General features: G+C 43.1%; 2 protein-coding genes and 3 long non-coding RNA genes across 8 annotated transcripts; all 5 read left to right on the forward strand.

The window, feature by feature from the left end:
- The first annotated feature begins 35,209 nt into the window (after positions 1-35,209).
- Positions 35,210-60,095, forward strand: ARL8B (ADP ribosylation factor like GTPase 8B). Its single transcript, XM_059715835.1, has 7 exons — positions 35,210-35,422; positions 51,235-51,315; positions 52,149-52,222; positions 52,645-52,738; positions 54,135-54,202; positions 54,511-54,581; positions 57,998-60,095. Exons 1-7 carry the CDS (start codon positions 35,300-35,302, stop codon positions 58,045-58,047), a joined length of 561 nt encoding a protein of 186 aa, XP_059571818.1. The 5' UTR covers positions 35,210-35,299; the 3' UTR covers positions 58,048-60,095.
- On the forward strand, positions 35,993-38,771 carry LOC132244509 (uncharacterized). Its single transcript, XR_009456029.1, has 2 exons — positions 35,993-36,717; positions 37,805-38,771. It is a non-coding gene; the product is annotated as an uncharacterized LOC132244509 (long non-coding RNA).
- A 6,444-nt stretch (positions 60,096-66,539) lies between the features above and the next one.
- EDEM1 (ER degradation enhancing alpha-mannosidase like protein 1) lies at positions 66,540-94,048 on the forward strand. Its single transcript, XM_059715834.1, has 12 exons — positions 66,540-67,063; positions 69,779-69,851; positions 72,914-73,017; positions 74,517-74,688; positions 83,297-83,480; positions 84,290-84,464; positions 84,995-85,115; positions 85,602-85,772; positions 86,894-86,967; positions 88,418-88,514; positions 88,938-89,126; positions 90,587-94,048. The coding sequence occupies exons 1-12, from the start codon at positions 66,642-66,644 to the stop codon at positions 90,674-90,676; spliced, it is 1,872 nt and encodes a 623-aa protein (XP_059571817.1). The 5' UTR covers positions 66,540-66,641; the 3' UTR covers positions 90,677-94,048.
- A 3,906-nt stretch (positions 94,049-97,954) lies between these two features.
- LOC109286228 (uncharacterized) lies at positions 97,955-109,697 on the forward strand. The gene is made up of 2 exons (XR_002094201.2): positions 97,955-102,071; positions 108,050-109,697. It is a non-coding gene; the product is annotated as an uncharacterized LOC109286228 (long non-coding RNA).
- Positions 109,698-200,326: 90,629 nt separating this feature from the next.
- On the forward strand, positions 200,327-872,702 carry LOC109286220 (uncharacterized). Of its 4 annotated transcripts, XR_009456013.1 has the most exons (6): positions 200,327-200,556; positions 209,757-209,862; positions 360,107-360,233; positions 427,283-427,365; positions 653,590-653,647; positions 653,770-656,390. It is a non-coding gene; the product is annotated as an uncharacterized LOC109286220 (long non-coding RNA). The 4 variants fall into 4 exon arrangements; XR_009456014.1 differs by lacking the exons at positions 360,107-360,233; positions 653,770-656,390 and adding an exon at positions 872,528-872,702; XR_002094189.2 differs by lacking the exon at positions 360,107-360,233.
- Positions 872,703-948,280: the final 75,578 nt, after the last annotated feature.

A 948,280-nucleotide genomic window follows, 5' to 3' on the forward strand; every position in this document is an offset into this window, starting at 1 on the left:
ATTATTTTCTGCTGTAAGCCCACACCGTGCCTAGTCCCCTATGCCTTAGGAGCTGCCATGCCAATAAGAAGGGCTGACGTTCTGCCCAGGACTTAGGTTGTGGAGAGTCTCGTAGTGTGGGCTGGTTAAAGTTAGTTCTGTCTTTTTCTCTTTCTCAAGAACCTCTGGAACATCTGGCGGCATTTGAAGCATCTCTGCTGCTCTGCAGTGCGTGAAATCATGCCTGCTTCTGCAGAATGGGAGTGGCAGGTCTCCGTATCAGAGCACGGTCACTTTGTGCAAATGGAAATAACTGCACAGCAGTAAAAAATCAGGCCTTGCATCTTGCAGTTATTTGGTTTGCTGCTAAAGCTTTCATCCCACCAATTTTATCTGCCCCACCTGACACCTACTTTAAATTTTATTACTCATTAAAGATGCCTTATTTGCTGCTTTACCACTTTCCAAATACCAACTCGGAGCATAAAAGGTGATATGAAAAGTGAACACTGTGTCTGTGGATTTTGCCCTCTGGAATTGTTTCAGAGTAATGAAGAATTAGCGTGGCCTTTAGGAATGGATCCCAGTGTATTTGAAGATCTTGCAACTGTCAACTTTATTAAGTTCAAAGGCTTTAATTGTTGGATTTGATACAATGCCAGTTATAAGAAAGGAAAGTTCTGACTGATATGTAAATAGTGGGAGCTGATATATTGCTTATCCTTGTTATGAAGACTGCTATGCTTACCCCTGTTATGGAGTATCAGCGGGCGCATCTACACTAGCCTCTGACTGCACAGTTGTTACTGTGCAGACATTTAGTACTTGTGCATACAAGTGCACCAGAGTTACTGCGCAATGATGCCACCAAACAGCTTTTAGGTGACGCTGACTGCACAGTAGCTAGTTACTATTGCGCAGTAGCATTTCATCACACTTTGTGCCATGCAATGCTACTGTGCAGTAGTAACAAGCTACTGTGCAGTCAACATCTCATGTAGACATGGCCAGTTACTGCTAACATATATCTGAAAGGCTTATAGAAGATTTAGATCTTATTTCTATTCTAGACATCTAATTGTTAAAAAGGTTGTGCTTATATCGAGGGTCTTTCCAGTGTTATCAGATCATTAAAACTGGTGTTTAGAAACCCAATAGTCTCTTTTTACATAGGATATTGATTTATAGCACTATATCTGGTCCACACTGGGAGTAGGATTTCATACTAAAGGAAATCAATCATAGATGATTATTGTATAGAATCTACATGTGCTCCTGTGAAATAAATGTCATTTGATATGCAATGTGATCCATGGGATTGTACAACTACACTCCACATAGCATGGATGTATTGCTCTACATAAGCAATGCTGAGACATTATAAGCTACGTATTAAAGTTGTCGCTATTGTCGTAATTAAATATCAGGTCTTGCTCTTGCTCTCAGTGAAGTCAGTGGGAGGTCTGTCACTGAGTCCTGGACTGGATCCTGTTTTTAGCACCTCAGCATCAGTTATTGCATGTTATATTAAAACCCCTCAAGTGAAGTGGGCAAAAAACAGAAGAGCACAATTAATGAAGCAGATATACCCTATGGTTATAGGCCCCCAAATGTTCAATACACTTTGTATTATCTTTCCGTTGGATCCCACTGATGAAAGTCCATTTGATTTAAATGAAGGCAGGAACATGACTTCTGTTTGCATCAGGTCCTAAGCTGAGATCAGGGCTGCATTGTGCTGGGTGTACAAGTGGCAGGTAACCAACAGCCTCTGATCCACCCTGCATCCTGTCTTCCCCTTGAAAACAAGTATTTCAGCTGTTCTAGGTCAAGGATTTTTTATAAATGGGACCATAATGTTCAGATCTTCAGTTTGCATTAAGGTGGCCAGGTTTCCAAAAGAGCTGAGCCCTCATGAGAAGTACCCACTGACTTTATCAAACTTGAAACCCAATTGACAGCGCCTTTTAGAAACAGACCTTGAGGTCCTGAATTTTGAACTGCTTGGTCAGGGTTCCCGGTCACGGAGAGGTCTTCTGTGGGTTTGATTTCCCTAAGACTGGAGTGGAATTTCACCTGTAATGAAGCGAGCATTTAAATAAAAGCCATGCCGGCTCATTTCTGTGCAGGCTCCTCTTGCAGAATCAACGTGTGGCATATTTAGTACGTAGGTGGCTGCTGAAAGAGCCGCTCCTGCCTGAACTGGCTGGATCCTTTCTTGTGTGTTAGCAGGATTTCTAATGGACCTCAGCAGGCTGGCTCTTACTGTCTGTTTCCAGGGCTTCTCTAACCCTTCATCCGGCTGAGGCTGGGATGACTCAAGGTCTCCTTGCAGGAAGTATGGCACAGAGAAAAGGCGGTGACCCCTCTGAGTTCTGCTCGGGAACTGAAGCAATCTATTTATCATGGAAAATCTGTTCTTTGTGGCAATTCAAATGGAAACTTACCAGGATGACTATGTCAGAGATTTCCCCTTGAATCATGGGGACGCCTGAGCATGGCTTTCTATGGCGATGTCTTCAGGAAAGCTTCCTTTGGCTTTCACCATATTGTTGTGTACCTTCCCTGCTTCTCCACTCCCATCCAATCTCAGCATGCTCTTATTCAAGTCTTCTGATTGGCATATTTAAGTCTCCTGAGGAGCACAGGCAGGCCCAGGAAGAAGCTGTTACCTTGCAGCTTGTGCTGAATTCCCTAGCCTGCTGGGAGATGGTAACGGATATGGCAAGGGGACTTGGAGAAGGCAGAAACCTGGTGGAGGTAGCTCTATTAAGCCACCCTGCTGCCTGCTCCAGAACTGGTATCAGGTTCCTACTGATGCAATGGTCCTGAGGGCCCTTACCCCTGAACTGGGCACCTGTGAAAATCAAGGAGACTGAAACAAGTTTCTTGTCATCACTGCCCCTGCCTCACCCGGAACTGCATGGACTAACCTCAGGCCAGGCAAAATGAAAAGTTAGACCCTATACCTTACAGAATCATTTATACCACTGCCACCGTTTATGGAAATGGGAGTCTTCTCCCTGGCTTGCTCTGAGGACCATATGGCTACGGACAAGCAAAACTTGGAGGCATCCGAACCCTAAGCCTCCGGGCTAGGGCCTGCAAGGAGGATGCCTGCCAAAGGTTTTGGAAACATCTGAAGCCCTGGGTGCAGATGGAGGACGTTTGCTGCTAGTAGGGCCACTTATGGTCCTGGACACTTAGATTTGATTTTAGTTTTGGCCACGAATAAAAAAACTCAAACAAAAAACCCCCCAAAACATGCTACTAAAATGTAAGCAAAGGATAGGCTCTGTCCCCATGCCATGCCACGCCTGAAGATGACTGCTGGCAGCGTGTTGGAGAATCTGAGCCCTGTAAGAGAGGGCTGCCCGCCTTAATGTGAACACAGCGTAACCTTTAAGATCACACGAGAAGCTATTTATAACAATGGGTGCATTGCAAGCTGCAGACTGCAGTTTCATTAAGCCAAGCACACCAAGAAATGACTATGAGGTTACAGTACGGCCGCACTGAAGACAGCTTAACTGTCTGAAGAGGTTTGCTGAGAATTTGAGCAAGGAGCCATGTCGTATGCAGTGCAGCATCACGAAGTTCCTGGCTCTAGGGGCAGAGTGGAGAGTGCTGCTGAAACGCATCTCTTAGAAAGAGTGTAGCAGCATACATAAGAGAGGGGTAAGGAAATGCCACTGTGTGTGTCAGTCGGTGAGGTGCGTCCCATGGACCCTTTACAAACCAAAGGAACAGTTCGGCCTCAGCTGTGCGAGGCGTTTCAGAACTAAAGTAAACCCTAATGCTTTTGAGGCCTCGATGATGAGTCTTTGCTGCCTTGCATTTCATTCGCATACCGATGCAAATTGTGACCAAATCAGAAAGGAGGCAGTTCACATCTGCTTTGCACGCAAAGTACAAGAAAGCATAGAAATCAGGTCTTCTGGTCTACCTCGGCTTGTGTCAGAGCAAAGCTATCAGTGACTCTATCGCAGTTATTTATTTCACTTATTTATAGGCATTTCTGTGGTGGTCATCACCATAGTAACTGAGCGCCGCACAGATGAACGAAACCTCACCATAATGATTTGCCTTTTGCAGATGGGAACACTGAGGCCCTCAGAGGCTAGGGCTAGTGGTCTCAAAAGTGTTTGCTAACTTTGTTTGCCTCCATATTTGGGGTGACAAATTGGAGATGCATCGGGGATAGTTTTCAGATGAGCTCTTTGCCTTGGAGGGGTGTGCAGCCGCTCTGAAAACCAGGCCAGGAGTAGATTCATTTTCAGCCCCCAGTGTAGGCTGGAGCTAGCCCAGAGCAAGTCTAGGACAGAGCCAAAACTGAGGGTTAACTCTCCTGGCTCCCAGCCCTATACCTTAGCTACAGGCCCAACCCTAGATCTGTGGAGCAGCTGGGCTACAACCTGCTTTACAGGTCTGCATATTTTCTAGGCAGACAATGGAGAATTGACATTTTCAGGTACATTCTGCACCTCCCCCTACGAGAAAGAGCGTTGTTACAACACGCATTGAACCCACCGAGTCAGTCCCCTCTTTTCCAAATCCAGCCCTTTGGTGAAAGGCATTGCAGGGGTCTGGCAAGAGCAGGTTGTCTGGCGAGGTTCCCTGGCATAAAGAATGAGGGTCCCTCGGAAATGCAAATCTTTGGGACTTCCAGGTAAAGACCTTGCCCGCCCCTTCTGGTCTCGCACCTGGCTCACTGCCATCAGCTTCCCCATCAAGTCGGGGATTTTCTTCCCTTTCTGAGCATGGGGAAAGCCACAGGGGGAAAAAAAAAGGAGCGAGAGAAAAGAGAGAGAAAGCTGCTGCAATAGGCAGCATTCATCTAGGTAGAAATGTGCCTCAGGGATGGCTGCTGTGCTGAGTGACTGCTCCCCGCTAACACCCTGCTTCTGCAAGGCCACCTCCCCTCACCAGACATTGATGGTTCAGCGGGACAGATGGCAGCTGTGCTGCTGAGCATGTCATCATTCACCTCGGTGCATGCTGTGCTGGGCCCTACCACAAGCAAAGTAAGCAGGAGTCTGGCTTGATCGTCCCCTTGCGCTGGTGTAAATCCAAAGGTACCCCAGTGAAATGAGCAGAGCGGTCCTGGCAGGACCGGAGCGAGGATCTGGCAGGCTGGTGCCAGCGAAAGTAGCATCAGGCCCAGAATTTCTCATTCCCAGGCAGGGAGGGCTGTGGAGGCGAGGCAGTGGGTCCCCAGGGGAAGGAGGGAGTCTCATCTTGCTCAACAGCAAGGCTCCAAACAGTGTCTCACCCATTCCTCCCTGGCCGGGAGAATGATGTCTACAGCACGGGCCCGTGTGAGTGGGCAGAGTTAATCACAGGGAGGTGGAGGCCTGAGTGCCTGGGGAAAAAAACAGTTGGCTTGGAATTGCAAAAGGTCTTTCAGTGGTCAGCCATGCATCTGCTCAGCACGAACCCAGAGACCGCCGCGCATGTGACAATTACAAGCCAGAATTGTTATGCGTTGGTGAGGTATTAACCACAGAGGGGTTTTCCAGCTACAGCAATGCTCGAGCAAAATGACCCACCACACAAGGTGAGAAAGTATGTGCAGTTTACCAAGTGGCGGGGCCCGGGACTGCATTGAGTCAAAGGTATTTTCAAAGACACAAGAAAGGGGAGCTGGATCTTTGGCACGGTCAGAGGCAGCTTAAAAGAAAGATGACTCCAGACCTTCCTGAGACCACCTGGCCCACATTCAGCAAAGTCACTGGGCCGCCTCAGGTACCTGATCCCACTTTCCCGACGCAGGAGACACATGAGGATATTCTCATTGAAAAATATTTCACTGATTGAAACTATGTCCTCCTCCCTGAGCCACCAGAACACAGTGGGGCGGGCACCGGATGACTCAAAATGCTATAAAAAGGCCTAAAGAAATAAAAAGACCAAACTTATCAAATGATGAAAAGGTGGGTCATGGCAGTGCAGAAGATCCCGGTGCACTCTGTTGGGATAAAGGTGCATTCATAGGATTGTTAGTTAACTCCCCCACCTGCAAAATGTGTTGCTGGCATTTAACTATACTTAGTTTCTTCCCCACACCCAGAGAAGGGAGCACATGGGGTGCTGCTGAGGCCATGCTTCGGCAGGGTGTTCAACTAGTTTCTGTCTGGGCTCTGTTAGCAGACCAGTAAGACATTCTGAATCAGCCTCCCTTCTGGACATCCCCTTTCCAGGATGGCGCTGCTTGTTTGCTGGGCAGTGCTGACCCCCAGTGCCTCACTACAAAGGACTAGTGACATCTTCTTGAGCTTCTGCAAATTCCTCCAGATTGGGCTTTTCCATCTTGGAAACCTTTTTCCTGGGTTGAGGTCTGTAGAATTTAGCCTGAGCTCAGTCCACCTAATCCTGGCATCGACTTTCCATTTCTGATCTAACTGGCCATTTCTCTTGTGTTTGCTGTGGTCCCCCAGATGACACTGCACCATGTCAAGCCAAAATGAGGAGGGAGAAGCCTTTTTAAAGTTATGTGCGGTCAGGACTGAGTGAGAATCATGCATGAAGTCCGTAATGGCCATTGAAAGGGTGCTCAGCTCTGAGCACGCTGCACCTCCCCTAAGAAGGGTGTAGGGTCGGATATATTTAGCAATCAGCAAGCTGCAGAGCAGGGAGCAGTACCATCATCGAGACCACGTCTACCCGTCTCTTCTCTCTTTTGCAGCAAAAGGCAGGGCAGGATTTTCCCCTGTGTGATTTCCCAATAGCCACAGGAAGAATGCGTGTACGCTCGGGATTGAACCGAAGGATTTTTTTTCACTCGTTCTCCTGTGCTCTGACCACGAAACCACATCCTTTTCTCCTAAGAGTTTGAGACCAGAGCAATGAAACTAAAACTAGGTCAGGGTTTCTCAGCCTTTTCCAGTGCCCCCAAAATTATTTTTGATCAATGCTGCTACTTCATAGAAGTTGTGGGGTCCCCCTGGCCATCCAGTGAGACTTCATGGGAAGATGTGGCGAAGTTGATGAAGACCACAGCTATGGCATCTTTCTGTCCTTAGACAATGAGCTACTGATGGACAACATCTGGGGACCACCAGCTGGAAACGAAACGCTCTTCCTCAAAAGCTACTGAGGAGGATCAGAACAACAAATCTGTGCAGCTGCGTGACCCACTAGGAAGGGCTTCCCAAGGCTTGCCTTATAGGATAACTCCCTGTCAGTCCTGGGTAAATGAGTAACAGTGTGAAATCTGGTAACTAGCTGAATTACATGCACCAAGGTCAATGTCAGTGCTTAGCAAATTAAACATAATATTGTAATAAACAATGACTACATGGCAACTCACGCTGCCAGCACGTAGTAAGAAAAAAAACCCAGGGATGGTAGTTGATTAGTTCTCTCTCTACCATAATATGTCACCAGGCACTGAACAGTGTGACTGTGTGACCAGAAAACCGGAAAGAAAATGTTCAGCAAACAGGCCCCAGCTGTTCACAGGAGCTGTGGCTTGGAGCGTGACATCTGTCCACTCATAATGGCTAGAGAGCACAGCTTGCACCAGTTGTGCTTGCTGGACAAGGAAACTCTCAGGTTTAAAGAACGGACGGCAGCTGTATTGTTTTATTTTGGCAAACCAAAACCAGCTGGGAGTTTCTGAAGTGTCTGCCATCCCCACACAGAGTTGGTTAGTCATGCCCTGTGTGTGAACATGTGAGAGAGGGGCAGGGTGATGGGGAGGGAAGGAGCCTTTAGGACTCTGCAAAGATTAAAGACTTATGCTGACCCTTGAATCTGATCCAAGGCTACTAATCTGCCCCGATCCTATCTCACGCTGGGGTGGATCTATTTCACTTTCCTTTACAGTACTCCTGACTCACCCTCCGCCCCCGCTCCAGACAAGCCTGGTGGGGAGGGCTAACACGTTTCTTGTATGGGTTGGCATTTAAACTCTAGACCTGTACTGGGTGCAGCTCATAAAGGAAGCTAGTGTGGATAAGATATGGGTGAGCTGAATGCATGGAAACCACTCCCTGGACAAGCTGAAGTGGTTTTAAATCAAGGTGGAGTGAGATACAGAAAGCAGAATGTGGCAGCTACACCCAGCATGTGAGAAAGGGATTTAAATTCAAGGTGGTGCTGTAGACAAAGTGTCAAACATAATACTTCAGCAGAGTACATGTCAGTTGTTTGCCGGTTCTTTTATGTTGGGTGTCACGTTTGAGGAAAGGAGCTGATACAGATTTCCTAGTGTTCAAATTCGCCACTTTCCACATAACATTTTCTGTCTGAGCTGTAGCTCACAAGGAAGACCAGTGGTGGTCCTTGTATCATCATTTGAGAAGCAATGACATGTGTTGTGCCCACATCACTAATTCTACTCTGCCTTCTCATTCTGAAAATATCCCTTGCTCTGCTCACATACCATCACAAAACACACTGAATTTATCTTGAGAGCGGACCATTTTTTAACTATCAAGTGCGTCAGGAAACATACAGCTAACAACTCTGAAGACCACAAAAAGGCAAGGGAAGAACAGATAGGAAATTTCCTATCCCATTCCTTAAGACATGGGCCTTACGCTTTTTTGGAGGGACCTTTTGGGATGAGAGTGATTTAAGTCCACGTGCTAGTTCAGTCATTGGCTTGTCTAGCAGACAGATAACATAGGTGCCAATTGTGAAAGTAGCCTTGAGAATGTAGACACCTGTTCATTAGGAACTGAACCAGGGCCACCTGCTGAGTATGTACAGTCTACTAACCAGGCAAACATTTTCAGTCAGATGGACCCGGGCCACATCTGAACTAGTGACCAGAAGATGAAAGGCTTGGTGTCTCCTATTTCAAGTCTCTTGGGACATCCAGTTCCTCTGATAACAGACTGATATGTAAATATAGCAATTGCCGAGCAGTGCACTTTCCTGCCATGCCTTGCCTGCGCTGCATATAGAAAGGGGGCTGAAATGTTGCAGCAGTGAGAAATGTCCATGTGCAAAGAGGCATCTTGTCTTATTTTTAGTTTTACATTGAAGTTCCTGTTTGTAAGGCCGGAGGGGTTACAGGAAAAAAGTGATTAAGCTGGATCATTTACTGCTGTTCTTCTCTTCACGTGTCCTTCCTTCCTTCCTCCCTTCTGAGAATACAACCAAGACCATGGCTCCCCTGGCCTGAAATATTTGTTAACAATAAAACAGGGCTTGTATTTGATCCCATACCATGGGCCCTTTTGTAACGAAAGATGCCAGTCTCCCTAACTTGTGCCAATTCCTTTTGATTTCTAGTTGCTATGTACTTATCTCATGCAAATTAAATTCTGTTTTAACACTGACTCTTACTTCCTCTCTCTTTCATCAGACTTCATGGCTGCCCCATGCTAGACAAGGGTGAAGGGTAGGTCAAGCTAGAGACTCCAGCTGAAAAACTGTGAGAATTCTGGTTTTGATCAGCCTAATCCCTCTGCCCCTGAAGCTAATCAAATATAGTGGTGACGGGGCACACTGAGCTGACACGCAGTATTTGATCGGGTCAGGTCAGCCAAATGAACCTTTCAGACTAGCCTGCCTAAGTACTAATTGGTCTGTTATTTAAGTCATTGACCCCGGGATTCAGACCATGTATTTCTTCTGTCTTGTGAAATAGGAGTTATGGGAATAGGCACCTAGAATCTCCCTTCCTCACTGTGCCCCTAGAGAGAGGGGTAATTGCAAGTTGGCAAGAGGGGAACTATGGGGAGCTATTGGTGAATGGTGCTGAGACATTAAAAGTTGTATGGGAATAGGAAATGTCTTGGCTCAGCTATTAGGCTCTTGTTTATAAGGGGGATATAGGTGAGCAGCTTTTCTAGTAGCATGATACTAAAGATGAATGAGATAAGCTAGGTCTAGTAGGAAAGTGTGGTTTGACAGTGTGGATTTAAAGCTGTATGGGTCATATGACTGCTGATCAAATTATGTGTGGTTGTGTGGGAGGAAGAACTGCTGCTATTAGAGTTCATCTTTACTTTGTATCTCCTGGCTGCTTTTGCTCTAAAAGCATGGTGAGAACATCCCAAACTTTGGATGGAGCCCATACGGGCTGGAGTTTATATAGGACCAACATTTAGAGAACCAACTGTCCGCACAAAACTGTGTGATGAGAACTCTGTGATCCTGACTGCAATGAGCCCACTTTGCAAAAGGGACCAAGAAAGCTTAGTGGAAAGGTATTAAAAGGTTCGTCCACACTCTGGAGTAGCGTGAAAGAAAAGAAACACTTGGTAATGAGTAAAGAGAGTGAACAGGTGAGACCACTGGGTCTGGGTAGCTTAATTTATGTTCTGTTTCCTATGGGGAAATGAGATTCATAGATTCATAGATGTTAGAGTCGGAAGGGACCTCAATAGATCATCGAGTCTGACCCCCTGCATAGGCAGGAAAGAGTGCTGGGTCTAGATGACCCCAGCTAGATGCCTATCTAACCTCCTCTTGAAGACCCCCAGGGTAGGGGAGAGCACCACTTCCCTTGGGAGCCCGTTCCAGACCTTGGCTACTCTAACTGTGAAGAAGTTCTTCCTAACGTCCAGTCTAAATCTGCTCTCTGCTAGCAAGGGGGCGCCTTAGTGAGTAAAGCCTCACCAATTCCCTTCTGTGCCCCCGTGATGAACTTACAGGCAGCCACAAGGTAGCCTCTCAACCTTCTCTTGCGGAGGCTGAAGAGGTCCAGGTGCCCCAGTCTCTCCTCATAGGGCTTGGTCTGCAGGCCCTTAACCATACGAGTGGCCCTTCTCTGTACCCTCTCCAGGTTATCCACATCTCTCTTAAAGTGCGGCGCCCAAAACTGCATGCAGTATTCCAACTGCGGTCTGACCAGCGATGCTCCAGCCTTTGTTGGATAAAGAATTTAATGAAAAGGGCTTAGGTGGGAAAATCTGAACATGGATCTGGATATCAAAATCTCACTGTGCTGAGTGAGCCCCACAGAGGTTTTAGCACAGTCTAGCATGAAAACTGAGCTACTTGCAAAAGTCTGATCCTGGTCTTAGTTCACATAATACATATTTCCATTGGTTGGAGGTGCTTGGAGTTGTACATCTCTGAAGCCAAGAGGCATTTTCAGCCCCTAACTACCCAGATCCAATAGTTTGCTCCTGTAAAACTGTTATGGATTTATGTTTTCTATCTGCAATAGCAGCAGTCATTTTAGGGGTAGGAGGGATGAGCTGGGGCCTGGGACTATAATGAGGGAAGTGCTTTCCCACCTCACAGAAGTGTAGGGAAGCTGGATTCAGGTAGTGATTACAGAGTGCTCAGATACTAAAATGACTCATTAATACTGTACTTGGATAAGTAGAGAGTTGATTTGGCCTAGAGAAAAAGTCAGTTGGACTGGAATAATATATAGTTGCTCTCTCTTACCAAAATACCATGCCACTGTGCAGTTGCAGAAAGGAAAAATGAGGATGGCTGCAATGACTTCAGGTGATTTAGCTAGAGAGAAAATACTTGTGTAGTTGGAGGAATAATCATTAGGATAGGAAAGTTATCTTTTAGCTTTAAGGGGCAATTGGCTGATAAAACAATGGTGAGTTGGGGTCCCTGGTCCCTTGAGAAGATGGTACTCTTTTAAAAGAGAACTTGGAACCCAAAGCTACTGAAATTTGCTGCTCAAGTACATGCCATGACGCATCAAATATAAAAGAGACTCCCACAAGTGAATGGTTCCAGCAGCAGCTATAAGGACCGTTCCTAGAAGGCAGCCGTACACTGGCTCTGTGTATGGCACCGATTAGGTTTAATACAGTGCTAAACATCTTTGGTTTATGTAAATCAGCCTAACTGCCAAGACTTCGTTAGAAACAGAGTGCTATAAGTCAGCTGAGCATGTGGATCAAAATGTTCATATCTGTACAAGTGTTCAGCTATAGAAAGAGGAGAGTGTCAGGGAGCTGGTTACAGACCTAGGGTACATCAGCCTAGGGAATTTCAGCTGAACAAAGGATTATTGTAGTATAGCACCACATCCAAGGTTGGTTCAGATCACCAGCCCCAGAAGCTTTATGTCAATACTTTATTCCCATCTTTAAGGAGAACGATCTGCTGGTTGAGAACTGGGCTCTTTGTGCCCCTCACCCTAGCGAAGCCTGTCTTCGGTTCAGCTTCACTAGTCCATCGCCTACTATTCCACAAAAGCAAAGGGCCTCAGGAGCAGGAAATCTTCCCTGATGATCAGCCTAAATTTCCCCTTCCTTCCCCAACTATGGATAAGAGAGGTTGCCTGAGACTTGATTTTGACATCCAAAGTAAGATTCATATCTCGAATAAGCTGTTTATTTTCACTAGAAAGGGCTATGAACAAAGACTTCACCACAAGCTTTTCATAACGGCACACTGCAGATATCTCAGTAGCCAGACAGCTGGCCAGGTAGACCTCCTCCAAATCGTACCATTGCAACCAGTGACATTTCCTTGACAATTTCTTCCAGCATTTTATCCTGAGGCCAAGTGGCTGGAGCACTGGAAAGTCCTAGTAAAACTTGGTGTCTGTTCCTGGCTCTGGTCTCTTGGGGACGTCATTTCTGCTCCCTGTACCTCAGTTTCCTGTCTGTAAAAGTCAGATACGTGCCTCTTTTATACAGTGTTTTGAGATCTCCTTATGAAAGGCACTATATAATGCTTACCGTGAGGTACCACTGTGAATCTGGGGCTGTGTAAAACAAAATTCTCTGTTTTTCCCTGGTTTCAAAGCAAGGCATCTGGAGCTATCTTGCTTCTTCCCTGGGTGCCATTTAAAACAAATCATGCCAAGGAGGCTAGAAATGAGACAGAGACAAAGTGTCACTGTTGTGTTCATTCGCCTTTTGCGACCAGCTTACTGTAGATCATATCACTTGCTTTGGATTTATTATACGCATTGAACAGCAAGATTTGCTCAAGCACATGCTAGACCTGTGTCAGGGTGGCAACAGTGCATTGCACTGGCAGCCCAGGAGATCCACGATCACGAGTGAGCCACGTTTCCGGATGGAGAGGAGGTGATTTGTTTATAGGCTTGGAAAGGAGGTGGACGGTTACGGTGAGACGGCAGCCCCCTCTGCTGGAAAATCTGCATAGACACCGAACGCGGTGGAAATGAGTGAACTAGCTGCAGAAGAGTAACTGAAGAAAAGAAGGGAAAGGAAACAAGGAGGGAGACAAAGATGGAAAGAGAAAAGTAAATCCATTTTCCTGGAGTCTACAGAGAAAAAATAATGCTGGAAAAAACCTTCCAACCGGCAGCCACGTTGACAAGAAGCTTTATTCAACCTGTAGTTTACATACAGTTTCTACCACTGGTCTTCGATGAGTTGAATGCATTTTTAAGGAGTCGCAGGGAGAGCTGAGCTGTTGACAGAGCGAGGACTGGGCCTCACCTGTGCCAGATTGACCTGGACTAAATCTCACCGGGTATAGGAAAAAAATGTAATGGCTGTGTGACTAAGAAGCAGGTCTGCTGGGAAATAAAAGAGCAAGCTGTGGCCTGTTAGGAAGGAGAGCAGGATTTGGAGGGGAATTTTTATTAGGGAGTGAGGTTTGAACCGTAGAAGTACTTTTGTTTGTAAGTTCAAAGGTGCTGCTCAGCTACTACCTAATCCCTTGAGATACCTTTAACAATTTGGGGTGTAGCTACCTGAGCTGCTGTTGAGTGGCATTTGCAAAGCTGCCTGAGCACTGGTGCCAGCGCACAGATAATAAGCTGCTCGGAGCCCAAGTCCAAGCCAGCCCCGAAACAGGGTTTGTGAGCGAGGTGGAGAAATGCCTGTTTTGCCAGTATGGCTGCTCCTGCAGTTGTGCCGAATACACCTTGCTTCTGTTACCTGCCAGCTCCTGTGTGAGGAGGGGACCTGCTATATGGGACCTGCACAGAAGGCAGCTGGGAAACACAGGGCAGGTATGATAGCAGCAGTGTGGGGAGACAAGGTCCTGGGCTTACAGATTTATGACAGGATCAGAATCTATGCCAGTTCACCTCTTTCGTCACGATGCCAGAAGCATGCTTGTCAGTCAAGGGGAAGGAGTGACCAGGCCAGACACGCTGGGAACTGAACCCAAGATGAAGTTTAATCTCTATTGAGGAAGAAGGCAGACCCTGAGAGGAAGGGCCAAGAATGTGCTGGGAAGAAAGTCTTTGTTTCCCTCTGTACTCTGATTAAACCTGGGAAGCGGTGGAATGGCGCGACTTAGTTGGCAAAGGTCCTGGTACTGCAGTCAATCTGCAAGCACGGTCCCTTGCCTCTGCCCCGGGCTGTGTACAAGCACAGAGCTGTGAAACTGCCTGCAGGTTTGGGGTCCCCCCCCTGCTCCGCCGCCACATGCTCCTGTCACCTTGCCATGGGAAGGATGCAGCAGGTTGACACTTAGATACAACTGCTCTCGACAAATGTTCACCTAAGGTCCACTAAACAAATGCAACAAGATAGTTGCTAATTTGTATTCTCACTGCCAAGTGGGAGCTAATCTTGTTTCTTGCCTGTTCTGAACAGCCAAATAAATATCAAATCTCCTCCAGTACTAGGAGATGAAGGACATGCCCTACATTGTAGGAAAGTCACTTTTCCCTAGACAAAGTCATCACAATGTTGTTAGGACGTAAAGATTCTCACTTGGACTGCTCTGGAGGAGACCTACCCTCTGTTTGTAGGCAGGGGAAACCCACACTCCAGAGCGCACACACTTACTTTTCCAGTGCTTCATCTCGGTGGGAGTGGGATAGCGTTTTCCCACATCCTAGCAGCCCCTCTGTGTTTCCCATCTCTGTCCAGGTGCAAGCATCTCTGAGAAGAAAGCATGTGGGCTTTTATATTTGTAGCCTGTGTTCCAAAGGCAAAGAAATATTTTTGTTTTAGCACATGTAATAGCACAGTAGCTAATTGCCTCTGGGTTAGGGAGGCCGAAGAAAGGCAGGCAGAGTAAAAGTCTTCCCCTAGTGTCTTTTTTATAATATACTAATATTGTGGCAGTTCCCAGAAGTCCTTGGAAGGATAGTACTGTAGTCCCTTTGTTCCCTGCCTAAACTAAAAGGAAGATGTAGTCTCTTCCCCAAGTCACACCCGGAAGTAGCAGGGTTGTTCTTGGCTAGGTGAAGTGCCAAGTACCGTCCTGCCACAGCTGCAGCTCTTCCTGACCCTCCACCTCCCGGATATTTTCTTTAGTAATGGAAGGTAGCATGGAAAGGAAAATAAAATCTTGGCTCTTCCAGCTAAAGGCAGGAAAATGGTGTCTGACCCTGGCATGGGCCTGAAGACTGAGTAGGAAAAAACTTATGATTTCTTTTGCTTTCCCTTTACCCTAACAGTGCTTATCTGAGCAAGGTCTCCATGAAGTACTACAGGGGAAAAAGATCTAAATCCTATCGTGCTTGTGGGAAGGAGATTAACGCAGAATGTGTTTGCAGCAGCTTGTAGAGGCCAGATTTGCCTGACCAGGGATCAACCACCTATGGCATAGGTAATGGGGAACCGCAGCTGTTTCTATCACCATTTCAGTCTCCCCATAGACAGTATAACAGCAGCTATAGACTAGAAAATGTAGGAAAGGAATTATCTAACAGATGCCACAGTTAGTAAAAGGTAAAAGGAATATCAGCTTTGACTTGACTGTTCAAACTTGGGTATAGACACCACCTACTGGTCCTAAAATGTAACCTCCCTAAGCAAGATACAGATGTTCATTAACTGGGTCAGATTATTCATTCCTCTTTTGATGGAAAGGGATGACGATTAATGCACATAGTGAATTTACAGTACTTATTGTAATAAAGTTACTGATCAAAATCAATACTAGATTGGAGATATAGATAAAATAAAAATCATTATCTGCCTGCTAAAAGCATGGAGTTCAGTTACGATAAGAAGAGGCTCTTAGGGGTAATACTGATATCCTTATTTTATTAAGGCTCATTGGTCAATGTTAGAAGAAAGTGTCATGTGATCGATTTTAATGATTAGTAAAATCAAGTCATTTCTTTGTCTGCATCACATTATGGCAGGAGTCTTTAGCCAATGGCAAATCGAAGAAGAGACTGAGAAGATATTCTACTTTGAGTGTACCTATCCAATTTTCTCCCAGTAATCGTGAATTCAGACATCTGAGCAGTTTACTCTATTACTACGCCTAACTTGTGCGAGGCATTTCCATTTCTGTGATAGGACTAACCATGGATATGAAAATTTCTGAGTTAATGAAGCATTAAAGAGATTAAGACTTTTTAAAATGCAAGATCTGAGTTCTTATTATAGCTGAGTTGAATGGAAGTTATTAGTTAGCCTTTTACTGGAACACAGAAAAACCATAGTCCAGGAGGAGAAAATATGTGTATGACGATACTCAGCAACACTGGAGACTTGTGAGACTTCCAATTTCATTACTGTATAGTAATATCATTTCATAACAGGTGCTTGCCATGATGTGTCTCATAAGCTTACCTGATGTGTTTTGAGGAAATGGGTATTTTCCTTCCACTACCACCTATAATTCTGCCTGTGCAAAATATATGGAAAAGAACCAGTTCATACACAGCTCTCATAACATCAGGGGGATTGATAGACAGCCTAGAAGTTGTGTAAAAAACACAGGAGGGTATTTAGGGGTGTAGACATTGGAGCTCCTATTAGTATGTCTGGGAGAGTTGATCACAGAGCTGTCACGCTTGATTGTGCTCTTTCACTGGTTTCATGTGAGTGTAATTCCATTTGTTATTGTTGCTTCCTGATTTGTGAGAGTGGATTTGGTGCAGTGTTTGTATCTGCAGGCTCAGGAAGGTAGGACTGCCTGTGGTCAAATTTAGGAGGCTTTCTTTAATATTCTATGGCTTAGCAATGTAAGGCCTTGATTTTGTGTTGCGTCTCAAGAAGCAGAACTGAGGCTTCACTGTCTAGATGTCATTCCTAGCAATCCCTTATAGTTGAGGATGATTGTCTTCCATGATTGCTTCATATATGCATCCAAAGATGGCTGATGAGGTCTATCCAGGATTTGCATTTCAGGCATGTGTCTCCATGTGGGGTGAGTGGCTCTAGATTCTTGATTCAGTCAACAACACAGTTTCTGCTGCTCCTGCTTTTCCATCTTCTGTTATCATGGTACGGTTTCAAGTACTGAGATCCTTGCAGCAGACTCTCTCTCCATTTGGGGCAGACCTGGGTGATGCTCTTCCATGAATTGATGTTGACTTTGCATTTTTTTAAGTTGGCCTTGAAGATGTCCTTGAAGCACTTTTTGTGCCCTCCTCTTGAGTGTACACCTTCACTGAGCTAGAAGTATAAAACTTGCTTTGTGAGTTAGACATCCAGATAATGTGGCTGGCTCAGCAAAGTTGATGTTGGATGATCATCGCCTCAATGCTTGTGGCATTTGCTTGTGGGAGGATGCTAATGTTGGTGTGTCTGTTTTCCTACTGGATTTGAAGGACCTTTTGCAGACAGCATTGATGGTACTTATCCAGCAATTTGAGATGTCTCCTGTACATTGTCTATGTCTCAGCTCCATACAGGAAAGTGGGGATCACGACTGCTTGATAAACCATGAGCTTTGTTTCAGATCTAATGAAACACTCTTTGAACACCCATTTTCTCAGGCATCTAAAGGCTGCACTTGCACCTTTAGGGTGATGTTGGATTTTTTCACTGATGTCATCCTTCTGCAAGAGATGGCCTACAAGGTATGGGAAATACTCAGTATTCTCCAGAGTCTCACTGTAAATATGAATCACAGGAGCTGGAGACTTCTCATTAAGAGTTTGTTGATGGAAGACTTTAGTCTTCTAAATGTTAAGCGTTGGTACAATTTTCTTGTATGCCTTGGTAAAGATGTTGACCGTTGCCTGAAGGTCTGCTTCTGAGTGAGCACACACTGTAGCATCATCAGAGTATTGGAGCACAGTCACTGAGGTTGGAGTGGTCCTGTTTTTGTCTCAGAGTTGGCTGAGATTAAACAGTTTACCATTCATTTGGTAGTTTAGCTCCACTGCAATTAGAAGCTTGTTGGTGGTCAGAGGTAGCATCACAGTAAGGAATATTGAGAAGAGTGTTGCAGCAATGACACAGCCTTGCTTAACTCCTGTCTTAACCTCAAAAGGATCTGTGATAGATCCATTACTGAGAACCACTGCTTCCATACCATCATAGAGCAGGCAAAAAATGGTGATGAATTTTGGTGGGTATCTGTACTTCAGAAGGATCCTCCACAGCGGTTCTTGGTTGACAGTCAAAGGCGTTCGTGAGGTCAAAGACGGCCATATAGAGAGGTTTATGTTATTCCCAGCATTTTTCCTGCAGCTGGCAAGCAGTAAAGATCCTGTCCGTTGTGCTTATTGATGCCCTAAACTGGGGATAGGCAAAATGGCAGATCCAACCAGTAGACAGACTCCATTTCCCAGCAGCCCCTGCCTGCATCACTCCAGCAGGTCTCCATGGAGACCCCAGGAGTGGTGGGACCATAACTTGGCAGGGCCAGAGTCTCCATGGAGACTGGCCAAGCTGCGAGCTGGCAGGGCATGCAGATGGGCAGGGAGCTGCTCTGGGGCCAGGATCTTGCAGTGGAGACAGTACGGGCCGGACTGGGGGCAGAGTTGTGATCCGCTGCCTGCACGCCCGGCTGCAGCCCATGCTGTCACCGCAAGATCTCAGCCCAGCCCTGGAGCAGCTCCCTGCCCAGCCATGCGCCCTGCTAGTGCTGCTCGGGTCTGTCTCCATGGAGACACTGGCTCCGTGCTGTCAACCCCACCACTCCTGGGGTCTCCATGGAGACCTGGTGGAGAGATGCAGGCAGGGGCTGCTGGGAAATGGAGTCTGCTGCAAGCCTGATCCAGCCTGCAGGCTGGACTCTGCCCACCCCTGCCCTAAACTCACACTGAGATTGTAGGAGGAGTTCTTCAGCAAATGGAAGGAGACAGTTCAGGAGGGTTCTTGCAATGAACTTTCCTATGGTGGACACCAAGGTGATCCTGCTGTAATTTCCACAGTTGGATCTGTCTCCCTTCTTGAAGACTGTCATGATCATGGCATCCCTAAGGTCATCTGGGATTTTCTCATCATTCCAGATCCTTAAGATGAGGGCAAGGAGCTCTGATGAGAGCTCCTCTCCCCCCTGCTTGAAGATTTCAGTAGGGATTCCATTAGCTCTAGATGTCTTGTCGTTCTTCATCTGTTTGGCAGCGTTCCTCACTTCGATGAGGGTTGGAGGGCTGCCGAGATCATCTCTGACTGAATGTTGTGGGATGGAGTTGAGAACACTCTCATCAAAAACAGCATCTTGATTGAGAAGGTCTTCCAATGAGTGTTTATGGCTCCTCTTTCGTTGATCAGGTCTCCTCCATCCTTAGGTCTTGAGGCATTTGGGGCCTGAGTGCTTGGAATATAGATGGCTTTGGTGGCATTGAAAAACCCCTCATGTCGTGGATATTAGCAAGATGTTGAATCTCCTTTGTCTTGTTTTCCCATTTTCTGTTTTTCATGTTTTGGGCTCTCCTTTGGACCTCTGCCTTGGCTTGTTGGTGGTTCAATTTCTTTTGCTTGGAGTTTATTGTGCTTGTGGTTGATCAGCTCTTGGACCTCCCAGTCATTCTTATCAACCACTCTTGAAGCGTTTTGGTAGAGAATCCAAGTGTCTTCACAGGCACTGATGATGGTGGACTTGAAGGCACCCCAAGTGCTGCCAACATTCTCCCGTTGTTGTTGATTGTAATTTTCTGTTTAGGCATTGGTGAAAGAGGTCTTGCTTAATTGGGTCCATGAGTCCTTTGACGTTGATCTTTCCTTGTTGTTGCTTCTGTTGAAGCTGTCACGTGGGAGTCAGTTTGAATGACATAACTGAGCAGATGAGTTAGTGATTGGTCCAGCAATTGTTAACTCCTAGCATAGTTTGGGTGATGAAGACATATTTGTGATCCCAGGCATGAACAATGACGTAATCAATCAAGTGCCAATGCTTAGATTGTGCGTATTGCCATGATATCTTGTGCCTGATTTTCTAGTGGAACATGTAAGGATGTAAGGATTCTGCGAAGATGTAAGGATGAACAGAAGCCGTCTTTGCATGTCTTAGATTCTGGGTCTGATGGTGTTCCACTGATATTAAGAGGCCTTCCTTAATAAGGGACTTCCTTCTCAGAGAAACTCACTCCATTCTAACATGTCCTATACTTAGGCCTGTTTAGAAAAGAGGACCTAGAAGGCTATCCTTCTCAGCTTTACTCTGACCAGGGAACTGCATGAAGTGGCATATTCTATGGAAAAGTTAAGCAGGTTTGTGGTCCTTTTATGTCATGTAAGTAATCACAGAGGGGCTGCAGAGGAGCTCATAATAGGAACGTATGTGTCTTTAGATGAAAGCACCCATTGATATGGCTATGAAAGAAAAGAAAATGAGACCTTTATTTTCCTGATCAGTGCAACCATCAGCTCACCAGATGAAATAGCATATGCTACACAAGCATTTACCCTGTTCATTTAGTGAAGATTATTATATTAATTTAGCACTGTATAATCATAACTTTGCTACCTATTGGGTGTGTCTGCACGAAGCGCTTTCCTGTTCAGTAGACTAATCTACTGTGCAGTAAAACATTATTCTCTAGCTCCAACATCAAGGGACTGCAGTGTAGACATGCTACCAGGGAAGGCTTACTGCTCAATACTTTATAGAGCAATAAGCCTTTATACCTTTAATGACATGTGCAGACACACCCAGTATGATGTCAGTGGGTCTTCTCCTGAGTAAGCATGGAATAAAACCTTTGAATGGGTTCTTAATAAGCTTGACTATATTTCTTTTGTTGCATCCAAAACCTTACGTTCTTGGATGCTTTGTCTTAGATTAGTAAGTAATATGCTGCGTGAAGAATCTCCATAGCAGCCTCTTCCATGTCTCTTTTCCCAGTTTATTTTTTCTTTGTCAGTGTCTTCATACCTATCTATCACTCTGGTTGCTAAGCAATCAGCTCCGCCTATGTGGGCCAGGTGGGGGGGGGGGGGTGGCCCTACCTCTCTTTTGTTTTAAGCACTGACCTCATGGCAGGGTGGTAGCGGCCCCAGAGATGTCAATCTCTGAGTTAATGGATGATGCTTTTTAAATCGGTTGGCTGGTGTCCAACTACATCTGGCCAGGACTGGATCAGGTAGATGATGTCAAAAGGGCTGCATAAGCCAAGACTGCCCTGGAGGAGGGGTGGCAGCCATGATGAAGACACACACAGCAGCTGAAACATCTGTAGCTCATTCTCTCTCTCTCTCTCTCAAGATGCTGAAGTGAGTAAACTGCTGAAACCTATGTAGATATATAGCTTGCTGTAAAGTAGATGCACGATCAAAGACTAGCCACTGTTTGCCCTAAGGTTATTCTTTGATACTGCTCTATCCTGTACCCTCCCCCAAGCTTACTCCCTATAACCAATAAAGTTCTTCACTGTACCAAGCATGGTGAACTTGTTGGGAAAGGCATACCTTTGTGCCTCCTTGATCTGGCTGACTAAGGAAAGGTACTTTTTGTGCTTCAGGTTAAAGGAAGCACCCCAAGCCTTTGCAGTGGGTTAAGCACCCTCGAGGTCTACAAGGCCTGTGTACCCCAGGGGGCACAGGGCTGAAGCAGACCAGATCTCCTGGGTGGTGGCAGCAGTACCCCCAGGCTCGTGTATATGCTCCAGGAAGGGGGTTGGCCCGACATGAAACACCCCCGGGGAGGCACTTTGAGCTGGTAGGTGGTCAGGCACAGTGAGGTGGGTGGCTTAGCACAGGGGCGCCTTCTACTGGCCCACCACACATGGTGGTAGTTGTGGGATCCCACAGCCTGCTGTCTAGAAGGCATAATTTGGGGAAAGGAAGTAAAGTCACTGAAAACACTTGAGCAGACAACTCTTTAATTCAGCATCAGGTCAGCTGGATAGAGTAGGTAGCTAAGATGGCTGACAAGTATGACCACCTGACCGTGGACCAACTAGTGGGGAAATTGAAGTAGATAGGCATCCGAAGGAAAAAAGGGTAAAAGAAACAGGACCTGATTGAAGTCCTACTGGACTACGAGCAAGCCAAGGACTTGCCTACTCTAGTTCTGAGTGGGAGTGGAGAAGATTGAACCTCTCTTCCTGACGAGCTATCTGAAGTGACCCCCCCGCCCAGCTAGAAATGCCTAAGAAATGACCCCGCTTCACCACCCCATGGGCTGGACCTCCAGAGATACAGGCTAGAGCTGGAAGCTGAGGAGGCCAAGCATAGGCACAAGGAGCACAAGCTTGAGCTAGAGTTGCATAAGATGGAGCTAGCGGAGAAGGTGGCACAGTGCCAGCATGAGGCTAGAGAGGCCCAGCACCAGCATGAAGAGAGGGAGGCCCAACGCAAGGCGGAGGTCAAAGAGGCCAGGCTCAAGTGTGAACTCCAGATGCAGTCAAACGCTGGAGCCACAGGTGTTCAGCAGGTGCCAGCTGCACCCCCCAAAATGAACACCCTGACCTTTCCCTAGTTCAAAGGTGGGGATGATCCAGAGGTGTTTCTGGGTAATTTTGAAAACCAAGGGCATCGATGAAACTTGGACGAAGGAGAGTATGTGAGATGTATTGCCGGGTCGATCACTGGCAACATATCTGCTATCCTGAGTAGCCTGCCTCCTGAGTCAGTGAATGACTATAAAGCCTTTAAAGTTGCTATGTTTAAAAGGTATTAGGGGTGTGTGAAGTGGGCCCTATTTGATTCAGATTTGGATTTGGATTCGGCCCGAATCAGGAACAGTAATTCAATTCGTTGATTTGGATCACTGTCCCTGATTCGATTCGGCTGAATCCGAATCTGACAATTCAATGCTGATTCAGAGAATCAGCGATTCGGACATAGATACAGCTTTAAAAGTTTTTTCTACATACCTTGAGGTACCAGCGCGGCTAGTGATCGTTGAGATGCTGGGGTGCACGCAGTGTCCCACAGGAGTGTGGGGGGCCCTCCATGCACTTGGCAGCGAACCCAGAAGTGAACCAGAAGTATTTCTGGTTCACTTCTGGGTCTGCCAGGGAGTGTGCTGGGAGCCCCCCTGCACCCTCCTGGCTCAGCGATTGGCCACAGGGGGACCCCAGGTCCCCCCCCCAAGACCCAGGAGGCACCAGTCACTGAGCTGGGGGGGGGTGTGGGGGGCCCCCCCACATGCTCCCTGGCAGACCTGGAATTGGACCGGAAGTGCTTCTGGTACACTTCCGGGTGTATTGCCGAGTGCGCTGGGGAGCCCCCCGTGCTTCTGTGGGACACTCCATTCACCCCACCATTGCAGCATTCACTAGCCCCTGCTACCTAGAGGTATGTAGAAAAAACATTTAAAGCTGTCTCTATGTCTAAATCTCCAAATGTTTCTGAATCGATTTGGAGGGTTCCAATTCGATTCAGAGAGATTAAAGGGTCCTCTGATTCAATTCAGATTCAGAGATTCGGCCACCGAATCGGGCCGAATCTCTGCTGAATCGAATCAGGGACCGAAGCTTTGCACAGCCCTAAAAGGTATAGGTTGGGGCTGGATTATTTCCGGAAAAAGTTCCGTACTAATAACCCAGTACAGGGACAATCCTTAAATGAGTTTGCAGCTCAGTTGCAGGATTTATTTCTGAAATGGATAGTGTGGACCAAAGCTAACAACATGGAGGAGGTGAATGCTCTCATGGTGCTGAATCAATTGTATTTTAGGTGTCCCAGAGAGATTAAACACCTAGGCAAGAACAGGAATCCCAAAACTGCTGGGGAGGCTGCTAACATTGCTGAGCAGATGTTGCTAAACTGAGAGGAGCTGAACAGGCGACCTCTCCATTTTGGGAAGGAACAGAAAGGGTTCCACAAAGAGGGGAAGGGAGGGCCAGTCCCAAAGCAGGGAAATGGGCCTCTTCCTGCAGTGCGCAGGGCAGCCCTAGATTTGGCCAAGACACCTGATTCAGAAAAGAAGGGTTGTTTTAGCTGCAGGGAGTTTGGCCACTTCAAGACCAAATGGCCAAAGTAAAGCCACACCACTAACTCTATCTGCTGGGCAACAGCTGTTAGCAGTGAGGAGGGAGACCAGAGCCACTCCAAGGAGCGTACCTGTTGCTACAGGATTACAAACCCAGAGGAGGTGATGGCTACCCACTGTACTGACATAAAACTAAGAGGGAAAACCCTCATCGGGGAACCAAGACAGGAGCCAGCGTGTCACTAATACATGCCAACCTTGTTTTGCCCAGGGATACAGTCCCGGGGTAAAACTTTACCATAGAAGGGGTGGGGCGCCAGCCATTCAAGGTGCCAGTTGCCTGTCTCCCCCTTGAGTGCAAAGGCTGCTGCATGTGCATGGATATAGGAGTGTTGGAAGAGGCTCCTGCCCCAGTACTGGTGGGGAGGGATATTATGGAGCTCACGTATCTGAAAGGGGCATGGGACAGCTTTGAAGAACCCTACTGCGTTAATGTGGTGACTCGCCAACAGAGCAGGAAGGCGAAGGCTGGAGGTGGGGAAACCTCCCAGAGCTGGGCAACCCGGTTGGCTCTGGAGGCAGAGGGAGAGACCCTCTCTGGCTGTGACTGCCTGCCAGCCAGCAAGGAAACTGGTGACCTCAAGGCTGGGTTAAGTGACAGCCCTGAGGAAGAGCCCAGTCAGTTAGTGGCAGAGGAACTAAAACTCTGGAAGAGCAGTTAGATGACATCCCAGAGGAGGAGGGTACCCCAGATGCTGATGCATCCGAACTCCCCGTTGATTGCCTATCTGGGTAGGAGGAGTTCAGGGAGAAGGTTGTAGCGGACCCCAGCTTAGAGGGACTCGGATGGATGGCCCAAGAGTTGGAGACCGAGTTCACCCTGGTTAAGAGGGAACAGGTGACCTGGGATAAGGGACTCTTGCATTGGTTGTGGGTGCCTAGGAACCATGCCAAGTCCTGGGAGCCCTATCACCAGCTTGTAGTACCTCTTATGTTCAGGCAGCAATTACTTTCTATGTCTCATGACCTACCTTAGGCAGGTCACATGGGCAAGAACCGAACTCACCAGCCCTGGATAGCCCAAAATGTGATGGACTATTGCAAATCTTGTGAGACATGCCAGTGGATGGGCAAGAGTGGGGACATGAAAAAGACTGCACTGAATGAAGCACCTTCTATCATGCAACGAGCTTTCCAAAGAGTGGGAATAGAAATTGTGGGCCCTCTAAGGCATAAAACTCGCCAAGGGAAGCAATACATCCTGACTCGTGTAGATTTTGTGACACAGTACCTGGAGGCAGCTGCCTTGGCCTCCACCGAGGCACCTGTAGTCGCCGAAGCCCTGATCAAGATCTTCTTCCAACTGGGTTTCCCCCCTGAGATCCTGACTGACAGGGGTGGGAACTTCCTAGCTGAAGTGATGGAGTGTCTGTGGAAGTGCTATGGGGTGAAACACCTCAAAACCACAGCCTCTCACCCACAAACAAATGGGCTGGTAGAATGGTTTAATGGCACCTTGAAAGGTATGTTGAGGGCCCATGTGGAGTCTAACCCCAATGACTGGGACTTAAAACTTCCACATGTGCTGTTTGCCTACCGAGAGGTACCCCAGGAGTCCACCAGGTGCTCACCGTTCAAATTGATGTTCAGGAGGCGAGTCAGGGGTAGTCTTGATCTGGTGAAAGAGGAATAGGGAGGGATAATCTCTTCCATTAAAACATCTGTGGTAGAGTATGTGTTGGGCTTCTGCCAGAAGCTAACTGATATGATGAAGTTGGTGCAAGACTGTCTGGCCCAGGCTCAGGGAAAACAGAGTGTCTGGTATGACACAGAGGCTCACTTGTGTACTTTTGAACAAGGGGATAAGGTCTTGGTTTTCCTGCCACTAAAGACCGACAAGCTGCAAGCAGCTTGGGAAGGCCCCCACATCATCATGGACAAGCTGTTCAAAGTGACTTACTTGGTAGCCAGGAGAAAGACAGACAAAAAACCTAAAGTGGCACATGTGAATGTACTTAAACCCTACTTTAGCAGGAGCGATGTAGTATTTTGGGTTTCCTCAGCTGAAGGATCACCCGAGGACCTAGAGGATCTAGTCATGTATGCTGACTAGGGAGGAGGGGCAGGAATAGAGGAACTTCACCTGCCAGATCATCGAGCCCCCCAGGACAAGGACAAGCTGTGTGCAGCTCTCAAAGACTTTAAGAAAGTGTTCTCCAATAAACCAGGTAGAACAAACCTGGTGGTACACACCACAGACACGGGCAGCTATTGCCCTATCTATTCCAGACCCTACGCCATCAGTGCGAAGGTGCAGGAAGAGATAAAGTGGGAGCTTGCTGAGATGCTAGAGCTGGGGGTAATATGGCCTTTGATAAGTCCCTCGGCCAGCCCGGTGGTACTTGTCTGGAAGCAGGATGGGACCATCCAGTTCTGTGTGGACTACTGGAAGCTAAATGCTATTACCACCCTGGATGCTCATCCTATGCCTAGGATGAACTCTCTGCTCAATATCCTGGGCAAAGCCAAGTTCATCTCTACCCTTGATCTGTCCAAAGGGTTCTGGCAGATGGTACTGGATCCAGATGCCATAGCCAAGGTTTCTTTTACTATACCTTTGGGACTATATGATTTTGCAGTTTTACCCTTCAGTATATGCTATTCTCCCACATCTTGTCAGACTAATTAATAACTTACTACAAGGATGTGAGCAGTTTGCGGTGGCCTACATCAACGACATCACCATCTTTAGTCAGGGTTTTGCATTGCATTTGATTCATCTAACCACGGTGTCAGGTAAAATCAAGCAAGCTGCTCTTATAGTGAAAGCCAAAAAGTACCAGTTGGCATTATCTGAAATGGTATATTTGGGACACCATGTGGGTAGAGGCCAGATTGTTCCCCTGTGGGACAAGATTGAGGCCATTACAGACTGGCTGCCCCCACAAAATAAGAAGCAGGTCAGAGCTTTCCTTGGTCTGGCCAGATACTAGAGAAGGTTTATTCCTGAATTTGGAGTGATGGGAGCTCCCCTACATGAGCTAACCAAGAAAGGCAGTCCTGATCTGGTGGTCTGGAAGCAGGGGTGTCAGGAGGCATTTGACACCTTAAAGCAGGGGTGGGCAAAATGTGGCCTGGGGGCCGGATGCAGCCCGCCAGGCCATTCTATCCAGCCTGCGGGGCTCCTAAACAATTTAGAAAATTAATATTTATCTGCCCTAGGCTGCCTGTCATGCGGCCCTCGATGGCTTGCCAAAATTCAGTAAGTGGCCCTCCGCCCAAAATAATTGCCCGCCCCTGTCTTAAAGGCTGCCCTGATTAAACAGCTGATTCTGAAGGCATTGGACTATGATAAGCCTTTCTGCATAGCCACTAATGCCTCAGACACAGAACACCAATGCTAAGCTTCAACGATGGGCCTGGCAGCTTCGTGAGTTCTACTTCACCATCGACCACATCAAGGGAAGCCAGAATGTGGTAGCAGATTCCCTATCCCAAAAAGACTATGGGTAATGGGCCCAATGGACTCAGGCCTACCCCAAAGTGCTCTGGCGTGGGGATACCCCAACTTGCCTTAATGTCCTATGTGTATGTTGTTATGAACAGTATTATGTGTTGGGTGATTTCTCTTTGGGTATGAAAGGTAACCCTTCTCGACAAAACATGCCCGCGCACCCACAGCTCTGTGAATCTATGTGCCCAGGCTTTTGAAAGAGGGGTAAGTATGAAGGATCTCCATCCCAGCCTCCTCCATGTCTCTTTTACCAGTTTTTTTTCTTTGTCATTGTCTTCTTACCTGTCTATCACTGGTTGCTAAGCAACCAGCTCTGCCTACGTGACCTGGACCAGGTTGGGGGTGGCAAGGGGCTTACCTCTCTTTCATTTTAAGCACTGACCTCAAGGCAGGGTGGTAGTGGCCCCAGAGATGTCAATCTCTGAGTTGACTGATGATGCTTTTTAAATTGGTTGGCTTGTGTCCAACTACACCTGGCCAGGATTGGATCAGGTAGATGATGTCAAAAGGGCTATATAAGCCAAGACTGCCCCGGAGGAGGGGTGGCAGCCATGATGAAGACTCACAGCAGCTGAAACGTCTGTAGCTCGTTCTGTCTCTCTCCCTCTCAAGATGCTGAAGCAAGTAGACTGCTGAAACCTATGTAGATATATAGCTTGCTGTAAAGTAGAAGAGTGATCAAAGGCTAGCCACTGTTTGCCCTAAGGTTATTCTTTGATACCGCTCTATCCTGTACCCTCCCCCAAGCTTACTCCCTATAACCAATAAAGTTCTTCACTGTACCAAGCATGGTGAACTTGTTGGGAAAGGCATACCTTTGTGCCTCCTTGGTCTGGCTGACTAAGGAAAGGTACTTTTTGTGCTTCAGGTTAAAGGAAGCACCCCAAGCTTTTGCAGTGGGTCAAGCACCCTTGAGGTCTACAAGGCCTGTGTACCCCAGGGGGCATAGGGCCGAAGCAGACCAGATCCCCTGAGTGGTGGCGGCGGTACCCCCAGGCTCGCGGGTGTGCTCCAGGAGGGGGGTTGGCCGGACGTGAGGTGCCCTCAGGGAGGCACTTTGAGCTTGGTAGGTGGTCAGGTGCAGTGAGGTGGGTGGCTCAGCACAGGAGCCTACTGGCCTGCCACGTGCTGTGCCATGTTTTTTCTCCAGGATAAAAATGTACTGGGTTCGGCAGACTTAACCCAAATTTTCTAAGTGTTTTCGACATACTGGGCACGTTTACACATGCCTCTGACTGTACAGTTTGTACTGTGCAGTCATTTAATACTTGCTTTAGCGGCGGTGCACAGGTTGTTTTCAACCCTACTGCGTAGTAGTGGCAGTGTTGCAGCTATTGCCCGCTGATGCTACATCGCTGTAGTGATGAGCTACATCCCTGTAGCTTGTTGCTATGGTAACGTAGTATCTCGTGTTGACACACCCACTTTGTATTAGTGTGTTAGTCTAGTGCAGTGATTCCCACCTTTTTTTCCCATGACCTGCTGCTGGGAGAGGAGTGCGGTGGTGGCCCAGGGCAAAGGGTCGGGGGAGCTCCTGACACACAGCATGGCTCATCTTTTGTGTGTGGTGCAGCTGGCATTGCCCCCATGACCCTCATTTTGGTCATGAGCCGGGGTTGGGAACTGCTGATCTAGTGTTTCTCACCTTGAATTTGTAATCTAGAAAGGATTTTCCAGCAAATATCTGGGTATATTGGTGGACCTTCCTCTCCCCCTTTATGGTACTGTCTCCTTTTAATGCAGCTGTGGCCAACCACTTGCAACAGATAATTGAAGTCTCCTGCAAACCACTGCTCCGATTCTTGTACCATCACATCTGCTATGCCATAATAACTGATACAAAGAACTTCAAACTATTTTAACAGGTGCCTGATCAGCAAAGTGTGAGGCTAGGTCAAAATCTAAGAAGCTGTGGACTCTTGTGTTAGTATATTTAAAAGTCAGTGAAACTATACATCAAGGTTATTGACCAGGGCTCCCTTTCTTAGAGAAGTTAACAGGATTTTTGACACACCTATAAGATGAGAAGAATACCCAGCCTAAACTATTAATTTAAAATAGTGAATCTTAATATTTACTAATTTACCCACTCTGTTATGTTAATGTTTAGACAAAACTTGAAAGGAATATTCACAACGGTCAAACACTGTGAGAAATGTTCAGTTTATAATGTTCAGAGCCTGAGGTATTCCATTCCTGAACTGAGCCGGAGAGGGAAATCATGGCATCTTGGTTTGCTGGCTCTGAAAGCAGATTTTAGCAAATCCTCAAGCCTGTTGCCTGCAAGTCATGGAGAGGAGGAGTAAAGACTTTCCCAGCACAGAATTTCTTTTCCACAAGGAAGGCCCCTGTGATGCTATTAATTCCAAGACAGTTGAGAAGAATGATGTTGTTGTTTTCAAGTATAAGTGCTCAGTACCTTTGGCACTATTACTGTTCTAGTGGCCGCGTTAGCAAATTGGACTTGCTCCCAGAAGTAAAATGTTCATTTATCATTTAATGGGAAACATGATTGCTACATGAGAAGCATGACTGTCTGTTTTGCATTGTTTCAGGATGTATAATAATACATAGCCCTGAAAATTATTTGCCAATTCACCGATGATTTTTATCAGCAAAAGCAAATGACCACTGAGATCAACTCCCAGGTATGTCATGAGATCTGTGTGCACTAGATTACTTTTTGTTCTTGTGAAATCTTGGTCAATACATTCTTATGTAAATCACAAAGAAGAGGGGATATTTATGCATATAGGGTTAATCTGAGATCCAGGACAGGGTGCTAAACAAGCAGTTAACATACTATATTACATGATGTTAGGTCCTGGGCAGAAGAAAGCAGAAAGTACAACACGGAGTATTATTTTGTCTGATTAAATACGTTTGAAGATTAGACCTAATAGTTCCATCATTGTTGAGTTTACTGTGAATAATAAGAAATATGATTTATTACACAAATGTGTATTTATTCAGGTATGCATGTCCATTATCAGAGTGTAATATGTGAGTGTAATAGGCATGTAATTTTGTTATGGTATATTTTAAGTCAAATTGAGGTCTTTAGCCACTGGGGGGTAGTGTGGAGTCACACTGCCACATGAGAAGCTCAGGAAGGGAATGTGTGTGGTTGGTTTGCCCCCTGTGATGCAGCAGTCCCCTAAAATGGGCTTTTGTCTTTCTTGCTTCATCTCTGCAAACAGCATACAGTCTGCCAGACAGCAGGGTCAAGCATATGTGGGCCTGCATCGGATTAAAAGCACTCAGAAGCCTTCCTCTCTTTAAACAGAACCCCTATGTAGGTACCTCCTGTAGTCTGGGCAGGAATTCAGGCAGCGCTGCTGTGTTTTTCCTCTGCCTAGTGAAGTTCCCATTGACTAAGCTTCCCCATAAATGGAGATAACCAGAGCAGCCCATTCCCATCCACACAGATCCAACCCGCTGCAGCAGTGACTGCTTGCCACCACGGTTCAGTTCCAGAGGAATAACAGCTGAGTCACTGACACGGGGCTTCCCGTTTCTATCATATTGTGCCCCATTTCTGACTAGATCCTTTCAGGACCCTGACCCTCTTTCCCCATTTTCACTCTTAATATGGTGGCTGGTTGGATATTTTAAGACCCTTGCAGACAAGAATAAAGCACGAATGATTTTCAAATAAATTGACAACTGATTGCATATAACTAATGCCCTGCATTAAATACTACTCTATAATAGGGGTGACTGATTTGAACTCTGTTAGAGTCATTATTTCTTTTCCTGGGGGAAAAAATTATAATTTGCATGGAGAATGAAAAATGGACATGTCCCTTGGGCATCTGTTAGACTATGCAGGCTGTTCAGGTTTTTTTTTTCCTTTCCAGCTACATCCTCATTTGCTTAGCTAATGGCTCTCCTGTCTGGGTCTAGCACAGCAAATGTCACATTTAACCATCAGGACAGCTAATTCTAGAGGATTTAAAAAAATGATAAATACACTGAAATCTACAGGGTTGTCTTGGTGGAGAAAAGATGGATTGTTTAAAGAAAGTGTGTAATTTGTTTAAGTTTCTATTATTCCATTTTTATGTAAATGCCACTTGAGCAGTGCTTGTGAATCTCAGGCAATCACTCATATAATTTCTGGTAGTTTTTCATAGTTTGGTTTTCCCCTTTTTTGTTTTTTAAGGTTCCAGACTTCCCAGATACTGTCTCTTCAGTCACTGGCTTTGCTTATAAATTTTTTTAAATCTATGGGCTACCTAATACCCCTCATGTCAGTGAGTTCAGTGGAATGATAGCAAGTATTAATTTAGGTTCATTTCCCTGTGTCATAGGGAAAAAGTAGAGTTCGGTAAGCAACGGTTTCCTATTCATTGCAGTGTTCCATTTGCAAACAGCTCTGCATTGTAAGGGTAAATCAATAATATGCTGTACAACTTTCAGAATTTAAAAACAGGGATTTTGATTCAGAATAACTAGAACTAACTCTAGCGAAATCAATGGTGTCTGACTTGTGTACACTTGATTTATATGACAAGAAGATTAGACCCAATCAACATAATGAACATAAGTAAAGTCCATTTTAAACTGTGTTGGATGCACATTGTTGATTCTTAGACCAGTCCTATAGGCTAGAGACAGAAGTTACACGTAAACCGGTTTAAGTGGTCGGGTTTAAACCTGTAACAGAATATAAGTTCAGTGTGCATAAATCAGTTTAAATTCGTTTAAAATAAACCTGATTGAATGTAGTATCAGACTTAACTGATTTGGGTCAGACCGGTTTATGGAACTTCTGTCCCCGATGCTTTCCTGGTTTAAGTTAAATTCCCCCCAGCATACTGGCATGATTTTCAGCCCTGGGCTGTGCTCTCTGCTCCAATGGAGCAGGGCTGGCCTTGCTCCCAGGTGCCAGCAGGGACTTTTCCATCCCCAGCAGCCAGGAGCTAGGCGGATCCCCTGCCTCACCCCCTCCTCTGCTGGGGAATCAACCCAGCTCCCAGCTGGGGCTGGGGAGTAAAGCCTCCACTGCTGGCTTCCTCCCTCTGCCAGGAACAGGGTGGGCGTTTTTCTCCCCCCACTCCCTCCTCCGCTGCCCCACAAGATCTGTTGGGCTGCGGGCTGCAGTCACTGGGGAGCCCCGTCCTGCAGGACAGACTGAGGTGGGGCAGCTGCAGCCTGGGATGTGAGCCCCGTCCCTCCTCCAGTGTCAGCTGCACTGCAGCCTTCCAACAGCCTGGCGGGTGGGGGGGATCGGGAGCCACAGAGGCTGTGCCGGGCAGGGCTGATGGGCAGTGGGGGCTGGCTCTGGGCATACTGGGGGGGGAGGACTCGCCCGACACCTGCAAGGAGCTTGGGGCAGGCCCAGCTCCCCAGCATGGGCAGGCGCCAGGCTGCAGCTCTGCCCAGGAGGCATCAATCAGGCAGCCCCAGTGCTCTGACCCCCCAGACCACTTTGGGCTTCCCACTCCCTGTGTCAGGCACAGCCTGGCTGGGGTGGAAAGCTGGGACCTGGGCAGGGGTGAGACATTTATCACCTGCTGCCTGCCCGCGATGGTGCCGGGTGCATAGGTGTGGGCAGTGGCGGGGGGAGGCAATGGACCGCTGCAGCTCGGTGCAGCCTGCCCCTGCGGCCCAGGGGTGCAGGCAGTGACTGGCCCGCAGGAGCCCGCCCTGAGCACCTGGTGCCTCCCTGAGCAGGCAACAGGTGCCAGGTGTCTCACCTCTGCCCACCACGATAGTTCACTCCACTGTTGCTGCCAGGAGAGGCAGGTGGCAGGGAGCTACGCTCCAGCCCGCCTGCAAACTGCGGTGTGTGGGGCTGCAGGCAGGAGGTGGTAGGCACTGACCTCCACTCCCTAGGGCTGCCCCTAAAGTGGGAGGCAGCCGTGAGTCAGGCTTCCCTACTCCCCACAGCCAGGTCACATCCGCCCTCCCTGCCCTCTCTCTGTGGCCAGTTGGCTGCTCCTTGGAGGGATTTGGCCCAGGGTGTGTGTTGGTGCCTCCTGCTGCTGCTGTGTGCAATGCAGGGATTAACCCCCCACCTTCGACTCAGTCTACTGGCATCTGGCTCCTTCAGCCCTGAGTGTACAGGTGCATGAGCGGAGCACGTCAGTGCCCATGGTGCCCCTCTCTGCCATAGAGGAATTAAACCCCTGCTTCTCTTCAGGCTTCCAGGGTCTGGCCCTGCTTCCCCTCCTGCCACCAGCCAGTGAGTGGGGGTGGGGGGGCTGTGGACCCCTGACAGGGGCTGCTTTCTATGCCCCCCTCCAGGCACACCTGGGCTGGGGTCCTGCTGGCCAAGGTGGGGGTTTAAACCCCTCCCCAATCACACTCAGGCCTCCCCCTTCCCTCAGCTTAGTTTCTCTCCAGCTCAGGGCTTGCTTTGGCTCCCCAGCTTCTGGTCTGAGTCACTGTAGGCACGTGCCTGCATTTTCTGAGACAAAAGTGGATGTCTACCCACTTGCAAATCGGTTCAATTTATGCAGGTTAGAGTAAAGGCCGCTGAGTAAAAACTCAGTTGGTCTAATAAAACATATCACATCTACCCAAAGAACCTCGGCTGCAGGATGAGGACTTTAAGTCAGGAAAAATCAGATACTGTATCTATAAAACAGAAGACCTGGCCAACACGGCTGGATACACAAGGAACCACCATGACCTGCCTCATGTGGGATTTTGACAGGGGCCGGCCTTAACTTAAAAAAAAGTGTTTTTAAAGAAATTTTTCGTGTTCCCAGCCAAATCGAGTCCAAATTCATGAGTCAGTCCAGAACCATAACTGGCCCTACAACCGGCAAACATCCTCCACCCCCACTAGGGGCTTCAGATATTTCCAACGTCTTTTGGCAGGCATCCTACGTGCAGGCCCAAGCCTGGAGACTTGGGGTTCAGATGCCGCCAAGTTTTGCCTGCCCTCAGCCATATGGCTGCAGAAGCAAGCTAGGGAGGAGTCTCCCACTTCCATAAAATGGGCTTTAAGACCCAACACCTCAGTGGGTACTAAACCATGCCAGAAGAACAGTTATCCCCGGGAATGCTTAAGGAAAACTGCCTTCACAGACCCAGATTTTGTTTTATTTATTTAATTTGTATCGGAGGCCAAACGAGCCAAAACTAATTCCAAATCCAAGAGTCCAGAACCATCAGTCGCCCGACTACCAGCAAACATCCTGCGCCCTCGTCTGGACTTCAAAAGCCCTTCGTCAGGCTAAGGAAGTCTCAGCAGTTGGTGTGTCCTCCAAGTGCTGAAACTTCCTTAGCCAGACAAAGGGTTTTTGAACCCAAAAGCTTGCTTAATAACTTTTCTCCAACTATTTGGGTTGGTCTAATAAAAGATATCAAATTCACCCAAGGAACCTTGCCTTCCAGTTGTGCGGCTGGCGTTTCCAGGGGGTGCACGGCCAATCTCAGTGCAAGACCAGATTGGAGTGCTTGCCACTGTGCCCCCGTTTTGCTCGCCCGTACCCATGCGGCCCTCGGGGCAAGCTGGGCAGAGGACTCCCATTTCCAAAAACTGGGCTTAAAGCCGCCACCCAACCGCGCGGAGGGTTCAGGAATACTGCCTTCTCGGACACAGATAGGTGGGATTTCCCCTTCCAGGTTAAGAAGCCTTTTCAGAGACATTGAAAAAAAATAATTTATTTTTAGTGGTGTAATTCTTGTTTGTGTAACAGCCCGCGCCAAGCGGCCGTGCCCGCCTGGGTGCCAGCAGCACTGGGGCGCAGGGGTTCCCGGGCGGGGCCGGCGGAGCGCGCGGGTCCTCCCCGGCAGGGGGCGCTGCGGGCGGGCGGCGGGGACGGGCCGGGGCCGCTCTTGCCGGCGGGCGGCGCCGTCATATGACCGCGCGGCCGGCGCAGCGCAGCGCAGCGCAGCACACAGCGGTGCAGCGCAGAGTCGGGGCTCGGCCGGGCCGCAGCGCGGGGCCCGTCTGCCGCCATCATGCTGGCGCTGCTGTCGCGGCTGCTGGACTGGTTCCGCTCGCTCTTCTGGAAGGAGGAGATGGAGCTGACGCTGGTGGGGCTGCAGTACTCGGGCAAGACCACCTTCGTCAACGTCATCGCGGTGAGCGCGGCCCCCTCCCCCCCCGCGCCCCAAGCCGCGCCGGGAGCCGGGAGCTTTGTTCCGCCGGGTCTGCGACCTCCCGGGGTGCAGGATGCTTTCTTGGGGCGGGGGCTGCCCTCTCCCCCCGGGGTGGTGTCCTTCTGCGGGGGCTTGCCCCCGAGAAACACGTGCGTGTGCACACTTGAACGGCCCACGGAGACTGCCGTGTGTGTGTGTGTGTGTGTGTGTGTGTGTGTGTGTGTGTGTGTGTGTGTGTGTGTGTGTGTGTGTGTGATGAACACTAAAGCACTGAAAGCCACACAGTTTAGGAACCAAAGGACGCACAATCCCAGTGAAGAAGTGTCTGCGGGCAGCTATCCCTTGACCTGGGGAAGCTGAAGTGCGTCTGTGTGACCTGCGGGGCCGAGACAACTGTTGAGCCGTTGTAGCCTCGATGCATGTGGGAGCTTGTGTGTTTGCAGGGTAGTGGTTTATGAAGGAGTTCAGCTGTGCTCAGATGGGAGTTCATCTTTCTATTTAAGTGTTTTGTCTCTAAACAAAGTCACCGTTTGAGTCATTGGTAAGCAGAGTTTTTACTAGTTTTCATTTTAGAGTTTTGGTTTGTTTATATAAAATATATATATATATTTTTTTTTGGTAAGTGAAGAACTTGGCTTTGTAATGAAATATTGCTCATAACTGACTCCTGTTCTGACAGTTGCATTGCCTAATCAAGAAGGACTGCTCTGGCCGGGCATCATGTGATGTGTAATGAAGCTAGTCTTGTTGAGTAACACTTCCTCTGTGTTTGTTAAGCTAAGCAGATGTGTGAGAAGAACCTGTTAAGGAAAGCTTATAGTGAAGCACCTCTTCAGGTTTGCTTCCCACAAGTGGAATTGCTTAAATGAGTGAAGGTAACGTACGCCAAATCTGTGCTCTCCTGAGACCGAGCATGCTATATCTGCAGGTGGTTAGGAACTGGCACTGAAAAGGGTTGTCCTCTGTATATTCTTGATAGGAAGAAGAGTTCAGCCTACCAGGGTTTGTCCTCCCTGCCATGGTTATTAGTCTGGGTCTGCCCCTTTCTCTCTCCCCTCTTCAATAGTACACCATAACAGCAAAGGTTCTGTAGTTGCAGTGAACATGAGAAGCCAGGGTTGGTTGTAATAAGGAGAATGAGACCAAAATATTCAATTTTATCTTCAGGGAAGGTGAAGGAGTATGCAACTACATCAAGTGGCAGAAATAATACTTTTTTGAAAAATAACTTCTCCACAGGACAGAATCTAGCCTGCTTCCTAGCTGATGATTTCTTGGTAAGATAATTAAACCTTTCCCCCTTCATGTAGGAGTAGGAGGGGATAACTACTATTAAATGTGCTAATAAAACTGTTCCTAGGTGGCTTTTGTTAAACTGGTATGCAACATGTCTGTGGCAGAGCTACTCATGCCTAATGTTGCACAGTAGTGGCTTAAAAGCCATCTAAAATAATATTTTGGATGCTTTGCCTTTATTTGACCTGATGTTCAGTTTGTCCACGAGCACCAAACACGAGTCAACTGTAGGTTGAATGGAGGTAGTGGTTGCCTTGTTTGAATAGACCTGAGCAATTCTGATGCTAGGAATAAGTATCTGGGTAAAATATACAAAAAACCTTATGCGATTCCTTTTTGTAAGTATGCAACCCATGCCCTGCATTTATGTTAAAAGGTTTGTTTGGTTTTCAGGGACATGCTTTGTGCTCTCTAAGACCAGATAGGAGCCAGAGCCTTGACAGTTCTTTGCAGTGTGTGCAGGGCATAAAGTCCTTATTTAACTCGAGCTTCTTGCATTAATCTGATTCCTGTAACTACATGTATTGAACTTTAATCAGGTAAAATGATCAGTGCAAGTTGTTCATGGGCTTCTGATCTGACTGCTAATCGCACTCAAAATGGAAAGCGCACCAAGCATGAGACGTGTCCTAAACTGATCAGAGCTGTTTTTGCCCGATATTGATTTTTCTTTTTTCTCCTTTCCCCCAGTGTAAACTGGCACTTGACCTCTTTGTAACTGGACATAACTACAGACTTTTAAGTGCTCAGGTTTTTTTAGATACTATTTAACTCTTAATCAGCTGGCATGTGAGGCAGAAAAAAACCCAAATAGAGCTTCTGCTTTGCTGTGAATGTTCCAGGCTAGTCACTGTCTCTTTGATTAGGTACTGAATGTAATGAAAATTTTCCGTGAGTAAATTAGTCCGCACAGGAACACTGTTGTGGGCCATAGTTTCCACATCATGGAGTAGTTTGGCTTCCAGCCTCCAGATGCAGCTTCACTAAATCTGGCTTCTTAAGACTTCCAGTATTTCCTGTTGGCTAGTAATTGAAACATCGCTTACAATGTCTTTATCTCTTCTACAGTGCCTTTAATATCTCTAGCTGACTACATCTCTGCTGCTTCTGAACAGGCTGTCCTAAAGCTGCAAGTCGTATTCCCCTCTTGAATTGGATACAACAGCCATACTCCTTTTAGTCATGGACTCTTTCAAGTGAAAGAACAGATTCGTGTTGCACAAAGCCTGAAATCTAGAACCATCCTGTGTAAATATAGGTTTTCATTGAACCTCTACTCTGAAAACATTCTTCATGGATCATACTGTACTGATAATTTTGGAAAATGGGTGTAGGGGAGGAAGAATCCTGTTTGTCCCTTACTTGATGCTAACAGTTTGGATCAGATATCAAGCACATGCTAAGTGTTATGCTCCTCACTTGACAGTAACTAACTCTTAATGAAAGCATGTATTAGCTGTTAGGATTCTGTTGTCCTTTCAACATACCTTTTTTCCTAAGCTGAGCTCTTAGGGTGCCTGTAGAAGTGCCCAGAAGCTGCTCTAACAGACTGTAATTAATAGAGTCTGCTGGAGGATGCTAATTAACACACTTCAGCCAGCCTCTGCATCTCATGCATCAGCATCCCCTGCTTCAAAATCAGCATCCCTGTGGTGGGGGTGCTTTAACTAAAGCTTGTTCAAAGCTTTTACACATGCCCCCCAGAGCATGTTTAAAAATGCCCTTGGATACTGAGGTGGTTACAAATTGGGGTCTCTTATCTAGGCTGTTTTTTTTTTTTTTGGTTTTTTTTTTTTTGGCTGTCAGCATTTAAAACAAACCAACCGATACCAGCTTTATGCCTGATGCTACTGTGTTTTGGCTGTAAACTTTAAGGAGAAGTTTTTAAACTAAAAGAAAATACAAAAAATGGAGTCAACAGTTCTTATAAAATGTAAAGTGTTAGTTGATTTCTGAAATTAAAGAATAGGGCATTGGTGTCTGGGCATGTCTGAAGTAGCTGAATAAAATCTGGATTTATTTGAGGTTCTCCTCAGCCTTTGGTTATCGTGGGTGTCCTTGGTATCCAAGACTAGATTTTGTCTAGTTCATGGAAAGATTAGCTGGCCAAGTGCATCAAAGAAGGGCATTTTAGAAGGGAGGTGCCCAAGTTGTCTGTCAACTAATGTTTGTATACTTACTCCTCAAAGAACATTGAGAAAAATACCCATTAAGCTAGTGCAACTCTCATGTTGTTGGTAGATCAAGATGCGTCTGGGGGGAAAACGGCGCATGCACCTCTAGTTCCTTTTCAAGGGTACTGTATATGCTTCCCAGAATCATGGCTTTGCAGCAGCCCTGCTCAGAGCATGTGAAAATATTCTGTTAGATTTCTGATACGTGTAAAATAATTTTCATACAGGCCCTTTATATACATGAGTATAATTGGTGTTGGTTTTGTATACTAGTACACATCTTTAAAGGGGCTTTTCTGCCTGGTCTAGATGAAATGTTTTGGGTTAGGCCACTATTACGTTGCTTGAGGCAAATCATTGACTACTCTGCCAATAGTTGGTGAGGGAGGAGGTGGAAGTAGACATAACATCCACTGGTAATTTTACCTCCCCCTCCTTTCACCCCCCCCCCCCTTTTTTTTGGCTGGCTGGCTTTAAAGAATAACTTTGCCCTGGATTGGGCAAAATTACTATGGGCTAGAGATTTGTTTACTGTTTTGACTTTGGTATAAATCCTCCAGGTCCTGTACCAGATGGGACTTCTAACTTCTGAATTGCTTTAAGCCAGCACAGTAGGCAATGAAACAGGGAAGCCACTGGGCTAAGCTAGTGTTTACCAGTAATGGGGCATGTCTACATGAGATGCTTAATGCCCATTGGACTAATTCTACGCATTAGTATGCGTGGCAAACTGCTAATGCATGGTAGATTAGTCCAGTGGGCATTAAACATCAAAAAAGCATTAAATTGTGCTAGTACTCAGTAGTACCAATTTATGGAGCACTAAGTTAATACCTGTTAATACATGTACTAAACTTCATGCACCATAGTTATGGCAGATTAATGAATGCACCCCCTGACTAGTCTGAAAAATGGTAAAACTATTGCCCCAGCTGAGGTAGATAGGAGCAATGAGTACATCAAAAGGAAGCTCGAATGGTACTCGTCTCAAAATGGCATTGAAAGGGCTTTATGTAAATCTAATAGTTCCGACTTCTTCTAAAATTATTTATTGCAGAATAGTTCAGTTTTAGGCTCTGTCACTGGAGGCAGCAGGCTTCTCTTTGTAAAGTGTGAGGAAACTATAAGAAATCGTAGGTGTCTGGGGAAAACAGTAATAGCTTTGATTTTTTTAGGAGAATGCCATTCAAGCACTAGACAGGGTGGACCCACAAGCATGTTGCATAAAATCTGTTTAAATTTTATTAAATCATCCCACTTTTTTGAGTCATACCACCTTTATATCCATCTAGAAGATAACATGAGCCAGTTTGGCTGAATAGTATTGAGAATCTTGCTTGGGCAGTAACAAACAGTTGATGGAGCAATTTTTCCTATAAACACTAATGAATGATTCATAAGTAGCTCTGTGAAACAAGTGTTTGTCTGCCTTGTGCTTTAAGGAGCTGATCTACAGCTGTGTAGACGTTATTGAACCCAAGATCTTATCTGTGTGCCCTGTTCCTCCTTTAAACAGTATAAATCACTGGATTAAAAGCTACTCCATCTTTACTACCATGTGTACTGGAACTCCTAGGGTAGAAGAACATACTTTCTTGTTTTCAACGGCCAGTGAAACTGCTTTCATAGGCAATTGATAGATTGGCAAAGGATTGTCAAATGGCTTATCTTGGCATTGATCTCCCCCTAATTGCTGCCTTTCTGGATCTGAACAGTGCAGTAATTTGTCAATTCAAACCAAGCTGTGCGCCTAGCCTAAAAGCAAGCACATGCCTAACCAAAAACTTGAAACAGTGGTCGTGTGCAACAATGAACAGCTGATACCTGTTAGGCATCCAGGACTATGTTTACATGTATTTCAGCTGCTACTGCAAATGTAATGACCTGTGGAAGCTCACGGTGAAAATGTCACCACTGCCACTGGAGTTCTGATTGGATAAAAGTCAAGTATTTTTGCTCTTATAATTGCAGACAAATGCTGCTGTACTTGTCCAAGTTGGAAACAGCTGCATCTTGTACACTTCCCTAACTGCTGACTCCCACAAAGACAATGGAAACACATTGTTGAGACACGGAGGGAGCAGGAATTCTAGTGCTTACTAACTCCAAGATGACATACTTCAGTCTTGCATTAAACTCTACAGCCATTTGTACCCCAACACAACTGTGAACATTTTGCAACCCATAGCATGCTTGCATTTTTGGCTGCAAGTCTAGCCGGCAGAAAGGTAGGCAGATGCATGTGACCCAAAACTGGAGAAGATGGAAAAAAGTGTGGAAACCAAGTTGCTTTCCACAGCTTCCATAGTACAACTGGACAAGAGCGTAGGTTGAGGTGTAACTTGTGTTGTAAATACAGGTTAAAAAAGTGTTTGTCAGAGGATCTCATAACTTATGAACATTAAGCTGGCATACATATGCCTTAACAGTTCTTTCTTGAATAGCATGAGGGATCTATGAGATGAGAAGATTACAAATTCCTATAAATATTGTTGGTAATGTCATCACTACAGTATTCAACTACCAATACTTAGATTGGGTTGTTTTTTAGTTTTGTCTGCTGTTTAAGGCATAATAGCTCCCTCTCACTGCAAAGCATGACTGTGTATGCTAATGCTTGCCATGAAGAGACAATATGCAGAAAGGCTTGTATTCATGCTCTTTGTAAATACTACCAATACATTTGTATCCCTCCTTTGGGGATCCAAAGGCTTCTTCCCAGAGTTCATTTTACTGTTAGCAAAGTATGCATTTTTCAAGTAGCTTGCTTAAACAAGATACCTAGCTTGGAAGTCCAGGCTTACAAACCTTGCTTTATGTATGCTTGCTTGCTTTTTTTTTTTTTTCTCCTCCCCTTTCCTTGTGTAGGTTTTCTTGGTTGTTTTTTCCTTATGTTTTCTTGGATAGAAAGGCACATATCATTTTGGCCAATAGGGAAGTCTAGCCAGAATTTGAAAGAGTTTCTTTCAGTGACTTGTTAAGTACAAGCTTAGCTTAGCAGTAGGGGTTTTTAACCCTTGTGTTTATTTGGAGAAAGCCGGTGGCCTTCTCAGTCTGACCAAATGAGGCTGATCATTCAGGAAGCCTGAACAAAGTAAAAGATGAATGCTACACTGGATAAATACGAGTACTGAAAAGCAATTCTGCTTCTAGTTCTGGCAGCAGACTGCTTTCTGTCATGGGTGACATAGCACTTACCAAGCTGAGCTCTATTTTGCAAGAGTCAAACTCCTGCCTTGAGTTGTGAATCATAAGCTGGGTGTGGGACACACCTGTAGTACCTTGCTCATTTAGGAAGCAGATGTCACAACTAAAACTGGTTCATCATACTGGAACAGTGATGTCTTCAGAATTAAATCATTGCATCTCAGACCACAGAAGCAGCATCAGAGTGGGAGGCTTGATTCACCCCATCCAAGAAGGGGTGGATAAAGGGTTCTTATGCAGCATAGATGCCTTAAGTTGGACTTGGATGGAATTTAGGACTACAGTTCTGGGTTTTACCCACTAGTAATTCCTGTTGGAAAATTAATTTGGCATTCTAGGGCTCTGGTAGGTATGGTCCCAGAAACTACTAGTTGGCCTCTGTGCAAGGTGCACTGGTGGCTGTCACTTAAGCCTCACTTTCAGCAGCTGCATTAAAAAGGTTTCAAGGCCTTGGTGGTTATTCTGAAAAATCCTCGCCTGTGGGCACCCCTCCATCTCCTGAGGAGCCACCCAAAACCAGCAAGCAAGTAGCTGTGCTCTATTTTGTTCAGGGGCATCTTGCACTGTGTGTCACATGGAGAATCTAGAATCCGGTTTATAGGGTTTCTTACCTGGTCTGTGGGCCAGGTGGCCCATAGCTAGTTGCTGAGGATGACCAGTCTCTCTTTGGAATGGGACCTTGGAGGCTATTGTCTTAATTCACAAGAAACAAAACATAAATACTCCCACTCTCTTCCCCCCCCCCCCATGCTAAAAAGTGGTGTTGAAGGTGGAGAAATGAGTGGGGAAAATGAGTGGTGCTGAACACTTCTAGTTTGCATAAAGCCTTGGGCAGGCTATGAAATGCTTCCTGGATTCCTGCACTGCTTTGTGTAGCAGTTCTTGTTGGACAAGACCTGAGCATAAGGCTGCTGAGCTGAATCAGTACAGGATCTATCCATCTTGTTGAGTTAAATGTGGGTGCTTAGTACCTCTGAGAACTAGGACTTGCATGACTTTTTTTTATCCAGGACCATATGTTGGAGACCTGGATTTGAGCCTAAATTTTGAATTGTGGCCTCTTGGCAGGGTTTTGTTTACTCCTAACAGAGTCTTAGGTTTTAAGTCATGCTGTAATGACCCAAGAGCCTGATCTTCAGCAAGGGTTTAAGTCTTGATCGCCTGCTGTGTGTGCAGACACGTGAATGAACAGGGTACAGAGTTGGCTCACCGTATTAAACACAGAAGTCTTCTAAGGTGCAGCCCTGTATTCTGCTTTACTTGAAATATTTAAGGTCTAAATACAGACTTTCCAAGGCTACTAGTGTATATTGTAGAAAACCTAGTGTTACAGCTTGTAACAGTGCAACCTGGATTCCATCTGCAGTGTAAACATGAGTTACTTTTCTCCAGTGTGTGGCTTGAGATTTTTTTTTAATTATTTTTTTTGCTCCATTTGCTCTTTATATTGCTGTCTAGGATGCACATCATCCATGCAAGTAAACTGGATAGACCGCAGCATATGTAATGCTGGGTGCTTCGCATAAGTGTAGATGAAGCATTAGGAAAACTTTTGGGCCTGCTTGGCAATCCAGCATTCATTTAGCTGGTTTCTATAGTAACACTCCTAAGTATGTCTAGACTGAATTGTTCCTTGGGGCTTCACAGTACCTCTGGAATAATTGTCAATATGGAGAGCTGCTCGGGATTAGCCTTTGCACTCAATCTGCATCGTACCTTACTCAGGCCATCAGTTGGGTGTGGGAAGTAGGTGGCCTGTTTGGAGGTTAGTTAGTTAGGTAGCTCTGTAGTGCTGCTTAAATGATCTGACTCTACATAAATGCTTATCAGGGAACTTAAATATTTCTCCCTTATTTATTATGAGTTTTGGGGGCCAATTCTAAATTTCCTAAAATGTGCACAGGTGACTTCATAATGGGAGGGTGCAGGAACTGGACTCTGCCAGTTGGGCTTGAGGGGCTTGAGTGTCCTTTTTTTTTTTTCTCTAAACTTGAAATTTTGAAGGTCTGTGCATGCAGTATATTGTTCTAAGCCTCATCCTAACTGCCTGTCAGGTGAGGCTGAATCCATCTCTTACACATGCTCTATCTCTTTCCCTCCCATTAAAAAAGGTATGGGGGAGGTGAGACACTTCTGCTGTAGCCTTCATAAAAGCATTTGCATGCTTTGAAGAATATAACTGAACAAATCAGAATAACCAGGTTTTGACTGCTAATTGAGTCTTGGGGCATGAGAGCTATTAAAATGGTGCAGGAATGAACCTAAGCTTATGAGAGACCTTGTCTGCTACAGAGAACATGGCTAAATGGGTTCCTTTGCCTCTGACCTGCAACTAGTTTCTGAAAACATCCTGTCAAGTGGCTCACTGGAACTCCTTCCACGGCAAGGTTATCTTCACATTTCCTAATTCTTCTGAAGTGTGGTAAGATATGGAGACTTAGTGCTTAAAGATCTGACGGGATGAAACTGTATGCACGGATATAAATCCTCATTTTCTCAGACTTGGCTCTACCAAACAAGGTAGAAAGCACTCTGGGTTTAGTGTGTGGTTTTTTTTTGTTTTGTTTTGGTTTGTATTTTTTTTTTGTGGGCATAGAGTGAAAACTCCAGAAGTGGCTTAAATGTTATTGCTCTAAAAAAACTCAGTAGCTGAATGTTTTGTTTTTTTTTTTTTAATCCTAATTTTCCCTATGCTCTCCAAAGTATGGGAAGGTGGAGGAGAGTATCCAAGCATTAAATTGGAAGGAAAACTTTCTTTTATGCAAAGGTTTCAGCAACTTGCCTTCCAGAACCATAGTGTGTGGATCTCCAGAAGTGTTGGTAACTACTGTCTGCATAAATGAGGTCATATAATGATGTGCACAATTGCTAGAATGTAAAGCTGATGTACTGGGGGAAATCGGGTGCTGCCTAAAGAAGCCATGATCACACTGCATGCATGTCCATACTTCCAGCTTGAATACTACTGTAAGTACACCATGGGAGGCAGATATGAGCTTATAAATGCGCTGCACCTGTACTCTATAGAAACAAACTAACTTGTAATTTAAGGTCACTGCTTTCTTTATCTAGCACTGTAGTAAAGATGCAGGAGGACTTGTTCAGTAGCTGAGTCAGTACAGTGTCAGACACCTTGGCTTGGTAAAGAGTTGGCTTCTGCTTTGTAGAAGTTTGAAATTTGAAGCAGTGCTATCCTTTAAAATTTTCTTTCTTTAGTTTCCCTAGTATCTGAGCCTGTTGTCTGGCTGACCAGCCAGGTAGTCAGCAACACTGAGTTCTGGTCCTTGTGTTATGTATGGTAGGGGTGGCTTGAGTTAGTGGAAGAAAGGCATGAAAATACTTGGTATTTTCGCTTTTCAAGTTATGACAGCTAAGGAACAAAGCAGGATATTGGCTCTGGCCAAGCTGGAATCTTTTTTTTTTTTGTTTTGTTTTTTTAAGCAGTGTCCTGGATTTGCTTTGTGACCTTGGCTGCGATAACTGATCCTTTACTGTAAAATGGGAATAATGGGGGCTATGGATGAAACTGACAAGTGATTTATGAGTCATAAGAAAACATTCTTCATAAGAAGGAAAGGAAGTCCCTTAACTCTTCAGGGTGGTATGTCATTTTCCTGAACTAGACATGTGAAGCTTCCCTTAGGGTGGATTTGATTTAAATCAAATCAATTTTAAATCGCTGGTCAGGAAGCCTTGATTTAATCATTGTTTTCTACAAAAAGTGCGTTCTTGTTGTTTGATAGCCTTTATTCATTTAACTTCTTGAAACTTTGCATTTGTAGAGGGAGGTAGGGGCTTGACTGCGTACACAGACTTGCAGAGAGATGAGGGCTGATGGGTAGGTAATCAAGTCTGTTCATCTCTCATCTCCATACACTGCTGTTAACAAGGATGTTATCTCTGGAGATGCAAATTCTCAGAGAGCTGAAACTAAGCATCACAGAGCTGCTTAATGGGATCTTCCAGACTGAGCACTGGGTCCCATTGGGTAGAGTGGTTTTTTTTAAACTTTACTAATCTACAGAAGAGCCTCTGGGAACCCCATAAGTTTGGGCCCCTAATATAGTCCATGGCCTGTTGTGACCTATTTATTAAGCTTTTTTTTTTTTTTCTAAGAAGGTTAAATGAATATATTCATGTCATAGTATATATAGGTTTTTTTTTACATTTAAAATATATGTTTTGATTTTTTTAAATAAAAAAAAAAAGGATTTTAAATTGGGGAAAAAAATCCAATTTTTTTTTTAAACTACATTTTTAAAATCATTTTTATCCAGTCTAGCTTTCCTTGTTTTTTCCTATCCTTTTTGGAATGCAACACACTTATGGGTCTTGTTTGCAGGATTCAGGGAGGCATTTCTAGAGCCAGGGAAGCAGACTTTTATTAGATGATAGCTTAAAGGTTACCAATAGAGCAGCTTTCAAAGCTTGTAGTCCTACAAACCAAGCTGAGTTTTTTTTTGTTTGTTTGTTTGTTTTTTCTTCCAGTAAAAAGGCTTGTTTAAAGGGGGAAGCATTTTGGTAAAAAGCAGAAACTTTTCTGAAGGTCCTGTTGAAGTTGGAATCCTACGATGGCCTGGAGCAACCTTCTGGAATGCCTCGGCGCATTCGGTAACAGAAAGGTGTATTCATGGGAACTTGTAATGGCTGCAGCAGGTATTGTACTGCACCTAGCAGAATGGTGAATAAGCTTGATAATAGTTCTGCTGCTACGTAAGTGAGTTTACACAAACCAGACAAAAAAAAGGGTTCAAGAAAATATTCAAGTCATATCTTTGTTGCTAGAAGTATATGGAAACTGCCTTGTGGCTAGCAGAATAGCTGTCTTTGAAATGGTACTGTTGCCTTATACTGGATAATCTAATTAATCAATTGTAGCTCGAGTATCTGAGCACGAGCTTCTAGGTAGCCTTTTGGAGTAGGTGGTAGTTTTAATGTGAACTGTCTTTGAGGAGTATTATCAGGCTATGGATGTTGCACCTTGCAGCTGCAAGGAATGAAATAGTCACTTTAACAGCAAAGTCAGTTTTACTTGGTTATTAAAACCTAAATCTCTTCTATGGAATTAACTAACTTTCCTCTATTCTGCGTTGTAGAAAGATTGGGCAGTTTGAAGATGAAGTCTATCTATATAACCCTAATGGTCAAACAGTGCACTACAGATTACCCTAAAACTTGGGTTGGGGCAGAAGAGTGGCTGGCTTGTTTTTTTTTTTTTAAATTGGACATGGTTCATAGTTGCTTCAGAAATAGAGGTAGCCTACGAGGCAAAATCATGAAATGCTGAAACTTGGGTCAGTGGAGAGTCATCTTCATACTGTAGCTTGTAATGAGTCTTAAGTTCTGCTGTCAACATGCCTCTGATATTTACTCTAGATTTTGGTTAGATCAGAGATGAAATGGTGAGTGCCATACAGTGTTCCCAAAATAGTTTATTTGGAGATAAGTTCTCCACTGGCTGGGAATTGCTTGTCACTGGTTTATGCCAACAGATTTTTAGGAGTGCAGCAGTTACTATCCCAAACTGCCTAAAGTCTGAAGGCACGTACAGATGATACTTATCAACATAGGGTCCAGCTTGCTGGTTGAAACCAGCTGGTTCAGTGAACGTCTGAAAGCATCTTGGAAAGTCACGATTATTCTGTCCTAATAGTGCCTCAAATGCTTAAGTAACACATAGCAAGCCAAAGGCTTGGAGCAGTTGTGAGAAACTCTGTTGGAGTCTAGGGAGGGTAGAGGATGAAGTAAGCTGCATGGGTGTCGGGTGGAGTTGTACCTTCAGATTTAGTTGGAAGGATATGCGTAGGAAATGGCTAAGGCTCTTGACCTTGGAGGAAATATATTGGGATTCTCTTCTCCAGCAAGGATGGGATGGGTGGGCTGCAAATCGGATTTTAGAGTTCGAATATCGGCTTCACCAAATTTGGACCAAACTGTGATTGCCCATTTAGCATAGCTGTCACTACTGCTGGAGTATACAAGCTTTGGCATTTATACACGTACGTTTTCATCCCACGACACTGGAGATCCAGCGGGTCAGTGCAGACTTGATTAATTGAGTCTGTTCCACATGTTAGCTGATGCACACTGTGCTGTTTTGCATGCAGTTGTATAAGTGGCAAAATGCGCGTCTGTGCAGAAAATGGTGGCGGTGTTTTTTGAACTGAAACACCTCCACTGTTTTAGTTCAGGAGCGCACCGCTGCCACTTCCTTAGCACTGATGCACGTTTTGCCACTTACACAGTTGTATGTGCTGCAGCGCCGGGCACTTTTTTAAAAGAGCAGCCAAGAGCAAATGTGTACAAATGCCCTTTGATTCCACTGAGGTCAATTTAAACTAGAAGCATCAATAGTTAGTTAGATGTAGGGATATGAGAGGCTGCATCTGAGCTATAGATACAAACTGCCTGTAGACTTGAGTAGACCTCATATTTTTGGTGTAGTTTTAAAGATTTATTATGGAATTTTACTGGAGCCTTTCAACCATATTCAACAAACATGCAGCAACCTATATGGCCACAAAATGCTCCTAAATATATTTGCGTTCTGGAGTCACTTGATGCTGAATAAGCAGGTGGGACTGGCTTGCTTCCTTTGGAGTTTGAAAGGAGGAGTGGTCACTTATACATCAGTTAGTTGGGACAAAAGGGGTAATATGCGTTATGGCAGACTTCCAAAAGAGTCGAATGGAAACAAAGGCTTGATAAGGATTTGGCTCTGAAATTTACCCAAGGTAAATGGGAGCATAGTTGTACCTTTCAGATGTGAATGAGAAGCTTTATTTACAGGTAGAAGGTAAGGCACTCTGTTTAAGCTGAAGAATAACATGCTATATTGGTGGCAGTCACTAGCAAGCAGTATAGTTTTTTGTGCTTCTCTGAAAGGCAGACCTAGTAGTTTCAAATAGCTATCTTGCTAAATAGGATACTGATGCACAATTATCTTGTACAGCAAGTTTCTGTTGTCAGAACAGGCTCTTATGATGCATTTGGCTGGTGGAATATTAGCGCAATAAGACTAACCAGAGTGTGGTTTAGGACATTCTTTAGGCTTATTTCCTGAGGATAAATCATGAGGAGCATATGAAGGGGTTTGAATGAACAGGGCATGTCTTTCACTTCAAAGGCTTTAGAGTTAAATGAATCTTTGCTAGAGATGCTTGATCTTTGGAAGCAGGGAAGAATACTTCTTGGGAGAAGTCTTATCTGGACAAAGGGACACCAGTTATTTCTCCTTTAGCCCTTAACATGGAAGACTTGGGGGGGAGAGGGCTAGAAGTGGTGGGGTGGGGTTCATCCATTATCTTGTTTAGAAAAGGGTGGGGAGAAGATGGTGCTAACAAGTAGAAAACTTTCATTCTTGTAGGGATGATAAGCACTGGAGGTTTCTCTGGTGTTAATAATGTGGCCTTGAATGACTTGAAACTAGTAAAGTTAGTGCTTTGTTTGGCAGTCACTGGAGAAGCCTTTCTAATGTGTTTGACTTTATGAAGGGCTGAACAACCACTTGATGAAAACAAGGTTTCTGAGCCATTTGGAATGGCTCATGGGCTTTTGATGTTTGCTTCAGCCATAATGAGGACTTGAAAATCCTGTCCTTTTTTGGGAGCAGCTTAGATTGGATAATGAAAGGAGGACGCCTCACTCAGATCTGAGACGTGAAGAAAGTTAAGATGTCTAAAGTTGCCCTGGAAAAAGGCCGCTACTGATGAACAATTGGTGAAAGAGAAGGAAATCTCTGCCTAGAAAAGTAGAAACGCATTGACTTTTCAGGTAGATAACTTCCCTAAAATAGAACTACTTAAAAAAAAAAAAAATGGGGCCAGGCTCCACAGCAGACCTTTACATCTCTAACTTGGTGGCTACATACAAGTATAAGCAGACATCTAGCTACTTTAATGGGTCCAGGAACGGCATCTTGCTTCTTGGCAGAGGCAACCAGGGAAAATTGGGTAGTTTGAAATAACGGGATGCCTTCTTATCTGGAGGCAAGTTCTAAGAATCCCTTGTCCTGGCCTGGTTCTACGGGACAAGTGACTTGTATTCCGACACTACAAACGACACTTGCTGGTAGAGGCCTGAGTTTAGGAAGCTGTCCTCTGTAGGTAACTTCTAGCTAAGTTGAGGGCAGTGGGGGAAATCTGTACATGTTACTCACAGGTTATCTTGAAGTAATATTGGAACCTATAGGTATTGATCAATTTGGCATTTTTATAATAGTTACTTGCCTCTCACTACTCACCAGGCTTTAAAGGAACAGTAGGAAATTTCTATACACCTTGCTAAAAGAGGCAATGGTGTGTTAAGACGCACAATTTGCAAGTCCCTGTCTGATCCCTGATATAACACTTGGCAAACCGTGAAGCTTTTAGATGTGTATGCACACACATACACCCTCGCCTAATCTCTGCATCTCAAAACGCACCCTAATCCTGCTTTTCTGAACACGCTTGGAATTGTGCAATTTCCCCTCCCTGCCATGAGGCTAAAGGCTGTGCAGGTTCTTCCAGTTACTGTTCTGTAACCTAAAGGAGCTGAAAGATACCTGCTTCCTCCCCCCACATCACCTTTCTTTTTCAAACTGGAGTTGAGAGCCTTTTTACTTATTGCCCAACGGCATCTCTTGCACAGCTGAAGAAATGTCTTGAAGTGATGAACCTAGCTCCCAGGTTGGTGCAGTGAGTTCCCATACAGCACAACTAGAAGCCCCAGGTCCATTACAAGAAATACTGGCATGTCTTTCATATAGCTAAGCCACTCAGTTATTCTGTCTAGCCAGGCACTACTTCCATATGCTTTAACAATGCATGGATACTTGCCAACGAGACACTACTTGTATTCAGTGGATGAGGCACTTTTGAACAGATCTGAAGAAGCAGCATAAAATCATGGCTAGAAGTGGAAGATGAGACTTGTATTTATGCATGTACCCCAGTACTTGGTGCACTTAAAATCGTGTCTTCTGAGGACAAATAGTAAGCTTTTTCCTACTTGTACATTGTAAAAATCAATGTTGAAGATTATCTACTTTAAACATTTTGTCTATCTTTGTGGCTAGATCTAATGTCTGCTTCTCTCCTTTTCTTTTTTTTTTTTTTTTTTTTTTTTAATCTCTAGTCAGGCCAGTTCAGTGAAGATATGATCCCTACGGTGGGCTTCAACATGAGGAAGGTTACCAAGGGTAATGTCACAATAAAGGTATGCTAAAAGTCTTTCTACACTCTTCAAAACAGCTTGTAAAAGAGTAATCCAGTTTAGTCAGTCAGAGCCCTGTAAATTGAGTCTTCAGAAAACCAGGTTGATCTTTTACTTGAGCTTTTTCTTTGATCTTGCATTTGGTTGCATCACTTCACTCTCCCTCCCTTGCTGCCTACCACCTACTGATTCCTCTGTGGCTCTGCTGTCTGAGCTGCAAATGCTGTAGAGAAATTACAAATGCATTTCTTTTCTAACTCATTCAGGTGCCTGGGGATGGCAATGAAATGCATGCTCTTCTCCCCTTCAATTTTTTTGGGCCCCTCTGTATGAAAATGTGTACAGCTAGTTAAAAAAGAAAAAGCAGGCTTGTCCTAATTTAGCATGTAAAACATTAATTTAGTTAGCATAATTGCCATTCCAGCCTGCAGTGGAACAGTGTTGTAAAATGTCATACATACCAGCCTTAATGTCAGCCTGCATTGTTCAGGAGACTCTTAACTAATATTGTTACCTTGGAAGCAGATATTCTTGCACATAATTTAATACTTGAACTGGCCTGCCTATTTCCTGTTCTACCATGGGTTTGCAAGCCTGTCCTGTTAACTTTAAGTTAAGAGGAGGTTTATGAAGAGGTGACCGTCACTAGAAATAGCTTCTTCCACGCAGTAGAAATAGCTTTAGTTTTAAAAAATTGGTAACATAGGATGAGTAGAAAATGACAAGATACTATCTACTGCCTCAGTGTGCCTGTTTTAATACCCATGAGATGTAATGTGTTAAACTTATTTCTCTGACTAAATAGCTTGTTTAAACTTTTTTTTTTTTCTCTTAAGATCTGGGATATAGGAGGGCAGCCACGGTTCCGAAGCATGTGGGAGAGATATTGCAGAGGAGTCAATGCTATTGTGTGAGTGGAGACTTCCCTAGGCTGCTTGATCTTTGTTTGTAAACTGCCAAGCAAGCTGAGAAACTTAGCTGGGTAAACTCTATCTTAAAACATGGTAGCAGCTAACTCAACTTCAGTCTCTACTTCTCATCAGGGGAGTAGAGAAAATTGAGACCTTGTTGCTGCATGTTCCTTTCTGGCAGATAGAGATCTTCTGCCTGACCCTAGGTGTATAGTTGAGACAAAAATGTAGCTGAGTCTACAACTCTTAAATACTGGGACTGCTTACTGAGAAGAATGTGTACGCTTTCTACTACACCTTTTTTTAACAAAATAGTCTGAGACTATAAAATGATCATGTTTAATGGTACCTTGCAGAGTATAGCCTGTAGGCCTGTCTGAGTCACTGAAAGATTACTTTTTAAAAAAAATTGTTTTTAAAGGTACATGGTAGATGCTGCAGATCGTGAAAAGATAGAAGCCTCTCGAAATGAGCTGCATAATCTTCTAGACAAACCACAATTACAAGGAATCCCTGTAAGTAATGCATAGTTCTGCTTTGAGGGTGAATGTTCCACATCACATGCACTTGGGTGAAGGCCTAGTAGATTCCAGTCAGATTTGGTTAACTGGACAGCTTAATATGAGGTTTGAAATGATATGATGCAGATAGTAATGACTTCCCCAATGCATTTTTCTGACGCATCTCTTCTGCTTCAGGCTAGACTTCTCTCCTATTTTTTCATTCTTATTTAGTGGCTAATGCAAGCAAGCCCCTCAGGACTAGTGGGGGAGTTGGGATCGTGTGCACATGAAGTGCCTTGCGCAATAGGTCTCTGCTTTGACTCGGGCTTCTAGATGGTCCTGCCACACGAAACGAAGTTGGTATGCTAATTGTAATGCAAAACCTCATGGGAAAGATAGGTAGCTGTCAGATCTTTGGTTACTGGGTTTACTCTGGGACCAAATAGGCAACCAATTAAAAGGCTCCCTTCTCTGATCAAACTGAAAGGTAAGGCAAACAGACATCCCAGAGTGTGGGTTTGAAAAGCAAAGTGAAGTAAGACTGGATGATTGTCCTAATAGCAGCTTCTGGAGGCTTGGGCAAATGTCTTGGAGGAGCTTCTGGGGGAAATGCTTCTGACTTCTTCTCAGTCTTGGCTTGGCTTTGGGGATTAAGTGTTTTGGAGGCTTTACTGCCATAATTCCAGTGAGTGGGAGACGGTGTGAATGTTTTAGCCCAGGCATGTCAAAGATGCAGGCAGGATCTGGCCCCCAGAGCCTTACGATCTGGCCTATGGATCTTAGTCCGTGAATCTCTGGCTGACCCTGTGCTGCGGGCAGCACTTATGCTGGCCTGGCCCTGTGCACTGGTTCTAGGGCTTGTCTCGGTCAGGCCCACAAACTGTTTATGCATACTGGAGCCACCATGCAGGTTCAGTCTAGTGTACATGCCCCATGCTGGCCCTGCATGTAGTGTGAGCCCTGCATTGGGACCAGCACATGCATGGCACGTGAGGTTGGACTGAGGATGCATACTGTGTGCAGTGCCCTGCCCACTGGCTACAATGCTGATCTGGATTGGGCCCACAGCCTGGCCCCACACACCAGAGCCAGCCCATGGGGCTGTATGCAGCCTATGCCTCATGCTGGTTCCACAAACAAGCCCTAGACTGTCATTAGCTGCACATGGGGCTGATGCAGGTGCTTGCACCAGACTGGCCCTCTTTTGTGTCTCTGCATGGGTCCAGTCCAGCCTGCAGACTGGTTGTGTGCCCTTTATCTGGTCTGTGGGGACTGAGTTTGACATGCATGCCTTAGCCCTGCCTCAGTAACATCTATGCAGTGCCTTGCAAGTGACAGGTGGGTCTGTTTTGTAGTACAGTATGCATCTTGCTTGTTGACTCCATCACCTATTTATTACTGTTTCCAGGTTTTAGTACTTGGAAACAAGAGGGACCTTCCAAATGCCTTGGATGAAAAACAGCTAATTGAAAAGATGTAAGTATTAGAAAATGTGATTAAGAGCGACTTACCCAGAAGCTTGTTCACAAAATTAAATTTCTTTTTCTTAAGCCATAAAAATAACCTGTAAATTTCAGCTTGTTGCTATGGTGTCTTCCTAGTTGCAGCTTGTAATATGAAAAGCAATAGAGAAACAAATAAGCTTGCACAGAGATCAAGCAGTAATGTCTTGGAAATTGTTAGCCTCCATTAGCATAAGTGCCTAATGTAGAATAGAATAGGAAAGTACATTTTATACTAATAATGAAATGTTCCTACACATTCTTTCTCTCAATTTTTTTCAGGAATCTGGCTGCAATTCAAGATAGAGAAATTTGCTGCTATTCAATTTCTTGCAAAGAAAAGGATAATATAGGTAACTATTAACCCAGAAATGCCAATCATTATGGGGATCTGTCAAAGACTGGATCAGGAAAAGACTTCTTAAATTAGTAGCAGACACTCTAACCTCTTAGTGGTGTTTGGAAAATAGGTAATGGGTTTCAGAATCATGGTTAAGTATGCACATTATAAAAGCAGTAATATAACTCTTATGCTAGGTGATGGTTTTTACTGGTGAGCAGTTCTGAAAAATACTGACTTCCAGTTAAATAAACTAGCTGAGCTAATGGAATCAGCATTATGACCTGCCAAGTAAGGGGTTGCTACACAGAATAGCTTCTGCAAATCAAGGCAGTTCTATTTTCTTCCAAGCCACCCAACAAGCTCCTGCTGTCCTATTCTCAAACTGCTGTTTTGGGCACCTCTGTAGATCCCACAGTCTGCTGCTTGCAGTATAGAAATGTTTTGTTGTTTTTGTTTTTTTTTTTCCCCCCCCGCCCCCGTACAGCAAGTTTTAGGTGCTGCTTCTGCATAGTGGGCAACAGAGAAATCCCTCTGCTTACAGTAAGGGTGGGCAAAATAAAGGCCATGGGCAGGAAACGGGCACCCACCAATTAATTATCTGGCCCCTGCTGCACTCTACCTGGGGCAGAGTATGCTGTGCTCCCAACCTCCCCTACCAGCAGGCACAGCTTCTGAGCAGGGCTTCTGCTACTACCACTGCCTAGGAAGCTGCTGGGCCTCCCCAGCCTCCAGCAACTCCTGTCCCTGCTGTAGCACTCCAGACAGCAGTTAGGGAGGGGGGAAGTTGCAGCATTGAAGGGAGCAGGGTAGGCTCTGCCTGCAGCTCACTCTGGTCCTGCTTGTGGTGGGCAGGGGAGTGTGTGGATGGAGGGAGGAGGGGGGAATGTGAAGGAGCTCAGCTGCTTACAAAGCCCTGGTGGGCAGGCAGGGACAGACTAGAGGGGAGAGCAGCAGCAGGAGCCAGCATATGCTTGGTGCAGCCCCATTGGGCAGGTGTGTGAGAGGAAAGCAGCAGGAGCCAGCACAGGTTTGGCTGCACTCCTGCTGGACAGGTGTGGAGCAGACTAAGAGCTAGTGATATGAGGCTAGGCCCTGTCCTGTCCTGTGTCCCTCCCTACCCCTGTATAGACTTCTGTTGCTGTTGGCTGCAGCAGCTGTTTTCCTGCCCTTTTGTAGCATGCTGGGAGCCAGGTAGGCAGTGCTGATTCCCTTTCCCTTTTCCCCTGCCCACCATACCCACAGACATGCCCCACACCTCAACCGCACACATCCAGCAGTTCTGCATCCCCCCCCCCAAGAGTAATTCTTGGGCAAGCGGAGAGACTCCCAGTGGCCAAGGTTAGGGTGCAGGATGTCTGGTCACAAGATGATGACCAGGGGGCAGGGCACCTGTCAATGGGGGGGAAGCCCTTCATGTCTCGTTAGGCAGCCATCTAGCTGAAATAATTGCCAGCCCTGGTTTGCAACATTAGGCCATCTGGGGCACTAAGACTTGTGAATCAGGTTCTTACAGATTCTGGCTTACCCCACAGTGCATTAGTACCCACAAAATATCAATTGATTGCATATTGCAATGCAGTATTTCTACATCACATATCAGTAAGTGACCCCTGTCCTGCAGAAGCTGACCCTGGTAACAGTATTTTTGTCTAAGAATATTCTAGCCAGCACCTGCATATGAAAGATCAGTTTAGAAAGCAAACTATCCAGGTCTTCAGGCTTCCTCCAACTTTACAAAGATGAAAATACTAGAATACATGGGAACTTGTTCTGCTTGCATTTTGAAATGGTATTTGTTTGCACTGATGAGTTAGATCTGTGTTTTTATTCTATGCTAGACATTGGAGGCTGTTTGCAGTCTGCTCTCCAAGGAACAGAAGGCTTCATGTTCCACCCACTTGGAGTTTATTAGGCAGCCAGTTAGTTGAGGAATAAGGCCGTTTATGACTTCACGTGACAAGTGCTGTGACTAGGGACAGACTGTTGCATTGTCAGCATGTGGGAAGCTATGTTGCCTGGTGGCAATTACTATGACATCTCGCTTCACCATCTGGGTAGGACCTGACCAGAACATAGTGACCAAATGAGCAACTTGGTTTCATATTATAAAGGTACCAAAACAACCAATTTAATCCATGTGAATAACTCTTTTTGATCTTCAGGTTTCTAAGATCAGCCCTTCCAAACTTGGATTCATATAACCTACCTAAAGGGTGTTGTAGCGGGGAAAATGTGGGCTGCTTTGCTTCTCTGGCTGTTAATGCATGTATATTGTAGTAAAGTTGTACTCCTCATTGAGCTGTACAGTTAACTCAGGATGGTGACAACAGACCCTCTTAAGGGTTTCACTAGGCTCACTGCTTTCTAGGGCTCTGAATGGCAGTCCATGTGAGCATAAAGCGGTGCTTGAATCATGAGATTTGAAGGGTGCCCACCAAAGGTGTTTGTGGCTGAACTTGGAGTGGAAAGGAGACTCCTCTGACTCCCAGGCTCATGTTCTTGCTTCTGGCAGACACAGGCCTCAGAATAGGTTAGAGACCTCCTAGTTTTGCAATACTTTAGTGAGAGAGCTTCAGAAGAGGAAAGAAACTTGTTAGCCAGTTTTTGTACTGGTAAACTTGGCTTATTTTGGAAATCCTAGGATCTTGAGGTCCTCAAAGCTCTGGTCTGTACTCTGCTAATCCTTCTACAGGGTTTCCACAGTTTGTTGTGGCTTGATGAGAACACAGCTGACCAGGCTATAGAAAAAACCCTACTCTGACTAGTTTCTTTTCCTAAAGATTTGGCACAGAAGAATAATGATCAAGAATACCTGCCTGAAATGGACACTTGCCATGTCTTGTTTCTTTTACCCACTTGTGCTAGCCCTCTCCAGGCCAAATGGTATTCTCTGTAGCAGCTCCTAGTTAATATTTCTTCCGAGTCTTTTTCTTTTCAAAGAAGCAACTGTGAAAATAAGTAGATTGTGGAACTTGGTCAGGTTTTTTTAACCAGATGCATCCAGCTTGCTTTGGCTGGAATGCTTTGGGCAACTGACTTGTATAAAATATCGTGGGGATCCAGTTTCCTTTCCCAAATAGCATTTTTTCCCCTTCTGCTTATGTGCAGTCTCCCCTCAGACTGGACTGTTGTAATATGAAGGGACTAGTGTGTACTGCTTGTATCTAGTTCTCAGACTATGGGCAAACCAGAACTGTTAAACTGTACTTCCTTTCCTTTAAGAAGCTGCTGCCTTCCCTCAATATCCTTTCCTTCTGGATGGAGCAGCATCCAGCCCTTAACTGTTCTTAGTCTCAGAAAATGAACTCTTTTACCGTGTTCTAGAAAATAATGGCAAGGAAAGTGAATTTTTAGTACAGATTCTGTTTTTATAATGTGGAAATAAAAGACGTTCACCAGTCTCGCTCTCTCTCTCGCTCTCTCTAGATATCACGCTTCAGTGGCTTATTCAGCATTCAAAATCTCGAAGAAGTTGAAGTCTTCCTGGAGTCTCCTGTACCAGTTGGCCATAATCTCAATTGTCCACTCCCTCCATGATGAAATACTACCCAATAGTCCTGTATCAAGAAATTGCCTTTTTCACAGTTCATTTCCCATGTGCACTGCTGAAGACTTGTATTTTTATTCTGTCACAGAATGAACTAGAGTTGTCATGATAAAGTCAGCACAAAGGTTTGTTTTACAGCCATCTAAACAGTGGGGGCAGGGGTGGGGAGCCTTTTTAAAATTATCTCTACCATATTTGAATCGAAGAAATAGTACATTTCTGTTCTGGTTTTTCATGGCCAGGCTTTTATATTTGATTTTTCAGCAAATGTTAATAGAATGTTTTATTTCTAGTGTTTAGTGGCTTGAGGATGCTGACACTGCACAGCATTGAGATTCTAATGCCACACGTGGTAGTTGGAGAACCTTAAGGCGTGACTTTATGTGGGATATTAACTTATTGTTATCTCACAAATGCATGTGGTGTGTGTGTATATATAGTAAGCCTGAGAAATGGAAACTGTCTGCAAAGGGGTGGGGGGGAAGCACAAGGCACTAGATCAGCATCACTAGTCTTCTACAGCTGTGAGATGATCCAGTCATTTTAAACACCACTTTTTTTCTAATAAGTTAGAAAACCCAAATAGTTAAACAGTTTGTATCAAGATCATTATTTGTATCTATTTTTCATTTTGTTTTAAAACTTGCATAGGGAATGGGAAATGCATTTGCTTTGTCAAAAGATGTCAATGTTTATGTATTCCAGCAGACTAAACAAATTTGCTAGGAATGTAAGACTGCTCAAATGCACGTTGTTTTTTTCTTTCTTTTTTTTTTTTTTTCTTGTCTCCGGATGCTTTAAGTTTTTTATCTCTGTCTGAAACACCAGAATGTGAAGTCTGAGCTGCTGCATGACACTCAAATTACAGGGGGTTTGGGTCTTTCTTTTAATCAAGTCTATACTGTCGACTTTCAGCACAATATCTGTGTAACTGTCTAGTGTGCGTCTTTCTCATGGAATAGCTGGGCACAGTTTCATCTGGTGCTGGGAAACAACTCTAGGCCTGCCTGATTTTTCTCAATGTAATCATGTGCAAAGTCTGCAGGCGGCAAGATGAAATGTTTTACTGTGTCTTGAAGCACAAGAGAGCCAATGAATTGATCCTTTTTCTTGATTTAGCTTCTGTCGTATAAAGAAATAAGTATAAACTAAAGATTGTAATGTTTTTGTAGCTTTACTTTCTCGGTGACTTCAATATATTTAAAGGGACAGATTTGTTAAGACTGGTTTGTTCATACAACAATGTCAATGTAGTCCAGTGTAGTATATACAAATATATGGTACACCTGCTTGTTTCTTCACTGTAACTTTAAAGCAGCACCTAAATGTAGATTTAGGCAATGTATTTTTTCAGAGACTTTAGTTGAAAACACTTGAGTCTGCTCTGCGTGTGTGTACAAGACAGACCAGTTTTTAATTTAGACTGTCATGGCCTTACTGTTCTGTACAAACTACTGCACTGTTGCACAGACATTACATGTTGCCTCCACTTACAAACTAGGCTTGCATTTTAACCTTTTTTGTCCACTTTTAGTCCTGAGGCATGATTTCAATTAATCCCATACTCTTGTTGGTGCTGTAGAGAAGGGTATATTAACTTGCTGCTGTAGTGACTAGTTTGCCATGAACTACTACAGTTACTTTTATTTAGCAACTTTGCTTGTGCCTAAAATAAGGAAACTGAATTAGAATGTGTGAGTCTACATGGGGACCAGGTCACTGAGTTAACTGGCTAATAGCTGAACTTGATGTGTTTGGTGTGTATCTACTTCACTGCTTTTAGCATTTATGGCATCCAAACACTACCAACTGTTAACCTTCACATTAACCTCTGCATGTGAACAACTTATACAATTATTGAACTTTGTAAATAAGTGAATTTTTTTTTATTTAGGTGGATGCATATTGTTGGTTTATTGCTCTTCAGCTTTATTCAATAAACTTAACATTTTGAGGGTTGTATTGACATTTAACTGACTCCTCAAGTTGCAGTGTGACTTGGTGTGTTCCTGTGGGTTATAGGCACATGCTGTCTTGTTTTGATTTTTCACAACCAAGCAGGAAGTTAAAATACACTAGTGTGGAGTGAGCAGGAGGAGTAGCTAGTCTGAAGTCTGACAGCTTTTTATCATCTACTGAACACGACTAATACTTGTTACTTCAGAAGTTGGCCTGAACACGATCCATCTTCTAAACCTGGATCTTACCTGAAGAGTTGCTGCTGCTCTTGCTCATATTCCTCAGTTGTGTGGTTTTTTGGCATACGTGAACAAACTTGTGGTTACTGTGGCTATAAACTATATAGCAGAAGAGCAGAGTTAAAATATGGTACCTTCGGGTACCTAACTTTCTTCAAGTTCCTCTTGGAGGGCAGACCCTTCTCTTCTGTGCATCTCTCCCCTGGAAGAATCTAAGCGTTTTGATGCACAAGAACCATCTAATTTCTACCAGCTTCTTAGACAAATGCAGAAACAGTGAGGATGCTGTGACATGGGTAGAGCTTTGCTCTGATGGTGACAGGCTTCTAGTCTGGGTTACTCAGCCATGTGTCAGTCACCTGGGTTAACAGTGCAATGTGCACCTACCCTAAGACAAGTTCCTGTAGGTGGCACAAAGGAAACTTCCAAATCCAGTGCTTGTGAACATGAATAGTTGGGGAGGGTAGCTGACAGTGAGATGCAACTTCTTTAACCAATCTATTTTGAAAACACCCTGTCATTGTTGGCAGGGAATGAGCAAACTTTTTTTTTTTTTTAATGGCTTTTTTTTTTATGGTTGGTCTTGATCTTGCCTTTGATCCAGTTTGCTAACTAAAATGCCTGAATAAAAATAGGTCTGATCTCTGCGGAACAAAAGCTACATACACGTACACACATGCTTTCACTTCGTTCAGGCTGTCAGGCAAGACAGCTTGATTGTTGGCATCAGAGCACCTTGGAGATCATGGTTGTTGTAAAGCTCACGACAACTCCCCCTGGAGCAGGAAGAAAAACTGTCTCAACTCTTTAGAAATCGGGGTTGGATTTAATGGAACTCTTATACTGGACACTCACTGAGCCAGATACTCTTCCACCAACTCTTAATGTTTATTAAGGTAAGATGAATAGCTGTTAGTTTATGCTGTTACTTGGATGCCATATGCATACACAGACTGTAGGTTATCTTGGTCTAATTTTAACAATTATAGATGGTCAAAACAAGCAGATTTTAGACTAGTCTTTGCTTAAAGTCTCTCTCTCTGCACTACAATGTTTTCAGTACTGTATCTTGCCTATACCTTTTTCATGAATGATGTATATATGTGAATTAATCTGACACTGGGATGCTGCATTTGTTTCTGTGAGGTAACGTAATGTCCTTACTTTTACAGTACACTGCCAAGTATGGTACAAGCCAATTAAATGATCTGTTTCTCAGTCTTGGTTGCCCAATTCTTGCTCTTCCTTGTTTTCTGTTCTGACTTGTATTTCTGCTAAATGGCATTTTGGGGAAGCTCTTTAAAATGAATGTACTCAAATGTCCTAGTTACGTTGTTGATGGTGAAGTGCTAGCTTGGTCAGTGGCTATCTTGGACAATGAAAAATGGTCTACTTCTAGCTCCTGCTTCAGTTCTTGGTGTGTGATGAACATGAGAACTTTTCATGGGGGAGGGGAATGTAGCCCTTTTCTTCTAGAGTAAGCTTTAAAGAAAACGGAGCCTTTTCAATGAGGTGAAGGGTGCCAGAGAAGCCCCTTCCTTTAGGTAGAAACTTGCAACTAATTAGTGAGGCATCAGTCACGCCTCTTTCTTGGTGGCATTTCATTATTGCATAGTGTCCTAATGGTGTGTGGGTTTTTGATTTTTAATATTTCTGTCTGATCTTGGTTTGAGACCAGGTGACTGATCACTGAATATTACCAGTTGTAAACTGTGCATCTTGTGACTGGCCTAAGGAGTCGTGCTGGTATGAGGCCACGCCCTGAGAACTTGGCTCTGTGGTACTTTGTTTCTGAAGTCGAGAGGTATTAATATCCTACCAGCCAGCTTGCACAACTCAAGCGTGGGTGGTAGAAATTTACAGTGCAGTATAGTTCTCAGCGTCAGCCCTCATATGACGGCAGTCTCGCCTGGAAACTGTGATTTGTATACATAACTATACTTGTAATGCAATTAAATAAAAATGTTTTAATAACTTTTGTCTAGCTCAGGTAAAGCATGTCGTTGTGCTTGGAGCTTCAGCCTTTGAATTGTCTTGTCCATGGAAGTTGGTGTCTGCAGGGGATTAAGATGTCTTCAGCTCACTTCCTTCCCAGCTGGTGTGTTTTTCATTGCTGCTCCCTACTGGGCTTGCTTTTTACTTTTCCACTCAACCTAAACTGCTGCTACTACAAAAGAGACACAAAAGGGGGAGGGCAGGAGGCCTGATTCTTCAGCAGTTTTTAAACTTCCTTCCTTTTAAACTTCACTATCGCCTGGATAGACCAAAGAGAAGCAATGTATTTAACGTATACATAATAAAAAACCAAAGTCCCTGTAGCTTTGAGTCCTTCCTCAGTCGTCGTGTCCTCTTCTCCCTGCCCTTCCCCCCCAGTCAGTTTAGGACTGCCTGGCCTCTTTAAAGCATAGTAACTCTTTTACTATGTGTTGCCTGAGCATTACATGAATTAAGTAGTCAGATGGTAAAACAGATAATAGTAATATGTGTGTCATTAAAGGGCAAAGGCTGAGAAGGCACATGCATACTTGTGGTTTTTGGTACGAGTGTCTGTTGCTTGGGTTTTGTGTCATGTTCTTAGGTTTTATTCACCCTTTAACGAACCAATTTTCCCTGTACCTTTTTTGCAGTTTCCATCATGCAGTAATGTGGCTGATGTTTGGAATACGTTTTCATGCATTGTTAGGAAATACTTACAGATTTCCATCTTCAAATTACTTGGCACTATTGCACATAGTGGCATAAAAGACTCCAAATGTTTAGGTCACAACACCAAGCATCCAGGCAGTAAGAATGTATCAGGCTAATGGTTACCATTTAACCTTACTTTTGCTGTCTTATGCACCTCACTTTATATCCTGAATTGGGAAGGATTCTTGTGGGGAAAATGAAGTGTGAGATCTTGTATTTGTAGTTTTATGTCATTTGCACAATTTTCTCCCATTAAAACTCTCTCTAAGATACAAAGAAAAAACCCCCAAGAGAATGACATTTTGCAGCCTACCATAAGATATGCCAATTTGCAAATGACATTGCCACCTAAATTCTACCTCCGGATCCTGTCCCATGTAGTGTACAGGGCAAGGAGAAATGGCTATGTCTCTTCCTTTGGGTAGAGAAGGAAGAAGAGCCTGGTCTAACTTGGTCTTGCCAAACAGGTGACCAAGTGAAATACCTTTTTTTTTATTTTTAAGTTGTGCTTATCTATATGTATTCTGCTTCCAGTATGTGACACCCCCCCCCCCCGCCTCCCCCTGCTGCATTTCAGATGAGAACCTTTAGCCAGCAGAATCTTCCCTTGCTTGTCTCTGCCTGCTCTCACCCCCCCCCCCCTCCCCCCAGACTCTATATAGAGTAGAGTGAAGCCACCTGACCTCCAGTTCCTTGTACAGCCAGTGGCTGCAAGGCAGAACTGAAAGAACAGTGTATTGCACTTGATAGGAATTTTTAATATACTTAGAGCTTAGGTGTAGTTCAGTAGTAGGAATAGTCTTATGTGTATTAAAAATGCCTGGGTCTTTCCCCTACTTCCTCTGAGCAGTGCTCTGAAGCAGCTACTACCTCTGACTCAGCTGCTTGGACTCTGGATTCATTATCAAAGCACTGTCTATCATTCCATCTCCCCATTCAGACAGAAATCTCTATCTCCCCATTTTATGGAACAGAGGTAAAGTCTTTATCTAAATTGCCTACTGAAAGAGAAATCTGTTTGGGAAAGGATGATTCGGGGCCTCACCAGAGTCCTTGTGATGCCATGGGGGTTTGATGTTAGAATTCTACTGTTGACAAAAGTAGCTTCGTGAGATTCTGGGTATCTGCAGCAGTGCTCCTAGGGCTTCCTGTACTGCTGATAAGGCTTTCTATCTCTGGTACTGATGGTGCCAATGTAACTGGTACTAGAACAATTTGCCCAGATGCCAGTTGTCACATCAGCTTTTGGTAATGATGCTGTGCGTGCACCCTTGTAGCTTTCTTCAGACAAGATCAGAACTGATGAGAAATCTCTGCTTCTCCAAGTTGGATTTGCTGAACTTGGTGTACATTGTGGCACATCATGGTGAGAACTCCTTTTTTTTTTTTTTTTTTTTATCTCTCACATTTTAAAATATAATGAAGCTACCCATGTTGTTAAAAGCTGGCTGCTTGTAAACCGTGTGTCATGTTTAATCAGTAAAATGTATTTGTATCCCTTCAAATCACCTGTCACTTTACAGCCAAGTCCAAGTCACACTAGCTCCACATGTGGTAAGTGCATACATGAAATGCTGGGATCCCTAAATCTAAGGGATTTGTACTAGGCTTTGTGGAGCATGGGAGAATTTTGACTAAATATGAGCATTCATCATGCACAAAATGAAATGTAGATACTTTGTGTTCTTGTCTAAAGTGTTGTGTGCAAGCAGGTGGTTTCAGTTCCTAACAGTCTGTCTTGAATTTGTTCTTTATCTTCGGATCTCTGTGGCTGACTCCAACTTCTGAGAAGTCAAAGTGAAACTTCTGTCAGAGGTATTGGCTTTCAGATGGGTCAGGCAGGAGCCATTCAACACTGAACTTGGCAGAGGATTGTCAGGAGAAAGTAACTTTTAACTCGCATTAAACTAGTTCATGTTTGAGAATTTGCTGGATGCTTAATGACTGTTGCCTGAGTTTAGCTGGCATGGGGTAAAATGTTACTCTAAATGTAAATAGTTTGCACAGTGCAGACCTGGTGCACTTGTATGTGTACCGGCATGAGTTTTCATTGTTTTGAGTGATTCCAGTCTATAGGCAAACTGAACATTTTAATACACATGGTAGTAAAAGAAGTGTCCCTAAGTCATTTCCCCCCCCCCCCCAACCCACAAACCAATGTAGAATAAAAGAGAAAAGGCATTACTTTATTATTCTTTTTTTACTCCTATTCTATTTGAGGTGCCTATCAGAAGCCATAATCAACATTTGCAACATAAATAACAAAACCAGACACTTGTAGCAGACTCCCAACAAAACAGGACTCCTGAACTGAAGAGGAAGACACTTCTTCCCAGCACAACATGACCTTCTTCAAGTTTTGAGAGGGCCTAACTTTAAACACCAGGTAAAACAGTAACTTTAGGTTAATGGAGGTAAGTAACCACTATGGAATCAAAAAGGGAGAAAAGGCTGTAAAATTGCAGAGCAAAGGATGTGACCTGGAGTAATTACAGAAGGGGCAATTGGATCCACAGCTACCCCTACCACCCACCCTAGCAGGACACTTTCAAAATGGCTCTTTTTACAGCTGGGGACAACTGGATGTCACTGCATGAGTGACTGATCTGAGGGGCACCTGCAGAAGCCAATGACAGCAGCAGCCCTGTCAGCGGGGCACCAGCCCTACTACTAGTATCAGTGTTGGCTGTGAGGAGGGCTGGTGTACTCCCTACCAATTGCCAATTTGTTGCTGTCCATGAAGTAAGTCAGTTGCAGTGTCTATGTGGGCTCTATCTGAGCTGCACTGTTGGGGTAAGGCTGTGCTGATACAGGTTTTAGTGAAATTCTGACTTCCTGTGGCATTTACTGTTTTCAAATCTTACTACTTCTCCTTCCTTCAGAAACTAGTGGGAAATGGGAAGAAGCTGCACCAGGCCAGTCCAGTGCCCTGCAGTGATGCTGGGGGCAGCAGCCAGGGGTTGCTCTACTTTCCTGCTGCCCTCATCCCCTGCTGCTGTAAAGCAATCTTGGAACAAAAGAGTTGGTTGCATTTCCTTGAACACAAGCTGTCCTGTTAGACACCCCCATCGGTACCTCTGCAAGGTGATGGGGGCAGGGGCAACTAGGAACCTGGGTGCGTGAGCGACTGGCTCCGTGCCCACAGGGCCGGGGCAGGCGGGGACCGCTCTCCCTGCACTGAGCAGTGGCTGGGACGACCCGCTGGTGGAGGCTGCAATGCGCAGGCGCTGGGGGAGAGACGCCCCCTCCTGTACCAATGGTCGCGCCTGCACCCCTTGCTGCGCACCTATTGGCTAGCACCTGCCCTTGTCACCGCGCAACGCGCCACGACAGCCCCGGCTGGGCCTCGCAGCACCCCCCCCCCCCCCCCGTTCCGGCTGCCCTACGAGGAAAGGGGGCGGTCCCCACTTCGATAGACTTGCGGAAACAACCTATGAGCGCAGCGCTCGCGGCCCCGCCGGCCGCCGCGGGCCAATGGGAAGAAGGCGCCGGTAGGGGACGGGGAGGGTAAGGGGCGGCGCGCACGTCACAAATGTTCGCCCTTCCGCTCTTAAAGGGCCCGGGGCTCGGCCGCGGCCCTGTCCTGCCGGGCGGGCGGGCGGCGTGAGCGCAGGATGCGCGCGGGGCGCGGGGCACCATGCAATGGCGCTCGGTGGTGCTGGGACTCGTGCTGCTGAGGCTGGGGCTGCACGCGCTGCTGTGGGTGCTCTCGGGCCTGGCGCCCGGCCTGGGCCTGCGCTTCCCCTGGGCGCTGCCGCCGCCGCCGCGCTGGCTGGGCCGGGCCGAGGCCGAGGCCGAGAGCGGCCCCGCGCCGCCGGCCGGGCGCTGCTGGGGCCCGCACTGGGCCGCGCTGCGGGGCCGCCATGGCGGCGGTGGCGGCGGCGGCGAGTATGAACAGCGCTACAGCGGAGCCTTCCCCGGCCCGCTGCGGGCCCAGCTCCGCGACGCCGCGCGCGGCATGTTCAACTTCGGCTACGACGGCTACATGCGCCACGCCTTCCCGCACGACGAGCTCGACCCCATCCACTGCTGCGGCCGCGGGCCCGACCGCCGAAACCCGTGAGTGCCGGGGGGGGGACGGGGGTATGGACACAACTGTGAGGGAAGCGGGGCATGAGGGGTGGGGGAGGGGCAGAGGGGTGAGAGCCCTGCCCCCTCCCCCCATGGGCTGCAGCGGGGTGGGGGTGGGGGTGTGTGGGGCAGCGTGGTGGGTGCTCCTCGGGCATCTGCCTGCTTTCCTGCTTCTGCGGGGCGGGCGGTGCTACTTGGTCTAAAATGCCCGTGTTAGAAACGGGAGCGTGGGTTGCTGCGTCAGTCGCACGAAGATAAAAATAACTTTTCAAATTTTGAACTCGTAGCCTTCGTGACGCGACTGGTAAATTTGGTCTTCGTCCCATCACCCCCCGCTGAGTTCGGAGAGGTTTCAGTGGGCCAGAGTTGAGTTAGCTGCGTTACCCGGAAGGATTTCGAAACTCCTCATCTTTCGCGTAGACGGGGGCTGTGGTCTGTGTCGGCAGAAGGCCGGGCAGGCAGGGAGGCCCGTAGTAGACCCTCACGTCCAAGCTGCGTGCGCTTCTGTAGGCTTCGAGTGCTCCCACGACGCGAGAGCAGAGACAGAGGAAGCGGCTTGAGTACGTGTTTGATGGTTGAAAGTGCCTCTCATCCCGGCACCCGCTCGAGTCGCTCTAGTTCAGCAGTAGCCGAAGAACCAGTTACATAAAACTCGCAGTGAGGAGCTTCGGAAGGGAAAAGAATTGAGAAATCAAAGAACTTGAGACATGAGATTTCTCTTGCTCGTTCTAGCGGCATAACTACTACCGATGGATAGCCCAGATAAGAGGAAGCCCCCGTATACTGGTTTCCAGATATGAATAAGTTTCTTTTCTGGTTTTTCAAGTAGATAGTTAGACTTTTTTTGTTTGCTTGGTTTGTTTTGTTGTGTCTGCATCATCTCCTGGGTGCGAGACAAACCACAAATCTTTGCAATTTGCTCTCTTAACGTCTCAGTTTCCGGTGCTCATTTGAAACCCCAGCAACGATGCCGCTCTCTTTAGAAGAATTAAGGAACCCTAAGAATTGTGATAAAATATAAATACAATGTAATTGTATTTAATTTAAAAACGGCAGCAGGCTTAAGAAACCTGTTTTAGAAATGTTTTAAGAATAGGAGATATCTGTAACTGAGACAAAAATGTATACGTCTATCCAAACAACCCTTTCAGCTCTCTAGGTAAGCGTTAACTTTTTGAGTGGTAGAAGCTTATATTGCCCTACATAAAAAATATAGTTCTTAACATCAGTGTCTCTGCCTAAAACCTTTTTTTGGAAAATTTAAAAACTCAAATCTATTAATAGATTTAATGTACACATGGAAAGACGTGGTGCTTTATATCCAAGAAAAAATATAGTAAAAATGCAGCTATTTTTGACTTGTGTTTTGTACCAGGCGTGGCTCGTGAACGCTGCAATGGTGGGGTGGATGGAGCATTCCACAGGAGTGTCGGGGGTGAACCCCCTGCGCCCTCCCTGGCCCCATGATCTGTTGTAGGGGATCCCTGGTCCCCCCCCTGGACCCAGGAATCACCAGTCACTGAACTGGGGAGAGGCGGGGGGCACATGCCACGTGACCCGGAAGCGCTTCTTGTCCACTTCCGGGTCTGTTGCTGAGCACTCTGGGTACCCCCTTGTGCTCCCATGGGATGCTCCATCTGCCCCACTATCTCAGCGTTCACGAGCTACCTCGTACCTTGAGGTATGGAGAAAAAACATTTAAAGCTGTGTCTATGTTCAAATCATTGAATCTTTCCGAATATCTCCAAATTGATTCGGAGGGTGCCGATTCGATTCGGAGACGGTAAAGGGTCTCCTGATTCAATTTGGTTTCGGAGATTCGGCCACCAAATCGAGCTGAATATCCACCGAATTAAATCGGCGACTGACGCGTCGTACAGCTCTAATGGAAAAGCTGTGCAGTGAATTTACATTTCATGGTAAATGTTACACTTGCACTTTATAATCAGTAGAGTAGAGTGAAATGACATTTGAGACTTTTAAGAAGTGTTTTGAACTCTGTTGTATTTTTTTCTTTGTCTCGGGCCTTGTCTTTGAAGGTAAAGAGAAGAAAAAAGGGAGAGTAGTCAGCTAACACTATCAAATCTGTTAGCCTGTGACTCCAAAAGGATTAAGAAAGATTTTGCATTAGGAAGGCTTTTCCGTTGTGTTAAATTGATACAAGAGAACATGATGGTCTACCAATGCTAGGATTGGGTCAAGCAGCCCTGTCCTGATAGGAGCAGGTTCACTTACTTTCCAAACGGCATGGTATAAGTCCGCAGTATCAAAATACCATACAAGGCAGCAGCAGTACTTTCAAAGTACCTCATTACTCTGGACTTCCTCCTGAACCAGACCTGATGTAGTTTTGTTCTCATGGTGCTACAGGCGGGCGAACCAGCATGATACAGATTGCCCCAGCTCGCAGCTATCCTGCTTCCAATTGGGAATCTAGACACCCTGGAATATCATGCCATGCATGAAGGTTCCTATATCTGCCATGTCTTGCGATGGAGCCACAGCAAGAGCTTTTTGTATGACTTGAAATACTTGGAAGCACTACTATCGATGCATAGTACAGGTTGGCAGCTTATTCTGAGACTTTGTTGTTGTTCTTGCTGCCTAGTTACATTACGTATATATAAAAAATACTTGGTTGGTTGGTTGTGGTTTGTATGGCGATTTGTAAATAGATCTAACATTTTAACTGTTTTGTTTCAGTTCAAATTTGAATATCAATGATGTCCTGGGAAACTATTCACTAACTCTGATTGACGCACTGGATACCTTAGCGGTGAGTTGCCAAAAAACTGTACTTTTAAATGTCTTAGTACAAGATAAATGTGCAGATTGCAGTGGTTCTGCTAGCAACAGTGATCCTGAGGGGAAATGAATCATGACCTAAATAGCTTTTGGGAGGGCAGGGGAGGAGAAAGGAACTGGAGGCAGGAAGATTGAAGGCAAGGTAAAGGTATGCAGCAAGCCAAGTTAATTTAACAGGTCTGAATTTCTTGAAGAGGAGCATCTGCAGTTGCTCTGGTTTTTGTCCTGTGCTCAAGTTTCCTTTGACTTGCATGCAGTCTTTAGTAGGAATAGTCCAGTAAAGCTTTCTTTAAGCTGTGTAGCTGCGGTATGTATATTATATGGACAAAGTGCTAGAATTTTTTTAATGGCAGCTCTTTGACTCCACCTTGAGTAAATTAAGAGCTCCTGAAGGGAAGTTGAAAAAGGCATAGCAGGAAATAGGAAAGAACAAACTGAATTTTACAAATTCAGTTAAAGTCACTTTGGTTCATGTGTACTGTCTTGCCAGGCGTAGTCTCTTTGGTAATTAAAACCTAAAAGCAGTGTTGAACTGGGCCTGGTAAGAACTGACTGAAAGAGAGGTCTTTTGGAAAGGAAACTTGAGGGGTGTGAAATGCAACCCTCTTTGAATGCATAATTCTTTCTCTGTCCTCATGGACGTTGTGGCTGTAAGTTTGGGTCATACTTCGTAAGTGTCTTCTCTCACTGAATCCCACCCGTATCGGTCTACCTCTTGTAAATTAAACTAATGCCAATCCATGTCAGTAAAGTGACTTAATTTCAGTGTCAGTGCTCACCATTCTACCTACCTGTCTTGGATAGAAGTGTAGCCTTACTGTTAGGCTATCTACTAACCAAAATCTTATGTTTACCGCTAGGAAGATGTTAAAAACAATACAGAGTTAATCTGCTCTGCCACATGTAAGGGTGTATCAAGCAGGTAGAAAGGGGTTGGGTGTTTTTTTGCTACTATGCATGCGTGCTACAATTCTTCCATGTTTCGTAGTCTCTCTTTAAGTTAAAAAGTCAGCTTCTTGAATTACCAGCTGCTCACCACTACCTGCAAATGTTTTCTTCCCTGCGTGAATGCTGCAGTTGGATATTTGTTTCGTGAAAGATTGCATACAAAAGAACCAAGTCTGCATTCTAAACTAAGTTGTTTCCTTGTTGCTGAAATGGATTACATCTGTGTGGTGAAAAGCCACAGGCATCCAGCAGCACACAGCCGTGTTTTACGGAACTCTTACTCTTAGAGCAGGAAGTGAATAACATTAACTGACATAACAGATAAAGATCTGTGGGTAAAACAGCTGGTTTGTTTTTCTGCCCTGGGAAACTTCCTATTGCACTCCAGTCTGTCTTGGGGCTGTTTTATTCTCAAATATTAAACTTTGACAAAAATCTCATAGAGGGCTGTCCCTCGGCCCACCTTGAGCTACTGATCTTGGAGACTCCTTTCCTCCAGATCTCTACTACCGCAGTTTCACAGCTGGGTCTGATAACTGTACATGGCAGACTGGCTGGTCCAGGTTCAACAAGCTTGAAAAGGAGCTGACCACTCTCCTATAGAATTATAGTGTGTACTTACTCAAGCTTGAACCTGGCCTTCCCCCTTACTTTTGGAGAGAACCATGTAGAGCACTAGAGGATACTACCCTTCAAGGCTACACTGGGACATTGGCTCTGTACTGCAGGTGTTACTGACCAATTGCTGAGTTAGGACATATGACAGAGTATAGGATGTGGACACATGGTGTACAGCCCTGTGTTGCTGTTAATTACCAGAAGCAAAAACCCTGAGAGGGTAAAATTGTATATTTGAAGCTGCAGTTACACAACCTGCCAGTGCTGTAGAAAGTATTTTTCTTGAGGTCTTCCTTTAAGGTGTACTGATCTTGTTTGATTTGTGTATTCACAGCATTAAAGTAGTCTAACTGCCTTTGCAACAGTACTGCAGTTGGTAGTGAAAGGAAGATGTATGCTGCTGTCCTCGTCTCATTTTATTTATGTTTTGGAGTAGCTTCTGCATTAAAATGCAGTCCTTTGGTAGAACTGCATAAACTGTTTGGCAGAAATGGAGCCGTATTTGGGAAAAAAAAAAAATTGTCATTAATTCTTCAGGTATTTGTAAGGTAGATATTTTGTCCTTAATAAAATAATGCTCATTATATCTCTACCTTTTCATTTGATCAAGAGCTGCCCAGAAAGGGAAATGAATAATTTTCTAGTGGATTCTGTCACACTTCTTTATTTCCACTATATATGCCACTGGAAGACGAGCTGTTTATTATCTTTTAGGAAATAAACTGTGGCTTAGGGGTGAGTCTACTAAAGTTGTAGAAATATGAGTTGGAGTTAAGGCTTGGTGTTAGGGCTGGATTCTTCCGTTCCTTATTGTCGTACGTCAGGAGTTAATTCAGTAGAGTTCTCTGGGGGGGGGGGGGGGTGTGGCCGTGAAATGCTTTGTCTCAACATATGTAGTCTGTAGGTTTCAATGTACTTGACTCTTCCTGTCACAAACCAAAAAACAATCTGGCTGTTTTACATTTCCCTCCAAATAGAAAACTTTGCTTTAACTTTCTTTCGCAGACTCCGCTAGTATTTGAGTAATTAATTTAGCAAGGGATGACTGTGTCTTTACTCAAATAGGCAAACTATAAGAAAAGGCAGATAGATTTCTATACAATTAACATGAAGGCACATGTGAACACTAGCTTAAAATAAAAAAAAAGCACACTTAATGAATTACAGGGTTGTGTTCTGTTTTTTTGGTCTTGAAATGACCCATGACTTTGCTTTGCTGGGGTAGGGTGAAATGTTATAAGAAACGGGGCATGTAACACTGGAAGAATGCCTATTTTCACTTGCAGCACTACAGCTAATTTTTTTTGCAAAGTACCCTTGTCTTAAAGCAGCAAGTGTCAGGTGTGATCATTGAAGGGAAAACAGGAGCTAATCTCTAGCCAGAGAGGATGCTAATATTTATTTCCTTTTGTATAATTATCTGCCAGAACTCTTCATGTTCTTCAATATTTTTCTTTCATCTTAAAGGTAATGGGGAATTCCTCAGAGTTCCAGAAAGCAGTGAAGTTAGTGATTGACACGGTTTCTTTTGACAAAGATTCAACAGTCCAGGTCTTTGAGGCAACGATCAGGTATGTCATCATGAACGTCTAATTAAAGAGCTTTACATGAGCATCTGGAAACATTACAAGAGGTGGCTTTGGCTCAGAAAGACAGCTAGACATGAATTAATATTGCTGCTTAAGTGCTAATAGAATGGGGCTTCCTTAACCTTTGTGCAATTAAAAGGTTCACCCATGATCTTTCAAATGAATTGGTCTTTGTCTTTTGTTTGAGCTATAAAGTTGAAGCGAAAGCCAGGGCTGTTATGGAGGTCAGTTTCAAAGAGAATTATTTGAAATGTTCTTATTGAACAATATGTGTTTTAAGAGTTACCCCTTATTTCCAGAATTGCTTCAGCTGATCCTATTCTGGGAGGTTTTTAGTGATTTATACAAAAATTTCCATTTCAAATTTCTAAAGATGTGTACTCTGTATACTGTAGATACACTTGACATATTTGATATTTATTTGATATTTAAGTATAGGTGATACTTAAAATCCATTCATCAAATGGAACTAGGACTTTTAGTATCTTTACATCTTTTCCTCACCCCACATGGTCTCTGAAGACTACACGTTGGATAACATTTTCCCAAGTGACTTGAAGCTGTTGACCATAATTGCCCTGAGAAAATACAATAGCTCATAGGAGCAAAGGCTAAATATTTGTTTCTCACTTCTATTTTAGCTTCAGTTGAAGTAGCTTGGAAATTAAATGACCGTCAACCCTTTAACATTTATTTATTGACCTTCAACATTTATTTATTTTTTTTTCTTAAATGAGGTCAAGATGCCCCAGCTCATGTATGCTTGGAAATGCTGGTTGTCACCCTGGGTGACTTGTACTAATAGCAGATCCCTATGCCTTCAGGCTTTTAGGTGAGGATTTCTGTAGGGTCGGTTTAGGGGCTTCAGCACTCGGTCTTTTTTGCCTGTCATCCAAAAAGGCACCATGCAGCCTGGGACTAGAATTCATCTTTTGCCTTTTTCTTTTGTACTCAGTACTTGATCCTCTGCAGGTTGAAGCTTCTATTGGTGCAGGGTCAGGTCTTACCCTTTTTCCCGACTTCCAGATATCTTCTGTCCTCAGCTTGACACATCAATTTCCTCTCTAAATCACTTGTCCCCTTCAGTCGAGATACGGTTCGTCCTTTCTCTGGCAGTTGGCTTCCTTTTGGAAGCTTACTTTGAGAAACCACCGTGGGTTAAGATACCTAAATGTTTTCCTTATCTGCCTATATCATTGTAGTAGTCCTCAAGGGATATAAATGAATTATCGAAAAAAAAGCTTTCCAAACAAGTCTGGGCAGTTTCACCGAGTTCTAGTTAGCTCTGATGTAACTTGACCTCTGGACACTTGGAAAAGGCTTGTTCACTGTTTTGTGGTCCTTTGGCTAAGATCAAGTATAAGTCTTGGCTATCTGATAAGGATCTGTATATTGGCATATAGGGACCAGTCATGTAATTCTCTATTGCTAAGTCACTTGGTATATGAGATTTGTCATTCCTCTCTCTCTATCTTCACTAGGATTTTGGGAAGTTTGCTGTCTGCCCACATCATAATTACAGATACTAAGCAGCCCTTTGGTGACATGACCATTAAGGATTATGATGATGAACTCTTGCATATGGCTCATGACCTGGCAGTGAGATTACTACCTGCCTTTGAGAACACCAAAACTGGAATTCCATATCCACGGGTAGGTGTAATATCATGTATATTGACCTCTGGGCATAACTTGCTTTCTCGTATTTATAAGGAAATACAGCTCCTTCTGATTCTGTGGTATCTGACTTCAAAAGTAAGTGGCTTATGCTATTTGATACTCTGCAGATTCTTTTGAGGACTTCCAGTCTTTGTGCTCAGTTTAAGATAAATAATTTAACACCCAGCCTATTCCTGTTCAGATAACATAGAATACTTCTTCTTCTTTAGTCAAACTGTACAGGCTTCTCCTTTTTCTAATGCTTTCTAATTACTTTTAGCATTGTGGGTTAACTTTTTAAAGTAGCATGTTCAGTGAGACATTTAAAAAAAAAAATACAGCAAGCAGGCTTCTAAGCTTGGTCCGGTGGTAGGCTGGGAGCACTGTATCATCTGGATGTCATCTGCGAGGCTTGGGCTGTGGTGTAGGGGAGGAAAAAAAGTAAAAGAAATTTTTTTTTTTTTTTTTTTTTTTTGATATCAGGAAGCACTACTTCATTGTCAGGGCAGCTAGGATCTGGGACCAACTTTCAAGGGAAGTGGTGCTCGCTCCTACCCTGGGGGTCTTCAAAACGAGGCTAGATAATCACCTAGTCGGGGTCATTTGACCCCAGTACTCTTTCCTGCCATGGCAGGGTTTGGACTTGATGGCCGACCCCTTCCGACCCGACCAACTGAAAAATGGTAACCACTACCTTGATAGGAGAGTAACTTCAGTGCTGTCAGTCAATTAATATTAAGATAATGCCCTGAAAGAGTAGAATTTAAATGCGACTATAGGTTAAAGTCTTCTGTGTTCTTACATTGGTAGTCTGTGGCAATTTAGATGTCACTGGATATATTTATCCAGCTGAGTTAGGAAACCCTGCTTAGCTGTGGCATAGAAGTAGTGATTGCATTTGCTTGGGCAAACATAGGATTTTCAAGGAAGAGGTCCAAACATAAACAGTGTAAACCAGTGCTACAGTACGCTTTTCCTAATTTTAAACGAGTGAATTGCTCCCAGGCCTTTGTTACTGTTTAGAGCTTTGCTTGGTTCACCTGCTTGGAAGTGGGGGGAACAGGAGGAACCCTTTTTAGACTATGTTAATGCTGAGCGGTTAATGCTTGAGCCTGATGGAAATACTCATGACATCTATTTTCCTCCAATCAGATTTATTCTCATACTGTAGGACAGTAATTCGCATAGCACTGATCTTTTTCGGGGGTGATGTGGAGTGCCCAAAGCAGTGTTAGGTGTGTAAACATGATTCATATTATAAAACCAGAGATTTCGAATAGGAATCCTCAGGGTGAAAAACATTCTGCCCTGTTGTGCTCTTGCTCAGTTCTTTGCAGCAGAAGAATTGTGAGCTTATTCTTCTGTAGTAAAAAAAACAAGCAAAAACTAAGAGCTGGCATTTTCTCAAGGAGTGCCTTGAGTCTAAAAAGGTTGAGAACTGCTGCTGAAGAAAAATCAAAACCGCCAAGTATTCTGTTTGTTTCTTCCTGTTGTTCTGAATCATGTGGGCAGCAGTGGAACCGACAGGACCCACCTTGCTATCCATTCCTTGCTTCTTGAAGTTTGAGTAACGCAAGGAAGTCTTGCAAAGTTTGCATTTTGAGCAGTCAGAGACCAGGTGATGACTGCAGTAGAGAAGTTGCCTTTTGCATCCCTGTTACCATCGCAATGGCTGGGGAAGAAACTAACATTAACATGAGATCTGTGCCGGACTGAAGATTGGATGGGTGATTTGGCAGAACACGAGCAATAGTGAGTGATTGTAAACCCTCAACAGAAAAATAAACACTGGCTAAGAAGTTGACTGGAAATGAAATGATGACACACCCGACTTATTGCTTTGTGTGTCTGAATGTATGGCTTGTGGGGAGGAGGGGTGAGAGTGAACTGGTCTTTCACCCTGACTAGTGAGCTTGAATCCAGGCCTGGCAGATAGCAAATACACTTCTGAAAGCCTGGAGTTTAGTGCTTTTGAATAGAACTTTTCTGACAGCTTAGCACAGGGATTGTCAGCCGGGGGTAAGCATACCCCCAGCAGGACTTGGGAAGGCCCTAGGGGGTATGCGCAGGTGGTGGCGACGGAGTGCTGCCACTCACCAGGCCACGCAGGCACTGGCCGGACGCAAGGGGTAGGGGAAGCCTGCACGTGGCAGTTGCCACCGCTCCGCATCTGGCGGAGTGCCACCCCCACCCCACAGCCCTCCTCTGCTCCGTGTCCGGCTGCTGAGGGTATGCTGCTCTGCATCCAGCTGCTGGGGGTACACTGATCCAAAGAGATTGAAAACCCCTGGCTTAGCAGACAATGTATTGTGGCGGGCAGCAGGTCAGGCTTACTTACTAGTGTGTCCTAACTAATGTGTTTTCTGTCTGGAGAAAATTGAACTCTTATTGGGTTGATGGCAGCCTTGTAGCAGAGAGAATTCATGAAAGTGATTAAGCTCTTTCACAACTATGATAGGTCTCGATTTGATTTCTGCCACTAATGTACATATGAACACAGAATTTTTTTTAAAAGTACAGATTTGAGAATCCGCTAAACTTTGGGTAGAGGATAAGAGGGGTTTCTTTACTATAGTGATGGATTCTAAATATGGATAGTGCAGCAAGACTTCCCCTGTGAAAGCTGGAGGTTGGGAAATCGAGGAGCAAAGTGAGGCTTACAGAGGAAAGAAGAAAAAGCTTGCAAACCTGGATACACGTGTTGAATGTCACAGGTGCCCAACACTTGTATAAACTGAATTGTACACATAGCCCCTCTGAAAATTTGGGTTTAAGTACCTGCTTGTTTTTAGGCCTGTTTTTTGAGACCAAACGTGGAACTGTGATTGCATTTAGTTCTGGCTTCATAATGGAAAGTTAATCCATTTTCTCACCCTAACTAATTAATTCACACTTCATCTGAAGCCTGACATTTATATAATACGGTTAAGAATGCAACTGAACAATAACTGCTGTTACAGTCTTAGAGTGCTTGTACTTGAGCCAGGGCCTGCTCTGACCCACTGTAATTGCACGTGGAGCATGTAATTACTCTATGGTGGAGCAGACTTGATTAATCAAAGCCTGCTGGAGCATGTTAATTAGCCTGCTGCAGCCATGTCTTGTATATTGGTGTCCTCGTGCTTCAAGGGCACTTGTCCACGTGACGCCTCTCTTGTTTCTATGTTACACTTTTCCTGTGTCCACGTGACAGAAATTGCCATTAAGTTAGCTAAAATAGCATCTGTGTATCCGTGTTATCAGCTGATTTTATCGTTTTAGAATTTTTTTTTTTTTTTTTTTTTTGGTGGTACTTTAAAGCACCTCTGGCATGTTTTAGTTTTACCTAATGAATTTCTTCCATGAGGGTTATTTTCATCATTTTAGATTTGTAACATGGGTCTGACTTACACCCAAAAATGTGGGTTTTCCCCCCCTACTTTGCACCTGTTGCACCACCAGGTGGCACTTGGGTTCACTTGTAAATCCACTGAATCTCTATGGTAGTACTTCAGCACGACTCCAGGGGCTAATCTTGCAAGTTTTACTGGCGAGTCGGTTCAAGGTTCAGATTAATGAAAAATACAATTTTTTTGGATTGTTTCCTGTGTTTGCATGTACTTTGTGGCAAAGATCAAATAGTTATGGGTCAGGCAGTTCAAGACTCAGGCTACTTAAAATTAATTTTTGTTGGACTTGGTTTTTGTTTTTCTGGTTTGGCATGGGTGGGGGCACAGGTCAGGAGTGAGGGGGACCAGCAGGGCTGGGAGGGTAGGGGTAACCCCGGTGGTACTCAGATGAGGTACCCCCTCTCCAATGGAAGGGATTTAGCAGGTGTTAGTATACTATGGCAAGGGTAGCTGCTTATGCGGGAGCAGGGTTTCCCAAAATATGAGGAGCAGATCCCACAAAATTTGAGGCATAGGCACCCCAGTGGGGTGGGGTAAAAGAGGTGAGGGTAACCCACTCTGCAGTGGGGATTCCCTTCTGCAAATAACTCAGCCCTCTGGTGCACTGGCTGGGAATGCAGATCTCCCCATGTGGCAGGAAAAAGCTGTACCACTGAGCTTTCAATGCCTGACCTCTTGCCTGCAACTCCAGGCTATAGTGTCTCCGGGATCCTCCATGCACCATCTGCATGCTGAGCTGCCCGGCTTCATGCCAAAGCGGGGTCAGAAAGAACCTGAGCTGCCACCTGCAGCTTGGGGCTTTGATCCCTCCGGGACCCACTGCACACCGCTCTTGGGAGGGTAGGAGGCTGTGGATCAGGAGTGAAGGGCATTGGCAGTGTATGGTGTGGGCTGTGCTAAACTGTTATATGTGGCTGTTTGACTCATCTCTGGGGTGTATCTCAGCCCTCCCCATACACCAGGGGCGGGCAATTATTTTGGGCAGAGGGCCGCTTACTGAGTTGTGGCAAGCCATCGAGGGCTGCATGACAAGCAGCCCAGGGCAGATAAATATGAATTTTCTAAAGTTTTTAGGGGCCCCGCAGGCCGGATAGAAAGGCCTGGCGTCACACATCTGGCCCCCGGGCCACATTTTGCCCACCCGTGCCATACACTGTTATATGCAGCTGCTACACCCCAGAGCTGGGCACATATCTACCATTCCCATGCACTGCTATATGTGGCTATTACACCCCAGAGCTAGTCTACCCCATGCCATGCCACACTGGGGGACTTGCTTCGACACCCCTGACCATATGGGCTGGACCAGGGAGAATTTCCAGCTGTAATCCCAGCCAAAAAACAGCCCAGTTCCAGAAAGACAAGAAAACTAGAAAAACCACAGAGGCATGGCACTGACATGATAGGGGACCTCCAAATCGGTAGCTATCTGGGAGACAGTGATCACCTTATGATAGAATTCAACATAAGACGGCGAGTGGGTAAGGTAACTAGTAGGGTGAAAGTGCTAGACTTTAGGAAAGCTGATCTCATTGCACTCAGGCGATTAGTCAAGGAAGCACTGCAGAGTAGGAGTTTTGATGGGATGGGAGCCCAAGAAGGGTGGCTGTGCCTAAAGGAAACGATCCTTTGGGCACAAAGCAAGACGATCCCCGAGCGAGGCAAAAGAGGGAAAGGGGCCAGGAGGCTTCCATGGCTGACCAGAGAAATCCAGGGCAGCCTAAGGGCCAAAAGGGGAGCACATAAAAAGTGGAAACAGGGTGAGATCACTAAAGATGAATATACCTCCTCTGCTCGTGCTTGTAGGGAGGCAGTTAGGCGGGCCAAAGCTACCATGGAGCTGAGGATGGCAACCCAAGTAAAGGACAACAAGAAATTGTTTTTTAGATATATTGGGAGTAAAAGGAAGGCCCAGGGAGGAATAGGACCCCTGCTAAATGGGCAGCAGCAATTGGTGACAGATAGAGGGGACAAGGCTGAACTCCTCAACGAGTTCTTTGCCTCAGTGTTCCTAAGCGAGGGGCACGACAAGTCTCTCACTGGGGTTGTAGAGAGGCAGCAGCAAGGCGCCAGACTTCCATGCGTAGATCCTGAGGTGGTGCAGAGTCATTTGGAAGAACTGGATGCCTTTAAGTCGGCAGGCCCGGATGGGCTCCATCCGAGGGTGCTGAAGGCACTGGCCGACGTCATTGCAGAGCCACTGGCAGGAATATTTGAAAGCTCGTGGAGCATGGGCCAAGTCCCGGGGGACTGGAAAAGGGCTAACGTGGTCCCCATTTTCAAAAAGGGGAGGAAGGAGGACCCGGGCAACTATAGGCCGGTCAGTCTCACCTCCATCCTTGGTAAAGTATTTGAAAAAATTATCAAGGCTCACATTTGTGAGAGCCCGGCAGGGCAAATTATGCTGAGGGGAAACCAGCATGGGTTTGTGGCGGGCAGATCGTGCCTGACCAACCTAGTCTCTTTCTATGACCAGGTTATGAAACGCCTGGACACAGGAGGAGGGGTGGATGTCGTATACCTGGACTTCAGGAAGGCCTTCGATACGGTATCCCACCCCATACTGGTGAACAAATTAAGAGGCTGTGATGTGGATGACTGCACAGTTCGGTGGGTGGCAAATTGGCTAGAGGGTCGCACCCAAAGAGTCGTGGTAGATGGGTCGGTCTCGACCTGGAAGGGTGTGGGTAGTGGGGTCCCGCAGGGTTCGGTCCTTGGACCGATACTCTTTAATGTCTTCATCAGCGACTTGGACGTGGGAGTGAAATGTACTCTGTCCAAGTTTGCAGATGACACAAAGCTATGGGGAGAAGTGGACACGCCGGAGGGCAGGGAACAGCTGCAGGCAGACCTGGATAGGCTGGACAAGTGGGCAGAAAACAACAGGATGCAATTCAACAAGGAGAAATGCAAAGTGCTGCACCTAGGGAGGAAAAATGTCCAGCACACCTACAGCCTAGGGAATGACCTGCTGGGTGGCACGGAGGTGGAAAGGGATCTTGGAGTCCTAGTGGACTCCAAGTTGAACATGAGCCGGCAGTGTGACGAAGCCATCAGAAAAGCCAATGGCACTTTATCGTGCATCAGCAGATGCATGACGAATAGGTCCAGGGAGGTGATACTTCCCCTCTATAGGGCGTTGGTCAGACCGCAGTTGGAGTACTGCGTGCAATTCTGGGCGCCGCACTCAAGAAGGATGCGGATAACCTGGAGAGGGTACAGCGAAGGGCAACTCGTATGGTCAAGGGCCTGCAGACCAAGCCCTACGAGGAGAGACTAGTGAAACTGGACCTTTTCAGCCTCCGCAAGAGAAGGTTGAGAGGCGACCTTGTGGCTGCCTATAAGTTCATCACGGGGGCACAGAAGGGAATTGGTGAGGATTTATTCACCAAGGCGCCCCCGGGGGTTACAAGAAACAATGGCCACAAGCTAGCAGAGAGCAGATTTAGACTGGACATTAGGAAGAACTTCTTCACAGTTCGAGTGGCCAAGGTCTGGAACGGGCTCCCAAGGGAGGTGGTGCTCTCCCCTACCCTGGGGGTCTTCAAGAGGAGGTTAGACGAGTATCTAGCTGGGGTCATTTAGACCCAGCACTCTTTCCTGCTTATGCAGGGGGTCGGACTTGATGATCTATTGAGGTCCCTTCCGACCCTAACATCTATGAATCTATGAATGGCGTGGGGCTTTTGGTTGTAGCCGTGTTAGTCTAAGGACATAGGCAGGCAAAGTTCTGTTGAGGAATCTTAAGGTAATGGTTTGAAGGGGTATATGGTCCTTTCCAGTCCTACAGAGGCACCCAGCTCTGGGGTGTAACCACTCCATAGAAGTGTATGGGGAGGGCTGAGATGCACCCCAGGGCTGGGTGCAACGGCCACATAAAACAGTTTAGCATAGCCCACACCGTTCACTGTTATACATGACTGTTACAACCCAGAGCTGGGTGCACCACCAGACCCAAGCCTCTCTAAGAGTGCATGACTCTCCTCTCCCTGCAGTGGCCTGGGAGTTGTGGCACAAGCAAGTGGGGGGCTGGTGGTTGGTGCCGGCAGCACCTGCCTGTGTTCCTCACTCTGAATCTGAAGCCCCCCGCCCCAACAGCCCTGCCAGTACCTCTCATTTCTAGCTAATCTGCAGCCCCCTGCCCTTCCAGTCCCCTTCCCCACAAGCCCTGCCAGTGCACTTCACTCCCTACCTGCAGCCCCCTACACCTTCAGCCCAGCTGGTGCTCCTCACTTCTGACCCGCAGCACCCTTCAGTCCCAGAAAGAGGCAGCAGTATGACGGTCAGGTGGAGCAATGGCAAACAGGGTGGTCGAAGGGGGACAGGGACATGCTGCTGGGGACAAAAGTAGGCTTAGAAGGAACAGGAGTACCAGAGAAGAGAGGCAAGCTTGGGAGGGGGTGGTTAGAGGACAGGATGGAGAACAAGTATTGAAGGGATCTTGTCATAGGCTGGGGGGATATGACTGTGGGCAATGATGATCTGCAAATGCAGCAGTTAAAAGATTGACATGCAAATTGACTAAATGATAAGAAAATTCCTGTAATTGAACCTGGGCTGTTTCTTTCTTTGCCTCAACCCACACCATGCCCCTGCTGTGCGGGGAGTGGGAGTGCCCAGAAAAAAGCAGGAGGCTTTGCAGAGGAGGTGGGCAGCACTGCTTATTGAACCACCTCCTTCCCCCCCCCCGGCCAAAGTGCATGTGTCTCAAGCAAAACCACCGCCAATTCCCCCAAAAAAACAACCGGCACAACCCAAGAAAATAAAACCACCAGAATATCAAATCTCGTCCTAAAATGCCACCTGGCAGTAAAGTAGTACTGAAAGGGCAGGAGGGTAAAATAGTTCTGACATGCCCTCTAGCGCTTTTGTACTAGTCATAATAAGCCCTTGCGTTGTAAAGCACGTCCACGTTCCTCATCTAGCTGTTTTAAACTATGACAGAAAATTTAAACCAGGTGACTGGTTTTAGTGACTAAATGCCGAGTATGTGGACAAGCACCCTACAATGGCAGTGGGGGTGGTTTATGTAAAGCTCATTGAACAAGCTTAAGTTAAAGTGCGCCCCCCCCCATGCCATTTTGAAGTTACGAGATGCACAAGATGCTCTGGGCACTTTAGTTGGAACGGTGCTCTCTCTCAACCCCTGGCGCATGTGAAAATGCCTCTAAATGTTGGATGCAACTGAAACTCCGTGTTTTTTGTTCCCACAGGTGAATCTGAAGAACGGCGTCCCTCCAGACAGCAATAATGAAACCTGTACTGCTGGAGCTGGCTCTTTGTTGGTGGAGTTCGGGATGCTTAGCAGGCTGCTTGGGGATTCCACGTTCGAGTGGGTGGCTCGGCGAGCTGTTAAAGCGCTCTGGAATCTCCGAAGCAATGACACTGGACTGTTAGGTAGTCAAGTACCACTCAGTGCTTCATGGATGTCTTGGTCACCTTGGTCAGAAAAGAATGTATTGGCTGTCTTCTGTTTTTAATGTCACGTTTGTGGGAATAGACCTATAAATATCTTACTGAGTGGTGAAAGTAGCTGGGATTTACTGTTTTCCAGCCACTCTGTGGTGCTTCCCTCATGCTTTCACTGAGGGCTAGGTTAACTTTCACTCACCATGAGGGAAGAGCAGGCACACATCAGTTACCACCAGAACAGCTGTGAACTTCCCCGTTACCCTATGAGTTATCCATATATCCATACTCTGAATCCCTTGAATGGTAGTGCCAGATGCAAAAAATTGCCTTCACATGAAAGAGGGACACTCGCTGTCTGACCTTTTGTATTGTCCTCTCCTTGTGTACATACACTTATCACAGGACAATGGCACTGGCTATGCTGAGAAAGCAGCCTATTTTAATGGAAATCCAGGGCACAGGTACTCAATGGAGAATTGTGCATAATAGTTCTGAAGCACACCTGATGGATCTGCTAGATATGAAACTTGGTGTTTCTATATGTGTGGTCCTTCTACCATAGCTTAGAATGGCCTGTGAAATAAAGGCAGAAGGATTTGATGTTTAGACATGGAATAACTACATGTGAATTAACTTTACTTTTTAATCTGAGTGTGGTCTGATCACTTAAGTGATTCCATTTGTGATCCATTTCCTTTTGCTTCAGCTAAAATATACTCCAGGAAATATCTTCAGCCGTATTTATTTCTCCCCCTCCTCTCTCTCTCTCTTTCTCTCTCTCCTTACTCATGAAGGAAATGTTGTGAATATTCAAACTGGCCATTGGGTTGGAAAACAAAGTGGCTTAGGAGCAGGATCAGACTCGTTCTATGAATATCTTTTGAAGTCCTACATTCTTTTTGGAGAAAAGGAAGACTTGGAGATGTTCAATGATGCTTATCGGAGCATTCAGAATCACTTAAGAAGAGGGTAAGTTTCATATACTTATTGTTCCCTTAAATTAAGAGTGTCTGTAGTATATGCCAAGTTATGTATGGTATCTGCTGTACTTAATAGGGAAAGCTGTAATCTTTCATGGAAATTTTTCTTCACTTTTGTTTCCTCCATATTCTGACTCCCTTTTTGAAGTTTGCACCCAGTAGTAATCCTGTCTAGATCAGTTGATTGGGGAAGGAGATGAATACTAAACTAGTATTTATTTGCTGCTTAGGCTAAGTATCTGGTTACCAAGTTCATAGACTTGGGGGTGAGATCAGAAATAGATATGGTACTGGGACTCTGTTCTCAAACTACTGGTAAGTCTCCTATTAATGCAAATTAAAATTAGGGCCTGATTTTTTTTTTGTAAAATGAAGGTTAGTACATGTGCATCAATAAAAATCTAATACCCTGAAACTTATGATTTGTTTGTGCTTCTGTTAGTGTTGTGATGTATCCTGTTTAATGTGCATTATATTCTTAGAAAAGTTGAATGTTTCTATGTTCTCATTGTTATGCAGACGAGAAGCTTGCAATGAAGGTGAAGGTGACCCTCCTTTGTATGTTAATGTAAACATGTTCAACGGTCAGCTGATGAACACCTGGATTGACTCTCTGCAAGCCTTTTTTCCTGGACTGCAGGTAATCTCAATCCTCAGCCTTTTGTGGTTAGACAGTACAGTGGGTTGGTGTCAGAGGTGTTCATTCCAGTGCAGGTTCTGGGTTGCAAGCGAGTCCAGACTTGGGGTCCCCACTAGCAGTCATTGGGTATGGTTTTTGGCACCAAGGAGGACCAGGATATCAGCTGGGAAAAACCTGCTTGAGACTGCATTGTTAATGCTGCAGCTTTTATTTTCAAGAATTAATTCTGAATTCAGTTATGCCTTTAACCATGCTATTCTAGAACTGAGTTAGGAACATTCTTGTTCCAATGCTTAGGTGTGAAGATATTAACCATATAATTGTGGCTCTTGCTGGAAAAAATCTTCCTCGTTTAGGTGCATATTGCAAATAGCATTTGTGCACATACAGGAAATGGGAGGCAAAGCCTCTCAAAAGCAGCTGTCTGCATTGTATTGTTGGTATAGGGTTTATTGGATGTGTGTTCATAGGTGTTTCTGTCTCTAGGTTTTAAAAGGAGATGTGGAAGATGCTATTTGTCTCCACGCCTTCTATTATGCCATATGGAAGCGTTATGGAGCTCTCCCAGAGAGGTACAACTGGCAGTTACAGGCACCTGATGTCCCCTTCTATCCGCTAAGGCCAGAGCTGGTGGAATCTACTTACCTTCTTTATCAGGTACGTGACATGTTGTGCTACTCTAATCTGGAGAAGCTTTTTGGCCTGTACTGCTTCTGCTTTTCCTAATGTATATTTAGCCACTGCCATGCTGCCCAACCTCTGTCAGGAGCAGTCTTTCCCGAGTGGTCTTGGGACGTGTGTAGACAAAACAGGGGCCCTAAGTTGAAGTGGTGGGTTTTAAAAAAACACCGCTTCAATTTAAGGGTGATTTAAACCCCTGTGTCATGCCCACAGCCCACTGACTTACCTGCCTCCCTGGCAGGGAGGGGAGGGCAAGCTGCTGGCAGGTGGAGCGATCCCTGGGCTGCAGGAGGGGCTGGTGCTTCCCTCTGCAGCAGCAGAGGTGTCGTGTGTCTCCCCCAACAGTACCTGGCCACTGGCACCCAGCTGGGGTGGTCCCTGCAGCTCAGGCAGGCAGGCTCCATGGGGAAAGGTGGGGGGGGGAAAAAGATTGGGCTTGCCACTTTTCTTGGGCAGAGCCTGCTTTCCTGGGCTGCTGCCTGCAGGGTTTCCTGCAGAGGTGTGGAGTTGCATGGAGCCCAGTGCTTCGCTCCATGGCTGTAGGGGCAGCAACAAACTATAAAACTCCTCAGAGGAGTTTTAGTTTGCTGCACCCCAAGTCATTTAAGGTGCATTATGCTGCCGAATTTCCTACAGCGGCTGGAATTAATGCGCGATACGCTGCTGAGGTGTGCAAACACTGACACCATTAAAGTGGTGCAAAAGCATTGAGCCCGGTTTAAAGTGTAGTGCATATGTGCCTCTTGTTTCTTTTGTACACAGCCTTAGGTGCTTGGGTGTTGCAAAGAACCCCTGATGATTTACTGGCTTTGAAGGAGAAAAAAGTTGAAGGGCAGCTTTATCGCTAGCCTTCGCAACATATTTTCCTTCTGATACCACACCTAGCAAATTCTTGTGTAAATACTTTTGGGAAGGAAGTTATTACAGTACAGGTAGACTGTCAGAAGAGCACCACCTATTCTTAAGCATAAAGGAATATCTGTGCCTTGTGGTTGCGCTGCATTAACTCCTTCAAACTGATGCCAATAAACTCCCATTGTAATGAATGACAGCTTTAATGTTATAAATCCATGACACATTTTTCCTTCTCTGCCTAGGCCACCAAGAATCCTTTTTACCTTCATGTTGGAATGGATATTTTACAGAGTCTGGAGAAATACACAAAAGCCAAGTCAGTTTCCAAAGTTTTTTAGCTTTCTCACCATTGTAAATGTATTTAGGTATTGTTTGTGAAATGTCACTATCTACCACTGGGGGCAAAAAAGTATTTAATAAAAATGAAGTTCTGAAGGTATTTACCATATCCAACTGGCTGAAAGCACCAGTCTTTGAGCAGAAAATTGCATCCTGAGGCAGAAAGAACTACACAATTCTTTGGAAAAATGAAGTGCTCTTCTCTCTCTCAATTTTAAGGACATGTACATCTTTCCAGTAATGCATCCCTTGGGACCATTATTGGCAAAGTCAGGGAACTGGTTTGGTTGCCTGTGTTCAAAGAGCTTTCTTTAGCTCAAATTCGGCTTCCTTGTCAAGACATTGCAACTGATTTGTTTTTTTTAATATATGGGCTCTTCATTAGAAGTGAAATGTTGTAACTTTTTATAGCGGGACTTGCACTGAAACTAAGTAATCTGTCTTTAGACCTGTTTAGGTAAAACAAATTTATTGGTACACTTTATCTGAAGTGTATTTTCTGTGTTGCACAGTGGCCCTGGATTATTATTATTATTTTTTGAATTTGCCAATTAGTTGAACAGAATAGTTCTTTGTTACTTGCAAAAAAAAAAAAAAAAAAAGCTTTGGCAATTACAGGAGAGAGAAGATCAGGACATTAGCAGTATGCATGAGAGAGTTAACTAGATATTGTTATCCTGTGATTTATGAGGTGCTGGCCCAAGAAGTCACAGGTTCAGACTCTTTACAGTCTGGGACCACCCATGTGGCAATGTAGATCATGGCCCTTCTTTTGTCAAGATGGGAGTCTTGCTTTTCAATAAGTGCTACCTAGAAAACAAGTCTGTTCAATAAAAAAAATATTGGGGGTTTGATACTAGTTTTTCCTCTGTGGAATAAAAAACTGGCGTTTTTGAAATAATATCCAGAATAGCCAGCAGTTCAGTAGGTTCACCTTGGATACAAGTGACCCAGGTGTTCCTCCATACTTTGAATTGGGTAAATTAGAACCTTGGATCTGGGTCTTCCATATTCCACGGGAGACTGCTGACTCCATGGGCTGTTTACTGTAGTATGGTGGAGAGGGAGCTGTGAAACTATTTTTGCACTATGGAAAGTTTATTTTAATTAACTGGCACTTTTTCCAATTAATACAAATTTTATTTAAAGAATTCCTGACCAAATCTATTGAGTATATTGTGGTGACTCTCTCGCTGCTTTTTCAAGGTTTCGATGTGTCAGAAGTGACATCTGCCAAAAAAAATAAAAAAATTACTAGTGAGATACTTTTTGATGGCTTAAAACAAAGGAATGCCCCTCCCCGCCCTTTTTAATGTCAGCCCCTGTTGTTCATTTAGAAGGAATGAAATTGAACAACTTGTTCATTTTCAAGTACTTAATGGAGTGGCAATAAAACCAGTTTGGTTTTGTGTTTTTTAATTTTTCAGGTGTGGCTATGCTACATTACACCATGTTGTAGAGAAGTCTAAAGAAGACCGAATGGAGAGCTTCTTTCTCAGTGAAACATGTAAATATTTGTATCTGGTAGGTATTTATTTCTCAGATCACAACCCAAAAACTCAAGTCTTACTTTTTAGTAGTATGTAGCACTAATGGCTTTTTCATTTGTAGGCAATGTGGGCAGGCAAGTGATAGCATGGGAAGGTATAGAAGGTCGTTATAATTCAAGTCACTAACTTTTGAATTAATAACATGAACTATTTGTCCTCAAATTTCAGGGTGGAAGCATTTTATTAAAAGGAGTGCTCAAGAGTGTTTACTGTGCAATATTATTTATTTTATATTCTTTTAAGAAACTAATGTCTTTGTGCTTTCAAGGTATTAATGCCACTAAAAGAAACAATGTTGGGTGGTGGATTTTCTATATCCATTTGAAGTGTCTGATAATGAACCGATGAATCCATGCTTCATGTTCTCGTTCTTTCTCTTTCTCTTCCTCATGCTTAGTTATTTGATGAAGAGAACCCAGTGCACAAATCTGGAAATAAATATTTGTTTACTACTGAAGGGCATATTGTGTCCGTGGACAAACGTTTTCGTGACTCAGCATGGCAAGATATCTTCCCAGAAGAGGAGGAAAAGAATGTACAAAAACTCAAACCTAATGAAGTTAAAGCAGTCAACTTCAGCTCCAATGTAAGCCCTTTTATAAAGTGTCTGGCTGTGTTATGGTAGAAACGGTGAGCCCAACTAGGCAGGACAGCCCTGGGGAATAGAAAGTCACTTAGCATCGGTAAGTAAGGCTCTAGAGCAGGAGCGTCAAACATAATGCCAGCGGGCTGAATGCAGCCACCTGGGCAATCCACGAGCCAGGGTTCTGCCATCCCGTGCCCTCGAGCCCTAGTGGATGTGGCAGGAGGGTGAATAAAAGCCGACTCAGCCCTGGTTGTTCTTTGGCTGTTTCTGTTGTTACTGCTTCTGTGGACCCAGGTCCTTGGCCCTTCCCATGCTGGACCCAGAGTTTCTCTGTGCCAGACCCAGAGCTGCTAGCTATTGCCCTGGCATGAAGCATATGTTAGCAGAAACTCCAGCTCCAGCTTTGGGCATGCGGCAGGAGCTGGAGTCACTGCCACATGCATTAGACAGAAATGGGAGCCACCCCATACCCTGGATTGAATCTGGCCTGCAAGAAGCTCCACTGCCTGGACCCAGCCTGGGGCAGGAGGAGAGTTTGATGCCCCTGAAGCTTGTACTTCATTATTTTTAAATTTTGAATGTTTTGGGACGTAAAAGAGAATAAGTGCTTCTTTGGGTCTGAATGGCATAGGTACAGTCTTATCAGCTCCAATTCTCCTTCCTCTGGTGACTAAAAGTTAATTTACTATCTGGTGGGTGTGATCTAGGGGATAGGGACGAGCTCAGTTGGCACCCTCTAGTTCTTACAGTAGCTCGTACATCTCTTGTCACAGGCTCTTTCCTTTTTTGATGTTTGAGGCCAAGATTAAATGAACGGATAGCTTGTCCTTTCACCTTTCAAAGACCTCCAGGTATTTTAGTGAGTTGGGCCAGGTGAAAAAAACAGGTTCTTCAGGAAGAGGGTGGCAGGGAGCACATGTCAAAGCCAGTGAGCTAAAGAAGGGATACCTTAGTATTTTGCTTACAATGGCACACAGTGTGCCCTAAAAAAAATACTAAGAAGGGGGGCAGAGGTTGGGGGGACGGGAACAAAATGATCAGATATAGCAGATTGGGCTACCACACGTGGTGCTCAGCTCTGTAGTTAGTACCCAGTAAACCAGTGATTCTCAGCCAGGTGGCGAGGTACCCTGGGGTGCCTTGAGAACCTTTCAAGGCTGCCACACAATATTAGCACTGTTAGATTTGCAAGCACTATTCACAGAAGAACCCCAGAGATTTCAAATAGAAATCCCTAGTTGCGGTCTTTCTGAAGTTCTTTGCAATAGGGAAACTGCTCCATTATTTCTAGGCAAAAAAAGTAAAAACTAAGAGCTGACATTTTTCTTAGGGATGCTGTGAGCCTAAAAAGGTTGAGAACCACTCCTGTAGTAGTTCTGCAAATGCGCCCACATTGTAATATTGAGAATAACTGAAATTCCTTCATTGCCAGTAATTGTCTTTTGTCTTTTTGCTCCCAGTGTAATAGAGTCCCTGATGAGAGGAGATATTTGCTGCCACTGAAGAGCATCTACATGAGGCAAATAGATCAAATGGTGGGCTTGATTTGAGCTGTTCTCCCCAGCAGTGCTTTGTCCTAGGATGGAAGTAGAGTTTGTGGTGTAGACATTTCTCTCCAGCTACACACACACACACATCTACAGTGAATCCTTGCATACAATGAATTGCTTATCTGTAGCCATCATGTTTCTGAAGGATGTAACCGTGAACTTGGAGGGAGATCTTGTACTAATACGAGTTACAGCCCTTAGAGTGAAATGTTGTAAGTATTGGAAACTCTGAATACAAGGTGAACAGGGTTTTCTCATGAGAATGCCATACAAAAATGCTAGTCTTGCAGTGAAGGCTGGTTAACTTTTTTTTTTTAATCAATTGGCATATGTCATAAATGCTGTTTAGCTACCTCTTTGTAGCTGCATTGCAGATGCTATTTTTTGTTTTTTAGAGAGGGTCTGATGCTGAAGGTGAAAATGTTTTGGCATTTGGTTGGGAAAGTAAAGGGAATGTGCAATTTTGTCTTTAGTGAGTCTAATCATTGGGCTATTCTGACTAGCAATAAACAATGCTAATTATTGCTCAGGTAGAAGACACTTGTAGTAGATTTTGGCTGAAACAAATATTTTTAGAGTAACAGCTTGGAGACACGACAGGTCTTGGTCTTATAAGATATCTCTGTAGTCAAGAGATCCAGCATGTAGGCAGATGTTATACAACAATATTCTTAACACTAGTTGCATAGCCACAAAAGTCTACTAGCTACAGAAACTAGTAATTGAAAAAAATAAGGTGCCTTTTTTGTGGGGAGGGGGAAGGAGGAGATGCACAAAGCCACATGCATCACTCTTAAGCAGCTCACCTTGTATACCTATCTGCAGGTGTTCAAAATGTTCTTCAGCTGTTTGTCATGCATCTAGTGCCCCTTCAGGAGAGTTGCTGATTAAAGCATACAATTACTGACAGGGTAAGAAAACATTCCTAGTAGCATATTAATGGGTTAGTGCCTTAAGCTCATCTTCACTCACAGAAAAGCTGAATTTCTTTGTGAGGCACAGGGAGGTGGCTGGTTTTTTTTTGGTAAAGTAGGACCAGTTAATACTGGAAGAAACTAATGCTATGATTTTGTGGGTCTCAAACATGAAAATGATGATTTTAAAAACTAGAAAGATATAGTGTATTATGCTAATCCTAAATAATATTTTAGGGTTGGAATTGGCTTCTTGAAGTTGGCATGTTGACTGATAGAGTGGTCCTTCTGGAGAGGCAGTCAGTAGAGGGTTAATGGGGGTTTGCAGTAAATCAAGAGCCACTGAAATCAACAGGAGTAGAGTGCTCCTCACCTGTAGGCACTATGCAGCGTCTCACCACATTGTTCCCACTGGGGCTACTTATATTTAGTCAGTTTGATGCCATGTGATAGTTTCTCGTGTCCAAAAGGTCATTGCTAGAAACCTGTTGTAATGCTGCATCCCTTGCCTTCCCAGCCAGCCTCTTCAGATACACCAAGGTCAGTTCAGACATGCCTGAATATTGAGCTTATTTTGTGAACTCTTAGGAAGAGAGCAGTCATTCTGGACCAACTATTATGAAGGAAGAAAATCACTTCAACACAGACTGAAAACCCCCCCACAAATTAATGGCTACTATTTTCAGTGGCTTATCAGTTAGTCTGTTTTAGGCTTCAGTTGCAATCAATTCAGCTACCTAAACATTGTTCTCCACTTCAAGTAGAGCCAAAAATTAAAGAGATATTTCAGTAATGAGGACAGATTTGATCTGCAATTCCATATTGTCCTATTACAAAAAAAAAATCCAATTCTTCATAAGCCATATGTTGCTTTTATTAATTTTTTTCCTAATAAAAACATGATAAAAGTAGTGTGTAAGAGGTTATTGCCTGATGTTTTTAATATGCAAATTCATCTCAGGGATCTCAAATTAGAATCTCCTGTTCATCCAACCCATATATATTATATTCAGGCAAACAAATCTTGTCTTCCAATTTTACCTAATACCTGTTCTTGCAAGGGGGAGCGAGTAATTTGGGAGAGTTGAGTGTACATGTCCAAAAACAAATCTAGTAGAATTAGATATGCTCAAAGATAAGGATGCAGGTAACATCTAGATATTTCAAGTTTTTTTGGCAAAATTATTGCTAGAATGTTATTTCCTAGTGACTTAACTGTGTGTTTGTTTATAACGGAATACTTTCAGGGTGTTAAAAACCAAAGATGTATTCGGAGAGTGCAGGTGACGATGTATGGACTGTTAGTTTACTTGGCGATGCTGGTAGACCTTAGTATGGTAATCTAGGTGCAAAAAACGTATTGAAGAAATATATTCTGCCTACCAAGGAAGGCACAGAGCAAAAAGTAGTTGGTCATTTTGAAATGCTGCTGCCTGAGCCAGACTCCTTACAAGTTGGTAACTTTTACCTACAGCACTCGGATAGTCACGATTGGCCAGTGCTGGGAGCCATTAGTTGATGCTAACAGCGGTAAAGGTTGCCCTAGGCGTTCTGCCAACAGAAGTCACCATTGGAATTTCCCCAACCCCTAGTTCAGCTCTTTCAACATGCGTTGTATGTCCTGCCACTCCTTAGCAGTGTTTGTGCCTTCTGAAAAACCGGGCTCAGCCATGAGTTCTGGTTGGGTGTCATGCATAGAAATATGCTTAGATTGGGATAATTCACAAGTTCACTTGCAAATTCACTTGCTGTTCAGGAATGCTTTTTATTTGTTCATGTGGATTGTCAGAATTGGAAAAGGTGCAACAGGGGCAGTTGTCTACTCTTTCCAGTCAATGTGCCTCAAACTTATACCAGGTGGATATATTTAATCTAGCAGTGAAGTGATGTCTCCATGATATTTTGATACCTGGTGTGTCAAACCACTAGTCGCAATGCCAAATGAGGTGTGGCCAGCTGCCCACTAGAAAAGGGTTGAAATCTCCAGTTTATTTTGCAGAGGTGATTTAACATCCTGTGGTAAGAAATCTGGGCCATAGACTTAAAATAGTGACCTAAAGGTAAAAGGCATGCCATATCTTTGAAAAACTTCTCCTCCTTTGAAATGTTTGTTTTTGAAATAAAATCTTTTTACATTGCAGAGCACAGGACATATGTTTTTATGCACTAGAGTGGAAAAATCTGTGTTGTTGTTCTTAAGTTTTATATTAAAGCCAAGTTAAAAACACTTCTGGGATAACTTGCTGATGCATATAACTTTGTACTTTTCAGTGTAATGTGCAATATAATTTTTTCTGATTTTAAAATTGTATTGTATGTTTTAATTGTAAAATCTATTTATCGAGGGGGAGATTTGTAAAAGGACCAAATCTTCTTTTTATAATTGTCCTAAGGACTTATTCAGATTGAGAGTTTAGCTTTTACAGATTTGTATTAAAAGGATATATTTGATCTTTTACTTGTGTTGTCTCTTCCTTTTTTGTAAGGGGGACTGGAGAAGTCGCTCCCTTTCATGGGGTGATAGCATCCCTGTGACTGTTGATGGGTTCCTTTCAAGACCGGCACGCTTGACTCCTCTCTCTCTTGGTCTCCACAGTTCAGCCACAAGCTGATGCATGCACAATCGTGATAAATAATAGCTAAAGAGAAATATATTTGTCAGAAGAGCTGTGTCGGGTTTCTTTTTTTTTTTTTTTCTTCCTTCACGGACTGATACCTCACTGGTGGTCTTGGCTTTCTTTTCTATAATGCTTCCCGCTTTCCCTGTTCTGAAAAAAATTCTGCGCAAGTTTTTTTTATTCTTTTTCCATCCCTCAAATTTCCTTAATTTGGAAACAGTTTCTTTTGTCATCTCCCAGCACAAAACTATAAGTGTATTGGCACAGGAACCTTCTCTTATGCACAGTAGTGGGGGCTTTGGGGGTTGCTTACGACCCCCCTGGAAGAGAAGGGATGCTCTCTCTCTCTTTTGGCACCCAACCTTCAGCAGGCTGCTAGTGAACAGATGGGGGTGTTTTTGTGACGCACGGGAAGGAGGATGGTGCAGATTAGAGTAATTGCATGTGTTGGGGTGGGGGGACACGTTTGTGCTTTTTTTCCTACTAGTTCATTTTCTTCCCCCCTAATCACTAAGTGGATATAGAAGAGGCTTAGTTTTTTGGTTACAGTGTTGCAACTTATCTTAGGGGGCATGGTCACAGATGTAGTGGTTGTAGTAACCTAACCAGTCTGTGACCTCTGGGCAATTATTAGAGTACGTTTAGGAGTGAAACTGTCAGCTAGTATTTCCTTCTTTTATTTTTCCTTTTCCCTTAAGAAAGAAAGGGTGGGGAGAGATCCCCAATCCTTTCTGATCTCCCTCAAGATATACACAGATGCCTACTGACCTCTTTCTTGCCTCCTCCCTCCCCACTACTTTGTCTGCACTTGGCTGTCTATTGAATAGAGTTTGAAACCCTTTGTGGAATTCATTAACCTTTCCTAAGGATGTCAAACCTTGCCATGACTTGCAGTCTCTTCCTGGAACAATTGACATTTGTTATGGGAAGCTTGTGAGTGCAGGAGATGAAAATTTTTCTATAGTGCTAGAGCTGCGCTCTGGGCCTTGTAAATGCAAAAGCTCAGAAAGATCGGGCTGGTTTTTTGTTTTACAGCATTCACAAGACCAAGCTTCTCTTTGGCATAGCTGCCCTCAATGATTTCGATATCTGCTCCCAGCCTAACTCTTGCAAAACATAACTAAAGACCCATACATCAGTTAAGCTTCTTCTTGTAGTGAAGGAAGGACTGAATACTAGAGTTAAGTGCATACTTCTGCCTGTCTCAGGGTAAAGCCTAAAATCATTTCACCAAAGTAATGCTAAGGAGCCATAGGTATGCTGGGAATTTTGCCAGTGTGAAGCAGTCTCTTAAAATCCTATCAAGAGGGCCTAAGACTACTGCAAGCCATGAATAGGGTTGTTTCATTCAAGGGTGGTTCCCCTTGGAATTAGAAAATATACAATCCAGAGCAGTCCTGTCTTGGTGTTTTGATTTTATTTTCTCTTGTCATCACCTTTTGCTTCATAGTCCTCATCCAAAACCCCGTGAAGTCAATGTGAGCTTTTCCATTGTCTTTTGAGCTTTGCACTGGGCCTAAGTTACAGGCCAGTGAATGTGAAGATTATTCAACCTTAGGCCCTAGTGTTACTTGAAGTTTTGAAATGAGCCTTCAGTGGTCCTGGATTTTATCTGAGAGTACTTGGGGCTTTGAGAACCGAGATAAAATCCAGTTGTCCTAACTTTCAAACTCATCTCAGGTGAGCCAAGGAATCTGCCTTCTTGTAAAAGAACTGGAACTTTTGCCTGACACACTTCAAGATGGTACATATTTACAACAACCCATAAAATTGTCTGCACTAGCCTATGCTGCTTTCCTTTGTGTCCTCTCTTTTTTCCTTGTGTTCTATGAAAATTGACTTGTCTAAACTTATAGCTTTGGAAGAAACCTGGGCCAGGTCTGAATGTAGGCCCTGTTTAATATTCTCACATGCCTTCCCGCCCCTAACATGCATGAGTCTGTGAGAGCAAAGATGCTGATTTTTCCAGTTTGTAAAGTTCCTGTGAACTTGAGTAAACTAATGTCATTTGTGTTTTAAAAAATGCAACCTGAGGAGCAGTAGTTCCAAAAACTTATTGCATACTATCATATAAACTTATCTGACTTCTAACTGGAAGTAGAAGGAGGTGGGGTAGCAGGCTGGGGTGATCCAGAGACATGCTGACTTCTCTTACCCTGACCTCTCTGACTACGGTTTGGAAACCATCCCATTCTACTGCTCAAATTTTGGAAGTGCTGCAGGTAAAACTTAAAGCAAGAAAGTTTATGCAGATGGCATAGAGAGGCCACCTAACAAATGCTGTGTTTGAATGCCTTTCATTTAGTATTAAAGCTGTAGATGTGGTGTACTTCCACAAGAGACCACTCTTGCTTCATTGTTTAGAACCTTGCTGTGCCTGTTAGAGAGGGAACAATTGAAAGGATTTCTTTTAAGCCAAGTGTTTGGAAATGTAATTTCATGGTTTTCATAAGCCTTACTTTCTCTCCAGTCAGGTCTGCAAAGAGCTGCAAAGTGTTAATGAAAAGATGAGTGAGGAAAGCTTTAAATGTATTCAGCTGTCAGCAGCTTGTGCCAGCAGTGCCGTCTCGCTGGAGAACCTGCCCCTGTAAGCGTATGAAAGATTGATTCTTGTAATTTGTACAGGTGTTTATCTTCACTCTTGCTTGAAAGTAAAATTCTGTTTTGCTGTTCAGCACTTGTATTGCTCAGTCACCTCAAAGGGATCAGAAACTATTCTCCAAGAGCCATTTCCGATTTCCACTGTGGCGTTTGTCCAGTACTTAATACTGGTCAGAGGGGTACTTGTTTATTGAGACCAAATTGGAATAATGCACTTGTCTTCAAAGGTAAGAGTTGTTGCTGGGATCATCACTGTTATAGCATGTGGAAGTGTCCATTGGAGTCTATTAACCCTTGATGTTGAAAGGCCCAGTTCTTCTTTAACATTTGTCTTAAAGCAGTATAAATCCACTGATGAGTACAGCTGTTTTGCATCAGTGTCTAGGAGAGCAAAATCAATCCCGTGGATTGGTTGGGTCTGGTTTGGTTGGTGTGGGAGGGGTTCACTGTTTAATGGGTTAGGATGTAGTGAATATAACCATCAAAATAGGGATTGCTGTAAATGATCCTTCTATTCGGAGAAAGCTTAATCTTGCTTAATTGTAAGAGGCCTTACTTTTGTGAGTTGCTGTCATCTCAGAGGCAAATTCAGAAGGGTGGAGGGTGTAATCGGGTTTAGATTGTCTATATGTGTGAAATTGCAGCCACTGCAGAAATGATTCAAATGAATTTGGCCCACATTGAAATACTAAATACTCGGTGAACTGAAAGATATGAGATATTAGTGCTGATGAATGCCTCAAATAAAATGTCTTCTTTGGCATTAATAAATCTCTTAAGGTGGATCTCTGCAGCAGCCTGTGAGAAATGCTTGTGGGAGCTGGGCTTCTAAGTCTCAGCAAGAGAAAAACACCTGCCTGTGCCTGTCGGCACCAGCATGCAACAGACAATCTATTAGCAGCAGCTTAGACCAGGCTCTGAAAAAAGTCCATGAAGATCACACAGTTTCTTGCTTCAGGCACTGTCAGTCATTACCAGTCAAAGTATTGGGCACAGACTATGCTTGTAGGTACCAACCGTAATTGAGTGAGAGGCTGGATTCATGGGAGATTGAGATGCAAATGAAATGCATTTATCCTGTAGGGGATGATAGCAAATCAAGGGGGGGGGGTGTGGGGTGTGTGTGTGAAAGTAAGTATGAAGAAAAGAAGTGGCAGAAGTGCACCAAGGTGAACTGATGGAGCTTGGGGCTGGTCACACTTGACTGGAGGCTTCCCTCATTCTTCACTAAGCAGTGACTTGTAAAAAACCGCCTGTAGCCTGCCTGCTACTGCGAGACTGTGGGAAGTAAAGCTATTGTATCTAAAGGATGAAAGTGTGTTGCTCACTTCAATCAGAAGTTACCCCTATGATATCAGGCACTATAGGTGATTTGAAAGCAGGAAAAGATGCCATCAAGACCTTGCTGAGGCTAGGATAAAAGGCATACTGTTAGCATGTGATAACTGACATCTGCAAACTAACGTGTCTGATAAGCAGAGAGAGGCTCACAGCTTTACATAGGAGCTAAGCTGTTTGAGTTCAAACTGAGCTGTCCCCACACAGTCTAACATGAGCAGCTTAACCCAGGCCAAAGTCCATCTCGTCTTTCCTTACCACCCTCCTCTGACACCAGTTAAGTAAGGGTGTGAGCTAGCTCACAGAATCCAGTCTTGCGCCTTTAAGCCTCCGAGCTGGAAGAAGAGATGCTGTTACTCATTTGGACAAAGTGCATTTTTGCAAGAGATGAGCTCCTTGTGAAGTCCTAGCAGAAGACAGATAGCATCACCTTAAGCCTAGTTCAAACAAGATTCAAGTTCGTTCTTCCCTGCTTATTCAGATCTCCTTTTTTTGTTAAGCTGAACCAAATTCTAACTACTGGGCCATGTGGTCTTTGAGCATTAGATGCTATAGAGTACCATGTTTTACCTGTCACGGAATTTCCCGAGCTGCAATTGCTAATAACAGATGTCTGTTTTATTGGAGCTCCTAAATTGTGGAGACTTGTATCCTGTTCTTAGAAACAGATCCTGCTAATGCTTTTTCAGAACCTTCTGATTTGGCTTAACTGAATCAAGAAACCTCCAAAGATGAGGTCAGGACATCCTGAGTTGTGTTGTTGGTGGGAACTCAGTCTCTCATGCTGGCTGAAACGTGGGTGGTTATTTGATGGTAGAGGAAATAAGCTCCTTGTTCATAGCTTCATCCATCCCAGATGCTGCCTTAAAATTCGGGATGATGAAGGAAAGATGCAGTGGTGTGACATTAATGGATCTTGACTGCAGAAGAAAACTGACTTAATGGCACTGCTGTTTGCAGTTAGCATCTGCATAAAAGAAAGAGCTGGTGTCTGACAGCTGTTAGAGGGTGGGAAAATTAGACATGTGTGGTGGTGTCTTTATCATTCAAGAGATAACACGTGTAATGTTTCCGTTGCTCTGATTCACTGTTATTTCAATTCCAGGAATCGCATCCTTGCCTGAAATCGGATGGATCTCTGCCTAGACAGCTTTACGGCTGCCCCAAAGAGGTATTGGTGTCTACTGTTTAACAAATGCCTCGGCTAACCCATGTGAGGCCACCTGATGGCAGCTTTTAGCATACAAGGAAGAGTTTGCCTCTTTGTTACACTTCTAGATCCCTGTAGTGCCTGTAAGACTGTGCTAAGCTGTGAAAAATGTACTGTACTTTGTCACTAAGTTTATTTCCTCCTGTAGTTAACCAGCCATTCGTAGTTTATTTTCTGTCACCTGTTCCAAAATCAACCTATTGATACCACTGGGGTCAAGCTGAAAACCAAAGCTGCCTTAACATTTACCTGTGGACATCACCCAGGGTGAGAACATACTTCCCAGAGGGCAGCCAGACCCCATATCTCTTGATTAGGTGCAAGTCCATCCCCACCACGGTCTGGGTTGGGATAGGGCATGGCCAAAGGGAGATCTGCTTCCCACTTCCTCCCACATCCAATGAGGAATTTCTGGGAGATGTGGAGGCAGTGCCTGCATGGAGGAGAGCCTGAGGATTTGGACACTCATGTCTGTAAATGCAGGTAAGCAGGACTTTGTTTGTTCTGGGGAAAAAAAGTAAGGAGTGCTGACAACTGGGGAACTGAGACTTTCTCAGTGACTGCATCAATAATATGTATTTCCTATTTCCCTGACAGAACTGGCCTCTAGCAAATTAGAGATAAAATGCCAGAAGAACAATAAGTTACCTTTGGACAAGTACACGTCTTGGGTAACTAAATAAAATAAGGTTTTCAGTAATGTACAACTCAGCCTTCCATTTCAGCAACTTATTGCTAGTAATCCCTCTTGCATCGGCAGCAGTATTACTGCATACAGCGAAGAGAACTCATCTATCACCATATTTTCTTGGGAGCTCCTGGCATATAAAGTGCCACATTGAAAGAATCTAGTGTAAGTGCACAAAGTTGTCCCTTTTTCCCCAGGAGGTGAATCACTGGCTATTTCAATCTGTCTTTTGCAAGTCATGGCATGTGTGTCATCCCTCCTTTATTTCATTTGGCTGAAGTCACAGGCTAAGTGACTTTTCACAAGGTAAAAGGAATGCAAGGCCCAGCCCAAGGGCCATTGAGATCGGCTGCAGCTCTCCCATTGGCTTCAGTGAGCTTTGCAACTGGAGCACGCTTCTATTCACTAGACAGGCTAATTGTTCCCCTGATTCTGGCTAACTTAGTAGCAGCGTCCCATGGTATATCTACATTGGAATCACTGTTGTGACTGCTGCAGCTTTTGGCATACTTGAGTGAGTTTTAAATTGGTGTAGCTGCCGAAGGCTGGAAGTTGATGTGGGCTGGAAAACCTGTGCAAGAACCCGAGTGATTTTTGGAAAAATTTTTGTTCCAGGTTAAATTAGCAAAATTAGTTCTGAATCTTCTCGACTGAACCAACTCAGTCGTTCAAAAAGCCATCTGTGGTGCTATGACTGGCTTCAAACTCCCAAATCCACTGGCGGGCATCCTATGTGCAGGCCCAAGCCCAGAGGCTTGGGGTTTGGATGCCTCCGAGTCTCATTTGCTCTTAGCCAGTGGTCACAGGAGTGAGGAGTCCCCCACTTGCATGAAGTAGGCGTGTAGCCGAGATCCTCTCACTGGAAGCTGGCCACTGGGAAACTAATTACAAGACTCATAATGTGTCCAGTCTGCAGTGCATTGGACAGGGGTGCATCCTTCACTACACAGTGCCGTAGGAGTAGGTTAGCCAAACACTTGGATAAGAAGTAAATGCTTGGGTTGGCCCATGCTCAGCTCCATGCTACTGCAGCTGCACTTAGGGTGGCCCCTGACACATCCCCAGAATACAGGACACCACTTGGTAAGGGGCAGGACCACTGGCTCCCTTGGCCAATCAGTGGTTAGGGTCAGGACTGCTGCTACCTTGGCCATTCAGTAGTGAGATGTGGGGCCACCAGGCCCCTTGGACAATCAGCAGTGAGGGGCAGGGCCACTATACAGCAGCCACCTCCCTCCTTCCCTGGCTGGCTGGGACCTTTGCTGTGCACAGCCAGGAGGAGCACTACCTCTAGGCATAGCCAATAGAATCGTGAGGGCAAATGCTTGACATGTATTTCCACCAATGATCTGAAAAACGGGACTTTTTGCAGTCTTTTCCTCATTCAGAAATGGACAAGGGAATGAAGGGGTTAAAAAAAAAAAAAAGGGTGGTCCAGTATAAAACTCGACCAATGACCACTATTGCACTGCTATTGCACTTGAGGTGGTGTTCAAAGACCATGTAAAGCCAGTTCCCTCAGTTCCATGGTGGGTGGGATGTTTCATAATGATCCCAATTGACTTTCATCCCACCCACTTCAATCTTATTCCTTTGGATCTGGAGTTCATATTTTATTTGTCTTCTGTTTGAACCATTCCTCTAGCATCTTGGGAGCTTTCTTGTTACTGTTTTGGTTCGGCAAGTCCCAGACTTCCTGTGCATCAGGGCAATGCCTTGCGACCCACAACTGGACAAAACAAGTTCACATACTCCAGGGCTCCTGTACATGAGCATGGAGGCTGCTGCGATTCACTGGAATTCCAGCACATCGGAGCAGACTCGGTAGTGGAGCATAGTAGTGGAGTGAACCTAAGTCTCAGTCTGAGTTCCAGGCTGGTGCCTAAATCAACAGAGCATGATTTCATCTATGGGTACAACCAAGCTGAAAGCTGCAGAACATCCCACTCAGAATCACGTGCAAAAGAAAATAAAGGAGCAGCAAGATTCCTTTGAAAAGCATAATGGGTTCTTCCGCTCTAAACAGGTCAGTCGGTTGTAGTTCGTTTGAGCCTAGAAAACTCATGAAAGTAGCTGGTAACATGCAAAAGAGTGGTGCAACAAACCACTTTTGATCATGCCCCACTTGTCGCTCCCCCTGCCACTCCCCCCCCAAGTTTGAGCAGCCAGGTGGATCCACCGGGGAGGTGATTTTTGTTCAAGTCTGGGGCAAGATTCAAACATCTTTCCAGCTATAGCCAGGTACCTTAAGTGCCATGTACCTCTATTTTGAACAAGCTGAGACAGCCTTACCATCTCTATGTATATTGCAAAGCATCGAGCAAAAGGGTATGGAAGGCCCAGGGGCTTAACCCAAAGTTCTTAACTAAAATTAAGAGAGAATAAAAAATTCTATTGTTGCTTAGCATCACGTTGCAGTCTGGGGGGAAAAAAACCAACAATAAGTTTGTATGGAAAGAATGAGGGACCTCAGCATGCTTGGATACATGTATTGACATACCCATTTGCATATCTCTCTTTTGAAAGTAAAATAATTTTAGTCAGACAACAATGGTTCCAGTTTGCACATTGTGGCAGAGACAGTAATTTTTTTCAGGCTAGGATGACTGTACAGAAAAAAGAGCTGGATGCCATTAATTTTTCATAATGCTCATTTATTTGTAATATATAATTCTTATCCCTAACAGTTCTTGAAAAGTACCATGCTCAACTTGCTTCATCATATAGTATCCCCAGTGGAAATGTGGCATCGTATGTTTGTGTCGGAGTTGCACTGGTTTAACTTCACATGAAATACAAAATATGGCTTGAAAAGACTTTCTAGGGTTTTGGTGCTTTTACATGAAGATTGATTTTTAAAGAAGCCTTTGGGGAAGAATTTTAACTCTAAAAGAGGATTTTAAATAAGCATTTTTAATAGACCAATAATCCCCTTGCTCTTAGATGTATGGATGAAAAACAAATGATGTAGTGGCTATTGATCCCCCCGCAAATGATCATTCTTATTCTTTTTACTCTTCATCTCTAAGGCACAGTGTAGTATAAATGCCACAGCTGGGCTTATGTCTGCTCTTTATTCCTCCCATCCCTTTCACACATTGATAGACCTGTTGTTTCCTTAACTTGCCATTATTAAATAGTATGACACCTTTAGAGGCAAAGGGCAATAGTATAATTAACCCATAAATTAGCAGAGGAAAAACCAGGCTGATAAAACATCAGTGAACAGATTGAACTTTAATAGAGAATTTCTGCTTTGTAAACCAAAATCTGTACATTCCACACCTGATTACCGAGGAGGCAAGAGGCATGGGGGGAAGGGGGGTTGAAGATTGACGCACTTGATTTCTTTGCTGTCTTTCAGGGAAAGAGCGTGCTGCGTGGTGTTATTATGAGGTGTTATAGCAAGAGACACTTGAGTTGGGATTTTGTGTATGCCAGGTCACCAAGGTACAGTAGCCGGGATCTGAGAGTGCTGGAGCAGAAACCCTGAGAAAGAGGTTAGGGTGCTCTGGAGAGAAGAAGCTTTTATAATAATCATCTGCATCCAGCTGGATGGGATGTGTGCCAACAGATTTTCTCCCCAATTTCTGAGGGAGCCCAGCGTTTTCCTGGAAGAGGCAGTAAGCCTTGAGTAAGAGTCTGACTCCTGTTTTGGCTGCTTGGCTTTACTCTGACACTGAAACCAGGGGTAAGGCCAGCTCCCAAGAGATCTTTAGCCAACTCAGGTGGCTCACAGCAGGCTTAGGGCCCCCTAAACCATTTTCCTAACCAGTCTCCGTGGCCGCATCCAGATGAGCAGGCACATGCGTTTTACAGTGTCTTAAAGCCTGTAAGAGGCATGAGTGGGAATGAGAAAATGCAAAATTAGATCTTTGAATATCCAGGGGTAAAAAAAAAAAACCCCACAGAGGAAAAAAAGCGAGGCAGGGCACAGTCCCAGACTGTGCCCTGAGGCAACTGGAGGCTGGGTCCTCCACAGAGATGCTGTGGTAGTAGCCGGAGGGTCCCTATGGTTGGCCCTCACCCTGGTGCTGAAGCATGCTGCCTGCCTGTGCAGGGCAGGCAGCATGCCAGCCGCAGGGAACTGGACCCAGGCTCCAGTGCCAGTAAGTAGAGGAAGGGGGGAGGGAACCATGGGGGGGACCTCCCTGGGACCCACCTGCCCCTCTGGGCCCCAGCATCCCTGCAATTAAAAAAGCCCCCTGAACTCACCTGCAGTAGCAGCTGCCATTGGGGTCACTGGGGCCCCCCCTGCACAGCATGGGGCCAGGCCCTGCTGTCCCCTGCTGTCCTGTGCTGCTTGGGAGGGGCTCTGCTAGGAGACCCCAGAGTCCCACAGCCCCTGCCTCTACGGTGAGTAGAGGCTTTATTTTATTTTATTTTTTAAGTGCTGTAGGCTGGGCTGGGTGGAGGGGGGGGCAGCCATGGGGGGGGATCTGGGGGAGCGGACGGGGGTGGGGCTGGCTGGGGCAGCCATTGGGGGGGCGTGCAGGAGCTGGAGGGGGATGGGGCCAGGCGGGACAGCAATCTGGGGGGCTGGGGGAGCAAGCGGGGGTGGGGCATGTGAGCCCTGCAGCGGGGGGTGGTGACCCCTGGTAGGGGCAGCAAAACAGACTTTAGACTTCACTTTATTATGATGATAGAGACACCGGTAGGCTTCCCAATTGCTTTAACACTGTAGATATATCAATAAAACATTGCCCAACTGATTGTGCGCATGCTTTCTCTCTCTCTCTCTCTTTCTCTCTATATATAGATATAGTGGTCTTTTGTTTTAATTGTGGAGGAACATGGATTTGGGGGTATTTTACAGAGTGACTTTTGGATTTTTTTATCAGGTATTTTTCAGGTTTCCAATAAGGAACACCAGAATTCCTGCTTGGGAGGCCAGTGGCAGGACCCTGCCTGCTCAGAGCTGGCACCTTGGACTCAGCTGGAGGTGGCTGACCTCCTGGCCAATTGCGGCCAGGAGGACACGCTTTAACACTTCAAAGCAGGCCACCACACGCGGAACATCTTCCGGGCGATAGCTACCCAGATGGCCGGGCAGGGGGCATACATGGCAGTAGTGCTGCACAAAGGCCAACCCTGCAGCCACAGCCCCCTGGCAGCTGGCCCAGAGGGGCAGATGCCTCTACTGGCTGTGCAGTCCCCATCCGGGTCTGGCAGGTGCGCAGAAGATCGCAGCCAGGCAGCAGCCCCCACTTCTGCAGTGGGTAGAGGGTGCAGGGATCTCTCAGGGCTGCTTTAGCAGTTCAGCTGGCACAAGGGGTCATGTCCCCAGGTACCAATTGGCTGGGCCCCAGAAGCTCCTGAGAGCGAGTAGCCCTGAGCTACTTGCCAGGCTGGCTTTTTATACTGCTGGGGACAGCACAAGTGCTGGCCTTGGGCTCTAGCACCTGGCTGCAGATCCAGGAGGAGCCAGGCAGGGTTATTTTGCCCCAAGTGGCACAATTTGCCCCACACCAAAGTGCATGTCTGGGCATGTATGCTGAGGCAAAAAGCCCCGGCCCAAATTTTCACTGCTTCTGTTTGAGCTGCTGCAAGCGCGCGTGCCTGCATGTGTGGACGCGCCCCATGAGGGTAGAAGGGCATGCTTTGGACATTCCTACAGGAGGCAGGGTAGGCTTGCCTAAGCCCCTTTTTCTGGCAAGCCCAAGGTCCCAGGTTCAAGTTGGTTGTCCTGATACCTACAGACTTGTTTGATTCCTTTAGATGACAACTCTTCCCATGGGTCTGCGGCTTCCCAAGCCCAAGGTGCTGCTGTGTTCAAGACCCCTATTTACCTTGGCAGCGTGCCCAATTTAGGGGGCTGGATTGGATGAATTCAGGAGGTTTCTTCCAGCCCGACTTTCCTATGATCTTCTGCTGAAATGGCTCATGCATATAAATTGAAGCTGCTCTTCCACTGTTACACCCTTGTCATGCGTTTAGCACTGCTGTGCCACGGGCTATGGACCTCTCTATGCAGCAAAGAACCTGGATGAAGCCAATCTCATAATGTTTGTCAGGATATGTAAGAATTACTCTGATGCCACAATTTGGTGGAAAAGAAGCAGCCAGTGAATAATTACACCTCAAACGACTGAGGAGTGCGACTAAGCAGCCATCTGGGTGGAAAAGGTCAGCTCTTCCTTCCAGAGTGCCTGTGGGTAACTGAAGCTCAATTTCCTGGTTTTTGTCAGTTCTGGGCTAGATACTGTTTGAAATGGCTTGCTTTCCTAGGCACTTAGAGGTCTCTGTTTAAATATATTAAAAAGAAAGTATGCTTCTCCCCCTGATGCCCCTGGAGGATTATACAAATCACCTTTAACTCGAAATAGATTTCTGTTGCTTAATGTAGGGGAGTCCTAGGCAATATAAGGTAAATCAAGCATCGATGAGCCTTCACCTGCTTTCCCGGTGATGTAGGGAATTGGTGTGTACCTCTCTTAGGGAAAGAATAAGAACTAAGGTCTTCTCAGATCTGTCAGAGGTTGCTTGAAGGGAATAACTTATGTAACGGAGAATTTTTGTTGTTGTTTTGATGAAAACTTGAAAAAAAAAAATGGAGAATTTATAGGCCAAGCTTCAGCCTCAAGCTAATTTCTTCTGTGACTTGCATAGAAGAGATGCTTTTTTTTTTGCTTTTTTTTTTTTTTAAACTATGATTTATTATGGAAACACTAACAGTCCTAGCTATATGGCTAGAGTAAAGCAGCGCTTCTTCATTAATGCCTCAGGGATATAACACAAACTGTTCATTAGGTAGAGTTCAACCCACAGAGAGGAGGCAATCTGTAATATGAATGAGATCATAATATTCTGGGTTATGGCTTTGGAGTTCATAGGCAGAACTGTGTGCAATAATTACGAAAAGCCCAGCAAGAAAAACTAACTGGAGCATGACATACTTGAGAAGTTTAATGCAAAACAGGCACAGTCAGCTTTAAAATGATATTTCTGCTTGTTTTCTCCCTGTGCGTTTCTGATTAGCCCCTTCCTATTGTGTCTAGTCTCCCTTTTGGAGGTTAAGAGAGTCGGTTCAAGTCTGGTAGCATGCTTATTTCTGCCCATCTTCCTCGGGTTGTTTCATGGGGCTGGGCCTGTCCCCTATGAAAGAAGAAAGACAAGAGCTGCTTCGACACGGGATAATTTAACAGTTTGGAAGTCTCTAAACATCTGAACTTACTAGACTGAAGAACTTGGTGGTGGGATATGGACGTGGTTCAGTGTAGGTCTTTTATGCGTTTGTTTGGATTGGTTATCACATAGAAAGGAGGTTTTTAGTATGCAAGTACCTGAACTTCTTCCCGGTGGAAGCCAATGAGAGTTTTCCTGTTAAGACTAGGATTTTTTTTTTTTTTGAGTATACCACAATCTGCACTGCTTTGTGCAGTCCACTTGAGGTTGATTTTTGGAAGTCTATCTGCTCTGGTTAGCTGCAGGCTGAACTCTTGGCAGCGCGCATCGGATCAACCCTGCCCTTCCACTGCTCTCTCCGAGTTGCTCTGGTCAATTGAATGGGACTTCTTCGATGCCTCCAATCCGTAGCCCAAAATAGTTGTATAAAAAGAAATAAATAAAGGCCATCATGGTGGCAGCCTGATTTACTTTGAAGCAGATGATAGGGTATTGAAAAATGGATTTCTAACAACTGCAATTAGTGTTTTATGTGAAACAGAGGATTAAATAGAACAGGGGCACTGTGGATCATGCAGGTAGCTTTTCAATTAGTTATTCACATGTGCCTAAGGAGCAGAGTCTTTTAAAGTCTGAAGGAAATAAACTCTTTTTAGCAGGTGAGAGGCTTTGGAAGGGAAGGTAGAATGGCGGAAGTCTATGGCAAGAGTGCAAGACTGATGCTTATCTTTTAAAAGGTGCTATGTTTCTGAATGCAGTTTAATTATCCCATAGGTGTTTCTGACTTCATGCGTAGGTGGCAAGTTCTGCCCTTTTTCTCTGTTGTTGCTTTATCATGTGGCTTTCAATACTCTTTTTTTTTTTTTTTTTCCACTGCAGGACGAAAAAGGCAACTTTCCAAATATCTTCTTTTCTTGGCTCTGCTGTAGGCAATTACTAAAACCCTTTGAAGCACTAACAATAGAAATGTTCCAGTCTCCAACCAGAAGAAATCCTAAATGATATGTATTATGGATCACCGTACTTAATCACGATCATTTGCAAGACTAGCTGGATGCATGGCAGATGTTAGTTTGATACAACCATGACTGGCTGGCGCGGAAAAATGCGATAGCAGCAGCATTACTTTCTGCACTATGTTCAGTCCTTTCACTCCTGAATTTTGTTGTTGTTTTCCTCCCAAATTTTTCTTTACAATATTTTGGATATTTTGCATTTAGCATCGATACAAGCTCTACACAGGAGTTCAGCATGGACCTGGCTTGCTTTAAGTCATGGTTAACATGGACAGCAATGATCATAGGCATTCTCCTCCATGTCTGCTTCATTGTGCAGAGTTTTTCATTGTGCTGCATTGATGTTTTGCATTGTGACTTTCCAGTCATCTTATTCTGTCCTTCTCCCATTCCACTGAAATGCTTATGGAACCATCATAAAAAGCTTTATTAGCCTGGAACAAATGCCTGAAACGGATTATATAATCCACAAAGCCAGTGGGGTTGCCTGGAGTTTGAAGTAGGCTGAAATTTGGTCCTGAGAATGATTTAATGGTGAAAGACCTGAGATTTAAGTTATGTTCCCAGCTGCAACACCAGCATTTGCTTTGGACTCTAAGGAAGTTTCTGAACCTTTCAAGGCCTCACCTGTAGAAAGGACGGAAAGAATATGTAGTTTGGTGGGGGGTCCAATGCTTAAATCAGTGTTTTTTCAGAGAACTTTGATATCTGTGGATAAATGGAACTGAATACAAAATATTATTATTTTATTTTGGCTGGACAAAGTGCATCAGGACTGTTGATTGCAAAGGAGCCCCTTCCCATTCCCCAATTGTATACAGTCTGAAGGAGGCAGAGCTTGGCAGACACTGGTTCTTACAGTTTATTTTCAAACTTTCTTCATGTTTTTCTTCTTGCAGTTACAGACATTCAGAAACAAAGGGGATCATGTTGTTATAGATCACTCCAACAGTTATGAACCCACTGGAGTTTTTAGGACCCTCCGTTCTGATGCTTTCACTGACTGTGAGCCTGCCAATTAAGGATTGAGATATAGGCCATTTTTACTTAGTTTTATGTTCCTCATTTAATGATGTTGACACCAGTGGCCTCTAGTTTTATGAAGAAATAAAATCACACATTACAGCTCTTCAAACAGGACAGAAAAAACCTTCCGAAAACATTAAAAACTAAAAAAAGTTCCCCAAGCAACTTGCTCAGTCCTATTCCAAAGGCAGTGCAGGTTTTATAACTTTTTGAGTAATAACCCAAGTCTGTCTTTTCACAAGCACTGTTACTCGTAAGAAGGAGGAATAAGGCATTATAGATGATTCAGGTGCTGCATGCTCTAAAGGGAGAACGTTATATGAAAACAGGAAAACTTAATCCAACAGCATGAAAAATGACCTCCTATCCTAAACTTCGGTAATTTCTTTATTTGGCAGTGCATCCCTTGATTTTAATCTGGAATAATTACCCATGAGCATGAAAAACCTCTCTTTTCATAGAAGTAAAGTAGTAACATCAATAAACTGGGTATTTTGTTTTTAAGTTATGGGAATGTTGAATGTAAGAAATAAGAGTTTTAATACAGAAAAGGATGGGATGGCTATATGGAAATAGGCAACATGTGAAACTATAGCAGGTTGGTTTGTATGTGTGTACATACCAGATGGCTGCCTCTAAATGGACAAAGGATCAGTGGTAGCCAGGGCAAGTACGTACGGTCGTTTCATCACCTTCTGGTGGCACCTTGGGGTTTGGCCTACAGAACCCTAAGGTGGAGAAGGATGAATAAAATCAGGAAGGGAATGGGAGGAATAAAGTGAGGGAAGGAACTAAAGGAAACAAGACAAGGAAGAAGACGAAGGGAAGTGATTTGAAGAAATAGCAAGTGACTAATAAAGTTCTTGCATTCGCCATGTTCAGAGTAATGATTTTCCTCCTGGAGTTATTCTGTCATTTAGAGCATGGTTTAAAACTTACCTGAAGCTGGCCATTTTTGGCAAGGCGGTGAATCAAACCATTGATTGAGGGCATGAGGAATCAGCTGAGCAGTGATGAGTCTGCTGGGAGTGCACTCTGAATCCGCTAATGGTGATTCCACTGTTGCTTCCTTTTTTCTGTTTAGGTGACTGAAGCAGGGGATGGGTTTTTGGGCACTTATTTGGGAGGCCTGGGTCTCAGAAGCAGAGTGGCCGGGGCTCTGGGAGGGAAGACTGTGGTGGTAGAAGCTGGTAATATTATTTGTACTGTGGTAACACCTTGGAGCCCAAGTTGTGGATCAGAATCCTGTTGTGCGACAAATGTGTGACAAAAAGATGATTCCTGACCCCAAAAGTTTACAGCCTCCACTGCAAGGGTCAGCCATAGAGCCTGAGCACCTGCAGCACCAATACGCACAGAGTGGGCACCAGAGACTATCAGACAAGCACTGGTAGCATCACACCTTGGAGATCCCAGGACTGAACTCTGACCCCAAAACTGAAAGCAGAGGCCTTTATACTGAAAGAAAAAATAACTGAGTTAAGCACACCTAAATATTCCTGTTCCAAACTTCTCTCTCACTATTGAAAACAATGGAGACTCTAAAGCCTACAGTAAGCAAAGCACACTAAGAAATTATGTCTCCTGGAATTATTTTATCAAAACCTGTGAACAAATAGGAACTTTTCTCCCATGTCTGGCCTTTGGGAATCCTTTTGATATGCAGTCCGTGGAACTGAGTGACCCACCAAAAAAATGTCTGTTCAAGTAGTGTAAAAGCAGAGACCTACTTTTTGGCCTTGTTGCTGCATGAGAACCTGGTTACACTTCCTGCTGACTGCAATGGTGCTGTAGCCTCAGCCAAGCAGCAGCCTTCTTCAAGGTAAAGCATATTGCCCTCAAAGTGGAAGAAAATGGAGGAAGGAAAAGGAAAGGAAAGGAAAGGAAATCCTCTCCCTTGCAGAAAGACTTGCAACTTCTGCGGATGGATGTGTGGCTCAAGATCCATGAATGAGCCATGAAAGAGATTATTCTTGAATTGTGGGATTGCCACTACTGACATTTCCTGTATATTAGGTTTATTAAAAAAAAAATATATCTATCTCAAAGGAGAGAATTTATGCACAGAAGTGAGTGCACACATCCAAACCCATGCATATGTGTGCACAAATGATCAACCCAAACTGCAGAGGCCTTTGAGATTAGGTGTAGAATAACATTTTTCCTAAATTATTTAGGAGCCTAAATTCTAGTGTCAAAAGTGATGTAAGCATGTAACCTAAATTCTTTGCACTTTCAGGAGATTTAGTTTCTCTAGTGTTCTGATGCCAGATTTTTAAAAGCATTTAGAGGCTTAAAGAGACGGAAGGAACCTAGTGCTTCATTTTCATTTAAATTAAGTGCTAAGGTGCTTTTGAAAGATGAACCTAACTCCATCTCTAGGTATCTACATTGGTTTATTTTAGAGTCTTGTCCTAACTTACCTTTGAAAATGGGACTCAAGGTCCTACGGTGGTTGGGCACTGTTGAAGTTATATGCTGGTCCAGTGGTCTAAACATAGGACTGAGAGCTAAAATCTCCTGAGCTCTCTTCTTGGAGCAGGCTCTCTCACATACTTAGATGGGGCCCTGACAAACTTTAGTTGCACTTGTATGTATGGATTAAATTGTGTTTGGAAAATGCAATTCAGTCTACCCTTGTTGCTTGGCTGTTCGTTCTTTGGATCCCTGCGCGCAATATATTCCAGGCTACTAGTGCAGCTGCTTCTGCACTCATCCCTAATGGAACTGAAGAATCAATCTGTCAAGCTGGCACCTGTAAATAGAGCATCCAGTTGGGCTGAAAGTAAATTTAATTTCGGCCAGATTGTATTTTTTCACTGTGGTGTCATTGGCTCTACTTGCCACGTTGACCCACTGGCCCCAAGTGACCAGGAGTGAATTTAAGCCTTCAGCTTCAGTTTTCTCTTCTCCTTTCCCTTCACAGGCACATCCTGAGAGTTCATTAATCAGCATTTTCATAAAAGCAATAATAAAACTTGTGAAAAATGTGCTATAAGATAAATAATTATTATTAATAAAGAGAAAACTATGTTGCTTTGCAGCACTTAAGTATCTCCAGTATAGAGGCTTTCCCTTTGAGGGTACCTATTAGGGCAGAAGAAATAGCAAATTCGATCAGCTGTCTGAGGAATGTTTTATGTTAGTCAGGTTTGCATCCTACAGCCCCTTCGCGTGATGATGAGTGATGACTGCTTTTGCTGTCATTCTTTTCAGGGTGTCATTTATATTGTGGCTGGTAGAATTTATCATTAACAGCACTAGTGGATCAATCAGAAGGATAATGCTGTACTGTTCTGGATTTCTCAGGAAGAAAATTGGTAAAAATTGAGATTGTTTGGAAACATAAATGCCAGGACTATCTACATCGCCAGTGAAAACTAACCGCCGACCGCCAACCTTCCTGGCTGCAGGTTGCTACCACTTTTTAGCCATTCATTTGTTTAATGGGTTGTGAGGATATTCACCAATAGATAGCATTAATGATCAGGTTATTATGGAGGCATCTGTCTCAGGTCCATACTAAAGATGTAATCCTGCTTGCTTTTAAACTAGCAATACTAAGTGGTTGCATTTTGCGTGGAATAATTGCATATTCCTGGGTCCGAATGAGACAATGACTTCATAGCGCAGGGTTAGGGCACTGACATAGGAGGTGCTCCATTTCTTTGCCTTCTCTTAGGGTCATGCTCTAAGTTTTTCCTGACTTGAGCTTTCTTACAAACATAGACTGCTGCCAATAACCCAATCCTGGTTTTGCAACCAGGGAAAGAACCCCGGTCTACATGGCTTAGAACCCGGTCTTCCTGGTCATGTCTCAAGCAAAAGTCCCCCAGTTATTTTCACTATGTAAAAGGGCTTGAATATACCTTCTCCTGGGCTTGAAAGAGTCCTTGGCATAACCATAGCTTTACTAGGAGCTATATGTTTGGGTCTAAAGCTAGCTCAGTGGCATCAATTTGTTTATTTTGGCTTTCAAGAATTATTTCCCCTTGCTCTGAGATTCTGAGAGTACAGCCACTAAAATGCTTTCATCACACCATTATTGCTAGGGTGGCGCAGAACAGAGTGGATGCTTTAACAGTGCATTTCCTTACCCTAATGTGTTTGGATTTTGTTTAAGTGTAACCATAACTCTGAATTTCCTGGATTTGCAATGATAGGTTTGGGAATAATTCTAGCAATTTTGTAATGCATTTTGCCCTTAAGCTGCTAATACATACACTTATTCTGAACTCCATTGTAACTTTTTTGTTCTGAAACTTACCTAGGGCCTTTCTTTCAGAGTTATCCCTAAAGACTTTAAATGATACAAAAACAAAATGCATCAAATACTTCATCTGTCACTGAAATGCAGCCACAAGCAGGCTGAAATCTGTCAGCTAAGGACACTACAAAGCAGCTTTCTTTTTGATTGAAATAGCAGAATGTGGCTACTTAATGGAAGCTGGTCAGGATACCAGTGTTAATGACCTTTAAAAGGAGGTCTTCCATTGCAGAGATCTTTAACTGCAGGAGCTCCAAACAGCAGCTTTGCTTTTCATTTGAATGATGTTAGTTCCAACTGTAGTGTCCACTGCATGTGTTCAACATTGACCCTCTGGGAAGGCTCCCACCTTTCAAAAAGGCTGTGCCATCTAAATGCCGACAAGCCAATCCTACTCAGTTTGTATGAGCTGAATGAAGCGCAGCATACGGAAGTTACCTTCAGAGTTCACTTCAGCTATCAAACATCTGAAATTGTGTCTCGTTGTACTTTAACTGCATCTATAAAGCATCTCATGTTGGGGGGAATTTTTGATGAGGTTAATGATGGAAGGTTTTTCTTGTCCACAAAAGACCTCTTTCCCCCTCTCCCCCACAAAAAGAAGAAAAAGAACCCCAGACTCCCCCCCCAAACCAGAACTCAACATCTGGAACAGATTGAAAATATGTCTGTTGCAGGCAGAAAGAAAAGTGTTCTCTGCTGTGAACTTGAGACTTATCAAGACTAAAGAAGTTAATGCTAGTCTGAATTTCAGAACCGGGAGGATTTCTGTATGTTTTACAAGACCCTTTCAGTCCTCTTGAACCAAACTCAAACAAGTAAATAAAGCCCAAGGAAGGATGATACTATTGAAAGGGGGTTGAGATGATAGGTTTTAAGCTTGAGAAATGAAAATGATATTAAAAATGTATTATTCATAATGTGAAAAATGCAACTTTCCCCTTCTGTTGACATAAGATTATTAGATTTTGGAGGATTACTGTACCTGAATTTGTTTTGCTACTGACACAACATAAATGGCATCAGAACTTTTTGAACCAAGGAAGCAATTTAGGAATTCAATATTGTAGTAAAGAAAAACAAATAGTCCTTGTCTGTTAGCATACAATGGCCCTAAAAATATACAACTGCAATTTCATGGGTGACCTGTGCTGTAATTTGATACCGGTGATTCAGTAACTGAATGCACATTATACTCTGGATGCCTAGCTGTTAGCAAAACAAGTACATGGGCAAATGGTTTTGTAGGACTCATCCGTCAGAAAGGAAGTGAGGGCTGATGGCCAAAAGCTGAAGAGACTTCCTGATACGTCCACACATTTCCTATTTTTAAGAGCAGAATACCGAGAATCTTAAAACTGGTATTAAAAAAAAAAACAACCAAAAAGCTGTGAGCATCAGGTTTTGGTGCATATCAAAAAATGTGAGCGCGGAGGTAATTATTTTTTTTTAACATCTGTTATCTCAACAATTAAGCGTGAACAGTTTGAGTAAATGTAATTGTTCTAATGCGGCAAAGCAAAACAGTCTGAAAATGCCATTTGGAGGGGATTGTGCCAAGGGGCTTCTCTGGCCAGTTTATATGGACAATTCTCCTGGCATAGCTGTAACTGAAAAATAACTCCCTTATAGCTGTGTTAATATAACACCTGCATGCGGAAACCCTTTATTCTGGACTGAAGGTGATTTTGTTCCGCTATAGCAGTGTTGGTCAGCTCCCCCATGTAGACCAGCTCTACAATAAAACTGGTCCTTTGACCCTCATTAGATTGTCTCACTATCAGCTTTCTGCACCTCACCTTGAAAATGTACCTATCCTGATATTTGTATCCAACTAGCTTTCCTTTGGGATTGTCTGTTAACTTGAGACTCCTGTGTTAGATCTGAAACAACCAAATGGTGGAAATGGGGACAAATACCAGTGACTCAGTGTGTTTTCTCTCATTTCCTGCATTTAATGTTCTTGGATAGGTCTCATTAGAGTCTCCTTATGCTCTGGGAAAGCAAAGAAACTGAAGCTTTCGAATATCGGGGTGGGGTTGATGGACTATAAACCCAGAGAGTGTTGCATGAGGAGCCACCATGGCACAAGAGCAAAGACTAGATCCTGCCCTGTTCCAGTCACTGAGAAGTTTGATGTTGACTTCAGTGGGAGCTGGATCTGTGCCCTGTTCCTCAACGCCATCAGCTTCAAGCTGCACGGTGAGACACGTGGCTGGTATATAAGAAAAACACAAAAGATAATGCTGATGGTGGAGCATGCCCATGATCGTGGTCTATACTTCTACCATGGACTTCCTTTACAGAACCCAGCTGGATCCACCCACTTTCCAGGTTTGCTTTTTATTAGGACTCCTACCCTTTGTGTTGTGCATATTTTATGCAGTATATTATGCTCACATGGTATATTTCTCAGTTTGATTATCCTTAGACTTGGAGAATGTGCTCCATGTGTCATTTTTACCCCTACACTTATGCTTCCTTACTTTTTTACCATGATGCCTTGTCTAGTGGGAGGAAGTCATTTATTTCATAGTTTTACAGTAGCTAGGGTCAGGAGGGACCTGATCAGATCATCTAGCCTGACCCCCTGCCACAGGCAGGAATGAATGCTGGGTTCACAAGACCCCAGACAGGTGATCGTCCAACCTCCTCTTGAATTTGCCCAAGGTAGGGGCGAGGACCACTTCCCTGGGAAGTTGGTTCCAGATTTTGGCCACCCTAACTGTAAAATATTGCCTTCTGATCTCTAACCTAAACCTATTCTCCATCAGCTTATTGCCATTGTTCCTTGTCACCCCAGGTGGTGCTGGGGAGAAAAGGGCTCTTCGTATTTGCTGATGATCTCCCCTGATGAGCTTGTAGGCAGCCACCAGGTCCCCCCTCAGCCTCCTCTTCCTGAGGCTGAACAGGTTCAGGTTTGTTTGGTGGGTGAGAGGTGTATCGATCAGGGGACTAGTTAGTATTGCTGCTTTTAGCAAGAACTGAGTCATATTAAACTAATGTATCTTGCTGGTCAGATTTTAATTGAGTAATAAAATATGCCTTAAAATAAAAACAAAATCTGGAACACAAGTTAATGAAATCCATGGATCTACTTATTAAGCATCCAAGTGTTTCTTCCTCTTTTTGTGTTAAATTCTGTTTAATTTCTTTGTATGGTTCCCTCCCACCAGTGATGAGAACTTTGTTTTCGCATCGCATTGTATGAGCCAACAACTCTAGTATTATCTAATTAGGGTGAACTCTTTTCTGCATAATAAATACACGAGTGGTAAAATCAATTGGATCCAGGCAGTTTAGTTCAGTATTAAAGAAAGTTAAAGTAAAAAATAATCAGACACCATATATGCCAGTTTGCAGACAGTTTGTCAGTTCCTTCAGTAAAGAAAAATCTTGTGGTGCAATGATCTGAGAGTGATAACACTCAAAGTTACTTGTATGCTGTGCCTTGTTTTTAGTGCAGCTTACAGTGGTGTATAAATCCTTTTTACTGAGGTAAGAGTGCCTGTGGGCCCTGAAGTCTATGTATGCCGTGTTGATACTCATACTTAAAAACTGGACCCTAAGGTTTACCCTTGTTCCCTGAAACTAGGATCACTGCAGAGGCAGCATGGCCCGAGGGAGAGGATATGCATTTAGTGACACTGGGTAAAATATTGTGGAACCAAGAAATCATAGGGAAAAAAAGGTTGACAAAATCCCCAAACATTTTGGTGGGTTTTTTTGTGCCAAGCTCTAGTTTCCAGGTACTTTTAAGCAGCGTTTGTTAGTTCCATAAAGAGCTGCCTTCAGGCTCAGTTGGCAGGAAGGTTACTGAAAGATAGGTCCTTTGTGAAAACAGTGGGAAAATGAATAAGGCAAAGAGTGAAATGAGGAAGGGAAGAAAAAAATTAAGGAGTGTAGTCATTAGACCACAAATTGCCTGTAGTTAGTGTTGCACTGGCTTGCTGGGGGCTTAGTATATTGAATCCTAATTCAACTCCAAGGGAAGTCAGTGGGAGTTTTCTTGATTTGAATGGGAGCTGGACTGGGCCCTAGAAGAGGAGAGGGTCATCTGAATCTCGGGTCTAAAATCCCATCTACAATTAAGACTCTTTACCATCCTAATTCAACTCCTAGGGAATTCCTAACAGGTTTTGGAAATGTATCAGAAAGAAGTAAGGCCCCGTCTTCACCTTACAGGTATTACAGGTAATTAAGTTGTTAAGTGCGTAGTTACCGTAAGACCAACTACACATGCAAAGCGGCTGTCACACAATAGCAAGCTCCAAGCAGCTGTAAAGTTAGATCATGAAAATGTGTACTAACTTTATAGTTGATTGCTATGGAGCTTTAATTTGCATGTGTAGCAGGATTTCCCCTGTGACTGGGAGCCTTATCAGCTGCCAGCCACAGGGGTGCATCTCACCCAGAGTGTAACCCCTGAGCCTTGGGGATCACAGCAGCCATGATCCCCAAGGAGTGGGGTGCATGAAAGCCCTGGTCCCACACATGCAGTGAGGACCGAGAGTCCGGCACCCAACTGCTCTAGGTCCTGTCTGTACCGCATGAGCTGCCAGGACCAAGAGTTCCCAAGCCTGTGCCATCAGGTGCAGGGACTCTCACATTGCATCCAATTGTGCCTTCACCTGCATGTGCAGAGCGGGCCTAATAGATGCACTTTTTAAACAGCTTTACAACATTGCCTGTTTTTTAAGTTATGCCTTAAGCTCCTGGGTGGCTGTGGCCTCAAGCAGGGTGCACTGGTCTGGGAGTGCTGCCTCGGAAACCCAAAGCAGATTAGTTGTATCAGTGCAGTTACGAGACAGGCTAATCAGAATTGCTGAGTGCCAGTGATAATTAGCATTGCCCCATGTTAATTAGCCACCCATCTGGCAGCATGGAGGTAGATACACTGATTTTGGTTTAAGGGAAGAAAGGCTAGGAGGCATCCTGTGCAGAGGGCTGCAGCATGCATTCAATTGCTGCCATTGGGAATGGTAATAAAGCCTTGTAGATGGGTTTTTAAACCCAGGTTTCAAATGATCCCTCCTCTTCCAGGGCCTGGCTCCCATTCAGATCAATAGAGTTCCTACTGACTTTCCTGGGAGTTAAATCCTGCCTTTGCTGTATTTGCTCTATCCCTTTTTATGGTCAGAAAAACCTGTTGACTTTTTAAGTCATAGTGGGTAAATGTCATTAAAGAGCCACATAAAATATGTTCCCAGCCCACCCTCGTTTGGATAATCTGAAGATTTAGACTCCCTTTTCATAAAGGCTGTGTATCTCGTCTCCAAAATGTTTGCAGTGTTGAGCTGCCAACATACTGCAGGGTGGGCCTCGGATTGCCTTTGTTGTCTCTGTTAGGGCTGTGCGAAATTTCGCCAGCTGTTTCATTTTGACACTGTTTTGACCATTTTGAGGTGAAAACAGCAAAATTGAAACAAAAAAGCCCTTGAAATAGCCTCGAAATAAAATGAGGCTTGTCGAAACGTTGCGTAAGTCGAAACGTTTCAACCATAGGCTGGGAATAGGAAGTCAGTCCAGCTGGGCTGACTTCCCATCCCCAGCACAAGATCCGGTATGGGGTGGCGATCTAGCGTGGGGTTGGGGAAGCAGCCCGACTGGGCTGCCTTCCGACCTCGGGGTGATGTAGTGCTGGGGATGGGAAGTCAGCCCAGCTGGTCTGACTCCCCATCCTCAGCGAAACTCAAAACAGCCTTTCTGGTTCTGCGGAACGGAACAGCTGTTTTGACTCAAAATGAAATTCCAGACAAAACGCTGTTCTGTTGAACTGTTGAAACTCGAGGCGAAACGGAATGGTGCCGTTTCGCGCAGCCCTAGTCTCTGTATATTTCAAGGAAAGCATTTAGATAACAGAGACTATGTTGGGCTGGAAGTTTTACTTCTTCAAATTTGCTGAAGTCAGTAGGCGTGACTGAATGGATATTGTTCAAGGCCTTGGGAGTGTTATAACCAAGCTAGGATATGGTGTAGTCCAACTGTGGAATTAGCCAAACTTTCCCACAAACTTTGTCACAATTTTCAAATAGTGACAAAGTTGTGCTTTTAGCCCAGTTCACAACCTTTTGGTTCTGGAGAAGAGGTTCATGTTGTGGATCTGCAAGTAATTTTTACTGATCTTCATTCTTTTCAGTAGTTATGTGTTAGCTCAGAGATATGATAAAACGGTGTTGTATTTGGTTTTCCGATTAATGTTCATAATTATTTTCTTTTTTCTTTTCAAAGGCTATGGTTTTCACTGGGCTTATTTGCAATATCCATGCTATCAGTCCAGTGATAGTTTCGAGGTTTACTACTAGAAGAATCCAGATCACTCTGTACACTGCTGTCTTTGGAATAGGTCCTTCCTCTGGTTTTTCAAAGTTTTTTAGGAAAATGTGGAAGAATATTTAGAAATTTCATAACTCAGGCCCTTATCCAGCAAAAAATTATGTTTGTATATAAACATATGAATAGCCCAGTGACCCTAAAGTTAAATATATACTTAAGGGCTAGATTTACTCACATGTAGGCATCTAAAAGATGTAGATAGAGATTTATGAGATGTAATGAGATTCATAAAAGGCAGGTTAGAAGCCAAAATGAAAGTCACGGGGAATTCAGCTACTTACATATTTTGGAGCTCCTGGAAATCCAGTGAAGCACATACCTGCATTTTTAGGCATTTAAATACCCTTAAAAATGGGATTTCAAGTACTTTGTTGGCTCAGGTATAGTAGCTCAAATCGGAGAAATTGGAGAGTTAGTATTACGAGGATGAGTGGTACAATCCAACCCAGTACTTAAAACAAACCTGTTTATTGTAAATAAATGCAAATTTATCTAACATCCATGTTGGAAAAATTGCATTACATCTGAAAAAAAAGAAACCAATTTAACAATAGGCACGGACTAAACTAGGGAATAAGCTGGGACTATATGATTGTGTGAGAGGCAAAATGAGTTAAAATGCTAATCATGGATAATATTAAAAAAGATGAAGCAAATAATACAGACTTGGTTTCTTATTGCTGTCTGCTAACTCTCAAGCTGCCTTGAGCAGCCATTTTGGAATTCATCGCCCACTGACATTAATAGATACAAGTAAGTCTGTAATCTGATTTTCCTGGAAGCAGCCCAGAGAAAATTGATTCTAAAGATTTCCTCCTCAAGCTAGGAGTGATCTAACGTTTGACTTACAGAGCCCATATACTTTCACATCTCCTTCACCTTGTGGGAAAACATTAGTGTCCAAAGATAATAGCTATTAAGCACTGACCTTTGGGGAACATCGAGCCACTGAGGATCACACTTCCTTCCTCTCTCTTACTGTAGAAAACCATTAACAAAACAGACACTTCAAGTAGCCATGGCATAAATCAATCTCCATTTATATGTTAGTCACAGCAGAGCACAGCAGCAACGTTAAACCATGCAATAACTTTCTATTTGTATTGCTTTCTCCAGCTGTGCCAGCAGCATGTTCTGTTTTTGACAGGAGCCAGCAGGGAGTTTGGAGTGACACCACAGATAAAAGAGCCAGAGTCTGACTGCTGGACACTGAGCATTACTATACCTTCAGCAGTTGCTTTGAAGGTCATGGGGCATGAAATAAAATGCTACTCATTGTGATTAAGGGCACTAGAACCTAACCCATAGTCCAGAAAGGACTTGAAGAAGGACAGTATATCGTCTGGACATTATTTGCTATAGCTAGTTCCATTTTTTAAATCTAGACAGCATTTACCCATCATCACAGCTTGGGCCTCTTTGGACGTTGGGTTAAGAATGTGGTGAATTTTGTAGCATCAGGATGGGTAGCGTTTCTGTTTATTACTTTCACTGGTTACTGATTTAAAAACAGAAACCAAAAGGTCTTGTTGGAAAAGGGGCAAGGAAATGTTTGAAACCTCAGAGCCCAGCTTAGGGACATCTGAAATTGCATGCTACTGCATAATTTAATACTACTACTTTCAAGAGTGAGATCATTTTTCTGAGCAGTAAGAACAAAAGATTTATTTTATGGTAGTACTATAGCTTGTCACGCAATTGCTATAGGAAAATTGCACTGATGAAACTGTGTGTGAAGTTTTAGAGCCTCATGAAACCTCCCTGAATTCAATAAGAATTTTTTTTCCCCTGCTGGTTGCACTGGACTTTGGATCAGGCCCTTTGTGCTGTGTGGCGAGAAAAATAATAGGAGAGCAGTAGCTGAGTCATTAAGTAGCTTGACATCTCCCCCCTCAGGCGATTCTTCTTTGCAGATTGTCTTTTGCCATTAAAATAAAGGCAAATGACTATAATTTAAAGATTATACAACTCCAGAATATTCATAATTATAGTCATTTGACCACCACTTCCAACAGAAATGGGAGACTAAAATATGTTCACTTTGATTGAAGTACAGATCACCATTTCCCCAAATGCTGCTGCAAAGTCTGAGAACACTGGACCCTGCACAAGGATAGGTTAAAAGCTGCTTGATGCAGATGAGAGGGTGGGGGTTTACTGATACTGCTGTTTCTTGAAATAAGTCTTTTGTCTGGCTTTTGATCTGCAGGTCTCAAACTTGCCAATATTTTGTCTCTGCAGAGAGAGGCTCAGGTCCAGGATGTCTGAGTTGTAGATGGTATGGCACTGTCCCCTTGCCTGAAAACACTGCTCTAAGTGGGTCATAAATGCTAGAGCACATACTTCTTTAATCTTCCAAGGCAAACACTCTTACTCGTGTTTCACCAAATTTTTCATCAAACCTTTTGTCAATGTACTGCTAGACTCTACCACTTGTTAAAGTCATGTTTATCTGAAGGTATTAATAGGAAATGTTAAGTAATTGTGTTTTAAATTTCACATTAATTGCCTGAGTAAGAACTGTGCTTGGGTTTTATATAGGACTTTTTGTCCATCAATCTCAGAGCACTTCACTAAGGGGGGCAGCACTGTATGTGAATGGTATGAACGTAGGGCCAAATTTTAGACCTCTTAAACTGTTATTTACAGAAGGGGGAGACTGAGGCACAAAGATGCCATGCTAATAGAGAGGTAATTGTTCCAGGGTCCAGGATGACAAAAGTCTAGGAAAATCACAGCTAAGGTTATATTTTAAAGAAATGTGTTCAACTATGCTCAGGTGGCACCAGGGATTGAACCTGCTCGGCAAGCTCAGCACCAGGGTCATAAGGTCTCCATCTCGGCTCTTGCCTTGTCCTCAGTACCTGCAGAGGAATGAATTGCCTCCTGCCTGTCATGACAGCGGCCATTGTACTGTATTACAGCCTGATGCATCTCCTAGGGAAGTTAGTGGAAAGATCCTGGTTATTTTCCGTATGAGTTGGATCAAGCTCTTAGATCCAAGAATTTTAATGTGATTTGAACTAGAGTAATAATACATGCCACAGATTTCTAGCACTTCTGAACTATCAGGATCCTAGCATATGGCAATGTTTGTTCATTTGTCAAGCGTTGCTCCAAAGGTAACTTTCCTTCTACCAAAAGTGGAAAAATTCTGCCGGTCCTACATCAAAAATAACAAGGAAAGGAGCTGCTCTTACCTTTGCCATAGGATTTATGCCTCCTATTCATTCCTCTGTTCATTGCCTTGTAACCCCTAATGCGAGTTCAGTTTGTGGGCACTGTGTTCCCTTTAACCTTTCATTATGATCAACTTTTTTGGTTCCTGTTAGAGGAGGAAAGAGTACAAAGCAGTACAAACCCAAGGGTGCACCACAGAAACAAGGAAATATAGGGTTTGTTAGGTCAAAATTAGGGAATAAACTGAAATGAAGCCAAGAAGAAAAATGTCATGCCTGCAGAGATATTGCATTAGCTTTTATAATATAACAGTAACAGGCACGATAAATTACAGAGGTACCTTGAAATTAAAATTTCTTATTCAGAAACCTTTACGCTTGTGCTGTTGAAAAACAGATCATGAAGCAATTACATGGTGATAAAGCTCCAATACTGGAGGTTGTACTAGGTTTGCCTTTTTAATTTGGAGGTTTTGATTTTTAAAAGCTATTCTAAAACTTATTATTAGATTAAGGACTCCTTCAAAGTCTGTTTCCGTGGGCCCTTTTTATTGATATTTATCTTGGCTCACAAGATAACTTAGCACTATTTTAGATTTCCTTCTCTTGTCTTTTCACCAGAGACCTGTGTCCCTCTGAGACACCAGATTAAATGCTATGCCTTCTTTGGCAAACTGTTGCTCCCAGCAAGAAAGTGATCCAGTCGTGCATTAATCTTATTTTCTTGCATTTAAGTTATTAATTGCTCATGTTGAAGTCCTGGGATGACACCTTTTTTTTGCATCCCATTTGCAACATATAGTCTAAAAGCAAGAGCTTTCATTTTTCTGGGAAGTCATCTGCCAAGGCTTTAGGGCAGAACCCGTGGTGAGTTATATGAACTCCAGCTCATTTTCTGCGAATGGTGATCTTGGGACCTGGCTAGCTCTTGAGCAGCCCTGCCTTTTTTGACATTAGCAACATTCACAACCAATAGATTTTAAAATCATGTGTCAAGTTGGGCCAATGAATCGCATTCAAAATGTACAAACTTACTCTAAAAATCACTAAGCCGTAGTTTTGTTGACTTATGTTACCAGGAAATGGTTGTCCAAATGAAGGCGGCCTTTTGGAAATGAGCCTTCTGGAGTCGATACCTGATGGTAGTTTCATTTTAAAGCTGTGTGGGTCAGTAATAATGGAAACCCTTGACATTTACAATGTGCACACTGCTGCCGCAATGAGGCAACTTGGTTTTAAGCAACTGGCCTCTGGGGTGGAGTCGGCTAGGTACCTAGGTTTACTACACTGTAATGAAAGGCAGAATTGGGCGGTCCAAAAAATCCTCCTGCTCAGCTGGGAGCTCCTCAGAGCTCACCAGGAGGAAATGTTAAGTCTGAACACCTGCTCCGCTCAGGGGCTTTGGAGCCTAATGCAGAGCTTCAAGGGTGCTTTGGTCGGTCCGTCCGGAGCCTGGCATCCGTTCCTGACGAGAGGTTCCTACAGCTCTGAAAAAACCGAGCAAAGTTCACCCATTTTAAAATATGGTTTCTATAGGAAAAGGCAGTGGTGGTGCTCTCTGTGCCTTTTCTGTAATAGCCTCCGAGTCAGAGCAGTTCCTGAGGGAAGAGGGAGGCCCGAGTTATATAGGCCCTTCTCAATGGGAGGGAATCTGAACCTGTATCTTCTACGGACGAAGCCTCCCCAGCAGTTACAGGCTCTTGTGAATGAGGGAATCCCACGTTCCTGCTGTTGAAGCTGGGGTGCTAGGCATCAAGAAGAGGGCACCAGGCAATGTAGGGCCCCTGCAAGATGCAAACGGTAATCTTGTGGCCACGCCAGAAAAGAAAGCTGATATTTTAAACAGTTTCTTTGCCTCTGTTTTCTTGAACAGGTACCGGGACATCCCACCTACCAGAGGTATGGACAATCTCGGGGATAGCTCTGTCAGGCCTTCAGTCAGCGCAGATGTAGTTAGGGATCTTCTGGAAGGGCTAGACATTTCTAAATCTGCAGGTCCAGATGCCCTCCACCCAAGGGTGTTGAGGGAGCTGGCAGGGGTCATCGCGGAGCCCTTGGCCCGGCTGTATGAGCATTCGTGGTCATGTGGCCAGGTGCCGGGGGGTTGGAAACTGGCTAATGTGGTCCCAATTTTCAAGAAGGGGAGGAAGGAGGACCCAAGTAACTATAGACCTGTAAGCCTCACCTCGGTGCTCAGGAAGATCTTGGAGAGAATCATCAAGGAGCACATCTGCGGGGGGCCTGCAGGGGAGATCATGCTCAGGGGCAATCAGCATGGGGTCATCAAAGGCAGGTCCTGCCAGACCAACCTGATTGCCTTTTATGACCAAGTAACTAAATCCTTGGATGATGGTGTTGCCGTGGACGTAGTCTTTCTAGACTTTAAGAAGGCCTTTGACACCGTCTCTCACCCCACCCTCATCAATAAATTAAGTGACTGCGGCATTGATGCCTGCTCAGTTGGATGGGTAAAAAATTGGCTGATGGGGCGCACCCAGGGAGTAGTGGTGGACGGGTTGTACTCAACCTGGTGAGATGTGAATAGTGGGGTCCCCCAGGGCTCAGTCCTTGGGCCTGCGCTGTTTAACATCTTCATCAGCGACTTGGACGAGGGGGTGGAAAGCACACTGTCCAAGATTGCTGATGACACTAAGATGTGGGGTGAGGTGGACACACTTGAAGGGAGAGAGAAGCTGCAAATAGATTTAGACAGACTACAGAAGTGGGCAGACGAGAATAGGATGGGGTTCAACGTAGACAAATGCAGGGTGCTGCACCTTGGGAGAAGGACGGCACAGCACACATACAGGCTGGGGCGTTCCCTTCTTGAAAGCACAGAAGCGGAAAGGGATCTCGGAGTCTGTGGGGGGACTACCTGTGGCAGGGTAACTCCTGAGAAATCCCATACGGTGCGCCCTGGGTAAAAGGCGAGGAGGAGGCGCCTGAAAACCTCCGCCTCCGGAATTTGAGTTGCCGGGTGCCAGAAGAAAGGCTGAGAAAAGCCACAGAGGGACGCAACACCTATGAAGATCTGCCTCGGTGAGTCTGAAATCTTAAGCGGGGAGGTGTGTGGCAGGACACGAAGGTGCCTGCTACTGAGCGAGCCTGGAGGGCTCCTCAGGTGCTGGTTGCCAGGGCAACGGGAGGCAGCAAACAACCCACACCTGCCAGTGGTCAGGGCTATAAGGGGCAAGGCCTGGCTTTATGAGGGCAGGGAGCTGAGGTCAGAGGTAGTTCCCAGGCTGGCTGGCTGGAGCACTGATGCAAGGAGAAGCCTGCCTGCAGGTACCGCTCGCAGAGTAAAAGGTATCAGCTCCAAGATGTCAGAGCAATGTTGTTACTACCACGTGGCTTAGGTTTAAGTTGCAGCCAGGAGGCTTGAGTTTCTGTGTTGTTTTGTTGTTTAACACCGGTGGTTTGGGTGAGGCGATAAGGGGATGGAGGAGGCCTCATAGGGGACTCATAGTAGAGTGAGGACTTCAGCCCCAGTGAGGGCACGGAGTTTGGGGGTGCAGAGCCCGGTGAGAGGGCAGCCCTGCAGAGGGAAGGGCCCGGTGAGGGTGTGGAGAGCCCCAGTGAGCGGGGCAGCAGTACGGAGAAGGCCCTAGTGAGAAAGGTGGTGTACAGAGAAGGCCTGCAAGGCTTAGATACGCAGGACACCCAGAGCAGGATAACTGGCCAAGTGGAGGAGAGGTAGCCTCCCTATAAAAATACATATCATTAAAGTTGTGGCGGCCGAAAATAGGAGGGTGCAAGTCCAAAGCTTGGCACAGTAGGGGAGGCGGCAAGGGCTAGCACAGCGACCCTGCCGTCTCTCCTGTTACAGAGTCATTATTGACTCCAAGATGAACATGAGCTGCCAATGCCAGACCGCAGCCAGCAAGGCCAGCCATACCTCGCCATGCATCCAAAGGTGCATCTCAAGCTGGTCCAGAGAGGTGATACTCCCCCTCTATGTGACTTTGGTCAGGCCGCAGTTGGAGTACTGCATCCAGTACTGGGCACCGCACTTCAAAAGGGATGTGGCCAGCCTGGAGAGGGTTCAGAGGAGGGCCACCCACTTGGTGAAACGGGGGCAGGACAGGCCCTACGAGGAGAGACTGAGGGACCTGAACCTGTTCAGCCTCAGCGAGAGGAGGCTGAGGGGGGACCTGGTGGCTGCCTATGAACTCATCAGGGGAGATCAACAGCAAATAGGCAGAGCCCTTTTCTCCCCAGCACCACCTGGGGTGACAAGGAACAATGGTCATAAGCTGATGGAGAATAGGTTTAGGTTAGAGATCAGAAGGCAATATTTTACAGTTAGGGTGGCCAAAATCTGGAACCAACTTCCCAGGGAAGTGGTCCTTGCCCCTACCTTGGGCAAATTCAAGAGGAGGTTGGATGATCACCTGTCTGGGGTCTTGTGAACCCAGCGTTCATTCCTGCCTGTGGCAGGGGGTCAGGCTAGATGATCTGTTCAGGTCCCTCCTGACCCTAGCTACTATGAAAGAAAGGAAATGACTCTGCAGCCCAGTGGTTTGGTGTCACAGCTGGAAGTGTTGTCCTGGGGTCCATTCCCTACTGCCGGGATGATTAGGGTTACTATACGTCTGGGTTTTCCTGGACATGTCCTCTTTTTGGATTCTCCTATCTCTGCCCGGGCAGTCTTAAATATCAACAAATCTTTGGGATTTCTGATTTCATTCTGCTCAGCACTGAGGGTGGGGAGTACTGTGGGTCAGGAGTGAGGAGCTGCTGGGACTGTGACTTGGGAGTGAGGGGCAGGCCATGGGCGTGTGCATATCACTCCCCCCCCCCCCCCCCCCAATCATATTACCCCTGCCCCTGACAGGGGTCCTCCTTTTTGAAACTGGAAATATGATCACCCTAGGATTATGCCTGGTGTTTATCCAAGATGAAATAAAACCATGCAAGGAGCAGGGCCCAGACTTCCCTGGCCTGCTCGACTGTGCCAACTGCTGATTAGGCGAGCTCTGGGCGTCGTGACCCACTTTGGACACTCTCTTTGTGGTTGCAGCCTAGGGTTAGATCTGCACTTCATAGGAAGGAGACAGAAGTCTGCAGCTATGTTTGAAATCATGGCTCTGCTTCATCTCATGTATTTATTTCTGTTTTGTTTTATTAGTTGAAAGAAGCAGCTGAAAGGACAACACCTGGCATGTGACTCAAACTCTCTGGATTGGTGTTGTATTGAGGAGGGCTTGAGCTGGGTGTATTTGTTGCTGATGTCTTCCTCATGGGCATTGCTCTCATTGCTGTTGCTGTTCTGTCTCTGATCAGTAATTCCCAGCCATTTACAGAAAGGAATCTGACACTTTTTCAGGCAATTATTTGGAGCTTTAAACATGAAACCTAAAATGAGGAGATGCTTACCTTGTTTTAGGTTTCAGACCCTGCCTGGAAGTCAGAACAGTTTTGCTGAGAGGCTCCTAACAGCGATGCAAGTCTCAAGTCCATTTTACATAAATCAAGGGTGGGTGTCTGCTGCCAGGTAGAAACTGTCCAGAACAACCTGCTACCTTTCTTTGACTCTTGGTAAAAACCAGGTGAACCTTGGTGGTTTGGGGCATTTCCAGTTCCAGATGCTTTGAACAGAAACTGAGAAAAAAGAGCACCAAAAACCTAGCGACCTGGAGCAATAGGGATTTGCATGTCTTGTCACTCAGCAGTAAAAGGAAATCAGCTTGGCTTAAAAGATGCCAGCTGCATTTGAATAAATGCAGCACTGCCTTACTAAACATGGCCTAATTGGCCTACCTCCCCTCGCTGCATTTTCCAGAAAAGGGGGATTGACTCTTCAGCATGATGTAGTGCTTGGGGACTGCACACCTGGGTGAGCTGAGCAGGCATCAGCTCCACTGCAGCACAGCTGTGTCAGAGCTGAGCAGGGATTTAACACTTGTCTGCTGGAGCTTAAGGAAAGCCCCCTCATCTGGAAAGGGACTATTAGTAAAAGTTTATTCAGGGCTGGAGCCACAATTTCTGGGGGTGTACGTTGGCATTGTGTCATTTGCATGATGATGGCAGTTCGAGGTGCCAGTCGTGCACTGTGGGGGCTCTCCGCCTACGTGTAATATAAAAACAATCCCTGCCCTGAAGAGTTAATAATCTAATTGGACAAGACAGGTGAGGGAAGATGGGGGGATGAAGTGTGAGGTGCCCTGTTCCCAGGTGCAGTTAATGGCTGAACCTGCAACACAAGCAGGCTCTTCTCTTGTGACTTCCTGGACAATGCTCTGTCCCCTAGACAGGCTCCCGCTCAGCACGGGGGCTCTGAAAGAGTTTCTCCTCAAAAGACCTGATCCTTGGATTTCTAGCTGCTTCACAGGTGACTTGGTTTCTGGATGACAGATTTGAATTGGGACAAACTTGGTCATTTGGTATCTGGGTTAATATCCACAAGCTCTACTTTGTTTTACTTCTGTTCATTCTGTGGGCACAGTGTCTTAGTTAACAGTGTGTATTTGTGCACCTGCTAAAATGTGTCTGTATTTAGGGTTGTGATCAGAAGTGAAGGGGTTTTTTTTTCCACTTACTGGCCAGGAGCACTAGTCTGTGAGCTTAGTCACAGGTCATGCCTGTCTCCCCACCTGTCTCTCCTGAAGGATGAAAGATGACTGTGTCTGCAGATGCACATGTCTTCTGAGAAGAGGCTGAGTGAACTGGGCGTATTTGGTCAGCAGAACAGAAGAGTGAGTGAGGATTTTATAGCAGCCTTCAGCTCTCTGCAGGGTGGTTGGAAAGAGGATGGAGCTGGACTGTTCTCAGTGGTGGCAGAGGAGACAACAAGGAGCAATGGGCTCCAGTTGCAGCAAGAGAAATTTGAGGTTAGATATTAGGAATAATTTTCTCACTAGAAGGGTAATAAAGCACTGGGGCAGGTTACCCAGAAGGTATCTCCATCCTTGGAGGTTTTTAAGACCCATCTGGACAAAGCTTTGCCTGGGATGGTGTAGTTGGGGCTGGCCCTGTTTTGAGCAGGTGGTTGGACTAGAGGTGACCTCCTGACATCTCTTCCAACCCTCGTTTTCTGTGATAACTGGATTGCATATGAGTTCACTGGTGGAGGGCTGTAACTTTTACATGAGAGATTCTCTTCTATCTCCCATCTCAAATGTGATTTATGGAAAACTGTGCCTAGCAAACATCTTCAGCTTGTAAGGCTTGGTTGATTATAATTGTCTGCCTAACTATGAAGGCTGTGATTTTGTTTATGAGGAAGGAGCTTTGTGATTAAGGAGATGGTCTGGGATTCAGGACATCCAAGCAGTTTCCAGCCATACTACTTACTTTTTAGGCTCTCATCATAGCTGGGTTTTAATCTGATCAGGAAGCTGCTGTGGAAATACTAGGAATGGTTGAATTGAGTTGAGTGCTGGGGAAAGGCACCAGGTTAACAGCAGTGTGATGCTGATATTCTTACTGTAACTGATGTGCCTTTAACTAGAAAGCAATGTCACAGTGCAACACAATAGGTAGAGATATACCAGACTTTTAATGGACATAGGCTTAAAAAATGCCCACGATTTTTTCTAGGTCATTATAGTAAATTTAGATTTCTGGCTGTAGAAAGTAAAATAAGAAACACCTATTGCTTAAAATGCCTTGATAATAAAAAGACACAAAATGTAATGTCTGATTGCAAATGGAATTAATTGCCTGAACATCTTTAGAAATGATGGTTAGTAACTGTTGTTGTGTTGTCACTAATAATTTCAAGCTACTTGGGATAATGTAGTGGCAAAATGCAGAGCTCTGCCTCCTACACTGTAATTTTCAAAAATAGATGAGATCAGGGTGATAGACACCTGGAAAGCAGAAGTGCTTGCAAGGTAATTGAAGAAACAAAGGAATTTAAATATTATCCTTCCTAGGAAAAATATCAATGACTGAAACAATTAACATAGCTTTTGTTTGTTTGAGAGGGAGAGTTGGTAGGAGTGGAGTCAGGCGAAGGCGCCGCTGTGACACATTGATCATAAATGTCTGTAAGCAGTGTGTACTACCTATGGCCAAAAGCTACCCCTGGAGGGCAGTGTCGTCGCATTAAAAACTGTTTCCCATCCAGTTGTTTGTACTCTAAAGCATACAACAATCCAAACCATGATGGATCATTTAGGAACCTATCCTTTCTTTAAAAAGGATTAAAGAGAGGGTTTTTCTTAAGTAAATGCTTGGAATGGTGTATGTTGTTATACTCCTATTTCCATGTCTTTAGTAGTAAATAATAACAACAACAAAGGCAAACATTTAGAAAGTTGCAAGTCATTTAAATCTGCAAACCGCCAGCCTCTTTGCTGCATTCTGTCAGGAGAGGTAGGATCGTTGCTGGTTCTGCTGCAAACAGTTGTTCTACCAGGCATTTATTTTTGATTTCCTGCAGCTGCTGTGGTTGTAGTGGCATACTTCTACTCCCAGGCTCATCAGCTGATGCATGCACCACTTAGGTTTAATGGTCTGGGCTAAGTACAGACATTCAAAAAGCCCGGGCCTGAATCAATTTAATCTTTGTGGGTTAGTGTAACCTGCATGGATTGAACCAAGAAGCAAGTAAACAGACGTTCACTTTTGATCCTGGAAATGCGGCCACATGCTTCTAGTGGCTCAGGCTAGAAGCCTGGGGTGCTAGAGTGAGCCTGCCCTTCTCTTTGGCAGTGGTGGGAAGGCTGAGCTAGGGGAGGGGGTATGGCCAGGCCTTGGCAGGCTGCTGAGTATGATTGGGGAGGCATTTAAACCCCAACCTTGGCCTGCAGGGACCCCAGCTGGGGTGTGCCTGGAGGGAGAGGGTGGAAGCAGCCCTTGCTAGGTGGGTTTTTTGGGGGGGTGGAGCATGTCCATCCCCTAGCTGGCAGTGAGAGTAGGGGCATGGCCAGACCCTGGTCCTGGACCTCAGGTGGAGCGGGAGAGGGAAGGGAGTTGCAAAGAAGCAGAGCTGGCAGGGACCTCCAGAGGTCTTCTGGTGTCTAGTCCAGCCCCTGCCTGTACATGCAGATGGCTGTCAGGCAGCCTGGAGAGCAGGAATTGAGGCCCCCATAGGGAGGGAGGCAATTGGGCATGGCTGGGGCTGGGACTGCTGCTCAGCCAGTGTGTGTGGGGCTTGGGGCCCGGGGTGGGAATGCATGGCCCCAGGGCCCCAGTGGGGAGTGGGATGGGGTCGTGGGTGGCTTGTCCGGGGGGGGGGGCAGCTGCCTGTTGCTGCATGCACTGCCAGGCAGGCAAGTGGGACCCGTGCCCCACAGATCTGTGCATGGGGTAGGGGTGGGTGTGGGCATGGGCTTCCTACTGTACTCCCCTGGGGCCTCTGCAGCCCAGTGGGTGTGACCTGGCATGGCAGGGCAGAGTGGGGCTCAATGGGGAAGCTCCACACTACTGCGTGCTAACCTGGCAAGGCATTCCCTGCTTGCGTGGCAGCAGCCAGGGGTACACTCCCATGCTGCTGTCCCTGCTGCTGCCGTGTGGGCAGGGGATGCCTCCCCAGGGCAGTGCACAGCTTGCAGCGGGAAGGAGCCTCTCTGCACAGCCCCACTTTGGCCTGCTGCACTGGGGGGAGGGCAGCAGGGTGGGGAGCCCTTGCCCCCAGGGGCAGCCTGTGCCATCCCAGCCTGCACACAGATCTGGGGGGGCATGGGTCCCTCTCCCTCCTTAGGAGTGTGTGCAGTGGTGGGGAGCTGGCCTCCTGCCCTGGCCAAGCCTGCAGCAGGGAGGGGCACGGTGCTCTGCTCTGCTGCAGCAGCCATGGCCTCTTGCAGGCAGCAAACTGGGGCTCAGGTGCTGCTGCGGGGGGGGCAGGGGGCTGCTGACCCAGGTCCTTGGCTCTGTAGCCCTAGTAGCTGGGGGCCTCTCCGGCAGGGCTGGGGGGCAGCGAAGGGCACGAGCAGGGTTGTGGCTTGTAGGGCCTGGACCTACCTGCATTCTGTGAGCTAAGGGGAGCTCTAATTTTCCATGATAAACCCAAAATCGAAAGCAAACTTTTTAGGTATTTAGAATTTATTTCATTGTGGTGATTGAGGCACCAGTAAGCTTCCAAATTACTTTAAAATTGTAAATATATCAAGAAAACTTTGTGTTCAACTGATACTTATATGTGCTCTTTCATTTTAATCATGGATTTGATCAGAGAATTTGCATTTTTTGTGGGGTGTTTTTTTTTTTTTTTTAAAGGGGGGCCGGGGAGGAAACCAGGATCCCTGCTGCTGATGTAAGTGGTAACCTAAGCAGCTCATGCTTCTCTGAATGAGTTATTCTGTAAGGTGCCACCCTGCCCTGACTTCTGTTTAAAGGGACATTTCCCTTTGCATAGACTCAGTGTTTGGGAAATTTAGTTTTGAAATGATTTAACTAAACCTACTGCAAGTAACCATGCAAGGGTGGTGTGTGCTCTGATTGCACTTAAATGCACATCATCCCAATATGTCTGCCTTCAAGTGAGGCATTGTGCATGCATAGTAAAGAGTTCAGGGTTGCTGTTTCTTATTTTAATGGTGGCATAAAGCATTTTTAGTCTCCTCCTGTCTAACACAATTCTGGGCCTTGGTTGAGTATCTCAGAAAGCACAAGCTGCACAGTTGCCAGTTGCATATCCTGCTGGATTTCTTTCCTGTATGTTTTTCATTCCAAGTGAAGTTCCACTTATCCCATGAGAACTATGGAAATTCCTAGGCCCTGGGTGAGCGCACAATTCAGCGTGTAGGTAGTAACCCCATGTTAACTGCACTAGAAACAGTGCCATTCACTTCAGTGCTACAGAATTAGAGATATCGGTGTGTAATTAACTTGTGCCACCTCTGTAGTTTTATATCTCAAAGATAAGATCTATAATACTGTAAATCAGACAGGGAAATTTCATACCCTGCTTCATAAATAGACCGTGTGCAGTATATAAATGTCAATTTCTCGTTTAACTACCGTTTAAAATTAAGCACTGGTTTGGCAGTGCTGTATGCAAACGGAGATGTAGTTAAGGTTGAGCTGGAACTTGGATGCATTATGTAAATTAATTGAGCTGAGGTGTCTCACAGGAAACAAAGATATAATTAACTTCTCACATGAGTTCTGATGACTTAAAATAAAAATAAAATCCTTTATGAAGTGTTACCCTGAAGTAATTGTTCCTTGTTTTGCTCTCTTCCCTAAAAATGGCAAGCTATTCTCTGGTTGCAACACTATCCCTGGCCCAAAGCCTGATGAAGTAACTGGGAAGACTCCCACAGACTTTGCAAGTGTGGGAGTCCTGCAGACTACCCCCGTTGCTCGAGACTGTATGGGGGCTGTTAGGAAGGCTAAGGTGGAGACAGAACTTGGTCTAGCAACCAGGATCAAGGATAACAAGAAGTCCATTTTTAAATGCATAGGGAGTAAAAAGAAGCCACTGGCTAACATGGGGCCCCTGCAGGATATGCTTGGCAATCTGGTAGTTGCACCAGATGATAAAGCTGACCTCTTTAACAAATTATTTGCCTCCACTTTTCTGAGCAGGGACTGGTACCGCCCCCTCCCCCAGGATCTTGGATGGACTCAGGAGAGGCACCACCAGGCCTAGGGTCAGGGAGGACCTAGTTAGGGAACTTCTGGTGGGGCTGGATGTGTTTAAATCAGCAGGTCCAGATGATCTCCACCCCAGGGTGCTGAGAGAATTAGCAGGGGTCATTGCAGGGCCCCTGGCATAGCTTTATGAGCACTCATGGTACTCTGGCCAGGTGTCACAAGACTGGAAAAAGGACAGTGTGGTCTCCATTTTCAAAAGGAGGAAGGAGGACCCAGGTAACTACAGGCCTGTTACTCTTACCTTGGTCCTGGGGAAGCTCTTTAAGAAAATTATCAGGGAGCATATCTGCGAGGGACCAGCAGAGGAGATTGTTTAGGGGCAATCAACATGGGTTCATTAGGGGCAGATCCTGTAAGACCAACCTGGTGGTCTTCTATGACCAGGTTACAAAATCCTTGGATGCACGTGCCACAGTGGACCTAGTCTTTCTGGACTTCAAGAAGGCCTTCGACACTGTCTCTCACCCCATTCTCATTAATAAACTAGGCAACTGTGGCATTGCCTACACAGTCAGATGGGTCACAAATTGGCTGGAGGGCCACACCCAGAGAGTGGTGGTGGACGGGTCATTTTCGACCTGGAGGGATGTGGGCTGTGGAGTCCCCCAGGGCTCGGTCCTCGGGCTGTACTATTCAACATCTTCATCAGTAACTTGGACGAGGAGGTGAAAAGCACCTTGTTCAAGTTCGTGGATGACGCTAAGATGTGAGGAGAGGTGGGCATGCTAGAAGGGAGGAACAGGATACAACTAGATCTGGACAGATTACAGGGGTGGGCAGATGAGAACAGGATGGGTTTCAATACTGACAAGTGCAAGGTGTTGCACCTGGGGAGGAAGAACCAGCAGCAGACCTACAAGCTAGGGAACTCCTTTCTCATCAGTGCAGAGGCAAAAAAGGATCTTGGAGTCATTATTGATGTCGGCCCATGTTCATTTTGGCAGTGTGGGGATGCAGTCAGGAAGGCCAACTGTACCTTGTTATGCATCCACAGATGTATCTCGAGCAGGTCCAAGGAGGTGATCCTCCCCCTCAATGCAACACCGGTCAGGCTGCAGTTGGAGTACTGCATCCAGTTCTGATTGCTGCACTTCAGGAGGGATGTGGACAGCATGGAGAGGGTCCAGAGGAGGGCCACTCGCATGATCAGGGGGCAGCAGGGCAGGCCCTATGAGGAGAGGCTACAAGACCTGAACCTGTTCAGCCTCCAAAAGAGAAGGCTGAGAGGGGATCTGGTGGCCTTCTATAAATTTACCAGGGAGGACCAGTGGGGAATGGGAGAGGCCCTGTTCCCCTGAGCACTACCTGGAGTAACTAGGAATAACAGCCACAAGTTGATTGAGAGTAGGTTCAGGCTAGACATCAGGAGGTGCTACTTCAGTCAGGGCAGCCAGGATCTGGAACCAACTTCCAAGGGAAGTGGTGCTGGCTCCTACCCTGGGGGTCTTCAAAAGGAGGCTAGATAATCACCTAGCCGGGGTCATTTGACCCCAGCACTGTTTCCTGCCATGGCAGGGGTTCGGACTTGATGATCTGCTCGGGTCCCTTCTGACCCTACCAACTATGAACTATGATTGAGCCCTATATTTGCAATAGCCTCTGGGATTCCATATGCTGCCTCTCTACTCCATAGGACCCACCTTAAGGTCAAATTTAGCCTTAGTGCTGTTCCACTGACTTCTGGGCTAAGTATAGACAGTCAAGCAGCCTGTGGCAAAATCAGTTCAATCTTCAGAAGTTTGTCTAAGCTGCACAGATTGAACTGATACTGAACTGATATTCAATTTTCAGTTGGGAAAGGCAGGCAGAAGCCTGCACTGATCCAGGCCAAAAGGCGGGAGGTGCTAGAGCACTCCTTCCAGCCTTTCCCCACGGGAGGAAAGAGCCTCTATTCCTGTGCTGGCCCCCTGACACATGGGGACCACCATGCTTCCCCCCAGGCCAGCCTAGCATGCCCCTAGCCCTGGTATACCCTGCTGCAGGGGCAGGTAGTTCTTCCCCTGGAGGGCTGGGCCAGCATGAGTCACTGATGCACAGAGTAGAGGGGGAAAGGAGCCCCTTTTCCTAAGGCTGAGCCCCAAGCCTGGCATCTGCCCACATGGGGGGAGAGCCATGCTGCAGATCTCCAGGACCCTGGTATGGCCAGGTGCAGGGGCAGGGGGTAATTCCTCTGATGTGGCTGGGCTGGAGGAGGAAGTCATTGATGCATGGGCAGGGAGGAGGGGGGAAAGAGGCCAGCCCCCTCCCTGGTCTTGACCCCCTGAGTTGGGGTCTTCCCAGCTGTGGGGGGGAGGGATAGGCCTAAGAGGGAGTGGAGGAGGTGGGGTCCCCCCCTACCTGATGCAATCCTCCAGGGCTGCCAGGTGCATCTTGCTGGCTGCTGCTGGTGCTGGGCTCCAGTGGGATGCACCAGGCAGCCTGGGGAGCTTCTGTTGGTTGACAGGGCCCAGTCTTTCCCTGTTCCTTTCCCTGATGCTTGGTGCAAATTCTCTGGACCACCTGGCATGTCTTGCCAGCTGCTGGTGGTGCCAGGCTCTGGTGGGATGTACTGGGTGGCCTGGGGGGCTTGAGCTGGGTGGTGGGAATGGGAGCACTCCACAGAGGGCAGAACAGGGCCCAGTCCACTGGTGCAAGGCTCCCAGGATGCCCTGTGTGTCCCACCACTGCACAGCAGCTGGCAAGATGTCTAGGTGGTCCCAGTGCCTTGTGCTGGGCAGTGGGGCTTGATTCTTCTTCCTATGGAGCCAGCCGGCCTGGGAAGGCCCAGCCATGCACAGGTGAAGGTGGGGGGACCTGAATATATGCAGCACTGCCTTACTAAACATCACCTAATCGGCCTACCTCCCCTCGCTGCATTTTCCAGAAAAGGGGGATTGACTCTTCAGCATGATGTAGAGCTTGGAGACTACACACCTGGGTGAGCTGAGCAGGCATCAGCTCCACTGCAGCACAGCTGTGTCAGAGCTGAGCAGGGATTTAACCCTTGTCTGCTGGAGCTCAAGGAAAGCCCCCTCATCTGGAAAGGGACTATTAGTAAAAGTTTATTCAGGGTTGGAGCCATAATTTCTGGGGGTGTACACTGGCATTGTGTCATTTGCATGATGATGGCAGTTCAAGGTCCCAGTCGTGCACTGTGAGGGCTCTCTGCCTACGCATAATATAAAAACAATCCCTGCCCTGAAGAGTTAATAATCTAATTGGACAAGATAGGTGAGGGAAGATGTGGGGATGAAGTGTGAGGTGCCCTGTTCCCAGGTGCAGTTAATAGCTGAACCTGCAACACAAGCAGGCTCTTCTCTTGTGACTTCCTGGACAATGCTCTGTCCCCTAGACAGGCTCCCGCTCAGCACGGGGGCTTTGAAAGTTTTTCCTCAAAAGACCTGTTCCTTGGATTTCTAACTGCTTCACAGGTAACTTGGTTTCTGGATAACAGATTTGTCCCAATTCAAGTCTGTTAATTTAGTATTTGGGTTAGTATCCACGAGCTCTACTTTGTTTTGCTTCTGCTCATTCTGTGGGCACAGTGTCTTGGTTAACAGTGTGTATTTGTGCACCTGCTAAAATGTGTCTGTATTTAGGGTTGTGATCAGAAGTGAAGGGTTTTTTTTTTCCACTTACTGGCCAGGAGCACTAGTCTGCAAGCTTAGTCACAGGTCATGCCTGTCCCCCCACCTCTCTCTTCTGAGGGATGAAAGATGACTATGTCTGCAGATGCACATGACTTCTGAGAAGAGGCTGAGTGAACTGGGTGTATTTGGTCAGCAGAACAGAAGAGTGAGGGAGGATTTTATAGCAGCCTTCAGCTCCCTGCAGGGTGGTTGGAAAGAGGATGGAGCTGGACTGTTCTCAGTGGTGGCAGAGGAGACAACAAGGAGCAATGGGCTCCAGTTGCAGCAAGGGAAGTTGAGGTTGGATATTAGGAAGAATTCTCTCACTAGAAGGGTGGTAAAACACTGGGACAGGTTACCCAGCATGGTGGTGGCATCTCCATCCTTGGAGGTTTTTAAGACCCAGCTGGACAAAGCTTTGCCTGGGATGATGTAGTTGGGCCTGGCCCTGCTTTGAGCAGGGGGTTGGACTAGAGGTGACCTCCTGACATCTCTTCCAACCCTCATTTTCTATGATAACTGGATTGCATATGTGCTCACTGGTGGAGGGCTGTAACTTTTACATGAGAGATTCTCTTCCATGTCCCATCCCAAATGTGATTTATGGAAAACTGTGCCTAGCAAACATCTTCAGCTTGTAAGGCTTGATTTGATTTATAATTGTCTGCCTAAATATGAAGCCCAGCTTGGAGGCCTGAGACCAGGATAGGGGGGGCTTTGTTTCCTCTCCCCTCTGGGAATCAGTGACTTGCGCTAGCCCAGCCATGGAAGGGGGGATGGTACGGGGATGGGGGACCCCAGCAGTTGCACAGACTGGGGGGTGGGGGACAGAAACATTTCTTCCTCAACTTTGTGACAGCTGTTGGGGGGGGGGGGGGGGAATGGGGAATACAAGGCTGGCCAGGGGAAATCCTCCAGTATCTGGGGTTCCCCCCACATGGGCAGATGCCAGGCTTGCAGCCGGGCTGGGAGGGGGGACTCCTTTTCCCCTCCCCTCAGCAGGTCAGTGATGCAGGCAGGACCAGGCTGGGCAGCAGAGACATCACTGCTTCAGGTTTGTGACAGCTGTTGGGTGGGCCTGGCCTCAGCTCAGCTGGAACAGATGGCATAGCCAAGACTAGCCCCCTCTGCCCTGTGGTTAGTGGGGGCCCCAATGCTTCCTGGGACATGCATTGAGTTAGGAGGGGATCTGGGACAGAAGTGCCATAGACTGGTTTAATCTAAATCAGTTAAATCTGATCTACATCCAACCTGGTTTATTTTAAATCGGGTCTGGCCATATTGAAACTGGTTTATGTGCACCGAACTTCTGTTCTGTTAAACCAACCTGTTTTTGTGTAACTTCTGCTCCTGGCCTTGCACTTTGAATGAAGCCTTACTTTGGAGCCATTCCTCACTCTCCCTGTTTCCTAGTGCTTTGAACCGCAGTCCCATGTGTGTTCTCTGTAACAGGACAAAGGTCTTGGTCAAGTGCTATACACAGTTCATGAGCTCTGTATATTAAGGTGATGCCCAACTTCTGCCGTGTAGTGGCCAGCCTTTAGAAGACATGTTGAGAACATGGGGACATCTGTGGCATCTGATTGCACAAGTTCACTTCTGAAGCATAGCTGTGTACATAGCGGGGCACCAGAACTGAAATTATCCACAGGGTTTTAACACCTCTGCACTCCCGCCCCTGAAGTATGGTAGTCACCGCTTCTCCAGCACTTCCATTATTCCAGTGGTACCTCCTCGGTAGGACCATGAGAGATAAACATCAGTAGTTCAAATGAAATCATAGTGTTGCCAACTCCCAGGATACTGGATGTTTTTCTTAAAGCCCCCAACTACTTGAATTCAGTGATTATATGAATCTTGGGGTTTTTTAACATAAGTAGATGGCTCTCCTGCTCCTGGAGAGAAGTTTGGACAAGCTGAATGGATCCCGAAACCTGAGAGAGATTGAACCTAAGATTTACAATTTTTTTTTTAAATATTTTTTTTTTTTCCCCAGATTTTTAAGTTAACCTGAGACTTTGAGGCCTGACTCATGGTTTCTGAATGCTTATGGTTGGCAATTGCTATATCACTTTAATCAAGCTCATGAGCATTCTCTTGCTGCATCTCGGCTTCATCTGCTGATCTACCTTATAGGACTCTCTTGTAATTAAAGCACACAGATGCCGTAGGATTTTCAAAAAAGCGAGCTATTAAAAAAAGAAAGCACTAATTTTGTCTAGCTTCCATCAAGCATTGTACCTCCCTATATTTAAATCTGAATGCCATGCTTTGGATAATAATAGCTTTGTTATTGGATACGGTGAGCTGGGCAATGTCGAAGTCTTCAAGCAACATATCTTGTCTTACTGAGGGGATGCTAATTGATCTGAAGAAGGGGCTGGTTAGTGAGGAATTGAAGACACTTTTTGAAGTGATATTTTCCTATTTGAAGATGGCAGGAGTCCAATCAGACCTTCGGTAGAAACTTCCAGCCATGACGGGGCCTCCTGTTCTGGCTGCTTTTAAAAATTCTGTCATGAAGCAAAACTGAGTGGCTGCATGAAAAGACCTGAATTCCAGAAAATGTAAATAAAGGTCTGTGAATAAAATACTTGAGCTGTCAACTTAGGACTTGGTCCAAATAGCACTTAAATCAAGAGAGATGCCCTGTGGTATTGGTAGGCTTTGGACCCATAGGGCATGTCCAGACAACCCCTAGATATCCAGAGGTCAAAAAACACGCGGAACACCCCCCCCTCGCAAATGGAGTAGCACACGCTCAGGCACCATGTGCTGCTGAAAAGTGGAGCCGGGCTGCCCAAAGCCGTGCTGGGGCTGCCGGCCAGGCTCCATCCAACAGAATAGCTGCACTGCAGCCCCTGGAGGCCCCCAGGTAAGGCTGCTGGAGCCAGCACAGTGCTGGCCCCAACCTCCCCTACCACCCCTGGAGTAACTTGCTGTGCACCAAAGTGAGCATGGCACGGGCATTCCCCAGAGATGGGTAGCTGCAGTACAAGGTGCGCTGCTGCTAGTTGTCCCTGGGGAACCAAACATCCCCGTGCGTCTGGATGCACCACAAACTCCCATCCAAATTAGATCCACGCGGTTGATCCTTAAGATTGAAAGTGCCTATTAATTTCAGGAGGCCTGCATGTGACCACAGAGGTCTACCTCCATGAAGTCTGCTGCACGTTGAGGGGCTTCTCTAATCTTAATAAGAGTTTGCACTTGGCATTCATCTCTTCTGAAGGCCTCAACAGGCTTAATGCATTTTGCATCTCCTTGTGGTTTTTAGGTTGTTCGGGAGCTGTATGGGTTTTATCAGTATGCCCTGAAGCGGGTATTCTCCAATATGTCCTTCTAGCCATATTTTGCGTCTGCTCCCATTTTTATCCTTTTAAGCAGAGTACCTTTAAAGTCCATCTTGTGCCACAAAGGGCCCTAGGCTTGTTTGCTACTTGGGCTGAGGAAAAGGGGCTCTCTATTTTGGGCCCTGGGCTGTAGTTGGAGCATTGGCAAGGACATTATGAAGATATATGTTAGTTAGTCTATAAGGTGCATATCTATCTTGCTTTCTACACTGCTAACCACCGCTCTTGGGGCATAATGGCCCAAACTCTGGAGATAATAGGTACATTTCTGTTGAAAAGCCCTTTTTAGTGGGGCTTGTCATTGGCAGCTGCTGCTCCTGCAGCTGGGACTGAATGACAAATTCATGTTATTGTTGATGATCAGAGGAAGGAGTCTGTTGTGAGTGTCCTCACCAAGGTGTTATATGAACAGAGATAGCATCTGAGCCGAGACAGGTCTTGCTGGCAGTCCCCAACTGCAGAAGTGCCAAAACACCTGTGCTGCTTTGTCTGGCTGCCCCAGATCTAATTTTCTCTCTTGTTCACTACTGTCAGTTAACACTTTATCCCTGCTGGGTTTTGTAGGAATTGGTCTATAACAAATGCAACTTGTGTCAGTGTTGACAAGTAATCCACACCTTTTTCCTCAAACAACTCCCTCTTCTGTTTTAAAGTTTATACCCAGAGTACCACAGCTATTCCAGGCTTGATCCTGCTAACTCTTGGTGCAATACATTCCCACTGAAATCAATGGGAAGCTGGAGTGGCTACAGCACCGGGCCCATTGAGAGAGTTTCTATGCATTTGTGGGTTAGGAAAAATAGGGATAAATGTTTTGGAATCCCATACCCCAGCTCCTGGACACCTGCCATCTAGTTCCAGCATTGCCACTATCTTGCTAGCGATTTTGGGCAAGTTGCTTCATCGCTCTGGGCAGTTGTTTCCTCCACAACCCTTTGTCCATCCAGTCTACTTAGACCAGAGGTGGGCAATTATTTTGGGTGGAGGGTCGCTTACTGAGTTCTGGTAAGCATGACAGGCAGACGGGGGCAGATGAATATTAATTTTCTAAATTTTTTAGGGGCCCTGCAGGCCAGATAGAATGGCCTGGCGGGCTGCATTTTCCCACCTCTGACTTAGACTGTAAGCTCCTTCATTGTATTTTGGTCTCCCTTGTTAGGAACTGTAAAATCTCAATGTGGTGTCTTAAGGCATTGGTCTAATACAGATAATTAACAGAATGTGCAACAAGTCACGGATTGCATCCTTTGTTAAAAATGGAATGGAGACCTGAATATTAAGAACGGAGAGGAGATGTAACAAATAACCTTAAAATGAATGAATATAGTAGGGAATAAAAACATAGGTGCATAAGCCTCATGAACTTGCCCTTCTTGTTAATTTGAAGCATTAATCACTTGGGAGGAGAGATTAGTTCACCTGAACTGATCTTTTAAGCTAAGCTGAAAAGCTGGGCAAAATAATTGTTTCAGAAACTTTTTTACAGTGATCTGTTTCCTGAACAATTCTTCTGAAAGACATCAACTAGTAACCTCAAGAGAACCTTAGAAGCTGACTTATACTTCTTTGCTTTTTAAATCCTTTATCTCAAAAGAAGAATTGAAGTTTTTTGGTATTTTTTTTTTATTTTGTTTTTTTGAAGGTGTGGAGGACTGTCACTTTGCATGTGTTTTATGTTAATAACATCACTTGTTTTCTGGTTTTGCTGGAGATCTTGTAGGTAAAAGGTGGTCTCTGAAATTCACATTTGAAGCTAAACTCTTGCTCCGAGGTATGGTTTGCAAATCCTTACTGCATATGCCTGTTCTTCCAAATATTTAACTTCAAAATTTAAAACATGGATAGTAATTGAAACCTAATTTTAGAATAGGTCATCCTCAGTTTGTTTGTTTTTTTATTTTTGAGAAGAGGCAGCTATAAAGTGTATTTGTGTTGGGGTGGGGGAGGATTTTCAATGGAAAATAGACACACTTTTTGTGTAAACATGATGATTATTTTTTTTTTTTTTTTTGTAAAAGTTTTGCAACTAGCTCTACTCTTGTTTGCTAATTATTCAGTCATCAGGGGCTTTCCTGGGTAGTCAAAACCTCAGTTAATGAGCAAAGCAAAAAAAAAAAAAAGTAGTGAGGGTGGGGAGAGAAGTCTTTTCAAGACGCAGTTGTACACCATTAAAAAACAAATAAAACCCCAAAAAACAAAACGGGTCCAATTTAGTGTATTTTCTTTACAACTCGCCATTTAAAAACCTTGTTCGTGTACTTCCTTATGTGACTGCAGCCCGGTGGTCATCAAGATTGCTTTAAATTACACAGAGGCAGCTTCAGTATTGGGAAACTTCAGTTGTACCTGGGCTAAATGCATCTCTCTGGAAGAAAACGTTTAGATTAAAGATTGTGTTCCATTAAAACTTATCATTGGAGGTAAGGATGGGAAATACTGTAGTTAAACTCCAAAATAATAGAGGTGGAGATCCCAGGTAATGTTTGAAAATGCTTTTTAGCTAACTGAAAAAAAACATTGGGTGGAGAAAAGGGGAAGAAGAAAAAGGAGAGGATTTCCAGTGTCTCAAATATTTCCAACATCTACAACTCTATTGCATAATATACACCAGGTTTTGTTAATAGCAATTTAAAAGCATATTGAAAGAACTGTTTTCAAATGCTTGTATTGCCAAGATTAACATGAAAACACTGCGTACGTTAGAAGCGGAATAGTTAAACAGGCTCTGGGGTCTGAGGGAAATATTCCCAGCATGTGATTCCAGGAGGTATTTTTCCAAATGGGTTTTTTTTTTTGTTTTTTTTGTTTTTTTTTTTTTATAAATGAAAAGTTGCTTTGCTTGGCTCCTACCAGATGAATCAGAATAATGACAGTGTTAGCAGTAAACAGTTTTAATTTATACAGGTGACATTTAAAATGCAAATTAGACCTTAAGATAATTGCTGGAAGTAAGGAAGCCTCTGTTGGTTTAGGGAATGCTTCCAGTTTCTATGGAAATTTATTTAAAATGCAATGAGGAGATCAATGAAGGAGTTTGTATCTTGGCAGACAAGACTAGGGTTATGTTTCGATGAAATCAAAGAACTTGCTCAGTGTGTATGGTGACCCTAGGCTATTTGACTTGGCTGAAGTGTACCATGCTCAAGCTCATGTTTCTCAAATAATTGCTTTCAAATTGGGTAAGAATGACTTGTTAATCAAGTAACATAGTAAAGGACAATATTTGGACCCCACTTCTTTATAGATATCTCTGCTTACCTTTTTACTTTCTTGAATATATCCTTTGTAGTAATACAGACATGTGCCTGAAAGTTTTTGATTGGTCTTTTAAATCTGTGGGTGTCCAGTAGTTATTCCACACTTCACCATGCTTGCCATACTAGGTGTCCAGGTAACTAAGTTCTTCATGGAACTGTTAGTTTCTCATTCTGTTTATTTTGAGTATTCAATACATGGGGCCTGATTTTTGGTTTGGATCCTTAAGCACTAGTGTGAGGTTGGTCAAACTGCTTTTATCGCCTCCCCCCCCCCCCCATATAAATACAAATAATGAGTAATGCTAGTAACTCTTAAGATAGATATTTCTATCCAAATTCCACTTGCTATCATGGTTTTCCCCTTCCTTACATCAACCCAGTGACCATAAAACATCAAAGTAGAGGAATTATCTGATTATTATTATTTTTTTTTTTTTTTCCAAAGTAGACTTAATTCATCTGTAGCTTATTCCTGCAGGGTTACTACAGATGGAAGCACTGACTTTCTCTGGTATACAGTCCTGAACAATGTACTTTTTAATTGGACCAGGAGAAGAGATGAAAAATGGAATAAATACATAATTAATAACATTCTATAGCGAATGCAAATGGTACTCTATTGGCTTGGCTCCTTCTGCATATGGAAGAAAAAAATATTTCTGTAATTCATATCTGTTTCTGTATAACTTAGGCATTTAAGTTACTAATTTTCTATTAGACCTTGATCAATTCTTGCAAGAAGATGATCTTGTTTTGTGTCTGTATATATTGAATCATAGGTGCCAACTTGTTATTTTTGGCCAGAAGCTTGGGAAAGGGGATGGGGGTGCAGCTAAAATGATGGGCATGTTACACAGTTCAGGTGATGATGCTCTTCCAGAGGGGGGGGGAAAGGCCCTTGGACCCTCACATACTCAGTTCCCCTGTATTGAATATATTTGTCAATTGGAAGTGATGGCCAAAAGAGGCACTGGACAAATCTGTCTTAATAATGGTACTTGTCTATAGGCTTTTGAAGGGACACTGGCCATAGATTAGGAAGAAGTGTCATCGTGCTAATCCTTTCACTGTCTTAAGCTGTAAACAAGAGAATGAAATCAATAGGCTTGTGAATTTACAAACCCTATGGGTTATCTGCCACCTCTGCTGTTTATATCCATTGCCATACTGAATGATTTGGGTGACCTTCTCAGGCTGGAGTGCTTATGGATAGATGGCTAAAACCTAACTTGTCTAGATGTCTAAACACAAGTATGTCTCGTTCTCCAAGTTAGGAAGGTTGGATTCATGGGTAGAGCACTGGGCTGGCAGTCTGGCCTGCCTTTAAATGTGCTCGTTCATCTTAATTAGAAAGTGTTGGTCTGCTCCATGTTCTAACTGGAGTGCTCCAGTTTTGCCTTGCCATCATGTGCATTAAGCCCTTGCGTGTTTTAAAATGGCTGTAGGGCTGCTTTATTTGCATCTCCTTGAATGAGCTTTAGATAAAGCATCCCACAACCATTTCAAAATGTGTGGGGGCTTAATACATATGACAGTGAGGCATTTTAATCGGAGCAGTTGTCCAGGAACTGCTCTAATTAAACACCCCCTCACCTCCAAGCATATGTATAGGCAGTCTATGGTTGTGGCTCAACCCCAGGGTTCCTGTGTGAGGTTGGCCAAGATCATGGGTGACTGGTGCCTCCTGAGTCTAGGGGGGCACCAGATTGCTGACGGGGGGGGTCCCCCAGTGGCTGATTGCTGACCCGGGGGGGGGGCCCCCAGCAGCCAATCACTGAGCCAGCAGGGAAACCGGTTTCCCAGGTGGTGCTTCCAGGGGGTGCACGTGCACTCGCGTGCACCCCCTACGTGTTGCCAATGGCCAAGATACTTTTATCTTCCCTCCATCTCCCCTGTTAGTATAAAGAAAATGGTTCTTTTCTGTCTTGCAAGGATGCTGTGAAGGTAAAATGTGCACATAATTGTGAGGCACTGTTGCAGTGCGATAAGTAGGTGGCTAGATATGAAAACTTTGGCCATAATTTTCTAGTAAATGGCCAGTTGAAGAAAAGCAGTGAATGGGTCAAGCTCTGTTTCAGCCAAGTGAGGAAAGGTAGGTTGGCAATTTTTAAAACTTTCCCCCTCTCTGCAAATAACTTGTACATGGTTATGTTGCCTCTACCTTCCTCCCCCTCTCACACAAGAAGGTGGGCAAAAGGGTCAGTTTGGGCTGTCTGAAGTGGGAATTTTCATTCAAGTGGTAAATAAGGTCCTGCTCCTCTTACACTGGAGTTAATGATACTATGTTGGAGCCAGTCCTAAAATAGTGGCTTTTCTGACCCTAAGGGGGTCATGGTCCAATGGAAGAGACTGTGCATTGAAGGGGGAGAGTTTCTTTTGCCTGGTGCTGAATGGTGTCTGGGCTCTACTAGTTTAGGAAATTAAAAGACTTGGAGTTGCTCCCACATCTGAGCCCCTGCACTTCAGTAAATAAGCTCTGCTGCCCGGAAGCCAGCTGACTCACTTAGCTTATTTCCTTCGTGTATTTTGAGTTTCCTTAACGTTATCTTCCCATTTTTCAAACTGATTGTGTTAGTAAAGTCCTAAAAAAAAGTCACCAACGATAGTGATTTTTTTTTTTTTCATATTTAACGTAGTTTACATTGCTTAATACGCTTGTGATTGCTCTACATTGAACTCTTCCCAAAGCAATTATTTCCTCCTTAAGGTAGGTGAACACTGCTGGATAAAGTACTCTAGGGGAAGTTTAACATCTTCATTTGATTTATAATGTATTGCTCCAATATTTACACCCTGGAATCTTGTTTGCTCCTTTGACTTTATCTTCCTTTGCTCAAGCTGCTTATTTAGCTAAAGGCTTTGGGCATTTTTTGAAGATAATTGTCTGAACATTTCCCCCCTGTTCAGGTTGCTGCAAACCCTTTAATTTACCTGATTTTCATTCCTCTTTTGTTTTTTGCTTCCAGGTTTATTTTTTGACATTTTTTCCTCACTGAGCCATTTGCCCAGTTAGATATAAGATATAATCTCTTTGTTTCTGTCTGAATGCTTCCTCATTAGTCAGTGTGGGTGTGAATGTTGTGTGTATCTGTAAATCTGTCATTCTGTTTATAAATCTAGCTGGAAAAACTTGACAGGAGTATGACTGTGGGCACAGGAACTGAACGTTTGTGCGACTGTTTTGTTTCCGATTTGTGTGTTGTTGTGAACTATGCACATTGTGCATGTGTAGAAGCATGCGTATCTATGACCTGAGAGGGCTGTATACCACGTATCTCTGGATGGGGGCGGGGAGATTTTTGGCAGATGTAAATCGGTGGAGCTCCACCAACTTCCATGAAGCCGTATTGAATCATACTGGCAGAAGAACTGAAACTTGATAAATTTCTGTTCCCAAATGATTGCTGATGTATTACTGGATGCATTTCTAAACATGGCTACAGAGCTAGCTACTCCATAGGGGAGCAGTACCATGGAAACAAAGAAGAAACATTATCTGCCTTCCAGATGCAGCACTGTATCTATTGAATTGAAATAGCTTCTTTCATGGGATAGCAATTCTACATGTTGCCTAGTGTGTACGTGATCTTTGTGTCATATGTGCGTGTTTTAAAGAGGATAGGTCAGTGGTGGGCAAAATACAGCCCAGGGACTGGATCCAGCATGTGGTGGACTCCATTTCCCAGCAGACCCGGCATCTGGCTGCTGCCTAGGCACCCCAGCTCGTCTGTCGCACGCCCACTGCCAGAGGCAGGACCTGTGCAGGCAGCCTGCATCCATGTCCAAGAGCATCCACATTTAGTTTCCTTTCCTTGTTTTTATGTCTCCTGTCCTTTATGGCACTATTACAGTCTATAAGAGCTGCCAATATACGACTCCTACAGCATTCATACCTGCATCATGGCACTTCTTCTGAGAAGCAACTTGATGTTCCTCTTAAGGTCTGTCTTGTGACCCTGTCGTTTTTACTATGGCATTTACGTGGTTTTTAAATTTAGATGTGTTGGGTACAACCCTGATTGCATTGGTACTAGTGTAAATCTATTGACCTGCCAGCTGCTGCTGGTGCCAGGCTCTGGTGGGAAGTACCGGGTGGCCTGGGGGCCTTGTGCTGGGTAGTAGGGATGGGAGCACTCCACAGAGGCCAGAATCAGGCCCAGCCCCTGGGTGCAAGACTCCCAGGATGCTGGGCAGGTCCCACCAGTGCCCAGCAGCAGCTGGCAAGATGTCTGGGTGGCCCCAGTGGCTTGTGCTGGGCAGTGGGGCTTGATCCTTCTTTCTGAGGAGCCAGCCTGCCTGGGAAGGAACAGGAAAAAACCTTTTGGGGCCGAGACCGGGATAGGGGGCTTTGTTCCTCTCCCCCCCCGTGAGTTGGTGACTTGCACTGACCCACCCATGCATGGGGGGGGTGGGGGGGGGGACACGACACACACACCTGAATAAATGCAGCACTGCCTTGCTAAACATCACCTAATAGGCCTACCTCCCCTCGCTGCATTTTCCAGAAAAGGGGGATTGACTCTTCAGCATGATGTAGTGCTTGGGGACTGCACACCTGGGTGAGCTGAGCAGGCGTCAGCTCCACTGCAGCACAGCTGTGTCAGAGCTGAGCAGGGATTTAACCCTTGTCTGCTGGAGCTCAAGGAAAGCCCCCTCATCTGGAAAGGGACTATTAGTAAAAGTTTATTCAGGGTTGGAGCCATAATTTCTGGGGGTGTATGTTGGCATTGTGTCATTTGCATGATGATGGCAGTTCGAGGTGCCAGTCGTGCACTGTGGGGGCTCTCCACCTACGCATAATATAAAAACAATCCCTGCCCTGAAGAGTTAATAATCTAATTGGACAAGACAGGTGAGGGAAGATGAGGGGGATGAAGTGTGAGGTGTCCTGTTCCCGGCACAATTAGTGGCTGAACCTGCAACACAAGCAGACTCTTCTCTTGTGACTTCCTGGACAATGCTCTGTCCCCTAGACAGGCTCCCGCTCAGCACGGGGGCTTTGAAAGAGTTTCTCCTCAAAAGACCTGATCCTTGGATTTCTAACTGCCTCACAGGTAACTTGGTTTCTGGATGACAGATTTGAATTGGGACAAATTTGATCATTTAGTATTTGGGTTAATATCCACGAACTCGACTTTGTTTCACTTCTGCTCATTCTGTGGGCATGGTGTCTTAGTTAACAGTGTGTATTTGTGCACCTGCTAAAAACGTGTCTGTACAGGAAACCCTTGCTATTCGTGGGTTCGGCGTTTGCGGTTTCAAATGTTTGTGAATGCTGAACCTGCTTTTTAAATGCTTACAGGAGCTCCCGCCATCACTGTTGGCGCCGTGTGGTCCCCTCAGCCTCCGAGGGCATTGAGTTCATGAATTCAGGTGGCGTTTATGAATGCAGTGCCTTAGTTACGGATTTTGCCATTCTCGGGGGATATGGGAACGTATCCCCCACGAATGGCGAGGGTCGCCTGTATTTAGAGTTGTGATCAGAAGTGAAGGCATTTTCACTTACTGGCCAGAAGCACTAGTCTGTGAGCTTAGTCACAGGTCATGCCTGTCCCCCCAGCTCTCTCTCCTGAGGGATGAAAAATGACTTGTATCTGCAGATGCGTATGGCTTCTGAGACGAGGCTGAGTGAACTGGGTGTATTTGGTCAGCAGAACAGAAGACTGAGGGGGGATTTGATAGCAGCCTTTTATGAGCAGTTGGTTTCACTTCCTAACTGTGTCAGATCAGTATGCTCTTGGCTGTGCCAGGTTCCAATACACCATTCATTATGATGCTGGCTCCTAACACTTCATTCATTTGAAGCATTTATATTAGAATATAGAGAAGGTGTTGCCCCAGCTTTAATGAGGCCTGAGAGGCGGGACTTATTGGTATGCACATGTTACAGAAGAGACCAGTGGATATTGGCGAGGTTAAAGATGATGAACTCTTCATTGCATTCGCCTGAGTTTATTCCAATAAAAATATTAGTCCCATTTGTGTGAGCCCTGAGATCTAGACCCACAACCTTATTTCTCTGTTGTGCTTCTAGGTTCAGTGTGAGAATGCTACTGGATGAAACATAAATGCACCTGCCCAGGGGAATGGCTCTTCCATACGAATCCAACCCAACCTATTGGCTGCGTTGCAGCTGCATTTATAAATCAGGTGCCTGATGCTTCACCAAGACGCGAGAGAACAAATTTTGCTTACATAGCATCCAATTAAGGATGTGCATAAGGACTAAAGGGAAGCAAGGGTGATTAAACAAGGGGAGTCCAGAAAGGAGGAGGATTTTGAGGCACCTGTGGTGGACATTTCCATTTTATAATTGTGTACTTGAATGGTGACATTCAAATGAGTCCAGTGACTGTTGCTGGGTGAATGCTTTCCTCATCACACGTTGACACAGTTATAAAAATACTTTGTGGCTTTTTTTGCTTTGTTCTAAATTACGTTTTTGCACTCTTTTAGCTCGTAAATAATGCCTTGGAATTTTGGAAGTGCAATATAGATTATGTGTCTAATTTAGTCAGCTTGCCCAGAGATGCCTGAGATAATTACAGTGGGAAATTCAATTTTTTTAGCCTAGATTCAGAAAGGATTATACTGCCAGGTTCACAATGGGACTCTGGCTGTCATTGTGGAAATAAAAGAACATTTGATCTACCTGCTGGGGCCATTTCATGTGGACCTGAAGCTGGAGGTACACTTTGTTTTGCTTTTCTGGATCAGCCAGGACATGCACTGCAATATCGGTGTTTTTGTTTTTCAGAATAGGTGTTAGGGTAAATTTTGAAATTTTCTGTTAACCAGAAGAGTTGAACACCACCACATGCTTGTAAATGCAGGATTTGGGGCAGCAATCTGTTTGGGTAAGCCATGTATTTTTGCCAGTTAGCACTTGGGTTGGATTTCATTTTAACTGTTGTTTGTTCCACCTTTCCATTTTGGGCTGGATTCTGGTGTATTGAATGGCTATTTACATCGCACAAGATTCTGTTTGTCACCTGAAGTAAGGTACTATGACACGCAGCCAAGGGTGACGGGTCTTGATGTGCTTGCATTCGAGTAGCATCTCATGCTACGTAGTCTTACTGGTTTCCATGACTAGGCTGAATACAGGAATTGAGCCCCTTGTAAACTGGGAAAATGAAAAACAAGGAGACCTCCATTTGTGACAATGCTGTTTAAATGGATGATTTCTTCAGCTCTCATGCATCGGAGATTTCAAAATGCCTTGATCTGTCAGCAGTTCCTCTAATCCTTAGCCTCTTTCTGCTTTCCACTGGGACCTCCTTTTCTCAAAGACCTTTCTTCTTATCTAAGCTGCGTCCTTTTGAGAATCAAAATGTCATTTAAAAAAAAAATATAGTCATCAACTGTGGCTTCCTTATACTGTGTATGGGAAGTAGCTTGCAATAATACTCATGCAATGCATTGAAAATTCACTTTTGACTATTTTTCAAGTAAGTAAAGATTTTGGCCAAATAACTTGGGGTACCTGTGGATCTTTGCACTGGCCCTCTAAAAATTAGGAGGTCTCAAAATGGCATCCCAAGATCAAGGGACCAGAAAACACAAGTAACATGAAAATGTAAGCCCCTACCTTTTAAAACTGTCCCACATCCAGAGCTTGGTGGGTTGTATTTCTCAGAATATAAATGTGCAGACTTCCTTCTTAGTCTTTCACTCTAGTTCCAGAAAGAGAATATTGGCAAAAAATAGAGAGGTAGTTATCGGTATGTCTCCGAGAGGGCTGGGCAATTAGTTCAGATGGAGGGCTGCTTAATGAATTTTGGAGGCCTGCCAATGGCCACAAGGGTAGTCCTGCCCTTTAATGGGTGCCCTGCCCCCTGGTCACCAATCTTGGGACCAGAAGTCCCACCTCTAACCCTTGTTCTTTGCCACTTGAAGTCCCTCCTTTTACCCCAGAAGTCCTCCTTTTGGGATGGAGGGTGCAGCTATCTTGAAACTGAGCACCCCCCCCCCCATTATATGCTAAAAAATAAAACATCTGCTATCACTTGTTTTAATTTTATTTAAAATATTTTTGTCCTGATTTATGTATACTTGCAATTGCTTCTAGATACACTATGCATAATAGTTCAAAATACAGTCTTCCTTTTGTGTGTGGGCAGTAAGGAGGTATGTATGTGTTGGGGGTATGTGGGGTATGTAGTTGGGGTGAGGGCTGTGGGAGGGTGTGGCATTATGGTGGGTGGGATGGGAGAGAGACAGTGGGCTGAGCTGCTGATTCCATCGTCTGTGGCTCTCACAGACTGCATGTGAACCTCATATGATGCAGCCAGATGGACCCCGCACCCAGGCTCCACAGTCCTGCCACCCTACCCTGGGTCCCTGCCAGCCCCAGGGCACTGGCACGGGCTCTGCACTCCTGCCTGCTGCTGCTTCCCTGCTTTCGCACCCACCAACTTGCCACTGCTCCTCCCACCCGCTGTCTGCATGCTGCCACCTGCCGCTGCTCCCCTGCTTCCCACCACACCCCCTGCCACTTCCTGCCGGCCACTATGGCTCCAGCCCACCCTGACCAGCACCGAGCAGTTCCCAGCTGCATGGGCTGATAGTGGCGGTCCCCCCTGCCTCCATCCCATCTTATCTTACTTTCCACTGGGACAGAGGGAGGGCAGGGAACAGCCAAAGGGTTGCCAGGCCAGAAGCTGCAGAGGCTTCTGGCTGGGGGCTGGGAGGAAGGTGGGTGGAGCCAGGCAGGGTGCTGGCTACTGCTGCTGGCTCCTCCTAGGTCCTTCTGCCACTGGCACCTTGTCATCTTTGACAGGCAGCCAAGCACAGATAACAATTAATTTTCTAAATTTTTTGGGGCCCCCATGGGCTGGATAGAATGGCCTGGCAGGCTGGATCTGACCTGCAGGTCATGCTTTGCCTGCTCCTGCTTTAAGATGATACTTTTTGCTGGACAGCACCAGAGTAAATATGAAGAATGGGACTTTTATATTATTTTATTGAGTAAGGTGGTATTTTAAAAACCAAAAAAGATTACATCTCTGTATTCTATGGGAAATCTCAGCCTAAAATAAAAAACTCTCTGTGATTAATTGGAAAATAATTGGACCTTCCTTCATATGTTCCAATGCTTGCTTTTTTCAGTTTCACTTAATTGATTGCAAGGGCTTAATAAATGATAGGTAGGTGTTACAAGTACTAAGGCTGTGTAAAGCTTTGGGTGCTGATTCAATTTGGAGGAGATTCAGCCGGATTCAGTGGCTGAATCTCCAAATCTGAATTGAATCAGGTGACCAAGAAAAAGGTCTGAATCAATTCAAAGCTCTCTGAATCAATTTGGAAAAGATTTGGAAAGCTTCAATGATTTGGGCAGCCCCTGCCTGCTGCAGCAGGGAGCTGGACCCAGACTCAGAGCTGGTAAGCAGGGGAAGGGGGGAAGGGACCATGGGGAGACCCCTGCCAGGCCCCACCCCTGCTCCCAGTGCATGGGGTGCTGCTTGGTGGGCGGGTGATCCCTGCAGCCTCCCCACTACACCATGCTGCATTGGGGGGGGGGCTCTGCTATTAGCCCCCCACCTGCCCCAGCTCTTTCCCTTTAAGAAACCCCCTCCCAAACCCCGAACTCACCAGCTCCTGCAGCGGCCTCGGGGCTTGGGCTCATGCAGAGCCCCTTGGGCAGGACAGCCATTGCTGGGGCTGGGAAAGGAGGCAGGGGATGGGCCTGCATGATTTGGAAATTGAGCAGAATCGATTCGGGACAGATATTCGAATCGCTGTCCCCTGAATCGGCCAAATCCAAAATCTGAAGTGAATACTAGACACTTCACACAGGCTCAGTGAGTTCTGTGTGTTTGATAGGGTTGTCGGTTGTAGCCGTGTTGGTCTAAGGACATCGGCAGGCAAAGTTCTTTGGGTAGATGTGATAACTTTTTATTAGACCAACTAAGTAGTTGGAAAAAAGTTCTTTGCAAGCTTTAGGCACAAACACCCTTTTTCAGGCACAGGGAAACTGCACTAATTGAAATGACAGATGGATATTAATATTTGTTTACACAGTCCCCACACCCCCAGTTGCTTAAAACCATCTATAGCCATAAAGATTTAAATGCTTGTTAAATGGAATCTAATCAGTGAGACTGATCCATGCTCCCCATCCCCCCCCACCTCCGACTGGTGCCTTCTGAACCTGGGAGGGCACCCGCAGAAGTCGGCGGTGGGGCTGGGGTCGGCGAGCACCCATAGAAGCTGGTGGTAGGGATGGCTCTGTCAGGGGGGCATGTGCCTCACCCTGTGCCCACCCTACCAGTAACCTATGCCCCCCTCCCCCCCCCCCCCCCCAAAAAAAACCAACAAAACAAAAACCAACACCTTATCTTTGAGGTCCACAGGTAATCATTTCTTTGTAGCTTCCTCTGGAAACCTCATTGTATTCCAGAAGTTAATGCCCCCTCACTCCTGCAACACACTTATTTTCCCTGGGGGAAGAAACATTTCCTGAAGCAGAGGAAGGTAACAAATCTACATTTTACCCAAATGCTCCCTAGATTAGGCTAAAAAGTGAGCCTGAGATATCTATAAATAAAACCTAGGATTGTGCATGTGTATTTTGTTAATTTATTCAAACATGGAATTTATATTTTTCTTCAGTATTCATTATTAGAAATGGGCTGTTTTAAAAGCAGCTAGCTCTAGGCTGGAATGCAGCTTTTGGGTAACACAGTATAGCATTAATACACAAATGCAAAGAGCTGAAATGGAAGTGTATAATATCCAGTAGCAACTGCAGTAAGATTTAGATAACCTCTATGTTCTGGGCATAAGTAATTACATTCTGCTTAACTCCCTTACTCCTACAGTAACTGCCAGGGGAACTTTAATGATCACAGGTTGTCAGGACCTCAGTTTTATACATCATCTAAATACATAGAGTGCAAAAGGAATTTAATTTGGGCATCACAATTAAGGAAACAATTATCTTGCATGTCTTGGGCTGATCTCCAGGTCATCTTACCATATTTTTTTTTTGTTTTTTGTTTTTTTTATTGCATTGTAAATTTAAAATTATGAAAGAAATTGACTGTTCTTTCTATAGAAAAGGTCAGGCTGCCAACCTCCTCCCTCCAGAAGCAGGGATATATCTAATGGAATGATCTCAAGGACAAGTACAACTTTTGTAAGTCAATCGTTGCCAGCCCATTTCTTCAGAAGCAAGGTCCTGTGATGATGAGTGCACTTGGAAAAGATTTGCATAGGGTGAATTCTGCCACAAGACATTCTACTGAGAGATCACTCTGGCCCAAACATCAATTTCCCTTCAGCATTTCAGGGCAGAATGATTCCTGAGAGATTCACTGAGGAATGGGGTAACTTAATTAAGGTTTTTGAAGTACCTTCAGGATGTTAGGTTCCTAAATCTCATTGAAATATACCTGGATATGGGTCTCTAATTCCCTCAGGCTTCTTTGAAAGTCAAGTAGGGCCAGCTCCTCATCAAGTGCAAATTTGCTTAACTCCATTTGCATATGTGAAGCTATGACGGTTTACCCCAGCTGAGAATCCAGCCCATATGTTTTGTCCTGTTAGTGTAAAAGAATATTATTAAGGCTTCTTACTCCCCTCTGGGAGGGGAAAGAGGCTTTAAAATAAGTGCATACCAACAGTGCAAAGCATAAAAGAGAATTAGACTTCATTATTTTGTTTTCTTAAATTTGTATAATACATAGCAAAAACCAGATTGTATAGGACTCCAAGCTTATATGTGGTGGTCTCTGTTAGGAGAATGCACAAAGGACCTGCAGTTCTTTCTTGATATTTGTTCTATTCTTAAATTGCAAAAGTATGAAATAGGGCCTCCCATTTGACCCCAATTTTTTAAACTAATCTCGCTCAAGGACTCTCCTGTTTGCTTCCCGGTATTGCATTGTAAATGTGTACAGCTAATGCAGGAACCAGTCAGGTATGGCTGGCTAACTCAGACTGGTAGGGTGGGGTTGCAGCTGGCCAGGAGTGGGGAGGCTGCCACCACCCTGCCAGTCTGAGTTCACCAGTTGCCCCAGGAACCAGTTATAGCTGTAACAATGATACTGTAGAAATCCTGCCTCTGGAACAGGTTTGTGTTTCTTGCGTGAGAGACATGGGCTCTTCAATGCCAGTTTATACAGTTACCTATGTCTTTCAGAAAAGCTGAACACTTAACATATCTCTGTCATTGAGTGGTGCTTAGGACTTTGAAAACCAAGTCCCTATTTAGGAGCCTGCAGATTGTGTTTGTTGTCCTGGCTCTGGACCAAGCTGCTACTGCTGCAAGATCCCAGTGGTTCCAGAGCAGCCCCTGCCCTGCTGTGCACCCTGCCAGCATGGCTGGGGCCAGTCTCCATGGCAATCCCATCTTTGCACTATCACAGTGCAGCTGGGGTCTCCATGGGGACCGGCCCCAGTCACAAAGGCAGGGGCTGCTCACAAATAGTCTGATTGCCAGCTGGATCTGCCATTTTGCCCACCCCTGACCTAGAAGCTGGGTGGTACTACAGCAAGCCCTTGGCTGCAGGGAAGCTGTGCTGGGGGGCAGTGTGGCCAGGCCCCAGCAGGCAGAGTATAATCTGGGAGGGGTTTAAACCTCCACCCCGGCCTGCAGGGACCCCAGCTGGGGTGTGCTAGGGGGGAGGGAGACAGAGCCTATACCAGGCATTTCCCATCCCCTGCTTGAGAGGCAGGAGGAGTGGCCAGGTCCAGCAGCAGTATGAAGTGAACAGAAATGGAGGGTGGAGTTTAATTCCCCACTTCATCCCCTGTCCCACTGGCATGGACCCCAGTTGGGGTCTGCCTGGCTAGGGTGAAGCAGCCCATGTTGGGGTCCCCAACCCCTTCAGTGGCAGCAGCAGGGATGGGGGCATGGCCAGGTGCTAGCTGGCATGGCCCCTGAGGAGAAGGGGGTAGGGAAGGGGTTTATTCTCCCCTCTGTCCCTTCTCCCCCTTACCCCCCCAATGTATACTATTGTGCCTCACTACCACCCTTATGGGCAGAAGGGCCTGGCCCAGCCAGCAGTCACTTCTGCATGACGCTGCTACTGATGCTGCTCCAGCCTGGCATCCCGCTCTCTCTGGGCAGCAGGTAGGGAAATGGTGGGGGTGAGGGCGGGGGGAGCTGCAGCTTGGTGGGGCAAGGGCCGTGGGGCTGGGGTTGGGGCTGGTAGCAGCATGGAGCCTTTGCCCAAGGGTGTGGGAGTGTGGAGGTTGGCTGGGCAGGGTGTGGGGGAGGGTGTGGGGACCCTCCACATGCTCCTCTACATGGTGTGCTGCCCCCGCTGCTGGCAGCAGCAACAGACAGGGGTGCTCATGCCCCTCACAGGCACTAGCATCCAGTGGTGCGCATGCAGTAGGGTGGAGTGCAGCCTGCTTGGCCCGCCTTTATCCAACCTCATGCTGGAGCCAGCTGCCTTCCCCGTCCCCTGCTGCACAGATCCCAGGACCCTGCTGGAAGTTGAGGGGAGCCCCAGTTCTTGCTTCCTTGAGGAGTCCCAGGACCTGCGTGGCAGGGGGTGCAGAAGGCAGCTAGCTCCTGTACAGGAGCTGGAGGTGTGCAGCTCCCACAATAGAGGTGGACTGGGCAGGGTACACTCCTTGCCCCACCCGCAGCACTGGCCAGAGCTGTGCATTGTTGGGCACCAGTGCCTGTGTGGGGCACAAGTGCCCTGAATGCTCCCTGCCCACTGCTGGAGGTGGGGGCTTCACACCATGTGGGGAGTCCCCACACCTTCCCACCCTCCCTCACACCCACACCCCATGGAAACTAAGAAAGCTGTGCTGATTTATCCAAACCAAGGATTTGGCCCCTTCTTTTCTTGGCTAGGGGTGATATTCTTGAGTAATTCCTCTAGGTTATCTCTTTATGACTGCAACCTGCATTTTAAGAGGCAGATGCTTCCATTTCCTGTCACTTGCAAATCTTCACCCTTCTTCAAAGTTTAGATGGGAATAAATTATTTTCAAAGGGACTTAAGTGAACTTTTAGTGCACCTTTAGGCTTTTAAGTGACTAACCAGTCGTCCCAGGGATTCAATCTACTGTGAGCTGAGGGGATCTGCTATCATAAGGGAGATTCCAATGCGAGAGATGAGCTGAAGGCAAGAGCACTTTCAGAGACTGGCACCTTTCATCATTCCTCCAGAGGGAAATCTTGCTGGAGTCGACAGTTCATTATACAAATGGAGACTTCTTGAAAGGCTACTTTCACCGGAGAAAATGGAGTGCTTTTGATTGCATTCAGGTTGTTTGAAAGGAATTGTTTTTCTTCAGACAGCTAAAATTCCTGTTTTGTTTTAAAATGGAGCACTTGGTAAATGATGATTATTTGCAGAAAGCAGAGCATGTTTGTCAGTCTGTAGCTTCCATGAGAATGGAAAGGACTAACTTTTTGACTATTGGCTTTTTTAGAGCAAAGGACCTGCAACAGTGATGGTGAACTTCAGTAAATTATGCACCAGTTGTGGGTATTCTGCATATCGCTCCATATTTGTGCTTGTTGGCACAGCGCAATCAGGGCATTGAAGTTCTCTGGCTCTGCTCAGTTCATTGGAACTGGAGCATGGAGTTCAGTCTAGTTAGACCGCTATTCCCTACGGTTGCAGCAGACATCATGGTGTTGAAACACACTTGTGCTAGGAGCATGGAAGGGAGCGGGGCAGATACTTTATGAGTTCCACTATGGTCTTCCCTCTTGCAACTGATTTCTTTTTTTTTTTTATATGAGGAAGGAGGCGAGATGCTATGGTGATAGGCTAGGTAAGTGTATCCTTTTTGTACCTAGTATCACTTTGTTCCCATTATGAAACAAGAAATACCAGGATAGGAGGCGCTAGTTACTATCCTGTATATTGCTACTAATTTGTTCAGTGTGTGTTAAATTGACCATCTAAAAATGGGCATAAAAATCCCTATCTTCCTGTAAGAGGTCACATCATCTAATTAACTGTAAAACACTTTGATATTTTGATCTTATACTGAATTTCTCCAATTCACATACTGGAATGTACACATCTACTTCCTATGAAGGGGGTGCTCAACCCCTGGCTTGCAGGCCATATCCAGCCTGCAGAGCTATGTCGTCCAACCCTCTCCGGTCCTTGTGGGTCTGAAAACTTGACATTACAGGAGCAGTGGGAGCGTTTATTGCTGCTTCCCTGCTGCCCAGCTTCTGGACCTATGGGGAGCCCCACAGGCTGGATAGCATGGCCCTTCATAGTAGATGGGGTGTGTGAGGGCTGGGGCAACAACCCGGTGAGGGATCTGGCCTGTGGACCAGCCATGCACCACTCGCATGGCCTGAGGGGCTGCATGGTGGAGTACCGCTGTTCTCTGACAATACTCAGGTGGGAAGCACTAGGGGTGTGTGAAGCAGGCCGTATTCAGTTTTGGATTCGGCCCGAATAGAGGACAGTGATTTGATTTGTTGATTCGGGTAGCTGTCCCTGATTTGATTCAGCCAAATCTGAAGAATTGATGCCGATTCAGAGAATCGGTGATTCGGACATGGACACAGCTTTAAATATTTTTTTTTCTACGTACCTCAAGGTGACAGGCATGGCTTATGAATGCTGTGATGCTGGGGTGCATGGAGTGTCCCACAGGAGCGTGGGGGGGAGCCTTCCACATGCTTGGCAGCAAACCTGGAAGTGGACTGGAAGTACTTCCAGGTCCACTGGAGAGTGCTCTGTGTCCCGTTTCCCCCCCCCCCCCCCCAGCTTGGTGATCGGCCATGGGGGTACCCTGGATGCCCCCCAGATGGAGGAGGCACCAGTCCCTGAGCTGGAGGAGGGGGCTCGCTCCCAGGCATGCTCCCTGGCAGACCTGGAAGTGCTTCAGGTCCACTTCAGGGTCTGCTGCTGAGCATGCTGGGGAGCCCCCTGTGCTTCTGTGGGATGCTCCATGCACCCCAGCACTGCAGCATTCATGAGCCACCTGCTACCTAAAGTTATGTAGAAAAAACCTTTTAAAGTTGTTTCTATGTCCAAATCTCTCCAAATCAATTCGGAGAGATTAAAGGGTCCTCCGACTTTTTGTTTAGGCCACCGGATCAGGCCGAATCAAATTGGGGACCAAAGCTTCGCACAGCCCTAGGAAGCACATTCAAGGGCTGACCTGTCTTAATAGTACTGTGCATGCACTAGAGGACAGAAAAATGTATACCTTGGCAGTGAGTTGGAGAAAAGCAACTATTAAGGCCCAGTTTTTCAAGAAACTGCACTGACTTTGGGTTCTCTTAGCTTGATTACTTGGGTCTGAACTGTGTAGCGCACCCAGACCACTTCTAGTTGAAGTTCAAGTGCTCAGCACCTCTGAGAAGCAGGTTGACTTAGGCTCATGATAACCACCCAGAGTGTGGCTTTAGTAACATAACTTGCTTGTCAGCAGAGCTTATTAATGATTTTCCTTAATCTCAATGGTGCTCAGTCACAGCTTTGATTTGTGAGATTACTGCTGTGAGTCGCTACTCGCCAATATGAGTAACAATTTTTGACTCCTCATATCTACAGGTTTGGGGTGGAGAAACGATCAGAGACTGCTTTTGCAAGAACTTGTCCTTTAAGTACACAATATTTGTGCATCAGTTTAAAAAAAATCTACTCAAGGATATCAATTAAGGCTGTATCTAAGAAAATCTTTGACAAAATAGAGGTGGAGAGTGAATTAATTAGCCAAGAATTCTCATGCTGGTGCAAGAAAGCACTATAAATAGCAATAGTTAATAAAATGCTAGTTTTAATAACTGTACTTAGCAATCTGCTATATAGTCAACGATTTTAATTACAGCACAGTTGCAGTTGGAGGTATTGTCATTAGGTGGGTAGTTTGCAATTATAAGGCTACATGAGTATCTGGCTTTGGCTGATGTATTCTTTTGCATAGAGATAATGTTAATGATGAACAAAGTCCATTCTCCCTTTGATCATCTGATCTGCACAACCAGCAAAACAAGAAGGGAAAAATCATCATGGACTAAGAACAGGGAGATTTTGCCCAGCTGACACATCTGTTGGTTTTGGCCTGTCTTAATCCTAAAATTTCCTTCAGTTTCGCTTTCCAGAAAAAAAAACCTTGTGTAGCTGATTTTTACTTCTTTCACTTTAATGCCTTCACATGTTTATGGGGCATGGGAGGGAGGACGTGTACAACTCCTCCCCACCGTGATTTGGTTCTGCCTGATTTAGCTTGCATAAGAAAGGTCCAGATTTTCAAAATTTTGGAATTCTAAGTCCTGTTAAAGGTGCTTGGGCCACACATTTTTAATGAATCGGTTGGAGCTAGGTGGCTAAATACTCATAAGATTCTTAACCCGTAAACTCCTAAGTTACTCATTTCAAGAATTTTCTCCCAGTTCCTGATGCTTTAATGCCCATCCCTTGGAACTCTCATTAGCACAAACAACTTGTCTTTCTTCTCTTTTATCTGTCCCTTGTAGAATTTGAAAATATCTTTATGGTAGCCTTTAAGTGCGTGATCCAAAACTTGCTGAAAAAAAGGGGGAAAACGCCAAATATCTATAGTGGACTTTAGATCAAGTCCAAAGTTTCTTCTTAAATTACGTTCTGAAGTTGCAAAATCACTTTTTTTTTTTTTTCTTCTTTCTTTCTGTAAACACTCAAGGCAATAGTACCTTTTCTTGTTCAATAGGGGCTGTATGGTTGTACGAAAGGGAGTCCTGCAGGAGTCTTATTACAGTAATAGTATCATCTATTTGGTGTTCTGTGCCTTTCTTTGTAGGTGCTTGTTGTTTTGACCTGATTTTATCTGCATTAGTTGATGATTTGATGCACATACGCAATTGTGTGGCTACCTGCATGCTAAGCAGTAGGGGTGTGCGAAATGGGCTGTATTCAATTTGGATTCAGCCCGAATCTGGGACAGTGATTCGATTTTGTTGATTTGGATCACTGATTGGCCAATTCTGAATCTGAAGATTCAATGCTGATTCAGAGAATTGGCGATTTGGCCATAGACACAGCTTTAAATGTTTTTTCTATGTACCTTGGTACCATGTGTGGCTCATGAATGCTGCAATGCTGGGGTACGTGGAGCATCCCACAGGAGTGTGGGGGTGCCCCCTGCATGCTCAGTAGTGAACCCAGAAGTGGACCGGCAGTACTTCTGGTCTGCTTCTGGGCCTGCCGGGGAGTGTGCTGGGGCCCCCCCTGCGCCCCCTCAGCTTGGCAATTGGTCATGGGGGGACCCCATGTGCCCCCTTCCCCCAGACCCAGGAGGCATGAGTCGCCAAGCTGGGGAGGCCCCCCCACATGCTTCCCAGTTGACCTGGAAGTGGACCGGAAGTACAGCCAGCCCACTTCTGGTTTCACTGCTGAGCACACAGGGTCCACCCCCACCTTCGTTCCTGTGGGGTGCTCCATGTGCCCCAGGCATCACAGCATTCACCAGCTGCCTGGTACCTTGAGGTACGTAGAAAAAACATTTTAAAGCTGTCTGTCTGAATCACTAAATCTTTCCAAAATCTCTCTGAATCGATTTGGAGGGTTCTGATTCAATTCAGAGAGATTAAAGGGTCTCCTGATTCAATTCTGTTTTGGAGATTGGGCCACCAAATTGGGCCAAATCTCTGCTGAATCGAATCGGTGACTGAAGCTTTGTGCAGCCCTACTAAGCAGTGCCCTGGTTTGTCCCTGAAAAATTATGTCCAGGTGAATGTGATCTCAATTTCCTTTCTCTGTCAGAAGCAAATTAATTTACATATCTTATCTTTTCATCCCCTAATTGCTCCCACATCTGTTCAAAATGTTTCTGTAGATGTCTATGTGCACATAGACATATTACCTCATTGTGATGTTTAATGGCAAAGGGCATTAATGTAACTAAGGTGGGGCTAGCAGTACACCTGCCCCAGGTGCTGACTTTACAGAGGACACCAAAATTGCTCCCACCCTGGAAACATTTGCTGTGGGAGGGATTTGCCCTGGGAGCCATGGCCCTGTGCTATCCAGGTATAGAAGCTCGGTGACCTGGCACTGGGGCTGCTGGAGCCAAGAGGAGGCTCGCCATGTACCAACTGCACCAGCCCAGTGGTGTGGGTTTCCCAGGGGTTGTCCCTGGGGCCCTGTTCACTCTCTCTCCCTACACCTCCAGACTCTCCACTGGGTGTAGAGTTGCACTTCCTGTGGCAAAGTCTTGGAGAGGGGTGTCATTCAGCTCAAACTCTCCACTCCCCTTCCTCCCCTCCCCATGAATGATGGGACATGAGGCTGCCTGGCTTCTATAGCTGGGCAAAGTATGGAGAGAGACAGGTAGGGAAGGCAAGAATCTTTGCTTCCCCAGGGTGCTGCAGAAGCTTACTATGCCTCTGACAAAGGGCCCAACTCACCATTGTAGCCAATGCTGGCCATGAATACACATTGATATCCAGGGCTGGAAATTTTCCACTGCTAGAAATGTTTCTTTAGGTTCAGCCAGCAACTCCCCCTCCCCTGTGCCTTGTGCCTTCCCAAGGCCAAATGATCCGCGTCTGGGGAAAGTGTGGGGAGCAATGACTGCTCCAGTCCTCCCATTCCTAAACACCCCTAGTCTCTACTGGGAAAGCTGTAGTTTTCTTGGTAAAAATGAAATGCCTATATATGGCCACTGTCAGACATTCTGTGCACATGATCTTACAGCATAGGATTTATGCAAGGTTCTGCCATCTAGATTCACGTATCCATACAAACCTAGCCAGACACCTCATCTAAGCGATGAGTGAATAGCTTGCTAAATACTGTAGAGCTGCAAGTGGGTGCTAAATTATTTCCAGATCTGCCCTCCAGTTACTGCAGTTCACAGGATTCAAATAATACCTTGTTGTTTTGTTAAATCCATGCACTTCTGATATGACTTGGATGGGCCATTGCATCCGGATGTCCGAGAACCACCTCCCTTGCTGGATCCTCTTTTTCCAGCTCTCTGTTTCCCAGTGCTCCAAAAGGTGGCCAAAGGAAACTGTACAAAGACACGCTCGAGGTCAACCTCGGGCACGGAGGCATCGACACCAATGGCTGGGAGGAGCAAGCTGCTGACCATTCGGTGTGGCGTCACCTGGTCCACCAAGGCACACAGCATTTTGAGGCCCAACAACTTGATACTGAGGCAGACCGGCGGCAGTGGAGAGAGGAGGAGGAGACCAACCCGGGGCTGCAAATCCCACTCCCCCCACACAACAACATGCTCCCATCACTGAAGAATGCGTGTATCCAGAATTGGGCTCCTCAGTCACCTGAGGACCCATCAAGCCTGACTGACGTCATCCTTGCCTCCGAGGGACTGCCAACCATGATGACTTCTGATGTGACTTGGTTGGAAATGTTTGTTCTTGAGAGTGATAGTTGGGTATTTAGAAATAAATTGGGGATAACAAGGTTTTATTTTTATTGCTATGCTAGGGATAAAAAAATAACTTGTTTACAAGGCTGCGAATCAAGATGTTCTAGCAGCTTAACTTGAACTGACCTATTGAGTTCCATTGATTCTTAAACCAGTTTAACGTGGGATTCAGGCAATTATCTCATGTGCATGTCACAGTTTAAGGAAGGTTAACACAATTTACAAGCCAAAGGCGGGGGGGAAACAAGCAGAGGTTCTATACCATGAAATTTCTCTTATCTGCAATATGTGCTTGTTGTCTTAGGACATTGTCCCCAATAATAAACCAGATATGAAGAGAGTTAATATTGTGAACTCCCTGCTTAAACAAGCCATTTGAGTTGCAAATTGCTTTTAAGTAGCTTTTTAAAAAAAAAACCCTTTACACAAAGAGTTCGTTTTTCCCTGTGTAACAATAAATACTTGATGCATTTGCTAAAAGATTCAGGTTGAGTGATCAGCACTTGCTCCTTTGATAGGTAAAAGCAGGTTGGATTACTAATGTAGCTTTCTACCTGTCAGATCTGAAAGGCAAATGGCTTTGTGATTAAAGACCTCAGTGGTTCAAACCGTTACTGAACTTTAATAAATAAAAAAGGAGATGCATTATTTCTATTAGCATAAAAGCAGCTAATATTCCTTTTTTGCCTGATCAGAAATGTCGTTGCTTTTACAGTTCTTTCTGTAAAGGATGCTTGTTATAGACTGCACAACCTGTTGGAGAGACTATCTCTATTAGCTCCTGACATTCTGAAACTCCAAATTTATGCACAGAGAAGAACAGTTCCTCCCTCATAATTACAAGTCCACTTTGGTTCAAACTAGCTGATTTTCATCAGTCAATTGAATCGTCTCCTGCTCAATCCATGGTTCATGTTACCAAGATTTCTCAAGAGTTCTACTGGTAACAATTGACTTGCGTTATAGCCAGGTGGGAAAGGTAGATCTGGCTGTGTACTTAACTAAGGGATGGCTGTTATGGGTTAGCAGTCGCCCCACAGCTGGGTGCCGTAACTTTCCCTGGGCCAGTTTCCAGCTTTATAGAATGTGGTGCTTCTTTTGGGACCGAAATAAAAGCTCTACCCAACTCGATGGGATTCTCCCACAAATCCTGGACCCTGTTAAATCTGCTACCTGTTGCCTGGAAGGCATGAAGTTCCATTTGACACAGGAATTTGACGCATCATTTGGTAGAATAGAGCTGTCCCTTTGTCATAGGTACTAGTATTAGTGAAGGGTTTGGCAGATATTCCCAAGAAGAGACAATCGCTACACATGCTTGCTATAATAGCTAACTGGGACCAGCAGGCGCTTATACACATGATGCCATCAACATGTACGTCTGATAAAAATGTCACTTTGTATGGCTTAATGGTGTCACAGTGTATACATGCAGGAGTTTGAGGGGTTTAAAATGACTTTGCAATGTTGCAAACTAAACTATACCCAGATGTAGGTTAGTTTGCAATGTTGCAAATTGCAATGATGCAGCTGTCAGCTTACCCCCTGGATGTGGGAGAGTGGGTCCTTTGCCGCTTCTGCCTTCAGCAGGTGCCTATTGAAGACAGAAGCGGTGAGGGACCAGATTCATTCTTTTTTCTTTTTTTCAGTAGAGCCTGCCTGTGTCCAGGGGGAAAGCTGCCAGTGAGCAGAGTGGCCCCTAAGTTGTGGGGAGACCCAGTCCTTCCCTCCACAGCAGTGGTACCCCCCCCCCCCCCATGACTCTGTGGGCTAGCGAGCTAGGTGCTGCCCCACCTCTGAGTTTGGGAGGAGTTGAATTGGGCCAGGCGCTGCCTCCGAGCTGGGGCAGCACCTGGCCTGCTAGCAGCCTGCCTCAGTGGCCCTGGGGGTCACTGCCACTGCAGAGGGAAGGACCAGGGCCTCCCACAGCTCAGGGGTCTCTTGGACCACTGGCAGCTCACCCCCAGCCATGGGAGAGGCTGGCAGGCTCCACAGAAAAAAAGGATTGGGCCCCTCACTGCTTCTGCCCTCAGCAGGTGCCTGCTGAAGGCAGAAGCGGTGAGGGGCCCAATCCTTTTTTCAGCAGAGCCTGCCTGCACCCAAGGAACAAATTGCTAGTCGGCTGAGTGGCCCCTAAGCTGTGGGGAGCCCCAGTCCTTCCCTCTGCAGCAGCGGCACCCCTTGGGGCTGCCTAGGCCGGCTGATAGTGGGGTGGGTGCTGCCTCAGCACAGAGGCAGCACCCAGCTCAATCCAGCTGTTCCCCAAGCCCACCCTCTGGAAGCCTGCCAGACACTGCTCCCTGGGCAGGCTTGAGGAACAGCTGGATTGGGCTGGGCGCTGCCTCTGAGCTGGGGCAGCACCTGGCCCACTAGCAGCCCGCCTGGGTGGCCCAAGGGGGTGCTGCCACTGTGGAGGGAAGGACCAGGGCTTCTCATAGCTCAGGAGTCACTCAGCCTGCCAGCAGCTCATCCCCCTACCTGCAGATGGGCTCTGGCTCTGAGAAAAGAAGAAAAAAGATTAAGCCCCTCACTATAATGTGATGGAAAAATTGAAATAGTGGATTTCAATTAAAAACCCACCATTTTAATTTAAGGGGCATAGAATAAAACCTTTGGGATTAAACCCCTGACACATGTACAAGTGCCCAGTGAACCTAAATTTGATGTAGGATGGGCGCAGTGGCATACAAATGAAAGGATCATGGATCCTTCTCCAAGTCCAGGTTGACCAGGCTTGTTGGGAATAGGCAGTCCATGTGCTCTCCCCATGCTGCTCTTGTCTTCCTCAATGCCTTGCTCTCAGCTTCTTCACCAATGCGACTGTAGCGAGAGCCATGAAGATCATATTTAAATCCCAGTCAATTTCAGAAATCAAGCCTTGGGTATAAATACTAGGATTCTAGGCCCCCATTTTCAAAATCTTGCCAGCACCTTATATAATATTAAGCCTATGCAAAGCGGCTAGTATTCGCTTTGGATTCAGATTCAGGAGACAGTGATTCGATTTGGTGATTTGAATGACTGTCCTGATTTGATTCGGCTGAGTCTAGTTTGTTTGGTTTTTCCTTAAAGGGCCGGAGATGGCTCTGGGCTCATGACAGAGCTCCCTGTGCAGTGTGGGGCAGTGGGGATTGCCCCCACCCGGCAGCACCCGGTGAGCACTGGGGCTTTTTATAGAGTACCAAGCTGGGGTGGGGGAGGGCAGCTGTGGGGGTGCTGGGGGAGTGAGGGGGGTCAGGGGGGCTGGCAGGGGTCCCCACCCCTTATTTAGCAGCTGGAGTTGGCTGCAGCTCCCTGCTTCAGCCACTGGGGACTGCCCCAATCGTTGCTCTCCGAATCTTTGCCGAAGATTCAGAGAGCTTTGAATCTATTCGGACCTTTTAAATTGGTCCCCTGACTGGATTCTGATTCAGAGATTTGGCCGCTGAATTGGGCTGAATCTCCTCTGAATCAAATTGCCACCTGAAGCTTTACACAGCCCTAGTGTGTATGTGCATGCACAGGTGCTGGCCCTGAAGGAGCTAGATATATAGCTATAATCTGGGGGTAAAGAGTAGAGACAGCTCCTTAGATGACATATTATATATACTTTATGTATATATTATGCCAGCTAAGGATCTGTTTCTACTCTATACCCCTCAGATACTTCCCTACCCAAGTAGGGAAGCATTCGTTGCTTTAAACTGGTGCATGTGTGACACAGCTGGGGCTGTATTATACTGAACCTCATATTTATTAGAATCTTTGCTTTGCTAACATTTCTATACATGGTACTGAGCCTTGGTCATGGCTTCCCCCACCCTTCCCAGCACCACTCCATCTCTGGCCTTGATCCCTACAATGTTAGTTGTGTGTAAGCAGAATGTGGCACCATTCTTTCTCTCTCTCCCCTCTGCCTTTTGGCAAGCACTAAAAACATTATTGTATAAACACAGCCCTTATGTGTTTGGTGCTTACGCTGCAGGTGGAACAAAATGGGTGCCTGTTATAGTGAGAGAAATAATAAAATGTTGGTTTTCTCACTCACAGCTTACTGTGCAGAGTGGACCATAAAATTAAATATAATGAGTCAAGACATTTACATACAGGCATCCCTGTAGTGTACATTAAGTCTGTTCCAAGATTTAATTTGGACAAGGATTTATGCAAGTTATGCAGGGTGACCTTGAGTATGTAGGTGGAGAAGGTGGGGCTGAGAGGCATTTTAGGACCAGTCTTGAAGGCTGTTAATGTGATATCACATGTGAACTACTCTTGAATACATGGGGTAGGCCTGAGCTTTCATAAGAATATGGGTGGTTTTTGCTTGTTAAGTGTTAGAACATCTTTAGCTTTGGTTCAAGTGCTTTTGAATGCTAAATACTGAACAGCAAACACATTTCTCAAAGAGTTTAATTTAGAATCCTTAAAGCAAGGGAAATGAAGGCTGTGTATGCATTTTCATATTCGACTAAAAGCAGAATTTTCTCTCTTACATTTAAAGATAATTTTCTCTAAATTTATTCCTATTCAATATGGGGTCCTTTTGTGTTTTACAGGGAGAGATTCTTTTAAGATGTTGGTTTTTTTTCTTTCTTTCTTAAAACACACCAACAAAAAACAAACCCAAAAGCAAACGAAGAAACCCCAAACTCTGCACTCCCAGGGATTATTTATTTATTGATTTAAATTCCTACAATGCTGTAAAGATGAAAGACTTCACTTATTTATGTTTTATCACAGGGTGAAGTCTGTATAAGGAACAAAATAGACTAACTTAGCTGTTTCTGTGCTGACTAACGTATGGGCTGTGCCTATGAGGTATTTGTAATGTGTTCCTCCCTTGATCAGTTTATTAGACTTCTTCGTTAACTCCTAGCAGGCTAGAAATTATCATGCATCTAGCCTTGAGCAGGGAGTTGGATTAGGTGACCTTGTGAGGTCTCTTTCAGACTTGCTTTCCTATGATCCTACTTTTTATTCCAGCTTTTAACCTATGGCTATTGAAAATATATATATATATTTTACATTTGCTGTAATGAAAAATTGCAGAACTGCCTGAGTGCTCTAATATGGGCTGACCAGTGCACTAGGCAGCAGTGTTTTTCAGTACTGCAATCTGATTCCGTAGGATAAAACTGAATGAATATAAAAATATGGCCAAACGCTTATAAACTGCCTGCTCTGGAGGTCCATAACTCCCACTGGGGTGGGGTGTAGAAAGCCTTGCTGGATGGGGCCGCTATAAGGATGTTATTATTTCTTCCAGTAGAAAATGTAAATATTTAACTTCTGGGGAAGAGGGAAGTAAGGACAGAAATAGGGCAACTCCTCTTTTAATATTGGACAAACCCATGGATGCTATAACACTTTCTTGTCTAATACAGGGACTTAGTGCTAGTGGTAGAAAAATGTTGCTTGTTAAGTGCATTCAGGGAAGATGTGTAATATTTTATCATGTTTTAGATGGAGGTTTGAATGGGTGGCATTACAGATATTTCTTCAAATTTAGTAAAGTTAGAATCCAGCCCTCTTGCTAGTGTCAGTACCAGAGTGCTTACAGTTATACTGACACCTTTTTTGCCTCTGTTGACATAAGTAAAATCATAACATCGCACACTGGAATCTAGTTAATTAGCACTCTGTTAATCTGAACACATGGTAATTCACAGACAAATCCTAGAGTCTCTCCCCACTTCTCAGCAAGTATTTAATAGCCAAGGGCATTAGCGAGTGAATTAATAAGATTTTGTTATAGTACAAAGCATATTGCAGAACACTTATAAATATACTTGGTTCATTTGACAAGTATAGTTGAATATTATTTATGATACCACTCCAGAGTATGGTTTAAGATATATTATCTCTGTCTCTCTTCTTGCTTGATTACATATTTACCAATTCCAAAGATTCTAACTTTTATTCTACTTTCCAATCATTATAATAATTAAGCAAAACTGCAGTATCCCCTAGGTAGGTCATATACAAACTTGACTTTCCTTATAGCATCATAGACAACTAGGGTTGGAAGGGACCACAGGAGGCCATCTAGAGTCCAGCCTCCTGCTCAAAGCAGGACCATCCCGAACTAGATTATCCCAGCTGTGGCTTTGTCTAGCTGGGTCTTAAAAACCTCCAAGGATGGAGCTTCCACAACGTCTCTGGGTACATTCAACAACTTCTCTGGCTTACTTTGGCTAAATTATTATATTGTTTAATGGTTGTGCAACAAAACGTGTTGTGGAAAAACTCGTAACAAAGATTAAATGCTTGTCCTTTATGCTCATCTTTTGACAATAGTTGCTAGGCAAAGTAGTAGTAATGGTACATTTAATATCCTGGAAAGGCTTGTAAGGAAACAGAATCATGAAGCAAGGCTTTCATTCTAGGAAGAAAAACTGCACATTTCTGATGGTGCAGGTAACCAGCCACTGAATGTGATGGCATTTTTCCTTCTTTGAAGCCTCTAAATCAAGATTTATCTGTTGGGTTTTTTTTAAAAACCCATCCTAGAGCGAAGGCACAGTGCAAACTTGATGTGGAAATTATTGGCCCATGTAACTCAGGAGGTTGTTCAAAGTGGTCCTTTCCATCCTGCCGAAAAAGTCCATATGTACCAGCATACAATACATTGGGCCAGATCCTTAGTTGTGGCAGACCTGAATAATTCCACAGTGGTAAATGAACTATGGCCATTTGAACCAGTTTGAAGACGTGGGCTTATTTAATTTCGGAGAACCGCTCTTGTCCTGGTTTGTTTCAAGTTCTGAGTGAAAGTCCAGTTTAATTTTTTGTTGCACCTGATCCATTTCCCTACCTTTACCTAAAACCATTTAAATACCCAGCTCAAATCAACAAGGTTTTGTAGTTCGCAGGTTGATTTAATGATTAGCTTTTAGGTTGTAAATGTAACCATCCCCTCACCTCTAGGGGAGAGGGGGGGAGAGTTGTGAAATTTGATCATGAAATCTTTGTTGTTCATAGCTCTCCCTGTGTTGAAACGTAACATGAAAATGAGAATAGTAGCGGATAAAAGACATTAGATCACTGACAAAAAGAAAAAAAAAAATTCACGGTGGGGAACTTTGTCATAAAGAGGGATACAGAAATCTATCTGCTTGAGCACCTAAAGTAACTTCTTTCTTGAGAAATTACTCTTTATAAATGTACTTTCCCTTTTCATTGCACTCTGGTATGATTTAATACTTTTTCTTGCCATTGTTGGTTTACAAAAAAACCCACAACAAGTTCGCTTTTCTAATGTCATGCCTCTTGCTGTTTGGTCATAATTCTGCTCTGTTGAGGTACACTGAAAACAGATCATTTCAAGGAGGTTTATGGTTCTGCTTAGTTATTCACCCATTAAATGTGATATAAGCTGCACCTTTATCCTTAAAAATAAACTAGTAGGGATGGTTTGTCGCTTTGAATTAAATGAATCCGTTGGGTCTTATAAGCATTTTTTTTGTAATCCCTAGTTTCTGCTTGAGCTCAACATATAAGAAGTAGTAGTTTAGTCTTTCAGTACGGATCCTGCTATCAGACAAGAATGCATAAACTAAGAAACTGAGCTATGAAGCATTGGTTCATGTTGCTTTTTATATTGTCTGTTTTTGTTGTAGTGTTGGCAAGCATTTTGTTATCGCCCTTGCATAGAACACAGCATGCAATACCAGGAGCCAGCTTTGTGATTAAAGCAGTGCCTGGTATCATTTTGAATGTTTCAAACTGTTTTTTGGTGGGTTTTTTTTTAAGACTGCCCACAGGTACAACATATGTCAATAATCTACAGATGGGTAATCTACAGATCAGTGACTTCCAACTGGAGTTCCTGGCAGTGCTTGCCGTCCATGTGTAAGGCTTCAGTCATTAATCATTATGCAGAATCCATGATATGTGACCAAGCACGTGTCAGAAATAATGAATTGCAAATAGTTGCACCAGATACTGAAAATAAGTGGCCATGAACACCTTGTGGGCAGAAAAATGTTTCTTGCACAATGTCTGGATAATGTCAAATATATTTGTAAGAATCAGATAGGATAACTTTTTTTTTTTTTATTATAAGACTAATTTTGTTGGATAAGTAGCCAAGCTCCCGATGAAATTTGGAGATTTCTTGGTCTCATAAATCTGTTTGTGCCTCTTAACTCAATCAAATTGCTACTTCTTATATGCTCTGTCATTATCTCTTCCTTTTGCATTTTATGTTCTACCAGTGCTTGTGGTGGGTAACAGCCAGGTCCCTTTTTAATCATTGCTTTGCTAAACTATACATATTTAGTCCTTTTCAGTTTGGTCTTTGCTATCAATCCCTTTTGCCACTTATTAAGCTGCTTCTCTCTGACCTCCCAACAACTTGTCTTCATCTGTCTGGTAATGAAATGCCTACAGCAGAATGAAGAACTTCAGATATGATATCTCCAGCTTCTTGAACAGCAGGACGGTGCCTAATTGCTCTGTAACTTAATGCCCTTTCATTACAGCTTCAAATATCATTGCAAACTCGCACCTTATTTCTAGCCTGTTCTTGCCTTCGGGTGGTGATTGTGATTGGCATATCGATGATCTTCTGACGGTGTTACAATAGCAGTTACTGTTTCTGATGGGATGTTTACTGTGCTCGTGACCCCCTCTTCAAAATCTTTGTAACCCCTCTTTGTGCAGTTTATTTCTTAATATCCCAGGAAATGCTTTTGTGAGAAATGAAACAAGTTCTGCCAAGAGCATTACTTTGCATTCTGTGTATAACATGTAGGGATTCATAGGTTGTAGAGTCGGAAGGGACCACAATGGATCATGTCCGACCCCCTTCCCCTGGCAGGAAAGAGGACCGAGGTCAGATGACCCCAGCCAGGTGACTATCTATCCTCCTCTTGAAGACCTCCATGCTAGGTGATAGCACCACTTCTCTTGGAAGCCCATTCCAGCTCCTGGCCACCCATACTGTGAAAAATTTCTTCCTAATATCTAACCGAAATCCACTCTCGACTAGTTTACACCCATTATTCCTAGTCACTCCCTGGGGCGCCTTAGTAAAGAGTACTTCTCCTATTCTCCGTTGACCTCCCCTAATAATAAATTTATAGGTGGCCACAAGATTTCCCGCCCCCCCCCCCCCCGCCAGCTCTTGTGAAGGCTGAAGAGATTCAGCTCTCTCAACTTCCCCCCGTAGGGTCTATCATGAAGGCCACTAATCATGCGAGTGGCCCTCCTCTGGACCCTCTCCAGATTCTCCACATCCCTCTTGAAGTGCGGCACCCAAAACTGGACACAGTACTCCAACTGCGGCCTGACCAGTGCTGCATAGAGCATCATGTCCTTTGATCTATTAGTCATACACCTGCTAATGCATGACAAGGTGCAATTGGCCTTGTTGATGGCCTCGTTACACTGCCAACTCATGTTCATCTTGGAGTCGATTATGACTCCAAGATCCCTCTCAGCAGCTCGGTGGCAGAGAAGGACACTCCCCAACCTATAGGTGTGCTGCGGACTCCTCCTTCCCAGGTAAAGTACCTTATATTTATCTTTATTAAATTGCATCCTTTTTAATTGGGGCCTGAGGACAGAGCAGGCACACATATGTCTCAGTGCACGTGTGCCCCCTGGACTCACCTTAGCGGAGGAGGAGGCAGAGACAGTGGAAGACCCTTCAGGGAAGGGCCTGAAGGGTCCTCAGGCCCCGATTACCTGGGGCTTGTGCAAGCTGCAGCTTTTAAGGGTCGCGGTTTGAATTTCCTGGGGCTGGTCTTCCACTGCCTCTGCCTCCTCCACTAAGTGAGTCCAGGGGGCACACGCAGCTCAGGCCCCGATCATTTAGCTATGATTGTTCACATGAATGCTTTCTGCCCTTAAATAAAGGGTCCAATCTCTCCTTGTAGAAATTTAAGGCTAGTGAAGTTGTGATCTCTGAGGCTCCTGGAGATTAAGGCTCTATGGTATTTGCTGGCTAGTATTAGGGATGAAAGGTTGACTTGTTACTGAAAGGTTTTGGAGGAGAAATGATTTCCCCTCTCCCAACCCCCCCCCCCCCCCCTTTTGTATGTTACATATGAATTGTGGAGCAGAACATTGTTTTGACACATTTGGATCATAATTTGAGAAATGACAGACACCAAACTAAATATCTTTGTCAGAGCAGGTCCTTTCCATCAGTTCTACTGAACAGGTCCTTGCCTTCTCCATGGTTCTGACCCTTCCATAGGTAAGGGTGTGTCGTACTGGTCTGGGACAGACACTGCATAAACCGGTTTGACCCAAATCGGGTAAGTCTGATACTATGTTCAACCAGGTTGATCTCAAACCAGTTTCAGACATTTTCAAACTGGCTTATGTGCACTGAATGTCTGTTCAGTTACAGGTTTCAATCGGTCTATGTGTAATATCTGTCCCTAACCAATAAGAACTAAATAGAAGTGGATTTTGGACTTAACCTGCAAAGTAATTTGAAAAGAGTCAGAAAGGTAGATCCATTAATCTTCCTGTTCCTCAGATTCTCCTATTGTAATGTACTGGATAGAGTTTATTTGCAGTGGGGTGGGGGAAGAGGAAGGAAACTCTTGACCATTGAGCACTACTGCTGGTTACATTGCAGCTGTTTTCTTTTCAACAAATCTGGGATTTGCTAGAGACGGGTTAAGCATGAGGGAGCTAAGTGTTTGATGTCTTCTAGGCATAAACAACTGTTTTGTTCAGACATTGAAGTAAAGATTTTTTTTTTTAACTTTTATCCAGTTAAATGGACGTGGCCTGCAGGACAGTTTTTTGTATCGGAACATCCAAATCAGCAGCGTGTAGTTTGATGGAACTGTATTTGGTTAAAATAAATTAAATAAATAAATAAGTAAATAAAAGGCAGCTCTCAACTAGTCTATTAGCAGTGACAAATACCTGCCTATGTTGTGAGAGAGTTTACGGCTCCAACCATCATCCTCTGACTAGCATTTACGCAGGTTAATTTGGCATTCCTCTGTCTCGCAGATGTTTAATAGACCACCTCTTGCACTCTATACTGAGCCTGCTTTTATATAAGCTATAGTAACTGTGGCATGCCCAAGACAAGGATGGTGACCACTGATAAATAGTAACATGTCCTTACTTTTAAATGCCTTCACCAGCTGTTGAAAGCCATGAATAGGGGGTGGAGGGTGCCCTGTATGACTTGGGGGGGGGGGGGGGGGAATACAGCAAGTGGCAGTGCATCTGGTACAATGAGATCCTGGTCCAGGTGTGTTCCAAGGCGATGCTGAAGTATTAATAAAAACAGAGGATTACCCCTGCATAGGATATTTTCTTTACCTGTCCCAGAGCATCACATCAGACGCAGTTCCTTTTAACCTTCTATGCAACTGCAGAAATGTTCCTGCTAATCCATGTTTGAGGGCTGAACCTTTTGCATATTGCTTTTGCCTGACAGCCAGTCTAAATTTTGAGGTCTCAAGCGAGTGTGTCTGAGCATATCACATTATAAAAATTAAAGAACTTTATTCTATGGTCACTAAAGGAAGAGTTAAAACTGACTCTTTCCCCTGCTTTCTCCCAAAGTGGTGAGGAGAATGGCGGGGAGAGAGGGGCTGTGACCCTGCTGACATTTGGCTTCGGCAGCAGTTGTGAAAGCACTTGAAGTTCGTTTCTCCCTGAGCGCACTCGTGTCTGAGTGGAGTCCACGGGTTATACAGAGAGCTGAAGATATTTGCCGCCCGTTCCTGCTTGAGTTTGAGACTTGTGACTGCTTGATTTCACATGCTTGGCATGCCTTCCAGGCCACCATCCAAAAGCAGGCATTACATTCCTGAAAGGTTCTCTTCCAAATGATCTTAAACTGTGGTACAGCGTGCTAATAAATTTAGTAACTAAAGGTGAGTGATAGTTTCATAAAAGCAATTTCCACCCCCGGGCAATAGTGCATGAGAGGGAGTGAGGTTATCAGGGAATCGTCGCTCCACAGGGGATTTTGCTGAACATTTCTAATCCCCCAGGAGAACGATTCTTGCAGAATAACCACCTCTTTGGCAGTATTTTCAAGGATTTTTATTATTATTGTTGTGGGAGGAAGATGTGCTTTTTTGAGCTGGGAAGAAGATGAAACTGGCAATTTAAAATGTTGAACAGCAATTTCACATGATCTGTGTGGCTGACATGATTAATCTCGCCCTGTAGCATCCAGAAAGTGCCCAGCCTCCTGTCCCATTTCTTTGAAATGAGATCACAATTTCTCAAGCCAGAAGGTGGAGCTACCATCTCAAAATAAAAGCAATCCTAACCTATACAAAGTAGCGTGAATGAAGTACTGGGGCAAAATGAATTTGAAATCCCATCTGACATTTTCCTGATTGATGGGTGACTGTAGGAAAAGCCATCTTCAAGCAGAGGCAGACTTGTGCTAATTTAATATTAAAGGCAATTTTATCCAAATGATTTCTACAGTTTACGGAAACTTTTATATGGAGTGCTTGGAAGTCTAAAGGTTTTACAGTGACTGCATTGGTTTAAAAAAAAAAAAAAAAGGCATATGGGTCACTTAGCACACAGCCTTGTCACTTTGGACTGGTGTTTCTGAAGCGGGAAGTGATTATTGAGGGCAATTGACTGGCTTAGAGGAAGGTTCCTGAACAAGGATGATTAATGTGTTTGGCAAGCTGTGCCCTGCTTCTTGAAGTGTTCTCAGCAGACAGAAAATAAAGTAGTAGTCTGTTAAGATGGCATGTGTAGAGGTACAGTTTTGCAGGAGGTTATTGCCCTTATTAAGTGTAATGAAATTATCACCCACTGCATACAACCAGGCTTGTACAGGCACCCTGTGGGTGCGGGAAGTCATTCTAATATTTTGGAATAATTTTAGAGGACTGATGGAAAGAACATAAATTAAAGCAGGATTCTTTTTTTCTCAAGCAACACAACTGCCTTGGTTTTGCATGGTTTTTCCTTGCTGCTAAGTCATGTAGTCCCTGTCCTAAATACAAGTTCTAGTGGGTTCGGTGGGAGTCTTGTCCGAGTGAGAGCTGCAATCTTGACTCCGAATAATTTTTCTCTTCAAGGGGAAGAATCTCTCGGCTTCTTGAATAAATGATCCTGATTCTTCTCAGGAGAAATGTGGTGTATAGAAGCTATTGGGTGCTGTCTCCAGATAAAGTTGCATCTGTTGATCCAAACTACTTCCTATATAATGTTCCCACAGACTAAGGACTCTTCATAATCTTTAATTAGTTAACTTCAAACATGATTAGAAGGTATGGGGTGCTGTTATCCCACGTGATCTCTCTGCCTCAATTTTCCTGCCTCTCAAGTTGCTTGCCCAAGGCAGCTGAAGTACCTTGTGACGCAGGTCTCGCGTCCCAAACTGGCATCGGAATAAGGGGCTTATCTTTTCACTGTAGGTGGGTGGGTGAGGACGTATATTTATTTCCATGTGGACTTGAGGTAAGCCTTGATATCCCCCTTCCCGTCCCCTTTATTCCATTTACGTGAAGTATTTGCAGCACCACTGCCATAGTGCTGTATTCCACTGGTGCTAATTTCCCTCTTGTGGAGAAATGAAGGGCTCACCTAGAAACAAGTTACACCAAAGATGTGAAGATGAACTTCAGTTAAACTGGTCTGACTTTGTGTGGCAACTTTCCATCAACTTAAACCAAGTAAGAGCCATGGTTAACTTGTACCTCCTCATTTCATGGTACAAGTTATAGAATCTAGAAAATAAGGTTGGAAGTCATCCTCAAGAAGTCATCTAGTCCAACCTTTGCTTAAAGCAGGACCATCCCCAACTAAATCATCCCAGCCAGGGCTTGTCAAGCGGGGCCTTTTAAAAACCTCCCAGGATGGAGAGTCTATCATATCTCTAGGTAACCTGTTGCAGTGCTTCACCATCCTCCTGGTGAGAGAGGTTTTTTTTTCCTAATATCCAACCTAAATCTCCTTTGCTGCAACCTGAGACCATTGCTCCTTGTTCTGTCATCTATAACCACTGAGAACAGTCTAGTTCCAGTCTATATCCACAGTGCTGCTATAGCTTGGATTTCCATGGTGGAAACAGGGCTTCGGAGACCAAAAGTTAGCACTCCTAAGGCAGGTCCCCATGTGCAGGGGTGTGCGCTTCGTAGAGGCACAAATAGCAGCAACACAAATTTGTGCTGCTGCTTTGTGCCCTGTTCCATGGCCCTGCACATGTGCTTTGGTGCACAGCAAATTGTCCCAGGTAGGGGTTGGGGAGGCTGGGGCCAGCACCTGTATTTGCCCCAGAAGTATTATCTGGTGCCCTAGTGCAGCAGGGGTGCAGGTCTCGCAGCATGGGGCCTGGCAGCCAGCCAGAGCATTGTTCTGGATATCTAGCCCTCCGCTTGTTCCAGCACACACTACTGATGTATACTCTGTGCCACATTTTTTTCCTGGGGTGTTTTTGCTACCGGGATTTCCCGGTAAGAAATTTTGCCACCGTGCACAGTTTCACATTCTCTACGTGTGGCTTGTGGTGCTACAAACTACACGCCCCTGCATGTGTGGACCCAGCCCTTGAGTCTACTATGGGAATAGAAGAATTTCCAGACTGGAACAGTCCCAAATTGTCTGGTCTAGTGACTTGTCTTTGAAGATGACTGGTACTAGATGTTTCAAAGGAAGGTTTAAGAACTGTACAGTGAGCAGATGTAGGGGTTTTCTGTCCCATGTCTTCCCCCAATTTTTTTTTTTTTCCAGGCTGACTCAGGCTATCTTATAGTATGGGTCTGATTGATTTTTTTTTTTTTTTTTTTTTTTCCTTTTATCTTGTAACAAGGTATGGGCTTTGGAATTATTCTTCTGTTTGCTGATCAGTAACCATCACATTGTTCAATGCAGTGGTTTTTTTTCCTCTGCAAAGCAAGAACTTTTTGATTCTGTTTATTTTTCTTCCTTCAATTAAGCTAGAATGACATGTGTGCTATTTATACCAAGAGGAATAAAGTTTGGCTTAAAGATCTATAAAGCCAAACCACTTCTGTTTTAGCTGATGATGGTTCTAAGTTGCAATGCTATGAGCTTAGATTCGGATATTCCTGCCAGGTGATAGAGACAGTGTTTAAAGTTAAAGTAGTTTGACTTTGCTCATTATAGTGTTAAGTTTTCTCAGACTTGAAGACTACTCAGTGTAGTAACCTGCTTATTTTGATTAACTAAATTTGCTTTTTAAATGACTTTTTCACATAAGTTGACAGTTCTGGGAAAGTGTTGTCTGCCTTTTTAAATTAAATAATATTGGAAACATTCTCAAAATATGTATTTTATTAATCTATGAAATGTATTTAAAGTCATGGTTTTTTTTGTGAAATGGAAAACGTTATGACCTTTTTGATAATGACTTGGAAAAATCATTATAAATATTTTTCTAAAAAATCTGGTAAAAGTTGTGCTCTTCTTTGATGCATAGAAGTACTACTTCTGGATTGCTTGGTTAGCTGTGTTTTTAAAAGATGGCTGGCTAGTAAGTAATCCAGGCAGTTTTTTTTCTGGATAACTGCTGTTTTTTGCAATTTAGCACTATTTACCCCTTAGAGAAATGCTTATTGACTTCTATAATCCTGAGGACTGTATTGGAGATGAACAGTATGTGGCAGACTAGGCTACTAGATTGATAACAGACTATCTCATCAGGAGATTGGGTTAATCATGAGATTAGCACATATTTTTATTTGCTTCCTGGGCTTGGGGTATTGGGTGTTTAGAGTCCAAGCAACCAGGGCATTTGGATAATCACCAACTACTCTGCTATCTCTTGACCTGGCAGTGTCTTCACTTTCTTGCAGACCATCCAGGGTTTAAAAAAAAAAAAAATCAAGGTGTTAAAACTAATGAGGCCATCCAATCTGCACCCGTTTTGTTTGGGATAGGTTCTTATGACCCCTTTCATCACCATAGCATGCAAGTGTCCTCCACGGATGATATGCATATTGTCTGTCACATGTGGGTTGCTCTTTCTCTTTGTTTTTGCTTGGTTTCAGCTGTTGCACAAAGCTGTAATATTGTTGCTGTCTATGTCAATGTGCCTTCCTGCAGCGATGTGAGGTTTACTTAAACAGGCTGGAAAAAGTGCTCAGGGGCCTAGGTAAATACTGAAGCGGTGAGTCCTCCCTCAGGTCTGTGCTGCTGCTGCTGCTGTTGTATTGTTGATCTGAATCTGAGTGGGTTTGGGGGCCTCTAAAGAGCTGCAGTCATGTTGTTGATCTTGAAGGTAGAGGCACCCGCAATTTCCATGTCTGTAAAGCATCCGTAATATTTAGTACCTCCAAGAGGTGCTATGATGCTTTAATTAATGTTAGCAAATTACTTTAAAATCCTTGCATGAAGGTGCTGCCTAAGTACAAAGTGGTGTAATTATTATATTTTTATTCTGGAGGCCAGATGGAAGAGACAACTAAGGATGAGAAGGGCAGTGAAATTGATTAGCTGTTCTGTTACACAGTCAGGGAAATTTTGCCTGTTGAATACATTAGAGGAGCAAAGGAACTGACTGAACCTGCTTTTTCATCTCCAGAACCATTATAGGTTTCGCAGTGTAAAACGGCAAGTAAGACAAAAGATCAAGCAAGATGCCACTGGCAAAGACTGCCCAGGTTGATAAGACGTTACGAAACAGATTTCCTGAACCAATTATATTGCATTTACTTTTGAGTCTTCTCCTTCAGCGAACTTATGAAACTGGTTGTAATTTTAATGACCACCCTCTGATTCACTATGGCTTCTTGTGGTGGTTTGAGCTGGGGGCGAAAGGGGTAACCGGCTGCCATTGTACTCGCTTAGAAACTACCAAGTTTTTGAACTTGATGTGCGTCTCTGTAGTTGGCACTGTGATAAAAACAGGTGTGCAGTGCAGTGATGCCCTAGTTTCCTTTTTAAGAAGCAGAAAAAGGGGTTGGTATGTGTGCGGATTGGGCTTACTGTGTCCTAGTTACATTACTGTTGTGCCAAGCAGTGGGCAAAGGTGGACGCAAATATTCTAGTTGAGGGCCTGTATTACTGGCATAAAATGTGTCTGTGCCAATCCACTTCAGTCTTCAGTGAAGCAGGTGCACTGTCAGAGCTTAGTAGGAGGCAATCTTAAGTAACTGGACTCCCCAAAATGTTTCACTTCTTTAAAATGAGCTGTATTTATTCATTTGAATGATGCATGGAGAAATGGTAGCCTTGATATCAATGTTAGTAATGTTTGTATCAAAAGCCAAATGCAAAAAATAAACTATTTGCTACTGAAATGCTTTTGAGGTTGCCAGGTAGCCTGGAGAGTAGCTCCCACAAGTAAGTCTGGTGGGAGAGGGGAGGAATTGAGGCTGCCATAGGGAGGGAGAGAGTTAAGCATGGCTGGGGCTGGTGTTGCTGCCCAGTCCAGGTGGTGCTTGGGGCCTGGGGCAAGAAAGCACAGCTTCAGGGGCTGGGCAGGGAGTGTGATGGAGCTGCAGTTTTCTCTCCTGGGGTGTGGTGGGGAGCTGGCTCCCTGCTGCTGCATGCACTTCTGGGGGAGCAGGGCAGCACAAGCCCCCCCCAGATATGTGCGTGGGGTAGGGGCAGGTGCAGGCTGCCCACTGGAGCTTGGGCTCCCCACCCTGCTACTCTCTCCTGGGGCCTCCATGGCCCAACGGGTGGGACGCAGCATGGCAGGACAGAGCGGGGCAGAGAAGCTTGGTGCTGCTGCTGGGAGTCCTGCGCTGCCCACCCAGCAGCAACAGGGGTGGCATCACAGAGCTGTGTCCCTTGTTGTTGGTGGGTGGGCAGGGGGCACTTTGCCATGGCTGTGTGGGGCTTCCACTGGTGGCATGATGGGAGTGGGGGTTGGGGGGGGTGGGTGGAGGGTGAGGGGCACCAGCAGAGCCCAAGAGGCTGTGACTTGGCACTGAGGATCCTGGACCTGCATCCTGGGGAACTAAGGGGGCAGGCAGAGTTCAGATTTTCCATGATAAACCCAAAACCAAATACCAAAATTTATAGATACTTAGAATGTATTTTACTATAGTGATTGAGGCACAGGTAGGCTTCCAAATTGCTTTAAAATAGTAAATATATCAATAAAATATTGTGTTCAATTTATATTAATATATAGGGGCAGGTGTGCATGTATAACCCCAAAATCCGCAGTTTAAAATGAAATGCCACTAATATATATAGTGGCATTTCATTTTAATTGCGGATTTGGGGGTTTTTAATTGGAGAATTTGCGACTTATTTATTTTACTTTTATTTTTTTTAAACAGAGAAAGCCAGGATTCTCTGTGAATCAAGAGGAATGAAAATATTTCATAATGTATCTATTTGAAAATCACTGATTTAAAAAAAAAAAAAATCAAATTCTCAGATCTAAAAAACCCTGGTGAGTCCAAGGAATATCTGTGTGACTTGTAGAGTTGCTGAGAGGCACTGAATCCCACTGAGAGAAGGGAGCTAAAGCTGAGGCAGCAGATAGTGGGGAATTCTAGAAAATAATTTGCATTTAAAATGATATAGAGATGAGTGTGCTAAAAGGTAATGGTCTCTTTTAGAACCATTATGCTGCCTCCATCTTCCCCTGGGCACAACTCAAAATGCCCAATACACGTGTAAGAAGATGATCTGGATTCGGCTACAATAGTTCTGGGCTGCCTGAAGAATTCCCCTAAGCAAGACAGGTGGCTCTTCTGCAGTGGTCCAGGGGGACTCCTGGCTTGGATAATACTAGTGAAGCTCAAGCTGTGTTAGCTATGCTGCAGAATTTTAAAATGCTCCCTAGACACACAGCCCTTTTTTTCTTTTCTCTTGGACTATGCCTGTAATATCCAACTGAGACCAAATGGAAGCTGAAATAAGTGGGAACTCTGTCCACTCGCATGAGAGCAAAATTGTAAGGATCCTTTAAATCTGTCAGAAGTGCCTGTGCCGAGTACATGTCTCTGTGCTATTGACTTTTCTATAATAAGGGATAATACAGTGTTGCAAATGAATTATTTAAATCAAAACATGTTCACTTAGTAATAAGGAATTTAATTTTCTGCAGTTGATGGTGTTTATGATGCAGTGGTTCTCTGGTCATTAAAAAAATAGAATCCAAGAAATAGATTTAAGTTCTAACTGGATGCCATGTGTTCATCCATTTTTGAAGGGTTTTCAGAGGTGCTTTGTTGTTCTTTAACCATTCTTTAATAGTAAAATTGGGTTTAAAGTTTTTCCATAAGCAGATTTAAAAAAAACAAACAAAGCAAAACCCCGGAAAACATGAAGCACCATTATTTTGTGAACGAAGAATACTTGTGGCTATAGGGTTTATTTCAATCCATTAGGTGCAGAAAAAGAGGGCGTTTTATAATCTGCTCTAACAACAGGAAAGAGGAAGTATCTGAAAGTTAGTTTTCAGAATAAAAGTGGCAGTAGGTTCATTTTGCTGACATCACTTAGAATGAATGTCTGTACTAAAAGCAGCGGACTGGAAAATCTCTCTTAAAAAATAAGGAAAATGGATTTCGCATTGGGAAGTCACAAATATATATCTGAGAGGATATAAGGATTTCCCTGCTAACCTCTTTCTGATATTATAAAGGGCTTTAGTGAGCTGTCTGGGTGATGTCCCCAGATACTTGGTGGTCCAATATTCTATTTATTTCCCAGACAATGAGTGGAAAGCACTTTGCTATCCCAGTAAGAAGTGGATGATTAAAACTGAAGCTCTGCTGTGTTGTACTGGTATAAATCCTTGAGGAGGTTTAAGCCAGGTAAATTCAAACTGAAAGTAGGCATATATTTCTAATGGCATGGGGGATTAACTACTGGAACAAACTACCAAGGGAAATGGTGAATTTCTTATCTTGAAGTGCTTCAAAGAGGTGTCCAGTCTTTACTGGAAGTTATTCAGTTCACATTTCGGGGTTTGGTGTAGGAGTAAATCGATGGGATCCTCAGTTAACCTTGAGGCCAGAACAGATGATATACTGCTCCTCTCTGTCTCTCTAAGACCCTTCAGGGTTTAAATGAAGTGAGTAAGCCAAATCCTTCTGTTTGTACTGATTAGCACTTTAATTGTAAGTAGCCCCATTGCAAAGGTCTCTGCAACTTCAGACATGACTGACTTCTGTCAACTTTTGCCTGGAAATTCCAGATACACTAGTGAAGAAACTTAGATGACAAAATCCTCACGTATGTTCGCATTTGGTGAGCTCTCTTCTAGACTTGACTTGACTCTAGACTTAATCATGAATACCACAGATCATTTCTGTTACTCTGGGTAAAAAAAATATCAAAGCGAGTGAACTCCTCCTGCTATTTAAGGATTTGCCAGGAGAGATCCTGGTTCATACAACAGGAGCATGCCAGTCTTCTTTGGGACAGAGAAGAGGGAGTTTGCAGAAACCTCCTGAGCTTGTTGTCCCTGCTTATGGCATCAGGAGAGCTTTCATCAAGACTTTCATCTGCCTTTAAAGTCTTATCCTGCTTCCCTTGCCCATGGAAAACTCCTCATTCTGCCCTGCAGCTTCAGTGAAGTTAAAGGAAGCATGCCTCAAGAAACATTAAGCCCTCTTTAAGCAGCATGGACAACGTAACCCTCTTCAAATAGCATAAATCTATGCAATACCTTTGTGCTATACCACCTTAAATACTTATAGCTAATTAAGCCCTAAGGATCTACATGGATGAAACGCTTATGCACTGTGATGTGGGAACCTTTGGTGCTCTAAGTAAAGATGTCAAAAGCTCTTCTCATTTTCTAAAGTGACTTCAGGCATCTTATCCGTGGGAGACTAAAGTTATTTAGACATTATGATCCCAAGGGGTACCTATGGGATTCTCCAAAGTGCCGAGGCACCTAATTCCTATAAGCCTGAGTCTAGGTTATCACAGATCCTTGGGTGTTTAACTCCCACTTTTAACTTTCGAGGCTATGAGTCCATGTCACTCTGGCGATTCAGAACATTTTACCTTTAAGTGTGTTGTACGTGCTCTTGGTGACGGTTCTAAATGCAATCCTGCTTAACTTGGAAAATGCCTATTGGTCTGATCTCTCTTTCGTGTTTAGCAGACTTATTCCTAATCGGTGTAATTCTTAAAGTAATATACAGGCTCTAAATATATCAGATTAAAAAGATGGGATTGATTAGGTTAATATTGCCAGATGTCTTTCCCTGCTCTTAAAGTTTAAAAATAAAAATAAAAAAAAAATTTGGTAACAAGACTTCACTAAAGGAGATTTGTATTTATTGTGCAATATTCTGATATTTCCTAATTGTCTGTTTCTTTTCATTTGATCAGTTGGATTACACAATCTTTATTTCCATCTCTTTTCTTGCCTTTTCTCATTTTCCTTTTTTCTATTGAAAGAAAGAATAAGTGAAATAAAATCAAGGGATACTCTTCAAAATAATTTAGAATTGGTGTTTTGTGCTACATGCAATCCTTTCTACACAGCTTCAAGCTGTGGTCTAAAGCTTGTAATTTTCCTATGCAACAAGCCATTCTTTGTGTTCGGCTAATATCGTTCTGATTGTACTTTTGCAGCAGATTTGTCTGAAGTTCAAACACCAACTAGAAGATTGATAAGGAACTAGATGTGCTATAAAAGGGGAGAAATTAAGGGAAACTTTTTTCATTGCTCAAGCGACTGTCACTTTTGGGCCCTTGACTGTGCTCTTATCAACTGCCTAAAATGTGATAAATTGGGATTTGAGGACACTGAGCTTCAGGTCTGTAGGATGATGTGTACCTAGGTAGGTTCCTAGCCATCATGTCCAGTGGAGCAGTTACACATGAGCTTGACTCCTCAATGCCATGCCTGGCCCTAGCTGTTCCTCAGAGCCCGATTTTTGATAGATTAGTTTATTATCCCTAGTATAGTAATAGTTTCTTACAGTAAGAATGAAAATAAAATGAAATCCAATCCATCTCCCGTCAAAGTCAATGGAAAGATGCTTCTTTGATACCACTGGGAACTGAATAATCAGGGAGCTATATTCAGCCCTTGGGTGACCATTGGTTTGGATAAGGCTGTGAACACTTGCATGAGAACTGAGCTTAATAAAAGTTGTTGGTTTAACCCTTCTTATACCGATCTGTCCCGTGAGGGCTGTGGATTGACTCTACAGCGTGTTAAAAAGCCGCTTGCAATTGATTCTTCCCATTGATTCTGATTGTTCAGTGTGTTTTTAAATTAGCTTTGGGGATGATCCTGAATGTAGTCTGTACTAATCTGTGTGTCTCAGAACTAGTGCTTTCATAATTAGGCTTGTAGCTTTTTGTTATCATTTTCTTAAGGCAGGCGGTATGCCTAGAGAGAAGACAAAAGAAGCTTAGCATTACCCAGGGTGAAAAAAAAACCAAACAAAAACATTCTCTTCCTAAGCTAGCTGTTTAGTAGTTGCTTTAATTATAATGAGAATTTAGGATGCTTATTTCACTATAATTGTTGTTTATCAAATGAAGTTCGTAGTTATTGAAGCAGTAATAAAAAGTAACTTATAATAATCATTAAATGATTTGCTTGTATTTTTATAGGCATTCAACTCTCTGAACAATTAAGGCGTGCACATTAAGTTCTTGGAGTTGAATAAAAGCAGTGCGAATCAACATTTTGAAGTTGGTCTCAGTGTTGCATAAAAAAATATTTTTATTTTTCTGTGTTCACTAGGTACTGAATGTATCGGGAAGCCATTTTGATCCACAACTACTATAAACATTGGGAAATGTCTTAATTTTCACTCTGCTAGGGAAGTGGTGGGGGCAAGGGGAGGGGAAGCTGGGCTCTGCACTCTACTCTGCTGCAACAGCCACCACCTCCCACGGGTGGCAGCCAGGGCTCCAGTGCTGCTGTGGGAGTGCAGGGGGCTGCAGACCCGGGCCCACGGCCCTGTAGCCCTGGCAGCTGAGGCCTTCCTCTGGCAATGATGGAGGTGGCAGGGGGCTGTGGGTGGGGAGTGAAGGGCACCAGCAGGACCGGAGGGCTGTGGCTTGGGTGTGAGGGGTAGAGGCATGGGCAGGAGGCACTGGCATATCAAGGCTGCTCAGTGCCATAAAGCAGTGGTGTGGGACAGCTGTAACTGGACCTGCATCCTGGTGACTGAAGAGGGCTGAGAGCTCCGATTTTTCCCTGATTTAAAAAATCCAAAACCAAAATGTATAGGTATTTAGTCCTTCTCCCCACCTGGGCCCTGCAGCTGCACATGGCCCAGGCCCCATGCCCCAAACTGGCTGGGCAAGAGCCCCATCCCTGCCCAACTCCCTTAGTATGGGGGCCTCAATTCCCCTGTTCCCTGGTTTTATTTTGTTTTTTTGTTTTGTTTTTTTTACCGCGAGGAGCTGCCATCCAGGCTGCCTGGAGGCCATTTGCACGTGTATGCACATGGAGACCCCACCCCTGCATGATGGCCTTCCTCCCACTTCTGGGTTTTTCTCCTTTAAAATGAGAAAATCCAGGTTTTACTGTGTTTTTCCATGGTGAACAGAAAACCTGGATCCTGGCTTATTGTGCAGTCACCTCTTTATACAGCACAAAAACACAAATCATGATTACAAATATTTTTTTGTAATCAAATTAAAATATGTTATAGTAGTAAGTCTTCCAATTGCCCCAAATGCATAAGTCAAGGGCATTGCTGGGACAAAAGACCATGCATGCATTCATTGTGTCACTTAAAAATTTCATGATGTTGAAGTCAGTCTCATAATTTTGTTTGAAGTTGGCACTTGGGACTCGTGTGAAAAGATCAGGAAGAAGGCAGGGTGAGGTGGCACATTAGAGACATCCTCAGTCACCGTGGGCTTGCTTAAGAATTGAGAGTACTCTGGATTGAGGTGCTTGTTATGTATCGGTGAAAATGGATAGACCCTTTCTTCTGGAATCAAACCTAGCAGCCTCAGAATGTCATGATGAAGTCATTCCCTCTTTGGAAGCATATGACATTTCACTAATGTAGCTGTAAATTAAATATCTCTAAGGTAATATCTAACGATGCCATTTTCTATGCAGCTGAGTTATTTAAATTGGGTATAAGTTCTGCAAAAGAATGACAAGATTCCTTGGGTGAATTTGATATAAACCCCTGCAAAAGAATGATGCATCCATGATCTTTTCAACAGCCGTTCCAGAGATCTACAAATTTGAGGCATTGTTATGATACATCAAACACCTCTGTCTTTATATTTCATATCATGTCCTCGGTGAATACTGTGTAGTATAAATGCTGAAGCTTTTAAAAAGACTTTGACAGACATTAAGAAAAGAAAATAATATGTAGTGTAACTGGCCTTTGCAGCCTTCTGTCAAAAAAAGTTCCATTTTTTTATGACAAAGTGACAGCCTGGAGTTTTAGATGCATTGTTCCTGAAAATATGAAAAGGACCTTTTTGCCAGAAAAATAATCTTTTTCTAAAAAAAAAATAATTTCACTTGAAAACCTCTTAACACACAACGGGGTCCGTATGTTTTCCATTGACATAATCATGAAGCGTTGAAACTGAAAGCAATTAAACCACTGCCAGATAAAGGCTTTTCCTGTTAAACAGATAAGTTAGCATACCTCAGTAAAAATAGATTTGTTTTAATCTTCAGTTAAAATTTTACATTTGTTCTTCTTTCAATTAAATTCTGAATGAGCTTTTACAAGTAAAAAATGGATGGTGTGACGGAAGGAGGGGAGGATGTGTGATGCTAAAAAATTGTCTTTATAGTGTCTCTCCTAGTGAACAAGGCACCTACAAAACATACCTTTCAGAAGCTCTTTAAATTGGAATTGTGACCTCAGGCCTTGATGAGCCAGTAAGCTATTTCTGAGAAGGTAATGCTGTTGTAATTGGCTGTACCTTGCCGTAAGCCCTATTCAGAACAAGATGCTCCATGTATATCGTGATGTGTTCCTCTGGGTCATGGTCTGTCACACATTCCCATGAGAGAGGCTACAAATTACTCATCTCTTCCCCTGCGTGACCCAATGGTGCAAGAGAAGAGCCATAAAAGATATGCCTACGTCAGAGTTCTTGCACTTGGGCACACAGAATAAAACATGCAACAAAAGTCTCCTTGACTCCTACATTTCACTGTTTTAAGCATGCACTGTGCCAGCACAGAACTGCAACTGCATATGCATTATTATCAGGGATCCAGGTTTTCCGTTTTCCATGGGAAAATGGAGAAAAGTGCAGACTTCCCCTTTTACCCCTGAGAAAAATGTCAATTTCTCATTTTAATGGAGAAACGCATAGATCCTGCGCTCTTGCAAAGAGTGCTCTGCAGGTGGCAGAGATCCAGCTTGCATGGAGCTGAGAGGGAGTGGGAGGAGGGCGGGCAAGCAAGGGGCACCACGTTCACATACATGCACATGGCTGTCAGGGAGCCTAGAGAGCAGCTCCTGCAGGTAAGTCTGGAGGGGGAGATGGGGGATTCAGGCCCCCATAGGGAAGGAGTTGGGTTGGGGCTGCTGCCCAGCCAGGGGGTGCATGGAGCTTGGGGCCAGGGCTGGAATGTGTGGCCGCAGGGAGCGGGATGGGGCCACAGGCAGCTCATCTCGGGGGTTAGAGGTGGGACCAGCTCTGCCACTGCATGCATTCCCAGAGGGGACTTGTGCCCCCAAGATCTGTGCATGGGGCAGAGGTGGGGGTGGATGCAGGTTGCCTGCTGCAGGCTGGGACTCCCCACCCTGCTGCCCTCCTCCAGGGCCTCTGGAGCCCAGCAGGCAGGACTTGGTGCAGCAGGGAAGAGTGGGGCCAGGTAGGGAAGCCCTATGTTGCCCTGGCAGCATCCTCTTCCCACTGCAGCAGCGGGGTAAATGCCATGTAGGGTTGTGCCCCTGCCCCATTAACAGATCTGGGGTGCATGGGTCCCCCTGCCTGCCTGGAAATGTGCACAGCAGCGGGGAGCCAGCCCTTCCGCCCAAGCCCGCAGCAGGCAGGGGTAGGGGGAGCTGGGCTCTATGCTCTGCATCGCTGCAGCAGCTGCTGCCTCCTACCCATTGTGGCAGGGGGCTGTGGACCTGGGTCCTTGGTCCCATGCCCCTGGCAGCTAGGGGCACCCTCTAGCAGGGCTGGGAGGAGGGGGCAGGGGGCTGTGGGTGGGGGGTGAAGGGCACCAGCAGGACTAGGAAGCTCGGGGCGGGGAGGGGAGGGAGGAGCCTGAACCTGCATTCTGTGAGTTAAGGGGGTAGGGGCAGCTCTGATTTTATTTATTTATTTATTTATTTATTTATTTTTTCCATGGCAAAAAACCTCAAAATCAAATACCAAAATGTAAGTGTATCAAAAAAATATGTTCAAATGATACATATGTATAAAGTGGCATTTCATTTTAATCATGGATTTTGGGGTTTTTAATCAGAGAATTTGCCTTTTTTTAATCGGAGAAAACCAGGATCCTTGATTCATATGTAGGCCACAATTTATCCTAAGGCTGACTTCCATATATTTCCCTCAATGATATGGTTTCTCTTAGGGATGTGTTTTCTCCATGTGGGTAGAAATAAGTCTAGAGATCTGTCTTAGGTACGTGCAGTTCAGTACAGGTGGTGCCCCCACTAAGGGCTTGCTCCAACTTCCATAAAAATGACTGTTAACAACATGTGCTTTTTTCACTGGGATTTGAATTAGGCTCTCATATGACTGTGTATTAAGTATGTAGTTGTATACTGTATGTTATTGACTTCAGCGGGCTGGACTTCAGTGGCCTCCATACCTTGGGCTTGAATGAAAGCTTCTAACACTTTCAAAGCACCTGATGAAGGTAATCCCTCTGCTTATGAAAGCTTATGTTATGCATCTCTGATTTAGTTGATTTATAAGTTGCAAATCTACCCTGCCCTCTGCCTTACAAGTTAACTCAGTTTCTATAATAATTCTCCATTTGAACAGCATGTAATGATCAGCTCCTTCAAATGATCACTGTGTTGATTCTTCCCTTAACCATAGGTTAGCACTCATATTCTAGGTTATTTATACATTCCTGGTTCCTTGAGTTGTACCAGAAGAAATATACCTTGGGGAATTATGTTCTCACTAAAGATTTTGATAAAGATTCAAATGGCCTCTTGTCTTGCAAATCATTGCATCCATCTATTAAAAGTGATTTTTATACCTGACTGCATGTATTAATCACAAAGGTCAGTACCATAAATAGTTTTTATATTCCCTGCCAGGAGGCTTTATATCCCCAGAGTCCTTTGGGATGATTGTAGGCAAAGCAGAGAGTGGAGTAGGAACTCAGGATGTTTTGATCATTGTGACACAAAGGCATGAATTATGCTTTGAGAAGTTGAGAAGAGAATAGGAGTACTTTGATGCCTTAGAAAAGTAAGATGTCTTAGTTTCTGAGCATCAAAAATCAGATTCATTGTTGGTGTAAATCCATTCATGTGAGGAGTTGTCAGGAATCTGGCCCTGAACAAGTTTCTCTTTTTCTCTCTCTCTCTCTCCATTTCTATTCACTTGCTATTGATTCCTATACTTTCTATATTTCATGATTCTGGGCATGAAACTGTTAGTCTCTTTATTTTGCTGATTTGTTTGCTTGCTTGTTTTCCATGGGCAAACTCCATCCTGACCCTATCATTATTTGTTGGCTTTCATTTCAGATGCGGACCCATGAATGCCTTGAAATCTTAAAGGCAGACAAGGATCTTTGGGTAAATGTGGTATCTTATTAGTAGGGTTGCCAACTCTGTTTGAATCTATTCCCGGAGGCTTCATCACATGATATAATGACATTAATGACTGATCTACTGTACTGTATTCAGGAAGGCAAATGTACATTGCTATTGCATTTAAAAAAAACCCTGGACTACTGTATAAATTGGATTCAACATTTAACATTTATTTTAATGAATGCCCTATCACTTATCTCCTGGGTAATTCTCAGCAGTCTCCTGGAGACTCCAGGGCAACCCTACTTATTAGACCAACTAAATAGTTGGAAAAATTATTCTTTGTAAGCTTTTTGGCACAAATACCCTTCTTCAGGCATAGGGAGAGTTGGTTGGTGGATTGTGTGCTCTGCTGGGTAGAATAGAAGCCAACATGTAAAATGCAGATCTCTGAAAATGCAAATAGGGGGCAGTGAGGATCAGAGGGGTGGAAAACAATAGGTGCGAGACAGGATGGGGGGAAAGGGAAACATTGAACTGGTGATAGAGGAATGTAGCTGGTAAAATGCAGACAGGTTACCTGGGATTATTAGATGGCAGGAAGGTTGTAATGTGCCATATATCTAATGTCTATATTTGGTCAATGATTTTTGGTATCTGTTGGATTTATAACGTGTAGTTCATAGGCTCATCTCTGAAAGGTTTTTTGTAAGTTCCCTTTGAGGATTAGAATTGAGAGATTGGAAAGAGAGTGGTTGTCTTGTGAGAAGTGTGCCCCCACAGGTAATTGGGTATTTTTTCTTTGATTAGATTTTTGGTGTGCGTTCATTCTGGTGTGCAGTTGGTGTTTGGTTTCTCTTATGTATTTTCCATCCAGGCATTTAGTGCACTGGATGAGATGTACTACATTTCTGGAGGTGCAGCTGTAAGATCCAGGAATGGTGATGGTTCTGTCATGGGCTGTAGTTATTGTGGGGGTGGTGGAGATGTGTTGGCAGGTTTTACATTTCTTGCCCTGGCATGGGCTGCATCCATTCAGTGTGCTTTGGGCCATAGGAAGTTTGCTTCTGGTGATGAGGTTGGGTGCTTATTTAAAGGCTAGTATGGGTGGTTCTGGAAAAATCTCTAAGAATTGGGTCTTCTAGTATGGGTTGCAATTGTTTGAAGGTTTTCTGTATAGGTTTCAGGGAAGGATGGTACATCATAACTAATGGTGTGCAATTTGTGGGGATTTTCTTTTTGTACTGCAGCAATTTTTCACGTGGTATCCAGGTGGCTCTTTCAAAAGTGCAGTCCCTCTCCCTGGAGGAGTGTCCTTGTTGGGTGAAAGTCCTTTTGAGATTTGTGAGGTGATGATTGCAGGTATTCTCCTCAGTGCAAATTTGGTAGTAAATCTTAAATGCAGACAAAGGGTCAGAGGGCCCCTGGGTTTGGAGGGGTACAGTAGTGTTATCTCTCCACTTCAAGACCCAAAGACCTGCCCTGTTTGAGACCCATGTTATTGAAGCTGGATTTCCCCAAGAATCCTCATGTTCTACAGAGTTAAACTTTACACCTTGCTTATTTATCAGGCTACAAATGCCTTGAAAACCTGTCTTTCTAACTCTGAAAATCAGGAGCTTTAACATACAGGATTTTCAGACTACCTTTTCTGCTTCTGTGTGATAGGAAAAGTTTTATAGACCACACCAACTGCTGGGAGTGAAAAGAGATGCCTAGTATTTCCCCTGTGATGATTCTTACTTTCACAGGGCCTGCTGTTGCAAGATTGTCTCCACTAAAGAGTAGCTTAGATGTGTGACACTTACATTAGGATATGGTTGTATTGCAGGTAGTTCGAACCCTCACCCCCACACTTTTTCTCCCATGTTTGAAAATCACAAAATAGCAGATGCATCTCCTCTCTTCCTTCAAATACCTCTTAAGGAGCAGTTTTCCCCCACAGTGTCCCCCAGTATTAAGGTTTGTCAATAAAAATGAGATCACCTATTTATTTTGTGATGCAGTCTGGTTCTAGGTTAACAAATTCAAGGAAATTCTAAAATGTATAACCATTTTCCCCCCTCAAATTCCTTTTCCATTTCTTTATACATTAGGGCTTCTTCAATGCTGGACAACAGTGTCCAAACAAACAAAAATCAGCAAAATGAAGAGAGTAACACAGTCTCATGCTGAGAATCAATATGCTCATAGTATTCAATGTATAAATCAGTAGGTAGCAACCTTTTTGGCAGACGTGCCACAAATCAAGCCCCATGTCCTCCGTGAAGGTCACTCCAATCCCCTTCCCTTGACTAATCTGTTCTGAGAACTGTTTTCTATTTCCCACCCTATGCTCCTTCCCTGATCTGTTGCTCTGTTTTCTGCTCCCTGCCCCTCTGCTGCTGTATTGCTTGTCCCCTCCCTGATCTGCTGTGCCACTTGTGGTACCCAGGCCAAAAGTTGGCCACCCCTGCTACAAATAATCACAAAATATTTCAGAATATCATTGGATAGGATGAGTCTCATGGCCTTTATGGTAAGCAAGAAAGCTCAGGCCTGGAGATGATGCACATCTCTTTTGGGCACCATGCCCTTTCTTATATACCTTTCATGGCAGTCAGAGAAGAAGTTCTCTTGATTTTTCAGCTTATGCTCTGTAGAAAGACATGAGCAATGAAATTCTGATATTTACTGTGTCACTTAAGTGGAAAGGTCTTGAGCAGACTCTTAGGCTAGGGAAAGAAATTACACATTGACTGGTATAAGTGATCAGAAACTGGTTCAAGTTGGTAACACAACAGAAGTGCCGTGCACATAACCCATTTTCAAATGGCCAAAACTGGTTTGAGATAAAGATCCCTTACAGATTCAAGTTAACTCACAGTCCCCTAGCATCCCAGGATGCTTTGTACCTCTTCCACAAGCCCCACCTTGCAGGGTGGGTGGGCTAGCTTTGGCCCAAGCTATCTGCTTTAGCTAAGCAGGGGGTGTGCTCTAGTGCATCCCTCCCCTCAGCTTTTGCCTGAGCCACTGCAGCATGTGGCAGCATGTGGCATGTGGCTGCATTTCTGAAATCAAAAGTGAATGATTGTTCACTTGCTTATTGGTTCAATCTACACAGTTTAGACGGACCTGCAAGGATTGAATGGCTCAGGCTTTTTGACTCTCTGTACTTAGCCTTATGGTGCACTTTCATGACAAGTTGTTTGGCTTCACCTGGGTATTCCTTGGTAAAATACTCCAGCCTGCATCATAGAAGTCTTCGGGCCAAAAAATCATGATGCTCTCTCCTGGCCTCAAAGTAGCTTGGAACATAGGACTTTCCTCCAATTTGTCTTCATAAAAGCAAAACGATAGCAATTACTTGTTTTCTTATAGGCTTATTGAACTGCAGGCCACTCAGATTTCATATCCCAAGGTTTGCATGCAGAGAACTTTCAGTGAGAGTAGTTATCAGATTCACACTGATAATGATGTGTAGCTGCAGAGAGACAGAGTTGATTTATATGGGGTTGGAAGTCAGGGATGGAAAGCAAAGATTTGACATTGAAAAAGAAATGTAAGTGGAACACTTTGAAAGAAATGGCTTATTCCTGCTACGTACAACAGCATGAAAGAACAAGTAGGACAGAGAGAGAGGCCCCAAAGTGTGATTTTTATTTATTTATCTATTTATTTATTAAATTTTTTTTCCCATGGTAAGAAATATTTGATTCCACAAGATCAGAACTCAATTGCACAATTCTTGTGTTTTGATTAGAAGATTGAAGAGTTTATTTTGGGTCTCTGGTCCACTAGTTCACAATTCCTTGCCCACTTGTTCGATCTTTGCACTTTCATTAAAGAAATGGACCTACCAACTGCACAGCTGGAAAATGGGGTGAGCAATTATGTGTAGTCCTTCATAGTCTTATGTCATCTTTTGCTTAATCTGCCAAGTAGCTTTCTTTTCCTCTTATATTTCAGCCTTATACTGTTTCCTGCACCCGCATAGGGGTCACTTCAGCAGTTAGCTCAAATATACCAAACACGTCTTGATTGCTGTGGATGGTTTGATGGAAAAATCATAGCACACCTGCAGGACTTGTTTTTTTGTGTGTGTGGGGGAGAGGCACTAATTTCCAAAATTCTTGTTGAAAGATTTTATCTTGCTGACCAGATGGTGCAATTTGTCTGGCACTGACATTTGGGAATATCTGCTGAATTTTGCATTAGGACAACTGTTCTGACTATCCACTGTCTTGCTGTGCTAATGTTATTTGCCCATAATGACCGACTCTTCTCTTATTCTTAGCAATAATGTAATTGTGCTGCACAGTTTTTTATATGACTTTCTTTTCACTCATGATCTTCTGTCCCCACCCGCCCCCTTCTTTCCCACTGCCTGATCATTTTCTTAGTTTGCAATCTTTCCTGTGGAGAGGAAATGACATGCTATGGAAAATAATTTAGCTAACTATGAACTCCGGCTAGTTAAAATCTGTGGGTTTCTCCCTAAATATTAATCCTTTCTCTTAAAACAAATAACAGCTATTCTGAAGGAACCATGTGTCTGGGATTTAAAGGTCAAGAATGAGCTGTAAAGCTCCTACCTAGTTACTTCTCTGAGTAGGCTTGAATGTGGTAGCAGCAGTCCCTGACATGACACTGTCCTCGAAGGAGATGGTAAACACTGAATCCAGCTGTTAGTAAAAGTAAAGCCTGCTACTTTGAGGAAGAAAAAAGCAGGTGTAGGGGTTGTTTTGTTCTTTAACAAAATGCCGTTTGAGTGTTGCCTTAGTTAGCTGAGAGAACATGGAAAAGGATAATTGGGAACCTAGCTTTGTTTTGTAAATGCTCTCTCTTAGGTCTACCCAAATGGAGCCAGGTGGCTGATTTTTATTTATTTATTTATTTATTTATTTTTGTGGGCAGATCACAGGGCTGGCCATCATGTTCATGGACTTATTGTGGTACCCACCCATGCCTCTGGCTGGTTGAGGGTCCTGGTGGCCCTGCCCCTCCCCACTGATTGATTGGCTGAGAGGGACAGAGCTGCACTCTCATCCAATCAGTGGCGAGGAGTGGGGATGGCAGCCATCTTGCCTGCCCCCTTTTGGGCACTCCCTCCCTCCCGGCGGGCTGCATGGCCAGGTCGCAGTGGCCATGAGGACTGCTGGCTCCCACTAGGGAGCCAGTGCATTATTTTGGGTACATTTTTTTGTTTTCCCTCTCAGATCTTGTGGACATCACCCAATTTTGTGATTTTTCTACAACGTTCATGAAATCACAATTTGAGTAGGTCTGTACTCACAGGGCCTTGTAGCAATGGATTATCGCAGGCCTACTAAAGCAGTCTTAGGTGACCTGCTGCTTTGCCATGATTGCAGCAAGTGAGGTTCTTCATCTGCTATTGATTTATGGGTTCCAGTGCTTGGCGGGCACCAGTATACATTCTCCAATGATTACCAACACCTTATGCCCCCCCCTTTCTGAGATACCCAATAATCTCCCCCCCTGCCGCCAGTCCCATCATCTCCATGTACAGGAAGGTAAGAGCAGCCACAAATTCACCCTTAACAGATTCTCCACCCTGCTTCTTGCTGATGCATCACTGTTCAGCTATTCATCACAGTTTTTAATTTAGGAAGTTTAGGTTTCTATTTGTGCATGTGAAGGAGTTGCCTCATTGCAGTTTAATTCTCCGGTATTGCCTGGAGCCATACATCTGCACAGATGCAGAGCAGGATAGAAACATGCCATCCACTAAAGCAAACACATTAGCCCTCTGTTGTAATGGTGAGGATTATTATTTAATAACTAGATTGTAGTAATGATTAGAGCCTCGCTATACTAGGTGCTTGCAAATGCCTACAAAGACAGGCAGCTTGCTAGAAGTCCTACTTCTTGTGTGCTATGTGCAGCACACAGTAAGAAGTGTGAGACTTCATGCTGTACAATGCAGTGGGGGGCTCATTTACCCTTTGTGGGGTGCAGGTTCCCCCTGCCTCCATGCTCTGTCTAGTGGGTTCCTACAGCAGGAAACAGCCAGACAATACCAGTGCTCTAGGCAGGTCTCTTTCTCACATCAAGAAATGCAACTACATGAACTTGTGAACACTTGCTAGGATGAGGCTGTGTCGCTTAACAAGTTTTTGATTTTTCTAAGCAACTAATACCTGTTGATTATCTAGTCACAGTCTGAGTTATCTCAATGTTGTCTTCATTCTCCAGTCGATATCAATATATGGAATACAGACATCTGTGCAAAATGGACATTCTGATACTGAAATTATAATAAAAATATGGGCGCAGTGAAACCTTGAGGAAAAGAGAAGTTATGAATAGGAAAAGTCAATATTCCAGCCAAATTGCAGGGAACATTTCCAGCTTCCAAGAATATCAGCAGCCAATTTTATGCTTATTTTCTGTTTAAATTCACAGCCTTATTTAAATCAGCCAGAAAAGCCTCAGAGGCAACAAGTTGGCCATTGATTTTAATTTCTTATGTGAGGTAGAATAGTCATTCTTAAGCTTTTGAGAAACATTTGTTGTAGAATATATTAGTGATAGATTACAGAATTGGAAAGGAGTTTCTTGCATGCTACTTTGGAAATGATTTTGTTAACACAAGGTTTAAATGTAATATACTAAATTAAAAAAGTCAGCTATTGGCAGAAATACATGCATACATGAAAACCATTCTTCCTGCTCAACTTACTGCTTCATCTTGTTGTGTACACTGTGTAATATTTGAACAAATTTCACCATGAATTACTGTAGCTCAGAATAAGCATCAGTGATGAAACCTCTTGTAGAATGTTTTGCCTGTTGGTATAAACAAATGTTTTCACACGGCTTAATAATGATGACATTTCTTCCTGAGCATGCATGCATATTATTGATGATTAGCACGGCAGGTACAGTGGAACATGTTTATGTACCACTGAGGTGGTGGCGGCTGACATTTATTCAGTCTTAGCAATCTCAAATTTCAAAATTTTTTATATATATATATATATATATATATATATATATATATATATATATATATATATATATATATATATAATCTTTGAAGGAACAATAGGTTCAGGAAGGAGATCATATAACATATTATTGAACAATTCATGAATATGCAGGAACACTATAACATAAGGAAAGAAGCCCCATTTGCATACTTCCAGTGTACAAGGGACATGCTCTGATGTCCAACATCTGGGGTATTTTCATTTAGATGCCTTGTGTATTGAAGAGCAGTAACCATCTGAATGTTTGTTTTGCATGGCACGGTTACTGTGTGTAGATGAGTTAGTGTTCTATTTTATATTACCAAGATAAATTTGCATATTTGAATATATTTGGAATAAGCACAAGTACATGCCTGATATAATTATACCATTTGGGTGTACTGGAAAAGTACCACTTTTTTTTTTCAGTCTTTTCTAAGAAACTAATTCCACTGGACAGTTCTGTAGTAACATAATGAAGCAATAGAAAATACCAAATGGGAATATTGCTTAGTATGAGATCTTTAGCCTCTTGTTGAGTGATAAATTGGTTATTGCTAAATGGCTGGAACATGCTTTTACATTGGGATGATGGCTGTAGATTATAAATTTAGTGGATTTTAGGCAGTGTTTCTGGCTTTTTTCCCCATATACAATGAGGTGCAGGGCTCAGGGGCTGAAACCCAGCTGTAGGGGGTTAAGGGGATAATAGCCTCCCTGATTAAGAAGACTGGCTCAGCTGAGAGAGAGGAGAGGTTGGGCTCAGAAGTTAAAATCTCCCAGGAAGGGAAGCTGGGGGAGGACAGAGGACCCCAGTGCTGAAGCAGAAGCACAGGGGCTGTGTCACTTCTCCAGGTCTGAAGGAAGACCTGAGGTTTGGCTTCTGTTTCCTTTGGACCTGTACTTGGTGGTTGCTATGGGGAGAAGACTTGCTTATTTCCTGGAATGAGAAGACTTTTCTGCGGTGAGAAGCTTTCCAGGTATATAATAAAGGGACTGCCTTTTATAAGGAAACTGGCTCCCAAGTCTGTCTAAGGGAGTGTCAACCTGCCATGCACCCCTGTAGCTAATATCAGTATGTGAGCTGCTGTGTGCATGGTCTAAACTCGTAAGCCATTGTGCATGTATGAAATGTAATTGCCAGTAGCATAGTGCCTTTAATAGCAAGGCAGTGTTAAAACAGAAAAAAAGGACTTCTTGTTGAATGCTGATTTGAAGCTTAAGGATGCCAGAATTCCAGAGATCTGATAGGCAGTGTCTTAATTTGAACCATGGACTTCCTGCCCCAAGAAGTCATTGAGGGTCTGCATTTTACAGTCACTTTTAGACTGCTGCTGATTCATATGGATATCGAGGGTTACAGTGAGCAGACCTTCCACGACATCTGTTGTTGAACAGTGTGCTTTGGGGTTTAAAATAACTTCTGTCTGGGAATGGATCTTTAACCTGGGGGAGACCAATCGCCAGCTCTGGAGTTTCTGCTCCTTCCTCTGAAGAATCTAGTGCTGGTTAGGGCCTGAGACTTGAAATTGGCCTCCATGGTGGTCCTCAACCTTTTTAGACTCGTGGCCTGTCTTGGAAAATGCCAGCTCTCAGCTTTCACTTGTCTTTTGACAATGGAAAAATAATAGAGCAATTCTTCTGTTGCAAAGAATTTAGAGGGATACAGCTGGTCAGAATGCTTTTGACACTATGGATTCATATTTGAAATCTGTGAGTTTACTTTGTGACTCGTGTTTGCACATTTAACAGTGCTAATATTGCGTGGCATCCTAGGGAATCCTTAAAAGGATCTCATAGCAACCTGGTTGAGAATTACTAGCCTGCAAAACTGCAGCTTCATCTATTATGGCTGTTCCTATGTTCCTAATTTGCAGGCACTTCTAAAAGGTGTAGTGAAATACCAGCTTATACCTACCCAGCCTCCCATTTTCATGGTAATTTTATTATTTTTGCAAGCTGTGTCTAAAAATATCAAAATCAAATGATTTTGCTCCAAAATGCCTGCAATATGCATAAAATATACAACAATGGAAAATTCTATCGCCCCCAAAACTGAGGAACATTTGAAGTCGCTGTCATTTTTGTTCTTGAATGCCACTCAAGGTCTTCCGTTCTCATTTCTGAGGCTGTGCACTGATAGCTCCAAGCAGATTATTTTCCCAGTGGTTATTAGTTATGTTTTATTCATTAAAAGGCTGCCAAATGGAAATTATTTTCCCCTGTTAACAACTAGCATTAATGTGAGCTATCAGAAAAATCCCAGACAGTGGAAAAGCCAGAAAATACCGGGGAAACAAATACAAAATCTGAACAAAATATTTCCCCAAAAGAAGAGTTTCAGTGCAGTAGCCAGTAATTTTATTTTACTAGATGAAATTGCCCTTCCTTCTCAGAGCTTGTGGTTTCACTTGGGCCAATATGATGTCACTCAGTTGTTGCATAGTTTTTCATGACCTGTATTGGGTATGTTTACAGTCTTCCTTGGTGGTTTGACCCAAGCAGTAGCTAGCCTCTTTGGGTAAGATGTTGGTTTTATCTCAGGTCTTCCTGTCTCAGGCTTTGATTCTCATCAAAACACACAGGACAAATGTTTAGGCATGCATTTGCCTGGCAGTTAATTCAAATTAGCCCTGATTGTCCAGAGAAAAAGTATGACCTTGGATTCTTGACAGGTATTTAAAAGTGGGACAATGGACCAACTAGATCTGCAGGATATCAGGATAAAAAGCTTTGTCCCTAGAGAAATCCAACGTTTTGTTTTTGGCCTGTGAGGCTGTGAGATCTGTTTGACCTCCCTTTCAAGCTTGGGTAGGACAAGTTTCTTTTGTCGGCTGGGTTGAGGCTGTGATGGAGGCAGGACTTTGAAATGACCTGTTGTTTTTTTTTAATTGCAATACATGGTGTTTGAAGCGCTGAAAACACGGTCAGAGTTTGATTCTTGAACCTTATTTTATAAACTTCAAACTAGTGAGGATGCTGGTCATCTCCAGTTAGTCTACCCTTAAAGATGCTGCTGAATTTTGTCCTGTTGTTCAGTACTGGGATCTCGGTTCTGCAAAGCAATGAGCAAACACGGGTCCCTCTGCCCAGCTGGGCTCTTGTGAGGCTCTGTTCGAGTGTCAGGGTTTGCGGTTGCAGAGTTGGGCCAAAAGTACCCTGATTGTATGCAGGCGCCATTGAGGGAGCATATGTGCTCTGTTATCAGGGCATTCTCATTCTTCCCAATTCTGCACTGCTCTGAAATAGAGTAGGAGTCAAAGAAGTCGCGTTCCAGGAGCGATGCCATACAGATTTCTCTTTCTCCAATGTAATGCACAAAGTACTTCAACAAAAGCTCTGCCTGCATGCTGTAAGACAGGATGTGGCAGCTGAATGTCATACCCATGCTAATAGATTCTGGCTTGGGGACTCTGTACTTGCACAGCCAATGGCTGATGCCCCAGCCATGGCACGTGTATTTGTTTTTTCCTTTTTGGGACTCATTAGTGTGGAAGGAGCTGCTGTGGAAGTGTCAGTCTGTTGGAGAGGCAGGTAATTATGGTGGGCTGCCTGCCAGAAAATTTTGACTTGAGAAGTCAGTTGGGGGTGAGAGAACCTGGCAGACTAATTGTGAAGACTATAAGCTAGCACCCATAATGTGAAGGTCAGTGGAGCTGCTTTGCTTTAATAGTAATATACATGCTGAGAGACAAATTAGTTGTTTCCCTGTAAGATGTTTACTTCTGGCAGTTGGCCTAGCTTTAGTACTGGATATGGTGACAAAATGCAAGATGTCTTAATGAGATTTAGCAGCTATCTATTCTTTGGGAAAATGTGCAAGCTACAAAACTTCTTGCAACTTAAAGGAAAACTTTGACGTTGGGGTTTTAGCCCAGGATATGGTTAACCTTTTGAATATCATCTGGTGTTTGTATGTGATCCTTCAAGTGATGATTCTTTTTTAAGTTTAACTTCATATTATGATGATATATTTATCAGGCAATTTGCTTAAAACAGCCATGCTTCTTGTCTTGTCCTTGCAATGCATAAGCTCCTTGCTGGCAGTGGCACTAGGTGTGAATGTACAGCCTCAATAAAGAATTCATGCGAGTTCTCTTGTCACTCAGGTTTAAGACTAGTGCTGTGGGATGCACCTATATTGTGATTGTTTTACCATATGGCACTTGCTTGCTGTTATTTATGTATGTTCATTTATACTTGCAGTACTTCAGAGCATTGGGAACCGTTTTAGAATGTATTTTGGAGTTACATTGCAGATGCCTGATGGGGGTGTGTGTGTGTGGCATCAGGCATCATATATATGTTCCAAGTTTCTGTTCTTATGCGCAGCATGTGATATCTGGGTGGTGGAGGGGCAAGTCTTCCCGACTAGTAACTGAAGTCATAGGATGTCTGTTTATGCAGTTCTCTAGCACCCCTTGCTGGCTGGCTGAAAGAATGACATTGAAACATTAGGCATCTCTATAGTTAGCATACCATGGGTAACTTCTTCTGTAGCAACATACAGAAGAAAAATGCCAGGCTAACATAACTATACTGGCGAAAGCATAAGCTTTCCCTGGGTCTGAGCAGCATTACAACGGGTGTTTTTTCTACAAATGTCTTATCACTCCCTTCTCTCTTCCCCTTCAACTTGAACGTTTGGTTGGGTAACAGGCCAGAAGGAGAGGTTGCTGGAGAAATCCTGGGGGATGTGGGAATTGTGCAGGAGGGGAGGAGCCATTTGGCTAGCTACTTATTCACAATGTAGAACTTATTTAGCAAACAGGGTGCATTTATTATTACCAGTGCTAAATGAAACACTTCTACTTTGGGTGGAAGAGCATTGCTTGTGGGTGCTTGGAAGAGTAGTTAACTCTCTCATGATAAATGACTACTTTTTCTTTTTTGAAAATAGTGGTGGTTTTTTTTCCTCTGAAATATTGTATCTTTTTTGTATTGTGGACCAAAACAGTTAAACCTGAAATGCCATAGCTAAGAATTTAATCTGTACAGGGGAATGATTCAACTCATGCATGAATCCACTCATACTCAAAGGCCAGGCTTTTTCAGAAATAGTCTAAAGTTTAGGCTCCAAAGTGCCTTGATTTTTCAGAGGTGCTCAGCACTCAATAGTTCCCTTTTGGCTTTAACAATTGATTATTTTGAAGATGCCAAAAGGAAACATGTTCTACCTCTTTATTTGTCATCATAATAGGCTTTAATTTTGAAAGACTTCTATTTATTTAGGCTTCTATTTTCAAAATGTTTAACTTATTGTTGATTTGAGATGGTCACTCCAGAAATGTGTGCAGAGTGAACCTGGTGAAAATGGTCAAATCTGATTTCAGTTTTAGGCCCTAGAATTGCAGCTTGATCCATACAGGGATCCTTCTTACCTGCAGACTGTGGCACTGAAAACAACGGGATTCAGCACATGTGGACGACAACTCTGAGGCTAAGTACGGATGTTTGGGGAAGTTAGATCACATTAAAGATGGCTATCTTATCTAACTTAGCTTGCTCTGGTGTGGCTTTTACACTTAGATCCCTATTTAGCTTGATTATAAGTGTGAACCGTACAGAAGTTCAGGAAGGTTTAAATCGGTCTAAAAATGGCCAACCCAATCTAAGTGAAGTGAACCTCTGAGGTAGTTTTAACTTAGACTGGTATCACCAGACCCAATCTAACTGAACTTATATACAGTTCCCAGCATAGACCTAGAGCTGGAAAAGCCCGGCTCCCGGCCCCAGCCCTGAGCTGCACTCTTCTTACCTCTCCCCTGGCACCGGGCTATTTTTAGTCTCCTGGCCCCTCCTCAGCCAGCCCCCCCCCCAAGCCCCCCTTTCCCATCTCCCCTCCCCACCCAAGCCTGCCAAACCTCCTGATTTCACAAGTCACTCCTGGGGCTGGTCTTACTGGCACTCACTGGTGCTGGGAGCTGCTGGAAATAAATGATGGTGGAGGAAACATAGGCAGGATCAGATTGGCTTGTCGGGGTTGGGGATGTTGCTCATCTGGGAAGCGGGGGGTCTGAGGGAGGAGAGCCCCTCCATGGAATTGCCAGCCCCCACAATCCACCTGCTCCTCCTGCACCCCAACTTCTTCCATCAAGTTCCTGGGACCAGTAGACACCAGTAAAACCAGCCCCAGGAGTGGTTTGTAGGATTGGAGGAAGTTTGATGGCATTGGGGGGAGGCTCTGGGGGAGGGGGGTTGGCAGGATCAGAGACCTGCTCTATTCCCCCCCACCAATTTTGCCATGGACCCCACTCTTTCTACCCTGATCCCTCTCAAGTGCCCTTGCGGTCCCTGCCAGCCCCCTCTCACCCCTCCAAAGCCCTAATTTAGCTGAGATCAGGTGGCCATTTTTAAACTATCTAATCTCATCTGAAATCTCCCCTTAACATCCCTGAATGAACACTTAGATCCAATCTCTGCTCCCCAGACTTTCAGTTGTCAGATGAAATGAAAACAATTTAATAATTGAATAGATGGCTATTCTGTCTCCACAGCACGGATTGGGTACCTTGAGACCTCTGATTGAATCCAGCTCTGTTCATACTATCAACAGAACAGAGGTCTATTGGTAGGGCTCTGTGGGGTTGCATGTCTTGTTGCTATTTTTTTTCTGGTCAAACAGAGCTTTAGTTATTCAGGCTATTAAAGCAATGATTTTGAAACATGCTAAATTCAATAAAATAGAATAAGTAACATTTTATTATATATTTAAAGCTTTGTATTTATTTTATGGGGGTGGGGGGGCAGACAGAGGAAATGTTATGGAAATATACTTTATTACTTCACTCAAATGCTTTTTTCCCCCCCCCCCCCCCCTTCTACTCTGTTCAATAAGGGGGCAAGGGAATAATTTTCAAATCTTCATATCTAAAATTTTGCTTAATATAGTTGCACCCAGTTGCATAATGTCTTGCATGAATTGTCCTTACTCAAATGAATATCCAGACTGATGTGAGTGAAATTTTTGTATAAGTATGGGCTTCTTATTAGAAGAAAGGTTAGCAAGATTGGGCCAGTTATTTGTATGAACACAGCTTGAACCATTCTACTGGTGGCAAACAATCACTGTGTTTTATAGAGTAGACAAATGGCAATATTTAGTGTGTTGTTTTTACTGGCCAATTGTAGAGCATTTCTCTTTATCCACAGACCTGAGGTTTTTGCTTTTTTTTTCTTTCGGCGATTATGACATATTGGAAATAATAAAACACGGTGCAAAAATCCTATAACATCCTTTCATAATCTTCAGTGCACAAGGACTGTAGCCTGCTTTTGAGGTTTGGGGTGTTTTGTTTTGTTTTTTTTTTTTTTGATAGACTTTCCCTCCTTTTCTCTTCTTCTCCCTCTACCTCCCCAGCATATCTGCTCAAGAAAACAAATTTGAGCTACATAATAATGTAGTGGGTTGGGTTTTTTTGTACGTTTATTTCCAGGCTTCACTAGACACAGGCTTTAGAGAGTATTTCAGGCTTCCTCCTTTTAAATTATTCATAACTTAAAGGATGACTGTAAATTTCAGGGGTTTAGGATATGATCTGGCACCTGGAGAAGTTTATAGGAATCTGTGTTAACTTCAGTGGGCTCCTTGTTGCACCCTCCATAAGAAATGTCTGTCTTTATTTTTTTCTGAAATATCCCCTCCCCCCCCATTCTCCCCAAAAAGAAAAGTATAAAATATCCCCTCTTCCATAATGTGCTTTTTCTCCATTATAAGATGAGCAGTGTTAGCTGTAAGCTTATGAATCAACTGATTGCAAAAGACTGTTGACTAAATTGCTTGAGAGAGACTAATATGTAAGACAACATCATTTCATGCTGGAAGCCCTGTGGGTTTACAAATACTATTATTAATAAAAAGGGCATAGTATTATTCTGAATTCTCAAAGAGCTGACCTTTTGGAATGAGCCTGAAGTAATTTTCTTTGATTTCTGCTTGTTCATGAAAAGAGGTAATTCATGTGGCCTTTTAATATGTTTTTATTCTTTGTGTTAAAAACATTTTCCATTTTCTGCTTTATCGCAAAGTCTGTAAACCAGTTTTAGGAGAATTTTGCCAGACAGTTTTAGAGCTGTTTAAATATTTTGCTCATCTTGATGATTTTTTTTTGGTGGGGGGGCAGGTAACAGCACTTAAATCTGACCCAATGCTCACTGAAGTCATTGAACAGGGTTCACTTGATGGGCGTACAATCAGATCTGAAGGAATTTTATACCATTTTGTGTAGGAAAATATAAGGCTGAAACTCAATGAGGAGTTTGTCCTTCCAGAGGAAGGAGCACTGCTCTGCTGCATTCTCTGGGTGGTATTTGCTCCCTGATTGCACTAGCCGCTATGTTCTGAGGCTGTTGGGATATTGAAATCAAGGCCTACATCTTGCCACTTGCAAAGCTGGTAGGATGTATGGAATCTACAGAGTCTGCTTTTCATCATTCACCATTGGCTACGCTATTAGACATCAACACAGGAGAAGGAAGGGGCTGCCATGTGCCCCCTTGCTCTCTTGCAGTGCCATAGAACCATAGAAGGTTAGGGTGGGAAGGGACCTCAAGAGGTCACCTAGTCACACCCCCTGCTCAAAGCAGAACCAGCCCCAACTAGATCATCCCAGCCAAGGCTTTGTCAAGATGGGCATTAAATCAAAAAGGATGGAAATTCCACCACCTCTCTAGATAACTTGTTTCCATTCTAGTGAAAGAGTTTTTCCTAATATCCAACCTAAACTCCCCTTGCTGCTACTTGAGCCCATTGTTCCTTGGTCTCTCATATGCCACCACTGAGAACAGTCCAGCTCCATCCTCTTTGGAACCGCCCTGCAGGTAATTTTAAAGGCTGCTATTAAATCCCCCCTCAGTCTTCTTGTCTCCAAACTAAATAAACCCAGTTCCCTCAGCCTCCCCTTAGAAGTTGTGTCCCAGCCCCCCCGAGCCATTTTTGTTGCTCTCCAACTTGTCCACATCCTTTCTATAGGGGTAGGTGCAAAACTGGACACAGTTCTCCAGATGTAGCCTCACCAGCGCAGAATAGAGGGGAATAATTACTTCCCTCTATCTGCTGGCAATGCTCCTACCAATGCAGCCCAGTATGCCGTTAGCCTTCTTGGCAGCAAGGGCCTGCTGTTGACTCGTATCCAACTTAGTGTCCTCTGTAACCCCAGGTCCTTTTCTGCAGAACTGCTGCTTAACCAGTCAGTCCTGAGGCTGTATCGGTGCATGGGATTAGGACTTTGCACGTATCCTTGTTGAACCTCATGAAATTTCTTTTGGCCCAATCCTCCAATTTGTCTAGGTCGCAATGATGCAAACTAGACCATGGTTTGGCCCAGAATGCTTGTATGAGGCATTGCAGTTATTTCATTACCTTGAATAGAGGCAGAAAAGTCATTTTACTCCTGCAACATGGTTAACAAATGAGTCAGGCCTATTGTCCATATTGGCCCACAGTATGCCTGGTAGCACTGAGGAACTTGCACTGCAGCAATTCTGGACAGTACTAGCGCCTATGAGGACAGGCTGCCGTAATCTAGACAGACCTCTAGCAGGTCAAAATGGGAAGGCACAAAGCATCCAGGAAGAGCACACACCAACTGCTGAAGCTTCCTTAGCCTGACGAAGGGTTTTTGGACCCGAAAGCTTGCTTAATAACTATTCTCCAACCATTTGGGTTGGTCTAATAAAAGATATCAAATTCACCCCATGGAACCTTGTCTGCCAAAGCAAACGGACACTTTTAACAATTGCATCAATATCGGATGATATGAAAGTAAACTGTTACAATATACCGGTTACATCCTGCAACAATACCAGTGTTGCAAAATTGTTGCACCTTTAAACTTCCTCTGCCCAATCTGTTGCTCTGCTTTGTGCTCCCTGCCCTACCTGTCTCTGTGTTCCCTGATCCTGCCCTGATTTTCTGCATGCCACACACACAGGCTGACCGTACCATTTGCGGCATGTGTGCCAGAGGCTGGCCACCCCTGAACTAATGCATGCTGTTAAGTGGCAGTTCCTTCTCCTCTTTTTTTTAAGTGGTTAAAAGGCACGCTTTGTTCATACCTCTAGGTTGCAGGCAGAGGAAATTATTATACTGCTTTTAAAGGAGATTGAGGGATTTGCCACTTGTGAAAATGCATCAGCTGATCCACTGTAACTGTTTTGCGTGTCCCCTCCTATCCCACAGGAAGTGAAGCGAAAAAGTGGCAGCTTACGTCGGGCTGAAACGGCGATGACATGACTGCAGGTAACTCGGTGCTTGCTGCAGGATAAAGAAGACGCATGGAAGAGTAGTAAGTCCCTCACCCATCGCTCGAATAGTTTTCTGTCCAAATTCTCAAAGCCAGTTTTGCCTTCTCTTTCTCTTGGGCTGCGAGTTCTGTGTTCCACCTCTTGCAGTTTCACATATGCTCTGAGAGGAGCTTGTATAAAAGTACAATAGGATTGTATACTTCTGGAGTGAAATATATTGAGCTATATTCAAATCTAAATGTGCTTTCCCTCTTTGTCCAGAGCAGATAGAACTGTTTTTGGTCACGAGGTACAGGAAAGTGTTTTGTGTTGTAATCTAATGAGAGAACCTACTTGAGGGACTAATCAAAAAGAGAGCGGTTCCCTGCATGCTAAGTTGCTTTTCCACAAGCATTCTGCTGCTTTCTTCTTGTTTTCCCCATTTTCTTTGTGAATACAGATTGACATCCATAAACCCTGTGCCTATTAAAATTGTGCATGGCTTGGCATCTTTTCACAAAGAGACTTTTTAAAGGTTATTTTCGATTAAACTTTTATATAGGCCTTCCAAAATTCAGATCTTAAAAACAAAACATAACCAAACCAGGTAAAATGCGTTTTCAGTCTGGGGAGAGGGGAGGGGATATGAATAAATAGCGTGTATTTATTGAATTAGGCAGTATAAAATCAGTGTGTGTGTTAAATCAGTGCCCCAGTCATGATCATTTAGATGATACAAGATTTTTATTGTTCATAAATTTAAAGGCCCTGATGCACTTATTTGAACTGACTGCTCCTTTGCTTAGAATAATTGCTTAAATTCCCCTCTGGGGCTTTTTTGCTTAGCTAAAAGACTTTTCACCTTTGAAGCTTTGATTTGATTTTGAATTCTTTCTTATTCAAATGAAAATGCTAATCACCTAGTGAAAAAGACAACTTTGTAAGGAGATTTGTCTTCTAAGTTCTGGAAAGCGGACTGGAAAGTTTTTGACTTTCATTTCCTTTATGCAAGAAGGTTGTCCTATTTGCAGATGCTTTTTCTCTCGACTTTCCAAGCAAGACAAAACCTGTGAATCTGAATTGTCCTTCAGGGTATTTGGAAGCTCTTGTCATAGGTAGGGCTGTCCTGTTCGCAGCCAGATCATCTTGCTCTTAATTATTTTGATTGTTAATAATCCATCAGCTGTATCCCCTGGTAATTTGTTGGAGATTTGCATAGTGTAATTTCATAGCATTGTTGGCATGATGTGTTTAAACAGAGGATGTTTTGTTTGCTGAGCTGAGATGCGGCTCTGTGGCATCATTGAAAAGAATCACAAAAGTTGGAACAGTGATTACAGGAGAGGAGCGATTTGCATTCGAAATGCACATTAGTAATAAACAACAGAAGGATGCTGGGAAAAAAATGGATCTGCGAATTTAATGGGGAGCTGGGCCACTGAATTATTTAGTTTGACACTGCTGCACATCAACAACTATTTATTAAGCCATTATAAGTGTGCACTCTACTCCAGCATCAATGGAGACATTCAAGTAATTAAAACTAGACAAAGGAGCCAAAGCCCAGTTGGCTTTAACTGGGTCAAGGAGAGCTCTTGTACGCAAATATGGGTGAACCTGAAAATCAAATGTGAACATTCAGCTGTGATATGTATGTGCACATGCAGCAGGCTCCCTTAATCAGCCGTTTCTTGAATATTTGTCATTCTGTTTCGGGTCACTTCCCTGCACAGAACGATAGAACGTGACCATTCCTGCCCATCGGCGCCCTGGTGCAGGGCTGTCCACTTTCAGAGCAGGCCAGGACTGGGTGTTGTGCTGGTTGTGTGCCATGGGGACTCTGCATGTGGACTGTGAGCTCATCAGGCCCCCTTCTGCTATACTGTCCTGCCCCAACCCTTGGTCACAGCTGCAGCAGCAGGAGCAATATGGGGAGTGGAAGTCAAGCAGGAGCTTGTGGGCTACTTGCTTGCTAACCCTTGTGGCCAGGGTTTGGCCTTCAGGACACCAGTTGCACAGCCCTGGCCTAGAGAATATCTTGATTTGAAGAGCCCAGAATTCCCCCTGGAATAGTGTTGGTTTTTTTTTTTAAGCATATAAACATCATTATTTACTTGAGTTGATTGAATCTGCCCTCAAAATACAAAGGCATGAAAGTTCAAGCTGGTGTGGCAATGTGGAAATCCAAGCATTAACCTTAAAGCCCTTTCCACAATCCCCTAACATTTGTACTTAAAGATGAGGACTAAATTGAAGACCATGTTGTCGCTGAAAGCAAACATCTAACATTAGGCAGATGTAGAACTAAAAGGGCTATGCTTACACAGAGCAAGTCGGAGCAAATGTAGCCCAGCTACCACTAGAAGGAGATGGAAAGCCGCAGTAGATGGGTGTAGGTTATACATATCTCTGCCGAAGCAGCCATTAAGGTGACTGGATACAAAAGAGCAAAGAATGGCCGTGTTCATTGTCTCTGAAAGACTGCTTTTTTTGCTATGCACTCCACAGTCTGTAGGGCAGCACTGAGAGGGAGCAGGAGACTCTTAGCTATGGTAGGTTTTGCTTCTCGCTGCACTTTTTGTCCCAGTAAATGTTTAGAATGTAAACTCTATTGGAGTTTTTTATCTTACACATTTCTGGGGTCAAGGCTATAGGGACCAGATAGGTCTACTGTAGATGTGACTGCATTAATAATGACAGTAATTATTGCCGTGTAACTTGTTCAGACATAATGCACTCCTCCATCACGAATGGAGCACAAGAGGTACTCAGCCCATTTCACTGGTTACCCTAGTTTAACCTCCAAACTTTGTTTTACAGCATTTTCTGCTTCATGACAAACAAGGAAACATTTCATAAAGGTTCATCTTAAGCAAATATTCTGTGCCAACATTTTGAATAAAACCTTCTCTCTGTCTGTGTCACTTATTTTATATACCAACGTAGATGGATTAAGGTTTGGAGTCGATGTTGCTAACGTATATCATTCAAGCCTCTCTGCAAGAAAGTGAATCTTTTCCTGTTTAATTCAGTTGAGTCAGATTCTGCCAAGACTTTTATACCTTGTGACTCTGGTTCCCTTCATGTGCGTGACATGGGACATGAGTCAGTGCTAAATTGGGCCCTCGGAGCATCGCCTAGAAATATTTCTTTTGTTTACCAGAAGTAAGACGCTTTTGTCCCTGTCAGCAACCAAAAAGCATATTTTGTGAGTTGCCAACTTTTAAAGATCCCTTCCAAAGAACGGTTATTACAGTGTGCCACGATGGTCACTGACTGTTATAACATCTCTGACTAGCTCTTATTTTCTTCTAGATGAAAAGGTTGAAATATTGACAGCATACAAAGGAAATGTCACTGGTCAAAAATGTCCCAAATGAGTCAAATGTAATGGTTGAAAAGTAGAAGGTTTTTTCTTTTTGAGACACAGGTTAAGCGAGGCACTGGCAAGGCAGGCTTATTCACTGCCTGTGGTTATGTGATTCACAGTGCTCAAAGATCAAATTTGAAATGTGCAGTGAGGAACTTTTTATCTTGGCTTATGAAGAATGATTTTTCATTTGAATCCTAGATTAGGACTCGGAAGGAAACTGGATGTTGTACCAGGAAGCAATTTAGTGCTTATGCAGTGCATTTTTTTTCATTAATTTTCTTAGTATCTGTACCTCCTACAAACTCTTTTTTATTGGTGTTAATGAAAATACACCTACCCGATAATGTGAGGCCAGGTAAATTATATGGTAATTGCTGCCAAAGAATGCAACATTTCCACCTATGATAGGACAGGCTGACTTTTCCATCATGCAGGTACTTTTTCATTTACTACCTTGAGAGTGACTTCCATTAATAGTAGTGTACAATACAGGCCCCAGCATGCTGCAGTGCGTTGCTATTTGCAAATGATAAGTCTGGGTTGTACAGTAAAACTCACCCCTGTGCAGATGCTCCTGTGAGGCTCCTTGTACCACTTGAACTCTTGATGCGAGGCTGAAACGGTGAAAACGCGTTTAGTAATAGGAGGGATCTTATACTATAATTTGCACAGGAGAAGTAAGGCTGCCTCTAATTATGGAAGCAAACTCAACACACCTGCTTTGGAAGGCAGGTTTCCTGTGCAGACCTACCTCAAGATGAGGTACTAGACCTCAGCCTCATTACTCTCCAGTCAGTTGATCCTCAAGCTCACCTTGTGCTAGTGGAGATGCGAGGAGTTTGATCATGCAAGATGCTGCTCCCAAACCAGCAGAGCACTTCAGCAGGTGTTTGGCATGAATTGTACTTGCGGTATTGACTTCTGTGGGACTCTGCACACGACTGAAGCTAAATAGCTGCCAGAGCCCCAGGAAAGGTTGGATTCTCTCTCTGAGGCAGAGGGAACTGCAGGCTGGCACAGAAGAGATGCAAGAGGGGAAATCCTAGCAACAGCCAAGCTTGGGGAGGGAGCTTAGGCTGATATTTATGTTTAGTTACGAGAGTTACTAATCCATCCCCGAGGAAAAGGATAACTGTGGACTGCCTGTGATGGCTGAGGTTGAACTGCAGCTCTCAGGGTACGAAGCAGTGTAAGTGTGATAATAGCTTGGGAAAGTTTATGCTAAACCAGCTAGCTTGAGGACCTATAGCGGTAAAGAGACAGCAGCCTGTTCAGCCCCAGTACAAGCCCTCTGTGTTGTATTCCTGTTCTCTGAGGATGTATTCCTGTTGCTGATCTGTACTGAATACATTTCAGTGCTTTGCCTGCTATTGATACCCTTGCTGGCTAGAGTAAACCTAGTACAGGGGTATCTCCCCTTGGTGCAGTTGCACTGTTTTTTGCTATGTGAGCATGCTGCGTATGCAGACTCACCTTTAGCCATTTTATTGTCACCCGGGTGAGGCCTCTTCTGGGATATGGTATGGTTTTTGGCTTGGATTAAACAACCTCATGGAGCTGCCTAAATAACAGCACCCTGCTGCTGGCTGCCTAATGGTGGCAGCACTCCCCAGAATCTGTTCAGTGCTGTCCCAACTACCCTTTCCCCTCCTGGATCCTCTGCATGATTCCCTAGCCCAGGGTTTGCTAGGAGCCCTGCATTCATGTGTTTCTGGCAGCTTGCACAGTGCCTATGCTGGAAGAATTCTTCCTGGGCAGTTAAAGGGGCTTTTCTGATCCTTTTATACCAATGCAGCAGCATACAGAGGCCATGGGAGGGAATCCTTGAGAATGTTTTGGAACTTTTGTCTGCTTACGTTTTTTGTGCCAGCTTTTCCATTTATTTTTGTTTGTTGGAAGGTTTCAAATGGATTTCCACCAAACTCTTAAATGTTTGTGCATCGTTTAAACTTCCCTGAAAGACGTTTATGCATAACTAGATATGTCAAGACATTTTCTTCTTTAAGATTAGAATTGAGCGTACATGTGTGTGCGTGCACACACACACGCACACAAAATTCATACATACATACATACATATACGTGGCGTGTTTTCTTTCACACTGATGTAACTTCACTTCCATAGAAACATACAAATACTTGAACACTGGTGTGATATTTGGTGTTACGAAAGGTACCTTTCCTACTGAAGGATAATAGTACGTGGAAAAATATATTCAAGATGGTAAAGTTTCAAACCAGGAATTTGAGGCTACATTAATTAAACCTGTTACTTTTAAAGGCCCTTATTTTGATTCACCTCTAAACAACATTCGGCTCTTGCTGTGGGAAAAATTACATATCCTTCATGGTCACAAGCTAATGATTCCTAGTTTTGACAGAGGGGTGCTGGTATTGATGGACTGAGGATTTCTATGCCATCAGCTGACATTCTACTCAACACTTCAGTGCACGTCACCTAACTGATGGTGTTCTGTACACCTCTGCTATACAGTGCGTGTCCTCAGTTGGATAATGTAGGAAGTTTTGGTGGGGAGATCTGGATAGTCCTTCATTCTGCTGACTTTGTTTTTTGGATCCTGCTTCCTTGAAGCTAAGTGAGTAAGCCTTAGAGATGCTTGTTTCATACCATATGTTAGTTGAAAATCACATGTGGGGCTATAGAGGCATAGCAGGGCAATTCTGCACCTGGGGCAGCTGATGCACGTGTGGATGTGCCAACTGTTGTGATGGCCATCGGGGCTGTGTGTTTAGCTGCCACTGTGATGGTGGCTACATTTGTACCTCTTTCTCCCTTCCCCTCTCCCCCCACTACTTTGCAAGGCTGCTGCCCCAGGCATCCTCACCACCCTTTATTTAAGCTCCTGCATGGCTACCAGTTATTTTGGCTCCAGAATAAATGAGTTCTTGGAGTCCTGGTGATTTGGAGTTGGCCAGCAAAGCACAGTGGGAGAAGGAGGAGCGCTGTGAAAGATCTTTCCCCGGTCTCTGGGGAAAGAACAAGATAGGAAGAAGGGCTGAGAACAAGTGAAACGAAGAGTAAAGCACCCTAAAGGGGCAGACAATCTGTGAAAATGGTCACCAACATTTAGATACAGTGTGGTGAGGTGGATGAAAAATGTCCTGGTGCTGAAGGGTTTTGAAGTACTCTGGAAGGGGTAGAATTAGTCCTAATTTAGACACCAGGGCAGATCAAATTAACCAGTTGGGGACAGGGGGAATGCTAATAGGAGCCTGAGGTAGGAGCTGGAAAAGGAAGTCACTGTGACTGTGGATGTCTGGCATCACACCCATATGCTGTTTTCACTGATGTGTTCTCTGTTTAATAGCAACACTTGGAACCAGCTTGTTTGCAAGTACTTTGTGGGATAAAGTCAGCATTTAGCCCAAGTAGCCAAGGGTTTTGACTTGTGAGGGGTTAACATGTGGTCCTCAGGCTCCCAACTGGAGACTGCTGTTTCTATAGCTCTGGTGACTGTGGCAGCAGCTGGGGTCTTGGATCTCAATTCCCCAGCTTCTGCTGCATTTCCCTGCCCCAGGTAGAGGGAGACTGGCATGGTGTAGGAGAAGTGGGCACCCTGAAATGTCCATGCAGCACCACAGGGGAGCTTGCAAGGAGCTGAAGGCGAGGTGAGTTGCCCCACCCATGTATGGTACAGCAGGGAGCACCCTCCTGCAGACCTGGTGTGCATCCTGGGGGTCTTGTGGCCCCTGCTGGTACAGCATGATGGGCATGTGACCTCTGGTTTCTTTGAAGTTGGACAGCCCTAATCTGCTCTGTCCTACACACTCTGTTTCCATGAAGTTCAAATTGGCCAGGGCCTGTTGAAGAGAAGCAACCATGAAATTCCTAGAGGGCTGTGCACTTGTAGCAATATTTAATTAATAATAATAATAATAATAATTAATCCTTGGAACCCATCTGTCTCTTGTGATTTAGGTAAGCATTATTACAGACACAAAACTGGGGCACTTGGGTTAATTGACTTGCTCAGGGCCAACATTAAAGCCAGACTAGATCTTTACTCAAAAAAGCCCTAAAGTCAATTGTAAGGGAAATTAATGTCCTTTACTCAGCATGGAGGCTATTTAAGCAACTGTAACAAGGTCACAGAAGGCATGGAAATGGGGAAGTGAGAAATGCCCTTACAAAGTGCAAATGAATGGAGATGGGGAAATGGGAAGAAAAGTAATAAAATATAGTTAAATGAAAGCAAACTCTTGGTCCCTCTTCCCTCCCTCTCTTCTGTAGGAGGAAGGGTCATTCCATGGCATAGCTGGAACATGCGGTCTAGGGTCCCCCAGGGAGATATTACTGTCAGCATAAGGTAGAATTACTGGTACTTGTGCTTGAGATGCTGGCCTTTGGCAGCCCTCTAGGATGGAAGGAAAAGTACGACGGCAGGCAGCCACTTGTGCCGGTCCTTTTCAGACTTGCAGTATGTCATGGGGAAGAGGCGGTGAAGGGAGGTCACTAGATCTGTTTCTCTGACTAGATGTTTGACTTTAAAATGGTCCTTTTCTCTTGACTTAATCTAAATAGCTGATAGCCACATAATTCCTCCCACCATCCGAGCAGTGTTGTGGTGGTGTTACAGTGATGGTCTGGCTTAATACGGATGCTTGAAGCCTGACGGCTTGGATCTTCCCATTCCTAACTACTTAAGTTGCTCTGATGAAAGATGGTACCTCATCTCAGCAACCGGCTCCTTTACTATTAGTATACAAGTGATTTTGGTAGGATAATTATAGCAAAACTTCTGGCCCAAATAATATGGGGGAGACTCTTGAGCATCAGAGGCTTTGGTGATGGGACCCACGATGAGCTTAACAGCTAGGAAAGGTGCAAAGCAACAAATAAGGTGAAAATGGGGGGGCACATAGAGAATATGAGGAGACCTTATTGTCCAAGGAAATAGAATGGTTTATATCTCACGTGGTAAAAAACACTTGCTTAGGTAACTTGGCCCTTGTATGACAGTCCCTGCCCACGTCCACATGAGTGTGAACATCTGTTTCCCCAGGGACAAGAAGCAGTGGCACACCTTGTACTACTTGTCCCCAGGGAATGCCTGCGCCATGCACCCTCTGGAGTGTGGCAGGTTACCCTGGGTAGCATAGGGGAGACCGGGGCCAGCACTGGCCCCAGCAGCCTTACCTGGGGTCCTGGGGTCCTCCTTGGGCTGCAGCAGAGGCGATCCTGCCACATGGAACCTGGCCAGCAGCTGGAGTGCGAGTCCAGCCAGGCAGGCTCCGGTTTTGGGCAGTGTGCACTGTCCCCACGTGTGCTGCCTCGCTGCTTTTTTGCACGGGTTTTTGGCGGCATGGAGAACACCTGAATATGCAGTATCCGGCACCTCAAACGTGTCTGCGGCACCACATACTGCATGGGCGCACTCATCTGGATGCGGCCCCTGTCTATAATGCACCTGTTCACTTCAGACGCTGTACAGTATGGTTTTCTTCCAATTGGAAACAGATTTTGACATTTTAGATGAGCAGCATTTTCTGCTCTGTGAAGCTTCCTCAAGGTGTCATGTTTTCATCTTCATTTGGATATTTTCATCCTTTAGAGTTGGTTGATAAATTGTTCCTTACAAACTTCATTAAATAGAAATTCTGATGGGAACAAGGCTGTGTTTTTTTTCTCCTTTGTAACAATGTCATTTACTGCAATATACTTTACAGCTTTTCTGATAAATTTTTGTTTGAATTCTAATTTTTTTTGTGTGAATGAAGCTTGAATGTTGCAATAAGTACCAAAAGCAGAATTAAGAGAACCTGTTATTTTCTGTTTCTTTCTTGAACTGCAAGTAGGAAAGGTGGTTAGATTAGGACCTAAAAAGTTTATACTAATGTCAAAAAGTGGCTTAAGAGTGCAGCCTGTTCTGTATGACATCTTTGACCAAGCCAGGAGTTAATTAGTTTGTTGTTTCTGATTTGGGTCAGATCATCAGGGACACTGAATTCATTCAGTTCACATCTATTGTTACTTATGTCCAGTGAAGCTCCACCCTCTAGTCTAATGTTGTAGTTTTCTTTTTTAAACAAAGCCATTATCTAAGTATTAAATATGCTGAGTTTAACATCAGAAGTAGTCTTCTATTTTTTTCAGGGGCTTTAAAAGCTTAGGTGATATATCAATGACCAAATGTAATTGCTTTCTCTAAAATATGACTTTCTAATAGGATATTTGACTCGGATGTATGTAGTGAATGATTTAATTTATGTAGAAGCTATGGATCTGAAAGAGGAGGAGCAGGTGCAGTTGTGATATATAGACTGCATTCATCTTAAATTATGGATAATAGATGACTCATTTGGGGATATATTTTCACTAGTTTTTAAATTAAATCTCATCAAATACATGATAATTGGGTATATTTATAAACCAGCAAAGCCTACCCACGGGATGCTATGATATGTTGTCAATAATACAGCTTAACAGTAAAACAAGTCAGAATTTAATTATTGCTAGCATTTGGACTGCAGCTTCAAGAGTCATTCATTATGGCCATCTTTGGAAACGCATCTTTTGACAGCCTCTCGCCATTCTGATTCTAGAGCACGTTAAGTCAGGTGTTTAAAGTCCACTTTAGTTTGTAAACTGATGAACCTGGTTTTTAGCTTGGATGTGGAGTTTTTTTGTAACACTTTTTTTTTTTAACAAACAGCAGAAGTGACTCAGTCTACCCACTCGTTTTGTGTTACTACCTGCTGACTGCAAAAGAGCTAATTTTCCCTGGGACTGGGAGATAATTCATGGCTGCTAGTGCATAGCTTGACTTACTGAGACATAACTGTTTTATTCCTGATGTTTAATACAGGTTGGCTTGGTTTGGAAAGTCTGCTTTGTGTTAGCAGTTGCAGTGTTCCCCGGAGACTTAAAAAGTCTCTACAAGGAGTCTCTGCTCGTTTGAACTTGAGGTGCAGCCACGATAAGAAACTTGGATGTTGTAGGCTGCAGTGTCAGTCTCGGAGTTCTAGGACTGCGGGACTCATTCTGCTTTGAGCCTGGCTCGCACAGGTGGACTTGCAAAGAGTAAGTTTAGGGTAAAGGATACAGTTGCTATCTTCATGGAAAAAGGTCATCTCCAACTTGGAAGAAGGTTCCCGGGCTACGAAGATCTACAGGCTTTTTTGGCTGTTCTTTTTAAAGGCATTTTAAAACTTTCCTTGCTTAATAAGCAAAACAGCTGTATGAAATTCTACCTTCGATGCTATGGTTTAGATGCTGGTTATAACCAGCTTCTTATAGCCATCTTGACTGTTTTAAATGCTCCAAAGCTAAAATTTGCCCAACTTTTTTGGCTTAGTGGCCAGTGCCATATTCAGGCAGGCTGCCATTGTTTGCCATGATGCAAACCTGACCCCCATGCTTGGGTGATCCCTGTTGCTGCCACCACTTCATCTTCTCCTAGGGACACAGGTCATTGGCAGCAGGGAAATGACTTGTTTGCCTGCAGGGATGAGGATGACACTTGCTGTCATCCTCAGCAACTGAGTCACAGTTACGGGTACACTTTAGTCATCCTCAACTGCACACAGCTTTTTCAGCGGGGCTAATGTTGGCAGGGCTCCCACAGCTATTGGATAATTGGAGTCGATGTCCTGTAGAGCAGTGCAGGCTGTATGCAAACTCAGGCACTGCTTGCTGTTTCATTTACATTTTGGTCATACTTTCAAGATTGTATTCCCAGCTATAAGTGATAAAAACTGACTTCTCTCTCTCTCGATTTTTTTTTTTTCTTTAATAAAAGCTGGAAATCTCATGTAGTTTCTCCATTCCAAAATCTTGGGTTGTAGGCACAGACCTATCAAGTCTATTTCTTAATCCATCCCTGTGTTAATCCAGATTCTCCCACAAGTGTGAGTTAAGAATTGGTTTAGGACCATTACACTTTTTACTGATGAAAATGTAGATGCTTAAATCTTTTTTTTCCCTACAAATTATCAGGTCATTTAAAAAGAAATTGGGCTCATTTTAATCTAATTCCTAATGTGCAACTATCTGGGGAGTTATTTTCAGCTCCGTTAGTTGCACTTTGCAATTATCATGCTCCTTTTAAAGAAAAGAAAAGTAGCAGGACTATATTTTATGTGAATTACTGGTGATCTTTCAGAACAACTTGTATTCAGGATAAGTAATGGAAGAAATATGAGGCCAAACCAATGATAATGCAGACCTGAAAAAGCACATCAGAAATAGAAACACGTAAAAATTATACGAAAATGCTAATATTTGGTCACCATATGTGTGAGTTTCAAATTAAGAAACTTTGGAAAATAATTATGATTCAAGTGAAACCCACAGCTGCTAACTTCTGTTTTTTAATTTCTGGTTTGACAAAGGCAATGGTTGTCATCTTGAGCTATTTAATTGGCTTAGCGTATGTCTGCACCACAAACTTCTGCTGCCATACCTGTGTGAGTTCAGACTGTGAAGAGTTGTGATCCCTGGCTGACAGCTGTACCAACAAAAGCTCCAAGTGTAAATTCTGTTATACCACCACAGGTTTTGCCAGTATATTTTATATTCCTTGGAATTGGGGGCCAGGACTGGGGAGGCTTGAAATAAGCAGATATAAGCTGCATCCACACTTGGGAAAGCTTTGTCAAGAAAGTATATTGGTGTACCTCTTCACAGCAAAGCATTCTTACCTTAAATGTAGCTTCCATTCAATCTGTGAGAACTGTCTTGCCTCCTATTTCCCAAACATAAATGTCTTTTTCCCCCAAAATCTTGTTTAATTAATTATTGGGGGGGGGGGGGGGGAGGGAGGGGGCAGTGGGGACTGGGGATTTGGATGTGTCTCTATGGTTAGCTATTATGTGTTTATCATTTTATTGCTCGAGTGGTATTTTTAGTCCTTTATTCAGAAGATTCAAGCAATGCTCTTGCTTCCAAATTGATGGAAAAATCCAAATATCAAGTTGCTCTACTGTATTTGTTTTAATGCTCATTACAGTCCCAAATTAAGGTCTTTTTAGGAATGTTTCTATATGAACTTCCCATTACTTACAAGATTTGTCTCCTAGGCATTCAACTAGTTTGTAGAGTAAAGTGAAATGTGTATAGGAGTTTGCAGGATCGGGTTATCTGAATGTCACGTGGAACCTGAATAACAGAGAGCATTGAGGGCCTGCCCCTTGATTTTAGTTCTGTGTAGCACATCTTTGCCATCTACAACATGGAGCTGTGCCAAAGGAGAACAATTGAGTCCTTAATTGATACAAGAACTGCCACAGAACTTAGCTGAGGATCAGTGGTTTCTATCTCCTTACTTCCCCCAGCACCTTGCACAGCAACAATACAGTTGCCAGTTGATATGCAGTTTTTAAGGGGAGCTGCTAAAGATGCATCCCATAAAACAGGCAGATTATATTTTCTGAGAGCAGCAGCCACCTTCTAGATGGTGAGTGATAAAAGCCTAGTGAAGCACTGCATGAATTTTGCTGAGACACCTGTGGCGGATCTGGTCTAAAACTGTAACGTTCTTTTAATCAGAATAGACTGATTGTTTTGCTTTCTGCTGGGCAGCACCAGGAGGAGGGAAGGAGGAGAGAGCAAGTGGAAGGTACTGGTATGGAAATGCTTGCAATGAAACAGAGTGTTAGACAGCATTGCTGAAAATACTGAAGCACAGGATAGTAAACGCTTTCCCCAGCCCCTTTGAGATTCGCTGATTGTCTGGAAGAGATTTTTATTTTTAAATGTCTTCTGTGCTAGTGAGCACGAATGTATACGTATACCACAGAGCTTTCTACAGCTGCATGCAGATTGCCAACAGCTTCCTCAATGTTTAGCAAAGGGAGCAGGCTGAAGTAGAAACCGCAGCACAGAAATGCATGACGCGGTGTCAGTATCCAAGGGAACTGTGCAACAGGCAGTCGGGGAAGTGATGTGCTCTTTTAATCTGCTCCTGGATATACTGAGCCATGTCCTCCCTGTGTAACTCCATTGTCTGGGGTGAATCTTTTTTTTTTTTTTTTCCCTAGTGGGCCTGCTGCTGAACTCTCAAGTGTTGGTGCAAATGAGCAGTAACACTACAAGTGGCAGGAGTATAGCGTTCTCTGAAGCAATCAGACATGTGCTATGAACACTGGGCTTAAGTAACCGGTTAAATTAGCAATAATAGTGCCCAAACTTTGGATTCTAGCACTCATTTGAATGGCTGCATCAGGTGGGTGATCAGTGGTAGTAACACCGGGATTCCTTGAAAAGTTATCGGAGTGCGGTTTGCTAGGAGGATCATTAGTTTCCCCGGTGTGGACTAGCTGCATCAGGTAGAACAGACTAAGAACTGCAAATCAATGTACAGAACAACCCTTTTTGCTGCTGCACTGCAGATCTTGCATTCCCCTCCCTCTTTGGTACAGAGGTCCCGGATACAGGGTCTGTTGGGTTTTAGGCCCATGGATATCATTTGCAGTAGGCAAACTGGAGGTGATGAGATGGATCAGATTGCCAATTAGGCAGAGTGCATGTAGGGTTGATAGATAGGCTGCTGTCAATTCCAGAGGTCAAGGGCCTGACAGTTGTGGTAACTACTCTACTCCTCAACTCTAACTCATATACCGAGCCCTGCAGGCTTCTGCACTGAGAACCAACCAGTACTTAGTTCAAGAACTACAAGAAGGTTCAGAGCCTGACCAATTTAACTGCATGAAATTCCTTCCTTGGTAATCCACATCGCACTATAAAAGCATTTCATTTGCAGCAACAGGCCCTATGAACATGCTGAATGACAGCCTTTGAAAAATCTTAGGTTCATTATCCTGTGCCTGCATGCTATGAACCTGTTTCTGTCTGACATCCCTGATGCAAGAGCTCTTCCTCAGAGTGGTGTAGAAGTACCTTACTGTCAATGAGATTTAAGCTTTATACCCTCTGAATTGTAGTAGCATTTAGTTAGTTAACACTCCTCACTCTGTGCTCAGCATCTAAGAGATGCACCCACAGAGCCTTGGCCAAAAGGATGAAGTGATTGTGAGGATTATCCTTTACCTCCGGACCAAATTTCACTCTTCTACTGAAATCAGAAAAAAACCCATAACAGAATGTTAGTTCTGTGAATAGAAATCACTATTATGATTATTGCTAGGTATCTTCATCACTAAATTCAATTTAATTGCTAGAATTGACTAGGTGCCTTCTAACTGAAATGACACAGCTTTATTATCTGCTGTGCTGGTTAAAAACAATATTCAACAATGGATTTTGGTTTAATTTTCAAGGCATTACCTGAAAACAGACCTTTATTTAGAACCACTGGAGGGCAGTACGGTGATACGCATGTCTCCTTGTGAAAGACTGTTTTAAGGGCAAAGCATGAGTGCGTTTGTTTGTGTATCATGTAGGCTTCATTATGTTATTTTCTAGATTGTTCTTAACAAAGTTTAATCAAAGCATCAGATGCTACAATATCATATTCTTGCAGACAGGAAATAGCACCATTCTGTGTTTTTTTGGGTTTGAGCTAACAAAGGATTTGGTTTCAGAATGTATCATGACATAGGATCCCTACAGATGTTTGGTTCTCCCTGCCTCCTATCTCCCACAGCATGGACCCCAGCCCCACGGACCCTAGGCATGTGGTGTGCTAGATAATGCTGAGAGGTGTTTTTGTGTGCGTCTCCAATTTCACTGGGACAGGCAGACAGAACAGTGACCGCTTAGGGCTGTTTGGAGCTAATCAACAGGTCATCCGGTAAGCTGTTCAAGAACTAATGGAGAGAGGCTGTTCTTTTGTTGATTAGGTGATAAACACTGGTATCAGCCCTCTGCTGGCTTGCTCACCTGTCAGTTTGCTGTAGACAATATAGAGAAGCAGGGAGGGAGATTGAAAAGCTCGGTGTCATCAACAGATGCATGCACTGCATTACCCCCACCTTGCTGCAGAGTGCTAGCAGGGGACTGGGGGCTGGCAATGCTTCTGCTTCTTGAGCAACCAGTGGGGAAAAGCCGGGGATGGTGCAGGCAGACCTCTCTAATCAGAGAATCCTGCTGGGGCCTGGCCACACCCCTCCTCAACTCAGCCTCCCTTCCCTTCCACAGAGCTGCTCTAGCATCTATCGACTTCTAGCCTGAGCCACTGCAGGCATACGCCTGTACTTCCTCGCTCCAGAAAGAATGTCTGTCCAGTTACAAAGCAGTTCAGCCTAGCCAGGTTACACTAACCTACAAAGATTGAATCAATTCTGGCTCAGGCTTTGTGAATGTCTGTCCCTAGCTCGTGTGTGAGTAAGGGGTGGAAGTGCTGCCAGGAGGGAGAGAGTGATTTGGGCTGGACATGAAGGATTCTTACCGTCTGGTTCAGTATGGGCATTTCCTTCAGGGATTCTTCTCTGCAATGCACTTCCATCTGCCATGGCCCACAAATACCTATGATACAATATTGCTTCCAATTTACCTGTAAAGTGGGTTTAGGCCTCATGGCCTGAAGAGGTAGAGTCGATTAGACTATTTTGTTTAAATTCATTTCTAATTGAAAACTTACCAGCTTCACTACCAATGAGCAACTGGGCTTTCTCTATTAGCTTAAGTGGTACTAGAATCTGGAATTAATTGTGAAACAGAAGACCCTGCATTCTTTCTCTAGTGCTACAAGTTTGTAGCTCTGGTGCCTAGGAACATATTCAGTGAACTTGATTATATACTTCAGAAATACTGATGGCAAGATGGCTGTACTAGATGCATGCCAAAAGACTGCATACATGTTGAAGTAGCTGAGGTCATCGGGAGAGCTTCTGCAGAAAAGACCTGAAGTGGTGATGATTATCAACATTGATTGAATATAAATAGTAGTTCTGTCAGTGAGACAGTAAATTAATGGAAGCATAATATTTTTTTTACCACAATCGGCTAAATGTTTAATTTAAAAGTTTGAACAAAATTAAGGTATAATGTACTATGAGTTTAGTGCTAGCACTAGGTTAGCTCATGTTTGTGTGCTCTAATTTTCCCTTTGAATCCATTTCTGTACAAGAAATAAAATAGCGATAACTTTCATGAAGCATCCTGAAAGCTTTTGATAGGAAATATCTTGATAGTATCCAACAATTCTATGGTTATTTTTAGGTTAGCCATTTCATAGCATCTTAGAAAATTAGGGTTGGGAGGGACTTCTGGAGGTCATTTCCTAAGCTGTGGTCTGTATTTTCAAAGACAAAAAGGGGCTTATTTTGTTTGGGTTTTTTTTTTTTTAAGTCCTGATACTGTCCTTATCCTGATTGGTCAGTTAAATAATTTATTAATTAAAGTCCTAGTCTAGCTAGATGTTGCAAAGCATCAGAGTGGGTCACAAAGATATTCAGATCTTTTCCTGAAAAACTTTCAGGATCAGGGTCTTCAAAAACTATTCTGACTCAGAGTAAGAGGTTTTGTTTTTTGTTGTTTGTTTTTTTTTAAATTTAACTTTATTTATTTTTTTTAATTTTTCACTCCTAGTATTTCCCATCTGGCCTGTATCAGTTCACGCAAGAAACCTCAAAAGAAAAAAGACTGATCTTTCATTATATATTATTCTCTCTCTCTCTCTTTTTAATTCCTTTTCAAGGACAGAAGTTGTTAGTTATTCTTTTATACAGATTTAATTGTTGCATGCCTGTCCCTGTCTTTTTCTCCCTGGAATTTTTGGAGACTAACAGGGCTGCCTTGAAGGCAAAAATGTAAAATAGGTGATGTAAAGCTTGGAAACTTGGCACTAATTTTGTATCCTTAAGCATCAGTAGGTAAATGTCCAGAGCACTTTTGATTTCAGACCATTTTCAGTGCCAAGTTTAAGGTTTGTTTTATCCACAAATCATATGTATATGATTCAGCTTAACACGCAGGCCAAAAGAACTCATATATATGAGTTTTTTTGGTTTGCGTGTTAAGCTGAACTAAGCCAATAACCTTCTCCTGTGTATTTGTCAGAGTGATGACTAGAGTATGAGCCAATATGGCAAACCTGGAGGTCAGCAGCTGAGAATTCCTCCGTAGTCAGAACGGTGAATGTTCCTGAACTAGAGCTGTGCAGTGCACCTTCTTTAGGAGGATTTTATTTGTTTAATTTATGAAATCGGTAATTGAAACAACAGAGATTCTATTGTACACTGAGCTAGAATTAAGGGTTGGTATTTTTGGAGACTTGAACTGGAATTTTGCTAACTTGAAACCAAGGGAACTTAATGGCTTGTGAGGAAAATACTTGAAGTGTGTGTTTGAAGTCAAATATGTTACTCAGAAGCTTTGTAATTTTCATTAATTTGCTTCCCACTCTTTGCCAGTTACTAACATGCAGTAATTATATATCTATATCTATCCATCTGGGTGAGGGAGATCCCCTGCCCTCCATCAATGCTGACCTTGTGAAGGAACACCTTGAGAGGCTGGATACCTTCAAGTCAGCTGGCCCTGACAATCTACACTCCAGGGTACACAAGGAGCTGGCAAGCATCATAGCCCAGCCCTTGGCATGGATCTTTGAGAAGTCCTGGTGCTCTGGTGAAGTGCCCGAAGACTGGAAGAAGGCCAATGTGGTGCCTATCTTCAAGGAAGGGAGGAAAGTGGATCTGGCAAACTACAGGCGCATCAGCCTGACCTCTATCCTGGGGAAGGTCTTAGAAAAGTTTATTAAAGAGGCCATCCTTAATGGACTGGCCAATGCCAACATCCTGAGGAATAGCCAGCATGGGTTTGTTGTGGGTAGGTCTTGCTTGACCAATCTCATTTCAGGTCACCTGGTTGTGAAAGATCACCTGGACAAGGGAGAAGAGATTGATGTCATATATCATGACTTCAAAAAAGCCTTTGATCTGGTATCACATGATTATCTCTTGGCAAAACTGGCCAATTGTGGCCTTGGGTCCACCACGATCCACTGGCTGGGAAACTGGCTCCGTGGTCGGACCCAGAGGGTGGTGGTTGATGGAAGTCAATTGTCATGGTGCCCTGTGACCAGTGGGGTCCCCCAAGGCTCTGTCCTTGGACCCATATTGTTCAACATCTTCATTTTAATGATGTGGACATTGGGGTCAGAAGCAGACTGGCCAGGTTTTCCAATGATACCAAACTTGGGTAAAGCATCCACACCTGAAGACAGGAGAGCGATCCAGGCTGACCTGGACAGGCTCAGCAAATGGGTGGATGAGAACCTGATGGTGGTTAACACTGGAAAATGCAAGGTTCTCCACCTTGGGAGGAAAAACCTGCAGCATCCTTATAGGCTCAGCAGTGCTACACTGGCTAGCACTAGGGAAGTTTTGGGCCCCACAATTAAAAAAGCATGTGGAGAAGCTTGAGAGAGTCCAGAGAAGAGTCACGCGCGTGATCAGTGGTCAGGAAAACAGACCTTCCGATGATAGGCTGAGAGCCCTGGGGCTCTTTAGCCTGAAAAAGCGCAGGCTCAGGAGACATCTGGTGGCCACCTATAAGTTTATCAGGGGTGACCACCAGGATCTGGGGGAACGTTTGTTCACCAGAGCGCCCCAAGGGTTGACAAGGTCGAACGGTTATAAACTACTGCAAGCCTGTTTCAGGCTGGACATAAGGAAGAATTTCTTTACTGTCTGAGCCCCCAAGGCCTGGAACAGCCTGCCATTGGAGTTGGTTCAAGCACTTGCATTGAATGCCTTCAAGAGAAAATTGGATGCTTATCTTGCTGGGATCCTATGACCCCAGCTGACTTCCTGCCCTACAGTCGGAGGCCTGGACTTGATGATCTTCCAAGGTCCCTTCCAGCCCTAATGTCTATGAAATCTATGAAAATCAATCAATTGATAGCGCATGCTATCTCTCTCGTGTGTGTGTAAATAAAAGATAGCACTTCTATATATCTAGATCTATTGATAGATATAGGTATATATAGCTAAGTTTTTCATATTTCTGAAGTGTAGACTTTAAGATCAATGCCACAAATGATGAGTGCTGGCAACACTGCATTCCCTATGGACACTTTAAGAGCCTCTAGAGTCGCTGTCCAAAAGACCTGTACCTAAGGAAGAGAGCATTATTTGGGCTGTCAATCAGTTCTTTCTTCTGTTCTTTGAAGTAATCTCCAATTTGGCATCCATGACACTTGCTCGCTTGTATTCCATCTCTCTGTCAGTAGAAAACCTGACTTGTCAAGTCTAAAATCACTGTTTTTATAATTTCTGAAGCCCAGTCTTCCTTTCAGTAGAGTAAATTGATGCACCTAGTTATAAAACAACATTTTTTTTTCTCCACAGTTTGGCATAAATATAACTCCTCTTTGGGCATAGCTTTTAAATTTGAATCTACTTCTCTTCAGGTGTAGCTTATCCATTGCTGTGCAGTACTTCCAAGGGGTCAGAATTTCACCTGTATGTGCACCTTTTGCACTGTGACAAATAGTGGGTTTTCAAAGGATATAGGAAGCAAATGGAACCAGAAGACCGTATTCCTTTGAATTTTCTATTTTTTGAACAGACTAACTGTGCTAGGATGAAAACCATCATAGGTCATAAAAACCATCTGGGTTTCAAGGAATGCTACTGTACTCGCATCAGAAAGCAAAAATAAAGTGACATTTGATAAAGAAGCTAAATTATAAAATGTAAGCAACTATGTTCATGTCATTTGACTGAGAAGATGTTAGGGCCCTGAGAAAGCTTAGCCAAGATTGTGGTTTGAGGATAAAATGGGGATAAATGCTGACAGCAATAAAACCTCATGGCTTCATCCTGTGAGGCTTCAGTTGTTGTATCTGAACAAAAAAAAATCCCTCTCCTTCTGCCATTGGGGTTGTCCTGGAGCCACAATGGTAAAAGCAGAACCCAGACCTTGGGGCTTAACTCCAGTCATTTGAAGTTCTTTATTTGGGCATTATTTACATCTATATGAATTGCTGTTATAAAAAAAACCCAAACCCTTCTTTTTGTGGTCCTTGCTGCTGAAAAAGGAGTCATGTAGCCAGTGCTGGTCCAAAATGATAATGAACATGGAATTAAAGAGTAGTCTGTGTTTGGATTCCTAGGTGAGGCACTTCTGACTGGAGGGGAAGAGGAGAGAGATAATGTGCCTTGGAAGTAAACGTCTTTTGAGGCAAAACTGATAATTGAGTTGCAAAGGACAAGTGACTTTTTCCACGCCCTGTCCCCATTTGTCTAGGCAACTCTTTACTTAAGATGCAGTTACTGTTATAAATAACTGAATGAAGCTTATAACCCTAACACAACCCTGGAAAGCAGTCATCCTATCATCCAACTAATAAAATCTATTTGTTGAAGTAACAAGTGCTGACTGATCAATGTGTCATTACCCACTAGTGATCTGATTGCAGCTTAGGTAGTGCATAATTTAGCATGCTTTGTTAGAAAACCTACAGTTCTGTATCTGCATACAGTAAAAGGCTTAATGAGTTGAGAACATATGGTGCCTTACAAGTAAGCTATGTCATAAAGCTTGTAAATTTTTGAATGTCAAATCAAGATTTGCAGTGCAATGTAAGAGATGCCATGCAAGTCACCTATGCACTGGCATGTGCAGGGCAAGTAACCTCCCTACTTGGAGGATACTGGGCCAAGGCTTCACTTGTTTACAATAGGAAGAAGGGCATAGACAGGTCTGTAAACTCCACTCATCCAGATGCTTCCAGAGTCGGGGTCAGTGTAGGGCACCGTGTCCAACATACAGCCTGCAGGGTGGATCTGGCCTATGGAGCCCCATAATCTGGCTCTGGTGCTGTCTTACTTGCTGTACTGGACTGGTCCTATGAGCAGTGTCCTAGGACACATGTCTCATGCGGTGCCTACTAGGGCTCGGTTGTGCGATAGGTCAGCAGGGGGTCCACAAAGAGATTGGGGGTAATGGCAGATCAGGCTGGGAGGTGGTGTCACCTGGTTCTGCATCGGGTCACAGGGTAGGAGCTGGGTTTCTATGGCAGAAGTAGTGATATGAAAAGGTTCTGTGACTTGAAGTTTGAAAAGCAGTGAGGTTACTTGTGTTCTTTGCCACAGCCATCCTTTCTGCTTGAAAAATAATGCCCAGGATTTTTTGTGTGTGCATGTGAAAAATGAGCTACTCATTGAAAGGAGAGGGTATTTCATGCCGCAACAAGCGCTTCCTTCATATTCACAAAAAAGCATCTTTGAAAAATTGTACTGCTATGGTATAGTTGCTGGAGATACAGTAGGATATTAACCATCCCATTACCCTTACTGCTACATTTTATTCTTGTAAGCACAAGCATTAGTTGTTTTTTGGGATCAGCTGATGGTTGCTCAAGATAACGGATAAGAAATTTGCCACTTTTTGAACCAATTTTCCTTTTTGGAACCAATTTTCCCTATGAGTGGGAATAAGAATAGATGTAACTGTTGGCGCTAATGGAAAACGCGAAGTATCAAGTGTTATATTCTAGCTATTACCTTAGATTGTATCCTGTATGTCAGCACATAGAAGGTGCCTTCCATACTGACTTCCTCCCTTACATGTGGTAGGTGGGATTTCTTCTCCATAAAGCCCAATGGAGTCCTCACTCACAGGGCTGAAAGTGGTGGATAATGGGCCAGCTAAGGAGGACACTATTTTTCATCTGGACCAATAGAAGTTGTAGAGCTCCACACTGTATTATTTTTCTGTCTAACTATTGCAGACCTATGCTGGGATCTGAGCCTGGCTTCAGCTTCTACTGTCATTGGTGTCATGTTACCAAGGAGAAGAGGTTGGAAATGGTTTTGGGGAACCAGAGCCCGCAACCATCCCCTGGTCCTTAGGATATATTGCAGCCCCCTTATCAAATAGAACATAGGGGTGGTAGGATTGCTGTGGGGCACCTCTGCGTCTGCTGCATCCCATTGTTGAACATGATTTGCATTCTCCTTCCCCATTAAAAGAGCATGGTTAAATAGCATGTGGACTTGGTGTGGAAACTTGGCCAACATCTGCCATCTTCTCTTTTACTTTTGTAACCTACAGGAGGTGATGTGTCCTTTTGTTGGAGCCATGTCACTGTTTTACTTGCCAGTGGAAATTTTGAAAAGAAATGAGATCACAGCTTCCTGTGAATTCCTCTGAAACGTAGGGTCCAAATGTCTTCAAAAGTATACTATAGTGATCTTCTGGACCGAATTCTCTGCTGGTGTAACTCCATTTTAAAAGGAGTTTCACCAGTAGAGAATTTAGTATTTAGTAGTCTGAGCTCTTCAGGGATCCATTTTTGACATTGGAACATGTCTCGCTGGCACCTTGAAAGGGGTTGACTACACTTTATTTTAAATAAAGCCTTCATTACAAGGAAGAGGAATATCTACGAGTAAGAGTAATATCTAAGAGTATCTTGAGTAATTCTAAGAGTAATATCTTGATCAAGATCTGCTGAAATAAGAGTTGGTATAGAGAGGTGACATATTTAAATGGCATGGGTTATGAAATGAGAATAACCCACCTCTAACAACTTACAGGAAATTAGTGGTTAGAGGAAAGGAAAGGAAATGAAACAAATAATAAGAAAAGGGATTTTTGACATGTCCCTCTATTTATAATGAAAGCAGGTTTGGCTTCGAGCTGAGAGTTATCTTTTTCACAGGCACGCACCCAACTGTTCCCTACTTTGCAAGGAGCTGTGTCTGTGTTTTCAGGCAAACACTTTGACCAAAATGTAAAAAAGTTAAATAAACTAAGAATTTCTTCTTTGTTCCCAGGGGCGAGAAACAATGAATAAAGCATACGGTGGGAGTTTAGAGCTTGGCATATTATATATTGCCTTTTGTGGAGCTATATTAGTTCAGAGAACAAGAATTTGTCTTCATCTAACATTCAGCTTGCTTGCTTTTATTAAAGCATTTGTAAAGCATCTCCATAGCATATATACTATTACAAACCAAAAAAAAAAAAATACTGAAGGGACATTAAGGTTGCAAAGTCAAACAAGTTAGGAAATACCTGAGGTAAGTTTGCCTGTATAAGCAATTCAGCTATCCTGTATGCAGGTAGTATGGTAGTACTTCATTAAGTGAATACATCCTATTTTTTCCTTGGGACCAATGCCTCATTCTATGTACTTTCAGAACCAGCTTAAAGGGGGTGTCCCTCTGCCCTGTCCAGTTTTGCCCCTATATTTCCGTGAGATACTGGACAAGTTGGTGAAACCAAGCTTTTCACAGGTATTCACTAATGTGTTTCTCACATCACTGGTGCCTGTCTTGAGAACCTTTGAGCTGAAAGGGTGTTTATACACGTATTCTGGGAGTGGGGGGGAGAGGCACTTTAATTAGAGCGGCTCCGAGGGCACCTACACATGTGCAGTGAGGCTGCTCTGATGCACCATAATTACAGTGTGTTGGAGCAGATGCCAGCATCTCATGTATTAGTGTCCCTGCACTGAAAAATGGAAGTGGGTGTACCGTAACTAAAACTTGTTTGATGAGCTTTAGTTCAAGTGCCCCCACTGCTGTTTTTCAGTGCGGGGATGCAGATACTCGAGATGCTCCAGGTGCGAACACTGATACTTGAGATGCTCTGGAGCTACTCTAACTCCCCCTGCTCCCTTAGCACATCTATAAATGTCCCAAGAGCTGCTCTAATTAAAGGTCCCAGAGTGTCCATGTGCTGAAAAATGGTGGCGGGGGTGCTTTAACTAAAGTTCATGAAACAAGCTTTAGTTAAAGCATCCTGACCATCATTTTTCTGTGCGGGGACGCTAATACATGAGATGCCAGAGTCTGCTGGAGTGTGGTAATTACAGTGCATCAGAGCAGCCTTGCTGCATGGGTATAGCTGCCCAAAGGTTATAATAGCTTCAGCACTACAGAAAAAGTGCTATAACATACCAAATGCTCTGAAAACTCAAATTTTAGGATCTTAGATTGGACATCCAAAATTAGTGGATACTTTTGACCTTTTTGCCTCCCTGCCTTGTGTATGGAGGACGATGCCACCTCATCTCACAGGTTTGCTGGACAAATAAATGCAGTAATGTATGTAAAGGACTCGGATAATATAACGATGAGCTTCATAGAAAATCCCGTAAGGAAATTAATAATTCAGAGCATGGCTTGAATAATGTGTGCAATAAATAAAGCCTACGGCCACACACTGAACAACGATGATAAAACAAAACATTAAATAGCTGCTCATTCAGCTCCGCCTATAATATATTTTGCTTTTCTGGCTCTAGGCATGCTGTTTATGGCAAGCATAAATGGTGAGAGGATCATCTAGACTGAAGCCAGTGAGCAAATAGCACATTTTAAACTTTAATACCCTAGGGATTAATGTGCAATTTGGCTCCATGTTAGGCAGAAATATCTAGAAGGGGGGTGGGGAAACTTTCCTAGCTTAATCACAGTTCTCTTACTGATGTGCAGGCAGCTTCACCTGATATGTATGGGAATCTCTTTGAATTATCAAGGGGAGAATGGACCTCGAAGACAAACAAATACCCCTTCTTTTTGCTACAGGATTAGATATGGGCAGATTGAAGAAGAAAGGGAATCTCCAAACTGCCTGGATAACTACTTTGTTCCAAAATGTAAATGAGGAAGACACAAAAATGATTTCATCGATTTTTTTTTTTTTTTTTTTTTTTTTTTTTTTTTTTCCCAGTAGTAAAAGTGTCTCAAGATGAGTGTTGTACTATAGGTACACGGGGACCATAAGATTTCATCTAAAGGACCTCTTGCTGTTCAGAATAATGACAAATCAGGCAGGAAAAGAGTAAGCTTCCATGAGAAGGAGTTGTGAATATCTTGTCTTGTACAAGCGGTCTCAATTCTGCCTCTCAACATGGGTGCTCCCCCTGTACACAAGATCTCAAATTAATAGATGTAAGTACATAGAAAGCAAGGAATCAGTTATGTGACTCTGATTAGCACAATGAAGACAGAGGAGAAATGCAGAAGCCCACAGAATAATGTTTGTGGGCCTTTTTTTCCCGTTCAAAACTATTTTTATTGCTATAGAAAAACCTTTTGAAGGTTGACAGTTTAGTTTGTCTCTGGGGATTTGATGTATGCTCTGACTGGAAGTAGTCAGCTAGAGAGAGAAGCTTTTGATTTTGGGTGTGCTGGTCTATAACCTAATGACACAAGAGGGCCTTAAGCATAATGACAGTGGGAAGTCACAGAGGACAGATGTGGCTAACATCGCTGTGGATCCTGTTTTGCTCTGCTTTTGGACATGAAGCATATCTGAGTTAGCATGTTATTTCTTCTGTCATTGTAAAAAAAAACAAAAACAAAAAAAAAACCACAAAAAACAAAAACATCAAACAAAACCAACTTGCTTTATAGGGTTACTAACCAGCAAAATCACTGAAGCAGCCTTTGCACATATATGACCCCTTTCATTTAAGAGACTTTTAGCAGCCCAAGTGCTTGACCAAGATTTCATAGTGAATGGATAGCAGGAGCTGCACAATAAAACTTAGGAGTTTTGATCTCCAGTTCTTTGCCCTAATCTTCTGATTAAAGCATGGCTAGATATGTGTCCATTCTCACTTACTGCTTTGACATTATAAGAATTAATCCAGGACAAAGTTTTAAGGACTATATACAATAACTCTTTGTTGATTAACATGTTGTAGGTTGCTACAATAACAACAATGTTGGTATTACTCAGTGGCGTCCCTTTTATTTTACTTGGAAGACTCGAAAAGAACTTCTGCAAATGACTTCTGCTTTCCTGTTTGATCACCCCACTAACTGAACTCAAGGGAGCTCCGTTCAATATTGTAGCTGTGGGAAAGGTATTGTAATGCATTCACTCCATATGAATAGGGAGTGAGGGGTGAGAGTCAGTTGCTTCGTAGATCTCCTCGCAGATGGATGCATGTCTCGCCAAGGCTTAGCCTGTTAGGCCTTTCCTGGTTTGACCAGAATACCAAAGCAGAGAGGCAGCAACAAAAATTGTACTGGTTGTGCTACAGCCCTGCCTCATTTGTCTGGCAATGAGGAGTTCTGCTGTGGAAAGAAGCCACCCGAGAAAGGAAAAAAAAGTATGTTTAGGGAAGAGCAAAAGTTGTGGGAATTAATTCTCTTTTTTCCACTTGTTTTTAAAGAGGATTTAAAGAATGCTAGAAAGTTTAAAAAAAACAACAACTTGTGGTTGATTAAGATAAGCTATTCATCTCATTAGTGCTGTTCTACTAAAATGTATTCCTAATAATGGAGTACTCTGCTGCTTTTGAAGACCATTTTTTTTTTTTTTCAGTGAAACATTTTTCGAGACCAAGAAGTTTAAACAGCCAAAGTACTTCTAACAACTGGACAAAAATATAAAACCAGAAAGTTTTAGTATAAAATAATCTGAACCAAATTCTAGTCGTGGAATCTAGACTCCTGCTTCCACTATTTGAAGGAGGTAAAACTTGAAGGTCATACCCCATGTCATGGTGAACGTCAGAGAGGAGGCTGTTGCTGATGGATCTAAGTGCTCTCACTGTTTACTCCATGCAAATACTTTTGGTTGTTATAGCAGTATGATGGGAATTGTTAAGACGAAGATGCGTTGCTATCCAGGAAGGCAAAGGGTTCACACTTAAGTGTACTGTATTGATATGGAAATAAAAATAGGAAAAAGTAACCTGCCTGTTCACCTACTCTACTCAACATATAGTGTCAAGGAGCAAACCAGAATGTGGGGGGAGTTATTTCAGGAGTCAACACGTTGAATCATTGTGCTTTGGTCTGTTTCGGGGCCTGCAGTCTGGCAGAAATCCCTGTGTAATTTCTTTGACATAGGTGTGAAAAAAGATGACCCGCAAGAGCATTTATACCTGTGGGTTAAAAGAAGTTGACAGTGTGCTTTGATTTTTGCCTGACATGGTCATAACAGTACTAAAAGGATGCTTGTGAGATGGCTTGTCTAGTGGCAAATGGAGAGAGATGACTTGAGCTTTATGACAGGTGTCAAGTATAATGATGAGCAGAATTGGAGGTAGAATTTTATTGCAACAGAAATGAAAGGTAACTTGAAGTATCTTCTTATCTGTACATCACTGCTGTGGGATCAGGGCAGATGCTGGAAGTGTCGAGATGGGACTGGAGTGCTCAGACCCTTGGGAATAGGGCACGTAGACATGCCTTGCATGTGGAATTTCCCCTCTGATTTTTTTTTTTTTTTTTCCCTCATCAAAACATACCCAACATGAACAATCCAAGCCTACTATGTTTATTATCAGGTAGTCTTTGTGAAAGGGCATAAGTGACCTCTTAGACACATCTGCTATGGGAATTTGCTTATCTCAACTTTTTGTGGCCTTGTTCTTCTTTCATTGAAGTTAAAGGCAGAAGTTTCATTGCCATTATTGAAGCCAGGTTCAGGCTCTATTTTCCCTGCAGTAATGCAATACATTACATTTAGCCGCATGTTTCTCATAGCAAGATGCATCATGCGAGTCAGAAAACCTTGCTTGTCTGACACTTTGGGAAAACTCATTTGGCTGAGTATTAAAGCACAACCTCTAGCTTCCTGAAAAATGAATCAAATACTCCATAGGTGACACATAGGGAGGCACTGGGGGGCACCAATGCTGCTGGCGGTGCCTGTGGGAGCTTGCCAGCTCTGCCGACGCCGCTGGTGGTGCCCCTCCAGACTCTGGAGGCACCAGTTGCCTATGAAATACCCTCCCCCCAGCATCCAGAAATAATGGCTACTCTCAACTAATTGAGGCCAGATTATGTTTGATTTGTGTGCTCCATCAGCTTTTAAGATGAATTAATATTGTTGTTTGCCCTCATTACATTGCAGGTTCAGATGAGACGTTGCAGAATGTTTTCAAAATATTGTTCTATTTTAGCTTCAAATGTGAAAGAATTGGTCATTTTTCAGTTTTGTCTGTTTTAAATTGTAAAGTCTTGCATGCAAGAACACTCCCTTACTGCCCAAATGTGAGGTGGCCTCCAAGTGCTACTATAAGGTAAATAGCTTGAAGGAAAATATTTTCCTATGTTTTTTTTTTTTTTTTTTTTTAAGAGCAAGAAATTAAGGATTTGAGGTTTCTTTAGGCTTTGCCCATCTGTTTCACTTCAGAGTGAGAAATGGTGCAGACTCATGGGCAGTACATTCTACAAGGGGCTGTGAACAAGGTTCGGTTGCATTTTAAAGCACCATAAACGGATCAACCTACATCCATACATGTTTATCAGATAGTTCAGGGCAGAAGTTTACTTCCATGAAGAGATCAGATTGCAGGTCACTACTCTCTCCAAGGGGTAGATAATGGCTAGTCATTTATCAGATATATTTGCATGAACTGCAGAACTGAGTTTAGTATCTTTGTGTCCGCAGACTTCTCAGCCCTGTGGCATGTCTTAATGCATGGATTATTTCTATTAAAAAAGTTAATGTATAAAGGAAGTGTCTGTATTAGTAACAGCAAAGAGGTGGTCTTGGAGATGGGGAAGATGGAAGAAAAAAAGAACATCTTGAAGTGTCTGCCAGACACTTTGGCATGAACTCTTTGTTTAAGAAAACACATGGAAGTAGGATCATAGTTGAGGGAGGGGGGGCATATTATGAACCAGGTACAGTCTTACTCAGCAGTCCGTCTCTCCCAACATGCATTCTGGGTATGCTATGATGAGCTGGGCTTGTCTGATGCTGCAGTAGCCTTCAGTTGGTAAAGAATGGTCCTGCCATCCGCTTTTAATAGCTTGCCATTTAAGGGATAGGAAATTCAGTGAAGTCAAATTCTGAGTGTTCCTATGGGACAATCCTGGTTTGGGCTCATTTTTCTTTGTGGGACTTGCCCCTCCGAACCATACATTGTCTATGCAGAGACTGTGAGGCTGCTGTGATAGTTGTGGAAGACTGTGGCTTTTGTATCAGCTCAGCTTCTTTGTCCAGCTCTTAAGGACCTCTCCTTTTCTATCACAGACAGGTTTTCTTAGGAACTTCCTCTGAAGGGGATAGATAAGCTGAACTTCTGCTTTCTGAAACCCACTGCCAAATGCCCCAGGAAGTCTGGGAGCGGTGCTAATGAATGTGTGGATGGGGTAAAACCCAGGGCATGTATGTTATCATAATAATCACCTACTCGTTCTGCCAGAACCTTCTAAGCACAATGCTGTCAATACTGGTACAGAAACTGCAATTTTTCATTGCTAATTTCTAAATAGCATGGGTTTGTATCATGCATTGCTCTGTGCAACCCTGCTTTTTCATGTCTAACACTGCTTTTCTTACTCAGTCAACTCTGTAACCTCAAAGGGAATTTTTACTGGAATAAAGACTAATATCACAATGCAGTTGAATGCTCTTTTTGGCAGCAACAATATGTTAAGTGCTCTAGCCTTGTTTCAGTTCAACTGCCCTTTTAATTGCATTATTTCTACAGTAGGTAAAGTTGGAAGACTTAAATAAGCATGATGTAACTTCCATACTGTAACGCTCTTTATTGTTTCTGTCACTCGCCATAAGAAAAATGAACTATGGGTATGTTTATATTGCTCTTTCCAACTGTGATTTAGACTATTTCTGGTATCTCTTCATTACACAACACTTTGCAGTATAGACCCTATAGCATGAACAAAGGTCATTCACCTTTGACTGTAAACTTACTGTGGTCCTTGGGGAGAGGTCAAGCCCTTGCAAGCTTTCACTGCCCTGAGACTTGCTAAAAAAGTCAGCATGTAGAAGCAGCCGTTATGGAGGTGCCACTATTCTTGTCCTGGTTTCAAGGATCTCATGCCCCAGTTTCAAGCTAGCTGCATTATATTTGACTGCATTTCTGATGTTACCCTTCAGAAGACTTACATTGCACTGCGCTCATGGTCCTAGCCATGACTTCCTTGAGACAGCATTGTTAAATCTCTTCAGAGCAGGGCTGACAGCAAAGGGAGCCAGTTGACTAGTATCTATTACTTTATGCTTAGCATAAGCTCCGGTCCGTACAACACCTCCTTCCCTTCCCCTATCCCCACATACGTGCACATACAACTTGTTCTCCCCTTGCAGCAGCTGGATAATCCCCACTGAAATCACTTTTACGGCCACCTGAACAGAGGAGCACCTTTTCCTGACTTACTTAAGCTCCCTTGCACACGTGTGTTTTGCACCATCCAAGCCTTCAGGGTTTTGGAGTTCGTACATCAGTGTGACAGAATTTAGAGTTCCAGGACTCTGCTTGAAGAAAAACGGGTGTTTTGCTAACTCGTTCTGGCCCTCGGTTCAGGCAGCATCATGTCCGACACAGATGATAAAAGGTGAAAAAGCATTGTTCTCACCAAAAAAACAAGCAAACTAGGAACAGCCAAATTTAGGCTTCAGCTAAAATGTGTATTCTTAAATTAAGACACTTCTGAGGAGTAGGGTAAAAATAGTGGGAAATACTCTTTCAAGTTCTACTGAACACATTGTCTTTCCCTCTGTTAAATATTACAAGCTGTTTTGGTAGAGCTATAGCAACTTTTTTTTTTTTTTTGAGTGCCCATGTTCAGAAAAAATTAAAATACTGCTTTGATCCTTCCATACTCAGATGGACTATGTACAGACAGTCAAAAAGCCTGAGGCTGAATTGATTCAATCTTCACAGATTAATTTAAACTGCATAGTCTGAACTGATTAGCAAGTGAGCAGACATTTGCTTTTGATTGCAGAAATGCAGCCACTTGCCTGCATTGGCCCAGGCCACAACCTGGGGGTCACTGGAGCATACCTCCCTGCTTGGCTGGAGCAGACAGCTTCCAAAGCTAGGCCACCTACCCTGTGGGGGTGGGGTTTGTGGGGGAGGTGCAAAGCATCCTAGGATGCTGGGGGAGTGTGAGTTAACTTGAATTTGGAGGGGATCTGGGACAAGTTCATTAAGCTGATTTAATCTAAATCAGTTCAGTCTGATACTACATCCATCCAGGCTTATTTTAATCCCATTTTAGTCGCTTTGAAAGCAGTTTATGTGCACTAAACTTCTGTCATGTTACAGATTTAAGCTGGTTTCTGATCATTTATGCCATGCGGTAGAGGCCTCTAGAAACGTAGCTCCCATTTTGAAAGAACAACAAATCTCTTTACTAGTGTAGTGTCAAGGTACTCTCTTTGATCCAAGGACACCAGGATAGCTGAGGCTTCTTTGATATGAGTTTTCATATAGGAATGGTGCTCCCAGGCTTTTGGAAAATTATTTCCTTTATTTTAAGAAGCAAGAAACCGCCCCCCCTCCCCTTTTTTATTTTATTTTTTTTCAGGAGGTCTTTGCTTCAGGACAACAACAGTCATTATACATACATAAAGCTAATGCTTGGCTTAGCTTGGCGTATCTTACTTATCTCCCATCCCCTTACGGCAGGGGACTATAAAACCCTACAAAGACTCTTTATTTGATCACAAATGGAAAATTGGAGCGTGGCAGTAATTAAATTTTTACTCTCCCTTAATTTAATTTGTTAGAGAAAGAGGGAGAGGGAGGCTTTATCATGAATGGAAAAAGGCAGCTTCTCACACCTGACTTCTCTCATACTTGACTAACTACTTCATTAGTACATAGGCAAGTCTAGTGACAGATCATTAATTTTCATGGATATAATCTGGGAAGCCAAATGTTTGTGGAAGGCTGGTCTGCCAAAAACAGCATAAATGTATTAATGCTTATTAAAGCTAAGCTGCAAGTCTGTTTTCATGCTGTCTTTGTTATGTTATGGATTAATTCCTTAAATGCATTAAGATAGCAAATGTGCAGAGAAAAATGACTTTACTATAACACAAAGAATATAAAAGAAAATCGTTTTCTATTGAAAAGGGGATACCTCTACAACACCTAATGCTTTTTTTAGAATATAGTCATTGATATAGTTAAATTAGTTAGTTACTTTGAGCAACCCAATTTACCCAAAAGGTGTTCAGCTAATGTCCTTGCAGTGGAAGGACTGAAATAAGATACAGACCGTAGTAAGCCAAGTAACAAGAGGCTTTTCTTATGTGACATTTCTGGGCATAATTTTATAATCCAGATGAAGATAAAAATCCTATTGTTTCCAGTCACCCATTGAATGGTCCTGTTGCTTTAAGCATTTGAATGCTGTCCATGTCTTACTGATTTTTTTTTTTTTTTTTCCCCCTTATTGTACCTCTGTGGGGTAGGGAAGTAGTAGTATTCCCATTTTACAGATGAAGTATTTGATGCACCAGTATGTCAAGTGACTGAAGAAAGGTTATACAAAAACTGGTAGAGCTGGAGTAGAATCGAGATCTCTCAAGTCCCAGCTGGGTGCTTTACCCGAAAGGTTATTTAAATCCATGTCCAAAATGAGCATGATAAAATATTGATATAGTTGAGTGCTCATCCCATATTTTAAGTGCTAAATTTCTTTATTCTTTAAGATTAATGAAAAAGTACAGCTGCCCCATGTAGTTCCTATGGTAACTGCATGCCAAATTTGTAATTTCATAACTGAGCAGTATTTTTACAAGATTAATTTAATCACTTTTTTTTAAAGAATAAAGTTCTTTTTTTTAAAAAAAAAAAAAATGCTTGCTGATAGATAGGTTGCCAAGTTTCATCCTCCAGTGCTTTTGATAAGATGAGCTGTACAATTCTACAATAACCTATAACCCTTCTTTATGTGGCAGTGTTTTCACAAGATGCCAATAATTTTGAAGCACCAGTGCAGCTGAGGAAGAGCTGTATTTGAGCAGGTGCTGGTGCTTTAGAACTGGCTTCTGGTTCACGTCTGAAACTTGTGATTGAAGCAGAAATGAGAACAGGTTGCTTCATATCTTGGGCAGGACAGAATTCTTTAACATGGCTGTCTTACAGCCACTGCAAAACCAAAGCAAAACAGAAGAAAGTAGAAAATGAAGAACAACAGATACTTTTACCTTCCATAAAGGACAACGCAGCTTTCATACGAGACTTGAGTTATGGTGTTGGTTTCTCTTGAAGCTCAGAGATTTGTACTGAGTAGGATAGAAATGTTAGACACCTTTCTTCTTATGAAGATCACCAACTGTCTAGAGTGAGTTACAATTCATGTCATTGTTATAGCCTGGAAACTGCAGTACTTGTTCCTTGATATCAAGGAACACCTTTTTATTGTAGTGAATTTGCAGAAGTCTCTGGAAATGAAGTGATTTTTCAGTCGTCTTTGGTTTAACTCTTGATTTCTTTGGTCATAACCATACGATATGTGACACCACAGGCATACTGCACATTCAGATGTTTTCTGCATTGCAAGGGAGCAGTGTGGGGGGTTTTTTGTTATGTTTTGTTTTGGGTCTTTTTTGATCCCTGGATATCCAGGGGTCAAAAAAACTTGGATAAAAAAAGTGGAGTGACGCATTTGGGGGGTGCCATTCTCCAGCTGCTGGCCAGGCTCTGCATATGCCACTGCTGCAGCCCTGAGAGGCCCCCAAAATCCCAGGTAAGGCTGCTGGGCCAGCCCAGTGCTGGTGTCTTTCCTTCCCCACCCGGGACAACTTGCCATGCACCAGAGGCCACATGGCATAGGCCTTCCCGAGGGACAAAATGCACCACTGCTAGGTGCTCCTGGGGAACCAAACTTCCATGCACGTGTGGCTGTGGCTTTTGAGTCTGTCAACAAGAGAACGAGTTAGAGGCAGCTGCCCTGTTTATCATGTGCCCTTTAGAAACTTGAAGCTGCCAGTTTATATCATTTAGCATGGATACCATTAAGAGGTCACCCTTTTCCCACAGTGATAATCAAGGCATTGCAATTGTTTCTCATTCAAATGAGATGACTCTGCAGATCACTAAAAAAAAGCTGCAGATGCTTAAAGAAGTTAATCAATCTATGCTGCATTTGGTCTGGTGGCCAACTGATAAACATTCCCGCGTCTCGTCTACAATTCCCAACAGCCACTTTATTCTCAGAGATTTGTATGAAATTGAATATAGGAACTGAAGTAGATATTCAGTTCTTTGATAGCGAATGAAATTTAATCTGGGTCTAAAATGTCAATGGCTATGACAAATGTATTGACTTTGGATAATTAAAGCAGTGAAAAATGCCAGGTAAAAAACTGCAACACATGTTAATGGCACAGTTAAATACACACACAGTCCATTGAAATGTGCCCCTTAAATGACATACATAAATCCAGTTTGTTTTTGCTAACAGGAAGTCTCCAGCTATTTTTTTTTTTTTCATGGCAGTATTCTGGATCTCTGCTAAAATAAATCTGTGTATTTTCTCTCCCAGGTTAAAGAATAAAACAATCAAGCTGAGAAAAAGAGATGCCAAGATGTCTGAATAAGCAACTTAAGCATTTCTTTTGTAAGAGCCACAACTAAAATTTAGTAGTCTGGTCCATAGTATGAACCAACTGTTCTATCATAGTATCTCTAAACCTGCTTATACGTTGACTCTAATCCAACTTAACTCCAATTTTCAGTTTACTCATAAAGTGGTTTGTGCTCTCTGTAGACCAAGTTTCATCTATTAATGGTGTTCAGATTTTTCTTCTGACAGCTTTACAGTTTCAGGTAAAATTGAATTGACTTGAATCATTTGCTGTAAATCAGGATTTGTTTTTCCAGTGGGTTTTCCCTCAATCCGAGAATGTGTCCAACCTTGAACTGCTTTTCTGACTCTAGCTGCTGGGCCCAGCTGAGTGTAGGGGCATCTGGCTAGTCAAGTTTTATGGGAGTGACTGATTGCTGGGCTTATGTATTGCTTAACCCTTGGGTGACCACATTTACTGATGTTTGCCCATGGGTTTGGTGCATTTGGATTTTGTTTTACAGATGATTGACAGAGCAGAGATGTAAAAGTAGAAAGGCCCCAGGTACAAATTTCAGGAGCATCCAGGTCTCAGGGTTTGGCTGAAGCCTGCATGTGAATCCAGTACAGGGTGGCCAGATATATATTTAGCCAGCTTATACAAGGCATTGCAGACTCAGCAGAAGTGAGGAAAAGAGTTTCTGTTAAGAAGCAGAGATGTTTCTGTATGGTCCTGGGTTGCTGAAAGATGCCTGGATGTTGCCATAAGAGAGCAGCTCTGAGATCATCACCTCTTGAGCAAGAAACTGGTAGCACCTTTGCCACAGCCTGGTTCAGTAGGTCTGGTGAATTTGAACCAGAGCATGAAGTAGTTAGCTTTTTAAAACCTTTATAAATTCACCTTGCCCTAATAAAGGTCCTTAATTATTAAAGGCGTCTATACATGAGCCAGATGGCTGCTCTGACACATTATGATTTCAGCGCATCGAAGCAGACTTGATTGATTGAGTTGTCTGGAGCATTATAATTACCACGCTCCAGTCAGCCTCCGCATCTCGTGTATCGGCGTTCCTGCACTTCAAAATGGCAGTGGGGGTGCTTTAAGGAAAGCTCATTCGACAAGCTCTTGATAAAGCAACCCCACCAGCATTTTTCAGCACGGGGATGCTCTGGGTGCTTTAATTAGAGCAGCTCTAGGAGCCATTTTAAAACACCCAGCCCCACTCTTTTACCATGGGGGAAAAAAACCTCTTAGAGTTCATCCAATAAAAGCTACACCCTTGAAATGCACTAAGTAACATGAAATAAGTCATTGCTACAACAGAAAATCCCATAAGTATTTGAACGTTTTTTAAGCAGGAACCTGGCCATCCAGCCACCAACAGTTTTTTTTTTTTTTTTTTTTTTTTTTTCTGCTCTTCCATCGTTCTAAACAGCAAACTCTTTTGGTCTCCAAAACCAGTGCTGAATGGCTTGACTCATAAGAGGCAATGCAGAGTTATGTCGGCCCAGGAACAGGAGAGACTAAACTATAGTGTAAATCACAATGTGGTACCAGGTTCTTCCTGGCAGCAGAAAACAGTTAATCTGTCTGACTTCTGTACCTGCACAGATGGCCTTCCTTTGCACTAGTGCAGCTGTATTGGCTGACCTATTAGGGATGGTGTGAAGGCACCCCACCCATGTCCTGTGCATGCACACTCCTCCAGACTCCCACATTTCCTTTGTTGGTTGGGATGTAAAGTCTGTTCTTCCCATGCTGCTGCTCACAGTGGCTAAGTATAGATGGTCAAAAAACTGAAGACTAAATTGATTCAGTCTTTGCAGTCTAGATTTAACCAGTCTAGATTTAACTAGTCGCAATCTAGATTTAACCAGTAAACAAGTGAAGAGACTTGATTCTGGAAATGCAGCCACATGCCTGCAGTGGCTCAGGACAGAAGTCGGGGGGGGGGGGGGGGTGCTAGAGCATGGCTCCCTGCTCACCTGGAGCAGGCAGCTTGGGCCAAGGCTAGCCTGCTTGCTCTGGTGGGGGGGCGGGGAGGATGTGGAGGAGGTGCAAACCATCCTGGGATGCTGGGGGGACTATGAGTTAACTTGAATCTAGAGTGGATCTAGGACAGAATTTCAATAAACCAATTTAACTGATACTACATCTATCCAGATCTATCTTAAACTGGTTTGGAGCATTTTGTAAGCCGTTTATGCACACTGAAATTCTGGGCTAGGGATAGACATCCAAAAAGCTTGAGCCTGAATGAATCAATCTTTGCAGGTTAGTCTAACCTGCGAAGACTGAACTGATTTGCAAGTGAACAGACGTTCACGTTTAATTCTGGAAATGCAGGCACATGCCTATGGTGGCTCAGGCTAAAAGCCAGGGCATGCTAGAATGAGCCCTCCTTTTCCTTTGCACCAGCTGCAAGACTGGAGGGAAGCTGACCTGGAGGGTGTGGCCAGGCCCCTGCAGGGGCTAAGTATGATTGTGAAGGGGTTTAGACCCCCACCATGGCCTGTAGGGACCCTAGCTGGGCTGTGCCTAGAGAGTGAGGGGGAAAGCAGCCCTTGCCAGGCTTGTCCCTGAGGCCAGACACCAGCCGGGGCAGTGCCTCAGGCAAAGTGGGGAATGGGTGGGGATTAAACTCTCCTGTCTCTGGGCAAGCACAAGACCCTAGTTGAGGTCTGCCCAGCTTTTCCCCTACTCTTGCTTGAGCGGTGGGGGCCCTGGCCAGATCCGGCTGGCATGGTTCTGCTATCCACCCAGGGCTGGGGCCATGGCTGCAGCTGGGGCTGTGGGGCTGAGCCTAGCCATCCTGTGGGTGGCTCTGAGGGCAGAGGGGCAGCCCTGCCTGGGGCCACGGCGGCTGCATGGTCAGATTGCTCCTGGAACCTCAGGCCCAAGCCAGGCGGGGCTGTTGTGGAGCTCCTGCTGGTTGGGAAGGGCCCTGCAGGTCCAGCCCATGGGGGCAGGGTCCTTCCCAGCCTGCTGCAGCTATGTGATAGCCTGGATCAGCAGCAAGGGTGGGGGATGGTTGGGGAGCAGGGTTCCTAGGCCAGCTTGGCGGTGCCAGTGGGCCCAGAGCCCAGCAGCTGCAGTCATGCTCCCTACCCTGTGTAGCACCTGATGCTGCAGCTGCACAACCATCTGTGGGCTAGCAGGGGCTGGGGGTTGGGGGGAGCTGAAGCTTTCCAAACCCCCCCCCACCCCGCTGAGCAGTGTGGTTGTGGCTGTGGCAGCTGCAGCAACTGGAGGCGAGGCGGGGAAGAACAGCCTTCCCCCCCCCCCCCCCCCCAGCCCCAGCCAGCCTGCAGGTGCACCTGCAGTCCCGGGTACTGCATAGGACAGGGGGTGTGGCAGTGGTTGCCAGGCTCTGGGTCCCCCTGGCACTTCTGAGTTAGCTCAGGAAAGCCACTCCCCAGTCAGCCCCACCCTTGTTGCCAGGCTAGGCTGTCTCACAGCTTAAGTGGCTGGGAAGGGTCCTGCTTCCATGGGCCAGCCCCATGGGGCCCTTCCCAGTTGGCTGAGGCTCCATGACAGCCCTGCCTGGTTTGGGCATGGGGAGCCAGGAGCAATTTGGCTGTGCAGCCCCTGTGGCCCTGGCCTGAGCTGTAGCCTAGTGGGAAGCGCCTGGCCTGGCCCTGGTGGCTTAGCCTGGGCTGGTCCCTCTGCCTCTGCCCTCAGCAGCACTTGCAGGATGACACTGGCTCTGGCTATGCTCCCTTCCCTGTTGCTGGGGTGGTGGGTGGGGTGAATGGCTGATGGGCTGCAGTCCCCCGCTGCCTGGGGGGGTGGGGAATAAACCCCCTCCCTGTTTCCTTTGCCTTAAGGAGCCATGCATCTGGCCATGCCCCTGCCCCTGCTTGGGCTAGAAAGCAGAGGGGAGGGGCAAGCTCCGTTCTCTGGAGCAGAGAGAACAGCCCAGCCCAAAGTTGGGATACTGGAGGACTCTGGTTTAACTTAAACCAGAAAGGGGTATGGGACAGAAGTTGCATAAATTGGTTTGACCCAAATCAGTTAAGTCTGATACTACATTCAGTCTGGTTTATGTATAACTTCTGTCCGTAGCCCTGTTGTGGTACAGATTTGAACTGGTTTCTGATCATTTATGGGCAACTTCTATCCCTTGCCAGTGTGGTTGAGGAAAAAGCAATCGTTTTCATGACCTTCCTACCTGAGCAGGCATGCAGATGAGCCACATACCACTGTGAGATGGATACTAGACATACAAGGATTTATTTAGTTATCACTGGGGAATTGTCATGTTTGATCAATGTGCATCTATTTTGCTGTTTTTTAGCTAGCTTAATGTTTATACTAAGATCTAAAACCTCTGTCTTTCCTGACCTTTATTTTCTAGACTTGTCTGCTAACTCAGCTTTATTGAATCACTTCAACCATCTTCCAAGTTCCTTCCTTTCACTATTAATAATAATCTTCTTTCATTTGGTGCAAGCCATTCAGTACGTAGCATTTCTTGCTGCAAAAGTTATAATTCTCAAAAAGCTAAAGCTATTAGGATTCAAACTACAACTCCTGGTAGCAATGGGCTTTACATAGTAAACCCTCTGAAGTCAGAAGTTCCAATGCTAAACGTTATAGCTTACATTTAAAAAATGAATTCTTGCAACAGGCATATCTCATGCAAGGTGGAGGGGGAATTAATGTCGGTTGAACCTAATTTTTGAGCTGCACAATATTTGAAACATCTGGGACAGAAAAGCAATATTTTTTGAATGTCATTTGATTTGCCCTTAGCAACATTTTCAGCTAAATTCATTCACATCTAGCCTGGAACTGAAAAGCACAGCTGCTTAGCCACCTGTCCTCACTCGTTCCATTAAACCTGTCCCTGAAGTCTCCTTTTGGGACTGACATTTACCTAAACTCCTGCTGGACATGAGGTCAACTTTGATGTATTTTAGTTCTGGAGACTAATTTGAGAATTTACATAATGTTTATTTCCCCCACATATTATAGGAGAAAGACAGAGGTCTAGTGTACACTTGGTTGTTCTATTCCTGGTCAGTCTAGTACTCTATCCTAGTGGATGTTACCTCTGTTGTTTTCACCCATTGAGGCTAACATTTCTGACGCAGGTGTCCAAGAGTGGGGTCTTTTTTAATCTCATCAGTTTTATGCCTTGGATTCAGAACAGCTCACTTTACTTGTCAGGAAAAGCATTGAGTTTAAAAATCTTGTTTTTATGAGATTTGGTACATTTGGAATATGATTGGTACAAACGCACTGTAAAATTAGGGCGTATGCATCGTTTTGAAATTCACACGTGGCAGACTTACCAGTAATTGCCCAGCATGCCGAGCTTGGAGAATCTTGATTTTGATTGGTGGAACACCTCCACCAATCGGGCAATGGCAGGGCGGGGCTTGCCCCACCCCTGCCTGGGTGAGGCAGAGAGCCCTAGACCTGGTTGAACCCTGTGCTCTGCAGTTCCGACAGAATTTCAGGGGTGGAGCCTCCGAAAAGAATAAAAGGAGCTGTGTGCCCAGCACGCAGTAGATGTGTCAAGGAACTGAGGCGAGAGGAGGGCTAAGAAGAGCTGGGGAAGAGCTGCCCAGCAGGCAGATGCTGCTGCCCTGCAGATGCCTCTTGCTGGACAGGAGTGGCAGATGGCTTCAGCCCCAGTTGGTACACAGTGCAGCACATGGCATGAGACCCTGGGAGCTGAGACAGCTCTGGTCTCCAGCCACCTGGTGCTCATAGTGGTGCATGGAGCCCAGGCCCTGGGAGCTTCACGAGGCAGTTCAGGTCTGCAACCCCTGGCATTTGGCTGGGATCTTGGTGCATGCAGCGGTGCATGAAGCTTGAGACCCTGGGAGCAGCCTGACATGGCTCAGGTCTGTGATCCCTGGCTAGTGGCCAGGGAACTTAGTGCAGGCGGTGTTGCATGGAGCTAGACCCTGGGACCCTCTTGCGGTGGCTCGGGTCTGCAGCCACCGGCATAAGGCCAGTGGCTTGGTGCAGGTGACACTGCATAGAAGGTCCAGAAGCTGATTGAGTCCTGGCGCTGCATGAGGTTGACGGGCCTCTAACCCTAGCATAAGGTGAAGCAGCTGTACACATGGCAGTGCATGGGACCCAAAAAGCAGGGCCAGTGGTAGGGAGCCCAGCAGCAGAGACCCCCTCACCTGAGGAGAGGCGCGCAAACCAGAGGACTGGAGGCAGCCTTCCAGACATGGATTCATGAGTCACCCTGGGAGAGAGGGTCCCCACAGGGGAGGGCCCCCTGGGGTCTTGATGGGGTGTCTGGTAGGCTACTCTCTGGGGGCTAGGGGAAGCCCTGGCAGCTCTGGGCCTCTTTCCTCCTTGCCCCTGCCCCCCTTTTCCACAGTTACCTATCGGGAGTGGGGCCCTGGTCCCAGAGGGCACCCAGGCAGTTGTGAAGTTGATCACTATCTTGTAGTGGCTTACATTTTGGAATATTGTGCCTTATATGTTGTTATTAATAATGTGGGTTCTTATTGAACTGTTGTATATTATGTATTAGGGCTGTGCGAGCCTTTGGTTGGTGATTCAATTCAGAGGAGATTTGGCCTGATTCGGTGGCTAAATCTCCAAATCTGAATTGAATCAGGGGATCAATTAAAAAATCTGAATCAATTCAAAAAAGATTTGGAGAGCTTTGTTGATTCAGGCAGTCCCCACCTGCTGCAGCAGGGAACTGGATCTGGACTCTGAGTTGGTAAGTAGGAGGTGGGGGGGGGCTGGAGGAGGAGGAAGGGGACCATAGGGGGACTCCAACCCCCCCCCATGGATGCCCCGCCCACCCCAGCTCTGGGCCTTTTAAGGAAAAAAAAAACCCTAGACTCACCGGCTCCTGCAGTGGCCTTGGGGCTTTGGGGGGCTTGTGCATAGCCCCCCATGCAGCACAGGGCAGTGGGGATTGACCCCCACCAGGCAGGAGCTGGTGATTCGGGGGGGGGGTTGTTGCTTTTTTTTTTTTTTTCTTAAAGTGCTGGAGCTGAGGTGGGTGGGGCAGCCATGGGGGGGTGGGCTGCGAAAGTGGGTGGGGGTCAGGGGGCTTTTGGCAGAGCCCCTCATGTGGTGTGGGGCAGTGGGGATCACCCCCTGCTGGGCAGCACCTGGTAAGTCTGGGCTTTGGGGGGGGGGGGGAGAGCTGGGGCAGGCAGGACAGCCACTGCCAGGGCTGGGAGAGCAGGCGGGGGATGGACCTGTGTGATTCGAAGATTTGGCAACAGCTGAATCTCCGAATTGGATTCAGCTGAATTGATTCAGGACAGTGATTTGAATCACCGAATCAAATCACTGTCCCTGGATTCGGCCGAATCCGAAGCGAATACTAGCTGCTTTGCACAGGCCTATTATGTATCTACCTATCTGTTGAATCCCTTGTTGATACCGTCTTTTTGGTTTGCCAGAATTGATCTGTTGTTTACCCATGTTTGCTTGTTGGTTATTTGGACTCATCTGTGCTTACCTGTTTCAGATCTGTTACTTACCTGTGCTGGGTTTGAAGCCATTGGTGGTGGTAATTTCTTAGTCACCATTTAGAGAGTATAGTTTTACATGTCAAATATATATTGTGTATATATTTATTTAATATAATTTTTGGCGTTTTGTGTATGTATACGTGTGTATATCAATAAACCTGTAAATAGTGAAGATATATACCTTTTCCTGGCCTGACTCAATAGGACAGAGAGGGAACTGGCTGATAATTACAGTTCCTTCTCATGGCACTTTGGCACTATTTGGAGAGGTAGTACATACCCATGTACACCCGGGCTACACACATGTGAAACATAGTGATAATATTCCAAGTTTCATTAATTTCATAGAGTCATAGAAAAGTAGAGCTGAAAGGAGCCTCAGGAGGTAATCTAGTCCAACACCCTGCTCAAGGCAGTATCATCCCTAAACCAGAATTTTTTAACCTGCTTTTAAGAACCTCCAAGAATGGAGATTTCACAACCTCTCTAGAGACTTGCTTCCAATATTTACCTACTCTGAGTAAGAAATATCTTACTAAATTTCCCTTGTTGCAATTTAAGACGAGTGCCTCTTCTCCTATCTTCTGCAGTCATAGGAGATGCTCTATCACTATCCTCTGTATAACAACCCTTCAGGTATTTAACGAGGGGTGTTTAGATCTATGCACTGGAGAAATCTGTGGATAGATCTTTTACAAGATCTTCTCATTTACAAGATCTTCTCTTCATTCTTGGCTCAGGTAAAAGTGACATTAAAACAAAATATTTTTGGAGCTGAAGCTTTGCTAGTTGGAGAAAGCTTAGAATATTACTGTAGTCTGAGGCACAGAAATTGAAAATGCCCGTGATACAAATGAGTCTTCACACGCTAGTGTAAGCCCCCAGATGTATACTGTAGTAACTAATTGCTGATTATCTTTTAGACCTATTCAAACTTGTTTAACGTATAATAGACAGATCTTGGAAAGATTAACCTTTGGTTAAGGTAAGCATCTGAGGTCAGATGATATTCCGTGTTCGTGTTTTGTTGTTCATTGACCTAGAAATTGGGAAGAACTCTTGACAGAAGAGTTTTTCTGCAAAATAACGTGGATTGTCTTCAGCATGGGCTACAACTGCTATGAGAGCAGCCTTTTGAGACTATGTTGCTTTTGCTCCCAGAAGAAACCAAGAATAGGTACCAAAAATGAAACGGTGAGTTTATCAGATATAGTTTGGGACCTCAACAGAAGTTGTGAAGCTCAGTTCAGTTTTAATTTTTGCCCCACAATTCTCCTACCCCTCTTTCAGACACTGAACCCATAATGCTATAATTGAATGAAAAGCACCAATGCATTTAATCCCGAAGTGGGGGAAGAATAGGGTGCCTACTGGGAGGTACAAATGCAGGTGTTGTGTGTCCACAGTCCCTTATTCTAGTTAAGAGGTGAATAGTTTGTATTCTTTCTTGTTTTGCAGCTTGAGGCACAACTTCAAAGGTTTCTCTTTCTAGAGTGCATTACACTAACTTGCAATACAAATTTTCAATATCAGGAAAGTAAAAAATATAAATCACTGAGTCCAGTCAGGTTTGTGGCTTAGCATTTGTTGATAAGTCTTGAAAGTCGCATACTTTGCTGAAGCCAACAGGTTTTGAGCACACTCGGGTAGAGCTTAGTAATTGGGCCCAATATTACCTTCAAATGACAAATGAGGTAAGCAAATCCAAAAAAAGTCCCAAACTGTAGGCTAGAGATAGTAAACAATAATAGCATTTACCATTCTGTAGCCTCACAGAAGAATTTGTTGAATTACAAAAGCAGTTAAATTGATTTTACACTTTTGTGCACATGCAAAATAGCAATTAGGCAACAGTGTACATCAGATTTTGACAGGTATAAAATTATACTGCCAATTATTTTATGCAAGTCAATGAACAACATTCATTTCAAACAAAGCAGATTTTTGAACAATCTTCTCTAAGATAAAGCTGACAGTAGTAATGTGTCAGTTCACTAAACCTCTTACAGACATGACTGTATCTTCGAGAAAATGCAAAATTAAGGACTAGATGAAACAGTGAGTTAAAGGCACCTTTTAAAATTTAATTTCAATTTATTGTGTATATGTATAATATGCAAATCTAAATTATGCAAGTATCATACCGGGATGTAGGTGACTGGATCTAGGGCCACTTGAGGATTGAGTTACTGACTGGGGTCAGGATGGGTATGCAGAACCAGGGCACAGACGGAGGGAACCAAAAGAGCAAGTCCAGGAGCAAGCCAGAGTCAACAGAGAACAGAAGCAGCAGTCATGGGTTAGGCAAAACCCTGTTGCCTGAACACTTCCTGTCCTGGTTCCTGAGTTTTTATATGCGGGAGGTTAAGGATCAGCTGACCCCAGCCGGCCACTCCTGGGTGAAGTGTTAGGCCTCGCTGGGTAGGAGGCTGAGATGAGTAGCTGTATTGGCCAGGCCCCAGGTTTGAGGTGGTGGCCTGACAGGAAGCTGTTTTACTGAATTATATAATTTATTTAAATCATGGGCATTTTCTAGTTTTATATTAGAAAAATCCAGGACAATATAGTCATGTTATTGCATAGTACCTGGTGCACCAGGGGAAAAAATGCAGCGCTCCCTGCTTCAGAAGACCAGGTTTCTATGACCCAAATCAGGAGAGCTACCAAGCTTGTCCAAGTAAATGTCAATGAAAATTCAAGCCATTGATGATATCTCTGAATCGTACTACTGTAGCTATCAAGTGGAAAGCAAAACTCTACTGATCTCAAGGCATGTGTGCGTGAGGGCTGGGTTGGTGCAGGCACAGCCCAGAGATCACAAGGTCGAGGCCGTAGCAGGAGCGCTCATGGTGCAGCCTGTCGGATTCCAATGAAACCTGCTATTTCTGCTAAATACCTTGTCACAAGGATACAAAAAAGGAAAGGATGATATGCATGTTTTGGGCATACGTGAAACCGGTAAGGCAGTTGGAGGGGGAAGGGAGGGAGAACTTTTAGCAAAAGTTCCAGTAAGTTTTAAACAACTTATAACGTTTATGAACATTACCTTTTTAAGTACCATCCCACCCAGCTCATTGTGACAACCACTTAACTGGATGTCTCTGGCACTTGGGGAATGACCCCTCATAGCGGTTGTCATTACTGTTTCTTCCAGAAGTTTTCCTTGATGTTGAAGGTATGGCTCAGTAAAGCAGAGGCTAAATCTTCATGCTTTGAGACTCTTCCAACCTGTCTGGGCTGGCATCAAATTATGGTTACAAACTACCTTTTCTGCCTCAAGGAATGGCATACACTTGAAAAGTGCTTTATTTGTAAAACTTTGAAGTATGATCAAAATGTTAGAAATGCTCAATTTAATATATTTTTTTGCCAGAGTGCTCCATGAAGGGAGGACCTGTTTCTGAGATTCCTTTATCAGAAAGTTGCTCCTGCCACGTCTTCAAAACAGCGTTCAGCCAGTTCCTAAACTACTTTTGAGGTTCTTTTTAGTTCTCAAATCTCACTGGGTTCAAAGAGACCCTGCATGTCATCAAAAGCTGCTGAGACTCTGGCATCGATTCCCTTGGGCTCTGAGTGACTCCTGCTGCCTGTGGCAGGAAAGAGCGCCTTTCTGAAATTATCTGAGAGCTCATCACACTGTCTGCCACAGGCTGAAAAGAGAGAAAAAAGGCATCCCTCATATGCTAAGAGCAGAATTTTCTTCTAAATGTGACTACCTGGCTAGGATTGGTTCAGTTCTGTTCCAGCACTCTTCATTTCACTGTACAATCATCTCTTCTTCTGCCGACTTTAGCACCGTAATATTGTTGCTAGTGCCAGCCTCATATCTACTTGCATGTTGGCTCTTCTGATGCTGATGCAACCAATACCACAAGTTTTGGTTACAGCATTACCATTAAGCTCAGTATAATTAGCTGTCAGACCATCCACAGACACTTTTTAGGGATGTCAGTCTCCTCTGTGTGGTGTTTCTCCATAGTCAATAACTTTTAGTTTCTCAGTACCCAACATCTTGATAGTGCATATAGAGAAAATTGCCATTTTCCTTCTGTCCATTCAGACATACGTACCTACACACATGTATACGCTGATGGTCCTTTAGAACAGTGCTGTTTTCCTTGGCTTTGCTGTTACCGTCAGCCTGTAGCAGAAGGCCATCCTCCAGAGCTGTCTGTTTTTTTTTCTCATGGATAAGCTCACAAAGAGGATCCTGAAAAGGAGGTTCGAAAACCTCTCACTTCTTATAGGTCACGATACCATTCAGGATGGTCTTGGAAACTTTGGATTCCACCCCGCAGCTCCACTTCCACCAGCAGTTGGGAAATAATCCAGATCAGACTAGCCTCTTTGGAACCTAAAGCCTCTGTATATGCCCTGTAGCTAGAAAGAAATCTCCTAATGTGAGTTTCATAATGAGCCTAATTAAAGCACCCAGAGTGTCTCGTGTATCGGTGTCCCCTTGCTGAAAAATGGTGGCAGGGGCGCTTTAACTAAAGCTCGTTTGGCAACCTTTAGTTAAAATGCCCCTGCTGCTGTTTTTCAGTGCACGGATGCTGATGCATGAGATGCTGGAGCGTGGCAATAAATTAATAAATTGAGTCTGCTCTGCAATAAAGTAATTTACAGCATGTCGGAGCAGCCTTGCTGCTTGTGTACAGGTGCCCTATGATTCTACAACCGGACCCTGTATTTCTACAGCTCACGGCTTGGATGTTGGCTACCTGAAGCTGGAAGGTAGATGATGTGCTGAGGTACAGTCTCATGAATAACTGGATAAAGATTCACTTAGCAGTGGTATCTACCTACCATTCTCATTATTTTTTCCCTGCTATGGTCCTAGATTTTAAAGGGGTTAGTGCAAGCTTTTCTGTAGGTGAAGAATTTTTCCAGTCCCTGGTCCTTAGATGTCACCCTCCTCTCTCCAATGGCACCTCTGTTGAACAGATAACCTCATGTTTTCAGTATCATGGACCCAGTAAGATGGCATTACCTTGTATTGTGAGCAAAACCAGACATCTCCCTTTGCCCTTACCCACTTTCCACCACTTCATCGTCACCTTACATTTCTAACTTGACCTCGTAGATTCACTTTAAACCAGTTATTCATTTACGTGGGTTATTTTTTTCTTCTCATCCCCTACAGAGGCAAAACTCTGCACTTCAGACATTTTCAATGCCATCTTTTATTACCTCACTTGGACAAAATCATCGGGAAGATTGTTGAGACTCCACCTTCTGGTAACAATCTCGAGGACAGGCTGTTTCATTATAGAGATTGTATAAGCATTATGGAGCATTAGAATTTTTCCATGAACCATTTTATATCCTGGTACTTGCACAGGCAGCCTGCTTACTCCATTTAAAAGACATAGCTTTACTTGAAATCTGTAGAACCACCACCTGGAGCTATGTGCATACTTTCACAGACCACCATTCTATTACCAGACCCCAGATTTCAGGCTTGGTATGACAGGGTGGTCCCTTTTGGTTCTTATTTTATAGCAGGGGTATCAAACTCTTCCTCCCCCCCCCCCCCCCAATGGGCCAGATGAGTGGTGTGAGGCTGTTTCACAGGCCAGATCGGGCCCATGGGCACCCTTGTCCTCTGCCCCCCATGCCTGGTCTAGTGTATGTGGCACCTGGCTCTAAGACCTGTTTTCTGGGATCTGCGCTGCACATGGCACGCAGGTTTGAGTGCATGCTTTCATGGCCTCATATTCACTGCTAGCTGGTCACCAATGACAGTGTCCACGTGGACAAGAAAGGTGACTTTCCTTGTAGTATCTGGTTTTTGGAGCTACTTTGTCCTCTTTCCTCTTTAATGTAGGGGTTATGGTGTTCTCCACTGGGGAAAAGCACTTTCCTTGAGAGAGGAGTTGTATGTGGAATAAGTAATGCTGGCCAAAAAGAATCTGATCTTGTGTATGTAGGATATATGCCTTCTAGCATATTCATAGAAAAAAACATTGAGAGCCACAGTTAGTATAAGGTAAGGACCTGCTTTATCTACAGGGCAGCAGATCTTACTATATGAAAGGTTATTCTCTCATATTTAGCCAAAAGATTAATATGATGCTCCGTTCAGATGGGAAGTGTCAGTTTGTCCATTCACGTGTGCTGGGGCTTTATGGTCCACCAGTTGTAAGAAACCTGCACAATGAGATATTTTTAATTTGAAGGCAAGTCAAAACTTCTTAACAAAGCTTTAATTAAAGATTAAGTAATTATTTTTTAGTCTCATGATGTGGTGCTTAAGAGGGACAGAAATTATTTGGCAAATATGTCTGCGAAAAATGCAAAGAATCTCCCTTTTCCATAAAGTGTATCCATTGTATTTAGCTAATATCCTTATCTCACATGACTAAATTCAATTTTAGCCACATAATTAATTAAAAAAACACCATGTGGAGAAGGGTTTAGGAGTTAAATGGATGGAAATGCTTCATATTTGTTTGCCTTTAAAAGTTTCATAATTTATTAGTGGAGCTTAGGGCATGCCACTTCTCTTAAATACTCTATTCTAGCCAAAGAGCAGCACAGCCTACTTTTTTTTACAAATAAATGTTACACTGAGACCATTAAAAGCACAGTTGATCATTACAACAATGTGTTTGGCTGGGCAGGATTTTTAACCACACACTTTGGTCTTTATCAACTACCATTTCATTAGGTTCTGGTAACTGTGAGAAAATAGCTGAAGTGGACCAGAAGAGGAAGGTATAATTTTTTTTCCTTTAGCTGCTATACTAAGCATTTATTACAACGTAAATTAATGCTACTGATGTAGTACTATGAGGCAGAAATATTGAAAACTGGCAGGCATCCCACAGGGCAAAGCTCAGTTATCAGGATTGCATTTAATGCTGACAAAACTACGGGTTTTGTGATGGAGGCAGAAGCTGCCAGAGGCCAGGGTGCAGGCTTGTGGTTGGAGAATGAGGTGCAATAGGGCTGGCTGTAGGGCGCTTGTTTCCCTGTGGGTCTTGGGGCTGGTCAGTGCAGCCCTCAGTTATCATGCAGGGTGTGGAGCCCCAGATATGGGCTCCTACAAGAATGGTGGTGCAGCTAGGCAGCTGTTACACCACTTACAAAAATCATAGGTGAAGTCAACAGTGACTGGCATCCCCAGTGCATGGCTGCTTCTGCCTCCTCGGGGGCATCTCCCTGTCCCGAAGGGTGTGTTGAGTTCTAGGACTCACTGAAGTAGATCTCTGCAATGGCAGCTTTTGGTCACTTCTGGCCTGGGCCAAATTTGAATTTGTGATACAGATTTGAAAGGGTTCACATTCCATTACTGGTATGCTCCAAAGCTATCTAATCGGCTGGATCAGCCTTTCTCCACCTTTTCCCCACTGAGACCCCCATCTTGGATGTACTTTTTTCCAGCTAGTGCCCTACCTGCTATTATGCTTCCATCTCCCTTCCTCTTACAACACCTGTTTGGTTGTGATCCTAAGTCTGAGTGCTCCTGTTCTCAGTACCGTGGCAAGGAAGTTTGGGGCCTGGGGTAAAGCCTGCAGTGCCAGCCTGCCCTTGCCCCATGCACAGAAATGAGGGGCACATATGCCCCCCCCCCAACCATGCTTACCTGGGAGTGCACACAGTGGCAGGAGCCACCTTGTATTCCACAAATGAGCTGCTCACAACTCCATCCCATGTTCCACCCCAGCTGGGAAGTGCCTGTTGGTGCCCCGTTGCTTCAGCACCTGGAGCAGTCACCCTACTTGCACCCCTGTCCCCCCTTGCTACGGCATTGCCCATCCTCAATTCTGCTGTGTCTGCCTCAGACTCCGAGTACCTACCTTTGTACATTAATTCCTTATGCCTGTTTATGCAATTGAAGCATTTACGTGCATGAATGGCTTTTAACTTTTGATTGTCGGCACAAATGCTCATTTTCCTGCGCAGCTGTAATAGCTACTTATACAAGCACTCAAAGACGGTAGTCTCATCTTCTAAAAATATTAAGGTAGCAGATTATAAATGAAACATGCTGCATTGCTGGGAGCTGTCATTAAAGGCCATGTTAGGTAGCACGTAGGGGAAACTGGGAAATGGACCTTGCGCTGTATATCAAAATACAATGCATGTAATAACATGCTGGTGACATTGGAAGCTGATATAATGAAGGACAATGTTTCCATAAGTTGGGTATAGTTAGGCCTTCTTGTAGATGAGGCATGAATAAGAGAAACTATGGGTTAGAGTTGGTAATGCACCTAAGATGTTTTGAGGGCACCTGTGGCCAGGTTTACACTGGTGTGGATCAGAGGAAGTGTATGTTGCAAAATAAATGAAGGAGGTGAGGCAAAGGACATGGAGGGCAGCTGTGTACATGCTTGAAACTGCGTCCTGTTGACTGAGAAGGGGCTTTTTTTTATTTGTTTGTTTGAGGATAAGCAGCTGAACAACACATGCACAGAGGAAGCCAGCTTGGTAGATATGAAGCGGGAAACCTTTGATAGCCTATTGTGAAGGGCTTTATCAAAAGTCATTTTGAAAGCTTAAATAAACTCTACCCACTGCTTCCCCTTTAGCCACTGTTTTGTTAACTCTTTGAAAGGATTTTAACAGGTCAGCAAAACATGATTTACAAAAGACACTGTATAATATACTTAGGGTATCTTGGGGCTTTAGAAATATAAACCCTTAGTCAGATTTCTCAGAGATTCTTCCTGGTGCCAAAGTAAGGCTCTCTGGCTTAAACTTTCCAGGATGACACATAGCTGCTCTGAAAGACAGATATATTGTCAGCCACTTCTCTCATTTACCAGGTGGTTACTATCTGGCCCTGCCAGTTGCAGAAAGAAGAGGCAATTCCTCTGTAGCAGTCTATCACAGAAAGTAAGAACTAGTTGCTGGAATTTCCCAGTAGTCCTTTGCCTTAAGGAGACTTGGCACTAATTGTCTACTTGGGGAGCAAAGTAGAGCCTGTTCGTTGGTGAAATGAGGGAGAGAAACTGAGTATGAGGCCTCCCCTGACTCCCTTGAAAGAATAACACTCGTCTTACACAGAAGTTGATCAGTGAAGAAAATGCGTATTATAAGGTGAACTACTTCTGTGCAGTTGTTTACATGACTTCTTAAAGGCTTATGCTGGAGGACTACCAAGCGTACCCTGTAGCCTTCTAGCTATGAGGTTTGACTTTGTGTAATTAAAGGTGCAGACAGAAGTTACATTTGTCATGCGATTGGCCCCTTGAAAGCACTTTACAGCCATGCCCTGACAGAATCACACGGCTGCAGACTGCTTTACAAGTTCCTGATAGCATGACAAATTAACCTTCATTATTTGAGGGCTCAGATGAAGGCGCTGCAAAGCAGAGCACCTTCATTAATCTCTGTCTGCTCGGGCAGCTGGGCTGATGCAGCTCAGAGCTGCCCTTGGTAGTGTCTGCATGAGGGGAGAGAGCTCTGGCTGGGGTTCACCCAGCCTGCACTGGAGGGGGTGGGGCAGGTGGATTGGAGCCTTGGGTGGGGGGGAGGTGCTCCAATCCACCCACCCCCAGAACAGGCTGGGCGAACCCCAGCCTGAGCTCCCTCCCCTCCCTTCTCCCCCATCTCTCATCATGCTGACAGCGCTGGAGCAGGGAGGGGAGGTGTGTAGTTAGGGGAGAGCAGCTGTAACTCATGGCGCTTTCTGTGAAGCACCATGAGTTCAACTGGGGAGCTGCATGTCTGTCAGCACCCTAAATGTTTAATGTATAAGTCCTACCAATAGTGTCTCAGGAAAATCTGCTAGAAGTTTGAAGTGCAGAGCTGTATGTAGGATCCATTACAGAAGAATTGTTCTTTAGTTGTCCATAGCTCTGTCATTGTATTAACCTCCTTTGTGGGGCTTTGTGGATGAAAAGTAAAGAGGAGGGGGGAAAAAAGAAAAAAAAACGCTTATAAAAATATCTGAGAAATAAATCGGCATAAAGAGATGATCATTTAGCACGAAATGACATTTTGACTTACACTGATATTTGACTGCTTCATTTGGAAGGCAAATGCTTGATCTAATATTACAGCCATAACAGCTATTGTTTTTCAGATCAACTTTTAACTGGAACTGTTGACTTAATGAAGTGGAATAAATGACTTTTGAATTAGTTATTGTGCTAAAAAGCAAAGGAACATTAAAGTATTTTGTTAATTTGATAGGTCAGACAAAATATTTCACAAATTAACAACACATTTAGCTCTAACAAGACATGATGATCAAATTTATTCCTGGTGCAGCATCATTAATTAAAGTGGAATTACATCAAGAGGAACTTGTCTCTGTGTTTGAACTTAGGCAGCTAGAATTTGTATCAAGAAAATGTTAGGTTGTAAAAACAGCATGCAAAGAGATCTTCAGGATTTGAAAATACACCAAAACATCAGCTCTGAAGACCCCTAACCTTCAAAGCAGCTTGATTCTATATCTGAATTTGGGACTGTAAACTATGTCATATCTTGGAGATTGTGATGCTCCTTGTTGTCTGCCTTTCAGTATTCAAGGTCAGCTTATAATGTTGAGAGCTTTGATAAACTCACTACTTTCGTAGCAACTTGAAACACTAACAAGTTGAAAAATAATTAATGTAATAGGGAAGACCCCTCATTGCTTTTTCTAGAGCAAAGGTGGGCAAAATACAGCCTGTAAGTCAGATTTGGCCTGCCAAGTGATTTTTCATCCAGCCCACAGGTGAGTGCTGACCGAATTTAATTGTATCCTGCTTGGCCTGCAGTTGCCCCTGCACATCACCTGCATGAGGCTTGAGCCCTGCCCTCTCCCTCCGGGGCAGTGCGCTGAGCTCCCTTGTGTTGGGGAGAGCCCTGGCCCCAGCCAGCACGTAGCTTCTGGGTGGGGCGGCTGCTGCTGCTGCTGGGGGAACTGCTCTGTTCCCCTGACTCCTCCTCCTGGCCTTGCTGCAGCGCTCTGAGCAGCAGGTAGGGAAGCGCTAGGGGGCAAGGAGAAACTGCAGCTGGGCAGGAGTGTGGAGTCTGGGGCCCGCACCCAGCGAGTTGACCAGAGCGTGGAGCCCGAGTCAGCCCAGTTCCATTGTGCTGGGCTCCCCGCAGCTCATGTGTAGCTCCCAGGACTCATGCACCCCTGGGGGAAAGCCCCATGTGATTTGAGCTGGCAGCTTTCTCCACTCCCTTTTGGCATATGTAGCTCCCGGGTCTCCACTGGAAGTGGTGGGGAGCTCTGCATGATGGAGACGGGCAGGTTTGGTTCCACTCCCTGCTTTTTGGCAGAGTCCTGGGAGCTGCATGGGGAGATAGGGAGTAGGGCCAGGCTGTTGGCTTCATCATGTGGGAGTCCCCCGTTATGGTGTGCAGCTCTGTCCAGGTCCCAGGAGCTGCATGTGAGATGTGGGGAGCCTCGTGCAATGGATGGGCCAGACTGGCCCACTTCTTGCTGCCATGTGCAGCTCCTGGAAGTGGCTGGACTCGCATGCCACTGGTGCAGTCCACGTGCATGGGCCACGAGCCCCCCAAGGGCCTGCTTTTGCTGCTACCGCTGGCAGCAGGGGCTGCGTGCCATGGAGGATGCGTGTATGGGGATGGCACACCACTCCCAACATCCTGCCCACCCTCCATACCCATACACCCGCCACACCTCCAGCCTCACTCCATACACAGTCTACAAGAGTAAGACTTTATTTTGAGCTATTATGCAATCACTTCTATACATTCTACACAAACGCATGTAAAATCAGGACAAAAATATTTTTTGAAATAATTAAAATACGTTATAGTAGATGTTTGATTTTTAGGAAATGATCCCCCCCCCCTCCCCCAAATTCCATGATGGCAACCCCCCCAATGCCCCAGAGGACATCTGATGGCAAAGGTCAGGGCTTAGGGGCAGGACTTTTGGTCCCAAGATGGTGACCAGGGGGCAGGGCACGGATATCCTTGTGGTCCATGACAGCTCACTAACTCATTAAGCGGCTCTCTGTCTGAAATAAGTGCCCAGCCCTGTTCTAGAGTGTATTGGAGGAAGGAAAAAAGTACAGAGATATTTTCTTCCACCCCCTTGCAAGTAGTGGCTCACAGTATCCTCATTAAGCTGAGAGAAAATGGCTTTGTCCATGTGCCAATGGCTGTGACCCCTCTGGGTTCATGACATCACCATCAGATCTCTTTTGAGTAGCATTTCCGCTTTTCCTTCCTGAACTGACTGAGGTTGTCTGTATCCCTATGCACCATACGTTACTTTGCTTTGAGCTTCCATAGTTTTATTTTAGGAATATTGAAATTTCTCCTAATTGCTCAGTGATGTGACTTATTTGGAAAGCACTCTTCTTTTCTTTGGAAGCATTTCTTGCCCAGGTGCTCAGAAATCTTTGAGGATGAAAATGTGAACTTGGGGGTTTTGGGTTTTTTCCAACAATGATGATGTCATGGTCCAAAGAACGTTGAGGATTTAAGCTCTGTAACACAGAAAGGTTACTCTGCTTTACTATTGCCCCATGTGTGATAAGACAACCATGTGGAGTAGCTGCCATAGTTATTCGGGTGGTACTCGAGGGGTAAAAAGGCTACCCTCTACCTGTGCACGGAGCCGAATGCAGAAGCTGAGTGCAGGCTCTAGCTTCTGTGTAAAGCAGATTCATAGAAAGAATACCCTACCCCCCGCAACCCGCTGGATCTCTGTGTGCATGAGCTTTCCTTGCTTTCATCAGAACCACATACTAACTCCTATGTAGAAAGCTATTTTTTCCATCCCTTTTTAATCTTTGTCTTGGCAGCTGAATAAAAACAGCTTGCCCCTATTTCCTAAACAATGGTAATCTGAACTATTTCCCAATAGTTAGATTCCATGAATAATTAAAAGAGGATTGTAATTTTCAGAGAGCACTAAGAATATGAAAATGGTTAGATCAAGGGACCTGAATTTAATTAAAAAAAAAAAAAAAAGTTAATGTAGAGAAAAACAAGGCAAATACTTTCAGGTATGTGATTCCCAACAATACAAATTCACATGTAAATCCTGTTCTGGACAGAGATGCTTCCATCCAAGACTTAAAAATACATATTTTGCACACAGCATTTTGCAAATAGGATACCTAGCACCTGGAATTAGAGTAACTCCTGATGAGGAAAAGGCAAGATCTCTCAGTTAGCATGTGGCTTAACAGGAGTGTGGATTTAATTTCCTCTTGGTATACAAACTCTGGAATTATTGCAGGAAAAAGCACTTGGTACAGCTTTTTAAAGTGGGATGACAAGCAGGTTTTGGTTCAGTTACATTTAGGCCTGGATTTGGTATTAGGATTTGAGGCTGATTTTCAGGGTTGGGGTTTAAGCTTAGATTGGACGGAGCTGAAATCTCATGAGATCTTCCTATGAAACTTCACATCAAAAAAAAATAAAATCTCAAGCCTTGCATGGGATTGAATAAAGGAAAACTCAGGAAATGAACTGCACTCTTGTAAGATTTTTACCATTTGGGGCCAAAAGGGGGGAAATTAGCTGCATCTAAGCTACAAACTGAAAACAGACAGGTCTTATTTTCGAAGCTGAAGCGATAAGACAACCCTGCTCTTCCCCATTAAAATATTACGAGAACTTGGAGTTGTGGCTCTCCTGTCTCTGTCTGGGAAATGCAGCAACTGAAAATCCTTTGCAGTGAATATTAAAGACTTAACTTCCCCAAAAATAAATACTACAAAATTTGTTTTGTTTGCTTTGGTTGTTAGTGGTTTAGTGATTTTTTTTCTTTTCTTTTTTTTTTGGGTGTAGGTGTAGCATAAGTGCCTTCACATGTATTTGCACTCTGGTAATTTGCAGCACTTCATCTTTTCAAAATATCAATAGTAATTGGTATAACAACGTGTTTGTCTAAAATATTACTCCACAGTGTTTGCATTGCGGGAACTGAGTAAGCAGTACAAGGTATTTCAGAGGCACTTGCTTCTGTAGCTGTACATCTCTGTTGGAGCTTTAATGATAAAATAACAGTCTTAATGCTGATTTAGCCTCTCATCTGAATTTAGAATACTAAACAATTAATTTACCTATTAAACCTGTAATTCTTTCTGTAATAGAGGTCAATATTGCTGATAGGAAACGCTTCATGTGCAAGCTGACAGCTAACAAGTGATGGGAAAACTGGCTCAAATGACCTAGGAAACGGACAGTTGTTTGGGTCATTCTTCAAATCAAACCTTAACTTGGTTTTCTGGCTTGAAAATTTTGATGAGAGACCAGATGTCTGGTGAGATCAACTTAAGTAAAGAAAAAAAAAAAAGTCTCTCTCACTGGACAAGAAGATCCTCTTGCGAGATGCAGGAACGAGAAGATAGATCCAAATCCAGAAGAGACCTAACACAGAACTAAGGTCATAAAATCCAGTTTGGATCCATTGAATTTAATTTTAAACCAAATTAAAAGACTGCGGCTATGAAATTTTGGCCCTGTAACCTCTAATTCAAAATTACCGTGACCATGAGCTGCCCTTAAATTATTTAAGGAGTGGAAGTTGATTGCTGTTCAGAACTATGTCTATGCAGGGTGTTTTTAAAGTCCTTGCACAACTTTAAACTTTTTAACAACTTTGGATATACACATGATAGAAGCAAACTGTAAATGGTGATTGAAAGCATAATTCATTAAGATTTTTAGCATAGTATATGCTATGCATAGGATAAGAAGCACAAATGTAATTAGTGACATCACTCAGCAGCACCTGGAAAATATTTTCCCACTTGTAGAAAACTGGATTGAATGATGCATCATGAAAGATGGCAGTTATGTTGAAGTCTAGAAATTTGAGCTATATTGTGTTAAAATTTATATTTAAAAATTATGCTTTCAGTTGCCATTTACAGTTTGCTTCTATCATGTGTACATCCCAAGTTATTAAAGTTAAAGCTGCACAAGGATTTTATAAACACCGTGTATTTTGATGGTCTTGGAAGCCAGATTGTTTTAGGATTTGGGAAACTGGTTTGTTCTCTTTAGTGTAAAGGGCCAACCAGGAAAGTTTGGGCTGGATCTGAATTCAGATGGTAAAAAGGAGGAATCCTTTCCCCCTCTCAAATAGAGGCATTTGGATTAACTTCATTTTGTTTTGAGAATGGTGCTAATATGCTTTGTGTTTGCCCTCTATTAACATTATAATAACTCTGCACCTTGGATCGACACGCTACCTCTGAAGGAACAGATATGGATGTATACAATAAACTATAATGGATTCTTTACAATCATAATGGTCTGGTGGGAAAATATTGTAATATCAATCTTAAAAATTGTCTGAATGCATATTTATGTGATAAGATGCAATAGGTTTGGGTCTTTTGGGTGAACAGTATGCATTTTTAAAGGTCCCTAAATGCATGTGCCTCAAATAGGCCATAAGAAGCTGTTATGATCTATTGAACACAGTAGTAGCAGTCAATTCTTAAGAAGTACTCTGGAGAGCTTTTTTTAAAATGCGTTTTATGGGAATTTTATTCCTTTCTCTTCTTTAACTAACAAAGAAATGAAACACATGGACCTCCTCTTCTCCCTCCTCCTGCTGTGCATTTTAACACTGAGTCTCTGCAGCTTGTGAAATGCATGGAAATTACCTGTATTAAAAGACTTACTTAGGAGGGCTTTGGTATATGATAAGATGACTCATTTTCTGGTGCTTTTAGGAAAGAGTGAGGGTCCATCCTGCAGCCACCCCTGCAGGCAAAACTTCCATGGAGAACTTGACCGTATGCCAATGACAATAATTCAAAAGACAAATGGGCAATATTGTTTTAGCCTTGATTTGGTTTTCCTGAGTTGGGCTAGGTTAACTATATCTATTAAGACTATAGGATGAATACATCTGTACTATCATTGCAAGTGCCTGGTGTGCAAGCTGCTTCATTTATGTATTGAATCAATGCGCTTTTTTTTTAAAGAGAGAATGTAGCCTTCTAGCTTTGCAGTTTTATGTAGTCATTTATGGGAACTAGACACTTCCTGATCAACAAAATGTCTAGGGAATCTTCAGATAATTATAGGAGGCAATTTTAGTTTTGCAGGCCATGTTCTCTGTGGTGTGTTAACCTTGCCTCACCTGTGCTATGAAAAGGAACATGTACGGGGTGGCTTCAGGAGGGAGCAGTAGTGCATTTGCATGGCTTTTGGATTCTTGGTCCACCCCAAGCTGACAACTGATTGCCTGGTACTAGCAATAGCATTTCTATTTAGACAGCAGCAAGGGAGTCGCTTGACTTCATGACTGATAATAATTAGGGACCTAGCCAAATTGCGGAGGCAGGTAGATTATTTTGCAGGCAGATCATGATGGGGCTGCCCACCCTATTTGTAGGCTTATTATGGTGGCCCCACCCCTTGCAGACTAGTGGAGAGGGGTGGGGCCATGTGATGGGCAGCCCTCTTGGCCAATCAGTGGTGAGGGGTGGGGGTAGCAGTCATCTTGGCTGCTCTCCTTTGTGCCAGCAGCCCCTTTCCCCCTTCCCCCATGGTGGGCTGTGTAGCTGGGCCACAGCAGCCATGAGGACTGCTGGCTCCCACTGGGGAGTCAGCATTTTATTTTTAGTAAGTTTCTTCCCCCCCCCCCGATTTTTTTTTTTTTTTTTTTTTTTTTTTTTTTTTTACAGACGGTCTGATGTTGTGATTTCCGCAAAATCATGAAATGACTAGGTCCCTAATTATAATCTACCTGATTCCTTCTAAACTCTCCATTCCACAGGTATTTAATGACCTTCTCTCCTTTTTAATGGCTTGATGTTCCCCAACCAAGTTATCCTTTCTTGTGCAATTCTGCTGCCTGTTAGTGGCTCCTGGTAATGTAGCTCTTATTTCAATTACTTCCTGCCCACTTCTGGGTCTGCCGCCGAGTGCACAGGGGACCCCCTCACGCCTTCCCCCCCATGCTCCTGTGGGATGCTCCCTCCATCTGTCCCACCATCTCAGCATTCACGAAACATGCCTAGTACCTGGAGGTATGTAGAAAAGCCATATAAAGCCTTGTCTATGGCTGAATCTCTGATTCTCCAAATCAGAATCGACTCTTCAGATTCAGATTTGGCCGAATCGAATTGGAACAGTGATCCGAATCTGCGAATTAAATCACTGTCCCCTGAATCAGGCCAAATCAGAATCAAATATGGCTCACTTCGCACACCCCTGTAACCTATTTCTAGACCTTCAGCATATTAGTAAAGCTTCTAGTTTTTTTTCTGTCTAGAGAAAAGTGTGTTTTTGTTATGTGAGGATACACCACACCATCTACACCCCCTTTTTCAAAATCTTAAATGCATTTGTGAAGGTGTGGCAGCTGCCATCTTGGAAATCAAACTGTTGATTACCGGAGGTAGGATAAAAGAGTGAAACTTCTTTAAAAGAGTTATAACAGATTCATATTCTCTGTGGACTAAACACTGACAGGGACCTTTTAATTTTCACCCGGTGGGCATGTCCACATGTGTGATTACTGCTCTGGCAGGCAGCCCCCATGCTGGGGCATCCTGTACCCAGGCAGCCACTCAGCAGCACATGGAGATAGGGGGAGCAGCTCTTCCCCTGTCTCCAAGTGCTGCAGGGGGGCGGGGGAGGTGGGGTTTTTCAGTGCGTGGCTAGCTGGCAGGCAGCCCCCATACTAGAAACCCTGCAGCACATGGAGCAGCACATGGAGATGGGGGAGCAGCTGTTTTTCCCCATATTCATGTGCTGTAGGGGGAGCAGCCTGGGACACAGGGTTTTTCAGTACAGGGGCTGCCTGCTGGCTAGCCTTACACTGAAAAACTCTGTGCCCCAGCCAGCCGAAGCAACGTCTGCACATGCACTGCTGTGCACAAAAAAGTCTGCAGTGGGTAATACTTGCCTTTTACAAGACTAGCCTGCTGCGGAGTTTATTAGTTTTGTGCACCCTAAGAGGGGGGCGCATGTGTAGACACCGAGAGGTTTACTGCACAGTTAATTAGTCAATTGCACAGTAAATGTCTCCTGTAAATGTGCCCAGTGTTAAGGTAACACCTGCACATACCCTATAATGTTTGCACCAGAAGTGTAAGCAAGTATATAACCCATTTGAACAACAGATAGCAGCTCATTGTTTTTTTTCCGAGCCAGCTTTTAAATCTCGAGTGTTGACTCATCAGCTTGTCAAAGGAATACATTTTGTAGGAGTAGGCTAGGCTAGGGAAGATGGATGGAGGTGCTGAAGTGGATTCAATTTTGAGCACACTTGTTACAGAGTGCAAAGTAAAAGAAAACTACAAACTATGCTGTGCAATGTAGAAGGGGCATGGGAGCGGGAGCCTAAAGACACTTGTTTAGTCGGGCTGTGTGTGCTACATGAATGTTAGGAGAGCTTAGAATATGGCCCCTCTGTTTACTGGTGCAGTGGGGCATTGGCGACGCGTAGGGGGTGAAAGCACATGCATGTGCACCCCCTGAGCATGGCGGTGCACCCCCTGCATAAAGGTGCCATCGACACGGTTGGCAACTGCCCACAGGCACCGCCACTCACCACCCCTCCTTGCTGCCAACACTGCCAGCAGCATCTGCGGGTGGTCTGTGATCACCATTGGCCACTGCCAATACTGCTGATGGTGTCTACAGGTGGTTGCCGACTGCTAGTCAGCACTCGCCACCCCCCTCACCCCTGCCAACAATGCTGCAGGAGCTCGCTGTGCCCCCCAACCCCTTGCCCGGCCTCTGGGGACACACGGCATTCATGCGGTGGGGACAGTAGCCCTTCCCACCCCAAATGTTCTTCTGTACTATGTGGAAGCAGCCAGATCACAGTCTAACATGCTCACTCATCCTCAGAACCAGCTCTCGGGTATGCCAATCCATTTTGCGTGCTCTTAAAAGGACAGGCACACCCCCCCCCCCCCCCCCCGGATAGATTGACTACTGCGATCTACTGCCATGCTGATGCGGCTACATCAAACTGGCTACTGCTAGCACATGTGTATGTGTGGTTGTGATAAAGATGGGGATTGGCTGGGTAGATGGCACTTCTGAAAATTTCTTCTGTGGTAGCACTTTGGTAGTCTGCATAGCCTCTGCCTGGTGCTGGCCCTGTTAAATTTATCCAAGGTTTAAGCACCAGGTTAAGGTAATGTTGAGGACTTGTCCTTTGCACTGACTAGTGGCAATTTTCAAGTCCTCTGTACACCTGTCCCTCCCTTGCAGACAATAAAGAGCAAGGGTATGTGTGAAGGTGCTTGTTAGAAGAGATGGGGGCAGGGTAAGTGGAGATGATACAGTTTTCCATATCAACGGTTTTGCAGCTTTAGGTTGGAATTATGAGTCCATATGGAAGTAATAGAGCCCTCTGGAAGAGCAAATGAACTAAAATAGGTAGTGTCCTTATTTGGAAGATGGCAGACCTCTGGCTCAAGTCTGTTCCATGTGACTGAAACTCTTTTCTCTGGCTATATGGATATTGAGTTAGTCAGTCAGTTCCTCCCTCTCTCTCTCTCTCTCTCTCAGTGAATATTAGTGTAGCCAAAATGTAAAACTGAATGAACTACTTCGTGTTTTGAAAATATCAGGGGTCTTTTACATTCTCTTGAAAATACCTGGGCGCACAGCTGTTATTTTAAACATACATTTGTCTTGCCTTAATCATGTTGATCTGCAAGATTTGTCTCTTTCCTTTCAAAAGCGTCATGTCTTGGTCTCCAGACAGTTCTCTCATGAGCCTGGTTATTATATCCTAGTAATATTCTGAAAGTGTGTGCTGTATATCCAGACAATAAATCCTATGGATGAATTCACTCATGTGAAACAGCCCTACATCTTAGGTGTCAAAGATGAGTAAAATATATATCAGCTACTGACAAGCATCAGACTTTTGGCACCATGTTAATGGTGGTTACATATCATTTCGGTAGGAGAAACATTTGCTGCTTGATTTATGTTTGCTGACAATGAAATGTCCATGATGATTAATTACAACCTTATATGATATTGCCCTTATTCATACCTTCCTGGCATGAATACTTGAAGTAAATAAATATATTTGTATTGCCTTTAGCTATTAAAATATTTGAACATTTATTCTCCCTTGCTCCCCTTGACATGCATCAAAGGATTTAATTTAGACTGATTATTTACAATCCATATTACCTTTTTACTTGCAGTTCACAAATGAAAAGAGCGAGAACTCCAGGATTATTTTTAGGGCTGTGTGAAACGGGTGAACTTTTTCACAGAAATTGGCATCACATTTTTTTAACCAATTTGTTTCTGGTGGTTTGCATCTGCAAGCCACTATGTTCTGCATGTTTTCCAAGGGTGAGTCCATTTTGAAATTTTTGCTGATGAAATACAGTGGTAGCCTGAGAATCTGTTTCTAAAATTACACACCCAGGTAGGTACCCAGGCAACTGTCTTCAGCAGTGTTTCCTTGTTGAGGTTCATCATCAAGGTTACAGCACCAAGTAGAATTTTTTTCTCTTGTACTCTCTCTCGTTGAACGTATTAGGAATGCACACACATCTATACCATTGACCAGAACAGTAGCATACCTGGCTTAACTTCTCACAATAAGAATGTATATAAACAAGTGTATTTTTGCACTGAAGACTACTTTTAACTGAAAAAGCACAAGGGGTACATCCTGAAGAGCATACACATGTGGCTTGTGGTGCCTCAAAGCTGTTTGAGGCACCACAAATTGCATGTGGCGCACATGCAACCATTTGCCGCTTTGCTAATTTGACACCGGGGATCTGGTGTCCGGAAAAAAAGCACAGGAAAAAAAAAAAAAAAAAAAGCAGTGTGGTGCATATAGCAGCAGTGTGTGCCACCAGAAATGGAGCCTGGCAGTTCAGAGTCATACTCTGGCTGCTGGCCGGGCTTAATGCAGCCAGATGGATGCTGCTGTTGTCCTGGCAGGTCACAAAGAACCCAGGTAAGGCTACTGGGTCCAGCACAGGTACTGGCCTCAGCCTCCTCGGCTCCACCCTGGATATTTTGGCACGTGCTGGAGTGTGCATGCAGGGGCATGCCCTATGGCACAAATATATGCCGGTGCTATTTGTGCCACTGCAAATGAATGCCCTTACACATGGGGATGCACCTAGGGTGTCTGTTAGGATTTAGGCCCTGGGCTCTATAAAATGTATAACTATGTTCTCTGCTTTCCATAGCTGTGGTTGAAACATAAGAAAATAATGCAAAGATTGGAAGGAAAAAAACGCTCTGTAGCAGAGGTCCTGATGGTGTCGTTCTGTGTGCTTGGAGTGGTCCCTGCACTTGCAGTAATTTCATTGGGGCTCCAAATTAGGGCATGGGTTTCAGAGTACTTGATCCTTATTCAGGGTGGCCATTGGTCCTATTCTGAAACCCTTTGTTCCCTGTCCGTTTCTGAATGAGGAGTGGACTGCAAAAAGTCCTGTTTTTCAGTTCATTGGTGGAAATACATGTCAATCATTTGTCCTTGTGATTCTATTGGCTGTGCCTAGAGGTAGGGTGGTGCACAGCCAGGAGGAGAGGGGTTCTAAGCCAGTCAGGGAGGGAGGGAAGTGATGACCCTTCCCCTTGCTGCTGATTGGCTGAGGAGGTGGTGGCCCTACTACTCACTGCTGATAGGCCAAGGGGGGGCTGCCCCTGACCAAGAGGTTGTCCTGTATTTTGGGAATACATCAGTGGCCACCCTATTCTTATTACAGCTTGGGCCAAAGCAGTCAGCATGATGTCAGGCATATGTAGTTTGCTTTTCCATTATTAGTCTTGGTTATGGATAGGGAGGCAGGGGCAGAGTGATGGGAATGGAAAAAGGATCTTCTACACCTATCAAACATCTCATGTTTTTCCTATAACTATCCTATTCACCGTCCCATCTCAGTACAGGAAAGGGGCGAGGAAGAAGAGTGGCAAAAGTGTATAGCTTTGCTCAGCTGATGGACAAATCCTTAGAGACAATTTCAAACTGGTACAATTCCATCTAATCCATGTTGGAGCCAGGGCATGGGCAAAGACATGGGTTATGGCCTGCCCTAGCAAGCTTTCTGATGGTCTCTTTTCTTTACTCTTCTCGGAGAACTGAGCACAGAAGGGCATCAAATGCAACATTTCTCCCTCCTCCAATAAGCATTTCTTAAAACGTAATTCGTCCCTATATTTTCTTTAGGAACTGAATAATGATTTATTATTTCTTTTTAAAAATAGACAAACACAAAATGTGGAGTTTTTCAGCAAGCTGACAAGACTTTGGTAGACTACTTGCTTGGGGATATATTCCGTCTTTCATCTATATGTTGTCCAGATAAATTATAATCTCTTTAAACACAGACTGCAGTGTTACTTCCCAGTGTCACTTGCTGGAACAGATGACTGGGATTTATGGATGTATTACTAATACAGAACATGAAGCAGTGATTTTGAAAGCCTTCTGAGAGGTGGGGTGGCAGCACTGCCTTCCATTAGAGGACCCTGTTGTTAGTTGCTTATAATTTTCCCATACTTTAGCAGCTCCAGCTGAAATTTTCTATGGGTGGTTGTTGTATCAGGATGAACTTGGATGTGGTGTGTGGACTTCAGTTAAAGTATTTCAGTTTCTACCCACTTAAAAATTGTTGAAGAGCTTTCATGGGAAAGCATCGGTGTCTCTCTGCTTTGGAAATTAGAGCTAAATTTGCTAGCGGGTGAACTTTCTGCTAGGGATGTGCGTTGTGCTGTCCCCTTTAAAATCTACCAGATTTCATTGAGTTATCCTTTGAAAAAATGCTGTTTCAGAAGCTTCAGTGTTTGTTTCTTGTACTTGGATGGTGTTGGTCCCCATAGAGGATGAAAACATAACAAGTCAGAACAACTTTGGTCACTCAAGTGGCAGAGATTGGTGAACTTTATTCAAGAGGGTCAACCCTTCTGAAGACCCACCTATGGTTAACTATGATGCTATATTCTGGGATTTTGGGTTAGCCTCCCTCCCACCCCCCTGCCCTCCCAAGAGCATTGCAAAGAAAGAAAATCATATGGAAGGACATGATTAAGATTGCAAAAGCACATTAAGAAAGCCCAGAATTAAGCCTTTTAGCACTTCTGCAAATCCGGGGAGGATTAAGCTAAAGTGAACTAAGGCAACTTTACTTTGGTAAAAGAGCATTCACAGCAGGGTTTACCACCCGTTACTTCCTAATTTTTGAGTTCTCGACTTTGCCACCTTTTAATATTCTTTTCCCATAGGATCTACATCGTTGTGTCCGTTTGCGTGCATACAAACACGTGCATCCATTTATGTATACTATACTATTACACTCACATTAACTATAATAATTGTAAATATTGTGTGAGATTATTATAGGATCCTTGCCGTTATAAATATTTATATATAATATATAGGGAGGTGCCAGACTTCCAAACGCATTTCATTTTGTGAGATAATTTACCTTCTCTATCTTCATTAGGAAAGGATGTCACTGACAAAATTCATGTGTTTTCTCATTAGGTTGAGAGAAACCTTGAACAATACAGTCACATTTCTTATGAAAAAATATAGGTTCTATCAGATTTAACCTTTAGAGGAAGAAAGAAATGTTAGAAGTATAGTAAAGGATTTTTTTTTCCAGAGAATACAATGTTGTCTGTAACATGCCTGAAAAGGTACATATTTCAAGATGAATTAGTTTTGCCATGCATACAGTGTGGTGACAGTGACAAGAAGGGAAATGATTTTCAGTCCTCTGGGTCTTCTAGGATTTTGGCAGTCAGAAGGAGCTAGGATGACTGGCTGCTACATATATTCATTTATTACTTTTATTGGCTATTGGAGTATCTCTGAGCAGATAACAGCATAGGTTATATTTGAATGCAAGGGAAGCATATGCCTTCCAGTACTGGTGTTGCACTAGTCCATGCTGAAAGGGAAGTTGAAATGAAGTTTCTTTAAGGGTATGCAGTCCAGGCATGGCTGATTCTCTTTGTCAACAAAAAGATCTTGAATATTTATCAACAAAGAAAATTGGGACTCGCTGTTGTGTCTGTTTGTGTTAATGTTTCCTACACAGAGGGTTTGTGGAACCACACGCTCACTCATTTAAATGCGTTAATCTGAACCAGCGGCACCTCTTACAAGAGCAGGGATCTTGTTAATGGGTAGTTTCTTAAAAAATCAACCAGTGAATTGGATCAGAACTTCCCCATTTGTAGTTATAGTCCAAAGCTAAATATTAGTATGTTGAATCCAGTCTTAAGCAACCACTCAAGGGGCCAACAAAATATAGTTGCATAAGAGAGATGGCTACTAGTGTAACAGAATTGTGTTTACTGGGTATAACTCCAATTCGTGTTCATGGCAGAGCTGGGGCTGTGCTTTGTAGCTTTTTGTGGATGTAGCTGCAAAATAATGCTTGATTTATGTGCACTGTAGGAAGTGTTTTCAGACCACTCTTCTATAGCCATTGTGGTGGGTCATGCTGCTCATCCTACCAGCAGTTTTTTGAGGTGGGCAGATCCTGCCAACCTGCTACTCCTATGTGAGCTTCCCTTCACTTACAAGGCTCCTTCCTCAGACATACATTTGTGTTTCTCATAAGATTATATCCTCAGTCCAGGATACTGTTTAAAAATCTTGTCACAGTCTAAGATATATATGCTGAGCCTCAATGTTGCACTTCCAGGAGCAGTAAACTGTTCCAACTTCCTGCTGTTCACCCCATCATTACCCTTTTGACCCCCTCTGAGTAATGCTAGCCTTAAGGGGAGAGAGCACAGGGAAACAAGGCTAGTCATCTTAGACAAAGTGGTTATATTAACATTAATATACACTAATATCTCTATTTTAACTTCTAGGTTCAACAGCTACACTCCTATTGCTGCTATGGAATTGAGTGGGTTTTTTTTGGTACACAGTCAAATCTTCCATGACATTTATGGTCCACTTCTTTCCCAGATGCTTTTAGGCATGTTCTTTGTTAAGAGTATCTTGGTCTAACTGTTGGGGTAAGATTTGAGATGGTGCACTATTCTGTCATAACCACCAGAAAGCAGGGATACTGTGTCTTACTTTCTAGTAAGTAAGGGTGTGCAAAACGGGCCGTATTTGATTCAGATTCGGCCTGAATCGGGGACAGTGATTCGATTAATTGATTTGGATCGCTGTCCCCAATTCGATTTGGCTGAATCTGAAGATTCGATGCTGATTCAGGGAATCAGCAATTCGGACACAGGCACAGCTTTAAAAGTTTTTTTTCTACATACTTCGAGGTACCAGGCATGGCTTGTGAACGCTGCGATGCTGGGGTGCATGGAGCATCCCACAGGAGCACGGGCAGGGGGGAGCATGTGCTTGGCGGCGAACCCAGAAGTGGATCAGAAGTACTTCTGCTATACTTCCAGGTCTGCTGGGGAGTGTGCTGGACCCCCCACTGCCCCCGCACCCTGCCTGGCTGAACAATTGGCTGCGGGTGGACCCCAGATGGCCCCCCCAGACCCAGGAGGCACCAGTCACTGAGCCAAGGAGGCAGCATGGGGGTCCCCAGCGCTCTCCCCAGTGGACCCAGAAGTGGACCGGAAGTGCTTCTGGTCCACTTCCGAGTCTGCTGCTGAGCGTGCTGGGGAGCCCCCCACACTGCTATCCACCCCACCACTGTAGCATTCACAAGCAGCTTGCGACCTTGAGGTATGTAGGAAAAACATTAAAAGCCGTGTCTGTCTGAATTTCCGAATTGATTCGGAGGGTTCCGATTTGATTCGGAGAAATTAAAGTGTCTCCTAGTTCAATTCAGATTCAGAGATTCGGCCACCGAATTGGGCCAAATGGACTTTTCTGGAGAGGTTCAGAATAGCCACAATAGAGTACTACATTTTACTCTTCCTGCACCCATATCCTTCCCATCCTAGCCTTGCACCTGTGCTTCAGATACCTGCAGAATTGGCACAGATCTGTCAGAGACCAGTCATTTTACATGAGAGCATCATACAACAAGATTACTATAAGCTGTGGTTTCTAACATGGGAGATTGCCTCGTAACACTATTAGTGATGGTTTGTACAGTTTTTGCTGGCACTTATTTATAGTCTTCCCTGTCTAGGGAAATTTCCTATGGGGTTGAAAAAAACCAATGTAGCAAATCCACAAACTTAACAGGTGGGCTCTTAATAGGCTGCATATCATGGTAAGCCCAAACATCCATGACTGAGCTCAGTTCCTCCTGTTCCAAAAGTGTAGGTAATTTCATTAGCGCAAAAGAAAAATGTCTTGATGTTTGCAGTATAATGTTAATGACATACAGTAGAGCAGTGCATCCAGTGGAGGACTGTGGCATTCAGACACACACTGGCCCTTCGTTAGAGTATCAAAATAATTGAGATTAATTACAGTTCATTTCATATCTTCACAAAAATGATTTGTAATTCTCTTAGAATGAAAACCAATTATGTTTCTTCAGAGTCTGCACCGGGAGATAAAATGGCTTTGAAATTCCTTCAGGTACACAGTCGAACCAGATTTATAAATGAGGTATAAAGTAATAAGTAATAAGTGTAATCATGAATAAAGGATGAAACAAAAGATTGTTTCTAACATCTCAAGCTATTGTTGAATAATACATGTCTAAATAGTGCACAGTCCTTTTTCCTGAAAATTATAGCATGGAAAGAAATAAAATGGGATAATCTGTAAACCATGCAAGGTTGGATTGAAAATTTCTGTGAAAGATTTATAGGCTCTGTTGCCGTCTTATGAATGGCAGCAGAGAGGAACTGCCTTTGCTTGTGTATGCATATGACATCTGAAATGATGATGCATTCAATACTTTTTCACTGCATGACAAAAATAACCACAATGAATAGTTCTTGCACAGACACAAAAGCAGAGGTGAATCAATATGCATCAACATCAAAGTTGTATGAATATGGTTTTTATTTAAGGTGCGTCTATAGAATTTTTCCCCCTCTTATCCCTGCAGTAGAGTTAATTTATATAGAAGGAACGTAACTGTTTTTCTTTACCTCTTTATCTTTTCATTAATTGACTGTAACGCTAGACAAAGATTGAATTCAGTTCTGGTGAAAGCAGACATGCTTCTCTTGGCTGTCAGTAGAGCTGTGCCCATTTATAGCAGCATAAAGTTTGGCTATGGGTTGACACCTACACAATGAAATCATCTGTGTGTGACATCATCGCTAGCGTGACTCATTTATTTAACCATTCATTTCCTTATTATTGCTGGAGATGAGAGAGAAACTAGATTAGATTATTCTCCTGTTTCTTTTTCTAGTGGCTAAAGAGGGCAGTGATGTTTGGACTGATTTCAGAAGTAGAGAAACAAGCTAATCGTTTTTTAAAGGGAAAGCAAATATCTTTACTGTGTATAGGCATTCCCTGGCGCTCTGAATAGCTGTATTCCCTGACCCTCATATCAACGTGCTACCAAATTGGAATTGTTGGTTTACCTTTTCTAAACAAATGTAATGTGTTTTGGGAAAAGATTTGAAACAAAAAAAGGTGTTTTAGTTATTTGGAAGCAAACACAGGGGAAGTTTTCACCCACTTCAGCCTTGGTGGCATTTTGTTCCTTCAAGGCATCCACACCTTTGCAAATGCATCATTGAAGGGGTTGGCCAGGATAGCAGCCCTGGGCACCACCTTTGGGAGGAGGATGGGAGCGCAAAAATAGCTACTACTACGGCAGTGGCTGCATGCACCACCGCTACCGGTACTGCTGCAGCTGGCACGGCTCCATACCCCATGGCTGCCCAGGATGCAGTGTTGCCCTGCTGCCCCTCTGTGCAAACAGACGTGAGACATTTCATCCCTGGATGATTCCCCTTTAAGTGAATTCCTTTTATCTGTTTTCTGGCCTGATCTTTCCTTTTGATGTCTGCATCCTGATTTTATCTTTCTGCCACATATATTTTCATGTCCCGTATGGCATCTTTGGGTTTTTAGGTACCTGAAGCAGTATTTCTTTTTTTTTTTTTTTTTTTTTTTTGACAGCAGAGGCTCCTGTGAGCTCTGTGCTATCCTTCCATATTTTGCATCAATGAACCTGAAAAGTGAGACATCCTAAATAAATAAATAACCCCTCTTGTGTGGTACCCACAGGACACTGCTGTCAGAGGAAAGGGACATTTCTGTTTTTGGAGATGGTACTTGGTGTTTAAACAGGAGGTCTGTCTGAATCTATCCAGTGCTTGAAACCTATACCTGTTCAAAAGCACCTGAGCTGAGCCAGTATGAAGCTGTGTGGGTGCATGGCTTGTGGCTATGTGCGTGATGATGCCTATTTATAATGCTTTTAATGAAATAATAAGCTATTATGGGTTTCCTGGTTTTACTACCTCTTTTTATTTTCTTTCATGTGAAGATAAAACAGAATAAACCTTATTTTTAGCAAACTCGTGACAAAATTTACCATTTTTTTTCTCTCATTTAAGCCACCAGCCATGGGAAAATCGCTACAGAGTAATTCAACAGATCAATTAATTGGGGTCTATCCTGTGAGGTGCCAAATGTTTCCCCTGATGCTTTCAATGTCGAGCTACAATATTGTTTTTTCTCTATAGGCTTTACACATGGCTTGTCAAATTTTCTGCTCCTCAAATTTGTATTATGCTTGTGAATAGAAAACATCAGCTTGGCTAGTAGACACATTTCTATTCATTATGAATGTGGTCACTAGGAAACACTGAACTTTCACCTCATTAGGCACTCTTTCATGTGTGTAATTTTAATAAAGTGATTAGTGTTTCCCGTGGTCACTGTAAGAGGAGCAATTTTTTTTCAATATGTTTGCGCAGCTGGAAGTCTAAGAGTCTTTGACATCTATACTGTTGTGAATTTCTATCTAAAAAAGTGAGTCTGACAAACTAGTTCGCAAATCACTTTAAAAAGGAGGGGAGCCATGCACTTAACTTTTCAGACCATCATGGAGCCCTGCTCAATAATGCAATCAGGTTATGGAAATAAATCATCTTTCAGAGTCTACTGGTCTGTGACCAGTTCCAGCAGACAGAAATGAAATAAGGCATATTTTGTCTGGCTTAAGCACTTTTTCATCATAAGCTGCATCCCCCGTTTCTGCACTTCTTCCCACTGGCACAGAAACATTTTCCTTTTCTGCTTCTCTGCTTCTAGGCCGTGCCTTCACTTCAAATAAAGATGCTCTTGTATCAAGTTGATTAACACGAGGCAGTATCTTTGAAGACAGGGCTCTCTCCAATTTTCAGAGCAATTAGCGGGTTGCGTTTAAAGATCTGGGGAGTTCTGGATGGGATGGCTGCGTTCTGTTCCTGACGGTGCCATGGATTCATTGTATGATCATGAGCATATTTGCTTAGCTGTAAAATGGGGATGGTAATGCTGATCCGTCTTATGGGAATATTGAGGGAGTTGACAGTTAACTGACATGTAAAAAAGACGTTGAGATCCTTGGATGGAAAACTGGCTGAATGCAAATTATTATTAAGTTAGACCTAGCATTGTGTTTGAAGGCAGAAGAGTGTTTTTCCTGTGCCTGATTCTGACTGAATGGCTTGGGATGCGATAGCCACATTCTTCTTCTTCCAGCAACTTTGTCCTCTATTACAGAGGCCTTTCCTAGGGAACATCATGTCTAATTGTGTTGAAGTAAGGGCTTATGTGGGGGTCTGGGACAGGTTAACCCCCATTTCTTTGCACTGCTTGGTTTTACTTATTGTCTTGCTAGAGGTTTTGAGAGATCCTGTCAGGAATAATAAAAATGCAGAGGGAAATAAAGTGGTTGTGTGCTCTGGAGAAGTGCAGGGCCAGTGGAGAGGGCACATTTTGTCTGGCTCCCTGGAGAGCTGAATAAATTGCTTTTCATAGCTGGAGTGGAAAATTACTTTGAAAGAGGGATGGGTGAACATGTTTTGCTTAATTCCAAACCCCAGCTTAATGCTGTAGATTCAAAGTTGGGAATAGACTTCAAACCTTCTGCAGATGCTGTTGTTTCAGGACCTCCCTTGCTTTCCATTCTGAAGGGAGCTCAGTCTCGTCTTTAAAGCACCGGCCTCAGGAAAGCTGCGTTCTGTTAGCGGCTGCACCTCGGATTTCCCAGGTGACTTGGGCAGATCGACCCAGCAACTTGGATGCTTAAGTATTTTGGTGAATCAATTCCCTGTGCCTAATTCTTTGAAGGAAAGGCTCTGTTGTCTATGCTGTCTAGCTAGATTTTAAACTTTTTGGAGATGGGCCTTATTTTGCTATATGCATGCATATTGCTTAGCACAAGAGATCCCATGTTTTCAAATGAGGCCCCTAAGTGTTACAGTTGCCACAAGTGATATTAATAATACACAACTGTGAGCAGACTCAGAACCATGAGGTTAGGTAGAAAGCCAGTTGGAAAACGTTGACTATTTCAGACTTTGGGAGGCTCACTCATACCGACAAAGACCCTTTCACTGTTGGTATATTAACAGCACTTGGAAGTTTGGGTTGTAGATTAGGGTCCTTGTAGGGGAGCGGGGCGAGAGATGAGGACAGGTGATTGCCTTACTAGAGATGGAGATCTTGTCAGGAACAATAAAAATGTAGAAGAAAATAAAGTGGCTGTGTGCTTATTTGTGGTTAGCTTTGAGAGAGAGAATCAATATGCACGTTATACAAAAGCCTATGCTGTAAACCTGAATCAAGAGTTTAGGGAGGGAGAAACATCAAGGTGGGTATATGCCCCAGAGCTGCAACTTGTTCCACATTGCTCCATGCTACTTTGATTATAACGTGGCTTCACATGGATCGGGATCTCAATCACAGATTTATTGTGATATTTTTACCCCTTTGCCCAGGTGCTTTGTGTGAATTGACTAATGATTTCTCAGTGCTTGGATGGTGTGTGTGTGTGTTGTGGAAAATGTCTAGTTTGGAAGGAAAAGTTCCAGAGTTGTATCGGGTAAAAGTCCAAATTCAGCAAAACTCCAAAATCAGTTTATTTTTCATGTAAAGTTTTATATGGAAAGCCATTTGAGTGAAAAGGAGGCAAAGGAAAACACTGTTGACATTGTACTGTAACATACCCTGGCATTTTTAGCAATCTTTAGCAGCTGATACGATAAGTCAGTGAAGCTGTATTTGCCATTTGCATTGACATCGTGTATTGACTCCCATGGGAGAAACACAGAAACAGTAAAAAAAAAAAAAAAAAAAAAAAAAAAAAAAAAAAAAAAAAAATTTGGTGTGCTTTTGACAATAGTGTAAGAGAGAACTCAAAGTGAGGTCTTGAAATCTTCATCATCTCCACTCCCCCCCTTCCCTGCCCTTTTTAGTTATTCTGCTATGAAATGCTGTCAGCTATGTTCTGTGACTTTTTTGTGAAGATGGGTTTCAGTCGAGAATATCAGATTGTCAAAATGTATATCGCACCCAAAGAAGGCCAAGCCATTCACAGACAAATAAGGAAAGTATCTGCCCTGGATAAGCTTATCATACAAAGACATGTAATGAACTGCATTTTGAATTGACGGTGTCTAGCTATTTACATGTATAAAAGAAGGCTACTCTGATTTGGTGTTCTTTCACACCTGCTTTGCGCAGAAGATGATGACTGCACAATGTGCCAGGCACTAGAGAAGCATACCCTATACACAAAGATGTCTCCCAGCTACTAATATTCAGCTACCTTTAAGGTGGATGGTAGCAGGTAGCCTCCTCCCCTGCTAACATCTGCTGTTTTGGCTAAGGATGTCGGAGTACACACATCCTTTTATATAAAATCTCCATGCTTAAGGGTTTCTTTAATGTCTCTTTTGAAATCCACCTCTCCACATTCCAGCTCAGGGTTGCATGGCAGCTGATTTACTTGTCTTGCAAGGATAAAGTGCTGAGTTGATGCCTAAGCAATGAGGTGACTGGCTCTTTAGGAACACTTCAGACAGATAGGTGAGATTTAGATTACCCAGAGTGACAGACCCCACAGGAATTGAAATCTATAGGCCTGCTCTTGCACCTAGTGGGGTCAAACTCCCATTAACTTTGATGGATACAAGATTGAACTCTCTGATCCCCAGCTATTGATTTATGTGTTTCAATCCAGATTCTCTCATTGCTGCATACCCTTCTAAATTCCAGGCATGGGGTTGGCTGTATAATGGATACAAAATACGAGTTCCAGGTATGTTTGTGTTGCAGACATAGAAGTGATTGCAGTGCTATTTAGAGAGATCTGGGATAGTTTTAAATTAGCTAGTTCAGTTATTGGAAGCAGGCTAGCTTTAGTAGCATAGCTCAGAGTTGGATAATTATTTTGTGTAATAACTTTGTGGCTTATTCCCTGTTCTATAATGCCATTAATTGCAACTGGTTAATTATGCCTTAAGTGTAATGTGTGCCAGGGGCCTAATAATACCACCTACTGCTTCCTACCAGTGTCCAAAATGGCACAGCTAGCGGGGTGATGGTAGCGTGGGCACAAGGAGAGAAACAATTTAGGGACAGTTGTCCTGGACTACTTTTTCTCTCAGGGGCTGTTCAATGTCCCCTGTGGGACATTTTAGACGTTGTAGTGGTAGGGACCGTCAGAGCTATGTTGCTAGAGCCAGAGTCTCAAACTCCTGGCAGGGCCACCCATGCTGAACAAGCCTGAGGGGAGTTTCCAGACAAACCATGGTCTAACCCCAAGTCCTCAATGGCAGATCAGTCAGAAGAATATGTTGAGATCTCAGCGGCTATAAAGACAGAAGAAGGCTGCAGCAAGTTAGAGGTCTTCTCTAGTCTAGGGCTCTCCCTTGCAACTGAGCTCAGATCTCTACCTTGCAAGATCATGTGGCTGCTGTTTCTGTGCACCAGCTTCCTCGCATTAAATAAAGTCATGCACAGGCTTCTACCACAGGAAACAAAACGCTCTTTCTGTAGACAAGTCGCTGGCTCAAGGATTGGACTTTTAATTCACCTCCAGACCCATCAGTGAGCTGTGGTACGGATTATCCTCGAATTGAGGGGTTGCTGCTGCCACCAAAAGCAGGCGTCTGCAGCAGTATGTCCCTAGGGTAGGGATATGACCTTCACAGTGAACACCACATGCAGAGAGGGGCACAGCGAGGAGGTCAACTCAAGACTTTATCCTACCTCTTGGAAAAAATGAATCTGTGCCTTTGAATGCCTTCTGAAGTACCAGATAATGGCCAATACTTGAAGCAGAATATCAGTCTTGGGCCCCCTCTATATGTTGCACTTAAGGTGTGATTAACCAGTTGATCATGCCTTAAGTGGTCACCTGGCCACATGTTCATTCAGGTAATGGCATGATAAGAGAAGGAATAAGCTACAAAGTTATTTCACAGAATGTGTGTAATAACACCTGTAGCTGCTCCCTATCATGCCATTAATTGAATGTGTGACCAAGGGCCTCTGCTGGGGGGAGGCCCCACCAGCTGATCGGAGCTCCCAGCTTGGGGAGGCAATGTGTACCCCTGAGTCTGGGAGTCTCAGCTGAGGAGTCTCCCAGCTGCAGTTGCTTTCTCCTTGCCAGTGCGGGGGAAGTTTGGGATTGGGCTCTCCCTACACCAGCAATAAGGCATAATAGGATCTGATTCATGATCCCACAATCGTATCTCCTGCCATGCATGTGTTCTTCATGCATTAGATGCCATTGTGCCTTTACCCGCACATGTAGAGGGGCCCCCAATGTGCTTCTGGGCTGATCAGATACAGAAAATCCTACTCCCACTATATAATTCCTATGCAACTCCATCTCCTTATTCTCATGACAATTGTTATGGTAGTAGTGAGACAATAGCATGATTTAAACGTCATTTTCAGCAGAATTATACAAGAGGTATTGGTGTCCTGCATGTGTGGTGAAACTGCGGTATTTCAAATGGGATTTAGAAGAAATCAGCCATAAAAAATGCTCCTGAATTTTGAAAAATCTCAGATGAATCTTTGCCTGAGCGCAAACTAGTTACTTGTGAAACCATTGTCTAGCAGAACTAGCATTTGCCAGGGCTCATGGGCATGATGAGTATAGTACGAGTCTGGTATAAACATATTTATGTACCTTTGAAAAGTAGTTTCTGATCTTTTGAAGAAAAGTGTCATGCAAGAGAAATTATTAATTTCATATTTCATCTCCCCTCTCCTCTCCTCAAGCAATGCTTTATTTATTTATCAATTGTTCCTTTTGAGACTTTAGTTTAAGTTCAAACCTTTTGTTACGCCAGCATGCTTATCTCCCTAAAAAGAAATATCTAATGCATAGAGTATAATACTCTAATTATGTCTCTTGTGACTTGCTGAGTGCTACTGTGAGAAATTGCACATAATGATTTACAGAGGAATATAGGCATATTGAAAATAAACAAAAACCGAAAAACCAACAAAACTTGACTAAAACATGACAGTTCTTAAATCCTGATCCAGCTGCGTATAGTTTAGGAAGTGGCAGCAGTCACTGATGTAAAAACTAGTCAGCAAAGGTTCATGCATATGAGCATGTGTGCACTGAATTCAATACAAAATGTAAAAACTAAATAAAGAAGAAAGACCAATGCATACAAATTGTTTTTGGAGTTGCTTCTTATTGTTCCTCAGAAATATTTTTCTCAGGATCTCGGTTACATAAAACACTGTGACGTGGAGGTTGCACAAAACTGCTCTTTTGCTTGCTGAGAAGTACACAGCTAGTGTCAACAGTTCATGCTTTAATAGTTCTGTAGATATTGTGCTGCACTGAAAAATTCTCTCGTGATCCAAATATTTAAGAACTAGGTGACCTATTGAGATGCCTAGAGCAACTGTTAAACAATGTAATGAAAACTAACAAAAGGTCCATTGCTGAATGCTACATGCTTGCTTACTAGTCTACTGGAGGCACCTGGGAACATTCATTTGGTACAGGCAAGGTTGCTGGAGAATTTCCACATTTGCTTCCATGGCATATTGGGTCAGTTGATAATACAGCAAGGAAATACTTGGTTTCTGTGTATTTGAGCATTCCACAAAATGTTCTTTATTAGTTGCCTTGGAAATTACATTTTGTTAGCACTCAGTTCATGTTGGGCTGAACTAGAATTGATTACTGCTTCTTTGCAGTGTAGGTGCCGGAGGCCCTAACAGCCATTCCAGCCTGGACTAATTATCTAGCTGGCCAGACTTGCCAGAGGGTCTAACTGGCAGTGCCATGTCAGGTGATGAACCAGCTGACCACTCTTAGAGCTTCCTGAGTTGGCTGATGGGGAGAGCAGCCCTCCCCACTTAAGTCCACCTGTGGCAGTAGCTGCCCTGAAGGTCTGCTGTGGTAAGCCTCTCTTGATCCTTGTGCGCTCTGGTTTTCTGGATTCTGACTCCACTTAGCTCTGCTTCTGTACTCTTGTTTTTGGGGAACTCTGCTTAGCTTTATCAACTTGGCTTCAAGGCTAGGAACGGAAAGTACATGCAAACCAGTTTAAGTGACTGGAAACTGGTTCAAATTTGTAACATAACAGAAGTTCAGTGCACATAACTCTCTTTCAAAATGGCCAAACCAGTTTAAGATAAACCTTGATGCATGCATTATCAGACTTAACTGATTTAGGTTAAACTGGTTTATTAAACTTCTGTCCCAGGTCCCTTGCAGATTCAAGTTAACTCACAGTTCCCCAGCATCCCAGGATGCTTTGCACCTCCCCTGCAAGCCCCCCATCACAGAGTGGGCAGGCTAGCCTTGGCCCAAGCTGTCTGCTCCAGCCCAGCAGGAAGGCATGCTCTAGTGCTACCCCTGGCTTCTGGCTTGAGCCACAACAGGCATGTGGCTGCATTTCCAGAATCAAAAGTGAACGTCTGTTCACTTGCTTATTGGTTCAATTTACGCAGCTTAAACTAACCTGCAAAGATTCAATCAGTTCAGTTTCAGGCTTTTTAGCAGTTTGTACTTAGCCCTAATGTCAGAAATCTGACTTGGTCTGTGACGTGGACTCTGCCTCTAGAATTCCCTCTTGGTTTTGGTAACTTGGATTCTAGCTCCTCTCCACCTCACCCTGGTATGTGTCTCTGGGTCCTCCAGTTCTTATCACCTCCATCCCGGTGGCCTAGGCCAGACTGCCTACCACCTGGTCCTTAGGGTAGGTTTGCCACAAAGGAAAGCTGTTGTCTGTAACAGTTTCTCATTTTTATTAGGCCTTAAAATAAAATGCACAAGCTTGGACTACTGTTTTCTCTGACTCTTGTAGTCCTGAGGACTGCTGTCAGCTTCTTCCCTCTTTTCTGTTTGACCATGCTTCCCCCTTAGACAATGGTTTTCAACTTTTTTTTTTTTCATTTGAGGACTGCTAAAATATATCAAAAGGAGGTGCAGACCCCTTTTAATTGTAATTGTGGGAATTCACATACTTTTTGTTGATCATAGTCATATTTTGCAGACCCCTTAGACATAGCCTGCAGACCCTCACAGGTCTGTGGACCACAGGTTGAAAACCGCTGCCCTAAATGTCTCGTCACTTGACATCAATGCTAATGTAGTTAGTTTGCCTACCAAGCAATGCGAAATCCTTTCTCTTCCGCTATCGTGAGCTGAACATGCTGGCTCTGCATAAAGCCAGGTGCTGCTTGAGTCCTAAACCTGTGTACCTTACAAGGCATTGTGTACAGGACTGCTGTCTGAGCCTTGGAGAGTTATTTTGGATACTGGACTTTTGTTTGAACCTCTTGTTGATCAAGGGAGCAGTTTGTCTTCCCACTAGATAGGGAGATACCAGCTAGCATAACCATTTCTGTAAAGTTCCCATGCTTCCATGCTGTTATGGACATGTGCAGGACATCTGGATCTTTACCTGCCATTACTGGAAAATTCTGCAGCTGAAAAATGGTGCTTGGTGATGGGATCTTTTCCAATAGATTGACTCTGAATTGAAGGAACTCTACTAATTTGCAGTGTGGGGTTTCTTTGTTTTGGTTTTTTTTAAGAACTTGAAAGGTATGACAAAGCTTTGCATGGCCCACAGTAACTCCTATCTATCTGGTATTTTAGTTTTTCATTCAGTCACTTGTTCTCCAAGGAGTTTTGTGTGCCTCAATAGACTTTCTTTCTTTTAAATCAGGAGCTTTTGCATGTTATGCTTCCCACAAAGGACACACAAGGTTTTCAAGCTCACTGTTAAAGCTTAACTCTCAATTCAAGCATAATTGTTTCAACTGATTCCTTTCAACCTTTTTTTTTCTTCACTTTGCATTGCATCCTGAAATGTTCATGATTGGACTAATATGATAATCTAATGACTGACGGCTGCTTCACTTACTGTTAAGTCTGAGAAATCCCAGTGTGTCTCTTATTGGAAGTGCTCCCTGCTGATATTGATCCATCTCGCTTTGAAGAAAACTCTGCTGTCTACCCGTCTAGCTGGCGAAGCTGCTGCTCGGCTCAGTGTCTTCCATTCAGCTGCTTTTCTTCTCTTTGCAACTCTTCCTGAATACCAGAGTACTTCTGCATTATTGCTGGTGCCTGAATTGCCAGTTTATATCACACTCAAGTCTTCTGTACTGCCTAATTGTATAATTCTTTTTTAAATGGCAGTTCTAGAGATTTATTTTGTCATCTGTCCCTCTGCCCGGGTTTTATTCCCATTTTTTAATAATCAGCATGAGATGTTTCAAGAAGAGAGAATATAATGAGCCTTGGATTTACTTTAAAATATTTAACAGTGCTATGTATAGTGCTCATACATTCCTTTGAATGTGCAAAGTGCTATGGATGCATATGCTAACTTCTTAAAATCCCTTATAATCTATGGTAATGATGAATAGATGCATGCAGTTTAAGGCCTTTGGGACTGTTAGATCATGTAGCCTGACTGCTTGCATAGCCCAGACCACAATATTTCATCCTATTACAAGTTACTGGGATCATTATAGGAGTATTTGCCTCAAGTCTATATTTGCGAAACATCCCGTTCTTACTTGAATTTATGGGGATCAAAAATGAATAACTTCATTTAGCAGCATGTTCTAACATATCACTTGTCCCATTTTAAATACTTGCCTTATTTTTTATTTAAATTTGGCTACCATTAACTTCTAGCCATTGGTGATTTGTATGCCTTGCCAGATTAAACAATTTTTAGTATCCAGTGTTCTTTCTCCTGATCGGTGTATTAATATGCTTTACTCAGTGTCATATTCACTGTTCAGATGAGATTAACTGTTTTACCCAAGACTGCATGTGAAAAACTGACTCTCAATTTGCTGAAACTCCCTGACTTACATTTTGAGCTCAGTCTTACTGGATCACTATAAGCTTTTCACTTTACCTGGCAAATAATGTGGAGTTTACAAATTAAATGTGATAGGAGTCATTTTCTGTATTGCTTTGGTGGCTAATGCAGCTGAGTTGTGTGTAGGGTAAAGGTTTGGATGAATTAAGAACCTACTAAATTTTGGCTCATCCATCAAACTGAAACTAAGGAAGATTGAAAAAGTGAACTTCTTAAGTTAAGAATTTCTCCTTTCCAAGCACTTCTGTGCTGCTGGGTTGTAGCCTTTGCCAGAAGAAATGCAAAGGAATAAGTATCCACAGGATTCATTCAGTTTAGAAAAGCATGCACATTTGAATGTGTGGCTCTTAATTTCATACCACACTCTGAAGAAGAACAAGAAGAACAAGAAAAAAAAAAGCTTGGTGTCTTGTTTTGGTAGCTATCCAGGCATAACAGTACCTGCCTAAAGAATCAGAGCAAGTTGCTCAAAGCTGCACAGTTTCCCTGTCACTGAATCCCACAACTGCTGTCCCCTCAGTATGGCTTCTGCATATGGTGCATCTTCTTGGGGACAGGCCACAGCCTACTGTAATTTCCAGCAGCACTCCCATAAAGATGGTCGGGTAGCCATTGCCAAATTATGGCTCAGGGTTAAAGTAGAGGTATAGCATCATACACTTACTAGCAAGCCAGTCCAGAACTGAAAGCGCTTCTGATTTTTGTGGCAGTCCTGAGCTGTGTGTCCTGGACTGTTCAGTTAAGTACAGGAGCCATCTTATAGTCCTTGTGCTACCTCACAACCTCTTACTGGATGTGACCCTATGAATTTTGGTATATACTAGGTTACTACTTTAGCAGAATGGTTAAAGCATTGCTTAAGTTCATCCTATCTGGTAGAGCCGCTAAACCTGTTCTCAACTCCCATTTCAAGTCAACGGCATATATGTAAAACTGCTATATCTACCCTAATTAGAGTCAATCGGGGGGCGTCAACCCTGTACCCACCAACCATCTTCACTGGAAAAAAACTTGACTTGATCATTAGCTGCAGTCCAGCCTGGCCCCAGAAGTGTTGCTGAAGTTCAGGTTCTGAGGCTAGCAACCACCGCTTGCCTCCTAACCTGCCCGTGTCTGGTGTGTTGGGATCTTACCCTGAGGTTCATCAGCAGCACTCCCACGACATCCTAGTCCTGGTTTCTGGCACGTTAGCATCCCACTTCCTGTTTCCACTGCTTTTATTTAAGCACAGAAGGAGAAACTAGTAGTCAGCAGATGACTTCCTAGAAAGACTGTGCTCAAGGAACAAGAAAGTCAGTGTGGGTGGGCTAGTTGTAGGCTGTAGGATAAGGTATAAGAGGGGAAGGCAGCTTGCGTGACTTGGTCCGGTTTGAGAGCAATTCTGAAGAATACAAAGAACAATTAGTGCAGATTGTTCTAAGGGATTTCTTCAGTAGGGGTGAACTGGTGAATTAAACTTAGGAAAGCTGATTGGTCAAGATTATATGGTTGTTTTATATCTGCAAACTCTGAACTCGCCACCTCCCATTCTAGGCCACGTTACCTTAGTTCAAATCGTGTCCACAGTGATCCATTAAACTACTTCTGTATGTTTAACCAGCCTCTTCCTAGAGGAATTTTCTGAAGGGGTTTGACTCCTTGCTGGGGTTAATCTGTCTCTCTCATTCTTATCTGTGATCTTAAAACAGAAGTTTACGCTCTGCCTGTAGCAGGCTCTTATCAGGCTGCTCAAGGGACAGATCATCTGATATCCTGCTTGAGTGAAGGTTGTTCTGAATCCTTTTTTTTTCCCCCTTCTTTTTTCCTACTAGCACCATTAGTGATACCTATATTTCTCTGATTTGGCTTCAGCTGATATTTGTTTCCTCGTTGATAAATACTTTGCATTTTTATACAAGCTGCTAATCATTTCTCATCAGTATTGGAAACTAAGCTGAAGAGAGGATATGGGAATCCATCGTGGTTGGGAATTAAGACAAATTAAAAAAAAAAATAAAACCCCCAAACAAAATGTCTATGTAGATAGATGGGGAAACTCCTAGCCCTGTAGGTATAGTGGCTCCTCAAGTGGAGGAACCGATAAATCTCCAGAGTGCTACAGAGGAGTTGTCCCACATTCATGGCTCCATCAGCTCTGTATACAGCAGCGCAGAAGGGCTGGTGGGACATTGGCTTTCCCCTGAAGTAGCATGTTGGAGGCTGGGCTGTCCACTTCCATGTGGTCTCTTCCATCCTCTGTTCTGAAAGGGAGCTGTATACAACTCCAGTGAGGCCACCCCTGCTACTGGGCTTCCATAAAGCCATCTGCCTCATCTCTTGCCACTCCCAAGCCTGCAAAACAAATTCCAACCTCAGGAAAACCTCATTTCCCACCATCTTGTGAAATTAAGGCTTTGAGTCTCTTACCAGGTCAGATCACTGCATGAAGGCAACAACCTCCTGCCAGATCAGTTAATGGATTCAAAGAATGTATGCATGATCATAAAAGGCTCAATGTTGGTTTGCGGAACAAATAGTTATAACAAGTTAGTGATTTTGTTATTTTGTGCTTAGGAAATGATTTAGGACTGAAATTTTATAGTTGACTTAGGAAATGATGTAGTGCGTGTAGCTTTGTCCCTGACGACTCCCCAGACCATCTGTCTGGAAACGCTGTGTCCGAGCCCTATACGTTCTCTGCTCGACACCAGTAGTACTGCACCAGAAGACAAAGTTGTGGCTGAGCTGTAAATATTTCTCCCACTACTTTAGCATGAAACTAATCATGCAAACAACGGTGCTTATAAATACAGGCAGCCACGGCTTATCTGTGCCTTAGCTTTATGTGGATATACATAATACTAGGAATGTTCTGGCTGTGCTTTTTAGAGGGCTACTACCAGATAACGTTCATGGAGCATTCTCATTTCCCTTGTATCCTATTAGAAACGCATTTTAATTGTTTAAATTTCTGTACGATGTTTACACAAGACGTGTATTGTTTATTTAAGATATTTTGCTGCTGCAGTCCTTGGTAGCTTTTACTTGTTGTGTACTAGCATGATTGAATTATTAATGATGTGTGGAAAGCTATGCAAATCTCTAATCATGGGAGCGAGCTACTGTGGCTATAAGCCCCTGTTTTCATTGTATGTTTAGAGGGGCTATCCTGTAACAGGATACTTGACAAGATACTTTCCTCAGCCATGTAAGAGTTCATTCTGGTGTTTCATGGGGTTTTCTTGCTAAAAAAAAAAGCTGATCTATTACTCTTTGAAGAGGTTCTGCATGCATTTTATGCATGCCAGGTCAGCTCTTGGGGGGCAAAGGGCATGGTCTGCTCCTCACTTCACACTTTTTTCTGTGTTTGGCCTTGAAGAGACTATGCCCGGGCAAAAGTATTAGATTGAACAGTGCCTCCATCCCCTCCCGTTTGCACTGGGATATATAGAGGGGTTGGCTTTGTATATCTTCCACCCCTCTCTAATCTGCCCTACAGGTTCTCCCTTATTTAAAATTATGATATAGGGTCAATTCTTTTTTTTTGAGTAATAGGAATGCAAAACCAGGTGCTACACTTTCAAAACACAGGGCATCAAAAAAAGTAATATCCTCGAACCACAATATGCATATTCCTGTCCATAAAGCATCTCTTTCTTGCATTGAATTACTAAAATAGCAGTAGACAAGATACAATACTGACCATATATCTAGAAGCGTGCACAATCGGCCACAAATGAAAAGCATTTTCAAATACGTAAAAACAGATTATTTTTCAGTTTTCTTTTTTCCACATAACATTGTATAAAATTATTTTTAATTTACAACTATCTTTGCTCACTGTTCAGAGGTAATACTTGTATTTCAGGAGTGTCATTAGTGTTTTTGAATATTTTGAGATTATTTTAATTACTTACATTTTGACACCATATAGCTAAGAGATGGTCAGTGTTGGGAAGAAGCTGACAGAAACTGTAAAAGCATAAAGAAGAGGCAGTTTCTTAAAGAAGTTTCCCAAATGAATTACTCTCTGGCTCCACCAGTATAATAGGAATGGCATGAAATGGATAAGCAAAAATGCAATTACTGCTATTATATATCCCAAGGGCAAGTCTTTTATTATTATTATCTGCTCAAATATTTATACCTTTGTTTTCCACATCACAACATCTCATTGGCTCTGGCAGATTTTCTTTTATTTGGTGTCCTCAGGTTTTGTATCTTGATGGCTGCTCTATCAGACGGTCTTTTAACTTATCCTTTTTCCTTCCTTCCTTCCTTGCCATTTGGAGATCAAACTGATAAGACTCCATTGTATCCTCTTTGGGAGAAATGTTCATAGTGAAGAGACCACCAAACAGACCTCATGAAGAGGATTCACTATCCTATTGGTGGCAAAGCAAATGTGATTGACTTTTTCTGAGGGGCAGATTTGAGTGAAAAGAGTTTGGTTTGCAGGGGGAAAGCATACAAGGGATGAGGACTGGAGGTTGGAAGGAGTTTGTTGTTAACTTGAGGTCAGCTGAAGGCCAGATTGCTCCAAACCCATTTTTGCTTCTAGTTGTTCAAAGGAGACTTGTTGCTGTGCAGGCTCTTAAAAGAACCAGCTACATTTTCAAAATGCTCAGCAGTTGTTTCAAATGTGGCCACTTCTAGATGACTAAGTAGAGCTGGTTGAGATTAAGAATTTTTTTGTTCCCTATAGAGAATGATTATGCAAATGGAAAAAATGATTTGTTTAAAAAAAAAAAAATCAACCCAAATGATCCAAGAATACCTGCATTTTTACAGTTTGAGCTTTACAAGTAGATGTTCTCTCTGACAATGTTCTTTTTAATCAAATCTCCAAATTTCTGTCAACAAAACACTGATAAAACATTCATCATTAATCTGATCACTGAGCCTTTAAAATCTGATCCTGAAGGTTTTTTAATTGTGTCAATGTTGCAGTTATGCTCCTTGAACTTTGCAGACAACCTCCAAAACAGTTTAATTAAAACTGTTCCACAGATTTTTTTTTTCAATGTTTCTGTGGTGTGTGTGGGTAGAGGAACTTATTGAATATTTTTAAATAGCTTGAGTTATTAATGCTCAACCCATGTCTGTACTAAAGGTTTAACAAAATAAATTGATTTGTCAATTGATTGGCATAAGTGCTGCCTTTTGGAAGTGGAAATATCCATTCACAACAGGCTGTAATCCTATATTTCCCCCTCTGGATATGAGGAGACTCTCAGACGTTTGAAATGGAGAGATTACAGGTCTTTGCTTGGTGTTCATGTCTGAATTTAATTTTCAAAATGTATCGTCTAGCAAAGAGTGATTCAGATCTTTAAAATAAATGTTCCTGAAGGTTATTATATTAACATTCATGCTATAATGTGCAAAATGCACATGGTGTGGTACATATGTATATATGTAACTCATAAACCAAGTCAAATACCTCCAGGTAAAAGGGAGGGAAGGTGGCACGTCTCGAGTGCATTTTAAACAGCTGCAGTGTGCCTTTACTCCTATTAGTAGCCTTAACATCCAAGAACCAAACGCAGGAGAACAAGCAACATGGAAAGAGCTTCTGAATATGGACAAAAGAAAAATAATTCTCCAGAGACACGGATAGAAAGGGATGTTACTATTTCCCTCTGCTTCAGTCACTTCTATAGCCTGCATAAAAGTTTAAGTAAGATACGGGAAGACTATTTGGACAGGGGCTGTAACATGAACCACCAAGATGTTCCCCCAAACATATCATTAATATGTGCAGTTGTGTAAGCTGTGTTTTGCACACTTGCTAACCAGTTGTGAAGGTGTGCGGAACAGGCTTGATGTGGGGTTTATAATATAGCACAGTCATGAGGCACATAAGAAGAAAGAGAAAATGAAACAAAAGAACCTGTAAACATTGAGTTTTCTATATTTCCCTCCCCCCATCCTTTTCTTCTTCCTTCCCCTCCCCCCAAGTTTCTTAGGTATGTTGCACTAGCAATTCTGTCCAGACAAGAGTGATGGTATTTAGCATATGAATCGAGGACTGGGCAAAACCAGAGCTCCTGCATCCCCACGTTAAAGGATGCAACTTCTGCCACGCTTTTAGAATAGTTGCTGTAAAGGTCATAAACCAGCAAGAGCAGTGAGAACCCATGAATAACAAATGCATTTGTAGAATTGAAGATTGATTTGTGAACAGCTAGTTCATTTAAAAAGGGTCTAAATTCTTAATTAATATTATTTGTCGTGAGTAACTGACCAGATCTGATGGTTTCCACTATTCTTCCATTATGGTCTTGTGAGGAAATCATGCATTTATTTCTTGTGTAGTCTGACGAGCCCTTGGTTTTAAGTCAAATGTTCCTAGCTATTTTTGCATGCCAAATACAACACGTGGTAGAGCACAGGGTGTCATTCCCATTGTGTGGCTCAGAGAAAGGAATTGATATTACACACTCTCATCAGAGATGTGTCAAAGTGAAAAGTATTTGATCTGGGTTTCGATTTGCCTGTGTCAGTGTTTAGGCTAAGCGTCCGAGTCCCCAAAACAACCTGGGTTTTCATTTGAGTCTTCAATCTTGGGGTCCTATCCATTGGATTCAGTATTTCTGATGGTAGATGTCATTTGATAGTGTAAAATGCTGCTTGTACCTTAAACCAAAAATCAGTCCATTTTGGTTTTATATAAGCCTGCTACTACAGCTAGAGAGGAAGGTTTAGAAATTCCATAATTATTCTCGGATTTCATAGACCCCTGAGCCCTTGTCTTCTCTGACAATTTACCATCACCTCGGTTTAGAATTGGGGTTTTGATTGCTTCCCGTCTCCCTTTATCTCCTTGAATCTTAAAGGGAGCGTGAATGTAAAAGTCTGATTCCCTATCTTTAATGCTGTTGGTTGTGTAAGAATGAATGAGGATCAGGTTTATGAATGTGCTGAAATCTAATTAACTAGATTTCATAAGTATTATAGAGAGTACTGTGATGTAATTTAATAAAGATAACATCTGGGTTGTTTTTGCTCTTGGGAGTGTTAGCCTGCTAGTTTGACTGCTAGGTTCTTTTCAGGTCAAGTTTATCCTTGGATTGTATTTCTCAAAACTTGGTATTATTAACAAATCAAATGTTTATTAATTTTACCAGGAACCACACTTAAAATCAAGAGCTTGCTAATTAAGTTTCGGCACAATAAGTATTCTAGAGTGGCAGCGAACATAAAAATATACTCATAGAAATGACTGTTATAAACAATATTCAGCTAAGGCTGTTGGAACAATACAAACTACTAAGTATTCTTGTTTTTCGTTTCTTTTACTATTTTCAAGCAGTTACCCATTCTTTAGTACTTCTAACATATCTATCATCCTTCCAGTAACTTTTAAACAACCCAGGAGGCATTTGTTTTAAGGCATATTTTAGGAATATGGCCTCTGTACTACACCGTTCAAATACAGAAAAGGACTAGTTTTAAAATATCAAACACAAATGCTTAAGGTCTTATTTTGGTTGTCCTAGGCCAATATGTCTAGCTTTACAAAGGAGAAACATGCACATAGCACTCTGGGGGATGTGTGGGGGGGGGGGGGAGATGAACAATACGCTTATTTGCACTTGCACTGAAAAGTGTAGACCCAAGAAGATAATTTTCATTTAAAGAAGAAATCCAGAAATGTGGCCTCTGCAATGAAACCCACTGCTTCTCAGTCTTACACCCCGAGGGAAGGGAATAACTGTCCATGTTGTTGGGCCAAGTGTCAAGTCGCACTTCTTGTTCCACAATTTCTTTAGTGGGTTCAACTACTAGAGGGGTCCCACAAAATGACTTCAGTTTTATATATCCAGAGTGTCAAAGGGCCACCATAGATTTCTTTTGGCCATATGCCAACAGCTGTTTCATTAAGTTTCTCTATATCCATGAATATCCAGGAGGTGATGGTGGTGTATAACAAAACGCTTGCCCCGCTTTCGTTAGTCCAAGGGGTTTTGTTTCATGTCCGAGCTGTGGCTGGAGCAGAGCATGAAGCCCGGGTCCCCCTCCCCAACAGGTGGAGCAGAGCCCATAGTAGGGTGCATGCAGGCTGGATGCTGTGGGAATGGGGCTCCCCAACCTCCTCCCAGGGCCTCCACAGCCCAGTGGGTAGGACCTGGCATGGCAGGGTGGGGTGGAGAAGCTTGGTGCCACAGCTAGGAGCCCCGTACTGCCACAGTGAGTGCTCCTTGCTTGCCAGATAGTGGCGGGGGGGCACAACTCCACACCATCTCCTCTGCTGCTGCTGGGTGGGCAGGGGGCACCTTGTTATGGTAGGATGAGGCTCTCTGCATCGACACTGAGCCACCCCGATCTGCTCTGCCATGGTGGGTCCCACCCACTGGGCTGTGGAAGCCATGGGGGGGAAGGCAGCAGGGGGGGAAGCCCTGAGCCTGCAGTGGCCAGCCTGCATCTACCTCCACCCTGTGCACAAATTTGGGGGGCATGTACCCCTCCTGCTCCCCCCCCCATGGGAGTCAGCCCCTTGCTACCCCTCAAACAAGCTGCCCATGGCTGTTCCACTGCTCACCCAGGCCCTGTGGCCACACATTCCCACTCTGGGCCCCAAGCTGCACATACCACCCCATCTGGGCAGCAGCCCCAGCCTGGCCCAAATCCCTCCCTCACTATGGGGGCCTCATTTCCCTGCCTTCTCCCCCACACTGCCCCCAACTTACCTGCATGGAGCTGTGGGAGCTGCTTTCCATGGTGCCTGGCTGCCATGTGCATGTGTGTGCAAGCACATGCACTTGGTGTGCCCTGCCTGATAAATTTATAAGCTGCACTTCTCACAAGAAAATCAACTAAGGTGTCTCGTTAAAACTGCTGTTAAACACTTAAGGAAGAATCTTTCACACTACAGATGGATAAAGCATCCCTTGCAGCTAACTTAAAGAAACCTCAAAGTTTCATATGCACAGTGGCTGACTGGGTCCTTTCAATTTATATGAATTATTAGCAGGGATCCGGGATTGCCTTCCTCCCACTGCTTGCAGCCCTTGTTGTTTCCTGTGCTTTTCTCTTTTAAAGGAGAGAATACTTGTTTTTCTCCTTAAAATGAGAAAATATGCTTTTTACTGTTTGTTTTTTTTCCCTAGTGAACAGAAAACCCAGATCCTTACAAATAATTCATATACATTGAAAAGACCCAGTCTGCCCATTCTTTGGTCACATCTAATACCTTTTACTTCACATCTTCCAGGGCCTGTAATAGGATGTGAGATGTTAAATCAGAGAAACTATTTTTCTATAAATATTTGTGTAGTTTCTCCAATTTAACAACTCTCATCCTATTACATATTATATATTTTTGTATCTATATGTCAGATTTCTGACATGTACAGGGAGACAAATGTACAACTCCTAATTGGAGATGAAAGGTAGACTGAAAGAACAGAATAGATTATCTGCATTTGATTCATGTGTGGATATGTTTGATTCATACAACTGACAAATGTAAAGTTTACAATTTAAAATGAATAAATGTGAATGTGCCTTCATCTGGCCATCTCAGTTATCAGATGTAAACTTGCAGCTTCCAATCCATATGATGCTCGTAATTTGTTCCCAGTATAGAGTGAGCCACTCTGCATATGAAACTTTTTGAGGTTCTTTTAAGTTAGCTGCAAGGGATGCTTTATAGGGCTGTGTGAAGCTTTGGTCACCAATTCGCTTCAGAAAAGATTCAGCCCAATTCAGCAGCCAAATCCTTGAATCTGAATCAAATTGGGAGACCCATCAAAAGGTCCAAATCGAATCTGAAGCCTCCGAATTGATTTGGAAAAGATTTGGAGAGATCTGTAGATTCCGATCAGCTGGGGAGAAGCAGGCACAGCCAGGTGGCTGCAGGCTCTCCCACGGCTCCTCCAGCTGTGCTTGCCTCTCCCTGGGTGGCAGCAGCCACAGGAAAAGCCCCCATTTTTGCCCCGCCCAGCTCCATGTGCCATCTGGCTCCAGCCTCCTGGTACTTAAAAACCAAAAATTAAAAAAAGAATAAAGCCCCACACTCACTGGCTGCAGCAGTGGGGACCAGGGCCTCTGGGGACTCATGGCACAGTCCCCCTGCACATCACAGGGCAGTGGGGAGCAGTGGGGATTCCCCCCCGCCTCACCTGGCACCTGTGCAGCAACTGTCCCATGGCACAGGTACAGCATGGCTTGGCAGAGCATCGCGTGCTCTCTGGGAGCTGGAGCTACTCAGACTGAGCGCTGCTGGGCTTCAGCTAACTGCTGGAGCGACCCCAGCTTTCAGACAGTGCACAGCAGCCTGCTGAGCCATGCTGCATCTGCGCCATGGGGCAGCTGCTGTGTGGGTGCCGGGCAGGGGGCGCTATCTCCACTGCCTTGTGCTGTGTGTGTGTGTGTGGGGGCTCTGCCAGGAGCTCTCAAAGGCCCTGATCCCCACTGCTGCCGCTGGTGAGTGCAGGGCTTTTTTAACATGCTGGGGCTGGGCAGGGCAGCCATGGGGACTTCTCCCATGGTTCCCCCATCTGGGGAGAGGCAAGCACAGCTGGAGGAGCCATGGGAGAACCTGCAGCTGCCTGACTGTGCCTACCTCTCCCCGGCCGATCCAAATCAGTGCTGTATTTCCAATTCTGATTTGGCCGAATTGAATGGAGACAGCGATTCAAATCACCGAATGGAATCGCTGTCCTCTGAATCAGCTGAATGGGATTCCAAATTGAATACTTTCCTATTCACACAGGCCTAATGTTTTATCCATCTGTAGTTTGAAAGATACTTGCTTAGGATTTTAACCATAGTTTTCTTTTCTTGTGGAAAGTGCAACTTATAACTTTATCTGTGACTCCTTGCATAACATGAATTATGTTCATGTAGATTTTAGCTTTTGAGTGGAGTTCAGAATTAGGTGAGGCCTGTTCTTAGGTGAGTAAAGGTAGATAACCTTCTGATTTTTTTTTTTTAATTTTTTTTTGAAGGTCAGGTGTATTAGCCTAAACCTCTCTAATGGTAAGTGGATATTTTTGTATTGATGTTTCTGAATTTCTAGATGTGCAGTGTTCATTTCCATTCTGTTCTAAGTGACTGAGAAAGGATCTTGCATCTCAAGGAAATATGCTCTTTGTTCATCCTGTTAAACATTCCAGAGAGATGAACAGTGACATCGCAGACAAGTGAAATCAACACCAACGTTGCGTTATTTAGGTCTGTACTAACACGTCAAGATTTGGACATATTGCCTGCAACTAAAAGTCATTATGAATTCTGTTTGTCCATAATTGCCAAGCATAGTTCAGTGCTAATCACACTGCACCAAAATTAGCCTTACTACCTGAATGCATGAAGCTCGTGCCCATTGAGACAGCATCTAGCACTCCTACTGGTGCTTCTTAAAATCTAATTTTCTCATTGTTATTCACCAGTTCTCACAGTTACACTATGCAAATTTATGAATGGATATGAATTCTCAAGTCTCAGTGTGATATTCATTGTTAGATTAACACCTGCTCTTCCTCTTTGGGGAAATCACAGAAATTTTATCTCTTGTGACTTGAAGTTGAATACATTTTCCTCCGAAATCTGCACATCAAAAGAAAGAGAGAGGTCCTTTTTATACCTTGTCAACAGATGCATTTTGAAACAATTTCTGGAACCTGTTTATTCTTTCAGGTGTTTATTCTCTAACTATTTGCATGGCAAAGGGGCAAAAACCTATGCAAAAGGATCTGATTGATCTTAGGGGTAGTGCAGCCGTGCAGTACTCCATAGAAGTGTTTACACACTCTCATTCGTTACCACAGCCCAGATAAACCCCTTCCAGTTAGAGATGAGCCACTGTCTATTAACACTGAAGATGAGGCACAGTGGTATTGAATGTATAAGTAGGAATGAGTTCCTGGCAGTGGCTACTCTGCAGCAGCCCTTTTAGGAATGTCACTCCGCACCTTCTAGGGTGTCATTACGCCAGTGTGAATCCTACTCTTCTTGAAGACTGCCTGAATGTTTTTTCTAGTCAAGATGAAATAAAGTGCTGCTAATGTATTGCATTGGATCTGCTGGCCCTGGCCGTGGTTAGGTGACTAAAGGCTGGTGCAAGTCAGTGGACCCCCAATGAAATACCAGTAATATGGTGATCGCTGTGATGGTGTGTTAGGATAACAACAGTGGCTTCCTGCAAACATTCTCTACCGCAGTGTAGCAGGTTGTCCTGCTGTTGCTCCCCTGAGCTGGTTTCCACATAAGTCCATCCAGCTTTCAGTCTTATTCCATTTATTCCACTGGGGAACGTTTGTGCCCACAACAAACAAGGCAAGCAATCACATAAGTAACAGGCAAATATTAAACAAAAGCAAACCCTCCAGTCTTTCTTCAGGCTGTGGGAGAGAGGCAACCCCAGCTTGGCACTGGTTCCTCAGCACACCAGCCTTCCCTATCCCTTTCCTACACCCCACAAGGCGATTTTAACTCCTCCCCCCCCCCCCCTTCGGCCAGTCAGTCAGCCTTATCAGCTGCCCCCAGGCTCATAAACAGGCAGACTCCTTTCTCTAGCCCCCTGAAGCTGGACTTTAGCCCCAGAGCCATGTACCTTATTAGACAGGCTATTATCTTTTTAACCCCTTGCAGCTGGACTTCTGCCCCTGAGCCAAGCAGCTAATTACATGCAAAGTATATCCTGATTCAGGTAGGCCAATGGTCTGGTCTGGTCTGAAAATTCCTGCTTCTGTGGTAATCTCATTACATTTGTATTTCTATGTCCAACTCAAGTCAGAGCTATATTAACAGGACCTTTTCCTATTTGACAGAGAAGGGTCTCGCCCTAATATAAGCTTTCTTTTTCCATCCTGCAGGAAGTGACTTATGCAGGACATTGCTTATCACAACTTTCAGCACTCTTACCAGGAGTGATCCCACAGGCTAAGTACACACAGTCACAAAGCCCTAGGCTGAATCAATTCAGTCTTTGCAGGTTAGTCTAAGCTGCAGAGATGAAACGGAGAAACAGCTGGACAGACATTCACTTTTTGATTCGGGAAATGCAGCCACATGCCTGTAGTGGCTAAGGCCAGAACCCAGCGGGTGCTAGAGTATGGCTCTCTGGAATGTAGCCAGCATGGGCGGTGTGTTTGCTTCCTCTTTCTGCTGCCCCAGAGGACTATGGGACTTACAGCCCACAATCACAGCAGAAGGACTCTACAGGGTTGCTCATCACTTCTTCCTGCTTCCAAGTGCCTCTGGGATTTGTAGTCCACAGTCACAGCCAGCAGTAAGTTTTTAGCAGGGTAGGACAGCTCTGTATTTGGCAGGAAGGGAAGTTTTAACCCCCCTCCCCAGCCCCAGACACCAGCTAGGGTTTGCCTGAGGGTTCAGTTCCTACCTCTCCCCACCCTCCCCTCAAATCCTTCTCTGCTGGAGCAGACAGCCCAGCCCAGGGCCAGAAAGCATGCTGGGATGCTGGGGGACTCTGATTTAACTTGAACCAGGCAGGAGCTTGGGCCAGAAGTTTCATAAACTGGTTTGGCCCAAATCAGTCAAGTCTGATACTACATATAAACAGGTTTATCTTAAACCAGTTTAAGCCATTTTGAAACTGGTTTGTGTGCACTGAACTTCTGTTCTGTTACAGGTTTAAACTACTTTCTGATCACTTCAACCGGTTTATGTGCAACTTCTGTCCCAATTGTGCAACCCTTTCTCCTATCCAGGAGAGAGTGTTCACTCATGTAGTCTTAATGATATCAAGAAGACTGTATCCATAAGTACAAGCCCCTTTTGGGAACTATTAAGAAATAGAGGCACCTGGCTCCAAGCAACTTATTATCTAATTAGACAAGACAGAAATAAGATGGGAGAATAAACAAGCGCAGAGAAGTGGCATAATTTGCTTGAGGTTGACTTGGTGAGTGGAAGGGCCAGAAAGAGAACTTGCGTCTCCTGACTCAGTCCAGTGTTCAGCTTGTTGTTCAGACCATGCTGCCTCCCCACAGTTGGAGCCGAGGTGTCCTGTACAGTATACCTTATCTTCAACATACAAATAATTCCATTTCATGGATCCAATTCAGGAAAATGTTCCCACAGCTGCTAGGTTGCTAAATACGTTTAGATTTTAGCCTCTGTTTAACTTCCCTAGAAATTGGAAGGACCTACTCCAACGTTTAAAGTTAAGCATGTCCCTGAATAGAGGTGGCCTCATATGCGTGTGTAGCATACCCCAAAATGACATGGGAGCCAAAGATAAATTCTTATAATTTATATAAGTGGGGTACTGAGGGGCTAGGATCACAGGCCACCTGGTTTAGGAGATTATAAACATAACTAAATACATGCACTGGAAGTAACTTAATGGGCAGACAGGCATTAAGGTTCATACACTTGGAATAGATGTAGCAGGTGAATAAGCATTAAGGTTCATATGCTGGGAATAACAGCCACCCAGTGGCAAAAACCCTTCGGCAGTAAATAACCAAATGACAAGAAGAAATGCTAGCAATGGAATATTCGCACCAAGGGATCCTGGAGCTCTCTCCGTACTCTGAGAGCTCTCAAACAAGCCTCCCAAAACTCGGTTACTATTTGTCCCAGACTGTATACAGTTGGGTCCCCTGTGCCATGACCAGCCAGATTGGCTCTTTTGCACGCTTGGGCTTTCCCATTGCCAGCTGCATCCTGTCAAGATCAGTCCTGCCACAGCCCCAGAGTCTCTGTGGATGCTCAGCTTGCCGATCAGAGCCTTCCTCACTCATGCGCTCTTTTTCCCTGACTGTTGGTTTGCGCCCCAAACCCCAACCTGCCCCTGGGCTTCCTTCGCCTTTCCCGGGAGCCTGCTGGGAAATGGAGTTGAAGCTGCCAACTGTTATGTTGAACATGCACCTGTTATGCATGTTTGTGTCTTCATGAATTGAGATTTTTACATGCATGCATCAAAATGAGAACATAATCCATGACATCGATAGCAACATGTACCTCTGGTATAAAAATAATTAATCTAGATCAGTGGTTCTCAACCTTTTTTGTACCAAGACCCATTTGTAAACATTGATGGTCAGCCTCAACCTGGTGCTGCTCACTTCTGACCTGCTGCCCCCAGACCACAGTCCCCCAGTGTGTGGGGCAGGGGGTGGGTGTGTGGGGAATGGGGGACCCCAAGCAGCCCCTTGTAGGCTGAAACTCAGACAGTCTGCAAGGGAAAAGCCACGGGGTCCCACATTTTTCTCCCTTAAGGGAGAATCCATTTCAAAAGTTTGTTGACCCATTTTTTTTAAAGTTTGTGACCCTTTCATATATTCTTGTGACCCACTTTTGGGTCATGACCCATGGGCAGAGAAACTCCAATCTAGATTACATTAATCGTGTTGAACAAAGGACATCTTTTTTTCCGTTGTGCTCACTGTCATTAAGTTTATTTACAGAGAGATATCGTTGTTAGGAAGCTGTTAAAATTTATGCTCCGAAGGCCTAACAGCTGGTCTGACATTTGTCACCATGAGATTTGTAGCTCTCCATGGCATACTTTGAAGGGCTGCAATTGGAATGACTGACTCACTGATAGCTATTTTGTCAATAACATGCTTTTGTGGTTACCTCAAATGTACATTTCTTAAAAAATAATGTTATAATCAGGAGTGACTTTTCTCAGGAAGGAAGGATCTTTTCATTTATTTATTTATTTGTCCTTGAATAGGGGCTTTTAAATAGGTATATATTTACCGAAGGCTGGGCAAATCATTCATAACAGATAGCTGATGAAATATTTCACTGAGTTTTCTGCTTGTGAATTGTCTACAAACACATACCCATTTTACTAGAGGTATTCATCATTCCACATTACCCACCAAACAGCTGACTCATAATTATTGGTCTGCTGCTAGTTTGGGAACAATTTGAATATTTAAAACTTGGGCTGTTTTGATGAGTTATGTGGGGTTGCAGAACATGTTTCTTTTGCCTAATTGTGTAGGCTCTGTTCTCAGCTTTGCCTTGAGATATCCGGAATGACTTTGTGGATGACGTAGTATCTGACCTTAGAAACTGTTCTTGGCTTCCCATAACTTAGAGCCCTGTATCACGCTGTCTTCAGTGTCCCCATGAGGAAAATAGAAATAATTAGACTTACCTTTCTAGGTGGTTGTGGAGTTACATTCATTCATGTCTTAAAATGCTTGAGCTCTTTGATGATAATTTTATTGTAATTGATAAAACAACAATTATCTGAATACCTTGGAAGGCTGTAGAAAGCTTTATGAACACACAAGGAATTCATTAAGAATTTTCAGTCGCTAAGTAATTTATTTTAAAAATTGGTACTAAATGGCTTAGAGACCAGTTCTTTTTAATTCCCCCATACCTTAAACTTACCCATTAGAATTTGACATCCTGTCCTCATGTTGTAATTTGCAATCCAATGCATTGGACGGTGTAGATTTGTCAAAACAGGATTCTCTGGGCTTTAATGCTGCTGTATCAGGACTCTTGAGGTGTTAACAGTTAATATGAGAGGACTGGGGTGGATTCTCCAAAGCCTCTGTAGAGCTCTCAGCATGAATGCCACGTGCCCATGTAGGCTGGGGGGGCATGACGACTGCCCACAGGCAGCAGCGGCGGTGGCGGCAAGTGGGGAGCACCCACAAGTGGTGGTGGTGGCAGCGGGGGGGAGGGGGTGGCAAGTGGCGACTGCCTGCAGGTGCCGCTGGCAGCGCTGCTGGTGTTTCTCTCAGGGGGTGCACTGCCAGTCTCGGAGGGTGCACATGCACCCGTGTGCACCCTCTACATGTCGCCAGTTGCTCTCGGTAGATAAAGCCCGACTTGTACCAGAGGCTCACTCTTTCTGTCTCTCTCTTTCTCTCTTTAATATTGCACAGTAATTCTCCCAAAAGCCAAAAAAGTGACATGCTCTGAATTCTCAATGTGAGAAAGGTCATCACTTTCTGAATCTAAATCCTGAGTTTGCAATGAAAACCCAGAAGCAGTTTCTGAGCTGGAGGTCCACAAGGCTGCAGTCTGAGCTAATCAGGGGAAAGGGTACCTTGTACATTTCCCTCCATCTCTTGTAAGTTCAACTCCCTCCCAGTGAAAACCATGCATAATTAAAATGACCTCTTGTTTTCATTAATTATCTATGTGTTGAATTGCTGCTGAAGAAGAAATCAAAGGGCCCAGGCTGCTAATTTTCCTTTAGCAAATTTTGCTATGAAAAGAATGAGACATCGGAGAATTGATGGAACAAATGGTTTTCGGTTTAATTGTGCAAAGAGCTTAACTGGGAGTGGGATCCTTCTACTGATATTTCATTCTTTCTAGCGACGCGAATCCTGCCTTTTGGAATCTAAAAGGAAATGTATGGATGTGACGGAGCAAGGCTCCAATCCTGTAACCGTTTGAAGCACAGACTTGGCTTTCCCTGTGTCACTTGATGTCACTGCTCTGCTCATCATGCATAAAGTGAAAGATATGTATAAATCTGCACAGGAATGGGACCTAGATAGAGTGAAGGACTTGTATGCCTGAAGTGGGATTTAGATATCAAGTCTAAAATTGTGATCCTGAGAACTCCTGCTCTGCTGTCGTCTAACCTTGGAAGCAACTAAACTCCAAAATTTCCCTACCACCAAAGTTGTGCCTCTGCACATGCCCAGAACTATCCCTGCCTTGACAAGACAAAGTGGTTTGATACTTTGGATATACCTGGTGAGTTTTGAACCAATGGATATATTTAAAATGACCTAATTTATCTTAGGTTTTATGTGGTGTGTATCACTCATCCGGGGCCTTAAGAAGGTTTACCTATATGATTACGTTTTTAAAAAGTTTTGCAGCATTATAGATTAGTCGAAGAAATTTGCTCTCATGTAGGTGTGCCAGGGTGCAAAACCTCTCCATTGTCCATGTTGTCCTGCCCATTAAGGATCCATACCCAGCTCCTGCTTATACCCACGCAGCTCTGCCTCTGGAATGGAGGTGAACCTGTAGATACCTCAAAAAAGTGCAAAAGTTTTTAGAAAGGCTGTCCCTACTTCTCCTTCCTTCTGTCATTTCTCTTGGGAAGGTGCTATTTACTTGTTCCCATAGTACATCTGCTCGGGGCCAGTAAAAATGGCTGTCAGTACCTAGGACAAATCAACAGCTCTTGATGTTCCTCAAGATCTAGGAGTTAATCTTGCTTTTTGGAATACAGGCTCTCTCTCTCTCATGTTTATACAAAGCCTCTTGAGGCCTAGCTAGAGGACTAAAGGTGTTACTATGTGAATAAAAAGTGATGAAACTGAGAACGTTGAGTTAGAGCTGAAAGTACCTTTTTACTTTCAGTTTCTGCCTACTAAACCTCTCCTGTATAGTTGAGAACCTGGAGTCACAAGTTGCCCGATGCATTGTTACATGCACGTACAATGTCACTTTCCTGTGACAGTGGTCTGAACTCTGGGAGGCGTGGAGGGGTGGGGGTTAATTTGCCTCTTATTGACATCTTGCAATGGCGAGTTCCTCCTCTCCAGCTGGTCTCTGTTCTCCTTGAAGTCTTCTTGACTGATGTTCAAAGTACCGTAGCTTCAATATTTTAATCTTTCTGTCCCAAACAGCCAACTATACATCAAGTTCTAACATCTGCCTAATGGCCTTCCCGTGTTAGTTCTGAAGTGTCCTTCTTACCTTGTCTGCCACCTCCAGGAAGCTGGGGTGATACTTACAGGTAATAATTGGTGCAAGCCAAGTTCCTACTAATCTGATATCCCTTCCCACTGACACAAAATAGGGATCATATATGGTAAATGCTTGAGCATGTTGTGGATGATATATGAATAAAATAACGTTTTTAATAGCAGGACTAAATATAAATTCTGAACTCTGTAACGAGTCCAGGGGGAGAGTTTTTTTCTCCTAATTGGACAACCTTGTGGTGTAATTTAATTTGTACTCCTGGTGTCATTTATTTTCCCAGTAAGCAACTTGGCATTGACTTCTTGCAAAATGAGCACAATAGTTATCCATTAGCAAGGAAATTCAAGACCAGGCATGTTATCACAGATTTTAAAAAGCCTAAGATGACTCATACTGTCAGGGCTCTTGCTTTTTAAATACAGAGAAATTCTATAGTAATAGAGCAATTAAGAAAAGCAATTAAGAAACGCCATTCCTTTTTGGGTTTATTTTGAAGTCAGACATGGTTTTTTAAAAACCAAGGTCTTAGCTATTTTGCAAGGACATTAAAGATCCTCTGGGGCCCTTATAAGTACAGCTTTGTCCTTTGCTTAAAACATCCCTCTACACTCATTGGGTACATCTACCCTTGCATTTAATTTAAAGCAAAGAACTACTCCAGTGCAGTTTAAGCTGGAGTAAGCTACTGCTGGGCACAGTTTGAGCTGAAGTAAGATAGGTCTACATCTGCACCTGGGACAGCAGCAATTTCATCATGAGGGTGCTGAAAGTGTGGAGCCGTGTAGCTGGGTGGCAGGCAGGAGTCTGGCCCCCTGCTGGGTGGGCTGACTGGGCACAATTTATTCCTGCAGTCAGTCTCTACATGTGCATTTAATTGCAGTTAACTTTCCCACTGTAAGAGAATGCTGTCTCTGACTTCTCTCTTATGGTGGCATTAGTTTACTGCGGCCTAATAGTGTTGCACTAGTAGATGGTGACGCTATACTCTGCAGCTCATTAGTCAACTCCACAGTTAAGCTCACGTGTAGATGCAGCCATTGTATTGTAATTTGTGCCTGCTAGTTGCCTCCTTAGCTGCAGCTTCGTTACAGTGGCACTTAGAGATGCAGCTAGTACAAAACAGAAATGGCTGGCCTGTGGTTAGACAGAGACTTTGGACTCTGATTTCTGTTTGCTTCTGTCCCAGACGTACTATGTGACCCTGAGCAAGTATTCTGCCTTTGTGCATGTTACAGTGGGAGTCCTTAAATAAATAGTCTTAGGACATGGGGCCAAAACTCAGGTTTCTTTCCTTCTGAATGATAAGTATCAGGCTATGAATCATGGTTCCTTTGGCCCCATAACTTTTGCTGTCTTGGCTATTCGTTGGCCTGGCTAGCTTCCACAGGAGGGCTGAAGAGTGCCCTGCCCGGGCTAATCTATAGTGATTTAAGAGACTCTTCTGGGCAGTACCGTGGGTGCGTGAGCACAAGCTCCTTAGGTGTTGTCTAAGGAAGGAGGGGTGCAAGAATGGAGCTGGGGGAGGGGAGGCTCACCCTTCCATCCCCTGTCCCCATCACTTCCCCCTGCTCCTGCACCTTCTTTGCAGTAGCTGTGGCAGTAGGGGAGACTGAGCAGCAGAGGTGGCGCAGGAACAGGAGATGGAGGCTTATTGCTTTTGGGGGCAGATGCCACCTCATTGTATTGCCACCAAAAAACAGTGTCTTTTTGACCTCACAACATGTGTTGGTGAGGGGGGAGAGAAGGGGGGAGGGGGTGATAACAACAACTTTTTGCCCCCAGCAGTGTCCTCTCTGCTGCCGTAACTGGAACCAGAAACTGGGGGGCAGAGGGACGGAGGACTGCCCAGGACACGGTATTATATCTTTGCTCCTGGGAGGTAGGGTCATGTTGGCATTTGAATCTCTTCTGGCTGAGGACCTAGAACCCAGGTTTCAGTTCCAGGATGGAGAGGACTCCAGGCTCTGGATCCCAAGTGGATAGAGGAACTTAATGTCAAGCCCTGGATTAGCCAAAGAAGGGCAGGAGCTCCTGTGCTCTTTCTGCTAGCTGGCTTTAGGCAGCTCCCTGTCCAGCGTGCATGTTTTTGTGGACTGCTGTTTGGAAGCACCTGACACTCCTCAGTGCCTGTTTAGGAAGGCTTCCTTGGTACCTAACCCTGTGTCTTTGAATCACTGTCCTGTGGCCAGGTAATGTTTAAGCATGTTGAAACCTAATTTTGGAAGCAGCCAATGTGAAGTTTGTTCTTATTATCTCTGTGCCTCAGTTTCCCATCTGGAAAACTGTGGTGGTAGGAATTTCCTTCTCAGAAGGGTGTTGTGCAAATAGATTTGTGAAGTGTCCAGGTATTAAAGTGATGCAACTGTGGAGCTCGTTAGGTAGGGAAATGAGCAGGCTTGATCTGCACTTGAACACTTATTATACCCGTAATTACCTTGTTATGCTGGGAAGCACCCTAATACAGATGCTGTTACAGTAGCAAAAATATTCATTTGCCACCCCTGTGCCAGTATAACTAGACCAGCAAGCCCTCATTAGCGTAGGCAAGGAAGATTGGAGATCACCAGATCTTGGGTGCAGGGACCACTTTTAGTTCTCTGTACAGCATTCTCCACAGCAGGATCTGGTCCATTGCTGGGTTTTGATTTGCTATTGCAGAAGAAATAACAGCTTTCAGATACCTTGGAATGAATGGCACAGCTATTTGCAAAAGTAAAATAGCATGATTATATTTTATCAGCTAGAGACTGTACAGAGCTAATCTATTTCTGGCAGATCTTTAGTTATTAAGGTACGGCAGCATTGCATTTTTCTATATATTCCCTTTTTAATTTCAAGTAGCAGTAAGTACGGTAATTAACTTCCATGAAAATTAGGTATTCAAAGGAAGTGTAATCGTGTAAAGTCAAGTATATATAAGCTGATAATTTGCTTACACAAGGCCTAAAGCAGGGCAAATATTTGAATAATTGCATTTGGCCGGGAGCCTGTTATTTTGTACAGGAGGCACAGTTAGCATTTCATCCATGTATACTTCTCTTCCACCTGAATGACAGTGTTTGTGTAAAGAATTCATATAGCGGCTTAGCGCTGGGGATAAACAATAAACTAGAGCTGTTCTCTATGGGGGATTTGGAGTCATAGCTCATTAAATTCTTTGGCATAGTACAAGTTATTCTTTTATTGTATAAAGCACAGGTACTATTTTGTTCTGGGCTCTGATTCATGCACCATATGCAGTTTATCCCAAGGTGCCCAATTGAAAATACTTAGTCAAAACTATAAGACAAACTGGTATTACTTTGAAGTTATTATATAACATCTGAGCTTACTGAATTATTCTGCTTCATTTCACTTGAAATTGCGAATGACTATAATTAAATAGCTTGGTGTTCATCTTATGAAACTATTGGAAATGTATGGATGTGGTTTACATCTTTAGCTTTTTCGCCTACAAGTGGTTATTACTGTGCACTAACTTTTGTTTCAAACCACCAACAGGTTTTTGACTTGCTGCTTTTGTCTGGACCATACTTTTCTCCCCTGGAAAGGTCTATTATACTGGTATTATTTATTCATATTTATTATTCATATTCTAGATACTTAAGAGGTCAAAAAGGTGAAGGTTTGCACAAGCTTAATGGCCAAGTGGATTAGTGTAGTTAAGGCAGCCCAGTTCCTGTAGACAATGGCACACAAGGGATGAACGTGGCTGGAATCACTTCCAGCTGACTCACCGACCCAAATGACTAGGTACCCATTTATACCTGAGGGTACTTTCCATGCAGTCTGCAGCAAGTCTCAGTCTCACATCCCTGAAGCTATAATAAAATGCGTTTAAATACTCTGCTGGCACACCCCCTATTTATGTGATAGCACACTGTGGAATTGCAGTAACAATATATACTGCAAGTAGCATGTGTACACTTGTTATTAAGTATTATTACATATAATAGCACATAAGTATTATCACATTAGAAATATTTATTACATATAAAGTAGAATTATTATTATTAACATCAACAACAACTTGATCGAGTCTTTGAGTACCGCTTGCATCTAAGACTCCATTGTGGTAGGAGCTGTACAAACATATGTAGGCAGTCTGACCACAAACTCTTATTCTGAGAGAGTAGGGCACTTAAAACATAACTATACAAAATAAAATTGATTTGCATAACTTCCACAGAAAAATCTTTCTTACCTGAGATGGATCGGACCAATTCTTTATTGCATATGTGACTCAGGTCTCGGCTATCTTTCTGTGGTATTCCTCAGGCACCTCTCTCCTCATTGCATAGTCGAAGCATGGTGTAGCATTTTAAATATCAGAACTGGCAGGATATTGTAAAATGTTATGATCATTTTGCACTTCTAGCTCATTCCTGGGCTTGTTGCCTATCATCACTGAACAGCACTGTCTCATTTCAGAAGAGAAGAGTCCTAATTACTGGCATCCACTTGGCGGTCCCTCCCCTGTCATATGGGTGTAATTCATTCTTGTAACAGGAGATGAATTTGATAGCCACGTGAAGACAGCCACTCAAAAAACATAAAGGCTCAAGGGAGGCATTAAGCCAATGCTCTGTGACCCTTTAGACCTCTACGTCTTCTCCAAGACCCGATTCAAAGTTAAGGACCCACTCCACAAAGTTCTTAGTCATAGGCCGTAGCTTAAAAGGTATCCGTGACCTTCCAATGCAGTTGCCTTCCGTGGAAATGGATGATGCACTTGGAGAGCTGCAGGGCAAAACCATCCACTACAGGAACAGAATTGCTGTTGAAAACCTTGCTATGTAGTTTCCTCCCGAAGAAGAGTAGAATGACTCCAAATCTGCTTAAGTTCAGATCTAGAAACAAGACTTCCCGTAAGGTTTTCTTGGCAATGACTTCCTCTGTACAGAGGCTGCACATCTTCATGTCTTTTCTCCCTTCTTTCCTTTCATAACTGCTGTCCAATACTTTAATCCGGAAAGTACAAAGTAACCATGTGCTTTGATACTGAGTTATGCTTATTTAGAGGGTGAGCTCCTTGGGTCATGGACCATCTGCTTGCTTTATTTGCTGTTTGTGGAGAGCCTATTGTACTGGCCTACTGATCCATGGCTGGGGCTTCTTGGTACAACTGCAATACTAAAAGAAAAATGGAATAATAATTGATTCACATGCTTGAAGTTAGACATGTGCTCAAGTATCTTGCTGAACTGAGGCCTTAATTGTTAGGGCACTACCTTAAACTTGCATAATTCACTTTGGACGCTTTCAACCTTTTCAATTTCTCCTGTGTTCATCTTCAGGAAAATAAATCAAAATAAATGACACCTACAAACAATAACTCCAAATTAGTAGCATAGTTCTAAGGAAATGAACTGTAGTGAGGAGATAATTGAAAAATGTTACTTGTTTCAGGGGGAAAAAAAGCACTAATTAAGGTGCTAGGAAATATCTCTGCTGAGATTATAACTTTGGAGAGAAGCCCAGCCCACAGACCTGATCTTTTGAAGTCAATAGGATTTGTTCCATCTTTCTACAGAACCAGTTATGGACTTGTAAGCCCTGCAAGCAATTCAGCTGTCCAGACTATTGTCTTACTTTTTAGTATTGTATATAGGTTTTATTTAAAAAAAGACCAGAAAAGAAAGCGTTGACGCGTTACATAAAACAACATTAAAACTCCTTTTTTGGTGTTCTTCTGGCAAAGACAACGTAAACTGCAATTCTGAGAGGTCATGCCTAGAATATATTTAAAGAATCCTAGGCTTTGGTTTTCTTGAGGCAATTGTTGCTTGAGTGGACTGATCATGAGTTTATCATTTCTATAAGAAAGGAAAAAAATACATCTTGTAACATGAATGGTACTATGCAAGAATAAGTGTGAAAGGCTGTCACATACATCCTATTTAACCTTAGCAGAAAGAGGAGGGTACTTATCGTCCTGTATAATTTCTTCAAATGGGAATAGAAATGGATTTATGCAGTAATTATTGGAGCAAGTTATTACCTTGAATAAGTGGGCTAGTTAAAGCAAAAGGATCAAAGGAAATAAATTCAGAAGGAAGAAAATTATCATTGCTTGAGATTAGACTACAATTTATTTCAGACCCTGACAGTACATTAAATCATTCCGTGTAGATCATTATCTAGGTTAGATACTTCATTACTGGCAACTTTCAGGAGTTTGCCATCCACATATGATCTAGTCTTCTTAAATTTTGGGGGGTTCTCCCCCCCCCCCCGCAGGATGTGCTCCACTAAGTTCCTGCCACACAGCATGTTTATTTAGGTCAGATGAGCTGTCAAGTAGTTTGCTACGTGCAGCATATTGATGGCCCAAATCCACAAGTTTTGTCCTGGAACCATCCCTTGAGTTTATCGCTTCCTCCCTGCTGGTGGTCCAAACAGACTTATATGGGGGAAGAAAACGAGCACAGAAGTGTGATGGTTAAATCCCAGGGGCCCAGTATGTGGTGAAGATGGTATCAGAGTTTAGGGGGAATCTGTGTAAAACACCTTGCCTTGAGGAAGCTACCAGCTGCTTTATGGAAAGGAAATCTTGAAAAGAGTCAGCACTAAGCAGTCATATTCCATCAAAATTGCCCAGAGTACATTTCCCATTGTCCAAACCATACACGGATGCTTCCATTCTTTAAAAAGTGTTGTCATCTTTTGCTGTCGCAGTTTCATAATTTACCAGAAGTCCTGAAGTTTCTTGCTGACACATTCTGAAATAGTCTGTTCACATCATACTCAGTTGGCTCCATTTTTTTCCCCCTTTGAATAACATCAAATGTGTGAGAGAGTGATCCAGTGCCCTCATTCATTTATTTGGGGTAATTAAAGGTTCAGAAGAAGGTAGAGTTCAACAGGGCAGGCTGAAGGAAATTAGCTATCCGGGACAACATCCTTTGCCTATGCTGTAGCCGTTCACAAATGCTCTTGCCAAGCTTTATCTTCATATAATACTAATTAATGAAAAAAGTGTTCTCCTGTGTATATTGAACCGCACCAGGAAGGGGAGGCCCCAATTTGTGTGCAATCAATTGAGGTGCAACTGTAGTACAGGTAAATAATGATTTAAGTTTCCCACAGCCTGGGTCCCTCTCCAGTTTTCAGATGCTTGATAACCAGTTGATGTCAGCATAGGGAGACTTCTAGATCAACACCAACAAATTAATCAGAAGCCTGTTTGGTGCAGGCAGCGTTTGAGCAGGACAGAGATTGATCGAACCTTTGAGAACTTGATTAATATATTTGTTCTATAAGAGTCTGTTTTCCAGTCTCAGCTCTTATGGTATGAATGCCTTTCATGTCTTATTTACAGCAGATAAAATTAGCTATTAATTCTTTTGTTTTTCCTGTCCCATATTGCAAGTCACTGCTGCAAAACATATCTGTCCAGAGAGACTTCTCCTTCCCAGACTGTCAAACGACTTAGTCTAACACTGCAGTGTCTCTCCCCCATCTTTGTTAGCCTGTCATAAAATTACCTTTCTCCTTTCTGGCATTGAAATAATACACATCTATTCTTAGTGACACTTAGCCAGTTCTCAAAAAAAGTTCAGGTTCTTTATGGATTTCAATAACAGGTTGGAGCAATTCTCATTGATCTTCCAATTGAAGTGAAAGGGGGGAAAAAAAACAACAACTCCCTTCCAGTAGTTTTGGCTTCTGTAGTATGCCCAAAAGGAAATCACAATTGACATGTAGCCCATTGTTAATCTATCTAAATCAAACCCATTGATAGATCATTACCCCCAAATTAAAGGGACATTCTTATTTTGAAAAAAATCAAAGGTTTGTTCTGGCAAATTATCTAAAAGAAGAATAAAAACAGTAGGAGCCAACCCACAAATAGGATTTGAGTTGCAGAACAAAAGGAATAATCCAGCCCTCTTGAGGGAATAAAACTCTGAACATCAGAGAGAATTAAACAGTTTGGAGCCTCTGGAAAGAGTCAAATATACCTGTATACCAATGCCAGTATGAAACAGCCAACAGCAGGGGAGCAATAATAATTAAAACAGTTCCCAAAGACTGTAGGGCCAAGACTGCTGCTACAAACCTTGTTGTCATTCTAGAATGATAAATCTGTTAAAAGGAAATGAATAAAGGCAATTAAGAAAAGCAGAAATGAATAATGAAGTAGATCTTTTTACTGTAAACAGAATACATAGTGGAAATGCACTACAACCGCTTGCAAATACTTATTTTCTTAAAAGGCCACTGGCTTCCTAAGAGATTGGAGCCAGTGATTCAGAATAAATAATGTATCCTTCTTAGGGAAATAATACAATGATGAATGTGCCAAAGAGCATCCAAAAACTGTCCAACTTTGCTGTACAGGAGGAACGTGTTTCTAGGTACATTAAGCTTTTCTGAACGAGTCTGTAGCTGTCTAAAGTATCCTCACATTGTTTCTGGTGTATGCCTAAGGTAAGCACAGATGTGAAACATTAGAGACCATTTTGATAGCATTTTGCACATTTTGCACAGTGGGAATGGCTGCAAACATGTAAGATAGTGAAAAGGACATTGTGTGCATGTGTCCAGTGGCATTTAGGCTAAGTACAGACAGTCAAAAAAGCCTGAGACTGAATTGATTCAATCTTCACAGTTTAGTCTAAGCTACGTAGACTGAACCAATAAGCAAGTGAAGAGACATTCACTTTTGATTCTGGAAATACAGCCACGTGCCTGCAGTGACCCAGGCCAAAGGCTGGGGGGTGCTAGAGCACACCTCCCCGCTGGGCTGGAGTAGACAGCTTGGGCCAAGGCTAGCCCACCCATCTTACAAGGGGAGATTTGCAGGGAAGGTGCAAAGCATCCTGGGATGCTGGGGGACTGAGAGTTAAGTTGAATTTGGAGGGGATCTGGAGCAGAAATTCAATAAACTGACTTTTAACCTAAATCATTAAGTTTGATACTACATCCATCCCTTGATGAAGCTCCCATAGCCCTTTTGACAGTACGTTTTTGTTAGTCATTGATGAAATCCTTAAAGGTATGCACTTTATAACCTAGCAGCTCTGTTCTTCATTCTAAGTTGTGGCTATGGTTCTAAGATGTAGGAAGTGATGGCTACAAGCAACAACTGCCCATTGAAGGGGCATTGATAGTTTTGTTTTATTTTTCTTTCTTTAATTTACAGTAGGCATCTCTTCACAATTAATTATAGTTAGTAACTACTGTGCATTTAGTTGAGTACTCGCTTAATGAATTACTAACTAAATGAGCAGTTACTACAGTAGTAGAAGTACTAACTAAATGCACGGTAACTACAGGTACATGATTTTTAGTGATGCTACTGTGCAGTAGTGTATTAGCATAGTTTTTGCCCCACACACTACTGTGCAGTGTTATTAGGCTACTGAGCATTTAAAGAATCGCTCTGAAGATTCAACAACATGGTCTTCAATAATATGCTGGAGTCACAGATCTTGGATAAGTGTACCTAGGCCAGTCGTCATGATTGACTTACTGTAGGGAAAGGAGAATACAAATAACACAAGTGTCAATTATCCTTATAAAGCCAATTTATGATTCCAGTAAGATTATACAATAGTCAGACAAATATACTTCCTTCTTTGTACTGGGTTATATAAATTCTAATAATAATGGACAGAAGCAAATTTGGTTTTGATTGCTGTGATGCATGTTTTGAAATAAATGTTAGAGCCCATTCTCTGTGTTTTGTGAAATCATTCAAAGCCTGTTCTCTGAGGCTTTTATGTGAAAAGATACATTAATCAATCATTTCTGAGGTATTTGTCTATGCAGCATTCAAGTAATGTGTGTGGGACTGGAACCATAATCTCTCACAGGCGTAAATAAATCACTGACGGCATCCATCAAAAGGACTGAAAGTACTTGGAAGACCCTCACAGCACTGAGCCTGCCCTGTTCCATTGATGTTTATGGGAGTATCAGAGCACTTACAAGTAGAGTTGTTTGCAAAAGCATCAATGAATGGGCTTGTTTTTTTCTTTGTGGACTTCGCTGATTCATTGAAATCATAACACGTTTCTGAAGGGAAGGACATGGCCCAGCTGGCCTGAGAGAATACACTATGCTACAGACATTGTGAAATGCAAGCTGGTGGTGAAAGGCTGGAGAGAGGCCACATTTTCAAGACCCTGTGGAGCCTTGTCTCATTCCCCTCATCCTGAGGCGAAGGTCCCTACCAGTGACCTGACCAGTGAAGAAGTATCACAGGTGGTGCAGTCGCCATCCCTGGGGGTGCTCAAGAGGAGGCTGGAGAAGCACCTTGTTGAGCTCGTTTGAGCCCAACTACCTCCTGCCCATGGCCAAAGGGTGGCCAAAATTTGGAATGGGCTTCCAAGGGAGGTGGTGCTCTCCCTTACCTTGGGGGTCTTTTTAAGAGAAGGCTGGATAGGCATCTGGCTGGGGTCATCTGACTCCAGCACTCTTTCCTGCCCAAGCAGGGGGTTGGACTCGATGATCTGTTGAGGTCCCTTCTAACCCTGGCATCCATGAATCTATGGCAGGCGACTGGACTTGATGATCTTACAGGTCTTGTCTGGTCCTACAGTTCTATCAAGCCTTGGCAGGAAAGTTAGGCAGGGAAGCAAGGCGAATCTTGGACTGAGTGACTATGTGAACTTCCTTTGATATAAGGAGGCATGAGCACTCACTCAACCGCTGTTATATTATGCTTACATATCTATGGATATTCTCCTGAATTTGCCAGTCCCTTCCTCTATTTCATCTTTATCCAGGCATGTTCTCTCTATCATCTCTCTTGCCTTCTTTCCAAGCAGTCAATGTTTTTAGTCCCAACCACACCATATTTCTTTTGGCCGCGAGTGTCTGTCTAAAAATACATTCTTATCCCAATACTGCTTCAGCTAAGGAAGAAGTAACTCTCACTTACTATTTTATTTTATAATCTTCCAGCATATAAAATGGCCTTCCTGGGAGCTGAAGGTGCATATTTGGCATACTACTACAATAGATGTAGCTCTTAGTATTGTCAAGATGGTTGAGGTATGCCGTATTTTGTCCCCCTCATTAGTACTGTTTATTGTAAATTCTTCCTAGAGAAGTACTAGTGCAAATCTCATGGAAGTAGGTAGATACTCTGAGAGTCAGGGGCAGGAGACTGAACTGGGATCTGAGGGTGACCATTTTGCTTCAATGGGAAATGGCTGATGTTTAGTGAGAGGCTGGAAACCCCAAATTATGAACATTATATTATAGGAAAATCTCTTAAGCTGCTGTTGTGTTTCAAAAGCTGACAGACTTCAGCAGGTAAAAGTCATATAGACTGTCTTAAGCCTTCATTCTTGAATAACTTTGAGAGCCTTTTTTTTCCTTAGCTCCAGAACATGGCGGATGCAGCCTGTGTTCGTATAGTATGAGATGGCATTAACATATACCAAATTGAATCTCATATTTTTTTTTCTTGTTATCTATCATGATAAGAGGCTATCATGAAAGGAATAAAGCTTATAAAAAAAAAAAGTATTATAATACTGCTTTGGAAATTGTTGCCTTTTTTTGGTATTTATTAGAAAGGGGTAAGGTTCATGTTTTAGTTTTTACAAGAATTGATTACAAATTGTGGCAGCATTTTCATAGGAAAAACTTTATTTATTTTTTTTTTTCAGACTTTCTGAGATCATCATAGACTTGAGGTCCTTTTATTTGTTTCTGGATACCTGTTTTTTTAAACTTTTGATTCTTTAGCAGTGATGACACCATCATAGTTAGGGCTGTGTGAAGCTTTGGGTGCTGACTTGATTTGGAGGAGATTCGGCCTGATTTGGCAGCTGAATCTCTGAATCTGAATCGAATCAGGAGACCAATAGAAAGGTCCAAATCAATTTGAAGCTCTCCAAATCTTTACCAAATTGATTAGAAGAGCTTTGGAGATTCGGGCACTGACCGCTTGCTGCCGCAGGGAGCTGGACCTAGACTCTGTGTTGGTAAGTAGGGGGCAGGGAAGGGGGGGGCTGGAGGATGGGGATGGGGATAATGGTGGGACCCTACTAGGCTCCATCCCCTGCCTGCTCCCTCAGCCCCCCTGAATGCCCCCCACCCCTGTTGGCTCTCCCAGCCTCCGCCAATGGCTGCCCTGCCTCGTCCCATCTCCCGGCTTTTTTAAAAAAAGGCCCCTACTCACCGGGTGCTGCCAGGCAGGGGGGCAATCCCTGCTGTCCCCCACTGCCCCACACTGCATGGCATGCTCTGCCATAAGCCCCTATCCCCTGCCCGCTCTCCCAACCCCCCCCATTGCTGCCTGCCTGCCTCAGCTCCCAGTTAACCCCCCCCCCACTTACCGGCTGCTGCAGTAGCCTTGGGGCTTCTGGGGGCTTGTGATAGAGCCCCCCATGCAGTGCGGGGAAGTGGGGGGCAGCAGGGATTGCCCCCCCAACCTGGCAGGAACCAGTGATTTGGGGGCTTTTTTTTAAAGAGCGGGGAGCTGGTGTTGGTGGGGCAGCCACCCTGTCCGATTCGGAGATTCAGCTGATTCGGCAGTGGCTGAATCTCCGAATCATATTTGGCCTAATTGATTCGGGACAGTGATTCGAATCGCCAAATCAAATCACTGTTCCCTGGATTGGCTGAATCCAAATCTGAAGCGAATACTAGTCACTTCACGCAGACTTAATTATAGTTCACTTAATCCAATATTAATATTTCTTGGGCATCTTTAATAAATGGGAAAAAATGTACAAATTCTAGAGACTCTGGATAGAATCAGGGCACACTGAATTTGATTCCAAATCTCTTCTTGATTTTTAGCAGGAACAGGGTTTCATCTTCTGTGTTGTCTGTGGCAATACTTTGTTTGACTACACTATGGATAGTTGCCATACCCAGAATGCTGATCAGTCTGATTACTCAGCAGTGGGTTAGATGGTTTTTGAGACAAATAAGATCCTTCTTTGATGAAGCTGTGGAGTTGTGGAGAAACCCTCTGGTAGCTTTCAGAAGACACTGGCCCTACAGGAAGAAGGAAGAAGATACGAGTGGATAGCAATGGATTCTGCAGTCCTGTCATGCCCCTTGTTTCCTACTCATCGTTATTTAGCTTATATTATGTTTGGGAGGCGTATCATGTCCTAAATTAAATGGCAAGCAAGAGAACTTGGAAGAAAATGCCTCTGCTACTCTTGCTGTGTCTGAAAGGTGTAATCTTTTGCCAGCTAATAAGCATGGAAAACAAATGTGATGGAAAACTTACCTGTATGAAACTAAGACAGGTGTAGATGTTGCACATCTGAACTCGTCCCATGGAATATGTAGCATCCCAAGTAGATATCAGACTATCCTTACCAACCTTTCTTACATGACATAGCTCTAACCAGCATATATCCGACCATGTGTCTGTTCTTCTGCAACTGTCACTCACTTTTACATTTGGTCATGTCATTTTTTTCCTATGTTGACGTTTTTATTTTTTAATTTATAACTGTTTAGCTCACAAAATAGAAATGATTTTTGACACACGCACAATCTTGAGCCAAGAATCCTCATTGATGCAGTTTGACATAACTTCACTGAATCAAAACAGCTTTCTTCATCAATATCAGTTGAGAGCCTGACCCTTAATGAAACCTTTAATTAAAGAGTCTGACTAATCTCTAGTTTTTAGACATAAAGCTAATTCAAAGTTAATGAAATGTATTCTATTATGGTTTGAGGTTTCAATTAACTTTTAGAAACATACAGCTTCCATCAAAGCCTCTAAGGAATTTCCACCATATTGCATTGTGTCCTCAACAGTAGTCACTATGGATATAAAGTATATTAAAAGAAGTTTGGAAATAGTATGCTGAATATAACAATCTGATTTATGAATGTAAGAGGAAATTAAAGTGATATGCCATAGCAAGTTATTTTTGTTTTTGACTTAGAAATATCAAAACTGTCATACTACAAAATTGTCTTTTGATTGTTGTAATATGCATTGAAATAACTTGTAAGAAAGTTAATCTTCTGAAGCTTATGAAATAACTTTTTTTTTTTTCTTACTAAGAATACATTTATTTTAGAAGTATTTTCCATCTAAATATTTCATCTTGGGAATGAAATGAAACTGCAAAACACAGATCTGGCCTGGTCATGTATTTATCCATATGAGAAAGAAGAAGGCAGACAGTTTGTCTGATACAGCTCCTAATCTTGAAAGAGCGCCTCTCTCAGTTCTTTCCTGAATACCAAATTTGCTCACATACCACCCGCCCCTAAGAAATTAAAATGAAAAGGAGTTGCTACCCCTGGCTTTTTAGTACCTAGAAAAAGTAACTAAGCATGATCTTAAGGTTAAGACACTTGACCTGGCACTTGAAGGGTTAGTTTCCAACTCTGACTTAGATTCTTGTATAACTTTGGCAAATGATAGAATCATAGAAAATGAAGGTTGGAAGGGAGCCTCGGGTCATCTCAAAGCAGGATCAACCCCAACTAGATCGTACCAGCCAGGGCTTTGCCAAGCAGGTCTTAAAACCTCCAAGGATGGAGATTGCACCACCTCTCTAGGTAACCAGTTCCAGTGTTTTACTACTCTCCTAGTGAGAGAGTTTTTCCTAATATCGAACCTAAACTTCCAGTGTTGCAACTTGAGGCCATTGCTCCTTGTTCTGTCATCTGCTACTACTGAAAACAGTCTAGCTCCATCCTCTTTTGAACTACACTTCAGGTAGTTGAACATGGCTACCAAATCCACCCCCTCAATCTTCTCTTCCGCAGACTAAATAAGCCCAGTTTCCTCAGTCTCTCCTTATAAAGCATGTGCCGCAGCCCCCTCACCACTTTCATTGCCCTCCGCTGGATTCTCTCCACCTTGTCCATGTCCTTCTTTCCATTGGGGGGCCCAAAACTGGACACAGTACTCCAGATGTAGCCTTATCAGTGCAGAGTAGAGGGCAATAGTCTCTTTCCTTGATCTGCTGGCAGCGCCCCTACCAATGCAGCCCAGTATGCCATTAGTCTTCTTCACAACAAGGGCACACTGCTCACTTGTATCCAGCTTATTGTCCACTGGAACCCCCAGGTCCCTTTCTGCAGAGCTGCTGCTTAGCGAGTTGGTCCCCAGCCTCTAGTGGTACATGGGATTCTTCCATCCTAATCATTTAACTGCTCTATTCTTCACCTGCAAAATGTGAAGAATACCTCCTTTCTCCCGCTCTCTCTGCCTTCTCTGCATAGACCAAGTGTTTCAAAGACGACAGCTGCCTAGTCTTTATTTATGTTGTGTTTTCACAGCCTCTAAGTCTCATTTAACATGAATGAATGATAAGATCCTGCAAATGTAGGGTTTAAAGTGACTCAAGTTATGAGGCTTCTACAACTAGTATTAAAACAGAAGGGGCGGTAACAAGATCTCTACCGGTGGCTGGGGACAAGAATAAGGGTTTTATTAATACTCATAGAGCCAACATGGAAAGGTATTAATTTTTATAGTGGACTAAAGTGTGTTGCCTCATTGCATACTTGGGGAGGCGAGGTGCTGTTTCACGCTGGGCTTTTTGGAACACCATTACTGCCTGCACAGCTGGCATCCTCTTGCCTATCAGCCCTTCTCCCAAGGAGGGCAGAGAGATGAAGAGCCACAGCCAGTCCCACTTTCACAATAACAGTGGAGGGTAGTGCAGACCGCATGTTCCTAATGGGCACGGTAGTGTGTGCGTTCACAACAAATATCTCTTGGCAGGAGGAAGAGGGAGCACCTGCATGCCACCCTAAAACAGGCCCCTATGATTTAGGTGGTTATATGGCATATATCGCTGTCTTCCATGTATTTATGCTCTTATCTTGTTTGTATGAATTGGAAGCTGAGGCACAGAGAGAGAGAGAGAGAATAGCTGAAGTTTCCTGGGTCCTATAGGAAGCTCATGGCATAGCAGGGCACTGAACAGAAATCTCCTAGGACCCAGGACATCATCTGATTACCAGACCATCCATTCTCCTTCAAAAGCCTGTGTCATAAGGACACTGTTTTAGTGTAAACTTTTGATAAAATAATATCACGGAGGGCTTTCCTTAATTAATACCTATGTGTGATGGGTTACATGCATCAAATTTGTATCTAACTCAAATTTGGGTACAAATCCAATTAAAGCTACAATATAACCCATAGTAAATGCATCTAAACATATTAATTTTTCTGTATGAATAGCCACTAAACTTCACGTTGGGTACTATCCAAATTACCCGAATAAAGGAACACCTTTTGGTTTGAAAATGCATATGCTATGAATTCTGTCAGTCCTATATTGAGTTATGTTATCTAGAACAGACCAGCAACACAAGTTCTCTACATTCTCCATAGGTTTTTTTGGAGGCTTTTAACCCAAGTATGTATAAAAAGAAACCAGGTCAAAATATTAGATCAGAAGAACACGTGGCATACAAAGAGAATAATCTGGTCTCTGGCAGCTTTGGCTTTCAGGCTATTGTTGCGTAGCTAGGTTTAGAGACTGTGCTGCAGGAGTGTGGTTGTTTGGTGAACAAAAACATCTCAGGGATAAAAATGAAGTTGCACAATAGAGAGTTATTTTTAAAGTAATTTATATCTCTAAATAAGTGCTGCAAAACCTCACAGAAGAAAGATATAATTGATGTGAGGCTCCAAATCATAAATGGTCTCAACAACTCAGATTCACGTGACCCTTTCTTTTGAGAAATGAAGAGCAAACAGCTTAATTTTTTATAAGAATATAATGATACAAAAGGGAATCAGGATGAAATAGTAATCCTAATGTCAAACCAGTTGTAGATGTTAGAACAAGTGGGCTACCAAACATGAGAATTAACAAATTTGAAGCAGCAAAGCAAGTCTGAACAATTGCTGTAGGGCATGATTTTACATCTGTTGTAGAGCTGACCAGAAGTCCCCCACACCAGTAAAAAATACTGACTTTTTGCAACAGAGATGTTTTCCAATAATTTTTTTTTTAAAACATGATGTTCAGCGGAAACCACGCAAGAGAGCTAGACATGTCAAGGTGTTTGGGCAGGTTGGGGAGAGAACTAAAAATGTTCTTTTGTCTTTCTTAGAAGGGATTTGTTTTCATTGTTCTTTCCCATCTACAGCATACTTAGGCTCTTACTTCTTTTGCTCAAATTTGGTACATTTATTTTAGATTTGATATTTTTTCGTGGAAGTGAAAAACTTTTCTGGACAGCTGTAGTTGGGAGCAACGAGAGGCTTCCAGTAAAGGTCCATTACTATGAGCTGGGGTCGGCAAACTTTCGGGAACAGGGGGCTGAATTAATGCAGCTTGGCCCTAAGATGGACCACCATTGATGACCCAGTTGCCACCACTACTTCTGCTACTGCTGATACTCCTCACTGCTGAATTGCCACTAATGTGCTTGTGACCTGGCTGCTGCTCCCATGCCACCAAATTACTTACAGGGTCCTGGCTTCATGGGCCAGATCCAGTCAGTGGGTAGTTTGTGAATATTTTCAAAGCTGGGTCACTGCAAGCCACCATTACTCTTTGACATTCTGTTCTTGTGACATAAATTGATTCAGGCCTAATTTTTAATGTTGAGCTTTTTGCAATGCTGGCCAAGTAAGACTTAACTGATCTGTATTTAGCAAGAAAACTGGATTTTGGCATATTTTTAGAAGAGTTGTGAGAAGGCATCTGACATAAAGAGAAGCCTATTCTATGATACCAAGTGTGTAATATGGCTGATGAATGAAATCTAACCACCTAAGGTTAAAGCTGTTTGAGATGTATAAAAATGCATGTGAAGTGCATTATGCATATTAAGAAGTCATTGATCAAGTTTTTTGCTTCATATACTAAATAGTTGGGTACATTTATGAGGCAAATGCCATTGCATTGCATACTCTGTAATCTAAATGCCACATCAATTCTCCAGTTATTTTCACACTTTCACCAGCACCAAAGTGGCCTTTCATACTGCATCATTGTCATGGATACTTTGAATGATGATAGCCACTATTCATTAATGGAGATTTTTATAGTTAGATTATACAGAAAGAAAAAGAGCAGCGTTTTGAATGCTGCCAACAGATGCCATTATCTGTTACTGTATTGAAATCCTGAGATATACATTTGTTGTTAAGTGTGTATGTGCATGGATGGGGGAGCACTCTGGGTACAAGAAGCCACTAGAGCCAGGATTAGAGCTCCCCTGTCCTCCTTGGGCAGCCTGTGCAGGGGTAGGCTGGCCTGGAAGGGAAGGGCTTACCCAGTCCAGTCCCTGATCCCCAGTCAAGGACTTCCTAGGAATGGCATGGGGATCAGGGCCTGGGCACAGGCTCAAGGAGCAGAACAGTTAGGGCTGGCACTGCTCAGAACCACAAAACAGTGGGTGGGACAGCTGCAGCTGGACTTGCGTCCTGGTGCTGGAATGGAGCTGCAGCTGGGAGGGAGCTAGTAGGGGGTGGAGGGTCAGGAGTGAGGGACGTTGGTGGGGTTGGGAGTGGGGGCAAGGGTAGGGGTGTTGAAAACATTGCTAACTGACCTATCTCTGTATGGGGGCATTTCATTTTAATCATGGAAGAACATGAATATGGGGTATTTTAATGAGAGAATTTGGGTTTTTTTAATCGGAGAATTTGAAATTTTTGCAGGATCTCTGCTAGTGAGGCCAGCAGGGACCCAGCTAGAGCGCAGATGAGCTGGCTGACCTCCTGGCCATTTGAGGCCAGGAGGACATGCTTTGACAGTTCAAAGCAGGCCACTGTAATGAGCACATCATCTGGGTGATAGCTGCCCAAATGGCAGAGTGGGGACACCAGAAGTTGTGACAGCAGTGCCAACTGAAGGCCAACTGTGCAGCCATGGCCCACTGGCAGCTGGCCCAGAGGTGCAGGAGGGTCTGCTGCAGTGCCCAGACCACAGCCCAGGAGGCCATGTGGTCCCCTCTTTGGTCTGGCAGATATGCAGACATAGGGTCACAGGTCCAAGGGGGCAGATGCAGTTGCAAGTGGTGTCAGGTCACAGCTAGGCAGCAGCCCCCACTGCCACACTGCTGTAGAGGGTGCTGGGGCTGCTCCAGGTTAGGGCTGCTTCAGCAGTCCAGCTGGCACAAGAGGCTAGCATCCCCAGATACCAACTGGCTGGGCCTCAGAAGCTTCTAAGGGCAAGTAGCTCTGACCTGCTTGCCAGGGCAGGTATTTATTTTGCTAGCCTCTAGCTCCCCCTGGCTGCAGATCCAGTTTGCCCCAAGTGGCACAATTTGCCCCACACCAAAGTGCCTGTTCAGACACGTGTGCTGAGGCACAAATCTCCTACACAAATTTGTGCCACTGCTATTTGAGCAGCTGCAAGCACGTGTGCCTGCATGTGTGGACATGCCCTAGGAGGTCGCACTCGCTGGTCTACGGGCCTGTTCGTGCCATGCAGGGGTGACCATGGCTGGTGCCAAATCCCACCATGTGGGGGCTGGTGTGGTAAGGACCCAATCTGCCCATTTTTCACAGTACACTTTTGGGACTCTCTGGCCTAGGAGATTAGAGGTGGCGGGGCAACAGAGCTTCTAGTGCCATGGCTGTCCTGCTGCCAGGGGGTCAAGCACAGCGCTATACAGCATAGATCAGGGGTGGGCAATTATTTTGGGCAGAGGGCCGCTTACTGAGTTTTGGCAAGTCATTGAGGGCCACATGACAGGCAGTCCAGGGCAGATATATATTCATTTTCTAAATTTTTAGGGGCCCCACAGGCCGGATAGAATGGCCTGGCAGGCTGTATCCAGCCCCTGGGCCACATTTTGCCCACCCCTGGCATAGATAATTTTGCAGCCATGGACTTCAAGGTGACTAAGATGAATCCAAACTATTGTTATAGTCATAAACCATTTATATGCACTGAATATCTGGCTCGGTATGTATGTAAACACTAACAGATGTGTGCAATAAGGACTAGAACAAATAAAGCAAAGTGTGTAGGAGCTCATTACATTTATTCTTTGTATCCCGCTTCTTCCTAGTAAATTGTCTTGGCTGTTTTGTTGGGATAAGTTAGTGCTCAGAGAGCTGATTTTTCACATAAAGACAAACAAAAGAGCACACTAAAAAGCAATTCTGAGAATAGTATTTTCTCTGCCTTATAGTTTTGTTTTGCTTATCTCTTAAACTGCTTTGCAATCTGATGAAGCCTGTGCCAATTCTTCTTGCACCCAGCTAAAACATACGGACCTGAGTGAATGTTGTAGAAGCTGAATGATGCTTAGACAGTGCCACACACAGAATACACTTAGGTGCTGTCTGTGTGATTAGTGTGATTCATAATCTCTTGATTCCATACTTCTGTGATATACTTGAAGGAGCTGTCTTGAAAACATCTTTCAAATGCATTCATTTTTTAAGGTTTATTTATTCATTTTTTAAATATTCTGCATAGCAAGGTGGATAGGGAATTATAGCAGCTCATTCTGAGTCACTATAGTTAGTTACATTGACACTTGGATTGAAGACACTATTTCCTGACGTTTACTACTTGGAAGCAAATGATATTTCCCCCCATCAGGCCAATACGTTGAAGCACGAGAGATTTCATCTTGGGGAGCTAATTTTCTCTGCTTTACTTTTACTTCTATTTTAAAATACATTAATATGCTGCTTTGTTTTTTGGATTGATTTTGAGTGGAGCTTAAAGTAAAGATGCTTTTTATACATATGTATGTATGTATGCATAAAACATCTTTACTTTTATGTATATATGATTAACTTAGTGCAACACTTCAGCCCATGGTTGCTTGTACAGAGCCTATAGTAACTGGAAGTGGATTGAGCTGTTAACATATCGTGACTGTGCCCCAATTGTTTTCAACAAAAGTTTTTCATGGGAATTTGTTTTAAGCCTGTGAGTTTAAGCTACAAGTGAGGAAGTTGTATTGAATCGATAGATAAGACTGGGTCAGAACGACCCACTCTGGAGTATCAAATAAAAGATCTTTGCATTAAAAGGGATTTATTCATTGAACCATAACGGCTTCTTCCAAAAGCTGTTACCGTTTCTTAAGCTAACAATAATGCACCTTTTTAAAGTGCAAAAATAATCATGTTGGTGATGTAAATCAAGGGACCAAAAAGTCTCCATAGCTTTTTCTGCATGCATGTTAGTGTAACAGACCACTGTCACCTTCTTAGACTTTTGGGGCCAGAATCTACCTATTAGGTACCTGAGTGCTATTTCTATTTCAGCCTGTATTAGTAAGTGTACTTCTGTAAGACAACAGCATCTTAGCTTTCAGACTAAGTCAGAGAAGGCAGCTAGGGGAACCCTCTCACTTTAATGGTTTTAGATGGTCTCAAGCAGGGTGGAGTATGCTAACTCTTAACTAGCTAAAGTTAGGTACCTAATAGTGGGTGGACTAGGATCTGGCCCTCACCCTTAGGATTTTTCTGAACTCCTTCTTACTATGTCTGGTATTGTACTAAGTCCACTGATGTTGTATCTAAATAACTCCTGGATAGATAGCACCTCTATACAGTTGGCCCCAAATGTCTAAAGAATTTTCTTGTGTCCATGTGGCAGTTCTGGGACTACTGAGCTTACTGTTCACATTAGAAGTGATTCAGGGACTTGTAGAAGCTCAGATATGGAGCTGGCCTTTATAGCTAGCTGAAATATTTGTGTGTCTATCAGTACCAATGGATCGTGCCATCCACCCAATACTGGGCTAACCTGCATTACTGGAAATGACCAGCATACCATACCTGCTTTGGTGGTGATTACATCTGCATCTGATCTTTATGATGTAGAATTATTCATTATTTAATATTTCTAGGTTTCATAGATTCATAGATGTTAGGGTCAGAAGGGACCTCAATAGATCATCAAGTCCAACCCCCTGCGTAGGCAGGAAAGAGTGATGGGTTTGGATGACCCCAGCTAGATGCCTACCTAACCTCTTCTTGAAGACCCCCAGGGTAGGGGAGAGCACCACATCCCTTGGGAGCCCATTCCAGACTTTGGCCACTCAAACTGTGAAGAAGTTCTTCCTAATGTTTAGTCTAAATCTGCTCTCTGCTACCTTGTGGACATTATTTCTTGTAACCCCTGGGGGCGCCTTGGTGAATAAAACCTCACCAATTCCCTTCTGTGCCCCCGTGATGAACTTACTCTTGCGGAGGCTGAAGAGGTCCAGGTGCCCTAGTCTCTCCTCATAGGGCTTGGCCTGCAAGCCCTTAACCATACGAGTGGCCCTTCTCTGGACCCTCTCCAGGTTATCCACATCCCTCTTGAATTGCGGCCCCCAGAATTGCACACAGTACTCCAACTGTGGTCTGACCAGCGCCCGAAGTATCACCTCCTTGGATCTGTTCGTCATGCATCTGTTGATGCACGATAAAGTGCCATTGGCTTTTCTGATGACTTCGTCACACTGCTGGCTCATGTTCATCTTGGAGTCCGCTAGGACTCCAAGATCCCTTTCCGCATTTCTCCTTGTTGAATTGCATTCTGTTGTTTTCTGCCCATACGTCCAACCTGTTCAGGTCTGCTTGTAGTTGTTCCCTGCCCTCCGGCGTGTCCACTTCTCCCCACAGTTTTGTGTCATCCGCAAACTTGGACAGAGTACGCTTCACTCCCTCCTCCAAGTCACTGATGAAGACATTGAAGAGTATCGGTCCAAGAACCAAGCCCTGCGGGACCCCACTGCCCACACCCTTCCAGGTCGATACCGACCCATCCACTACGACTCTCTGGGCACGACCCTCTAGCCAATTCGCCACCCACCGGACTGTGTAGTCATCCAAATCACAGCCTCTTAACTTGTTCACCAGTATGGGGTGGGATACCGTATCGAAGGCCTTCCTGAAGTCTAAGTATATGAAGTCAACCCCTACTCCTGTGTCCAGGTGTTTTGTAACCTGGTCATAAAAAGAGACTAGATTAGTCAGGCACAATCTACCTGCTACGAACCCATGCTGGTTTCTCCTCAGCATAATTTGTCCTGCCGGGCTCTCGCAAATGTGAGCCTTGATAATTTTTTCAAAAACTTTGCCTAGGATGGAGGTGAGACTGACTGGCCTATAGTTGCCTGGGTCCTCCTTCCTCCCCTTCTTGAAAATGGGGACCACACTGGCCCTTTTCCAGTCCTCTGGGACCTAGCCCATGTGCCACGAGTGTTCAAATATTATCACCAGTGGTTGCGCAATGACATCAGCCAGTGCCTTCAGTTCCCTCGGATGGAGCTCATTCGGGCCTGCCAACTTAAACGCATCCAGTTCCTCCAAGTGCCTCTGCACCATCTCAGGGTCTACGCTTGGTAGTCTGGCGCCTTGCTGCTGCCTCTCTACAACCCCAGTGAGAGCCTTGTCGTGTCCCTCGCTTAGGAACACTGAGGCAAAGAACTCATTGAGGAGTTCAGCCTTGTCCCCCCTGTCCGTCACCAATTGCTTATGCCCATTTCGTAGAGGTCCTATTCCACCCTGGGCCTTCATTTTACTCCCTATATATCTGAAAAACAATTTTTTTGTTATCCTTAACGTGGGATGCCATCCTCAGCTCCATGGTAGCTTTGGCCTGTCTAACTGCCTCCCAACAAGCGTGAGCAGAGGAGGTATACTCCTCTTTAGTAATCTCTCCCCATTTCCACTTTTTATATGCCCCCCTTTTAGCCCATAGCCTGCTCTGGATTTCTCTGGTCAGCCAAGGAAGCCTCTTGGCCCCTTTCCCCCTTTTTCCCCTCATCGGGATCATCTCCCTCTATGCCAGAAGGATCATTTCCTTAAGGCACAGCTACCCTTCCTGGGCTCCCATCTCTTCAAAACTCCTACTCTGCAGTGCATCCTTGACTAATCGCCTGAGTTCATTGAAATCAGCTTTCCTAAAGTCTAGCACTTTCACCCTACTAGTTACCTTACCCACTCGACGTCTTATGATGAATTCTATTATTTGGTGATCACTGTCCCCCAGGTGACCACCGATCTGTAGGTCTCCTACCATGTCATCCCCAGTTGCCAATACCAGGTCCAGTAAGGCATTCCCCCTACTGGGACCATGTACCTCCTGCATCAGATGGAGGTCCTGTACACAGGATAGGAACCTGCGTGAACGGTGGGACTTTGCTGTCTGCGTCTCCCAGCAGATGTCTGGGTAGTTTAGGTCCCCCATGACTACCGCCTCCCTAGTTTTTATGGTCTCCGAGAGCTGCCTCAGGAGCCCCAAATCTAGTTCTTCCCCTTGGTGTGGGGGTCTGTAGCAGACCCGTACCACCAAATCCCTTTCTCCTTGACCTCCATGTAACCTAACCCACAATCCTTCTACTTTCTCCTCCTCTGATTCCGTTTTGATAAGGGTCGATGCATATCGCTCATTGACATAGAGCACCACCCCTCCCCCTCTCAGGCTGGACTGTCCTTGCGGGTGCCACATGATTTGGTGGTCCACGGCTTCCCCCGCCCTCATCTTCCCCTCCCCACAGTTTATACTGTGCTGGCCACTACAGTATCTTATTGAGCAGCACATTAAGAAACATGACTGACATCTGTCATTTGCTTGTTCTTTCATCCTCTTGCAAGGGTGAGAGGTGTATGTGAAGTGCCTTGTTTTGGAAAAATGTTCTTGCTATTTTTTTTTTTAATGTTAGAAATGGTAAGTCAGAGACATACCTTGCACTTTGAGTGAAAGATGTTGTGGTTTTGTTATGTTCCTTTTAGTTCTTAGGGTATTCACTTTACTCTGACTGGCCTGTAAGAAAGTTTATCTCCTGCAGTGATGAGCTTTACTCTTGCTGTGGACAGTTTCATTGTGCTGGAAGAGCGACGTGATAATTGAAGTTTATGGGAGGTGTACATGTGGATGGGGAAATGACTCTTCAATGACTAAAATATGAAAAATTCTTATTGGTGTTTGTGTAGTAATTTGTTCAAAACTGCTGTAATTAAGGTATTAAAGAAGACATTTCATAGTCTGATGAATTCTACTTGAAGATGGTAGATTGTAAGTGAATAGACAACCCTTCTGCCACAGACATTATTATCAGAGATAATAAGCTGTCAGAGCTTTGCTTTTCTACCCTGTTCTTCACTCCTTTTGTCACAGCTTTGGCCAGAGGTGATCTCTGGGCCTAGTCATGCATCCACTTGCAACAGTTGCCAATCATTGGAATGGTGCTGAAGTTAGTACATTAGATAATTCTTGCATGAAAGGGTGCAACTTTGCAATGCAGCCATGACACTTAAACTGTACTGAATGGCTTGAATATGCATCTGCTTGCATTTTAACTGCACTTAGTAAGTCTTTAAGTTGGATGTGTCACCATCCTCATGCAGCAAGAATTCAGAACAAGAGAAAATATTGCAGAGGTGATTGCAGATATATTTTTCCTCTGTGCTTATGCCTGGTTCTTTCTTCAAACAGAAATCTGATTTTTTTAAAAGAGCTTTAATTCTAAAGCCTACATGATTAAAAAAACCAGGAATCCTAGAGCTAAACTCTCAGGTGGGGTAAACAGATACAATACCACTAACTTCAGTGCTGATTTGTCCCAGCTAAGCAGATGGCTCATTTCTACTAACTTGAAATGACTCATTTGTGTTCTTCTATTTCCGTGGGATGAAGAGATGGAACATTTGGACATATTTATAATTGGGTCTATAATGAAAGTGGGAATGAATGAGCTGCAAGGTGTGTTGGATAGTGGAGGTGTTAGGAATAGATTAAGCTGAATGCTTTGTCTGTGAGGAAATAATAGGGCTGCATGAAGCTTCAGTCCCTGATTCGATTTGGCAGAGATTTGGCCTGATTCGGTGGCCAAATTTCCAAATCAAAATCAAATCAGAGGACCCTTTAATCTCTCCAAATCGAATTGGAGCCCTTTCGAGTTGATTCAGAGAGATTTGAAAAGATTCGTAGATTTGGACATAGAGAAAGCTTTAAACTTTTTTTTTCTACATACCTCAAGGTAGCAGGGGCTCGTGAACACTGTGATACTGGGGCACATAGTGTGTCCCACAGGAGCACAGGGGGCTCCCCAGCGCACTCAGCAGCAGACCTGGAATTGGACCAGAAGCACTTCTGGTCTACTTCTGGGTCTGCCAGGGAGCACGCAGACTCCCTCCCCATGGGCCCCCCCATTGCTCCCCTGACTGGTGCTCAACGACTTGTGCCTCCTGGGTCTGGAGGGGGCACCTGGGGTCCCCCTTAGGCCGATCACCGAGCCAAGGGGATGTGGGGGGGGGGGGCCCTGGCGCACTCCCCGGCAGACACGGAAGTCGACCAGAAGTACTTCTGGTCCACTTCTGGTTTCACCACTGAGCACATGAAGGCTCCCTGCACTCCTATGACTACAAAATGTACATAAAATTCACTGTTGGAAGGTAAGTGCTATTTCTACTTCTATTTATTATTTTTTTGCATTGTACCAGTGTCTATTGGCCTAAGATAATGATGGAATGGAGCTCCACTGTTGTGGACACTGAACCTGCATACCACAAAAAGTGGTCCCTGCTTAAAAGAGGCCAACTTACTGGTCAAATACACAGAGTTGCATTAACTTACAGCAGCTCAGTCATGTTATTAGGAAGACTTGATGGTGGCATACACCAGGATGTACAACCAGTGAATTGGATACAGATATCAGGGCTGTGTGAAGCTTCGAGTGGTGATTCGATTCAGAGGAGTTTTGGCCTGATTCGGTGGCCAAATCTCTGAATCTGAATCATAGCTATCATAGATATCATCATAGATATCATAGACATTAGGGCTGGAAGGGACCTCGGAAGATCATTGAGTCCAGCCCCCCGCCCAAAGGGCAGGAAGGCAGCTGGGGTCATAGGATCCCAGCAAGATAAGCATCCAGTTTCATCTTGAAGGTGTTCAATGAAGGCGCTTGAACAACCTCCGGCGGCAGGCTGTTCCAGACCTTGGGGGCTTGGACAGTAAAGAAATTCTTCCTTATGTCCAGCCTGAAACGATCTTGAAGTAGTTTGTGACCATTCGACCTCGTCATCCCTTGGGGCACTCTGGTGAACAAACATTCCCCCAGATACTGGTGGTCACCCCTGATAAACTTATAGGTGGCCATCAGATCACCCCTGAGCCTGCGCTTCTTCAGGCTAAAGAGCCCCAGGGCTCTCAGCCTGTCATCGTAGGGTCTGCTTCCCTGACCTCTGATCATGCACGTGGCTCTTCTCTGGACTCTCTCAAGCTTCTCCACATCCTTTTTGAATTGTGGAGCCCAAAACTGGACACAGTACTCCAGCTGCGGCCTCACTAAGGCCGAGTACAGGGGGAGAATGACGTCCCGGGATTTGCTTGAGAAGCATCTATGGATGCAAGCCAGCGTTTTGGTCGCTTTACTAGCCACCGCATCGCATTGCAGACTCATGTTCATCTTGTGGTCAATGATGACCCCCAAGTCTCTTTCTTCCATAGTGCTAGCCAACATAGCACTGCCGAGCCTATAAGGATGCTGTGGGTTTTTTTTCCCAAGGTGGAGAACCTTGCATTTATCGGCGTTGAACACCATCAGATTCTTGTCCGCCCAATTGCTGAGCCTGTCCAGGTCAGCCTGGATCACCCGCCTGTCTTCTGGTGTGGATGCTTTGCCCCAAAGTTTGGTGTCATCGGCGAACTTGGCCAGTCCGCTTCTGACTCCAGTGTCCACATCATTAATGAAGATGTTGAACAGTATGGGTCCAAGGACAGAGCCTTGGGGGACCCCACTGGTCACAGGACACCACAATGAGTGACTTCCATCAATTACTACCCTCTGGGTCTGACCCCGGAGCCAATTTTCCAGCCAGTGGATCGTGGAGGACCCAAGGTGACAATTGGCCAGTTTCTCCAAGAGGCGATCATGGGACACCAGATCGAAGGCTTTTTTGAAGTCAAGATATATGACATCAATCTCTTCTCCCTTGTCCAGGTGATAGGTCACCTGGTTGTAGAAGGAAATGAGATTGGTCAAGCAAGACCTACCCGCAACAAACCCATGCTGGCTATCCCTTAAGATGTTGGCGTTGGCCAGTCCATTAAGGATGGCCTCCTTAATAAACTTTTCTAAGATCTTCCACGGGATAGAAGTCAGGCTAATGGGCCTATAGTTAGCCGGATCCACTTTCCTCCCTTTCTTGAAGATAGGCACCACAATGGCCTTCTTCCAGTCTTTGGGCACTACAGCAGAGCGCCAAGAGTTTTCAAAGATCCGCGCTAGAGGCTGGGCTATGATGCTCACCAGCTCCTTGAGTACCCTGGGGTGAAGATTGTCAGGGCTGGCTGACTTGAAGGTATCCAGCTTCTCAAGATGTTCCTTCAGAAAGTCAGCATTTATGGAGGGCAGGGGATCACCCTCACCCGGACTTACCGGCCCTGTAGCGGGGATGGGCGTCCCACGGGGCTGATGAAAGACTGACGCAAAGTACCTATTTAATAGGTTGGCTTTTTCCTGGGCGTCAGTTGTCAGTTGCCCCATCTGGTTCAGCAGGGGTCCAATGTTGCCCCTGCTTTTCCTCCGGCTCCCCACATATCTGAAAAAGGACTTTTTATTGTCCTTGATGCTCAAAGCTAGCTGGAGTTCAGCTGCAGCCTTGGCTTTCCTGGTCTGCTCCCTACAGGACCGGACCAGTGCAGAATAATCCTCCTTGGAGGTGACTCCCATCCTCCATCCTTTGTAGGCCTTTCTTTTTAGCCTCAGGAGGTCTGCTAGGTCCCTGGAGAGCCAGGGGGGCTGCTGTGCCCTCTTGCTGCCTTTCCTCTGAGATGGAATAGACTTAGTTTGTGCATTGAGGATCGCTCCCTTGAGGAGCAACCACTCTTCTTGAACTCCCCTCTCCCTGTGGTCACAGTCCCTTAGGGCCTCACTGACAAGCCTCCTGAGCTTGTCAAAGTCGGCTTTCCTGAAGTCAAGGACTTGCGTGTTGCTGACCGACTTGCCAGCTTTTTGGCGGATGGTGAAGGTGATCAGCTCGTGGTCGCTGTCACCCAGTTTCCCATCGATCACTAGGTCACCGACTAGGTCATCCCCAGTAGCCAGTACCAGGTCGAGCAGCGCTTTGCCTCTCATTGGCCCATAGACTTCTTGAGTCAGGTAGAGGTCAGCCACGCATGAGAGGAAGCTCTGCGACCGCTCAGATTTTGCTGAGCGATCCTCCCATGAGATGTCCGGGTAATTGAAGTCACCCATGACAACCATGGTCCTGGAGCAAGCTGCCTCAGCCAATTCCTGGGCAAACTCCTGGTCAAGCTCAGGACTTTGGGTGGGAGGTCTGTAATAGACTCCCACCATTGTGTCCCCTGTGCCGTGTTCCCCACAGATTTTAACCCAGAGGGTCTCCAGCCATCCACCCTGGTCGCCAATATCGGCTTGCAGGGACGTGTAGCTTTCCTTAACATAGAGAGCTACACCCCCGCCCCTTTTCTCTACACGATCCCTCCTGTACAGGGTATAGCCATCTATACCCGTGGTCCAGTCATGGGTGGAGTCCCACCAGGTCTCCGTTATCCCTATGACATCGTAACTGTTTCCACTAAGCAGGAGGATGAGCTCCTCCTGCTTATTCCCCAGGCTCCTGGCATTAGTGTACAGGCAGGCAAGTGCCCCCTGGGGGGCTCCTTCCTTGCCCACAGATTTTACCAGGGCTGGGGCTGGGGTGGGCTCCCTGAAGCGCCGTGATCCACTGGCTTTGCAAGGATTGCTCAGCGGGCCAGCAGTGGCGGTAGTCCCCCCGTCCCCCAACAGGCTTAGTTTAAAGCCCGGTGGAGTAGGTCAGCCAGTCTGGCTGAGAAGAGCCTCCTCCCTAGGGGAGAGAGGTGGAGGCCATCTCTTCCCAGCAGCTCACTGCCTCTCTCACCAAAGAGCGGGCTGTGGTCATGAAAGCCAAAGCCTTCCTGACGACACCAGCGCTGCAGTCTTTGGTTGACCATATAGATCCTCCTGTCCCTTCTCAGCCCATAGCCTGAGACTGGGAGGATTGACGAGAACACCACCTGTGCCCCCAGACCCTTAAGCCCTGCTCCCAAATCCCTGTAGCGCCTCATGACCTGGCTGGGAGCGCTCCGAGCCGTGTCATAGGTGCCCACATGAATAAGGAGCATGGGATAGTGGTCTGTGGGTTTAAGGAGCTTTGGGATCCTCTCCACAATGTCCCGGATACGGGCCCCTGGGAAGCAGCAGACTTGCTGGGCTAAGGGGTCGGGGTGGCAGATTGGCCCCTCAGTCCCCCTCAGGAGGGAGTCTCCCACAACAAACACCTTACGTTTTGTCTTGGGGAGAGCAGGGGCGGGAGCTGCAGTTGGGCCCATGTTGCCTGTGGGGGCCGGCAACTCAGCAGGCTCTGCTGGGGCAGCAAGAGGTGCGTACCTGTTTCTCAGTTCTGGTGGGGGAGGGGCCTTGGTGCGGCGGGCCTTAGGGCCCTTGACCACCTTGGTCCATGCCCCTGGCTGGACACAGCAGGAGGTCCCAGAGTCCTCCTTTGGCGTGGAGGGAGACTGTGATCTACCCTCTGCCTCCCGGGGGAGAAGGGCCTGGCAGTAGGAGTCTATCTCCTGCTCGCAGTCCCTGATGGCACGCAGTCTCTGGACTGTGGCCTGGAGCTCCTCCAGCTGGTGCGCCAGAGACCCCAAAAGGGAGCAGACCCCGCAAGGGGAAGTCGCCATGCTCCCAGGCCCCAGAGCCTGAAAAAGGGACAGGCAGCCCCCGCAGCCGAGAGCCAGGGGCTCCGTCTGCGTGGAGCCCGGAACCAGGGGCTCCGTCTGGACGGCCGTCTCTGAGGTGCCAGGGGCGGCCGCAGAGCCCTAGGGGACCCTTTGGGTGCGGCGCATGCCCATCCGTGTCATGCCTCTGGAGGCTGGCTACGGCTGGGACTGTCTACCCTGGGGGGCACGCTGGCAGGGTCCTGGGCCCTCCCGTGCGCCCTCCCGTGCAAACTCCGCGCCAACTCACGCGCCGGCAGAGAAGCACGCCTGTTTGCGCAACCTGTTCGCGTGGCTCCGGTCGCGTGGCTCCCTGGGGGGCTGGGTGAAGTAGGGGCCTGGGCGGGGCTTGACCCGGCCCAGCTCCACTCAGCCGCCTCCTCCCACACACACACTAAGGGGGTTAGCCCTCTCTCTCCACGGGCCCTGCTTACCCTGGCTGTGCTGGGGGTCGGCGGGGGGCTTCGCGGCTGTTGGAGGGTTTCTGGGGGCTTCGGGGGAGCGGGGGCACAGCGAGCTTTCACGTGCGCGTCTCTCGCCACTTCCGAGCCTAACTGGGCTTTTTCCCAGTCGGCGGGCCCTTTTAAACTGTGCGCATGGGCAGTGGGCCTGCTGTCGAGGAAGCTGCTCCTAGGGCAATAAGGGGGCCCTGCCCGGGACTTGGGGGACTCTGCCCTACTGGAGGGGGACAGGTGAGTAACCCCCCTCCTCTCTCTCCGCCTGGGGGGCTGGGCCAAGTAGGGGCCTGGGTGGGGCTTGACCCGGCCTGGCTCCACTCAGCTGCCTCCTCCCACATACACACTAAGGGGGTTAGCCCCCTCTCTCCACAGGCCCCGCTGTGCTGGGGGTCGGCGGGGGGCTCCGCGGCTGTTGGAGGGTTTCTGGGGGCTTTGGGGGAGCGGGGGCGCAGTGAGCTTTCATGCGAATCAAATCAGGGGACCTACTAAAAGGTCTGAATTGATTCAAAGCTCTCCGAATCTGCAGAAAGATGTGTGAAGTGCCCGCCACACAGCTTGGGGCAGTGGGGGGGCAACAGAGATCACCCCATGCCTGGCAGTGAATCGGGGCTCCCCCCGCCCCTCCCGAGTGGCAGGAGTTGGGGCGGGTGGAGCAGCCATTGCTGGGCTGGGAGAGCAGGCAGGGGATGGACCTGGCTGATTTTGGAGACTCGGAGATTCAGCCGAATCGATTTGGGACAGCAGTTTGAATCATCGAATCGAATCATTGTTCCCCGAATCGGCCGTATCCGAATCTGAAGCGAATGCTAGCTACTTTGCAGAGGCCTAGCAGATATGGTAAGTATGGAGCAAACCCGAAGTGAGCTTCAGTAAACGGCTGTTTGCCGGAAATTCCTAGATTGCAACTCTCTATACTGCCTCCGTCTTTTACTGAATTATACTGGGTAACCCACTGCTCAGTCCAATAATAATATGGCTTGGATTTTAGGTTTTCTTAGAAGCCAAAATAAATGAGATTTTATTATTTAGCAGGGTTTTTTTATTAGCTTAGTAAAAAGAAACAGCAGAAAAGGCTTTGTAATGATGATCTCACTAGCTTTCTTTTTTCATAGCTTACCATTTTCTTTTCCTCTAAGTGGCAGTGACACACTCTTTGTTTGCATTAGTGACACAGCAGTTACTTTCTCTGCAGAAAAGACAATTCGGCTTGTCCATTACTTTTGATAAGTATGCGAATTGCATGATGCAGTCATTAAATTCCCACCCAATTCCTGTCTTCTCTGTCCCCTGGAAGTAACTAACCATAAACATCAATCCCTCATTTGCTACAATGAGGTCTAGAGAGTCAGTGACATTGCTGTGCTATTCTGGGCCATGTGGAAAGAGAAATTACTTTCCCTTATGTGCAGCAGGCTCTAGAAGGCATCTTTTTTTTCTTTTTTTTAGGCCAATACTGTAAAGTGCAGCTATGAAATAAAGTAAGACAAATGATAAATGAGCTGGGATATTTAAGTCTTCTTTAAAGTGTGTTCTCCCTTATAATTAGCACCCCAAGAGAGAATTGGTTAGGGCGTATGAAAAAATTTGCATTGTGACATATGCTGTGTGTCCAGTGATTTCAGAGATTCAGTATCAGTAATTCAGTGCTACCTGATGTGCAATGGCAGTGAGTGATATTACCCCATGTTTCTGGGGCCTTCCGCTGCTCACACATTCACCTGTAAATGTGTATCCAGCCAACCCAAGCATCAGGCCAGATTCATTATCTTTTGGTCTGCCCAAGTTCAGTGCCTTAGTGCCATGGCAGGTATGATCAGCTGGCTCAGACCAGTGGTATATCCAGCCCAGGTCCTGTACAGCGGCAAATTCCAGTGCTTCATACAAGTTTTCAGCTCACCCTCTTCTTTTTCTTCTCTCTTCAGATTTCCTGCTTATCCTACTCTATTTCTCTATTTTCTGACCTAGTAAATTTTTCTGAGGCCTACCATTTTGATGGGCTGCATGGCTTATACAATTATTGTATAACATCAGATTGATGGATGCAACAGAAAAGGCTACTGGGGTATGTAAACTGAAGTGCCAAGAATTACCACATCAGGCAGAAGAAGGTCAGTTTTAACTGAATGCAGAGTTGTGCTATTGTGGTGATGGAGGAGTACTGGCTGCAGGGCTGTCCCTGGAGGCGGGGCGGTGAATCAGCGCGACTGCCCCAGGCCTCGTGCTTTGGGGAGCCCCGCAGAGCCAGGTGGAGCGGCCGTGGCGACTCCGTGCAGTTGCTGGCTCCATGTCCAGCTGCTTGGCACCTCCCCTGCCACCCCCCGTCCTGCTGCCGAATGTGCTGCTGACTTCCTTGCAGCCAGGGGCAGGGCCCCGCACAGGCTGATTTGCCCTGGGCCCTACACCCCGCTCAGGTCATCTCTGACTGGCTGCTAGCATAAGTTAGATCAATTTAGTTCAGAGAAGAAATCACAGTGGGGTTTAATATTTTAACTTTGCTACCTTTCCCCTATCTTGTCTATTGGAAGATTTGCACTAAATTTTATTTATCTAACTATATTTTATTGTGTTGCCAGGTAAGTTGCGGGCTACCTTCATCCTCTGTGGCTTTTAAATGATTCATCCTTTCTTTCTTGTAGTGACAGGCACCTACAGCCAAGTTCAGGGTATGCTTCTTTTCCTAGACTGGCCATTGAATCTTCATACAGATTGCAGGTCGTGGTGTCAAAGGCAGTGTAGCCTGATGAAGGGAGAGAGAAAGGGTGGTGAAGAGGGGGGGAAAAAAGTTTCAATAGTATCCAATAAGTCAGACTGTGAATATTGCCTTGAGCACATGTACCAGCCTTGTTAGAATAAAGGGAAGTCCTGGGGCAGAATTCTGTTTTACCTAGCGGACAAGCAACGTGCACCTGAACCACCTGAGTAAAGTGTACGAGTGATTCTCTTACCCCATCAGGCTGTGCCCTATTATAGGAACATAGAGATGTGTACGTGTTTCCAGAAGGTGACTGTTCCCACAATAGGAAAGTGTATCTAGCTTGATACGTGTGTTATTAGGAGCCTAGGTGACCTGACAAATCTTTTCCCCATTTACATGGATGAATCTTGCTTAAAAGAGGAAGGGAGGGTAGGGTCTTTGCACCAATGGAGGATTTGACCTTTAGGGAAGTGGCTTGTGGCTCTGGGCCTAGGTTCTGGATGCCAGCTCTGCTTGGACTGACTCAGATCTCTCTCTCTCTCTCTCGATGCAATCTGTGACCTCCTCATTCCTCCAAATTCTTTCTTTTTACCTTCCCTCCTTAACTGGCATGTCAGGAACACAATGAAATAAGTACGGTGTGGCATAAACTTCTTGCTTTCTGGCTCTGCTTCAAAAATGGTAAATTAAATGCATTAACAACAAGGCAGAGAGTTTTGTCTCCCTGATGTGCAAAGATAACTGTCAGAGAGCTAGGCATTAGACTTATGCCTGAAAACAGAGGAACAGAGAAATGTATTTCAGTGAGAGGTAAAATGGGGGTATAGGCTGAAGCTAAAGACTACTAACAGGATTGACTGTAATGAGATTATATGTTTTATAAGCACCAACAATTATATTCCCATTACTTAAATGCACAGTGGGATTGAAGACAATTATACTGCAGCCACTGTGGGGCTATGAGTGTATTACAAAGCATACACTGGAATCAGATGCATATTTTACAGGTTGGCAGACGCTGGCCATCCTGCTGGTGATAATTTGGAGAAGATCTAGTACAATCAGCGGAATTTGAGCAACCTAAAATGGGTAGGGGAACAGGATCAAGCCTGTCCATCTCATAATTTGGGAGTGGGGGAGGAAGGGGGCTGGATTTGGGACAAAACTGTTCTCTCATTAACCAAGCAATGCACTGTGAGATTTAATTTTCTTGTAATTAATAAGAACTTCAATGGAGTGAAATCTTCTGATTTTAATTCAAACCGATACTGCGTTTCTGCTCAGACTTGCACCCCTTGGATTGACAACAATGAGGCAACTGGTATAGAGCAATACTTGCTTGTTTGGGGGAATCGGTGGTGTTTCATGTTTGCCTCTTGATGCTCCTGTGCCATTCATTCATGTGTTGTTTCTTATTTTATACTTACAGAGTGTGTTTTCTGAGACGGACACTCTGTTCTGTGTTTGTACAGTACAGTGCACAGCAAAGTTGCAACCCATGCCTGTGGCTGTTAGTGCTACCACCATGCAAATGATAGTTATTAGTTGTATTACTACTATATTATCTAACCCATGGGTCTAAACAGATAGACATCGGCACTGTCTTGGAGGCCTTTTACAATTACTGACAGCACAGCTGCACTGACAGCATCCTGGGCTACAAGGTTGTAGTGTGCGGCGAGAGACCAACAAGATATATGCTCTTTGTAACCTCCTTTTTGGGGCATTTTTCTGTCTCGTTTTTCTGATTCTGCTAAAGGCCCATTATAGCCTCTCATCATTACTCTGCCCATTTAGATACGTAAGGCTGTGCTTCTCCCTAATGTGCAGTCATTTTCCAAGAAGGGTTCTTGGCTCTAAACTCTTTCATACGTCACCCCATCAGGGCTCTAATGCAGTGACCTACAGAGCATGCTGCAAGACAAACCTTGAAGAGTTTTGCAGAGCCAAAAAGAAAGGGCTGGGGCAGGCAGCTAGGCAGATCCAGCATCCCTGATGAAGTTTTACAGTGGGGATTTTCAAAATTAAATAGAAAATAATATGTGAAAAAGTAGGTATTTCTGCAAAAGACAACATGTTTTGAGCCTGTACTATACATATTGATGACCACATGGTCACTTGCCATCTTATGTGGTTATTAGGGGTATGCGAAACAGGCCCTATTTGATTTGGATTCGGCCTGAACTGGGGACAGTGATTTGATTTGTTGATTCAGATCACTGTCCCTGATTCGATTTAGCCAAATCTGAAGATTCGATGCTGATTCAGAGAATCAGCGATTCGGACATAGACACAGTTTGAAATGTTTTTTCTACATACTCGAGGTACCAGGCACAGCTGGTAAATGGTGCAATGCTGGGGCGGATGGAGAGTCCCATGGGGGAGTGGGGGGTGTGCTTGGAGGCGAGCCCGTAAGTGGACTGGAAGTACTTCTGGTCCGCTGCCAAGCATGCTGGGGAGCCCCCTGCACTTCTGTGGGACATTCCATGCACCCCAGCATCGCAGCACTCATGAGCCCGTGCTACCTAGAGGTATGTAGAAACTCTGGAACAGCTAGAGAGGCTGGATATCTATAAGTTAGCAGGACTGGATTTACTCCATCCGAGAGTGCTGAACAAACTAGCTGAAGTCATTGCAGGACCAGTAGTGAAGCTATTTGAGAATGTGGTGCTCAGGAGAGGTACCAGAAGACTGGAAGAGGGCCAGTGTTGTGCCCATCTTCAAGAAGGGGAGGAGAGAGGACCCAGGAAACTATAGGCCGATCAGCCTGACCTCAATCCCAGGAAAAACCTTTAAAAAACATTCTCAAGGAGTCCAAATGCGATAAGTTAGTAGAAGGCAGAACTTTGAATGACAGCTGGCACGGCTTTGTCACGTGTACGTTATGTCTGACTAACCTCATCTCCTATGACCAGGTTACTAACCACCTGGGTAAGATAGATGAGGTCAACATCATTTACTTGGACTTTAGGAAGGCCTTTGACTTGGTGTCCCGTTAGGCTCTCAAGGTAAAACTAGGGGACTGTGGGCTCAGCAATTCAACAGTCAGATGGGTGGGAAACTGGCTGCGGAGTCAGACCCAGAGGGTACTAATAGACAGATCTGTGTCAGCCTGGCAGAAGGTAGCCAGTGGGGTCCCCCAGTGTTCGGTTCTTGGACCAGTGCTTTTCAACATCTTCATCAGTAATCTGGATGTGGGGGTGAAAAGCACGCTGGCAAAGTTTGCCAATGACACTAAGTTCTGGGGAAGTGCAGCCATGCCTCAGGGTAGGCTGAAGATCGAGGTGGACCTAGACAGATTAGTTAGATGGAAGACCACGACCAGATGCTCTTCAACACTGAGAAGCATAAACTGCTCCATCTGGGGAGGAAAAATCCGCAACAAACCTACAGGCTTGGTGGTGCTATGCTAGCTATCACCATGTCTGAAAGGGACCTGCGGGTCATAATTGACCATAAAATGAATCTGAGCCACCAGTGTGATGCTACAGTTGGCAGAGCAAACAGTATGCTGGCATGCATCAACTGATGCGTGTCAAGCAAAACTAAGGAAGTTATTCTCCTGCTCTACTCGGCATTGGTGAGGCCACAGCTGGAGTACTGCATCCAGTTCTGGGCAGTGCACTTCAAGAAGGATGTGGAGAAGCTCAAGAGACTCCAGAGAAGAGCCACTTGTGTGATTAGAGGCCTGAAGAGCAAACCATACGAGGAAAGGCTGAGAGATACGGGACTGTTCAACCTAGAAAACAGAAGACTTTGGGGGGATGTGGTGGCAGCTTCCAAATATATCAGAGGAGAGCATCAGGGGCTAGGCGAACAACTATTCACCAAAGTGCCCCAGGGGAAAACCTGGTAGAAGGTTTTCATAAACTCGATACTGATTCAGAGAAGGTTTTCATGAACTCCTAGAAGATTTCAGACTGGATATAAGGAAAAACTTCTTTATGGTTTGTGTGATCAGACTCTGGAATAGACTCCCAGCAGGGATGGTGCAGGCACCTACCCTGGAGATCTTCAAAAGGAGACTGGCCGTACACCTTGCTGGGGTTATTTGACCCCAGCAGTCTCTCCTGCCCAGAGCAGGGAGGCTGGTCCCGATGATCTCACGAGATCCCTTCCAGCCCTAACCTTTTGTGAATCTGTGAATTGTGCATGCTTTGACCTCACTCCTGCAACTAGGATAAGGTAACCTGGTAATATACATCAGTGCTTTGCTTGTTAGAGGAGCAGGACCTGCTGAACTACACGTTCTGCTGCCCCAAGACAAAGGTAGCATAGTAATATATTCTTGCTATTTCAGTGGTCATCTTCACTCAGTAGCATAAGTGGGGCACCAGTTCCAAGTGCTGATTTGAGGGGGTGCTGGGATGGTGGCAGCAGCAGAAGCAACAGCCCATGTGCTGTAAGACTTTGCCGCATGCCCCACTCCCCACTGCTTGACCCCTCTTCCTCCTCTTTTTCCCTCTGATCTCAGGCATCTCTGCCCAGGGTGCCAAAAGTCCTAGTGATGCTTCTGCCTTCACTCACTGTTTGACAGTATTTCCTGCCCTGCAGGAAGATGGACATGCAGGACAGGTGGATATTGCAGCCGTGTTACCTAGTTATGATCAAAACTTGGATGTTTAAAGGTTGACCAGTGTATCTGTCTTAATTATTTTTTTTACTGGGTTACTTCTAGTATGGATTTGCAAGACAGTCACTTTGCCTATGATGTGACTCAGAGTTCACATACATGAATACTGAATCAGTTTATTTCTGGACTTAAGAAACACTTGGCTTATCCTTTTGAATTCAGTAAGTGCTTCCAGCCTTCTTTGCATGTTCCTTCAAAGTTAAAGCACGCTGAAACTTTTTGCAGCACAGCGTTTTTTCTAGTAGTGCAGAATAAAAGCTTTTTGCAGGAACATGCCCATTTTGATGAAATGCTTCACTTCAGGAAGTCTAAAAGGTGCTGCTGAACTTTTGCAGAATGTATTGTTTGCTTGTTTGTTTAAACAACATTTTACTTAGCCTTTGATTCTTATGAGAAATGTGTTTGGTTTTTTTAAATTGCACAAAATAACTTTTCCCACAATTTCATTTTGCGGCAAGTTGCAAAATGTGACATTTTTGTTTCAATTTGGACCCAACACAGATTCCAAAACTGCAGTCTTTCCCACAAAACAGAAATTCTAGTTTCTGCTTTTGATCTTTCCCTTATACCAGTCTGGGAAATAGCTACATTATAAGGCTACAGGGAATTCATGGATTTCGTTGCCTGTAAGAGCTGGCGATTTCCCCGTTGGAAAGCGGAAGACTATTCAGATATCATAGAGGGCATCTTTCATGATATGTTTCTGGCTGGTTGTTGTTCTCATCACTGTAACATTTCTTCTCCCTCCGTTTCTCTGCTGTGCATTCAGTGAGGCGGCTAGAGGGAGCTGCTGACTAAATTGCTTCCTACACTTGGAATATTTGTGTGTGTCAGATGAAATCACATTCAAGCGAAGTTCTATTCTCAGTAGTGCTGATTTAAATCAAATCAATATATCTGTTAGTTGGGACATGATTGAAAGTATATTTACTTTACTGCATCCCCTAATAGCCCTGTCATTTAACTGCAGCTCTAGAGGCAGGGCTAGAGGAGAAGCAACTGAATGAAAATTGCCTTCCTGACTGAATATCTTCCTATGGCTCAGTTACACAAGTGTGTTCACACACAGACTCGTGCCAGGGAAAGTTGCCCTTGATCTGCATGTGTGCAGCCCTGCTTGCTGGGCTGCTTACCTAGTGACACGAGGATTTATAAATAAACAAAAGTAGATTAAAAAAAAAAGCAATTTCTGATGCTATATGTAAGATAAGTAGATAATAAATAGCCACTGGCTGTTCCTAGTCTGTTTTGTTGTGTGTGTGTGTGTGTGTGTTTTTTCCTCTAGGCTGTTTGATGATGTTCTTGCAGATCATTGAGAAGTTTGGGTATTCAGCTTGTAATGTCCTGGGGAGTTTTTTTCTTCTAAAAATGTGTGCATAAGCAATTTGTAGCGCTCTTTACTTTGCTAGCCTTTAGATAGTGAACAAAAGATGTCTTAGAAGGCCTTTGTCCTCAAGTTGTCTCCTGCCAGGCAAACTTTGAGAGAGTTTTTGTCCATCTTGGATTCCCAGTTCACTAACCTAGTTTGATATCAGGTGACAAGGCATTGTGCGTGCAATAATTATTCTATCTCTTTTCGGCTGTCGTCTTCAGAAATTCCTCCCAGCATTTTGCTCGGGTTGTCTTCTCCATGCTGTTGTATGAAGGTGACAATATTTAGTTTTAGTTGGAGATTAGCCCCAAGTGAGGGAATTGAGAAACCCTGATTTCATTTTACCAGTGCTGTCCTTGAGTTGCTGTGTGGTCTTCATCCAAACCCCTCTCTCTCAATTTTCCTACCTGTAAAATTATTTACTGTCCTTCAGGGGATATATGAAGAATTAAGTAATGCTAGTACAGTCTTCGTGAGCAGAAGCGACCTGTGTAGGGAGCTATTGCACTTGAATTAAGCATTAAGGGAAAATTTCCTCCTACATGCAAGCTGAATACTACCACCAAACTGATTAATTAAGTCTCATTGCTAATGAACCTGAACAACAACAACAGCATTCTGTTTAATTTCTCAAGGAAGATGCAAAGCCAGGCAGTCTATTTATTTTTGAAAGAAAAATATTTGCAAACATATATGCAAATTAGAAAGAGGACTGAGACTTTTGGCAAGTTTCCAGCACAGCCATCAGTCATGTGAAGTTTGATTAAATAAATTCCTGCCTCAAGCTTGATCCAAGAGTCCTCTTTCTTCTTCACTCTGAGCATCACTTTTAATGTCCGTATTTCAATCGGTTACAGGGAACCGTTCTCACTACCTTTTATCCATATAGTGGCTTCCTTAGGCAAGAATGCAGTTCCTATGTTCTCAGTACAGGCTGATAAAGATTTAATTCTGGATTAGATCATAGTCCATCTGTCCCAGTATCCACCCTCTGGCATCTGTTTATTTCTGATTTTTCTAAGGGAGGAAAAAGAAACTCGATGCACCTGATTGAATAGTTAAAGCAAACAAACCATTAGCAGTAGGCGAAATCAATCTTCCTAAAGGGGGTTACAGCATGTTCAGCTGCAAATGGTTGCTTTTATGTTTAGCTGTATCCCAGCTACCCAGTTGGCCCAATAAAAGATATTGCCCCAAAGAGTGCTGCTTATTTTTAATATATTCTCACCCGTTACGGACTCCACTCATCAGTGGACCATTTCAAGTGCACTAATACAGTCGATTGATTCATAATTCAAAGGAATGCATTTGCATTACACAGTATCACTGGAATAAAGTAATAAATGAAGAAACTGGAGGCTTAATGCCATATTTTGCCTCTTTCCCAACTCCCAGTTCAAATACAAATAAAAAAAAAATTATTCTGATTTCCTGCAAGTAAAGATAAATTTCTCATCCTACCCATATTGGCCCACAAATCACCTTAATTTCAAGTTTCTTCATTTTGTCTAGAATCTGTTGGTTTATTTTACCACGGATATGTATCATTGTGTTTGAACTGTAGGATGAGCTTTTTAAAAAATGAGTCATTAGATTTTGCATAATTGTTGAATTTCTGAATAGGTAAAATACTATGTAATTTAACTCACCAACTTTCACAACTAGCATAATTACCATCTTCTTGTGAAGTTCACCGCATGTATATTTTAGAAATCTCACTTGGACAACCTAATTAGTTGCTCACTTAGAAGAAGCAAATTAAGAAAAACCCTGGCACCTGGTAAGATCAACCAATGGGGAGAACAAAGTTTCAAATCCAAAACCTCAGTGCTGCCTGAGTTTGGACAAGTATCATTTATTTCCAAACTACAAAGTGTTTTTCTTCATATTAATATCTAAGTAGTGGGCATCCAACTAACAAGCATATCACAGTGTTTTGGTCTCCATCCCCTGGTTTCATCAGCATCAAAGTTGTTTTTCTAGGACCCGATTTTTCCAAGATGGTTAGGCATGTAAAGATGCAGCTAGGCACATAGCTGAATTTTCCAAATGTCCTAAAATACTTCCCATTTAACTCAGTCAGGGTTAGGCACCTATCTAGCTGAAGTGCTTTAGAAAAATCCCACTAGGTGCCTGTCTGCCTAAGGGCCTTTGAAAATATGGCCTTCAGGATTAAATTTTTCAAATGAGCTCTGCAAATACTGCTTGAGAAGGAATGGATTTAGAAATCTGTCAGGTACTAGTTGTCAGAGCCTTAGGTCAGTCCACTAAAAAATTGTGTAGGATGGAGTTCCTTTTACATGCCTCTGCTGATGAAGATTGCTCTAAGGTATGTACTTGGTGGTAATAATAATTTGTTCTAAATAGCCAGCATTGATTTTTATTATAATCCTCATTGCCACACATCCACTTCCCATTGAATTATCTGCTTTCACCTCCTGGGGAACACATTAAATAAAAGCTGTGCGTTATTCACCTAAAACCTCTTGTTTGATCTTCATTTACTGCCATCTGGTACCTCTGCATTTGGTTGACTTTCCCGTATTCATACCCGATACAGGTGTGACAGATGGTTACGGCCTTGGAGAGGGCACGGCTTGTTTGAATGCAAAGCTAATTGTGGATGGAGGTGTGTGGGTGAACTGTGGTCAGTGTAGTGGTAATACTGGGCCCCGGGGGAAAGACTCGTGTTGACGTCAGGATATCTGTTCTAATGCTCCTGATTTGTTTAAAAATACGTTAGCGACAGCTCTTTTAGAGCAAATATGATATCAAGCTACCACTGGCTTGAGCTGCTAGGATGTGAGTGATCTAGCTGGTAGGTATATTTCAAAATAATATAAAAAACCATGCGGTTAAAATGTACAGCTTGTCTCTGATATTTGAAGGGGCTTAGGGGAAGTAGGTACTTAAGTCCCAGTGAAACTGAATGGGAGCTGAGAGCACCTTTTAAAAATCCAACCCTGAGAGCCGAAAGTTAGGCCCCTCTGCACATTTTGGAATGAGATTTTTTTTCACAAGTCTCAGGAGTTAAATCATTCAGGCTTTGCATACCTATGTCACTGAGGCACTTTGGTAAATCCTGCTGTTAGGCTCCCAAATTGGACCTGAGTTTTGAAAGGCACCGAGTAGCTGGCATTGAGCAGGACCGGGGCACAAAATTGTCATTTGCGCTTGTCAGAATCTACACCATTATTATCAGGGAGACTTGCTGAGGGCTCAGCATCCTTGAAAATATATATATATATATATATATATATATATAATATGAACCTGAAGGAAGATTTAGGAGCCCAACCGCCAGTCTCTCCTCTGCTTTGAAGAATTTGCCCTAAACTTTTGCACACATCTGAGCCCCTGCTAAATTATTCCTGACATTTCTCCCTCTCGAGTATTCAATTTCCTGCTTGGTCTGCAGAATCTAAATAAATCAGAATGTTTGCCTGACTCACCTAGTGCCTAATTAAATATGAAGATTACAGATGTACCAGCACTGGAAAATGAATACTGATACATTTTGCACTGAAATTTAGATTTACAATGGAATGATTTACTACTTCCAAATTAGAAGCATTAGCCGAAGGAACAACACTTTGTACTTGTGCATGCCATAAACTGCTTAACTTTGCATTTAATCTGTTTTTGCAAACACCCTAATCCCTTCTTCTAGGAGAGCCATGCTGAGATGACACTATTGACCTATTGAGCCATCACTTCTTTCACTGGGTCTTTAAGCTGGAAGCAAGAAGCACTGTGTTATTTTTAACCAACGGCATTTCAAGTTTTGTGTAATGGCCTAATCTGGGCTTTGAAATACCAAGCTAAAAATAACAGTAGGTATTTATGAAACCAACTGATATATTTGATGCGTATAGATGTAGACTATTTTTTCAAAAGACTCTCTGCACTTGATTTAATCTTAATATCCATTTTGATTCTTCTTCTTTACAATAATTTTTTTAATCACCGCCAAGGTGCAGAAATCACGTTGAAGTTGTACATTTAATGCCGAGCTCCCCAAAGCTGCTCAGACCAATAATGGACTTTGAAATGAGTAGCCTGTATGTGTGTTGTAGCTTCATGGGAGTAAGCTCGCTTTGTTTTGTATCATGCAATCACCAGTTTAGTGTGTTTTATCTTAGCGATACGCCTGGCTGATGAAGGGGGACAAAATGAGGGCTATTATGTTAGTTCAGGAGTATACTGCTGCTCTTCTGAGAGGCAAAATGGATGATGCATGCTATTACTGATAAACAAACACATATAGTCGAACTTAATGGTACTCAGCCAATGCATTGGAATTGTGATGAGATCTACAATCACATTCTACTTTAAGGCAGAAGGTCATTAAGCATTACAAAGAGAAACAGGAAAGTATGCTAATAGATGCTGGCAAAGTGGTTAGAAAATAATCGCAAGAGCAGTTTTTCCCCAGTGGTGGTGGGAAGTGGAGAGACTGGGAATGGAAAACATTTATCAGAGGATCAAACTGATCTTATTGCCAACAGAAATGCAGTCTTGGTTCCCTACTTTGAGAAGTGCTGAGTTACTTCAACTCCCATTGACTTTGACAGGATTTGTGAACGTGCAGCCCCAGGCAGGGGTCAGCTGTTTTTGTGGGCCATTGCACTGAAAAAGATTCTCCAAAAACATCTATTGTGAATACCATTCCAGTTGTAATTTCACAGCAGAGATGCATTGCATCTTTAACCTATATGAAATTCTAGCTCATCTAACACATGTTATATTGGTGTAAACTTAAAAGGATTTAATTGAGATTACTTGAAGAGGCTATAGGTTGGTTACCATAGGGTTTGCATGCCCTCTTACTGTAAACTTCTTGGATGCCACAGAAGGACAGAGTTGCTCTTATATTTACTCCAATCCAGATGACCCTGAACTTAAGATAACCCCACAGGAATTAGATTCTATATATGGGAAATTTATAAACTTGTTATAATTTTCCAAGTATAGAATTTAATTATTAGAGGTTTGTCTTGAATTCATCCCCTTTCCACTGCTACAACAGCAAAAATAGAGGCTGGGGGGGTGGAGGTGGGGGCGGGTCAGGTGTCCCCTTGACCTCTGCCGCTCCCCCCAACTTTTTCCCCCTGCAGCCCCTCTTCCCTCCTTTACCATTAGACCCTGCTTGGGCTCTGTGTCCTCCCCGAGCACATGTCCGATGCACATTACAGTAAAGAGAGGAAGGGGCAGAAGCTGCAGAGGGCAAGCAGAAACTAATTTGAAATGCAAGGGACCAAAAAACACTGGCTTTGAAATAAACATGTGTAGTAATTTGCATATATGCAAATCACCATGCCTACCTACAGACTTAGTTCATACAGAATTGATGCATTTTACCTTTTTTTTGCAAATTGGTACAAGTCTCAGCATGGGTACTCCACAAGCACACTTTTGAACAGCACTTTTGTACCTACTTATACATAGTACAAGCTATGCAAAATATTAGCCCAAAGCCTAAAGGCTCAAACATTGTTCTTGCCTAGATCATTGGGCTGGGTCCTAGCAGTTTAAAAAGTGTTTGCAAGCCATGATGACCGAACGGACCAGTACAAAGGAACCACGTGTTAATGCCCCCCCCACCCCCGCTACACATGACTGGAACCAGGTGTTCTTGTCACAAGTCCTGGTACCCTCCAGAAATTTATATGAAGATGAGGCATTGGACCACTTGGTCTGGCTCCATCCCATGGAGGGCAGGGCCACACCAGTTGCATTTGATGTGCTGAGAGAGGGGGTGACAGAGCCTCTTATCTACATAGATTTTTGGTGATGTTTGCCAGATAACTAAGGCCAGTGAAGAAACAGGAATAATTGGAAATAGAAAAGGGGGTGGGGGGTGGGGAAGGTGCTGTTTAGCTGTGGGAGTGAAGAGGAAGCTGAAATATATTTAATATAATTCTTTACCATGAGTTTGAAAAAGCGTTGATGCTGGGGGGAACTGAGCAAAAGTATTCTACCTTATTCTGATGGACTGCACAAACCTAGTCTTATGGTAGGTTCCCATCGGTATGTTTGCCCACTGAACCATGTGTTTTATAGGCATACTTACTGTAGGCTGCATTCAATTAGCTTAATAGTTGGTTTCTGTTACTGAGCACATGCTGCTTCTGGCAGCAGTTTAATGATAGATGATGTATTTAATGAGGAGGTTTTCCTGTATGTGAATATAAGGCTAGGTGCCTTCTTTCACAGGCTGATTGGGGGTGAAAAAACCTCATCTTATATTTGAGTAAATATGGTAACTTGCTGCTTATTGAGCAGAATTTAGAAACCCACCAAGCAGCCTCTGAAAGGATATAATACTACGAAGAGCAGAGACATAGAAGGAATGAAATAATTCTTCAATTCAGGAGCCTGAAAAAGATAACTGTTGGACACTAGCAGCATTCATTGTTTAGCAGATTTCTATCCATAATACTAAGTAACAACAAATTTCTAACCATCCAGGGTAGATTTTCAAATGGAGCAGAGATGACTCATTTTAGGCACCTAAATATATAGTGACTGTATTGTCCAAAGTGGTCAGCAGCTCCCAGTGATCCCAACCTTTGGTGCAGAGCGTCCCAGCTGCCAGCGGAGGGTTTGAGATTGATTGGGAGTGTGGTCGGGGGGGGGGGGGTGGGTAGAAAGGTAAGAAAGGTTTATTGACTTAACCAAAACACAACTACACATAGTAACAAGACAAACAATGACAGACAACGATAATTTGTGTTGGCAACTTATCGGCAGTCCCCTCTGATGCCTGATGTATGACAAGTTTCTCTTTCCACAAAGCTCAGTGAAGTCGGGCGCTCCCTGATCAGTGCTGTTCGAGAGGTACCAGGAAGGAACCTGGTATTCAGTCCTTGGGCTCCTCGAGGTCCACGGGGCCACTGATCCAGGTCAACAGCTAATTAATCCCTTTCACAGAGGTATATTTTCCTTCTGAATGATTTCCAGATGTTTCAGCCAATTTATAACTTCTGAACTGTGCTGATAACTTACAGCCATTCAGATGTTTTTTACTTCAGCTGTCCTTAGACTGACCAATAGCAGTACAAGCCTTGCATTCCTTTGATAAGGTTAATGTTAACTACACCACAAGGCCTTACTACTTCAAGGCTTTGCTAAATTTATTAGGCCTTACTTTATAGAAGGCCTTACTACATCTTAAACTTTAATTAGGTTCTTAGCAACAACATATAGCTTAATATCTAAACAAATGTCAGAAAAACACTTGGTCTAATCTTCATAGAGCCTTCAGCAAGCATCTTTATCACACAGACATAATTTTCAGCTCTCACGCAGAGTCCTTTGGAAAATCTGTGGCTTATATTTCAGCAACAGCTTTTGATGCGAGTCTCGAGCAAGCTTCGACTTTATGCCTCTGAAGCAGATTCCATATACCTTAATGGCTCTGCCATCACCAGTCTAGTTTATGTTAGGGCAATTAAATGTGTATGCAGAGTATAGGGGCAGATATAGGGTTTTCTGAAGTGGTTCCCAAAGTGGGATGTGGGAGCAGCAACCCACACTGCCTGCTCCCAGCCTCCTGCCCTACCAATATGGGTAGACCATGCTGCGGGAGCCTCTGAGAAGTTTCTGAAGTCCTAAAGCAAGTGAAAATACACCTTCACTCCTCCTTCTTGCTTAGAAGTGGCCCCTTCCCCTCCTTTTTCGCTCCTGCCCCAACTCCCCTGCCTGTCTCTGCTCATTCTTCATGGTTGGGGGCAGGGAAGTTCCAGAGCCAGCTGGGCTAAGTGGGGCTGGGCTCAGCTGGGAAGGGGACATTGGCAACAGGACAACTGGAGATTTTCCCCAACCCTGCCATCACAGCATGGGGAAGGGGAGTCCTCATCCATCCTTGCTGCCCTTGTCCCCATCCCCAGGTGAGCCCAGCCCCTGCGCAGCAGGCAGGAATGGCGTTGGTGCTTCTCTGCTGTCAGGAGAGCAGGGGCAGGGAAGGGGGGTTTCTATGAAAAGGAAGAGGACAGGAGAGAGTGTTTTCACCTGCCTTAGGAACTTTAACAAGTCCCCAGAGGCTCCTATGGTATGGTCCAATTCAAACAGGGTGCAGCCGCACCACTGCACCCCACCTGGATCCAGACTGGTGGAGTAGATTTTACATTTTAATTCATTCTGTTTATTCGTTCCACACACAGATTATAGATCCAAGAATAGCTGGGCAGGCTGTGAGGGAGGGCTGCTAAAAGACTGAACTTTATTGCCAGAATACTTCTACGTAAAATCAGGCGTGTGCAAGAGTTGGAATGCTCCCATTCCAGTATTTACTATTGCAGTGAGTTCCTTCCTGAGGGATGGTGAAAATATAAGCCAAAGTTACTGGTTCTGGATCAGACTTTACCTTGAATTTTGTCTTCTGATGTTTACAAATGTTGTTGTAGTTTGGTTTTCAGTTCCTAATAGTATATGGTATGCTTCACAAACAAGGAGTGGGGAGGGAAGGAATGCCCATGCCTCAAATAGCTTGTAAATGATGTAAAAGATGGAAAAGACAACAAGCAGGACAGCAGGAAGAAGATTGGATTGGGAGTTAAACAGTAAGAAAAAGCAGATGCTACATATTAAAATTCATAAGTTTATTTTGGGTGACATGACCCAGCTGCTAGCATCAGTAATGACGTCCAGTATTAAGTCCTTTGTCTTAAATACTTGTTCATATGCTTACTCTCTGTGGCATGAAGTTGTTTGTAACTACACCAGCATGCTTCAAGGACAGATTAAATTAAAGACCTATATGACTTGCCTTTTTAAGTGAGAAATATCTTTAAACGTTAGAAAAAAAACATACTATATTAAGTATACATTTACAAATGGCATAAGAAATAAATGTACAATATAAACTTGTGCTTTATACCTTAATACATCGTGGTAAGCCATTTAAAGTTAACTAACATTTGGTTGTTTTGAAACTTTAATTAGCATTTAACAAGAAAGCAACAGTGTAGCCAATTAGAGATCTAAGCAATAACAGAAACACACTGCCATTTTCTAGCAATTAATTGATAACTAGCTTACCGTGGGCAAATAATTAAATGAGAAAACATTTTGAGCAAATTGAAAGCACTGATGCAAATGAGTTCTGCATTTATTCTTTTCAAATTCACTGACCACATCATTTAATCTGTCAGAAACAGAGAAATCCTGAATTATACAAAATATGTACTCCTGCTGACTAACCAAAACCTAAAGTAACATGTCAGTTTCTGGAAACTTTAATTGCTTTGGTGAAAGAACATCTTGAAAGAAAGGAAAGAAAAGAAAGGAAAGGAAAGAAAGACAGACGGACAGACCCAGTAATGAAGACATTTTGCAAATGATTTTTGGTGAGCCACAGGGTAGTCAAGACAGTCGATAGGCAGCTGTCCATTGATCTGTGTCTGTTTGGCAGGCTGGTTTCTCTGTTCTATGTGCCTGAGACCAATAACACCAAACACCAGCACAGGTGATGCACGTTGAAGCTATGCAACCAACTGTTACCAGCACATCTTTCCCAGGAAGAAAAAATCTCAATCAGTTTTGAAAACAAAAGGGGTTGCTGCTACAACACTGCTAATGTTGACAGGAGACATGGCTTTCCACCTTTCTGCAGACTGAATAATAAATGAACTGCTTGACAAAGAAGAATATGAGTTAGCAAAATTGTTCGGTCCTTTCTTCCACTGGATGTAGAAGCAATTGCTAGGAATAACTCCTTAGAAACAGGAAATATCCCCACCCTTGACACCTGAAGCACAGCAATCTCAAGTATACTGAAGGAGAAGGAGGTTCATTTTGACTCAAACTTCGTCTGTCTATGATATCTTCCTTTTCTGGATGAAAATAGGGAGGTGAAATTGCTTAAGTTCTTTTAAGCTTTAAACACTATGGCCGTGCGAAGCTTCAGTCCCTGATTCGATTCAGTGGAGATTCAGCCCGATTCGGTGGCTGAATCTCTGAATCCAAATCAAATCAGAGGACCCTTTAATCTCTCCGAATCAAATCGTAACCCTCCGAATCAATATGGAGAGATTTGGAAAGATTCAGCGATTCGGACATAGAGACAGCTTTAAATGTTTTTTCTACATATCTCAAGGTAGCAGGCGGCTCGTGAATGCTGTGATGGTGGGACACATGGAGTATCCCACAGAAGCGCAGGGGGCTCCACAGAGTGCTCAGCAGCAGGCCCAGAAGTGAACCAGAAGCACTTCAGTCCACTGGGGAGCATGCCAGGGGGGCCTCCCATGCCCTCTCGGCTCAGCGGCTGGTGTCTTCTGGGTCTGGGGGCGGGGCACCCAGGGTCCCCGTATGGCCAGTTGCTGAGCTAGGGGAGCACAGGGAGGCCCCCCAGCGTGCTCTCTGGTGGACCCAGAAGTGGACTGGAAGTACTTCAGGTTCACTTCCAGGTTTGCCACTGAGCACATGGGGGGGCCCCCCCAATGCTTCTGTAGGACGCTCCATGCACCCCAGCATTGCAGCTTTCACACTCAAGGTATATAGAAAAAACATTTAAAGCTGTGTCTATGGCCAAATTTCTTATTATCTGAATCAGCATCAACTCTTCAGATTTGGATTCAGTTGACTCAATTCAGGGACACTGATCCGAATCAACGAATTGAATCACTGTCCCCGATTCAGGCCGAATCTGAATCAAATGGGGCCTGCTTCGCACATCCCTATTAAACACCATCCATCCATTCAAATGGAATAGACCCCAAGAGTTCTCCAGCCACCATTTCCTTTAGACTTTGTAAAAGCTATTACCTCAATCCCTAAGAAAGCAATGGAGCATTTTAACTTTTTATTTTACTCAATGTCACACTAAAAATATCCAAGGGAGATAATCAAATACTGTCAGGTTTTTAACATCCTTCTAACATATTGGCAGCCTAAACTACTAGATGGTTTCTAACTTTTTCCTTAAGGTCTCTTCCCAAAAAACCCCCGGCCATGGTTCTCTCTTCATTTATGCTAGTGTAAATTGGAAATAATTCCACTTAAGTTTTGTTAGTGTAAAACTGGCTTGTGAGAGAGGAGAATCCGATGATGTGGGGTAGGTATTCCCAAAAGAAACAAATTGGTTCCAAGTTGTAATATATTCTGTAGTTACCCAATGGTGAAGTTGTGAATGTTATGGGACATTTCTAAATGTAAATTGAAATTAGTTCCTTTTAATCCTCACAATTTGTCATAGCTCCTCTGGATCCATAGGGCTAGGGAAGCATTTGAAGCACTGCAGTTGGACAGTTCAGGCCACAAAGAGCTTATACCTGTTCTCTAGCTTGACATGGTGTTATGATGAGGACAGACTACATTTGTTATAGCGTCCAGGCTGGTGTTCTGAGAAGCAAGGTTTGTAAAATCCTCTGCATAGGAGAATTATTGGAGGAGGTGACTAGTCAAAGGCTCCTATTTATTTGGGCTTTGTATTTTTGAGGCAGACTTCGAGGTAAATAATATCGTAATAAAATGGAGCAGTATGATAGCAGGTAAGCACCCAACTGCTTCACGTGGGCTTAACTCTGCCAATACCAAAGATACAACTCCGGTTGTGAGTTTGGGCATCACTGAGCTGTCTTGAAAAATCCTACTCTAATGCTCGATATAGTCAGTGACCAATGCAGGAACTGTAATAGTACAAAAATCTAAATCCATGCATAGAATATCAATCCATCGTTCAGTATTGTCCTTTAATAGATGTGTTTTCATCCATTATTTTTCTTTCTACAATTCCAAAAAAGCTCCCAGCATAGTTCAACTAAAATGTCCCGCAGCATTTGTCTCTAAAGCAGTTGTTAATCTATTAACTATTGCAAGCAGTTTGTGGAATAAGACATAAATATTGCATTCTCCCAGCACGTTCTATAGATTCACTGGAGTGTTGTGGTTGTAATTACAGGGGATTGTGAAGAGTGGAATAAGAGGTGTACTAAGAGGCCATCTTGGGTCTGAAGGTGAAACACAACTGTGAGAAAATGCCTCCTGAAGGGTCCTCAACATATACGTACATCAAGCAAGTTCAGCAGGTGCTTTTTTATAGCATGCACAGCATATACTGCAGTACACATCCTCCTGATTTATTTTCTTCAAGAATCATTTTATTCTTTCAATGCATTTTTCAGGGGACAATTTTTTTTCATTTTGATTTGGAGCTGGGTGCCTCCCCCCCCCCCCCCAACCCAAACAACCCCCCCCCACATTTTCCAGGGTTATTCTGCTAAAGAATGAAAGCAAGTGTGTATCCACATAGAATGACTGCCTGCTGACAGTGGTACCCTCCGTTGGGACTGAGAGGGGGCAATGAAGTATTAGCTCATTTCTTGGTGTTTAGTCTTCCTGTTTCCCTCAATGAGGGATCTGATCTTTCCTGGTTTGGTAAGAGGGCACACATCATTGTTCATTTGTCCAGGCTGTTTTGAGCACTGTGAATATGATTTCATCAGAGTTTATAAAAACACCAGCACACAAGGCGAGTGATAACATTTATTTTATTTATGTCTGAAGAAGGTAGCACCTTTAGTAGTAGAGTGTTTGTATTCTAAAGGTGGGTCACACATTCTTTATTTAATAAGAACCTAAATAATGATATAAAATTGAGCATTTTAAGCACCAGACATACGATGTTTGCCGACAAGCATCCATTTTCTTCTGCCTATAGCAGCAAAAGCACTGTTAAAGAAATACACAGATATTTTCTTCTTAAAGGCACTTAATGAAATCCTGTTAAGACTTTAGGGTTTGAGTTAAATACGGAGAAATGAGAATCACATTCTTTGGGATCTCTTCAATCTAACCCTTGCTTAGCGAGAGTGTTCTGACTCATTAGTTTATCTTTAGGTATAATCAATAGGTCTCCTCGAGCTTTTAATTTCTGTATCTCATTATATACAAATTTTTAGTAATAGAAATAAAGAAAATGTCAAAGAGCTATTAGCTTTTCCCATTGTTAATGCAGGGCTGTTCCTTAGAGAATATTCTTAAGATTTTGTGCTGGTTTAAATAACTGTAGTGTTGGTGCATGCATAATTTCAACCTAGTCATTGAGAATATTTCAGTCTACTAGATGCTATATAGTCACCTGTGATCATTTGCTAATATTCAGCTTAGTTTCTGTGTAAAATTTTACCATCATGCCTCTTCTTCTCTGTTTTCCCTTTCTCCTTTAATTGTTCTTAGCCAGGTTCTCTTCTGAATAATATGGAGTTAAATCCTATCCCATATTCCCCAAGGGAATACTAGTTTTGTCTCTGGATTTTCCAAGGGTTTTTTTCCCCAGGCCTTTTCCCACTGATACTCCCAAATAGCTAAGGAGAAAACAGGTGGTGGGGACCCAAAGGTATCTCTGTAGAATAGATAGCTGTATTAATTTATTTGCTTTTAATCATCTCATTACTAGATTTCATTATCACAAAGTCAGAGCTGCATTCATTTGCCAGGAACCTTTAGATGATATGCTTTAGGCTGCCACACTTCTTCATGTATCATGTTCAAGGTTGAAAAATATATAATTCATATGTCTTTTCTGATGCAGTGCCAGAGTTGTGAAATAATCCCCGTAGGCCCATTCCTTCTACAGCTGTATGAAGCTGAAACCTGGCTGTGAACCATACACAATGCTGCTCACCAAAGGGCTTGCTTCTGCTTCCACTGAAGTCAGCTGCATAACTTCCATTGACTTGAGTTCAAGCAGAATTGGGCACAATGTGTAGGGGAAACAGGTGCCTAGGATCATGGTGGATTGCTTTTGTGTTAGCATTTACAGATGTTATGAGATACTAGAGCTGAAGCACAGTCCAACCTTTTCCCAACAGGTTTTCAGTTATGCTCACCAGCTGCTGCTAGCAGGAATATTAACGGAAAGTATCTGTTCAATGGTTATTAACTGGGTGTTTAATTTCACTGGCATTTACTACGCACACATGTAAATTGATCTGCAACTAAATGGAAAATAAGATATGAAAACATATATTTTTCATTTCAGTGCCATCTTGAATCTCTCTCACTGGATGAGTTCTAGGTACAAATATTAGTATACAGCGCATGATTTAGAACAAAAATATTAATTATGTAGCATTATTCATCCAGTGGCAGTGGACTGTCTCTAATCTTAAGTGACTTGTTCTTCTTAGTATGCTTATCACAGTACAAATGTGAAGAAACTCTTTCTGAGACTTTCTCACAAAAAAAAAAAATCAGATTTTTATTCTACAATTCAACAACCTTAAAATGTCATTTTGAGGTGAAATCTGGCAAAATTAGTTATGCATTTATTTATGATCCATATTTATTCACATTACTCTGAAAAATGTTTACTCTATGGATTGAGCTGCTATGATAGGGATGACAACCTTGGATTCCTCAGGAAATGTCCTATATTCCTTCCATATAAAAATAAAACCCTTTTGAGGGGGGTTATACTCTGGTGGCCACTTCCACCCACTTAGAGCTTCTTTATGGCACCAGACTGTCATAAAGTGGCTTTTGTACAATAACATTTTATCTCATTTTTCCCTGCAGGGCTTAGAGTTGGTCCCAGGCATATCGTAATTAAAATATTTCTAACTAATTCATGCTTCATGGTGTTGAAATGTTAACCAGAAACTTCCTAGAGTCTAGGGCTACAATGGACATCCCTTCTTCCCATTCAAGGAAGCATGTTCTGAGAGGGTTTGTGGTCTTGCACGGCAACATAGCAAAAAAGAGTTGAATGAATTCACCTCTGAGCCAGTACAGGTTGCTTCCACAATACATGTACTAGAGCTCTAACATTAAATGTCCCTCTTCCTTTGGGATGCTATTCCAAAGCCTATCTGACCCCAACATTTCTTCCTGACTGGTAGCCTACTTGTTTTCTTCTACTGGCTTAGTCTTGTTTCTCTAGGTTTCTAATTGATGATATATGCCCCTTTACGGCAACCTTAACATGGGCATTGTTATTAGTGGAGTTTGAATTCCAGAGCTGTTAGAATAGAGGTGAAGTTTTAAATGTGGAAATACAAGTGTTCCTGCATTTCTCTGGCCTTCTTCATAAAATCTCTGGCTTTATTGACCAGAGCCTTCACTTTCTCCCTTTCCAGCCTCAGTTGCTCCCTCACGTCTCTAATCAAGGTCTTAGCTCTTTATGTGCTATCAGTGAGTCCTTTGGTAGGCCCTTTCTTTGAGATCCGAGTCCAAATACCCATTCTGATCTCTATTTTTCTCTTCTACGGCTTTCTGCCCTCGCTACCAACCTCTCAACTTGACTTTAGTCTGCTCCCGCTATTTACGGTGCTAGTTTTGAGACTGCTGCTCACTTGACAGTACTGCATTCAGGATGGCTGTTGTCAGTTGTATGTTTGGCCATAAGTGAAACAAAAGTATCACGGTCAACTTTTGCCTTAGATGCAAGCTTTTATGAGATTCAGAAAATGTACTTAGTTTTGTTTGTTTTAATTATAGCATAATTAAAAGAGTTCCACATGGGTGCATGCGTCCTGAGTCCTGGCACGATGAGGAGCAGAAACACAGATGCATCAAAAGGTGAAAATATCAGGACTGAATGCCAAATGTGCAGTGTAGAAGGTACATTGTGCAGCTGAGCCTCTGATTGATGGGCCTCTCACCCCCCCCCCCCCCAAATTATTGCCACCTAAATTTAAAATTCTCCAGTTTGTTATATTCAGCATGCATCTAAGCGATTAGATTCTGTATTTCAGGGCTGGTGATTCATGAGAGGTGTGCATATTTGCTTTACCAATTGCTTAGTCCAACTTGCAGGAACGAAGTGAACAAACATTTCTCCTGCAACAGCAAATTTCATTAGATGTTTGTGATGTCATTCAAATTACAGCAGTTCAGCTACTTTTATGATCCTTTGGTCTCTTAAGTAGATTTTACAGTTTGCCAGTATTTTTTATTTCCAGCAGGGTGCATTGTGGTTGTGCTGTTCAGTGTTTTCCTTAGCATCAACTTCGCTGAAAACTAGTGGGTTTTTTTTTTTTCTGCAGTAGTTTGCTCTAAGGGAAATCATTACCAAACATTAAAGCGAAGGCAGTCTGTCATTTCTTAAAGATATGCAAAGAATTGCTTCCAGCTGAGATGAGTTTGGCCAGGTTCCTACTGACTCATACAGAAAGAGACCCTTTCTTGGCTCACCTGCATGAGATGATGTTGCCTAGAGGCCATGCCGATCTTGTAACCAGTGTAGTCCAGGCCCAAAAACCAGTAAGGTGAGGGAACACTCCTTTAAATTGGCTAAGTCTGATGTAGTGATGGGTTGCCACTTTTAAAATACAAAGATACCATGAGTACCTTGCTTATAAGTAGGGCTGATGATTTTTTTTTAATCAAAGCTGTTTTTTCAACAGGAAAATGGATTTTTGATTAAAGTATGTCTCCTTCTAGGGGGGATTATTTTCCTTTTAATCCAGATGCTGCAAAACTGACGTATTTTGGTCAAAAATCAAAATATTTTGATTTGGGTGTGCTGTCAAAGTGTTTTATCGGAGTAGTAGTTTGATACTCATGTTCCCATTCTGCTTTATTGGACTGGTCCCGTTGGACGGACTACACCTCTCAGGAGGTCCCACCTTTGTTCTCCTAAAGAGAGGGAAAGACTAGGGGCAGTCGGTATCGTGGCCAGCTGTCTGAGTGGGGAGAGCCCAGGCTGTAGAATAAAATGGGAGCACTATGCAACAAGCTACAGCTTCTCTGAGGGATCAAAACAGCCTTTCCAACTTGTCATTTCTTTGCTTCAGCTGCTGAAGTATTTTGGCATTTTAACTTAATTGTTGAGAAGTTTAACACTTCGCAAAACTCCCACCCCCAATTTCCTGCCCAGCTGTATTCATAATAAAGTGTCTGTCTCAGCATCCCTGGAGCATTGGATAAATAATATATAAAATATAAATCCAGGATATTTTCATCCAGAAGGAGTTTGGGTTTGCAACACTTTACAAAGGAGCATCCTCATACTCTCAGTAGCACTTCCACAGCTGAAGTCCTTCTGTTGAGAAACCCTTCCCTCCAATTCCCCAGTGTTTAGCCCTGGACTTCCTTAGCTTGTTTGCTGCTGTCAAGGAGGCCTGCTAAAAGGACTCTGTTTATTGGGCCAAACTGGTACAAAGATTTAAAGATGAAGAGCTCAGTATGTTACCGTGAATCCAGGGATTAACATGGGAGCCCCTGAGAGCTGCTTCATGGTAGTCTTGTATGCTATCCTACGTAGGTGGATGCATGCAGCCAGCTAGACTTTTGGAGTAATGGTTCCTTTCAGTCCAGTAAAAGCAATGAAGATTCAAAACAGTAAGCACAGTAAATATTACGCTGATGAATCTGGGATGTTACAATTCAAAGTGGACTTGTATCCAGCTAAGGGCCTCACCCCCAAAATGTATTTGCTTAACTTTGAAGAAGTGAGGGCTGGAGATTTTTTTTTTAAAGAGTCCTTCACCAAACACTTGCTTGAAGCACTTGTTTGCCTCTCACAATGTCTGTGGGAGGCAAGCGTTGTTATCCCACCTGTGATCATGGGGAAACTGAGGCTGAAGTGTTGGTCACTCAGTGCCTGTGGATGAGAGCTACAATACTAGTCTTGCGGGACCTAACTGCTAATGCAGAGAGGGAGGGCATCTTTTTGTCACCAGCTAGTAGAGGTGCAAACCTTGCTATCACCGCTTTTCTTTTGGATATATTTAATTCTTGTAGCTTAATTTCCAGCAATATAGAAAATGAGTTTTGTGACTAAGAAACCAGCATGGAAACATCTGTGAATTAAGTGCATTTCCTGCCTGTTGTTTCTTTTTTTTTTTTTTTTGGTCTTTTTTTCAATGGTTATGCAAAGAATCTAAAAGTGCATGTGAATAAGTACACAAATGAGAAGACGTAATTAAGATTCAGGAGTTCTTGACTTTTTTCAACAATTTAATCTTATGTGCTTTAGGCTAAAGGAAGCTTGGTATAGCAAGTCCCTGTTAAAATACTACATTTTATGGCCTCTTAATCAAAGATTCTTGACAATCTAATAATGGGCTACTCTGCTGTTAGTGACAACCATATTGCACTAGGGCAGCTATTAGATACTGCTTCTATCATTGTCGATGTCTGTGACGGAATTTAGGTTTATACACAAATTCTGTACACATGCCTTGCAACAGAAAGAGCCGGCCCTTCGGTGAAATAAATTTAAATGGAAGGCTCAGGTTAATGCTTGGAGGATCTGGAGCCCTGCACTGGGAGGCCACAAGCAATGACTGATTGGAAAAACACTGCGCAACATCCAGATTTACAAGAGGACTCTTGTTTTCTGATATGGCAGCACTTCAGCATCTGTTGCTGTGATTAATCTAGGACGTGTTTCTACAAATGTGCTTGCTCTTCAGATCCGAGCAGGTTAAGGTCAACCATTTAGAAAAATAATAACAGCAATTTGTGAAGGTCTCCTTGTGCTTTTAGGCCTCGCTATTGGAATATGTAGGCACATTAGCCTGGACCAGGCAAATCACTTTAATATTGACTTCAGTGGGGTTATTGGTGTGCCTAAAGGTATACACGTTCTGGAGTGCTTTGTTGGGTCAGGACCAGGATGTTCAGCCCTGTCCTAAGACTGAAACCCTATTCTGTAGAAGGCCTTTTTCTCACCTTCACCCTATCACTTTTATGCCCCAGGAATTTTTCTGCAGCTTTTGAGTTCCAGTGGCACAAAAGCCTCCAAAGTGAGTTTTATCCAATTTTAACACAACGCCATGAATTGATCCAGCTTTTCTAAGAGATGGGATGTTCACTCAGAAGGGCTATGAGTTTGATAGAAGCTTTTGATTGTACCTGCTCTGAACATTACAGTTGCAGCAAGCTCTCAAACACTGGGATTTTAACATGATTTTGTGACTTGCTGAGACCATCCAGCAGATCCTTAGCTTTATAGAAATTGTTCATTTGTGTGTGTTCAAAATTCTTGCAGACTTTCAAGTCTAATCTGCATGTTCTGTTCCTAGAAGTTTTACACATTCATCTCTAGATTAATTTTTAACTGCCTATTTTGCATTTTACAATCACTGTGCATGCAGTCTCACTCTTCAGGCTGTTTGGGCATGCAAATTCCTGTGTAGTTTTGAAAATCTGGTCCATACTCTCAAATACAAAGTGCATCTTGGAAAGCGGTGAAGATTTCCATTGCAAATTTGCAGATTTAGCCACCCAAGAAGCATTGAATTGGAGTTTTATGGCTAAAGCCCTCTTTGAAAACCTGAGTCCTCATTTATATCTGGCCTTTACATGGTATCTCCTTGCATACTTGCATGCATTCCTATGCTGCATATGCCCCAGCATTACTGTATTTACTCATCTTATATATTGAGCCCCCAATAGTTAAATTTTATACATAAAATTTTTAAAATTTGTTATAATTTTCCAGGTATAGAATCTAAGTACTGGAGGGCTGTTTTGAATTCACCACCCCCCACTAATAGCAGGGAAATCAGTGGCTTGTTGGGGGGAGGGGGTGTCAGGTGACCCTCTTGCCCTCTGTCCCCTCCACTCCCTCTCCCTGCAGCCTTCCTCCCCCACCCTGCATCCCTAGCTCCATACAGCCTCTGCCTCTCCCTCCACTGTCCCCAGTCTTTGCCTTTTCCTTCCATGTTCCCCCCAGTCTTTGCCTTTTTTTCTCCCCACCCCTTTACTGTTAGACACTGCTGGGGCTCTTCCCTTCTGGAGCACAGCAGGTAGATGTCATGCAGAAGTGTTGGTGCTGCTGACTGGCCAGGCAGGGGAAGGAGTTCCCATGTGCTTCATGCTTCGGAGGGAACCCAGCCTGAGCCAGAGCCAAGCTTTGCCTCATGGGAAGGGGAAGGGGACAGGTAGGCAGCAAGGACAGAATCTGTAGAGGGGAAGTGAGAGGGGACACTTGACTCAGGACCAGAGTCAGAGCTACAGCAGTCACCTGACTATCCTCCCCCTCTCCGCCTTGTATAGGGCTTTTTTCACCATGCTGAATGGGGGGGAAATTTCATCTTATATTTGAGTAAATATGGTAATTCTTTCTCTCCACTCCATGGTTGCAAAAGAGTACAAACGCAAATTGTACCTCTGTTTATGCATGTTTGACTTAATGCTGTACGGAAGTCTGCACCTGTAAAGTTAATGCATGTCATTTATGAGCATGAGGTTTTGCATTCGCATAGGTAAAGGCTCAGTATATATTAAAATGGCTCCTATATGTTTAAAAAATGGTTAGTAGAGAAATGCTGGTTCTAAAATATTCAATGCAGATATTTTACTTGGCTGGCAAAATGAGTAAATATGGGCTTGGGGGCAGCAGGCTTTTGCACTGGAAGGTCTCGGCAGTCTTCCTTTGAGTGAAGATAGAGTAAACTATTACAGTTCAGAACAGAATGAATCTGCATGGTATTTCTGTTGCAGTGTGTTTATTTAAAATGACATCAAATATATATCAGGTAAATGGTCTGGTTGAACAAAACTACAGACAACCATACTCTGTATAACAGACAGTAATGTTAGGTTTCTGCAATTCTCAAAACCTTTACCTGGCTTTTTGCTGGTAATCAAGTCTGGTGGAAGAGCAACCCTTAGTGGGGTTTTATTTTGAGTGTTTTTGTTAGTCTATAAGGTGCAAATCTCCCCTGCCTTCTATTTGAAGAAGTCCATATGTTGATGTTTTCTTGCTCTGACACCAGCTTTTGTTCTGAAAACATTGTGTATAGCTTGGGCATCTTTGTGTTTCACTGTGAATTCCCTGGCTCTTTCCCTCAATGCACTTTTGTCTATGTTAGTTCACTGTGCGTAACAGTGAGAGACAAAAGCAGGACAGCGCAGTCATTCTTCTACTAGTGTCCAATTATGACCGACTTCCAAGGGGGAATTCCTCTGATGGTAACGGAGGGAATATTGAGACAGAATTTCTTGTGTTCCTTGACAGGGGACAATCTGCTACACTAATCATTTTATGAAACAAAGCAGCTTTTGCTTAAGATCCATTTTGCAAACTGTTTGACACGTTTCAGGAGAAGGATAATTACTGGGCACTGTTGGAACTTTCTGTGCCGTGTATCCTGCACATCTCGAGGCAAAGTATGCAATATTACGTGCTTTACTAGCCACTTTTATGATAAAAAATTAGAAGGCAGGGCTAATTTTAGCCTTAATCTGTGTAGCTAGAGCTAAAAGCCTCTAGCTGACTAGAGGGAGATGGAATGAGGCCTGTTTATCTTCCACAGCTGGTTGGTGCAGCCTCAAAGCGTGACTTAAGTGCACAACTTAAACCTCTCCACCCCTCCCTGTAACCATCCTAGAAGAGGGATGGTACAGATACCCGTCTGGTAACCCTCTGGCCCTGGAGGAGGAGGCGGCAACACATCTTCAGAAGAATAGGTGACATTTGAAGCCTGTTGGGGAATGGAATAGGTTAACAGAAGTGAGCTGGTTTCAGGTACATGTAATACAGATTTTAAAACAAAGGTTGGGATGGAAACTGAGAACAAAGCTGGCCCATGAGTAATTGAAGTGACTTTTCACAACTGGCATTTGAAATATTCTAGGGTACAAACTGCCCAAGTCAGCAGAATATGAAAGTAAACCATAAACTGGACAGGGCTGCAGAATGGGTGTCTGGAAACTGGGGGGGTGGGGGGAGGAGGGGAAGAGGAGGAACTATTTTCTGCTTTTTGGAAGGCAGGCAGGGACAGCAAGTGTCTAGATGATGAACTATTGGTCTGCTGGTATTTCCTGTTTTTGCCAAGGCTAGGACTTGATGAGAATGAATCAGTCTTTTAACTGTGGCCTTTCCAATGATGAACTGAGGTGGGGAGAATAAGAATTGTAAAAGTAAAAAGGGATTTCACATTGCCTGTTAGAGAAAACTGTTGTAGAGTGCAGAGCCCAGCGAAGCTACAGGCTTCCTCGTATGGTTCTCTAACCTTTTTCGATCTCAAAGCTGTGTGCCTGTGGGAGTTGATATGTGCATGGGACAGTAATTCAGAAAAGATTAATAACATTTGAAACACTCTGGGTGCTTGGGCTGTGGGGTGTTACGCTCCCACAGGTTTTCCTGAAGGGGTATTTGGTATCTGCCAGGAGATGCTTGGACCCCAGGAAAGCAGTGTGGGGTCCAGATATTAGGACTGGTAAGCAGGAAGCTTAGATTCTGATCTTGCCGCTATCATTATCCTGCTGTTTGATTCACGTTTCTGATTTCTTCAGCAGCCCTTTGTATTTTCTGTATATTTAGACAGAGAGATTCAGAGTGGTGATGTCTCTTCATTTATGTTTGACCAGCACATAGGGTCTGATGCAGTCCATGTATCAACTGGGGCCCCCTGGTGCTAATGTAGTATGAAGAACTGGGGTATGTATTTACATAGTCCAGTTGCTTCTGCATAGGTAGTACTATTAATTTCCTCCATTTTTTTTTTTTTTTTTTAATCTTGCCTCTTCAAGTAAAAGAGAGAGATGGTTTGTGGCTTGAATTGCAGGCTCTGTGGAGGTCACTAAAACAATGATTAATAAATGATAAATAAAAGATGCTGCAGTGAAAAATCAATAAAAAACTCAATTGAAAATATAGCCTACCAGGTAATGCAGCCCTTTGGTGTTTTACAGGTTGACGTTAGTTGTCATGAGGTAGGCTTCTATTAAAATATCAGTTTTTCCTCAACACTCACCATAGGTGCCTGTAATGGGGATTATCAGTTAACTTTTTCTTAGATGTTTAAAATAGTTCTGGGTGAATTTGAAGAAACGTGGAAGTACAACTTGATTCTCAGATGTGTTGAATGTTATTGGCTCATAAGAAACTCTAAACTCCAGGGAGAGTGCAGTTCCTTTCAGCATTTGGCACTCAGTTTGGATGAGTACTCTAGTGCTTGGATGCACACTCATACTGCAGTGGAATCATTATGACCAAATATTAGGCTGGAAAATCGTCTAAAAACAAGCTTCCTCATAAAACATCTAGTTAGTCTCAAACTCGGCTGCACAGCTGGCCAGGAATTTTCCAAATATTTTTTTTATGTAGGTAAATGCCGTTCATTGAAACTGTTCATAGGAATGCTTTCATTTTCTTGACTTAAATGTTCTGAAGAAAAAAAGGCAGACAAGGTCCTTTGGGTAGATGCAATATCTTTTATTAGACTAACTAAATAACTGGAATAATTGCTCTTTGCAAGCTTTCGGACACAAGCACCCTTCTTCAGGCATATAGAGAGCCTGCTGGTGAATTGTGTGCTCTCCTGGGTTGAGTGGAAGCCAAAAAAAAAAAAAAATTACTGTTTTTGAAGGAGGTTTTATTTCTTCTGCAACAGTCTCTCATTTGAAGTATTGATTTATTTTTTTTATACTAAAAGATGACAAAACAACAGTAGAAATAAGAACAACTTGCTTAAAAACTGTCCAGATGAAATATTTGATATTGTGTTATTCAAATTGGTGGTTGGTGGCTAAATTGGAAGTTTGGAATTCTTATCCCAGGTTGCAATGAGGAAATGTACTGGAATCACAGTCTCTTGAGGAATTTGAAACCCTATCTCTTCCATCACAACTTTTAGAGAAGCCACAAAGAATGTGTGTGTGTGTAGGTGCACTGTACATCTGTTCTGTTACAGGTTTAAACCAGTTTCTGATCACGTAAACTGGTTTATGTGTAATGTCTGTCCCTAGCCCTGAAAAGTAGACCAGCACTCAGCTCCCCAAGAAGTCCTAGTGAGTTTCTGGAGCAAATTATTATGGGTTTTTAACTTGGCTCCTGTCATGGTTATATGGGGGGTTTTTATAGGACAATGTTCTATCTAGGATGATTCCTAAATATTTAGGAGGACCATTATAACGTAGGAGTTGGTTTCTGAAAACAATAATGGGTTGATAATTAGCTTGTTTATTATTCAACTGAAATGTAGACACTTCCATTTTTCCCAGGGTTTGGGTGCAGACATCATTGTTAAAAGTAGGTATCTAAAGGATTTGGATCAGATACGAGCATTATTTCTGCTTTGGAGTGCATAACCAGGCTATGTCATCAGCAAATATACATTTTCTTGAGGAGGTACTTGGGAGGTTATGAATGTAAAGATTAAATAGAAAAGCACAAGGACTGATGCCTATGGGAGTCTGTTGTTCAATTTCTGTGGTCTACTCTTAATGTTAGCAGAAAAAATCTGGAACCAGAGAAAATGAGGGTTGGAAGGGACCTCAGGACTGGAGGTCATCCAGTCCAGTCCCCTGCTCAAAGCAGGGCAATCCCAAGCCAGATCATCCCAGTTAAGGGTTTGTCTAGCTGGGTCTTAAAAACCTCCAAGGATGGAGAGTCCACCACCTCTCTGGGTAACCCGTTTTAGGGTTTTACTGTCCTCCTAGCAAGCAAGTTTTTTCCTAATATCTAACTACCTATTCCTAAGCATGTTGTCTAACAAATTAGCAATTTGAAGACAACATATGATGTCCAAAAACTTTAAAATGAGTCCTTGTCTCCAGACTCTATCATATGCAGCTGAGAGATTAAGGAAGATGGCTACAGTTTTTAGTGACTTTTCCAAAGCCATTGTCTGTATTGGTAATCAGGGTCATACTATTTATATATAATGTAGTGAATAAACTAATGCACAGTGAATTTCAATTTGGTGAACGATTCAGAATGTCAAAGGGCTCTTGTTTATTTCTCTAATAAAAGATAACATGAAAACTATAAACTGTTTTTTTTTTTTTTATGCGATTAATTTTTCCAGTCCTGTTATCTCTCTACCCCTAAATCATTTCTACTATTGTACATACAGGATGTTGTTGTTATGTCTAAATACCATTTATCTGAAAATTACTTGTGTGTATGGCAGTTTATTAGTACAGAGGAGAAGCTTTATTTTTAGTGGAAAGGGAGTGGTAAGGTGGATTTAACTTGTCATGGCAAATCTAATAGCCGCCATTTACAGAACTGTTAACATTGGCTATTAATCGTATCTACCCTATTTTCTGTGATGGACTCGTTTCCAGCTACACTGTGAATTGTAGATTGCACGGTATCTTTTCCTTTAATTTGTTGTTTTTCTTGTTGTTGGCTATGCTTTGTTGATCATCAACCATCTTATGGCCCATGCAAAATTAATTTAAGTTGATGGAAATATTTTTACCATTTGTAAACATGGCCAATTAATCTCCCAAGGGAGTAGGATTCTCATCCAAATTCATTGTCATGGTTTATCAAGCAGTCATAATGCTTACCTTACTATATGGAGCTGAGATGTGGATAACATACAGGAGACACCTCAAGTTGCTGGATTAATACCATTAACGCTGCCTTCAGAAGATCCTTTGAATCTAGTGGGAAGACAAATGCATCAACATTAATGTCCTCTCACAAGCAAACACCACGAGGATCAAAGCAATGATCATTCAACATCTGCTTCACGGAACCGGCCAAGTCATCCCGATGTCTGACTTCAGACTTCTGCAGCAAGTTTTATTCTCCAGGCTCAGTCAAGGCGTATGCTGAAGAGGAGGACAGAAAAAGTGCTTCAAGGATGTTCTCAAGGCCAACTTGAAAAAATACAACGTGAACATAAACTTGTGAGAGACTATCACCCAGGACTGTGCCAAATGGAGAAAGAGGCTGCTGTAAGGATGTCAGTACTTTGAAACCTCATGATGACAAGAGGAGATGGAAAAGTAGGAGTGGCAGAAACAATGTGTCGCAGACCAAATCAGGAATCCAGAGCCATCCACCCTGCAAGGAAACATGTGCCTGAGTTGCAATAGTTCCTGTCGATCCCAGATAGGCCTTAGCCAGTCTTTGGACCCACAGATAAATGATCATAGAAGACAATCATTCTCGACTGCAAGGGATTGCCCATGATGACCTTCCTGTGGACTTGTCTAAAGTGATCATTATTCATGGGGCATAATCCAAGACAATATCCTGAATAGTGCACACATTTTTCAAACCAAAAGTTCACATCAGTTTTGGTTCTGGTTAGTATAGCTTCCTTAAAGCATCACCGAACTAATGGGCTAGTTCAGTAGCTTTCCTGAGCAGTAGAACTAATTAGTCTAGGTATAGTGCCACGTGAATGTGGCTATACCGCTTCCACTTCAGGATGTTGTCTGGTGCTGATCTAGGGCCGGACAGTTCTTCAAACTTGGGACAAAAGTTCTTTCAGAAAGTATCATAGCAATATTGGGACACAACCCCAAAATTCAGGACTGGCCTGGAATATTTCAAACAGGTGGTCACTGTAAATTTTCCCATATAATATTTCTGAATCTTTTCACATTCACAACGTATTTCTGTTGAGCGGAGTACTGAATACAGAACAAATATCCAGACCTTTTTGCCTCTCACAATGGATAGTGGAAAACTAAATCTGGGGAGAAATATTTTAACCTCCTCACTGAGGTGGTACCGTAGCATTACAAAACTTTTCACACTTCTCACACTTCTCGAGAAGTTTGGAGCCTTCACTGGAGTTCTAATATTGACCCAGCTTAAAGGTGGATCAGGGTTGAAGTATTTGACAAGGCTAGATGGCACAGAAAGAGCTCTTAATAATCGCTTGGTAGCTAGATTCTGACCAACCTTCCTCATACTGGCAAAATAACTTGCTCCACAAGGACATCCATTGATCCTTGTCTGAAAAGGCAAAAAAAACTGGAGGTGTCTGAACTGTAACTAGGAGTAGCCAGGTCATGAAAAAAGGAACAGATATTTTAATCTGAAGAAAAATCATGTTTCATTGTTTCCTGCTTTCAGAGCTTCTTGATTGATTAAAATTTTACTGACCATAAATTATCAGTTGATGGGAAAATATGTTTTGAATGCTATGAATATAAACCACTCCAAATGCAAATAAAAGTTATTTATTGTATTGACAAATAAATGACAAATTAAGACATTGCCAAATTTTCCCACTGAAAAGCAATAAATATATATTATGAAGGTGATGTGAAAAAGTGGTCTCTCAGCCCAGCAAAACTGGAGCTGTAATTGTAGGTATATTTGCATTTGCTTTACTCCAAATAGTGTGATAACAGCAGTGAAGAGGCAATGGCAAGGACTTCGGTATGGCTGAGCAACCAGTATATGATCCTTCTAGGCTCTTGGTTGCTAACACATGTTGAATCCTATGTCATGGCATTTTCATTGCTGCTGTTTACTTCACTAGCTAGATGAAACCTAGCTTCAGTGTTGTTCCCTCTGTTGCAATCACACTTTCATTTTGCTGCGTGGCCATGCTCCGAGTGCATTTTAACTAGGAAGAGGACTGATTTTTAAGGTAAGATGAGGGCAGACCATCTAGCTTAATGACTGAATAATATAGGCCTGTGTTTCCCAAATCTTGTGGGCTTATGAAGTCAAGCACTGTATCTGCACTTCAGGTGTCACCACCACTTTCCTCGCTGTCGACTGCTTCTGACTCCCTTTGCTGGTGGAAATTGGCAGTGAGGGAGTTGGTGTTGCAGGGAATGGCAGCACCTGAAGTTGGGGTGAGGAGGGATGTGACAATAGCAGAAGTCGAAGGGAGCGGGCAGCACTGATTGCTTCTGAAATTTTGCGTGTACCTTCCCTCGGTATGTTTTGTGCCCCTCCAGGGGGGCGCAGTCCACGGTTTGAGAGAGGCTGACATAGATTTTGATCCAGTTATTGCTATATTGAACCAAATAGCTTGTGTAAAACTAAAGCATGTCCTTCAGAAAGGCGTCCTGTCTTCATCTGTGGACAAGAGGTTCATGTGAGTCCTGATATTAGCTGGGGTGACTAAGCACTAATGTAATGCATATAATTTTTGTCTCCACCTCTGTAATGATACCGGTTGACAAGGGCTCATTTTATCTGTAAAAATCAGTGAGGGAGATATATGGGCAAGTTCTAGTGACAGTGATTCACATTAGTCCTAAGGTTGCAGAGTGGCTTCACAGTGAGGGTTAATAATACTAAATATATTTTTGCTTGATACTTTTCAAGACACTCATCCCCCCCACCCCCCATTGCTGTTATATTTTAATATGTCACTGAAGAAAGTCTGAAGAAATATGTTAGTTACAGCTTTTTATATCTATTTATAGTTAATGTCATTCAGGAAATCAAATTACTTGAGGGGGAAAAAACCTGGAGGAACAATGCTGCTACTAGAGAAGTTTTATATGCAGTACAGTACATCAAAGCTGAACACTCTTATTTTGCAAATCAACAGAATAATGATTATTATATGGATTGAAAGGCGCAAACGCAACTTGTTCCTTTTACCTGTTTTTGGAATTCAGTAAAGCTTTGTAATTTGGAAGAAACAGTTGATCTCCTTTCAAGCTTTACCTTGTTATTTGTTACAAATACAAATACGGGTGATGAATTATCTGCAGCCCTTTACGAAGAGCGTTCACATTTGTAAGGATGTTTCTTTTGAAAGTCAATAATCAATCCACTGTTTGAGAGTTGGAAAAAGGGAGGTGCTCATTAGGGGTGTGTGAACCGGGCCCTATTCAATTTGGATTTGGATTCAGCCTGAATCGGGGACAGTGATTCAATTAATTGATTTGGATCGCTGTCCCTGATTCGAATCAGACAAATCCGAATCCGAAGATTCGATGTTGATTTGGAGAATCAGCAATTCAGACATACACACAGTTTTAAAAGTTTTTTCTACATAACTTGAGGAACCAGGAGTGGCTTGTGATCTCTGCGATGCTGGGGCAGATGGAGCATCCCACCGGAGTGCGGGGGGCCCTCCACGTGCTTGGTGGCAGGCGAACCCGGAAGTAGACCAGAAATACTTCTGGTCTACTTCTAGATCTGCCAGGGAGTGCACTGCCTCCCCACCCCCCATTCCCCTCCGGCTCGGCAATCAGCCTCAGGGGTACCCCAGGTGCCCCCCCAACCCAAGACCCAGGAGACACTAGTCACCGAGTCGGGGAGGTGGGGAGCGGGGGCAGCATGCTCCAGCCCACTTCCAGGTCCACTGAGGAAGTGCTTCTGGTCCACTTCTGTGTCTGTTGCTGAGTGCCCTGGGGAGCTCCCTGTGCTTCTGAGGGATGCCCCATGCGCCCCACCATCACAGGACTCACGAGCCCCTGCTACCTAGAGGTATGTAGAAAAAACAGTTAAAGCTGCCTCTATGTCAGAACCCAACCCTTTCTGAATCGATTTGGAGGGTTCTGATTCAATTTGGAGAGATTAAAGTGTCCTCTGATTCAATTTGGCAACTGAATTGGGCTGAATCTCCACCAAATCAAATCAGGGACTGAAGCTTCGCACAGCCCTAGTGCTCATTCATGTACCTCTCATGTAGAGGAGGTCTCATTTCTTTACCTTGGTAGAAATATACAAAAACATCACTATTGCAATACGTGCTGTTTCACTAGTTCATGCATCTCTCCTCAAGATCAATCAGTCATTTTTTATAATCCTTTATATACCTCCCATTATTGAAATATCTGTAATGTTTCACCAGTGTGCACACCTTCATTAGGCCTTGCTTCCTGCATTTACTCAAATATAAGATGTGTTGCTTTCCCCCAATAAACATGGGGAAGAAAGCCCCTAGTCTTACATTCGTATACCAGGAAACCTCAGTAAATATATTGTCTATAATTAAACTACTGCCAAGAACAGCACATGCTCAGTAATAGAAACCAACTATAAAGTTGATTTAAATGCAGCCAACGCTGAGCATGACTATAAAACATATGGCCTATATGGGGCAAACATACTGATGGGAACTTTTTCTTTTGGGGGAGGGTGCCTTAAAAACAGGCAGACAAGGTTCCTTGGGTGAATCTGATATCTTTTATTAGACCAACAGGCAGGTGTTCCCTCTATAGGGAACTGGTACTGTGCCTGGAAGTACTGCAATATCAGGCTGGCACTACGAGGACCAGAGCCAGCCCTGATACCCTCCTTTTGGTGCCAAAAATAATTTATATTAGCCAAAAGGTGAACGTGCTGATGGGAACCCTTTTACAAATGTTATTAAAAACACATTTATCACACTATACCCACAAAACTAAACAGATGGAGCATCTTTGTCTTACCAAGACTTCTTATCGTAGAAGCAACTATGTAACAAAACCATACAACTACAGATATTAAACTCTTAAACAACATGCATCAATGTCCCACAAAAAACAACCCTTACAGAAATCTTCATATAGAACCCCATGAAAAACTTACCTCAGTAACCACCTGAAACTCGCTGCCCCTCCCATCAGTCCTCTCTGTTGGTGTAGTGAAACAAGTGTGTCCAGTCCTTTTTCCTCCACTTCACTTCTCTGCCTCTTCCTCTCTGATCTCTTTCTTGTCCTGATTGATGTAGTATTTTAGTTCATGCAGCTCCGGCTTCAGGCACTCTTTCAGTGAAAGTCAACCCCTTACACACCCAGAGGTTCCTTACTTTCCATTACCTAGTCTTAACACATGCTAACACATGCCATTAGGCCAGGCCTCTCTTGGTCTGCTGTTTGTAAACCAGTACAGCCTGTTCCATGGTCAGGTTGTCAGGGACCAAACTGGCAACCCCACCTAGGCTAGCCTGGGTGACGAGGGTATGTGGCCACCCAGCAGGACTAAAAATAAGACCTGTCAAAGAGCGGATGAGCTTGTGAGCCAACAGCCATCCATACCTGGAAAGGAGATGGGTGCCATCAGGTCACTTTGCCTGAAGAATCACCAGTGATGCAAAGCAACTCAGCTAACCTTATACTGGATCAGCCGAGGCCCGGGTCTACAATGACTGTGTCTAAACACAGGGCGGAGTGGAGGAGGGTTATTACAGCATCTAAGGTACCTCAATGGTTGCAGCAGCCTCGGGACTGACTTGAATAAAGTCCTTAATAACATTTCCTCCAGTCCCTTTGATATGACTCCATATAGAGCCATCTCCTGTGCTAATGACAGATTTATTTTGGTGACACTAAGAAAGCAGAAGACCCTTTTCCACACCCCTTTTGCATATGTACACTCCCAAGACACATGTCCCGTTGTTTCTTCTTCTTCTCACTTCTCTGTTGGGTACCTTGATAAGCTTGTCAAGCTACATCTGTGCTGTACATTTTTTGCTGGCAAGGTATTTCTTACAACCATATGTGCTAGGTCAGTTTGTATGCCTTTTAGTTGTTTATCCAGCATCACGCCCCACACCATCTTCATTTGTCCTTCTATGAAGTTTCCCATTGGCGCTATCCTGTCTCTCCCCTACCACTTTCATCAATTTCTTATGATTCTTCAGGACCTCCAGCCCTACCGTCCCCATTTTATAACTCTCCATGAATCCTTCTATCCTGATGTAATGAACTGGTGGTTGCCATGCACATGGACTCTTCAAAGAGGTCTGATATATTCCCCATTTCCTCAAAATTGCAGCTGCATGAAATTGAGTGATACGCTCTGCTTTTCTCTCTCCCTCCATTACTGCCTTACATATCACACTTACATATTTCACATAGATGAACAGTCCCAAGTCCAGCAGTCCTCTTTTGCTTCTTACAGTTCAGATCTAGTCAACTTTTCTCTTTTGGCATTTCAGAAGAACACACGTATTTCCCTTTGTACTTTTGCTCTCTGCCATCACGTCAATGGGAATACAATTCCCATACACACAATAATCAGCAGTAACACAGCCTTGGCCACGACCAATTTTCCAGCAGAGGACAGTGTCTTTCTAGACCATAAGCAAAATGTTCACTGTAGCTTGCCGTCACCTTTTACCATGGTGTAATGCCTTTCCCTTCAGCATCCATTGAGATCTTTTAGCACTCTGATTTCTTTTGCTCTTATTTTAAAGTCCAGCTTCTCCAAGTCCCTCCAGCTCCCAACTCCCATTATGGTGCTTTCTGATTTATTTTGTTTAGCCCCCATCACTTCTCCATACTCTGATGTATGCTTTAGCACAAGTCTGTTTCTAACTGCTACATTTGTATCGTCCATGTATATAGTACGTATTTTACCTCTTCCCCCTCCCAGGATCTGTACTCTGCTTATAAAAATGTCTTTTTCTTATTCTTTGTGCTAACGGTTCCATGCCACGCACAAATAGTAGCGATGCAGAGGGGGCCCTTGTCTCGCCATGTATAGATTTAAAAGGCCTTGCTTAAACGGTGCCCGTTTAATTTGGACTTGACTCTCTGTTTCTCTATACAGTAGCCTTATCCAATGGGCCTGGACCAGGTTGCCTTGCACCTCACCTGCACATCAATTTTTGGATAATCCCAGCATTCATGACAAAAACACCTGGTTCCAGTCATGACTGGAACCAATTAGCACATGAATCCTATGTGGAGGGTATCTGGAGCATGCACACATACTGAGCAGTGCTGAGCTATGGGGTCACCATGACTGCAAAAGCTGTTGTCTGTTATGGGGCCCAGCCCATGGAAGTGTATGGTAAATCATGAACTTTTTGGCTCCTGACTAATGTCATTCATAGCTTGTACAATATACCAGTAGGTACAGAAGTGCTGCTTAGAAGTATTTATGGAGTATCTGTGCTAAAACCTGCAGCAGTTTCAAAAGAGGTAAACTGTATCAACCCATGATGAACTAAGTCTGTGGGTACCTGTAGCAATTTTTCTATGTGCAAATTACTACAGGTATGTTTATTTTTTGGTCAGTGTTTTTAAATTTACTTCTCACTTCCATGTGCTCAGGGAAATCAGGGTCTGACGGTAAGGAGGGGGCTGCAGGAGAAAGACATTGGGGTGGGAGCAGACAACAAGGGGGTTATCTGACCCCCCCAAATTTACTTTCCCTGCTGTAGCAACGAGGGGGACAAATTGAAGGCAAATTTCCAATAATTAAATTCTATACCTGGAAAATTATTCCACGTTTATACTTTTTTCCATATATAGAATCTAATTATTGGGGGTCATCTTACGATCCGAGCTGTCTTGCATTCGAGTAAATATAGCATATCCAAAACTTTCCTGTGTAATCTAAAATGTGAATTTAAACTGCCAGAGTTGTACAGGTATACCCTATTCTGGACACCTGCTGCTGCTGGTATAAGAGTTTCCTTTTCTATTTAACTTGTCTCTTGGGAGGGTTTTTCATCTGTTCTATCAGAGCATGAGTGTCTCTAAGTAGGGATATACTGGTGTAATGATATGTGTGTGATGATATTGATGCAAGTGGTAAAACATATGCATGGATCTACAGTTGTCTTATAGGAGGATCCCAGTACCTATGGTGCTTTTCATTGGCAAATATGAAAACTTATTGAACTCAAGTATTACTACTTTATTTTGCAGATAGGCGAGCTGAGGCAGTCACAAGTGGATTCAGTGGCAAAGGCGGTAATAAAAAAAAGGCCTTTGTCTCCCACTGCTGTCACCTATTTACCTGATCACAGTTGCATCTATCAAGTCTTTCTCCTGCCATTATGTGGTCACTAACCCAATAGTGCACAAGCTCAAGCTAAATTTCTGGATATAAGCAGCCCAGACTATTAAGAAAGTCCAGACCATTTTCCGTGCTTCGTAGCTTGGTCCCGTCTTTGCTCCCATGATTGCAAAGCACTACACACTTAAATGTTCTCCTCCCATTCCCCAACATAATGTAAGGATTTGTCTCACTCCTAGTACAGAGCAAATTATAGAAAGGCACCCAAGAGTCAAACTAAAGGTGTGCGGAACCTGGGGCAAAAGGATTTAGTGAGGGATGAAAAAGTATGAATTGGCAGTGTTTGGGGCACCTTAAACACAGTTTCAGGAGAGATAGAAAGCTCAGTCTAAATATTATTATCTAACCAGCCTTTGCAGCCTGGAGCATGTTGTCTTATCTGCAGTTCTGAATTATGAATGACTTTTCCCTTTTTTTAGCTTACAATCCAGCAAAGGAGAATACAAAGGAGAAAGATATAAGAGTCCCAAAGGAAATGGTAGAATTATGGCATGTAAAGGGGCTACACCAACAGAATGAGCACGTTCCAGTTCTGTCCATGTCGTTATTTTTACCTGAGACAACCACTAGTAGAAAATAGATCAGAGGGAAGTCAGGCTTTAAAGTTTAAGCGCCATGCTTATTATTGGTATCTGCTTATAATTAAATGTAGTTGCAGCCCAAGCCAAAACACAAGAAAGAATCTGTGGAGGAGACTGTGATTGACTGTGCTTTTTGGAGAGCTGCATCTGAGAGAATACATTGAAAAAAGCAAAATAAGCTTAAAAAGAAGAATCTTTGGTGATGGGGTGAAATCACTGTTAGACTTCTTTCTGTTTCTTTAAGCTCTCATGCCAAATATTGAACACCTTGAGGGCAAAAAATATATAGTTGAGGTGAACCAGAGAAAAGCAACACATATGAACACTAACCTCTCACTCACGTCGTCCTAGTCTTTTATATTGGGTTCAAGTGAGCTGAGTAGAAGGTAGGGAAATGGTACAAGAAAACAAAAATCATAGTAGGAGTGAAAGCAACAATATTTGGATTCATTTCTTCACCATTCATAATGAGATTGCCAAATAGGCTGGAACGATCCTCAACCAATCACTTGGATCAGTTTGTGTTTGGCTGCTTCATAAATTGCAATGCTGATAAACTTGCTATTATGGAAATGTGAAACAATTCCCAGGGAAGAGATTTACAAATTGTAGGCTTGTCCCCAGCTTTTCTACTGAGGTTGCTTCTTTGCATGCCACAGACTTATATTCTTGTAAGTGAGATCTTGTAAAGTTTTGTTTCACTGGATTTCTGGTACCTTCTCATCATTAGGCAAATATACAGTTTCTTGAAAAAAATCTTACTGGAGCATGTTTGGCTTGGTTTGGTGGTTTGTTTTTTCCAACTATAATAGGGCAAATCATCAGCCAGTATAAACGGTCATCATTAACTTCTGTGGAGCTCAGCTGATTAATGCAACACAAGGATTTAGCCCAACACAGGTGCTGGCCCAAACCTCCCCTACCCGGGACAATCTGGCATGTGCCAGACTGTGATTGCAGGGGCACCCCCTGGGGCACAAAGCGGCAGCACAGATATGTGCTGTGGCAAATGCACACCCCTGCATGTGGGTATGTGCCCCTAGTGTTAATCACAGCTTGCATAGCAGCGTGCCACTTTGAGGTTAAAATTAGTTGCTGAACAATCGCAACCCGTGGTTTCTCCTATTATTTATTATCAAATGGATCTTCCTGAGGCTCTTGGTATGTTTTGTATCATTCAGAATCCTTCCCGTCTCTAATAACTTAGATGATAGCTAGAATTAGCCTTTGTTACTCACCAGGTGTCTTTGTTACATATAGCAGAAGTTTAATACAAGCTGTATACAAGTAGTATTGGGTTTGAAATTAAACAGTGAATCATTGCTTGAATTAAATTACTCAGATGCACACTTACTTCCTTGAGCAGGTGATTCTGGCTATATTTTGCCCTTTCTTTCTTCATTTTTCTACCTGGAATGTGACTGCTTTCTCTTCAACTATACTGTTCTCCAGTGCCTGTTTCCAAGCAATTAATTTCCCATGTAATCTGTCCTCAGACTAATTTCTTAGCTGTGTAGTTTCAATGAGTATGTGCAGAAGTTATGCTTAGATTGACATAACTAGGGTTAGGTTGATCTAAGTGCCAAACTATACATATGTTTGGGAAGTTTAGACTGAACAATATACAGTAGTCCCAATCTAGTTCAGTTCACCTGAGAAGGTGCAAGACATAGATTGGGCTACCCATGCCCAGTCTAACTGAGTGTATATACACGTTCAAAGCACAGCCTTGGGGCTCCTGATTTAGAGGAACAGCTTGCATATTCTCCTAAGAAGTATTCCATTGGTTCAGTGGAGTAATCCCTAACCATTTATCTATAGCATGTCCACATAAAAGTTATTTTCACAATATGCATTTTTCTCCATATAATAGAAAGCAGATCTAAGAAGTTTAGGGTTTTTAAGTGGGCAAAAGCAGCAGTATATGCCTTGGACTCATTTAAAGATTAAAAGTAAATAAGAAATAGCAGATTGGTTGTTATGGTGGCAATATTATTTAGGACATTCCTATCTGTCAATATAACAATGTTTCCTTTATTTGTACTGTTGTTTTGGAATTGATGGGATTTCCAGTTATGCTTACAGCCCCCACCAAATTACATAAAAATAGAGCTTTAAAATGCAATGTGTGATCAAGCTTGAAAAGTGCCAAGTATTTGTGTGGTTGTAAAACAATTTATCTTGAACATACAAAAACCCAAAGAGGTCTGTGTCTGTGATATTCAAGGGAAATGGACCAAAACTGCTCTATCTTCTCTGTACCTCCTGATCGGGTCTGCAATGAAACAATTATGTCTGAGATAATGAAGGGGAAAGGTGGGTATTTTGACACTAAGAAAATAGGTAGAAGATGGAGTGAAAGGAAAATCTTATCAAATAATTCCAATTGTGTCTGCAGTAAATTTCTAAGCTTCTCATCATTTTCTGGATTGACCTTGTAAACTACCTGCTTCTGATAAGGTGATACGAAGCCACATCACTATGGTTTTCTCGGCTTTCTTGAGAGCAATAAGTTGTCATAAAGAATTTTAGAATGGGCATTGCATGTTAAGTTGAATATTCCTACCTGTAGTTGGGAGTAAGATCCAGATATATTGGGAGTTTTGTAACCTTTTGGACAGATGTAAGACTTTGAGTAATTAACAGTAGCAACAGGATAAGAGTACTTACATTTTAATTGAAGTGAAAAATGCATTAACCTCAAAAAAGTTACGAGTATTTGATGTCAACGCTTCATTAGATCAGTGATTCTCAAATAGGGTGCCTTGAATTCCTTTTGAGGGTACTACAGGTGCCACACAGTGTTAGCAGTGTTAGGTGTACAAACACGAGTCACAAGATAAACCCAGAGATTTGAAATAGGAATCCATATATTGTTAAATACATTCTCACCTGTTGTGGCTTCCTGAGTTCTTTGCAACAGAAACATTACTTTATTATTTTTCTGCACTCAAAAAAGAGTGAGGAACTGGCAATTGCCAAGGGGGCACTTTGAGTGTAATCAGAGGTACCTTGAATCTAAAAAAGATTAAGAGCTATTGCATTAGATAAATGGAAACTGTCTGGAACAGTTTGAAACGCACACAACTACTTCAGTCAACCTAGCTTTCTGATTCTGCTACAAGGATAAACATTCATCAGAAGAAAAGTTCATTAACATTTCTAGTGAACTTAAGTTTTTCTGGGAGATCCATTGAAATTGAGACAAGCACAGAGCTGTGTGGTTTGTATACACAAAGAATAGCTAAGTAGTTCTGCATTCATGTGAAAGTTTGGGTGAGATGTCCCTTAGGGTCCTGCCCAGCCCTCAGTTTCTGTGATTCTCTGCTTTTGAATTTTCCATGGGAGAATACAAAGAGCAAATGAAAAAAGGTGTTAGCCAGATAACTGCGATTCCAGTGCAACTGTAGCCTGAGCTACTGGTTAATGTATGCATATTTCTTTGGAATATTTAACTTTTTCTTATTGACCCCCATATGTGGATTTTGAATAGTTATGACAATTTACATTGCTTTTCAGTTTTGCATAAGACTTTATAACCAGCATTAATGTGACAGTGAAAAAACAGTTTGCATTAAATATACAAGAGAGAGATTCTAAAATACTTTATTAATTCAGTATGTACCTTTAATAAAGATGAAAGAAGGGAAGGAAAATGCATGCAACTAGGTTGTGAAAAATCCAATAAAGAAAGCATTAAAAATAATAGAGAAGTAAAGAGAATTTTAACAAAAAATGCACGGGGTGAAATCCTGGTGATATTTAAATCGATATTAAAATTCCCATTGGCTCGAAGCCAGAATTTCACATTTATTGGAGAAGGAGCCAACACTGCAAGGTGTTGAGTATTGTCTTGTTGTTGTCAATGGTGTTTTAAGGCATTTAGTATTTGAAAGAGGTGCTCAAACTTCTGCTGAATTAGGTGCTTAATGTTCAATTTTAATAGTCCCCATAGAAAGTAAGTTGTAAAAGATTAACACATTTTAAAACTCCTTCAGTGGATTGGAGTCTTTTGGTGCTCATGGAATATGAGCTTGAAGAACTGTAGGGCTAAATATATTATGCACTGGGCAACAATGAAATCTTTAGCAAATGTATTTTTTGACCCTTCATGAAAGTTGGTACTTTTTGCCAAAAGTATCTATTTTAAAAATGTATGAATACATATTAAAGGCAGAAAGGGCCATTGTGTTGATATAATCTGGGCTTTGCATGACAAGCTGTATTGCCTCATTTACAATATCCTGCTTCCCTGTCTTCTTTCTGTACAGGATACAGCTGAGTAGTAGGACTGTGCGAAACTTCGGTCCCTGATTCAATTTGGTGGAGATTCAGCTTGACTTGGTGGCTGAATTTCTGAATCCATATCAGATCAGAGGACCCTCTAATCTCTCTGAATCAAATTGGAACCCTCCAAATTGATTCGGAGAGGTTCGGAAAGATTTGGCAATTTGGACATAAACACAGTTTTAAATGTTTTTTTACATATCTCTAGGTAGTTTCATAGTAGTTTCATAGTAGCTAGGGTCAGGAGGGACCTGAACAGATCATCTAGCCTGACCCCCTGCCACAGGCAGGAATGAATGTTGGGTTCACAAGACCCCAGACAGGTGATCATCTAACCTCTTTTTGAATTTGCCCAAGGTAGGGGCGAGGACCACTTCCCTGGAAAGTTGATTCCAGATTGTGGCCACCCTAACTGTGAAATATTGCCTTCTGATCTCTAACCTAAACCTATTCTCCATCAGCTTATGACCATTGTTCCCCAGGTGGTGCTGGGGAGAAAAGGGCTCTGCCTATTTGCTGTTGATCTCCCCTGATGAGTTTGTAGGCAGCCACTACGTCTCCCCTCAGCCTCCTCTTGCTGAGGCTGAACAGGTTCAGGTCCTTCAGTCTCTCCTCATAGGGCCTGTCCCGCTGCCCTCTCACCAGGTGGCAGGTGGCTTGTGAATGCTGTGAGGCTGGAGTGTCCCACAGGAGTGTGGGGGGCTTCCCAGTGTGCTCGGCAGCAGATCCAGAAGTGGACCAGAAGCACTTTCAGTCTACTTCCAGGTCCACCGGAGAACGTGATGGGAGGCCCCCCTGTACCTCTCCGGCTTGGCAGCTGGTACCTCCTGGGTCTGGGGGGGCACTCGGGGTCACTCCATAGCCAATCGCTGAGCTGGGGGGGCACAGGGGTGCCCTCTGGTGCATTCCCCAGTGGACCTGGAAGTGGACCCAGAAGTACTTCCAGTCCACTTCCAGGTTTACTGCTAAGCATGCGCCCCCCCCCCCCCACCTTCTTGTGTGATGCTCCATCCACCCCAGCATCGTAATGTTCATAGCTACTCCTGGTACCTCGAGGTATGTAGAAAAAACATTTAAAGCTGTGTCTACATCAAATTCACTGATTCTCTGAGTCAGCATCGAATCTTCAGATTTGGATTTGGCTGAATTGAATTGGGGACAGTGATCCGAATCAACAAATCTAATCACTGTCCTCTATCTGGGCTGAATCCGAATCTGAATTGAATAGGGCCCGTTTTGCACACCCCTACTGAGCAGTATATTAGTTGTAAATTTTCCAGGCTCCTTACAGACATATGTAAGGGCTCAGTATACAGACACCTACTGAATGTCAATTCTGTAAGTAGCCCCATAGACTTGGACTTAAACAGATCCTTAACTGCTTTTCTAAGTCAGGCCATGCTTAGTTTTTTTTTTTTTTTTTTTTAATTTATTTATAAGAATTTGAACCATTACTCTAGTAATTAAGGGGAAATAAATAAATCTGCACACAACTGACACACACAGATCTTGGGCAAAACATGGTTGGCATTTGCTTTTCCTGTTCTGTGACCTATTACTCATAGAGCACAGCATCCATACTAGGTTTTTTTTATCATCTTCCTTATAAAAATAAGATTCGCCTTCAGTGTCCTCCCATGAAAGAAATTATAATTCAGGTTTGTGTAGACTTTCAATACACTGAACCACAGGTGTTGAGCTGGTAGGTATTTGGTATACATTTATAGCTTTCACATTGTCTATAGGCATCTGAGATTATTTCACTAGAGTGTGCTATTATTCAGACCTGTTCCACGGATGATTGTACTGTCAGTCTTTGAATGCAGCGTATTTTTGTTACAGGAAGGAAAAAAGGAGGATTCCAACAGAGCCATATAATCAAACATAATTTTCCTTTTGAAAAAATTCAACAGACAGGAAGCATTGCACTTGGTGTTTCCAATGTTTCTATTGTTTTAGATTATTATTCTCCGGTGGTAGTTGTCAAATAAAAACTTAAAGTTATAGGAAAACTACAATAATAAACTGCAACCAGATTCCTCTCCCCTCACCACTTCATTTCAACTCATTCCTTATTTCTTTTCAGCATTTTCACTCCCACTCATATATCCTGCTGGGGTAATTATTTTTCTTAAATAAACCATTGAAATTTTGTATTATGTGATATGTACCAAAGAAACAATGCTATAGGGCCAGTTTTGATTTACACTGGCATAAACCAAGAGGTGCCTTGACTCAGTAAGTTATCTCCTGTATAATGGAGATCTGAATTTGGCTCAAAATATAGCCTGTGAGTCTTGCAACTGGGCCTCTTTATGATGTGAAGCAGACTTGGTGAGCATCAAGGAGAGATGCTTCCAATCTGTGGGGAAAGAATATCGAACCTGCTACTTTCAGAATTACATCCTACCGTACAGTTTGCCATTGGGAAATGTTGAAAACATGGTCAGAATCAGTAGCTAGTCTGACTCTTACCAGAGTAGAATAAAAAAGGTCATTAAAAGTGGGAGTTGGTACAAGCAATCATGATCAAGCTCTTTCTGTTTGGCAACAAGGGACAGGAGACATGCTCTGTAATAAGTAGTTTGGGCTGTTCTTAAGATCTACTAAAATAAAGCTCTCTTCAGATTCTCTTTCCTTTTTGTTAAAAAAAAAAAAAAATCTTAAGTAGAAATACTTTATATATTAGAATGTATACATTTAAACCAAAAGTATGATGGTCCAGGTCTGTCTGCTATTTATGAGTTCCTGGATGGAACATTAAACTGGAAATGGAACATTAGGCTTGAGATTTAAACCCACCAAGTTAAAACAACTGGAAGAGAAGATAGTTTTGTTGCCTGCTCCTCTGCCCTCCTATACATTTTGCCTGTCCTTCTTCCTTGATCCTTATTGCTCCTTGTTCTTTTTCCCCGTGCTACCTTTGCCTTCAGTTCTTTGCCTATAGGCATTATGATTGGCCTTTGATTGCATGTTCATGTAACCCTGGGCAATGTGCCCTTGTAACAGAAGAAGATATATTATTCAGTTGTGAGTTATGTCTTGTTTCTTCTTCGGGAATGTTGTTGCTCATGGCTCATGAGTCAGAACCAGAAGCGTACCTGCTCTTCAATGGAGGATTGGCACAGAAGTTGAAATATAACTTTTCTGAAGTGTGACATTCATGCTTTTGTGGTTTTCTAAGGGGAGTATATTGGGAAGAACGATTACCACCATGCTTATTACTCTCTCATGCTACCAGTCTCCCTAACATTCTGCTGTGTCCTGTTTGGTCCAGAGCAGCTTTTCTAGTTTCAGAGGCTGGGAAGCATATGCTGGATATGGTTCTCCTATCCTGCCATTTTTGGGACATTATTCTCCTTTCACATGCTCGATACTGCCCTCTTCCACGCACTGAGCATATCCCTTTTGGGCCAGATTCTGATTCTCAACCTATAGAACAATGGGGCTAACTGGGGAGTCTGGCATATGACCTCAAGATGACCAGAGGTATCAATCTGGTCCTACTTGACTATGTAAATGGCTAATGGTAACATACCCTTTTTAAATATCTGTCCTCATTTTTTCTCTCCATATTATGGTGCTTGGACATTTGGTGTAAGGATATGGAGTATAAGCTAGGAAATGTTCATGTTGTAGCAGAGTTTACTACAAGCTCAGGAATCTGGAGGCATGTTGAATCTCTCCTGTGGAGGGAGGGGAAGAAAGAGGGATGGAGGGAGAGTAATAGAAGGTGTGGGGATGTATCATGACTTGAGAATCTTTTTTTAACTATCAGATCAGCGGTGTTGATCCAGTCATTTCCTCCAGTTGGAGTAGCCAAAAAGATTAGAACTGACCAAGTGACATATTTTGTTTCTAAGTCACTTTAGAGTGTATTCATAAAGAAGTGCCTCATAATGTCTTCAAACGGAGGGTTGTGTAGAAAGAGTAAATTGGCTGTTCAGGTAAAAATTGTACTAATTTAAGAGCAGGGGCTCAGGCTGGGACAAGTGGCTATCATTTCTCTTTGCCTTTAGGAATGTCTCCCAGGCTTCAGCAGGCATTTTGCCATTTCTACATTTCTCAACAGCTGTGAGGTCCAGTAGATAGGAAAACCTTCCTTAATCAGAGGAAGTGCCTAATTATATTGTGCACGTGAGAACTTGTCTAGCAGGAAAGAGAACATTTTTCCAGAAAAATTCCAGAAAGGCCCAGGTAAACCATGAGACATAATATAACTAAAAAACTAAGGGAATGTATATAATGACAAAAAGCATTACTCCCATTCCTTTCTCAGAGAAGCCAGCTATAAGCTAACTGACAAGGCTCTGCTGAAATCCTGACCCACAAAGGGCTAGTGACGTATAAAGTATACTTGAAATAAAACTCAGAAAACCAACCTGGCATGTAAAAGTTTTCTGAGAGAGTCACAGAAGATCTTTACAAACACCCCAGTTGACTTGTTGGAGCCAAGATTTCTGCTATTGTATTCAGGTTTGGGCAGCATGTTTTCAGAAACATGTTACCCACAGCTAGTCATTAAGTACAAGGCTATGCCATTGCTTTGTACGGTCACATTAGGGGAGCAGGAGAGAGTAAGGATGCACTTCCCTTCTCTCACTGAATAGTAATGGGGAAAAAAATGAGTGCCTGTTATTATTGGATTCTCGCTAGAATTTTAGGTTGTTATTTAACAAAGACCGCTAGAAAATAATAATCTGAAACGATGGAAATATTGGGAGGTGAATGCACCGTTTCTTTTTGAATTATGTTTGATTATACAGCTCTGTGGAGAATCCACTCTTTTCTGTGTTATACAAATATCGTGTGCTAAGAGTCTGACAGTACATGGAGTAGACCTGAATAATAGCACATTCCACATAATGATTGGGGCATTTGTATGGAGGGTCCATAAATGTTGCATTAGTTTCCCATCCCCCCATGACAGCTTCTTCTGTGGGTGCCCTAAAACTTGTGGGATAAGAGAAAAATAAATGAGGAATGTTGGGAATTCTTTACTGATCAAATTCTGACCTCAGCTGAAATAGTGGGAGTCTTGGCATTAATTTAAGTGGGAGAAAGACGCTGTCAAAAGGGATAGTTTTCATTTTATGTGCACTAAAAGCACCAAAGGACTTTATTCTTCTTTGCTTATGTACATTTCAGATGTTATTCCCTGTCATGTTCCCAGGCGTTACAGACACACAGGCTAGGGACAGAAATTACACACGAAGTGGTGTGAGGGGTTGGAACCTGTAACAGTCTAAACCTGTAACAGAACAGAAGTTCAGTGCACACAGACCAGTTCCAAAATGGCCAAACCCAGTTAAAGATAGCCCTGGGTAGATGTATTGTCAGATTTAATCAGTTTAGATTAGACTGGTTTATTGAACTTCTGTCTCAGATCCCCTCCTGAATCAAGCTAGGTTGCAGTATCCCAGGAGCCATTGTGGCTCTCTCACTAACCTCCCCTCACAGGGTGGGTGGGCTAATGTCCACCCGACCTCTTCTGCTCCAGGAGCTGAGGCTGTGGTCCCATCTCCCTCCCCCCCCAGTTGGAGTGTGCTGTGATCCCTAGGGCTCAGGGATTTTTCACTGGGCATGCTGCACTGGTGGGGAAGCAGATTCTCTCATGGCATGGGCTTGATCATGCCCTTTGTCTCCCCCCTTCCCCTCCATGAGCCATCCAGCACAGGTGGAGGGGGGCTGCCACCACTGCCAGACGGCTGCTGACAAGAGCCTGACATCAGTGCCAGGCAACGGCTGGGGGGAGAGCAGATGCCCACACCATGCAGGTCCAGCCCTGCCCCCCACCCAACATGAACCAGCCAGCATGGGTGGAGGGGCCACCCAAATGCCACTGACAACTGGCTTCTGGGGTGGTCAGGATGGGGGCAGGACTGGGGAGGGCCAGTCAGGGGTGGCTTGGCTGCTGGGAGGTGTGCTTGAGCACCCACAGGTTGCTGGCTTCAGCCAGTGCAGGCACCTCCCTCCCCCCTACACAGGAGGGGGCAGTCACTTCTGTTCCCTCCCTCGCTAACTCCTCCGGCAGGTGGAGTTCCTCTATTCCTGCCTCTCCATCCCAGTCATCGTACATGACCGGCTCCTCTGGATCCTCCGGTGATCCTTCTACTGAGGAAATCCAGAATACTGCATCACTTCTATTAAAGTATGGTTTAAGCATGTTCACATGAACTGTCTTAGGCTTTTTCCCACTCCTGGCCATCACATAGGTCACATCGTCCAGCTTGTCCAGGATGACATGAGGACCTTCCCAAGCTGCTTGCAGCTTGTCTGTCTTTAGTGGCAGGAAATGAAGTTTATTTCTGACCTATGGGGACTTTTTACCATCTTGTACCGTCTACACTTTTCCCAGAGCCTGACAAAGGGACTTTGATTCCTGAAAGCTTGCAGAAAAGGACAATTTTCTTGCCATTTTCCAGTTGGTCTGATAAAAAGTATCGTTTTGGAACCAAGAGTTCTAGTTTTTTGTATCCCTAACTTAGGGCACTTGGAGCACTTCTGTCTCAGGCTTTTTGAGCCTCTGTGCTTAGCCATAGTGTCAGGGGGAGAGACCACTAGATGAAGCATTTACTGACTGTAAATATGAATATGCTACATGTGTCTATTATATTTACTGACAGAAAAGTAAACTTTGCTCTGTCACCATTTAATGTTGATGCAGTATCACTTTTTTTAACCATTAAGCATTGATGTATTGTGATTAATAGAACCCCTATCAGACTTATTCTTGTGACTTAAAAATATTATCTTCAGAACATATTTAGTCTATTAACTTGTAATTAATTAACTTCAAATGTATCTTTCTGAGCTCTCTTATTAGTAAGGCTCTGGCTATGAGAAGCCCCTGTCCTTAGAGGTTTTAATAGTGGTAATTAATAAAATTCAAATAAACCGAGGAAGAAAGCTGGTTGTATTTCCAAGTTTTGCTGTAACCTGAAGTTAATTGCATAAGGCCAGATGCTACCAAAAGTAACACCGTTAACAATCTGGAATAAATCCCCTGGGGTTGGTGAAACTACTTCAGATTTATACTGCTCTAATAAAATGTTGCAGCTGGCCCACAATTACTGTACAGAGAAAGAGCAACACCAGTTTTCACTAAAGTAAGCTAACTGTTTCACTTAGCTGAATACAAAATACCTGCATGGTAGAGTTTTTCTAGATTAAAAAAAACCAAAACATTTCTGCGACTTAGCCATACACAGTCAAACGTATTTAAAAGAAAAGTAAATTCAGATGAGACAGATGTTTAATTTAGGCCTTATTTGTTCTCTGGAGGTATTTTATGTGACAGTTATTATATATAATAATAATAATAGCCTTAGTTTGTTTGTCTGGTGGACTCCGATTGGTGGTCTTGGCAGCCAATTGCAATGCTTATTGAAACAACTAATCAGAGTGCTCCTGCCCACCCCTCCTGTGGTGGGGGGGGGGGGAGGGGGAGGAGAGGGCAAAAGCTGTGGTGCTGGTGCTTCCCTCCATGGCAGCGGCACACCTGAGGCACCCTAGGCAGGGGGTGAGAGTCCATCTCTGGCTGCTGGTCCCCGCTGCTGCCTGTACCTACTACCCACAGCCACCATGCCTGCAGAGGGACTTCCCTCCCCGTACCAGCGCCGCACGTGAAGGACAGCATGAGGATGATGTTGCTGTGAAGCCCCGGCTCAGGGGCAGCCCTGCACCAGGCTCCTCTGCAGTGCCAGCTCCTGCAGCCTGGCCCAGCCTGACCCCATTAGCATGGTGCTCCACCAGCTATGAGCCATGAAGCTGCCCAGCAGCAGTGCCTGCGTGCCGCTGCTCCGGGCAGCTGGTGCTGTTGCTTCTGCAGTGTGCGAGCTCCTGCGGGGTGGGGGGCCTGGGGGCTGTGGAGGGTGAGTAAGGGGCACAGGTAGCACTAGGGGTTGTGGTGGGGGGGTGGGAGGAGTGAGGGGCACAAGCAGGGCCAGGGGGCACAATGCTATTATAATGCTATAATAGAAGATATTCCTAGGCCTGCGTTTACACATGGACAGCTTTATGTATCCTTTTTCTCACTTTGTCACCTCTTTCTGGTGGGTGAGACGTTTTGATTCCATTTGGTCAAAGGCTAACTGAAAACCCTGTATTTAAAGAAATATTTTTTGCAATAAAAATTGAATCGCAACTGTTTTGCAGGTTTCAGCTAGTTTTAAATAAAAAAACCACTTCTCTTTGTGCAAGTTTTTTTGGTATATATAATCAAGGGGGCAAATTTATACCAGCAAAACCCTCATCTGGACATGTGTGTTCCCATATCAGTGTCTTTTCCATCTTATTTTAGGAGGTTTAAGCTAAACTATAAAAAGTTTCTCTTGTGCTGCTACACAGGCAATGGCATCAGGATAACTGTATTCCTAGAGACAGTAAAACTTTCTCATGTGGCCCACACCAGATTTTTAAAAGAACTTAGGCATCTCTATGATGTGGCTAGGTATGCAGTAGGAGTTTCAAAACCATGAAGGTGCTTACTTCCCATCAGGTCAATAGTAGTTAAATACTTAGGCACTTCTGAAAAATCTTACCAGGTGACTCGGAATCTGGCCTAAGTGACTTAGGTTCCACTCCTGAAAAAGAGGTCAGTGTAATTCATTCTTTGCAATGAAGATCTAATATTTGAAGTCACTCTTAGAAGTTTCAGCAGCTAGCAGAATGTTTTCCTCCTTTTTATTTAATTAAAACTGCCAACTTATTTTTACTCTTTGCTAGGAAAGTAAAAATCATTGCAACCAAACCAGAAACCCTGAGCTGTGACTATTCAAAAACTTGTTCAATTTGTTGCTGAATATGTCAGTAAAGAAGTGAATTTCTTGTATTTGGGTCAGGCACAGGTTTGAAGGGGCTCGCAGCATTTCAAGAAAAATTTTTTATGAGCAGAGATACCGTGAGGTGAAATTCAAGTTGCGGTAAGGGAAGTCTAGGTTGGCTACTAAGAAAAACTTTCTCACCAGGAGGGTGGTGAAGCACTGTAACAAGTTACCTAGATAGGTGCTGGAGCCTCCATCCTTGGGATTTTTTAAGGCCTGACTTGACAAAGCCCTGGATGGACTGATCTACTTGGGGATGGTCCTACTTTGAGCAGGGGGTTGGACTAGGTGTGAGCTCCTGAGGTCTTTTCCAACCCTCATTTTCTATGATTCGCATCTCTTTGACACAAGTGTAAATATGAAGTAACCGGTTCTGGTTTCTTCAGACATGCACTGAGGAAGGGAAGGATTTGCACTGCTGCAAATATGGATTTGCAGTACCAAGATAAGAATCTGGTCTACTATGGTAAAAGTAAAGTACTGCAGGATCAAAACACTCCAATAATAATTCCAATCTAGGACACATTTTCCATATGTGTACAGCTGGCAATACTCTCCTTAATTTATCCTGGTCTATGACTGTGGTTAGGATGATAGAGTAGCTGTGCTAAACTGATATTGAGTTAACTTGACAGCCAGTGAATAGCATTGGTATTGGCTGAATATCATTAATTTTGACGTGACATATTTCTTACTAATGGGAGCATTTATATTACCTATATTTTAAAAAAGCAGAAAAAATACAAACTACCAAAGCAATGTCAATATTTCAAAGAGGTTATAGCAATAAGGAGCACTCTATATGGTTTCTGTAGCCATTGCCTTTATTGATTGCTCTAGCTTTAAAAAGTTATTTTCTGTTCCTCCATCTACTCATGAATAGGGAGATGAGAATTAGCATAATCAGAGCAAAAGTGAATTGGCAATTGTTGTACCATGAGTAATCTTGAAATATTGGTTGTATTTAGACAAGGCGAGAGCTGTATAATATAAACATTCAAAAAAGGAACTAGAGGTAAAAGTAAACTTGGGGACCATAATAATTCAGGAACAATACACAAAAAAATATTTGCATTCACAAGCAATTGGTTTGTTGGCCTGATTTATTCCTCCTGTGATAGTGTAACTGCCTTAATTTTAATAGGATTACAACAAAGTTTAAGTGCAGTAATGCAGTGGATTTATTTGGTAGCCGTGTTGGCATGAGACAAAAAAGAAATGCAAAACTCTAAAGCTCCTGGTTCAGAGATGAAGATGATACTTTTTACTAGACCAACTAATAAATCACTTGTGTTTCTGAACACCAAGACAGACACTTTTCTTTAATTATGACATTGGATAAGAGAGTAGTCATCAAATTGAAGTTCCTAAAATGTTCGTGGAGAATGGTTTATGTAGCCCACATAGTCAAGCTTATGTCTCCTCCAGAAAATGAGTGGCACATGTGTGGCTATGTGTGAATTGCATGTTCTTTGCCTCTGGCTGGCCAGACCTCCGCGTTCTGCAACAAGTAGGGCAGCTGAATATGTTACCTGAAGTTTCCCACCAGGACTGAGAATTTATCCCATTGATTCATTCTCACAGTCCCCATCCAGAGTACAGCTTTTGGTGACATACTGATCTCTTTCCAAGTCTACAGGGCCTCCCTATCTCTGTCTGAGAACTGGTGGGAGGCCCTGGGTTTCAGTAGTCATGCATATAGAAGGTTTTTCTGGGGAAGTTGCAAGGATGAGCCGTCTTTGATCTTTTCCTTCAAGGATAGGGACTGTTTTTGCCTTCCAGGAAATGTGAAAACAAGAACTACTTGATTTTAATTTAAGCTTAATTTCCTCAAAGTTTGACATTTAAATGAAATAATGGTTGCTGACACCCTTCGTTTCTTGGTCACATTGCTGTATTTTGTTCATGTAAGAAAGCATTGGTCTTCATGTTCTCTCTCAGAATACTTCACCTAACTTATTTTGTGCAAAAAAACACCCTCTTTATAATCAGCTATACTATACATCATCTTCTGTATAGTTACAGGCATTTACTGTCATTCTTGAAGTATGCAATTTGTTTTGCTGATTGTCATCTATGTTCACAGTTTTTTAAGGGGAGAAAATGTACCAGATTGCATTATCAAGGAAAATGTGGAGTAGTGTTACAATTCCAGTTAGGTATGTGAAAGCAGCAAGATTAATTTGGGACTTAAATGCCACAGGAAAGTTCTGTGTGTTTGTACAAAGTGATCTTGTAACTCTATGTACCTGGCTTTTAGTGACAGGCTAAGTGATTTCCACTGTGCGGAAGCTTTGCATAAACACTTACTTCTCAACCAGCCCTGGCAGGATTCAGATGGAGCACCTGTCTTAGGCAGAGGGTCTCTCCTGCTTTGTAGGTGATTATCCATTTCAGAATGATTGTTGAACATAATGCCTGAAATAATCACTATCCTCAGACACAGTGGGCCAGATCCCTTCCGAGTCAGCATAGCTCTGCCGACTTCAGCACCACTCCACTAATTCATATCCACCATGGATCTAGCCCATTGTGAATAATTAATTATAGCCTTGTCTGTGCTGCAACTGCTCTGTTAATAAAGCCTCCCCATTAGTTGCTATACAAAGAACCATCTCCTTTCTGTGAGTTTTTGCTTATAACATAGGTCATAAAGCTACATGACTTCTCCAGATATTTGTGAAGTAACTGCAGAAAGATTTCCTGTCCTAGCTGTAGTACAAATGTGCTGACCTTCTGTATGCAAGGTGCATTTCAACTCTGGCGACTACATGCGCTGAATCAAAGATGTGCTTTTGGAAACGCGAGTCTATTGTAAGTGTCACAGAAAGGGGGAAGAGGTGATGGAGGGTGGGAGGGGGAAAGCAGGCAGACATTACTACCATGGCATCCAGATCTTGCACAAGTTCTCTACTGATCTGAACAAATGATCAAAATCCCCCACCCAACAGAAGATGATTGAAAATGACTACAAGAGAATGGAGTTAGGCTGTTTAGTCCAGCAACAAAATAATTATCTCACGAGGGTTTATTTATGCTGCAACTTGAGTGAGCACAGAGATTTTGATATAACCAAAAGAGCAGCCTCTATTTTCCAACCTGACTTCAGTAGCAATCTCTGTATCTTGTCTGTAAGTTAAATTTCTGCCTGTTGGTGTTCAAGTAGGGGCCTCTTCACCATGTCATGTAGACCTCAATAACGTTTCTGTTGCTCCAGGCAGAGTGTAAGGCAGTGTTGCACAAAGTTTACTGAGGGGGGCACTGGCAAGGGCACTTTTCAATGACTGGCCCCTATGAGGGGGATCTGCTCTGTGTCTGTTTACAAGCCCTCAATACATTAGCAAGTGGGACAGCAGATCTTACATGCACATATAAACCAGGCTATAAGACTTCCTGCTTTGCTTTTCAAATCCTTTTGAAGGGTTTTGAATCTGGTTTAATGAAGAAGTTTAATACAGAATTAGTGGGATTGCCCTGGTGGGATGCTTGTCAGGCACCGCTGGCTGCAGGGTTCAGCTTTTGACCTTCAAACAGATGACTGCATTTCCCTTTGTCACTTTGTGACAATTGTGATTATCTGAGGAGTGCTTTTTCAGTTTAAGAGAAAAGGCCGCTGGCGGGTGACATTGTGAGAGTTTATATATAGTAACATCAGAAGGGATCGTTGATTGTCTGAATTCGCTGAACTTCAACTCCTAGCCACTGGATCTTCTTATACCTCTGCTCGCTAGATTTAAGAGCTTATTAAGCAAGTTGTCTTCTCCGGGTTATTTGTAAAAATACTTCAAGATTTAAGTGTGTTAAATTGCATGTGGCTGGCTTGTGCTGTTAGTCAAGTAAGCCAAATGGCTGCAAATATTTGTCCACCTTTTTATTACTTACTTCTCTTGTAGGCTTTGAGTCATCTGCACACTTTATCAAGGATGTTATGTTCTCTTCCAGGTCACGGACTGAAATGTTTGATAGCGTAAGGCCAAGAACCAGTCCTTAATGGATGCCCCCTGGAAACATACTCATACAGTAATGGTTCCCTATTTACAGCTACATTCTGGAACCTATTTAATAACCAGGGTTTATCAAGTAAGAATAAGCCATGTTAACTTTGTATCCTAGCTTTTTAACCAAAACATCATGATATATGAAGTCTGTTGGAAGTCTTATGAAAATGTGTTGCATCAACACTATTTCTTCTGTCAACCAAACTTGTAATATCATGAGAAAAACCCCCAAGTTATTTTGACAGGATTTTTTTCCTTCTCCATAAACCCTGTATTGACTCCAAAACTCTAAATTAAGAAACTGCTAATCCACGTCTTTGACTTACTCTTGGAATAGGAAGCATTTCATCACCATCCTTGTAGTATGACAACATCTGTTTTCTCCAAATACAAAAGAGGGAATTCATAATATGCTTTTGCAATCTTTGCATCGTTATTGATAATTCTAACCCTGCCAGCTAGTTGTGGGTCATTACTGTTAACAGGATTGGTTTTTTGCGGGTTTTTTTCCCCTAATGCAGTGGGTTGCCTGTAGATGACTTCCTGCTTAGTAGTGCTTACATGTTGTGGAAATATGTAAAGTAACTATTGAGAAAAAGCTGCGTGCCTCCCTCAGTGGAATAGGGTTGCATTCTTGAGGGGAGATGCATATTCTTGGGGTGAACAGCTCCATAAACTTATAATATAAAGTGGAATCATATCTGCACCCCAGCATCTACCTCAATGGGGCTGTCCCTGGAAGTCGGTAAGTATTGCATCTCATGGTGGATGCTTTTCAAGATTGGGGACTGCAATCACTTTTATACCAGTTTTATACTAGTATGCTGCCATTCTTTCAGGTCTGTTGCTATTTAATCGTGGTATTTTTATTTCAAGATACGTTGCTTCGGGTTAGCTTCCATCCAGCACAGGGTAAGAGGTGCATAAAGGCAATTCCTTGAATTTGCTGAGATGTGATAAATTCCTGGCCCTTTTTACTTAATAACTAGTTAATCTCCCTGTATCCTTAGAAATGGCTTAATCCTGATATCTTCATCAGATTTACTAGAGTTGTTCCAGATTTTTCACCTTTGTAAGATTAGAAGGGGCCCTATGACTTAGATGTAGTGATTTCCACCCCCCCCCCCCCAAGCTGTAGCAGAATCAGTGCCATAGACTGGAGAGGAGCATAAGGAGAATACCTGATTTCAGCAACTCTTTCTTACTTACGTAGTCTGTAAATATAAGAGAAGGGGACCTGTAAAGGAAAGTAAAACTATGAATATACCTAATACATGATGATATCGCTTTAAGTATCAGATCTGTGGCATTTACTACTGCAGGTGGTGAATGAGTCAGATATGAGGGCTGGGTAAGGATTTAAAAAGGGACTGAATAAGAGCCTGGATTCAGTTGGGGGGTTTTTAAAATTATTTTTTCAAAAAGATTTGTGCACCTGCGGTTTCCACTTGCTTCCCCTCAAACTGGAGGCCTGCTCAGCTCTTCTTTAAATCAGGCTCCAGCATAGCTCTGAAATTAAAAATATAAAGAGCAATAATGCAGGCTCCAGGGTATAAGATCATTACTTAATGGAATTGGGAAGACATTTTCTTCATAGAAACAGTACCGCGCCTATGGCTTGACATAGTGTATATATTCCCTGTCTTCTAAAATTTTAAATTATTTATTGCAGAAAGAAAGTTGCTGGACAAGGAAGGTAAAGGTTATTAGATTAGATTAGATGCTACATTGTGTGGAAAGGGTCTTATTTTTATGCAACCTCCTATGCTATTTGTGTGTGTGCATACAGTTAGAGACATGCAAGCAATAGACAGGGCTGGGTGACTGATTAACAAGTCATGTGTTTGTGAATTGCCCATGAACAGATCGCATGTTTAAAAATGTATTCAGGATTGTTCACTTAATTGTAAATAAGTATTGGTCTGTGATCCACTCTTGAGTATTGTTAGTATTTGATGACTTGCTCACCACGGCATTGGCCCATGCCTCCTCGAGAGGACTCTCTTGCATAAAGCACCTTCACAGAAAGCTGAAGCCACCCTCTGACTCATAAGATCTGCAGACTTAGGGGTAAAAACCCCATGGTGGTGTAGTCCAGGATTATATATTTTCCTATAGCTATAACTATAGTATTAGAGCATGTGTAAAAAATGGAAGCAATTTCATTTTTGCAAGAAATTCCAACACTAAAATTTGTTTTGATTGTAAAACAGAATTAAATGCCAACATCTAGAGAGTCTTTGCAGAATGGAAATTCAAAAAGCCCTGGTTTAGAACATTCATCAATGCTTCAATATTGAATGCTGTTTAAAGGTTGTAATGTAAAATATTTTACTATACAAATTAACAACCAATAGTAATAAAACTATCCTAGAAAAATAGAGTAAACAAAGTACATGAGACATTTCGGCAGTATTGAATCAAATCATGGACAATATGGATTTAAAATGAGAAAATAAGAACATTGTATTTTTTTTTTAACACTTTTGAGTCCAATTTCATTAAAGTTGACATGTTCCAGTAACATGCTTCAGTTTCAACAAAACTGCATTACCCAAGTGAGAAGGTTTCTATCAATAACTTGTTGATTCACTTGTATTTAGAGGTGCAAGTCCAAGTGTTTAGATAGACTGGAAGGTGTTGAAAAATTGGAAAGGGAACAGGGATGATCCACAGAAATGATTTGAGGGCTTGTAAAAATACCTGGCAATGCACTAGCTAGAACCTGATTTGTTTAGCTTCTAAAAAAAAAAAAGGAGATTGTAAACAAGTTACTTCTCAGTGTTTAAGTATATTCATGTCAAAAAAATGAGAGGTGTTGAGTAATACTGGACAGGAATTTTCTGGTTAAACCTGATCTCATTAGAAAACGTTGTTCTCACTAAAACAGAACTGTTTTGTATAAATATAAGCAATTTGCCTTCAGCGTGCTACAGCAGGTTCCAATGGAAACAAGGATCTTCAGGGCTTCCAGGCAACCGTCTGGGGAACAAGGAACATAGACCCTGACAGTTTGTTTCAAGCTGTATTTGTGTGGACCTTGAGGCTCTGCTGTAAGACAGAACCAGAAGACCCTGGAGCTTTTCAGGGATTCCAGGCTCCTTCATGCAGATCTTGATTTGAGATGCCCTGGGATGAATTTTCATGGTGTGCTTCTCAGGGCTATCCCTGTTCTGTGAACTGTTTCAGGACTAGAGACACCTGGACTCCTGGGCAGCTAAGCCAGTTGGCTGCCTGACTCTTGCAGCTTGGGGAGCTAGCTTCCTCAAGAAATGGAGAGTAGAATAACTGCATTAAGAACCTGGAAATTCAGGGTCCCTAGGATGAAGCAGAGGAATTTGGAAGACATTGCAGCTGCTGAGTTCTCAGTTAAGTTGGCAAGATTTGAATGGTCTCCACAGGAGATGGGAACCTGGGGTCTTTATTTTTTTTTTTTCAGAGACAACAGGTGCCAGTGTTTCCCAAATTAACATTTTTTGGAATTTACTGTTGGCAGAAAATGTAGCTAATTTGTTTTTGTGTTGATTCAGAATGAGACCAGATTTCATAATTTCTTGCAGATCAGAAAATCCAACATTTAGCCAGCTCTGGTACTCATAGCTTCTTTAGCAGAGAAAGGCATAATAAGAATCAGTGGCTGGAATTTGAAATCAGATGCACGAAAATTAGAAATAAGGCACATTTCTTTAATGATAAGGTGATTTATATTCATACATAATTATGTGAAACTGACCTCTGATATACTGGAGACCAGATTAGATGGTCCGTTGTCTTTAAATCTATGGATATAGCTATACTACAGTCACTTAAGTAGGGCAATCTCAGAAGCAATGTAAACTGGTTCATGCTGAGTTCTGTGTTGCCTGTGGGTAGACAGCTATGACCTAGGCTATGCCAGCATTGCCAGCCCTATATATATCTATATCTATATATATAGATACATTAGCATACATTAGCAAAAAAGTCTGGCTATCAGTGAAAAGTTTTCAGATTGTCAGTAAAATTATACCTATATATATCTATCTATATATCTATATATAATTTTACTGACAATATACATAATGTAAATGTTACCTTTCTGCCAGTTCCTGGGCTTCAGCAACAAAGACTGAGTTCAAATTTAGGGGTTTAACACCTACATTTAAAAGTTTGGTTGCCAGTAAAAAAAAGTTTGCAACTTGTCAGTAAAAGAAAAATGTTCCTGAGTTGGCAACATGTTTGATTGCAGCATTGGTCTTATATCATGCTGCCCCCACCCTGATACCCCCATGTCATGTTGCCACTCACCAGTCTTACTGCCACTGGCCCCATTATCCTTGTTCCAGCATGGATCCCACCCAGAGCCTCTCCCCTACCCCTTTTAGATTCTGCAGCTCCCTCCAGCTGCCCCACCCCGTCCCCATCCTATCCAGAGAGATGCAGCTCTGCCTGCAACATTATAGCCAGGTGATAGGACACAGCAGCACCACCACATGGCTGAGGGGAGGAGGGGGCTTCAGAGGTTCCCATGGGCAAAAAAAGTCCTGAGCTTAGGTGTGCTCCCACTCAGACACCTATCAGATGCATTACTCTGCTTTGTCTGTACTTCAACATCTGACCTTGTTCAAAGCAGGGAGCTTCAATCAAGCTCACAGGGCACATTTACACATGCCCCTTTGGCACCATTGTTACTGCGTTGTCTGTTACTGTGGCGTGCCGGCGGTGCAGTTATTTTTAGCCGCTATATTGCCATAGCAACACACTATAGCAAGGGAGCGCATTGCTATGGCAACGTAGCTGTGACGTCACAGTTTATGCCTGCTGATGCTACAGCACTGAACTGTATTGCTATGGTGATGTAGCATCTTGTGTAGATGCGCCCACAGTTGCTTAGTTTTTGCTTTTTTTATAGTTGGCTCTGTTTTTTTACAGACATTATGGGCAGGTGTTTTTATCCTTAGACTATACATGAATTCACGGACAGCTAGCAACCCTGCTCTGCATTGTAGTCATTATCTATGATTAAGAAAGTAATTTCCTACATAAATCTACCTCTAATGAAAGTATATATGTACTTAAGGAAGTTCAAATAAGTTTCCCAAGAAACTATCTGACAACATACATGGTGAGCATTTTCTATTGAGACTTCTAGCCACAAGTTGGAGGTTTTAGAAGTAAAGTTTGTTTTGCTTGGTTGTTTAATCATTATTAGTTTGAATCTTGATTGCAGAAGACCCCTATGTTCAGTTAATACAGTTGAATGGGTATGAGAGGAAGAAGATCTATCTGTAACCTAAAAACTGTTTTTCTATGAAAACCTACCCTGCCAGACACTAAGGATGACTACATGGGAAAATTGCCAAGATCCAGAGCAGTGCTCCCAAGCACACTATGCAGAGCTAACCAGCCAGCCTGAAACTACCCTGCTTCTAGTTTAGGATGCAGCCCACTGGTAGCTGTGCAGTGTGTCCAAAGATGTCACCCTTGACCCACAATAAAATTATCAAAGCCTCTTTCCTTTGGCACCCTCTTGAAAACATACCTATCAGCAAAACCATTAGGATGGAGACTAAGACACCAAACAGGAGCTGAAGCTGAGAAAGGGCCAATTTGTGACAATGCCTTATGAAGAAATTGCATGGAATTTTTCTGGGTTTTTTTGTCAAGGATTTCAGGTTCCAAGAACACGACTGACTAATACAGAAGCTAGTCTGAATTTATGTTAATCTGGCCATTAGTAGCCAAATCAAATGCATTATTTTAATTGATTTTCTTTTTCCTCTAAATCATTCCTTGTACTGTACAGGTCAGACTACCCAAGTGTAAATCCCATGTTAATTTGTAAGTGTTGCTAGCCAGTCTTTGTATTTCTTCTAATCTACCTGAAAAACAAAGAATCATTTAATAATTCAGGAGATGTTCTTTTTACCTCTTTTGTTGAAGCAAGACTTCAGAAGTATTTAAACCATTTAAAATTATGTATAATTAGCACAACTAAAATAGCTAACAAATTCAGAAGCGATTCACAGAACTAGGTGGAGGGCAATAGCTATTAGCTTTAGCTATTAGTCAAGGCTCAGTTGTGATACCATTTGTATATTTGGGACTAAATGGGTTCAGAGATCTTTGTGGAGCTGTCTTCATCTCCAGAGCCTACATGGTGCGGCAGGCAAAAATAGCTGACAGTGGGGGTGTTCTTCCCCTCGCTGTTCAGATGGAAGGTCAGGAGAAAGAAGTGGCTCTGCCCCTTTCTTTGTACCAGTTAGACCCTCAGTTACTTAGTGTGGACAGCCTTCTCATCTGTAGCCTCTTGGTTTAATTTCCCCTCGTGCTGACTGGTAGAGAGTGGGAGGGCAGTTGAAGGGAATGGATGCGACTTTGGCTTTGCCTTTCCAGCATCCTCTTCAATGGAAAAGAGTTAAACTGCTTTTCAAGGAGTGGTACCAGCGATTATTATCTAATCAACTGTTCACCACGTTACACATCCAATCTATGCTTGATCTATAGATAAAGAAATAACTTTGCAAATGTTTATGGTGAGCTTGTCCCAGAGAGGAGGTGCAGTGGGAAATCCTAGTTTCATTCATAAGGAAGGGAATGACAAGATGCTAATTCTGTGTGCTAATTAAGGAACCAAAACTACTCTGTGATTTACCTACACAACACAGTGCAAATTCAGGATATTTACAACCTGCACATGCAATTAATAAGTTGAAGATTTATTTGACAGTTTTAAGGAAATAATAATTTTGCAGAAATAAATTCTAAATTAATTTATTTACCAACTGAGTCCTATTTACTTATCTCTGTCCATGATGGAGTATTCTTATGGATAGCCAGAAAGTCAAATGCATGAAATAAAGGAAACGTTTATTCACTCTACCTCTTGAGTAGGTATACAAAATTGAAAATATGCTAGAGGGAACAAGTGTGCTGTGCCAGAAGGGAAATAATGTAGGTGACTTAATTATTAGGTCCTGATAGTCGTTAGAGAGGAAAAAAAATCTACAATTTTATGAAATGACTTGAATTGTATAAATAAACTCTTAGTTTCAGTGTTTAACATTTAATAAGCATTTAGATTGGTCACTTTTAATAAGTATTTGTATTTTGAATGGAAAGTGGATATAGTGAATGTTTTTGATAGTTCTGCGGAAAGTTAGATGTAATCTCCCTTCTGTGCACTTTTTCAAGGTTTTTGTCTTGAGCAAAAAAGGATAACACGGTGGGAAATTTTTGAAAATTATTTTTTGGGAAAATACGCCTTCCTGGCCGGAAGTATTTACGGTATATAGTAGAATCATAATATTCACAGGATTTTATAGGATTCAGGGAAAATTAAGGCTGGAAGGGACCTCAGGAGTTTATCTAGTCTGACCCCTGACTCAAAGCAGGATCATCCCAATCTAACCCATTTCAGACTAACTTGAATTTAAAAACTTCTGGTAATGGAGATCCCACAATCTGTCTTGGTAATCTTTTCCAGCATTTAGCCGCCTGCACAGAACTTAATAAACATCTAACCTAAATTTCCCATTATGAGCACATTGTTCCCTGTCTGGTCTTTTAAGGGCACAGAAAACAATTGATTGCCATCCTCTTTATAACAACTTCTTTTGAATTCATAGTTCATTGTGCACATCTTTCTTGTCCACATCACCACATCCAGGTGAGGCCTCAGCAGTGCTGAATTTTTTGTGATTTGACTATGACACTTTTAAAGTGCCCTGCAGAAATGTATTGCAAAAAACCCTAGGGTTATGCAAAAACAAGTTTAAATAACTGAGTCTCTAAATAACTCTTAGTTCTGTACCCAGCTGTGGCAGTGAGTTGAACTATCTGCATGTGATCCATGAAGTAATTTTCCAATCTCAAAATTGGACTTAAATTTTGGCTGCCTTACTTTTTAGGTACCTAACTTGAAATATGTGGGGCTTGATATTTTAGAAGTACTTTACACTTACCACTCCCATTGTCTTCAGTTGATGCTGAGCATAGGACTAAAATCAATGTAGTCAGAATTCAAACTCCCAATCTCTTTGTCAAATTCCCTGTCATGAAGAGAGCTGTCATTAGCAATGCTGAAGGAAGACAACCACAATGAGATTAAATCGGAGGAAACAAAAGCATAGGTTCAAAACTTACAGAAAACTGAAAGGGTACTGGAGACAACTATGGAAGAAATCTTACCTATTTGACCAATTCCCATTGGAAGCTTGGCTGAACTTTACAAAAGAAAAAAAATCATAAAAATGTGCTCAAGAATGTTATGAGAAACCACAATCATAGTTTTTATTAATGTCTGGTATTTCCTTCTCGACTCATTGGCCTTTTGTATTCCACCATTAGTCAATTCCTACATTTGTTATCTTTGTCCATTCTTAGTTTTGTACTTATCCTCATGTTTTCCTGTCCATTGAATGGACTCATCAGGCTAGGTCCAATGACAGACTTAGTTGGGTAGGTTATGTATACAGTATCTACTTTTTAGATTCCTGGCCCCTGGAGTGGAATATTTATTTTAGGTACATGAATTCAAGGGTGAAATTTTGGTTCGAGAGGTTCAGAGAAATTTCTATGGAACATCTTAACTTTAGAGTCCTCCAAAACCTTTCACGATTTGCTTGTTATTTTTGATAGTATTAAGAAATATGTTTCTTACAGCTTTAGCACAAAAACGTTAGCTCACTTTGACACAAGAAGCATTGAACTTCTGAACTTGCAGACTCCTGAAAAACATAGTCTTTCAATAAGTATCAACAAAGAACATTCGTTTTCCAGTTGACGTGAAGTCTTTGTAAAAGGATGAATACTTCACCAGTTATGAGAACAAGAACACACGGGAGTAATTGTAGATCTTTTATTTGAAAAGAAACCTTTCCTCAGCAAAATTTAAAATAAATCTCTCATGCCAGAAATTTAGAGCTGTGGTAATGCTCTCTATGATCAGCTTCAAACCAAGAAAACAAAAAACAAACAGAAAACCAATGAAAGAGGAGATGGAACTGAATGAGAAAACCTCTATTGATGTCAGAAAAATCAGCATCATAATAACAACTCTAAAAATGCTCCTGCCAGCCAACAAAAGTCAATAGACTACTGAGTCCTTCATCAGGACAACACGGAATTGGGTAGATGGATATATGTCTATCTATTCTCAGCCTCCCTCTCTTCAGCTAGGAGCAGACATTCAAAAAGTCTGAGCCCAAATTGATTCAGTCTTTGCAGGTTAGTGTAACCTGGCTAGGCTGAACTGGTTTGAAACCAGACAGATATTCTCTCTGGACTGAGGAAATTCAGGCACATGCCTGCAGTGGCTCGGGCTAGAAGCTGGGGGGTGCTAGAGCAGCCGTCCCTTCCCTTCTGTAGGGAGTTGAGCTGAGGTGGGCATGGCCAGGCCACAGCAGGACTCTCATTACAGAGATCTGCCTGCATGGTCTTAGGCTTTTCCCTGCTGGCTGCTCAAGGGGTAGGAGTGTTGGCAGCCCCCAGCCCTAGGCTAGCACACTGAGGCAAGGGAGTTGGGGGGGGGGTGTGCAGTGCATGCATCTGTTGATGATATGGAGCTTTTCAATCTCCCTCCCTGCTACCTCATACTGTTTGCAGCAAACTGACAGACAAGCAAACCAGCTGGGGACTGATAGTGATAACAGTCTTTATCACCCGATTACCAGAAGATGGTCTCTCTCCATTACTTCAAACTTCTTAAACAGCTTACTGGATGACCTGTTGATTAGCTCCAAATAGCCCTAAACAGTCACTGTTCTGTCTGCCTGCCCCAGTGAAATTGGACACAGACACAGCATTAGCTAGCATACCACATGCCTAGGTTCCCTGGGGCTGGGGTCTGTGCTCTGGGAGATGGGAGGGAGGAAGGGGGGGATTTCCTGCTTGAGCAGTGATTGGCGGGGTAGGGTAGGGCAGGGGGAAGCCAGGTGGACCCTGCTGTATTTGTATTCTCTTCTGGAGCCTTACACAGCATTAGCTAGCATACCACCTGCTGGCTATGGTCTGTGCGGTAGCATAGAGGAGGAAGGGATCCCTGCTTAAGCAGTGAGGGGTGACAGGACAAGGGAAGGGGGCCACGGGAGGTCAGCAGGCCCTGCTGTGCCTGCAAGTCTGTCAGAGCTTTGGCCAGGGAGCAGAGGGGAGGGGCCAGCCCTGCTGTGCAGCAGAGAGCCCTGGCCAGGGAGCAGAGGGGATGCTGGGGGGACTCTGATTTAATTTAAAGCAGCAAGGGGTCTGGGACAGGCATTGCATAAACTGGTTTGAGCCAAATCAAGTCTGATACTACATTCAACCAGGTTTATCTCAAACTGGTTTCAGGCATTTTGAAGCTGGTTTATATGTACTGAACATCTGTTCTGTTACAGGTTTAAACCAGTTTCTGATCACTTAAAACAGTTTGTGTGTAATGTCTGTCCCTAGCCCTCATGGCTAGATCTTATCTGGTCTTAGGAACCTGGCCCTTTATCTACTGTATTGGAACTTACTGTACAGAATACGTTACTCCCTGTATTTAACTGATTATTTAAAAAAAACAAAATAAGTAGAAGACTTAATAATGTCTTCATGGAGCTCCAATTTGTCAGTATGCTATCTTAAGGAAGAATTTATTTTAAGACATGAGCACACTGTGTTTCCTGACATGAATGCTTGAGGGTTTTCTTTTATCCTTTTAATAATGCATTACTACTAGCTTTTTGGAATATTTGAGAAAGTTTTAAACATACACTGCTATAATTTTTCTTATTTCTTTGCCTATAAAGCTTGGCTGCCTTAGTTTACCAAAATAAATTTTAAAAAAGAAAGAAAAGGATTTGAAGAGAACATTTATTAATCGTATTATTCTTTAATATTTCAAAGAGGAAATAGTAAACTAATTAATAAAGTTGATCATTAGTTGCATACCATTTAATTAAAAAGTTTTGAAGCAATACATTTGCTTGCATTTAAATGGATTTTTACTTGATTAAAATGTATCTGTCAATTAAAACCACACTAACTTGCAAAGACAAAAATATGTTGTTATGAAGTTGACCATAAATGCTTAGGAAACAGTGAGTAGGATTCTGCACAGAGGAATGGGGAGTATGTGTATCAACCTTTCCTAAAGGACCTAACTTTCTCCCATAGAAATCAGTAGGAAAATTCCCTTAAATTTTATGCATGCTGGTAATTCAGTCATAGCAGCAATACATGGCATTTCTGAAATTCAACATATGCTTTATTTAAAAAAATGAAATAAATTTTAATTTTGACCCATAGAAACTAAATACTATATGTTATATGTATGTACGCTACACCCCTCCAGCTTCATAGTGGTTGCTAAATTAAAACAAACAAATAGCTAAAGGTTTTCCAAAGTTTCACTGTTACTGTAGCTTTTCTTGCATAGTATTAAATCTCTTCATGAGGATCTCTGTTACACTGTAGTCTTTCTAATTTAGGGTTAAAATATCTCTAGAACCTCTCATGAGAATTTCAGTGCTGAATAAATTAAGTATACAGCAAGGTGCTATAATTTGGAATTCTCCCATGCACAGCAGATGCTTATGTAAATTATTATAAAGTGCGTGTGCATAAATAGTGAGATTTAGGACTGGAAAGTTTTGAAGCAGTAAATTTCTCATGGAGTAACCTGAGAAAGTGAGTCAAATTTAGATCTCAATACAGTCAGATGCTGATATGGATTTTGACACAGTTTGATATTAATTGGTTCTGGGGCGGCGGCGTGTCTATGAGTTTTCTATAGGTTATATTAGGAATCTCTTTTCCACATCCATTGATGGCTATGTGGTGAAGGCTGAACACTAGAGGGAATCAGGAATGGCTTAATTTCAGCATTTCCTCGTTGGTGCAAAAATATATCCATGTTGTCCTGAAAGATGAGGAGTTCAGCACTTCTAATGCACAGAAGGCTAAGAATGAATGCTCTCTGTTCCCCTTCCTGTTCCTAAAAGAATGCACTTGACGTTAGAATCCTCCTTCTTCTGTTCCATCACTTTTTATCTTTAAATTCAAAGAGCATTATTTATTATCTCCTTTTTGGAAATTCATGAAAAAATGCTTAATTTTCTTTTCAGCTTAATTTTTTTCAATATAACCTGCAGAAAAAGCTGGGATCCTCTACAGTTTCTCAAAATACCTGGGAGTAGAAGGCAAGTATTTCCTCTAGGAGTTGGAAACCAAACAACTGCTCATTAACACACTGAACAAATCCACAGGAGACCTGGCTTTCATTGGTAGTTCTTCATGAGAACCTCTCTGCCCCGCCCCCCCCCCTCGCCATGCACACACAGCAAGAGATATAGATTGTAATGGGATGATGAGCAGAAGGAGGAAAATGGAGAAAGGAATTTAACAAAGGAACATTTTTAAAAGTATATTAATCATGATATAATATTATCTCTATAGTCTGTATTGGCCTAATATTTCAGGCCCAACACCTGACACTTTTACACCATTGCAGACTTTGATGTAGAGTCACCCCGGAAAAGAATTGGGATAGACCTACGCTGATATCAATTATATTGGTTTAGATGTGCATGTGTTGCCCTCAGTTAGTTTCTCGTCCTCATCATCATCAGTATCCCAAAATGCAAGTTTCCTGAAAACCATTCTAATCAGACTAGTAGGGATGGAACATAACCTTTAATACTTTTTCTCTTAAAAAAGCAGTGCCTCTATAAAATGGGTGATACATGGATGTTTAAATCCTACCCTGTGACCTGAGACAAAATTGTCAAGTGATCATCTAATGATCTCAAATGGAGTTGTTTAATGACTTGTAAGACATGTCTAAATCACAACAGATGCTAATCAAGTTTATTAGGATCTCTGGGCCTTTGATTTAATTGGAAGTCTTTTACTTTCTTTCAAGAGGGCTGGAAACTTTGAATATTTATTATAAGATTGAAATACTGACATTAAACAGCCCATCAAAGGGTCACTTTGAGATAGCAAGGGTTAAAAACAACTTATCTGAGTATCAGACAGGGCTGAGACTCTACTGGGACATCTCTAATCAAACTTAATAATGATGCTGAGCAGTCCTACAAATAGTGTACAAACATTAACTAATTAAACTTCACATTGCCCCTGGGAGAGAGAAATATTTACTGTTTCCATTTCAGAGAGAGATAAATATTAAATAAAGTAACATAATAAGAGTTAATGCACAGAGAACCTTGCTGTGCCCAACGTAGGTCCTGGTGAAGTCAATAGCAAAATTCCCACAGAATATAGCGCAGGAATCAAGTCCCTGTAACGTACTTGATCTCCTAATTAGATGCCGTCTAGACTGTGCGTCTGCTGTTCAGCTATTTTAGAGTCATCTGGTGTATGTCACTGATAAGGTCTGCGTCATAGTAAATCCAGTTGTGTTGTAAGACGTGTTCTTTTGCAGTTCCTTCTTTGCTTCTGTCTTCATTCCTTCTTACAACAAGGATTTGGGGATAATCTTGGACATGTGCCAGATGCACGTGTCTAAAACAGGGGCAGCCAACCTACAGCATGCATGTCACAAGTAGCATGGGCAGTGTTTGTGTGTGGCATGCAGCCGATTTGGTAAGGGAGCAGGCAGCATGGTAGCTGATAGGTCAGGGAGCAAATAGAAGAGCCGCAGTTTGGGCGGGTAGCACAGCACAGGACAGGAAGCAGATGTAAGGATGGGAGTATCAGCAGTCTCAAAGGGTGTGAAGTAACTAAGTCTGTGGGGGAATCCAGATCTGTGGTCAAGGCACTGCAAAGGAGTCAAATCAGGTAATCTAATCCAAAGTGATATCCACACTTTCGGCCAAGGCTGGCTAAAGGTCAATCCAGGGAGTTCAGAGGTATGCAGTAGCATAAGCAAGGGAGAGGTACTGGATCCTGAGGCCAGAGGAGGGCTGACATACCATATAATGTGAGGCATTAGCAGCCAGAGCCTAAGTGAAAGACTTGAGCTTATGAAGTCAGCCTCGATGGCTCTTTAGCCAACTAGCTTGGTATTCACAGGTGGTATTACTTTGGGGCCCAGTGGCTTTGCTTAGAGGGCAAACTTCCCTCTTAACAGCTGAAAGTAGAGCAGCAATTTTGGCAGGGGGCAAAAAAGCAGTGCAGCAGATGTTGCAGGAGAAGGGGATTGGAGTGGCACTTGGGGAGGGTGCGGGCCTATCTTGAATTTGTGGCAAGAGGTTGGCCCCACTGGTCTAAAAGTAAGTTTTTATTTGTAAAATAATGCAATGTATTTAGCAGTTAGGTACTGTTGTTGAGCTCAAAGCACTTTGCAAAAGCAAGTAGACATCATTATCACATAGGATTCAAATACAGGGAGGTTAAAACCTTAGTGTTCACCTCCACTGGCATTTGATAGCCTATTATTCCTAAATATATAATATTCTGATACTGGATGTATCCCAGGGTATGTCTAAAACCAGTTTTATACACCAATGATTTATGGAAATCACCAGTGGTGATACACAGGGGATGCACGTGCATCCCCTGAGAACACCAATGCACCCCCAATTGGCCGCACTCGCTGCTTAGGTGATGGCAGAGGGGACAGGTGGGAGCACCGGTGGTCCCCCTGCAAGCGCTAGCTGATCGCTGCAGCCACTCCCAGAAGCGGCCGCAGCCACTCCTGGAAAAGGCCGCAGCAATTGGCCACAGGGGAACTCCCTCCTGGCAGTGAGATCTGCCCCCTGGTCATCGAGATCGGGCATGGGGGGACCCCTCCCCGGGCAGCTAGACTGGTTGCAGGGTGGGCATGTGCCCCCCCTGCAACCAAAGGCGGCACGAGTCGCCCATGGAAATCACCTTGCAAAGGGAGAGCCTTTAGGAAGGAGTTGTATGCTGCTTTTATTAATTCGGTCCTGGCAATTAAAAATAATAGTAAAGCTCCCATTAAAATCATGGAAAGAAGGATAAAGCCTCATGTTAATCCATATTACATGATTTGATACAATATATACATTTAGATACAGTAAATGCTTATGAGATACTTCACTAAACACATTATGGGGGTAGATGCAGAAAGAATGCTTGCAGGATGTGTTCAGGTTACAGATTCTTCTGTCTTCCCGAGCACTCAGCCATTGTATTATCACCAATAAAGCCCTTTGCCACTTTGTACAAGTGAGGCATCCCTAATGTGCAATAAAACATTATGTCATTCATCGGTGCTCACTGCAGCAGCTGCAATTTTCCCCACAGACATTTTGCGTGTTCCTAGTGATATAGATACCACGGAGAAATCACCGCCAACGGTCCCTATGACTGGAATGCGCAAATGGATTGCACTTTAACTGGCGTTTTACTGCCAGCTGATGAGAAACAACAATGCAAACAGCCCAGATGAGCAAACAAATAGTATATTAAATAGTTTAGTCATGTGTGTTGCCTTCCTTGCCATTTGTCACTGCTTCATCCCACCTGCTGCTGGAAAAGATTTTCTCACTGAGATGCCTCAAGGCACTGTTGGCTCTCAGATACTACAAATGAATATCAATATCTGCTTTGAATGGCCTAAATGTCTTTTAAACAAGACATTTCCAAATTATTACAGTGTTACTATCTACTGTACTCTGCAGAATGCCAACTAAGAGTCTGTCAACATTTCCAATGCAATCTGTTTTAGAACGTCATTCTGAGCTGGAATCCAGTGTATGAGGGCTCAGATCAGGAGCATTTTTAACAGTCTTTGAAAAGACTAAATTATTCAGCAGTCAGGGTACTGTGTAAATAAAGTATTGCCCTCTGTAATCTGAGAGTGCAGCCCTCATTTCCTCCATTGTCCACAGTAAAACAATACCATGGTGGAAGGGCCAAGATGCTACATTTAGTCAGTGCAGGTGTCCTGGCTATGGGTAGACAAAGCTTTCAGTGGAGCAAGTCTGCCATTGGTTCTTAAGCAAGTTTGTAGCTGATGGAAACTTTAAGAGGTACAAAAAGAAAGTGGTGTACTGCTCCTGTAACTTGTAGGCAGGTCCGTTAACAACTTCTCTACAGTTTGTAGAAGACTCTTGTGTTTTTCATGAGTTACACCACTAGGGGGTAACCTGGTCAAATGCAACTGGAGCTGATTTTACATTCCATTTGGTGGAGTTCGGTGGTAACGTACAGAGAAGTCAGCACGTTACATGCTATTCTTAGTGGAATTAACTGCTCCCTTGGCTATAGGGTTATAGTACACATTTCCGGCCTTTTGACTTGTAGCAGATAATAAAACAGATGGCAGGGTAAAAATTGACTATGCGAAAGAAAACATTTCTAGAATTTGTAGGCTGGCTTGTGCAAGGTCCCGTTGAAGTTTGAGAGTTGAGGTCACGCAGCCCTCTGCTGGTCCATGCCCTGTTTGCATGAGAACCTACAAGAGGCAGAGGTCTCCTAACAGGCAGAAAGGATGTCAGCCTTTTGATGTGGCAGGGGAGCTGACAGCAGTGGCTTATTTCACAGCTGGGTGGCAGAATTAATCAGCTGAATCTCTCAAAGCATGGGAGACCAAGGAAAAGAAAGCAAGGTTAAAAGAAAAGGGAGAGAAATAAGGATATGAAAGAAGATGCATAGGATGGTGCTTCAGCTGGGGTTGCAGCAGGAGAGCTTGTAATTTTGTTTTTGAGTTTTGGGCTAGCACAGCGGTGCTGAATCTATTTGGCACTGAGCCAGCTGTGCAGTATGGGGCCATTCCACCAGGCAGATCCAGCCCAGAGTTGGTTTGGTCACTCAGCTCTGGCTATAGAGCATCGTTGCATGCTGGCTCGACAATGGACTGGCACTAGTGAGCGTACAGGATAATGTCACCCAGCCTGCACAGCTCACCGCAGGTCTGGAAATCAAGCAGCATCATGAGAACAGCAATTAACACTCCTACCACTCTCCATTGCCAAATTGCGCGACCCATGGAGACCTGGCCTGCAGAGTGGAGATTGAGCACCACTGGAGGAGGCAATGCCTTTTTTTTGAGTCGAGGCAACCCTTATTTGATTTTGGCACCTTTCATTCAGCTCAAGGCACCCCTCAGAAAATAGCAGCTGTTACTTGTCAGGGTGTGTGTGTGCGGGGGGGAGGGGGTTGACTACAGGAAAATTATAAAGCAATTGTTTTGTTACAGAACACCCGGAAAAATCACAACAGGTCAGAATGCTTTCAACACTGTGAATTCCTAGTTGACATCTCTGGGTTTGTTTTGTGAATTATGTTTGCATGACCAACAGTGCTGACATTGCATAGCACTGCGGCCCTGAAAGGATCTCAGGCACCCCAGGGTATTGCGGCACCCTGGCCAAGGATCACTGCTGTTAGAGCCCGGCCTATGTTTGTCCCCTTACCATGTCAGAATACTTGCATCTGCCCCTTGTGGCTGAAAGCTAAAGGAACTGTGATTCCTCCCTTCCGTACTTCCTCCTCAGGCTTGCGCTCTGTTCTGTTCAGAACCTTGTAGCATGTCAAGCTGTCAACTCTGATTCATATTTTACCAGCTTTGTTAATCGTCTACAACAGCAGTTTCTAAATGTTAGTCCAGAGTGTATTGTTAATCCACCCCTAATAGGCTTGATTGCAGGATGCTGCTTCTACAACTGTCCAGTTGCGCATTGCCAGCAAGAGCCTATGGAAAAAGCAGCTGGAACCAATTAGAAAGAGCTAGTGTCATTGCCTATAACTGGGGATTTAATTACAGAAGAAGAGAAAATGGGAGCCAACTTTAAGTACTTGAGCCACCAGCAGGCAAGGGAATGGAACTGAGCAGCAAGGCTATCTAGGAGAGCTGAGCCAAATCGGAGGGTTGGAAAGCTATGCAGGACATGGAGGAGGATGGGAACAAGTGTTTTGGAAATATGACCTAATGAGGGTAGGGAATGAGAGAAATGCATGAAGAAATAGAGGTGATAGCAAAATGGTGTGCAGAAGCAGCACCAGTCCTCTCTCTCTCTCCCTCCCTCCCTCTCTCTCTCACAGGCACACAATACTAGACTCACCAAGGACAACTTAAATACAACAACTGTTTCACTGATGTTAGCTTTCCATGTAAACAACTGCTATTTTGGTGTGAAGATCTTATATGATTACGAATGCGAGTGGTCTGGTCTTTGAACCATTGTTAATGCTATTTGAAAATACCTGAGATTCCCAGGCCCACAGCAATATATTATAAATGCATATTTTAATTAGTCAAATACTTTATTCCAATAGCAGCAAAATAGAAAGACATTAGAGCCAGCTAAAAGGAGCACAGGTGCAAAGGGGGCTTGCAAAATGTGGTATTTTAATACACAGGGCTTACAATACATCTGCAGTAAAATGTTTTATGCACATTATCATAATGATTGCTGCTAGGCATGGTATACATCTGAAGGACCAAATTCTGTTCTCGGGTCTGCAGTGCAGAATTTCTAAATTTAGCCGTCTCCTCTTATAACCAATGATACACTGGTATTCCTGCTTCCCAAAGCATGAAACTGATTTCTTTGGTAAAACAAATGCTGTTTTGTTCACTTGTAATGCAGTTGATCAATACAAGGGGCAGAACCCAAGACTTCAGGCTCCAAAAGACACAGATGCCTTCCAGTTGATTTAAGGGTCAGTTTCTATTAGTTGTCAGAATATCATGCCTTTAATCTTTTTAGAGGACTAGCTAAGAGACACAGACTGTCATGCTTGGATGCCTGCTGGTATTCCTTATGACCCTAAAATTTCAGTTGTTTTTTACTACAATTTCTACCTACGGATGTTACTTTGAGATGTCACTGGGAGTGTAGAGTTCATAAAGAATACAAACTTGGCTGCTGAAACTGGATAACATTGGTTATTGTGTCCATGGTTTATCTTGGTTGATTTTAAAATACTAGTCATGCTAAAAGCCTGTTACCCAATGCAATAAATACTAGCAAGCTCTTTTGAACAGGCCCCCCAGTCGCATAAAGATCTACAGACAAAGTGTTGCAACTTCTCTTTGCCACCAGTGTAAACTCCTGTAGTGCTCTTCTGGAATTGACTTTGAGGGGGTGCAGTCTGCCAGTCGCATATCTATCTGCTGTTTAAAAGGTTTCTTTCTTCCTTCCCAGAGCTCTTTGTTATATTGTAAAATAATTCTCTTCTGCTTCTGTTTCTGGCCTTCATTACATCCAGGTTTATATGCAGAGTGGCTTTTACTCTATTAAATTTTCATGTGTTGGGTAAAGCACCTGGTTAATTTTATCGTAGTGTCTTGGGGCAGATTCACAGTTTGTTCCATTGAAATATTAGCCATGATTTAACTGAGGCACTTGACCATCCCACTCTTATTAGTCATATTGGAATGGTCGTTTAGTTAATCAAGTATTGTCCGCTACAGGTCAATTCCTAAAGTTCTTTTTCTTTTACAGGCTCTTATAGAATGATAGGGGTAGGTTGGTAGTGGGTCTCTTATTAGATTTGGTACCATTCATGGCAAAGGCCAACTCATCCTTGATATGTCTCTGGGACTATATTCTAGCTCTGAGTCTCATTTCCTCCTACAGGCCCTTCTATATTTACTAAAAAGAGTGAGATGGTAGGCAGGTAGTTCCACTCTCTTCACCCATTATCCATGTCTGTGTGGCACAGTAGACAGGCTAATAATTGGCACTGTCATTTACCAGTGCTGATTTAACCTGCCTGTAACACAGGGGTGGACAAAATACAGTCCACAGGATGGATCCGGCCCACCAAGAGATTTTGTCCAGCCCACAGCTGGTCCCTCAGTTCCACCCAGTTTGGGTGTGGGGAGCAGCTGGGGCCATGACATGTGTGGCTGGTCCTGCCACCCCAAGAGGTGCCATGGGGCTGGGGGGCACAGACTTAGCCTCACTACCCAGGCCCATCTGCCATGCACCCACCACTGGGGGTGGGACCTGCATGGGCAGAGCATGGAGCCAGGCAGATGGGATGGGGCCACAGGCAGGTGGGGAGTGGCATCCAGGCACGGGGTGGGCAGGTGGGGCAGTGACACTACAGAGTCACGAGCCACTCCCCTCACATCCCTGTGATGGGTGGTGGTTCTGCAGGCAGGGGTGTGTGGGGAGCAGATCGTGGCTCTCCTCTTTGCCCTAGCCCCGGGCTGTCACTGCCCCACAATCCCAGGCCACCCCAACTGTCTGCCTTCCTGTCCACCTGTGGGACCATCCCATCTACCTGACAGCACACCCTGCCTTCATGGGTCCAGGTCAGTCTCCATAGGATTATGGGGCCAGGGCCTGGGTTAGAGCTGAGATCCACTTCCTGGGCCCCCACCCTCAGAAGCAGCACCCATTGCATGGGCACACATGGAGCAGATTGTGGCTCTTCCCCGGGCCCTGGCCCGATGCTGTCACCACCCTGGAGTCCCAGCCCTGGCCCTGCCCACCTATCCTGCTTCCTGCCCACCCACAGCTCCATCCCAGCTGAATGCAGAGCAGTGCTGCTTAGGGAGTTTTGGTGAGCTGTTGGGGTGGGGGGTGCTGACCTGGCCCACGACGGCTCACCAGAATTCTGTAAGTGGCCCTCGGGCCGACATAATTGCCCACCCCTGCTGTAGCACCACAAAAATGCAACCACTTGGCGTCTGCATTAGGTGTGTATGAGGGTGCTGCTGTCCTGGCGTAGTAAGTTTGCTTCATAGGTGTCACTTGAGGGTGGATATGACTTTTAAGAGTTTGAATTTTGTAAATTCAAAGCACTTTCATTAGAACTTAGCATTATGTCATTGCTCCCCAGTATGGGCACAGGACATGTCAGCTGTGCAGCTTTGCAAAAAGAAAACACCACAGTGGTCAGGAAGGGATAACATGTCTACCACGGGCATTCCCAAATTATGGGTTTCAACACGACCTGCACTTTACCTGTTTTCAGTTTCAGAATGGACCAGACTATGCATTTGTTTTTCTTAAGCAATATCAGCATTTTCCCTCCAGGTATTTGGAAGGCTTCTAGGGGAATTTGTTAGATATTGGAAACTGGACTCCAGCAGGGGAGATGGAAAAGGAAATGGATTCAGGAGCATTAAATTACAGACAGCCTCCATTGTAGAAACATAAATCGCGTGAGTTTCAGTGACCCCTAGGTAGATAAAACATTTATGAGGAGTCCGTATGTGGCTTCTCACTCTGTTCCTGACCTTGGCAATTATACTGGTTCTGCAGTTTCATGTGGATGGAAAACTCCCTTGGTATACTGAACGCAGATATGCTTTTCTTTGTGCTTATTTGGCCTTTCTATTATCTGTGTTCAACAGAAGTACTGCAACCGAGAAAGACCTGTTACATCTATTTGTTAGGATATTTGTTCAGGGCAATAGTCATTGTACAGGACAGAAGGAAACTGGATAAATTTATGAAAAATGGAACGAAAGAACAGGATATCATTTGAAAGCCAAGTTGTCCTAACAATGAAAAGTGACAAACTGTGGAGCAGTCTCCCAAGAAGAGCGATGGGAGCCTTGTTCCTTTTGCTACTTCCATCTAGGTGGGACACAGTATGAGAGAGGGTCCTAAATGGAACCGTCTTGTTTTAGGAAGAAAGTGGACTAGAAAGGCTCCTGTGACAGATGAACCAAAATGCTCTGACATCTCTTTCTGCATGATGCAACACTCGCACTGTAAAACCCAGTTGCAGCATTTCTTGTTCTTTCGTGATATTGCTTCTGTTCCCCTTCTCATGTGGAGGACCTTGGAAATGTCCATTGACTTACACACTTAATGCAGAAGCCCCTTCCTGCAAAGAACAGATTGTTCCTTCAAGTTGCCCTCGGTTCCTTTGCAGGTCCACCAAACACCTGAAGCACAAGTGTAAAGTTTGTAGGTCAGGTGTTATGGACCACGGCAAATGGAAATGTGGAAGCTAATTACCTCACACTCTATGAATCAATGTTCACTAGGGACTGAGGGTAATGAAGTTCATCTCATCTTGGGGTGGAACAGGGCCTTGTGGGGGACCTGCAAGGGCATCTGGAGGGCCTGTGGCCATGTAGTATGTGGCCCCTGGCCACTTGGAAGTTGGACAGCGCTGGTACACATGGCAGGGTTGCTGCCATAACATCGGCTAGAAATCACTTGCATGTGGGCCACATGGAACTCTTGGTTAAGCAAATAAAATTCTTGTTGCCTTCAACACCATTGCACGTAGCTTTACTAGCTTTCTACCCTCACAAGTGCTTTGAAGAATTATGAGGCTAGTGAGTTTGGAATATTGGAATGCTGCTTTGCTGAGCTTAGGAAATGATGCCTTCAGCGCACAGAACTTATAGTATTAAGCTGTTTTTATTGCCAGTATTTTGGAAGTAGCACTGATGGTAACACCCGTTAACAGGGTTTGCCAGAGCAATTTTATAAGACTTTTACTTTATCTATTCAATTAAGTCCTAGTTATAAAGGAACAACACCTGGTTAAATTATGGTCCTAATATTTAGCCAGCTATAGAGCTGTTGGAAAAATAGTAGAACACAATGTTTTTTCGGTTAGTGGTAATATGGACATTATCTCAGAAAAGCATGTAGATTTGCACATAACTTATTACAAGATCTGGTGGGAAAACAGCAAGCATTTTATGTGATATTCTTTAAAAAAGAAAGAGCCTAATTATATTCTTTTTATTTAAGGAAATATGTTCCCTCCTTTTTTTTTTTTTGTCTACTTGGCCCACCCCACCCCACCCCACCCTACACACACACCTCTTTTGTTTTCCAGAGATGCATTTCCCTGTAGGAAATTGCAATTCAATTGAAGAAAACTTCTTCCTTTCTGTCTTAACAGAAAAGAAATTAAATATTTAAGAGATCCTAAAATATGCTAGTTTTAAAAAGTCAACTTTTAAAGCAAATGAAAATCCCTCTCCATTTTTCAAAGAATGCATTTCTCAAACAAAAGGGAAAAAAGTAGTTGGGGGTGGGGGTGGGGGGGAAGGAGGGATTGGTGTTTGCCCGGCTACAATTACCTGGTAATAGGCTTTGGGTGGGGAATATGTCTACTGTTGCAGAGTCCTTTTTGAAAAAGGGAGAGCTAATTTATATGCTTGATCTTGAAGTATAAGTCTCATTAAAGTCTAGAAGATTTTTCCTTTAGTGAGTAGGCAAGCTGATCCTGTATTGCTAAATCCATGTAAGGGTTTCATTCTTCCCATACAGTTTTAAATTTCAATTTTATTTTCATAGAGTCTGCTTGATTTGTACATTTGGTATGTGAATCATGCATTTTCCTGTTAATTTTTTCATAGATCATTTGCTTTTATGGCTTAATAATCTGTTTTCTGGACTATTTGTCATTCCTAGTAGGAGGCCTAGGCTTTTCTAAAAAACATTTCCCTCTTGATTTCTTATAGAAAATATGTTCTTAATGTCCTGCAAGGCAAATTCTGGACATTTCTGCCTGCTTTTACCAAGAGCAGAAGTAATATCAAGAATTTGGGGCTGTGTCCAAACAAAGACTCGGGCATTTACAATGTAGCTTTTAACGCCCCCAGGGGCAGATTCAGGACTTGCCAAAAGCGGGTGTAGGAGCAGCCACCCATGCAGGCAGACCTCACCATTGGAGCCTCTGGGGACTTTTCTTTGAAGTCCCCAAAGCAGGTAAGAATCCTTCTTTCCCTTGGTGCTCAAAGGAACATCCCCTGCCCTGCCCTTTCCTTCTTCCCTCCCATTTGCTACTGCTGCTTTCCCTGCTGTCCTGGGGGCAGGTGGGAGAAGCTTCGATGCCATTCCTGCCCATTCCAGCTGGGCTTTTAGGGGCTGGGCTCAGCTAGGAACAGCAACAGCAGTGGCAATGGGCAGGGGAGTTAGAATCATAGAAAATGAGGGTTGGAAGGGACCTCGGGAGGTCACATCTAGTTCAGTCCCCTGCTCAGAGGACGGCCAGCCCCAATTAGATCATCCCACCCATTGCTTTGTCTAGCTAGGTCTTAAAAACCTCCAAGGATGGACAGTCCACAGGCTAGACCTCTTTTGCTAGCCTGTTCCAGTGCTTTACTACCCTTCTAGTGAGAACATTCTTCCTAATAGCTAACTTACGCTCCTCTTGCTGCAACTTGAGACCGTTGCTCCTTGTTCTGTCATCTGCCACAGCTGAGAACAGTCCAGCTCCGTCCTCTTTCGAACCTCCCTTCAGGTAGTTGAAGGCTGCTATTAAATCCCCTCTTGGTCCTCTCTTTTCCAGACTAAATAAGTCCAGCTCCCTCAGCCTGTCATTAGAAGTCATATGCGCCAGACCCCTCACCGTTTTTGTTGTCCTCCTCTGGAGTCTTTCCAATTTGTCCACATTCTTTCTATAGTGGCAGGCCCAAAACTGAACACAGGACTCCAGATGTGGCCCCACCAGTGCTGAACAGAGGGGAAGAATCACTCTCCTGGATGCTTCTCCCCCTCAGACTGGCTTCCCAGGGGATCCTGCCCATGAGTTCCTTGAGTGAGTCGAACTCTGCTTTACTGAAGTCCAGGGTCCTCACTGCTGCTTTCCCCTCCCCATGTTTGCTCCAGGGAACTGGATGGGGTGGGGGGGACCCCCCCATCACCATTGCTGCTGTTGTTGCTGTTTCCATCTGAGATCAGCCCCCATGAAGCCCAGCTGGAGTGTGCAGGAGTAGCATTGAGCTTCTCCTGCCTGCCCCCAGGACAGCAGAGAAAGTTGCAGTAGTAGGCAGGGAAGGGAGTGGGGGTTGTGGCTTTGCCCATGGAGGGGGATAGGCAAGGAGGAATTATTGCATGCTTTGGGGACTTTAAAAAGTCCCCAGAGGCTCCTGTAGCACAGGCCAGCCTGAACAGGGGGTACAGCCACAACATGGCACCCTCTCTGGGTCTGCTCCTCAACTGTTCTAATTAAACTGCTCTCAGAGCTGCTCTAATTAAAGCACACCCTGACCCCCCACAGACTCCCAGTGCATATGTATAAATGCCCTAGGCTTTTTGCTACCTGCAGGGGGTGACATAGGCCTCTCAGAAGAATAATCCAAAAAAATCCATGGGGTGCCTCAAGATAGCATATAGGAAATGCTACGTGTAAAGGTATATCTAAGTATGTGACTTGGGGCTGCAAGAGGAGATGCTTCTATTCACTAGCGATCCAGAGTCTTGGCTCTGCTTCTGAAGGAAGGTACCTGCAAGGGTTCGTTGAGAAAACAGGGTAGAGCTCACTTCTTTTCAAAATGTTAGATAGGAGCAAGGTCTGAGCAGAAGCAGATCTGCAGATGCCTAGAAACTTCCAGGTTCCCCAGGGGTATCTGAAGTAAAGTGGCATTTAATAGCATTTTAAAAAAAATTCTTGGAGCGAGACGCCCAAAACAGGGCTTCGGTGGACTTCGCTCTTTCTCTTCTGACCTGTCCCCCAGGTATTCCTGGAAGCACTTCTGGATTAAACCATGCTTCCTAAACTCAATTCAAAAGACAGGCAACTCCTGTAAATCCCTTGTACTGAAGGGAAGATCTGTTACTGCTAAGTAGCTTTCCCAAGGCTCCAACATTTAAGTGCTCTATATATCTTTAGCTTTGAATCTTGATTGCTTCCAGAACAAGTGTGTTTGGCAAGCCTGCTTGAAGTTAAAAGATAAATGGGGAATCCCTACACAGATTGAACTGCTTGGAAGCCAATTTCATTGCTTATAGTTGATTTACCACTCTTAACTAAAATGCCTACTAATGTTCCACATAAGATATTGCCTTACGTTCCATAAATGGTTTCCAAAAGGTGTTATCCAACAAACTCTTCTGTCTCTGTTTGGTCACAAGCTGCTCCCCAGCCCTGTCTCCAGAAGTTCTTTTTTTTTAGATCCTTTATTTAGAAGGTAGTTAGAAGATAGTAAATCCAATTCTCTTTTGAGCCAGGAGACTTTAAATCTACGCAAATAAATCCTTTAAGAAACAAAGATGCAATACCAAGGGGTGTAAACATGATATTAGATAATGGATCAGGTTTTGAGCTGAAATTAACTTTGTATTTTGAAAGATCCCCTAGAGAGTTAAGTGTCCAAGTCCCTTACAGTGTTATTGGGATTTGGGCCTCTAACTCCCTTGGGGTCTTCTCAGAAGTCTAGCCTCCGTTTCTATAATAGGTAACCAGTAACCTTGTCTTCTGTTCTTTTCACCACTTCGGTTGAGCGGGGTTGCGGAGTGCTGGAGTTGGCTGGCTCAAGTTGAAATGTAATTTAATGGCCCTTGGGCTGTTGGTCCACATGTGCTCAGTTTCCTCCAGCATTCCCTGTGTTGGTTTTTATACAGGTGCAAGTTCATCTGCTTGCCTGATCTTGAAATAAAATAAAATTCCAGGAAGAGAGACTTACAAGTAGTATAAACTTGAAAAGAGTCCATCTCAAATTACACAGAGTGAATCTGAGTCGCTCGTGAATATTTAATGTTAGATCACAGGGAATGTCCACTCATTTCTCACAGATCCAAATACAAAATCCGACATTGTCAGAATGAGCTCAGAACACAATCTCTTTTCTAATATGCAAGGATCTTGTCTATAGGCTGTAGTTTTGATGAGAAGTTCCCAAGCTCCTGTATACTCAGTACTATTTAAATTTCTCTGGAGTCATTGCCTGACTTATGACATATTGCAAACTTCCTTGCTGCTGTGATCATAATGTTATAGGTTTGGTTAAATCTTGCTGAAAGTAGGATTAGCTGCTGCTCTTCATTTAAGGTAGCTGTAAGCAACAGTACACATTTCTGCCTAAAACAAAAGCAAATTGAAGATGTGGGAATTCAGATATTGTAGCAGAAGTTGATTTGGCTGAGAATTTTTTTTGAGGAATAGGTACGTGCATGTGGAGGTGAGAGAGAGCTCAGGTGGAGAGAGACAGCCCCCTGGAAGAGAGTGCTTCAACACAGCTGGAGGAAGTGGTGTCCTGGGAATGAGTTTTGGGGTTGGGTGCTGGCTAAAAGAGATTGGGAGCTCTGAATGAGGAAACTCTCTCTAATTATTTGATTCTGAAAGTAAAGCAGGGCTTTGGGATTCAATTTATTTAAAAGAACATACATCAGAGATGTTCAAATTTGGCAATGTCCACTCCTACTTGAAATTACTTGCAGCACCCCAGATTTGGGCTAGCCATCAGACTAAAAGCAGGGGGAGGAAATGATATCCTGGTCAGCAAACACAGATCAGTGATTCAGTGGATTTCAGTTACCCAAGGCTTTGTTTTGCATCATTAATATGATTCTATGAAAAGTTTAAACAGTCTCTTAACATAAGCCTTGTATAGTCTCTAGGCTTCAGAGAGATACCATAGTATATTGTCTTGTTATGACAAAGGAAAATGGAGGCAGAAAACAGAAGAACTTCATGAATATTCTGGTGCTGCTGGTCTTGAGCACAGGGGAAGTCTGAAAACCACAGGGAAGATGATTATTGTTTTACCAGATATACGTCTGATCCCTTTTTATCCAAACATTAATATATTGTCCGCCTCTCCATCACTGTGTGCATCTTTAATGCCTCATTCATCTGCTTCCCATACAAGTGTCTCTCCTTACATTGTCACCACACGTGGTGCCCTTGTCATGCTGTTCTGTGAAGCAGTCGCTGAGATTCTTTAGAAGCTTTGTTGCTTTTACAGTGTTTCCAACGAGCGAGTCGATTCTTTGCTTGATATGTTTTTCTTTTTATAATAATAATAAAAAAATATAAAATATATGTACCCACTTCTTAATTGGAATAAAGTCACATTCAGTCAAGTCATATTCGACTGGAGTCAGGTGACCCCAGCAAGGTGACTGTCTAGTCTCCTCTTGAAGATTTCCAGAGTAGGCGAATGCACCACTCCTGGAGGGAGCTTATTCCACAGTCTGGACACCCTAGTTGTGAAGTAGTTTTTCCTAACGTTGAGCCTGAAATGATCTTCCAGGAGTTTGCGACCATTACTCCTAGTTTTCCGCAAGGGTGTCATGGTGAGCAGTTGTTCACTGAGCCCTTGATGTACTCCTCTGACATAGTGGTGAGCTGCTACCAGGTCCCCTCTCAGCCTTCTTTTCTGAGGCTGAAGTGTCGCAGAGTCACTTGGGTCAGTTTTTAGGAACTGAACATAGCAGTTGTGAAATGGTGCTGGACTGACAGCCCTAGAGAATGACGTTTTCTGTTTATCCACAGAACTGGCAGCAACAGCCTGTGCTTCTAGCTTCACCCAGTTTCCTGCCTTGCCCCTGACATGGTGGGATTGCTGCTAGAGACGAGTGAGTAATTCAATCTTCATACCTGTTCAATTCTCTGTCTCTTTAAATCTATCAACAACACTTTGAATTGTGGTGGTGGCTTACTGATGCATACGCAGAGGTAGAAGGAATTGGACTGGGACCAGCAATTCATTTTGCATAAATTTCAGAAGATCAATCAAATCATTACAGCATTGAGCCAAGAACAGTGCCAACTTCAAACTGATCACCTCAGGCTGAATGAGGTTCTGTAGTACCTTAATCTTTTTTTTGCTGCAGCTTGGATTCAGCTTGCCTACTCTTACCACACATGCACTAATGTTTTTATGGTAAGTTGTTAAATGCTCACTTTTTTAGATAGATATGCCATAATAGCAGGTCATTCACTGCAGGCCTTACTGGTAGAAATGAACAGCTTGTATTATATAGGAGGTGCAAGTTATTTTGAGTGAGAATTTTATAAAGGTACTGAATTGTTGAACGACACTTAAGTGATTCACCTCTATTTTAACGGTGTTTCAGTTGCACCTCTACTCTTTCTGTGAAACATCAGGGCTTTTATTCAGTTTTGCTTCAATTTCTAGCCAACATAACTCTGTGGTTCTGTCTTATGTATACGTATTATAGTATTACCTCAATATTTTCTAGACATAGTGCATCACAGCCAATTCAAATACTTTATTTAGGTGCAAGGCTTCAAAATGAAATCTGGGGCAGAGGAACTTCTAGCATATTTTGTTTATATCCAAATGTTACACAGAAGTGTTTGTTTTGCAGAAATTCAATCTCTCTTTGGTAAGAGCGGCATGTCTTACAACTTAGCAAAAAACAAATCAGTACTTGGTAGTATGAGACAAAGGAACCTGCAAAACCAGCTTTCTATTTTTTAAATAATGTGTTTTACATACACTAAAATGGGGCTAAATGGTCAAAAGAGAGTATTAGTCTATTACTTCAAACTAATTGTATCATTCAATACAATGAATATTTAATTAGGAAATGATGCCTGGCATCAATGGGAAAGTAAATGAGCTTAGAGGAACTATAATAATTATCATAAGAGCATAACTAACATTTATGTAGTGCATTTCATTTGGAAAAAGCTCTACAAACATTAATTATTCCTCATGGGATACCTGAGAGACAGGTAATAACAAGCACTGTTCACCGAGCCCCTGATGTATGCCTCTGATATAGCAGTGAGCCGCAGGCAGGTCCCCTCTCAGCCTTCTTTTCTTTAGGCTAAAGAGTCCAAGATCCTTTAGCCTCTCCTCATATGGCTTGCCATGCAAGTCTCTGATCATATGGATGGCCCTTCTCTGGACCCTCTCAAGCTTTATTATGTCCTTGTTGAAGTGTGGCGTCCAGAACCGGACGCAATACTCCAGCGGCAGCTGCACCAACATTGATTAAAGCGAGAGAATCACGTCTTTGGTTTTACTGGAGATGCACTGGGGCCAGAGTTTTATCGGCCCCAGTGGTTACTGTGTCACATTCATTCTGGGGTCTAGTGTTACCCCCAGATCCCTTTCATTTGCCTTGCTGGTCAGGTTAGCATTGCCCAGCCTGTAGGTGTGTTGGGGGTTCTTCCTTCCCAGATGCAGCACTTTGCATTTCTCTACGTTGAACCTCATCTGGTTCTGTTCTGCCCAACGTGCCAGCCTGTCTAGGTCTCCTTGTATGTGCAGCCTATCTGCAAGTGTGTCCACATAACCCCATATCTTGGTATATAGATGATTTGGGGCATAGGTTGACTATGTAGCCATCCGGGATACCGCATATTGGTCAGTGCTGAGGCTTTGGTGTTATAAGAATGGGTGAAAGAAGGTACAGACCTCAAGAAATCCCCAAAGTCTATGATTGTCAAAGGTAAATGTTATGCTCCACTGAGTGGGAGGAACAGATAGATGGGGAGGTTAGAAAAGAGATGGGAGGTTTGGAGAAGGAAGAAAGACTGGATTAATGAGTCAAACCAAGAGAAGGCAAGATTTGTATTCTTAATTTTTCTTACCCAAGGTGCCACTACCTCCATCATGTTGTCATTGCTATGGCACCAACAAATTAACAGTCAGGTGGTTTTCTTTTCTGTAGCCAACTGTATAATAACATGAGATTTAATAAGAGGTAAAGCTCCAAAATGGTAATAGAACTCCAAATGACAAACTGAATCAATCAATCCATCAAAAAAGTTGGACTGGAAAAAATTAGCCAATAATAAATGTGGACTTCTCTATCCCTTGATACCCATGAACAGCTCTGTGAGGGACCTCGGGCAAGCATTCAGCAGACTTAACTTTCTGAAAATCTGGGACTCTCATTCAGTTCTGTCACTCCAAGATTAGACAGCGGAATGATATTGATGGGCAGCTCTGTTAGGAACATAAATGCACATTTCTTCCCTTCTCTTCTCTTTGAGAAGCATTTCTCACGGATAATCTTAAGGATTTAACCAGTTTTGGATATGATTTCCAAGTTTCTGTACCTAGAATATTCAGGTCTTGTAGACCCTAACAGGGGTTTTGATACGTTTCTTCTACACCTACTAAAGAGATGATGCCTTTAGACTATTTTTGCATCTTCTTCTAATGTTACCTCTCAAATTATTGACAAACTGTTTAGCTTCTGCAATGACATGAAGATGTTTGAAGTCTCATTTCAAGAGGGGACCTACTTAAGCAGGTGGGAGTAAGGAGTTTAATTCTTCAGTCACATTTTTTGGATGTAGTTTAAATAACCTATAGCAATTACCTATAGCAATGTGTTGCCCAGCCATCAACTCAACATAACAAAAGGCAAGTGGGTGGTATACCATTTTGTCTTCGTTTTTCAAGACTGAAGAGTATTTTACTTGCTGGGATTTGAGCAGCCTGTGTTCATATACTCTGTCCTAGTAGAATCTGGCTTATTCACATGTCTTAAAAATAACTGGGAAGGCAGATCACTGAGGGGAGAAATAAGAACAGTCATCACTGTTTTGGTGTTATACCATGTGTACCAAATACTGTTGGTTTGCTCTTTTTGGGAGGGAAATTTTTTCAATTCATATTTAACCTGGAACTGTCAAAAATGGAGTGGGCCTAAGCTTCTGGCCAATTTTTTGTCATAGCAGTGGCAGGTCTAATTAACTGCAGAAAGCAGCTTTGCACACGTGAAAGTCTAGTGGAGAACTACACTGATAATTCCTTAGGGGAGTTGTGTGAATAGTCCCCTGTGGACTATGCAAAAATATTCCTAATAGCTTCATAGTTTCTAGGGTTAGGGTCAGAAGGGACCTGAACAGATCATCAGGTCATACGCCCTGCCCTGGGCAGGAACGAGTGCTGGGATCATAATACCCCAGACAGATATCTGTCCAACCTCCTCTTGAAGACCCTCAATAGTTTTTAAGCCTACATAATGTTTTATAGACATGGACTATCCTGATAAAATAAAGATGCTTTGCAACATGGTAAGTTGTCTTCACTTGTGCAAGGAGTCAGAGGGTACATCAAAATCTTTTATAGACGGGCATATAATTGCTTTGGGATTTGACTAGTGAGTGGTAAAGATAAATGAGATGCAGTTCCTTCATGAAAAATATCTATGTTGCAGTAATGCTTTTAATGCATTTTAAAGGACAGTCAGTTTGGCTTTAAATTAATTTGTCTGTTCCTATTATTAGTGTAAAACACATCTGACCAGTCATTCTAGGAGATAACTATACATGAAATTAAAAATTTCTAGGATCTCAGTGCTTGTAAAGAGCAGTCAGGAGCTCAGGTTTTTGGATTGTTTTAGAAAGATCCCTGCATATCAATAAATACCAGCAAATGCCATGCAGAAATTTTACTTTGAATTGAGAAACCTCTCACATTCTGAAATTCCCCTATTAATGTTTCAAAGTGTGTTGAGACATAAACAAGAGTGGAGGAGAGGGAAATAAGCACGGTCCACTAGGGATTTAGAACTCTCCACTCCACTTAATGTACTTGAGCAAGAAGCATCTCGCCAGCAATAGCTGCTAGCATCACTGCACAACAGTGAATAAATAAGAAGCAGCCTTGCGTGTACGGCTTAAATTTTATTTTACTGAAGTGAATTCCACCAATCTGAATGATAAGGCTGGAATAAGACCCTTGCATTCTGTCATACCACCTCAATCAATTGTTTTTGTTTTTTTTTTTTATTGCAAATGTCAAATGCTAGTTCACATTTCACTTTGTATTCAGTATTTTAGCACCACATCTCTTGAATGGAGCAGTAGCCTTTAGCATTCCAAATATGGGGCCTGATCCTGGGACCAGACCAACCTTGGAGAGCACATGGGCCAATGCAGAGTTTCATGGGGATTGATGGGGTTCTAGATGGCACCAAGGAGTCCTGCCAAATGGATCTAGATTCAAGACCAAGGCCTTTGTGCAAGGTCCTCAGCAGACAGAGGTCAGCTCTGACCCAGTATTTGGGCAGTGCCTTGCAATCAACTTCTTCTGTACAATTGTAATTTGAAAAACTCTTAATGTTTTTTCTTTTATATTTTTTGTACTAGTGATTTTTTTTTAAACTTCTTTTAAACAATAATGGTACTCAGCGCAACATTACTTTTTCTTTAAGACAGACTTTTGAAAATCTCTGGTGTTTTCTGGATGACCAAGAAGACTTCCTTAAGGAGTGCACAGTCTATGGATATGTCCATAGTGGAGTTTGCTATGGTCTCTGGAGATACCTAGGCTAGCTTTCAGTGAGCTAACTTGAATATAGAGACAGGGGGCATTGAGGTCTCTATGAGCTAACTTATCAAAGTAGATTGGCTCTTATGGAGCTGTGTGCTGCTATACTTTTGTCATGCAAGTTTGCTCTGGCGTCTTAACCCTACTCTTTCTCTCCTATGCCTCTCGAGTCACAAAAACTTCTCTTGGGAAGGTGTTCAAAGACTCAAGCACCATTTAAGATAATGTAAGTAGACTCATCAAAAGTACACAAATGCCATTTTCAGAAGAGCCTGGAGATTCTTTTGATTTTCAATAAGACTTCAGATCAGAGAAGAAAAAATCAAAATCGACTTAATGACTTGAATCCCTGTGTTTTTGAAAGTCAAGAGAATTTAGACTCTTTAGTACCTAATTCTCTCTTTGAGAATGGGACTTAAGCTCCTATGTCACTTAGGCTTTTTAAAAACTGTTTTCCTTAGACCTTAGAATATTCTTGGTTAATTTACAAAGCAAAAGACGAACTTTTATTTTTCATTTGCCAGTGAAGGAGAAGGAAAAAGTTTGCAGCTGAATGAATTGTACCAGGTATTTTATATATCTGCCTAGTAGGAGAGGAAATGGAAATGGCACAAAAGAATTCAGAGATCATGGAGTCAAGCACCAAAGAAGTTGGGCTAACTCTCAGTATCAGCAAGACTAAATACATGGTCACATCCAGAAATAAATCTCAGGATCATGGGAAGATAAGGATAGGGAATGACAATGTGGTAAAGGTACGGAGATTAAATATTTAGGAACAATAATCAAAAAGGATAATCAAAACCCAAAAATCAAGACAAGAATTTGCAGTGCTAATATATGCCAGTAGAGCTGGGATAAAAAAGGAATTAAAGAAAAACTCAACTAACCTCTAGCTTTATACTTGACAAGTTTTTCAACATGTCTTTTTATATGGATGTCAATCCTGAAGGCTGAAGAAGGCAAATGGAAAAGTCTTCAAGTGTTTGAAAACCAATTGAAAATATTTGGTGCAGTAAGAGAAAACAGAGTATGGAAGAGACGGCACCATCAGGAGTTGGTGAAATTTTACAAAAGATCTGATGCCTTGAGCAAGAGAAGAGTGCAAGGAATGAAATGGGTAGGGCATGTCTGGAGAACAGGCAAGAGAAGATGTGAGCAGATTTTAGAAACTGAGGTGGAGGGTGTCTCAAGGTAGACCAAGACAGCAGTGGGAAGATGCTATAAAAACTGGTCTGGAAGGGAGAGGTGAAGATACAACAAGGTGGAAGGATATTGTGCAAGATCAGAGAAGAGGAAAGGTTTTAGTCTAGGGGCTATAGGCTCTCAAGGCATGAGACCAGAGCGAGAGAATGCTCCATAATTTTCACTACAAATACAGCTGAAAACTATGTTTAAATGCAAGGCTGTGTTTAGAAACTGTATTAGACCTATTGCTTTAAAATGATTGATTTTTACACATCACTAAGAAGCTTTTACTCGGATGTTGTGTCAAGGCATATCTTAAAGGAACAAATAAAAAATTCCTTACCAATGCATTTAAAACACAATAATGATTTCAAGGGCTAAGTCATATGATAGTTTGTAATCTCTTAGTAGGTTTCTCTGGGTAAATTCTCTTTCACAAAGCTAAGCACTACTCTATTTATACTGCTTTACCATGATAGCAGTGTCATCAATAAAATATCTTAAGCTAATGCTGGTTTAGTGGAACTGTTAACGTATGAGGCATCTGGTTCATACTATGTCATTTAAAACAATTTTTTTTAGAGGAGTTGCGTCAAATTAGTAGTTATCTAGGCAGATGCTTTATTTTTGAATGTTACATTAATTTATACTTGAATTCTCTTGGTACGATATACATGCTGCTCTGACACTTTGTTATTGTTATTTTTAACACACTAGAATTTGATTTCTGTTCAACTTTATACAAGGGGAAATAAGAACTACATTTTGGCGGTATTTATTTCTTTGCCATGGAGAATTTTTAAGACCCAGATTTCTTTCAGTTTTGCAATACGTCTCCACTACTAAATGTGGTAACTACTTGTGTTACCCTGAATAAGGCAGAGCAGGAGTCTATGTTAATGGGTTCCTAATGGGTGCCTAAAGACTCTTTGACTAGTTCCAAATAGAATAGAGATGGATGTCTGATTTCCAGAGTAGAATAAGCCAATAGCCCATTGAGTCTTGCATACTATATGGCAGTAACTAATAGCCTTATGCTTCAGAGAACTAACTGTGGCACATTCACACGTTGCAAAGGATGTCATGATACCACAATGTGCACAAACTAACGTTAAATAAGAGTTATGCTGGCCTTCTATGCTGTACAAAGGGAAGGAAAGGGACTATGACTTCCTGACATGTATAGGCAATAAACTTACAATAAGAAGGCAGGAACATATTAACCTTTATTGTAACAAGTAGTATGATTGTGTCTATCCTACAAGTATAAATGAGCACAAAATGCTGAATCATAGAATCATGGAAAATTAGGGTTAGAAGGGGCCTCAGAATGTTCTCTAGTCCAACCTCCTGCTCAAAGCTGGACCATCCCCAACTATCTCACCCCAGCCAAGGCTTTGTCTAGAAGGGTCTTAAAAAATCCAAGAATGGAGATTCCACAACCGCTCTGGGTAACCTGTTCCAGTGCTTTACTACCCTCCTAGTGAGAAAGTTTCTCCTAATATCTAACCTAAACTTCCCTTGCTGTAATTTGAGACCATCGCTCCTTGTTCTGTTACTTGCCACCGCTGAGAACAGTCCAGCTCCATCCTCTTTACAACCAGCATTCAGGTAGTTGAAGACTGCTATAAAATCCTCACTCAGTCTTCTTTTCTGCAGACCACATAAGGCCAGTTCCCTCAGCCTTTCCTCATTAACCATGTGCCCCAGCTCCATCACCATTTTTGTTGCCCTCTGCTGGACTCTCTCCAATTTCTCCACATCCTGTCTGTCATGAGGGGCCCAAAACTGGACACAATACTCCAGATGTGGCCTCACCAGTGCTGAAGAGAGGGGAATAATTACTTTCCTCCATCTGCCGGCAATGGTTCTACCAATGCAGCTCAGTATGCCATTAGTCTTCTTCACAACAAGGACACACTGTTGGCTTATTTTCAGCTTATTGTTCACTGTAACTCCCAGGTCCTTTCTGCAGAGCTGCTGCTTAGCCAGTTGGTCCCCAGCCTGTACCACTGCATGGGATTGTTCCCTCCTAAGTGCAGGACTTGAAACTTGTCTTTATTGAACCTCGTGAGATTTCTTTTGGTCCAATCCTCCAATTTGTTGAGGTCTTTCTGAATCCTAGCCCTACCCTCTGGCATATCCACTACTCCCTGCAGCTTGCTGTCATCAGAATCAGACCCTCATTATCATTGAACACCATTAATTTTTAAGATTTCAAGGAGTTCTGTTTAAAAATTGGCAGTACAATATATATGTCACTCAGATATTTGAATGTCATTTGAAGTGTCTTTGCCTGAAAAAGGACTGGAACCTTGATTTAATTTGACAATTTAGAATAAATTAACAATTATTTTCCTAAGTGTTCAGATTTCTCTTTTTAAATGAATACTGGACCTTGGCTTCTGATTTTGTCATTACTTGTTGTTTGTCATCCAGGTAAAATTCTCATTGGTGTTGGTTTGAGTTCTGCCGGGGTAACGTCCAAACTGGCAGCGTGATCACTGTGATCGGATTGAGTCATAACACGTGTCTAAATTTACTGCATCCAATTGTGTGTCTTTAAAAAAAAATTTATATACAGTATCTTTCAAGCCTGAAATCATGATGCTGAAGGAAAAGCATTGCAGATATAGTAGTTCACTAAATAAGTGAAGTTGTTGGAAAGGACATTAAAAGGCAAAAAAATGATGTCTGTGTCTCAACCAAATATGAGCAGAGTAAACACTTTACACTGCTTCTTATTCAGTACTGTGGCACAAATGTCCTTAAAGTTGGAGCTATCAATATCAGGTCAAAACCTGCGAGTTAGAACCATTTCCTGAAATGAAGGAACAGAATTAATTGGATTTATGAGGTGCTAACATTTCTAACGATTATCAACTGCTTTGCTTATGGAAACTGCATATTGCTAATGTAGATTTTTGCCCTGCCATAGCAGCAAAAATAACCCATTTTTATTTAAAGCTTTCTATTACTAATGTAAATGGTCCAATAGCAGGAAACTGAACTTGCTCAATTATCCAAGAGATGACGTATATTACAGATAATTATTTTGTGATGGTAAGTTACTGACTGGCATCTCTCCACTAGTTGTTGTGCATTGTTTCTTATCCTAATATTAATAAATCCTGCTTCATGTGGGGATTATAAAGGATGTGCTTCTGCTTAAAATCTGAGGGCCGTTGTGTTCAGTCAAATCTCTGGAAGTCAGTAGTAGCCTCAGAAAAAAGGGAAAGTTCAGGCAGCTAACAGAAACCATAGTGCTTCTAAAACACAATTATAAACTGATACAGAATTATAAATAAGATCATTCAACCTGAAATTTTCTCGAGTTCCTATGCTGAGTCTACTGTTTTGCAGCAGAGAAGTCTCTTGCAGTGTGTGCTCATGGTGTATATTCCAATAGACCATTTCTATATCTAAACCTCTCTGCGTTCTTTATTTTAACACTGAGTTTTCCAATGATATTGCTCTCGGGGCTTGACATTCAAAAACGTATCCTTTTTTAGTGTCATGTCTTTTTTTCCCCCCAGTCTTTGATCTATTCAGAGAAATAAATGCTTACATCCAACAAGCGTGTTTCGTCTAACAGCTTCCAAGGACTAATTTTCCTTTTAAATAAAGTTGTATGGAAACAGAGAGAAATAGGGGTTTAATCTTGCAAATCCTCTTTTCATACATAGCCCTTTATTTTCCTGTCTGTTATCCCCATGGAAACTGTTCATGTGGGGAGGAACTGTCAAGAGTAAGTTTACAGAATCGGGGTTTAAATACTGGATCATATGGGACAGATATTTCTATCTCAGCCTGTTTCCAGAAAGAGATTACTCAGATGAAGGTGACTTCGCAGCGCTGCTCATGGGTTTGTAAAAAAGGAACTAAAAGAAAAGAACCACATATTTCTGAAATCATCTTGACATGCACCAGAAACGTGTTTTAATATTAGTCCAATTGATCACATCTCTCTGTGTATCTTGGTTCCCGTGTGCCTACTGTCACCATAGTAACCCTCACAAAAACACACTTTGACTTTTTGCTAGCTTCTGCTTTCATCTTTCCCAGCTGTAAGTGGCACATGATCTTGTATTTATTATTTTTTCAAAACCCCTTTTAAAGGAAGGGCTGTTTGTTTGTGGATTGCTTCCCTCTGGACCTTGATGGTTTTGTTTATACCTCTGCAAAAGATATACTTCCCTTTCTAATAATGCATCAGTCTTTGGGGAGCCAAGCTGGGGTAATGGAATATTTCCTCTTTTTACCCTGAAGATGGCATACGGTGCAACTGCAAAGTAGCATAACAACCCACTGCATCTTCAGCTGAGATCTCACCCCCTATAGACTTTATAGCAGGGGTGGGCAAAATACAGCCTGCAGGCCGGATTCGGCTTGTGAGGCCACTCTATCTGACCTGCGGGGCCCCTAAAAAAAAATTAGAAAATTAATATTTTCTGCCCTTGGTTCCTGTCAAAAATGAGAAATGGGCATTAGGACCCAGGGGAAGCCTGGCGGGCTCCCACAATTGTAGGGCCCACCCGACCCTGCCCCCCCAGCCAGAAGCCCCAGAGGAGGGGCCTTCTGGCCTGGGACGACATGGCTCCCCCAAAGCCAGAACCATAGGTAAGGAGGAACGGGGTAGGAAGGGTAGGGGAGGACCCTGGCCAGGGAAGGAGCCCGGGGAAAAGCTGAGTGTGGTGGGGGGGGAAAGCAGCCCTGTGCCCGCCCTGTGCCTGACACCCCATGCTGCAGCCACTCGCAGCCCACCTGGGGCTGCCTGTGCTTGCTCCAGACAGCCCTGTGTGGGCAATGAGTGACTGCAGCACAGAGCACCGGCCACGGGGCGGGGGAGGGGCTGCTCCCCCCCTCCCCCCTCCCGTGCTCAGTTTTTCCCCAGGCTCCTTCCCGGCACAGATGAAAGCGGCCCCTCGCCCACCCCATGGCTAGTGCTTCCTGCTGCAGCTGCTCACAGCCCATGCAGGGCTGTCTAGAGCAGGCACAGGCAGCCCCAGGTGGGCTGCGAGTGGCTCCAGCGTGGGGCGCTGGGCATGTGGTGGGCATCGGGCCACTTTCTTCCATCCCATGCTCAGCACCAGCTTGTAACCCAGCCCCAATGCCAGCCTGGGCCCTGTGCTGGCTTTGGGCTCACCCATCGGGGCTGCGTTGTGGCAGCAGCTGCGGCCCCCCTGCTTGCCACACCAGGCAGTGTTTGCCACCACCACCCCACCTCTGGGTTGCCCAGAGCTCACTCTGGGCAGGCAGCAGCAGCCAACACTGCCCGGTGAGGCAAGTGGGGGGGGGTCACAGTTGCTGCCACAGCACAGTCCCAGTGGGTGAGCCCAGAGCCAGTGTGGGGCCCAGGCTGGCACTAGGGCTGGGTTACAAACTGGTGCTGAGCGTGGTGAAAAGCAGCCCCTTGCTCGCCCTGTGGCCAGTGCCCTGTGCTGTAGCCACTTGCAGGCCATGTGGGGCTGCCTGTGCCTGCTCAGGACAGCCCTGCGTGGGCTGCGAGCACCTGCAGCAGGGAGCACTGTCCACGGGGTGGGTGAAGGGCCGCTTTTCCCCGCACTCAGCACCAGCTTCTAAATCCCTGCTGGTGAGCAGTGGGTCAGGGCTGTGCACTGCCCCTGATCTGTACCACGGGGCTGGAGGGCACTGGGAATGAGCAGGTGTGGGAGCCAGCGGGAGCATGGGGCCTGCACTGGTGTCCTGGGGCCAGTGCTGGTGGGGCCCAGAGCGGGGTGGCAGGAGCGTGGGGTCCCAGCTGGCAGGGGCTCTATGGAGCTAGGTGAGCTCCCTCCTCTTCCTGCTAGTGCAGCCCAGCCTGACTCCACAGACCCCTGCCAGCCTGTGCCCTGCTTTGGGCCTCACCAGTGCTGGCCCTGGGACATTGGTTCCAAGACATTGGAACATTGGTCCCAAGGTGGTGACCAGGGGGGTGGGGCTACCCATGCAGCCCTTGACAGCCTGCCAAAACTGGGTAAGCGGCCCTCTGCCTGAAATAATTGCCCGCCTCTGCTTTATAGCAAGTGCCCAGAGATAGTGACCTGTTATTTAGCACATGACTTGGCATGTTTCATGTTGCTGAACAAAACAGGAACTCCTGATACTAATGCCAGATTATCCATCCTACTCAAAGTAAAGATTACACTTAGTTTTTAAGATCAAAAAGGACCCTTAGATCATTACATCTAATCTCAGTTTGCTGCAACTGTATGATTACTTAATATCATGCAGGGAGCTTTTGCAGTTTACACACTGCCTTATGGAAGTATTTCAGTAGATATTTAAACAAGTGAAAGGTCCCACCAAAGCCAACAAAACCGCTACTTGTGCTTCAGTGATCCAAAGCGATGACGACAGCTCTGTCTTGCTGCATTCCTAAGTTTAATTGCTAGCTGCAAAACATAGACAACTTCTTACTGCTAAAGAGAGTTTTTCTCTCTTTAAGTGTAATTTTAGATTGCATGAAGTAAGTGTAATTCTGCCTAAAAATCAGAATATTATTTAAAAAAATGTTTCAGTGTAGTTCTTTGACTTTGTGGCAGAGCACCTTTGGTGCCTGCCACTTTTAGGGCTTAGAGCTAGCAGCAGAACAGCCTCATGGCTAGCTGGGGGCTGCTTGATTGGGGGAGAGGGGTCTGCTGCTAGCAATAAAAGCAGGTCAGAGCATGGGAACCAGCAGTCTGCTGGCTGCAGCTGTGAAGAGAACATCACCTGACTGGAGTTGCTGCTCACAATATCCTTGGAGTTAAGAGCAGGAGCTATGGGGATGGAAGGAGGCTCCTGGTCCTGGGGAATGACCTATACTACACCCTGCTAGGGTAGGATGGCGTGGTGGGCCTGCCCATGGCGGGGTGGTCCTCAGGAAATGGCATACCAGTTGCCTCCCTGGTGAGAGGCGAGTAAGAGGCGCCTTATAGCCTTGCCCTCCACAACCTGGTGGGTAACCCAGATATAGGTACAGGCACGGGGGCCAGGCATGCCTAGGAGAGGCACCTGAGCCCCATGGGGTACAAGACCCCTGTGGCCCCAGTGAGAAGGGGCAGGAGAGTGCCCCAGTGAGGGGGCAGAAGTATGTGCAGAGGTGTGCAGAGAGTAGGGTGCATGGTGGTGGCCTGAAGGGCTGTGCGTGAGGGGTGTAGAGTAGATTCTGCTGAGGCAGGCCTGAAGGGCTGCACTGGGGGTGTGCAGAGTAGGGTTGCAGAGGCGACTGGTAGGGCTGCACATCGGCCAGCCCCACAAGTGTGATAATTTAAGTAGGAGGCCTTAGTAAGAAGGCATAGGGGGAAGGCCATAGTGTGAGGGTATAAGTGGAAGCCCCAGGGAGGGAGCAGAAAGGCCAAAGTAAGTCTACAGACACCTGAGGCCACAGGTGGGCCAGAGGCCGAGACTCCAGTAAGGACAAGTTTGAGTCAGAAGTGAAGAACTTAATTTGGATGCCATCTGCAAGGCATGGGGCACAGTATAGGGGAGGTCGGCACCATGTACAATGCCCTAGGCATCAGGGCACTAAATGAGCAGCTTCCCCTATTTGTACACCAGATAGTTATAGAACAAGTCATGACAGGTGAGACTGGGCAGACTGCCCCAGACAGGTGGGTGGACCAAAGATGAGACTCAGTCCTGAGCTGGCCTCCTGTTGCAGACTTGTTTAAAATAATTTGGCTTTGCTTTGAAAAGGCCTTTTGTTCCCTTTTTTAAATGTCTTGTTAGTCAAAAAAAAAAAAAGAATCAAAATGAAGCATTTCACCAATGTCAAATAAGCTTGTTTTTCAGACTTATCCTTTGGCGGAGATCTTTGAAACTTTTAGTGTTAACTCTTATTCAGAATGAAGCTACACTTCAGACCCTTGAATTGGGACTTCTATAGTCTATACAGCTCTTGGAAAAGGTGTTAGAACTTGCATCCTTTATGTTATCACTTTCATTGACCCATTCAAATGCACTGGTCAGTATATTAAAAGATGCATATTGTTCTGAAACAACATTTCCCTGGGAGTGATTAGAGTCTAAATAGCTTATTAAAGAAACTTAAGGCTTCAGGATATGACTTAGATCAGAAACTTCAAAACGTCTTGCTGTTCTCTGGGGATTCTTATTTCCTTATACTAATTTCTGCTTTTGAAATGCTTGCAAAGCTCTGCATAATACTGTGTTTTCTCACGTATTTCAGATGCCCCAAATAAAACATACTCCCTATTTTTGAAAGGCCCCAAAGCAGGGAAAACTGTCTTACCTTGACATACAGGCTCAATCAGGCATGTCAACTTTGGGACTGTACAGTGTAACAGGGCCCGACTTAGTACACTGGCTCCCAGAAATTTGGTGCCAGGGGTGTAGGGGAGGAAGGGAAGGAGCAATGACAGCATTAATCGGTGTGGTTCTCAGGGCCCCAGCAATGAAAATGCCACCACTCTGTTCCCCCACCCCCACAGACCTTCCTCCCCTAATGTCAGGTCTTTTCTTCACATATAATATGCAATTTCCCCCAGCTTTGCCTGGGGGCGGGGCAGGGCAGTGTATGGGTTTAATGTGAGAAAATATGATATAGGTTTCACCTTGCATTCAGGAATCTTTGTGCAGTTCACTTCAGTGGCATGAGACAGTCTCTATGTTTGTGAAGGCTGTTTGTGCACATGTGTTCTGAAGATGAATATGCTTTTTTTAAACTTTTGAATAGACTGGATACAGAGGTTTTGGTCATTCTGAAATGGTTACTGTCCCATAAACCTACCTACATTTGAAGAAATGCTAGCAACACACAGTTAAATCCTCAGAGCTAACAAACCAGTAAAATCCAGGTGATACAAATAACCTTAGATCTCTCTCATTGTCCTAGGCATTTTATTAATTGCAAGTCACCTGGGGGCATACTTTTCTCAGAAAAGAGTAGGTTGGATTTTTACCTGGAATGAATGATTGCAAAGGGCCCATCTGGTACTGTATTAGCCAGCACAGCAGGCCAGGGATGCTTTAGGGTAGTAACTTATGACGGATATTAGGGCAGCAGCCTGTGTTATCCTGGGGTAGCTAGGATATGTAGCCATGAATCAGAATACTATTGCATAAGCTCTGTACAGACGCATCAAACCAACATAACAATGGGTAGGCAAGCAGGGCATGAACCCCATGCTCCGCCTAAGGCAGGGAGCACCACGGTGGGTTTAGCAGGGCACGTCACCCTCCCCTTCCATACTCTCCCCTCTGCAGCAGCTTCAGCAGCAGGGAGGCCAGAGCAGCTATGGGTATGTGCAGTGCAGTAGCTGAAGCTGGTGATGCTGCTTGGGGGAAGATGTCACCTCTTTTTTTCTTTAATGCTAAAACTTGGCATTTTGGGGGCTGTTCAATGCATATGCTGGAGACCCTAAAATAAGGGGGTACCTCCCTCAGCTGCTGTGAACCTCTAGGTGCTGCTCCTGCACTGCCACCACTGCTCTGGCCACAGCAGTGAGCAGTTATGCCTCTGCATGAAAGTAAAGTGATTTGCTTACAGCAAGCAGAGAGGAATGGGGGGTGGGAACTGTACGTCTCAGAGAGGCAGTTCTTTCTCTGTACCTTTGGGATGACATGTAAAAGTATTGGCCCTTCCTACAGTGTATGTGCATTAGTGGCACAGTGTGGCTGAAAGTATCAACCTGTTCCTTCAGTCTTCAGTTATAAGTGTATAACACCAGGAAGATTTTATTCTTTTTATCATTTTTAACTTTTAGCATGGTTTTCACTGTCAGAATTGTACAGTGTACATTTTTATTAACTTATTTACACAGATAAACATAGAGGGGGTCCCTGCGGTGAAGGGAGCATATGTAACAGCTCAGAACCTGTCACATTTCCCCCTCCCCTCCCCCCCTTATCTCCAAGAGAGGTGATTTTTTTTTTTCAGGGTTTATGCAGACACTATCCTTTCCAATAGCAGCAGAGCTTTTCTTAGTTATTATTCAATAAACGTAGTGGTTCCTATAATTATAAAGCTGATTTCACACATGTGCATGCACACAATAGAGCTTTTCCTAGGTGCAGTTCAGCAAATTAGATAGTAACTGCAAAGTTAGGTGCCCTGTGTATGCCTGCATGTTTCTTGGTGGTTAGTATACAGTAAATTTTGTCAGTCTGGTTTAATTTTAATACTGGCTACCATGTAATTGGTGTCAGACTATATGACACCTTATTTGACACAGATAAGTTGGTCTGGTACCTCCCAGTTACATAGACCAAATGAGTCGTATTATTTCTATTCAGGAGCATAAGAGGCTTAATAACTTTCTGAGGAAAGAAAGTGCTAAATAGAAGAACATAACTTTTTTATAGAAGAAATGTTCAGAAGGGAGTTGGAGCGTAAGGCCTATATTTGTAAGAATAGTCTGGTCACAGAGCTTTGTGACTTATGGAGTAAAGTAATCCCATATAAGGGCAGAGTTTAGACGATATCCATTGAGGCTGTGCTGGTAATGGGTAGGGTTGCCACCTATTCATGGTGACTTTCACAGACTCTTTTCTTTGTACATGAAATAGTATAAAGAACTGGATGGTGATAGACATGAGTGTATAAGGGTGCAGGGAAGAAACCATGTCCTCTGCAAGTCCCATATGAAGGTTTCACTGGCTTCCTTGTCAAACAGTATCTGTCGTTCCTCCTCTTTCACTTAGCGAGAGAGAAGGAGTATTTCTGAGTTATAAAATATTTGCTGGTTGCACTACTGAGTGTATTAAGGATGTGCATTTTCATCATACTCTTTAACACTCAAATGAACCATAAACCTGAAAAGAATTTAAGAAGCAAAATTCAACAGGCAAATATCTTATTTTAATATATGAAAGAAGCAAGCCTTACAATGGCTGTCTAAAAGTTTTCTTTATAACAGTGCAATACAGAAATAAAAGATAATTTTCATTATCAAGGACCGAAGTAAACAGCTGCTGTCTTTCCTGTCATTCCCCCTTGGCAAAACACAGTGTTGCCTACGTCAAAGTTAATTAAACAAATCATGCTTTTGAAAACTAATGCAGATCTCTGTTCTTCAGTTATTTCTTTCAATGAATACCATGGGTCCTGTTGACCAGAAAGGAACGAATCACTTAAATGAATGTGAAGCTGGGTTGCAGAGTTGTATATTTTTCCTATGAATCCAGTTTTCCCTAATAGCAGAACTTTTTCTGTGATTAAAAATGCCCACTATAATATGCTCTCACTATTTTAGCTCTGTCAGTGTTGAGAAAGGAAAAATGTAGTTATATTAAATTCAGAGATGGTTTTGGAAATTTTTTTGAAAACATGCAAAAATAAACTCTCAAAAAGCAGCTATTCCTTTTCTGTCAACATCTGATGTTTGTCACATATAAGTCATTAAAACCTTAAAAGCTTTAGCTCTTAAAAATGGCAGTACAATAAAGATTCAAGCTCAGTAGGTCCACAGGTAGCCATATCTACCAGCAATGAAAGTATCTGTGTGAATTCATACTGGCTTGATGTTTGCTGCTAAGAAAGAACTTAATACATAGCTGTTTCCATTAAAATGGCAAAGAGAGGTCAAATATTTCAGTAAGCTACTTATTCATTTTGGCACTCTGTGATTACAAAATGTAAAGTTTACTTTCCTTTAATGGTACCCCTTGGGAAGGGGTGGAATAGTATTTCCAATGGTTGTTCCATTACTGAAGAAAGAAGATATTAATCAACATGACATAACTTCCAGCGCTCAACAGAGTGGCCAGATAATATCGAGATAATGCATTTCTATTCCGTTTTAACACTCACTGCTTCTCAAGTGCTGCCTATGAAGCACAAATCATTCAACATGCAATGTCTACTGCAGTCAACTTTTAATGACATTTCACTGTAGTCCTACTGCTTTAATCATACTCTATGTTTAGATACCATTCACTCAGGATGATAACCCTGCATTTTGAGTAAGCATAAATGGAGAAAAGAAAATGCACTGAAACCTTTCTGTTTTAGGAACTGGTTGAATTTTTCATAGATTTCTAGGGTTGGGAGGGACCTCAATGGATCAATGAGTCTGACCCCCTGCCCCTGGCAAAAAAAAGTGTGGAGGCCATGTGACCCCAGTCAGGTGCTTGTCCAGTCTCTTCTTGAAGACCCCCAAGGTAAGGGAGAGAGCCACCTCCCTTGGAAGCCCGTTCCAGGTTCTGGCAACCCTAACTGTGAAGAAGTTCTTTCTGATGTCCAACCTAAATCTACTCTCTATCAGCTTGTGACCATTGTTTCTGGCAGTGGTGACACATAGGGGATGCACATGCCAATCATACCCACCTGGAAGTGCCAGAGGCATGCCACTGCCACCTCTGGGTCGGTGTGATCAGTTGTGGGAGACCTTCCCGCCCCCTGGTCAGCACAATCTGCTGCTGGGGGGCAAATGCCCCCCCCTGACTTGGGAGGCACCAGTCACTTGTGGTTCCTAGTTATTCCAATGGGTGCCCTGGTAAACAGGGCATCTCCTATTCCCTGCTTTCCCCCCGCCCCCCCCCCCCCATGGTGAATTTGTATGCTACCACAAGATCCCCCTTAGCCTTCTCTTGCAAAGGCTGAAAAGGTCCAGGTCCCTCAGCCTTTCCTCATAGGGCCTTCCTTGCAGGCCTCTAACCATACGAGTGGCTCTCCTCTGGACCCTGTTAAGGTTATTCACATCCCTCTTGAATTGCAGTGCCCAGAACTGGACTCAGTACTCTAGCTGCGGCCTAACCAGTGCCACAGCTTTCATAGTGTCCATATTTCATAGACAAAATATTGTTTTGATGAAAAATGACTTACTGACCAAAATGGAAATTTTCACAGAAAATTTTCCTTTTGGTTGCAAGTTTTTTTTTGTGGTTATTCTGCCCCTTCTGCTCTTGTCCTATGTGTTTTCCTTGTGTATATAAAAATATTTATATCTTTGGGCCTTGGGTTTTCATCAGAAAAAGGACCGCTTTTAGTTTGTGCACTACAAAGTCACCATAAGAACTGTCATTTGGACAGCAGCCTGAACAGAAGTGTCAAAGGTTAGTAAGGCCTGGAGCTGCAAGCCACCTTTTCATTTTAAGAGGTGGTCCTTACAGAAGCGCTTTGAGGTCCTGTGGGGTCCTATTATTCATACTGCTGACACATTTGCTCTATCCATTCTCTAGGTTGAAAGTAGCTGCAAAGCAAAGTAAATGAGAGCCCCGCAAAAGGAGTATAGACCCAGAGAGGCCAAGTACATGGGGGCCCGAGGGCCCTGGCCTCCCCAAGGAAGAGGGCTGTCACCTAAAATGCACAAAATTTTTTGCATGTCCATCATCTTAGGGGCCCCTATCAAAAATAAAAGTTGGCGCCTATGTATAGACCCACCAATGACTGTATTATTAATAAAGTTCGACTGCAGCTTCAAACACAGCATCGTTATATCTTAAAATGAAATTGCATCTGGGTCTCTTTCTGGCATCCACAAATAAGAGCAACTGAGTGTGTTTTCATGCTTGCACCTACAAGTTGAAAGGGCTTTCCTCTGGTAGAGATGCTAGTAGCAAGCCATTATGTAGGCTATTATTTGCAAACATGAGACATTGCCTTCATGATTTCTATTTTAGGGCAAGGCTGCAACATGCAACTATGAAGTTTTGGGCAGTTGAAGCCTGAGGGCCCCCAAAGCCTACTTCCTGTCATTAGGAAGGCATTTGCAGGACGCGGCTCTATTTTTGCATTTGTAATTCGGTTGTGGGTGAAAACCTGACACACGTTTCCATGCTTTGAACAGGACCCACAATTCTTTTTTTACAGAAGCAATTACAGGTTGGGAACTGAGGCTGGCTAAAAATTGAACCCTGAGTTTTTCTTTCTATATGGAAAGACCACCTCTTTTCTCTGATCTTTGATCTTTTCTGTGTGTTTATCTATGCGCTACTTAATCATATGTTGTCATACTATATATTAGCCTTTATTGATTTTTTATTGACTGCTGTTTATAAAATATGTGTTTTCAGCAGTCTCTTCCACATCACAGATTTTATCATAAAACCATGTAGTTCAACGTCAAGGATATTCAATCTGGAAAGGAAGAAGAGAAGCTTGGGTCAAAGGGGAAAAAATCTACACTTGCTTTCCTGAAGGATTCATATTTTGATCATTCTGGAATCTGAAGAGATGCAATGAAGGTTTTTTTGTAGAGTCAGTGCTGCCTGTTTTGTTGGTTTTTTGGTTTTGTTGTTTTTTTTTTTTTTATATCAGTAGGTTCAAATTGATTGTTTGCTCAGACCTTATCTTTTAAGTGGCTCCATTTTAATGCTGTGCTCTCAGTTAACATCATAGATAATCTTACATGATGATTGTGTCATGCTGCTCAATTAAGTTTTCCTGTAACAGTATATCTGGCTTATTGGAATTGACTCTTAGTTCCATTTGGGAGTTTAAAGAAGGTCTCCTCTTTGTTAGTTTTGCATTTTCGTTGTAATATTGTGCTGTTAATTTTAAACTACCTTTTTGTATACCTTGTGTGTTCTTCAATTGGGAAAGGGTGTGAATCAGTGCTTGGGTCACTGGAGTAGGAGTCGAGAGAAAAGGGTTCTTCCTTTTCCTGACTTCCATTTATTCTGTGTGGTCTAGGTGAGGTTTTGAAGTGTTCCAAGGGGGTTTGCCTTTGCCTCTATTGTTGGCTTTATGGGGTGTTACAGGGAGGTATTCTGGCATAATGTTCAGCTAATTTACCCCCAAACCTTTCTAAGATGCTTTATTTGTAAACTGATAAATTCCTGTTGTAAATCAGAGTGAAATAAGTGAAACTGAACTGACTTCACTTGATTTCTGAACAAATACCCACGTGGGGCTTTAATGCAGTTTAACTAATCCACTTAAATTCAAAATAATTTTGGGGAGTGTTCTTATCTAGTGAGGCCCTTTGTGATGCATTAATTGCATAACGATTTTCTCAATGGCTAGTTATCTAATCTCATCAATTAACTTAAATCCACAACCTGGTTTAATTGTGTTGCACCATATATTTCTCATAATTTGATTCCTTTCTCATTTGTCTTTTTAAAAGAGCTCTGATTGATTGAATTCTGTTTTGCTCTATCTTTACTCTCATTTTATAAGAAACCTGAAATATATTATTCTGTTCTCTTTCTCTCTCTCCCACTGCTTTTAGATTGGTGTGTAGATGACTGAATGCAAAAGTAATATTTATAGGAGGTCATTTATTCTAAAACTCATTCTTATTTGTCTTCTGCATGCTATATTCATTTACCTTTTGATTTGTGTGACCTTTTGTAATCATTAAGAAAACTATACTGACAATCCATTGACAATGTGTAGGGGGTGCACGTGGGTGCACATGCACCCCCTGAGATTGACTGTACCCCCCCCCCCCCGAGAGAAGCATTAGTGGCACTTCCTGTTTTGCTGCCAGCACTTCCACCAGCGGCGATTGGCTGCTGGGAGAACCCTCCTCCCTCCCCCGGTCGGCGATGGGCTGTTGGTGCCCCCCCAGTATTGGGAGGCACCAGTTGCCCATGTGGAAATCTGTTTACATATGAGAAATACCTAGTAACTACACTGCTGCATCTTCCAAAGATTGTACCTGAATATGCACACAAACCTCTTTCGGAGGGCCTGATAGAGCAATTATTAGAACAATCAAAGCGGCGTATCAAAACAAGGTGCTTAAGGGTTGTTGTTGTTTTTTTAAATTTAAACCTTTCAAATCTAAAGCTACTTTGATATCTAATGAAACTGTCAGGCAAACAGATTGCTGCAATTATTTACTGGATAAAAACTTAGCTGCTTTCCTTTTATATTGTTGGTTGGCTGAAGCATGTGGGAAGTCTGTTTAAGAATGCAGCTATTCAATATAGGTATAGTAAGCAATTGTTGTTCAACTACATTGACATTTAAACATAATTGATGGAGATGGATTCATTTATTTGTCCGAAAATGAAATGGACAATATAATCGCATACACTTATATGATCAATATTTCTTTCTTTGAAAACGATGCCTGGCTTTGTCCTAACGTTTTTTCCCACCAATTTCTCAGCTTCTTTCCAGCCACTATCCTACAGCAAGAGGCCATTAAGCCTGAGCGACATGCTAGTCTATCAGCATTTTCTATTAAACCAACAAATTATTGTATTGGCCCCTTCCCCTCAACCTGGTATTCAAAGGGGAAGCCTCATCTACTCTGACACAGTACAGGGCAGGGAAATTGGTGTTGACAAAGCTGCTGCCTTTACTGGAAAAATGAGTTTTGAAGCTTTTTCATGAACTCTTGGAATACTTATGAGAGGACCACAAAATGGCCTATTTTCCAAGAAATCATTTCTAATGGACAACACTATGCTGGTCTTTTGCATTTCTACAGCACTTTGTTATTGGATCTCACCTCTGGCTTCTATACCTTAATGATGTAAAGCTTCCCCTATGCACTTTAAAGGAAGGAGCTTCTGTTAACATCATAGGTAATTCCTAAATAATGAATGGCTAAAACAAACCAACCAACCAAGACAACCTGGCAAAAAATGAACTAATTATAACAAGAGTGTCTGTAAGTGAAATTGATGTGCTATTGTCCTTACTACCTTGTGCCACACCAATGCGTGCCTAATGGCAATTGTTAATGCCCACTGCAGCCTTGGACTCTCCTGTGTTCCCTGAGCACCATCCTTCGGGTGTTAAGCTATTCTCTGTCACCTTTCTCTCAGGGCAGAGCCACATGATTCCCCTGCTGTCTGGTTGGGCCTTGAATTGTACCTACCTAGATTACTTATGTGCAGAACTCCTTTGGAGGCAGTTAACTAATGTCTCATTTGACCCTGGTTTGATTATTTTGGGATTTGACCTGGATTAAAATGTGTACCACATCGTCTTGTACATCTGTTGTTCTTTCTAGCTGGGTTGCTGCTCATTCACCAGTAGGTGGCCACCGAGAGCATGCAGCCTGACTGGTTTGTCCCTGGAACGAACTGCAATAACCGTACAGAAGTAAATGGGATATTCTGGGGGAAAAGTGTTAGTGGATTTTATCTGGCATGCTTCAGAGGGACTGTAAGTGGATTAATCAATATGTACCTGTATGATCCTGAGACAAAAGGCTTTCTCTAAGGACAAATATGACATCTCTTTCTACCTAAGAGCAATGACTGTAGCCAACGCAGTGAGTTAACAGCCTTCTTAAAGCAAAGTACAATTATTTAACTCTTTAGTCATCTTTTCATTTCTGGCCCCTCAGCCTGGGAAAACAAGGTATGCAGAACATGCCTTGAAGTTAGCATCTTGATCCACTGTTTTCTTAGTGTATTCTTTGGACTGCTTTTCTAGAAGTATTTTGTGGCTTTACTGTGTAACCTGGGTGGCGGCCCAACAGTTGCCACCTCTGCCCAATATCAGGGATGGTGTGGTGAGAGTGGGGCAGGGCTTCCAGCCAGCACCAATTTACTTTCCAGCTGGCCCCTGTTCCCCACTGAGCAGCCCATGGTCCCAAGAAGGTCTAACACTTAACTGATTTAACTATTTACACTTTATTTCCAAAACAAGAATAATAGGAAAGGTTATTTACAAGTGAACTTATATGGCATAACCAGAATCACAAAACAAACCAGAATGCATTAGTCAACCCTTGACTCAAGAACCCCAGGTAGGGGAACTGGCAGCTTTCAGCCACTGCTGAGATGCTACAGCAAGGTAGCAAGGTGCTCCCAGCAGCTCCAACAGGCTTCCCAATAAGCGACAGACTGCACCAGGTTAAGCTCTTCTGGTCTGCAGCAATCAAACTGTATCAAACATCGCCCCCCCCCTCCCCCCAAAGAGGCTGAAGGGTGACCCTCCATGTCAACCAAAAAGGCAAGCAACAAGCAACTGAGTAGGCTCCTGCAGCAATCAGCATGACCCAAACACAAAGCTCAGGGACTCCATCCGATGACAATCAGCTGCAGAATAAGGGACAGGACTGAGTCCCCTCTGGGGCAGTCAGTAGCAGAGGGTCAGCAGCACAGGCAGCTCCCAGGGGTTGTTGCTCTAAACCCCTGCTTCAGATGACTGGCCGGGCACCCCACGTGCCTCGCGGCTCTCCAATCCTGCTCCGAGCACCGGCCTGCACCCCGAGCTTCCAAGAACCCTCATCCTGGCACACTGCTGCTCCTCAGGACCCCAATGCCTTGCCTGCTGCTGTCCCGCTTCCCCAGGGAAGGCAAGCAGTTTCCTCAACTCACAGGCCCAGCTCCCAGCTCTGGATAAGGATGTCGCCTGCACTCCTGGCCACTGCCTCTTCTCCGCAGTGGAGTGGGGGGCCGACTGCCACCCCTAGCCTCTGGGATGCCTGGCACGTCCAGCACACTGTGATGTGGCCTTGGGGCACCAGCTCTCTGCCCCAAGCCCTGGCCGCTGCTCCTTCTCTGCTGCAGGGCTGGAGGCATGGTCGACTGCCGCTGCCGCCTTCTCCCAGGGCCTTTGAGGCTCTTCAGAGGGGTCTCTTTGCTCCCTCAGCTGGGTCAGCTCACCCCAGCTCTTCTTGGGCCTCCTGCGTCATTCCCCCGAGTCACTGTCAGCAGCCCCCGTGCCAGTTTGGCTGCTGCTTTTATCTCCTCTGGCCATCCCTCCCTGGCTTGCAAACTGGCCAACCAGGGCTCAGCGTGGCTAGCCCACAACCCCGGCCATCCCCCTTCCCTGCGAATGAGAGGATTGAAAACCCCTTCCTTTGATTGACTTCTCCTTTTCCACAGGGCAGGGCTCCCCTGCTCCACCCTTGGGGTCGCTCAGACTTCACCGGCACTGTTTCTAGCCCAGGGTAAGTATCTCAAGCCAATCCGGTGAGCCCATGTTGGCAGTCTGTTACAACTGTTTGCTCTCATATCTTCCTTTATGTTAATTGGATCAATACTTTGTTACAGGAATTACCAATATCAAGGTTACCTCACTGATGATATCCACATTGTTATTCATAGCTTAATACATAATTAATTTGTGCAAGTCTTACTTCCTAGTTGTGTAAACAAAACGTGTATGATTTAGTCTCTAGTCCAGGCAGGGTACAGTTCTTTGGATCGTGCTCTACATGATGTTGAGATCTTGCTTTGAATTCCACCAGCTAGAAAAGAGTTGTTCCAGACATTACTTTTGAAGGATTATGGATCTTCATAAAGTAAACTGACAAGCACAATCTTGAAGGGTTTCTATAAATGATAGCATTGTTGGATAGAAATATCTGACCTTTTCTCCCCCCTGACTTATTTATCCACTTAGGAGAGGTATCAGATACGTAATGGATTTTCACATGCTTACTCAAACCAAGAAGGCCTTAGGCCTCTAAGTTCTTACACTTAGGATATTTCTCAGAGTAGTGCATCTAAATCCCCCTTCCTGAGAGGCTTGCTGTTACAGATGTTGCATGCAATCTTCATCTCACTGAAAGCTGCTTTGAACTGAATCTGCACATCAGCTATACTGCTTGAAAACTGGTTAGCCAGATTTATAGTCTTGCTGCCTTGACCACCTAAGGAGGGTGGAGCGGGTGCAGAAATGGAAATGCTTCACATGGCACTCTCTGGTGACATTTCACAGACATGAATTCCTGGCTATTCATGGTCCTGGCTATTTAAATTGGCTGGGGTTGTCAGTAGTTAATGTCCCTAATCCAGCTATGCTGTTCCGTGTCCTGACCACACTCCTGTCTGAACACTTCACTTGCGTTTCAGCTGTGATGTACCACTGCGGTTTAGCACTTTGCTGGCAGGACCACCTGTCCAGTCACAGGTCACATTATTGACTTTTAGCACATTACTCTAATCCTGTTGAACTGCATGTGTTAATGCCTTTAATGGGGCCTTTCAGGAATCCTTCTGTGCGGACATGTAGTGTAGAATAATTAGACTACTTTTAGCAGGAAGATACTTCTGAAATACACCTCATGATCTTAGGCTCCCAAGAGCACAGCTGTCAAAAGATCTTCTTTTTTTCCCTCGCCTCATGCTGACACATGGGGTATGGCACCTGCCTCCGAGTAGCTTGTTTTTCCATTTGCAAAAGGAGAAGAATAGCATTTGCACTTCTCACCTTTAGTTTCTTGCTATCAAAGTTACTTGCAACCTTTTATTTTAAACCCAAGTAGAGTCTCTGAACAAAAGAAATTCATTGTCAGCTCTGTGCATTTGACAAGCCATAACTAGAGGTAACCTATGCTTTACTCACCCCAGCCACCCTGTTTAGTGGGAGTGGCAGAGTGATCAGAAAGATCACATGGATCATTTCATCTTTAATTGCACACAAAGCTAATATCTCCAAACTTATTTTCTAAAGTTCATCGGTGAATAACTGTAACTAAATGCATCATCCCTTCCTATGGTAAAACTCATGGGATGGGCTCAGAGGGAAGAAACTCTTGGATTTCCCAGACTGTGCACATACTTGCACATAATCTGGGGTGGGAGGGGGAGTTTGCTACCTGCACCCAAACCTTATGGATTCCCAGTAACTTCTGGGAGCCCATGGTTGTTTGAGTTAGTCCTTTCATCTTCACAATTGGGAGCTGTGTCCAAAGCATACTGGGTTTCATAAAAAGACCCTCTTTGATTCAGTACTCTCTGGATCAGACCTGTTGAACCCTTGCTAGTAGGGTCTGCCTTAGGCAATGAGTACCTGGAATCGCATCCCTTGGTGCACCGCAACTGAGACCTCCGTGGAAAGGACGATACACTTCTATGGTTTTAATTATGTCCTTAGCAGAGAGAGAAAGATTCAGCTCATAGCCTAAGGCGTGCCAAAGAGGACAAAATATCTGATATTCTGCAAGTGGTTTAGTTTATGGTGTTTATTAACCATACACATCTTGCTCTCATATGTAGTGCCCCTGATAAATCAATGGGAGAATCTGTCATATGTGACTTGTATATTTTAAAGTGTGCCAAGGCCTCCCAGAGCTTGGATGAGTGCTCTTCCATGCAGTTAATGTACTTATTAATAATAAATAAATGCATGACAGTTGTTAAAAAATAGAGTATTTGTATCACTAGCTCTATGTACCATTCTGGTAGCATTCTGTTTAGAAAGTTAAATGCCAAAAAATGCTGTATATAATTTTAGTTCAAATATTTTATGGTATATGGAATCTGTTCCTTAATGTAGTGACATTTTAAAAGGCTTATTAACATTTTATAAAGTGTACAGTGAACTAAAGTAATGGACCAATTATTTATGTGGAATGAATCCCCTAAAATTTTTTATAACTACACTGACTGCTTTAATAAGGCACTAAAAAAACACCATCATCCTTTGACACTAATGCTTTCTTTAGTAACAGTCCCCAGTTATATCCATACTCCAACTTTGTTTAACTTCTACATGAAATATATTTTTTTATGTTTCAGACAAGTGGATCTTACTGCTATTAAGCAGCAATATTTAAACATTTGGGATTTCTTAACATCCATTATCTTACAGCATTTTTGTAGTTCCTCATGGCAAATAACAGGGATATTTTAAGATGTTACTCCCTCACCTAATTCAGTTACTGAAATTAGGGTTTGAAGGATTGTGTTCATGATGACCAAATTCAGGCCCTTTTTTGCTTCAGGTAGGTAATGTAGAGTACAGCCTCTTTCACTACCCTGGCTTGCTGGTTCAATATATAGAAGGAAGGCAGCACATGGTCATTTTGTTTGGGATTTCCAATTCGACCTTAAAAGAATCTTGTTGGTAGAAGCTGCATTAGGATACACTTCTCTCCTACAGCTAGCCTGGCTTGTATCAGCTGATCTGCCCACAGGCCCTCCCTAACAAGTGATGGCTCTGGGGCCATATTAAGTTAACAACAGTCCTTCCTCCACTGGACTTTGCACCCTTGGTTATACAAACCCTCCTCCCCCCCCACCGCCCAAACTGCCTTTATGTATCATTATAGTCTCTTTCTTGAATTAAATGGGTGAATATTGGATTGAGTAATGCTTTGTGCAGTCTGGTCCCAAAACTTGACTGTGTTTAAATGGAATGGGTATTTCTTGATTAGCCTTCTGGATACACACTCTTATTCTGGATTAAGAGTGCATTATTTAAAGTTTAGTATTATTCAGTTTGGAGTCCAATAATCAGGATATTAGAGTGGTTGGTCCTAGCTCCTTGTATGCAAAATGGGGATAATTTAAATTTTTATGGGGTCTGGGGCTGAGGGAGGTTGGAGGGCTGAAGATAGCTCAGTCAGTGTGTGGGTGAGGTGTTAGGAAAAGCACAGCCCCAGGCTTGGGGGGAGCAGCTGGGCTTTCCCAGCCCCGGGGCTGTACTCTGAACATGTACAGATGTTAGGTAAACTAAAACCATGTCCACACAAGGCTGCTTTTGTCACCAAAATGGCTTACATGAAAACCTAGAGTATATTTGTGCTGATACAGGCCCTCAACAGCAGCTGTACCAGAAGGAATTGCTTGGGAAGGTGATACCTCTTTTCTGGAAGAAAGAACAGGTTCTGCTGCTACAAGGCAGCTTTGAGTGTGGATACATAGTTTTGCTGGCAGCATTACAATTCATGTCGCTTATTCCAGACCTAGGACATGAGGAGAACAGAGGGCTAAGACTGTAGGTTCAATTTTAACTGACTTTGCTGTGGCTTTGGCATCAAAAAGGGCAGATGTATAAGGAAAAGGAAGAAGAGAAAAGTAACAAAGCAACTAAATGATTCTGTTGTTTATAGAAGTCAATATATTGATTCTTCTGAGTAAGTGAAGACTCACAGGAAGAAACTAATTATAGTTGTCTACCTTTGGTAGAGAGAGACTTGAACTATACAGGGGAGTAAGGGTTAATATGAAATCCATATATCCCTAGACAGGCTGCCTGGGCCATGTATATAAGTCTATGGGATTCAGCAGGGCTACACACCAATTTTCTCCTCTTCCAGAGCTGGTGGGGAGTAGGTAGAAAAGTGGGTTTAACCTTTATTCTGTCTCCCTGGACACCGGACAGCTCAATTAAACCAGTATAGAGAAGTGGAGTAGTTTGTGACTGGCACAAATCTGATGAAAATGTGTGCTTCACTTGTGTGCAGTCAATATGATATGAGCAGATTTACCTGCTTCACAGTTGAGAAATCTGAGGACAGAACAGAGGCTAAGATTTTTTTTTTTAAAACTGGATACCAAGTCTCCATTAATTTGCTTTGGAGTTGGGTGTCACAGTCCACCAGGTAGCTTTTAAAAATGTCAGGTGGAAAGAAAAGGGGGCAGAAAGGTACAAAGTAACCACACCTCAGCAAGGAAGAAGCTAATGGCATCCCTTTTGTCATAGCACCAAACACAAGGGCTTCTTGACTACAGTTCCTAGGCCCAACATTAAACAAACATTAATAACAATCTGACCATTTTCTGCAGTCCTAAAGTACACACTTTTCTTTGCTTTCATTTGCCTAGACATGTTACATTAGATGTTAATTGATACCATATACCAATTAGAAACCAAAGAATACAGTGCCATTTGCTACAGAAACTAATTTTGTACATGGATAATTGCCATCATACTGGATTTATTCTTCTTAGCACAATTAGTCAGCCCGCATTACAAAAAAAATAAAAAATAAAAAAATGTCTCAGAATATCTATAGTCTTGCAACCATGTCACATTTAGCCCATACAGGAGGAGGTTTACTGTTGGATTAAAAACATTTCTTAAAAGTGTAATTAGCTTGTACCTGTGCCACCTATGTTTTTTAGGCACCTCCCCCATCCCCCCCCCCAAGCTATTTTTGTCTTCAAAGCAGAATTGAATAATTTATTGTCACATGAGACTGGTATTTCTGAATATTGTAGTACAAGGAAAAGGAGGATTAGGTTTGGTTATTCAGCTGCTTCTGTTAAACCGTGAGGGCTCTAAGGAATCTTTCCAAAATACCTAAGGATGACAGTGTTTCATAATATTGGATATTAATTAATCCAGGATTACAGAGTGTATCTTTTTTTATTCCCATAGCCTGTTCACACTGTATACCTTAACCTTTCATTTTAGTTCTGATTTGAAGGATTATGGCCCATTCCCCATTTAAATGTGTGCTTAACTTTAAACACATGACTAGCTCCAATTGAAGCCAAGGTGTTAAGGGTATATATTGTTTTTCTAGCCTTCATAGAATTAGTGGGTTGTGAGATTTAAGTGAGGCAAGATGAAGGGTTCAGTCTTGAATTTGATCTTGTAAGCAAGAAAAATGCAACAGAGGCAATCAAGTGAGATGTCAGTTGTTTTGCATGAGATGGACAGAGTTGCCCGATCACAGGGAAATGTTTTGAATTGGGTTACATTGGTGTAATTTAGTAGTTCTGCTAGTTCTTTCAATTAAGTGGGACAGTATGATCTGGCTATTGGCTCTTTATTCGGGTACCTTTTAATGAGTCCTGAATTCAGTGTGTGTATGCATGCGTTCATGCATGTTTTACAGAGCTGGAAATGTTCTATGATCTTTAAAATAGAAATAATAATAATGTTTGGAGGCAGACCTCACCACATTTTTTAGTATTCACATTTGAAATGAAAATTCTTATAGAAGTTACCACTTAGCAGGTTTAATAATTATTGATGGTTGACAAAATGAGCATGGTTTCCACTGATTTGCCTTCAGTGATATTATTTGTTTTTTTCCCCCAAAAATAAAACCCTGAGATTTTAGTGTGCTCTTTTAACCTTTCTTGACTGATGGAATCATCAACCAGAAGGAGGAAAGGCTAAGAGAACATAATGGATCTGAAAGTTGCCCTAGAAAGCCTCAAAAATAGAAGAAACTCAAGAGAAACTCATTGAATTTGAATAATCTTTTTTACTTTGTTTTTAAATACTCCTCTTACCATTGCACTATGGACTCCTTCTCTAAAAAATAGAAATCCTTTGCATACTGCATGAGTAGAAATGACTGTTAAAATTGGTCAAACATTTGTTGATGGAAGGTGGTTCTGCTGGAAAATGCTGCTTCATTCAAAATTAAATAATCTGTGGGACCATGCTTTTGATAAAATTCTGATTGAAACAAGTTGTGTTTCCAATGGAAGCCTCCCTGCCAAGCCTAAAAACCTTAGGGCGCTTGTACACATGATGATGTCATGACGTATACATGGTGAAAATTTCCCTTTGTGTGGCTTAGTGGCATCACACATTACATGTGCAAGTGTTGTTTGGGGTTTTAAATGAGTTTGCATCATTGCAAATTAAGCTACTTCCTGATGTAATTCAGTTTGCCATGTTGCAACTTGGAACATTGTAACCATTTGGTAGCTCACCTTCCCCCCCTGACCACAGGAGAGGCAGGCAGGCTCTGCAGAAAGAAAGGATCAGGCCCCTCACTGCTTCTGCTTGCAGCCAGCGGGACACCTGGGGCCACCCAGAAATGGGCTGGCTTGCCCTGGTGGCAGAGTGAGGCTGTAGAAGGGAGACAGCTGGGCATGCTGGCAGCCAGAGAAGGCAGTGGGGATAGTGCACAGGGCATGGGGCCACCTGGGTGGGCTGCTAGCTTCCCTGAGCCCACCTGGGTGGGTTCCTAACTTCCCTGAGGCCACCTGGGCTTCCAGCACCCTGTGCGCTACCCTGCCTCCTTCTCCAGCCACCAGCACACCCAGCTGTCCTGTTGCCACCTCCCTGCACTGTCCCATGGGCAAGCCAGGCTGTTCCTGGGTAGCCCCAGGCATCCTGCTGGCTGCAGGAGCCTGCTGAAAATAGAAACAGTGAGGGGCCTGGGCGCTCTCTGCTGTAGAGCCTGCCCACCCCTACCATGGCCAGGGGGGTTGCTGACAGATTACTGGCACAGATTAATGAACCCCTAGCTGTCGGAGAGGTAGGCAGGCTCCACTGGAAAAAAGAAAAAAAGAAAGGATCGGTCCCCTTGCTGCTTCTGCCTTCAGCAGGCACTTGCAGCTCCCAAACAATAACATATATACAGTGATGGAAAAATAAAACTCACCATTTCAATTAAAAACTCATCATTTCAATGTAGGGGGCATAAAACAACCCTAGGAGCCAAAACCCCATCACATGTACAAGTGCCTTTAGTGTTTTCCTGGATTTTCAGGCTTTCCAGGATTTGTCTACATCATATCCCCGGTAGACTAAGATACTGGATACTTTGGTGTCAGGGTCATTTAATTACTTAACGTCAGTTTGTAACTCTGGCATTGATTGAGGGGCTTTTGATTCAGGCCATTTATCTCTATGACCCTTCGTTCACTATGTGAAAAACAGGCACAAAAAATGCCTTTGTCTTGTTTATTTCACAGGACCACCGTGAGCCTCGGCTCTCCTCTGGCACCTCTAGCACGGCCATAATGTAAAATGTTCCCCCTGTTAACAATACCTGAAGCTGGTCAGAAGCTGGAATTCCCATTTCAGATGAAAAGCTACATTTTTGAAACAAAACAAAACAAACCCTCCTAAACAATTCCAAAATGGAACAAAAACAATTCAATTGACAGTTTTCCAACTTAAGGCTTTTATTTCAAACTTTCATTTAGAAAGAGTCTAAAGGAATTTTTGTACCAGTCTTCTCCATACCTTTCCAAGCCCCATTAAACCTGAGTTGCCCTCTGAGCCAGGGCAGTGATCAGCTTGGCAAGCCCATCTTCCTCAGCTTTGTCTTCCTCAGTGCTAGTAGCCATAGGGAGCCCATGATTTGGGAGGAGCTGAGAGTTTTGGGGGTGTTTATACAGCATGCCAAGTGCTTCCAAAGAGTGTTCCTCTGCACCATGCCCTGCCTGTGTGCAGCCCCTCGCAAATAAAGTGTACGTGAAGTGGCAAAGCTGATCTGAAGGTGCCTTTCCCGTATGCTAGAGGCAGAGATCTCAAGAGCTGCTCTGTATCCCGATGTGTGTACTTGTAATTGAAATGCAGTAGCTGTCAGTCTTAACAGCGCCATTCTACCTTCTGGGCCAGTCTCGCTCTCCTGTTTTGGCCTAATCCACCTGCTAAATTTGATTATTTTTTGTTCCATTTCATAACCGCGGGGACTCTTCTACTCCAGTGTAACAAGGTGTTTTTTCTTTTACATTTTTTTTAACCTTAATGAACACTACCTGTGTTTGCTGAACCTACCTGCTTTTTTGCCCTTTCACTCTTTATTTTCACTTTCTGTTTTTTAAAACATGTATTGCTTGCGGGAGATGGAAAAGCAGGAGTGACAGAAACAGCATGTCACAGACCGAATCAAAAACCCAGAGCCTACTCACCTTGCACAGAAACACGAGCCTGAGCTGCAACAGACCCTGCGGTCCCAGATAGGCCTCATCAGCCATCTTCAGACCTACAGATAAGACCATCGTGGAAGTGGGTCATCCTTGACTGTGAGGGACTGCTAATGATAATGCTTCCCTATCCTCTTGCCATCTCCACAGCCAAATCCTTCTATTTTTTCAGGATTTCTTCTTCTTTTTATGAATCCCTGTGGTTCTGTGTCTACTTCCCCAGTACTATTAACATGGCCTATCTTCTTAGTGACTCCTTTTTCCACCCCCCTTAGGGGCATGTAACTTATTGCACTACCTGCTTAAGTACTTCTTTAGCTCCTAGTTGTATCCTTAGCTGGCCTGCCAAATGCTGTGATTAAACAGCTGTTACTCAGAGTGGTGCCTTACAGATGTCTGCAAAGAACTAACAGTAGCTTGCCTCCTGGTGGAGCCCATTGGAGAGATGTAGATGAATGTGGAATTAGCCAGCTAGGTTTTCTGGGCAACATGAGTATTTTTATGAATATTTTCATGTTAGAGAGAGAAAACCCAAGGGAAAGAGAAGTACATGGCTTGTATAAGTCTACACAGTAAGAACCCCCATTCAGTGTCCTGTGTGCTGGACCCCATAGCCCAATGATTCTCAGTGAGGGTGCAGTGGTCCCACAGGGTGCCTGGAGATCCTTTCAAGGGTTCTATAGTGCGCCATGCAGAATTATCACCATTAAGTGTGCAAACATGACTCAGAAGATAAACCCAGAGATTTCACATAGGAATCCATCGAGTGAAAATATTCTGACCTGTTGTGGTCTTTCTGAGTTCTTTGCAACAGAATAATTGCTCTATCATTTTTCCTATAGTCAAAAATGAGTGAAAACTATGAGCAGGCATTGTCTGAGCGGTGCCTTGAGCATAGGGAAGGGTGCCTGAGCTTAAAAAGTTTGAGAACCACGTCCATACTGCTTTACTTAACATCACTACTATCACAAATACTTAAACAACCCTCTGAATAATTTTCCTATTTTTAAGTCATTTTGAAACAAAGTGATTTTTTTTTTATTCAGACAAGCAAAATAAGTGCCCTGAAATGTGTAACCTTCCTCCTGATTTCCCACTGCATACCACCTCTTATCTTCATTTTTACCAGATTGGTGGGAGTATAAAATGCTGCCCATTGTTGGTGGATGTAGGATTTCCAAATAATTTTACAGAGATGTAAGGACATTATGTTCCTCGATGTGAAGAAGCGGAAGACTACTTATTTTCTTTTAAATCATAGCTGTTTCCAATGCAGGCTATGAGAGAGATTGCCCTTTTGAGAGGATATTCGCTAGACACTGCTATCTGTAATAGAATTATCCGAGGATGAGGTAAAACACTGCTGAGATCATGCTGTTTATGACAGCCCTAAAGGTAGTATAAAAATTTAAATTTCAACAGACATCTTTTTCCTGCTACAGGAAAGCCTGTGCCTGGCACAAGCATTTGGGCTACTTAGATATAAATGGGTGTCCTTCTCTATACATGTTAAACATGTTCTGCATATATTGTTTCATTACATTTTCTTTCTGTTCCTTTTCACAGCATCTGTCTTCACCTCCACCCTACTTCTAGTTCCTCTTTTACTCTGTTGTTTCATTAGCTTTTCTTCCCAATGCCTTCCTCTTTCCTATACTTTCTCCTATAAATGCAACCTTGACCCACTCTCAGTTGTGCAGTGAGCATGAGCTGCTGTTGCACGAGTCTGAACACTTCAGATTGCAAGGGTAACAGTTTGATAACACCCACCACCATTGACAAGGTTGGTATAAAGGAACCTAGGCATTGAATGTCTGCCTGCATGATTTAAGGCTCTGGGTTAGAAACCTGGGGGCCTCTAGATGCATTCCTACAATGCAGAGAAATTGTGTAGCATTCCTCCCTGAGAACTAACTGCTTGCCCTAAATTTCCAGTTCTGACTTCTCCGGTTCTGACTACAACTTGAACACAACCTTTCCCAGATTCTCACCAAAGATATGAGCCATCAGGCTTACAGCTTAGTCTTCAGTAAGCCAGTGAAAGACTTGAGCGTACAGAGAAGAAGGCTTTGCATAGAATTTCAGCACAGTTTTATTTGAACAATAGGATGTTAGAGGCCATTAGAAAAATGAGTTTCTGGAACACCGTGCCCCTCGGTGTAGTTCACTCTTCCTTCTGAGTATTTCTTGGAGTATTTAGCTGCATTTAGAAAGCAGCTCATGGTTTGTCTACTCCAACTTCGATTAGTCCTGTGGCTATAACAGCCTTTCATTCTCTGTGCAAGCCAGAGTCAATCATCTCTCCTTCTCGAAGCTGCCTCTGTATGTTTCTAAGGCTTTTTCTCTTAGGTACCTTTTTTCTACCTCTTGGCTTTGTGGCATAGCCAAGTTAGTTATTCACTGATCTAACCCATTTCTCCTGCCCCAAGGTCCAGGTCCTTAGGGGTTGGGAAAAATACTGAGCTTTCAGCCCCAACATCCCCTGAGAACCATCATTGTCCAAAGATGATACAGTAAGAACTCATGGCAGGGGTGATATCTTTTATTAGACCAACTAGATATTTGCAAAAAACATTATTTATTTGCAAACTTTCTGGCGCACACACCCTTCTTCAGGCATAGGAGAATGCAAAGATTGTAAAATTTCTCCTAAGTGGAAATGAAAATTTGTATTTCACAAGAGAGCTGAAGGTGCTGTAAGTTCTCCTGGTTGGAATAGTTCATTTTGAAAGCTGACACCTTGCTCCTGCCTTTTGTTTGAAGTAAATTTGCATTTTCACAGAACTTGGAGGCACCTCAACACAAGAGAAATTTTTTGCCCAGGAGAGCTTTCTATCTTCCCACTCTCCTATGAAATACGAAGCATCATAACCAGAAGGAAACATAAATCTACATCCTGCTTGCCTCTTCTGAGCTTGACAAAAGAAATTGTAGCCATATCTTTTGGAACAGACAGTAAAGCTGAATGTCTGATCTGGTCCAGGTAGATATTAAGGTTTATTAGAACTCTTTTTTTATGAGAATAGTCTGTGCCCAAAACACCTAATTGTTTTGCACTCCTCAGCTCTTCTGTATCATATTGCACAAATACCCATGGGTGAAGAGATTCCTCAATATTATACTGACATAATTTGTAAAATGCTTTGAGATGGAGCACACTGCACAAGTGCACGGTGGTATTACAATAACAGACCCGGACTCCTTTGAGTGTTCAATTAGTTTAAGCCTATCTTAAGGGGAAAAGGAGATGGTTTAGCCTAATTCACAACGATTTCCTTTGCCTTGTCCAGCAGGGAAATATTCAGATAGAGCATGCAATTTTATTAAATGACACTTGCCAACAAGCACTCAAATTTGCATTTAAACAGCTGTAACCACAGAGACCTGTAATATTTTTCTTTTGGAAACTGAAAGGTTAAATATTGTTTTAGAGAACTGCTGCTTCGACTGTGATTTAGTGAATCTTGTCTATCAGTTTTGCCTCTGTTTGAGATACACAGCTCTATAATAGTCTGTAAACTCAATCAAATTAGCATCACAGGCATTTAAAAACAACCCAAATTACATGTTTTCAATGGGCAGAATACAGTGCTTTTACAATGGAGCCTTGCTGTGCAAATCTCGGTTGTTAACAATATCCAATTAGATGCTTACATTTTAAGTAGCATTTCTGAAATGAAGGCAACTATGATATTGTGCCCCTGTCCTATAGAAGATGGCACTTATTCCTACACCAAAACTTGTTTTAGTTTTTAGAGAGGCTAACAAGGCTGCAAAGGGAAATGACCACAACAAGGATGTGATGCAACTGATGTATGTTCAAAGCCCCCATCCCCAAGAAGCAGAGGCAAGCCCCCTTAGACCAGCAGGGGAAAGGAGGAGACAAAGGGGATCACCCAGAGCACTGGGGAGATGCTTGCTCTGGATGGTCAGCCCTTCTCTTTGTTGAGCATCCAGGGTTCAGGTGGCTGCTGGCGCTCGTGGCCCAATCATACCAAGTGCCAACACATGCCACCTTTAGCAGAACAGTGGTGCCCTCCCTGTATGAGGCATGCAGGGAGTACTTGATGGAGGAGCTGTGCAAGGCAGGCCCGCAGGTAGCCTTGCACTTCACTTCCGACATCAGGAGCAGCCAGGGTGGAGATCATGCCTACCTGTCCCTCGCAGGGCACTGGTGCAATCAGTCAGGCTGTCGGTGGGCTCTCCTTCAAGCAGAGGTGATGGATGGGTCCCACATGGCAAGGGACATCATGGTGGCCATGAACTGCATGGTACAGGGGTGGCTTGCTGGGCAGGGTGAGCTCGCGTGCTGGTTCATGATCACCAACAATGTGGCCAATATGGTTACAGCGGTGCATTATGTCAACTTCGTTAGCATCCGCTGTGTGGCACACAAGTTCCACCTCATATTCAGGGATGCCTTGGAGGGGGACAGGGCTCCTGGTGACGGCACCATCACAACCAGCAAGCTCATTTCGAAATGCAGGAAGGTGGTGGGCTACTTCCACTGGAGAATCGAAGGAGGCAAGATGCTGCGGGACAAACAGGCAGAGCTGAGCATCCTGCAGTACAAAATCATGCAGGATGTGGAGACTCAGTGGAACTCTACATACCTGATGCTGGAAAGGCTGGCTGAGCAACAGAAGGCCATCCATGAGATGGCCTTGCTTGGGGAGATTGGGATCAGTGGCCCCCTTAACAGAGCTGTGTGGGATACCATTTCCCAGATCTTGGTGGTCCTCAAGCTGTTCCTTGAGGCCACCAAGAGCCTCAGCGCTGGCAATCCCCTCTTTAACCAAGTGATCCCCATAGTGAAGAAGCTTGAGAATGAAATGGAGAAGTTCCAGGGGATTGATGTTCCTGGCTGGGGCAAGCCATTTTCACCAGAGGTGCAGGCATTGGTGAAGCAGCTGAAGGATGGCATAAAAAAATGGCTGGATCCACTGTGGTCTAGTACAGTCCACGTGCTGGTGGGCACATGTGACTCAAGGGTGAAGGGGAGCATCTGCAGCAACACAAACCTCAATCACTGGACAGAGGTGCTGGTGAACAGTCAGGGAGGCAGAAGGGCTGAGCCAGGGGGATGTGGAAGATGGGGAATCCACTTTCCCATGCCAGCACTCCAACCATAAGCCAATCTCCTCCACCACAGCCACTGCCAGTGTGGGCCAAGGGCATAGCTTCAATGTTGGGGTCCAGAGGCACCACACCCCACCATCAGGCAGGTAGCACGGAGGCCTCAGTGGCTACCTATCTTGTCGAGGATGTGGAGCCCCACTGCACTGTGACCCCTTGGCCTATTGTGCAACCCACTGCCAGGTATGACAGGATTTGGCCACAGTTGCCTGGGAACACCTGTCCTGTTCACAGACCAGTATTCCAAGCGAGAGGGTGTTCAGCATTGCTGGGGATGCTGCAACACCCCACTGCACCTGCTGGATCCTGGTTTTGTGGAGCAGCTCGTGTTCCTGAAGGTGAACCTCCCGCTGCTGGGGTTCCCCAAGCTCCACGTGCAGACGGAGTGAGTGCCACCCTTCTCACTCCACACCTATTTGCTTTTTTTATTTGCTTTCAGAAACTTGAGGTTCATTTTCACAGAAACCCCTGCACCTATCTCCTTGAAACTTGGCAGGCTTCACACCCTCAGAAGGGGCTACTATCCCTGCTATTTTCATCTGAATCTGAAAAACAATGACAGTGTTATAGGTATTTTAGTGATTCCCCATTATAGTCTATGGCCAAATCTCCAAATCGGCACCGAATCTCTGAATCCGAATTGGCTGAATTGAATCTGGACAGTGATTCAAATCATTGGATTGAATCACTGTCCCTCCAAATCAGCCAAATTCAAATCCAAATTGAATACTTGCTGCTTTGCACAGGTCTAGAACTTAGCTGTTTAGGTGCAGTGAATATGAACCAGCCCAGGGTGAACTTTTATTCTGTAGATTGTTCAGAAGTTTTTAAACTCTCTGTACAAATACTTTTAAGTTTCTTTTTCTGAATAATAAGTACGTTTTGGGAAAAACGAAGCTAGTTTAGACAGTAGAAAGTTATATCCACTGAGGAAATAAAAAAATGCTACAAATTATGTTTACAGTTCTGCAAACACTCGAGTGAACGAGTAACTTTACCCAAGTGCTTTGCCATTGAAATCGTTAGGACTACTTAGGAACCTAAAATGACTCTCACACGTGTTTGCAGCACTGAGATCCATAAGCTCAGACCTAAAGAAATATCAGTAAATGAACTACCTGGCTCTGAAGTGAACTTGAAACACTGTCACCTAGTAAGAGAAATGTTACCAATCTTGTGGCTTGAAGCCATTTCTCACTGCCAGCTAATAAGACTCATCACATTTGAAAGATGACAAAGCAACTTGTTATTGCTTTGCTAAAGACTGATGATAAGAATATTTCCAGACAATATCGTGCTGTTTTTGCTTCATTCTTTTGTTGATTTCAGTTTGCTTGGTTTGAAGCTGACAAACAAATGGAGCAACCTTTAAAATGTGGTTTAATTGCAACAATACACTCAATATTTGTTAATATTTTTACAGGTATTCCATCTCAAGTTTGTGAAACAGCAGCTCATGCCACAGGGCAAACATATTAATAATTCTGTCTACTATTTTTTTAATTCTAGCAATGCAGAACAGATAGGGATAGAAACCAGTTAACTGTGACCTTTTCAAGCCTATGTAAAGGAATGCATACAGTAAAGTTCTGATGAGCAGCACTGACAACCAGTTTAGGAAGCCGTTCACCCTGATGCAACACATCTTATTTGAATTCTGGTAGCCCAGTGATACAGCATTAATTTCCAGTAGTATGCCAAATCAAAGCATTTCTCAATGGTTAATTAAGGATTGGTGTGCATCAGATGAAAGGAAACTAGTTTCCTAAAAGAAACAGCTTTATTAATGGACTGCTTTCATGGAATAAAAATCCCATGATATTTATGTGTACCAACTAGTACCATCAAATGTTTTCTAGCAATGGCTGACATCTTGATTAAATTATCATTGCATTTGTCATCGACATTATAAATTTCAATGAAAAAATGTGGACAAATTGAAAAAATAATCTGATTATTTTTCTTGTTTCTGATCAGATTTACTATTTGTTTCCTCAGATTATTGCTCTCATTTTCTTTTCATTATAGGTTAGCCTTTGATCCTGTGATATGCATTATGTGAGGAGTTCTAGCAATTAACCTGCTTACCATGTCAGCTACAGACCTGAGGCCTTTATTTGCTTATTGCAGTACGTTGAGTTACAGAGACATTTTTTTGTTCAGCAATCTGACCTGTTGTTCCTAAGATATACCTGTGCTGTGATATGAATTCTAGGAAGGATGCCAGAGTTGGTTATGCCTGATGCTGCATAATCTTCTTTGGAAATCTAATTTTTTCTGGTGTCTGCATCCAAACAGCAGCTGCTTGGAATAGTTAATGTGCATTAAAACATGTATCCTAACTGTTAGCTTGCATAAATTACATTCATCACTAAGGATACTTACAGGCATTGCATTTAGATTCAAATGCCCAGGTGTTTAGAGAATTTAAATCAACCAGGAAGTGCACTAGCTTAGATTAAGAAAGGGTTAATGCAGTGTAGGAGAGGGGTTACTCAATCTTGCAAATGCCTGTACACAATCACAGTGTAACACAGGGCTATGCTATTCCCAACACTAACTAGGCTTTTTTTAGCCCACCAGCCCCTGCACAGACCCACTAGCTGCTTCCGGTCTATCTTAAAGTGGCTTAAATTAAGCCACATAAACATAGGCCAAGTGCAGTGAATGCCTCTACACACTAAATATTTACTAGACAAATACTGAAAAAAATAGCTAGGCAAAATCAGTTTTGACTGTTTTTATTTCCTCACTTCCTCTTTCTTTTTCAATTGTTGCCCAAAACTGTTCCAGAAGGAATATTTGTAGAAGTTTAACTGATTATTGCAGAAGGCTTCCAGAAAAAAAAAACTGCATACTTGTAATTAAATTAAGGGTGAGGTTCTAGTTTCACTGAAGTCAGCAACAAAATTCACACTTCATTCCTATTTTATTCTAGGCTCTTATGGTATATACAAACATTATACTTAGATCAACCTAAATAGGGTTAGCGTGAGTTAAGTGCTAAATTCTGCACAAATTTGGGAGGTTAGATTAGTCAAAAAATGGCCACCTAATCTGACTTAGTTCATTTACATGCAGACTGTATACAACCCTGGACAGGACAACCCTCCCTCCCCCTCCTCCCAGACCTGCCAGTCCACCCTCCACCAACCTGCTAGCTTCTCCAAATCCACCCGCGCTGACCTGCTAGCTTCTCCAATCCTGTCAGTTCCCCTGTGGACCCCACCAGCCCCCATGTGGACTCACTAGCCCCCCCTCCCCCCAATACCGCCCACCCCTTCCCCGCACCATGATTTATTTAGATCCGGTTTCTGGCATTGGTGAACGTCTGTACAACCAGTATTTGGTCTACAATCATGCCACTTAAAAGTAAGCCGCATGATTGTAGATCCCATCCCATGAACATCTATACATAATATTAGAGCATGCTTAGGCAGTTGGGGGACAGAAACATACTTTTGACCTTTGTTTGCAACCAGAGTAACTTATAGTTGGACACTGAACACTCCTAATAACTTTTTGCATTCACACAAACAAAACTATTGGAGACAAGAAATACTCACATGACTTATCCATTAAGTAGTTTTGGATAACAAACAAGCTTGTACACTGCTACAGTCTTTTTTGTAGATGATATGTAAAGAAGAGAATACCCTTAAGGAACTGACTTATTATGTAGCACAGTTATTTTTCCTTTTGAAAATTGTGCATATTGCATTTTTTCTTGCTTTAGATTAACACATTTGCTATCAAATTTACTATGCTTAAATAGCACCTCTTATTTGAGCTAAACCTTCCTTGGTTCAGTGTGATTTCCAATTTAACAATACATATGCAAATGAAATTAGTGTTGGCAAAAATAATTATAGTTGCTCTTAGGAGGATTAATAGCTAAAGCCTGCCCTGCTTATGCTGTGGTTTAATTTAATTCTGTTGCATGTATTAAATGAGGAAATTAATTTTGTGTTCAATATTGTGTTTGGCAGTTACTGTGCAATAACATGAATGAATATTTGGTTGTGCTTAGTAACAGGGGTAGTGTATGCATGCATACAAGATATAGATGTTGATATAGACTGAATATATGCCTGGCCCGGTGTTTCAGTATAATGACATTTAGTAGTTACCATTCATAGATTCATAGATGTTAGGGTCGGAAGGGACCTCAATAGATCATCGAGTCCTACCCCCTGCGTAGGCAGGAAAGAGTGCTGGGTCTAGATGACCCCAGCTAGATGCATATCCAACCTCCTCTTGAAGACCCCCAGGGTAGGGGAGAGCACCACCTCCCTTGGGAGCCCATTCCAGACCTTGGCCACTCGAACTGTGAAGAAGTTCTTCCTAATGTCCAGTCTAAATCTGCTCTCTGCTAGCTTGTGGCCAATATTTCTTGTAACCCCGGGGGCGCCTTGGTGAATAAAGCCTCACCAATTCCCTTCTGTGCCCCCGTGATGAACTTATAGGCAGCCACAAGGTTGCCTCTCAACCTTCTCTTGCGGAGGCTGAAAAGGTCCTGGTTCTCTAGTCTCTCCTCGTAGGGCTTGGCCTGCAAGCCCTTAACCATACGAGTGGCCCTTCTCTGGACCCTCTCCAGGTTATCCGCATCCCTCTTGAATTGCGGCGCCCAGAATTGCATGCAGTACTCCAACTGCAGTCTGACCAGCACCCGATAGAGGGGAAGTATCACCTCCTTGGACCTATTCGTCATGCATCTGCTGATGCACGATAAAGTGTCATTGGCTTTTCTGATGGCTTCGTCACACTGCCGACTCATGTTCATCTTAGAGTCCGCTAGGACTCCAAGATCCTTCTCCACTTCCGTGCCACCCAGCAGGTCATTCCCTAGGCTGTAGGTGTGCTGGACATTTTTCGTCCCTAGGTGCAGCACTTTGCATTTCTCCTTGTTGAACTGCATTCTGTTGTTTTCTGCCCATTTGTCCAACCTGTCCAGGTCTGCTTGCAGCTGTTCCCTGCCCTCCGGCGTGTCCACCTCTCCCCATAGCTTTGTGTCATCTGCAAACTTGGACAGAGTACATGTCACTCCCTCGTCCAAGTCATTGCCGCCCATCATTTGCAAACAATTGGTATCGCTACATAAAGACAGACATGCTTATACAATAACATATTGTAATAGCGATTATATTTCTGTAGAATGTTTAGATTTAACCCATAGATTTCTGTAGCAGTTCTATAAATGGAATTAAAATAAATTCACTTATGGGATCGATTCTTTGTTCAGTTACATTTTTCTTAAACTGGTGCAAGTACAATGAAATCCTGGAGAAAAAAAACCAGGTCCCATATACTGATGTGAAAATCTTGTAGGAAGGGTTTCTCTGTTTCTCTGCTGTTACTACTGCTGGTGATGAAAGAGTGCAACACATAGAAACAGATGGATGGCCCAAGTCACAGTTTTTATTGAAAGGCAATAGTCAAGTGGTATGAGAGGCAAGGATTTCTTAGGGTGACATCTTTTTTGAGCCAACTATGTAGTTGGGATAAAGTTAGGCATGCTTTCGAATGTAAGATGGTGTCTTTCATCAAATAAGTGGAAAATGCAGTTGAGCTCTGTAAACTCCCATGACGTTCACTTGAGCGCTTTGCCTTTTCTGGCCATTCGGATGCAGCTCTCTCCTTTCAAGTCAACGATTTGCCTTCCAGTAAGATGCCTCAAAAGGTCCCCAGGGATTCTTTCCTGCCACATCTTGTTGTTACCGATTATTGCTGGGAGGATCCTGCCTCTCCTGGTTCCCTTTTTTGGATCTCTTGCCTGGATCTCTATTTCAAGGCTCCACCTCCCCTACATCCTTGACCAACGCTTAAACAAAGTCTACCATCCTTAGGCTGTATCTATCCACAGTCCCTTTTTTGGCTTTCTTGCCTGGATCTCCATTTTAAGGTTCCACCTCCCCTACACCACACCTTACACCACCAAAGATGATGATGATCCTTGACCAAGGCTTAAACAAAGTCTACCAGCCACAGTTGGGCCTTAGGCTGTATCTATCCACAGTCCTGGTTCGGACGGTATACTGTCCTTATTCAGGCCTTGCATAAGCCTGGTTTGCTCTAATGTTCACCCCAAGGTGCCTTACTCCCATGTACTCTCCCTTTCCCCCATGGATACTTACAGCTTCAGCCTCCTTTCTTCTTTCTCTCTTCAAAGATTCATCACTGTCCGAGTCTCTGCTGGCTGTATCCAGGATCCACGGTCACATGAAAGGTAAGGATCCTGGCTCCTCTGAGCCAGCTTTAGCTGAGTATCTTTCCTCTTGGGGTTGCCACAACTCTCCCCTGCTGGGGAAATCATTTGTTTCTGCCCACTTTGGGCCCTGTGGAGAAATCTCTTCTGGTCCTCCCCGAATTTCGGCCAGTGGGGCTTTTATTCCACTCTCTAAGGGCCGGCTGGAAAACTGGTGTCAACACGCAGCTATAATAAAGCATGTCCATGCTGGTGCGGGTGAACATGCCAGCTGTTCCATGGTGTGCCATGGCTGCTGCTGGTCTCTTCCCTCCAGCATGGGTGCAACTTGCCTTCTAGCAGCAGTATCTCCCCTGCTGTGCCTTTGTCCTTGGTGGCGTCCTGCGGCCCCTGCATCCCTTTCCACTCTCATGTTGGAGGTAGTTTTTGGTCCTAACAGCATCCCTGCCACAAGCTCCTTTAGGGAACCAGACAGTAGGAACAGGGGTGCCACCCAAAACACTGACATGTGTCAGACGGGTGTCCCTTAGGATTAATGGGGAGAAGTCAGGGTTAGGCCACGTGTGTGTGTGTCCATTTGGGATAAGCAGTAGAAAGCCAAAATCAGATACTGTGACCCCAAGAAAAATCTGAGCTGAATGCTTGCTGGAAAGGTGCATGGAAGCATGAAAAAGAGTTTCTTATTCTTTGATACTTGCTGTGTTTGGGATCAGAGGACTGTATGCACAGTCTTTGAACCAAAGAAATATCCAACTTCTTCATCAATTTTTCCTCCTAACCAACACAATCTGTCTGACTTCCCAAATTGGCAAACCAATTACCATAGTGATTTAATTGGCAGCAATGAATTGTACAGGCTGACTCCATGTTGTTTGACTTGTTCTAAATGCACCCTCATTAATTGAAACATTGATTTTTTTTCTGAAAGTCTGGTTGCCAGTTTCATGAGCGTGAAAAGTGTCAACTTTCAATGGCAAGTAGTAAGGAATGCTGTTTGGGAAATGATCCAATGAAAATTTCTAAATGTCTTTGAATCCTAAATATGTGGAGTAGAAATGGAATTTAAAAAGGAAAAAAAAAAGGAATTGGGTCCAGATTGTCAGTCTGATTTGGACAGTGGGAATTTCACCTTGACTATTAGCTTTTTTACAAGTGTGTTGCTATGCTTGTAAGGAGTGAATTACCTTATCAAATGATGACATAAATCTTGCATTTATAATAATGATGGTATTCTGAAAAGGAAATAGGAAACTCTGGGAAGAGATTCTTTTTATCTTATTTTTCCATTAATCATTTTTGGTAGTAACTACGTCTATGTAGTTTTGTCTGGCATTGCCAGGCCAAATTACCCTGGTGAGTAATACAAGTACAGTTTTGGCCTTTCGGGGTTTTTTTTGGTTCCTCCCCCCTGCCCCCCCAACCTTTTCTTTGTAATTGAAAAGTTAAAGGTTGCTAACTTTCAATGAGAGCTAAGCAACTGATTTCTTTTGGCACATACTTGTATCTCAGTGTTAAAATTATTAACAAAATAAAAATTCATCTGAGAGAGACTTCAAGTTCTCTGCTTTCTTTGATAACGCTGTTACAGTTAATGAATTATGCTATACTAAGTTAATAGGGTAAGCTGTTATGTCCCATTAATAATATGTATTTAATAGAAACAATGAACTTTTGAGATAAAGTATTACCAATTTAAAAGCCTTGGAGACATGTACTAAAAGTTCAGTACTGACTCTGAAAGCTAGTGATGTGCATAGGTGGTATATACTATTCAGCTCATTTTTCCCTGGTAGCTTCATGAAATCACTATTGATAATTGATATTTTTATAGAGGTTAGTAAAATAGCAATCTGCACCAAAAGTAAAGGTTATGTTCCAATTAAACAATTTAAAAAGATTTGAAGGTCATTGAAAATGTCATGTAATCGGTTGCTTTGGATATCATAGATTTCTTGTTTGTTTCTGTTAAATATCAGTTGCAAATAACGTATTTGGTGACTGGCTTTCTCTTCTTGGTGAATGGATTTCCACTTTTATGAATGCAATATGAAGATATTTGCTTAATAATAAAGCTTGACTTTGGCATAAAACTTGTCATCTATAGATATCAAAGTTGGTTAGAAAGAGTTATTATCATTATGATAATTATTAGTTATCATCAATGTAGAAACTGAGACAGACCTCAGGTTTGCAGAAGTGGGAACAGAATTGAGGGGACAGATCCTATGACTGGATCTGTTTTGACACATTCTGGTACCACTGTAGAAATCCACTGATGTCAAAATGTAGTTCACCCGAAAAGCTCCCATCCTGTATATATGTAAGTGCCTATTAAACTGACTTCTATCAGGCTACTTTATTTAATCAAGTTGTCTTATAAATATATTTGTTCCCCTTCCCCTAACTTATGGTGTCTTCTCTTAAACTCTTAGCTCTTTGGAAATGGGCTCTCTTTCTTGAGTTTAGAGAATGCTAATTAATGTACTAATACACACAACAGCAAAAAGGAAAAGGACAATATATGCAAGAACAGGATTTGTGGGCCATATTGCAAACTTGTAAATGGCATATAGCTTTACTTATATCAACAGTTTTGCAGGGCTCAGTTGTATACAGGATAAGAATAAACTCCTCTTAACTTCTTGGCATGAATTCTGAGCTATTAATAGAAGGTTAATAAAAGTTGCTTAGAACAAATTTTTAAGCTATTGGGCCATTGGAAAATCTTGAGGCAGTTGATGATGTTATATAATTTGATGCAATATATAGTATAGTATAATAATATAACCTTGTTATGTGATTTACTGCTAGACGCAGTTTAGAAAGCTATTATCACCTAGAAAGTATATGTAATATAAAAATGTTGATTGCTTTTTATAGATTAATTGGAATAGCTGAGAGTTCAGTTTCTCCTTTATTTAAAAATATATTGCCCTAATTACATGGGTAATGAACATGTTCAGAAAAATTTTCATGAATATTAATCAGAAAACACCCAAATAAAAGTCAGTATTTCTGAAAAATTGGCCCAAGTACACATGGGTCAAAGATCAATGGCTTCCTTTTCACAAGGCTCTGTAACAGAACATCTACATGCATGTATCTGCATATGTGTACTCAGTTCTTGTCAGCATTTCTTCACATCCTGTGCAGAGGGCATAAGAGCCTTAGCTCAAGAGTAGAATATGGCTTGATGCTCATAGACTGAAACTGTATGACAAAAGAGAAGGGCTCACACGCACACACATACACACATAATTGTGCATCTTTTATATAGCTATATCTATCTATCTATCTATCTATCTATCTATCTATCTATATATATATATATATATATATATATATATACACACACATATATGGCACACACATTATGTATATGCATATATAGATATAGCTATATAAAAGACACTGTGTGTGTGTGTGTGTGTGTGTGTGTGTGTGTAGAGCCAAACATTTGCCGAAAAATAATATATATATTTGTATAATGCTTACAGATGAGAACAAGGAGGTGGTGGTAGTAACGGTTCATTCCCCCCCCCCCCCCCCAAGTCAAAAGATCGGGTACTCAACAAGGATGTGGAAGACCTGTGACTCCAATCCCTCCCCTGCCACCTTTCAGGAGAGTGCCTTAGCTGCTAGGCTGTAGGGCATTCTGGGGGAGGTGGCTCTTAGTTATTCCTGTTGGAGTTGTTCCATTTTCTTTAAAATACTTTACACATTGCAATAGGGACAAGGACCTCGGTATCTCACTTCAGCACCCTAACTATGCTCTCTTTCTGTGCCATTGAAGTTTAAATGAACAATTTTAATCCTGGCATTCTTCATCTCTCAAGTCTTTGACTGTGTAACCTTGATGTCCTTTTAACATAAAATGTGTATACTGTAATTCAGAGGTATTTTTAAAAGTAAAGAAACATCAGAGATTTCATTGGGTAATGTCATTCTGACTCCGTGTTGGGTCATCAGTGCGTTAAAACTTCTAGATCGACTGCATAGACCTCTTCTAATTAAATTAAATAATGATTGTAATAGTTTGCTGTCATCCTTTGGGTGAGTATGTTCTGGCAGGGGATGAGGTGCACACATTGCCAATGCATTTCATGGGTATCTGCTGACTGAGGGGGAACTTGGGTTCCATTTAAGACTGCTGAGGGAAGTGGGCACACTACCTTTTCAAGCAAGGGTTTATACAAAATCTCCAAGCTTGATTGAGGTCATAAGTATCTAGAGAAAGATGTTGCTTCCTGTGGTAGGGCACCTTTGGTGCCTGCTACTTTAAGAGCTAAGAACAAGCAACAGAGCAGCCTGCAGGTGGCTGCACTCCCAACCAGGGGTCACATGGCCAGCAGGAGACTGCCTGATTGGGAACAGGGTACAACTGCTGGTTATAAGAACAGGCCTGAGCCGCAGAATCAGCAGTTTCTTGCAAGCAGCCAGAGGGGGAACATCATTCATCTAGAGCTGTTGCTCACATAGTGTCTTGAAGGTAGAGGGCAGGAGCTATTAAATGACAGGAAGTTCCTGGTGACCTAAAGGTTCCTGATGACCTAAAACTACACCCTGCTTGGGTAGGATGGTGTGGTGGGGTGGTCCCCAGGAAATGCCAGTTGCCTCCCTAGTGAAAGGTGAGTATGGGGCACCTTTATAGCCCCAGCCCCCACAACCTGGTGGGTAACCCCAGAGTAGGGACAGGCATGGGTCCAGACATTATCATCAGGCCTAAGACCTGAGGGAAATAAGGCCCTGAGGCCCTAGTGAGGGGGTGGAGGAGTGGTCCTAGTGAGGAGGTGGAATGATAAGTAGTAGGCTGCACAGTATAGGGTACATATGGGGACCTGAAGGACTGTGCAGAGAGGGCGTAGGGTAGGGTCCACATAGGCAGGCCTGAAGGGCTATGCAGGGGCATGCAGAGTATGGTCTGAGCAGGGCCTGAAGATCTGCACATAGGCCGACCCCAGTAGTTTGTTGAACGTAGGCCCCTGTGAGGGGTGTGTGTAATGGCCAAGGCAAGCCAGAGGCCGAGAGGTATGGCTCAGCAGGGGAGACAGGGTAAGTTTGGTTTTGGATGCCATCTGCGAGGCGTGGGACACGGTATAGGGAAGTTCGGAGCCATGTATAATGCCCTAGGCATCGGGGCACTTAATGAGCAGCCTCCCGTATTTTACATCAGTTTTAATACAGCAAGACATGGCAGAAGAGACAGGGCAGACTGCCTTAGACAGGTGGTCAGGCTGACGTTGTGACCAGCCTTGTGACGGCCCCCTGTCATACTTCCAATATGAAACTCTGCAGTACAAGTCAGTTTTAAGCCAGTAAAAAACAAAGAAACAGATGGTTTTAACATGAAATGTTGAGTGAGTAAAATCAATGCATTTATAAGCTCTGGTCCTTTGCTGAGAAGAATTACTGCTTTGTTCATTATAAAAATAAAGGAATATACAATTTTATATCATAATAGATGTTGCTTCTGAAAAAGTTAGTGTTTATAATAATGATGGGAAATGTTGCCTGTACAGTGGGTGCAGAATAAGGCCAAAAATATGTGAACAGCTGTGTATATGATATTATCTACAACACTTGACCAATGCTTAGTGCTCTCCACTGGTTTATCTAATTAGAAATTGGGAGTCTAGTAATCTAACTTGATAGCCTACTGAAACTAATTACCTCAGGTTATTTAGGAAACGTATACAATGCCTGTAATACTAATAAGCATGCGTTAAAATATACAGCCTGGCAGCCTCAAATTGACAGTGTCTAACTTAACATTAAGAGCTCTTGATCACAGAGTGAAATAACAAAGATTACCAGAATCCTAGTTCAACTGGCCTAGGGCTATACATGACTTCAGTTATGTTGACTTTAGTTTTCATTTATTTCTTCATTGTTGGTGGAAAATAAGTTTGCTTCATGGACCTTTGACTTCTATATTTTGTTCATTTTCTTTTTTAAATTTATTAATTCCTGAAATGTAAATTTATAGACATAAGCAATGGTTAAACAGATAAAGATGAATTTACTCAATAACCTGCTGTAAGAATATGATCTGTATTCCTTTTGCTTATGTTGCAAATTATTGCCATGATGCTGGTCTAAACCGTGTGTCATTGTGTCATTTCCTGCTGTGACTGTAATCCTTGTTGCTGGACATCAGCCTAAATCAGTGACTAAGGAAGTTCAGTGTTTTTGCTGTTATTTTTCAAGAGGAGCTGGTAGAGCGAGGTGATGTGAAGACGCTTTAAGACTGATGGGCTATAATGTAGTTACCACATTCCCCCAAGGTAGTAAATGGTAGATTGGGAATTCTATGCTATGTCCCTGCTCCCAATTATCCTAGTCTCATGACAATGGGATCTCTTTGTTGAGGGTAAGATGCTCCTGATGAACCAGGCTATGCCCTATAATGGGATTTGATCTGGTATAAGGGGGGTTACTATTGGCATGCAAGAGGCCCGTGGGATGACAGGATAGTAAAAGAAGTGGGCATAGTCTCTGAAGAATGCTGGGAATTGGATGAGCTGCTTCTTTTGTGATAAGAGTAAGGGGTTGATACAGATGTCTTTGTAGCCGGCCCTGGAAGTCCTTATTATTCTCATGGCATCTGTGTTCATTTGAAAAGTAGAGCAATTGTGAAGCTGGAGCAAAGGTGTACGCTGGAAGGGGGCGTATAGTCTGAGGTTGCATTTGCTACATTACGTGCCATGGTGGGCCTGATTATGATCTCATGCTAATGTAGAATCTCGGGTAATTCTATGCAATCCATCAAAGTTAGAGGAGATGCGTACCAGTGTGCCATGAGCTACTATGAGCTAAAGTAGTTGTTAAAATTTGCATGTTGCTACAGGAGTGGTTGGTTAAAAAGGGGGCAGTATCTCAAAGCCTCAGCTGAAGTTAGCACAAAACTTTTGCGGGAGAGGAGAAAAAATAAATTGGTTTTATTAAAGTGAACCTAGTTTCCAAATAAGAGTGTTCTGATGGAATAGAACAGGAGAAAGAACTGTGATCATCTTGATTTCTCCAGGCAAAACCTTTAAAATTTGTAGATATTTATAAGTAAAAAAATAAGATAGCTATTTAATGGCAGTGAAACTAACACTCGTCAGAACTGGTGCTTCAGGATGTGGCAGGGGTCATGCTTTTATGAATGGGCAAAAGTGCTCCTTCTGCGCTGTCTCTTAAACATTTCATTCTTCTCTTTTTCTAAGGTTTATGTATGATTTTCTGAATTTAGCCTTGAGCTTTTAATTTTGAGAATAATTAATGGGTTAATTGTGAGAATAATCTACTGGCTCTTCTCAGTTACTGTATGCACTGAATTCACTCGTGTTGATTCTCCGTATACAAAGAAAAGGAGGATGAAACAGGAAAAAAGAACAGAATTTCATTTTTAATGAGGACAATATGAAGGGGGGAAACCCCCCCCCCCACTGATCTCGTATCACATTTGCACTTCCTGTGATTCACTGTATGTCTGACTGACCTGAGGCTAGAATGGGAAATGCTGAGCAGTTATTAATAGTGTAGATACCAGTGTAATCTTTCATCAAGAACATAAAAAATAAAGTAAAATAAGCAAGTGGGGGGGGAAGAAAGAAAGAAATTGGCTTGATAAATAGATATTTTAGAGCTGCATTCTGGGAACATCTTTAGATTAAATTAGTTTATAAGGGATATTTCGTGATGAATTTTCTTACCCAATGGGAAATTTTATATAAAATAATAAATCAAATGTGTGTAGATGTCTAGTTTTTCTCTTAAGGGTAAAATATATGTAAAGAATAATAAGAATCACACACAGACTCAGTATCCCCTCCCAATCCCACCTGTCCCTCCTCCTACCCCCAGTTACTTGCATTGGTTTCCCCATGTGCCTCCCAGGAACAGCAAACAACTGTATGCGCCACTCCTGGTCTATGTTCAGATGGCTTAAGCAAGCCGCATGATCATAGACCAGGTGGAGCAAATGGCTGTATGCACCCATAATGACCAAACATTATTTGCTTACCAGTTTACAACACTTACGGTCTTCCTCAAGACAGCGTAAGACCTACGTTCTCTCTTCCCTTAGTGAGTGTGAAAATGATTGTGTTTATAGAAAGCCAAAGAGAATTGCTTAGAGAGATGCAGTGGTTCTGCTCCTGATTTCCTGCCCCCCACCCCACTCCTCAAACTCAAGGAATTCAAGAGTGGGTCCCCAAAATACTTTTTAAAAATTCCCCCAAGTTGGTAAATCTTAGCTGAATGTTTAAAAGAACCCAGTTCTTTCATATCCATTTTGTAAACTACAGTAGCTAAAACAAAGAAGCAGAAAAGAAATAAAACAAAAATTGCCTCCAGTCCCAAAGCTGTTAAGACCATTACAAAAGCTAATTCTGGAGGGAAAACACTGTACTTAGCCTTGGAAAACCACCAGGATATCTACTATACAGCATGCATCAGCAATTCAGTACTTTATATTGTTCCATGTTCTTTTTTTTATTTTTTTTTATTTTTGGCAAATATAATGGCATCACTCAAGGAACGCTATTACTTGAATCAACAAATAACTTGTCTTGTTCTCCCAGAACAAATGTAGAGTCTTGGCTTTGCTGTTGTTGATTATTTCCTATACGGTACATTCCTGACATGTTTGTCAGTTGACTGCACACAGTTCCTCTTCTCAGGTGTGTTTGTTTTAACTCCCCCCACATAGAAGCACTTTGTCATGATTTTATGGGTCTCTTTTTCCCCTCCTTGAAGTATTTTTATATTCACTTTCTAAGATTAGCAAGTTATACATTAGAATGATGGATATTCTGATTTTCCATGGTTTTATGATGTATTCTCTGGTCTCATGATGTTACAATTATATGTAAAAAAAAAAAAAAAAAAAAAATCATAAAAAAATCATTCAGCTTACTTTGTTTTAAAAATGGCCACTGTTATTTTTTTTTTATTTCTGTTTTTCAGCACTCAGCAAGCTGAGAAACCTTGAGCATAATTTTTAGAATGCAACACGTATTTTGATGTCAGTCAACTTGTAACTATGCTTTGGTTTACACTGAGAGAAACTCAGAACAAACCTAAGTACCTAGATACCCTTTCAACTTTGGAAACCTGGGGCATGGCTTAAAATTTTTAAATTTTGGGACTGTCTCTCGTTTCTGCAGCTGCCAACTTGGATTTCATTCACTTCATTTGAATTCTCTCAGGTAGACTAATAGAATTACCTAGTGTTAGACTGTACAACTACGATGAAACATCAGCTAGCATAACATGGTGAAAATCCATTGAAGTCAATAGGGCCTTTTTTTCCTCCTTCAAGTTAAGCATGTATTGATGTGCTTTGTTGGATCAGGGCCTAAATTGTGGACTCTGGATGATGCAAGTACATTTATTAGGGTCTCCTTTTTAACAAGGAGAGAAAATAGAGATAATTTCTGAAGAACATGGGAAAAGCCCCTTTTCAAGAGAAGCAAGAAACATTTTAAACCAGGGACAGATTTTATATTCATCTGCAAATATATTTGGACATGTGATTCACGTCATTTTTGCTTGCTAATAGCCCAAATTACTAGGGGTGTGCAAAACGGGCCCTATTTGATTTGGATTCAGATTTGGCCTGAATCTGGGACAGTGATTCGACTTGTTGATTTGGATCACTGTCCCTGATTCGATTTAGCCAAATCTGAATCTGAAGATTCGATGCTGATTCAGAGAATCAGCAATTCGGACATACACACAGCTTTACATGTTTTTTCTACATACCTTGAGATACCAGGCATGGCTTATGAATGCTGCAATGCTGGGGTGGATGGAACATCCCACAGGAGCATGGGGGGGGCCCTCCACATGCTCAGTAGCAAACCCGGAAGTGGACCAAAAGTACTTCCAGTCCACTTCTGGGTCTGCCAGGGAACATGCCAGAGGTCTCCCCCCGCACCCCTAGCTCAGTGATTGGCTATGGGGGGACCCCAGGTGCCCCCCAGGCCCAGGAGGCACCAGTCACCAAGCCAGGGGGAAGGTGGGTGCCCCCCCACATGCTCCCCGGCAAACCCGGAAGCGGACCAAAAGTGCTTCTAGTCCACTTCCAGGTCTGCTGCCGTGCGCTGGGGACCCTCCCCCATGCTCCTGTGGGACGCTCCATCTGCCCCAGCATTGCAGCACTTATGAGCCGCCTGGTACCTTGAGGTATGTAGAAAAAACATTTAAAGCTGTGTCTGAGTCCGAATCGCTGAATTTTTCCAAATTGATTCGGAGGGTTCCAGTTCAATTTGGAGAGATTAAAGGGTCTCCTGATTTGATCTGGATTCGGAGATTCAGCCACCGAATCGGGCTGAATCAAATCAGTGACTGAAGCTTCGCATAGCCCTACAAATTGCACTGGACTGTCTTAAAGGCTCAAAACTGTAGTTTAGTCAGAGGAAAAAGAATGAAAGTTGACTTCATTTTGAAAATGCATTGGATTGTAAAAAGGCATGACTGCTGTCACAGGGACACAGAGATTTATGAACAGCTGCAGCTATGGGAACAATCCTCTTAGATTTCCTTATTCCAGAACCTCAGGCTGCTTGAAAATATCTGTAAGCTCCATCAAGTTATCAATAACTTCATAAAATCAGAGAAGTGATGAGCGAGTAATGAGCGAGTCTCCTTCCTACTCTGTTGGTGTGCACATCATAGACTCAGTTTTGATGTTAGTTGTGAAGTGCATATGGCAGCATATCAGATGTGGGTTTGCCTTTTTGTTTTGATGCCAGTATTTAATTGTGCTCCAGGAAGTTATTTGTGGTTCACAATTCAATGCGAAACCCTTGGACTACATTATTTTTATGACTTCTGTCACAATGTTTCACCTTCTAAGTGTCAAATAGAAAGAATATAATATAAGAGCTGAGACTTACCACTTTGATCTGAGAAGGGAATGTTGACTTAGATACTGCAAATTAATTACCTGAATACAGTTTTGTTTTGTTTTTTTACATATGCCCAGAAATTTCCTGTAGTGATTAAATCTGTCCTAATCAGCAACCCAAAGATTCAGCAGGAAGTTTCTGCTTCCAAGTAGTGTTGAGGTTTAGGTGATGGTAGAACAAAATTGTACTGTAAACATGATTGGGCAGAAGGACTTGTCTTTCTCTCCTTGGTGCATGTAGCACACATGGTACTCTCCCCAAAATTATCCTACTGCTGTTGGCCCAGACAGTCTCCTCATATGGAAAAATAATGTGAAGGGGCACAATGGAAAACCCCTTTGTAAAGTAATGCACCACTATTGGACTGTATTGGTAGGTATGCCCTCTTCCTTCCCTGGAATGAAAAGAACACACCTGATGGATCCTCACAGGTACAGGGATATTTCCAGATCCCTGGGGATTTAGGGAAACCAGGACCAATACATCAGAGACTTTGCACTTCTGCTTCACTTCTGATCTCAATGCCCCTAGCAGAATAACTCCAATAAAGCCTTGCTTACACATTTTTCTTTGCTGGTGGGGGAGACCAATGCAATTATCATAAAACTACAGACTTTCTTTCCTTCTTTGTTTATCATGTTTGAGGTAAAAGGGGACAAAGCAGCAGCCTGCCATGGGAATGGTTGATACTCTTGGAATTGGGAGGAAGAGAACTGTGTTTGGAGGTTTCTTCTGTACATCTCTCTGGGGTATTGTAAATGATTCAGGTCACTATTAGAAATAGTCTGAATAGGATTCAAAGAACTTCCTGAGATCACTGCTAAATAACCTATTAAAATTGTCCTGCCAAATGTTTGAAGGAGTAATTATTGACAGTGTTTGCCTCAATGTCACCTTCAGAGTTTAGAGCAGCTCTGAAAGTAACGTTGTAAGTTTTTGGAGTTTCTCCTATCAAGGCAAATAAGGATCTAATTTTTCACTTGATATAATCTGAGTACGTTATGTCACTGGAGGCCTCTCATTTTAATCATCTAAATATACTCTCAGAGGGTTATCAGTTCCTTTCAATGCCTCTAAAAGGAGTCTCTACACTGCTTTATTTGACAGGACCTCAAATAGGAAATCATCCAAATAATGCAGAATTGATTTTAGACCTATTTTTCTCCTCTCTATCAAATGTGAGTATAAAAGGGCTGAGATGGATCAAGGAACTAGCATCACAAATGTACATCTATGCACCATTTCAGTTGTAGCAACAGGGGTCAAAATCTGAAGTTTTAACTGAAGTAAGATAATATGTGAGCAGGAAATCAACAATAAATAAGAATCAGATTTAATATTTGCTTTTGTCAGCCACATCTTCTATTTCACGTATATCAAATGCCCTGAAAATGCACATGGCCAAGGGTTCAAATAATTACTACCACATTTTCCCTCTGGTAGAGACAGGTGGTATCAAAGTCTCAGCTTTGCCAGGTATATTCTCTGAGAAAGGCCCTAGAGACAGAATATGCATCTGTTCGAACGACCTGTCTTGAATAGCACCTGTTATCTTTCTCAATGCCAACTTTTTTCCCCTACGGATTTTTATTTTGCAGCTTGTTTCCCATTGTACTACTATTGCTGATACTGAAGTCCATCTGTACCTGCCACTTTTGTATTGCCTGTAAAAGTTTAATCCACTTGTCAGCTTATTTGCAAAAAAGGATCACAGACCCAAGTATAGGGCTGTGATTTGGAAATACAGATATATAATATACTCACCATATGCATTACCTGGGTCCTTAACTATTACTGTAAGATTATTCACTTGTCTCTTTCAGGGGTGATTCTGCTTTATGTTGTATGCTGATTTCAAGACGCACGAATAATGTGAATGTGTGATAATCTCCTGTGATAGTAAATTTGAGATCAGACAAGGTGCTGTGCACCTTGCTGAGTGCTCCCTTTCATTTTGTTTCCACTGTCCAAAAGAAAACATGTTGCTTTAAACCAAAGCATATCCGTGTGTCAAGATATGCCACTGATGGGCTGTCAGCTTCACTATCTGTTCTCCAGATAATCCCCCTGGATCCATTGAAGCCTATTGTCACATTTGTTGTTCTTTCTGAATGCTTAACTGACACCACAGTTTTACAGGTTTGTTTACATAAAATGATTTCCTCTGTAGTCAGAGTTCACCTTTGGGTGCCTGATGGATATGCGGGCTGTTTCATTCCAGGTGCTTTTCAAGAGAAGAGAGAATGACACAAAGCTGCCAAATGACTCACTCACCCTGTTCAGTCACTCTGCAATGCCTGGTGGAACTGCTATGCGAAGCCTTCTGCATTGCTTATTTTAGATCTCCTCGGCTTTCTCCTGTTGACAGTCGAGTCTCAGCTGCAGCTCCTCTCCAGTGATGTGCTGGCAAAATTCTAGGAAGTGGTTCCCTCAAATGTGTTCTGTCTTAGTGACGAAGCAATATTTCTTGGAAAAATTGCTCTTCTCCACTCCTCAGGAACCCTCCTTTCCCCTTAAAAAAAACAATATTGATCTCATCTTTTTACTGCACCCTCAACCATCAGGGTTCCTACCACCATCCTCTGGCTCAATGCATTTGGATACCTACCATACCTTGCAGCTGTCTTTTGCAACAGTAATAGGCAGGTCATCCCACAAGCATTCCCAGTGGCACTGATGAGGGACAAGTCAACCTGCTGTCTCTGGCTAAGGCATGGATGATCAGCCAGGGCACAGTTGCCTTGGTCATCAATTAAGAAATGGGTCCTGTTCATTCCCTGAGTTGCACTGACTGGTAGAGGTCATCTGCAGCTTGTGTGGCAAGTGGGAGTGTGCAAGAGAACAGGACTTCAGGCTCCTTCCATTAACATCTGTTCAGACACTGGTCTGATGCAGAGCAGAGACAGTGGCTGGAAGCTGGTTGGATAGTAGCAACTTGGCCACTGGCTTTCTCTTTTTCTTCCAGTGTGAATGCAGACTACTGAGCATATTACCATTGTGCCAGTAGAGGAATGCACAATAAAAAGAGAATCATCTTTGCAGCAGCTGCCATGAGGGTGGCAATAGCAGATGCTCTCAAAAGAGGTCTTGAATCCAACAGTCCAGCTCTCCACTGATATTATAGGTGCAGCCCCATCAAATTCATTGCAGCTGCACTGATTTACACCAGCTGAACATTTGGCTCATCCTCTGATTTGAGACCTACAATTTTGCATCCAAAATCAATAGCAGGCTCTTTCAGGCAGTGTTTAAAAAAATGACCTTGCTTCCTCAGGCTACTGAAGCAGAGCTTAGTTATTAACCAATTTATTCTTGCTGTTGTTTCCATGCATTGTTTATGTGAAAATTGGCTATACAACTGTAAACAAGACTGATCGGCAAATATTAAAATGCACAAGTGTCTTCACTAAATGTAAAATGATGCTACTCAAAGGCTATTTCAATGTAATGATCTTGTGGTTTTATCCGACTTGATTTGTCATCAATTACAGATGTGGTATTTCTCCTTACTGTTACTTTTTGTGGCATTACAGGTATTGTAATTTATTTGCCACCCAAAATGTTTTGTGTTTTTCTTTGTTCTTTATTTTTAGTATAAAATAAGATGCAATGCATTTGGGGTTTCAAAGTTCAGTTTAAAGGAAGGGAGGTCGTGGTGAGTTGACATAATAGATTACGTGGTGAAAGCACCATCAATGTATGAAGTCATATGTGATATCACTTATCAATGATCATTACTTTAAACTGCTAAACGTCTACTGTACTATGCTTCTTATGTATCCTAGTGACAAGAACAGAAGCAAGTAGTTAAGAGATGTTAATTCATCAGAGCTGGAAGAACTGGTATGCAATTGTTTTTAAAAGAATCTGCCATTAAATTGATATTTAAGGCAGGGGTTGTCAACCGGGGGTACATGTACCCCCGGAGGTACTTGGAAAGAGGCTGGGGGGTATGCGTGGGTGAGTGGGGTGGAGTGCTGCCACCTACCACCCTGTGCCCTGTCCCAGGAGCAGGGCTGCAGGGGGGGAGGGGCGACAGCAGCGGCTCCTGACTGGGAGCTGCACAGGTGACGCCTGCCCGGTTGGATATTGGGCAGGGGGGAGTTTGCATGCAGCAGCCGTCCACCACCCTGTGCTGCTGCTGCTGCTGCCGCCGTGTGCAAGCCGCCCCACTCTCCATCCATCCGCTATCACCCGCCCCCCACCCCCCCTCCAAGTCTGGCTGCTGCCACCCCTCCTCTCCCTGCTCTGCCAGATGTGTACCCAGAACAGGTACACTCCTTAAAAAAGGTTGGAACCCCCCAACTTAAGGTCTAAAATAAACAACTTATTTTTATTAATAATTGGAAGGAAAAATGTAACCTTTCTGGTAGCTTATCATTGAAACATATTACTAAGTTATGGAGCAATTTCTCCATCTTTTGAAGCCTTTAAGGCCACATATTTTTCTAAAAATATTCTCTCATTCTATTGTACACTGTTTAGGCCTGAAGTGGGGATCAGTGGGTGAAATTATAGAGGCTGCATTTCACAGGAGTTGAGACTAACTAAATGATCAGAATGGTTTTTCTGGCCTTAAATTCATGGAAGAAAATAATTTTCTAATGGAATGCTCCAAGATGGGATTGATGTAAAATCCTCAGAGTTCAGGTAACCCTAGAGGTTTCTTTTGCAATAGTTCCCTGACACAGACTGGTAGGCAGAAAAAAAAAATGAAGACGAAAACTTTTCATTTTTTCATTACAGTGTTTTATTCATTGAAATGTTCCATCCTGCTGTATTCATGAGCTGCCTGCTTTGAGTTTTTTGTTCACTTGAACAGGAAATCTCTCATTTTTAAAGATCTTGCTCTTTCTATCTTACACAACTGATTTCCTTCCCTAAACTATCAGTTTGTCATAGGATTACTCAGCCACTTAAGTCCTTAATTCTCCCTTATGCAGTATACTTCCTGAGGATTTGTTGAGGACTGAAACTTATTGCCTTTTTTGCCCGTTTTTGAGAGGAATGCTCTTTTGAGAGGACATAGTCCATAGATTTCACTCTCCCCTATGAATGTCCATAGATTTCACTCTCCCCTATGACTTGATCCATCAACATCTTTGGGAATGTCAGAAAAGGTTAGACGTACTATCCTGCTTATTCTTGAATGGAAGGCTAACTCTTTGCCCTCCCTTTCTGCATCAGTAAATTTCTACACAGGATCCCAGTGCCTTCTGATTACTTGCTTGGTGATGCACAGATGCCCCACACGTAGCAGGTACATTTACATTGTTTGTGCTATAGTTTCAATTGGCCCTGTCATTTTGAATTTCTGGTTTTGGTGCTTGTATAAATCCTATCTGCATCTTATTATATTTGGGTGAGGAAGTGTCTTGTGCGCGTGTATTTTTTCCAAAGATCGTTTTGACTAGATTCAGATCAATGCATTGAATATGTACTGTCCTAATGCTTAACAGATATGTTGAAATGTATCACGACATAAATATATAAGCAGGAAATTGAATAATCTGAATATATCTTTATGTCCAACTTCTGGAAGCAGTAAAAATTTTAGGAGAAAATGAATGGGATATATACATAACTATATTCCCAAGACATGAGCTGTAGACCCTTTAATCTTTCAACTAACTCTATTAGTTCCCAATCTTTACTGAGGACTGCATTTCATCATATATTCAAAGTCACTATATTCAAACATGTGCCTTTAGTTAAGCAAGTGTTTAAATGCTCCTTCAATAAAGATGCATTTAAATATGTGTTTAGGTGCTGTACTGAATCACAGCCTTAGGCATGAACAGGTCTTCCCCCCCAAAAAAGCACTATTTGTTTTAGGCAGGAAAATATGAGGAAGCTAGCACATTAAAAAAAAAAATGCTATTTCAAAAGACAGAAAATAACTTGTAACTCCAGTATGGACAGCCGAAAACCCAGATGGTCTGTTTGAAGAGATTTCAGTAATAACTTTATCCAGTCAATTTGCTCAAAGCAAAAGGTTTAAAGGCTAGAGAACCCATGTTATTTGATTAAATATCTCTCCTTTCCCCTCTGGACAATATTTCTGCCCATAAAGTGAATTTTAAATAAAAAGGGGGGAGGGAAGGAAACACCTTAATCTGCTCCCAGAGCTCTTAATGGTTTCCAGGGCTCCACTGTCTTTGAAATACCATGACACTGGGGAACCAATTAAAATACAGATAACTGATCTGTTTGATTGGTTCCCAAGCATAAAGGCACAGACTTTGTGTGGGACTCAAATAAGCTTAATTTATGTGATGAGATGAGATGGTTGTTTTAAAATAGAAAAGTTTACGGGAAAGTTAGGCAGATTGGAATAAGACTAATTTCCAGGAGGGCAGGACAGTAGTGCTGATGTATATTACAGTCCCCCGGGCTCTCCTCTTCTCAGCTAGAAAGAAAAAAACCCCCATTGTTGCACATAATTAGGAATTAATAAAAAATCTGTATTAATATAAGACTGCATACACTTTAGGCACTGCCAGGAGCAAAAGGTGCATAAAAACTCTTGAGATACACAGAGCTCATGGGTCAGAGGCAATATCTTTTATTAGACCAACTAAAAACTCTTGGAATACCCCAAGGATTTCTGTCATTTGAAGCTTGTAGTTGGATGATTTGTGTCTATGGGCAGCCTGTCCTAACCAGTTACTGTTGAGTGGGGCTAGGGTGAAAAAGCAGGGGTGTGATAGTCAGTTTTGCATCCACTCATTGCCTGCCCACATGCTTGGAAGGAGCGGAAGGACCTGACTGGACCCAAGATCAAGTTTCCTGCACACAGTACAAGGTTGGACATTTTACTGGTTTGTATAGGTATGAAGTCCAAGTCTCAAAACTATCTGTACAGCACAGTGCAGCAGGTAATTTTTCAAGCACTTCATCTTGTCAAGCACTCTACCTTGTATTAAAAAATAGTAAAAGAAATTAGCTGCTATGGTGGCCTAATTGCTTTTAATTGTTTTAATATAAATAATCTCTCAAATACTTTAACTGTATTCTTATAACTACCCTAGAACAAGAGCAGCAACATTTCCCATAGCTCAGTTGTATTAACCAGTGCAACACTGACATGACTAGGGGATAAACTCCTGAGAGAGAGGAGCTTACAGGATCCATAAAGTTATATTAAGTATAGCAGCACAGGAAGCCCCACTTGTTTAAAATAAGCAAGCAAAAACCAGACCCTGAAATCAAAATGTTGTATGTGACACTTCCCGTTTTCTGCCCTTGCTACAGAGTTACTTAACAGAACACTGTCCATGTTGTTAGCACAGCTGGACTAAAACCTCTAATGATGGTAGAAAAGCACAGTGGGATTTGGGATTTATAACTATCTCAGTCTCTGTGTAGCATTTTGCAAATTTAAATTGAGTGTGCATTGCATGAATATTTGTCTATGAAAAGTGCCGTAGCTTGATGATAGTCTGAATTCTCACTTCTTTGTTCATGTAGTTCAGGAAGCACGGGGACATCTTGAAGACCCTGCTCTAAATGTTCAAAATGGGCTATGATTCTGGGCATTTGCAGTAGTGAATCTGCAGTCATTTTAGAGACATCTTAATAGGACCTGACTTTAAGAGGGTTGGGTTGTCACTACTTCACTGGTTTCATATTCAAAGATGCTTACCCCGATCTCTCTTGAAAATTGGGACAGTTCCCTAATGACCTGAATGCAGATTTTAAATGACTAAATATGCTTCAAAATCTGGCTGAAGAATTAAAAAAAAATATTCCCTCTGTTTTAAACCCATAGATCACAAACTTCAAGATAGGGCAATGGACCAGCTTGGAAAGTAGCCAAGGACATTATCTTGTATTTGATTTGGAAGGGGAGAAAAAACTCTACCACATTAATAGTTGGTCTTATTACAAAAACAAAGCATTGGCTATTTTTAATCCCTTTAACCATGATTTTCTGTTATATCACAGCTTATCAGAAGAGCTTGACTAACAGCAAGTAAGTGCTCTAGATGGACAGTGCTCTGATCATCGCAATAAACCCCTCCTAATTGTATTGTCATGAACATATAAAAGAATGCAGTCACTTGATATTTTACATTAATGGACCAATAGCATAAGCCTAGAATGGCAGATCCACAGCAGGTATAAACTGTCATAGCTTCATTAAAGTAAATTTATACCAGCTGAAGATTGGTCTCTATTTGCATAAGGGCTTGCTTAATATTCATCGTCTGTTTTAGTAAGCTGGCTTTATCATGACATGCCCCATTCATCCTCAATCAAATAAAGGTCTATATCTGGTTTTGTAGGATAGATTATATCATTAAAGAAGAAATGCTTTGCTCATCAGCAACAAGCAAAGTTATCAGGGTAAGTATGGGCCTAAATGGGAGTGTACCTTGAAGTCGATTTAAAAGATATATCAGGCATGAAATCAGGCCCTACATAAATCATCATGCAATTCTTGTTTTTTTATTTTATCACTAAATCACTATTTATTATTTGAACTAGAGTTGTGCTCATCAGCCTCGCTCACTGACTGGGACTGGATAGATGTTAGAAACACAGAACAAAAAAGGTGGTCCTGACCTAAACAGTTTACACCCTGGATTATGTTCGTGATTTTTATAAATTTAACACACTTTCCTGTTTATAGCTTTACAGTATAAATGTCTGCTTATTTATACTAGTTTCTTCCTGTTGGCTTTTATACTGGTTGTTCATTCCATTCATTATTAAAATGTCAAGGTCAGACTAAAAATGACTAGGAAGAAATCTGACAGGCTTCACTGTGGCATGTCAGGTCACATTTGTCTGACTCCTGAGTCTAAAGCCTTGGAGGTCTAAAGCAGGATCCCTCCACAGCTTGTGGTTTAGATGTGGATTTCTATTTAGATGCGGTTTTGGGGTTTAAATGATACCTCACTTGAAGGAACAAGAAAATAATAATTATTACAGAAGGAAGATTATGCCTCCTTTTGTGATTGCATCGTGTCCAGTGTTCAGCGATCGAGTGGCATAATTTGCTGTGTTTTATTAATATAATTTTGGAGCATGTTTTTATGTTGCCAGGCATGGATTTTAGATGCCTTACAAAGACAATCCTTGCCTTAGAAGGCCGGTGGCAGCTGCCAATCTTAATTGTGTCAACTTTACCGCATAGCAGAGATTTGTAGCTATAAGATTTTGGGCGGGGAATAGTCATAGGTATTTGACTGAAGTTTATATAAGCAGTCGATTTCAGTTGTGGCCATGTTTGAGTCAGGTGGTTGGGCAAGAGTTAATAACTGCTTAGAAATAGGAATGCTAGTTCCCTCAAAATAGAGTAAAAACCTTACCTTACTTCTAACACCTTCTCCTTCCTGTTTGTTCTGTTGCAAGCTGACCCCGAGATTTCAGCTCTGGAGGCAGACTGCTCTCTTTGCCACTAGCGGACTTTCTTACAAATGGGGCTCAGTTCGGGTTTAAGATTCCAGTGCGTTTCCATAATGATAATAGTCTCAAGAAATAGATCTGAAAATATTGCTAGGGAGGTCAAAAACTGTGTAATATATTCATGGACATACTGTTTGTCATTCAAGATGTTCAAAGACCTTTACAAGTAATAGTGAACCAGGTTGTCCTAACATTCACAGGAGTTAGGTAAGGATTTTTGCCACTTAAACCACAATGACTGTTAATATATTATATACCAGGTGCACCATAGATTATAAGGCTGGAAGGGACCTCAGAGGATCATTGGGTCCAGCCCCCCACACCAAGCAGGAAAGATAACTGGGGGTCAGGTGACACCAGCAAGGTGACTGTCTTTCTGCTCACTCCAAACAATTGCAGGACTTTACCACTTAAGTATCTCTGCATAGTTAGCTGTGTAGATCTAATACCACTCCTGAGATGACAGTAATACATTTATGTAGCAGTCCATCTTGATGAGAGATGATTCTGAGACAGAGAGGTGGGATGTCTGGATGGAATCTCGGCCTAAATATAATCTGTGAGCCATGGTTGTCATTTATTTTGAGTAAATGCACAATACAAGTATGCCAGTGTAGGTAGGACACTTGCACAAACAGCTAGATGTAGAATGGTGGCTCTTATTTAACCTTTCTTAGGATGGTAGTAAACATTATAGATGGAAATTGAAAATAGTTTAGTTTCACAACATCTTCCATACAGTAACTATTTCAACTGAATTGCTTTTCTGTAACTTCCTACACCACTACTTTGTATCTGCTTCAGCAAAATGGCACTAGTGGGACTATTTTTCTTTTTTCTTCAGTGTCACTGAAGAGTGTACTACATCAAACCACTACTGCTCTCTCTACACCGATATCAATGGATCATGTATTTAAAGTGCAGAGTAAAAATTGGCAAAAGTTGGTAATGACTTGTTCTGGGCTACAAGGTCTTTTGGGCTAGATAACCTCTTGGTGCCTAAGTTAAAAATTAGCCTGGACTTGAAAATACAATTATAATACTATGCTTTCTATAATATGCATTTTAATGTGCTAGATGTATAAGAGGTCCATGTAGTAATTGTATTTTGTTTTTATATTCTTAAATGTACAAAGTGTAAACACATACTTTTAAAACAAAAATACAAAATATCTGTCAGAAGGCAAATTTCTAGATGTTTTTTGTCCATATCTATAATCTAAGGACATTAGATTACCTTAAAAATGGGCCATAAAGCATTTTGCCTTTTGTACTTTTGTGACCTAGAATTTTTAGGCAGTTTTAAAACTTGGAAGCTAACTTTACAGATAACACATATCTACGAGAGTATATTCATTACATATATACACATTTGCATATGTACAGAGAGAATGAGAGGAGGCAGGCTGTTTATGTTATCATCCAAACCTTCTAGGGTTCTTTCCATTCAGTTTGAATCCTTCTCATGCTAGACCCTGACAATATTGTGATAAGTCAATATTGCAGGAGGGGTCCTGAAGCAAGTTTCAAGGTATTAAAAATTCATTTAAAAAATCTGTTCTGGTCAACATTGTAGGAAGAGTATGACTAATAAGTTCTGTATTAACTGTCCTTTTATTTTGTGTACTGAGAAAGGAAGCATTAAAAATGTTTCTCCTGGTACAATTTCACAGGTTTTTTTTACCAGCATCTAAATAATGAGGGTTTTACACACAATTGCCAACTTTGATTAGATATTCCCATTGCTTCTGCTAACATTTTAATGAAGGATTCTCACCCTCCCTGCCCCCACCATTCTGAATAGTGCATGTCCAGGTTGTAATCTGCTGAAAACTACTATTGATTTGATTGGTTAATTGTAGCTGTTCCAAGAATGATTCACTTGAATGCATCAGCCCAAGTCTAGATAAAACTGTATTCAGTTGAAGATGACAATTCAAACCTTTCAGTTCTAGTTCAAATTTAGGGTCTTTTGAAAAATTTTACTTTTGGTCCTTTTTTCAAATGGAACTAAGATGCTTACAAGTCTAAATCTCAATGGGCTCCTAACACTTGCAGGGAGCCTGCTTCAACACACTGTAATTCCATTGCATTGGAGCAGACTCGATTAATTGCATCTGCTGGAGCATGGAAATTAACAGTAGCCCCCAGTATCGTGTGTATCAGCATCCCTGCACTGAAAACTGGTGGTAGGGTACTTTAGACTAAAGCTTGTTCGATGAGCATTAGCTCAAAGCACCCCACTTCCATTTTTTAGCATGGGGGCACTGCTACACGTGGCTTTTGGAGCTGTGCTAATGAATGTGTCCCACTGCCCCATCCTCTCCCCGCCCCCACACACCTCCCAGAGCATGTGTATAAACTCTCACTGACTTTTATGAGAATTATATTGTTAAGGGAAGATTGTTTTTGGTTGATATCTTCTGTTGGAGCAAACACAATAAAAGATATCAACCTTCCCCTCCAAAAAATCCTTGCTTCTTGCATAATTCCTGGATCATCATGGTTACATCACTCTAAAACTCTATCCCTTAACAATGGTTGTAAAGAATTTGGCACCTAAAGATGTAGAAAAGTGTTGAACTGTCTTTGAAATCAATAGGAATTGGCCCTCAGTGCACTTTGGAAACCTTACTAAATGCCTATTTGTATATTTAGGTGCCTAGATACCTTGAACAATCCATCCAAAGTGCCCAAGTCACTTAAGCAAAATCCAACTTTGTAGATTTAAAAAAATTTACCCAAGATGTTTATGCGCTGTATTCTGGAAATTACTCCTATGGAAAGTTCAGTTCTAAGGCTGGGTCCAAGAGCTCAAACTACATGGTCACAACTGTCTTTTAGACCTATGAATCTAAAGTTTATATGTAGTTGCACCTCCTGATTCCCTGTTTTTTACTTGCGCAGAAGCTATTAACATAGTGGAGAAGTACCATGCCTCTGCCCTTCCCCCTAGGCATGGCACTTAGCTTTCTAGGGTATAGGCAGGGCAGGGCATAGGCACATTATAGACTAAAAAGTACATACACTTTCATAAGCCATTCGCTTATGAGTGTACTTCACTGTCTAGTCTTTACTGCCCATAGTATTTTACAGGTAAGTCAGCAAAGAGCTCCAATTAGAATGGCTGATGAATGAAACCTGTAACTAGCTTTAGCTGGTCTGTGCTTGACACCAAGAGTGAATTGCTGGGCCTACTAAAATCAATAACAAAACACCCACGGGCATCAACAGAGTCAGGATTCTGCCCTTTGTCATATTTTCCAAGAGTTAATAAGTACAAACCTGTACCACTTTTCATCCCTTCTATTAATCTTGAAAACCTCAATCCTGTGCAGTCCCGTTAAAGCCAATGAGATGGATCATGAGCTTATTACAAGGAATGAAGAAGATTTCTGGAAACTTATAAGATTCTGCTTTTCCACTACAGCTTCAAGGACAAAAAAAAAAAAAAAAGGGAGAGAGAGAGAGAGAGAAGCAAAAAGCCCCATGGCACTTTCACTCTCAACACCTTCTCCACTTCTAAGAGACAAAAAAGCCTCCATTAATCCTTTTCTATCTTTGGATTGTCGTGTTCCCAGGGTGAATTTAAAGCTCTCTACTGTCAGCCCTCTTTTCTGAGAGCCTACAAACTATGTGACACATTGGTTGATATTTGAAACACCACTCTTAGAATCTAAAGAGGGTGCATAAAGACTCACTTTTAATAAGCCATTCTGATAAAACCTTTCTAGCATAGCTGAAGTACCCAAATGACCTCTTTGCGAGTGCTTACCAGCCTCATGGACTCTGCTATTTCTAGCTGAGAGATTTCCTTATTCTTTTCACTTAATATCGCATTTATGTGGTGATGGTACTTCCAATTTATTTCACAGTAAAAAAGAAACAAAAATCTTAAGAAAAGTACAATTTGGGACATTATTTTCAAACCATGAAATATTAGATTAATACAGTATATTACTATTCAGTGAATACATTTATATAAATGTTTTTATTTATGAGTACATCACAATGAAATTATGATAGAGAAAAGATGAGTGATTTTGATCTTCACTCCCCATATCCTGAATTCATGCTGATGACTTTTTTTTTTTATGCTGCCATAAGTTAATTTTCAGTGCAAAGTAATAATGACGTACATAGTTATATCTGGAAGGTTATTGGAAAACAGGGAAAAGAAAATTGAACGGAACATACAAGCTACAGGCCAACAGGCAAAAAGAAAAGGAATATACAGACTGAAAGGTGACGCAGTTGGTGTTTCCTCATTTCCTTATGATACTGAAATGAAAACTCTTGTTCTCACATATAAAGTATGCAGCTTTCAAAGCCATTTTAGGACTTAAAAAAAATCTTCCTGTACTGTACCATGTAGTTGACTCTCTTTCTTGAACAGGACTGTGAAATCATTAATAGTTCTTGCTCAAAAAGTTGGGTTGTATCCATGGGCAGATCTAGGATTTTGAAATGGGGACTGAAGAGCAGTGCTAGAGCATCATCACATATAACACAACACAAATTTTCTGCAGTTAAAAAGAAATTAGAGGCTTTACCAATAAGCTAGGATGCTAGGGCTGTATTATTGAGTTTAAGATCAAAGACTATAAATAAATAAATAAAATAAAGCTTTATTCGAATGTGCATTAAGTTGATATATCAGGGCACCTAGGAGCTGGAAGCAACTTCCAAGGGAAGTGGTGCTTGCTCCTACCCCGGGGGTCTTCAAAAGAGGCTGGATTATCACCTAGCCGGGGTCATTTGACCCCAGAATTCTTTCCTGCCATGGCAGGGGGTCGGACTTGATGATCTGCTCTGGTCCCTTCTGACCTGACCAACTATGAAACTATCTAGGATATATAAAAGCACAACAAACTAGGCAAAAATAAACAATAGGTGTTTTCATTAGTCTATAGTCATTAGAACTACATCTCTTTCAGATTCATGGAACAAAATCTAACCTTCTTGAGCACCTTGACAGAGCATCCAATGCTTCACTGAAAGTTATTTCCCCACCTGAGTTAGTGTTCACCTGAGTTAAAATTTCCATACCTGAGATAATATTTCTAGCTAGAGTTAAACACAGTCTTCAGGGCTATGAAAAAGGAAATATATTACCAGGAGCAGCTAGCAGACAGCAGAATTGCTAAAGAAAGGATAGCTTGATTGGTTGAACCATTGAAGACCATTAAAAATGAGAGAAGTTTGTGAACATCTGTGGAATGAAGAGTTTAGAAGAAATCAGGTGGATTATATTGAGCCATGAAGTCAAGCGACTCCCTCACTGCTGCCTGAATGGAAAGACTGCTACTAGTGCCAGGCAGTAGGTTTTAAATGTGGAGACGATCAGGAATTAAAGAGGGGTGTGACTTCACCATTGCACTCCTCCTGGATCCAACTTTGAATGGAAACAGGTTACCCAGAGAGGCTGTGGAATCTCCATCCTTGGAGGTATTTAAAGCCCAGCTAGACAAAACCTTGGCTGGGATGATCTACCTGGGGATGGTCCTGCTTTGAGCAGGGGTTGGACTAGATGAACTCCTGATGTCCCTTCCAACCCTAACTTTCTATGATTCTATGAACTCCAAAACTGAAAGCATTCCATACTTAACATCAGGAATATGTATTAGTTATTTTTATTTTTTTTCCAGTTGTCAATTGGTATAGAATATTGATAGAACCGGGGTAGATCCAGGAGGCATACAATGGTGAAGTCACACCCCTCTTTAAGTCCTGGTCCACCCTAATTTTAAAACCAACTGCCTGGCACTAACAGCAGCATTTCCATTCAGGCAGCAGTGAGGGGGAGTCACTTGACTTCATGGCTCATTCTGACATTTGAAATGTTATTTCAGTATCAAATGTTAAATAGTCAGTTCTCAGACTAATAGTCTATCTCGTCCTTCTGGGCTTTCATAATAAATGTTGTTTATCCTTCTCAGTTTAGAAACTCCTGGCACAGTTTTACCCACTGCCACATTTATTTATTTATTTTAAATCTGAAGTAAATTAGGGAAAAGAGGTCTTTAATTAAACTACTCAAGCAGTGGAGCTGTAGTAACCAGGTCATGGAAACTCTTCTCATCTTAACGCTGTTCTAAAGCAAAATATCACTTTTACAAGTGAGCTAATTCTGACTGGCTAATTAGTACCTATCCCATTGACAGGATTTTGTAATCTACAGGTTACTGAAATATGATTAAGACTTTTGTAAATAATACACGTGTCTGGATCTATTTTAGATGGAGCGGACTTCTTATTTTTTCTATCAGCACAACCTAGCACACTACCTGATTCTACCATAATGTCATCATCTTCTTCTTTTAAACATTTAAACGATGCACAGCTTGAGATGGTATAGGAGGTAAGGGACAGATTACCTTAATTGTAAGCATAGAAGCACAAAATGGATGATTATTTCATTGTCCCAACTAAAAATCCTTTGCTGAACATTCATAATTAACTGCATTTGTGTAGTTTCTTGGCTACGTATCAGCACATTGCTTTCCATCCGTTTTGATGTCATGCTGCCTATTCATCAGTTTAATCATAAATTGGTCATATTCTTGGCCTAGGATTTAGGTGCTTACATTCTCTCTCTTCCACCCCCTCCCCTTCTAAGTTGGAGTGCTTTGTCTGAATGATTTCAGGTGTGTTTCTAGATAAAGGTTTTGCCCATCCTGACCAGTTTTCCATCCTGACCTGCATCAAAGAGCTTTTTCTGACTCAGGTCCTTCTTTAGGTACATAGGGAATGGGAGGAAAATGAATGAGAGTGTACCATGGCTTAACAACTCAGGACAGCTAGTCACCGGCACTCAGGAGAAAACTGAATTCCTGAATGACTACTTTGCTTCAGTTTTCCACCAGGCCAAGGGGAAAATCATGCCAGCTAAGGTACAGAATGAGCAGGGTTCAAATGACCCCCTTCCTACTATTGCTGTAAAACTGCTGTGTGATCAGTTAAAGAAATTTGACCTATGTAAGTCAGCAGGTCTGGATAAACTTCTGAGAGTGCTGAAAGAGCTGGTCAAAGTCATTGTGGAACCCCTGGCAGAGCTCTTCTGAAACTTGTGGCATTCCAGGGAGGTCCCTGAGGACTGGAAAGAGGACCAATGTTGTGCCCATTTTCAAGAAGGGGAGGAGGGAGGACCTGGGTAACTATGGCCAAATTAGCCTAACTTCTATCCTGGGGAAAATCCTGGAAATATTCATTAAGGAGTCTATGTGCGATAGGCTTGCAGAAGATAGGATTCTGAATGACAGTCAGCATGGCTTCATTGTGGGAGGGTCTTGTCTTACTAACCTCATCTCCTTTTATAATCAGGTGACTCGCCACCTGGATAAGAGAGAGGAGGTTGACATTATATACCTCGACTTTCAAAAAACTTTTGATCTGATATCCTACAATGTTTTCGCAAGAAAATCGGAAGACTATGGGATTAACTATGAGACAGGCAGGTGGGTAGGAAACTGGCTGTGGGGCAGAACCCTGAGAGTTCTAACGAATGGATCTGTGTCATCTTGGCAGAAAGTGGCCAATGGTGTCCCACAGGGGTCAGTGCTTGGTCCAGTGCTATTCACCATCTTCATCAGTGATTTGGACGTAGGGGTGAAGAGCTCACTGGCCAAGTTCACGGATGACACCAAGTTATGGGGAAGCATGGTTGTGCTTGAAGATAGGCTGCGGATACAGCTGGACCTAGAAAGGCTTGTAAGTTGGGCAGACCAAAACAAGATGAAGTTTAACATCGGGAAATGTAAAGTGCTCCACTTGGAGATGAACAATCCCCTACACACCTACAAGCTTGCCAACACCAACCTGACCTGCACTATGCATTAAAGGGATCTGGGAGTAATAATTGACCACAGTATGAACATGAGCCTGCAGTGTGATGCTGTGGCCAGCAGAGACAACAGTACCCTGGCACGCATCAATCGATGCATCTCCAGCAAAACCAAAGAAGTGATTCACTCACTCTACTCAGCAGTGGTGAGACCACAGCTGGAGTACTGTGTCCAGTTCTGGGCGCCACACTTTAACAAGGATGTGGTAATGCTTGAAAGAGTCCAGAGAAGGGCCACCCGTATGATCAGAGACTGGCATGGCCAGCCATATGAAGAAAGGCTGAGGGATCAGGGACTCTTCAGCCTGAAAAAGAGAAGGTAGAGAGGGGACCTGGTAGCAGCTTACTGCTACATCAGAGGTATACATCAAGGACTCAGTGAACAACTGTTCACTAGGGCACCCTTGGGGAAAACCAGGAGCAATGGTCACAAACTCCTGGAAGACCATTTCAGGCTCAATGTTAGGAAAAACTACTTCATAACTAGGGTGTCCAGACTATGGAATAAGCTCCCTCCAGAGGTGGTGCAATCACCTACCCTGGAAATCTTCAAGAGGAGACTGGACGGGCACCTTGCTAGAGTCACCTGACCCCAGTTGTCTTTCCTGCTTGGTGCAGGGGGCTGAACCCAATGATCTTCCAAGGTCCCTCCCAGCCTTAAAATCTAGGATTCTTTAATCAGATTTTCAAAGAAATTTCTGTCAGAAGGATTTTAATTTGAAAGCTTAAGTTGCACATAAAGGACCAGGTCATTTCCCTCTAAATATCCAAATCAGCTACTGTATTCGGGAGTCCTGAATATGCAGCAAAGGCCTGGACCAAATCTATGTTCTGAAGCCAGGAATGACGGGGGAAAGGGGCATTTTAACTTATTATGACTATGGCCTACATATCCCACAATTTCTTTCTGTTGAACTAAAAGAAGTAAAATCTCAACTATACTTTTGGAAGGGAGTATATTTGCTTAGAAATGTACATATATAACTGTATCTTGTGTTCCAAAACCCTGAACCAGTACTTTTTAACTTTTAAGCTTTCTGCAGAGAATACAAACACTCTGTTCACAGGCAGACTGTTAGCAAACAACCTGAACAAAGATGTATCTAATAATAACCCTCCTGTTGTGAGCAATCAGGAAAAGAAGGTTCCCACTCCCAAACTGACACAGCAGAGCAAGTAGAGTGTGGTAGAGTGATTAAACACTGGGGGAAAATAAGTAGCACCCTGCCAATAGAAAATGCACATTCAAAAAAAAACAATAGTTTTTCTTCTCTGATGTGTATGCTCAGGGATCATGCATGAAAAGGTGAGTCACAGTGCTTCTACTTCTATTACACAGTGCTTCAATACTATTTTCAACATTATCTGTTCCCGGGAGCTTTATCTGGACCTGTAAAGTAGGAAGCCATAACATAGTGCAATTAGCATGGATTCTGTGCAATTGAAGCAGTTTGGAATTCACTTAGCATGGATTCTGGATGAAACTGTAGATGCTGAGAATAGAAGTCAAATTGGCTAGTATGGATGGATGCACTAAATTGCTTGGTTAGGTACTGAGCTTCAAAAAGCTCAAGGCAGAATTCATCTAAGTTGCACAGTTTTCTGTAAGTGGCATAGTTTAGATCGGTAGCAAACAGAGCACACATCTGCCCATTGATGGTGGTGGGAAAATCTTAGACCGGGTTCCACCATTTTTAAACCAGTCTGTGCACCAAACTTCTGTTCTGCTGTGGGTACAAGCCAGTTTCCAATCAATTATCATGGTAAAAGTGTAATGTCTACACCTGGCCTTAGTGTTCACAATGATACACTCTCTTTGGCTAATATAGGAACAGTTAAAGGCTGCCTATAGATATGTTCATTCACATTCTAATTAGAACACTCCAGCATCCCCTCATTGTCATGTGTAACAAGTCACCATGCATTTCAAAATGGCTGCAGGGGCACTTTATCTAAACCTCATCTAAACCTTTATCTAAACCTTGATAAAGTATCTTGCAGCCATTTTGAAATGCACGAGGGCTTAATACATGTGATGGTGAGCCATTTTAATTTGAGTGGCTGTCTGAGAACCATTCTAATTAAAATGGTCCTCAAGCATGTGTATAGGCAGCCAAATTTTCCAATTTGTCATTAATTCTAGTACAGTTTAAAGAACTGTATTCACAACTGTTCCTTAAGATAAATACTCCTATAGAAATGGATCGGCTGGTATTTTTTTCATTAAAACTAGCATTTTCGGGTCCTAATTTTTCTTTCTGTTTACCAATATTAAAATGCAGAACTCTGGATTTACCCTGCTAGGGAGAGCTGCTTCTAGCTCTTCCCATAACAAGGAAGATTTCTGAAATTCAAAACTTCTGAGTGTAGAGAGGGGAAAAGGGTCTTTGGATCTCCAGTTCTGGAAAAAAGCTGCAAGAAAAACAGTTTTGTTGATCATCAGGGTACCCCCAATCCATCTATCTCATTGCCTTTAAGTCGTGCAGAACTTAGTGGCCCGTGAACTGAGAAGAACATTTTTAGTACCGTCTGAAAATTTGAAAAACAAAACAAAATGAACAAACAAAAACCTGGAGTGACTCTATGAATCTCCTTCTCGGAGGGAAAATTACTCTATTATGGTCTGTCTCAGAGACTCGCTTCCCTTTTTGGGAATAAATCACTGAAACCTATTGTACCTACATTGTGCTGTCTATACTGTAATACTTCTGTAAAATAATTGATTTATTTTAGCATTAGGAGATCACAGAAAGTCTGTCTTAACAGTACAATACATGAATCTCATACATGTGGTTTTGAAAGAACCTCTAGGATCAGATTCCCATCTAGTGCAAAACATTCAGCTCCAATGATTTTGATGGACCTATTTAATGTCATTTGGATGGGAATCTGGCCACAAACTGTATGTCATGCTGCACACCATATCGAACTATAATATTACCATTACAGCTGTAAACCTCATGATCAATATTGTAAATCAATACCACTTCATTAATGATAGAGCCTTACTATTGAGTAGACCAACTCGGCGAATAAATTACTAAAAATGCGAGTAATGGTAAAAAAAACCCTTGATATTCTTATGAACGCAGCAAAATAAAGGCTCACCTTTTAAGCGTATTCCAGCACAGCAAATGCTACTATTCTCCTTTTGGAGAACATGAATCTCTGCTGTCTCAATTCAGAGCAGTGTTATTGTTGAGATGCATAGTAATGGTAGCATTGACAATCATATAGCAAAAAATTCCACAATAGCAAATAAATAGATAAATAAAAAGGCTGCCTTAATTTTTCCAGCAACAAAGGAAGCAAAATTCTCATTACAGATGGTTAATAAGGCAAGCTTTTCAAATTCTCTTATAGTTATTATTTTTCCCACTCATCTCTTTAGTATGGAATTAACTTAAGTGGACATGTTGGCAATGTGATGGATTTTTCCAGTTTGCTCTTTTCTATGAAATAAAAAGAAAAGGACCGTTGAGATTTTATTTTTTTTTCATGACCTTCCACAGGATTTGTCTATTAACTAATATCTACAGTGCTTTAGAGCAGAAGTACATTGTTATTGTTCCCAAAGAAGGCAATCATGATCATAAGAGACCAACAAGACCTCTTGCTCATCTGGCCCATCTCCTTGTCAACACAGGATGGTGATCAACAGTGTATTTTGCAGTGTTGTGATGTCTCTAATTTCAATCTTAAATATAAGTAATGGGGATCCCAGGACTCTCCTGTGGGAGACTTATTCTATAACCTCTTCTTCCTCCCTCCCCACTCCAGTCGCTGACGTCTTCAGAAGACATCTCTATATTACCACTTGTGCGCTGTCTGGAAGCACTGAATAAAGCATGCCTTGTACACCCACTCCTGCTCAGTGCATCCATATGTACAAATAAGCATACTTGAGATAGCCTACAGGCAGCAAAAAGCACATACCTTGATAGAATGTAAAATAATAGAATTGCAAAGTGTTCTAAATGGCTCTTTTTGACACGTCTGTATAATGGGATATTAAAAAAAAGACCCCTCTTAATTTGGAATGATAAAAGGACAGGGAGTAATATTCTATGTCTGAGATAAAGGCCTGGATAACACTGACTATATGAATCTTGGCAGCCATCAGGACAAAGTTTCTGTAACAGGAAGTCTTTCAAGGCATATAGTTTTATGATGTTTTCATGAGGCAATAGCATGACCTTGTGCGCATGTTTCCTCATACTTTATTGAAATAGGTCTATTTTCACACCTCCTGACTCCATTAGACCATGACCACATGGTCCTTAGCTGACATACTTAATAACCAGTTTAAATGTGTAGTAAAAATTAACACTAAAACCAACAAGCCACATCCCCTGTGCATCCACCAGATGGAAAGCTACTGTTTATTTTCCATGGACCCTGATACCTTTTATCATTGCTCAAATTAAACCCTTAGCTCTATTATAGTGACATAATGGGTTATTTCTTTGATAAATGATAATTAAAATACCATAACTAGGAACATTGTGCACTATGTCCCAGAAATGAATGTTTGCAGCCAGCTTCCATAGCATTGATTAACAGTGCTGGACAACCAGGGGGTCAAAGTTTTATGAATTACATTTATGTAGAGGGCACTTAAATACAGAGACGACAGTGTGTGCCATTTGATTTCCCTGGTAATTGTTGTCTTTAGGAATATTACATTCATTTAGGTCTCTCAGACTGTTCATTTCTCAATCAAATCCCACATCTCTCTACATCCAGTTTACAGTAAAATCCTCTGTAGCCATACAGAAGTGGCAATCAGCTTTATAAATGACATGAAAGGAATTGCCGAGTGCTCATTCATCATAGAGTCCATTTCATATTTTATTCATTACGTGATTGGCATAGCTTGTTCAGGCCTTTGTTTTTCCTAAGGTTGAAATAATAGCCTTCTCCTCCTCCCTCTGAATCACCACTGAGCACTGACAGTGTTTAAATTTGTTTAAGGAGTCACACATCAGAAACATATCTAAGGACAGATAATTCTCTTCCAAAGCTTGATCCAGCAAGGCTGAAGATTCAAGGCCCTGATGAGCCATACCACTTATGCATCTGCTTAATTTTAAGCAGTTTGGAGGATTTCAGTTTGAAATTTAGGAATGTGATTTATCATAAAGGTGTAAATGCCTGCTGGATATGCCACATTTCAGGACTGATCTCCAGATTATATTTTGTATTTATATATTAATTATGGCCTATGCAAAAAGCAATAATTTCAGGTGCTTTTGGCCCCTGCTACAAAACATACAGAGAATAATTGGGTCAAAAGGTTAGACCTAGTGAGGTGAGGGCTCCAAAGGGTATACCAACTAAATATGGGTATTGTTACATGTTATACTTAGCATGTGGTAACAGCATTTACAATGCTAGTGCCCTAGTGTTAAAGCAGTAAAGTGCATGCAAAGTGCCATCTTGGTTTAATAAAGTTACACCTGGTCCAGTAAGGAGTATCTCTGACATAATTTAATCGGGGGACTCTGGTGTGGTGGTAGCAGGAAAGAGCCTGACAGTAGTTGTTGGGCTCCCACACCCCCAAGCCACAGTGGAGCCAACTGGCTCCCAGCTCAGCCTGCACCACAGGGAGCCAGTTCAAGGCTCCTGTGAAGTGTGGGGTCTAGGAGTGACTCGGGTACCACACAGGAGCCATATTCAGAGCCAGTACTACCTTGGAGCTGACTCATGGCTGCTGGATGGTGCAAGGGCTTAGAGAGACCCTGGCACTGTACAGGAGCCATGAACTCCCTTCGGTGTGGTGTAAGAGGCTAGATCTGCCTCCTGTGAGGTGCCACCATCTCACCCAGCCCCACCACCACACCAGAACTGGCTGAGGTGCAAAACCAGGGCTAAGACCAAAAATCAACTGGGATGGCACTGGAGGCTACAGGGAGGTACTGCAATCTAAGTTTAGGTGGCAATACGCATTAAAGCATGACTTCTCCGAAAACATTCTGCACTATATTAATGTGTACAATAATTGTAATATAACATGTGCTAAGTGTAATGTGTAACAGTATCCTATGATATGATGCAACAAGGGGGAGAGTGTTTAGACAAAAACAGGGGGAGGGGCAGGGAGGAGAGGCCCTAGGCCCAGATCTTTAAAAGCACTTAGGTGCCTATCTACCTCCTGAGGTGCTTACATCATCCATCTAGATTCCACTGACATTTTCACACCTGCCAGTCAGCAGCTTAAGTTGCAGCTGGTTGATGTTTGCAAAAGCTGTTTAAGTATTTTCTGTGCCTCACAGCTAACAATTTGTTCAGAGCCTTAGCTCAAAAATTCAGCCCCAGAGACCCTGGGAAGAGAGACCTATTTCACTAATGGGCCCAGTGTTGTAGGTTAGCATGACTAACAGCAGTTGCGTGGTAATCCCTACATCACGAGGATGTAGGGAGGCAAGCCACTGATAAGCCCATACAAAAGACAGCTGGGGCACAGGGAAACATAGGGTTGGTATGTGAGATGTATAAAGCAGGAGACAGAGAGGGAGAGATGGGATAAAAAAGGTTTCTGGTGGCTACAGCATGGATTATATACAGAGATGACCTGGTTAGCCTAACTCCAAGAGATGCTCCATGGCTGAAGATCCTAAAGGGAGAGAAACACCCTCCTCTGGCACGTTAGTCAGGTGCACAACTCAGACACTTATGTGCCTAAACTTTTCTCCTTTCATGCATCCTCACCTTAGTATTACAGTTCTGGCTAACTTTTGTGGCTCCCCACTCAGATGGATGGCTCCTTGGAAGATCCTTCCTTAGGTGCCAAACTCTCCTGCACCTTGTAAAGGAAACGTATTGACTGGCTTGAGCCGTGGACAATCTGTTGGGGGTGAGGCTGCAATGCTGAGGACACCAGCACTGAAATACTTTTAAAGATGTGGGCCTAGCTTACAATAAGGCAGCCTTCATAGTTGTTCTTGCATTAGCCCAGATCCAACATTTCTGCAGAAATAATCTTCAATAGGGCAGTGAGGTTGGTTGGGTTTGAGAGAAGGAGTTTCATGGTCCTCTATAAAGGCCCCCTAGATGGTCCAGTGAGAGGTAAGTGTTTTCTCTTCCTCTCTACTGACTGCAGATTCCAAGGCACCTATACCTTTGAGGAAGTTTGGGTGGGAGGGGAAGGCGATCAGTTCAGGGGCCCTCTTGTAACTTTGTTCCTGGCACTTCTTAGTGCAGATTTTCCTGAAGTCCTCTGTAACTACTGTCATGTATTGCAGGAAATCTGAAGGAAAACTGGAACCTCTGGGATGATAGTATAGTAGAGGTGTCTAAGTCCAGTACCATGTGTAGAGAGTTACTTCTCCAGGATAATGACCTGCATAGTGATGAGCTCAGGATATACACATACACAGAAAGAGAAAAGTGGATTCAGTTCCAGTTGATGCATCACCACAATAATTGTGATTTATACTATGATTACTTTTAACCAATAATGCTACACCATGCACAAAGGCTGCAAATTGGCTTCGAGTTGAATTTGTAGTGACCACCACAAGAGAAAAAAGTTTGTCTTGGAAACTGAACATATGTGATGTAGAAATCGTAGAGATGCAACAAACATGAAAGAACTCCAGGGTACCATTTTTACGCTTTTCAGAGTACTCCTGCACTTTAAGACGCTCTCAGAACACAAACTTAAATTAATGATGAGTAGATTTAGGGATTTTCCACCACCTGTTGAGGTATTATCAATGGCAGATGTTGGGTATTTCTTTGGTTATGATTCCAGTTTGGAATGTTTGAGGTTTTATTTATTTGCATATTTTGATTTTCTGAGAGATGTAGCAAATGAGGTTTCTAACGCTCTAACTAAATTTACAGAATAAGGAATTCTATGAAAAAATCTGGGTGTCCCAAGAGTAGGACTACTTAGTTGTAGAGATTTTTTGGATGCCAACTGAATACTCTGTACCAACTGCACAAGAGAAAGCCTAAACAGTAAATCTAAAATTCCAAGTCATAGAGCACGTTTTCCATGTTCTGTTCTGTGAAAGTATTGGTACTTCATTAAGGGGGGAAAAATAGAATGATTTTTGACTCAGGAAATAGAAGTGCTTTATTTATATTCCATTAATTTCAGTTTGGGAAACAATTGCATTTCTATTGCAGGACAGAGACATGAATCTAAGAGATGTGGCCTTTGGCTTTTCTTTTGTAAAACTCACAGGCAAAGTTTTTTAAACTTATGTGCAAAGTGGGTGTAATTGCCTGAATAATTAATGTGATTGCATATGCAAATAAGTGATTGCTTATACAAATTGTATGGACAGTTATGGTAATTGTCAGTGGCAGTTTGGCATACAATTGTCTATGTATTCTGCATTTTATATATATTTTACATTGGGCCCTAGTGTGCCTAGACACTGTACAAACAGGAAAGGAGCATGTTGCTATGCTACCAAAAAGTACCAAATGATTCTCTGCATTATCAGCAGTAAAGATCTTGGTTTTGCTATAATATGAAGGGCTACTAATATATCACACTTAAAATATGGTATAGTGTACTGTTGGGGGAAAGTAAACACTCACTAAATAAGGTTACAAAACTAATTTATGCTCCAGTAGTTTCAAAGTGGTCTGCAATAAACTGAACATTTTACCACTGAACCAGTGTTAAGAGATCTTATTAAGCCATTTTTAATGCAGCTTTTATCTTTTTTACTAACAGTAACACTTTAGGGCTAATGACATGATCTTTTCAATGTATTTGTTGCATTTTCTTGACGGTGCGATCTCATTAGAACATCAAGAGAGATGGTTCATGCTCAAGTATACTATCTAGACATGTATTAAGCAGCACATAATAATAATTTGGAAGAAAAAGACATGCAATATTCTGTGTTGTGAGCTACCTACAGTTCCAGTACGGCCGTATATGTGCTTAGATGACTCTCTTTGTTTTGCATAGTAGAATACTAGCTTTTTTTTCACAGTGGCACCAATGGAAGCCATTAGCTTAGTGTTTCAATGTTGTCAGTGTTTCAGGGGGATTTGTAGAGCTGGACTAGGGAAAAATGAGAGGCTGGTACATTTAATTTATTACTTTTATTGACTTCTGCTGTTCCAGAGCAGGAGTACTCAGAAGACCCATAGCAGCTAATAAAAAGAGACTTTTAGAATTTATGTGGCAAATAAAATGCCAAATCGGAATGTCATTGTTATTAAAATGCAGGAGCGCTATTGGAATAAAATAAATATATTAGCCTCTCAGCTGTGCACTTACAACTCTACCTAACATTTGAAGGGGCCAAGCAGGTTACCCGTTTACATGACAAATGAAAGGTCTCCTGCTCAGTACAGAAATGTACAGGTTTGTGACAGAATTTCCATGGAAACTGAAAGCGTATCCTAAAACGAAATGGGGCTGTGAATATCCTGTCTGTAGAGTTCAGCTCCCAGTGCTTGAAAGAGGAAATGCAGAGGAAGTTTGAAACTGCTTCTCCACAGCTGGGGAGGGAGACACAGGGCCAGGGGCATACATTTCAGCTGGCTGTGAGATCAAAAGGACATTGCTCCACCTGGCTGGCTGCTATACTTTTTGTTGAAGCTGTCTACTTGCTTAACATGTCTCTGTGCCTAATTAGCCAGTGCATACCAAGCTGTGAGTTTTACTCCCGGCACCAATACATTGCAATCAAAGGAATGTGACATTAGAATACTCTGCTTTAGTGTTGTGTTGATGGTTGGGTTATATCTGAGGAAGTACTGAAGGCAAGGTATCGCTGATAAGGCATTGAATATTTGGGGAGAAGGATTCAGAGATTTACTCTTTGGTTTTCCAACACTTGACTTTTCCAAAATTCAAGCTATGTTAACTCTAGGCAAAGACAGGAAACAAAAATGAGGCTGCCAAGTAATGACCCAGTTAAAAAAAATTCTGATCACCCAGAGGCAAACATTATCTTCCTTGGTCCCCATTCCCTACATTCATAAGAGATAAAATGCTGCCTATTCATCAAGTCCTCTATTCTGCAGATTTATGCATATGTTCTATTTTACGCACAATATGCAAAATTAGACATATGCATATGTCTTTGAAAGACATTAGGAAATTAAATAGGGAAGTATAATTTTTGTTAGGTTGCAAATATTTGTTGGGGGGGGGGTGGAGAGGGAGAGAAGATTTTACCTTAATGTCTTTGTAATGATCCAAGGCCACATTTTCCTGACTGTCTCCTTGTTTTGACTGGCAGACCAAAAAAAAAAAAGAAAAAAAAATCTAGATATCTAAGGCCTCATTCTTAGAGGGATTCAGCAGATGCAGCTCCCATAGTCTTCTACTGCAGTTGTTGCTAAATGATTCTTTAAATTTTGACTTAGATAGGTTAGATAATACTCCCAAAAAGAGGCAGCATGAAAAAGTATAGGCATTTTTTTCATATTTGAAACTATTCTATTAAAATCCTGCATTTTCTTTGGCTAGAAAATAGTCTAACAATGAATCAGTTAGAGAAACAATCTGTATTCTGTCCATAGCTCAGTTATTCAAAATTATATTAGAAAGAAGAGTTTTACTGAGGCTATTTCCCACCTCGTTTTGTAGTTAATATTATTGTGAATGCCGTAAAATAATAATACATGATACATCTGCCTGACAAAGATTATTTTGTGTATAAGCCATGGTAATGGGCATATGATGAGTCAGGACATAGTTGTAAAAGTAAGCTTATTACTAGAGCTATGCGAAGCTTCAGTCCCTGATTTGATTTGGCAGTGATTCAGCCCAATTTGGTGGCTGAATCTCTGAATTGGAATTGAATCAGAGGACCCTTTAATCTCTCTGAACCGAATTGGGACACTCCGAATGGATTTTTGGAGAGATTTGGAAAGATTCGGAGATTGGGACATAGACACAGCTTTAAATGTTTTTTCTAAATTGCCTCTAGATAGCAGGAGGCTCATGAAGGCTGTGATGCTGGGACACATGGAGTGTCCCACAGAAGCGTGGGGGGCTCCCCAGCGTGCTCAGCAGTAGACCCAGAAGTAGATCAGAAGCACTTCTGGTCCACTTCCAGGTCTGCCAGTGAGTGTGCAGCACTGCCCCCCCCGGCTCAGCAACTGGTGCTTCCTGGGTCTGGCAGGTGGCACCTGGGGCTCCTCTGTGGCTGATCGCTGAGCTGGGAGGGCACAGGGGGGCCCCCACGCATTTCCTGGCAGACCTGGAAGTGGACTGGAAGTACTTCCGGTCCACTTCTGGGTTCACCACTGAGCATGTGAAGGGTTCCCTGCACTCCTGCGGGAAGCTCCATCTGCCCCAGCATCGTGTTCCCTAGCCATGCTGGTACCTTGAGGTATGTAGAAAAAACTTTTAAAGCTGTGTCTATGTCCAAATCGCTGATTCTCTGAATTGGCATCGAATCTTCAGATTCGGATTTGGCCGAATCAAATTGGGGACAGTGATCCGAATCAACGAATCAAATCACTGTCCCTGATTTGGTCCAAATTGAATAGGGCCCACTTTGCACACTGCTACTTATTACCCATTATTAGATTAAACTGTGACCATTTTTGTATGTTTTCATGCAACTTTTCCTTCCTTAAATTTGATATGAAATTTTCTTACTGCAAGAATTCAATACATTTAAGCAGATGGAATGTTTAAAGTGGAAGGGTCCTTTACTCACCGGAGTCAGAGCGAAGCAACAGTTGTTTTCAGATGAAGCAGAAGTATATTCTGTCTGACATTCACATTTGCAAATCTGAACCAGGCTCTGGGTATGGGCCATTTTCTGAATTAATAGTGAACTGATGTTTCTAAGATGTTCTGAGTTTTCAAGTGATCCACGGATTCACGTTTATCTTGAAGTGGTTTTGGCCATTTTGAAAGTAGTTTATGTGCACTGAACTTCTGTTGTGTTGCAGATTTGAGCAGGTTTCCAAACACTTATACTAGTTCATGTGTAATTTCTGTCACAAGCCTGAATGTTTACGCCTGTTTGAACTCAGTGCTGGGGCTGCCAGTAAATTCTCCAATCCAGTTTTGAAAAGTGGGTCATATGAACAGAAGTTAATCAAGCAAACTTTTATAAAACCTTCTTTTATAAAATTGTACTTAAAAAAATCACTGTGTTTGTCATATACGATTCAGTAATGTTGGCAATAGGTATACTTATATAATCTGTTTCGGTCTGACATATCAGACCCTCTTACCTTTAGTTATAAGTGGTTCCTTTTATATTCAGTTCAAAGATGTCACCAAGATTTAGCCCATCTCCAAATGCTATCTTGTCAATTCTAGCTATAAATCCAGCAGCAAGGTCACTTTCCACCTGGAGGGCTGAATTCTGCCTTCAGTTCATTGCATTTCTGGGGGCAGGATCAAGCTCTCTGTTTCAAATGTCTGAAGGGCAAGAAAGTTCTTTCTTTTCCCTGACTGCAAACAGTACCACGTTCAGGAAACATCATTTTTCTAATATCTGGAGAAGAAGCCAGAGGGTAGAGAAGTCAGTCCCTTCAAAAAAGCTTATTAGGATAGAGAACTTAGTATTTCCTGGGCTAAAGGAAGGCTGTCTTAAAATCTATAGGCTGGATTCCTGGCTGGTGTAAATTGATCCAGTTCCAGTGAAGTCTCTGGGACTATGCTGATTTATGCTGGGAGAACATCTGGCCCTATGTTTATTTAAAATATTTCAGCTGGAAGATTCCCAAATTAAATTAAACATCTTATTTCCAGCAGTATCCTGAGCAAACAAGAGATGCAGAAAAATGGGTTTACTTATTCCTGGCACAAAAAACTGACCTTTAAAAATACCTGTAACTATAGCTATGAGGCTTTTTCCTTTACCCCTAGTTACCCTCTGGTCACAGTCTTAATCCCAAATGCCTCAAATTCAAACACAAATAATAAGCTTGGTGGTGATTGTTACCATTGCTCTTTTGGTACAGTTGGAAAGGAAAGGACATTTTCTACTCCCTACCTGCAAAGGCCAAGTGATTTTCTGAGCTTCAGTATGTCTTTATAATGTGGTGCTCAAACTCTGGCAGGCAGGCAGAAACCAACTTGTGAGGACATGTCACCCAGTCTGCGGGGCTCCCCATAGGTAGTGTAGAAGGCTAAAGAAGAAATCAGTAGAAGTAATCGTCCAAATGCTGTATGCTAGATTTGCCATGTTGGCTGTGAGAGACTGCGCTGACAAGGTAGAAAAGTTGGGACTCAGGGGATTCAGAAGGGGTTCATAATGCTCTTCAGAAGGGTCAGGTGGTTCTTGACCACTGCGTAGCCAGCCAAAAAATCAAACCTGATTCCCTATTGTCTTGCATAGTCACTGAAGTGCACTGTTGAGAGCACTGGATGGAACTCAGAAGACTTTCTCTGTCTTATTCTGATGGAGAAGCATGGAAAAAATCACTTTGCCTCTCTGTGCACCTTAGTGTATCATTAGTGACCTCTTGGTAAAGTGCTCTGTGAACCCCACATAAAAAGCACTAGAGAAGACACCGGGACTAAGTACAAAGTGACATGAAATCAGCATTCCACAGTGATGGAAATGGCTGCACAAGGTAGTCAGGCCATGTAGTCCTTGTATTTGGATACAGCTGTCTTCAGTGACCTCTGTTAACTTTATGTTAATTAAAAATAGAGCTGAAGAGGAATTTTATTCATATAGAATCAGAATCAGTCATATAGAAGCAGAGCTTGCACTGAAATCAGAAGACCTTCTTAGCAGAAAAGCAGAGGTGAAAGGACCAGAAAAGGTCTCTGAAGTTCTTTTGCTGGAGTTTTGCCCAGATTGTTCTATCAAGGGTTGATGTTAAAGGGCCTTTACATTTTAATCTCCACTGGTAAATCCATATATTGGTCTGAATTCTGCTCTGTGTAGTTATGGGCAAGATTCAGGGTATTCTTCCTATCACTTGAGCTAGTTTGCCTGTGAAGAACAGGGCTGTTGTTAGCACCATATGCTATTTCGTCTGAACATCGACATCTTTCATTATATTATAATATTGTTTATTTTATTCTTCAGGGACCTTATTTAGCCATATTACCCAGGCTTCATTTATTCATGTTTTGCTGAAAATACGTCTGACATTTGCTGGTTGAAGCTATACATTTATTAAGCAGTTCAGGCGGTAATTCAGACCTGCATTGCTTCCAAGCATATTAATCCTATTGGTCAGATATCTAGATACATGTTGGTGCATAATAGTCTCAAAGAACTTGGCAGTTTTGACTCTCAGCAGTTGTCAGACTTTCTTCCTTCCTTTCCTTTTTCCTTGAGACAAGGTATTTAGCAGAATTCACAGATTCACTTGGAATCTGACAGGGCTGAGTTGTGAGTACTTCTGCTATGGTCACAAACTTGTGACCTCTGGGCTGTCAACCGTGAACCTTAGCACCCGCATCACCCCAGCCCCTGGGAATCACCCAAATTATATACATTTATCACACCACCCTCACTTGACTGTAGCAGCAGGAGACATGAAGAGTATGGATGAGATCTCTTCATACATTACCCAAAATATAGGCAATTTATTTAATGTGTTTCCAGTAATAGAAGTGTCATTTGGCTATTCAGTGCTCACCTGCAATGAATTACCTTATTTTTCTCGTTGTGTTAGAGACTGTGACTAAATACATTTCAGAGTCTTTCAAAAGGAAGCCCATATTAAAATGGAAAGGCTTGACTTTTACTGCTCAGACTGATGAGTAGGGATCTGGGTTTTCCATTTGCCGTGGAAAAAATTAGGATTTTCTCTTTTTAAGGAGAAAAACTTGGATTTTCTCCTTTAAAGGAGAAACATGCAGGAAACGGCAGGCTGACAGAGTTCCATCCTACAAGGGGCTGGGGGGAGCAGGAGGAGGGTGATCATGCACCAGGGGCTGTAGCTTGGGGGTGAGGGGCAATGGCATGGGCAGGGCACCAGCATATCAAGACTGCTCAGTGCCAAAAAGTAGTGGGCGGGAGGGAGGTAGCTGCAGCTGGACCTGTGTCCTGGTGAGCAAAGGGAGCCGGCGGAGCTCTTATTTTCCATGATAAAAACCCCCCAAATCAAATGCCAAAATGTATAGGTATTTATAAGGTATAGGTTGTAGCCGTGTTGGTCTAAGGACATAGGCAGAAAAGGTTCTTTGATTTTTTTAATTTTTAAATTTTTTTTTTAAGATCAACTCAAATAGTTGGAAAAAAAATCTTCTTTGCTGACAAAGGGTGTTTGTGCCTGAAAGCTTGCAAAGAAGAATTGTTTTCAATTATTTGAGTTGGTCTAATAAAAGATATCAGATTTACCTAAAGAACCTTGTCTGCCTAGGTATTTAGAATTTATTTTGTTATAGCGATTGAGGCACCGGTAGGCTTCAAAACTGCTTACAAATTGTAAATATATCAATAAAACATTGTGTCCAATTGATACCTATCTATAGAGTGGCGTTTCATTTTAATTGTAGAAAAACATGGATTTGGGGTTTTAAATCAGAGACTTTGCAAGTTTTATCAGAGAATCTGTGATTTTTAAACAGAGAAAACCAGGCTCCCTGCAGGAGAGGAATGCCTTGCATTAGAAAGATTATCTAACTCTATGCCAACTATATTAAAGAAATCACCCTAAGAAATCCTTGCCTCACATAATTCCTGGATCGTCACAGTGACAACATCACACTAACACTGCCAGAACATGGAAGATATTGAAACCCACCATGTACAATGGAAAATCTTCAATCTAAAGAAAAAAATCTGCTTCCTAACTATGCTGTGCTGGCTTTTACTGCTGATGAATAAGGTCTTGCATTTGAAAGCTTGTCTATCTCAACCATGTAGTTGCTCCAATAAAAGATATCACCTTAAGAAATAATTGCCTTCTGGGGTGGAGGAACGAGGAGGTAAAAATTGGGGCCAGCCGTGATGGACTCCCTTTATCATTCTAATGCTTGTCATACTAATTTCACTTCCTGCCTTGAGCCTACATAACTATAACATTATAAAAATAAAAGCTTACACACACACACATACACATACACATTTCTGAAACAATGAAAAGGGCTAAAATTGTTGGGATAAGAGGAACATTAGAAGCACATACAAACTGATGCAGCCAAAGTGTTGGTGCCGTATCTTGAGTCTGACAGCGTGGCATCAGATGTTTTGGATGAAGGTATAAAATACACATAATAGGCACATCTAGGGTAATCTCCCCTATTGTACAGGTTTCCTTGTGATAGCTAATATTAAGAGGTTGCAGCATGAAAGTTATCATACGTACCAATTTTTTGTTATCACTGGTTATGACAACTCTGGGAGTTCTTGGTCAATAAATCCAATCTCTTTTTGCATCTTCCCAAGTCTTGGTCATAAGAGCTTCAAATGACAACAAGGGCTGCTGTTTTTTATGTGTAAAAAGGTGTTTTCTTTCATTCGTTTTGATTTTTTCTGACCTTTCATGCAATGTACCCCATGGACAGGCTATTCAAGAATACCCTTCTGCAGGGAATTTTCTGGAGCAGAGAGAGAATGGTCACCATCAGAGACAGTATACTGGATAAGGTGGACTTTAGGTCAGGTCCAGGATGGTACTACCTATCCTGTATCCTCCTCTAATTTAAATGTTTTTTGCTCTGAAATATGATTTTTGCTTTTCCAGAATTTTTGTTTCCCTGTCCACCCCACATTTTTGAGCATTTATATTGATCCTTTATGATTGTCAGAAATGAAAGTGTATTATGAAATGTGGAGCATATTATCCAATCATGCAAACTGTTGCACCTGCATTGACTTCAGCTGAACTATGCTGGTTTGTGCCAACTGAGGATCCAGCCCACTGTCTGACACATGGAGTCTGTCCCCTAAACCTGTTTCACATAGTGCCTTTGTTGTGTTTAGCCTTTCAGCATTTCATATCCTGGGGGGCTGACGTCTTTGAGTCATGCAAGTGCTAAGCTGACGCGTGAATCATAGTGTTTGAGTTGAAGTGGAATCAACAAGCTACAAATTCCTTAAGGTGCTAATGCCAAGGTATCAACTGACTCCTTGTCAGATGCAAGAAACTTTTTTAAAATAAGTTTGAGGGTGAGCTGCTGAAAAGTGCCTTTTAAGTTGGATTACTTTGACATCCAGCTTAAAGCACATCACTAATCTGTATTTGTCATTTGAACATGTGTCCACAAAGGTATTCAATTTAGCAAGAGGCTTATTTGAAAATTCCTACTCTCTGAACCTGTGTATGCAATTATGAGAGTATTTTTTTTTAAAGAAATACTCATTTGAGATGGGAACTCAAACCTTGGAAAATCCTGGCAACTTTGCTAATGGCAACTTGGTGACTTACTGACCTGTAGAGAGCTGCTTTAATTTATCAAATATGCTTACAACATATGGATCCAGATCCTCAGCTGATAAAACCTGACACAGTTACTAATAATAACACCACTGCAGTTTACATTATCTTGGAATCTGGACCTTCTCCAGTGTATGTTATTTAAGAAGCCTTATGCAAGGACAGGTGATCTGTATATTTATATTTTGTCAACTTAATATCTTGAAATTCCATTTTTAACCTGGTTTGCAGTGCTGATAGAAGAATCCACAAATGTAGTATTGACTTGCATTAGTTCCCAAAGGTTTGCATAGGCATCTAGGCTATTTGAATGTCTTGATTTATCACACGCCTGTTTTGTTGTTAGAGGACACATTAACACCTATCTGCATCCACTTGTTTTATTTTAAGCAGTGTATATACTGGTGGTTACTTCTTTCCCATTTCTCAGGACATCTGAGCCAGCTTGGGGTAATTTGGCATTGAATGAATGCATTGATACAGGATGCAAGCAGTTCTTTTTTTTTCCTTTATGTACCTACAGTATCTTTTAAAGCCTGGCTTTCAGACTTTAAAAAGATAACTCACATACTACTCCATGTCAGCAAAACAGGTCAGTAAATACCGAAAAGGAGATTTTTATTACAAAGCAAAAAGATGGTTGCTCATGCAGCATAATCATTTTGTTATGTCATCTTGTATTATGTTCTACCCAACACCCAGTTACAGCAGATTTGCTCTGTACGACATCAAGAGAAAACAGAACCTGTGACTGCTGCTGCAGACAGCAATGGCAGAGCTCCACATGTGGGAACTACCCACCATACTATACATTGACCCATTCAGGAGCATGAAATGTTGCATGTGTATAGCAAAGAAGTGCTGATTAAGTTGTCTGCAAATAACTTTTCTTTTTGTGTCTGATTAGTGGCAGTACATCACCATTTACCCGGGCAAAACTTGCCATCTGATGCCATTTCCCACACATGCTTTTTATAACGATGCAATGAGTTGCTACCATATTTCACATTTCTGTGTGTGGTTGGCCTAATAGGATGGCGGAGAAATAATACAGCATCGCCTTGCTGAGCTGCATGATTTGATCTCTTACATAATGCTAATGAGTTAGAAGGCAGGTTCCATTGCATCCAAATTTCCATGCTGAAAAAAAATGGGTGGGGAAAATAAAAGTGCAGTAAATACAGATCCCTTCAATAACTTGGGTTCACTTCAGTGGTTAAGGAAACCTTATTCACACTGTCTAACTGCTATACACTGGGATACCTTTTTATTTGCAAAAGAAGCTTTTCTTATGAAATGGAAAATGTGTTTGCTCCCTTCAGTGCAGAAATATTGGGCCAGGTCAACTTTTTTTCCTTGACGCTTGGCTTTTCTTCTAATCACTGATGAAAGCAGGAAATACATGAACATACTGAGAATGAAGTTAGCTGTTTCAGTCATTAGAAGTGGTTGTCTGCATTCAGGTTTGACTTTTGTCTGAGACTGGATGCTCTGGGTTGGTGTTTTTTTAACAAAAACATTTTCCCCATTCCTAAACAAATAAGCACATCATAATTCAGCAAAGCATATAGGTATATGCAAAACTTGAAACTGATACAATTGACTGAAGTCTTTGGGACCGTTGATGAACTGATTGAACAGGTCCGATAGTGATGTAAGGCCTACTCTAATATTATACGTTTCACCTAAGAAAGGGGTGAGACAGAAGAATTGATAGGAGATTAGTCTTTTTATTCCTGGGACCCAATGACCTGACATGATTCAGACTTACAAAAAGCTAAAACTCGCAGTCACAAAGCAAAAGTCAGTACTTACTTCATTGGCTGCTAAATTGGATATGCAGTTGTAGAAACTCACTGATTCCAGAGATGTGCAGATTTCTTCTGATAACATTGATGTGACTGGTGCATAGCAAGGATAAAAATAGAAGGGACAGCAGAAGGTTCGGTCCCAGTAGCACTAATTGAGGGGAGGGAGAGGGGTTGTAAAAGGAAGAATTTTGACAGTGGGTAAATACGTGAAAAAAGGATTTGTAAAGCTTCTCAGATGGCAAGAGAGAAAAAATAAGATGTCATTGAAAATCAACTTTTAAAAGTATGTAATATGGCCAAGGTAGCTTTGGCAAAAGGCACTGTTGATTTAGTACTTGTTTTCTTTTAGTTGGAATAGGGGATGCAAAAATAATTGTGTTCATTTGGAAGAAATATTGTTCACACCGGAACAGTTAATGCTGTCCATATTTCAGTACAGGGCTAACTTTACAACAGTCGAACTCTGTGTACAACGAAGAGACAGCCTTCTGCAGAAACATAAGCTCCTTTAGAGGAGCATACAGTATAGCACTGAACTGGAAGAGTAATTTCATGCCGGACTATCATGGCACAAAAGAGGAAAATTCACAGCTACTAATGCAATTGACTACTGTAAGGGATTCCAATATGGCTTGAATTCTCACTCATGCAATATCTGCACAGAACAGCATACTCTCTCTTTCTCTTTTCCTCTTAAAGTTACTTATTATCTTAGGAAACAATTGTGGGGTAAATGAGAGGTTGGATAGGGTTGCGTACTTCTGGTGTGCCCTGTGTCTTTGGAAGGAGTTTAACTGCACTGCACAAACCCATCCTGGGATCAAGATCAGTAGTCTTGGCCCCTGCTTTAGGCTGCATCCTAAGTATGATGAGCTGTCGGCAGAAGGCAATAAAAGTCCCCCTCTTTAGCACTGATCTCTAATCACCAAAAGTACTACAGTTACAATCCCGGCAATAACAAAAAAAAGAAAGAGTAAAACACAGGGTAGACTGGCACCTTATAGACTGATTAAATCAGAGATGCAGAAGCTTTTGTAAGCAGCAGTAGCTTACTTCATTCTAACGCAGGTAGTTACTCTCTGTTTATAAATGAGTGCCAGAATTTCTTCATCTTGTTCAACAATATGTAATTAGTGCCATTGGCAGACATGAAGGTGCATTATTTATGTTCAAATGAGATTCTGTGTTAGTAAATGATATTTTTCTCTAATTCTAGGATGAATCAATTTTATTTTATTATTGAGAGTGGGGGAGAGGTTAGGTGATAAATGAAACAATTCAAGTAGAGACAAAGCTTTTTTTCCTCTTTGAAATGTAGAGGCAGTGATAGTAAAAAGTATTCAGTTCTCAAACACGCAGAGTGTTTATAACTCAACTGTGTAAAATTCACTTTTTACAATAAATGCAAGGTTTTTTAAAAACAGCTATGTAATTGCAGCACTAAGCACTCCAGGATGAAGAACTATTTCCTTGGGTTCATCAGAATAACATGCAATTATTTATTGTGTAGTGTTGTTCCCACATCATGGAGCTCCTGTGATGTTTCCTTTCAGAAATTAAGTTGATTGTCAGTAAGAAAATTTTGCTTTACCAGTTCTCACTTGCAACAACCACAAAACATTCCTTGTCTTAAAATAAGTTTTCCATGTGGTGGCAGTCTTCTGAAAGAGATCGGAGAAACACAAACTCCATTTAGATGTCTTTTTAAATGCAGTTAGGAAGGTGTATTTATTGTGGATTATCACGTTATTTTGATGAGAAAAACATTGCAATGGGGAAGCGTATACACCCTTTATCACGCAGGGTGGTGGTAGGGCCAGGTCGCACTTTAGAGATTAACTGGTCATAGATGACAGCTTACTTCATCAGATGGTATGACATACTTTTTTTTCCCGGACTTCAGAATAACATGACTAAATAACCACCTCTCTACCTCCTCGCTTTTCATGTACCTGCTTACTGTATAAGCAGTTTTCATGTACCTGCTTACTCTTACGTTGCCCAGTGTCACGCATTGAATTATAGAGTTTAACCCCACAATCTGTTGCAAGGTGCCCAGCATGGAATATAAAGTTCTTTGCTTCTGTATGTAACCAGGAAAAATTCAGTTGGTATGGTAGGCATAATCCTTGAACATATCTCAAACCTCCAGGGTGCCAATTTCTTTACTTGCAAGGTTGCAGAAAGCACCACAGAAGGAAGGTGGTATGAGCACCTGAGAAGGTGTGGGCTTGAGTGTGATCCTTATTGTGTTAATGGCCTCTTAGGACCTGGACTTTTTGCCATTGGCTTCAGTAGCAGTCAGTGTTCTCAATGGAAAAAAGATCTCACCCACGGGACCTCAGTTTCCACGTAGGTAGGAATAGGTTGGCAGCTGCATTGAGCGCTGTTATTTTCTTCCTTGTCCTGCATTTGCACTGTCAAAATTAGACCCAAAGTCAATCGCACAGTCTTCATGTATGACCCTTTATTCAGAAATACACACTGTTTTCATGCCTGCAGGCACAGATTCTGCATGAGTAACCCACTTAATTAGAATAGGGGAATGGCCCATATTTCAAGAAAAACTAATCTAACTACTCTTTTTTAATCCACCCCTTTTTCTCAGATTCCCTCTTCCTCCTACTCTTTTCAGTAAAGCCCTCCAACCAGTCAGTCATGCCACCCATGCTAAGCCAAGGGTGATCCTGTCTCACTACAACTGGTGCCTACATATATGTACCCAGTTAGAAGCTCACTTAGAAAGTCGGTTGTATGTCTGGGGCATCTGAACTGCTCATTCAGAGAAAACTCCTGGCTTCAATAAGAGTTTGTAGCATCTTTTTCAAGGTATTTCAGGAATGGAATTTTTTGGTGATCCCTACCCAAGCGTTGTGGTCCTGACTCACCTCAATGATGTCTGCTTCATATCTGAAAACTGAGAAGTCTGCTACTGCCATGACTAACAGATGTGGCCATCTTAACTGGGGAAGTAGAGGGCGTATCCTAGCTCATGCTCCATCCTTGTTGCCAGTGATCTTCCTGAGATGTCCACCTATTTCAAGTTTAAATACATATTGAAGTAAATAAGTTGGGATTTTAATTCCAAATAATTTGTAAAAGTGTTACTGAATTCTCACACACACACAAAAAAAAGCCGAACCTTTCACAATTCTACCAAAAATGTTTGTGGTTCTCAAAGAGAATAAAAAAAATTTTACTCCTGCAAAGTACTAGAAAAATGGTTATGAAATGTGCATCCGATGTGAGCTTTTCCTTGGGACAAATCTGACTGCCAAAAGTTTAATCCTACTGTTTTCATCATCTGATGGAAATGGGGCAGTGTTGGGCGTCCTTATTCAGATGTATGTAGTCTTCGGTGCGTCTACAGGAGATGTTTTCTGCACAGTTGTTTACTGCACAGTAAGTCATCTCAGTGTCTACAAGTGCACCCTATTAAGGCACAGGAAAGTAATACACTTTGCAGCATAGTAATACTTGTCCTATTCTGCTGCAGAGTCTTTTTGTGCACAGCAGCACATGTGTAGACACTAACCCGGCTGGCAGGGGCATGAGGGTGCTTCAGTGTGGGGGCTGTCTGCTAGCTAGCCCTACACTGAAACACCCTTGTGCCCCAGTTAGCCCCTCCACTGCATGTTGAGCCTGGTCAGAGCACCCTGCGCTGGCAGGCTGACCCCTGGGGCCATCTGCCAGCCGGGCTGGTTCAACCCGGTTCAATGTGTTGCAGGCTGGGGGCACATGTAAACAGCTTCCTGAGAGCAATAAACTCCCAAGCAATAAGCTCTGCAGTTCATTGCTGCACACTAAATGCACATGTAGATGTGTCCCTTGATTTTGATATCTTTAATATCTAGCTGATGGGTGATTTGAAAAGAGACTGCAGAGAAGCTACTGAGAGCAAAAGGGGGTGATAGACAGTCATTTGGGCAAAATTGTTACAGACAGCTTTAAGACATATTGGTAGCATCACCATCTATTCAAAGCCATGCTCCTGATTCTACCTCTGCTAAAACCACTAAGACATTTATTATGTCCTTCAATACAAAGATGGAGCCCTATTACCCAAATTAAGTAAGTTATTACAGCACATCCCTGACTTCAACCAATCCACGTGCTTAACATAGGCACGTGGTTACATTCCTCTGTCAATTGTGGCTTGTATTTACCAATTTTGCTGTTAATCCTTTGGAGTGTGCTATTACTTGAATGTTAGAAAGTATTCACTCCTCATTTAATAAACTTTTAGCATGAATTCAGCAAACATTAGCCCAATAAACACTACTTTCAGAAGCTTTTGGAGCCGAATGAGAACAGTTTTTCTTGTTTGCCATTTTATTTCTTTTTATTGTTGATGTTGGCAAAGGTTGACTTGAAAGGGTAAATGAATTGTTGGGATGAGAAGAGCTGTAAATATTTATTGACCAGGGATTTAAATTCAGGAAATCGAGGCCATGTACTGCAAAGCACACTTGGGGAATTCAAGCTAACTCCTTTATCTTCCTATTAGATTCACTTTGCTTATTTCTACTGAGTGTATCTGATTGCTTCAGCCAGGCTGTTTTCTAGGGAAGCTTTGGCATCACTAAACACTTAGCTGAGTCCTGGCTCTTTAGCAGTCAGTTAAGCACCAGCAGCAGGAGGAAATGGTTTTAGTTGGCTCTGAATTGAGGAAGTGAAAAGAAGAATCAATATTTTCTTTTTACAAATGGTGTTCACTAGACCTTACAGTAGGTGAGATGAGGAGAGATTTTGGAAGGCAGGAAGTAAACTCAAAAAAGTGAAGTAGGTTTTGATTATTATTTTAGACCTGTCCTTTCAAAACAATAACCTTTTTTGATTGCAGCATCTGAGCGGAAAACAGACATGATTTGAAGTTCAGTGATGATGAGATATGTTTTTGTCTTTCCAGCAGTAGCAAGGAGGCATCCACACTTGTGCCCAACCAGTGGAATTGTAGTGTTTTTATAAAGCCACTACCTTCTGAAACAGCATAAGATCTGATCGTGTTACTTCATATAAACTAATGGCACTAACATACTTCCTCCATGAACATTTTAGGGATCCAAAATAAGATAAGATTGGATTACTCATTGGGTGGAATGGAAATGCTGTGCAGTGGTCAGCTTTTGTAACTTGTACGGCCAAACTGGCATCCAAGTGGAATTAAAAAAAGAGCTATAGGAAGACATATAATGAGCAAGAAGTCAGGCGGCAGTAGCTGAGAGATTTTTTGTGCTAGCTTTCCACATCAGAGCCTCTCGTCTTGGGGTTCAGCCTTTGCCCCTCTTCTGTCCGTGTGGCAGGATCCATAAGGCTTTCCACATAGGTGCACAGCTCGCATTCGCTATATTGTTACCTAACCCCCTGGCATCTACAGTACCGAAATCAGACCTTTTGCCTTTGTGAGCTAAGGGGCCAAACAGCTAAGAGTTGTCTAGCCAAGCTTGTGACTGGCAGAAGGCAGCATCTGTGGCACAATTTCCCCGACCCCTGGTTTGTGCCACGATCCATGGGAAAGGAAGCAGGGGGACCTGTCAGTACTAGTTCTTGCTGTGCACCTTTATTGCACTGTGCAAACCACACACTTCCCACCTTCAGGGGAATTCAAGGAACATTACAAGCATAATTGTTGCTTGACTAGGTTAGGACTGGAAAAGCCCAAAGGAATGGGACAGGCTCCATGCAAGTGGGACACACGGCTTGTGCTAGCTTTCTGCAGGGAGTTAGATTTCACCCTAGGCACATTAAAGTTGCTCCTATTCTGTCTGTTCACTAATAGCTGTGTGAGTTACAGTGAGCTTATTGTTTTAGAAATAAAGATATTAGCATGCAAATGACTTTGGAAGGTGTTTTCCTCATTAGAGGATGGAGGAGATTATTGGATAAAAGATGCAGCGTGCTTCATCTGCAAAGGAGCTGAGCAAATTTGTCTTGTCCCAGTAGCATTCTAACAACAGGACCAATCGAATAATGTAAAAAGAAAGCACAGGAGACAAATGGTTTATGACACTTATGTTACCTTTACTGTGCAAGGTGGGCGTGAAATTTTTTATGGTGAGACAAAAAAGATGATGGGCAATTAACTATAAACTCATCCAGCAGGTTTATCATATGCCTGGCTCATCCATCTGTGTCTCAGTCTCCAGTGGACTCATGAGTTTCATCAAGAAAACCATTTTCAAACCAGCAGACCAAAACAGATCATTTTCAGCTCCAAACTCACTTGAGGTTTTGCACTCATTTTGTCTTATATTTAAGATCCATGGATATGACACAGATATATAATAACAAGGAAAGTTTAGGTTATTTTTTTTCCCTCCTTCCAGGGAAAGGTATGTGTCATTCTGGGTCCAATCCTGCAAACACTTATGCATGTGATTAGCTTTATGCCCAGAGGTAATACCACTAAAATCTGTGGAATGAAGTAGAAAACACAATAATGTATTTTTAGTTGAATATTCAACATTCCTATTTGATGAATCATCCTGATAGGAGAGGCTCTGAGAACTGAGAGAGGAATGATTATCTTTTTCTTAAGGAACTGAATTAGTTTACAGGAAATGGAGGTTCAGCTCCCCAGAGTCGCAGACCACCTGTGCAACCTTGAGCAAGTCACTTGACATTGAGGTGCTTCTATTCTAGATCTTTAAAATAAGGATACTTTTCATTACCTTATCTTGTCTAGTTGGACAACAATTTCTTTGGGACAGAGGTTGCCTCTGATGATATCTAGAACAAATATACATGGATTTTAGATAGTAATATTACATACTACTGTAATATAAATAACAATTGTCAGTGGAGACACTGAGCTTTTCAATACAAAGCTATTCACCCAATTTAGGGGAGCACAGGCGGAGCTAATTCTGGAGCTAGTTCTTTAATGGCCATTTGATGGGCCATGTGAAGTGAGTTAGTCTTATTAGGATCCTACAGTTTTGGAGCATCTTAACAAAAGAACTATAAAAGAGGTATAATGACTGACAGTGTTGCTGCTAGCAGTAATTTGGGGCCCATTCCTGTTGAATGGTTATTCTTATGTACAAGAGGTGGTCCCCTGCAGTCAGTAGTAATGGTCATCAATAGCATAGATAGCAGTAGTTAAGGAGCCCTCACCATCTTATTTTCAGTCCTGTATAGAGATAAAGGACTTTCACCAGCACCTAAATAAAACAAACAAATAATAAATCAGACTATCAATATAAGGAACAGCAAACTGGCATTTAGGTTTCTTCCTTCTGGCTCCTTCTTATCAGACAAAAGGCAGTATTATTAAAAACAACTTCAAAAGAGGAATAGCAGTATGCTAGTTAACTTCTCAGTACGCAGTATGGAAGTTTCCAACTCAATGAAATGATGCTGAATGATTTACTTTTTCATAAATTTGACTAAATTAGTGCTGCAGTTATGTTGCAGTGCTCACGTTGGTGATCAAGGCCCCATTGTTTGTAGGTTGTATATGTTTAATAAGATTGTCCAAACAGTTTATATGGTGACACTGGTTAATACCACAAAAACAGTGAGCCCAAACTACTATATTTCTACTATTTATTTGTTTCACTTATTTATGTCATGCCTTCTTCCAGCTGGCAAGCGCTTCCCAACCTTTTTAGACTCAGAGCACCCCTCACTACACTCAAGTCCCTCTTGGAAAATGCTAGCGTTTAGTTTTTCCTTGGTCTATTTTGACTAAGGAAAAATATTAGAGCAATCTTTCCATTGCAAATAACTCAGGAAGAGCACAGCAGATCAGAACTTATAGATTCCTAGTGGACATTAGGAACATTATGAATTCCTATTTGAAATTATTGGATTTATTTTGTTTGTTTGTGAAACTTTGTTTGTACACTTAGCAGTGCTAACATTACATGGCACCCCATGACATCCTTGAAAGGATCTCAAGGCACCTGAGGGTACTGTGGTATATTGTTCGAGAATCACTGCAACAAGGCTAGGGACAGAAATTGCACATAAACTGGTATAAGTGATTGGAAACTAGTTCAAATCTGTAAGGCAGCAGAAGTTCAGTGCACATAAACCGCTTTCAAAATGGCTGAAACTGATTTAAAATAAACCTGGATGGATGTAGTATTAGGTTTAACTGATTTAGGTTAAATTAGTTTATCGAACTCCTGTCCCAGATCCCCTCCAGATTCAAGCTGTCTGCTCCAGTTGAGCAGGGAGGTCTGTTCTAGCTTCCCACCCCCCTTGTCACCCTCCTCTCCCCATCTCCTGGCCTGGGCCACTGCAGGCATGTGGCTACATTTCTTGACTCAAAAGTGAATGTCTGTTCATCAGATGGCCAATATGATAAACCAAAGTCTTTATGTAGCCCTGCTGCCATCTTCTATAATGCAAACAGAGGTCATCATTGACCAGTAACTTTGAACATCTTTGGATTTACACTTGCTCATAAAACTGTTGCATCTCACTGAAATGAGAAAACAGTTGCTGAAGCCTTTATAAAAATGGGTCAAGATTAGTTTGACCTGTACAGAAATTAGGCTAAATTATAAAAATAAATATGTTCAATTTCTTATGTATATAAATGTATAAGGGAATGTTTTTTCCCCCCTATGTCTGTTTTCATAAATAAAATATAGTACAAATTCATTACATGACCACCCAGTTACCATATGCTGTTGTCATTTTGTTGGACAATATAAACAAAAGAAAGAACCATTTTGTTTTCAACATGAGCTACGAATCAGATCTGTATTTTAATCTTTCCTCCATCTGGTGTGAGTGGAAGGGTTAAAGCCTCTGTTTTGGCTGGCAAATGCACTTTCATTGCTTTAATATCTTTCATTCCCTCTTCAATTTCCCTGGTAAATGATCTCCTTTTCTCTCATCACTTCACGATGCATGACATTATTTTATTCTAGAGTGATTTTATTCCTTGTGTAAACTCCACTTTTTTTTAATCACCAAATATGTGATTTCTTTTTCTCTCATCTTCAGGGAAGTGTGTTTGTTTTAGGGAGGGGGAGACGGTGGAGAATTAAACGCCCTGGGAAAAATTCAGCCACTTTTATAAATGTTGGTGTTATGATCAGCTTGGATAACTTTAAAAAGTCCTCCCAGTCTCAACCCCCGGTTCCTTCCAACATCAGATTTCCAATGGAAAGAAATGGCTAAGAGTTACTGGCTAAGAATTTTTGATAAAACCTTTTTCCATTGGGAAATGCTGATTTGTCATAACAAGTGTTCTTTTTGGAAATACAGATATTATTCAGACTTTCACTTGGAGAGAGAGAAAAGGGAGGAAAAGAAGACTTTGAAATAGCAAATAGCTTGGTCCCAAAGTTGTGGGGGACCTGGATTCAGGCCTCTGCTCCACTAAATATTTACTTATGCAGAATGGGACTGCAACAAGGAAGATGGAGAGTGACCTACCCAGAGGAGCACTTGTCTGGGAGGTAGAGGGACTTACAACCCAGGTGAAGGGGTTCTAGATCATTTGGCTATTCTGGAAGGGGGTCTCACATTTCCCATGAAACACTTCCCAAGAAAAAGCTTGCCTTGTAACTCCAGGTGAAGTCAACGGAGGAATCTGTGGGTGATCTGCACCTCTTTACCCCAGTCTCATGATGTTGCCATCTAACTTCAGAAGTGTCATGGTAATGCTCAGACTTAATATATTTTCAGCCCATTCTGTAGACTTGAGAGCTGCTTGAAAGTCTGTATGAATAGGCAGAGTCCGACTTTTATAAAGTTATTTAGGTGCCTAATGATGCAAGTGGGAACCTATTGAGATTTTGGTGTGTAATACTGGTGTGTAATTCTCCTTGAAATCAATTAATCTTTAGGCACCTAAATACCTTTTAAAAATGTGGCTTTCAATGCCATTCATCATCCTAAGCATCAAGGGTTGCAAACCACTTTTGGAAGCTTTAAACAGGAACAGACAAACTTTGAGTCTTTCAGTATTTTTCCAAGAATAGTTTTCGCTCTCTGTTTTTCAGTTAAGTTTTTGGTTCCTCGGAAACTACCTTAGGAATTCTTTAGTATTCTACTTGCCTGTCACGCATACTTTATGCGTAGCCAGACACTTAACTGGAGGAGGATGGTCCTTTCATCTGACACAGTTAATTAGCATAATGGCTTATTGATGATCTGTCCTATTATGATACTTTATAGTTTGACAAGCTGTGGCTGTTGCTTTGTCTTTGGATTTTAGATGAGCTGTATTTTGATAGCAACAGTGCTGTCAACTAAATGGAGTGGCACAGCTTGGGAAGGAATGGAAAATTGCCAAATTTGGTGTTTTGCAAATTTCCAGTGAGGCTGAAAAATTAACTGCAACTCCCTCCAAATAACTCAGTGACATAGTTCTCATGTTCCTGTTGACTACTATGGGGTTTGTATAAAACCTAATAATTTTGCTTGCGGGGAAAGCATAAGATGCTTTGCCTTAAATTCTCCCTCTAGTCCACATGGCAGAACTAATCCCTTTTAAACCATGTGGTATATGGCATTTCTCTGAGCTGACAGAACTCAGATCTATTGATTGTCAGAAGGCCTGTGTCTTCCTTCAGTAATTCCCTGAACTACTTCAGTTCAGTTGGGTGTTCTGTAGTTGATGAGTGAATTAGAAGGGGAGAATTTGATTTGCTGTGGGCTGATAAAGTCCCCAAAAAGAAACTATTCATTTTCTTTCCGTATATAATTATAGTAATATTCTGAGGCATAAAACATTAGCTATGTATTTGAGAGGTGGATAAAACAAATAATTATGGATTTGAGCATAGGTATTTTTCTTCAAAGATGCATTTTTCTGTAAGGTGGAAAAATGCACCACTTTACAGAAAAAAATGGTGGGGAGGACAGGAATTTGTGATGAAATTGTTCCTGCATGCAAGTCCGTAGGAATCTTGCCATTGACTTCAGTCTTGTCAGGGTTGCATCTCTGCTGAGATGATGCACCTGCTTTCAATCAGCCTTCATGTTAGCTGTATAAATGTATGATTGAGGTGGAGTTCCTAACTCAACAACTTGTCCTTCTCTGTTTTATTTAGGCAATCGGGAACTAAGCCATACTGAGCAAGTTCATCTAAAAGGGTTCTTTGGGTAAATCTGATATCTTTTATTAGACCAACTCAAAGAGTTGGAAAAAAAATCTTCTTTGCAAGCTTGCAGGCACAGACACCCTTTGTCAGGCTGAGGAAGCATCTGCAGTTAGTATGTGCTCTTCCTGGATGGAAGGAATAGTAAGGAAGCCAGAGGCTGGTATGCATGCAAGAAAGCCAGCCAGTGAAGATGTAAACTGGGGAGTAAGTGGGTGAGACGCAGGTTGGGGGGTGGGAGGGGGGGAATGAATGAAGCTGATAAATAGTAGAGAGTTACCTGGGGAGTCAGAAGTTAGGCAGGTTATATTGTGTTATAAATCCAATGTCTATATTTGGTCCATGATTTCTTGTATCCAGTAGGTTGAAAGCCTTTAAAAAGGGTTCAACACAGAAAGTGTCTCTTTAATGTGTTTGATCCATTGAAGATAAATAAACAATGCAAAAATGTACTACTATATGTTTAAAATCCAAGATGAGGTTTTTTTTAATTCCTTTTCAACGGGGGGGGGGGGGGACCTGAGTGAGTAGTGGTTGTTACCTTCACTGAGTCACAACCACTGCCCTCAGACTCTGCCTCCTCCCTGCCTTTCCCCACTGCTGCCACTTACCTACCAGTCGCAGCTCCAGCTCAGGCTGGGACATTCCTCTGGCTCAAGGCAGGAAGCGCAGCGCATGTTCAGCCATGCAGCAGCTGTTGCAGCAATAGCAGCTTCCAACCCGACCCCAGAACCAGGGCTAGAGCTACTGTTATCTCTGTGTGACCAGGGGTATGAGGTGGACAGATGTAGCCTATTAGTAACACAAATGATTTGGCTGGGGCACATGACATACAAGGAGAGGCTGAAGGAACTGGGCTTGTTTAATCTGGAGAAGAGAAGACTGAGAGGGTGATTTGATAGCAGCCTTCAACTCCCTGCAGGGTTGTTGGGTCCAAAGAGGATGGAGCTGGACTGTTCTCAGTGGTGGCAGATGACAGAACAAGGAGCAATGGGCTCAACCTGCAGCAAGGGGGGTTTAAGTTGGTTATTAGAAAAACTCTCTCTCTAGGAGGGTGGTGAAGCACTGACAAAGGTTACGCAGAGAGGGTGTAGAATTTCCATCCTTGGAGGTTTTTAAGGCCTGGTTTGACAAAGCCCTGGCTGGGATGATCTAGCTGGGGCTGGTCCTGCTTTGAGCAGGGCATTGCACTAGATGATCTCCTGAGGTCCCTTCCAACTCTAATTTTCTATGGCAGTATGTTCTGTGCTTCTTGGGCTGGAACAGGGCCTCAGCTGGAACTAGACTTGCAATTAGAAGGTCAGCAGCAGCAGGAGGTGGAGAGCACAGACTCTGGTAAGGCAAGCGGGGAGGGGGCAGGTGCCAGAGGTTGCAGGCACTGTGGGAAAGGGCTGGAATCAGGAGGGACCAAGCAAGTGGTGCAGGCACCAGGGGAGCATGCAAGATCGGTGTAAGTCTGGGGGGAGATGGCAGGGGTGGCAAGGTGTGCAGGTGGGTGCAGGCACTATGGAGTGGGGGCAAGTCTAGTGAGGGACAGGTGGTAAGAAGCAGGGGTCAGGCCACTTAACTCCCCTACCACCTGCCCCCCTGCCCTACTTTCCCCACTGTATATTCTAGACATAGAAAATTATAGCAAAATTTCCAAGTGTGGAGATTCCACACATATTGTAGGTAGCCTGTTCCCACGCCCACAAGAATTGCTTCCTGTGACTTGGAAATGGCATTCCTGTTAGTACAACCCAGTATGCTGTCGGCATTTTTTATTTTTTATTTTTTGCAAGAAGAGCATGTTGTTGGCTTTTGCTCCTGCACCCTTAAGAGAGCCTCTTTAAAGTACAGCCAGCTCTTCTGGACTCCTTTTTCTTCAGACTTTCTTTCCAAGGGATGGTGCCAACCAGATCCCCAAGTTTGTTAAAGTCTGCTTTTCTGAAGTCCAGTGTCCTTATTCTGCTGCTCTCCTTCCTTCATCCCCCTAGGGTCTCTTTTTTCCCTCCCCTTTCGACCTTTAAAAACATTGGCTAACTTTTTTTTTTTTTTCATTTAGAAACCAGTGACAACTCTATATGTGTTAATGAACATTTATGTTGGCACACAGATAAGAGGCCAACTCTATCCCAAAGCCTGTCTACCACTTGAATGCCATTCCTCTAAACTCTGTGGGGACAGTGGCAGTGGCAATGCATAGGGGCTGTACAAGGGTGCATGTGCACCCCTGTAGAGTGCTGTTGCACCCCCTATCATCCAGCGTTCCTGGGCGGGGGGGCAGGTGTGAGCGCTGGTGCCCCCCCCGGAGAATGCCACGAGAAGCGGTCCCCCGCGACTGATCCCACTGACTTGGAAGTGCAAGCCTGGAAGGATTGGCCGTGGGGGACCCCCCCTCCCCCCGGGTCTGCATGATTGGCTCCCCTGGTCACTGACTGTCCAGTCAGGGGGGGCCACAGGGTGGGTGAGGGGTCACTTTTCCCTGGACTCAGCTTTTCCCCGGGCTCCTTCCCTGCCTGGGGTCGTTCCCCCCCCCACCCCTTACCTCAGTTTCCGGCATGGTGCACTCACATGGTCCCAGGCCAGAAGCCTCTGCTGGGGTTTCTGGCTGGGGGGGTTGGGGCCAGGTGGGCCCTGCTGTTGCGGGAGCCTGCTGGGCTTTCCCTGGATCCTACTGCCCCTGGTTTCTGTCATGTTTGACAGGAACCAAGGACAGATCAATATTAATAGGATAGAATGGCCTCGCAGGCTGGATCTGACACGCGGGCCATATTTTGCCCGCCCCTGATCTAGCACATTGTAGCACTTACACAGCATTGGAGTTCTAAGGTGCTTTCAAAATATAATTGATAGGAGTCATTTGAACTGCACAGACCAGGTCCTACAAGAGTTTCAACTAAGAGAAACAGTTCTTCCATTCAACTAGTGCAGGATCAAGCCCTATGAAATAAGGATTGCTAGAGTTGGCCTTCAAGTATTTTAAAGTATTGATCATTGGTTATAATTGAAACTAATATGGCATTTCATTCCATTTCATATACAACATACTTTCTGTTGAGAATATATCACACTGTTTTTCTGTCCCTATGTTTTTCAGATGTTTTTCTGAAGTTTTGCTTATTCAAAGAGATCTTGAGTATGTAGGTCAGTAAAATAAAGAAGCATTGCTTCAGCATGCTTGCTAAGTGCATACAAATGTGGTGAGATCATTACTTTCACTACTCACAGATAATCAATCAATCAGAGTTTCAGGAACATCAGCTGCAGTTAATCTGTTGAAATCATTGCAGTACTTATGAAATGGAGGCACCTTTGCAAAAGGTATAGTATACCTACAAACTTTTCCTAATAACAGATATACTGAAGAAACGCCTTTTTTCCTGTCTTCCCACTCCATCGAACGTAACACTCTCCATCCCTTAGTTAAATCATGTTAATGACTAGCTTATTATCTGGTACAAATTAATGTCTATGAGGTTACACTGATTCACACAAGCTGCAGATCTGTCTCCAAAAAAAAAAAAATGGTTTAATAATCTGCTGCTTCTTGCTACTGCAGCAAACTGCTTCCACTGAAACAGTGTTTCTTTGCTCTGCAGCAAAATTCTGAAAATACCATTGAACAAGGTGGACAGTGTGAGGATAGATATAAAAACTTTAATTTTCATTAATATTATGCTTCTACCTAATGGTTGCAACTTTTTACCAGTTACAACTTTATCAAAAGTTTGGTCTAAGAAACTGCACAAATCTGAAAGTTTTAGTAAGTGTTCGGTGTTATTAAAATGGTTTGCAGAATTTAGGAGACTCTCTCTTTCCAAATCATCTTGTCTGTTTTTACTTAACAGCTAACTTTTCAATTTCATTAGTTGCATTCATATAGGTTTTTATTCTGCTGTTGGACTTGACTAAACCCAAATGTCTGTTTGAATAGATATCTTAGAATCAGAGCCAGTGTTTAACAGTGACTTGGCTTGCAAGACTTCATACTATTGTATACATTTTAGTGTTTTAATGCATTTGATACTACTGTATACATGAAAATCTTAATTATGAAGGCCTTCTAATTTGGTGATCGTGTGTGTCTTTAAAACCTTGTTTCTTAATAAAATGGCTCAGAGGACAGGTGCTAAAATACAAATATGAAGAAATAAAGAAGAAATGGCTATACAGGCAAGTTTTACAGGTACAATACCTGGCTTTAAAGAGTTTTGGAAAACCCATAAGAGCCTAGGATTTCTCTAGTTTATAGTCTGCCTCTTTCTTGGTGTGTGATACAGTCATTTTTTATTATTAGTGCAGGTATTTGGACTGGTTTATAAGGAAGGGGGAAAGCTCTTGGAATTCATATGGCCTGTATTATGTAGGAGGGCAGATAGTAGTCAGACAGTGGCCTGTAAATCTCAGGATATAATAATGAACTGGGGATAACCTAGAAAAGAGAAGAAGAATTTTCAGAGTTGTAAGGAACTGATTATTGATACAGAGGCATGTTAAGGGCTTTAAATGAAATTAGTTTAGTTGGAAAGTGCCAGTTCCTGCACATCAAAACTTTTCATGGAAATGTGCTGGTTTCAGTGACATGGCCATCAGGCACAGAATGGAATTTCTGGTCAGATTCAAAAAGAGGTCTCCCACGTGCCTATACCTCAAATGAGTCAGCTGTTCATTTCCCTTCTCTATTATGTATTCTTTAGAAAATCACCTAAGGACAAATCTGGAGAATAATTGAAACTCTTCATTTGGAACTTAGGTGGAATTTAGACAAAGGCCAAAGTGGCAATTCCTGCTCAGTTGTCCCTGGGGTGTCCTAAATTTAAATTAAAAAATGCCAGGTAATTCTACATATGCTGAGAACTACCCAAACTTGAGAGGGCTCAGTAACTTATGCATGAGTATGATTGGGATCCAGAAACCAGGCATTTTCCCAGTTCTCTCTCCTGAAAGGCTGGGTCTGATAGGTGTTCTCAGGGCACACCTAAGACACTTGAGCTGTTCACAAGATGCAGCAGCTTTCTTTTTAAAATGATGGTTGGTGATCCCTTTTTCCTAGAAGAGCTCAAGGGTTACAGCACTTACCCAGTCTGTGGCACACCCATTTTTAATCCCGCCTTTGAGGGGAGTCAAATACATCCCACTCTGGAAAGTGCTTTAGGCAACTGTTGACGGCCTTGCTCTGGGATGGGTGTACTCGACACTCCCCATGTGAAGCTGAGTTTCTCTGCAGAAAGAAAGGCAAGATTCACTGAACCAGAGGTAGAGCAAATATGACTTTCTAGCCTGGTGGTCTGAGCACTTGGTTAGAAGGAAGCAGACCTGGATTCTTCTCTTCCCTGTCACAGGGATTACCTGTGTATATTCTCCAATGATTGCTTATTGTAAAGTGCTGGGAAAGAGGGACTGGAAACCAGGACACTTTCCCAGGAGAGTATTACAAGGACTAGATGATAAGTTTTGAAGATTACACTTAGGACTTGGGCCCCAAATCCTTTTGAGAATCTGGGCCTTCGTATTTCTGCATCTCATTACCCACCTGCAAAATGGCAATGATGATATATTCCTCCTCAGCATGCTGTCCCAAAGGTGAGTTAGTTAATTTATGCCTGGGAACTATGCTGATGGGTTACATAATAGATATTTTAGGGCGTGTTCACCTTCTAGTGTGTAAAATACATAAAACAGGAAAAGCAGAAAATGGCTAATAGCTTAAATTAAATTCTCAAATAAGCTTTCTGAAGTGAGTGCATACAGATTACAGAGCTTTCAGGATGTAGTGAATATTCTTTAAATAATTAATTGTTGATTAATTACCATTCTGTAACTAGTTTATCCATATTCCTTAAATGTAATTACCTGAAATTAGGTAATGATTAATTTTTAGATATGTGTTAAGACTGGAGAATCCTGAAGTAGATGCACAGTTTATACTTGTGGTCTACTCTTGGAGTGTTCACAGACATTCAGGGAGGTTAGGGGGAGGTTAAATTGAGTTTTAAACGGCCACCTAAGGTACTTTGTGATGGGGGGCAGCTAGTGGAGTGGGCTTGGGCAGATCAGGGAAGCTGACAGGGTCTGAAGGGGTTTTGGGGGGTTGGAGGGCATTCAGGAGTCTGTGGGGTGGATTGGGACCATGGGGTGGATGGGGGTGGGGGCAAGTGGTGTCTGCGGGTAGGTCAGGGGATCTGGGGTAGGTGGGGTCCACAAGGGAGACCAGGGAACTGGAGAAGGGGGGGGGGATAGTGGCGTCTGCAGGGGAGCCAAAGGGGACAGGCAAAGACCACAGGAGGGTTGCTGGGGGGGTTTGGTGAGATCAAGGGGGCTCATAGGTTCCATTGGGGGGGATGTGGAGTTCTCTCCTCCACCCCCCCCCCCGGGACCAGAGGCTATTTTTAGTCCCCTGATCTCTCCCACTCCCAAATGAATAACCCCTGCATTCTCCCCACCCCTCCTCCTACCCTGACTTTTACTTGCTTGACTCCTGGCACTGGGAAACACCAGTTAAAGTGGCACTAGTAGCATCTTGTGGGATCGGGGGAGGGGTTGCCAGGCTTGGGGACAGGGGGTGGCTGGTCCATAAGGGAAGCATTGCCAGTCTGAGGGTGGTGAGGGAGGTCTGGGGGGCTAAAAATAGGCCAGTGCCAGGGAGGGGGTTGGGCCCCCCCTGGAGCTGGGGCCAGCAGCTGGGTTTTCTTAGCCCTGGGGCTGTGCTGGGAACAGTACAGAAATTCAGGATAGTTAGATGTGTCTAAAAGTAGCCAACCCAATCTAAGAGCTAGAGTTAGCTTATATTGGATCGGCCATTTTTAGACTGATCTAAGTATCCTGAACATCTGTACAGTTCTCCCTTAGATCCACCTAACTAGTGTAAGATCTGCACCTGAGTGAGCTCAGTTGGATCAGGTGGCCATTTTTTATGCAAACTACCCTCCCCATAACCTCTTTAAATGTCTGTATCTAGCTCTAAATACATTTTTGTAATCCAATCAAAGATGTTGAAATATGAGCAGAAAGCTGTTTTAAGAAATGAAAATAGAAAGTTTGAACCTTTAGGATTTTGTCATTAAAAATATCGTGAAGACAGGGAATCCAGAGATGAGAGCCATGGGTGTCAGACATCATCTGTGGGACAAGGTAGTCTAAACCTGTATAGTGAGGCCCTGCAAAAAAGTCCTTTGCCTTCCTTAAATCAAATCCATAAGTGTTGGGATCAGCATTTGGGAATGAGGGTAGGGAAGAAATCCAGGTTTGGTTACAGAGTGGGAAGTCCATGAAGATATTAAGCAAGTAGAAGGTGATAGGGCCTAAATGAATTCCCATTGCTTAATTTACAGAAGCATCTGAAATACACCTCCAAATCTCTTACAGTTTTACCATCACTAGTATTGTAATTCCATTTTGACTGAATATAACCAGAAGCTAAAGGTGGCTTCTATACAAAATATGGATCAGTAGCTTAACAGACACAGTTCCAGATGGTCACTCTGTGCTATAGTCTATCTACAAAACAAGTAACCAGGCAGAGAACCATATGCCTATAGGGCAGGGCCAGAAATCTGGTACTGTTTTGGGCTGCATTTGATCCCCAAACCACTGCGTCTTACGTTTACTGCTCCAGAGAGTAGTGCCAAGCCAACAGAACATGATGTTCAGACTTTGGCAGCCATCATAGCACATCCCCCTTATACTTGCTGATCACTGGATTTTGTCTGGTAGCATTGAAACTATGTCACTTAAAATCTGTGTATGCTTTAATTACCCTGTCAAAGCTCAAAAATTTTGGCCCAGCTGCAATAGGAAAATAATTTGTCAAAACTCTTCCTGAAGCCAGAAACTCAACTCATTGGAACTCTATTATATGCTTGAGTGGCTCTTGGAAGATATTGTATGCTATTCAGAAAGCTATACATGATTACATAGGTAAATACAAGCACTAGCACCAGCTTTGGTTTAAAAAAAAGTTGTTATTATACTAAGGGAACCACTAAACGTATGGGGACAGCTCAAAGAAAAGGGGTGGGGAGAAGGGCAGAAGAAAGGAAGATGACTTCTCAAAACAGAATCCACCTGTATCTGACATTTGAGCTAAATTTTACCTGTCCGCCTGGAGGACAGATTTTTGAACATTAACGTAAGTATGCCGTCTGTGATCTGAAACAAAATCTGTAACCAATTCCTTCTCTTATTTGCATCAGTACAAATCTAGAATAAATCACTAGAACTACTAGGGCAACAAGAGCAAAAGGCTCACTGAACGGTACACTAAGTTTCCAGCAGTCTTCTCCCAAAAAGTCTGGATTTTTACATGGGTGGTTCTCCGAAGTGTGGTCAAGACAAGTAGTGCCACATACCGCTTGCAGGTTTATAGGCATCACTTTGATTGTATTTGTCTCTTGGACTGTGTCCTGAACCCATGTACATGACACTAAGCTAAATTTAGGTAGAACAACTTGTTATAATGTCAGTGTGATTGCATTGTACTTTTGTTATGTATAGGATTCCAACAGGACACTATGCCCTTTCTAAACAAATATCCCCTCCTGAAGAGTTTGCAAACTAAATCCAGAAGACAGAGCCACAAAACAAAATGTTGAAACAGGAGCGTTATAAACCATGTCTTACTGTTTCAAAGGTTTTAGTGTGTTTGTTTAATTTGTTCACTTGTTTTCTTGGTTATATGTTTTCTTCCTTTTCTGCCGATAGTAGAAAAGGAGAAGGTGAATAAAAGTTTGTAAGCCTTCCTTATGGAAGAACAGTTTTAAACACTGATTTACAAGCAGAAAGGCTGGTTTGGCTGGGTCCAGGAGCCTTTCAGTTAGGAAGAGGGAAGAATCTCACTGCAAGGAGCTTAAATTGTTTCAGATTTGCAAACAGGTCAATGTAGTTCAGTTGGAGAAATTCAAATGTGGAATACAAGCATCGTGTCAATTTGGGAAGGAACCAGGAGGACTTTGAGTGATTTATAGATCCGTTCTTTCAACTGTCAGACGCAGTGCCACCAACACTCTTTGTATCACTTGGCTGCTAGCCTCAGGGAGCTATGAGCAAAATGTGGCTTGCCTCTTTATTTTCCAGATGAGGAAACAGATATTTACTTTCTCTATAAGGTACTTCCAGAGGCTCAAAAGAAAAGTGCTAAGTATTAGGTTTTATTATTGACCCAAAAATAGGATAGCTGAATCTTTTCTCACAATCTAGGATTGGTTTGATGCATTGTGGAGTGAAGGATGAAATGCAAACTTCCCCAAAATTATGAGGTACTCAGATACGGGATTTAGGTCTATTTTCCTTATCCAGTTCACATATAGTTTTATACGCTTTATAAAAAAATATGTACTGCAAAAATACTTCTGCCCCTTCCACCAGTTTGTCTTAGATATACAAGGAACATCTATTACAAAACAAATCTTCAGCTAAGTAGCAAGATATGCAGCTCATTAGCACACTTAGTCCAGAGTGTGTGTAGAGTGATCACCATATATGTAAGTCGTCCTGTTTAGTTTTGGTGACAAAGGGGTTGGGAGTGGTCAAAAATCTGAAAAATTGGAACTTCAGAACTTTGGACTTTTATTTATTTATTTATTTATTTATTTATTAAGAAAAACATTTTGGGAAAGTCTTCAGCTTTGACAGAGATCATTTTTCATCCGTGACACAGAAAAATCAGAAAAGAGAAAGAAACAACTCTCTGAAGCCTTGACTTCTAGTGAGAATTGAGTGACATTCCTTTTAATATCTGAGACCCAGTGGGGAGAACTCAGAGGAGGTATATGATGACACAAATCTAGTTGCCTTGAAGAAAAAACATCCTGTATTCCCAAACTCACTAATGCCAGTACTTTATGCTCCAGTTAGGTTAAATTTGTGTATTTCTTTGTATCTTTTGGGGTACAAATAAGGTCCAGTGCTAACAGTTCTTTAGGATTAAGCCCAGGAGATGAGATCCTCAGAGTCTCTTAAGGTATGACATGTAATTAAAAATATATATATTTTTAAAAGGTCATTCCCCTCCCCCCACCCTTGGAGTCACTCTGTCTTGTGCTTGCAACTCTTTTGCCTAGTGGCCAGACTTCTTGCACAAAAAGCAGGCAGACTTGTCATTACAATAGAGACAAATGGCAAACGTTAGCATTCAGGGGAACCGAGGGAAAACCTGTCTTTCTTTTGTCTGGCAGATGTTGGGATTAGAATGAAGAATTTTTAAAGAACCACATTGAAAGTAATGATTTTCAGATTAAAATAATATAGTGATCCGTGGGAAATGTAGTAGCAGGAAAAATGATAACTTGTTTATAGTTATTTAGTTTGATGGGGCCACAATCTTGGAGAAAGGCAATGTTTGAACATGAACTAGAACATCATTTTTATTCCCTGTGTGGCCTTGGAAAAAAATCATTTAGGTTTCTATGTTTCTGTTTTCTGTACTTACCACATGAGTTCTGTAGGAATTTAATAACTGTTAAGAGTAAGGTAGATGCTAAATACTGTTGCAGAATGCTGCCTTACAAAGATTTCTGTCTGGAAAAATACCCTACTACAATATGGAGAACTAGAAGAATTTTTCTGACACCTCCATCTCAAGGAATATTTCCACAACTAAAACAAATCCACTTTCAACAGCACTTCAACCTGTGACAACACCAAGAGAAGGATTAAGAGCAAAAAATCCACACAAAAAAATTAGACTGGACACCTCACAATGGGCAAAATTCAAACCTCAATCGCTATAGTGACTGCTTCAGGGAAAGAATGGACAATGAAATAATCAACAACACATGCCACCATAACAACCTCTTCCTCTCCAAGAGAAAGGCCATAGAATCTCTAAGATCCAACCACCGAATAGTAATAAAACTGGCAGATAAAGGAGTAGCTATATGTCATGAAGCAGGATCCCCATGGATGGCCATGATGCCCCTTATGGCTCCATGACCACGCAAGCTTCTCCCCAAGGGTGCCCTCTCACCTCATCTGCAACGTCTTGGTAAAATAAATTGGGAGGCTGCCCACGGGCCTTTGCTTGACCCTGGTCTGCTGCACCCCACTAGGGCTCGCTTGTCTTTGAGCCCTTTGCCAGGTCTCTCTTCAGTACTGTGCTACGTGGGGCACCTCAGGCCTTATGGGCCAATTGCATGGCTCCAAACCTTCCCTTTACCACGCCCCGTGCCTCGCGGGTGTTACTTGAATACTGTTCCCTCTGTTGGGGGTTTCAGCTTACTCAGTCTCCTGCCCTTTAATATACCTAGGCCTTCTAGCCTGGACCCACTTCATCGGGCCTGGCTTTGAGGCACTAGCTCTCATCGCTGTCCTCTTGTCTTGGCCCCTGGCCCTTGTCTGCTGCACCTCTCTGGCGCTGGGCTCTCCCCCCCTCCTGCAGCTGTGTCCCTCTGGTACTGGGGCTCTACGCAATTGTGTGCCCCCCTCTGGGCACTAACGAGGCCTCCACCTTCCCTAATAACCTCATTCCAAACCAGCGGTACAAACAATAACACAAACATGAGTCCCTGGGCTATAACATAACAACAACCATGTAGGCAGTGCTCTGCCCCTTTAAGAGGGCAAACATCCACCCTTAGGATAGCTTAGGCCTGGGTGAGCTCCTAGAGTCTTACTGCACTCGGAGGTAGCAAAGCAGGCAGCACTACGTCTCAGGTAGCTCACTTGCGCAGGAGCTCCTTCCCCTGGCCATTGCCAGAGAGTGTGAACCATGCCAGCCCCAGCCCTTAGCTTATAGGTTCCCTGGGCTCTACCTCTTTCTGGTTAGCTGACCACCTGCAGGTGGTGGCTAATTACTTTATTAGCCTATTAGCAGGGCTCTTGCTAGGATGATTTTGCCCTTAAAGGAGCAGGCACACCTGCAACACCACAGTTATCCTTAATTGTGAAGAGTACATAAAAGAAGCCAACAGACAACTCTCTGACACCACCTGCAGTGAAAAAGTAGGAAGATCCAAATCCCCCTTTCATCTTAAAACTCAAAACCATCATTTCCATCTGAACTACAAGGAAACCTACAAAATGTGATCCCCCCCACTACTCAATCCAGGGACTTTTTACATGCTCCCTAAAATCCACAAATGAGGAAACCCAGGAAGACCTATAATATCCAACCTGCTGAGGAAATATCAGGTTTCATCGAATCCACGCTAAAACTTTTTGTCACCCAAAGACCAAATTTTGTCCAAAAAACATAGACCACCTTCCCAGCAATACCCTTCTAGTCACCATGGATGCTACCACCTTATATACCAACATCCCACATCAGGATGTCATCCAAGCCAGCCTTGCATATCTACAAGAGCAAGATTAAAACTCGGAGTACAGACAGATTTAAGATATTACTGACCTTATATACTTCATCCTCGCACACAACTTCAGTTTCAATAACCAACACTTCCTCCAGAACATGGGCACAGCTGTAGGTACCAAAATGGCCCCACAATACTCCAACCTTTTTGTGGCCCACATTGAAGAAGTCCTCAAGAACTGCATGATCAAACCCTTCTATATATCTTAGGTATAGCATGACATCTTAATCATGTATACCAAAAACCTGCAGTCTCTGATTGACTTCCATCACAAATTCAATAATCATCACCCCTCCCTCAGACTATCTCTTGAATACTCCAGCACCAATATTTCCTTCTTAGACACTATGATCAATATCCAGAATGGTAAAATACCACCATCTACAAAAATCCCACAGACCAACATACATATCTATACAAAACCACCAATCAGCCGAAACACACCAAGAAAGCTGTAATTTACAGCCAAGCTCTCCAATACCACCGAATTTGCACTGAGGAGAGTACCTCCAATTATCACCTCACAAATCTCAAAAGGGCTTTCACCCAACAAGAAGACTTCTCCAGAGACAGAGAGAGAGTCTGGAAACAGCCACTCAGATACCACATGAAGAATTGCTGCAGTACAAAAAGAAAATCCCCACAAATCGCACACCATTTGTTATGGCATACCATCCTTCCTTGGAAACTATACAGAAATTCCTCCAAATAATTGCAACCCATACTAGAAGAAGACCCAATTCTTAAAGAGATCTTTCCAGAACCACCCATCCTAGCCTTTAAACGAGCACTGAACCTCGCCAGCCTCATCACCAGAAACAAACTTCCTATGGCCCAAAGCACACCGAATGGATACAGCCCATGCTGGGGCAAAAAATGTAAAACCTGCCAACACATCTCCACCACCCCCACAACAACTACACCCCACAACAGAACCATCACCATTCCTGGATCTTACAGCTGCACCTCCAGAAATGTAATACATCTCATCCAGTGCACTAAATGCCTGGATGGAAAACGTGTAGGAGAAACCAAACAACAACAGCGCCCCATAATGAATGCACACCAAAAATCTATCAAAGAAAAAATACCCAATTACCTGTGGGGGCACACTTCTCACAAGACAACCACTTTCTCTCCAATCTCTCAGTTCTAATCCTCAAAGGGAATTTGCAAAACACTTTTCATTGACGAGCCTATGAAATTAATTTCATAAAACTGCTGGGAACAAAAATCATGGACTAAATATAGACATTGGATTTATGGTACATTATAACCTGCTTGCCATCCAATTAACCCCAGGTAACCTGTCTGCATTATACCAGCTACCTTCTATCACCAGTTCAATATTGCCCCTCCCCCATACCTACCTGTCTCACACCTATTGTCTCCCATTCCCTCTCAACCTCACTGCCACCCATTTGCATTTTCACAAACCTGAATTTTGCATATTGGCTTCTATTCTACCCAGGAGAGCACACAAACACCATCAGACTATGCCTATGCTCCCTATGCCTAAAGAAGGGTGTTCATGCCTTAAAGCTTGCAAAGAACAATTTTTCCAACTATTTAGTTGGTCTAATAAAAAAGATACTACATCTATCCAAAGAACCTTGTCTGCCTTACAAAGGAGTCACTTAGTAGGAGTCCGGAGATGTGGTTTCTGTACCTGTCTCTGGTACTGACCTGCAGGACAACCTTGGATGATGTACTTCACCATGCTGCCTCCACTGGCTGGTTTATTAAAAAGGAATAATGATGGTTGGCCATGTTTATGAAGCACTTTAAGATGTCTGGATGGAAACTGCTATGTAAGTGCTATGTAACATTAAACAGAGTAACAGAATATTCATGACCAGTATAAGGTTATGAAGATGCTAAAATGGCCATAGCTCCCATTGTTGTACTGCTGTTTCCAAGTGGCATCCAGCAGCCTATATATCCTTCTGTAATATCGTCAATAAGGTAATTTTTTGAAGTCCAGATATACATCTTTATTTCCATTAGCTTAAAAAAATCTAACTAAGGGAAAATACACATAATAATGTTTCTTTGGGACAACAGATACAATTTTAGGGTTTTGTGTTGTTGCTTATCACCATATCTGAATACCTATAGACTAACAGAGAGAGGACTTAGACAGTTTATCACTATGACAAGATATTCTCATATTTTGACATAACTTATTTGTTTTTTTCTGTTTAACCAGTGCTGATTCTCTCTTGTCAAATGGACTCCAGCTCAATGACAAACAGCTGTTATTTCCTCATTTTAAGCAAAATGAAAATCCTGCCTGGAAAGTTCTTCAATTAGACATATAGCAGCAAAAGTCAAACAAAAATATAACTTATCTGCATTCTTGAAAAGTTGTCTGTACATTAATCCTCGGAGAGAGATTCAGTTACCTACAGGCTGCTTAAATTTTGATGAGTTACTTCCTGAACTATCCAGTCATGACCTCCACTGCTTGTAAAAATACATGTTGGAAAGGCTGTTATAATTAAGGCTAGGTTGTCACCTCTGCACTTCAGCACAGAGCTGCATTCACCACCTCACATCGTCATTCATCACATTGAAAATGTCAGCACAGTTTTTTTGCGAATTTAATTGTCCTGAACTCCTTGCTGTTTTGCTTATAATGAAATAGATGTCTATGACCTGGAATCTGGCAGAAACCAATGTATAGCAATATCTTCCTATATGTTCTGAGCCGTATGTTACCACGCTGCACATGGAAACCTCTCCTGATCCCAAACCTCCCCTGGTCCCAAACTGGCTCCTGATTCAAAGAGGCTATGAGTCTGCCACAGCTTCCAGCTGGGGCATATTCTTGTAGTTTAAGGTCCAGAAGCTTGTGCTCTGCAGGCTCAAGATTCAGTTTCTAGTGATGGCCAAGATGATGATTTCCTTGGCTGGAGTAGGAGTTGCTGCATGGCACTGACATAGCAGCTTATGGAGGCTGGGTTAAGGAATTACTTGCACAGCGCCCGATAACTCAGGCAGTATGTAGGCGTATGCATGTATGTGTGCATTACTTCTCACCCAGAGGTACGTAGCGGCACGAGAGTGTATAAAATGCTTATCTAGCGAGCATCACTTTGATTCAGAACTACAACTCTGGACTCTTTCAAAAAACATCTGGATATTTTTCTTGCTGGGATCACTTGGTCCCAACTGACTTCCTGCCTATGGCAGGGGGGCTGGACTCGATGATCTCACGAGGTCCCTTCCAGCCCCTAATGTCTATGAAATCTATGAAAAGGACAATCAGGACATCCTGAATTGTCTAGTTGGTCCTGCTTAGAGGAATGAACTGAGATTAATGTTACGTAAAATAGCCTGGCTCATAAGCACAAATAGCACTTTAAAAAGCAACTCCTGGATCAGAATGTAAGAGAAGATTCACGGCAAGAGGGTTAGTCTGTCTCTAATATCTCTGTCGGAGAATCTATAAAGATACAAGTTATCCTAAAATGTTTTGGAACATAGTCCATTTTAATGCAAATGAGACTTTACAAAATGAAGCAAGCAGCTGGCACGGACTGTCAGGTATTAATAACATTGCAATACATAGAACCAGTTAAATGTACATATTGGGGTTTTAAGAAAGTCTCTCATTTAAATTCTGACCTCTACCACTCCATCCTGTACTGAAGACCAGGGATCCTAGTTTTCTGTGGTAACCCCCCTTCCCCCCCCCAATTCTCCAATAAAAAACCCCATAAAAATCTGCATTTTTCTGTGACTAGCTCCCCACAATGCTGACTGACGACGGGGCCCTGCTGGCAGCCCTATGCCTTGCTGCTGATTGGCCGAGAAGCCTGACCTTCAGGTGGCCCCCGTCCTTCATGGCTGATTGGCTGAGAGGGCTGCCAAGAGGGTTGCTGCTCATGCAGCCCTGCCCCTAGCTCTTGATTGGAGGAAGGGGGCAGGGCTGCATGACAGGCAATCTTCTTGGTCAATCAGTGGCAGAGAAAGGAGGGAGCAGCCACCATTTTGGCTGCTTTCTTGTGTGTCAGCTGTTTCTCCCCCCAGTAGGCTACTACAGCAGCCATGACATGAGAACCCCTGGCTTCCACTGGGGAGCCAGCATTTTATTTTCAGTAAGACATACAAAAAACTAGAACCCTTGGTTCCAGAATGATACCTTTTATTAGACAAACTGGCAAGAAAATTGTCCTTTTCTGCAAGCGTATTTTCAGTAAGGTCTTTTTGTTTGTTTGTTTGTTTGTTTATTTTTCTCCGAGCGATTCTAAAGAGCCTCTGTAAAAAGCACAATTCTGCGTTTTTCCATGGGAAACGGATTTCTAGGATTCCTGCCAAAGACAATGCAAAAAATCATTGTGTAACTATGATTGGGATTTTACTGTAGGATCAAACTGAAGAAGTCAAATGGTTCAGGAGAGAAGTTCATTTCTGGATACAAACACCTTTTAATTTTAACAAAGGAAATAGAAAGGGGAAGAAAAAAGGCTTGTCAAAGTATTTGTTTTGTTGGGAAAAAAAAATATCTCGCAAACTTTCTGTAGTGTGAAAGCCATTTGCTTACTAGGAGGTCTAAGTGTTTTTTGTATTATTAGTTACATTAGTTATTTCTACCAACTATTGATGACCTTATGCTATTCTGAAGTAGCAGAGCAAAACAGAGCTACATGTGCATTATGAAAAAGGTCAACTGTAATGAGTTAAGTTAATGTATTCACAGTTGGTCCACCAGGCTTTGTATTTATGCAACAGGCTTTTTAAAGCTTAAATTTTATGGAGACCTTTGGTTTAATTATTGTCTTTTGGGACTTCATAGAAGAAGATAGAAAATAGTTTGAAAGGGCCCCAGGGAGGTCATTTGATCCAACCCTCCTGCTCAAGGCTGGATCATCTCTATCTAAATCATCCTAAACAAATGTTTGTCTAACATGCACTTAGACTAGGGACAGATGTTCAATATGCCTGAGCCTGAATTGATTCAATCTTTTGCAGGTTAGTGTAACCTGGCTAGGCTGAACTGGTTTGTAACCGGACAGACATTGTCTCTGGACTGAGGAAATTCAGGCACATGCCTGCAGTGGCTCGGGCTAGAAGCCAGGAGGCTCGAGAGCAGCCCTCCCTTCCCTTACCCGGTACTGAGCGGCAGGTGGGAGGGGGGATCGTGGTCAGGAAGGACCTCTGATTAGGGAGTTCTGCCTGCACCATCCCTGGCTTTTTCCTGCTGGCTGTTCAAGGGGTGGGATTGTTGCCAGCCCCCAGCCCTAGGCTAGCACTCTGAGGCAAGGGAGTGGGGAGGGGGGTGCTGTGCACGCATTGATGACCTGGAGCTTTTCAATCTCCCTCCCTGCTTCCTCATACTGTCCACAGCAAACTGACAGGCAAGCAAACCAGCTGAGGGCTGACAGTGATAACATTCTTTATCACCTGATTAGTAAAACAATGGCCTCTCTCCATTACTTCAGAGTTCTTAAGCAGTTTACTAAGTTACCTGTTGATTAGTACCAAACAGCCCTAAGCAGCCACTGTTCTGTCTGCCTTCCCCAGTGAAACTGGAGAGAGACACACACACAGACACCTCTTGGCATTAGCTAGCACACCTCATGCCTAGGTTCCCTGGGGCTGGGGTCCATGCTGTGGGAGATGGGAGGGAGGGATTTCCTGCTTGAGCAGTGAGTAGGGGGGTAGTGCAGGGGGAAGCCCTGCTGTGTCCTCAGTCTCTGCTGGAGCCTTACACAGCATTAGCTAGCATACCGCCTGCTGGCTATGGTCTGTGCTGTGGCAGAGAGGAGGAAGGGATCCCTGCTTAAGCAGTGAGTGGTGTGGGGAGGGGGGCATGGGGAAGCCAACAGACCTTGCTGTGCCTGTGATTGTTGCTGGTAGGTGTTGTAAGGCTTTGGGGACCTCTTCATCGGTGCCTTGCCCCCCAGCGATGTCAGGGTGAAACCCTATTCCGGTGCCACCTAGATGGTCTAGGTGCTGCCCCTTTTCTTTCCTGCCATGTCTTTGGTGTTATTTGTTGAGGAGGCAGTTCCCTGTTGGGGGCCTGGAGGGGTCTTGACCCTGGGGTTGCCTTCGTGGGGCTCCAAACCTCCCCTTTACCCCACCCTTACCATACCTTCAGCCTGGGTTGATGGTGCTCCCCGCAGATCTTCCCCACACTGTCCACCTTGCAAGGGCTGGGTCTTCTGGGCCATGAACCTTCAGGGGTCCACCCCTGGTTCCTCGGGCTGTTTTTCTCCTCTTCAAGAAAATAAACTTGCCCCTGCTGGGGTCATCTGCAACTCAACTGAAAATGCCGGCACCTGCCAGTGGATCTCCTGAAATTGCCTTGTCTCTCTCTCTCTCTCTCTCTCTCTCAGGGCTCCTTTCTATCCCTCCTCCCCAGGGGACTTGTTTGTCTTCCCTTCTAACAGGCAGGGGTACTGAGGGTGCCCTTGTGTCCCTGCCCTGGAACCTGGCTGACCTGGTGTCCTGTTGCCCTGGTCCTTCTCACTGGCATCACTCCTCTCTGCCTTCAGGGAGCTCATGGTTCCCTGCGCTCTGCCCCCTCTGGAGCCACCTGAGGATGGTTGAGGGCTTGAGGGTCTGCCCTCATCCCTGGTTCCAGAGCTCCTAGTCAGAACCCTGCTGCTCCCCAGCAGCATCTCACCTGATTGCTGCCTCTATCTTGGCTCCTGCCTCGCTGGTCTCCCGGTAGATGGCTGACTCCTTCTCTGGGAAGCTGGGGCTAGAGCTGGAGCCTCCCAGCTCTGGAGCTGGTGTCTCCCAGCTGGTGTTTGACCCCTCTCTCTCCAGCTCACCACCAGCTATTTCTCCAGCCGCCTTTTGAGCAGCCCACACTGCTTGGAAGTCATGCCTCCAGCTCTCTCCAACATGCAAGCTCACGCAGCTGTGAAACTGCCAATCCTGCACCTGTGCCTGCGTTTATGCTCCGGTCTCTTCCTTGCTGCTGTCCATCTCTGCTCCTGCGATGAGTGCCGTGCTGCTCTGATTAGGGGTCCAGGCCATGCTGGGGGGACTTCTGTCTCCACTCTCAAAGTGATGAAGTAATTAGCAGAGCTAACTGCACTTTGTCATGCGTTAGTAGGTACATCACGAAGAGGTCCAGGGTGGTGATGCCCCCCCACTGTGTGGCACTGGTCAGGCCGCAGCTAGAATACTGTGTCCAATTCTGGGTGCCACACTTCAAAAAGGATGTGGACAACCTTGAGAGGGTCCAGAGGAGGGCCACTCATATGTTTAGAGACCTGCAGGGAAGGCTTTATGAGGAAAGGCTGAGGGACCTGGATCTTTTCAGCCTCTGCAAGAGAAGGCTGAGGGGGGATCTTGTGGCAGTATACAAATTCACCACCCGGGTGGGGGGGCAGGGTGGCAGCAGGGAATAGGAGATGCTCTGTTTACCAGAGCACCCCTTGGAATAACCAGAAACAACAGCCAGAAGCTGATAGAGAATAGATTTAGGTTGGACATCACAAAGAACTTCTTCACAGTTACGGTTGCTGGAATCTAGAACAGGCTTCCAAGGGAGGTGGTGCTCTCCCCTACTTTGGAGCCTCCAAGAAGAGACTGGACAAGCAGCTGGCAGGGGTCACGTGACCCTAGCACTTTTTCCTGCCGCTGGCAGGGGGTCGGACTTGATGATTCTTTGAGGTCCATTCTGACCCTAGCATCTATGATCTTAGGACATGGATTTTAAATTCAAGCCTTGCACATTTTCTGCTGCTTTAGTCGCTTATTGTGACCTCTTGTCTCACAATCTCTCTGCTAATAGCCATTCTTCTATCTTCTCTTGCTTTACCACCACCTTTTTGACTTTTTGTTTTCTTCCTTCTTCATTCCATCCTACTATTTCCATCTTTGTAGTAAGGGAATATTCATTGTCACTCCTCTGGTCCCATAGTATATGTGTCCCTTTTCTCCTTTGTTTTCTTGGTATATGCCTCTGGCTATTTTCTCTTTCTAGAATATAAATTTTTAAGGGCTGGAACTGTGCCTTTATGTATACAATACCTAACTTAAGAACCTTTCCTCGTTGACACCTTTGGGGGACAGTGTCTCATGAATAATGATACAGGACAGCTCTGTGCTTGGAATAAGCCACACATTTAAGATTCTCTGAATTAAAGAGCTGATTTGGTGGATGAAAAGAGCCAGAATGAGTCAATGGACTTTGTACAAACATCGGGCTTGGAACAATACATAGAATTATTTATAACTGGTGAGGTGTCTGATTCGGGTTTGGACCAAAACGATTTCCAAAGGCCATCAATAGTAAATAATGTGGATTGTGAAGTTAAAATGCACAAAACATACATAATATTGTAAAGGTAGGAATTTAGCAGTAAGAACCAGTGAATCAGAAGCAGTAACAATCCTTTTTTACGTAAAAAAGGAAATCTCCACTAATGAATAAAAAAGGGGCAGAGAAAGTATGGATGATCTGTGCAAGAGGTTTCTAAATTAAATGTTTCTTAATTTTTTTTTCCCCTGAGAAAGGACCAGTGAGTCTTTAAGATACAAATACAAAATTGAAATGGCATTTAAGGAATTACATTTACTCCCTTTTTCTAATAAATTCCAGGTTCTTAGAAGAGATGATAATATTGTAGTCATAAATCATGAATCACATCATTTCACCTCCATTAGTTATGCAGTGTGTCTACGTGCTCCAGCTGCCCACTGATAACTAGCCAAATAGCAAGGGCTGCTATAAAATGCATTATGAAAAAAATAGGGAAATACCAAGTGCCTGTCCAAATTACATCTATTTATTCTTTCTAATCTTTGAACCATGATCCAGAAGACTGATGATAATCCAGGAATGAATGTATACTTTTCACACAACATTAACTTACTTTCTTCTAGCTTGTCAAACAGCTTTTGGATTTATTAAGTATTTATTGTACGCCTCACCAGTTTCTTTCCAAATAGGGGACTGCATATTTAATTTTACCTTCTACCTCTGAGCATTGAATTTGTCTTAGTGAAGCATATTTGATAATGGATTTTAGTACTACAGGTCTGCAAATTCCAGCCATTGTTCAGAACCAAGGGAGGTAGGACAGCCAATGATAGAAAAACAAGGTAGCATAAAACTGCCAGTCAAGGGAGCTCAGGAATTTTCAACTCTATCACAGATACACCAAATTTTAAAGTATGCTATATATCTGAGCTGCAAAATCAGGGCTCCAGAAACTCAGGAGGCTGCATATTTATGAGGTTGAGTTCTAAATTTCAGCTGTCTAGACAATTTGTAAATTATTCATTTAATAGCTGATTTCTCATGTTTGTACCAAATATTATACTGTCACTGCTGAATTAGGGTGGCCAAAAGTATCACGAAGGTTGACTTAGAAAACATTGTTCCACATAGCACATGTAGTTCATACTTCTTTATGAAATGCAGCCTTCATGCTCCTCAAATGGAACATACTACCTCCTTTTGGTCTGAGTAATACGAGTGTCATAATGAGATTGTCCTGATATACCCAGCAATGAACTGAATTCAGTATCTGTGATAAACCGTGTCGGGATATACCCACTATCCATCAGTGTCTGAAGAACTTAAGCTGGCATGTAGGCTGCATACAAATTTTTATTTCTACTGGAAGAAACTTCTTCTGGTAGAAAATAACTTGGGACCTGGGCTGTACAAATGGTTCTCTAGTCCCATGGCTGAAGAGCTTTTCAGGCAAGTCTTTTTGCAAGTGTTTGGCACAAGCAAATAAATATAAATTAAACCTTTTGGGTTTTTTCTAAGTGGAAATCTGACCCATTCTCTTTGAGAAGAATGGACTGTACCCATTCGCTGGAAATGAAGTTTTCTAATGCTGACAACATAAACGTGAGTGCTGATAACACTATGGGAGAAACATACATCTGCTTTGTAGATATTTCCAGTTTCTGTGAAGAGAGTTTGCAGTGCTGTTCCACAATCTGACTCCTGGCTAACTCCCAGTGTCAAGTTTTGACATTTTTTCAGTGTGTATTCATGAAGATTTATTCTCCACATTATCTACATTACCTCTAACCACACAGAATTTGCTGTCAAGGTAAAAGTGCTCTGCCATAGAGCACTCCAGGCTTCCTGGGACATTTTGCTCCTTATACAGAGGTGATTCTGCATAGATATGAGCAGTCACAGTACAATAAAGTACAGAAGCAGAAATTTTAAAGATTTGTGACATCTTGAATATGTTGCATGTTTTTATTTTTTCTGAATTTCAGCTACACAAATTTCATATTGCCAGATATTTGAATTAAATAATGCTGAATAGTCTAAACAGTCCTGGCCATAGTGGCCAATAGTTCTTCTCTAGGCCTGTGCAAGTAGGCAGTTATTCAATCTGGCTTCAGATCCAGCCGCTTTGGATGCCAGGGATCTGATCTGGAGCTCTGGACCGGGTTTCTGCCTCGATCCAGCGAAAGCGGCTCTGAAGTGTCAGAGCTGCCTTGGAGGTCCGGCCATAGGGTATAATGGGGAATCAATGAAATATCTATAACTTTGTTGTTTTTTGTCTGATTTGGATGAAATTTGGATGAATCATAGCCTGTCCTGAGAGCATGAAGCGTGCCAAGTTTCAAGAAGGTCAGTGCACGGGTTTGGGGGAACTGTACCCCAAATTCTTGAAAGCAAAACTCATGTCATGTCTATGTGTTGCAACACAGGGTGGTGAACACTGCAGGGCTGATAGCCCTTGGTGAGGCCACAAAGCTTGACAAGTTTCAAGAAGATAAGTGCACGGGTTTGGGGGGAACTGCACCTCAAGCTACTGACAGGCAAAACACGTGACATAGATGACCCTGTGTGTGTTAAGGTGCAGCAGGATGAAAACTACAGGGATGCTAGCCGCTGCTGGGGCCACAACGCCTGCCAAGGTTCAAGGAGACAAGTGCAGGGGTTTGTGGGGAACTGCACCTCAAGCTGCGGACAAGCAAAACTCATGACATGGGTGACACTGTGTGTGTTAAGGCACAGCAGGGTGAAAGCTGCAGGGATAGTAGCCTCTGCTGCGGCCACAAAGCTTGCCAGCTGTCGGGGAGATCGGTGCAGGGGTTCTGGGTTTTGGGCCCTGCACCTCTAGCTGCTGACAGGCAAAACTCGTGACATGGGTGCTTGGGCAACTGACTGTCTCTGTCTTGGGGCAGTTGATTGTTTGTATTGATTCTTCCCTCTCCATAGTCTTTGGTTTTATAGGTGTTAACCATTGCTAAACAACTGTTACATTAGCTAGCAACTGTGTATTGAGCTGGTCCCTGAGTGAATCATGACTGATTGGTAACTGGTAACACAGTAGCTGAGCAGCCAGGCCTGCAGTAGTTTCCCCCACCCCACCCCGCCACAAGAGAGACCCGTTGCACAAGGACCCATGTCACGAGTTTTGCCTGTCAGCAGCCAGAGGTGCAGGGCCTCAGAACCCAATCTCCTTGATAGCTGGCAGGCTTTGTGGCTGCAGCAGTGGCCACCATCCCTGCCATTTTCGCCACCCTGTGTTGTAACACATAGATGTGACGCAAGTTTTCTTTCAAGGATTTTGGGTGCAGTTCCCCCCAAACCCTTGCACTGACCTTCTTGAAACTTGGCAGGCTTTATTCTCTCAGCATAAGTTACTAGCCCTGGAAATTTAATCCAAATCAGAGATAAAACAACAACATTATAGATATTTCATTAATTCCCCATTATACCCTATGGCCGGATCTCCGAAGTAGCTCCAAAGCTTTTCTGAAGCACTTTGGAAAGTCTAATGAAGCCAGTGCTTTGATCCAGACATGCTGCTTTGGACACTGAAGTGTCCAAAGCTTCTCCAGATTCGAAGCATGGTCCGAAGCCTTGCACAGCCATATTATCTCCCCCGCCCCCCATTATTTCAAATGTTTATCTAAATCCAAAGTTGCCAAATGCCACCAGAAACTGGAGTTATTACACAATATTTCATTTATTTGATCTACCAGTGTCTGAAAAACTGTTGGGTTTCCAGGTTGTAGCTGTATTGTTCTAGTGTCAAAAGCTATCAGGACTCCTGGTAGAGGTGATATCTCTTATTAGACCAACTAGATTTTTGCAAAAAATAATTCTTTAATTTCAATTAAAATTTCAATTTCAATTTGCAAAAATCTAGGTGGTCTAATAAAACATATCGGCTCTACCAGTTCTGATTGCTTTTGAAAAACTGTTGAATATTTATACGCACAGAAAAGCAAAGAATCTAAAGACACCAAATAGGAGATATCCACATTCAAAATTCTCAGTGAAGTAATGGCTTATTTGAAGTCAGTGAGAATTTTCATCAGAAATAATAGTCAACTAGATTTCCACCCTCTCCCTTTTTCATCTTGTAAATGCTTTAACTCTACACAAAGTACATAATGGGACTGATTCTTAATTGATTGGAATTTGTAGACATCATTTATGCCTCTGCAAAGTGCTGTTGTTTTGATTTGGAAACATTGTTCTCACTTTGCACAGTGGAAAATACATGCTGCTAAGTCAAAATAGAAATCCACTCTGCATTTATATGCAGGTACAGGTACAAGTGACTATATAAGCGGTAAGGCATGGAGCATCCAGATCCACTAACTATCAGAAGAGAGGCCTGTGGATTTCACTGCAATGTCTGAAAGCACCATAAAGCATGCACTTACTGTACTGCTGCTTGTCAGCAAACAGACATCGTGATAATGGAACTGCTCCTTTGCTTTACTTTAATGATAGACTTGAAGTCCCTTTTTCTTCATGACCTCTAGCAGGATTTTGAAAGGAATGAGCCAGACTACCAGCACCCAAGCTGTAGTTTGCTATCTTGAAAATGCTTTCATCTCTGAAAGATGGGTGTTATAGTGCAAGACATTTTCAGTACACAAGTAAAAGCTAAATAGTACATCATTTATCAATATACTGTAGCTAGAGGGCTATCAAATATTGCTTAAGAACTTCCAATCCTACAGCAATTGTCACTCTTTAGAGTTCCATCTTTGTCCCTTAGGCAAGGCAAAGTAAGACTTTCTTTTTGGAGAATGTTAACGTTTAAGCTAATGCATTTACTTAGCATTTTACATTAAGATCTCAGGTATATACAAACAGTAAAGGCCTGTTTTTCAGAGGTGTGGACTCTTCTTTGGCTCAGAATTGACAGTCACAGTTCTGTCTACCTCTTAATACTTGTGTGGTTTCCACCACCTTAGTACCTCAATAGAAAGCAGCTAGCTAAAGGCTCAACTTCTCAGATTTGCACCCACCAAAAAAGAAGGCTTGGCATTAGCCCTGGACCGAGTATATTCTTTCTGTTTGTTATTGTAACATGGGTAAGAATTACAGGTGGTAAACTCAGTTGTGATCTTCCCTAAAATCACATAATGAATTGATTGCAGAACCCAAGCATCCAGGTTCCTTGACTGCTTCTCTCATCTCTGGACAAACCCATTTCTACCATGATACAAGAAAATGGGAGTCTAAAAAAGGCTGATGCAAAACCAAACAAAAACCCCAGTTATATTTTTGAGTGATTTATAACAAACTAATTGTCTGTATACACCTGACGGTCGTAGCACCATGACTCTATGCATGTTTTCTTTGTTCTGCACCCTAGTGTGTGCTTGACAGGCTTTGTCACGTCTGTGCTAAATTAAACTGTAAACCCTTTGGGCCAGGAATCGTCTATATGTGCCCAGAGTGCTCAGCATAATGGTACCCTCATATAAATGAGACTGCTTAGGCCCTACAGCAATACACATAGTAGATAATAATGATTAAAAAACATCTTTCTCATTAATTCTTCATTAAAGAATAACTTCCAAAAGCAGGTCTTTTCAAAACTAATTTTCCTCAGCTGAATTATGTTGTGCTTGTCTGTCTTTTTACATATACCATGTTATATAAAAACCCACTAAGGTTACTTTACTTGCAAAGAGAATCAAGTGAAATACAAGATGCATAAATGTAATATTAGATTTTCATATCACTCATACACAAGCTTACTAAAATACCAGACTTAGCCATAACACCAGCTCCTCAAAGATGAAACCATTTTCAAGATGACAGACCACAGCCCAGGTGTAAGTAGCCCTGCCCACACCTTTCAAAATCCTGAGACCAAAAAAACAGATTATGTCTTAGCTGGAGGATATTCATTTAACAGGTAAAGATGACATGACTATTAAAGTTAGTTTCTAGGAACTTTAAATGCCACATGAATTTCTCATTTAACATACAGATAACAATGCCAACATTTCCTTGGCAGTAGAAGAATTTTTTTTTTTTCATATAGGAATTGTTTGGTATACTGGGAAGGAAAGAAAAAGAGCAATTAGAATCCATTTTCACTTTTAAGTTTCTATATTTCTTTTTTAAAGTAATGACAATTCTACATAGTATACATTTTTTCTCTTTAATTCAAGTGGGTTGCCCCATGTTTACACAATCTGAATGAAACCCCATGGCATTTCATTTGATATGTGAAAGTGGGTATGAAATAGGCATGGTCACCTCTTCTGGTGTAAGCATTAACCAATCTTTTAGAATGAGACTAGAGAAAGAATTGGACTTCCGTGGTTTTCTGCTGTTTCAGGGAGAGCTAACAGTTTCCTTGTAAAGTAAGTACGGATACTGAGTAAGTTTCCTTATGGCAAAATTTGCTACCAAAATGATTTACATCAGAGAGCCAATTTGAGCTGTTTCTTTTTATAAATTACCATGAAGGCAGACATATGGTATACATTTAAGAGTTGGCTAGAGCCCTATGGTAGGTGTTAAACATCTAATCAACAAATTAAGCTGCACCGCCTTTCCTTTTAATGCTCACCGAGATGTGTTTTGGGACTTTTACCTCCCTGGTTAGCGATTATAAAGTGAAGTAATTAAATGGTGAGTTGCAAATGGGGGAGGGGTTGTTCTGATTTATATTTACACTGAGTCAACTTCTGCCAGATTTATTTTTTGTTGCTGCTCCCAGTAAAAGAACCAAGATAGACATTTTGATGCCAAAGTGGTTCTGGGTGAAAAATGAACCAATGATACTCAGGAGAAAGGAATGTAGTGTGGCATTATCCATCTCAATTATAAAATGGCATTCACACTACATGTGTCATATTTGTAGTGGACCAGCATCATTAATTGGCCATATGTATAATGTGACAGATTGAGGATTTTTGTTCAAACAAAATTCTGATGCTTCTTTATTTGTCTCTTGATTGATTTGAATTTTTATTTTGAAACTCTGCGGGCCATACCTGGAAAGCATGCCAAAGAATTGAAAGTAGTGCTGGATAACTTAAGAGTCTAAGGCTTGGTTTCTGAGCTCAGTTACCACTGATCCCTATATAAGTAATGATGTGGCCCTTAATACAGGATGGGAGGAGAAACCAACTTGAGTGATGTAAGAAGCTGCACGTAGGTCAATGGTAAAGATGAAAATAGAACCTACATCTTCCAGCTTCTAGTTTGGTGCCCTGTCTTATGGACAACTTTGCCTATCCAACTCTTCTTTAAGGCAGGTACAGACATTACACTTTTACCGGTATAAGTGATCGGCAACTGGTCTATACCCATAACAGAACAGAAGTTCATCACACACAAGCTGTTTTAAAAATGGTGGAACTTGGTCTAAGATTTGCTCCCCACTTCCCCCCACAAAAGGGCGTATGTTCTGTTCACTACCAAGCTAAACTACGTTGCTTGCAGAAAACCGTGCAAGTTAGATTGATTTTGCACATCAAGTGTATGTTGCTAACTGACTTAATGACCAAAATCTTGACTCAGGTTTTTTTTTGTTTATAAGCAGCATCAGAAACTGTTGGTATCTGTAGAATATTTTTGAATATAATCACATGTTAGTGAGAATAGATTGTGAAGGGTTTGTCTAGCCAATATAACTAAATTATTCTCAGCATTAGTACTTAAGCAGCTCTATTAAGTATTATAGATCTCTAATAAATATTACAGATTCCTTAATCCGAGAGAGAGAGAGAGCGTGTGTGTGTGTGTGTGTGTGTGTGAGAGAGTTTACATTCATTCAGGGTAACAGTGTACAGTGGTGCAATTTTCTCGTCTCAATCCTTTAGCCATCTTCATTGCATCTTAGGAAATCTGTCTTCCCACAAGTGCATGTCTTTGTACTTTTTGCAAGTCTGCTGTTTACTTAACCCCATCCAGCTAGAAATACACAACACCTATTTAAAACTATATTCTTTGAATGAACTGGAAAACTTGAGACTGAGGCCCCCTCTACACGTTACAGGTATCGCACAATTACCTGGTTGTGCACTTAACTTGAGATCAGCTATATGTGCAAAGTAGCTATCATGACAAAATCTCTCCAGCCAGCTATAACATTAGACCTTGAAAATGAATAGTAACTTTATAGCTGGTTGCTATCGAGCTTTAATTTGCATGTTTAGCTAGAGCTACATTACAGCAGCTGCATCTCTGAATCCCAGGCACAGGGATGCATGGGGTGCCCCCATGGCTGGCTCCCCCTCAGCTGAGGGGCCTCCCAGCCATGGGAGCTTGCTTTTTGCAAGCAATAAGGTGCAATTGAATCTAATACACTATCCTACAATCATACCTCTTGCCATGCATGTGTGGTGTGGCAGGAGGTGTGATTGTGTGGCTCGTGCATTAGATCCCATCATGCCTTTACCTGCATGTGTAGAAGGGCCCAGAGCAATAAAAATGTCACTAAAATGACATTCTGGTCACATTTTATTTTTAAGGGTGCCAGGCAGGTCTGAATATTTTGTGAAAATTGCTATCCATGAACTTGACTTCACCTTCTGAAATAAAATCTCTTCAGGCATGTTATTTAAAACAAAGAAAAATCCTGCATTTTGTAGGGTACTTTTCTATCACTAGTGTCAATCTCTGAATTTCAGAGCTTCATTCCATGGGCTAAATCTTAGTCCCACTGGATTTCATGACAAATGCCTCTTTGACTTCACTGAGGCCACATCTAATGAACTTGGCAAGAGTTGAGTCCATAGAAGTTATTCAGTTATTTCCTATCTGCTCCCTGAATAATTTTCAGTGTAAAATCTCTCTCTTTTAAGCATTCTTGGTTTAATATTTGCACGTTTTAGAGTAAAATGTATCTGAACAACTGTTAGTTCCATGCTCCCCTCTTACATGGTGCTATCATTACTTATTCCATAGCAGTGACACAGGTAATGCGCAACAGGTCTCTGCTACTAGTAACTTAGGCATGCTGCCAAGAGAAAAGCTGTGTGTTAGAGGCAGGCACTTGCATCCTGTGGAGCTTCGCTGAAACCTTCAAATTACCTTTACAAGAGGCTGACAGCTCTGTGCTGCTCTGAGACCAACGCTTACCAGCATATTCATGAAAAAAATGGAAAAATGTCTCTTAGTGATGAAGCTTCAACATATATTGCTGTAAAAAGGTTGTCTATTCCTGCCCCTCCTGAAAAGAGAGGACAACAATGGTAGACACTTTATAACATAAAGCACCAAGTAGAACATGAAGATTGGTGTCTTTTGTCTGTTTTAATGAGACCTGAAGTTTGGGGCAAATCAGTTTTTTGCTAAGGCAAACTCCCCCTGGAATAATAATTCTCCTGCAGAACATTTTGGGGGCCTTCAAGAGGAGCTGGGGGGTCTTCAAGAGGAACTTGGATAGATATCTGGCTGGGGTATTATGATCCCAGCACTCGTTTCTGCCCAGGGCAGGGGCTTGGACTCGATGATCTGTTAAGGTCCCTTCCCACCCTAGAAACTATGAAACATAAAAATTGTCCTGAGAGATTGTGGGCACCCTGCGCTTCCCTTGAAAGTTCACTGCTTCTTCCAGGGGGCATTTCGCAATGAGCCTGATGAATGCCAGCAAAGCAACTTTCAACTATGTGGGGGAATGTCTTCTTTATAGCCTGTTTCTTTGTAGGATGTTCTGTAGACAGATAGCTATGGTTCAATTAATTCAAGAGACTTACTACCCTCAGACCCTTCCCTTTTTGAGCAAGTTAAAACAGAACAAGAACTTCTTATATTTATAAGAAAAGTTCCTCTGTGCAGTTATTGAACTAAACTTACAGTGCTTATTGAAGTCTTTGTTTAGTGTATGTTTCATAGATCTTTAAAGCTTAGCCAGTTGCTGCATGCTGTGCCCTACTTACCTCATCTGTAAAATGGGATAACGCTATTTAGAGTACTTTGAGATCTATTGATGAAAAGTATTATATCAAAGCAGAATGCAGCTGTGGCATTATTATTTGTTTAAAAATCCTGAAATGTTTGAATACTTCCTGCACCCAACTAGAAGTAGAATTGCTGACACAGCCTTAGAAAATCTCGTCTGATGAGAATTCCCAGCCCTGTTTTGCAGAGCTTAGTTTTTGATAGTGTGGATAAGCTTTAAATAAACATTCAGACTTTTGCAGTCTTTTCTAAATGGAAATCCAATTTCCAAACCTTTCAGAGACTTTCCCGTCACTACTGGGAGGAGTGTTCAAGAAATAAAATGAAATACTTGACTTTTTATTAAAGTGGGTTGAGTTATTTCAGTTCTAAAAATGAGATTGGGCAACTATTACTCAAAACAGCTTTCATGCTTTTTCCAGAGCCACCCATTGAAATGAAAAATGTTGGTGAAAGATGATGGTGAAAATAGCAACTTTGACTTTATTTGGACTAGCATACCAGATGTCCATGCCACCACCCATGGCATCCCTTCACCAGAAGAGCTGAGGGCTATGAGCTCCCATAGTGCTGGGCATCTGGGGAGTGATTTACCCTGCCATTTGGCTGGTGCAAACTTTCCTGTGTTAGCAGGATCTTGGGGCTGAATCTAACACCAGCTGAATTTAATAAAAAGATTTTCACTGTTGTTTGAACCCTATCAGCTTTGCCAGAGAATTTGCTCAGAAAATGCACAAACCTATACAAATTACAAGAGAGAGGCTTACTGGAGAGGTATTCTGAGGAGGCCTGAAAGACAACACACACTGATATGTGAAAAGAGCATGTGATAAGCATGTGATCTAGGAATGACAGCCATGACATGCATGCATTCTGCTTTCTGTTCTTGTGCTGTGATTTTTGTGTGCTTAATTCTTCTATTCTTTTTTAAAATTGTTAAAATGTTTACAATTCTTATCTAATTATTTAAGAAGCTGGGAAATGACATTTTTCAAAGGTTCCTCCAATGAAAGATACTATATAAATTAACTGAACTTAAGCATGTTTAACTTTAAGTCAGTGCCTTCAGTCAGACTTGTATACCGAACCATGTACTTAAGGGCATTTGTACACATACTTTTTTCCCCACAGCTTTGGAACAGTCAATTCATCGAGTCTGCTCCGCACGTGAGATGAGCCAAACTGCATTGCACCGCATGCAGTTGTATGAGTGGCGAAATGTGTGTCAGTGTGCAGAAAATGGTAGCGGTGCGCATTTGAACTAAAGCACCTCTCAGCTGTTTTAGTTCAAAAGTGCGCCATTGCCATTTTCTCAGCGCTGATGTGCATTTCTTCGCTTATACAACTGCAAGCGGTGCAGCGCCAGACAGTGTGATGCTTGCACGTGCAAAAATGCCCTAAGTGCTAACTGCTTAGGAACTTTTTTTCTTCTCTTTTAAAATGCATTCATTTGAATGCCATGAGATGAAAGCTGTAAATGTTGCCAGTGAAACTTGATAAAACAGGATGGTCTACAACAGGATGGTCTGGACCCTTAAGAAGGGGCACCTAGCCCTGTTAAGGGCATTCAGCTGTGGGACTTCTGGTAATGAGGTCATGTCCTGTTGGTAGTTTAAAAACCCCAGAGGAGAAGGCTGAGAGAGAAGATTGTGAAGAAACGGTGTGAGAAGACAAAAGCAAGAAGTGCCTGCAACTGCCTGCTACAAGAGGGTGCCAAAGCCAGAGGGTCCTTCCTCAAGTGCCAGGGACAGGGCAGAAGGGTTTGGTTTTGTTGGCTAGTTCTTTGGCTTGTTTGTCATCTCATTTACTTAGGAAGACTGGCCAAGATGCTCATAAGAAGCCAGCTGCTGAAGCTGGTAGGCTAAGGGACCGGTATGCACCTCCAAGAAAATTACATGGTTTTTAATCAAATGAAACTTTCAAAAAACAACAGCAAGATTTATTTTTCATAGGTGAACACCAGATAAAGGATAAATGTAGAATCTAAATGCTACTCTATGCATCACATGGTGAATTACAATATTAGGTTGTCATTTTGAAAGAATCAGCTTGTTATGTGACTGGGTAATGATGAAATACACTGATCTCTTTTCAACAGACACAGTACACGGTAGAGAAATAATTATAAGATTTTTTTTTTTGCATGCGAATCAAGGTTATGTGCTCCACAGCCTCATCTGTAACCTAAATTGGAAATCAAACGCCCAACAATGTTGATACCTCCTCACAGAAAGTCTCCAGGCTTAATTTATTTAAAAATGGAATTCTCTTATTAAATGGATTCTTTTAAAAAATGTTTAAAAAAGGAATGTTCTGTGAACCATTCCTAATGAGTTGCAGTGTCATTCCCTCATGCTTTCGATTTGTCTTTTCTGTGCTGTCTTGGTTTTAAATATTTCAATTTTTACTGCCTATTAAGAGTTTGATTTTTATTGGAGCTTTCCCAGAATAAATCTCATATTGGGTAATGAGAAGCAGAACAATGTGTTCTATGATTTTTTTTTTAAATATTGTGCTTATTGAGTTAAGTGAAATATAATATTTCAGTTTCCCTCTAGCCTCAAGAGTCATAGCCAGCTGTCTAGAAATGTAATATATATTTCAGATTGTTTTTTTCCCAGTGCCCCTTTGGCAACAGCTTTGGCAAAAGTTTGCTTGCTTTATTCACCTGAGAAGACATGCTGCAGTCAGGTTGAGATGTCAGAGGCCTACCTATTAGAAGGAAAAAGGTTAGATGTATGGCTGTACTGGCAAGCAATAGTATATATGGAGCTTTTGCATTAGTTACCTGAATAAAATGATGGACATAACATTTTAGCTGATATATTTACACTAGGGCATTTGCCATTATTGGAACGTCATTTAAAAAAAAACATTCCTAACTAATATTTTGGCTGGAGCTTACCCTAGGGGTGTGTGGGATCCAGGGCATGTCAGCCTGTGTGGGAGTGGGGGGTGGGGTGGGGTGGGGTGGGGTGGGGCGGTTGGCAGGGGGTGGGGCGAGTGGCCAGAGCATGGAGCAGTTCAGCTACATCTTATAAATTGAAGGACCTCTGTCTTGGCTAACAGTTTTTCATCTCTGTTGCCATGGAGTGTTTAGCAAATGGAAGATTTCAGTAATTATTTTATTGCAGTTTCTTGCAATGTCTCTACAAAAAATTGGGGACAAAATAAAAAAAAAAAATCCCTCAAAACCTGGCAAGATAAACAAGATGTTGGTTTCAAACAAACTCTTTTCAACCAACTTTTTTACAAGCTGTAACCAATACGAGTTGTGGGTACTTGGACCTGTAAAGCAGGGGTGGGCAAAATATGGCCTGTGGGCTGGATCTGGCCCATGGCAGGTCTTTGTTTGGCCTGTAGCAGGTCCCTCAGTCCCACCTGACCAGGCACAGTCCAGCTATGGCATGTCCTGCCACCCTCTGGGTATGCAGAGGGACTGGGATGGCTCTACAGTGGGGGTGCCTTTTTGGGTGGCTCATTCCAGTGGCCACCACCACTGGCCCCAACCCCCCTTCCCCCCCAGTACCAGTGAGGACCCGTGCTGCACAGCCCTGACCCTGCGTGCCCCATGCCTGCTCCAGACTTGCCCAACCAGGCTCAGCAGCAGTGGCGCAGAACAGAAGCTGTTGCTTAGTGTGGGGGGAAAATCAGCCCCTCCCCCTCACCACTGCTGAGTGGTTCCTGCTCCAGTCACCTGGAGCCCGTGCCATGCTGGGCTGCCCTGTGTCTGCTCTGCACTCCCATCGCTGCCCTACCGGGCAGCCTGATGCAGGGCAGCCTGGCACAGCATGAGCTCCTGGCAGGTGCAGCAGGAATGGCCTGGCAGTGGCAAGGGGGATGGGCCTCTGCCAGGCCATTCCTGCTGCAGCCTCTAGGCAAGGGGGATGGGCCACTGCCCCCCACCCCCTATACTGAGCAACAGCTTCTGTCCCATGCTGCTGATGCTGAGCCTGAACAGGAGAGTCTGAAACGGACATGGGGTCGGGGCTGTGCAGCATGGGTCCCCACGGGACAGCAGGGTTGAGGCCAGTGGCAGTGGCAGCTGGAAGGAGCGACTGCCACCTGGGGTGCCTAGAAAAGCAGTCCAGCTGTGGAGCCACCCCAGCCCCGCTGTGTGCCTGGGGGCCACAGACTATGCCATGGCTGGGTGATGTGGAGCAGGTGCAGGGCGGGCCGAGTCAGGGGTGTGCCCAGGCTTCCACTGATCTGGTGCGGGTGAGTCTGTAGCAGATGTGGGGTGGGGCTGGGGCTGGATGATGCTGGCAGTGGCAGGGAGGTGCCACAGGGTGCACGGGCTCTGGCGTGTTGTGGGCCAGGTGGGTGTTGACTGGCAAAGAGGGATGTGTGTGGAGGCTCCTATGCACACCCCACCATACCCACAAACCCTCCTGTGTAAACCCCACAGCCACACCATCCCCTACACACAAATATTGCACCCCACAAATATTACACCCACCCACACCCTTCCCTCCCAGAAACCCCACATGCACCCCTCCCCCACACCCATGTGCCTCTGGGAGGAGCCCTGCTGCTCACTGCTACATGCACACACCCCATCACACATGCACACCTCCATTCCCCCATGCACACCCAGCTACCCTCTCCCTCCACACACCCCATAGCCCCCCCCACAAACCCATACCCACCCACGCATACACTCACACATCCCCACGAATACCCCCCACACAACCCCCCCCAAATGCACCCACCTACATCCATACTCACCCCCACACCCCACATACATGCACATCCAGACATGTACCCCCACAAGCCCCATACCCACCCACAACTACCCACCTCACAAATCCCATACCCATACCCATAACCCCTCCACCCCACCCCCCCACAATATACAAGAGTAAAACCTCAGTTTGAGGTATTATACAATTACCTCTGTATACCCCAAACAAATCAGGACATTTAAAAAAATAAAATTAAAATATGTTATTGTCATTACTTGATTTTCAGTAGATACTTTTTTTTCCAGTTCCAAGATGGCCAACCCTCTTCCCAAAAGGAGTACTTCTGGGGGCAAGGGGAAGGACTTCTAGTGGAAAAGGTCAGGGGGTTAGGGGGCAAGACTTACAGTCCCAAGATGGTGACCAGGGAGCGGAGAACCTATCAAGGGATGAGGCTTGCAGCCCTTGACAGCTCACCAAAACTCATTAACAGGCCTTCCACCTGAAATAATTGCCTACCCCTACTGTGAAGAATATAATTCTGTATTTTTGCCACTTGTACATAGCCTTACATTAGTATTTTGCTGGTGTTACTGATGTCTGTAGAACAAGTACATGACTTAGAGAGTATATTGCAGTTCTTCTTGTCACTTCTACCTTGGTATGGTTCCAAGATGAAGTTGGATTTCCACTGAATTCTGTTGTCTACTTTACATTACTTAAGTTATGCAATTTCTACATACTTCATCATATTTACCCCACCAAAGCTACCTTCCATATCTGCAAATCAGAAGAACAAGGACTTGTGTTGGCTATTAATTGGCTCTTGCTCAGTCCCCTCTACAGCCCAGGGAGTCTAGGTTGGGATTTACCTAAACTCTGTTCAATCCCAATTGATATTAACGGAATTGTATCAGAGGTGTAGATCAACGATGATTTTGACTGCAGTGGTTGGTCTATGCATTTTATCTTGCTTGAGATCACTTCATCCCCTGCCTTTAAAAACTCCAGCCAATTTTTAACTTCCCCAATCTTTTTCATGAAGTCTTAACTCCTTATTTGCCTCTAAAGGGAGCTGTCATTTAGTGGTTACTATACTTTCCTCATTGAACAGTTATATAGTAACTGGCCTGCTTTACCAGAGAGAAAAGCGCACAGGTTTACCTTTCAGCATAGAGATGCAAATAATTTTCTTTGCACTTTAGTGCTGTTGAATCTTTTCCACAGTCCTTATTGCTCTTCAGAATAAACCTCCTTACTGCTCAGGAATGTAGGATTTTGAGATGAAGGCTGATTTAATGAGTGTTAAGACAAGAACCCAAACATAAGATCTTCCCTTACCTAAATGAGCAGAAAACCTCAAATGCTATCTGCCCTGAATATTTGAGGAGAGAAGGGAGGACCTTTTAGGAGGCAGTTATCCCTCTCCCTTTTTTTTCATTTATTTTTCCCTCATTAAGTATCATCATACTGATTCAACAGGGCAGTGACAGCTGAATACTTTATCTGCCTATTTTTGCATTATCTTGTCTTTTATACATTAAAAACCACCAAAGCTTTCTTCCCACAATCACTGATGTAAGCAAATACATCAGTTCTTATGCATTTATGTTGTTTCAAGTTTTGAATTTTGGATTGTGAACTTATAGGCAGTCTTCTGTCTGTTACTTGAAAATGAAGTTTCATTTCAGTGTTTCTTGGGAGTATTTATTTTATTTGAGGAGCTCAATCTTTCAGCTTAAAGAGTATAATAGAAAATATGCAGGAAACAGAGAACTCATTTGTCACTTTGTTTCTTTTCCTTTGGGTTAATGAGCATCTCAGTTTTGTGCATTTGTGCCTTTTCTATTCTTTGTTTCTTAGCTTTGTCCTCTACTACTATTCTTCTCCTGAAGCTAAAACTGCATTTTGCTATAGCTGCTGTCTGGAAAAATATGATCAAGGCCAGAGAACTGACTTTTAGTGATGACTTTGCTTAAATTTTCTGGACCTGCCCTGGCAATATATATCTTAAGAAAAAAAAGACCATATATAAGGTGAAAGGTTGTGTTGTGTTGTACCCACCAATAACAAGCAACGATTTTATCGTCTATTGTAGTTTCTATTTGAAGCCTGATCCTACTTTAGTGTATTCTCTGTAGAAGGAGAACAGATTCAAGAGATGGTGGATTGACACCTAGGGGAGATTTGCTTTAACAATTACCAAGCAAGATATTTATGAGGAAACAGCAGTGAAAAAATGTCTTCATATTGTTTAGTCAGCGTATTGTGGTGTTGCTGTGGAAGGGAGTATCCATGGGCATAGTAACTCATTTGCCATACTTGTTTTGTTCTAGATTGGAGGAGGGGGGCAATTATTTTGGGTAGAGGGCCACTTAACGAGTTTTGGTGAGCTGTCGAAGGCCCCAAGGAGCACATGTTATGCTGACTTTGTAACCCTGAAACTTGCACAACAGTAACAGGATTGAGATATAAAGATATATTTCTGCTATCCATTTGGTACACTCAGATGTATTTGGTCATTACCAATCTGAACTTGACTTGAAATGGCATCTTAGAAGAGAGGGACTTCCTGTTCACTACACTGAGTCCCTAGATATCGTCATGTACATATTAGAAGTACCAAACACATTGCAAATCCCATTATCAACCTGCTGAATCATTTAATCTCAAGGGTTATACTTTGTCTTTGCTGCCTTGACAGGTGGGGCTGTTCAAAAGAATTAAATTATTCGTTATGGTTGTATTCAAGGTGTAATTGCCAAGGTCAGCAGGGATTGAAATGGATTTAAAGTTCATTTTTTGTGGTTTGTGCCTTCAGGTATTCTCCCCTACCATACACCCTAAACTACCAATAGATACATTTCTCCTCTCGCCTCTATATCTTAAACCAGTTAAGTTTATGGATAGCTATGATCCCCCCATGAGACCATCAGCATTGCTCCTAGTAGTGAGGGAAGACTAGGCATGGGTAAGGGGGAGGGTCTTCAAAGGAGTATGGAATATTCCTCTCCAACTTCTCTACTGTGAGTCAGTCAGCCCAGGTCTTGCCTATGGACTTTCAGTGAGATTGCATCCCCGGAGTACAGGGTTTGTGGGACCAGTGAACCCCTGCATGGTTGTGACATCAATTCTCAACTCTTAGAGTATGCCCAAGTGTCACACTTAGATTGAACTAACCAGTTAGATCGGTCCAACTGCCCACTCACGCAAGTGTTTGAAGGGTTTAAATTGGCCAAAAAATGGTGTGCCTGATCTAAGTTAGTTTGCCTCAGGAGGTGAATTAACATAGAGAAAGAAAAGGTCACCCTGATCTTTGAAAGGGTAATCCAATCTAGTAAATGCCTAAACATATTTGAAGTACAGCGCTGGGGCTGGGAAAGCCGGACAGTTGCCCCAGTCCTGGAGCTGTGCTGTTCCAAACTCCCTGACCCTGACCAAACCATTTTAGCCACCCACCCCTTCCTACCCCTGATTGGGTAATCCCTCTCCCCCAGCCCCAGGTTCCTTAGTTTGGGCTGATTGTGCCTCTTCTGGCAGCAGCAAACTTCTGCATGCTCCGCTTCCAGTCTAGGTTTAGGTGGCTTCAAGTAAGGCCACCTAAACCTAGACCAGCTACAGCAAACACTTGTTCTCATCCTTAAATTGTACATGGAAGGATTACTGAAGAATTTGCTCCTGCAGATCAACAGCCATTCAACTCTATCAGAACCAGAGAAATATAGGGCTGGAATGGTCCTCAGGCAGTCATCTAGCCCAGCCTGCTGCTTAAAGCAGAAACATCCCTGTATAAACCATGCCAAGCATTTCCCAAACTTTCCATGCATGGTTTAATCACTGCCCTTCCCCTACAGTAGTCCTGTTCAGTGCTAAACTTTAATAACTCCCTTATTACATGCAGGGTTTTTGCTGTGCAGAGGGAACAGCCTTTCTGCTTTCCTTAACGTGCATAGATAAAAAGTGTCATGTTTACAATTGATCTTTTCTAATATTAGAAGTCTAAATCTCTCTCTCTTTCAAAGTAAGCATCAAAGGGAGTGTAAATTAAACTAGCCAGAAAGCACCAGGACATTGATTTCCATAGCAATTGTACAGCAACTCATTTTGTTAGTCATATATATATTTTCAGCCTTTCCAGAGGATGACCAAAGTACCCATGCAGAGAATATAGTCCTGAACTATTTTCTGGGTAGTCTTCTCATATTGATACAGCTAACAAATTAGTGGCAATAATTTGACACAACTATACCAGATAATCTGATTTTTAATACCTTAGGCAAACACACAGTGTTTGAGGTCTTCAGTGATTGTAAAAGTTTAAATGATGGTTTCTCTTCTAATAAGCAACAGTTCATGACATTTTAAGATTTTTTACCAACTGAGAATTTCTGATTTTCCTCATTTTTTACCTAATATAGCAAGACTTACAATAAATGTGTGGGTAATTGATACCAATTATCTTTGCTAAGAATTTTGCATGAAAGAAGTAGAGTTTTTTAGATAATTAGTTTTCTATAACAATTACTTTCTATAACAATAGCAGTTTCTATAACAATAACTCCAGTTATCAGGGGAAAACATTATGATTGTTTAAGACACTAGTTTTCAACCTTTTTCATTTGTGGACCCCTAAAAAATTTCAAATGGAGGTGCAGATCCCTTTGAATTGTAAGTGTGAATATTTACATATTTTGATTGGTCATAGTCATCTTTTGCGACTGTTGACCTCCAGGGGTCTGCAGACCATAGTTTGAAAAAGCAGGTTTAAGAGAACAGAGCAAAATGAGAACAAACATAGCAAAATGAGAATGCATGGTCAATGCAATAGTATTTCATGAACAAAGCCTGCTTCTGTAGTTGGGTCAAATGGGTTCTGCAGTCCAAGTTTGGCCTGTGAGCCGTAGGTTGCTGATCCCTGCTACCTACCATGTTTTTCTCCATTAACACTAACTTCTAGGGCTGTACAAAGCTTCAGTCACTGATTCAATTTGGCAGAGATTTGGCCTGATTAGGCAGCTGAATCTCCGAATCCAGATTGAATCAGGAGACACTTTAAACTTTTTGAATTGAATCAGAATCCTCTGAATCAATTCAGAGAGATTCAGAAAGATTCAATGATTTGAACATAGACACAGCTTTAAATGTTTTTTCTACATACCTCAAGGTACCAGGTGGCTCATGAATGCTGAGATGGTGGGGCAGATGGAGCATCCTATGGGAGTGCAGGGGGGTCCCCAGTGCACTCGGCAGAGGACCTGGAAGTGGACCACAAGCACTTCTGGTCCACTTCTGGGTCCACTGGGGAGTGCGCGGGGGACCCTGCCCCACCCCACAGCTCAGCAACTGGTGCCTCCTGGGTCTGGGGGGGCACCCGGCGTCCCTCCATGGCTGATCACCGAGCCGGGGGGCATCTCTTGCGTGCTTGGCTGCTGACCCAGAAGCGGACTGGAAGTACTTCCGGTCCACTTCCAGGTTCACTGCTGAGCATGTGGGGGTCCCCTCATGCTCATGTGGGATGCTCCATCCACCCCACCATCTCAGCATTCACGATCCATGCCTGCTACCTCGAGGTATGTAGAAAAAACTTTTAAACCTGTGTCTATCGCCAAGTCGCTGATTCTCCAAATCAGCATTGAATCTTCACATTCGGATTCAGCCAAATTGAATTGGGACAGTGATCTGAATCAATTAATCGAATCACTGTCCCCGATTTGGGCTGAATCCAAATCAAATACAGCTCATTTCACACACCCCTACTAATTTCCTTTTGGGTTAAATTGACTTTAAATAGATTTGCCTTTCTGCCAGGCATTCCATGCTGATGGAAAGGAACAAGAAGAACAAACAGACCAATTCCAAGTTTTTGTAAGTGAAAAACATCTTATCACTCTCCTTTTATACCTTTTTATATTCACCTCATCTTCATTGGATGAATGACAAACAAAGGTATAACACATTCTTTCAAAACCCTAGCAGTTATTCTTCTTGTGTGTTGAGAAAGGTTCTCTGTGTCCCTGTGCACTCCACCAAATTTTGCTTCTGAGACTGGTCTTCAATCGTTTGCAACTGACAAGTTTCACCTAGTCTTATTGCTGGACAGTGGCCTTCTCATGATTTGCATGCACAGTCATAAATCGGTTCAGAAATCCACAAGAATCTTAGCCCAGTTTGCCCTGAGATAATACAAATCAATCAGTAATAGCGTCCTTTGGACTGCATGGTTCCTTGAAGAAAACTGTCAGTCAGACATCAGACACCTTACCACACACAGAATAAGACAGACCTCACTCAAGACAGAACAGATTTCAAAGGCTAACAAATGGGTTCCATCTCAGACAGAGTTTGGTATGTGGCTGGGGTATTGATTGTTTTTGTGTTTTGTTCAGTTTGCATTTGTGTGTGTAGCACTTTGTTACAGTGCTGGAAAAAGCACAGCCTCAGTGAGGTTTCTGAACAAGATTAGAAATTACATCTGAAATCTGCTCTCCTCCTGGTGGCTTGGAGAGCTGAATGGCAATCACTAAAAAGAACCTAAGGGATGGCGCTGTCTGAGTAGTGCAATGTTTATCTGACTTCCTTCAAGTTTGAAACGTGATCAAATAATGACAGAGTGATTGACTGATCAACATACTTGCCTACTAGTGTCAAAATGCATTGCATAGGTTCATTAGATGGTCTGGTTTTAGTCAATTTAGAGTGAAAATGGATGGTTATACTTTCAGAAGAATTAGATCCCATTCAGGCTGAATGAAATGGTTCGATTTTCAGAAGTGTTAACCAACCAGCACTTACTTTTATTTTCACCAAAAAAAAGTGGAGAAAAAAACCCAGGAGACTTTGTCTCTCTCAATGGAAGCATAAGCTACTGAACATTTTAAAAAGATTTGCTACCTAATTTAGGTACCCAAAATGGTTTTGGGAATTGGGGTCTGAGCCAAAGCCCATTAAAGTAGATGCAAAGGCTTCCATTTCAAGGGAATTTCACCAGTCATAGAACCATAGAAAATTAACATTGGAAGGGACCTCAGGAGGCTGTCTAGTTGAACCCCTTGCTCAAAGCAGGAATGTCCGAAGCTAGATCACCCCACCCAAGGCTTTGTCTAGCTAGCTGTTAAAAACCTCCAAGAATGGCAGTTCCATCACCTTTTGGATAACCTATTTCAGTGCTTTACTACCCTCCTAGTGAGAAAGTTCTTCCTAATATCCAACCTAAACTTCCCTTGCTGCAACTTGAGACTATTGCTCCTTTTTCTGTCATCTGCCACCACTGAAAACAGTCTAGCTCCATTTTGAGCCACCCTTCAGGTAATTGAAGGCTGCTATTAAATCCCCCCCCCCCCCCCCCCCCGGTCTTCTCTTCTGCAGATTAAATAAACCCAGTTCCCTCAGCCTGTCCTCAGAAGTCATGTACCCCAGCTCCTAGCCATTTTCACTGCCTTCTACTGGACTCTCTCCAATTTGTCCACATGCTTTCTATAGTGTGGGGCCCAAAACTGGACACAACACTTCAGATGTGGCCTCACAAGTGCTGAACAGAGGGGAATAATTATTTCCACTGATCTGCTGCCAACACTCAACCCAGTGTGCTGTTAGCTTTCCTGGCAACAAGGACACACTGTGGGCTCATATACAGCTTATTTCTACTGTAGCCCCTGGGTCCTTTTCTGCAGAGCTGCTTCTTAGCCAGTCAGTCCCCAGCTTGTACTGGTGCATGGGATTGTTCCATTCTAAGTGCACGACTTGGCACTTGTCCTTATTGCACCACATGAGATTTCTTTTGCTCCAATCCTGCAATTTGTCTCGGTCTCTCTGAATCCTAGCCTTAACCTCCAGCGTATCCACTACTCTTCACAAGCACCATCCATAAACTTGCTGAGGATGTACACCATCCTATCTTCCAGGTTATTGATGAAGATATTGAACAGTCCATTGTTTTAATGCCTGAATGAGATCTTTTGCATGAGAGGCACACTTACAACTTAGTCACTGAATGATTACTCTACTTGCTGTGGCTAAAAGAACCCTCAACAGAAGCAGGGTTGTATAATGGTAGCTCAGTATATGTTCTATTCCTTCCCCACCAATCTTCCATGATTCTATTCCCTTCATTTCTTCCATTCCTCCAATTTTGTTTTCTGGAACATGAATCTAGTGATGCTTTTATTACAATATTTGAAGCACTTATCCCAGATAGTATCTGGACACCTTTTTTTTGGCCAAAATTAATTCATATAGCTCCTAAAATAGAAATCCATAATCCCCACCCTTTAGAGTTCACAGTCCAAATTTAGTTATGAATTTAGTGATAAGAGGGGAGAGAACCATATTTTGGAGATTGGGTAAGGGGGAAAGGAAAAGATTTAAAGCTTTATGCTCAGTTATGCTTTATAGGTATATGCAAAGCATTTGGTTAAATTTCATTTTATTCGTTGCATGATTTTTGATGCATGTAATGCCAGTTTGTTGGCTCACTTCTAAGGCACTGTGGAACACCTGAGACTTAGAGAGGAACTTTAGTGAGGCTATATTGTAAAGATAATATACAATGGCAAGCATGTTTTCCGGTCAAAACAGCATGTATTTCACTATCTCCCATGACTTTGAACTTCAAGATGAAGAACCCTAGGAAATGACAGCAGATTCCATGTAGTAAGTGAAAGGTTGGTATAAAGTTTTGTGTCTAGCTTGAATTGAATAGTTGACTAAAGAAGGCTCCATCTTGTGCATTAGTTATTGGGCAAAAGCACTTCAGTTCACATTTGTTTTCATGTAGGTCTCCTCTGGCATGTCACTGGAGGAAAAAAAGTATATTAATTGCAAGATTCCGTCTCACTAATTACAAGTTGTTTACTATGTACTGGAACTGAGCAAATAAATTATCCAAATCTAACCTCTGTCTGTACTCAGTTTTTGTGAATGTATTGCCACTCCTGCAAAGACATTTATTATTTGAAATGTGGTGGGCTTTTTCCATAATTTGATTTACTCTCTGTCTAGCTGTTCATGGAGATTTCTGACCTGCAACTTGTATCTTATAACACTGCTTTTTTTATTTTGATTTGATTAATGTAACAAATATGCAACTTACAAAGCTCTGATCACAGAGCCAGATCCTATTCTGCCTATTAGATACATAGATATGGTTCTGTCCTACCCTGCTCAAGTCCCTAAACACTGAAAATCAGTTAATGCAAAAGGTAGATGGTTCTCATTACTGCTTTATTTGTGACTCAATCTTTAGGGTAGGATCAGGGCTGTCCTGGGGAGGGGGGGGGGGGGGGCGTGAATCAGGGCGACTGCTCTGGGCCCCGCACTTTGGGGGGCCCCATGGTCAGTGCCATATAGGCCCTGCCATGGCCACCATGCACGGCCGAAAGCCACTGGCTCTGCTGCTGCCAAGCACTGCCTGCTCCAGCCACTCGCCCACCCCCACCCAGGCCCCGCAGAGGCTGATATGGCCTGGGCCCAGCACACGCCTAGGGATGGCTCTGGGTAGGATGATGGTTTATTTTGCAAGTAGATGCATTAGTGCATTGTCAGGACTTGAACAGGATGGAATAGAATCACACACAGATGGCTAAATCTACTTAAATACCTACAGGTGGAATAAAATTGGACCCAAAGTTCCCTCTGAAGAAAGGAAATTAAATTTTACTTTATTCTTGTATTCAAGAGTAGTGGTTTGTACTGAATTTTTTCCTGAAAAATGTTAGTGAGACTTGATAATTGGACGTAGGTGGGAAATGTATGTGGTTGAAGTGAATTTCATTTAGGAATTAGAACAAAGGTTCACATAAATTTGTGTGAATATTGGACTGATGTAATTAAATTACTGTGTATAATTTTGCATTGGTAAGTTAGACGAGAGCAGGCCAGTTAAACTTTGTACACTAGTTAAAATACTTATATTACTATAATTTAAATCTATGAGCAATATCATATTTACCCAAATACAAGACAACCCTTAATGTAAGACAACCCTGCAATAATTAGATTCTACCAGTGCTGTAGCAACAAAGTTTGGTGCCCGGGGCAAAGCTCACAGTGGCAGCCCACCCTCGCCCCATTCACAGATCCCGGGCCCCCGATGCTTGCCAGGGAGAGCATGCAGCATGGGATCCACCCTTCCCCCATCCCAATGCCCCCCCAAATGAGCTGTTCATGGCTCTGCCCCATGCCCCACCCCCTGGGCAGTGCCTGTTGGTGCCTCTTCACTTCAGCGCCTGGGGCAGTCACCCCATTCACCCCCTGCTTGCTACAGTACTGGATTCTACACCTAGAAAATTTATAAATTTATTATAATTTTCTATGTATGGAATCTAATTTTTGGAGGATCATCTTAAATTCATCATCCCCTACCCTTACTGAAAATGGTGTAGGGGGAGGTGATGAGAGCGGCAGTAATGGGGCAGGTGGTAGGGACCAGGCAATGCAGGAGGCAGTAAGGGGGCATGTGATAGGGCAGGTTAGGGGGTAGTAATGGGGCAAGAATTGTGAGAGGCAAGCATCTTGCCCCCTGCTGTCTGTCCTTTCGCTTTCCCCATTATGCCTGCCCCCCACCCCTCCCCGCAGCCTCAGGCTGCCTGAATTCCCCCATCTGCTCCCCTCTCCATGCTGTTTCTGCTCCCCACAGCCTCAGGTCTCCATCCCCCTTTCCTCCCATCTCCCCCACCCCAGTTGTTCCCTCTGCCTGACCCTCCACTCACTTACCTTTGCTCCATCCTGGCAGATTCCATCCCTGCTGTAGCCTGGGGTATGGCTCCAGCCTGGTCCTGTAGCAGCAGTGCGGTCTCCATGGTGCCACCACTGCTACAGGGCTGGGCTGGAGCCATGCTCTGTGCCCCAAGTGCCAGCAGAGGCAGAGTCTACTGGCAGGGAACAAAAGTCAAGAGTGTGGAAGAGGGAGAACCAGTATGGGCGGGGGGAACTGGGGGCTGCGTGGGGGCAGGCAGCAGCTGTAGCTGCAGTTTTAGTTCCAATCACAGGTTGGGACCAGGGCTACAGGAGCTGCTGCTGCCCCCCTGCCCCCAACCTTGTGCTTGACTGTAAGGCAAAGGAATTTTCCCTCTACGTTAAATGGGGGGAAATGTCTTCTAATTGAGTAAATATGCTAACTAGAGTAAAAAACCCTACAGTGTGAATGTCAACTGGCAGTAGGTTCCATTAAAATCTAGGCTCACGTTGGAAGGGGGAAAACATAACAAAACAAAAAACAAGAAAAATACCAGACTGATGCTGCTGTATCTTTTCAGTAAATAGTTTTTACGTTCTAGTTAGTATATTGTTGTATCAGTCATTGTATGTAACACTTTAGTGCAAAACCCCCCAAAATTCAGTGTTTTGGACTGCGAGAGCTTTACTAACACCTGGAATTTCTAGTTTTATGCAGATCAAAAACAAAGGAAACTTTTTTGCAAACCCTTATTAAGTGAAAGTGAGACTCAGCTCATTAAAATGCATGCTATGTATATAGCTTAACTATAGGCTGCAAATCTACCCTCCCTACTACCTCTTTTCCCCTTATAGTGTATTGTAATTACACTAAAGAAAAGAAATGATAATCAGAAATTAAATTCTGCTTTTTGTTGATAAATAATATGCATGACCTTTTCATTTTAATTGTGATCATTACATTTTTGGTCTTGGATAGATACCTGTTTAGGGACTGAACATTGATGTCAAGAAACATTATGAATGTGGTTGGACCTTTCTTTTTTAAGATTTCTTTCTGAGAGAGAGGTGTGTGTGTGCTGTCAAAATATTATGCGCCATTCTGAATTATTTGGTACCAATGGCAAAAAAAACACCTGCTTCCTAGGAGTATTTCTTCCTTTCAATTATTTGCAAAGATTCTTCTTGGAAATGCATTATTTAAAATGGTAATGACAACCTGATATAAAAAAAATAGGTAATTTCTGATGCTTTTTGTTCCATTATTTGACATTAGGGCATATTGTTCTACATTCTGTTTTATCATGTGAAACCAGCTTTCACAAAATTAAGTAAACATGTAATAGTTTTAATCTATTAGATCCACATATGTATATGATATACAAATCTTTTGGGACTCGCTGTGTTGTAAATGTTCCTTTTTAATTATAAATATGTATGTATAAAATATGTAAAATGTTCAACTTGAAATGTACAAGGAGAGAGGAGGAACATGAAAACCTCTATGCTTTTATGTATAATAATGAGTTTTTGTAATCTGATTTAGTACTCAGTACAGTTTAGAGATGAATTATCACTATCCTGAAAACACTGGCATTTTAGATTCATAGATTCATAGATGTTAGGGCCAGAAGGGACCTCATTAGATCATTGAGTCCGACCTCCTGCATAGGCAGGAAAGAGTGCTGGGTTCAGTTGACCCCAGCTAGATGCCTATCTAACCTCCTCCTGAAGACCCCCAGGGTAGGGGAGAGCACCACCTCCCTTGGGAGCCCGTTCCAGCCCTTGGCCACTCTAACTGTGAAGAAGTTCTTCCTAATGTCCAGTCTAAATCTTCTCTCTGCTAGCTTGTGGCCATTGTTTCTTGTGACCCCCAGGGACGCCTTGGTGAGTAGAGCCTCACCCATTCCCTTCTGCACCCCCATGATGAATTTATAGGCAGCCACAAGGTCACCTCTCAACCTTCTCTTGTGGAGGCTGAAGAGGTTCAGGTGCCCTAGTCTCTCCCCATAGGGCTTGGTCTGCAAGCCCTTAACCATAAGAGTGGCCCTTCTCTGGACTCTCTCCAGATTATCCACATCCCTCTTGAAGTGCGGTGCCCAAAACTTCACGCAGTACTCCAACTGCGGTCTGACCAGCACCCAATAGAGGGGAAGTATCACCTCCTTGGTTCTGTTCGTCATGCATCTGCTGATGCATGCTAAAGTGCCATTAGCTTTTCTGATGACTTCGTCACACTGATGACTCATGTTCATCTTGGAGTCCACTAGGACTCTGAGATCCCGTTCTGCTTCCATGCTGCCAAGCAGGTCATTCCCTAGGCTGTAGGTGTGCTGGACATTTTTCCTCCCTAGTTGTAGTACTTTGCATTTCTCCTTGTTAAATTGCATTCTATTGTTTTCTGCCCGTTTGTCCAACCTGTCCAGGTCTGCCTGTATTTGTTCCCTGCCCTCCGGCGTGTCCACTTCTCCCCACAGTTTTGTATCATCTGCAAACTTGTACAGAGTACAGTTCACTCCCTTGTCCAAGTCACTGATGAAGACATTGAAGAGTATCGGTCCAAGGATCGAGCCCTGTGGGACCCCACTGGCCACGCCCTTCCAGGTCGATATTGGATTTAGATTAGTCATCAGATTACTTCTTTAAAATTGTGTGTGTGTCTGTGTATTTGCAGTCTCAAAAAAGTTAGGCTGCATAAATATATTCAAATAATTACGAGAATTCTCCCAGGTTTGTTCTCTTGGTAGAGAAACTTGCCCAGAGCCCAGTATACAGACATTCAAGTGCTGAGGCTCTGAAGAGTGGAGATCTTGCAGTGCTGATATTGTGCAGACACAGGGGCATCTCAGCATGCTTTACAGGCTTCCTTAGTCTGCCTGACAACAGATGGCAGAAGCACATAGGGAAGCTCTGATTGGCTGACCCAGGCTGCCTATGGTTAGCCTGTATTTCTCTGAAGTTCAATGTGGGGATTATAAAAGGGGCACTCTCTGCTGGAGCAGCAGAGTCCATCAAGGAACACACTGTCTCCCTGGGAGGGAGGGGGGAATGCTGGAGGACTGTGCTGTCTTCTGAGACAAGCCATGGCACATGCAAACATTCCCTCTCCCAGGAAAAACTCTCCCTGGAGTAATTAACCCTGGTTTTTCCCAGTTTATTTTTCTCTTGGAGTGGCCATTTTTACTATGGGAGAAAAATCCTGAACATCTGCACACTCATGGTTTCTTCTGCAGCAACTCTCCCAGGAAAAACTGAATGTTTTATGCACTAAATTTAAGGTCATCATGCTCATCTGTTGCTATTAATTTATTGATCTTCCTGGATATGTCTGCATCACCTTTGTGCTACCTCTGGGAGCACCACTGTAAAGCCCACTCCTCTGACTATGCTTACTGTGCACACATAAGCTTCCCAGAATAAGATCATGTAGCCACATTAGAGCAAAGTTGAGCACACACCCAGCAAAAAAATGTGTTTTGTGTGTATTTATTGGCACCCACTGACTGCTATGCTTAGGAAGTTCCACTGTTTCATTTCTGGGGTTGGACATGTGCAGAGCAGGTGGAGACTGCTTCATCAAAATGCCCCTGTGTGCAGCATAGAAGTTGTATACACAGGTCCCTAATTACTCTTCTGTAAAGAAGAAACTTTTAAACACCATTTTTCATTTAAGTCTAGTGGTAGTTGGAGAATGGGGAGAGGATGCCGTTAGGTATATGAGAAACAAAATATAATGCCAAGTCTTTTAAAATTTCGGTCATAGTAGCTAGAGGACCAACTCTTGTGTGAAATTACTGAGTGGTCCCTACTACTTGTCCTTCAAACTATACAAAGTCCTTTCAGTTAAAACTGACAGTAGTCAGGGCTATATATTAGGACCCTGTTTGGAAGGTGGAGCTAGTGCAAAATGTGGTAGTCTACTTAATGGGTCTTGTTCTGCTACAGATTAATTTAGTGGAAAAACATCTCTGGACTTCTGATAACATGTAATGCTAAACCCTCCATGTCTTGTGCTTATTGGTAGGCCTTTAGGGATGGAAACTCCTAGGTAGTTTGTTGACAAATGAATAGTTTTACTTCCCCTTGTTTTGAAACCTCTGTGCTGATAATTTTCAATCTGATGAAAGTTTGGTGACCGTTGATCCTTCTGGATCATGTTGTAGGTAGGAGAAGTCACTGAGACCTCCCACATACACAATCCCTTATTAGATTATATATTATGCTATTTGATAAAATATTAAATTATTTCATGGAGGTCTATATTTAATTTAGGGTTTCTAAAAGTTTGATTTGGCTTGTGGGGCATGATCCAAAGCTTGTTGTAGTCAATGAAAATATTTCTTGGGCTTGGATCAGAGTTACACTACATACAATGCCTATAAATACCTATTTGAAAGGCCAGCTCACCTCCCAAAATCTGTCACATTGTTTTTATTAAACAGATTATATTATTGGCTCTTGCCTGACCTAAATTAATATGATAGCAAGAAATGCAAAAACAAGTTAAATTAATCTTTAGCAGAAATTGCAGGCAATAGACACTTTTCTATGAATATTTAATTAAAAAGCTATAAATAATTCTGTTGGAATTTGAAGATCAGAAAGTGACTACTTGAATGATGTAGTGCATTTATGTAAGGCTCATCTCTTTGTGCATGCTGTAATAGGCACATTCATTCATGAAATTCAAGTCATGTATGAGCAAAAGTGACACTTCTCCTTAATTTCTTTTAAATAGATATTTAGTTTACTTGAGATTAAAATCCACAAATGTAGCACATTCTTAGCCTTCTTCCCACCTAAAAAAAACTTTATTAAGACATCCCAAAATATGCATATCTCACTCAAAGGGTAATGGAATGTTTTATTCATTAGTTCTAATACTAAGGCTGAATATATCAATGTTCATGAAATAAGCATGGTTGTTTCATTACTCAAATTTAGCTGTCTTTCCAGTCTTTAGCCAAACATAAAAATAAACTCCAAAATCCCATTCAGTTGTTCTTAACCCCCATCTGACTTAATTTGAATGTGTTGTTTCTGTGAATTTCAAATTGGCCAGGGAAACGAAACTTTATGAACTAGAAGCAGCAATTACTCAGAAAAAGCTGAATTACAAGCTCTGTGTTGGATGGATTAGCTTGTACAGGCAAAGCACAACTCCATTCTTTAGATCAGAAGGGACACCATATCTGCCCTGATCCAGGGAGCATTACAAACCTGATTGGTTTTTGCCCACTGGATTGGGTCTCCCAGTGTCAAAAATACCCCTCGTGCTGCAAATTAGCAACACAGTGAACTCCTGCTTGTGCAGTGTGTGCAGTTTGTGGCACCACAGATGGGTCTGCTGTGCTTCAGACTGCATGTGTGCACTCATCTGGATGCACCCTATTGGTACCATTAGATGTCTCAAGCATCCCACATTTCAAAATGAGCTTTAGTTAAAGCGCCCCTGTGTTCATTTTGAAACATGGGATGCTTAATACATGTGACAGTGAGGTGTTTTAATTAGGACAGTGCTTCAGGAGCCACTTTAATTGAAATGCCCCCTACCCTTACCCTCAAGCACAACTATAGGCACCCTATCTTGACATTCAAGACTCCGGGCACATTGCTGGAGTCAAGTGAGCATGTGAAAATCTCTCTCAATTAATAATATGTAAAGTTTCTAATCTTTATTGTCACTTAGAAAATCTAGGAAATGTGTGACTATACCTTAAAATCTTTAGACAGCAGAAAGAAAATGAAAAAGAAACTTTCCCTTTGTTTAATCTTGTGGGGATTTTTTTAGCCAATAGCCTTAGTCTAGGAAGACCTGACTCATGAATGCTTCAGACTGGCAACACTGTTACATCAGTTTCTGCTTTTCTTTCCCAATTTCCCTCCCTAAAAGTCATGTTGCTATTGACTAGCTCTCTGTTCAAATATGCATTAGTAGTTGAAGAAAGCTTGGCATGCAGTGAAGACTCGCTGCATCCGCCTCCTCCCACCATGGCCTTCCCTGTTCTTCACAGGCTCTTAACGCTTAGCTCTTCTAGAGCTTAGCTGTTAATACCACAAAGGAGCTTGTCCCCATTCTTAAACTGGACCTCCCCACTCTCTTCTGTTCATACCACAAAGGAGCTTGTCCCCATTCTTAAACTGGACCTTCCCACCCTCTCCTGTCTCTTGCTTTTCCCCTGCAGTACAAAGCATGGGGTTAGCAGCAATCCAAAAAAGGAAATTGTAAGTCTGAAGTGTGGGTTTAAAGCAAATGTTCAAATACTCACCATAGCAAATAGTTCTTAATCTGTGTTTCTGTCCAAATAAATGAGAGACAACATGGGTCTTGCAGCATACAAATGTTACCAAATCCAGGCTCCAGTGCTCTGCTGAGTTGAGACAATTTTGCAATTTGGGGCCCATCTCGAAGCACGCCCTCTCAGCACAATTCTGTCTTTCATCTCCAGCTGATTGCGAATATCTCAACTGGTTTCATCAGTGGGGGAGACTTGGTGTCAGGCAGCTAGATCGCAAGCTATGAAACCATGACCTTGAATTCCACCTAGAAACCTGCCGGGGTTCAGTGCAAGTCCTGGGGTGCTGATGTAATGGTGTGAGGTTGCATGCCACATTCTGCTGTGGTTTCACTTTCTGAGTGATATCCTATAATTATATAGGCCCACATAATGCAGTAATCCACTTTCAAGGGGATGGGGGTAACTGGCAAGGTTTACTTGGAGAATAAAAGAATATCTGTAGTTGACAGAATTAGGAACTTGAGAAACTTCTACTGATTTGGGTTACACAATAGGCTTTATTCTTTCTCCAGCTCATCCCCACCATGTATTATCAACATACAGCCATCCATAAAAAGTATATTCTAGCAATTGTTTATGTTTTCAGCCCTTTCATTTTTCTGCATCATGTATTATTTATTCAAATCAGACCCTCAAAAGATCACTTATCTTGCCTTTCCATGCATAATTATTCAGGAAGTGCAGTAAACATCCAGTTAACTATTGTTTATTTCTCTTCGCTTAGATTTTGCCTCTAGTTCACAACAGTAGAACTAGCACGCTTATTCCCAATGTAATGTCTCTGAGCTGTAGTTCATTACCATTATTCACAGCCATATGATCTCTTCTGCAATGTCAAATGCACTATTAGTACATGATAAATTTGCAAAGCAGCAAGGAGCTGCTGTCATTCTTTCCACTCAAAAATATTTTGTACAACATCAAGTATTGCATTAGTGTGCTGACTTCTGAGATATGATCATGCTGGGCAAAAATCAACAAACAAGGAATTAAAACAAGAATTCCAGGCCAAATTCAATGTTGCATAAAAGGTAACGGGTAAACGTAAAGCAGCATGACTGTTACCAATATAGTACTCAGTGACAAGGGTGTGTTTACATGCTCACCTACAGCACCGTTGTTACTGTGCTGTCATTTAGTACTTCCATTTGGAAGCACTGATGGAGCAATAGCAGCCTGTACTGTGTCGTGCTGGCGGTGCACGGTTGTTTTTAGAAGCTACATCGCCGTAGCAACACGCTAAAACGAAGGAGTGCATTGCTACAGTGACATAGCTGCAACATCATGGTTTTGGCCTACCAATACTACATTGCCATAGCATGTTGCTATGGCGATGTAGCATCACGTGTACATGTACCCAGTAGGGTGTTATTGCAAAGTATGTGCCAAGAAGGTGAAAACGATTATGTAACAATAAAAACCATACCCTGTAGACATGATTGGGCAGAATGGATTGCATTTTTATATGCTGTTTTCTCATCACCCCAATTTAATGTCTGGTGATAAATAGTTACTGTTTGGCTAATAAATGTAAGACTAAATGTAAATCACGTATTTGAGTTCTTCAACATATAAATTCAACAAGGTTACATTCTACTGGGCATTTACTAGTCCCCTGCCTTACGTACAGTTCTAGCAAACCCTAAATAAAAGACTTCATTAGAAAAAAGAAAACTATGTTGTCCTTAAAGTTGCTCTGATGAAGAGCACAGAATCTTCCTTGTTCTGTATGGCTTTCCATTAGAGATTTAAAGAAACAGTGCATACAACCTTTTTATTAGCCATTTTTTCTAACACATTCCAAGCAGATGGAATACGGCCAACTGAGAAAATGGTCAACTGAGAAAAAAATATTTTGAAAATAGAAGATTTCAAAATAAACACATTTTATTACAATTTATTTTTTCAGGCAAGCCTGTTATTTTTTTTACCAAATCTTATCAAGGATTAAACAAAATCCAGATACGTTAACTATGTTGTCTGAAACAAATGTTCACCATTATGTTCCACATACTTTTTTAAAACTTTTTGGCCTAATAAAAATGACCACAGCATTTGAGGTATTCTTTTTACTTGGTAGAAAAACAATATGGTTAAGCTTATTATTTATGAATAGCAACCATAAAGACTTTAAAGCAAATACTCCTGTTCATTGTCAAGTGCAGTATTTAAAGCTGTGTTCTATAAGTTTCACTGACTCCTGCCTAACTAAAAAAAAAAAAATCTATGAAACTCTTTTCTGCATGAGTGTTGAACTATTTTGATTTAAGGAAATAAAGTGGTAAAGCAATAGGGGTTGCATAAGTGTTGAACTCAGCCCAGTCAGATGATTACAGGAGCTTATTAGAAATTTTCGAATAAAAACTGCATCAAAGTTAGCCATTTTGAAAAAGTTACATTTCAAAATGAAAAAATGTTGCTACTTTTGACCTATTATAAATCTGGTTGAGGATCATGGAACTTGAATTCAACTTCAAACTTAAATTTTGACAGAAGCATGATGGAAATCTGTGACTAGCTGTAACTGTTGTCTTTTTACCACTTCAGTCAAAGGTATAAGAGTAAATCTTGGCAAAAGTCAGCTGATTGGAAATGTTAAAAGAATTAAGTGCATAGAAGGTTGGTTTATTTATATATATATAAAAGTGTGTGTGTGTATATGCTTATGTATGTATAAGTTACATATACATATGGTTTTATATATATAAAATATATTATCATTCTTCTATGTAGATATATCTTTATCTATCTATCTATCTATAGCAGGGCCATGCAAAATTTCACTGGCAGTTTTGTTTTGACGCTGTTTTGACTTGTTTCAAGCTCAAAACAGCAAAATCGAAATGAAACGGAGAACTTCGAAACAGCCTCGAAGCGAAATGAGGCAAGTCGAAATGTTTTGACATTTTTTTAATGTTTCAAGTTTTGAAGCTCAAGCTGGGCTTGCCTTCAGGGAAACAGGAGCTAAAATAAGGAGAAGGAGAGAGAAGGGCCGGGGGGGGGGGGGGGAAGAACGCTCTCATTATTGACTGTGTAGCTGTCCAGTGACTGTCATCTTTCCCTGAGGTCCCTTCCAATCCCAGTGCTGTGGGGGAGGGATGGAAAAGCTGCAAAGGAGGCAGCATTGTTTGAACTGCCCTGCTTTCTGCCTTGGTGTCAGTTGAGTGAGGGCGCACCTTAACACACACAGTGTCACCCACCCATGTCATGAGTTTTGCCTGTCAGCAGCCAGAGGTGCAGGGCCCCAGAACCCAGAAGCCCTGCACCTATCTCCTTGACAGCTGGCAGGCTTTGTGGCCTCAGCAGGAGCTAGCATCCCTGCAGTTTTGACCCCACTGTGGCTTAACACATATACGTGACATGAGTTTTTTGCTTTCAAGACTTTGAGGTGCAGTTTCCCTGAAACCCTTCCACTTATCTCCTTGAAACTTGGCAGGCTTCATGTCCTCAGAAGGGGCTACCATTTCTGTAAGATTCATTCAAATCAGGCAAGAAATGGAAAAGTTATAGGCTGTTTCAAGCTTCCCCATTATAGCCTATGGGCGAAACGTCGAAACAGCATCAAAACAGCTAAACTGTTTCAACGAAACGAAACGGAGCAGTGCTTTTGAATCAAAATGAAATTTGAAATGAAACGCTGTTCCGTTGAAATGTCAAAATGCAAGTTGAAATGGAATGGTGCTGTTTCGCACAGCCCTAATATATAGATATAATTACTGCTTTACCAGACAGGTTATATGCCTATAGTGTAATTGAGAGAGCGCACAGTAAGGGTACAATAAAATAAAGAACAGCACAATGCATAGATAGTAATGAAGAAAAGATTTAGTGCCAAGTGCCAAATACTCCAAACTATAAATGTTACTAAATAACCCTCTACTGTAATTACCTGGCATTAGAGTATTTTAAAGGAGAAGGAGCTTGTACAGAATTTACAGTATACTTAACCTACCAGTTATCCCCACAGCTCCTATTAAAACAAATGGGGATGCTTCTGCACTTTAACAAATTTCCCATTCACGATTAAAACGGCAAAGCTAAAAGACAGACTGCTTCTGATCAGATGGTTCTCTTCAAAAAACAAAATCTCATGAATGAATGCAGTAGAGAATCTGCACAAATATCCCCAGAGGATTCCAAAAGAAATCCACTTTCCTCTAGCAAAGTGATAGGCTATGATGAAGAAGGTCAAAATGTTTGAGGAAGTGTGTCAGCTATGTCTTTAGCTTGTTGTTCACATTTGTCTCTGTTATCCTGTATGGCAATAACAGTCTGAGGCCCTAGTTAAATATCTGCTACTTGCACCTCAGTTTTAACTCATTTTCCTCTTTTAGGCTAGGTACAGACATTCAAGAGACCCAAGGCAGATTTAAACCAGTTTATACAGATTCCTCTAAATGGACTGGTTTAGTTCGGGAGCTAAAAGAACAGAAGTTCTCCCTGCAGGCTGCCTGAACAGATCTTGGCCAGCAGGTTTGAGGGTACTCCCAGCATGCCTCCCAGCAGGGTGCCAGAGAATGCTAAGCACAGCCAGTAGCCAGCCACCCCTGACTGGCCACTGCAGCCCCTCGCCACAGCCCTACCTCCTGCCATGGGCTGCCTGTAAGCTGTGGTGGGTAGGCAGTGGCTGGTGGGGGTTGGGGGTGTCAGGGGAGGGAGAATGGCCCAGCTAGCTGTGCTGGCTTGGGCTATACCAGCTGTCAATGCCAACCAGAGTGGGAGTGGGGAGGGGTATAGAGGATCCCACTGCATGGACCCAGGCCTGCCCCTCCCCCCAGATGCCAGCATTCTCCCCACCCCCATGCCCGGCTGCGACTGCAGCTGTGTCCCTGTGACTCTGTCTCTGCAGGACATAGCAATGTAGCCGGCATGGGATGGGTGGTCCCCCAACTCCTCTTGCTGCTCTGATGGTCAGGACACAGAGACCAGGATTTGCCCCCCACACCTCCAGCTGTTGACAGCTGGCTGGAGGCAGGCGGTGGGGTTGGGGACAGAGCAAGCTGAGTTCCAGCGCACTGCCTGCCAGAGGGTTAGCAGAGGCCCACACAACAGACTGGGATGCCACCGGACAGCAACGTATTTTGAGTTGGGAGGGAACCTGGTACAGAAATTGGGTAGCCTGATCTAACCTGAATCAGTTAAGTCTGATACCACATCGATACAGGTCTATCTTAGGCTGGGTTCTGCCATTTTAAAACCAATCTATGTGCACTGAACTTCTGTTCTGTTACAGGTTTAGACTGGTTTCTGATCATTGATACTGGTTTGTGCTCAATGTCTGTACCTGGCCTTAATGTAACTTAAACATAGGCTTGGCAAGATTTGATGTTATTGGTAAATGTCAGTAAACGGCGATTTCACCTCACTCACAAACCAATGAAAAAGGATTTCTGTTTTTGTTAATCAAGATGTATAGAAAGGGGACCTAAGCATAGGCTGTTGCTGTACTGCCTCATGGGCAAGCTCCTGCTGAGTAGCAGCTGGAGGCAGGGGAGCAGACTAGGCACTGTGCATCTCCGTGTGTGCGTCTTTCCCCCCTGTCTGCTGCATGCTAGTTTGCTGCCTGCAGGGTGCTAGCAAACTAAAGTGGGAGTCAGTGGACAAAGCGTACCCCTGGCTTCAGGAGGCAGATGCCTCTGCAGCAAGCAGAGGTTTCCTTGCCAGGGAGTGGGGGGAGAGGCAGAGGAGAGGGGAAGAGGAGAAAGTGAAGTGGGCACTGAGCTTGGCAGCACTGCACAAGGGCTGGGTGGCAGGCTGTCAGCCCTGCACCAAAGCACCTTGCTCTGCACCTGCTGTGGGCTGGGCTAGAGGAGGAAGTGGGATTGTGTGTGCGTCTGCGCACGTGCAGCCTCACACCCCTAATTTCACACAATCTTGAAAATTTAAATTGATAAAAATCGAAACAAATGCTTAAAACTAAACATCAACTACAGCCATCAACATCATTAAAAAATAAATATTGAATTCTGCCTAAATTACTTATACAAGAAAAGCATGCAGCATTAATAGGTGAATGCGGCAGCTGTAAAACCCTATGAATATAAAAAGGATTAACTACATTTATTTCAGTTCTAAACATTTTTTGTCTCTCTGACCTTTACTTTCTCTTTCTGGGAATTGTTTCTCTCTCTTATACAAGGTCTACAACAACCGTAAAGGTAACCGGCTTTTACAATTAATTTATCAAACTGCGTAACTGTAGACATTTAAGAAGTTGTCATGCAGAACTAACCTCTCCCTGACATAAATTTATCTTTTTTTAAAAAAAAATCCCTCCGGTTATATTCTAAAACCTTCCCCAGGTAACTTGTTTCTGTGTTTTACTCCCCTTACAGTTCAAAAGTTTTTCCTTATATGTAACCAATCTTTGCTGAAAATAAAGTCAGTTTCTTTTTATCCTACTCCCAGTGAACATGGAGAAAAATTGATCTCTGTCATCCTCTGTTACAGCAACCTTTTATCTTGGAAGACTGTTACATTATCTTCCTTTTGCCTCTTCTAAACTAAAGTCAGTTCCTTCAATCTTTCCTCGTAGCTCAAGTTTTCTGAATCTCTTATCATTCTTGTTTCTCTCCTCAGGACTTTCTCAAGGCTGTCGGTAACTCTCTCAAAGTACAATGCCCCAACCTGAATTCAGTACTCCATTTGAAGCTTCACTATTATGGAGTAAAGTAGAATAGTTACTTCCTGTATTTTGCATGCAATACTTCTGTTACTACATCCAAAAGTGGAATAGGCCTTTTTTTAGAACAGCGTTACATTGTTGACTCATTTGACTTGTATTATATTGATTGTAACCTCCAGATTTTTTTCTTCAGTGCTGGTGCCCAGACAGTTATTCCCAGTTTTGTATCTGTGCATGTGATTTCACATTCCTTTGTGTAACATAGAATTGTCCTGATCATTATTGGACTTCAGCTTGTTGACTTTGGACAATTTCTCCAATCTAATAAGAGCATTTTAATTCTTCTCATGTCCTCCAGAAGGCTCGCAACCCCTCCCAGCTTGGTATAGCTTACAGCTTTTATAAACATGCCCTCAATTCTATCATCTAAGTCATTAATTAAAAACAAATGAATGGAACCGAGCCCAGGGAAGACCCCATTTGAAATGCATTCTGTGTTTGAAACTGAACCATTGCTAATAATTTTGACTAGAGGTTTTTCTACTAGCTTTGCATCCAGGTTGCAGGGATTTCCTCTAGACTGTATTCCTTCACATTTGCTTATGAGACAATAGTATGGGTTAACCTCAAAAGCCTTATGAAAGTCAAGATATATCATATGTACTGATTTCCCCTTATCCACAAGGCCAGTTACTCTATCAAAGAGAGAAATTAGACTGATATAACAGACTCTCCTCTTGACAAATTCATGCCAGCTAATTTTTACCATCCTAATATCCTCTTGGTGCTTATAAATTTCTTGCTTAATTGTTCATCCTAGAATCTTTCCACGTATCAAAGTTATGCTGACTGGTCTCTAATTCTCAAGGTTTTCCTTTTCTCCAGTTTTGAAGATAGGTGCTGTTTTCTGTTCTTTTGTTCTCTGGAGTCTCAGCCTTTATTATTGTATCTCTACATAGTTGTGCTATTACACAGCAAAAGGATATGTCAAATTTCAGAAGGTTTCTGCAAAGTTTAATGATTTGTAAAGTAGCACTATTAAAAATAAAAATCCACCCCCATCTTGCCTACATGCTGCATTTTTAGTAGATGTCAGTGGAGTTCTTTTGACCCCCATGAACTGTGCCTCCTCACTGCACCAGTGTTTTTCCATCAAACTGGCATTCTGTAGTGTGGATCTCACACAGTAAAATTCGTATGGGTTCTTCTTTCACTTTCTTTTCTGTTTAGCATAGCCTTTTCTAATTAAAACCATGCTCCTGTAGCCCGGGTGTACACGGGTTTGTACTTCCCTCTCCAATTGAAGGAATTATTGGCAGGAAAGTGTGTTGTGGAGGGACACAGCCCAGCAACAGCCTCCATCCCCTTTAGAGTCAGGTCCAGCCAATCAAGTATTTAACTATATACAGATTTATTATTACAACAATACCATTAAAGGGTAAGCACATAGATTATATATATATGTATGTGTATATATGTGTGTGTGTGTGTGTATTATATATAATATGTACAAATTTACAAAATAATAAACTCTATAACACACACACACACACACACACAGAGTTATTTAAAATACAGATGAACAATAGAACAAACCAGACCAAAGGATATTGATTGGGCAACCTTATAACTCTATTCATATACAAACTATTACTTCAAATTATTCACATAAACTGTAAGGCACAGTCCACAAAAATAATCAGCAATCCTTAGACTACCTGGGTGCCCTCCAGGGCAGGGGCCTAACTCCCAAGGTACCACTACAGGAAAGGAGGTGGGGGGAAAGAAAAAGGAGAGGAAGACCCCAAAAACTCCTAAGCTCTCCCACTGTCACCCAGGAGTGGCCCATGTGGTGTCCCTTTGTAACCCTCAGGGGGTCCCTTCTCTGTAGGGACCCTCTCTCCAGGGTAGCTTATTACTCCACAGTCCCAGAGGGTTGCCTCTTGTTCTCCAGGTCAAGCTCTGTTCCCTGCTGGGTTTTCCTGCCACCATCCTGGGTTAGGGCCACATGCACCGCTGTATGTAGTGGGTGCTTCGCCTTGTGCTAGGCGAAGCACCCTAGCACAAGGGTTGGAGGCCTGGACAGCCTAGCACAGGTTGGAGGCCTGGACAGCCTTGTGCAGCACCGGGGCTTGGTCTGTTCCCAGACCCTCTGGGCTGTATCATCTGGACTGAGCTGCTGCCCTGTGTCAGGAGCCGTAGACCCGAGCCACCTCAAGTGGCTCCCAGGGTCTTTCACCCTCTGTGCAGTGCCTCCTGCTCCGAGCTCCCAGCCTTGTTCTGGAGGTTGAGGACCTGAGCCAACCCAGGGGCTCCAAAGATCCCGCTCCATGCACTGGCCTGTGCGCTGTGTCTCTGGCTCGTGCCAGAGGTTGCAGACCCGAGCTGTCTCACGCAGCTCCCAGCATCTGGACACCGTGCGCCATGCTGTGCACCAAAAGCCTAACCACTGGAGCCATGCCTCACTCCCTGCTGATAGAAGTCTTCAGGGACTCTTCGTGGGCTACTGCTTCACCCTGCTTAGAAGCTCTCCTCATCTCTTCTAAGCCCCGCTCTTCTCTCTTCTCTGACCACAATGCATCTGCCCCTCGTTCTGTGCAAGCAGCTCCTTTTATACGCTCCAGGGCTCCGCCCCTGAAGTCTTCCAGACCTGACAGTTTGCAGTCTTCAATCAGGTCCAGGGGAGCTCTTCTGCCCCCCCCCTCGGGAAAGGGGCATTATGTTATTTGTCTTGCTGCCTCCTGATTGGTGGATGGGCTCCACCAATCAAAACAGCAGGATCTAAAGCCTGGGACTCAACCCAAGCTCTAAAAGGTAAGCCTGCTACACTCCTCAAAATGTTGTGGAACTAAGAAGGCTGATTGCTGCTATCACTTTAATCTATGGAGGTTGTACCTCTTTTCACTCTCTGTGTCTAGGGCTGCTTGTATACGCCATGGGGGTTTAGTTTGGTTTAATTCTCCCTAAACTGAAATGGTGAGTTTTTAAAAACACCACTTCAATTTAGGGAGAATTAAACCGAACTAAACCCTTGTGGCATGTACAAAAGGGTGGGCACCCGATTCTTACCTACCTCCTTGGTGGTGGGGGGTGAGCTGCCAGCAGGCTCAGCAGTCCCTGAGCTGAATGGGGGCTCCCCAGGTGGCACCCACCCACTGCCACCCAGCCTGAGCAGTCCGGGGGAGTGCTGTGGCCACAGAGGGAAGCACCAGGACCCCATACAGCTCAGGCAGGCGAGCTCTGGAGAGAAAAAAAAAAGATCAGGCTCGCTGCTTTTTTTTTTTTCCCCTTCAGTAAAGCATGCCTGCATGGGCTGTCACTGGGTCCCACATCCCCTGAGCTGTACGGGGCCTGCCAAGCCCTAAGCACACTGGCTTCCAGCACCCTGTGCACTGTTGCACTTTGTTCAGTAGCAAACTAAAACACCTCAGAGGTGTTTTATCTTGCTATGTACCAAAGTCATTTAAAATGGAATACACTGCTGAGCGTGCAAACAGCAACGCCATTGAAGTGGTGCAAAAGGGCATTTAAGCCACTTTAAAGGCTAATTTTGTGGCATGTACAAAGGCCCTAGGTTTTGAATGTTTTGGGGAATGGACTGGCTGAAACGCTTGTATTTGAACTGACTAGGATCCTATTTTGTCTTTAGGCTGTACTGTAATAAACATCATAATTAATAATAACTGCTTATTCAATGAAAGATTAAAATACCAGAGTAGAGATGTGATGCATCAGGTTTTTTTATGTCCAAATCCTTGAGTCATTTTCTGTATAGGTATAATAAATGTAGATGAGCGTGCCAACTTTTTGTTAACTGGGAGTTTAACCTGCCAAAAGAAAGAGGTTGAGAACAGTCGACTGACTGTTCCTTTTCACTTCGTTATTTTAAGGTCCTGTCTCTCAAAATATTGACATCTTCAGTGTGTATATATATATATATATGCATCACGCACATCAAAAATGATTCAAGGCTCTGTCACATTGTTACAATTTACCCTTGACTCCCTTGGTTGGATTAGCCTTTGTTTTCTTACGATAAACACTTGAGAAGAAGATACAAGGTATGAATACAAAGGGGGTGTCTTGCCAGTTTCATCTGAATGCACTCTTTCTAATTGGTAATGCTTTTATTTGTGTAAATGACAAAACTAACCCTTATTTTTCCTGTAGCTTTCACTATTTTTTTTTAAACAAGTTAGGATTTTTCAAAGATTCATAGATGCTAGGGTCGGAAGGGACCTCAACATATCATCAAGTCCGACCCCCTGCCTAGGCAGGAAAGAGCGCTGGGGTCACATGACCCCAGCCAGATGACTATCCAGCCTTCTTTTGAAGACCTCCAAGGTAGGGGAGAGCACCACCTCCCTTGGAAGCCCATTCTAAATTTTGGCCACCCTTACCGTGAAGAAGTTTTTCCTGATGTCTAACCTGAATCTGCTGTCTGTCGGTTTGTGGCCATTGTTCCTTGTTACCCCAAGAGAGCATCTCCGATCCCTTGCTGCGCCCCACTAATGAATTTGTAGGTGGTCACAAGATTGCCTGTCAGCCTTCTCTTGTGGAGGCTGAAGAGGTCCAGGTCCCTCAGTGTCTCCTCATAGGGCTTTGCCTGTAAACCCTTTACCATATGAATGGCCCTCCTCTGGACCCTCTTGAGGCTATCCACATCGTTCTTAAAGTATGGCGCCCAAAACTGAATGCAGTACTCCAACTGTGGTCTGACCAATGCTGCATAGAGGGGAAGTATCACCTCCTTGGATCTATTTGTCATGCATCTGCTGATGCACGATAAAGTACGATTAGCTTTGCTGATGATTTCATCACACTGACAACCCATGTTCATCTTGGAGTCCACTATGACTCTGAGATCCCTTTCTGCTTCTTTGTTGCTGAGAGGGTCATTTCCTAACCAGTAGGTGTGCTGGATATTTTTGCACCCTAGGTGCAGCACACTGCATTTGTCTTTGTTGTACTGCATCCTATTGTGTTCTGCCCACTTTTCCAACCTGTCCAGGTCTACTTGCAATTGTTCCCTACCCTCCAGAGTGTGCACTTCACCCCCAAATTTAGTATCATCTGCAAACTTGGACATAGTACACTTCACACCCACATCCAAGTCCCTGATGAAGACATTGACGAGTACAGGTCCAAGGACCGAACCCTGTGGGACCCTGCTACCTACATCCTTCCAGGTCAATGCCAACCCATCTACTACCACTTTCTGGGTGTGACCCCCAAGCCAATTTTCCACCCACTGGACTGTGTAAATATCTAAGTCACAGCCTCTTAATTTATTTATGAGAATGGGATGAGATACCATATCGAAAGCCTTCCTAAATTCCAGAAAAATGACATCCACCTCTACTCCTACATCTAAGCGTTTTGTGACTGGTAATAAAACAAAACCGGATTAGTCAGGCATGATTTACCTGCTATGAATCCATGCTGGTTGCCCTGCTGTGTTATTTTTCCTGCTGGACTTCCACAAATATGATCCTTAATAATCTTTTCAAAGACTTTTCCAAAGATGGAGGTGAAACTGACTGACCTATAATTACTCAGATCCTCCTTCCTCCCCTTCTTGAAAATAGGGACCACATTGGCCCTTTTCCAGTCCTCTGGTACCTGACCCAAGTGCTACAAGTGCTCAAACAGCTATGCCAGTGGTTCGGCTATGACTGGCCAATTCCTTTAGTACTCTCGGATGCAGCTCATCCAGGCCTGCCAACTTAGACACATCCCGTCCATCCAAGTGATGCTGCACCAGGTCAGCATCAACAGTTGGTGGGCTGGTGTCCCTCTGATGCCCATCTAAGAACCTGTTAGGATTTTTCTTGATTTATCTTGATTGTACTGACTGTACTCTGTTCACACTGAAATCAATGACCAATCTACTGGCTTCCAAAAAGAGTCAATTGGAAGGAAGATAAGCCAATGTTGACTTGCAGGAATCCTAGACAGAATCAGCATTGGTAATTACTATAAGTGAATTTGTATTTTAAAACTTCATCCCATATTGGTCACTGTGGGCATTTATACACATCATTTTCTGTCCCACAATGCACCGGAGATCTGGAGACTAATCGAGTCTACTCTTCATGCAAGCTGTGCCACGTGCAGTTTTATAAGTGATGAAATGCATATCAACACGCAGAAAATGGTGGTAGTGTGCTTTTGAACTAAAGCACCTCTGATGTGTTTTAGTTCAAGAGTGTGCCACTGCCTTTTTCTCAGCACTGATGCACATTTTGTCACTTACACAACTGCAGGCGTTGCAGCGCCAAGTGTTTTTCAGATCGCCTAGTGCTGCGGCACTTATGTGTGTAAAAATTCCCTGTACGTTTTCTAATCGGAAAATATATGTACCTTTATATACTACTACCTTGGTTCTTCCATAATTTTAGTGACATTAAAGACTTGGCAATCATTGTTCATCTAGATCATGGAGTACATGCAAGAGGCCTATGCAACCATCACACCAAGACCTTCAGCATATAGGCCTAGGCAAGAGTATGGCAGAGTGGAGTCTTCCCTAGACGTACCATCCCCCATTTATCATCAAGACAGAGTCCAAAAGTCATACCAAGTCCAGAAGTGCTTCAATGGTTGTAGTTTCTGTCACAGAACAACAGATTACAACTACTGCTAACTGCCTAATGCTTCAGTGAGGGCATGTTTCTGTCTCATATCAATCCCTGAGCATTTGTCCAGCCAAAGAGTGCCCACAAGGCAGCGGGGAATAGGGTTTTGAGGTGCCCTATACTCGCCTGACTCACTTTGAATGATAACAACCTTTTTCAGTTTTTACAAGTTTTGCAAAACCTGTTTCGCTCACACTAAAATTTTCCATGTTATTTGCTGCCTTATGGTTTTTTCTTTTTTAAATTTTCAGTAAAAAACAGGTCAGCTACCTCCTTGATGATGAAATTAGGAAAAAATTGTAAAAATACTAATGATTCATGAGCCAGTATACCCATTTGAAGAACATTTGAAGAATTGTATTCAAGTATTCAGATTTGGTTGTCTGTCACTTCTACCTTGGAAATGCATTTGGAATATAGATGGTATTTAGTAGTGCATGTCAACACTAAATACTAGCTTACAGTAGGATTTATTTTGGGGGGTGGAATGCCTTGTCAATTTACAAATGGTTTTCAGCAACATGTTTTCATATGTGATATGTACTTGTGTTCTCCTTGGAGATGTAACTTCCAAACAGTGTCTTCTCAGACAAATCAAATAAAGTGGAATCTTTGTAACGCAGAAAGACTTTCTGAGTTGCTAAGCGGAGGACGTGTATTTCCTTTTAAACTTGGGGGGGAGAAATAATACTCTTAGAAAATAGAAAGGAGGATTTATACTCCCAGTACTATAGCAGGTGATATTTATAAAATATGGCATGTTAGTTTGTGACAGCTTAACCATATGTAGTTTTATATGAGATAAAAAATGCCTTCAGACGATCACCTTTTATATTTTTCAAAAATGTATGGTGAGTTGGATAACAGATGACAATACATGAGAATGGAGATTTTGCTACTAAAACGAAGGTAAAAGCAAATTAATGCCTGAGCTTCTGTCATATAACTTGCTGTAATATAAAATAATGATACATTGTAATGATACATTAGAAAACTGGGGAGTGGGATAAGTGGCAAGGATGACTTCACTCACTAGCCTTTCACCTCCATAGTTTTGATTTTCAACTCTGACTTACTGTCAAACTCATTTCAGGCTAATGCTAAACAGATACTCCTACACCACAAACTCATCTCATTTTGTTCCAGAAAGTTTCCTTGCTGGGTTTGATGACAGTAGTCACATGATACAACAGAATCTCGACTTATATTAATTGAACTTCTCCATAAACTTCATAGGTTTCATAGGTTTCATAGGCATTAGGGCTGGAAGGGACCTCAGAAGATCATCGAGTCCAGCCCCCTGCCCAAAGGGCAGGACGTCAGCTGGGGTCATAGGATCCCAGCAAGATAAGCATCCAGTTTCATCTTGAAGTTGTTCAATGAAGGCGCTTGAACAACCTCCAGTGGCAGGCTGTTCCAGACCTTGGGGGCTCGGACAGTAAAGAAATTCTTCCTTATGTCCAGCCTGAAACGATCTTGTAGTAGTTTGTGACCATTCGTCCTCGTCATCCCTTGGGGCGCTCTGGTGAACAAACGTTCCCCCAGATACTGGTGGTCACCCCTGATAAACTTGTAGGTGGCCATCAGATCACCCCTGAGCCTGCGCTTTTCCAGGCTAAAGAGCCCCAGGGCTCTCAGCCTGTCATCGTAGGGTCTGCTTCCCTGACCTCTGATCATGCGCGTGGCTCTTCTCTGGACTCTCTCAAGCTTCTCCACATCCTTTTTGAATTGTGGAGCCCAAAACTGGACGCAGCACTCCAGCTGCGGCCTCACTAAGGCCAAGTACAGGGGGAGAATGACGTCCCGGGATTTGCTTGAGAAGCATCTATGGATGCAAGCCAGCGTTTTGGTCGCTTTACTAGCCGCAGCATCGCATTGCAGGCTCATGTTCATCTTGTGGTCAATGATGACCCCCAAGTCTCTTTCTTCCATAGTGCTAACCAACATAGCACTGCCGAGCCTATAAGGATGCTGCAGGTTTTTTTTCCCAAGGTGGAGAACCTTGCATTTATCGGCGTTGAACACCATCAGATTCTCATCCGCCCACTTGCTGAGCCTGTCCAGGTCAGCCTGGATCATCCGCCTGTCTTCTGGCGTGGATGCTTTGCCCCAAAGTTTGGTGTCATCGGCGAACTTGGCCAGTCCGCTTCTGACTCCAGTGTCCACATCATTAATGAAGATGTTGAACAGTATGGGTCCAAGGACAGAGCCCTGGGGGACCCCACTGGCCACAGGACACCACGATGAGTGACTTCCATCAATTATTACCCTCTGGGTCCGACCCCGGAGCCAATTTTCCAGCCAGTGGATCGTGGGGGACCCAAGGCGACAATTGGCCAGTTTCTCCAAGAGACGATCATGGGACACCAGATCAAAGGCTTTTTTGAAGTCAAGATATATGACATCAATCTCATCTCCCTTGTCCAGGTGATAGGTCACCTGGTCGTAGAAGGAAATGAGATTGGTCAAGCAAGACCTACCCGCAACAAACCCGTGCTGGCTATCCCTTAAGATGTTGGCATTGGCCAGTCCATTAAGGCTGGCCTCCTTAATAAACTTTTCTAAGATCTTCCCCGGGATAGAAGTCAGGCTGATGGGCCTATAGTTAGCCGGATCCACTTTCCTCCCTTTCTTCAAGAAGGATGTTGAGAAGTTTGAGAGAGTCCAGAGGAGAGTCACGCGCATGATCAGAGGGCAAGAGAATAGGCCTTATGATGAGAGGTTGAGAGCCATGGGACTCTTCAGCCTGGAAAAGCGCAGGCTTGGGGGGACCTGGTGGCCACCTATAAGTACACAAGGGGTGTGCATCAGGATCTGGGAGAAAGTCTGTTCACTAGAGCACCCCAACGAAAAACAAGGACCAGTGGTCGTAAACTCCTACAAGACCATTTTAGGCTGGACATAAGAAAAATGTCTTCACTGTCTGAGCCCCCAAGACTTGGAATAGGCTCCCTCCAGATGTGGTGCAGGCACCTACTCTGGACTTATTCAAGAAATGCTTGGATGCTTATCTTGCTGGGGTCCTTTGACCCTAGCTGACTTCCTGCCCCTGGGGCAGGGGGCAGGACTTGATGATCTTCGAGGTCCCTTCCAGCCCTAACGTCTATGAAATCTATGAAACTCCTGTGTCCTTTTTTCCTTCTCAGGACTGAAGCATAATTTAAAAAAAATTGGATCTGTATGTGTTACAAACGCATTTGAGAACTACTTATAGTAGACTTACAGTGCATGTGTGGAGGCAGGAAGTAAGGCTTCTTCAATTTTTTACCAGTGAAACAGCAGGAATTAGGAAGAAAGAAATGTCAATGACATCTGCATTGTACTGGGGTTACCTCTTGTTAACTCAAAAAATATATTTGCTAGAACAGTAGGTACAGCTTCTCTGTCTGATAGGAAGTCACTGATTCAATAGCTGCAGTAGTTCTCAAAGTTATTTTTCTTAGTACTAAATGATCTCTGCCTTTCAGAAAATCAACCCTGCTGTTGCTACAGCTGAAGTACACCTGAGGTGCCCTAAATTTATATTAGATTATATAAAGACAATAGGGAAATAACAACATAGCATAGAAATGACATTAGAGTGAGATATTGCATTGCCCAATTTGAGATACATTTTGGTGATGTTAAAAGAATTCTCATTTTCTCTTTTCAGGGCAAGTTTCTCCTTTGCTATTCCTGGGTAACAAATTTCCTTTTCTATGCTTCTTTTCAAGAGTGTATTAGGGAAGGCTGCCTCTGTGCAGAGTCAAAGGAGCTTGATGGTCAAAACCTTAGCGTCCTGCATCTCCCTGTTGTCTCAATCACTTTTGCACTCCGATGGCAACACAAGCCCTGTAAGTGTTCACCCACATGGACCACCCTAGCCACTCAGCTCCCTTTGTGTACATGCACCCCTTTCCCAAGTCTTTTCTGTTAATCCAGAGATCTCTTTGGCTCTGGGAGAGCTAGAGTTGACACGAAACTGCCCTGTAACTTAATTTTGTGAGGAAAAGGTATTCACAATTCAGTTAATTCCTTCCTTGTTTCCAGTGGAGACAATGCAAAGCAGTGATTCAGAGGGCTTTGTTGCATGCACCCCTAATTTCAGAAATCACCTGTTGTGATTTCTTAGCTCTCAAAGTCCATCTATAACTACTAGGAGTATACACAGTGTGTCTTCCCTTTTGTCTTGGAAGTTCTAGGTCTATTCCTAAGTTTCTTTCTGAGTGTGGTAATTATATAACACTGGCAGGGATCAGCTTGCTCAGAGATGGATTTTTTCCCCCATATTCTGTGCTCTTGCAGCATAAACCTGAAAATGAAACCAATAATATGAGCAGGCAGAAAACCTTCAATATTTATAAACCATGTGAAATATTCCCTTTTGCTAACAATGACATTATTGAGCTCAGGGAAATATATTCCATAAAACAAATTTGCTTCACCACATTAAGATTAGCCTTTAACAGCCCTGGAAATTTGGTCTCTACTGTCCTCTTGCTGTGAATGAGTAGGCTTGTTTTTCATATGCCTTCATCCTGGCAGTTTCTTCAGGAGAAACTATATATTAATATTAGCTTTCTAATGTTTCTGAGATTTCCATTTGTCCGTCCATTTCAGGCCTATATCAATTATTATCAGCTACTGTTAAGGCTTTTTTCTGGAGTTCATCTGAAATGATCTGGCTTAATCTTTCTAATCTTCCCTTGGCAAATATTTAGAATATATCAATGTTACCTTGCTCTTTTTCACAGCTTGTATGTGTAAAAGATGTAAAATGATTCTACAACCTCTGAGATGAAGACCTGGCTCTTCTTACCGCTCTCCTTTCTTTTTGATGGTAAATTTGACACTTTGTGGCTTGTTGCTTGGAAGGTGATTTTGGTAGGAACACAGGAGTGGCTAATCCAAAGCGTCCAGCTCTTGGAATGTCACCCATGAAATGTAACTTTTACACACACATGTTGTTGTATTTGAGAGCCATGACCTGAATTTCAGAAGCTATGAAATAAGGGAGAAGAAACTGGGCAGTTAGAGCAGACAAGCACAAAAGTGGAGAGAGAGAATCTAATGAGAACATTAGATAAGGACTCAGACTTGATCCCATGCTGCTTTCATCAAAGTTTTGGAATCGTTCAAGTCGGAATCCAGACCTGCCTCTGCACCCCAGAGGAAAAACAGATTTCAGGCCAGGTCATCAGCAAAGACAGGCAAATCACTCAAGCAATTAACACAAAGGGTATGGTGTTAGAAATATAGAGTTGTTAGTCTAGCATCTAGCTTAAGTGACATTTGGGTTCTTTTAAATATTGTAATCTTTCTTCCAGGTGGTGTTGGTAGCAGAAGGGCTGGATTAAAAGTCCTGGGGTTTCTCAAAATAACAAATAACACTCCCTCAGGTCCTAGAAGCGTGGGAAAGCTAAGCAACTTCTCCAGTCACCCTTATTAGGTAGCTCTTTCCTGACTGCAAACACCGAGTATGTGTATACAACAAGGACAAGTTTCATTGGGGAACAAAATTATGTGGCACCGCTGTAGACAATAGTTTTTATCATTTTGACTTGGACTAGATCTCATGAAATTGGTTGAAGCAGGTAACAGCTGCTCTCCATTGGAGGTAGTTACAAGAAATTATCTCTTCATGGGATCAGATGATTGAAAAATAAAATTACTTCCACATCAAAACTCATGCATATCGACACCCAAGACAATGGCGTGTGCAAGCAGAACTGTTTTGTTGCGTGTTGTCTTGTAAAGGCTTGTTTATTGGTGAGAGAGAGGCAGAATTATTAAAGAAATGGACAGAGGGCATTTGTAGATGACACTTTAAAGAGGGTTTAACACGGGTTAAAAGCCTTTTGCACCACTTTAATGGCATTGCTGTTTGCACATTTGGTGGTGTATTGCACATTAATTCCAGACGCTGTAGCACATTTGGTAGCTTAATGCACCTTAAATGACTTTGGGATACAGGAAATGACTTTGGGGTGCTGCAAAGTAAAACACCTCCAAGGAGTTTTAGTTTCTTACCCTACAACTGCAGAGGGAAGCACTGGGCTACATGAGGCTCATGAGCTCTGCAGGCAGCCTGGCAGCAGCCTGGGAAGGCAGGCTCCACAGAAGGGGAAGAAAAAAAAGTGGCGAGCCTGATCTTTTATTTCCCCCCACCTGAACCTGCCTGCCTGTGCTGTGCAGGGGGCTGGTGCTTCCCTCTATGGCTGTGGTGCTCCTGGGACTGCCTGAGCCAGGTGCCTCCAGCTACCTGGGGGGGCTGCCACTGCTGCTAAAGCACCAGCCCACCCCCTGAAGCTCAGCGACCGCTCTGCCTGCCAGCAGCTCACTCTCCCCTCCCCGCCATGGAGAGGCAGGTAAGGATCGGGCTCTTACATGAGTGTAAACCAGCACTTCAGTTTAGGGAGAATTAAACCCCCAAGTTGTGTACAAATGTCCAGTGATGGCAGCTAAGAAACACCAGAAACAGCGAGGACTGGGTGCATGACTTTGAGAACAGCCTTGGGGGAGAACTTTTTGAGGCAAGTACCAGCTGAAAGGAGGTTGGAGCTGTGAAAACTGTCTCCCGTTCTGATTCCTTCTGTGTCCAGGGAAAATGGCTTCATATATTCATTTTAAAACAGAAATGCTGAACTCCATTATCAATTTCCTGTCTTAAAAAACAAACAAAGAATTCTAGATTTCTGACTAACCACATGTGCCAAAAGGATTAAAAATATATAAATGAATAAATAACCCCCTACGTGGTTTATTTATTAATAGTCTCTTAAGTCAGCTCCCTACCCACCAGTGTGAATATCTGAGGAGCAAATGCCCCCTTAATATGTCATTTCCCTTTCCTTTTTGCTGCAGTCTGCTCCAGACAACTGATACAGCAGTTAGTTCCAGGTCGAGAATTGCATTCGGGAAGACCTGCCTTCTATCCTTAAGGGCAGTACAGCCAAGTGCAGTTCTGGGACCTACCACCTCGCCCAACTATGGAGAGTTCTAGGGCAGCCCTCGTTGGATTTTATTCAGCTCAGTTAAAGCCCTCAGCAGCTCCAGGGGGTAGCTGTTCACATATTCCCTTTGCCCTGGAGGTACCTTTTCACGATCATCTCGGCATTCTTTCTTACTTTAAAATTGCTTCTGTCTTCTGGAAATCTTCAGCAGAGGAAGATCAAAGAGACGTTTAAGTGGACTCCTTGCCACTGAGTATTCCCTCCTTGCTCCAAGACTGGAACTTCTCCTAAGTCAGACTAATTGCCCCAGTCTGCTGACCTCTCCAAAGTGTCACATGGGGGATTTCAGAGTAGAGCACTTATGCAAAAGAAACATATACTTTTCCCCTCTTCACCAATCCCTTTTTCTCTCTTCCCCTGACAGAGAGCTCTCTCCTCTATGGAACTTCGTTCCACTGTTTCCCCATACTTATTGTAGTAGTAGCAAACTCCTGTGCTTTACGACTTCAGGTCACAGTGCTTATTATGCTAGCAATTCTTGTACCTGGGTGATTTATAAGGAAATGAATGCAGGGAAGAGCCAGTGTGTATTTAGCTTAGGTAAGTACTTCCAGAACTCAAACGATTGTTTAAAGCCTCATAAGAAAAGTGGATATTTTACTTCTCTCACATCCAAATCTCCAAAATAGAGAGTGATTTCTAGCCAAGGTAGTGAATGATACAGTTGAAAGAAAGAGATGCATTCAGCTATATACCAGATCTGAGGGTCATTTATTCAGATTTGCACAGGTGGCAAGCCTAAATAACATTTTTTTTTCACTTTTAATCTCCAGTTAAACAACAGTAAATGTTCCTTGGTATAAACAAATTTCTTCTGAAACTTCTTGTGTTTCAGTATATTCCCTGAGAACTTGCACACAACCATATATAACCAGAACAATCCATTCACAAAAACTATAGAAATGTGATTTCTTACTTTAAAACTAATAGCATGTTCCACAAGGGAAAAGTATATGGTAATCACCTCAAGGAACACATTAGCATTTAAGAAGATTACATATTCATTTGAAATGGTAGCAACATATGAGTTTATACATGAAATCCTGCTCTCATAGTTGTCCATGGAGAAGTTATCAATGGCTTCCATGAAATCAGGATTTCTCTCTGTGAAACTTGGCTGCTTTGATATAATGAGCTTCATGGTCCGTGTAGAGATCCTTCATTTCATCTCCCTTCCCTTTTTCTCACCATATACAATGATACGAGCCTGCCAGCTGAACGCATCATGGACAGGCAGAAGGTTCTGAGCTTGACACAAGTTGGTAGTCGACAGGATGCAAAGAGAATGGTTTGGTCATCCTAACCATATTAGCAATACAATCTTTCTCTTAGTTCCTTGAATCATACAGTTCCTACATATATTTCTTGCTCATCTGAACAGTCGCTTCACAACAAATGTGGAAGAAAATGATTTATCATTTTTTACTTATTTGGTAGACTCCATGTTGGATTAGTTAAAGGATTGAAAGTGTAATGCAAGACCTGCTTTCAGACAGGTTCAGATACTTATAACCACTCCTGCTAAATCACTTTTGACAGTTTTCCAGTTGCCTCCATTAATGAGCACCATATTGAACCGAGTTCCACAGTCTGGAAGCAAAGAGCTATCAGCCAGCATACTAATATCTACCCTACAGATGTGCTTAGCCTTGTAGCAAAATAAAGTTTGCACTGTATAGCATGACAGTGATGACACACTCCCCACCACAATTCTTAAACAGTCAATAATAGGTGAAGAATTTTAGTTAATGTGAAATCTAGTTTGCTGTTTTGATGTTGGTGGCAAATATAAATGAAAGCTAATGCCTTTAGGTGTCAAGGTCAGAGAGGTAACATTTCCAATATTCTTTGTGAAAAGACAGAGAAAGTAGGAGAGACGCAATAAAACTAATTTATTTTTTGTTGAAGCACTGTTTATTTTTTGTCAGAGGGCTCTATTTTGGAGCTCACTCCCATACATTGCTGTGAACATTTCCAAAATGTTGACATTCAGTGCACAAAGCTACCGTCAGGTTTTTGGCTGAGTGCTTTGTGGGGGGGGGAGCAGAAGCAGAGAAGGAGTAAGAAATGTTATCATTATCCCCTGCAGAATACATTTCTGGGAAGGTGGGGGTCTGCTGAGGATATATTTTAAAATAGTTTCTATTTCCATTTTTATTTTGTAAGGATTCCAGGAATCTGTCTTTTGAGTAATAATACTTATTTGCCAAAGAGGTATATGGACCCTGTAGCCATCTAGATAAAGGAAGACTACAGAATTGCATTTAGAAAAGGCAAAAAAAGTTATTTTATAATTGAAACAGGACAAAGAATTTAACTGAATAGTGGCCTCAAGATATAAAACAAGACATACCCTCAAAAAAATACTCTCTTCTTATCATGTTCAAGGCGGTGAGTTATATTAGCAACCCCATCACCTTGAAATTTGCTCAGCCCCAATTTAATGCCAACTATAAATAATAAAAGGGGAAGAAAACAGATTGGAGTCTGATGAGGAGGAAAAATGTAATTATATGGACAGCTCTACTTGATAAATGCAACATCAGGATAGCAGAAGTTCTGTTTCTCATTAATACAAACCCTAATATCATCTGTTAACCTATAAACTAATTATTGAGCTGCTTTTTCCAACATAATTCTTTATAATTTAGTGTTCCAGACTAGACTCTGTAAATTTATCACACAAAGTGCTAAGATTTTCAGATTCTTTTTCTTTTAGAAATAAAAGGGAAAAAATAGCTTTATCCAACTGAGGAATGAGACTTTCACAAGCTATATAATTCTCAAAAAAGTTTAGTGGATGATTAGTATTGATTAGATCAAGGTGACCTGTTTTTCTTACACTGCAGCTCTTCTGATCTCAAATTCATAACCAGTACAGTAAATAGGATTAATAGAATCAATTTGCTATTCCTCAATAGCATTCCAATGTAGCTCCATATGACTCGGTTTATATTGTGAAATAAACTAACATCAAATTTTAACACAATGGAATTATGGATGTGAAGTTCAACAGAAATACAACATTGTTAAACCCATTTTGCCTCATGGATGAGATGCCCAGCTGATGTAAATCTTTGTAGTTTCATTTAAGTCATGCAGATTTATATCAATTTAAGATGGTCCTTCTGAGCTCTTTATTCCCAACTACTTCCTTCTCTTTTCAACCTTTCTCATTCCATTTGCCTTTAGTCAATTTATTGCACAGCATGTAACATAATTGGTTGACTCAAAACATGTTTGAGGGATACTAGTAACATATGGAAAACACATCAATAACAGTGAGGAAGTGGGATGGAGGAAAGAAAAGTGGATGGCTATGTGGCTAAGGATTGCCCTATTAAGTTGCTCAAAGTAGTTCTGAGTTGAGGGGTTGGAGGAAACACAACATTGCAGTATACTTCATTTCCTTTTTTCTGGAGTTGGTGTCCTCCCTGGAAAGCTATTTTCTCACCAGCCTTGTGTGGGAGGAGGATTTTTTAATAGAAGATTCCAATTCCAAGAAAAGGAAAATGAAAAGACAAAGTAAAATGCCTCATAAAATATAATTTAATGATCCATAAAATTTTGAAAACACATCTCATGTCTAAAATGCAATATAAACTCACATAAACATAGCTGGATACACATGTCATTATGTTAGCATGAATAGAGTATGCTTTAATTGTGAGTGGTGAGTGCTCTTTCATTTGGGGGGTGTGGCAGGGCACTGATAGTGCCTGACACTTTGAGGCAAGCCAGTGAGACGAGGAAGCTCAGCAAGTGAGGCTGCTCCTCATTAGGACAACTGGTTGGACAAAAGGCTGACAGGTGGAGTCAATGAGAGGCCTCATGTGACTGCTGGGGCAGGGAACTGGCTGATGGAGCCAGGCAGGGTGCTATGAGTTGGCAGTTACAGCAGTGGAGCAAAAGGAGCAGCACTCTTGGGGGCAGAGTACCATCACTTAAGGAAGTCATCACAACAATTGGTGGACAGGATAGGAACTGTTGGGGATGGAGGAGATTCCAAGGAACCCTGAGAGGATCCCCAGCCTGGCCAAAGCCAAGCATGAGGGCCCTGAGAGAGCTAGGCAAGGCACTTGGTTAGGGCAACAGGCCACTGGCTGAAAGTGAGTAGACTCGGGGCATGGGGAGAACAGCAACAGGCCAGGGTGCGTACCTGAGAATCGTGATGATTGAGATCCTGGTGGGGCTTGAGGACCAGGAGTATATATAGGTGGTGAGATGGCTTAAAGATGAGGTGCCATAGAGAGAGAGGGTAGATGGCCATAGAGGTGGGCCTCTTAAACCTTGACTGGCCTGGACAAGGCCAGGGGCCAAAGGGCAGATGCTTACTGTAGAGGGGTGGCTCAGAGCCATGGAGGGTCTAGCACCCCAGCGGCTCCATTTCTGCAGCCAGGGCCAGTAGAGGGTCAAAAGGTCCAAACTCATTGTGGACCATGGATGAAAGGTAGAGGTCAGGGCCATCCTAGCCCACATGAAGGAGATTAGGAGAGGCATCTGAAGGTGGAGACTTAAGGAACTGGGCCTACGGTAGGATAGGGACCAGCATGAGCTTGAGAGACAACTGGGGGTGAGAGAATGGATGAGCAGCTCTGAAGTGGGAAAAGGTACACCCCTAGCGGAAACCCAGGCAAGGCTCGGTAGTAGAGCAGGGTTATCTGACAGATTGGTCCTGGGTATAACAAACAACTGCACCCTGCTGGAGATGGATGGTATGGTGGGACTGCTTGTGGCAGGGAAGCCTCCAGGAAACTTGTGCTTCTCCAGTGAAAGGCAAGGATGGGGTGCTGGAAAGCCTCAACCCTTGCTGCCTTGTGGGTTACCTTGTGGAAGGGAAAGGCTAAGGGAACACACCCTAATAGAAAAGCAAGGGTCCTGGGAAAGACCATGGGGTCCAGGACAGTGAAGAGGTCCCAGGGAGTAGAAGGAAGCCTGAGCAAAGAGGCTAGGCTATTGTAAAGAAGGCCTAAGTGAGCTGAGGCCAGGCTACTAGAGGACTGAGCTGGCTGGAGCCAGACCTAAAAGAAGGACCTGTGCTTACTGGAGCCAGGCCTAAGGCACAGGATAAGCTTGAGTTTGCAGAGCCAGGTCAACAAAGATATAAAGGGCCTGAGCAGACAAAGCCAGGTCATGAAGAGAGTAGAGCAGGGCCTGCACAGAGAAGCCAGGCTATTGTGAAGGATGGCCTGCACAGAGAAGGCCAGGCTGTTATAAGAAAGATGAATTGGACCAGACAAGGACAGGCCAGCATGCGTGGAGAGGGCTTGCGCAGGGCCTGAGTGGATGACCACAGGCCATATCAAATGAGAGTAAGAAATAACAGAGTAGGATGACTTAGCGGTCCAGGGAGTCATGAGCTAAGTTGGAGCTCAGCTCAGGCAATGCAGGTGAAGGAACCAATACCAGACATGACTGTAATAGTGTCATCTGTGAGGCATGGGACATGGTGTAGGGAAGGTTGGAGCCACGAAGATACCCTGCACCACAAAGATCGTGGTAGCCCCTCCCCCTTAATTTCAACTATGTAATATAACAACAAAGACCTTGCAGATGAATGTGGGGTGGATGGCCCAAACAGGAGAGGCCCCAAATTTTTTTTTTTGTCTGTGTGCTCTGACCTCCCTGTTACAATGAGGGGGAAAGAAACCGTCTATATCTCAGGTAAGGAACCTGTTCTCTGAATTCTATAATCGCTGTCTTGTTTCTCTCTCCCCCTCACACCTATCTCCGTTATTATATCAGACTTCAACACCTGTCCAGATGTTTATTACATGCAGAGTGATGTCCAGAGGTGGCCAAGGAGCTAATTATATCCACTAGCAACAAATATGCTACTTATGTCCAATTAACTTCACTACAACATGTTAGACACTGTGGTAAAATAGCATGCTGAGTCCAGAGCAGAAATGTGCCAGATTAAATAGCCCCCACATGACTGATACTGATGAATAAACAAAGACCAACTGAGGTGATAGTATAGTGTACATCTTAATATACATGAGATTTTTTTTTCTTTTTTTCCTGTAAACTGCATTCATTGTGTCGTCCATTCTACTTACATAGAGACAACTAATACCATGATGCTGGTAAAGCTGTCTAGCTCAGAAACATACATATCCAATTGTATTTTTTTTTCCTGAGGTAGGTAGGAAAATAGGTAGGTGTGGGAAAGTAGCCCAAGGTTGGAGGGAGATAGAAGGAATATTCCCTTGAAGTAGCCTGAAAGAGAAGTTAAAGGTAAGCTTTTCGGGTACAGTCTACCTTACCTGTTCTGTGTTTGTACATTACCCATCACATCATGGTTCTCATCCTGAGGCTTCACTCTATCAAGTGACCCTGCTGTGCACAAAAGGTGGAACACAATGGTTGTTAAGGGTGACAAAGTTTTGTATGTTCAAGATTTAGTTGAATATTTGAAATTCTGCAACAGCCAAATGATCACTTTGTTCTGCCAAGAAGTCAAATATGATGTAATTTCAGCTAACCTCTGCCAATTATTGTGGCGACCTTGAAAAGAAGAAGCTGAGTTACACAACACCTACTAGTTTGACAATATTTGCACTTCACCTCACCCAATTTTACCTTTAAGTAGCAACTTCAGAATCTTTAACTTCCATCTTTCCATATCAGATTTTGAAGATCTGTGGATACTGGGCAAGTGATGGATCTATTGCTTGATCACAAAGAACTTATTCCTTACTCAAAATGCATTTATAAGCATTTGTAGAATCAAGATTTAAATGATTGCTTTTAAGGGATGCCTCTATGGTGTCTGTAAGTTATCTATCTAGTCATCCAACACCAAAGTGATGTGGCTTCATATATTATGGCATATACTCAAGCATCAGTGGCTAGGTTGTAGTATCTTGTTAGCTAGCTTGAGATATGAATATCAGGAAAGTATTTGAAGCGTACCTGCTAAGTTTTAAGAATTTTGAGAAGGTCTGATAGTCAAATGAAACATAATGAAAAAGAAAGTTTAGCTATAGAAGTTTTTATGTATATTTAGCTCACCTGAAATATATTGTTGTAGTGTCCCTAGGGTCAGTTTAGCGATGTCAAGGAGGGTATTTTCACTATGAACAGAAAAATATTGATATTTTTGTATTGGGAAGTGTCACTAATGAAGTAATTTTTGGAGAAGTGAAGAGAGTGGATAAGCAAAGGCTAAACAAAGTCATACCCTGGAAACCAGGGACTATAAGAAATGTGAGACTATACCCAATTGTGAGCACTGGCTTCTGGATAAATGGATGACATTGGGTTTCCCATATAAAAACCAGTTCACTAATATGTGTTCCCTCTGTATGCAATTCCTATGCAGTGACTGAAGACGTTTCTCAATAATAATGGGATTTTCTTCATTACACCATCAAGTGAAGAATGGTAAAGTATGTTACTGACAAAGAATCAGGTTGCCATAAACCAAACAAGGAGTCTGTGTTTTAGAGTGGTGTGATTTGCTTGCTGTGTGCAGGGTATAAATAAGTTAAAAGTGCTTTGGGCACAGTAATTATCTCTTTTGTCTTTAGTATGCTGGAACTGTAGAGAAAAATTTATATTGCTGAAGTTAATAAATCATTCACTAAGAGTGCAGTGTTTTAGTCCTTGCACAATGTAATTAACAAGCTAAGCTGTGAATACTGCATATCCAGCTGTAGAGATGATGTTTAATTAAAAGTAGGACAGCTTCCAATGATTAGATTTTGTTGCAAGTTACACTTTCAGGCTTTTACACACCAGAATGTGAACCTGGGTTTTATAAATTGAAACCCTTTGTGGTGTATACATTCCAGGACCCTGAAAGTAAAAATGAGTTCCCTGCTTGTACTTTTGTGGAGTGTTATATTTATCACAGTGACACTAAACAGACTACAAACTAGAGAAGTATTCTAAGAACAAAGTACTTATATGGAGGGGAGACACATACTGAAGCTTTGGAGTCATTCCAGGACTTTTTCCCTGAAGCAGTTTTATGCATGTGTCCCTTTAGCTTCAGCTTACATGTATGAAATTGCCCACATGTTTCCAGAATCAGCACCTGTATTTATAATCTGCAGAAACTGAAAAACAAATTCTGGATTTACTAGGAATGATGGAAGGGCAGGTTTGTTTCAGACCTGCCAAACTGGTACGTGCAATGAAGAAGGATGGCCGAGGGGTTAAAACACTGACTTCAAAATGAGGAGAGCCCATAGATTTTTTTGTGCGCTTGCTGAAGTAATTTAGCCCAGATCCTCAGCTCTCGCTGATTTTAAGTAAGATGCGTCAGTGGGAGTCAGACACCTGAATATGTTGAGGTGTCCAAGCCTTACCTCCTCTTTGCCTCATTCCCTAGTTGTAAAATAAGGTGACAGAACTTCTCTACTTCCAGGGGATGCTGGAGGGACAAATGCCTTTAAAGATAGTGACATGTTGAGATGCTTCCATAATTTGGGCCACATATTTAGCTCTAAGGGAGCTTTCAAGAGTTGCAAATATGACATGTTGTGGTTTGTTGCTTACTGTAGTGGCAAAAGTACCTACCACATCCAAACTTCAGGGTGACATGCATTCCAAAAGGGTAGTCAGAGACAGCTAAACTGGATGGTCCTGCTAGTTCATGTCTACAGAAAACTGCACCTATATTAGCTGAGCTCCTTGCCTGACCGCTTTAAGAGTTCTAAATCTCCACTCGGCCTTTGCCATTGTTAAATATTTGGGCATACGCAAGTATTTGCATTAGGGTTTTAGAGGAAAACACCCTTTGTCTTTCTGCAACTAATAAAGCTGCAGGTCAAATAGTTTAAAATCTGAGGCTGCAAAAGGACAATTACCAGATGTCTCCACTTAAGTGGTAGGCAGCGATACCGTAGAACACATGTGCTGTTACAATACCAGCACAACGCTACTGCTCAATGCGCAGAAGGGCAAGCTGCTAAATGCAGATTGGTCGCAAGACCATATTTTTCGTTATTGAGAGTACCTCCACTTGAGGATGTCTGCCTATTTTACTTAGAAAGAAAAAGTCCTTTTGAGAGTTTTGAACTGCAAATTTAAAGGTAGGCCTTTGCTTGTCTCTAATTGTTAAGGTTGTGTAAAGCGGTCAGGCTGTAGCTAACTGGCATTTCAGTCAGCAGTTCTAACGCATCATTGTAGACTAATATTAAAAATTCTAATTATGGATGCTTATAACATTCATCTTTCAAAAACAGACTAAGCTCTGCGATGAGTTTTTAATGTCTTAATAGAAAAGGTATTCCCCCTGCTTCTGGGCTTTGCTGGTTGCCACATGGGGCTGAGAAGGAATGTCTTTCCCACCTGCTGCTACACTTGTCAGGGGAAATGAAGGGAGAGCGGGGAAGTTTCACCTTCCTCATCAGCATTGGCCAAGGCTGGAGGTTTTGACTGGGGCATGCTTCTGGGACTTGTACCTGGATGTTCCTGGCTAGAGAGTCTTACCGCTCTGCTCAGTGTCAGACCGATCACTATCTTTCATAGTTTGATAGATGTTAGCGGCTGGAAGGAACCTTACAGATCATCGGGTCCAGCCCCCCTGCACTTGTGCAGAAAAGACTGCTGGGGTCAGATGACCCCAGCAATGTAGGCATCAAGATGCTTTTTGAAGAATGCCAGAGTGGGTGACTGTAACACCTCTGGGGGGAGCCTGTTCCACACCCTACATACTCTACTTGCAAACAAGTTTTTCCTTGTATCTGGTTTGAAGCGATTTCAATCAGTTTGTGCCCATTATTTCTTGTCCTCCCCTGGGGGACCTTGGTGAATAGTTGGTACCCCAGGCCCTGATGTATGCCCTTGATATACTTATAGGCTGTCACCAAGTCCCCTCTGAGTCTTTTCTTCTCAAGACTGAAAAGTCCCAAGTCTTTCAGCCTCTCCTCATATGTCCTGGTCTCTAGGCCTCTAATCATGTGTGTGTGGCCCTCCTTTGGACTCTCTTGAGCTTCTCCACATCCTTCCTGAAATGCAGTGCCCAAAACTGGACACAGTACTCCAGCTCTGGTCTCACCAAGGCCAAGTAGTGTGGGAGGATGACATCCTTAGATTTGCTCAAGATGCCTTGGTAGATGCATGCCAGTGTTTGATTAGCTTTGCCAGTTACGGCATCACATTGGTGGCTTATGTTAATTTTGTTGTCTATCATGACACCCAGGTCTCGTTCAGTTGTGGTGCTGGCAAGTGTAGCACTGCTGAGCCTGTAAGTGTGTTGTGGGTTATTTCTCCCCAGATGGAGCACTTTATATCTTTCTGTATTAAACGACATCAGGTTGAGATTTGCCCACCTTACAAGCCTGTCCAGGTCAGTCTGTATTGCCAGTGTGTCCTGGAAGGTGCCCACACTCCCCCATAGTTTGGTGTTGTCAGCAAACTTTGCCAGTTTGCTTTTAATCCCCAAATCCAAATAGTTGATGAACATGTTGAAAAGCACTGGTCTGAGTACTGAGCCTTGAGGGTCACTGGTCACTTCCCACTGTGATGACTCACTTACATCAATCAGTACTCTCTGGGTCCTACCATGGAGCCAGTTACCTAGCCACCAGACTGTAAAGTAGTCGAAGCCGCATTGTCCCAATTTAACCATGAGGACGTAATGGGAGACCAGGTCAAAGGCCTTTTTGAACTCAAAGTATATGACATCAACCTCATTTCCCCTATCCAGGTGGTGAGTTACCTGACCGTAGGAGGAGATGAGGTTGGTTTGGCATGACCTGCCCATACCAAAGCCATGTTGGCTGTCCTTTAGAGTATTGCCTTATGTTAGCCTGTCAGTGATGGAATCTTTGATAATTTTATCTAGGATTTTACCAGGCATTGAGGTAAAACTGATTGGCCTGTAATTCCCCAGGTCCCCCTTTCTCTCTTTCTTAAAGATAGACACCACATTGGCCTTCTTCCAGTCTTCTAAGACCTCTTCTCAGTGCCATGGGTCTTCAAATAACTTGGCCCAAAGTTCCCAAAATCTTTGGGGTAAGGAAAAAAAAATTACCCCGTGGTCAGACTGGGGGAAGATGGGGGTAGAGGGGGGATGGAGGGGTTTTGCTACCTTCTGTAGTGGGGGGCATGGCTCTTTCTTGGATCTCTCAAGTATATTTTAAGAACCCTCCTGGCAGAAGACATTGGACACTGTTGTCCCTCCTGCCTTACCAATGGCAGGTTAGGGTTTTATGTCTTGTGGTTGTGTCATAGTTGTCTGTGTAGTTTTACTAATAGGTTAGACAATGGATTGTATAGGAAAGCTGGGATAGGAATGATCCTGTCTCTGGTGGGGTGTTCAACTAGATGGTCTCTGGAGGTCCCTTCTAGCTCAAATTCTATGCTCAAGGTCTGGTCCTTTCTGTGCTTCTATGATAAATTTAAACCCTTTTTCTAAGAAATGCTAGCAGCAAACAGAAGAAAAAATCCTGCTGTCAGGTTTTACTGACATTATACTTAAAGCACCCTCAAAGAAAAGATGCAAAAACCATTTTTTTAAATAAACCCTTGACTGACTTCGGAAATCTGAAAAGTTTCCCTAGAAAACTGGCTGAAGCATCAGGCTCAGAGGGTAGTAATCAATGGCTCAATGTCTAGTTCACAGCTGGTATCAAGTGGAATGCCCCTTGAGGGTGGTCCTGGGGCCAGTTTTGTTCAATGTCTTCATCAACGACCTGGAAGAAGGCATAGAGTGTACCATCAGCAAGTTTGTAGATGACATCAAACTGGGGGAAGTAGTAGATACGCTGGAGGGTAGGACTAGGATTCTGAGTAACCTAGATGAATTAGAGGATTGTGCACATGTCTTATGACCAGAGACTGGGGGAATTGGGCTTATTTTGAAAGTCTTTTGGTGATCACAGTACTTTTTGCACATGATTCTAAGATTGAAAATCTGTTCTGTGGTGCTTCTTCCAGATCTGAATCCAACTTGTTCTTCTGCTAATGCAGCCTCTATTTGTGGCTTGAGCCTGTTTAATATTATTCTAAGAAGCACCTTACTTGGATGAATGATGCAACTAATGGTGTAGTAGTTGGTACATTGGTGTAGAGTCCCCTTCTTTGGGATTACTATTGAATTTGTCCACTGCATTGGCCAGGTTTTCCTTTTCCATATCATATTGCAGCTTTTGTGCAGTATGTCAATTTTCTTGTTCCCATTGCAGAAGATGCTACATCAGAAAAAGAAGTAAAAACAAAAATAGGCATCGCCGTTGGCCATCTAGCAAAGCTGAAGAAAATCTGGACTAGCAGAAACATCACACTGAAAACAAAACTCCACCTAGTATATGCTGTTGTCATTTTAACCATTCTCTATGGCTGCAAGACCTAGACACTCACTAGGGCACTGTAAAAGTGAATTGAGATCTTTGAAATATGGCGCTTCAGAAGACTTTTTTGCATATGCTATACTGCATAGAGAACAAATGACTCTGTGCAAGCTCAGATCAGACAAGAAATCAGCAAATACAAACCCTTACTTGAAATCATAAGAAGAAAGATGCAGTGGTTTGGACATGTAACAAGAAAGCCAAGTCCAGTGGACAGACAAAGAAGAGGAAGACCGCGGACAGGCATAGGCAACCCTTGGAATGGGTGCAGGAGTGTGGCATGTGAAGACAGTTTCCTTGGCACATGTGCCTTGGGGCAGATGGCAGAGCAGGGGCCGTGGCTGCACTGCCACAACAAGGATCAGGCCTCTCACAGCTCTCTCAACATCTGCTCCTGGCACACCAACATTTTATGAGTCAAGGCTGTGGGTGTTTTGGCACTCTGTCCAAAAGTGTTGTCAACACCTGACCTAGGACAAGCTGGACCCGAACATCAAAGACGGGGTTGGATTGAAACTGACTGATTGTACAAGGATTGCAAAAGACTGGGAAGAATGGAAAAAAGTCGTTGCTATATCAAAGATGCCCTGATGGTCTGTGCAGCCTCGGCACTGACTAACTGACTGACCAATTAAGGGCAGTCCTGTGGCTGCACTGACCATTGGGGGACCTTTGATACGTCCTCTTTGGTAAGTCAGTGTGTGACCTCGGGACAGATCCTAGGGACTACTTACCTGTGTGAGTGATTGCTATTGAGCTGTGTGGCTTGTGGATAGCATCTTGCATGCAAAGTTTTCAGTTCTTTATGCTTTGTAAAAATGTTCAGTTGCCTGAAACCCTGAGGAAAATCTGGATAATGGGTTCAAAATCATACTAACAAATGGTTGTCATCACAATTCTCTCCAATTTTTCCTCATTTTTTTTTGCACATCCACCCACGCAACCACTTTTCCTTTACTTCTAAAACATTAAAAAGAAAGTTAAAATCAATGTGAATTATGCCAACACAGATTCTTGCTGCAAATATAGTATTTCCCATTGAAGGCCATATTTGCTTTGCTGCTTTATATTTTACATGAAGTCACTGTATTACTGTAACTATTAAATACAATTTACATCTTTAAAAGCTTTTAAAGTATAATTTTTAATATTTTTAGATTGTCTGTCTTAACAGTTTCTGTGCCTTCCACAAATGTTTTTTTGCAGCCCATGACTATTGGGACTTGTGTAACTCCATTGCAGTTTAACACTGCAGATCTTTCCTAGTCCACCATGATTTAATAGCTATAGTATATCTATAAGGTTTGCTGCAGTATTATAGCTGAGCTGGTTCTGAAGGAGTTCACTCAAGTATCAGGAGCAGTCTAGCTGCATTTGTTCAGTTGTTTACCTGAACTCATATACTTCACAGCAGGGTTTAACTAGCCAGGGTAGAATGCCATACACACGTGGCTATACTGTTTCTGGGACTTTAGCTAGTAATTCACAGTTAGCACTGGTATATCTGTATGGCACAGCATAATGGTTTGTAGATACTCTGGGAGTCTCTCAATGTCCCTGTAACAGAGGCCTTTAAGATAGGACAGCAGCTGGCTGCTGTGGCAAAAGATGGCAGGATGGCCATCAGCCTCCGAGTGGGAACCCCTGTTCATGGCTGGGCAGCCACATGACAGGAAGGGGTGGGGCTGCAGGACACACAAGCCCTGTGCCTAAGCCCAAGCAGGCAGTGTGCCCCACTCGCTATATGGAGGGGAGATCCCAGGAGACAGGGTTTGCTGGACACAAGTCAGGCAGTCACCCAAGCCACCCAGGGGAGTGGGGCTGAGGGGCCTCCAAGGGAGGTATGGCCTGCAGGCAACATTAACCCTGAGCGAGGGAGACCTTTTATTTTGAAGAATCTTGCATATGTTTATGTTTGTGTTCATTTTCAACTCGGTAGCAGACCAGATTGTGGATATAGGGGAGGCGTGAAGGTCCTGGAGGGGTGCCTGGTGGGGCACACAATAGTAGGCAGCCTAGCCTACAGTCAGGGACCAGGAAGGCTGAGGGATGGCTCTGGCCCTGGCCCAGAGCATGGAAGACAGGGCCCAGGCTGTGCAAATACAAGCCTGTGACTGAAGAGCCAGGCCAGTGCAAGTGGACCCAGGCTTAGGAGTCTTCAAGTAGAGTAAGCAGTAGGCCAAGGAAAATTGGGCCAATGCCCATACAAGATGGTGTGAGAAAATCTGGAGAGACAACTGTGAAGTGTGAGTGTGGCTACAGGGGCAGAAGGATGCCATGAATATAGGCCAAAGGCAACTGGTGCCTTGAGGCCATAAATTAGTGCCCAAGAGACAAGACTGGGATCAGCCAGGTATGAGGGGTGCCAGCTGACCAAAGTACAAGGGCTTGCTATGGGACCCTGGGGTAGCCTCCCTTAACATCATAATAGTACCATCAAGGCATGGCAGGAAAGGAAAAGACAGAGCACCCCAAGGATTTGGAGAGGGAAGGCAGGAGCCGTGTGGCCACCAGAATGTGTTGCAGCTACCCCTGGGGCATGGTTCTGCTACAGTGCCATATATTGTACATGAAATTATGGTATCAGGAATTCTGGTTAAGGCTTTTTCTCAAAAATGTTACCTTTGGCATTACATATAATAATGCAGTACCCAATATGTTTTCTCATGGTTCAGCCTTTCTTTGATATTAACTTCATTTTATCATCTCCCTAGACTGGTAATACTCTCCACCCCCCTCTCCCTTGACCTCGCCATGTACTCGCTCACTCAAGTATAGCACAAAGAAAATAAATGAAAGGATTTTTTCAAACTTAATTCCCAACTGGATCCATACTTTCTAAAAAGCATTACCCCTATTTGCCTGAATTTCACTTTAATTGGTAGCATCACTTCACATTCTATTTTCTGTTATGCCTCATGTCACCAGTGCAACTAACAATGAACAAAATATGACAAGAACACCTGAGCAGCAACTTGACTTCAGGTGATTTGCACAATATTGCAAGAGCTTACAAATTTCAAGAGTCTAGTATGTTGTAAGAGTAACCTGGTGGGGAAAAAAAAGAAAGGGTGGTGGCCAGGAGGGATATGTTTTCTTTACAGAAATCTCAGCAAATAATAAATGAATTTAGGTCTCTGATTTCACAATGAGTCCTGCTAATGAGGTACTGTATAGGTTCAGAGGAGCTTTGCACATAGAAGTCATTGTAGAACTGACCTATACTGTAATTAATTGGAGTACAAGTTACACTTGTTCTAGATGACTTTTTTCCTTTTACTTTTTTTTTACATCAAATGATTTTATACATTTTTATTTTGCAATCCAGACTTAAATCCCTATTCCAGTTTGCTATCAAGTAGGGAGAGAAGTGAGTTGCAAGTATTATGCTTTGCATCAATAGAAATAGCTTATGTATTTGTTGCCCCTCCTCTTTAGACACATGGAGTTAGAATTTAGCTGATGTGTTGAACTTCTTGTCTGTAAGCTATCAAATACTGCTACATAAATTGAGTTTGTTGATCATTCCCAAATGGCTTAACTGACATGGGCAAGAAACACACCTTGTTTTTATCCATGATCTAATTGTCCCATGCTCTGACTCCCATGAAAACAGGTGCAGGGCAGTCTTTTACACATGCAGCTTGAATGACAAATAACTCAGCTGTGGGGGTGGATATTATCTCTTTACTTCACTGGTACTTAAAATGGGACAATGGGCTTGTACGTCTGTAAGATCCCAGGATAAAAAGGCTTTTTCCCAGGAGAAATCTGACGTGCGGTTTTTAGCCACACCAATCTAAAAAAAGTTTTATGTATTCCTTAGATTGATTCAATTTGTAACACTAATGTTAGTTTAGCAGAGGAATGGGTTATACTTTGAAAGGACAAAATCATTAATACGTCTCTTTGCAGGGTGCACAGCTCATATTATGGTTCTATAGTTTTGCTGCCATTTCTTTTGTGGTCTAGGTAATTTCTAATAGGATCGTAGCAGTAAATCAGCTATCCAATTTAATATTTATTTTACATAGATTAACCTCATAAAAAGAAACATTATTGGTCTAGATTCCATCCTGGTACAACTCCAATGCAACAGGGCATATGAATTTACAAATTTACTCATTTTTCTTAAGCGGTTTTTATTGGGCTAAAATGTCTTTCTTTGCCAACACCTCATTATGCAGACTGAAACATATTCATCCAAAACACGAACTAATATTGATTACCCAAAAAAATTATTAGTGGCAAGCAGGATATAATGACTTAGACATGATAGCAGCACTAACTTAGATGAGTTATGCAAATTTCTTATCACTAGTAACAATTTATGTTCAGATTATTTTTAGTTACCAGCATTGGATTATAATGAAAGGGATAATTTTGCTGCATGCAAAATCTTTAATTTTATTTCTCAAACCTCAACTCCAACAATGACTGCTAATAAACCATTAACTGAGAAGAAACCACGTATTTTAAGGCCTCTGGCATGAAAATCAAGGGAAGTCTAAGTTAATTTTCTTATTTGATTGTGTATGCTGAAAAAGTTCAGTCTACCCCATAGAGGGTCTGCTGCAAGACCTTTTCATTCTTAATGTTGAGCTTTTCCTACCTTGTTAAAACATGTCATGGACCCTGTAATGAAGAGAGTAGCATGGTTCTTGCCATATTGGCAGCATTTATTTAATAGAAAAGGCTTATAAGGTTTTCATCCAACTTTTCTACCTTTAAAGCAACAAGAGATTGTAGAATACCTTTTTTTGCTTTAGGGTCTTGTTGCACATTAATTTTAGCTGGCTTCTAGAGCTCTTAACACCTGAATTATCCACACATTAACACCAGAAATTAGTCTTAAACACACTGTGAGAGGAGATGTAAAAGCCCCTCTAAGGTGTCCCAGGCCCCCACCCCATGGACCCCAATATTACCGCAGAGATCCAAAGGAACGGTGGCTGAGAAGAAATGCTGTTGCAGGCTCTGCAATTCCAGAGCTGCCTGATCCTGTGTATTGGTGATCGGCAGGGGCAGGACTTTGGAGGGGTGCAGGCTGCTCAAAAGGCAGCCGAGAACACAGCTAGCCGGCTGGGGGCGGGGAAGAGCAGGACGCCAGCTGGCAGACAGTGGCTGTGGAGCCAGGAAACACAAGCCCTGAGTGCAGGGGAGTGGAGCAGAGTGTCTGCCAGAGGATTCCGGCAGACGGGATAAGGAGCACAAGGCTCGGGGACCAAGGAATGCCTGGGAAGGACACTGACATCCCATTAGGGAACAGAGGCACAGTGGCTGGGGACAGCAGCAGGGAGCTGCTAGCCATCTTGGGCAGCTCAGCAAGGGGGAAGGTGCAGTCCTGCATGGGAATTACAAGCCCCACCAGCTCTTGAAGAATAGGAGATAAGCTACAGCTCAGCCGGGACCCGGGGGTGATCACACAAGCCTGATCAGGGTGAGGCTGCCCGTCCCCACAACTACTAGGGGGGAGGAACGGAGGAGTTCCCTTCTCCCCCTTCCCCCCGCCAAGTGACCAACCAGGCACTGGGAGATGGGATCCCAGGGGCCCACTGGCGGAGGCCGGACACTTTCTGTTGGGTTCATTTTTAGTTACAGGCAGGCCCAATCTGGGGCTGGTTTAGTTACCCAAGCCGGCCCAAAGTTGAGGGACCAGCCACAGGGAAGATTGCGTTGGCTGGGAAGATCCAACCTGTTCTGAGGCAGGTGGTATGGATGAGGCGAGATCACTCAGGTGAAGAACTGCAGGGTGCAGCATTTGCCCAAGGCTGTGCATGTGGTGAGGGTGGGGTAAAGGGGAGGTTTGAAGCACCATGAAGAAAGACCAGGGTTGAGACCACTTCGCTTTGGGGCCGCCTGTGGGGAACTGCCTCCCCAGTAAAGAACATCAAAGATGTGGCAGGTGAGTAGGAGCAGCATCCAAACCATCTAGGTGGCACCAAAGCCCGATCTTACCTTGATGTCACTTGGGAACAAGGCACCTACCAAGAAGGGGCCAAAGCCCTACAACACTGATAAGTGACACAGACTTTTGGTGGCTTAAAGTTACACTACTCCAGGGCATGTTTATCTCTGATCCATATTACCCTATTGTGATCCATTAATGTATGGTACTCCCCACAGATGAGCTGCTCAACTTGTGGTCCTCCAGCATGCCAGGATTCAGTGTCTTTTCTCACACCCTCCTGTTCTATGTGGACACACTTTTTACCCCCTGAACTCAATCACCTAGGGTGTGGTACTAGCACCAAACCAACTCCCCCTCTTGTCCCCTGGGTGTGATCTTCCAACCCCCAATTGTGCAACCCCATGCAAACATCCTACAGAGCACATGCCAGCTAGCCAGGTAGCAGGGCATGAAAGGGCGTGAGAAAGGAAATTAATTAATTTTTATTTTACATTTGGGCAATTTAGACACAGCAATATTAAGTAAAGTGCCCAGGCTAACAGAGAAAGTTAGTGGTAAAGCGTGGAGGTAAATACAGATCTTTTGTGAATTAGTCTAATAACTCATAGAATCATAGGCAATTGGGGTTAGAAGGGACCTCAGGAGACCATCTAGTCCAATCCCCTGCTCACAGCAGGACCATCCCCAACTAGATCATCCCAGCCACAGCTTTGTCTAGCTGGGTCTTGAAAACCTCCAAGGATGGAGATTCTACCACCTCTCTGGGTAACCTGTTCCAGTGTTTCACTACCCTCCTAGTAAGAAAATTCTTCCTAATATCTAACCTCAATTTCCCTTGCTGCAACTGGACACCTTTGCTCCTTATTCTGTCATTTGCTACCACTAAGAACAATCCAGCTCCATCCTATTTTGAACCACCCTTCAGGAAGTTGAAGACTGCTATCAAATCCCTCCCGCTGGCCTGTCTTCTCTTCTGCAGATTACATAAGCCCAGTTACCTCAGCCTCTTCTCAGAAGTCATGTGCCCCAGCCCCCAAACCATTTTTGTAACCCTCCACTGAACTCTCTCCAATTTGCCCACATTCTTTCTGTAGTGGGGGGCCCAAAACTGGACTCCAGATGTGGCATCACCAATGCTGAAAAGCGGGGAGTAATCACTTCCCTTGACCAAATGGCAAGGCACCTAATGCAACCCAGTATGCCATTAGCCTTCTTCGCAACAAGGGCATGCTGTTGGCTCATATTCTATTGTTGACTATAACTCCTGGGTCCTTTTCTGCAGAGCTCCAGTCAGCCTCCAGCCTTTACCGGTGCATGGGATTGTTCTGTTCTAAGTGCAGGACTTTGCACTTTTCCTTGTTGAACCTCATGAGACTTCTTAATCATCTGGCTTAATCATCTACAAAGCTATCCTTCTTCTCCATTTATCATAACACCAGAGAAATCAGAACCTACTTATAACAGCTACACATGTGGAGATGCCAGGGTCAGTTTACTGTTGTTTTTCAAATGAGATTTAATTGTCACAGAAGATCCAAGTGTGATGTTTATTTTCTAGGTTCAGTCACATGGTATTGGTGGGGGTTTTAAAAGATTATAACTTTGTCACATGACAAAGATCAAGATCCACTCTTCTACTTGCTCTTATTAAGATTACAACCTCTTCTTCCCTTCAGGTGAGATATTTTATCAAAGTGCTATTGCCCCTTCAAATAGTAGTAGTCTTTCAATGAAAATTCCATAACACTTCTGAAAAACAGTATTCTCTGTCTAAAAAATATTTGCATTTAAAAACATTAACAAATCTGTACTTGGGCATTAGGTTGTAAAGGGATGGGATGTTTTTTATCATTGTATCAGTGAGGAAACTGAAAAAGAAGGAATTAAAGTGACTTACCCCAAATTAAAAAGCAATTTTGTGCTACAGCTAGATTTTAACTCAGAATTTCCTGCCTCTTCCTATTATGCTCAGTCCACAAGACTGCATAATTTTTTCATAAAATTTCAGTAAAGTTTCTCTGATGTCCAAGTCTACATGCTATTTACTGTACTTTTGATCATATAATTTAAAATTTGCTGCATATTGTTTTTACAGGTCTCTGTTCTGTATGTATTATGGTTCTTTTTACTATGCTAAGAAATTAGATGGTGGTGAAACATTCTGAAAGTCAATATTTTTTAGGAAGAAAAGGAAAGCTTTTTCTTGGAAAAATTTTGGATATTTTTCCTCATTTTACAACCAATTCAAATTTATATATATTTGTTAAAGGCAATTTAATAATCTTTCCAGATTTACAACAGCAGAATTAGGTCTTCTATTTTATACCAAATCCACAAATGACATATCTGAATCAAGTATTTTTTTTAAATAAATTGAATTTTAAACATTGATATAAAAATTCTTGTTTTTCACATCTTTCCCTTTTACTTTCACAATTGCAAGTGCAAAGTATATTGGTTCTGAACATCTGGTAAGCATGTGGGGACAGCTCAATTAATTAAGCCTTGTTGTTAGACTATAAACATTTCACACGATGTCATTTCATGAAAGTTTAAAAGCATGTCATTCTGCTACAGCTAACACGGTCATCTGAATGTTTAGTCTCATCTACCATTTCAGGACAAGAAAGGGATTGCAAATAAGAATTCGAAGAATGAAGAACTTCAATTTGAAAAACTGAAGAACTCCAGAACACATATGAAGCACATTTTTGAAAGCATATTTAATACCTACTCCTATAGAATACATAGGGATAATCCAGTCTCATAGAGAAAGACTCAAATATATTCTAACATAGAGCAGGGATCAGTTCTTACACCAGGGGTAGGCAAACTATGGCTTGCGGGCCATGTCTAGACTGCCAAGTGATTCTGTCTGGCCCGTGGCACCAGCAGAGGGTGAAGCCAGAGCTGCTGCCCACCCGTGAGCCAGATAGAATCAATTGGCAGGCCTGTGTTGGCACAATGGTGGATGCTGGGCAGAAGCAGCCCTGCCCACCTGCCCAGTATCACGTGGCAGCCTGAGAGATGGAGTTCGACCCTGTGGTGCCAGGCAGGTGGGTAGGCAGAGCTGCTTCTTCTCAGCATCCCCTGCTGCACCAGCAGGGGCTGGAGCCCCACGCACCCACCCACGCAGCACCATGCAGCAGGGAGGGTGAGTGACTGTGGTGCGGGGAGGGGAGTGGAGCCCCCCATGCTGGCTCCCCCAGCTGGGGTCTGCACAGCAGGTCAAGGGAAGACCAAGAGGTGGGGGCATTCTCCCCCTGCAGCCTGGCTCTGTGGGGCTGCAAATGCCATAGCCTCACCCCCAATGCAGCACAGCTCTCAGCCCCTTCCTGCCTGCTGGTGTCAGCCATACTGGCAGCATGGAAGTGGAGATGAGTGGAGATAAGATGCTGCACCCCTGGGCAGGCTCATGCTCCCATTCTTGCTTTGGTGCCAACCTTGGTTTGGCTGCGGGGAGCTTGTATGCGTGTGTATGTGTGTGTGTGTGTGTGTGCATGCGTGCGCACGACCCTCAGTAGCTCACCAAAACTCATTAAGTGCCCTCCTGCCCAAATAATTGCCCACCCATCTTAAACCAACAGTAGGTTTAGCTGTTGGCCAAGTTGCTGGCGTTGAGGCTTAATTCTCATTGTACTATAAAAAAATAAGCATGCTGGGGCTGGGCACATAAGAGTAACTTTTACACATGCATTTTCACTGCTGTGAATGGCTACATAAGTTGCAGGCAGCAGAGAATCATATCCACAGAGTTTAGCAGCACATTAAAAATATTAGTATATGTTGTAGCAGGCATGTTATTGTTCAGGTACCATGGTGATGAGAGCAGTATAAATGGCTAGACAGGAAGATGGGTACATAAATAGAAATGAACTCAATGTTTCAAAAGGAATTAAAACACTGCACACTTTCCCATTGAAGCATTAATGAAGGAATCAAGCTGAGCAGATCTATATGGACCCTGTTGAATTACATTGGGCACGGACTCAGAAACAATTTTCTCTGCTGGACTTGCAATCAAAAATCTGTAATGTTTGTCTTTCTATAATTCAAGATGCAGGCAAACCATTTTTTTGTAAGCAAAGTAAGAAATATCTCCAGAGAATAATCAATGAATTTGACAGTTCTTCAAAGTACAGCAATTTCACTGAGCGTGGATATGGTATTGAAAAGATTAGCTGGAAGCTTATTCTGAGCTTTCACAGCTTGGAATATCCAACCATTATGAAAGTGTATATGGTAAAATGAAAAGGGGCTCACCTTTTAAATTCTGGGAGAGTTGTGCATCACAAACTTCTTGAAGCTGTTAAGAGCATAAATTTTAAAATCAAGTTATATTCCTTCTGGGTAGAATAACTGCAAATCTTCCAATGCAAAATTTTCTTGCAATATTTTGTTGATCCTCAAATTTCCTTTCCGGGCATTTTTCAAAAAGATATTAGTGTGACCCAACAGAGTGATAATTTTGATGCTATTTGGACAGCAAAGTGTTACAGACATGAAGGGTTTATTAGTTTATGCATGGAAAGCCACACTTCAGTCATTTCCATACCCATTAACTAAAGAAAAATTTATTCTGCTTTGATAGTTGTAGAATATAAGAAAGCATTATGCTCAATGGACTGGGCAATGAGCTGGGATTTTCAAGTGAGACTAAGGGAGCTCAATGTAGAAACACACTGAAATTCAAGGGGAGGTGGATGCTTTGCTTCTTTCCTTCTCTTTAAAAATCCCAGGTTATGGTCTATTGCAAAAAAAGGATTGAAGAGTAAATTGTTGCAGTGCTGTTGAGCATGTGTGTAGTGGCTGGAGTGAAGGAGCGATATCAGGCCTGGGCCTAAGGCTCTGCCTTAATGCAAAGGCATAAAATAAAGGCTTATAATATGACATCAAGTTCTGGAATGTGGTGAATGATACCTTCTGATTTCTCAGTGTGCATATTTTGATTTTTCTCTATTAGTATTTTAAGAATCATTATTTATATGGAATCTGCAATTTATGTATTTATTCTTTCATTCTGCTCCATACATCTCTCAGAGGTGTCCCATGTTAACTAACTTTAATTTCATTATAAGAATCTAGCTGGTACACCAACAATGACTTGCACAAATCAGAGAAGTATTAGCTTTTGTGCCATAACCAAATAGGGGCAAAATGTCATTTTTGCCAGCTTGGAAAAAAATGTACCAGCCAGGGAAATAATTATTTTGAGTCAGGCTGCTGAGAACTGACAGTAGCGCACAAAATCAAAATTGAATCATGTCCCTTTAGTTTTGAGAAAACAGCCCGGTTTGGATTTGAGTATGTATTTGCTTTAGAATGCTAAATTCTGCGCAGATAGTTAAAAAAAGATGGTTAGTAAAAATCTTTTATCTCAAATTTGAAGCAGATCTTGGGATACTAAATGGTCACTAAGGAAATCATACTGGAAATATTCATTAGCTTAGCATTGTTATGAATATTGAAGTTTTTGTGATGTACTTAGGTCTCAACGTTTTTAGATTCAGGGTACCCCCTTGTTAGACCCCTTCAGAAAATGACAGTTTTTAGCTTTTGCAATAATGGAGCAATTCTTCTGTTGCAAAGAGCTTAGAAAGACCCCACCAGCTTAGAGTATTTTTGACATTATGGATTCCTATTTGAAATCACTGGGTTTACTTGTGAATCACGTGTAGGTGTCTGCACACCTAACAGTGTCAATATTCCTCAAAAGGATCTCATGGCAGCCAGTGTATCATGGAACCCTGGTTGAGAATCACTGGCTTAGAGCATGGAATTACTTATTTGATTTTCTATACTTACTGTATTAATGCTTTGCATTTTTTCAATGCAGAAGTAAAATCATTTTGCAGAAATACTCTCTTTTCATATATGATACTTAAATTTGAAATATTTGGGGAAGAAATTCAAGGTTGCACAAGTGAATGCATATACCATTAGCTAGTTATCAGGGAGCATGCATAGCAGCTTATATAATCAGTGTGGGGATGCACAATTTTGTCCAGATACTGCCGGAATAACTTTACTGAAGTTATGGGAGATGCAGGGATTAAGTCAGTACATAGGCAGATGACTTTCCTATGGTATCCTAATTCAAACTCCCCTTCTCCTGTGCTTTGAGAAAACAAAATGACAAGGAATAATGCAATACAATGTTCTTGCCCTAGGTTTTGCCTCCTCCTAAAGTTCCTCAGTGCATACCTTCGGTGCTCTATACAGCCACTCCCACTTCCCTCATGTCTAGGTTGAGTAATGAGCTTTCTACATCCAGGACATCAACATAACATCATTATCCCTTGCCCTGAGAAATTAACAGCTGCTAGTAGTATGAACAAATTATCCTGAGTTAACTGGGGCAAAGGAGGGAGGACAGCTGCGGTTGGGGTTTATTATGCGGAAGCTGCTCCTTCATTTGCTCCTATCGTGCGGCAACTGGAAGCTAAACTACAATTTCTTACCTGAGTTTCATTATGAAGTAAGCTGCTCTGCTTTAGCTTTCATAACCTGAAGGATAAGGCCAGGCACATTTATGGTACTATGGAGAAGTAAGCCCTGCCTGTCATCCCTTTATGAGAATACAATCAGTTCATCTGTCTATAAACACTGCTAACCTATTAGATCCTGTCAGATCCTGACCTTGGGAACATGCCATCTTGAACTGAGGTTGCAATGTCTAAAGTGTATCGTGATGTCAGGATAAACCTGAAAACGCTCTTTAAAACAGAAAAATTAGATGAGTTGAAAGCCAAGAAAATATAGGTACAGAAGATAAGGCATGCAATTGTGCAACTTAAAGAATGTAATTTTAACATCCAATAGTACATGCACCCCAAAAATAGAAAATACTGTCATGCAGCATTGGAAATCTAACATTTCTAGGTTTTCAGTTAATATAGCATTTTTTCCATGAAGCTTTATAAGATATCTCCCTTTAGCTAGTGTTCTTTCAAACATGCAGAGATGTCAGTTTAATGGCCTGTGATGATTCGTAAGTCAAGTTCTGTTTTTAGCATCCCAACTACATGGGCTTATACCTGTATGCATCAAAATCACTGGCAGCTTTAAGTATACAAGAAATGCAAGGTGAGACGCTAAACACATGCAATTCTGGTAATGTATCACCTACGAGGAAGGTGCTTCATGAAACTGGATCCTAAAAATGCAGTTTTGAGGGAATGGAGTCTTTGTAACGTCCTTATAATTCATCAGTAGCATACAGATGAGTCACTGGTTTGTTAGCTGAAGAGTTAACATGATTTTGCATCAGCTGTTATATTTCAGTGGAAGGTAGCATTGAAGTGAGACCTGAGGAAGGGTATTGGGATACCTGAAAGCTTGTCTAAGTCTATACTAACCATGTAGCTGGTTTAATAAAAGTTATTACCTGCAAAAAAGCCTTAGATTCCATCCTAAAACCAGTTCTGTTCTATACCCCCCTGATCTATTTAAATGGAGTAATCCTACCTCTTCTTCCATGTTTTACAAGGCTAACTAAGCCAAGCTCATTTTGCTTCCTCTTTTGAAATAGGATCTCTGTTCCTTTGATCTTCCCAGTGGCCCCTGTCTGCACCTGCTCCAGTCTGAATTAATCTTTCTTGAATATTGTCACCAGACTTGTCCATTGTATTTCATATGAAGTTCTCACCAGTACTTTGTACAGTGTTAGTAATATCTCTACTCCTTGGTGCATCTTAGAATCATATTTGTCTTTTTCATTGTTTCTTTGAATCATATAAGTGGATCAGAGTCACCCTAGGATTGACTAAAACACCCTGGCCTGTTATTGCTCTCTAAGTCCCACTTTGCATCTTCACTACTAAATGTATTTCCATTTCTCTCACTTATGTCCTCAAAGCTATCCTGCTCTGTCTTCATATTCCAGTCTTCTTCCGTGTGGTGATGCCTCCCAACTATATGTAATCAGCTAAGTCCACTAGCCATTTCCTACTCTTTGTGGCAAGGTTGTACATTAAATTGAAAAAGAAAATCAAATCCAAGGTCAACCCTTGAAGGAAAAAAACCCTTGAATTTATTTTTTGCAGCCTGATGTTTCCTTTTTTAACACAACCTCTTTAGCCAGTTCCTCATGCACCTTTATAGTTTTCTTACTTATTCCCAGGGGTATTGGTTGTAGCCATGGTGGTCTAAGGACATAGGTAGACAAGGTTCTTTGGGTAAATCTGATATCTTTTATTAGACCAACTAAAATAGTTGGAAAAATTCTTCTTTGAAAGCTTTTGGGTACAAACACCCTTTAGGCTGAGGAAACATCTACAGTTGTTCTGTACTCTTCCTGGATGGGATAGAATAGAATAGAAGCCAAAGGCCAGTATGCAAGAAAGCCAGTCAGTGAAAATGCAAATTGAGGTAGTCAATGGGTGAGAAACAGGTGGGGGTAGAGGGGAGGGGGCAGGAAGGGGAACGTAGATCTGGTGGTAACCTCTCTACTATTTACAAGCTACATCTTATCTGTGGTATCAGATGTTAAGCAGGTTATAATTTGTCATAAATCCAATGTCCATATTTGGTCCATGATATTTTGTATAGGTTAATGAAGTGAAGTTCATAGGCTCATCTGTGAAAGGTGTTTTGTAAATTCCCTTTGTAAAATCACCAGATCTACATTCCCCTTCCCCCTCCTCAACTGTTTCTCACCCATTGATTGCCCTAATTTGCATTTTCACTGACTGTCAAGGTTCTTTGGGTAAATGTAATATGTTTTATTAGGCCAAATGAGTAGTTGGAAAAAAGTTCTTAGCAAGCTTTTGGGCACAGTCACCCTTCATCAGGCACAGGGAGTTTTCCTATGTCTGACGAAGGGTGACTGCGCCCAAAATCTTGCTAAGAACATTTTTTCCAACTACTCAGTTGGTCTAATAAAAGATATAACATCTACTGAAAGAACCTTGCCTGCCTATGTCCTTAGACCAACATTGCTACAACCAAAAACCCATTTTCACTGACTGGCATTCTTGCATACTGGCCTCTGCTTCTATTCTAATCTATCCCATCCAGGAAGAGCACAGAATGACTGTAGATGCTTCCTCAGCCTGAAGAAGGGAGTTGTACCTGAAAGTTTGCAAAGAAGAATTTTTCCAACAATTTTAGATGGTCTAATAAAAGATATCGGATTTACCCAGAGAAATTTTTCTTACTTATTCCCATGAATTTATTATTTCCTAGGACTCCAGATAGATCAGATTAAATTGTTCAGATCCAGTCATGATCATAATGTTATAGAGGTTAGAAATGATAAATACCATCATGTTTATTTCACTCATATTTCCCAATGTAAGCTTATTCACCAAAATGAATTTTGTTGTGTTTTTCTCTTGTTCAGGGAACTGGTTTCATTAATCTTGGTCACTCTGAATCACAAGGTCACTTACTATGTAAAAAAAATTCTTAGAAAAAGTTAAAGATATATTATTGAGATAAAGTATCTCAGCTTGCCTGCAAAACTGACATAGAATGATTATGAAGTTCTAATTAGCCAGAGTAATAATATATCACCACTCCTTTTTCTTGCTACTAGCCTGTTGATTGTAAGTAGAGGAAAACAAGGACATTTTGCTAGTTAGAAGGGACATTAAGACATTCTGAAATTGATTATAGGGTAATTTCTAATAAGCATCATGATGGAGGAGCAGAGGGAGGAAGAGGAAAGAGAATGTATAAAAAAGAAGTGAAAGTTTAACTGAAAATATCTAAATGCATCCCTTTGTGGCCCTCTGACCTTTGAGTGTGACAGTCTCCTTCCATGCTCATAAGTATTTAGTGTCCAATTTGATGCAGCCTTTAGCTACAGTGTAAGTAGACCTGAGTAATATAATCTCCCCACTGGCTTTACTCTTGGGTTGGGCCTTACAAGAGTCTACCCTGTTCATAATGCTCAACATTTTTTTTTTTTACTAGACGTGATAGTTGTAAGGCTCTCTCTGGGACAAGATATCATTTTCATCATTTAGAATAGGTTGGCAGGGATAGAAGGAAGAAAGTCTTCAACAATTTTTTTTGTCCTGTCAGGTAAAATCAAGTTGACAAATCTCAGAAGTTTACTGTCCTTTAGATGGTAATCTTGCTCTCTGCTGCAAACCTGAATAATCCTATTAGGGATGAACAAACTGAGCAGCAACATAAAAGGAAAACGTGTACCATCCCTGCCATCCTGCTGGTCAGATATGCAGGTTTATGGCATAGTAAAGGATCTAATTATGATGAGAAAAACAAAAATAACTATTTGGAGAGAATTCTAGTTGTGGCCTTCTGCCCAATGTGTGGATTAATTCCAGGAGATCCCCGAGGTCAAGTTTACTCTAGGAATTTCCTTTACATTTGTGGTGGTACCGCTTATGTCGGAGGTCTTATTTTATCCCTTATTTCTCAGATTGCCCAGACTTGTGACTCCTGCAGTATATTCCGACTCTCGCCTGCCACATCTTGATTAATTTGCATGTTATTAGTCGGGAAGTGTTACTTACATTTCTTTTCTGCAGTTGGACACTGGCAATCTATGTAGAGATTTATTTGGGTTATCAATTCTCCTGTACCTCTCTTAGATGATACTCACAAATCATGTCATCAATTGAATCAGAGTCTTATTTGAGTCATGCAGTTTTCTTAATTTTGTTTATTTATTTTTATTATTATTTTATTTTTACATCTATAAACAGCTCACAGTCAGACACATCATGGTTATTTCCCACCATTGTATGCAACTCTTAACTTTTACTTTAGGAATGTTTAATTGGATCTAGGCTCAGATAATATACCATTTAGAGTAAAGGTAAATGAAAAGTTTAAACGTGACCAAGATACTTTTTCTTTCTCGTATCTGTCATTTCCTTATAATTCCCTCCATCTCCAGGTGTGATCTGGTCCAACTCCCGCAGAACACTCCTGTTTTTTGGTTGTTTCTTTTAAAGGGTGAGGCAGTAGCTGTCACTCAGGCTCTTTCTCTCCTCAAACCCCTTTGAGCCCAATTGGCTTACCTCAATGTCCAAACACACACAAAAAGAAACAACAAGCTCAACTTTCGCTCGGACCTGATGGATAGCCCTTGTTCTCTTCTTCGCGCAGCTTTGGCTGATGCTCCTCTTTTTCAGCAGAGTTTTTTTTTGTTTGTTTGTTTGGTTTTTTTGTTTGTTTTTTAAGATGACTTTACTTTACCGGTGCCTCCTACTGGTATTCAGTCGAGTCCTCTCTTCCACCTGGGTCAGCCTCCAGGGATTCTTTGCTCCCAGCCATCCTTTTCAGTCTTTTTCTTCCCTGTTGTCCCTCCACGTGCTGCACCACCCCTCCCAGGGTTTCTGTATCTTAAAGGAGCAGCAGCTCCGGAGGCGTCATTCTCCTGCTTTTGTCCCATCTCCGCTCCATTTGGTCCCTTTCCCTGCGGTAAGTATTTTATTTATGACCAGTCCCTCATCACAACATTGTATCATGAAAGCATAGTACCCCACTTAATTTCTACCCCTTCAAACATGGGAGAACTAGCCTGACTTAAAGGAGTCCTGGCCAGTAACAAATCAGATAGGAATTGGTACAAGGGTGAGGGCCCATTGTCTTCTCAGCCCCACCTGTTTCTTCTGCAGTCCATTTGAACCCCACAGAACACATATGGAAGGAACACCATTAGGAAAGAAAAAGAAGTATGTGATGACAGAGAGGTGGTACTTTTGCATAATCCTGCCCAGATAAACTGGGTTTTCCTTTCTCCCATCTGAGCGGAATCAGACAGTACTACCTAAATTTAAACTATTATTTAAAAGATGGTTCATTGAAGAGAGGGGGGAAAATGTTTTCTACCTGTGCTAATTACTGAGCCACCACATCATGAATTAACGTGTATAGCAGTCTCTCAGTCTCGGTTAGTTCTGTGTCCTTTTAACTTTACTGATCTTACACAATATTACTGAATGCAAGAGAGGAGGGGTAGAAGTTGAGGATATTTCGGTAGGTCATCCTAGTCGTTAATTGATCTTCAGGTGAGAGAAGGCAAGTGGAGGTGGGAACACAGCATGGAAGGAAGGTGAAGTGAAAAACTGACAGCAAGTAATACATTACATTTTCACTTCCACCTGCCACTCATGGTGGAAAGGGCAGCACTATTTACTGTACATCTGGTAAATGACTTGCAATTGTATTTTCTCTGAGATACTACTAGTAACTCTGATTTCATGAGCTATCATGGATATAAAGCCATACCTAACATAAGCGAAAGCCAGGGACTTCAGGTTTCCAGCGGTATTGGTACATAACGGTTTAATCTAGATTTGGTGGTTTATGTCATACTAGACCTTAAAATGACATTTTTTGTACATACTCAGATGATGCTCGTGCATGACAGATATGGCCTGTATTTACAGAAAAGCATCCTGGGCTGGATCTGGCTGGTTCACCTCTGTATGAATCTATAGCATGTTGCAGATTTATTTACTGACATGCTGAACAGTCATTTTTTTTCCTTTAAAGTTCTGTTGTCTAATTGCCTTTAATAGTGATTCTTAATCTTGCTAATTACTGTAAATCATGCTCTGACAATCAACCTTTCTTTCAATGGCAGAAAGGTTGTTATTTTTCTCTCTCTCTCCTTGAAAAGTGCATGCAGTTTATTAAAATCACAGCATCTTAGTAACTAAGATTTATTAGCTAGGGCAATGGAGGAGTGCTTGGCTGTACATGAAAACAACATGCTGGGAAAAAAAAGAACATTGTGTTAGAAAATCCATAAAGCATTACATTGAAGCTAATGGCAACCAGTAGAGTTGTAATTGTTTGACTAAATGAAGGTAGCCAAACATAAGACCTTTAATTAAAATTATTAGAAGCCTATAATGTTGTTGACACATTGTTTGACAGGTAGAATCTTACTTCCAAGCAATTAGCATTTTAAGTAGTTTCTATTAGCAACAATGCAGTTTTCTCCAGGTGCTAATATTTAAAGACTTGCTATATATACTGTATTTAGTTTCATGGCTCCCCGAGCTTTTACATTTTTCTTTAATTTTTTTATATGACCAAGATTTTCTCTCTACAGTTCTAATAACAGTTTTTAAAAAAAGAAACAACCCTTGCCATTTGAAAGGTATCAAAATGCTGGATGCTCCTTAGCATTTAAGAAAAAAAGCAACCTGGATTTACACCCACAATATTGGGCAGCAGCTTGATTACATAATTGGTTGCTGAATGCAAGAGGTATCGCAGCTCAAAAAGAACCAATATAAAGCATAAGTTTAACATGCAGAAATATTAATTAATCATGAGACATATGTTTGGGGAAAGTCACAGTAGTAGATAGAAGTACTGAGCCAAGAATTTGGTGTCTAAAATTAGGCCGCTGATTTCTTATGCAGGCATCTAAATATGTGCGTTGATTTTGAAAGAAAGTGTTCAGCATGCTCAAATGGGGCCAAGTTTCAATAAGAGCTTTATTTCCTGCATAGACACTGTGCTTGGCATTTAGGCATTTCTAATAAATTATATCAATGAAAGCCAGGCCCTTTAAGTATCTGAATCTGGACCAGTAGGAACTACTGAGTATTTGGCACTCTGAAAATCAGGTCACTGCCTTAATAGGAACAAAGAAAACTTAACTAGAAAAATCTTAGCCTTTCTGGTCCTTCCTCATATAGCTGTATTTGTTATCTTTATGGGAATTTAGATATCTTGTGGGGTCCATTTGCCTTCCCATTTGATCTCATTAAAATGCCTGCAGTTGTATTTCTAACTGTAAAAGTCTTTTAGCAAGCTTGGGTTTGTTTTACATTAAATGAAAAATACAATATTTTCCAAAGTAATTATCTCTCTAATTATCTCATTAGGATGAGGAATGAATAAATCAGTTGAAATAAAATAGAAATCAACGTGGACATAATGATGATGAAGACAGTAATAAAGAAGTGTCTTATTATTCTAAAAAAGCAGTTCTCCAAATGCGATTCATAGACCACTACTGGCTATGGCCTCAGGTCACACCCCCATTGACATGTCAGTTAAGTTTGATGTTAATGGTAGATGGAGTCTGCAAGAAATGTTGAGGGCTAGCAGTGGTTTGCTGATCTAAAGAAATTGAGAATCCCTTTCATAAAACATGAAATCCATTTCATGTTTGGTTATACAAACCTACTGTATTTACTTGAATACAAGACTAGGTTCCCTCCCACACCCAACCCAGTCACGTGGCGGGGGGGGAAAGCCCCTCATCTTGTATTTGCATACAAGGAAACCTCTCTAAATATGTTGTCCATCTTTTAATTATAAGCAGCATGTGCTCAGGAATAGAAACCAACTATGAAGTTGATTAAATGCAGTCAGCACTGAGCATGACTATAAGACATATGGCCCCCATAGGTTCCCATTGACATGTGTGCCCTATCTCAAGGATAAATTAGTGCAGCCCACTAAATAAGATATATGGCAGTACCCATTGAATGCAATCCCCCTCAATACCAACACTTTTAAAAGTCATAGTGATTCACTACATTACATACATTTTTACTTCCTCTTCACTCCCACAGCTGAGCTGTGCATTTCTTTCCCACATTTCCAATGATTCCTGTTTCTTCACCAGCCTTAAATGTCTGGTAAATGTCATCAAATGAGGGCCCAAACATTTCACCCAGGATCCCTGTGTTGGCGCCTCTCTCAGCCTGTCACATATGATTCGTGTGGCCCCACCATATGAGGTGAAGCTGTGCCTGATTTCCCTATGCCTCATCTGCATATAAATTTTTGGAGGATCCCAGGACTCATGCCAGGAACACCTGTCACCTTGCCTTAAGAACGAGGCTGGGGTAATGGTTCTCCTCCTAAATGGAGAGCAAGCAATCAGGTTCGTTATTGCTTTAAGAATATGCTTTAACCTTTCTCCAAACAAGAATCCTTTAGTTGCTTAATAAATCATTTTTTGAGCATTACAGAATATCAGTTACTGATGTGCATTATAGATACAGTTTTAGCAAGCAAGCTATTCAAGCAAGCAAGCTGGTTATATATGTATATTACCAGTCCTATGAATACACTCCTCTGTCAGCTGGCCAGGCATCGCAGAGCAGGCAGATTCCTTGAAGAGAGATCAGATGTTTTCAGTCTTCAGACATCATCAGGATCAGGGAAGAGGAAAAGGATTTTTTTTTCTTTTCAAGGTGGTGATATTTATAGTCCTTTAGTCATGTAGGCACCTAAGTTTGTTTTTCATCAACAGGTTTCTAGTTTGTATAAACATACCATTTTAAGCCCTTCCCTTATCTATCTATCCTCTCTTTCTTGTATCAGGAATGGTCCTGATTCAGATATGGGTGGAAAGGGTGCTAATAAGCCATTTTCCCAAACTCTTTGCAGCAAAACAAGTTAAGTAATGATGTAACTTGTGCGCAAGTGTATTAACTCCATAAAGGCAGACAAGGTTCCTTGGGTGAATTTGATATCTTATTAAGCAAGCTTTCGGGTTGAACCCGAAAGCTTGCTTAATAACTATTTTCCAACCATTTAGGTTGGTCTAATAAAAGATATCAAATTCACCCAAGGAACCTTGTCTGCCTATATCCTTAGACCAACATGGCTACAACCTAAACCCCCGTTAACTCCATAAATGCACTCATGCCAAAACTAGGGCTTAGCGGGCCTGACAGACTGTTTTCAGTCCTGTCAAGTGTCAAGAGGCTGAACTGTCTCTGCACACACAGTTCCAGTCTTGAGGGGGGGAGGAGGGGGTGTTAATTTGCACATGGACCCTTTTGGGGGTGTATCTGGAGTATACACACACATTGAGCAGTGCTGAACTGTGGAGTCACCATGGCCTGTAAAGCTGTTGACTCTGCTGTGGCCCAGCCCAGTGAATTGTATGGTAAATTATGAGCCTTTTGGCTTTGAATTAATATCATGCATAGCTTGTATTATATAGCATTTTGGCACCTATTTATATTTAAAAGATTGTTCATGGAATATCCACACTAAAACTTGCAGCAGTTTCCAAAAAAGGTAAAATACATCTATTATGGACTAATTAAGTCCAAGAGTATTATATGCAAATTACTACAGCTATGTTTATTTCAAAGTCAGCTATTTCAAATTTGCTCCTCGCTTCCATGTGCTCAGGAGAGCAGGGTCTGATAGTAAAGATGGGAAGAAGGAGCTGCAGGGTGAAGGAGTTGTGAAGGCAGTGGGCAAAAGGGGCACCTAACCCCCCAGGTTTATTTTCCGTGCTATGGCGGTGGGAGGGGGACAAATTCAATAATTAGATTCTATATTTAGAAAATTATATCACGTTTATAAATTTTCCATATATACAATCTAATTATTGGGGGGCATGTTTTATAATTAGGGTCTTCTTATACTTGAATAAGTACAGTTTATTTTTCATTTCTACAGTTCTGTCCAGTTAAGGATCTCAGAACATATTAATATTATTAACTATTGGCAACTAGAGACACTTGTTCAGATCATCAGTTGATGGAAGTCATTGTATTGCAGGGCAAAATTAGTCAATGCTGATAGGGGACTGCCTCATAGTATTTGGATGAATATGGGGTTATGTCACAGTTCTGATCCAGATTGGATATTTGCAGGGTGTCAAAATTTGAATGTTTTTTGTCTGCATTCTCTAAGAAATGTCTGTTTGTTTGTATCTGAGTACAGATCAAGAAAGTAGGTCATAAGTCTCAGCCAAGTTTTAGTGAAGTACAAAATGTTGGCTTTATGGTGAATATGAATTTACACATACAGGGCATGTCTACACAAGATGCTTTCCTGCACAGTAGACTAATTTACTGTACAGTTAAGTGTCACTGTCTACACATGCAGGCTGTTACTGCACAGTAAATTAATCTACTGGGCAGTAGCACGTGTAGATGCTGACCAGGAGCAAATTTGCTTCAAGTCAGCCCCACCAGTGGGAGGCTACCCTCAGGCTTGCCCCAGGGACACAGGGCTTAGGGTTTCTCCAGCGCCAGGGATGGGACAGCTCTTCGCCTGTCTCAGCCTGGCCTTTAAATCCCTGGCATGCCTCTGGGGCCTGTGCCACCTGCAGCCTGCCTCTGTCCATTTGGTCCCACAGTGCTGGCCCTGTGCCAGCTGCAGCAGGCTCCTAGAATTTAGCAGTGGCTTCTGGGGCCATCCTCACCACCTGGCTGCCTCCCACATGCCGTACCTCTGTGCTGCAGGCACCTGCCGAGGCCTGTAAGCACCTGGTGTCAGAGGCAGTGCCCCCAAAAGGCCATCAGAGCCACACTGGCATCCTCCCTGATGCCACACACAGCACCGCAGGGCTCCAACTAGTCTTAGGGAAAGACTGTGGACCTGCTTGCCCTGTGGGGTGATACGGAGGTCCAAAGCTAGTTTGCCTGGGGTGGGCACTCCAGCACCGATATTTCTGAGGCCCTGGCAGGCTGCATGCAGGAGCACGGCAACCAGCGGTCAGCACAACAGCGCCACATAAAGGTCAGGACCTGCGGGCATAGTGGATCCATGTCACCAACCACAACCACCACTCCGGGGCTGCCTGCAGGACCATGCCCTTTATTCAGCGGCTGGACTGCATGCTCGCTCCCTGGGACCTTGGACTTTGCTGCACAGTGTTCCCCAGCATCGGCAGCCTGCTGGAACCTCTGCTACAGCTGGGTAGCCATGAGCCTTCTGTGGGGGAGGGCCCCTCAGGACACCAGGCACAGGTCCCAGTGAGCTCCTCACTCCTAGCCTCATCCAGCAGTTCTGGGAGCCTGGGCTAGTGACTGCAGTTCTGGGAGCCCGGGCTAGTGACTGCTATGGCAGCTCTGGGTGCGCAGCCCCACCCAGGAGGATAGCCCAGGGATGGCACCAGCCTCTATGATGAGCCACAGCTCCTCCTCAGAGGGGACTGCTGCCCCAGCAGCCAGGTGTTGTGCCCATGCACCCTGGGACACCAGAGGAAGCTGCATATCATCCCCACCTGCAGAGACAGACTCAGGCCCCCTGGGATGCCTGCCAAGCCCATCCGGTAAGCCCAGCATGGGGAGGAAGGTGGTAACATGGCCACCTGGGCCCAAACCAGCTCTTCCTCCTGCCTCCAGGCTACACACCTGAATCTAGGGACCCTACGGGAATGGAAGGGTCCTCCACTCCTCTCCCTGACCATGCCCCCTTCTTCTCCCCACCCTGCCTATCCAAGCTCTCCCTTGCCCCCTAGGGTCACCCCACCACAGCACACAGGGAGGCAGAAGGTAGTGCATTACTTTATTGAGCAGCCTGCACCCTGTCAACTAGGCAGCCATGGGCCTGTCACATGCAAAGAAACTCATCAATCCTAGTGGCCATCTCCTCAGCTGCAGGGGTCAGGCACTCATAGCATAGGCAGTGGTACTCCTCCAGGTGGCAGTGCACATTGCAGGAAAGTGTAGGCTTGCCAGAGACTCTGTCAAAGCTCAGGGTCCTGCGCCAGGTTCTCAGGTGCGCTTGGGACATCATGACAATCAGCAGCAGCAGGGTATAGTGGATTGAGCACCTCTTGGTGTGCTCAAACAGCTCATCACAGTGTGCTTGAGGGACTCTCAGTAGGGGTACACTTGGGATGCAGGCCATGTACGGTGGGGGCTCCGTCTCTGGCCGTCTCTCTGGAGAGGCCCACCAGGGGGAAGGCAGAGGCATCACCAGCTCCACATGCCAGCTGGCTGGGAGCCCCTCACCCCCCCCCCCCAAGCCCAGCCAGCATGGGCCTGGTACCATGGGAGCAGACTGCCTGTCTTGCAGGAGAAGTAGAGGAGTGGGTCTGGAGCATCCATGACAGCTGCTGCCAGAAGTCAGCCCTGGCCTGGTCTGGGTAGGGAATCAGGCTGTCTCAGGCAAGCACCAAGCAAACTGCCTGCTCCCATGGAGGGCTACCCTCACCCCTAGTTGAGCCCCCTGTCTGCTGGCCTTACCACAGGGTCTGTACCTGTGGTGGTACAGCCAGGGGCCAGGATGCTGGGTGCCTATCCCACAGGATTTGCCCCATCCGTACCTCCACCTCACTGTCCCCCACCCCAGTAGGGCACAATGTAGATAGTTTGCATGGGGAAGTGGGTGCTTTATTGGTGGTGGATGGTGGGGTTGACAGTGGGGTCTGTGTTTGGGGAGTGAAATAAGGACTTTTACTAATAACTGTCTGCACCAAATGTGGTGTTGGGGGGCATGGCTGGCTGGCCAGGTGCCCTACATTGCGGGGCTCAGGAGGAGATGGTCCACCAGTGCCTCCCATACATGGTACCTTGGCCCCTGCTGCCAGGTGTACAGCTCACCCAGGGCCTCATTGGCAAGGGCCTGTTGCTGTCATTGCTGCCCCAGCTGGCACTCCCACTGCCAGGAGTTCTCTGCCCTTCTGTGCCTCCTCCACCCACACCTTGAGAAAGAGCTCCCTCCAGGCTTCATGGATGTTATGCAGCACACAGGCTGTGATGGTGACCCAGAGGATGTTTGCCTCAGTGATCTCAAGGTAGGCAGTGAGAGTGCAACAGCACCTCTTCAGAAGACTGAACACGCCTTCCACCAGCATGCAGATCCAGCCAAGGCATCTGTTGAAATGTGCCTGGCAGGGGTCAAGCTGACTGGTTTAAGGCCTCATGAGCCAGGATAGGCAGAGTCCCCAGTGAGGAGGTGTGGGACAATTACAGGCACCAGCTAGAGGTCTGGAACACCTGGTGCAAAATGCCCACTGTCCACCAGGACTGGCAGGGTGGAGTCCCAGAAGATGCAGGCATTGTGGGCACTGCCAGCCCAGGTGGTGCTGATGTTAGTGAAGGTGCCCCTGTGGTCCACCACACCCTGAAGCATGACTGAATGGAAGCCACAGGCTGTAGTAGGGGTGGTTGCCCTGGGACGGGTAGGTGACAGGGATGTAGGTCCCATCCATGGCCCTGATGCACTGCAGAAGCCTAGGGCATGTAATCCCACCACCACCTCCAGGGGGTCATTCATCTGGAGCACAGTGTGGCCCATCACATTCTGGAGGGCACCACAGACCTCTAGGACAGCCTCCCCAGCAGCTGCCGTGATGAAGAGGTGGCTGACATACCATTGGCTGGTGGACATGGTGAGCATGAGGAGGATGATGGCCAGTCTCCATGGGGAGGGGTGGCTGCACAGTGCTGGGCTGCTTCTCCAGTTGTGGGTGCAGCTGATCAAGTGGCTTCTGGAATGTGGCCCAGGTCATTTGGAAGGAGTCCACGCACTGCTCATCATCCCAAGTGTGCTGGACAACATGAAGCCACCAGTCCTGACTGGCAGGGTGGGTCCACAGGTAGCAAGACTGGAGCTCCAGGAGTTTGTGGATGGCACCCATGGCATCCTCAGCATCTCTTCTGGGGTCCGGGTGGCAACCCAAGGGCTGGTTTGCTGCCATGCTCCATGTGGCACCATGTGGATGGCAGCAGCCCAGGGGCTGGTGGGCAACAGCCACAGGCAGGGTGTTGAGACGGGCCACACAGTTCACAGCACAGTAGGGTGGACAGGGTTGAGGCTAACCTGGGCCAGGCGACAGTCACGGAGATGGTAAAGTGCAGCAAGCACAGCAGTAAACAGAAGCCTACAATGTGTGTTATTGCTGCCAGGGCCTAGGTGTGGAGCGGCTATCATGCTGGGCACAGGCTCTGCACACAGTGTCATAGAGGGCTGTACCAGCTGGCTGCAGATTGCTCATAGCCACAAAAGTAGGTGGCCAGGGAGTGGGGCTGCTGTTTAAAGAGTGCCTCTGGTACCTGGGCAGCAATGGCCAGAGCCTCCAGCTCCGTCTGGGTGCTGCAGGAAGATAGAGTAGGGCAAGAAGAGACTACTCACATAAGGAGCAAATCTGATCCCAAGAGGCTGCATGTATAGATGCCTGTCCAGGGATAGTTTACTGCGCAGTAAAATACAGCGCAGTTAACCCAAATAGCATTAATTGCACGTGTAGATGCACCCATGGTCTTTAAAACTCATCTAGAAGGATGATGAATAGAACTGAAAACCTGTAAAAAGTGAAATAGGCCTGGACTGTAAAGGCAAACAAAAGCTTGGACTTTTAAATATAAGATAAGAATATGTTTGTGATGGATATAAATAGAGAATTTCAGTGCTGTTTTTATAATGGACGTCATAGATACACCAGAATAGTAGCTGAGATCTCCTGATAAAATATAGTATTCTTACTTCAGATAGGAATGTTGTTTAACATTAATACCAGCCTACATGCACAGCTAGAACAGCATACTTGTCTTCCATTACTATGACACACTTCACACACGGGCATGTCTTATTCCCCCAGCTATGTTCTTAAATAGTAACTACAACTATTAGCTTGATACTGAGGTCAAACTCGCTAGTCTCTTCAACTTAATTTTATTCCATTATGCTACTGTGTTCCTATCCTATAGTCTATAAATAGCAGCTACCTTTCAACCTGCCTTCATTGTATTACATTTTTATGTTCCTATTTTATACTCATTAAATAGCAACTACATCTTGAGACTGAGGTAGTGATCATTAAAAGTTATGCTAGTCTCCACCTTACTTGTAGCTGTAGAATGAGATTTTTAATAATGATTTCACAACCAGTTTCTACAATTTCCTATGTCATAATTTGCATAGATAATCCCATTATTAATTACTTAGCATAGTTGTGAAACAGATATCATGGCATATTTCACTGGTAATTACAGGTTGTCTTCTAATTGTGCAATGAAATTAAAAAGATTAGGTTTTTACATTTTAGCTTTTTGTGAAGATAAAACTATTGGTAATACAGGGAAGCTCCTGCAGCTAACAGCGCATACAGTCATCTGCTGCCGTTCATTATTATTTGCACTGCAATACTGTCTAGTGTCCTCAGATGAGATTAAGGCCTGCTTGGGCATGTCTGTACTACAAAGGTAGTGTTCTCCAACTGAGGTGGCTCTGAGAATGCCCTGACCACCTACTCCCATGTGTACTCTCCAACCTTGGAAGTACACCAGCAAAGCCACTCCAGGGTTGTCCCTAGTGGCTGTTCTGAAGCATTCTGAAGACTGGTGTTCAGAAGGGCTGCAGAGTGATGCCCAAACCATCTTCACCAGCATGTGCCCAGGTTTAGAGTGTGTGGAAGTGGATGAGCAGGAGGTATGCTTAGGAATGGCTCAGCTCTGGACATGCTGCTACCACGTGTAATAGAGGTGTGTGAAGCAGGCCCTATTCAATTCAGATTTGGCCTGAATTGGGGACAGTGATTCGATTAATTGATTTAGATCACTGTCCCTGATTTGATTTGCTGGAATCTGAATCTGAAGATTTTATGCTGACTCGGAGAATCAGTGATTCAGACATAGACACAGCTTTAAAAGTTTTTCCTACATACCTTGAGGTAGCAGGCATGGCTTGTGAATGCTGCAATGCTGGGGTGGATGGAGTACTTCTGGTCCACTTCCGGGTCCTCCAGGGAGTGCACTGGGGGGCCCCCTCACACACCCCTGGCTCAGGGATTGGCCATGGGGGGACCCCCAGACCCAGGGGGCACTAGTCATCAAGCCAGGGGGGCATGGGGGATCCCTCCAGTGCACTCCCTGGTGGACCCGGAAGTGGACCAGAAGTGCTTCTGGGGGAGTACGCTGGGGAGCCCCCTGTGCTTCTGTGGGACACTCCATGCACCCCAGCATTGCTGTATTCGCTAGCCCCTGCTACCTAGAGGTATGTAGAAAAAACATTTAAAGCTGTGTCTATGTCTGAATCTCTGACTCTTTCCAAATCTATCCAGATTGATTCAAAGGGTCTGATTCGATTCAGAGAAATTAAAGGGTCCTTTGATTCGATTTGGATTTGGAGATTTGGTCAACGAATCAGACCGAATCTCTGCCGAATCGAATCAGACCGAAGCTTTGCACAGCCCTAATGTGTAGACAAGCCCGCTGTATTAGGAATTGCAAACCAGTTTAGTTAACCATCTAAACTAAAAACCAGATAAAGGAAGTGGTTAATAGTCCCAATTTAGAGAAAAAGAAATAGGGAACCAAAAGATAAAGCTATCCATGTGCTCACAGGAAGTTTATGGCAGAACTGGAAATTAAAAGTGTAGCTCCCGAGTCCCATGGCAGTTCATTAACCACAAAGCAAAGCTTCTTATTTATCCTGTTTAAGTTTACACATAATTAAGCAGATAAGCATTCACAACATGTTATAGGAACAACATGTTGTAGAAGTAACGGCTAGTTTTGAGGTTTGGGGGTTTTTTTTGGTGTCAGCAGCTAAAATAATGGCTATTTCTAAAAAACTGTGTGATGATGCAGATTAGGCCTTCTCGATCCATCAGTAAAATTAAAATTTCTGGGTGACACTGTTGTCATTGTCTTCTATCTCTGTACGTGAAACAAAACAATACATGTCATAAAACTGACTTAATGAATTGTTATAGTTTAAGTCTAAAATTAAGAAATACTGTCATCGAAGCTGATGCAGCTGTGATGGGTCAGCAATGTCAGATGTCTTTCCTTGAGTGAATACATGCAGCTCTCATGAAAATCAGAATGCCCCCATGGTATAAGAATGTGGTCCCCCGTGTCTGCAGCTTCCAAGAGATTGTATTGCTTTTGATCAAGCTATTCCTATTTATATCATTTGCACTGAAAGAAACGTGCTTATATCTCTACCTTTCAATGTAGCACTCAGTTTAAGAGGCTAGATTCTCTTCAGTTTGACACCTCATGTTGTCTTTTCAGCCTCTGTAAGGGCAGTGCCATGAGGGGGAGGGGAATGGAACAAAGTTGATTCATACGTTCAGCCACATTTCACATATTTGATTTGCTAAATTGTATTGCTGTGGAAATAGTTTCTTTTGGTACAAGAGAATTAATGAGAACGTTTTTAATCTCTTCATGCAAAAATTCATGCCGGAAGTGCTTGTCTTCGTCTGATCAAGCAGCAGACACAGTACCCTGTGACTTACCTGCCCAAAGGCAACTCAGTTTAAAAGTCAAACAATATCATTCCATAGAGTAAAAAGAATCCCAAAGTTATTCCAGGAGCTAACAAAAAAAATCATAAAATTGGATATTCCAAATCATAAAAATGTCTAAATTATATGTTGTTAATTATTTTTTCCCCCCCTTAAATAGAGTGACTGGAGCTCCTTTGGGAAATATCGCTATGTGTAACTGTATTCCTCAGTGACTCGATTCATTTTACTTTTTTCTCCTCCCCATCGCACATCCAGGTAAATTATTCTTTAATCCTGCATGCTCTGGGCAAATATTTTTGTTCACTGCATAAATAACCACAGATATGGAAACTAGACTCTGATTCTTATGCTGGGGATGTGATTGCCCTGCCTAAGGGCGATAATAAAGATTGACAGAAGCACTGACATTTTGGTTAATTTGTCTTCAGGAACCTTAGTGATTATGAGTTCAACCTGTGTTAAGCATGACTTCCTTGATCCTTTGGGGGAAAAAAAACAGTAACAACAAATAAGTTGATACAGAAAAGTTGCCAGCAGATTAGTGCAGTCTTTTCAGCTCCGCATTTACTTATTCAAGTTATTTAGCAGTAGAGAGTGACCGGTACTGGAACCTGAAGTCCTCAAATTGTTGAACTGTGGAAGGGAGAGTGGGGTGGGTGGATGGGTAAATAAGAGCTAAGTTGGGTTTTAGAACCTACACTCAAACTGTGAACTGAATTATGAAGTTAAAGGCTATCCCTGAAGTAAATAAGTTTTAAGGAAAGAGACTAGCTTTTGGCTCTAGCTCACATTAGTGTTACACATTTAGTTGATTTGATGGTTCCATAGTTTTTTTACCTGGGCAATACTCCCACAACGTGAGCTCACAGCAGCTACAAGCACAGACAGAACACCTGCTCCTAGACCCCATCTTTTCTGCATTCATGCCTCTCCATAAGCATCTTCCAGAAGTAGAACTATTTCCAAAGATGTACAGCTTTTGAAAGTCAAGGTTAGATTTTATTTTCAGAATCTGATCTTGAATTTATTTTCTTCTTTTCTTTCTGGGTCTTTTCCAACTTTGCTGCCACACAGGTAGGCAGGCCTGAGGTTGTTTTCAGTGCTAATTACTACTTTGGTCAAGTGCTAGATTGTGTACCTTAAAACAGTTTCATAAACTGAGGATTTTCTCAGTGCTTAAAAATAAATAATAATGATAAAAGTATTCAAAGGGATTCCAGAAGCAGTTAATATTTTCTAAGATCCTTTCAAATATAGAGTTGCACAAAATACCTGTATATTTGGAAGATTCTTGTTTAGATGCATCTTTTCAACTAGGGCTTGTACTTTGACAGCTGCATTGTGAATTTGTACAGGAAAGGCCAGATCCTATTCCACCTGCTGGGCATCTTAAGTATGAAAATAATGGACTTAGTATAGTGCAGCTAGGGTAAATTTTACCTCTGTTCAGAGGGTCAATGTAAGTTCTGTGTAAGCTTTATTTTAAAGGCATAAGTGAGGCTCCACAATGTTTCAGAAGCCTTATGCTATTTTTTTGAATGTAGGGGGATTTTCTTAGAACTAAGAATATGAAGCTGTGACTGAATCAGTTTTGCTGTATTGTCCCTTGTTGGATAGAAAAGCAATCTTAAAGTGGGGTTAGGTTAGTACTGTAGAATTTTTCCCTTTGCAAATGAAGCTATGATATAGATTATATGTTTTTCAAGGGGGAAAAATGAATCTGGCTATACTGACTGCAATGTAGTGAAGAAATCATGGAGTACACTTCCTCACTATGAGAAATTAAAATGTTCTTTATCAAAAAATACTTGTATGTAGACGTTTAAACAACTAGAAAGGTTGAGTTGGTGTATGTGATTTTTTTTTTTTTAGCATGGTAATATATGTTTATTTTCTATACAGAAACTTTTTTTCAAAAATGTAGTTATAGGAAGATAATGTTGCTCAGTTCTATACTTTCCCTGTGAAACTGTATTTGCCTTTAGAAATTTAATACCAGTTTTAATGGGGTGATTGTAACAGGGCCCATTACTGCTCCATTACTGAGAGGTGGAAGGAGCCCAGCTCATCTGAACAGACTCATACTGGCAAAGAGAGCCTTAAAGAAAATGTCTGTAGTGATTGGTAGGCTCATAAGCCCGGGAGCCAGCCTAAAAGGGGAAGTCTGGTCATAGGAGGCAGAGATCCTGAGAAGAACCTACCCAGGATGCCTACAGAGGAAGGATCCTGCACCTTGGGGTGGGGGGGGCGGAAGAAACCCTGTACCTGAAGCAGTGAGGGTTAAGTACCTCTAACCTTTTGTGTTGGTGTGCTTTGTGTTTTGAGAGCAGTTGCTCATGTTTTTCATTTCCATTTAAACTGGAGGGCTGGGGTGGCTATAAGGAGCAGATTGGAGATCACTGGGGTGCAGCAGGGGCACCCAGCTCAGAACGCTCTTGGGGTCCAGAATGCTGGGATGTTGGGTATGAACAGGAGCCCAGATACATTTCAGGAGGAAGACTGTGGTATGTCAGAGGACTGGCAACAAGAATGGGAGGGAGCATTATCCCCTTGCCTGCAGAGAGGCTCAGAACCTGTGGAAGGGCTGGCACTGGAGCCTGAGAACCTAGAGTTCTGGTGCAGTGGACCCTGGGCCATGGGACCCAGCCAAATTAAATGAGCCAAGGCCAGGAAGGCCCTTAGTCCAGACAAGAACCTACTTCAAATTCTGCATCTGCATCCTGGGGGGCAGCCTCCCTACAAAACTATAACATCAAGTCATGGCAGGCGAGATAACCATGGTAAGGAAGGACCCAGGAATGGAAGCAAGGGTGAGGTCAGAGCTAAGTGATGAGGCAGAAGGGGGACTGGGTTGCACCAGCACCGTACGCACTGTTATAGTGACACTGCACAATATCTTCTCACACAGTGTGGAAAATAACAGATTGGTCCTGTGAAGTTATGAGCAGCCCCTGTGCTTTCCACTTGGGAAATGTCAGAGTCACTTCAATCTGTTAATATTAAAATCCTAACAGAAAGGATCCGCTTCATGGTTCTGTCTCATTACAAATTTTCCCCTTTGAAGACAGCAGGAGAGAAAGGAATTAAAAGGATGAGGGTAAAAATTCTGGCCCCTGGCAAAACTCACATTTGACTCAACTAGGGTCAGGAGTTCTCCCAATGCAATGAATTTTATACTTGCTTATCAGTCCTCTTGCATAGTCAACTAAATATACTGCCCTGCCTTGTCTATATATATATATATATATATATATATATATTTCTGATAGATAGATAGATATATCTATCTATCAGAAATATTTGCTTGTGCATTAGGATGCTTAGATTGACTAAACCAGTTTGGAAATAGCAAAAACTAACCTGAAGTTTTGTTTCAAACTGTAACAAAAATGTTAAGCCTTGCACAATTTGGTTAATTTAACAAGAACATCTATTTCTGATTTTCAGCCGTAGTCATATTTCATGATTGCAACTATAAAAAGATGTGATGAAATATGGTGCTAGAGAGTCTACAAGAATAATCTCGTGGGTAGAGTTGGCTAATTCTTGGCTCTGCCCCTTCTTTCTAGCCTGACCTTGGGGAGATCATTTAACCTTTTGGTGCCTTACTTTCCTCACCCAAAACTAGGGATTGTCAGTTAATTAAACCATTGTTTTCACTATGCCCTTTGTTATATTCAAAATGAGCTTAGCTTTAATGGTAATAAACCATACATCTTAAGATGGTGCCCTGAAATTATCAGTCTAGTTTAATGAAGTACCCATGCTTTCCAGAGTGAGAAATGGGTTTGAAGTGAATTAGTTAAATTCTGGACATGATTTCCTTGTTTCTAGTAGGTATAGATTGCATGTCTTCAGCTGCTTATTTAATTTGCTATCAATGCTGGTTATTTCTGCATTATCTCTTCAGAGGATTTGTCCATTAATGAAGAAATTAAGACTGCAGGCTTCATGCTGATAAGCCTGTCTGACTAACTCTGCATTGAGGCAGCTTCTAAACATGTTTAGTCATGCTGCCTGCTTAGTTGGATGTGTGATTTCAGATTATGTGTCTGTCTTTGAACAGAACTCTCACTGACATTTTTTGGAGCTCTCGTATAAGAAAGGAAACTGAAATCATTTTTGTAAATCCAATCTCTCCTTCAGTTTCTGTTGTTATTCTGCCCATTCATCTAGGATTGTATGCCCTCCATGGCAAGGTGTCCATCTCAAGATACCTGGAACCTGAAGTCATAGTTACAGTAATCCAACCAGCAAATTTCAATCATAAGGAGTGTCTGAATTAGGAAGCAATGAACTAGTTAGAGGTGAAAGCACATAATGTTTCAAGTGTCTATAACAGCATTCGGTAACAATAATATATCCTGTATTCATCCTAGGCAGCGAGCTTGCTTCTTCTTGCAGAATGGCCACTGAAAAATAACTGAAATGTACCTAAGTGCTAAAATTACTTTTTAAAAAGGGACTTGCGGCCAGATTTGTAAAGTTGTTTAAGCACCCTAAAGATGCAGATAGGTGGCTAGAGGCATTGATAAAAAAGCCCCAGCACTTATGTAGAATAACTATCTGCATCTTTAGATGGCCAAATCCCTTAGCACATCTGGCTCTTTTAGGTCATTTAGGGTATGTCTATACAGTGCAAGGCACTGCCATGCAGAAGTATCTAATACTTGCTGGCACCAGAACTGGAAGCAACAGATCTTCCGTAGTGCAACAGGCTCATTTACTTTGCTGAGAATCAGGTCTTATTAGCCAATGTATGTGTTACGGTAATGTGGCTATATTACTTCAGGCTAGGTACAGATGTTACTTTTAACACATGTTACATGTGCAGAAAGTGCTTTACAACCATAACAGAACAGATGCTCACGGCACACAAAGTGCTTTAAAAATGGCAGATCTCACTTTAATTTAACACTTGATGGGCGTGGTATCAGACTAAAGTGCTTTAGGTTAGAGCACTTTATCAAACATCTGTACCACATCCATTGCAAGTTAAGGTAGGTTGTAGTCTCCCAGCATCCCAGGGGCCCCTCGCTGGGTGGCTTGCTAGCCTTGGCCAGTGCTCATCTGCTCTGAGCAAGAACAGGCATAGCCCTGGCCCCAGGCTGTCGCAGAGGAGACACAAAAGGCTCTGTCTCCTATCTGTGCAACCGGGAATGGGGAACCCCCAGGTTGCTGGCTTAGGGTGGCTGGGCTGGGCTGGGTCTGTGCAGCAGGTAGGCTCCATTCTCCCCAGCTACATTTCTCAGCATGGTGAGAAGCTAGACGGGCAGCCCCATGCTGCAGTTTCTGGTTGCAGTTGCCAAGAGGCTTGGGCAGGGATGGGGTGAACAAAGCCCCCTGCCATGTGGACCTGGCCCAACTCCCCCAGACTCCAAGTCATCAAGCTGGGGGAGGGGACCTCGCAGCAAGTGGGGTTCCATTCACCCCCCCACCCCCGGTCTTTTGACAGCTGCAGCTGGAAGCTGTGGCATGGGGTTGCCCATCTGGCTTTTTGCCATGCAGAGAACTATGGCTAGGGAAAAATGGAACCCCCCTGCTGCCTGGACCTGGTCTGCTCCCCCTGGTCCCCAAGCCAGCAAGCTGTAGGGAGGCCCTTGTGGCAGGGGGAACTCTGTCCTCCCCTCCCCACTTCCCCCAAGCCCCTGCTGCCAGCTGGCAGGAGTCGGGGCTGGGCAGAAGGGCTGCTCTGGCAGCCTCCTGGGAGGCATATGAGAGCACCCCCCACCAGCTGGCTCTGGCCAGGGCAGGCCACTTCCGTGCCCTTCCCTCCCCTCAAGTGCGAGTGCCTGTTCTGTTCGTTCCCACACTAATCTACAGTATTTTGGGTACAGTGTGATACTTAGAGCACTTCCACCTCAGGCTTTTTGAACGTCTGCACTTAGCCTCAGTTTCAGAGCTTAGGGCATGCAGAGCTAGCTCAAGTATCTGCTGCGTTTCACCATGCAAACTCTCGTATATGATGAATGAGTGTATTTACAGCTAGGGCCCTATCCCCATTTAGGTCCCTCTTCAACTATTGAATAGGAACATAGGCTACCCTGCACTCTACTTACAAAGTGAAGTTCATACACATGACTTCTGCTAGTCCATGGGAGAGTGATTCAACAGAGGCCTCTGCCTCTGTCTCATGCCATGCTTCTACATTCAAGCAGAAGAGTAGTAAGAAGAGTTTAATTTTTTTGCTATGGTAAGGGTCACACAGGGGGGCAGCATGAGCAGCTTTTACTTAGTTTCTACACTTCATCTGCCAATAACGGTCACTTCTCTTTTTTTCCGCAGCATTAAATTAAAATGTTTACTGTCACTTGTCAAGTTGATCCTATCAAATTGAACTTTTTTGCCCCCTTCATACCAGGAAATCTCAATCATACTGTGTTTGATTGCTAAAGCCATGTTTGATCACTAACATAACCTGAAGTGATTCACTGCAATACAGAGTATGTCAACTGGAAAGTTAGAAGGGAAATCTTTGGTTTTAGAGAACACCTAGTACAAGCCCCCACCTGCTTTAAAGGCTGTTCTTTTAAAACAGTCTTCTGGGAAAAAAACAAACATTTTGAGGATATTAGTACAGAGGTGAATAAATAAAATAAAATATGCTCATTTTACACTCTTAATTATTTAAAATCTTGACATTCTTGTTCAATAAAGTCAATGGTGATTATGTCTGAGTAAGGACTACAGGACTAGATGCATAGGTAATGTTTTTGTTAACTTCAGTAGGAGAATTGTTTTGACTTCACTGAAAACCTTGGAAACCCCATCCACAGTCATTTTTGAGCTTTGGATCTTGAACAGATTTTCTCTTTGTTTTGTAGTGATTCTGATTTATTATAATTGTTGTCAAATTCAGAAATCAAATTCTTGTGTATCTTCTGAATTATGTTTTTACTTTTACATAATTTTCAATTGGCTCATCATTCTACCTCTCCAAACTTCTCTACAAACCAGAAGATCTAACACTTAAATACTTAAATAAAAACATTTCATAATACATTTTCTTTTTCTAATGATAAATTCTGCTGTATGGTTACCAAATCAGGAAATAATGTTAATTTTATCTTTGGTTCATGTTACGCTCTTCATGTTATAATTCGGCCAGTCCAAAAAAAAAATCAATTAACTTCATACATTTTATATATCGGTTATTTAATACAAAATAGTCTGCTTTCCAAGTAACATAGGTGTGACTTTTGTAGCTTATATTTCCAAAAAGCCCTTTTCTTTAAACCATCTAAAAGTATGAATATTGAAAAACGAAGGTGATGAAAGATTTATTTTAAAAGTGTTTCAAGCTCTGAAACTGAAGATCTTGGTGTTTAACAAAGGAAGACGAGCCAGAAATATTTTCCTAGCTTTGATATCCCTCTGCTTTTTGACAAGCTATGTGGAGCTTCAGTATGGTAATTGCTTCATTGTTTGACTATGAAAAATAATTACTATAGCCATCACAAGGTAGGACATGTTAGTATTAAATTTCTCCTCAAATATTTATAAAACAAAACCGACACCACCAACGTATAATTTAAATGGAAACATTCCCAGGGAACAATGTGGATTAAAATAGAATTGGCCAACAGGCTTAGTATGAAAGTGAAGACAAAGTTTTGAGGGTTTTTTTCAGTACCTCTAATAAAAAAAAGAAATAGAGAATCTATTCATTATCCTGAAAACGTTCTTTGTGTACTTTATTTCTTAGGCATAACAAATAAATGATGAGCTATCCCTTTGTCCCTATATCTACTACCTCAGGGACATGTAACAGCGTACAGGGAACTGTTTGTTTAGAACTGCAAAATAAGGATGTCGAGTCACTTACTAGACTCCGAAGTAAGAGAAGAAGTCAAAAACAGGATGGTCCAAATCCACTGTACTCTGTTCTTTCCAAAATGGGAGGATGGAGTGTCTGTGTTTTGGCCTTCAAAGCACTGGGTTTGGAGAGTTATTTCAGTGTGGGTGTCTATATTCAAACTAGATTTCCCCTGGATTTGTTTCTTTTTATCATACTGCATGTTGCATAACATTCCCCCTATCCCTTCTGCGCCTTACGCCTTTTCTTGTACAAATTATTTTTGTCCATGTTATTTTTATTCTTACAAACATGTTGTATTGCAGGGTTACACTTAGTAACATGGAATTTATAATCTATGACAACTGTTTCTTAGATTTGCTGACTCCTTAATAACCAAAATGTGATTAATACTGGGCACGTTTACAGGTGTGCCTGACGTGCAGTTGTGCAGTCGGGCATGTCTACACACGCGCCCAACTGTGCAGTCCTGGCAGTGCACGGAAACTGTGCCAGTCCTGGCAACCTGTGCAGTCCTGACAGTATTTCCAACCCTACTGAGCAGTAGCAATGAGGTCATGCCCACCAATGCCATGTCGCCATAGCAATGAGTTACGTTGCCCTAGCTCATCGCTATAGCACCATAGCATCTGGTGTAGATGTGCCCACTGGGTGTGTCCAGATGAGCATGGTCATGCAGTATGTGGTGCCACAAACATGTTTGTAGTGCCACATACTACACACTGAGGTGTTCCCTGAGCTGCAAGGGCATGCTGCCCAAGCATGTGCTGAGCAAGGATTTTTTTTCCATGGGTTTTTTTTTACCCCGGATATCTTTTTTTTGGCCCCTGGATAAAAAAATTGTGGAGGAAAAAAACAGTGCAGCACAAGCTTGGGCAGCATGTGCTGCTGAAAAGCAGAGCTGGGCCAGCAAGAGCTATGCTGTGGCTGCCAGCTAGGCTCCACCAGGCAGGATCACTGTGGCTGCAGCCCCAGGAGTCCCCCAGGACCCCTGGGTAAGGCTGCTGGGGCCAGCATAGTGCTGGCCCCAGCCCCCCTACCACCACTTGGGTAATTTGCCATGCACCAAAGTGCACGTGGCCTGGGCATTCCCTGGGGACAAGTAGCTGTGGTGCAAGCTGCACCGCTGCTAGTTGTCCCTGGAGAACCAAATGTCCACGCACATCTGGATGCACCCACTGAATACAAATCTGAATGTTCCTGGTCTTGATCATTCTTACAACACCTGATCCACAGCCAAGAATATGCTTCTTTCTCTTTCAGACACAAATTCAGAGGAGGCTATTCTTGGAAGGGATTGAAATGGAGCCGCAACCTCGGAGTGAGTTTTTATGATGTACATGTTTATATGTATTCTAAGGTGCTCTTATGTCATTTCCAGAATTATATTATCTGACCTAACCTCAGTGAGTAATTGAGAATGAACTGTGTTCTGATTTTCAGATTTGTAGAGCGCTTGGAAATCCCAGAGATATTAACAGGAGCAAGAACAGTATGATCTCTTTGAATATCATGATGGAAGTGGCTTATTTTTCTGATAACTGAAAGCTTTTGAACAGACAGTCATTTCTCTGGGTTTCTGTTCTTACAAGGATTTTTACTGACACTTATTTAAACTAACCCTTCCTCCCTTCCTCCCCCCAAGTAGCTTATTGGTAGTACGAAGTTTTTAATACTTGATATTCAAGCTGCCTGGATGGTTTAATTTATTTTCCCTGTCTTGATCATTCTTATAACATTTGATCCAAAGCCAACAATGGGAAATTTCATTTTCACACTCCAACATAATGTATACAGCAAAACTATGAGCAAAATGTAGGAAGACTAAAAGTTGATTTTAGTAAGATGCGTACTAAGTATTGCATATGAAGTAACAGGAGAACAAACTAATATATGAGACACCCTTCATCTTGAAAGTATGAAGATTATAAAGCAGAATTAGGTGTGTGATGCTCCCAGAAGAAGAAAATAAATAATAAACAGACTAATTTTATGGTGAAATGGAAACAAGAGACAGATGGCTACATCAAAGGCTGCCTGCAGCAAAGGTTTCTAGCTAATGTTTACAAACACCCCTTTTAGCCAGGTGTGATCTATAGCAAGGATACCATCATGAGACCTTCTGGGCTATGCCTAATTGAATCTGTACTGATAAATGCAGGTAAGTATTTAATGTTAACCCTATAAATACAAGAAAAAAAAGCAAGCTTATTTTCTTTTGGGCCTGGACGAGATAAAGTTTTCCTATCCTGAGAACATATTCAAGCCTTCTAAAAATTTTTCCCATTCCATATGGGACAAATATCCAGGTTTGGGGTTTTTTTCTTGCAAACGATTGTAAGAAAGAGAGAGCTTATGCAATATCCTCTTCCCCTGCCCAAGAATACCTAAAAGGCTGGTAATTATTCTATCCACGTGGGAAATGGGAGAACACAGGTCCCTGTGCCTGATTCTGATCCTGAAATCGAACCTTCGGTGATTATATATACTTTATGGTTCCCCTTTTCCAAGTCTTATTCCACTCAGTCTAGTGGAGGCCCTGCTCTCAAACCTTGTGGCTTCCAAAGGTGTGCCAGCATATACGGTTTGCTTCTACTTGGTAAGAGCAACTGCTCCAAGCCTATTAGAAGCTGCCTGTGTTGCTGATGGTCTTACTGTATCACCACATTTAGGACAAACTTGAGTTTTATATTGGGAAAAGTGGTTTGGGAGGCAGCGCTTGTTGTATTGGGTAGAACTTGCTGTATTGATTAAATGATTGGGAATTAAAGATGCATCTACATGATATATTTACTGCATCCTCAGGTATGCTGTGCTGCTTTGGGAGTGTGGGATGTGCTGCCTCCTAAACCAGAAACAATGTAGTTGTATCCATGTGGCATTTCAGATTGGCCAGTTATCATTGGTTAGATCCAATTAACACACCCATGGCTGTAAAGGGGTATATTAAAATTAGGAGTAAAGAAAAGAGAGTGGGGAAAAAGCAGGAGGAGTAGAATTAAGTGTATTTTTGAGTGCAAGTAGGAAGGACAAGGCAACAATTTTATAATTTTATAGTAGGCAAAAGAAAGGAAGAAGAGTGGGATCATCAATAGAGAGAAATGGATGGATTTGGGGGATAAAAAGAAGGATACAGTTAGCTCAATGCTCCTGAGTCACCAAAGCACTTAAGTATGTACTTAAACCTCACTGACTGACGGGGACTTGAGGGGATAAAGCTAATCATGCACTTAAGTGCTCTGGTGACTCAGGGCTGTAGGAGGGAAAAAGAAGAATCTTTCCATAGATAACGGGAAAGAGACCACAGAATTTGCTGTTACCATATTCCAGGCCACTATCAAGACATTTGTTCTTAGGAGTGAAAGTTTTGCTTGCCATTCATCATTGCAAAAGGAACTTGTTTTGCAAGGTACAGTCATAGCAAACTACAATAAGCAAAAAACAAACCTGAATAGTTCTGTAAAGAAAAATTCTGAAAAATTATTACGTTTCTGATACTGGGAAAATCTTGCAGGACACATCATTTTTGCAGTTTTACCTTGGAAATTGTACTTTACTTTTATTTATTTATTTTGTACTGTGCTACTTTATCAAGTGTTCCTCAGGTCCTTTTAATAACGTGTCAGGCAGGGTCTCCGAGGTTGATGACATTTAGCAATACCATACATTCAACTTTAAAAATACATTTCAATTACAAACCCTACATTCATCATGACCTGACAGTTTTAATATACTATGTACATTAGTTATATACCCAATAGATTTACTCCCTTCCAGATATGTTTTGTATTAATTTTTCTCCAGAGTTTCATAATTCTCCAAGTCAAACTAGATTTGTTTTACCCTAAGTACCTGAAAAATTGGTTTATTTTTTATACATGTGAAAAGTTGAAGGCATCTGTTTGAAAATATACACCTTCAGAGCCAAAACTTGATAGCAGTGTTACTCCTGACACCACTGGTGCACCCATAACTTTGTACACTCCTACATGTGTACAAACCCTTTGTCAGCAGATTTCTCCAGTTTTATCCAAGTGGTATGTAAATGTGTTCTCCTTCAAGTTTCAAGCTCAAATAAATGGAAGAAAACACCCTTAAAGTTGTAGTGTAAACTACTGAAATTTCCTAGTGTCTATAAGATACCATTACTAGGTGTAGATGGACTGAAGACCAGTGAACTATAGCAAAAATTGCAAAAATCCTCCTGGCTAGCATATGGGGTTGTAATAAAAGTTTCATGCACTTCTGCTAGGGATGTTACTTCTCCAATGTTCGCAGGCTCTATCGGCAAAAAAATGTTGGGAACTCTATATGTGTTGTATTTTAGCTGCCAAGGCACTGAGCAGATTTTATATTTACTCAGTATCTTCAGAAACACCAGTAAGAAGAGGCTATTTTTGATGAATTGTTGTATAGATCAAGATTAATATCAGACATTTGTTACTGACTGAGCCATGAATCCTAGAGGTTATGCAGAAGCTCCAAGTCTACCTATGGGAAGCTGCCGTTCAGGACTCAAAAACAGCAATCGTTACATCATGCTAAATGGTGTCTGGCCCCTATGGGGGTGGCACAAGGGGGTGGGGTGGGAGAGCAGCTCAGATAAACTTCCTCAGATCTCTTTAACTTATATACACAGATCAGTCCCAACTGCAATAGGGAAGGTTGGAGATTTAGGTCTTAACTGTTTTAACTAGACAGACATTAAGAAGGGTTAGGATAAAAGGAGGAGCTAGAGAGTAAAAGTAAAGCACAGTGTATCTTATACTTCAAATGTGGTTGGGTTTTTGCTCCTTGGGAGCTCTAGAAGGCTTTTGCTGACTCAGAGTATATCCTGAATCCATCTGCTGCTCTGCCTCCACCCATTGCACTGCTGGCTGCATGACTGAGTCACACATTATATACCCACTTAGAGTAGAATATAGCCATCTCACTTTAAATTCCTGTTACGGGAATTACAACACTCCATTCATTTCTTTTGTCATTTTTTCTCTTCCTCTCTTTCCAACCCCCACCCCCATCTCAAACTTTAGGCTGGAATAGAGTTTTAGTAACTCCAGAAGCGTGGGAATCTGCTTAGAATGCATCATTTCCCTGAAATGTGCTATGTCATGGATGAACTGGCAGTTGATTTCTGCATGGCTTATACTTAGTGAGCCATTTGAGCACAGAGAAGATAGGCAATTCAGAGCTAGAGATGACAGCACAGAGGAAAAGATAGGAGAGAGGGTGGCTAGGAATTCACAAGGTGCTAAAACCAACAGGATTTGTGCCATGTCCACTTGACAAGTTGCTATTACTTAAAAAAAAAAAAAAAAACCACAACAAAAAACCCCAACTGTTAAAAAGAAAAGATTCAGGCAGTGTGGAAACAGCTAATAGTGCCATTTGTGCATCAGAAACCAAAACATCTTTGATCTAAAATGGTGAGAAGACAAATGCCCCAAAAATGCTAAAGAAAAGCAGTATATGACCAAATAATAGCTATGCATAAATGCTTGACTTCTGCCTGTTGATAAGGAAAACTCCATGGTTCCTAAATTTGTCCCAAGTGTTTCCCCTAGCATCAAACGCATCTTTCTTCTGAATGATAGACAGTCCAGTAAACCACTGATTCCAGGATGACTTTCTTTTTTTTTCAATATATCAAGAATGATCAACTGAGCAATGGTTTGCTACAAAATGTGGTATCCTCATAAGCTAAGTACCGATGGTCAAAAAGGCTGAGGCTGAATCAAATCAGTTTTTGCAGGTTAGTCTAAGCTGCAAAGATTAAACAGAGAAACAACTGGACACACATTTACCTTTGATTCAGTAAATGTAGCCACAATGCTTGCAGTGCCTCAGGCTAGAATCTGAGGGCTGCTAGAGCATGGCTTTCTGGCACTTCCTCTTCCTGCCTCCCCCCCCCCCCCAAGGTCTCTGGGATTTGCAGTCCGGCATCACAGCAGCAGGACCCTGCAACGTTGCTCATCACTTCCTCTTCTTGCTTCCAGGTGCCTCTAGGATTTATAGTCCACAGTTGCAGCCAGCAGTAACTTTAAGTAAATTTAGCAGGGCAGCTCTGTACTCGGGGGAAGTGGGGTTTAGCACCCCCTCCCAGGCCCCAGACTTCAGCCAGGGGTGGGGGGAGCAGTCCCTGCCTCCCTCTCCCCTTCCTGCTCCCAAACCCTTTTCTGCTGGACCAGGCAGCACAGCCCAGCCCAGGGCTGGAAAGCATGCTGGGATACTGGGGAAACTGTGATTTAACTTCAGCCAGGAAGGGGTCTGGGACAGAAGTTTCATAAAATAGTTTGACCCGAATCAGTTAAGTCTGATACTACATTCAACCAGGTTTATTGTAAACCAGTTTCAGCCATTTTGAAACTGGTGTATGTACGCTGAGCTTCTGTTCCATTATAGGTTTAAACTAATTTCTAATGACTTAAACCAGTTTATGTGTAACTTCTGCCCCTAGCCGTACATAAATCCTCAAAGTAGCAGAGGTTATATGGTATTTTGTGCCATTGTAACTATAAAACCCATAAGTTGTAATCAGCCTTCTGCCAATAAAACACAGGATTGTATTTATAATGCATATAATACAAAGTTTTTACATACATATTAACCTGTTTCTAACCTGCTGTTCCACATCAGTCATGGAGTCTGAAGTTATAAACACAAGCCTTCTGATTTAAAACTTCATTCAGATAACTGTTCTCCACTCCGGAATTGATCCCTGCTTGAAATTCCAAATGACTGAGCATTTCGGATGGGGACCTGAGATTCAGAATTATCTCTGATTTTTAAAGCCTCTTGGAATCCCCAATGGATTATACTTGTATCACGTGTAACTTTCTGCAAAAAACCTTTTGCAATTTTCAGTTAATCCTTTGCTCTATATGTGTGTTTGCATCTGTGTGTAACGTGACTTTTTGGACTCCACCAGCCTAACCAGTAGCTTTTCTATACTATTTTCAAAGGATTTACTGGGAATGCTTGGAGAATATAGATTTTGAAAATCTATTTCGTAATCAGATCAAAAAAGACTTTACTGCCACATGCAGATGTTGTGCAAATCCCTTCAACAGTTGAAACAACCTAATCCTTTTCTTTCTTATAAGAAATAATCAGCTCAGGGACAGCCAGAATATTTGGGATAAGACCCAAATTATTTTTGGTTTCACTATACAGCAGTATGTTAGCTGCTGATTTTGAAAACCTTCACACGTTTCTGCTCCTAGATTCCTGCCAATATCTGAGGCAGGTACATTTTGGAATGATATCCTTAAGTTTTAAAATGCATGGACCTTAGTGCTTATGCCTTGCTGCACACACACTGCCTCAAGGCTTGTTTAGATCAGGTGCAGTGTTGCAGGCACTATGCATGTTTCAAAACTGTATTCAGGATAGTAGATTAAATCTTGACATCACTGGAGTTAGCAATCAAACGGACTTCCCCAATGTGCGTAACTTGTTATATTAAAGTCATAGCTGATGCCACAGTTGCTATGATTGCAGCAATTGGGGGTTCCCAGATGGAGCAAGCGTGTTTCCAGCTAACTGTCTTAATGTCTAGACTGAATTTTGAAAAGCCATAATGTTTTGGTTGTTGGCTGAGACACACAAACATTTTCCACAAAAACATGAAGATTTTCACTTCCCATGTTTGGTGTCTTTCCATTTTTTTTCCTTTAAGAAAATGCCTACCACTTTCTTATCAGGTCTAGAGATGTTCTTATGGTCCCTTTTATTTTTTTCCATTAAGGACTGTGCATTTTGCTTTCTAGAAGCATAAGGGCATGGTCTGTTATGATACAGTGCGAGTCCTATGTCTTTGTCTAAGCAATTGTTGTTGTCTTTTACAAAATATCTGCCAGTCTCTCTGACAGCACCACTTCCTTTTTATAAAAGAAAACAATTATGGGCTGTCAAGCTTAGAGACATCACTGAGGGCTTAGAAGGAAGGATTTGGCTCTGTCTACCTCCAGTGTTTCACCATCATTGTTTAAGTCAAACTTGAGAACGAGGCAGAGTACCTGTGAATAAATCTTGAAAGCTCAAGAGCTTGAAACCAATCCCTCCGTACCTAGCCCATGCACTTTGCTTCAATTCTCCACCTCCTCTAAGGCAAACCAAGCATATCCCCTTCATTCTCCCATGTGTTATCCACCAATAGATTGTACATTGGAAAAATGAAGATGTGGCCACGAATTTCAGAAATGTTTGATCAATGTTAGAATCCCAAACTCTCATTTAGGCTACTTTATGTTAATTTGCTCAGCAAGCAGCTTCTCTGATGTTAACAGATGTTTCCAGTGCTCAGTCCTTCTGGATATCAGACCATATATTTTATCTGCCTAAGTAAAGGGTTTGAGTGATGTCAGAGAGAATTTCAAAATTGTGGTGCCTATCTTCAAGAAAGGGAGGAAAGTGGATCCGGCAAACTACAGGCCCATCAGCCTGACCTCTATCCTGGGGAAGGTCTTAGAAAAGTTTATTAAAGAGGCTATCCTTAATGGACTGGCTGATGCCAACATCCTGAGAGATAGCCAGCACGGGTTTGTTGCAGGTAGGTCTTGCTTGACCAATCTCATTTCCTTTTCTGACCAGGTGACCTATCACCTGGACAAGGGAGAAGAGATTGATGTCATATATCTTGACTTCAAAAAAGCCTTTGATCTGGTATCCCATGGTCACCTCTTGGCAAAACTGGCCAATTGTGGCCTTGGGTCCAGCACGATCCACTGGCTGGGAAATTGGCTCCGTGGTCGGACCCAGAGGGTGGTAATTGACAGAAGTCAATCGTCATGGTGCCCTGTGACCAGTGGGGTCCCCCAAGGCTCTGTCCTTGGACCTCTACTGTTCAACATCTTCATTAATGATGTGGACATTAGAATCAGAAGCGGACTGGCCAAGTTCGCCAATGACACCAAACTTTGGGGCAAAGCATCCACACCAGAAGACAGGAGGGCGATCCAAGCTGACCTGGACAGGCTCAGGAAATGGGTGGATGAGAACCCGGTGGTGTTTAACACTGAAAAATGCAAGGTTCTCCACCTTGGGAGGAAAAACCTGCAGCATGCTCATAGCCTTGGCAGTGCTATGCTGGTTAGCACTACAGATGAAAGGGACTTGGGGGTCATGATTGACCACAAGATGAGCATGAGCCTGCAATGCGATGCTGCGGCTAATAAAGTGACCAAAACACTGGCTTGCATCCATAGATGCTTCTCGGGCAAATCCCGGGACGTCATTCTCCCCCTGTACTCGGCCTTGGTGAGGCCGCAGCTGGGGTAGTGCATCCAGTTTTGGGCTCCACGATTCAAAAAGGTTGTGGAGAAGCTTAAGAGAGTCCAGAGAAGAGCCATGCACACGATCAGAAGTCAGCAAAACAGACCTTCTGACAACAGGCTGAGAGCTATGGGGCTCTTTAGCCTGGAAAAGCGCAGGCTCAGGGGTGATCTGATGGCCACCTATAAGTTTATCAGGGGTGACCACCAGGATCTGGGGGAACGTTTGTTCACCAGAGCGCCCCAAGGGATGATGAGGTCGAATGGTACCAAACTACTGCAAGACCATTTCAAGTTGGACATAAGGAAGAATTTCTTTTCTGTTTGAGCCCCCAAGGTCTGGAACAGCCTGCCGCCGGAGATGGTTCAGGCACCTACATTGAACACCTTAAAGAGAAAGTTGGATGCTTATCTTGCTGGGATCCTATGACCCCAGCTGACTTCCTGCCTTCGGGCGGGGGGCTGGACTCAATGATCTTCCAAGGTCCCTTCCAGCCCTAATGTCTATGAAATCTATGAAAAACTCATAAAAGAGTTAAGTGTTTACCTTTTTATTGAATTTCAGTGAATACCTCACTGCCCTTAGGTACTTGTGAGAATCCTTCCCCCCCTGTTTTTAAAATCTTAGTTGAGGAAAAATAACAAAAGAAAAGTAAAGAAGAAAACTGATAAAAGCAGAAACCTTCACAAAGCAAGGATACCCAGGAAAGGAACACTACACTGCTGAGTATGAGGGGAAAAAGCCCATAACTAAAGAGAACAATAAAAAATCAGAAATAAAATAAATGGAGAGAGACTCACTGCAAATCAGAGTGGACAGCAAAAAACAGTGACTAAAACAAACAGCATGTCATAAGGAAGAATGCAGAGAAAGCAAAAGTACCAAATGAATGATCATCTGTAGTGCCCGGAGCTGACACAGAAATCCCAGGGAGTGGGTATGAATTTTCTTTTGGTTCCCAAATTAATTAAAAGGGACACCTGCGGGAATGTTGTGCCCACTCTGCGAAACATTGTTCTGTGTGGTGTTCAGTATTAGAAGAAGGATAGCACTACAAAGGGAAAAAAAACAGACACCAAAAAATCAGAAAGCCACTCTAATAGAGAAACTAGACAGGTTAAAAGAGTGTGTGTGTGTGTGTGTGTGTGTTTGCATGCACCTAAGCATCTACACAAGAACACTCATACATGCACGACACAAAAAATAACACAGTGCCTGTGGATGCGAGAGCTTAATTTTTTTCTAAAGGTCCCTGTACAATGGGTACAAGGGAGTGTTTTAGTAAATTATTATATTTGGACAGCATGGTCATTAGGAAGGTTGAAAAGGCTGCTACTTAGTTCATGAGCAATTTATGCTGTGAGCAGTTTATCTGTATTATGAACAATTTATGCCATAATGCCTGTTACTTCTCCTGAGTGACTGGCTAGAACTATATTTATCTTTCAGTGTGTAGAGGAGGGCAATCCAGTCCCTCTGCCTCCTCTCTCCCCAACTTTTGTATTCAGATCACTCACTCCAGTTCATACGCTGTTCTGTGCTTGTCCTTTCACAGTATTTGATGAAGTGAACTCAAGTTCATGAAAGCTTGTGCTCTATATAAATCCTATTTAGTTAGTCTGTAAGGTACACTTCTACTCTTCCCTCTGTCTGACTTCAGACTAACATAGCTAATTACCCCGGTCTGGTCCATCTGTCTGTTCCTCCCCCTCTGAATAGACCCATATATATAGAAGTGGAGTGGTGCAAAAACCTCATTTTGAAATTATAAACAAGACCAAGCTTAGAAATGCAAGGCCTTTTTTCACACTCAGACTGATACCGGTTTTAATCAGTGAGGTGAGAGATGCTGACCATGTTGTTAACATCTTATTGAATGAACCTGCATTAAAAAAAACCCCAAATCAGTGAAGTGTTTTGCTTTAGACTTTCTTATTTAAGAGTAGTTTATTTTGATTCAGGTTAATTAGATAAAAAATGAATTTGATTAACCCAAAATATGATACAAAATAAAAAAATGTCTTCACAGATGAATTGGCTTGAAAAGTTGCTGTAAGTCCATGTCAGTTAAAACAGAGAGAGCCTTTAAAAGGAACAACAACCCCTCTAAAGCAAAGCTGCCCATGTTGTACCTGGTGCAAATGACCTTTAATGGGATCTTGCAGGCATCCCTGCACATCAGGAAACTGAATACCATGTGGCTTATGTTGCTAATTACAGCTATCAGCTGCTCACGAAGTTTGAGTATTTTGAACGATTCATAATTAGTTATTCAAAAGTGACAGAAAAAAAACTGTTGAACTACCTGGAACCCTAAATGTGCATTATGGTATTTTCTAAAGGTTATCAAAAGTCAGGAAATACAAAAAATTTATAAATAAATAAATAAAGACAAACCCATCAAATAAGTAATTCCTTGCAAGCTTTTCAGTCATCATTGTTGGGTAAGGATCTTTTTTACAGTAAGTACAAAATGTAATAAACTAATACATACAGACATAGATATATATATAGGTACACACACACACACACACACACACACCCTCTTGCCTTCTCTCATGGAAAATTAGCCCCATAATAATTCCTCACTGGAAAATTGTTATTTTACATGAATATTATGTTAATACAGTCATGAGCGCATTATGAAAATTTAATTGCATATTTTAAAGCAATTATCCATCTAATCTTATAAAACTCATGTTGTTAGTGGTATATTAGGAAAATATTTAGTGTTATTTCAAAAAAATAATTAGTAAAATGACAAGGAAGGTCAGTGTCTACTGTAATAAAGAGTAGTTGTTAACCTGATGATGTCCCTTAGGAGCTTGAATCATATAGTAAGAATCATTAATTTGTAGATTGCTCTTGGAAGCAGACTGTACATTTTCAGCTGTTTCCAAGCTAACTTGAAGACAGTAGATAGGACAGTATAGTAGGAAGGAAAAAAGCAGGTGATGTGTTATCAGAAAGTATTGTGAAATATAAATCAGCTTTACTGGCAGACTCTGGAGTAGTAGCCAATATAGCTATTAAATGCGTCCTCTGGGAGTTTCTCTTTTCCATTACGTGTGAGACTTAAATGAAGTTGTGCCACATCCCTCAAACAAAGAAAACAATGCAAATCTCCACAAGCAAACTCTGAAGCATGTGTCCTTGAGGGATGCATCAGTAGAGTAGAAGATTTACTTCCAACCCCAAACTTTTATTCAGCTTTATTGCACATTCCACTTCACTTTTCTCCCAGATATATCATCCCACTACCATCTTCTCAAACCTGCATCACACCTGACATTTATCCCTGAGAGTCTCCAACTCAGCCACCTGTCCAGATGTAATCTTGCCATAAGCCATTATCTGCCTTCTCTTAATTCTTGTAGGGTTTATCTACACAGTAAAATGACCATGTGGAGCATATCTAGGCTAGCTTTAGTCAAACTAGCATAGGTAACAATAACAACAAGGATGAAATGGTTGCAAGGTTCAGAACAGGCTAACAACCAGAATACAAACTCTTTGGGGAACAATGGACACAGCGGTTGCTAGTTTCTGTTGAAATCCATGTCACCATGCCTTCAGTGCTGTTGTTGCCTGTTCTTGCTACATTAATGCAGTTATGATTGTCCCCACCTGTGCTACAATGCACCTTCATTTTTACATAGGCATACCTGTAGTTTCAGTACTCTATAATTTATTCCATAGTGTACTTAGATGCAAAAAAACCTCAAACACTGAAGCATGTGTTTCACTTCAGCCTTGTGAGGGACCCTCCTGACTTCATCAGGTTGGCTTGCAGTCTTATAGTTAAGCTCTTGGTGTAACTACCCAAATTCCCTGTTTTACCAATAATTTCATTGTATGAGAATTGTTTCCCCTAGTTCCTCCCCTTCCTCTTGATAATTATACATCCATTTTAGGTTGCAAAAAAAATGCTGGGAATTATTGGGACCACTAAAGGTAGTCTTATCATCACCCTGGATTTTGTGTGCTCTCCTTTTTATGAACAGAAGACAAGGTCTGAAGATATGGGGCCACATTTTCATCCATCATTATGGCCAAATTTCCAAAAGGCTCAGAATCCAACAGCTCTCCCTATGACAGCTTGAACTGAGATCCATAGTCCAGGAGCAGGCAGTAGTGTAAATGTTGGAGAGGCAACTGGGGCCGTAGCCTAGGCATCACGTTTTGGGGTGGGGGAAAGGTTGCAAAAACGGCCATGGCCGTAGCGGTGGCTGATCATGTTGTTGTGGTCAGCATTGCAGCAGCAGCAGGTGCTGCTCTGGGTGGCTCATAGCTATCCCAGGGTGGAGCTACTCTATTATACATCTGGAGCTGACCACTGAATTTAGAGCTTAGGTGGGAGCTGATCTCTGGAAGTTTGGCATCAGTATTCTAGGTGGGATTTGCTTTTATAGTAATGCTTCATTTGGCTGATATTGCTTTGGTAACTGGAACGAAAAGCTTTCATATAGCCTTTAAATGTATGGTGTTTCAGCAGTTACAAGAAACCCCTTCCTTCCTCTCTTGCTGATGAATTGAGCGATGAATTACTTTGTCTGAGCTCGATGTCCTTGATTCTCTCTATTAGCTTTATTTGTCTCTGTGCGCTTGACACTCCAGTGTATTTAATACTGATCATAACAAAAACAGTCCTGCACCTTTGGACCATCACCCAGTTTTTCATATTGATCAAGTTCTTTTATCCTTTCAGCTGAACTTCTTCAGACTTTCACTCTTCTATATTTTATTCCAAAACTCTTCTTATCCCCCATATGTCTTAGCTCTATTAGGTATCATTTGTGTATTTTAATCTGTATGTTCTGTTTCCCTCTGCAGACACATTCAAAACGCTCCAAAATTTTGTGGCTGCTCTTCCTTCCCAACTTAGTCTGTAGAATTAGTGTCAATGGATACTTGGCATCACTACTTGATATATCTGTTGAACTGGATTTTGCTGCCCTTCTTACGGAAATGTTAACGCTGATTACCAGTGAACCAGGATTATTCCCCTTCTGTGTTGCTATCGTTACGCATAATAGATTTCTTTAATACTAGCTAGATAGCAAAGCCAGCCACAAAGGATACCTGTTAATAACCCAGTTTATAATAAGATATAGCTCTTATTTATTGTTATGCGCTTCTTTTTGTGAGTGTTATTTCCAGAAAATACTCTTAATTTAAATAGAAGGATTTATAGGTGGAGATAGTGTAATTCAGTGTGATACCTTGGTTTTCAGTGGGACTCTGCTAGTTTATACCAGCTGAGACTGTGACTCGCTTCTTTGACTCTCATGAACCTTGTATCACTGATTGAAAATGGAACGGAATGGGGAAAACCTGCTCTTTAAAATAAAGAAATATTTGGAGAAGACAAAGTCCCCATCCTGCTCCCGCAGGATTTCTGTGCTGAGGCATAGAACAAGACAGTCTGCCATCCCTTGGCTGGTTATGTTTGTGTCTCTTTTCCAGCATGGCCTCAGCACACATTTCTTCTTTTTCTAGAACAGAAGCAGTCTAGGAAGATTCCTGTTCTGCCTTTGCTCCCAGTACTGCTAATACTTGTATCAAAGGCCTCTCTTCTGTTAGGCTTCCTTCTTTCTTTCAGGTCCCAGTTTAGGAAAACATTTGAACATATACTTATCTCTAAGTGGATTTTAATGGTTCTGTCTAGTACTTCAGACTGGTTCTCCGTGGCTGTTCAAACTCAATGTTAGGGACTTTCTGCTATCCACACATTTCCTGCTCTCTTTCTCTCTCTCTCCCTCCTTATTTGTTTCTTCACATCTCCAGGACATATTTCTGAGATGCAATAATACTAGTTCCACTTTATTTGCCCCCCCCCCAATTAATGATGCCTCTCTGCATTTGTTTAAGAACCCTAGTGTGACAATATCCCCACTGTAGTGCCTACTAAGTGATAGTTTGTGTGCCATTATGACAATTTTAAAGGATACCAATTAAGCATGACACTATTAACTTGGAGCACTGACACTACTAGGAAGACAAAGGATCTATCTTTTTACAAATACTTTCCCATGAATTGTCAAAGTAATTAGGCCTGGGTGTGCTTGAGAAATGTGCTTGCAGATGTCCCCCACCCATCCCTAGTAGGTATCCCTGCTCCCCCGCCCCCCCCCCCGCCCACGCACACATCACAAGGTAAAGTAGGACAGCATTCTCATTTGCATGACAAAATAATGCAAATGACTTGATTAATTTCCTCTTGAGACTGCCTAAAAATGAGAATGCAAACTGGTGCACCTTTTCATTTGCAAGCTTTAGATTAAATTTATTGTAATCCTCCTTAGAATATGGAAGAAGGATCATCTGTGGATCTAGCCATGTGAATCATTGTGTTGGCTTCAGGAGGCAATATGTACTACCTTCCATATTTGTAGGCCAGACATACCATTCTACCATTTTCTGCAAATTATTGTGGAGCTGTATGCATTATCACCTCTTTGCTTTAGCTGAAAGTAGTCAGGCAGTGCCTTTGGTGCTTATTTCTGCAGGTAAATGCTGTCTCTACCCTGTTGCAAGTAATTATTGAATCTATTAAATCTAATTGCCAACAGTCTTATGCATGCATTATCTGTTGGGTATTATCTTTTCTTCCTAGTGTCTTATTTTAGTTTGAGTTGGGAATGTCTCTACCTATATGCCATAACAGCATACCTATGAAAAAAGTCTTTGAAGTAAATGGCGGTTTTTAATATCAGCATGTTACTCTGCATAGTTTACACTCCATCCTTTCAAAAGGAGGACTTACAGGAATATCTTGACATTCAAGCTGGCTGTTATCTGTCTATCTGTGCTCATGTTGTGTCCATTGGGGCTGCTGCCAGCAGTCCTCCACCTCCTCCTCCTCTTCCTCTCTGCTGGACACTTATGCGAGCCTGTGAGGCTTGTGTGTCATAAGCCACCAACAAGTTAGCCAAAGGACTGCAAAACTGTTAAACAGAGAAAAAGGGCCTGAATCCAAACTCATTGAAATGAAGGGAAGGACTCCCGTTGCTTTAAATGTGCTGTGCATTTGGTTATAATGGAGCAATAAAAATATTGTAGTAATGGGGCTATTACTGCATGCTCTTCTACAGAGGCCACATAATACGATATCTGTTAATTTATGTTATTTACATGTTTAAGTACAGGAGAACTTAGGTGTGTGTTATTGGCATACCAAGTATAACACAGAAATACAGCATTAAGCAAAACAGTGTATTTTCCCATTCCCCCTCACTCTTGTATATAAAAGTCTGGGATAAAGGGAACTTTACTGTGAACCCTGAAGCTCCTCATATTTTAAACCATTTTAGGTCCTGGTTGCAGGGTTTCATTCCAAAGATACAGGGCCTTTACAGAAAATATCCATTTTATAACCCATGTAAGTCATCGGATCTTCAGATTAGCAATCTGAGGTGTCCTTGATCATAGTGGGTTGACATTGAGAGTGCCAGTCACATTTAGATCCTGCCTACACTTCTAGGCTAAGTACAGTGTGAAGAAAAGGAAAGAGGGAAGACACTTATCAACAGCCTGAAGAAGCCAGCAAAGGGGAGAAGAGTACCCCAGGAGCCGCGGTTCTGAAGTAGCTGCTCTGTGCTGTTACAGCGGCCCCAGAGAGGCAGAAGAGGGGGATACGGAGAGCTAAGGAGAGAGGAGCATGCAGAGTGTGGAGAGCCGGGGAACAGGGATCTACGTCCTAAGACCTGAGAGGTTGGGCAGGATGTCCCCAACAGCTGAGAACCAGCAGACAGCTGGCTGAAGAGCTCAGAGGAGCTTGATTAGGCTGGGAGACACTGGCAAGAGAGATGCCATGGAGCAGAGCAGTGCTAGCGGTGGGGAAACTGGACTGAGAAAGGGACAGCCGGAAGAAAAGTGGCTGAGTCCTATCCCAAAGGTACTCACTTTTAAGTTACTTTCTTCTTTCCTTTTTTTTTTGCTTTTTTAGCCTGGCATGCCCTCACCTCAGGTCGGCAGGATGCTGAGCCCAGTTGGCAAAACCCCAACCTGACCAACCTAAGGGGGAAATTCCCAGCCAGACCAATATACCCCGAGACAAGGAGGTATCAGGCCAGATAGGCTTTGGTTCTTTTTGTTTTGTTTTGTTTTTTTACTTGTTTTTCTTTGATTTGGTTGTATTACTAGAGGGCTTAACCTTTGGGGAGAGAGGGGACAAAAAGCCCTCCCAAGACTAATCACGTGACTCGCCTGAGACTGAGGAAATATTCCAGTAGTCCATGTTAATTTAGTTCAGTTGAGATGGCTGTCAACATGCATGCCAGCCTAAAAGAGAAAAGACAAGTTGCTTGTTAAGACCAATGTAAATGAGCGGTGGTGTAGCATCTGCGTGGCACTAGGCTGGGGTATAGGGGAGGTTGAAGCCCCAGAAGAGAGCCACATCAGGTTATTGTTGTCCAGTGGTGTTGAGAATTATCTCCTCCCAATTGATATCATCCTCATATCATCAAGATGTGGCAGGAGTCAGGACCAGCACTATGGAATACAGGCAAGTGAGTGCGAGGCCGACAGGGTCAAGAAGGTACTGGGTGGCCATGTATGTAACTTTAATCAGGCTAAACCCTGACATACAGATATTTGGCAGCATTTGGGGGAGGTTAGGTCAATTTTAAATGGGTGCCAGATATCGGGTAAGTCAGGACGGGGGGGGGGGGCTAGCCAGGGGGTTGGGGGTCCATCAGATTGAAGGGGATTGGGGGTCCAACAGGGTATGGGGGGTAGGTTTAACCCACAGGTGGAGTAGGGAGGCAGATGTGACCTGCAGGTGGGGTGGGGGGAAAGGTACAACACATGAGGGATGGGGGGATGGGGTGGAGTCCCTCCCAGCCAACCTACATCCCCATCCCTCCCGCTCTTCCCCCAGTGGGACTTACTTGCTCAGTTCTGGTAGCAGCAAATTCTGATAAAGGCAGCTGCACCCAGAGTGGTTTGTGGGATGTGGGTTGAGAGCGCTGACTGGGGGGGAGCAAGGCTGGGGTGGGGGTAGGGGGCTAAGAATAGACCTGTGCAGGGGAAGGGGAGAGCAAAAAGAGCAGCCCTGGGGTTCTTGTCAGTGGCTGGGTTTTCCCAGCCCCAGGGCTGCATAGGAGAAGTGGACAGAAGTTCCTCACACCGGTTGGGCCTAAATGAAATGAGTCTGATACTACATAAATCCAGGTTTATCTTAAATCAGGTTCTGCAGATTTTAGACTAGTTAGTATGCATGTAATTTCTGTTCAGTTACAGGTTTAGACTGATTGCTGGTAACTGAGACTGGGTCTGTAAGTGCAAAGTCGGCACTGGGACGAGCTAAGTTAAAATCGGGTGGCCATTTTGAACCCAGTTTAACCTCCTGAATGTCTGTACTTAGCCCTAAAGGCTTTATAAATCAAACCTGACAACTTGAAAATCATTTGGAAACCCACCAGCAGCCAATACAGATCCATAGAGCATGGACTATGTTTATTTATATCAATATGATTTACTTACCAACTTGGTAGCTACATCTTAAACTACTTTCAGTTTCTGAATGTTTCTAAGATGTAATCCAATGTAGAGCTCACAGCAGCAGTCTGTTCTGGAGATCATAAGGTTATAGATGACAATAAAAAACTTGTTATCTAGAAGGACTGGTTACAACCTCTGAACATCCGTAAATGTTAAAAATGATAGCAGCAGCTACCTGTTCTTGTAGCATTATTTTGAGGTCCTCTCAGACCCTTGTGGCATGTCTACACATCACCCTACATCACTGAAGTGACACACTACTTCACTGTATGACATGCTATGGTGACATAGCAATCACATGAGTCTACATGTGATCAGCAGCTACTTTGCTGTAGTGGCACACTCCCCTGTTTTGGCACACCACTACAGCAAAATAGCAGCAAAAACTAACCGTGTGCCACAGGCACGGTGCAGTACTGGCAGTTACTGCGTTGTGCTTTAGCACTTCCAAAAGGAAGTACGGAAGCACAGCACTGTAACAACGTTGTTTTACGGAGATGTGTAGATGCACCCTTAGATTCTGAACCCAATCAAAAAATAATGGAAATATAATGTTATTGTGGTAATGAAGGTGCCTAGATACATTGGGCATATGGCACTCAGAAAAACAGTGCAGTCCATGAAATTTATATTGTTTAATTGCATGATCTATTGAAGCACATGGAAATCTAATTATTCTGACATGGTTTTATTAGTCAGCATTTGTTGCTTGGTACTGTGGTTTACTGTATTGATTAACTGCAAAAACAGGCTATTTGTATATTGATTTGAAGCATTAATGTTTTGTATTTGCTCCAGGGAGTTGTATAGTCAGAGAAATAAAATAGATAGACTATTCAAATGTGTAGACCAGTCTGAATATGTTCCCAGGACAGGTGGCATCCCAGTTCCTTTTCCTATACTTGTATTGTTATTTGCTTGATTACGAAGTTCTGTGTACAGAGAAGCTGTGATGAGCACTAGGACAGTTACCAAGATATTTGGGATTTCCTTAATCTCTCTAACTGCCATGGATTCTTAAATTGGAATAGCTTCTAGAGAACCAGCTATTTGTGAGATTTTACCATGCTGTTTGACCACTGCTGTTTCAGGACTGGGCATTTTCCATGTGTTGGTAATACACCCAGACTCTATCACTACTTTCTACTCTACTAGGAAGCTGACGCACAAGCACCCACACATATACTGCCCCTTAGCACAAGAGAGATGCCAGTTTTAGTGATGCAAGTAAGTGTCAGAAGAAAGGACAAGGATGTATTTTAGGGCCACAGTAGTGGTAAAAGAGATGTCAATGGAACAGATGAAAAGAGGGAATATTGTTAGACTGGTATGAAAAATGTACAATATAATAAGTTTAGTGGAGGAGTGCACCCTGGTTCAAAAGTTTTAAATTGTGTCCTGCTGCATAAACTAGGCATGAAAAATGCCTGCAGAAACAGTGGTGCCTGCAAGTCTTTAGTGCTGCATTAATTAAATGGGATTTACATCTTGTGCTAGCTCTCTGCTCAGGGGTAAATTTCACCCATCCTGCTATTGCATATGTAAATCAAGTGCTTCTTCACAGAATTGGCCAGCCTGCACCTGATTTCTGCCTACACATCACTTGGCTGCATAAATTAGGTGCACAGTTTGGAAACGGAGGCCGAAGAACGAACTTTTTGATCAATCTATTAAGTGACATACGAGCCCAAGTCCCAGTGAATCCCTTGGATGCTTCATGAAATGCTACCCTGAATGTGTGTTGTCACTTCTCTGCATGATTCATTCGTGTTTGTCTTTAGGTCGTGGTTTGAGGTGTATGAACATAAGCAAAGTATATGCTAAAAATAATCATCATGAGGAGCTGATTGTTCTTAGATGTAAGAAGCTGCCAAGTCCACGCTTAGTTTTAAGGATTCACTCCTGGGTAATGTGAATTATGAAAATTCTTGCTTGCTAGGCATTTTTTGGCTCTGCCAGGCTACCAATAGGAAGTTCTGTGCAGACGTACTCATTACGAAACACCATTTTGTTTGGGCCCATTACTAGATTCTGGGTCTAACTGTGGCCCCTGTACACCAGTCCCTTTACAATCAGATTGCACCTGTCTGAATTATGGCTTCACATGATACTCCCTTTTTGAGTTCATAGATTCATAGATGTTAGGGTCGGAAGGGACCTCAACAGATCATCGAGTCCGACCCCCTGCATAAGCAGGAAAGAGTGCTGGGTCTAGATGACCCCAGCTAGATGCTCATTTAGCCTCCTCTTGAAGACCCCCAGGGTAGGGGAGAGCACCACCTAACCCTTGGGAGCCCGTTCCAGACCTTGGCCACTCGAACTGTGAAGAAGTTCCTCCTAATGTCCAGTCTAAATCTGCTCTCTGCTAGCTTGTGGCCATTATTTCTTGTAACCCCCAGGGGCGCCTTGGTGAATAAATACTCACCAATTCCCTTCTGTGCCCCTGTGATGAATTTACAGGCGGCCACAAGGTCGCCTCTCAACCTTCTCTCGCGGAGGCTGAAAAGATCCAGTTTCTCTAGTCTCTCCTCGTAGGGCTTGGTCTTCAGGCCCTTAACCATACGAGTGGCCCTTCTCTGGACCCTCTCCAGGTTATCCGCATCCCTCTTGAATTGCGGCGCCCAGAATTGCATGCAGTACTCCAACTGCGGTCTGACCAGCGCCCAATAGAGGGGAAGTATCACCTCCTTGGACCTATTTGTCATGCATCTGCTGATGCACGATAAAGTGCCATTGGCTTTTTTGATGGCTTCGTCACACTGCCGACTCATGTTCATCTTGGAGTCCACTAGGACTCCAAGATCCCTTTCCACTTCCGTGCCACCCAGCAGGTCATTCCCTAGGCTGTAGGTGTGCTGGACATTTTTCCTCCCTAGGTGCAGCACTTTGCATTTCTCCTTGTTGAACTGCATTCTGTTGTTTTCTGCCCACTTGTCCAACCTGTCCAGATCTGCTTGCAGCTGTTCCCTGCCCTCTGGCGTGTCTACGTCTCCCCATAGCTTTGTGTCATCTGCAAACTTGGACAGAGTACATTTCACTCCCTCGTCCAAGTCCCTGATGAAGACATTAAAGAGTATCGGTCCAAGGACCGAGCCCTGTGGGACCCTACTGCCCACACCCTTCCAGGTCAAAACTGCCCCATCCACCACGACTCTCTGGGTGCGACCCTCCAGCCAATTCGCCACCCACCGGACTGTGTAGTCATCCAAGTCACAGCCTCTTAACTTGTTCACCAGTATGGGGTGGGATACCGTATCGAAGGCCTTCCTGAAGTCTAAGTATACGACATCCACCCCTCCTCCTGTGTCCAGGAGTTGTATGACCTGATTCAATAAAGGACCTATGTGCCGACAATTTAGGTACTACAGTGCCAGATACTGAGCTAGGGATTCCTTACTTAGGGGTTGTGAGCAAAGAGGAATCCCTAACGCTCTGGAGTTTAGGGACATAAGTCAAAATTTTAATGGGAGCACCTGTGTCCACATGGGAACCCAGTTATAAGGGAAGGTACATACCTGAATCCTTTGAATGAGCTGGTGAAGGCTTGCTCTTAAAATATGGCTGAGGAGATGGTGGTGGTAGTGGTGACATGCTTTTGTCTCCTACCCTAGTATTTTTGGGTGATCTCTCTAAGTAATAAAGTCAGCCAGGTCCCACCAACTCTTTTGACTGTGTTTTTGAATAGAGATGGTAGCAGCTGTTGAGTTTTGTCCTGGACTCCTGTTCAGAGCATGCCCACCAGACTGGTTCCTCCAGGGCCTCAGGTCCTGCTTTGTCTAGTTTTTAGAATGCAGTGGGGCTTTTTTGGAAACTAGGGCTAGGTACAGATGTTACGTATAATCTGGAGTCGGTTATCGCAAATCAAACCGAACCCATAACTGTACAGAAGTTTGGGGCACATAGACTGGATTAAAAATGGCAGAACCCCATCTAAGATGGTTCTGGATTGATGTGCACTCAAACTTATGTGAATTAGGTTAGTCCAGTGCATCAAACTTCTGTACCAGATCCCCTATCAAATCAAATTAGGTCACTGTTCCCTGGCATCCCAGGCTACTTTGTGCACCTTGCTAGGCTACCCTTGCTGGGAGGTGTGCTGGAACTTGACCCATGCTCAGCTGTCACACAGATGAGCCAGCACAGACTTTCTCCCTAGCTCTGCTTACTGTCTGTAGCCGGTTGTCAGCTGCAGCCAGCCAGGGCATGGGGTGGGGGAAAACAGAGGCTTCTGCCTCCCAGACCCAGCTCAGGCTTTCACAGAGCCAAGCCAGCACAGGCACTCGCCTCAGCCCTGCCTCCTGCCTGTGACCAGATGCCAGCTGCACCCAAGCAGTGGAGGGCAGAGAGAGGTGGGGATGGAGGCTTCTGCTGCACAGACCCAGCAGCCAATCAGGGGCGGCCTGGCTGCTCAGCTGTGCTTGGCAACATCTGGCAGCCTGGGGAACCTGTGAGGCCTGCTGGTAAGTATGCGGGTATGCCCGCTTGTCTGTTGGCCTCATACATGGTGTCTGCCTTGAAGGGTGTAAAACTTTGTCACAAACAGGATTTTAGAAACCAATTAACCCTTGCCATTGCCTTGAACCATTGTTCTAATGCAATATCGCCTTCATTTACAAGCCAATTCCTAAAAGCAAATCTCTAGATATCATTTTCTAGCCATCAGCCTAGGCCCCTAACTGCTCAAAATAAGGTGACTTTGGGCATGCCCACTTGGAAGTAGTGCAGGTGCCTAGGAAACTCTCAGATCAGAAATGGAATAATCTAGTGAGCTTTGGTGTCTCCAGGATTAATGGGTCTCTTAGCAGGGCAATCTTGGATCACAAATTTTGTCTAATGTGCCTAATGTTCAGCTATGTCTTCTTTCAGGACACATGCTTCTTGTGTCCTGTCTAAATTCATTTTCCGGATCTGGCCTTCAGACTTATATATATATATATGTGTAGCTCTCAAACTGGGTATATATATATTCAAAGTAAATTATTCAGCATTGCACTCCTTAATCTTAGCCATGTGGCACGGAGCACTGCATAAACTGTGGTGCTATCTGAAAAATAGCATTGCACAACAGGCAATTTAAAAAGATATCCTTTGATCAAATATCTAATATGTATGTTGAATGGGGGAGAGAGTCAATACAGAAGAAAATACTTCTTTTAAAAAAAAAGAAATGAAACCATTCAGAGACAAATAGTGTGTGATAAAATGGAATTATTCTAATTAGTTTTAATTAGAAATCTGCAGTGAATTTTCCATGAATTATTTAAATTTTCTCAGTTTGAGAGCTACCCAGCAAGCGTTCCTTTTTTAAGGAGCTTTTCTATAGGCATAATTTTGGTCTGTGATTAATGCAGACTTTAAAAATACTTATTGTGAAATATATGTGGGTGGATAGGATGTGCAGGAGGTTAAATAGAAAAAAGCAGGAAAGTAAGTGATTTTTTTTCCATGCTGATCAGGATTGTAGATCAAAAAGAGATAGCATACAAGTGCCTTTGTTAGTGCCTTTGTAGCTGTTCCTATGAACTGCCAAGAAACATTTCATTCCCAAAGTTTTACTTTTTTTTTTATTTCTGCTTGTGACTTAATTTGGTTAAAATTGGGTTGTGTTAATATCCACCCCAAAGCAAACTAGTTTGCTAAGCAATACCCTTTGACACATTTTTATATGTAAAAGCTATGCTAGAGACATATTTATTTTTTATTTTTTGACCTCGCTGCTTCAAATACAAGTCTGTGTGTTTGGTTGTCACCTTAGCCATTGAAGTAGTCTCCGAATCTGCTCGAATGTTAATTCCAACAACAAGGTTATGTTTGAGAGTCATCAAAACATGCAAACAACAACACTATCAGTCAACGAGCCAGTGGTGAGACAGGAAGTACTGGAGTTATTGCCTTGCATTTTATTCTCTCTTTGCTCAGTGATCTGGAGACGTGGAAACATGCTGCTATGTGGAGTGAAGAGCTCAGGCCTCCGGCTGGTGCAGAGGCTTATATTACTCTCAAGTCACCTGTTCAAGCCAATCTCAAAGTGCGCTGATTGGCTCCATAGGGATCCAGACCAAGGCCTATTCTTGTGGAAGGAAGTGTACAGACCAAGGATAAGCGGTTTCAAAGGGGGAAATGGTCAGCGCAGAAGTCCTGCATTCAGTCCCATCAGTCACAGAGCTGGGTTATAGTAAAAATTGGTTTGACTTGGTTTTTTTACTGTAAAAAGAAAACGTTAGGAGCTGAGATTTTAACATTTGTATATACAGTTGGTGTACACATGTGTTCTGAAAACACACATGAATCCTACCAGCAGATTGGGAAACTCCTCCATTTTCGAGGTATTTCAGTAGTTTGCCTTCTGCTATCTGATCATTGTTTTATTTTGTATTAGACAATCGATGTAATAGGATTGTAGGCAGTACCTTCCTTTACACAGTAATTCACGCCACACTTTGATTTCTAAGTCAGCCAAGTAAGGAAAGAATGCTTCCTTGGGGGTTTCTTATTTTATTTTTAAATGTTTATTACATTTTTTTAAAGGTTGTATCTTTTTTACCAGTTTTATATTTTTATCAGTATATGTGTATTTGCATATACTGTATAGGGTCCTGAATTAGCACTGTACTTACGTGAATGTTTACCTTTAGGTACATACATTTAAGTCCTTACTGTGTTGTTTCTTTTTTGTTTCCTCATACCTAGTCCAAGAAAGGTAAATCAAAGTGGGTATCTAAATATTTTTTCTCCTTCTATCTCTTTCCTCCAATTTTAAATTTGTTCTTCTTTTCACAGTTAGCATAAATAATTTTTCACTTGAGAGGTTGACCTATGATCCTGCTACCATGCTAATGATGATATTTTCTGGAAGCAGGCTGGGCTTCCCAATTCAAGACCATCACAATTGACAGCTCATTCAACCAAATTAACTTCTTTTCTAAAACAAGCCAGGAGATTTCTTCTGTTAGATGGAGCTCTGATCTAGTTACCTGTCATTTATCTGCAATTTTAGACAAGTAAATAGTCTAACTGGAATTCCCTCAATGCAACACATAGTGAGAGAGAACTGAAACAATTCCTGGACAAAGCACTCCACAACCCAACATTCAGCTTTGATGCCAGATTATTAGGGCAGCTGGATAATATGCTGCTCCCCACAAAATGAACCCAAATATACTGTTATGGCCTTATAAAAATACTGTAATGCAGGCTTTCACCATAAAATTCTCTCCTTTTAGAGCTGCGACTTGCCATTTATTGTACTTAGTAGAACAATAGCAAACAGAGGCAGCTGGTTGTACAAATACAGCTCCATGAACAAATAAATTCATCGGGTCTTGTCAGAAGTGAAGACATTTGCATGTTAACTAGACCTGGATCTGTAATATGTAGCCATGAAGTAATGCTACTAGATAGGGCAGGAAAAAGTTGGGAGAGGCAAATGAAAAAGTGATTTGTCCAAAGTGTCAGTGCAAGTGAGTGTCTGGAATGGAAATCAAGTGTGTGTATATATGCATGTGTGCACTGTAATCTTTCCTAGCAGATATAGGTTTAACACTTTTAAAATTCCCTCTTAGCTCAGACTGTTTAGTAGGGCTGTGTGAAGCTTCAGTCCCTGATTCAGTTCGGCAGAGATTCAGCCCAACTTGGTGGCCAAATCTCTGAATCTGAATCAAATCAGGAGACCCTTTAATCTCTCCAAATCGAATTGGACCCTTCCAAATGGATTTGGAAAGATGCAATGATTCAGATATCCTGATTTGGAGAATCAGTGATTCGGCCATAGACACAGCTTTAAATGATTTTTCTACATAGATTCATAGATGTTAGGGTCGGAAGGGACCTCAATAGATCATCGAGTCCAACCCCCTGCATAAGCAGGAAAGAGTGCTGGGTCTAGATGACCCCAGCTAGATGCTCATCTAACCTCCTCTTGAAGACCCCCAGGGTAGGGGAGAGCACCACCTCCCTTGGGAGCCCGTTCTACACCTTGGCCACTCGAACTGTGAAGAAGTTCTTCCTAACGTCCAATCTAAATCTGCTCTCTGCTAGCTTGTGGCCATTGTTTCTTGTAACCCCTGGGGGTGCCTTGGTGAATAGATACTCACCAATTCCCTTCTGTGCCCCCATGATGAACTTATAGGCAGTCACAAGGTCACCTCTCAACCTTCTCTTGCGGAGGCTGAAAAGGTCCAGTTTCTCTAGTCTCTCCTAGTAGGGCTTGGTCTGCAGGCCCTTAACCATACGAGTGGCCCTTCTCTGGACCCTCTCCAGGTTATCCGCATCCCTCTTGAAGTGCGGCGCCCAGAACTGCACGCAGTACTCCAACTGCGGTCTGACCAGTGCCCGATAGAGGGGAAGTATCACCTCCTTGGACCTATTCATCATGCATCTGCTGATGCACGATAAAGTGCCATTGGCTTTTTTGATGGCTTCGTCACACTGCCGACTCATGTTCATCTTGGAGTCCACTAGAACTCCAAGATCCCTTTCCACCTCCGTGCCACCCAGCAGGTCATTCCCTAGGCTGTAGGTGTGCTGGACATTTTTCCTCCCTAGGTGCAGCACCTTGCATTTCTCCTTGTTGAACTGCATCCTGTTGTTTTCTGCCCACTTGTCCAGCCTATCCAGGTCTGCCTGCAGCTGTTCCCTGCCCTCTGGCATGTCCACATCTCCCCATAGCTTTGTGTCATCTGCAAACTTGGACAGAGTACATTTGACTCCCTCGTCCAAGTCACTGATGAAGACATTAAAGAGTATCGGTCCAAGGACCGAGCCCTGCGGGACCCCACTGCCCACACCCTTCCAGGTCGAGACCGACCCATCCACCATGACTCTCTGGGTGCGACCCTCCAGCCAATTTGCCACCCACCGGACTGTGTAGTCATCCACATCACAGCTTCTTAACGTGTTCACCAGTATGGGTGGGATACCATATCGAAGGCCTTCCTGAAGTCTGAGTATACGACATCCACCCCTCCTCCTGTGTCCAGGCGTTTCGTAACCTGGTCATAGAAAGAGACTAGATTGGTCAGGCACGATCTGCCCGCCACAAACCCGTGCTGGTTTCCCCTCAGCATAATTTATCCTGCCAGCCTCTCACAAATGTGAGCCTTGATAATTTTTTCAAAGACTTTACCAAGGATGGAGGTGAGACTGACCGGCCTATAGTTGCCCGGGTCCTCCTTCCTCCCCTTTTTGAAAATGGGGACCACGTTAGCCCTTTTCCAGTCCCCCGGGACTTGGCCCGTGCTCCACGAGCTTTCAAATATTCCTGCCAGTGGCTCTGCAATGACGTCGGCCAGTGCCTTCAGCACCCTTGGATGGAGCTTATCTGGGCCTGCCGACTTAAAGGCATCCAGTTCTTCCAAGTGACTCTGCACCATCTCAGGGTCTACGCATGGAAGTCTGGCGCCTTGCTGCTGCCTCTCTACAACCCTAGTGAGAGACTTGTCGTGTCCCTCTCTTAGGAACACTGAGGCAAAGAACTCGTTGAGGAGTTCAGCCTTGTCCCCCCTGTCCATCACCAATTGTTTCTGCCCATTTAGCAGGGGTCCTATTCCTCCCTGGGCCTTCCTTTTACTCCCTATATATCTAAAAAACAATTTCTTGTTGTCTTTTACTTGGGTTGCCATCCTCAGCTCCATGGTAGCTTTGGCCCGTCTAACTGCCTCCCTACAAGCACGAGCAGAGGAGGTATATTCGTCTTCAGTGATCTCACCTTGTTTCCACTTTTTATGTGCTCCCCTTTTGGCCCTTAGGCTGCCCTGGATTTCTCTGGTCAGCCTGGGAAGCCTCCTGGCCCCTTTCCCTCTTTTGCCTCGCTCGGGGATCGTCTTTCTTTGTGCCCGAAGGATCATTTCCTTAAGGCACAGCCACCCTTCTTGGGCTCCCATCCCTTCAAAACTCCTACTCTGCAGTGCTTCCTTGACTAATCGCCTGAGTTCGTTGAGATCAGCTTTCCAGTTTGTTGAGATCAGCATACCTCAAGGTACTAGGTGGCTCGTGAATGTTGTGACGGTGGGGTGGATGGAGCATCCCACAGGAGTGGAAGGGGCTCCCCAGCATGCTCGGCAGCAGACGCACTTCATTTTCAAAATCCATGTTGTTTAATCCAGATACTCTGCATCAGCGAACCTGAATATGAGATCATCATTGTATCAGGTTAAACCACAAAGCAACATGTGATGATGAAACCTCTGGAAAAAACTTCAGCTATAACAATTGGCCAAGTTTGCAGTGTACTTATCCTTAGAAGAGTAAGGTACTTGGTGTGTTGAATGAAACCAAGAATTTTGCGTTGGCTTTGAGTTTTGGACTTAACACATCAGAAGAAACATCAGACAAGATGCTGATTTTTACTTCATCCTGTGGGTGTGAAATTCTAAGGTCATTAAAGATAGGCTAGAAAAAATCATTTAACAGATAACGCATTGCCACTGAAACAAGGTATAACTGCAAAATTTTATTCAGTGCTAGAACTCAAAAGAATCTTTCTCCTCAGCTGAGAAATTCTCTAAGAAATTCTCAAACAATCACTTTTTGCACCAAATTCATTTAAAAGTATGCTTTTTATTTAAAGGAGAAGGAAGAACAGGTCTGGAACAGCCTGCTGCCGGAGGTTGTTCAAGCGCCTTCATTGAACACCTTCAAGATGAAACTGGATGCTTATCTTGCTGGGATCCTATGACCCCAGCTGACGTCCTGCCCTTTGGGCGGGGGGCTGGACTCAATGATCTTCCGAGGTCCCTTCCAGCCCTAATGTCTATGAAATCTATGAAATCTATGAAAGAACGTCAGTTCTTAAATGAGATGTCTATGTAACAGAAGGAGGTTGACTACTGGAGCAAAATATATACAACTTTTTAAAAATCTCTATCTAGATGCATGCTGCTAATAGGTGTGGGTGCTTCTAGTGCAATTGGTAGGAATCTTTTCTATAGCATAATCTTTTGCATAACATTTATTAGTTAATACTTGTTGGTAGTAGATAGGAAATAAATTATAATTTGAAGTCTATGTTCTGTTCTGTTCCACCTATTAGGTGTATAAGTGGATGTATGTGCCCAAATGCAATCCTATTTCACACTGCTCAAATCCCTGAAAAACAATTAATGAAAAAAGCAGGTGGTTCCACCTCCTCCTTGCTGTATTTTCTGATGGTGTCTTTAGGGTCAATGTTCTTGTGCTAGAAAAACAGATGCATTAATGGATGTTCAGGTACTTGAATACGGTGGAAAAAAATAGTTGATTTAGACACCCAATAGAGGGAACAGAATCTGGCTGATCATTGTTAAAACCCAGGCCTGCTGTCAAAATCAGTGACAGAATTTCCCTTGTTATCAGTTGCATTTTTGTGCAATATTTATACAAGAAAATTAATCAAGGCCTTACTTATCCATGATGGGTTTCTTTAATGATTTGAAATATTTCCAGGGATCATGTGTTTAATGTTGACTAATTTTTATGTCTTTGTTTTCTTATAATGGTCATGACATAGCTGAAATTTAAATCCACAAATCTATCCTGAGCATGTGCAGTTCCATCTTTTCATAATCTTTTTTCTAGGCATCAGTGCCAAATTGAAGCCTCTGTCTCAATCTGCCAAGTATTAACTTTCAATTTTCATGCTTTGATATCTCAGCTGTTTCAAATTACATATGCATTAAGGAGGAATCTGTGTCAGCCCAAATGTCTGGCTGGTTTTTTTTCTTTTTCTTAAAAAAATAATGTATAATTATGCTTTGGGATGAATATAATGTGGAAACTAATATGAATCTGCATTTGTTCAAATATGTATTTTACCTTTTCTTCTGGGGGACAGTTCCCATTTGCAGTGCAACTGTGAGACCCACAACAGTTCGTTCTACCTCAGCCACAGAACACTAGAATCAAGAAAACTAAGAGAAGACATTTTAGAAGCTTCTATTTGGTTTGAGTAGCTATGAATATTAGTACTAAAAATGAATATGAATATTAGTACTAAAAATCTTTCATTGGATGGCTTGCTTGTTTAAAACTGACGTCACGTAAAAGTTAAGTAACCATCATGCATTCAAGAAGAAAAAATGCAGGATTGCATGGATCACTTTAGTATGTCTGTGTTTGTGATTCATTAGGAGTGTTCAACAGGAGTGATCTGTCTAGGGATTTTGGGAAGGAAAAGGAGTTGTGAACAGGAGCACTGCTTCCCTCTCTTCTCTTAAAGTTTTGTAGGGGAGTCAATATTATCTCATGGGTTCAGCCATTTAGAAGTTTGGCTTCTTTCTCCAACAAGCTCCTCTACTCAAGTTTAAGGCCATGTTTCACATTATACTTTGGACGTGTTAACTGGATGTAAAACATGAGCATCCATAGGTTTGAGCAATAAAACACATGCTAAGAATACCCATAGGATAGCAATGTTAGGACTTTTTGCAGGACAAACATCTCTGGCTCGTTTTGAAAAACACGGGTTTATCTATCATCAGACAGATCCACAGGGATACTATGAGCAATTTGCAGTCCTCCTGGCACCAGCAGGGTCCAGTGCAGGAGTAGCATCTTCTCCCAGGCTTCTCTGCACCCCATGTATTTCTCCCAGGCTTCTCTGAACCCCATGCTTCTCTGCCTGCTACACGTGGCAGAGACTGGACCTGCCCTGGTGTGTCAAGGAGGGCACGTCTGGGCTGGACCATGCTGAGCATGTCAGGAAGGGTGTAGGCTCTGGGTGTGGGGGTTGCAAAGAAAGATAATGAGGAACAGGAGCCAACAGTGAGCAGTACCATGATGCAGGCAGTGAGAAATGCATTTGGCACAGGGCTGGTGCCTTTCAGTGGCCAGGAGGTGCTGGATAACTTTGGGTTCTGCAAAGCAGGCAAGCAAAAGACGTTGATGAGCTCCTTGTAGCACCTGTTGGGGGTGGGAGGTAGCCAGTGGCAAGGAGAGGTCTAAAGTCAGCTCCAGCCCTGCTCAGAATGGACAAAAAGCCCAAAACGCAACATGCGCTGAGTGCTGCAGAGCACAAGCTGTGCATGTTATGAGACTGTAGTAAACATTACCATGTGACTGCTCATAGCACATTGTAACTCTCAATGCCAAATTGCATTCCAGGGATAAAACGTGTGCTGAGTGTTCCATGTGACAAGGCTCCTTCCAAAACCTCCTGAGAGACAACCAGATGTAGTTACTAAGTTTGCCCTATACCATATGTTCTTGTTGACTGCACAGTGATTACCACTTAAAAAGTCAAATTTTGATCACAGGTTGGTGTGGAACAGGAAATAACTGTCAGCCAGATTTTTATACTAAGCTCATGTTGAATAACCCCCCCTGCTTATCTCGCATAGGGAGTTATTACTCATTGTGAGTAGGGGTATGGGAATTTGTCCTTATATAATTATAGGTGGAAGAATATGCAATTTAATGTTACTGGATAGCAAATGGTGGTCTGTTTGTTTTTTTTTTAATTGCTTCCATTAGGAGAGAGGCATATCTATTTTTTTAAACAAAACATTTATTTGCTTTATAGGAATAAAATCAACTTAAAAATGTTTTCAAATAAATGAAAGGGGTTCTCTATTATTGTAACGTGCTGTGCTTTCTTGGACAAAGTGTTTCATAAACATGTATTTCTCCCAACATAAGAGAACCATAAAGACTCATCCCACTAAACTGAGCAACACTAATCTAATTTCATTACTTGCAATAGAACAATGGAACTGTGAGGCTATTAAGTTCATTCGAGCATAATAATGTCTCACAATAAATCAGAAAATAGGAGAGAAAAGACTTTTGCACAGACATTTTCAAGGAAAACAAATACCAATAATTTTGGTGGGCTTGTCCAAATCTTTAAGAGGGTCTTCAGGATCAACTTAGTTATCCTATTTAACAGTACAGCTAAAAATTAAAACAACTAGATTCAGAACATCATCATTTATTTTTATTAAGAACAGATGGATGGAAAATTCCTTGGAGTGTTTTATTAGCTGCCTGCCATTCAATGAATGGCAGCCAGTAATGCACTCAACGGACTCATCTGTCCATCTGTTAGTCCGTCCGTCCGTCCATCCATCCATCCAGTCTTCCCTGACTAAAGTAACATTTCGAACTTGAAACTTCAAACAGCAGAATTAAATGTCAGAAATATCATGTAGCATTTATAAATTGCCCTAGTTAAAATTTTAGAACAGTTTCTGTAATTCATCCACTCTTTTTTTCCCTTTAATTTCAATTATTAAATATAAACAGCATGACTTCCTGTGCTATATACATAACTATAGTAACAAGCACCAGACTACATTATAGCATTCTTGGGATGTTGATGTGGTAATTTAAAAAACATGTATTGCTTTGTATAAAATTAAGTACTAAGTTTATCCTAACAGATTCTACTCTTTTAGCCAAAAATTTCAGGAATGCATTTGTATGTGCCTTGGTAGTTAGTAGACATTTTACTTTGTTCTGCTAATTATTTGTCCCTTGTCAAAACATATGGAGGAAAAAGAAGTTTAATGTAAAATCCATTTTTTTAGCGGGTTAAGGAAGTTTCCATCCATCTAATTGCGATGGTAAGTACCAGTGGCAAATAATTGGTATTTTATACCAGCTCTAGATTCTGCACTTAAGGACACTGAATTGTAGTCTAGGTTGTGTTAGTGTCCACAATGAGTTAATTGTTGAACAGACATAGTGTTTATGAACAGTCATAACACCAGCCTATTACTGGGGATTCCTCTTATGCCCTTGTAATTTTAATGTGTTGTAGTTCAACAAGTAGTTCTTTCATTCTTGTTATCACTGTAAGCTTCTCACTATAAGAATTAAGATCCTGTTGGTAGGAAAAAATAAATCTTCCTTAAAGACTATAGACTGTTTAGAGTTTAGCTTTAACATTGTTATAGAGCTTTCATAAAGAACAAGTAGCTTCAGCTGCTGGCAGTCGGTAAAATGGTATGAAATAGTGGTCCAGCAAAGGGCTTCAGGCCAAAGTTCCAACAATCCCCTCGGCATTTACTGTCAAAGTAGTGTAATTGAGGAGTTCCCTGTTTCTGTGAGGCATCTGCATCCTGGATTGGCTGCTAGATTTTGTATGTCCCTTGACTATTTTAACTTTATTTGAGAATTGTCTTTTCTTTTAATAAAAATACTGTACCTTTTCTCATACCACATGCCCCCTAATAAGACACACACCATGTTTTAGGGAAGGCAGAATGAAGAAAAAACAATTTTCCAGAGTTATGTCTGCATGGCACAAGGATAGATCCTTCATTTCCCTCACCCTCCTTTTGCTGACTAACCAAAAGCTGAAACCCTAGGTATTACTAGCACCTGATCTCTGAGTGGGCCTACAAGTTTGGAATAAGCTAAAAAGTGCCTGCAGTTAAAATAGGAAGAGACCTGGAGCAGCTAACAGGCAGCAAAAGGTTAGCTTAATTAGTGGAACATCAAGATAATTAAAAAGGAGAGACAGTCTTAACATTTCTGGAATGAAGAACAATGAGCCATTAATTCAATTGACTCCCTCAGCTTCTTGAATACAAATGTCACTGCTGCTGCAGGAAAAAAAAAGTGGCATGCTTCTATTCTGAGAAGAAAACTTAGCTTTCCCACTTAAACATATACCCCAATTTGGGGGGCTGATTTTTGGTGAAAAGGTGCATGTGGATGTCTTCGTACCTCCAGCCCTTGGACTGTAAGAGAACAAATGTTCTGGCTGTGTTGGCTGCATTACCTAGGAATCTGATCTCTGCCACCGTTGCTAGTAGAAGGAAAGGGCATGCAGGTCCATTCTGCAACTCAGATGAGGAGAGAACTTGATAATATGTAACATTAGTACATAGACGCATGTTCCCACTTTGGTTTTCTAGGAAACTTCATGTTCTCCTCTTGCTTGTGGCAGTCCATTTGCTCACCACCAACACTGTATTGGATTAATACAGCTTACTTGCTTGTGATGAAAAGAAAGCAGCAACCCAACTTGCCCTGTAGCAGGCTGTTAGCTTAGTGAGACAGATGGCTGAGATCACAGATCTCTCCAGTAGCTCCCAGTCCACTTCCATTTCCAATTCAAAATCTTTGGTCCATATCTTCAAAGCAATTAGTAGGTCAGAACCCTAATGCTAGCAGAGCCAGCTAACAGAGGGATGGGAAAAGACTGAATTCTTATGGACTATGAATGGTTGTATCTGGAAGTCTTTGGCAGAGCCAATTGTATTTGCTGTAAACATGCCAAAAAGAAACTCACTGCATTCTGGGAACTGTCCCTAAAGAACTCATCTCTTGTTGATGTATTTTGAGACAGTTTCCCTTTTTTTTTTTTTATGTATTCTGAGACTGCTGCTTCATTGCGTTGTTCAGTCAGATGTGGCCACTAGAAAATTCCTGAACAGATTGTTGAAATAGTCTGGTATTTTTCCAAGTACTGAGAAAGCATAAAACGGAGGAACTCACAAGAGACTGGTCTTCCTTTTTATTTTATGTCACTTCTTTGTTTACTCTGTGTCTGTCCTTGTCTTTTTTCTATTTTTAAATCAAAATGACAGGTCTCTGGCCATGTACCCCTTTTGCATGTGGCATTGAAGAGCAGACTGTTGATTTCTTTGGTTAAATTTGATTTGCCATTTGTTTGGTAATCACCATTTTTTGGTTGTGAGCCTTCTCCCTGACTTCGGATAAGCAAGGGAGTCTGCTTACTCAGTGAAACAGTTGTTCCTTTGGCTCGCAGCTCATAGCAAATCATCAAACCTCCAACTCCAAAGGAAACAAATTCCCCATATCCATCGCTTTCTTCTATCTTATCTTTTGTCTCTCCCAGTATATCTGTATTTGACCAGGGAAAGTGAGTTGTCAATATTTGCAGCTTCCCAAACTAGAGGGGGCTGTTAAACCCAGTTAATATGCCCGTCCTTTCAACAGAGAATTATGAAACTACCATTTCAGTAATCTGCAACTTTCCCTGCATTTAAAGCACAAAGAGAGGTAAAAGAGTCAATAACCACTTTGCTTGGTTATCAAAGAGTTAGAGAATTGGACCATGAAAAAAAGCAAAACAAAACAAAACCCTCAAAGGTTTAGCACTGACTGTGGACTATACTACATATCACCTAATTAGCTTATAAACCGTATCAGGAGTCAGTTACCTCAGCAGACCCATCTCTTACTCAGCTGTCCCCTCTCCACAACAATGCAGGCAATAAATCGCTGAATTAAACTTTCAGAAGGGAGAGGGGGATGGGTGGGCAGGCAGGGATGGAAGCATTATCAGTTGTGAAACATGTTTCAAGAGGAGACTAGGCTAATCCATAATGGCTAGGTACAGAAAGTCAAAATGCCCAAGGCTGAATCAATTCAGTCTTTGCAGGTTAGTCTAAACTGCACAGATTAAATTGAAACAGAAGTGAACAGACATTTACCTTTGATTAAGGGAAGGCAGTCACATGCCTGCAGTGACTCAGGCCAGATGCTAGGGGGCACTAGAGCATGGCTCTCTGGCTGTGTGTTCACTCTTCCTGCTGCCCCTGAGATCTCTGGGATTTGCAGCCCAGAATTACATCAGCAAGACTCTGCAGGGTTTCTCGCCACTTCTTTCTGCTTCCAGGTGCCTCTGGATATGTAGTCCACAGTGGCAGCCAGCAGTAAGTTTGAGTGGGGGAAGGAGTGTTTAACCCCCAGCCCTGGCCCTGGCCCAGGCCCCAGCCGGGGTTTGCCTGGAGGGGGAGACAGGCTGACCCTTGCATCCCCAGCAGGGCTTGTCCCCCAGCTCTCAGCAGCCAGCTCTTACTGCTCCAGCTAGGGAGCAGAGGAGTGGGGTCAGCCCTGCTCTCTGGAGCAGGTAGTCCAGCCCAGCCTAGGGGTGCAAAGTATGCTAAGGGACTTTGATTTAACTTGAACCCAGAAGGGGTCTGGGACAGAAGTTTCATAAACCAGTTTGACCCAAATCAGTTAAGTCTGATACTACATTCAACCAGGTTTATCTTAAACCAGTTTCAGTCATGTTGAAACTGGTTTACGTGCACTGAGCTTCTGTTGTGTTATAGGTTTAAGCCAGTTTCTGATCACTTAAGCTGGTTTATGTGCAGCTTCTGTCCCTAGCCCAAATGACATGTGCTATAACTCGTCTGTGTAAGAGAGGTTTCTCACCAGAAACAGAATGATTAAAAAGACAAGTGTGAATACTCCAGGCAGTCACTCTAATAACCAGGGAAGGGTGATGAGGAGGGAACTATTCAACTATTACTGTCCACATAGATTTCATTTACCTGGAAAGTCCTTAGATAATACAGTGGCAAAAGCTTTAGAAATCTCGGAAAATTAGATTTACTGCAAGTGGGAGGCTTTCAGCATTTTGCTTCTGTTCTCCAATATTTTAGCAAAGAGGTGGTCCAGCTTCTCTTTTATTCATGGTCACATAATATTTTTTTAGTAACTGCTACCCTGGGTAGTAGGATTAAGTGTGTACATCTACTGCTTTCAGTAGTAAAAAAAAAAATAAAAAAAAAATGGGGAAGGCAGAAGGAAAGAAAAATGGGAAGCACATGCTCTATGTTTACTCTTCATTTCATCACCCCACTATGCTCTGTTTTGTCCTGTTCTCTCATCTTCCAACTGTTGTGTAATTCATTCTTCATAGGATCTCTTTAGTGTTACAAGTGATTCTAAGATCAGTTCTTGTTTTTTTCTCCTTTTCCTCTAATGTAAAAGTAGAGATTAAGTAAGGCAGGTGTGTGATTCCACATCCTCATGAGCAGCTGCTTCTACAAGGATCCTGTGTTGTTTTGGCAATCATGAGCCTGGGGACATGTACAAGAAATTGGAAAATTGTAGGACAGGCAGCAACCTGTGACCATGAACCTTATCTTGTGAAACTCTCCTTTAAAAAGGGCTGTGAATTATCTTGGCTGAATTTCTATAACGTAAACAAGAAAACTTAGTACCTGTGTTTTTTATGTGCTGTTCAGATAATGGCATCTGTGTGGCAGAATCAAGTAACAATGAAGGTGCTTTTACCTCCAGTAAAATAAGCTGATTTAACAAGGTAATAAAAGGATTAATTAGATACCTAATGGGAGGTTATTTTGTTCAGTCAGCTGTGACGACTTGTGTGAACTCATCATCGTTTTTTGTATAACTGCAAATACTCTTTTGTTGTCGAAAAATCCTAAAAAATATTATTTGCCATCATTTTTATCTAGGAGCAGAGGAAAATTTCAAGTAGGCTTTGTATTCTACTCTGCCTAGGTATGAAAATATTACCTACATTAGTTGTAGTTAGGTGGCTGAGAGACCTTCACTGGAAGTTTACAAAGGCAGGCTAGGCAAATGTGTCAGGGCTCCTCTTGACTTACTTCATCCTGTCTCAATACAGGCCCTCCCTGCCTACATTTCTGTGATGTTTCATAGAAATGTCAGAGCAAAATGGACCACATCCCAGAACATGTCACAATAAACTGAATGTATGTTGAGGGGCATATAGAAAGACTGCTTAAAAATTTTCACTTCCCTGATTTTGGTGCCATTTTGTATAAGCCAGCTCCTTGTTCCCATATCACTGCAGTGTATGAGGGCTTCTTTAATGATCTGTAACATATACAAGAAGCTAAAAGCACATGTGGGGAATTTGCATACTCATTCCCAGCTGTCCTTTTCCAAAGTCCGCATACTCTTTTTCTTGTTACATCATCATAAACATACTTAGGTGGAAGGAAACCAAGAGGATAAAACCATGTATTTGTTTCCTTGTAGAGCGGTTACACACCACGAATGATAAAACATATGGCTGAGCATATTCAGACATGTTCTAACCAGATAGTCAGTGCTGACCACAGATGCTTCTGAATCTTAAGTTATGAGTTTGAACTACAGCCAAGTTTCCATCATAGGCATTTGCAGGATATTTTGTTTTTTTTAAATTGCTTGCATGTTAAACAGCAGGAAAACAGTTCTGAAATATGAGAGGAAATGCACACACACACACACCCCTACACCTTTTAATGCCGTGTCAGACAGAGTGGTTGATGGCTTCGCCACTGCAAAGTTGGATCCATTTTCTTGCTAAGAAATAAAAATTGATGACCCTAAACTGAGGGAATATAAATGATGTTTGGCATAGTAAACAGATTTTTAGACATCGAATTAAACAATGTCAAATGTGTGTGAACCTTTAAAATGGATAGATGCACATTACACTTGCATCAGTTGTGTTGCACGAAAAAAATTGCGGAACTGCACTATGGACATGGCAAGTGCACAGCTGGCCTGCCATCCCGTTTTGAAATCTGTGACCTCTGAAATAAACACTGCAAATGATTTTAAAACTTGTAGAAGATCCTTAAAGAACCAAATATTATCTAAAGTCACTACTGGTTTCCTTTAAATCTTTTTTTAAAGAAAATTCCAAATTAATGAAGTAATGAATTAGTTTTAAAATATAGTCATTGACACAACTGATTTGGATAGTTACCAAAGATCATAGCTCATGCATGTCTATATTGTATTTGAATGCTTCAGAAAGTGGTTTTTAAGAGAGAATATTTTAAAGCAATACCAAGCATTGTTCTTTACTATTTCATATTATACTTAGGCATGTAAGTAATAAATGTTACTAATATATAGATCATCATCCTCATCTTGAATGTGTAAATTTTGCATTAGGAAGCTGTGTAAATAAAATTTACTCAAATGCACAAACAGGAAATAACTGATGATTTACATTATGGCCGCATCCAGCAGGGGCGTGCACTTGCAGTAGCACAAATTTGTGCCGCTACTTTGTGCATCAGCACATACCCCTGCACATGTGCTTTGTTGCGGGACAAATTGTTCTGCTGTGGGCAAACTGCCCTTGCCCAGTTCCTCCTGACTTTCAGCGTGCTGGAGCAGCTGGGGCACAAATAGAGCATAGAGATGCTCTGGCTGGCAACCTCAGCATCTCACTGGAGGAGCAAACTTCTGTTTGTTCTGGTGCACACTATTGTAGAGTGCTCCGAGTTGCCTTTTTTCCCTGTGCTTTTTAAATTTTTTTTTAACTGGAAATCCCAGTAGCAAATTTTGTCCCCATGCTGCAAATTTGCAGCACAGGGCATGTTTTAACATTCCATGCATGCAGTTTGAGGAGCCGCAAACACACCCCTGCTTGTCTGGATGCGGCCTATATCTTTAAGAACTTGAGGCTTGATTCTAAAAATCCTGACTGCAAAGTGTGGCCTTGGTATGCTAGCAACATGCCTTTTTTAAGCAGTTGCACAGCCTTCAATTAATAGTTTTTTGATAGATTGATTGTGGTGTAGCTCAATCTGGAGATTCCTTCTATATTTTGCTTTGTTTGGTACATTTGTTTTATTTTATTAAAATACTCTTTAGTGAAATTAGACATCCCACTTTTGTGCAATTTAATCTCCTAGTTTGAAGTCAGTTGCAAGTATTAAGGCTGTGCAAAGCTTCCATCTCTGATTCGATTCGGTGGAGATTCTGCCTGATTCAGTAGTCAAATCTCCGAATCCGAATAGAATCATAGGACCCTTTTCATCTCTCTGAATTGAATCAGAACCCTCCAAAATAATTCAGTGAGATTTGGAGACTCGAACATAGACACAGCTTTAAATGTTTTTTCTACATACCTCTAGGTAGTAGGTGCTCATGAATGCTGCAATGCTGGGGCACATGGAGCGTCCCACAGCAGTGCGGGAGGCTCCCCAGTGTGCTCGGCAGCAGGCCCAGAACTGGAACACAAGCACTTTGAGTCCACTTCCAGGACCGCCGGGGAGCGAGTGCCTCCCCGCCCCTGCAGCCCTCCCAGCTCAGTGACTGGTGCATCCTGGGTCTGGGTGGGGACCCGGAGTGCCCCTGCAGCCAATCACCAAGCCAGGGAAGTGTGCCCCCCCCCCATGCGCTCCCTGGCAGACCTGGAAATGGACCAGAAGTACTTCCGATCCACTTCCAGGTTTGCCGCCTAGCACATGGAGGGCCCCCCTGCACTCCTGTGGGATGCTCCATGTTCCCCAGCATCGCAGAGATCATAAGCCATGCCTGCTACCTCGAGGTATGTAGAAAAAACATTTAAAGCTGTGTCTATGTCCGAATAGCTGATTCTCTGAATCAGCATCGAATCTTCAGATTTGGATTCGGCCAAATCAAATCAGGGACAGTGATCCGAATCAATTAATTGAATCACTGTCCCTGATTTAGGCTGAATCAGAATCTGAATTGGATAGGGCCCACTTGGCACAAGCCTAAAAACTATGCATTTGAAATAAAATTGAATTTGCATTGCTTGCAATTTTATAAGTGTCTTTCTGTTGTTGGTCCATAAAAAGGTTCACAATTTAAACATAGTTCCCTCTTTTTCACACACTCTTTTAAGCTACTGTACGTCAAAACATTGATATCCTTCTAAGCAGGATATGTCATAAGGACATTGGTAGCTGTGGGTGCCTTAAGATACATCTAAGTTCCTATTTACTTGCAAAAGAGATGCCATATGGCATTGCAGAGCTTTTAATAGTTGAAATTAAAAACACCAGAGAGTGAGAGAAGCTGTAGCTTTTTGTCACCTGTAAGAGAAGGTCAAAGTTATTTTTGCTAATGTTACATTGAGACAGCTTTTTTTTCTCAGAACTGTTTGATGCTTACATTTGCCATGTTGTACTTCCTGCTTTGGCAAGTTTTCTTCTTCTTTTTGACCAGATATGTTTAAAGAGTCATACCTCTGCACCTACAGCAAGGGGATTTGATTTTAGAAAAAGGCTGTTAATGAATATTTCATCTTTTTCTCTCTCTGTTTTCTCTTCCTGTAGAACATTTTAATGTTAAACAACAGGGAGAATTTCATGTAGTGTGGGATGTAGGTGCAATGCATCATTTATTGGTCCGCCAAACCATGCTGACTCGCCACAGTGCTGACTTAGCAGCTTCAGACAAAGGCAAAATGTCTAAAAGTTCTTTGCTGTTGTTTGCTTGTCCCTGATGGTCTAGTGTCAGTGAAGCAGATTTCACTTGGAAGTTCTCAAGTTCTGTATTTGATTATACTTTACATTAATTTGCTTTGATGTGCACCTGCAGGTATTATCATCATTACACTGCATAGGAGTTGGAATCAATAAATAGGGATTAAAAAAGACCCATGTAGAACTTGATATTACTGTATTAAGATCAGGTGTCTTTTGTAGATGAATCTAGGAAAACCGATCTCAAGAACTATATCATTTTAGAATTATAATTAGAAAACTGGTTCCAGTGCTAAAGAAAGAAATTGCATTTCAGATTTGAAAGAATAGATTTACCCCCAAGGAAGTGGAGATGGTATGATTTCTGAGGAAGGCCAGCCAATTTGCTTCTGAAATTCTTGACTGCCTGCTCATGTACAGAGCAAAGAAAGGGAAAAAGCTATATTTATTTGCTTTAAAAAAATTGTTACAAAAGCAGTCCAGGGCACTGGAAGTACTGAGGTGCCTAAAAGAGAAAACCAAATAATCTTGACTTCAAATCAGTCTAAATGTTGAGCAAATATTTACTTGACAAATACTATTGTATTCAAATCAGTTTACTTGACCAGCAATTGAACTGGTCTCAAAACCATGATCGTCGTCACTAACTTGTGTGGGTAAGATGTAGAGGGAAGATTTTCTGTGGATTTACAGGAATATCAGGAACCCCTTGAAAATGGCTTTGTTATTCCATGTGGATCAATAGCAGCCCTTTATAGTACAGGACACTGGATGTTTACTGGGGGTTAGCTAGAAATACATGTGGCAAAAATACATGACTGTTCAGAGATGGTGCTGTCTATCAGTTCTTCCATTATACCCATACAATAATGAATTTAGAACATGCTTTGATCAGTTAAAGTCCTCCAGTTTAGACCTGAATGAGAAGAAGGAAGAATTATTTCAGAAGGAGTACATTTTTCTATGATATTTAATTAGTAAATTCAAAATGATTTCTCCTGATCCAAGAAAAACCCAGGCAGTGTAAAAATGGCTAACCCTCATCAGTGATGGGGACATTCATGGATTTATACAGCTTTGTTTCTATTATAATAAGTTTATCCCTAGTTTATCTGTAGATCTAGCTAAGGCTATTCATGAATTCATTTTAAAAGTACAATCATTTGTTTGGAGAAGATATTATATGGTATAATTCCAGGCTCAAAATCAGGCTGTGATAACAACTACAAATCTCACGTACCCAAGCTTTCAATCATGTTTTATCATAGATAAAGTTTCCAGCAAGGCAGAGAGAAGATAGCTTTTTCCAAAAGCAATATAGATAAGTCATGGTGTTAAAATGATTTTGAAGGAAAGCTGATCAGTTTTTATTTTCATTATAATTTTTAAGAAAAAAAATTAAACTGATTACAGCTGTTCAAACAATTGTTATGCATTTTAAACTGATGAAGCAGATTCATAAACTGATCCCTGCATATAAATAACAGGGTCTGATTCTTCCAACCCTTCGCTGGCTATAATGGAAGAATCTAATTGATTAAATACGAAGGGTGATTTATGAGTGTCTTTACAAGTGCACATAGCAAGGCTGCACTATTTTTAACGGTGGGACAAATGAGAACGTTCATAAAAATTCAAACAGGAACGGGTAGCTGTGGAAACATTAATTATTCCCAGTTTCATTAGATGAATCATGATTGTGATGCATTTGAAAAAAATCCCAGTCAGGGAGCAGAAACAATGCCATGTGAGAGAGGGAGCCAATGATGTGTCATGGATAATGAATAGTGAACAGTTCCTGACCACACCATAGGCTATAGAATGAATCTCATTTATGCAGGATATGTCCCCGCTTCAATGAAAGGTGAAGTATCATGCGAAGATACTTCTGGTAGCTGACCTTGGGTAGTTTTTAATGCTGTAGTCATAGTGGCATAGGGCTCCTCACAGGTCCCAAAATGTGATCAACTTCCCTCTGTTCCTGATTTACGATTATTTCACATCTGCGACATGACTGGTAAGGTAAAAGCTGGAAATGTGACCAAATCTGAAATAGATGAAATAATGTGATCTCAAATACCACAGTCATCTAATATGACTTTAGATTGGCTGGATTTATAACACGTTTCATATTTGTAAAAATACAAACATCAGAAGGTGCCCTAAGTTCTCTCAAGTCAGAAAAAAAGAATTATTTAGATAAGGAAGAAATAGGACAAAAGGCCATCAGCATCCTAGTTTTAATACCTTTACAGCTGATAAGATGAGGCAAGAAACAGCCCTCAGCAAATATTTGTACTCAGAACATGTTTCTATGGGAAAAAAAGTTCTAGAAGCTAATATATATTACTTAATGCTCTAGCAGTCCAGGTCCACTAAATCTTCTTTAATGATAAATTAGGAGGTAAGTAGACCATGGAACTGGAAAAATGTTGATTTATGCTGCAGAAGTAACAGGTCAATAGTCCTAGCCTGAAGAAAATGTTGAAACCTGAAATAACAGACCATGAGCTTAGTGTCCATTACTACAGAATTTTTTTTTAACATTACTTGTCAACCAGTTCCCCATTCTTTGAAACTTATGGTAACAATAATGATATTTATAGGGCTGTGCGAAGCTTCAGTCTGCAATTTGATCTGGAGAAGCTTCGGCCCAATTCGGAGGCCAAATCTCCAAATCTGAATTGAAAAAAAACCCCCTCCAAATTGATTCAGAGACTCCAAATCAATTTGGAAAAAATTCAGAGATTCAAAAGGCCATCTTTCAGGGGATCAGAAACTGAGAAGAGGGGGGAGAAAAGACTGACATCTGTAGCTGGCCAGTGACTGTGATCGTTCCTTGAGTCCCCTTCCAATCACAGTGCTCTTGGGGAGGGATGTAGAAACAGCATATAAGCCTCTGTCTGCAGGCTTTCTGTGCCTTTTGTGAGTTGTTTCTGCCTGAGCAACAGCATCTGAAAGATACTGGACTGGCTTGGCTTCCTACCTAGTCAGTTCCTGTAACCTCCCCTGCCTCTCCCTGGTAAGTCACAGGTAGAGATGCTTCTCGGACTTTGCCAAGGGTTCTTGGGCCGGACGTTCTAGTCAGCAAGTGACTTCGGGGTGGTTCCCCAGGGGGCCTCTCCTGCCACATCTTTGATTAATTGGTTTAAATTGGCAGGATGATGTTTGGTCCTGTCCCCCAAAGTCTTCCCTGGTCCCCTTCTGTGGGGCTCCACCTCCCCTACACTCTGCCTACCACTAACCGTGATGTTAAAGCTTGCATCACTGAGGATGATGTCCCGGGTGGTCTTCAGTGCTCGAGGCTGTAGGGTCTGATGGCCACAATCAGTGGTGTTCCTTCCCTGAGTGTCTTCTGCAGCCCCCTTTTTTCTGTTTAGGCATCGTCTGTGTTTGGCTCTGTCTTGTTCCCCGTCGCGTCATCCCTTCATTGGATGGGGTCCTTACCGCCCACTGGTAGCATTCATATCAAGTTGCTGTTGGGTCCCCGCAGACCCGAGGCTTCAGTGGTGCTGTTCAGCCCACTCTGGCTCTGTGGTCACCTCCCCTGGCTCAAGCTGGTTGCGGAACCTTGGGGTTTCCCCCTCCTGGGGTGCCCACCAGGTCTCCTCCCTGGGACCGTGAGCACAATCCTTCCCCATTGGACTGTCTAGGGGTTCCTTTCCCAGCACCCCCCACTGCTCTTCTGCCAGGCTTTTTATTCTAGCCCCAGGCATCCAGCTGGCCAATCGACCCTGGCAGGCATGTAAAAAACGTGCCTATGCTGATGCGGGAGCCGTCATCGGCTCCTTCCAGCGCATCCATTCTTTTTTCCTTTAAAGTTCTGCTGCAACGGCTCCACCCACTGCGGTTTCACTTTTCCCATGCTCGTCCTCCAGGGCGGTCTCCCGCTGTCTCCCAACTTCGGAGGGTAAGTCTTTTCCACATACACCCCCATTTAAGTTGCCTCAGGGCGTCTGTTCATTCATGTCTTATCCCTTCTAGCTGGAGTTCTCTGGTCAGTCTGTCTGTATCTTCCCTGTGTCATTACACATTGACAGGAAATCAGCCACTTGGTTAACCGTGCCTGGCCGGTGCCTGACCCTAAATTTGAAGGGTTGCAATGACAATGCCCACCGCATGATCCAGGCATTGTCGTGTTTGAATTTGCCCAACCATTGCAGGGGAGCATGATCAATAACCAAGTCAAATTCTCGCCCCATCAGGTAATACTTAAAATAATTCACTGCCCATTTTATGGCCAGACACTCGCTTTTGATCATTGAATAGCTGGTTTTGGTGGTGTTTAGCTTTTGACTGGCATAGGAGATTGGACATTCTATATCTTGCTCCTGACAGAGGACTGCACCTACAGCCGTCTCAGAAGCGTTGGTCTGCGGGACAAAAGTTTTGGAAAAGTCAGGTGTTAGGACTAGTACATCACTGCATAGGGCCCTTTTAATGCCCTCAAAGCTCTTCCCCATCTCAGGAGTCCAATAAATGGGACGCTGTTTTTCCTTTTATAGCATCTGTCAGTGTTGCTGCCTTCTCTGCAAAGTGGGGGATAAATCTCCTATAATAATTGGCTAGGCCAAGGAAGGTTCACATCTGCCATTTTGTCTGAGGAGGTGGATATTTTTCTATTATCTCTATTTTACTAGCAAAGGGGCATATAATACCTTGTCCTACTCTGAATCCCAGATAATTGGTCTCATGTACTTCCAAAGCGCATTTTTTGGGGTTGACTGTCATCCCCGTCTGGCATATTTCCTATAAAATCGTGCCTACCTGATGCAGGTGTTGCTCCCACATTTGCGAGAAAATCATGACATCGTCGATATATGCAGCAACATATATGGTGTGTGGAGTGAGCATGTGGTCCATCAGTCGTTGAAACGTGGCCATGACCCCGTGCAGGCCAAATGGCATTCTTGTGAATTCAAATAGACACCAGGGGGTGCCAAAGGCCGGTTTCTGCCGGTCGCCCTTTGCCATGGGAATTTGCCAGTAGCCCTTCGCCATGTCAATCATCGAGATATACTGGACTCACCCTATCCATTCTAATAATTCTGTGGCTCCCTTTTTTCTCTTTAGGCATCGCCTGTGCTTGGCTCTGTTTTGTTCCCCATCGCATCATCCCTTCATTGGGCAGGGTCCTTACCACCCACTGGTAGCATTCGTATCAAGTTGCTGTTGGGTCCCCGCAGACCCCAGTCTCCAGTGGTGCTGTTCAGTGCCCACTCTGGCTCTGTGGGTGCCTCCACTGGCTTAAGCTGGTTGCGGATCCCTGGGTTTCCCCTTCTGGGGTGCCCGCCAGGTCTTCTTCCTAGGACCATGGGCACACTCCTGCCCCTCCAGACTGGCTGGGGGTTCCTCTCCCAGCACCCCCCGCTGCTCTTCTGCCGGGCTTTTTATTTTAGCCCCAGGCATCCAGCTGGCCAATTGGCCCTGGTAGGCATGTAAAAAACGTGCCCACATTGATATGGGAGCCGCCCCCAGCTCCGTCCGGCACATCCATTTTTTTTCCTTTGAAGTACTGCTGTGGTGGCTCTGCCCACCGTGGTTTCACTTTTCCCATGCTCGCACTCTGGTGTGGTGTCCCGCCGCCTCCTAGCTTCAGAGGGTAAGTCTTTTCCACAGTCTCCTGCTACTTTTTGTTCTTGAAAGGACTGGATATAGCTTACTAATTAGAATCCATCTACTTATCCCTATCCAATCCATTTATTTCAATTTATATTTGTTCTTGGGGTTTGTACCCGCCTCCGTTCGACCAGGAGTTCACGTGCCACCTTCACCTGGACCCGAGATCTTGCACACCTGGGCTTCGTTGGTATGCCCCAGGGTTTACCCCGTCTGGTATAAAGGGGGACCCCAGAACTCGTCTGCCACGACTTTGATGACTCTTTCAGTGGGGGGTCTTAGATTCATAGATGTTAGGGTCGGAAGGGACCTCAATAGATCATCGAGTCCAACCCCCTGCATAAGCAGGAAAGAGTGCTGGGTCTAGATGACCCCAGCTAGATGCTCATCTAACCTCCTCTTGAAGACCCCCAGGGTAGGGGAGAGCACCACCTCCCTTGGGAGCCCGTTCCAGACCTTGGCCACTCGAACTGTGAAGAAGTTCTTCCTAATGTCCAGTCTGAATCTGCTCTCTGCTAGCTTGTGGCCATTGTTTCTTGTAACCCCTGGGGGCGCCTTGGTGAATAAATCCTCACCAATTCCCCTCTGTGCCCCCGTGATGAACTTATAGGCAGCCACAAGGTCGCCTCTCAACCTTCTCTTGCGGAGGCTGAAAAGGTCCAGTTTCTCTAGTCTCTCCTCGTAGGGCTTGGTCTGCAGGCCCTTGACCATACGAGTTGCCCTTCGCTGTACCCTCTCCAGGTTATCCGCATCCTTCTTGAAGTGTGGCGCCCAGAATTGCACGCAGTACTCCAACTGCGGTCTGACCAACGCCCTATAGAGGGGAAGTATCACCTCCCTGGACCTATTTGTCATGCATCTGCTGATGCACGATAAAGTGCCATTGGCTTTTCTGATGGCTTCGTCACACTGCCGGCTCATGTTCAACTTGGAGTCCACTAGGACTCCAAGATCCCTTTCCACCTCCGTGCCACCCAGCAGGTCATTCCCTAGGCTGTAGGTGTGCTGGACATTTTTCCTCCCTAGGTGCAGCACTTTGCATTTCTCCTTGTTGAACTGCATCCTGTTGTTTTCTGCCCACTTGTCCAGTGTTGTTTTCTGCCCACTTGTCTTCCCTTGGGGTATCCCCCGGTGCCGGCACGCTTCTTCGTGGGTACTCTCGGGGCTCCATCCTCCCCTACACCCCGGCCATACGCCACCTCAGGTCTTCCTATCCTGGCCTCTAACCTGTCCTCATCTTGTCCTCTCTTGGTTCAGTCCCCCTAGCCACTACCAGCGATCTTCGGACCGGGTATGCCTCTCCCAGTGGGAATGCTGACCTGGTCCCTCCTTCCTTGGGATGCAGATGTCCTCTCTGCTTCCCCAATAGTCCCTGCCGCAGTTACCCACGCCGTCAGCTCCGTAGTGCAGGATACAGCTGGCCCCACTCTCGGCGCAGCTGTCTTGCCTCCTGCTGCCTTGGGTGTTGGGTTCCCCGCTGGCTGCTGCCCAACTTACTGGGTTGACTGCTCCCCTTGTCGTCTCACTCCCGGGTGCTCCACCGCGCTGCTCGCAGCCTGCTCCGCCTCTATGCGGCGGCATCCCGCACTCTGCGGGTGGCGACTGATCCCCTGCTCGCTGGGGTCCGCGCTCCAGCTCTCTCCCTTCAGCCGCCCTGCTGCCTCGGCGGGGCCGCCTTTCGTTCCTCCCGGTCGGCGTGCCCCGCCCCCGCCGCTCAGCCGCAGCCAGATAAACGCCCGGCTGACGGCCCGCGCCAGCACTGCCGGCACGTGGAGTTTCCTCGGCTCCTCTGGCCCTGTGGGAGGTAAGCAGACTCCTTGGCCGCCGCGGGGGTCTCCCCGTGCCCCCGCTCCCCTGGGACACAACCCCCCCCTCAAGATGCCTTGGGGCGTTCCTATTTTACCTTTCCGGGGTACACCGGAGCAGTTGTCCGCCTTGTACGTCTGTGGTTTTATTGTTTCATCCGAGTCGCTGCTGTTGCACCTAGACAGGAAATCCGCCACGGCGTTTGATTTTCCAGGCCTGAACACTATTTGAAACTTGTAAGGTTGGAGGGCCAATGCCCACCAGGTGATCCGGGCATTATCGGTCCTGGCCGTGCTCAGCCATTGGAGTGGGGCATGGTCCGTTATTAGTTTGAATTCTCGGCCCGTTAAATAATATCGGAAATGGTCCACGGCCCACCGAATGGCCAGGCATTCCCTTTCAATCGTGGCGTACCTTTCTTCTGCCGGTGTCAAGTTGCGGCTGGCATATGCTGTTGGTCTTTCTATTCCTTCTTCCTCCTGCGTGAGGACGGCTCCCACTGCTGTTTCAGAGGCGTCCGTCTGCAAAACAAAAGTTTTCCCAAAGTTAGGAGTATGCATTATCACATCCTCGCAGAGGGCCTGTTTTAATTTCCTGAAGCATTGCTCCATGTGCTCTGTCCACCTTACTGCCCCATTTTTCCTCCCCTTTAATGCTTCTGTCAAGGGAGCCGTCAGTTCTGAGAAGTGGGGCACGAACCTCCGGTAATAGTTGGTCAGCCCCAGGAATGATCGGAGCTGACGGCAATTTTGAGGGGCTGGGAAATTTCGCACTGTTTCGACTTTATCGGCCAGGGGTCTGATAGTGCCTCTACCCACCAGGAATCCCAGGTATTTGGTCTCTCTTTTTGCTAAGGCGCATTTCCGCGGGTTTGCTGTAAGCCCGGCCCGCCTTAATTCCGACAATACAGCCCAGAGAGCTTGCTTGTGGTGCGTCCAGGTTGGCGAGTATATGATAATGTCGTCAATGTAGGCCGCCGCGTATTCTGCGTGCGGGGCCAGCAGTCGGTCCATTAACTGCTGGAATGTTGCCGCCGCCCCATGTAGCCCGAAGGGCATTCTCACAAACTCATATAGGCACCAGGGCGTGCCGAAGGCCGTCTTTGGCCGGTCGGCCGGTGCCACTGGGATCTGCCAATATCCTTTGGCCAAATCTAGCGTTGATATATATTGGGCCTCTCCGATCTTCTCTATTAACTCGTCTACCTGGGGCATGGGGAATGCGTCGAAGGTGGCCAAGGTGTTTAACCTTCTGTAGTCAATGCACAGCCTCAGTGACCCGTCCGGTTTTCGTATGGGGACCAGTGGGCTTCTCCAAGGGCTTCGGGAAGGTCTCACCACTCCCAGTTGTAGCATGGAGTTCACCTCTTCCCGCACAGCATCTAGCAAGTGGTGCGGTATGGGTCTCCATTTCTCCCTCACTATAGCCCCGGGAGGCGTCTTAATGGTATGCATGGCGCCATGGACCCACCCCGGTTCTATGCAAAACACGTCCCGGAATTCCTGAATTACCTTCCGTGTTCCTTGCTTCTGTAATTCCGACAGGTCTTCCCCTACCCCGATTAGTTGCTGCATCTCGTTGGAGAGTGTCCCCTCCTGTCACTGCCCTTGGGGCCCCAAATCCTCCCCTTCAGCCTCCACGAAAGTTACCCAGCTCGTTGGTTCTTTCCATTCCCACAGTAAATTTACGTGGAAGATTTGCTTCTCTCGGCGATGGCTGGGCCGGTGCACTTTGTAGTCTACAGGCCCGACTCGCCAGACAATCTCGAAGGGGCCTTGCCATTGCGTCAGGAACCGGCTTGTGGATGTGGGCAATAGCACTAGTACCCGTTGCCCAGGTTCGAAGACCCGTTCTCTGGTGTTGCTGTCGTACCTTTCCTTCTGCCATGCCTGGGCGTCTCTTAGGTTCTCACGAGCTATGTTCTGGGCTGCTCTTATCCTTTGCTGGAACGCCTGGCGATATCCTGCCGGGTCCTGCAGCCCTCCAGGGTCCCACTCCCACTCTTCTCGGAGGACCTGCAGCCATCCCCTCGGGCGGTGCCCTAGGACCAGCTCGAAAGGGGAAAACTTTATGGAATCCTGAGGGGTATCTCTGAGAGAGAACAGGACCAACGGCAACAACAAGTCCCACTTCCGTGGATCTCCCTGAATACACCGCCTCAATACCCTCTTCAGGATGCCATTTAAGTGCTCCACCAGCCCATTGGTTTGGGGGTGGTATACCGCGGTTCGTATCTGTCTTATTTGCAGGGTCTGGCACACCACCTTCATGACGCCGGACATAAAATTTCGGCCCTGGTCAGTCAGGATCTCTTCAGGGACACCCATTCTTGCGACCCATTTTATCAATTCTTCTGCCACCCGAGGAGCCGTGGTGGTTCGCAACGGAACAGCCTCGGGATACCGTGTTGCATAGTCCACCATGACTAGCACATACTGGTGGCCGGAACTACTGTGGGGTAGGGGCCCTACAATGTCTAGGGCTATCCTCGCAAAGGGGGTATCTATGACCAGCATTGGCTGCAAAGGGGCCCTAGCAGGGCGCTCAGTTCGGGTCTTCTGACACTCCGGACAGGCTGCACACCGGCAGGCCACTTCTTCTCCCATCCCAGGCCAAAAGAACCATCGTCCCACCTTGGCCAAGGTTTTATCTCGTCCCAAATGGCCCCCCACTGGGCTTGCATGGGCAAGTTGCCAGACCACCTGGTGGAACTGTTTCGGGACTACCAACTGCGCTTCTGCGGGTCCCTCCCGCCTGGGCCCTGGTACTCGATAGAGGAGGTGGTTCCTTACCTCGTAGTGGGGTTGCTCTCCTCTGGGTGACGCGGCCTCGCCTCGGTCCTCCTGGGCTCGTCTCCAGTGGGTTTCGAGTTCCGGGTCATCGCTCTGTGCCTCCCGGAACTGTCGGCTACTGGCGATACGGTTTAGGTCGACGCTTATGGAGCCCTCCCTGTTGGTCAGATCTGCTTCTTCCTCGCGTAGCCACCCTTCGCTGGCCCCCATCTTTTTACGGGCTAGCTCCACATCCCTCACTCACTCCAGTACATCGTAGAGGGGTGTCCAATCCCGGCCTAGTAGCATGTCACACGCTAGCTTTGGCACCACCCCTACGAGTAGCTCCCCTTGGTGCTCCATCACACGCAACTGTATCCATTGTCACCTCACTTGTTCGGCCTCCCCATGGAGGCAGGCCACCATCACTGGAGGGGCCTCCCTTCCTTCTCGGCGCTGGATCACCTCGGCCCTCACCACCCTGAGTCCAGAGTAGCCCGTATAGGTCGGCCGTCTACCCAGGCCTTGACGGTTGGGCGGCTCCACGTTGCGTTCCCCTCACAGTTAGCATAGCTGCAATCCATAGGCTCTCCCACTTCCGTGCCGCAGCGCCGGTCAGGGAAACCTCTGGGTTGACTAGCTGGGACCCATCGTGCAGCGGGTTGCGTGGGGCATTCTCGCGAGAGGTGCCCCCTCTGCCCACAGCGGAAACACACTACATCTTTGCCTGCCCCCCGGATAGGGGCTGGCTGCCGTTCAGCCTCTCTTGGTAGCAGCGATGCTGGCTTCTGGTTTCTCTGCTCCTTCGGGTAACTTGCTTCTGCGGCTACGTAGGCTTCCGCCAGCTTCAACGCCTCCTCGCAATTCCACGGGGCGAGTTGCCGTACCCAGCGCTGCATCCTCTCATCTAGGTCAATCTGGAATTGTTCCAAAATGACCTGATCCGCCAAGTCTTGGCGGTCGGACCCCATTGGGCTCACCCATTTGTCAAGGAGGTCCCGCAATAACTGTAGTAACACCCGGGGACGCCTCTCGTCGGGCCTCTTCTTAGCCTGGAACAGGTGTCGGTAATAATCTGGGCTGAGCTCCAGCCGATAGAGTATGGCTTGCTTGACCCGTTCGTAATCCCGGGCCTCCTCTCTCAGGATGGCCCGGTAGGCTGCCTGTGCCACCCCGACCACTAGGGCTCCCAACTGGCTGGCCCAGTGCTCCTGGGGGAGGCTAGTCATTAAGGTGTGACGCTCGAAGGCCTCTATGTACGCTTCGGGGTCATCGTCCTTCGTCATCTTCGGCATCCTAAAAGACGCCTGGCTCTGCCTGAACCATTCCTGCTGTTGGCCCAGCATCTGCTGCTGAGTGCCCACAATTTGGGTGAGGGCTTGCAGGTTTTGTCCTAAAGCCTCGAGCGCAGACACCAGCACGGGTTGGGCACTGGCATAGGCCGCCATGTCTGGGTCCTCCATGTTCCCGGCCAATGCACCACTTTGTACCCACCTCCGTTCGACCAGGAGTTCGCGCGCCGCCTTCGCCCAGACCCGAAATCTTGCACACCTGGGCTTTGTTGGTACGCCCCAGGGTTTACCCCATCTGGTATAAAGGGGGACCCCAGAACTCACCTGCCACGACTTTGATGACTCTTTCAGTGGGGGGGTCTTCCCTTGGGGTATCCCCCGGTGCCGGCACGCTTCTTCGCGGGTACTCTCGGGGCTCCGTCCTCCCCTACACCCCGGCCATACACCACCTCGCAGCCTGCTCCGCCTCTATGCGGCGTCGTCCCGCACTCTGCGGGTGGCGACTGATCCTCTGCTCGCTGGGGCTCCACGCTCCAGCTCTCTCCCTTCAGCCACCCCGCTGCCTCAGCAGGGCTGCCTTTTGTTCCTCCCGGCCGGTGTGCCCCGCCCCCACCGCTCAGCTGCAGCCGGATAAACGCCCGGCTGACGGCCCGCTCTGGCGCTGCCGGCACGTGGATTTTCCTCGGCTCCTCCGGCCCTGTGGGAGGTAAGCAGACTCCTTGGCCACTGCGGGGGTCTCCCCGTGCCCCCGCTCCCCTGGGACAGGGTTTTTCTCCAACACTTTTTAAAAAAGAGAGCTGTGTGTTCCCTGGCAGTGTGATCCATCACTTTGCAGGGAAGCACATACATTACTCACACACTTACATCATAGAAGAAGTTGTCAGATATTATTACAACACAGAAGAAGTCAGACATTCAAAGAAGAAGAAATTGTATATAGTTATTAACATTATTAGCTATAGGTACATGCAGACTAAAGACAACACAGAAGAAGTCAGATACAGATTCAAATTATTAACACAACACAGAAGTCAGACAGTCATAGAAGAGGAAATTATTTTAGTTACACTCACAACAGTGAACACAACACAGAAGAAGAAGTCAGATATTCAGATTAATACAACACAGTTACAGGGGTGGGCAAATTGGAATAGGATGGGATTCAGTACTGACAAGTGTAGAGTACTGCACTTGGGCAGGAAGAACCAGCAGCATACCTATAGGCTGGGGAACTCCCTTCTTGAAAGCACAAAGGCAGAAAAGGATCTTGGAGTCATTATCGATTCTAAAATGAACACGGGCTGCCAATGTGAGGATGCAGTCAGCAAGTCTAACCACACCTTGTCATGTATCCACAGATGCATCACAGGCAGGTCCAAGGAGGTGATCCTCCCCCTCTATGTGACACTGGCCAGGCCACAGCTGGAGTACTTTGTCCAGTTCTAGGTGCTGCACTTCAGGAGGGATCAGGCCAGCATCGAGAAGGTCCAGAGGAGGGCCACTCACATGATCAGGGGTCAGCAGGGCAGACCCTATAAAGAGAGGCTTAGGGACCTGGACCTGTTCAGCCTTCACAAGAGAAGGTTGAGAGGGGATCTAGTGGCTGCCTATAAACTTACCAGGGGGGACCAGAGGGGAATGGGTGAGACCCTGTTCCCCCAAGCACCTTCCAGAGTAGCAAGGAATAACAGCCACAAGTTGATTGAGAGTAGGTTCAGGCTAGACATCAGGAGGCACTACTTCACAGTCAGGGTGGCTAGGATCTAGAACCAGCCTCCAAGGGAAGTGGTGCTGGCTCCTAACTTGGGGGTTTTTAAAAGGAGGCTTGATAATTACCTAGCTGGGGTCATATGAGCTTAACTTAGTAGGGGTCATATAAGCCTAGTATTCATTCCTGCCCAGGGTGTGGGGTCGGACTTGATGATCTGCTCGGGTCCCCTTCAACCCTACATCTATGAATCTATGAATCTACAGAAGTGAGAGAATCATAGAAGAAGACAACATCAGATTATATATAGTTGTTATCATTAGCTATAGTTACAATCAGGCTACAGACAACACAGAAGTCAAATAGAGATTCAGATTGACACAACACAGAAGTCAGAGAGAGGAAGAGGAAATATTATTTTAGGTACAGACACAACAGTAAACACAACACAGAAGTCAGACACAGTCATATATCAGAAAAGAAGACGACGACATATATTATTAGTTACATATGTGTCTGTGTGTATGGCCTGGCCGTGAAAGTGGTTTGTAAATTCCCTTTCAGGATCAGGCCTGAGAGACTGGAGACAGTGGGTTTTTTTGTGAGAAATGTGCCCCCACAGGTAGTTGGGTATTCTTGCCTTTGATAGATCTTGGTGTACAGTTTGTGGGGTACTGGAGATATGTTGGAAGGTTTTGTTTTGAGCTGTAGGAAGTTGGCTTCTGGTGATGAGGTTAGCAAGGTTTGGTGCTTGTTTAAATTTACAAACCACTTTTCACAGCCAGGCCTATGAACTTCACTTCATCAGCCTCCTAGGTACAGAAACTCATGGACTCAATATAGACATTGGGTTTATGACACACCACAACCTGCTGGACATCTGACTCCACAGGTACTTCTCCTCTCCACTTTTACCCGGGCTGCTACATGCTCCCCCCCCCCCCCGCCCGCCCGCCTGTCCCTCACCCTCTGACACCTCCATTTCCATTTTCACTGACTGGCTTTCTTGCCCACATTGCATGCCAGGCTGGCCTCTGGCTTCTTTACTATTCCTTCCATCCAGGAACAGCATACACACACACCAGCTGCAGGTGCTTCCTCAGCCTGACAAAGGGGTTTTCTACCTGAATGCTTGCTAAGAAATATTTCTCTAACTATTTAGTTGGTCTACTGAAGGATACCAGATTGACCCAAATAACCTCGTCTTCTGGTGGGGAGTTCTCTGGCAGCTGCTGGGGAAGAAGCTCCTGCAGGAAAGGAAAGAAAGGCTCTAGTCTGTGACAGTTTTGCTGCCTGAGATGCTGCAGGTGCTACTGTGTTACAGTGCACTGCTTACCTTTTGTTATTAAAGTTGTGGGCTGGGAGGAGGAGGCCTCATTGGGTCACACTACCATGTCATGTAGAGGCCCTAGCACCAGTGAGGGCACACCTTAACACACGCAGAGTGTCACCCATGTCACGAGTTTTGCTTGTCAGCAGTTTCCCAGAAACCCCTGCACCTATCTCCTTGAAACCCGGCAGGCTCCATGGCTTCAGCAGGGGCTAGCATGCCTGCAGTTCTCACCCCACTGCATCTTAACACACATGTGACGCAAGTTTTGCTTGTCAGCAGCTTGAGGTGTAGTTTCCCATAAACCCCTGCACCCATCTCCTTAAAACTTGCAGGCTTCATGCTGTCAGAAGGGCCTACCATCTCTGCAATTTTTTATCTGAATCAGCCAAAAAAAAAATGACAAAGTTATAGGTATTTCAGTGATTCCCCATTATAGTCTATGGCCGAATCTTCTAAAGCTGATTCAGCCAATTGATTCAGGACAGTGATCCAAATCTCGGAATCAAATCACTGTTCTCCAAATCAGCCGAATCCAAATCTGAATCGAATACTACCCTATTTGCACAGGCCTAATATTTAGCAGCACGTAAAAGAAAAAATGTCAATCATTTGCTGGAAAAGCAAACAAAAAAAATGTTTACAGTCTGAATCGATGCATATCATTTACTGGATTATCCATTTTAGAGATGAGATTGTTTCACAGTATATCTACAGAGAATTATATGAATGTGTGTTATGGGAAAAACCCAACTGCCACAGAAGTTAGCAGAGCAGCTTAAGTAGCTGTTGAATCAGGTTTGGCATACCTTTGTATTTGCATATGATTTAAATAATTATTAAGGTATATTACTACCCTATTGTTGGTGATAAAATGATAGAAGCAACTAAATTGGTAGGAAGAAACTGTCCCTTTAAGAACTGAAGACCTAAATTAGCCAACGAAATAATTTTCTATTGACCAAAAAATTCTTTAGGTCTAATTACTGATCAGAACAGAATTTAGTATGCAAAAGCAGCAAAGCATTGGAGGTTAAGGTAATTTATATGAGGTTAGATACTATCGTTAGAAAAAAAGTGAATTAATGGTCTTATTGTCTTTATCACCTAAATAATAATAGATCATGATAAACATGCCCCCTGAGATTTCTGTGCCCATAGCGGGGTATGGGACTGCCGCCAGGCTAGAACAGCAGGAGCCGCAACTGCAGCCCAGTGGGTGGGACCCATTGTGGGAGGGAGTGCCGTACCACCACGGATGCCAAAGTGAGGCACAGCAGTGGCAGCGGTGTATAGTTTTGCCAACGCTGCTGCTGAGTGAGCAGAAAGCACTTCAGCTTGGCAGCCATGGCAGTGCAGTGCAGCATGATGCTTCCTCCCTCCCACACAAGGTCCTTCCCACAGGGCCACGGAGCCCCTGTGGGGAGGGCAGCAGGGCAGGGAGCCCCAAGCCTGCACCAGGCAGCCTGAATCCTCCCCCTGCCATTAGATTCTGCTCTAGCAGTCTGGCCCATGGGGTAGAGGGTGTGGTAGGTGGGCAGAAGCCAGGCTCTGCACTCTGCTCCAGTCACAGCAGCTGTCACCTGCCATGGGTGGCAGCTAGGGCTTGGTAGGGCTATGCAAAGCTTCAGGTGGTGATTCAATTTAGAGGAGATTTGGCCCAATTTGGTGGCCGAATCTCTGAATCTGAATCGAATCAGGGGACCAATTTAAACGTCGGAATTGATTCAAAGCTCTCAGGATCTTCGGAAAAGATTCGGAGAGCTTCAGTGATTCAGGCAGTCCCTGGCTGCAGCAGGGAGCTGCATCCACCTAGATATCTGACTCCGAGCTGGTCAGTAGGGGGTGGGGGAGGGGGGGCTGGAGGAGGGGACCATGGGGGTGGGGCCCTGACAGCCCCCTTCCCCTACTCCCCCAGTCCGCCTGACCCCTGCCCGCTCCCTCAGCCCTCCCCTGGTTGCCCTGCCTTCCCCAGCTCAGTACTTTAAAAAAAAGCCCTGGTGCTTACCGGGTGCTGCTGGGTTGGGGGGCAATCCCCAGTGCCCCACACTGCATGGGGGGCTCTGCCTCGAGCCCCCTGACCTCCCACTCCCTCAGCCTTTTTAAAATCTAAGTAAATAACATCTACTTCTATTCCTTCATCCAAGCATTTTGTGACCTGGTCATAAAAAGAAACCAGGTTAGTCAGGCAGGATCTGCCTGCTATGAACCCATGCTGGTTTACTCTGAAATCATGAGCTGCATTGCAAGAAACAAGGCTTAATGTTTCTATCTTCAGATGACTTTCATGTTATGATTGTCCCAACTATTCCTAAGCAAGTCAGAATTATTTTGATGAAAATATTTTTCATTAGAAAATTCTGATTCATCAAAACCAATTTAATTTTTTTGTAGTAGTAATGTTTTGATTTTGATGAAAGGTTTGTTAGGAAAGGTTTTCCAGGTCCAGGATGGAATTGCTGCTCAAACTGGGATGAAGTTAGATGCTTATGTGGTTGGGGACGAAGGCACCTAGGCTATTTACAGATTTTCAACAAGCCCAAAGGAGAATCGGTCCAACCTGTGTGGGTTTTTTTCTAAACTGCATAGATTAGATCAGGAACAAACAGAACACACATTTGCTCTTGTGTGGGGTGGGAGGGGCATGCGAATGCCTGCACTGGCCAAGGCCAGAAGGTGGGGATGCTCTCACATGCCTCCCGATGCAGCCTCTCTCCTTAGCCCCACCTCTCCCCCCTACCCCCCCCCCCAGCAGCGGCTGTCAGTGGCAGCAGGGTTGGTGCCCCCCGCTCAGGTCTGGGGTTGGAAAAGGGCCACAGAACAGGGGTCTGCATTCCTCCTGCCCCCAGCACTGCCTGGCTTGGCTGATAGCCACGTGCTGTACTAGCCCAGCTTCTGTCTACCCATGTCAAGAGCTGTGCAATGGTAGGGGCAAGTGCGAAACTGGAGGCCCCCCCCAGCTGTGCTTGCTCAGGGCTGGAGCCAGGCCTATGGGGCAGGGGTCTCTGCTCCCCCCTGCCTCCACTGCATGGCTCAGCTGACATGGGCAGCCAGGAGCTGGGGTGAGAGCTGCATGCAGCTGTCAACTGAGCATGGCAGACCCAGGGGCATATTGAAGAGTGCACAACCCCACCCGGCAGCCTGGCCAGGCCAGGCCCCCCTTGATACAAGCAAGCACAGCTGGGGAGGTGCTACATGGCAGGGGAGCCTTTTCTCCCTCATCCCCCATGAGCACCAGCACTATCAGGTGCAAGCAGGACACGGGGCTGGGGAGCAGAGGTTTACTGCCTCAGATCTGGGACCCCAGGGGTGGGAATGGCTAGGTGCCTGGGGGCGGGAATGGCTAGGCACTTGGCCAAAGCAGCCAAGCTGAGTTCCCTGCCTCTGTGTGAGAGGGTTTGGGGGTCCACAAAGGCCCCTGGGATGCTAGTGGAGAGTGACCTAACATGAATCAATAGGAGATCTGGTGCAGAAATTCAGGAGGCTGGTCTAACTTAAACCAATTAAGTCTAATGGGATATCCATCCAAGTCTATTTGGGTTCCACCATTTTTAAACAGGTCTGCATGCCCCAAATTTCTGTTCTATTACAGGTTTACACCGGTTTCTGATCACTTACACTGGTTCATGTGTAATGCCTGTACCTGGCCCTGCAATCAATGCCTTTTAGAGTTTTGATCAGAGATTATGACCTGGGTCTCCTAGCTCCAAGGTGACTTCCATAATCACACTGTAGCTATTCTTTCCCCTTATCCTGTTTTCTCCCCTTAAATGTTTTTAAAAGATCCTGTTTTCATTCCATAGCAGAACAGAAACAAAAATACAAAGGTTCTGCTATTTAACAAAACAGAATTCTTATCTTCTTGCCAGCCATACTTCTAACCTGATACTCGAGGCAAAACTCTGAGGATGAAATTCTGACCCCATTGAAGTAAATGGCAAAACTCTCACTAACTTCAGAGTCTGAACATTTAACCTCAGCATGCCAGTCTGTGCTATCTGAATACACTGCAGGGTTTGCATGCTACCCTGCAAGAGGTAATATTCTCCACAATTGCAATGGGGCCTTGAGTTTGCCTAGATGTTAGGTATTGCTAGTAACACAATATATATACTCGGGGGGGGGGGGGTGCGGGTGTGTGTCTGCACAAAATTATCTGAATGTATGTTATGGGAAAAATCCAACTGCCACAGAAGCTCACACACACACGCGCAATGATCGAAGGCCGTATTCTCTGTTCAAGTATCATCACTGAAGTCAAGAGTACAATAGAAATCCATCATATTTAAACTATACCTTCTTCCCATGTATTATATGCTCTAATATTTCTCTAAAGGCTATTACCAGAAGCCAGGTGGGCATTTAAATATCACTTTATTGTTTGTCTTAGCAATACTTAGGGAAAATATTATTTAGGAACTATAAATCAGCACTAAAATGACATACTCATCACAGCTCATAGGTAAGGCTGCTTGAAAGGTTAATGGATTTATATATATTCAGTGGTTTTCCTATCTTCTGTTTGCATTTAGAACTGCCAGTGATTTTGCATAGCCTTTGTTATTTGGTTGTCATATTTTTAAAAAGATGCTGAAAGTGTGCTCAGCTGACATGTAAAATAGTCTCAAGAGACTCTAATGCTACCAAGACTGAATAACTTACAGGAAATATGAACATTGTATATTTGAATTTGAAAAGAGGAATTCTTTGCAAAAATTAGTCAGGAGTGTGAGATTAGACCTGAAATTATATTTATATATATTGAAATTATAGTATAGTTTTATTTCTTTTTACATATTAAAACCAGAAACCCTTACATAATAAGCCTTCTCTGGGGATGTGTAAAACTATTACTGTCGAAATACAGACAAACAAATGTATAGAACTTAATGACTTATTCAAACCAATTAAAATAGAAATGTGTGTTATTTATGAGTAATAATGTGCATTGTTAGTTGTTTACAAGCTACTCATTATGCAATATGATTTCTTTCATATTTACCACTGTGATTTTAAAGGCCCAAATCCCAGTGCTCTTACTATGCTATCTTTATATACATACATATTTTATTAATAATGTAGGGGCAGGCTGTATGCATTTACTCAATACACTTAGTTAAACAGCTGTTTGTTTAGTGATTTGATTCATTTATCATTAACAATGCAGAATTATTGCCACAGTAATGCCAGAGTCGCATCCCATTGGGCACCTGTGCCAGACACAAGCACCCTGATCTCCCCACTTGCTGCTGCTGCTGGCAGTGGGGGCTGCACACCATGTGGGGGAATACGTGGGAGGGGTCACTATACCCCACCTTCACACCCTGCCCAGCTGAGCTCCACGCTCCTGCTGCTCCCCTGGGTGCAGGATCTGTACTGCACTCTGCATTTCTGCCCAGCTGCAATACCACCCCCCACCAGCCCCGTCACTTCCTGACCTGCAGCCCCAAGCCATGGGGCAGCTGCAGCAGAAGCTTCACCCAGAAGCTGCTGCTGGCTGGGCAAGGCCCTTCTGCCCAAGAGGGTAGGAGTAAGGCACAATAGGATATGTTGGGGGGGGGGCGGGGTGTACACATGGGTGCCTCATTGGTGCGAATTGGCTAGAGGGTCACACCCAGAGAGTCATGGTGGATGGGTCGGTTTTGACCTGGAAGGGTGTAGGCAGTGGGGTCCCGCAGGGCTCGGTCCTTGGACCGATACTCTTTAATGTCTTCATCAGCGACTTGGACGAGGGAGTGAAGTGTACTCTGTCCAAGTTTGCAGATGACACAAAGCTATGGGGAGAAGTGGACATGCCGGAGGGCAGGGAACAGCTGCAAGCAGATCTGGACAGGTTGGACAAGTGGGCAGAAAACAACAGAATGCAGTTCAACAAGGAGAAATGCAAAGTGCTGCACCTAGGGAGGAAAAATGTCCAGCACACCTACAGCCTAGGGAATGACCTGCTGGGTGGAATGGAAGCGGAAAGGGATCTTGGAGTCCTAGTGGACTCCAAGATGAACATGAGTCAGCAGTGTGACGAAGCCATCAGAAAAGCCAATGGCACTTTATCGTGCATCAGCAGATGCATGACGAATAGATCCAAAGAGGTGATACTTCCACTCTCTCGGGCGCTGGTCAGACCGCAGTTGGAGTACTGCATGCAATTCTGGGCACCGCACTTCAAGAGGGATGCGGATAACCTGGAGAGGGTCCAGAGAAGGGCCACTCGTATGGTTAAGGGCTTGCAGACCAAGCCCTACGAGGAGAGACTAGAGAACCTGGACCTTTTCAGCCTCTGCAAGAGAAGGTTGAGAGGAGACCTTGTGGCTGCCTATAAGTTCATCACGGGGGCACAGAAGGGAATTGGTGAGGCTTTATTCACCAAGGCACCCCCGGGGTTACAAGAAATATTGGCCACAAGCTAGCAGAGAGCAGATTTAGACTGGACATTAGGAAGAACTTCTTCACAGTTCGAGTGGCCAAGGTCTGGAACGGGCTCCCAAGGGAGGTGGTGCTCTCCCCTACCCTGGGGGTCTTCAAGAGGAGGTTGGATATGCATCTAGCTGGGGTCATCTAGACCCAGCACTCTTTCCTGCCTATGCAGGGGGTCGGACTCGATGACCTGTTGAGGTCCCTTCCGACCCTAACATCTATGAATCTCATGGGGGAAGGGCTGGGGCACAATTTGTTGGGGGGGAATCACAGGCCAGATGAAAGTGCCTGGTGGGCCAGGTCCTACCTCTGGTCATATTTTGCCCACTGCTGCCACAGGGGGATTAATGCATGGGCCAACCCTTCAGATACCTAGGTGGATGGTTTTGCCAGGTATACAATAATGATTCTTCAATTTAAACCCAGTTCTCATTCACTCAGTAGCCAGCCACAGTGAGCTATACAAAGCAAACAAAAAAGTAATTTGCGTACCCATTGTTCATATAGTGGCAATATGCAGAATAAATATGCAAATAAGTCCCCTCCTCACTTACTCCATATTGGTCACTGTAAATCTTCAGTGAGTGAGTGAGAAGCAGGTCACACATCTCCGCAGCAACACCACCAAAAGGGGAAGAAATTCCTTCCCCTGCTGGAGCCCAGCTTCCATAGGGGGAGAGGAGGAGCCCAATGGGGCCCCCAATCCTGTTCTTGCTCAGGCCTCATAATGTCTTAATTTGCCTGGAGATATACAGAGGAGTTTCCCATTCTACTCCCTTTCCCTCCCTTTTTTAAAAAGAAGGATCATAAACTAATATCTTATACTTACTCATGTCAGAATCTGATACTTAAAAGCATAATATCACATACCTATACCAACAGAGGTACAGTTTCAAATTTTCATGCTATGCTTATAGGGAAACCTTGGGATAATTAATGCAGTCACTTCTTTTCAATATATACTGTTGTAGCAAATACCTTTTGTCACAGAACAATAAGCAATTGCAGCAAATGGGTAAGGAGTTGGTGATCAATTCTTTGTTCCTGATAATAACCATTTATTATTATTTTAATGACTTTCAAACAACAACCCTGCAAAGGTAATTCAGAAGCAATCAATCAGTGATTATAAGGTAAAGGTTGACATGCTTGATTTTTTTCAAACACAGCAAAGTCAAAGGCTTCTAGCATCCCATTGACTAAAAGAGATAATTTAGGTCACAGAAGAGTGTTGCTAATACATTTAGATTTATTTGCACTGCTTCATTGCTCTGGCTTCAGATGCTGATATGGAACAAAAAAGGAATAGTCAGCCATATTTAATAATGTTCAGAAAAGCCTCTAACTAAATGCATTTTAAAACTAGCCCAATAACATATCGTAACCAAAGAGCTGTTCATAATTTTCCCACAACACTTATGTTTGCATTGTGCCATCTGCAAGTCTATTTCTGCAAACATTTTCTGCTACATAGAGTCCTACTGAAATCATTGGGATTCCATATAGGAATTGAAGTAGCATCCAGAAGTGAATATTTTGCAGTAAGCTAACTTGGTAAGATTGTGCCATGATTTCTATTTTAAACTTGCTTTTGATTGATAGGTCCTTTTTCTAAAATTAGTAAATATTTTAGTTTACAGACTCAGGAGGAATAATAAATTTCAGCTCTTGTGGTTTTTAAACATCCCAACTATTCCTTCAAGGATTTTAGTAATTCAGAGTTGTTTGTCTAAAACCAGTAGTGATTATGCATGACAAAAAATTAGGAAAGGGGAGGAACATGGAGCATAGAGTGAATTCAAAATAATTCTAGAGGTTCACAAACCTTCAAATGCTCCACAAACCCATGCAGCTGAGACAATTTCCATGGTGACCAATGGTGAATAAACATGAATAACAAAATTAGGAAGAGGAAGAGGCAATTTTAGTTCTAAATTTGTCAAGGGAAAAAAATTCTCGTTGGGAAAGTGACCCAATACTTGTTGGACAAAAGAAGTGGGAATTCAATCACAGTGTGAATTAAAAATAACGTATGCATGAGTAAATAATCTAAAGTAAAGAACATTAAGCTCGGTTAGGTGATCCAAACATGGGTTTTTTCATGCCTTCTGTAATTACGTGATACATGATAATGCATATCCCAGAAAATATTTGGGTGCATCTTGAAAAGGCATGAGGTCTCTTGACTCATAAATAAAATAAACCTTTTGATATCAGTACGATAATATTACAGCAGAAGCATTACTGTGTTATTCGCAATCAGGGCCAGGTACAGACATTACATTTTTTCCAGTTTAGGTGCTCTTAAAACTGGTCTGTAACCATAACAGAACAGAAGTTCAGAGCACACAGACTGGTTTCAAAATGATGGATCTGAGTCTAAGATAGACCTGGATCAATGTGGTATCAGACTTAATTGATGTAGGTTAGACGGGTGAATTGAACTTCAATACCAGGTTCACTCACAAATCAAGGTAGGTTGCTGTCCACCAGCATGCCAGATGCCTTTGTGGACCCCTGCTAGCCCCCACTTGTAGGGAGCCATGCGGGCTGCAGATGGGGTGAGGGAATGGAGGCTCGGCTGTGCCCGGCTCCCTGGCACTGTGCTGGGAAGACTGTGGTCACACTAGGAGGTATACTCAAGCACCCCAACCTGGTAGCCTTGGCCAGTGCAGGCAATCTCACATCCAGGGCCAGACACAGGCATGGGCAAACTGGGCAGCTGCCCAGGGCCCAGACAGAAAGGAGGCCTGAAAATGGTAATTTTAAAATTATTGTTATCATTATCTCTGGCAAAGGGGGGCCCAATACTAAAAGTTTGTCTGGGGCTGCCAGGAGTCTAGGTGCAGTGCTGCTTTTACCCCCACCCTCCTTCACCAAAGAGCAAACTTCTGTTCTGTTAGCTCCTGACCTAAACTAGGGCACTTACAGAAACCCGTGTAGGTTTAAGCAATTCTGCCTCAGGCCATTTGAATGTCTGTATCTAGCTCAGAAGAGTTCATCATTGTTCATGTTGGCAAACCACTTCCAAAAAAAAAGAACCAGAGTCTATGAAGACTTCTGGCTAAATTTTTTTAAAACTTTTATGTGAGAAGCAAGGATTTTTTGGATAATATCTTTTATTGAACCAACTATATAGCTGGGATAAAGTTAGACAAGCTTTTGAATGCAAAAGCATTCTTCCTCAGGTCTGAGGAGAAGAGCAAATGTAGAGATTTTTAAAAACAGTGGGTAGAGCTGTGAAATTTGAGAGGGAGGGAGAAATTTGCAGGGGTAGCTGACAAACAATTAGCAGAAGAAAAGAAGCTTGATTACTAGAGATCAAGACCTATCAAAAGGGGGGAGAGTTGTTATTATCAGTAGTCATTTTTATATATATCCCTGTATTTCCTGTGTTTGTGTGGAGGTGAAATACAGAAATAAATGATCTTTTTGTGTAATTATAACCCAAATGACACCAGACAGGGTATAGTTACATATACAGTAAAAGCTTTGTTATCCAGCATGAGTGGGGTAAGGGGGTGCCAGTTATCTAAAAATTCTGATTATCTGAGAGTTATACCTATCAAGGAAGGCAAGAGAATAGTGCAGCCACCCCAGCCAGGAGCAGCCCAGCACTGCCCCAGCCCACAGCGGCAGCCCGCCCTGCCCCACGCAGATCCCTTTCCCTCCCCCCCCACAGACTTTCCTGCCTGCATGCCGGATACACTCGGCAAAGATTCCAGTTGCTAAAGGGAGGATTTGTATTGGGGGATATTGGAAATTCTGGTTAATAGAGTATTTCAGTTAGTAAAATGCTGGTTAACACAGCTTTTACTGTAATACAGTTATACTGGTTCAGATTCTGATGTCTCCTTAATTTTTTTGTTTGTTTGTTTGTTTTGCTAATGGTATCCTTGCAAAATACCATCTGAAGCCAGGGTAGCAGTGGCATGTTGGACTGAAGCCAGTGCATGCTGAGCCTAAATACAAACTAGATAAAAACAGAGTATACTTAAAGATTTCCCCTGAAATTTCTATCATGCTTGCTTTCTAGATCTATAGAATATGGGAGATTATGGGAATGGATTTTGCAGAATACCTCAGTATTATGTTTTGTCTTCAAAAGGATAGCTTTATTTAAACATATCCCTTTATAATACAAATACTCCCAGTTTAACGTGGTGTGTGGTAGGCTCTTACTCCAACACTGCATGGAGACAGCATCTCAGGGAAAGCATATTTTAAAGACTCGATGTGAAAAAGGTGTTAGTGTTCAAATTAAATCACTGTTTTGAGCATCAGTGTGGTTGGACTTCTCTCTTTCCTCAAGCTGTCTTATTGACCTAGTCCTATATTGCACACACTTACCACTGCTGTGAGGGATTATCTTTCCCCTTAAGTAAATACTTATTTTTTTTAAATTATGTCACGTACCTGTGTCTAAAGTTTTTAACATATCACACCTAAGCATATATCCTGCTATTTTTGCAGCGAAAGTTGCTGGGGGAAGACCAGATAATATGCATGATGTACGTCAATCAGTTTTCAACAACGTTGTTATAGTCTGATGGTTTTGTATGTCAGTAGGTGTCAGCATTCAGTTACTATGTAATTGAACAGTCTGATTGAATACTCATGGCAATGTGCCTCTAGAATTAATGCCAACCAAGTATGCTACAAACTGTGCTTTAGGATATGATTATTCAACCAGAAGTTTCTTGATCTACAAAGGGGGGAAAAATCCCCAATTCTCTGTTCACTGTCCAAAAATCCTAATTTAACAGCTAAAAATACCCCAGCCTACTTCATACTTGCTTTGATTAATACTGTTAGGAAACATGAGCTCTTGTCCATGCAGACTCTCTCTTTTACTCCCTTGATTTTATTCTTTTAAATGTGTATACAAGGTACTGGCGGTTATATGCAACATTCGTTCCATATCCTTGAGGGCTGTGCGAAGCTTCGGGTGCTTAATCGATTTGGAGGAGATACAGCCTGATTAAGTGGCCAAATCTCCAAATCTGAATTGAACCAAGGGACCAATAAAAAGGTCCGAATTGATTCGAAGCTTTCCCATGGCTGCCCTGCCCACCCCAGCTCCTGGCCCTTTAAAAAAAAGCCCCCACTCATAGGCTTCTGCCCAGTGGGGGGTGGGGCAGCAGCCTCGGGGCTTTGGGAGGCTTGTGCAGAGCCCCCTATGTGGCGTGCAGCAGTGGCGGGCAGCAAGGATTGCCCCCCGCCTGGCAAGAACCAGTGAGCTGGGGGGGGGTTCATAAAGGGCTGAAGCTGGGGCAGGCGGGGCAGCCATGTGGGGGCTGGAGGAGCAGACAGGGGTTGGGGGAGCTTATGCAGAGCTCCCCGTGCAGCATGGGGTAGTGGGGGGCAGTGGAAATCACCCCCGCCCCTGCCCCTCCCCCCTGCCTGGCAGCAGCTGGTGAGTGAGGCTTTTTTTTCCAAAGCGCTGGGAGCTGGGGCAGGCAGGGCAGCCTTGCCAGGGATAGGAGAGCAGACAGGGGGTGGTGCTTGTCTGATTTGGAGATTCGGGCGAATTGATTCGGGACAGTGATTCGAATCACTGAATCGAATCACTGTCCCCCGAATTGGCCGAATCCAAATCCAAAGCGAATACTAGCTGCTTCACACAGGCCTAATATCCATCTCCTTCCCCAACTAGTGGAGAGCTGCTGGCATGTTCTTTTTTCTGGTTTTTGAAGTAAAACTCTGGAATTGGTGGCAATACCTTCTGGGTTGAGCTTCTCTGCCTCTGTGCTTGTCCTTCTGAGCCATGCATCTTGTGTTTCCAAGCAGATGCATGCAACTGCACATTTGGCACATTGGTTTGCATTAGCTATAGTTTGTCACTAATCAGTCATGGTGCATCCTGCGTTTAGAGAAGGAGAAGGGCTGTTTTTTTCAGGATGCTCAGGAGGGTAATTGTGCTTCAGAGATGGTTTTGAGAGCTGTGGGCTGCCCAGGGAGCACAAAAGCTGCTGGTGAAACAGGATGATACTATGACTGTTTTATTCTTTTTTGTCCCTTTCCAGTCAGATGTCCCCTTTGTCTACAAATGCCTGGCTATAGCTTACTTCTACCCTTATGTATGTGAGGCAACTGAGGCATCATGGTACTGGATCTGGTCCCAATCCCAAAGAGATTACAGTGTAAGAATAATAAGTACCGCTGAATTAAAGTGATGGGAGGGTGGTCCTTGTATGTCAATACAAGACTTGAAGCAGGGCAGTTTTGTGACTTACAGCTTGTCTAACATCTTACCCTACTATGCAGTTGGCCTAATAAAAGATATTGCTTAAAAATATCCTTGCCTCTCGTATTTGCCAGACCATCATGACTGCAAAATCACTACCATCTATCACAACATTTGCAATGCAATTTGGACATAAAAAGTAGAGCTTCATATGTGTTTGATTTTGGGGGACTGTTTGCATGATGTTTGAAGCGCCTACATGTTTGCAGTACAGGTAGCTAGTTTACTGCCAGTATAATGATATAGACCCATTTTTACCCCTACCCTAATTTTATTTCCTCTCTCAGAAATGCAGACTTCTGTTAAGCTAACACATCTCTCCCAAGCCCTTCTCTACCTCCCTGCACATCAATTGTAACAGAAAGAAGCAATCTCTTTGACAGATGTAATGGGTGAATGGTATCGAGGTCATTAGCCTGAGGGGGGGGGGGGGGGGGGCTTGCTTACCTGGCCAGTCTGAATCTTCAGAAAAAAAATTCACCGAAGCTCAAATAATCCAAATATGACACATGTAACAGCAAGGGAAGATTAGAAGGAAGACTGGCTATAGTTTCCCAATCCTTTCTCTGCCTGGTCCATGAGTAGGTTTAGATTTTGCAGCATCAAGCGTTTGCTGCAGCATGATGACAAATGATTTTGCCTGATACATCCCCTTCACTGGAGGCCACACTTCCTGCCTATTGCCTGAGCAGCACAAAGGAATGACATGACTCAAAGAATCTGCTCTCACCAAGTTAATTTAGTATAATTTGTCAAAACACACCTGGATTTATTTGCCAGCCCCTTCATTTGGAGTTGATTTAATTTGACCCTTCATTTTGAGTGCCTTTGACCTCAGAGAGACCTGTATTACTGGTACCTTCCCTAATAGGTGTAAAGTTGCATGACAGGTGCAGGCTTATCTTATTTCATCTGTTCTGTTTGTTTCTTCTCATTTCACCTCGCTGTCGCTCTAAGGAGCGTCACTCCCTCGTTCTGTATTCCAGCCTCAAAACAATGACTTCATTTAAGATTTTTCATCCCATCATTATGAAATATGCTACCTCTTGCTCAGCTGTTGTCTTCATGCGGGATTTGAGTAAACCCTGCTTTAAACAGTATGGAGTCAGGGGCATTCCTATTGAGAACGGGCATGTTTTCATGAAATCATTATTTTGGGACAGTACATCTCGGAGCTCCTTCCAGCCCATCCATGCTGTCTAATTTGCCTGTTTGAGAATGCTCTGACTGGATGCGAGTGGCTTGGGCTTATTTTTCAGTAGTGTTCCTGGGCTTGCTTAGGAGGCTACCTAGGCAATAACCACCATGGCTTCATGACAGCGTTCAGAGTGGGTCTGTACACCAAGGGTGAAAACCCATGCTTGAAATTTTCCCTCTGTATTTGCAATCAGCTCCAATGCAGTTGTTATAATGCACTCAAGAATCAAATGGGAGCTTATGTTAGCAGGTTCTCCCTAGAATGGGAAATGGACACTGTTAGGATGTTCCCTGGATATAGCCCGTTATTCAGGTCACAATCCGGAGCGCTCTCTCAGCAGTCACCTGAGTGATACTGAATTCTTTGAAAGTTTTGAAGAGCTTTCTAAGCACTCTTTAAATTGCAGCACTTCTGTAATCAGCCCAGTGAAATAAAAAAGAAAAATAAACAGCCAGCCTACACTAGACCCAGAGCCAACATTAATTCTTCAGCAGCACAATACCTAGGCTGTTCCAGGATGCAAATTTTCTTTGCTTCCTCCACCTTGTCTTTTCTATTATCATTACTTTTTGTGCATGTGCTAATCCTGCATAAATTCTGATGATCACTAAGATAGGGCAGCACTTCTGCATTGTTATTTAATTCCATTTTCATCCTTTTCATAAGCAGTTTGCCAACGCATGCTGATTTGGCTTTTCTGGCACCCTACTTACATTTCACTCTTCTTTATCGGTTGATTTACTGCTTCCAAACAGAAGATGAATAGTTTGTACTGTGTACTTTTAAATCAAAACAGAATGGAAAAGACTGGTTTAATCATATTTTATTCCAACCCCACTTATCTCTCTCACCTATTGCTTAGCCCTGTCAGGAGTGATATGTCTGCAATATCCTATCTTCTAGTGCTCGCTCACCACAGTATCATGACTTTTGTGTCTTCATGAGCCCGGCCTTGCTTTATAAGAAGACTAAACAGAGAGAGCTCCCTGCAAAGTTTGTCTATGAATGTGATGGTCTAAATCATTAGGAATTTCAGTAATAATGTGTGTATATACTTATGTATGTGTATGGATGGATAATAGTATATTGGCCACAAAACAGGACTTTTGCTTTAAAGATTGTTAGAACCCAATTCACTAGCGGATGTAAGCCCGTGCTTAACTTTAAGTAAGTGAGTTTTTGGAATGCTTCCAGTAGTGCTTAGGGTTGTACTTACCATACTAGTTGTAGTTATAGTTGTATCTTTTTAAAGTTAAGCATGTGTTTTTGGTTTCTTGCCCACTCAGGGCCTGAATCCAGAACTTGATTTCACATTTAGAGATTCAAATGTATGATTTTTAGTTCCATTTAGATTCAAAGGCAGAAATTAAAAAGAGCAACAGCTTTAGCAAACAAGGAAATTTGGGGTTTTGTATGATTTACAGGCGTGATCATCTAGTATTATTAACACAGGTAAAGGAAAAGAAATCTATCTGTGTTATCTGTCATATAATTTTTACTTCTCCTAAGAGCCCAGCTCTTTCTCAAATACCATTTTACATTTTGCTGCTCAAAAGGATAGTTGGTTGCTACGTGTGTTCTAGATGGGATAAATGTCAAGCAACAGAGAACATTTTGAACATGATGTGAACCGTTGTTAAATCACCTAGGTCAGTTGTAAAAAAAAACACGGGTAGAGTCCATCAATATGAAGAAAAGCTGGTTTTTGCAGGGTTGAATCTTGGAACCCTGGGATTTGAATGTTCCCAGATTTGGAATGCTCTCTCTGTGAGGCACGCCACATTTCAGGACAATTCCTATAATATTGTGAGTTATAGAGCACAACGCAGAGTTGGTCTTTTAAAACAGAAAAGGATTCTTAACTATACTGAAGCTGCTGCTCCATTACAATAACCTTGCCACTTGGCAGAAACATTGTAATGTAGACTGCAGTTCTTTTTCCCCTAACAGTTGGCAAAGTGCAACTGAATTAAAGGAAATATTTGAAACCATGGCCCTGGATACAAAGAATAATGAGCAATGCTATTGCATTATATAGCATAGAAAGATTCTATGTAATGAGCAGGGATCGTAGACATCTGTGCGCCATGGAAAAATGCGTAATTTGCATTTTTACAGAGATTCTTTGGAATCGCCAGGGGAAAAAAAACCTTACTGAAAATAAAATTCTGGCTCTCCAGTGGGAGCTGGAAGTTCTCACAGCTGCAGCAGCCCAACAAGGGGAAAAGCTTCTGGCACATAGGAAAGCAGCCAAGATGGCACCCTTCCCCCATTTTCTGCTAATTGGCCAAGAGGACTGCCCAGCATGTGGTGCCACCCTTCTCCACCAATCAGCGGTGAGGGGTGGGGCCGCATGAATGGCAACTCTCCCGACCAGTCAGCAGTGAGGGGCGGAGCCAAAACCAAGGCCCCTCGGCCAATCACTGTTGGGGGGGGGGGGGCTCTCTATGGAAAAATGTGGATTTATGTTTTTTCTAATTGGAGAATTTTTATTTTTATCCCAGAAAACTAGGATCCCTGGTAAAGAGAAGAATGTGCTTAAGGGTGTCATTCATCAGTTAAGTCTGTGAACGTTGTTAGTTGTAGTGACATTGTGCTTGTTCTCTCCTTCGTTTTACTGCACAGAGGGCACCTTTACAGAAGATGCTTAATGTACAGAAGACTAGATCTACTGTAGCATGGCGGGCAAAGCCCATGATGATGTGCAGTAAATTTAGTGTAAGGCACAGTAGCATCCACCAAAAACTAGTTGTGCTTATGCTCACTAGCACAGACTATGGTGTATTTAGAACCTGTCATTCCAGATGCTAAACTTAATGCGCTGTAATTATGGTGCATTAATGAATGTGTAGACATGCCCAGAGTGATTAATAAGAACCCATTCTAGTACCCAGTGTGACTGTAAGAAACAGCCCAATTAAAGGCCATCAGTATTCCAGTTCTCTCAGCATTTTGCATGTTTCCATTTCCATAGTTACAGCACAGTCATATTCAGTGTGCCTTATGTTGATCAGAACTCTGGAATGTAGAACAACATGCAGTGCTGGGGTACATTATTGGATGGGTACAGCTGAAGTGTCATGCGTTCAGACAGTTAGTGAATAGAGTTTTTAAAAACATCTAAGTGACTTTGGAGCCCTAAGTCAGAGCCAGATTTACAAAGGCATTTCAGTCCCTAGAGATGCAGAAAAATACCTAGTGGTGTTTACGAAGATGCCAAAGCAAGGTTAGCTACCGTGGTGTAGATTCTAGTTGGTACCTTAGGAACCTAAATAGAATTTAGCCACCTGTGATCCCAAAAGAGATTCAAACTGCCCTTCTCCAGTAGCCACAAAACTTGTGAAGTGTTTGTATTTTAGACTGAAACATTTCTTAGACCTTTATCTCAGAGCTTCCTAACAGAAGTGATTCACATGGAGCATTTAGTCCCCTAGCTCCTGCCAAAGCTATGTCACGATTCAGTTTGCTGCAGCAAAGCACCTGAGCTCTGTCTGAGTCCCAAACAAAGCAACGCTGGTAGTGATAGTGATGGTGCCCACTGTCTGCCCAGTGTCCAAGTGGTTAGAGTGCTTAGAAAGCAAGAGAATTGCCATGGGGCATTCAAGAGTGCAAGAGTCACGGGGCTAGGAGGATAGCAGCAAGAGGAAGCAAGCCTCTGTTGCCTGTGTTCCAGTCCTTTCAGTAACTATCTCTTATAAACTACTTTAAAAGTCCTGGCAATAGGAGCTAGAAGCCAAGACTTGCCTCTCAGTGGGGATTTCCATAGTCACAAGGCTGCAGAGACATATTCCCACTTGCTTGTTTTGAGCAGTGTTCATGCATTCAGAACCTGTTTGAGTTTGGGCCCTTGTCCTCATGAAAACAGAAAGTCAGATGGAGTTAGGTGTCTAAATAGCATTGTAAATTCTGTCCCATCAGAATCGAAGTCTCATTGAAATCTAAACTACTAATGGGCCCAAACTTAAGTTGACCCCCTTCTCCAATAATTAGATTCCATACAAGGAAAAATTTTAATTTGGTTGTATTTTTATAAGCTGACCTACTGACAAAAGCTATAGCAATACCAGTAAGTCATAAATTCAACATTAGCTTCAATTCAGTTCAAACATTAACTTAATCTATATTGTGTTGTTTTTTTCTGCATAATTTACAACCTTCATTTTAAAGTTTGTAACATACCTGCACCTCATTGCTTTTGGTATCTTCATATTTGTACTGCTACTTCCTCTTTTTTGTATATGGTCCGTCAGGAGGGTTTTCCGCCTCCCACAGAATTTATCATGGGTTTCTATTGTTTTAAAATTTGCCAGTCAGTGATGATGAGGCCCTGTGATCTTCTGCTTTCCCTACTACTCTGCTGGGTGCTCCCCTGCCACTTGCCCCTCTGCTTGGTGCCTTGCTGCCACTTGCCTCACTGCTGTTGGGTGCGTCGTTGTATGCCAGTTCCAATGCTGCTGCAGACTGGAGCCTTGCTGAGTGCTAGATCCCTCCCTGGCATGCTCTTCACCACTTCTGGATCCCTTTTCACATGCTACAGCCCTCATCACCATGGGTGTTCTAGGTCCCTTGTTGCTGCTGCCAGGTCCCTCGCCACCGCGTGCTAGCTGTCTCGCCTCATGCTGGGTCCCTTTCCACCACTACTGTGAGCCTTACCATGTGTTGGATCTCTTGCTGCCACTACTAGGAGTCTCACTGCATGCTGTATCCCCCCCTACAATTACCTGGAGCCTCATCATGCATTGGGAACTCATGCACTGTCTGCTGGGTGGCCACGTGCATTTTCTGGTTTCAGATAAGTTGTATGTGATCATAAGATGAGGTTTGGTCTTCCCCATGTTGAATGGGGGTGGGTGGGAGGGAAACATCATATTATAATTGAGTAAATATGGTAGGTTGCATTTTTGGACTTAGGCCATAAAATCACTTTGGTGTCCTAAAAAAAAATCTTAACTGGTGTCTCAAAGATTTTTGTTGGTGGCAATAAGAGATCTTCAAAGACATTTTAATCAGGATGGACTTTAAAAAAGAAGAAGCCCCATGCTGCTTTTGAAGTTCCTGGATTGGGCCCAAGTTTTGCATGTTCATTTGCATCTTAAAATGTGTAAGTTTCATAAAGGTCAAGTTAAAAATCGTTTTCTGCCCAACTAAGGCTTTTCTACTCTTCAGATTACTCTCTGTGTTTTTTATGGCTTTGATAATAACTCTTTCAGAGCATTCTGTGTAATCCAATTAATAAATGCCACCCTTTTTATTTTGACCACTTGTGCTTTTATTATGGAGAAGCTCCTTTTTCAACAGTCAAAGGAAATTATTGTCGCTCCAAATGCTGTATTATTGAGATAAAACACAACTCTGAATTCAGTCAAGCTAATTGAATTATTGGCCACCTCCAAGTGTGAGCTATTGTGTGAATCAGCATGGAAGTGATTCATGCTGAACAACCACAGGCTTGCTGAAGAGGGTGGTTGAAGAATGGATATGCTATGAGCAGCTAATGCTAATTTTAACCATATATGTGTAAAAATGCATTTGGTTTCAAAGGTGTCAGCTTGTCCAATTAAAAACAAAAACCTATTTTTTCTCTTTAGCTTTATTCAATTGGAATTTACTTTTAATGCCACAGAAATTTCTCATGTCCTAAGTATAGATTCATAGATTTCATAGACTTTAGGGCTGGAAGTCAGCAGGGGTCATAGCATCCCAGCAAGATAAACATCCAAATGTTTCTTGAAGGCGTTCAAAGTAGGTGCTTGAACCACCTCAGGCGGCAGTCTATTCCAAACCTTGGGGACTCGGACAATAAAGAAGTTCTTCCTTAGGGCCAGCCTGAAACGGTCATTGAGGAGTTTGAGGAGTTCGATCTTGTCCTCCCTTGGGGCGCTCTGGTGTACAGGCATTCCCACCAGATCCTGATGTACACCCCTGATAACTTATAGGCGGCCACCAGATCACCCCTGAGCCTGCGCTTTTCCAGGCTGAAGAGTCCCATGGCTCTCAGCCTCTCATCATAAGGCCTGTTTTCCTGACCTCTGATCATGCACATGGCTCTCCTCTGCACCCGCTCAAGCTTCTCCACATCCTTTTTGAATTGTGGAGCTCAAAACTGGACACAGTACTCCAGCTGTGGCCTCACCAAGGCCGAGTACAACAGGAGAATGACATCCTGGGATTTGCTTGAGAAGCATCTATGGATGCAAGCCAGTGTTTTGCTCGCTTTACTAGCCACAGCATCACATTGAAGGCTCATGTTTATCTTCTGGTCAGTCATGACCCCCAAGTCCCTTTCATCCCTGCCGAGCCTATAAGCATGCTGCGGGTTTTTCTTCCCAAGGTGGAGAACCTTGCATTTTTTGGTGTTAAACACCATCAGGTTCTTGTCTGCCCATTTACTGAGCCTGTCAAGGTCAGCCTGTATAGCCTTCCTGTCCTCGGGTGTGGAGGTTTTACCCCAAAGTTTGGTGTTGTCGTCAAACTTGGCCAGTCCGCTTCTGATGCTAATGTCCATGTCATTAATGAAGATGTTAAATAATATAGGCCCAAGGACAGAGCCTTGAGGGACCCCACTGGTCACAGGGCACCACGACGATTGACTGCCATCAACCAACGCCCTCTGCATCCGACCACGGAGCCAATTCCCCAGCCAGTGGACCGTTGTGAAGCCGAGGCTGCAGTTGGCCAGTTTAGTCATAATGACACCATTTTGAAGTTATGGTTCACCTCTTAAAGATTCATTTAATCAAACCTATAGTTTTTCCCTGTGCAAAAAGTGGGGAAAAGTTCTAAATAAGTTACAGTGCAATAATATTAATTGATGAGTCCAGCTGAGTACCCAGAATCTCATATACTGTAATTAAGGACAGTTCAGATTAGAAGTCAGATCTGAGCTTTGAGAGGCATTATTTACCAAACATTCCTTTCTACCTTCTAATAGCATGGTCAGAAAATTATAGAACTATTTCAGTATTCAATAGCATCATCTCAATCATCTCAATGCACTTATCCCTAGGGTTGTAGGCACTGCTACACTGAATACCAAAAATCTATTATCAACACATTGACTAGTACCGACCGTAATAAGCTGTCCCCAAATCAAGCTGTAGAAACATCCATTGTTTTATGCTCACTGTTCCTTACTTGGAAGTTAGCTCATTTCATTGAGCAAGAGGAATGGGCCTTACAAATGTGTTATTTAACAAATAAAATGCTGCCAGTACCAGAGTTGGGTAGAAGGAAAATTTTGTCCATAGAAATTTTATCAACCACTTGCCTTTATTTAGTGTCACAGGATCATTAAGGTCCAGACAATCAGAAAACTCTGTTTTTAAGTAGTAATCTAAAGGATATACTATACACAAGGAGTATGTTGTAGCCTGTTCTAATTAGAACTCCACTTTCCTTTGCCAGATGGATGCCAAGACTGATACTAGCAGTTCATAAGAGACTGTTCAGTTATGTTGTGGTGCTTGCACATCAGAATTGCTTAAGTCCCTTTGAAAACAATGGGGTTTAAGCATGAGCTCGATGTGTTGCTGAACAGTGAAGTATTTATTGAATCATGACTTCTTCCAAAATCCATGAAAGTTAATGAGAGTCTTTGTTACCTTCATGGGATAGAGGTTAAACCTTCATCTGCTTTTGACTGTTTTTCTTTGAAACTTCTTATTGCTTAAAATGATATACTAATAGTATCAGGCTCTTATTCTCTGTTCCATGTCTATGATATTTTTGAACATTTAGTTAGAAGAAAAATGAACTTATGGATATATAATAGTTCAAGTCATGGTGTTTTTTGGAGAATCTCTTTTCAGTTGATATTTATTCCAGTGATATTCTTATTTTCAATGTAAAAATCACCAGGATTCTATGCTCACTGTTGTCTTAGAAGACAGAGGAATTGGGGAAATTTCACATATTTAATACTGGCTTTAAGAATATAAGCCATTTGATACATTTTCTCTCAGAAGAGATTTAAACAAAACGTTATATAAATGATTTCCTGTTTTAAACCTTGAGTTATTTTGTTATATTGTGATTTTTGAGGGGAGGAATGGATTGACATTTTTTTCTCTTGCACCAATACTCAACTCTTTTGTGTCAGTTTGATTTGACAGAAGCTGAGATCTGTCTTTGTTATTTTTTGCTATTGACAGCTGAGTGCTCCTGAGATAGGAAAAAGTTTTGATGCTTCACATTGTGATGCTCGCTACTTAATGTTTTTTTCCACATTTAGCTAAAGTGCATGGTATGTGGCTTCAAAGTGAATAAATCATGACTAAGACTATACTAAGCTTTAGTAATTGTAAACCCCTCCTTCCTGATTGCAGAAAATTCTAGGCCTGATCTAAAACAACTCATTGCTTCCTCGCAATTTGCAAGGATGTACATCAGAAGTCAATGGTGTTGTTTCAGTTTTGCTTTTCGTTTCAGCTTCCAAGTCAAAGAGAACAATAGTTGCAAACTAGAAAATCTAACGTGAAATAATCAAGATAAGGATATATCTTAATAGGAGAAGTTCAGGATATGGATACTTTCATTTGAAGCACTCAGAATCCTAGGGGATCTCAAATTTGGTATGTTTCAGCACTGTATAGATGTGCCCTCTGCTCCTCAAGTGCTTTTGAATGGCTGCAAAGGCAAGAAGTGGTGTGCGCGTTGGCCTCCAGAGTTCCTGTGGACAGCTGGGTGCCCAGCACAGTGCTCAGTGGTGGTCTGCCCCTTGGAGCACTGAGGAATACCATGCAGGTGCTTCAAGAAGCACTTTTGGCAGGTCCCTCTTTTTTTCTAGGGTCATTTTTGTAGCACTTCGCCATGTTTAAGCGTCTTTACTTGTGAATGTCTGCACCCTTATTGTTTGGGGAGGTTAAAAAAGCACATTTAAACAATAGCCTCTGTTCTCAGTGTAATTTCAGAGGAATATTAAGTTTTTTTATTAAGTTCTTGAGAGTTTTAACTTCAGTAGTTGAGGGGATTACAAAAAGATCATAGGCTAAGGCGTAATTTTGCATACCCCCAACCCCCATTATTTCTGCGCTAAGTACAGACAATCGAAAAGCCCAAGGCTGAATTAATTCAATCTTCATGAGGTAGTCTAAGCTGCGTAGACTGAACCAATAAGCAAATGAACAGACATTCACTTTTGATTCAGGAAATGCAACCACATGCCTGCGGTGGCCCAGGCCAGAAGCTTGGGGGTGCTAGAGCACATCTCCCTGCTGGGCTGAAGCAGACAGCTTGGGCCAAGGCTAGCCCACCTTGCCTGTGAGGGGGGATTTGCAGGGGAAGTGCAAAGAATCTTGGCATGTTGGGGGATTGTGACTTAACTTGAATCTGGAGGGGATCCTGGGACAGAAGTTTAATAAATGATTTAACATAAATCATAGAATCATATGAAACTAGAGTTGGAAGGGACCTTAGGAGGTCACATCTAGTCCAACCTCCTGCTCAAAGCAAGACCATCACCAACCAGATCATCCCAGCCAGGGCATTGCCAAGCCGGGCCTTAAAAACCTCCAGGGATGGAGATTCCACCATCTCTCTAGGTAACCCGTTCCCATGCTTCACTACTCTCCTAGTGAGAGAGTTTTTCCTAATATCCAACCTAAACTTCCCTTTCTGCATCTTGAGATCATTGTCCCTTGTTCTGTCATGTGCCATCACTGAGAACTCTTTGAAATCGCCCTTCAGCTGCTATTAATCCCCTCTCAGTCTTCTCTGCTCCAAACTAAATCCAGTGCTCTCAGCCTCTCCTCATAAATCATGTGCCCCAGCCCCCAAACCATTTTCATTGCCCTTCACTGGACTCTCTCCAACTTGTCCATATCTTTTCTATAGTGTGGAGCCCAAAACTGGACACAGTACTCCAGATGTGGCTTTGCCAGTGCTGAATAGAGGGGAATAATTGCTCCCCTTGATCTGCTGACAACATTCCTACCAATGCAGACCAGTATGCCATTAACCTTCTTGGCAACAAGGGCACATTGTTGACTCATATCCAGCTTATTGTCTGCTGTAAGCCCCCAGGTCTTTTTCCACAGAGCTGCTGTTTAGCCAGGCGGTCCCTAGCCTGTACTGATGCATGAGATTCCTCTGTCCTAAGTGCAAGACTTTGCACTTGTCCTCGTTGAACCTCATGAGATTTCTTTTGGCCCAATCCTCCAGTTTGTCTAGGTCACTCTGAATCCTAGCTGTACCCTCCAGTGTATCTACTACACCGTCCACCTTGGTGTCATCCATGAACTTGCATAGGGTGTAAGCCATCCCATCTTCCAGATCATTAATGAAGATATTGAACAAAATTGGCCCCAGGAGCAACCCCTGAGCCACTCCACCTGATATTGGCTGCCATCTAGATGTCAAGCCATTGATCACTACCCATTGAGCCCAACAATCCAGCCAGCTTTCTATCCACCTTACAATCCATTCACGCAACCCATATTCCCTTAGCTGGCTTGTAGAAACCCTTCTTATTACCCTTCACATCCCTTGCAACTCCAGTTGCACTTTGGCCTTCCTGCTTTCATCCCTGCATGCCCCAGCAATATTCTTATACTTCTCCCTAGTCATCTGGCCAAGCTTCTACTTCTTATAAGCTTCCTTTTTGTGTTTAAGCTCACCAAAGAGTTCTCTACTAAGCCAAATTGGTCACCTGGCATATTTGCTATTCTTCTTACACATCAGGATGGTCTGTTTATGAACCCTCAGTAAGGTTTCTTTAAAATACAGCCAGCTGTCCTGGACTCCTTTCCACCTCAGACTGGCCTCCAGGGCTGAACACAGGCATGGGCGAACTGGGCGGCTGGCCCAGGGCCTAGACAGAAAGGGGGCCCAAAAATAGTAATTTTTAAATTGTTATTATCATTATCTTTAGTGAAGGGGAGCCTAATACTAAAAGTTCAGCCGGGGCCACCAGGACTTTAGGTATGGTGCTGCTGGCCTCCCAGGGGATCCTGCTTATCAGTTCCCTGTGGGAGTCAAAGTCTGCTTTCTTGAAGCCCAGGGTCCATATTCAACTGCTCTCCTTACTTCCTTTTGTCAGGATCCTGAACTTGATCATCTCATGGTCACGGCTGCCCAAGTTGCCAGCCACTTCCACATCTCCCTCCAATTTTTCCCTGTATGTGAGGAGCAGGTCGAGAAGAGCATGGCCCCTTATTGGTTTCTCCAGCACTCGTACCAGGAAGTTGTCTCCATCACTCTCCAAAAACTTCATAGAATGCCTGTGCACTGCTATATTGCCCTCCCAACAAATGTCAGGATAATTGAAGTCCCCGATGAGAACCAGGGCGTGTGATCTGAAAACTTCCACTAGTTGTCTGAGGAAAGCCTCATCTACCTCATCCTCCTGGTCTAGTGGTTGATAGCACATACCCACCATGACATAACCCTTGCTGCTCTCCCCTCTAACCTTAGCCCAGAGACTTTCAAGCCTTCAGTTATGTCTAATACTACATCCATCCAGGTTTATCTTAAACAAGTTTTCGCCGTTTTTTAAAGTGGTTTATGTGCACTGAATTTCTGCTGTGTTACAGATTTGAACTGGTTTCTGATCACTTATACTAGTTTATGTGTAATTTCTGTCCCTAGCCCTGGAAACAATGGTAATTGAAAAGACCAGGATCTCTCACATAAAAGATGTTAATGTTGACTCATCTTTTATGATTGCTCACGCACCCAGGGTATTAGTGAACTAAGAATTGCTCAATTACAGCTTTAGCGTGATCAGCCAAAAGAGAAAAAGTATCTTTCTCTCTTGGTTTATTCTTTCCTGCCAATCCCATTTATAAGATTTAAATAGGATATCTTTATTGTAAAATATTATTCACAAACTTTCTGATGTCAGTATTAAATGCATGGCACATTTTCAGCTCAGTGCATGGGAAAATTATTATGTAACACATTGAGAGAGTCTAATATTGTTTGAAGTGAAATTATGTCCTGGAAGAGTGATACTATCAGAAGTGAAAGAGACTGACAAATGCAAGTCTGCTCGCTTCAAGTCTTTCTATGAATGCTAATCTAAAGGCTTCCACGTGGGTTCAGTTGCTGCCATGTATTCTCAGTGCCATTGCTGAGGAGTTAAAGACAGTGGGTGCATCTACATGAGACACTAACTGTGCAATAGCCTAATAATACTGTGCAGTAGTGTGTCACAACACAAACAGTGCTAATATGCTACTGCACATTATTGTTATGCTACTATGTGGTAGCATAACAAGAAAGGTGTGCACCAGTGATACTGCACAGTAACACCAGTTAGTGCACATTGATTTAGTACTTGATTATACAAGAACTAAACTTAATATGCAGTAACTACAGTGCATTACTGAACATGTAGACATGCCCAGTATTGACCAATTACTGTCTGTAAACTTACTTTGGCTAGTAAATAGGAAGAGGTATGATCTGGAAGATTCAAAATAGGACTGTCACGTGAACCACTATGTCAGTTACACCAGCACCTGAAGTGAAAAGATGATTGGAGCAAGTACCCATGGAAACCAGTGATCACTATCACATATTGCCCTAGGTGGCAGGGGACTCAATAATAGTCTGTTTACATCCTGTATATGGCTACTCCAGGCTTGAAGCAGATACACAACAGTTGCACTGGTGTAACTTAAAAACAGTGTAATATCACTCTTTTTTTTTTTCTGGGACAGCTCTACCCCAGATTCCTGTAGATTACCACCGTATGACTTTTTAGTGCTGCTTGCTCCTTGCATGCCATGATATATGAGTAAATGTAGGAGCTGTCTATTCCTAAGGCTAGGGACAGATACTGCACATAAACTGGTTTAAGTGATCAGAAACTGGTTTAAACCTATAAGAGAACACAAGTTCAGTGCATATAAACTAGTTTCAAAATGGCTGAAACTGAACTATGATAAACCTGGGTGAATGTAGTATCAGACTTAACTGATTTGGGTCAAAGTGTTTTATGGAACTTCTGTCCCAGACCCCTTCCTGGTTTAAGTTAAATCAGAGTTCCCCAGCATCTCAGCCTGCTTTTTAGGCCTGGGCTGGTCTGTCTGCTCCCACCTCTCTCCTCTCTACCCAGAGCTCTGGCTGACTGTGAAGGAGGTGGAGACTGTATCCAGAAGACAGCAGCTTCCCCCTGCCCTACCTCCCTGCCCCCCCCTCACTGCTTAAGCATAAATCCCCGCTCCCTCCCATCTCCCACAGCATGGACCCCAGCCCCACAGACCCTAGCTGGCATGTGGTGTGATAGCTAATCCTGAGAGATATCTGTGTGTGCGTCTCCAATTTCACTGGGCAGGACAAAGCTAGACAGGACAGTGTCTTCTCAAGGCTTTTGGAGCTAATCAACAGGTCAGCTGGCAATGTCCCTCCATTCCTTCCTTGGAAAAAGATGTTTAAGAAGAGCTTGTACTCATGAGAGAGGCTTCTGTTTTCTTGATGGGCTGCTAAACTCTGGGTTATCAGCTTTGTGCTGGCTCCCTCACCTGTCAGGTTTGCAGGCAGTATGAAGAAACAGGGAGAGGAAGATTGAAAAGCTTAGTATTATCAACAGATACGTACACTGAACACACCCCACTTTGTCTCAGACTGCTAGCCAGGGGCTGGGGGCTAGCAACACTCTCACCCCTTGAGCAGTGACCGGGGAAAAGTCTGGAACTGTGCAGGCATGGGCCTTCCCTAATCAGAGCCCTCTTCTGGGGCCTGGCCACCCCTGCCCCCTCTCAGCTCAGATGATGGAAGGGAAGGGAGGGCTGGTCTAGCACCCCCCAACTTCTAGCCTGAGCTATTGCAGGCATGTGCCTACATTTCTTCAGTCCAGAGGGAATGTCTGTACACTTGCAAATCGGTTCAACCTAGGCAGGTTAGACTAACCTGCAAAAATTGAATTGGTTCAGGCTCAGGTTTTTTGAATGCCTGTCCCTAGCCTAAAAGACAATATCCTGGTTAAAACTCTCTTGAATCACTGATGTTACACCACAGATGCAGTTACCTCTAAAAGCATTATCATTATTGAATTGCATTTCAGTTAAGGCTGGAATGCACATACACATTCATTTATTTTAGACAATCCTAAACTACATAGAACATGATTGCCTTTCTGGCTCCCCACTTGGTTTGAGGTAAAGTAGTCTGCTTCTGACCTTTCCAATTACCAGGTTACTCATTATCTGTAATGCTTCATCTGGACTGGATGGTACTTTAAAGGCAGCAGAGCTAAGGCTAAGATTATTTACTTGAGAGGGGGATAATGGGGACACTTTAACTCTGCTTTTACCCTCTAACCCCCTTGGACAACAAGGTTCATGAAGAACATTCAGATGATTTAGTGTCTGTGGCTATGTTGGCGGGGGTGCTGTCATTTTGCATCAGACATGGATTTTGATTACCCCTAAAATTACCCCTAAATGCGGGGCTGTTACAATCTGGGCAGCCCATTATACAATTTACACATCTGGAAGGTTGGTTCAAGCTAACCTCTACTGAACATTTTCATCAGCTTGCAGCTGTATAACATGCGAGGGGTAAAATCAGCAGTCATTGTGCCATTAACTTCAGAAGTATCAGGATTTGACTCTTTAGTGTCCCTGACTGGGGAACACCTTGTCACACAGATTGCAAGAGCAGCAGATTAGGAAACTATTTTCAACTATATGTTTGTAAAGTGGATATTTAAGTTACTCAAATGAGAGTAGATATTTAAGTTACTCTAATGAGTGCATATCAGAAAGTATTTTACAGCATGGAAGTAGCATGACTGTTCCTAGTACGGTACTGTCCGACAGTAAATGCAATGCAGACAGTGAATGTATTTTTAATATTTAACTGCAGGCAGCACAACATAGAGCTATGTACCCTTATTCTTCATCATTCCAGTAACATTCAATATACCACCCATGGAATTCAAATAGGGCTTAAATGCGTGTTCTGTAACTGGTGTCATTCTTTTCAGCAACACCAATGAAGCTATTTTGTAAAGCACACATGAATCATTGAGATTCATCCCATTATCTATATAACTCCCTTTATCCGTACTATTAAGTCTCTGTTTCCTGATAATATTTGTGCACATTATTGTCTATCTTCCTCTTCTTAACATGTGATGGGTATATTCCATCTTAGGCTTCTCATGGCCTTTAAGGGATATTGCAAATACAAGTAACATCTAAATGCAATTTAGCAGTGCAGTCCTGTACACAGAAGTAGCCCCTAATACTTATATTTGCATAACACTGTGGTTCTAAATATTTTTGAGCTCAAGGCACTCCGTCTTAGACTTGAAGCACCCTTTTGGACTCAAGGCACCCCTCAGAAAATGCTAACTCTTAGTTTTCACTTGTTTTTTGACTATGGAAAAACAATAGAGCACTTTTTGTGTTGCAAAGCACTCGGCCCACAACAGGTCAGAATGTTTTTAAAACAATGGATTCCTATTTGAAATCTTTGGGTTTATTTTGTGACTCTTGTTTGCACAGCTAACAATGTATAGCACTCCATGACACCCTTGAAAGGATCTCAAGGTACCCCAGGGTGTCATGGCACCCTGGTTTTCATAGATTTCATAGACATTAGGGCTGGAAGGGACCTCGGAAGATCATCGAGTCCAGCCCCCCGCCCAACGGGCAGGACGTCAGCTGGGGTCATAGGATCCCAGCAAGATAAGCATCCAGTTTCATCTTGAAGGTGTTCAATGAAGGCGCTTGAACAACCTCCGGCGGCACGCTGTTCCAGACCTTGGGGACTCAGACAGTAAAGAAATTCTTCCTTATGTCCAGCCTGAAATGATCTTGTAGTAGTTTGTGACCATTCGTCCTCATCATCCCTTGGGGCGCTCTGGTGAACAAACGTTCCCCTAGATACTGGTGATCACCCCTGATAAACTTGTAGGTGGCCATCAGATCACCCCTGAGCCTGTGCTTTTCCAGGCTAAAGAGCCCCAGGGCTCTCAGCCTGTCATCGTAGGGTCTGCTTCCCTGACCCCTGATCATGCGCGTGGCTCTTCTCTGGACTCTCTCAAGCTTCTCCACATCCTTTTTGAATTGTAGAGCCCAAAACTGGACACAGTACTCCAGCTGCGGCCACACTAAGGCCGAGTACAGGGGGAGAATGACATCCCGGAATTTGCTTGAGAAGCATCTATGGATGCAAGCCAGCGTTTTGGTCGCTTTACTAGCCGCAGCATCGCATTGCAGGCTCATGTTCGTCTTGTGGTCAATGATGACCCCCAAGTCTCTTTCTTCCATAGTGCTAACCAACATAGCACTGCCGAGCCTATAAGGATGCTGCGGGTTTTTCTTCCCAAGGTGGAGAACCTTGCATTTATCGGCGTTGAACACCATCAGATTCTCATCCGCCCACTTGCTGAGCCTGTCCAGGTCAGCCTGGATCACCCGCCTGTCTTCTGGCATGGATGCTTTGCCCCAAAGTTTGGTGTCATCGGCGAACTTGGCCAGTCCGCTTCTGACTCCAGTGTCCACATCGTTAATGAAGATGTTGAACAGTATGGGTCCAAGGACAGAGCCCTGGGGGACCCCACTGGTCACAGGACACCACGATGAGTGACTTCCATCAATTATTACCCTCTGGGTCCGACCCCGGAGCCAATTTTCCAGCCAGTGGATCGTGGGGGACCCAAGGCGACAATTGGCCAGTTTCTCCAAGAGACGATCATGGGACACCAGATCGAAGTCTTTTTTGAAGTCAAGATATATGACATCAATCTCATCTCCCTTGTCCAGGTGATAGGTCACCTGGTTGTAGAAGGAAATGAGATTGGTCAAGCAAGACCTACCCGCAACAAACCCATGCTGGCTATCCCTTAAGATATTGGCGTCGGCCAGTCCATTAAGGATGGCCTCCTTAATAAACTTTTCTAAGATCTTCCCCGGGATAGAAGTCAGGCTGATGGGCCTATAGTTAGCCGGATCCACTTTCCTCCCTTTCTTGAAGATAGGCACCACGTTGGCCTTCTTCCAGTCTTTGGGCACTACAGCAGAGCGCCAAGAGTTTTCAAAGATCCGCGCTAGAGGCTGGGCTATGGTGCTCGCCAGCTCCTTGAGTACCCTGGGGTGAAGATTGTCAGGGCCAGCTGACTTGAAGGTATCCAGCTTCTCAAGATGTTCCTTCACAAAGTCAACATTTATGGAGGGCAGAGGATCACCCTCACCCGGACTTCCCGGCCCTGTACCGGGGATGGGCGTCCCACGGGGCTGATGAAAGACTGATGCAAAGTACCTATTTAATAGGTTGGCTTTTTCCTGGGCGTCAGTTGTCAGTTGCCCCATCTGGTTCAGCAGGGGTCCAATGTTGCCCCTGCTTTTCCTCCGGCTCCCCACATATCTGAAAAAGGACTTTTTATTGTCCTTGATGCTCAAAGCTAGCTGGAGTTCAGTTGCAGCCTTGGCTTTCCTGGTCTGCTCCCTACAGGACCGGACCAGTGCAGAATAATCCTCCTTGGAGGTGACTCCCATCCTCCATCCTTTGTAGGCCTTTCTTTTTAGCCTCAGGAGGTCTGCTAGGTCCCTGGAGAGCCAGGGGGGCTGCTGTGCCCTCTTGCTGCCTTTCCTCCGAGATGGAATAGACTTAGTTTGTGCATTGAGGATCGCGCCCTTGAGGAGCAACCACTCTTCTTGAACTCCGCTCTCCCTGCGGTCACAGTCCCTTAGGGCCTCAATGACAAGCCTCCTGAGCTTGTCAAAGTCGGCTTTCCTGAAGTCAAGGACTTGCGTGTTGCTGACCGACTTGCCAGCTTTTCGGCGGATGGTGAAGGTGATCAGCTCGTGGTCGCTGTCACCCAGCTTCCCATCGATCACTAGGTCGCCGACTAGGTCCTCCCCAGTAGCCAGCACCAGGTCGAGCAGCGCTTTGCCTCTCGTTGGCCCATAGACTTCTTGAGTCAGGTAGAGGTCATCCACGCACGAGAGGAAGCTCTGTGACCGCTCAGATTTTGCTGAGCGATCCTCCCACGAGATGTCGGGGTAATTGAAGTCACCCATGACAACCATGGTCCTGGAGCAAGCTGCCTCAGCCAGTTCCTGGGCAAACTCCTGGTCTAGCTCAGGACTTTGGGTGGGAGGTCTGTAATAGACTCCCACCATTGTGTCCCCTGTGCTGTGTTCCCCACGGATTTTAACCCAGAGGGTCTCCAGCCGTCCACCCTGGTCACCAATATTTGCTTGCAGGGACGCGTAGCTTTCCTTAACATAGAGAGCTACACCCCCGCCCCTTTTCTCTACACGATCCCTCCTGTACAGGGTATAGCCATCTATCCCCGTGGTCCAGTCATGGGTGGAGTCCCTCCAGGTCTCCGTGATCCCTATGACATCATAATTGGTTGAGAATCACTGCCATGACAAAGGAAAACTACTATCTAGCATGTGTGTGTGCAAGCTGCTTTTTGAACCAGGCTTTTCAGGTCTACCTTGCATCATCCTCAGACACTTCCACTGATACAAGTCACTTCTGCACTGGCTGGCATTTCCTTTTATGACCACCACATGACTGGATTTCCACAGTAACTAGAAGAAGCAAAAATTCTAGTACTGTTAGGCTTCCTGAGCAATGTTTGGATCCAATTCTGAATCATTTACAGATAAATAATTGCAGACAGGCACATCGAAATAGCAGTTTAACTGAGCATACAAACCTTGTCAAATACCCACCTTTTTATTCCTTAGCCATCTTTTCCCCTAGATGTATCCTTCTTCAATCTCTCTGCCTCATTGATTCACCATCTATTTGCAAATCATATTTGAAAACGTATTTCTTCTTCAGTGGTTATATCTCCTGATTTCTCTGTCCCTCTGCTATTATTTTAACTTTATCACTGTATTATATAACTCTGTAAATCATTCTGGGAAATAATTTCTATGAATTACATTATGAGGAATAACATTATATTGTGTTGAATTGTGTAGGTAATGTATCCATAAATTCTTATCACAACACTCTCCAAGGGGGTCAGATTAACGACTTTACGCAGCATTTGCTCATGCCTGTTAGCAGCGTGAAAAGCTGAATGTTATAAAATTGCCATTCAGCTGTCTCTGAAACTTGACACATAATTGTGGCTGTCGTGGGAATGATTGTAAAGGTTGTGATTCCAAAATGACAAAAGGCTGCAGGTGTTGCACCGGTTCTTTAAAAGGTACAAAGTAGTGACAATAGGAATATTTAATAGAAATAATAAACAAGGTGGTAACATTTCTAGAAGAGGGCATACTGGCTAGAATCAGCAGTAGAATGACTTTTCTGAGAATATTCATTGCAATTTGTAGGTGAATTTCATTTTGAGTTTCTTCATAATCCTTCTCAAAACCATTACCCAAAAATACCTCACAGTTGAAGCATTACTTGTGCTTCAATAATCCCTGAAAGCAAATTTCAAAATGGATCATAGCTGTAGTTAGCTCTGGAAGTCGCGTGGTTTTTAATCTTTCCCCTGATTGGGTGATTTAGCCAACTAACAAATGCTACGTAAGTGACAAATATGCTCATTTGATATGCTAATATAATTTCATTTTTGTAGTAAATAATGTAGGTAAATTAACTTGGCAAGTTATAGCTTACAGTTCTTTAAAATAAATGAGAGTGCCAATTGTATATTCGATTACAATTTTTACCTTTTAAAATGGTTGCAGTACAAGAGTTGCTCATTATTCGCTGAAGAAAAGCTTGATGAAAAAAGTTTAGAATGTTCTTCGTACATGTACCAGTGTGAAAAAAAGTTTGAATAAATATTGTGTAGTCCAGTACTTGATCAGATTTAAAAAGAATGAATAGTAAATGAAATCATTCATTAAGACCTTGATCCAGCAAACTCCCATTGATATAAGTGAAAATTAGGCACCCACAGAGCTTTAGGATGTTCTAATAGGCACCTTGCTGGTTTATTTATTTGGACCTAAAGGAGGCAATATTTATTTCAAACCTGATCCTGAAAACCTTTCAGTATATGGGAAAACTGACATGAAGAAAATTCAGTGCACACATGCAATAGGAATTAAATTCCAAACAAATGAACTGGATTCCTTTGAGAAGGGAGAGTCATAGCTGTATTTTGATGGCCTTTGCTCTCTTTTTGCATATATTTATATCAGCTCTGGATAAACATTTACATTAAAAAAATGCTAATTTTTTTTTTTAACCTTTATCCTTTTTCATCAGAAAACAGAATATCAAAAGTTTTCCCTGAAAACCAAAAATTAAACCTGTGTTCGGCTAATTTATTTTGTCTTTTTTTTTTTTTTTTTTGACAAAAAAGCCAAGAACTTCTATGGAAAGGACTCCATTTTCTGATCATCTTTGTGTGTGTGCACTGCACCTTGCAATACTCTTTTCTTAGCCCAGCATCCTGTCTCAATAATCATAGCTGGCATATTGTAGGAAAACAAATATTTGGTTTGCTGTAAAGAACAGTTTTTTACTGGGGAAGTGGGAAAGAACAGGATCCTAGGTAGTATCTACAACAGAGTAGATAGCTATACAATATCTATAATACAAAGCCTTGCAAAAAAGATGTAGGAAAGATTTAGGGCTAAAATTTTTTTTTTTTTTTTTTTTTTTTAGCTTTACACACCTGAATGGCACCAGAGGGTAAAATAGATTCTGAAGTCGTACATAACTGCCAAAAATGGCATGTACGTGGCTGGATAACTGCCACGTAAGTAAGTAAAATGAAATGGGTTTCAGCATTTTGTTGCTTCTACATTTGTGCCTGTTCCAATCATCCTGAATTCATACTGCCAACTTTTGCCACAAAGAGGTACATGTAATAAATATCAGCAGTTCAAACAAACTGATTTTTATACCTCATTCTCAATTTTTGTCTTCTATTATGTAAAAAGCTCAAATAAATCTTCTTCTGTTTTTCTTCCAGAAGTGCCAGGCTGATAGGTCTGACAAATTTACTCATTCAGTTAGCAAACAGACAGTTTCTACTCCTATCACCCTGATGTGCTTTTATCCTGATCTGCGAGGACCGCCTTTCCAGGGCGAGAGAATCTTTCCAATTCCAAGGGCCATTTAAGCTTTGACCTTACCGGAAAAAAGAGCAGGGAGGGTGCATTTGTAATGTTGACATCTCTTCTGTAGGAGATGGAGTGAGATCGAAAGGTCACAGAGGAATGAAAAACCAGCACCGACTTATGGAATTATCACTGCAATTATGAGAGCTTTCTTGAACAGAGGTCAGTTCTTTGGCAAAACACAGTTGGTCTTTCATTTGACATTCGGACTGCAGGTCAGTATTTATAATGAACTCTGTTAAATATTTACATGAGCCAGTTGGGTAAATGACTTATTTATAAAAACACATGATACTAAGCCATGTCCCAAAGCAATCTGTGGCATGAGACATATTTGTCGCACATCTGTTCATTAACTTGTCACAGTGCTACTACGGGGGTGCGTCCACATGTTACCACGCCGTCTTTTAGTACTTCCTTTTGCAGTTATAGTAACAACTGGTACTGCGCCGTGTGTGCCATGCACAGTTATTTTTAGGTACTACATTGCCGTAGCAACACGCTAGAACAGGGAGTGCATCACTACTACAACGTAGCTGTGGCGTCACAGGTTTTGCCCAGACGCTATGTCACCATAGCACGTTGCGACGGTGACATAGTATCAGTTGTAGACACCCTGGGAGCACTAATGAATTGCAGCAGAACAGGTCTTAGTGCATTAGTTGTTCCTTGGGCCAATGTTTCTTTTTCTCTTTAAAGACCTGGCAGAATCCTGCGCTTCGGTCACCTGGAGTTAATGTTAAGGAAGAGGAAGGTGTTTGCTTTTAAATAAGTACTCAGGATGCTGAAAAGACAATCAGAAAGCAATTTCTCACTCTGTCATAAATCATAGAGGCTTGATTTTCATATGCACTGAGGCATATTTACAGAGCTCTAGATCTTTATGTAGACATAACTGCTACCGTTGCCAGCCAGGGATGCGGGTTTAAGGGGTCGGGAGGTCTGGAGACAAGAGGCTTCGTTCCATATGCTCCCTCTCTTTTCCTTTGTCTTTTTACCTAATGTTGTTACAGTAACCTTGCAGGGGCTACTTCATTTCTGTCCTTCTCACCCCTTTCCTCTTTCCTTCTGAATGTATTATGTTGAGCTTTATGTAGAGGTGAGGCCTCTATTTTTAACACAATTCTGGTGTCTTTCTCTCATCCTTCCTGCATTCAGGTTAGTGCACTCTGGCAGTTTAAAGAAGCCTTAAAGGAGGCGTGAATGTAGAGCTCATTTACATTGGGATAGGGGCATAAAGAGGGCTTTAGTATAAGTGAGGCTTTTGTCACACAGGCCACTTAGCACATGTTGTATTTAGATCATAGTAGGCATTACGAAAAGTTAGAACCAGTTCTGAGCAGTCACACAGTAATGCTTACTACCATCTCCCAGCCTGCATGCTTCATATGGACCTCTGGGAAGTTGATCTCTGCTGCTGATGGAGGGAGGCACAGGGAGCCAAGCCTGGGAGAGGGTGCCGCCTTTGCTGAAAGATCCTGCTGGTACGCCAGGACCAGAGTTGGCTGAGACTCTGGTGCGATCCCCAGGTTGGGACCGACAAGCATTGGGCTGTGGGGGCCCAGCCCTGAGATTGTAGAGTACTCGTATTTTCGCTGTGCAACTGTTGGATGGTAGCAGAGCGTATGTTACTTAATGTGTCTGGAGATGCTCCTCCTGCAAAAAGGGCTAGCTTTGCTACTCTAAAGCGTATTTAGCACATATTTTACTGCTTGGATGCTTGCATTTTAAGTGTCCTTAACATATCCTAAATGTAACATGACAAGGTTCTGCAAATCAGCTCCTAAAGCCTTCAGACCAATTTCTGCAGAACCCAGTCAGATTAACTGCTCTTAAATTCCATGCCAGGAGTACACATTTCCTATCTTCTTGGCTCTTCCAATAACCAATTTGCTTTTTTTTTCTCTTCTCATAGCAATTTTGGGGAAAATGAACACAGACCTTTAAAATACCTAATGTTGTAACCAGCACTCCCATTTTCAGCATATATTCTCAAAGCTGGATATTTTCTCGGCTCCGTGTGTTCAGTCACTAGCCTTGCTATACTTCAGAATGCTTAATAAACTTTTTAGAGACAATGGAGCATTTACATGATGCGGTGGGCAATCAAATTGTTACTTGTACTGAGCTCCCAGTAACAAAGTATGAGTAAAATAAATCAAATGTCAGTAGGAAAAAAAAATGACTTACACTTTTTCATCTATTTTAGTTTTGTTTTTTTTCCCTTCTGTGAGCAATTTTTCAGATGTCACTGAAATTTAAACTGCCACTGGTAACGGAAGCTAAAATAAATGGCTTTCTGAAAAACCAAGGAGGATGATGAACTCAGGCTTTTATAGTCAGAATGGTAATATTCTATAGAAATGAAACTTCATCATGGCCAGCCTGGCAATTGAACATTTTCCCTCATAATCAGCTAAAACTTTGAATAAGTTGTACTTTCAGAGGGTCATAGTTTTGTTCATTAAGTGGAATCTGGGGGTCAGATTGGGCACAATTCGATTCCTTTAGTGTGGATTAATAAGAAACAAAATCTACCATATCTGCACTTAACGAGGGTATGGTTCAAAATAGTATCGTCACTTGGGGCTTTTTTTTAAAAAAAAAAAGCTTTCAAACGACCAATCCAGCGTCCTACAATCCTCCAGCTCCCATTACAGTACATGGAAAGCTTTCCGTTTGTTCTCCTGAAAGGAAGATGAGGCCCTAAGTAAATGGAAACATCAATAACAATGATGCCGTTTGCACATGAGATTTGAAGAAGGGCATGTCTTGTGTTTTTTAATGACTCCAAATGGGCAGAAAGAGAGGAACAGATTGCTTCCTGAATTTCTGCATCTGTGGGTCTTATTAGTAAGATGAGGAACTTGGTGAATTTCCTCCTGTTTTTGGTCTGCTTGGTGGGAAAATGAGGCACATCAGGGAAATCCAGAGTCAGCCCAGGAGACGGTGGCGCTCAAAACTGAGGAGAACTAAGCTGTTTCTTGCAGAACATATGTATAAAACTAGTCTTAGGAACAAGAATATGCAGTACCATGTCTTTTGAGGGCTTATATTGGAGTAGCTTAAGCGTTCAGACCTTGAGATTTCAAAACGTTACCTAGAAGCAGATAAGGGATGGACAGAGTAATGCCGTTCCCTGACTGTTTCAGAATTATGCAGGAATTATATTTCTATCAGCAGTCAAAAAATATTGTTCTTTTTCCCCAGCAACCCCCCCCCCCCAAATCTCAACCAGTTTTCATCCATTGTATTATTTTACAGTATTTCAAGATGAAAAGGTTACTGTAGTGCAGCAACATATAACTTAAAGTAGGAGCAAAGTCCTGCATAAATATACCATTTGAGAAAAGAAAGAGTCCTCCACATGAAGGTTAAGTGCAGTTGAGATACATTTCTGGATCAGTATGTCTTACTAATTTAAATGCCATATGGCACATACTCTTCATAACTAAAATCTACTAATGCAGGAAATAATGGAAACTAAAAAAGTCTTTTTTCTGTTATCTTTCAATATAGCAAATTGTAATAGAACCATCATTTTGTCCAAGGAAAAATGTAGTACTGCAGGGTACAAAATATGAATAAATAATGAATATACAGGGCATGGCAATCTAATGTATTGGTAATCATGGAAATCATTGTCGGTATAAAGGAAAGTAATGTCAGGTCCACATAAGTATGGTACTCATTGTCCAGTCTAGGGCTTCATCCTAAGTCCATTGTCTCTGATAGATTTTTTTTTTAAGATTCAAGATTAGATGCGTGATTTGTGAAAGTCTATTTTGAGACCATCCCTTAGGGATTCAATAGGAAGTAACAATTCTAAGCAAAGTTCCTATCAGCTGACACTTTGCCTTCTCAGGAGTTGGTATTATGCAGACTTCTTTGTATTTTCAATCTTCACCTGCGCACCAAAGCAAGAACCTTCCCCCGCTTCTGAAAAGAGGTTTGATGCTGAAAAAATATGTGGGGATGTTAATGTCAATTTCAATTAAAATAAATTTCAGATCTTTGCTTCAGTGACACTTTATTACATCTAGTGGCAAACAGTGAGACTCTTATTTTTAAAGGTGTCTAAGGGATGATTTAAATTCCTATTTAAATTTAGTGGAAGTAGGGCAAACCCCTCCTTAATCCTTTGAAAGTATCAGCCTTTCCCTTCAGTGGTGCTCACTATTTGGAAATGTGGGCATAACAGCACAGAACTAATGATGCACTCTATAGTGTTTGTCATTTCCAGAATGGAAATGTAGGTAAGACAAAAACATTAATAGAAGACCTGTTAGCTTATGGGATTTGTAGTAGAATTTGACTTCACAGTTGTCTTATAATTTTATTAGGGTAATGGATCACATTTAAGAAGATACAATGATACAGTTTGTAATATAAACATATTCATTTTGGTAAGGTAAAGAATCCTCTGCATAAAGGTTATTTGATGCTTTTATTTCTTCTACAAAGGTGTGTTATTGGGTACATAACTTATTTTGAGATGTAAAAACACAGGAAGCTGATGTCACTGTATACTTTCATTTTTGAGCGATCACCAATTATAAGAATTACAGCCACAAAGAGAAGTATGATTTCACAATGTGGCATCTCAAGTTGTTTTTCCAATGAAACCCATCCATTACAATGCTAAAAGAAGTCTTAAAAAGACCTAAATGTTATCATTATAAGAGCCTGGGAAAGATGAATCACCAGAGTAAAGACATAGATCTTTAATTTTAAACTAATGTGTCACTGAATAGACTTGTTTCCAAAAGGGTAGACTGCTAAAAAGGTTGGCTAAAAAGGTTGGAAATTGCAAAGTGCTGAAAACATTCCAGCCCCTTCAAAATGAGAAGGAACAACAAGATGATAGGATTTCTGTGCAAGCTTAAGCCTGTGATACTTGCCCTGCAGGAGAATTTTGTTTTAGTTTAGCATGGGGTTTTCAAAGGCACTCAATATGGGCTTAACTCTGAACATTGATGCCAATAAGAATAGAGGGAAGACAAAACTGATCTTTGAAAATCCCATATACTGTTTTGCTCTTAAAATTAGGAATACATTGCCCAACTACAAACCTTCTAAGAGTTGGCTGTCAATCCTGGGCAATTAATTACCCTTCCTGTATGATTTCCAGGTATTCAGGAATAAATGCATCTGGTCTATATGGATTGGAACAATTTAATCTATGTTTTCATTGTCCTTTTAATTTTACATATAGAACCTCTCTCTTCACAGATGTGATGGCAGGTATTCAGCTAGAATTCTTGTAATAATTTTAAAAGAAATAATGTAAGCAAGTATGTTAAAGAATCCTCTAATTTAAAGGCCCTGATTTAAATACACATTCATTTTGTCCACTTTAAGAGAAAGTATTATTTTTTTAGAAGATACAGTCCTGTTGCCATTACCATTATCAATCTTAGTTTGAGATTCAAGCATTGGAAATCAGTTATAATTTTTTTTTTTTTTTTTTTTTTACTGAAGTGGGGAGGGAAGTATTATTTTATCTTATTATATCTGCTATTTGTTAACAGGCCTTGGTTGATGTAGAAATCATGAAGCCAAAAATTATGGATGGCCATGATGTCATTTTTATAGTTCATATAGAACTGTACTTTTCTGCTATTGATTCTTTCAGAGTATGTGCACATGAACAGTCACTTAAGTAAATAGAAGATTAGGTATTTAACAAAGATGGGGAATAATATTAAATTAAAGTGTAATTAATAATATTGTACAAAATATTTGACCATCTAGGACTTGATTGTTGACTTGATTGCTTCATTCCATAGCTATATGAACATTCACAATAGGCTAGTAGTCAGATGTCTTTTTCCTTATAATTAGAGCTAGATGAAAGGTGGATCTTCATTAGCTCTTATATGATGCATAGTTGAGCAGCTATGATGCTGTCTAGGAGATGGTAGTAGTACACACACATACATGCATTAATCAGTTAACTAAAATATGAAATCCCATTAAAAATACTTACAGATGCATGATTAAATGTACAGGCAGAAAAAATAAAGGAAAACACTGCATTATTTTAGGAAAGGTTTTATTCCAGAGAAAGGAACTGTTTTAGATTTTCAGTCACATGGAAAAGATGGTAATGACCTTTTTTTAAGAAATCAAGATGATGTAAATCTGGTCTATAAAGATCCAATGTCTTAAGAAGGGTGATGTAGATAAGACATGTGTAAGGCCAGCACTGAAATTATTTATGTTTGATCCGAAGGAAATGCTGTACAACTTTTAGGGAGACCACTTGCCAACCTGCTTTCAGAGGTTGATCTTTAGCACTTTCCATGTAACTGGGAGGGGAAATGGACATAAGGATAAAAGCAAATGTTTTTATCTTCTTTGCTTATCTTAGAGATCTGTTCTTTTGGTGAAGCAGGTTGCATTGTGAAATATCTTCAATGGAAACATAATTTGCCCCCTTCTCTCTCTCTGCCTTACATCTTATGCTGTTATCCTCAATCCTAAAAAAAACTATCCCTTTTTTGAATAAAAAAAAAAATGTGTTCCCTTGTTGCAGGGGTTTGGGTTGTAGCCGTGTTGGTCTAAGGACATAGGCAGACAAGGTTCCTTGGGTGAATTTGATATCTTTTATTAGACCAACCCAAATGGTTGGAGAATAGTTATTAAACAAGCTTTCAGGTTCAAAAACCCTTCGTCAGGCTAAGGAAGCTTCAGCAGTTGGTGTGTGTTCCTGGCACTTTGCAAGTTAGTTTCTATCCCTGTATAGCCAAGTACTTCAGGGTGTGCTTAGCTTTAAATGCATGGCAAATTTCCAAAGAATTAAAGTAGGACTGACCTATATGGCCAAGAACTTCTCTGATTCATCCTTGGAAGTGGCCATTCACGTCTAGACAGAGGCACGCTAATGGGCAGAGGGATGGGCTTGGAGTCAGTTTTGAGAATAAAAATGCTTTATCTATTTATCATTGAAGTTCAAGTGACGACATGGATGGACTTTGGATAAGACTCAAAGAGAGGAGTTAAGTTTATAGTGTTGTCAGTCTCCAATACAGTCCAACTAACCACTACCCTTCCTTCTTGTCCCATGTGCAAACACACATTAAAATAAAACATTACATCCAGGGACTTTTTCTTCCTAACCTCACACTAGCAGAACCCCATTTTACTTCATGAAAAGGATTATTTAACATGGTTGCTTATAAGATGGACTCTAGCAGGAGACCCCATGACCCTAGAATCCCATTCTAGTCCTACATTTCCATGTTCGCTTAGCTTCAACAGAATCACTAATGCCTTGCACAGGGCTGTAAGTATCATGACTTTAAAATCAGAGAGAAGAAAATTCATTGTGTTAGGTTGTAGCTGTGGTTACGTTTTATTGGTTTTCCCATTTCTTTGCACACTGCTTCCGTCTCAGCCTGCGTGTTGAGTACTGAAGACTCATTTTGTGGCTGTACAATTTTGCAAAGTTTTTTCTAATGTAAAACATCTGCTTTTGTTGAAATTAATCCAACTCTTTTTGCAGATACAATATAGATAAAAATTCCATCTGGGCCGAGTGCCAGATAGACACTATGCTTAAGTAATAAGCACAATTCTCTTGCTAATAAACAGCAAGTAGGAATTAAACTCATGTTCACAGATATATAGGACACTCAAATGCTAAGTGGAATTAATTAAAATCTAAAAGAGGTTCTGTCACAGACATAGATATAATAATAAATCACTGTGTGTGCTTTCAATATTGTAATTATCTCACTATTTTCTCCTTTCAAAATCTAGTGTTTACATTTACTCAGTATTTACCATGGGAAAAGCTTTACCTATGCTGTGACAGTTTTACACAAATACTTATTTGCTTTTAAATAAACAGTAAAACTATGTAGCAGAAATCTCGTAACTATTAAGGTTCCACACACAATAAATTCAAGTTGATGGAAAGTATTATGTGGTGTTAATTGCCCAGTAGACTTTCATAAACTGGAACAATTTAGATAGATGTACAATTTATGCATATCTACATTCTAGTTACATTTATACTGCAACAAATTCTATAGTGATCACATAAATGTATGTCTACATCAGTATTTAGAGTCAGTCTTGATGTCCCTATCTCACGCCTTTTAGTTCATACAAAAACTGTACACATTGTTCTTATTTGCAAAGCATAGCCCTTCTGGGAATTAGTGGACTACTTGTCTGTCCTTATGGGTAGTAGAAAAAGGAAAGAACAGAAAGAAGAGCAGGATTTGGGAACAGGGAATTGTGGAACTGCTGCCTGGTACCTTCTGCGCTGAAGCCTAGTAACCACAGTTGGTTGGGAGGCAAGCATCAGGAATTTTGCTTAGTGCCTGAGAGTTAAACAGAGTTTCACGGCCTAAACTCCTGTTATATAAAACATCAGCAGTCATCAAGCATGGGTTTTAAGGTAACTTTAAGGTAGACCCTAACCATGTATGCAAACATGCCTAATATTCTACTTGTTCATTGTGCATAGTTCTCCCACTAACACCAATGGGATCTTAGTACAGAGAAAATAAACCGCTGGAGCAAAGAGTTGCTATGAAGATCAGAGGAAATTATTATCCATAATGGCTGAGTGGGCTCTGATAATTTATTCTGAATGATTCACCTGCCTATTGGAATTTCTCCCATATTTAGAAAACTACTTTGGCAAACTGATCTACATATGAAGAATTGCAATCATTAGTCATAAACAATACTGACTTTTATTTTTACTTTTATTTTAATTTTTGGCAGAGAGCTGTTTAGATTTCTAGTTTGAATGCCTTGACAATATGACTCACAGATAATGCTTCATTACATTACACTGTGATTCACAAAGATTTTTTTATTTTACCTTTATGGCCTGAATTCAGGAAAAGGCTGAACAGGGAATGCATATAGCCAATGGGTAAGGGATAAGATTGTTTGTCTGGAGATTCTGACTGGCTGGAGAGCCCTCTAGTGTTTGGTATCTTCTGCCTGTGTTGTGATGAAGTTATTTTGGATAAAATGAATAGATTGAGCCTCTAGTGGCAAGGCATGTTTTCTAGACATGTAGTCCTATGGTTCTTTTCTGTATCATCTCTAATTTTTTCAAAATCCTTTATGTGATCTGGACACAAAAAATGAGACATGATACCCAATAACAGCCTCACTAATGCCATACACAAATGTAATATCACATTCCAACTCTTATATTCCCTTGTCTTCGAGGATCATATCAGAATTTTTGGTTAAGGCATTAAAATAAGAGCTCATGTTCAGCTGGGCACCTACTATGTCCCTAATGCACAACTATAATGTGTTTGAAACAATTAGGTTTGAATATTCTAGGCTGCAAACTTATTGCAAACTTCATTCTTGAAAATTGCTGTACTATGCTGTCTCCTTCCTGTGCACGTCATGAAATTTTAGGTTTGGGGGGTTTTTTTAATTTTGGAAAGGGGAAAGATTGAGATGTAGACATCAAATGCAGTGAGGCTCTAATCTAGGTGGTATAGAAGTCCACTCACTGTGGAATGGCTTTTCTCATTTTCCTCTTCTGTTCTTTTTTCTTACTTCTTCCCCTGCCTCCTTCCTTTTTCAGAGCCTCACCTGTTCTCTCCTCTATTTTTCTCATACATACATAGGTGCATGCCTGTACCCACCCTCCACAACCTTTCTCTCCCTTTCTCCCACCTCTTTCATTTTCTTGTATAGTAATTATCTTGGACTTTTATTTTTAACCCAGTTACATTACGTGCATGTGGTTTTTTAGTTCATGATGTGGTTTACTGGCCTAACACCTACAAATGAAGCCATGGCTTCATTTCCACAGGTGCCTGAAAATGCTACTAATGAGCTTTTTCCAGAGTTGAATGAACACATACACATTAAAAAATCCAGTTACCTAGTCCCTGGACCTCCTTTCCTGTCAGAAAGGTAAATCACTAAAAGAGTTTATTTTGTGAAAAGTGCTGCATCTCCTGGAGAGAAGATACAAGTGTGTTAAAAAGAAAAATGAAATTAATGATAACAATGTAAAAATAAAAAAGCTAATTGGGTAAATCAATTGTACTGTGTGGAAAACTACTAATGAGAATAGAGTTAATTAGGTAACATTGTATTAATATAGAGAAGAATAGTCAAATAATGGAACATTTTTTCACAAAGAAGAAAGAGTACAATACAGAACATAAATAATAGAGAAGAACTGCATTCAAAAGACATTTCACCACAGCTAATTTAAATCAAGAAAACATCAGATGAAAGGGAAATAGAGGGAAGAATTTAATTTCATTTAAAACCAAACACATGCATATGTTTTTATTTGCTTACATAAATTCCTTCTGTTGCCCAAGCTAAATTATAAATTGCAAGCTTTCCTGAGCTCCTGCATAAGGCATAGAGATTCATAATGAATGTTTGGCACTCCATTTGAAATTTAGATTAAAAATTCTTAGTTACTTAAAATTATGTGTGCACGACCCTTGCATTAAATTCATGACTGGGAATGCACATGTCAGCAAACAACAGGACTAAACTGAAAGTACAAAGCTGGGCACAGTAACTGTCTTTTGAGTAAGCATCATAGAAACACTGCCCTGCACAACAACTGCCACCATTATATTTGAAGTGGAATGCCCCACCAGGTAAGGTGGCTATGGCCCAATTTTATACATAGCTCATTACCATCACGTGTGCAATGTATCAGCATGCCCCCTATGCTGAGGACTTAAACGCTGTTTCTTCACCCAGGCCAGAATTTTGTCTGCTCTCCAGTGAAGGTAAAATATAAATGGAACTTAAATTCAAAGTGTAATACATTCTAGTTTATGTATACAGCCAATCAGTTTCCGTAGGGGGTTGCAGTATAACATGGAGATAATATTTCTGTAGAGAATGTCAGGATCGGAGAATATAAGTGGCTGGATTGCCACCCACAGAAAAGCCTATGTAAGGGAACCGTGTGGGTCCCTTCACTCAATGATTCCCTAATCATTTTGTTGGAATAAGAGATATTCCTCCTGACGGGGGGATGGGCTTAATGCACAGTAGCACAGTAATTAATGCACAGTAGTAATGGTGCATAGTCTTTTTTGTGATGCTTAATATGCAGTAGACTAATTCTACTGTGCATTAGCGCGTTAGCTCGGTTTTTACCATGACGCACTAATGTGCAGTAGACTAGTATTAGCACGTCATGGCAAAAAACTGAGCTAATGCGCTAAGGCACAGTAGAATTAGTCTACTGCATATTAAGCATCACAAAAAGACTGGGCACCATTGCTACTGTGCATTAGTGCCAGCTACTGCACATTTATATAGTACTTCATATTAGAGGTACTAAACTTAATGCACAGTAAAAACAGTGCATTAATGCATGTGTAGACATGCCTACTGGGGATTATACCATGGGACCCACTCAGAAATCCTACAGGTGATCTAAGCTGGCAAAAGGCCTACATCATCTAGAAGGATCAGCCACAATAGAGTCCTCCTGCTCCCTGTCATAATGACTCGGGTGAACCACAATACCAATGTTTATGAGTAGTTGCCAGAACAGTGGCAGCTTTTCTATTTGTATCATTGAGAGCAGCAGCAGCAGGCTGCTAATCACAAAGGGACAGATTCTGGCACACGTATATTTTACTTCATGAGTGAGAGTAACACTTTTGTCAGTTCAGAGGTACTGGCCTTAAGGCAGCATAGTACTCAATGTGAGTATGGGTGTCAGAATGCAATCTTGGGAAAGACTGATTTCATTACACTGATTTTGTTGGCTTCTCCTCGCATCAATTTTAGTGTTTAAAGAGTTTAATAAAGGGGATTGGAAGTTCTCAGCAAGTCCCTTTAGCCACTCATGAGCAGTGCTTTCAGCGTAAGAAAAGCTGCAATGAAAAAGTGGATTGAAATTCTCTGAGGCTGTTAGACGTGCTTTGCTCCACTGACCTCAAGAAGATGGAATGGGCAATATGATCCCAGAAACTGCTCCCAGTGCTTAGAATGATTTATAAAAATGGGATTATGTAATCCAGTATGCACAACGTCTTTCAGTAATTATGGATGCAGACAGAAGTGACAGTTCTTGCCCCATCAGGCCACAGAAAGCAGTTTATAGCCATGACCAAACAAGTGCACAGCTGCAGACAGGTTAAAAAATGGCTGATTGAGTGAAAATCTGACCCATTGCTGCATGAGGGGTTGGACGTAGACGTTTCAAAACAGAACGTCTTTTGTACTATCTGCACTTCCAGCTGGCCTCGAGCTGTTTTCAAAATGGGAGGTGGGAAAGGGAGCAGAGGGGGTTTGGTCTGGGGGTTTTCCAGGCCCTACTGGAGGGTGGGGCGGGTGTTTTGGAGCCCCATCCCAAGGTGGGGTCTGCGGCTCACCTACCCCCGCTCTCCAGAGCCAGCTGGAAAACCCCCATATTCCACCCATGGATGCTATTGTGAAATCATTTCTTTGACAAAATAGAAGTAGATTTCTTTATAATTCAAAATCTTCCTATAAAACGACACAAATATAAGACTTGGACTCTGAAAAGAGTACACGCCCTAATTAGCTTCATGCCATAGCTCAGAAAAGACGAACATTTCTGTTGTGAACAAAGAAGGGGAGAAAAACAGTGACTTAAAGCTGCTGCTGTTTTCTCTCTTTTCATGGCTGCCAGCATAACTTTGGGGGAGTTATCTCATTTGAAATTAAAGGTGTAATGAAGTGGCTGCCACTTGGCGAAAAAAAAAAAATCCAAATGTCTATGTCTACCCTGGCTCCACGCCATTCGCATACAGTTTAGCCCACAAGAGGTGATAGTCTTGTTTTTCTCGACAGCTTGGAGGATTTTGTCTCTGTCACTGTCACAGTCGAGATTAAGGTTCCAGCAGGCTCACATATGTCTTATAGCCTTCTTGTAAGAATACTGTTGTATTTAACAGTGTGCATGGATTCTTCTTTTGAACCTGCAATCAAAACTTTAGATAATATTTTTCTTTATCAGAAGTACCACATCAGAACCTTTCAGTCCAGTAGGGATGCTAAGAACTTAAATGCTTGTGCTTTACTGTTGGTTATCTAATATTTTTAACAACTTCTGGGTAGGCCTCTTAGTATTAGAATCATAAGTAAGTAGGGCTGGAAAGGACCTCTTGAGGTCATCTAGTCCAGCTCTTTGCTGAAGGCAGGCTTTAAGGCTTATCCCTGTGTCTGTCTAACTTGCTCTTGAAAACTTTTAGGAATGGAGATTCCACAACTTCTTTAGGCAGCCTGTTCCAAGGCCTGACCATCCTCATCGTCAGAGACGTCTTCCTAATTTCCATCCTAAATATTCTATGATGCAATTAGATGCCATTGCTCTGAGTCCTGTCTCCTCCAACCACAGAGAAAAACCTGTCTCCATCCTCTTTATCATCACCCTCAAGGCATTTGAAGACTATTATCAAATCCACCCTTAGTCTTCTCTTCTTCAAACTAAATAACCCTAGTTCTTTCAGCCTTTCCTCGTAAATCTTGTGTCCCAGACCTCTAATAATTTATCTTGCTCTCCACAGGACTCTTTCCAACCTGTCCATATCTTTCTTTAACTGTGGGGCCCAAAACTGGACACAGTACTCCATGAGACCTAACCAGTGTTGAATAGAGCAAAAGGATCACTTCCCTTGTTTTTTGACACTCCTGTTAATACAACACACTATGCTGTTGCATTTATTTTATTTTATTTTTAAAAAGACCACACTGTAAGCTCATATTCAGTTTATGATCCACTGTAATCCCCAGGTCCTTCTCTTGGTACTGTAGCCTAGCGAGATGTTCTCCAGTCTGTCTTTGTTCTTGCAGTTATTCTATCCTAAGTGCAGGACTTTGCACTTGTACTTGTTGAATTTCATTTATTCTATTGTCTTCTTTAGATTTAACAAGAAAGGTTATACTTTCAGTTTAACCTTTATTCATATACTGTAAAATATAGCATTTTAGGGCCAGATCCTATATCACCTAAGTGGTACTGAGGAGCTTGGATGGAACAGGATTGCATTTTGCTGAAATCCCTGAAATGTCCTTACCATGTCCACCTTTGCACTTTACCATCATTTTAAGCCTATAACGAAGCTGCAAAAAGCAGGTCCTATCCACCTTGGCATTTTTCAGAAACTCTGGCAGGAAGGAATAGGATCATGCTGGCTTTTTGCCTAAGGTAGATTTAGGATTTGGCTCTTGCCTTTACGGTCCTATCACCCTGATTACTATAGTAATGATGAGGTGTTTTTTCTCCAAAAAACAGCATTGCCAGAATCCAGTAATTTATCTGTTAGGAGTAAAGAGACATTGTATCTACTAGTAAAGAGAGCTCCTTCACGCTGAATTATTTGGAAGTCTAATTTGTAGGTACATTATCTGCATAGATACTTCTAAAAACCCCATAAGATGCCCATCTGTAACTTTGAGCATCTAGGTATGTTTTAAAATCTGGACATTGACCACTTTAAAGCAAGGAAAGAAGAGCACCTCTGCAAAGCACTGTGATTTTATGTGACTGGCAGTATCCATACAGAACTATTCAGATTATCGGTACATTTTTCATTTTGTTGAAAGTACCAAATATAAACTTTGCAAGCTTGGTTTACCAGGGGGCATAAAGGAAAACTGTAGTAATGATCTGTGTAAGAGTGGTTTTATAGTATAAATTGACTTCCTGAAACAGAGAGAGCATTTTGATTGTGATTTCTAAATGGAAGAGATTGATGTGACATCTGAAATGACAGCCAGGAATGGATTCAGAACTGCCACCATCATCTTTCCATTAGTGCAGATAATTCTTTCAAACAAAATATGGTTATCACTGACTTCATTCTGTGCCAGCAAGATTAAAGGAAGCTTGATTTTTACTTTTTGTCTCAGGGGTCTCATAATCCCTATAATTACACTGTATTATCCACTGTTACTCATATATCAACACTTGTGATGTTGGGATCTACTGCAGATCATGTGAATACGATAAACGAGCTTTGCCAAGCTTTTTTTCTCATTCAGGCTTTAGTCTCTTTCAATAACCAAAGGCTATTACTCTGCCTGATGGAAAGCACTTAATTCTGACACCTTGATGTTGTAACCACCCCTATTTATACAACTTTAAATGCTAGGATCCCAAAAACTAGTGTTTAAAATAAGATATCCTATTACATCCTTTGCCTAAGTAATATATTATTTCAGTGCTCAGTTAGAAGATGCCCCACTTGCCGTTTTCTTCCCTCTGCTCCTAACTGTACAGTGAGCATAAGATTTCTTCAGCCCCTGTGAGATCTACAGGGAAATTCTGAGATGTAAAGAACTGTTTAGGATCTTAGGATGGAAGGTGCTGAAAAATATTGTGACATTATTGTTATTACCATTTAATAACTAGGGCTCAGTTGTGAGAGCTGTGCCTTGCACATCCAGAGTGGGAACAGATGAAATTGCTCACTGGAATTACATGCCCAAGAGCTCCAGGAAGCACAGCAGCTGCACCATCCCCAGAAAGGCACAGGGCCTGCCCTACTGACTAGCGCCAGGTAGCTAAGTAGAAAGGACTTGTTCCTTTTGAAGAGGTAGCTGCAACAGTCACTCTGTAGAGCTCTACAGAGCCTCCATTAGATTTGTGCCTCGGGAGGAGAGACAGACTGCACCGCCTTTCTCATCTGTGTCTATGTGGGGGTGCAGGCACGAGATAGCAATAAATACAATCATATAGCAATGTGTGCTATCACTGTGACCCTGAAATCTACTCCAATTCAGTGGTTACCAGTGCTGGCCAATATTGCCCCTCCAGACATTCGGCACCATGAAGCTATATATAGAGAGGTTGTCTGCATGGAAGACAATCCAGATCTCCCCATCCATAGAGATTTAAAGAACCTCCCACTTCACCACTTGGTCTCCTGGAAACCTTTGTGGACATGACAGTGCAGCAGCTTGGAGGAAAGTGTGGAATAAAACCACCATTTGGAATAAACACCTCGTTTCTGACCCAACAATAAAGCCTCCTGATTTTGAGCTTCCACAAAAAAACATGGACGTGAACTGGGCATGGCTGCTGTGGCCACTTGATGCACAGGTGGAGTTGACTGTGGCAACCCTGATCAAATTATGGACCACATAACACTCTGCCCTTTATACAAATTTGATGGTGACATTACAAAAATGTATCCCCTTTCCTCAAGAACATTAGACTGATTAATCCTAAACTGGGCTTATAATTGTTGTTCCAGGTCAGCTATACAAAAGAAGAATATTTTATGTTATACCCCTTTGAAGTTCAGAAGGGCAGCCATCTGGTCTCAACATCTTACTATTGTTAAGACACGTGATGAATGGTAAATGACTGCACCAGGAGGTCTCTTCTTCCTCCCTGCTTTGGCTCCCAAACCAGTTGCAGTTGCTTGCAATGTCCTATTACTTTGTGGCCCCCAAATCAGGCACTGATGTCAAGTGAGTGCTGAGTGTGTTGTGGGGAGAGGGCAGAGGCCAGGTTGGGCTGAAGGTGAGCTGCCCAAGCATGTCCTAAATAATGCGGTGTTGAAGGGAAAGACCCCTGTGTGTGATGCAGGTAGGAAGCTGTGTATTGGATGCATTGTGTAGACTAGACGAGTCCTGGTCACAGGAGCTGGAGAGAGATCAATATATTTATTCTATGAATCTATTCATTCTTCCCCTGTCCACCTGCTGGCATCATTTATAGATCTGAGGAAATGCTAATTGCGGGAAGTATGAAATAATCTCCAGTTTCTCTCTGAACCACATAGCTCCCAGCTTCTTATGTCAGCTAGCCATCTCTCCTTCTTCCTTTAGCAGTGGCTAGTCAGTAGCTGCAGGGCTGAGTGTTCACGTCTCTCCCAGTAGATCCTGTGTTCTGCCTTCTGAAATACAGGGTGAAATATTTCTTATGGAAAGGTCTTGGCTGCAGACCAGTGGCCACCAACCTCATGATCACTGGGTTGAGCAAACCGAAGTCAGAAAACTTCTGGCCTTACATTAAATGACATGCATACAACATACGTTTAACACGTACATTAAAGCAATTAGAGATCTAGGGCCTGATCCTTATTTTGTTGGAAGTATTGACTTTCTTGGAACTATCCCCCTTCACAGGAGCTGAAGTATTCACTAAACTAAAATGGGTAGAGGTTGTGTTTAAACACATCTGGAAAACTTCTAAATCAGGTAATTAAACTTGAAAATCTGCCTGGCATCCTGTAATCTATTCCCTTTCCTGGCAGCAATGAACAATATTAACAGCTTCCCTATACGTTGGTTCCCTGGATGTGGTTTTCTCATATTCCAGCTTTTCAATATCTCTTTAGTTATGTAGGATTATGTGGGAAGCTACAAGAAGCGGTCGATTGCAGTATAGTCTCTTAACATGGAGCATGTTCAATGCAATTGTCTTTGTGCTATAGGATGGGCTATAATATCCTCAGTTGTGTGTCGTATTTGAAGAAAATTCCTCAAACACAGAAAATATAGTTGAGACAAAGGACCTTGAAAAATGATGCAAATAAATGAACCTCCTAAAAGCAATTAAAATAAATTAAGATAGTACAGGAGTATGGAATGACTATTTTATCACACTTCTGTTTAGGTTTATACGTACTTTGGCATAGAGATAAAGAGTGTAATTGATTTCTCTCTATTTTATTAAATCTGTAAGTCATCTGAAAACAGACACTCAACCACAGTTCTTTGCCCATCTCTCATTCATCTGAGAGAGACTGGTGAAACAAATGACTCAAAAGGTCTCCCATCCTCGTTTCAGTCATACATCAAATTGACTGCTTGTTTTGCAACAGACAAACAGTCATGATTCGTGGGCTTGGAAATGCTATGTTCCCTTTGCCTCCTACACTCTACCGATAGCTAATCCATTTTACCTACTACTCTTGTTACAACCTCCCATATCTTTGGCATTCTTATAATGTCTTGTTGATAGCTAAATGAATTATAGCACATGGATTTATTGGATGCTAATTTTAAATTAACAAGGCCAGATTGTCATCCGGTGGAAAGTGATGTTATTGCAATGAAGGTGTTGGAGATATTCCAGGTTACACCAGCTGAGGATCTGGTTATGAAATTCTGTAATTCATTAAAGTTCATTGAGTATGTGCATTTTGTTGGTTGGCTCAAGTGGAGATATTGTTTTCCCGCACACATAAACACAAAACCACTGCATTAGCAAGAGTGCATTCTAAGGGAATAAGGGCGAAACCCAGTTTAGTCATATTAGGATGAATGAGGACAAAAAGAAACACTAGACAGCACCCAGGGTGCAATGAGATCTTTTTAAAGGTGCCGCACTGTTAGCACTGCTTGGTGGGCGAATACCTACAAATGATTCAGGAGATAAACCCAGTGATTCCAAATAGGAATACACGCTGGGACAAACACTCTGCCCTGTTGTGAACTTTCTGAGCTCTTTGCAACAGCAAAATTGCTCTCTTATTTTTTCTGTAGTCAAAAAACAAATTAAAGCTAAGCGCTAGCATTTGTTGAGGGATGCTTTGAGTTTAAAAAGATTGAGAGCCACTGTCTAGGTGCTAAAGCAGTGGTCAGCAACCTTTCTAGGCCATGCTCCAGACTGACTCAGGGTCAGAGCCCTGAAGGTGGGCACTATGATTCAGCTGTAGCTGACACTATGTTCCCTGCCATAGTACAAGGAGACTGCCTGCAGATGAAGCCCAAGGCTGGAGACTGGATCAGATGCCTCCCTGGGCCAGATTAGGCTGCAGGCTATAGGCTGCCAAACCCTGTGCTAGACAATAATGAGTTTCATTTCATACTCCTTTTAGTTTTGTGGATTATATGTCCAAAAGACCACATGCCCAAGACCTGTGTGGTTGGAAAACTAATAGAAACTATTTAATTCCTGAGAGATCCATAACAAATATTTCCAGCCATTAATAAAAAAATACAGTGCTAGCATTATGTACCATTTATAGTACATTTTTATTCATAAAAAACAAGGTACTTCACAAATTAAGGCAAGTACATTATCCTCATTTTATCCTAGGGGAGATCTAAAGCATAGAAAGGCTGAGTAATATTCCTAAAATCACAAAGGTTTTCTTTTGAAAACCAGGGAATAATGTCTTTAAGTGCCATCACTTGTCTGCTTGACCCCAATGAAATGCCTCAAAGTAGTCATTCAACGAGTTTCCATTTGGTATACGCAGAGAGACAGAGAGCGTATTTTATATATAATGTTACCTGCCTATCTAAGTCCTTCACTTTAAAATCCAAGCATGTCCTTATGTTTTGACGCTCAAAGTAATCAGGTACTTTTCATAGATATCACATTACATGTTTCTGAATGCAATAAAAAATCACATTCTTCTACAACATGGCTTCACTGCATGAAAAGAATATTTCTGTCTGATGGTAATTTTTCTCCCATAGGACTACATTTGCAAAGAGTGGAGTCTGGTTGGGCATAGAATAAATAGTGTGTGCATATACAAATCCATCGTGAAAGATTGCTTCATTAAAGAGTGTTTAAGGAGAAAGTTATTTAAACAATGAATGTTTATGAAGGGTTGAGAGTAAGGGATGGGTACAGAGCAGAACAGGATGATGTGGTGGAGAACAGATTGATGTACATTCTATTTACCAGCTCCAAATTTTTTTCAGCTGCATCCATACCTTACATAAGGTACTTAGCATGCTAAGCCCAGGTCCTAGTCCTACAAACATTTGTTGTGGGAAGTGCTAGGAAGCTACTGTCCAGATAAGGAGGATGCTCTTGACTGTGAAAACTTTCCAGATAATCTCTGTGATAGTCCAAGGTCAGGGACAGAAGGGATGACTCGGACAAGATGCCAAGAAATGAAAAAGTTTCTGTACTCTTAGTTACATTGTCAAGGCCATATGAAGGAATTACATACATAAATCCCATTGCCGCTTTTTCGAATTTGTGCCTGCCATTCCCCACAAAATCTACCTGGAAGAATGCAGAAATTAGGATGAACAATGTTAGGATTCAAAAGTTTCCCCACTCAGTTCTAATTATGCATGGAAAAAATGCCTGCTGATTTCAGCAATAGTTTCTCAAGTGATATCAAATGGTTAAGGAAAATTTACATGCCAAAAGTGATAGGAAAGCAACAGCTGTGGCTGCTGCTGCTGCTCTTCCATTTGATTTTGTATGTTTTATGGAGTTAAAATATCAATTTTTTTTTTAACTGCTGCAACATGGCTGTAAAGAAGCAGTGTCTGCATACCAGAAATTGATAAATGAATACATTAAGGCCCATTGTCTGCAGAACATATCTGCTCATCGATAATGGTCACCAGTTGAGATGCAGTTTGCTACTTGTAGGGGGAGGGAAGGGAAGAGAGAAGGTAATTATTTTTTTAAAAAGAGTTTGAGCCATTCTGTCAAATTAGTAAGGTTTTTCCCTGGACACTTGACAATGAGTGTACAATCTCCAAATTCCAAATGCTCTTTGTAAGTAAACTCAACCTATTATGATAAAAGGGCTACAATTCTGCTATAGATTTTTGTGTACAGTACAGCATGCTTTTGATGACTCCCCACAGCTGTTACATAATAGGACTCCCAGGCTTGTTCATTCTTCTTCATCACTTTACTTTCTAAATAATCTCTTCTTCAGCATCACTGGGTCTAATCCTGCCCTCAGGCATGCTGCTACAGTACCCATTGAGATTTACAGGATCAATACTAGGGGTGTGCAAAACGGGCCATATTCGATTCAGATTTGGCCCGAATCGGGGACAGTGATCCAATTTCTTGATTCGGATTGCCGTCCCCAATTCAATTCGGCCAAATCCAAATCTGAAGATTCGATACTGATTCGGAAAATCAGTGATTCATCCATAGACACAGCTTTAAATGTTTTTTCTACATACCTCGAGGTACCAGGTGCGGCTTGTGAATGCTGCGATGGTGGGGCAGATGGAGCATCCCACAGGAGTGCAGGGACCTCCCCACGTGCTCAACAGCAAACCCGGAAGTGGACCAGAAGTATTTACTGAGCACATTGGGGGCCCCTCCCATGCCACTCTGATTTGGTGATCAGCTACAGGGAGACCCCTGGTGCCCCCCCCGCCCCAGATGCAGGAGGCACCAGTCACTGAGCCAGGGAGCTGCAGGATCTCCCCGCCCCCCCCACACATTTTCCCCCCAGTGGACCTGGAAGTGCTTCTGGTCCACTTCTGGGTCTGCTGCCAAGCTCGTTGGGGACCCCCCCACACACACACTCCTGTGGGAAGCTCCATCTGCCCCACCATCTCCGCATTCATGAGCGACCTAGTACTGTTGCCCTGTGGGGTCAGGCTAACTCTCAGGATCTCAATATTGCACTGTTAGACAGGAGGGTGTGACACAATTGCACATATACAAACACACACTACCAGCTCAGGCACATACACATTCAAACCAGCCTATGCACATGCATACCTACACTATACACCCCAAAAGTTAGACCAGATCACTAATTCGTATATCATGCACACAATACCATATATATATATGTGTGTGTGTGTGTGTGTGTGTACACATACACACACTCTCTCACACTAGCAACTCAGATACACACACATTCAAAATAACCAGTCTAGGTTCATGCACACCTATCACCAGTTTAAGCCCATACATGCTACACACCAAATTTAGACAGAATCAGTTAAGAGTTACCAACACCTGCACATCCAATATACATATGTGGATTACTAATTCATATACCACACACACAATGATATCTATATACGTATATATATGGGTATTCACTAATTTACACGCATACCACCCGCCCACACATACACATAGGTGAGTTCCTAAGTTGGGTGTTGTGATGTGTATGTAAGTATGTATGTGCTTGGTGTATTTGGGATACCTGGGGAAAGGCTAAGGTAAGAAAGTAGAAGTGTAGGGAGTTAAAGTTACCAGAACCGGGATTAGAACCAGTAGACTACAGGGTCCTGGACTGAAGAACTGAGGCTCAGGGGTAACTTTAGGTTAATTGATCTTAATTGATTAAAAGACAATGCCCAAAGCCTGCAGAACAGGGAAGCATGCCGGCACAGAGGCTGGGTCTGGAGCCAGAACTATGGGGGAGCTGAAAAGGTAGATGGGGAGAGAGAAAAATGGAACTAAGGGAAAGTGTGGGTGTGAAAGAGGAGCTCTGGGTGTGAGGAGCCAAAGGATGGCTCCGGGCCAGCTAGAGAAGTTGCAGGGGGCGGCAGTAGGTGCTGGAAGCTGGAGAAAACTGCAGGGCAGCTAAGAGGAGCTGGAAAGCTGCAGGAGTGGGGGGGAAGGTGTGGGGGAAGCCTGAAAACAGAGAGACGGACAGCAGAAAATCACAGGAAAAGCAGCAGGTGTCAGAGCAGCAGGAAAGCAGAGAAGGGTAGCAGAAGGTCACAGGGAAAAGGTAGTAGGAATTGAGAGGAGATTGGGAAACTAGTGGAGAGGGGTGGGGCTACAGCTGAGAGAGAGAGAGAGAAAGAAAATGAGACTGGAATTTAAGGTAAGGAAGGGACGGGGATTCAGTAAAACATGACCCAACTCAGGGTTGCAAATGACAGTGGTTTTATTGAACAGGGGAGATGGTGACACAATGTCAAATTGGTTCCCTTGCACCCACGCCCACACCCCCCCGCACACACGTGCATGTACGCACGCACACACACACACACACACACACACACACACACACACACACACACAGAGGCAGCAGGGGTTAGAGAGGCTTGGTGCAGGGGCTGAAGTTCACTGAAGTCCAGGAGGAGAGAGAGAGAGAATGAGAGAGAGAGAGTCCAAATTGTAGGAGGAGGTGTGCAGGTAATATGTACCTATCCAGGCTAGAAGGGGTCCTTGTCCGGTAGGTGTTGTCCAGAGGGGGGTCACCGGCAGGGCCTCTGGATAGATAGGTGGTGTGGCATGGTGCTGGTCCAGATGGAGAGGGCATCCCACTGGGTCTCTCTTCACTGCCCCTTTTTATAGGGGCAGACCTTGTGTGACCCTACTGACGGGAGGCATGCCCAGGCAAGGGTCAGCCCCTGGCGTATTGAGCATGCGTGCTCCATGCAGGGATGTGCAGTTGTGGGTGTCTGTAATGGTGAGAGTTGCTGGTTTTGCGGCGTCTGTTGTCTTTCAAATGCTGGTCTTGTCTCCGTTCCCGGGGCGAGGTCTGTGGTTCCTGGGTGAATTAATGCGAGGTGATGGCCCAGTCATTACAGGCCATTCAGTAGAGGCCTGCTACCATTGTATTTCAATCATTCCTAATCATTCTCATTCATCCAGTAAACAATTTACATGGGAGGGATACATGACTCATACTGTTGTGATACAGGGGATGCCCAGGCAGAGGACAGAAGATGGAGGCTTGACATATAAAATGGAAACTTGACGTGACTTTGGTTCACTTACAAACACAGGCCTAAAGCATACAATATCCATATGAAACAATAAAAATCAATATGAAAATAATAATAATACAATATACAACAGTAAGAATCAATACAAACCTAATAATTATACAATATAAAACGGTGAATATCCAAAACCAAAAACTTGCTACCAAAATAAAAATATTTAAAGCTTATCCTAAGGCTGAGCAAACTTATGCTTATCTATAGGGAATAGAGAGGGAGAGAAAAAGTCAGAAATGGTTGGGGAAAGGGGAGGGAATGCCTTTTAAAATAAATTTAAAAAAAAAGAAAAACTGGGGGTTTTGCTACAGTGCCTTGAGGTACGTAGAAAAAACATTTAAAGCTGTCTCTCTGTCTGAATCGTTGAATCTTTCCAAATCTCTCCAAATCTATTTGGAGGGTTCCGATTCAATTCAGAGAGATTAAAGGGTCTCCTGATTCAATTCAGATTCGGAGTTTCGGCCACCAAATTGGACCGAATCTCCACTGAATTGAATCAGCAATCGAAGCTTTGCGTAGCCCTATCAATACCTGTATAGTGTGGAAATGGGCTTAGTTGTATGAATTCACCCCTAGCTTGTAGCTCCTTTGTATGCACACACTGAGCAGCTTCACGGTGAAAACCTTTTTCAAGAGTCCTCCATATGTGGGTCATGTTGGAAACAAAACAGACCAACTGGGATGGGCTCACATGTAAGTTACTCTTCAATTATACTTTGGTGGTGTAATGCAACATAGGCCCTTCCCAGGCAGGGTTAAAGATCAAATTCTGCTCTAATTTCAGCCGGAGACAAACCCAACCATTAGCCTCAAGCAGATGCATTCATTGTTTTAACTTCAGGGGTTAAGCTTAAATCCAGTACAGGGATGAAATGGGGACTGTGTATTGACCATTGGTTCCAGGACCCTATGTAATTTAAGCTTTGTGCATTTGCTTATTTTAAAAGTCCTGCAGTACACAAAACCTTCGCTAACTCGGGCCTCAATCCCCTTAAGCCAGAGGTGTTAAACTTATGGCTTGTGAGCCAGATCTGGCTCATGGTGCTGGTGTGTGGCCTGTAGGACTCGTGGAGCTGCTCAGAAATGGATGAGGTAAGCTAGGGTGGGCCCTGCCACCGAAATCCAGCCCGAGGGTGAGGCGAGATTCACGTGCCTGACTTAAGCACATGTTTAATAACATGTGAAAATGGCAATTCCACAGTTACATTTAATGGGATGTTGAAATGCATTCCTTAGAAAGGGAGTTGTGGTGCATAAAAAATGGACCCTCTGTAATAAAGTTTAATAAAAATAAATGTAATAGACACCTTGAAGGAACATAACTGCTAGTATAACTTTAGTAGAGATGCAGTATAGATATATAGTTCTGTGCTACCAGAATGCTGTTTATTCTCTATTCTTTTAATAAATCAAGAACTTTTACTTTTAAAAAATGCCTGTAATACCTAGAATAAAATTGCTTAGTAGCACTATATTGCACAAACATGTTGGGGTTTTTTATCTTGCTGGTACACTATGTCCTATATTTTAACATTTTTTCCTCGGGTTTCCTCAAAGGAATGTTTAATTTTTAATAACTCCCAGGGAGCCCACAACTGAAAGAAAGGTAGGTCAGATTTTGGGGGCTTACCATTTTTGACAGAAACTCTTTAAACTATATAGCTGATCCTAACTGTAAACTCTGTGACAGAGATTCTTCTCTAACAGACTTACTGATTCATAATTTTAATTTTGTAGGGGGAAGGTAGCTGGTCATTAGCATTTTCCTAATAATGTTAATCTGTGTTGTTTAAATCCTATTATACTTTAAGTATGTAGCAATACTAATAATATACACAAAATAATTGTATACTGTGCTGCTCCACTGCTTCTCCCTGTCTTTTACCAGAAGTCTTCATGCCATTGCAATTTAAATAGCTAGTATTTATATTGATTTATTTATTTATAATAAGACCTAGTACTTCCATAGCATTTTTCATCTGTAGATCTCAAAGTGTTTTACCAAGGAAATCAGTATCATTATCTTTGCTCTATAGCTGGAAAAGAAAACATAGGGAGGGAAGTTACTTACCCACCAAGCAGGTTAGTGGAGGGGCTAAAAACTGAGCACTGGTCTCCTGAATCACATGCCAGCATCCTAACAACTACCCTCTCCCAACCATGTAAAATAAATCAAAGGGCTTCTTTGGAAATAAAGGTTGCTTTGTGTCGGGGGCGGGCAATTATTTCGGGCGGAGGGCCGCTTACTGAGTTTTGGCAAGCCATCGAGGGCTGCATGACAGGCAGCCAGGGGCAGATAAGTATTAAGTTTCTAAATTTTTTAGGGGCCCCACAGGCCAGATAGAATGGCCTGGCAGGCTGCATCTGGCCTGCGGGCCGCATTTTGCCCACCCCTGCTTTATGTCCTGTCTGGGGATTGCGTATGGGACTGATGTGAACTAAGATCCCTTGGGATCTTAGAAAGCAGAGACCAGCTATTGTATGATCTAATCTGATCACTCTCCTGATGTATCCTCAATACCACTGGCAGGTCTTCATCAACCATTTTACAAAAGGAGGCTTCTTACACAAATGGGGACCATTTCTTTCCCATTTAAATACCTGTATGCTGCCAGCGTAACTGAGACCTAAACCCTAAGGTTCTGAAGAATTTACTGTTATCTGGATAGCTGTTTGCCCAGGTTCTGCCACCTCCTCAAACCAGAAGACATAATGCTATGTGACTTATTCCAGCACTTCATCCAGGCACCAAATAGTTTACTTTTTTGTCCCTGCAGGAAATCATTCACAAATTGTTTGTGTCACTGTGGCATTTCATGTTCAGATGCATTTAATTACAATATGGGTTTGTTTTTACAGAGGGGCCAGGGATTATGTCTCTTCTTCCACAATGAAAAATTGAAAATGTTTTCCATTTAATTAGGATGACTGACTCGTAACTTAATTGTACCAGGCACCTTTTTATGGTCACGATTTGCCCAGTTGTTTCATGATGCATAACGAGAGAGCCTTTCTCTAAGATTAGGTTAGTTTACCCCATCGGGGCCAAGTAGTAATTTGATGTTTAGCAAAATATTAGTCATGGGAAGTTTCCCCCTGGACTTTCAATGGAATTTTTGGACCAATACCAATGTGGGTGCTGCAGGATTTAATAGATAACAGACAATCCATGTTTAAACATAAGTCTTCAACAGGGGACAAGATTGTATCCTGCCAGTTCTACATGAGGAAAATTCTCCAAGTCAGAATTTTTTTCCTGCTTCACAAAAGAGGTAGTCACATACCTTGGTATCACTATTCCCTTTCCTGAGGGAATCTGCAATCTGTGTGAGAAGGGTGATGGGAGTTTAGGGGTAGACAGCACATGGGAATGGAACCATACAATGTCTAGCCTTCAGCCAGAGAGATATTCCCTATAAAAAGTTCAGGTCAAACTTCCTCCCTGGTATGGAATCCAGTTTTAAAACTATCCTGGAGCACCTGTGGCCAAGGGAAAATGATAGTAGTAAGACTGCATTTAAACACTGTTGCCAGTTCCCCTCCTTTCTCACTGTTGCCTTGAAGCGTATCCTCATGTGGAAACTGAACTGGAAGACAACCGATTTTTTCCCCGCAATTTTCTGGACAATTAAACTAAAACAACGATCCATTTTTGTTTGTTTGTTTTTACCTGATGCACATTCAAAGGTAGAAGCTTTTGTCTTAACACACCATCCCTAAACTATTTCTAGACTCTCTCTTTTTTCTCTCTAGAGTGCATTTGAAATGAAAACAAAAAATAGTGTCCTCGTGTTGGCGCCATTCTGTTAGGAAATTGTCAGAACATAGCCATAATTCTGGCAACGTTGATTCGAGTCCATTTCTACCTCCACATAGATCAGCAGTGACCTTGACATTTTTGGTCATGTTTCTATAGAGACTGTTTGGCATTGGCAGGTGCCAAGCTGTGGAATATAATTTCCTGACAATGTATGTTATCTGGGTGTGTAATTGGCTTCCTGACTGTCCTGCTTGGTTATAGGGTCTTTTCCTGAGCCTCTCAGCTAGTAGATTTTAATTAACATGAAAGCAAGAACCATCTGCTTGCAGAGTACTGATTCTTCACTTCCACAGTTCCTGTTTTAAACATCTACAAGTCCTGCCTGGGAATTTTGTGTGTAAGATCTGCAGTCTCATTAAAAGAAAATGACTCTCCAGCATAGATTCAGCATAGTGGGAACAGAAAGGCAGGGGGAGGGGAATCATCAACAAGTAGACAAGTAGTTAAAACCAAACCTGAATAACATTTCCAAGTCAGTTCAGGTGATAATGGTATTCCTTGTGATGTTATAATAGAGATAGTTAAGGAGTATAAGAACCTCCCCCCACTCCCTGAGACGCCATCACTGGGCTCCATTTTCGTAATACACTGGCCTGCGTACTTAAAATGCCATAGCAGGATAACTGAGCTGCATCAGGAAAATGAGTGGCCCACCTCACTAACTCATCTGAGTTCAGGAAAGCACCTTGAGTCCCCATGCAAGCCCTGGGGTAGCCCAACCATGCACACTCCTTGACTCCAGGAAGAAGGCAAGATAACAATGGAGTCCTAACTGATTACAGGCTTGTCTATATACCACCTCTCTACCAAGCCTCTGTGCTACTGTGAAGGTTGCTTTGCTTTGTACCTGCCAAATCCTGGAAATGAGACAATGGGTCCACTTCTGAAGGCCCAGAATATGAGCCCATAAACCATGCCCAAGACCAAGAGCATGAGCTCTTTGTCATTTCTGGGATTTGATGTGTGTGGAGCGGGAGGAGATGGATGGAGCATGCTTGTCATCCTCACTCCCAGACTCAGCCTGGAAGTGTGAGGTAGATGGGCCCTAGTGTCCCAATATTCCTGTGACAGAGACATGTTATATCAGTTATTACAGGTGGGAAATGATGCCCCGGGGGTGGCAGGATGGGGGACGGACCCAAAGTTACCAGTGATTTGATCTAGCCATAGTGTTTTCATTTACTTTATCCCTTCCCCAAGAAGCAAATAGGAATTTGCATACTGGTATGGTATGCTGCCTGTGTGCCAGTAATTCAGTATCTTCAGAAACTTTAGAGAACAACATTAACATACTGTTAATGAGCGGTTTTGGGGACCTGATTGCAATGGGTGCTTTGTGCCTCCTGATGAGTGCTGTCTGCCCTCCAGCCCCATGCCTGGCTTCCTGGAGAATCAGGCCTTTAATGTTTCTTCTACTCTGTCTCTTACTACCTCACCTCCTGTGCAAGTTGTCTGGCTGTCACTCATGTGAGATCTAAATTTTTCTCCATCTTATACAAATCAGCTCTTATTTTACATCATATTACTACGATTTAGTGAGATTAGAAAAGCATGAATCACAGGACAGTAGTTATATAAAACTTAACACTAAGTGAATGAACCACAAATCACTGCATGAATTTAAGCTTTGTTCAATTTGGCTTACCCCATGAGATTGTCAACAGACATTTCAGAGTCCTGTTATTCATCTACAGGGTGGGACACATTGAGAAGAATATCTAGATATATAAAATGAACTGTATGTCTGTCTGTATGTTCAAGAATGGCTGGTCCTATCTACTTTAAGCCTTCCAAAATCACTGAATACCACATGAAGAAAATTATAGGCAAGTTATTTTTCACTTGACCCTTTTTGGGGCTTCCAGTAACTGGGATTACTTTGCTTCTCAGATAACAAATTGGTACCACTCCATGTTGGATGCAGTGAATTCAGTTCAACTGTTGCTATTATATTGATGCTTGCCTTTTTTTTTCACTCCATGTTAAATATTAAATGTTAAATATATTATACTATGTTCTTTAAAAATAAACAGTATTTTTGACCTAAATATGTTGTACTAAGTTCTTTCAAAAATAAACCAACACTGCAATTACAAAGATAACGTGGAAGAAGAATGGGTACTTCAGCTGGTATATTATAATATCACCATAAAGGTTGTAGACTTGCTCCAAATGTTATCTATTGAGCAGATAGTGAATAATATGTCAAATTTTGTCATTATTTTCTCTTCCCGTCTACCCCACACTTCCAGGCTGAGTCTGAGATAGGCACCACATTGGCCTTCTTCCAGTATTTTAAATTTCCTTTTGCCTTTCTGTGGAAAAAACCTCAGTCCTATGGATCAACCTTAGCTCTTGATAAGGCAAATGGTGAGTGAGGAGGCAGGATAACTTCCAGAAGGGACTCAACCCACTGAAGGACCAATGTATTTGGGCTTTATCCAAAGGACAAGTAAGAGCATTTTCATTTATGCCTATGGACTGTGGAATCAGCTTTGAATCCAAGTGCCATTGAAATTATTGATTTCACTGGGAGGTGGGTCAGCTCTTAGCTAGCTCAAACAGCTAACTTCAAACATTCAAAATGTACCCAGTCGTAGCTGGCTACACAAATCATATTCTATTGTTCCTCTTCCCTAATTGGATCACAAACATGGTTAAATTGAAATCAGTTTTACAAATCAACCAAATATTCATAGACTGTTTTCCTACTATCTGCTCAGCACTTCCAATGAAAGCCTTAAAAGAAGAGATATTAATGAATGCGAGTGCATTTGCATATCAATTCAGCAGCTAAACAAAACCTAAAGCATTTAAACAGCTGCTTGTTTATAAGCCTTAATACATTTCAAACAGTCCAGTAATTAGTTTTTAATCTAGTTTGTTCAGTAACATATTTTGGTGTTCACACTATACATTTCTAATATGTTTTTGGTTTCCTTTTTTTGCCAATAGCAATGTGTTGTCATCCAGACCACACAAGCACTGAAATATGTACTTTACTGTGTAATGATGAAGATGCAATTTTATACTCTGCTGATTTCCTTGTTCTTCTGGAACTAATTTTTAATTCTTAGTCTTTTAAGATCATTTAGTTAGTTGGCTCCAGCACTTGTGGCCTGTCTTATCTCTAGGGCAGGACATCAACTGAAGAATAACTCTGACTCTAAGCACTAAGAATTAACAGTATGAAAAAGCAGTAAATTCATTCTGGACCAAAAGACTTTGACCCCAAATAATACAGTAAACCCTGATTAATTTGCCTATGGGATAATTCTGCACTATTGTCTGATTTGCTGTTGCTCTGTTTCCCCTTCAAGTGCTTCCTCTTCTCTCTTCTCTCCTGCTCCAATTACAAACACCTGATAATTGGTCATTACTGGATAATTCAAAATTATTAGGATTCCCCTTGGATTGGCACATTAAACAGTTTACTGTATTCTGTATGCTCTCAGGCACCATAAGCACGTTGTACAGTAGGAATTACTCATTTGTTTCCAACTTCCATTGGCTACAAGGGGAGCTGGAACCATTCTATACATTGCCCGATGTTTTCAGCATATCCGAGGCTGAACCATTTATGGCCTGGGGATTAAAATATAACAAGGGGGGTCATCATGTATTACTCATTGATGATCTCTGCCTGTTGCACATCAACTGGGGAAAACAAAGGTAGACAAACAGCATGCTTGGAGATTTCAAAAAGTGGATATAACTTAAAATACAAAAATGTCATTATATACAAAACTATGGTCATATCTGTATTGTTGTGCTCAGTGCCTCGTATCTGAGAAGTATTTATCTCTCAGTCCTTCCTCATTCAAAGCTCCCTGTGGGGCAACAGATGATTTATCTAAATAAAGACTGAAGAATTAGGATTTTTAGTGCCATCTTTTTTGCTTCAGGTGAAGGCATGTAAAAGAGAGAACTCTTTGGGATTTTCTTTTCTTTTCTTTTTTTTTTTAAAGCCAACCAAGTCAACATATTTTATTACAGTATCTTTCACAGTACTAAAAACCATTTTGCTTCTCCAAAATCAATTTATTTAAAATCAGTTTATGCATGAAGTCCAATAAAGAACAAGAGAGGGAATCAGATTCAATAATTTTCTTATACCTCTCGTAGCGGATTTTTTACTTTATTACTTGCCAAAATGCCCAAACTGACAAATTATCCAATAACACAAACCAGAGGCAGCATTCCAGTCACTGAAAAGCAGGATTAGTTTATTAAGTATCCTTGCTTGGTTTCATAAGAAGAATAAGTAATATACAACAAACCTGTTGTAGTTCTTCTCCTCTTCTTTCTTCCCCCCCGCCCAGTTTTTCCTTTTGTTTCTAGTAATAAAAGAAGCAGGAAAGTTGGACATTTATTTACCTGCCAAAATGGAAGAAATTCTTCAAAAAGAAAAATTGTACAATACCTCAACCATTTTAATGGTGTGAAAGAAAATGCACTGATTTCTAGTTAGCCTGAGATTCTTTAGTTCTGTGGGTAGCTGTGTGCCTGGCTTGGAGGGGAGACAGAGGCATGGGGCAGGAAAAGGGAATCTTTTTTAGCTACATTATAATGGTTCTCCAAAGGTTTATTATCAGGTGCACTGCTTTCACACCCTGATTGGGAGCCAAGTATTTTTTTTTTTTAAACTCAGCAGGCTCTAGGCTACATGATGACTACAGGCAGAGCTCTCTGCAAGGAGCAATGCATATGGTTCATTGCCTCTGTTAAGAAGAGCAACTAGGAGTACAGGGAAGGAAACTTTGCAACTCCCCCTCCAAGCCATACATCCTCCCTAGCTTCTTCCTTGTCTCAGTGGCAAACTACAGACATTCAAAAAGCCTGAGGTGGAATCGATCTAAGTTGCAGTTTTCTCTAAGTGGTGTAGTTTAGATCGGTAGTGACCAGAACACGCGTTTGCCCTTTGATGGTTGGGGCAAATCTGAGACCGGGTTCTGCCATTTTTATGCCTGTCTATGTGTGATGAGCTTCTGTTCTGTCATGGATATAGACTGGTTTCCAATCACTCATACTGGTAAAAGTGTAATGTTTGTACCTGGACACTCAGGTAGTAGTTAGCTGTTGGCAGACACCTCCAGCAAACTGGGACACCCTTCACAGTAGCTCAGCAAGGTAGGGGATTAAGAGGGGAAGAATACATTCATTCTCAGCAGGAAATGGGCTCAATGACCTGGGAAAATGTCCCAGGTCATGATTTTGAGGGGAAAATGGGGCTGCCACATAACTTCTTTAATTCTTGAAGCTAGCAGAGGGCTGTTCCGTCAGCTCCCTTTGCCAGCAGGGAAACCTGTGGCAGTTCTGACTCTCAATATGGATAAGAAGCAGGTGGGAATAGATGTGAAGGAAAAGAGAGGGCTCTTAGGAGCAGCTGCAATGTATTTGTTACAGCTAGAAGCCTGGAATAAGGGTGAGTCTGGATAATCTGTATTCTTTTAAAATTTGAGGCAGGGATTACATTTCTTATCGCTCCAAAGAGAAAGGAGAATGGTAATTAGTGGTATTTGTCTGAAGTCAGGCAGAAGTCAGGGCAGTGCAGCACCTTAGTCCAAACAGAAAGTCTGGGAGAGTGCTTGCCTTTCATTAAGGAGCTTGTGCATCTTGTCCTTTTAGCTAAGATCAAGTGTGACTGGAGGCATCTGAACTTCCAGGCCACTGGGTCTAGGATTTGCACATAGGATGCCTGCCTGGATATGGGGAGTATCTAAACTCCAAGGCCTATGGGTCTTGGGGGTAGGATACTGGCCCAGTTGAAGTTATATGGCCCACGAATGGTGATAGACACAGTTATTTGATTTTGGACATTGGAAATATTTAAAAAACCCAAACAAACCAAAGATTAACTTAGTGAGTAATATTTTTGAAAGTCTCCTTAACATATGAGTACACATACATTTTGGGAGGATTACTTTCTCTCACCTTAAAGCCTTATCCATGCCTACTCCTAAAGCTTCCATTTTCCCCTTAAACATAGCATTTCACAGTAGTTTAGTTGCTGTTCCTCGGCTTTTAGCAGATTGTGTAGGGATGGAGAAAAGAAGTTCAGCTATTAATGATCTGCTGAATGCTACAGTCCTCACTCACGCAAAACTTCCATTTCACTGAGATGCATTGCCTGAGAGAGAATTTCTGTCTCATTAATCTTCTAGAAAAGATTAGTCAAACCTGCTGAAGGATGCCTCCACAATCTTAAACAAAGAAAGGGCTGCCGTACCTGTTGTCATTTGATGCACCCAGGGAAAGTTTCTAGAGACTATAGGAAAACATGTCACATGTTTTTAGACAGTTAATTAAAACAAAATGAATTGGCTACAGGCAATGATCAGTCGGACAGCAGCCTGCAAGAATAAATAGGTTAATGATTTTTTAGAACCACTTCTCCAGTAGTCGGGATTTTTGGTGTAAGCTTTCTTGTTTGTATGATGCATTAATGAACCAGGACTGCACCTCAGCCAAAACCACAAAAATTGTTAACCAAAGGGAAAATCGATCCACAAGCCGTGTTAAACTGATATCCCTTGTTTCTCCTGGCGTGTGATAAGTAGGGAATACCGAGAAATCCCTTGTTTTAAAGCAGGTAAGTTAGGTAAATTGCTTTCCTGAAGTGCTAGTGGGATTGTCCCACAGTGTGTATGTGTGTGTGTGTGTGTGTGTGTGTAAGGGGAAGTGGAAGGTGGGGGAGAGAGGGGATTTTTATGAGATTGATTAGGTCAGTTCCTGATGATCTATGGTTGGGAATGAAACTGCTACTTTAGGACCCCATCAAAGAAGAAAAACAAGGGCAAGCCCTGGTCACCTGAAGGCATCTAATCTGCTGGGGTAGTGAGCTGGGTGGGAAGACTTAGGGTGGACTGCATATGCCTCAGCAGCATCTGTTCAGCTCATGAAGTACCTGCAAGCGTATGTTCTATCAAAGGGATTGAAGAATGAAGTATGTTAGTTCCATCTGCTGCATGTAACTGGTTCAGCTTTTAAGCACTGACTCGTCTTCTCTCTTTTGTCTTGCCTACCACTTCCTAATGAGAACTCTTAGCATCTTTAGAAGCAGGAATCAGAAGTACCAGAGAAGGAGGGATCCTTCATCCTGCTCCACTTTGGAGAACAATCAGCCTTGAGGTAATATCCAGCCAAATGACTCATCCCTTTTATTGTTTAATAAAATATCATTGATCAGCAGGGTGGGAGCTATTCAGACTGCCCTGTTCCTTTATAAATTTGGCTGTCTTGTTTGTGATAATGATGAAAAACAGAGGGAAGTCCTTGGGAGGTAAATCACACATTGATTTGTTCTTGAAGCTTTGATAACATGTCAGCTGTGATGTGAGCTTGTGAGACCGAGAGACAGAAACATCTGTGTTTTCAAAGCTGATGCCACTGGCTGAGACAGATGTTTGTTTTTTTGCAATGACACCCAGCGAGCTATGGCAATCAAGCAATAGTCAAGATTTTGTTCCCACTGCGGCTGGCACTGCCCGGGATTGTGTTTACATTCATTCTGTTGCTAGGCTTGCCTGATTAACTCTGCCAGTGTGACTTTTTGCTGTTGGATAGTGCTGCTGTCCTCGGTTTTTGTGGCTTACCAGAACCCCAGTCCTCCCCCAGGCATTTCTCTCTAAGGTATTGACCATTTCCTTTTTACTCTGGAAATGAAGTATCATTTTCCTCTTCATTCTGGTGTGGCACATGGCTCTATCCCTGCACAAAGTGATGTCAAAGGAAAATCCCCAGCTTGATACAAAGACAGTTGTTCTCCCAGGTGTAGGAGGTTGTCTTAGAATGAACTCCTGGGTTTAGAAGATTCCCCGCGGTTGAACGAAGGACGCACTCACGGTTGTTCTCACCCTTGCAAAATTTTATTTAAGGATCCTCGCAGAGGCAGGCAGTAGGATAGGGCAGAGAGGACGGTCACTTCACATCAACCCTAGGCAGCAGCCGCCACCCCGCATAGTTCCCCTGGCCCCGGAGTGTCCCGATCCCAGGGATGCGATAGCCTGCACCGGGGCTCCGCGCAAGTCGGAACTTTTGCCAGAGCTGAGGAACCCATCGTAACTCAAGAACGTACAGCTTATATAGTCTGGAGTAAATAATGTTATCTTGAGCTAGGGATATGGTTATCTCAAGCTAAGAATTTGGGGATGAGTCATGATCCAACACACCTGGTGTTTACCACATGCCACTGTATTACAGCGTTCTACTATCTAGGTTCATGGTTCGGTCACGCTCACAGAACAGGAGGCTACGTGCCGTTTCGCCAGCCTCCTATGGAATCAGCATGCAGAACTCTTGCTATTAGCATTAGCAAAGCTCTTACTATTACAGAGGTATTCCCAGGAGGGTCCCAAGTATGAGTAAGGAACAAATGTATAGTGAATGCTACTTGAACAGTCCCCATCCAAACAGCTTAAGCAGGGATAAAGGCTGAATCTATTACCTGCTAGGTTGAGACTTAGGACTAAGCAGGGTTTGGAGCTATGCCTTGGTTTATGAGATGAGCACAGCTTACCCATCCCAGCCTTGTGCTCTTTAGAGACTGGATTCAGGCTTCTGCTGTTGAGAGTCTTCTCTGGTCCTTCAACTTAGAAAAAATGAAATCTCCCATTTCTGAGAATAACTTCTAGCTAAAATGGTAGGTTTTATATTAGATGTTCAAAGTGATCGTGGTCTTAATGCTAAGGAAGAATTATTTTCAAATAAGTATATACGACACTCACAGGATCCTCAGTGTTTCAGTCAACTAGAAGTGCATTAGTCCTTTGCTACCACTACTCCAGAAAAAAAAAAAAATTTAACCAAACTTTCTTTGTGAACCTCAGAAATAGTTTTTTAGAAAGCCAGTTTTCTGGGTTGCAAGACTTCATACACCCCTGTTTAAACTCAGTGTTATTTTTATATTTGAGAATCCATGTAACCAAGGTTCAAAGACTGGGCCTGTGAATTTGACAAACCACAAACAGTTTTCAAATTTTTTTTTTATTTTTTTATTTTTTTTGCATTTGACAATATAAATGTTTGTTAGGAAGAAAAATTTCCACCTGGCTGTGGGCCATAAAGAGGGGCTAAATCTCTTCTTGTGTGTCTCCATTGACTTCACAAGTTATTCTTCCTTTACATTAATACTAGTGAAGGGAGAATTGGGCCCTATATCTAAATTCAATGCCTGTGACATGGATCAAAATGGTTTTGAACAGAATTATTTTGCCATGTATAGTTGTGAAGTTAATGCGATTTGTTTTGTTTAAGGGTGGTACAATATGGATAATGCTTTAAGGAACAGGACATCTCCAGGTAATGTGATATTTAGCCAGGAACTTATAATTTTTAGGGTAAAACAAGCAATAAAGCAATAAGTTGGAAAAGACCTAGGATTCCATCATCAAAAGGGGTGAATACCTGCAGCTGCTTCTTCGTTCAGAGGTCTCTTGAGTGTCCGTTGCTTTTCTTGTTGGGCTTCTAACAGAAGCTGTTAGCAAAAGTGCATAATTATTTGTTCCATAGAGGACCAGTCATTGATGTCTCTGTTTCTATGACTTGCTTTCTTTGATTTGCTTATAGAAAATTGATGCATGCTCTTATGAATAGATGCAGCTTTATTCCAAAGAGATAAGCACACTGCCCAGCACACTTCTGACAGATTGTAAAAAGAACAAATATACTCTTTCTTTATGACAAATACAGTTTTCCCTTATGATGCAGCAGAAAAGCTGTTGGGAACTTTTTAATGACAGTTGATATATACAAAAAGCTCAATTTAAGATAATCTAACTAGGGACAGCTCTATTTTCTATGCACACAATTAGCTCTGAGTTTTGTTATTTTACTTACAAACCGGCTACCTGAAAACAAAAAGGGTCAAGAACCACAGGTGTTCACAGTTACAAAAATTCAAGCTGACTGAACTGCTCCTTGGCTGGGAGATTAGGTGCATTCATGAACATTCAGCAAATCTAAGCTGAGATCAGTAGCAAAGCTGGGAAAATGTCAACCTTCTCTCTCTGTCCAGCTGGACTCCTTCCCTGGTACAAAGCTTCCCAAAGGAGCCTTTATGATGCTTTTTCAATGATCCTAAAGCTTCCTGGGGGAAACTGGAGTAGCTTGACTTTGGCATGTACACATAGCATGTACAACTGGTTGACCTTGGCATGTACACGTAGCACATACACAGGAACTGCTTTGCTCCCTGGTCTCAATAGAAACCAAGTTGAAGGGGGACCAGCTCACAAATCTCTTTATATCTTAGCTATAGTTCCAGCCCAGACAGAATATTTTTTTCCTTCACCATAATTATCTCCCAAATGTCTTAAAAGCATAACATCTAATTGCTTTACCATTTTACCCTGATTTTTATTTCATGATTTATATATCAATGTGATAGAGGGTACTCTGTATAATAAAGGATTTTTTCAAATGAATCTATAGATCATAGTCTCCACTTCACTACTTTTGTCTGCTATTTGCTATGGCTATTAAACAGCTTTAAAATTAAAGTATGGTTGTTCAGAAGCCAGTTCATTAAAAAAAACCAACCCTGTTTACCATTTGCTACTGGCTAATCCTATTCTGTCTTGCACTAGACAGGAAAGAAGCACTATACTTTAACTAGGAGACAGAAGTTCATTATGGAAAACTGTTGGCTAGATAAGATTGTGCTATGCAAAGGAGATTGGACACATGTAGTTATTTTCATCACAGACGTGAGGTTTTAAAAATGTAGATAAATATAGAGTTTGCAGTAGTGCTGGCTAGTGGCAGGGGTAGTCATATGCTGCTAATGGACTTCCTGCTAAACCAGGCCGAGGAATTGAGGAGGGGTTTGGAGAATGACTCAAGATTGTTAGAGGGCATATTTGTCTTGCTCGGTGCGTAGAAAAAATAACTCGTTTAAAAGCAGAATATTAACCTATTTGAAGAGTTTACAAGTAGAGACCTACTTAAGTTGCAGTGAGGCAGAAGGTTTTTGCGGCCTGCTCACAGCAAGCAGAGCCAATTTCTCAGGCATTTTAGGTTGGCCCTACTTCTTGGTGCTGATTGGTGGAGGGGCCTTGGGATGGAGGAGGTATGCAGGGCCAATTGCCATCTTGATTGCTGGCTGTCCTTTGTGCTCTCCTTCCTCTCAGTGCCGATTGGTGAAGAGGCCCTGTTGTGGGGAGGAGGGATGAGAGGGCAGCCACCATCTTGTCAGCTGTCCTTCATACCACCCCACCAGCCGGCACCTTCCCCTCCCAGCAACAAGACCACTGGCTGCCACTGGATTCCTTGAGGAGCTGCTGCATGGTTTTTCCAGGGACTGAGGTGAGGCTGACTGGTCTGTAGTTCCCTGGATCCTCCTTTTTCCCTTTCTTACATATGGGCACCATGGTTGCCCTTTTTCAATCATCCGGGACCTGTCCTGATCACCATGAGTTTTCAAAGATGATGGCTAATAGCTCTGCAATTTCAACAGCCAACTCCCTCAGATGCATCCCATCCAGCCCCATGGACTTGTACATGTCCAGCTTTTCTAAATAGTCCCTAACCTGTTTTTTCACTACTTTTGTCTGTTCACCTTCTCCCCAAACTGTGCTGCCTGGTATAGTAGTCTGGGAGCTGACCTTGCTTGTGAAGACTGAGGCAAAAAAAGGCATTGAGCACTCAGGCCTTTTTTGCATCCTCTGTCACTAGGTTGCTTCCCCCATTCAGTACAGAATCCACACTTTCCCCGATCCTCCTCTTCCTACTGACATACTTGTAGAAACCCTTCTTGTTACCCTTCACGTCCTTTGCTAGCTGCAACTCCAAGTGTACTTTGCCCTTCCTGACTTCATCCCTGCGTGCCCGAGGAGTGCTCTTACATTCTTCCCTAGTTATTTGTCCAAGTTTCCACTTCTTATAAGCTTCCTTTTTGTGATTTAGCTTCAATACAATTTGCACAGAGGGCAACGGGGAAGCAGAGAGAATGTTGTTGTCTCAGAAGAAAGGAGGAGGCAGAAAGACTCAGGTGAGGGGAGAGGGAAATGTAGTTTTTCTTGTGCGTTCGAATGATAAATGTGCCGCCTAAATCAATTAGCCACTTAGCAAAGGCACAATTAGAACTCTTTACTCCAGGCACCAGGGGCCTCTTGTACACTCATCAGCGGTTGAAAATGGGGCAACAAGAAGTGCCAGTTAGTAAAGGAATAAAAACAGAAGAGAAAATAAAAATGTCTTTCTAATGGATTTATACCACAGGAACTTGAGGGTTAACATCAAAGACAGACTGCTCTGCTGAAGCTAGTGTGCAAGGTTAAATCTGTACATATTTCTCTCCCTCAAAGTGTGCCTTCTCCAAGGCTCATTAACCATTTTGCTGAACATTACAATCATTACTCTTCTGCCAGGGTATATCACATTTTTCAACCTTTTAGGTAGAGACCTTAGAATTATTGATCCAATGAATCATACTGACTTGGGTGTTGGTTGCTGCTAAAGCACTTCTGGAAAAAGCAGAGCATTGGCTAAGTATCAGACAAATAGATTTGTTTTCACTGTACTCCTTAAGGGAGGAGGAAGAACCCGAAAGTAGGCAAAGAGCAAATATGCTTCTAAATGGTTTTCAAGTTACTTTCCCTCTGCAGGCAGAAGTTAGCACCCTCTGAATCTCTTTGCTCAATCAACTCCTTGCTGAATCTCTATGCTCCTTGGTGCTTGGAGCATCTGATGACAATGGCCATGTACAGTTTCTGCCAGGATTATAGCTGCTCTCATGTTAGAAACTAGGAGTGTACAAGTGTTTTCAGTGTCTCCTTGGAGAAACACCCCCTCGAGGAGAAAGGTGTTGCAGGTTGACACCCTGGAAGGTCTCCCTTGCAAGAGAAACTCTCCCACAAGAATGAACGTCTGGACGCTTTCCTTCTGGTCTGGTCCAGGAAGGGAGGGGAGCTCTAGGTCAGTGCTCCATACATCTTCCCCAGCCTGGGGAACAGACTGGAGGATTGACTCCCATCAGCCTTCCTCTTCTGGCCAGTCTGAGAAAGGAGGGGAGCAGTGGAGACTACCTGGCCTGTAAGGCGGGCTGGTGCTCCCTCCACTCTGCATCCAGATACCGGGAGTTGGAACAGAGGAAGATGCTTCTTGCCCATTCTCCGAACCAGGGGGCCCCAGTCTGGGAAGACTCGGGTAGTCTTTTCCTGCCACTTCACATCCCCCAGGGACCAGGAAGAGTGGAGCAGTGGCTGCTTCACCGTGATTTCCCCAGTCCGGTGTTACCTTGTTCTGGTGAAATCACAAAAAGCAAGGGAAAGGGTGGGACCGGAGTTTGAATGCATGTACTGCTTCATTTGGAAATAATCTAGGTTGACACAAGTGTACATATTTGGAGAGGGTGAGGGAGGCACAATTGTGCCACTCTCAGAATTTTGCCCAGCTCTAATTGTGGTTACTGTCAGTAAAAAACAATATATATAATGCCAGAAAGTTCCCCAGATTCTCCCAGTCAGCAGAACATATACAAGCATTCATTGCATTGCCCAACTGAGCTTCCTTGCTGGTAAATGTAATTCAGCTGAAATACTTAGGGTAAAGATCACACTGTATCCAAGGGGTGAAAAAGCAAGCTCTTACATAAAAAAGCTCTGAAATTTGAGGTGGCCTTGTTTGCTGCTGGCATATAGATGAAGACTGCTCAGACAAATCACCAGTTGGATTTCCTGGTGAGAGATTTAGAGAATGTATTCCAGAAGAATATCTCAAGTTTTCTCTATTTAATTGGCAATAAGAGTAACCACAGCTAGTAAATGCCTCAGAAACAGGAAATACAAGCTTGATACCTGCAACTTGAGGACCAGTTTGGTTCTAAAAGCTACCTCAATAGTATCTGCTTGTAAACCTAACTTTAGTCATTTTTCTCTAGAGCTATTATCTTATTGTGACTGAATTATTTTCTTGGTGTATGAGATACCCTTTTGAATGAACTACAAAGAATATACCTATCAACATGATCTCCTCTGTAACAGCATTACGGTTGTGTATTGCATGTTGCGTTTTTAATTCTCATGTTCTAATCAGGATCTTATTGAGAACTGGGCATACCATTTACCCAACGTACTTTTATTACTTCAATCTCGAGAAGAAAAAAACTCCAATCCACTGTAGTTTTCACTCCCAAACTGCATTATTAAATAGCTATAGAACATGGGCAATAAAGGATCAAGATTAGATCTTTCACAGAGGAAACTGCAAAATTAATGGAGCAATCTAATCCAGGCAGGGATATACGAAATGATGATACTGCAGTTTTTTATAGTGATAGCCTATTACATAGAGATGTCAATAATCACTAATGAGCTTCGATGAGAAGGCACAATAATATCTTAACTATAAAACTACTAATCTGTAGGTGTAAAATTTGAGAAATGTTAAGGCACATAGCCAGTTTCTAAGAAGTCTCATACTTGAGTAACTTAATCTTAGCATATCAGCACTTGTGTGTACATTTCAAAGTTGGATCCAGATTTCTTTAGGGTAAAATGGCAGTGTATGAAACACAATTTTATAGGACCAGCAGAATTTGAACCATCTTAGACTTAATCCATTTAATGCAAATTTGGTGAAGAGAATTTAGTCATTAAGTGTTCTTGCTGTTCTCCCCTTTTATTTTCTCTGTAGGCTTATCCCTGGGGAAAATTTGTTATTCTTATATACATTGCACAAGTACTTGGAAGTTTGTATAAATATCTAGTAAATTACAGTTCATGATCAATGTACAAAACCTAAATGGACAAGATAGATAAAGATGGCGGTATTACCTTAAATGTTCATATTATGAACAGTAACAATTTCCTCAAGATTATACAGGAAATCTGGGGCAGAGTGGAAAGTTGCAGTAAGATTTCTTGAGTTCTCATCCTGTCTCTGAACCCCAAGACCTTTCTTAATCTCTTGAATGTTTCACTTTGGATTTTTCTGCCATAAAATGAATGATTGATGCTTATTTAAGAGCCGCACGTGAATTCTTGCATTCCCAATTCCTCGCACCATCCAGTATTTTCTACAACATTATAAGTAAATAAGAACACAAGTGTATTCCCAAAATAATACAACTATGAATTGTAAGTATCTGTTAAAAAACAAGTCTTGTAAGCATGCAGTTTATGCCTTGTGTTCTGTTTACAGAACAAATGCATAATTCACAAACTTAGCATCTCCCAACATGGAACTAGGATCACAAAAAGCAGATGGTGATCAAGTTTACCACACAAAACACATTGGCGCTGAACTTAAGACAAACAACATATTGTGACAGCTCTCTTAGAGTTGCTCTCTGTGAAGTTCAAAAAGAAAAAGTTGTCTGACTCATTTTGCAGAAAAATATTTTGCTGGCATATTTACCAGTATTGTCAATTCATTCACATTCATTTTGTTTTTAAAAGTGGAAGGAAGAATTAGAATATCACTAACAAATGTGGTATGACGTCAACATTTATTTTAAAAAGATGGGACAAAACAGTTGGTGATGACAACGAATAAAGATTGTTCTGTCATTTGGGACAATTGCAAAGATGCAGATTTTTGACCTTACCATTAACTGAAGGCAAATGCCTAACTTGCAGTTCACTATTCCAGGTATAAACCATGCAAATATAAATTTGTAATGACATAAGATTATTTTCTGAGCAGTAATTGGTCCAAATTGCAATTAGGATTAAAATCTGAATTTTTGAGGTTTTGTTTAGCTCTGTTGCCAAAGTAATTCTGGTAATTCAGTTCTGAATAAGTGTTGGATAAATGAATCAATCCCCTCTCTGGCATGTGGAAATGAAGCTGGCTTTTCTAGGAATTTGAATTTATTCCATCTTGATGATTGAAGTAAAAATCTGCACGTGTTGCAGGAATCGGATGTCCTCATTACAGACTTGATATTTTCTGGTAGTGATGCCAGTAGTTGTCCCAGTAGTGCACAAATGGGCCTCTGTTTATTTAACATTACACTATAGGTCTCATTGTAGTATGAGGTGGAGGAGGGTTGGAGTTGATAAATGAGGAAATGCTTAGAACTTTGGCTTTTTTTAAGATGGCCAGTGTGTGGCAGGGCACTGCGGGTGCCTGCCACTTTAAGAGCCTGGGATTGGCAGCTGCCAGGTGCTTGATGAGGGCAGCCATTTTGAACCGTAGGCTGCCCATATAAACAGGGCAGTTTTGCTGCTGGAGGCTGGGCACCAACATTGCTGGGCAGCAGGGCTGCTAATATCATCTAGAGATAAAGGAGGAGCTGTAGGGGATGGTTTTGGAGGCTCCTGGTCCTGGGCATGACCTAAAACTGCACCCTGCTGGGAGTGGGTGGCCTGGTGAGGCTCTCAGTTGCGCGGGAGCCCCCAGGAAATGCCAGGCCAGTTACTGCCCCAATGAAAGGCGAGTAGGGGTGCCTTAATCCCAGCCCTCACTTCTGGGTGGGTAGAAATAGCATCGGTAGTAGCACCACGGCTTACTGCCCTGGGGGGGGAGTGAGAGTCCCCTGTGAGACCCTGGGGCACCAGTCGTGGTGTGAGGTACCCCAGCTCCCCACATCTGGTGAAAGGGGACCTGGGGAGAGTGTCGGGCTAGTGAGGCTGGCGGTAGAGTGCCCCTCGACTGGTCTAAGATGGGGCCAAGGCCAAGATGGTCAAAAGGGCCAGGGGCCCACCGCAAGGGGCATCCCGGGTCATGGGCCCAGGACCCCACCTGGCCTTGGAGGTGAGGCCAGGACCTGTGTATAGCCAAAGGTCCTGAGCGGGGGACCACACCTGAGATAGAGCCAGCTATGAGGAGCTCGGTAGCCCGGATGAAGGCGGCGTAGGCTGCCTGAGCGGAGGGTTCAAAGGAGGGTCCCGCCAGGAAGATTCTGGAGCCCAGTGTGGGGCTGGTGTGCTAGTAACATCTGGATGCCATCTGTGAGGCTTGGGTCACGGTGTAGGGGTGGTACGGAGCCACAGGCACCCCCCTAATATTGGGGTGTGACGGAAAATGGGCAGCCTCCCACCTTATTTACCAACTCATTAATTTCCAACAAGGCATGGTGGGCGAGACCGACAGGCAGCGTGCCCAGAGGCAGGTGGGGGGCCAGCGACCACTAGCCTTAGCGCAACCCACTTTGCCACACAAGAAACTTTAGATCATTACTTGAGTGAATGATTAAGATGGCCCTAAGGGAAAACACTGTTTTTTGATATGGAGCAGTCAGAATTTCTAAGGTTAGATTTCCACCCCTCTCCTCCCCACCACCTTAGTGTAATTAAGCCAGAGTATTGTGAGACAAGAAATATTAGTAGTTTTGTTCAATCCCTCTTGGTACAGAGGAGGGCCTTTACAGAAAGGATTCAACCTAGAGCAGGGGCTTGGACTCAATGATCTACAAAGGTCCCTTCCGACCCTAAAAAACTGTATTTACAAAGAAAAATGGCTATAATAAACACAGGTGTTTAGGAAACTTGAAATAAACCATATAAGACTTTATTTTAAGAGGAGATAACCTCTGGTCTGCAGTGGGGTCATGGTTTATCTTCTGTAAAATAGCTTGCCAATAGGTTAAGTATGATGACAATCCAATCTTTGAAAGCTTCTGTGGACTGGCTCATGGGAGTTAGCCAATAGGAACACTAGGCACAGGTGTATGCTAGAGTCCTACTCAAACTCCTACTCAAAGTTGCAAAAAGGGAAGTTTAGGTTAGATATTAAGAAGAATTTTCTCACTATTGGGGTAATAAAACACTTGAACAAGTTACCCAGAGAGATTGTGGACTCTCCATCCTTGGAGGTTTTTAAGACCCGGCTAGACAAAGCTTTGGTTGGGATGTTCAAGTTGGGGGTGGTCCTGCTTTGAGGAGGGGATTGGACTAGATGATCTCCTGAGGTCCCTTCCAACCCTAACTTTCTAGGATTCTATGAAAACTGAGGAATCCAACACAAGCCTTAAAGTTATGCACTTCCATCATGCTGAGATCCAGATTGCTCGGCACCCTAACTGACTGGGGACATATAGAGTTAGACATAAAGCACAGCACCCCCTGGCTATGACTTCTACCCTTGTCTGATGGGCTTGAAGCAAGAGCTATTGCCCAGGAAGTGGGACCCCTCTCTTGATCCCCAAGGGGATTCAAACCCCATTTCCCAGGAAACGGTCCTAATTGCCAGATTATAGGTGAGTCCCTTTTTGCTGATGCTGGCTTCCTAAGATAGCAAGCTTGATGGAGGGAAAAGAAAAGCATGCAAATGTCTCCATGGTTCAATGCAGACTGCATACCTCTAGGAGGAAGGGTTCTGGCCCCAGACTGATTTGTATCACTACACAGTATAGGTAGGAGTGAGGCACTAGGTAGTTGGGCTGGGTCACTTCTGTGTTGGAAATTATTAAGCATCATGATTTAAAAGGCATTTGTGTCTGCACTTCATATTTCATACATATGGACTCATATATTATAATTAGCATATGGCATTCGTATAATAACTGGAATGGCATCAGCATCACTGGCTGAGCATTTACATTCACTTAAAACCCACCCCCACAAAGCTGCACATCACTTGAAATAAACTAGACTTCAAGCAAACATCTTCTGTTCTGCTTGATGAAAATAATACAAATGTGTCCCACGAAATATATTTGAAACTGGCAAATATTTTCAGTTGGAAGAATTGTGAATAGACTGAAGAGAGCGAGCCTCAGGGTACTTAATGCTGAATGTTTTGTAGTAAGCAAGTGAACTCTCTTCGGTGGTGAATGGGTAGCGTAGCTCATACCATTTTGTTCGTGACTGGTGGTTACCTTCTCTCTGGAAAGCACACATGTGTAAACAAGATCTATAATTCATTTAAAGGTGCCCTGTCTTTCACAGCTACTATGTCTTGCCTTTCAGTGATACAATTTATGCTCAAAAGCTCTAGTAATCTTGGAAGTATAAGCCTCTTAGTTTCCAATTTCTTTTTGTCTAAATATCGGCCGAGTTCTCAGGACGTGCTTGGCATCATCAATTGGCATTGACCTCAGCAACTTGATAGTACCCAAAAGAATTGGGCCTTAAAGGGGCATGCTGAAAGCTGGATTGTGTGAAACAAAACTGGCTGAAATGCTAGAAAGATACTGTTATTAACAGCTATTATTAGCACGTGATTGTTTTTATTTTAGCAGATCAGTTTCACATGGAGATGCCCCCAGAGCTCTCTGTAAACAAGTCGAGTATATAGAAATCAGAAAAAAGTTCAGCTATTCCAAATCCTGACTGAATGGGCTTTTCTAGTCCAGCTTTTAATTTTTGGCTCCTCTTATCTGAGATGCCTCCCTCCCCCCCATACAGTTCAAATGCCAGTAGACAGCAGTTTTCATATTCCTCTTGCAGAGAAGCATGCAATTCAAATTTGGTACAGACCAGAGCTGTTTGTTCCAAGGACACATTTTAGCCTGTGGAATACCATTCCAGCAAGGATGGCAGCTTGTATGTACAATTTTGTTTTCATGGAGCTCTGGCATTGTTTCCTTTGGCTCTAAAAGCCAGCCAATCAGGAAAGGATTTACTTCAGGGACTACCCCGTACGGTTGCCCTCTTCCTCTTGTATTCTTAGAATTTCAGCTTCTTGGAACGGTACTCGTCAGTGGTAGTGCTGCAGAGCGTTGGTGCCTCTGGCTGGCCTAAGGTTTACTAACAGCTGACATTTAAACTTACCCTGCGGTAAAATGCTCACATTCTGTCACTTACGATTAACTAACTTGAAATGGCCCTACATCCATGTGTGTGTGTGTGTGTGTGTGTGTGTGTGTGTGTGTGTGTGTTCTTGGTTTGTTAACTTTTGCTTTCCATAGCCATGGTTACCAAAAGCATATCCCATGGATGAAATAAAACCTCTGTTATTCTACTGTGCAGGTTCCTGCTGCTTGTAAAACTGAAGATTTTGCTATGCAATGTTTCATTTGCAATAGAGGGGTGTAGGTGACATCACAGGAGATACATCGGTGCTATGCCTGGGCCACCATTATCTGTGGTGGCTTGTCAAGACTTAATTTTTAAATTTTACTTTATTAACCTTCTTGTTGGAGATTTGTGTAATTTTGTTCATGCTGTACAAAACAGCTGCTTCCAGCTTTTTAAAAAAGCCACAGCCTTCTGTTGTCCATATTGTAAGATGCTTGTTGAAAAAACATTGAACTAGATAGGTCTTTCCTAAGTTTTAATAGATTTCTCTGGAGAAATCTGTGTAATAATTAACATTGTACCGTGCAGCGCAAGCTCTCCATCTCTCTATGTACTTTCCGTTACCTTTGTAAGATGATTCAGGTAATGTTCATGCACTTTATTTGACTATATTGGGCACTCATTTTTATAGGCTCTGCAAAGGATCTTCAGGATTTCCTGGCTGTACCTACTTACTAGGTATGGAAAGTAGATACTTAGACCCACAATGGTTTATGTTTCTAGTAACAATTAAATGATTGGCATTAACTTATACATATATGACACCCAGTAAAACCTCACTATTTTTATTAATGCTGATTTTTGCATCGTAATTTTTATTTATCCAGTTGTTCAGGCCATTGGGTCTCTAAATTTCAAAAGGTTATGTATTGTCTACCAGGTCAGGACTAGCCAGTGAGTCTGCCTTCTAACAAATCCGGTGACATCTGGTCTGATCCTGCTTTTAACTAGTGACTGCAAACACCCACCATCAGCCTGCAGCTGGACTCATGGGGCACGTCCACACATGCAAGCATGTGCACTTGCAGCAGCTCAAATAGAAGCGGTGCAAATTTGAGCCGGGGCTTTTTGCTTCAGCGCACGTGCTCAGACCTGCACTTTGTTGTGGAGCAAATTGTGCCACTTGGGGCAAAATAACTCTGCTTGGCTCCTCCCAGACCTTCAGCCAGGGGGAGCTAGAGCCTGGGGCTAGCACCTGTGCTGTCCCCAGCAGTATAAAAAGCCGGCCTGGCAAGTAGCTCAGGGCTACTAGCTCACAGGAGCTTCTGGGGCCCAGACAACTGATACCTGGGGACACTGCCCCTTGTGCCAGCTGGACTGCTAAAGCAGCCCTGAGAGTTCCCTGCACCCTCTACCCAATGCAGCAGTCTGGCAGTGGGGGCTGCTGCCTGGCTGTGACCTGCTGTGCACCTGCCAGACTCGGATGGGGACTGCAGAGCCAGTAGAGGCATCTGCCCCTCTGGGCCAGCTGCCAGTGGACAGCTGGGTTGCAGGGTTGGTCTTTGTGCGGCACTACTGCCATTTGTGCCCCCTGCCCGGCCATCTGGGCAGCTATTACCTGGAAGAAGTTCTGGGTGTGGTGGCCTGCTTTGAACTGTCAAAGCATGTCCTCCTGGCCCCATTTGGCCAGGGGGTCAGCCACAGCCAGATGGGTCCGAGGCACCAGCTCTGAGCAAGCAGGGTCCTGACACTGGCCTCCCTAGCAGGAATTCTGGTATTCCCTATTGGAAAACTGAAAAATACCTGATAAAAAAATTCCCAAAGTCACTCTGTAAACTACCCCAAAATCCATGTTCCTCCACAAGTAAAACAAAAGACCACTATAAAGACAGAGAGCAAGAAAGAGACAGTGATCAGTTGGACAATGTTTTATTGATATATCTTACAGTGTTAAAGCAAGTCTCTTATCATAATAATAAAGTGAACTGTAATCCATGTTTCATGAGTTCATGAATACATGTTTTGCTGCACTCCCACAGGGCAATGGCCCCCATACAAGGGGCATGCCCCCCCAACAGGGGGTTCAACTCCCAAACAAGGGGTACAGCCCCCCAACAGGGGGTTCGGCACTCTCACAAGGGGTACGGCCCCCCAACATGGGGGTCAACTCCCAAACAAGGGGTACAGCCCCCCAACACGGGATTCAACCCCAAAAAAGGGGTTCAGCCCCCCAGCAGGGGGTTCAACCCCCACACAAGGGGTATGGGCCAACAGGGGGCAAATGGCCCCCACAGGGGCTACCACCCTCTTGCAAGGCCCACATGCCCCCCCCCACCTCAGTCTCTTGTTGACCTTTGCTTTTTTTTTTTTTTTTTTTAAATACTGCCCAACATCCAGTATAGTTCATATAGCTCCCATTTTACCAAGCCTGTTGGACATTTACTCAGTAAACATGTAGCACTCACTCTGATAAACCTTTCTTCCCTCCTCTCTTCCCTTGTTAGGTAACTACGTTCCTATTCATGAATTCACAAGTCACAAAACCCAAATGTAAATATTGAAAAGAAGCATGAATTAAAATTTGGAGAGATTCATACAGGTCCCAAATTGTCCGAGTGTTCAAGATACTGTGATACTGACTCCACATTTGCAGTTCTTAGTGCTGTTTTAACAAGCACAAACACAAAAAATATAAAAGCAATCTGATAAGCATGCTTTATTCTGTCAGTTAATTTTTGGAGCGGGAAATGTTGTATGGACATTAATGGCAGGTGCCTTTGGGAATTGAGTCATAGTCTAGCCATGATGATGATCAGAAATATTTATATTTATTTTCACTTCTTACTCTGCCCATGAATATAAGATTTCAGTTGGAAGATTGAATTTTGTTAATTCATTTTCAGTTTTCAGGATAGTTCACGGCTGCTAGCTTCTTGTTCCAGTGAATCTTCTTAGTGATAGTAGGCTTGTATTTTGATGACTCAAAGCAAGAGACTTTATCCACTATTCCATTATTACAAATGTCAAGTTGTAGCAAACCTATTGCACCATGATAGCAAGTACTTTTACTGGGCAAAATTTCATTTAGAAAATATAAAACCAGAGGAACACCTTGCTGTCTTCATTCACACAGTGAAAATTATGATCAACTTGCAAAAATCTTGTTGCTGGGGGAGAAAAAGTAGAAGACTTATATTATATAAAAACACGAATTAGAATTTGACCACTCTCATCTAATTTGGTTCATATCCTTTTGAATAACATCATTAAAAAAGAGTCATCTCAGCAACATCCCATTGCTTACTGTCTCTCATTGTTTCATATAGAATAGTTTTCCTTTAAAATCGACAACTTTCCCTGTCCATCATTATTTGCCAATATAGATGGCATATGCTTGCTAGAACCTATGGATAGGGATAATGGTCTTTCTTTTGAAATATAATTACAATATCCTTCTGTGCACCCTGATTACCTGGAGAGACATGTGTGTAGGAAGGGGACAATTGTACATTGGTTGATATGGTAGTTTGCATTTAAGACAATGGAAGTACCACTTAAAATATTCTACTTAGAGCCCCATATGATGGGCAGGTGATGTCGTTATTTCTGAAAATAAATCTTTAAATTCAAGAAATGATCATGTTTTTTATTGCTCAGACTTGTATCCTTCATAAATAGATGGAGAACAGAGACAAGAATTTGATGTGGATTCCTAAAGAGTTCTTTCAAACCATGGAGTGTGATTCTGCCCGCATGCCAGGGTAATTCCATAGAATGAAATGGAATTACTATTGATTTTTCATTAATACAAATGAAAATAGAGCCAGGCCCATCAAATAAGAACAGGAATGCAAAAAAAAAAATGGCCAACAATAAAGAAAAATATAAAGAGCCTTTTATGTCAGGTGTAAAGAACTTTTAATAATCTTTTTTGATAATCTCTAAAAATAGGGAAATAATATGAGTAGTATTAGACTTAGGTCCAGATTTGCACGTAGAAGTTGGTTTCTACATTATTTTCATGAAATGACTATTTTAGTGTACTGAAGGAGCGGGGAGGAATTACAGTGTTATTTAACAGGAAATAATAAGTAAGGAGTTACTAATTGCACTAGTGACAAATTTATAGCAGGAACAAGTCTAAATAGTTAACAGCTCCTGGCCGCATGCATGCATCCTCCACATGCATTTCTAAAGGCCAGACCAATTGTTCAGCCTGGAGAAGAGAAGACTCAGAGGGGACTTGGTGGAAGCCTATAAGTACATCGGGGTGTACATCAGGGCCTGGGGAGCATCTTTTCACCAAGGCCCCCTGGGGGAGGACAAGAAATAATGGGCACAAACCAATTGAAGATCTCTTCAAGGTAGGCATAAGGAAAAACTTCTTTACAAGTTGAGTGCTGAGGGGTTGGTGTTCCCCCCAAAGGTGGTACTGTTATCCACCCTGGCAATCTTGAAAAAGTATCTTGACACCCACCTTGCTGAGGTCATCTGACCCCAGCAGTCTTTCCTGCCCGAGTGCAGGGGGCTGGACCCAATGCTCTGTAAGGTCCCTTCCAGCCCCTAACAACTATGAAACTATGAAAATTTTAAAAAAGATGTTTCCAACTTTGAAGGAGTGAGCATGGCAGGGATCCAATTTAAACTTGCATTTCCCTTTTAAAAAAATCAAACCGTAAAATCATCAGTATTAATAACAAATTTGTTGTAATAGCATACATGTATCATAGCATGTTGTTTTTGGTAATTGACATGTCATACTTGTGATTAAAGTTGCCGGAACTAATAGAAATCATGGGAGCATTATTTGCTACTATGGGTTTTTTTGTCCTAGTAACTGTATAGTTAGATCACAGGAGGCCCTTTATTTAAATACTTTTCCTAACACATGATTTGTATTTCTGTATAGTTCTTTTCCATTTTTTTGGCATCATAAAATCAGAACCTGTGGTTTAATATATGGCATAAATGTTTTTGTGTTGCTTATCATTATCTTAAATCAGTGCATCAACTGCTACCAGCATTATTATTTTAATTGTCCAATAGTACACCTTTAAGCAAAATCTCATGCTGTGTGCATAGAAAGGAAGATTTTCCTCCCTCTGTTAAAATGGATCTTTATACGCTTATTCTGAAACACATTCAAAGGAAGAACATAAAATACAAGTAAATTCCTCTATGTTAGACTAAGGCTTCTTGTTACTGTTCATTGTACACCCCACCTTTGTCTCATTCTTTTTACTATTACCTGCTCTGTCATCTTTGTTCATGATATCTATATAATCGATTCCTGATTTTATTGTCTCCTTTCCTCTATATAAAATGATGTCAAAAGCAGAGTGGCTAAGCTTGGCTCAAGCCTTGGGGCCCTGTGTAATGGCTAGAAAGAAACTAATATTATGAGTCTCTCCATCCTCATCTTTCAGGCCATAGAACAATTGTGCCAGGGCTTTCGTGGCTCAAGTAGGTATTAGATCTATATAAGAGCACAATCTTTGGTAGATCTGTTCTGGTTTGTTTGTTTGGGGGTTTGTTCGTTTTTTTGGTGTAAAATAAATTTGCCAAAAAAGGTCATTTTTATTTTCCTGAAATTCTCAAACTTAGTTGAAATTCCCTAAATGGATTTGATGGGGGTAAAAAAATGAAAAGCAGAACACAATGTATAAAGCTACAGAAATGGTGGCAATGCCCTTTTAAATTCAATAGCCCTCTGTTTGGGAAGTTGTCCAGAATGTGGGATGTGTAGATTCAGTTCCCTCCCTCACTTAAGGAGATCTGAAACCGTATTTTCCCTACTCCCAGGAAGGTACTAAAACCACAAAATCTGTGCTCAGGACCAGAGTAAATGTTTTGTACTCTTTGGCTTAATTCACATGCAAGTATTTTATACAAAGTGGGCAGATCCAACAGGAAACTGAGGATAACCCACCTCAGAATATCCTGTGGGCCGGACACTTTTCTACAAGGTGGGAGGAAGTGTTTTAAATCCCCTCCTAGAAGATACATTGTGGAATAAAAGCACATTGCCTTGACTACCTTGACTACCACCATCATCCTATTGTGAAGCATGACCTTTTATTTCCTTTTCTCTTCTTACATGTGCCTAAAAACAAAATGTTTCATATTTGATGGAATGAAATGTTTTGTGTTGAATTAACATAATTTATATTGCTACTTTGGCAAGAAAAAAAACAAAAACAAATGATTTTGGTTGAAGAAATGAGATTTTAAAATATTCTTCATTTTGTTTTAAAAGCAAAAAAAATAAAAAATAAAAGAGGAGCAGTTATTTATACAGCCCTGCTCCTTAGGCTTAAATCTTTCTCCTGTTTCCAGCCCCCATCTGCATAGTGAGAATCGTCTCAGAGGGAATATCCAGGCCAATGAAGATGTCTTGTATAGACTGAGTACTGATACTAATAATCTCCATTTATGCCTCCTGTCAGAAAAATAGAGATTGAAGCCATTATATTAGTGTCCACAATTTACCTGCGTCTAGAGAATAATTTAATGGCTGCCACTTGTGCCCCAAAGATGCCTTGCCTGATTGGTTCATGTGATAAATTACAAAGTTTTGATTGTCTTTTTGAGTGAGATAAAGGCAGTTCTATGCAAGCTTCCTCTATAGTAGCCCTTTGTGTGATGATCCTAGTTCTGTATGTATGTTCAGAGGTGCTGGATGAATATTTCATCTGGACAGTTGGAGATTTCTAAGGTTTCTAAGCTGAAAGAGTAGTGCAAATGTAGCAAGCACATAACTTTTCAGCCGTAATCTGAAATAACAGTTAAGCTACCAGTCTATGAAACACTGACCTAAGTGCAAACATTTCCTGCAGCTGCCAAACCAGGCTTGTTTTTGTCCATTGGTACTGGCAGTGATGCTTGAGCAGACAGCGTAGAAATGCATGGAAGTGCATATTGAACACTAGTAGCTGGAGTGCTGTTGCCAAGTTAGTGCTGACACTAATGTGCCAAATTATATTTTAACTGAATGTTTACAGTATCTGCCTGGTCAGAAGAGACAGTTTTCAGAATTTCTGCTCTTACCTAAATCTCCTTAAAGACAAAGCAGAATGGAAGATATGGATTTTTATTCACTGGTAATTATTTGATCTGGCTATACACTAATACCAGTCATGACTGGTTATTTTGTGGAACAAGCACTTGCTCTGTTGTCTTTCAGATTACAAAAATATTTATATATATATATCCACCAGGTAATTTAATAAAAAGAAAAAGTTGCAGCTAGCTATATTTACTAAAATAATAATACATGGTACAATTAGACCGGTAGGGTACGTCCAGATGAGCGTGCACGTGCATCTTGCAGTGTCTCAAAGCCCTTTGAGATGTTGCAAGAGGCACATGCAGGAACGAGAAAATATTCCCTGTGCACAGATTTGCAGCGCCAGGACAAAATAAGATCCCTGGATATCCATGAGTCAAAAAAAATGCACAGAAAAAAACTGGGGCAGGGCACAGTCCCAGACCATGCCCTGAGGCAACCAGAGGCTGGGTCCTCCACACAGATGCTCCAGTAGCAAGCCAAAGTAATGTCAGTTCATGCAACTACAGCGGGACCAGATTAAATTTAGGGCATTTACATGTGATGCTTTACTGCACAGCAGATTAATTTGCTGCACAGTAAAGCATCACTGTCTACACATGCACAGCAAGTAGGGCACAGTAGACTTAATTTATTACACTTCTGGATAGTCCCATCAGATACAAGTGATATCCAACAGTGCAATAAATTACTGCACTTAAACACACGTGTAGATGGTGATGTTGGGATTAGTTTACTGTGGCTCAAATTGATTTATTAATTACATGTGTAGATGTACCCATTGTGTTTTGTTCGTAAGGTAGAGGGTTGGGAAAGGATACAGCAAGGTGTGGAACCACCTTGCATCTCAGGTTTTGGCCTATTACAAACTTAGGTTTCCTATACAAAATATTGACTTTGTGCTTTGAGTGGTCAAAGTAAAACCTGTCTCTTAAAGCCTACAAAAAATCTTTCATTTTAATCAGGTGTCCATAGAGTTAGTTATTTAAGCCTGGGAGTTCCTATTAAATGAAACAATTTGATCTTCTGTATAATTCATCTAGTTTCTTCTGCCTTGTGAGTAGTGGTGGTGCATATCTTCCAAAAGGGCATCTAGTCCTAATTTCATGTCTTGATTTGTCTTGTAAATATATGTGCAGTAGCTATGACCTATGTGAATTGATCAGATGCTAATATGCAGAGCTTAAACCTGGTTTTCTGTGTGTAAAGGGTAGCATGTGCAAGAAATTATAGGTTTGAATTTTACATAGCATGTATACCTTCTATGACACAGATCAATACAGTTACTCCATATCAAGTTAACATTATTAATGTCATAGTTCACTCAACTCTCCTGTTTAAACCCTTGTGCGTACAAACATATGAACATACACATTTAGTTATTTTAGCCTGAAAATACTTGTAAGAATAACTGCTTGAAATTACAAAATTGCACCAGAACCATTGGAGACTGGATTTAAGGCCCTCTGAAGAATCAAGTCACTGGTGTAATTTTCAGCTGCATAACATTCATTTTTCCTAAACAAGGCTGGCTGTTGAACCACTCCTAGGAGATCACACCTCAATTATCAATCAAAACTTAAGATACATAGTCAAACGTGCAGCACTTTATCAGATGGATTTTTTTGTTCAAATACTAATACCACTGGTGCTACTGCTTGTTTTTATTTCCTCTGTATCAGAAGGGAAAAAAATCATTGATTTTTATTTTAATCTGACAAGCTTTGCTAAACACATAGTAGTGCAAATGTAATGCTGAGAAATGGTAAGGTTTTTCATTACTTTCAGTGAAAGACCTAAAGTAAAATAAAACAGAGGGGAGATATAATTGAGAAGAAAAAAATGCCTAGCGGTAGAAAGTTTCCCGTGTTCTCTACAGCATTAGGCTGACTAATTCCAGGCCATGGAATTGGTTAAATCTTAGGTAATGCAATTCCTTGCACCTTGTTGCAGAATGAAGCAGTCCTCTGGACTTGGATCCTCTTCCTTCTTTCTGTACATTTTTAAGTCTAAGAAGTGAGCAGAAGGGACAAAACGAAGTAATTAGGTAGGCAGCCCATGGAACTGAGGGCCTAATATGCTGGGTGTGGAACCTGCAGCGAGATGCTGCATAGCCATCAGAGAGAGAGACTTCCATGCTGTTTCCTGAGTAAAGAACTTGCTTAGCATTTCAAATACATTTACTAAATATGATAAGGCTAAGAGGAGTCCTAGTCTGTGGTGGTTTGTTTTTTGTTTTTGTTTTTTCCCTTGGTAAAATGAATGAGGGTTATTTTTCTGACCCTGCTGTGTGTTAGTGTAGCATGAAAACCCCATTTATTGAAAAATTGGTCGCATAGTGATTCCAGTGCTAGAATGTACTCTCAAATATCATAAGACCTGCTGGGATATTCCTTTAGGGCTTAAGATCACAAGGTTTAAGAGTGAATTATAACATTTAAATGGAATGCTAACTTCAGATAATGAAACTTAATTCTTAGCCATATTTAATTTTTTTTTTTTTTACATGTGGTAAACTGTTCTCAGTGAAGTCAATGAAAAAACTCCCAGTGACTTCAGTGGGAATTACCCGTATTTTGTAACAAAACAAAATTTGTGTCAGATCCTGATTCTGCTGTTTATCGTATGTGTGTAACCTGTAAACTGCTTCCAAGGCAAAATGGACATTTATTCCATAAGAAATTAGGAACCTTAGGTCCAAGAAGGATACCTCTGTGACTTAGGTCAAATTTGGCCTCCACTGTTATACAATTCTTGACACAAGTAATACAGTTGTCACACCGCTCACTTCTTTGGGAGTTCAGAGGAGAAAGCTAATCCCAGTTTCACATATCAACTATGATTATTGATCATAGCTGATTAGAAATAATGAGATTAAGTACATTTGTCTGCTAACGATGTGTCTACTCAAACCAAGATTGTATATTTTCAGGGAAGCTGACCAAGTAAAGTATTAGTATCATTAAGAATCTAAATGACAAGGCTTGTGGGAAGCAAGGCTAATAAAAGTTATTTAGCTAGAAATTAACCTCCTTAGACGAACAATTTTATCTTCAAGAATCTCTTGAGAGAAAAATGCTTCATAGTAACTGGAACTTCCAATAGATTTATACAAATCATACAGTTTGGTAATAATATCTGGATCATAAAGCCCTAATGTTTTGTTTAAAATAACTAAATTAAAAACAAACAAAAACCTGAGTATCTTATGAACCTAGATCAGTTGGAATAGTGTTAAAATTTGCACAACTACTGAAAGAGTTTGAAGCTGATGTGGGACTGAAAAAAGTAATATATTTGAAAATGCAGCCATTGGACCTGCTTTCTGTATACTTAGGTCCTGTGGCTAATGGACCTAATCTTTTAGGTGTTACAAGATCCAGGTTCAAGTCCTGGTCCCACCACAGGCTTCCTGTGTAACCTTGGGTGAGTTACTTAGCTTTTCTGTGCCTCAGCTCCCCCTTTATAAAATGGACAAACTAGTACTTCTTTTCTTTTTTAAGGTTAGGCCTACAGTGTAATGTTTGCTGTTTGTGTAGTCTCAAATCTTATTAATTTGGGTACTAATAGCATCTGTGATTGTAGCAAAATGAAGGTCAGTACGAACTAGCCACCTCCTTACTTGGGGTCCGTAATTAGCCTTTAATAGTCTGTAATTTCTTCTGGAAGTACTGAAGCATGGCACAATAACTGCCCATACTGCTCTGTACATGTGGTGCATAGTTATTTCTAGCAGTTACTTCACACTGCACTACAATGAAGTAGCTGCTGGTCACATGTAGACACCTGTGAACACTACATCATCGTACTGCATTATTACAGTGAGGTAGCATCGCTTGTGTAGATGTGCCCATGAAGTCACAATTTAAGGGCATTTTTGCTTGTGTTTTGGGACGTGGCACTGGGTGGTTTAATTATGAAGCTGCACTAATTAAAAGCGCCCATGTGTCACGTGTTATCATGATCCCCACATGTTCCTGCACTGAAAAAATGGCAACGGAGCACTTTGAACTAAAGCTCATCAAACATGTTTTATTTCAGTGTCTCACTGCCGTCTTTTCAGTGCAGGAACACCCAGGGACACTGGTACACATGACAGAGAAGGGTGCCGGAGTGCATCAATTTCTGTGCTCCAGCAGACTCGATTCGAGTCTGCTCCAATGCGCTGGACTTCCAGCACATCACAGCAGGCTCCCCATATGTCTGTAGGAGCCCTAAGGCATCAGGACCACTCGCCTTAAACAGAATACTCCCCAAATTCTCTTTCCCTTGGAAACAACTCTTCAGGGGAGTCATTTCTTTGGACTACAGAACTGATGAACTGTTTGCTTTTTGAAGTGTTGCACTCCTATGCAGTAGCAAAACTTGGGCAGGGCAATAGGGACCACTGCCCTGGGTACCAACAGAAGTGAGGGGCAAAATACACAGCTTTTGCAGTTGCTCTACAATTGCAGTTGCGGCGGCAATAGTAATCAGAAGTCATCACTGCCTCATGCTGCATTGTTATGCTGATAGAAGTACTAGGTGGATGAGGCTCTAAGGAAGTGACTGTGATTCTTGGCATCTCTGCAGGGTACATGCTCTCAAGTGAAAGTTAACTTTGTCACTAACTTTTCTGCACCTGTGGAGTATCCAATGTCAAATACGTCTTCTAGGAAAGCTATGGTATACACAATAGGACTAGCAAGAAAACACATGTTGCTCAAGTCACAACTTCTCACAAATTGTTCAACCTTATAGACCTAAAGATCTATGTCTCTTGTATTTATATGTATCTAAAGAATTCTGAGGTGAGAATTAGGAAGGCAATCTATGCAGAGTACCTGGCTGAAATTTCTAGGCCTTTTAGTCTTTCTTTTCTAGGTACATATACTCAAAAGCATGGTTAAAAACCCAGTAGAATCAAGGAGAGTCATTCCACTGACTTCAGTGGACTTTGGATAAGGCTACCAATTCAAATAACCTCTTAGCAGCAGGTATTTGCCAATTTATTTAAGTTAATTACAGTCAGTCTAACAACGGTGCTCATACATAAGGGTACCAAACTTTGTTGGTAATCCCTTGTGACCCTAATGCTTATTCATTTTATATCATCTTGCTTAATTCAAATGTTTAGGGAATTTCAAGTTTCACTACTTTTGTGGAAGTCTCCAAAGAATGGAGAGCAAAGTTAAAAGAAGAAAATCCCCAAAAGATAAAGCAGCCAACTTTTACCACCCAAATGAAGTATATTTCATTGCCTAATGGGATTTTAGCATGTAACATCTTCTCACATAGATACAATGCTTCTGTTGTAAAGAAAGACAGCCAATCTTTCCTAAACTCCTCAGGGTACAAATTTGTGAGAGCTGTCAAAATGTATTGTCTTTCTTAAGTTCACTGCCAATGTGCTTTGTGTGGCACACTTGATAGCCATCTGTTTTTTGTATTCAGATTCATCTATGCCTCTCTCTGGGATCTGAATAGCAGGGGAATTCCTTTCCCCCCCCTAATTTGGATAAATATACAAGACATGTTTGCATGCTAATAGAAATTATACAAGCGAGTCTGCCCAGTAGTCACACTCTACTGGGTCCATTGAGGCAGAAGGAGAAGGTGCACCAACCAGATGATGGGGTCCAACTTGTGGTTGAGGAAACTGGTTGTAGCAGACTTCCAGAGATGGGGCACTGGCCAGAAGCAGGTAATGCTTCTGTAAAGCATCTGTGGCATGTCTCCCATCATTACATGTCCTTGAGGCTAATCTATGGAGTCTCTTCTCATTGCTGAACAAAATAAAGACTTCTGACAGGGAAAGGAGAATGTGTAACCGGAATGATCATTTTCCTGTGTGACAGAAAGAAGAGAGAGGGTTGCTTGTGTCCATCTAAAACAAGTTTTAAATGATTTCTTGGGAGCCTGCTATTACTAGCCCTGGCATTGTTACATTATGCATGATTCTGCACTGATCAGAAAATGCAGCATGTTTTAGCTATGATTTTCTTGTTGATGCTCATTCTTTTAATCATATAGGGAACCCATTACAATGGCTTTCCTTTTTCTCAACAAATTGGCAGTCTCCTTTCTCCTACTGATTAAACAGTTTGGTGACCGGTACTGAGTATTATAAACACATGTAGAAATTCACCGTGAGATGTGTACATATAGGATGTATGTAACTGCCTTACTACTTTTTTAAGCTGATAGAGAAGAATGTCTACCTGGTGCTAATATGATTATATTTAACTTGGATGATTGGGGTGTATTCCATTTAATTTCTATTTTTCTCTCTTTGCTTTGAATTTGCTTCCCCCAAAATAAACCATATATAACTTGCTTTTTGCATATGCTTTTTGCTTTTGCACTTTTTTTGAGGCATTTAAATGACAAGCACTTTCTTACATAAATATTTCAGAATTGCAGCAAGCAAGTTAATGGATGCCACAATACTTTGTTTTCTTGGTTAAAATGTATACAGATTTGAGTTCTGAGGCATAATAAGGACAGGATATGGCATGTAGTAAGCACTAAATTTTTCTATTGTGAGGGAATTTTTAAGCACTGAATTGCCCACATGCACAGGGTTTGCTGAGCTTTTAAAAATCAAGCAAAAATGCACTTCTATTCAGCTTAGAACTATAGGGAGCTGGTTTTGGCCTATATCTATCTTAAAATGTTCAGAATGCTCCAAGAGCTGAAGGTTATTCACAAATCTAAGTTACATAGCTAAGTTTCTTACAGTCCATGGGGACAATTAGATGTATTGGAATGAGATTCACTATAGCCAATTTTGTAAGCAAGGAGACACCCAATGTAATCAATAGGAAACACTGAAGACAGTGCTGTATCTGAAATGCTGCCTCTTTCCTGGATTTTGGCACCTAAGAGCAGCCTCATGGAAGCCGTGAGTTAATCACATGTGAGAAAAACAGTTAGAATATTTACTGAAAAAATCCAAGACCTGGATTCTAGGCCCTCTCCCCCTCATGCCCTACCCCTTAGGAGTATACCCTAACCACCAAGCTTAAAGGGAAGGCTGCGTGCAGGTACTGTTTTCCCCTCCTTTTGAGGCAATGGCATTGTGTGTAGAAGGGAATGCAAAATGCATAAATCCAATAGAGTAAGAGGTCTAGGCCTTGCTGGGCAGACCTACCAGGATTAAATTAGAGCAGCCCCATGAAGAGATATGTGAGACTGATTTATTCAGTGGTAGCTGCCTCTGCATAAGCAAGAGCAACTGCTAGAAATAACTAGGGAGGCCTGATGTATGGCTGGGAAGAATTAGGGAAGCTAGGACCAGTAACAAGCCCTATCAGCATAATTTTTCAGTTCCAGACAGGAAAACAGAACCATAACAAACAAGTTAAAATGATGCTTTTCTGAGATTTATGGGGTAGAGATGGTGTAGGTACCAAATACCAACTATTTATATAAATATGCTTAGGGTGTGATTAATATTATGATTAGCTAGTTAATGTGGGGGCAGGGAATGGACCCATGCAACTAACTGTGTATCAGCAGATGATTACACTAAGAATATCCTGCGGGACTATGGTCCAAGGGGGAAGAGAGTACAAGAAGAGTGGTTCTTCCTCAAGGAAGCGATCTGAGGAGCACAAAGGAAGTCCATTCCTAGTTGTAAGAAAGGCAGCAAAAGGGCTGAGAGACCCCCTTGACTCAATAGGGAAGTCATGGACCTCCTGAAATTTAAGAGAGAAGCTTATAAGGGAAGGAAGTCAGAAATTACCACCAAAGAGGAGTACTCAACAATAGCCCACGCCTGTAGGGAGCAGATCAGGAAAGCAAAGGCAGAAACCAAATACAAATTGGCAACCAGAATCAAGGGCAACAAAAAGTCCTCCTTTAGATATGTAGGAAGTCAGAGAAAAAATAAGGGAGACATAGGGCCTCTGAATGAAATGGGACAGCTGATAACTGACACTCAGGACAAAACCAAACTCCTAAACAAATACTTTGTGTTGATATTCCACCAGTCCAAGAATGCTAGCCTGTTTGACAGGATACAGGATGATCAAGGTGGGGTTGATCACCCTCCCATAGTTGGTGAAGATATTGTGGGGGGAACACCTAGAGAGGCTAAATATATACATGTCAGCATAACCGGATGAACTACCCGTGAGAGTGCTGAAAGAACTGGCCAACATCATCGCACAACCTACAGCAAAGCTATTTCAAAATTCATGGCACTTAGGGGAGGTTCCAGAAGACTGGAAGAGGGCCAATGGGGTGCCTATCTTCAAAAGTGGGGGGAAGGAGGACCCAGGGAATTACAGGTCAATCAGTTTGACCTGAATCCCTGGTAAAATCCTGGAAAACGTATCAAAAATCCATTATTGATAGGCTAACATAAGGCAGTATTCTAAAGGACAACCAGCATGGCTTTGCTGTTGGCAGGTGATGCCTAACCAACCTCATGTCCTTCTATGATTAGGTAACTCACCACCTGGATAAGGGAAATGAGGTTGATGTCATATACTTGGACTTCAAAAAGGCCTTTGACTTAGTCTCCTGTGATGTTGTCCTCAGTAAAATTGGGAAAATGCAGCCTTAACTACTTTACAGTCTGGTGGCTAGGTAACTGGCTCCAAGGTAGGACCCAGAGAGTATTAACAGACAGAACTGAGTCAACATAGTGGAAGGTGACCAGTGGCTTCCCACAGGGGTCAGTACTCAGACCTATGCTTTTCAACATGTTCATCAATGATTTAGATTCAGGTACTAAAAGTGAATTGGCAAAGTACATGGACGGCACCAAATTATGGGGGAGTATGGTCACGCTCAAGGACAGGCTGGCGATACAGGCTGACCTGGACAGGTTTGTGAGTGGGCGAATCTTAACCTGATGATGTTTAACACAGAGAAATGTAAAGTGCTCCATCTGGTGAGAAATAATCCACAACACACTTGCAGGCTTGGCAGTGCTACGCTTGCCAGAACCACAACTGAAAGAGACCTGTGGGTCGTGATTGACCACAGAATGAACATTAGCCACCAATGTGATGCCATAGCTGGCAAAGTGAATCAAACACTGGCATGCATCTACCGAGGCATCCCAAGCAAAACCAAGGATGTCATCCTCTCACTCTACTTGGCCTTGGTGAGACCGCAGCTGGAGTACTGCACTTCAAGAAGGATGTGGAGAAGCTCGAGAGAGTCCAAAGGAGGGCCATGCACATGAGTACAGGTCTGGAGGGCAGGTTGTATGAGGAGAGGCTGACAGACTAGGGACTGTTCAGACTGGAAAAGAGAAGACTCAGAGGGGACTTGTTGGCAGCCTATAAGTATATTAGGGGCGTACATCAGGGCCTGGGGGAGCTTCTGCACCCTTGACCCTATCCATCTCATGGCCATCCTAATCATATGGCTGACCGTGATGAATGAAAGTTAATATTGTTATACTCCCTGGGTTTTTGTATTTGAACCATGTTGCAGTAGCCTCTGGCCAGAGGTAGATATGGGATCCAGGGGTCAGGGGAGTAAGCGGGGGAGGGGAGTGCAGCATTGCGGTTGCGCGCGCGCACACGCACCCCCACCCACCCACCCACCCCTTTGATTCCTGCTCCAACCAGAATTTAAAACCAACAGCCTGGCAGCAGCATTTCTAGTCAGAAAGCAATGGCAGAGACAACTGACTTCATGGCTCATTACTCTAGCTGATTCTTTCTAAACTCTTCATTACATAGGTATTTTTATGGGTCTTGATGTTGCACTAATCAAGTTATTCTTTCTTCTACAGTTCTGCTGTCCGTTAGCTGCTCCTGGTAAAGTAGCTCCTATTTCACAGCTTTGCACACTGTTTTTAACTCTAGCTTAAAAACATTAACTCAGGCATGGAAATAACTTTCAGTGAAGCATTGGATGCACTATCAAGATGCTCAAGAAGGCTAGATTTTGTTTTATGAATCTGAAAAATACATGTCTATTTAATTCTAATGACTACAGGACTAATGAAACAAAGTCTTGTGATTATTTTTTATTTATTTGGCTGTGCTTTTTTAATATATAGCAAATTTATATTTGCTTTTGCTCCTATCTTAAACTGAATAACATAGCCCTAGGCCACAAGCTTCTTAGTAAAATTTCTAGTTTCTTTTTAACCTGATAAAAGGATGCATTGTGTTATATGTGATGATTGTACAAAATTATCTGCATGCCCCTTTTCAAAATCTTAGATCTTCCCATGGAGCTGACAGCCTGTGTAGTCGAGTGATGAGAGTAGTCCCTGAGGAGACCTGGCCCTCCATCAGCAGCTCCTTCATATATGTTCCATTTAAAAACACGTTGTATGAAATGGATTAAGCACTTAGGAACAGGACTTGGAACTCAGAACTTCTTCTACCCCTTCCCCCTGCCCCACATCCAGTACTTCCCTTACATGAATCTGCCACGTCTTTCTGCACAGCTGCAAAAAGAGAGGAGAAGGAGCCCATTCCAGCCTTGCTTGATGGCCTGGCAATTGTGATGCAGTGGGAAATGTTGTTTGAACTCATTTAGGCTGAGGAAGGACTAGAATCTCAGTCTCCTACTTCCTGGGCCCTAGCCATTAGTCAGTTCTGCAAAAAGCAGCAACTCTTTCCTCTTCCCACTTTGTTTTTTGAATAAGCATGGCTAAGCCTGCTCTACTTCATGCTGAAATCAATGCTGTCCATTAGGCCTCTGCAAATAGGGAAGTATTTGACTTGGATTCGGCCTATTCAGAGGACAGTGATTCTATTCAGAGATCCAGATCACTGTCTTGAATCAATTCAGATGAATCGGCTTCGGAACATTCAGTACCGGTTCGGAGAGATTCGGAGATTTGGCCCTAGACTATAATGGGGAATCACTGAAATACCTATAACTTTGTCATTTTTTGGCTGATTTGGATAAAATTTGCAGAGATGGTAGCCCCATCTGAGGCCATGAATTCTGCCAAGTTTCAAGGACATAGATGGAGGGAGTTCTGGGAAACTGCACCTCAAACTGCTGAAAGCTAAACTCATGTTGTGTGTGTGTTAAGGCAGATTTGGATGAAAACATCAAGGATGGCAGCCCCTTCTGAGAGCATGAAGCCTGCCAAGCTTCAAGGAGGTAGGTGCAGAGGTTTCTGGGAAACTGCACCTCAAGCTGCTGAAAAGCAAAATATGTGTCGTGTGTGTGTGTGTGTGTGTGTGTGTGTGTGTGTGTGTGTGTGTGTGTGTGTTAAGACGCAGCGGGTGACAGCGGCTTGCCCCAGCCAGGAGCATCGATCCCCTGGAACTTCTTCATTTGGTTCTCAAGTTCCCTTACTACGGAGACCACCTTGCTAAGGAGGGCATCGCCAGCACCGAGGGTCTCAGTGGCCTCAAGAAGTTCCACCAAGTCTCCGCATCCTGCATGATTTTGTGCTGTGGGATGCTCAGCTCTGCCTATTTCTCCCACAGCATCTTGCCCCCCTTGTTGCTGCGGTGGAAGTAGCCCACCACCTTCCTGCACTTTGAAATCAGCTGGGTGGTAGTGACGGTGTCATCACTGGCACTCCTGTCCCGCTCCAAGGCATCCCTGACTATAAGGTACAGCTTGTGTGCCACACAGCAGATACCAACAGAGTGAGCATCATGGATGGCCTTGACCAAATTGGTCCCATTTTCAGTGACCATGTACCCATGGGTGAGCTCACCCTGCCCAATTAGCCACCCCTGCACCATGCGGTTCATGGCCACCATAATCTCCCTTGCTGTGTGGGGCTCATCCATCACCTCGTCTTGAAGGAGAGTCCACTGACAGCCTGACTGATCACGCCAGTGCCCTGTGAGGGAGAGTTAGGCATGATTTCCACTCCGGCTGCTCCAGATATCCGAATGAAGTTCAAGGCTACCTGCGGCCCTGCCTTGCACAGCTCCTCCCTCAAGTACTCCCTTCATGCCTCATACAGGGAGGGCATCACCATTCTGCTAAAGGTGATTCATGCGGACACTTGGTAGGATGGGGTCATGAGCTCCATGAGACACCTAAACCCTGGCTGCTCAACTAAGAAGAAGGACTGGCCATCCAAAGCAAGCATCTCCCCAGTGCTCTGGGTGACCTCACTCACCCTCACAATGCGCCCTACTTTGTCTGCGGCTTTCCCCCACCGCTCCAGGGTGGCCTGCCTCTGCTTTGGGGGAACGGGGGCTTTGGAGCAAGTGGGGGAGAGTGCAGGTGGAGGGACAGGTAAGCACAAAATGTTGGGGGGGGGGTGCAGGCAAGAAGGGGCTTCTGTTCTATCAATGTCCAGAAGGAAAATGTACAAAGGAGGGTTTCTGCTACATATATAATCTCTTCTTCTATGACTGTCTGACTTCTGTGTTGTGTTAATAATCTGAATCTCAAACTGACTTCTTCTGTGTTATGTTTACTGTTGTGTGTGTAACTAAAACAATCTCTTCTTCTATGACTGTTTGGCACGTGTGTTTTGTTAATAATCTGAATCTCTATCTGATTTCTTCTGTGTTGCCTTTAGTCTGTATGTAACTATAACTAATAATAACTATATATAACCTCTTCTTCTTCTATGACTGTCTGACTTCTTCTGTGTTCTGTTTAATATCTGACTTCTTTTTCTATGATGTGAGTGTGTGTAATGTATATGCTTCCCTGCACAGTGATGGATCACACTGCCTGGGAAACCACAGCTTTCTTTTTAAAAAGTCTTGGGGGGAGGGGGGGGAAAACCAAGAACAAATATAAATTGAAAGAAATGGATTGGATAGGGATAAGTAGAGGGAATCTAGTTAGCAATCTATATCCAATCCTTTCTAAGAACAGAAAGTAGCAGGAGACTTACTAGGTAGGAAGCCAAGCCAGTCCAGTACCTTTCAGATGCTGTTGCTCAAGCAGAAACAGCTCACAAAAGGCCCAGAAAGCCTGCAGACAGAGGCTTATATGCTGTTTCTACATCCCTCCCCAAGGGCACTGTGATTGGAAGGGGACTCAAGGAAAGATCACAGTCACTGGCCAGCTACACGTCAGTCTTTTCTTGCCCACTCCCCCTCCCTCTTCTCAGTTTCTGTTCCCCTGAAAGACTGCTTTCCGAATCTTCTCTGAATCTTTTCCAAATCCATTCAGAGGCTCTGAATCAATTCGGAGTTTTTTTTTGTTCTGATTTGATTCAGATTCAGTGATTCAGCCTCCGAATCAGGCCAAATCGTCTCCAAATTGAATTGCAGACTGAAACTTCACACACCCCTACTGTTCATTTGTGTAGGGGGTCCAGTCCAGTAAGTGTGCTCTGAATATGCCTAAGGGGGCATAAGCAAAGGTAGGCCTAGTTTTGTGAGTTTTATTCATTTTAGTGCTGAGCTAATCAGGCCAGCTGAGATGATGACACCTCTGAGCATGCATGGTAGGAGAATTTTAGGCTCCTGAATCACTTAACAAGTGAATTCTTACATGGCTGCAAATTCTCAGGTGCCTAAATGGTTAGCTAAGCTCTTTGTGTGCGTATGTAACTCTCTCTCTCTTTTTCTTTCTTTTTTTTTCTCTCTCTCTCTCTCTGCAACTTCAGCACCTAAATTCTGCCAGTGGCTTTTCCCTCCCTTTGGATCTTGTCCTTTATTACTTGCCCTTTGGAAGCAACTTGACAGCCATTTAGAAAAATACTTAACATTCACCAATTTCCCAGGTTCCTCCTCCCCCCTTAGGAGTATACTGAAAACAAATCTATTTGTCTCATTTGTATCCAGCGGTCTAGTATACCCAGCAGTGTCTTAGCAGCAGCCAACACTTCCAAGTCAGTATGATTCATGGAATCAATAATTCTAAGGCTGTGCCTAAAAGGATGGAAAATGTGATGTGACCTAGTAGATGAGTAATGATTGTTATGTTCAGCAAAATGACTAGGCTACATTTGTTGTCAGTGATAACATCTTCAGAGTTCAACCAAATTATTAAGATCCCTTTATTTTGTGTGTTTACTCTGCTTTTTAAAGCTGACCCTTTTTTTCTCATCACTCTCTAGTAAATATCATCTTGTGCCATGATGACTTATATTCAAGTATTTGATTTAGTGTTGTATTTAATACCTATATAAAATGATGGCTAGTTTCATTTCATCTACCAGTTATTATTCATAGATGTCATTTATTTATTCAAACTACTTTCACCATGTTTATTTTGGCCCTATTTCAATAATGTCTGTAAGATCATGATTTTTAAGCATAAAACAGTCTCACTGACTTCATACCTTATTTACAATAAACATTTGACTCAGTTTAAAAATTAAGGATACTCCAAAGTATTTTGCAGAATGGACACCTTTCCAGTAGGACTGTGCGACAGTCCCTGATTCGATTTGGAGAGATTTGGCCCGATTTGGTGGCCCAATCTCCGAATCTGAATCGAATCAGGAGACCAATTAAAAGGTCTGAATCTATTCAAAGCTCTCTGAATCAATTCGGAAAAGATTTGGAGAGCTTCAGCGATTTGGGCCCACTCACTGCAGCAGGAAGCTGGACCCGGACTTCATGCTGGTAAGTAGGGGGCAGAGGAGGGGAGGCTGGAGGAGGGGCCAGGGGACCATGGGGGGACTCCTGCCAGGCCTCATCCCCTGCCTACTCCCCCAGCCCCACTGAGTGCCCCCCGACCCCTGCCCACTCTTCCAGCCCCCCCATGGCTGCCCCGCCTGGCCCCAGCTCCCTAGTCTTTAAAAAAAATGCCCCCACTCACCGGCTGCTACCAGGTGGGGAGGCAATCCCCACTGCTCACACTACATGGGGAGCTCTGCCACGAGCCCCCCAACCCCTGCCTGCTCTCCCAGCCCCACCCCCACGGCTGCCCTGCCCGCCCCAGCTCCTGGACCTTTAAAAAAACCCAAAAAAACCTCAACTCACCGGATGCTGCAGCGGCCTTGGGGCTTCTGGCAGCTCATGGCAGAGCCCCATGGCAGCATGGGGCAGTGGGGATTGCCCCCCCACCTGGCAGTTGCTGGTGACTGCAGGCTTTTTGTTGGTTTTTTTTAAAGGGCTGAGAGCTGGGGCTGGGTGGGGTAGCCATGGGTGGGGCTAGGACAGTGGGTGAGGGGTTGACCCCGCTGCCCCCCACTGCCCCACGCTGTGTGGAGGACTCTGCCATGAGCCCCCCACACAGCATGAGGCAGTAGGGGCAGCACCCCACCTGGCAGCAGCCCATGACTCGGGACTTTATTTATTTATTTTTTTTAAGAGCCTGGAGCTGGGAAAGCAGCCGGGACAGCCATTGACAGCGGGTGGGGGATGGAGCCGATTCAGAGATTCAGCTGATTCAGTGGTGGCTGAATCTCCGAATCAGATTCAGCCAAATTGATTTGGGACAGTGATTTGAATCACTGAATCGAATCACTGCCCCCTGAATTGGCCGAATTCAAATCTGAAGCGAATACTAGCCGCTTCGCACAAGCCTACTTTCCAGCAAATTCTTCAGTTCTTCTGTTATTAAGCAATATTACTTTGTTTGTATACTCCACATACAGCTGATATTGCAAGGATTTTTTTTTCTTAAATTATGTAGATTAACTTAAAATGATTGAATTGATACTATATGTGCTATCCCACTTACCTGACAACTGTATATAATCCTATGTAATATATGTCATGTATGGTTCACTCCATTCATCTGAGGTCTAGCTCCAGTAAAGGACTTGGGTACCACAGTACTTTTAGACATGAGCCCTTGAGATTTGATTTACCCATACATTGAATGGCAAGAATTGCGTGTCTCAGCACAGCAATCAGAAGGAGAAAAAAGATATTGCGCAGAGAGCCACCAGTGGGAAACACTACATTTAGGGTGGATCTAAAACCCACTGCCCAGCCTTTTCAGAGTTTAGATGCCTACCTGAGCAAGGTATCTGAGTTCATCATGTTTTAGAGCTCAGAAACCTCCCTGGGGAAACAGGTATCTAAAATGGCTAATGTGTTTTGTATTAAACAGCTACTAGATAAAACAAAAATAATCTGATTAGCACTGATCAGAACCTAGAGCCCCTTCTTCCTGAGTGCTCTTACCACGGGGGTATACAATAAAGGGGTGCTGAAAGCAGTGTCTCTGGTCTCCTCTCTCTAGTCTCATGAATCTCACATTCCTTTCTACAGAATAGCTCCGTTTAAATAAGAGGCATAGAGAAAATGGTGTTCAGCCCCACCTACCCAGTGGTACTTAGGGCACTTTTGTGGGATGTAGGAGACATAGGTACAAATCCTTTCTAGTTGAGAAGGACTTAGAATGCTTCTTGGGCCAGTGCTATGACTACTAGATAGTATATTAAAAGAAGATGAGCTCTAACACCAGCTATTGCACTTTAAATAAAGTACCACAGCCATGTACTATGAGGGGCCTGATCCTCAGTATATGTTAAAGCCTACTGGATTTGGTGTGTCATTGGACTTTGGCACTCCTGTTACCTAGGGTTGGGATACCATAGGCTTAGATAGAAGATAGGTGTCTTGCTGCTCATGCCAGGGTGTTTCTGGGCATGGGCAGGATTGAAGTTGCTGCTGGAACATTCAGATTAAAAGAGGTTCCTTGTGAGTTTAGCTGCCTGCAGGGTTAAGTGACCACTGGGCCTGGGTGGAGGTTGAACTGCAGTTTTGGACTTTCATGTATAATTATTTTTGGGTCTGACCTGTCGTCTTAGCCCTTGAGATGTAGAATGAAAGGGAATTCTGGGATATTTTTGTTTAAAAACAAAAGAAAGAGACCCCTATTTGTTGGATATTACCCATTTTTAAGGCTTTAAACACTTAATTATAAGGGCAATAAAGATATTCAAATATAATCTAGCCATTTTTTTTCTTTAGGGAACAAGCGTTACTCTGTTTTGATTTATGGATTTTGAGTTGCCTTAAAATTTAGGCCCCCAGCATAGCAAACTTCTTACTGCCAGTGCTGCATGCACATGATGAACCTCGGTGATGTAGGGCTAACAAGTTTTGTATATTGGGAAAGAACTGACCTTTTATTAATATGATTGATTTTTTGCTTTAGGATTTAATAGGCCAGTTCCATTGCTGGTTTAAGTGGGCACTTTCTCCTTTTGATTCATACTGAAGGAGGTTATATTTTGGCACATAATACATTAGCATGGGTGGATTCTCTGTGGCTACAATTTGAGCAAATGTTTTGAAATGATGACAGAGAAAATTACTTTTCTTTGTCTACATTAACATGTAGGTATCATGTATTTTAATTACCACGACCAGGCTGCAATTACAGCTGATAAACATATGGAGATTAAGCACCAAAAGAAAAGGAACATTTACATTTTCCAAAGGAAATGCCACCAAGAAGAACAGAAAAAGGGAAAAAGAGACAGTGATACAAAACCTACTCATTATTAATAAATACAATTCTCTGCACTTGCTGTATTTAGAACATTGCATTTCATGATCTCAAAGAGTTTTGCAAGGATTAAATTAATTTAGAGTCCCAGAACCTTTAAGTAAATAAGTTGTTATCCCTCTCTGATGAGTAGGTAAACATGATATCAAGGGCCTACTGTTCTATAGTATGTAACTGCATGTGTAAAAGGTGGTAGCAATTACTTGTACAGTTTCTAGAGTTACAGGTGCAAATTGCTTGCCTCAATAGCAGTAACTCACATGCAGATTTGATTCATAGATGTTGAAGCTAGACGGAAGCACTGTGATAACCCAGCACTGTGACCTCCATGAACGCTGCATGCCCCCAGCATCTGGGGGAGCATGGTGACCTGCAGCAGGTAGTGGTAGTGCTGGCAGTGGTGGGAGCAAGGCGGGAGTAAGCATGGAGCTCCCACAGTTGGCCGCAGCACTAGCGGTGGCTGGGGGGTGGGGGTGAGCGCCGACCAGTGGTCGGCAACTACCCACAGACACTGTCGGCAGTAGCAGCAGTGGCCAACAACAATAGCGGACCACCCGTAGATGCTGCTGGCGGTGTTGGTGGCAAAGGAGGGGGGCAAGCGGTGACTGCCCACAGGCACTGCTGGCAGTGTCGGTGACACCTTTTCATAGGGGGTGCACTGGCATGCTCAGGGGTGCATGTGCACCCACGTGCACTCCCTAAGCGGTGCCAATGGTGACCTCCCTGTTTCTCGTAGCTGTAATTGAAATAGCGTAGCCAAATTCAAATTGCATCAGTACCTGCATAACTGTTACTTGAGTGGTTTCCGATTTGCCTGGCACCAGCGTCCTAAAAAACTCAATGAACGCCTATATCCAGTAGACATCTCCATTTTGGAATTCAGTATATCCTCTCAGGTTTGCATGTATGCTCAGAACCAACCTGAGCCAGTTACTTCTGCATTTTGCTTCTGCCTCAATTCCTTCCGAATTCAATTTTCTGGTTGCAATTTGGGAGACCCCAGCCAAGGGGTAGACAAAACCCAGAAATCATATTGCCAGCTTTAAATTCAGTTCATATTAATGATGATACCTAGCTTTTGCCTAGTTGTCTAGTGGTTAGAGCATTTTTTTTCTTAAGTCTTCCATCCTGTAACTATGATCTACCCTTATACATGCATAGTTATGCATAGTAGTTTGGGTCCTAGTGACTTACTGACAGTCAGACAGGGAATCTGCATTGGATCCAGTTCTACTGTCCAGGCTTCTTGCTTTCAGTCTTGTCATTTCTCTCCAAAGTTCTTATTGCTCCTGTCAAGATTGATGTATATTGAGTTTTTATTTAGTTTTTGGTAAATAGCAGCTCTTGATTGTTGTCATGGAAAGTTGTCATTTCTCCTATCAAGATGCACATAAATTGAATTTTTATTCAGTATTTGGTAAATAGCAGCTCTCAATTGCTGTCATGGAAAGGACATAAGCGGATGATCAGTTTAGGTGACTAAACCTGAAGCTGTTAGAACATCAATATTTGTCTTTCAAGACACTAGTTCAGTGGATATTCTGAAAGAGAAGTTTGAAAAGTGAATACCGTATTCGCTTTCTTGAGACAATGCTTTCCTGAACAGCTGTCTAGCTATCTTGCCATGAACATACAATGATTCCCCCCCCCCCCCCGCATGTGCAGTACTTTCATACACGTAGTTTTACACAAGACAAAGACACAAGGACATGTCCTTTTGTTCAGAGATTGCCAAAGACCTTGACTGACGTAAGCACGTTTCTAAAGTAAGATCTTGCAGTACAGCAAATGGACCAAAGAAAAATAAGCCAAAACCAAATACCATATTGATCTGTTTCTTAATGCCTATTGAACTATACATATATTAAATGATCTATAACATTGTTTTAAATCTATGTTTCTGCACCTTCAGTATATTACAGTAAACATGTGTTCAAGTATAGAACGATTGATGGTAGCAGAGTGCAAAGCAAAGTAAATTGTCAATGAGAAGACAGGTTTTGACTAGTTTTACTCTTAGGACATTTCAAAACCACAAATATACTGTGCTTGGCAGCAGTGCCCTCAAACTCACCATGCTGCTTTGTATGGGTTTCCTACCCAACTCAAGGCAGAATAACCATATCCAGTGGTGGCTGCTGTCACTCAGCAGTGCTAATTAGCTACCACTGGCCCTATGCTAATACATTTATGCTACTTTGGGTTATAATTTGATCCCAAGAAGGAGACCCAGTCCTTGCTACACAGGAGGTGCATCTACACATGCTATTAATTGGAAGCAGACTTACTGCACATTAAAATACTATGCAGTAAGCCTACCTGGGAGCACATCTACACATGCTCCCTCTTGAGGGTAGATTTGCTCCCAATGGGAGCAGCATGGTACAGAGCTGTTCCTGCACTGCTCTGCCCCCCTGCAGTAGCCAAGAAGAGATCCAGGCTTCCCCTGGGTGCTTGTCTGGAGGCTGGCAGGGAGCATGGGGCTGGTCCTCATGTGCATGGGGCCAGGAGAGCTCTGCCAGCTGCAGCAGCAGCTCTCTCCTTGCCCCATATAGATACATAGATGTTTGGGTTGGAAGAGAACTCAGCAGATCATCGAGGCTGATGCCCTGCCCTGGGCAGGAAAGAGTGCTGGGGTCAGCACTAGACAACCCTAGCCAGGTGCATATCTAGTCTCCTCTTAAAGACCCCCAAGTTAGGGGAGAGCACCACCTCCCTTGGAAGCCCATGTCAGATTCTGGCCACTCTTCAGAATGGGTCCTGATTTGCACAGGGTTGGGAAACAGCTGCTGCTGCAGAGCTCTCCTGCCCTGTGTACATGGGAACAAGCCCTGTGCCCAGCTCTAGGCTGCACGGAGAGTGCCCTGTGCAGCCCAGGCCTGGCCGGGACCTGCTCCTCCCCACAGCTCTTTCCCAACCCTGTGCCCTGAATGGCCAATCCCTCTGTGGGAGGGACTCTTTCCCAGTCCCCCGCCCTGATTGGGCAATCAAGATACTGGGCTAAGAAAGAGCTTTAGGTGAGGGACAGATCCCTGCCCCAATCCACCACTGGGGCAGCTAGCAGCAAGCTTCTGACTGGGTGGGGAATCTCTGCTTAGCCAGGGGCAGCTGGGAACTGTCCCACCAGTAGGGTAACTAGCAGCAAACCTCCAGCTGGGTGGGGAATCTAGCTAGGGGCTTACTGTTATCTGCCCCACTGGCAGGACAGCTCCCAGTCACCCCTGACTGAGTGGGGATCCCTGTCCAGCCAGGGGCTCACTGCTAGCTGCCCCACTGATAGCTCCCCAGTCCCAGCACTGCTCAGCTTCTGGGAGCCCAACAGCACCGTGCCAGCATGGGGACAGAGAGGGACTTGGTCCCTGTGCTGATCAGCTCCTAGGTCCTGGGGGGAGCCAGGAGCTGAGCAGTGCCAAGGCCAGGCCCCCTGCTGATGTGGCAGACCAGGAGCAAATTTGTTCCTGGCCAATGTCTACATATGCCCTACTGCACAGTATCTACTGCATAGTTAGTTTAGTACCTGTATTTTCAGGTACGAGCTAACTGCACAGTAGACTAATTTACTGTGCAGTGGCTTATTAGCACAGTTACATGGTGATGCTTTACTGTGCAGTAGACTAATCTAATGCAAAGACACACCCAGTCGTGCTGAAGCTTCTTGCCTCAAAAAATTCAGGCTCTAGGTTCAAATGTCCCTTGAATTTTGGGGAGACTTTCATTCTAATTTGCTAGATCATGTTCATGTCCAGTTGAAACATGAGAGCAGATTTTTAGTTGGCATAAGGTGTTGTCTCTCTCACGTCTGTGGACTCATGACAACTTATGAAGGATCAGGATCCATGCCCAAATGTTCACTGAGAGAGAGATGTTAAATTCTTACAACTCTTACGTTCCTATCATATTTTTTCATTTCACGTGGGGAATCCATGACAAATTTCAGTCATTAGTCATAAACTGAAGTGATGTCTTCTGTGGAGTCACACGTTTGTTTTTAGTAATAGAACAGTGTACTCCTGTTAGTTTGTCTTGTGAAACACATTGCCTTGAAGGTTATTTTATACATTGTAATGTGCTCTGTTTCACAATGTAGGATACTAAGACAGCAATACTAAAATATAGTACATGGGCATTGTAGTACTCAGATACAGAAATGTATAAAGCTGCTTTTGGCTGTATATATTATAATAGATTCACTTGGTTGTGGAGAAAACTTGCAAGATCTTCTGTGACACTAAGGTCTTGGGTTGGGCTGGTTACTACAGAGGTTTCTATACTGCTGCATGCTGTAGAAAGGTCTATTGGTTTTGTGCTTCTACATAAACTGAACTAGCATCTCCAGGCAGGTCATGTTTGCAGCTTGGGGAGGTGAATTACCTACTTCCTAAATTATGAATATGCTAGTCTTGTTCTATTCCCTGCCTGTGTGGCCTAGGGGTGTGGGTGCTAACTCTAGGGCCAAAGAGTTGTGAGTTTAAGCCTGGGAGTGTGCCCAGGCACCTGGCTAAGCATTCACATTCAGGAATTTTTGTGGATCAGACTTGATGATCTGCTCAGTTCCCTTCCAACCCTATCAACTATGAAACTATTTCAATTGATTTTAATAATTTGAACAAAGAATTGTGGGAGCTAGTATCTTGCTGTAACTTGGCCTCCTCATATATGGTGGCAAAGATTAATACTTTGAAATATTGCATACCTCCTACATTTTTGAATATTTCAACACATCCTTTAAGAGTAACAGATATGTGTTTCTAATCTTGGCAGTGGTGCAGCGTATTCATCAGCAACCAGCATTGCATCTATTACTTCAGTGTTGTGAAGACGTGTATTTTGTTCTAATTGAAAAATATGTGTTACCTATTTATTTGAGCACTGAACTTAGGAGTCAAGAAGCCTAATTTTTTTCAAAGATTTTTCACTGACCTTGGACAGGTTGCTTCAACCACTGGGCCCCAGTTTCCCCTCTGTGAAAATATATTCTTAAGGATGCTAACATCCTTCATAAAACACTTTGGGATCAGCTGATATAAAGATCTAGATAAAGCCAGTGGCAAATTCAGCATGAATTATGGCCAAGATTTTGAAGGTGTTTAGCTGCTAGGAGATGCATATGGGCATTTTCATACTTCTATCTACCTTCTAGGGCTGCACAAAATTTGGCCGGCTGTTTCAATTCACCAGTGTTTTGACTCATTTCGAGCTCAAAACAGCAAAATCAAATAGAAACAAAGGGCTTTGAAACAGCCTTGAAACAAAACAAGGCTAGTTAAAATATTGCGAGTTTCGAAGATGCCAGCAGTGAGGTGGTGGGAGACAGGGGGAGCACAACCCTGGCTCTTTCCATCTCCCACTTCCAGGCTGCGGGAAGCTGATCACAGCACAGGGGAAGGGAAGACTAATCTCAAGTGCTGCAATCAGGCTGGGGAAAGGAACTGAGCCCGATCACTCAGTTCCCCTCGCCATCCCTATGATCGGGCTGGGAAAAGGAAGTCAGCCCAGCTGGGCTGACTTCCCAACCCCAACCCAACCATCCCCCTGGAGAAAGAAACTCAGCCCAGCTGGGCTGAGTTTGTTTCCCCAGCCCAATTATGGGGCTGGGGTTGGGAATTCAGCCCAGGTGGGCTGAGTTCCTTTCCCCAGCACGATGGTCAGGGAAAATGTCAAAACATCCTCACTGTTTTGACAAAGTGAAATGGAACAGCTGTTTCCACTCAAAATGAAATTCGAAACAAAACACTGTTCCGTCCAAACCTTGAAACTAAAGTTGAAACAGAACAATGCCATTTCGCACAGCCCTACTACCTTCAGCTTTTTAAATACCTTTAAAAACATAAGTAATGCAATAAGCATTTATTGCTATTGTGCATTTATTTTTGAAAAATCTCAGTCAAAGTGTGAGGGCCAGATTCATCTGCATAGCAGCAAAATTGACAAGCGGTCCTTTGTCTCTCAATTTATTCTTTATGTGTATATTTGGTAAAGCTATAATATATTTTTATTTGTGTGTGTGTGTGTGTGTGTGTGTGTGTGTGTGTTTCCCCACTTCAAGATTCCAACTTTGTTATAAGCTGTATCTTAAAGTGGTCCATTTTGTGAAATGCATTTCATTTAATAACAAAATAAACATTATATAGTTCAGCTTCTGAACTACAGATTATGAGAAAAATTCACCGCAATTACCAGAGACTTTCCTTTGTAATAATAAACAGAGTACCTTTCAGCCATAACTTTTTCCTGTTAACATGCAGAAAGGTTAATTGCCACAATTTTATGTTTCCCATTATAATTAAGAGCTAAGCTTCCAATACTTCTCCATGGCAATTACTAACAATTGAAGCTAATTTCCTTATTGTAGAAAAAATCTGTAATAAATTAAAAAAAATAAAACCCCATAAAATAGAATGTACTTTAAAGTACTGTGGACCTGTGTACTTGAAAGACAATAATTTTAAAATGATACATACAACAAAGAAAAGTTTTGTTCTGTATTTTGGACAAATAATGCTTTGAAATCAGTGGGAGGATAGGGTAATTCCCAGATTAAGACTTTTATTGTTCAGATGGTGGTGTTGTAATAGGCTGCCTGTGTAATAACTAAGTTTGTCAAAGCCTATATCATAAAAGGTTATTTCAGTTCTTTCTTTATTGCTTCTTCAGCATTTTACTCCTTTGGCTTCATAAAGATCACTTCCCATTTCCTCTCCCCTCTAGATCCCTTCCCCAGTCACTGTAGAAATTAGGATGGTTAAAAAATATGTAAAAGATTAAAAAACTGATCTGGGTTCTAGAACATGCTAGCTATTTACCTGCAGTAACTATACTGGATGCCATGACTGAGCCTGATATCAATCGTTCATTCAGAATGGTAATGACAGGCGACTTCTGGAAAAGGGAAAAAAAAATGGTTTTAAGATTACGGTAGTTGACCAGCACTCAGGAGAGCTTGGTATTATTTCTGCTACATACCTCTCGTTTGACTTTAATAAATCATTTTAATCTCTCTATGGTGCCTGGTATTATGATCTGTAAAATTGAAATTGCAGTACTCCTTCCAGATCTGGTGAGATGAGGTGCAGATACATTCTTCAGTCTTATGAGACTCCAGTATTATAGTGAGGGATGCTCCAATTTATGGTGTTTACAAAATGGTCAAAAAGGTAAAAATTTCTGCCCAAGGTGAGGGCAGAATTAGGAGTTTCCTGGGTACATCCCTTCTTCCTAGTATCTCCAAATAATGACAGATCTGGAATGTTTTACAGAATAGCCTTTGTGTTAATTTTCTGGTACCCAAAGACCCTTCTTTTTGATGATAGTGAGATGATGTTATCTGGTCTAAGCTAATTGCAGACTGATTCTGCCACTGTTTTTTTCTGAAGTCTTTTTCTTGAACCGACTGTGTTGCACTGGAGCAACTGGCACCATTTAGCTTGACTTCACTTTATAGTGGGGTGGCCCTGAGCAGTATAGTTGAGGCTCTTAGTAACAAACCCTAATCTTGAAATTGTTTTAGTAGCTGCACAATCTTGCTTTAACTGAAAAAAAAATCCCCTCAAAGTTCTAAGGAGTTTGTGGGGGAGTTTTGGTTTTGTTGCGATGTGGTCAGTTCGGGGTTTTTTTCCAGGAGATAAAAAGGGGAAAATTTGTTTTTAAGAACAGTTTTCAGGTCAAATAATACCCTCTGGGACTTTTTTATTAAGAGAACAGCATTCCTTGAGGTAGATTACTGCTTTTCCAATTAGAAAATTAGTAGAGTTGCCTGTAAACCTTTCTGAAGTAAAGCTATTGTAAACAGAGTATTTTGCTCGTATCCAAGGACTGTAAGATCAACCATTGCACCTAAACAAGTCACCCCTTTTAAAAGTGCAAGCAGTGAAAGCTGCCATTAATCATATGTTCACCCAAAATACATGATCACAAGCCCTTCCTTTTCAGTAGGCCTGTGCAAAGTGGCTAGTATTTGCTTCAGATTCAGATTTGGCCAATTTGGGGGACAGTGATTCGATTCGGTGATTCAAATCACTGTCCCGAATTGATTCGACCGAATGTGATTCAGAGATTCGGCCACCACTGAATCGGACGAATCTCCAAAGCAAACAGGCCCCATTCCCTGTCCTCTCTCCCAGCCCTGTCAATAACTGCCCCGCCCACCCCAGTGTCCTGGCTCTTTAAAAAAAAAACAAAAAAAAACCCCTGCACTAACCATCTCCTGCCAGGCCAGGAGCGGAGCGGGGGGAGCGCAATCCCCTCTGCACCCCACTGCCCTGCACTGTGTGGGGGGGCTCAGCCATGAGCCCCCATCCCCTGCCTGCTCTCCCAGTCCCAGCATCCTGGCTCTCTACAAAAAAAAAGCCCTGCAGTCACCAGCTGCTGCCAGGCAGGGGGCAATCCCCACTGCCTCCCACAGCCTTGTGCTGCATGGGGGGCTCTGCCATGAGCCCCTAGAAGCCCTGACAGCTGCTGCAGCAGCTGGTGAGTGCGGGGCTTTTTTTTTTTTAAAAGAACTGGGAACTGGAGCTGGCCGGGGCAGCTATTGACGGGGCTGGAAGAGCGGGCAGAGGATGGGGGCTCATGGCAGAGCCCCCCATGCAGCACAGGGAAGTCCCCTGTCTGGCAAGAGCCAGTGAGTTGCGGGGCTTTCGGGTTTTTTTTAAGTGCTGGGACACTGGGGCTGGGTGGGGCAGCCATTGATAGGGATAGGAGAGTAGGCAGGGATTGGGAGGCACTCATAAAGGCTGGGGGAGCAGGCAGAAGATGGGGCCTGGTGGAGGTCCCCCCCATGGCTCCTTCCCCCTTCCTCCAGCCCCACCCCCCAACTTACCAGCACAGAGTCCAGGTCCAGCTGCCTGCGGTGGTGAGTGGGGACTGCCCAAATCTCCAAAGCTCTCCAAATCTTTTCTGAATTGATTCAGAGAACTTTGGATTGATTTGGACCTTTTTATTGCTCTCCTGATTCAATTCAGATTCGGAGATTCAGCCCCCAAATCAAGCTGAATCTCCTCCAAATCGAATCAGCACCCAAAGCTTCACACAGTCCTACTATTCAGCACCAAAACAACAACATAAACACAAAAATTTGGGAGCGGGGCAGAGAGCAGCCTACTATCCTACTAGAACAGAGAACTACAATCCTTCCAGTACAGTCTGCAATCTCTGCTGACTGCATTGCAAAAAACAAACAAACAAACAAACAAAAAACCTAAAAATACAAAACAAAACCCAAAAAACTTCAGAGCATCAAAAATTATTTGACATTATAGTAGGTGGAAAACCTCTGAGTTGAAAATATACTGCCACCAGTCTCCTTACATGATACCAGTGTAGGCAATGCCTAAGCTCTTTCTGGATTTGTATGTGCAGGGTACAAACTTGCACAATACATTCATTATATAAATGATGAGGTTATACATTTCCCAAAATGGAGGGGGTTGGACTGATATTTGTCGAAGTGGAGCTTAAGGATGTCGCATAGTTGTCTATACAACTAAATGTTTTATCTTTTGTAAAGCAGTACAAGAATTCAGCTCTAGCCATCCAATCTCTAAATTTAGTGGGTAGTCAAATAAATACATTCCCCAAGGAATTCTGTTTTTTGGTTCTATCTTTGCTTTGGGAAGCAAAGCTCAGTAGCTATAATATTTTTTTTTTAATGCCAGAATGATAACTTTTCAAAGCAAATATAACTACCTAAACACAAGGTTTGTTATGACACAGCAAGCTGACAGACATATAGGCTTGACAGAATTCGATTTTTTTAAATTTTCTTATTTTGACGGATAAAATCAAAGTTTATGTTTAAGCATTTATTTCTATTTTTATTGATTGAAATTTCCAGGATTGCACAAAATTGGGAGTGTTTTTCAATTTTTATCTACTTAGTGCATATGTGTATGTGCGCGCGCACACACACACACACACACACACGCACACACACACATATGTACAGACATGCAGCAGCCATTGCAGGAACTGGGGGCCATGCTAGTAAGGCTGTGCTGGGAGTTTGGCCCCTGCCAGGCTCTGCAGGAGTTTCGTTTGTTTGACGCCTGCCCTGGTCAGGACCTGGGCAGAGCGAGTGGCTGGCAGCACTGGGTTCCCCAGCACTGGGTACCAGCCCTGACTCCCCAGCTCCTGCATTGGCCAGATTTTTTTTTATTTTTTTTTTTACATCTCCTTTATGTAAATTTTGATGATTACTGACAGAAATATTTTTCCATCAGTCTGTGCATGTCAGATGGAGTTGATCTTTATCAAATCTAATCCTGCCAAGCCTACAGATATAGGTAACCTATTAATAGTTTCATGGTTTCATAGTTGGTAGGCTCGGAAGGGACCTAAGTAGATCATCACGTCCAACCCCCTGCCATGGCAGGAAAGAATGCTGGGGTCAAACAACCCTGGCTGGGTGATTATCCAACCTCTTTTTGAAGACTCCCAGGGTAGGAGCGAGCACCACTTCCCTTGGAAGTTGGTTCTAGATCCTAGCTGCCCTGACTGTGAAGTAGCACCTCCTGATATCTAGTCTAAATCTACCCTCTGCCAGGTTGTGACCGTTATTTCTTGTCACTCCTGGGAGTGCTTGGGGGAGCAGGGACTCCCCCAATGCCTGCTGGTCCCCTCTGACTAGTTTGTAACAGGCCACTAGATCCCCCCTCACCCTTCTCTTGTGGAGGCTGAACAGGTTCAGGTCCCTTAGCCTTTCCTTGTAGGGCCTGCCCTGCTGCCCCCTGATCATGTGAGTGGCCCTCCTCTGAACCCTCTCAATGCTGTCCACATCCCTCCTGAAGTGCGGCGCCCAGAACTGGACACGGTACTCCAACTGCAGCCTGATCACTGTCATATAGAGGGGGAGGATCACCTCCTTGGACCTGCTCGTGATGCATCTGTGGATGCATGACAAGGTGTGGTTAGCCTTCCTGATCACGTCCCCACACTGTCGGCCCATGTTCATTTTGGAATCAATAATGATTCCAAGACCCTTTTCTGTCTCTGTGCTGATGAGAAGGGAGTTCCCCAGCCTGTAAGTATGCTGCTGGTTCTTCCTCCCCAGGTGCAGCACCTTGCACTTGTCAGTATTGAATCTCATCCTGTTCTCATCCGCCCACCCCTGTAACCTGTCCAGATCTAGTTGTAGCCTGTCCCTCTCCTCCAGTGTGCCCACTTCTCCCCACATCTTAGTGTCATCCGCGAATTTGAACCAGGTGCTTTTCACCCCCTCGTCCAAGTCACTGATGAAGATGTTGAACAGTGAGGACCCAAGGACCAAGCCCTGGGGGACCCCACTGCCCACATCCCTCGAGGTCAAAAAAGACCCGTCCACCACCACTCTCTATTAATATAATATATGTCCCCATTTCAGAGTTCAGTTAGAGATGGGCCTAAACCAAAAACTATGCCAGCGAAGTATATGAAATCTCAGGTTTTAGATGCCTGCTAAGTTGAGCACTGTAGTCAGTGGGCACATCTACATGTGCCCCTACAGTACCATTGTTGCTGTGCCATCATTTAGGACTTCCTTTTGGCACAGTAACAGCCCATATTACACTGTCCACATTGTGCACGGTTATTTTGGGGGTTATTTTTAGCCGCTACATTGCCATAGCAAAGCGCTATACCGAGGGAGCATGTTGTTACAGCAACATAGCTACAGCATCATGGTTTTTGCCAGCTGACACTACATCACAGTGTACACACATCACACATATGATGTAAGGCTATCCCACTGATATCAGTGCAGCAGCAGGACTAGGCATATTGACTTTAATAGCAATAACATAGCAAAATCTTTGTATACTGCAGTGTAAAAATAGAGGATGATGTATTTTGACAAATTTATCAGATATACAGTTGATCAGATATAAATGTTATTATGTCACTTAAGTATATTGTACAAGTTACCTGGTATCATCACTGTGGAAACAGGTTCATGGTGGTAATAAATAACTTTTTATGCTTAGGAACTTAACTCATGCAGAAAAACTTGCTGTAGTTTGCAATTAAAGAAAGAAGAAAAAAAATGTTTTAAACTACTCCAAGGACAAAATTTTTCAATCTCATTTGATAAGGAAAGAGAGACACTTTGTCTCCTTAAATCATACTTATTGTACTTTTAAAATAAATCTTCTGAAGTGTTTGTATTCCAGTAAGAATTAGAAAAGGCTGCTCAGACTTAAATCAAGCGTTCCCAGTGTTGCTATATGAATCTTCCAGGGTAATAAACTTTTGGTATCCTTGACAAGTTTTATGACTCAAGATAGCTCCACTATATTGTATATCATATTTTAAAGTAGTGTACCTGAATATATCAAATCAATTTTATATGCTAATAATTTGCTTTGTTTTTTTGTGCTATGAGCCTACTTTATAGCTATCAAATTCCTAAAAGTACAGACTATTTGACTACCGATAAAAAAAAATTAAGTATACACTCTGTATTGTATTTTTCCATTGTGCAAAGGCAATAGAAATCAATAATAATAAGGCACCCAAAAGCTTTTAGGCACCCAACTGCCACTGTGTAAACTTCTGGTAGTGGTTTTGTGATTCTTCTCTGCTATAGTGTTTTACCTACACTGCTATAGTGTTATACCTATACTTAATTTTTTTGGGGGGGGGGATTCTTCCAAACACTACAATGGCTGCCACTATAGCGGGAGGACATAATACTGATGTTGTTTCATTACAAAGGCAATTGAATAACTATTTAAGACAACGTCCATACAAGGCAATAAAGCCATAATTGAGACCCAGAATTCTCTGAATAGTTTTACTCAAAGCGCTCTAGGTTAGGTCAGGAGCGAACAGAACAGATGTTCACTTTTCATGTATGCGGGTGGGGGGGGTGGAGTCTCAGAGCCTGCCTGCACTGACTGAGGCCAGCAGGCTGGGGGCACTCCCGTATACTTCCCAGGAGGCTGTCAGAGAATGCTAAGCCCAGCCAAGCAACTGGCCAGCCCTGATTGGTCAGCGGAGTCCCTCTCCTCATCCCAGCTCCCCTGCCAGCTGGCTACTGTCAGTGCTGGTGGCTGGGGGGTGAGGGGAGGGGAAAGGAAGGGTATGGAGCCCCTTTGCCACACAGCCCCCTCTCCCAGCTTGCTGGCTTGGATCTTGGGAGTCTGGGGTGGGTCCATGTGGCAGGGGGACCATGAGGACCTGGTCTGCCCCCCCTAAGACCCAAACCAGCAAGCTGGGGGGGAGAGGGCTCACATGAAAGGCAGGGGAGGGGAGTCATTTCCCTCATTCTATGCTCAACTATGCAGAGAGGAAACAGAGACTGTTCTGTCTCCTCTCTGTGGCAGCCGAGGGGCAGAGCTGGGCCAGTGCTCACCCAGAGCAGATGAGCACTTGCTGAGGCTAGCAGGCCACCCAGCTAGGGGCCCCTGGGATGCCAGCAAAATGCAACCTACCTTGAGTCATGATGGAATCTGGAACAGATGTTTGATAAAGCACACTAACCTAAGGTGCTTTATTCTGATATCACATCCATTCAGGGTTAACTTAGAATGGCTTTTGCCATTTTTAAGTCTTCTATGTGATGTGAACATCTGTTCAGTTATGGCTGCAGAGCACTTTCTGTATGCTTATTGCATAGTAAGTGTAACATATATACCTAGCCTTGTGACTATGGAAGGGAAGCTAGTAATGAATACTGTAGGGGAGACTGACATGTTTAATGCCCTATTTTACTTAACACTTAAAAGGGGTGGAGAAAGCTCTCAGAGGATGAGTCTAGTTAGCATCAGGAACTGAAGGTAGACACTTGCTCAAGATTACATCAAGTTAGATACTACATGGATAACATAAGGTTTCAGATCATCAGGGTCTGATGTACTCAGAAGTCATGGAAGTAGGGAGGTCCAAAGTGACTAGAAAAGGGTAAGCATGATACCCATCTTTATAAAATAGGAAAAGGAGGACCCAGGGAATCACAGGCCCATCAGTCTAGTCTTTGATATACTCCAGTATCTTTCCAGATATTAGAGCTGTGCAAAACAGCACTGTTCCAGTTTGACTTGAGTTTTGAGGTTTTGAATGGACAGCATTTTGTTTTGAATTTCCTTTTGATTCGAAACCGCTGTTCCGTTTTGTTTCGTTGAAACAGTGATGCTGTTTCGATGCTGTTTTGACATTTCACCCATACACTATAATGGAGAAGCTCAAAACAGCCTCTCTCAACCAGCAGGCAGATCAGGGGCCCATAACCCCGGGAGGGCTGCAGGGGCTGTGCCAGTCCTCCTGGGGTATGGGCCCCCATCTGCCTGCCAGATGAGGGAGGGAAGCCAGGTGCTGCCGCCCGGGACTGGGGAGCTGGGGAAGGGAACTGAGCCCGATTGCTCAGTTCCCGTCCCCAGCACTACAATTGTTTGGGCTGGGGAAAGGAACTCAGCCCAGAGGAGCTGAGTTCCCAACCCTAGCACTAGGTTCCCATCCCCAGCTGGGCTGCGTGCTTTTCCCCTGCGCTGTGATTGGCTTCCCGCGGCCCAGCCGTGGGAGGCAGGGAGAGCCAAGGCTGCGCTCCCGGCTGAGCTACATGGGGCTGCAGAGCCGCTGCAAGTGCAGTCCTTGGTCTCCCCCGTCTCCCACCACCTGGCTGCTGGCTGTTCCAAAACTCAAAATGTTTCAAAACTTTCGAAACATTTCAACTAGCCTCGTTTTGTTTCAAGGCTGTTTCAAAGCCCTTCATTTCAATTCAATTTTGCTGTTTTGAGCTCAAAATGAGTCAAAACAGTATCGAATCGAAACAGGCAGCGAAATTTCACACAGCCCTACCAGGTATCATCAAACAATCTGTTTTCAAGGACCTAGAAACTAACAAGGTGATAAAAGCAGTCAATATGTATATGGCAAGTCATGACAAGACAAGGCAAAAAGTAGCAAGCTTAAGTTGCATATTAGGAAGACACTAACATATTTGTTAAACACTTGAACAGATCACTTAGATTGTATAATCTTTGTCACTGGAAGTTAGCTGCAACTTCGACAATATTTGTCTGTGGTGGTTTATGGTACAATGACCCTGACTTGAACAATAGGTTAGATTAGTTGCTCTCTTGCAGTGCTTTCTAGTCCTATTTCTCTATAATTCTATGATAATCAAAGGGAAAGTTTGGAGCAACTTCTTTGTTTCTGACAGTTGCCTACACTCTGGATTTTGCTAAACCATCTTTACTTAAAAATGAATTTTCCCCTAGGTTTCATATAAATATTCCTAAGAAGTAAATCTCCCTGCCTGCCCCCGCAGAACTCTGGAAAGCTCTAGAGAATGGCAGGTATTATTAAAGTTTTTCAGCAATGGAAATGGCAAGACCTGGTTATAAGTCTTACACTAATCTTCTTCAGATTGTATAAGTAGAACTCTGTGCTAATTTATTACCATACTCAAGTTAATTTTTAGGAGCTAAACAGACAGGAAGAGAGTGAGTGTACATGGGAGGGGAAAAGGGAGGAATTTCACTGATACACACTTAGTGTAAGACTGATGCCTACTTGTCAGCACATTGTAAGATTACACTATACTTCAAACTGTTATCCTTTTAATTGCTTCCTTTCCCCTCGGTTGTGCTTAGGGAGAAGATATTGTTTAAAATAGATTATAAATTAATAGGTCCCTAAATCCCTCTAGCTTTTCCTCAGACACTTAACATATCTGCGGGACAAGGGATATATCACAGGCTGAGGGTGAAAATATTCACCAGAGCCCTTGCTTAAAATATTGGTGATTCATCAATTAATTTTATTGTATCTGCCAACTTACCAAAACATCCATACATTAGTATAGCTATAACTGATTGTGACATACATTAGAATTTGAGTTCTCTTATCTCTGACTTGGTTTCTATTCTGGCTCATATTTTTCAGGGGTTTCCAAACTACATTTTTCCATTCTTTCATGCAATGAAATAAATTCAGACTCTTGTATCTTACTGGACTGTTGCTAGGTAGCTGAGAGCTTAATGCATACATGGGTGAAATGATCATTAATCTGTGTGGAGAAAAACAAATGTAAACCACTCTTTTATCTCTGAAAAATGTGACCTTCCAAATCATGCAAGAATAAGCTCAGTATTGACCTTCATCTAAAATTTTGATGCAAACTGGCATCCTATTGCCTTTCATTCAGATGTGGTTCATGAAGAATTAGCAGATGTTTCCCGTTGTGAGCATTTAATATGATCCATTCCATTCAAGGTGAATTTGTCTTGAGAGAGGCTGTGTTTGGTGAAAATGCATTATTTTTATATAGCCCCTCATTGGCATGCTCACTAACTGCCTTTTCACTTGGATGAGTTGTTCAAAATAAGGTAAATGCTTGTTTTGCGATTTAATAACCATTAGTTAAACATCGAATGGCTTTTTCTAAAAGGTAGACATTTCTGAGAAGGGAAGCGTGGGGGAGAGGAGAGATTCGTCCACTACCCTTTTTTCTTGATAAATATACAATATGATGAGCAGGAAAAAAGACATACTAAGAAGAGAAAAGCAGTTTAATGGAAATAGAAATAGATCTAGGGAGTGCCAGAGAACAAGATAGTAGATGGATATGTGGAAACAAATGAGAGAGAACAGGTAATGGGAGACAGTAGATGTCTTGACTCTCACTGCATAGCCATGAATTGGCATCCAGGAGGACTTTGGCCTTAAAATTTTGCCTCTGTTTTTCAGCATGTGGAGTTGAAGTTGATGCCCTGAGCTGAGTGTTACTGGTGGGGGGGGAATCAAGAACATGTATTTTTTGTAAGCCAGATTTGACATCCTGCCAGGTGACATCAGTGGCAAAACTTCCCATTCATTACTACTGGGTTGGGATGTCACATGATCAGTTTTTCTCTCATTCAGTTCAAGCTTATGGCAAAACTTCCAGAAGGAAGGGCCAGAGGAAAAGCTGAGGAAAGGAAATCTTGGAAGGCAAAGTTCATTTTTTTTAAACTTTTGTCACAACAGCATCTGTGAGAATCCCTTGTGCTAGGACTGAGAAAGGGGTAAAGAGATCCTGTGGGAGAAATCTTCCAGTTTGATCAGGTCTCCCTGGGGATAGGATATTTTTTCTTTATTTGCTTTGACTAGCAAAGCCCACAAACATATTTCCAGATGACCTTGTGAGCTGTTCCGTACTCATGCAAATGAATGTTCACCCAAGTATCCATAGCCTTTCCATTTAGACAGATATCTTTGCTCATATAAAATGTGTGACAGAATACAATTGCTACCATTGGAAAGCAGTGTCTTTTATTTGAAAGATGATATTCCTAAGAAAAACCTTGCCTAGGAAACAGCGTGGTATAAAAATGTCCTCCTCCCCTGTAGGTTTTACGGTGATAAGGAGCCAAGTCCTGATTCTATACCAGCTGAAATGTGAAGAGGATTTTGTCATTGACCGTCTTGTCTTTTCTCATGTTTTTATCCTGCTTCTCATGGTATTTAGCATTTGTTATAGAAAGCTCCAACTTTTAGAGGCAAGTTATTGCATAAATCTCTCTCTCTCCTTTCAGGAACACTTCAAGAATTTATAGTTGTAGCTAAACAATTGAATCCCTGAACCCTAGGAGCTCAGAACTCTAAAAGCATACAACTCACAAAGAAACTAAAATAAACTTAAGTCTATCACTGTTAAAATATTCCATTTTTGATCTTTAAGCACACCCAACTCTTTTTGGAGAGCTTGATTCATGTCTTTTAAATACTTGCAGTAGGTGATACCACTTCATTGACTTAATGGGGAGTAGGCTCAAACCCCATTAGTGCACAATAGGTTTTTTCCTGTAGATCACTTGGTTTTCTTTCCCCATTTAGACCTTTCAGTAATGCCTGTTCCAATGTCACCAGAGCTGCTGGAGGGAAACTCTCAGTTGGAGAGAATGTTTGTTCACCCAGAGAAAGGTTTTTTAAGCCCTCCATTTTATGTTAATAACAAATAGAGCTTTTTGCTTGGGCTGAAAGATCGCAGGGACTATAGGAAAATTTCCCTAAGCACACCTCATTGCCATGATTTGTAATTTAAAAGACAAGGGAATTTTATATTAAACAAATAATGCATCACCCACTACTATATGAGTTATATAGAGGGACAGATGCTGCATTACAACACGAGTCCGAAAGGATTTAAATAATGCAGTTGATAAGGAACCTGTTATTATGAGTGCGGCATAATGTACCTATGGAGCTGTGAAAAATGATTTATTTCATACCTTCTGAGGAGTTTAAATGAGTCCAAAAAGAGTGGTAAATGTATTCCAGTGTTTTATAAACACTGATCTTCCAAACATGATTGCCAAACAGTATCATCTGTATTTTAGAAAGAAACATTGAAAAAGTCTTGCTCAAGCCTGCATACAAGAGTTTCTGACCACTTATCTCTTATGCTTTAACTGCTGAAGCATGCTGCTTCTCCACAGAAGAAAGTTTAAACAATAATTAAGAACAACAGATGTGCTGTAAATAATGGAAAACCAGGATGTAGAGAGCGATGAGCTGTGTATAAGAAATAGACTCTCTCTTGTTTTCCTACTAAAGTACTGAGAGCTAAACTAAACCTGGAAAATTCAGTGAAAATGGAAAAATATCTGATCTTTCAGCAGTTTTTAAATGCATCTTCAAGCAAGTCACCTTCTTCCTGTCTATGTCACAAGTGCTTGACTTTGGACATTTATTTGAGGGCTTTATGGAGGATGCATAGATAATCTCCCGTGACTGTGCACCATGTGAAGTGCACCAGGGAGGTTTTTAAAGAAACAGAGACAGCCCCTTTGCTCTAGAATCCTACCCATTTACACCAGAAAAGAATTTGTTCCTCAGGGCTTTGTTACACATTCGTTTAGGTGGCTCAGGCTTAAGCCCTGGATTGTCCACACATGAAGATGTGTAAATTAGTTTTAAGCACCCTTTTGGCATCTTAAAATTATGCCACTGCAGGGCAGGTTTATCTCTAATCTGTGTTACACAGCTCATGCCCCATGAATGTGTGGCCACTCCCCAGAGATAAGCTGTCCAAGTTTCAGTCTTTCAGCATCCCAGGATGCAATGTCCCCTCTCCTACCTTCCTGTTCTGTGTGGATAGCTCGCACCTGTAGCTCCTAGTCAGGCCCCTGCTCTTCAGCCCCCTACTGACAAGTCACAGCTGTATCGGTTGGGAACAATCAAAGAAGGTTTTTAGCCTGAATGTATAACTATGCCAAACCCAAAACAACACTAACACCAGTGAACTTTTGCGAAGGTTAAATTGCAACATGTAACAAGGCCCGGAGTCACCAAGTATGAAGCCTGGGTGTTTTTGCTTTCACTCTTCAGCTAAGCTATAGAATATTATATATTCCAATTATTTGACTTTTCTAGCCCAAGTAATTTAAGTAAATGGCTAATTTATGCTGGCTCGATAGTCTTGAGATCAGAGGATCTGGTAGACAGGGAAGAAAGTTAAAAGAACTACTAACTAATAATAATCATGGCTACTGATGACAAATTGCCCACTTTACTGGCACCCAATCCTTAGTATAAAGAAAAAAATCCACTCAGATGTATTTCTGAAAGTGGGGAGTGGTAGGAGGAAGGTCAGGTGACCTCCCAAACATATTTCATAGCTATGCAGAATTTTATTCCAGACTTAGGTTTTAGATCCCTGGCACAGTTTCATAAATGCATACAGCTGAAGTAGCATACATACTAGAAGAGGAGTGCTTAATTCCCCATGACACTTATACTGCAGATTTCTCAGGAAGGTTTAGTAGGAAAACTAAAGGTTATGTGATAGTTGTCATCCTTTTATATCCCTCACCTCCAACCTTCTTCCAGAACAGTTTAATTCTGGGACATGTCTACCACATGTGGTAGAATTCTCCCAAATGATCACACTGTCTCCAACACTTGCCTGTTGCCTATACCATAAACTGGGGGTTGTTAACTGGGGGTATGTGTACCTCTGGGGGTACTTGGGAAGGCCACAGGGGGTATGCAGTGGTGCCACAAATAAGCAGGGATACTTGGGAAGTGTGGTGGTGGCCGGTGGGACACTTCCTAAGAACCCCCGCTTCTCCTGCTGCCACCACGCGCTGCCACCTGCTGCCATCCCAATACCCCTCTCCCCCACTAGTTGACCGGCCACTGGCAGACCCTCCCCCCTGCTTGTCCAAGGGGTACAGTCCAGGGGGGTTACCCACCAGAAGGGGTACACTCCTTTAAAAAGGTTGAAAACCCCTGCCATAAATGCATTTAATTTTGAGTGGGGTGAGATACCACTGATGCAAGATTTAAAAAAATATTTTTTGTTTATGAAAAGTTGAGAGCTTCAGAGCTCTAAACTGCACTTCACCTGTAGGGAAGCTACTATAATCACTAATCAGGAAAACAAGTTTAGGAACAAAGCAAGTGTGTCTGAGGAGAGAGTAAACTACATAGACAATAAGAAAAAGTCTTCTGACTAAAGTATCTCAAAGACAAGATTTTATTGTAGTCCTGCTGAGATTAATAGCATGCAGAGGCAGTAAGAATGGCATGAGACCTTTGTGTACGCATTGATGTTCATGCTTGGCATTCTTCTTCAAGTACTCATTTCATACCTGAATCTCCCTGCTGCTTTCTCAGCTCTGTGAATAGTCAGCAAACATGCAGTCAGTCCTAGTTTCCTCTTTCTAACTTCTACATGCTCCTGATCCTTCCAACAATGTACATTACTTTCCAGGCCATAGGGTGCAGCCACAGCACATGAAATTTAGACATACCTATGTGGCTGACCGGGCCTATTTAGCGAGAGCCTGAAGCTGTAGCAATGTTGGAGAATGGAAGGATATAGTAAGGGGGCAGTCCCCTTGCATTCGTTGTTAGTTTACACTTTACAAAATTCAAAGCAACAAAACTGTAAAGAAAATGGGAGCTCTGATAGTGTTTGTATATATGCAGGCTATCTAGCAGCAGACCTAAAGTGATTAATGAATGACCCAGTTACTTCCTTCAGCTGTGATCAAGCAGCAACTTAGAAAGCAGTGACTGTAAGTAACTGTGGCCAGAAACAATGGGAGGAAGAAGGTAGAGAAGCTAGAGGGAGGTCTTGAGTACTTTAAGAGATACAGGTTGGGCAAAGTTGTGGAAGAAGCAACATGGTGGGGGGAGAGAGAGAGAGACTGGAAAGCTGGGAAGGTAGGAAGTAATTTAAAGAACTACTGAGGGATAGGAAAAAATGCTCCTCTGTTGCTTAACTGCAGTTGTCTGGCCATGGAACCCAGAAGAGACTGAGGGCTTGGGTTCCTACCTTCCGTCCCTGCAAAAAGGGAAAATGGTGACCTTGAAGATGCCCTGATTGGATGAGGCCCAATCATCCAATCAGGGTGATGACCTCAAAGATGCTCAAAGCTGGATGTGGAGCTCTCTGTAGTTTGAGATGTAAAACCAAACTTTCTGTTATACTGAGAGAAGCAAGCATCTGAGCTACCATAACTGAAAGGTTACTGTTGGACATGGCTGTAGATGAGGCACTACAATGCTGAGGGAGCCTGTGGCCAGAGGGTTTAACTAATTTGTAAACTGTAGAAGAAATGCAGAATCTGGGGTGAACAGGGTACTACAGATTTCTTCATGCTAGTGATGGACAGTATTGCTGTAGTAGAAAAGTAAAAGGCAAAGAGAACATCTTTATGGCTAGGTAGATATTCAGAGAGGTTAAGGAGAGGTTACGTTGGATTACAAAAGGCCACCCAATCAAATTTAGTCTGCCCAGGTACAGATCTTACACCTGGATCCCTAGATAGATTGATCTAAGTATGAGCTGTATAGAAGTTCAGGAAGGTTAGATTAATCTAAAAATGGCTGACCTGATCTAAGTTAACTGTGTTTTGGAGGTAGTCAAACTTGGATCAGGTCCAGCAAGCCAGATCCGACTGAACTTCTGTACAGTTCCCAGCACAGCCCTGAGGCTGGAAAAGCCCAGTTGTTGGCCCTAGCCCTTGGGCTACGTTTTTCCTACTTCCCCCTGGTGCTGGTCTATTTTAGCCCCTTGGTCCCTCCCTCACACCCCAAGATGGATAACCCCCTCCCTAATAAACCAGCCAGCTCCCTCTTGAGCGCATCAAATACCCCCCAGTCCTACAAACCATTCCTGGTGCAGTGTTAACAGCATTTGCTAGTGCTGGTAGCCAATGGAAGTAGGTCAGGGAAGGGGGAGGGATGGGCAGGATTGAGGGCGGTTGTTCCCAGTGGGGGGAGAACCTCCCCATCCCTCCAACCCTCCTGCCAAGCTCCCAGCCCCCCGATCTGCCCACCCCTCCCCCCCAACCTGTCTTACTTGAATTAGGCTCCTGGGACTAATGAACACTGGTAAAACTGGTCCCAGGAGCAGTTTTCGGGATCAAGGGCAATTTGGCAGCATTGCAGAGGGGTGGAAGGGTGAGGGGGGTTGGCAGGATTAGACAGCTTCTCTTATCCTGCCACGCCCCCCAAACCCTTCTGCAAGCCCACCCATGGATCCCACTAGCCCCTCTGATCCTGTCAAACCCCACCAACCCCCCTACAGAACCTGATAGCCCCTCTGATCCCACCAAGCCCCACACCTACAGACCCTGTTTGTCCCACCTACTCTCCCGAGCTTCCCACTAGCCCTCACCTATCCTGACTTACCTTAGATTGGTGACCATTTTTAACCTGACCCAATCTTCCCGAATGTCTGTATGCAATATGTGTAAATAATATACAGTACAGACCAATTCCAGAAAAATTCTGTGCAGTGTATAATTATCACAGAGCTCTTGTTATGCAGTTGCTCCATGACGTACATTTTGTGTATGTATGTGCAGGCACAATTTAAAAGATTTTTTTGGTGTAATTGCTTTTTGTGTGTGCATGTACGTGTGTGTCTCTGGCAGGCCTAATAAGAGCCTAAGGTGGCTGACTTTATAACTTAAAAACTCCGTTGGACTAAATTACCTTTACTGTTTGACTCAGCATTTCGCAAACTAATAGGGAACATCTACTTAGATGTTATTTAAAAACCCTAGAGACTGAAACAATATAGTCTCACAGAGTCTTAAAAGAATTTAAAGTGTCTGGAGAAGAGCAACCAGGGAGTGTAAGTGCATTTTTTCTCTTTAAATCTTATTTAATTTTATGAGAACATAAAAAAAATAAAGGCCTAGAGAGCAAAATTGTGGAAAGTGGCCTTCTACATTTTTGCTGGGAAGGGAAACTAAAAAAAGTACTAGTTTCACTCACTGTGATCAAACAGGTACATTTGTCTAAGGACAGATACGGTGTTTTTCTGGCTGATGTGTGGCATGCACTAGGCAGCTAATCTTGCCTCTGAACACTGGCCTCTAGAGTGAAATGCCATGGAACTGGTCCTCCTGACCGGAGTCAGGAAGCTTCATTCCCTAAAGAAGCAAACAAGTATATAAAACATCTTGTTCCAGGAAGAGAGCAAGCCAAGTGCTCTATCTTGGTCTCTGAGGCTTGCTGCTGATCCTCACTTTCATAAAAATAAATAAATAAAATAGAAGTAGATAGCTATCTAGTTACTTTATGGTCCCTGTTAACAGTGTCTGAGTGCTTCACAGCTTTTAATGCTTTTATCTCTACAGTGCCCCAGTGAGGTAGAGCAGTATTATTTATCATCAGTTTCTCCAATGAGGAAGAGAGAGGAGGTAGTTGTGCCTACGTGGCACAGAGCCATGCTGTCCATACATGCTTAAGCCAGCTCTGAATAAAGTAGTTCAGGTACCAGAAGCAGTTTGTACTACTGTATGGTACTCTGCCCCAGCTAATAGGTCCTACTTTTCTGGTCTAGCTTTTAAAACCACTGCTACATAATTAATCCAGTCATCTTTACTAACAGGTAAGTTACAGGGTTCTGCTAAATTTGGGTCCATTAAGGTTCTCAGCAGAGTAAATTATCCTGACTAGAGTGCCACACGAATATGTTTGAACTCCTTCTAAAACCCAAACTAGCTTGGGTTTCCCAGCACAGTACTTTGTTATGCTTTGTTGACATGCCCCAAGTGACTTGATAAAAGTCACAGATAGGCAAGGCAGGAACTTAAATTCATGTCTTCAAGGTCCTAAGCTAGTATCCTAACCACTGGGACAGGACTGTCCTGCCTTCTACGTCAGCCAATAATTCCTAATAACTCATTCAATTAATTTTGTCTCTTCCTGTTCATTAACTGCTCACAAAAATACCATCATTCTCTGGAAATTATGTATTTTTGGTAGGTGTGCCACAAATTAGCCCCATACCTTCCTCTACCTGATCTACTGCTCTGCTTTCTGCCCTGTACTTTCTGGCCAATCTGCTGTTGTACTTTCTGCTTCCTGCCCTATCTGCTGCCATGTTGCCCGCCCCCTCCCTGATCTGTGTATCTCACAGAGGCTGCACATGTGCCACAGGTTGGCCACCCCAATTTAAAATAATGTGCACAATGATCTCTGTGAATAAACTTGAGTTTGCTTGTTTAATGAGTGTAACATGGCACATACCTCAGTGCCTGTTACAATTAAGAAAGCTGTATCTGTCACGTGCCGGAGCAGGGAAACTTACCTGCACTGGGTGAAGCAATTAAAGGAATGAAATGGCATGTGCTGTCTGGAGTACAGGTGTTTCATGCTGGCAGCAGCAGAGGAACAGGTAAGAGCAGTATCAGCACTCAATAGCTCGGAAAGGGAACCCAGAAGTTAAAAGCTGAGTGGGTCTAGAGGACAAGCTGCCATGGAGAGGGGAGCACAGAAGAGCAACAGCTTGTGCATACTGCACAGAGGTGCGGGATTACACCCAGGATCCCAGGCTACTTGGAAAGAGAGGTAATTGAGAAGGAGGAAAATACGTACTTTGAATGAAGAGGCAATGTGGACATCTCTAATGCAGGGTGAGAGCAACACTTCAGTTAATGCAGTTTACATTGCCTACACTGCCTAAGAGAGAGAAGGAAAAGAAAAAACAAAAAGGGATTGTTGAATGGGGAAACTTGAAGGCAGACGTCCCCTTGACTAGTGGGGTCCCCTGGAGAGAAGGAAGGATCCAGGGAACTTAATCTAAATGAGACAGTGGGTCATCAAAACTGCCATGCGGGGCTGATGGATAAGCTGGCCACCTTGTGAAGATAAGAGCCAGTGACAAGTATTAACTGATAAAAAGCAAGAGCAGCTGGATGAGTCACCAGTGGTAACAAAAGATTGTGGGAGCAAACTGCTGAAAAGATAAGGAGACTCGAGTGAGACTCTAAGGCCTGAGTTTGGGAGAAGTTGTTGAAGAGAGATTGGGAAAATAAGTGAATATAGAAGAAGGAAAAGGACTGCACTCCTGACTCTCATGGGTCATGAGAGAAAGCCCAGAGAGGTCATATTCCCAGAACATCTGTGGTGTGGTAAGGACAAGGTGTAGGAACAGAGGAGCCCCATGAAGAGACCCATGTTCATTACCTGAATATTAATTAAGCAGAAAGTCTTGCCTCCCAATATCTACTTTCTTTCTTTGTTTTTCTTAATATCAAAGGCATGACAGGTGAGCAAGGAAGAATAGACAAAGAAGTAGGGTAAAGATACATTTATTGTGGATATGAGTGGGGCTTCTACAATGAGCAATTTGGCCAGGGGCGTGGGGAGGTATTGATCCTGAGCATCAATCAAGCAGGTTTCCAACAAGATTGAAGTACATGTGACCAAGTACTTGCACTTACAACATTCATTGAAAATGGTTTTCAAAGGAACCTCAAGACAGGCACTGTTTTGCTTGACCTCACAGCAGCATACAATATTGTTTGGCGCACTGGTCTGCTCATAAAAATAGCAAGAGTCCTACATGTATGGGTGACTAATGTTGTTGAACTGCTTCTTTGCAATAGATGGTTCAGGGTGCACATGGGTAAAAAGACAAGTACTTGGAGAAGACAGACCAATGGACTGCCTCAGGGATCTGTGCTTGCTCCAACCTTGTACAACCTCTACACCAGTGACCTAGCACAAACCCAGTTACGGAAATTTTTTTATGCGGATGACGTCTGTTGTGGATTCCAGGCCCAGACTTTTTCTGAGTTTGAACGTACTCTGAACAGTGAAATTGCAAAAGTGGCTGACTACTGCAAGACTTGGCACCTCCAGCCATGGATCAGTAGGACAGTTTCCAGCATTTTCCACCTACATAATGCCAATGCTGCCCAGGAGCTCAACATGAATGGTCAGAAGCTGGGGCATGAAGCACAACCTGCCTACCTGGGTGTAAAGCTAGACCAGACATTGAACTTCCATGAACACTTGAAAAAGATAGCAATGAAAGTTAAGACATGCAACAACCTCCTTAACAAGCTGGCTGGGTCATCATGGGGTGCAAGAGCCTCAACCCTAAGGATGTTGGCTCTTGCCATCTTGTATTCTGTGACCGAGTACTGTGCACCAGTCTGGAACCAGTCATTACACACCAACCTCATTGATGTACAGCCACATTCAATAATGCACATCATCTTGGGAACTCCTCGACCAAACCGTCTATCATGGCTCCCAGTCCTAAGCAGCATTGTTCCCCTCATATCCATGGGAAGTTGCAACTAGCAAGCTACTGGAGAAGAACTATACCAATCCAAGCCTGCTGCATTATGACAATCTCTTAAATCCCCCTGCTACACATCTACCATCATGACACCCACTGTGGTCCAGACTGTCGCACCACGACCATACAGCAGAGACCCTCTGGTGTGAGGGACGGAGGTTGACATTAGCACCAAACAAGTTCCTTATCACAGATCCTACAGTCTGCCCACCTGGCTTCAACCTGCCATGCTGTCAGTGGGCCTTGCTTGAATAGGTTCTGGACTAGGCAAGGTCTGTGTGCTGCCAACCTCCACTATTGGTATCTTTGTGACAATCCAGACTGTAACTGTGGCAAAACACATACCGTGTCACATATTGTCGATGACTGCCCGCTGACTGAGCTCAGCAGTGGACTACAAGAACAGCACATGGCCACTGAGGATGCTATCGCATAGCTTGCCAATTATGCACATGCTGACTGAATGAGCAATTTGCTTCAGCCATTTTCTCTTCAAAATCATGTGATTAGATCTATGTGCATTTCTCCACCCTGATTGGATAAGAATTAACTTAAAAACGTAGTTTTCAGCATGAATACTTCTACTGAAAAAAAATCACAGTTTGTGCTATCGTCACTCAAAATGCGTGCTCTTGATGAACATCCTTGCATCTGATCTCATTTTCTATATTGCGTACACAAGCAATTTGAGAATGGGAGTAGTGATCATAACTGTATTGTGTGCATAATAATATATTGATATTTCTCAGCATGGTCACATTTCACATTTGTGTTTCTCACGATGTGGCCATGGCATAGCTTTGTACAATTCTGGTGCAGTTTACATGAAATGGAATTTGAAAAAGCATAATGACAGTGAATAAAGCAACAGTTTGCTTAGATGAAATTTTAGTTCCTGAGTAGTCTCAGAGCTGAACACTGAATTTTGTCTCATTTTCTCAAGTGATATGTACAATGTATAGTTTTAGATTGTTGTCTTACCAATTGATATTACATAACAACTTAGTAATAATTTATAATAGTTAAAATTTCAGATATGCTATTAGCTGAGTCTTTTCAATGTTAGTAAGTACAAAACATCAGCTGTGTTGAAAACTGTAACTAGAATTTAGCAGACAATTTCTAGCACTATTAGTCTAAAATAACAGCAGTTTGTACTCTCATTTCATTATCTCATTTCATTACCTATTACAAACCTAGCATTATATTACAGGAAAACTCTCATGTATTTTAAAGTTCCTTGGTAAAACCATGCATGTGTGTGTATGTGACAGAGAGAGAGCTCTAACTCCCAGCATGGCATTTGATGTCATTGTTTTTGTGCTTTGTCTGTCTTGTTTTCACTCTTGTTAAGAAGAGAAGTAATCTGTTTAAAATCCCCTTGAATGATTCTTTGAGGTTTACGTGTCTGACCTCAAAGTTCAACAAGAAGCACTTTGAAAACTACTCTTTTGTAAGCCTGTTATCTCCGTTAGTCACAATTAAGGTCACAAATAGCTGGTAAATTGGGTCCATTTTGCATTCTTAAGTAGAGATGTGTCCTGAAGTATTTGGGTTCCCAGTCCAGCCATTATTAGTAAGTAACCACTTCACCCAAGAATTATTCAATGTCCTTTTTGAAATATTTAAACTGATAGCTGCTTTGAGAGCAGCATAAGAAGAAGTAGTCACAACTGTTCTGTGGTTCTGGATCTAGACTCTTTTTAATGCTTCTTTGGTTATATCTGGATAAGGGATACTCTGATTCTCCCTCCTGCCACCCCCCCCCCCCCGCCCACCCTCCTTCAAACTGCTTGGCATGGCTTCAACTAGTCTCCAGATCTGGGCTATGAAAACATAGCTATTATGTTTCTGAAAATAACCTCTTGCTTAGATCTGTCCAGGTGTGAGAGACAGTCCACAGATATTTCCTTAAATGAACTCAATTGAGCACATACTGACTGAACAGCAATTCCCATGAGAGAAGGAGGAGAGGGAAATCTCTGAAGCTGTCTAATGAAAATGAATTGAATAGCACAAGCATGTCTACTTGTACTTACCTTTGTTGCTCCTTAGGATAAATTAAGACTCAATATTCTTTCTCTTCTGAGGCTTCCATCATCCTCATCTACCTTTCTTGGAAGACCTTGTGAGAGCACAAGTATAAACTAGATGATGGCATTCCCAGCCATACAGCACAGTTCAGAGTAAGCCTAGAGGATGCAGTGACTTATCCAGCACTCAGATTACTTTGTCACTACCTGTACAAGAGGAAGGACTAGTTGCTGTAGATCAGTGGTCTTCAACCTTTTTAACTAGGAGATCACTTTTGGAATTAAAAATCAACCCAGGATCTACCGTGCACCACCCCTCCCCCCTCTGCCAGCAAGTCAGTCTGTGGGGAGGGAGGGGGGTAGATCAAGATGGAGGGAGAAAAAATTATTTGGGGGGGTGCCCCCCCAGCAGGTAAGTCTGTGGGGGAAAGAGTGGGGTGACAGGAAAGGGCTGTTGGGGGGCGCAGATTGAGACTCTTGCAGTAAGGGAGGGAACAGGACACAGGAAGGAGGAGGGGCTGGAGTGAGTGGGGCCCCAGGCCTCCACTTTTCCCACCATCAGCCCAGCCAGGGCCCCACTTACCCCATCCCCTGTTTTTGCCTGTGCCCCACTCCCTCCCTCACCACTGGGGCCCCGTTCTGCCCCATCCCCCATGGCAGTGAGGGAAGGAGTGGGGCCTGGGGCAGGGGTAGGCCCTGCACAGCTGGGGAAGGGTGCAGGATGGAGCTGCGAGTGGCTTGTCTGGGGGGCATCTGGCATGGGCAGGGGGTGCACCAGGCTTTTCCTGGTGGTGGGGTTGAACCACGCTGTACTTTTGGTGCTGGGAAGGGGAGTTGGGGGGGGCTATGGCAATTTTTTTGGCAGTGGCAGCCGCCCCCATAGCCTCACTCCTAGTGCTGTCACCGCTGCCCACCCTGAGTGCAGCCTGGCCCAACCCCCCTGCTGGGAAAAGTCTGGCACCACCCTTACCCCAGCCCACAGTGGCATCCGGCCCTCCCCACATGCAGATCCTAGGCACATGACCCCCATGCCCTCCCGGGGTTCATGCCATCCCCTCCCCATGCCCCCTGGATGAGCCACTCATGGCTGCATCCTGTGCCCCACCCCAGCTGCGCAGCACCTCCCGCAGCCCCACTCCTTTTGTCACTGCTGCATGCACACCCTTCCCCACCCCTGCTGCAGCTGCCTGTGGTGCCCCACATTTGGCGGGGGACACGTGATCCCCTGATCTGTGCATGGGATAGAAGCAGCTGCTGCTGTGCACTGGGCTTTGCACTGCACAGCAGCTGGCTTGAGAGTGGTGGCACACACATGTCTTCATGCCGTTCCTGGGCCAGCTGCAGCAGGGCTTGGGGTACAGAGCCAAGTGTGCAGTGGCAGCTGCCTCTCTCCTGCATTCAGATCATGGGGGCACATGCCCCCTGGGCCTCCACCGCGGTGTGCACAGTGGTGGGAGCCCCACCCCACCCCCACACACCACACACACCTCTGGAAAAGTTCCCAGGGCTTCGGTCCTCCCACCACCTGGCCTGGCCAGGACCCCATTCACCTTACCCCTGCTCCTGCCTGTGCCGCACTCCATCCCTCTCCGTGAGGGACTTGATCTGGCCCCACCCCTTCCCTCCCCCACAGACTGACCTGCTGGGCTGGGTGGGGTACGTGTGCATATATGCATGTGTGCTCAGCTCCCCCAGCCTCAGATCCACTGAAAGAGGCTCTGTGATCAGTCAATTGCAATTGACTTCTTGGTGACCACTGCTATAGATAAAATCCCAATCAAACTTATTTGCATTATCCAGTACCTCCTCATATATGTAAGCCCTGTTCCTTCTTCTCCCCATTTCCCAAAGGAAAAAAACAACACATTTTTTTCCAGACTGGTTGCATTGGAGAGATCTAGGCAACAGTGAAACAGTGTAGCAGACACTTTTGGCCTCCGAATTTGTTCACTATTATGAGCTAAATAGGTGTGATCAACTAGAATCCCTATGATGGCATAGAGCCATGATTATTTTAGACATTTATGGTATCCTTTCATCTGTGAGAGATGGTGGAAATTGCAGCTTATGGTGTAGATGATTTGCAATGTCTCGTTACTGAATAATCCAATCCAAGATTTGCATGATCTGTGGCAGTGGTTGCAAATGTACGTGTCACAGCTGGGTGTTTCTGGAGCTGCTTGCCTCCTATGGACTCTTTTCTCTTCAACCTGTTGGAGCCAATTCCTGTCATGGACTTTAATGCCCTGGTGGAGATGATGATGCCACTTGTTCTGATTGCTTGCCAAGGTTTCCCATTGGCCAGGATCAATTCGAAATGTCCTGATATCTCACTTGCATGTGTATAGCAAATCTTGTGGAGTCCTGGTGTTCTTCTTCCCTCCAATAATTTCCCGTATAGCATATTCTTGTGTATACTTCCATCTTTCAGTATACTCAGATGACCTAACCAATGCAGTCATCTCTATCTGAGTAGGGCTGTCACACTTGGTAAATTTGCCCTTTGAAGAACCTCTGCCTTGGTAACTTTATTTTGCAATTTGCTGTTGCCTATGCAGTGTAAACAGTGCAGGTGGAAGCTGTTGAAACTTTTCTTTTGATGTGCATAAGTTGTCCATGTTTCCTCTTATGAAAACCCCTTAATATTTGGCACTTACTTTGTATGCAGGTGCAAGACAGCTTGCAAGCGTGGGTGCTGAATAAACTGAGCACAAACAAGTGAACTCAGTGGTGTCACACACAAGAAAATTTGCCTGTTTTGATGAAGGCTTGTGTGAGAAGTGGGCATCATCAGGTCAAAGCACCAACATTTCCAACAGCTAGTACATGGTCAGGAACAGACAATAGTGCCACAGGTTGCTGAGACTGATCCATTGTGGATGTTAAGGTAAAACCAAATGGTTCTGGGATCCTTTTAGGGGTGGAGGGTGGGAGAGGGCAGAATCAGATGCCTTTGATACTCTTTCTACCTGTTTTGTAGAAAGAATGGATCAGGACAAGCTTCTGTAACTATCACCAAATATTTTATTCATAATGTAAAAACACCATGCCATTTAAATATCATCATATTACAGAGGCTCTTTCTGAGAACAGCAGTTCTAGTCTTGGGGAACAAGCACACAGATAAGAAATTCTGCTATATAATATAGGATGGCATTTCTGGTCACTGTTACACTGATTGCTCAGCTGGCTTTTGAAGTGATTCACTCCATCTTCCTTTATGATATTTTGAGGGAGGAAGTTCTGAATTTTATGCGACTCTTGTTAACGGTTTGCTTTTATGAATGCAGTACTTGAAGGCCTTCCTTTTATTTTGTATACAGGATGCTTTCCATTATGGAGCCATAAACATGCTGCACGGTAGCTGTCCCTAACTAGATATGGCTACAGTTTTCAAGGGAGCCTAGAGAAGTGGTTTACTCCTATAGCACTGAAACTGTTTTAACAATGTTCACTGAAAAAACAGTTAAAAAGTTAATCCTACTGCCTCTAGTTTGGTTTCCTATTCCAGTAATAAAACCCTAGACCCTGGATGTGTCCTTAGCTACATTGTCCAGTAAGAAAAAGAGTCATTATTTTTTGTAAAGGTACAAAGGTTAAAGCTCAAAGTAATATTAAACTACGTTTTGAATGATTATTTCCCCTTCTTTAAACATGGGTCTTTTAGAACCCCTGAAAGACCTGTTGGCATAATAATGACTCTCACGTGTGCCTGTTTACCAGGGTATCTCACTTTAATTTTGCTGTGGACTCATTTGTAGGATCAAACTGGCTGAAAAGAGGCCTTCGTGTGTGTAGACGCACTGGAAAGTGGGATATACTATAAAAAGGCTGCCCTGATCTTCTGGTTCAGTTAAATCAATAAAGGATATAAGACAGCCTCTAAATGACTAATCAGAATCAATTTCCTGCACAGATATTTTTCTCCGTGTTTACCCATTTGGGGATCCTTGAATCTTCCAAGACAATATTTACTGTCGAGAGATAAGGCAATGGGATAACTGATGTAGGCTCTGGCAAGTCCTTTGTTTATAGTCATTTTTTGGCACCGAGCATCATTTTTATCATTTCTTCTTGATGTTCCTCTGAGAAGCATAAAGTCTCACCTTCACCAAAATCTCTACCTATTGTGAGGATAAAAGCTGCTGAATGTGGACATGAATTCAGTACCCAGGACTATAAAATAAAATGTATGATAGCATTCAGAGGATGTTTGGTGACCTTCAGCACCCCGCCTCCCCAGTGATTCACACATTTTATTTTTGCTAAGCGTAGAAGCATTTTCCCTGGCAAGCAACTCCTCACTGAAGGTGAAAATGAACAAAACAAGCCTACCAAACATGGACTTTTTTAGGGGTTTTTTTTTCTCACAGGCATTACTATTTATAACTTACAAACAGCAGAAGTGTGATGAACTCCATGGAGAGGCATACGCATCTCCACAGATCATGCTCCACACGTGATTGACTATTCTAGGAGATTTCATTGGACTAATAACTTCCTGTTGCTTAAAATTTTCAGCAGGGAACTCTTTTTACAACCTTGCATATACATGTGATGTCTTTAAATGGCAGGTGTACCACAGAACACATTTTGTCATATATTTGTCTCCCTTGAAACTGCTCACCATCCGGTAATATGTTGGCTTTTCCATCTGAAAACTTACAATGGACTAGCATAGAGTGAATATTCATATGAGGTTAATAACTCCTAGCATTCATTAACCCACGTCAGCAATGAAGTGGAAATAGAGTTGAATGAATAATATGCAGAAAATAATTTATTTGATTTTTGTCTGTCTTCATAAATATCCATGAATATCCACAGTTTATGTGACTTTTTAGTTACCTTTCAGATAATTTTGGTAAATAGATTGGAAGTACTTTGCGTGTCTGGCAATAGAAATTTCATAATAGCAATTTTATTTAAATTTGGTTGGATTTACATAGCATATAATATGTCTTTTTGTTTAAGTCTAATCAATTAATTGAGTAAACAAAGCTCAATAAACATTTAAAATATTTAAAATACATTTTGGAGGGAAGGATTGGGGAAAATGATAAATATGAGACATCTCTACAGTGTTGGCAGGTTTGCATGGAAAAAACTTACTTTTTTTCCTACTAAAAAAGTATTGTTTAAAAAAAACCCTTCAGCTAGCTCCAAAGACCAAAATCACATTTTGTGGTTAGAACATACCCTTTTCCTCAATTCACTCGTGTACGTCAGATGATTTTGCATGTGCCCATGTGAGATTGCCAGAGAATCTGGAAGGCCAGATGGTCCCAGCAAAGTGATCACAATCTAGGGCATGGCATGATATTTAGTGAGAATTAAATATCTGCTGGTGGGTAAGACTGTAATTCTTGGTTTCAGGAGCTATTTAAGAAAAAACGCTCTAAGCTTATGCAGACATTAATACTGACTAATACAGACATGTGCATGCACCTGAACTTTGCTTCCAGAGTTGTGTTGCCTGCGAGAATGCTGCCTCGTTATGAATCAATTGCATTTAAATGTGTTAGATCCAGAACATTCCCTTCAACTGTAGGAGCTGAGTATGTAATAGAAAACTTGTATAAAACCAAACCATCCTCCAGGATTGATGAGAAATCCTGAGCATCTCCCTTGAATTCTAGGGTCATTAAGCATTCCAGAACTTTTCAGGGAACAGCAGATACCTATACAGGGTGATGCGACCTTCATCGTAGTTTCTGAGACATCTGTGGGCCCAGCAAGTATAAGCAGAAATGAGAACTGATCCCCTAGTTCCCATTATAGGTATGTGACGGGCCTCTGTTGGCTATCACGCTTAAAAGATTTGATTTTAGATGAATTAGGAACTTTAATTGTAGTGAGGTTATACTATGCCTGTAATATCTTAGCTATCTCCTTTTCCAAGGATATCTTTTTTTACTTCCCTTATATGTCCCAGATGCTGCTGCTTTGTCCTTGGTAAAGTGAGAGAAAGAGAGCACCAAGAGGCTAAGGAGAGGGATGAGCAGACTTCAACCATCAAAGCAGAAAGGACTATGCAGTTCAGCTTCCCTAAGGCTGCAGACTATTTGCATAATAGGCTACAAAGGCATGGTCTGGAAATCAAAGAGAAACATGTCTCAGGAACTTGATTTAAAGCATCCTTGAGCATGTGCCAGTTAGCAGACCTGATAGCAAGAGTGGGTCTGGGTATGTACTCACAGCTACCCTAAAGCTTAGAACTTGGCTTATGCAAAACAGGACCAAGGAGGCAGAACATATATCTTGAAGGTACACATGGGCTCAGCATTGCCAGACAGTGCTCTACAAACCTCCCTGAGCTAGCTTGCATACTGGAGATAGGGTGTGTCTACATGAGACATGTTAATACACATTAGCCTAATTTAATGCATGTTACTGGCACATGTCTACACATGCAGACCCTTAATGAATACTCAAAAAGGGCAGAATTAGGCTAACTGCACCTAAATTTGATATGCAAATGAAGGTATCAAATTTAGGTATTATTAGTTCAAGCGCCTTAATGCATGGGTGACGCAACCCAGAACTCACTCTAGTGCTGCATCTGCCCACCCACTAGAGGCTCATGGTAGGGCTGCAGGGACTTGGATTTTAGTGCCAAGTCTCTGCATGGGTAGAAACCTGCCAAAAAGCACTTAATGTGCATTGGCTAAATGTACATTAAATTTAGTCACACTTAAAAGCACATGTAGACATGCCCACTGCGTATCTGGATTAGTGTAGTAGTTGCATCTAAGCTAAAATACACTGCTTCTCACAGTATCTGTTATTATTCATTGATTAATCTGTTGCAGGTTGAATATTGAGACCGACATAACAAGATTTTAAGAGCAAAATCGAACACTAGCATTGCCACAATAATGGTATTCGTTAGGGCTGTGCGAAGCTTTGGGTGGTGATTCGATTTGGAGGAGATTCGGCCTGATTTGGTGGCCAAATCTCTGAATCTGAATCAGGGGACCAATTAAAAGTTGATATTTCAACATTTTTTTTTCTGATTCTGGACATAAATATTGAAATATTAGAATTTCTCATGAGAGACTAGTTCTAGGGGGTTTCTGTTCAGCTCTGCTGCTAATCTGTGTCAAGTGATCCTGACCAAATGTATAATTTAAGGTGGACTTCATTTTATTGATTTCATCTGAGTCTTGCTTTACATTTTAATTTTCATTGAAACCCAAAGTGCAAAACAGGAGTCAAAAGGTAAAATAAGGCAGAAATATTCACAACCCCCCATGATCTAAAAGTACAACTTGAATTCTGGCTCAGCCTTATTGAAGGCTAGTAATTCATTCATTTTATAATCAATGGCTAGGCACACTACAGGTTCAGTCTCTAAATCTCTGCAAGTTCACTTTTCACAGTCTTTGTTGATCCAGTACTAGGAGAGACCATGAGGAAAGTATGGCAGGGTAGCAACTTAGCAACTAACTGGTTCAGAGAGACATGAGCTTGTAGACAACAGCTTGCCACAACAGGTGAAGTGAATGCTGCCCTGCTCTGCTTTCTGCCTGCCTTCAGACTAACACAGCTAACCACTAAGGCTGTGTGAAGCTTTGGTCCCTGATTTGATTCAGCAGAGATTCAGCCTGATTCAGCGGCTGAATCTTCAAATCTGAATCGAATCGGAGGACGCTTTAATCTCTCCAAATTGAATCGGAACCCTCCAAATCAATTCGAAGAGATTTGGAAAGATTTGGAGATTTGGACATAGAGACAGCTTTAAATATTTTTTCTACATACCGCTAGGTAGCAGGGGCTTGTGAACGCTGCAGTGCTGGGGCACACAGAGTGTCCCACAGAAGCACAGGGGGCTCCCCAGAAAACTCATCAGCAGACCCAGAAGTGGACCAGAAGCACTTCTGGGTCCACCAGAGAGCACGCAGAGGGCCCCCCCCCACACCCCTTCAGCTCAGTGACTGGTGCCTCCTGGGTCTGGGGGGGCACCTGGGGTCCCCCTGTGGCTGATCGCTGAGCCAGCAGGGCACAGGGGGGCCCTCTAGAGTGCTCACTGGCAGACCCAGAAGTGGACTGGAAGTACTTCCAGCCCACTTCTAGGTTTGCCGCCGAGCATGCTCCATGCACCCTAGCATCGCAGCGATCATGAGCCACGCCTGCTACCTCAAGGTATGTAGAAAAAACTTCTAAAGTTATGCCTATGTCCAAATCGCTGATTCTGTGAATCAGCATCAAATCTTCAGATTCAGCCAAATCGAATCAGGACAGTGATCCAAATCAATTAATCGAATCACTATCCCTGATTTGGGCCGAATCCAAGTCCAAACCAAATAGGGTCCATTTCACACATTACTACTAACCACATCTCTGGGAGAAACAGTGGAAGCTCCAGAATAAGGAAGTTTCAACCTCTGTCTGAGGGTGGGCAAGTACTGTAAATAATCCCTGTGGACTAAAAGAGCAATAGGCAGTTTCCATAAATAAAATGCAATTCAGAAAGTCTTTCTGAAGTTTGTTGACATTATATTTCAGGAAATCAAGTTTTAATTAGCAATATTACTATGGGAATTCTCATTATGTTGGTCTTGAGAATCTATGTATAGCTACAGTCTGAAACAGTAGGAATTGTTAATTAATGAGATCATAAAAAACCCCACAATATGATCATAAATGATAACCTGTGGGGGGAATCTCTCCTTTTGTTAGAGAAACTAAAAGAAAAAAATGTGTTACTCTCATTGAACTCCCCCAGCAAAGAGTTCTAATATATTTAAAATTAAACCTAATGCAATAGCAAATCTTTGCTATTTTTTGCTTCAGATTGTATCATTGTTGGTGGAAGGTTGCCCTGGAGACTGGCATCTTCTTTTCCTTCTGAAGTACAAGGTATATATGGTTCATTGGCCTTGACCTAGATCAGCTCATGCTGAAGTGATTCAGGAAAGGCACCAACCAGCAGCAGTCTTTATGGGAGCTTTCTACAGTGTGAGTCAGGAATGAATTTGCCAGTTTAGTCTCATATCACTGGGTGTGTCTATATGTGCCAGTTTAAATTCACTGTGCAGTAAGTTACTGCGTAGGAAGCAGGAATAGGCCAGTCTCTACACGTTCAGGCATTAAAGAGCATTAACACTGTGCGTGGACTGACCTGGGACTGAAGGTAGTCCCTAGTCAGTCCACACACATAATGTTACTACACAGTAAGGTGTCTACATGTGCATTACTGTGAAGTAACTAATCAGGCATAAATTTGATACCTGCACGATGCAGGTATCAAATTTACTCTCGAGTTGGTATAAGTCACCATATTTACTGTGCAGTATGGGTGTGCACATGTAGACACATGCCCGTACTGCACAGTAATTTCAGTTTCTGTGCAGTAAATGCACACATGTAGATGCACCCACTGTTACCTAAACTGAATTAGACAACTCATTTAGAGGTAAAAGTTTCCCCTTCTCATTTGTGGATAACCTGACCTATAGATTTTTTTTTTTTTTTTTTTATAACACAAAGTTATTAAAAGCTCTAGTCTAGTAAGTCGTAGTAGCTCCAAGGGATAGCCTCTATGTCCCTAGAAGTCAGTGGCAACATTTTTACTGAATTCAGCAATGCAAAAACAATAGCCAGTAGCTTTCAAAACAGCCCTATGCATACCACAGGAAAGGACCAGGAGGTGATAATTAAGAAGGATATTTGGAAAAAAGCTACAGACAATAGCCTGAGTGAAGGAGGGGTGTGAGGATTGTAAAGCATAGAAAGTTAGGAGTCGAAGGGACCTCAGGAGGTCATCTGGTCCAACCCCCTTGCTCAAAGCAGGATCATCCCCAACTAGATCATCCAAGGCTTTGTCTAGCCAGGTCTTAAAAACCTCCAAGGATGGAGATTCCACAACCAGTGCATTACTACCCTCCTCATGAGAGAGTTTTTTTCCAATATCTAACCTAAACTTCCCTTCTGTCATCTTCCACCACTGAGAATAAGGTAGATGAAGGCTGCTATAACCCCCTCCCCACCCTCCAGTCTTCTCTTCTCCAAACTAAATAAGCCCAGTTCTCTCAGTCTATCCTCAAAAGTTATGTACCCCAACCCCCTAACCAGTGTTGAAGAGAGGGGAATAATCACTTCTGTCAATCTGTTGGCAATACCTCCCTACTAATGCAGCCCAGTATGCCATTAGCCTTCTTGGCAACAAGGGCACACTGTTGGCTCATCTTCAGCTTATTGTTCACTGTAGCCGTCAGGTGCTTTTCTGCAGGGTTACAAATCAAAATCGTATAAACCAATAGTTTAATGAGGGGTTGGGAAGAGGGGCACCTGCCCCAGGTGCTAAGGTAGGATGGGTGCTGGAATCACCTCTCACCCCACAGAGTTTGCATCCCAGTAGCATCCCCATGCCAAGAACTCCAAAACAGTCCACGCTGATGCTGCTGAAGATCAATAGCCAGGGGGAATAGGTTGGGGTGGGCGAGAGAGCAGAACACATGGCAGTGGCAGCAGCAGCTCAGTCAGGGTCTGTTTAGAAGTTCCTGGCATGGGTAAGACTCCTGATGCTGCACCCTCTTCCCCCCGCTCCTCGCCCCCCCCCCCCCCCCCGTGCAACTCTTAGAACCAGGTGTGCCCTGTCTGACCTGACTCTTGGCATCATGAACCCCTCACCCCCTCTCTGGGAACCGTGTGCCCCCCCGCTGTCCTGCAGGACTTGTCCGGGGCCCAACTCTGCTTGTTATAGCACTCATGTAAGCAGTAACATTCTGAGACGAGCCCAATGATCAGTTGAGGCCAAACAGTAGAATTTATAATAGGGTATAATGAATCATACTCCGTTTTCACAAGCAGCTCACTTTGTTTACTGTAAGTGCATGATCCAAAGCCCATCGGCAACAATGACCAAACTCCTGCTGACTAACAAACTCTGGATTAGGCCCTTTGAGACTGATGCATTGTAGAATGTGCATTAGTAGGTCAGTATGATGTAGCTAAGCACAATGTTTCTGTAAATGTCTTGGCACAGAACTTGGATATTGGACCATGTCCACACAAGCGTGGATGTTTGTTTCCCTGGGGACATGTAGCAGCAGCAAAACCTTGTGCCACCATTACTTGTCCCCAGGGAATGCCCATGCCACACGCCCTCTGGTACGGAGCTGGTTACCCCAGGTGGGGGAGAGGAGGCTGGGACCAGCAACTGTGTTTGCCCCAGCAGCCTTACCTTGAGCCCCGAGGGCCTCAGGAAGCTGCAGCCATAGCGCTTCCACAGCAGGGAGCCTGGCCGGCAGCCGGCGCCTGGCTTCAGCCAGCCAGGCTCCAGTTTTGGGTGGCGTGTGCTGCCACTATGTGTACTGCCCTGCTTTTTGGCAAGGGTTTTTTTGACCCCAGGATCTCCTGGGGTTAAACACCCTCCACATCTCTCCACACGGCAAAGTAGCAGCATGGAGAACGCCTGCATGTGCAGTGTGCGGCATTGCAGACAGGTCTGGAATGCCACATACCGCATGTCCATGCTCATCTGGATGTGGCTTGTCATTTCTTTGAGATCAGGGGAAGCATTTTCCCTTCCTTTTCCTTGCTACATATTTTCCTGAGAGCATTTAATCCACATCAACTTTCAAATTAAAAGGGAAACTCAGATTTAGTTGGTGGTATTAATCACTGAATAAGGAGAATCACCCTAAATCTGTGGTCTAATAGAATCACAGGCCAGATGCTGGGTCCCACTCTGTTGGCTGAAAGGTGGTGGAAAGCTATTTTTCAAGTCAGGAATGGTTTCTTGATATAGAGGGAATTTCTGGATGGTTGAAGCATCTGAAAGATGTGCTGAGGGATTCTTCTGGGTGGAGGGGTGGCAGAAATTACAAAGTCAGTGCATAGTGTGGTCCAGTAATCATCACTAGAGGTCCACTCTACATGCTGTTATTTAACACAGCTGGATTAGTCTCTAGTCAGGCCAAAATCACCTGGATAGGAAGGCAGCTTGGAGCTGTCTTTTCTCCCCTCCAGGAGTTCCTGAGACTTGTGCAATAATCCAGAGCTGTACGTCTGGTCCATGGCTAGTGATCATATATAATTCATTCCATTTGTAACAAAAAGCTTTATAATTATTAATTTATAAGAGCTGCATTGTACATGTTATCATTATGTCATACTTAAGTAGTGGGCACCTTTGTTTCCTGCCCCTGGATGTCCTAGCAATGCCATTTAAAGGTGTGTATTTCATTTCACATACCAGACAAATGTTATGATGCCCTGACAACGGGAGCATTTCTGCTTTGGAGTTTGCAGTTCCCACCCCAGAAAAATAAAGCACGCTGAACTTTTTCATTTATGGAACTGGAAACTATTACATTGTACTGAGCCATTGCTTGAAGCAGAAAAATAGTAAGGAAAAGGTGGTTTTCTTAATAACTAAGGAACTAGAATGGCTTGTGCTTCAGCTGCCTTAGACAGTGATCAGCAATATTTTTTTTTTCCTGAGGTCAATAAAAAAGCCACCTTTTCATCTTGGTTCTCTGCAATAATGGAAAAAATGTATTGTATTGTATTTTAGCTGCAAAATTCTTGTCAAGTAATATTGTGGCAGGGGCTGAAAACTTCCATATATGCGGCGCTTATTTGCTTTGATTTTTTTTCTCACTTTTGTGGCAATGGAAATCAGGGATAACTCCATTTAAGATGTTACAGTTATGTGCAAGTGGTGTACTCATGATCAACATCATTTTTATCTATTATTTGCTGTCCTGAAAAGCTCTTTTTACTCAATACTGCAACATTTTCTGGATTTGTCTTTACACTTAATTTGGGAAAGATAGTTAGCTGGGTTAGGCTGAAGTCAGGCAGAAGGCAGGGCAGGGTGGCACCTTATAGACTAATTTGTTCAGAGAGGTATAAGCTTTTGTAGGCAACAGCCTACTTTGTCAGATATTAGAATGAAGGCAGTTTAATTGGTTTTGACTGCCTCAGCATGTCATGAACAAAGGGAGAAAATGTTTATGCTTTGAAGATCTTAAGGTAAGAAGATCTAATAAAACCTAGTCTATGTATGGATACGAATCCAGAGTCTCTCTTGAGACCATGCTTAACATAATCCAGTCTTGTTCTGCAATTTCATGTTCAAGTTGTTTTTTTAAAGTGCTGCTGTTTAAGAGCAGCTACTCTGAGGTCAGTGCTAGACTGGCGAGGGAGGCGAAAGCATTCTGCCACAGGCTTTTGTGTTTTTCTGGAATTGATGTCAAATCAGTGTCCATTTATCTTTTCAAGTAGGGATTGCCCCATCTGTCTGAAGTGGACGGCATATATGATGTTGGCAGAGGCGATCCTAGCTGGGTGCGGGGCCTGTTATTCCATCTGCCCTGTTATTCCAGGGAGTGCTTTCCCCTTCATGCTACTGCTTCTCTAAGGAGATGCCCTTGTGAAGTTTCAGGGTCTTGTTGGGGTCTCACTTGACCACAGCTTGACCCCCTTTTACTCTTTGGCCCTCTGACTGGGTCTACTATGCAAACCTCAGTCTTTGGGGCTTCTCCATCCTTCCGAACAGTTGCTCTGTTAGGGGCTGGGGCACACCTGCATAGTCACAATTCCCATCCCTCTCCCTTAAGGGATTAACCGCGGCACTTACTATTGAAGGACGCTGTCAAGCACCCCCGTCTGTGGCTCCTCTGTCCCATCACAGCCACAACCCAAACCTTTGGTTGTCCACAAAACAACAGCAGCCTGCTGGCTGTGAAAATAAATCCTTTTTAACCCGCAGATTATTATATTCCCCTTTAGCTAGGGGGTTTCCCTGGCTGTGTCCTTATCACTCTCCAGTCCTCCCTAGGCACCAAGCAGCTTACCTCCTACAACTGCCTCGTCCTGGAGCTCCCTCCCCCACAACCCTCCGAGTCAGGCTACCTCCCCTCCCCTCTTCTTCCTGCATGGGAGGGAGCTTATATGACTCAGCACGATTCGTCTGGTCTCCCGATTGGCCCTTCCCTCCCTGGTTCTAGTGTCGTCAATGAACTCGTTACTTGTCAGAGTCCTAGTAACAGGGGCGGGGGTTCCCTGTTATTTAAGGGAAATAAATGCTTAAGGATGATCCTACTAGCTCAAGATTTAAAGCAGAGTATGGGAACTTGAATTGCTATGTGCTATATTATATGTGTTTGGGCTTGTATGCTATCCTCTGATACCTTTCGTGAGCACTAAAATTCCTATAAAATCTCACTCTGAAATGTGATGGGTTCATGCTTTTCTCTCATTTTACAAATAAATATAGCTGGAAGCATAGTAAGAGATGAATTATGCCCATTCTTTGACTGCTGCATGGTGAAGAAGTGAATCATAAAGCTACGAGAGAATCTAACAATCCTTTTGGCAAGTGTGTAGCTGTTATTCCCAGAATCCTGAAAAATTTCTACTGGGTAGAATGGAGGGCGTTCTGCCTGAACGATCCTGCAGGATTGCTGTGCCTTGTAAATGTTCCCTTGATTCCACTGTGACTACAGCTATATTTCTTGAGTGAGTGAATTGGATGCTGTACGTGTGTGACCCAACTCCTTTTTTTCTTTTAAGAACAAAGCCATTGAGTATGACTGTGATGGTAAGTATTTGATCAAAAAAGGCCTTGGACCCAAAATATTTTTTGGCATTTGGCCTGCATCTCAATTTCAGTGTTGAATTTGGGTGCTGGATATTCACATTGTGCCTGCACAAGTTGGCAATGTGTTCAGATACTGATGAGTGGCCTGAATTTCCATGTTTGTTGCACTCACAGCATGTATGGGAACCTCTTCCATGAAATCCCTGCAGTGGCATGGAAGACGCGCATAAGACAATTTAGAAGCTGGATGGAAAGGACTCTACCTTTTCCTATTAATGTAATTGGGAATTGAGATCAAGTATTGTGGTATAAAAAGTATTTCAGAAATGTAATATTTATTATTAATGCATAGCTGATGTCAAATCACTTACTGCATCTGAAATATTTGATATCAGTAAGATCACAACCCCGCTTTCATTTTTATCAGCGACAAAGCTATATACATCACCAGTGGTGTTCTTTACAGTCAGCCCTAGGACTATTAAGAAAGCTCTACTTTGTGATGTGCAGTTATAAATTTCTAGTACTGAAGCTTGAATATCATTTATAAAGGTGCATATAGCTGTGTTGACAGCCAATTTGAATCTGATCTGTCAATTTACATAAAGAGTAACAAAATCAAATGAAATATTTCCAGAGAAAATAAAACAAAATACAGATTCCTTAGATATTGAGATGAATGCCTTGTCTCTCTTTCACATACATATTCACTCACACACACTACCCTATCACCTAAGAAGATATGCTATTAGGGAAATTAATTCAATGTTTACAAGTTGAAGAAGGTTGAGGTACCTGTTTCATATTTGAAAATGAAAGATAGACAACATTGATCTGTTTTTTTTCCTAATCTTCAGATTTTAAGCATATCATATTAAAAGATAAGGGGAAGAATAAGTATAAAGTTATTTCTTGATATACAAGCTGTTCTTTAAAGCTCTTTCTTACTATATATTGTGTGGGGTTTTTTTCCATAAACCTATGAACTCTTCAGTTAGTGTCTCTCTCATGCTTTAATATATTTACTGCATCTGTTTCTTATGCATAATTTCATTTTCTTTTATAATATTGTCCACAAAAATACTGGCTGGGAAAGATGGCTAATATATATCTAATAAAACCTAACTGATTACAGTGACTTATTTTAATTAGGTACTCTTATAATTGTGCAGTAAATCTACTTAAAAATTTCATGGAATTATGAGCAAACATTATGAAAAAATATCTTTAAAAAAGGATTCCAGGAATTATTTCAGTTATACTTGTTTTACATGGCCTATACCCTTTGTCTTGTCACTTGCAAGATAATTTTAAGCTATACATTTAAATGATATACTATCATTGCACTATTATTGATTGTAATATGTCAACCCCCAAAGGTGACAATCAGGCCGGACCAAAAATTTAGTAGATTTCCTATTATCTACAGAATTATAGAAAAATCTTACAATTATAGAAAATTAGGGTTGTAATGAATCACAGGAAGTCATCTAATCCAACCCCCTGGTCAAAGCAGGACCATCCCCAACTAGATCGTGCCAGTCAAAGCTTTGTCTAACTGAGTTTTAAAAACCTCCAAGGATGGTGAGTGCACAATTCTCTGGGTAACCTGTTTTAGTGCTTTACTACCCTCTTACTGAGACACTTTTTCGTAACATCTAATCTAAACTTCCCTTGCTGAAACTTGAGACCTTTGCTCCTTCTCCTGTCATCTGCCACCACTGAGAACAGTCCAGCTCTGTCCTTTTTGGAACCCCACTTCAGTGAGTTGAAGGCTGGTCTTAAATCCCCCCTCAGTCTTCTCTTCTGCAAAGTAAATAAGCCCAGTTCCCACCACTTCTCCTCATAAGTCATGTGCCCTTACCCTTAATCATTTTTGTTGCCCTCCATTGGGCTCTCTCCAACTTGTCCATATCCTTTCCATAGTGGGGGGCCCAAAAGTGGACACAGTTTTCCAGATGTGGCCTCACCAGTGCTGAATAGAGGGAAAAATAACTTCCCTTGACCTGCTGGCTACACTCCTATAAATGCAGCCCAGGATGCCATTAGCCTTCTTGGCAACAAGGGCATACTGCTGGCTCATATTCATGTTATTGTCCACTGTAACCCCAGGTAAAGCTATCTATCTATAGCTTTGTCTCTGGCTAGTCCACAACCACTGAGTGCATTTGTGATGGAAAGTATGGAACTGCTACCATAATTCCCACTAAGGGCCCCACCAAAAGAATAATCCACATAAGATTCTCTCCTCTGCCTAAAAGGGTGATAATGTACATGCTTCCCATATCTCCACATTTTAGCTTGCTAGATGGTGACCCTAGTTTTAATCTTTCCTCATAGTGTACAGAGGGATCAGTGTGAAAGTCATCTTAGAAAATATGGTTGTGCTTTACTTCCTCTGAACCTGTTGGGAATCTATTTATTCTTGCAACACTCTTTCTTTTTCTTTTATTGGGAAGCTTAAAATACTTCATGTTAAAAATGAACTGCTTATTTCTTTTCCCAGAAATGTGTAGGGTAGTTTTTGACTAAACAAATTGTTCAGTTGATCCATGTCCACCAAATGTTTTGGTCAACGTCATTATGCATTTTTGGGGGTGAAGAAGGTTTTTGAGTGGGGTGGGGTGGCAGTGCTAAGATTGCCATCACTAAAGACCAGCATCTCATCTCAGGCATGTGTGTATTGCATCTTTAAAGTGCAGTGGGAATTGTGCAGTGCCAAATGCTTGTCAGGAATTCCTCCGCATGCTGTATGCAGTAAGTTCCAAATGGCAAAATTATTCACTAAGGTCTGTCTTTTACTAATAGAGGATTATGGTATCCTGGATGTGTATGTCTCCTGGATGGTATCAGGAAACATACAAAGGTCATTAGGAAGGCTGTTTATATGCCATATAAAGCTCCTGAAGTTAGTATGTGGTGACAAGGACTTATACATTTGCCACACTGCAATGAGTGCATTATATACAATGTAATTATGTGTTTGGTTCCAACACCTCAAGCCTTGGAGCAAGAAATATTAATGTGGACATTGCGTAATTCCACAAAATAACAGTGCTCATTTTTTGCTACACATCTCAAATTGATGTTTCTCTCAATACCAGTCATAAGCTAATTGTATTTCACACTTTCAATAAAAACGGTTTCCAATCTGCAAAAATGAATGTTGTTGTTGTGCTCTAATAACATAGGGTCAGAATCTGCTACTCTTCCTCTTGCTATTTCCTTATTCCATTAGTGGCCCAACTGGAAATCAAAAGGTTGCTCATTGTTAGTAAACACAGCAGCATCTGGTCCATTACAGCCAGGGTATATTTTATATAACTAAATGGTGACTAGGGCCCCATTGAATTTTGCCACATTTTTTAAATTCTAAAGGTCAAAGGCTGGGGGCAGCACTAAAAACCAAATTCCTCTGTTTATCCATAGGGCAGGGAAAATGCCAGCTTCTTTTGTGCAAGTTTTCTCACCAACAGACTGCTTTCTCAATTCTGTAAGGGCTACTTCTAGAAGGTAGGTTGGTATCTCGGCTGCTTAGGGGTGTACGAGTAAATATTATCATCATCCTGTTCAGGTAGCAGGTTCTTGTTAGGGACACATGACTATTCAAGCTATACTTTTGTACATTTGGATTTGATATAGATTTCTTCAAGGTATCTGCTGTTGAAATCCACACTGATGTTTCTGATCTGTGAGCCGATTGATGTAATGAGCACATTGTATATCCTTCCCAGGTGTGCCATATTTGGCCATATATAGGGTATGAAACTGCTGTCAGGTTTTCTTCTATAAATCCATCTCTTTTTTACTTTCTTCTCCTTTGTGAACAATGAACAGACAAAACCTGAGCAAAAGAGAGTCCTGAGAAAAAAAATCAGCATTAAACATGACATATATCTAGAGGTGATATTTCATATTTAATCCTCTAGATTATAACATATTTAAAATCATGAAATCTGGTTTGTTGTAATGTTGTTTAGCCAAGTCCAGGGAATGCAGAACTCTAATTTTAATTAGAACATTGTTTTATGTGGAAGAAACACGTAAAATGGAAATGACTGTGAGTTGTCCTTAGGACCCAAACACTCAGTATCAGACCCTTATATGACACATACGGCCCAGGGTGATGTGGTCTGTTAGCTGAGCAAAGTCTTGAGGATCTCTGGATAATATACAGAAACCCCACCCAAGCCTCCTGGCATTTGAGCTCTGATTCTCCACAGTCTTAGATCAAGTATGTTGATTCATACTTTTTCAAAGCATTGCCACACCAGAATAATTAGACTTTATTTAAAGTAAAAAATGTTAATATTAAGCTGTGGGAATTGGTGGCCATGTTTTTCCCAGCAACACTGCATGAAGGTTGATAGATTATACTGTCATGGGCTTCCCCATCATGAATGGAGGCCAGATGGGAAGGTCTTTGGTAATGCTGTGCTTTTTTACATTACAGAATTGGTGGTTCGCATGGTAGCTCCAGATCCAGCACAGCCTCTGCCCTCTGCCTTGCACCATTGAAAAAGACAAAATTCCATTTATATTTCCTATTTCAGAAGTGAAAGATTCCTCCCTCCCTTGCTTTGAAGTAGTCTATTATTCAACATAAAATAAAAGTGTTACATTAGAAAGAATTTGATATGTAGAACAGCTGATTCTTAGCTTCTCCCACTTCTAGATTCAACTAAAAGTAAGTAATTTAAAAACTTTTGATTGATTTATCCCTCCATTATAAGGGACTTGCTAGTTTATTCCTGAGATGGTAACATTGATTTCTAGTTTCTAATTCGTTGGCTTCACATCTTTCTTGTTACAGTGAGAATGAATACATTTGTTATACTACTTTTTTATAGTAGGCATCATTGTCCTCTAGCTACCCAGAACTGAAACAATCCATTTCCATTTTGTTTGTCAGCTTGATTGTGGCCATGTACAGATATTCATTTTCTCCTGTGAGAGTCACTGCTGTCCCAGAAGACACCATGAGTGTATACATGTTCAGGATTTTTCTCCCAGAGTAAAGTGGCAGACTTACCAATACAGCCCAGCACGTCTGGGCTCAGAGAATCTCCAGTATGATTGGTGGAGTCCATCCACCAATCAGGTAACAGCAAGGAGGGGCTTGCCCCGCCCCTACCCGGGGCCAGGCAGACAACCCCAGACCTGGTTGAAGCCTGCACTCTGCAGGTCCTGCAGCACTTCAGGGGGTAGAGCCTCTGGAGAGAATAAAAGGAGCTGCGAGCCCAGCACGCGGCAGACTAGTTGAGGGATAGAGACAAGCAGGGCTAAGAAGAGCTGGGAAAGAGGTGCCCAGAGGGCGGATGCTGCTGCCCTGGAGAGCCCCTGTGGATGCCTCTCACCGGACAAGAGTGGCAGATGGTTTCAGCCCCAGTTGGTGTTCAGTGCAGCACATGGGGTGAGACTCTGGGAGCTGTGCAAGACAGCTTGGGTCTCCAGCTACTCAGTGCACACAGCACAGTTCATGGAGCCAGACCCTGGGAGCAAGAGGCTCAGATCTACAATCCCTGGCATGTGACCAGGGCTCCCGGTGCACAGCATGGTGCACAGATCCAGACCCTGAGAGCAAGAGGCTCAGGTCTGAGCCCCAGAGCCATGCAAGGTGGTCCGGGCCTCCAACCCTGAGCAAAGACTAAAGCCCCCAAGAGTACACGATGGTGCTTGAGGCCCTGAACAGGCAGTGGTCCAGGAGGAGCCAGAGGCTCTGGAGGCTTCTCTGAACAAGGAGCCAGTTGCCTGAGGGGACAAGGACCCCCACCTGGGCATCAGATTCATGAGTTGCTGGGCAATAGTGTTCCCACAGGGGAGGGAGTATTCTTCTTGGCTAGAAAGGGGTTCCTGGAGAGGAGGGTCCAGGGAGGGTCCCTTCTCAGTTTGTGAGTTGCCTAGGGCTTGGTGTGAGGCCCAAAGGGCAATACGATCTTCCCTCACGGGTCACTAGAGCAAAATCCAGGCCCCTTGAACATGGCAAGGCCTTTGGGGACCCTTTTAATGGTTTAAGGTTACTTCTGTGCTTATGTGCCTTATAATTTGTGATATTGCACCTTATATTTTGTGATATTGTATCCTGTGAATTGTGTGCTCCCATATCAGTAAGAAAACTAACATTAGAGTGTAAAATCTATATTGAGATCCTACTAAGACCCCTCCACATTACTTACCAGTGTGTACTTGTAACTTGAACCCCGGGCATGGTCATCTATTGTAGAGAAGCAAGATTATTAGTCCTATATTATATGTAAATATCTGTTATAAAACTGTTATATCAGTTTTATATTAACAGTTATCGTTTAAGGTTCCCTGTAAATATTAATACATTTGCATATAGTTCAATATTGTACTGGCCTGGCTTTATAGGGAGCGGGCAGACTGTGCTCAGCTTGCAGTTCTCTCCCACAGCACCCTTGAACTCCCCTTCAATCAGAAAAGGGAGTACATACCATGGGTATACCTAGGCTAACATAGAAATGGCCATTTTAGGAGAAAAATAACTTGGAAACAGCCAGAGTGAAATCACTTTCAGGAGTTTTTCCTGGGAGGGCAAATGTCTGTACACTTTTTCTTCTGAGAAAAGTCACAGCACAGTCTTCCAGCACCTCCAGGGTGCTTTACTTCTGTTTCTGTTCCTCCTTCCATAGGTGGATTAATGCACAGGCCACCTGGGCCTGGGCCCAGGGGCCCCTGCCTCAGCATGGATGAAACTGGAAGCCAGGCCAGGCCAGGCCAGGGGTGCATGATGTGGCGGGCTTTGGCTGCTGGGTACCGGACAGGGCATGACCTTGCCAGAGCCCTGGGAGTGGCCAGAGCCACCAGTGGCAGGGAGCAGAGCCAGGTGCACTGTGTGGCCAAAACCTGCTTGTGGCAGGGTGGCCCCAGCACAGCCAAGTCCTGGCCCAGCCCGCCCACGATCCTGTGTATTGACCAGACACCACTGCAGCTGTACTGAGCTCTAGTGGGGTGAGGGGCTGCCCCTGCAGCTCGGTCTGTGCTGCATGCACCCAGCAGGCAGCAGCTCCACACCCCTGGCACCCGCTCCTGCAAGGACCTGCAGGTGAGGATGGCCACAGCTCCTCCCCCAGTCCTGTGGGGCAGTGCATCCCGCTCTGGCTGCTGCTCCCGCTGTGCCAGCCAGGGACTGAGCCCATGGCTGTGGGGCAGGGCACAGGTTGGGGGAGGCCCCAACAACTTGCAGTATATTGAACACTTTTTTGGGTGGAATGTGCTTCAGCTACTCACAGCCTTGGGCATATCAGGAGTGTCTTACATTTCTGTATATGATCTGTGCAGATTTATACAATGATTTGCATGCACCTGACTTAGCAGAAACACATTTCCTACATAATCTTTTTTTTTTTTGCCCCCACTATCCGCAGTTAAGAAATTACAAAAAGGATCAGAATCATTTTATATACATTTTAAGTGGCATTCAATTCTGTAAGATGATTAATTCATGTGCCAATAGTATACACAAACCTGTGGGCTCTGTTTCAGACTTGTTAATTCCTTTCATGGGGCATCAGTATTTCTAATCCTTTGTGGGTAGGAGGTTTTTATCCTTTCTTCATGTTTCATTTTGGAACCAATTTTATTGTCTAAATTTTTCCTCTGTGTGCTTTAATGTGAGAATGACTTGTTCAATTTCATTTTTATATATGCAGTACATATCTTTGATCTTTATTTCAGCTTTGTCTGTAATGTAACCTCTAAATTTGCCAAATCTCTTACAACACTAAGGAAAGTACTAAGGATGTGTCCAATTTTCTGTCATTAAAAACTAATACAGAGTTCTGTCCTATTCAGATTGGATAATACTCCTATAGCCCAATTTTTCACCTTCAGAGAACAAAACTAATGAAATGCTATCCTAGATTTTTCTTAACATTTTAAATTGTATTTTGATTATCCCACGCTATTGGAAGGACATTAGTCCAGCACTTCCAGCAAACAGCTTTATTTTTTGGTTTTTAACAAGAATTGGAGAGAAAGCTCCTAGTTGCTGACCACATTTTAAAACTGTGAGGCTCCTAATATTGTTTTCTCTTGTACTGCCTATCTTTTTCATGCTCTACCCCAGTTTCCAGATTGTTTGGCCACGCTGGTTGAAGGCTTCCTGACTGAATACTTTCTCAGTCAGAAAATGCCAGATCATCCGAAGTGAAACAGCAGAAATGAATTGAATCCTCATTAATTGAAATTTTGTTTAAGAAATAATTAAATGGAATTCTTTACTTTTCCATTCCTTATTTGTGAACTGGGAATCTTTTTGTTTCAAATCGTGAGATGTCCCATGAAAAAAAAAATTCCAGGCCTCGTCCAACTGTATTGTTTTGTCAGTACTGGGATACTTTCTCTACTCCTCTATCTTCTATGAGTGAAGGACTGCTGTTTTTCAAAACTATCAGGCTGTAGCCTATAATGGCTAACTTCAATAAAATTACTAATTCATTCATATCTAAAAATATTGCTGCGAGTATACAGGATTTAATTTTTGCATATTTCCCTACTTCGAGAATAATTGGGTTATTTCTCCTCAATCAGAAATTGAGGATCTCAGAGCATTGGCTGGGAAACTTGAGATTTTGTACTTTTTGTACTTTGCTGGCTTCTGTGTAAAAAGCAGAGTGATTAATTTCTTCTGTAAGTATTTCTTGAAAGATTTCCTTATCACTCAGTCTGATAGGCAAGGAACTATATAACCGGGGGATTTTTAATTTTTCAACTAACATACGTTTAACTCCATATGTTAAAGAATTGTTGAGCCTCCTTTTTATATTTTGTATTATGCTTTGTTTATGTGTATGAGAATGAGAGAGAAATTTTCCCATTTGGAATCTCAACTCTGTTGAAGTGGGACTTGGAAGAAAGGTTAATAGGGTTTAATTATGTAACAGTACATAATATAACTGCTGATCTTGGTAATTGTTCTAAGAGGTCTAATTAGGGGACCTTTCCTTTCTTTGCTCACCAGTTAGATGTTAAAAAAAAGAGAAAAGTATTGACCTTGAAGAAATGAATGCTAGAGACAGAACAAAACTATTGTGGGGAGGAAAAAAACAGTTAAAAAAACAACTTAAATCTATTTCTGATTTTTTACATGCAAATGTCCTTATTGACCCTAAAATATATGACAGTGTTCAGCAAAAAAACCAGTTGGCTTAATATTTGTTCCATATTAGACAGTGTTATTGTCTTAGGCAATTTAAAATACGTCTAAATCAGAACAGATCCATAAAATATTGCATTTTTATACCAATATTTTTTCTCTCTGTCATATGTTTTTACCCCTGAAGCTATTCATTTTATGAATTCACAGACAAAATTACATCACTATCAATATCTCAGTCCACCAATGCCCATCAGAGTTGCGCATTTTGCCAATTTAACTTTTAGAAAGTGCAAGATACAAAAATCAAACATGACAGTTTGTTGCTTGGACTACAGTACTCTTCATTCAGAGTAGTTTGTATTCTGTTTTTGAAAGACTAGATTCCACTTAAGGTTATTTTGTGTGGATAACCTGCAAGGTTAAGCTTGTTGTTATTGATCGTGGCAAGGCAAGATATATTCTAGCTGGCTGAGTTTAGGAGGCCCTGTAGTCAACTCAGCAACATTTCTCTGCTTGTTTAAATAACTATATATATTGTTGTAACTTCTGAGCACCACATCTAGCCAATTCCAGACTTCCAAGGAACGGTCTGTAAGCAAGGAACAGAATGATTTGGGGGAAAACTGGAACACGGAAAAGGGAAAAATTAGGCACACTTGGTACCTCAGTCATCTGGTTACCAGAGCCAAAGCTTCAAACACCTTTGTAGAGTGTAGAAATAGGTTGTATTAATGTCTCCCAGCAAAACAGTGAAATATAGAGATAGTGTGACCTCAAGAGGTCATCTTGAGGTCATCTTGTCTAATTTCCTGGTATGGGGAAAAAGTGGATACAGGTGAAGAAGCACACAGAGTTAGTGACATGGGGATAGGAATGGGAGAAAGGAAATAAGGGAGCCCAGAACCTTGTGTGGGACACATTGGAGCCCCCTGGCATAGAGGAAAAGGGGCTTTCAGAACTCCTGTCCAGAGAGTAAGGGGAGAAAGGGACAGACAGCTCCTGACGTGAAGGGAAAGGGGATGTAGAGCATAGATGGAATAAGGGTACGCAGAGCCCCTGAGCTGCAGAAGGGTTGATCTTAATATGGGAAAGAGAAAATGGGGGTATAACAGAATCCCTGACAAGAGAGGCACTGTGGGGGGAGGCAAGGGGATTTACCAGGAACTCCTAAATACAAGGAGTTGTAGGGTGGTACAGAAGGCTTATCTGGGATGAGCGGAGGAACGCTGGGTGACACTATGCAGTGTGTGACAGAACCTAGGAGGTGTGCCACTCTTTAGTTCAAATAGTAAACCACAGACACTCAACATCCAAAGACCGTCCCCCTACCCCCCAGGCCAGGGACAGAAATTACACATTAACAGGTATAAGTGGTCAGAAACCGGTTCAAATCTGTAACACAACAGAAATTCGGTGCACATAAACTGCTTTCAAGATGGCTTAAACCAGTTTAAGATAAACATGGATGGATGTAGTATCAGACTTAACTGATTTAGGTCAAATCAGTTTATTGAACTTCTGCCCCAGATCCCCTCTAGATTAAAGTTAACTCTCAGTCTTCCAGGATCCCAGGATGCTTTGTACCTTTCCTGCAATCCCCCCCACCCCACCCACAGGGTGGATGGGCTAGCCTTGTCCCAAGCTGTCTGCTTCAGCTGAGCAGGGAGGCATGCTTTAGCAGCCCCTGGCTTCTGGCCTGGGCCACTGCAGGCATGTGGCTGCATTTCCAGAATCAAAAGTGAATGTCTGTTCACTTCCTTATCGGTTCAGTACATGCAGCTTAGACTAACCTGCAAAGAGTGAATCAATTCAGCCTCAGGCTTTTTAACTGTCTGTGCATAGTGCCAGTGACCACATATGAGGTGTCACAGAACTATAACTGGCTTTAAAGAGAGAAGAGCTATGCTGCACCTGTGCCTCATCAGCTGCTTCCCACCTCAGGCTTTAGGAAGGCAGGTGAGTGCCTGCAGCTCAGCTAGCCCTCAGGGAGCCCAGCAAAGTGTCTCCTGAGCTAAAGGCTGCAGAAACTAAGTTGGCTGTGAGGGAGAGGAAATGACAGAGAGCAGGAGGGCTCCTGTGGGAGTTTGTGAGTGAGCCCCGGCTGAGAGAGATGAGAGGAGAACCTCTAGGGGCTGGATCCCAGGCTATGCAGAGGAACTGGTTTACTTTCGCATTTTGCATAGTATTATGTTTAGCTGGGCTAGGGCCTGAGGGCTTAGAGATAGGGACAAGTGATAGAAGCGGGGATCAGCTGCATGGGAACAGCTGATGTGCCTGCTTAGTCCCTGCAGTAAAAAAATAAGCAAGTAGATGCAGCTTGGCTTTCTATGAAACAGGGCTGAATGACCATAGGTTAGCTTGCACATATTGCAGGGTGAGAGCAGTTATAATTATGTAAGTCTCCTGGGGCAGAAGCAGAAAGCAGCAGCAAGAAGATGGAGGAAGAGCCCAGAGGATTTACCAACTGTTGCAGGATAGGGAGGAGCCCAAGGGGTCACATCTTAACCCATCACAGGCCTGCATGCTGCCAGTTGGACAGATCTGATGCAAGCAAAACTTAGAAACCCGTGAATGAAATGCAAAGTTGGAAATCAGGAAATCATGTAGCAAAGTCACCTTTAGGGGACAAAAATTAATTCTGGTTCTAGTAATACCCACAGCTTTCTTGGCATTTTGCATTTCAAATATAGGGAGTCTCTCCAATAGAATAGTGACCATGCAACGAACCTGCTGTGTCTGCATCTAAGAAAATCCATGCCCCAAATGTTATGTCTATCTGCTATACTTGAAGTAATTTTTTGCTAATCTTACTCAAAGCACTGAATAAGTACTGTGACAGAGGGCCTAGGGTCTGCCAGTATCTTCTACTTCATGGAAGGGAAAGCCAATTAAAAATAGAGATCGAAATAGGCCGCAGAAACATTTGAGCTGGACTTATGAGCGTGGAAACATCTGTAAAGTAATTGGTGACCACTACCCCTCTACGGGGAAAGAAACTGTGGTATTTGCTGCAGATAATACGGTCCTTTGTGAAACCAAATGTACTTATATTTTGGAATAAGAAATATTTCGGGAATATTTGAACGCTCGTGGCGCACGGGCCAAGTCCCGGAGGACTGGAAAAGGGCCAATGTGGTCCCCATTTTCATGAAGGGGAGGAGGGAGGACCCGGGCAACTATAGGCCAGTCAGTCTCACCTCCATCCTTGGCAAAATCCTTGAAAAAATTATCAAGGCTCACATTTGCAAGAGCCCGACAGGACAAATTATGCTGAGGGGAAACCAGCACGGGTTCGTAGCAGGCAGATCGTGCCTGACTAACCTAGTCTCTTTTTATGACCAGGTTACGAAACGCCTGGATACAGGAGGAGGGGTGGATGTCGTGTACTTAGACTTCAGGAAGGCCTTCGATACTGTATCCCACCCCATACTGGTGAACAAGTTAAGAGACTGTGACTTGGATGACTACACAGTCCGGTGGGTGGCGAATTGGCTGGAGGGTCGCACCCAGAGAGTCATGGTGGATGGGTTGGTCTCGACCTGGAAGCATGTGGGCAGTGGTGTCCCGCAGGGCTCGGTCCTTGGACCGATACTCTTTAATGTCTTCATCAGTGACTTGGACGAGGGAGTCAAATGTACTCTGTCCAAGTCTGCAGATGACACAAAGCTATGGGGAGAAGTGGACACGCCGGAGGGCAGGGAACAGCTGCAGGCAGACCTGGACAGGTTGGACAAGTGGGCAGAAAACAACAGAATGCAGTTCAACAAGGAGAAATGCAAAGTGCTGCACCTAGGGAGGAAAAATATCCAGCACACCTACAGCCTAGGGAATGACCTGCTGGGTAGCACGGAAGTGGAAAGGGACCTTGGAGTCCTAGTGGACTCCAAGATGAACATGAATCGGCAGTGTGACGAAGCCATCAGAAAAGCCAATGGCACTTTATCATGCATCAGCAGATGCATAACAAATAGATCCAAGGAGGTGATACTTCCTCTCTATCGGGTGCTGGTCAGACCGCAGTTGGAGTACTGCGTGCAATTCTGGGCGCCGCACTTCAAGAGGGATGCGGATAACCTGGAGAGAGCCCAGAGAAGGGCCACTCGTATGGTTAAGGGCTTGCAGACCAAGCCCTATGAGGAGAGACTAGAGAACCTGGACCTTTTCAGCCTCCGCAAGAGAAGGTTGAGAGGCGACCTTGTGGCTGCCTATAAGTTCATCACGGGGGCACAGAAGGGAATTGGTGAGGATTTATTCACCAAGGCGCCCCCAGGGGTTACAAGAAATAATGGCCACAAGCTAGCAGAGAGCAGGTTTAGACTGGACATTAGGAAGAATTTCTTCACAGTTAGAGTAGCCAAGGTCTGGAACGGGCTCCCAAGGGAGGTGGTGCTCTCCCCTACCCTGGGGGTCTTCAAGAGGAGGTTAGATAGGCATCTAGCTGGGGTCATCTAGACCCAGCACTCTTTTCTGCCTATGCACGGGGTCGGACTTGATGATCTATTGAGGTCCCTTCCGACCCTAACATCTATGAATCTATGAATTATTCAGTCTACTCTGACATCTTGGATATGTGAGCAGATCAGGTGAGGGTAAGATGGCTCTTCTCTAGATAGTAAAAGAAGCTGTCAGCAAGGGCCAAATCAATTTTCAAATGTCAGTGGTAGTCTCATAATCCCTGCTTAGCTGCTGCCTAAAATTCTTAGGTTTCTCAGTATCTGCCACTGGGTTTATGCAGAGTCACCTAAGATCTGACAGTGCCAAATTGCTTAAGTCAAGTTCATGCCTAACCCCCTCCACCCAGAATTCCCAAACCAGACACTCCCCTGTGGATCTCAGCTCTGGAGGGGGTTTCAGAACATGTCTAATCTGTACTAAAGACAGGTCCTCCTCCTACCAGCTCCCAGTCCACTAGGTTGGAGACCATAACTGAGATACGGCTGACCCAGGTTCCAATCCCATCTCTAACTGATACTGATTTAAACTCACATTTCCCATCTCCTTAGGGAGTGGCCTAGCCAGTGGTCAAGAAGGACATTCTGGATATCTCTTGTATTAAAACTGTTTCTGTTTTTTTAAACAAAATACTTAAATGGTCAATGGGCCAGAGAGATGATGAAAATGATCCTATAGCTTGGTGATTAGGACTCACTTGAGAGACCTGTTACTTATGGAGAAAGTATAGCAGCCTCAGCAGAAAAGACTGGAAAAGAACTATCCCCACAATGACTCTATTGCCTAATGTTTAGAGCTCTCAAAAGGTAAGAGATCAGACAGACAGAAGAGGAGGGCATATTTTAGGATAAGTTACCCAGCTGAAAATCTTGAACAGAAAAAACTGCCTAACTGAGAGGGATGAAACTTAGTCACCACTCCTTTTTTTTTGCATTTTCCCCTGGCTGGGACAAGCAGTGTTTGCTCAGTGTCCTTTCTCCAAAGAATACCCTTCTTAGTTGTTTAACTCTTCCCATAAATCGTGTGGAGAGCCAACCCACCTAACTCCATGCTCTGCATTCATTTCCTTCGTGGCTTTATCCCAGAGGAACTTGATTTCTAGACCGGTATACAGTTCTCATTTTTCTTTCTCTATAGCTATGGCAAGAGGAGCAAGACACACTGGGCTTTGCAAAGTATTCAGATGAGGCTTGTTATGGGAAATGTTTGTTTTGTTTTTAATTAGTTCTAAGATGTTTGTCTGGGGTAATTTCAGACAGACTGCATCAAAAGACATGAGAAGCCTCTTGAAGAGAGAGAGATTGAAGCAGAAGAAGTTCTGGTCGTGGTAGTCAGGACTTGGAAAAATGTGCTGTCATCCATTAAGTTTTCACAAACACCTGCAGCAGGGAGGTGCAAAGAAGATTCTGAAAGAGCGCAAGTGGCTAGGGTGCAGGTGAGTATTATACTTTTATTAATGATATTTTACTTTTTCTATAGAAAGAACAAGTTATAAGAGGAGGATAATCTGTTTTGCATAGGCATCAGCTGGGTCCCTATAGATTACCTTTCTGAAACTATTGCAAATGGGTCAATTTTTCTTCAAAATTTATCAAAAATGCTCTTTATTTCAGGGGTTCTGAATCTGGAATCCACCTGGGCCTTCTTACTGATGAGGCTAGTTAGAGATCAAGTCTGAGGAATATAGAGCACTAGTAAGGAATAACATGTCTGTTTAAAAGTTATCACTGATCACATTTTGTGCTGTCCTTATCCTGGGTCGTGCTGTATTTCCCACTCTCCCAACCTGAGCTAAAAAAGGGGTGCTCTAAGCTGTGCTACCTGGCAGGAGCTTTCAGAGGCTTGCAACAATTAGAGAGCACCAAAACAATGGCCTCTTTTTCCATGGGCCACAAGTCAGACTCCCAGGAGAATGAGCAAAATAGTATATTTGGTTTCAAGGAAAATATCTCACAATTATATCTTTATACAGCGCCTGTAAATTCACTGACTCTATCTTTATCCACAAAAGCAATATACTTTGTTGTGTTTCTTTGCCAACAAGGGGAGCCTAAAGAAAGTTGCTGGTTGGCACTGAATTTATGACCCAGATACCTTGTTCTGGGCAGACCCAAACCCTCAAACCGACTATGACCTTTCCATTTGATAATAGGATATGTACTTTACCTATAAGCCAATTCCCAAAAGCAAACCTCTAAATAGCATTTTTTAGCCATCAGTTTTACTCAACTTTTGCTAAAATAGCAGTACCACTCATTTTTCATGTTCTACTAGTATAACATAAAAGTTATCATCTAGTGGGAGGACCTTAAACCTAATGGATAACCCTTACAGTGGTGATGATTCTATCATTGTATTGTAATTTTCAGTGCTTCTAAATGAATGCTGTATTTTTAAATAAAAATCTGCATTATTGAACAATTAAGAGTCAAGCAAAATACTACACTGAGATCAGCATAGATGGACAAGGAATAGAGCTAGATTAGATAATGTATTGATGCCAGAAAAAATTCAATGTGCATGGCTTATAAAACCATGGAAAGATATTTAGTAGATAATGAATTAATTGATCATAAGATGCTGAGAAGATAATAAAAATCAAGATACAGTACATATGGAAAAGATAGATCTGAGAGTCTTGGTGTCATGGTAACCAAGAGATGCATAAAGTATATAAATACCTAAACATCCTAGTGTTCAGTCTCTGTGAGTTAACATTTCTTATAACTTTGCAATGACCTTGGCACAAAACTAGGTTGAATGCCAAAGCTCCTCATTAGGAAAGGGACTTACTGTAGTGGAATGAACACTTGTAAAATGGGTTAATTACATAATTTTATTCATTAAAATTAATTCTAAAAATTCTAAAATTCTAAAATATTTCTTCTAATGTAAGGTTATCTAGAATTTCCTATCAATGCCAATTGTCCTCAAATATTAAAAATACCTAAGATAGATAATGTATGTAATTCTGTTGCATATAGAACATAATGCCTTATCAACCTCCCAACTTATCTAATTATATAAGAACATGATCAAATAACAAGTCAAAGAACTAATGAATTTAAAAAAAACCTATGATACCTCAAGGATGATTTAGGATTGTTCTCCAGTTGACCCACAGATTGCAAACGCTGTTGTCAAACAAGAAAATGTCTGAAGCATTGAAAAGTAGGTGTGTTCCCATATGCATTACGTTGCAGTAACCAGTGCTTGGGTGACCCCAGGTGAACTCTTTCCATATATCTATGGAAGCATGGCTAGCAAATCTTAATACCTCAAGTAATTGTCTATAATATAGATAGGATAATGAGAATTATTTCTTTTCCAGGAAGCAGGAACTGACAGTAGCAAAATCCTCTCGTGTCTGACCTGAATCCATGTCTTTTCTCACGGCTATATTCTCTCTTGTGCCATAGAACTAATATGGGCAGACAAGGTTCCTTGAGTGAATTTGATATCTTTTATTAGACCAACCCAAATGGTTGGAGAATAGTTATTAAGCAAGCTTTCGGGTTCAAAAACCCTTCGTCAGGCTAAGGAAGCTGCAGCAGTTGGTGTATGCTCTTCCTGGATGGAATGAAAATAGAACTAATATGTGCACTTAGGAGTATCAACCTGCAGGAGAAAGTGTGTCCTGGGTGCCTAAGGCCCCAGCAGGAATTAAAGCAGCAGCCAGGCTGTGCTACGTGTTATTACTAGTTAATGCTTTTTGAAAAAATCCCGCACCAGTGGAGATTGCCAAGGGGTAGCTATTTTTTAGCCTACCCCTTTAAGCAGCATGCCACTTGTATCATTAAGTGTTTCAGAGGAGAGGAGTGACAAAAAAAAGTTCCTCTGTGACAGCAGGAAATGGCTTGTTGGGTGTTTGTGGCTGAATTAGTGTCTGATTAGCAGAGATGACATTCAGCATTTATGTTTACTAGTGCTAGATTAAAAAAAAAAATTGAATATGGATGTTTTTATAAAAGTGGGTAGTATTTCCTCTCCTCAACTTTTCATACCCCAATACAATGTTGACAAGTGCTAGTAATATTATATAAACTGCTAGTTGAAAAACAACAAACACTTCTGCAAATAAAAGCACTAAATGCAGGCTGTTGCCAATTCTATGATCCTGTTATTGGTATGCATTTGAAAAACTGTGGGACATTCATAAGAACTATTATAGCGATAACAATTGTTCTACTGAAAATCAATATTGAGAGAGTTGATTATTGTCTTTTGTGCATTATTTGTTCTCTGATTTCAAGTTTCCCTTTTGCTCTGTTACTACAACCCATCTTCCTTCAATTAAAAGAAAATCATATATCTGTGATTTTAGGAGCATACTTAAATACTTCCCTGAATAGGGATAGACTTATGCAGGCTGTTCTGATGAATTGAGGTTGTATAGCTATGTATAATTACAATGCAAATACCAGGTGTAAGATACTCAGGTGATGCAAACCGTTCACTTCTTCAAATGATCTCTGCCATTTTATGCCACGTAAAACTAACCTATGGTAGTAATATACTCAGATTCGAATAACGCATCTGCCAGAAGAACACAAATGGTGGGGATATAAGTAAATCAGTCATGCATTTAACCTTCTACTTAGAAATGTTGTTAATTAAATTTTGAAGGCCAAATCTCCATGGTAATTACAGTAGAACTGTAGTATAACCACAGCATGACCTAGACTTGAATAGCAGTTGAATATACTCTGCCCCTTTGTGTTTCTGTTGCTTTGGGAGGTTTGCTGTTACAATGCCCACATAGTGCTCTTTTTCTCTACTCTTTATTTTCACTCAGCTCCTTAGGAGTTGGGCATGTTGTTTTACCAAAGCACAGAAAGCTCTGAAGATATGCCTTCATAGATTTTGAGCCAGAATTTGATGTAATATGTATTCAGTTTCTTCCTTCTGATACTTTATTACTTAAAGCATTTGCATGATGAGAGGGATTCCATTGGTAGAGCTCAGCTGCTACTACTTCTTACCCAGCATTTCATTTTCTAACTGACTGTGTTTACTATATGATAGTCCCCCCAACAGCAGTTACTTGTGATGCCACAAACAGGGAATTGTGCCTTTCAATGAGGACTGAGAGGAAGGAGTTGATGAACTGTGAAACAAGAAAGATCATGTGTTCATGCAAACAATCCTAGTAATATCACGTAGGACAATTGAGATGCAGAAAATATGATGTATTGATGGAGCTGGTTCTAAACACAATGATTTTCCAACTTCTTCATTCAGCATGTACTGAAAGCCTAAAATAGGAAAAAATATATAGTGTAAACTGAAGGCTTTGACAGTGAACATGATCTGAGCTAAGCAAATGTAGCTCCTACAGATGAAAGTGGAATTCAGTGATGAGAACAATATATGACGACTTAGTATTTTTAATTGTAATGTGAGAAATGAAGTGTGTCTTGCAGTTTATAGTTCAGTAGTGGTAAAGTGGAAAAATTCTACAATCTGCCTTAGGAAGTGTGAGGCAGTAGAAGAAGAATCAGCCACAACCCTCGATCCATTTTTGGCTTGGACTTGGAGATGGCATGTAGTAAAACATCGGCAAGGGTCATAACAAGGGAGGAAAAATAAATTGCTGCATAATTCATCAGAGCTGGTTGGAAAATTCGGGGACTTCTGAAATTCTGAAATATAGGAGGAAAGGAATCTCAGTTTTGTTTCTTGTTTGCATCTGACATACATAAAATTACTCACAAAGTCTTAGAAAAAGAAGCCCTCTGAACTAGTACTTTATATTTTGTGAGCATGCTTAATACTTCAATGTCATTTTCAAGAATTCTCCAGAGGCTACAATTGAAGGAATAAATTACTCCAAGTGTGGGGAAAGAAACCACATAGACATCAGCATTTTTTTGTTAGCAGATTTTTCATAAGCTTCTTCCAAATTTCTTGACATTATGAAGTTTAAAATCATTTTTTCAAAAAAAACCCTCAAAAAACAAACAAAAAAAAGATTGCAGATGATTGCACCTGGTGAAACTGTAAATTCCTTTGGTGTGTTTGGATTTGACATATAGGGAAAAACTTTCAAACATGATTTGCAGTCATTAGCAACACCAAATAGTGTCTTACACAAAACGCTTATGCATGTGCTTCAAAGAGGGCACAGGTGTAAGTTATCACAGAATTAGGTCCTTAATTCCCAGCATTTCTTAGAACCATCTCCACCAAGTATCCCATTTTATCCCATTTCACTCCTGTTGTGTGCTATAAGATTTGTTGACTGTGCTCAAATGTGATGGATTTGATACCCAGTATAACTGAGAAAAGCAAACTGTATATTATTTTAATCGTTTCGGTAGAACTGATACAACGTTTATGTGGAGACGTTCTAGCATTAGTTGTCTCCAACAGAATCCGCAAATCATTTTGTTTCACTGTAATTACAAGAATGACAGGTGTGTTTTGCTGTTCAAGAAAAAAATCATATTAAAGACACGACAAGACGGAAGCATGAACAGTTAATTTCTGTTAATAAAATAAAATTGAATAAATGAGCATTGTGATATTTCTCAGGAATATATATATCAATAGTAGTGGAATGCAATAAAATTCCCTTTCATATAGACTGCAAACTTGTGATTTATCCTAATGTGTGTTTTAGGAAAATGTGTGCTATAGCTCTGCACGGGACTTTAAGTGAAAAATAGAGGCTCCCAAACTTTGATTTGTGGTTGACTCATTTGTTGCCTTTGTTAGCAAAATCTACTGACTCAAAATTCAGAGGCCAGGAGCAGAAGAATTTCCTTGGGGTTCTTTTATAACTGAAAAAATAGATGAGTTTCTCTAGAAAACATCATGGGGAGGCTCTAGAATGAAAGGCCTGGTTCCTATGTAAATTCCACATGTGATCCATGCACAGCATGCTTATTAATGAGGACACGCCGAGCATTAGGCAATACATTGGTCTTATTGTGTAACTTCGAGACAAAATGTTAACAGTTGCACTATCTAAATAAACCTCAGAAAGTAAGTAAGCTTTACACAAACAGCGTCAAAACTTGTGATGGGCATTTTTCAAGAGGTCAGCAAATGACATTTGGCCAATAATCCCAATGCTTTGAATGTGTTCTGTGATGCACAGCTCCTTTTGTTGTGGGTTAAACGTCAATGTTCAAGAAGCAAGCAGGATAGAGGAAATGGGGCAGCTTACCCTTTACCTGGGCACATCTTTGGGTACTCAGGATCTTCCACTTCAGGAGCTGCAGCCAGACCCATTCATTTCCCTCTATCTGATTTGCCCTCTTTGCAGTATCAGAAGGAAATCTACTAAGCACCAGCCCACATCTTTCATTGCTTTTCATATGCACTACCTAGGCCACTGGTCCAGTAAACAGAATCAGCAAGTACAGCTCCCGCCATAAAATACAGTAAAGAGTAGGAGGTAAGGGAAGATAAAAAATCTATAACTAAAACTTACATAAGACCTCAGTCAAAACAAATAATGGTGCTGGCTAGGAAATGGAGGCTGTTAATCAAGCATCAGGATTGAAGACAATTATAAATAGTCTCTAGTGGCTGCTACACATTTATTCTTAAACACAGGCACTATGTGTGTGGCTGCAGCTGAAGACGATGGGGAGAAATAAAACAAAAAAAGAAAAAAGTTCCTGTAAACTGACAGAGCAGGTAATCACATAAATGCACCGCTGTGTTAATCCTACTCAATTCAAAGGCTAGAGAAAGTCTCAGTGAAGGTCAGGATCTAAAATTATAGCCCAAGCGGAAAATGTTTCTGTACCTCAGTATGTAAGGCAGGTACTGCACCTCTGCCTCTGGGGCAGTTTTCCAGGAGATGAGCTGATGTGAGCCCCTGAGCTGCATGCTAACAAGTATAAATTGGAGCTGAATGCTTTATTGTAACGTGCTTTACCACATGTAGAAGCTGTTCAAAAGATGCTTTAACTTAAAACAATATTACTTTTGTGACTTAATAGCTTCTCAACCCCCATTGTCAAGGGGCTGAGGAAATTTGGAACTGGAGCTGACCTACATCTTAGAGATCAGAGGCTTGTGATTCCAATACACAGTCTGGTAGCTTGAACATGGCATGTATGATACGTTCCAGAGAGAGCACCTGAGTCATCCTGTGCACACAGAGCCCATACTCTGTGCTGCTTTTTGTTGTCATCAGCAACCACAGCTGCATTGGGCTTCAATTATAAAAGCTGCTAGCAATGTTTTTATAAGAGTCTTGAGAGTGCACAAGGAGAAACTGCTTTAGAAAATGAGGGAACCAGGACTGAACTTCAGGGTTTGAAAAGACATCTTCAAAATACCATCAGTCCCCTGTATCATCTTCCTTCAGTGTGTTTTCAGGACACAGAAGCTCTCCCCCCCTTGTTAAACTGTAGTTTAGGGGAGAGAGCAAGCACCCATTTAAGAGAATTATTTTCAATATCTGTTACATAAAAATCATTAGTAGATAAGCAAAGCTCATTCACACACTTATATAACAGTGATCTGAGACTGAGATTTGATTGTATGCTGGAGATTTTTCACAGTTCAGTTCTGCATCTATTTTTGGCCCTCTTCTGTGACAACAGAAGCAATGCTATTGTTACACCCTTGGCTAGAGTTATTAAGGACCAAATTTATTTAGCTTTCCCTGTAATAAATTGCAATGCTTGCAGAAACAACTTTTTAATGCCTCCCCCTTCTTTCCCCTCTCCCCCCCAATCCCAGGCCACATTTGCTTAAACAAATTGGGTGACTCTTCACATTATAATTGTGCAGCCACTATTTGCACAACTGTTGTGCATCCACGACTTAAACAGGTATGACAGTCTTCAGAGGCAAAGGAATGTGCCTGAAAATGTTGTGGATATACTTAAGAGGGTTGTAGAAAATTTGATGCTTAATATGTTTCTGTTGTGAGACCACTCATTCCTTTCAATGTTTTTGTTCTTCCACAGGAAAAAAAGCACTTCATAAAGCAGTAGAAGATGAAATTTTGTCTCCCTTCTCTTTTCACTTCACTCAGGCTCTAGTCAACATGCTGATCATAGTCTGTTATGCAGAAAGGGATAGTATCGCCAGCGGTCAAAGAGTTAAGCCTGAGGGTCCGTCTCTTGATAGGGAATCAGTCCCTCCAGGACTCAGTACCAGTTGAGGGAGAATAGAACAAGAGTGGTTTTGAGTTAATCCCTTTTCCATTCCTTGGAGAGCTGGGGAATCTCTTATTTCTGTGGGACAGGACTCAATTTGTTTCTGTTTTTGATAGAATTGGAAAGATAAAGAATTGGCCAGGGACTACACTTCTCTGTAGATGGAGAGGATCCAATTTCCCCACGTTTGCCATATTTTAAGTGAAGTTTCCCTTGTATCAACATTTCAAAAATAAATTCTGTGCGAAGAAACTGCAACAAAGTTGGGAGGAAGGGAGGACAGCTAAGTAGTTGCAACAGTACTGACTAAGGCTAAGGAGATTTGTGTTCTTCTCCCAGCACCACTGTTAAATAGGGGTAAAACTTTCTGTCTAGGGCTGTTGAAAATACCTTTTGATGTGTACTGAGATAGTCACCAGTTAACTACAACAAGAATATGGAGAAAACAGACAGAATAAGTGCGATATTGTACTAATGGCAAATAAAATGCATGTCCTGCATGCTTTGCCTTATTCAGTAATGTATTACATGACCATGGCTGACTGATGCCTCCTGAGTCTGGGGGGGCACCAGTGGAGCATGACTGGGAGTCCCCCAGTGGCCAGTCGCCAAGCACGGCGGCAGCGGAAGTTCTGGCACTTCCACGTGCAGCACAGCAACGGTGGAGGAGCCAAATTTAGGGGGGGGCCCAAGTGCTCTCCATGCCCGGAGGGCACATGCCCCTCCTTGCCCCTCCTATGCGTTGCCTATGTTCATGACAACCTTACAGTAGAATAGGACACCCATCCTAAATGTAGCCTGAACAGCAAAACTCTCAGATTACAAATATATGTGTTTATGTGAACTGAAAGAAAAGTTTATTGCAGATTATGGTACTGTAATAACCTCAGCAAACCTCAGTCTGCTAGAAAGGGAAAACAGTGAGGGACAGAGGATTTTTCATTTTCTACTTACCGCATTTTTATGTTAGATTTTTAATGGTGCTAAGCACCACATCCAAAACCCCATCTACATGTTACACTGAAGGTGTGATTGACTGGTTACCCAGCCATATGTTCAATCAATTAATGACATCATAAAACAAGCAATAAATCACAAAGTTATTCCACAAAAACTGTGGAATAACTTTGTGACTTGTTCTTATCACACCATTAATTGAACCTGTGGCCAGGTGCTCCCCTGTGGCTGGGAGCCCCATCACCTGAGGGGCTTCCAGCCACAGGGCTGCACCACCTGCTGCAAGCACCACAGCTGATGAGGCTCACAGCTGGGCTTGTTGCCCTACTGCAAGCCTTGTTCTCAGCAGAGCAGCCTGGTGAATGCTGCTGCCAATGTGAGCCGCATCAGTTGAGGGGCTTGCAGTGGGTGGTGCACCCTGTGGCTGTGAGCCCCTCCATTGGTAAAAGTATGCAATGGGAGCAGCACAAGGAACACTGCCTCCCTTGTGAGCCCTGTCAGCTGCAGAGTTTGCAGCCATTGGAGCCAGTGTGGGGGGACCTGAAATTGTGATCCCAGGCTTTCCCCACACTGGCAATAAGGCATGATAGGTTCTGATGCACAATCTCATAGTCACTCCTCCTGGCATGCATGTGTGGTGTGGCAGTAGGTGTGACTGTAGAGATTGTGCGTCAGATCCTATCACACTGTAACTTCCCATGCCTTTCTTTATCTCCTCACTTAGGTTTTCCATCATGGCCAGAGCTGCCTTCTGCCTTACAGGCCAACAGTTTATCTGCAGTCAGAACTACCAGGACCACTGAAATTTCTCACCTGCCATGACTTTGGTGAAGATTAAAATTTTATAGGGTGCTGTCAGCTTCCAGATTCAGTGGTATTTGACAGTCCTGGATCTTAGCTTGAGAATATGGGGCTCTGCCTCCCCTACACCCAACCTAACATCAACCCATTGGTGCACGGATGTTAAACATGGAAGGTGCCTGGTTTGGCTTTCTCAGTCCCTCTCGGGCGCAGTCAGAAGGTTATCACTTTTCAGTTTATAATCTCAGTGTATAACACAGCCTAAATGAAATTAATCTACTCCTGAGGGAGAGCAGGAGATGTGGCGGCCATGACTCACATCCTTCAGTTAGAGTTTTTCTACCGGTTACTTATCTCTTCTTGTTTTTCTGGTCTGTCGGTACTCCAGCTTGGCTCCCTGATGCTCAGCTCCCACCGACCTCGATCAGGTAAGTTGTCTAACTCCTCAGAGTCATATATTGGCATCAACCTCTCTGCCTGAGGCTGCCACCAGTTACTCCTCCTGCAGCACTCAACCTCTCTGCTGCGTTCTGGCCGCTGCTGGGAAACCACTTCTGGTTCTGGCCCAGAGCAGTCTCGCTGCTGCTTTAAATTTCCCTGGGCATTCTGGCCAGTGAATTGGCACTGGCATGCATACATAAAGCATGCCCACACCAGAGGTGTTCACTCCCTGGTTTTGGACATTCTTGTTGCCACCAGCTGTGGCTTGGGACACAGCTGAGTCTCCTGTTAGTTCTGGGGCATGGCAGTACCGTCTGCCCTGCCACACAGGCCTTTACCTGAGCATCTAGAGGGGCCCTCTGAGACTGAGGATGGCTCAGGGAGTTTCACTTGGACTTAACATGAGAGAATTGTCATTGCTCTAAATACAAGACTCAAGTCATTCCTGTTAAAGTCCCAAAATAGGGAGAAAGATTCCAATCTCAGTAGTCCTGTCACAAATAAGTTATGTCCCTCATTTCTTCCATGAATTATTTTCTTCTCATATATATGGGTAGTTGTGTTTCAGCAATGTTTTTAATGTAAGATTAGGAAGATATGATTTGGAGAGGCCTGGTGGGGGAAGAAGGGTGGTAATACCTAGAATTTATGTCTCACTTCTAACCACATGGGGTTTGTTTGATTTTTTTTTTTTCCTCCCTCACTGTTAAAGACAGAGAATTTGAATTGAAATGAGGAAGTGTTATTCAGACTATGCCACAAGTCAGTGCCAGAACTAGGATTCATAGTTCCTGATTCCATTCTAACCCTGTGCTTATGTTTGGTTTAGGCCTTACTGACAAGTATTTCTCTATAGGATAAGGGTGTTAAGGGTCTGATTACTAATTTGGGAGACATGAACTGTGGGAGAGGAAGAAGTGTGAGTTTTAGCAAATGAAGCAGTTAAAGCAGGCCAGGTCAAATGCAGAAATGTGGAAATGTAAAGCTTCTTGAAAGTTAGTTTTCTAGGATTTTATGGAAGGTAGGATTTTATTTTATTTTTTAATGTAGTTATGCCTAAACAATTGACTACTAAAATGGCAATTCCTTGGGTGCCTTCATCTCAGCTTATTACTCCATTAAACAAAATCATTTTACTGGCGTAGCATTGCTATAGAAAAATGAATTAAATTGTTTCTTTCCGGAATCCTATATAAAATTTATCATATGAATTCTGAATTGAGACTCATTATTATTAACAATGCAGTAAGAATCTGCAAAAAGGATGCAACTTGACTTTTCAGATCCCATGAGTTTGTGGGATATGTAGCCAGGGAAAAATAGTTCTCCTTTCTCTTGTAAGCTGAATGAGTCTGTCTTCGAGTCTAAGGGAAATTAGATTAGATGGCAGTAATTTAGGGGATGTGGGGGTGCATGGTCACATTATCACCATACTTTGAAGCTTTTGTTGTTTAGAGGGAAACATGAACTTTTTCTTTATATGTATATAGAGGTTGGAATATCTGAACTGCAAAGTATCTTAATCCTAATTCTAATATATTTAGGAAGCATTGTATATTGCATTTTGATAAATAGCTACCTACTGTTTCTAGTTATATAGAAAAGTGCTACAAATAAAACCCATGAACCCAATCAATCGATTAAACCCCCCCCCAAAAAAAACCTTATCACTTTCCCTGACAAACCATTGTTTTAGTGTCCTACTTTATCATTGCTTTTGATTTAAACTTCATGGCATTCATCCATTATCAAGTAGCCCCTTCTGATTATGTTTAAGCAAAACATCTGTAAAGATTAGCCAAAAGAAGAAAATCAGTCATGCCTATTCTATTAACCTAGGGCCATATTTTATCTCATTTTTTGGTACAGAGAAGACTGAAAGGCCCTTAATCTCACAAAAAATATAAGTAATTAGGTTTGGTTTCTCTCTTCCCACCTCCCACCTCCCCTCCCACACACAGCTATAACTAGCTCTGCACAACCCAAGGTATGTCTACATTGCGACTGGAGGTGTGATAACAGCACCCTATAGCCATGAGTGGATCTAGGATTTTCAAAAGGGGGGTGCAGATGGTTTGGCACATAACAGATATGCATTTTTCTTCTGTTAAAGAGAAACTAGATGCTTTTCTAGTATGCAAGAGGATATACTATTCAGTTTAAGATCAAAGCAAAAACAAATATAACTACTGGAATATACACTGATTTGCAAAATTACACATACAGTTTTAAAATCACAACAAACCAGGTAAAATAGTCAAAACATATTATGTTGTTAGTCCTATAGTCATTTTAGTCAAATCTCTAGTCATTTCTTATTCAGATTCATATAACAAAATCTAGCCTTCTTAGCTGTCTTTACAGTGCCTCCAGTGCTCGACTGTTAGTCATTTCTACATCTAAGTTAATATATTACCACATTTAAGGATTTTAGCTAGAGCTAAAAACAGTCTACCTGGCTATGAAATAGAAGAGAGACGTTGCAGACAGCAAAGTTGCACAAGAATGAATAGTTGAAATAGTGGAACATCAAGACCATTAAAAAAGGATAGAGGGTCATTAACACCTGTGGAGTGGGAAGAGATTAGCAAGAACCAGGGAGACGATAATGAGCCATGAACTCAATTAACTCTCAGCACTTTTGTTGTCCCTCCCAGGCAGTTGTTTTTAAAATTTAGGTGGAGCAGGAATCAAGGACAGGTATGCAACTGCACCGCTGTACCTACCCAGATCCACCCCAGCTATACCAGAACTAGCTTTAACCTAGCTAGCTCACACAACACTAGTAGGGAAGTCACAGCAGCATAGATTTCCTGACAGGCCAGTAACCTGACTAAACATCCAAGGACCCAGGTGTAACAGGGTGTAACCTGTTAAATTAAATCAGACTTCTGTTTGTAGCATACATTTATTCTAAATTGGAGAGTAAATAGCTCATTGCAATTTTTGTGGAATAATATGCATTGTAATTCTGTTTCCTGATTGCCCAGATGTGCTCCTCCTTTATTAAAATATTAAATATTAATTTTGCTTTACTCTCTTCTAGCATTCGAATAGCATGTTTTCACATTTCTTCACCTGCTAGCATCTTTTATACTTTTACAAGGCCAGATCCCAAATTCTTTTCTCATGGAATCCACCATGGACTTCTTGATGAAGTGATCTGAATTCTACCTTAGCTAAGTCCTGGGTAAAACTGAATAAGAATTTGGCTAGAAGAATGGAAGACCCTTTGTAAAGACTTAGCAATATACTTTATGTCAAATTACATTATTTTTTTACTCAGACATACATCATTTGCTTCTATTCACCCAATGTTCTGAAAGACAACAAGGAAAAGAAATCTTTCTACAACTGAGCTTTCTTATACCGGGTTCCAATAGTGGAAATAAATACAAGCGTAATAGTAATAAACAAATTATGTTTTAAGGCATGTATGGCACAGAAACATGTTGACTAAAACTAGATCCAAAATTTACTTGGCTTCCACATTCATTATTTGTGGAAAGAAACGTTTCTTTAAGGGAAGCAGAGATATCTATGCCACTATTTGATTTCTTCAGAAGGGGGCATACTTGTGCTTTTACTAGGAAAGACATTCAGATCTACTTGTATGTGAAACATACATAGAGACGTTAGCTGATATTAATAATGTGTCCATTCACTGATCACTTTCAAAGCACATAATATTTGCATATTTAGCTTATTAACTATTGGCAGTTTCAAATAAATCAGACATGCTACATAGTTTCAAAGCTATTTCAAAAATACTACTAGTTTGTATAAATATTTGGTATAACACTTAGGGCTAAATATATGTTGTTTCTACAATTACCCTTTTGTAGAGAAGACTATAAACATGGAGCATGTGCTGTAAATCTGTTTGCAAGTCTCTTTTATGACTTATTCTGGAGAAACTTAGTTTCTTTGTTTATTTTACACTTCAGGATCAAAATTAATATATGTATTTAGGAAGTGAAATTATTTCTACCCTAAAGAAATGAATCTGTTTTATTTAACAAAATAGGGTTTTATGATTCAATGAAGAAATTCCTTCCTTCTCCCAGAAAATACAGTATTGAGACTCCATGTTTCTGCAGTACTACTTATGCTCAAAGTGCTTTCCATGCAGTAATCAATTAATCTTTTTATCACCCATCAAAGGCAAGTAAATATTTGATCTGGATTCTGTGTGTAGGGAAAGCAAGTAGGAGAGGTTAAGAGGCTGGCAGACAGCCATCAAAATCAGTGGCAGAGCTAGAATTTGAACCAGAAGTCTACAGACTGTCTGTCTAATGCTGCTTTCCTGATGATTGGTGTGTCTTTTATAATGATATCTACAATATAAATATGTCTTCTTTCTTTTATCCATAAAGTATTAACTTTATTTGTTTAAATTCGGTGCTAATGATCTATTTGGTTATAGAAAACAGAAATGAGGATGCTGCATGCCCCAGGTTAAGGTCAGACATTCCACAACCTGCACATGGCAAAGGACTCTGAGAAACTCTGTTGAAGTTTATAAGGCTCTTATCTACCTTTTGTCTCATCTTAGCTCTCACCCCCACAATAAAAATCGTGTGGATGTCAGGGCCAACTGAAAAATACAGATCTTAAAATAATGTACTTGTTTTTGCTGGCTCTTAGTACCTACATACTCCCAATAAACCCAAGTTTTATGAGTGCTGTAGAAGTGACTTTTTTTAGCAGTTTGTATATTGCATTGTGCTAAATAGCTACCTCCTGTTTCTAGTTATATAGAAAAGTGCTACCAATGTGCAGGTGCTGTATTTTAGAGAATGAATAACTAAAAGAACTCCCCCAAAAGCAAAAATATAAAGAAGAGAAATCAATGTCCATTGTAAGTGCATCACTAATTTTCACTGTACATTTGCAATGCAGGCTTTTGACTGAAGCACGAGTCCTGTTAGTTGTCAGTATGGGTGTGGGTGATGGGCTGATGTTAGAGGGGAGGGTTTGTTTTTGTTTGTTTTTTAAGCTTGATTTTTAAAATCTTTAGGTTGGGAGGGACCTCAAGCGGTCATCTGGTCCTTTTCAAGGCAGCATCATCCATGATTAAATCATCCCAGTGAAATGTTTGTCTAACCTGCTATTAAAAATGTCTGAAGACAGAAATTCCACAGCCTCTCTCAGCAGTGTGGTCCAATGCTTTCCTAACCTCATTGAGAAAGTCCTTCCTGATATCCAACCTAATCTTCCTTTGCTGCACCCTTCCTGTCCTGTCCCCTGTGACTACAGAGAATAGCTGGTCTCCATCCTCCACTCTTTAGCTATTTGAAGACTGTTATCAAATCTCTCCTCAATCTTATCTTCTCCAGACCAAATAATCCTAGTTCTTTCAGCCTGTCCTTATCAAGTTTCCCAGGCCACTAAGAATTTTTGTCACTCTCTGCTGGACTCTGTCCATATTTTTCTTGAAGCGAGGGGTCCAAAACTGGACTCCAGATTGGGTTTCAACAGTGTCAAATAAAGCAGGAGAGTCACTTCCCTTGATCTGCAAGTTATGTTTCTGTTAATACAGTCCAGTGTACTATTGGCCTTTTTTACAACATAGTTGAAGGTTGCCAACTGCAGCTGGGATTTCCAGGTGGTCTCCCATCCAAGTACTAACCGGGTCCCAAACTGTTTACTGTTGGATGTTATGAATGTGCATGGGCATTCACTCTGGTATGGCCATAGGTGATAAATCTTTACTGATATTCATTATATCTTTACTAATGAAAACATAGTTATACAAGAAAATATCTAAAAATGTCAGATGTACTTACCCCTTCATTCCATTAGACTTGAAACTTAGTTATACCTCGGTAGACTCTTATTACTGGTACCAGAACTGACTGTCTAGAGATGCTGTTGTTCTAGCAGGAAGGACCACAAAATAAGTCATACTCTTGATGTTGTACTACCCTTGGTCTCCAGACTGAACCTAGATTCTGTACAATGGAGAAAAAGTTATTTCCAGCATTTCTAGTACTCCACATTTGAGCACAGGCAGTCCTCGACTTGTGACTTTTTGAATTATGATGAACGGCACTTACGACATTTCTAAATTGACACCCTGTTTCAACGTTCCTACACGGGTTTCAAATTTACAATGCTCAATACAGCTGCATCCCACTGGTAAGTCTTTTGTGGTAGAAGGGGATGGAAAGGGAATGGGCATGGGGGAGAGGGGCAGATCAATCCCCCCACTGTAAGGGAGGGAGTGAGGCTGGGGCTGGGGCAGGGGCAGGGGCTGGGGCAAATGCTGCCAAGCCAGGGTGGGGTGAGCATGGGACTGAGCTGCGGCTCATACAAGGGGTGCAGGGAGGGGGGGTTGGCTCCCGCTGCGCCATGCCACTGGTCCAGGAGCTGCTTATCTGGTGGCTCCCACCGCTGCTCCCACCACTTCTCCCGGAGGGCGTGGGGGGCATGCACCCCTGGATCTGTGTGGGGCAGAGCACGTGGGGACGGGCTGCTCCGGGATGTTTTCCAGGTGAGTGCTGGGGACACTGGGAGCGGGGGCTATGCCCTCCCACCACTCGTCCAGTCAGGGTGGGGTGGGTGCAGGATGGAGCTGCTGCGCTGCCTCAGGACAAGTGGCATGCAGCAGTGGGAGCCATCCCCCCTCTCCCCACACCACCTGGAGAAGCAGCTCCGTCCCACACCCACCCTACCCCGCCCTGGCTGGGCAAGCAGTGGGAGGGCATGAGAGGGCATGTAGCCCCAGAATGGCCTGAGATGGGATGCACTTGGGGCGGGCAGCAGAGCAGGGCTACGGGGAGGCTGCAGCCACCCGAAAATTCACCATAGCCTTCGCTGCCCACCCAGAGCGTAGGCTGGTGCAGCCCCAGTCCTGCCTGCCCCGTGCAGATCCAGGGGCACATGTCCCACCCACTCATGCCCTCCCAGATGAGCGGTGGGAGCAGTGTCAGAAGCCACCAGACAAGCAGCTCCTGCACCAGCAGCACACAGCGGCAGGAGCTGTACCCCCTCCCTGCACCTTCCTGATGAGCCGTAGCTCCATCCCACACCTGCCTTACTCTGGCTCAACAGTGCTTGCCCCAGCCCCTGTCCCATCCCCAGCCTCACTCCTTCCCTCACTGTAGGGGCATTGATCTACCCCCCCTGCCCCCCGGCCCTTCCTTCCTCCATCTTCTTCCACCACAACAGACTTACCAGCTGGAAACACCTTTTGTATTGGTACTGTCGGTGCCAATAGTGGAACAGCAGCTCCTGCAGCTAGACACCCTCAGTTTCAAGTGTTGTAGAGGAACCAATCCCCCATTTATAACATTGTTCCTATAGGAAAACCATTTCTGAGTTACGATGTTTCGACTTACAATATGGTTTTCAGGAACCAATTGTGTTGTAAGTCTGAGGACTGCCTGTATTCATAATAGGGCCAGTGGTTCATCTGCAGTATTAGAAACATACTTGATCCAAAGAGTGAGAGAATATTTAAAAAAATTTAAGTAGAATAGTATTGCTTTGATCATAGAAAGAAAACTGAGTTGATGATATAATGCTAACAAATCTAACACTGAAGTTTCAATTTTCACAGCAGTGGTAATTTTCCTATGGTAGGGTAATATTTAACATTTATTGCCTAATAAAATAACCACTGTTTTATAAATAAATTATGACACTTCCCCCTTTTCCCCACCAACAGCTGTATTGTAACTCTTGGAAGAATCTTATTTGGAGGCACTGTGCTTGTTTTAAAGGAGTCAGGGGATGCAGGTATGTTTAGATTTAAAACATAATTCAAATGAATATATATTTTAAAATGAGAAATAGTTTAGTTGTTGCAGTGGAGAGCATTCCATCAGGTTGCTTCCTCAGAAATTCACTGAGTTTTAGAAACTGTCTAAAACTACTATGTGTTACTCTATCTGTGCTGTTTACCCTGTTGTCAGGGTTTAGAGCCCAGAGGAGAGGCTTTACATATTCTTGCCAGAGATCCAAGATGACTCTTTCATGTATTTGATCCACTGTGGGGTAGAGCTTGACTTCTGTCCCACTCCCAGTGGAGAGAACAGAAGAGCCAGAATAAGCGAGTACACTCTGCTTTACCAGTTTCCTGTCACTACAATACACATGTACCGTTTTTATGATGTTTGCTTCATGTCTGGTGTCCCATTCAGCTCACGGAAAACAAAATAAAACAAACAAACAGAATCTTTAATAGTATCTGAATAGACCAAGCGGGTCCTCAGTGGCTGTTCTCCTCCTGCTGACAAACTGAAGGACCTTTCCAGTGCAAAACCTGAATCTCAACCATACATCAGCACCTAAAGAAAGAGTCCAGGGCATTTCCCTTTAATATATTTGGACAACACTGTTATGGCCTAATCAATATCATTCTTACATTTTCTCTTTCTAGGATTATTCATTCATAGGAATATTTCTTGTAATGCTTTGTCAAGGCAGCAAAAGGTAATATTTTTAAGTGTGTGTGTGTGTGTGTGTGTGTGAGAGAGAGAGAGAGAGAGAGAGAGAGACCTTTAATTTCCTCAAGGAATAAAAAAAAATCTGCTAAAGAAAATGAAAAGAGAAGGAAGTAGAAGCGGGGACTGGTCTTCTGCAATAAATTAATTTACATGACAAAGCATAAGGAAGTGACATGATCTGAGAGGCTCACCATTCATTTATCATGTGTTCATACTTTGGTACTTGAATCATAATAATGCCGCTCACTTTGCTGTAATAAAAGACCTGTCAGCTTCCCTATTAAAAACAGTAGATTTTTGGAGTTTCCATCTTGACTGTAAACATTAATAATTCTGGTTTAATGATTAATATTCAAAGTGTCAACCTAAGAGTGATTATATATTCAAAAAGCACTAAAAAATAAAATATTTATTTGGTTGTTTTTCAACTCCAAAAAGACATCTTTCTCTTTCCAGAAGAAGTCTTCCAGGTTTACAAATGCCTTTTATAATGCTTGCTATAGTGAGTTAAAAACTAAGGATTGCAACTTCAGCTGTTTTAAATCAGTGTGGCTCCCCTGATAAACCTAGATAGATGGCAGCTTACACCAATTAAGGTTCTGGTGAAAGTTAGTTTAAACTATAGCTTTTCTGGCAAAATGTGGCATGATCACCTCAAGCTAAGGGTTCTTTTCAAGCATATTGTGCAAATAGTTTAAAGGATTGTGCAGTCAGGAAAATGAATGTATAAAAATGGTGTTTTGAGCCTCCATATTTGTTGTGGATTTGAGAGCACTTCCCGGTCCTTTCTGCTCAATGTAGGTTCACAAGCTGAGTCTGACTTGACCTCTCGCAGCTTGACCGCAGATAGGAAAATCAGGTCAGTTCTTCTGTCCCTTACAACACCTTCGCTAACTTGGAAACATGTTGTGAAGTACGAATAGAAAAATTTGACATTTTTGAGCGGACTGATTCCAGTGTGGCATTGTAAAAGAACCTCATCTTCTCAGTAAAATAGGTAAGCAATTTTGAATATGTGCAAGAAGATAATTTCTTTCAAGGGGCTATTTTTGTATATTTAATTTTCTGAAGCATACTTTCAGGAAGATGCTGTATGCTCCTGTAAATAAACTGACTTAAACCTCTGGTATTGGAGGTATAAAGATTTAAAATACCTGTGGTTTTGCTTCCTTCCACAAAATATTGTTTATACCTGCAAATCAGTGTCTTATAAGTTTGTTGCCAGTATCACATGCTAATCCAAAGTTTACAGATAGATGCTGATTTGCATGTCTGTATTGCTCAGTGTGGACATGACAGAAGTTAAATGTATCAGTATAATCTCTGGTGTTAAATGTTCCAAAGAATTCATAGACATGAACCATTATGGCCAATCAGCTTTACAAAATATCTCTTTGTGTGGATTTATGGTAGGTTCTAACAACTCCAAAATACCTCTTACGGGAAAATAGCTTAACTATTTATAAAAGACCCTGAATACATATTTGCATATCAGCAGAAGACAGCTATGCAAAATTCACTACAGCCTATCAGGTATTTTAAGCTGTCATCGGGTGTAATCAATTATGATTTGGACCATAACAAACCATGTAAAAAGCCTTAAATGCATTTTTACCTCAAACACTGTAACAGATCCAAAAGATAGACTGAACAACAGAATTAATAATACACATTAACATGTGCAGATTGGCACATAAAAGCTAGTGATATGTAAGAACTTGTGGGCAGAGGTTTCCACTGAATTTTTAACTTGTGCTAAAGGTCCTTGCTAAAATACGTTAGGGTCTTCCAGTAGGCAAGCTCAGGGGATGGAGTCTTAATAAGAGTGAAGTAGGTCAGGTGCTGAATTGTTCACACGATTCTCAAGGAAGTGGCCAGAATAAAGAATAGGAATGTGCAAATCAAGGGCGATGGGATAATAGCAGAAAACAATAAACATCATGGATTAAATTCTGCCTATGTCCACAATTCCTGTTAGTATCCAGAAGAGCTGTGAATGAGCCATTAAGGAGAAAAAGAAAGGCATGTATAAAACAGAGCTGCTCCTTCTAGTGATTGCTATAGTGAAGTCGGAGAGAGAAGGCAGGACTAGGCCTTAAATCCTGAGCTGTATTTCTTGCATTTGGCTTTTTTGGGTGCAATGAGAAACCTAATGGGAATGGGGGTGGCACACAGCAAAGGTGGCTTAGAGCAGGGATGGGCAATTATTTTGGGCGGAGAACTGCTTACCCAGTTTTGGCAGGCTGTCAAAGGCCGTATGGGTAGCCCCACCCCTTGACAGGTGCCCCGCCCCCTGGTCACCATCTTGGGACCAACGTCCCAATATCTTGGGACCAATGTCCCAGGGCCAGCACCAGTGGGGCCCAGAGCAGGGCACAGGCTGGCAAGGGTCTGTGGAGCCAAGCTGGGCTGCACCAGCAGGGAGGGGGGAGCTGGCCTGGCTCCATAGAGCCCCTGCCAGCTGGGACCCTGCACTCCTGCCACCCTGCTCTGGGTCCCACTGGCACTGGCCCTGGGACACTGGTGCGGGCCCTGTTCTCCCACTGGCTCCCCGCCCACTCATACCCAGTGTCCCCCAGCCCTGCAGTACAGGCGGGGGTCAGCGCTCAGCCCTGATCCTCTGCTTGCCAGCAGGGAAGAAGCTGGTGCTGTGTGGGGAAAAGTGTCCCCTCCCACATCCCATGGCCGGCGCTCCCTGCTACAAGTGCTCTCAGCCCACGTAGGGCTGCCTGGAGCAGGCACAGGCAGCTCCAGGCAGGCTGCAAGTGGCTGCAGAGCAGGGCACTGGACATGGGGTGGGTGAGGGGCCACTTTCCCCCATGCGCAGCACCAGCTTGTAACCCGCCCCACTGCCAGCCTGGCAGTGGGGCCGAGTTACAAGGTGGTGCTGAGCATGGGGGGGGGAGAAAGCAGTTCCTCCCTGCCCCATGCCTGGTGCCCCACGCTGCAGCTGCTTGCAGCTTGCCTGGGGTTGCCTGTGCTTGCTCTGGACAGCCCCACGCAGGCTGCAAGCACCTTCAGCGTGGGGTGCCAACCATGGGGCAGGCAAGGGGCCACTTTTCTCTGTGCAGGGAAGGAGCCCAGGGAAAAGCTGAGCGCGGTGGTGGTGAGGGGGAAAGTGACCCCACGCACAGTGCCCCACACTGCAGGCACTTGCAGCCCATATGGGGCTGTTCGGAGCAGGCACAGGCAGCCCCACGCAGGCTGCAAGCAGCTGCAGCGTGAGGCACTGGGTGTGGGGCAGGGAGGGGCCGCTTCCCCCCACCACACTCCTGCAGTACAGGTGGGGGGCAGCACTCAGCCCTGACCCCCTCCTTGCCAGCAGGGAAGAAGCAGGTGCTGAGTGTGGGGAAATGTGGCCCCTCCCCCACACCATGGCCGGTGCTCCCTCCTGCAGGTGCTCCCAGCCCACGTAGGGCTGCCTGGAGCAGGCACAGGCAGCTCCAGGCAGACTGCAAGTGGCTGCAGAACAGGGCACTGACCATGGGATGGGCGAGGGGCCACTTTCCCCCGTGCGCAGCACCAGCTTGTAACCCGCCCAACTGCCAGCCTGGCAGTGGGGCCGAGTTACAAAGTGGTGCTGAGCATGGGGGGAGGAGAAAGCAGCTCCTCCCTGCCCCATGCCTGGTGCCCCGCGCTGCAGCTGCTTGCAGCCTGCCTGGGGCTGCCAGTGCTTGCTCTGGACAGCCCCACACGGGCTGCAAGCACCTGCAGCGTGGGGTGCCAGCCATGGGGCAGGCAAGGGGCCACTTTTCTCTGTGCAGGGAAGGAGCCCAGGGAAAAGCTGAGCGCAGGGGCGGGGGGGAAGCAGCCCCACGCACAGTGCCCCAAGTTGCAGGCACTTGCAGCCCATGTGGGGCTGTCCGGAGCGGGCACAGGCAGACCCACGCAGGATGCAAGCAGCTGCAGCGTGAGGCACCGGGTGTAGGGCAGGGAGGGGCCGCTTCCCCCCACTGCACTCCTTCCTTGCCTGGGATCTGTCCCCCCCCCCTTACCTGAGCTTCCCACGCTGCTAGGCAGCCACGTGCTCCAAGCCCAACAACTGTGGCTGGGGCTTCTGGCTGAGGGGCAGAGCTGGGCAGGCCCTGCTGTTGTGGGAGCCCACTGGGCTTCCCCTGGGTCCTACCGCCCCTGGTTCCTGCCATTTTTGACAGGAACCAAGGGCAGAGAAATATTAATTTTCTACATTTTTTTAGGGGCCCCACAGGCCAGATAGAATGGCCTTGTGGGCCAAATCCGGCCTGCGGGATGTATTTTGCCCACCCCTGGCTTCGAGTCATCTTTGTCCTTCCTTGAGCCTGGGACTGGTCTGGAGCCTGGTATAAGGCCAGGCAGTCTTAGGGTATTCCTTGGGCTTTCTTTGGAATAATAGACATTTGAAATATAAGATGTCACTTGTGATTAACTAAAGCCCTGCCCTTGAACTCCCATGACTAAGGGCTCAGATGAGTGATCTGGTCCACTTTAAGTCAGAAGTTGCTTCCCCTTTGAATTTAATACACACAGCATCAAGCCCCGGTCCACAGCCTGCTGAAGTCAGTGGAACTGTTGCTGTGATCTCCAGCAAGCTCAGGATCAGACTGTTAGGCTTTGATTTAAGAAAATGTTCCTTCTCAGGAACAATACTTAAATCCTATAACTTTAATGCTTAAAGTAAGCCCTGGGCTTACTTTATTCCAGATCCAGGACCTTAAATTGGAAAGAGCTAAAATCTTCATAAAAAGCTTTCTGTTGGCTTAATCTCCATTGGTACTTGACATTCCCTGTGGAAGACCCATCAATTGTTCACCATTTGGGAAAAGAGCAAAGCCCATCATAGATTCATAGATGTTAGGGTCGGAAGGGACCTCAATAGATCATCGAGTCCGACCCCCTGCATAAGCAGGAAAGAGTGCTGGGTCTAGATGACCCCAGCTAGATACTCATCTAACCTCCTCTTGAAGACCCCCAGGGTAGGGGAGAGCACCACCTCCCTTGGGAGCCCATTCCAGACCTTGGCCACTCGAACTGTGAAGAAGTTCTTCCTAATGTCCAATCTAAATCTGCTCTCTGCTAGCTTGTGGCCATTATTTCTTGTAACCCCCGGGGGCGCCTTGGTGAATAAATACTCACCAATTCCCTTCTGTGCCCCCGTGATGAACTTAAAGGCAGCCACAAGGTCGCCTCTCAACCTTCTCTTGTGGAGGCTGAAAAGGTCCAGTTTCTCTAGTCTCTCCTCATAGGGCCTGGTCTGCAGGCCCTTGACCATATGAGTTGCCCTTCTCTGGACCCTCTCCAGGTTATCCGCATCCTTCTTGAAGTGTGGCGCCCAGAATTGCACGCAGTACTCCAACTGCGGTCTGACCAGCACCCTATAGAGGGGAAGTATCACCTCCCTGGACCTATTCGTCATGCATCTCCTGATGCACGATAAAGTGCCATTAGCTTTTCTGATGGCTTCGTCACACTGCCGGCTCATGTTCATCTTGGAGTCCACTAGGACTCCAAGATCCCTTTCCACCTCTGTGCCACCCAGCAGGTCATTCCCTAGGCTGTAGGTGTGCTGGACATTTTTCCTCCCTAGGTGCAGCACTTTGCATTTCTCCTTGTTGAACTGCATCCTGTTGTTTTCTGCCCACTTGTCCAACCTATCCAGGTCTGCCTGCAGCTGTTCCCTGCCCTCCGGCGTGTCCACTTCTCCCCATAGCTTTGTGTCATCTGCAGACTTGGACAGAGTACATTTGACTCCCTCGTCCAAGTCACTGATGAAGACATTAAAGAGTATCGGTCCAAGGACCGAGCCCTGCGGGACCCCACTGCCCACACCCTTCCAAGTCGAGACTGACCCAACCACCACAACTCTTTGGGTGCGACCCTCTAGCCAATTCGCCACCCACCGGACTGTGTAGTCATCCACATCACAGCCTCTTAACTTGTTCACCAGTATGGGGTGGGATACCGTATCGAAGGCCTTCCTGAAGTCTAAGTATATGACATCCACCCCTCCTCCTGTGTCCAGGCGTTTCGTAACCTGGTCATAGAAGGAGACTAGATTGGTCAGGCACGATCTGCCTGCCACGTACCCGTGCTGGTTTCCCCTCATCAGTGCATCTGAGGTTGGGATGGAATGTTGAGGACAGGTGGGTTGAATGGAGTTATTTCTGTCATTATCTCTGATGAGCCTCCTCTGGCTTTTTGGTCTTAATAGTGCCTTTCATCAGTTATGTTAGACATTTACTTCATGATTTTTGATTTGTATATATTTATATCTTCATTATCATATAGCACCTTACATTGGTATTAAGAGTTCTATAAATTGTTAAATAGTTTATAAAAATAAATGACTTCTTATATTTAGTGACTACTGAGACCTTTATGTGTGCACTTGGCTAGTAGATGTAATGAAAATGAATCAGTCTCACACTTACCATTTCAGAGCTCAGCAGCGTCTTATATTGTACAGCATATGGTTACACACACAGCAGTATGTTAAAGGGGGGGAAATCTTCTAATCAAATCACATATTTTGAGGCCATTTTTAACATTATAATTTTTGCCCAAATTAAAACTGGCAATGTTTGTCTTTCAGGCTCAGCATATGTGTGTTACTACATTTGTGAACTGACTCTCCCAGGGTTGCAACCAGTTCTTTATGGTATTTTCTTTTGCTGTTGTAAATGAATTATGTATACATCCAAAAGTAATTAGCAGAGAGGTGGCTGTTCAACTGAATTTTCAACTAATTAAACTGACCTAATTCCTGTCAAAAATAATTAGGATACAAACTGTACTCCCCAAGCAATTCTTTCAAGCTGGAAAACTGGGCAAACCATAGTTTCCAATTCTCGGATTATTCTATGTTGGAGAGCTTTGAACTACTTAGTTAACCATTTACATAAAATCTGTACTTACCTAGTATTTGTGCCAAGACTCCACAATCCAGCCAGTCACACACCAGTGAGTAAGTAAAATTTACAGCTTTATCCCCGTCAACAACTTTGTGAGCATGAAGTCTTTCCAATGACTCCAAAACTATTGGAACAAGTATAGTGGTAGATAAAGCTATGGACATGATTAGATGTTCATAGCATCAGGCCCTTTTCATGTTTTAATGTAGCAGATATTCATAACCACTGAATTGGCTATTTCTTGCAGAAAAGTCTCCAGAAATGTTTGTTTTCAGTTTAAATCAGTCATAACAAAAGCTATGCTCTTGTGCTCACATTCTGTGGAAAATGCTGTTTGCATGTAGACTCTAAACCTTTGAAAAGTTCTGCTTTTCTACTTTTCTAGCCCATTTCATTTGCTTAATGCAAACCATTTTAGTACCATTTCAAGGATTCATTTGCCCACAGAATGGCCTTATCAGCTTTAATGACTATAATAAATACATGATGTAATCTCCAAGACAGCAGGTTGCTGCCTAGGAAAGCTCACATGTCTCTAAGGTGTCACCCAGCCCTGCCTTCTACCGAACGTGATACTAACACAGCTAACCACCTCTCCATAATAAAAAACATGTATTGCAATGGCTATGATGGCAGCTATATCCTGCTGCAAAAGCTTTAGCTAAGATAGCACTTGATGAATAAGTTCTGGGCTTATCTTCATTGGATGAAACTGCTGCTTATTTATTTCTTTATTTTACCTATTGCATGTCAGCTGCCCCAACATAGGAAACAGTGGTAAAGTCCAAGTCCTTATGCCTTCATCACTGACCTCCGTTCTGGTGCTGATAAAATGGCGTCCAGATGAATAGGGGCATGTTGTTTGTGTTCTGATGTAGTTTAGTTTGCAACGATGCATTGCAGATATTAGTCAGCTTGTCCCCCAGCTGCGGGAAACGTGAGCAAGCTCTTGCGAAAACAAGGATCGGGCCCCTTGCTGCTTCTGCCTTCAGTTGGTGTCTGCTGATGGTAGAAGTGGTGAAGGGCCCAATCCTTTTTTTTTTTTCTCAGTGGAGCCTTCCTGCCTATCCCACAGCCGGGGGACAAGCTGCTGGTGGGCTGAGTGATCCCTGAGCTGCAGGGGGCCCTGTTCTTTCCCTCTGTGGTGGCAGCATCCCCCTAGGGCCACCTGCTAGCAGGCCGGGTGCTGCCCCAGTTCAGGGTCAGGGAAAAGTTGGATCAGGCTGGGTGCTGCCTCCAACCTGGGGCAGCACCTACCCACCAGCAGCCCACCCAGGAAACCTTAGGGGGATGCCAGCACCACAAAGGGAAGGACCAGGGCCCCTGCAGCTCAGGGGCTGCTTGTCCCACCAGCAGCTTGCCCCCCAGCCGCAGGCAGGTTCTGCCAAAAAATAACCAAGGGATTGGGCCCCCTCACCATAACATGGATGGAAAATAGGTCTGCTTTAGTAGCCATTTTGATTCAGAGGAGAATTGGCCCAATTTGGTGACCAAATCTTTAAATCTGAATCAAATTGGGAGATCAATTAAAAGCTGTGAATTGAATCAGAAGCCTCTGAATCAATTCAGAAAAGATTCAGCCAATTTGGAGATTTGGCCATAGACTAAACAGGCAGCAGTCCTCACCACGGTGGACACAGCTGCCTCCAGGTGGTAAGTCAGTAGTGGTGGGCGGAGGGGGGAAAGAAGGGGCATGGGGGTGGGAGGGATTGGGGCTAGGGCTGGGACAAGCTGCCTAGCCGGGGTGGGGCACACAGGACTTGGCAGGGGGGGGAGGAGGGAGGTTGGGATGCAGGTGCGGCAGCACTGGGAGCAGGGGCTATGCCTTGCTGCTGCTTGCCCAGCTGGGGCAGGGGAGGGGCAGCAGGGCATAATCCCCACTCCCAGTGCTGCCACACCTGCATAGCACTGTGTGGGGAGTGGGTGCTGCCACTGCTTGCCCAGCTGGTGCAGGGGAGCACAGGGGGGCGGACACTGCCGTTGCTTGCCCAGCCACTATGGGGGAGTGGGCGCTGCTGCCACTTGCCCAGCCGGGGTGGGGACTGCCACGATTTACCCAGCCAGTGTTAGGGGGGCGCAGGGGTCGGGGCCTGATACTGCTTGCCCAGCCAACATGGGGTGGGGGGGAGGGGGCAGGTGCTGCCACCATTTGCCCAGCCAGCATGGGGGTACAGTGGGGCAGATGCTGCCGCCACTTGGTCAGCTGGCATGGGGTGAGCACAGGATGTAGGCATTGCCTCTGCTTGCCCAGCTGGCATGGGGGAGTGGGCACTGCCACTGTTTGCCCAGCTGGCATGGGGGGCCAGGCACTGCTGCCGCTTGCCCAGCCAGGCCAGAGGAGTGCAGTATTCAGGCACAGCACCGCTGGGAGTGGGGGCTATGCCCTGCTGCTGCTTGCCTCCTTCTACCTGGAGTGAGCTGTGCCCACATCCTGCCCTCACCCCCGGCTGGGCAAGCAGCAGCAGGGCATAGAACCTGCTCTGAGCGCTACCACATCTGCATCCCGCCCCCCTCTGCCCCCTCCCCAAGTCCCATGCCCTCTGCCCCAGCTGGGTAGCTTGTCCCAGCCCCAGCCTCAATCCCTCCCTCCCCCATGCCCCCTCCGCCCACCATAACAGACTTACCAGCTGGAAGCAACTGTGCCCAGTGTGGTGAGGACTGCTGCCCGTTTAGTTTATGGCCAAATCTCCTAAGCAGCACCAAATCTTTGGATCTGATTCGGCCAAATCGTATCAGGCCAGTGATTCGAATCTCTGAATTGAATCACTGTCCCTCCAAATTGGCCGAATATGAATCCGAAGCAAATACTTGCCGCTTTGCACAGGCCTAATGGAAACCCCTAAGTTGAAATGGTGGGTTTCAATTAAAAACCCACCATTTCAATTTAGGGGGCATAGAATGCAACCCCAAGGACTAAACCCCCATCATATGTACAAGTGCCCGAAGTGCCCTGTCTTTACCATGGTTTTACCCTGAGATAGCTGACAAGTTAGTTACAACAAGGTAAAAACTACAGCTTTTCTCACATTGAAGAAGAAGCCCTTAGATTATCTATGACAGCAATAAGGGTAAGCATTTGAATGCTGAAAGCTCTTCCACTAGTGTTAACTGCTAGCATTATGTAATATTTAACCTTGTTTGGCCTTTAACCTTGCTCTTTGGAATGCCAAGGAAGCATTTTTGGGCAATTTTGTTGGAAATACATCAGACTGCCTAACATGTTGATGGCATCAATAATTCTCTTATTAAGCCCTCTGCACCCATTATGGTTTGTGCTTTTACTTTTTTCGAAGTTAGTTTCTAGGCAACCTATAAGAACTGAATTACATTAAGCTATTATTTCAAGACTGCAAGCCAGCTCAAAATTCTTCGGCATGTTTGTTACACTTGCACACAAGTTTCCTCATAAAATCCTTTTATTGGTCTAATCTTCAGTGGTACCCAGTCCAGAGAATTGATTTTAAAATTGCAGTGCCTGCACTTAGCTTGTTTGTTTGCTTGTTTATTACTGACTTTCTGATAAAAAAAAAGGATCTATCAGTGATGGACGGTTTTCTAGTGATGCAAAGGATGCTTCTATTTTGGGGGACAGATCCTTCCCTAGGTATTTAAGATTATGTAACTCACTTCTGGCTGATCTTAAATGAGAACTAAGATTTTTTTGTGATTTCTTTCTGCTAGTCAATTTAAAGTCAGTTTTTTGTGTCCACAAAAACTAAACTGACACCAATAAAATCTAGCTCCCTCGGCCTGTTGAGCCTATTTTTCTTTTGTCTTTCTTTTTATTTTTAATGATGCCACAGACTTGTGCTTTAGAATAGTCTGAATCATGAAGAGTTGGATTCCAACATCAACAATATGAGAAAATGCTTAATAGTAAAACAAACGTAGCCTGCTATCTATGGGAGTCCAGGGAAAGTGAAGCATTTTCTACCTGAATTTTTATCAGAAAGATATCACTCTCATTTCTGCCTGCAAAACTTAAGGTGGGTACCACAACCTTACTTTCCTCTAATATTCCAGAGGGTAGAAATTATTTTACAAGCAAGAAAGCCACTAATGCCCAATTTAAAAGAATGCTTCTGGCCCTAAGTAGTGCTTTTTCTAGTTTCTAGGAAGCCATTGCTAATTATAAGTCTTTTTCTAGTGCTTCACCTCTAGATTCCTGTTGAGCTTGCATAATGTCTTGGCAGTTTCCCAGTGGCATTGAGTCAACTTCTCCTGAGGCTACTTTATGAAGATCAATCACTTCACTTGACAGTGTGGTTGGTTCATGGTATTAGTTGTCTATTTTGCACAGTATTTCTCACTTCTGTGGGGCAGCACTATTTTCTTCATTGCCTCTGTGCTTGCTTTATTACAGTAGGTGAGAATTTACTGCCCCTTCCCATGTTAAAATAATGCTAATTGAGAGCCTGTAAAATAATGATATGCTTGGATCTTGGTTCCTCTGAACATAAATTAATTCATCTTAAAAGGGGTTGTGAAAAGGAAGTAAAACTAATGTAATGGTTACAATAATATGAGCAAAATTTCACAAAGCCTATATGAGAATGTCTGCATCTCTATGGAATAATTTATTGCATGTCTCTGCCTAAACACATTTATGAGGTAGTAATATGGAGCTGTAACAATCTGACCAACATGAACCTCAAAGGCAAGCTCTAAGTCAAAACTGACCCCAAGGTTATAAACCATGGTAACAGGAGAAACATACTGTGGTCATTAAAAGAAATAGTCACAACATTGAACTGACTTGATGAGTTACAGTGCAGCTTTGGGTGGGAGGTGGCTGGGAGGAGGGGGAGGGAAAAATTGGCTAATCTCCAAAATAGGATGTCAAAAAAGCCAAGCAAGTAACACTGAAAGAGTTATGGTTCATTTGACAGTAAATGCAGAAAAAAGTCTCATCAGTTACATTCTTAGGACACTGATATTAATAAAAATGAAAATAATGCTTCCAGTTAGAATACCACAGGTACAGACTTAAAAAAGAGAACCCCTCAGAAGAGGATACTCAAGTAGTTAGACCTTAATAGTGATGTTTTAACCTTTGGAGATGCATGTAGGAAAAGAGAGAGGAATTAAACCAGACTGAGCCAGAGCCAGCAGATGAGTATCTATTGGAAGATTAATTTTGAATTCAGCATTACTACAGTGTGAAAATATCAATGATAAGTCTGATAGAATAACCATTACGGAAAGTTATTACAAATACTTCACCAGAGGTACCTCATTCCCTTTAAATTAAGAAAAAAATGGTAAAGTTACATGTTACACTTAGATCATACTAAATCTGTGGAATGTTAAACAGTAAGGTTGTCAATTAATCACCATTAGCATGCTTAATTTTATGTATTATTTAGTTCTTACATTAATTTTTTTAGCACATTAATCACACACATGTTTTTGGAGCCTATGCCTGGGCTCTGCTCTGCCACCATCACCGCCACTGCCAGACCACCCAGTAAGGTGGTGGTAGCAGTGCAGAGGAGCCACAGGGCAGCCCATGCATGGGCTCCAGGCTGCTGCAGCAAGAAGGTGGGCAGGGGCATGCTCACAGACACACACACATGAGCAGCCACAGCATGCATGCAGCCAGAACACAGCCCTACAGCATGTAAAGCAGTGCCCAACCAATAAGTCTGTGGTGGAGAAGGGGCGGGGGGAGAGGAAAGTGGGGAAGATCAAGGCCACCATGGTGAGGGAGGGGGTGGAGTAAATGGGGCCCCAGGGCAGGGGTGGGTCATGGGACAGAGACGCTGGAGGCTTGTCCAGGGGCACAGGGAGGCATGGCTCCCCACTGCTGTGTGCACCCCTGGGCGAGGCATAAGGGGCACGTGTCCCCCTAGATTTGTGCACAGGGCAGAGGCAGGCTGCCTGCTGTGCCTCTGTGCCCTGCTTTCTTTGGCCCAGGAGCTGTGAGTTGACCACCTGTTCCCTAGCCACCTGGTGGCAGGAGGTACAACATGGCCTTGTGCAATTCCCAGGGCAAAGGCAGCAGGGCACAGAGCCCCAGCCTGCAGTGGGCAGCCTTCCTCCACTCCACATGCAAATTTGGAGGACACATGCCCCTCATGCCTACCCTGGGGGGACACGCAGCAGCAGTGAGACGGCCCCCCGCATCCCTGCATGAGCTCCGTCCAAGTTCCGTCCCATGGTCCGCACCAGCCCCAAAGCCCCATTCAACCCAGACCCTCCCCTACTCCTGCCCCACTCCCTCCCTCACTGTGGGGGCCTTGATCTCCACAGACTTACCTGCTGGGCACTTCTCTGTGCACCCCTGGACAGCGTTCCTATACAGTTACCATATTTCCAGTTTCAGAAATAGGACTCTGGTGGGTGGGGGGTGTTTGATTGTGCCAGTGGGGGCAGTGATATGCCCATTCCTGCCCCTTTCCCTCACTCTCAAGCCATAGCCCCCTCCCCCCCAGCCCTGCTGCTGCCCGTCACTCCTGACCCACAGTACCCAGCATCCTGCCAGGGTGTGTGGGGACCCCCTTTCCCTGGATTCGAAACCACACACCCACAGCCCCCCACACCTTCACAAATTCTCCACACACACACACTCCCCACACCTACCCCCAACTATACAAAGTACCTGCATAATTTTGCATAATTCTGAGGGGTTTTTGCACATAATTTTGAGTTTTTAGCTATGCAATAAAAATCATAGTTTCATAGTTTTTAGGGTCAGAAGGGACCTGAGCAGATCATCAAGTCCGACCTCCTGCCGTGGCAGGAAAGAGTACTGGGGTCAAATGACCCCAGCAAGGTGTTCATCCAGCCTCCTCTTAAAGACCCCCAGGGTAGGAGCCAGCACCATTTCTCTTGGAAGTTGGTTCCAGATCCTAGTCGCCCTGGCAGTGAAGTAGCGGCTCCTGATATATAGTCTAAATCTACCCTCTGCCAAGTTGTGATCGTTATTGCTTGTCACTCCTGGGAGTGCTTGGGGGAACAGGGACTCCCCCAATGCCTGCTTGTCCCCTCTGACTAGTTTGTAAACAGCCACTAGATCCCCCCTCAGCCTTCTTTTGTGGAGGCTGAACAGGTTCAGGTCCCTTAGCCTTTCCTTGTAGGGCCTGCCCTGCTGCCCCCTGACCATGCAGGTGGCCCTCCGCTGGACCCTCTCCATGTTGTCCACATCCCTCCTGAAGTGCGGTGCCCAGGACTGGATGCAGTATTCTAACTGCGGCCTGACCAGTGTCGCATAGAGGGGGAGGATCACCTCCTTGGACCTGCTTGAGATGCATCTGTGGATGCATGACAAGGTATGGTTGGCCTTCCTGACGGTGTCCCCACACTGTCGGCCCATGTTTTTTTTGGCATCAATAATGACTCCAAGATCCTTTTCTGCCTCCGCACTGATGAGAAGGGAGTTCCTCAGCCTGTAGGTATGCTGCCGGTAATTCGTCCCCAGGTGCAGCACTTTGCACTTGTCAGTGTTGAAACCCATCCTGTTCTCATCCGTCCACCCCTGTAAGTTGTCTAGGTCCAATTGCAGCCTATTCCTCCCTTCTAGCATGCCCACATCCCCCAACATCTTAGTGCCGTCTGCAAATTTGAACAGGGTGCTTTTTACCCCCTCGTCCAAGTCGCTGATGAAGATGTTGAACAGTGCAGGCCTGAGGACCGAGCCCTGCAGAACCCCGCTGCCCACATCCCTCCAAGTCAAAAATGACCCGTCCACCACCACTCTCTGGGTGCGGCCCTCCAGCCAGTTAGTGACCCATTTGACTGTGTAGGTGTTGATGCCACAGTCCTCTAGTTTTTTAATGAGAATGGGGTGAGAGACAGTGTCAAAGGCCTTCCTAAAGTCCAGAAAGACTACATCCACTGCTACCCCTGCGTCTAAGGATTTTGTGACCTGGTCATAGAAGGCCACCAGGTCTGAAAGGACTATCGTGATTAAGTGTGACTAATTTTTTTAATCATGCAACTAATCACAATTAAATTTTTTAATTGTTTGACAGCCCTGTTAAACAGTGATAAAGTTAAAATGTGTTGTGAGCAGTTGCACACTAAGTGTTAATACCATTTCTTGCTTGCACAACTCTGACTTACCACTAGAGGACTGGTGACCAGAGGCATAGCCAGGGGCCAGGACACCTAGGCTCTATCCCTGCTTTGAGGGAAGATGCTGGGAGAGGTACATCTTGGGATGCTGGAGCACTACAAATTGCTCATTTTATCTCCATGTTGCAAACTGATGTTATCCTAACATGAACGAGGTAACATGGCCCAGAGTTAACCCTTGCCTGAAGTGACATAACTTTGAGATGCTTAGAGGACACGTAAGACAAATTAACGAGCTTTAATATGTAGATGTGCACATTTAAAGTGCCCTTAGTATGGTGTAAGTGTCGAGTGTAACTTCATCCAAAACACATGAAAAGATCTAAATGCACTTATTCTTTAAGTGCTAGAGGGGGAGGTGAAAGAACAGGAATCTTTTTGCATGCCTTAAGTGACTTGCCATAAAATTTTTTTTTTTTTCCCAAGACAACTATTAATAAGCTATTCTTAGAATCTGTAATGGTTCTTTTAAGTCATGGTTCAAAGTAGGCTATTGATTCAGTGATAACAAAATTAGTGCCAGCATCCAGATATGTGATTAGTCTATTTTTGGAAAAGGGGTAGATCCCTCATTATTACTGGTGTAGTCGTAGAATCTTTTTAGTAGGAAAAAAAATGGCAGATATCTTTCAATTGAGATCAAGCAGTGTTTATAATATGTGGTTACTATTTTGGGAACTTGAAAGCAATAAAAACACTGATCAAAAGAGGCTGAACAAATTGGGCTTTTTTAAATAATACAAATCATCCTAAAGTATTTTTTTTAAACTGCTTCCATATCCACCCTCACTTAACGTGAATTTTTTTAAGACCTCTACCCCAGTGACTTCAGCATTCTGCTGCATCATTACATAAATGTAATAGTGGTGAAGAACGTTTCCTACATAAGAAATTCCTCTGCTTATTCCACGTATGAGGGCCAAGAGAATGTTCACCACCATGATGTCTTGTCAATAGCTGAGACTTTCAACATCCAAAAGAGGGCAAAACTCATATGTGTTTTGAATTGAAATTATATCATTGTGCACCCCTTGTAAGGTATCTGATGTAAAACCTGGCCTATATGTCTGGTGAAGTTGGCCTGGCCTTCTGTAGAAGTCAAAAAATTAGTGTGTGATCTCTGTACCCTTCTCGCCCACACAAGTCTCAACTGAAAGACCATTGAAGTCAAAGGGAGTCATATCACTAGTTTCAACAGATTTTGGTTCAAGCTGACACTCGGAGGAGGTGCTGATTATTGCCAGTTGTGCCTTCTGATTTCTAGTGAAATAGAGCCTGCAGTTAAGAACCACAAGTTAATTCTGCACAGGTTACTAACACATGAAAAACAGATAACAAGCTTGAAAAACAAAGTGGCAAAAGAAATGCCTTTTCAGATATAGATACCTGGCTTCTACAAAAGACATGGTATTGGAATTAAGACTGAACAGTAATCTTTCCCATTATTAAGCATTTTTTTTTAGGTATAATCTGCAATTTTGCTCTGTGTATTGATATTTAAATTTTATAGGTCTGCAATATTAAACCACATCAAGATGATGCCAAACTTAGGGGAACAAAAGATAATCATGTCTGTGAAAGCTGTCCTTGGGGGAAAAAAATTAAAAAGGCCTGCTGTTTCAATGATGGTAGCATATCAAATTTATTTTGCTTCCTGTTTGTAGAAGCCATAAGGAATTTTATAGCTAAAGAACGTAAAAAGCAACACTGATTGTATAGAAAGGCTGAGATCAACAATAATCATTAAAGGAAGGGGGGGGGGGGGGACACTTACTTTTTATCACTTGAGCAATGATTTTGTTGCCATCCTGCAGTGCAGTTTTTAGGGTCATTGGAGATGCCCTATCAGCAGATCCAAAAAAAAAAAAAGAAGAAAAGAAAAAACCCCCAAATTTTATAGCAAAACTGTTAACATCTAATTGTGTTCTCTATTTCTGGGACATATTTTATTAAACATTTTCATCACTTTCAACCATACATTCATACCTCACCAGATTTATTTCTGTAATTAAGTGAATTGTTATTTACCAGCAGAAATAAAGCTGATATAAAAGACATCCCATCAGCAACATAATTCAAATGTCATGAATTATTACTGAGATCAGATTAATGGGATAATTATTTCTTACAGTACAGGTTAGGGAATGTATGTTATGTCACAAACCTCTAGAAACTATTCCAGAAATACTGCATAAGACCATTTGTGCTTGTCCAGTTTTCTATCTGAATGCTGTAGAATCAAATGTACAGTGGAGGAGCATGCTAATCTCAAAGACCTGCATTCAGTTAATAAAGGCACTAGCAGATGGTATTCCTAAATATGAATACTACACCTGTTTCTGAAAGCGGCCCCCCACGCAGCATCCTATTGTGTGGCTGTACTTTTGGTCTGCACTTTGCATTGCCAAAATTGCATTCATGTTATAGGGACCTGCTTCTGGAAATCAGAACCATTGTTCACATTTGTAAAGTACACTGGCATAATCAAACCAGTGTTGAGTACCGAGCGTACTTTGTAAAATGTGGGTCAAGATTGTTGTACTGGCTTCTGAATCAAAATGTCAAGTTAGCCCCAAATGAAATCATTACAGAAGTCTTATCTTCTCACTATAAACTTTATCACCGAAGGGCTAGACACGGAACATGCTGGTGTAATTTACACTGGCTGGTAAATTACTGGTGTAATTTACATTGGCTTTACACTAGGATCCCCAGTGGATAGATGAGCAGTATCTGGGAGTAGTTGCTTGAAGTAAGCCCTGTAACACCTTGTCACTGAGCAGTGTAGGAATGTGGATGAGCCTATTTCCCTTCAGCAGACAACTAATCAGAGTAGAGAGACAGCATTAATACTGACATAATTTACACTGGCTTCAGTTACCCTTCTCTATTTTTACTACAGATTTTTCCTGGTTTAACTCTACCCCAAATTCAAGGCACTTTTAATGCTTTAGGGATCCCCTGTGAGAAATATTTTTTTGTTCTTTGGGTTTTTTTTTAATTTAACCTAATCTTTTTTTTTCCCAATTGTGAATTTGTGTAATTTGGGTAAAATATTCTCAAAGTATTCTTAGTTATCAATCATTTTGTACCTTCAAATTCTTTCTTCCCACTGATTTGACACACAATTGCTATCAGTTTTGTGAATGTGGCCCTTTTACAAGCATCTGTGCATGTGTGTGTTACTAGTGTGGACTGTCTTGTATAGATTAGATAGTCAAATATAACTTACTGAGTAGAAATTGATTGAGTGGTCTGAGGTTGTAACTACTTTATATATATATATAATATAATATAAGAATAGCTTGTGGGGAAGCATGTATGATACTAATTGGGGCAACAAAGACAGGGACAATATGAGACCTGTTCATAAAGGCTGAATTCTGTGAAGCTCAAAAAAAGGAATGTAAGGAAAAACTTGGTGTGTTGTTGAACCATTTCTATATGTGTTTTTTATCTTTGGCGTTTATGTGGTCCCCATAATTACAGCATCAAAGTACCCCGGAATCCTTAATTCAGTTATCCTTACATTATCCCCGTGAGATACAGTAGTACTCATCACCCCCTGTAATATAGAAGGAACTGAGGCATAAATTACTCAAGTGGCTTGCCCTTAACACTGGACAGTCATTTCTCTACCCTTAACAGTGAGTAAGGTGTCTGCCTTTTCAGCCTAGGTTTGTAAAGCTAAATTATCTCAAACTTTGCTGAGTAAGACCAGTTCTAGGTAAAATGGGTTTTGTAAGCCCAAGAGCCATTGAGTTTTCTCTGCTATTTCAAACTGTTGTTAAATCCCAGGCCTTCTGAAGCTTCAAATTTATTGATCATGAAAATATCAAATCATTTTGACATGTAAAGAAATAGACTGGGAGCTTCAGCAAGAGTTGGATTGTTGGGAACACTTAAAATTGGACCTTCTTTGGGAGTGCGTATTTTCATTGTAGGTTATCTTGTCTTCCTGAATTATATTTCAATGTCTGTTTTAAACAAGGTAAGCAGCCTTCCCAGGGCAAACTCAAATAGGAAATGTAAGCCTTCTTGTAAGTAAGCTTTGTCTGTCTGTCTGTATATTTTTTTAAAAAGCATAATGTAAGCCTTGTATAATGTATTAGCAAGAGGCATTTTACTGCTACAAAGACCCAACAAGATAGAGACTGAAATGGCTACAGCCAGTAATTGTCAATACAGTAACTGTGACTAGTGCATCTCATTGGCAAATGGCTTTATGAATATGTCTTTGTGTAGGTGGCAGTAGAGTAACCTCATTCTGACAGCAGACAGTGCTTACTCCCATGACCACCTTCATGCTAAATTTGATGCCCATCACAGGGAGGCGTGCAACCTACTTTGTTTCTCTTGTTTCAAAATGTGCAGCGTCTCACCTTTTCATCTCTCCAAACTCCAGTTTCATGTGACCTGGTATGTTTTGAGATCTGGAATAGTTCTGACTCCATTTTACGGTAGACTGCACACAATTAAACTAAAGATGGGCAGGCAGCCAAGTGTTGCATGGGAGCAAAGCAGAGATCTGGTCCTATGGTTCCTCCCACAGGGCTCCTAAATTGCTGGCTGCAGGGGATGGAGACTAAACACGTTGTCAGAATAGAAAATGGTAAAATAGAGTAGTTGTTCAAAAACAATAGGTGTTTTTCATATATTGCAAACTTTTCATGTTCAAAGGCCAAAGGTTTATGATGTGCACCCTATTTATTCCCAAGAGAGGTTGAAATATTCCAGCAATGGGAATCTTTTCCTTCTCTTGGTTATTTGAATGAATGCCTTAAAAGTCGAAAAGTTTTAACTACAGGAGGAAAAATCTCAGTTTTTTTTGGATACAGACATGAAAAATGAGCTCCAAAATACTTTGATCTAGACAGTTTGAGTCTGTTTCTACTGGGAATTAAAAAGAAGAGATTTAGAGTAATTTATATTTGGAATGCATTCATGACACTTGCCTCATTAAAAAAAAACCTGTGGGAGATGCATTTTTTTTAATGATTTTATAGTTTAGAAATGGACATTTTCCTTTTTGGGAATAAAAAGCAAAGGTAATTTTCTCCGTTTCAAAAGACTTGCTAGTAGTTACTCTGATTCCAAATGATATACTTTTAATGCTCAGCACATCTTAATCTTGTCTTCTATAAAACATACCTTTGATCATAACCATTGTGCCATGGTTTTGAAGCAGAATTCATGTTTAGAATTAAAATGCCATGGCAAAGATAAGCTCATGCAAACTTCTGCATTTTTCTATAAGTGTAAGAACTATCCCAATCAGAGAAGGTGTTGCTGAATTCTTGCATTAAGTCTTGTGTGAGTTAAAACATGCGCCTACCTAAGTATGTGCTATGTAGGTTTATTATTCCATTGGAGAGACTCTGTTTTCTTCATGGAGCAAAACCAAGCTTATAAATCCTGGCCCTAATGAAATCACTGGTATATCTGAATGGTATTCACCTTTCATAATTCATCCTACTTCAATATACAATATATTTTTTAAATATTTGAGCCCAAAATATAAATTAAGGATGATGGATAAATTTAACTCTGATTTGTCTTGCTTTTGTTACTATACAATAATGGGGGTATTTTCAATAGACTAGGATTGGTCTCTACCCTGTTGAAGACTCTGATTTAGTGGGTTTTAGTTCATAAGCTATCACACAATTCCTGCTAAAGGAAGCGCACAGTTGAATTTCCACCTCCTCTTCAAAAATGTATCTGTTAAATTAAATTTAGATCCAATAATGCATAAAAAACAATTAGGCTTTGGCAAATGGGAATAATGAAAACTGAGTCTATGGGGTAATTGCAATCAGAATGAATATACTCCCCAGGATATTATTTATTCTTATTGCTGTACTGTACCTATACATTTCAGTACCCCTTAATGTTGGTGTAGTCTATTTCTTCTGTTTCACTCTGTTTTTAATGGAAGTATGATATGTGTGGTACTTACACTGACATTTCAAAAGATCTGATATTATTGGAAGTTTATAAGAAAGGAGGAAAATAATTTTTAAAACCCTTTGAAATCTTAATTGGGATCATATTGCTCAATATGAGATACATGTACTGAAACCATATATATTTTTAATCTTCATCTTGCAATATATTGGATCTACAGATCCCTGAGGTCTTTTACAATAACAGTAGTATAGTTTCTTTGTGTTAGGGAATAAAAATCGAAAAAATGATTTGCTGCTGTATGAACAGAGATGGACTGTAACATGGAGAAAGCTCTATCTGCCTGTGATGATGCCTAGTTTGGGTCAACATTGGGAATTATGGTGCATACAAAATTTTGATATTTTCTCAGAATTTTCTGTTTTAGATTAAGAATGAAAACCAAAAATTGATTTTGGAGCAAGAAGGTCATTTTTTATTCTTTTCCTTCCACTATTTTCCCTCTTCATTTGTGTTCCTCTCTTCCCTTTCTCATCTCTTGTTCTGTTTTTACTTCTCACATATTGTTACTGAACAAGGAGGGGGAGAAGGGAAAGAAAAGACCTCAGAGGAAAAAGTTCAAATATACCAAAATATTTTTTTTCCAAGGAAAAAATAAGGGATTTTACATATGCTTTCCAAACAAGTAAATTTTTCATCAGGAAAAAAAATTGAAAGTTCACAATCTTATCAGCAAAGCTGTCTATTTTATGCAATCTAAACACCAGGAAGAGGTAGATATTTAAAAACAAAGTTGACAAATTGGAATCATTTATGAGAATGATCTGAGGTCATGAAAATCTGTCTTGCAGTGAGAAGCTACAGAAATGTACAGAGAAGAATGATGTGGCTAATTGCCGTAATATTGCTGGACCAGAGCATAGAGGTTTCACTTATGTATTTTGAAAAAAAAAATCAACTGGAAACTCATCACCACCTTATGACCTGGCCAAATTCATTCACTTAATGGCATGATAACACCAGGAATAAGTGTATTTTGTGTAATAACTTTGTCACTGGTTGCTCTCATGCCTTTAACTGTATGTGTGGCCAGTGCTCCCAGCCTCCCATATGCTCCAGAAGCTGGGACCACTGGTCAGTTGATGACGATCCAAGCTGGGGGAGCGCAGTGAGCTCCCTGCTTGCTGGGAGCCCTGATCAGGTGATAGAGCTCCCAGCCCCAGAGCTCATACTGCCTCACCCCTGCAGCTGGGATCTCTGAACACTGACGGGGCTCCTAGTCATGGGGGCGCACGGCGCAGGGTGGGGGCATACTGTGCACCGCCATGGTTGGGAGCCCCATCGTGTGCTTGGAGCTCTTAATCCAATTGCACATCAGAGCCCATTGCACCTTCTTTTTAGCATGTCACTGGCCTCAAAATAACAGGCATGGCTATCTCACTTTTATCAAGACTAGTCAGATTCTATTTATGATAAATCAAAGCTGTTTATAAAGTACTGTTCAATTTCAGTGACATTTTTTCCTATTTCACACTCATATATTTATCAGTAATAATGAACAAATACATTTTTCATAGAAGCTGTACCAGTACCCATCATTTATTTTTTTTGAATTAAACAAGAGAGGTTTGTTCCTTCTTCCTTTTTAATTAACCAAACTAATAATGTTGAAGTGTTATCTCCATGTTCATAAATTCTCTTGCATTGTATTTCTCTGCTCTCTCTCTCTGTTAAATTAAGGTCCAACATGAGGTAAAATGTTATTGAAAATGCTTAAAACAAGTTTACATGGAGACTTGGGATTGCCACTTGTAGGCAGTAATTAAAAGCTTATAGAAGGAGATTTAGTATGGGTTATTCAGATCAGAAAAAAATAAAATGAAATTAAAATGAAAGGCCTGAAAAGTATGGCAATTCAAATCAGGTAATTCAACTGGATGGACTGCTGAAAATTGTTTTAAAAAAAGCCTAATTTTGATAGTATTGTCTTGGGATGGAAGGGCCAGGTACAGACATTACAGTTTTACCAATTTAGGTGATCAGAAACTGGTCTATACACATAACAGAACAGAAGTTCAGTGCACAAAACCAGTCTATACCCATAACAGAACAGAAGTTCAATGCACAGAGACTGGTTTAAAAATGGTGGAACCCAGTCTAAAATTTTCACACCCCACCCCAGTCCTGAAGGGCGAATGTGTGTTCAGTTCACTCCGAATCTAAACTACGCTGTTTATAGAAAACCACATGACTTAGATCGATTCCGCTTTGGGATTTTTGAATGCTTGTACCTAAGCATTTCAGGAAATCTGGATTCACATCCAAGTTCTGCCACAGTCTTCCTGCATGTAACACTGGGTAAGACACTTTTAAAAGTGGGAATTCCCCACAGTTAAATCAGGGGTAATATTCTAGCATTTCTATTTCATAGGCTGTCCTACCCCAAAAGCATATGAAGTCCCATAGTTCCTGTGAACAGCACCTGGTTGGATAAGGCTGTAGTTGTTGGCATCTCTGACTACTTTGTAATACAAATAATACACTTTTCCTATGTCCACGTGTGGATCTATCCTTCCTGGATGGAAAAGGAGAGAACTGTCTCTGTGGCAGTGTTTCTCACTGGGCCTTGTGGGAAATTATGGGAATTTTCCTGGCAAAGGAATTGAGCAGGCCCAAGAGGCAGAGATGCACAATATCCCTCCAGTAACCTTGCAACAATTCTGCCAGAAAGACAGTCATGAGGAACTGTGGATCTTTCATGGGACCTCCATCCTCCACAAGGGCAAATGTAGTGCTGCACTTAAGGGAGAATAACTGGATGCACGAATACGAGACTGGGGAGCGACTGGCAAAGAGATTCTTCTGTATCCTCCAACTTCATTTTTCTTGGTGTCTACAAAACTCAGTTTTCCTCAGGCTGAATGATGTTGTTTTCAGGCCATTTTATAGTGGTTCACAGAACACATGCAAGAATTCCATAAATTGCCAGTGGGACAAAGTGTCGTCCTGCTTCTCCTGCAAAGGATCGATCCCAATCATTTGGCAGATTCCCATTGTCTTCAATAGGACAGACACCTCAGAGAAGATTTGCTAAGCCCTGGGATAGAACATGTTGTTCATGTTGATTGTATGTTCACGGTTCAAGTGCTGTTATTTATAGAGGAATGAGAACTCATGGTAGAGGTGATATCTTTTGTTAGATCAACTAGATTTAAACAAAAAAAAATTATTTTTTTGTTAAGAAACAGGATTTTTTTTTTTTTTTTTTTTGCAATAATAGTCGGTCTAATAAAAGATATTACCTCTACCACAAGTTCTGATTCCTTTTGCCTCTAGACCAATATGGCTACAACCTGGGTACTTGACACATGGAAGTTATTTATAGAGATAATATGTTTTCACTTATAAATGCCATGTGTCCAGATCATGCTGTTAGAATAAATGTATGGAAACAGTAAAAGCTTAAGTAGCAACATTTTGGAGGTGTCACAAAGCAGCTTCGCATTCCTGGGCAGTGGTGGCATATGGAGTGCGGTAATAGATACTTTTGTGTCCCACCCCTCCCCTCCCCTCCCCTCCCCTGACTAAAGGCATCCAGGGCTACTGTCTTGGTAACCCCCTTCCTTCTCCTTCAGTTATGCTACTGAAGCAAATTATCACACTTAGCATCAAGTCATTTCTGTATCCAAATCAGATTGTTTCCAACATCCTACAGTGGACATCACTAGCATTCTGTGCGCAAAGAAGAGAAATTGGTCTTTGAGAGAAAAGTTAGGATTGTCTAGGATACTTTTTCAGAAGCACAACTTTCACTCTACCTCTCCTGAGTTTCTAGTATTTAAGGATTGTTTAAACACTTTAATATTTTTGAGAGATATGCATATAGAATCCTTAAAGCATGTCTGAGTATATGATGATTTTTGAGGGAGCTGTACCATGTACTGTAATGTAGTGTAGTTATATTTACATAGTTAAATTTATGCTAGATGTCTTGAAATTGGACATAAATCAATTTATTAGGAAGTCTGTGCTGCTAGTTTCATCCCAACTCCTAGTGGAGAAATCCCCTCACTTAAAAAAAAAATCATGATCACAGTTGGAACTAACTGGCTGCCCTTTTCTCAGCTGCAAAGCCAGGGATAAAATAAGCATCAAGTGTCATGTGTTTAAGGTGATGTAAAGCAGCCTGACTTTGGTGAGTGCAGTGAAGCTGTACAGGTTTATGCTACCTCAGGATCTCCCCAAAAGACAGAATTGCCTGCACTGACAATGGGATCTCTCTAAGCAGAGCTGAGGGACTGCATTACTTCCATGCAGCTGATTACTGGATCCATGTGAGAAATTTTAAACTTTGGAATTCTGAACCTTTTCATTAGTTTTCAGAAGAGATTAAAAAATCAGAATTATGTATTGAGTCATGGGCAGCAAGGACACAGCTCCCTAGTAGTGGTCATTGAAAAATGGAATTTTTGTTCTGGGTGAAATTCTGTAAGTCTTTGGGTGGGGAAAAAAGTTCCACTGGGAGCTTCCATCTTGGAAGCCTGTTGAAAGTGATACATTTGTGTGAGCTGTTTTCTACGAATCATCATTTTCTGAAAACAAGCAAGCAAACAAAAAGTGACTCTATTTCATTAGAAAATTCCCAACCAGCTTTAATCTCTAGGATATAATAACATTCAAATGACAGGTGATGGATGTTTTACATGGTTAGCTTCTCTTTCAAGTGCCTGCCCTCCCATGTCCCCCCCACGCTGGCTGGGCAAGTGGTAGCGGTGCCCACCTCCCCCTGTGGGGTAATGCGGGTGCAACAGCGCTGGAAGCAGGGACTATGCCCTGGTGCTGCTTGCTCCCTTCCACCCTGAGCAAGCTATGCCCACATCCCACCCTTCCCCCTATCCCAGCTGGCTGAGTGGCAGCAGGGCATAGCCCCCACTCCCAGTGCTGCCACACCCACATCCCAAGTCCCCCCCCCCCCCCCCGAGTCCCATGCCCTCTGCCCCAGCTGGGCAGCTTGTCCCAGTCCCACTCCTTCCCTCCCCCATGCCCCTTCTTTCTCCCCTCTACCCACAACAGACTTACCAACTGGAAGCATCTGTGTCCACCATGGTGTGGACTGCTGCCTGTTTAGTCTATGGCGAAATCTCTGAAGCAGCATTGAATATTCGGACCTGATTTGGCTGAATTGAATCAGGACAGTGATTAGAACCTCTGAATTGAATCACTGTCCCTCCAAATCAGCCGAATCCAAAGCGAATACTTGCTGCTTCGCACAGACCTATGCAGCACCAGGAGCCATTTTTGCAGTGGAGCATGACAGGCCTCCCCATGCATGCCTGTGGCCAAAGAGCCCCAGAAGTCCTTCCCCTCCCCACATTGCCTTCCAGGGATCATCAGCCAATCAGAGGCATGGGGGGGGGGGTGCTGCACTCCACCACAAAAATCTCCCTCCATTTCCCTCCCCCCGTATTTCAGGATGCCAGGCCTTTCTGCCCTTTTCCGTTTTTGCAGCTTTTTAAATTTTCTCTTCTTGCTCGTTTCCAATTTTGTGCCTTTTCTCAGGGACTGACCAAATTTGCACTTTCTACAAAAACTGCAAAATCATGGATTTGACAAGTCCCTACTGATGTGGAAAGGGGTCCTGCTTAAAATGAAGTCACAAGTTTTATGGTGTTTGTGAACTATCTTATCTGTTTTCAAAGTAGTAGTTAGAGGTGGTCACCAGGCACAAGTTTTGTACCTATACTTCACAAGAATCCCTTCCCTGAAGAATGTAAAATTGGTGAGTAAGGTCCTGCATATCCAAGTCACATTTGAAAATGGAACTTAAGTCTTATTGATAGTCCCTGAGTCTGGTTTCTAAGGCCCCTGCTTTTAAAGATGCTTATGTATTTCTTCAGGGTGTGAGTCCATGAACAAGTTGTCAGGAACTAAATGAGAGCAGGAATCTACAGGGTCTCAGATGCTGTGCAAGAACTGTCCACGTATGCGATACTACTCCAGGAGAAATGAAAGCCTTACCCACAGGAGCTCACCCCTCTTTCATTAAAATGAAAGTTACTCTGAGTTAATTTTCATTTAATGCACACAGGCAGTTACCCAAAGAGCAACTGATCAGCTCCAAATCCCTGCTGTCATTTTTGCGAGATGCCTTAGCTATCTTTTATTCCCAATGGAATTAGGATACCTCTTCATGTTTGACAATCCCATTTGGTACCTGAGTTCTCTATAGGCCTAGGCTTAATCTCTTACATAAACTAAATTCTGTTTTCAGAAAGTAAATTAAGTATTTACTTTCAATGGGACTTAAATGTCTAAATCACTTTCTTCAAAAATTTAACTCTAAATAAAAAGAAACAAATTTGTGGAAGGAAATATAAAATAAGCATAGTTATTTTAACTCTGTCCCAAACATTCTGGCAATTATTCAGATATAGTGTTCCCAAATTGATACATTTATTACAAAAAAAATACTACTTTTTTTCTTACAGTTAGCAAGTGTTGTTTATTTAGAGTACTAATCTTCCAGGTTTGTTATCATGTATGTTAACATGTCTTCTTTTATCATTCTGCTATTCAGTGATTGTCAAATGCCTTTTATCTCCTTTCCTTCTGGTATTTAGTTTCACTGGTTCCTCTAGAGTGTCAGTAGCATGTAGCATCTACAGTGGTGGTAGCATCTCATTATATAAGTGATCTTTGGGACTATTGGTTTTCCTTCAGAGCAATACACAGCATACTTTTTTTGTCCCAAAATCATATTGATCTTTTTTTGCTTTGACTTCTCTGTCCAAGGTTGCTTTTTTTTTTTTTTTTGTGGTAGTACTTTAAAAAGATATGCTTTATCCTGTGAATGTTTTCAACCAAAAGTTTGTAACAAGAGCTTCACAGTACCCTGGCCTTAAAGACACAGCCCCCCAGTACAGTAATAACACAATACTAGTAGGGGAAAAAATGCAAAGTCCAAGAAAGTCACCATGATTTTGTTCAAATCCTGTTTTCATAACAGCCTTAAGCCAAATAACACCATTGAATGTTTATTTTAGTTCTGGCTTGTGCCATTCCCAAAATGGGAGTTTTGAAAGTAAAGAATTCATGGCCTTTATATATATATTTCCCCTAAGAATGTATTCTCCATATGTCCTCTTCCTCAGGAAGAAATACAGTTCCTCTCTCATTTAGCACCAGTTGGACTGGCAGCTGCAGATTAAGAGCAAGCAATCACTATGCAACATGTCAGGGTAAAATTAGGTTGCCACAGAGTGTGAGGGTTGATCCAGTGTCTATATCTAACTTGATTTTCTGCAGCCCACAAGTCAGGATGAAGTGATACTTTCTAAAGATCTTCAAGCATAAGGAAATTCTGCATGAGATGTCATAAAATATGTTGAGTCTATATAAAGATGTATAAATATAATTTGTCATGAGTTTAGGTTTTTTTAAAACTTATTTTAATTTCTGTGAATATAAATCAATACACTGAGAGGCAGGACAGAGAGAGAAAATGTAATGTGTACGTCAACCCTACAGGCTCATTATAACAAAACTTGTTTAGAACAAATCCCCACTTTTAACAATCCCAACAATAAAAACTGGGTTCCTCTCCCCTCCCCCCCCCCCCGTTATGATGCAGCAAATTGACTAACCCTGTTATAGTGAACACCGTCTTCTAATCAATTTTTCTCTTGGTCCCACATGGGTTTGTTGCAATGAAGGTGTGTTGTATAGTCTGGATAAATGTTGACTTTTTAATGGAGGTCTTGTGTTTAGTTAGAAGGTATGATAGGGCCTAGAGAGGCAAAGACATTATGAAGACCCTGTTCCTGTATAAAACAAAATATACCAGGTTTAGGTTTCTGAAAACAGAGACCTTGACCTGATGAATCCCACCACTCACCATTAAGAAACATTTTGTTAAAGATATGGACACCATATAATTAAAGCATTTGAAGTCTAAAGTGTTACTTAAGACTTTCATTTCAACAATATCCTCTTTGCTGCAGAGAGAGCTTATAGGGGAAAACCTCCTGGCTAATAATGTTTACATGGTACCTTCTTTTTGGGGAACAGAAAAAATTAATTGAGATGGGCTGGAGATATTGGTGAAATCTGTCTTGTTTTCTTTGGAGACAAACCGAGACAAACAGATAAAAGGACAGCAAAAAGAACAAAAAAGGGTGCGTACAGTTCACGTGAGGCAATAAACCCTGGAGTTTATTGCTCTCAGGTGCGCTGTTTGCACATACACACAGGACCACAGCACATTAAGCCAGGGCAGAGCAGCTCCAGCTGCTGGAGGACCCAGGGGGTCAGCCTGCCAGCCTGGAGCTGTTTCCCCTCAGTTCAGTGTGCTGTGGAGGGGCTGGCTGGAGCATGAGGGTGCTTCAGTGCAGGGCTAGATGACAGGCAGCCCCCACACTGAAGCACCCTCATGCCCCAACCAGCTAGGACAGCACAGCTGTGGAGTAAAAAATTCTGCAGCAAGATAGTATTTACAAGTACTATCCTGCTGCAGAGTAAATTAGTTTACTCCAGCCTAATAGGCCCACACATGTAGACGTGCAACTTTTACTATGCAGCTATTTAATCTACTGCACAGTAAACATTTCGTTTAGATGCACTCAAAGATAGAAAATGGTGCTTTCTCTTCTAACCTCACTGTGACAGAAAAACAGGCAAAACATATGGGCTAGAGACAGAAGTGACACACAAACCGGTTTAAGTTATCAGAAACTGGTTTAAGCCTGTAACAGAACAGAAGTTTAGTACACACAAACTAGTTTCAAAATGGCTGAAACTAGTTTAACATAAAACCCTGGCTGAATGTAGATAAAACTGGTTGAATCAGACTTAACTGATTTTGGTCAAACCAGTTTATGAAACTTCTGTCCCTGGTTCATGTTAAATTAGTCCCCCAGCATCCCAGCATGCTTGGCATCCCTGGGCTGGGCTGTGCTGTCTGCTCCAAAGAGCAGGCTTGGCCTTGCCCCTCTGCGCCCTAGCTGGAGCAGTGAGGGCTGGCTCACTGCCTCCCCCAGGTAAACCCCGGCTGGGGTCTGGAGGCGGCAGAGCGGGGTGGGGTTAAACTCACCTTCCCCGAGTACAGAGCTACCTGCCCTGATGGCTGTGACTGTGGACTAGAAATCCCAGAGACAACTGAAAGCAGGAAAAGGAAGTGATGAGCAACCCTGCACAATCTTGATGTTGTAATGGTGGACTGCAAATCCCATAGACCTTGGGAACAGCAGGAAGGAGAAGCAAACTCACAGGCCATGCTGGCTGCATGCCACCCCCCAGCTTCTGGCTAGAGCCACTACAGGCATGTGGCTGCATTTCCTGAATCAAAACTGAACATCTATTCATTTGCTTATTGGTTGAATCTTTTGCAGCTTAGACTAACCTGCAGAAACTGAATCAATTCAGCCTTGAGCTTTTTGCCAGTCCGTTCTTAGCCATGGCATGATAAGCCATTCCAAGACCCAGAAAACTTATGTCAGTGTTGGATGATGTAAGGCATTTTTTTTAGCTTTCTTTCTGGTTACAGGCTCATATTCGTTTTGCAGAAAATGAAGACTTACGCTTAAATATGCTAACTCTAAAGTTCTGTCCTGTCCTTTATGGATTCTTTGGGAGGCTTACTGTTGACTTCAGTCAGAGGAGGAATGGTCTCCAGATACACTTCCAAAGTAAAATAATAAATGCGTCTCCTATGCCATACATTCTGGGGCCCACCTTGTCAGTCTTCCATTATGGAACTTACATTGACCTAATTAGGAAGTTTTTCATCCCACAGATATGCACTTCTGTACTTTCAAATAATGCAAATGAAAGGATCTTTTTGCCAACTTGTTTTGCATAATTGATGTATTTGAACAGAGGCTTTGTTTGATATATTCCATGGGATTACATGCTGTATCAACTCCCACAATACTACAAGCCTGATGTTATTGTGTAAACCTAAACCCAAAAAGTTAATTTAAGGAGAAAAAATGAAGGAAATCTAGATTTTGTTGCAGAGAGGCTAAGAGAAATACTTATGCTCATGAAATCATAAAGCATTTTCACTAATAGTAAATACTACATTTGTTGATGGTTATATTTGAAATTCCTCTTGTTTCACAGTCAAAACCATTATTACAAAAAATATAATCATACATAAAAACTGTGAAATTGGAAAGTGGATTGCAAGTTCACTGAACAAGTGCATTAGGCAGGAAAAAAAAGTATTGTCACAAATCAGTTTACCCCTATGTGCTACTCATAGTAAACTGTGTGAGTCTTCATTATATCATTGGTAGGGACCACTGTACTTCAGGGTCCAGTGGGGGTAAAAGCAGGCTCCCTGCAGGCTTACCAGGGCCAATTTCAAGCATTTCTCAGGGTGGCTCTCCCATGCCTCTGATATGCTGAGGGAGCCAGCCATGGGGCTGATTACCATTGAACAGCAGTACAGAAGCTTTTTTTCAGTTGTTTTAAGGAAGTAAAGCTCACCACTTATTAAACAAAAATAATAATTTGTTTTTACTTAAACTAAGAAAAACGCCCCCTGGTGCAGAGAAGAGGAGGGCGAGTTTCCCCTTCACTCCTGTGTGGCAGCAAAATAAGGTTCAGGAGAGCCATGCTGTTAGCTCTGGGTTTAGGACCCAGATGCCTTGTTCCCAAGGGGTATAGGGGGGGACTGAACCACCCACCCTCAGACCGATCACAACTTTTCCATTCAATAATAGGCAAATTTATTGATACACAGTGATAACAGAAAAGAAACAATCAAGCGATTCTATATATCTAGCAATACTAAGACTGTTACCAGAGTCACAAAATGTCTGGCCGGGATGCAGGCTTCACTCAAGGCTTTCTCTTAGATATCAGATGTCAGTATGTTAACAGTCTGGAGGTGAGATGTCGAGGTCCACCCCAACCCCAGTGGGGTGGATGAGATAGGCTAGTGGTGTGTCCTTTGTCCATGGTGGCCTCAAGGACCCCTGTCAGGGACCTTCTTTGGGAGGAGGATGTGGAGAAGGATGGGGAGGAGGATCCTTTGTTATTCTCAAGTCTCTTTTATATTCCCCCCGATGACTCCTAATGACTCGTCATCCGTGGCTATCGCTGGTTGGTCTCTCTGTGGTCATCACACTGTCTACATCCTGTTCTTGCAGTACACTCCAAACTCATCACATGCACACCCCTCCCAAAACAAGAATTTCAGGCCTCCCTTTTTGACTTTGCGAGCTGGTGCCACCTTATCTCATGTTATGGAACAGTGTGGTACATGCCCCCAGTTTCTCATACTATGACATAACACATAAACCAATTTGAGTGATCAGAAACTGGTTTCAACCTGTAACAGAACAGACTTCAGTGCATACAAAGCAGTTTCAAAATGGCCCAAACTGGTTTCAGATAAACCTGGTTGAATGTAGTATCAGATTTAACTTATTTGACTTTAACTGGTTTATGCAATGTCTGTCCCAGACCCCTGTGTGTATCCATTGGCCTTGCTGTGTTAGACAGCCTGTCTGTTTCTGAAGACTGAGAAAACTGTGCGCATGAGACACAGGCTTTTAGAAATCAATTAACCACTGCTGCCCATCCTGAACCATTCTAATGCATATATTGTTCGATCTAGATCTAGATATTTATACCTATAAGCCAATTCATCCCAAAATCAAAACTTTAAGCAAAATGTTCAAGTCATCATGTGCCAGGTCAGGGGAAGCCCCTGTGGTGGGGTCACCTTACACCCTATACCCAGCTGTGGTGGCAGGCACCTGGCATGCCCATGCCCACAACCCATTTTAGCAGGGGGTACTTACCTGCTCTGCTCTGGGCAGAGCTTTTAAATTCTCCGCCAAAGCGGGGAATCGAACAACTTGATTGGCTGCTCCACCGTTGCTCAATGTGCTGCGGTGCCAAGTGCACATGTAAATAAACTCCAATGAAAACTATGCCAGAGATTATTGCTACGTGGTAACTGCATGTGGAGATGGACCCTGTGTGGAGTTTGACAGGATTAAACTAAATTCCTGCCAAAATTGATAAATGTTCCAGATTTTGTGCAGTGAAAAATTGAAGCTTCAGACATAGCTATATTTGGCATCTAAAGTAATATAAAGGCAATCAAGCCAGGATGACAAGATTTTTTTGAATGTAGTAGGCAAAATAAGAATTAAGTCAGGGAAGGAATAAATGCAGGTTAGATGTTGCCAATATAAACAAAGCCATGTTTCAGAGTGTTTGCATCAGTTCTGATCAGCACGCAGCAGCCTTAGATATAGTCCCTACAAGGGTTTTTCTGGACACTAGCTAGGGTCCTGCTTGTTAGGGCTTGTGGTGTTCCTTCCTAACAACCATCTTAAGGCAGGGCTTTCTGGGTGTGAAAGGATTTGCCATAACTCCCCCCACAGTCTTGATTAGCCCATTTTACGACCTTAGGAGCTAACTACCTTACTGCAATGTGGAGAAAAGCAAAGCAGCCTTGAGAAGTTTCTCCCAGGTGTAGGGCATGCAGTTTCCAGATTTTCTTCCTCCTCCCACTTCCGAGTGGGTTTGGGGGTTTTTTGCTTGTCGCTATGGTTTGTTTCCAACTTGGGCAGCTTGTTCTGCTCTGCCTTCTACAAATGCCCCAACTCGGATCTGCCAGAATGTAGTGCGGAGTTTGCACCTTCCTTGGGTCATCTAAGAGGATTAGCTTTATGTGGGTGGGAGGGAGGGAGGGAGGGGGGACTTTGATGGTAATAGTCATGACTTGATGCAGTTGAGGGCAGGATTATGGAGGTGGAGTGTAGATGCTGGGCAGCTGCAGTTTTCTGCATTGCTTTGGATTTGTATTTTTATGCTGTAGGATGAGAGATCACTTAAGTATGATGCAGAAAGTGGTAGCTTCTGCTTACATTTTCAATAGATAAAATGTGAGGGAGGTAGTAGGGATACCCCAGTCCTGAACTTGGACTCTGCCAGGTAAAACTTTTCACCTGAAACGTGCTTTGGTTACAGGAAAACTAGGCAACGCTAAAACAAATTAATACATTTATTTTTACATTTTCACACATTTTACATTTATTTTTAAGTGTTCACACATTTTACATTTTCACACATGTATCTTGGTTTCACCAAATTGTTCAAAAGAATGTTGAACGGTTTTTGGTATTTGTAGCAAATTGCCCTTTTGATTTGAAGCAGGGTTGGGTATTTGACCAGTCAAGTAAAGTTGAGTCAATTGACAGATCAAATATTGGTCAAAAATTGTAAAAAATTGCTAGATAATACACAGAAAAAGCATAAATTTTTCCAATAAGAAATGTGTCAAAAAACAATTTAAAATAATATTTCTGGCAAGAAAACTACCTAAAAAACCATGTAAAACACCAGCAGACCATCCATATGCCTGAAGAAGGGTGTTTGTGTCTACAAGCTTGCAAAGAACAATTTTTCCAACTGTTTAGTTGGTCTAATAAAAGATATTAGATTTACCAAAAGAACCTTATCTACCAAAAATGTAGGTTGTTTTTTTTTTTTTTTAATTGCTACAATATTTGACTGGTCAAAAATATGCAGTCAATTGACAATATTTGACTTTTCAATTGACCAGCTTGCCAGCTCTAGTTGGAAGCAACTTTTATCTAGAGATTTTATTGAATTTTATATAAGAAAAGTGATATTATTAGTAATTCTCAAGTTGGAAACAAAAACATCTTGTTTTGGGTCAAATAATATATGTTTTGACCCAACACAATTTTCCCCAATGCCCCTGGTATTGTCAGCAAGCTAACACTATTCACCTACTATAATCCTGGACTGATTTAGCAAAGTTCTACTAGGTTAGGTTAGGCTAGGCCTTCAGAGCAATTTTTCGGTAATTGCACGGGACCTGCTCTTCCAGGTAGATACTTTCAGACAACAGTGTTAGCTACTTTGCAGCTCCCCTCTGAATCTATGTTTTATTCAGTGTTAAAAAACGAAAAAGAGAACAAAAGTTGCAGCAGTCTTTCAATAATATGTATGGGTTTCATTTTCTGGGTTGTCCAGACCAATAATTATCTTGTCCGAAAAATTAGCAACATGCTGCTGAAGGTTAGGTTAGTAATTCACTTGGTGGCTTTCTTCCTTGTTAGTCAGTACTGAGCCAGAACTGCAACTTGACGTTAAGATGTGCTGTGAAATCTGTGCGGGCCGGGAGTGGTCTGAGGCCCTCGGGGGCGCGCGGCGGGCTGTGGCCAGCAGCCCTGGCACGCGGGTCGGGGAATGCAGGCCGGCGGACTAGAATTAGGCACGGACACGTAGCGGTTGATTAAAGATTATTTTACTTACGCCGTAGATGGTCGAGGTGCAGGCAGGAAAACTTGCTTGAGTTGCAGTTACAGATAGAAAGAAGAGCGGACAAGAGTTCTAAACTCGCGAACTCTAGCCCAATCCGGCTGAAGGCTCTAAAAACGTGAGCCCGTCATGTCAACCGAAGAAAACAACTCGGAGAAGAGCTCTGGATACACTCACACGAAGTTTGCTAGGCTCCGTGGAACTTGCGCGCAGGGAAGGGGTTCGTCGAGGGATTGCTCAGCGACGGGGAGAGGCCAGATATTGATCAGACCCCTATAGCCTTCTTAAGGCACACTCTGGGTCCGTTAGGCTCCACAGTGCTTAGAGTTCTTCACGAAACGTGAAGTCCTCCTCCTCCAGATGGTTGTGGAGTCCTCCAACTTGGGCGGAAACCGCTCAAGCCTCTTATACGGCTAGCAAGCCAATCACTAGCCACCATGTGGGAATAATTTAGAACTAGCCAATAGTGGGACACAAATTTGCATGCGGGTGGCGGGAACTCCGGGGTTTTCTCCTTGCAACTGAGAAATGCACCTTGCAAAGAAAGCTCCTCGTGGCGGGAAATAATTCAGCAGTGCCGAAGCGCGCACACACAAAATCACACCCTTGGGTTGTGACAAAATCCTCAGCTGGTGCAGACCTGCAAAATGGCACTAATTTCAGTAGAGCTCTATTGATTTAAAGTAACTGAGGATTATACCTGCCATCTTCTGCATGTGAAAGTTTTCTTCTTCTTCTTCTTCTTCTTATTATTATTATTATTATACTGGAGTAGATAAAATTATAGACAGATATAATAATAACACCACCACCACCACCCCTGGTCATTTTAGGGATTTTAACCCAATCTCATTTTACTAAGGATTCAAATTTTATCCTGTGGTTTGCAACAGACTTAAGAGGAGAGTAAGGTGGGATTTTTTTTGAGGGGTGGTTTATCTTATTATTTAACAGGCTTATTCCCAGCTCACCCTAAAATTAAGGGCTGGGTTTTTCTCCCACTGAAAATAATGAGAGAGTTTCAGCATGAGCTGCATTGGTCTCTACTTCCTCACTCCATCTACTCATTGCAGTTAGCACTTACTTTAAAAATAGTACCCCTTTTCAGTGAACAGAAGTGATGTTACCTAATCACATTATATCAACTGTACCCATCCTGCTACACTTGATGGGAAGAGTGTCGATAATTAATGTTTTTGTTCAATAGTACGTTCAGCCCAAGTTATTTCAAATTCCCCTTCATAGTATTTTATCATGAGCAGCACAAACAGAAAGTTCTCAGTGCAAGTTTCCTGAAAACAAAAACTTGCTTTTGGGCCTCCAGCCCTCAAATAAAGTTTGATCAGTTTTACTCCAATAATAAGAAAAGGAAGAGAAAAACATTCCAACCAAGAAAATAAAATAAAAATTGATAAATCAGGTTAAAGAGGCATTTCCAATTAGTATGAAATGTTTCTTGTATGGAACATGCAGCATAGGGGTGTGAAGTCTACTAAAATTGCTAGGAGTTCATTGGTGTTGTGGAAATTTCAATATTTGAGGACCTGCTCTGAGCATAGCTGTAGTGCGTCTTCTTTTTGGAAAATGAGTGTCATAGATAATTGCAAGTAAAGTGGAGAAGGGAGTTTTCTGAGTAGTCTAACAGTATTTCTTTACAATGGATCTCTAACATATCAGCAGAGGAAATTACATTGTGAAACTTTGGAGTTTCATAGTAATTGTAATAAAAATGATATTTTCATGAGAACATAAGTGAGAAATTCTTTCCCTACTACTTGGCGGTATGTACCTGTAGTATGGCCACTCTGTATCTACATTTCTTTCCTGATGGTGTAAGTATCATTGCAAAAACATTTTCCAATCCCTCCCTGCCAGGACACCTCATATGTGTAACCAGTGACCAGTAACATGATGGGTGCCTATACATGAGCATTGAGGCTGTTCCAATGTGCTGGAATTCCAGCGCGTTGGAGCAGACTTGATTAATTGATTGCCTTGCTCCAGCTGCCTCCTGCATCTCATTTATCAGTGTTCCTGTGCTTAAAAATGGCAGCAAGGATGCTTGAACTAAAGCTCTTGGAGCTGCTCTAACTAAAGCACTGCCCCCCACACCTCCGAGCATGTGGAAAAGTGCATAGTTAAAGGATCCTCACAGCAAGGGAGTGGATCACTAACCTTGTTCTTCCTTCTGGCTCGATGTAAAGTGTGTGGGCTGCAATACAACTAGGACCACACCCTTTGTGCCTATATTCAAATTCTGACTGCATGGAATTGTATTTGGACACTAACCTCACCCTCCACAACAAGGCTGGTTTCTGTTTGCTCCCCAGTGTTTATTTCTCTGCAGAGTGATCCTAATGGAATTAAGAATACCTCTGATGACTAAACGTGCATAATGCACTCTATACAAGAGCAAGTTTAAGGTGGATAAGCTGCAGGCACTAGATGATTTAGCATGGCATGGAATAACCCAGATACTAACTTCTATTGAGATTAACATTAAGATTTATTGACCTACAAGGTGAATATTGACAGGGGTGAAGCTAAGAAAAATATTTAGCTTGGGACTCTGAATATGATAATATAAAACAAAACAGCTCTTTTTAAATAAAAACGGAATAAAATGTAGTCACTAATATTAGGTCTATCAATACATAGGGGTAAAGGCAAAAATCCATAATTCTCTTTTAAATCTTTTCAGTTGGAAATTAGACTGATATTGCTAGTGGAGGATAAAGGAACGTTCTTCTGAATTTCAGTCTATATGTTTAATAACAGGAACATTAGAAAAATAAGAAATCTTACCAAGTAGGTATTTATTTATAAAATGAAATGGAAATAAATATTGAGGTGGGAATAAATAGATTTTGCCTGCATTTTGAGAAAATAGCTGGGGTTTTTTAATTATAAGGAATATAATACCATGTTTGTGGAAATTACCTTTTAAATTTTTTTAAAGGATTTTTTTTTTTATTTTGTCATGAAATATTTTTGAATACCCTGGGAGATTGAGTGTCTATATCCACAGAACAGATGTGGCATGGACAGCAGCACTATAAGTTTCCCTAAAGAACCTGATTCATTCACATTCTGATGACAATTGAGACAGGGGGCCATCTTGTGGCTGGTCAAATAATTGGCCCACCAACCTAGCTAGGGCAGTCCGCCCACCTGCCTCCCCTGCCACACCTTTCATGTACCTAATTAATTGTTAATAAGGCAGGAGGCTGCCCATTTTACTGCCTGATGCCAAGCGTTTAATACACAGCTCTAAACCTCCCTTCTACTGTGTCCCCATGCCTCTCAGATGGCATTCAAAATCCACTATTGCTCCCCCAGTCCCTTAACTGAGCCACCCTTGGCCTCTGGCTCAGCTTAGCCTCAGGTATCGTTAGACGTGTCCTGCGCTGAATGCCCTCTCACCAGGGCCTCCGCTCATGCCTCATGTCCCCTTACTGGAGCCTCAACTCCGGCTAACCCCATGTGCGGTCCTTCAGGACCCCAAAGGCCCTACTGTACACGGCCACCAGCTCCCATTCCCCCTATCACTGGGGCCACTTCTCTGCCCCCTCACTGGGGCTTCCATGCCTTACTCCCCTTGGGCCTCAGGCATCTGTTGACATGCCTGGCCCCCTAACTTGGTCTAGGGCCCACTCAGCAGGCCTGTGTGAAGAGGCTAGTATTCGCTTCGGATTCGGCCATTTTGGAGAACAGTGATTTGAATTACTGTCCTGAATCAATTCTGCCAAGTCTCGGACTCACCCGGCCCATCCCCTGCCCGCTCTCCTAACCCCGGCAATGGCTGCCCTGCCCACCCCAGCTGCTGGCTCTTTGGGGGCAAAAAGGCCCCGACTCACTGGGTACTGTCAGGCAGGGGGGCAATCCCTGCTGCCCCCCACTGCATGGGGGGCTCTGCCACGAGCCTCCTGCTGTCCCAGCCCCTCCCCCCATGGCTGCCCTGCCATGAATTGGGGCTTTTTTTTTTTTTAACTGGGAGCTGAGGTGGGTGGGGCAGCCATGAGGGGGGTTGGGGGGCAGGCAGGGGATGGGGCCTGGCAGGGGTCCCCCCATGGCCCCCTCCTCCTGCTCCCTACTTACTGGCATGGAGTCCTGCTCTAGGTTCCTGCTGCAGCAGGCGGAGACTGTCTGAATCATTGAAGCTCTCTGAATCTTTGGAAAAGATTCAGAGATCTTCAAATTGATTCAGACTTTTTTATTGGCCTCCTGATTAGATTTGGATTTTAAGATTTAGCCACCAAATCAGGCCAAATCTCCTCCGAATCGAATCAACACCCAAAGCTTCACACAACCCTACCACTCGGGCCTCAGGTGTCTGTCAACATGCCTGGAACATGCCTCAGACCCCACGCAATGGGCCTGGGCCCTGTGCTTTCCTGTCAGGGTGTGCTCCTCTAGACTTTCCCCTCCACAGGGTACCCACAAGGCAGTGGGGGCTGAGGCTTTCTGGCACCCCATACTCACCTTTCACTGGGAAGGCACAGGTATGGCATTTCCTGGAGACTGCCCTGCCACAGGCAGCCCCACCACACCATCCTCCCAGCAGGGTGTAGATTTAGGTCATTCCCCAGGACCAGGACCTTCCTCCATCCCCCTAGTTCCTACCTCCAGCACCAGGTGTTTTGGGAGCTGCAGCTCCAGCTGGCAATATTGTCTCTCTGGCTCCCTGCAGCAAGTGCCAGCTCAGCTCTGGGGGTGTCGGTTTATACTGAGGCTGCTCAACCCCATCCTCCAATCCAGGAGACCTCCCACAGTCATGTGACCACTTCATTAGGCCACAATCACACCTACCGGCTGCTCCACAGGGAACCAAATGTGCCCTGCCACAACAATAAAGTTCACTTCTGTGTTCTAACACGGCTTGGGATCTCTGCTTAGTCTGATAAAATAGCCAGTCATGTTGGTGTTTTGTGACTAGAATCTCAGCTTAGACCACCAACCCACTGCACAGAAACCATTACATAGCACTAACTTTTACACTCTGGCCAACTTCAACTAGATTTGAACAGCTGATGTAAAGGTAAAGAACTCTATCCGCTTACACATTCTTTCAGCTTCTTTGAAGGATGAGCTTCCTTAATCACGTGTTTCAAGGAGTGAAGTGGCATAATCAAAGAGGCCTATGGAGCCTTAATTCAGCCATATTGTGTAGTATACATGGCCATCTTTCATGACATGATCATTTACTATCTCTTCCACAGGATTCCTCTCCCAGTCAGTGTGCAAAATGGAGTTTCTGGAGGTGAATCAGGGTTTTGTAGGAAAAGAGACTGCTGGCCATGAGATTCCTGTCTTATTGGATGTAGAATTCAAAAGGTGTGTAGAAACAAGGGGAAGGGAAGGGGAAAGCGTATTGGGAGCAACATGTTGCAGGTCATCTTTTGTTTGACTGTGCAACAGGGTAGTCCCTCATTATCACAAATCATGCAGCTGAGTTTCTTGCTTTTGTCAAAAAATTGCAGGGGTCTGTTGCACACCTGAAATGCAAAGGTGACCCTCACCCTTGGCAAAACTATCTTCCTAATCATGATATCTTCCCTGTAGGGATTGCAGAAAGAGAAAGGATGGCCTCATGCTTAAAACTATTAAATACTGCCCTGGAGTTGGATCTTTGCTATGTATTAACTATGGGATACTGAACACATGATTTAAACCAGACTTCTCAGGGGAATTGTGTTTGCCATTTTCTGGGTGCCTGACTTTAGAATTTGAGATCCAATTTGTGGAAGTGCTGAGCCCTCATAGGTGTAACTGAAGTCAATGGGAGCTGGTCTTGGAGCATCTGAGATGCCCAGTCAGGTTGTGGGCACCTCAAATTTGGTACCTAAAATCCTTGGATATTTTTTGACTTAATCTTTCTGAATCTCAGTTGCCCACCTGTAAATGGATGATAATGCTCCTAAGCTCACAAGGGTGTTGTGAAAATGAATTAATATTGGTGAAGCATGCAGATATTACAGGGATGAGTGCCATATAAAGCCTATGAGGAAATTACTGATTCTGTTTTCAGAGGAAGGTTTAAATTGTGTGAAGTAAATAAGACATGGAGAGACAGTGAGCAATAAAGATACAACAGAATATTGAATAACATCTCATTAAGTGAGCCCCATCCAATCTGTACGCTAAATGAGATGGGGGCCATGTAGAAACAAATAGGATGCTGTAATTAAAAATTGTATTATAATGCATGTACAAAGAGAGGCTCAATTAAGGTTACAAAGGCAACTTTAATTGTTGTATTTCATAATTCCTGAGAGCTTGTCTCTGAAACATTAACAATGTTCTTTTAAAATAATGTTTGACTTGTGTATATATATACATTTCTTAAGACTTTTTGTCTGTTTTTATTTTTAAAAAAACAGAAAAAGAAAAAGGAAACTCATTTGAAAGGGTCCCCAGGATTGTGGGACCCTTTGCTCCACTGCAGGCATTTGCCACCTGAATTCATGGTATAAATGATAAACAGTTTGGGCTAGGATGAGATGGAGATGAATACTTTTGCTAGTGGATTACATGCATATTTGCTGACCCCAGAGAAATAATGAGACTTGGGGAATTTTGAGGTTCATGTCAGGGTCTGGAAGGTGAGGGGAAAGAACTCCCTGCTCAATTCCTTTCTCCCCAAGCTTCATTCCTTCCTCCCTGCTGATTCAGACTGTCCCAAACATGTCTGTACCTCTTTTGTTTCCTCATTCTAGTCCCATTCGCCTCACCAATACAGTCCTAGTTTCCATTTCTAAGACTTCTGACCCAGTCTCCTACTCTGAGTCCTGATCAACCTCTTCATACTCATCGGCATGTGCTAATATAGCTTTCCAGAGAAAAGATGCCATTTTTGACAAAAATACATTGCTTTTGAAAGCTTGTTCTCAGAAGTGGCTAAACCAATTTGACTGAAATGAAGAAAAAAAAAATTCACACACAATTTTCAGCCAGAAGCTAATATGGACCATGGAGAGTTTCTGCTTGAATAGATGAAGTGTGGCAAAAATATAAGCAAATAAAAACAGTTCTTAAATTGGAAAGTATTATAGTAGATAAGCTTAATAGCAGACAGTACTATCATATCATGCTGCCCATGATATCGAAGTTACTGTGACCTCTCTAATGACTGTAGTGAGAAGCATTTTTTTTTTTGTGGCAGAATAGATGTGCTCTGGGAAGCAGGGGGTGAGGGGTGCTTTAATTAGCACAGCTCGAAGTGCTGCACTACTTAAAAGCACCCAGAGTGTCACATGTATCAGCTGTGCTGAAAAATGGTGGCGGACTGCTTTGAACTAAAGCTCATCAAACAAGCTTTACTTTAAAGTGCCCTGCCATTTTTTTGAGCACTGAAACAGTGATACATGTGACACTGGAGTCTGCTGGAGCACGGTAATTCCCACACTCCAACACGCTGTAATTACAGCATGTTGAAACAACCTCCCTGAATGTGTATAGGAGCCCATATGTACTATTTTTTGAGTGCATAATGCATATCAGTGAACATGGTCTCAGACTCAGAGCCTTGAGTTTACAGGCTGATTCTGATTAAGACTCTAATTATGCAGGCTAAGCTGTGTGGATGCAGTCCTGTACCCATCTGTTTCATCTGCGTTTCGTACAGGCCTAAAGATTTGCACATGGAACAGCTTGTCCAGTTGTGCAAACTCTCACACCCATGAACATAGTCCTGTGCAAGCAGTGTGTGCTCTGATGACTTAGTTTGATTGACACCTCTCCTAGTTCTGTCTGTTCGCATGGATATGAATTAGTCACTTGTGCTTGTAGACTCAGACTCTAAGGGCCCCTTTTTTGCATACTCTCAGTTAACTTAAAGGTAATTTGGGACATGAATGGATAGCAAGATCGGGAGCTAAATCATGCAGACAAAAAAGTATGAACACATGATCTGCTAGATGAGGATCCAATAGTTGCTCTCTTGTTGGGGGATTACATGAATGACATGAAATGTCATTTGAGGTACAGAATATTTATATAAGAATATTTTTCTTCTTTCATTTTCTTTAGCAGTGAAGGGGCTTCAAACATGAAGTGAATAATAGCATTTATATCAAATATTCTTCTTAGCAAATCAGGAACCAAGATAATAGTATGTGTTTGGAAAAAGTTATTGTTCTTTGTGGATTGCAGTGATTTTGATGATTTGGCTGAAGTACTCATCCAATATATCTGCCTACTTGAAATATTTGAAATCTCAAAGGAACAATTTTAAAGTTTCTCTTTCTCCTGTGTAATTGATTGATCTCTTCCTTTTAAAGGCTTGGATGGCTTTCAAACCAGTGGGACGTGTATAGATGTGACTTTGAGGGGGGCATGCTTTGCATGGTCTGAAAAAATGCCGAAAAAATTTCTCTTGCAAGGAAGATGAATAAATGCAAAATCTAGAAAGATTTCTCAGTTAGAAAGTGTGACGCTGTTCAAACAAGGCTCTGCAAATCATTCTTTGTACCAGGAATTGATATATTAAAAAATATCTTCATATTCTCCATATTTTCATACTTTTATTTTTGGATGGAGAGAAGGGAGGAGTGGGGGAGATGCCATACTGTGGCTTCCCATGGAAAACTGGTAGAAGTGCCTTGGAATGTATATATACACAAATGAGGGGAAATATATGTACATGCACACACAGACATACACACACTCTCTTTCAAAGGATCATGCAGGTGGGAAAGAAGAAAAAGGAATGAACTTAATGTCATAGGCAAGAATGAATGCCTTTAAACCTGTGACCTGAGATTGACTGGAAAATCCAGCAAAATTTTTGGAGAACCAGGAAAGGATGTCTGTCCAGCGTGGATGCTATGATACCGATATGGCTTATTTCAATCTGTAAAGTAAAATAACCCTATACCTATATTCAGTGCCTTGCTCTGATTAGAAATGGGTGATTCTACTATCTCAGGTTTTAAAGAAAAAGTCAAAATCTCGCAACTTTTTTTATAAGTCAAAAGGAAAGTTTAAAAAAAATCAGGGTGGGTCAATGAAGACATTTGAATATAGATAGTTTTAAAAAATCATTCAGATTCTGACCATTTTCACAAATAATTTTTTAAATTTGAACTAGGAAAAAAATAAGTCAGTTCAAACCAGGAAAACAGCCACTCCTTTTTTTTAATGTTGGAAAGTTTTGTCTGACAACCCAGAACCATTTTTAAGTTAACTTGAGAATTTTTATATTCTTCCTTTCTTTCAAAAAGTTTTAAAGAACTAGCAAAATGCCCATCAAGCTGGGGCTGGGGCCAGTGCTGCCCACTGTTGCTGCTTTGGGCCGCGGCTGGGGCCTGGGCTGTTCCCCATTTCCCACCCCAACACCGCTTCAGGCTGGGGCTGGGCCATTCCCTTTCCCCCTCCCACTGCTTCGGGCCTGGGCCAGGGGAGTTCTGCCCCTCCCCCTACCTGCCACTTTGGCCTGGGGCTGCTACCTGTCTCCCCCTGCTGTTTCGGCCTGGGGCCTGGGCCATTCCCCTCCTCCCCCTGCCGCTTCATGCTGGGGCCGAGGCTGGGGTCTTGGAAGTTTCCCACCTGCCCCTGCCACTTCGAGCCAGGGCCAGGGCCACTCCCCACCTCATCCCCACCACTTCGGGCCAGGGCTGGGGCCAGGGACACTCTCCACCTCCCCACTGCCACTTTAGTCTCAGTTGCAGTGAGGCACAGCCACCAGTAACCCCCACTCCCCTTCCTGCTTCCCTCCCTCCCGTTTCCTGCTGCCTCCCCTCTCTGCCAGCTGTTGTTGGGGGTGGAGGCGCTGGCCCCTGGCTTCAAGGAGCAGATCCTCCCGCTCCATCCCCTCCATTATGGTGGTGCTCCAGTCCCCATGATTCCCCTCTGCCTCCAAGGACCAGGGGAGGGGGGCAAGGCCAGGAGAGCTGGCCTCATCCCCATCCCCTCTGGCCCTCAGTCCCCACTGTCATGGCTGTGCTCTGCTGTGTGTCCCTGTTTGTGTAGGGCACTCTGATTGGCTGCCGAGACAGAATTTTAAAAATACCCCTGAATTTTGTACTCGATCAATTATAAATGAGTAATATAGCTACATTAATGTACTTATATTGTAAATAGCAATCATATTGATTTGGAAGGACTTCTTTGAGGTGACTTTGCTGGACTTTTTGAACGGCTCTTGGTTGGACTTTTTGAAGGGTTCTTGGCTGGACTCTTCACGAGTCATGGCTACAGGTTTTTCTGGAGTCTTGTCTGCTTTCTTAAAGAAAATGTCCAAGGAAGTTTGGACAGATGTTCTCCAGGGAGATGGGTGATACAGCGAACTTGTTCACTGGCATGGCATCACATCAGATCAAGCGTTGTAAAGTCAAAACTGACATCATAAAGTTGAAATGGTGTCAATTTATAAATGTTAAGTGTGAAATGTTGTAACTAGAAATGTGGTAAGTCAAGCACTGCCTGTACATATGTCTGTATTATATGTATACAATATATAGACATATTACACACACACACACACATATATATATATATAAATGTGTATGTTATACATACACATACACACACACACATGTGTGTGCATGCGTGTGTGTACATCAGTGTGTGACATCAGTTTGTCATTTTTTTATGTGTGTATATATATATATATATATATATAGTGTGTATGTGGGGCTGCCATGCCACTGGCTGTCCTACTAGGCTTCCCTTTCCCAGCAGGGTTCCATTTTTGGTCATGCCCAGGACCAATGAGGCCTCCTCCTTCCCCATAGCCTCACCCTTACCTCCAAGTTGTTTCTGGAGTGGGAGCTCAGCAGGGAGATGTTTCTTCCTTGCTGGCTGATCTTGAACTGCTCTCCACCCTCTCAGAGCTGGACCCTAAAATGGCCACCCTCATCGGCCACCTGGCAGCTCCCTGCTCCAGCCCTTAAAGTGACAGACATCCAAAAGGGTCTTCTGTCACACTCCCTATATGAGAGGGACAGGGTATTTTGAGAAGTTTGATATGCAGTTAACTTTCACCACTGTGAACAAACAAGGTACTTCAGTGAAAGAAGAGGATTAGGCAATGTTGCCAGTGTTCTTTCCTCCTGGTTAGTATTGAATTTAGGATTTTAATTTAAGGCCTCAGCTGTGAGGATCATGTGACTATGAGAGACTCTCAGCTTTCATCTAGCCTACCTGGTATCATTATTCATTATGGTTAGAGTAGATGACTTTTGAGATCTCCCTTCCAGCTCTATTTTTCTCTCATTTTTAAATTCTGTGATTGCATGTTTTTGAGTCAAATCTGGCATATGTGCCCCCTAAAGACTCAAATACTAGAAGGAAAATATGAAGACCTGAAAATGTATTGATTTTAAAAATATTACTATTATTATTAAATCAATCTTATCAGTTTAGAGTGCCTGACTCATGAGCCTTTTACACTTAGGTTGGCAATACTGATCGTGTATAATGCTGATGTTGTTTACTGGCTATAATAAAGAATACACGGCAAAACAGTCTGCCCATATTTAGAGACTTTGTCTGGAGTTATGTCATTTATTACTGAAACTATCTTCCCAGCAGATGCATTTGTGGCTTGAAACACCAAACAAATTAAATAAAAAGCCCAAGAATTGGAGCAGTTTAAATTATTTCCCCATTTTTCCTGCAGGGTTCTATATGTCAGTTTAGTTTGTTTGATGTAAGTGCCCTAAATTCATCAAAATAGTTGAAAATTCACAGTAACTGTACTTTGCATAAGCTTGGGGGAGTGGGGGTTATTTACTGTAATGTTTTTCAAAGAATTATACTACCAAAGTACTTTGAAAACTTGATCTGAAAGGCAAAATATACTGTAAATGGAAGGTATTAATTTAATAAATGTATCTACTATTACCATACAGTAGCACCTGCTATTATAGTTGCTGTTTTAGTGATGACACTATTTCCTTAATGCATATTACTTCTGAAAGTTTTATAAATCAGAATTAAATATTTGGGGCACTTTTTCAATCCCCAGTATATGTATAACTGCACTTGTGCCAAATGCATATTTTCTCTGCACACACAGCTGGATGTACTAATGTAGTCTTCCTACATGTAGCAAGGCTAAATATTCTCCTCCTTAGCCATATATTCTGTATTCCACTTAAGTGCATAGCCTCAGAACTGCAAACAGGCTGTTTTAGTTGCACATTTACCCCTAGAATGCACTTGCCCAGTCTTAATATAACAAATGGTCACTAAGTGCATAGCACTATCAGCATCACTGAAACTATCTTTGGTCATTTTCAAGGATTCTAATAGTTTCAGGGCTACTTTTTAGAGGCATTGAAAATTAGGGAAGATAGCAGTCATGAAATGAGCTAGCTCCCATCAGTTTCAAGCTGTGTAACAGTAATCTTTTGACAACTGTTTCCTATTCACTGTTTCTGATGCCAGTAGCTATGCAGCCATACGGTGGAGCCAAAAGATGCTATGCACTTAAAAAACATTGTTTATCTGCATATCAATTATCATGGAATCATAGAAAATTAGGATTGGAAGGGCCCTCAGGAGGTCATCTAGTCCAACCCCCTGCTCAAAGCAGGACCATCCCCAACTAGATCATCATAGCCAAAGCTTTGTTTAGCCAGGTCATTAAACCTCTAAGGATAGAGATTCTACAACCTCTCTGGGTAACCTGTTCCAGTGTTTTAATACCCTCTTAGTGAGAAAGTGTTTCCTAACATCTAACCTAAACCTCCCTTGCTGCAACTTGAAAGACCATTGCTCCTTGTTCTATCATCTGCCACCACTAAAAACAGTCCAGCTCCATCCTCTTTGGAACCCTGCTTCAGGCAGTTGAAGGCTGCTATAAAATCCCCCTTCAGTCTTCTCTTCTGCAGACTAAATAAGCCCAGTTCACTCAGCCTTTCCTCAAAAGGCATGTGCCCCAGCTCCCGAACCATTTTTGTTGCCCTCCGCTAGACTCTCTCCAGTTTGTCCACATCTTTTCTGTAGCAAGGGGCCCAAAACTGGACACAGTACTCCAGATGTGGCCTCACCAGTGCCAAGCAGAGGGGAATAATCACTTCCCTTCATATGCTGGCAATGTCCCTGCTAATGCAGCCCAGGATGCCGTTAGCCTTCTTGGCAACAAGGGCACACTGTTCGCTCATCTTCAGCTTATTGTCCACTGTAATCTTTTCTGCGGTGCTGCTGTGTAGCCTTGTGGTCCCCAGCCTGTACCACTGCATGGGATTGTTCCATCCTAAGTGCAGGACTTTGCACTTGTCCTTATTGAACCTCATGGCTGCATCTAGATGAGCACAGCTGTGTGCTATGCAGCACCACATACCTCACATTCAGGTGTTCTCCACATGGCAACATCCGGGATCAAAAAAACCAATGCAAAAAAAGTGGGGTGGTGCACGTGGGGCCAGTGTGCACCACCTGTAGCCAGTCACACTGTGGCTGACAGCCAGGCTCTGAGCTGCAGCCCCAGTAGGCCCTGAAGCCCCCAGGCAAGGCTGCTGGGGCCAGTCCAGTGCTGGTCCCAGCCTCCCCTACCCCACCCGGGGTAACCTGTTGCATGCCAGAGGGTGCATGGCACAGACTTTCCCCAGGAACAAGTAGCAGCAGCACAAGGTGTACCACTGCTAGTTGTCCCTGGGGAACCAAATGTCCATGCTTGTATGAACATGGCCCAAGAGAATTCTTTTGGTCCAATCTTCCAATTTGTCTAAGTCTCTCTTAATCCTAGTCATGCCCTCCAGTGTCTCTACTACTCCCTCCAGCTTGGTATAATCTGCAATCTCACTGAGGGTATACTCCACCCCATCTTCCAGGTCACTGATGAAGATATTTCAGAAAAACAGTCCCAGGACCAGTGCTGGATTTAGGCACAAGCTAAGCAAGCTATAGCTTAGGGCCTCACATTATGAGGGGCCTCGAAGTGTTGGCTGACGAACTGGACATGTTCACAGACTGGCATACCACGGTCCTGTAGAGCTGAGCGGAGAGGCCGTGACTCCTCCCACAGGGCCCGTGGTTGAGGTTTGGCCCACCTCCCTGCTCGGGGGGTGGCAGTAACTTTATCCGTGTTCCAGTCAGAAATTCCAGCTGCAGGGCTCTGTGAGGTGGTCTGCAGTATGCCAGGCTGCGGCTGTGGCCGCTTCCGGTCCACAGCTTGCCAGGCCGTGGCATGGAAATGTTGGGAAGCTCTAGCTTAGGGCCCCAGCCTGTCAAATTCTGGCCGTGCCCAGGACCAAACCCTGGGGCACTGCTCTTGATATCAGCTGCCAGCCAGACATTAAACTGTTGATTTACTACCCTTTAAGCCTGATGATCCAGCCAGCTTTCTATCCACATTATAGTCCATTCATCCAATCCATACTTCCTTAGCTTGCTAGCAAGAATGTTTTGGGAGACCATATGAAAAGCCTTGCTAAAGTCAAGGTGTATCATGTCCACTGCTGTCTCTGCATCCACCGAATTAGTCATTTCATTGTAGAAGGTAAGAGGTTGGCCAGGCATGACTTGCCCTTGGTGAATCCATGCTGACTGTTCCTAATCACCCTTTTTTCCTCCAAGCGCTTCAAGCGCTTCAAATGGATTCCTTGAAGACCTTTATCATGGACCATTAAGGACCAGTCAGCCTCACCTGTTATAGTGTGTTTTTAATTACATAGAGTGATGCTGGTCCCAGTTTTGTGCCTATTATTTGTTAAGGATCCTCACCTCAGACCCTGGAAAAATCATGGAGCCAATATGCTTTCCAATCTAATTGTTGTAGGTTAGAATTTGGCCTAACTGAAGTATAAAAGATTTCTTCCAATGCTTCAATACTTGAGAGAAAGAGGGAGAAAGAGAGAGAGGGAGATGTTAACTGCTGTAACTTTGAGCATAAGATAGTACTTGGGATCCAAGAGCTCAGAGATGGCAGAAAATGAATATAATGAGAGTGGGGGTATAATTATCTGCACTTTTCAAACTTCAGAAAAAAAGATAATTTTTTTAGCTCTAGGCAATGGTTGAGATTGGTTCTTATTATATCTAAACTGGTTCATTCATCTGTTGTAATACTTACAGTACCACAGACAGCATGCTATCTAAGACTGGCCCAGATAAGCAGTGTTTCAGAACTCAGTTCATGCTTCCCATTTTTGCAGATTTAGGATAAACCCCTAACATTAACTTTATATTTATTCTTTTATATTTTATAAATCCAGTAAATGACCCAAAGCCACTATTTCTGCAGAGATTTTTTTGTTTTTATTTTTATTTTCCCCCCTAACACCCTGGCCTATAACATCACTTTCTGTTTGTAAACAGATACTATAAAACATTACAGTTAAAGATCATAGGGTTGTATTTGTGTTGTTTAGTTTTGGCTTCAGCTCCAAAAACATGATTTTTGCAGTGCCAAATGAGCAGGAGTCCTGGCTCAAATCCCACCACTGATTTCACCCCCCAAAATTCATTGCTTCTACCACGCCCATTTCTGTTGTACGGCATGACCTCCAACTGTGTAGCGTACTGTCATGCTACACTAGCAAAATGTTGAAATATCATTTTATTTCTATTTTCTCTTATTTCATAGTAGCTTACTTTGTTTCCAATGGTCTGTTATAATGTTTTTTATATTCACCCTGCCAGTTGGCTGCATCAAAACCAATGCCAGTGTTTAATGACACTGTATCTTCAGAAATAGATGCAGGCCAGGCCCTCAGCTGGTAGAAATTTATGCAGCTTTACTGAAGAATGCCAGTTGTTTTAGCTGACTTCTGCACTTACACAGTAGAGGTTTGGCTGAGTCTATGTTCTTATTTGATGGACAAGTTAGACAGACTAATGTTTTGGTCACTCAGCCACTAACTTCTCTCTTCATTAGTAAGGTTTCTAATTCAACTCCATTATTCTACAAAATTCTCACATTTGTTTCTGTAACAAAGTCCAGCTTGAACTTTCATACTGTGGCAAGGAGGGGATCATCCTCCTTTTACGTGATCCACTTAGCAGTTACCCTGGACTTCAAATTGTCTGGGGCAGGGTGTATAACTTACCCTTTATTTCTACAGTGCAAAACACAATATGTCTGGTTTTGTTGGCCGGTAGGCATTACCATGTGTTTGGAGATTCATGCTAAACATTAGCACTTTTTGAGACTGTCAATTAGGACATCAGTATTCAGCTAATGGGCAGGGCTTCCTAGCAATATTCTATCCCATAAGGTTCATTAGGGCCCTTCTAGACATAACCAGTGTGACCCTTTTAATGTCCAATTCCTACCTGTACAATTCAAATGCACAATGCCTAAGCATGGTATATTCTCTCCCAGTTATCTAGTCACTACCAAAACTTACTCTGAGCCTAATTTAGACCTGTGAGGGAGAGACATCTATCCTTTATTTATTCTTTCATTTAAGTAGTATGCAAACTCTAGAGATGCAAAATTAGTTTTCAGAACTCCTGTATGTAGAGGCTATGGTCTTCTTTTTTTGAAAAAAGGCAATCATTTAATCTGCAATGTGTTTTCAGAGATCAAAAGGATCTAACACAGAACTGCTGTGTTGATCTGGAGTGTTTCCAGACTACTTCTGTTTCAGATTTTGATGCATCTTACCGACACTGCCCAGAGGTAGGACAGTCTTATGCAGATTCAGTCACATTCTACTGCAATCCACTGTGCCTGGAAACATCTACTGTTCCTCTCTGTGTGCAATTAGGCCACCTGTGTCTGATACCCAGCATCCAGCCTGCCTGCCTGCAGTCTAAAAACCTGGATTCAGGCCCTTTCCCTGCAGTTGGAACCGTTTCCCTCCAAGTCTTTCCCCAAGCTGTGGTACGGCCTCTGAAACACTGAAGGAGTCTCACTGCCTTTTCCTATTGACCTCTTTAGAGAAGCCCCAGGTATTTCAGATTTCCCTGATACAAAAAAACTGTTTATGCTGTCCAACTCGTGTCACAGCTGCCAAACCTACTGGCATTCCCAAGCTCTGTTAATAAACACCCCCATAGACTTATCAAATGGATTCAAGGATTTGCATCATGAGAGCTCATTATGTTATGTGAACTAGGATAGAAGGGGAAGCATGCCAGTGCATGGTGCAAATATGCGTTGACCTTTTTCAGATTCCAAGGTCTGGTGATATTAGATGTAGCGGAGGGTTTGTGTATATGAAAAATACAATAAAAACTCCCAGTTTCTAGTGACAGTAATGGCACCATTCACACTAACAGATTTTAGATCAAATACAGTGTTAGGAGAGTACTATTCTTCTACTGTTGAATTTGGACTTAAAAAAAAGACAACATTCAGTGATGTCTGATGACCTTAAAAAGGGGCAGCTTTTTCCTGGAACACTGATTTAGCACAAAAGCCAGCAGTCCCAGTGTGTGATTTAGAACAGGATGGAAATGAATAACCACCAATGGAAGAAAAGGAAACATGCTCTTAACATCTAAGTCAGTACTCATTAATATCAACGGCCTATTAAATGCTAAGCCTTTCTCTTGTTGTACTGTAATGTATTGCTTATTAAGAGCCATTTGGATTATAGACACAATTTTAAAAAAGATTTAGAATATTTTAATCCTGAACGCCTATTAAAAGAATGGAGGGTGAGTGATTCTTGTTTTCAATAGGACATAGCATGATTTCTACCTAGAAAATGCCCTGTAGAATCCACTTAGAGTGTAGTTGTTTGCATGGGTCATACGTGATGATGAAATGGTCTCTGAAATAGTCAGGACCTAATCTCTTAAAAGATCTTTGTAGATTCAAAAGGCATGCAATTGTGAATCATATGGAGTCAGATGGAGATGGGGTAACACCAGCGTTACATATTCATGTTGGTCATCTTTACTTCATTAACATGTGCTCCTTGGTTCAGTGCTTAAATACTGTGGTGAGAGACTCCTTAGAAATATATACTTTATTATATGCACATGTGCCTTTTTCCTTTTCTGAGAAGACTATAGATGACTAAGGATGGGAGGTTGACTTCATGTGATCTGTAGGAATGAGGCAGGATCCAGGTGAATTAACTAAATGATTTAAAGATTATCAGTTTTTAATTTCCTGGAAATAGTTGCGCACGTGTAACTGAACTGTGGAACTCATTGCCCTATGAAGATACTGAAGCCATGTTCTTATCCAGTCCCTCCTTTAATCCAGGTATCAAGACTATCCAGAGGTGTTATCTTTTATTAGAATATATTTGTGATATATTTAGAACCAGTTTTCATATTTCAAGGGCTGAAGCTATTTCTAACTATTGGAGATTACAATGAGATCTGCTGTGGGTGGAAATGACTCCTCATCAGCCTAGCCCTATTACATGGTTGTGACACCTTTCCCTGAAGAGTCTCCTGGAAGGGAATGAAGACAGAATACTGGACTAGATGGACCCAAATCTGATCTGTGATGGCAGTCCCTGTGTACCTGTGATTAGGTATGGAAGGGTATTTTAGATAAGGAAGTGTTGACAAGTTGTGGTGAAAAGAGAATGAAGTAGAGATCAGTTACCTACTCCTGCACAGTTAAAAGTCACTGCATACTGCATAGTGAATGTACCTGGCAATTTGCTCACTTCAAGCATTCAGAAAGCATGAGTTAGCTCTCTCCAAAATAATAATATTAAAATAAAATCGTTTCTCTTTATTGGTTTTCTGGTCTCTTAAGATTTGCTTAGGCTTAAAGCCTGTTTTCAAGCTTTTCTCCATGGACATAAGCCCTAGAAACATTTTTCCTCTAAAAAGTGAACATTACAATTGTTATATAATCCTATGATTCTGGGACCTGGAACTTCAGGGAAAAATAATAAATATAATTAGAGTGGCAATACTCAGCTATAAAGAAATAGGCATAAGAGCAGGGTAGCTGACAACGAATTGGGCACGTAGTGGTATAATAGTGAATAAGGTGAGCATTTGACTGGTCAGAAACTAAGCTGACTGTAATAGACTAGACTGTGTGTGAGTTTCAAGAGATGATGAAATGAGCAGGAGGTGCAACTGGCTGGGAGTTGGGTGGTATCAGGAACCGTGTATTTTTGATGGACAGTAAAGTTGCCTGTATTGTACACATGTGGATTCCCAGTGATGCTTTTGGCTTCGTCCTCTCCTTCCCAGACCTGGAAAGCTCTGTTTATACCATCGTCCTGGGTTCCTTTGCATTCTCTGCTTAAGTTGACACCTTGTCCCAGTTGTGTCAACATGATGATGAGAGATATTTATACTAAGTACAAAGAGATAGAGAAGGGGGGAGAAATCCCACACATGTACAGCCTTCTGTCAGGGTGCTATAATGTGTGTGTGCATGTGTCCAGGAAGGGTGAATTTACTTTTTCATAATAAATCCAGTTAAAAAAAAAATGAAAAGTTAAAATCTAGGGGTAACAGGCACACAGCTGATGAACATTGAGTCACTTTCTGTATTTTGGGGTCAGAATATGATTTTTGAAGCCAAAGTGAAGTGAAATCACAAGAGATGAAATGTATTTTTCTACCTGAATCATGCTAAATTTTCTCCAAATTTCATTACGTGACTAAAAACCACTACATCTGCTTTTCTTTAAATGGAAAGTCTGGACTCCCACAGCATCACAAACACATATTGCATATATCTGTAACTTGGCCCCCGCTGGGTTTTGCCAATACTAGCATCTAAATAGAATATTAATATTGCTGCTGTTCCTGGTGTGGAAAAATCCAGGCCTTTTTGCAAATTGATGCATAAGATATTAAGCACCTAATCCTCACAATTTTAAAAGCTCATTCTGGGGGAAAAAAAATTCTCAGATGTACCTAAATTCCCCAAAATCCAGATCCCAGTTCATTCAATCATATCCAATGCATTACAACTTTCCAACAGAGTCTATTTGTCACTTAAATCTGCTGTTAAAATGTTTTAAATGATAGAAGATGTCCAGGAACCCCCCTAGACAGCTATGAGGACCCTAATAAAGAGCTGACCAGCAAAAACACTTTCTACAATCACTTATATTTGCTAGACCGCTTCCACTGCAAAATGTCATGGGATGAAATTTGGCTGTATGAAAAAAAAGATAAAAATGTCAGATCTGGGTTGCTGTGACTTCAGTAAAACGCAGTGCACTGGGTACAGATTTATCTGCTGACTGCCCTGGCTGTCTGTCTACAGAGAAACACTTTGGGGAGCTCGGTGAAAATAAAATGAGCAAGGCCCAGTTGTACCTACCTCCACAGTTGGATTTGTCAAGCGCTTCTGTACCAGGATTAGGTTTTTTTTTTACACTTGAGAGGGAGCAGCCACTGTGTTTGTCCCTTGTCCATGTAGACCATAGAGGTCTGCAGGCAAAAATATGCTGGATCCGGCAGCTGCCAGAAGCCTGCTTTGTGAGCCTCTTGCACTGGGAATGTTTCTAGCTAGAGGGTTTGCCCCTCTGCTCAGGGTCAGACCAATCTCCATATCTGGGGTCAGGAAGGCAAATGTTCCCCATGGGGTAAGATTTAAATCTTATTATTTTGGAGAGCGCTAACTCACGATTTCTGAATGCATGAAGTGAGTGAATTGGCAGGTGCATTCACTATGCAGTTACTTTAACTGTGCAAGAGAAATGAACTGATCTCAGCTTCTTCTACTCAGATCTCCCAAGTGTGGGCTGACAACATTTCACAGCAGCAGGAGTTGGCTGCCCTGCTTCCCCTGGGGCAGGTTGGGTGGTGTTTAATAGGAGGGTTGCCATTTTTATCTGTCCATTGCTGTTGCAAAATAAACAACCAGGAGGGGCTGGACCACTAGGAGGTCCCTTCCATCCTTAAACTGTGGTGAATCGGTGTGTGAATGTCAGTTTGAGGGCAGCCTCCAGACAATGACTGGGATGCATGAATGCCACATGCCCCTGGAGGCTGGGAGGGTCATGGTGACTGCCTGCAGGCGGTGGCGAGGGCCTGGCGGTGGCGGGTGAGGAGCTCTTGCAGGCAGCCGTGGCGGTGTTGGGGGCATGACGGCAGCGAGCTGGGAGCTCTTGCAGGCAGCCATTGCGGTGTCGGGGGCATGGTGGCAGCGAGCGGGGAGTTCCTGTAGGCAGCCATAGCTGTGTTGGGGTCAAAGTGGCGGCAAGTGGGGAGCTCCTGTAGGCAGCTGTGGCGGTTTTGGGGGCATGGTGGTGGTGAGCGGGGAGCTCCTGCAGGCAGCCGTGACAGTGTTGGGGGCATTGCGGTGGCAAGTGGGGAGCTCCTGTAGGCAGGCATGGCGGTGTTGGAGGCATGGCGGTGGCGAGTGGGGAGCTCCTGCAGGCAGCCATGGCAGTGTCGGGGACATGGCAGTGGTAAGCGAGGAGCTCCTGCAGGCAGCCATGGCGGTGTCAGGGACATGGCGGTGGTAAGCAGGGAGCTCCTGCAGGCAGCCATGGCAGTGTTGTTGGCACGGCGGTGGTGAGTGGGGAGCTCCTGCAGGCAGCCGCAGTGGTGTTGGGGGCATGACGGTGGTGAGCAGGGAGCTCCTGTAGGATGCAATGGCCGTGTTGGGGGCATGGCGGTGGCGAGTGGGGCACTCCTATAGGCAGCCATGGCAGTGTTGTTGGCACGGCGGTGGTGAGTGGGGAGCTCCTGCAGGCAGCTGCAGTGGTGTTGGGGGCATGACGGCGGTGAGCAGGGAGCTCCTGTAGGCAGCCATGGCGGTGTTGGGGGCACGGCGGCGGCGAGCTCTTGCAGGCAGCCATGGCAGTGTTGTTGGCACGGCGGTGGTGAGCGGGGAGCTCCTGCAGGCAGCCATGGTGGTGTTGTTGGCATGGTGGTGGTGAGCGGGGAGCTCCTGCAGGCAGCCATGGCGGTGTTGTTGGCACGGCGGTGGTGAGCGGGGAGCTCCTGCAGGCAGCCATGGTGGTGTTGTTGGCACGGCGGTGGTGAGCGGGGAGCTCCTGCAGGCAGCCATGGTGGTGTCGGCGGTGAGGGGCAGGGGTGTGGCAAGCACTGACTGGCGGTCGGTGACCACCTGCAGATGCCGCCTGCCGCGATTGGGGACCGCCCGCAGGTGCCAGCGGCAGTGTCCGCGGCGTGGGGGCGTAGGGTGGCGAGCGGGGAGCTCCCTCAGGCGGCCGGGGCAGTGTTGGCGGCAGGGGAGAGCAGGGTGGTG

Source organism: Alligator mississippiensis, chromosome 12 (assembly GCF_030867095.1).
Source record: "Alligator mississippiensis isolate rAllMis1 chromosome 12, rAllMis1, whole genome shotgun sequence".
Classification (NCBI taxonomy): Eukaryota; Metazoa; Chordata; order Crocodylia; family Alligatoridae; genus Alligator; species Alligator mississippiensis.

Coding starts and splice junctions, on each gene's coding strand:
- EDEM1 (XM_059715834.1), top strand. CDS start 66,642: ATGCAATGGCGCTCGGTGGTGCTGGGACTCGTGCTGCTGAGGCTGGGG. Junction 84,465..84,994: donor CAGAATCACTTAAGAAGAGG/GTAAGTTTCATA, acceptor ATTGTTATGCAG/ACGAGAAGCTTGCAATGAAG. Junction 85,116..85,601: donor CCTTTTTTCCTGGACTGCAG/GTAATCTCAATC, acceptor TTCTGTCTCTAG/GTTTTAAAAGGAGATGTGGA.
- ARL8B (XM_059715835.1), top strand. CDS start 35,300: ATGCTGGCGCTGCTGTCGCGGCTGCTGGACTGGTTCCGCTCGCTCTTC. Junction 52,223..52,644: donor AGAGGAGTCAATGCTATTGT/GTGAGTGGAGAC, acceptor TTGTTTTTAAAG/GTACATGGTAGATGCTGCAG. Junction 54,203..54,510: donor AAACAGCTAATTGAAAAGAT/GTAAGTATTAGA, acceptor AATTTTTTTCAG/GAATCTGGCTGCAATTCAAG.